Below are 1,153,433 nucleotides of genomic sequence, written 5' to 3' on the forward strand. Positions count from 1 at the left end.
GTCACACAACGGGAGAGTGGCAGAGCCCGCATAAGGACCCATATCCTTCTGATTCCCAGGCTCCTGCTCTGTTCACTAATAATGTTGGTATTTGTTCAGCGCTTACTATGTGCAGAGCACTGTTCTAAGGGCTGGGGGAGATACAGGGTGATCAGGTTGTCCCACGTGGGGTTCACAGTCTTAATCCCCATTTTAGAGATGAGGTTACTGAGGCCCAGAGAAGTGACTTACCCACAGTCACACGCTGACAAGTAGCGGAGCGGGGATTTGAACCCATGACCCCCGACTCCAAAGCCCGTGCTCTTTCCACTGAGCCAGGCTGCGCCCACGCCGCTTCTCTAGATGAGAAACAACGGATAGTTGGGTGGCTTTTTTTTTAACTTTTAAACTTTTGATGGATTGAGTTTTGCCTTCTGCCTCAGTTGGTGAGCACGGCGGGGAGTAATCTCCACCAGCGGGTGTGAGGAGAGACCAGCAGCCCCTAAAGCCATCAAGCTTTCTCTCATTATGGTTGCTCAACAGAAACAAGGTTTAAGCACTGTGGAAGAAAAACTGCAGGAACTCGGTGTTGTGTTTCTGAAAAGGGTATGTCAGAGACAAGTTTAATACAACTAGGGCTTCTTTTAGCCCTAATTCATTCGTTCATTCATTCAGTAGTATTTAATAATAATAATGTTGGCATTTGTTAAGCGCTTACTACGTGCAGAGCACTGTTCTAAACGCTGGGGGAGTTACAGGGTAATCAGGTTGTCCCACGTGAGGCTCACAGTTAATCCCCATTTGACAGATGAGGGAACTGAGGCCCAGAGAAGTGAAGTGACTCGCCCACAGTCACACAGCAGACGAGTGGCAGAGCCGGGAGTCGAACCCATGACCTCTGACTCCCAAGCCCGGGCTCTTCCCACTGAGCCACGCTGCTTCCCTAGTATTTATTGAGCGCTCACTATGTGCAGAGCACTGTACTAAGCGCTTGGAATGTACAGACCGGCCACAGATAGAGACGGTCCCTGCCCATTGACGGGCTTACGGTCTGATCGGGGGAGGCGGACAGACAAAAACAATAGCAGTAATTCATGGCTTAGTAGCTGGAGCCCGGGCCTGGGAGTCAGAAGTTCATGGGTTCTAATCCCGAATCCACCGCTTATCCGCTGTGTGACCTTGGGCAAAATCATTTAATTTCTCTGGGCTTTAGTTACCTCATCTGTAAAATGGCGATTAATGATAATCATGGTATTTTTTAGGTGCTTACTACGTGCCAGGCATTGCTCTAAGCATTGGGGTGGATACCAGCAAATCAGGTTGGACACGGTCTCTGTCCCACATGGGGCTCATAGTCTCAATCCTCATTTTACAGATGAGGGAGTCGATGCTCGGAGAAGTGAAGTGACTTGCCCAAGGCCACGCAGCAGCAAGTGGTAGAGCCGGAATTAGAACCGTGATATTCTGACTCCCAGGCCCGGGCTCTAGCCACTGTGCCGTGATTAAGACTGTGAGACCTTCTGGGACTATGTGCAACTTGAATGCTTTGTATCTGCCCCGGTGCTTAGGACAGTGCTTGGCACATAGGAAGAGCTTAACAGGCACCATCATTATCATTAGCTTCATGGAAAGAGCACGGGCTTGGGAGTCAGAGGTCGTGGGTTCTAATTTTGCCCCACCCCCCCCCCCCACTTATCAGCTGTGTGACTTTGGGTAAGTCACTTAACTTCCCTGTGCCTCAGTTCCCTCATCTGTAAAATGAGGATTAAGACTGTTAACCCAGCTTGGGGCAACCTGACAACCTCGGATCTATCTCAGAACTTGGAACAGCGCTTGGCAAATAGTAATCGCTTAACAAATGTCGTCATTATTTTCGTTGGTATTTGTTAAGCGCTTACTATGTGCCGAGCACTGTTTGTAAGCGCTGGGGTAGACACAGGGGAATCAGGTGGTCCCACGTGGGGCTCACAGTCTTCATCCCCATTTTCCAGATGAGGTAACAGAGGCACAGAGAAGTGAAGTGACTTGCCCACAGTCACCCAGCTGACAAGTGGCAGAGCGGGGATTCAAACTCATGCCCCCTGACTCCAAAGCCCAGGCTCTTTCCACTGAGCCACGCTGCTTCTCATTTCTTTATTAGAAATGATGGAGATGAGGGAAGATCAGGGTGGCTCCAGAGAGGACACTTTCATCCTCCTTCTCTCTCCCCCTTCCTCTCTCCTCGCCGTTTTTTATTATATATGTTTAGTGCTTACTATTTTACCAAGTGCTGGGCTAGATACAAGTTAATCAGGTTGACCACGATCCATGTCCCACGTGAGGGCTCACAGTCTTCATCCCCATTTTACAGTTGAGGTAATAGAGGTGGAAAAAAGTGAAGTGACTTGCCCGAGGTCACACAGCAGGCAAGTGCCTCCCTTTTTCTTTCCCCCCAAACCATCACCGCGCCATCACAGACCTGCTGAAAACCATGTGCTCTGGTAACCCGCCAGAGGACCTAATGCTCCACAGGAGAGTCTCTTGAAGAAACTAAAATCTTGAAGAAACTACAGCTGTGAAGTGAGTCGCCAACTCGTCCTTCACATCTCGCACGGCTCGGTGAAAAGAGCCCCGGCTTGGGAGTCCGAGGTCACGGGTTCTAATCCCGGCCCCGCTGCTTGTCAGCCGTGTGACTTTGGGCAAGTCACAACTTCTCGGTGACTCGGTGACCTCATCTGTAAAATGGGGATTAAGACGGTGAGCCTCATGTGGGACAACCTGATCGTCTTGTATCCCCCCAGCGCTTAGAACAGTGCTTGGCACATAGTAAGCGCTTAACAGATATCGGCATTATCATTATTATCACCTCAAAAGGAAGCAGCGCGGCTTAGTGGCTGAAGCCTGGGCCCAGGAGTCAGAAGGTCACGGTTTCCAATCCCGCTTCCATCGCGTGTCTGCTGTGTGACCTTGGACAAGTCGCTTCACTTCTCTGAGCCTCAGTTCCCCCATCTGTAAAATGGGGATGGAGGCTGTGAGTCCCACGAGGGCCAGGGACCGGGCCCACCCCAATTTGCTTGTGTCCACCTCAGTGCTTAGAACAGTGTCTGGCACTAAGTAAGTGCTTAACAAGTACCGTTATTATTACTACTCTAATATTATCATTATTGTCTCACCCTTCTAGACGGTGAGCCCGTCGTTGGGTAGGGATTGTTTCTATCTGTTACCAAATTGTACTTTCCAAGCGCTTAGTACAGTGCTCTGCCCACCGTAAGCACTCAGCAAATACGATCGAATGATTGAACGGATGAATGAATATTAGTAACCTCCTTCCTCATCTATTGGACAATTTCAGGGGGACCCACACCGGACGATGACTGCTTTCAGGGCTTGCGGTTTAATTACGGCAAGCCAGGGATGCTAAGGAGGAATTAATGACAGTTGACAAGTGGAAGTAATAATTCTAACAAAGCGGGGCAGTTTTGGAGCAGGCAGATGACAATACCAGGAGAACTATACGTGACAGCTTTCATCCGCGTGTGTGTGTGTGAAATGCAAGCTTCTCTATGTAGGTTGCTCCAAGTGGCGTCCTAACTGGAGACAAGCCGCCATCCATCCCCTCCCCCTGGACACTCACCTCCCCCTTCCACCCCACCCGAGAATTATTCCTTCATTCAGTCGTACTTAATGAGCGCTTACTATGGGCAGAGCGCTTGGGAAAGCACAGCGCAGTCCTAAAGAGAGACGATCCCAAACAATCGAACGAACCGCACCAACTTCCGAACGCAAGGGGCTCTTAGCTTTCCCTACCAGGTGTTCCCCAAACCTACTTAACATTCATGTTGGGAGACTGGAAAGAGAAGGGGACAGGGAAAAAACAGAAGCTGAAGTGGGATTTCCATATCAAAGGCCAAGCCTTTGGCTCCGAATGGTAATTAAAGTACCCAGATTTCATCTTCCTTGGTCAGCTCAGGAAAAGAAAAGAAAAAAATAGAGAGTGGTTTTTCACTTCCTTCAGACTGAAAGTAAACTGCAAATGAAACGAGAGCTAAGTTAAAAGGTACCTAATATTTCAATTTTTTATCGATTGATAATTTTTTATTACGGTATTTGTTAAGTTCTTACTGCGTGCCAGACACTGTACTAAACACTGGGATGGATACCAGCAAATGAGGTTGGACACAGTCCCTGTCCCACATGGGCTCACAGTCTTAATCCCCGTTTTACAGAGGAGGGAACTGAGGCCCAGAGAAATTAAGTGATTGGCCCAAGGCCACACAGCAGACAAGTGGCAGGGGCCGGGAATAGAACACCTGACCTTCTGATTAGACTGTAAGCCCGTCGATTAGACCGTAAGCCCGTCAAAGGGCAGGGACCGTCTCTATCCGTTGCCGACTTGTACATTCCAAGCGCTTAGTCCGGTGCTCTGCACATAGTAAGCGCTCAATAAATACTATTGAATGAATGCATGACTCCCTGGTCAGGGCTCTATCCACTACGCCATGCTGCTTCAATCTTCGCATCTAATAGAATCCATGCTGTTTTTAAAGCAGTTACGCAGTCCATATCTTCATCTCATTCTGAGAATGAAGGATTTGATGTCAGCTCACATCTATCGAGCAGCTATCTCGGTCCAGGCCAAGAGGGAGATCGATTTCAATCCATTTCTGTCGGGATGGGTGGCGTGGGGTATGGAGGAGCCGTCGCAGGTACTGAGCCACTTCCACAGGTGCCCAAATAAGGATAAATCCATTTCTTCTGTTGACATCATCTTTCAATTTTGGCAGGAGTTACCAAATTTCCTGGACACCTTTAAAGATCTTGCATTCTGGCTCGCTCTTCGTCTCTCACTTGGTGGGAGTCTGGGGATTACCCCAAACTCTAGGAAACGCGTCCTCTGCTCAGCGTTCAATAAATACTCCTATTCGGCGGGGGAAAAGGGAACCAGCAAAGCCCCATTCCTTCTTTTGAGCTGCAGAACCGACCTCCTTCAAAGATCCCACGGCGTTTTTGCCGGAGAACAGAGGACCCTGTTCCCAAGTCCTGGCCAAAGTCCAATGTAGATAATTACATTCCGCCTACCTAATTCCCCTGTCACCTTAATTGGAAACAGTCTTTCCCTTCATGTCTTGTCCTTAAACTGTTCTGTAGTATCGCCGGAACCACTCGAAAGCCCGAAAAGCGCCTCTCTTGGTGGTGGGTGAAATGTCTTTTGTCGGTAGAAGTGAGTACTGATGTATTTAACGTGTCCTTCGGTGTATTGCTCGGTTACTCGCAAAACCGAATAAGGATGCGGGCCTCAGTATCGTATCATCATCGTAATCGGTGGTATTTATTGAGTGCCCACTCTGTGCGGAACACTGCGCTAAGCGCTTGGGAGAGTACGGCAGAGTCGGGTAGACGGGTCCCCCGCCCTCAGCGAACTTACGGTCTAGAGAGGGAGACAGTTTAATAGGCATAAATGCTTTATATATAATGAATGTGTGATTGATAGATGTGAACCTAATTGCTGTGGGGCCGAGGGTGGGGCCGGATGTCGGATGCCCAGAGGTCACAGATACAATTGCGTAGATGAGGCAGAAGGGAGAGGGAGCTGGGGGAAAGAGGGCTTCATCCGGGAAGGCCTCTTGGAGGAGATGTGGCCTTAAAAATGCTTCGAAGGTGGGGAGCGGACGGTGGTCTGGAGGCTACGGAGAGGGAGGGAGTGCCAGGCTAGCGGGAGGACGTGGGAAAGGGGTCGACGGCAAGATGGACACGATGGAGGGACAGGGAGTGAGCTGGTGCTAGAGAAACGAAGTGGGCGGGCTGGGCTGGAGTAGATGAGGGAGGGGAGGTAGAAGGGGGTGAGCCGACTGAGGGCTTTAAAGCCAGTGGTGAAGAGTTTCTGTTTGATGCGGGGCGGGTTGGGCAGCCACTGGAGGTTCTTGAGCAACGGGGAGACACGGACTAAACATTTTAGGAAAAGGCTCCATGCAGCGGAGTGAACTGTGGCCTGGAATGGGGAGAGGCAGGAGGCAGGGATGTCGGCGAGGAGGCTGATACAGTAATTGAGGCGGGAGTCCGATGTGGACAGGGGGCGTCTCTCTTTATTGTTGAATTATAACTCACCTGTGCTGGGCAGCAGAGGTATGGGAGAGGGTTGAGGGCAGAGACTCAAGTTTACTGCGCGGAAGGAGACCGTGGTGAACCAGTTCCCGATTTTACCACGAAAACTCTGTGGATCCACAACCACAACGATTGCAGATGGAGAGCGGGGCGTTCCGCGAGAGATGTGTCCGTGGTGTCGCTGTGGGTCAGAAACGACTCAACGGCATAAGACAAGACTTTCCAAGCGCTTAGTATGGTGCTCTGCACACAGTAAGCGCTCGATGAATACAATTGACCAAGTGCCTGGACCAGGGTTAGCAATGTATGTTGTCAAGGAGGAATCAACATCGAATATGTGGGCTTTGACAACCCTCTCAGTTTTATCATGTGCTATTCTATTACGTATGATCTGATAAGAGGAAGACTATTGTTTTCCTGACAATGTTCAAGATGTGTTGCTTTCCTGCCCCTTAGTCATTCGGTTGATCGTCTTTATTTGAGCGCGTACCAAGCGCAGAGCACTGTACTGAGCGGTTGGGAGAGGACAAAAGAACAATATAACAGACACAGTCCCTGCTCACAAGTTGGGAGATGCAGGTTACTCCTGTAACGGCGGCTTCCGCAACCTGCTACTCTGCTCACTGATCTCTTTCCTCTGCCCAGACCGACGAAGCAGTATAGCCCAGTGGCTAGAGCCCGTGCCTGGAAGTTGGAAAGACTTGGGTTCTGATCCGACCTCCACCACTTGTCTGCCGTGTCACAACTTGGGCAAGTCATTTCACCTCTCCGGGCCTCATTTCCCTCATCTTTAAAATGGGGATGAGACTGGGAGACCCATGTAGGACGGGGATTCTATCTGACCTGATTTGTTTGCATCATCCGGTCCAGCGCTTAGTAAAGCGCCTGACACATAGTAAGTGCCTTAACAAATAGCATAAAAAATTTGGCAATAGTTTGCTCTATAATTATACACAATCTATAATATCAGGGGAGATGTCCGGTTTTAATACGGTTCCTCCTTCTGCGGCCTGGCTGTGTCATTCCATTCAGGCCTTTGGGTTTCTTTATGTTTTTAACAATAATAATAATAATGTTGGTATTTTTTAAGCGCTTACTATGTGCCGAGCACTGTTCTAAGCGCTGGGGTAGACACAGGGGAATCCGGTCGTCCCACGTGGGGCTCACAGTCTTAATCCCCATTTTACAGATGAGGGAACTGAGGCACCGAGAAGTGAAGTGACTTGCCCAAAGTCACACAGCTGACAAGTGGCTGAGCTGGGATTCGAACTCATGACCTCTGACTCCAAAGCCCGTGCTCTTTCCACTGAGCCACGCTGCTTCTCAAGTTTGCAAGTTTACGGCATTGAATGGAGTTAAATAGCAGTGAATAGCGATGGTATGAAGCGGTATGTTCATTGTGGGCAGTGAACGCGTCTGCCAACTCAGTTGCGTCTTGCTCTTCCAAGCATTAAGTACAGTACTCCGCACGTAGTCAGCACTCGTGAACACCAGCATGCATGATCTAGTGGATAGAGCCCGGTCTTGAGAGTCAGAAAGACCTGGGTTCTATTGCCGGCTCTGCCACTTGTCTGCTGTGTGACCTTGGGCAAGTCACATCTCCGTGCCTCACTTACCTCATCTCTAAAAAGTGGAATAAGACCGTGAGCCTCATGCGGGACAGGGATTGTGTCTAACCTGGTTAACCTGTACCTACAGTGCCTGGCACTTAGAAAATGCCGTAAAAAAGTCACTTCACTTCTCTGGGCTTCAGCTTCCTGATCTGTAAAATAGGGATTCAGTACTTGTCCATTCATTCATTCAATTGTATCTCTTGAGCACTTACTGTGTGCAGAGCACTGGACTAAGCACTTGGAAAGTACAGATTGGGAACAGAGACCATCCCTACCCAACAATGGGCTCACGGTCTAGAAGAGGGGACACAGACAACAAAACAAAACAAATAGGGAAAGTACAATACGACGACGAACAGGGACATTCCCTGCCCACAATGAGCTTGAAGCCGTTCTCCCTCCTACTTAGACCGTGAGTCCTCTGTGGGTCCAACCTGATTGTCACAACTGAGAGGCGGCAGAAACGAAGTCAGTTTAAGCTCAGTCTTAGAACGGACGCTTCCTTAAAATTATAGCTTAGCCTAGTGAAACAATTATGAGTCTGAGAATTAGGAGACCCAGGTTCTGAACTCTGCTGGGCCTCTGGCCTAGCTGTGTGACCTTGGGCAAGACAGTTAGCCTCTCTGGGTCTTAGATTCCTCATCCACGAAATGGAAATAAGAGAGATTGTGAGTCCTGTCTGGGTCAGGAACCGTATCCACTCTCACAACCTTGTGCATCGGCCAGTGCTTAATGCTCGGTAAGCTCTTAATACATGCAATTGTTAGTAGCATTATTATACGGACACTAAGCAATAGACAAATGAGACAGGGCAGTCTCTGGCCACCTTTATATGCCCCTGTGATCAAATGAAATGCTGGCTAGTTACCGGCCTTATCATCTACCTTCATGCAGCCAATATAGAAGCAGCATGGCCTAGTAGCCACGAGAAGCAGCGTGGCTCAATGGAAAGAGCACGGGCTTTTGAGTCAGAAGTCATGAGTTCGAATTCCGGCTCCGCCACTTGTCAGCTGTGTGACTGTGGGCAAGTCACTTCACTTCCCTGGGCCTCAGTTACCTCATCTGGAAAATGGGGATGAAGACCGTGAGCCCCACGTGGGACAACCTGATTCCCTTGTGTCTACCCCAGCGCTTAGAACAGTGCTCGGCACATAGTAAGCGCTTAACAGATACCAACATTGTTATCATCATTATTATTAGTAGATAGAGCACAGGGCTGGGTTCTGATCCCCGCTCCGCCGCTTGTCTGCCGTGTGACCTTGGTCAAGTCACTTCACTTCTCTGTGCCTCAGTGACCTCATCTGTAAAATGGGGATGAAGATTGTGAACCCCTGTGTCCGACCTGATTACCTTGTATCTACCCCAGAGCTTAGAACAGTGCTTGGCCCATAGTAAGCACTTAACAGATACAATTATCGTTATTATTACCCACTGTACCTGGCATGCAGTGGATTGCAAACTCCTTGAGAGCAAGGATTATGTCTAGCCGAACACTTATTACAGTGCTCAGCACAGCGTAAGGCAAACAGTAAAGACTATTGGTTGATGGATAGTCGGTGGTTGATGAATTTTGTAACTAGCTTCTACTCTCATTTGAATTAGATAACATCCCCTAGTTTGGGTTCTTAGGTTGCTAAAAGCACGCACAGGACTGGAGAGGGTGTAGACAAAAGCATCAAAACTCATCGAAAGACTGACAGATAGATTACCTGAAGAAGAGTGAAAATCGTCAGAGTTTGAGAGGGAGACCAAAGTCTGATGTCAATCGCTCTCACATAGGAAGACTTTTTTGTGAGTCGAGCAATCAATCGTCAGTCATTCATTGATTCAGTCATCTTTATTAAAAACGGACTGTGTGCAGACCACTGTTCTAAATGCTTGGCGAAGTACAGTGCAACAGTGAACAGCGACATTCCTTGCCCACGGAGGCAGATATCAGTGCAAATAAATGAAATGACAGATATGAACAAATGGGCTGTGGGGCTGGGAAGGGGGAAGAGCAAAAGGAGTGAGTCACTATGACGCAGAAGGGAGTCAACCAATGCGTGGCTCAGTGGAAAGAGCCCAGGCTTTGGAGTCAGAAGTCATGGGTTCGAATCCCGGCTCTGCCACTTGTCAGCTGTGTGACTGTGGGCAAGTCACTTCACTTCTCGGTGCCTCAGTTACCTCATCTGGAAAATGGGGATTAACTGTGAGCCTCACGTGGGACAACCTGATGACCCTGTATCTCCCCCAGCGCTTAGAACAGTGCTTGGCACATAGTAAGCGCTTAACAAATACCAACATTATTATTATTATTATCATTATCCCGGCTCTGCCACCTGTCAGCTGTGTGACTGTGGGCAAGTCACTTCACTTCTCTGTGCCTCAGTTACCTCATCTGGAAAATGGGGATTAAGACTGTGAGCCCCACGCGGGACAAACCTGATTCCCATGTGTCTACCCCAGCGCTTAGAACAGTGCTCTGCACATAGTAAGCGCTTAACAAATACCAACATTATTATTATTACTTCTCATCATCTAGAAATTTTATATTACAAAGTATTTAGTTATATTGATGATGATGATGATGATGAAACCGATGATGATGAGCTATTCCCTGCATCTATAGTCGTTAAAATAAGAGGTCTGAAAAGTACAGTTCCTGAAGAAATAGGATGTTTTGGATGGGGAGTTAAAGATTTCCTGAATCAGTGTATCAGTGGTATTTATTAAACACATACTGTGTTCAAGCATTTAGAATACTATTCAACTGGTGCTCAAGAAGTCAAGAAGTCTAACCCTGGCTCTGCCATTTGCCTGCTGTGTGACCTTGGACATGTCAGTGTATTTAGCTATAATTCTATTTCTTTATATTGAAACATGTTTATAGGTTGTGTGACTCCCCCCCTTTTAGACTGTAAGCCTGGTGTGGGCGGGGATTGTCTCTCTTTATTGCTGAATTGTACTTTCCAAATGCTTAGTACAGTGCTCTGCACAAAGTTTGTGCTCAATAAATACAATTGAACGAATGAATGAATGAATTTAGCTTCTCTGGGCCTCAGTTACCTCATTTGTAAAATGGGAGCTCGATACCTGTTCTCCCTCCCTCTTAGATGGTGAGCCCATGGGGGACAGGGATGGCATTCAACGTGATTATCCTGTATCTACCCCCATGCTTGGTAAAGTAGCGTGGCACAGTGGAAAGAGCACGGGCTTTGGAGTCAGGGCTCATGAGTTCGAATCCCAGCTCTGCCACTTGTCAGCTGTGTGACTGTGGGCAAGTCACTTCACTTCTCTGTGCCTCAGTGACCTCATCTGTAAAATGGGGATTAAGACTGTGTGCCCCACGTGGGACAGCCTGATTCCCCTATGTCTACCCCAGCGCTTAGAACAGTGATCTGCACGTAGTAAGCGCTTAACAAATACCAACATTATTATTATTATTAAAGTAACTGCCACATAATAAGCACTTAATAAGTACCCTCAAAAAATATCAATCATTTATACTTATTGAGCACTTTCACTACGTGGAATACTGTCCTAAGCATTTGGGCTAGTTCAAAGGAGTAAAATAAATAAATAAATTGTGGTATTTGTTAAGCGCTTCTATGTGCAAAGCACTGTTCTAAGCGCTGGGGGATACAAGGTGATCAGGTTGTCCAACGTGGGGCTCACGTTTTTTTTTTTAATCCCTATTTGACAGATGAGATAACTGAGGCGCAGAGAAGTTCAGTGACCTGCCCAAGGTCACACAGCTGACTAGCGGTGGAGCCGGGATTAGAACCCGTGACCTCTGACTCCCAAGCCTGCGCTCTTTCCACTGAGCCATGCTGCTTCTCATCATAATCACGTTGATATTCGTTAAGCGCTTACAATGTGCAGAGCACTGCTCTAAGCGCTGGGGTGGATACAGGCTAATCAGGTTGTCCCATGTGAGGCTCACAGTCTTCATCCCCGTTTTACAGATGAGGGAACTGAGGCACAGAGAAGTGAAGTGACTTGCCCGCAGTCACACAGCTGACAAGAGGCAGAGCCGGGATTCGAACCCATGACCTCTGACTCCCAAGCCCGGGCTCTTTCCACTGAGCCACGCTGCTTCTCTGAGTAGCATGGCCCAGTGGATAGAGCCCAGGCCTGGAAGTCAGAAGGACTTGGGTTCCAATCCCAGCTCCACCACTTGTCAGCTATGTGACCTTGTACAATTCATTTAACTTCTCTGTGCCTCAGTTACCTCATCTGTAAAATGGGGATTGAAACTGTGAGCCCCACACGGGAGAGCGACTGTGTCCAACCTGATTAACTTGTACCTACCCCGACTCCACAGCATAAGACAACAACAACAACAACCCCAGTGCTTAGTACAGCGCCTTGGCACATAGTAAGTGCTGAATAAATACCATAAAACAGTAGGCATTATTTTTGCCCTCCTAGAACTTACAGTGCTGTGGAAAGAACTTACAATTCCAGGATGATTTCGAACACTGTAAAAGGCTACCCAGGGAGGGTATTAAGTTCATATCCATCTGCCTAGGGTCCTTGGCAGAGCTTTGATGTAAAGAGAGTCTGCGGGTATTGCAGCCTCGGTAAAATATCGGTTGCCCTAAAAATGGAATATGCTCAGTAAAATCCATTCTTTCTCAGGTTACATTCTCGCGGCTTGGAGATTGCTATAATATGTCATCTGTGAAACATGCTAAGGTCCTTAAAACTCTCTGATTTGCACCTCTGGCCTCTCTTGGCCTTAAGAAAAATGTAAAATGTCATTGAAAGTAATAGACGACGAAGCCCAAACTCCGAGCAGGAGGTTTGAGCTCATTCAAAGATCACTTAATATTCTTTTTCAGGGTTCCAAAATGGCCAGTTCTGGTCTCTAAAATTTTCACTCTGCAAAGTCCTTCTCTACATATATTTAATAGCCTTTTTGACGGTGGCCCTATCCGTTGTTCTCATATTTATGGAGATCAAAGTAGAAGGGAGATTTTTCTATCTCATTCCTCCCCTACCTCCTCCGCTTCCTCCTCCTCTTCATCATCCTTCTGCTTATACTCCTCTTTCTACTGTCCCTTTTTCTCTTCCTCCTCCTTCCCTTTCTTCTTCTCTTTCTCCTCCTCCTGCTCCTGTTCCTTCTCCTCTTCCTGCTCCTCTTCTTTCTGTCTCTCCTCTTCCTCCTGCTCTTCCTCCTTCTCCTCCTCTTCCTTCTCCTCTTCTCCCTTCTCTTTCTCTTCCTGCTCTCCTTAAAAATAATGATGGTATTTGTTAAGTGCTTACTATGTATCAAGCACTGTTTAAGCACTGGGTTAGATGCGAAGTAATCAGGACGTCCCACGTGTGGCTCACAGTCTTAATCCCCATTTTATTCATTCATTCAATAGTATTTATTGAGCGCTTGCTATGTGCAGAGCACTGTACTAAGCGCTTGGAATGTACAAATCGGTAACAGAGACAGTCCCTGCCCTTTGACTGCTTACAGTCTAATCGGGGGAGATGGACAGACATGAACAATGGCAATAAATAGAATCAAGGGGAACAACATCTCATTAAAACAATAGCAAATAAATAGAATCAAGAATAGAATGACTAGAATAAATGGAATCAGTCACCTCATTGTACAGATGAGGTAACTGAGGCACAGAGATGTGAAGTGACTTGTCCAAAGTCACACAGCTGACAAATGGCCGTGCCCGATTTAGAACCCACGACCCCCGACTCCCACGCCCGGGCTCTTTCCACTGGGCCACGCTGCTTCTCTTTTTCTCCTTTTTTTCCTCTTCCCCCTCTTCTCCTCCTCCTGCCTCTGTTCCTTCTCCTGCTCCTCTTCTTCCTCCTGCTCCTCTTCCTCCTCCTCTTTCTTCTCTTCTTCTTCCTCCTCCTCCTTCCCATCCTCTCCCTTGTTGTCTCCCTGGATATACCCTGACTTTTCTCTAGACTGTAAGCTCGTTGTGGGTAGAGAATGTGTCTTTTTATTGTTATATGTCATCTCTCAAGTGCTCAGTACATGCTCTGCACACAGTAAGCCCTTAATAAAGATGATTGACTGACTGACTGACTATTTGTGTTGTTGGTTCCGAGTCCTAAAATCCCGTTGGGTGTTTAGTTATTGTCTCGATAACATGTATTAATCCCCCATTGGGTGAAACATGCTCTACTGAGCCATAGTGGTTAAAACAAGTACCTGGGAGTCAGATATTCATGGGTTCTAATCCCGGCTCTGCCACTTGTCTGCTGGGTGACCTTGGACAAGTCACTTGACTTCTCTGGGCTTCAGTTCCCTCATCTGTAAAATGGGGATCGAGAGTATGAGCCCCACTTGGGACAGAGACTGTGTCCAACCCAATATGCTTGTATCCAACCCTGTGCTTAGTACAGCGCCTGACATAAAGTAAGCACTTAACAAATACCATTATTATTATTATTATTATTGTTACCAAGTATCTAGGGAGTACAAAACAAAGAAGTGGTGCTCTCCCTTCCCACAAGGAGCTTGCAACCTTGGGATGATCTCGATCAATTTCAACCATGCCAGCCCCGGTTATTGTGAGTAAGCTGGGGCGGAGTGGATGTCATAAGCTGTCATTGGACGTAGCTGGAGAATCAATCAATCAATCGAGAGTATTTATTGAGTGCTTACTGTGTGCAGAGCGTTGTAGAAATGACTGCCTGTGTTGGAGGGAACTAGAGAAATGAAAAGGAGCAAATGACTTGGCTCCAGCCACTAGTTTATTAGGGGGAGAAGAGGTGAAGCATCAGAGCAGTTCCATTAAAACAACAGAAGCTGAGCTCTCGCTGATCTCGACAGCCTGGCTTTGCCTGATCCTTTTTTCCTTCGAGTTTTCCTTTTGTCTCCTTTTCATTGTCTCTTCCTTCCTTTACTCAATCTTTTTTTTTTTTCCTTTCCCAGTTCTCTCTCTCTCTCTCCATCTCTATTGTTTCCTAGCTCAAGAGCATCATTTTCCGCTATTGTGCTTAAAAAACTTGGCTGCGGGGGCTCTGAAATGAATAAAAATGTAATCCTCCCTGCGTTCATTGTGCCTTCTCATTTGTTTTTGCTGTATCGATTTATCAGCAGAGGGAAATTACTCGCTGGAAGAGAGGATGCCAGTCAGAATGACATTTATTTCATAGTACAAGGAGGCTCTCCAGCGTGTTTCCATGTAACCCAGATATTGGAACTGTAAAAGGGCTTGTAACAAGGTTTAGTGCTATGATTAGATCGTGTGGAGCACCTTGCTTTCATAACAACAGGCGCTCAGTGGGAGCCAAGGCCTCGGGTTATGGTCAACTTTCCTTTTTTTTTTCTTTTTTTTCCTCCCTTTTAAACAGAGATGCACTATTCAACAATTCTCTGCCCACCAAAATATTTCTATACACAGAGCGGAATCTTGCAGCCTTTCAAAAATCACAAGAGGTATATTTTTAGATGCCCGGAGCTTTCGTAACATCAAATTAAATATAAAAATAGATGAAACACTTGCCTATTAATCTCTTTAGCAGTTCCTTTCCTTTCTTTTTTTTTTTTTTTTTTTTACTACTTTCTTGTGCTTCTGGAAAAAGAACTATTTTAATTCACCACAGCAAATCTTCTCCTTCAGTGATTGTAAGTTACATGTGCTTAGGGCTAACAATTACCTGTGAAAGCTCAAGCATTCTTTTGTGCGAAAACTAGGATTTGTGTGGCAGAAAGTCGAAACGGTGTCTCGAGCCTGATGCCACCAACAGAGTTCCAGGTAGATATTTTATTTCCCAAATTAGTTGAAATGAAGAAAGCCGTACCCCTTTTCTTGTACTTGAATGAGGGAAGACTGCTATAATTTTTCATTGGATAGTAATTAGTTTTTTATTTATTCATTTTTGTATTTGTTAGGTCCTTACTGTATTCTAGGCACTATACTAAGCACTGGGGTAGGTACAAGTTAATCAGCCTGGACACAGCCCCTGTCCCACATAGGGCTCACAGTTTTAATCCCCATTTTACCGAGGAGGTAAACTCGGGTCCAGAGAAGTGATGTGACTTGCCCAAGGTCACACGACGGGCAAGTGGCGGGGCAAGGATTAGAATCCAGGCCCATCCTCTGTCCATTAGGCCACACTCCTCTTGATCGACTCCCCGCATCCTCTGATGGGTTCCTACAGATGCGATCTTTTGGATTCAGTTGAATTATCCACAAGTGAAGTATGTACTGCAGTGGGGAGAGACAGGAGGCAGGGAGACCAGCAAGAAGCCTGGTGCAGTAATTAAGGAGGGATAGGAGAAGCGCTTGGATCAGCGTAGACGCATTTTGGATGGAGAGAAAAGGGCAGATTTTAGCAATGTTGTGAAGGTCAAATAAATGGGAGGGAAAAAAACAAAACAAAACATTGGAACCCTTTCATTTTAACAGAAAAAGATGTCTTTGATAAACCTTACTTTAATCATAAATATTGAGGATCTAGGATGAAGAGTGGGAAAAACAAATTTAAAAATTCTTTTTACGTTGACTCTTCAATCTGATTTTAAGCTTTTAATCAGTTAAGGCAATGAATAACTCCTGACATCACCTGAATTTCATAGAGTTCTCAGAGGGCTCAACATTCCCCTTACTTTATTAAAAAGTCAGTTGATCAGCTTTAAGCAGAATTGACTAGGCAGTCTCCTAGCAAATACAAAATTAAAAGCAACTCTTCCCCATTACCCAGCAACATAACTAAGTAGTTAAACTGAATGTGCTTTCATATTAAACTCAGCAACTGCTTTGCCAAATTGTCTTGGTATTACAAGGAAACTGAGGCACAGAGATGTTAAGCTACTTGCCCAAGGTCACCCAGAAGGTAATTGCGGAACCAGAATTAGAAACCGGGTCCTCTGACTCCCGGGCTCACGATTATGTGTTTTAATAATATTTAGTTTGGTGAACAAGAAAAAATATATTTTCCTACAAGTTGCCTCACAGTCAGTCGGGTCCAGTCTCTTTTTGAAAATTTTATTTTTTTTAATGGTATTTCTTAAGCGCTTACTTAGTGTTCTCAGTGCTAGGGAACATAAATGCTAATCAGGTTGATCACAGTCCCTGTCCCACATGGGGTTCACAGTCTTAATCCCCATTTTACAGATGAGGGAACTGAGGCACAGAGAATTTAAGGGACTTCCTCAGGGTCACAGATCGGGCAAGTGGTTGAACTGGCATTAGGACCCAGGTCTTCCTGATTCCCATACCCATCTTCTCTCCACTAGTCCACACTGCTTCAGGTCACCTCATCTCCAGAGAAGTGAATGATGAAACTCGCTTTTTTGTTTTCAAGATATCAGTAGCATTTATTAAGTGCATACAACATGTGAATTGTGGCACTAGGCACTGGCAAGAGAATCTACGGACACAATCCCTAGCTCACAAAGGAAGAGAGGACAGACATATAGGGAAGAAAACTAGGTTAAATTTAACAGTCCAAAACCAACAATTTTTGAATAAGTAATAAACAACAGTTCATTCTTTAACTCCTTAGGCTCCCCATCTCTCTGATCTAGATTCGACCATCTCGCTTTTTGGCAGTCTTTTTCGTCTTATATTAAGCTGCAACTGAGCAGGAGCTGTCTTGATTCCATTTCACCCAGATTCTAATCCTGGCTCTGCCACTCACCAGCTGTGTGACCTTGGACAAATCACTTAACTTCTCTGTGTTTTACTTTCCTCCTTGGTAAAATGGGGATTCAATGCCTCTAAATTAGTGATGGCATCTGTTAAACGCTTACTATGTGCGAAGAACTGTTCTAAGCGCTGGGGTAGATACAAGGTAATCAGGTCGTCCCACGTGGGTCTCACCGTCTTAATCCCCATTTTACAGATGAGGTGACTGAGGCAGAGAGAAACTAAGTGACTTGACCAAAGTCACACACCTGACAAGTGGAAGAGCCAGAATTAGAACCCATGACCTCTCACTCCCAAGCCCGTACTCTTTCCACTAAGCCACGCTGCTTCTCTAGGCTTGTTATAGTGCTTTTACTACCAAAGTGCTCTCACATTAATTAGTCCATTTCAAACCGTCACACCACCCTTGTGAGGTAAGGGAAACCAAGTGGCTATTATCACCCCATTTTACAGACAGAGAAACTGAGTCACAGAGAAGTGAAGTGACCAGCCCACGGCCACACGGCAGACTAACGGGATGGGTCGGACTCGAACGTGGGTCCTCCGGCTTCCAGAGCGGCGCCCTACCGCTTCGCCACACCGCTTTCCCTCTGGAGCAGAGATTGTGTCTGATCTGATTATGTTGTACCAACAGTGCTTGGCACATAGTAAGAGCTTAATTATAATAATAATTGTAATAATAACGATTATGGTATTTGTTAAGTGTTTACTATGTTTTAAGCATTAGAACATACTTCTGTTCTAAGCGCTGGGGTGGAAGAAAGCAAATCGGGTTGGACACAGTCCCTGCCCCACACGGGCCTTACGAGCTTAACAAATACCACAATTCTTCTTCTTCTTCTTCTTCTTCTTATTATCATAACTATTATTTTGCTTCTCCCAGCTTTTTCTGCCTAGTAGAGAAGCAGCGTGGCTCAGTGGAAAGAGCATGGGCTTCGGAGCCAGAGGTCATGGGTTCGAATCCCGGCCGTGCCACTTGTCAGCTGTGTGACTGTGGGCAAGTCACTTCACTTCTCTGTGCCTCAGTTACCTCATCTGGAAAATGGGGATTAACTGTGAGCCTCACGTGGGACAACCTGATGACCCTGTATCTACCCCAGCGCTTAGAACAGTGCTCTGCACATAGTAAGCGCTTCACAAATACCAACATTATTATTATTATTACTCCCAGGACTAAGGCTAGGGGAAAAGATGGAGAGAAGGAGAAATGCTTCCCCTTCCACCATTATTTCCACTGCTGCTGCTGCCTTAATTCACACTATCACTTCTCCTGCCCAACACAACGGGGATGAGATGTTAGCAAATGTGGGGAATGCAGTACGCAACCCCTGGTGGCAGACTTTAATTGAGAGCGCAGTTTGCCACTTATGTACAAATCAATCAGTAGTACTTATCGAGCACTTACGGGTTTGGGAGTCGGAGGGCATGAGTTCGAATCCCAGCTCTGCCACTTGTCAGCTGTGTGACTGTGGGCAAGTCACTTCACTTCTCTGTGCCTCAGTTGCCTCATCTGTAAAATGGGGATTAACTGTGAGCCTCACGTGGGACAACCTCATTACCCTGTATCTACCCCAGTGCTTAGAACTGTGCTCGGCCCATAGTAAGCGCTTAACAAATACCAACGTTATTATTATTACTTATCTGCTGCTTGATCTTGGGCAAGTGGCTTCATTTCTCTTTGCCTCATTTACCACATCTGTTAAATGAGAATGAATATACTGTGAGCCCTGTGGGGGACAGGGTTTGTGTCCAGATTTCTTTGCCTATATTCATTCATTCATTCAGTTGTATTTACTCATTCATTAAATCGTACTTATTCATTCAATTGTATTTATTGAGCGCTTACTGCGTGCAGAGCACTGTACTAAGCACTAGGGATAGTGCAATATGACAATGTAACAGAGATGGTAGATACATTCCCTGCCCATAATGAGCCTACAGTTTAGAGGGGAAGGAGACAGACGTTAATATAACTAAATAAATTAGAGATATGGACATAGGTGCCGTGGGTCTGAAGGAGGGATGAATAAAGGGAGCAAATCTGGGTGACGCAGAAGGGAGTGGGAGAAGAGGAAGTGAGCGTTTATTCGAGGAGGAGATGGGCCTTCAACAGGGATTTGAAGGTGGGCAGAGTCATTGTTGGTATCTGTTAAACGCTTACTATGTGCAGAGCACTGTTCTAAGCGCTGGGGTAGACATAGGGGAATCAGGTTGTCCCACATGGGGCTCACAGTCTTCATCCCCATTTTACAGATGAGGTAACTGAGGCCCAGAGAAGTGAAGTGACTTGCCCACAGTCACCCAGCTGACAAGTGGCAGAGCTGGGATTCAGACTCATGACCTCTGACTCCAAAGCCCGTGCTCTTTCCAATGAGCCACGCCGCTTCTCTGATTGTCTGTCGGATGTGAAGAGGAAAAGCGTTCCAGGCCAGAGGCAGGATGTACGTGAGAGTCGGTGGTGAGAAAGATGAGATTGAGGTACAGTGAGAGCGTTGCCTTTAGAGGAACAAGGTGAGCGGGCCGGGTTGGAGTCGGAGAGCTGCAAGGTGAGGTAGGAGAGGAGAAGTAGCATGGCCTAGTGACATGACAGAGCCCGGGCCTGGGAGGCAGAGGGTCGTGCGTTCTAATCCCGGCTCTACCAGTCTGCCGGGTGACCTTGGGCAAATCACTTTCCTTCTCTGGGTCTCAGTTCTCTCATCTGGAAAATAAAGATTGAGCCCGTGAGCCCCATGTGGGACAGGGACTGCGTCCAATCCGATTTGCTTGTATCCACCCCAGTGCTTAGTACAGTGCCTGGCATGTAGTAAGCCCTCCGCAAATGCCCCATTTATCATTATTAAGGTGGATGAGTGCTTTAAAGCTTTAAAGAAACAGTAAGGAGTTTCTGTCTGAGTCAGAAGTGGATGGGAAACCACCAGAAGTTCTTGAGAAGAGGGGAAACTGAACGTTTCTGTAGAAAAATGAATCCAGGCAGCAGAGTGAAGAAGTATGGACTGGATGGGGGAGAGATAGGAGGTGGGGGAGGTCAACAAGAAGGTCGATGCAGTAATCAAAGCGAAAGAGGATGAGTACTTGGATTGAGGTAGTAGCAGTTTAGATACGAAGGGATGGATTTTATCGACGTTATGAAGTTTGAACCGATAAGGCTAGGATTTACTGATGGGTCGAATATGTGGGTTGAATGAGTGAGTTAAGTCAAAGATAACTCCAGGTTTAGGGACTTGTGAGACATGAAGGATGGTGATGCCATCCACTTCTCTGTGCCTCAATTACCTCATCTGTAAAAATGGAGTTTAAAAAATGTGAGCCCCACGTGGGACAATCTGACTACCCTGGGTCTACCCCAGCGCTTAGAGCGGTGCTCGGCACATAGTAAGCGCTTTACAAATACCATAATTATTATTTCTGTGATGGGAAAATCAAGGGGAGGACAGGGATTGGATGGGAACATTAGGAGTCCTGTTTTGGACACGTTAAGTTTGAGATGATGGCAGGACATTCAAGTGAAGTGAGGAGGAAACGCAGAATTGAAGAGAGGGAGAGATATCAGGGCTAGCAATGAAATTTGGCAATCATCTACATAGAGATGGTAGTTGAAGCTATCGGACTGAATGTGTTCTCCAAAGGAAAATTGCATAACTATCTGTAATTTCGTTTGTAAGCTCCTTTTGGTGATAGATTGTCTAAACCCTCCCTTTCAATATGGTGCACTTATACGGTCTGTTACCAAATGACTTAATCTTGACATTTATATCTTTTTTTTTTCCCTTCATTCACAGAAAAAGCCCTCTTTAAGCTAATCATTTACCTTCTTCTCTCCCTATCTGGTGGCCTCAGTTCCATCCCCAAATCCTCCTAGACCTCTCTGCCGTTTCTGATACTGTAGACCACCCCTTTCTCCTTGAAATTCTATCCAACCTTAGAGTCACTGACCCGTCTTCTCTTGGTTCTCCTCCTATCTCTCTGAAAGCTCCTTCTCAGCCTTTGCTGGTTCCTCCTCTGCTTCCCACCCCTTGACGGTGGGGGGTAGCCCAAGGCTCATTTCTAGATCCCCTCCTATTCTCCCTCTAACCCACTGCCTTGGAGAACTCATTCACTCTCATTGCTTCAATTATTATCTCTACGCAGTTGATTACCAAGTGTACATCTCCAGCCCTGAGCTCTCTCCTCCCTGCAATCTTGCATTTCCTCCTGCCTTCAAGACATCTCTTGCTTGTATGTCCCACCACCACTTAAAACTTAACATGTCCAAAATAGAACTCATTATCTCCCCACCCAAACCCCGACCTCCCCCTGTCTTTCCCATAATTGTAGACAACAACACTGTCCTCCCTCTCTCCCAAACCCGTAACCTTGGCCTTGTCCACGACATATCCCTCTTATTCCACCCGCCTATATAATGTCACCAAATTCTATTATTTCTACCTTCACATTGCTGTTAAAATCCTCCCTTTCCTCTCCATCTAAACAGCTAGCATGTTGATCCAAGCACGTCTCCTATCCCACCTTGACTTCACTCTGCTGCCAGATCATTTATCAACAAAAACGTTCAGTCCATTTCTTCCCATTTCTTAAGAACCTCCAATGACTCCCCAGCCAAGTCCAGAATGGAGAAAGACTCTTTAACATCAGCTTTAAACCGCTCATTCAGTTTGCCCGCCGGCCCCCACCCGACAACCTCATCTCAATATTCTCCTACTCCAGCCCAAACCGCCCACTCCGCTCCTCTAGAGTCAACTTACTCACTGTGCCCCGATCTTTTCTATCTCGCCTCCGACCCCTCACCTAAGAGTTACTTGCACAGTGGTTGCAATATCGTCTCAAAGGAAAGGACTGAGTGTGTTTCATTCTCAGGAAAGGGCGGCAGCATGGCCTAATGGTTAGAGCCCAGGCCTGGAAGTCAGAAGGACCTGGGTTCGAATCCCGTCTCCTCCACCTCTCAGCTGAGTGGCGTTTGGCAAGTCACTTCACTTCTCTATGCCTCACCTACCTCATCTGTAAAATGGGGACTAAGACTGTGAGCCCCATGTGGGACAGGGACTGTGTCCAGCCGGCTTAGCTCGTCTCTATCCCGGTGATTAGAACAGTGCCTGACACATAATAAGTGGTTAACAAATACCATTGTTATTATTAGGAAAGATGATGCCGTTATTAATAGTAGTTTATTGAGTTCTCTAAAGTGTAGGGATTCAAAATGGAGATTTACTTCCAAACAGGCTTACCGTGACAAAAGCTAAACAGGGAATAGGAATGTTAGAGCTTTGCTGAGTATCACCTTTTCTTGGTGTTAGTAATTGTTTGTACTTGTTAAGCGCTTACTACATGTCAAGCACTGTACTAAACACTAGGGTAGATATAATCATGTCTCACATGGGGCTCACAGCCTAACCAGGAAGGAGCACAGCTATTGAAGGCCACATTTTACAGAGGAGGATACTGAGGCCCAGAGAAGCAGCCTGGCCTCGTGAATCAGCACGGGACTGGGAATCAGAAGAACCTGGGTTCTAATCCTGGCTCTGCCTCTCGTCTGCTAAGTGACCTCGGGCATGTCATTTCACTTCCCTGTGCCTTAGTTCCCTCATCTGTAAAATGGGGATTAAGACCGTGAGCCTCATGTGGGACATGGACTGCGTTCAACCCGATTAGCTATTACCTAGCGCAGCACTTAGTACAGTGCCTAGCACGTAGTAAGTGCTGAACAAATACCCACAAAACGAAAGAAAAGCAAAAAAAAAAAAATTACCTTACAAATGGCTGAGCGAACCACCAGTCTGCTTCTGCCCATTGTGTTATAGCGAGGATGTTTCTGGCTACTACAGGCTTCTCGATGAGGGTGGGTTTCTCACCCCTCTGGGTTGCCGGGGGGGGGGAGGGGGCTTGTGAGATTTGAGCAGCATGTTTGAGTGGCCTGACTGACAGCTGTCAATGCGCCATATGTAACGATGAGCAAAGTGGCTTTCAACTGTCAATAGACCATATGTAATGATGGAGCGAGTTGCAGTCTGCTCAGAGGCAAGGACAAAATTCCTTAGCCCGAGGGGTCTGAAAAACAGGTGTGTTTGTGAGAGACAGATTACCAAGAGGTATGGTAGCTTGCCCCTGTCAAAGAGTTTGGAGAAATGGAACCCCATAAATGTGTCTCCCTCTTTCCATTCAGCTTTTTGAGACCTTGTGTTTCACAGTCAATCTGGAAGATACTGAACCGGTTCATTTTCAGAGCCCCAAACCTCCCCGGCTGACTTTAAGCCCGAAAGTCACCGAAGTACATCCTGAAGTCACAGATCTTACTTTAGGGTCACAGATCTTACGTTAGGACCCCTGATACTAAGTTGGAGGTAGGAGGATTGAGTCCCCATTTTACAGATGAGCGAGGTACATAATGCACAGAGGAAGGGAAGTGACTTGCCCAAGGTCACACTGAAGGCAAGTGGCGGAGCTTGTCAGCTGTGTGACTGTGGGCAAGTCACTTCACTTGTCTGTGCCTCTGTTCCCTCATCTGGAAAATGGGGATGAAGACTGTGAGCCTCACGTGGGACAACCTCATTCCCCTGTATCTCCCCCAGCGCTTAGAACAGTGCTCTGCACGAAGTAAGCGCTTAACAAATACCAACATCATTATTATTATTATTATTATTAAAACCCAAGTCCTCTAATTTCCAGGGATGAGCTCTTTCCATTAGGCCAAGCTACTTCTCAAGAGTCTTCTAGACTGCGAGCCCATTGTTGGGTAAAGATTGTCTCTCTTTGTTGCCGATTCGTACTTATTACAGTGCTCTGCACACAGTAAGCGCTTAATAATTATGATTGAATGAATGAATGACTGCATCCCTCTTTTCTCTTCTTGCTCATGTTTCTTGTACTCTCCCAAGCATTTACTATAGTGCTTTGCGCACGGTAAATGTTCAATAAAAATGATTGATTGACTGTGACTAAACAGTGGGGCTATTCAAGTGGGAATAGATACTGTGCTCCCAGTGTTTCCTGGAAGAATTCCTTTTAGGCATTGAATGAGATATCTTTCATTCATTCATTCAATCGTATTTACTGAGTGCTTACTGTGTGCCAAGCACTGTATTGAGTGCTTGGAAGAGTACAATATAACAAAAGACACATTCCTGCCCACAGTGAGCACACATCTAGCAGTGGAAAGAGCAAGGACCCAGGAATCTGTGTGGCTCAGTGAAAAGAGCATGGGCTTCGGAATCAGAGGTCATGGGTTCGACTCCCGGCTCTGCCACCTGTCAGCTGTGTGACTGTGGGCAAGTCACTTCACTTCTCTGTGCCTCAGTTACCTCATCTGGAAAATGGGGATTATCTGTGAGCCTCACATGGGACAAACTGATTACCCTGTATCTGCCCCAGCGCTTAGAACGGTGCTCTGCACACAGTAAGTGCTTAACAAATACCCACATTATTATTATTATTATTATTATCTTGGCTCCACCACCTGCCTGTTGTGTGACCTTGAGCAATTCACTTAACTTCTTTGGGCCTCAGTTACCTCATCTGTAAAATGAGGACTAAATCCTGCTCCCATCAATTTAGTTTGTAAGCCCCATGTGGTATAGAGACTGTGTCCAACCTGAGAAACCTGTGTCTACCCCAGTGTTTAGAGCAGTACTTAACAAATACCATAAGAGATGCACAAATGTATATGCGGTACATGCATTTTGGTGCTGATGACAAAAAAAAACAAACCCTAGAATTTGAAATCATCTGTGCTGCATAAAGACTCTTTTGGGGGAAATCCATCTAACTGGTGGATTTCTGAAGTGATAGTTTTGTTTGAATTTTGAATCACTCAAAATAGTAATTTTGATATTTCATGCATTGTTACGGGGCCAAAGAAAGTGTAATAAGAGATGGTTATCTCCCGCCTGCATTAGATTTCAGCTACTTTTCAATGTGCTGTAACACACGTTATTTCCTAGATTGAGCCAAGTATCGGTTCTAAGGAGAAAATAAAGGTTCTAAGGAATATTCAAAGGGTCGAAATAATTTATGGCCGAAGAAGAGAGATCATATTTCTTAATTTTGTATTTCTTGAAGTTTGTGTTTCCTAATGCCCGAGTTAGAGCCTTTTGTAATAGTAGCTTAGGAAATATAATTAGTCAGTGGCATGTATCGATTGCTTCCTCTGTTCAGAGCACTGTACAGAGTGTTTGGGAGACCGCAATACAATCTTATGTGGTCGAGTCTTTTATGACCCATAGAGACATCACGGACACATCTCTCCCAGAACACCCCACTCTCCATCTGCAATCATTCCGGTAGTGGATCCAGAGAGTTTTCTTGGTAAAAATACAGAACTGGTTTACCGCTGCCTCCTTCCGCGCAGTGTAAACTTGAGTCTCTGACCTTGAGTCTCCCCCGTGCCGCTGCTGCCCAGCACGGGGGAGTTTTGACTTGGAGCGGATGGCCTGCCACTCGCCAGCCACGGGCCAAGCGAGGAATGGAATGGACAGGCCCCTGCTTGACTCTCCCTCCCGAAGCCGAGTTTGGTAGGGTACTGGAAAATCTCCAGGTGCGACACTGAGGGGGGCTACAATACAGTAAGTGGTCAAAATTCCTGCTCTTGAGGAACTGACAATCTAATGGGGAGACAGACATTAAAAAGAATTAGCGGTAAAGGAAGGAGCAAGGTGTAACGATATGTACATAAGGGCTCTATTTTTGAGGAGGTGGATGTGTGAGTGCTTAGAGGAGGGGACTGCTAAAAGCTTGGGTGAGGTCATAGTGTGGAGGGATGAGAATTTAGTCAGGGATGGCTTCCTGGAGGAGAAGCCCTCCCCACCCACTCCCAAAGTCCAGCTATACTCCAAAATGCAGGGAAATGGTCGCAGTAGCGAGAAGCAATTAACCCAGTTCCTTCTCTCCCACTCTCTCCTGGACCCCCCTCCAATCTGGATTCCACCCACTTTGCTCCACAGAACCCGCCCTCTCAGAGGTCACCGATGAGCTTCTTCTTGCCAAATCCAATGCCTCCACTCCATCCTGATCCTCCTCGACCTCTCAGCTGCCTTTGACACTGTCGACCACCCCCTTCTCCTGGAAACTTTATCCAACCTTGGCTCCACTGACACCGTCCTCTTCTGGTTGTCCTTTTATCTCTCCGGACGTTCTTTCTCAGTTTCCTTCACGGGCTCCTCCTCTGCCTCCCACCCCCTAACTGTGGGGGCCTCTCAGGGTTCAGTTCTGGGCCCCCTTCTATTTTCCAACTGCACCCCCTCCCTTGAAGAACTCATCGTTCCCATGGCTTCATCTACCACCTCTATGCAGATCTCTCTCTCTCTCTCTTCTTCTCTGCAGTCTTGCATTTCCTCCAGCCTTCAAAACATCTCTACTTGGATGTCCTCCTGTCACCTCAAGCCTAACATGTTCAAAACAGAACTCCTCACCTTCTCACCCAAACCCTGTCCTCCCCCCTAACTTTCCTATCACTGTAGTTGGCAGCACCATCTTTCTCATCTCACAAGCCCATAACCTTGGATTTACCATTGACTCCTCTCTCTTTCAACCCACATATTCAATCCATCACCAAATTCTTTCAGTTCCACCTTCACAACAAGGCTAAAATCTGCCCTTTCCTCTCCATCCAAATGGCTACCACGATAATACAATCACATCCTATCCCTCCTAGATTACTACATCAGCCTCCTTGCTGACCTCCCAGCCTCCTGCTTCTCCCCACTCCAGTCCATACTTCACTCTGCTGCCCGGATCATTTTTCTTACACAAGCATTCGGGGCATGTCACCCCATTCCTCAAAAACCTCCAGTGGTTGCCCATCCACCTCCTCATCAAATAAAAACTCCTCACCATTGGCTTTAAAGCCATCCACCACTTTGCCCCCTCCTATCTCGCCTTTCTACTCTCCGACTCCAACCCAACCTGCACACTTTGCTCCTCTAATGTCAACCTTCTCACTGTACCTCCATCTCCTTTATCTCATTGCCTGCCCCTGCCCACGTCCTGCCCCTGGCCTGGAACGCCTTCCCTCCTCAAATCTGACACACAATTACTCTCCCCGCCCGGCAAAGTCTTATTGAAGGCCCACCTCTTCCAAGAGGCCTTCCCAGACTAAGCCCCACTTTCCTCATCTCCCACTCCCTTCTGCATCTCCCTGGCTGGCTCACTTTGCTCTTCCTCCCTCCAGCCCCACAGCACTTATGTCCATATCTGTCGTTTATTCATTCATATTAATGTCTGTTTAGACTACAGTCTCTAGACTGTAAGATTGTTGTGAGCGGGGAATGTGCCTGTTTACTGTTGCATTTTACTCACCCAAGCACTTAGTACAGTGCCCTTCACACAGTAAGCGCTCAATAAATACAATTGAATGAATGAGTGAATGGCACATAATAAGCGCTTAAGCGATACCACAATTATTACGATGTCCAAACGGAACCAGATTCCAATTAGAAATGCTTTATTGCCTTTTCAGAGTAGAAGTAATAGTGTGCGCATTTTAAAATATATTTATTTATTTTTAATAGTATCTGTTAAGCGCTTACTATGTGGCAGCCACAGTGCTAAGCACTGGAGTAGATACAAGTCAATCGGGTTGGACACGGTCCCTGTCCCACATGGGGCTCAACACTCTTAATCCCCATTTTACACGGGAGGTAACTGAGTCACACAGAATTTAAGTGACTTGCCCAAGGTCACACAGCAAACAGGTGATGGTGGCGGGATTTGAACCCAGATAATTCTGACTCCTAGGCCCGGGCTCTATCTACTAGTCCACGCTGCTTCTCTCTATTGAGCAGCCACTGTAGTGTCTGTATGAGAAAGTACAGCAGAAAGGAGACACAAATTCTCTGCTTCCAAGGAGCTTATACTCTAATGGTGGAGACCCACAGGAAAATTTTACACCTAGACTAATTTAAATAAATGATTGAATGTTCAGTTAAACATAACTACACAAATGCTGACAGGGACTAGAATGAAATAAATCAATTCATTGGTGGTATTTACTGAGCACTTTCCCCCTGAAAATAACAGGTGATTTTGCACGGCTTAGCATTGCGATGTTTAAATGGGAACGGTTTGTCAGAGGAAGTGAGTTTTTTTAGGAAAACCTGGGATTAAGGGCTCAGTTGCTTTTCAGAAATGTCCTGTAAGAGGTCGAAGATAAGTGATATGTGATAATTGTTGTATTTCATTCATTCATTCATATTTATGGAGTGCTTACTCTGTGCAGAGCACTGTACTAAGCACTTGGAATGTACAAATCGGCCACAGATAGAGACAGTCCCTGCCCATTGACGGTCTCACAGTCTAATCGGGGGAGACGGACAGACAAAAACAATAGCAAAAAATAGAATCAAGAGGATGAACATCTCATTGAAACAGTAGCAGTAAATAGAATCAAGGTAATGTACATCTCATTTGTTAAATGCTTACTAAATTCCAGGCACCATACTAAACTCTGGGGTAGGTACAAGCAAATCAGGTTGCACACAGTCCCTGTCCCACATGGGGTTCACAGTCTTAATCCCCATTTTTTTTAGAGGAGTAATTTAGACACAAGGAAGTGAAGTGACTTGACCAAGGTCACACAGGAGACAAGTGGCAGAGCCAAGATTAGAAGCCAGGTCTTTCTGACTCCCAGGCCCGTGTTCTCTTCATTCATTCAATCATATTTATTGAGCACTTACTGTGTGCAGTGCACTGTACTAAGCACTCAAGAGAGTATAATAGTATAATAGCACAATAACAATAGCATGGGCTTGGGAGTCAGAGGTTGTGGGTTCTAATCCCAGCTCTGCCACTTGTCAGCTATGTGATTTTGGACAAGTCACTTAACTTCTCTCTACCTCAGTCACCTCATCTGTAAAATGGGGACTAAGACTGTGAGCCCCTCATGGGACGACGTGATTACCTTGTATCTACCCCAGCACTTAGAACAGTGCTTGGCACATATTAAGTGCTTAACAAATACCATTATTATTATTATTATTATTATTATTAGACACATTCCCTGCTCACAGTGAGATTCCAGGCTAGTGTTCTATCCACCAGGCCATGCTGCTTCACATGTCATGTGATGCCTCAGCTAACAATAATAATAATAATTATGGTATTTGTTAGGCATTTAGTCTGTGCCAAGCACAGTACTAAGTGCTGGGGTGGATCCAAGCAAATTGGGTGTGACAGTCTCTGTCCCACAAAGGGCTCACAGTTTCAATCTCCATTTTACAGATGAGGTAACAGAAACACAGAGAAGTGAAGTGACTGTGCCCAAGGTCGCACAGCAGACGAGCAGCGGAGTCAGGATTAGAACCCATGACCTTCTGACTCCAAGGCCTGGCCTCTACCCACTAGGTCATGCCGCTTCAATAGATGCTTCAGTAGAACCCTAGCAGAACTGTTGCAAAGCCTTCTTCATAATGAAATTCTTTTAATACATTTCAGGCAAGAAATTAGTTTCATCGGGACATTGATTTAATCTAGAAGTGTTGCAGCATTTATAGCCATAGCCAGGTTAAACATTTTTTTCTCTATTTGAATCACTGAAAATAGCTTCTAACCAATATAAAACTCCAAATCAATTAGTTCAGTTGAAGGTTTTCAGTTTTCATTAGCACTCCTCATTTTTATGCTACTTTAGATTTCAACACGTGCCTCGGAATCCTTCCCTATCCGCTCTCCGTATGTAAAAGGGGTGTGATTAGAGAGGCCACTTGTTTGCTGGGTGACCTTGGGCAAGTCACTTGATTTCTCTGGGCCTCAGTCACCTCATCTGTAAAAATGGGGATTAAGACTGTGAGCCCCACGTGGGATACTTGATTACCTCGTATCTACCCCAGTGCTTAGAACAGGGCTTGGCACACAGTAAGAGCTTAACAAATACCATAATTGTTATTATTATCATTATTGCAGCCCCCGTCTCGTCGGTCTGAGGCAATCTATGTAGCTACACCCCCGTATGTGTGGACCGTAAGCCTCCTGAGTATAGGAATCACGTACCTCCCAAAGTAAGTGCTCAATACAGTGACGTAGTGGATAGAGCCCGGGACCTGGAAATCAGAAGGTCATGGGTTCTAATCTGTTGCCGACTTGTTCATTCCAAGCGCTTAGTACAGTGCTCCGCACATAGTAAGCGCTCAATAAATACTATTGAATTGAATGAACAATTCCAACTCCGCCACTTGTCTGCTATGTGACTTGAATGATGTTGGTATTTGTTAAGCGCTTACTATGTGCCGACCACTGTTCTAAGCTCTGGGGGAGATAGAGGGTAATCAGGTCGTCCCACGTGAGGCTCACAGTTAATCCCCATTTTCCAGATGAGGTAACTGAGGCCCAGAGAAGTGAAGTGACTTGCCCACAGTCACACAGGTGACAAGTGGCAGAGGTGGGAGTCGAACTCATGACCTCTGACTCAAGTCACTTCATTTCTCTGGGCCTCAGTGACCTCGTGTGCGAAGTGGGGATTGAGACTGTGAGCTCCAGGTGGGAGAGGGATTGTGTCCAGTCCGATTTCCATGTATGCACTCCAGTAATCAGTATAGTGCCTGGCACATATTCAGCGCTTTCCTCATCCTACAAAGCCTTATGGAAGGCCCGTCTCCTCCAAGAGGCCTTCCCTGACTAAGCCCTCCTTTCCTCTTCTCCCACTCCCGTCTACGTCACTCTGACTCGCTCCCTCTGCTCCCCCTGCCCCCCAACCCCACACCAATTCTCGCCTGTCGGTCTCCCCCGATTAGACCGTGAGCCCGTCAAACGGCAGGGACCATCTCTATCTGTTGCCGACTTGTTCATTCCAAGCTGCTTAGTAGAGTGCTCTGCACATAGTAAGCGCTCAATAAATACTATTGAATGAATGAATGAACCAATTATGTCCATCCTTGTCATTTTATTTATTCATATTTATATTTTCATATTCATATGTATTCATATTGAGAAGCAGCGTGGCTCAGTGGAAAGAACCCGGGCCGGGGAGTCAGAGGTCATAGGTTCGAATCCCGGCTCTGCCTCTTGTCAGCTGTGTGACTGTGGGCAAGTCACTTAATTTCTCTGTGCCTCAGTTCCCTCATATGTAAAATGGGGATTAAGACTGTGAGCCTCACGTGGGACAACCTGATGACCCTGTATCTACCCCAGCGCTTAGAACAGTGCTGTGCACATAGTAAGCTCTTAATAAATAACAACATTATTATTATTTATTTATTGTTATCTGTCTCCCTCCCCTCTAGCCTGTGAGCTCACTGTGGACAGGGAATGTCACTGTTTACTGTACTTGTATATTGTATTGTATATTGTAGAGAAGCAGCGCGGCTCAGTGGAAAGAGCCCGGGCTTGGGAGTCAGAGGTCATGGGTTCGAATCCCTGCTCTGCCACTCGTCAGCTGTGTGACTGTGGGCAAGTCACTTTCCTTCTCTGGGCCTCAGTTCCCTCATCTGTCAAATGGAGATTAACTGTGAGCCTCACGTGGGACATCCTGATGACCCTGTATCTACCCCAGCGCTTAGAACAGTGCTCTGTGCATAGGAAGTGCTTAACAAATACCAACATTATTATTATTATTACTTCCCCGAGCACTTAGAATGGTGTTCTGCACATAGTAAGTGCTCAGTAAATACAGTTGAATGAATGAACAAATACTGCAATTATTATTATTATTATTATTATTACAGTGCTGTAGTGGTAGACCCACTGTACAAGCTCAATAATAGGTGTGATTGATGAATGGGAATAAGTGTTTTAGACTTTTTAAAGTCAATAATATGAATGATTAGTAGTAATTGTGTTATTTTAAAGTGCCATGGGCCAAGCAGTGTGCTAAGCACTGGGAGAGATATACTATTAGCTGATTGGATAACAAAAATAATAATTATTATTGTGGTTAATTGAGGCACAGAGAGGTCAAGTGACTTACCCAAAGTCACACAGCCGATCCATAGCGAGCCAGGATTAGTTAGAACCCATGACCTCTGACTCCCAAGCCCATTCTCTTTCCCCAAGGACTTAGTAAATATCACCGCCATTATCATTAAATTGTTTTTTGATCAAACCTCCCTGCCTGGAGAGTTTTGCAATCATTAGCCTCTTCTGTTCTCCTTCCTCCTTAGTCGTGGAGGAACTCACCCAAGTCGTGGAGGAATGTCCTCAAGTGGCATTCTGGAAAGAACAAGCGTTTAGGAGTCAGGGGACTTGGGTTCTAATCCCGGCTCCTCCGCTTGTCTGCTCTGTGACCTTGGCCAAGTCATTTCACTTCTCTGTGCCTCACTTACCTCATCTGTAAAATGGTGATCAAGATTATGAGCCCCATGTGGGACAGGGACTATGACCGACCCGACTTGTTTGTATTCATCTCAGCGCTTAGGACACTGCCTGACAAGTAGTAAATGCTTAAAAAATACCGTCATTATCATTATGAGATACAATACAGTCAGATCAGATACAGTCTCACATGCGGCTTACAATCTAAGTAAGAGAGAGGACACGTGTTGGAAGCCCCGTTTTGCAGGTGAGGGAACTGAGGCCCGGAGAAATGAAGTGACTTGGCCAAGGTCATACAGCAGACAATGGCAGAGTTGGGATTAGATTCTAGATCCTCTGACTTCCCTATCCGAGCTCTTTCCACTAGACCTGACTATCAGTGGGGAGGAAGGCGGAAATGTGGATTGGCCTCGGGGAAAGAGCAATCATTCGTTCACTTTTATTTAGCTCTTACCATGTGCATCTCTATCTGTTGCCGATTTGTACATTCCAAACGCTTAGTACAGTGCTCTGCACATAGTAAGCGCTCAATAAATAAATACTATTGAATGAATGTGCAGAGCACCGTAACTAAGCACTTGGGAAAGTGCCTGAAACAGGGTGTCAGGCACCCCAGCACTGCAACTCACCTGCTCTATGATCTGGGCCATTTTTTTTTTTTAAATGGCATTTATTAAGCGCTTACCATGTGCTAAGCATTGTTCTAAGCAGTGGTGTAGATACAAGGTAATCGAGTTGGACACATTCCCTATCCCTCATGGGGCTCATAGTCTTAATTCCCTTTTTACAAATGAGGTAACTGAGACACAGAAAAGTGACTTGCCCCAGGTCACAGAGCTGACGAGTGGCGGAGCCAGGATTAGAACCCAGCTCTCTCTGACTCTGAAGCCCGGGCTCTGTCCACTAGGCCATGCTGCTTCGCCCCATTACCTCTCTGGGCTTCAGTTTCCTCATCTATCAAGTGGGGAATAAATCCTCTACTCTCCCTCCTTCTTAGACTGTAAATCCTACAAGGCATGTGGGGCTGCCTATTTGATTAACTTAAATAACAATGATAATAATGGTACTTGTTAAGCTCTTACTATATAATAATAATAATGTTGGTATTTGTTAAGCACCTACTCTGTGCAGAGCACTGTTCTAAGCGCTGGGGGGAGATACAGGGTCATCGGGTCGTCCCACGTGCGGCTCAGAGTTCATCCCCATTTTACAGATGGGGGAACTGAGGCCCAGAGAAGTGAAGCGACTCGCCCACAGTCACACAGCTGACGAGTGGCAGAGCCGGGAGTCGAACCCATGACCTCTGACTCCGAAGCCCGGGCTCTTTCCACTGAGCCACACTGCTTTCCCAAGCACTATGTGCCAAGTACCGTTCTAAGCACCAGGGTAGATACAAATTAATCAGGTTGGACACAGTCCCTGTCCTACATGGGACTCACACTCTTCATCCCCATTTTACCGATGAGGTAAATAAGGCCCAGAGAAGTGAAGTGACTCGTCCAAGGTCACGGAGCAGACATGTGGCAGAGCCGGAATAGAACACATGACCTTCAGACTCCCAGGCCCGTGCTCTCTCCACTAAACCACGCTGCTTGAATCTACCCCAACGCTTAGTATATAGTAAGGCCTTACTATATAGAACAGTGATTTAACCGTGGCCCGTGTTTAAGGTGGAAAGAGCCCGGGCTTGGGAGTCAGAGGTCATGAGTTCGAATTCCCGGCTCTGCCACTCGTCAGCTGTGTGACTGTGGGCGAGTCACTTCACTTCTCCGTGCCTCAGTTCCCTCATCTGGAAAATGGGGATCAGCCGTGAGCCTCACGTGCGACGACCCGATGACCCTGTATCTCCCCCAGCGCTTAGAACAGTGGTCGGCACATAGTAAGCGCTTAACAGATACCAACATTATTATTATTACTAAGGAAAATTCGGGGTTTGGGGGAATCAGTTGCAAAGCCCTCACTCCCCCTTTCACCCCAGTAATGGATGTTGTTCACTTCTACGACCGACCGAGTTCCACCTTATTTTATGGGTATAAACTGGCAGATTAGACACTTTCAAAGGTTTGTTCAGTGTGAAGTTTTGCAGGTGATTTCAGTTTAATGCAACCAGATAATTGCAGCTCCAGGGCTCGATTAGGTTGTAAAGCTGCTAATCCAGACAATATTACCTGATCACATGTTGTGCTTCTAGCAGGGACCTCAGCCGCTAATAGCCTCTCCCCATGCTGGGCTTTCTAGTTCTGGAAACCTTATAAAAACGAGGCACACATCAGGCTAAGATTAACCTCTGGGAAAAGATGCTGCCACGGACTGGCGTTTGGAGGCCAGACAGATCCTCTCAGGCTCTCGTATTCCCCGGCCCGTCACCCACTCGTGGTCTTTGTTAGGCATTTTCGATAATGATAATGATAACGATGTTCGTTAAGCCCTCACTCTGCACCCAGCACTGTAGTTAGCACTGGGGTAGATGTGAGATCATCACATCAGACACGGTCCTTATTCCACAAGGGGCCCCCGTGGCAGCGTGGCTCAGTGGAAAGGGCCCGGGCTTCGGAGTCAGAGGTCATGGGTTCGACTCCCGGCTCTGCCACCCGTCAGCTGTGTGACTGCGGGCGAGTCACTTCACCTCTCAGTGCTTCGGTGACCTCATCTGGAAAATGGGGATTAGGACTGTGAGCCTCACATGGGACAACCTGATTATCCTGTATCTACCCCAGCGCTTAGAAGAGTGTTCTGCACATAGTAAGCGCTTAACGAATACCAACATTATTAGAGCCCGGGCCTGGGAGTCTGAAGGACCTGGGTTCTAATTCTGACTCTTCCACTTGTCTGCTGTGTGAGCTTGGGCAAGTCACTTCTCTGGACCTCGGTTCCCTCATCTGTAAAATAATAAGAAGAATAATGTTGGTATTTGTTAAGCGCTTACTGTGTGCCGAGCACTGTTCCAAGCGCTGGGGTAGATACGGGCTAATCAGGTTGTCCCACGTGAGGCTCACGGTTAATCCCCATTTTACAGAGGAGGTAACTGAGGCACAGAGAAGTGAAGTGACTTGCCCACAGTCACCCAGCTGACAAGTGGTAGAGCCGGGATTTGAACTCATGACCTCTGACTCCCAAGCCCATGCTCTTTCCACTGAGCCACGCTGCTTCTCTCAAATAGGATGAAGACTGTGAGCCCCACGTGGGGCAGTCCAACCCAATTATCTTATATCTATCCCAGCACTTAGAACAGTGCCTGGAGCATAGTAAGTGCCTAACAAATACCATAATTATTATTATCATTTTTATTACTAGGGAAGGAGAAGCAGGATTGAATCCCCATTTTACAGGTGAGTAAATAGAGGCACAGAGGGAGGAGACTTGACATGACGGATGGACACATTTGATGTAGCTTACCATCATCGGATGTCATACGCATCATTTATGATAATGATGATCATTGTAGTGTCTGTTAAGTGCTTAATTTGTGCCAGGCACCGTACTAAGCGCTGGAGAGGGTCCAAGCAGAAAAGCAGCATGGCTCAGTGGAAAGAGCCCGGGCTTCAGAGTCGGAGGTCATGGGTTCGAATCCCAGCTCTGCCACTTGTCAGCTGTGTGACTGTGGGCAAGTCACTTCACTGATCTGTGCCTCAGTTCCCTCCTCTGTAAAATGGGGATTAACTGTGAGCCTCACGTGGGACAACCTGATTAGCCTGTATCTACCCCAGCGCTTAGAACGGTGCTCTGCACATAGTAAGCGCTTAACAAATACCAACATTATTATTATTATTATTAAAATGGGGATGGAGAGAGTGAGCCCCACGTGAGACAACCTGATTAGCCTGTATCTAACCCAGTGTTTAGAACAGTGCTCGGCACATAGTAATTGCTTAACATATACCATTATTACTATGATTATTACAAGCCAGTAGGGTTATATCCCCCGTGGGGCTCACAGGCTCAATCCCCATTTTCCAGATGAGGGGACTGAGGCCCAGAGAAGTGAAGGCACTTGCCCCGAGGCCACAAAGCAGATGAATGGAAGAGGTAGGATTCAAACCCAAGACCTTCTGACTCAGAAGCAGGTGCTCTATCCATTGCACTATCCTGTTTCCACGCTGCTTATGGAAGTGGAAGTGAGCCCGTGGCCGTTTCCCAGCGGGAACCCCTGGATACTCTGCTCAATTCGCCACCTCCCACCCGTCACCCCCAACTCAGGGCCTTTGCGCTCCACTTCCGGAATTCCCTGAACACAGGCGCCGCTTCCGAGCTGTGACACTTTGTAGCAGGACCAAGTGAAGGGAGGCTGGGCCCTCCATGCAACGGTAGCGGGGATGAAGGCATTTCATTCATTCATTCAGTCATATTTATCGAGCACTCACCGTGTGCACAGCACCGTACTAAGCCCTCGGGAAAGTACAATGCAGCCTTGAGAGAGACAATCCCGGCCCACAGTGAGCTCACGGTTTAGCCGGGGGAGACAGACGTCATCACGGGGAAAGAGACATTAACATAAATAAATAAGATGACAGATATCTACATAAGTGTTGTGGGGCAGCAGGGGTGGGGAGCGCAAAGGGAGAGCGTCAGGGCAACGTAGAAGGGAGAGGGAGATGAGGATAAGTGGGACTTAGTCTGGGAAGGCCTCTTGGAGGAGATGGGCCTTCACCGAGTCCTTGAAGGCCGCGAGAGTCTGTCAGATTTGTTCCACGTCCGCTCTCGGCTTAATTAAAGTTTTCCATTTACAAAGCTGAAGATCTTGGTTGTCCTGTCGGCTCCCTAGGCCATTTCCAGCCAGTTCTGGAACCAGTGACCTCATGATGGGAGCGAAGAGTAAAATGTGGACGGGGAAACGTCCTCAGTCATTTATTTCCACTGTAAAATTTAAATGCTTCATCTAAGTATCTGAACCCTTAAGTTGCCGTGTTGGTGGTCCAGGTTTTCACTGTGGGTCAAGCCGTTATTGAGTGCTTACAGTGACCAGAACACTGTACTAAACTCTTGGGGGAGTTTAACAGGAAACCCTGCCCACAGTGAGCTTAGGATCTAGGGGGGGGAGGCAGACATTAATGTAAATAAATAACAGAAATGTACGTAAGCACTGTACTCGGCACCGGGGTAGTTACTGGGTAATCAGGTCAGACACAATTCTTGTCCCACATGGGTTTATTCCGTCTCCGTAGGAGAGGGAGCCGTTATTGAATCCCTGTTTTTCAGATGATGTAACGGTGCACCTGAATTAAGTGACCCGTCCAAGGTCGGCCAGCAGGTAAATGGTGAAACCAAGAGGAGAACCCAGGTCCCCTGATGCCCAGGCATGGCTTAGCGGATCTGTTGCTGAAATGTACACTCCAAGCGCTTAGTACAGTGCTCTGCACATAATAAGCGCTCGATAAATACTATTGAATGAATGAATGAGAGAGGGCAAGGACTTGGGCGTCAGAAAGACCTAGATCCTAATCCCGGCTTCCCCACCTGTCTGCTGTGAGACCTTGGGCAAGTCACTTCCCTGATCTGTGCCTCAGTTTCCTCATCTGTAAAAAGGGGATTAAGGGTGTGAGTCCCATGTGGAACAGGGACTGTGTCCAACCTGATCAACTTGTATTTATCCCAGCGCTTAGGAGAGTGATTGGCACATAGTAAGCGCTTAATAAGTACCATTATTGTTATTATAATTATTTCCACTACTATTTACTAATAGAGTGAAATTTACTGTATTTTGAAGTAAGGAATAATTTGATTCTTGATCATTGGCACACATTATTCCATATTAGGTCTACTTCATTGATTGTTGCCACGTCAATGATTGTTTCATGACACAATCAATCAGCAGTATTGATTGAGAGCAGAGTATGTGCAATCCACTGAACTAAGTGCTCGGTAGAGTACAGTAGATTTCTTTCAGTCCTTCATTCAGCCGGATTTATTGAGCGCTTACTGTGTGCAGAGCACCGTACTAAGCTGTTGGGAAAGTACAGTTTAGCAACAGAGACAATCCCTGCCTACAATGGAGTCACAGTCTAGAAGGAAAAAAAGAAGAAAGTCTAGAAGGAAAACACAGTACTAAGTGCTTGGAAAAGGACAATATAGCCCGTTGTTGAGTAGGGATTGTCTCTACCTGTTTCCAAATTGTACATTCCAACCGCAGCGTGGCTCAGTGGAAGGAGCCCGGGATTGGGAGTCAGAGGTCATGGGTTCGCATCCCTGCTCTGCCACTTGTCAGCTGTGTGCCTGTGGGCAAGTCACTTAACTTCCCTGTGCCTCAGTCACCTCATCTGGAAAATGGGGATGAAGACTGTGAGCCTCAGGTGGGACAACCTGATTACCCTGTATCTACCCCAGAACAGTGCTCTGCACATAGTAAGAGCTTAACAAATACCAGCATTATTATTATTACAGCGCTATGGACATAGTAAGCGCTCAATAAATACAATTGAATGAATGAATGAATATAACAACAGACATATTCCTGCCCACAAAAAACGAACAGTCTAGAGGGGACTAAGATGGTATCTGCCCTCAAGGAATTTACAATCTAGTTGGGGATACAGATAGTAAAATAAATTACGGTTAGAAAAAGTGGCAGACTAAAATAATAAATGTTCTCAGGGGAACAGTGGAGTGAGTTATCCAAGGAATTAGAGAGTACATAGCCAAGTGCGAAAGTGACGCAGACGGGAAGGAGAAGAGTGTGGGGAGATGAGAAGTCGATCAGGGTAGGCCTCATGACAGGGAGGGAATTTTTGGAGGGCTTTGAAGATGGGGACAGTCGTGGTTTGTCGGGGATAAAGGGGGAGGGAATTCCAGGTAAGAGCAGGGGCGTGAGCAAGGGGCAGATGACGAGAGGGGTAAGATCGAGGTAAAGGAAGTAGAAGATAAGGGTTAGAAGAACAAACTGTTTGCGCTGGGTTGGAGTTGGAGAGGAGCATGGTTTGGTCAGAGAAGGAGGGATGACTGAGTGTCCCAGAGCCAACAAGGAGGCATTTTTGTTTTGTGTGGACATGGATGGGAAAACCTTGGAGGTTTTTGAAGAGTGGAGTGCAGATTTGGGGTTTATTTGGGTTTTTTTTTTTTTGGAAAAAAAGATCCAGAATGAAGCATGGATTGGGGAAGGAAAAGGCTGGAGGCAGGGAGGCCAGTGAGGAGGCCGAAAAGTAGTTGAGGTGGGATGGGACAGCATCGTCTAGTAGAGAAGAACCTGGGTCCTAATCTTGGCTCTGCCACTTGTCTGCTGGGTGACCTTGGGAGAGTCACTTCATTCATTCATTCAATAGTATTTATTGAGCGCTTACTATGTGCAGAGCACTGTACTAAGCGCTTGGAATGTACAACTGGGCAACCGATAGAGACAATCCCTGCCCATTGACGGGCTTACAGTCTAATCGGACTTCACCTCTCTAGGCCTCAGTTATCTCATCTGTAAAAAGGGGATGAAGGTTGTGGGACATGAACTGCGTCCAACCCAATTTGCTTGCCTCCCCCCAGGGCTTAGTATAGTGCTTGGCACGTAATAAAGCACTTAACAGTTCTACTACATGCATGTTATCGGTTTGGCTGGAGAGGAAGGGGTGGATTCTCGAGGTTTTGTGAAGCTAGAACTGCCAGGATTTGGTGACCGAGAGAGATGAGTCAAAGATAATGCCAAGGATGAAAGGGGAGGGTGATGACGGTGATGTCTTCAGTGATGGAAAAGTCCAGGAGAGGAGCGGCTTTGGGTGGAAAGAGGAGTCGTCTCAAGAGTTGCTAGGGTGAATTTGAGTTCTTCTGATAGCCGCATCAGCTAGGTTAATTTACTCTAAAGTTCTCTGTTCTTTGAAAATTATTCTGCTTCGCTACTCATCCCCTTCTATTCAATCCATCCAGAAATAACTCTCGGGCAGCACAAAATTAAAACATATATTTATTCCCCCTAATGTTCGGGAAACTCGGAAGAAACCTCTAGCACTGACACGAAACAAACCAAGTGGTCCCCTGAGTTAATGAACTAATTAGTGAAGAAGATTCACCTCCGAGGTTTCTTCCTTTGTGGACCTTTGGAAAGTTATCCTTTTCCTGGTGACGACTCCTGGATCGATCTGGAAAGGAATGGACAGGCTTGGTGGGTTTGCTGTTTTCCTTCGCATTGAAGACACGGACCAATATTTCCTGGATTCAGATGGAGCATTGACCAAATTCTTCAATGTGTAACTGTTATCATTCAATAGTATTTATTGAGTGCTTTCTGTGCGCAGAGCACTGTACTAAGCGCTTGGAATGTACAGTTCAGCAACAGATGGAGACAATCCCTGTCCAATAACAGGCTCACTGTTTTCACTTGATCAACTAATCAGTGGCATTTACTGAGCACCGGCTGTGTGCAGAGCACTAAACTAAGTGCTTGGGAGAGGACACTGTTTATTCCTGCATTGTACTCTCCCAAGCGCTTAGTACAGTGCTCTGCACACAGCAAGCGCTGAATAAATACCATTGAATGACACATACCATTATTATTATTATTACAAGCCAGTAGGGTTATATCCCCCGTGGGGCTCACAGTCTCAATCCCCATTTTCCAGATGAGGGGACTGAGGCCCAGAGAAGTGGAGGCACTTGCCCCGCGGTCACAAAGCAGATGAATGGAGGAGCTCGGATTCAAACCCAGGACCTTCTGACTCAGAAGCAGGTGCTCTATCCATTGCACTATCCTGTTTCCACGCTGCTTATGGAAGTGGAAGTGAGCCCGTGGCCGTTTCCCAGCGGGAACCCCTGGATACTCTGCTCGATTCGCCACCTCCCACCCGTCACCCCCAACTCAGGGCCTTTGCGCTCCACTTCCGGAATTCCCTGAACACAGGCGCCGCTTCCGAGCTGTGACACTTTGTAGCAGGGGCCAGTGAAGGGAGGCTGCGTCTTTCATGCAACGGTAGCGGAGATGAAGGCATTTTATTCATTCATTCATTCATTCATATTTATTGAGCACTTACTGTTCCATACTTATTGAGCTGCACAGAGTTGGTAGACACGTTCCCTGCTCCAGCGGACAACTCTCTGGAGCTCCATATGAAATGATCGCTCAGTGGTATCTATTGAGTGCTTACTGTGAGCAGAACACTGTACTAAGCTATCTACTGAGTGGTTCGTTCATTCATTCATTCATTCAATAGTATTTCTTGAGCGCTTACTATGTGCAGAGCACTGTACTAAGCGCTTGGAATGAACAAGTCGGCAGCAGATAGAGACGGTCCCTGCCGTTTGACGGGCTTACGGTCTAATCGGGGGAGACGGACAGACGAGAACGATGGTAATGAATAGAGTCACTATGAGCAGAACGCTGTACTAAGCACTTGGGAGAGTAGGAAAATGGTGGTCTCTCCCACTGCTGTGGCTTCGGGACCCCAGATCTGTGCGAAAGAATCTAGCCTAGAAGCAGCATTGCGTAGTGGTGAGAGCCAGGGTTTCAGTCAGAAGGTCATGGGTTCTAATCCCAGCTCCACCATTTGTCTACTGTCGACCTTGAGCGAATCATTTCACTTCCTAGTGCCTCAGTTACCTCATCTGTAAAATGGAGATTGAGACTGTGAGCCCTATGTGGGACAGGGACTGTGTCTAACCCTGTGTCTAACCCACCCTGAGAAGCAGCGTGGCTCAGTGGAAAGAGCCCGGGCTTGGGAGTCAGAGGTCATGGGTACGAATCCCAGCTCTGCCACTTGTCAGCTGTGTGCCTGTGGGCAAGTCACTTCACTTCTCTGGGCCTCAGTTCCCTCATCTGTCAAATGGGGATTAACTGTGAGCCTCACGTGGGACATCCTGATGACCCTGTATCTACCCCAGCACTTAGAACAGTGCTCTGCACTTAACAAATACCAACATTATTATTATTATTATTTGCTCGTATCCATCTCCGCACTTAGTACAGTGTCTGGCACATGATAAGTGCTTAATAAATGCCATGATTATTTTTATGGTACCAGTCCTCTAGACGGTAAGCTCACTGTGGGCAGGGAATGGGTCCGCTTATGTCATATTGTACTCTCCCAAACGCTTAGTACGGTGCTCTTCATTCTGTAGGCGCTCAATAGATACGATTGAATGAATGGAATTGTGGGGACCAAATTCTGGGTGTATTCTTACCGAGGCCTGAAGTGCAACGAGTGAGGAGGCAGGAGGCAGAGCATTTTGTAACCGGGAGCATGCAATGTTTCATTTATTTACTTTTTTCCCATGCACGATGGTTTTAGTGACCACAACCTAGGGCCAGTGCCCTGCCGGATCCCTGTGACCCTTAAGGTGGTTGTCTTAGTAAGGACTGAGTTTGGTCTAGTGGGTAGAGCTCAGGCCCGGGAGTCAAAAGGTCCCGGGTTCTAATCCCAGCCGTGTGACCTTGGGCAAGTCACTTCACTTCTCAGTGCCTCAGTTGCCTCATCTGTAAAATGGGGATTAAGAGTGTGAGCCCCATGCGGGCACAGGGACTGTGTCCAACTCAATTTGCTTGTATCCACCCCAGTGCTTAGTTCGGGGCTTGACGCATAGTAAGCGCTTAACGAATACCACAAATATTATTATTATTATTATTATTATTATTACTTGTCTGCTGTGTGACCTTGGGCAAGTCTCTTCACTTCTCTGAGCACAGGCCTGGGAGTCAGAGGATGTGGGTTCAAATCCCAGTTCAGCCACTTGTCTGCTGTGGGCGCTTGGGCAAGTCACTTGACTTGGCTGTGCCTCAGTTACCTCATGTGTAAAATGGGGATTAAGAGTGTGAGCCCCATGTGAGACAGGAACTTTGTTCAACCTAATTGGCTTGTATCTACCCCAGAGCTTAGAACAGTGCTTGACACATAGAAGACATTTAACAAATACCACTATTATGATTATTACCTATTACCTATGTGCCGAGCACTGTTCTAAGCACTGGGGTAGATACAGGGTAATCAGTTTGTCCCACGTGAGGCTCACAGTCAATCCCCATTTGACAGATGAGGTAACTGAGGCACAGAGAAGTGAAGTGACTTGCCCACAGTCACACAGCTGAAAGTGGCAGAGCCGGGATCTGAACCCATGACCTCTGACTCCCAAGCCCGGGCTCTTCCCACTGAGCCAGGCTGCTGTGGGAGGGGAAGTGGGTAGAACAGAGGCAGGAGGAACAGACGGAAAATAAGGTCTTACTGCGTGCAGAACACTGTACTAAGCACTTGGGAGAGTACAGCATAATAATATAACAGACACGTCCCCTTCCCGTAAAGAGCTTACGGTCTAGAGGGAGAGACTGACGTTACTAATTCTAAATGAAATGAAAGATCTGGACATAAGTGGTTTGGGGCAGGGAGATGGGATGATGATAGGGCGATGCAGAAGGGAGTGGGAGAATGATGATGATTGTATTTGCAAAGTGCTTACTAGGTGCGAGGCACTGTTCTAAGCACTGGGGTAAATACAAGATAATCAGGTTGTTCCTCATGGGGCTCACAGTCTTAATCTCCATTTTGCATATGAGGAAACCGAGGCCCAGAGAACCGAAGTGACTTGTCACACAGCTGACAAGTGGCGGAGCAGGGATTAGAACCCATGACCTCAGACTCCAAATCTCGGACTCCTTCCGCTAAGCCACGCTGCATCCTACTGTCGTATTTTAATGTAGAACGCTGGTTTGACAGACCTCTGATTTAGTCCGCGAGTGACAGTTCTCATCCGCTAATGTCCTTGCTCCTGGTGCTGGAATCGAGAAGGCCAGTGACTGTTCCTACCCGGCGATGGGCTAAACTCTTCTCCCGGGCGAGAGGAACCGTGGTGGCCGAAGCCGGAAACGAAGACTCGATCCCCGTTGTAGCTCTTTCCTGCCCGTTCGCAGAAACTTGGGAGAGGGGCGGTTCTCCTGCTTGCCTAAAAGAACTCTTCAGTGTCACCTTCAGAATGTCCTAAAGCTCCATATGGTAGCTCTTTTCCAGCACTTTACCTTTATATAATGATTTAATCTACGGGGATCCCATGATTAATTCTTCTATTTCATCTTCCAGACAGAAGGACATAACGTGAAGCCAATTTCTAAACTAGGCAGCCGGCCATGTTTTACCCGGCTAAGTAACTACTTCAGCTGGAGGGATGGGTTCCTAACTCAGCCTGTTTCCCGCCTGTTAGAATTACGGCGCAAACTTTCCAGGCTCGAAACATCCTGACCGCTCCCGGTAAAATGAAGCTTTCCGAAGATCAGATTTCTCCCAATAATAATGATTATAATAATAATAATTGTCAAACACTATGTTCCAGGCCCTGTACTAAGTGCTGGGGTGGATTCAATCCACTCGGGTCAGGCGCAGTCCCTGTCCAACGTGGGGGTCCCTGTCCCACGTGGGGCTCACAGTCTCAGTCCCCATTTTACAGATGAGGGAACTGAGGCCCAGAGAAGTGAAGTGAGTTGCCCAAGGTCACATAGCAGGCAAGTGGCATTCGGTCTTGTGGGAAGTGCATTAATTGCTCAGTACATACTATCGATTGATTGTGAGCATGCCTAATCAATTGTACAGCCTACTCATTCATTCATTCATATTTATTGAATACTTTTGGAGTGCACAACAGTGTATTAAGCACTTGGGTGAATACAACAGTCAACACATTCCCTGTCCACCATGAGCTTGCAGTCTAATAAACTGAGATATTTGCTCAGTTCATAAATATCTTGTTCTGAGTATCAGCATCTTGGGGTCAGAAAACATTTATCTGTTGTCTTCTCCCAAACGTTTACTACAGCGCACTGTACCCGGGGGGATTCAACAAATGGTACTATTTTTCTTACGCAGGATTTGCTCCTGCAAAAAAGACCTACCCATCTTTATATCTCCACTAAATGATGTGTACTTTCACCATAACAATAAATGCTACAGTACAGTGCTCTGCCCACAGTATAAACAATAGCATCGATCAATTTGTCAATGTTATGTCAATGTTATAGTTGAGAAGCAGCTTGGCGTAGAGGATAGAGCAAGGGTCTGCGAGTCAGAAGGTTATGGGTTCTAATCCCAGCTCAACCGCTACTCTGCTGTGTGACCTTGGGCAAGTCACTTCACTTCTCTGGGCCTCAGTTGCCTCATCTGGAAAAGGAGATTGAGACTGTGAGCCCCTCGTGGGAAAGGGTTTGGGTCTAACCCGATTTGCTGTATTCCCCCCCGACACCTGGTACTTAACTATGGGCCAAGCACTGTTCTAAACGCTGGCGTAGATACAAGGAAATCAGGTTGTCCCACATGGGGCTTACAGTCTTCATCGTCATTTTGCAGATGAGGTAACTGAGGCGCAGAGAAGTTAAATGGTGTGCCCGAGGTCAACCAGCAGACAAGTGGCAGAGCTAGGATTAGAACCCCGGTCCTCTGACTCCCAAGCCCAGGCTCTTTCCACTAAGCCACGCGGCTTCTCCATTCCTCCAATGCGAAAGAGGGAAAAAAAGACAGACGTAGGTGCTTTTTGCCATTGATGAAATTCATTCATGCATTCATTCATGCATTCATTCATTCATTCAATCAATCAATCAATCAATCTTATTTTTTGAGCACTCACTGTGTGCGGAGCACTGTACTAAGTTCTTGGAAAGTACAACTGGGCAACAGATGAGACAATCTTTGCCCAACAACGGGCTCACAGTCTAGAAGGGGGATATTTACGTTGATTTATATGAAGTTTTCCATAAACCCGTGGATAATATTGGAGTTTCAAATGGGCGTGTCGCTTTCTGCCTTTTCCCGCCTAAATTGGGGTTAGGGTCCCAGAAGATTTCATCGCCCTGGGACTCATTTGGAGACATTTGCATAATCTCCCCGTCCATATAGAGGAGAGCGGCCTGCTCCAATTCACTGAGCTCTTCCGTCCTTTCTTTTCCAACCTTCCTCCCGTCACCCAGTTCCCTGCTCTTTATGTGTCTGGGAGTAAACAGAGTATGTTACATGTATTAACATTGTAATTCAGATCAGCGTTCTGGGGGGGGGGGGGGCTCTAAATTCCTGCCAGTCATCAATTAATTAAAAGTAGACCTGGGACATAGAGACAGCATGTTCCCTCTCTTTCTCCCCCTCCAATCCCTCCCCCTTTTTCTTCCCCCCTCTCTCTCTCTTTCTGGGTAAATAGCTAAATCCTTTGTTCCTCTCCATACTATTTCATTTCTGCTTCCCTTGTCCTCATTGTTCTCTGAAACAGGAGGGGTCTGGGTCAGGAGAGGCTGAGGTCCCTGCTAATGACGGGAAGTCTTTAAAGTTTGCACTGCATTTCATCTTCTCTGTGGGAGTTTTAAGACGCATCCAGTGTTTGATCCCCACCGAGCAACTTTGCTTCTAGTTAATTAACAGATCTCCCATTACACGCTCTCATCTGCAAGAACATGGGAGGTAACTCAAGGCCAATCTGAGCGATGGTAGGAATTAGAGAAATCTGTTGTTTCAGGGCGAACATGGAGGAAACGGAGAGGTCGGAATGGAGAGTTTTCGGGTTAGGGGTGGGGTGGCGTCTCGCTTCGTTTCCCTCGGACCGAGGGTGAGGTCCTCCTGGGTTTCATTTCACGTGACCTTACCGGGAGCCATCTGTTAATGCTCCTAACAGTCGTGGAATTTGGTCAAGTTTTACTAGATGACAGGCACCGTACCAAGTTCTGGGGTAGAAACAAGATAGAAGGTCAGACATGATCCTTTGTCCTCCATAATAATAATAATATTAATTATGGTATTTGTTAAGCGCTTACTGTGTGCCAGACACTGTACTAACCGCAGGTGGGGAATACAAGCAAATTGAGTTGAATACAGTCCCTGTCCCACGGGGGCTCACAGTCTCAATCCCCATTTTATAGATGAGGTAACTGAGGCCCAGAGAAGTGAAGCGACTTGCTCAAGGTCACAGAGCAGACAAGTGGTGGAGCCAAGATTAGAACCCATGACCTTCTGAGTCCCAGGTCCGTACTCTCTATTCACTGGGGCTCCCAGTCTATCTCTCTGAAGCAGGTAGGAAGAATAAAAAAAAGAAAGACAAACCTATGAGGAGGGAGAGCAGGTTTTGATTCCCCATTTTTCAGATGAGGAAACTGAAGTACCAAGAAGTGAAGTGATTTGCCCAAGGTCACACAGCAGGCAAGGGGCAGAGCTGGTACTACTACTACTACTACTAATAATGTTGGTATTTGTTAAGCGCTTACTATGTGCAGAGCACTGTTCTAAGCGCCGGGGTAGATCCAGGGTAATCAGGCTGTCCCACGTGAGGCTCACAGTCTTCATCCCCATTTTACAGATGAGGTCACTGAGGCCCAGAGAAGTGAAGTGACTCGCCCACAGTCACACAGCGGACAGGTGGCAGAGCCGGTAGTCGAACCCATGACCTCTGGCTCCGAAGCCCAGGCTCTTTCCACTGAGCCACGCTATCAGGTGGTAATAATAATAATAATAATGGTATTTAATAATGATGGTATTTGTTAAGCACTTACTATGTGCCAAGCACCGTTCTAAGCACTGGGTTAGATACAAGGTCATCAGCTTGTCCCATGTGGAGCTCACAGTCTCAATCCCCATTTTACAGATAAGGTAACTGAGGCCCAGAGAAGTCAAGTGACTTGCCCAAAGTCACATAGCTGATACAAGGTGGTGCCAGGATTAGAAGTGCTTACTATGTATCAAGCACTGTTCTGAGTCCTGGGCTAGATAATAATAATAATAATTATGGCATTTGTTAAGTTCTCACTATGTGCCAGGCACTGTTCTAAGCACTGGGGTGGACACAAGCAACTTGGGTTGGACAGTCGCTGTCCCATGCGGGGTTCCTAGTTTCAATTTCCATTTTCCAGATGAGGTAACTGAAGCACAGAGAAGTGAAGTGAATTGCCCGTGGTCACACAGCAGACAAGTGGTGGAGTCAGAATTAGAACCCATGCCCTTCTGACTCCCGGGGCTGTACTCTATCCACTACACCCTGCTGCTCCTTATAATACAAGCTCATCGGGTTGGACACAGCCCCTGCCCGCACGGGGCTCTCAGTCTTAATTCCCATTTTCCAGATGAGGTAACTGAAGCTCAGAGAAGTGAAGTGACTTGTCCAAGGTCACAGGCGGGCCTGGGATTAGAACCCCGAACCTTCTGCCTCCCGGGCCCCTGTTCTTTCCCCTACGCCTGTCAGAACCAAGCCTGCTGTACGTGCCAGAATCCCCAAGTCCTTTACGAAGCCGAAGTATTAACTGTGGCAGGAAGATCCTACCCTTCCTTGGGTAGGTGAGCAAAGGGCAGTCATTCGTTCAGTCGTATTTATGACTTCCTTTATTCAGAGCACTGTAATAAGCAGCGTGGCTCAGTGGAAAGAGCCCGGGCTTCGGAGTCAGAGGTCATGGGTTCAAATCCCGGCTCTGCCACTTGTCCGCTGTGTGACTGTGGGCGAGTCACTTCACTTCTCTGGGCCTCAGTTACTTCATCTGTGAAATGGGGATTAAGACCGTGAGCCCCACGTGGGACAACCTGATTCCCCTGTGTCTACCCCAGCGCTTAGAACAGTGCTCTGCACATAGTAAGCGCTTAACAAATACCAACATTATTATTATTATTATTATTAAGCACTTGGGAGAGTACAGTGCAATACATTCCTTGCCCACAACAAGCTTACAGTCTAGAGGAGGGGGAGACAGACATCAGTAGAAATAAACGACAGATATGGGCAGAAGAGGTGTGGGGTTGGGACGGGGGGAAAGAATAAAGGGAGCAAGTCAGGGTGACACAGAAGGGAGTGGGAGAAGAAGAGAATAACGTTGGTATTTGTTAAGTGCTTACTATGTGCAGAGCACTGTTCTAAGCGCCAGGGTAGGTACAGGGTAATCAGGTTGTCCCACCTGAGACTCAAAATCTTCATCCCCATTTTCCAGATGAGGTAACTGAAGCACCGAGAAGTGAAGTGTCTCGCCCACAGTCACCCAGCTGACAAGTGGCAGAGCCGGGTGTCGAACCCATGACCTCTGACATCGAAGCCCGGGCTCTTTCCACTGAGCCACGCTGCTTCCCGTGATCGCAGGGTTAGGCAGGGAAAGCCTCTCGGAGGAGATGAGCCTTCAAAAAGAGAAGCAGCATGGCATAGCGGATAGAGCTCGGGTCAGCTGTGTGACTTTGGGCAAGTCACTTCACTTCTCTGTGCCTCAGTTACCTCATCTGGATAATGGGGATGAAAACCGTGAGCCCTAGGTGGGACAACCTGATTACCTTGCATCTCCCCCAGCGCTTAGAACAGCGCTTGACACATGGTAAACGCTTAACAATACCAACAGCATAGATTCCGGCTCTGCCACTTGTCTGCTGTGTGACTTCGGGCAAGTGACTTCACTTCTCCGGGCCTCAGTTCCCTCATCTGTAAAATGAGGATGGAGACTGTGATCCCCATGTGGGACAGAGATTTTGTCCAACCCAATTTGCTTATATCCACCCCTGCGCTGAGGTGCCTGTCGCGTAGTAAGCGCTTAACAAATACCATCGTTATTAGTGAGGGTTTGAAAGTCGGGGGAGAGTCATTGTCAGTTATGAGGAGGGAGGGCGTTCCAGGCCAGAGGCAGGACGTGGGAGAGAGGTCGGCGGGGAGATAGACGAGATGGAGGCCCGGGGAGAAGGTTGGCATGAGAGGAGCGGAGTGTGCGGGCCGGATTGGGGTAGGAGAGGAGCGAGGTGAGGTAGGAGGGGGTCGCCCGAACCGAACCGAGGGGAGCGAGACGGGGGAGTCGGAACAGCCGGAGCGGTTGCTCCTTGCGGCAGCCTCCGCTCGGTCTGATTGCTTTTCCTCCCCCTCTCTGCCCTTCCCTTCCCTCCCTTCCCGAGGAGCAGTGACCCCCTTTACCTAATGGGGCAGGTCAAGCCATCACTCCTGCAGTCACAATCCTCAGTTCGACACTCGGCAGCGAGGATCAAACCGGGGCTATTTAGTGCCTCCGTAAATGGCCTCCCACATTAGCCCCCTGGCAGGCCGAGCTATTAGGTTGTTTTACTGTTGGTAAAGTTACATTCCTTCGGTGGAGTCGCTTCTCCGAGAAAATACGCGCCGCTCAGTGGAAAGAGCGCGGGTTTGGGAGTCAGAGGACGGGGGTTCCGATCCCGGCTCCGCCACTCGTCTGCTGTGTGACCTGGGGCAAGCCGTTTCACTTCTCTGGGCCTCAGTTACCTCATTTGGAAAATGGAGATTAAGACTGCGATTACCTTGTATCTATCCCAGCACTTAGAAAAGTGCTTCGCACATAGTAAGCGCTTAGAAAATACCGTAATTATTATTATTACTATTATCGTCCAACAGAAGTTGGCAATGAAGAGAGGCTGCTGGGAATCCGGGACCAAAGCTTGGACCAGCCGGGCATGAGCATGGGGTAGGCCGGGGCTTAGTGGATAGAGTCTCCTTCTAGTCTCAAAGTACTAATGTTCATATCTGTACTTTTATTTAATAATAATATTTATCCATTCATTCGGTAGCATTTATTGAGCGCTTACTATGTGCAGAGCGCTGTACTAAGCACTTGGAATGTACAAATCGGCAACAGATAGGGACAGTCCCTGCCCTTTGATGGGCTTACAGTCTAATCGGGGGAGACGGGCAGACGAGAACAATGGCAATAGAGTCAAGGGGAAGAACATCTCATAAAAACAATGGCAAATAAATAGAATCAGGGTGATGTACATCTCATTAAACAAAATAAATAATGATGATGGTATTTGTTAAGCGCTTACTATGCGCCCAGCACTGTTCTAACCGGTGGGGTAGATACAAGGTAATCAGGCTGTCCCACGTGGGGTTCACAGTCTTAATTCCTATTTCACAGATGAGGTAACCGAGGCACAGAGAGGTTAAGTGACTCGCCCATGGTCATACAGCAGACAAGTGGAGGAATCGGGACTAGAACTCACGCCCTCTGACTCCCAAGCCTGTACTCTTTCCACTGAGCCATGCTACTTCTCATATTTATTCATATTGATGTATGCCTCCCTTTCTCTAGACTGTGAGCTCGTTGTGGGCAGGGAATGTCACGGTTTATTGCTGTCTTGTACTTTTCCAAGCACTTAGCCCTGTGCTCTGCACACAGTAAGCACTCAATAAATACCACTGAATGAATGAAATGAATGACCTGGGTTCTAATTCCAGCTCCACCACTCATCTGCTGTAGACTCTAAGTTCATTGCGGGCAAGGGAATGTGTCTGTTTATTGTTGTCCTCTCCCAAGCGCGAGCAGCGTGGTTAAGTGGAAAGAGCCTGGGTTTCGGTGTCAGAGGTCACGGGTTCGACTCCCGGCTCTGCCACCTGCCAGCTGTGTGACTGTGGGCGAGTCACTTCACTTCTCTGTGCCTCACTTACCTCATCTGCAAAATGGGGATTAACTGTGAGCCTCACGTGGGACGACCTGATTACCCTGTATCTCCCCCAGCGCTTAGAACAGTGCTCTGCACATAGTAAGCGCTTAACGAATACCGATATTATTACCGTGCTCTGTGCATAGTAAGTGCTTCAGGAATGATCGTATGAATGCTATGTGACTTTGGGCAAATCATTTCATTTCTCCGTGGCTCAGATCCCTCATCTGGAAAATGAGGATTAAGACTATAAGCCCCATGTGGGACAGAGACTGTCCAACCTCTTTACCTTGTATCCATCCCAGTGTTTAGAGCAGTGCTTGACACATAGTAAGCGCTCAAGAAATACCATTAGTGATAGTTGAGACCGGTAGGTTCAGGGCCTGGGTAGGGGATTCAGCGGGCCACATCACCACCGCAGCGCGGTGCCATACAATCCTGAATGCGTGGACATAAATAATAACAATGATAATGATAACGATGGTTATTGTTAAGCACTTACTATATGCCAAGCACTGTCCTAAGCACTGGGGCAGATACAGGTCAGTCAGGTTGGACACAGTCCCTGTCCCACACTGGGCTCCTGCTCTTCCTCCCCATTTTAAAGATGAGATAACTGAGGCCCAGAAATTGAAGACAGTCAGTCAGTCATATTTACTGAGCGTTTACTGTGTGCTGAGCACTATACTAAATGCTTGGGAGAGTACACTTTAATAATTTACAGACGCATTCCCTGCCCCCCGTGAGTTCACAGTCTAGGCTTGCCTCAGCTCACACGGGAGACATATGGAGGAGGCAGAATTAGAACACAGGTCCTTCTGAGGCCGAGGCCCTGGCTCTAGCCACTACGCCGCGCTGCTTCTCCTGCATTTGAAGACAGCGGCGAACGGGGAGGAGGGGAGAGAGCAGGGCCCGGAATGAGGGCCGGGGGGAGGGGGTTGGGACTGGGGCGAGGATGAAGCATGGGATAGGGAGTGAGGGAGCCCATCCTTGCGGAAAGAACGTGGACCTGGGAATTAGGCCGCCTGAGTTGGAGTCCTCAGATCCACCAAACAATCACACTTCCCCGCTTCAAAGCCCTACTGAACGTCCACCTCCTCCAGGAGGCCTTCCCAGACTAATCCCCCCTTTTCCTCTGCTGCCCCTCCCCTCCCCATCGACCCGACTCCCTCCCTCCGCTCTACCTCCCTCCCAGTCCCACAGCACGTGTGTATATATATATGTGGAGAATATGTGGAGAAGCAGCGTGGCTCAGTGGAAAGAGCACGGGCTTTGGAGTCAGGGCTCATGAGTTCGAATCCCAGCTCTGCCACTTGTCAGCTGTGTGACTGTGGGCAAGTCACTTCACTTCTCTGTGCCTCAGTTCCCTCATCTGTAAAATGGGGATTAAGACTGTGAGCCCCACGTGGGACAACCTGTGTTTCTATGTCTACCCCAGCGCTTAGAACAGTGCTCGGCACATAGTAAGCGCTTAACAAATACCAACATTATTATTATTATATATATGTACATATTTATGATTCTATTTTTATATAGTCATGATGTATATCTATAATTCTAATTATTTGTATTGATGCTACTGATGCCCGTTGACTTGTTTTGAAGTCTGTCTCCCCACCTCTAGACTGTGAGCCCGTTGTGGGCAGGGATTGTCTCTCTCTGTTGCCGAATTGTACTTTCCAAGCGCTTAGTACAGTGCTCTGCTCACAGTAAGTGCTCAATGTGTAGGATTGATTCAATGAATGAATGCATGCATGAATGAATGAATGGAGTCCCAGCTCTGCCCCTGACACTGATACCTTGGACCAATCACTCAGTCGGTCGATAATCACTCAATTCTGTCTCCACCACTTGTCTGCTGTGTGACCTTGGGCAAGTCACTTTACTTCTCTAGGCCTCAGTGACCTCATCTATAAAAGGGGAATGGAGACCGTGAGCCTCACGTGGGACAGAGAACGTGCTCGACTCGATTCGCTTGAATCCACCACGTTTAGTAAAGTGCCTGGCACATAACGATGAACAAATACCACAATTATTATTATTCAATCATATTTATTGAGCACTTACTTTGTACAGATGACTATACTAAGCACTTGGGAGAGTATGTGGAATAGTGGCTAGAGCACAGGCCTTGGAGTCAGAAGGTCATGGGTTCTGATCCCAGCTCTGCCACTTGTCTGTTGTGTGACCTTGGGCAAGCCACTTTACTTCTCTGCATTTCAGTTATCCCATCTATAAAATGGAGACTGAGCTTGTGAGCCTCACGCGGGACAGGGACTGTATCCAACCTGATTAGTTTATATCCACCCCGGCCCTTAGTATATGCCTAGCACGCAATAAATACTTAACAAATACCATCACGATTGAAGGAGCACAGCATAGTGGCTAGAATACAGGCCTGGGAGGCGGAAGGTCATGGGTTCTAATCCCGCCTCTGCCACTTTTTGGCTGTGTGGCCTCAGGCAAGTCACTTCACTTCTCCGTAGAAGGAGCGTGGCTTAGTGGATAGAGTCATTCATTCATTCAGTCGTTCAATAGCCTTTATTGAGCGGTTACTATGGGCAGAGCACTGTACTAAGCGCTTGGAATGTACAAATCGGTAACAGACAGAGACAGTCCCTGCCCTTTGACGGGCTCACGGTCTAATCGGGGGAGACGGACAGACAAGAACAATAGCAATAAATAGAATCAAAGGGACTTGTGTTCTAATCCCTGCCACATCGCTGCTGCGTGACCTTGATCGGGTCACTTGGCTTCTATGGGAAAGGGGGGTAAGAGTCTGAACTCCACCTGGGACAGGGACTGTATCCAGCCTTGTATCTACCCCAGTGCTTGGAACAGAGCGGGGCATGTAGTAAGCACTTAAAATCATGATTATTATTAATTATTATTTCTCCATGTCTCATCTGTCAAATGGGGATGAAGACCGTGAGCCCATGTGGGACAGGGTTTGCATCCAACCCGATCTGCTTGTATCCACCCCAGACCTTAGTACAGCGCCTGGCACATAATAAGCGCTTAACAAGTACCACAATCATTCTTATCATTAGACGAGGCGGGTGGGGACGGAGCGGGGAGAGAGAGAGAGAGGAAGAAGAAGAATCATCTCCCTCCTCCACCCCCCCCACCAAGAGGAGGAAAATGCCAGCTCCGAAGAGCCTCCTCCCTACCAGCTTGCAGGGTTGAGTTGGCATTTCGTGCCTTGGTAGCGGCTGCCAGTGTCTGTGTCGGAGAGGAGAGGGATTAGACAACAGAAAAAACACATAGGGCTTAAAAAAAAAAAAGATGTTAAATGATTCACTTCGTGCCATATGGACAAAAATGTTGTCACAAAAATAAGGCCAAAAAAGAGTGCCAGGTTAGACGTTTAGTTCAAAAACATATGTATTATCACCCCCACGAACATGCATTTTAATTAGTATTTTGATAGATAGAAACCAGATATTTTTTAACCTGCACTGTTCTTGTTTTCTGTTCTGCGCCCAGCTTTAGCCTCCATTAAACATTCATATGTGCAGTGTTTTGAATCTCCAGGAGGAAAAGCAGTGTCCTTTGCGTGGGCGGGCGGGCGGGCAAAACCCTTGATTTTAGTTGGGGGGGCGGAGGGGAATAGGACATCTATTCCCGATGTTCAGTCAGTCGTATTTATTGGGTGCTTTCCGAGTGCAGGGCACTGGACTAAGCGCGTAGGAGAGGGGCAGTTAGAACAATAGATGGACACAAAGAGTAGGTAGTAAATAAATAAATGAATAAATAAATAAAAAATAAATGATAGATACGGACATTAGTGCTGTGGGGATGGGAGGGGGGGAATGAATGAAGGGAGCCAGTCAGAGTGTCACAGAAGGGAGGGGGAGAAGAGGGAAAGAGGGCTTAGTCAGGGAAGACCTCTTAGAGGAGGGGGGCTTTGAAGGAGGGGAGAGTATCTATTCCCCAGTAAAGCCCAGAAATAGCACGGCCTAGTGGGTAGAGCTTGGGCCCGGGAGTCAGAAAGTGCTGGGTTCTAATCCCGGCTCCACCACTTGTTCGTTGTGTGGCCTTGGGCAAGTCACTTCATTTCTCCGTGCCTGAGTTACCTCATCTGTAAAATGAGGTATCTACGGTGATGGTGTTTGCGTGGAAATTCGAGGAGTTCCGGTTTGGAGGTTTCTTTGGAGGTGTCGTGGGAGGAAATGTGGGACTGTAGATGATGAGCGGACGGGAAAAGTCAGGCCATGGGAAGGAAGCGGATTGGTAATACTGTGTCTGCTTTAGAACTCATTTCTCCTATTCTTCTCTTCTCCCTTCTGCATCGCCTAAGAACTAGGATCCTTATGTTTTAATTCAGTAGGATGTACCTGATTTGATTGGATAGATTCAGCTCTAACAACCAGAGCACATACTGAAGCAGCATGGTGTAGCGGGTGTAGAGCCCAGGCCTGGGAGTCAGAAGGTCATGGGTTCTAATCCCCACTCTGCCGCTTGGCTGCTGTGTGACCTTGGGCAAGTCACTTCACTTCTCGGTGCCTCAGTCACCTCATCTGTGAAATGGGGATAGAGACTGTGATCCCCATGCGGGATAGGAACCGTGTCCAACTCGATTCGCTCGTATCCACCCCAGTGCTTACAACAGTGCCTGGCACATGGTAAGCGTACAACAAATACCACGATTATTATCATTATTATCATTTCATACTCACAACCACTAGTGGCAGTTCTGTGCCTATCATCTTATGTGCTGTTTATTCACCAGCATATAGTAATCTCGTCCCTCTTCCTCCTACCCGTAATTTCTTTTAGTGTATATATTTTCCACTGGATTGTAAGATTTTGGTACAGTGTCTGGCACACAGGAAGAACTCAATAAATATGATTAATTGATTTTGGAGGGCATGGATCATGTCTACTACTTCTATTGTTCTCTACCAAGTAGTTAGCACAATGCCCTGCTCACAGTTAGGTGCTCAATAAATACTGTAGAGGAGGACTGTGGCCAGATGGAACGAAGACGGGTCTGGGATCCAGAGGACTTGGATTCTAATCCCGGCTCCACCACTTGTCTGCTGTATGACCTTGGGCAAGTCGCTTAACTTCTCTGTGCCTCAGTTATCTCATCTACAAAATAGGGATGAAGACTGTGAGCCCCATGTAGGACATGAACGGTGTCCAAATTGATTAGCTAGTATGTACCCCAGCCCTTAGTTCAGTGCCTGGCACATGGAAATAACTTAACAAATACCATAAAGAAACTTCTCTGTGCCTCTGTTTTCTCAACTGTAAAATAAGAATACAGAACCTGTTCCCCCTCCTCCATAGTGTCTGAGCCTACCATTCCACAGAGACTTTGTCGGCTTCGATTATCTTTTATTTCTTCCTCTTATCCCTCCAACCTCACCTCTCTACTCTCCTACTCCAACCCAGCCCACACACTTTACTCCTCTAATGCCAACCTTCACACTGGGCCTCGATCCCCTCTATCTCACTGCCGACCTCTCGCCCACATTCTGCTACTAGCCTGGAACGCCCTCCCTCTTCAGATAAGACAGACAGTGACTCTCCGTGTCTTCAAAGCTTTATTGAAGGCATATCTCCTCCAAGAGGACTTCCCTGACTAAGCTCTCCTCTCCCCTTCCCTTCTGCTTCACACTGACTTGCTCCCTTTATTCATACCCATTCATACCCAAATATATATGCATAGCATATATGCCATTTATTTATTTACTAATATTAATGACTGTTTCTCCCCCCAGACTGCACACTAGTTGTAGGCAGGGAGTTGTCTGCTTGTTGCTGAATTGTACTCTCCCAAACAGTACAATGCTCTGCACTCAGTAAGCACTCAATAAATGTGATTGAATGAATGAATTAATGAAGGAATGAAGAATGAAAGCTCCTTGTGGGCAGGGAATATATCGTGTCCTTCTATGCCTCCCCCTCTAAACTATGAACTAGTTATGCACAGGGTATGTATCTGTTATACTGTTCTATTCCCAACTAATACCACAAATTATCTTCTTCCTCCTCCTCCTCTTCCTACTCCTCATCCTTCTCCTCTTCCTCCTCCTTCTTCTCCTTCTCCTTCCTCTTCTTTCTCCCTACTGCTCCTCCTCTGCCTCCTTCCACTCGGAGGTTTCATTTATTTAAGCACAAATAAATAATTAAATGTGCTTATTACTTTTACATTAATGTCAACTCCTCCTTTAGACTGAAAACTTGTTGTGGGCAGAGAACGCATCTACCAACTCTGTTATATTTCATTCTCCCAAGCATTCACTGCAGTACTCTGGAGACAGTAAGCACACAATAAATACCATTGATGATGATAATTTATATCCATTCTCACCACTTAAACCACTGCATAGTCAGTGTTTTTATTTCTGTCACCTTAGTGCATAAGGTGTTTGTGAGCACACACCCCATCTTATATCTCCTAATCGATCAATCAGGGATATTTATTGAGTACATTTTTGTGCCGAACACTCTAACACATGCTTGGGAGAGTATAGTACAGTAGAGTAGGTAGACATGAGCCTTACCCTCAGAGGTTTACAGACTAGATGGGGTGAGATACATTAAGAGTTGCAAGCTCTGGGTGTAAACTCACTGTGGGCAGGGAATGTATCTGTTTATTGTTCTATTGTACTCTCCCGTGCACTTAGCACAGTGTTCTGCACACAGTAAGCTCTCAATCAATATGGTTGATTGAATGAATAAATGAGTGAATAATAAAGTGCCTAAGGAGGACAGAGTCAAGGTCATGGATTATGTAGTAGGCTGGGGAAGTGAGCAGGCATAGGGAAAAAAACCAAAAAAAACCTCTTTAGAAAGATATTATTTTAGTAGCACTTTGAAGATAGGAAGAGTGGTGGCCTGTCAGGTGAGAAGAGGAAGGGAGTTTCATGCTAAAAGGAAAATGTGGGCAAGGGGCGATGGCGAGAAAGGCGAAATACAGGTATGGTGAGTAGATTGGTGTTAGAAGAGTGATGTGTGGGTATTGTGTTATAATAGGAGATCAGCAAGGATAGGTAGTAGGAAGTGAGTTGATTGAGTGTCTTAAAGGTGATGGTAAGGAGTTTGCTTGATGTGGAGGTGGATGGGCAACCACTGGACATTTCTGAGGAGAAGGGAGATATAGACTGAACTTTTTTTTTTTTTGAAAAATGATCCATGTAGCAGATGAAGTATGGATTGGGGTGGGAAGAAACCGGAGGCAGGGAGGTCAGCGAGGTGGCTGACGCAGTAGTTGAGGTGGGAATTGGTTGGATCATCTTGGTAGCAATTGGGTTGGAGAGAAAACGGCAGATTCTAGAGGTATTTTGAAGGTAGAACTGAGAGGATTTGGTCTCAGATTGAGTAGGTGGGTTGAATTAGAGAGAGGGGTCGAGGATAATGCCAAGGTTATGGCTTGTGAGAGAGGGACATGCTGTTTTTTTCTACAGCGATGGGAAAGAGAGTGGTAGTATGTGAAGATGAGGAATTCTGCTTTAGACGTGCTAAATTTGAGGTGTCAGCAGGACACCCAGATAGAGATGTCTTGAAGGCAGGAGGAAATGCAAGACAGCAGAGGAGGAGAGAAGTCAGGTCTGGAGAGGGAGATTTGGGAATCATCGGATTAGAGATGGTAGTTGAAGCCATGGGTATGATTGAGTTCTCCAAGGGAGTGAGTGTAGATGGAGAATAGGAGGGGCCCCAAAACTGAGTTTTAGGGTCCCCCACAGTTGGTGGGAGGCAGAGGAGGAGCCTATGAAAGAGATTGAGAATAAATGACCGGAGAGATAGGAGGAGAACCAGGAGAGGAGAGTGTCAGTGAAGCCAAGGTTGGATAGTGTTTCCAGAGGAAGGGGATGTTCCACAATGTCAAAGACAGCTGAGAGGTTGAGGAGGATTAGAATGAAGGCCATCGGATTTTGGTCATAACCATTCCATTCATTCATTCTGTAGTATTTATTGACCACTTACTATGTACAGAGCACTGTACTAAGCGCTTGGAATGTACTAGCTTGGCCAGTGGCTAGCATGTAGAAGGCACTCTGTCAGAAGTCAAAACCCCCCCATGCTGGGCAGCAGTGGCAGGGAGAGAATCAAGTGTGGAGACTCAAGTTTATTGCGTGGAAGATGGCACTGGTAAACGACTTCCGTATTTTTCCCAAGAAAACTCTACGGGCCCACTACCAGAACGATGGCAGGAGGAGAGTGGGGCGGTCTGGGAGAGATGTGTTCGTGGAGTCGCTATGGGATGGAGATGATTCAACAGCGTAAGAGAAGAGGCCATTTGATTTGGCAAGAAGGTCATCAGAGATCTAGTGAGGGCAGTTTCCATATGTAATAATAATAATAATGTTGGTATTTGTTAAGCGCTTACTATGTGCCGAGAACTGTTCTAAGCGCTGGGGTAGACACAGGGGAATCAGGTTGTCCCACGTGGGGCTCACAGTCTTAATCCCCATTTTACAGATGAGGGAACGTATGTGTGTGTCTGTGTGTGTGTGTCTGTGTATGGAGAGTGGGGGTCAGAAGCCGGATCGCAGACGTCTAATTAAATAAATTCAATCGTATTTATTTAGCTCTTAAGGTGTGCAAAGCACTGTAGTAAGCACGTGGGAGAGTACAATATAACAACAAATAGATACATTCTTGCTCAAAAAGAGCTCACAGTCTAGAGGGGGAGACAGACTTTAATATAATTAAATAGAGAAACAGAGAACTGAATAAATAACAGACATATACACGTCGTGTGCTATGGGGACGGGAGGGAGGATGAATGAAGGAGCAAGTAAGAGCGGCGCAGAAGGGAGTGGGAGAAGCGGAAAGGGGGGACTTAGTCAGGGATGGCTTTTTGAAGATGAGCCTTCAAAAAGGCTTTGAAGTGTGTGGGGGGAGCAATTATCTGTATGATAGGAGGGAGGGCATTGCAGGCCAGTGAAGTGAAGGCAGTAGATGTAAAACAACTCATTCCGAGTAGTTTGGAAAGAAATGATAGGAGAGGGATTGAGTGACTACCGAGCTCTTAGTACAGTACCAAGGTTTTAGTTCAATACTCTGCGCACAACAGTCATGAATACCACAGACTGAATTCATTCATTTTTGATGATATTTATAAAGTGTTTACTGTGTGCAGAGCACTGTACTAAGCGCTTGGGAAAGTACAACATAACAGTATTGGACCAACATCTAACTGTCATTTCATTATTCAGGATTTCCTTTATTTTTATTTTTTTAATGATATTTGGCAATAGAGATTCAATCAAGATATACACTTGTCGATTTTTAAGTTTGGGGTATTTACATTCCAGTTCCAATACAGATGGTGGAATTTCCTATTTAAATCAAGGAAGCAGGAATATATGTGTCAAAGCATTAGATCTCATCATTTTTACGGAATTAAGCTTTTCCAGCAATCATTCAAAACCCAGACATTCCCATTTCAAAGTATTTATAGGACAAGTATATTATTTATTTAACAAATAGGTACAAAATGTATATTGATCGATTAGCGTTTGAAAGAACAGGCCAGATGATGGCACCTTTGTGGCTCGACATCAAAGTGAGGGCAGAGGGTGGGACCTAGGGGAAAAACGTGGACTGGAAATGCGATATTTGTTGAGCACTTACTATGTGGCAAGCACTGTTCTAGGTGCTGGGGTAGAGACAAGATAATCAGGTCAGACACAGTCCCTGTCCCAGGAGGGCTTACAGTCTTAATTCCTAATTTACAGATGGGGGAACTGAGGCAGAGAGAAGCTAAGTGACTTGCCCACGGTCACACAGATTTAGTGGCGGAGCCAGGATTAGAACGCAGGTCCTTCTGACTCCGAGGCCTGGGCTCAATCCACTTGGGCATGCTGCTTCCCCAGGTGATCTGTGTTGGAATGCCAGTTCTACCTTAGTTGGGTGAATGAAGTCTCTGGGCCTCAGTTTCCTCAAATGTAAAATTCTACGAGGAACAGGGACTGCACATGGTCTCCTAATCTCATATCAACCTCAGTGCTCAGTACAGAATAAACACCTAATAAATGCTACTCTCATTATTATAGGTGTTGAAGGATAAGATTATTCATTCATTCACTCAATCGTATTTATTAAGCACTCACTGTGTGCAGAGCACTGTATCAAGCGCTTGGGAAAGTACAGTACAGTGATAAACAGTGACATTCTCTGCCCACATTGAGCTCACAGTCTAGAGAAGGGGAGACTGACATCAGTCCAGCTAAATAAAATGACAGATATGTACATAAGTGCTGTGGGACTGAAAGTGGGGGGAGGGGGGGAGGGGAGGTGAAGAGCAATGAGAACAAGTTAGGGTGACGCAGAAAGGAGTGGGAGAATATCTACCCAAGAAAGAGCTTCATTGCAAATGTGACAAGGAAGGGAGAGGGAGAAGAGGAAAGGGGGGTTTAGTCAGGGAAGGCCTCTTGGAGGAGATGGGCCTTCAATAAGGCTTTGATGGTGGGGAGAGTGATCATTTTGGTGTCATCCTTGACTTTGCTCTCTCATTCACCCCACACATCCAATCTGTCACCAAAACCTGCTGGTCTCACCTTCACAGCATCGTCAAGATCCTCTCTTTCCTCTCCATCCAAACTGCTACCTTGCTGGTACAAGCTCTCATAATATCCGACTGTATTATTTTATCAGACTCCTCTCTGATCTCCCTTCCTCCTGTCTCTCCCCGCTCCAGTCTATACTTCATTCCGCTGTCCGGATCATCTATTTACAGAAACGGTCTGGGCATGTCCTTCCCCTCCTCGAAAACCTCCAGCGGTTGCCTAACAACCTTCACATGAAACAAAAACTCCTGACTATTGCCTTCAGAGCCATCCCTCCCCTTGCCGCCTCCTACCTCACCTCCCTTCTCTCCTTCTCCAGCCCAGCTCACACAGTCTACTCCTCTGCTGCTGCTCACCTCCTCACGGTCCCTCATTCACTCCTGTCCCGTCAACCCCTGGCCCATGTCCTACCACTGTCCCGGAATGCCCTCCCTCCTCACATCCGCCAAACTAACTTTCTTCCCCCCTTCAAAGCCCTACTGAGCCCTCACCTCCTCCAGGAGGTCTTCCCAGACTGAGTCCTCACTTTCCCTCTGCTCCTCCTCCCCTCCCCATTCCCCCTACTCCCTCCCTCTGCTCTTCTCCTTCCCCTCCCCATAGCACTTGTGGATATTTGTATATATTAGGTATTACTCTATTTTATTAATGATGTGTATATATGTATGATTCCATTTATCTTGATGGTATTGACTCCTGACTACTTGTTTGGTTCCGTTGTCTGTCTCCCCTATTTAGACTGTCAGCCCAGTGTCAGGCAGGGATTGTCTCTGTTCCTGAAATTGTACATTCCAAGCACTTAGTACAGTGCTCTGCACATAATAAGCGCTCAGTAAATACGATTGAATGAATGAATGATCAAAAAGAATTCCTCATGCAAAGACTGTTCATTTATTCCTTCCCTGTTCCCTTGCTTATGAATCTTGGTTTCAAGGGGCTCCTCTTTTCTCTGTCTTGTCTATATTTCATTTCCCTTTTTTAAGTGTTCATCTGCCCCCATTGAGATTATGAGCCTCCAGAGAGTTAGCTGCATTGTTTGAAATCACACATTTTGTGTATTTCCCAGATGTTAGTACAAGGCTTTGGGTATAGTACTTAATACATACTATTATTATTGTTATTTATGGAGCATTTAGAGAGAAGCAGTAGTAGCGCAGTGTATAGAGCACAGGCCCCGGAGTCAGAAGGTCATGGCTTCTCATCCCGGCTCCCCCCCTTGTTTGCTGAATGTCTTTGGTCAAGCCACCTCACCGCCCCACAGCATTTGTGTATATATGTGCACATTTATTATTCTATTTGTTTTATGAATGATGTGTATATATCTATAATTCTATTTATATTGATGCTAGTGATGCCTGTTTGCTTGTTTTGTTTTGTTGTCTGTCTCCCCCATTCTAGACTGTGTGGTTGGGTGAGGATTGTCTCTGTTCCCGAACTGTACTTTCCAAGCGCTTAGTACAGTGCTCTGCACAGTAAGCACTCAATAAATATGAATGAATGAATGAATGAATGAACTTCTCTGGGCCTCACTTCCCTCATCTGTAAAAGAGGGATTGAGATTGTGAGTCCCATATGGGACAGGGACTGTGTCCAACCCAATTTGCTTTGTAGTCACCCCAGCACTTAGTACAGTGCCTGACACTTAGTAAGCACTTAACAAATTCCATTATTATAATCATTACTATTATTGATATTATTACTATGTGTGTGTTCTAAGTGCTTGGGAAGATACAAAATAATCAAGTTAGACACCGTCTTATTATTAGTGTAATAATGATTATAATATTAGTTGCTTACTATGTGTCAGGCATTGCACTAAGCGCTGGGGTGGATACAAGCAAATTGGGTTGGACACAGTCCCTGTCCCACGTGGTGCTCACAGCCTCAATCCCCTTTTTCAGATGAGGTAACTGAGACACAGAGAAGTGAAGTGACTAGCTCAAGGCCGCACAGCAAACACGTGGCAGAGACAGAGTTAGACCCCATGACCTTCAGACTCTCAAGCCCATGTTCTATCCACTAATATATGCTACTTTTCTAGCATAATTAATAATAATAATAATAATGAAAATGTATTTGTTAAGCACTTACTATGTGCCAAGCACTGTTCTAAGTTATCAGGTTCTCCCAGGTGGGACTTACAGTCTTAATCACCATTTTACAGATGAGCGAACTGAGGCCCAGAGAAGTGAAGTGACTTGCCCAAAGTCACACAGCTGATAAGTGCAAGAGCCGAAATTAGAACCCACAACCTGTGGCTCTCAAGCCCGGGCTCTTTCGATTAAGCCAAGGTTTAATACAGTCCTTGGCACATGACGAGAAGTCAATCAACACCATTTCTACCGCTATGAAAGTGCTAATTTGAAACCAGCCGTAGGGTTTGGGCTTTCTTCTCATTTGACCTGGTCCTCTCTATTTGGAATTTTACCAAGTGAAGACTAGGAAACGTGCATAAATGTTGGGAAAACTTTTTTTGTTGCAAGAAAGTGTTTCAACAATGAACTATTCCCTCAACGGAGTATGAGCTCCTCAAGTGCAGGGAACTCATGTTTTGCTTCTATTCGACTTTGTAAGCCCTCCTTTCCTCTTCTCCCACTCCCTTCTGCATCACCCTGACCGGTTCCCATTATTCATCTCCCTACCAAGCCCCACAGCACTTACGTCCATCATTTATTTCTATTAAAGTCTGTCTCCCCCTCTAGACTGTAAGCTTGCTGGGGGCAGGGACTGTGTCTTTTTATTGTTGTATTCTCCCAAGCGCTTAGTAAAGTGCTCTGCACACATTAAACTCTCAATGAATCTGAGTGACTGACTAAACTTTCCCAAACAATAGAGTGAGCGAAACACATCTGATGGTCAATAAATGCCGCTTCTATTAGTAGTCAATTCACGTGGCTCAGTGGAAAGAGCACGGGCTTTGGAGTCAGAGGTCATGAGTTCGAATCCCAGCTCTGCCACTTGTCAGCTGTGTGACTGTGGGCAAGTCACTTAACTTCTCTGGTCCTCATTTACCTCATCTGTAAAATGGGGATTAAGACTGTGAGCCCCATGTGGGACAACCTGATTCCCCTATGTCTACCCCAGCGCTTAGAACAGTGCTCTGCACATAGTAAGCGCTTAACAAATACCAACGTTATTATTATTATTACCACAGTTGGATTCATGGGAAGAATTAGCATTCAGTCCTCCAGTCCTCACTCTAACCTTTCCTTGTGAACCACCAAAAACGTTGAATCGGGCCAGCTCAGATCAAGTGCCAAAGTCCTGTTACTGCAGGTTCGCAATACGTTTTTGGCTTCTAATCTACGACTCCCACAATAAATGAAAGACCCACTAAAACCTTTGTTGTTCAGATTTCTTCAATAAAAACTTGGTTTGTGATCCCTCCCTCCTCCCCTTCATCCTCCCGCCAGACTGTGAGCCCGTTATTGGACAGGGGTTGTCTCTGTTGCTGAACTGTACACTCCAAGCGCTTAGTACAGTGCTCTGCACGTAGTAAGTGCTCAATAAATACTATTGAATGAATGAATTGGTGAGCAAATCCGGGTGAGTACTTCCTACAATCTGATTGGTGGGAAAATCTGCCTGTTTATTCATGCATTTGTTCATTCAGTCGTGTTTACTGAGCACTTACTGTGTGCAGAGCACTTTACTAAGCACTTGGAAAGTATAATTTTGCAACAGAGAGAGAAAATTCTAGCCCAGAACGGGCTCACAGTTTAGAAGGGGGGAGACAGATATCAAAACAAGTAAACAGGCATCAATAGCATCAATATAAATCAATATTATATATATATATATATACAATTTTATACATCATTAATATAATTAAATAGAATTATAAATATGTACATATATATACACATGTGCTGTGGGAGGGGAGAAGGGTAGAAGAAAGGGATCCAGTCGGGGAGCGGAGAGCTGAGGAAAAGGGGGGCTTATTCTGGAAGACCTCCTGGAGGAGGTGAGCCTTCAATAGGGCTTTGAAGAGGGGAAGTGTGATGGGCGGATTTGAGGAGGGAGGGTTTTCCAGACCAGAGGAAGGATGTGGTCCAGGGGTCGACAGAGAGACAGGCATGAACGAGGCCCAGTGAGGAGGTTCACATCAGAAGAGTGGACTATGTGGGCTGGTTTGGAGAAGGAGAGAAGGGAGGTGAGGTAGGAGGGGCCAAGGGGATGGACAACTTTGAAGCCAAGAGTGAGGAGTTTTTGCTTGATACGGTGGTTGATAGGCAACCACTGGAGATTTTTGAGAAGGGGGGGTGACATGCCCAGATCATTTATCTAGAAAGATAATCCAGGCAGCATGGGGATTAGGAGTGTGAGGCCCATGTGAGACAGGGACTGTAGCCAACCTGATTAGGTTGTATTTTACCCCTGCACTTAGTATGGTACCTGGCACATAGTAAGCGATTAACAAATATCATTAAAAAGATAAAGAAACTCTAGGAAAGGGCATATATGAAACCATGAGAGGCAGGAAGTTGGGAGGGGGATCAGTTTGGATAAGATTGCAGGAGTTTGGGGTGGAAGGGGGAGAGACCGGGAGAGTTGCAATACCTTTTGAAATCTGATGATTAACTGCAAACAAGTAGGAGGGAAAGCGGGAACATATTCTCCAAATCTTGCTTCCTTGCTGGAAGCAGGATTGCAGGGATGGGGAAGAGGGTCTGGGGAGTGACAGGCAGTCTTTGTTTTGTTTTTATGGTATTTGTTAAGCACTGTGTGCCAGGCACTGTACTAAGCACTGGGGTAGATACAAGTTAATCAAGTTGGACACCACCCCTGTCCTATATGGGGCTCACACTCTTTAATCCTCATTTTACAGATGAGGTACCTGAGACCCAGAGAAGCAAAGTGATTTGCCCAAGGTCACACAGCAAAAAAGTGGCAGAGCTGGGGATGAAAACCCAGGTCCTTCTGATGCTCAGGAGACACAGGCTTCCCTTTCCCCCCATTTCCCCCCATTTCCCTCTGCTCCTCCCCCTCTCCCTTCCCATCCCCTCAGCACTGTACTCTTCCGCTCAACTGTATATATTTTCATTACCCTATTCATTTTGTTAATGAGATGGACATCGCCTTGATTCTATTTATTTGCTATTATTTTAATGAGATGTTCATCTCCTCGATTCTATTCATTGCTCTTGTTCTTGTCTGTCCATCTCCCCCGATTAGACCGTAAGCCCGTCAAAGGGCAGGGAATGTCTCTATCTGTTACCGATTTGCATTCCAAGTGCTTAGTACAGTGCTCTGCACATAGTAAGCGCTCAATAAATACTATTGAATGAACAGGCTTCCAGCTATAGGAAAAATGGGGAAAAATGGGTGGGGCCTAGCTCACAAAAAAACTTGGAGGGGAGGTATGATCTTCAGAGAGGGAGCCCTGTGGGCAAGTATCACCATCTTGTCTCCTTATCCCCCCCAACTCCTAACCCTAACACTTCCAGCCACCCTCTTTGCTAGTGTACTTGAGAAGGAGACTTTGTCCCTTTGGAGAGCTTCCACTAAAGAATCGATCTCAGGGAATTTGCTGAATGGGAAGAATTCTTTCCATATAGTTGGATTAGCTTCCTGGTACTCTTGGTGCATCAAAGCAGGTGATTTTTTTTTTCTTTTTTAATATATTTTGTTAAGTGATTACTCTGTGTCAAGCACTAAGGGTTGTAGATCACAGGTTTATCAGGTTGGACACAATCCCTGCCCCACATGGGAATCACACTCTAAACTGAAGTGAGGAGGATTTAATCCCCATTTATAACTGGAACTGAGGGACCTGAGAGGCAGAGAGGAAGTGAAATGACTTACCCAAGGTCACCCAACCAGCCATTAGAGGAGTCAGAATTAGAATCCAGGTTCTCTTACTCCCAGGTCCATGGTTGGTCTACTAGGCCATGGGTGAAATGCTTTGCTTTATTTCCTGGGTCTCCGCTCATATCCCTGTCCAACAGATTGAGTCGGAAGCTTAGCAGGGTCGCTGTCAATAACACCTTTGTGACTTTGCTATGGGCATTTCAACTTATCCTAGACCTGTAATCGACACATTCTCAATTATTGCTATTACTTGCAAATGATTCCTATTCGTGTCCCTCCCTCACCTGTTTAATAAGTCAGTCTTTTGTTCATTACACAAGAGCCGATCCTATAGAGTTTGTGGATTTTACATACACTTTGATCATCCTTCTTTCTTCTCTTCCGCCCCCCGCCCCTTCCAGCTATTCACCCTCTTTTTAGCTCTTTCACCATGGGTAGGTGGAATCCAAACTAGTCACTTTAGGTACCCAGATACCCCTTAGCAGTTCTCAATCATTTTAATTAGGAAGAACCTGGAAATATATGGGTGAAACGAGATTGTGGGATGATGGATGGATTTCAAATCACTCTTCCTTGCCGGAAATAACCGAGCTCTGTTCGGGCGTACTTCTTTGACATGTCGATGGTCTGTGCATTTTCACAGTTGAATGGGCCTAGGAATTGTTTGAAAATAATTTGAAATAATTATGCAAACGTGAAGTTAATGTAGTTGGTAATTATTTGTAGGTTTCCATTGATTTCTGGTTGAAGCACACTTTGACATCACGTATGAGCACAATTATCTCTAGACAAAAAAAAGACAAAGCGACACACAACCTCCCCGCCAATAGGGGGAAACAAAATGAAGGCTGTTCTTTTGTGTTTAGAGCTGTCAATTTTTAGTTTACGTTTTCCTGAATTAGGTCATACAGCAAGTGCAGAATAGTAAACAGCATGTTTGACAGTGAGTAAGAATTAGAGCTAATTTCTAACGTGATCATTTCAATTTGGTTAAGATAATTGTGTGAACTGAGTTGCACTGTGTTTTTCTATATCCAATCCGGCACGTTAAATAAAATAGATCCGATTCCTATTCCATGTTATCATTCATCCCCTTTTTCTAGCCACTTCATTTCTGTTTCAATACCACCTGTTTTCTTCAGCGAACTATTTTCCAATTGTCACCTTATCCCACTTCTGACTCAAATCATATGTTCTTCTCTAATAATAATAATAATAATGATAATAATTATGGTATTTGTTAAGCCCTTACTATGTGCTGAGCACTGTTCTAAGCACTGGAGTAGATACAGGGTCATCAGGTGGTCCCACATGAGGCTCACAGTTAATCCCCATTTTACAGATGAGGGAACTGAGGCCCAGAGAAGTGAAGTGACTTGCCCACAGCCACACAGCTGTCAAGTGGCAGAGGCGGGATTAGAACCCACGACTTCTGACTCCCAAGCCCAGGCTCTTTCCACTCAGCCACGCTATGGCAGTGCGGTCTAGAGGAAAGAGCAGAGCAGCGAGAGTCAGGAGTCCTGGGTTCTAGTTTTACCTCTATCCCCGGTCGACTCTAGGGCACCATTTCCTCATCTGTAAAATAAGAGATGTCACTCTTACATTGTGAGCTCCCTGAGGGACAGAGTTCGCTTCCAATCTTCCTATGTTGCAACCACCCCAGTGCTCAGTGCACACCTGAACGCAGAATACGTGATTAATTAATTCATTCATTCGTATTTACTGAGCGCTTACTTTGTGCAGAGCGCTGTACAAAGCGCTTGGAAAGTACAATTCAGCAACAAACAGAGACAATCCCTCCCCAGCAACGGGCTCTCAGCCTTGTGATTATCATCGCCTTTCACCATTCTCCTGTCGATCACCACAATTTGTTCTGGTTCTTCTGTCGGACCCTCTCTAATGAGCAGGGTGGGTGTGGAGAACTTTCTACCGCTTTCCTCTGTGAATGCTGGAGAACTGTAGATTGGAACTGAAACTAGCACGGCCTCCCCGTCCACCATATTTTATTTATTCTATTTGTTAGGCGCTTACTAGGTGCCGGGTGCTGTACTAAGTGCTGGGGGAGATACAAACTAATCAGGTATTAAAATCCCATCTCCTCCAAGAGGTTTTCCCAACTAATCCCTCATTTCCCTATACGCTCTCCCTTTTGCATTGTCTAATCACCGGGATTTGTACCCTTTAGGCACTAGATACTCATTCCACCCTCAGCCCCCCAGAACTCAAGTACAGATCTATAATTTATTTATATTAATATTCATTCATTCACTTGTATTTATTGAGTACTTACTGTGTGCAGAGCACTGTATTAAGCGCTTGGAAAGTACAATTCGGCAACAGGTAGAAACAATCCCTACCCAACAACGGGGTCACAGTCTAGAAGGCGGGAGACAGACAACAAAATGAAAACAAGTAGACAGGCATCAGTGGCATCAATATAATCGAATAGAATTATGGATATATATATGCATTGTTAATAAAATAAATAGAATAATGAATATGTACATATATACATAAGTGGTGTGGGGCGGGGGGGTGGGGGTAGAGCAGTGGGAGGGAGTCGGGGCGATGGGAAGGGGAGGCGGAGCAGAGGAAAAGGGAGGCTTAGCTTGGGAAGGCCTCCTGGAGGAGGTGAGCTTTCAGTAGGGCTTTGAAGGGGGAAAGTGTTATCTATTGGCAGATGTGAGGAGGGAGGGCATTACAGACCCGAGGTAGGACGTGGTCGAGAGTTTCGATGGAGGGACAGGAGAGATGGAGGCCCACTGAGGAGGTTAGCGGCAGCAGAGGAACGGAGTGTACGGGCTGGGATGGAGGAGAGAAGGGAGGTAGGTGGGGGCAAGGGGATGGACAACTTTGAAGCCAGTAGTGAGGAGTTTTTGCTTGATACGAAGGTTGATAGGCAACCACTGGAGATATCTATCTGTCTCCCCCTCTAGCCTAAAGCTTCTTGTGGTCAGGGAATGTTTCTACTGATTAACTTCTATCTACCCCAGTGGTTAGAAGACGGCTTGGCACACAGTAAGCACTTAAATACCTTAATTTTTCTTCTTCTTCTTTCTTCTCTCCCAAGTGCTCAGTACAGTGCTCTGCCCACAGAAGGTGCTCAATGAATACCATTGATTCTGCTGCACAGGGATCTACCAACTCTATTTTACCATATGTTCCAAAATATTTAGCACAGTACTCTGCACAGAGTAAACATTCAATATATATTATTGATTGAATCACCTAAAAAAATCATAGACCCTCTGCTGTCTCCTTTAAATCCCTAAAATCAGCTCATTCTCCATAAAAATGCAAGGCGATCATTCCTTATTTGTTGTGTAATGTTGATACATTTTTTTCTCACTCCGGTCCTTCTTCGAGGATGTAAATCATAAGGATTTAAGCTCACTGGGTCGTGTGGCCGAAACAAGTGACAAATTCAGTTTTGTTTTTCTTCCCCTATCCATAATCTATAGAGTGTATCCCCACTCTAGACTGTAAATCCCTCAAGGGCAGAGATCGTGTCCGCCAAATCTATCATATTGTACTCACCCACGCTCTGCCCAGAGTAAGGGATGAATGAATTTCATTGATTGATAAAGGTGATTCTTTTTGGACAGAGTTATCTTCCCATTCTGATGTCGAATGGAGGATTCCATTTTATAGGATTATTATCATGACTTTAACCAATCATACTTATTGAGTGCTTACTGTGTGCAAAGTTCTGTAACGATAATAATAACTGTGGTATTTGTTAAGTGCCTCCTGTGTGCCAGGCACTGTATTAAGCGCTGGGGTGGATACAAGCAAATCAGAGTTAAACACAGTCCCTGTCCCAGGTGGGGCTCACAGTCTCAATCCCCATTTTGTAGATGAGGTGACTTGCCCAAGGTCACGCAGCAGTCAAGTGGCAGATCTGCGATTAGAACCCATGACCTTCTGACTCCCAGGATTGTGTTCTATCCACTACTCCATGCTAAGCTAACAGGGAATGTGTCTATTCTTCTGTATTCTCCCAGGCACTTGCTCTGCACACAGTAAGTGTTGAATAAATGTGATTGATTGATTGGGAATGCATCATAAGAGAGTTTCTAGACATGTTCTCTGCCCACAGTGAGTTTACAGTCTTAGACAGGTATTCGTATGAATTAATAAATTACAGATATGGACACAAGTACCTTGGGGATAAAGGAGGGGTGAATAAATGGTGGAAATCCAAGAGCAAGGGTGACTCAGAAGGGAGTGGGAAACGGGGAAATGAGGACTTAGTTGGAGAAGGCCTCTTGCAGGAGATGTGCTTTTAATAGGGATTTGAAGACGATGAGATCGATCATCTCTTGGAGATGAAAGCGGAGGGAGTTTCAGTCCCCAGGCGGGATGTTGGCAAGGGGTTGGCAGCGAGATAATCGAGACGGAGGTACAGTGAGTAGGCTGGCATGAGAGGAGCGGAGTTTGTGGGACTCCGGAGTAGGTAGGAAATCAGGAAGGTAAAGTTGGAGGGGACAAGGTAATTGAGTGATTAGAGCTGTTGGTAAGAAATTGCCCAAGCACTCAATTTCTAAAAAAAAAAAAAAATGGATCCAAACCATAGTGCCTCAAATTAAACCTATGTGAACATTTGAAACAGAAAAAAAATATGCTTTAGTCTATTCTGAATAATAACAATCACTTTGGCAATCATTAAATGCTTACTGTGTGCAAAGCACTGTAACAGGTGCTGGGCAAGATAATTAAAAGCTCCTCAAGGGGATCACAGTTTAAAAGGGGATGAGAAACGGGTAACTGTTCCTCATTGTACAGGTAGGGAAACAGAGGCAGAATGGAATTAAGCAACTTGTTAAAGGTGTCGCAGCAGGCCAGGGGCAGAGTTGGAATTTGAACCTATGTCTTCTGACTTCTGGTTTTTGATACTCTGACTGGATTCATGCTGCCTCCTCTTTTTACTAATATACACATTTTTGTCAAGTGTTTGAAAAGTAATAATATAATTTTTGCTCTCCCTACAAGATTTCTTGAAAGACATTTCCTCCCTTGCTCTGAACCAAGCTATAACTGATACATTTATAGGTATTCACACATGATTTTTCACATTGCATTATATTTTAAAAAATCAGAATCAAACTAACGGTGGTATTTCTTAAATGTTTTCTATGTGTTAAGCATTGTTTTAAGCACTGGAACAGAAATAAGTTAATCAGGTCAGTCTTGGGCCCAGTCCCATATGGGGCTCCTAGTCTAATTGGAGGGAGAACACATATTGAATCCCTATTTTACAGATGAGGAAACTGAGGCACAGAGAAGTTAAGTAATAATGATGGTATTTGTTAAGCGCTTACTATGTGCCAAGCACTCTTCTAAGTGCTGGAGTAGATACGAGGTAATCAGGTTGTCCCACGTGGGCCTCTCGGTCTTCATTCCCATTTTACGGATGAGGTAACTGAGGCTCAGAGAAGTTAAGTGCCTTGCCCGAGGTCACCCAGCAGGCAAGTGGCAGAGCGGGATCAGAACCCAGGTCCTCTGACTCCTGTCCTCTTTCCACTAGTTCTCGCTGCTCTCTCTACATCTATAGGTGTATGTAGTAGAGCCAGACACTTTTCGGTATAACGTCCACATAAATCACATTTGTAATTATTGCTATTTTTCTGCGACTTTCTCAGGATTCCAGATGATATTCCTAGAGGTGACTCAGCAGGTTATCATAGCAGACCAGTGTTTCTGCTGTTTTTCGAAGCAGAAGTAATGGGGAATGGGAAATAGGAATCGTATAGGGACCCATTGAGGTGCGTTTAAAGCTACAATGCATTAAACGGTGCTGCTTTCAATGGCCCATCTTAGACCATAAAAATTACTGTAGTATTCATTGTAATGTCCTATGGCTGTATAGTTACATTTCTCTTAAGTGGTAGTGTTTTGAACTGCTTCATTGAATAAAATTGTTTTTATAAGCATGGCCAAGTATCTAGTTCAGAAGAAATCACTCCCCAAAAGTTCCATCATTTTTAGTCTTTAACCTAACTTCACAAACACTTTCTTTGTGTTTCCTGACTGCCTTCCCTCTAGGATTGATTACAAAAGCGCTGTGATTTTTATACATTTTTTTGCCTGGTCTTTTTCTCTTTCAGTGTTGCAAGACGAGATAGTATAAAAGACACCAGGAGAGGAGGAGATTAAACTGGGAGACCTAACAGGTTAGATTCTTTCACTGTTTTCCCGGCTGTTTATCGGACATCACTTCAATTGACCGATGATTTTTTTTTTCTCCTGATCTTTTGTCTGTCTGCTTTTTCGAAAAGATATTTACAGATATTTAATCGGCTGTTCTTTTTTCTTTTTCCGTTTTTTTTTTTTTTTGAGTGGTGACTAACTCGTGCGCGTGGTGCGGTCTTTGGCATTTTGTCTCACAACCCGAAGCTAACTCTGTGTGAGGAGGTCTCGAGAGGTTTTTTTGGCTTAGAATTTCAATCGTTCCGGATTAGGCGGTGTTGGAGTGTGAGGAAGGGCTCACCCCACGTTGTTTGGTCCTTAAATCTGGGAAAAAAAGGCCTTACATTTCGAGGGGCATCCGTTGTGATGACTACAGTTTTTTAAAAGAAGTCCTTTATGCCGATCAATAGATAGACAAACCGGTTTGGAGCCGTAAGGCTATTAAAGTGTATTTCAAGGAGAGAATATTTGGATTTGGATCCTAGTTCTCCAGATTTTTCAAATATCCCAGGGAGGTGTGCAGGATGTTGGGTGTGTGCGAGATTTGGGACATATGCAAGATGGAGGGTATGCGTAAGATGTTGGGGGTAGCCGAATCAAGAAGATAAGGGTGCACAGTCATGGTTTTAGAATTCTAAATCTAAGCTATTTTTTTCTTCCAAAATATGCTCCATTTTTGTGTATGGAATGGACCATGAGGAAGCTTAATTCGTCCGATACATTCCGTGTTTCATATGTCTGAGGAGAATGGTTGTGTATTCTACTTTTTGCTGTATTGTACTTTCCAAGCGCTTAGTGCAGTGCTCTGCCCACAGTAAGCACTCTATAAATACAATTGAATGGACAAATGAATGCATGATGGCCCCACTTTCCATTACACTGGTCCAGTTTTTTGAAGAAAAGCAAAGATGAGCACTGCGCTCTTTGGAAAAAGAAAATCTTAATTGCTAGATCTACTAGCTTGTGCAAAGATCTCTGGAGAAGGGTACTAATCAATTCTTGGAGATAAAACTCTTGTGAATATTGTGTTTTTATATGGATATGTATATATATATATACACATATATAACGTCTGCTTAGCTTGATGTGGGTAGTTGGGGAATCATTTCTTATCTAAGAAGTATCTCAAAGTGATTTGGGGTCAGTCATTCTTCCTTCCCTGTGATTTATCACCATCCCCCATCTCTCTGTCTGCTGGATCCCTCTCCAGAGCACATGGACTCTAGAAGTCACTTCATTCCCTGTGCCTCAGTTAACTCATCTGTAAAATGGAGATTGAGACAGTGAGCCCCATGTGGGACAGGGTCTGTTTTCTACCCTATCTGCTTGTATCCACCACAGAGCTTAGTGCAGTGCTTGCCACATACTAAGCGCTTAACACAATACCATAATTATTATCCTCTAGACTGCAAGCCTGGTGTGAGTAGGGACTGTCTCTCTCTGTTGCTGAACTGTACTTTCCAAGTCCTTAGTACAGTGCTCTGTACCCAGTAAGCACTCAATAAATATGATTGAATGAATGAATGAAGTGAGGAAGGGGAAATCTTTGTTCAACTCCTCTGGGCTTGGGGAAAGTCCAAGGTGGCCGTGGGAGTTGGGGGAGTCTGGAAGTGGTCCAGGATTCATGGCCTGCAAAACGGCCCCGGAAACCTGAGGGTATACCTCTCTCCCGTAAGGTTCTCTTCCCATCTGGGGTGGCATCAGAGAATGAGGGTCAGCTGAGACCAGAAGGGACGGGGACGAGGAAGAAGAAGGGAAAGGAGAACCCAGCCCACCCACTTTGCTCCTCGAATGCCAAGCCACTCCGTTCAACTCAATCTCATCTACCTCTCCATCAAATTGGGCCCACGTTCTCTCGCCGGACCGATGGTCTCTCCCGCTTCATATCTGCCAGACCACCATTTCCCCCACTTCCAAAATCTTTTTAAAATCTCATCTATTCCAAGAGGCCTTCCCCTCCTAAGCCTTCATTTCCCCTACTCCCTCTCCCTTCTGTCTTGCACTTCACACTGGACCCTTCAATCACATTCTATCTTCCCCCACCTCAGCCCCACAGCCCTTCAATTTATTGTAATTTCTCATTTATTTTAATTTCTCCACCTTTAGACTGTCAACCCATTATAGGCAGGGAATGTGTCTACCAACTCTGTTGTACTATACTTTCCCAAGTGCTTAGCACAGTGCTCTCCACTCAGTAACGCTCAGTACATATAACGGATCACTCGATCATGACAGTGACGATGATCGCGATAACGTTCATACAACACACCATGCAAGGCAATCTGGTCGGACACGGTCCCTGTCCCACATAGGACCCCGAGTTCTAATCCTCATTTTGCAGAAGAGGGAAAGGAAGCCCAGAGAAGCCAATTGACTTGCCCGAGGTCACACAGCAGACGAGTGGCGGAGTTGGGATTAGACCCCAAGTTTCCTTCCTCCCAGTTTTGTGTTCCTTTCACTGGGCCGTGCTGCGTATGCTCTCTGCCTCCCCGCCGCCCCCCAACCTACCTCACCCCAAATGCGATCGCCATCTGTCCAAGCTTCCCGCTGGAACAAACACCCTTCTCGCCGCGCCTTAGTTCGGCTCCTCTTCGCAAAGTCTGACGTGGCTGCGGATGGAAACGATGCCGCAAGTTGCTAAAATTAAATAGTTTTTCTTTTAGCACTGATTCACTGAAAAAAAAGAAAAAAAAACAACAAAAAACCCCCGAAGAAACCCGATGCTATCCAGGCTGGCCTCACTGGGGGAGGTTGGATAACCATCGGAATCGATTCGTGATTATTTTAGTCATCTTTTCTAATGAATCTGCATGGCGCAGTGGATAGAGCCCGGGCCTGGCTGTCACAAGGTCGTGGGTTCTAATTCTGGCCCCACCACTTAATAATAATATTAATTATGGTATTTGTTAAGTGCTTACTATGTGCAAAGCACTGTTCTAAGCGCTGGGGTTCATACAAGGTGATCAGGTTGCCCCACGTGGGGCTCACAGTCTTAATCCCCATTTTACAGATGAGGTAATTGAGGCACAGAGAAGTGAAGTGACTTGCCCAAAGTCAAACAGCTGATAAGTGGAGGAGCCGGGATTAGAACCCTCAACTTCTGACTCCCAAGCCCCTGCTCTTAACCACTCAGCCACGCTGCTTTTCTAAGCAACTGCTTCACTTGTCAGCTGTGTGACCTCGGGCCTGTCACTTCACTTTTCTGGGCCACAGTTACCTCATCTGCAAAATGGGGATGGAGAGCGTGTGCTCCATTTGGGACAGGGACCGTGTCCAACCCGATTTGCTCCACTCCACTCCAGCACTTAATACAGTGCCTGGCACTTAGGAATTGCTTAACAGATGCCGTTGGTACAACAGTTATGTCAGCGTGGCTCAGTGGAAAAAGCCTGGGCTTTGGAGTCCGAGGTCATGGGTTTGAATCCAGCTCTGTGACTGCTGTGTGACTGTGGGCAAGTCACTTAACTTCTCTGTGCCTCAGTTCCCTCATCTGTAAAATGGGGATTAACTGTGAGCCTCACGTGGGACAACCTGATTACCTTGTATCTCTCCCAGCGCTTAGAACAGTGCTCTGCACATAGTAAGCGCTTAACAGATACCAACATTATTATTACAGTAGTTGAACGTGGATTGACATAATAGAGCTATGGCAGAGGGGCCTAGAGGGTAGAGCCCGGGTCTAAGAGTCAGAAGACTTGGGTTCTAATGCCGCCTCCGCCACCTGTCTGCTGTGTGACTTTGTACAAGTCACTTAACTTTCAGTCCCTCTAGACTATGAGCTCATTGTGTGCAAGGAATGTATCTGTCTATTGCTAAATTATACTCCCCCAGGCGCTTAGTACAATATTCTGCACACAGTAAGCGCTCAGTAAATACGATTGAATGAATGAAATGACCTCTGTGTGTCAGGTACCTCAACTGTAAAATAGAGATTAGGCCTGGGAGCCCCATGTGGATCATGGACTGTGTCCAACCTGATAAGCCTGTATCAATCCGAGCACTTAGTACAGTGCCTGGCAAATAGTAAGCGCTTAACAAATACCATAAAAAAACACACCTGATTCCCCTCCTACTGAGATTCATTCATTCACTCATATTTGTTGAGCACTCACTGGGTGCAGAGCACTGTACTAAGCACATGGAAAGTGCAATCCAGCAACAAATAGAGACGATCCCTGCCCAACAACGGGCTCACAGTCTAGAAGAGATCGAGTTCCACTTAGGACAGAGTCTGTGTCCAAACTGATTATCTTGTAACTGCCCCACTGCTTAGAACAGTGCTTGACCCATAGTAAGTGCTTCAAAAATACCATCATTATCCGGGCAAACAGAAGGGTTTTCACCTGAGAGGTGTTTGTAGACAAATGTACCCGCAAAGTAGAGCCAAGATATCTCCTTATACACTGAGTCCTTGCTTCTGGTAAGGCCTAGAACTCAGCTGACACAGGTGTGCATCCCAGTTGCTAAACGGCTTCTCATTTAGAAAGGTAGTGGTTCTCAGCCCTGCTGATTTGTAGAGGTGAATGCATTTGGCAAATCATCAGTCCTCGCTGAGGATTTCCATGGGGAAAATAAGAACCATGGGGAAGTCATCAACGTGACCTTTTTCTGGGTAGCTAGACCACAGTCTCACCATGGGGAGCTTTACAGTTATGATTTCCCAGTAGGGTAGATATCAGGTGCTGGTATAGACCATCTTCAGAGTGGAGGAGACTAAAATAAAATCAGAAGTTTGTAAAGTAAGTCCTCATCATAAAGATTAGCACTAAATGATTTGCCGATAAAAGGGATTTTAGGACGGGCACTTTTTTTTTTCCTTGGAGGGGGGAGGATGTAAGCACAATTATAAGCTTTCTAAAGGAAATCTGACCCATCATATTCATTCGTTCATTCCTTCAATAGTATTTATTGAGCGCTTACTATGTGCAGAGCACTGGACTAAGCGCTTGGAATGTACGAATCGGTAACAGATAGAGTCAGTCCCTGCCCTTTGACGGGCTTACGGTCTAATCGGGGGAGACGGACAGACAAGAACAATAGCAATAAATAGAATCAAGAATCAATATTGAATTCCTATCCCCAGCATCATTAGCAAGGAGAGTGTTGATAACATAGTCAAATGCACAGCAGAATTCTGGCTCTTTAAGTGTCTGGACTGACTCCCAAAATTAAGAATAAGAGTCAAACTGCCATCACTTTTCCAGCGCTAACAGACGCCCTGCCATTAACAGTCTGAAGGCAATTGTAATAAAATACATAACGCTGCTGAATTGGTCTCGAAAGATAAATAAGCAAAGCAGAAAAGAACCTTTTGTTTAAAAGTAATCATTTAAACTATGCATTACAGGTAATTTTCCTTTACCAGTAGAGCAAATGCTATCAGAATTTCAATCATGATCTGGTGCTACTTATCTAAATAACCCAATATTGTCATTGTCAGTAGTTAAAACCTGCTTTATTTGCACTTATGTAAAGAAGAAGGAATCATTGTATCCAAGTGCGCGGTTGCACATATGCTGCGGTTTGCTTTATTTGTGTGTGTGTGTGTGTGTGTACAGTGTTTGATTCACAAAAGGTTTAATGGAAATATAACAGGCTGATGATACAATTCTATGAACTGTGGACTTGACATGTAAACACGAATTGGAACAGCAGGGCCAGGAACATCTTTTTATTCTGTCTTCAGTGTCAAGAAATCACATTACAGTCCTTAAAAGAAATCTGTCTTCGGAGGATTTTTTCCTAGAGAATAACATTAGTCCATATAGAGCGGACACTCAAAGCTGACCCAAAAGGTAGGTAAAGGAAGAGAACGATGCGACTTGAAAAATATACAATAAAACCTCGGCAGTTAGTTCCATCTTAGCCGGGTCTTGCAGCTGACACAGCCAAACGGTGAATTATCATTAAATCAATCAATATCATTTCTTGACCTTTTCCCAGGGGCAGAGCACTGTACTAAACACTTGGAACGGTACGATAGGGTTAGTAAAGTCCAGCGCGCACACTTTGCTCCTCTAATGTCAACCTTCTCAGTGTACCTTGATTTCTTCTGTCTCGCCACCAAAATATCACCCACGTCCTGCCTCTGCCCTGGAACATCCACCCTCCTCATATCTGCCAGACAATTTATCTTTCCCCTTCAAAGGCCTTCCCTGACTAAGCCCCCCTTTTCCTCTTTTCCCACTCCCTTCTGCATCACCTTGACTTACTCACTTCATTCATTCCCCCTCCCAGCCCCACAGTACTTATAATATATGTTAAGCGCTTACTGTGTGCCAGGCACTGCACATATCTGTAATTTCATTTATTTATATTAGTGTCTGTCTCCCCCACGAGACTGTAAGGTCATTGTGGGCAGGGAATGTGTCTGATAGTTGTTCTATTGTATTCTCCCAAGCGCTTAGTCCAGTGCTCTGCATACAGTAAGTGCTCAGTAAGTGCTCAGTAAATACGACTAACTGACTCATAGAGTTGATAGACATGTTCCCTACCCACAGAAAGTTTGCAATCTATTCTGTGCCGAGCTCTCTAATTAGCGGTTGGGTGAGCACCCTAGAATTAGTAGACGTGTTTGCCATCCTTAAGGAACTTGCACTCTCAATGAATTGCTAGATTTTTGTGTGCTTTTCTGAAACGATTTATTATATTTGAATGGTTATATGAAGAGCACTGCACGTGATGTACATCACTTAAATCATTGGAAATGTAACAATCACACAGTGGGTGGAAACGAAGGGTGCGTTGAGTTTGCTTCCGTGAGTGTTATCTTTCCATTTTTGTCCACACTGAGTCAATCAGTCGGAGAATATTGCTTCTTTTGAAAGGTTATGCAGCGCACTGTAGTAAGCACCTTGGAGAGCATAAGACATAGACATGATCCCTGGCCTTGTCCTTGTCTTACACAAGGACAAGGAGAAGCAGCATGGTTCAGTGGCAAGACCACGGGCTTAGGAGTCAGAGGTCATGGGTTCTAATCCCAGCTCCGCCACTTGTCAGCTGTATGATTTTGGGCAAGTCACTTCACTTCCCTGTGCCTCAGTTACCTCATCTGGAAAATGGGGATGGAGACTGTGAGCCCCACGTGGGACAACCTGATCACCTTTACCGCCCCCCCCCCAAGCAGTTAGAACAGTGTTTCCCACATAGTAAGCACATAACCAATACCGTCATTATTATTATTATTATTATTACGCTGTCGAGACGTCTCTGACCCATAGAGATCCCAGGGACAAATCTCGCTCTTTCTAGACTGTGAGCCCATTGTTGGTTAGGCATTGTCTCTATTTGTTGCTCAACTGTACTTTCCAAGCACTCAGTACAGTGTCCTGCACACAGTAAAGCACTCAATACATAGGATTGAGTGAATGGAATCTCTCTCAAATCACCCCATCTCCATCTGCAGTCATTCCAGTAGTGGATCCATAGAGTTTTCTAGGTAAAAATCTAGACGTGGTTTACCTTTGCCGCTGCCGCCTTCCGTGCGGTAAACTTGAGTCTCCTCCCTCCGCTCTCTCCCAGGCCGCTGCTGCCCGGCACGGGGGAGTTTTGACTTGTAGCCAATGGTCTGCCACTCGCTAGCCACTGGCCAAGCTAGGAATGGTATGGACAGGCCTCTGCTTCACTCTCCCTCCCGTAGTCGAGATTGGTAGAGGACTGGAAACTCTTCAGGTGAGACCCTGAGAGAAGGATCCCTGCCCAAAGGACCTCAAACTTTTTCTTTGAATTGACCCACATGATACCAACCAAAATTTTCCCCAACTCAGGCCGGTTTCTTCAAAGTCAGAGTGTATTATTCATATTAAATGTCTGCCTCCCCCTCTAGAATTTAAGTTTGTTATGGGCAGGGAACGTGCCTGCTAATTCTGTTGGATTGTACCCTGCTAAACCTTAATGCAGAGCTCTGGCACATAATATGTGCACAATAAATATGGTTAATTGATTGACTGGTTGATTATTATACTCTTCCTCCCTCAATCCCACATCCACCTTTTCAACCGTTCCAATGTTTATTACTATGTGCCAAGCACTGTTCTAAGCACTATGGTAGATACAAGGTAATCAGTTGTTCCCACGTGGGCTCACAGTCTTCATCCCATTTTACAGATGAGGTAACTGAGACACAGAGCGGTTTAATGGCTTGCCAAGATCACACAGCAGACACGTGGCAAGGTCTCTCCCAAGCACTCAGTAGTGTGCTTTTCACAACTCAGGTGCTCAAAAAATACGAAATGAATAATAAATTCTATTATTTTCTTGTCACCGTTGATGCCAACCTTGATCCAGGGGGAAGCAGCGTTGGCTTCAGTTGGAAAAGAGCAGCGGGCTTTGGCGTCAGGGCTCATGAGTTCCAAAATCCCAGCTCTGCCACTTGGTCAGGCTGTGTGACTGTGGGCAAGTCACTTACTCTGCTGTGGCCTCAGTTCCCTCATCTGTAAAATGGGGATTTAGACAATGTGAGCCCCACGTGGGACAACCTGATTGCCCCTATGTCTACCCAGCGCTTAGAACAGTGCTCGGCACATAGTAAGCGCTTAACAAATACCAACATTATTAACTGTGAGGAAGGGCAGAAAAAGAGACCATTGCAATTTAGGTTACTATATTTTGTCGATCCTAGTAAGAGAATGTATTTTTTTTTTAAATGACTAAGTGTTTACTACATGACAAGCACTGTTACTAAACTCTGGGGAGGAATACAAGATAATCAGGTTGGATATAAGTCCCATGTCATCTCATGGGGGCTCGCAGTCTTTCATCCCCATTTCACAGACGAAAGTTACTGAAAGCTACCAAGTGAAATGAGAAGCAGCATGGTGTAGTGGATAGGAACACGGGGCCTGGGAGTCAGAAGGTCGTGGGTTCTAATTCCGGCTATTCCACTTGTCTACGGGATAATCTTGGGCAAGTCCCTTCACTTCTCTGGGCCTCAGTGACCTCATCTGTAAAATGGGGATTAAGACTGTGAGCCCCACATGGGACAGGGACTGTGTCAGACCCAATTTGCTTGTATCCACCTCAGCACTTAGTACAGTGCCTGGCACATAGTAAGCAGTTAACAAACACCATTATTATTATTATTATTATGTGACTCACCCAAGGTCACATAGCGGACATGTGGAGGAGCCACAGTTAGAATCCAGGTCCTTCTGACTCCCAGGCCTGAGTTCTTTCCACTAGGCCAAGCTGCCAATTTGTACATTACAAGTGCTTAGTACAGTGCTCTGCACATAGTAGGCGCTCAGTAAATACTATTGAATGAATGGAAAGGGCTTCAGTCAACATTCATGCCTTAAAACTCATCAAATAATTGAAAGTGGGAAGGAAGCCTACAGATGTGATGAATGTGAGAAGGATTTTGTTCAATCCTCATATCTTACCCATCATCAGATATATCCTAATGGATTTTCTCCATACATTCTGAGAAGCACTGAATGCTTATCAGCAGCCCCCACTAGGAATACTCCCCATACTCACTGAGAAGCAGCGTGGCTCAGTGGAAAGAGCCTGGGCTTTGAAGTCAGAGGGTCATGAGTTCGACCTCCCGGCTCGTGCCACTTGTCAGCTGTGTGACTGTGGCAAGTCACTATCACATTCTCTGTGCCTCAGTTACCCTCATCTGGAAAATGGGGATTAAGACTAGTGAGCCCCACGTGGGAACAACCTGATTCCCCTGCATCTACCCCAGCGCTTAGAACAGTGCTCTGCACATAGTAAGCGCCTTTAACAAATGCCAACATTATTATTATTATTAACTACTAACAACTCGAACATTTGTATTTTCCCATGCTCTAACTACAGTGATCTGGCCTAAAACAAGGACTGATTGACTTTTTTTGTGGCATTTATTAAGTGCTTACCCCCATGCCAGACCTCTGCACTAAGCACTGGGGTAGATACAAGTTGGTCGATTGATTAAGGGGCTTGATGGGGAAAGCATTAGCTTTCATTTTAGTCACAGTTTTTTTGTGTATCGGCTGTGGATTTAAACTATCGCACAATTTGGAGGTCCAACTTTAGGACGAAATTGGGAATTAACTCCTACTAGTACTCAATCGAAAACTGGGTGTCAGTTGCTGAAGAAAGGCTTGCATTAAGCGCTCAGCACAGTGCTCTGTACACAATAAACACTCAACAAATACGACTAAACGGATGAACGAGTGGCACAATGCCATCTAGAAGAGAGTGCCTCTTTTTTGAGTGAAAGCCTGGTCAGGAACGAGAAAAGTCCAAAGAGAAAATACCAATCATAACAACCGCAAATGTTTAATGTAGAATCACAACGAGCGATGACGACGTTTTTTGTATGCACGGTGTACCCGTTACTGTGAGCCTCACATTGACCTTTCCAGGCACAGAGACATCCAGAGGGAAATATCACCATCAGGGGCTCTTTTCTTGAAAAAAAAGACGGACGACTTCATGAAAATATTTACAGCCTTATGAAAGTCTTCTTAGAAGAGAGCGTTGGGCCACCTCAGAAAAGCAAAGATTGCATTCCATCCTCTGATAGTCTGGCAAGATTTACAATGACAAAAGAGGAATGTCAAAATTCACGAATATTACACTTTGTCATGTTGAACCGTTAGTTTCGTGATATTGTTATACCCCCCTTGCTCCGCAGCGAAATGCACAGTGCCCTTCTCCAGTATGAATTGGGTAGTTCATTTTCTTCGCCCCCTCACCCCCCCCCCCACCCCCCCAATCCTTCATTTTCCTTTCGATCTGGAAATCGGTCTCTATTCCGAAGACACCCTCGTCCAGAACGTTTTGGAGTTGCCAGCGCATACCGAGAGACGACTTCAAACGATATCTAAATTGGTTGGCGTCGGAGAACAGAGATCTGGTGATGCTTCCGTGGTGGGAGAAGAGTAATTTGCAACGTGCAGGAAGGAAGCAAATTGCCATCGGTTGGCTTTAGCGTGAGCTGAAGTCCGTCTCCAACACAAGCGTGAGCCAAGGTACTGTCTCCTATTTCTAATTTTAGTGGCAATCATTTGGCACGGATCTTACCTGGACCAGACTGGTGTTATTTCTTCCTAGCACAATCTGCTGGCGTGGGCCTCGTTCCAAGATATTCCAACTTCTCCCCGGCTTCTAGAACACACAGAGAGATGAGTGGGTGTGAGGGACAGGATCTCTGACCTGTTTCAATAGAAGAGGTTAGTTCAATTAAGGAGAAAAAAAAGAAAAAAAGAAAAGGTTTATTTTAAGTAGCTCAATGGATGTCCCTTGGAGTATCGACCAAACGTTTGTCTAGGCTGTGTCTCAGTACTATGATGAAAATTACAGAGTGGCTTCATATTTGCAAAGACGTGCCATGGACCAGGGAAGAATTACTAGGCCAATCGGAGTTACATAGATGTGGCTATTATTAAGTCCGGGGGGGGGATCACGTAGGGAAGAAACAAACTCCACCAATAGCTTTTCCCATTACGTAGGTGTAGGCAAGTATATTTTGATTAATTGCCTTTTTCCATTCATTTAATTGCCCCCAAAGAGACAAGGCAAGTAGATTGCAGATATCGTACATTCACCACTCCAAGTATTTGGGGCGTTCAACTCAAACACCATTTTCACGGATAGCTTCGTTTTTAGAGTGTCGCAGTTCTGTTTCCGGACTGCGTTGGGAATGGGAAGGAGGAAGCGCCTTGATTCTAAGTGAAACTGCTTCAGGGTAAATGAACACAGAGGACCCTCTAGAAGGGAAAGAAAATACCATTCAAACGCACACAGAAAACCACTAGGGCTCTTTCGGATCGCATATTATTTCAGTTTTCAATACACCGGAGTGGAGGTGAAGATGTCGCCTGTTAAGCAATGAGTCGACGTAAATCGAAAGAGTGATCCGAACGAGTAATCTGCCATCCATCGTCTGATACTGGTCTATGATGTAACAGCAGTGAGAAGGCCGTTTAGTCATTCTACATTTCACTGGGAGAAGGAACGATTAATCGATCGATAAATGGCATTTATTGAGCACCAACTGTGTCCTACTGAGAATGTAGCTGGGGAAATGAAAATGCTAGATCACTGCAGCCCCAAATCGGAGCTTGACAGTCAATGGATTTTGTTCTCCTCTAAAGAAGTCGGTGGGTAGTTGGCCAATCAATCGATCGATTAATACACGGTATTCACTGAGCGCTTACTGTGTGCAGAGCACTGTACTAAATTCTTGGGAAAGTACAATACAAGAGAATTGGTAGGCATCATCCCTGCCTGCTAGGAGTTTACGAGTTAGCGGGGGACCTGAAAAATTACAGATAGGGAAAACGGCAGAATATGAAAACATCTAAGTCTAGGTCATTCAACCAATCAGTCGTATTTATTGAGTGCCTACTGTGTGCAGAGCAATGTACGAAGCTCTTGGGAGTGTACAACACAGCAACATATTCACATTTCCTGCCCGCAGTGATCTTACAGTCTTGAGGGGGAGACAGACATGAATAGAAATAAATAAATGACAGCTATGGACATAAGGGCTATAATAATAAATAATGGTGGTATTTGTTAAATGCTTACTATGTGCAAAGCATAAGCTCTGGGGGGATACAAGGTGATCAGGTTGTCCCACAGTCTTAATCCCCATTTTACAGGTGAGGTAACTGAGGCGCAGAGAAGTTAAGTGACTTGCCCAAAGTCACACAGCTGGCAAGCAGTGGAGCCAGGATTTGAACCCATGAACTCTGACTTCCAAGCCCAGGCTCTTTCCACTGAGCCACACTGACTATGGGGCTGGACATTGGGGGAGGACTATAGGGAGCAAATCAAGGTGACGCAGAAGCAGGTGGAAGAAAAAGGAAATAGGGCATAGTCAGGTAAGGCCCTTGCGAGGAGATGTGCCTTCAGTAAGCCTTTGAATAAAAATCAGAATGATAATAATAATGGTGGTTTTTGTTAAGTGCTTATGTGCCATGCACTGTACTATAAGCTGGGGTGGATACAAATAAATCGGGTTGGACACAGTCCCCGTCCCGCATGGAGCTGACAGTCTTCATCCCCATTTTACAGATGAGGTAACTGAGGCACACAGAGAAGTGAAACGACTTGCCCAAATCCACACAGCAGACCAGTGGCAGAGCCGGATTAGAAGTCCTGACCTTCTGACACCCAAGACCGGGCTGTAGACACTTCATCGAGCTCGTGTATGTACATATACAGTGTAGATAGGTGGCATGGGGCTGGAAGTGGCCTGGGCTTATTCGCTTGTATAGTGCTTAGTACAGTGCTTAGTACAGTGCAAAGAGCAATGGTTTAACAGTTACCATTTTTTAAAAAAGAAGCCTATGGAAAGGAGTTTTGGTTTGATGTGAGGGTACATGAGTAACCACTGGAGGTTCTTGAAGACTGGGGAGACTCCAGGATCATAAGGATTGGTGCCACGTTGGTTTGGAGAGGCAGGGCGGATTAGAAAAAATATCACGAGACATCCGGGAGTCCAGGGGACCTAGTTTCTAATCCCAGCTTTGTCCCTGGTCTGCTGTGTGAGTTGGGGCAAGTTACTTAACCTTTCTGGGTGTCAATTTCCTCATCTGTAAAATGGGGATAAGATAATAGTAAGAATGATAATCGTGATATTTGTTAAGCACTCACTGAGCCAGGCACTGTACTAAACGCTGACTGGTTACAAGCCGGTCGGGTTGGACACAGTCCCTGTCCCATGTGGGCTCCCAGTCTCAATCCCCATTTTACAGATGAGGTACCTGAGGCACAGAGAAGTGAAGTGACTTGCCCAGGGTCACAAAACAGACAAGTGGCAGAGGCAGGATTAGAACCCATGACTTTCTGACTCCCAGGCCTGTGCTCTATGCATCCCATGTGGGACAGGCAGTGAGGCTGATCTGATAGCCCTGTATGTTTCCCAGGGCTTAGCAGAGAGTGAGTGCTAAATAAATATCATACTTATTAGGTATTGCAGGTTCCTTTTCAGGATCTCAATTCTGAGGAACCAAAAGCTCTCCGACAAGACCGTGGTCTAGAAAGCCTTGGCTGTTTTGACCTTCAAAATAACTAAAATGACTGAAATTTTGTGGACTTTCCTTTTTTTTTTTATTGTTGTTCTCCCAGTGTTCAGATAAAAATAACTAGCGTGCTTGAAAGCATTTCGAGGTAGTGTTTAATAGTTAACACCCAGTAATAGCAGAAGATGTCCCTGGATTCTGTTCTTAATCCCAACACTGACCTACCTTTGCCAAAAAACTTATTACTCTGACCTCGGTTTCCCTCTGTAAAATATGGTACACAGGCTACAACTGAGAAAACTAGTTCGATAAAACTTCCCAGGCAAAAGGGGCAGCGGAATGAGACATTATCCTTGCATTTCAACTGGAACAGCAGGGGATACCAAGGTCTAGAGAAGCAGCATGATGTAGTGGATAGAGCCCGGGCCTGGGAATCGGAAGGTCATGGGTTCTAATCCCTGCTCCACTGCTTATCTGCTGTGTGACCTTGGGTAAATCACTTAATTTTCTGTGCCTCAGTTCCCTCATCTGTAAAGAAATGGGATTAAAAGTGCGATCCCCATGTGGGACAGGGACTGTATCCAACCTGGCTGACTTATATCTACTCCATTGCTTAGAACAATGCTAGCACATAGTAAGCGCTTAATAAGTACCATACTTATTATTATTTTTTTTTAAATTACATTATTTTATATAAGTGGCAAAGCTTGTGTTTTGGCAAAGTTTCCCAAAAAACAAACTTTGCCTTCCAGTTTACTTCCTGAGCAAAACCCCGGCCACCGGCCGAATCTGAAATGGGCTTCAGGCAAGTAATTTAGCTGCTGTGTGTCTTAGTTTCCTCATCTGCAAAATGAGGATTCAGTATCTCATCTCCCTCCCTCAGACTGTGAGCCCCAGGTGAGACGGGGATTCTGTTCCACCGGATTGTCTTCCCAACTGTATGTTTCCTTGTTTCGATGTCTGTCTCCCCGCTTCTAGGCTGTGAGCCAGTTGCCGGCAGGGATCGTCTCTCTGTTGCTGAACTGTACTTTCCAAGTGCTTAGTACAGTCCTCCGCACACAGTAAGCTCTCAATAAATACGATTGAATGAATGAATGCAAAGATAAAACATTTTCCAAAGGAAGTCTTGGATTTGTTTCCGACTATCCCTTCCCTTTACCCAGTGAGTATAGCACTTGTACTCACAGAGCAAAATAAGGTCGTGTTGTGCGTTATGCACAGGGCTGCGAGCCTATGTGGGGCATGGATTGAGTCCAACCTGATTATGTTGTGTCTGTATGTGAGAAGCAGCATGGCGTAGTGGATTGAGCACAGCTTGAGATTCAGAAGGTGGTGGGTTCTAATCCCGTCTCTGCCGCTTGTCTGCTGCTTGATCTTGGGCAAGTCACTTCATTTCTCTGCACCTCAACCTCCTCATCTATAAAATGGGATTGAGACTATGCATACTATTGACGTGGTCCAGGCAGCGCTTAGCACAGTGCCCGGCACATAGTAAGCACTTAACAAATACCGTAATTGTTATAAGGGCCTGGGTGTTTCCTTCAAGATAGGCTGTGGACTCAGCAATCACCCAGAAGGACGGATGCAATCCCAACTTTTTAGACCTTTATAGACTTAGTCTGTATTGCATTTATCGTATTTATAGAGCCCTTACTGTGTACTAAGAGCTTGGGAAAGTACAATAGAACATCAGACACATCTGAAGCTTGATGTCCCAGAGCCCTCAGAATTTATTAAAAAAAATTGTATTTATCAATTGCTTACTGTGTGCAGTGCAATCAGTTAATGGTATGCATCGAGCACTTACTGTGGGCAGAGCACCGTGCTAATCATTTGGGAGCACCCAATATGATAGAGTTGGTAAACACATTCTTTGCCTTTAAGGAGCTTCGGGTATGGAGAGATCATCTGAAGGTCAACAGTGTAAGGGAATCAAACAATCAGTGTTATTTATTGAGCGCTTTCTATGTGCAGAGCACTGGAATAAGTGCTTGGGAGAGCACAATATACAGCCAAGAGGGGAAGACAGACATTAATATAAATAAATTAATAGGTATTTGGACATAAGTGCTGGCTCAGGGAGGGGTGAATAAAGGGTTCAAATCCAACTGCAAAGATGAAGCAGAAGTGGGTGGGAGAAAAGGAATAAGGGCTTAGTCAGGGAAGGCTTTATGGAGGAGATGTGCTTTAATATGGCTTTTGAAGGTGAGGAGAGTAATGATCTGTCAGCTATGAGGAAGGAGGGCATTCAGGCCGAGGAAGGATGTGGGTGAAGGGTTGGTAGTGAGATAGATGAGATCGAGTTAATGTTGGTATTTGTTAAGCGCTTACTATGTGCAGAGCACTGTTCTAAGCTCTGGGGTAGATACAGGGTAATCAGATTGTCCCACGTGACGCTCACAGTTAATCCCCATTTTACAGATGAGGTAACTGAGACACAGAGAAGTTAAGTGACTTGCCCACAGTTACACAGTTGACAAGTGGCAGAGCCGGGGATTTGAACCCATGATCTCTGACTCCCAAGCCCGGGCTCTTTCCACCGAGCCACGCTGCTTCTCTAAGGTTAACATGAGAGGAGCAAAGTGTGCTGGCCGGGTTGTAGTAATAATAATCGTAATTCCGGTATTTGTTAAGCATTCAATCTTTGCCAGTCACTGTGCTAGGAAATCTAGTACTAGAAACACTAGGAAATCAGGAAGGCGGGGCATTAAGGGCCAAGGTGGGTGAATGCTCTACAGCCTATGGTAAGGAATTTCTGTTTGATGAGGAGGTGTATGGGTAGTCATCAGAGGGTCTTGAGGAGGGGCAAGACATGGATGGGATGATTATGAGGAAAACTGAACCAAGCAGCCGAGTGAAGAATGTACTGGAGTGAGGACAGACCGGAGATAGGAAGGTCGGGAAGGAGGCTGACGGAGTAATCAAATCAGAATAGGACAAGTACCTGGATTAACTGTACTAAGCGCTTGGGAGAGAACAGTATAACAGAGTCGGTTAGACACGTTTCCTACCCACGAGTAATCTTCTCCAGAGCCCTGCTGGCTGTCTTTTTTACTTCCTAATTCATCTGTGAACCACTGAAGTGTGTGCTGCCTAGGTAACAGAATTCACTGGCTCCATATTTTGTATACTGTGTGCTGAGGAAAATTGCCAGTTGTCCATAAGGCTCACAGGTTAATATGTAACCTTGGGTTTTTTTAAGTTTATTGTTGGCTCATATCACTGGAATGATTCTGTGAAGCCATTCATAATCATCTTTAATGACTGTGTGTGTGTGTTCCTCAAGAGCACAGTCATCAACTTAGAGCGGTTCCTTGGTAAGTTTCTTAAAGGCTTCTGATGATGCTCGCATCTCATCAATTAATACGGTTTGGTGGAATTCTTTAAAACACTCTATTGACTGCATCAGGATCCTTTGGGTTCGGCAAAATGTAAATGGGAGGAATCGAAGATGTTATATTATAAATGGAAAAATACATTTGGCTAAATTATGCTGAACTTCTGAAAGCCTTCCAGTCCCTTAGAGTGCTTCTATAAACTTATAATAGAACCCTGAATGCCAGCTGTATTTTTTTGCGCATAAAGTGGTTGGAAACCTTTAGCAATTATTGTGAGTTTTTATTATAGCAATTCAGAGAGAACAGCGCAGGAATGTAAATATACTAAAAGCAGTCCTAGGTATTTCACCCCGTGATACGTGCCTACAGGGTATGAATACGTACTTATGTATGTGAGTATACTTATGGATAGGTTGAGCCGTTGCGTTCTTTCAAAATATAGTGTGTGAGGTGGCTTGGGTCTAACTTGCATTAATTAATTCATTCATTCATTCCTTCATTTGATAGTATTTATGAGCTCTTACTGTGTGCAGAGCACTGTACTAAGTGCTTGGACAGTACAATTCAGCATAGGGAGACAATCCCCTGCCATAACTGACTTACAGTCTAGAAGACTTGGGATGTGAGCTCTTGGCGAGTAGAGATTATTTATCTGTGATTGGCAAGCTCTAGACTGTAAGCTTTTTTTGGCAGGGATGTGTCTGTTAGGTTGTTATAGTGTACTCTCTCAAGTCCTTCGTACTGTACTCTGCACACAGTAAGCGATCAATAAATCAGATTCATTGATTGATTGGAATTTTCATCAGGTCTGTTTATGGCAGTTCCATTCATTCATTCATTCACTAGTATTTACTGAGCGCTTACTATGTGCAGAACACTGTACTAAGTGCTTGGAATGTACAAATCGGTAACAGATAGAGACAGTCCCTCTCCTTTGACGGGCTCACGGTCTAATCGGGGGAGACGGACAGACGAGAACGATGGCGGTAAATAGAGTCGAGGGGAAGAACATCTCATTAAAACAATAGCAGATAAATAGAATCAGGGTGACGTACATCTCATTACACAAAACAAATAGGGTGATGAAGATATATCCAGTTGAGCGGAAGAGTACAGTCCTGAGGGGAGGGGACGGGAGAGGGGGAGGAGCAGAGGGAAAGGGGGAGAAGAGGGTTTAGCTGCGGAGAGGTGAAGGGGCGGGTAGAGGGAGCAGAGGGAAAAGGGGAGCTCTTAGGGTGCAAGCTCAGGTGGTAGTCGTCTCTTTCACTTTTATTGCAGGTTCCTGAATCGCTATTTCAGTGTCTGGCAGAGTAGACACTTCAGGAAAACTAATTATGATAGCAGTGGATTCTTAGTCACCAGAAGCAGCCAGGCCTGGGAGTCCAACGCACCTGGGCTCTAATTCTGGCTCGGCCACTTGTCTGCTCTGTGATCTTGTGTAAGTCACTTGACTTCTCTGGGCCTCAGTTACCTCATCTGTAAAATGAGGTTCAGGACTGTGAGCCCCATGTCGGGCAGGGACTGGGTCCCTCTTGATCAGCGCTTAGAACAGTGCTTGGTGCATAGTAAGTGCTTAACATGTAGCATCTCTTAACGTTGAGAAGCAGCATGGATCAGTGGGAAGAACACAGGCTGGGGAGACAGAGGTCATGGGTTCGAATCCCGGCTCCGTCACTTATCAGCTGTGTGACTTTGGGCAAGTCACTTAACTTCTCTGTGCCTCAGTTACCTCATCTGGAAAATGGGGGTGAAGACTGTGAGCCCCACATGGGACAACCTGATGACCTTGTATCCTCCCAGCGCTTAGAACAGGGTTATGCACATAGTAAGTGCTTAACAAATGCCATCATCATCATTATTATTATTATTGTTAACAAATACCGTAATTATTATTCTTATTATTGTTAGCTTGTATCTACTCCAGAGCTTAGAACAGTGCTTGACACATAATGAGTGCTTAATAAATTCCACTGTTGTTTTTGTTACTTGTTTTATGGATTTACATTTTTTAATAAAATATTTGTGGAGAACATATAACATATGATATATATGTATATAGCTATATATACATATATATGTATCAAGGAAAATTCATATGTGTAGATGTAATTTATCTAACTCCATCTATCTATTTATGTCCACACACCTTTTTAATAAGAACCTGAGCCTTCAACTGAATGTAAACCATCCCAAGAAATTCATTCATTTCATTCATTCGTATTTACTGAGCGTTTACTGTGTGCAGAGCACTGTAGTAAGCACTTGGGAAAGTGCAGTGCAACAATAAACAGACAAATTCCCCGCCCACAATGAGTTTACAGTCTAGAGGATGAGCTTATGGTCTGATATTCAAAGTCTGATTCTTTATCTCTTGTTTTTTCCTTAAGTCAGCCACTCACACCTGTTTTGTGTATATCTGGGAGAAGAAAGCTCATTTCTGTTAGATTTTTGCAGTTTTTATTTATAGCTTTGAACCTGGAGAACTCCATGAGGCCATCAATCTGTAGAGAGCTGAGGGCCCAACAGAATTATTTCGGTAGGTGGCCAATTTTTTTTCAATCAAGGACAGATGAAAGGTCATGATTAAAACAGTGATTTTCCTGAAATCGTAAGTAACTGTTAGTGACTGTTTTGCACCAAGATGTCAAAACTGCACTTTTTTTTTCTGGAAAAGGAAATTACAAGTTTTAGAAATGGTTGGCTATTTTCCAAATTTTACGTGCACTATTGAAATGTGTTTTAATTACTGTACTTGAGGAGATTTCTAGGAAAATATAAAAGGGGAAAAGTGTTCAGTGCTGAAGAAGGCATCCGTGAATTAAACAGTGAATCCTAAACTAAGCTACTGTACTGGTATGTAGACACTGATTTCCTTATTTCATTTGTGGGCCTTCCCTGACTAAGCCCTCCTTTCCTCTTTTCCCATTCCCTTCTACGTTGCCCTGACTTGCTCCCTTCATTCATCATTCCCCCCGCACTCAGCCCCACAGCACTTATGTATATATTTGTAATTTATTGATTTGTGTTATTAGCTTTCTCTCTCCTTAGACTACAAGCTCACTGTGAGCAGGAAATATATCTGTTATATTGCCGTGCTGGACTCTCCCAAGCAATTAGTATAGTTTCCTGTGCACAGTAAGCACTGGATAAATACAATTGACTGATCGATATGGCACAGCAAATGTGATCAACCTGATTATCTTGTATCTAGACTGTGAGCTCGTTGTGGGCAGGAATGTGTCAGTGTCGTATTGTACTCTCCCAAGTGCTTAGTACAGTGCTCTGCACACTGTAAACGCTCAGTAGGTTTGACTGAATGATTGAATGAATCTACCCCATTGTTTAGTACAGTCTTAGCCACATAGTAAGCACTCGACAAACAACTGGATTATTATTTCATTGTCTGTGTTGTGAAGACAAGACGGGATTTAATTAATGGATCCGTTAGGCCGTAATCATGTTGTGGTCAGGGAACTTGTCTGTCAGTTCCCGTAACGTACTCCCCCAAGCACTCAGTACAGTGCTCTGCAGAGAATAAGCCACGAACTCATCCAATTGACGATTGATGATGATGACTTATTGAGCGTGTTACTGTGAGCAGAGGTCTGTGTGAAGCACCTAGGAGAGTACAATGCAATAATGTTGGAATTATTATGTTTTTTTTGTTAAGAGTTCACAAAGTGCCAAGCACTGCACTAAACGCTGGAGAAGATAAGAGGCAAACAGGCCAGATTCACAGCCCCGTCCCTCATGGGGTTCATAGTTGAATAGGTAGACATGCTCCCTGCCCTCAACGATCAATTGGGGGCCATCTCCTCAGGACAGTGCTCTGCACATAGTAAGCGCTCAATAAATACTATTGAATGAATGAATGAAGAAGCCCCCCCTCGACTAAGCCCTCGTCTCCTCTTCTCCCTCTCCCTTCTGCACCGCTCTTACTTGCTCCTTCATTCATCTTCCCTCCCAGCCCCACACCACAAGCATTTTTGTCTGTATAGATCTATTTATTAATTTATTTCTATATTTATTTATATTAATGTCTATCTACCCCTCTAGACTGTGAGCTTGCTGTGGTCAGGAATGTGTCTGTCTGTTGCTCTGTTGTCCTCTCCCAAGTGCTTAGTACAGTGCTCTGCTCCCAGGAAGTGTTCAGTAAATATGATTGAATGAATGAATGGGACCGAAACAATAAATGAAATACTGATAGAGAAATGGCGAGCCTGTTGTTGGGCAGGGATTGTCTCTATTTGTTGCTGAATTGTACTTTCCAAGCGTTTTGTCCAGTGGTCTGCACATAGTAAGCGCTCAATAAACACGATTGAATGAATGAATGAATGAAATGGCAAAGATTAGGTATAGAAGTGCTGTGAGAAGCAGCATGGTCTACTGGATAGAGCCCGGGCCTGGGAGTCAGAAGGACACGATAATAATTTTGGTATTTGTTAAGCGCTTACTATGTGCCGAGCACTGTTCTAAGCGCTGGGGTAGACAGGGGAATCGGGTTGTCCCACGTGGGGCTCACAGTCTTAATCCCCATTTTACAGATGAGGGAACTGAGGCACCGAGAAGTGAAGTGACTTGCCCAAAGTCACACAGCTGACCAGTGGCCGAGCTGGGATTTGAACCCATGACCTCTGACTCCAAAGCCCGGGCTCTTTCCACTGAGCCACGCTGCTTCTCTAGGACATGGGTTCTAATCCCAGCTCCACCACTTGTCTGCTGTGCGATCTTGTGCAAGTCATTTCACTTTTCTGTGTCTCAGTTACCTAATCTGGAAAATGGGGATTAAGACTGTGAGCCCCACATGGGACAACCTGATTACCTCGTTTCTACCCCAGTGCTTAGAACAGTGCTTGGCATATAGTAAGCACTTAACAAATACCATTATTATTATAATCACTGTGAAGTAGTATATCATTTTTCTCTCCCTTTGGCTACATTTCCTTGGGGCTGTAGATATTTCCATTGCAAAGTGCCATTTCAGTGTAGAATACAACAGTACTCTCAGTTCCATAACGATAATAATTATATTAATAGTGATAATGATTATTCCGGTACTTGTTAATCGCTTCCTATCTGCCAAACACTGTTCTGAGCACTGAGATAGATACAATTTTATCAGGTTGGACACAATCCCTGTCCCACCTAGGGCTCACACTCTTAATCCCTGTTTTACAGATGAAGTAACCGAGGTCCAGAGAAGTGAAGTGAATTGCCCAAGGCCACCCAGCAGACATAATAATAATGATAATAATGATAATGTTCGTATTTGTTAAGCACGTACTATGTGCCAACCACTGTTCTAAGCCCTGGGGTAAATACAAGGTCATCAGGTTGTCCCACATGGGGCTCACAATCTACATCCCCATTTTACAGATGAGATCACTTAGGCCCAGAAAAGTTAAGTGACTTGCCCAAAGTCACGCAGCTGACAAGTGGCGGAGCCGTGATACAAACCCACAGCTTCTGAGTCCCAAGCCTGTGCTGTTTCCACTAAGCCACGCTGCTTCTCATGTGGCGGAGTTGGGATTAGAACTCAGGTCCAACTCAGGGGCCTGAATGTAAAATACCTTTGGCTTCAGAACTATTTCTTATTGACAAATGAATGTATTTTTTTTAAATTATGGTCGATAGAGGAATCCATAACACATGCTTACTCCACAACCTGTGGTAAAAGAATTGGCTCAATATAGTGGAAAGGAACAGGGTCCATGACCTTGGGGATACTGATTCCCAGTCCTGTACTTTATCCATTAGGCAACACTGTCTTCAATGAAACTGTCCTCCTTTGATCATAATCATAATAATGTTGGTATTTGTTAAGCGCTTACTATGTGCAGAGCACCGTTCTAAGCGCTGGGGTAGACACAGGGGAATCAGGTTGTCCCACGTGGGACTCACAGTCTTAATCTTAATCCCCATTTTACAGATGAGGTAACTGAGGCACAGAGAAGTTAAGTGACTTGCCCAAAGTCACAAAGCTGACAAGTGGCAGAGCTGGGATTCGAACTCATGACCTCTGACTCCAAAGCCCGGGCTCTTTCCACTGAGCCACTCATCACACTCTGAGTGACCCAACCTTTCTTAATTCACCTGGGATGAAGCTTGTTTGTGCCTCACACCTCTTATACCCCTAAGTAATAAGAAGCATAGCAGAAATAATAGTAGTGTTATTTCTAATTATTATTAAGATATTATTATTAAGATAGTAGTGGAAGTGGTAATGGAAATAGAAGTGGGAGCACTAGCAGTAATAGAAATAGGTATAGTAGAAGTAGTAATAATAGGAATGGTATTTATTGAGTACCCATTGCGTGCAGTAAACTGTACTAAGTGCCTAGCGGATCGAGCACAGACCCGAGAGTTAGAAAGTCATGAGTTTCTAATCCCGCCTCTGCCACTTGTCTGCTGCGTGACCTTGGGCAAATCACTTCCCTTCTCTGGACCTCAGTTCCCTCCTCTGTAAAATGGGGATTGAGACAGTGAGCCCCGCCTGGGACGGGGACTGCGTCCAGCCGATTTGCTTAGATCCACCACCGCGCTTAGTACAGTGCCTCGCACATAGTAGGTGCCCAACAAATGGCATGATCATTATCATGAGAACGTACAACAGAAGTACAAAACAGGGTCTTAACTTCATGCTCTGAGTGGGAGGAGTAGTTATAAAATATTTGGCAAAGTCGTTATTGAAACTGTGGGCTCAAATAAGCATTACTATGAATTCCTAGTGGATGGAGCCCGGGCCTAGGAGTCAGAAGGAGCTGGGTTCTAATCCTGGCTCTGCCAAGTGTCTGCTGTGTGACCTTGGGCAAGCCATTCATCTTTGTGCCGCAGTTCCCTCATCTGGGACTAAAAATGTGAGCCCCATGAGGGACAGAGACAGTTTCCTGCCCGATTATCTTATATTCACCCCGGCTCCTGGCACGTAGTAAGGGCATAACAAATGCCACGATTATTGTTACGATTATAATACTACTACTAATGATAATGCTGTTGGTATTTTTTAAGCGCTTACTATTGGCAGAGCACTGTTCTAAGTGCTGGGGGAGATACAGGGTAATGAGGTTGTCCAACGTGAGGCTCACAGTTGATCCTCATTTGACAGATGAGGGAACTGAGGCACAGAGAAGTTAAGTGACTTGCCCACAGTCACACAGTTGACAAGTGGCAGAGCTGGAATTCGAACCCATGACCTCTGACTCCCAAGCCCAGGCTCTTTCCACTGTGATTGTCTTAACTACCCAATCAACTGTATTTTCTGAGCACTTACTGTGTGCAGAGGACTGTACTAAGTGCTTGGAAAAGTAAATACCACAGAATTGATGGGCACACTCCCTTCCCACAAGGATCTTGCAGTCTAGAGGTGGAGACAGATATTATAGTAGATCGCTGATATGTCATTAGGATCTGGGTTCTCATCCCAGCTCTGCCACTTGTCAGCTGTGTGACTGTGGGCAAGTCACTTCACTTCTCTGTGCCTCAGTTCCCTCATCTGTCAAATGGGAATTAACTGTGAGCCTCACGTGGGACAACCTGATTACCCTGTATCTATCCCAGCGCTTAGAACAGTGCTCTGCACATAGTAAGCGCTTAACAAATACCAACATGATTATTATTATTATTATTATTACCTAAGTGCTATGGGGCTGAAGTTGGGGTGAATGACAAGTGTTTAAAGGGTACAGATCCAAGTGTAAGGGTGGCCCAGAAGAAAGCGTGAGAAGGGAGAAGCAGTGAAAAGCAGGGAGGCTTAGTGGAAAGAGCACCGTCGTGGGAGTCAGAGGTCGTGGGTTTCAATCCCAGCTCCACTACTTGTCAGCTGTGCAACTTTGAGCAAGTCGCTTAACTTCTCTGTGCCTTAGTTACCTCATCTGTAAAATGGGGATTGATTGACTGAGAGCCCCACGTGGGACAACCTGATTACCCTGTATCTACTCCAGTGCTTAGAAGAGTGCTTGGCTTAAATGCCATGATTATTAGCCAGGCACTCTTTGCGTAGTGGGTCGAGCACGAGCCTGGGCGTCAGAAGGTCGTGAGTTCTAATCCCAGATCTGCCACTTGTGTGCTGGGTGACTTCACTTCTCTGGGCCTCAGTTACCTTATCCGTAAAATGGGTATTGAGAGTCCCACGAGGGACAGGGACTCTGTCCAACCCGATTTGCTTGTATCCACCCCAGAGCTTAAGACAGTGCCTGGCACATAGTAAGCACTTAACAAATGCCATAATTATTAATTATTATAATTCAAGCTCTTAGTACAGTGTTCTGCACACAGTAAGCGCTCAGTAAATACGATTGAATGAATGAATATTATTAAGGGAAGGTGTGTTCCGATCCACAGTGATCCTGAGAAGTTGGCTCACCGTGTCTGGGAGCAAGTTGACAGAATTAATTTTTCATCAACTGTCTTGCCTAGGAATTGAAGTTTTTATCGGAAGGACATTGAAGGGAGTTTATAAAGAGAAGAGAAACATTCCACTTGTGCTCTGTAAAGTCCTTTGATCGAGGCTATAACATTCAGTAAAAAAAAAAAAAAAGCAACAATAAAAATCCCTTTGACTTGAAATTGTTCATCCCTTGAGTGAGTATTTATAGCCTAGTATTGGTAGATTAAAAATCCATTAAAATCTTTCAGATCAGGAGAAGTTACTGTCAGAGACTGAATTCCTTAATTCATAAAAGACTGAATGAAGATATAACAGCCCACAGGAGAGGCCTGGGAGGTGGAAGTATTTTCCTCAGATCAGAAAGACGATTCTTGAATTTATTCTACATAAATCTCCGTCATCATTACGATCAGTAGCATTTATTGCAAAGAAGCATTGAAAAGAAACATGGCGTAGTGCTTAGAGGCAGGGGTCAGAGGGTTATGGGTTCTTATCCCAGCTTTGCCACTTGTCTGCTGTGTGACCTTGGGTGAGTCAGTTAACTTCTCTGTGCCTCAGTTACCTCTTCTGGAAAATGAGGATTAAGACTGTGAGCCCCATGTAGGACAACCTGATTACTCTGTATCTACCCCAATGCTTAGAACAGTGCTTGGCATATAGTAAGCACTTAACAAATACCATCATTATTATTAATTATTATTGAGCACTTGCTCCTTCCAGAGCACTGACCTAACCACTTGGGAGAGTACGGTACTGGAGAGTAGGCTGGTACCTTCCCTGCCCAAAACAAATTTAGGTACTTGAGCTCCACATGGCTCAACCCGACTTGCTTGTATCCATCCCGCCACTTAGTACAGTGCCTGGCACCTAGTAAGCACTTAACAAATACCATAATTATTATTATTACTCATTTATGTTGAGCCTCCAAACTTTGACATCTGTTCATTCAAGCGGCCATTTATTTGTATATGTTGGCAACTCTGTACCCATATTAATTTTACGGTATTTGGTAAGTGCTTCCTAAGTGCCAGGCACTGTACTAAGCTCTGTGGGTGTATACAACTAATCAAGTGAGGCATGTACTAATAATAATAATGTTGGTATTTGTTAAGCGCTTACTATGTGCCGAGCACTGTTCTAAGCGCTGGGGTAGACATAGGGGAATCAGGTTGTCCCACGTGGGGCTCACAATCTTAATCCCCATTTTACAGATGAGGGAACTGAGGCACAGAGAAGTTAAGTGACTTGCCCACAGTCACACAGCCGACAAGTGGCAGAGCTGGGATTCGAACTCATGAGCCCTGACTCCAAAGCCCGTGCTCTTTCCACTGAGCCACGCTGCTTCTCCAACCGTAAGATCGTTGTGTGCAGGAAATGTGTCACTTTTACTCTCCCAAGAGCTTAGGACAGTGCTTTGAACACAGTGAGCGCTCAGTAAATACGATCAAATTGAATGACCGAATGAAAGCTAATCAGGTTGGACGTAGTTCATTTCCCCTACGGGGCTCAGAGTCTTCATCCCCATTTGTACAGGTGAGGTCAAACTGAGGCCCAGAGAAGTGAAGTGACTTTTCCGAGGTCACATAACAGACAAGTGGATGAGCCGTGATTAAAACCTAGATCCTTCTGACGGGACTGTGCCCTATCCACTAGGCCATATTGCTTCTTTCCCCCATTAGAGTCAAGCTTCAGATGAGCAGAGAACGTGCTACTTTGTTTTGTACTTCTCCAGGTTCTTAGTATAGTGCTTTGCACTAAGTGATGTTCAGTAAAGACTATCATAATAATAATGATAATAATAATGATGGTATTGGCTGAGTGCTTACTATGTGCCGAGCACTGTTCTGAACTCTGGAATAGATACAAGGTGATCAGGTTGTCGCACGTGGGGCTCACAGTCTTAATCCCCATTTTACAGATGAGGTCACTGAGGCCCAGAGAAGTGAAGTGATTTGTCCAAAGTCACACAGTGACAAGTGGTGGGGCTGGAATTATAACTCACGACCTCTGATTCTCAAGTCAGGGCTTCTCTTTTAATTTGTTATTACTGCTACTGCTGCTCTTCCTACTACTATTACCACTGTTATTATCACTACATTATTATTATAATATTAGCATATTAGTATTAGTATATTAGTATTATCATTACTACAGCTACCTTTATTCATTCATTCATTCAATTCATTCATTCATTCATTCATTCATTTGTATTCATTGAACGCTTACTGTGTAGAGAGGACTGTACTGAGCACTTGGGAAAGTACAATGCAACAATGAACAGTGACATTCCCTGCCCACAATGAGCTCACAATCTAGAGAAGCAGCGCGGCTCAGTGGAAAGAGCCCGGGCTTGGAAGTCACAGGTTATGGGTTCTAATCCCGGCCCTGCCGCTTTTCAGCTAAGTGACCTTTGGCAAATCACTTAACATCTCTGTACCTCAGTAACTTCATCTGTAAAATGGGGATGAAGACTGTGAGCCCTATGTGGGACAACCTGATTGCCTTGTATCTACCCCAACGCTTAGAACAGTGTTTGTCACATAGTAAGCACTTAACAAATACCAACATTATTATTGCCCTACTGAGAGCTCACCTCCTTCAAGAGGCCTTCCCGGACGGGACCCCCCCCTTTTTCAATGTTCCCTCTCCCCTCCCCACCAGCCTCTGCTCCTCCCCCTTCCCCTCCCCTCAGCACTGTGCTCATTTGTATATATTATTTATTACCCTATTTATTTTGTTAATGAGGTGTATATCTCCTTGATTCTATTCATCTTGATGATGTTTTGTTTTGTTCTGTTTTGCATCGCTGTCTGTCTCCCCCGTTTAGACTGTGAGCCCGGCGTTGGACAGGGTTTGTCTCTCTCTGTTGCCGAATTGTACATTCCAAGCACTAAGCACAGGGCTCTGCACGTAGTAAGCGCTCAATAAATACTACCGAAAGAATGAATAAATGAATAGAGGGGAGGAGACAGACATCGATACAAATAAATAAAATGACAGATCTGGACATAAGTGGTGTAGGGCTGGGAGGGGGCGTTGAATCGAGAGAGCAAGTCAGAGCGGTGCAGAAAGGAGTGGGAGATGAGGAAAAGTGGGGCTTAGTCTGGGAAGGCCTCTTGGAGGAGATGGGCTTTCCATAAGGCTTTGAAGCAGGGGAGAGTAATAACAAGAATGATGATATTTGTTAAGCGCTTACTATGTTCCAAACGCTGTTCTAAGCAAGTGCTACTATTATTACTAAGCCCCCTTCTAGACTGTAAGCTCACTGTGGGCAGTGAATATGTCTGTTTATATTATACATTGTTATATTTAAACTCTGCCAAGCATTTAGTACAGTGCTCTGCACACAATAAGTGCTCAATAAAATAATAACGTTGGTATTTGTTAAGCGCTTACTATGTGCAGAGCACTGTTCTAAGCGCTGGGGTAGATGCAGGGTCATCGGGTTGTCCCACGTGAGGCTCACAGTTAATCCCCATTTTCCAGATGAGGTCACCGAGGCACAGAGAAGTTAAGTGGCTTGCCCAAGGTCACTCAGAAACTATAATGATAATAATAATGATGGTGCCAAGCACTGTTCAAAGCGTTGGGGTAGATACAAGGTAATCAGGTTGTCCCACGGGCTCACACTTTTCATCCCCTTTCTACAGATGTGGTAACTGAGACACAGAGAAGTTAAGCGGCTGGCCCAAGGTCACCCAGCAGACAAGTGGCGGAGGCGAGATTAGAACCCATGTCCTCTGACTCCCAAGCCCAGACTCTTTCCACTAAGCCACGTTGCTTCTCTGATTATGGCAGAGGCTCGTTCGATTTTATTATATAATTTCCCCTTAACTCGAGGCGATATAAATGTTGTGACGGGGGTCATCACGCTGGGGATTTTTAATAAATATCCGATGGATTGAGTCCCATCTCTCCCTTACTTACATTTTTGGCCTCTGGTCTAAGATGGGGGGAAAGATTGAGTCCCATCTCTCCCTTACTTACATTTTTGGCCTCTGGTCTAAGATGGGGGGAAAGATTGAGTCCCATCTCTCCCTTACTTACATTTTTGGCCTCTGGTCTAAGGTGGGGGGAAACGGCTATTGAATCCTTATCTTACAGATGGGGAAACTGAGGAACGGAGAAATCAAGAGGGTGGATCGGAGTCAGACCTTCGGCTCTGACCCCTTCTATCTATCCTCGCTGATCTTCTCCAACCCAACCTGCACACTCTGCTACTCTAACGGCAGCCCACTCACTGGCCCTCCATCTCATCTATCTCGCCGCCGACCCCTCTCCCCATCCTGCCTCTGGCCTGGAGTTCCCTTCCCCTTCACTGTTTTGCTCTCCTGTCCGTCTCCCCGATCAGACCGTGAGCCCGGCATTGGGCGGGGATTGTCTCTATCTGTTGCCGAGTTGTCCATTCCAAGCGCTTAGTACAGTGCTCTGCACCTAGTAAAGCGCTCAATAAATACTATTGAATGATTGAATGAATTTTTGCCCATCAATTAAGCAATCATAGTTACTGAGCACTCTTTGTGTGCAGAGCACTGTACTGAACGCTTGGGAGAGTACAATACAGCAATATAACAGACACATTCCCTGCTACAGTGAGCTTAGTCTAGAGTGCAAATGCCTGAACACAAAGAAGCTCATCGTACAGTGGATAGAGCCCGGGCCTGGGAGTCAGAAGATCATGGTTTCTAATCCCTGCGCCACCATTTATCTGCTGTGTGACCTTAGGCAAGTCACTTCCCTTCCCTGTACCTCAGTTACCTCATCTATAAAATGGGAGTTGAGACTGCGAGCCCTACATGGGACGGGGACTTGATACAGTTCCTGGCACATAGCGAGCGCTTGACAAATACCACAGTTATTATTATTATTATTACAACGCGTACGTTCTTTCAAATGTCCTTTTAGGCAACCCTTTAATTTCAGAGTTAACTTCAGTGGAGATGTTATTATAAGGAAACTTTAGTTTCTCAGGTTTAAGGTAATTTGAAAGAAAATATTAACCAGGGAACGAATCGCAATCTAGAGGATTTATAGTTACCTAAATACTAGACATATAAAAATGAGTAATGACGAAAATGACGTGCGGCTAAGTCGGATTTCCATACCCTGGGACAATTTCATCTCTAAATGACAGGTCACTTCTACCTGCCATTTATCTGAATGTTGTAATTTATGGTCTTCGCTATATATTAAGATGCTCCTGGCTTTTGACTTTTTTGCAAATATTTTAAAATGAAATGTAGTGCTTGCGGTGAAAGGTGTAAAATTTACAGCTTTGGAGAGCAAGAGGATAGATCATTTCAGTGTGTCAGAATGGCACTTTTGAAGCTTTTAATTTTATTTTCTTTGGATTTAGTTGCTGTGCTTTAGTGTACAACACGGGTCGTGGGTTCCACGATGACCTTTTCACATGCGTTCACAGGTGAACTTCATTATCAATGCTGTTTCTTTTGAAATTGAAGGACCATTAATTTCTCTTCTCCCACTCCCTTCCGTGTCACCCTTGCGTTTAGATTCGCACCCTTTATCCCACTCTTTGCCCACAGCACCTCCGTGTTCATCCATAATTTCTTTATTTATATTAACGTCTGCCTCTTCCTCAAGACTTTCTGGGCAGGGAGTGTGTCTACCAACTCTGAAATATTGTACTCTCCCAAGCGCTTAGTACAGCTCTGTGCAAACAGTAAGGGCTCGATAAATACCATTGATTGAATGGAAACCCTGAATAATAATAATTATAATAATAATGGTATCTGTTAAGTGCTTACTATGTGCCAGGCACTGTTCTAAACACTGGGGTGGACACAAGCAAATCGGGTTGGATACAGTCCCCATCCCACGTGGGGTTCACTGTCCCGATCCCCATTTTACAGATGAGGGAACTGAGGCATAGAGAAGTGATTAGCCCTAGGTCACACAGTGGACAAGCGGCCGAGTCGGAATTAGAACTCATGACCTTCTGACTTCTGGGCCCTAGCTTTATCCGCAAAAAAAATTCTTTTATTCTTTTTCCGGGAGCAAACCCAGGAAGGAAAGAGTGTGTTTCTTAACATTGCAGGCCATGGAAAAGGCTGGCAAATGAAGGATGGCTTGAGTCTAGATATTTGGGGCTGATTTTGAATTGGTATCAAGGGAATTCTCTGTTAATCTGGATTTACACCGGTGTCTCGCAGTCATGATCTGTTTCTATGCAATCTCTGCTTCTCTTCTTCTAGTGGCTTAGTGGATAGAGCCCCGGCCTGGGAGTCAGAAGGACCTGGGTTCTAATTCCCGCTCCACCACTTGTCTTCAATGTGACCTTGGGAAAGTCACTTCACTTTAACATGGCATAGTGCCTAGAACACAAGCCTGGGAGTCAGAAGGTCATGAGTTCTAATCCCGGCTCCGCCACTTGTCCGTTGTGTGACCTTGGCCAAGTCACTTCACTTCTCTGTGCCTCATTTTCCCTCATCTTTAAAATGGGGATTGAGACTGGGAACCCACGTGGGATGGGGACTGCGCCCAATCCCATTTGCTTGTATCCGCCCCAGCGCTTAGTACAGTGCCTGGCACATAATAAGTGCTTAACAAATCCCATCATTATTATTATTATTATCGAAACAGAGTGGCCTAATGGAAATCTCATGGGTCTGGGAGGCAGACAACCTCGATTCTAATCAAGCTTTGCCCCTTACTCGCTATGTGACCTTGGGCAAGTCACTTCACCTCTCTGTGCCTCCATTACCCCTTCTGTAAAATGGGGATTAAATCCTACACCCTCCTACTGAGACCGTGAGTCCCATGTGAGACAGGGCCTGGGTCCAAACTGAATAACTTGTAGCAACTCCAATGCTTAGAGCAGGGCTTGACCCATAACAAGAGCTTAACAAGTATTATTGTTATTACTATTATTATTATCATCGTTATTATTATCAAATAGCTGTTTGGGAAGTTAGTTGATAATTATTGAAAAACTCTCTAAGTCCTTTATGTACTTTAAAATTCAGAAGTAGTTTGATAGACTTATTTAATGCTATGGGCAATTTTCACATTTTCAGTTGTTGTCACATCTATTTTCACGGAGAGAATTTAGCTATAGTGTGTGTCATATTGGAACGCTCCTCTTCTCTCTCTTTTTCCCCTTACAGATAAAATCACTATTCTGTAAATTGTAAACTACTGTACTAGGAATGTTGGTAACCCCTTTGTAGTTTCGATCAGTTTGCTCTGTAATGGATGATCTCGGACTTGTAACGTACAGATAAATAAGTAGCTTTTAATAATAATGTTGGTATTTGTTAAGTGCTTACTATGTGCAGAGCACTGTTCTAAGCGCCGGGGTAGATACAGGGTAATCAGGTTGCCCCACGTGAGGCTCACAGTTAATCCCCATTTTACAGATGAGGTAACTGAGGCACAGAGCAGTTAAGTGACTCGCCCACAGTCACACAGCTGACAAGTGGCAGAGCCGGGAGTCGAACCCATGGCCCTCTGACTTCCGAAGCCCCAGGCTCTTTCCACGAGCCACGCTGCTTTCCCCATTTTCAGATTGGACTAGAATAATTCTCTAAAACAAGAATACCTGGTGAGCCAAGGGCTCAGAAATCAAGAGTACGAACTCAACATTCCATTCTTTGCAAATGATGCTACGGCCATTTGGAATTTTTCTCTGATCTTGGCTTGAATTTACCTCACGTGAACGTGAAGGTGTAGATTCAGTTTAACTTTCAAACTTTGAAAGAGGGCTTTTATTTTTGCTTAGACCTGCTTGGGAACTGCAGGATGGAATCGATTTGTAGCAGGTGATGAGTGATCTTCACTTTTCCTGTTGGAAAATTTTACATATATTCATGCGTATATATTATTTATACATTTTATTTATTGTGCTTGTGAGATTATTTATACACGCATTCAAATCGTACGCCAATTATTATTTTATGCCCATCCCCTCCATTTGTGTTTGTGTGTGAGATTACCTTTACACACATTCAATTATACACTAATTATTGAGTCTGATTTCTCTATTTGTAAGTCTTTTCACGTTGGCTTCTCCCACTAGAGGGTAAGCTCTCTTTTGGAGGGCACCAGTCACTTCAAGCCCGTCGAAGGGCAGGGACTGTATCTGTTACCGATTTGTACATTCCAAGCGCTTAGTACAGTGCTCTCACATAGTAAGTGCTCAATAAATACTATTGAATGAATGAAGTGCTTGGTACGGTGTGTTGCACATAGTAGGTGCTAAAGAAATACAGTCCTCCTCCTTCCTCCTCCTATTACTGCTTCTATTACTACTACTCTTTTGACCCAAACTAACCTCCAATATAATATTTCTTGGAATTCTGTATACAGGTTAAGGTAGTGGTTTTACCTGTAAGCCCTGTCTAATTAATCATTTAGGAATTTTGCCATTAATGTATCTGCTTAATTGACAAAAAAGACTTCAGATCTTAGATCACCCCTTGACACCTCATCTTTTTTATGGTATTTGTTAAATGCTTACTAATGATCCAGGCACTGTACTAAGTGTTGGTCAATACAACATATAATGCTGGACACAGTCCATTATCCCATATGGGGCTCACAGTCTGGAAACCGCATGTTACAGAGAAGGGGAACTGAGGCACAGAAAAGAGAATGGCTTGCCCAAGGTCACACAGAAGACAGGAGGTAGAGCGGGGATTAGAACCCAGGTCCTTCTGACTCCCAGGCCTGTGCTTTATCCACTAGGCCATGCAGCTCTTCAACCTGCTTCTTTAAGCTGCTCCTAATAATAATAATACAGTACTTGTTAAGCACATGCTCATATACCAAGCACTGTTCTGAGCTCTGGGGTAGATAAAAGTTAATATAATAATAATAATAATGATGCATTGTAAGCACTTACTGTGTGCAAAGCACTTCTCTAAGCGCTGCAGAGGATACAAGGTGATCAGGTTGTCCCATGTGGGCTCACAGTCTTCATCCCATTTTACAGATGAGGGTAACCGAGGCACAGAGAAGTGAGTTGCCTAAAGTCACACAGCTGGCAAGCGGCTGAACCGGGATTTGAACCCATGACCTCTGACTCCCAAGCCCGTGCTCTTTCCACTGAGCCACGGCTGTTTCTAATCAGTTTGGACAAAGTCCCTGTCCCGCATGGGGGCTCACCACTCTTAACCCCCCATTTTCCAGATGAGGGGGACCTGAGGCTCAGAAGAGGGAGTGGACTTGTCCAACCTCACGCAGCAGAGATAGGGCAAGAGCCAGGATTAGAACCCAGGTTCCTTCTCACTCCCAGCCCGATGCTCTAGCTACTGGACCACACTCCTTTTCGACCGAGGATGCAGAAACCAAATTGCAAGGCTAAAATCACCCAATGATGATGAGGAGAAAAGAACAATCAGTATTTTCTTGCGGCAGCTGTAAGTCACAAGGATTCCTGGCCCAATTAGGAGACACTCACAAAATACAAGGCTAGCCAAGGAACTTCATTCATTCATTCAGGCGTATTTATGAGCGCTTGCTGTGCGCAGAACACTGTACTAAGCGCTTGGGAGAGTACAATACAAGAATAAATGGACACATTCCCTGCTCGCAACAAGCTTTACAGTCTAGATGGGGAACGGATGATTTCTAGCAAACTGTCACTTATTGTGACAAATATTATCGTCTAGACAGGAATCTTGTTGTGGGTAGGAACCATTTCTACCGGACTCTGTAAGCTTGTTGTGGGCGAGGAATTCCCATTGCAAGCACCTAGTTCGGTGTTCTGCACATAATAAGTGCTCAATATATAACAATGTTGGTATTTGTTAAGCACTTACTATGTGCAGAGCACTGTTCCAAGCGCTGGGGTAGATACAGGGTAATCAGGTCATCCCACGTGAGGCTCACAGTTAATCCCCATTTTACAGATGAGGTCACTGAGGCACAGAGAAGTTAAGTGACTCGCCCACGGTCACACAGCTGACAAGTGGCAGAGCGGGGATTCGAACTCATGACCTCAAACTCCGAAGCCCAGGCTCTTTTCACTGAGCCACACTGCTTAATAGCAGGATATGTAGGGCTGAATGTGCCCCAAAATGCAACAGGACATTAAGAGTATTGGATTAAGCGATTAGTACAGTGCTCTGCACACAGTAAACGCTCAATAAACATGATTGAATGAATACTGAGATGGTAATAGGAGGATATGACTTCAGAAACTCCTGGATGAGAAGGAAAAATTTAATAGATGTCATCAAACAACAGTAGTCACAAAAGACTTCATTTGGTCAACTAATATGCTTAAGTATGGCCCGAAATAAAACATGATATATTAGAGCTGTTCCAAACGTCCTCACAAATCATTTTGCTTTACAACTCTGATCTTGCAATGTTTGATGTGATACTTGATTTATGCTGTTTGATTCTTCTTATTAGATAGTTGTGTCTTGCCTAATGTTATTAAATATGATCAAAGCTGTAAAGGAACCATCCTTGATTGAGGACACTTGAAAAATGGAATTTTCTTCTAATCACATTCCATGTGTACCTAGCCATGTTTGTTTCCTTCTCTTTATCATCAAGAATCTGGAATACTTAAATTTACTCCCTTCAGTTCTACAAGACTTTTCCTGCTCTATTAGTATAATTTTAATATAAATTATATTAGAGAATATATATTATATTCTAATATTATCATATATATTCTAATATACATATCAGAGAAGCAGCTTGGCTTAGTGGAAAGAGCACAGGCTTGGGAGTCAGAGGTCATGGGTTCTAATCCTGACTCTGCCACTTGTCAGCTCTGTGACTTTGGGCAAGTCACTTAACTTCTCTGTGCCTCAGTTCCCTCATCTGTAAAATGGGGATTAAGACTGTCAGCCCCGTGTGGGACAACCTGATTACCTTGTACCTTTACTACATGCCAAGTACTGTTCTAAGCACTGGGGTAGATACAAGGTAATCAGTTCATTCATTCATTCAATAGTGTTTATTGAACGCTATGTGCAGAGCACTGTACTAAGCGCTTGGAATGTACAATTTGGCAACGGATAGAGACAATCCCTGCCCAATGACGGCTCACAGTCCATCAGGGGGACATAGACGACAGAGCAAAACAGAACGAAACAAAAACAAGACAACATTATCATGATAAATAGAATCGAGGGGATGTACACCTCATTAACAAAATAAATAGGGTAATAAATAAATATACAAATGAGCACAATGCTGAGGGGAAGGAAAAGGGGGAGGAGCAGAAAGAAAGGGGGCTTAGCTGAGGGGAGGTGAAGGGGAAGGGGGAGGAACAGAGGGCAGAAGGGGAGCAGAGGGAGCAAAGGGAAAAGAGGGGAGCTCAGTGTGGGAAGGCCTCTTGGAGGAGGTGAGCTCTCAGTAGGGCTTTGAAGAGGGGAAGAGAGGTAGTTTGGCAGAGGTGGGGAGGGAGGGCGTTCCAGGACAGTGGAAGGACGTGGGACAGTGGAAGGACGTGGGCCAGAGGTCGACGGTGGGATAGGCGTGAATGGGGGACAGTGAGGAGGCGGGCGGCAGAGGAGCGGAGCGTGCGGGCTGGGCAGTAGAAAGAGAGAAGGGAGGAGAGGTCGGAGGGGGCAAGGGGATGGAGAGCTCTGAAGCCCAGAGTGAGGAGTTTTTGTTTCGTTCTGAGGTCGATAGGCAATCACTAGAGGTTTTTAAGGAGGGGAGTGACAGGCCCAGAGCGTTTCTGAAGGAAGGTGATCCGGGCAGCGGAATGAAGAACAGACTGGAGGAATGGGGAGAGACACGGGGCAGGGAGATCGGAGAGAAGGCCGACACAATCATCCAGTTGGGATATTAGGTGGGGCTCACAGTCTTAATCCCCATTTTACAGATGAGGGAACTGAGGGACAGAGAAGTGAAGTGACTAGCCCAAGGTCCCGTAGCAGACAAGTGATGGAGCCGGGATTAGAACCCATGACCTCTGACTCCCGAGCCTGAGCTCTTTCCACTAAGTCAGGCTGCTTGTACTTTCCAAGCACTTATTTCAGGGCTCTACATACAGTAAATGCTCAATTAATACAACTGAATGAATGAAAGAATACTAACTGTGATGTACTCTTCCATGTGTTTAGCGCAATTCTCTGCACCAAGTGCTCAGTAAATACCACTGATGGACTGAGAGATCTTGCTGGTATCCCAATGGTATTATACTCAGTGAGGGGACCTGCCTTCCTAGTTTTGAGGAGATCCCACACTGGCGAGTACTGAGGATAGATCAGTATCAAAATTTTTATCGAGGTTGAGTGATTGACTCCTCAATGTGAGAAATGAAGAGGCAAAATTGTCATTTCCCACCAACGCTCAATACTCATCTACAGAAGAACCAATCAACCCGTGAATCAATCTTAATGAGAGTTGGTAGACGTAGTCCCCGTCCACGTGGAATGTACAGTCTAGAGGGAGAGGAAGATATTAAAATGAATTAGAGATGTGAGAAATAGTAGATTATTAGGATTCGTATATAAGGGCTATAATAATAGCAATAATAATAATAATGGTATTTGTTAAGTGCCTACTATGTGCAAGCACTGTTCTAAGCGCTGGGGTAGATACACGGTTTTCAGGTTGTCCCATGTGGGGCTCACAGTCGTAATCCCAATTTTACAGATGAGGGAACTGTGACCCAGTTAAATGACTTGCCCCAAGTCACGCAGCTGACAAGTAGCAGAGCCGGGATTCGAACCCAGGTCCTTCTGACTCCCAGGGCCGGGCTCTCTGCACTAGGCCATACTGCTTCGCAGCCACGCTGCTGTGACTGCTTCGGCTATGAGGTTGTGCTGACGTTAAAGTGCTTAAGCAGCTTGGCCTAGTGCAGAGAGCATGGGCCAGGGAGTCAGAAGGACCTGCGTTCTAATCCTAGTCCTGTCACATGTGCTGTGTGACCTCAGGAAAGTCACTTCACTTCTCTGTGGACCTCAGTGACCTCACCTGTACAATGGGGATTAAGACTGTGAGCCCCATGTGGGACAGGGACTGTGTCCAAAACTGATAGTTTGTATCCAGAACTTAGTACGGTGCTTGGCACATAGTAAGCGCTTAACAAATACCCTAGTTATTCATATGGAGCGGTACCTAGCCAAGTGCACAGTGAAAGCAGCATTGGATTTAGGGAAGGCCTCTTTGAGGAGATGGGATTTTAGGAGGGTTTTGAAAGAGGGAAGAGTGGTGGACTGTCAGATAGGAGGGGCGAGAGAATTCCAGGCCCAGAGGGAGACATAAACGAAGGCTCGGTGGTGGGGTAGATGAGATCGAGGTACGGAGGATAGGTTGGAATTAGAGGAGCCGAATGTGAGGTCAGTAACCAACTAACCAAGTAACTAACCTTCTCACCGCACCTCCATCTCTTCTATTTTGCCACCGACCTCTCACCCACGTGCTACCTCATCGCTGTAGACGACACCACCGTCCTTCCTGTCTCACGAGGCCTTAACCTTGGCATTATCTTTGACTCGTCACTCTCATTTAACCCTCATATTCAATCCTCTTCACATCCTGTCGGTCCCGCCTTCACAACATCGCTAAAATCTGGCCTTTCCTCTCTAGCCAAAACTGCGACCATGTTAATCCAAGCACTTCTCCTATCCCACCAGGATTACTACATCAGCCTCCTCGCTGACCTCCAACCTCCTGTCTCTCCCCACTCCAGGCCACACTTCACTCTGCTGCCTGGATCATTTTTTTGCAAAAACGTTCAGGAGGTGTCACCCCACTCCTCAGATAACTCCAGTGGTTACCCATCCACATCCACAAGAGAAGCAGCGTGGCTCAGTGGAAAGAGCCCGGGCTTGCGAGTCAGAGGTCATGGGTTCTAATCCCGGCTCCGCCACTTCTTAGCTGTGTGACTTTGGGCAAGTCACTTCACTTCTCTGTGCCTCAGTTCCCTCATCTGTAAAATGGGGATTAAGAAGGTGAGCCCCATGTGGGACAACCTGATTACCTTGTACCTCTCCAGCGCTTAGAACAGTGCTTGGCACATAGTAAGCGCTTAACAGATGCCATCGTTATTATCCACATCTTTATCTTTATTGGCTTTTAAAGCAGTCCATCACTTTGCCCCCTCCTGCCTCACCTCGTTTCCTTCCTTCTCCATCCCAGCCCGTACGCTCCGCTCCTCTGACGCCGCTAGACTTCTCACTGGGCCTCCGTCTCGCCTGTCCCTCCGTCGACCCCCGGCCCACGTCCTACCTCTGGCCCGGAACACCCTCCCTCCTCAAATCCTCCAATCACTTTCTCCGCCTTCAAAGACCTACTGAAGGCTCACCTCCTCCAGAGGCCTTCCCAGATTAAAACCTCCTCTCCTCTTCTCCCTCTCCCTTCTGGGTCACCCTGAATCGCTCCCTCCATTCATCGTCCCTCCCAGCCACACAGCATATCTGTATATATCCGTTTATATATATATATAATTCATTTATTCATGTATTTCTGTTAATGTCTGTCTCCCTCTCTAGACTGTGAGCTCGTTGTAGGCAGGGCATGTGTCTGTTGTTCTAGTCGTGTCTGTACTCTTCCAAGCTCTTAGTAGAGTGCTTTGCACACGTCAGTGCTCAATAACTATGACTGAATGAACGAAGAAGAGCAGTAGGGGGGAGGGAGAGGGCTGTCCGAATGACTTAAAGCCATTAAGACACCGACGTTAGTGAGAAGATACGACCCAAGAAGGCTCCCTCTATTTTTCCTCTCTATAATAATTATGGTACTTGTTAAACGCGAACTATGTGCCAAGCGTTGTTCTAAGCGCTGGGGTAGATACGAGCTAATCAGCTTGGACACGGTCCCTGTCCCACAGGGGACTCACACTCTTAATCCCCATTTGACACGAGGCAACTGAGACCCAGAAAAGTGAAGCGACTTGCCCAAGGCCCCACAGCAGACGGGTGGCAGGGGCAGGATTAGAACCTAGGTCCTTCTGACTCCCAGGCCCGGGTTCTATCCACTAGGCCACACTTGACCCGTTTGTTCTCGGCTCACCGACGTAGCAGGGCCTGAATGGAAAGTGTGATTGCAAATGGTAAAAAAATTAGTATAATGAAAATAACCCTGTGGTGCTTTTAATGAAACCCTATTGGGGATGTAATGATCAAGATCGCAGAGGCTTTGCCCCACCAGCTGATAAGCTTTTTATTTCTTTATATACCATAAAAAAAATTTGTGTGGAAAGTACATCCACCAATGATACATTGAAAGAATATGTATTTTACTAGATTTATGTGCTACTTTCAAATCTATTAGGAATGAATTTTTCCAGTTTTGCTGATTACACATTACATGGATCATAATAATACCTTGTATTTATATAGCACCTTTGCTTCTAAAACCTTTTCACATCAAATATCTCATTTCATCCTAACAGATTTTTTTTTATTAGATTCTTTTTTCTGGGGACCAATTCCATGGAAAAAAATGCTTAAAATCTTTAAAGACCACACAAATTCCTATCTTTTTTTTTTTTTTCTTCCTGCAGAAGCAGTTGAAACTCCCTTGGTGTTTCATTTATAAAATATTCACACCTGGTCAGTAGCCTCACCAGAACTAAAAGCTGTGTTTACTGAAACCCCGACTAATGCCCGGTTCACTTTCCGCCTATTGTTTGAAAATAGTATGTGTGCCAGACACTTGCTGAGAAGCAGCATGGCCTAGTAGAAATAGCATGGGTCTGAGAGTCAGAGGATCTGGGTTCTAATCCAGTCTCCGCCATTTATCTGTTGTGTGACCTTGGAAGCACTTCACTTCTCCGTGATTCGGTTTCCTCAGCTGGAAAATAAGGATTCAATTCTCCTCCCTCTGACTTAAACTGAGAATCCTATGTAAGACAGGGACTGTGTCCAACCAATCTTCTATCTACCCCATGCTTAGAACAGTGTGCTTGACCCAGAATCCCTCACTTCTCTGTGCCTCAGTTACCTCATCTGTAAAATGGGAATGAAGACTGTGAGCCTCACGTGGGGCAACCTGATGACCCTGTATCTATCCCAGCGCTTGGAACAGTGCTCTGCACATAGTAAGCGCTTAACGAATACCAACATTATTATAATTCATTCAATAGTATTTTTGAGCGCTTACTATGTGCAGAGCACTGTACTAAGCGCTTGGAATGTACAAATCGGCAACAGGTAGAGACAGTCCCTGCCCATTGACGGGCTTACGGTCTAATCGGGGGAATAAGCGCAAGTGCTTAGTCGAGTGCTCTGCACACAGTAAGTGCTCAATAAATATGATTGAATGAATGAATGAATGAATGAATAACAAATACCATTTAGAAAAAAATGAAAAAACATTGAACTAGATGTTGGGATAGATACAAGATCATTCATTCGTTCCATCATATTTATTGAGCATTTACTGCGCGCAGAGCCATCGACTAAGCATTTGGAAAGTACAATTCAGCAGTTGAGACGATCCCTGCCGACACCAGGCTTACAGTCTAGAAGGGGGGAGACAGACATCAAAACAAGTAAACAGGCATTAATATAAATGAATAGAACTATGGATCTATTCGTATATACATAAATGGTGTGGCGCAGGGTGGGGGGAGAGAAAAGGGAGTGAATCGAGGTGATGCGGAGGGGAGGGGGAGCTGAGGAAAAAGGGGGCTTAGTCTGGGAAGGCCTCTTGGAGGAGGTGCCCCTTCAGTAGGGCTTTGAAGGGGGGAAGAGTGATGGTTTGGTGGATTTGAGGAGGGAGGGTGTTCCAGGCCAGAGGCAGGACATGGGTCAGAGGTCGGCAGCGAGACAGGCAAGAACGAGGCCCAGAGAGGTGAGCAGCAGCAGAGGAGCGGAGTGTGCGGGCTGGGATGGAGAAGGAGAAGGGAGGTGAGGTAGGTGGGGGTAAGGGGATGGACAGCTTTGAAGCCAATAGAGAAGAGTTTTTGTTTAATATGGAGGTTAATAGGTAACCACTGGAGATTTTTGAGGAGGGGGGTGACATGCCCAGAACGTTCCTGTAGAAAGATAATCCGGGCAGCGCGGTGAAGTATGGACTGGAGTAGAGAGAGGCAGGAGGTTGGGAGGTCAGAAAGGAGGCTGATGCAGTCCTCCAGTCGTTACGATGACTGATTATACGAATGTTGTAGCGGTTCAGATGGAGAGGAAAGGGCAGATCTTGGCGATGCCGTGACGGTAAGATCGGATGGAAAGGATCATCAGATCATACGAAGTCCTTCTACCACAAATGGCCCGGTCTAAGGAGAAGACGTAATACAAGTGCTCAGTACGGTGCGCTTCACACAGTAAGCGCTTAACAAATATGATTGACTGACTGAATGAATGAATGAGGAGAGACAACAAGTAATTAATGTCCATTTTACAAAAGGAGAAACTGAGACTCAGAGAAAGTGAGTGACCTGCCCGAGTTCATATAGCAGACAAGTGGCTGAGTCAGAACTAGAACCCAGGTCCTCTGACTCTTAGGCCTGGGCTCTTTCCATTTGGCTAGCGCTGTCTGTGGATGTGGGAATAATCCTGCTGTGTTTGTTGCTATACGTACTGTGAATTACTGGCTCTATCCCCAGGCAGACATTTCTTTTCTGTGGTAAACTGGGAAAGTGGAATGTTCATTTGTGTTTTCACTGGTTGTCCATTTCCTCTTCACCCACTCCCTACTGCATCACCTTTGCACTTGGGTCTGCACCCTTTATTTAAGCCTCCCTCAGCCCCACCTCACTAGAGAAGCAGCGTGGCTCAGTGGAAAGAGCCCGGGCTTGGGAGTCAGAGGTCATGCGTTCGAATCCCGCCTCTGCCACTTGTCAGCTGTGTGACTGTGGGCAAGTCACTTAACTTCTCTGGGCCTCGTTCTTGTAAAATGAGGAGGAAGACTGTGAGCCTCACGTGGGACAACCTGATTACCTTGTATCTACCCCAGCGCTTAGAACAGTGCTTTGCGCAGAATAAGCGTTTAACAAATACCAACATTATTATTATTATTATTATTATTATTGAATCTATATTTGTAATTTATTCCTATTAATGTCTTCCTGCCCTTCTAGGTGATAAACTCGCTGTGGGCAGTCAGACAGTCACATGAATTAAAGGTTTACTGTGTCCAGAGCAGTGTGTCTCGTTCCTTACCTCCTCTCCTCCTTAACTACCATCTTCAAGTGACTGGGAGAGTATAGTATAAAAATATAACAGACACATTCCCTGCCTACAACATGCTTACAGTGTAATAATTGTATTTGTCAAGCGCTTAATATGTTCCAGGCACTGTACTGATCATGGCGGTGAATATAAGCAAATAGGGTTGGACCCAGCCCCTGTCCCATGTGGGACTCACGGTCTCGATCCCCATTTTACAGATGAGGTAACTGGGGCCCAGAGAAGTGAAGTGACTGGCCCAGTGTCACACAGCAGACAAGTGGTGGAGCTGGAATTAGAACCCATGCCCTTCTGAGTCCCAGGCCTATGCTCTATCCATTAGGCCACGCTGCTTCCCATATTGTACTCTCCCATGTGCTGTAGTACGGTACACATTAAGTGCTCAATAAATATGATTGATAGAATGATTGATTATCCACGGTTTGTTGGGTTCAGCAGGGACCAGTCAACAGAGAGACACCTGTGGCAATATCAATCACATTCATTTTGCATAGTTGCATGCTTGTACTCTGACAAATATATTGTGAGGGCAAGAACTATGATTAATATAATGTATTATATGCATACACAACTAAGCATAATTAATATATATTCATTCATTCATTCAATAGTATTTATTGAGCGCTTGCTATGTGCAGAGGACTCTACTAAGCGCTTGGAATGTACAATTCGGCAACAGATAGAGACAATCCCTACCCAGTGACGGGCTCAATGTATATATGTTAATATGAATGTATATGTGATATTTATTTGACAATCTCCTCCTAGAAGCCTTCCCTGACCAGGCCCCCCGCCCCCCCCCCGCCTTCTCCCATTTCCTTCTGCGCAGCTCTCACTTGCTCGTTCATTCATCCTCCCTCATCCGTTCATTCATTCATTCGGATTTATTAAGCACTTACTGTGTGCAGATCACTGTACTAAGCACTAGGGAAAGTACAATTCAGCAGTAAGGAATGACAATCCCTACCCACAGTGAGCTGACAGTGTAGAGGGAAGGGGAGGCAGTCATCAATAGAGAGAAACAGATATCAATATAAATAATATGACAGCTTTTTACGTAAGTGCTATGTGGCCGGGGTTGGGGGGGAAGAGCAAAGAGAGTGAGTCAGGGTGACACGGAAAGGAGTGGGAGATGAAGAAAAGTGGGGCTTAGTCAGGGAAGGCCTCTTGGAGGAGATGGGCCTTCAGTAAGCCTTTGAAGGCAGGAAGAGTCATTATCTGTAGGATTTGAGGCAGGAGGGCCTTCCAAGGCCAGAAGCAGGATGCGGTCCAGGTGTCGGGAGTGAGACAGGAGAGATGGAGGCCCAGTGAGAAGGTTAGCGACACCAGAGGTGCAGAGTACGTGGGCTGGGTAGGAGAAGGAGAGAAGCGATCTGTATATAACCAGATTTTATTTATTCATTGATCTATTTATACATTTATATTAGTCTGTCTCCCGCTCTAGACTGTGAGCTCGTTGTGGGCAGGAATGTATCTGTTGTTGCATTGTCCTCTCTCAATCGCTTAGTACAGAGCTTTGCACCCAGTAAACACTCAATAAATACGATTGAACGATTGCGATAATAAAGAAGTGAAGTGAAGCCACGAGAGTGAATGAGTTTTCCAAGGGAGTGTGTGATATTTGTTAAACCCTTACTGTGCGTCAAGCACTGTACCATGCGCTTGGGTAAGTACAAGATGATACAAACCACATGGGGCTCACAGCCTAATAGGAGAGAGAACAGGTGTTGGATCCCCATTTTGTAGATGAAGGAACTGAGGCACAGAGACGTTAACTGACTTGACCAAGCTCACACAGCAGACAAGTGGCATTCGTAACATAGGATTCGAAGCTTAATTTATGTCAAACCTGGGGTAATTGTAAAATCATGAAATCAGGTCACAGTCCCTGTCCCAAATGGAGCTCAAACTAAGAGGAAGGGAAAACAGTCACTCTTCATTCATTTGCTCGTCAAAACTTTCTGTTGGGAAGAGATTTCAAGTGGATTTTGTGCAATTTTAGTGTCACTGTAAAGAGCTAATCTCTGAGCCCTTCTGGCTGTTAATAAAGACAGATGGACTATTTCCATCAGGAATTCCAACAAGCTCCTAGATTTTCTCCAGGAGGGTTTCTCTGGGGAGATATTTAATAAAGCGTACCACATTTAAGTGCAAAATAAAGCTGAATCTTAAACTTTACTTTTGTTGATAATCTGTGGCGGATTCCTAGCGTGTTCCCTTAAAGGGCACCAATCATGATAGCTACCTACTGTTCTGTGCACCTCAGGGTTTTGGCTAGCGTTGTCCGAGAAGCAGCTTGGCTCAGTGGAAAGAGCCCAGGCTTGGGAGTCAGAGGTCGTGGGTTCTGATCCCGGCCCCGATGCTTGCCAGCTGTGTGACTTTGGGCAAGTCACTTAACTTCTCTGTGCCTCAGTTCCCTCATCTGTAAAATGGGGATTAAGACTGCGAGCCCCGCGTGGGACAACCTGATTACCCTGGATCTCCCCCAGCGCTTAGAACAGTGCTCTGCACATAGTAAGCGCTTAACAAATACCAACATTATTATTATTATTAGTTCCTGACTGAGGAAGAAATACCCCAATTCTACTAATATTAAGATAATGTCTTGATTTACTTAACAGCACTTTTCATCTTGAAAGATCCTTAATTTAAATGTTCCGATTACTGACTATCGTGCAGATTACCTACAGTAGAGTATCTCATTTAGGCGGGTGCTTTGTTTAACACACACGTTCACACATTACCCATGTTCACACACTAATACCACGGAAAACTAATATTCACACACAATCGCACACTCACTCATAAACACTCACAAATACTCCAGGGAAAACACAGTCTCACAAGCACATTCTTATGCATGCACACACAAACATATACATATCGATAGGATTTCAGTTTTGATTTCAAAATACCTAAAGACACGAAGTATCCTGCCACTTTACCTTTGTTCAGCGTTTGATAATACTAATAATTATGGTATTTGTTAAGAGCTTACTATGTGTCAAGCACTGTTCTAAGCACTGAGGCAGATACGGGGTAATCAGGTTGTCCCACATGGGGCTCAGAGTCTCAATCCCCATTTTGCTGTATTAAGCGCCGAGGTAGAGAATAATAATAATAATAATGGTGTTTGTTAAATGCTTACTACTTGCCAGGCATGCAGATCAGTTTGGATACAGTCCTTGCACCGCATGGGGTTCACAGTCTTCATCCCCATTTTACAGATCAGATAACTGAGGCACAGAGAATAATAATAATAATGTTGGTATTTGTTAAGCGCTTACCATGTGCAGAGCACTGTGCTAAGCACTGGGCAGGGTAATCAGGTTGTCCCACGTGAGGCTCACAGTCTTAATCCCCATTTTACAGATGAGGTAACTGAGGCCCAGAGAAATGAAGTGACTTGCCCACAGTCACCCAGCTGACACGTGGCAGAGTTGGGATTCAAACACATGACCTCTGACTCCCAAGCCCAGGCTCCTTCCACTGAGCCACGCTGAAATGACTTGCCCAGGGTCACACTGCAGACAAGTGGCTGAGCCGGGATTAGAACTCAGGTCCTTCTGACTCCCAGGCCCGGGTTCTAATGCAGTAGGCCACGCTGCTTCTTATTCTCTCTCCCGTTTCCTGCTATGTCTCAAGCAGCCTCCTTCGTGCTATCCGCCAACGTCAGATACCTTCTGGCTCTCATTAGCCGAGGGGAAAGCTTTTGTCATCCAGATTTTTGATAGTTTGGGTGGGTGAATTTGTACTTTAGCTTTGGGTCTTCTGAAAGGAATCCAAATCCTCACAGTTTCATGTCTCAGTGAAAAAGCACAGGACTTGGAATCAGGGGAGGGATGTGGGGACTAATCCTAGCTCTTCCTTTTGCCTTCCGTATGACCTTGGGCAGGTCACGTAGCATCTTGTGCTTCAGTTTCTTCATGTGTAAAATGGGAATGAAATGCCTATCTCCCCCCTTCCCTCATACACTTAAGCTTCGAGCCCCCTGTGGGACAGGGACTGTGTCCAGTCTGCTCGTTTTGTTTATACCCCAGCGTTTAGTTAGGTGTTTGGCACTTATTGAGAAAGAGACTAACATAATACCATAATTATTATTTGTAGCATCATTATTATAAATAAATGTAGTGTTTCTATGGAAACCAAAATTGCAGGTCACTAATCTACAGAATCTACACTAATCTACAGAAATGTTCTGGCCATGTCAATCCCCTCCTCAAAAACTTCCAGTGGTTGCTTATCGACCTTTGCGTGAAGCAAAAACTCATCACTCTTGGCTTCAAAGCCGTCCATCCCCTTGCCCCCTCCTACCTCACCTCCCTTGTCTCCTTGTCCAGCCCAGCCCAGCCCACACACTTCACTCCTCTGCCGCCGCTCACCTCCTCACCGCCCCCCGTTCTCGCCCGTCCCGCCGTCGACCCCCGGGCCGCGTCCTCCCGATGTCCCGGAACGCCCTCCCTCCTCACCTCCGCCAAACTCACTCTCTTCCCCTCTTCGAAGCCCTACTGAGGGCTCACCTCCTCCAAGAGGCCTTCCCACACTGAGCCCCCCCCCCTTTCCCTCTGCCCCTTCTCCCCTCCCCATTGCCCCTACTCTCTCCCTCTGCTCTACCCCCTTCCCCTCCCCACAGCACTTGTGTATATTTGTATAGATTATTCATTACTCTATTTATTTTATTATTGATGTGCATATATCTATAATGGCTCAGTGGAAAGAGCACGGGCTTTGGAGTCAGAGGTCATGGGTTCGAATCCCGGCTCGGCCACTTGTCAGCTGTGTGACTTTGGGCAGGTCACTTAACTTCTCGGTGCCTCAGTTACCTCGTCTGTAAAATGGGGATTAAGACTGTGAGTCCCACGTGGGACAACCTGCTTCCCCTGTGTCTACCCCAGCGCTTAGAACAGTGCTCGGCACATAATAAGCGCTTAACAAATACCAACATTATTATTACTATTATTAATTCTATTTATCTATTTTGATGGTATTGATGCCTGACTATAGTTGTTTTGTTTTGCTGTCTCCCCCTTTTAGACTGGGAGCCCACTGTTGGGCAGGGATTGTCTGTTGCTGAATTGCACATTCCAAACACTTGGTACAGTGCTTTGCACACAATAAATGCTCAAAAGAATAAATGAATGAACTAATCTCTTCACACCCTTCCCTGCAATTATTTTTATTGAAGATTTTTCAAAAGCAAGTAGAGCAATATAACCCACAAAGTAAGAGAGTATACAGTAACCAGTGATAAGGAATGCCCTAAAGAGGTGCCGAATCGATGGTATTTCTTGAACACCTACTATGTGCAGAGCACTGTACTAAATTCTAGGGCAAATACAACATTGTTGGTAGAAATATTCCTTGCCTACAACGAGCTTAGCATCTAGAGGACAGGTTTACAGTTTAGCGAAACAGTAGCTTACAGAAACAGAGTTGGTAGAAACATTCCCTGCCCACAAGGAGCTTACAGTCTAGAAGACAAGGTTTCAGTCTACCGAAACAGCAGCCTAATAATCATAATCAGAACGGTGCTTGGCACATAGTAAGTGTTTAACAAATACCATTATCATCATCATTATTATTATTAATCATATTATAATTAGAATAGTGCCTGGCACAAAGTAAGATAAGACGTTAAAAGAATTCAGTGAGAGTAAAATGCTCACACCTCACTGACCCTCGTGCTTGAACCTCTCATTGTGATTATTATTGATAGTTACTAATTATTATTAATAGTAATAAGAAGGATTTTGGTATTTGTTAAACGTTTACTATGTGCCAGGCACTGTTCTAAGCGCTGGAGTAGATTCAAGGTAATCAGGTTGTCCCACGTAGGGCTTTCAGTCTTAACCCCCATTTTCCAGATGAGGGAACTGAGGCACAGAGAAGTGAAGTGGGTTGTCCAAGGACATGCAGCTAGCAATTAGAAGCAGCGTGGCTCAGTGGAAAGAGCCTGGGCTTGGAAGTTAGAGGTGATGGGTTCAAATCCCGGCTCTGCCACTTGTCAGCTGTGTGACTGTGGGCGAGTCACTTAACTTCTCTGTGCCTCAGTTACCTTTTCTATAAAATGGGGATTAACTGTGAGCCTCACGTGGGACAAGCTGATGACCCTGTATCTCCCCCAGTGCTTAGAACAGTGCTCTGCACATAGTAAGCGCTTAACAAATACCAGCATTATTATTATTAATTGGCAGAATAGAGAGTAGAACTCAGGTCAGGTCCTTGACTTTATTGCCATTGTTCTCGTCTGTCCGTCTCCCCCGATTAGACCGTGCGCCCCTCAAACGGCAGGGACTGTCTCTATCTGTTGCCGACTTGTTCATCCCAAGCGCTTAGTACAGTGCTCTGCACATAGTAAGCGCTCAATAAATACTATTGAATGAATGACTCCCAGGACCATGCTCTTTCCATCAGTACATGATGATAAGCCAACTTTTAGCATAGACTTTTAATACATTTAATATGGTATTTGTTAAGCACTTACTATGTTCCAGGCACTGTAGAAAACAGCATTTACTGAGCACCTTCATTTTGTTAATGAATTGTACATCGCCTCGATTCTATTTAGTTGCCATTGTTTTTACGAGATGTTCTTCCCCTTGACTGTATTTATCGCCATCGTTCTCGTCTGTCCGTCTCCCCCGATCAGACCGTGCGCCCGTCACACGGCAGGGACCGTCTCTATCTGTTGCCGACTTGTTCATTCCAAGCGCTTAGTACAGTGCTCTGCACATAGTAAGCGCTCAATAAATACTATTGAATGAATGAATGAATGAAAAGCACCTATTATGTAGAGAACACTGTAATAAGGGCTTCAGAGACTGCAATAGATGGAAGAGACGTATTCTCTCCCTCAAGGAACTTCTTATTATTATAATCATATTATTACTAACAATAATAATTATTATAGCGCAGTAATACTTAGTAATTGAGAAGCAGTGTGTCTCAGTGGAAAGAGCCTGGGCTTCGGAGTCAGAGGTCATGGTTTCGACACCCGGCTCTGCCACTTGTCGGCTGTGTGACTGTGGGTAAGTCACTTAACTTCTCTGGGCCTCAGTTACTTCATCTGAAAAATGGGGATTAACTGTGAGCCTCACGTGGGACAACCTGATTCCCCTGTGTCTACCCCAGCGCTTAGAACAGTGCTCGGCACATAGTAAGCGCTTAACGAATACCAACATTATTATTAATTGAGCACACATTAAGTACTTATTATACACAAAACAGTCTACTGAGCCCTCAGGTCAGGACAACGTAATCAACTCTCATACACACCTTGTCCCACATAGGGCTCACAGTGTAACTGTTATGATTGTTATCATAAATAACAATCATAATGATAATAATGGTATTTGTTAAATGTTTACTATGTGAAAAGCACTGTACTAAGTCCTGGGTTAGATCTAGGATAATCAGGTCCTACATGGGACTCAAAGAGTGATGGGAAGGAGAACAAGTATTGAATCCCTATTTTACAGATGGGGAAACTGAAGCCCAGAGAACTGAAACGACTTGTCCAAGGTCACGCGGCAGACAAGTGGCATTGCTGGGTTTAGAACCAAGGATCTTCTGACTCTCAGGCTCTTGCTCTTTCCACTGGACCAAACTGCTTAATATTCTTGTGTCTTAGTTTGATTTGCTTAGAATCGAGCAGGAAAGATGGAAAGCGAAGGTGGTCCTAGGTAGGAGGAAGAAGGAAGGGTGAATACATATACAACGTTGAGCTGAATTGTTTGGTGCGATAAGATATGTTCACGAATGGTGGGCGAGGTTGTGAGGACACAAGTATGAGGTTAACTAGTACAGTGTTTAGCAGGTAGTACAGTGCTCTGCACACAGGAAGCATTCAATAAATATGATCGATTGAATGAGTTGGTGGAGAAGTAGATTCTTATAGATTCTGGGGAAGGGTTCCAGAGTACATCTCTGTTACTGGAGAAGCACGCTGCTTTAGTGGTTAGAGAATGGGCTTGGGAGTCAAAAGGACCTGAGTTTTAATCTCAGCTCTGCCCCCCCCCCGACTGCTGTGTGATCCTGGGCAAGTCACTTCACTTCTCTGGGCCTCAGTTACCTCATCAGTAAAATGAGGATGAAAACTCCGAGGCCCATTTGGGACAAGGACTGTGTCTAACCTGATTACCTTGTATCTAGCTCTGTGCTTAGAACAGTACTTGGCACATAGTAAGTGCTTAACAAGTACCATAATAATGATAATTTTCCTCAGATCTATAATAGTAATTAATAATTGTGGGATTGTGGTAAACATTGGGGTGTATACCTACAAATGAGTTTGTACACGGTCCCTGTCCCATGTGGGGCTCACAATCTCAAATCCCTATTTTACAGATGAGGGAACCAAGGCCCAGGGAGGGGAAGGGATTCGGTGAAGGTCACACAGCCGAGATTAGAACCCAAAACCTTCTGACTCCCAGGCCCGTGCCCTATCCACTAAGCCATGCTGATTAATTTATGTAATTCTTCCTTCCTTCCTTCCTTCCTTCCTTCCTTCCTTCCTTCCTTCCTTCCTTCCTTCCTTCCTTCCTTCCTTCCTTCCTTCCTTCCTTCCTTCCTTCCTTCCTTCCTTCCTTCCTCTCTTTCTCTCCTTCTCTCTCTCTTTCTCTCTCTCTCTCTCTTTCTCTCTCTCTCTCCCTTCCTCTTTCTTTCTCTCTTTCTTTTTCTTTCATCTATTTATATTAATTTCTGTCTCCCCCTCTAGACTGTGAGCTCTTTATGGGCAGGAATGTTTCTGTTTCTCATTACACTGTACTCTCCCAAGGGCATAATACAGGGTTTTACACACAGTGAGCGCTCAATAGATATGATAGAGTGAACAAATGAATGATTTCTTCCCGTTCTCTAAGATATCGCACATTTAATGCCAATAATGATCTAGCAGCTCTGCCCTGTTCTTGTTTTAAATGATAAATTTGTCCATCGCACTGGATTGTCGTGCACAACGAAACCCATTACTTATTGGAATTCACCCTGAGAGAAAGGTCTTTGGAACATTTGAAAATGACAGAGCTCCTCTGCCAGGTCATTTGACTGGGATTTCTGGATGCTGTCTGTCATGTCCGCAAACCCGAGGGTAATGTTAATAATGATACTAATAATGGGGGCATTTGTTAAACGCTTACTATGTGTCAGGCACTGTACTAAGAGCCGAGGAGGAAACAAGCAAATCGGGTTGGACACGGTCCCAGTCCCACATGGGCCCACGGTCTTAATCCACATTTTACAGATGAGGTGACTGAGGCCCAGAGAAATGAAGTGACTTGCCCGGGGCCACACAGCGGACAAGCGGCGGAGCCGGGATTGGAACTCATGACCCTCTGACTCCCAGGTCCGTGCTGTAGCCACTACACCTTGCTGCTCTTGGAAAGATGGGCCGACATTCCAGCGCATCCCTTAATTTCCCCTATTTTTCAGGGCTCTCCCTTCTCCGGCTGCCACTTGAGTGACATTAAAAGTGTGCCGGGTGGAGATTACCTTTTGCGACTCCAGAAAAAACTCTTCCCACTTCTATCCTGAGGGTCTGATTAGGAAGAGGCTCACAGCAGGCCTAACACTGATGCAGGCTTACAGAGCTCATTTACCTACATTAGGAACCGAGAGAGGAAAAAATAAATAAAAGCTGGAAAAATCCCACCAAAGTGATGAAGACCAAGAGCATCACTGGGTCTTATTTGGGTTACGGATGTCTTGCAGAGAGCAGGCTGGAAAACAAAGACTAAGCCCTCTTTTATTAGCGGTATTATTGCTTTTATTATCGTCATTCTATTTGTTCAGTGAATATTAGGTGTCAAACACGGTTCTAAGCACTGGGTTAGATGCTCGTTAATCAGGTCAGACCCAGCCTTGTTTCCTCTTCTCCCACTCCCTTCTGCATCTTTCTGACTTGCTCCCTTTGTTCATCTCCCTCACCCAGCACTGCAACACTTACGTCCATATCCTTAAATAATTTATTTATATTAATATCTGTCTCCCCCTCTTGACTATAAGCTCATTGTGGGTAGAGAATTTGTCTGTTATATGTTGGTTGTACTCCCCCAGATGCTTAGTATGGTGCTCTGCTACAGTCAGGGCTCAATAAATATGACTGATTGATTGATTGGGACTGGCAGTCTAAATAGGAGGGGGAACAGGTATCAAATTTCCATTTTACAGATGAAGAAACTGAAGTGCTGCGAAGAGAAATGGTATGCCCAAGGTCACAGAGCAATCAGTCAGTGGTATTAAGAGAAGCAGCATGGCCTAGTGGATAGACCATGGGCCTGGGAGTCAGAAGGTCATGGGTTCTAATCCCATGTCTGCTGTCTGCTGAGTGACCTTGGGCAAGTCACTTTACTTCTCTGGGCCTCGGTTGCCTCATCTGTAAATTGGGGATAGAGACCGTGAGTTCCTCGTGGGACAGGAACAGTTTCAACCCGATTTTCTTGAATCCACTCCAGAGTTTAGTACGGTGCCTGGTACATAGGAAGAGCTTAGCAAATGCCAGAATTGTTAAGTGACTTGCCCAAGGTCACATAACAGATAGGAGCTGGAGGTGGGATTACAACTTTGGTCTTCTGACTCCCAGGCCCCTGATCTTTTTACTAGTCCACACTGATGCTTGCCGCATTGTAGGCACTTGCAATGTTCTTCTTGCTATGAACAATGTTCTATTCTTGCTATTATCTTTACTATTATCAATAGTTATTATAACTATTATAATTATAATATGATAATTATAATAGTTATAATAACACATATAATATAATAGCTATTACTATTATTAATACTATATCATAATCTAGAATATATTATTATTATTATTGTTATTATTGTGTATTCTCCTTAGGGTGGATTCCATATCATTTTAGCCCCCTTCACTTTTCTGTGCCTCAGTTCCCTTATCTGTAAAATAGAGATTAAAACTGTGAGTCCCATGGGGGCCAAGGATTGTGTCCAACCTGATTATCTTGTCTCTATCACAGTGCTTGGAACACTGCCTGGCACGTAGTAAGTGCTTAACAAGTACCATAAAAAACCCAAAACAAAATGAAAAAAACAAACGACTCCTGAATTGGTGAAGATCACTCCTCTGTGAAAACCCTAATTGCATTCAGGGAAACAAGGAAAGGTCAAAAGATCAAAATCCCAAGTTGTGTCCACTCACTCTGTTGTATTTCACCTGAACTCAGCTATTCTAGGTGGCATACGTGAGGAGAATGAGTGAGAGCGGGAGCCCCAAAAAGCTCCTGGATGGAGATCTGAAATTGGGAAACCCAAAAATGCAGGAGAACAGAGGAATGGGATCAAACAAAGGAGCAGACCAAGCTGTGTGACAGCTGAAAATGGAGACTCGGTGGCTGAGGAGAGTCCAGCAGAGAGCGTTGCCTACAAAAAGGAAGTGGTTCTCAGGAAGCAGAAGATCTGTGAGGAAAGAAAGACTAGGAGGGAAAAGAGAAAAAAAAGCTCCCACCACCAAAAGTATTAAAGATGCCTCCACTTGGCATGACCTTGTTGTGTGCACAATGAGACCACTCAAACATTCACAGGCGAATTTGATCGTCAGTGGTCCATATCTTCTTCAACTGTAAGGGCAACTAAGTTGCATGTTGTGTGTATGTGGGTGTAATAATAATTTGGCATTTGTTAAGTGCTTACTATGTGCAGAGCACTCTTCTAACAGCTGGGGTAGATACAGGGTAATCAGGTCGTCCCACGTGAGGCTCACAGTTAATCCCCATTTTTTTTTTTACAGATGAGGTAACTGAGGCCCAGAGAAGTGGAGTGACTTGCCCACAGTCACACAGCTGACAAGTGGCAGAGCCGGGAGTCGAACCCATGACCTCTGTCTCTCAAGCCCAGGCTCTTTCCACTGAGCCACACTGCTTCTCCAATGTTGGGTGTATACACAACATTATTCTTTCAAGTCAGTGTCGTGCTCTGCACAGACTAAGTGCTCAGTAGATAAATGAGCAGGGCATGACAAGAAGTTAAATGGGGAGGGATCTTTGACTAAACTAGAAATTGTAATGCATTAAGCAGTTGTTGCTGTCTTACGCTGTCGAGTCGTGCCCGACCCACAGCGGTGCCACAGACACATCGCTCCCAGAACGCCCCACCTCCATCTGCAATCATTCCGGTAGTGGATCCACAGAGTTTTCTCGGGAAAAGTCGGGAAGTGGTTTACCCTCGCCGCCTTCCGCGCAGTAAACCTGAGTCTCCGCCCTCGACTCTCTCCCGTGCCGCTGCTGCCCAGCTTGGGTGGGTTTTGACTTGTAGCAGATGTAGCTAGTCACTGGCCAAGCGAGGAATGGAATGGACAGGCCTTTGCTTCACTCTCCCTCCCATAGTTGAAACTGGTAGAGGAAGGGAAACTCTCCAGGCGCGACCCTGAGATGTGGCATTAACCAGAGCCGGGGACGTTACATCTCAGAAGCTAAGCTATGTCAAGGGATGCTTCTTATGAGAAGCAGCATGTCGTAGTGGATAAAGCATGGGCCTGGGTGTTGGAAGGTCAAGGGTTCTAATCCTGCCCTGCCGACTGTCTGCTGCGTGACCTTGGGCGAGACACTTCATGTCTCTGGGCCTCAATTAATTCAATGAAATGAGGATTGAGACTGTGAACCTCCTGTGGGACAGGGATTGTGTCCATCCTGATTTGTGTGTATCCACCCCAGAGTTTAGTACAGTGCCTGGAACATAGTAAGTGCTTAACATGTACTGTCCCAAGTGCTTAATACAGTGCTCTGCACACACTAAACCCTTGGGGAAGCAGCGTGGCTCAGTGGAAAGAGCCTGGGCTGCGGAGTCAGAGGTCATGGGTTCGACTCCCGGCTCTGCCACTTGTCAGCTGTGTGACTGTGGATAAGTCACTTTCCTTCTCTGTGCCTCAGATACCTCATCTGTAAAATGGGGATTAAAACTGTGAGCCCCACGTGGGACAATGTGATCACCCTGTGTCCCTCCAGCGCTTAGAACAGTGCTTTGCACTTAGTAAGCGCTTAACAAATACCACCATTATTATTATCATTATTGATAAATACCGTTGAATGAATCAAATGAAATACCCTAATTATACATCTATAATTTCAGTTATTCATATTGATGTCCATTCATTTGTATTGATGTCTGTCTTCCCGCCCCCCCCCCCCCCCAGTCTGTGAGCTCATTGTGGGCAGGGATTGTCTCTATTGCTCTGTTGTATTTTCACAAGCACTTAATACAGTGCTCTGCACACAGTAAGAGCTCAATAAATACAATTGAATGAATGAATGAATATTATTATCAGCCCATCAGTGAATGGTATTTATTGAATGCTGACTGCATTCTGAATAAGGAAAAAAAAAAGTGCTTGGGAGAGTACAAAAGAATAAGTAGACCTGATCCTGATCTCAAAGAGATTACAGTGTAACAGGAAAATCAAACATTAAAGTAACTTTCAGGGAATGGAGAGGGACAAGTACAAAGATGTGGGTTTAAGCTCTGTGGAAGGTGATGGGGAAGATTCTCTCTTTGCTCCATTTCAGTAGCAATCTCAGTCCGCTGTTGAGACAGAGATGGTGTCTTCATTGGTTTGTGGATTATTGCCCAAGGCTTCACACAATGTATTGCAAATGGCGACTATTCCAAAATATTCATAAGGATAAACATGTTATTAGTCATTAAGTCCTTGTCCACTACAATGCTCAGAAACATCAGGACAGAATATAAAAAGTAACATTTAAGGCATAAATAGCTACATTATTCATCCCTTGGCATAACCAAAAGTCTATGTCAAATGCATCTCTTCAAAATCAGTTATCTTTTGGGGGAACGGAAGTGAATTAAGTAAATGTGGAGTGTCCCTTCAAGAACTAAGAGTTTAACTGGATTCCTTCTCCTAGACTGTGAGCTCGCTGCGGGCAGGAAATGTGTCTGTTTGTTGTTGAATTGTACTCCCAAGTTCTTAGTACCTTGCTTTGCATACAGTAAGTGCTCGATAAATACGATTAAATGAGTGAATTCTTGCAAAGGAGCTCCCTGGAAGATTCAGAAAATTTCAAGAGTGCAGTACTAATGGGGGGCCGATTCCCTGGGGATCAAGGACTTTTGTTCCACTAAATCATATTTCGATTCTATTAGTTGTTGGAATGTGAAGCAATAGACCAACACACTCCCTTCCTGTACGACAATGCTCGCCTGACCCACAGATTCATTAACTCCAGCAAGGATTGGGCTTTCTAAATGAGTTTTTATTTTGAAAATGGTTACCTCAGGAGACAACGTCTTTACTTTCTTAACTAGTTCACCCCTCCCCTCAGTCTGAGAAAGCTCTGTGTTTAAACACACAGAAGTAAAATACTAAGGTCGATTTATAACCGTAAACAGTGCTGACGAGGAGAGGGGTCCATGCAAGCTGTCATAGGTGTGAATCATTCAAGAGCATTGTGGAGAACAAATGGCAAAGCCAAGTATAAACAATGACTTAAGATGATGGAATCTGCTAGCTAGAGGATAAAGGGTCGTATACGTTGCCATATCGAGAAACTTTGCATTTACTGTTTTAGAGTTTTTTATCCTCTCGTTCAGTCCGCAGCTCTGCTTCCTCCACTGTATCAAACAGGTTCAGTGGGAGCAAGTTGGTGTTCATTTTAGCCGAGATCTAGGTGCTCGTTAGAGATTTTGACTTTTCCGTCATTCCCCACTCCTGAAGAACCTCCAGGGGTTGCCCATCCACCTCCGCATCAAACAGAAACTCCTCATCATTGACTTTAAATCACCTTGCCCCCTCTGACCTCCCCTCACTGGTCTCCTACTACAAACCAGCTGGCACACTTAGCTCCTCTAATGCTAACCATCTCGCTGTACCTTGATCTCATCTAGCTCGGAGCTGACCTCTTGCCCACGTCCTACCTCTGGCTTGGAACGCCCTCCCTCCTCATATCCGACAATTATTCTCCCCCCTCTTCAAAGCCTTATTGAAGTCACATCTCCTCCAAGAAATCTTCCCTAAGCCCCCCTTTTGTCTTCCCCCTCTACCTTCTGCATCACCCTGACTTGCTTCCTTTATTCATCCTCCCTCCCAGCTGCACACCACTTATGAACATATCTGTAATTTATTTAAATTATCATCTACTTCCCCCTCCAGATTGTAAACTCGTTGGGGGCAGGTAATGTGTCTGTTATATTGTTATATATAGTGTACTCTTTCAAGCACTTAGTACAGTGTTCTGCACACAGTAAACACTCGATGAATACAATTAACTGACTGTAATTACATTTCTACATCAGTACGTAGCATTTAGTTAATTTCTTGATGCACTCAGTTATACTTATTGGGTGTTTTTTTGCTGCAGAGAGCACTGAATCTGTTGCCGATTTGTACATTCCAAGCACTTAGTACAGTGCTCTGCACATAGTAAGCGCTCAATAAATACGAATGAATGAATGAATGAATGAATGTTCTAAGCGTTTCAGAGAGTACAGTAAAACAGAGCTGGTGGACGTGTTGAAGAGCAGGATGGCATAGTGGATAGAGCCCGGGCCTGGGAGTCAGAAAGTCATAGGTTCTAATCCCGGCTCTGCCACTTGTCTGCTGTGTGATCTTGGGCAAGTCACTTCACTTCTCTTTGCCTCAGTTTTCTCATCTGTAAAATGGGGATGGCGACTGTGAGCCCCATGTGGGACAGGGACTGTGTCCAACCCAATTTGTTTGTATCCACCCCCGCCCTCAGTACAGTGCCCGATACATACCACACTTATCATTATCATTATTGAATTTGCCAGCTAACTCTGTAATTTTGTTCTCTCCCAATCACTTAGCACAGTCCTCTGAACCCAGTAAGCGCTTTAATAAATACCATTAATCGATCGATTGATTTAAATCCCTTTGCAGCTCTGCATGAGCAAGACCTATCGGGGTCAGGTTGAAATAATGAATAAATCATTGACTATGCAAACAAACATACAAATGAACGTTTACTCTTTGGTTGGGGCTTTTTGGAGAATGGAGATTCCTCCCTCCTCTTTGCCACCGGGGAAATGACATAGCGGAAATAAGATTCTTCCCCAGCCCTTTTCGGGAGGCATGTCTGATATTGTAGCCTCCTTTGATTTAATCCTATCCTTTGGGGCATTTTAGGGGAGCAGAGATTCAGGATGACAAACGGTACCCTCGAAGTGGTCATTCAGGCAAGGTTAGGCAAGATTCAGCCAGTGACACTATCCGGCAAAGTGCGTACCGTGTCGAACGGACGGCAAAGTCAAACCAATCTGTGATGTAATCTTCACGAGAACCATCCTCGTAATAAGGTTAATTAAATTTGCTTGCAAGCCCGTGACAAGCACGCCGTAAGTTTGCCGGTAAATCTGGACCCGGCTCGATCATCCCGAAGGGCAAAGCTCCCCTCTTCTCCCCCCGACGCCTCCCACCCAAATCCTTCATCCTCCTCCGCTCCGGCTCCCTTCTCCCGCAATGAAGAGCGCTTTGCCAGAGGACATTCAGGCTGACAACAATAACTAATACGTTATGAGAGGTTAGACGGGTTTAAATAGGATCCGTCGCCGGACTGAAGGGCAAATTGTAAGAAATGTCTTTGTCTGCCTGTGATGCCGTTAAATTGAAAGCGCAATGGGAGGTTTCAGTGGCAGCAAAAGAAGGTTGAAATGATAGCCTGCTGTTTGCGGCAAGCATCATGGCTCCACTGATGGTTCAGACATCTGCTAACAACAGCCACGCCTTGTCAGGTCTCACCTCACACTGAGCACCAGAATGCTTTGCACTGTTTAACTCATCAGAGCCTTCCGAATCTGCGGTGCGCTCCCTACTTCGAGGATGTTTACGTAATAAAACGGAGCTAATTAAACATTTCAAAGGGAAACATTATTTTAACACTAATTAGATATGATTACGGTTCCTTTTCTATGCCTGTGCTACACTGCACTGAAGCACCCTCGTTTGCTTTCTTCGTGGAATCCTCTAACGAAATTGATGCGAGCAATTCTACTCTGTTCCATCTTGCGGTTTGTTTTTGTTTTGTTTTCGTTTTTTTGTTGTTGTTGTGGTTGGGCTTTTTTTTTTTTTCTTTTCCCCCCAGGAGACAAATGAAGAATCCTTAATCAAATTTAGAATGTGTTTCAAATAAGGAAAATGTCTCAATGGAAGGACAGGATCATAGTATGCATTGGCGTTTCCTAAGGGTTCTTATTTCATGCGCTCGTATTTACCCCGGGTCAGGGAAGAGACAGGCTGTGGGCTGATTTTGCCGTCGGTTTAGCCTTATCCTCGGCTTTAAACCACTCGATCGGCTCACCACCCCCTCACTCACCTCAGTGATCTCCTAGTCACCCCCAGCCCTCACACCCGCCCCTCTAGTGCCAGCTTACTCGCCAGGCCCCGATCTCTTCTATCAGGCCGTCGAGCAGCGTGGCTCAGTGGAAAGAGCCCGGGCTTCGGAGTCAGAGGTCATGGGTTCGACTCCCGGCTCTGCCACTTGTCAGCTGTGTGACTGTGGGCGAGTCACTTAACTTGTCTGTGCCTCAGTCACCTCATCTGTAAAATGGAGATTAAGACTGTGAGCCTCACGTGGGACGGTCTGATTATCCTGTATCTACCCCAGCACTTAGAACAGTGCTCTGCACATAGTAAGCGCTGAACAAATACCAACATTATTATTGGGGTAGGCATAAGTTAATTAGTATGAGCAGTGAACATATCTACAGACTCAGTTGTATTGGCCTCTCCCAGGTGCTTAGCACAGTGCTCTACACACAGTTCGCACTTAATGAATACTATTGATTGATGGATTGAGCAGTTCATCAGAGGGTAATCGACTGATTTAAGGTCTCAGTTTGGAGCTGACTCTGCTGATTCCCAGCATATTCGCTGGAAAAAAAAAATATTCAGTCAGAAATTTAATGAAGAATCCTCTTAATCCAGAGACTCATAGTCAGCACCAGAAGACAGTATCTGCGCTCTTATGATCCCAGCTCTCCCGACATTCTCTTCTTTCCCCAGGTCTTTTTTTTTTTAATGTTTTGTTTTTATGGTATTCGATAACTCTTACTATGCACCAAGAACTGTCCTAAGCACTAAGAAATCAGATCAGATACAGTCCCTCTGCCATATGGGGTTTAATTAATTAATTAATTGTGGTATTTGTTGAAAGCTTACTATGTGCAAAGCACTGTTCTAAGCGCTGGGGGAGATACAAGGTGATCAAGTTGCCCCACGTGAGGCTCACATTCTTAATCCCCATTTTACAGATGAGGTAACTGAGGCCCAGAGAAGTTAAGTGACCTGCCCAAAGACACACAGCTGACAAGTGGAGGAGCCGGGATTAAAACCCATGACCTCTGACTCCCAACCCCGAGCTCTTTCTTTCCACTGAGCCACGCTGTCTAAGTAGGAGGGAGAAGAGGTGTTGAATCTCCATTTTACAGTTGTCAGTCAGTCGTATTCATGGAGCACGTACTGCGTGCAGAGCACTGTATTACGTGATTGGAAGGGTGCAATTTAGCAACAGAACAGGTACGTTCCCTGCTCACAACGAGCTTCACTGTGCCTCTCTGAGGAGACAGAGGCCGAGAGAAGTGAATTAACTTGCCCGAGGTCACAGAGAAGGCAAATGGCTGAGCCGGAATTAGAACCCAGGTCCTTTGACTATCAGACCAGGTTGCTCGACGGCTCTCTCCACTTTCAGAGCCCTTCTAAAATCCCACCTCCTTCAGCACGTCTTCCCCGATTAATTTGAAATACACCGAGTCACAGAAACCCATCAGCCACTTCCAGCATCCGCATATTTATTTACAGCCAATCTTGCAGGATCTGTTAATTCCCTTACCTTGTTTTTGAGGGTTTTTATTTCTTTCTCCCCCATCAGAGAGTAAGTTTTCTGTAGGTAGGGATTGGGTCTTAGCCTTTTATTTCACTTTGTCAAGTTCTCGAGGACAGAGAACATGTCTGCTAATTTCTCTTATATTGTCTTCTCCCAAGCGCTTAGAACAGTGCTCTGCACATAGTAAGCGCTCTGTAAGTAGCACTGATTGAGTGATTAACAGCATGTTGCACCAAGGGACATTCAAATACCACCAACAATTCAGTGACCAGAAAAGATAAGGGACAAAAAATAAAGATCCACCCCAATGCAAACAGTGTGACCTGTTGGAAAGAGTACGGGCTTGAAAGTCAGAGGATCTGTATTCTAATCCTGATCTGTCACTTGTCTGTGCAACCTCGGGGAAGTCATTGAACTTCTCTGGCCCTCAGTTACCTCATCTGTAAAATGGGGATTAATACTCTGAGTCCCATGTGGGACATGGACTATATCCAACCTGAGTATCTTGTAATAATAATGTTGGTATTTGTTAAGCGCTTACTATGTGCCAACCACTGTTGTAAGTGCTGGGGTAGATACAGGGTAATCAGGTTGTCCCACGTGAGGCTCACAGTTAATCCCCATTTTACAGATGAGGTCACTGAGGCAGAGAGAAGTTAAGTGACTTGCCCACAGTCACACAGCTGACAAGTGGCAGAGCCGGGATTTGAACCCATGACCTCTGACTCCCAAGCCCGTGCTCTTTCCACTGAGCCATGCTGTATCTGTCCCAGCGCTTAGTGCATGCCTACCACATAGAAAGTGCTTGCTGAATATCATAAAGATCGAGAGAAGCAGCGTGGCTCAGTGGAAAGAGCATGGGCTTGGGAGTCAGAGGTTATGAGTTCAAATGCTGCCTCTGGCACTTGTCAGCTGTGTGAATGTGGGCAAGTCACTTCACTTCTCTGTGCCTCAGTTACCTCATCTGGAAAATGGGGATTAACTGTGAGCCTCACGTGGGACAACCTGATTACCCTGTATCTAGACCAGCGCTTAGAACAGTACTCTGCACATAGTAAGCGCTTAACAAATACCAACATTATTATTATCCTAAAGGACACACACAGACACGACAGAAAATATAAATGTAAACTTAACGAAAGAAGCAGTGGAAACACTTTTTTATTTATTTGTATCGATGTCTGCCTCCCTACCTGAAGACTGTGAGCTCACTGTGGGCAGGGAATGTCATTCTTTATTCTCGTATTGTTCTTTCCCAAGTGCTTAGTACAGTGCTCTTGTAAGCACCCAATAAATACGGTTGACTGTTAAATATGAATGTTTAAAGCGTGGTGATTAAAATGTATTTTGTGCTCTGCACTACCTTCCTATCTTCCTACTTGCGTGAAGGCAGAAAAACTAGTTAAGCGATCTCATTCTTCAATGACTTCCCTGTTTAAGACTGAAACACCCTAAACAGAGTAATAACAGGAAAACATTTCTATGAACTTTCAAGAAAACTATTTTTAAACAAGACATCTGCCTGACTTAGATCTATACTTATGTATGTGACAAATTAACATAGACCAATAGGCGATTCGCAAAGATAGAAGCATTCCAGAATAGAACATGCCCGAATAGAGAAAAACAAATTAGCTGCAAGTTGTCGACTGATTAAGAGTGCTTTCAAGAAAAATAAATAGTTGTTCATGAATACCTCCTCATTTCCACATGAAATCGACTGATCGTTCAATAGCGTTTGTCTGCATCTGGCCCGATCATCTCGTGTCTGCCTTTGGCGCTTGGTATCGATCAATCGACCGATCAGTGGTAATGATCGAGCACTTACTCGGCGCCGGGTACTGTACTGAGCGTTTGGGAAAGAACGTGTCTACTAGTTTTGTTTTGTGGTCCGTCTCCCTCCTTCTAGATTGTGAGCCCGTTGTTGGGCAGGGATTGACTCTCTTTGTTGCTGAATTGTACTTTCCAAGCGCTTAGTACAGTGGTCTGCACACAGTAAGCGCTCAATAAATACGATTGAATGAATGAACATTTTAATAATAATACTAATAATAATAATGTTGGTATTTGTTAAGCACTTACTATGTGCAGAGCACTGTTCTAAGCACTGGGGTAGGTACAGGGTAATCAGGTTGTCCCACGTGAGGCTCACAGTTAATCTCCATTTGACAGATGAGGGAACTGAGGCACAGAGAAGTCAAATGACTTGCCCACAGTCACACCGCTGACAAGTGGCAGAGCCGGGATTCGAACCCATGACCTCTGACTCCCAAGCCCGGGAGTTGGTGACGTAGTCCTAGCCCACAGGGAGTTTGCAATTTATAGGACTCCAGCTTAGTAGAGTTTTGGGCCAAAAGTTAGCACGTAATAAATTCCACATTTGTTCTTATGGTTATTATTATTTTTAACTTTTTTTAGATATTTTAAAGGTCCTTACCTGCAGAGGTGCAACGGGAGCCATAGAGCATAATGGTAGAACTCTTGTTTTACTTGGTTTGGTGGGGGAAAGAAAGATATTTCTATGCATTAGCAAAAGATTCTGGTATTTTTCACCTTCGTATTTCTGACTCCCCCTCCACAAACGCCCCCCACCCCCACGACACCCTGACCTCTGTGAACCCAAACTGGCAAAAAAAGAGAAGGACCCCCTCCTAAACCCCCATTCTCTACAGTCCTAATTAAAATGGACTTCAATAAGACATTTTCTTTTTCATTTCCAACCCAGGCTTCAGGGCACAGGCTGTAGCTGGAAGTGTATATTGTGTTCATTTTGCTGTTTGAGTAGTTCAGGAAGAAGAAGTTTCCTTTCAAGCACCCAGCCACTAATATGATGCCTTCAGGGATACTCCTGTCACATCAAGGGTACTCAAAAAAAAAAATAAATAAATAAATAAATAAATAAATAAATAAATAAATAACCCAACCCCCAACCCCCCCCCACATATATCATCATCTGCAAGTAGCTAAAGTTTTACCAGCATTATAGCAGAAATAACTTTTTTATTTCTTTCTCTACCTTAATTAGTTCTTCTAATTTACAGTAATGCATTTGTCTGCAAATGAGTTAAGATATTTACATCTGAAAAGAAAGAAAAGACTGAAGGGATTCTGTCCAAATATCCTGGCTCATCTTAGTTTTGTATGAGTATGATTTTTTTTTTTTTTAATTTTTAAATTTTACAACCCCTCTCCCAACACACACATACACACACAAACACAACAGAGATTTCACAAATCCGGCAGGAGTTAAGAGGAGAGCAGTGATTCTTCTGCAACTTTTAGCGAGTTTCACTAATGAACAAAAGATTCAGAGGGAGTCAGATTTGACTTGAGGCTTTGGCATTATTTTCTCTCCCCGTTCCAACTGATGGTATAAAGAGGGCATTATACCCTGAAGCCCTTAACTCTACTGAGACACATAAGAAAGCTCCAGTGCCTGAATACTTTCGAGTCTAGAAATCTGTCCAATAAGTGTGTGTTGCAGAGCTCATCAGACTCCCATTCAGCTAGGTATCCATCATTGGTGACTTGTAAGCTCCTTAGCAGCGTGGTTTAGTGGAAAGGGCCCGGGCTTGGGAGTCAGATGGCATGGGTTCTAATCCCGGTTCCTCCACTTGTCAGCTGTGTGACTTTGGGTGAGTCACTTCACTTCTCTGGGCCTCATTTACCTCATCTGGAAAAGGGGGATTGAAACTGTGAGCCCCACGTGGGACAACCTCATTACCTTGTATCTACTTTAGCGCTTAGAACAGTGCTGGGAAGCAGCGTGACTCAGTGGAAAGAGCCTGGGCTTTGGAGTCCGAGGTCATGGGTTCAAATCCCGGCTTGGCCACTTGTCAGCTGTGTGACTTTGGGCAAGTCACTTAACTTCTCGGTGCCTCAGTTACCTCATCTGTAAAATGGGGATTAAGACTGTGAGCCCCACATGGGACAACCTGATCACCTTGTAGCCACCCAATGCTTAGAGCAGTGCTTTACACATAGTAAGCGCTTAACAAATACCATCATCCTTATTATCATTACTTTCTGACATCTTTCCCCAAGGGGTATATTTCATGACTACTTCCTATCTGGGTACATTCTGTCCTCCTGATAATACTTTAGGTCAGTTCCCTACCTCATCCCAAGTATTTAGTTCTATTTTTTTTAAAAAAACACACGAGCCTGGGAGCTAGAAGACCGGGATTCTAATCCCGACTCCACCACTTACCTTCTGAACCTCAGTTCCCTCATTTGCAAATCGGAGATTCAATACCTATTCTCCCTCCTATTTAGAATATGAGCCCCATGTAGGACCCAATTATCTTGTATTTATTCCTGCATATAGTAGATTCTTGGCACATTATAACAGAATTAATAATAATTACGGAATTTCTTGAGCACTTACTTTGTGCCAGGCACGTTCTAAGAGCTGGGTTAGATAAAATCAAATTGGGAAGGACACAATCTCTATTCCATGTTGGGCAAACAGTCTCAATCTCCATTTTACAGAAGAGATAACTGAAGGATGGAGAAGTGAAGAGACTTGTCCAAGGTCACACAACAGGCAAGCGGCAGAGTCGGGATTAGAACCCATGACCTTCTGACTCCCAGGCCCATGAACTAGCCACTACGCAATACTGCTTCGCATAGTATGTGCTTAACAAATATCACAGTTATCATCATCATCATTATTATTGGTAGAAAATGATTCACTCTGGGGGGATTGGAGGTCTGTGGCATCGGACAATTACTCTCCCCCTTTTAAAAGCCTTATTGAAGGCCCATCTCCTCCAAGAGACCTTCCCTGACTAAACCCTCCTTTCCTCTTCTCCCACTCCCTTCTGCGTCATCTTGACTTGCTCCCTTTATTCTTCCCCTCGTTCCAGCCCCACGCCGCTTATGCCCGCATCTGTCGTTTATTTCTATTTTTGTCTGTCTCCCCCTCTAGACTGTAAACTCTAGATTTTGTGGGAATGTGTCTGTTGTATTGTTATATCGTACTCTTCCAAACACTTAGTACAGTGCTCTGCACACAGTAAGTGCTCAATGAATAACACCGACTACCTGACGGACTGACCGACAGTATTCTGTCAGGAACAAATAGAGAAATTTAATAACTCCTCTATGATCTTCTTTCATTTTGTGTGGACAGTTGAGCATGTTCTATTTCAGAATAAGTGTTCAGGAGTGCCTACCACCATCAGGAAATATTTACAATTGGTGTCCGGCTTCCATTGCCCACTCTTTATCTATCCAGTGTTTCTCTTCCCAGTGCTCATTGTGGGTGAGGAATGTGTCTGTTTATTGTTGTTGTCTCTATCTATTTCCAAATTGTATGTTCCAAATGCTTAGTACAGCGCTCTGCACATAATAAGTGCTCAATAAATATGATTGAATGAACAGTGCACTCTCCCGGGAACACGGCATAGTGCTGCACACACACTAAGCGCTCAGTAAATATGATAGAATGAATGAAATGTTTACAGAAATACAGGCCAGAAAGTATGCCTGTGGTTTGTCCGTTAGCATATACACTTTAGGTTCACACCTATAAAATATTCAGAATTATTATTTCTTACTGTTGGCTAGTCTATGTGTTACTTTTGCTGGACATACAAAATTATGTTGTTATTATTACTAATGATTTGCATTAATTTTATTAATAATCATTATATTTAAGAACTTAGGCTGAGCCATGCACTCTTCTAAGCACTAGTGTAAATAAAGGATAATCAGTCCCTGTCTCAACTGGAGCTCACAGTCTTAGGAGGAGGGAGTAGGACTTGATCCCAATATTACAGTCGAGGAGATTGATGCACGGAAAAGTGAAGTGACTTAACCAAGATCACACAGCAGACAAGTGATGGAGCCAGGATTCGAACTTAGGTCCTCTGACTCCCAGACCCACGCTCTTTCCATTTCTTAAAATTGCTTCCAAATGATGATAATATGCCTTTTGCCAGTGGTAGCACTGAAATAGTTACTTGTATTATTGTTATAATTATTATTATTAAGTGCTGTCGAGTCATTTCTAATTCACAGTGACTCCATGGATATACGTTCTCCAAAACATCCTGTCTTCTGCCATAATCCGCGACCTTCTTAAATGGTTCTTCTGTTATCGTTGTTCTGGTCTCTATCCTTCTAGCTGCTGGGCTGCCTTTTCTGCCTTTTCCCTGGACTTTTCCTAGCATTTGTGTCTTCTCCAGAGAATCTGTCCTCCTGATTATGTGTCCAAAATATGCTAATCTAAATCGAGTCATTTTTGCTTTCCAAAGTCCACTTTGGTTTAATTTGCTCCAAAATCCATTTGTTTGGATTTGTATTAATTGTATTGTACTAATCACTATTAATGTTAAGTAACTTTCGTTATCCTTTCTCCAGAATCAAAACTTAAGACACAGAATATTAAGGTCCTTGGAAAAGGTCACATATTTAGTAATGTTGGTATTTGTTAAGTGTTTACTATGTGCAGAGCACTGTTCTAAGCCCTGGGGTAGATACAGGGTAATCAGGTTGTCCCAAGTGAGGCTCACCGTTAATCCCCATTTTACAGATGAGATAAATGAGTCACAGAGAAGTGAAGTGACTTGCCCACAGTCACCCAGCTGACAAGTGGCAGAGCCGGGAGTCGAACCCATGACATCTGACTCCAAAGCCCAGGCTCTTAGTCAGTGTTAGAAGTAGCATAGATAAGAATCAGGTGAGAAACAGTGTGGCTTGAAGGAAAAGGATAGGCCCTTGAGTCAGAAGAACTGAGTTCTAATTATGACTTCACCCCTTATCGGCCGTGTGACCCTGGGATAGTCATTTAATTTCTTCGTTCCTCAGTTTCTTCTTAAGTAAAATGGGATATAAATCCATGTTCCTCCCCCCCCCCTAGCCTGCAAGCCCCAGGTGGCAGTTAGACTGTGTCCAACCTAATTACTTTGTATGTACCCCAGTGCTTAGACCAGTGCCTGGCACATAGGAAGCACTTAACCAATACCACAAATATAATTTCTCCTTCCAGACTCTGGGTATTTTAGGGGAGGAGTAGGTACCTCTTGGAGATGGGGTTATTCAAGACACTTTCTAAGAAGTAGTAGTAATAGCGGTAGTCCTCCCTTCTAGACTGTAAACCCTTTGTGGTCAGGGATTGTCTCCCTTTGTGGCCCGAATTGTACTTTCCACGTGCTTAGTACAGTTGTCTGCACACAGTAAGCGCTCAATAAATACGATTGAAGGAATGAATAGCAGGAATGGTAGTAGTAGTGTGGTGCCACCAGTAGCAGCAGGAGTAAAAGTAGTAGCAGGAGAAGCAGTAATAGCAGTCTGGCCTAGTAGATAGACCACAGACTTGGGATGGGAGTCACAAAATCACGGGTTCTAATCCCAGCTCCACCGCTTGTCTGCTGTGTAACCTTGGGTAAGTCACTTCACTTCTCCGTGCCTCAATTCCCTCGTCGCTCAAAGGGGAATGGAGATGGTGAGGCCCAAGTGGGAAAGGGACTGTGTCCAACCTGATTTGTTTGTATCCATCTTAATACACTAAATGGTACATAGTAAGCACTTAACAAATACCCTCCTTTTACTATTAATATTATTAGCAGTTGTAGTAAACCTCCCAGTGGCCTGGAACTCTATTTGTTACTATATTTGTATGTGCTTATTATATGCCAGACACTGTACTAAGCGCTGGGATCGGTACAAGCAATTCGGGTTGGACACAGTCCATGTCCTACATGGATGGGGTCACGTTCTTAATCCCCATTTGATAAAGGTTGTGACTGAGGTTCAGAGAAGTGAAGTGACTTTCCCCACCCAACAGACAAGTGGCAGAGTCATGATTAGAACCCAGGTCCTTCTGTCTCCCAGGCCCCAGCTCTATCCACTAGGCCATGCTGCTTCTTCCTCACTGTGGAATGAGGAGATTCATTCATTCAATTCAAGAGTATTTATTGAGTGCTTACTGTGTGCAGAGCACTTTACTTAGCGCTTGGATTGTACAATTCGGCAACAGATAGAGACAATCCCTGCCCAGTGACGGGCTCACAGTCTAAACGGGGGAGATAAATGGGGATGTTCTCCAGAGAGTTCATTGCATTCTCTAGACTCTAAACTCATTGTGGGCAGGGATTTCTCCAACCAACTTTTTTATATAGTGTTCTCCAAAACACATAGTACAGTGAAGTGATCTGCCTACAGTAAGTGCTTAAAAATACAGTCTCTAGCTTGTAAAATCAGCGTGGACAGGGAATGTGTCAGTATAAGAAGCAGCAGGAATTAGCGGAAAGAGCCCGGGTTTGGGAGTTAGAGGACATGGGTTCTAATCCCGGCCCCGCCACTTATCAGCTGTGTGACTTTGGGCAAGTCAATTCACTTTTACCTTATCTGGAAAATGGGGATTAAGACTGTGAACCCCACCTGGGACAATCTGATTACTTTGTATCTACCCCAACACTTAGAACAGTGCTGGGCACATAATAAGCGCTTAGCAAATACCATCATTATTATATTGTGCCCTTCCATGTGCTTAGTACAGCGTTTTCCACACCGTCAGTGCTCAATAAATATGATTGAATGAATGAATAAATACCTTTAATTTATCCTAGATGAAATAGGCAAGGGGAACAGGAATACTAGAGCGTAAGCTCTTCTCTAGACTGTGAGCTCATTGCCGGGAGGGAATGTGTTTGTTTATTGTTATACTGGACTCACCCAAGTGCAGAATACAGTGCTCTGCATATGGGTAAGATATTCAGTAGGCATTCAGTAAATACTATTGAGTGGAGGGGAGTCAGGTTCTTCTTACCCATATGTACCATTTTCATCAGACTGAGCTCCCCTTTTCCCTCTGCTCCCTCTGCTCCCCCTCTACCCCCCACTTCACCTCCCCTCAGCTAAGCCCTCTTTTCTCCCTTTCCCTCTGCTCCTCCCCCTCTCCCTTCCCCTCCCCTCAGCACTCTGCTCATCCCTTCATATGTATATATTTTCATTACCCTATTTATTTTGTTTATTTTATTTTATTTATTTTGTTAATGAGATGTGCATCACCTTAATTCTATTTATTGCTATTGTTTTAATGAGATGTTCATCCCCTTGATTCTATTTATTGCTATTGTTCTTGTCTGTCTGTCTCCCCTGATTAGACTGTAAGCCCGTCAATGGGCAGGGACTGTCTCTATCTCTTGCCGATTTGTACATTCCAAGTGCTTAATACAGTGCTCTGCACATAGTAAGTGCTCAATAAATACCATTGAATGAATCATGCAGCCGTTTTCAGCAATGGGAGAGGGCATCCCAAAAGTTGCCAGAAAACTTCGAGACTCCTGGAAGATTTTATCTCACCCTTACCAGAACACATGGCAGAGGCTCTGTCCATTTCTCTTTATTGTGGTCCTGTACTCCCCCAGGCGCTTAGTACAGTGCCTTCCACCCAGTAAGCTGAAAATAAATACGACTGAATGAATTAACGGATCTCCGATTCTGGAGCCCCTGATGGAAAGTCGGAAAAGTTTCATTTTGTTCCTTCTCCGGAGACTTTCATTACTACCTAGGAAGGTTTGAGAATGGGATTATTGTTCAACGGCTGTTTTCTGTTTTCCTCTTTCGGCATGTGTGGTTTGGGAGGGGAGTGCATGCCTTTGGTTTCTTTGGTTTAAAGTCTTTTTTTTTCCCTTTTTTTTTTTCTGAGCAGGCTTATTTACTTTGGTTTTGTTGTGAAGGGAATTGAAAGACTTGGAGATTGCTGGCTGAATTGAGTAATTACGAGTTTAGAAGGGAGGGCTGGTGGTTGGGCGTGTGCCTGAAAGACAGTATTGGTTCCTTTGGCTTGGAACAATCTCTGCTTAAAAACCAAAGCTAATTATAGAGAGGACTTTGTGGGCTGTTTGATGGAATAACTGAAAGAGTCGAAGATGGTAGTAGTAGAAGTTGTAGTTACAGAGGTTGTAATAGTAGTAGTGGAGAAGCTGCGTGACTTGGTGGAAAGAAGTTAGAAGGTCCTGGGTTCTAATTCCGCCTCTACTGCTTTGGGCAAGTCACTTCCCTTCTCTGGGCCTCCGTTACTTCATCTGTAAAATGGGGATTAAGAGCGTGAGCCCCACGTGGGACAGGATCTGTGTCCCACCCGATTAACTTGTATCTACCCCAGTGCTAGAACAGTGCATGCCACATAGTGAGCGCTTAAACGAGTAGCATATTTATTGACTATTTATTTTAATAGCTGCAGAGGTAATAGTCGTAGTACTTGCAGCGGTGGGGGTAGTAATAGTAGCTAAGGTTATAGTAGTAATGATAGTTGAAGTAGTACTAATAATAACAGAGGTATTAGTAGTCGTAAAAGCGGTGGCAGGAGAGATATTAGTAATAATAATTGATAATAATTATGATACTCATTTACTACTATGTGCCAGGCATTGCATAGGGAGCTGGGGTAATAATGCTGGCATTTGTTCAGCATTTACTACGTGCAAAGCACTGTTCTAAATGCCGGGGTAGTACAAGGTAATCAAGGTGTCCCACGTAGGGCTCCCAGACGTCATCCTCATTTTACAGATGAGGGAACTGAGGCCTAGAGAAGTGAAGTGACTTGCCCAAAGTCGCACAGCTGACAAGTGGCAGAAGCGGGATTAGAACTCACAACCTCTGACTCCCAAGCCCGGGACCTTTCCACTGAGCCACGCTGCTTCATACAAGGGTAGATACAAGGAGCATGCCCTATCGGCTAGTGCATGGGTCTGGGAGTCAGAAAGTGATGGGTTCTAATCCCGCTCCACCGCTTGTGTGCTGTGTGAGCTTGGGTAGCTCACTTCACTTCTCTGTGCCTCAGTTGCCTCATCTGTAAAATGGGGATTGAGATTGTGAGCCCCAGGTGGGATAGGGACCGTGTCCAACCTGATTATCTACTATCCACACCAACCTTTAGAAGAGTGTCTGGCACATAATATGCACTTAATAAACACTATCATCAACATCATCATCCTACAGGGTAACAGGTTTGGACACAGTCCCTGACCCACACTGGACTCACAGTCTTAATCCCCATTTTCCAGATGAGGGAATTGAAGCTCAAAGAAATGAAGTGACTTGCCCAAGGTCACGTCACAGGCAAGTGGAGGGGTTGGAATTAGAACCCATGACCTTTGGACTCCCAGGCCCGGGCTTTAGCCACTTGGCCATGCTGCTAATAGCAGAGATAGTAGTAATTACGATAGCCGATGCAGTGTAGTATCAGAAGGAGGAGGAGGAATATTAGTGGTGGTCGTGATTGCAGGAGCAGCAGCACGGTAGTAGTGGTTGTTATAGTAGAAGTCGTAGCATTTATTGAGCACCCACCACATAAAATGCACTGTACTAAACATTTGGGAAGGAGAAAACCAAGAAAACCAAGTGCCATATTCCCTGCTCACTAAGAATCTGCCTCTTATAATAATGTTGGTATTTGTTAAGCACTTACTCTGTGCAGAGCACTGTTCTAAGCGCTGAGTAGATACAGGGTAATCAGGTTGTCCCACGTGAGGCTGTCCACATTTTACAGATGAGGGAACTGAGGCACAGAGAAGTTAAGTGACTTGCCCCCAGTCACACAGCTGACAAGCAGCAGAGCGGGGATTCAAACCCATGACCTCTGACTCCCAAGCCAGGGCTCTTTTCACTGAGCCATGCTGCAGGGTGGTGTATTGCAAAGATCTTGGTGCCTTGGAGTCGGGGGAGGACCTGGGTTCTAATCCAGTCATGCAGGCAAGCGGCATGACATAGGACGAGTCCCTTAACTTCTCTGCGGCTCAGTCTCATCTGTAAAATGAGGAGTCGCTATTGGTCTCTTTCCTACTTAGGCTGTGAGTCTCCTGTGGGGCAAGGACTGTGTCCAACCTGATTGTCTTGTATCTGCCCAGCGCTTAGTACCATGCTTGACATAACAAGTGCTTGACAAATACCACCATTGCCATTTATCCTTATAATGATTAGACTTAAAATTATTTAGAGTCATCCTGTAATCCAATGTACAAATGAAAGAAAATATTTATGAAAAGGCTTAAGGTAGGTATGAATTGATATGAAATATTAATTTGGAAATTAATCCACCCTTCATGGTCAGGGATTGTCTCTCTTTTTTGCTAAATTGTACTTTCCACGTGCTTAGTTCAGTGCTCTGCTCACAGTAAGAACTCAATTAATACGATTGAGTGAATTTCTCAACCACAGTGTATTACACCCAGAAGGAGCTCAGTGAATCTATCACTACTATTATTCATTCAATCATATGTAGTGAGCGCTTACTGTGTGCAGAGCACTGTACTAAACACTTGAGAGAGTACGATGCAAAAATAAACACATTCCCTCCCCACAGTGGGTTTACTACTACTGCTGCTTCCACTTCTGCTACTTCTGCTACTATTACTCCTATTACTTTTCATTTAGTCAGTCGGTCGTATTTACTGAGCACTTACTGTGGGCAGAGCACTGTACTAAGCACTTGGGAAAATGCAACACAACAGTAAAGAGTGACATTCCGTGCCCACAACGAGTTTACAGTTTAGAGCGGGGCGGGGGACAGACATCAACTCATTACTTTTACTACTGCTATTTCTACGACTAAGAAGCAGCATGGTCTAGTGGATAGAGCACAGGCCTGGGAGTCAGAAGGACCTGGGTTCTAATCCCGGCTCCAGTTTAGAGAAGTCACTTCACTTCTCTGAGCCTCAATTCCCTCACTTGCCAAATGGGGATTAAGACTGTGAGCCCCATGTGGGATAAAGACTGTGTCCAACCTGATTTGATGTATGGATCCCAACGCTTAGTACAGTGCCTGGCACATTGTAAGCCCTTAACGAGTACTACCACCATTATTATCATTATTATTGCTACTACTACTCTCCTCCCACCACCCCCGTCTATTCAGTTTGAGTCTCCCTAGTATGAGATTTACAAAGCTGTAGAGTCTTCATTCTGGAAAGAAAAAAAATAATGTGAGTTGAAATACGGAAAATTTTCTCTAGTCTATTCCCCAAAGCAGAGTGAATTTCAAGCTTAGGGAATAATTATATTTCATTAGTGAAAAGTCCTCCCCCAAACCTTTAACAGTACAATAAAGTCCCAACCACTGAAGTGGTTTTTTTTTTTTCTTCAGATCAGATTGTATTTTTAAAACCTAATATTAGTGTATGGCTCTGAAGGGAACAGAGTCTTTGATCCTGGGATTGGACCAGCAGATACTTCATATCCAGTATCCCAGAATAACTACACAACGACGATAACTCCCCTCCACAACTCCGCCACCTTCACAACCTCCTTTCCATCCTGTTCCTCTCTATCTCCTCCCCGCCACCCCCCAAAGATGTTCCCCCTCTGGGCAGATTCTCTCTAGCAAAAATGCTGCCATTTGAATCCAACTGTCAAATTCACTGATTCCAATCCCCCAGTGTAAGCGCTGGTGAGAAGGGAATTAAGATGAGGCCAAATTATATTTTTTTTTCTCATAGGAGTGTATTTTAAAAAGCAAAACCAAGTCCAAAATGGCAAGACTGAGAACCTCCTTTATTGTTTTCCTTTTTTTAAAAAAAAGCCATAATTTTGTAAGCTTTCCACAGAAACAGGTTTTAAATACATTAAACTATTTTATCCCATTATTTGTTTTGACCAATTGACCACAATATTAAAAATTCAATCATGGAGCAGCTGACAAGTGCAGTTGCCTAATTTTATTTAAGAGGGTTTTTTTTTTTTTTCCTTTTTCCATTTTTCCATCCTGTTAACGTTGCTGCCAGTACCCAGACAGTAATGGGCTTCTTGTATGCCCACGACTGTTATGATCATGTAAATTTATTGGTGCTTAGAAGAAGCGAGCTATTAAAACATTACAGCAGCCATTACAGCCTAGCTCGTGTTGGCTTTCGCTCCCAATGAACATATGCTTCCGAGTGAATGCCTAAACTCTTATTTATGGATTTAATTTAATATGCGGAAAGAATTCAAAATTAAATTTTGTGTCTGCCTCCAGAGAGTGTCAGTGTATAATAACATGGTAATTTTTACACATCTTTATGAGAAATGGGAAAATTAATTCTTTCTGACAAGTTGTAATTATTCGACTTGGAACAGTTGCAGCTGAGCAGTTTGCGAGCCTGTTGTCTGGTGTTGCACAGTGTAAAGGGAGAACGCGGGGATGGAGATATATTGTGCATCTGAGAGTTTCTAATAGCTTCTGACATTGTAGCCTTGTGTATTATCAGGGTGCTCTTTAAGGATTTGGGGGTGGAATGGGGGGGGGGTCCACCATCTATTATGTTTCCTGGGACGTGCAGAGTTGGATCCGTCGTTAGGATTATTCCACAGGCCAGGAAAAGGACCATTTTTCACAATAGGAGGAGGAGTGGTAATATCATTTATCGAGGACCCAAAATGCATTGCTAAGGGCTCCGGAAATACATACAAGCAAACGACACATTTCCTCCCCCCATGGAGCTTATATTCTTACTGAGCGATCAAAATGAGTAATTGACTGTGCTTAAATGCTGAGGATGGGATAAATCAAAGGACAACTCCATCCGCCTCCTCTGACCTCCCCGCAGCCTGCCTCTCCCCATTCAGGCCATATTTCCTGAATGTGCCTGTCGGTTTTGTTTTGTTGTCTGTCTCCCACTTTCTAGACTGTGAGCCCGTTGTTGGGTGAGGATTGTCTCTATCTGTTGCCGAATTGTACATTCCAAGTGCTTAGTACAGTGCTGTGCACATGGTAAGCACTCAATATGATGGAATGAATGAATAATAATAATAATTATGGCATTTGTTAAGCACTTACTATGTGCCAGGCACAGTACTGAGCGCTAGGGTGGATACAAGCAAATCGGGTTGGACACAGCTCCGGTTTCACGTGGGGCTCAAAGTCTCAATCCCCATTTTACAGATGAGAGAAATGAGGCCCAAGAGAAGTCAACTGATGATACCTAATGATTATGGTATCTGTTAAGCGTTTACGATGTGCCAAGCACTGTTCTGCCCAAGGTCACACAGCAGACAAGTAATAATAATAATCATGTTGGTATTTGTTAAGCTCTTACTATGTGCCGAGCACTGTTCTAAGCGCTGGGGTAGACACAGGGGAATCAGGATGTCCCAGGTGGGGCTCACATTCTTAATCCCCATTTTACAGATGAGGTAACTGAGGCACAGAGAAGTTAAGTGACTTGCCCACAGTCACACAGCTGACAAGTGGCAGAGCTGGGGTTAGAACTCATGACCTTTTGACTCCCGGGTCTGGGCTCTAGCCACCATGAAAACAGCATTCAGTCCACAATCACCAGTCATTCATTCATTCGATTGTATTTACTTTGCATTCACCGTGTGCAAAGCACCATATTAAACGCTTACCCACTCCTCAAAGAAACACCAGCGGTTGCCCATTCACTTCCACATCAAACGGTAACCGCCTCCTGTCGGCTTTAAGGAACTCGATCAGTTCTCCCCCTCTTACCTTACCTCGCCGATCTCTTTACCCAACCCTCTCACTAGCAGCGTGGCTCAGTGGAAAGAGCTTGGGCTTCGGAGTCAGGGGTCATGGGTTCGACTCCCGGCTCTGCCACTTGTCAGCTGTGCGACTGTGGGCAAGTCACTTAACTTCTCTGTGCCTCAGTTACTTCATCTGTAAAATGGGGATTAACTGTGAGCCTCACGTGGGACAACCTGATTACCCTGTATCTACCCCAGAGCTTAGAACAGTTCTCTGCACATAGTAAGTACTTAACAAATACCAACATTGTTATTATTAATACCAATCTACTCACCGGACTTCAATCTCATCCTTCTCACCGCCGACCTCTCACCCGCTCTCCTCCCTGTGACTTGAAACTCCCTCTTTCTTCACATCTGACAGATCACCACTCTCCCTATCTTCCAAGGCCCCCTAAAAATCGCATCTCATCTGAACGGTCTTCCCTGACTAAGCCCTCATTTCTTTACCTAAAACACTTCCTTCTTAAGTGCTTAACAAATACCATTATTATTATTATCATTATTATTATTATTACCTCCCTTCTGTGCTCAGGTCTTTTCCCCTTAAGCTCTTTAGCATCAAATCTCCCCCAAACCCATAGCGCCGATGAGCGCATCCATCTGTCGTTTATTTTAATGTCCATCTTGCCTTCTAGTGTGTTACACGTCTTGTGGGGGGGGATCGTCCATTCCAACTCTTTTGTACTAGACTCTCACAAGTCCAGTGTTCTGCACACAGTAAGAGCTCAGCAACACCACCGCCTGATTGAAATTTAATATGTAAGTGCTAGAGATGGCTGACGGATCTATGTGACATGGGATGCAGGCAATTAATTATGGAAGGCTTTTTTTAGGATGGGGGCTTTCAGGAGGGCTTTGGAAAGCAGTTAGTACAGTACCCCGAACACAGTAAATGCTCAATACATATGAGAAAGTCCGTTGGATTTGATTTTGTCCTTCCAGAAGCCTTGCAAGGCTTCTGGAAGGAGCCGGGGAGTCGAGGAGCCGTGGAGTCGAGGAGCCGGGTTCTAATCCCACTTCTGCCACTTTCTTGCAGTGCCATCTTAAGCATGTCACTTAATTTCTCTGGGCCTTACTTACCTCATTTGCAAAATGTGGATCAAGACAATGAGCCCCACGTGGGACAGGGACTGGATCCAACCTGATTACCTTTTATCTACTCCAGCTCTTAGAACAGTGTTTGGCACATAGTACATAGTAATTACTTAACCAATACCCCAATTCTTCTTCTTTCTTCTTCTTCCTTCTTCCTTCTTCCTTCTTCTTCCTTCTTCTTCCTCATCTTCATCTTCTTCTCTTTCACTATGTGTTCAAATCCTATTTTCAGAGAAGTAAGTTAGGAATGTGAGATCACCTGTATGGAATTTTAGAGATTTTTTTTGTGTGAATAAGCATTTTTGATCCAAGGCCCTTGAGCAACTCAATTGGCTTCTCTGGTTTGGTGGCAAAACAGCCTCCACAGAGGAGGTTGTGTTTAAGGCGGGAATATCTGTCATTTATTTATTTCTATTAATGTCTGTCTCCCCTTCTAGACCATAAACTCATCGTGGGCAGGGAATGTGTCTGTTTATTGTTCTATTGTATTCTCCCAAGCGCTTAGCACAGTTCTCCGCACACAGTAAGCACTCAGTAAATGCGATCGACCGACTGACTGAATGCCAAATGGAATTCTAACCACTTGTGGCCAGCAAAAAAAAGCAAGGGTTTTTTTTGTATGTTCAGCCTGGAGTTGTGCCCAAGTTCTAATTGGTAATTACATTATACCACAGTCGCTTTCCATCGCAGCTTCTATTAGATACAATATTCTTTCTTTTCTATCCTAAACTGTTGTGGAGGCAAGCCCACTATGAGAGCACCCTAACAGGTGAAAGCTTGGCAGTGATTAGTTAAATGGTGCCCTCTGATTAAAATGTGTTAACTACCCGACTATTAAAGCCCGATTCTCCCAGCACCAAAGTTTACCGTCGAGTAGCAAATTGTCAACTCGATGGTGTTTTCAGTGACACTGCAAGGATCCGAAAGCCGGAGAGTGAAAAAACAGGATAGAAAGAACATCTATTCTTTTGAAATGTGGAGTCGGAGAAGGCTTTTGCAAATACCATGGACTGCCCAAAAAACTAACAAATGGATCTGGGAGCAAATTAAACCAAAGTGTTCTTTGGAAGGCCAAGTGACTTGACTTAGAGGAGCATATTTTGGACACATGAGCAGGAGGAAGATTCTCTGGAAAAGACACTAATGCTAGGAAAAGTCCAGGGAAAACGCGGAAGAGGCAGACCAGCAGCTAGATGAATAGAGACCATAACAGCGATAACGAAGAACCGCTAGATTGCGGATTATGGCAGAGGATGTTCTGGAGAAAGTATGGAGAAAGGAGTCACTATGAATCGGAAACAACTCGATGGTATTTAATAATAATGATAGCAAATGAGACTCTTTGGAAGAGTATTCACAAGGTCTTTTAGTGCCTGATGACCCACAGTTGCAATGTGCCAATCAATCTTGCAGGGACATCAAGGAATTGATGATCTTCACAACGTGTCTTTCCTTATAGGAACAAGTAACCTTAAGCACAGGAATATTGGGATCAACCTTCAATCATTCAGTGATATTTTTTAACTTTATTTTTTTTTTAGTGTTTACTATGTGTGCTAATCGCTGAGGTAGATACAAGATAATCAGTTTGGACATAATCCCTGTCCTACATAGGGCTCACAGTCTTAATCCCCATTTTACACATGAGGGATCTGAAGCCCAGAGGAGTGAACCATCTTGCCCAAGGTCACACAGCTGATAAGTGGCTGAGCCCCAAGTCCTCTGACTCCCAGGCTCCTGCTCTTTCCTCTGGGTCACACTGCTTCTCATAAAGCATATTTATTGAATGTTGCAGATTGCTTACAGATTTATTAAATTGTGATTGATCGATTGCTTATGGTGTACAGAATGTCAATCCATTGCTAGCATTTACTGAGCACTTAATATGCGCAGGACACTTTACTAAGCACTTGGGAGAGTACAAGACAACAGAAATAGCAGACATGTTCCTTGCCTATAGCAAACCTACAGTCTAGAATGGGAGACAGATATTAATATTACTGTAAAAGTAATTTATAATATGAATACTAGTGTTATGGGGCTTGAGTGGTATGGATATCAAATGTTCAAAGGTCACACATGGAAGTGCATAATAATAACTGTGATATTTGTTAAGTGCTTAATATGAGCCAGATGTACTAAGCGCTGGAGTGGCTGCAAGCAAATTAAGTTGGACTCAGTCCCAGTCCCACATGGGGCTCACAATCTCAACCCCATTTTACAGATGAGGAAAATGAGGCTCAGAGAAGTGAAAGGACTTGCCCAAGGCTACACAGTGGTCAACTGGAAGAGCCAGGATTAGAACCTATACCTTCTGATTCCCAGATCCGTGCTCTATTCACTACATCATGCCGCTCCATCTTATCCACAAATCTCTACGGCACACGTGATGGTGATACTATCATGCTGTAATCTAGCCAATCAATCATATTTATTGAGCATTCATTCATTCTTCCAATCGCTTTTATTGAGGACTTACTGACTGCAAAGCCCTGCACTTAATATTTGGTGGAGTACAATATAACAGTGAAAAGACACATTCCCTCCCCACGACGAGCTTACAGTCCATTCGTACATTCAATCGCATTTATTGGGTGCTCACTCTGTTTAAAACACTGTACTAAGTGCTTGGGAGAGTACAGTATAACAACAAACAGACAATATTCCCTGCCCAAAATGAGCTCACATTCTAGAGGAGGAGACAGACATTAGTATAAATAAATGAATAGATAAATAGATATATGAATAAATGCATTACAGATCTATACAGATCTGTACATATGTGCTGTGGGGATGGGGGGGGGATGATGAATGAAGAGCAAGAAAGAACGGCACAAAAGTCTAGAGATGAGCTTACAATCTCGAGTACCTACCGTGTACCCCGCATTGTGCTAAATGCTCGGAAGTGGATAATAGCAGTGCTGATTCGAGCCCAGAAGCTCACCATCTAGCCCATTGCCACTAGCTGTGGAATCAGTTCCTCTCCCTTGGTTCATACGTTCAAGAGTGAGGCTTGGCCATTTTTCCAGACTGGAGACCCCTCATCAGCATCATCATCATCCTCATCCTTTTTCCTCTTTCAAATCATTGAGCAGGATGTTTTTTACGGTCTAACATCTGGTCCTATGCCTAATCAAGTCACATTATACTAATAATAACAGGGGTATTTACGAAGAGCTTACCATATGCCAAGCACTGTAATCAGAACTGAGGTACAGGCGATATAAGCAGATCAGATACAATCCCCTCTTAACACGGAGCTCATAGTCTGCAGGTGAAGAGAGAACAGGTATTTTTCACCCAATCTGTCAAGATGAAGAAACTGAGACACAGAGAAGTGAAGTGACTCTTCCAAGGCCACACAACAGACAAACGGTGGAGTCAGGATTAGAACCCAAATCTCCTGACTCTCAGTCCTTTGCTGTCTTCACTGGGTCACACTGCTTCTTCAGCCGCCCTTCTATCTACTTATCACTTTCCTTATATTGCCAGAGTAAAGTGATTTGAATGAAACCTTGTCACCTTTTTTTTTTTTCCTGCTCCTCATTCCCTCCTTCTTTTGTTCATCCTTTAGTTAGAACTGTGTGACCGTGGATAAGCCACTTCACTTCTCTGGGCCTCAGTTTCCTCATCTGCAAAATGGGGATTCAATATCTGTTCTCTCTCCTACTTAGACTGTGAGCCCCATGGGTGACAGGGACTGGGTCTGACCTAATTATTACCTTGGCAGATAGTAGGCTTAGAGAAGCAGCGTGGCTCAGTGGAAAGAGCAGGGGCTTTGGAGTCAGGGCTCATGAGTTCGAATCCCAGCTCTGCCACTTGTCAGCTGTGTGACTGTGGGCAAGTCACTTAACTTCTCTGTGCCTCAGTTCCCTCATCTGTAAAATGGGAATTAAGACTGTGAGCCCCACATGGGACAACCTGATTCCCCTGTGTCTACCCCAGCGCTTAGAACAGTGCTCGGCACATAGTAAGCGCTTAACAAATACCAACATTATTATTATTATTAGGCTATTGAGAAGCACCACAATTATTATCTTTATTATCGTTTTCATTGTTGTTGTTGTTGTTGTTGTTATCACTATTGTTTAATGGGCAGGACATCAGATTCTTGATTTGGGAAAACCAAATCAATGGCCACAAAGCAAAATCCTTTCATCCTATAATGGTCTCAAATGTTACCAGTGGAATCCCCATTAGACTACCACAAGTAGAAAGAGCATTGTGGTAGTTTTCTCATGCCCTGCATATCAGACTCTTGCGAATCAATTAATCATATTTATGGAGCATAAAATAATAATGGTATTTGTTAAATACTTACTGTGTGCCAAGCACCGTTCTAAACACTGGATAATATGTGCAGAGCACTGTACTAAGTGTTCAGGAAAGTGCAATATATCGGAGTTCATTCATTCAGTCATATTTATTGAGCACTTACAGTGTGCAGATCACTGTACTAAGCGCTTGGGAAGTACAATTCAGCAACAGAGACAATCCCTGCCCACAAGAGCAGCGTGGCTTAGTGGAAAGAGCACAGGCTTGATAGTCAGGGGTCATGGGTTCTAATGCCGGCTCCTCCACTCAGCTGTGCGACTTTGGGCAAGTCACTTAACTTCTCTGGGCCTCTGTTCCCTCATCTGTGAAATGGGGATTACAACTGTGAGGCCCATGTCGGTCAACCTGATTGCCTTGTATCTACCCCAGCTCTTAGACCAGTGCTTGGCACATAGTAAGCACTTAACAAGTACCATCATCATCATCAATAGAGTTGACCACAGTCTAGGGGAAATCTAGGGGGGTCTAGAGGGCAGGGAGCATGTTTATCAATGTTGTTTTCTTGTCCTCTCCCAAGCAGCTAGTACTCTAAACTATAAGTTCCTTTATCAATCTGTGAGTCATATTTATTTGATGCTTACTTTGTGTAGAGTCATTATTAATCTTTCAGGAGAGTACAATATAACAGTCAGTAGACACATACCCAGAACCACAACGAGCTTACAGTCTAATAATAATAATAATGTTGGTATTTGTTAAGCACTTACTATGTGCAGAGCACTGTTCTAAGCGCTGGAGTAGATATAGGGTAATCAGGTTGTCCCATGTGAGGCTCACAGTTAATTCCCATTTTACAGATGAGGTAACTGAGGCACAGAGAAGTTAAGTGACTTGCCCACAGTCACGCAACTGACAAGTGGCAGAGCCGGGAGTCGAACCCATGACCTCTGACTCCGAAGCCCAGGCTCTTTCCACTGCGCCATGCAGTTTACAGTCTAGAGTGTAGGGAATGTGTATAACACCTCAGTTATATTGTCCTTTCCCAAACACTTGTCTGTTGCATGACCTTGAGCATGTCACTTCCCCTCTCTGGTCCTCAGTTACCTCACCTGTAAAATGGGGATTAAGCCTGTGAGCTCCAGGTGGAACAGGGGCTGGTCCAATCTGATTTGCTCATATCCACCCCAGGGCTTAGTACAGTGCCAGGCACATAGTAAGCCCTTAACAAATACCATAATTCTTCTTCGTGTCCCTTAGCACAGTACTCTGCACACGGTGAGTGCTCCATAAGTACCATTCATCTAAACCTAGCTGAATCTCCCCAGTTTTCCTTTTTCTCTTTAATTTGATGACAAAACAATTAGAGAATGCCGTGTCTTTTTGGAGTCTCCCCCTCCCCCCTCCAACGCCTGGTGGTCTCTGGGTTTTTGTTTTGTCTGGTCTGGTGCAGTATGGCCCTCACACCCAGTTTCATTTAAGCAGGGTGAAGGTCAGAAAGAAACATTTTGTGTTCTTGTGCTACCGCCTTCTTTTGTGACCTCTCATGCTTGTTTGGTTTCCCTGTCCTCCTCTCTCGTCACCGCCCCCAAGTCTCTAGATTGGCTTTGAAGTCCTGCACACCAGGTGTTCTCGTTCCAAATTACACATGAAAGAACCACATCCCTGGACTAATTAACTAGTAAACTGCACCATGTCCCCTGGGTTTAATTGATGCTGCTCTTAAAGGACAAGGCAGTCCCTTACCCCCCTTTTCCCCCTCCCCAATTTCACACTGCCCTCATCTCCTCTTTATTTTACCTAAACACCGAGGATGTTCCCGATTATATTTTCCTGCACCAGAACGGAGAAGCCGCGCTCATAAAACAATTACCGGGGAGGAGAGATGATCCTGGACCTCTCTCCGTGACTCTCGACCTTGATATGTAGCTGCCGGGACTCTCTTTCTCCCGGGAGGGATGAGGGCTGAGTGATTATCCACTTATTCTGAGTTTTCACACACAGAATCGCTGCTAGCCTGATGCAGTTCTACAGTTCGCTTTGAAGTGTGGTGCGCAGGGATGTTATCATGCAGGATGATAACTGTTGTATCGGTTAAGTGCATACACTGTGCCAAGCACTGTAATAATTAAAATAATAGCAATAATAGTATTTGTTAAGCACTTAACAATAATGCTTCTTGGGAAGCACTCGCTATGTCCCGAGCACCGTTCTAAGCACTGGGTAGATACAGGTTTAGCAGGTTCGACACAGTCCCTGCCCCTCGTGGGGCTCACCGCCTTAATCCTCATATATAGATAAGGGAACTGAGGCCCAGAGAAGTTAAGTGTCTTGTCCAAGGTCATACAGTAGGTATGTGGCAGCCCTGGAATTAGAACCCAGGTCCTCTGACCCACACCAATGGTTATCCACTAGGCCATGCTGCTTCTCTACTGAACTGAACCTTGGGGTAGATACAAGATAATCAGTTCAGAAACAGTCTCTGTCCATCATGGGGCTTACATTTAAGAGGGAAAGAGGGCAGATATTTCATCTTCATTATACAGATGAGGAAACTGAGGCCTAGAGAGAGTGGGGCAGTGATTTGTCCAAAGTCCCACTTGCCCATCTAGAATCCACCTTTCCTGTCTCTTGGTTAGTCCCCGGCATTTTCTTCTAGACCAAACCCCTCGCATCTCCTATGTCCTTCAACATCAACATTTGTGTCACCATCCCATGAAATGATTCTTTGAACGACTACTAACAGAGTTTGGGAACATTGGAGCCATAAAATCAATCAATCAGACAATGGTACTTATGGAGCGTTTACTTTGTGCAGAGTACCGTATTAATAGCTTACATTAGAGCGGTAGAAACGATCCCCACTCTAGAAGCTTACAGTCTAGTGGGAAAAAAAAAGACTGAGAAGCAGCATGGCATCCCGGCTCTGCCACTTCTCAGCTGTGTGACTTTGGGCAAGTCACTTCACTGTGCCTCAGTTACCTCACCTGTAAAATGGGGATGAAGACTGTGAGCCTCATGTGGGACAACCTGATTACCCAGTATCTACCCCAGCGCTTAGAACAGTGCTCCGCACATAGTAAGCGCTTAACAAATACTAACATTATTATTATTATTACAGGGGAAAGAACATAGGCATGGGAGTCAGACAGACCAGGTTCTAATCCTGGCTCCTCCACTTGTCTGCTGTGAGACCTTAGGCAAGTCATAAGCCCGTCAAACGGCAGGGACTGTCTCGCTCTGTTGCCAACTTGTTCATTCCAAGCGCTTAGTACAGTGCTCTGCACATAGTAAGCGCTCAATAAATACTATTCAACTTCAGTTCTCTGGGCCTCTGTTATCGCATCTGTAAAATGGTAATTGAGACTGTGAGCCCCATGTGGAACAGGGACTATGTCCAACCCTATTATCTTGTACCTGCCCCAGCAATTAGCGCAGTGGTTGGCACACAGTAATCACTTAACAAATACAATTATTATTATCATTATGATTACATCGAAACAAATTACAGATAGGAGAAACAGCAGAGTATTATTAGGCTACATACATATATGCAGTGGGGCTGGGAGTGGGGTGATTATCAAATTCCTAAAGGGGTACAGAGCCAAGTGCATAAGAGATGCAGAAGAGAGAGTGAATAGGATGGAGAAATTAAAAGTTAGGGAAGGTTTCATAACAATAATAATAATAATGAAAAATGTACTTGTTAAGCACTTACTATGTGCCAAGCACTATTCTAAGCACTGGGTTAAATACAAGTGAATCAGGTTGGACACAGTCCATGTTCCACAATGGACTCTCACTCTTAATCCCCATTTTTTACAGGTGACGTAGCGGAAACCCAGAGAAGGAGGTGACTTGCCCAAGGTCACACAACAGACAAGTGGCAGAGCCAGGATTAGAACCCATGATCTGATTGGGACAGTGCTCTATCCACTAAGCCACACTGCTTCTTGAGGAGATATAGAGGAGATATGTAAGATGAGCATACACAGTAACTTCATCAAACCGGAGCGTGGCCTAATGGAAAGAGTTCATGCTGCTTGGGAGTCAGAGGACCTGGATTATCATCCCTGCTCTGCCACTTATTTTCTGTGTGGCCTTGGGCAAGTCATTTCGCTTCTCTGGAGCTCAGTTCATCATCAGTTCATCTGTAAAATGAGGATAAAGACTGCGAGCCCTTTGTGTATATACCCCAATACTTAGAACAGTGCCTTGTACATAGTAAGTGTTTAACGAATCCCATTTATTATTATTACTATTGTTATCATTTTTATTAGGAACATGTAAGCTCCTGGTAAACAAGGAATGTGTCACTACTACTTTGTACTTCCAGACCTCTCAATACAGTGCACTGCACTTAATGGGTGCACGGTATAAGCTGCTGCTGCTGCTATTATCTCTGCTACTGGTATTAGGGAAGCAGCGTGCCATAGTGGATAGGTATGGGCCTGGGAGTCAGAAGGTCATGGGTTCTAATCCTGGCTCCACCTCTTGTCTGCTATGTGACCCTGGGCAAGTCACTTCACGTCTGTGGGCCTCGGTTCTCTCATCTGTCAAATGGGCAGGGAGACCGTGAGCCCCACGTGGGACAGGGACCGTGTCCAACTCGATTTGCTTGTAGCCACCCCAGAGGTTAGTACAGTGTCTGGCACATAGTAAGTGCTGAAAAGGTACCACAGTTATTATTATTCATTCAATAGTATTTATTGAGGGCTTACTATATGCAGAGCACTGTACTAAGCGCTTGGAATGTACAAATCGGTAACAGATAGAGACAGTCCCTGCCCTTTGACGGGCTTACGGTCTAATCGTGAGAGGCAGACAGACAAGAACAATGGCAATAAATATAATCAATAAATATTATTATTATTATCAGTATTGCTACTGATACTACTGCTGTTACTACTAGTTACTGCTATTACTCTCATTCAATAGTATTTATTACTATTCGTCTGCTCAACTGTGTATATTTTCATTACCCTATTTCTTTTGTTAATGAGATGTACCTCACCTTGATTCTATTTATTGCTATTGTTTTATTGAGATGTTCATCCCCTTGATTCTATTTATTGCTATTGTTTTTGTTTTTGTCTGTCCGTCCCCCCCATTAGACTGTAAGCCCGTCAGTGGGCAGGGACAGTCTCTGTTGCCGATTTGTACATTCCAAATGCTTAGTACAGTGCTCTGCACATAGTAAGCGCTCAATAAATACTATTGAATGAATATTGAGCACTTACTATATGCAGAGCACTGTACTAAGCACTTGGAATGTACAATTCGGCAGCAGATAAAGACAGTCCCTGCCCAATGATGAGCTCACAGTCTAAATGGGGGAGACAGACAGCACTTCTGCTACTATTCCTGCTGCTGCTACTACTACTATGGCTTAGCGGAAAGAGCCTGGGATGGGGAGTCAGAGGTCATGGGTTCAAATCCCGGCTCTGCCGCTTGTCAGCTGTGTGACTTTGGGCAAGTCACTTCACTTCTCTGTGCCTCAGTTCCCTCAACTGTAAAACCTGATCACGACGTATCCTACCCAGCACTTAGAAAAGTGCTTTGCACATAATAAGCGCTTAACAAATGCCATCATTATTATTATTATTACTACTACTATTCATTCAGTCAGTCAGTCATATTTACTGAGTGCTCACTGTGTGCAGAGCACTATACTCAGTGCTTGGAAAGCATGATTCAGCAACAGAGAGAGACAGTCCCTGCCCACAACAGGCTCACAGTCTAGAAAGGGGGAGACAGACATCAAAACAAGTAAGCAGGTATCAGTAGCATCAATATAAATAAATAGAATTATAGCTATATTCACATCAACACAAGTAAACGGGCAATAGCATCAATATTATAGCATCGATAGCATCAATATTAGTAAATAGAATTATATACACACATCCAAACAAGGAAATGGGCATCAATAACAGTAATATAAATAAATAGAATTATAGATATATGCACATCAGATCAAGTAAAGGTGAATCAATGCATCAATATTAATAAATAGAATTATAGATATATATACATCAAAACAATTAAATGGGCATTAATGTAAATAAATAGAATTATAGATATGTACATATGTACACAAGTGCTGTGGAGCGGGGAAGGGGGGTAGAGCAGAGGGAGCGAGTCAGGGCGATGGGGAGGGAAGGGGAAGCTGAGGAAAAGGGGGGGCTTAGTCTGGGAAGGCCTCTTGGAGGAGATGAGCCTCAGTAAGCTACTATTATTAGAACTACTAATGCTAGTTCTGCTACTTCTACAACTTCTAATGCTACCACCATGACTGCTGCTCTTACTACTCTAACACTACTCCAAACACCACCGTGGATATCGACCCAAATCTCCCCTGAAAAAGGATTACAATTTCAAGAGGGCAAAGGTATGTTTTGATTAGTCACCTGCAGAAAGATAGGATAAGGCCAATCCGCCCATCACCTGATCCATCCAGATCTCTTTGAGGATTCTGTGACTATAAATGGAACATTATGTTCTTTTTCCTCATCATTTTCTATTAAAAGAAGTCCCAGCATGGTCTAGTGGAAAGAGCCTGGGCCTGGGAGTCAGAGAACTTCTCTCCAGCTCTGCCATTTGCCTGCTGGGTGACCTTGGGCAAGTCTCTTAGCTTCTCTGTGCCTCCATTTCCACCTCTGTAAAATGGGAATACAATACTTGTTCTCCCTCCTACTTGACTGAGAACCTCATTCGTTCATTCATTCATTCATTCATTCATTCATTCATTCATTCAATAGTATTTATTGAGCGCTTATTCATCTAATCATATTTATTGAGCACTTACTGTGTGCAGAGCACTCTACTAAGTGCTTAGAAAGTACAATTTGGCAACAGAGACAATCCCTGCCCAACAGGCTCACAGTCTAGTAATAATAATAATGATGGTATTTGTTAAGCTCTTACTATGCGCAAAGCACTGTTCTAAGCACTGGGGGGGATACAAGGTGATCAGGTTGTCCCACGTGGGGCTCACAGTCTTAATCCCCATTTTACAGATGAGGGAACTGAGACACAGAGAAGTTAAGTGACTTGCCCAAAGTCACACAGCTGAAAAGCAGCAGAGTCGGGATTAAAACCCATGTCCTCTGACTCCCCAGCCCGTGCTCTTTCCACTGAGCCATGCTGCTAGAAGACAAAACAAACAAAACAAAGCAAAGCAAGTGGACAACCTCCAGTGGGAGTGAGTCTGCCCGGATTAACTTGTTTTAACCTCAGTGCTTAGATCAGTACTTGACATACGGTAAGCACTTAACAACAACCATAATAATTATAATAATAATGATAAAATAAATTTATGTATACATAAACATATTTTTGTGAAATACCAAAAATAGGTTTGGGGAAATATACGCTCGTGGATACTCAGGGTTTTAAGAGACTTTCAATTAACGGTTTTCCTTTTCTTAATGTAGAAGCTTGATTAAAAGAAGCAATTTGAGGTCATTGTTTTAAAGAAAATTGCAAAATGAATCAGAATTCGAACCCTTCATTTAAGCCACAAAGTTCCCTCTCTAATTTGCCATCTAGGGAGAACAAATAATTTGTGCCTGGGGCTAGTAAAAACTGAAATTTTGTTGGTAATTCTGATGAACAAGCAAGGATTAACAATCTCAGAATCAAAGGCAAGTCTTTCTTCATTTTAGGAAACTATCTGATAATCTGCCAGGGGTCTAGTTCTTTCAGTTTTTCTGATAGGGCTTCGACGATGGGAGGACAAATAGCCGGCCTCTCTACTGTACTCAACTCAGTCGCACCCCTTTCCCTTCGCCGATCTCATACCCCCAACCCCCAGCCGTGAATCACCTCCATAGTCTTCTTCCTTCTCTCCGGAGCACGAGCCGCAGAGCTCTGCTGGTGGAAATACAGATATCAGGCTGACCCCATAGACCTTAAATTCATCCTTGCCTGCTTTAACTCTGCCCTGTCTTCTGCCTGGGAATATTATTTCTTCATCCTTATTGACACCCATGCCCATCGCTCTCACTAGTTGTTCCACATGTTTAACTCCCTCCACAAATCTCCTGTTCCCCGACCTATAGTTTATTGAAAAAAAAAATGAAATCATTAAGCACGGTCTCCTTAAAATCTCCCCTGCTCCTCTCGCATCTCCTTAATCCCGCACCTTCTTCTACTCTTCTACTCTAGAGAAGCAGCGTGGCTCAGTGGAAAGAGCGTGGGCTTTGGAGTCTGAGCTCATGAGTTCGAATCCCAGCTCTGCCACTTGTCAGCTGTGTGACTGTGGGCAAGTCACTTAACTTCTCTGTGCCTCAGTTCCCTCATCTGTAAAATGGGGATGAAGACTGTGAGCCCCACGTGGGACAACCTGATTCCCCTGTGTCTACCCCAGTGCTTAGAACAGTGCTCTGCACATAGTAAGCGCTTAACAAATACCAACATTATTATTATTATTATTACTCTACTCAACCACTCCTACCATTCCTTGCCGCTTTCCAACTGTAACCCAGCTGTCACACTTCACCCCTCTAATGCCAACCTAGCCACCATTCCTCGATCCCTTCTATCTCACCACTGACTGCTCACCCATGTCCCGCCTCGGTCCTGGAATGCCCTCCATTTAGGGAAGCATCATGGCCTAGTGGATAGAGCATGGAAGTGGGAGTCAGGAGGTCATGGGTACTAATCCCCGCTCCACCACCTATCCATTCTGTGACCTTAGACAAGTCACTTCACTTCTCTGTGCTTCAGTTACCTCATCTGTGAAATGGGGAATAAGACTGTGAGCCTTATGCGGGACAGGGACTGTGTCTAACCCGATTTTCTTGGATCCTCCCCAGCGCTTAGTACAGTGCCTGGCACATAGTAAGAGCTTAACAAATATCATTATTATTACTATTATCATCACCATCTCCCACTCTCTTCCACATCACCCTGACTTGGTCCCTTTGCTCTTCCCCCCTGCCCCGCCCCACAGCCCTTATATCTGCAATTTTATTTATTTATACTGATGCCTGTTTATTTCTGTTGATGTCTGTCTACCCCCTTCTAGACCATGAGCTCGTGGAGGGCAGGGATGGTCTCTCTCTATTGCTGTATTGTACTTTCCCAAGATCTTAGTGAAGTGCTCTGCAGAATAGTGAGTGCCCAATAAACATGATTGAAGAATAAATGAATGAATATAATCATTATTATTATTTCCAGCATATGATCACTCCCCCCGCCTTCACAGCACATCTCGTAACTAAGCTCTCATTTCTTCTTCTCCCACTCCCTTCTGCGTCACCTGGGCCCTTGAATTCCCACCCTTTGTTCACCCCACCCTCAGTCCCACAGCACTTATGTAGCTGTGGGACTGAGCTAATGTAGCACCCAAACCCAAGATTCCAGATTCCTCTGGAGAAATAAGATGAACAGAAAGATCTGAATCATCCCTGTTTCATGGCTCTGGATGGGACTTTCCTGCCCTCCAATGAGGAGAGATCCTTGAAGGTATAAGCTATGGCTGAAGTGAAGAGAGATAGAAGACATTATTGAAGTTTAGCACTATGGACTAGAAAAGAGAGGTCCTTTGGTTCAAAGAAATCGCTGCTTCTGAGATTGTATTATTATTATCATTATTACAATTATACAATTATTATTATTGAATTATTATAGTGATAGTAATGGCATATAGTAACCAATTACTCTGTGCTGGGGTAAATACAAAGTTGTGAGCCTTCACGGTCCTTGACATACAAGCTCACAATCTATTCTATGCCCCTTTATCAGATGAGGTAACTGCAACTCACTGAGGTTAGGTGACTTGTCCAAGCTCACAACATTGACCAGGTTGAAGCTGAGACCAGATCTCAGGTCTTCTGGCTCCCAGGGCTATGTTTTTTTTTTTTTTCTACGCAGTCCACACCAAGTATCCTTGAGAAATAAATTTCCAGCCCCTGCCCCTATGAAAATTCAATCAGGGGGCCTGGTTTGGACCCTTGCAATTCAGTCAAGCATCGCTTGATCATCTTGGCCTAGTGGATAGAGAACCAGCCTGGAAGTCAGAAGGGCAGGGATTCTTAATCTGGCTCTGCCACTTGTCTGCTGTGTGACCTTGCGCCAGTCACTTTACTTCTCTGTACCTCATTTAGCTCATCGGTACAGTGAGGATGAAGACTGTGAGCCCCATGTGGGACAGGGACTTTGTCCAACCCGATTTGCCTGTATCCATCCCAGCACTCAGTATAGTGCCTGGTACATAGTGAGCACTTAACCAATACCACAATAATTATTGTTACTTAATAATTATGGTATTTGTTAAACACTCACTATGTGCCAGGCACTGTACTAAGCACTTAGACACTCATGATGAAGATGAAAAGTGTGTCTGTGAAGGAGGGGAACTTTAAGAAACTGGTTGGGCAGAAAGGGGATAGAGACCTCTGGAAGATTTCAGACACCTATTATCAGATGAAGCAGGTCAGCAACCAATAGTCTTCACTTCACTGTTAACCTCCTGGCAAGTAGGGATCCAGTCCACTAATTCTATTGTACCAAACTCTCCCAAGTGCTCACTTTAGTGCTCTGCACCCATTAAGCGCTCAATAAGAACCACTGATTGCCTTTGCCGATTCCAAAAGTCACTCTCTTTCCAGGATTTGGAGTAGGGTGAGTAAAGGAGTTCAGTTTGGGCTCAGGAACCCGAGGCAAATCAATCAATCATTCAATCAATAAGTCAAACGTATTTGCTGAATGATTACTGGGTGCAAAGCGCTGCACTACACACTTGAGAGAGTACAATAAAACAGAGGTGATAGACAATTTCCCTGCCCACAGCAAGTTTGTTCATTCATTCATTCAGTCATTCATTCATTCAGTCATTCATTCAGTCAGTCATTCAGTCAGTCAGTCAGTCAGTCAGTCAGTCAGAGGCCTTCACAGACTGAGTGCCCTGTTTCCTCTGCTCTTCCTCCCCTCCCCATCACCCCGACTCCTCCCTCTGTTCTACCCCCTCCTCACCCCACAGCACTTGTGTATACAAGTACATATTTATTATTCTATTTATTTTATTAAGGATGAGTATATTGACGCTATTGATGCCTGTCTACTTGTTTTGTTTTGTTATCTGTCTCCCCTCTTCTAGACTGTAAGCCCGTTGTTGGATAGGAATTGTCTCTATTTGTTGCCGAATTGTACTTTCCCTGCGCATAGTACAGTGCTCTGCACTCAGTAAGTGCTCAATAAATGCAATTGAATGAGTGAATCTTATTTATCGAGCACTTACTGTGCGCAAAGCACTGTACTAAGTTCATTAATTCAATCATATTTATTGAGTGCTTACTGTGTGCAAAACACTGTACTAAGGGCTTGGGAGAGGACGGTGACACATTCTCTGCCCACAAAAGCTTACAGCCTAGATGGGAAGACAGAAATTAACATAAATAAATTATGGCTGCGAACCTAAGTGCCACAGTGGTGAAGGAGGAGTGAATAAAGGGTGGAAATCCAAGTGTGAGAGTGTTGCAGGAGGGAAGGGGAGAAGAGAAAAGGAGGGCTTAGTCAGGGAAGGCCTCTTGGAGGAGACGGACCTTCAATAAAGCTTTGAAGAGGAGAGTAATTGTCAGATATGAAGAGGGAAGGCATACCAGGACAGAAGCGGGGCATGGGTGAGAGGTCGGTGGCGAGTTGGAAGAGATCGAGGTAGAGTGAGTAGGTCGGCATTAGAGGAGTGACGTGTGCGGGGAATTTGCAGGGTAAGGTAGGGGGCACCGTGATTGAGGGCTTTAAATAGAGATAATAATGTTCCTTTCAGAATCGGGAATGCTTTGTTCATTCAGAACCGAAGTTATGGGGCACAATGTTCTCCATACCTCCTCGTCACTCAGGAGTACAATGATTAAAGTAGTATGGGACACTTTAATGCCATAGCGATGTCCTCGGATTGTCACGAATTTCCTTTTTTTGTGGTGTTTTTTAGGCACTCACTAGGTGCCAGTCTCTGTTTTCAAGGCTGGGGTAGATAATAATGTTGGTATTTGTTAAGCGCTTACTATGTGCCGAGCACTGTTCTAAGTGCTGGGGTAGACATAGGGGAATCAGGTTGTCCCACGTGGGGCTCACAGTCTTAATCCCCATTTTACAGATGAGGGAACTGAGGCACAGAGAAGTTAAGTGACTTGCCCACAGTCACACAGCCGACAAGCGGCAGAGCTGGGATTTGAACTCATGAGCCCTGACTCCAAAGCCCGTGCTCTTTCCACTGAGCCACGCTGCTTCACTAGATAGATCCAAGCTAATTAGATTGGACACAGTCCCTGTCCCACATGGAGCTTACCGTCTTAATCCCCCTTTTCCAGATGAGGTCACTGAGGCACAGAGAAGTGAAATTAGTTGCCCAAGGTCACACAGCAGACAATCGGTAGAGCCGCAATTAGAACCCAGGTCCTTCTGACTCCCAGTCCCGTGTTCTTACCCCTGGGCGACACTGCTTTGCCCTGAAGGATATTGAGACTTTCTGTACAATCACCATCCAGTGGCAGGAGTCCATTGGGGAGGAACCAGCCTGGAAGAAATTTAGAGGAGCGATAGAGATTCCTGATTCTCTCTATCGGTCTCTCAGTAGCTCTGGTGAAAATTGGTCAAATAGCTAGACTCCGCAAGGCAAGCCAGCAATCAAACAGTCCGTGAGTCTATCTATCCATGGTACTTGTCAAGCGCTTAATGTGTGTGGAGCACATCCTAAGTGTTCACAAGAAAGTAGAATCTATAGACACGATCCTTGTCCTCAAGGAGCTGAAAGCTGTGTGACCTTGGGCAAGTCACTTAACTTCTCTATGCCTCAGTTATCTCATCTGTAAAATGAAGAGTGTGAGCCCCACGTGGGACAACCTGATTAACTTGTATCCACCCCAGTGCTTACAACAGTGCTTGGCACATAGCAAGTGCTTAACAAATACCAACATTATTATTATTATCGATCCAGGGAGATTCATTCATTCATTCATTCATTCAGTTGTATTTATTGAGCTCTTACTGTGTGCAGAGCACTGAACTAAGCACTTGGTAAAGTACAGTACAGCAATGAAGAGATATAATCCCTGCCCACAACGAGCTCACAGTCTATCCAGGGGAAATGGCGTGGCCTAGTTGATCGAGCCCGGGCTTGGGAGTCAGAAAGACCTGAGTTCCAATCCTGACTGCCACTTGTCTACTGTGTGACTTTGGGCCAGTCACTTCACTTCTCTGAGCCTCAGTTTCCTCATTGGTAAAATGGGGATTAAGACTGAGTCCCACGTGGAACAGGAATCGTGTCTAACCTGATAAGCTTGTCTCTACCCCAGCACTTAGAACAGTGCTTGGCACATAGTAAGTGCTTAACAGATACCATCATTATCGTTATTATTATAATCACTATTATTATTAATTAAGTGAATGAGATGTAGGGGAAGCATCTGAGTGTAAAGGGATACTGGAGGAGGTGGAGGCTGGGAGGGAAATGAGGAGAGTAAGGGCCTCACAGCTCAAAGGTTACTAACTCAAGTGCATTGGTGAGGTGGAGGGAGGGAGATTAGGGTGGGAGATGAGTCACTAATCTGGGAAGGCTTCCTGGAGGAGATTTGATTTTAGTAGGACTTGGAAGATGGGGAAGGAGGTAATAATAATAATGATGGTATTTGTTAAGTGCTATGTGCCAACCACATTCTAAGCACTGGGTAGATACAAGGTAATCAGGTTGTCCCACGTGGGGCTCACAGTCTTAATCCCCATTTTACAGATGAGGTCACCCAGGCCCAGAGAATTGAAGCGACTCTCCCCAGGTCGCACAGCTGACCAGCGGCGGAGCCGGGATTAGAACCCAGGACTGACTCTCAAACCCCGGCTCTTTCCACTAAGCCATGCGATCTGACGTGGAGCGAGCTTACAATCCTCAGACTGTAAGAGACAGGAAATGTCCGTTAATTGTTCTATTGCACTCTCCCAAGCGCTTAGTACAGTGCTCTGCACACAGTAAGCACTCAACAATTAGGATTGACTGACTGAGGGAGTTCCAGGCAGGGGCTCAGAAAGATTAGTATTCCAAAAGAAGTTAAATGTCAGTCTGGGCTAAGACCTCTGGCTGTGCTAACATCAGTTGAATGGTGTGCTGTTCTCTAGAAGAACACAGGATGATCAAACATCTTCCCCCCACATTCTCCTTCCTTTGTGTCTCTGTCTTTCCAAGAAGGGAAAGAGAACAAAGTTCAACTACAATAGGAAACAAATCCAGTGCCGCTCACTGCCGTGCCCTTTCTTAGACTAGTGGTAAACTGAAGTTCTAAGTAGCGTGTAGCGAAAGTGACTCTGAAAAAGGAATCCAAAGACCTTGGATTGAACCTCCGTAGTAAGTGGCTGGTGGCACCTGAACCCAGAAAGCTTCCTGATAGAGTTTCAAAGCGGGCAAACCGGGTATTGCTACCATCAAGGGTCGTGAGCACAAGCATTCTTTGAAACCTCAATAATAGTAATAATAATAATGTTGGTATTTGTTAAGCACTTATTATGTGCAGAGCACTGTTCTGAGCGCTGGGGTAGACACAGGGGAATCAGGTTGTCCCACGTGGGGCTCACAGTCTTAATTCCCATTTTACAGATGAGGGAACTGAGGCACAGAGAAGTGAAGTGACTTGCCCACAGTCGCACAGCTGACAGGTGGCAGAGCCGGGATTTGAACCCATGACCTCTGACTCCAAAGCCCGTGCTCTTTCCACTGAGCCACGCTGCTTCTCCAATTAGTAATAACTGCGGTATTTGTAAAGCACTTACTACGTGCCAGACAATGTACTAAGAGCAGGGGTAGATGCAAGGTAATCAGGTTGGACACAGTTCCCGTTCCACATAGGGCTCACCGTCTTAATCTGCATTTTAGAGATGAGGAAACGGAGATGCAGAGAAGCAAAGTGACTTGCCCAAGGTCACACAGCAGACAAATGGCAGAGCCAGGATTAGAACCCGGGTCCCTCTGACTCCCAGGCCCGGGCTCTATCCACTAGGCCATGTTGCTTCTCAAGCAATTCTACTTGGAAAAACAGGACCTTCACCCACCCCCACTCCAAACATCGTACAGCTGGGGGTTAATCGAGTATGCAGCTACTCTCCTGTAGACTATTCCATTTCTTTCCAGAAGGCAGATTATATCGATACAGATGAGGAGCAATTCATTCAATAGTATTTATTGAGCGCTTCCTATGTGCAGAGCACTGTACTGAGCGCTTGAAATGTACAAATCGGTAACAGATAGAGACAGTCCCTGTCCTTTGACGGGCTTACAGTCTTCAAACTGTCAGAGTATTTTGTCAGGGAGACATCAGCGGGATCTAGTGGGATAAGAATAATGATAATAACCGGTGTGGTGGCCTTTAGTCTGCTGGAAAGAGCATGGAGCTAGAAGTCAGGAGACCTGGGTTCTAGTCTCGGCTCTCCCATCAGTCTATGTGACAGCTCTGTGTCCTCATGTTCCTCATCTGTGCAATGGAGAGAAGTGTCCCCTTGGGCAAGTCGTTTCAGTACTCTAGGCCTCAGTTCCCTCAACTGTAAAATGGGGATTGAGATTATGAGCCCCACGTGGGACAGGGACTATGTCCAACCCAATTACCTCATATCTCTCTCAGCACTTGGAAATGTGCTTGGCACACAGTAAGCGCTTAACAAATACCACAATTATTATCGCGATCTCCATGAGGCATAGAGCCCGTGTTTGAACTTTGGTCTATCCCAGTGCTTAGCAGATGGTAAGTGCTTCCAATTTTCACTGTAATTATAATTAAATCTTTCTTACAGAGCCAAACTCTGTGTACAGACTTACAGGTTGATGGATATATAGTAACTACCCCAGCATTTAGTACAGTGCTTGGTACATAGCTATCTTTTAACAAATACCACGCCCATAACGTTTAAAATAGAAAACATTTTTACCATTTAACTCCCTCTTTGGGTTCTCGCGAAGCACACAAGTTTGCTATTTGAAAATGGACTTCTGTCCCTAGAGGAAAGTTGTTGCATAAATTCAACACACTTGTAAATTCACATTTCCATTATGGATTTTCAAGTTTTCCCTTTGAAGTTATTTCCCAAGTATCCAGAATCTCCCAGAAACAGCCGTGAATGAACCAGTTTCCTATGCAGTGTATTCAAACACCAGGTGGAGATATTGTTCAATGGAACCCTGAGATTGTGTAGTGTGTTGTTTTCCCCGGATTCTCGATTTTTGGTTTGTTCCCATCTCCCTGATGGGTACTGACATCATCCTAGTCATCATCAGTCATCATCACCGTCGACATTGAGCACGTTCTGTGTGTTGAGCACTGTTCTAGGTGTTTGGGAGCATAAAATAGAAGTAGAAGGTGTCATCCTTGCCCTCAGTGAGCTTAGAATCTAGTTATGAATGTGCTCCCACTGTCCAGGTATCAATAAGAAATAGGAGGTTAGCGATGTGTGCAGACGTAGAACTCATAATCGTACTCTACTGTTGCTCTTCTGTCTCCAACCTTTCCGGAGAAGCTGCATGGCCTAATGGTTAGAGCATGGGCCTGGACATCAGAGGGACCTGGGTTCTAATCTTGACTCTCCTCTTGTCTGCTGTGTGATCTTGGGTATGTCACTTCACTTCTCTGGGCCTCAATTACCATCTATGTAAAATGGGGATTAAGACTGTGAGCCCCATGTGGGACAGGACCTGTGTCCAACCTGATAATTATGTATCTTCCCCAGCGTTTAGTACGGTACCTGGAACACAGTAAGCACTTAACACGTACCATAGAAAACAAAAGAAAGCATGGCTGGAGTGTAAGGTCTTTGAGGGCAGGCATCTAGTGTTGTTATCATTATTGTGGTATTAAGTGCTACTGTGTGCCAAGCACTATTCTAAGCACTGAAGTAGATAAAAGGTAATCAGGTTGTTCCATGTGGGGCTCACAGTTTTAATCCCCATTTTCCAGATGAGGTAACTGAGGCACAGAGAAGTGAAGCAACTTGCCCAAGTTCACCCAGCAGACAAGGGGCGGGGCCAGGATTAGAACCCACGACTTCTGACTCTGAAACCTATGCCCTTTCCACTAAACCACGCTGCTTCGTCTCTGGCATGAAAATTACAGCTACTATTACTGCTACTACTACTAATTGTGATGTTTGTTAATTGCTTACCGTGTGCCAGGCACTGCACGAAACTCTGGGGTGCATACAAAGAAATCGGGTTGGACACAGTCCCTGTACAGCATGGGGTCACAGTCTTAATCCCCACTTAATAGATGAGGTAACTGAGGCCCAGAGAAATGAAATGACTTGCCCAAGGCCACAGAGCACACAAGCGATGGAGCCGGGATTAGAATCCATGACCTTCTGAATCTCAGTCCCGGAATCTAGCAATTACGCCCTGCTGCTTCCTATGGCTTCCCGCTGAGGATGACTGCATGATACCTTTAGAAAATCGCCTGGGCTGCTTCTCTCTCCTTTAGAGGGGCGGGAGCTGTGAAGTCTATGTAGTGGCTAGGGCCCGGGCTTGGGGGTTAGAAGGTCATGGGTTCTAATCCTGGTTCAGACACTTGTCAGCTGTGTTACCTTGACCAAGTCAATTCACTTCTCTGGACCTCAGTTCCCTCATCCAAAAATGTGCCCCACGTGGAACAGGGAACCAATTAGCTCGTCTCCAACCCAACTCTTAGAACAGTGCCTGGCACATAGTAAGTACCTAACAAATACCGTAATTATTTTAGAGGATGAGCTCACAGTCTAGAGGATTGGATCAAAGGAGCCAGATCCCAGCTCCAGGAATCAGTCGGAAGATGCGGCTCATTTATAGATGATCGATCAAACCCTTCAGCCGGATGGAGGACGCTCAGAGAGGGGAGGCTGAGGCACACACCGAGAAGCAGCATGGCCCAGTGGATGGAGCCCGGGTCTGGAGGTCAAAAGGTTGTGGGTTCTAATCCCAGCTCCTCCATTTGTCTGCTGTGTGACCTTGAGCAAATCACTTTATTTCTCTGGGCCTCAGTACCTTCATCTATCAAGTGGGGATTGAGACCGTGAGCCCCATGTGCGACAGGGACTGTGTCCTACCCGATTTGCTTGTATCTACCCTTTAGCTTGGTATAGTGCCCTGCACATAAGATGTGCTTAACGATAATAATGATAATAGCTATTATCATTATTAATCCAATTGCACCTACCTTCTTCATTTAACACCCCTGTTGCCTCCTCCATCCCAGCTTCGTTGACTTTGATTTGGGTCGGAAGTTGAATACCACATTAATGCCGTGCAATGTCTGAGCAGCGTGTGGCTGAGAGAGAATATCAGACTAGCAGAAGTATTTTCATTACACGTGAGGACTCTGAAATCATCCTCACACATTGCTCGGTTTTAGCTAGGCCGTTCTTAGAATATTGTGTCCAGATTGAGGTTCTGATATTTAAGAGGGATGTAAAAAAAAAAAAAATTAAAAAAAAAATTGGAAGCATTCCAGAAGAGAACCGCGTGAACAATCGAAGGGCAAGACAATAGGATGTGTGAGAAAACATTCAAGTTATTATGGTTATTTAATGAGAAAAAGAGAAAGCCGAAGCGTCTCTTAGCAGTCATCGAGTATATGAAAAGGTATTATAAGGTGAAAGATATCCAGTTCTTCCCTGTTTCTCTGAGGCTTCTACCGGAAGAAACGACAAATTACAACAATGGAGATTTAGATACGATGGAGAACTTTATAATTGTGAGGCCGACAGACACTGCCATGGAGTGTTGAGGCAGATGGAGTCCTCTTCTCCTCTGAAATTCTTTTAAAAATCTGGTAGAGTCGTTTATTTCGGTCTGAAGCTTAGTGCCTTATGGCGGTCGGATGTGTTCTGTGGGGCTCACCGACTGATTTCGCTGGGACGGTGGCTTTGTTCCTTACGATTTAAGGAATCTGATCCCAGCTTGGAAAAACTGCGGTCGGGAATGGGTTATAAGAATGATTTCCTTGATAACAACCTGCCCTGCTCCTTATAAACTGAGAATATGTCTTGGACTTCTGTGGTAGTTCCCAAGCCTTTAATACAGTGCAATTCAGCGGGCAGGAACTCAACAAATATCCTTACTACTACTGCTCCTTCTATTGGTACTATTACTTCTACTAATAATAATAATGATAGTATTTGTTAAGTGCTTATTATGTGGCCGGCACTGTACTAAGCACTGGGGTGGATACAAGCAAATTCATTCATTCAATAGTATTTATTGAGCGCTTACTATGTGCAGAGCACTGTACTAAACGCTTGGAATGTACAAATCGGTAACAGATAAAGACAGTCCCTGCCCTTTGACGGGCTCACGGTCTAATCGGGGGAGACGGACAGACAAGAACAGTAGCAATAAAATCAGGTCGGGCATAGTCCCCATCCCACGTGGGGCTCGCGGTATCAATCCCCATTTTACAGACGAGGAAACTGAGGCCCAGAGGAACGAAGTGACTTGCCCAGTGGTCCCACAGCAGACAAGTGGCAGAGTCAGTATTAGAAGCCATGACCTTCCGACTCCCGGGTCCGTGCTCTAAACGCTACACCGCGTTGCTTCCCTTCTACCCTCGCAGGTGAAGAAAGGGGGTTGGTTAGACTGTGTCAATCTTACCAACTCGTTATCATCTTGCTAGAAAGGGTCAGAGCATAAGGGGAGCTGGAAAATTTCCATCCCCTATGATTATTTCTGTGTCTACCACCCACCGTGAGGGGACCAGCTCCTCTTGGGCTGGGGAACGATTCGCACGCTTCCACTGTCCTCACCCAAAGGCTTTGTCGGATGCATCTCATTCGGTAGCCGCTCGATAAATATCCCTGGGCAGGGAATGTGTCGGTTGGGTAGTACTCTCCCAGACGCTTAGTCCAGTGCCCTGAGCCCAGAGAGTTCTCCATAAATACGACTGATTGAATGATTGAGTGATTATTTGTTGCTACTGCGGCTGCTACAACTACTACTACTATTACTACTACTATTAAATGCCACAATTAGTTAATTACTATTATTCATTCAATAGTATTTATTGAGCGCTTACTATGTGCAGAGAACTGTACTAAGCGCTTGGAACATACAATTTGGCAACAGATAGAGACAATCCCTGCCCAGAGACGGTCGACTATTGCTATAACAACCACTACTATTATTAAATGCCACAAATAATTAATTACCGTTACTATTGTTACAGCTACTTCTACTATGATTAAATGCCACAATTAATTACTCTGACTATTGCTGCAACTTCTATTTCAACTCCTGTCACTACTTTCAAGTAGAATAGTAGAGAAGCAACGTGACTCAGTGGAAAGAGCACGGGCTGGGGAGTCAGAGGTCATGGGTTCAAATCCTGTGTGACTTTGGGCAAGTCATTTCACTTCTCTGGGCCTCAGTGACCTCATCTGTCAAATGGGAAATAAGAGGGTGAGCCCCACATGGGACAACCTGATCACCTTGTATCCTCCCCAGTGCTTAGAACAGTGCTTTGCTCATAGTAAATGCTTAACAAATGCTATGATTACTATTATTAAATACCACAAGTATTTAATGAGAAAATGAGAAGGCTGAAGCGTCTCTTAGCAGTCATCAAGTATATGAAAAGGCATCATGAGGTGAAAGATATCCAGGTCTTCCCTATTTCTCTGAGGCTTCTACCAAAGTGGCATGGCTCAGTGGAAAGATCCCGGGCTTGGGAGTCAGAGGTCATGGGTTCCAATCTCGGCTCTGCCACTTGTCAGCTGTGTGACTGTGGGCAAGTCACTTAACTTATCTATGCCTCAGTGACCTCGTTTGTAAAATGGGGATGAAGACTGTGAGCCCTATGTGGGACAACCTGATTACCGTGTATCTACCCCAGCACTTAGAACAGTGCTTGGCACATAGTAAGAGCTTAACAAATACCAACATTATTATTCCATTAGACTGTAAGTCCATCATTGGGCAGGGATTGTCTCTGTTGCCGAGTCGTACATTCCAAGCGCTTAGTCCAGTGCTCTGCACATAGTAAGCGTTCAATAAATACTATTGAATGATTACAAGAATGGAGATTTAGATCCGATGGAGAACTGTAATCGCTGTTTCTATTGCTACAACTACTACTCCAGCTGCCACTATTAAATACCACAGTTAATTCATTGCCATTACGATTGCTTCGACTACAGCGACTACTCCAACAACTGTGAAGCAGCGTGGCTCAGTGGAAAGAGCACGGGCTTGGGAGTCATGGGTTGTGGGTTCTAATCCCAACCCCGCCACTTGTCAGTGGTATGACCTTGGGCAAGCCACTTAAATTCTCTGGGCCTCAGTGACTTCATCTGTAAAATTAATCTGTCTAATTAATCTGTCGATTAGACTGTAAACCCGTCAAAGGGCAGGGACTGTCTCTGTTAGCGATTTGTACATTCCAAGCGCTTAGTACAGTGCTCTGCACATAGTAAACGCTCAATAAATACTATTGAATGAATGAATGAATAAAATGGGGGTGAAGACTGTGAGTCCCATGTGGGACAACCTGATGACCTTGTATCGACCCCAGTGTTTAGAACAGTGCTTGGCACATCGTAAGCGCTTATTATTATTATTATTATTACTAATACTATTAGTACTGCTGCTACTCCTACTATTATTACAACTATAACACCTTCTGCTACTATTATACTTACTAAAACTGCTAATTCTACCACCACCACAGTCTCCCAGCCACATATAGTTGAAGTCTGGTTAGAAGGAAGGTGGCAGAACGGATGACATTTTGAAATAAGAAAGATAATAATGACAGCGGTACTTGTTAAGCGCATACTATGCGTCAAACATTGTCCTGAGCGCTGGAGTAGATTCGAACCACCGATTTGTACATTCCAAGCGCTTAGTACAGTGCTCTGCACTTAGTAATTAGACTGTAAGCCCGTCAAAGGGCAGGAACTGTCTCTATCTGTTACCGACTTGTCCATTCCAAGCGCTTAGTACAGTGTTCTGCACATAGTAAGCTCTCAATAAATACTATTGAATGAATAGTAAGCACTCAATAAATACTATTAAATGAATGAACCACCCCTGTCCCATATGGGGCTTGTTCCTTCCAGCCGTGGATTTTTCTGCTTCTGTTTAAGTGTTGAAAGTTGTGTGTCAGTAGTCATCATTGCGAAGGGTGGAAAAAAAGAAATGCCATGAAGGACAGGTATCGTTCCACGTACAGCGGTGATGTACGACTTAACTATGGAATGTATGAAGATGTACGATCCGTGTCCCTCTCGCACTTTGAAACGAGCAACTTAATCCCGGAATGAGTATTTTTATGATTTTCCAAAAGTGATTTTTGGAGTGAATGAACATCTTTACTCAAGTATATGAGACCCATCTAAGAAAAATAGGAAAGAATGGAAGGATACAATTTTACTGTGCAATGAGACCCCTAGTGGATGAAAGGAGATGTCAGAATCTCAATTTGCATAATAATAATGTTGGTATTTTTTAAGCGCTTACTATGTGCAGAGCACTGTTCTAAGCACTGGGGTAGATACAGGGTAATTAGGTTGTCCCACATGAGGCTCACAGTCAATCCCCATTTTACAGATGAGGTAACTGAGGTACAGAGAAGTTAAGTGACTTGCCCACGGTCACACAGCTGACGTGGAAGAGCCGGAATTCGAACCCATGACCTCTGGCTCCCAAGCCCGGGCTCTTTCCACTGAGCCGTGCTGCTTCTCTATGAAGCATGTGGTTACGGGGGAGGGGCCCTCACTAATGTCTTCCTCTTCATTCCCATTTGTTGATATTCATTCATCATTCAAGTGTACTTACTGAGCTCTTACTTTGTGCAGAGCACTGTACTAAGCGCTTGGAAAATGCAATGCAGCAATAAAGAGAGACAATCCCATCTCAATTTGCATAATGAAGCATGTGATTACGGGGGAGGGACCCTCACTAATGTCTTCCTCTTCATTCCCATTTGTTGATATTCACTCATCATTCAAGTGTACTTACTGAGCTCTTACTTTGCACAGAGCACTGTACTAAGCGCTTGGAAAATACAATACAGCAATAAAGAGAGACAATCCCTGCCCACAACGGGCTTATTGTCAGACGAGAGTGAGATTTGATTTTCGTCTTTACGTTAGAAGAAAAAATAGATGATGAAGGGCTGAGAATGGTGTTTGGCACATAGCAAGAGCTTAACAAATGCCATAGTCATTACTAAGTCGTCTTTAGTAACTTATGGCTTCCCTGTGAATTGAGAAAGGCTTGCTATAGCTTGAGACAGAGAAGCAGGTACATGGTATAAATCTAAGTATATTGGTTGGTGGGAAAAAGCTCAGGACTGGGAATCAGAAGACATGGGTTTGAGTTCCAACTTTGTTACTAGCCTGCTGGGTGGCCTTGGGAAAGTCACTTACCTTCTCTGTGCCTTGGTTTCCTCATCAACCAAATGAAGATAGCCCACCGTTCCTCCGTCTTAGACTCTGAGTGCTATGTGGGTCGGCAAAAACTCCTCAGCATTGGTTTTAAAGAGCTCCATCCCCTTGCCCCCTCCTACTTCACCTCACTAGTCTCCTACTCCAACCCAACCTGCACACTTCATTCCTCTAATGCCAACCTTCTCACTATTCCACGATCTCATCTATCTTGCTGTAGACCTGTAGCCCACATCCTGCCTCTGACCTGAATCACCCTCCCTCTTTGTATCCGATGGACAATTGCTCTTTCTCCCATCGAAGCCTTATTGAAGGCCCATCTCCTCCAAGATGCCTTCCCAGACTAAGACCCCCCTTTCCTCTTTTCCCTCTCCCTTCTATGTCATGCTGAATTGCTCCCTTCATTCATCTCCCAGCCACCCGAGGCCCACAGCACTTATGTCCGTGTATGTAATTTATCTATTTCTGTTAATGTCTGTCTCCCCCTCTAGATCTTAAGTTCATTGTGGGCAGGGTCTGTGTTGGTTGATTGTTATATTGTTAAACTCCTAAGTGCTTAATGCAGAGCTCTGCACACAGTAAGCACTCAATAAATACAACTGAATGAATGAATGAAGGAATGAATGATTATTCTCTACCCGAGCTCTTAGCTCAGCGCTCTATCCATAATTAGCACCTATTAAATACCATCATTATATGTATCATTATTACAATTTCAGAACAGGCAGTCACTGCCTACTATGAATAGTACAAGTCCAAAGCTGAAAGAGATGAATAGGAAATAAAGTCACAAAGAATACAGGTAAAGAAAACATTTAAAAAGTTGTTTTTTTTTTAAAATCTAAGTTTAGCTCAAAAAATAAAGAAAACATCTACATTTGCCTTTGAGTCTAAAAAGGTCAGTACATTTGTTGAATAATTGTCTTTCAGAGAATTTCTACAATAACAGTGATGCTGTGAATATGAAACGATCGCAGGTAAAATAAAGCCTACACAATGCAGCATCACAGTTGTAAACCGGGAGCCAAGCGCTGATGGCAAAAAAAGCGTGGCACTCTGCCATCAAGAAAGGAGAGTCGCTTTTGGACGGAAAGCTTTATGTGCCAAGAGAGACAAAAGGAGGCAAAAAAGAAAACAGCACCAGCCACTACACACATTAAATACAGAGATAGGACAGAGGATAGCTTTTTAGTGGTTGGGATGGTGGATCCTGTGATGGCCTTTTCAATCATTCATTCATTCAATAGTATTTATTGAGCGCTTACTATGTGCAGAGCACTGTACTAAGCGCTTGGAATGGACAAGTCAGCAACAGATAGAGACAGTCCCTGCCCTTTGACGGCCTTACAGTCTAATCGGGGGAGACAGACAAGAACAATGGCAATAAATAGAATCGAGGGGAAGAGCATCTCATTAAAACAATAGCAAATAAATAGCATCAGGGTGATGTACATCTCATTAACAAAATAAATCAGCTGGCGTTTTCTTTGAAGAAGAAGGACACACATGACACACACACACACACAAACACACACATCTCTGAAGGACTTTGATTTCCACACCAGCCCCACAACACTTGTCCACATTTCCTTTTGTGCTCCTAATTCACCTAGCTGTAACCTACAGTAATATATTTCTCTCTCTGTAGATTGTAAGCTCCTTGAGGGCAGAGGATTTGTGTTAGAAATCTGTTGTAGATTACTTTCCCAAGTGCTTAGTAATAATAATAATATTATAGTATTTGTTGAGCGCTTGCTATGTGCCTAGCACTGGTCTAAAGCCTGGGGTAGATAGAAGGTAATCAAGTTGGAAACAGTGTCCGTCCCACATGGGGCTCACTGTCTTAATCCCCATTTTACAGATGAGGGAACTGAGGCATAGAGAAGTGAAGTGATTTGCCCAAAGTCACACAGCAGACAAGTGGCAGAGTTGGGATTAGAACTCATGTCCTCTGACTCTCAAGGCCGGGATCTTACCACCGGGTCATGCTGATTCACTTTAGTAACTACTTGGGAGAGTACAGTGTAACAATACCATGGGATAGCTTTCTATATGGAATTGTTTAAATATATGCATTTATTTAAGCAATTTCACGGTATTTATAGGGCTGGGAATGATCAAACCGACTAAGCAGTCAGTCAACAAATAATCAAAACCATAGGGTGAAAATTCATACGTTAAAAAAATGAGCATATCAAGATGTGTTGCATCAGTAATCAAAATAGACATTTAGGGAGTTGTTTGCTAGATGATCTCTATGGCAAACATTATTTTAAAAATTCATTCCAAGGGTTTGAAGTTGTTCTAGGCTGCTACTCACAGTTTTCAAATGAAGTCAGAAGGACCTGTGTTCCAATTCTGACTGCCTCATCTCTGCTATGTGGCCTTGAACAAGTCACTCATCTTTGGACCTCAGTTACCTCATCTGTCAAATGGGGATTATGAGTGTGAGCCCCATGTGGAACAGGGACTGTATCCAACCTGATTGACTTGTATCTACCACAGCACTTAGAACAGTGCTTGACGCATAGTAAACACTTAAAAGTACCATAATTATTATTATTGTTATTATTCTTGTTCTTTAGTTGGCAAGCCTGAAAGGTTACTTGAGAGCTTGTCTTGTCTAATGCCGTTGAGTCGTTTCCCACCCATAGTGACACCACGGACACATCTCTCCCAGAACGGCCCGCTCGTCATCTGCCACCGTTCTGGTCGTGGGTGCACAGAGTTTTCTTGGGAAAAATCCGGAAGTGGTTTACCATTGCCGTCTTTTGCGGAGGAAACTCGAGTCTCCACCCTGGACTCTCTGCCCAGCACGGGGGAGATTTGTCATAAAGCAGGTGGCCTGCCACTCACTAGCCATTGCCCAAGCTAGGAATGGAATGGACAGGCCTCTGCTTCACTCTCCCTCCCATAGCCGAGACTGGTAGAGACCTGGAAACTCTCCAGGTGCCATCCTGAGAGGGGATTTGAGAGCTAAAGGCCTCAATTTGATGTCTGGTAGCTAGAAACCTGTTAAAGGTGAAGCTCTTCCCCTCTTCAAAACCCTACTTAAAGCTCACCTCCTCCAAGAGGCCTTCCCAGACTGAGCTCCCCTTTTCCCTCTGCTCTCTCTACCCCCCTGCTTCACCTCTCCATGGCTAAACCCTCCTTTCCCCCCTTTCCCTCTGCTCCTCCCCCTCTCCCTTCCCATCCCCTCAGCACTGTACTCGTCCGCTCAACTGTATATATTTTCATTACCCTATTTATTTTGTTAATGAGATGTACATCCCCTCGATTCTCTTTATTTGCTATTGTTTGAATGAGATGTTCATCCCCTCGATTCTATTTATTGCCATTGTTCTTGTCTGTCCATCTCCCCCGATTGGACCGTAAGCCCGTCAAAGGGCAGGGACTGTCTCTATCTGTTACTGATTTGTCCATTCCAAGCGCTTAGTACAGTGCTCTGCACATAATAAGGGCTCAATAAATACTACTGAATGAATGAATGAATAGTAAACTCAATATCAATAAAACATCCCATTGCCTAACTTAAAGATTCCATTACTTCATATGATGGCAACAATAGTCAGAGTAAAAACAATAATCATTACAATGATAATGATGATAAATGTGGCATTTAAGTGCTTACTATGTGCCAAGCACTCTTCTAGCACTGGGATTGATATGAGATAATCAGGGCCCACATGGGGCTACCAGTCTAAGTAGGAAGGAGATGTGGGTTCTAATCCTGACTCTGTCACTTTTCTGTTGTGTGACTTTGGGCAAGTCACTTCACTTCTCTGGGCTCAGTTGCCTCACCTGTAAATTGGGGATTAACACCATGAGTCCCATGTGGGACATGGACTGTGTCCAAACCCATCGGCTTGTATCTATCCCAGCATTTAGTACGGTGTCTGGCACATAGTAAATGTTTAACAAATCCAATTAGAAACAAAACAAAGGAAAACAAAAAAACAGGTGTCAAATCTCCATTTTATAGATGAGGGAACTGGGCTGTAGAGAATTGAAGTGACTTGCCCAGTATCACAGAGCAGGCAAGTGGTAGAGTCAGGATTAGAACCCAAGTCCTTCTGAATCCCGCGCCCAGGATCTTTTGATTAAGAAACACTAATTATTGGGAACCACAATCATAGACAGGATACCTCCCCCACTGATCTGTAAGCTCCTCAAGGACAGGTAGAAGGCCTACCCATTCTATTTTAGTCCCTGAGGAATTTAGTAGAGTGCTGTACCACAGAGTAAGCACTGAATAAATACCACTGATTGACCGATCAATTGTTTACCTCGCCGACTCACGGCTCTACTCCGGCTTGCCAAAGGCAACCTATGAATGGGGAAGATAGGAAAATCTTGATTTTCTCTGAAAGGCCATACGTTGAATATATTGGTCTTAATTTTTCGAAGAGGATAACGGTTTTGGTTCTGTTATTCACAGGCAGCTGTAAAATTTAAAAATGTGTTCTGTTCACCATATTTTATCAATCTGGTCGCCTACCCCTTTCCCACATCCTCCCTCGGGCCTAGCACTCCCTCCCCCTCCATATCTGCCAGACCACCACTCGCTGCACCCTCAACGCATTGTTAAGGACACATCTCCTCCAAGAGGCCTTCCTGATTAAACCCTTTTTTCTGCAGCTGCCTCTCCCTTCTTTGTCATCCACATGCTTGGATCTGTGACTTTTGAACATTTTGGTATTCACCCCACCCTCATCCCTACAGCACTTATGTACATATCTTTCAATTGCATATTATAAATCATTTCTTTATGTTAATGTCTGTCTACCCCTCTAAACCGTAAACTCGTGGTGGACAGTGAACGTGTCTACCAACGTTGTTGTGTTGTACTCTCCCAAGTGCTTAGTACAGTGCTCTGCACACAGTACATGCTCAGCGAATGCCATTGATTAATTGACATTTGATGATTTGAGTGAGAGAACAGTATAGTTGAGATTTTGAGTTCTTTGCTTCCCTTCTCTGCCACACTCACATCCCAGGGTGAATTTTACCCTCAGTGGCCCCGTTGTCAAGCAGCTATATATAATAACTGCGGTATTTGTTAAGCGCTTGCGTTGCATCGGGCGCTGTACTAAGCGCTGGGGTGGACACAAGCAAATTGGGTTGGACACAGTCCCTGTCCCATAAGGAGCTTACAGTCTCGATCCCCATTCTACAGATGAGGTGACTGCGGTCCAGAGAAGTAAAGTGACATGCCCAAGGTCACACAAACGACATGTGGCGGGGCTGGGATTAGAACCCACAACCTTCTGATTCCCAGATCAGTACTCTAGCTTCTACGTCATCCTCGTGCAGTCATGTAGTAGCAAAGGATAATATCTGACCAGGTCGGCTGTTGAAGTCTTCTCCTGTACATGTCTAAAGAACGTATAAAATCTAAGGAAAGTGTCTAGCATAGCTTCCAAGTTTTAAATAGAACGAATAAACCTTTAGGCTTCAGACTGTTTTATTGGTTCAAAGGTTTATTTAACTTAAGAACTAACTGGTTTAAGATGTCCCAGTCCAAGGTGTGAATGGCCTGGTGTCATTCCTGCACTTGGCATTTCATTTGGGCAACATGAAATTTTCTTTGATTTAGTGAAAGAACCGTAGCGCTTGGCGATTAAGATTTTTCTTTTAAATTTTATTTTGAGGACAGTAATGGTTCTCCTGAATCGGTCGAGGAGACAGGAAACAATCAGAATAGGAAGAGGAGGAAAATCTATAATTAACAAAAAGCATACACAAACACTAATTAGAGTAAGTGAAATACATTTCTGCAGAATAAAAATGGAAACAGACGGAACAATGAAAATCGTAGACAATTAGAGGGAGGCGTCGTGTTGATCATAGTAGTCGGGAAAGACAAGAGACACTGCTATGCAACTGGTAGGTGGAGACAGTACGGTAACGTTCAAAAGCCCTTCGCTTACCTTTTCATTAGCGATATTTTCTTTATTGTTTCCAGCTGTCACATATCTGGTGAAAGTATTATGTACACTTTGGCTTACAACTTTTGTTTAGAAGTGTGATAATGGAACTCCCCCTTGCCCATCTAGAAGGAAGTTATTTTTAACCCCTTACCTGGGCTTCGGAGTGGGTAGCTAACCCAAGTCGTTGGATATTTAAATGTTTCCATAGTGATAACTAGTGGACGCTGCTGTCATCTTTCTCTTTTTAATTAAAGAACAGATTCAGGAAAACCTGATCTCTCAGTGACCCTCTTTCAACCGACATCAACATGCTGTTTGTTTGCGATTCTTTTCTTTCCTCGGCAGTCTTAGCTTTGTCTTCTCTCCCTATCAAGGTCTTTGTCCTCATGGGTTAAAGGAGCTTTAATTTCTTCTAGACCTTTCCTTTGGGAACCAAGGGCTCTGATAAAGAAGGGACAATGTAGCCTTCTAATTTTTTCCCCCTGTAAATAGGTATGGAGCGCTGACTCTCTTTTTATTAAGCAGTTCTGGTATACAACAATTTTAAAGTTCAGTAGTGTGAGCGTGTTTGTTAAAATGGCATAAGGAAACATGTGCCAAAAAAAACAAAATTATAAATGTTCCTACGTCTGTCTATATTCAGTTAGTCTCTTTTTGAAGGTCATCTGTGTTCTTTTAAATTTAGTCGATTTGATTACTTTGAATCATGGTGCTGAGAAGATGGCATTTAGTAGCTCTCAGCTTCTAAGAAGACTGCATACAACTAGAATATTTCGGAAAAGCGGTTGTCCAGATGGTGAGTCTGTACAGAGGTCAGTGATACCCCAAATTCATCAATAAGCCATCGGTGACAAAAAAACAAAACCCCCAAACCAAAAAAAGACAGTCAAGTTTGTCAGATGCGCAAGTTGGAGAGCAGTGACGAGAAGATGGGTCAATTGACCAAGGAGTGTCCCATTGCTGTGGGAATATTTAGTAGTAGCTCCCACCCACCTTCTCACCACAAATCTGTGCCGTTTTCCCCCCAGAGATCTCTTATCTTTTGACCCCAACCAATTTTCTCAAGTCATCACGCCCCATTTAGCCTCCGTACCCAAATACCTTCGCTCGATGCCCAAATGGACACCCTCAACACCACCTTTCCTGCTGAACCCAACTCTCTCATCTATCCCTTCATCGATGTCACACCACTGTCTCCCAGGCCTGGATCACCTGCACAGTTGGCTTTCTTTGCTCCTGCGCATGAGCCACAGAGCGGTGCTGGAGGAAATCTAGATGTCGGGCCGACCTCTTCTGTCTCAAGCTCATCCTTGCCTGCTTTAACTCTGCCCTCTCCTCTTCCTCCTCTCCTCCTTGTATGTATATACACAAGTGCTGTGGGGTGGGCGGAGGGTAGAGCAGAGGGAGGGTGTTGGGGCAATGGGGAGGAGAGGAGGAGCAGAGGACAAGGGGGACTCAGTCTGGGAAGGGCTCCTGGAGGAGGTGAGCTTTCAGGAGTGCTTTGAAGGGAGGAAGGGTGCTAGTTTGGTGGGTGTGAAGCAGTAGGGCATTTCAGGCCAGAGGTAGGACATGGGCCAGGGGTCGACGGCGGGACAGGGGTCGACGGCGGGACAAGGCACACTCCCTGACTGCCATCTTCAACTGTTGGGTCTCCAATGGCTTCTTCCCCACTGCTTTCAAACATGCTTATGTCTGCCCTATTGTAAAAAAAACCCTTCCCTTGACCCCACGGCTCCCTCCAGATATCGCCCCCTCTCCTCCTACCATTCCTCTCCAAACTCCTTGAGCGAGTTGTCTATACCTGCTGTCTCAAGTTCCTCTCCTCCAATTTTCTCTTTGACGCTCTCCATTCTGGCTTCCGTCCCCTTCATTCCACAGAAACGGCCCTCTCAAAGGTCATCGATCATCTCCTTGCCAAATCCGACGGCCTCCACTCCATCCTAATCCTCCTCGACCTCTCAGATGCCTTTCACACGGAGGCCCACCCCCTTCTCCTAGGTCAAGACACAGTAAGCGCTCACTAAATGCCAGTGTATGATTGATTGATGGATTAACAGATAGATGCTTGCTCTCCCTGCCTAGTGCAGTATTCCCCTTTTCATTTCTCTGGTTTCTCTATGCTTTCCATGGAATTATCTGGTGATGGAGTAACACACCTTTAGGATAATCAATCAATCGATCAATCAGTGCAATGTATTGAGGCCTTCCTGTGGGCAGAATCCTGTATTAAGTGCCTTAATAATAATGTTGGTATTTGTTAAGCGCTTACTATGTGCAGAACACTGTTCTAAGCGCTGGGGGAGATACAGGGTGATCAGGTTGTCCCACGTGGGGCTCACAGTTTTGATCCCCATTTTGCAGATAAGGTGACTGAGGCACAGAGAAGTGAAGTGACTTGCCCACAGTCACCCAGCTGACAAGTGGCAGAACCGGGATTCGAACCCATGACCTCTGACTCCCAGGCCCGTGCTCTTTCCACTGAGCCACGCTGCTTCTCTTTTGCTTCTTAACACAGTGTATTAAGAGTATGTTACAACAGAGTTGGTAGAAACAATCTCTGTTCACATGTAGCTCACATTATAGAGGGGAAGAAAGCCATGAAATCTATTACAGTTGGGAAAATGGCAAGGTATTAGGATGTGTTCCATAAGTCCTCCTGGGCTGGGAGTGGGATGAATATGAGCATAGTCTAGTGGAAAGAACAGAGACCTGGGAGTCAGAGGACATGGGTTCTAATCCCGGCTCTGCCGCATGTCTGGTGTGTGACCTTGGGCAAGTCACTTTATTTCGCTGGCTCTCAGTTACCTCACCGGTAAAATGGGGATTAAAACTGTGAGCCCCATATGGGGTAGGGACTGGGTCCAACCTGATTACCTTGTATCTACCCCAGTGCTTGGAACAGTGCTTGGCGCATAGTAAGCATTTAACAAGTAATACAATTATTATCATTATTATTATTATTATTACAGAGCCAAGTCCACAGGCAGCACAGAAGGGAGGGAAAGTGGGGAATGGAGAAGGCTGCCAAGATGTGACAGATCATCTGAATAGGGAAGTTGTTATTATGATTATATTATGATATATTATGATTATAACGATAACCACCATAATAATTGTGATAATTTGTTAAGCCATCATTATGGGCCAATCACTGGGCTAAACACTATGATGATACGGGATAGTCAGGTCAGACACAGTTCCTCTCCCACATGAGGCTCATTGTCTAAGTAGCAGAGAGTGTGAGATATTTTATTGGCATTTTTCAGTTAAGGAAACTGAGGCCCAGAGATGTTAAGTGATGGGTCCAAAGTCACAAAGCAAGATAAGCAGATTGAAAACCCGGGTCCTCTCTCTCTCAATTGACCATGCTTCTGCTTCTGGGGAGTGTAAGTTGTTTTTAAGTGAATGCTGAGTTCTTCTCAACCAGAAAATAGGGCTATTTGGTTTAAGTGGGATTTTATCTCCTGAGGGTTCCGATCTAGAGCCCACAAAGTCATGGTTGCGATAGCCTTTGCGGAGAATGGAAGCCACTGGGTGGGATGGCAGCCAGGGCTGAGGTGGAAAAATAATAACAGCGATGATAATGATATTAGTTAACAGCTTACTATGTACCAGAATCTTTACTTAATAGCAAGGGTGGATACAAGCAGCAGGAAGCAGCATGGTGTAGTGGCTAGAGCCCGGGCCTGGGAGTCAGAAGGTCGTGGGTTCCAATCCCGGCTCTGCCACTTGTCTGCTGTGTGACTTTGGGGAAGTCACTTCACTTCTCTGGGCCTCAGTTGTCTCATCTATGAAATGGGGATTGAGACTGTGAGCCCCATGTGGGACAGGGACTGTGTCCAACCTGATTTGCCTGTATCCACCACAGTGCTTGGAGCATAGTAAGTGCTTAACAAATGCCATGTGATTATTTTTATTACTATTATACAAACAAATTGGGTTGGACACAGTCCCTATCCCATGGGGCTCAGAATTTCAATCTCCATTTTACAGATGAGGTAACCGAGGCCCAGAGAAGTGAAGCAACATGCCCAAGGTCAGACAGTCCCCAAACTACTGGGCTAGATGTCTGCCATGACACCTTCAGGTCCAAATAGCTATTTCTGGCAAAACAATAACTACTAATGAGTAGGTGTGATGGTTAAAGACTCAGCCAGTACCTCCTAGAGGTAGAAAAAGTGGCAGATATGAAGAATAAACTCTGCATTATAGACTCTCCCTGAAGATTATTCAAAACTAGACCGTGAGCCCATTGTTGGGTAGGGATTATCTCTGTTCCCGAATTGTACTTTCCAAGCACTTAGTACAGTGCTCTGCACACAGTAAGCGCTCAATAAATACGATTTAATGAAAAACCTTGTGAGTTGTAGTTCCACAGCTCCGGATCCGAGAGATGATGCAGGAGGGTTCATTGGAGAGAGAGCCAGTCACTCAGGGAATTATATTCATTGAACGCTGACTGAATGCAGAGCACTGTACTAAGCACTTGAGAAAGTGCAGCACAATGGGCAGGGACTGTCTCTATTTGTTGCGATTTGTACATTCCAAGTGCTTAGTACAGTGCTCTGCACATAGTAAGCGCCCAATAAATACTATTGAATGAATGAATGAATGAATGAATGAATGGTATGAAAAACATTCCCTGCCCAGAAGAAATTTACAGTCTTGAGGGGGAGACAGACATTAATAGAAATAAAGAAATGACAGATATGGACCTAAATGATGCGGGGCTGGGAGAGGGATGAATAAAGAGAGCTAGTCACGGCAACCCAGAAGGGAGTGGAAGAAAAGGAAAAGAGGGATTGGTCAGGGAAGGCCTCTTGGAGGAGATGTGCCTTCAAGAAGACTTTGAATAATAATAATAATAATAATTGTATTTGTGAAGTGCTTACTATGTGCCAAGCACTGTTCTATGCGCTGGGATAGATTCAAGCTAGTCAGGTTGTCCCACGTGGGTCTCATATTCTTAATCAGTGGAAAGATCCCGGGCTTGGGAGTCAGAGGTCATGGGTTCGAGTTCCGGCTCTGCCACTTGTCAGCTGTGTGACTGTGGACAAGTCACTTAACTTCTCTGGGCCTCAGTTACCTCATCTGTAAAATGGAGATTAACTGTGAGCCTCAAACCTGATTACCCTGTATAATAGTAATAATAATAATAATGTTGATATTTGTTAAGTGCTTACTATGTGCAGAGCACTGTTCTAAGCACAGAGGTAGATACAAGGTCATTAGGCTGTCCCACATGAGGCTCACAGTCTTCATCCCCATTTTGCAGATGAGATAACTGAGGCCCAGAGAAGTGAAGCGACTTGCCCACAGTCACACAGCTCACAAGTGGCAGAGCCGGATTCAAACCCATAACCCCGACTCCCAAGCCCGGTCTCTTTCCCCTGAGCCACGCTTAGAACAGTGCTCCGCACAGAGTAAGCGCTTAACAAATACCAACATTATTATTATTATTATTATAATCCCCATTTTACAGATGAGGTTATGAGGCACAGAGAAGTTAAATGGCTTGCCGGGATTAGAACCTATGTCCTCTGACTCCCAAGCCCGTGCTCTTTCCACTAAGCCACACTGCTTCTCTAGTGGGGAGAGTGGGAAGTGGGGGAGAGGAATTGCCTGTCAGGTATGAAGAGGAAGGACGTTTCAGGCCAGAAGCAGGACACGGGTGAGAGGTCTGCAGGGAGTTGGATGAGATGGAAGTAGAGGGAGAAGGTTAAAATTAGAGGAGTGAAATGCGCAGGCTGGATTGTAGAAGGAGAGAAGTGAGATGAGGTAGGAGGGGGCAGAGGGATTAACCGATTTAAAGCCTTAAAGGAGTTTCTGTTTGCTGCGGAGGTGGATGGGCAACCACTGGAGGTTCTTGAGGAGATTCCCCGAACATGGCCTCAACGTTTTCGTAGAAAAATGATCTGGGCAGCAGAGCCAAGTTTAGACTGGAGTGGGGAGAGACGGGAGGGAGGAAGGTCAGTGAGGTGGATGATACAGAATTTGAGTCGGTTAGGGATAAGTGATTGGATTAACGTGGGAGCATTTAAGGTGGAGGTCAACCATTCATTCATTCATTCAATAGTATTTATTGAGCGCTTACTATGTGCTAAGCGCTTGGAAGGTACAAATCGGCAACAGATAGAGACAGTCCCTGCCCTTTGACGGGCTTACAGTCTGATTCAGATATTCTTAAAACAATCGATAAAGCCAGAGCTGAGTTTTAGATTTGACACAGAAAGGGAGGGGTCAGTTAATAATAATGTCGGTATTTGTTAAGTGCTTACTATGTGCAGAGCACTGTTCTAAGCACTGGGGTAGACACAAGGGAATCAGGTTGTCCCACCTGGGGCTCACAGTCTTAATCCCCATTTTCCAGATGAGGTAACTGAGGCACAGAAAAGTTAAGTGACTCGCCCAAAGTCACACAGCTGACAAGTGGCAGAGCTGGGATTCGAACCCATGATCTCCGACTCCAAAGCCCGCGCTCTTTCCACTGAGCCACGCTGCTTCTCTAAGGAAGTCAATATCTGTAATTTACTTTATTGTCTGTTACCCCTTCTCAAATGGAAGTTCTTCAAGCACAGGAATCATGGGCTATCACTCTCTCCATCTTCAAAGCCTTCTTAATGTCACATCTCCTCCAAAATGACTTCCCTGACTAACCTCTCACTTCCTTTCTCTACTTGTCTTTCCCTCTCATCCCCTGTGCCCTTGGGTCCATTTCCCCCGAACACTTGGCTACTCACCCCACTCCCAAGGCAAAGTGAGAAGCAGTGTGGTCTAGTGGAGGCCTGGATGTCAGAAGATCGTAGGTTCTAATCCCGTCTCTGCCGCTGGCCTCCTGTGTGACCTTGGGCGAGTCAAATGTGAGCCCCATGTGGGACAGACACTGCATCCGACCCAATTTTCTTATACCTACTTCAGTGCTCAGTACAATGTCTTGCACCTAGTAAGCGCTTAACAAATGCCATGCTTTGTATTATTATCCTCTATCCCATAGTCTAAGTAAGAGGGAGAACAGGAGAACTGAGGCACAAAGAAGCTAAGTGACTTGCCCAAGGTCACACACAGCAAGCACTTAGATAGAACCAGGATTAGAACCCAAATCCTCTGACCTTTGGGCTTGTGCTCTTGTCACTGGGCCATGCTGCTGCTTCTTAGCCAGAGATTTCATTTGTCAAGATCCAAGCTACTAAGTCAACTTTGTCATTGCAATTTTCACGGCCTTCCTTTTCGTTTGTTCGATCTGGCCAAGGAATGGATGGCCTCTCCCCAGTCTTCCACAGTCATAGGTGAATAGTTTGGAACAAACTTCAATTAGAGTCTCTAGAATTAAAAAAAAAAAATAGTGGGGATTACCTAGCACTCAACTCGAGGGCATTAAAATCTGTCCCCCGAATGACTCTGTGTTTGTGGGGCCGACAGGCCTCTGAACTACGTTTAATATCAGGTTATTCCTTCATCCAAACACACTGAAATGGAAACTTCTCATTGTATCTTCCTCCCTTGTGACATTAAAATTGACGTCTAATGTTTCCAGCACAGGTTACTTCCTACCATTTCAGAATTGCATTGTAAAACCTGTTGTGTCCAACCTGATTACTTTGTATCTGCCCCAGGGCATAGTACAGTGCCTGGCACATAGTAGGCGCTTAACAGATACAATTGTTATTATTAAGTCCAAGTAGCCCCACAAAGCATTTCTGGAAATATAGAGAAGCAGCATGGCTCAGTGGAAAGAACCCAGGCTTGAGAGTCAGAGGTCATGGGTTCTAGTCCCGGCTCTGCCGCTTTTCGGATGTGTGACCTTGGGCAAGTCACTTAACCTCTCTGGGCCTCAGTGACCTCATCTGTCAAATGGGGGTGAGGACTGGGAGCCCTACTTGGGACAACCTGATTACCTTGTATCTCCCCAGCACTTAGAACAGTGCTTGGCACATAGTGAGCGCTTAACAGATACCAACATTATTATTATAACAGTGAACATCAACATTATATTTTGCAGTCTTCAATAAAATGGTGATGGTTCTTTACTCTAGAACTTGTGCTGTTCAAACTTCCTTGAGTATCCTAGTAGAAAGGAACCTAGAGTCAGTGGTATTTCTGCTAATGCTGTGAAATATCGTGGCTGAGGAGTAGGCTGTTAGGAGCAGGACATTTCCAAATTGGATTATTGTAGGGTGAATTATAATAATAACAACTGTGGTATCTGTTAAGAGTTTACTATGTGCCAGGCACTGTTTTAAGGGCTGGGGTAGATACAAGGATATCGTGTTGGCCACAGTCCCTGTCCCACGTGGGGCTCTCAGTCTTAATTCCCATTTTACAGATGAGGTAACTGAGGCCCAGAGAAGTGAAGTGACTTGCCCGAGGCCACACAACAGATGAAGGGCAGAGCCGGGATTGGAACCCTTGACCTTCTGACTCCCAGGCCCTTGTCCACTGCACCAGGCGGCTTCCCATCTACGCCATGCTGCTTCAAAGCATCATCCCCTAGGGGAAAGACTCCGGGTCTGGAATCTGAGGACCTGGGTTCTAATCCTGTCCCTGCCACTTGTCTGCTGTGTGACCTTAGACAAGTCACTTCACTTCTCTGGCCCTCAGTTTCCTCAGTAAAATGGGGATCAAATCCGACTCCCTCTACTTAGACCGTGAGTCCCAGGAGGAACTGTGTCTGTATCCAATCTGATACTCTGGTATCTTTCCCAGTGCTTAGCACAAGAATACAAATATGCTTGGCAAATACCATCATTCTTAATAAATTGATGTCACTTTATGTGAGCAGACAGCCTGTGGCTTTAGCTTCCTACTCCTCCACTCAATAAATTGTTAGAAGGCAAAATTTGTCATACTATGTAGCGAAAAAGAAATGAATAATTTGCAGCAGGTGTTATACGGGAAGGCAGTGGGCGTTATAATGCTAACTGTGCCTGACTAATTAATAATAATAATAATAATAATAATAATAATAATGGTATTTGTAAAGTGCTTACGATGTGCCAAGCACTCTTCTAAGTGCTGGGGTAGATACAGAGTAATCAGGTTGTCCAAGGAGGGTTTCACATTTTTAATCCCCATTTTACAGATGAGGTCACTGAGGCCCAGAGAAGTGAAGTGACTTGCCCAACGTCACACGACAGACAAATGGCAGAGCCGGGATTGGCCAAAACAACAATTTGGTGATCACCTGAGGAGGACAGATCATTTCATTGTCATTTGGGGGTTGGCCCTTAATGTCCAGGGTTGAATTGATGTATACGGCATGTGCAGCTCTTCATTTATAAATATACATCATTCACAGCTACATTACTCTAGTGCATCTGATTATATAATCAATCACATTTGAAATTACTACGTGTGGAGCGCTGTGCATAGTGGATAGAGCTTGGACCTGGGAGTCATAAGGTCAATAGTTCTAATCCCGGCTCCGTTTGTCTTTTGTGACATTGGGCAAGTTGCATAACTTCTCTGGGACTGAGTTACCTCATCTGTAAAATGGGGATTAAGACTGTGAGCCCCACGTGGGATAACCTGATTACCCTGTATCTCCCCCAGTGCTTAGATCAGTGCTTGGCATGTAATAAAGCCTGTAACAAATACCATCATTATTGTTATTATTATAATTTATTATATCAATCAAGGCAAAGATGGTATTTATTGAGCTTTTACTGTGGATGAAACATAATAATGATAATAATAATGTTGGTATTTGTTAAGCGCTTACTATGTGCAGAGCACTGTTCTAAGCACTGGGGGAGATACAGGGTAATCAGGTTGCCCCACGTGAGGCTCACAGTCTTAATCCCCATTTTACAGATGAGGTAACTGAGGCACAGAGAAGTCAAGTGACTTGCCTAAGGCCACCCAGCTGACAAGAAGCAGAGCCGGGATTCGAATCCATGAACTCTGCCCCCCGAAACCCATGATCTTTCCACTGAGCCACGCTGAAAATAAAATATAGTAGAGTTGGGAGATGTGATTCCTGCTCACAACCAGCTTACACTCTGCCTGGGAAGAAAGACATTACCATTTTCCTTATCTGCAATTTATTTTAGAGTATAAGGATAGGTACATAAGTTCCTTCATTGTTGTATTTACTGAGCACTTACTGTGTGTGGAGCACTGTTCTAAGCACTTGGGAGAGTCCAATACAGGAAAAGACAGACACATTCCCTGGCCCCAGCAAGCTTACGGTCTAGAGTTGTTGCAGGGTTGGGGGGGGGGGAGTATCAAAATCAGCGTGGCTCAGTGGAAAGAGCACGGGCTTTGGAGTCAGGGGTCATGAGTTCGAATCCCAACTCTGCCACTTGACAGCTGCGTGACTGTGGGCAAGTCACTTAACTTCTCTGGGCCTCAGTTACCTCATCTGTAAAATGGGGATTAAGACTGCGAGCCCCACGTGGAACAGCCTGATTCCCCTGTCTCTACCCCAGCGCTTAGAACAGTGCTCTGCACATAGTAAGCACTTAACAAATACCAACATTATTATTATTAACCAAATGCATAGTGAACACAGAGAGGAGAGCGGGTAGGGAAAATAAGGGCTTAGTCAAGGAAGGCCTCTTGGAGGAGATGGGTTTTTAGGAGGGTTTTGAAGGAGAGGAAAATGGTCATCAGGGAGATATGAAAAGGGAGGAGGATTCCAGGCTAGAGGGAGGAGGTGGGCAAGAGATAGTTGACATTAAGGTAAAGTGGGTGGGTTGGCGTTAAATGGGCGAAGGGTGTAAACGGACACGCGTGCCTCCTTTAGGCTGAAAGGAAACACCCTTGCTGGTAGAATTAACCTTCGAGTGCACCTGTGATTGCAAATATACAAACCAAAGTCATAACGACAACAGTCACCGATTCTATTTATTGCTATTGTTTTTGTCTGTCCGCCTCCCCCGTTTAGACTTTAAGCCCATCACAGGGCAGGGACTGTCTCTATTTGTACATTCCAAGCGCTTAGTACAGTGCTCTGCACATAGTAAGCGCTCAATAAATACTATTGAATGAACAGTAAGACAAAAAGGAAGAAGAAGAATGATGATGATAGTTGTGGTATTTGTTAAGCCGTACTATGAGGAAGCTGAGGCCCGGGGAAGTTAAAGGATTTGCTTCAGGTCACGCAGCAGGCCAGTGGTGGTATCTCCCACTTACCTGCTGTGTGACCTCGGGCAAATCACTAGCTTCTCTACTGCCTCAGTTTCCTAATGTGTAGGAAAGGGATTAAATACTTGCTCTCCCTCCCTCAACAGGGACGTGGACTGTGCTTGACCCCATCGTCTTTTATCCACTCCAGCGCTCTGCTCACAGTAAGCGCTCAATAAATTTGATTGATCGATCGACATCGCAGTGCTGAAGAAATACCACAAATTACCATTCTTATCATTCCCGACGATCACTGTATTCACTGTGTGCTGACTATGTGCGGCGCGTTGTCCTAAGCGTTTGGGAGAGTGCAATACGAGAGAATTAGCAGACACATTCCGTGTCCATACCGAGCTTATTTTTGTCAATCGCACAGATGCGCACGGTACTTTGAGTGCTGTGACTTGCAGGTGGAGAATGAACATCTGGAACCGATGAGCCAAGAAAGGAGTCTGAGCTTTGCACAGATATCCCAGGGAATGGAAAAGCAGGCCAGACGAAATGTGGTGTTTATATATTGCGGTCGTGGCTCTGGGGGAGTTTTTCCACTGAGATAGGGTCCCCGGCTAACACTGGAATATAAGACCTCCACTGAAATGGACAGGTCCATTGAGTGGCAGGTTAATGAGGAACAATTTTTGCTCAGCTCTTAAAATAAGAAAAAAAACCTTCTAATATCCTAACCTTACTAATGTGTCTCCCTCCCCTGTAATAATAAAAATAATACTTATGGCATTTGTTAAGCACTTACTATGTGCTAGGCACTGTACTAATAGCTGGCGTGGATACAAGCGAATGGGGTTGGACAGAGTCCCTGTTCCACGGAGAGCTCACGGTCTTGATTCCCATTTCACAGATGAGATCACGGAGGCCCAGAGAAGTGAAGTGCCTTGCCCAAGGTCACAGAGCAGGCAAGAGGCAAAGCTAGGATTAAAACCCAGTTTATCCGGATGCCAGACACCTGCTCTTTTCGCTATAAATTCATTCAATAGTATTTATTGAGCGCTTACTATGTGCAGAGCACTTTACTAAGTGCTTGGAAGGAACAAATCGGTAACAGAGAGAGTCCCTGCCCTTTGACGGGCTCACAGTCTAATCGGGGGAGACGGACAGACAAGAATAATAGCAATAAATGGAATCGAGGGGATGAACATCTCTTTAAAACAATAGCAAATAAATAGAATCAAGGCGATGTACATTTCATTAACAAAATATAAATTTGAAAAGTAGGCTGCCACTGATCTGCTGCGTGACCTTGGCCAGTCAGTGAACCTCTCTGAACCTCATCTACCAGATGGAGATTGCATTACCTCTTGTTCCTCCTCAGATTGAAAGCCACATGTGCAATGAGATCTGTGTCTAATAATAATAATGTTGCTATTTGGTAAGCGCTCACTATGTGCAGAGCACTGTTCTAAGCTCTCGGGTAGACACAGGGGAATCAGGTTGTCCCACGTGGGGCTCAAAGTCTTAATCCCCATTTTACAGATGAGGTAACTGAGGCACAGTGAAGTTAAGTGACTTGCCCACAGTCACCCAGCTGACAAGCGGCAGAGCTGGGATTCGAACCCATGAACTCGGACTCCAAAGCCCGTGCTCTTTCCACTGAGCCACGCTGCTTCTCGTTGTGAGCAGGCAATGTGTCTCTTTATTATATCATACTCTTCCAAGCGCTTAGTACAGTGCTTCGCATACAGCGCTCAATAAAAATGATTGAATGAAGGAATGAAGATTACGTATCCCAACGCTTAACGTGGTGCTTGACACCTAGTAAAGGCAAAATAAAATCCATCATCATTATATCGTTCCCACTTTCAAACAATTTATATTATACATGATTTATTCCTTTTCTCTTCCTCTTTATACAAGCCCTTGTCAAAATTTCAACTGTCATCTCTTTCCAGTCCTCACAAGAAGATCCAAACCTCTGTGCTTTTCTGATTCGTGGCTTGGCAATTAATATGTAGTAACCAGGCAAGATGAGAACGTGAAATAGGAACGCACTTCATGAAACGAAGCAAACTTGAGGAAAAAAAAACATGGTCTTTGGTCTCAAGTTGCTGTTCTGCATCACAAGTGGAAGAATAAAGAGGGAATCAAAGAAAATAGATCGGCAGAACTGTCGCTAACTAGAACGCTTTTTAAGATTTTCCATGAGACATCAGTAGCTCTCTCTAGGCGGGCAAGCTCGAAAAAAAACAGTCGCGCATGCTCCTGTGTTCCGTTCAGATGTTTCAGTGTTATGTAATTTATTCTGACTGTAAATGTCGTTCTCCCGGGTTCTTATGATTTGCTTTCAGTTTGCATGCCTCCAACACGTCAGTCTTTCTGAATGTGTGCGCATGCTGCTGGTCACATTCTCTCCGTCACAGACGCTCACATGCAAAAGAAGAGAGGAGAGAATTAAGTTGTTAATAAAAATAATGGAAATATCACTGTAATGTTTTTATGGTTATGCTTGGGTTTTCCACTGAAGACACTATTTCATTGCACATCATTTCTCTTCTGATCTCTTGTGTTTTCTTTCCGGCAATTGCAGTCATATATAATTTTACGGCCTTCCCTACCTAGCTCGTAGTAGCTTCATAAAGTGCTCCCCGGAGCGCTCGATAGGATGGAAATGAGTGGTCTCTTTGCTGAAACTTCAAGGAGGACTACTTGCTCATTCCCAGGGAGGTTCTCAACAATCCCCTGAGCGAAGCAGGGGAAGCAGTGTGGTCTAGTGGCCAGAGCCCGGGCCGGGCAGTCAGGTGGACCTGGGTTCCAATAATGTTGGTATTTGTTAAGCGCTTACAATGTGCAGAGCACTGTTCTAAGCACTGGGGGGAGATACAGGGTAATCAGGTTGTCCCATATGAGGCTCACAGTTAATCCCCATTTTACAGATGAGGTAACGGAGGCACAGAGAAGTGAAGTGACTTGCCCACAGTCACGTAGCTGACAAGTGGCAGAGCTGGAATTCGAACCCATGCCCTCTGACTCCGAAGCCCAGGCTCTTTCCACTGAGCCCGGCTGCTTCCAGCTCTGCCACTTGTCTGCTTTGTGACCCTGGGCAAGCCACTTCACTTTTCTGTGCCTCAGTTACCTCATCTGTAAAATGGGAATTGAAGGGAATGGGACCGTGAGCCCCACGTGGGACATCCTGATTACCTTGTATCTACCACAATGCTTAGAACAGTGCTGCAGATATAGTAAGTGCTTAACAAATACTATAATTATTTTTTTTAATATTTATTTTACATTCTAACTCTGTTATGTGTCCCCTCATTAGCCCCAATCAAAAGACACCCTAGACTGTAAACTCACTGTGGACAGGAAATATGTCTATTTATCATTGCATTGTACTCTCCCAAGCGCTTAATAATAGCACTGTGCACACAGTAAGCACTCAGTAAATATGATGGAATTAATTTATAAATCGAGGAATTGATAGTATTTATTGATCACTCACTATGTGCAGAGCACTGAACTAAGCGCTTGGGAGAGTAAAGTAGAATAATGATAGTAATGATGGTGTCTGTTAGGCTGTGACTTAGACTGTGAGCTTTGTCCAGCCTGATAAAAGTGTAACAACAATAATAATGTTGGTATTTGTTAAGTGCTTACTATGTGCCAAGCACGGTTCTACAAGGTAAATAAGGTTGTCCCATGTAGGGCTCACAATCTTCATCCCCATTTTACAGATGAGGTAACTGAGGCACAGGGAAGTAAAGTGACCTGCCCAAGGTCACACAGCTGACAAGTGGCAGAACCGGGATTAGAACCCATGACCTCTGACTCCCAGCCCATGTGTCCTTTCCACTAAGCCACGCTGCTTCTCACAGCTTGTATCTAACCTGGCACTTAGAACAGTGATTGGTACATAGTAAGTGCTTAAGAAATACCATTATCATCACCGTTATTATAAATATGTGGTTTCATTGGTTTATAAGGGGTTTTTAGGGAAATGAAGAATGAGAGTGCAACCTGATGTTTACATTGCAAGTGTTTAGTGGAGTGTTCTGCACACAGTAAGCATTCAATAAATATGACTGAATGAATGAATGAATGTTTTAAGAAGATGGAAATGATTTTGTCAGTAAGAATCCCTATAATCCTATGATTCAAATACAATAATTACCTCTACTTATTTTTTCCAAAATGACATTCGTTTAGTGCTTCCTATGTGCCAGGCACTGTACTAAGCGTCGATCATTAGATTGGACCCGGTTTCTGTCCCACATGGGACTCGCCGTCACAATCCCCATTTTACAGATGAAGTAATTGAGGCCCAGAGAAGTCAAGTGACTCTTTTTTCATGGCATCTGTTAAATGTTCACAAGACCGCACAGAAGGCAAGTGGCAGAGCCAGGATTGTGTATATATCCATAATCATACAGCATTTATGTATATTTACATAATATATTTATATTACTATCTAATCTCCCCCCCCCAGACTGTAAACTGGTTGTGGGCAGGGAATATGTCTATTGCATTGTGGTATACTCTCCCAAGTGCTTATAACAGTGCTCTGAACACAGTAAGTGCTCAATAAATATGAGTGATGGATTGATTGATCAGTTTTGGTCAGACTGCTATCCTCTGAATTTAATGGAATGCCCAAGATTTCACAGTGCTCTGCAAAACTATTAATAATGATAATTGCAATGTTTGTTAAGTGCTGAGCACTGTTTTGAGAGCTGGAATAGATACTAGATGATCAGATCTGACCAAATCCCTGCCTCATTTTGGGTCCTCAGTCTAAAGGTGAGAGAAAACAGGTATTTAAACCCCTTTTTGCAGATAACTGGCGGTGTGGTCTGCTGAAACGATGACCTGAGTTCTAATCACAGCTCTTTCAATTGCCTCTTGTGCAGTTCACTTAACTAATCTGGGCCTCAGTTTCCTCATCTATATCATGGGGATTCAATACCTGATCACTGCCTGACTTAGACTGTGAGTCGCCTTATGGGACAGGGACTGTGTCTGGCTGGATTAACCTGTATGTACAGTAGTGCTTAGACCAGTTCTTGATGCCCTGTAAGCACTAAAGTAAAATAATCAATCTATCAATCAATGGTATTTATTGAGCGCTTACCCTGTGCAAAGCACTCGTTCACCTCCTCCGAGAGGCCTTCCCAGACTGGGCTTCCCCTTCTGCCCTCTGCTCCCTCCCCCTTCCCCCTTCACCTCCTCTCAGCTAAGCCCCCTTTTCCTCTGCTCCTCCCCCCTCCCTTCCCCTCCCCTCAGCACTGTGCTCATTTGTATATATTTTTATTACCCTATTTATTTTGTTAATGAGGTGTCCATCCCCTTGATTCTATTTATCGTGATTATGTTGTCTTGTTATTATCCAGCTCTGTGGGCAAGTCACTTAACTTCTCTGTGCCTCAGTTCCCTCATCTGTAAAATGGGGATTAAGACCGCGAGCCCCACGTGGGACAACCTGATTCCCCTGTGTTTACCCCAGCGCTTAGAACAGTGCTCTGCACATAGTAAGCGCTTAACAAATACCAACATTATTATCCGTCTGTCTCCCCCGATTAGACTGTAAGCCCGTCATTGAGCAGGGATGGTCTCTATCTGTTGCTGAATTGTACATTCCAAGCGCTTAGTACAGTGCTCTGCACATAGTAAGCGCTCAATAAATACTACTGAATGAATGGAAGAGTAAAATACAACAGAATTAGCAGGCATGTTACTTACCCGTAACAAAAGCTTCTAATAATAATAATGATAGTGATAGTATTGGGAAACTGAAGGACAGAGTAGTTAAGTGACTTGCCCAAGGTTACACATCGGGCAAACAGAGGTACCAGGATTAGAACACAGAATCTCTGACTCCCAGGCTCATGCTCTTTCCTTTGGACCACGCTGTTTCCCAGACTGTACGAAGAACTCAAAATATACAAATGATTGATGGAGATATGATGTCATTATTCACCACAGTCAACTCAACAAAGAGTATCTTATAAGTAGAAAGACGGCAATTACTGAATGACGTAATTTGATCTCCTTCTTCCTCCTCTCTGTTAAGTGTGTGTCTCCCCTGCTACGAATGCAAGTTCTTTAAGCGTCATGATTTTGTCAACTAACTCTGAAAATATGCGTCTCTCGACTGTCAGCTCCTTGTGGGGAGAAAACATCTCTTGTCTCATGCCCTCGGGTCATCTCCGACCTGGAGTGATGCCATGGGCACATCTCTCCCAAAACGCCCCACCTGCATCTGCAATCGTTCTGGTAGTGGATCCATGGAGTTTCTTGGTAAAAGTAGGGCAGTGGTTTGCCGTTACCTCCTTCCGCACAATAAATTTGAGTTTCCGTCCTTGATTTGAGAAGCAGCGTGGCTCGGTGGAAAGAGCCAAGGCTTGGGAGTCAGAAGTCAAGGGTTCGAATCCCGGCTCTGCCACTTGTCAGCCGTGTGACTGTGGGCAAGTCACTTCTCTGGGCCGCAGTTACCTCATCTGTAAAATGGGGATGAAGACTGTGAGCCTCACGTGGGACAACCTGAGTACCCTGTCCGTATCCACCCCAGTGCTTAGAACAGTGTTCTGCAAATACTAAGCACTTAACAAATAACATTAATATCATTATTATTTCCTCCCATGCTGCTCCTGCACAGCACGGGTGAGTTTTGACTTGTAGCCGTTGGCCTACCACTCACTAGCCACTGGGCCAAGCTAGGAATGGAGTGGACAGGCCTCTGCTTGACTCTCCCTCTTCTAGTCGAGACTGGTAGAGGACTGGAAGCTCTCTAGATGCCATGTTTACCAACTCTATTATCCTGTATTCTTCCAAACATTGAACTCTCTCCATAAGAAACTCTTAATAAATAGAGAAGTTGCAAGGCATAGTGGGTAGAAAACAGGCCTGGCAGTCAGAAGGACCTGGATTCTAGTCCTGGCTCGGCTACTTGTTTGCTTGGTGACCTTGGACAAGTCTTCTCTGTTACCTTGGACAAGTCACTTCACTTCTCTGTGGCTCAGTTCCCTCATCTGGAAAATGTGGATTAAGAGTGTGATTCCCAAGTGGAACATGGATTGTGTCCAACGTGATCACCTTGCATTTACCCCAGCGCTTAGCGCTTGGCAGAATGCCTAGCACGTAGCAATAAATAAATACGAATGAATGAATGAATGAATGAATGAATGAATAGTAAGTGCTTAACAAATACCCTGAAAAATACAGTGAATGACAGGTTGAATGAATGATTATTTGAGCTCAGTTGTATGTTACCAAGGGTTTAGTAACAGTGTTCTGCCGCCAGTAATCACTCAGTCGATCACACTTCCTATGTGCAGAGCACCGTACCTTATAAGCGCTTGAGAGAGTACAGTATAACAGAGTTGGTAAGCGCTTACTATGTGCCAAGCACTGTTCTAAGCACTGGGGTAGATACAAGGTAATCGAGTTGTCCCACCTGGGGCTCACAGTCTTCTGCCCCATTTTACAGATGAGGGAACTGAGGCAGGGAGAAGTGAAGTGACTTGCCCAAGATCACACAGCTGACAAGTGGTGGAGTCAGGATTAGAATCCACGACCTCTGAATCCCAAACCCATCATGAGCTTAGGCTCGGTAAATTCCAACAGTTGATCTACTGAAATCACTTTACTTCCTGCCTCTACTAGCATTTCTGATCTTTGTCGGAACGCCTGGACGTCCTTCAGAAGAATTCCAGCTTTTCATAGTTTTAACTAGTGTCTTATTATTGATCTCAGGTCCACTATATGGGGTCTAGCAGAATTTCTATAGATTTCTCGGATGTAAAAAAATGAAAAAAAATTCCGCAAAATTAAATCTTAGACAGGTCTGACTAGGTGTCTGTTTTCACATAACGATGTGGTCTGCAGGGTGGAAGGAGAGAGGAATCTTGATGAAAAGGCAAAACTGGAGAATATGGGGATTTTTGAGTGTGTGTGTTGTCGTATAGTGAAATCAATGGAGCTAACTGTTCAATTCAAGTAGGTATTGGGGTGGAGGAACTCCATGTTGTTAGGACAAGATGAAGTTCTGATTTAGAGCTATGAATAGCGGACCTAAAGACTGGAAATATCTCTATTTGTTGCTGAATTGTACTTCCCAAGCGCTTAGTACAGTGCTCTGCATTCAGTAAGTGCTCAATAAATATGACTGAATGAACGAAATATACCTACCCTCAGTTCCGTACCACTTATATCCATATCGGTTATTCCTTATCGTATTCATTTGTTCATTCAATAGCATTTATTGAGTGCTTACTATGTGCAGAGCACTGTACAAAGTGCTTGTAGTGTACAATTCGGCAACAGATAGAGACAATCCCTGCCCAATAATGGACTCACAGTCTAAATGGGGGAGACAGACAGCAAAACAAAACAGAAAAAAAAATAATAATAATGTTGGTATTTGTTAAGCGCTTACTATGTGCCGAGCACTGTTTTAAGCGCTGGGGGAGATACAGGGTCATCAGGTTGTCCCACTTGGGGCTCACGGTCTTCATCCCCATTTTACAGATGAGGGAACTGAGGCACTGAGAAGTTAAGTGACTTGCCCACAGTCACACAGCTGACAGGTGGCGGAGCCGGGATTAGAACCCACGACCTCTGATTCCTAAGACAAAACTAGCAATCTAACGCGGACATCTTCTCCTCCTCTACACTGTGCGTTGCATGTGGGCAGGGAACATCCCTACCAATTCTGTTTCATTATACCCTCCCAAGGACTTAGAACAGTGTTCTAGAAAGAAGAAGTAGGTAACCCAATACTACTGATCTTTTTATGGTATTTGATATGCACTTACTCTGTGCCAGGCGCTGTACTAAGTGTTGGGGTTGTCATCAAATGCCGTTGTGTTGTTTCTGACCCATGGCGACTCCAAGCGCTTAGCACACAGTAAGTGCTCAATAAATATTATTGAATGTATATCTTCACCAGAAGAACCCATCTTCATCGATGTCATTCTGGTGGGTGTATCCATAGAGTTTTCTTGGTATTAAAAAAACCAAAAAAAATCCCAGAAGTGGTTTACTTTCATTCATTCATTCATTCAATAGTATTTGTTGAGCGCTTGCTATGTGCAGAGCACTGTACTAAACGCTTGGAATGTACAAATCAGTAACAGATAGAGACAGTCCCTGCCCTTTGACGGGCTTACAGTCTAACCGGGGAGACGGACAGACAAGAACAATAGCAATAAATCGAATCAAGGGGAAGAACATCTCATTAAAACAATAGCAAATAAATAGAATCAAGTTGATGCACATCTCATTAACAAAATAAATAGGGTAATGAATGATAGGGTTTACCATTGCCTTCTTCCACGTAGTAAAAACTCGAGTGTCTGCCATTGTCTTTGATCAACATTTTGATAACTCGATCATCCGCCTTTGACTTTCCAGCACGGGTCAGTTAACTTTGATGCTTCGGCTTTAACCCTGACTGGAGACTATCTCTCGACGGCAGAGCTCGAAGCTTCATCAGCACACACAAACTCTCCTGCCACCAGGAAGCATTGATCCACAGGAGTAGATGCAAGCAAATCAAGTTGGACACAGTCCCTGTCCCACGTGGGGCTCACAATCTTAATCCCCATTTTACAGATGAGGGAACTGAGGCCCGAGAAGTGATTTGCCCAAAGGTACTCAGCAGACGAACGGCGGGGCCGGGATTAGAACCCATCTTTCTAATTCCCAGGCCCCTGCTCTATCCACTGTTCGATCGATTGATTGATTGAGAGAAGTGATGATTTCTGTCTCCCATTGTAGATAAGGGCTCTTGCCCCACCTATATACAGTGAACTTTGCTTGCTAATGCTTTCCCATCATCAGATACCATCATCATTATGATTATTTCTCATCCTTCTTATCAGAACTAATACCAGCAAACAGAGAAGGCTGAGTGAACTAGTGGAATGAACAAAGGAAGCAGCGTGGCACACTGGCGAGATCAAAGGCCTGGAAATCAGAGGACCTGGGTTCTAATCCTGGTTCTGCCAATTATTTGCTGAATGTCCTTGGGCAAATCATTTTACCTCTCTGTGCCTTGGTTTCCTCAAGTGTAAAATGGGGATTCTTACTCTTGTCCCTCCTAATTAGACGGTGAGCCTCATGTGGAACAGGGGCTGTGCCCAACCTGATTAACTGCATCTACTCCAGCATTTAGAACAGTGCTTGATACGTAGTACGAACTTTATGTACCTTTAAAAAAAGTGAGGGAGGTGTTGGGAGTCAGTAAAAAGGGGTTCATTCATTCATTCAATCACATTTATTGAACGGTTACTGTGTGCAGAGCATTGGACTAAGCTCTTGGAAAGAACAATACAACAATAGAGACAATACCTGCCCACAATCGCCTCACAGTTTTGGGTGGCAGGGGAAGAGGGGTGAGGGGACAGACATCAATACAAATAAACAGGCATCAATATAAATAAATAGAATTATAGATATATATGTGCTGTGGGCGTAGAGGAAGGGAAGAGCAAAGGGAGTGAGTGGAGGTGGCGTGGAAGGGAGGGGGTGCTGAGGAAAAGGTGGGCTTAGTCTCAAGTCTGGAGGATGTGAGACTTCAGTAAGACTTCAAAGAGGGGAGAGGAATTATCTGTCAAATTTGAGGAGGGAGGGTGTTCCAGGCCAGAGGTAGGACGTGGCACGGGGGTCGACGGCGGGACAGGTGAGATGGAGGCCCAGTGAGAAGGTTAGCGGCAGCGGAGGAGCGGAATGTGTGGGGTGGGCTGGAGAAGTGAGGCGAGGTAGGAGGGGGCGAGGGGATGGACAGCTATAAAGCCAATAGTGGGAAGTTTCTGTTTTATACAGAAGTGGATAAGCAATCACTGGAGATTTTTGAGGAGGTGAGTCACATGTCCAGAGCGTTTCTTTAGAAAGATAATCCAGGCAGCAGAGTGAAGTATGGACTGAAGTGGGGAGAGGCATCTGATCCTAGTTCTGTCTCTGGTCTTCTGTGTGACATAAGTCATTTGCCCTCCCTAGGCCCAGGTTTTTGCTGTGGTTAGGAAGGTGTCTGTTTGTTGTTATATAGTACTCTCCCAAGTGCTTAGTACAGTACTTTTCACACAGTAAACGCTCAATAAATACGATGGATTAAATGAATGAATGCCTAACTCAAATGCCTGCCTAACTCAAAGATTATAACACAGTAATTAATACAGTTCTTGGCTCAGAATAAGCCCATGAAAAATAGCAATAAAAATAAACCCTCACAGAATGGCCTCCAGTAAGTCACTGCCCCCATCTGATTTTTGAGGAGGAGGTAGAACCGTATTGTTTCAACCAGATAGTTGTAAACAGTGAGAGCTGAATGCCAGGGAAGGCAGAGGGGCAGGAGGGTGAGGAGGGTAGGGAATGTGTCTACCAATTTTGTGCTATTGGACTTTCCCAAGTGCTTAGTACAGAACTTTGCACACCGGAAGGACTCAGTAAATACCACTGAGGCAGTCTAGTGGAGAGAAAGCGGGAGCTCTTATCAATTTTCCAAATCAAAAATGGAAATTTCCAATTGTTTTAAAATGGTAATAATAATAATAATGTTGGTATTTGTTAAGCGCTTACTATGTGCAGAGCACTGTTCTAAGCGCTGACGTAGACACAGGGGAATCAGGTTGTCCCACGTGGGGCTCACGGTCTTAATCCCCATTTTACACATGAGGGAACTGAGGCACAGAGAAGTGAAGTGACTTGCCCACAGTCACCCAGCTGACAAGTGGCAGAGCCGGGATTTGAACCCATGACCTCTGACTCCAAAGCCTGGGCTCTTTCCACTGAGCCACTGTGCCAGGCACCGTACTAAGCACTGAGATAGATACGTGCTAATCGGTTTGATCATAATCAATGTCCTACCTGGGGTTCACAGTCTCAGGGCCCGTTATACCAATGAAGGAACTGAGACACAAAGAAGTTAAGTAATCATAATAATAATACTTAATAATAACAGTGTTATTTGTTAAGTGCTTACTATGTGCCAAGCATAATAATAATAATAATAATAATGTTGGTATTTGTTAAGCGCTTACTATGTGCCGAGCACCGTTCTAAGCGCTGGGGTAGACATAGGGGGATCAGGTTGTCCCACGTGGGGCTCACAGTCTTAATCCCCATTTTACAGATGAGGGAACTGAGGCCCAGAGAAGTTAAGTGACTCGCCCACAGTCACACAGCCGACAAGTGGCAGAGCTGGGATTTGAACTCATGAGCCCTGACTCCAAAGCCCGTGCTCTTTCCACTGAGCCACGCTGCTTCTCCGAGCACTGTTCCAAGCACTGGGATAGATGCAAGGTAATCAGGTTGAACACAGTCTCTGTCACACATGAGGCTCACGGTCTTGAAAGTGACTTGCCCAAGGTCATGCAGCGGATAAGATTCCAAGGGCTTAGTACAGTGCTCTGCACATAGTAAGGGCTCAGTAAATACTATCGAATGAATGAATGAGAGGCAGAGCTGGGATTAGAACCCAGATCCTTCTGACTCTTAGGCCCATGCTCTATCCATTAGGCCATGCAGCTTCTCTAAATACTTATATACTTAAAACAAATAAATGACAGGCAAAGTTTTATTCCACTATAATGTTGGTTTTGACTTAGATGATACAGAACAGTGCCATTCATATAGTACCTTGACATGAATTCTGAATCAGCCGAAATAATTGGGACAACATGCGCTTTAAATCATTTTTAAATGGGAATTTACTTAAAAGCATCTGGTCATTCCTAAAGACTTCCACGGAACAAATTAAATTTCCATTGAAAACAGTGTGCAAATAAGTTGGTTTTGAGGTGACGAGACCGTGCGTCCCTTGGTAAATTGGATGGCCAATTTGGGATCTTGTGCTTCGAATTCATATGCGGGACATATCCGGCGCTGTCTAAAAGTGATGAAAGGCTAATGAAAATAAGAATAACCATTGTTGTTCTCTGGCTAATTCTTTGCAGTTGTTCAAAGGCATTTCCAGATGCCGACTAAACAGGGCAGATTTTCAAGTAGCTGTTTTCGGGGCAATTATGAAATTTTCAGTTGCAACGGTTCCTTACTCTTTCCATGTGTGCATCCTGGCAGTCTGTGTGTAATACTACCAGACTAAGGTATGCTAAGAAGTTCAATCCGCAAATCTCCTGGGCATGAGGAGAGGATAACTACCCCAGTCAGTCGACGGGCGGGATTTATTAACCGCATACGGTATTCCGAACACTGTGGCGCATGCGTGGAAGAGTGGTAGTGATAATCGTGATAATTCAGGTACTCGTTAGGTAATAATAATAATGGTGGTATTTGTTAAGCGCTTACTATGTGCAAAGCATTGTTCTAAGCGCTGGGGGGATACAAGGTGATCAGGTTGTCCCACGTGGGGCTCATAGTTTTAATCCCCATTTTTTACAGATGAGGTAACTGAGGCACAGAGAAGTTAAGTGACTTGCCCAAAGTCACACAGCTGGCAAGCGGCGGAGGTAGGATTCGAACTCATGACCTCTGACTCCCAAGCCCGGGCTCTTGCCACTGAGCCACGCTGCTTCTCTACTGTGCTAAGCGCTGGGATAGCTCCGAGTTAATCAGGCTGGACACAGTCCCTGTCCTACATGGAGCTCCTGGCCGAAGTCGAAGGGAGTAGGATTTAATCCCCATTTTACAGATGATGTAGATGAGGTGACAGAGAAGTGAAGTGATTTGCCCAAGGTCACACAGCAGACAATCCATCAGTAAATCCCGTCGGCCCCACCTTCAGAACATCGCTAGGATTCACCCTTTCCTCTCCATCCCAACCGCTACCATGTTATTACAGTCAGTCATCCAGACGGGAGAGGATGCGTCAGCCTCCTCGCTGACCTCCCAACCTCCTACTTCTCCCCACTCCAGTCCGGACTTCACTCTGCTGTCTGGATCGTTTTTCTACAAAAACATTCAGGACACGTCACCCCACTCCTCAAAAAAACTCCAGTGGTTGCCCAGCATGGCTCCGTGGAAAGATCCTGGGCTTGGGAGACAAAGGTCATGGGTTTGAATCCCGGCTCTGCCACTTGTCAGCTGTGTGACTGTGGGCAAGTCACTTAACTTCTCTGTGCCTCAGTTCCCTCATCTGTCAAATGAGGGAACTCCACCTCCACCTGCGCCTCGGACCCCATTCCCTCTCACCTTATTAAAACCATCGCCCCTGCCCTCCTCCCTTCCTTAACTTCTATTTTTAACCACTCGATCTCCAGTGGCTCCTTCCCCTCTGCCTTCAAACATGCCCACGTCTCCCCCATCCTAAAAAAACCCGCTCTCGACCCCACTTCCGCCTCCAGTTATCGCCCTATCTCCCTACTACCCTTCCTTTCCAAAATCCTAGAACGAGTCGTCTACACTCGATGCTTAGAATTCCTTAACTCCCATTCTCTCCCGGACCCCCTCCGATCCGGCTTCCGTCCCCTCCGCTCTACCGAGACCGCTCTCTCTAAGGTCACCCGTGACCTCCTTCTTGCCAAATCCAATGGCTCCTGCTCCATTCTAATCCTCCTTGACCTCTCTGCTGCCTTTGACACTGTCGACCCCCCCTCTTTCCACTGAGCCACGCTGCTTCTCTATAGATAATAACTATAGTGGTACTCTTTATGACCTTACTGTGTGTCAAGCACTGTTCTAAATGTTGAGGTGGCTACAGCAGCGTGGCTCAGTGGAAAGAGCCCGGGTTTAGGAGTCAGAGGTCATGGGTTCTAATCCCAGCTCAGCCACTTGTCAGCTGTGTGACTTTGGGCAAATCAGTTCACTTCTCTGTGCCTCAGTTGCCTCATCTGTAAAATGGGGATTAAGACTATGAGCCCGATATGGGACAAACTGATTACCTGTATCCGCCCCCCAGTGCTTATAACAGTGCTTGGCACATAGTAAGTGCTTAACAAATACCATTATTATTACAGGATGATCGGGTTACTTAAAAATCACCTCCTCCAAGAGGCCTTCCCAGACTGAGCTCCTCTTCCCCCTCTACTCCCTCTGCCATCCCCCCTTCACCTCTCCGCAGCTAAAGCCTCATTTTCCCCTTTTCCCTCTGCTCCTCCACCTCTCCCTTCCCATCCCCACAGCACTGTACCCGTCCGCTCAACTGTATATATTTTCGTTACCCTATTTATTTTGTTAATGAATTGTACATCACCTTGATTCTATTTAGTTGCCATTGTTTTTACGAGATGTTCTTCCCCTTGACGCTGTTTAGTGCCATTGTTCTTGTCTATCCGTCTCCCCCGATTAGACTGTAAGCCGGTCAAACGGCAGGGACTGTCTCTATCTGTTGCCGACTTGTTCATCCCAAGCGCTTAGTACAGTGCTCTGCACATAGTAAGCGCTCAATAAATACTATTGAATGAATGAATGAATGGGTCTGTGTCCCACATGGGGCTTATGGTCTAAATTGGAGGGAGTAGGTTTTAATCTTATTTTACAGCTGAGATAATTGAGGCACAGAGAGATTAAGGCTTCCTAAGGTTATACTACAAACCGGTGGCAAAGCCAGGTTTAGAACTCAGGTCCTCAGACTCCCAGGCCTGTGTTCAATCCACTAGCTGCTGCTGCTTTGAAGGCGATGTCCTGAAAGTGATCATTTACAAAGTTAAGCAGGTGTTTGCCTTTAGCTGAGGTGTCCTCCAATGAATCCTGAGCAGATTTCCCTGCTTTTGTGGAGGAAAAACAGAGTGTGAACCTAGAAGCCAAGTAGCTGGATACCCTGTCAGTGGAAAACCCTTGTCTAGGGTAAGGTGGAAGTCTAGTAGGCATTTGACTACAAGAAGCAGCGTGGCCTAGTGGAATGAGAATGGGCCTGAGTGTCAGAGGACCTGGGTTCTAATTCCTTCTCTGCCACACATCTGCTGTGTGAACTCACATAAGGCCCTTAACTTCTCTAAGCCTCAGGTCCCTCATCTGTAAAATGGGGATCAAGACAATGAGCCCTGGGTGGGACAGGGACTGTGTCCAACTTGATTAGCTTGTATCTACTGGGCTTAGAACAGTGTGTAGCACATTGCAAGTGCTGAGAAAATACCACAGTCATTATTATTATGAAATCGCTATGGTCTGAGCATGACTTAGCATGCCTTTGCGTGGAGTACTGGAGCGATCATGGGCCTGGGAGTCAGAAGATGATGAGTTCTAATCCTCACTCTTGGCTTCAAAACTCTCCATCAGCTGTCCCTTCTTACCTAACCTCCCTTCTCTGCTCATTCATTCATTCAGTAGTATTTATTGAGCACTTACTATGTGCAGAGCACTGTACTAGGCGCTTGGAATGGACAAATCGGCAACAGATAGAGACAGTCCCTGCCCACTGACGGGCTTACAGTCTGAGAAGCAGCGTGGCTCAGTGGAAAGAGCATGGGCTTTGGAGTCAGGGCTCATGAGTTCGAATTCCAGTTCTGCCACTTGTCGGCTGTGTGACTGTGGGCAAGTCACTTAACTTCTCTATGCCTCAGTTCCCTCATCTGTAAAATGGGGATTAAGACTGTGAGCCCCACTTGGGACAATCTGATTCCCCTATGTCTACCCCAGCGCTTAGAACAGTGCTCGGCACATAGTAAGCGCTTAACAAATACCAACATTATTATTCTCTATCCCAGCCCACACACTCCGCTCCTCTGCCACCGCTAACCTTCTCACTGGGCCACCATCTTGCCTGTCCCGCCGCCAACCCCCGGCCCACATCCTTCCTCTGGCCTGGAAGGCCCTCCCTCCTCACATCCCCCAAACTATTCTCTTCCCCTCCTCAAAGCCTTACTGAAGGCTCAACTCCTCCAAGAGGTCTTCCCAGACTAAGACCCTTTTCCTCAGCTCTTTCTCCCTTCTGCGGTACCACGACTCGCTCCCTTTGCTCTCCCCCAACCCCACCCCACAGCATTTATGTATATAAGTATGCATCTGTATTTCTATTTATTTATTTTGATGCTTGTTTACTCATTTTGATATCTGCCTCTCCGGCTTCAGACTGTAAGGCCGTTGTGGGCAGGCATTGTCTCTCTTAACTGCTGAACTGTACTTTCCAAACACTTAGTTCATTGCTCTGCACACAGTAAGCGTTCCATAAATATGATTGAATGAATGAATGAATAAATGAATCCTGGCTCTGCTACTTATCTGCAGTGTGACCTAGGGCAAGTCGCTCCATTTCTCTGGGCCTCAGTTCCCTCATCTGTAAAATGGGGATTGAGACCATGAATCTCATGCAGGACAGGGACTGTGTCCAACCTGTTAAACTTGTATTTACCCCGGTGTTTAATGCAGTGCCTGGCACCAAGCAAGCGCCTAACAATTGCCACAAAAAATGAAAATCTCTCCCTGTAAGGAAAGCTGAAGGAAACAACAAAAAAGCCCAGACGCACACAAACATTTCCATGCAGGGCTTGCAATTCAGGTGGGTACCCACTGCCTTTAAACCAGCACTTTTCTCATTAAATCCAGAAACCTGGGAACGAAACTTCAATTCCACCCCAAGAGCACCAACATCGTCGGAGCCCATACTACCGATAAGGGCGCCTTTGCTTCTAAAAGATATTACATCTCACTAATTGGCCTTCAAATCCCATTCTTAATTAAAAACAAAATCTAAACATAACAACTCCCCTCTATAGCTAGTGAGATGACTCTCCCCCAGCCCCCCCACCCCACCCCCGCCCCTCATCCGTTCAGGAGACCGTGCTCTGGATACAAGTTTTCGTAAAAAGAGTAGCGCTGGTGAGAAAAATTGGCAGCAACCGATTTGTTTGTTTGAGGTTCGAGCCGTTAAAAGCTCCCAAGCAAAGCTAAATAGAGCTGGTGGGGCAGAGGCGTTGTAGTTCAGAAACGAGCCGCGCATTCGAGAACACGGTTAACGCCAGGCGATCAGATGAGGGGTACGGCAGCTCCGATTTTATCGTCCGTCTCTGATCTGTACCGAATCGCTCATTCCAACGGTCCTACGTCGGCTCTAACATGACACCGCGATCCTCCCTCGGTGTCCGATTCGCCGAACGTGCCGAAGGAACACGACAGTCGATGTTTCAAACGACGTCTCGGTCGTGGCGCGTTGGAGAGTTTAAAAAAAAAAACAAAAAACCCACGAAAATCCAAAGTGAGTTGGAGTAATTGTAATGGTGGGAAAATCTGCCCAGAGTTCATTCTTTTTACAGGGAGTTGGCAAACCGGGAAGAATAGAATAGACTTTGTCATGTGTAAATATGGTGACCATCAATGGGGCTGAAGTATTTTTCCATTGTCCTGTGACTTTGCCACGAGAGAAGGCCCAAGGGAGAAAGAAAGACACGTTTGATAGAGTGGTGAAGAATGTTTGAATGGTCACTGGGTGTTGCGCATTGTCTTAGAGTGACCTCAATTTGGTACAGAAGAGACCCTTGAAAGGACTATCTAAAGTCACAATACCACTATTCTCCTCCGTTTAGCAAAAGGGATTAGTTAAAAGGGCTGAGAGACTCCTTGCGAGAGTTCCAAGTATTCCACGAAACAAAAGGCTCTGAAATGTTTTTGAAGTTATTTTTAATTGAGTTGAACTAATTTAATAAAGGTCCTGAGGAGGAAAAGAAATAAAGGAATGTGATTGTTTTATGATTCCTCACAGATGGAATGGACATTTATAGCATACTTCTTCTTTACTCTTCCTGAGAACAGTAGCTCCATTTACAGCTACTGTTAGCAATTTAAAACTGCTCTAAAATGAAGTCTTTCAAGAAGTTGACAGCTTATAAATAAATCTGTCTGATAAAATTGAACATAAACTGCATCTGTGGTCGTTTTGCCAGAATTAATTCTACATTTAATTAGAGATAGCAGGCAAACATATTTAATAAAAAACAGTCGTAGAAAGTAAATCAGATGGAGGCGGATTTTAGTGGAGGCTCTGGATTTGGGGGCGAGGGAGTGGAAAGATGACCTCACCTCTCCGATTCCTAGATCTGGAGCAGAGGGGCTTTGTCGGGATACGGAGCGATCGGTCAGCTCCCGTTATTTCAGCGGGAGCCGCCATCGGCCCGGCGAGAAACCGGTCATGATGTCATTTTGTTTGACGCGCGCCGTCGGGGAATTTCGATCTGAGGCATCCGTCTTTCCAACACAAGATGGATAGTCTTTTTGGGGTGAGGGTCGCTTCAAGGGAGGTTCCTCTCTAACCAGGAATCAGCGAGATACGTAATTGTGGATTTGGGGCCGCCCCAGCGATCTCGTGGAAACTTCAGTCAACGCACTGAGGTGTGCTAAAATAATAAATAGGTTAACACTCTATTGCTTCCCCTGCTAAAGTTCCAGGGTGGATTAAAGCTCTCCCCATTAAAATTTTGCTCCCATCAGCGAAGAACACCATTCGGTGTTAGCTGCGGAGTTCTGGGAATCGCCGGGAGGCAAGCCAAGCAGGTATTGGAAACTGTAAGTCCCATGTGGGCCAGGAACGCATCTAGCCACTCTGTTATTTCGCACTTTCCCAAGTGCTTAGTACAGTGGTCTGTTGTCAGTAGCTGCTCAATAAATACCTCGGATTGATGGTCTGAAACAGCACTTCTGTTTCTTGGCAAAATCAACCTTGAAGCAAGGAAATGGAGTTATAAAGTAAAGAGGCAGAATATGCACAAAGAAGCTAAGGCAGGCATCCAGAGGACAAACGGTATGTGAGAAAAAATGTGACCTTCTGAAAAAACGGGGGTCGGGGAGTCAGAGGACCAGAAGAAACAGTGCGGCCTAATGGAACGAACCTGGGCCTCGGAGTCGGAAGGACCTGGGTGCTAATGCCTCTCCACCACTCATCTGCTGTGTGGCCTTGGACACCTCGCTTAACTTCTCTGGGCCTCAGTTACCTCTACTGTAAAATGGGGATTGAGACTGTGAGCTCCAAGTGGGACAGGAACTGTGTCCCTCTGATTTGCTTGTATCCATCCCGGTGCTTCGTACAGTGCCTGGCACATAGTAAATGCTTAACAAATACCACAAATACTATAATTATTCTTGGGTTCTAGTTTTGCTTCTTCCACTTATCTGCTGTGCAATCTTAGGCAAGTCACTTGACTTCCTTGGGCCTCAGTTTCCTCATCTGAAAGTGGGGATCAAATGGCTGTTCTCCCTTCCCCCAGATTGTGAGCTCTGTGTCCCCCAGACTGTGGGGGACGTGGTCGGTGTCTGACTCGATGTGGAATCTACCCCAGGGCTTAGTCTAGTACTTGGACCATAATAAGCATGCTAGGCATTTTTATTTAAAATATCACAGTTACTGTTGAAGGACAGGACATCCAAAAAGTGTTTGCCAATACTGTTTGTAAATCAGTATAAGAGGGCAGGGTTCCTGTTTATTAGGATGAGGTAATAGGAATATACACATGAAAATAGAAATATTATTCTTGTTATCGTTATTACTATCATTACACAGAATCCATGGTACTTAAGGATAGGTACCACATAGTAGGATTTGTAAAAATAATTTTACTTACTAAAGTAGGCATGCTAAGATTTATTTTCAGTAAGGTAAGGAAAACTCTTCTTTCTCCCTCCCCCTTAGACTGTGAGCCCTATGTAGGACAGGAACTGTGTCTGACTTGACTATCTTGTACCAACCCCAGCACTTACCACAGTGATTGAGAAGCAGCATGGTGTAATGGAGAGAACACAGGCCTGGGAGTCAAAAGATCAGGGTTCTAATCCTGGATCTGCCACTTGTCTGCTGTGTGATCTTGGGCAAGTCACTTCATTTCTCTGGGCCTCAGTTGCCTCATTTGGAAAAAAGGGATTAACCTGTGAACCCCATGTGGGACAGGGACTGCATCCAACCCAATTACCTTGTATCTACTCCAGTGCTTGGCACATAGAAAGCACTTAATAAATGCCATCATCATTATTATTATTATTATTGTTATTATTAATGAGAGCTTAAAAAAGATCCGTAATGAGCTCTCCTTCTCCAAAAGTCCTTCCCAGACTGAGTCCCTCCTTTCCTCTGTTCCCCCTCCCCATTGCCCCGACTCCCTTCCTCTTCTCTATCCCCTTCCTGCCCCACAGCACTTGAGTATATCTGTACATAATTATTATTCTATTTATTTCATTATTGATGCATATATATCTATAATTCTATTTGTATTGATGATGTTGACGCCTGTCTACTTGTTTTGTTTTGTCATCTGTCGCCCCCTTCCAGATTGTAAGCACACTGTTGGGTAGGGATTGCCTCTGTTGCCGAATCACACTTTCCAAGTGCTTATTACAGTGCTGTGCACACAGTAAATGCTCAATAAATACATTAGAATGAATGAATGACTCATTATGACTAAATGAATGAATGAATGAGCTTCCTATCTACAGTTAATTCTGCTTATTCCAAGGCTCACGTTATCAGCGGGAGATGTAAAAGGACCGGCAGAGTGATTTAGTGGTTCCAAGCTTGACCACAAGTGTGAAATCCAAGTTACTGATCCAGCTTTGCAGACTGATTTCAAAATTGATCAGTCTTCATCTGTTTTTGTCCAGCCTGTGTCTTCTTGGAAAAAACAAATCAAAAAAGATGAAATTTCCTTTTTTTAAAAAAACGATGGACCAGGTTCTAATTGGGATTGACTCTGGGTAAACTCTGGGTAAACCAATTCTAATGCTACTACTACTAATAATAATGAGCCCTTTGTTGCATAGGGATTGTCTCTATCTGTTGCTGAATTGAACTTTCCAAGCATTCAGTACAGTGCTCTGCACACAGTAAGTGCTCAATAAATATGATTGAATGAACAAATTAATGAACAATAATAGAATTTATTAAGTGCTTATCATGCGACAAGTACCATTCTTAGCGCTGGGTTAGATACAAGATAATCAGGTTGGACACAATCTCTGTCCCACATGGGGCTCACAGTCTCAGTAGGGGAGAGAACAGATATTTCATTCCTATTTTACAGATGAGGAAACAGAGGCACAGAGACGTGAAGTGACTTGCCCAAGGTCACACAGTAGGCAGGTGGAAAAGCCGGGATTAGAACCTGGCTTAATCTAAGGTGCCTAGGGTCCAAATCCTTTTAGTCATAATAAACGGGAGCAGCAGATAAAATACTAGTAGTAGTAATAGAGTAGTAATAATAATAATGATGACATTTGTTAAGCACTTACTATGTGCAAAGCACTGTTCTAAGTGCTGGGGACGGGGGGAGGGGGGAAACAAGGTGACCAGGTTGTCCCATGTGGGGCTCACGGTCTTGATCCCCATTTTATAGAGGAAGGAACTGAGGCACAGGGAAGTGAAGTGACTTGCCCAAAGTCATACAGCTCACAAGCGGCGGAGCCGGGATTAGAACCCATGACTCCTTTCCCCTAAGCCCGAGCTCTTTCCACTGAGCCACGCTGCTTCCCTAGTAGTCGTAATAGTGTTTGTTGAACCCCTCCACTGGTGCAATATACTGTACTGAGTTGATGGGAAAACAAACACAAGTGTTGCGTTTTCTATCCCCAAGAAGCTAAAAACTCTGCATTTGAGGTTTAGTCAATCATTCAATCATATTTATTGAGCTCTTATTGTGCGCGGAGCTCTCTACTAAGCTGAGGGTGCCGTAGTGTAGGTTGACATTATCTCTGCTCACAATATTCTTACAGTCTTGTGGCGGAGAAGGACATTAAAATAAACTGTAGGTAAGGGGGAAGGAAGAAATCGGTGGTGGGGTGGGTGTAATCATGATGGTATTTGTGAAGCATTTACCAGGTGTCAAGCACTGTTCTAAGCGCCGGGGTAGATGAAAGCTAATCGGTTTGGACACCATCAAAGTGTGAGTAGCACAGCGTTTAGTAGGTAGGGGCTTGAGCGCATAGGTGGTGTGGATGAGAGAGAGAATACATACGTAAATTCAGAGTTTTTCAAATATTTTCCACTTGTTCACGCTTCAAAATTTTCAGAGGCTTATTTTCTCAATATACTGTTTAGGAGCGAGATGTGAAGATCATTAAGACTCAAAGTAGTAGTTTTGAAGCCAAGCTTTAAATTTCTTTCTTCACTTAGCACTGAGCTAACGTCTAAGTTTGGGGGAAAAAAACCATCACTTCTCCGAGTGTCTCTAAAAGCCGAACACCACCTAAGAGGGATCGGACATTCCTTTTAATTGCATCCAGTGCATCAATCTCGTGTGGATTTTTGAAGTAGTGGCCAGCTTTGATGTTTTATTAATCTTCTTTTCAAGGTGGCATTTTCTTTTTCGAGAGCAAAGCGTACGTATTGATTTTCTTTACCGTGAAGATTGTGATTTCCATCTTGGCACCAATATTCCCTGAAATCAGATCTAGAAAGGTTTTGATCATTTTTAAGCAACTCTCCAACAGTTAGCTGTTGGCAGCCAAAGTTCAATTTAGATAAGTGAAAGGGGATGAGTTTAGAAATTTCACACTTTAAATGTGTGATGGGAAAAGCCCAGCATCACACATCAGACATGCAGGCTGAGGAAGGAAAACATGGTTCATCTGTGAGATTTGGTGCCAGTTTCCAAAGGTTCCCTGCCAGGTGTGATTCGGGAGGGCGCTTGGAACTTTTGAGGGCTTAATTTGGGACACGTGGAGTGGTCTGGTGTCCTAGACAAAGACTACTCTCAATAGTTTGTACCAGAAGCAGGAGGAGGAGAGCAGTGCTAATAGTAGAAGGAGTAGAGGAGCAGTTGTAGAAGTAGTAATAATAGCAGCGGCCGTAGTAGTAATAGTGAAAATAGTAATAATAATGATGTTGCTATTTGTTAAGCGCTTACTATGTGCAAAACACCGTTCTAAGCACTGGGAGGGATACAAGGTGACCAGGTTGTCCCATGTGGGACTCACAGTCTTGATCCCTATTTTCCCGATAAGGTAACTGAGGCCCAGAGAATTATAGTAATAATAATGATGACATTTGTTAAGCGCTTACTATGTGCAAAGCACTGTTCTAAGCACCGGAGAGGATCCACGGTGATCAGGTTGTCCCGTGTGGGGCTCACAGTCTTACTGCCCATTTTCCAGATGAGGTCACTGAGGCCCAGAGAAGTGAAGTGACTTGCCCGAAGTCACACAGCTGACAAGTGGTGGAGCTGGGATTAGAACCCGCCACCTCTGACTCCCAAACCCAGCCTCTTTCCAATAAGCCATGCTGCTTCTCTACAAATACAATGTGCCAAACACTGTTCTAAGCACTGGGGGGGATACAAGGTAATCACGTTGTCCCATGTGGGGCTCCCAGTCTTCATCCCCATTTTACAGGTAAGGTGGCTGAGGTACAGAGAAGTGAAGTGACTTGCCCAAAGTCACACAGGTGACAAGTCGTGGCTCAGTGGAAAGATCCCGGGATTGGGAGTAAGAGGTCATAGGTTCTGATCCTGACTCTGCCGCTTTTTAGCTGTGTGACTTTGGGCAAGTCACTTCACTTCTCTGGGCCTCAATTCCCTCATCTGTAAAATGGGGATTAAGACCGTGAGCCCCATGTGGGACAACCTGATCAGCTTGTATTCCCCCCAGCTCTTAGAACAGTGCTCAGCACATAGTGAGCACTTAAGAAATACCACATTCATTAAATACTATGTACCGAGCACTGTTCTTAGCACTGGGGGATATGCAAGGCAATCAGGTTGTCCCACGTGGGGCTCCCAATCTTCATCCCCATTTTCCAGATGAAGTCACTGAGGCACGGAGAAGTGAAGTGACTTGCCCAAAGTCACAAAGCTGACAAGTGGTGGAGCTGGGATTAGAATGTGTGACCTCTGACTCCCAAGCCCGGGCTCTTTCCACTGAGCCACGCTGCTTCTCTAGTAGTAACAGTAGTAGATGTTTTACTAGTAGTTGCAGTATTACTAATAATGATAATAATAATGTTGATATTTGTTAAGCGCTTACTATGTGCAGAGCACTGTTCTATGTGCTGGGGTAGATACAGGATAATCGGGTCATCCCACGTGAGGCTCACAGTTAATCCCCATTTTACAGATGAGGGAACTGAGGCACAGAGAAGTGAAGTGACTTGCCCACAGTCACACGGCTGACAAGTGGCAATTCGAACCCATGACCTCTGACTCCCAAGCCCGCGCTCTTTCCACTGAGCCATGCTGCTTCTCACTGAGCCACGCTGCTTCTCTATTCGGCTATTACTACTAGTAAGAGAAGTAGTAGAGGTAGAAGCAGCCACGGTAGAAGTTGTAGTAATAATAATAATAATAATGTTGGTATTTGTTAAGCGCTTACTATGTGCAGAGCACTGTTCTACGCACTAGGGTAGATGCAGGAGAACGGGGTTGTCCCACGTGAGGCTCACAGTTTTCATCCCCATTTTACAGATGAGGGAACTGAGGCACAGAGACGTGAAGTGACTTGCCCACAGTCACACAGCTGACAAGGGGCAGAGTCGGGATAGTAGTAGTAGTAGCAGGACTCTTTTCCCCCTTTCCCTCCCTTTCCCTCTGCTCCTCCCCTCTCCCTTCTCCTCCCCTCAGCACTGTGCTCGTCCGCTCATTTGTATATATTTTTATTAACCTATTTATTTTGTTAATGAGATGTCCATCCCCTTGATTCTCTTCATTGCTATTGTTTTAATATGTCCATCCCCTCGATTCTATTTATTGCTATTGTTCTTGTCTGTCTCCCCCGATTAGACCGTAAGCCTGTCAGTGGGCAGGGATGATCTCTATCTGTTGCCGAATTGTAGATCCCAAGCGTTTAGTACAGTGCTCTGCACATAGTAAGCGCTCAATAAATACTATCGAATGAATAGAAAAAGTAGTCGCGGTGGGTGGTAGAAGTAGTAATAGCAGCAGTACTAGTACTAATAGTAGCGGGACTACTAGTAGGAGTAGAACTAGCACTAGTAGTATCGCTACTATTAATACTAGTACTACTACTAGTAGTAGTAGTAGTGAAAGTAGAAAAAGTAGTAATTGTGTGGCTCACTGGCAGGAGCACAGACGTGGGAGTCAGAGGTCATAATATGTTGGTATTTGTTAAGCGCTTACTATGTGCAGATCACTGTTCTCAGCTCTGGGGGAGATAAAGGGTAATCAGGTTGTCTGTCCCACATGAGGCTCGCAGTCTTAATCCCCATTTTCCAGATGAGGTAACTGAGGCCCAGAGAAGTGAAGTGACTTACCCACAGACTGTCAGCCCGTCACTGGGCAGGGATTGTCTCTATCTGTTGCCGAATTGTCCATTCCAAGCGCTTAGTACAGTGCTCTGCACACAGTAAGCGCTCCATAAATACGATTGAATGCATGGGTAGTAGCAGTAGCAGTAGCGATCATAGAAATAGTAGTAATAGCAGCAGTACTAGTAGAAGCAATGGCGTAGTGGGTAGAGCCCAGCCTGGGAGTCAGAAGGTCATGGGTTCTAATTCCGCTTCACCATTTGTGTGCTGTGTGGCCTTGGACAAGCCACTTGATTTCTCTGGGCCTCACTTACCTCATCTGGAAAATGGGGATTAAGACTGTGAGCCCTCTGTGGGACGGGGACTATGCTCAATCCAATTTGCTTGTATTCATTCATTCATTCATTCATTCATTCAATAGTATTTATTGAGTGCTTACTATGTGCAGAGCACTGTACTAAGCGCTTCGAATGTACAAATCGGCAACAGATAGAGACAGTCCCTGCCCTGTGACGGGCTTACAGTCTAATCGGGGGAGACAGACAAAAACAATAGCAATAAATAGAATCAAGAGCAATAAATAATCAAGACCAATAAATACCCTGGCGCTTAGTATAGTGCCTGACACAAAGTAAGCACTTAACAAATACCATAATTATTATTAATAGTACTAGTACAAGTAGTACTAGCAATGGTAGAAGTAGTAATAATAATAATGTTGGTATTTGTTAAGTGCTTACTATGTGCCAAGCACTGTCCTAAGCACTGAGTAGATGCAAGGTGATCAGGTTGTCCCACGTGGGGCTCACAGTTTTAATCTATGTGCCTGTGTAACAGGCAGAGAGAAGTGAATTGACTTGCTCAAAGTCACACAGCTGATAAGTGGCAGAGCTGGGGTTAGAACTCAGGACCTTTGACTCCCAAGCCCGGGCTCTTTCCACTGAGCCACGCTGCTTCTCTAGTAGCAATAGACTGTGAGCCCGTTACTGGGCAGGGATTGTCTCCATCTGTTGCCGATTTGTACATTCCAAGCGCTTAGTACAGTGTTCTGCACATAGTAAGTTCTTAATAAATATAATTGCTAGCCTTACAACTGATGCTCTAGATGTATTCTCAATCAGAGGTATTTACTAAGTGCCTACTGTGTACAGTGCTCTGCACACAGTAAGTGCTCAATAAATAAGATTGAATGAATGAATGCTTGAGAGGTTGTCCTAGAGTAATTAGGCAAGATTCCCCATCCTTATCAATCCATTAATCACTCAGTAGTATTGATTGAACGCTTTACTATGTGCACAGCACTGCACTAAGCACTGGGATGAATGAACGGATTTTACAGATGAGATCACTGTGGCACAGAGAAGTGATTTGCTCCAGGTCACCAAACAGACAAGTAGTGGAACGGAATTAGAACCCAGGTCCTCAGACTCCTCTGACTCTAAGGTCCTCATGTTACATAGGCTCGTGCTCTTACTTAGGCCACACTGCTTCCCTGGGCGTTGAAGAATTCTGACCTGGCTTTGACTAGTGACCGGAAGGACAGAACCTCTTCGAGTTTGGTTTGCGCCTCTGATCAATTCATTTTTGGGGCAGAACATGATTGTACCTAATCTAATTGCTCTAATCCCGGCTCCGCCACTTATCCGCTGTGTGACTTTGGGCAACTCACTTCACTCCTCTGTGCCTCAGTGACCTCATCTGTAAAATGGGGATGAAGATTCTGAGCCCCACGTGGGACAATCTCATTACCTTGTATCTCCCCCAGTGCTTAGAACAGTGCTTTGCACATAGTAAGCGCTTAACAAATACCATGAGGTAACTTAGTCCCAGAGAAGTCACACACCAGATATGTGGCAGAGCTGGCATTAGAACTGAGATCCTTCTGACTCCCAGAAGGATCTAACCTCTAAACCAAGCTTCTTCTCTTACAATACAAGAGAATTAGCAAACACATTGTCTGCCCCTAATGAGTTTACAGTCTAGCTTATACCCTTTCATAAAAGCAAAAATGATAATAATAGTTATTATTATGGTACTTGTCAAATACTCACTATGTGCCGGGAACTGTACTAAACACTGTGGTGGAGTCAAGCAAATCGGGATGGAAGCAATCCCTGTCCCACATGGGGTTCACATCTTGATCCCCATTTTACAGATGAGGGAACTGAGGCCCAGAGAAAGTGATGTGATTTGCCCAAGCTCACACAGCAGACATGTGGTGGAGCCAGGATTGGAACCCTGGTCCTTCTGACACCGGGGCCTGTTCGTGATTTTGTAGACTTCAATCACGGCCCCTCTCAGCTCTGCCTTTCCAGAGTATCTTCAAAGGAATTTTGTCTCGTCTCCTGGTTATTTTGGTTTCCCTTTTCTTTACATTATGAACTATATTATGTCCTTTCTGGAATATGGCAATCTGAATTGTGCACAGTATTTCACTTGCATATGTACCACAGGTTTAGATAACAAGACTGTTTCTTTGGTTTGGTTTTCTTTGTTCTTGCAAATAACATCTAGGATTTTGCTTGTTTTGCCTGCTGTTGTGTGCACTTTGTCGGTAGTTGGTAGGCTTTGTGTGTAGTGTATATTTGTAGTGTTCAGTATGTATACCTTGTAGGCTTTAATAATAGTAATAATAATAATGTTGGTATTTATTAAGGGCTTACTATGTGCAGGCACTGTTCTAAGCACTGGGGTAGATATAGGGTAATCAGGTTGTCCCACCTGAGGCTCACAGTTAATCCTCATTTTACAGATGAGATAACTGAGGCCCAGAGAAGTTAAGTGACTTGCCCACAGTCACACAGTTGACAAGTGGCAGAACCCGGGAATCGAACCCCTGTCCCCTGACTCCTAAGCCCGGGCTCTTTCCACTGTGCCACGCTGCGGCTTTGTTTGCACACTGAATGATCTGTGGGATAATAACAATTGTGGTATTCGTTAAGCGCATACTGTGTGCCAGGCACTGTAGTAAACACTGGAGTGAATATGAGCAAATCGGGTTGGACACAATCCTTGTCCCACATGGGGCTCACAGTCTCATTCCCCATTGTACATATGAAGTTCCTGAGGCCCAGAGAAGTGAAGTGACATGGCCAAGGTCATGCAGCAGACATGTGGCAGAGCCAGGAACCGTGTGCAGTTCATAAACAACGTGTAGCATTTCTAATCTGGATTGTGAACCACTTGTACCCTTTGTGTTCACTTAGTTCATTCTGTGTTCAATCCATGCATTTTGAACACTGTGATTCAGAACGGGCTTCAGGGTTCCAGCCTGACTAGACTCAAAACCAACACAAGCCAACTCGAATCCTGCTAGGGGGGTTTGGACGGCAACGAACACTGTACTTAACGGAGCATCTCTGTCTTAGAAAGCAGCGTGGCTAAATGGACAGAGCCCGGGCCTGAGAGTCTAATTCCAGCTCCGGCACCTGGCTGCTGTGTGATCTTGGGCAAGTTGCTTCACTTCTCTGGGCCTCAATTGCCTCTTCTGTAAAATAATAATAATAGTAATGATGGTATTTGTTAAGCGCTTGCTATGTGCCGAGCACCGTTCTAAGCTCTGGGGTAGATACAGGATAATCAGGTTGTCCCACGCGAGGCTCACAGTCTTAATCCCCAATTTACAGATGAGGTAACTGAGGCACCGAGAAGTTAAGTGATTTGCCCACAGTCACACAGCTGACAGGTGGCGGAGCCGGGATTAGAACCCATGACGTCTGATTCCTAAGCCCGGGCTCTTTCCACTGAGCCACTGAGCCATGCTGATTCTCAATTTTCACCATCAAAAATGGGGATGGTGAGTATGACAATCCATGGGGGACAGAGACCGATGAATTTATATCTACCCCAACACTTTGAACTGTTCTTGGCACACAGTAAATGCTTAACAGCTTCCATAATTATATGGCACATAGTAAGCACTTAACAAAAACCATAATAATAATACTAATAATATGTTGTTGTGGGCAAGGAACACATCATGTCTATAGTTCTTATTTTCTAACCATAGTATATTTCACCCAGTGACAGATCAATGAATCTGTTACAACCAATACTACTGCTACAGCTACTCTCGATGCAATCTACGCCTCCTCGGTATAAACGGTATAAAGCCGTAGAGTCTTCCTTCTGGAAAAAAAAAAGTGACGTGAGTTGGAATGTGGAAAATTCTCTATAGTTTATCCCCAGAAGCAGAGTGAATTTAGATAGTAGGAAATAATCAGGTTTCATTAGCCAAAATTCCTCCACGAAACCTTTTACAGTACAGTAAAGGCTCCGACTCAAGTGTTTTGCCTTCAGATCAGGTTATCGACTTTGTTTCTTATACGTGTAAGATCATCGTGGGCAGGGAAAGGGTCTACCGTCTCTATTCTTTTGTCATTTTCCAAATGCTTAGTACAGTGCTGTGCACCCAGGAAGCACTCAGTCAATACCACTGATGATACCGACTGCTGATGAGGCTGATAGATGCCTTCTGACTGGTCCAAATGTATGCCTGATTGACATCCCTAATTTGGGCTCTGCCCATCTTATTATCTACCCATCTGAACTCTCCTCTTACTTCTGATGTCTCCCTAAAGATACTTTCCAGAAGAAGTCATGAATGAACTGAATATACCCCTTCAATTTTCCCTGCCTATCTGTAAATTGAATTGTAAACTCCTTGAGGGGAGGAAGCTTGTTTGAAAACTCTAGTGTACTCTCCCATGCTTTGTTCAATGTACAGAGTTGGTGCTTGATCGATAATTTTGGTGACTGGATCAGTGAAATGCTATCTGTCAATCAGGCCCTAAAAGAATGTCCACGGTGGGTTCTGAAAGCGAGACTGGTGATGTACTGTTTGTACTTTGTTTCATTTGGATATGGAACCTCTGTTTATGTGGACTTAAAAGCGTTTGTTACGTTTTCCTGTGCAGGTGCCAGTCAAAGAAGGAATCCAAGGCTAGAAAATATTTTCTAGTTTTTTTAAATGGTGCTTTTGAAGTGTTTATTCTGTACCATCAACTATACTTCGTGCTGGGGTAGAATGTAAGATAATCAGGTTGGACACAGCCCCGGTACCACATGGAGCTCACAGTCTAAGTAGTGCTGGGACAGGTATGAAAGATTGAGAATTTTTGAGTTTATATCATGTGCAGAGGACTGTGCTCAGCACTCTGAAGAGTATGTTTTTATTTTTAAGTGTCGTTGAGGCGTTTCTGATTCACAGCCACTCCATGGACGTATTCTCCGGAAAGTTCTGTCCTCTGCCATAATCCGCAACTTTTCTAAAGGTTCTTCCATTATCGCTATGATCTCCATCCGTCTAGCTGCCGATCTGCCTCTTCCACGTTTTCCCTGTACTTTTCCTAGTACCAGGATCTTCTCCAGAGAATTAGTCCACCTGATTCTGTGTCCAAAATATGCTAATCTAAGTCGAGTCATTTGGCCTTCCAAACACCACTTTGTTTTAATTTGCTCTAAAATCCATTTGTTTGTCTTTCGGCCAGTCTGTGGTATTCACGGAGCCTTCTCCAACGCCACATTTCAAAAAACCGATGTTCTTTCTATCCTGTTTTTTCACCGTCCAGCTTTCGGGTCCATACATTGTCACTGGAAACACCAGAGAGTTGACAATTTGTATTTTTTGGGCAATCGTTACATCAGCACGCTTCATGACTTTTCCATAGCGAGTCTGCCTAACGTTAATCTTCGGTGTATTTCTTGGCTACACCTTTATTATTGATTATGAGAGTACGATACAACAGAATTAGCAGACACGTTCCCTGCCCATCACGAGTTTGCAGTCTAGAGGACTAGATGGTGTAGATAATCCAGTTGGACACAGTCTCTTTCCCCCCCGAGGAGGCTCACAGCCTAAGTAGATTTTACCAAAAAGTGAGTGACACGGGGATTTAAAAAGGGATAAAAGGCTCCATGGCAGCTTGAAAGGTTTTGACATCTATTCCTCACGCATGTATAAAGTTTTCCATCGTTGCATATTCACGATTTAACGTTTCTGTTATTTACAGGGATAAACAGTAAAGCCTAACACCAGGTTTGTGTGGGTGTAAGGTAAATTTAGGTCTAAATGATGGATGTACTGTTTGGGTATAAACATTGTATTCCATATTGCAACTGTCTGTCACTACTCATGTCATTAATCAGATAGGTACCGAAATGCACAGCGATGTTTAACTCTATTTAATGAAGCTCGTGTTTATAATCATTGCTGGGATCTCTCCAGGTGCAGGTGGTAACTGAGGATTCTGTTTAAGATTGGGAGATGAGAACTGTAGCCCTCTCTCGTTGAAGAATATAGATCCTCACCTCTAAGATCGATTTAAACTACATCCATGGGGCCTGTCTTCAAGGCACTTAAAATCGAATGAAGGAAACAGACACAAGCCATATATACTAATAATAACAATAATCGTGGTATTTGTTAAGCAGCTTCTATGTGCCAGTCACTGCACTAAGTGCTGGAGTGGATTCAAGCAAATTTTGTTGGACACATTCCCTGTCCCACATAGCACTCACAGTCTCCCCATTTTACAGATGAGATAACTGGGGCCCAGAGAGGGGAAGTGACTTCCCAAGGTCACACAGCAGACAGGTGGCAGATCCTGGATTAGAACCAATGACCTTCTGACTCCCAGGCCTAGGCTGTAGCCACTATACATAAACTATACATAAACATAAATACATATACATATACATACATGCTAAAAGGAGGGGAAGATACACTACTATTGTTGTTGAGAGCAGAAATGTAAGGATAAATAGGTCAATGAATAAGCATAAATTAATACGTTGAAAATATACTTAAGGGCTAGCGATAGTTAATAATTATAATTTTGATTCACAGCCGCTTATCTGACAAACACTGTGTTAAGCACTGCAGTGGATAGCAAATAATCCTATAAGATCTCATTCCTCTCTCACATGAGGTGCACACTCTATCCTTTTATAGAGGGGGAAACTGAGGTCCAGAAAGGTTAAGTGACTTGCACAATAATAATAATGATGATGATAATAATAATGATAATAATTGTGGTATTTGTTAAGCACTTACTATGAGCCAGGCACTCTACGAAAAACTGAGTTGGATACAAGCAATTCGGGTGGAACACAGTTTCTGTCCCATGTGGGGCTCACAGTCGCAATCCCCATTTTACAAATGAGGTAATTGGGGCACAGAGAAGTGAAGTGACTGGCCCAAGGTCACACAGCAGACAAGTGGCAGAGTCAGGATTAGAACCCACCCGCTTCTGACTCCCTGGCCTGTCCACTAGCCACTAAGCATGCTGCTAAGAGACCGATAACAGAATTGGGATTAGAACCCGGGTCTCCTGGTTCCCAGGCTTCTTTTGCCTCCCCTAAGGGCATCAATCAGTCAATCAATGATATTTACTATCATCGTCCTCTATGATATTTATTGTGCGCTTACCATATGTGCAGAACACTGTACTAAGCACTTGGGAGAGTACAATATAACAAAGTTGGTTGACTCTTTGGTAGATATGTTGTTCAGCATGTTAATAATAATAATAATAATTTTGGTATTTTTTCAGTGCTTACTATGTGCCAGGCACTGTACTAAGCGTTTAAACCTCAGTTCTATGGTCATAATTTGATGTGAAGTAGTTGGAAAATGGGATACTAGAAGTATTATGGATTTTGAGGGTAAAAGACTGGAGTATCGGGCAATCTCAATCCTTGAATAATAATAATAATAGTAATAATAATGATAATGGTATCTATTAATTGCTGACTGTGTATAGATGTCGGTCTCCCCCCTCCTAGACTGTGAGCTCATTGTGGGTGGGGAATGTCACTTTCAATTAACAGGGACTGTTAATAGCCTGGCACATGGTAAGCATATAGTACAGTGCTCTCCCCATAGTAAGTGCTCAATAAATATGATTGAATGAAATACCATATGAAAGCAAACAAACAAACAAATAAAAGCAAATGTCACAGGTAGAGTGAGAGTCTATATCCGAACTGGTTTGGCAAATCTTCTCCCCCTACGACAGACTTGCATTTTGTCGTAGATGGTCGACATTTCAAGCGGTAGGGAGCTCAGGTCTATTCATGAAATTCCATGTCCCGTTGGCAGTTTTATGGAAAATATCTATAAATCAGGAAAGAAAGCTGCGCATACAGTTGACGTAACTTCGAGAGGAAGAGTAAACTACCCACCCCGGCTTATGAAGTAGCTATTTTTACAGATGGTGGGAGGGTTAGGTGTCGAAATGAAAAGAAAAAAATAAATGACCTTCTCAATGAGGCGTCTCAAAGAGCCCCTCGCCAGCTATGGTGAGGAATGAAAGGAGTTGTGGAAGTAGGAGAGTGAAATTAGGGTAGCCAGAGGGGCTGGGATTCACACTGGAAGAGATGGTTCGTTCCTTTACACGCTGTTCATTGACCAGCCAATTGATTTTCGGATTCATATGCTACAGGAACCAAGTAAACTCTTGCTATGAAAATCATCTGTTGTTGTCCCGGCTATGATAAATAGCACCATTTTTGAAATCGGAAGCAGCTGGAAGATTTGTCTTTGCTTTCTTTGTTTTTTGGGTTTTTGTATGGTACTTAAGTGTTTACTATGTGCCCAGCACTGTCCTAAGCCCTGGAGCAGATACAGGCTGATCCGGTTGTACACAGTCCATGTCCCACATAGAAATCACGCTCTTAATCCCCATTTTACAATTGAGGGAATTGAGGCCCATTCATTCATTAATTCACTCAATTGTATTTACTGTGTGAAGAGCATTGGACTTAGCGCTTGGCAGTGGACAGTAGAACAATAAATAGACACATTCCCTGCTCACAACGACCTGACGGTATGGAGATGGGGAGACAGACGTTAATATAAGTAAATAAATGACAGATATATACATAAGTGTTGTGGGGCTGGAAGGGGGGAAGAACAAAGGGAGCGAGTCCGAGCCAGGCAGAAGGGAGTGGGAGATGAATCCCGGCTCGGCCACTTGCCAGCTGTGTGACTGTGTGACTGTGGGCAAGTCACTTCACTTCTCGGTGCCTCAGTTACCTCAGCTGTAAAATGGGGATGAAGACTGGGAGCCCCACGTGGGACAACCTGATTCCCCTGTGTCTACCCCAGTGCTTAGAAGAGTGCTCGGCACATAGTAAGCGCTTAACAAATACCAACATTAATTAATTAATTAATTAGATGAGGTAAAGTGGAACTTAGTCTGGGAAGCCTTCTTGGAGGAGCTGTGCCTTCATTCCTTCATTCATTAAATCATATTTATTGAGCGCTTACTACGTGCAGAGCACTGTACTAAGCCCTTCAAAGACTTCAATAAGGCTTTGAAGCGTGGGGGCGGGGTGTTAATTGTCGGATTTGAGGAAGGAGGGTTCCAGGCCAGAGGCAGAATGTGGACAAGGGGTCAGCAGCAAGATATTAAAGATCGAGGTCCAGTGTGAAGGTTAGCGTTAGATGAGCAAAGTGTGTCAGCTGGGTTGGAGTAGGAGATTAGCAAGATGAATTCGGAGATGGCAAGGTGAAAGAGAGCTTCAGAGCCGATGGTGAGGAGGTTTTGACTGATGTGCAAGTGGATGGGCAACCACTAGAGTCTTTGGAAGGAGTGGGGTGACATGTCTTGAACAGTTTTGTAGAAAAATGCCCAAGGTCACAGAGCAGACAGGTGGTAGAGCTGGGATTAGAACCCAGGACCTTCTGGCTGCCAGGCCCGGGCTCTGTCCCCTAGTCCGGGCTGCTTGGTTGTCATAAAACCCGTCCATGAAGATTTAGGGGATGACGATCCTGGTGTACAATTGGAGATTTCATTTGGAGAAGATGAAAGATGGCGTACCCAAGCTATTGAAGCGGGCAGAGACCAAAAATGCCCAGAGTTCATGGGGATAACTTCCTCTCCATCTTCCTCCCTCCTTGAGCTCGGATTGATGGACGAAATTTATCGAGAGATCTAAGTTTGATAGCTCCAACTTTGGTGGAATGAGACAGAACGACTTAAACGCTTTATCGATAATGGAAGTAGAAACACAGACAAGGATGAAACAGAAATACCAGCAGGATGACATAGAGAAGGAGCACTGCCCTGTGATTACACCCCGGGCCGGGGAGGCAGCAGGACCTGGATTCTAATCCCAGCTGGACCACCTGCCCTCTGTGTGACCTTGGGCAAATCACTTAATGTCTCTGTGCCTCAATAACCTCGTCTGTAAAATGGTGATTAAGACTGTGAGCTCCATGTGGGCCATCAATCAAAAAATCAGTGGTGTTTATTGAGTGCTTGCTAGGTGCAGAGCACTGTATTGTGTCCTTGGGAGAGTTCACTATAGCCGAATAACAGATGGATTGTGTCCAACCTGATGAGCTTGTATCTACCCCAGCACTTAGTATAGTACCAGCACATAATAAGCCCTTAACAACTACCTAAAAAAGAAAAAAAAATACATGGAAAACAAATTGAATATACAATTCAATTCACCCACACTTGCACACACAGGCACACACGTGTCCTCGGTGGCTATAGTATAGTATATAGGAGAAGCGGCGTGGGTCAGTGGAAGGAGCCCGGGCTTTGGAGTCGGAGGTCCTGAGTTTGAATCCCGGCTCTGCCCCTTGTATGCTGTGTGACTCTGGGCAAGTCACTTAACTTCTCTGTGCCTCAGCTACCTAGAGAAGCAGCGTGGCTCAGTGGAAAGAGCCTGGGCTTGGGAGTCAGAGGTCCTGGGTTCGAATCCCAGCTCTGCCACTTGTCAGCTGTGTGACTGTGGGCAAGTCACTTAACTTCTCTGTGCCTCAGTTACCTCATCTGTAAAATGGGGATGAAGATTGTGAGCCCCATGTGGGACAACCTGATTACCCTCTATCTACCCCAACGCCTAGAACAGTGCTCTGCACATAGTAAGCGCTTAACAAACACCAACATTATTATAGTATGTAGGTGTCAGGATGCCGCTTTAGCTGATGGAACTCGAAGTGTTGGGAATTAATTGTGGAAAACTATTTCCAGGAGGAGATAGAACTTAGAGAAGGGTTTTGAATTGCATTTTTACATGTGGTAAGCTCACTGTGGAAAGGGAATGGGTCTGTTGTTTTATTGTAGTCCCCCAAGCGCTTAGTACAGTGCTCAATAAATATGATTGAATGATAGAATGAATGAATGCTATCCGTTAAGTACTTATGGTTTACCGAGCCTCAGGCCGAGCACCGTTGTAGACGCAAGATAATCTGCTTGGACCCAGTCCCTGTCCATCATGGTGCTAAAGGACTAAGGGGAAAGGAGAACAGATATTGAGTTCCCATTTATTCCCAATGACTCCTCTCCACTTCAAAGCCTTATTGAAGGCCCATCTCCTCCAAGAGGCCTTCCCAGACTAAGCGCCACTTTTCCTCATCTCCCACTCCCTTCTGTGTCACCTTGGCTTCTCCCTTTGCTCTTCCCCCCCTCCCAGCCCCACCCCACTCATATCTGTCATTTTATTTATCTGTATTTGTGTCTATCTCCCGCCCTGCCCCAGACTATCAGTTCACTGTGGGCAGGGAATGTCACTGTTTTATTGTGTGGTATACTCTCCCAAGCACTTAGTATACTGTTCTGTACACAGCAAAGCGCTCAGTAAATATGATTGATTGAATGTTTGAATGAATAAATTTTACCGACGCAGAAATTGAGTCCCACCCCAAGAATGTAAGGTTCCCCTGTGGACTAATCTTCATTTATTTGTGCATTCAATCGCATTTATTGAGCATTACTGTGTGCAGAGCACTGTACTAAGTGCTTGGGAAGTACAATTCAGCAACAAATAGAGACAATCCCTGCCCGCATTGGGCTCACAGTCTAGAAGAGGGGCGACAGACATCAAAACAAGTAAACAGGCATCACTAGCATCACTATAAATAGAATTATAGACATCATTAGTGACAATAAGTAGACATAATTAAAAATATGTACATATCTACACACTAGTGATATGGGCTGTGGGGAATGGGTAGAACAAAGAGAGTGGGTTGGGACAATGGGAAGGGGAGGGGAATATATCCGTTTCTTGTTCTCTTGTACTCTCCCAAGCACTTAATACAGTGGTCTGCCCACAGTAAGTACTCAATGAATACGATCGATTGATTGATAGTCTCTACGCCAGCACATAGAGCAATCCTGGATAGATAGTGTTTAACAAATAACCCAAGAATAACCTGATGGATTTCTCTCTGAAACTGAATAGCATGTGACTCATCCTTGCTCGTGGAAAAGGGTAGGATCAGGGTAGGAAAAGAGGAAGGTAGAGGCAAGGAAATAACAAATGAATACATACAGTGCTCAAAAATAAAGAAAGGCGTCTTTTGTTATGGCTGGTCTCAGAAGTTTCTGCTCGCGTGACTGAAGATAGGGTGGGGGATTTGGGGGGGAGAGAGAGAGAGACAGAAGCAGAGACACAGAAAGAGAGGACAGAGAGAGAGTGTATGTGTAGAATTAGCCCGTTAGCTCTGGATGCTCTCCCTTTTAGCTGTTGACAGATTTAACTGCTGTAATGAGGAGCTTGGCTGGCTCTCCCCTCTGATTGTCAAGAGGCAACAGTTAGAGTCCTAAATGACACGTGGAACAGACCTTCAATTCCCTATTTAATGATGGTATTTGTTAGGCGCTTACTATGTTTCAAGCACTGTTCTCTGCGGTGGGGTAGAAACGACCTAATCAGGTTGAACCCGGGCCCTGTCCCAGAGGGGGCTCACGATCTTAATCCCCATCTGACAGATGAGGGAACTGAGGCCGAGGGAAGTGAAGTGACTTGTCCAAGGTCGCAGAGCCGTCACATGGCGGAGTCGGGATCAGAATCCCGGTCCTTCTGACTCCCAGGCGTGGGACTCTATCCACTTGGCTCTGTTGCATTCCAATTTGTGGGGTACTAGGAGCTTGGGATGGGGATTCGCTATGGCATAAGCTCCGGATTGTCTAAATTGTAGTCAGTGGGTTTATTTGAGCTGAATGAGGGGACCAGTGATTGATACTATACTAGCAGAGGAGAAACAGTGTTGCCTAAAGGATAGAATACAGTTCTTGGGATCACAAAGCCTGAGTTCTAATTCCGACTCTGCCACTCGGCTGCTGTGGGATTTGGGTGAAGTCGGTTCACTTCTCTGTGCCTGGTTTTTTCATCTGCAAAATGAGCATAGGATACCTATTTGCTCTCCTTCTCAGACTGTGAGCACCCGGTGGGACCCAATAATCTTGTATCTAGCCCAGCGCTCAGTACAGAGCTTGACCTGTAACAAACACCGCGATTGTTACTATTATTATTATTACATCATTATACTAGTTGCAACAAAACTAACTACTGGGACTAGTTACAAGAAGCAGCATGGCCTAGCGGCAAGAGCCCGGGCTGGGGAGTCAGAGGTCTTGGGTTCTAATTCCGGCTCCACCATTTGTCTGCAGTATGACCTTGAGCAAGTCACTTCACTTCTCTCGGCCTCAGTTACCTCATCTGTAAAATGGGGACTGGGCCTGTGAGCTCCACGTGGGACAACCTGATTAACTTGTATCTACCCCAGTGCTTAGAACAGTGCTTGGCACATAGTAAGCACTTAACAAATACCGTATTATTATTATTATTATTATTAACAAAAGCATCACGTACCATCTCTAAACACAAGGAGTTTATGGTTTTCTCCCAGCCTTCTAGCCCCTCTGAAAATTAACACCTGTCATTAGCACCTGTCATTTCGTGGCTCAGCAGAAAGAGCCCGGGCTTGGGAGTCAGAGGTCATGGGATCGAATCCTGTCTCTGCCACTTGTCAGCTGTGTGACTGTGGGCAAGTCACTTCACTTCTCTGTGCCTCAGTTTCCTCATCTGTAAAATGGGGATTAACTGTGCGCCTCACGTGGGACAACCCGATTACCCTGTATCTACCCCAGCACTTAGAACAGCGCTCTGCACATAGTAAACGCTTAACAAATACCAGCATTATTAATGCTCTTATCCTTTAACCTGTTTATATGTTCCCGTGGTTTGTGCTTCTGCTGTAATTCCTCAAATGCTTAGTGCAGGGCGTTGGACCTTCTAAGTGCTCAATAAATACTATCACTTCTATGAATATCACTTTATTTAGTGTGTCCTCATAATTTTAGGCAGTAAGGTGCCTCATTAAACTCCACGGGCAGAAAACTTGTTTTATACTTTTCTTGTAACTCTTCTCAAGGTACAAATAATAATAATAATAATAATAATTATTGCTTTGGTATTTGTTAAGAATTCACTGTTTAAGTTCCCCTCTCAGGGTGGCACTTGGGGAGTTTCCAGTCCTCTACTAGTCTCGGCTGCGGGAGGGAGAGTCAAGCTGAGGCCTGTCGATTCCATTCCTACTTGGCCAGTGGCTAGCGAGAGACAGGCCATTGGCTACAAGTCAAAACTCCCCCGTGCTGGGCAGCAGCCGCCCCGGGGAGAGTTGAGGGCGGAGACTCAATTTGACTCCGCAGAAGGCGGCGATGGTCAACCGCTGCCGGATTTTTCCCAAGAAAACTCTCTGGATCCACAGCCAGAATGATTGAAGTCTGTCAATGGGCAGGGACTGTCTCTATCTGTTGCTGATTTGTACATTCCAGGCGCTTAGTACAGTGCTCTGCACGGAGTAAGTGCTCAATAAATACTATTGAATGAATGAATGCAGATGGAGAGTGGGGCCTTCTGGGAGAGATAATGATAATAATAATAATGGTGGTATTTGTTAAGCGCTTACTATGTGCAGAGCACTGTTCTAAGCGCTGGGGTTGATACAGGGTCATCAGGTTGTCCCACATGAGGCTCACAGTCTTCATCCCCATTTTGCAGAAGAGGTAACTGAGGCACAGAGAAGCCAAGTGACTTGCCCACAGTCACACAGCTGACAAGTGGCGGATCCGGGATTAGAACCCATGACCTCTGACTCCCAAGCCCGGGCTCTTTCCACTGAGCCATGCTGCTTCTCAAGATGTGTCCGTGGTGTCGCTCTGGGTTGGAGACAACTCGACCGCGTAAGACAAGATATGTCAAGTTCTGTTTTAAGCACTGCCGTAGATACAAGTGAATCGTGGGGCTTTCTCGCATGGGGCTCTCAGCCTAAATATGAGTCAGAAAAGGTAATAGGAGGGGGAATAGGTAGTGATAGTAATAATAACTGTGGTATTTATTAAGCGCTTACTATGTGGCAAGCACTGTACTAAACGCTGGGGTGGATACAAGCAAATTGGGTTGGACACAGTCCCTGTCCCACACGGGGCTCACAGCCTCGATCCCCATCTTACAGATGAGGGAACTGAGGCCCAGGGAAAGTGAAATGACTTACCTGAGGTCACTCAGCAGACCGGTGGTGAAGCCGGGATTAGAAGCCATGACCTTTTGACTCCCAGGCCTGGGATCCATCCTCTCCGCCAGGCTGCTTCTTCATTATGACACTCTGCTTCATTCAATCGTATTTATTGAGCGCTTACTATGTGCAGAACACCGAACTAAGCGCTTGGAATGGTCAGTTCGGCAACAGAGAGACACAATCCCTGCCCGACGACGGGCTCACAGTCTAAACGGGGGAGACAGACACCAAAACAAAACGAAATGAGACAACTACCGTGGTAGTGGTTTTAGTAATAGTCGTAATAATAATAATAATAATTTTGGTAGCTGTTAAGCGCTTGCTATGGGCTGAGCACTGTTCTAAGTGCTAGGGTAGATACAGGGTAATCAGGTTGTTCCACCAGGGGCTCATAGTCTTAAACCCCATTTTCCAGATGAGGTAACTGAGGCACAGAGAAGTGAAGTGACTTGCCCACAGTCACACAGCTGACAAGTGGCAGAGAGGGGATTCGAACCCATGTACTCTCTGAAGGGCGTAATAGAGTGCTCTGTGCCCAGTAAGTGTTCAATAAATTCCATTTATTGATTGGCTAATTCATAGCACTTGTGTTCATCACACTGTTCTAAGCTCACACTACTTAGTTGATTTGTTTTGTTCTTTTTCTCCCCCTTTTAGACTGTGAACCCAATGTTGGGCAGGGATTGTCTCTCTCTGTTGCCCAATTGTACATTCCAAGTGCTTAGTACAGTGCTCCGCACACAGTAAGTGTTCAGTAAATAGGATTGATTGAATGAATGAATGTTCTAGGCCAGATAATAATAATTATAATGAGAAGAATAATGATAATATTAAGCTGCTAATTCTCTTATAATGTATTCTCCCGAACGCTTAGTACAGTGCTCTGCACACATTACGCTCTCAATAAATACCATGGATGATGATGATGGTAAACAGAACAAAAAAAGATAGGCAGTTACCCCCCAGACCTTCCCTTTTAAACATTGGGCCAAAAGTTCTCACGTTGGAAGAGCACCATACAACAGTATTTGTTAAGTGCTTACTGTATGTCAAGTTCTGTTCTGTTCTAAACTATGGGGTAGATACAAATCAAACAGGTCAGACACAGTCCCTGTCCCACATAGGACTCATAGTATAAGTATGATAATAATAATAATGATGATGGTATTTGTTAAGCACTTACTATGTGCCAAGCACTGTTCTAAGGGCTGGGGTAGATACAAGATAATCAGGTTGTCCCACATGGGGCTCACAGTCTTTATCCCCATTTTACAGTTGAGGGAACTGAGGCACAGAGAGGTTAAGTGGCTGGACCAAGGTCACACAGCAGGCAAGTGGCAGAGCCGGGATTATAATGATGTTGGTATTCGTTAAGCGCTTAGTATGTGCAGAGCACTGTTCTAAGCGCTGGGGTAGATACAGGGTCATCAGGTTGTCCCACGTGAGGCTCACCGTCTTCGTCCCCACTTTACAGATGAGGTAACTGAGGCCCAGAGAAGTGAAGTGACTTGCCCACAGTCACACAGCTGACAAGTGGCAGAGTAGGGATTCGATCCCATGACCTCTGACTCCCAAGCCCGGGCTCTTTCCACAGAGCCACGCTGCTGATACCCAGACCCTCGCTCTTTCCACTAGGCGCACTGCGTCACGCTGGGGCAAAGCCTCAGTCAGTCACTCAATCGATCAATCAATCCTATCGATTTAGCACTTACTATGCCCAGAAAAAAGGCCCAGGGCTTTCCAAGGCTGCCGGGGCTCCTCGTTTATCCAGGGCTGGGATCTGCTTTACTTAGACTTTACTCAGGGAGGCTCCTGCCACTTGGATTATTCATGCCCAGGCCTCTATTTTGATTCGAGACATAAAATAAAAACACACCCTGGCTTCCGCTCAACTCCAACTGGCATCCATTGGAAAAACAAACCCCAAACTGACCAAATGGCAACGGGAACGGTTTTCTGTTTCTGAGTCATCTCGCGTGTCAATCAGAGTTCATTTCTGGAAGCATGAGACGCCACGGTTGGCAAAGCCCACCCGGGGGCCGAAATTAAAACTGGCCGGGGTTTGGTGGGGCTTGGAAATCGAGGGAGGCGTAGGTGACTCAGAAAGTTTTCCCTCTGAGTCAGAAGCGAACTAGGGCTTCAATTAATTGCTCCTGGAAATGCCTTATTTTGGGTGAAAGGTGAAAGGGAGGATTTGACCACCTGTGAACCCAAGACTGTTTACTGGTTGCCTCAGAGGCGTTCAGCCAAGTCCTGGGTTCAGCCTCCATCTTGGATCGCTACTTGTCTCAGCTCGGATACTACAGTCTGCTGGAGAGATTCAAAGCAGATGCGTCATCGATTTAATTTTTTTATGGTGTGTGTTAAGCGCTTACTATGTGCCGGGCACTGTTCTAAGCACTGGGCTAAATAGAAGTGATCCGGTCCCATAGGGGGCTCAGAGTCTCAATCCCCATTTGTCAGTTGAGGCAACTGAGGCACAGAGAAGTGAAGCGACTTGCCGGAGGTCACGGAACGGACAAGTGGCGGAGCCGAGACTACAAACCAGGCCCGTGCTCTATCCATTAGGCCACGCTGCTTCTCTCCTTGCTTATCCTAAAACATTTTTTTTTCTCCCCATGGTGTTCTTCAATCTTTTTTTTTAAATGGCATTTATTAAGCGCTTACTATGTGCCAAGTACTTTACCAAGTGCTGGGTAGATACTAGATACTCAGATTGGACATAGTCTCTGTCCCACAGGGAGCTTGCAGTCTCAGTAGGAAGGAGTAGGATTGAATTCCCATTTCATAGGTGAGGAAACTGAGGCCCAGACACGTTAAGTGACTCAACCATGGTCACACAGAGGACAATGGTAGAGGTGGGATTAGAATCCAGGTCCTGTGATGTCCAGGCCTGTGCTCCTTCCACTGGGACACGCTGCTTCTCGATCCTCTGCCAGATTTCAGTGCAGGGTAGCCTAGGGTTCAGTGATGGAATAGTGGACATGGAAAGGACTGTAATGGAAAGGATTCCAGTAGACAGCCTTTCAACCTGATTTTCCCTTTTATCTGGTTCTGGTGTCTCGGCACAGGATAGCTACTTCACCCTTAGGTACTTGTTCAGTGATTTACCCTCTGCTTTCTTCCATCCTACTGGGTCAAACATCCATTCTGCATAGGGTTTTCCCAAAAGTTCTTTAGAGCATCCTCATTTCTGGGAATGTGTTAGCTTTTTCCTGACCCTGTATTAATGATGCATATTTTACCATTAGAGTATCACCTCCTTGGGAATAGGGTATGTGTCTTGTCTATCTGTTCTACTCTCCCAAGTGCTTAGAACTGTGCACTGTACCCAGTGGGAGCTCAGTAAGTACCACCTCTCCTGCTGCTTATCAGTGGCTCACTTTGTCCCCTTCTACCTCACCTGGCTTCTCTCCTTCTCCAATCCAGCCCGCACACTCGGCTCCTCTCACGCCAACCTTCTCCCCGGGCCTCCATCTCGTCTAGCTCGCCGCCGACCCCCGGCCCACGTCCCGCCTCTGGCCTCTCTCCTCGAAGCCGCCACACGACGACTCTTCCCCCTTCAAAGCCTTATTTAAAGCCCATCTCCTCCCAGAGGCCTTCCCAGATTAAGCCCCCCTTTCCTCTTCTCCCCTTCCCTTCTGGGTCTAACTTGCTCCCTTTCCCCGCCTCTCCCAGCCCCACAGCACTTCTGGCCGTAGCTGCCATTTTATTTATCTGTAGAGATGTCTGTCCCCCTCCCTAGACTGTGAGCTCACTGCGGTCAGGGAATGTCACTCTTTATTATTGTATTATACTTTCCCGAGTGCTTCGTACAGTGCTCTGCACGCAGTTAGCGCTTCATAAATCTGATCGAAAGAATGAATGGATATCGAGCACTTACTGAGGGTAGAGCATTTTACTAACAGCTTGGGAAAGTACTCGATCAGTCAAGTGTACTTATTGAGAGCTTTCGGGGTTCAGAGCTCTGAGAAGCAACGTGACATAGTGGATAGAGCCCGGACCTGGGAGGCAGAAGGACTTGGGTTCTAATCACGGCTCCGCCATTTGTCTGCTGTGTGACCTTCACCTCCCTGGGCCCCACTTATCTGTAAAATGGAGATTGAGACTATGGGGACCGTGTCCAAATCAATTTGTTTCTACACCAGTGCTTAGTACAGTGTCTGGCACATAGCCTTAACAAATACCATCATCATTATTATTATTATTATTGTCACTAGGTGTTGGGATAGTTCAGTGAAATAATAGACATATTCCTTGCCCGAAGTGAGCTTACCATCTAGAGGGAGTTGTTAGCAGCATGGCCTAGTGGCAATAGCACGGGTTTGGGAATCAGAGGACGTGGGTTCTAATCCGGGCGCTGCCACTCATCTGCTGTGTGACCTTGGGCATTTCGCTTAACTGTTCTGTGCCTCATTTCCCTTATCTGTCGATTGGGGATTAAGACTGTGAGCCCCATATGGGACGGGGACTGTGTCCAACCTGATCAACTTGTCCCAGTGCTTTGATCACTGTTCGGCATGTAGTAAGTGCTTAACAAATAACATAATAATTATTATTATTAGTGACATTCTCGTGAAAATTGAAGGAAGATTTTGCCTCCCCACAAAAGCCCTACATTACCATCTCCCTGACAATCTTTACTTGAGGACTTCACTGATCTGCCCGGGCCTTATTCCTTGTTGTGGATGGTGTTTACCGTAGGGAACCGAGTGCTAAGTCCGGTGCTTAGCACTCTTAAGAGTTCAGTGGGATTGGAGGGCAATAATTATGGTTCTTGTTAAGCACTTACTATGTGCCAAGCACTGATCTTTCTACACCCTACGGTAGATACAAGTCGATCAGGTTGAACACAGTCCCTGTCCTACATGGGGCTCCCAGTCTTAATCCCCATTTTACAGCTGAGGTAACTGAGGCCCAGCAAAGTGAAGTGACTCGCTCAAGGTCGCACAACGGCCCACCGGCGGACCTGAGATTAGAACCCGGGTCTCGTGATTCTCATTCCCATCCTGGATCTCCCTGCCTCCCTCCGAAGTCAGAAGAGGTCGTTCACCCCAGGGCGATCCTCTCCTGCACGGAATCGCCCCGCTACACCCGCCGGCTTCCCTCTCCGGCTTCTTTCTTTCCGCACCCTGCTCGTCCACTTCCCCCCTTCTGCCTGGTGGTCAGGAGTCATGGTCAGGCAGGGCACGGATGCACAGGCGGAAAAGGACTCCCTCTTGATTCCCCCCCCCCCCCCCCGGGGGGTTGCCAGGGAAAGATTGGCTGGAGAGGAGACGTGGCGGCTGAACTCCGGAGAACTGGTGGGAATCTGTAATAACTACGCATTTGGCAATAGTCAGGCACTTATTAATGATTCCATGATCCCATGGTTGGTCACAGGACACAGTCTAGTACACGATGTAATATCCCAGGGCTAAACCCTCTGAAACAATAACCCTTTACTCCATACTCCGTTCTTTCCGAATTAATTGACCGGGGTGTTCGTTAAACACTTACTGTGTGTCCTCTAGATTCTAAACTCATCGTGGGCAAGGAACGTGCCTGATAATAATGATCATAATAATCATGATAATAATGGCTGTGTTTGTTCTGTGCTTACCGTGTGGCAGGCACCGTATTAAGCGCTGAGGTGGATACAAGCAAATCGGGTCGGACACGGTCCCTGACCCAAGTGGGGCTCACAGTCTCAATCTCCATTTTACAGACGCAGTCACTGAGGCCCAGAGAAGTGAAGTTATTTGCCAAGGTCACACAGCAGACAGGTAGCAGAAGTGGGATTAGAACCCATGACCTTCTGGCTCCTACGCCCGGGCTCTAACCATTTTACCATGCTGCTTCTACCGATCGGTTCATCCATTCAATCGTATTTATTGAGCACTTACTGTGTGTGAATCACACTATGGATGCCTGTCTTCTTGTTTTGTTTTGTTGTCTGTCTCCCCCTTCTAGACTGTGAGCCTGTTGTTAGGTCGGGATTGTCTCTATCTGTTCCCGAATTGTAATTTCCAAGCACTCAGTACAGTGCTCTGCACACAGTAAGCACTCAAAAAATACGATTGAATGAATGAATGAATGCAGAGCACTGTACCAAGCACTTGGAAAGCACATTTCAGTCAGTCAGTCCATCGGTCACATTTATTGAGTAGTTACTGTGTGCAGAGCACTATACTAAGCGTCTGGGAGAATACGATACAACAGTAAGCAGACACATTCTCTTCCCACTCTTCCAAACGCTTAGTACGGTGCTCTGCACACAGTCTGTGGCCAATAAATACCACTGATTGATTGTCCGGCACCGTATTAAGCACCAGGGTTGATCCAAGATAATCAGGCTGAACTAAGCCCCGTCCTACGTGGGACTCAACAGTCTAAGAGGGAAGGAGAACGGGTATTGCATCCCCGTTTACTGTTGAGGATATTGAGGCACTGAGAAGCGAAAGGACTTGCGCAAGGTCACACAGCAGGCATGACGTGAAGCCGAGATTAGAACCCAGGTCCTCTGACTCCCAGACTTCTGCTCTGTCCATGCCGCCTTTATGCTCTTTCACGGTGCTCTTTCAAGTGTTTGACTTTGTGATTGAGGTTGTAGGGACTTGCATTATTCTCTTTCCAGGGAGCTAAGAAAATTAGAAACTAAGGGATTGAGAAGATATTTCGAAAAAGACACCTCCCGTCTCTCCCCCAACTTCAGTCCATACTCCCCCTCTGCTTTCAGGTTCATTTTTCTACAAAAACATTCAGTCCATGTTTCCCCACTCCTCAGGAACCTCCGGTGGTTGCCCATTCACCTCTACATCGAACAGAAACTCCTCATGATAATGACAATGATGGTATTTGTTGAGAGCTTACTACGTGCCAGGCTCTGTACTGACCTCTGGGGTGGCTATTCATTCATTCCTTCGTATTTATTGAGAGTTTACTGTGAGCAGAGCGCTGTACTAGGCGCTTGCAAAGTACAATTCGGCAATAGAGGCAACCCCTACCCAACAAGTCTAGAAGGGGGGGGGGGGGACAGACATCAAAACAAAACAAAACAAGTAGACAGGCATCAATAGCGTCAATATAAATAAATAGGATTATAGATATGGATACAAGCCAATCAAGTTGGACACAGTCCCTGGCCCACACGGGCTGACAGTCTCCTTCCCACTCACCGCGTAGCTTCTCCTCGCCAGTTTCTCTCAAGCCTCTCCTACTCCTCACCAATGGTTTTAAAGCAGTCGATGAATTTGCCCCCTCCTACCTCACCTCGCTACCCTCTCACTCGGACTCAGCCCGCCCGCTCCGCTCCTCTAATGCCAAACTTCTCGCTTTGACTCGATCTTGCCTATCTCACTGCCGACCCCTGGCCCAGGTTCTGCCTGTGGCCTGGAACGCCCTCCCTCCTCAAATCCCACAGACAATTACTTTCCCCCCCATTCAAAGCCTCACCGAGGGCCCATCTCCTCCAGGATGCCTTCCCTGACTAGCCCCCCCTTTCCTTTTCTCTCACTCCCTTCTGTGTCCCCCGATTTGCTCCCCTTTATTCTCCCCCACCCCCACCCCCAGCACCACTATGTCCATAGCTGTCATTTATTGATTTCTACCAACATCTGTCTCCCCCTCTAGACTATAAGCTCGTCGGGGGCAGGAAATGTGTCTGTTTATTGCTGTATTGTTCATTCACTCATTCAGTCGTATTTATTGAGCACTTACTGTGTGCAGAGCACTGTACTAAGCGCTTGGAAAGTACAGTACAGCACTAAAAGAGAGATGATCCCTGCCCACAACGGGCTCACAGTCTAGAGCCGGGGAGACATTCATTCATTCGTATTTATTGAGCGCTTACTGTGTGCAGAGCACTGTACTAAGCGCTTGGAATGTACGACTTGGCAACAGATAAAGACAATCCCTGCCCAACAACGGGCTCACAGTCTAAAAGGGGAGACAGAGAGCAAAACAAAACAAGTAGACGGGCAAAAACAAGTAACAAGGCATCAGTATGAATAAATAGAATTATAGCTATATATACATATAGACATGAGTGCTGTGGGGAGAGGGGGAGGAGCAAAGGGAGTATTGTTTGCTCCCAAGCGCTTAGTACAGCACTCTGCAGCTAGTAAGTGCTCAGTAAATACGATTGACTGACTTCTTCAACCTTTACGAATTATGCTTGAAATCGGGCTATAAAAGGAGAATATGGGTCTCAAGCCTCAGGAGGTAATAATAATAATAATCATGGTATTTGTTAAGCGCTCACTATGTGCGGAGCACTGTTCTAAGCGCTGCGGTAGATACAGGGTAATCAGATTGTCCCACGTGGGGCTCCCATTCTTTAATCCCCATTTGTGCAGATGAGGGAACTGAGGCACAGAGAAATGAAGTGACTTGCCCAAGGTCACACAGCGGACAAGTGGCGGAGCCGGGATTAGAACCCACGACCTCCGACTCCCAAGCCCGGGCTCTTTCCACTGAGCCACGCTGCTTCTCGTAATAGGACTCTTAAGGCGACATTGAGCTCACTGTAGCCGAGCGGAAGGATTACTCTGCCCCCTGTCAGAGGGATTATTAGAAGGGTGTCCCCTCCCTCAACACGGCCTACTCCTTTCCTTCCAGTGGCCCCGGAGGACTATTTGCTCAAGAACTTGGGTATGAGTCTCCACTGGCTTGGAATCAAGAGTCTGTAATATCTTCCTACAACTCCTTCTGTCCCCTGGGGCTCTTCTGAGATGTTAATGCTTGACCTGTTTTTGGAGAATTTTTTTTTTTTAAGTTTTTATGCGGGGGAAGGCAGATCTCAATCGATGGTATTTACGAAGAACATACTGTGTGCTGAGCACTGTTCCGAGAAGCTGGGAGAATACAGTACGATGGAGTGGGTAGACGTGTTCACTCCCCACAAGGACGCTCAGCGTGGCATAGTGGAGAGGGCCCGGGCCTGGGAGTCAGAAGGACCTGGGTCCTAATTCTGGCTCCGCCGCTGGCCCGCTGGGTGATCTCGGGTAAGTCTATTCACTTCTCTGGACCTCAGGTACCTCATCTTTAAAAGGGGGATCGAGACTGTGAGCCCCATGTGGGACAGGGACTGCGTCCAACCCAACTTGCCTGTATCCACCCTGACACTTAGAATAGTGCCTAGCACATAATAAGCGCTTAACAAATACCATTATTATTATTATTTTTATTATCATTATTATTATTATCATCCTGTGTCCTGAGCACTGCTCTAAGCAGTTGGGACAGTACGATACAATGGAGTTGGTAGACAAGTTCCCTGCCCACAAGGAGACAGGGATTAAAAGAAATTACGGATTTTATAATAATGTTGGTATCTGTTAAGCGCTTACTATGTGCAGAGCACTGTTCTAAGCGCTGGGGTAGATACAGGGTCATCAGGTTGTCCCACGGGAGGCTCATAAAGTCGGTGTTCCCTCGCAGGGTCACACCTGGAGAGTTTCCAGGCCTCTGCCGGTCTCGGCTATAATAATAACGTTGGTATTTGTTAAGCGCGTACTATGTGCAGAGCTCTGTTCTAAGCACTGGGGGAGATACAGGGGAATCAGGTTGTCCCACGTGGGGCTCCCAGTCTTAATCCCCATTTTACAGATGAGAGAACTGAGGCCCAGAGAAGTGAAGTGACTCTCCCACAGTCACCCAGCTGACAAGTGGCGGAGCCGGGATTCAAACCCATGACCTCTGACTTCCACTGAGCTATGCTGCTTCTCGAAGCCGAGGCCTGTCCATTCCATTCCTAATAATAATAATAATGTGGGTATTTGTTAAGCGCTTACTAGGTGCCAAGCACTGTTCTAAACTCTGGGCTAGATACGAGGTAATCAGGTTGTCCCAATTAGGGCTCACAGTCTTCATCGCCATTTTACAGATGAGGGAACTGAGGCCCAGAGAAGTGAAGCGACTTGCCCAAGGTCACACAGCTGACAAGTGGCGGAGCCGGGATTAGAACCCATGACCTCTGACTCCCAAGCCCGGGCTCTTGCCACTAAGCCACGCTAGCTTGGCCAGCGGCTAGCGAGCGGCGGACGATCTGCTACGAGGCAAAACTCACCCGTGCCGGGCAGCAGCAACCTAGGAGAGAGTCCAGGGCAGAGACTTGAGTTTACTGTGCAGAAGGAGGTAATGGAAAACCACTTTTATAGTCTTACCAAGAAAACTCTGTGGAACCACCGCCAGAACGATGGCAGATGGAGAGCGGGGCCTTCCGGAAGAGACGCGTCCGTGGCGTCGCCGTGGGTCGGAAACGACTCGACGGCATGAGACGAGAAGGGCTGTGGGGTTGAAGGTGGGATGAAGGTCAAGTGCTTCCGTAGATATGCCGAAGAGACTTCCGTTACCACCACCCTAGTACTAGTAGAGAAGCAGCGTGGCTCAGTGGAAAGAGCCCGGGCGTTGGAGTCAGAGGTCATGGGTTCGAATCCCCACTCCGCCACTTGTCAGCTGACTATGGGCAGGTCACTTCTCTGGGCCTCAGTTACCTCATCTGTAAAATGGGGATGAAGACTGTGAGCCCCACGTGGGACAGCCTGATTCCCCTGTGTCTCCCCCAGCGCTTAGAACAGTGCTCTGCACATAGTAAGCGCTTAACAAATACCAACATTATTATTATAGTATTCATTAAGAGCTTACTGTGTGCAGAGCACTGTACTCAGCGCTGGGAGAGAATGCACAGGTGGAAATTAGACATGGTCCTATTATTCATTCATTCAGTAGTATTTATTGAACGCTGACTATGTGCAGAGCACTGTACTCAGCGCTGGAAGAGAATGCACAGGTGGAAATTAGACATGGTCCTATTATTCATTCATTCAGTAGTATTTATTGAGCGCTGACTATGTGCAGAGCACTGTACTAAGCGCTTGGAATGGACAATTTGGCAACAGATAGAGACCATCCCTGCCCAGTGACGGGCTCACGGTCTAAATGGGGGAGACGGGTCGCGGAGCGAAACAGAACAAAACAATAACAAGACGATGTCGTCAAGATAAATAGAATGAGGGGGATGTACACCTCATTAACAAAATAAATAGGGTAATGAATAATATATACAAATAGGCACAGTGCCGAGGGGAGGGGAAGGGGGAAGATCAGAGGGTAGGGGGAGGGCGAGAGTAGAGGGAAAGGGGGGGCTCAGTCTGGGAAGGCCTCCCGGAGGAGGTGAGTTCTCAGTAGGGCTTCGAAGAGGGGAAGAGAGTTCGTTTGGCGGAGGGCAGGAGGGAGGGCGTTCCGGGACGGCGGGAGGACGTGGGCCGGGGGTCGACGGCGGGACGGGCGGGAACGGGGGACGGTGAGGAGGTGAGCGGCACTCCCACTCCTACTACTCCCACGGCTTGGCACGCAGGGCTTGACACACAGTAATGGTTTAACATTAATACCATAATCATTATTATTATCACTACTCCCGGATGTCACTTCACTTCTCTGGGCCTCAGTTTCCCCATCTGTAAAATGGAGATTGAGACCGTGTCCGACCCGATGTGCTCGTATCCACCCCAGGGCTTAATATGGTGCGTGGCACACGGTCGGTGCTTAACAAATACCAGAATTATTATTTATTCCTATCATGATTACTACTACAACTGCTCTTACTACCTCTGCTACCATCACTACTTCTATCAGCAATAATAATAATATCGATAGTTACATCATTACTACGATGACATAAAAGACAGGAAATTTGCTTTGCAGGGTCAGAGGATATACATTAAATTCCACTGCTAAGGGTCGCTTCAATCTCATCCTTAGCCATGCTTGTTCATTAACCTGCCATTGGCTCAGTGGAAAAGAGCCTGGGCTTCGGAGTCAGAGGTCATGAGTTCGACTCCCGGCTCTGCCACTTAACGATGATGGTATTTGTTAAGCGCTTACTATGTGCCGAGCACTGTTCTAAGCGCTGGGGTAGACACAGGGGAATCAGGATGTCCCACGTGGGGCTCGCAGTCTTCATCCCCATTTTACAGATGAGGTCACTGAGGCACAGAGAAGTGAAGTGACTCGCCCACGGTCACACAGCTGACAAGTGGCAGAGCTGGGATTCGAACTCATGACCTCTGACTCCAAAGCCCATGCTCTTTCCACTGAGCCACGATGCTTCTCTTGTCAGCTGTGTGACCGTGGGCAAGTCACTTCACTTCTCTGTGCCTCAGTGACCTCATCTGTAAAATGGGGATTAACTGTGAGCCTCACGTGGGACGACCTGATGCCCCCGTATCTCCCCCAGCGCTCAGGACAGTGCTCTGCACATAGTAAGCGCTTAACAAATACCAACATTATTATTATTATTCTTTCATTCGTTCGTATTTACTGAGCACTTACTGTGTGCAGAGCACTGTGCTAAGCACTTGGAAAGTACAATTCAGCAACAAAAAGAGACAATCCCCACCCAACAACGGTCTCATGGTCTAGAACTGGGGGAGACAGACAGAAAAATAAATAAAGAGGCATCATTAGCATCAACATAGCTAGATAGAATTATAGATAGGAACCCGTCATTCATGAAATAAATAGAATAATAAATATGTAGATATATGGGTTTGCCCTTAAAACCACAGGCGACAGGCCTAACTTGGGTTAGTCCCAGCTTCGCTTCCGTGAGCGTCCCTTGTGGAAAGCTCACGCCATTTGGCTCCGGATAGGTGATTCAACTTTTTTTTGATATCGGTTTGCTTTTTTTAATGTTCTTCAGTTTCTTGTTTCTTTTTTAAATGGGCGTATTAAAACCGAACAAAACTCCCGATCGAACACCACAATTATTTGAAGTCATTTTCCGGAGAACAAGAGAACACTTTATGTAGTAATGACTAGCAAGCAGCATTTTATTGTGCCTGTGATTGACGCGGTAGTTCCCAACGGTTCCTCTGGAGCTATTAGATTCTTCGCGTTATCGGGCCCGCTCAAGGAAAGGAGGAGAAGAGAGAAAGTTTCTTTTTTCCCTTAGAAACACCCTGCCAGTGTCTGCGCGGTGGAAGACAAATGACGGCGACGGTGTTAGGAGAAGCCGCTTGGGGATGTCAGATCCTCAGATCAATCCATCCATCAGTGGTATTTAGTCAGCGCTCACTGTGTGCCAACCACTGTTCTAAGCGCTCAGGAGAGTACAGAAGCAGACGCAGCGTGGCTCAGTGGAGAGAGCCCGGGCTTGGGAGTCAGGGGTCATGGGTTCGAATCCCGGCTCCGCCACTTGGCAGCTGGGTGACTGTGGGCAAGTCACTTAACCTCTCTGGGCCTCCGTTACCTCATCTGGAAAATGGGGATTTACTGTGAGCCCCACGTGGGGCAACCCGATTACCCTGTATCTACCCCAGCGCGTAGAACGGTGCTCTGCACATAGTAAGCGCTTAACAAATACCAACATTATTACAATATAACAATGGACAAACATGGAGTGGCATGGAGTAGCATGGCCTAGTGGCAAGAGCACGGACTTGGGAGTCAGAGACCGTGGGTTCTAATCCCTGTTTTGCCACTTCTCTGCTCTGTGACCTTGTGGAAGTCACTTCACTAGCGTGGCTCAGTGGAAAGAGCCCGAGCTTGGGAGTCAGAGGTCATGGATTCGAATCCCAGCTCTGCCACTTGTCAGCTGTGTGACTGTGGGCAAGTCGCTTAACTTCTCTGTACCTCAGTTACCTCATCTGTAAAATGGGGATTAACTGTGAGCCCCACGTGGGACAACCCGATTACCCTGTATCTACCCCAGTGCTTAGAACGGTGCTCTGCACGTAGTAAGCGCTTAACAAATACCAACGTTATTATTATTATTCTCTGTGCCTCAGTTACCTCATTTGGAAAATGGGGATTGAGACTGTGAGCCCCATGTGGGACAATCTCATTACCCTGTATTCACCCCTCGGCATAAAGTGAGCACTTTACGAATAACATAATTATTGTTAACAAACATATTCTCTGCCCACGGCGAGCTTACATTCTAGTGAGGGAGGCCCACGTTAACATGAATAAATAGCTAAATTACAGATATTTAAATAAATGTTGGCAGGCATTCCCTGTCCACAAGGGAGCTTTCAGTCTGGAAGATTGTAAAGAGTGTGGCCTGTAGGATAGAGCATGAGCCTGGGAACCAGAGGGATCTGGGTTCTAATCCCAGCTCCCCCACTTGTCTGCCGTGTGATCTTGGGCAAGTCACTTAACTTCTCTGTGCCTCTGTTACCTCATCTGTAAAGTGGGGATTAAGACTGAGCCCTCTGTGGATCAGGGATTGAGTACAAACTGATGAACGGCGTGGCTTAGCGGAAAGAATCCGGGCTTGGGAGTTAGAGGTTGTGGGTTCTAATCCCGGCTCTGCCACCTGTCTGCTGTGTGACCTTGGGCAAGTCACTCAATTTCTCTGTGCCTCAGTGACCTCATCTGTCAAATGGGGATGAAGACTGTGGAGCCCCATGTGGGACAACCTGATTACCTTGTACCTCCCCCAGGATTTAGAACAGTGTTTGGCACACAGTAAGCGCTTAACAAATACCAACATTATAATTATTCCTATTATTATGAGTTTGTATCATCCCCTGAGCTTAGTACACTGTCTGGAACATAGTAAGCATTTAACAAATACCATAAAAAAGATGGCACCCCATGAGTCATGCCTGATATGGGGCTCCAGCACTTAGAACAGTGTTTCACACATAGTGAGTGCTTAACAAATACCATTATTATTATTATATGGAGCATGATATTGTGAGCCCTCCCAAATCCAGAGGGTTTCTTGGGTAAGACTGATCTTCTCACTGTACCTCGACCCGTCTACCTCGCCACTGACCTCTGACCCACGTCCTACCTCTGGCCAGGAACGTCCTCCCTCCTCGTATCAGAAACACAATTGCTCTCCCCCAATTCAAAGCTTTATTGAAGGCCCAGCTCCTCCAAGAAGCCTCCCCTTACTGCACCCTCCTCTCTTCTTCTCCCATTCCCTTCTCCGTCGCCCTGACCTGCTCCCTTCGTTCATCCTCCCTCCCAGCCCCACACCACCTATGAGTATATCTCTAATTTATATATTCATTTACGAATATTAATGTCTGTCTCCATCCCCTGGACTGTGAGCTCACTGTGGGAAGGGAGAGTGTCCGTTTGTTTCTGTAGTGCACTCTCCCAAGCGCTTAGTACAGTCCTTTACCCGCAGTAAGTGTCTCATAAATATGATTGAATGAATGAATGAATGAATGAATGAATAAATGAATGAAATGGAAAATTACTCACAGATTCTCCCTGTTACCTAGTGGCACTAATGCCATCTAACTCATTTGTCAGCTAATTTGGGCAATAATAATAATTCTGGCATTTGTTAAGCACGCACTATGTGCCAGGCACTGTACTAAGCGCCACGGTGGATACGGGCAAATAGTCCCTGTCCTACACGAGCTCACTGTCCTCATTTTGCAGATGAGGCAATTGAGACCCCTGGAAGTGAAATAACTCGCCCAAGGTCACACAGCAGACGGGTAGTGGAGCCGGGATTAGAACTTCCTTACTCCCGTGTTCTATCCACTAGGCCACACTGCTTCCCGTGTCACTTCACTTCTCTGGGCCTCAGGTTCCCCATTTGTAAAATGGGGATGAAGACCATGAATGAACCCACATGGGACAGCGACTGTGTCCAACCCGATTAGCTTGTATCCACCCCGGTGCTAAGTATGGTGCGTTACACGTAATGAGTGCTTAACAAATACCAGAATTATTATTGTCATTTCCGTTATGGGCTTTAATGCACTTCATCTGCTTGCCCCCTCCCACCTCACCTGACTAGTCTCCTACTACATCCCTGCCTGCACACTTGGCTCTTCTAACACCAACTTACTCACTGAACCTCAGACTCGTCTATCTCACTGCCGACCTCTTTCCCACATTCTGCCTCTGGCCTGGAACTCCTTCCCCGTTAATAGCTGACAGATGACCACTCTCCCCACCTTCGAAGCCTTATTAACATCGTATCTCCTCCAAGAGGTCTTCCCTGCTAAGCCCCCTTATTTCCCCTTCTGCCTCTCCCTTCTGCATCACCTTTTTCGTTGGATCTGTACCCTATAAGCCCTTGATATCCTGCCCATCCTCTGCTCCACAGCCCTTATTTGACATCTGGTTCGTCCTCTAGACTTTAAGCTTCTCGTGGGCGGGGAACACGTCTACCAACTCTTATGTTGTACTCTCCCAAACCCTCAGCGCGACGCTCCGCACGGAGCAAGCGCTCAGTAAATATAACGGATTCGGTAAAATTTACGTTCAGTTCCCTCCCGCTCCCCAGAACGGTTGAGTCGGCAGCTGAGAGGTTAAAAATCCCATCTCCCCTTAAACCATCTCCTTTGATAACTGTTTGCTGGATATACAGATGTTTATTTTCTGTAGGAAAAACGTAATAACATTCTGTAAACAAGAACATGTTGCTAGCATTTGGGGGGGATTTTTAGCTAATTTCCCATCAGAGACAATTCCGCGCTGCCCTCGGACCATTTAGTATCAGAATAACGGGAACACCACAGAGACCGAAGCGATTCTTGCCGTTTGCTAGCTACAAAGGCACCTATCGATTTCTCCCGGTACTTTTCGGATGGACATTGTGTCTGAAAGGTTCAGAACACAGACCTTTCAATTCTCGGGAAGGAGTAGCATCGTATTTAAGGGTTCGGTTGCCGTTGCTGGAGCGGGACTACAAACTTCCAACAATACCGGGCACATCGGTTGAAAATAAAGTGACCTTTCGATTCAGGGAGGTTGACGCTTTACTTGTTATGAAGTGACTCCATTTGCCCATGCAAATAGGCGCAGAGCCGGGATATTGTCAGGCTACTGCAAAATTAAGAGGTAGGTCAGATTTAATGGAAACATCTGTCATTAACCCCTTTTTTTCTAACAGAAACTGCCTCGGGGAATCCTGGTAGGAAAATAGAAAATTGCTGGGTCACGTTCGTTATCTTGCTAAGCCGGTGGAGTGGCGGGGTGGTAATGGTAATGCACGCATTTCTGCTTCACGGAATTTGTTCTGTCACCCGGCACGCTTAGGAACTAGGAGCAAAACAAGGAGAGAAGCAGCGTGGGCTAGTGGATAGAGCACAGGCCTGGGAGTCACAAGGACTCAATAAATACGATGGAATGAACGAATGGCTCCTGTCCCTCCCCGCTTCAGTCCATAATTCACTCTGCTGCCCAGATTGTTTTTCTACAAAAAAGTTCAGGACGTGTCACCCCGCCTCCTCAAAAAAACTGCAGCGGTTGCCCATCCACCTCCGTATCAAACAAAAACCCCTTGCCATTGGTTTTTAAGCTGTCCATCACCTTGGCCTCTCCTCCCTCGCCTCCCTTCTCTCCTTCTCCAACCCGGCCCGCACACTTGGCTCCTCTGGTGCGTGGCTCAGTGGAAAGAGCCTGGGCTTCGGAGTCAGAGGTCATGGGTTCGACTCCCAGCTCTGCCACTTGTCGGCTGTGTGACTGTGGGCGAGTCACTTCGCTCCTCTGGGCCTCAGTTACCTCATCTGTAAAATGGGGATTAACCCTGAGCCTCCCGTGGGACGACCTTATTACCGTATCTACCCCAGTGCTTAGAACAGTGCTCTGCACATAGTAAGCGCTTACAAATACCAACATTATCATTACCTTTCTCACCGTGCCTCCATCCCACCTGTCTCTCCACCTACATCTAGCCTGGAACGCCCTCCCTCCTCAAATCCGCCAGGCACTTACTCTCCCTCCCTTATTGAAGGCCCGTCTCCTCCAAGACGCCTTCCCAGACTAAGCCCCTCGTTTCCACATCCCCCTCTCTCTTCTGCCTCACCCTGACTTGCTCCCTTTGCTCTTTCCCCCCGTCCCAGCCCCACGGCACCCATGTCCACATCTACCATTTTGTTTATTTGTACTGATGTCCGTCTCCCCCCATCTAGACTGTAAGCTCCCGGTGGACAGGGAATGTGTCTATTTATGGTTGTGTTGTGCTCTCCCAAATGCTCAGTTCAGTGCTCTGCACCCAGAAAGCGCTCAATAAATATGATTGAATGAATGAATGAATGAAAGGTCCTGGATTCTAAATCCCGCCCGGCCACTCGTCCGCTGTGTGATCTTGTGCAAGTCACTTCACTTCTCTGGGCCAGAGAAGTTCCCTCAACTGTAAATGGGGATGAAGACGGTGAGGCCCATGTGGGACAGGGACTGTGTCCAACCTGATTACCTTGAATATACCCCAGGGTTTAGGACAGTGCTTGGCACATAACCCGTCAAAGGGCAGGGACTGTCTATCTGTTGCCGATTTGTATATTCCAAGAGCTTAGGACAGTGCTCTGCACCTAGTAAGCGCTCAATAAATACTATTGAATGAGTAATAATGGTATTTGTTAGGTGCTTACTGTGTGCCTGTGTGACCTTAACAAATACCGTAAAAACAAACAACAACAAAAAAGCCACGTGCCACGCAGTCATTCTCTGCTAAATATTCAGAGGGATTGGATCAGTTAAAAAGCCGCTGCTAATCTTCAGAAATTTGTACCATTGTAAATGTTCTTTCTGGGTGGCTGTCTTGGGGAAGCATGTGCTTGCATGCCTGTGCTCGTGTGTGCGCATACCTGCATCTGCACACGTGTGTGTAGGTAAGATGTGTGTGTTTCACCACTCGTGTGTTTCACCTATCAGAATATGTGTGTACATGGGAAGCAGTGTGGTCTTGGGAGAAAGAGCATGTGTCTGGGAGACAGAGGACCCAGGTTCTAATGTTACCTGCTGTTTGATCTTGGTCAAGGCACTTCACCTCTCTGGACCTTGGTTCCTTTTCATGCAAAATGTTCTTCCTCTTATTTAGACTGTGAGCCCCACGGGGCACTTGATTGCATCGTATCTACCCCAGTGCTTAATATAGTGTTTGGCAAATAGGAAACGCTTAACAAACACCACGGTTTTTATTATTACCTGTTAGTGCGTAATCCGAAGATCAACGTTAGGAAGACGAGTTATGAAGAGCCTGGAAAAAGTATGAAATGAGATGATGTGACGATTGCCACAAAAATAAAAATTGTTGGCTCTTTGGTATTTCCAGTGACAACGTATGGATTCGAAAGAGGGACAGTGAAAAAACAGGATAGAAAGAACATCGATTCTTTTGAAATGTGATTTTGGAGCAGGCTTTCGTGAATACTACAGACTGCCCGAAAGACAAACAAATGGATTTTAGAGCAAATTAAACCAAAGTGGTCTTTGGAAGGCCAAATGACTCGACTTAGATGAGCATATTTTGGACACATAATCAGGAGGATGGATTCTCTGGGCAAGACACTAACACTAGGAAAAGGGCAGGGAAAATGTGGAAGAGTAGATCGGCAGGTAGATGGATAGAGACCAAAAAACTGAGAACGGAAGAACCGTTAGGTTATGGATCATGGCAGAGGATGGGACGTTCTGGAAAAAGTATATCCATGGAGTCGCTATGAGTCGGAAATGACTCAATGGCACTTAATAATGATAGTACGTAATAATAATATTTATAGTACTTGTTCAGCGCTTACTATGTGTCAATCACTTTTCTAAGCGCCGGGGTAGATCAAGTTAGGTTGGTGTTGCCATTCTTGTGCGTGTCAGGGGCTGGGTGTAGGGGGTAATATGCACGTGTGGTGTGGATATGTTACTAAACCGGGAACTATTCTCCAAATAAAAACGTTATTCCTAAGTCATAATTATAATTGCGATATTTGTTAAGCGCTTACTATGTGCCCAGCATTGAATAGAGAAACAACAAGGCCTAGTGGATAGAGCACAGGCGTGGGAGTCAGAAGGTCTTTGGTTCAAATCCCGGCCCTTCCACTTATCTGCCGTGTGACCTTGGGCAAGCCATTTCACAGCGTGGCTCAGTGGAAAGAGCACGGGCTTTGGAGTCAGAGGTCATGGGTTCCAGTCCCGGCTCGGCCACTTGTCAGCTGTGTGACTTTGTGCAAGTCACTTCACTTCTCGGTGCCTCAGTTACCTCACCTGTAAAATGGGGATTAAGACTGTGAGCCCCACGTGGGCAACCTGATTCCCCTGTGTCTACCCCAGCGCTTAGAACCGTGCTCGGCACATAGTAAGAGCTTAACAAATACCAACATTATCATTATTATTATTTCACTTCTCAGTTCCTCAGTTACCTCATCTGTAAATGGGGATTGAGACTGTGAGCCCCACATGGGGCAGGGACTGTGTCCAACCCGTTTTGTTTGTATCTACCCCCTTAGTATAGTGCCTCGCACACGGTAAGTGCTTAACAAATATCATAATTAGTAGTATTATTATCGTTATTATTTCCGAGCGCTAGGGTAGTTAAAAGATGATTAGGTCAGACACTGTTTCCCTCTCATCCGTGGGGTTCCCGAGTCTGAGGTTGAAGATTTTCCATCCTATTTCCTTAATGAAAGGAAGCCCTATCTCTGAGGATAAGAATTAGAGTTTCACAGCTCCTTCCCAGAATGCCTTGTTGCATCACTTATGCCGTTACCACAGGAAATAGCAAATTTTGTACAGATGAGATTTGCTGATGGAGAATGCAACCCAAAAGCTTGGCGTTCTTTTGGCAGTTCACTTTATAAAAAAAAATCGCTTTCAGTTATTACTCCTGATAATACTAGTACAATTTAATATTTTCCTTGTATATTGAAATATCCTTATAATAAAACTAATAGGGATTCAAAGTCTTGAAATGCTCTGTAAAGAAAAAAATAACCTTTTTTTAAATAAGTTAAACAGAAAAGGGAACATGATTTATTCATTGTATTGAACAGAGAGGGGAACAAAACAGACGTGGAGGAGATGAACATAAATTCTACCCACAAAATATCAATTGTGATAGCATTTATTTGTGTCTTCTTTCTTTTCTTCCTTTTCTTTTTTTCTCCTTTGACTTTCCACTTATACTCCTTCCCTTCATTTCTCTTTTCCCCTTCGTCCCATCTTAGTACAGTACTCTGCACACAGTAAGCGCTCAATAACTACCACTGATTGATTAATTGATCTTACCCATTTTTGAGCAGTGATATTTATTGAGGCCCCACCAGCTTCAATTTACCATATGGCAGGAAGGAGAAGACAGATTCTCTTCCCACAAGGAACTCATCCTCTACTGGAAGAGACAAGCATAAACATTTTTCCAAATAGTGGAATGAGAATAAATAATCGGATATTTGATCGAATCTTCGAGGAAAGCATAGTGGAAAGAGCCTGGGCCTGTAAGTCAGAGAATATCAGTTCTAATCTCGGCTCCGCCACTTGTCAGCTGTGTGACCTTGGGTAAGTCACTTCACTTCTCTGGGCCTCAGTTACCTCATCAGGAAAATGGGGATTACGAGTGTGTGCCTCATGTGGGACAGGGACTGCATCCAACCTGGTAGACTTCTATATACGCCAGCACTAAGAACAGTGCTTGGCACAGAGCAAGTGCTTAAAAAATACCATTATTATCATTATTATCATCATTGCTCCCGCCCTCAATCCCCATTTTTCAGATGGGGGAACTGAGGCACAGAGAAGCCAAGTGACATGCCCAAGATCACACAGTAGACAGGTAGCAGAGCCAGGATTAGAACCCAATCCTTCTGACTTCCGGGCCCGGGCTCTATACATCCCGCCGCGGCAAGAGCACAGATTTGGGAGTCAGAGGTCATGGGTTCTAATCCCGGCCTTGCCACTTGTCTGCTGTGTGACCTTGGGCAAATCGCTTCACTTTTCTGTGCCTCAGTTACCTCATCTGTAAAATAGGGATTAAGACTGTGAGCCCCACGCGGAACTACCAGATTGCCTTGTAGCCACCCCAGTGCTTTAGAACGGTGCTTGGCACGTAGTAAGTGCTTAACCAATACCAAAATTATTATTATTCAGGAGAAGCAGAACTCTGTAGAACCATTCCCCCATTCAGGGCTCATCCATATTAAACGGGGAAGGGGGTTGAGGGCCAGAGGGTGGGATTCTCCGGCCTGGGTTCCCATTCCCTCCAGGAAGGGGAAGGATGGAGCCTCCTCAAGCCCCGAGTCCCGGGGTGAAGCTCCCAGCTCTTTGTTTATTAGGGGGGAGGGGGAAAGTATCACACTGCGCAGTGACATTTAACAATGTGTGTCTTGAATTTGGATCCTTTCTGCTTGGCTTTGCATCCGTCCTTCCACGTTGATTTTGAAGAGCAATTTCATATTTTCTTAACTCTAATTCTGGTTGCCAGGGTGGCTGGGAGCCATTCCCTCTCTTTCGACTTGGCACTGAATGAAGAACTGGCATAGCGGAAGGAAACCATTCCTGTGTCAAGGAGACTTCTCTAGTATTTATTATTACTCAAAAAATATTATTGATTTTCTTTTATGGTATTTGTTAAGCGCTTACTATGTAGCCGACACTGTACTAAATGATGGGGTAGAGAAATGTGCGCTAATTAGGTTGGACACAGTCCATGTCCCGCCTGGGGCTCAGAGTTTTAATCCCCACTTTGAAGATGAGGTAACAGAGGTAACAGGAGTGAAGTGACTTACCCGAGGTCACACAGCAGACAAGTGGCGGAGAGAAGGTTAGAACCCAGGTCCTCTGATTATCAGTCCCGGGCTCTAGTCAGTAGGCCATGCTGCTCAATAATAATAATAATAATGATAATTATGGTACTTGTTAAGTGCTTATGTGCATAGCACTGTTCTAAACGCGAGGGTAGATACAAGCAAATCAGTTAGACACAGGCCCTGCCCCACATGGGCTTCACACTCTTAATCCCCATTTTACAGATGAGGGAACTGAGCCCCAAGAAGTGAAGTGATTTGCCCAAGATCACACAGCAGACAGCTTCTCAATTACTCTTATTATTATCAGCTAGAGGTCAGATGCCCACAATGAGCTAAGCAGCCTATGGAATAGAAGAAGGCTTGATAATAATAATAATGCTTAAGTGCTTACTAATATGCCAGGTAATTGACTAAGGGCGGGTATGGATACAAGCAAATGAGGTTGGACACAGTCCCTGTCCCACTTGGGGCTCAGAGTCTCCATCCCCATTTTACAGATGAGGTAACTGAGGCACCGAGAATTCAAGTGATTTGCCCAAGGTCACTCAGCAGACAAGGGAGAGAGCCGGGATTAGAACCCCTGACCTTCTGAGCTCCAGGCCTATGCTCTATGAATTGGGCCATGCCGTGTGATCATTTCATATATTTCTCCCCCGATTAGGCGGTAAGCCCGTCAGTGGGCAGGGATTGTCTCTATCTTTTGCCGATTTGTACATTCCAAACGTTTAGTACAGTGCTCTGCACATAGTAAGCGCTCAATAAATACTATTGAATGAATGAATGACTATGTTATTATCCATAGTTAATTTATGAATATCAATGTCTGTTCTCCCCTCTAGACTGTAAGCTCGCTGTGGGCAAGGAATGTGTCTGTTTATTGTTGCCTTATATTCTCCCAAGTGCTTAGTACAGTGCTCTGCACACAGTAAGCACTCAGTTCTCCCCCGATTAGACCGTGAGCCCGTCAAACGGCAGGGACCGTCTCTATCTGTTGCCGACTTGTTCATTCCAAGCGCTTAGTAGAGTGCTCTGCACATAGTAAGCGCTCAATAAACACTATTGAATGAATTAATACCATCGATCAATTGATTGGTTTAAGTAGCTTTGGAATCAAAACAAAATTACCAAAAATATAATCGGTGGTATTTATTTCACACTTCCTGTGTGCAGAGCACTGTCCTAAGCACTTGGGAGAATGCAACAGAATTTGATAGACAGGTTCCCTGCCTACAAGAAGCTTACAGTCTACAGAGGGAGACAGACACTAAAACTAAGTGCAGATATTCATTCATTTGTATTTATTGAACACTTATTGTGTGCAAAGCTCCGTGTTAAGTGCTTGGGAGAGTACAACCAACAGATAGGTTTCTGCCCTAAGTGAGCGCACAGTCTAGATTTGAACATAAGTGATGTGGGGCTGGGGGCAGGGGTGAATAAAAGGAGCAAATCTAAGTGCAAACGTGACAAGGAAGGGAGAGGAAGAAGAGGAAGGGGGGTTAAGTCAGGGAAGGCCTCTTGGAGGCGATGGGCCTTCGATAAGGCTTTGATGGTGGGGAGAGTGATCATTTTGGTGTCATCCTTGACTCTGCTCTCTCATTCACCCCACACATCCAGTCCGTCACCGAGGCCTGCCGGTCTCACCTTTATCATATCGCCAAGATCTGCCCTTTCCTCTCCATCCAAACGACTATCTTACTGCTACAGGCTCTCGTAATATCCCGGCTGGATTATCGTGTCAGCCTCCTCTCTGATCTCCCTTCCTCCCGTCTCTCCCCGCTCCAATCTATTCTTCATTCCGCTGTCGGCATCATCTTCCTGCAGAAACGCTCTGGGCCTGTCACTCCCCTCCTCGAGTGGTTGCCTATCAACTTTCGCATGGAACAAAAACTGCTCGCTATTGGCGCCAAAGCCGTCCATCCCCTTGCCCCCTCCTACCTCGCCTCCCTTCTCTCCTTCTCCAGCCCAGCCTGCACAGTCCACTCCTCTGCCTCCGCTAACCTCCTCGTGGTTCCTCATTCGCTCCTGTCCCGCCATCGACCCCAGGCCCACGTCCTACCGCTGTCCCGAAATGTCCTCCTTCCTCTCATCTGCCAAACTAACTCTCTTCCCTCTTCAAAGCCCTACTGAGAGTTCACCTCCTCCAAGAGGCCTTCCCAGACTGAGCCCTCCCTTTCCCTCTGCTCCTCCTCCCCTCCCCATTCCCCCTACTCCCTCCCTCTGCTCTTCTCCTTCCCCTCCCCATAGCACTTGTGCATATTTGTATATATTAGGTATTACTCTATTTTATTAATGATGTGTGTGTCTCTGTGATTCTATTTATCTCGACTTGACTCCTTGACTTGTCTCGTTGTCTGTCTCCCCGTTTAGACGGTGAGCCCGTTGTCAGGCAGGGATTGTCTCTATCCGTTGCCCAGTTGTACATTCCAAGCGCTTAGTACAGAGCTCTGCACATAGTAAGTGCTCAGCAAATACGATTGAATGAATGAATTTTTCAGATGACATATGTGACAGCCGTGGGGCTGAAGATGGGGTGAATTTCAACCGCTTAAAGGGTACAGATCCAGTGTATTGGTGTCGCGGAGTGGAGAGGGAGTAGGGAAAATGAGGGCTAAGTGGGCGAAGAGACCTTTGAAGGAGTTGGGATTTTAAAAAGCCTTTGAAGATGTGGGAAAACTGGTGGACTTTCAGATTCGATGGCATTTATTGAGCACTTACGGCACTAAGAGCACTATAGAAAGCGCTTGGGAGAGTCCACTATCACAATAAACAGACACTCGCTGCCCACACTGAGCTATCATGATGATGATGATCATTACTGATATCATGATCATTATTAAATGTTCAGGCCTCCTTTTGTTTCATAAAGTGCCTAGCTCCCGTGGGCATTCGATACCTGGTTCATAATAATAATAGTAATTAAGGTTACAGCCAAAGCAGTTTAGTTGATTGAATCTGAGCTGTGACATTTTGAACCGCTGAGAGAGCGGTGACAGGCAGTTCTTGCAGGGAGGAGAGAAGTTCAGGAGTAGAGCCGATGGTTTAGGGAAACAGGGTGGCTCAGTGGAAGGAGCCTGGGCTTCGGAGTCAGAGGTCATGGGTTCGACTCCCGGCTCTGCCACTCGTCAGCTGCGGGACTGTGGACGAGTCACTTCACTTCTCTGTGCCTCAGTTCCCTCATCTGCAAAATAGGGATTAACTGTGAGCCTCACATGGGACGACCTGATTACCTCGTATCTCCCCCGGCGCTTAGAACAGTGCTCTGCACATAGTAAGCGCTTAACAAATACCAATGTTATTGTTATTATTATTCAGAGCATGGATCAATCAATCGGTAGTATTTATTGAAAATATACTGTGTGCAGAGCACTGTCTGAAGCACGTGGGAGAGCGCGTAGAATTAACAAACATGATCCCTGCCTTCGCGGAGCTGACAGTCTCCTGTGTGAAGAGCGCCGTACTGAGCATTCGGGAACGTACGGTAAGCTAGTAATGATAATAATGATATGTGTTAAATGCTTACTATGTGCCAAGCACTGTTCTAAGCACTGCAGGAGATACAGGATAATCAGGTTGCCTTGCGTGGGGCTCACACTCTTAATCCCCATTTTGCAGATGAGGTAACTGAGGCACAGAGAAGTGAAGTGAGTCGCCCACAGTCACACAGCAGACAAGTGGCAGATGCGGGATTAGAACCCACCTCCTCTGACTCCCAAGCCGGCATTCCACTAAGCCACACTGCTTCTCATAGTAGAGAAAGTAGATATAACCTCCGTCTTCAAGGAGGTTACGGTCTACTGTGTGCAGAGCAGTGTATTGAGCAATTAATGGTAATCATAATGATACTAATCGCTGTGATATTTGTTAAGCGCTTACTATGTGCCAGGCACTGTTCTAGGCCCTGGGGTAGATACAAGTTAATCAGGTTGGACACAGTCCCTGGCCCACTTGGGGCTCACGATCTTAATCCCCATTTTACAGATGGGGGAACTGAGGCATAGAAAAATGAAACGACCTCCCCAAGGTCACAGAGCAGACAAGTGGCAGAGCCGGAATTAGAACCCAGGACCTTCCGACTCCCAGGCCCGAGCTTCATCCTCCAGTCCACGCTGCATCCGTGAGCACTTGGGAGAGTCTAATCGAGTTAATAATAATAGTAATGATGGCATTTGTCAAACCCGTACTGTATGTCAAGCACTGTTCTTAGTGCTGAGGTAGAAACAAGCTAATCGTGTTCGTTCATTCATTCGGTTGTATTTATTGAGCGCTTACTGTGTGCGGAATGCTGTACTAAGAGCTCGGAAAGTACAGTTCAGAAGTAAAAAGAGACAATCCCTGCCCACACCAGGCTTATTGGACAAAGTTCCGGTCTCACATAGGGCTCACAGTCTTAATCCAACATTATTATTAATCCCCATTTTACAGATGAGGGAGCTGAGGCATGGAAAAGTGAAGTGACATGCCCAAGGTCACACAGCAGACAAGTGGCTGAATAGAGATTAGAACCTAGACAATAATAATAATAATAATGTTGGTATCTGTTAAGCGCTTACTATGTGCCGAGCACTGTTCTAAGCGCTGGGGTAGATCCAGGGTCATCAGGTTGTCCCACGTGAGGCTCCCAGTCTTCATCCCCATTTTACAGATGAGGGAACTGAGGCCCAGAGAAGCGAAGTGACTCGCCCACAGTCACACAGCTGCCAAGTGGCAGAGCCGGGAGTCGAACCCACGACCTCTGACTCCCAAGCCCGGCCTCTCTCCACTGAGCCACGCTGCTTCTCATGGATGATTTGTACTCCCGGGCCCGGGGTCTATCCTCTAGGCCATTTGGCTTCTTTGAGCACCTGGGAGCCCATAACACCCTTAGTAGCCACAAATCCCTATCCACGACGAGGATTATGCTTTTTCTAGCTGGGATAGCAAGGAATGTGGCAAGACTGCAAATGCTCTCCCCTCTCAGGGTGGCACCTGGAGAGTTTCCAGTCCTCTACCGGTCTCGACTACGGGAGGGAGGGTCAAGCCGAGGCCCGCCCGTTCCATTCCCAGTTTGGCCGGTGGCCAGCGAGCGGCAGGCCATCGGCTACAAGTCGAAACTCCCCCGTGCCGGGCAGCAGCGGCACGGGAGAGAGTCGAGGGTAGAGACTCGGGTTTACCGCGCGGAAGGAAGCCGTGGTAAACCGCTTCCCGATTTTTCCCAAGAAGCAGCGTGGCTCAGCGGAAAGAGCCCGGGCTTTGGAGTCAGAGGTCATGAGTTCGAATCCCGGCTCCGCCCCTTGTCAGCTGTGCGACTGTGGGCAAGTCACTCAACCTCTCGGGGCCTCAGTGACCTCATCTGTAAAATGGGGATTAAGACTGTGAGCCCCATGTGGGACAACCTGATTCCCCTATGTCTACCCCAGCGCTTAGAACAGTGCCCCGCACATGGTAAGCGCTTAACAAATACCAACGTTATCATTATTAAGAAAACCCTGTGGATCCGCTACCGGAATGATCGCAGACGCAGAGCGGGGCGTGATGCGTCCGTGGCGTCGCTATGGGTCGGACACCACTCGGAAGCGTAGGACAACAACAAGCAGATGCTCTAGTGAAACACCCCAGGTGATCTGACGTTACTTGAAATGAAGAGAAAATTGGGAGCAGGAATCCTCTTAGCTTTCCTGAAAATTTCATCCCGGTGAAATAAGTGCCAGGGCGGGATTCTCTGTGAGTGACTCGGTCCGACAGAGGAACTCAGCTAACTGTTTCGCCGGCAAATTCGGGCCGAAATGTTTTGAGAACCTTTAATCCTCGCTGGATTGGGAAAAAGAGAATCATTTCGGAGGATGCTTAAATGGAAAACCAATTATCAATGGATAGTGACCTCCCGATAGGAGTGGAAAACGATCTGCGGACGCAAGCCCCCTCGACTCTCATTTCCGCTACCTGGGCCGTAACTTAATTTTCATACACTGAGTCACAAAAAATAGATTTTTTATCTAAACGGTAACCCGGACAGGCCCGATATTTATTGGTTTTGGACGGGGAACAGTGTACGTAAGAATAATGCCATTTTATTTTTCATACTTTTATTAATTGGATAAGTTATGGTGCTATTTTGGAAAAAGAAAATCACTTTTCAGCTGCCGTCTATTCGACTTACGACTTGGACAGTCACCTCCTCTTCAATCACCTGCATTTTCATCGGCATCTGTTTTTCGCGTCGGGTGCGGGGAGGAGGGAGGGTGTTTGCTTAGAGGTCCACCATATATCTATTTTCACATCTAAATGCCAACACGTAATGGCTGTGTCTGGAAGGAATAAATCTCGTGTCAGAGTGAAAAATGGTTTCAGAATCCTCATTTTCTTAATGGCCCTAACTTTATCCGACTCTCTAGCCAAATACCTAAAATGCTCTGCCCGTGGTAAGCGCTCAATAAATACGATTGACTGACTGGCTGAATGACTCAAAGGAAACGTGTGGGGACTGTATGGTTCTCGAGGGCAGGGATCGTGGAGTGGAAAGAGCCTGGGCTTCGGAGTCAGAGGTCATGAGTTCGACTCCCGGCTCTGCCCCTCGTCAGCTGTGTGACCGTGGGCGAGTCGCTTCACTTCTCTGGGCCTCAGTTCCCTCATCTGTAAAATGGGGATTAACTGTGAGCCTCACGTGGGACGACCTGATGACCCTGGATCCACCCCAGCGCTTAGAACAGTGCTCTGCACATAGTAAGCGCTTAAGAAATACCAACATTAATATTATTGTCCTCTCCCGACTGCCTAGGACAGTGCTCTGCACACTTTGAATGTCCATCTCCTCCAAGAGGCCTTCCCTGATTAAGCCCTCCTCTCCTCGTCTCCCACTCCCTCTGGCGCCGCTCTGACTTGTTCCTTCAGGCAGAGTGGCTTCGTGGAAAAAGCCCGGGCCTGGGAGTCAGAGGTCGTGGGTTCTCATCCCGGCTCCGCCGCTTGTCAGCTGTGTGACCTTGGGCCGGTCACTTCACTTCTCTAGGCCTCAGTGACCTCATCTGTCAAATGGGGATTAACTGTGAGGCCCACGTCAGACATCCTGGTAACCTTATATCTGCCCCAGTGCTTAGAACAGTGCTTGGCACATACTGAGCGCTTAACAGGTACCATTATTATCATCATCATTCATCCTCCCTCTCATCCCCACAGCACAGATGTATATATGTGCCCCCCTTTTCCTCAGCTTCCCCTCCCCTCCGTGTCGCGCCGACTCGCTCCCTTTGCTCTAACCCCCCCAGCAACGCTTTTGTATCTATGTACATGCCTGTAATTCTATTAATTCATATTGATGCCTGTTTACTTGTTTTGATGTGTATGTATCTATAATTCTACTTATATATATTGCTGTCTGTTTACTTGTTTTGATGTCCGTTTCCCCCCTTCTAGACTGAAAGCCCGGTGTGGGCAGGGACTGTCTCTCTTTATTGCTGAATTGTACTTTCTAAGTGCTTAGTACAGTGCTCTCCACCAGTAAGAGCTCAATAAATACGATTGAATGAATGAGTGAATGCATGAATGTATGACTATACCTGTCATAATAATAATGATAATGTTGGTGTTCGTTAAGCGCTTACTATGTGCAGAGCACTGTTCTAAGCGCCGGGGTAGACACAAAGGAATCAGGTTGTCCCACGGGGGGCTCACAGTCTTAATCCCCATTTTACAGATGAGGTAACTGAGGCACAGAGAAGTGAAGCGACTTGCCCAAAGTCACGCAGCTGCCAAGTGATTACCTTGCTGGTATTTGTATTTGTTAAGCGCTTACTATGTGCAGAGCACTGTTCTGAGCGCTGGGGTAGATACAGGGTCACCAGGTCGTCCCACGTGAGGCTCACGGTTAATCCCCACTTTACAGATGAGGGAACCGAGGCACAGAGAAGTGAAGCGACTCGCCCACAGTCACACGGCCGACAAGTGGCGGAGCCGGGAGTCGAACCCATGACCTCTGACTCCGAAGCCCGGGCTCTTACCACTGAGCCGGGCTGCTTCCCCTTGTGTCTACCCCAGTGCTTAGAACAGTGCTTGGCACATAGCACTTAACAAGGATTATTATTAGAGAGCCCGGGCCTGGGAGTGAGAAGGTCATGGGTTCTATCCCGGCTCTGCCACTGGTGACCTCGGGCAAGTCACCTCACTTCTCTGGGCCTCAGTTCCCTCATCTGGAAAATGGGGATGAAGACTGGGAGCCCCACGTGGGACAAGGATGTGTCCAACCTGTTGTGCTTCTGTCCACCCCAGCATTTAACAAATACCGCAGTTATCAGAACTTCCCGTAAGCTCGTTGTGGGCGGGGATCGTGTCCGTCTGCTGTTGTACTGGCTCGTCCCGAGAGCTCAGTACAGTGCTCTGCACACAGTAAGCGCTCGATAAATGTGAATGAGTGAACGTATGTATGGTGACATTTCTATCGGGGGATCAGTGTAATAATAACATCAATAAGGATGGCATTTGTTAAGCGCTTACTATGTGCAGAGCACTGTTCTAAGCGCCAGGGAGGATACAAGGTGATCAGGTTGTCCCACGTGGGGCTCACAGGCTTCATCCCCATCTCGCAGTCTTCATCCCCATTTTACAGATGGGGTCACTGAGGCCCAGGGAAGTGAGTGGAGCATAATGGACTGTACCTTGAACACCGGGGACAGGCAGCTTCTCTCACCCATCTTTCTGAAGACTGAAAAAAGAGAGGGGAAAACCAAAGATGCGTTTTGAAGAATCTGACCTCAAAATTTGGATACATTAGATTTCTCTTATATCTTTTTTTCCGGAAAGGCAGCGTGGCCTAGTGGATAGGGTGTGGACTTGGGAGACCGAAGGACTTGGGTTCTAATCCCGATTCGGCCACCCGTCCTCTGGGTGTCCTTGGGCAAGTCGCATAACGTCTCTGCGCCTCGGTTCCCTCGTCTGTAAAATGGGGATGAAAATTGCAAATCCCCGGTGGGTCAAGGACCGCGGCCACCCCGATGAGCCTCCATCTACCCCAGTGCTTAGTACGGTGCTTGGCACGTAGTAAGCGCTTGAGAAATCCCATTTAAAAAAAAAAAAAAAACATCAGAGGTGGGACTGACATCCCATTTAAAGACGTTTCCCAGGAGTTCAGAACAATCCCTGTCCCGACCATCCTTTTCTTCTTTTCCCTCCTCTTTGTCGCTGTTCTGGCTCCGCATGCTCAGCATGGGAAAGCAATGAGAGAAAATAAGAATCTTCAACTCATAAACATACCTGCTTCCCATCTGGCAGTTGTCCCGGCAGTCTGGTGATCCGACTTCTCCAGCAGATAGTAGAAAAACAAGAGTCCCGGGAAGATCTCACATGTCGCCGTCACCCTGCCAGATGGTGATGCGTAAAACCCGGAGAGACGGCATCGGCTCGGCGTTCCTCTCGACGGGCGCAACGGTGCTTCGCTCGGTCACTCCGTCGTATTTGTTGAGCGCTCGCTGGGTGCGGGGCACTGTACTGAGCGCTGGGGAGAGGAGGAGGCAATGATAAGGAGAAGGAGCATGGCTTAGTGGAAAGAGCCCGGGCTCGGTGGTCAGAGGTCGTGGGTTCTAATCGCGGCTCTGCCACTTGTCGGCTGTGTGACGTTGGGCAGGTCACTTCACTTCTCTGGGCCTCGGTCACTTCATCTGGAAAATGGGGATTAAGAGCATGAATACTAGGTGGGACAGGGACTGTGTCCAACCTAACTGGAATCTACCCCAGCATTTAGAACAGTGCTTGGCACCTAGTATGTGCTTAACAAGTACCATAATTATTATTACTATGATTACTTTCAGCAACCCCCGGGTGTATTGATCAGTCAATCAATCAGCAGTATTTATCGACTGTTCATTCATTCATTCATTCATTCAATAGTATTTATTGAGCGCTTCCTATGTGCAGAGCACTGTACTAAGCGCTTGGAATGGACAAATCGGTAACAGAGAGAGACGGTCCTTTGCCCTTTGACGGGCTTACGGTCTAATTCGGGGGAGACGGACGGACAAGAACAATGGCAATAAATAGAATCGAGGGGAAGAAAGTCTCATTGAAACAATAGCAAATAAATAGTTTGCAGAGCATTGTACTTGGGAGAGGACAACAATAAGCAGACACAGAAAGCCCAGCATTGAAATGTTGATCAGTCACTCAATCAGTGGCATTTATTCAGCACTTACTATGTGAAGAGCACTGTACTAAGCGCTTGGGAGAATACAGTGCAACCAAATTAGCAGATCCGTTCCCTGGCCAGCACAAGCTGAAAGTACATACGGGGAGACGGACATCGATGTGAATGAATAATTGATTTATAATATGTTATCGAAAGATAGACGGATAAGTGCTGTGAGGTTGGGAATGGGGAGAATTTAATACGTGTACTGAGGTCACAGATCCAAATGCACAGGTGAGACAGAAGGGAGAGCGAGCAGGGGGAAACAGGGCATAATGGGGTAAGCCCGTTGGAAGGAGATAATAGGAATAATTACGGTATTTGTTAAGTGCTTTCTGTGTGCCAGGCTCTACTCTAAGCACTGGGATCGATACAGAAAATCAGTCTGTCCCATGTGGGGCTCACAGTCTTAATCCTCATTTTACAGATGAAGTAACTGAGGCCCAGAGATGTGATGTTAAACTATAATTGCCGGTAGTGGCAGTAAGCAGTAAGTACGTACTGCGTGCAAGACATTGTACTAGGCACTGGGAAAGCAACACGGGTGTGGATTATGCAGGGGTTGTTAATCTAAAACCTAAAAGAGGGAATGGATGGATTACAGACACGTAAGGAGAGAGAATGTTAGGAGAAATTTTGACAGGTGCAGATTTTTTCTTGCGTACGTCCATTCTTCCATTTATTCATCCACCTTCCATTCAACACTATTTCCGGAGCGTCTACTCAAAGCTTCTGAGAAAGCAATAGAATTGAAAGATTCATTCGTTGTGCATTTATTGAGCACTTACTGTGTGCAGAGCACTGTACTAAGCACTTGGAAAGTACAGTTCGGGCAACAGATAGAGACAACCCCTACCCAACGACGGGCTCACAGTCTAAAAGCGGGGAGACAGACAACAAAACAAGGCAAAACAGATAGACGGGCATCAATAGCATCAGTATATGTTCTCAACTAACTTACAATAAAATTCATTCATTCATTCATTCAATAGTATTTATTGCGCGCTTACTATGTGCAGAGCACTGTACTAAGCGCTTGGAATGTACAAATTGGTAACAGAAAGAGACAATACCTGCCCTTTGACGGGCTTACAGTGGAATCGGGGGAGACCGACAGACGAGAACAATAGTGATAAATAGAATCGAGGGGATGAACCTCTCATTAAAACAATAGCAAATAAATAGAATCAAGGCGATGTCCATCCAGTTAACAACATAAATAGGGTGATGAAAATATATACAGTTGAGCGGACGAGCGCGGTGCTGAGGGGAGGGGAAGGGGGGGGGGGAGGAGCAGAGGGAAAGGGGGGAGAAGAGGGTTTAGCTGCAGAGAGGTGAAGGGGGGGGGGGGCAGAGGGAGCAGAGGGAAAAGGGGGAGCGCAGTGTGGGAAGGCCTCTTGGAGGAGGTGAGCTTTAAGTAGGGTGGAATGGAAGAAGCCCACCCGCCTACACTGTAAGCTCACTCTTGGCGGGGAACATGTCTACCGATTCTGTTACGGTGATATACTGTACTCTCCCAAGTGTTTAGTAGGGTGCTCGGAACACAGAAATCGCTCAGTAAGTACGACTGACCGAAGAGACAGGCAAATATGAATTACTGAATAATAATGATAATGATGGTATTTGTTAAGCATTTACTGTGTGTAAAGCACTGTTTAAATGCCGGCGTAGATACAAGCAAATTCATTCATTCATAGAGCAGCAGCGTGGCTCAGTGGACAGAGCCCGGGCTTGGAAGGTAGAGGTCATGGGTTCGAATCCCGGCTCTGCCGCTCGTCAGCCGGGTGACTGTGGGCAAGTCACTTCACTTCTCTGGGCCTCAGTGACCTCATCTGGAAAATGGGGATTAAGACCGTGAGCCTCACGTGGGACAACCCGATTACCTGTATCTACCCCAGCGCTTAGAACGGTGCTCTGCACATAGTAAGCGCTTAACAAATACCAACATTACTCTTCATTCGATCCTATTTACTGAGCACTTACTGTGTGCAGAGCACTGTACTAAGCGCTTGGGAAGTACGATTCAGCGACAGAGACAATCCCTGCCCACAGCGGGCTCACGGTCTCGAAGGGGGGAGACAGACAACGCAACAAGGAAATAGAAATCAGTAGCGTCATTATAAATAAATAGAATTATAGATATACGCACAAGCTAATCAGGTTGGACCGAGTCCCCGTCCCACATGGCGCTCACAGTCTCGACCCCCATTTTACGGATGAGGGAACTGAGGCAGAGAAGTGAAGTGACTTGCCCAAGGTCACACAGCAGACAAGTGGCGGAGCCGGGATCAGAACCCAGGTCCTTCCGAGTTCCAGGCCCGTGCGCTAGCCGGTAAGCCACATGGGAACTAGGGCAGAGACGGGGATAACCTGGTGGTAGTTCTGTCTGACGGCAACTGATAACAGCGACAGCCGGAGGAAAGTATAACAATAATTATAATAAGATTAATAACGATTATGATGATAATAGCAATGGCATTCATTAAGTACTTACTCTGTGCCAAGCACTGTACTAAGTGCTGGGGTAGCTTTAAAATAACTAGGTCCCCTATGGGGGGTCATCGTTTAAGTAGGAGTGGAAACGGGTATTGAATCCCCATCTGGGGGACAGAGAGGTTAAGTGATTTACCCAGGATCACACAGTGGGCAAGCGGAAGAGCCGGGATTAGAACCCAGGTCCTCTGATTCCCAGGCCCGAGCTCTATCCGATAGGCCACACTGTTTCTCTCAGTGCTGCTCACTGCTTCTCTAGTGATGATCACTGTGGTATTTGTTAAGCGCTAGCTAAACGGCAAGCACTATGTTACGTTCTGGGATAGACGTGATACTCAAACACGATCCCCATCCTCGGTGGGGTTCACAGTCTAAGGCCGAGAGAACAGGTATTTAATCCCCATTTTAGCGGTGAGGAAACTGAGGCACGGAGAAGTTGTGACCTGCCCGAGGTCGATTAGCAAGTCTCGTCTTATGCTGGCGAGTTGTCTCTGAGCCATAGCGACTCCGTGGACGCGTCTTCTTAGAGAAGCAGCGTGGCTCGGTGGAAAGAGCCCGGGCTTGGGAGTCAGAGGTCACGGGTTTGAATCCCGGCTCTGCCACTCGTCAGCTGTGGGACTGTGGGCAAGTCACAACTTCTCGGTGCCTCAGTTGCCTCATCTGTAAAATGGCGATCGAGACTGTGAGCCTCAAGTGGGACAACCCGATTACCCTGTAACTACCCCAGCGCTTAGAACAGTGCTCTGCACATAGTAAGCGCTTAACAAATACCAACATTATTACTGGTTATTATCTCTCTGAACACCCCACTCTTTCTGCAATCGTTCCGGTAGTGGATCCATAGTGTTTTCTTGGTAAAAGTCTGGAAGTGGTCTAGCAGCATGGCTCAGTGGAAAGAGCCCGGGCTTGGGAGTCAGAGTTCATGGGTTCGAATCCCGGCTCTGCCACTTGGCAGCTGTGTGACTGTGGGCAAGTCGCTTCACTTCTCTGTGCCTCGGTTCCCTCATCTGTAAAATGAGGATGAAGACTGTGAGCCTCACGTGGGACAACCTGATGATCCTGTATCTCCCCCAGCGCTTAGAACGTTGCTCTGCACATAGTAAGCGCTTAACAAATACCAACATTATTATTATTATTATTAGCATCATCTTCTTCCGCGCACTCCATTTGAGTCTCTGCCTTTGACTGTTTCTCATGCCATTGCTGCACAGCACAGGTGAGTTTTGAGTAGGTTGTTCTTCCCCATTTTACAGATGAGAAAACTGAGGTCCAGTGAGGTTAAGGGACTTGTCCAAGGTCCCACAGAAGGGCAGTAGTAGTGGGAATTGAACTCAGGCTTCTTGACTCTCTCCTAGACTATGCAGCTTTTTTTTTTAATGGTATCTGTTAATGATAATGTTGGTATTTGTTAAGCACTTACTATGTGCCGAGCACTGTCCTAAGTGCTGGGGGAGATGCAGCATGGCTCAGTGGAAAGAGCATGGGCTTTGGAGTCAGAGGCCATGGGTTCGACTCCCGGCTCCGCCACTTGTCAGCTGTGTGACTGTGGGCAAGTCACTTAACTTAGTCACTTCACTTCTCTGGGCCTCAGTTACCTCATCTGTAAAATGGGGATGAAGACTGTGAGCCCCACGTGGGACAACCTGATTCCCTTGTGTCTACCCCAGCGCTTAGAACAGTGCTCGGCACATAGTAAGCGCTTAACGAATACCAACATTATTATTATTATTATTATTACAGGATAATCAGTTTCTCTCACGTGAGGCTCACAGTCCCCATTTTACCGATGAGGGAACTGAGGCACAGAGAAGTTAAGTGAGTTGCCCACAGTCACACAGCTGACAAGTGGCAAGCACCTAAGGTGTCGCAGCAGACAAGCGGCAGAGCCAGAACCCACAACCTTCCGACTCCCAGGCCTGGGACCTATCCACTACTCCAGCCTGCTTCTCGTATCTATCGGTTTTATTGTGTTGTACTTTCCCAAATCCTTAGTAAATACTCTGCACACGGTAGGCATTCAGTGACTGTCACTGTCGGCTGTGTGACCTTGGGCAAGTAACTTCATTTCTCTGGGCCTCAGTTACTTCATCTGCAAAATGGGGATTAAGTCTGCGAGTCCCACGTGGGACAGGGAAGGTGTCCATCCTGATTAGTTTGAATGTACCCCATTGCTTGGAACACATAGTAAGCGCTTAATAATGATAATAATACTACTAATGGTATTTGTTAAGCGCTTACTACCTCCCGAGCACTGTTCTTAGCGCTGGGGTAGATACAAGGTAATATTAATGTTGGTATTTGTTAAGCGCTTACTATGTGCAGAGCACTGTTCTAAGCGCTGGGGGAGATACAGGGTCATCAGGTTGTCCCACGCGAGGCTCACAGTCTTCATCCCCATTTTACAGATGAGGTAACTGAGGCCCAGAGAAGTGACTTCCCCACAGTCACACAGCTGACTATGTGCAGAGCACTGTTCTAAGCGCTGGGGGTAATCAGGTTGTCCCACTTGAGGCTCACCGTTAATCCCCATTTTACAGATGAGGTAACTGAGGTCCAGAGAAGTGAAGTGACTCGCCCACAGTCACCCAGCTGACGAGTGGCAGAGCCGGGATTCGAACCTATGACCTCTGACTCCCAAGCCCGGGCCCTTTCCGCCGAGCCACGCTGCTTCTCTAGGTAATCAGGTTGTCCCACATGGGTCTCACAGTCTTCATTTCCATTTTACAGAAGAGGTACCTGAGGAACAGTTAAGTGGCTTGCCAAATGTCCTCATCACTTAACTTCTCTCTGCCTCAGTTTCCTCATCTGCAAAATGAGGATTCATTACCCGTTCTTCCTCCTAGGTAGATGTGATTTCCGTATGGGACGGTGTTTGGCTTGATTATCTTCTATCTACCCCAGAACACAGTTATTATCCGGCACTAGAGAAAGGAGAAGAAAATAAGGAAACGTGATCCCTGCCTTGAGGAACTTCGTTCATTCATTCAATAGTATTTATTGAGCGCTTACTATTCATTCATTCATTCACTATTTATTGAGCGCTTACAATGTGCAGAGCACTGTACTAAGCGCTCGGAATGAACCAGTCGGCAACAGATAGAGACAGTCCCTGCCCTCTGACGGGCTCACGGTCTAATTGGGGGAGACGGGCGGACGAGAACAGTGGCGATAAATAGAGTCAAGGGGAAGAACATCTCATAAAAACGATGGCAACTGAATAGAATCAGGGAGATGTACATCTCATTAAACAAAATAAACAAAATAAATAGGGTGATAAAGATATCTACGGTGGAGCGGACGAGTACAGTGCTGAGGGGGTGAGATGGGAGAGGGGGAGGAGGACTGTACTAAGCGCTTGGAATGTACCAGTCGACGAGTACAGTGCTGAGGGGGTGAGATGGGAGGGGGGAGGAGGACTGTACTAAGCGCTTGGAATGTACAAGTCGGCAACGGAGACAGACAAGAAAATAATTTCCAGGAGAACGAAGAAGGAGAAGCGGCTTCGGATACGGGTTAGCGCCTAAGTAGTAGGGTAGTAGGGTAGTAGCCACTTGTCAGCTGTGACTGTGGGCAAGTCGCTTCACTTCTCTGTGCCTCAGTTACCTCATCTGGAAAATGGGGATTAACTGCGAGCCTCACGTGGGACAACCCGATTACACTGTATCTACCCCAGCGCTTAGAACGGTGCTCTGCACATAGTAAGCGCTTAACAAATACCAGCATTATTGTAGATAAATCAATATGCGCTGAAGCGCTCCGGGTGTTTTTAAGCATGCAAAAGAACAGTTGGTGCCGAAAAATTTGAAGTGGTAGTTGGAGGACGAGAAACTGGGGAGAGATAATTTAATTGGAAAAGTTCTTCCTAGGTCATAGCTGCTGTACTTTTTAAAAGGAATTTCCACATCGATCACGACGGGTTTTTCCTCAAACCAAAAAAGACGTCTCTAATCTCAGTTGAAGATTTAACGTTTGAAAAATGCGCCTCCTCGTCGGTGGGGTGGGAAATGAGGATCGGTAAGTCCTCACTCCTGCCTGAATGCGTCAGTCAAGGGGGAAGCAGCATGGCCTAGTGGAAAGAGCACAGGCCTGGGAGTCGGAGGAGCTGAGTTCTAATCCCACCTCCACCACGTGCCTACTGGGTGACCTTGAGCAAGGTACTTCATTTCTCTGTGCTTCAGTTTCCTCATCTGCAAAATAAATGGGATTCAATACCCGCAGCGTGGCTCAGTGGAAAGAGCCTGGGCTTCGGAGTCAGAGGTCATGGGTTCGATTCCCGGCTCTGCCACTCGTCGGCTGTGTGACTGTGGGTAAGTCACTTAACCTCTCTGCCCCTGTTACCTCATCTGTAAGATGGCGATTAACTGTGAGCCTCACGTGGGACGACCTGATGACCCTGTATCTACCCCAGCGCTTAGAGCAGTGCTCTGCACATAGTAAGCGCTTAACAAATGCCAACATTATTATTATTATTACTTAGACTGTGAGCTCCGTGTGGGACAGGAAGTTTGTCTGACCTGATCATAGTGTATCTTCTAGAGTACTTAGGACAGAGCTTTATACCTCGATTAGACCGTGAGCCCGTCAAAGGGCAGGGACTGTCTCTATCTGTTACCGATTTGTTCATTCCAAGAGCTTAGTACAGTGCTCTGCACGTAGTAAGCGCTCAATAAATACTTCTGAATGAATGAATGAATGAATAGTAAGCACTTGGTAATTAATTCAGTCATCTTGATTAAGCACTTACTGTGCGTCAACCTCTGTACCAAGCACTTGGGAGAATACAATATGAAAATAAACCGGGACGCGTTCCCTGCCTACAACAAGCTTACAGCCTAGAGGGAGAGGCAGACATTTATAGAAATTAATAAAAAAGGACAGATATGGACATAAAAGCTGCGTGGGGCTGGGAAAGGGGGGATGCAGCATTGCTCGGTGGAAAGAGTCCGGGCTTGGGAGTCAGAGGTCATGTGTTCGAATGCCGCCTCCGCCACTTGTCAGCCGTGTGACTGTGGGCAAGTCACTTCATTTCTCTGTGCCTCAATTACCTCATCTGTAAATTGGGGATTAACTGTGAGTCTCATGCGGGACAACCTGATTACCCTGTATCTCCCCCAGCGCTTAGAACAGTGCTCTGCACGTAGTAAGCGCTTAACAAACACCAACATTATTATGAATAAACGGAGCAAGTCGGGCCGACGCAGAAGGGAGTGGGAGAAGAGGAAAACTGCCATAATGATCTTGTTTATTGAGTGCTTACAGCCTTCCCGAGCAGCCCTTGGGAGAGTACATTCCGAGAGAGTTAGCAGACACGCTGCCGCGCTTCTGCCTCGAAGTGGTCCCTCGAGGAAAGCAACGTGGGAGTCAGAAGGTCACGTGGCTCAGTGGAAAGAGCACGGGCCGGGGAGTCAGAGATCATGAGTTCGAATCCCGGCTCTGCCGCTCGTCAGCTGTGTGACTGTGGGCGAGGCACTTCTCTGTGCCTCAGTGACCTCATCCGGAAAATGGGGATTAAGACTGTGAGCCCCCCGTGGGACAACCTGATTACCCTGTATCCTCCCCAGCGCTTAGAACAGTGCCCTGCACAAGTAAGCACTTAAATGCCAACATTATTATTATTAATCCCGCCTCCGCCACTTATCTGCTAAGTGGCCTTGGGCAAGTCACTTTGTTCCTCTGTGCCTCAGTTACCTCATCTTTTGAATGGGGCCCGAGACTGTGAGCCCCACATGGGCTTGATTAGCTTGTATCCACCCCAGTGCTTAGTACAGTGCCTGACTCATAGTAAGCGCTTAACAAATACCATCATTATTATTAAGTGCTTGGTAAGTGCTCTGTACGTAGTAAGTGCTCAGTAAATACCGGTGATGGATTGAGTGGTCGGTGGCCTGGAAAGGGGCCTTCTCTTCTGCGTCTCCCCCTCTGGACTCTGAGCTCGCTGCGGACAGGGAATCTGTCTTCCATTTCTGTTGTATTGTTCTCTCCCAAGTGCTTAGTGCAGTGCTCTGCACACAGTAAGCGCTCTGTATATACGATTGATCGATCGATCCTTCTTAGGGTAGTTGAGGCAGGCGGCGGAAAGCATATGGCTTCTCCGTGAGTCATGTTCTGCCCACAGATATCTTCCATTCCAGAGCCCTGGTTGGGGATTTTCTATGATTCCTACAACGGCCTAATGGAAAGTGCACCGAGTGTCAGAGGATGTGGGTTCTGAATCTGGCTTTTATCCAATGACAGTGAGGATGTCACTTGCACACTTGCATGGCTCAGTGGCAAGAGCCCAGGTCTGGGAATCTGAAGGCCATGGGTTCTAATTCCGGCTCTGCTACTTGTCTGCTGTGTGACCTTGGGCGAGTAGCTTGCCTTTTCTGGGCCTCACCGACCTCATCTGTAAAATGGGGATTAAGGCTGTGAGCCCCATGGGGGACAGGGACTGTCCAACCCGATTTGCTTGTATCCACCCCAGCGTTTAGTACGGTGCCTGGTCCGTAGTAAGAACTTGATACCATCATTATTATCGTCTATGCCTCAGCGTCCTCATCTGGAAAATGGGGATTCAAACTCCTCCTATGACAGTATGCTCCACAGGGTACAGGAACTGGGTCCGATCTCATTCATTCAGTCATTCAATAGTATTTATTGAGCGCTTACAATGTACAGAGCACTGTACTAAGCGCTTGGTATGTACAATTCGGCAACAGATAGAGACAATCCCTGCCTATTGACGGGCTCACGGTCTAATCGGGGGTGACAGACAAAAACAAGACAACTTAATCGCAGTAAATAGAATCAAGGGGATGGACACCTCATTAACAAAATAAATAGGGGGCAGAACACTATATTAAGTGCCTGGAAGAGTACAATCCAACAGAGTTGGCAGACGCATTCCCTGCCAACGACAAACTCACAGGTTCAATGAATCCGATTGTCTTCCTGGGAGTTTCACTCTTCATCTACTCTCCCACACACTCCCTTCCCACTGCTAATTAACACCCCACACGCCTCATCTCGCTAAGCTCCTTATGGGCGGGGAATGTGCCTGCTGATTCTGTTGTACTCTCCCGAACGTTTAGTATAGTGCTCTGCACGTAGCAAGCATAAAATCAATACCGTTCCTCCGCTGATTCTCTCCCCCTCTCGTAATAATAATGTTGGTATTTGCTAAGCGCTTACTTGGTGCAGAGCACTGTTCTAAGCGCTGGGGTAGACACAGGGTAATCAGGTTGGCCCACGTGAGGCTCCTAGTCTTCATCCCCATTTTACAAATGAGGTAACTGAGGCACAATCTATCTCCACGCTTAGTATAATATTTGGCAGCCAGAAAGCACTTGACAAATGCCACAGTAATCATTCCTCTTATTCTTATCACTGCTGTTCAGTATTTTAGACCTTCTATCTTCCTCTTTTTAATAATAATGTTAGCATTTGTGAAGTGCTTACTATGTGCAGAGCACCGTTCTAAACGCTGGGGTAGATACAGGGTCATCAGGTTATCCCACATGAGGCTCACATTTAATCCCCATTTTACAGATGAGGTAACTGAGGCACAGAGAAGTGAAGTGACTTGCCCACAGTCACACAGCTGACAAGTGGCAGAGCCGGGAGTCGAACCCATGACCTCTGACTCCCAAACCCGGGCTCTTTCCACTGAGCCACGCTGCTCTTTTTCCTTCTCCACTCTCCCCTCTTTCAGTCCTCTGCTTCTCCCTCTCTCTCCTCACCTCTCGCCATCTCCCTCCTTTATTACGTTACGAAATGATGATGATGATAATGATAATATGCCAGACGCTGTACTGAGCACTGGGCCAAATCATTCATTCATTCATTCAATAGTATTTATTGAGCGCTTACTATGTGCAGAGCACTGTACTAAGCGCTTGGGATGAACAAGTCGGCAACAGATAGAGACAGTCCCTGCCGTTTGACGGGCTTACAGTCTAATCGGGGGAGACGGACAGACGAGAACGATGGCACTAAACAGCGTCAAGGGGAAGAACATCTCGTAAAAACCGATGGCGACTAAATAGAATCGAGGCCATGTACAATTCATTAACAAAATAAATAGGGTAACGAAAATATATACAGTTGAGCGGACGGGTACAGTGCTGTGGGGATGGGAAGGGAGAGGTGGAGGAGCAGAGGGAAAAGGGGAAAATGAGGCTTTAGCTGCGGAGAGGTAAAGGGGGGATGGCGGAGGGAGTAGAGGGGGAAGAGGAGCTCAGTCTGGGAAGGCCTCTTGGAGGAGGTGATTTTTAAGTAAGGTTTTGAAGAGGGAAAGAGAATCAGTTTGGCGGAGGTGAGGAGGGAGGGCGTTCCGGGACCGCGGGAGGACGTGACCCAGGGGTCGACGGCGGGACAGGCGAGACCGAGGGACGGCGAGGAGGTGGGCGGCGGAGGAGCGGAGCGTGCGGGGTGGGCGGTAGAAAGAGAGAAGGGAGGAGAGGTAGGAAGGGGCAAGGTGACGGAGAGCCTTGAAGCCTAGAGTGAGGAGTTTTTGTTTGGAGCGGAGGTCGATAGGCAACCCCTGGAGTTGTTTAAGAAGGGGAGTGACATGCCCAGATCGTTTCTGCGGGAAGATGAGCCAGGCGGCGGAGTGAAGAATAGACCGGAGCGGGGCGAGAGAGGAGGAAGGGAGGTCAGAGAGAAGGCTGACACAGTAGTCTAGCCGGGATATGACGAGAGCCCGTAATAGTAAGGTAGCCGTTTGGGTGGAGAGGAAAGGGCGGATCTTGGCGATATCGTAAAGGTGAAACCGGCAGGTCTCGGTAACGGATAGGATGTGTGGGGTGAACGAGAGGGACGAGTCAAGGATGACACCGAGATTGCGGGCCTGCGGGACGGGAAGGATGGTCGTGCCATCCACGGTGATGGAGAAGTCTGGGAGAGGACCGGGTTTGGGAGGGAAGATGAGGAGCTCAGTCTCGCTCACGTTGAGTTTTAGGTGGCGGGCCGACATCCAGGTGGAGACGTCCCGGAGGCGGGAGGAGATGCGAGCCCGAAGGGAGGGGGAGAGGACAGGGGCGGAGATGTAGATCTGCGTGTCATCTGCGTAGAGATGGTAGTCAAAGCCGTGAGAGCGGATGAGTTCACCGAGGGAGTGAGTGTAAATGGAGAACAGAAGAGGGCCAAGAACTGACCCTTGAGGAACTCCAACAGTTAAAGGATGGGAGGGGGAGGAGGCTCCAGCGTAGGAGACCGAGAATGATCGGCCAGAGAGGTAAGAGGAGAACCGGGAGAGGACAGAGTCCGTGAAGCCAAGGTGAGATAAGGTATGGAGGAGGAGGGGATGGTCGACAGTATCAAAGGCAGCAGAGAGGTCGAGGAGGATCAGAATGGAGTAGGAGCCATTGGATTTGGCAAGAAGGAGGTCACGGGTGACCTTAGAGAGAGCAGTCTCGGTAGAGTGGAGGGGACGGAAGCCAGATTGGAGGGGGTCTAGGAGAGAATGGGAGTTAAGGAATTCTAGGCATCGATTGTAGACGACTCGTTCTAAGATTTTGGAAAGGAAGGGTAGTAGGGAGATAGGACGATAACTGGAGGGGGAAGTGGGGTCAAGAGTGGGTTTTTTTAGGTTGGGGGAGACGTGGGCATGTTTGAAGGCAGAGGGGAAGGAGCATGATGGACACAGTCTCTGTCCCACATAGGGCTCACAAACTCAATCCCCATTTTACACATGAGGTTACTGAGGCCCAGAGAAGTGAAGTGACTCATCCAAGGTCATTCATTCAGTAGTATTTATTGAGCACTTACTATGTGCAGAGCACTGTACTAAGCGCTTGGAATATACAATTCGGCAAACAGAGGCAGACAAGTGGCAGATCTGGGATTAGAACCCGTGACCTTCTGCTTGGTAGGCCCGGGCTCTATCCACTAATAATGATAATAGTAATAATAATAATGTTGGAATTTGTTAAGCGCTTACTATGTGCAGAGCACTGTTCTAAGTGCTGGGGTAGACACAGGGGAGTCAGGTTGTCCCACGTGGGGCTCACAGTCTTCAACCCCATTTTACGGATGAGGGAACTGAGGCACAGAGAAGTGAAGTGACTTGCCCACAGTCACACAGCTGACGAGTGGCAGAGCTGGGATTTGAACTCATGACCTCTGACTCCAAAGCCCGGGCTCTTTCCACTGAGCCACGCTGCTTCTCCACTACGTCATGTTGCTTCAAGAAATCAGGTCAGACCCAGTCCCTGACCCTCCTGGGGCTCACAGTCTAAATAGGAGAGAGAACAGGTATTGGATCCCCATTTTTCAGATGAGGAAGCTGAGGAACAGAGAAGCAAAATGACTCTTCCAAGGTCACACAGCAGGCAAGCGGTGGAGCCGGGACTAAGTCCTCTGCTTTATCCACTGGCTACACTGCTGCAAAGTGACCATGCTACGTGTCCACTTAGTCTAACCCAAAGCTGTTTGAAAACCCTCTGCAAGATAGATAATATTCATTCAATAGTATTTATTGAGCGCTTACCATATGCAGAGCACTGTACTAAACCCTTGGAAGATACAAATCGGTAACGGATAGAGACAGTCCCTGCCCTTTGACGGGCTTACAGTCTAATCGGGGGAGATGGACGGACAAGAACAATAGCAATAAATGGAATCGAGGGGATGAGCATCTCATTAAAACAATAGCAGGTAAATATGAATTTTGCTGCATTTAATCTTCCCCAGAGAAAGAGGAATTAGAAAAACCAAAAGGTTATTTCCCCTCCCCTGGGTGGTAGATTCAGCGTGGCTCAGTGGAAAGAGCATGGGCTTTGGAGTCAGAGATCATGGGTTCGAATCCCAGCTCTGCCACTTGTCAGCTGTGTGACTTTGGGCAAGTCACTTCACTTCTCTGTGCCTCAGTTGCCTCATCTGTAAAATGGGGGTTAAGACTGTGAGCCCCACGTGGGACAACCTGATTCCCTTGTGTCTACTCCAGTGCTTAGAACAGTGCTCTGCACATAGTAAGCACTTAACAAATACCAACATTATTATTATTATTATTATTAATAGAATCGTTCAGGTTAAACAGTCAAGAGATAATAATTAATGATCATCCTTGTCAAGTGCTTACTATGTGTCAAACACCGTTCTAAGCCCTGGGGTAGAAACAAGCTCATCGGTTTAGACACGGTCCCTGTCGCACGTGGGGCTCACAATCTTAATCCCCCTTTTTCCAGTGATGTCTCTGAGGCCCACAGAAGTAAAATGACTCGCCCAAGGTCACACAGCAGACAAGTGGCGGGACCGGGATGAGAACCCAGGTCCTTCCCAGTTCCAGGCCCAGGCTCTAGCCGCTATGCCAGGCTGCTTCTCGAGTTATTAAGGGCACTGTATGAGAGGATTCCAAAAAAACTCCTGTCCACACAATCTCAATAACAATTTCCAGTCTTTCCATGCTTAATTGTAACAGAACATCGTATCAAATCCCCCAAACATTAGCTGATTAGGGGATGAGATTTCATTAGGGCCATTAAGAAACATATGGATGTTGTAAAAAATTGTTGAAAAAAAATCAACCTGATGTTAAGTTGGTTCCATGAAGACATGGCCATATGGTTGGAAAGTAGCTTGAGAAAGCATCTAATAATTCCCTTCATTCTAGTGAAAAATGTTAAAGTCGCTTGAAGAGAATTCCAAAACTTTAGTCATTAACACGTTCCGGGGTTGAGCAACTGTTCCTCATCTATTCCCGGGAATCCTCCAACTCTGGGGAGGTGTTCTGCCATCGAGACCTTTCTTGACAGAGGTCAAAATAGACAATTAATTCACTCCAGGAAATGCTAATGCTATGGAGATGAGGGCAGGGTTTGGAGAATGGGGGAGAGAAGACCCACGCAAATACTTCCAGAAATATTCTTAAGGGAGCTCATTCCTAGGGAAATGAATACTCGACATATTCCGATCAATGGGAAAAGGGGGATTGTATTCCCTAAATTCCATTACTGTTTCCCCCTGCCCGGAGTCTGAAGCAGCATGCCGTGGTGGATAGAGCAAGGGACTTGTGAGTCAGAAGGTCATGGGTTCTAATCCCGGTTCCTCCACTTGTCTGCTGTTGTGGCCTTGGGCAAGTCGCTTCACTTCTCTGGGCCTCAGTTCCCTCATCTGAAAAATGGGGATTGAGACCGTGAGCCCCGTGTGGGACGGGAACCATTTCCAACCCGATTTGCTTGTATCCCCCCCAGCACTTACTATAGTGCCTGGCACATAGTAAGTGGCTAACAAATGCCATGATTATTATTAATCCTTTCTCTGCCTTGTGTCTGCTGTGGGACCTTGGGGAGATCACTTAAAAACTTCTCTGTGCCTCAGTTATCTCATCTGTAAAATCGAGGTTAAATCTTTACGCCCTCCTACTAAGACGGTGAGCCCCATGTGGGACCGGGACTGCGTCCAAACTGATTAACTCGTACCTGACCCACCGCTTAGAATAGTGCTGACCCATAGTAAGGCTATACCGTTCATTCAGTTATTGTCATATTTATTGAATGCTTACTGTGTGCAGAGCACTGTACTAAGAGCTTGGAAAGGAGATACCAGAAACATTGATGTGACTGATATCATTAACTGCAGGATTTAGTCATCACGTTGGCCCTCGTGTCAGGTACGGGAACATAAGAGATTCTTCTCATGCCTATAGAGCACCATAATCCCAAAATAGGATGCTTTACAATTCAACCCTGTTTTCCAGCATGTTTTATGTATGAAACATGGGACACGCCTATGGTATAATTATCTGTATTATATATTCATTCATTCAATCGTATTTATTGAGCGCTTACTGTGTGCAGAGCACTGTACTTTGCGCTTGGAGAGTACAGTTCTGCAACAGAGACAATCCCTGACCCCAACAAGCTCTAGAAAGGGGGAGACAGGCATCAAAACAAGTAAACAGGCATCAGGAGCATAGATATAAATAAATGGAATTATAAATATATCGATACATCATTAATGTAAATAAATAGAATTATAAACATGTACCTATCTACACAAAGTGGGAAGGTGGTGGGAAGGGGGGAGAGCAGAGGGAGGGAGTTGGGGCGATGGGGAGCGGGAGCAGAGGAAAAGGGGGGCTTAGTCTGGGAAGGCCTCCTGGAGGAGGTGAGCCTTCAGGAGGGCTTTGAAGGGGGGACGTGCGATCGTTTGGCGGATGTGAGGAGGGAGGGCCTTCCAGGACAGAGGTAGGATGTGGACCAGGGGTCGACGGCGAGAGAGGCGAGAATGAAGCCCGGCGAGGAGGTGAGCGGCCGCAGAGGAGCAGAGTGTGAGGGCTGGGATGGAGAAGGAGAGAAGGGAGGTGAGGAAGGAGAAGCCAAGGGGATGGAAAGCTTTGAAGCTAATAGTGATATATATATACACAAGGGAAGCAGCATGGCTTAGTGGATAAAGCACCGGACTGGAGGTCAGAAGGAGGTAGAAGGAGTCAGAAGGCCATGGGTTCTAAATCCCAGCTCTGCCACTTGTCTGCTGTGTGACCTCGGGCAAGACGCTTCACTTCTTTGGGCCTCGCTGAGTCCCTCTGTAAAAGAAAATTAAAAAATGGGGATTAAGAGTGTGAGCCCCATGTGGGACATGGACTGTGTCCAACCTGATTTGCTTGTATCCATCCCAGAGCTCAGTACAATGTCTGACACGTAGTAAGCACTTGACAAACACCATGATCGTTATTATCATGATTACATACCAAAAGTGTGGGTATGTACATATCACCGCAATTGTTTCAGATTTTCTTTATTTTGATTTTAGAAGTCATTCACATTTTAATACCCCTCGTTTGTTCCGAATCTGAGGAAATGGAGAAGCAGCGTGGCTCAGTGGACACGGCACAGACTGGGGAGTGGGTTCTAATGCCGACTCCACCACCCGTCTGCTGTTCGACCTTGGTCAAGTCACGTCGCTTCTCTGTTACCTCCTGGAACCACCTCATGACCTTGAAACAACCCCAGCACTTGGAACATTGCTTGGCACATAGTAAGCGCTTAAAAAATACCACTATTATTATTATTATCATTATCATTATTAAATCTCCCAGAGACCAAATTTGTGAAGTAGTGTGACTTTTGTGGGGGTTTCGAGTTTTGGGGTGAGGGCCTCTTCCCATCACTCTAACTCCCACAAGCGCCACCTCTCCAAAAGGATCCCATAGGGAGCAGAGTTGGGAGTCGTTGAAGGCTCCATGGTATATATTCATTCCATTGTATTTACTGAATGCTTACCATGTGCAGAGCACTTTACTAAGCGCTTGGGAAGTACAGTTGAGCGACAGAGACAATCCCTGCCCACCACGGGCTCACAGACATCAAGGACAGACATCAAAAGGGACAAAAGAGAAAAAGGGAAAGGGACAGACATCAAAACAAGTAAACAGGCATCAGTGGCATCATTACAAGCAAATGAAATTATAGATATATGCACATCACTAATAAAAATCAATATATAATAATAATGGAATTTGTTAAGCCCCTACTTTGTGCCGAGCCCGGTTCTAAGCACTGGGAGGGATGCAAGGTTATCAGGTTGTCCCACGTGGGGCTCAGTGGAAAGAGCCCGGGCTTGGGAGCCAGAGGTCATGGGTTCGAATCCCGGCTCTGCCACTCATCAGCTGTGTGACTGTGGGCAAGTCACTTCACTTCTCTGGGCCTCAGTTCCCTCATCTGGAAAATGGGGATTAAGACTGTGAGCCCCATGGGGGACAACCTGATGACCCTGTACCTACCCCAGCGCTTAGAACAGTGCTCTGCACATAGTAAGTGCTTAACAAATGCCAACATTATTAACATTATTAATCCCCATTTTACAGGGGAGGTAACCGAAGCCCCAAGAAGTTAAATGACCTGCCCAAAGTCACACAGCGGACAAGTGGCGGAGGCGGAATTAGAGCCCACGACCTCTGACTCTCAAGCCCGGGCTCTTTCCATGTCACGCGGTTCACCCCAGCTGATCCTCTTAAAGGAATTTTAGGAGAGACACGAACGGGAGAGCTCTGTCCCTTCCCGCTCTGTCCGGATGATCCGTTATAATGTGGAAGTGCAAGATTCAAAAAGAAAGTCTTTCGCTAGATAAGACGAACGAAGAGTCAGTCCTTCTCTTGAGCACCTCAAGGGGCTCCTGGCTAAATTGAGCATCATTCTCCTCTACCACAATTCCCAGATTCACTCTTGATTTCTCATCAATAACAATAATAATTAATATAATGATTATGGCATTTGTTAAGTGCTTACTATGTGTGAGGCACTGTATTACGCGCTGGGGTGGATACAGGCAAAAGGGGTTGGACGCAGCCCCTGCCCCACGTGGGGCTCACCGTCTCCATCCCTGTTGGGCAGATGAGGGAACTGAGCACAGAGAAGTAAAATGACTTGCCCAAGGTCACCCAGCAGATAGAGGCGGCTCTGGGATTAGAACCCATGATCTCCCGACTCCCGGGTTTGTGCTCTAGCTACTACGCCAGGCTGCTCTCTTTACATCGGTCGCTTATACACTTTCCCCCCCTTGGACTCAGGAGAGCAACGTTCGAATCCTAATAACGCTCTCGTCGAAGACATTCCAAACCCATAGCTCCACTGCCCCATCTCTGAATCCGGAGGCCTGCAGACAATAAAGGCTCCATAAAAGTGATTGATTGATTGATGGATGGATGGATTTTCTTGTTGAAATTCTTAATGAGTCCTGTAAGCCCTTTCCCGATCCCCCGCTCGGATTCTGTTTTAAACAACATCTGAATTTCCAACTTAAATGACTTCAGTGTCATTTTAAATCGATAACATCTGGAAGACAAAAATTCCCCCTCCCAGCCGTCACGATAGTTTCTCGGTATGGATTCGGTTTCGCTTCTGGCAGAAACCACCGACCTACTGCAAACTTAGCTTCTGCATCATAACTTCATTTCTCGCCTTTCTCCCTCCCCGCCCCTCGTCCTACTCTCCTCCTCCCCCTCTCACCCCAACCCTTGCTCTTAAATCTGTCTATTACCCTCAGGCTTTGACCTTGGCCAGCCTGTGAGCACAAAGTCATGTTATTTAGAGTGAAGTAACACCAGTAGTCAGGAAGGAACAATGTATTTCAGGCCAGATAAAATAAATCTCTCATTTCCCGTCAAGAGACGGGGCCAAAAGCGGTGATGAGAGACAGAGGGGGCAAAGTACGCCACTTGAAACTCAGATGCTTGGGAGAGACATAACCGCAACTCGCGCTTGAAAACAGAAAACAAAACCAAAAATATGCAGGAGTGACAGGCTGAACGCATTAGCCGTGGAAAATCCGAAGCTCGTGAAACAGAGGGGAGTCCGTGGAGCTTGGCTACGCTTTGGAGGAGCTGGAAAATCACGCCTAGAATCCTGATATTAATAATGGCTGGTGTATTCGGAGATCGCTTCCCGTGACCGAGCATAGTCCGCGCTGGGGTGGATACAGTGCGACAAGAGCGGACGCATCCCTTGTCCCACAAGGGGCTCGCGACCCAAGGGGGAGGGAAAACAGGCATTGATTCCCATTTTGCCGAGGAGGAAACAGTGGCACAGAGAAGTGAAATGACTGGTCCAAGGTCACACGGCAGGCAGATGGTGGAGCCTGGACTAGAACCCAGGTGTCCTAACACACAGTCCTGAGCTTTATCCAGGAGCCTTTCTGCTGCCTCAAGGATTTCCTTAGAAAGAGCTTTCCAGTACCCGAGTGGGACTCCCTATCGCATAGAAATTTGACAACTTGTGTTGATAATAATCATAATAATAATAATAATAATAATGATAATGATAGTATTTGTTAAGAGCTTACTGTGTGCCAAGCACTGTTCTAATTCTGGGGTAGATACAAGGTAATCAGGTTGCCCCATGGGAGGTTCACAGTCTTAGTTCCCATTTTACAGATGAGCTTACTGAGTCCCACAGGAGTCAAGTGAATTGCCCAAAGTCACACAGCTGACAAGTGACAGAGCCGGAATTCGAACCCACGATCTCTGACTCCCAAGTCCATGTGTGCTCTTTCCACTAAGCCAAGCTACTTGTCACTTCAGCTGTGATCAACTTCCAGGCCACGTGAAAAACAGTGTGACCTAACGGAGAGAGCATGCGCCAGGATGTCAGAAGGACCTGGATTCTAATCCCAGCTCCATCAGTCGCCTGCTGTGTGACCTTGGGTAAGTCACTTCACTTCTCTGTACTTTAGTTCTCTCATCTGCCCAGTGGGGATTAAAACTGTGAGCCCTATGTGGGACAAGGACTGTGTCCAACCTCATTATCTTGTATCTTTCCCGGCGCTTAGTATGACGCCCAGCACAGAGGAAATGCTTAACAAATACTATTTGAAAAAAAAAAAAAACCAGTGTCGCTGAGGCAGCTGGGAAGAATGGTATTTGTAAGTGCTTACTATATATCAGGCACTTTAATAATGTTGGTATTTGTTAAGCGCTTACTGTGTGCAGAGCACCGTTCTAAGCTCTGGGGTAGACACGGGGGAATCAGGTTGTCCCACGTGGGGCTCCCAGTCTTAATCCCCATTTTACAGATGAGGTAACTGAGGCCCAGAGAAGTGAAGTGACTTGCCCACAGTCACCCAGCTGACAAGTGGCCGAGCCGGGATTCGAACCCATCACCTCTGACTCCAAAGCCCGTGCTCTTTCCACTGAGCCACGCTGCTTCTCCTTTAGTAAGCGCTGGGGTAGATACGAGGTAATCGGCTGGGACACTGTCCCTGTCCCGCACTTGGCTCAAAGTCTTATTCCCCATTTTATAGATGAGAGGTAGACAGAGATAACAGAGTGAAGTAAAGTGACATGCCCAAGGTCACACAGCAGACCCGGGGCAGAGCCGGGATTAGGACCCAGGACCTTCTGACTCCCAGGCCCGGGCTCCAGCCACTAGGCCATGCTGCTTCTCTCAAACATAACCCAGTATTTCCCAAGAAGATAGCCCGATATCCTCTTTCCATCCAACCCCGTTCTCCCTGTGACTCTCCCAATACTGTAGACACCAACACCATCCTCCCTACCTGACAAATCTGTAACTTTGACATTATCCTCGACTCATCTCACATTCGACGCGCGTATTCGACTGGTCACCTACTTCTGTCCATTTCACCTTCACAGCTTCTCTCTGATCTCTAGAATCGGCTCCTCCCTCTCCTGACTAATCCATGAATCAATTAATCAGTGCTATTTATTGAGCGCTTACTATATAGAGAGTTACGCGACCCCCGAGCAGACTGAGCTCCCCTTTTCCCTCTGCTCCCTCTCCCCGCACCTTCACCTCTCCTCAGCTAAACCCTTTTTTCCCCCCTTTCCCTCTTCTCCTCCCCCTCTCCCTTCCCCTCCCCTCGGCACCGTACTCGTCCGCTCAACTCTGTATATTTTCATCACCCTATTTATTTTGTTAATGAGATGTACATCGCCTTGATTCTATTTATCTGCTATTGTTTTAATGAGATGTCCATCCCCTCGATTCTATTTATTGCTATTTTCTTGTCTGTCCGTCTCCCCCGATTAGACCGTGAGCCCGTCAGAGGGCAGGGACTGTCTCTATCTGTTACCGATTTGGACATTCCAAGCGCTTGGTACAGTGCTCTGCACATAGTAAGCGCTCAGTAAATACTATTGAATGAATGGAGAGCACTGTACTAAGCACTTGGGAAATTACAATACAGTAGAGTTGGCAGATGCTATCCCTGCCCGAGTTTACCGTCTGCAGAGGGAGACGGCATGAAAATCAATTACGGAGAGAATAACTAGTCAAGCGCTTAGTACAGTGCTCTGCACACACTAAGTGCTCGATAAATCTGATTGAATGATAACAAGTGAAGGACAGAGAAAGGAATGAGTAGCAAAGTGCTTAAGAGGTACGTGGGGAAGCACAGTATAGTGAAGCAGCATGGCTCCGAGGGTAAAGCCCAGACCTGGGCGTCGACAGGGTGTGGGTTCTAATCCTGACTCCCTCATCTGTTGTGTGACCTTGAGCAAGTCACTTCACTTCTCTGAGCCTCAGTGACCTGATCTGTAAAATGGGGATCGGGACTGTGAGCCCCACGTGGGACGGGGACCGTCTCCAACCCGATTAGCTTGTATCCACCCCGGCGTTGAGTACCGTGCTTGACACATAGTAAGTGCTTAACAAATACCATAAAAATATTTATAATTAGCCAGCTGAGCATAGGTGATGCTGAAGCCAGGGCAGATAGGGGAAATGTGCGCTTGGCAGCTGTGTGACTGTGGGCAAGTCACTTCACTTCTCTGTGCCTCAGTTCCCTCGTCTGTAAAATGGGGATTAAGACCGTGAGCCCCACGAGGGAACACCTGATTCCCCTGTGTCTACCCCAGCGCTTAGAACAGTGCTCGGCACATAGTAAGCGCTTAACAGATACCAACATTATTACATATCGTATCCAGTCTCCACCACTGCATCAGCCTCCTCTTTGATCTCCCTGCCTCTTCACTCTCCTCTCCTTTATCTCCTGTGCATAATTCACTTGGCAACTAGGATTATTTTCTAAAAATCTGCTCGGTCTATGCCACCCCATTCCTCAAAACCTCCATAGTTTGCCCATCCACCTCAGAATTAAACAGAAACTTCTTACCGTCAGCTCTAAGGCACATTTTTGATCCAAGGATAGTTACTTTGAATACATTACACTGTAATAATCATTTTGGTGTTTCTTCAGTGCTTACTATGTGCCAGGCACTGTGCTAATAATAGTAATAACAATGTTGGTATTTGTTAAGCGCTTACTGTTTGCACAGCACTGTTCTAAGCGCTGGAGGAGATATAGGGTCATCAGGTTGTCCCACGTGAGACTCACAGCTAATCCCCATTTTACACATGAGGTAACTGAGGCACAGAGAAGTGAAGTAATAATAATAATGTTGGTATTTGTTAAGCGCTTACTATGTGCAGGGCACCGTTCTAAGCGCTGGGGTAGATACAGGGTCATCGAGTTGTCCCACGTGAGGCTCACAGTCATCATCCCCATTTTCCAGATGAGGGAACCGAGGCCCAGAGAAGGTAAGTGACTTGCCCACCGTCACACAGCTGCCAAGTGGCAGAGCCGGGATTCGAACCCATGACCTCCGACTCCCAAGCCCGGGCTCTTTCCACTGAGCCACGCTAGCACTGGGGTGATGACAATCAAATCAAGTTGGAGTCAGTCCCTGTCCCACGTGAGGCTTGCAGTCTCCATTCTCACTTTACAGATGAGGTGACTGAGACCCAGAGAAGTAAAGCGACTGACCCAAGGTCACACAGCAAAACCTAAGTAAATTGCAGGGCTGTGAGTAAATAATCCCTGAAGGAATGCCCCTGTCTCCCCTGATCCAGAATTCCTAGAGATTGTCGTGAAAATCCTGAGAAGGAACGTTTCTGATTCCAATAGAAAATTACGAAGTCCTAACAGAGTAGTTCTTTCCAGGGAAAAAACAAACAATAGACATGGTAAATGTCCGACCTTAGTGCTGTAATAAGTTACCAATTAGGGATATGAAGGATCACTCCTTCCCTCGATTATGATCGGTTTCGGAACGTATTTACTCCTTGAAAGGGCTTTTTTGAAGCTTAGACTGGTAGAAAATTGCACAGCGGAAAGGTCTCCTATTTTATGGGGCTGATTGTAACGAAGCAAAGCGATAGTAAAACAAAACCAGACTGTGCAGTTGATAAACTTTTTGAGGGAATCGACTGTCCAAATTATGAGTTATCTGGGCAACTCGGATCAAAGTTTTTCCAGAGTTGACCAATTAGGAGTAGCAGCATGTCCCAGAGGACAGAGCCCCAGCCTGGGCGTCAGAAGGACCTGGATTCTCAACTGGGTTCTGACCCCTGTCTCCTGTGTGACCTTGGGTAGGTCACTTCACTTCTCTGGGCCTCAGTTACCTCATCAGTAAAACGGGGTTGAAGACCGTGAGCCCCACGTGGGACAGGGACTGGGTCCGGTCTGATCAACTTATAATAATAATAATAATAACGTTGGTATCTGTTAAGCGCTCACTAAGGGCCGAGCACTGTTCTAAGAGCCGGGGTAGATACAGGGTAATCACGTTGTCCCACGTGAGGCTCACCGTTCATCCCCATTTTACAGATGTAACTGAGGCCCAGAGAAGTGAAGTGACTTGCCCACAGTCACACAGCTGACAAGTGGCAGAGCGGGATTCGAACCCATGACCTCTGACTCCTAAGCCCGGGCTCTTTCCACGGAGCCACGCTGCTTCTCTGACTCATAGCTACCCCAGTACTGAATACGGTGCCTGGCACACGGTAAGCGCTTAACAAATACCAGAAAAAAGGAGTAGTAAAATGGATCGGTCAACCAATGGTATTGATTGAGCACTTAATAATGTTGGTATTTGTTAAGCGCTCACTATGTGCCGAGCACTGTTCTAAGCGCTGGGGTAGACACAGGGGAATCAGGATGTCCCACGTGGGGCTCACAGTCTTCATCCCCCTTTTACAGATGAGGGAACTGAGGCCCAGAGAAGTGAAGTGACTCGCCCACAGTCACACAGCTGACAAGTGGCAGAGCTGGGATTCGAACTCATGAGCTCTGACTCCAAAGCCCGTGCTCTTTCCACTGAGCCACGCTGCTTCTCACTTGTTGGGTGCAGGACACTGTACTAAGTGCTTAGGGGAGTAAAAGTATTAGGTGAGTGCCCACGTCCTTGGAAAAGGACCCTGAGCCATAGTGACATGTTCCCTGCTCACTAAGCATTATAATAATAATATAATGATATAATTTCATTAAGCACTCACTGTGTGTCAAACACTGTACTAAGCATTAGGGTAGTTAGAAGGTAATCAGGTAAGACAGACAGCCAGTCCCACATGAAGCTCGCAGTCTAAATAAGGACAACGGATATTCATCCCCCTTAGAGAAGCAGCGTGGCTCAGTGGCACGAGCCCGGGCTTGGGAGTCAGAGTTCATGGCTTCCAATCCCGGATCCGCCACTTGCCACCTGTGTGACTCTGGACAAGTCACTTAATAATGTTGGTATTTGTTAAGCGCTTACTATGGGCCGAGCACTGTTCTAAGCGCTGGGGTAGACACGGGGGACTCAGGTTGTCCCACGTGGGGCTCACAGTCTTAATCCCCATTTGACAGATGACATAACTGAGGCACAGAGAAGTGAAGGGACCTGCCCGCAGTCCCACAATTGATAAGTGGGAGAGCTGGGATTCAAACTCGTGACCTCTGACTCCAAAGCCCATGCTCTTTCCACTGAACCACTTAACTTCTCTGTGCCTCAGTTACCTCATCTGTAAAATGGGGATTAAAACGGTGAGCCCCACGTGGGACAACCTGATCTCCTTGTTTCCCCCAGCGCTTGGAACAGTGCTTTGCACATAGTAAGCGCTTAACAAATACCACCATTTATTTCACTGAAGAGGAAATTAGGCAAGTGAAGCGACTTGCCCGTAGTCCCACAGCAGGCAGATGTCAGAGCTGGAATTAGAACCCAGGGCCTCTGACTCCTAGGCCCAAGCCCTTTCCTGCTTTTCTGAGGTGAACGCTCTAACTGGGAGCCAGAAACCAAAAAACTCAAAAAAAAAAAAAAAAAATTCAATACGGGAGCCGGAAACAAATATTCGCCAACGTCGTTCACATTAAAGTTCAGATCTTTCCGAGAGCGCAGGGTATTATGAGGGAACGGATGAATGGACTGCTGATTTCTTCATTATTTATAATGATTTTCATTTATCATATTGAGTTTATACCCCACTGTTCCAGTGTTGTCCTGTGAGATGTACAGAAATCAACGTAAAGGTAGCATTGCGGTTATTAGGAATATTACTTCGCATCAACATCATTCTAAACACTACAAAACTGCTAGGTTATAGATTTTTGAACTCTATTTGCAACTTTACTCTTTGATTTTGACGATTGCTGTACGGCATGGTGTTCTAAAGTATTATTTTGCTCCTTTAATGTGTGGCACCGAATGTGTTATTTATTATCATCTAATTATCTAATTAGGAATCTAGGAGGCATTTCCCGGCTGAGTACCGTTTGAGGATAAATCGTGTTTGGGACCGAATAAATGAACGTAATGTGATCAATCAGTGATATTCATTGAGGCCTTGTTTGTGCAACGCAGTGTTCTAGGTGCTTGGGAGAGCGCAGTTCGGTAGACCTAGGAGATACATTCCCTGGCCCGAAGGAGTTTAGAATCTAGAGTGGAGAAAGCATTGAAAATGGCTATTTGGTGAGCTAACCATTGTCTTTAGGCTATCGGATGTTGCTTCTGGTTGTCGTATTAATGATGAAAATCATAAATAAATGAATAATTGCGGTATCTCTTAAGCGTTTACTACGCGCCAGGCACCATCCTAAGCGCTGGGGTGGATAAAAGCAATTCGGGTTGGACACGGTCCCTGTCCCAAGTGGGGCTCGAGGTCTTCACCTCGAGAAGCAGCGTGGCTCAGTGGAAAGAGCACGGGTTTTGAAGTCAGAGGTCGTGGGTTCGATTCCCGGCTCGGCCACTTGTCAGCTGTGTGACTGTGGGCGAGTCACTTCACTTCTCTGGGCCTCAGTTCCCTCATCTGTAAAATGGGGATTGAGACCGTGAGCCCCACGTGGGGCATCCTGATTCCCCTGTGTCTACCCCAGCGCTTAGAACGGTGCTCGGCACATAGTAAGCGCTTAACAAATACCAACATTATTATTATTCACCGGAGAAGCAGCGTGCTGTAGTATTTAGAGCCCAGGCCTGAGAGGCAGAAAGTCATGGGTTCTAATCCTGCCTCCCCCTCTTGTCAGCTGTGTAACCTTAGCAAGTCATTTCACTTCTCTGGGCCTGGCTGACATCATCTGTAAAATGGGGATTGAGACCGCGAGCCCCATGTGGAACAGGAACTGTGTCCCTCCTGATTTGTTTGTGTTCACCCCAGTGCTTAGAACAGTGCTTGGCACAAAGTAAGCACTTAACAAATCCTATTATTATTCGTCCCTGTTTTACAGATGAGTTAACTGAGGCCCAGAGAAGTTAAGTGACTTGCCTAAGGTCACATAGCAGACAAATGGTAGAGCCACAGTTAGAACCCAGGTCATTCTGATGCCTCGGCCTGGCTCTGTCCACCAGACCACGCCGCTTCGACGATAATAATGATAGCTTAATAACAAGTATGCTATTTGGTAAGTGCTTATCATATACCAAACCCTGAGCCGGGTGCTGGAGTAGATACAGGACTGTCGGGTCAGACTCAGTCACTGGGCTCAAAGTGTACGGCGGCGAGGTGAGAGCAGGGTATTTACGCCCCATTTTTCTACTGAGAAAATCGAAGCGCTGAGAAACCAAGTGATTTACCCCAAGCTGTCACAGCTGGCAAATCTGAATTCGAACTCAGATCCTCTCACTCCCGGGCCTGTGTTTAAGCCATCAAACCGTGCTGTTCCACACAGCAGAGGGGTGGTGAGGGCTGCTTTAAACCGGAGAGTGCCCACTAATTAATCGAAGGCATTTATGGAGCATTTGCCGTCTACAGTGTCCTGGACTGACTGCTTGGGAGAATGTCATACAATAAGAGTTGGGAAATATGTCCCCTGACCACTAAGAGTTTACGGTCTAGAAGGGGAGATGGACATGAAATTTAATTGGGCAGGTGTACCTAAATGCCATGGGCGGGGTGAATATCAAGTACTTATAGGTTAATAATAATGATAATAATAATAATGATGATGGCATTTGTTCAGCATTTACTATGTGCCAAGCACTGTTCTAAACACTGGAGGGATACAGGATAATCAGCTTGTCCCGCTTGGGCTCGCAGTCTTTATCCCCATTTTACAGATGAGGTAACTGAGGCACAGAGAAGTGAAGTGACTTGCCCAAAGTCACGCAGCTGACAAGTGGCGGAGCCAGGATTAGAACCCATGACCTCTGACTCCCAACCCCATGGTTTGTCCACAACACCATGCCGCTTCTCGGTGCTGCTTCCCAGTGCTTCATAGTACAGAGCAGAGTCCTGTCAACTGGGATTGTATTTATTCAATGGTATTTTATGGTATTTGTTAAGGGTTTACTTGTGCCAAGCACAAGACTAAGAGATTATGTGCAAGACACTGTATTAAGTGCTTAGAAGAGTATTTAGTGTATTTTATGTTATTTGTTAAGAGCTAACTATGTGTCAAGCACTTGACTAAGCTATAGTGTAGAAACAAGATGATTAAGTTGTCCCATGTAGGACTCGTAGAAATAATAATAACAATGATGATGATGATGGTATTTGTTAAGCACTTACTATGTGCCAAGCACTGTTATAAACTCTGGAGTAGACGCAAGGTGATCAGGTTGTCCCACGTGGGGCTCACAGTCTTCATCCCCATTTTACAGATGAGGTAACTGAGGCACAGAGAAGTGAAGTGACTTGTCCAGCAGACAAGTGTCCGATTTGGGATTAGAACCCACGTCCTCTGACTCGCAAGCCCGGGCTCTTGCCACAAATAACGATGATAATAATAATAATAATAGTATTTGTTAAGCACTTACTATGTGCAAAGCACTGTTCTAAGCACTGGGGAGCTTACAAGATGATCAGGTTGTCCCACGTGGGGCTCACAGTCTTAATCCGGATTTTACAGATGAGGTACTTGAGGCACAGAGAAGTGAAGTGACTTGTCCAGCAGACAAGTGGCCGATTTGGGATTAGAACCCACGTCCCCTGACTTGAAAGCCTGGGCTCGTGCCACTAATAATGATAATAATAATGATGATTATAGTAATAATGGTATTTGTTAAGCCAGAGAAGCAGCGTGGCGCAGTGGAAAGAGCACGGGCTTTGGAGTCAGGGCTCATGAGTTCGAATCCCAGCTCTGCCACTTGTCAGCTGTGTGACTGTGGGCGAGTCACTTCACTTCTCTGGGCCTCAGTTCCCTCATCTGTAAAATGGGGATTAAGACTGTGAGCCCCACGTGGGACGATCTGATTCCCCTCTGTTTACCCCAGCGCTTAGAACAGTGCTCTGCACATAGTAAGCGCTTAACAAATACCAACATTATTATCGATTAGACCGTCAGCCCGTCAAACGGCAGGGACCGTCTCTATCTGTTGCCGACTTGTTCATCCCAAGCGCTTAGTACAGTGCTCTGCACATAGTAAGCGCTCAATAAATACTATTGAAAAGCACAGTTCTGAGCACTGGGGAGATTACAAGGTGATCGGGTTGTCCCGTGTGGGCCTCACAGTCTTAATCCCCATTTTACAGATGAGCTGACTGAGGCACAGAGAAGTGAAGTGTGTTGCCCAAAGTCACACAACTGACAAGTGGCAGGGCTGGGATTTGAACCCACGACCTCCGACTCCCAAGCCCAGGGCTCTTTCTACTGAGCCACGCTCCTTCTCTAGCAAGCACATCAAGCACTCAATAAAAACGATCGAATAAAGGAATGAACGAAAAGACGGACGCATACCGAAGTGCCGTGGGCTTGAAGCTGGGGTAGATACCGAGAGTTGAACGGATCCAGGCGCTTAGTACAGTGCACGTAGCTCAAAAAATACGATCGAATGAATGAATGACTCCAGATTCAATCGCAGAGATGACGGAGGAGGCAGAGAGAGGCAGGGAAAAGAGGACTTCATCAGGCTTAATCCTTCAGTACCCTCACTTGTCCCATGATGCGTGTTTTGCCCGGGTGTTTTGACTAGAGGGTTGTTAGGGAATTATGGGCAACCTTGGCGTGTTTGGCTACGGCGGTGCTTCGGAGGTCAAAATAAATGTCTCTCGTGAATGTGTGCACTGAGGGAGTGGTGAAATATACTACAGGAACGGTAGTAATTGAACACTTGCTTGGACAAAATCCGGCGCTGAGCACTGAGGGAGCTGCGAGGGAATCAGATTGGACGTCGTCTCTGCTCCCTGGGGGGGTTCACACTCATTCATTCATTCATTTAATCCTATTTAATAATGTTGGTATTTGTTAAGCGCTTACTAGGTGCAGAGCACTGTTAATAATGATAATAATTTGGTATCTATTAAGCGCTTACTAGGTGCAGAACACCGTTCTAAGCGCTGGGATATAGAGGGTAATCAGGTCGGCCCACGTGAGGCTCACGGTCTTAATCCCCATTTTACAGATGAGGTAAGTGAGGCACAGAGAAGTGAAGTGACTTGCCCACAGTCATCCAGCTGCCAAGTGGCAGAGCCGGGCTTCGAACTCACGACCTCTGACTCCCAAGCCCGGGCTCCTTCCACCGAGCCACGCTTAACTGAGGTACAGAGAAGTGAACTGAGGCACAGAGAAGTGAAGTGACTTGCCCACAGTCACACAGCTGACAAGTGGCAGAGCCGGGATTAGAACCCATGACCTCATATTTACTGAGCGCTTACTGTGTGCAGATTACCGGACTAAGCGCCTGGAATGTACAATCGGGCCAAAGATAGAGGACAATCCCCGCCCAACAACGGGCTCGCAGTCTAAACCGAGGAGACAGACAACAAAACAAATCACGGGCTTGGGAGGCAGAGGTCGTGGGTTCCAATCACTCGTCGCTCGTCAGCTGTGTGACTGTGGGCGAGTCACTCCACTTCTCCGCGCCTCATCTGTAAAATGGGGATGAAGACCGTGAGCCTCACGTGGGACAACCTGATGACTCGGTATCTCCCCCGGCGCTTAGAACAGCGCTCTGCGCATAGTAAGTGCTTAACAAATACCAACATTACGGTTATTATTATTATTATATTTTAAATCCCAATGGAATTATACCTTCAGATAATGGCAGCAGACGCCCACATAGAGCAACGATGAAGCAGCGTGGCCTACTGGTTAGAGTACGGCCCTGGGAATCCAAAATACCCGGGTTCTCATCCCGGCTCCTCCACTTGTCTGCTCTGTGACCTCATCTGGAAAATGGGGATTGAATCTGTGAGCCCCAGTGCGGGACAACGACAGTGTCCAACCCCTATTTGCTTGTATCTCCCCCAGCTCTTGGTACAGTGTCTGGCCCATAAAAAGCCTTTAACATTACCAGTCGAAAAACAAAACAAAAAGAAATAATGAGTTCGCAGTCCAGCTCTTTCCTATCTACTGAGTTTTCATTAGTAGGCCTTGTGTTACCAACTTTTATGTGTGGTGCGAACCAGTTTTCTCTTAACTAAAGTGTTTTTTTCAAAAGTTTACTTCCAGTGTCAATTCATTTATAGAGTACGTATTCATCACTGGTATTTAGTGAACGTTTCCTGTGCCAATCAGTCCATCGTATTTATTGAGCACTTGGTGCAGAGCACTGTACTAAGCACTTGAGTGGGTAAAACGCAATAGTGATGGTATTTGTTAAGCGCTTACTATGGACCGAGCACCGTTCTAAGCGATGGGGTAGATACAGGGTAATCGGGTCGTCACACGTGGGGGCTCACAGTCTTAATCCCCATTTTACAGATGAGGTAATCGAGGTACAGAGAACTTGAGTGACTTGCCTAAAGGCACACAGCTGACAAGTGGCAGAGCCGGGATTAGAACCCACCACCTCTGACTCCCGAGCCCAGGCTCTTTCCACTAAGCCCCGCTGCCTCTCTGGAACAGAGTTGGTCAAAATGTTCCAAGCCCACAAAGAACTTACAGTCCAGAGGTTGAAATGCTTGTGTAGATATGCACACATGAAATATAAATATATATGTATATATAATATAATCATAATATACTATAATAATATATATAGTATAATATATATGTAATACATATATATATATATATTATGTATATGTAACCATGATCTATATATGCACAAACATTTCATCCTCCGCAGTAAGTGCATCTCTCCCTCTCTCTATATATATGTATATATATTTATATGAAATATATCAATGTCTGTCAGTGAACCTTGAGTAATTTTCCTTATCTTGATCTTATTTTCAATCAGAAGAGAGATATACTTGCATAATAAACAATGCCCTTGTTTCAGCTAAACTATGTGCAATTACTAGTCAGTGCTACACATTTACATCGACAAATTCTTCCTGTTAGGATGTTGGAAAAAAGAAAAGAAAATGAAACGCTCAACACATAAGCGCTAGATTCAGACATGCACAACAGTTCTTCGGAGACAACAGATGCACAGAAACGTATACGTTGGTATTCTGATTCACACAAAGGAGGCCTCTTTCTTTGTATCAGAAAAAAAAAAAAGCCCCAACACCCCATGTTCTTTCTATTAAAGAATTCCCTATAGTCACCGGGGCTAGGATGAAAATCCCTGCCACCGTTCATTTTTCTTTAAATAAACTGTTTATAGGTATTGTCTCCATTTTTCTATTCGTAATTTATTTTCTGATTTGACAGGTTCCAAATGTCCCATTCGACTACTTCGATAGAGAATAGAAATGAGGTTTTCATCAGTTCAACCGCATCCAGTTATCAGAGAAGCAGCGGGGCACAGGGAGTAGAGTCCGGACTCGGGAGTCAGAAGGACCCGGGTTCGAATTCTGACCCTACCTCTTATCTTCTCTGTGACCTTGGACAAGTCACTTCACTTCTCTGTGCCTCAGTGACCTCATCTGTAAAATGGGGATTGAGACTGTGAGCCCTGCGTAGGACAGGGACTTTGTCCATCCCAACTGCCCACTATGGGCAGGGATAGTCTCTTTTATTTATGAATTGTACTTTCCAAGGGCTTAGTACAGGGCTTTGCACTCAATAAGTGCTCAATAAATACGATTGATTGAATGAATGGATATCCACTCCGGGGCTTAGTATGGTGTCTGTCACATAGTGAGCACTTAACGAATACCGTAATTATCATTATTATTTTTATCCAATTATGAGAGTCGTGGAGTGGTAATAAACATCACTATTGTCCCTCTCGAAGTAATATCTCCCACCCTCCTCCCTAGAATCCCAAAGCCACCTACGGAAAACAGAAACCCCCCCCCCCCCATCCAGTGGCTAACCTACAACCGATCAACCGATCAATCGATCAGTTGTATCTGTTGAGCGCTCACCATGTACCGAGCACCGGACTAAGCTCTTGGGAGGCCGATGGTTTTAGGAATCTCAGTTTTAGAACTGGCCTTGTCTTCAATGCCCTTCCCTATTCCCTAGACCGTCTTGAGCCTTCAGTACCAACTGTCAATCAATCGATGATATTTATTGAGCATTTGCCGTGCGCAGAAGACTGTACTGAGCAGGTAGGAGAGTTCAATATGACAAAGTTGGGAGGCACAGTCCCTGCCCGGAGTCGGCTTATAGTCTAGAGGGGGGAGACAGACGATCGTATGAATAAATGAATTCCATGTACGCATGTCCATCATTCATTCATTCAATTGTATTTATTGAACGCTTACTGTGTGCAGAGCACTATACTAAGCGTCAAACGGCAGGGACCGTCTCTATCTGTTGCCGACTTGTTCATCCCAAGCGCTTAGTACAGTGCTCTGCACATAGTAAGCGCTCAATAAATACTATTGAATGGATGAATGAATGAAAGTACGATTGGGCAACAGATAGAGACAATCCCTACCCAACAACGGGCGCTCAGTGGAAAGAGCATGGGCTTTGGAGTCAGGGCTCATGAGTTCGAATCCCACCTCTGCCACTTGTCGGCTGTGTGACTGTGGGCAAGTCACTCGACTTCTCTGTGCCTCAGTTCCCTCATCTGTAAAATGGGGATTAAGACCGTGAGCCCCACGTGGGACGACCTGATTCCCCTGTGTCTACCCCAGCGCTTAGAACGGTGCTCGGCACATAGTAAGCGCTTAACAAATACCAACATTATTAGAAGGGGGGAGACCGACAATAAAACGAAACAAAAACAAGCAGACAGGCATCAGTATCTTCAATATAAATGAATAGAATTTTAGATATATACACATCATTAATAAAATAAATGAATAGTGATATGGGGCTGAGGGAGAGGTGAATAAAGAGTTCAAATCCAAGTGCAAGGGTGATGCAGAAGGGAGTGGGAGAAAATGAGGTCTTAGATGGGGAAGGCCTCTTGGAGGAGATGTTCTTTTAATAAAGTTTTGAAGGTGGGGAGAGCGATCGTCTGTGGGATATGAGGAGGAAGGGCGGCCCAGGCCAGAGACGGGATGTGGGCTAATGGTTGGTGGCGAAATGGACGAGATGGAAGTACGGTGAGTAGGTTGGCATTAGGGGAGCAAAGTGCGCGGGCTGGGTTGGAGTAGAAAAGGAGTGAGGCGGGGGTTGCTGGGGGAAAGGGATTGAGCGTTTTAAAGCTAATGATGAAGAGTTTCAGTTTCATGCTGAGGTGGAAGCGTAGCCACTGAAAAGTCTTGAGGAGTGAGAAGAAATAAGGATAAGGCGGGGAGAAGCAGCATGGCTTGGGAGCCAGAGGTTGCGGGTTCTAATCCCAGCTCCTCCACTTGTCAGCCGTGTGACTTTGGGCAAGTCACTTCACTTCTCTGTGCCTCAGTTCCCTCATCTCTCAAGTGGGGATTAAGACTGTGAGCCCCACGTGAGAGAACCTGATTACCATGCATCTACCCCAGCGCTTACAACAGTGTTTTGCGCCCAGTGAGCGTTTAAAAAAATACCGTCATTGTCATCGTTAATATAAACGGGCTGAACGGTTTTAGAGAAAGTAATTCGGGCAGCAGAGTGAAGTACGGACTGGAGTGGGGAGAGACAGGAGGCAGGGAGGTCAACCAAGAGGCTGCTGCAGTAGTCAAAGAGGGATAGGAGAAGTGCGTGGATTAACATGGTGGCCGTTCGGATGGAGAGGAGAGGCCGGATTTTAGCGACGACGTGAAGGTGGGACCGGCAGGATTTAGTGATAGATATACTATGTGGGTTGAATGAGACAGATAACTCCAAAGTTATCACTCGTTCATTCCATCGCATTTATTGAGCATTTACGGTGTGCAGGAATTTGTGTCCATTCCAAGCGCTTAGTACAGTGCTCTGCACATAGTAAGCGCTCAGTAAATACTATTGAATGAATGAAATACTATTGAATGAATGCCGGGCACTGTACTAAGTGCTCGGGAGAGGACATTTCAGCAACCAGCGGCCACATTACCTGCCCGTACACGTTGGCTGGTGGCCCCACATTCTCAAGGCGTGCTGGGAGCGGGGGCTTTGGTTATCGAGATGGTTTGCAGCCAGAGGTTTCCGCTGCTTTTAAAATGCCACCAAAATCCAGTCCTATATATCCCAGAATTCTGAAATCGATCGAGAGCCCCCAAAATAGCACCTATTCCACATCCCATGTAGGGCTTCGGGCTACGGTCTTACATCCTCCAAGCTGGCGCGGCTTCTAGAACCCCTCTAGACCGGGCTAAATTGTCTCCTCAGATGACTGTGTACTGATGCTCCTGAAATGCTTAACCCCTAGGCATCGATATTTTAAATTGCCACCCGAACTGAAGCCTCTTTGTTTTTGCTCTCCATAAACGTAATAGGTCAGGTGAAGTGTAGATTGTAAAATCAATATATCAATGTTAATAATTCTGCCTGGGCTTTTTAACGAGTAGCAGCTTTAGTGCGAGATTTTGTCAAGCTGAAGGGGAATGATATAAGCGTGTTCTTCATTACTGCGGCTAATAAATGATCCGGGGATTTCTCCTTAATTGGGTTCGGAGATTCTGGTAGACGGACGGACGCACAAACACACCCTTTTAAGTAATCGCTGCAGGGTGTTTCTCTTAGCCTGGCGCAGTGGATAGAGCATGGGACTGGGAATGAGAAGATCATGGGTTCTAATCCCGGCACCACCACCCGTGTGCCGTGTGGGCAAGTCCCTTCACTTCTCGGGGCCTCAGTTTCCTCATCCATAAAATGGGGATTGAGACTGTGACCCCCATGTGGGACAGAGACTATGGCCAACCCGATTTGCTTGTATCCACCCCCGTGCTTAGTAATAATGTTGGTATTTGTTAAGCATTTACTGTGTGCAGAGCACTGTTCTAAGCGCTGGGGTAGATACAGGGTAATCAGGTTGTCCCACGTTAGGCTCACAGTCTTAATCCCCATTTTACAGGTGAGGTAACTGAGGCACCGAGAAGTGAAGTGACCTGCCCACAGGCACACAGCTGCCAAGTGGCAGAGCCGGGATTCGAACCCATGACCTCTGACTCCCAAGCCCGGGCTCTTTCCACCGAGCCACGCTGCTTCTTAGTACAGTGCCTGGCACACAGTAAGTGTTTAACAAATATCATAATTAATATCGTTATAGTTATTTACAAACGTCTGACACACCGAGAAGGTTTCGGCATTAGCGAACAGTTACGTGGAACGCGTTTGTGGGGGTCTGTGAAGGTTTCATGCTCACACATATTGGTGTGAGCTGTTTAACTTTAAATATTATTTTTCCTGGTCCTTTAATTTAGCATCTTGAGATGCTTTAGTCATGACCAAACTTATGAAAATATAGGAAAAAACCATCGTCCTCTTTAGCATCTCTGTTTGTTAGGAGGGCGCGGGAACACTGGAGATATTAGTGACTCATAGACATTGGGGAAGCTCATCCTTTCCACAGAGCAAAACCATTTGCTTGTTCATTCTGACTTTTGGATTTACCATTAGAGGGAATATTACGCCCTGCCTGAAAAAACAAAACAGAACAACCAAACCTTCGGAATGTCCTTTCCTTATCGTAGAGATAACTGGATATGCTTAAAGACCCAGGTGATTTGGTCTTTCACCCTGAAATTGGCCTCGGAAACAAGCAACGGGGGGCACAGATGTCCTGCTCTTTTAAAATAGTGAAATTGATAACAATATTAATAATAATATTAATAAAATAATTATGGTGTTTGTTAAGCACTTACTAGGTGCCCAGCACTGTTCTAAGCACTAGGGTAGATACAAGGTAATCGGGTTGGACACAATCCCTGCCCCACACAGGGCTCGTAGACTTGATCCCCACTTTAGAGATGAGGGAACTAAGGCACAGAGAAGTTAAGTGATCTTCCCAAGGTCGCACGGCAGACGAATGGGGATTTGAACCTAGGTCCTTCTGGCTCTCAGGCCCGTGCTCTATCTACTAGACCACACTGCCTCTCAATTGAGAAATATAGGTGTGAGTGACTTTTTAAGTGACCCTAGAAACATCGTATCACATCTCGAATGAGCAATTATTGCAGGACAGCCTGAATGTTCACCTTACTTTTCATCTACTCGTGGACTTCTGGCAAAGAGGTCTTCACACCCCGATGCAAATCTCCCTTTTTTGTTTTAAGGGTATTTTTTTTAAATGCTTACGATATGCCAGCAGGCACTGAATTAAGCTCTGGAGTATACACAAGTTAATCAGTTTGGACACAGTCCCTGTCCCTCATAGGTCCCACAGCCTTAATCCCCATTTTACGGAGAAGGTAACCGAGGCCCAGAGAAGTGAAGTGACTTGCCCAGGTCACACAGCAGACAAGTGGCAGAAAGAGTATTAAAACCCAGGTTCTTCTCACTCCCAGGCCCAGGCTTTATCTATTAGGCCACACTGCTTTCCACATGCATCCTCCAAGCCCTAAAAGACCAAAACTGTTGCATAAAACTCAACAGCAAATAGCCAACGGTGTCTTTGACATATCTGACATTCTGATGTGGTTCAGCCTTGGGGTATTAACTGTGTCTAAGAGGACCCTGACTCACAGCAAATCTTCTCTCTGTAAATCCCTTGATGTAATAATAAAAATAATAATATTAACATTTGTTAAGAGCTTACTGTGTACCAAGCACTGTACTATACTCCGAGATAGAAACGAGGTATCGGATGATTGGACACAGACCCTGGTCCTACCGGGGCTCATAATTAGGAGAGAGAAAACTCACAATTTTAAAAACACTTAAAAAAAAGGTATTCAATCCCCATTTAATAGATGAGAAAACAGAGGAATAGAGAATTTAGGTCATATAGGAGGCAAGTGGCAAAGCTGGGATTGGAGATGGTGGGCCTGTAAGTCAGAAGGAAAAATCATTCTGATTACCTAATATCATTCCCAGTGCTTAGGACAGTGCTTGGCAAATAGTGAGGGTTTCACAAATGTCATAATAATGATTATTATTATCATTTGAAGATACACCGTATGTGACATAAATTCCCCAGTTTTTCTTGTCCACTACACCGTTGTTGGGTAGGCATCGTCTCTATCTGTTGCTGAATTTTACTTTCCAAGCGCTTAGTACAGTGCTCTGCACACAGTAAGCGCTCAATAAATACGATTGAATGAATACTGAACGAATGGCTTGGGAGTCAGAGGTCGAGGGTTCTAATCCCGACTCCGCCACTTGTCTGCTGTGTGACCTTGGGCAAGTCACTTAACTTCTCTGTGCCTCAGTTACCTCATCTGTAAAAGTGGGGATTTAAAAAAAAGGTGAGCCCCACGAGGGCCAATCAGGCTATCCTGTATCTCCTCCAGTGCTTAGAATAATAATAATGTTGGTATTCGTTAAGCGCTTACTATGTGCAGAGCACTGTTCTAAGCGCTGGGGTAGATAGAGGGTAATCAGGTTGCCCCACGTGAGGCTCACTGTCTTCATCCCCCTTTGACAGATGAGGTAACTGAGGCACATAGTCAGCTGACAAGTGGCAGAGCGGGGATTCGAACCCATGACCTCTGACTCCCAAGCCCGTGCTCTTTCCACTGAGCCACGCTGCTTCCCTAGAACAGTGCTCTGCACCTAGTAAGCGCTTAACAGAAACCGTAGTTATTAAATCGGACACAATCCATGGCCCCCATGGTGCCCACATTCTCAATTCCCATTTTAAAGATGAGGGAACTGAGGCGTGGAGAAGTTGTGACTCTCTCAAAGATCACACAGCAGCCAAGTTGGCAAAGCTGGAATTTCAACCCAGGTCCTTTGATCCCCAGGCCCGTGCTCTATCCACCAAGCCACGCTGCTTCTCACTGGAGTCTCTCATCCTCTTTCTCTCCGCTTGGGATCTTTAAAAGGTAGAAAATGTGTGACATCACCTAGCTTTATCTATTTTGGCAGCTTCACTCGTTGAGTCTTTTGCCAGGTGAAACTGTTACAGGATAAGCACACTCCTTGATTCTGTCAGTCACTGCCATGGAAGCTTTTGAGAAAAATAGAACAAAGCCTGATGGTTTTTATAATGAAGTTGCCCTTCGTATTCGTAGTGGACACTAAACTGGTCAAATTCACCTAGAATGAATTTGTCCCTGAAAAGCATCAAGGCAAAATAGTAATTCTGGTATGTTTTAAGCACTTATTCGGTGCCAGGCACTGTAATAATAACACTAATGTTGGTGTTTGTTAAGCGCTTACTATGTGCAGAGCACTGTTCTGAGCGCTGGGGGAGATACAGGGTAATCAGGTCGTCCCACGTGAGGCTCACAGTTAATCCCCATTTTACAGATGAGGGAACCGAGGCACAGAGAAGTGAAGCGACGCGCCCACGGTCACAGGGCTGAGGAGTGGCAGAGCCGGGAGTCGAACCCATGACCTCTGACTCCGAAGCCCGGGCTCTTTCCACCGAGCCACGTTGCTTCCCCACTGTACCAAGCGCTGGGGTGGATACAACAAGCAAATCAGGTTGGACAAGGTCCCTGTCCCGCGGGAGGCTCACAGTCTCAATCCCCATTTTACAGATGAGGGAACTGAGGCCCAGAGAAGTGAAGTGACTTGCCTGAGGTCACCCAGCGGAGAAGTGACTCCCAGGCCCAGGTTCTGTCCATCAGCCCATGCTGTTGTGTATCCTAGGGCAAGTCACTTCTCTGTGTCTCAGTCACCTCATCTGAAAAGTGAAGATTAAGAGAGTGAGCCCCATGTGGGTCGGAGACTACGTTCACACCAATTAACTCGTTTCTACCCCAGTGCTTAGTACAGTGCCTGGAACGTAGTAAGCGCTTAACACATACCAGAAAAATCAACCACAAAAACCCCGCCATTGGGCAGGGATTGTCTCTATCTGTTACCGAATTGTCCATTTCCAAGCGCTTAGTACAGTGCTCTGCACGTAGTAAGTGCTCAATAAATACTATTGAGTGAAGGAATGAACAACAAAAAATCATTAAAAAAATGAAAATCCAACGTGGCATCCTCACTGTCAGCCACTTTCTCACTGTGGGCAGGAATGTATCTACCAACTCTGTTCCTTTTGCTCTCCCAAGCGCTTAGTACAATGTTCTTGCCGTGTAAGTGCTCAGTAAATACTATTATCGATGATTATGTATGATAATGATGGTATTTGCATAAAGGTTTTCCTATGTGTGTCATATGAAGTGTGATTTATAGAAGCAGCAAGGCTCAGTGGAAAGAGCCTGGGCTTGGGAGCCAGAGGTCATGGGTTCAAATCCTGGCTCTGCCACTTGTCAGCTGTGTGACTGTGGGCAAGTCACTTAACTTCTCTGGGCCTCAGTTCCCTCATCTGTAAAATGGGGATTAAGCTGTGAGCCTCAAGTGGGACAACCTGATTACCCTTTATCTCCCCCAGCACTTAGAACAGTGCTCTGCACAAAGTAAGCGCTTAACAAATACCAATATTATTATTATTATTATATTACATGTATTTGCAGAAGAGCACACAAGGATATGCATATAGAAGTGAGATGCTTAAACTGATATAGTAAATGTGAGCCCCAAATGGGAGAGAGCTTGTGTTTGACCTGATTATAACGTATCCGCCCCAACTAATAACACAGTGCTCTCCACACCGTAAACACTTATTGAATATCACAATAATTATTACTATTCTTCGCATCGTATTTATCCTCTACCATTGAAAAATGTTGCCATCTCCCATTCAGCGAGTCGTTTATTTTAAAGATATATCTCAGCATTTTAAAATTAATCAGAGTGAAGACCGTATTCATTCATTCGTTCATTCAAATAGTATTGATTGAGCACTTACTATGTGCAGAGCACTGTACTAAGCACTTGGAATGGACAAATCGGTAACAGATAGAGACGGTCCCTGCCCTTCGACAGGCTTACGGTCTAATGGGGGGAGACGGACAGAGGAGAACAATGGCAGTAAATAGAATCGAGGGGAAGAACATCTCACTGAAACGATAGCAAATAAATAGAATCGAGGCGATGTCCATCTCATTCACAAAATAAATAGGGTGATGAAGATATATACAGTTGAGTGGACGAGTACAGTGCAGAGGGGAGGGGATGGGAGAGGGGGAGGAGCAGAGGGAGAGGGGGGAGAAGAGGGTTTAGCTGCGGAGAGGTGAAGAGGGGGGTAGAGGGAGCAGAGGGAACAGGGGAGCTCAGTCTGGGAAGGCCTTATATAGGTTTGTGTTTATGGGGAAAGTGTTCCTAGAATGAAATGGTTCTTTCCCTTTGAGATCTGGATGTTTTGAATTCTTGGGTGATGCTAGCCATTCAAATAATGAGTTTCACTTCAGAACGGTTTAACGGTGTATAATTACGTTCACCTTCAGCCCTACCTTCCTGCCACCCCTGACTGAATTCTATCCTTGTTTCTAAATCTGCATGATAAGAAATTTTAAACCGACAGAGGGGAGCCTAACTTTTTTTGGTGGGGGGGAAGGAAAGCACCACATTCCTCTCACAGCTAGCCAGCCGGTAACCAGAGCCCGAGATCATTGATTAAAATCCAGAAATCCAGCTGTCATCCGTGAACTGGGGAATCCTATCGTGTCACCGGTGACAGGAGCAAGGTCCAGATTTTTAAATAGTTTGATTCCACCTATCCATTTCTGCTCTTTATCTGGATCCCTACCTTTTGGTCTCCTGATGTGATCTGTGGCCCTGTATGGATTTTACCTATAAATTGTCTCTAAGTGCAGTCTTGAAGATCTTAGGGAGAGGGTCAGAGAGAGTTCAAAGGATAGAAAAATGGTTTGTTATTTTTCTTTTCTCCCCCGGCTTTATTTTTCTACTACTGAAGGGTGAAGGGGGTCCCTCAATTTAAAGAGACAGCTCTGTTCACTTTAAGGGTGTGAACGTCATCCTTGTGAACCGCTAAAGCGTAATTCACGAGAGAGTGACTTTTTTATAGCTTTCCCATTGATAAGATGCCTTGGGAAGAGAAACAGTTATTCTTATGAATTTGGGAGAGATAAGTGTGGAATGTATGCAATGCTCATTGGAACATCTCTAAATACTGTAAAAAAAAAAATCACCCCTGGGAAATTGCAAAAAATATTGTCATGGGGCTGTTTTACTAAAGCTTGATTAAATAACTTTGGAAACTTGTTACCCTAATTTGAAATATCGTAATAGCTTCCCCAACTAGGTAAAGAGAATAAGTTATTTCATTTCACCCACACACCCCTCCACCCCCATTCCGATATAATATTAAGATTAATAACAACGATGGTATTTGTTCAGCACTTATTAAGTTCCAGGCACCATACTAAGTGCTGGGGGTGGATACAGACAAATCGGGTCGGACGCAGTCCCTGTCCCACGTGGGGCTCCCAGACTCAATCCCCTTTTTACCGATAAGGTAACTGAGGCCTAGAGAAGTGAAGTGATTTGCCCAGGTTCTCTCAGCAGACAAGTGGCGGAGCTGGGATTAGAACCCATGACCTTCTGACTCCAGGCCTGGGCTCCAGCCGTTAGGCCATGCTGCTTCTCTGCCTGGAGATAGTGAGGATTGAACGTCGATTACGACAGTAGTTCCTGGCTCCTGTAGTTTGTACGTGTGGCTAAAAAGTGAAAGGACAAGCCCCATCGGTTCCCAAAGAGACGATTAGTAAGTTAGATGGTCTTAACTGGGTTGGGAACCCGGATGTCTACGTGAAAGAAGGGCCAAGGTATAATCTTACCGTTTACTGAATTTGTAAATAGCTCATTATTCCGCTCGTCGTGGAAATGGACCCTATTTCACCTTCAAATGCACGCTGACTTTTTTTGTGTGTTTTTGTTGGGTTTTTTTGTTTTGTATTATGTGGTATGAGTTCAATGCTTACTGCGTGCCAGGCACTGTATTAAGCTCTGGGGTAGATACAAGCCACTGAGGTTGGACACAGTCCCCGTCCCACGTGGGGCTCACTGTCTTAATCCCCATTTTCCAGATGAGAAAACTGAGGTACAGAGAAGAGAAGTCATTTGCCCAAGATCACACAGCAGAGAACTGGAGGAGCGAGGATTAGAACCCAGGTCCTTCTGACTTCCAGGCCCGGGCTCCGCTCACTAGACGACGCTGGTTTTCTTGGTTCCGATATTTATTCCATTCTGCAACCAAGCATCCATCCTCATCATCGGTGGTATTCACTGACAGCTTTCTATGTGCAGAGCACTGTTTGGGCAAGTCACTTGACTTCTCGGTGCCTCAGTTACCTCATCTGTAAAATGAGGATTAAGACTGTGAGCCCCACGTGGGACAACCTGATTCCCATGTGTCTAACCCAGAGCTTAGAACAGTGCTCGGCACATAGTAAGTGCTTAACAAATACCACAATTAGACTGTAAGCCCATCAAAGGGCAGGGACCGTCTCTATCTGTTACCGATTTGTACATTCCAAGTGCTTAGTACCTTGCTCTGCACATAGTAAGCGCTCAATAAATACTATTGAATGAATTATCGTTATTATTTGAGGTGATCCCCACTCTGAAGTAGCTTACAGTCTAGCAGGGGAGACAAATCCTAAAATAGATTGCACCTAAAGAAAGGAACAGAATATAAGGTAATGTACTTAAGTGCTATGGAAGTCGTTTTCCAAGATTAGATTCTATTTATGGAGGAACACGACTAAAAAGTCTTTTTCATGGTAAGAGACAGCGGAACCATGTGCGAGCCTGAATGCCAGCAGTGATGTAGGAAGGACGATTTGGGGAACTTGAGCTCATCGTGCATAAATTCGTTCATACTAGGTAGCTCCTCCTCTAAACACACAACTCATTGTGGTGTCATGGCGCAGTGGATAGAGCGTGGGCCCGGGAGTCAGAAGGCATGGGTTCTAATCCCAGCTCTGCCACCTATCTACTGGTGACCTTAAGCAAGTCACTTCACCTCTCGGCGTTTCAGTTCCCTCATTTATAAAATGGGGATTAATACTGTGAGCCCCTCATGGGAGAAGGGATTGTGTCCCACTTGATTTGCTTGTATCCACCCCAGCGCTTAGTACAGTGCCTGGCACATAGTAAGGGCTGAAAAAATACCATAATTATCTATTATTAGTAGTAGTGGTACTCATTTTTAATAAAATCCTACCTCCTCAACTAGTCGTCTATGCCGTATGAAGCCATAAATCCACTCTAGCTTATATAATAATGGAATTTGTCAAGCGCTTACTATGTTCATTCATTCATTAAATAGTATTTATTGAGCACTTACTATGTGCAGAGCACTCTACTAAGCACTTGGAATGTACAGTTCAGCAGCAGATAGAGACAATATCTGCCCAGTGATGGGCTCACAGTCTAAACAGCAGGCTCAAAGTCTAAACAGTGCCAAGCACTGTTCGAAGCAGTGAGATGGAGCCCACGCACAATCTTAATCCCCGTTTTACAGATGAGGTAACTGAGGCACCCAGAAACCAAGTGACTTGTCCAAAGTCACGCAGCTGACAAATGGCGGAGCCAGCATTAGGACTCACAACTTCTGACTCTCAAGCCCGGGCTTTTTCCACTAAGCCATGCTGCTTCTCTTCAATAGTTTTGTGTATATGCGTATTCAATTTTAAATAGAATGTTTAAATAGATCTGCGTTTGTCACCTCCATTGGAACGTGAACGCCTTGTGATCGATTCTTAATTTCGATGTCTCAAACACCTATTGCAGTGCAGTGTCCCAGATTGGGGCTCAATAAATAGAAATAGTATTACAGCTTCTTGATGAACTTCATAGAGTGCAAAGAAAAAAAAAACATTTTAGGACAAAATGAATCATTTGCCCGTTCCTTAGTTTTCCTGTTGGCTAGATTATTTCGAATCCTCTATTTTCAGAGTTTTGAGCCCGTGAATTGAGAGGCGTTTGATTTTCAATATCTCATTTCTAAAAGCAGATAGATGTATGATGGTGCCCTGTTCGTATCTGCTAACTACTTTGCCCTTTGAGAACACCTAAGGTGTTGAGTTTTTAAATAGTAAAATTACAAACTCTTTGACAGAGAAAGTGTGATATGACCGTAATTTGAGAAATATATCTACACAGTATATCTAACTGGAGAGAGATGAAGAATTTGAAAGATGGGGAGAAATACTCTCAAGTAAAATTAAATTCAGGTAGTGTTTTTAAATATAATTCTCTTCATAAGGTTTTCAAATCAAGCATCGCATGCTACTTTAAGCATCCATTCATTTAAAAAAATCCAAGTGCCTATCTTTGTATTAACTAGGTAACAAAGTTACTTCCCTGCACATTTTAGTTCCTGCTGTTTGGAGAAACAGCGGGGCCTAGTTGAAAGAACACAGACCTCATGGTCCTAAAACCCAGGTTTTAATTCTGGCTCCACCGCTCACCTGCTCCGTGACCTAGAGCAAGTCACTGAACTTCTCTGTGGCTCTGTAAAATGGGGATTAAATGCCTTAGAATGGAACCCTATCTAAGGAAGGGACTGTGTCTGATCTGATGACATTGTATCTAATCATAATAATAAATTTAATATACACTTTATAATATATTATATCTATATAATATATATTATTATTATAGTGCTTGTTAAGTGCTTACTATGTGGACAACACTGTTCTAAGCGCTGGGGGGATACAAGGTGATCAGGTTGTCCCACGTGGGGCTCACAGTCTTAATCCCCATTTTACAGATGAGGTCACTGAGGCACAGAGAAGTGAAGTGACTTGCCCAAAGTGACACAGCTGGCAAGTGGCGGAGCTGGGATTTGAACCCATGACCTCTGACTCGCGAGCCCGGGCTCTTGCCCCTGAGCCACGCTGCTTCTAAATATGATGGATGGATGGATTCATCTTTGTATTCTGTCGCCTCCCTTGCCTTTCATTTATTTTAATATCTGTCTTCCATGCTAGATTGTAAACTGCTTGAGGATAGGCAGCCTGTCTCCTAATTCTATTATCGTTCCCCAAGCACTTGGTACAGTGTCCTTCATAGAGGTAGCGCTTAGTAAATCCCAGCTCTGCCACTTGTCAGCTGTGTGACTGTGGGAAAGTCACTTAACTTCTCTGTGGCTCAGTTCCCTTATCTGTAAAATGGGGATGAAGACTGTGAGCCTCATGTAGGACAAACTGATCACCCTGTATCTACCCCAGCTCTTTAGTAAGCACTTAACAAATACCAACATTATTATTATTATGATTGACTTACTGATTGATAGCTATAAGAAAACACCAGTGAGAACAAGGGCCGATAGGGAGGAAAGTCTTGGTGCTCTCTCTAGAATAATAGTAATAATTGAGTTATTTATTAAGCGGTTACTATGTGCCAGGCACTGTGCTACGAGATGGGGTAGATACAAGGTAGTCGGGTTGGGCATGGTCCCGGTCCCGCGGAGGACTCACAGCCTTAATCCCCCTTTTCCAGATGAGGGAACTGAGGCACAGGTTCCTGCTGTGTGATCTCGGCCAACCTGCTGTGTGACCTTGAACAAGCCACTTGACTTCTCAGTGCCTCAGTTACCCCATCTGCAAAAAGGGGGATTAAGACTGTGAGCCCCAATTTATTCATTCATTCAATTCATTCAATCGTATTTATCGAGCGCTTACTGTGTGCCGATCTTGGGCAAGTAATGATAATAATAATGATGCTGGTATTTGTTAAGCGCTTACTGTGTGCAGAGCACTGTTCTAAGCGCTGGGGGAGATACAGGGTCATCAGGTTGTCCCATGTGAGGCTCACGGATAATCCTCATTGTACAGATGAGGTCACAGGCACAGAGAAGTGAAGTGCCTCGCCCACAGTCACACAGCTGACAAGTGGCAGAGCCGGGAGTCAAACCCATGACCCCTGACTCCGAAGCCCAGGCTCTTTCCACTGAGCCACACTTCTCTGGGCCTCATCTGGAAAATGGGGATTAAGACTGGGAGCCCCATCTGGAGCCTGATTGTGTCCAACCTGATTAATCTGTATCTTCCCCAGTGCTCAGTACAGTTCCCGGCACACAGTGAGTGTTTAATGAAAACCTCCCTCCACATACACACGAATTTCAAACAAAAATCATTGTGAGAGCCACAGTCCAGATTTCACTGGGCAAACATGAAAGTTTGTTCCTTGTTAGGTTATTTTATATAAAGTTTGTGGCTCCTCGTCTCCTCGTCTCTCTTTCCATCCGAAGTGTAGCTATCATCTCCAAAGTAAATAGTTTTGTAGAGCAGACAAATGGGGAAAGACAGAAAGATCCTCAGGGGTAGTGGGAGTGGTGAGCTCCACTGCGATTTTGGATGGACTAGACATCAAACAGAACATACAAATACAGCAAGGCCTGGTAGAAAGAGCGAGGACACGGGTTCTAATCCTGGCTTGCCGCTTGCCTGCTGTGTGACCTTGAACTAGTCACTTGGCTTCTCTGCGCCCAAGTTACCTCATCTGCAAAAATGGGGATTAAGGCTGTGAGCCCCAGGTTATTCATTCGTTCAATCCATTCAGTCGTATTTATCGAGCGCTTACTGTGTGCCGAGCACTGTACTAAGCGCTTGGAAAGTATGATTCAGCAATAGAGACAATCCCTGCCCACAGCGGGCTCACAGTCTAGGAGAGGGGAAGACAGACTTCAAATCAAGTAAACAAGGATAGTGATGCAGTGGGCGATTGTACTAACGTGGTTTGGATGGAGAGGAGAGGGCGGATCTTGGAGATGTTGTGAGGTGACAGATTGAATAACCTGCTTACCACGTATCTACCCCAGCGCTTAGAACAGTGCTCGGCACATCGTGAGCGCTTAACAAACACCGTCGAACAAACCGACAGCCGCAGCAGAAACCGCAACAACAAAAGCGTTAAAAAGAATCTGGAAGGATTTTCCCGTTTCCTTGGTTTTTTTTAAAATGATATTTAAGCGCTCACGATGTGCCAGGCACTGTACTAAGCGCTGGGGTAGAGAGATGTGCTTGATCTTCAGGAGATTCTGCGGTTAGCGAGCAATTCGTGTACATGCACAGTGAGCAGGGCCCTTGTTGAAACTTAAAACAGCTCTATTAGAAGCTTGATTTGGAAGGCGGGGAAGAGGATAAGAGTAAACAAAAGTGTGCCTTTTAGCGAAGCCCTTAATTATATACAGGGCATCTTGCTTCTATACAGCTTATTCTAATCACACGGAATGATTAAACACACGCAGACATACATACACACACACAAATTTGATCTGTTAAAGCAGATAAAACTGTGGGGCATGTATAATATTGTGAGACAGGAGCAAAAAAAACGGACATCTGTTTAACAATCCTCTATTGTTCCAAGGATCAGAGCCACACGGCTGCCAGCCTGTCGTTTTCAATCAAGACGGATAAAATGCTGATTTTCCCTGAAAAAGGAGTCGGGGAGCCTTAAAATATGACCCTCTGCTGCTGTTTTAATTTTTCCAGGGTAGCGCTGATCACCATCCCAAGGGTGGAGGGGATTTCAGCTTGGAAAAGGGAAAGGGTAGATGTTAAAAACCCTTCCTTCCCTCCCCTTTCTGGGAGAGCCGAGAGGCAGTTGGAACTAATTGTAGCTGACTCAGGGAAAGTCTTTATTAGCACTTACCACACATGGTTGCCAGATGTGCAGAACGGGATGCCGGAGTTAGGGAACGTGTGTGTTTGCGTGTGGACAATGGGCCGCGTTTTTTAACCTAATAATCTGTCTTTTGTTTCCCCTGTATTGTGGTAGGGAGGGAAAAGGGTAGGAGAGAAATTGAAGGCCGGACCCTAGCTGTTTTAATGACCGTTCATTCTCTAGGAGCTGAATGGACGGCTTTGTCTTCCCTTCCTAAAATGCATATTCACTGGAGGACGTTTTTACGGCTAATCGGAACCTGGTCGTGTTTTATTTTACTCCGCCGAGCGAGTCTGAAACTACCTGTCTTAGCCAGATGGCGCTAGCTGGATGGGGGTTTCTACCGTCGGGGGTTGGAGTTCGAGATAGGGACCCCGAAAGATCGACTGTTGCCGTTCGGATGGAGCTTGAAGGATGAAAACTAGCCTTTTCAGATTTCGGAGGGTGATAAAAATCCTTCTTTGTTCGCGGAGGCTTGAGGGGAGAGCGACGTTAAGAGGAGACCTATCAGGCCATTCGTCGTATCCCATCAGAGGGCGATAATAACGATAGCCATGATAAGAATGCCTGGTTGAGATTTTTGAGGGCTTACCGTGTACTAAACTCTGGAATAGGTATACGACATATTCCCGTGGGTTAGGGATGGGTGTTGTACATTACCTAGTAAGTGCCAAGCACCGTTCTAAGTGCTGGGGTAGGTACAAGATAATTCAGTTGGACACAGTCCCCGTCCCACACGGGGTACACGGTCTTAATCCCCATTTTACAGATGAGGGAAGTGAGGCACAGAGAAGTGAAGTGACTTGCCCAAAGTCACCCAACAGACAGGTGGCGGAGCTGGGATTATGCACTTGGTAGTTACATAGATAGAGGTAAATGTATGGACATAGATATATACATCCCTGTATTCATCTCCCTCTCTATGTATAATAATGATAATAAGAATAGTAATAATGTTGGGATTTGTTAAGCACTTACTATGTGCAGAGCACTGTTCTAAGCGCTGGGGGAGATACAGGGTAATGAGGTTGTCCCACGTGAGGCTCACAGTCTTCATTCCCATTTTACAGATGGGGTAACTGAGGCACAGAGAAGTGAAGTGACTTGCCCACAGTCACACAGCTGACAAGTGGCAGAGCCGGGTTTCGAACCCATGACCTCTGACTCCCAAGCCCGGCCTCTTTCCACTGAGCCACGCGGCTTCTCTGATAATGATGGTATTTGTTCAGTGCTTACTATGGGCCAAGCACTGTTCTAAGCGCTGGGGTAGATGCAAGGTAATCAGGTTGTCCCATGTGGGGCTCACAGTCTCAATCACCATTCCACAGATGAGGCCCAGAGAAGTGAAGTGACTTACCCAAGGTCACACAGCAGACAAGTGGCAGAGCCGGAATTAGAATTAGAATTAGTACCTACGTCCTCTAACTCCCAAGCCCGGCCTCCTTCTGCTAAGCCATGCCGTGTGTGTCTTTGTGGCTGTGTGTAGCTTTCTTATTGGAAAAAGGTGCTACTGACGCTGAAGATGTCTGTGTTAGTCAGTCATATTTATTGTACTGTGCGCAGAACACTCTCCTAAATCCTTGGGAGAGCACTATTTAACAATATTCATTCATTCAATCGTATTTATTAATAATAATAATAATGTTGGTATTTGTTAAGCGCTTACTATGTGCAGAGCACTGTTCTAAGCGCTGAGGTAGACAGGGTAATCAGGTTGTCCCACGTGAGGCTCACGGTCTTAATCCCCATTTTACAGATGAGGTAACTGAGGCACAGAGAGGTTGGGTGACGCCCACAGTCACACAGCTGCCAAGTGGAAGAGAAGGGATTCGAACTCATGACCTCTGACTCCCAAGCCCGTGCTCTTTCCACTGAGCCACGCTGTTATTGAGCACTTAATGTGCGCAGAGCACTGTAGTAAATGCTGGGAAAGTACAATTCGGCAACAAATAGAGACAATCCCTACCCAACAATGTGCTCGCAGTCTAGAAGAAGGGAGACGGACATCAGAACAAGTAAGCAAGCACTTACCCAACCCACAGTGAGCTGACAGTCTAGAGGGGGAGGCAGACTTTAATGTTAATCAAAAGGTGACGGATCTGGACATAAGCGGTGTGGGGCTGAGAGGGGGGATGAATGACGGGAGTGGGAGAAGAGGAAAGGAGGGCCTAGTCAAGGAAGGCCTCTTGGAGGAGATGGGCCTTGGTTACGGCTTTTAACGGGGGAGGAGTCACTGTCTGTGGTGTGTGGCTGAAAAGGCCAATGCAGGATGCAAATTCCCGGCGACCTTAGGCACGAAAAAATGTGGCCCCTTGTTGTGTTACTATGTTGTGCTTAATGGTTGTTTTATCTTTTGTCTCTTTGTCTTTCATGTATGCGATAATTGTGTCATTTGTTAAGCACTTACTATGTTCCAGGTACTAAGCACTGGTTTAGATGCATGCAAATCGGAATGGACACTGTCCCTGTCCCTCACGGCAGGTGGGGGGCACCTTCTTAATTTCCATTTTATAGGTGAGGTAACTGAGGCCCAGAGAAGATAAGTGACTTGCCCAAGGTCACACAGCAGCCACGTGGTGGGGTTTGGGATTAGAGCCTAGATCCTTCTGACTCCTAGGCCCGTGCTCTATCCACTAGACCCCGCTCTATATGATTATCATTATATTATCTATCATATGGACTTATGTTTATGATCAATAAATCAGTGGTATTTAATGAGAACTTTGAGATGGGGATAGATGATTTCCTACTACCTGGGGGTAAATTGGCGGGTGGAAAATGATCTTAAATAATTCTACTTCTTCCTCAATCTGAAATCAGAGAGGCTCGGGACAGCAAAATATGTGTTATTTAACTATAGCTGTAATTTATCTTTATAAACTTCAATGAAGCAGAGTTCAAAGTCGGTTTCTATTTTAAATAAATATTCAGATGCGTTCTTATCAAAGTCCAACCCTGAATGGTAGGCCGAGAGGGCTTCAAGAGATTATATAGTGCAGACAGGAAAATGATTAAACAATCAGGGACAGAAGGACTAACGTGATTGTTATTTTTATTATTATTACATTTATTAAGTGCTTACTGTGAGTCAAAACACTCTTGGATACGGATAAACGGATCAGACACGGTCTCTGTCCTGCACAGGGCTAACAGTCTAAAAGGTTGGGAGACCAGCCATCATCCCCTTGTTTCAGATGAGGAAACTGAGGCTCAAAGAGATTAACGGTTTGCTCAAAGTTAAAGGTAAATCCATGACAGATCTCGGTTGAAAATCCAGATCTCCCTGACTTCCAGTCCCATGGTCTTTCCCTTAGGCCGTGCTGCCTCCTACTTTTTTTTGAAGCTCCTACTCTGTGTCAAACACCGTTCTAAGCGCTGGGTTAGATACAAACTAATCCGGTCAGACACAGTCCCCTTCTCACATGGGACTCATAAGTCTAAGTAGGAGGTGGAACAGTTGAGGAAAGTGAGGCATAGAGAAGTTGAGTGACCTGCCCCCGATAACACAGCAGACAAGTGGTGGAGGCAGCATTAACACCCGGGTCCTCTGATTCCCAGCCCCAGGGTCCTTCCACTGGGACAGGCTGCTTCCCATATAATTAATTTCCAAAATCCCAACGGCCACACTTACCGATATGTGTTTTAACCAGTCTCAATATCGATGTAAATCTATACATATATTTGACTGTAGATTGAATGATCTATTTTGATTATTCCTCCTTCTACGTTTGCCTGACGACCGATTTTCTGCTTGTTCTCCCTCTTGTTCTTGATCCCCCATTGGATTGTGCGGATGAATAGATTCCGAGTCCATCTGTTTCGGTCCCATTTATCGAGAAGTGGTGGGCCCAGTGGAAAGAGTACGGAGGCCTGGTTTTTAGTCCTGTCTCTGTCACTGGTCTTTGGGCAAGTCACTTTACATTTCTGCACCTCAGTTTCCTCATCTGTTAATGGCAATAAACGATATCTTCTCCTCCCTTCTATGACCTTGAGTCCCATGTGGAACAAAGACTCTGTCTGACCTGTTGATTTTAAATCTACCCCAGGGGGTGAATCATTTATTAGTATTTATTGAGTTCTTCCTATGTGCAGAGCACTGTACTAAGCACTTGGACTGTACAATTCAGCAACAGATAGAGACAGTCCCTGCCCACTGACTAAATGACTTAGGGTCATTTACTATGCATACTGATGTCCTTATTTTTAATAAGTGATTTCAGACTGGAAGCTCATTGTAGGCAGGGAATGTGTCTGTTTAGTGTTATATCGTACCCAAGTGCTTAGTACAGTGCTCTGCACACAATAAGCACTCAATAAATATGAATGACTGACTGACTGACTCATCGCCTTCTGGTGGAACACTGGGGAGAGCAGAATTCATTCATTCAATTGTATTTATTCGGCGCTTACTGTGTGCAGAACACTCTACTAAGCGCTTGGGAGAGTACAGTATGACATTAAAGAGGCACAGTCCCTGCCTACAACGAGCTTCCAGTCTAGAATCGACTAAGAAATCGAGAGCCTGCCCTCAAGGTAACTCTAATCTAATGGAGAAATGCTTCCAGGCATTCAAAGCCTCACATCTCCGAGCTCGTCGTCAATTCTTTGTCTTCCGGTCCTGACACCGAAAGAACTCCGGCCCATGCGATCTTCCGCACGAAAAAAACCACCAAAAAAAAAAACTGGGTTTCTCTGAACTGCCATTAGTCCGGAGTATTTCAGATCCCACGAGCCGAGGAGAGGCTCAAAGGGGGCATGTTCTTTCCGTCTGCCAAGAGGAATAGATAGGGAGGTTTTCCGGTTGCTTTCAAAGGAAGCCCTTTCTTCTGGGCAGACGTCTACGTGATAAATGCACAATGTCCAGCTGTGTTGAAACGTAGCCGCGACAGGCCTCAATGGGAGATTCGGTAGCTTTTATCGGCTTTGTTAACTGGTAGTTGCACTCCATAAATGACACATCAAAAAAGTCCCAAAGGAAACAGTAGTTAGAACTGCCTCCAGCCCCTTTCTTTCCTCTTCCCTATTAGAGGTACCCTATCTGCTCCCATGATGCACTCTGATCGTAACTTCAATAGGGCATCTTGCAGAACTGTCCTTCTGCTTGAGGGGTTGTGGCTGTCGAAGAGAAAACATTCTTGATTAGGAACTTACGAGCCTTTGGGCTCCACTTTCACAGTTTTAAAGAGTGAATGTGCTCAGCGCCCGAGGCCCATTATGCATATGCCCCTCGAAGGCGGGGAATAACGATGATAACGATAATTGTGGTATCTGTTAAGTTCTTACTGTGTGCCAGGCACTGTACTAAGCGCTGGGGTGGATCCAAGCAAATTGGATTGGACACGGTCCCCGTCCCGCGTGGGGCTCACAGTCTTAATCCCCATTTTACAGACGAGGTAACTGAAGGCACGGAGAAGTTAAGTGACTTGGCCCGGGCCCCGCACACATCCCCGTTCTGTTTCGTACTTTCCCGAGTGTTGAGTACGGTACCCGGTATCAAGTGGACGTTCAATAAATACTCCTGAAACTGCAACCCAAGTCCAAATACGAAAACGGAAGTCCATATTTACCGCAGGATTTGGGGGGGCAAAAGAGAAATGGAAAATGATAGAGATTTTGCCAACCTGAAGAACTCCGTTTGGAAAGTCAGAAGTAATTTACGAGCAACCCGAAGAAAGAAACGGTTCATTTAAAACGCCATTCTTAAATAACATCTCTGGTGGCAGTCGGAAGAAACGGGTCTCATAAAACCAGATTCTCCATCCAAATTTTGCCGTAAATTTTTTATTGCTTTAGTTGTGTGGTTTAATAATCTATAGTAAAATGTTTACGGTTTGGGTTGGACAATGGAATAATTATACAGGAATGAATAAAGAACCAGTCCTGTGTTAGAAAGATGCTAAATTGGGGTCGTTGGCGGTGTTTCAAATAAAATGAAATCCATACGAATATGTCTGGTTTAATTATATCACACGGACGGCCTATTCCGTATTCCAATCGTCCTGAAGAAAATTGAATGGGCTAGATTATAAAATGCTTGAAGGGAGTTGTCTTATTTATCAACTCTATTGTATCGTTAACTTCTCTGTGCCTCAGTGACCTCATCTGTAAAATGGGGATGACGACTGGGAACCTCACGTGGGACAACCTGATTACCCTGTATCTACCCCAGCGCTTAGAACAGTGCTCGGCACATAGTAAGCGCTTAACAAATGCCAACATCACTATTACAGTGCTCAGCACCCGGGAAGTGCTCAGTAAATACGACTGACTGGCTGATGTTTTAGACTTTGTGTTAAACTACCTAGTCTGTGATCGTAGTTAAGCCAAAGAAGACATCTGGAGATTCAATCCAACTATATTTATAGGCTGGGAGGTCAGCAAGAAGACTGATGCAGTAATCAAGGTCAGACATGATAGGGACTTGGATCAGCATAGTAGCAGTTTGGGTGGAGCGGAAAGGGCAGGTTCTAGCCACCCTGTGAAGGTGGAACTGCAGGATTCGATGGCAGATTGAATGTGTGCGTTGAACGAGAGAGACGAGTCGAGAGTAACCCGAAGGTTATGGGCTTGTGAGAGAGGGAGAACGGCGATGCCAACTAAAGTGATGGGAAAGTCAAGAGGAGGGCAGGGTTTGGGCGGAAGGATGAGTTCTCTTTTGGACATGTTAGGTTGGAAGTGTTGACAGGACATCCAAGTACAGGTGAAGTCAGGAGGAAATGTGAGACTGCAGAGAGAGATCAGAGCCGGAGAGGGAGATTTGAGAATCATCAATATAGAGATGGGATTTGAAGTCGTGGGAGCGAATGAGTGCTCCAGAGGAGAGACTGTAGATGGAGAATAGAAGGGGACCCAGAACTGAACCATGAGGGACCCCCACATCTAGAGGGTGGGAGGCAGAGGAGGAGCTCGCGAATGAGTGACCAAAGAGTTCATGCATTCATTCGATTGTATTTATTGAGCGCTTACTGTGTGCCAAGCACTGTACTAAGCGCTTGGAAAGTTCAATTTGGCAACAGATAGCGACAATCCCTACCCAACGACGGGCTTACAGTCTAGAAGAGGGAGACAGGCACCAAAGCAAAACAAGTAGAAGAGTTAGGAGAAGAACTAGAAGAGGACAGTGTTGGTGAAGCCAAGACTGGATAAAGTTTTCAGAAAGGCATAGTCCATCGTCTCGAAGGCAACAGAAAGTGGCAACACAACCAATCTCACCCCCCAAGGACCTTGATAACTAAAGCGGGAAGCAGACAGACAGACAGACAAAAATGATTTCCAAATGGTGGGAGCTGAATTAAGAACAAGAATGGAGCAGAAGGAAATGCATGGATCAGTAGGAAACAACAGGAAACTTAACTGATCGGCATGGCTAGAGAAGCAGCGTGGCTCAGTGGCAAGAGCCCAGGCTTGGGAGTCAGAGGTCATGGGTTCGAATGCTGCCTCTGCCACTTGTCAGCTGTTTGACTGTGGGCAAGTCACTTCACTTCTCTGTGCCTCGGTGACCTCATCTGTAAAATGGGGATTAACAGTGAGCCTCACGTGGGACAACCTGATTACCCTCTATCTACCCCAGGGCTTAGAACAGTGCTCTGCACATAGTAAGTGCTTAACAAATATCAAAATTATTATTAAAATCATACAGATAAATATATAGATGAAACATATGCGTAAGTATACCCTAAACACATATATACTGTATAAATGAATGCATGTGACTATAAATAAATGCATGTGACTATACATACAATTATATATAATATATATTATATCATTATATATTATAATATTAATATTGTATCATTAATATTACATTATATGTATATATACACTTGGGATTAAATGGCTGAGTTTCTCAAGTGCATTACATAATACTGTCCTAGTCAACTTCCTAGTTATTTTCTCAATGAGTAGTATAATTCATGTAAAATCAGGCCCTTGAATTTAGATGGTATATACTAGTAGTGCAGTCAAAAAGTCCGTTCTTTTGTACCATATTTCTAAGTTCAAACTTGGAATTGAATTCTTCGAAATGTTTCCCTATGTCTTTTAAAAAAACACTGACTCAGGACAGGGTGGCCTAGTGAGACGAGCACGAGCCTAAGATTCAGAAGACTTGGGTTCTAATCCCAGCTCTGACTGCCGTGTAACCTCAGGCAAGTCACTAAATTTTTCTGTGTTTCCTCATCTGTGAAGTGAGAAGCAAATATCTGATCTCTGCAAGCTTCTTTGTGGGCGAAGGACAGTTTCTGATGTAATTATCTTTCCACATCGTAAGTGTTTAAAAAATACAGCAATAAAATCAGAAGATGCTTTTTTACCTTTGTTTCATCCTCTTTGGGACCATTGAAAAATAATTAAAACTTCCCAAATTCCATGAAACCTAAGGAAAACAATCTGAGGCCCCAGAAAATTGTCTAATAAGGACAAATGGAAAGGTTGGTGTAGTGTTCTTTCAGAAATGCTTTTTGCTGGGTCCATTGAAACTGAACTGGATGAAAATTCTTGTATATAAGTTCAAATGACTGTGATAAACTACACCATCCTGAGTGAATGGAGTCATTTTTTCTTCTTTTTATCCCAATTTTATAATTATTATACCATCTATGGTCCATTAAGGATATGAAAGACTTTGCCTAACCCATTTTACCGCACTGCCTTACTTATTCCAGGAGAATCACTAGACACTGGAAGAATTTAAATGACTACAAATAAACCCACCGAAAATTTGAGATGAAACACCAGGCCATGTGACAGAAAAATGAATCCTAATGAGGCATCTATGTTTGAAAGCCCAATTAATAACCAAGGCACTTAGTTTCTCCCTGATACATCGTTTTGCTTCTAAGTGATGGTATTGGAAGTCATTTTCAAAAGCCCCCAATCATGAAGATATAGAATTTTCAAAGAAATAGTGACCACTTAAACTTATTTAATGTCTCAGTCTCTGTACCTCAAGAACGATTACCTCTTGTTGCCCCGTTGCCCAAAACTCACATTCTTGCAAAAACTCAAATTAAGGGAAACCCTCGTGGCTTCCTCACCCCTGCAGTTATTTTCCTGAAGCGCCATACCAAGACCAAACTGGGTCATGTATTTGGATGGGTGTTTTTTAATTCCCTAAACTTGCTGTAGCCAAAATGCATATTGATAATGTTGGTATTTGTTGAGCACTTACTATGTGCAAAGCACTGTTCTAAGCGCTGGGGGGATGCAAGGTGATCAGGTTGTCCCTCGTGGGGCTCACGGTTCTAATCCCCATTTTACAGATGAGGTAACTGAGGCACAGAGAAGTGAAGTGACTTGCCCAAAGTCACACAGCTGGCAAGCGGCGGAGCCGGGATTAGAACCCATGACCTCTGACTCCCAAACCCGGGCTCTTTCCACCAAGCCACGCTGCTTCTCGTATTAAAAACATGGGATATGTCAGACATCAATCAATTAATTAATCAGTGGTATTTATTGAATTGGTAGACACGCTTCCTGCCCACAGTGAACTTACTGTGAGCTTAAACAATCATAATAATAATGATGATAATAATAATAATGGTGTTTGTTAGCTTTCTATATGCCAAGCACTGTGCTAAAGGCTGGAATGAGGAGTGGGACCAGGTAACTGGTTCTCTATCAGTCACATTTTTTTGAGTACTTACTACTTACTGTAATAATTAGACACTTTTCCTACTCAAAGTTTAAAAGGGGGGGACATACATTGAAATAGATTACAGAGCAGCGTGGCTCAGTGGAAAGAGCCTGGGCTTGGGAGTCAGAGGTCATGGGTTCAGTCAGAGGTCGTGGGTTCTAATCATGGCTCCACCACTTGTCAGCTGTGTGACTTTGGGCAGGTCACTTAACTTCTCTGGGCCTCAGTTCCCTCATCTGTAAAATGGAGATTAAAGACTGTGAGCCCCACGTGGGACAATCTGATCACCTTGTATCTCCCCCAGCGCTTAGAACAGTATTTTGCACATAGTAAGCGCTTAACAAATACCATCATTATTATAAGGGAAATGGCAGAGTATAAGGATAAGTACATAAATGCTGTGGGCTGAGGATGGAGTGATTATCAAATGCTTAAAAGGCTACAGTTTCAAGTGTTCAGGCAATGCAGAAGGCAGAGTGAAAAAGCTCCTCATTGGGAGAGGGAACGTGATGACCAAATCTGTCAGATTTTACTCTCCCAAAAGCTTAATACAGTGCCATACACACAGGAGTGAGGATTGGTCCATGCTGGGTCGCTGGGGGAGATTAATAATAATAACGATAACTATGACATTTGTTAAGCTCTTCCTATTTGCCAGGCACTGTGCTAAGCACTGGGGTGGATACAAGCTAATCGGGTTGGATACAGTCCCTGTCCCAGGTGGGGCTCACAGTCTTCATCCCCATTTTGCAGATGAGGTCACTGAGGCAAAGAGAAGTGATTTGTCCAAGGTCACGCAACAGACAAGCGGCGGAGCCGGGGTTAGAACCCATGACCTTCTGACTCCCAGATGCAGTGGTGTGGGATGGCCCATGCTGTGTAATAGTAATAGTAGTAATTATAGTTGTGGAGCACTTACTAGGTGCCGTATTCAATCTGAGACACATTCAGTCCGTCACCAAATCCTGTCGGTTCTACCTTACTAACATTGCTAAAATCTGCTCTTTCCTCTCCATCCAAACTGCCAACCACGCTGATCCAAATACTTCTATCCCACCCTGACTGCTGTCTCAGACTCCTTGCTGCCCTCCCGGCCTCCTGTCTCTCCCCACTCCAGTCCATATTTCACTCTGCTGCACAGGTCATTTATCAACAAAAACGTTCAGTCCATGTCTCCCCGCTCCTCCAGAACCTCCCGGGGCTGCCCATCCACGGTGACATCGAACAGAAACTCCTCACCATCGGCTTTAAAGCATTCAGTCAGCTCGCCCCGTCCTATCTCACCTCACTATTCTCTTACTAATAATCTCTTATTAATCTCCTACTGCAGCTCAGCCTACGCACTCCTCTCCTCTAGCGCCAGTTTACTCACTGCATCTCTATCTCGTCTGTCTCCCTGCCGACCCCTTTCCAATGTCCTCCCCCTAGCTTGGAACTCCCTCCCCCCACATAGATGCTAGACCACCACTCCCTCCACCTTCAAAGACTTGTTAATAATAATGTGGGTATTTGTTAAGCGCTTACTATGTGCAGAGCACTGATACAGGGTAATCAGGTTGTCCCACGTGAGGCTCACAGTCTTAATCCCCATTTTACAGATGAGGGAACGGAGGCCCAGAGAAGTTAAGTGACTTGCCCACACACAGTTGACAAACGGCGGACCTGGGATTCGAACCCATGACCTCTGACTCCCAAGCCCATGCTCTTTCCACTGCGCCACGCTGCTTATTAAGGTCACATTTTCTCCAGGAGATCTTCCCCGATGAAGCCTTCTTTTAATAATGTTGGTATTTGTTAAGCGCTTACTATGTGCCGAGCACTGTTCTAAGCGCTGGGGTAGACAGGCGAATCAGGTTGTCCCACGTGGGGCTCACAGTCTTCATCCCCATTTTACAGATGAGATAACTGAGGCACCGAGAAGTGAAGTGACTTGCCCAAAGTCACACGGCTGACAAGTGGCCGAGCTGGGATTTGAACCCATGACCTCTGACTCCAAAGCCCGGGCTCTTTCCACTGAGCCACGCTGCTTCTTTTCCCCGGCTCCCTCTCCCTTCTTTGTCATCTATGCACTTGGTTCTGTGACCATTGAACATTCGACATTTGACGCCCCCTCCAACCCCACAGCACTTATTTATCGTGATAATGTTGTCTTGTTTTTATTCCGTTCTGTTTTGCTCTGCTGTCCGTCTCCCTGGTTAGATGTGAGCCTGTCACCGGGCAGGGATTGTCTCTAGCTGTTGCCGAATTGTACCATTCCAAGCGCTTAGTACAGTGCTCTGCACATAGTAAGCGCTCAATAAATGCTATTGAATGAATGAATGTCCACATCGTTGAATTGTATATTATAAATGACCGATTTATCCATATTATGTCAGTCTCCCCCTGTAAGCTTGGTAGGGGCACGGAACACGTCTGCTCATTTTGTCGTATCGCACTCTCGCAGGTGTTTTGCATTCATTCGTTCATTCAGTTGTATTTATTGAGCACTCACTGTGTGCCGAGCACTGTACTAAGCGCTTGGAAAGTACAATTCGGCAACAGGCACAACCCTACCCAACAATGGGCTCACGGTCCAGAATGGGGGAAAAGAGAGGGAGCTCTCAATAAATATTAATGATCGATTGACTGACTACCAAGCACTATTCTAAGCGCTGGGGTAGGTACAAGTTAATCCGGTTAGGCACAGTTCCTGTCCCACATGGGGCTCACTCTCTTAATCCCCAGTTTACAGATAATAATAATTATGGTATTTATTAAGTGCTTACTGTGTTCCCAGCACCGTAGTAAGTGTTGGAGTGAATAGAAGCAAATGGGGTTGGACACAGTCCCTGTTCCCCGTGGGGCTCACAGTCTCAACTCCCATTTTACCAATGAGGTAACTGAGGCAAGGAGAAGTGAGGTGCCTCTCCCAAGGTCACGCGGCAGACAGGTGACTTTGGGCAAGTCACTTCACTTCTCGGTGCCTCGGTTACCTCATCTGTAAAATGGGGATTAAGACTCTGAGCCCCACGCGGGACAACCTGATTCCCCTGTGTCTCCCCCAGCGCTTAGAACAGTGCTCGGCACATAGTAAGCGCTTAACAGATACCAACATTATTATTATTATGTGGCAGAGGCGGGATTCAAACCCACATTCTCGGACTCCCTCGCCCAAGCTCTTTCCGCACAGTTGTGCTGCTTTTCCCATACTGGGGTAGAGTCTCACTGTGGACTGCGTCTGTTGACTGCTGTATTGTAGTCCCCCAAGCACTCAGTACAGAGAAGCAGCGTGGCTCAGTGGAAAGAGCATGGACTGGGGACTCAGAGTTCATGGGTTCAAATCCCGGCTCCGCCGCTTGTCAGCTGTGTGACTTTGGGCAAGACACTTAACTTATCTGGGCCTCAGTTCCCTCATCTGTAAAATGGGGATTGAGACTGTGAGCCCCACGTGGGACAACCTGATCACCTTGTATCCTCCCCAGCAGTTAGAACAGTGCTTTGCACATAGTAAACGCTTAACAAATGCCAACATTATTATTATTATCACAGTGCTCTGCACACAGTTAACACTCGATAAATACACTTGTATAAATGAATGAGTGTCAGGGGCATTGGCATGGTCCATGCTGGGATTGATTCGCTGATGACTGATTCTTCCATACCTCCACATCATCTCTATACTCAAGTCCATAATTTCATTTATTTATATCGATGCTATTCATGCACATTTACTTGCTTTGTTTGGTTTTGTTGTCTGTCTCCTCCCTTGTAGACTTGTTGTTGGGTGGGGATTGTCTCTATTTGTTACCAAATCGTACTTTCCAAGAGCTTAGTACAGTATTCTGCCCGCAGTAAGGCCTCAATAAATGCAATTGAATGAAGCAGCGTGGCTCAGCGGAAAGAGCCTGGGCTTCGGTGTCAGGGGTCATGGGTTCGACTCCGGCTCTCCACTTGTCAGCTGGGTGACTTTGGGCGAGTCACTTCACTTCTCTGTGCCTCAGTTACCTCATCTGTAAAATGGGGATTAACTGTGAGCCTCACGTGGGACGACCTGATTACCCTGTATCTACCCCAGCGCTTAGAACAGTGCTCGGCACATAGTAAGCGCTTAACAAATACCAACATTATCATTATTATTAATGAATGAGTCCTCACCCCCTAAGCCCTTGGTTCCTCTCCCAAAACCCCTCAGTCGCAAATTATCTATAAATGATGTTGCTTCCCCCTCTCTGTGATATTCACCTTAGTATCTGTCTCCCCATATTAGGGGTCCTTGACAGCAGGGGTCTCATCTACTAGGTCTCTCGTACTCTCTCAGGCGCTTAGTTCAGTCCTCTGCACACAGTAGATTGCTGTGTGACCTTGGGAAAGTCACTTCACTTCTTTGTGCTTCAGTTCCCTCACCTATAGAGTGGGGATTAAGACTATGAGCCCCATGTGGGAAGGGACTGTTTCCAATCCGATTACTTTATGTCTACTCCAGTGTGTAGAACATTGGTTGGTGCATATTAGTGCTTAGCAAATGCTATTATTATTATTATTATTATTATTATTTCAGTCCCTTGAGGATGGAGATTGCTAGGAGTAGGGATCATGTCTACAAACTCTATTATAATAATAATAGTAATGTTGGTATTTGCTAAGCGCTTACTATGTGCAGAGCACTGTTCTAAGCGCTGGGGTAACTACAGGGTAATCGGGTCGTCCCACATGAGGCTCACAGTTAATCCCCATTTTACAGATGAGGAAACTGAGGCACAGAGAAGTGAAGTGACTTGCCCACAGTCACACAGCTGACGAGTGGCAGAGCCGGGGTCGAACTCATGACCCCTAACTCCGAAGCCCAGGCTCTTTCCACTGAGCCACGCCGCTTCTTGTACTCTCCCAGTGCTCTGCTCAGAGTAAGCATTAAAGTGATTAATTCCATTAATGTACATATTAAATGATCATTATGTCATCAAAGGGAATTACAAGTAGAACTTAGTTAAAAGTGAACTCAGTCTTTCATCATTCAGAGAAGACCAATGATTTTTCTGCACTCAAAATTAAAAATGCTAATTGTGATATTCATTAAGTGTTTACTATGGGCCAGGAACTGTACTAAACACTGGGGTGGATCTGAGCAAATTGGGTTGGACACGGTCCCTGTCCAGGTTGGGACTAACAGTGTTAATCACTATTTTACAGATGAGGTAACTAAGGCCCAGAGAAGGGAAGTGACCTGCCCAAGGGTACACAGCAGACGGCAGCGGAGTCGGAATTAGAACCCAGAACTTTCTCACTACCAGGCCCTGGCTCTAGCCGCTAAGCCACGCTGCTTCTCTTAGGCCATGCTGCTTCTCCTGCTTCATTTAATGTTCCCTGATTTGAGTGTAAAAAGTGATCCAGAAAAAGAGAGAAATATTTTAGTTTACGCACCATAGTTTATTGGAAGAGATCTTCTAATTAATCCAGAGAATGTTATCAATTCCTTACAATCATCATATTGCTTGCAAAACTGACAGTTTATCCTATCACCAGAGGATGATTTTAATCTGCATGTATAGTGAAAGATTCTGGAAGCAAATCTTACTGTTACTTCAATTCTTGACTCATGTTTATTGAATTTTAGATTCAAACATTTGACTTCTTTCAAAATTCAAATTATATGGCAACTTTTATCTCACAGAAGTTCATCATCTAGTCACAGAGATATGAAAAGATTGAAAGCATTTCTGCACTGAGGGTTTTTCTAGTCTCCTACAGAGGAAAACTTTTTAGGCACTGTGCTTCTCACAATCTATTGTCTTGTCTTATGCCGTCGAGTCATTTCCAACCCGTAGTGGATGCCACGGACACTTCTCTCCCGGAAGGCCCCGCCCTCCATCTGCCATCGTTCCGGCAGTGGATCCACAGAGTTTTCTTGGGAAAAATGAGGAAGTGGTTTAGCGTTGCCGTCTTCCACGCGGTAAACGCGGGTCTCCGCCCTCGCCTCTCTCCCAGGCCGCCGCTGCCCAGCACGGGGGAGTTTTGGCTTGTAGCCGGATGGGCCTGCCCCTCGCTAGCCACCGGCCAAGCTGGGAATGGAATGACAGGCCTCTGCTTGACTCTCCCTCCTGTAACCAAGAAAGGTAGAGGACTGGAATCTCTCCAGGTGCCACCCAGAGAGGGCAAAATGTATTAACTATCCAATCAAAGTCATTGAAGTGCGAAGGTATAAGATGGTATTTTCTCTAGTATTTTTTCTACCAGTTGCTGCTCCCCTTCTTAAAAACCTCCAGTGGTTGCCCATCAACCTCCGCACGAAACAAAAACTTCTCACTCTAGGGTTCAAGGCTCTCCATCCCTTTGCCCCTTCCTACCTCTCCTCCCTTCTCTCTTTCCGCCGCCCACCCCGCACGCTCCGCTCCTCCGCCGCCCACCACCTGACCGTCCCCCGTTCTCGCCTACGCCGCCGTCGACCCCCGTGCCACGTTCTCCCGCGGTCCCGGGACGCCCTCCCTCCTCACCTCCGCCAAACTCACTCTCTTCCCCTCTTCAAATCCCTACTTAGAGCTCACCTCCTCCAAGAGGCCTTCCCAGACTGAGCTCCCCTTTTCCCTCTGCTCCCTCTACCCCCACCTTCACCTCTCCACAGCTAAACCCTCTTTTCCCCACTTTCCCTCTGCTCCTCCCCCTCTCCCTTCCCCTCCCCTCAGAACTGTGCTCGCCCGCTCAACTGCATATATTTTCATTACCCTATTTATTTTGTTAATGAGATGTACATCACCTCGATTCTATTTATCTGCTATTGTTTTAATGAGATGTTCATCCCCTCGATTCTATTTATTGCTCTTGTTCTCGTCCGTCCGTCTCCCCCGATTAGACCGTGAGCCCGTCAAAGGGCAGGGACTGTCTCTATCTGTTACCGATTTGTACATTCCAAGCGCTTAGTACAGTGCTCTGTACATAGTAAGCGCTCAATAAATACTACTGAAGGAATGACTAGGAAATATTTAGGGTCTTTCTTATCAGGAGTCTTAGACTAAGTAGTAGACTCCTCCTCTTCCTCCTCTTTTTCCTCTTCCTCCTCCTTTTCCTCTTCCTTTGTCTCATCCTCCCTTACCTCTTTCTCCCCATTCCTTCATTCACTCGTATCTATTGTTCAATATAACAATAAATGGACACATTCCCTGCCCACAACGAACTTACTCTACTATTGCTAATAAGAATTATGGTATTTGTTACGCGTTTACCATGTGCCAGACACTGCCCTAAGCGCTGGGGTAGATACAGGCTAAGCAGGCTGGACACAGTCTCTCTCCCACTTGGGGCTAAACATCCTAGTTCCCATTTTGCAGATGAGGGAACTGAGGCCAAGAAAAGTGAAGTGACCTGTCCAAGGTCACACAGCAGACAAGGGGCGGATCCAGGATTAGAACGCAGGTCCTTCTGACTCTCAGGCCCGGGCTTTAACCCACTAAATAAATAAATTGTGGTATTTGTTAAGCACTTACTATGTGCCAAGCACTGTTCTGAGCGCTGGGGGATACAAGGTGATCAGGTTGTTCCATGTGGGGCTCACAGTTTTAATCCCCATTTGACAGATGAGGTAACTGAGGCACAGAGAAGTGAAGTGACTTGCACAAGGTCATACAGCTGACTAGCGGCGGAGCCAGGATTAGAACCCGTGACCTCTGACACCCAAGCCCGCGCTCTTTCCACTGATCCACGCTGCTTCCCCAGGCCATGCTGCTTCTCTCCTCATCTGCCGTGTGACCTTAGGCAAGTCACTTCACTTCTCTGGCCTCAGTTATCTGTAAACTGAGAATTAAAACTGTGAGCCCCAGGTGGGTCACGGACCATGTCCAACCTGACTAGCCTGCATCTGCCCCAGCACTTAGTACAGTGCCTGCTACACAGTAAGCTCTTAACAAATGCCATTTAAAAAAAATTTGGTTTACCCTCACTCAGCCTCAGTTTTTTTGTCTGTCAGATGGGAATAAGATGCCACGCTCTCTTCTCCTTAGATTGTGAGCCCATGTAGTATAGGGATGGTGTCTTATCGTGATCCAGTGGCTAGAACCCGGGCCTGGGAGGCAGAAGGACCTGAGTTCTAATCCCCACTCCACCACTTGTCCTCTGTGTAACCTTGGGCAAGTCCCTTCATTTCTCTGGGCTACAGTTTCCTCATCTGTAAAATGGAGATGAAGACTGTGTTCCCCATGTGGGACAGGGACTGTTCCAATCCAGGGAACAACCCAGGGAATCCGGGGAAGCAGCCTGGCTCAGTGGAAAAGAGCCTGGGCTTCGGAGTCAGAGGTCATGAGTTCGACTCCCGGCTCTGCCACTTGTCAGCTGGGTGACTGTGGGCGAGTCACTTCACTTCTCCGTGCCTCAGTTACCTCATCTGTAAAATGGGGATTAACTGTGAGCCTCACATGGGACAACATGATCACCCTGTATCTCCCCCAGCGCTTAGAACAGTGCTCTGCACATAGTAAACGCTTAACAAATACCACCATTATTAATCCAATCACCTTTTATCTACCCCAGTGCTTAGTACGGAGATTGGCACATATTAAGCGCTTAACCTGATTTCCTTGCATCCATCCCAGCAGTAAATGCTAAATAAATACCATTATTATTATTGTTATTAAGAAATACCATCATTGTTATTATTATTATTGGTTATCTATAGCCGATAGTATGAGCCCAGGCTTGGGAGTCAGAGGTCATGGGTTCTAATCCTGGCTCCGCCACTTGTCAGCTATGTGTCTTTGGGCAAGTCACTTCACTTCTCTGTGCCTCAGTTCCCTCATCTGTAAAATGGGGATTATGACTGTGAGCCCCACGTGGGACAACCTGATGACCTTGTATCTACCCCAGCGCTTAGCATGGTGCTTGGCACATAGTAAGTGCTTAAAAATGCCATCGTAATCATAAAAATAATCTAGGCATTCAGCAGGATTTTTGGTCCCTCTTAATGTCTTACTCGTTTGTAATTAGGACAGGTGGGCTGTCTTCACGCCCACCAACTCCTATGTGAGATCTAAATCTGTGGACTCCACCTGGGGCATAGACAGTGTTGCATCGTTGCTTGAAAGTTAGAACTCGAAACTTTTTGCTGTTTGTCTTTAACCCCGCTGATCATATAAGAATTCACACTACTGGCAAAAGAACCAAAGTCCACCCAAGGAGTGGAATTCATTCATTCATATATTCCTTCGGTCTTATCTATTGAACAAGTACTGTGCAAAGCAATCTAATCCCGGCTCCGTCGCTTGTCAGCTGTGTGTCTTTGGGCAAGTCACGTCACTTCTCCGTGCCTCAGTTCCCTCATCTGTAAATTGGGGATTAAGACTGTGAACCCCACGTGGGACAACCTGATGACCTTGTATCTCAAGGCACAGTACTGAGCATTTGGGAGAGTACCACAGAACAAAAAATGGACACATTCCCCTCTCACAATGAGTTCACGGTCTAGAGGGGGAGACAGACATTGAAATAAAGTATAACTAAAATAAATTATTTGATTTTTAGCACTCCTCTTGTCTTAATCAATCAATCCATCAATCAGTCAAATTTATTGAGACCTTACTCTATTCAGGGCATTGTGCTATGAGCTTGGGAGAGTACAGAAATACGAAGTTAACCAAATAACTGTAAGCGCTTGTAGGCAGGGAATGTGTCTGTTCTGCTGCATTTTCTCAAGAGTTTTAGTACAATGCCCTGCACAGAGTAATCTCGGTTCATTCGGTCGTACTTAATAAGGTCTTACTGGGGGGCAGAGCTCTGTACCAAGCGCTTGAGAAAATACAATGCAACAATAAAGAGTGATATTCCCTGCCCACAACGAGCTTACAATCTAGCGGGGGAGACAGATGTTAATACAAATAAATAAATGAGGGATGTGGACATAAGTGCTTCGGGGCCGAGGGAGGGGTGAATTAAGGGAGCAACCCACGGCGGTGCAGAAGGGAGTGCGAGAAGAGGAAAGGAGGGCTTAGTCAGGGAAGGCCTCTTGGAGGAGTTGCACCTTCCCTTATAACAATGAATTAACATCTGAAATTCTGTAGGTTCATCGGATTGTCACTTGTCCCGCCAAACGGTAATTCAGTCATAAAAGTTCACGTCTTTAGCGTACTTCGAGGGCTTTGACATTATAACAGAAAACGTTGTTTCCCACCAGACCTGGGCCAAGACACATGATAAAGAGGTGCACTCTGAATTTTCCAGTGTTAAGTGGAAAATGTCAACCGGTTGTTTTGGGTACGGGATTAGTTAGGGAAAATAATAACTGTGGCAATTGCAACTGTTTACCATGTGTCAACCACTGGGGAAGTTCAAAGTCAATCAGATAAGTGGATATCCCTACCTCATGTATAAGAAGCAGCAGAGGTAACTGACATTTGATCCTCATTTGACACTGGAGGAAACTGAGACACAAAGATGCTAAATGCTAAGCTGTATTTGTTAAACACTTGGTATGTGCTAAAAACTATACTGAGTTTCTGTGGTAGACACAGTGAGGTCAGATGGGACCCAAGTCCCTGTCTCACGCGAGATGCACAATCTAAGAGGGAAGGAGAAGAGGGATAATAATAATGTTGGTATTGGTTAAGCGCTTACTGTGTGCAGGGCACTGTTCTAAGCGCTGGGGTAGATACAGGGTAATCAGGTTGTCCCACATGAGGCTCACAGTCTTAATCCCCATTTTACAGATGAGGTAACTGAGGCACAGAGAAATTAAGTGATTTGCTCACAGTCACACAGCTGACAAGTGGCAGAGCCGGGATTCGAACCCCTGACCTCTGACTCCCCAGCCTGCCCCCTTTCCACTGAGCCACGCTGCTTCCCAATTAAATCCCCATTCTACAATCGAGGAAACTGAGGAACAGAGAAGTTAAGGGACTCGCTCAAGGTCATACGGTAGGCATGTGGCAGGGGTGGGGTTAGACCCCAGATTTTCCCAAAAGAGGCTGAGGTTCTTTCCACTAGGTCCCGCTGTTATCATTGGGAGTTGTATCGTGACGACACACCTATTTGTGTTTTTGGCTTTGGAGGTCATAGATCTTTTAATCCCGCAGATCTTCTCGGTCAAAAAAGCATCTCCCTGTTTGTGGTTTTGTAGAAAGGAGAATTGTAAGCTCTTTGTGGGCAGGAATCTACTTTAACCTCTCTGTGCCGCTGTTACCTCATCTTAAAATGGGAATTAAGTCTGTGAGCCCCATGTGGGACACGGACTATGTCTAACCTAATTAGGCTGTGTCTATCCCGGGGCTTAAATACGATAAAAAAAAATGCCCTCTCCCATGTGTTTGCTACAGTGCTCTGCAGATGCTCAAAGAGAGCAGAGATCGATTGATTTTGGAGTAATAGATGGAGGAGGAACTTCTATGCCAAATCTGTACATTCCCTTTGTACTATAGATTGGGTCCTATTGGGAAGCAGCGTGGCTCAGTGGAAAGAGCCCGGGCTTGCGAGTCAGCGGTCACGGGTTCGTATCCCGGCTCCGCCCCTCGTCAGCTGTGTGACTGTGGGCAAGTCACTTCACTTCTCTGGGCCCAAGTTCCCTCGTCTGTAAAATGGGGATTAACTGTGAGCCTCACGTGGGACAACTTGATGACCCTGTATCTACCTCAGCGCTTCGAACAGTGCTCTGCACATAGTAAGCGCTTAACAAATACCGGCGTCATTATCATTATGTCCCAATCTCAACTCTGCATTTTAAGGCCATCTCCAAACAGACCAGGGAGACGTGGTGAGCCAAAACGATAAACGGTGAGGAGAGAAGATTCAATAAGTGTCCAGCATCTTGTTCCTCAGTTCCTTCCCCGGGAGAAAACAATTTACATCTCCCTGAGCCCGCAACTCCCCATTTATAAAATGAGTCTAATAGCGTTATTGCTTATAAATATTTAGTGATTCTTGGATGATGGTTGCTCTGTGATTAAGTGTCATCATCCTTTTCCCTTGTTTGCTAAGTTCAGGCTTTTCCACTTTGATCACCCCCCCTCCCCACCCATGTTTACCAAATTCATATTCTTGTTTACCAAGTTCGTGTCTCTGCCCTATACCTGTGCTTTTTCCAAAGAGATTTTCTAAGCATTTTCTTTTTGTCCTTGAAAACAAACAAGCGAATGAAAAAAAACAACCCAAACCACCAAGTAGTCGCATGGGATGATCCGCTTTCCAGAATGTCTATTTTTGTTGGTGCGTGAGAGAAACTAGGTTTAGGTCACACAACCAGAGTTCGTGTAATCCTGGCCGAATTGTGAAATTCTGTCCCAGAGGTGAAGTGAAGTTCGAATCCTGCCAGAAATATTAGATTCTCCGGGACGTTACAGGGGAATTGTTAAAGAATAGAACATTGTTCTAGCTTTGGAAGAGGCTCAGTTACCTCATCTGTAAAACGGGGATGAAGACTGTGAGACCCATATGGAATATGGACGGTGCCCTCCCTGATTATCTCGTAATAATAATAGTAATAAAAATGGTACCTGTTAAGTAATGATAATAGTAATGTTGGTATTTGTTAAGCGCTTACTATGTGCAGAGCACCGTTCTAAGCGCTGGGGTAGATACAGGGTCATCAGGTTGTCCCACGGGAGGCTCACAGTCTTCATCCCCATTTTACAGATGAGGTCACTGAGGCACAGAGAATTGAAGTGACTCGCCCACAGTCACACAGCTGACAAGTGGCAGAGCCGGGATTTGAACCCATGACCTCTGACTCCTAAGCCCGGGCTCTTTCCACTGAGCCACGCTGCTTCTCTACTTACTTACTTACTATGTGCCCAGCACTGTTCTAAGCACTGAGGTAGATACAAGTTTATCTACGGTCCTTGACCCTTACGGGATTCACACTCTTAATCCCCATTTTACAGATGAGGTGACCGAGGCCCAGAGAAGTGAAGTGACTTGCTCAAGGTCACACAACAGACAAATGGCAGAGCTGGGATTAGACCCCGGATCCTTCTGACTCCCAGGTCCATGATTTATCCACTGAATCACACTGCTTCTATGCCGTATCTACCCCAGCACTTAGTATAAGAGAGCACTTAACGAATGCTATAAAATAAAAAAAAAAACAAAAAATAGCAAAGTTTTGTCAAAGTTTCATGAGAGGGGAATAGATGTAGTATATGCTACAAACGCACATTCACATATTGGAAACAGCGTGGCTTAGTGGAAAGAGCAGGGGCTTGGGAGTCAGAGGTCGAGGGTTCTAATCCCGTCTCTGCCACTTGTCCGCTGTGTGACCTTGGGCAAGTCACTTCACTTCTCTGGGCCTCAGTTACCTCATCTGTAAAATGGGGCTTAAGACTGTGAGCCCCATGTAGGACAACCTGACTACCTTGTATCTGCCCCAGCGCTTAGAACAGTGCTTGGCACATAGTAAGTGCTTAACAAATACCATTATTATTACTATTATTATTATTAATCCTGATTCTGTCGCTTGCTCTGATGTGAAACCACGGGCAAGTCACTCATCTTTTTCCCTGAGCGCTTCAGTTTTGTCATCTGTAAAATGGGGATCATATATCTGTTCTCCTTCCTTCTTAGACAGTGAGCTTCATGTAGGATAGGGACCGTGTCCAATCCGATTAACTTGGGCCCGCCCCAGCAAATAATAGACCATTTGGCAGAAGCAGCATGGCGTAGTGGATAGAGCACCGGCCTGGAAGTCAGAAGGTCATGGGTTCTAATCCCGGCTCCGCCACTTGTCTGCTGTTTGACCTGGGGCAAGTCACTTCACTTCTCTGGGCCTCGGTTCCCCATATCTGGAAAATGGGGATTGAGACCGTGAGCCCCATAGAGAAGCAGCGTGGCTCAGTGGAAAGAGCGCGGGGTTGGGAGTCGGAGGTCATGGGTTCTAATCCCGGCTGCGCCGCTAGCCAGCTGTGTGACCTTGGGCAAGTCACTTAACTTCTCTGTGCCTCAGTTACCTCTTCTGTCAAATGGGGATTAAAAAAAAACTGTGAGCCCCACGTGGGACAACCTGATCACCTTGTATCCCCCAGCGCTTAGAACAGTGCTTTGCACATAGTAAGCACTTAACGAATACCACAGTTATTATGTGGGACAGGGACTGTGTCCAGCCCGATTTGCTGACTCCGCCCCAGCGCTTAACACAGTGCCTGGCACATAGTAAACACTTAACAAATACCATTATTATTATGATTATTATTATACTGTACTCTCTCAAGCACTAAATACAGTGCTCTGCACACACAGTAAGTATTCAATAAATATAATCGATTGGGTGATTGATTCTGTCAGGCCTGATGTCTCAGGGTTTTTTCAAAAAAAATAAATAAATAGGTATTTGTTTAGCGCTTTCTAGGTGCCAGGCCCTATACTGAGCTCTGGGGTAGATGCAAAATCATCAGGTCGGGAACAGTCCCTGTCCCACATGGGGCTCACAGCCATAGTGCTTACTGTGTGCAGAGCACTGTACTAAGCGCTTGGGACAGTACACTATGCGTGGCTTCGTGGAAAGAGCCCGGGCTTTGGAGTCAGAGATCATGGGTTCGAATCCCGGCTCTGCCACTAGTCGGCTGTGTGACTGTGGGCAAGTCACTTCACTTCTCGGTGCCTCAGTTCCCTCATCTGTAAAATGGGGATTAAGACTGTGAGCCCCACGTGGGACAACCTGATTCGCCTGTGTCTACCCCAGCGCTTAGAACAGTGCTCTGCACATAGTAAGCGCTTAACAAATACCAACAGTATTAACGATAAAGAGTGAAAATCCCTGCCCCAAATGAGCTCACAGAGATGAATTAACTGAGGTCCAAGCTCATACAGCAGACGAGCGGAAGGGCCGGCATAAGAAAGCAAAGTCTTCTGACTTCCAGGCCCGGGCTCTATCCACCAGGCCACACTGTCCTCTCATTGCTGAAGTCTCCCTCAGGTCTGAGGCTGCACCGTCAGTCCCGAAAACTCAGGTCTGATCCTCTCCCGTCCATCCTGAGATCTCCGTTTTGAGACTCACCTATCAGTCCCGAAGAGAGATTCCGTCAGAATTCATTCTGATGGAGTGGGCTGAAATATATTTTCCCCAGCGGGCTGCCAACTGCTATCGACACACAGTTTAGTTGAGCGGTGCCTTTAGTGACTTTCCTTGAAAAGTCACCTCAATTTGGAAGGACAAGGAGAAGGAGGAGAGGGAAGAGGACAGGGAAAAGGAGAGGGACGAGGAGAGGGAAAAGCAGCGCGGCTTAGTGAGAAGCAGTGTGGCTTAATGGAAAGAGCCCGGGCTTGAGAGTCAGAGGTCGGGGGTTCTAATCCCGGCTCCGCCACTTGTCAGCTGTGTGACTTTGGGCAGGTCATTTAACTTCTTGGGGCTTCAGTTACCTCACCTGTAAAATGGGGATTGAATGTGGGACGACCTGATAACCTTGTATCCATCCCAGTGCTTAGAACAGTGCTCGGCACAAAGTAGGGGCTTAACAAATTCCATTATTATTATAAAATATTTATTTTTATCAGTGATGGGCGTATATCTATAATTTTATTTGCTTATAATGACGCCACTGATGTCTGCCGCGTGACCTTGGGCAAACCACTTCTCTGTGCCTCAATTACCTCATCTGGAAAATGGGGATGAAGACTGGGAGCTCCACGTGGGACAGCCTGATTACCTTGTATCTCCCCCAGTGCTCAGAATGGTGCTTGGCACGTAGTAAGCGCTTAACAAATACCACCGCCACCATAAGGAAAAAGAGAAGGACAAGGAGAGGGATAAGGAAAAAGAGAAGGGGAACTGTAGCATTCATTAAGCACTTACTATGGGTCAAGCACTGTCCCAAGCAGTGGGGTAAATACGGATTACAAACAGTCCCTGTCCCACACCAAGCCCACGGTCTGAAGGGAATGGACGGCAAGTATTTAATCCCTATTATACGGCTCAGAAAACTGAGGCGCAGGTACACAGTCATTATCCGGCATCTCGTTTTTCCTCTTCTTATTCAGTTAAATGACTTGCCCAAGGTCACCCAGCGGGTAGGTGGCAGAGCTGGGATTCAAATCCAGGCAGGCGTCAGCCGATATCAACCCCTCTCTCCCCCTTGATTCCACTGTGGGATCGTTACCCTCCGGAGGAAGCCGAAACCAGCCCGCTGGAGTTGTTACTGTGGGTAAGAGGAGATTAACATCCCTCCTTGCACCGGTGGTGGGGAAGAAGCCGTGGTACGGGGCCGAGCCCTCATTCTTTAATCACCGGTCATAATGAAGTTTTTGTCATATCGAGGGTGAAAGGAGGGAGGAACAATTGAGAATAGTTGGGGCCGACGGCTCCGTCTCTCAGGTCCAGCGACAAATCCACTACAATGGGCGGCTTTCAGAACTACATATGGTCTTCCTTCCGAGGGAGTTGATTAAGCGACTCCGGATGAAATGGAAATCCTGCGATTTGACCTTTGTCTGGCCTGGGAGGGCTGCAATTCGCATAACAATTTCCTTTTGTTCTTTGTTTGGAGTTATTAATCCAACATGAGCCTCGAATTAATCAGGGGGAGTGCAGGAGCCGCGCTTCTAATTCACAGCTCCGCTGCTTGGGTCTTTTTTAATTAAGGCCGAATGATAGCAGGGCCTCAGTCCTGATTGCGAAGCTCGCGCACCACACTTTGAGCGATGAAGAGGCTAAATGGGCAGAATGAGATTACTTCAAGGTTTCGCTTAATTGTTTTCTTCCTTTAAGTAAAGAGCATCGACTGCCTGGGCATTGTTTAATTCTGAACCGAGGAGCGTTCTCTTCCTTGTGGGTGTCGGCAAGGGGTCGGGAATGTGGGTTGGGTGCGAGGAGATCGCACGTGTTAATGAGGAGCGGTACGGCCTAGTGGATAGAGCCCGGGCCTGGGACTCAGGAGACCTGCTTTTCTAATCCCACCTCCTCCGCTTGCCTGCTTGTGAACGAGCGAGAAGTCACTTCACCTTTCTGGGCCTCGGTTACCTCATCTGAAAAATGGCGATTAAGACCGTGAGCTCTCTGTGGGATAAAGGGACTGTATCCAACCAAATTTGCTTGTTATCTACCCTAGCACTGGTGCCTGGCAAATAGTAAGCACTAAACAAATACCATTATTATTATTATTGTTGTTATTATTATTATATAAGGACTTGATGATGTGGACATGACCTTCCTTGGGGATTTCTGGTGGTAGGGACAGTGTGAAAAGCTTTAAACTGCTCTTAACGACTGGAATTTAGCTGGAGGAAGTTTGATTCTTTTATTCGTGCAGGATTAGTAGACCATAAGCTCGTTGTGGGCAGGGATGTGGCTTTTTCTTGTTATATTGTACTCTCCCAAGTGCTTATTTCAGTGCTCTGCACAAAGTAAGTTTTCACTACATACGATCGAATGAGTGAATGAAAGTAGTAGTCTCCCTGGCTAGACTGGAAAGTTTTTGAGGAGAGGAACTGAGTCTACTCCATTATACTCTCCAAGAGCTTATAACAGGATGTACTCAATAAATGTCATTTTTTGATCGATCGATTAAGCAGTAGCTTTTATTCATTTAATTCCTTTATTCAATTCTATTTACCGCTCTCTGTGTGCTTGGGAGAGTACAATACAACAATAAGCAGACACATTCTCTGTCCACAACGGCCTACTGCCTGGGGGGGGGGGGGGACAAGGCAAACATTAATATAAATAAATGAATTATAGATGTGTACGTTAGCGCTGTGGGGATGGAAGGGGGGGACGAGCATTCACTGGGTGTAATCAAGCATATGGAGCATATTCTCTGCCCACAAGCAGCTTCGATAGTAATGTGAGTCTGGATGGACTTTATTGTTGATTGGTAACTCTTCCCAGATACCAGCAGAAGGAAATAGTTTTAATAAACACCAATTATATGCAAAGCGTGCTACTAATTGACTGGGAAAAAATACACAGATGAAAATCAGACACTGTCTCTGGCCCTCAAGGGGCTTCCGTTCTAAGAATGATGTGGGAAGAATTGGTGACAGACCCACAAGGAAAGGTGAACAACAAAAAAATGAAAACTCCCTTAAACAGGAAAGGACAAGGAACAAACAAACAAACAAAAAAAACGAGGTACCGTAGTATGCTCCGCACCACTAAGGCTGGACTGTTTAAATAATAATAATAATAATAATGTTGGTATTTGTTAAGCACTGACTATGCGCAGAGCACTGTTCTAAGCGCTGGGGTAGATACAGGGTCATCAGGTTGTCCCACGTGAGGCTCACAGTTGATCCCCATTTTACAGATGGGGTAACTGAGGCACAGAGAAGTGAAGCGACTCGCCCACAGTCACACAGCTGACGAGCGGCAGAGCCGGGAGTCGAACCCATGATCTCTGACTCCGAAGCCCAGGCTCTCTCCACTGAGCCACGCTGCTTGTGTAGTTACAGCTGTAAGCTCCCTTTAGACTGTAAGCTCATTGTGGGCAAGGAATGTGTCTGTCATTGTACTGCACTCTCCCAAGTGTTTAGTACAATGCTCTGCATCCAGTAAGCACTCAATAAATGCAAATGAATGAACAAATGAACTGCTTCTATCAATCTGTTTGACACTGGTATTTCGTGAGCAGTAACTATGTGCAGAGCTTTGTTCTAAATGCTTGAGAGTGTAGAGTATAACAGAAGGGGTAGACAAGTTCCCTGCCCGTAAGAGGTTTAATGAAGCACCGTGCCAGAGTGGATAGAGCCCGGTCTAGAGCCAGAAGGTCGCGGATTCTAGTCCTGCCACTGCCACTTGTCTGCTGTGTGACCTTGGGCAAATCACTTCACTTCCCTGGGCCTCAGTTACCTCATCTGTAAAAGGGAGATTGTGCCTGTGAGCTCCATGTGGGACAGGGACTACATTCATCTTATTTGCTTCTATCCACCCTAGCGCTTAGTTCAGTGCCTGGCATATAGGAAGTACTTGAGTGCCATCCGTTATTATTATTATTATTATTATTATACAGTGTAGAGGAGGAGTTTACCACCTAGAAAAGTTGGATCTTACAATCTCAAGGTTCTTCTAAAACAGCTTCTGCCCTAACAACCCAGAGCTCACAACAACCCCAGCAGCCACTGCCCAGCCCCCCAATGCTTCTTGATCAGTGCTTATTGGTCAATTGTGGAAGCTCTTTGTATGTTTTAAATCGCTCCTCCTCCAAGAGGTCTTCCCCCATCTGAACACACACTTCCAGTATTCACCCTCTTTCTGAGTCACCTATGCACTTGGATCTTTTCCCTTTAATCACTTGATATTCACCCCTCCCCAGTCCCTCTATCTATCTATGTATCTATCTATGTATCTGTGTATCTACGTATCTATATATCTACGTATCTATCTACGTATCTATCTATATCTATATCTATCTATCTATCTATCTATCCATCTATCTATCTATCCATCCATCCATCCATCCATTTATCTATATATGTGTATGTGTGTGTGTGTGTGTGTGTGTGTGTGTAATGTAATATATAATGGCTTATGTTATATATAAAATGTTGCAAGGTATATGTATGGGTTCTAATCCCAGCTCTGCCACTTAGCTGTGTGACTCTGGGCAAGTCACTTCACTTCTCTGGACCTCAGTTACCTCATCTGGAAAGTGGGGATTGAGACTGTAAGCCCCACCTGGGACAACCCGATTACCTTGTATCTACCCCAGCGCTTAGAACAGCACTTGGCACCTAGTAAGTGCTTAACAAATACCATCATTATCATTGTTATCATCTTATGCTGTCGAGTCGTGTCCAATCCATAGGGACGCCTTGGACACCTCTCTCCCAGAACGCCCCATCTCCATCTGCAGTCGTTCTGATGGTGGATCCAAAGGGTCTTCTTGGTAAAAATCCGGAAGTAGTTTATCGTAGCTGCCTTCAGCACAGTAAACTCGAGTCTCCACCCTCGACTCCCTCCCATGCTGCTGCTGCCTAGCAGAGTGGAGTTTTGACCTGTAGCAGATTGTTTTCCACTTATTAATCGCTGGCCAAGCTAGGAATGGAATGGTTAGGCCTCTGCTTCACTCTCCCTCCCATAGTCCTAACTGGTCGAGGACTGGAAACTCTCTAGGTGCCACCCTGAGAGTATGTGCGTGTGTGTATGTGTGTATATATATGTATACATATAGATATCTATATGTATACATATATAATCCTTTAATCTTGCCACTTCTCCTATCAGTATTAAGTTGTAGAAATTTCCGTCTCCCCATCTAGGAAATAAGCTTAGGATGGTCAGGAAATGAGTCAACTTCAAGAAAAACTACTTACTGTTGGCCTTAAGGTGTTCCATCAGGTCCCTCCCAGGCTTCAATTCCCTCTAGACTGTAAACTCATTATGGGCAGGGAAAGTATCTGTTAATTCTGTTGTATCATACTCTCCCAATTGCTTAGTAATTATAGTGACGATAATACTAACGCTAATAATGGTATCTGTTAAGCGCTTACTGATTGTCAAGCACTGTTCTAAGCCCGAGGTAGATAGAAGTCACCTAGGTTGGACACAGTCCCTGTCCCACATGAGACTCACAGTCTTAATCCACATTTTACAGATGAGGTCACTGAGGCCCGAAGTAACCTGTCCAAGGTCACACAGCAGCCAAGGTGTGGAGTAGGAATTAGAACCCAGTTCCTTCTGACTCCCAGGCCTGAGCTCTATCCATTAGGCCGTGACGCTGTGCACCAGATACTATATCAAATGCTTGACATAAATTTTGACATTTGGAATATGGTCACCAAGGCCTGCCTCCTAGGCATTCCTTAAATGTGTTTCAACAATTGGCTAAAACGTCTATCTAGTCTGGGTAGAGTCAGTCAGGCACTATCAGAGCCCAAAGCAACAATGTGGAAAATCTGAATGAAAATATCTGCAAAAACGATCCTGGGGTGATTAGCCCACCCACCCATACCACTGACGTCATCTTCCATCCAGGTTGCCTGTTTATAGAGGTGACTGGAATTTCAGTTATGGGAAAATTTAAGAGAGCTATTAGGATTTCCAAAACAGTTAATTACATATTTTAAGGACTAAAAAGGGGGACTTTAAAATTAAAGCGCTGTACTAAGTGCTTGGAAGAGTAAAAGAGAACAATAAGCAGACACAATCTCTGCTCACAGTGAGTTTACCGTCTAGAGAGGGAGACGGGCATTACTAGAAATAAATAAATTGCCTTTCCCATGCATTTAATCTCATAATAACAATAATACCTGTGGTATTTGTTAAGCACTTACTATAAGCCAGGCACCGGTCTAAGCACTGGGTCGGATACAAACTAATCGGGTGGGACAAAGTCCCTGTCCCACATGGGGCTCGCAGTCTCAATCTGCATTTTACAGATGAGGGAACTGAGGCCCAGAGAAGTGAAGTGACTTATGCAAGGTCACACAGCAGACAAGTAGTGGAGTTGGGATTAGAACCCATGACCCTCTGACTCCCAGACCTCTACCAACCGAATGAAGTGTCTTTGCTTACTCCTCCGACTCCTCTTCCAGTGCTCTTTCCACTATGCCACACTGCTTCTCTAACCTGGCACCCCCCTAACTGGGTGGGACAGGAACTATGTCCGATCCGACTATCTTGTATTGAGGAGATAGAAAAATAATTTAGAGATAGTGGGAACTGGGAACAAGAGAAAGAATAGGCAATAACAGTAATCAAGAGAAATATGGGATATTAACATAGTCACACATGTTTCTTTTTTACCTGTCATGCGTATACCGTTTCTATTCTCCGGTTTACTCATTACCCTCGTTTCGCTCGAGTGAAAAGTTTCTTATTCCACGAATCTTTTGAGTTCTTCAAAGAAAAACTATCGACTCCTTTCTGTGTGCTCTGCACATGGTAACGACAATAAATATCACTGATTGATGGATTGAAAAGTCATCTACAAACGCAAATAATTTTATGATGGTAATAACTAAGTTGACAGTAACAATGTGTAAATATTCCCTAAAGCACCAGCCTGATTATTTCAATCAATCAGTCATTTTTACCGAGCACTTACTGTGTGCAGAGCAATGTACTAAGCACTTTTGAGAGTCCAATAGAACAATAAAACAGACACATTTCCGGCCCACAGTGAGCTTACAGTCTAGAAGGGACTGGCATCCTCCAAATAACCCAAGTCAATGGGCCCTGTCTCCCCATCTTACTACTTTTTCCCCCTTCTTCTATTTCTCTGTTCTGGCTATCCAGTCACGGTTTGATGCTTCTTTGATTTTATTGTCTGTTGTGTGACCTTGGGCAAGTCACTTCACTTCTCAATGCCTTAGTTCCTTCATCTGTAGAACGGGGATTGAGACGCGGGGAGCCCCATTTGAGACGGGGACTGTGTCCAACCCAATTTGCTTGTATCTACCCCAGCGCATAGTACAGTTCCTGGAACATATTAAGTGTTGAACAAATACCATATTATTATTATTATTATTGTGGTTAAAATCCCAAGCCAACTGCAACATCCTCTGGGATAGATGCACTCTGCATTTCTCCTTTTTCCCATTTTTTTATTATTTCCCTTATTGTGTTTGTTCTTAATCATATTACCCTTTATTATGAGCATTCAGTGGGCTGGTGTAAATTCAGGAAAATAAATTTGCACCTGGAGCTAGTCTCTCAATGGTTCACATTACCGTGTGAGCAAAGAGAGGCACATATTGAATACCACGATAGTTGGAAATATCAACCACTCATAACAAGTTAACATTTGACCATTCAAGCATGGGAAATGGGGTGGCCTAGAGAAAAGGGTATGGGCCTGGCAGTCAGAGCACCTGGGTTCTATATTCCAGTTCTGCCACTTACCTTGGACAAGTTACTTCACTTCTCTGTGCCTCAGTTTCCTCATCGGAGAAATGGGGATTCAGTGCCTGTTCTCCCGCCTACTTAGACTGTGAGCCCCATGTGTGACCTGGTTATCTTGTATCTACTCCAATGCTTAGTTCAATAAAAGTTATAATCATTACTATGGACATTTAGATGTACATCATCCCCTCTCCCAGCCCCACAGTACTTATGTACATAGCTTTAACATGTGTGTTGTATGTATATGTGTTATATCTTTAACATGTATCTATATCTATAGACATAGATATAGATATAGATACACACACACATATATGTGTTATATATGTGTGTATCTATCTTTAGATAATCTATATCTATACGTCTATATCTATATAGATATAATCTATATCTATATATAGATCTATATATCTAGATATACACATATATAACACATTAATGTGTGTGTGTATATAGATAGATAGATATAGATATAGATATACACATATATGTGTTATATATGTGTGTGTCTATATATATTTCACACATATATGTTATATATGTGTGTGTGTGTTATAAATGCAACTATGTAGAGAGATGCATCTATATATAGGCCTGTTTTTCCCTCTAGACTGAAAGTTCATTAATAATGATAATTAATAATACTAATTAATAACAATAATTCTTATGGTATTCATTAAGCACTTACTATGTGCCGAGCACTGTACTAAGCACCGGAGTCGATACAAGGTAATCAGGTTGTCCCATGTGGAGCTCACAATCACGGTCTTAATCCCCATTTTACAGATGAGGTGAGGCACAGAGAAGTTAAGCGGCTCGCCCAAGGTCACACAGCAGACAAGTGGTGGAGCCGGGATTCGAATCCAGGTCATTCTGACTCCCAGGCCCCCGCTCTGGCCACTAGGCCAAAGCTGGTTCTCATATACTTCTCATTAGCCTGTTTACTTTTGTGATGTCTGTCTCCCAGCTTGAGAAGCAGCGTGGCTCAGTGGAAAGAGCACGGTCTTGGGAGTCAGAGGATGTGGGTTCTAATCCCGCCTCTGCCACTTGTCTACTGTGTGCCCTTGGGCAAGTCACTTAACTTCTCTGGGCCTCAGTTACCTCATCTGTAAAATGGGCATGAAGACCGTGAACCCCACCACCTGGCATCCGCCCCATCGCTTAGAACAGTGCTTTGCACATCGTAAGCGCTTAACGAATGCCATTATTATGATTATTCTAGACTGTAAGCCCGTCGTGGGTAAGGACTGTCCCTCTTTATGGCTGAATTGTACTTTCCAAGTGCTCAGAACAGGGCTCTGCACACAAGAAGCCCTTAATAAATACGATTGGATGAATTGAATGAGTGAGTGAATGAATGCATAATCATTTACTACGTATCCCGGCGCTGTTCTAAGCGCAGGTATAGCTTAGGTAAATGAGGTCTGACACATTCTGTCCCACATGGGAGCGCCCAATAAAAAGGAAAGAAAGGGCAGGTATTTAGGTATTCCATTCTCATTATACGGATGAATGAGACTGTAAGCCCGTCAAAGGGCAGGGACCGTCTCTATCTGCTGCCGACTTGTTCATTCCAAGCGCTTAGTACAGTGCTCTGCACATAGTAAGCGCTCAATAAATACTAGTGAATGAAGCCCGATGAATTGACTTAGCCCAATTTACCGAGTCGGTAAGTGGAAGAGATAGGACTAGAATTTGGATCCCCTAAATTGGAGGGCCTCTCTCTTTCCACACTTATCTTGCTCTCTAGGAAGACATGGTGGATCCTGACCAGATAGCATTCTGGGGCACTCCTAGCCACAACTATAAGCTCTTTGTGCGCAGGGAATGTGTCTATTGTCATACTGTACTCTCCCAAGCATTTAGTACAGTGTTCTGCACACGGTAAGTGCGCAGTAAATACCACTGAATGAATGACTGCATGATGCTATGAAAATGATTAGGTTGTCATCCCCTTAAAATGCAGGAATGGGGCCTTTACCAGCGCTTATGTGCATAGTAATTTTATTTGTTTTTTTATTGATGTCTTTCTCCTCCCCTCTAGACTGTAAGCTCGTTGTGAACAGGGTTTGTCTCCCTTTATGGTGGAATTGTACTTTCCCAAGTGCTGAGTACAGCGCTCTGCACACAGTGAGTGCACAATGAATACAACTGAATGAATAAATGAAAAATAACGGTACTTGTACAGTGTTTTCTTTGTGCCAAGCACTGTTCTAAGAACTGGGGAAGACACAGGTTAATCAGGTCGGACACAGACCCTGTCCCTCATGGGGCTCACAGTCTCAAACCCCATTTTCCAGATGATGTAGCTGAGGCCCAGAGAAGTGGTCACTTGCCCAAGGTCGCACAGCAGACAAGTGGTGGAGCCAGGATTAGAACCCGCGACCTTCTGACGCCCAGGCCAGTGCTATCTGGGTTCGAATCCCGTCTCTGCCACTTGTCGGCTGCGTTTCTGCGGGCAAGTCAACTTAACTTCTCTGTGCTTCAGTTGCCTCATCTGTAAAATGGGGATTAGGACGGTGAGCCTCACGTGGGGCAACCAGATTACCCTGTATCTCCCCCAGCGCTTAGAACAGTGCTCTGCACCTAGTAAGCGCTTAACAAATACCAACGTTATTATTATTATTGTTATTACCTCCACTAGGCCATGTTGCTTAAGGGGATGTCATCCCCTTAAGGGTGGGAATCGGACCTTTACCACCCTTACGGTCTTCCACGTGCTCTGCCCACAGTGGGGGCCCATGTAATATTACTGTCTGATTTGGGAATTCCATCCTGGACCTGCACATAAAAGCATCTGAAGTGTATATTTTTTCCCCAATTTTTCAAAGTGTCCAGCAGTTTGTGCAGCCCATTCTCCTTGTCAGGGGACAAAATCATCCTAATTCTATGTTTATCATTTCCAGCCTTAATTTTTTTTTTTTTTTGCTTCCCCAAAACACCTAAACCACCTTTCCTATTTATGCCCCGACACAAATTCTATTCTGAAATCGAAGCATATTTACTATAAGGAAGCGGCATAGTTTAGTCGTTAAGAGTGTGGGCTTGGGAGTCAGAAGGTCATAGTAGTAATAATAATGATAATACTAATGGTACTGGTTAAGTGCCAAGCACTGTTCTAAGCACTGGCAGGGGAAACAAGGTCATCAGACTGTCCCACATGGGACTCCCAGTCTTAATCCCCATTTTACAGATGAAATAGCTGAGGCACAGAGAAGTGAAGTGACTTGCCCAGAGTCACACAGCTGACAAGTGGCAGAGCAGGGACTGGAACCCACGACCTCCGATTCCAAAGCCCGGGCTCTTTCCTCTGAGCCACATTGCTTCTCTGAGTTCTAATCCCGGCTGTGCCACTTGCCTGCTGTGTGACCTTAGACAAGTCTTTTCACTTCCCTGGGCCTCAGTTACCTCATCTGTAAAAAGGGGATTAACACTGCGAGCCCCATGTGGAACACAGTCGGTATCCTACCCTACTTCCTTGTATTCCTGGCACATAGTAGGAACGTAGCAAATACCACAATTTTTATTATTATTTAAAAGAATCAGCATAAATTCAACACCCTGGTTAATCTGCGGCCTCTGTTCCCATTTATTTACCAAACAACCAATGGGGTTAATGCTTTGTCTGTCTGTGGATAATTGGCTTTTAGGTGGTGTTATTTCAGGGCATATCCAGAACCACCTGTCCTACTGATAATAATCATCGTAATAATAATGTGTGGTATTTATTAAGCGCCGACTAAGTGCCAAGCACTGTTCTAAGTGTTTGGGTAGATGCAAGGTGATAATAACGATGGTAGAGAAGCAGCGCGGCTCAGTGGAAAGAGCGCGGGCTTGGGAGTCAGAGGTCACGGGTTCTAATCCCGGCTCTGCCGCCGGTCAGCTGTGTGACCTTGGGCAAGTCACTTAACTTCTCTGTGCCTCAGTTACCTCATCTGTCAAATGGGGATTCAAACTGTGAGCCCCACGTGGGCCAACCTGATCACCTTGTATCCCCCAGCGCTTGGAACAGTGCTTTGCACAGAGTGAGCGCTTAACAAATACCCCAATTTATTTTTTATTTTCATTTGTTACGTGCTTACAATGTGCCAGGCAGTGTTTTAAGCCCCGGGGTAGACACAGACTAATCAGGTTGGACACAGTCCCCGTCTTACATGGGGCTCACCGTCTTAATCCCCATTTTCCAGATGAGGTAACTGAGGCCCAGTGAAGTGATCTGTCCAAGGTCACACCGCGGACACGTCCCGGAGCCGGGATAAGAACCACGTCCTCCGACGCTCGGGCCCAGGCTGTAGCCCCTAGGCCACGTTGCTTCTCCAAGACGGGCGGCCGCATCGGCCGTGATGCCAGGCCGTAGACCAAGGCGGAATCGCTCTTCCGGAGGCGCTCGTCCCGAGCCCCCCTGGAGAAGCGCCTGTCCGTTTCCGATTCGGATCCTGCGCCTCGAAGTTCTCCGGTCGCCGGGCACCGGCTGATGGTTTTACTGCCCGCGACACCTCGGTGGGGACGCCCAAGGTACCAGTTGTCCGACCAGCAACCGGTCGGTTTCAGAAGTGGTCTTTCTTGGGACCGAAGACGGCGAGTTCTATCAGTCGTTCTCTCGGTTTCTAAGGGCTTCTCCCTACGTGCCGCCTTAGTGTGAGTGTGCTTGTGTGTGCGCGTGTGCGCGTTTTAACCTACCCCCCGTCGAACGGTCATCTTTGATGTCACACGAGAGAATACGGTTGGCGAAGTCCGGAGGCCGTTTCACTCCCCGCCACGTGAAAACAAACGCGAACCGTCGTATTTCATTAACCGGCTAGCCCGAGTTCTGGGTGCCCTCTTTGGATGTCGGAGAGCATCCTGACAGAAATCAGAAAGGGACGCGGGATAAAGAACGGGAATACCGCTTATCACATTGTATTGTAAATTACCTTCCCGGGCCCCGCTAGTTTATCAGCCTCGCCGGCACCGGCTAGGGGACATTTTTGACGACTCGGTATATACAGTGTATTAGCGCAATGGAGATCATTATGTGGCCTGTATTTGAGTCATTTTTATTTAAGATGCCAAACAATACGCTGTTGATTGGGGGAACAAGAGGCGAACAATAATAGTCTGTGTCACATAATACACCACCATTTTCCAGCTTTGCTTTAGAAGGGCCCTCTTTATTGTTTTTGTATAAAAATGGTTCTTAGGAGGAGGAATATTTTGCTGAGGTATGTCATTATTTTGCAAATTTCTATTATCTCATCATGTTGTCTTCATTGTAAATTGCAGCTAATTAGGAACCTAGTTAGAGCCCCAGCTTTGAGGCTGGCTGTTTTGTGAAAAGAACCCACCGATTACCGCTCTACAAGAGAGGAAGGGAGAGAAAAAGGAGATTAATCTGGTTACCTAGGCGACACTTGCTTCCATCTGTGAGGAACAATACATTTTTGTTTCCTTGGCTCAGTTCAGATCTGTTTTGTTTAGGGGGAAAAAAGGGTAGAGGGAGAGAGGAAGAGAGAGAGGGAGAGGGAGAGACAGAGAGAGAGCGAGAAAGAGAGAGGGGGAGAGAGAAAAAGAGACAGAGAGGAAGAGAGAGAACACAGCTCCCACAACAAGCTCACTTCTGTCTGGCCTTAGCTTACCGGCTTCGATTCCTCTGCCGATTTAGGGTCTCTGGGGAACGGGAAGATGAAAGAGATAAGCTCCAAAGTTGTCAAAGGTCACGACCCTGCTACACAAAGCCAGCCGTTCTACTATCCAAATCCCCTTCTCCCCAAAAGCGCTTAATGAAATAATATACTGGACTTCTCGACGCCCCATACTGTTCCGTGAGCTGCAGAACCTTCAAGACGGTGAATCTGAGTCGTTTAGAACTTCAGATTAAACAGTCGCCGACTCGAGACTTCTGCGAGCCTGGCCTCGTTCGGATCGGGAATTGTTTCGTTTCTCCATCCAGTCACCCTGCTTCGGGACTCAGAATTCTTCCTTGGGGACACAGAAGATTTTGGCTGGTGCGAGGAGTCGGGGCTGTTCTCCCCTGACTCAGTCAGTCAGTCGGTCAGTCGTATTTACTGAGCGCTTACTGTGTACTGAGCGCTGTACTAAGAACAGTGTCCCCTCGGTCTCGCCCATCCCGCCGTCGACCCCCGGGCCGCGTCCTCCCGCGGTCCCGGAACGCCCTCCCTCCTCACCTCCGCCAAACTCGTTCTCTTCCCCTCTTCGAAACCCTACTTAAAACTCACCTCCTCCGAGAGGCCTTCCCACACTCAGCTCCCCTTTTCCCTCTGCTCCCTCTACTCCCCCTTCACCTCTCCGCAGCTAAACCCTCTTCTCCCCCCTTTCCCTCTGCTCCTCCCCCTCTCCCTTCCCATCCCCTCGACACTCTACTCCTCCGCTCGACTGTATATGTCTTCATCACCCTATTTATTTTGTTAATGAGATGGACGTCGCCTCGATTCTATTTATTTGCTATTGTTTTAATGAGATGTTCCTCCCCTCGATTCTGTTTACCGCCATTGTTTTCGTCTATCCGTCTCCCCGATTAGACTGTAAGCCCGGCAAAGGGCAGGGACCGTCTCTATCTGTTGCCGACGTGTCCATTCCAAGAGCTTAGTACAGTGCTCTGCACATAGTAGGCGCTCAATAAATACTATCGAATGAACAGTGTTTGGCACATAGTAAGCGCTTAACAGATACCAGCATTATTACGACAGGAAAAGAGACGCATTCCCTGCCCACGATGAGCTTACAGTCTAAACTCAATGACTCCACTTAGAGTTTGGTTTAAAAATCATCGCCGTCAGTCTCTTCCGCGGGCATTGAGGCTTGACCCATAATGATGGTGGTATTTATTCACCACTTACTATGTGCCAAGCTCTAAGGTAGAAACAAGATAATCCAACTGGGTGTGATTCACAGGGCTCACACTCGAGGAGGGAGAGAGGTTGGGTATTTTAGCCCCATTTTACAGATGAGGAAACTGAGGCACAGAGAAATTAAGTGACTGTGCAGGACTTGAACACAAAGCCCCTGATTCCCAGCCGTGAGTTCTTTCAACTGGGCCCGGGTCTCTCTACCAGAGCTGCCATCTGATGTGAGGGGTTGGTCCATTCATTCATTCAGTAGTATTTATTGAGCGCTCACTCTGTGCAGAGCACTGGACTAAGCACTTGGAGTGTCCAATTGGGCAACAGATAGAGATGATTCCTGCCCAATAACGGGCTCGCGGTCTAAACGGTCTCACTGTCCACTGTTTTCTGGCTGATCTTTATGTTCTTCGCCAAAGAAAGGGCCGAAGAAACGTCCGGAGTTGAATGATTAGGGGTGAATGACTTGGGGAGCCTCAGAAATTCTAGAACTGAATCGGCTAAATCTTCCGTCGGGTGAGGTAGAGGGCTTCCCACATCACTCCAGACTGGAAGCTCCTTGTGGGGAGGGAATATGTCTATTAACTCTACGGAGAAGCAGCGTGGCCTCCTGGATATTGCACGGGTCTGGGAGTCGGCAGGTCATGAGTTCTAATTCCGGCTCCGCCATGTAGCTGCTGGGTGACCTTACTTTTTCATTCATTCGATAGTATTTATTGAGCGCTTACTATGTGCAGAGCACTGGACTGAGCGCTTGGATTGTACAATTCGGCAACAGATAGAGACAATCCCTGCCCAGTGACGGGCTTAGAGTCTACTCGGGGGAGACAGACGAACAAAAACAAGACGACATAATCACGATAAATAGAATCAAGGGGATGTACACATCATTAACAAAATAAATAGGGTAATAAAGGTATATACCGATGAACACAGTGCTGAGGGGAGGGGAAGGGAGAGGGGGAGGAGCAGAGGGAAAGGGAGCTTAACTGAGGGGAGGCGAAGCGGGGGAAGGGGGAGGGAGCAGAGGGCGGAGGGGGAGCAGAGAGGGAGCAGAGGGAGCAGAGGGAAAAGGGGAAGCTCAGTGTGGGAAGGCCTCCTGGAGGAGGTGAGCTCTCAGGAGGGCTTCGAAGAGGGGAAGAGAGTTCGTTTGGCGGAGGTGAGGTGGGAGGGCGTTCTAGGACGGCGATAGGACGTGGGCCAGAGGTCGACGGCGGGACGGGCGTGAACGGGGGATGGTGAGGAGGTGAGCGGCAGAGGAGCGGAGGGTGCGGGGCATGTAAGTTATGTAACTTAAGTTACGTAAGTCACTTAATATCTCTGTGCCTCAGTTACCTCATCTGGAAAATGGGGATGAAGACCGTGAGCCTCATGTGCACGGAGTCTGTGTCCAATACGATTTGCTTGTACCCACCTCGGTGCTTAGTAAAGTGCCTGGCAAATAGTCAATGCTTAACAAGCACCACAATTATTATTATTATTACTATTTCTATGATCATATTCTTCTCTCTCAAGCACTTAGTATGTGCTCTATTATTGATATTGATGCTTGTTTACTTGTTTTGATGTCAGTCTCCTGACTTCTAGGCTGTAAGCCCAGTGTGGACAGGGATTGTCTCTATTACTGAAATGTAGTTTCCAAGTGCTTAGTACAGTGCTCAGCACACAGTAAGTGCTCAGTAAATACGATCGAATGAATGAATGAATGAGTAAGCACTCAATAAATACCATTGATTGATGTTTTTCTCCAGGTGTGCTGCTTTGCTACTTAGCAGCAATGTGCATAAATTACGTATAATGGACAGATATCTTCAAGTCTAATTATCCACTGGGGAAAATTTTTAAATAGATTCATCTCATTTTACCATTATCACCATTATCACCATCCTCATCATGTCATCATCATCATCATCATCATCATCGATTATCAGAAGTGTTCACTGAGTTTGAGTGTTCTACCAGGTGCTTAGGAGAATAAAATGACCCTATTCTGAAGGATAAATCACATATAAAGTAGATATACCATCAGGCCCAGTTACCCACTGGGGAAAATTTTTAAATATGTTCATCTCATCTCATCATCATCATCAGCGTCATTGTTATAATCTTCGATCATAAGAAGTGTTTATTGAGTTGAGTGTTCTACTAAGTGTTTGGGAGAAGAAAAAGAAAGAAAAAACAGCCTATTGGGAAGAAGTTTACCGTAATAATGTTGGTATTTGTTGAGCGCTCACTATGTGCCGAGCACTGTTCTAAGCGCTGGGATAGACACAGGGGAATCAGGTTGTCCCACGTGAGGCTCACAGTTAAACCTCATTTTACAGATGAGGGAACTGAGGCACAGAGAAGTTAAGTGACTCGCCCACAGTCATGCAGAGGACAAGTGGCAGAGCGGGGATTCGAACTCATGACCTCTGACTCCCAAGCCCGTGCTCTTTCCACTGAGCCACGCTGCTTCTCTATACCATCTAATGGGTATATGTACACAGAAAAGCAGCTTGGCCTAGCGAAAAAACTATGTGGCCTATTGGATAGAACCCGGGCCCACGAGTCGGGAAGGACCTGCGTTCTAGTCCCGGCTCAGCTGCTTGTCCACTGCGTGACCCTAGACAAGTCACTTCACTTCTCGGGGGCCACAGTTGCCTCATCTGCAAAATGGGAATTAAGATGCGGTTTCGTGGAAGGAGCATGGGCTTAAGAGTCACAGGTCATGGGTTCTAATCCCATCTCCACCACTTTCATTCAATCGTACTTATTGAGCGCTTAGTATGTGCAGACCACTGTACTAAGCACTTGGAATGTACAATTCGGTAACAGATAGAGACGATCCCTGCCCAACAATGGGCTCGCAGTCTCAACGAACACTCAGCTGTGTGACTTTGGGCAAGTCACTTAACTTCTCTGGGCCCCTGTTACCTCATCGGTAAAATGGGGATGAAGACTGTGAGCCCCCCGTGGGACAACCTGATTACCTTGTACGTGCCCCAGCACTTAAAGCAGTGTTTGGCACCTAGAAAGCGCTTAACAGTACCATCATCATTATTATTATTATTATTTTGGGACAGGGACTGTGTCCAACCCGATTATCCTGTATCTACCCTTGCACTTAGAACAGTCGCTTGCACAAAGTAAGTGCCTAACAAATACCACATTTATCATTATGATTATTATTGTTGTTATTATTATTAAGAAGAAGGAAATCCCAGATACCATTGGAGATGCAATCCTCTCCACCTTCCTCAAACTCCCTCCCCCTAAACATCCTAGAGTCCGCTATTCTCCCCATCTTTAAAGCCCTACTAAATCAATCAGTCCAATGATCCGTTAGATGACAGGCCTCAGAATCAAAGGCCTGTCTAGTTGGTAATCTTGCTGTGGGGAGGGAAAGTGTCTGTTTATTGTTATACTGTACTCTCCCAAGTGCTTAATACGGTACTCCACACACGGTAAATGGTTAAATATGATTGAATCCCACCTGTCCGCTATTTATTCATTCATTCAATAGTATTTATTGAGCGCTTACTATGTGCAGACCACTGGACTAAGCGCTTGGAATGAACAAATGGGTAACAGATAGAGACAGTCCCTGCCCTTTGACGGGCTCACGGTCTAATCGGGGGAGACGGACGGACGAGAACAATGGCAATAAACAGAATCAAGATAATGACCTCGGCCAAATCACTTAACTTCCCCACGCCTCAGTTTCTGCATCTGTAAAATGGAGAATCATTGACTGTTTTCCCTCTTGTTTTCCCTGACTTGCTCCCTTTATTCACCTCCCCTGCAGCCCCACAGCTCTTAGGTACGTAGCTGTCATTTTTTTAATGAATGTCTGTGTGCCCCTCGGGACTGTAAGCTCATTGTGGGCAGGGAATAACTCTTTTATATTGTTCTAATGTACACTCCCTACTGTTCAGTACAGTGCTCTGCACACAGTAAGCTCTCAATAAATATGATTGACTGATTGGCTGACAGAATCTTCTATCGAGTGTGAGTCCCATGTGCGATGGGAATCTACCCCAGGGCTTAGTACAGTGCTTGGCACATAGTAACCCCATAGCACATACGACAATTATTATTTATATTGACTGCCTTCTGGGTGCAGAACATTGTACTGAACACTTGGGAGTGTACGATAAAAAGAGAGTTGATAGAAATGTTCATTCATTTATTCATTCGATCTATTTATTGAGCGCTTACTGTGTGAGGAGCACTGTACTAAGCGCTTGGGAGAGTACAGTTCAGCGACAAATAGAGACGATCCCTACCCTTAACGGGCTCACAGTCCAGAAGGGGGGAGACAGGCATCAGAACAAGTAAACGGGAATCAACGGCATCACTCTAAATAAAAAGAATTATAGATCTCTATGCATCATTGATATTAATAAATAGAATTATAGATATGTACATATATTCACAAGGGCTGTGGAGTGGGGAGGTGGGTAGAGAAAAGGGAGCAAGTTGGGGCGGTGAAGAGGGGAGAGGAAGCAGAGGAAAATGGGGGCTCAGTCCGGGATTGTGAGGAAATGACCAACCAATCGTACCGACAGGTCGTATTTATCGAGCGCTGTGCAGAGCATTGTCCTAGAACTTGGGAAATTACAACCTAAAAGAGTTGGTAGACATAGTCCCTGACCAAAATCTAAAAGTGGAGACATTCATTGAAATAAATTACAGATAGGGGAAATGGAAGAGTATAAGGATAAATACATAATTGCTGTTGGGCTGAGAGTGGAGTGAATATCAAATGTTGACAGTTCCAAGTTTACAGGCAATACAGAAGGCAGAGCGAATAAGGTCCTTGTGGTCAGGGAACATGTGGACCAAATCTTGTACTCTCCCAAGCGCTTAGTTCAGTGTTCCGCACACGGTCTTGTCTTGGCTTACGCCTCCGACCCTCAGCGACGCCATGGGCTCGTCTCTTCCAGAACGCCCCACCTCCATCTGCAGTTACTCTAGTGTTGTGTGTGTAGAGTTTCCTTGGTAAAACTATGAAAGTGTTTCACCAGCACTTTCTTGAGTCTCTGCCCTGTCCCAGCTGCTGCTGCTGCTTTTGCCCAGCACGGGGGAGTTTTGCCTTGTGGCCGACGGCCTTCCACCCGCCGGCCACGGGCCGAGCTAGGAATGGAACGGTCGGGCCTCCGCTTCACTCTCCCTCCCGGAGCCGAGGCTGGTAGAGGACTGGAAACTCTCCAGGTGCCGCCCTGAGAGGGGCTCAATAAATAGCACTGATTGATTAGCTGGGGAAGGCCTTTTGGGGGAGATGTGATTTTAGTATGGCTTTGAAGGTGGGGAGCGTGGTGCTCTGTTAGATATGAAGTGGGAAGGCGATCCAGGCCAAAAAGAGGACATGGGCAAGGGTCACTGATGAGATAGAAGAGACCGAGGTGAGTAGGTTGGGATTAAAGGAGCAAAATGCGTAGCCTGGGTTGTAGTTGGAGATCATCAAGATAAAATAATAATAATGATGTTGGTTTTTGTTAAGCGCTTAGTGGAAAGAGCATGGGCTCGGGAGTCAGAGGTCATGAGTTCTACTCCCGGCTCTGCCACTTGTCAGCCGTGTGACGCTGGGCGAGTCACTTCACTTCTCTGTGCCTCAGTGACCTCATCTGTAAAATGGGGATTAACCGTGAGCCTCACATGAGACAACCTGATGACCCTGTATCTACCCCAGCGCTTAGAACAGTGCTCGGCACATAGTAAGCGCTTAACAGATACCAACGTTATTATTATTATGTGCGGAGCACTGTTCTAAGCGCTGGGGGAGATACAGGGTCATCGGGTCGTCCCACGTGGGGCTCGCAGTTAATCCCCATTTTACAGATGAGGGAGCTGGGGCACAGAGAAGTGAAGCGACTTGCCCACAGTCACACAGCTGACAAGTGGCGGAGCCGGGATTCGAACCCACGACCTCTGACTCCCAAGCCCGGGCTCTTTCCACTGAGCCACGCTGCTTCCAAGATAAGATAGGGGAAGGAGAGCTGACTGAATGCCTTAAAGCGGGTGAGAAGGAGTTTCTGTTTGATGCAGGGATGGATGGGCAACCACCGGCCTTTCTTGAGGAAAGGGGAAACGCGGACTAAACATTTCCGTAGAAAAACAATCCAGGCAGCAGAATGAAGTATAAACCGGAGTGGGGAGAGACGGGAGGCAGGGAGGTCAGTGAGATGGCTGATGCAGTAGTTAAGGTGGGATTACTATAAATGCTTGGATCAGCATAGTTGCAATTTGGATGGAACCTTCCATAACTAATATCTCATTTCTTATTCTGCTGTCAACTCTGTTGGACTGTACTTTGATAAATGTATTCTCTCTCTCTCTCTCTGGTATTCTTTAAACGCTTATTACACGACAGGTATTGTTCTGAGCACTCGGAAAGAGAGAAGATAATCAGGTTGGACACAGTCCCTAGCCCCCTTGGGGCTCACAATCTTAATCCCCAATTTAAAAATAAAATAAAAGATAAATGGTGGTATTTGTTAAGCGCTTACTATGTGCAAAGCACTGTTCTAATAATGTTGGTATTTGTTAAGCGCTTACTATGTGCCCAGCACTGTTCTAAGCGCTGGGGTAAACACAAGGGAATCAGGTTGTCCCATGTGGGGCTCACAGTCTTAATCCCCATTATTTTACAGATGAGGTCACTGAGGCACCGAGAAGTTAAGTGACTTGCCCAAAGTCACACAGCTGACAAATGGCCGAGCCGGGATTTGAACCCATGACCTCTGACTCCAAAGCCCGTGCTCTTTCCACTGAGCCACGCTGCTTCTGTGTTCTAAGCACTGGGGGATACAAGGTGATCAGTTTGACCCACGTGGGGCTCACAGTTTTAATCCCCATTTTACAGATGAGGTCACTGAGGCACAGAGAAGTTAAGTGACTTGCCCAAAGTCACACAGCTGGAAAAACGGCGGAGCCGGGATTAGAACCCACGACCTCCGACTCCCAAGCCCGGGCTCTTTCGCCTGAGCCAGGAGGGTTAGTGACACCCAGAGAAGGGAAGTGACTTGCCCAAGGCTTTGAAGGCGGTGAGCGTGATCGTCTGTTGGATGTGAAGAGGGAAGGCATTCCAGGCCAGAGGCAGGACGTGAGCAAGACGTCAGTGGCGAGATTGATGAGATTGAGGTACAGCGAATACCCCGGCACTTACTACAGTGCTACACCTCGGAAGCGCTTAATAAATATTATCGTTATCATCATTAGTAGTAAGAAAAGGTAGTGATGATAAAATACGATGGAATGAATTTATTGAGTATCCACGGAGTGCGAAGCAGTGCCTGAGGCATTTAGGAAATAACAAACGGAGAAACAACCCATTTATTGCCCACGGGGATCTTCCAACCCAAGGGGGAAGAAAATAGGGAATTAACTGGGAACATTCCCCCAGATTTGATTGTCAAGAAACGTTGCTCACTCGTTTCCTTCAAATTATTTTTTTTTTCACCTCAGCATCTTAGAGAAGCGGCAAGGTGTAGCGGATAGAGCCCGGGCCTGAGAGTCCGAAGGTAATGGGTTCTAATTGTAGCTCCCCCGTCTCGTATGCCGCATGACCGTGGGCAAGTCACTTCACTTCTCTGGGGCTCAGTGAGCTCATCTGTAAAATGGGGAATGAGACTATAAGCCCCACGGGGGACAGGGACAGTGTCCAATGTGGTTTGCTGGTATCCATTTCAGCGCTTAGTATGGTGTCTGCCATGTAGTAAGTGTTTAGCAAATACCTTCATTTATTTTTCCTTTTAATAACAATAATAATAATAATGGTACTTGATAAGTGCTTACTCTGTGCCAAGCATTGTTCTAAGCATTCGTTCATTCATTCAATAGTATTTATTGAGCGCTTACTATGCGCAGAGCACTGTACTAAGCGCTTGGAATGTACAGTTCGGCAACAGATAGAGACGGTCCCTGCCCTTTGACGGGCTCACGGTCTAATCGGGGGAGACGGACGGACGAGAACAATAGCGATAAATAGGATCGAGGGGATGAACATCTCATTAGAACAATAGCAAATAAATTGAATCAAGGGGATGTACATCTCATTAACAAAATAAATAGGGTAAAGAAGATATATACGGTTGAGCGGACGAGTACAGTGCCGAGGGGAGGGGAAGGGAGAGGGGTAGGAGCTGAGGGAAAGGGGAGAGAAGAGGGCTTAGCTGAGGAGAGGTGGGGGCGGTGGTGGAGGGAGCAGAGGGAGAAGGGGAGCTCAGTCTGGGAAGGCCTCTCGGAGGAGGTGAACTTTATGTAGGGTTTTGAAGAGGGGAAGAGAGTGAGTTTGGCCGAGGTGAGGAGGGAGGGCGTTCCGGGACCGAGGGAGGACGCGGCCCAGGGGTCGACGGTGGGATGGGTGAGAACGGGGGACGGTGAGGAGGTGCAGAGGAGCGGAGCGTGCGGGGTGGGCGGTGGAAAGAGAGGAGGGAGGTGAGCTAGGAGGGGACAGAGTGATGGAGAGCCTTGAAGCCCAGAGTGAGGAGTTTTTGTTTCGGGCGGAGGTCGACAGGCAACCGTTGGAGGTTTTCAAGAAGGGGAGTGACAGGTCCAGAGCGTTTCTGCGCGAAGATGAGCCGGGCAGCGGAGTGAAGAATAGACCGGGGCGGGGAGAGACAGGAGGAAGGGAGATCGGAGAGCAGGCTGACACAGTCATCTAGCCGGGGTTATTACGAGAGGCTGTAACAGTAAGCACCGGGGTAGATACAAGTTAATCAGGTTGGACACAGTCCCCAGCCCACAGTCTTAATTCCCATTTTCCAGACGAGGTAACTGAGGCCCAGAGAAGTGAAGCGACTTGCCCAAGGTCACCCAGCCGACACGTGGAGGATTAGCACCCATGACCTCCCGACTCCCAAGCCAGTGCTCTATCCACCGAGCCGCGTCGCCTCCCCTCTCCGAGGGAAGCAGAAGGCTAGGACATCCCGTGTCTTTCTCCCCCCTGCGACTCGTAGCTCCAGCTCCCATCTGCTTGGGAGAATACGCCGAAGCATGGTGTCACCCACATTCTGAACTCGTGATGCCAATCCAGGCCTACTGGTAATTGAATTCCACTGACTGACATAATTAGACCCTATCAGTTAAGCCTGTTGTGTCAAAGTCTTCTTGAAGAGTCTTCATTTACATATTTCAGGCGCAGCAGAAAGAGACATAATCCTCTGTTCTTTCAAGGCCTAGTGGGGCCCTCTTTCATTTTCAGATTGACAGTGATGATAATTGATGCTCTCGGTCTTTTATGTTAGAGTGGCTGTTTCTTTGGCATGGCGTTCTAGGCGCGGAATATTCCGCACAGAAAATCCATAGGAAGTATTCGGGCTGGAGATGCCTCAGCGTTTCTCAGCCAGTTTCCACCCTCTTCTTCTCAGGCTTTCGGCGGGCAGAATCGCGGGAGCTGAAATGGTCCGGATGGATCGCGGCGGAACCGTCGATGTGCTCATCGAGCACCTATTGAGCGTGCTCACGTCTGGGAGACGTCTCAAGGCGGAAACGCGTTCCCCGCCGTCAAGAGCAGCGTGGTCTGGTGGATAGAGCCCAGCCTGGGAGTCAGAAGGGCCTGGGTTCTAATCCGGGCTCCGCCACTTGGCTGTCGGGTGACTTTGGAAAAGTCACTTCACTTCCCTGGGCCTCAATCATCTCATCTTGTGAAATGGGGATTGAGACTGTGAGCCCCACGTGGGGCAGGGAATTTGTCCAACCCAATTTACTTGTATCCACCCCAGCACTTAGTACAGTGAGTGGCACATAGTAAGTGCTTAAAAAATACCATTCTTATTATTAATCTGGATACAATCAGGGCTCAATAAATCCGAAGGAATGCATAATACAGTATCTGGCACATCAAAAGCACTAAACAAATGTGAAAAGCAGCATGGCTTAGTGGGAACAGCACCGAGTTGGGAGTCAGAGATCATGTGTTCTAATCCCGGCTCCGCCACTTAGCGGCTGTGTGACTTTGGGCGAGTCACTTAACTCCGCTGTGCCTCGGTTACCTCATCTGTAATATGGGGAAGTAAATCCATGAGTTCCACATGGGACAGTCTGATTACCTTGTACCTACAAGTGCTTGGCTCATAGTAAGTGCTTAACCATCACCATCATTATTATCATTATCATTATTAAATACCATTAAGAAAACGAAACAAAAAACAACTAATCGCTGAGATAGAAGATAACCAGTTCTCACATGGGGCTCCCAGACTATGTAGGAGGGAGAATGCGCCTATCGAATCCCCAGTTTGCAGATGAGGGAACTGAGGCACAGAGAAGTTAAGTGACCGCTGTTAGACTCTGGTAAATCCCTTGGTTTTCCCACCTGTAAAATGGAGATAAGAAACCTGCTCTCCCCATCTCTTAGAATGTGAGCCTCATGTGGGACGGGGACTGTGTCCGATCTGGTTCTCTCTCATGCTCTACCAAACGGGCTAAGCGGGCACACGCTGAGAAGCAGTGTGGCCTAGTGGATGGAGAACAGACTTGGGAGTCAGAAGGATCTGGGTTCTGCCGGCTATGGGATCTTAGGCAGTTGCTTCTCTTCTTTGGGTCTCAGTTACCTTGTCTGGATTAAGAGGTTAAGTCACTTAACTTCTCTGTGCCTCAGTTACCTCATCTTTAAATGGGGACAAGGACCGCGTCCAACCTGATTTGCCTTGTATCTCCCCCAGCGCTTAGGACAGTGCTTGACTCACGGTAAGCGTTTAACAAATACCATCATTATTTTCATTATTATTTTCACCTAATCCAACGTTGAACAACCCAGGAGGTGCTTTAATTAATTAACGAGGCTCGGCGTGGGATGGAACGAATCGGCAGCTCAGGAATTGGGAGTGACGCAGTTCAATCCCTCTTGAACGAGGTTTATTTTTCTAATACATTAGAAGCCCATCTCACCCTCCGTTAACTTCCGAACCCCAGAACTCTCTGTGGGACACCCGGAGGGATGATTTCTTCACGACTCTGGTGACTGCCTATTTGATTAACGCCCCACTGTTGAGCAACTAGTCCCTATAAATTGTCTTCCTGGGACCAGAGAGTAAGAGAAGAAGCCTGCCCTGCAGTACTTTGTTCATTTTCAGGACAGAATGGGTGAAAAAAGGGAATCTATCCGATCGACGTATCCCGATCAGGGGCACTTTTGGCCCCCAACGCGTCTCTCTCCGCAGAGACGAAAGGAACGGTTCCTTCTCTTGCAAAGACGACAGCGCGCTTTAAAAGCTTGCGATATTATCTGTAATGTAAAATCGGACTCTTAGGAAAGGAGTACGTTTGGAGAAGTGGGCCTTAGTCATGGGATGAGATAAGGGAGATTTGGGTTATGCTTATCAGTAATGATGATAAAAATGATAATAATCATGGATTTATTATCATTATTATTACTAGCAGAAAGAGCCCACGACTGCGGAGTCAGGACAGGGCTCCATCCTTGCCTATTGCGTGACCTCGGGCAAGTCACATAACTTCTCTGAACCTCATTTTCTGCATCTCTATAATGGGGATCAAAATACCTGTTCCCCTTTCCACTGGACTTGTAGGGGATGGGGACTATATCCAATCTGATTGTTGTGTTTTTCCAACAGTACCTGACACATGGGAAACACTTAAGGGACACCATTTTCATTATTATTCCTAAATAACATTCCCCTCACCGCTTACATACATATCCATCATTTATTTATTTCTATTAACGTCTGTCTCCCCCTCTAGAGTTTAAGCTTGTGGTGGGCAAGGAACCCGTCTACCGATTCTGTTGTATTTTACTCTCCCCAGCACTTCCGACGGGGCTCTGCACACAGTAGGTGCTCAATAAATCCCATTGATTGATTGATTGATTGATTGATTGATAACACTGTCTTTCTAATACTGGGATTACCCAGTTATCTTCTTGAACTCGCACAGAGCTCTTTAACTCTAATTAAAAGGTGGTGGTTTGGGTTTTGTTTTTTAAGTGAGACATCAAAGCTTATAGCCTGCATTTAGCTTCCAAGTGACTCGAAACAGGAAATCCATACCTTTTTTGCAAAATCAATTCTCCTGTTTCAAACCCTACTCTTTTTCATCAAAGCTTAGCATATCCCAGGTGCTTATTACAGTGTTGTGCAGATAGTAAGCGCTCAATAAAGCCGGTTGATCGATTGTTCCTAGACAGTAAAATCATTCCGGGCAGGGAAAGAACCTGTTTATTGTTGTATTGGACTCTCCCAAGTGCTTAGTACAGTGCTCTGCACACGATAAGCGCTCAACGACTTGATTCTATTCATTGCTATTGTTCTTGTCTGTCCGTCTCCCCCGATTAGACCGTAAGCCCGTCAGAGGGCAGGGACCGCCTCTGTCTGTTACCGATTTGTCCATTCCAAGCGCTTGGTACAGCGCTCTGCACATAGTAAGCGCTCAATAAATACTATTGAGTGAATGAATGAATGAATGAACCGCTATGACTGACTGAATTTGTACCCAGAAGGCTCCAAAGAGGCAGCTAGGATCGTGTCTTAATAAATCACTAACCGTTGTGAAGTTTGCCAAGGAAGAAACCCATAAGTTTGGTTGGTTTTTAAGTCTGTTCGGTCTAGAGTACATGATGTATATCCCACCCCGGGGATCGTGTCTCCAAACACCAGGAGGGAAATGTATTTGACAGATCTCAGGCCCGAATCATAATCAACCCTCCCAGAGATTGATTCTGGCCGTACCGCAGGTAATAGACGTATTTTTGTTCTGTGGGGATTTATGTCACTTTGTGGTCCGATTGTTCTCGACATTTTGTCCATCAAATCAGAGCATCTACAGAGAGCAATAAAGTAACAGCTTGTCTCCTTGGATCCAATCTCCACCACAAAGAAAGCTCTGACAGCTCTCTATAGTAGTTTAGAAAATCAGATGTTGCCGTTCATTTGGGGACCACAGCGGTGGATAGAGTTCTCTGAGACCAGAAAAAGGAGGAGGTGTGATTCCGTTCTTTTTAATAAATGGTGTATTTGTTAAGTGCTTAGTATGTACTAAGCATTGCATGAAGGTAATGGGGTTGGACCCAGTCCTGGTCCACATGGGACCGTATGGTCCATGGGAAGCAGCGCGGCTCGGTGGGAAGAGCCTGGGCTTCAGAGTCAGAGGTCATGGGTTCGACGCCCGGCTCTGCCACTCGTCAGCCGTGTGACTGCGGGCAAGTCACTTCGCTTCTCTGTGCCTCAGTGGCCTCATCTGTAAAATGGGGATTAACCGTGAGCCTCGCGTGGGACAACCTGATGACCCTGTACCTACCCCAGCGCTTAGAACAGTGTTCTGCACATAGTAAGCGCTTAACAAATACCGACATCATCATAGGGGCTCGCGATCTACGGGGGAGGAGGAAAAATAGCGAGGCCTGGGAGTCAGAAGGACTTGGGTTCTGATCCTACCTCTGCCACTTGTCTGCTGTGTGACCTTGGGCAAGTCACTTCACTTCTCCGTGCCGCAGTTATCTTATCTGTAAAATGAGGATTAAGACTGCGAGCCCCATGTGGGGCAAGAACTGTGTCCAACCTGATTTGCTTGTATCCACCCCAGCGCTTAGTACAGTGGCCGCCACAGAGTAAGCGCTTAACAGATACCACAGTTATCATTATTATTGGCTCCATTTTACCAGTCGGGAGACTGAGGCCCCGAAAAGTTAAATGCATTTGCCGAGGTCCATGGCCGAACCAGGATTTGCGCCCAGGTCCTCCGACTCCTAAACCTCTGCTCTTTCCACTAGGCCGTGTAGTTCTCACCAAGTTGGTAGAAATTCAGGATTTCCAAGATGCTTCCCGAGCATTGTTCTGTCTCTGCTCTTTGTGCTAAGGGTCGGCTTTGTTTACAACCATTTCGTAATTGCCTCGTGTGACTTCGTCCGGCTCTATTACAGACGATCCCTTCTATGCTGCTGTGATTTTCTGATTCTATTTTCAAGGAATGATTTTTTTTGTATTTTGCCCAGCCAATATCCAGCGGCCTCCTGACTCTGAGGTCACTGAATGTAGCCCGTAGAAGTAGTCAGAGAAGCGCTCGGGCTGTTGACATACTAAGATGAAGTTGTCATGATGGCAGTTGGGAGGCTTGTCCGATTTGACAGTATTTACTTCCTTAGTCGTTTCAAGTAGGAAAAACGTATATTGGAATAGGCTGGCTCTGGGTAGTTTGAACCTGGAACATTGAGACATTTTCCTGGTTGGTATTTTAACTGGCGTAAATAGCTATTCTATATTAATCAGCATTATTGCGCTAAATTCTGTATTTTTAAGCTGCGAGTCTGTGGTAAATTTAACATTATCTAGGATTGACTAGGAAGGGAACATTTTGATTTATATACAATGAGCCTTTAGCCTGACATGATATAACTTGTATCTTTCTCTGGACTTAGCCAAATGTTCAGACACCATAAGGGCTAAACAGATATTATCATCATTATTTTTATTATTAGTATTATCATTTATTATTACTCAAAGTGTTGTGACTAATCAGTAGATGAATGAGGATTTGTCACTTGAAATATCTGGAAAATGCTTGTTTGCTTTTTCCAAATATGGTTCACCAGGCTAGGATAGCAATAGCAATAATTATGTAATTTATTAAGCGCCATGGTATAATAATAATGTCGGTATTTGTTAAGCGCTTACTATGTGCAGAGCACTGTTTTAAGCGCTGGGGGAGATACAGGGTCATCAGGTTGTCCCACGTGAGGCTCACGGTTAATCCCCATTTTACAGATGAGGTAACTGAGGCACAGCGCTATGTCAAACACTGTGCTAAGTCCTGGGATATATACGGAAAGGCAAATGAGATATAATCCTTATTCCACCAAGAGCTCACGGTACAAAAGAGCAGTTATTTGATCCCTATTTTAGAGAGGAAAATAAGAGGCTCAGAGGGGTTAAATACTTGCCAGGGGTCACACGGCAGATCCATGGCAAAGAGTTTCTTTATGACGGGCACTTTACGAGAAGCCGCGCGGCCTAGTGAAAAGAGCATGGACCTGGGTTCTGATCCCAGCTCTGCCAGTTACTTGGGCAGGGAATGTCTCTCTTTATCGCTGAACTCTAGTTTCCATTCGTTCAGTATAGTGCTCTGCACATAATAAGCGCTCAACAAATGCGGCTGAATGAATTACCCGCTGTGTGAATTTCAGCAAGTCAATTGACCGCTCTCTGCCCTTAGTTTCCTCATCTGTAAAGTGAGGATTCGCTACCCGTTCCCTTCCTACTTAGTCTGCGAGAGCCATGTGGGACGGGGGACTATTTCTGACCTGATTACCTTCTCTACCCAGCATTCAGTACAGTGCTTGGCATATGCGGCTTGGCGTAGCAGAATAGAGGACAGGATTGGGAGTCAGAAGTCATGGGGTTCTAAACGCCAGATCCAAGACTTTTCTGCTGTGTGATCTCAGGCAAGTCACTTCACTTTGCTGGAACTCATCTGTAAAATGGGGATTGGGACTGGGAGCCCCACGTGGGACAGGGACTCTGTCCAACTTGATGCGTGGCTCAGTGGAAGGAGCCCGGGCTTGGGAGTCAGAGGTCATGGGTTTGAATCCCGGCTCTGCCACTCGTCAGCTGTGTGACTGTAGGCAAGTCACTTAACTTTTCTGGGCCTCAGTTCCCTCATCTGTAAAATGGGGATTAAGATTGTGAGCCTCACGTGGGACAACCGGATTACCCTGTATCTCCCCCAGCGCTAGTGCTCTGCACATAGGAAGCGCTTAACAAATACCAACATTATTACTTGTAATAATAATAATATGAATAATTTCTGTATTTGTTAAGGGTTTACTATGTGCCAGGCACTATACTAAGCTCTGGGGTGGATACAAGCAAACCTAGATGGATGCAGGCCCTGTCCCACGACGGGGCTCAGAGTCTCAGTCCCCATTTTACAGGTGAGGGGACTGAGGCCCAGAGAAATGACTTGCCCAAGGTCACACAGCAGAGAAGTATCCAGTCCAGCACTTACTGCAGTGTCTGGCACATAGTAATTGCTCAACAAATACCATTATTAATATAATTATTATTACTCCACAATGGTTTTTTAGTTACACTATTGTCATTATCGTTATTAATGGGTGAACTTAAAGGTGGTAGAGAAATACAATAGCTTATACATTGGAATTTTCTAGGCCTGCTCAGAAGAGTCCATGAACAGTGAGTCTGAAGTTGCAATATGGTTTTCCTTGGGTAATTAATGCAGCTAATGATTAAGAACTAAGCAAAAACATTAATTAAGCATTCATTGACCATTTATCAAGGTTATATTAACTTCCCAGAGTCACCTAAGATCTTGTTTCATGATGCTTTTTCACTGAAATCTCCTTCCCAACCACTCTGGCATAAGATGAAACTGATTAATTATTGGGTTTAATTAAATCTTTCCTTCTTACTTTTTTTTCATATGGCTTAATTACACTGCTCTCTAAATCGGGGTTACCAGGAACACTTATTTTAAAATTAATTCTCTTGGTCTCTCAAAGTGTCATGACTCCCGTTTAGCCGAACGAGAAGAAAATCTGCGTTAACGTCCTTTCCGAAGATAAATGAGAGGCGCCGTTTACAGATGTGCTGCCCAATTAAAAAGTTAAACGCTGATGAATGACCCCTCGCGACCACTTTCCCAACCTTGGGCCAAGCGTGCGCTCCGTCGTCGAGACGGGGCAGTTAAATATCGACTTCGAATGACGGCTCGTGGTTTTTCAGGACAAGTTAAAATGTAGTCCTTGGAAAACGAGTAATGAGTGGGTCAGTCGGTCAGTCAGTCATATTTTTGAGTACTTACTGTGTGGAGAACACCGTACTAAGCGCTTGGGAGAGTACGATATAACAGACCAGGTTACAGTCTTGAGGGACAGACAGCCATTAGTAGAAAGAAATAAATGAGAGACATGGACATAAATGGTGCGGGGCTGGGACGGGGATGAGTAAAGGGAGCAAGGGGTGATGCAGAAGGGAGGGGGAGAAGAGGAAAGGAGGGCTTAGTCAGGGAAGGCTTCTTGGAGGAGATGGGCCTTCGAAAAGGATTTGAACCGGGGGGGGGGGGAGGAATAAGTGCCTGTCGGATGTGAGGAAGGAGGGCGTTCCAGGCCAGAGGCGGGACGTGGGCGGGAGATCAGCGGTGAGATAGACGAATGTGTCTCATCTGCAAAATGGGGATAAGATAGGTGGTGAGCCTCATGTTAGGTAGGGACTATGTCCAACCTCATAATCAATCAATCAATCGTGGTGTGTTTTTTTTGAACACTTACTCTGTGCAGAGCACTGTAGTAAACGCTTGGAAGAGTACAACCTAACAGGGAACATGTGTTTCCTGCCCACAGTGAGTTTACCTTTCAGAGAAACAGAGAAATAGCGTTTGCTCAGTGGATAGAGCATGGGTGAGAATCTGGATTCTAATCCTGTTCTGCCACATGTTTGCTGGGTGACCTTGGGCAGGTCACTCAACCGTATATATCTTCATTACCCTATTTATTTTGTTAATGAGATGTACGTCACCTCGATTCTATTTATCTGCTACTGTTTTAATGAGACGTTCTTCCCCTCGATTCTTTTTATTGCCATCGTTCTCGTCTGCCCGTCTCCCCCGATTAGACCGTGAGCCCGTCGAAGGGCAGGGGCTGTCTCTATCTGTTACCGATTTGTCCATTCCAAGCGCTTAGTACAGTGCTCGGCACATAGTAAGCGCTCAATAAATACTATTGAATGAATGAATGAACATAACTTTTCTGGGCCTGAGTTACCTCATCTGTAAAATGGGGATTAAGAGTGTGAGCCCCATGTGGAAAGGGGACTGTGTCCAAACTGAATAACTTATATCTACCCCTGTGCTTAAAGCAGAATTTCGCACAGAGTAAGCACTTAAGTACTATTATTATTATCGTCATTATTTTTACCTTGAGACTGTGAGCTCCCTATGGGAGAGAGACTTTGTCCGACCTAATTAAATGGTATTCACCCCAGGACAAGAACAGTGATTGACACATATTAAGCAGTTAACAAATGTAGTAAAAATAATGATAATATTTTTAAGTGCTGTGTACCAGGCCCTGTTCTAAGTGCTGGTGTAGATACAAGTTAATCAGGTTGGGCATAGTTAATAGTTGGACATGGTCCTTGTCAACAACTGGTTTACCGTCAAAGTAATAATAATAATGATAATCCACTCCCAGCATAGTGTAAGCACTTAATAGATGCAATAATTATAATCACAATCGCATGTCTATTGGATCTCCTCTAGACCGTAAGTTTGTTGTGGGCAAGGAATGTTTGTCTCCCAACTCCATTATACTGCACTTTCCCAACCGTTATGAGGGCTTAGCACGCTGTAAGCACTCGATAAATACAGTTGATTGATAGGTTTGCTTGTTGTTTAAGCTTTCCTTTCTCTTAAAGTTTCTCTTATAAGTGCTTCCAATTAATTTATGGTATCTGATACTCTTTAGACCTTCTCTGTTGGATTCTTAAACTTTAATACACTGATGGAAGTAACTAAACTAATAACTGATGTTTTCTGATTCGTGAATATTACCGATTTCCAAGAATCACGTATTAATTCAGATACTAATAATGATCATCATGGTACTCATAAAGTGCTTATTAAATTCCTAGCATTGTTCTAAGTGCTGGGGTAGATACGAGTTAATCAGTTTGGACACAGTCCCGTCCCCAGTGGGGCTCACACTCTTAATCCTCATTTTCCAGATGAGGTTACTGGGGTTCAGAAAAGTGAAGTGATTTGCCCGAAGTCACACGGCAGACATGTAGCAGTGCTGAGATTAGAACCCAAGTCCTCTGACTCCCTGGCCCGGGCTCTTTCCACTAGGCTCTGCAATCTATTTCCATGACTACACGATAATAAGAGAAATTGTCTTGTGATATCGAGTACGGTCCGGTATTATTTCCTGTCCTCTTTAGACAGTGACTTCCAGTTGAACTCAGTACCTACTGTCTTTTGTGGGAATTGTTGGAAAAATTCTGTTTTATTTTGGTGCAGCCTGAAAGTCAGTGAGTTGACAATGAAAACCATGCAAACTTTTATGACTTCATCCCTATGAAAAGTTAGCTTTATTCTGTTGGACTGCCGTCTTTGTATTGTTTTTCAGAAGTTCTTTCATTCATTCAATAGTATTTATTGAGCGCTTACTATGTGCGGAGCACTGTACTAAGCACTTGGAATATACAATTTGGCAACCGATAGAGACGATCCCTGCCCAATGACGGGCTCACAGTCTAATCGGGAGAGACAGATGGACAAAAACAAGACAACGTCATCACGATAAATAGAATCAAGGGGATGTACACCTCATTAACAAAATATATAGGGTAATAAAAATATATACAAATGAGCACAATGCTGAGGGGAGGGGAAGGAGAGGGGGAGGAGCGGAGGGAAAGGGGGCTTAGCTGAGGGGAGGTGAAGGGGGGGGATAGGGGACAAGCGGAGGGCGGAGCGGGAGCAGAGAGGGAGCAGAGGGAGCAGAGGGAAAAGAGGAAGCTCAGTCTGGAAGACCAGACTCTGAAGTGACTCTGATAAGTGATGTAGACCCCAAGGGGGAATATTTTTGCCTCATGCACTCAATCAGTCAATCGATAGTAATTATTTAGGCACCTACTAAGTGCAGAGCACTGGAACTAATGTGTTCACCAAATCCGTTTTCGAGTACTCTCCCAAGAGCTTAGTACACCACCTGCACACAGTAAGCTCTCAACGAATGCCACTGATCAACCGAGCGTACAGAAAGGAAACGGTGTGGCCCAGTGGAAAGAGCCACAGGCCTGGGACTTCAGAGGACCTGGGTTCTCATCTGCTCTGCCCTGTTCCTGCCGTGTGATCTTGGACAAGTCAAATGACTTCTCGGTGCCTCGGTTCCCTACCTGTTCACTACCTGTTCTCCCTCCTACTTAGACTGTTGAGCCCCATGTGAGACATGGGCTGTGTCCAACCTGCTCATCTTATATCTTCCCAGTGCTTAGTACAGCGCTGAGCATATAGTAAATGTTTAACAAATATCGCTATGATGATTATTACTTGCGATAGAGGTAAAGGATACCACCCTTCTCAAGGTGCTTACAATCTAGCCAGCAGAACAAACAAAAAAATCAGTTATGGGAAGGGGATTACTGAGGATGAAAAAATGAAAATTTCAATCACCAAGTCTTAGAATTAAGAATGCAGATATATTTTTATTTCCAAACTTTTTGAAACGCTCTTAAGAGAAACTGAATGCTGCACTATGATAATCTTAGGGAGCGCGGAAACTTGAAGGTGTTTTGGATTTAAATGTTGCTCGTTGGGTACTTTACCAATTCTGTACTTAATTTTCTAATTGTCCAACTTTTTGCATCTTTTTTTTAGATCTGCCACAGTCTTGGTCAGTGAACAAAAAAATATTCAACTGGCTGATTTTCCCCACTTTCCTATTTCTACACCGTAGAATGCTTGTGTATAGAGATCCTGTTTACCAACTCTATCTCAGTGTATTCTTCCAGGTGCTCAGTACCCTGCCTTGCACACAATAAGTGCTCAGTTAGTACCACTGATTGATTATTTCTTAAATGCTTATTATGCACCAAGCACTGTGCTAAACTCTGCGAATTGATATAATACCACAGGTTCAGCTACAATTACCATGCTACGGGAGGGTCAAAATTTAATAATAATAATAATAATAATAATGATGATGGTATTTGTTTAAGCTTTTTACTAACGTGCCAAGCACTGTTCTAAGCCACTGGGGTAGATACAAGATTCTCAGGTTGTTTCACGTGGGGCTCCACAGTCTTTATCCCCATTTCATTCATTCATTCTTTCAATAGTATTTATTGAGTGCTTACTATGGGCAGAGCACTGTACTAAGCGCTTGGAATGTACAATTTGGCAACAGATAGAGACAATCCCTGCCCATTGATGGGCTTCCGGTCTAATCGGGGGAGACGGACAAACAAAAACAATAGCAATAAATAGAATCAAGAGGATGTACATCTCATTAACAAAATAAATAGGGTGATAAAAATATATACAAATGAGCAGATGAGCACAGGGCTGAGGGGAGGGGAAGGGAGAGGGGGAGGAGCAAGGGAAAGGGAGGAAAGGGGGCTTAGCTGAGGGGAGGTGAAGGAGGGGGCAGAGAGGAGCAGAGGGAGCAGAAGGATGGGGGGAGCTCAGTCTGGGAGGCCTCTTGGAGGAGGTGAGCTCTCAGTAGCTCTCATTTTCCAGATGAGGTAACTGAGGCACGGAGAAGTGAAGTGACTTGCCCAAAGTCACACAGCTTACAAGTGCTGGAGATGGAATTAAGCCCCAACACTTCTGACTCCCAAGCCCGTGCTCTTTCGCTAAGCCATACTGCTTCCCTAGAGAACAGGGTTTAATTTCCACTTTACAGATGAGGAAACTGAAACTGAAACAGGAAACTGGTATTTGTTAAGCGCTTACTATGCTGCAGAGCACTGTTCTAAAGCTCTGGGGAGATACAGAGTCAATCAGGTTGTCCCACGTGAGGCTCACAGTCTTCATCCCCATTTGACAGACGAGGTCACTGAGACACAGAGGATTAATAATAATAATGTTGGTATTTGTTAAGCGCTTACTATGTTCTTAAGCGCTGGGGGAGATACAGGGTCATCAGGTTGTCCCACATGAGGCTCACAGTCTTACTCCCCATTTTACAGATGAGGGGAACTGAGGCACAGATAAGTGAAGTGACTTGGCCACAGTCACACAGCTGGACAAGTTGGCAGAAAGGGATTCGAACTCATGACCTCTGACTCCCAAGCCCAGGCTCTTTCCACTGAGCGTTGGGTGAGGAAGAATTCACCCTTGTTGGTTTCCCTCTGGGGATCCAGTTACCTAAACCCCAGCCACCCGTGACCAGGACCAGTTTGTTTTTCCTGCAGCAAGGACCAAATCATTTACATTGACTTGTTCACTGAGTTTCTCAAGTTTAGCTTGGGCCTCTAAAAAAAGTCACGGATCAGGAAACATGGTCAGAGCGTCAGGTTAAGTTAATAATATTCATAATGACGGTATTTTGTTAAGTGCTCACTATGTGCCAAGCGCTGTTCTACATGCAGGGGTGGATACAAGGTCATCAGGTTGTCCCACGTGGGGCTCCTAGTCTTACCATCGTCATTATCATTGTTATTATTAATGCGCATTTTCCAGAGGAGGGTAACTAAGTCCCAGAGAAGTGAAGTGACTTTTCCCAAGGTCACACAGCAGACAAGTGGCAGAACCGGGATTAAAACCCAAGTCCTCTGACTCCCAGGCCCATGCTCTTTCCACTAGACGCTTTTACTAGGCTTTGGAATCCTTCAAAATCTGCCGGGGCCACTATTATGAAGAGTTCTTCGGGAAACATTTTTTTCCACTTCTTTCTCAAAATTAATGGTAAGAACGCTCTTGAAAAGGCAATGTGGTCTAGTTGAAAGAACGGGCCGGGAGTCAGAAGGACCTGGGTTCTGCCACTTCTCTGCTGTGTGACCTTGGGTGAGTCGATAACTTCTCGTGCCTCATTTACCCCATCTGTAAAATGGGGATTAAGACGGTGTGTCCCATGTGGGACCCGGACGGTATCCAATCCGATTAGCTCGCATCTACCCCAGGGTTTAGCACAGTGCCTGGCACATAGTAAATTGCTTAACAAATACTATTTAAAAAAATCAAAACAGATTCAGATTACCGTTGCTTTAGTGGAAGAAGGTCAAAGGCAGCAGAGAAAGTTTGGAAGATGACCGAATGCTAAACCCATATGACTATATATTTATATTATATTATATATAATATATATTATATATGTATAAATATATTTACATTATATTTATATTATATATATATTATATGTGTATAAATATAATTATATTTATATTCATATAATATATTATCTATGTGTATATATATACATATATATATCTATCTTCAGCAAAAATACTGGATTCTTTTTTTTTTCCCTGAGCAAGCACTGCTACTTAGCTTTATTTATTTATGACCACACTTCCTCATTATTGGAGTCAAAAATCATGAGATAACTTTGAAAACAATTCCTGCAAAAGTGTTAATATTTTCCTCAACATTGAAACTGAACTCCACTTGTCAGGATAAGCAAACAGTACATTTGGTGATGTAGTGTTCCTTGATTATTTCCATATTTGTTTTCAGACGTGCTAATACACAAAATGTGGACATGTGTAATGACTTTACCTGTCAGTATTGATGTTCTGCTGTCTTGTTATTTTTTTATTCACCAAATTATTTTACTAAATCCTTCTTGAAGGAAGCCAAGTAGAGAGCATTAGAAACAGGCAGTGCACGCTAAAGAGAAAATACAGTCAGCCTGGAGTTCATGGTGTTTAGGTAAAAGCTCGTAGTCTTAGAGAAACATTTGGACCTAGTGTGAAGAGCTTGGGCCCGGAATTCAAAGGACTTGGACTCTAATTCCATCTCCATGACTTACCTGCTCTGTGATCTTGGGCAAGTCTCTTAATTTATCTGTGCCTCGGTTTCCTCATCTATAAAATGAGGATTCAATACCAGTTCTCCCACTTGCTTATACTGTGAGCTCCTTGTGGGATAGGAACGGCAACACAGCTGAATTTCTTATATCTACCCCAGTTTCTTATTTTGGGCAGATAATAAGCCCTTAACAAATGCTATTATTAAAATCATTATTGTTAAAAGATTACTGGGAAGCAGCGTGGACTAGTGGAAAGAACACAGGCCTGGGAGTCGGACGTTATGGGTTCTAATTCCGGCTCTGCCACTGTCTATTGGGTGTCCTTGGGCAAGTCATTTCACTTCTCTGGGCCTTAGTTACCTCATCTGTAAAATGGGAATTAAGACTGTGAGCCCCACGTGGGACAAGAGACTGTGTCCGACCCGATCAACTTGTATGATAATGATGGCATTTGTTAAGCGCTTACTATGTGCCAAGCACTGTTACAAGCTCTGAGGGGGAAACAAGGTAATGAGGTTGTCCCACCTAGGGCTCACAATCTTAATCCCCATTTTCCGGATGAGGTAACTGAGGGGCACCGAGAAGTGAAGCGACTTGCCCAAAGTCACACAGCTGACAAGTGGCGGAGCCGGGATTAGACCCCCACGACCTCTGACTCCCAAGCCTGTAACTCTTTCCGCTAAGCCACGCTGCTTCTCTTTAAGCAGATACAGGTGATTCGGGTTGGACGCAGTCCCTGTCCCACATGGGGCTCTCGGTCTTTATCCCCATTTTCCAGATGAGGTCACTGACGCCCACAGAATTGAAGTGAATTGTCCGAGGTCACACAGCAGCCAAGGTGCAGAGCGGGGATTAGAACCCAGGTCCTTCTGACTCCCAGGCCCGGGCTCTACCCACTGAAGCCTGCTGCTCCTTACGCTGCTGGAGGATCCCTGAAGGTTCGATGGTTTGCCAAAACTGGAGTGGTTGGAACGGCAAAGTGGTATCTGTTGAGTGCCTCGTCTCGTCTTATGCGGTCGAGTCTGACCCCCGTCTGCAGTCATTCACTGAGTGCCTGGTAAATGGAAAACATTGAATTAAGCAGTTGGGAGAGCTCATCAGATTCAAAATAACAGTGATAATAGCACAGTAAGTGCTCAATAAGTACGATTGAAAGAATTAATGATGATAATTGTGCTATTTCTGAAGCGTTTCCTATGTGTCAGGCGCTGGGGTGAATACAAACAAATCGAATTGGACACAGCCCCTGCCCCAAATGGGGCTCAAAGTCTCGATCCCCATTTTACAGATGAGGTGACTGAGGCACAGACAAGAGAAGTGACTTCCCCAAGGTCACACAGAAGACAAGGAGCGGAGCTGGGATTAGATCGCGGGACCTCCTCACTCCCAGGCCATCGTCTATCCAGTTGGCCGTGCTGCTCCTATCTCCACTTGGATGTCCCAGTGCCACCGCGAACTAAAAATGTCCAAAACAGAACTCCATATCTTTGCTCCCCCCCAACTCGATCCTCCCCTGATATTTCCATCACTGTGGACGGCGCCACCATCCTTCCTGTCTCCCAACCTAAGCAGTATTCCTCGACTCATCTCTTCTGAGATCAGTCTGCATATCCCACCTATGTGTCAAATATATTCAATTCATCATATATAAAAACATCCAGATATAGCTGCCATCACAAAATCTAAGTGCATGTAGCAAAGTTTTTTTTTTTTTTTTTTGTAACTACCTTTTTTTTTTTCTAAAATCCTTGGCTTTGACTCTTACTTTTTCTACCTTCTTTGGCATAATTTTCTTCTCTCTACAGTCTGTTTTGGTGACTCCCTGCTATTTTTTCACAGTACCACCCACACCTTCTAATTTTTCTTAATTCCCTCATCACCCTTTTCTGTAGCAATTATCTTTCTCTTTTTTCTCCCACAGACCTTGCATTCCACACACTGACCCACAAATCACTCTCTCACCTTCACTTACAAATCATTCAATTGCCCCTCACCTGCCTTTCTTCTCCCACAAGTCCTCTAAGGGGATTAAAGGGCACGAGGAACAGGATACCATCATTTAGCCTCTTCCTCTCCGCAACGATCACTAGTTTATGACCGATCACCTCTCTGCTTCTTACTTCTCCACTACCTTTCCCACTACGCCTCAGCTCATGCTCTTGTCGCTTCCGAGTACTTAATAATAATAATGGTATCTGCTAAGCGTTTACTGTGTGCCAAGCACTGTTCTAAGTGCTGGGGTGGGGAGGATACAAGGTAATCAGGTTGTCCCGCATGGGGCTCGCAGTCTTGATCCCCATTTTACGGATAACTGACCTACAAAGAAGTTAAATGGTTTGCCCAAGGTCACACAAATGACAAGTGGAATCGGGATTAGAACCCATGTCCTCTGACTCCCAAACCCGGGCTCTCTCCTCAGAGCCACGCTGCCTCTCTCTTCTCCTTGTTCCTCATTCTCAATTCTTTTGCTTCCAAATGACAATAACGGTGATGATGATGATAGTAATGATAAGGTACTTTTTTAAGTTCTTCATTGCAATAATAATTATGGTGTTTCTTAAGCGCCTCCTATGTACCTAGCACTGTTCTAAGTGCTAGGGTAAATCCGAGGAGATCAGATTGTCCCACGTGGGGCTCACAGTCTCAATCCCCATTTTACAGATGAGGTAACTGAGGCATAGAAAAGTGAACTGACTTGCCCAAGATCACACAGCAGACAAGTGGGGAAGGCACCATTTTGAGCGCTGGGGTAGATTCAAATTAATCAGGTTGGGGACGGCCCATGGACTACATGGGGCTCACAGTCCAAGTAGGCAAGAGTAAGATTTAATCCCCATTTTACAGATGAGCTAACTGAGACCCAAGGAAGTGAAGTGCTTGCTTAAGGTCACACAGCAGACGTATGGTGGAGCGGGATTAGAATTCAGGACCTCTGACTTTCAGGTCTGTGACCTTTCGACTAGGCCCAGTGGCTTCTCCGAACACTCGTTCGTACTGTCGGATAATCCCTCACCAGTTGGTCACGGGTTCTAATCCCCGCTCCACCACGTGTCTGCTGTGTGGATCTTGGGCAATTCACTTCACCTCTCTGGGCCTCAGTTACCTCATCTGTAAAATGGGAATCGAGACGTGAACCCCACGTGGGACAGGGACAGTGTCCACCCCGATTTGCTCGTTTCCACCCCACCGCTTAGTAAAGCGCCTAGCACACAGTAAGTGCTTAACAAATAGCACGATTATTACCAAGTCAGCCAAACGAGAGCTTTGCCCATCTTAAAAGGTTTTCTGAAATTGCTCCTTCTCTCCCCCACGATTTTCCCCAGGTCATTCATTCATTCAATAGTATTTATTGAGCGCGTACTATGCGCAGAGCACTGTACTAAGCGCTAGGAATGTAGAAATCGGCAACAGATAGAGACAGTCCCTGCCCTTTGACGGGCTTACAGTCATATCTTTCTACCTACCACCTCAGCATTTTCGCTTTAAAAATTATATATCTTTCAGTAGCATTTGTTAGGTGCTTACTGTGTGCTAGGTACTGTTCTAAGCAGCGGGGCAGATACCAAGCATCAAGGAGGATGCAGTCCGTGTCCCCAAAAGGTCTAACAATTTTAATCCCCATTTTAAAGCTGAGGTAACTGAGACCCAGAGAAGTGAAGTGACTTGCACAGCGCAACGTTTAGCCTCTTCCTCTCCGCAACGATTACTAGTTTATGACCGATCACTTCTCTGCTTCTTACTTCTCCACTATCACACGGCACACAAGGGGCAGAGGCAAGATTAGAACCCAGGTCCTTTCGACTCCCAGGCCTGTGCTCTACCCAATAGGCCACGCTGTTTCTCTATGTAAATATCTATAGAGAAGCAGGGTGGCTCAGTGGAAAGAACCTGGGCTTGGGAGTCAGAGGTCATGGGTTCGAATCCCAGCTCTGCCACTTGTCAGCTGTGTGACTCTGGGCGAGTCACTTCACTTCTCTGGGCCTCAGTGACCTCATCGGTCAAATGGGGATGAAGACCGTGAGCCTCACGTGGGACAACCTGATGACCCTGTATCTGACCCAGTGCGTAGAACAGTGCTCTGCACATAGTAAGCGCTTAACAAATACAATTACCAACATTATTTACATCCTCTAATAGTATTCACTTGTTTTTCCACAAATATGTCATCTTCTCACTTCCTGCTGTCTGTAAATGAAAATCGTTTTCCTTTCTGAATCCATCTATCAGTAGACTTTACTAAACAGGTCAATTCGGTCCAGAGCACTGCACTAAGCGTTTGGGAGAGTATAAGCACATCAGCATTGGTAGCTGGGATCCCTTCCCTAAAGACGTTACGTCTACTGAGCCCGTTGTTTTCTACCAGCTGCTTAGTACGCTGCTCTGCACACTGTGGATACTCGTTAAATAATAGTGTTGGCTGATTATTGCTGTAAAAATGATCTCCCTTATGGGTAGCCCTATCTCTTAATACCAGGAGAGATCACATCATATGTGGAATTGAGCTAATATTACCTCAGAGCTATGGCTGTGGCCCTGCAAATGCTTATTGTCTTATAATGATAATAATAATGGTATTTGTTAAGCACTTACTATGTGCAAAACACTGTTCTAAGTGCTGGGGAGGATACAAAGTGATCAGGTTGTCCCACGTGGGGCTCCCAGGCTTAATCCCCATTTTACAGATGAGGTAACTGAGGCCCAGCCAAGTGAAGTGACTTGCCCCAAGTCACACAGCGGACAGGTGGCGGAGCCGGGATTAGAACCCATGACCTCTCACTCCCAAGCCCAGGCTCTTTCCACTACTTTTTGCTTCACTACCTGCCTCCTAGAATCCAAACACCTGCCGGAGTCCCTTTACGCTGTCAGGATTGCAAGCTTCGTTTAAAAGAGTTATTTATCGCATTTGAGATCGATATCCTCTCCCTTTTCCTATTTTAAAATTTCCTCGTTGGAATATTCAAACCGATCCCGCTTTCAAGGGGCTCCTTCCATTGAGGATCACATTGATTTTCCACATCAAGATTGCGCACAGAAGGATATTGAATTCTCAATTCATTGCTATGAACCCACCTAGTGACAGCTTTTCAAATTCCGATTTTTTGATATGTGCTTTATGCACGTCACTCAAGCTTTGATATCGGCGTAGCCATATCGTAACAGGTGCCGCGACGGTAATCTCATTGCGGCCAGGGAATGCGCCTGTTGGATCGTTGTATTATACTCTCCCAAGTGCTCGGTATAGTAGGCGCAGTAAGCGCTCAATAAATATGCCGGATTTATCGATTGTTACTCCTCCACTTGTCTGCTGTGTGACCTTGGGCAATTCACTTCACTTCTCCGCGCCTCAGTCACCTCACGGGTAAAATGGGGATTAAGACGGAGAGCCCCATGTGGGACAAGGACTGTGTCCACCATGATTAATTTGTACCTGCAGCTCGGCGTAGTGGATAGCGCCCGGGCCCGGGAGTCAGAAGGTCATGGGTTCTAATGCCGGTTCTGCCACCTATCTGCTGTGTGACCTTGGGTGAATCACTTCACTTCTCTGGGCCTCAGTTACCCCTCTGTAAAATGGGAATTGAGACCGTGAGCCCCTCGTTGGACAGGGACTGTGTCTACCGTGAGCCCCACGTGGGACAACCTGATTACCTATGTACCCTAGTGCTTAGAACAGTGCTTGGCACATAATAAGCGCTTAACGGATACCATAATCGTTCATTGTTATCATTATTATTATTTGCTTGTATCCACCCCGGTGCTTAGTTCAGTGCCTGACAAAATAGAAAGCACTTAACAAATACCAATATTATTATTGAGACTGGGAGCCCCCCATGGGACAACCTGATTACTTCCTGTCTACACCAGTGCTTAGAACAGTGTTTGGCACATAGTCAGCACTTAATAAATACCATTATTATCTGAGAAGCAGTGTGGCCTAATGGAAAAAGCCCAGACTGGGGAGGCAGAGGACTTGGATTCTAATCCCGGCTCCGCCGCTTGTCTGCTGTGTGACCTTGGGGAAGTCGCTTCCCTGGGCCTCAGTTACCTCATCTGGAAAATGGGGATTAAGACTGTCAGCCCCACGTGGGACATCTTGTTTACTTCGTGTCTAAATAATAATAATAATGTTGGTATTCGTTAAGCGCTTACTATGTGCAGAGCACTGTTCTAAGCGCTGGGGGAGACACAGGGTAATCAGGCTGTCCCACGTGGGGCTCACAGTTAATCCCCATTTTACAGATGAGGTAACTGAGGTCCAGAGAAGTGAAGTGACTTGCCCAAGGTCACACAGCTGGCAAGTGATTAGGACAGTGCTTGGCACATAGTAAGCGCTTAACAAATACCATAATTATTATTACTATTATTACCCCACCGCTGAGTCCAGAGCCTGGCACATAGTAAGGGCTTAATCAATGCCATTAAAGAAAAGAATGCTAACAACATAACAACGAAGAAAAACCAGATAGTAGTACTCCAAATAGATAATCTCAGTTTGTTTAAACTTCTCAGGAATCTTTAAGTTTTCCTGTTTCCTGGACTGTGAACTCTAGATTCTGATTCCTGCGACTGGAGCATGTCAGCCGCACAAACCCACGGAAAAACATAATTATCTGAAGGTGACATATAACTCCGGTGTTGCTAGACAATATAATGAGATGACGTTTTCGGGCATCAATCAATCAAGAGGGAAGATATAATAAGCTTTATGAAGTCGGGTATTACTTACACATTAGTCTTTATCCAGATGACCGTAAAGTAGCTCAGACTTTGGATTTACTTTAAGATGTCGATTTGATTTTTTTTAATTGGATTTTTTTTGCAGTTTTCCAATACAGAAATACCTCTAAGCACCCGAAATCTAATGTATCTACACCCATTTTCAAGCTGTGTTTTTGAATGCGCCTTTGCACCTTGTGATTTCCTCCTCGCTTGTACTTGGAAGTTTGGTTTCGTTCTATTTATGCAGCCTTCTAAAAGAGGATCTTCCTTATTAATCCAATTCTCAGGGTTTTAAAGTAACTTTGGAATAAGAGAAAGCCTAACGATTATGGGTCACATCTTCAGGCAACATGAAGCCGGGAGAATTTCTAACCTTCGAATTCTATGCCGAGGACAGTTTCAGCACCAAAATGAGATCACACTTTATAGTAGAAAGTCCAAGAGAGTCAATGTACAGCTGTATCTTTATAACCTCAACACATATATCATTATTTAATCAACGCGTTGATTTTTCTGTGGCACTCTCCTCATTCGTGGGCAGGGAATGTGTCCGCTGTGTTGTTCTGTCGTACTCTCCCAAGCGTTTAATGCAGTGCTCTGAATTGATTGAGTCAAATGATTACCTCTGCAAATATTTTGGTTCACTTTGATAGGAATGTGGCCATTTCAGGCAGAGTGAAATAGAGATTTGGGAGAAAGGAAACATCTTATTTTACTGAGAGTCTCTTCAGATGCCATCGAGTCATTGCCGACCCATAGCGACTCCACTGACACACCCTCTTCAGAACGTCATTCTGTCATAAAGTCATTCTGGTACGTGTAGTAATGCGAGAGTAAAGTGTGCTAAATCCATGAAGAATTTGGTTTTGTATATCTCACCCAAATAATTTTGGGACAGTAATGAAGCAGCATGGCCTAGTGGCAAGAACACAGATTTGGGAGTCAGAGGTCGTGGGTTCTAATCCCGCCTTCGCCATTTACCAGCTGTGTGACTTTGTGCAAGTCACTTAACTTCTCTGGGCCTCAGTCACCTCATCTGTAAAATGGGGATTAGGACTGTGAGCCCCACGTGGGACAGCCTGATCACCTTGTGCACCTCAGTGCTTAGGACAGTGCTTGGCACATAGTAAACACTTAACACATAACATCATCATCGCTATTATTATTACTGATTTGTGCAACACAGCACGATGAACCAAGCTTATTGCCCTTTTTTATGTATTTGCGGAGTGTTTCCTATCTGTTAAACACTGTTCTAAGCACTGGGGTAGGTATGTTAATTAGGTAGGACATAGTCCCTGACCCACAAGGGGCTCACAGCCTAAGTAGGAGAGAGAACAGGTACCTCCGTTTTACAGTTGAGGAAACTGAGGCACAGAGAAGTTAAGTTACTTGCCCAAGGTTACACAGCAAGCAGTTGTCAGGATTAGAACTCAGGTCCCTCTGACTCCCTGGTCTGTTCTCTCTCCACTGGGCCATGCTGCTTCTTGGAAGGTGCTTGTTGGCTTAAATACTACTAAATGAATTAAATACTACTAATATATGGCATGATTTCCTTTATACATAATGCCACATATTAGTAGTATTTAATTCATAAAGGGGTTCTATGAAATATCTCAGCAGACTTTCCAAGTAAGATTACTTTCCATTATAAAAGGAAAAAATTTCAAATTTGATTTAAATAAACCTATCTATAAAGAAGGTTCACGGTTGCATAGCAGTTTAGAGGGGACAAACCATTCATTCTGAACAAAACAATTTTCCTTTAAGATTGCCAGAGTGTTTTAGGGGAATCAAGTTCATTCTTCCAACATCTCTATAGCTAAGTAATGCATCAGTTTGGTATTTTTGGGTGGTATTTATCAATCATTCAGTGGTATTTATTGAGTGCTTATTGTTAAGCGCTTACTGTGTGCCAAGCATCACACTAAGCACTGGGGTAGATGAAAGCTAATCAAGTTGGACACAGCCTGGACCACATAGGGCTCCCAGTCTGAATCCCCGTTTTACAGATGAGGGAACTGAGGCACAGAGAAATTAAATAACTTGTCCAGTCACAGAGCAGACATCTAGACGGTGAGCCTCTTGGAGGCGGGGATTGTCTCTATTTGTTGCTGAATTGTACTTCCCGAGCGCTTAATACTGTGCTCTGCACACAGTAAGCGCTCAGTAAATACGACTGAATGAATGAATATGGCAGAGCTGGAATTAGAACCCAGGTCCTCTGCCTCCCAGATCCATACTCTTTCCTTTAGGCCCCGTTGCTTCTGCGATAATGATGATAAAAATAATAAGGATAATAATAATTAACAGCAGTAATAACATGGGACCCCCTGCCCCGTGCTCTATCCACGGAGCCGGGCCTCTTCTGTTACCGCCTCTAATTCCACACAAGAAGCCCGGAGCGTTTGGAGTTTCTCTTGCAGAACGGACTGAGAATAATAGCATTTATTGACTGACTACTTTGTGTCGAACGCTGTACTGAACGCTTAAAAGAGTATGATACAGTAGAGTGAACAGACGCAGTTCTGGCCCTCAAGGATCTTAGAATATAGCAGGAGGAGTAGGAAATAATTAGCAGAGGAGGAGGAGGGGTACGCACTTGTATATATGCACTATATATATTATATATATAAAAGCACATTATATATCATATAATAATAATAATAATGAGTGCATTTGTTAAGCGCTTACTATATGTAAAGCAATGTTCTACATGCTATATATAAGCACTATGTATATATGCTAAATGCTATATATAAGCACTAAGCACTATAAGCAAATAATAATAATTATAATAATGATGTTAGTTAAGTGCTTATTAGGTGCCAAGCACTGTCCTAAGCACTGGAGTAGATATGATGTGATAATAATCATAATCATAATTATAACGGTATGCGTTAAGGGCTTACTATGTGCCAGGCACTGTACTAAGCGCTGGGGTGGGTACAAGCAAACCGTGTCGGACACAGTCCACGTCCCATTTGGAGCTCGAAGTCTCAAGCCCCATTTGAGGTAACTGAGGCACAGAGAATTGAAGGGACGTGCCCAAGACCACAGAGCAGAAAAATGGTGGGGCCAGGATTAGAACCCACTGATCCTTGACTTGCCCAAGGCCCCAAAGCAGAAAAATGGTGGAGCCAGGATCAGAACTCACTGATCCCTGACTCCGCAGGCCTATGCTCTATCCACTATGCCATGCATTTGGACACGGTCTCAATCCCCATTTTCAGATGAGGTCACTGAGGCACAGAGGAAGTGAAATGACTTGTCCAAGGTCACTTAGCAGACATGTGGCAGAGCTGGGATTAGAAGCCACGTCCTCTGTCTCCCAGGTCCATGTTCTTTTCTTTCAGGCCCCGTTGCTTCTGTAATAATAATAATAACAGCAGTAATAACAGTGATCGTGGTGTTTTTTCAGCACTCACTCTGTGTGAAACACTGAGCTAACCACTGAAAGATGTTATACAGACAGATCAGACCCAGTTTCTGTCTCACAGTGATTCGGGGTCTGAAGGGGAGGGAGAACAACAGGTATGCAGCCCCATTTTAAAGATAGAAAGACCGAGACCAAAAAGTGAAATGACTTACCCAAGGTCATGCGGCAGGCAAGGGAAATATCCTAGACTAAAATCTAGTCTCCCACCTCCTAGTACTGTACTTGATGACAGTTAATAATTATGATGGCATTACTATTGTCAAGTGCTTGCACTGTGCCAAGCCCTGTACTAAGCACTGGGATAGGAACCCTCGAATTCGGTTTGATATTACCCCTGTCCTACGCTTGGTTCGAAGTCTAAGGAGGAGGGTGGAACAGGTCTTGAAACCCCATTTTACAGCTGAGGTAACTGAAGCAAGGCCAACGCACGGACAAGCGGCGGAGCCGGGATTAGAACTCAGGTCCTTCAGACTCCCAGGCCCAGGCTCTAGCCACTAGGCCGTGCTGCTTCTCTAATGAGCTATTTCGTCTCTAGGGAAGAGATCGATAGTAACTGTTCACATAAAGCAATCGGCAGATGTAAGGTAAATCGAAAACCATAAGCCACTATCTCTGCCCAGTTTAGGTTGATATTGGACCAGTCTGAGATTAGAAAGGATTATATAATAATAATAATAGCGTTGGTATTTGTTAAGCGCTTACTATGTGCAGAGCACCGTTCTAAGCGTCGGGGGAGATACAGGGTATTCAGGTTGTCCCACGTGAGGCTCACAGTTAACCCCCATTTTACAGATGAAGCCCAGAGAAGTTAAGTGACTTGCCCGCAGTCACACAGCTGACAAGTGGCATAAATAGATACCAACAATGAGAAATACATTTTGTATTTCCAATATGTGTAGTCCAAAGAGATCGTCGAATCTTTTACAAACCAGACATTCAGACTTCAATCATCTCCTCGTCAACTGTCTTTTCAGCTGACTGGGAACATTAAGGGTTACTCATTTTAACTAAAGCAGATTTTGGAAATCCTTTCTGATTTATACCCTCTCCCTCAGCCACGGTAAAACTCGGCCTGTCTTCCAATAATAATAAAATCCCCAAGGTTAAATGTCCTAACTTTGCTGTGCCTATAGCACATGGCTTAAGGGTTACATCGACCAATCTATCATATTTCTTGTGTGCTTACTATGTGCGGAACACTGTACTCTCTCTTGCCGAATTGTACTTTCCAAGCGCTTAGTGCGGTGGTCTGCACACAGTAAGCGCTCAATAAATACGATTGAATGAATGAATGACTGTACTAAGCTCTCGGGAGAGTATAATATAACAAAGTGGGTAGACATTCCCGGCCCACAGTGAGCTTACAGTGTAGAGGGAAAAGCGGACATTAATATAAATAATAATGTTGGTATTTGTTAAGCGCTTACTATGTGCAGAGCACTGTTTAAGCGCTGGGGTAGATACAGGGTCATCAGGTCGTCCCACGTGAGGCTCACAGTTAATCCCCGTTTTACAGATGAGGGAACTGAGGCGCAGAGAAGTTAAGTGACCTGCCCGGTCACACAGCTGACAAGTGGCAGAGCCGAGAGTCGAACCCGTGACCTGTGACTCCGAAGCCCAGGCTCTTTCCACTGAAATTACAAGGATGTATAGAATCGGTCGATGGATTGTATTTATTGAGTGCGACTAAGCACTTGGGAGAGCACAATGAAACAGAGTTAGTCGGCACGTCCCCTGCCCATTCCATGCCTATGGAGCTGAGCAGACATTTTTTTTTAATGTTATTTCATTTGTTCAATCATATTTTCATTACCCTATTTATTTTGTTAATGAAATGTACATCGCCTCGATTCTATTTAGTCGCCATCGGTTTTTACGAGACGTTCTTCCCCTCGACTCTATTTATCGCCATCGTTCTCGTCTGTCCGTCTCCCCCGATTAGACCGGGAGCCCGTCAGACGGCGGGGACCGTCTCTATCTGTTGCCGACTTGTTCATCCCAAGCGCTTAGTCCAGTGCTCTGCACATAGTGAGCGCTCAATAAATACTATTGAATGAATGAATGAATGAATGCTTACTATGTATTTGTTTAGCCCTCACTATGTGCTAAGCCTAGTTCTAATCGCTGGACTAGATAAAAGCTAATCAGGCTGGACACAATTCCTGGCCCACACCGAGCTCACTGTCTTAATCCCCATTTCACAGATGAGATAACTGAGGCTCAGAGAAGTTAAATGATCTGTCCAAGCTCACACAGCAAACAAGTGACATGCTCTGCATAAGTGAGCCCTCGGTAAATACCACCGATTGATAAGATTGATAAGGGAAACAGTCCCAGCCCCATACCCCCTTGAGAAGCAGCGTGGCTCAGTGGAAAGACCCCGGGAGTCCGGGGTCATGCGTTCTAATCCCGGCTCTGCCACTTGTCAGCTGTGTGACTGTGGGCGAGTCACTTCACTTCTCTGGGCCTCGGTTACCTCATTTGTAAAATGGGGATTAAGACCGTGAGCCTCACGTGGGATAACCTGATGCTGCTGTATCTACCCGGCACTTAGAACAGTGCTCTGCACATAGTAAGCGCTTAACAAATACCAGCATTATTATCATTATCATTATCTCACCTCCCTTCTCTCCTTCTCCATCCCAGCCCGCACACTCCGCTCCTCTACCGCTATCCTTCCCCCTGGGTCTCCAGCTCACCTGTCTGGCCACTGACCTCTTGCCCACATCCTACGTCTGGCCCGCAATTCCCTCCCTCCTCATATCCAAAAGACGGTTCCTCTCCCCCCTGCCCGTCGCTAAGGCCCATCTCCTCCAGGAGGCCTTCCTTGATTAAGCCCACTTTCCCTCTTCTCCCACTCCCTTCTGCGTCACCCTGACTTGCTCCCCTTGTTCTTCCCTCTCCCAGCCCCCCACCACTTATGTACAGATCTGTCATTTACTTATTTCTATTAATGTCTGTCTCCCCGGCTCTAGACTGTAAACTCACTGTTGGCAGGGAATTTGTCTTTCTATCGTTGTACGGTGGTTTCCCAAGAGCTTAGTACAGTGCTCTGCAAACAGTAAGTGCTCAGTAAATGTGATTGAACGGAAGACAAGGAGGCGGAGTGTCAGGAAAATCGTGTGGTCGTTCTGGTTTGGCCAAAGACCGGCTGTGTGACCCAGGACAAGTCACTTGATCACTTTGGGCCTCGATTTCCTTCTCCATGAAAAGCAACTAGTAGAAGCAGCGTCGCATAGTGAATAGAGCACGCATCCAGGAATCAGAAGGACCTGGGTTCTAATCTCTGCTCTGCCACATGCCTGCTGTGTGACCTTGGGCACTTCTTCAGGCCTCAATTCCCTCATCTGCAAAAAATGGGGATTAAGAGTGTGATCCCCACGTGGGACAGGGACTGGGTCCAACCTAATTAACTTGTACCTACTCCAGCATTTAGAACAGTGCTTGGCACACGCCGTTTTCCGAGTACCAGAATTATTAATACCCAACTTTACCGACATCAGAAAAGTGGTGTGGGAAGGCAGTGTCACCAAGCAGAAAAATCATGAAATTGGGATTTATGAGACCCAAAGTGTAAATTCGGCTCTGCTGCTTGTCTCTGTGTAACTCTGGGCAAGGCACTTATCCACTCTGTACCTCAATTTCTTTATCTGTAAAATAGCAGTAATAATAGTCATGGCATTTCTTAAGCACTTACTCTGTGTCAAGCACTGTTCTAAGCAGTGGGGTAGATTCAAACTAATCAGGTTGGACACAGTCCCTGCCCTACCTGGGGCTCATATTCTTAATCCCCTTTTTAAGAAAGGAGCAACTGAGGCTCAGAAAAGTGAAGTAACTTGCCCTAGGTCACACCACAGACAAGTGGCAGAGCCGGGATCAGAACCCAGATCCGTCTGATTCCCAGGCCTGTGGTCCATCCCCTAGGCCAGGCTGCTTCCCAGTGAAACAGCAACGAAATAGTTCTCTCTCCCTCTGCCTATATTCTCATATGGAATAACAACTGTGTCTGAGCTGATTTGTTGTTGTTGTTGTTGTTGTTTGGCTCAGTGGAAAGAGTCTGAGCTTGCGAGTCAGAGGTCATGGGTTCGAATCCCAGCTCCGCCACTTGTCAGCTGTGTGACTGTGGGCAAGTCACTTAACTTCTCTGGGCCTAAGTTCCCTCATCTGTAAAATGGGGATTAACTGTGAGCCTCACGTGGGACAACTGGATTACCCTGTATCTCCCCCAGCGCTTAGAACAGTGCTCTGCACATAGTAAGCGCTTAACAAATACCAACATTATTATTATTATTATTGCTGTGTGCCAAGCACTGTTCTAAGCACTGGGGTGGATACAGGTTGATTCGGTCGCAAGGATACCCTGTTCCAAAGGGGGCTCACAGTCTAAGTAGAAGAGAGAGCAGGTATTAAATCCCCATTTTACAGTTGAGAAATCTGACACACAGAGAAATTAAATGACTTCCCCGAGGTAACACAGCAGCGAGCAGCAGAGCCAGGATTAGAACCCAGGTCCTCTGACTTCCAGGCCTGTGCTATTTCCACTAGACCACACTGCTTCTCTTCTATCTGCTTCAGTGCTAAACACAATGCTCGGTACAGAGGAAGAACTTAGTGAATTCCATCATCGACATTGGGATTGCATCTTTAGACCGTGAGCTCGTTGTGGGCAGGGAATGAATCTGTTTATTGCTATATTTTACTCTCCCAATAGTACAGGGCATCATACACAGTAAGCGCTCAGTAACTATGCTTGAACGAATGGGGGAAAGAATTATCGAAATTGATCTGAAAGCACTTTCCTAAAATAAAAGTGGGATGCAAATGCACAGAGTACTATTATAAATGTCATTATTATTACCATTAATTTTAGCCAAGTTGAAACTGTGGCGTGGATGTGTTAACACTTAGACCGCAAACTCAACTTTGACAGTGATCCCCATGTGAAACCGGAACTGTGACCTATATGAATAACTCATCTGTTCCCTAGCACTTAAAACCACGCTCATAAGCCCTTAAAAAAAAAATCATTATTATCCGGCCCATCCGTTGTTCTTCCCAAAAGTTACCGCTTTTTCCTGAGTCTGTTTGATGATCCCTTAGATTTTGGAGGCCACTATCTTGCACATTTTATACAGTAAGCTACTCATGAGGCTAATTTCCTTTCTGCTGCAGGGGAATGAACCAGTTTACTCTGGAATCGCTCTCTCCTGAATCTCCTTACTGGCTGGCCGAGCTATAACTCACTTCCTCCTGAGTGGAAACGTTTTCTGTCTCCACAGTGCTTTTGATGACTGTCCTCAGGAATCAGAATACACACTGCTTATTCTCCAGTAGGCCTTCTTTGTTTTTCTGTTTCTGGTCTCAAGGAAGACATCATATTCTAAAAAGAGAAATTGAATAACCATCCATTCATTCATTCATTCAGTGGTATGTATTGAGTGCTTACCGTGTGCAAAGCACTGTACTAAGCGCTTGGGAGACTACAATAAGACAACAAACAGACACATTCCAGCCCACCATGAGCTCACTCAACTAAGACTTGACCCGCGCTGGGTCATGTCAGACTCGATCATTGGACTTTAGTGGGTGCTACTGTATCAGTGATGATAATTGTGGTATTTGTTAAGCACTTATTATGTGCCAGGCAATGTAACAAATTAATAACAATGTTGGTATTTGTTAAGCGCTTACCATGTGCAGAGCACTCGGGGTGGATACAAGAAAATCTGGTTAGACACACTCCCTGTCCCATGTAGGGCTCACAATCTCAATCCCCTTTTTACAGTTGAGGTGACTGAGGCATAGAAAAGTGAAGTGACTTGCCCAAGGTCACACAGCAGATAATTGTAGAGCTGTGATTAGAACCCATGACCTTTTGACTCCCAGGCCCGGTTTTATGCGCCCTGCCATGCTCCTAAGTGTTTAGTACTGTGGTCTGCATACAGGATGGGATCAATAAAATCCACTTATTGACTGACTGATTTCACAGATTTCAGTCAAGATTCATTCATTCATTCATTCATTCATTCATTCATTCATTCATTATTTCATTATTTCATTCAGCGGCATTGATTAAGTGCTTACTGTGTGCAGAGCACTCTACTAAGCGCTAGGAAAGTACAATTCAGCTTCAGATAGAGATAATCCCTGCCCGACAACGGACTCACAATCTAAAAGGGGGAGACAAGCAATGTTACAAACCAAGTAGTCAGGCATCAATACCATCAAGAGAAACAGAATCATAGATATATACCCATCATTAATAAAATAGAGTAATAAATAACATATACAATTATACACAAGTGCTGTGGGGAGGGGAAGGGGATAGAGCAGAGGGAGGGAGTAGGGGCTATGGAGAGGGAGAAGGGGGTGAGGAAAAGGGAGGGCTCAGTGTGGGAGGGCCTCCTGGAGGAGGTGAGCTCTCAGTAGGGCTTTGAAGAGGGGAAGAGAGTGAGTTTGGCAGATGTGAGGAGGGAGGGCGTTCCAGGCCAAAGGTAGGATGCGGGCCGGGGGGTCGACGGCGGGACAGGTGCTAACGGGGGACCGTGAGGAGGTGAGCGGCGGCAGAGGAGCGGAGTGTGTGGGCTGGGCTGGAGAAGGAGAGAAGGGAGGTGAGGTAGGAGGGGGCAAAGGGATGGACAGCTTTGAAGCCAAGAGTGAGGCGTTTGTTTCATGCGAAGGTTGATCGGCAACCACTGGAGATTTTTGAGGAGGGGAGTGACGTGCCCAGAGCCCCAGTCACTGTACTAAGTGTTGGGGTGGATACAAGCGAATTGGGTTGAACACAGTCCTGGTCACAGGTGGGGCTCGCGGTCTCAATCCCCATTTTATAGATGAGGGAACTGAGGCACAGAGAAGTAAAGTGATTTGCCCAAGGTCATGCGGCAGACCAATGGTGCAGCCGGCATTAATAGTGATTGGGGTATTTGTTTAGTGCTTACTATGTACCAAGCACTGTGTTTCTCGCTGAGGAAGAGGCAGGATAATCAGATCATACACCTTCATTCCTACATGGCTCTTGCAGTCTAAGAGAAAGAGATGACAGATCTGATTAGAGAAGCAGCATGGCCTAGTGGGTAGAGCGCGAGCCTGGGAATCGGAAGGACCTGGGTTCTAATCCCGGCTCTGCCGTTTGTGTTATGTGTGCTGTGTTATCTTGGTTAAGTTACTTCCCTTTCATGGGCCTCAGTTCCCTCATCTGTAAAATGGAGATTGACTGCAAACCCCATGCAAGACGGGGACTGTGTCCAACTTGATTAGCTTGTATCTCCCCCAGTGCTTAGAACAGTGTTTGACACATAGTAAGCTCTTAACAAATGCCATCGTTAGTATCATTATTATTCTGTGACCTTGGGCAAGTCTTTCCTCATCTGTATGAAATGGCGATTAAGTCAGTGAGCCCATGTGGGACAGGGACTGTGTCCAACCCGATTTGCTTGTTTCCACCCCCGCGCTTAGTACAGTGCCTGGCACACAGTAAGTGCTTAACAAATAATAATTAATATCGTTATAATTATCTACAAATGTTTGACACCGAGAAGTTTTCGGCATTAGCGAACAGTTATGTGGAACGTGTTTGTGGGCGTCTGTGAAGGTTTTATGTGCACGCATATTGGTGTGAGCTGTTTAACTATAAATATTAGTTTTCCTGGTCCTTTAATTTAGCATTTTGAATTCATTCAAACGTATTTATTGAGCACTTACTGTGTGCAGAACACTGTATTAAGCACTTAAAATGTACAATTCAACAACAGAGACAATCCCTGCCCAACAACGGTATTAACATTATTCATTGAGTAGTATTTATTGAGCACTTACTATGTGCAGAGCACTGTACTGAGCGCTTAATGTTAGTATTTGTAAAGCGCTTACTATGGGCCAAGCACTGTTCTCAGCGCTGGAGTAGATTCAGTGTAATCCGGTTGGCCCACGTAGGGCTCACGGCCTTTATCCCCATTTTACAGATGAGGTAACTGAGGCACAGAGAAGTGACGTGACTAGCGCTTAAAACAGTCCTTGGCACATCGTGAGAGCTTAACGAATACCATCGTCATCATCATCATCATCTTGGCACCACCCCACACAGAAAACACTTAACAAATACTATGCTTGTTATAGGAGCTGCGGAGAACCTGATTAACTTGTGTCTACCCGAGTACTTAGAACGGTGCTGGGCACATAGTAAGCGCTTTACAAATACCATAATTATTATAATGAATAATTACTGTAATTATTAATAGGTATTCAATCCCCATTTCACAGATGGGGAACCTGAGACAGAGAAGGTAATGATTGCCCGTGGTCACACAGCAGGCAAATGGCAGAGCTGGGTTCAGAACCCAGGTCCTCTGGCTATTTCCGTTCGACCAATACAGGCTTTGCTGCCATTTCCCCTAGAGGACTAATATATTCCACTGTGTCACTCCTCCCCCTCTCCCTTCCCCTCCCATCAGCACTGCGCTCGTCTGCTCGTTTGTACGTATTTTCATTACCCTATTTATTTTGTTAATGAGATGTACATCCCCTTGATTCTATTTATTGCTACTGTTTTTGTCTGTCTCCCCCGATTAGACTGTAAGCCCGTCAATGGGCAGGGATTGTCTCTGTTACCGAATTGTAGATTCCAAGCGCTTAGTACTGTGCTCTGCACATAATAACGTTGGTATTTGTTAAGCGCTTACTATGTGCCGAGCGCTGGGGTAGACACAGGGGAATCAGGTCGTCCCACGTGGGGCTCACAGTCTTCATCCCCATTTTACAGATGAGGGAACTGAGGCCCAGAGAAGGTAAGTGACTTGCCCACAGTCGCACAGCCGACAAGTGGCAGAGGTGGGATTCGAACTCATGAGCCCTGACTCCAAAGCCCGTGCTCTTTCCACTGAGCCACGCTACGTAGTAAGCGCTCAATAAATACGATTGAATGAATGAATGAATGAATGAACTCCCCTCCTCAAAAACCTCCAGTGGTTACCTATCAACCTTCACATCAAGCAAAAACTCCTCACTATTGGCTTCAAAGCCGTCCATCCCATTGCCCGCTCCTACCTCCCCTCCCTTCTCGCCTTCTCCCTTCCAGCCCGCACACTCCGCTCCTCCGCCGCCGCTAACCTCCTCACTAGGCCTCCTTCTCACCTGCCCCGCCGTCGACCCCTCATCCACGTCCTTTCCTCCGTCCTGGAACCCCTTTCCTCCTCAGCTCCGCCAAACAATCACACTTCTCGCTTTCAAAGTCCCACTAAAGGTTCACCTCCTCCAAGAGGCCTTCCCAGACGGAGCCCCCTTTTCCCTCAGCTCCCCTCCCCTCCATGTCGCCCCGACTCTCTCCCTTTGCTCTACCCCCCTCACCTCTCCCCCACAGCACTTATTTATATATGTACATATCTATTATTGTATTTATTTATATCGATGCCTCTCTACTTGTTTTGACATGTATATCTATAATTCTATTTACTTATGTGGATGCCTGTTTACTTATTTTGATATGTCTCCCCCATTCTAGACTGTAAGCCAGGTGTAGGCGGGGATTGTCTCTCTTTATTGCTGAATTGTACTTTCCAAGCTTTTAATACAGTGCTCTGCATATAGTAAGTGCCCAATAAATAGGAAGGAAGGAAGGAAGGAAGGAAGGAAGGAAGGAAGGAAGGAAGGAAGGAAGGAAGGAAGGAAGGAAGGAAGGAAGGAAGGAAGGAAGGAAGGAAGGAAGGAAGGAAGGAAGGAAGGAAGGAAGCACAAAGAAATGAGGTGACTTGCACGAAGCACAGAGCGGACAGAGGTGGGATTTGAACCCAGCTCCTCTGACTCCCAGACCCAGACTTTTTCCACCAGGCCATTGCCGACAGAAATGCCAGAAGTAAGTACCGGAAGCTAGCTAGAGAGGGAATAACTGTGGAAGTGATTTGTTTATAGTTTTAACAGTTTCTGATATTCTCTTTGATAATTTTCCAGCAATGTTCTCCTAGAACATCTATTGCTTTAGCCTGTGTGGGCCTCTTTGTATGCATATACATTGTAAAAGAAACAATGAATCTTCAAAAGCATATTTTTTTTGTGTCCACTTTATAGAGAGGCCTCCAAAGAGAAAAAGAAAATAGGAAATGCAAGCCATTTACTGATACAGTTTAACATTATTTTTTTCTGTCAAAATACATTCATCTCTGAAGTCTGTGTGGTGATATACTATATGTTTAGCTCAATTGTGAGTTTTCACTCAATTCTAGGGTACTCTCTGGAACAAGTGTCTTATCAGAGAGATACTTTTGTTGTATTCATGTGTTTCTTTGGCAAGTATCGCATATTTAAATAGGAAAAATTATGTAGAATTAACTCCCCCTTTCAGAGATTCGACTTCCTATCAATGCCAAATTAAGTCCTACTCATCTATAACTCTCTGCAAATATTTTATATATAAATTTATTTGGATTTCCCTCCAGAGTGGCCTAGTGAATAGAGCATTGGTCTGGGAGTTAGGAAGACCTGGGTTCTAATTCCCGCTCTGCCACTCGTCTGCTTTTTGACCTTGAGCATGTCACTTCACTTCTCTGTGCCTCAGTTCCCTCATCTGTAAAATGAGGCTTAAAACTGTGAGTCCAACGTGCGACAGGGACTGTGTCCACAAAGTTACCTTGCATCTACTTCAGCTCTTAGTACAGTGCCTGGCATATAGTAAGCGCTTACCGAATACCAGAATCATTGTTATCATCGTCCTCTTGATTTATTATTATTATTGATGTTGTTAAGTTCAGTCGAATCGTTTCTGATTCACAGCAACTCGATGGATATACTTTCTCCAGAACATCCCGTCCTCTGCCATAATCCACAACTTTTCTAAAGGTTCTTCTGTTATCGTTGCTCTGGTCTCTATCCGTCTAGCTGCCAGTCTGCCTCTTCCGCGTTTTTCCCGGACTTTTCCTGGCATCAGTGTCTTCTCCAGAGAATCAGTCCTCCTGTGTCCAAAATATGCTCATCTAAGTCGAATCATTTGGCCTTCCAAGACCATTTTGGTTTAATTTGCAATAAAATCCATTTGTTTGTCTTTCGGACAAACCTGCTCCAACACCACATTTCAAAAGAATCGATGTCCTTTCTATCCTGTTTTTTCACCGTCCAGATTTCGGATTCATACAGTCACAGGAAACACCATAGAGTTGACAATTTGTATTTTTGTGGCAATAACTACATCAGCCCATTTCATGACTTTTTCCAGGCTCTTCATAGTAAGCTTTCCTAACACTAATCTTCGGCGTATTTCTTGGCTACTATTTCCTTTTATTATGGATTATCGATCCCAGGAGGGAAAAATTGTCAACTACTTCAATCTTCTCGCTGTCCACTACGAATGTGTTAAAACAACAAATGGGTTAAAACTCCTCCTGAATTATTTGTCATATAATAATAATTATGATGATGATGATATTTGTTAAGTGCTTACTATGTGTCAAGGACTGTTCTAAGCACTGGGGTAGATGCAAGCTAGTATCTTCCTGTGAGTTAGTCAGCGTGGAGTTGTTGCTCTTTCTTTGCTAAATCTCAGGGCCGAAAGGAAGCAGGAGGTCACTAAGCATAATTCTTCCAAAAAATGCTGGTGACCTTCTGTCTTTCCATTAAATACGCGCGTGAGCGGAAAGAAGGGGAAAAGGATGGAGATGATAGGGCCTGGAGGCTTGAGCCAACAGCAAGGCGGAGAGAGAGAGAAGCAAAGATGACCCACTTGCAGAAGATGGAAGATGAGGAGTCGGGGTCACTTGAAGCCTAGACGTCGAGGAGATTCAGGGGCCAAAAGATCAGCATGGAAATGGCAGGGACCGATCAATCGATGTATTGAGTGCTTACTGTGTGCAGAGCAGCGTGGCTCAGTGGAAAGAGCACGGGCTTGGGAGCCAGAGGTCATGCCTTCGAATCCCGGCTCTGCCACCTGTCAGCTGTGTGACTGTGGGCAAGTCACTTTACTTCTCTGTGTGCCTCAGTTACCTCATCTGTAAAATGGGGATGAAGACTGTGAGCCTCATGTGGGACAACCTGATGACCCTGTATCTACCCCGGGGCTTAGAACAGTGCTCTGCACATAGTAAGTGCTTAACAAATACCAAAATTATCATTACTTGGGAGAGTACAACATAGTAGAAAAGTTCCCTGCCCACTACGAGCTTCCAGTCTAAGGCTGCTGGCCTGGTGTTTGACCTTGGGCATGTCACTTCTCTGGGACTCAGTTTCCTCATCTGAATAATGGGGTTAAAAGATTACCCTCAGTATTTTTCTGGGTCGAGTTCCATGTGGGATAAGGATTCTGTCAGACCTTCCCAATGAAGCTCTCTTCTCCCCAGCTCTCTCTCCCTTCTGCTTCAAGTAGGCACTTGGATCTGTGACCTCTGGACATTTGTTATTCACCCTACCCCCCCCCCCCCATAGCATTTATGTACATAGATAATAATGTTGGTATTTGTTAAGTGCTTACTATGTGCAGAGCACTGTTCTAAGTGCTGGGGGAGATACAGGGTCATCAGGTTGTCCCACGTGAGGCTCACAGTTAATCCCCATTTTACAGATGAGATAACTGAGGCACAGAGAAGTGAAGTGACTTGCCCACAGTCACACAGCTGACAAGTGGCAGAGCTGGGACTCAAACTCATGACCTGACTCCCAAGCCCAGGCTCTTTCCACTAAGCCACGCTGCTTCTCTATATATTCCTATATTCTGTATAGATTCTATATAGATTCTATATAGAATTATATATAGATATAGATATTTCAATTAAGTATTATAAATTACTTATTTATGCCTATCAGTGGCCATCTCCCCGACTAGACTGTAAGCTCGTTATGGGCAGGGACCCCGTCTGCTAATTCTGTTGCATTGTACTCTCTCCCAAGCACTTAGTACAGTGCTCTGCACATAGTAAGTGCTCAATAAATACCATTGATTGATTGATTGATTCACCCAATTCCCCCATATTCATTCCAGTGCTTAGCACAGGACTTGGCACTGGGTTAATGTCAATCGAGCTGATGAAGTTCCATCAAATGATAATAATGGTAATAACGATGGTATTTGTAACGGGTTTACTATGTTCCAAACGTTGTTCTAAGTGCTGGGGTAGATACAAGTTATCTGGTTGTCCCACGTGGAGTTTACAGTCTTAGTTCCCATTTTACAGATGAGGGAACTGAGGCACATTGAAGTGAAGTGACTTGCCCAAGGTCACACAGCCGACAAGTGGTGGAGCCGGGATTGGAACCCATGACCTCGGACTCCCAAGCGCGTGCACTTTCCACTAAGCTACACTGCTTCTTGATCAATGGTCTGCAGCTGTCTCTCTGGTCGATCTACGACCCAGATCACATGATGAAAACAATAATAATTATAGGATTTATTAAGCGCTTACTATATGTGAAGCACTATTCTAAGTGCTGGGGTAGATACAAGCTCATCAGGTTGGACACAGTTCAGGTCCCTCATGGGGTTAGCAGTCGCAATCCACGTTTTCCAGATGAGGTAACTGAGGCCCAGAGAAGTGAAGTGACTTGCCCAAGGTCACACAGTACATACGTGTCAGAGCCGAGATTAGAACCCCACGTCCTTTGACTTCCAGGCCCGTGCTCTTTCCACTAAGCCACGTTGCTTTTCATGATGTAAGCCCGTCAAAGGGCAGGGACCGTCTCTATCTGTTGCCGCTTTGTACATTCCAAGCGCTTAGTACAGTGCTCGGCTCATAGTAAGCGCTCAATAAATACTACTGAATGAATGATGTAGGGGGCCTGGGAGACCGGAAGAAAGAGGATGGAAGGGGCCTAAGAAAAGGCAGACAGAAAACAGAAGGGGTGGACAGAGGCCTTGGGGAAGGAAGGCCAGCTCAGTATTTGCAGTGGTAATAAGGGTTATGGAGCACCACGCCCTTGTAGTAAGTACTGTAGTGTAGTAAGGACTGTACTAAGGACCTTCGAAATGCAAAATAGAAATGATATGCGCCCTGCCCGCCCTCCCTCAGGAAACGCCAGTGGTTGCCCATCCACCTCCACATCAAACAAAAATCTGTACCACTGGCTTCAAAGCAGAAGAAGCAGCGTGGCTCCGTGGAAGGAGCCCGGGCTTGGGAGTCAGAGGTCACGGGTTTGAATCCCGGCTCTGCCACTTGTCAGCTGTGTGGCTGTGGGCAAGTCACTTCACTTCTCTGGGCCTCAGTTACCTCAGCTGTAAAATGGGGATTAAGACTGTGAGCCTCATGTGGGACAACCTGGTTACCCTGTATATCCCAGCGCTTAGAACAGTACTCTGCACACAGTAAGCGCTTGATAAATACCAACATTAAAGCTGCCCCTCCCCTTACTCCCTCCTACCTCACCTCCCTTCTCTCCTTCTCCCTCCCAGCCCGCACACTCTGCTCCTCTGCTGCCGCTCACCTCCTCACTGGGCCTCCTTCTCCCCTCTCCCACCGTCAACCTCCTGGCCCACGTCCTACCTCTGGCCTAGGACCTCCCCTCGCTCATCCAATCCCACGGACAATGACTCTCCCCTCCTTCAAAGCCTTATCGAAGGCACATCTCTTCCAAAAGGCCTTCCCAGACTATGTCCTCATTTTCCTTACTCTTTTTTCCCTTCTGTCACCCTTGCACTTGGTTTTATATCCTTGACAAATCCATCTCCAAAACCATCTTCAACACCACAGCACTATGTACATATCTGTAATTTATTTTGATGTCTGCTTCCCTCTCTGGACTGTAAGTTCCCTTTTCATTATTTTGGTATTTCTTAAGTGCTTACTATGTTTTGGCCCTGTACAGAGTGCTGGGAATGATACAAGCTAATCATGGTAAAACACAGTCCCTGCCCCACGTGGAGCTCAGATCTTAATCCCCATCTGACAGATAAGGTGACTGATGCACAGAGGAGTGAAGGGAATTGTCCAAGGTCACACAGCAGACAGTTCGCAGAGCTGAAATTAGTACCCCCTCCTCTCCATCTCACCCTGACACGCTCCCTTACCTCAACCCCACAGCACTTGTGTATATCCGTACATATCTCTGATTCTATTTATTTATATTAGTGCCTGTTTTACTTGTTCTGATGTGCATATATATCTCTAATTCTATTCATTTATATTGATGCCTGTTCACTTGTTTTGATATCTGTCTTCCCCCTTCTAGACTGGGAGCCCACTGTGGGCAGGGATTGTCTCACTTTGTTGCTGAATTGTACTTTCCAAGTAGTTAGTACAGAGATCTCACATAGTAAGTGCTCAATAAATACGACTGAATGAACCAATGATGAATGAATCCAGGTCCTCTCACTGCCAGGTCCTTAGTCTGTCTCTTAAGCCACACTGTTTCTCCTTGTGGGCAGAGGATGTGCCTTCCAACTCTAATGGAGTCTCCCAAGGAAAGAGAAGGAAAAACACAAATGGAAGGCAACAAAGTATGACAAAAATCAAGGAAATACAAATTAAGAAGGCAAAAATACCAAAATAAAATTAATCCTTCACAGTCATGAACTAGCAGGGTGAGCTCCACATAGGACAAAGGCTGGGTCCGACCCCTTTACACAATCAATAAAAGTATCCTTATTAATAATTTACTCAGACAGAAACCCTTTCTGTCCAATTCTATGACCTCCCCGTTTTTGTGGAGTAGGTGAGACCGTCATCTACCTTCAAACTGAGGCAGCCTTTGCTCTCCCCCTTAATCTAGGGGATGGAATTATTTGCTGTACTCAAGGCTGTGCTAAGTCCAGAGTAAAGATGGGATACTATGCCACTTAACGTCTTAAGTAGTCTCTCGCAACTGCCTCCTGCAGAAAGAAAACCGGCCCCTGCTTCTCAGAACATGCCAGGGGATGCCAGAAAAGATTGATGATGTTTCCATTCTGCCCAAAATAGAAATAGGGGTTGGGGTCCCCCTGAATAACCCATCAAAAATGTGAGGCTTGAGAGGTGTGAAGATTTAGAAGATTGAAGATTTTAATTTGGCAAGCTCTCCAAGGTCTTGGAGTGGTAGACGTTTGAAAAGAGGGGGCATAACAATAATAATAATAATTACTACCGTACTTGTTTAGCGCTTACTATCTGCCAAGGACCGTTCTAGGTTTTGGGGTAGATACAAGTTGATCAGCTTGATCGGGTTGGACACAGTCCTTGTCCTACGTGGAGCTCACACCCTTAATTCCCATTTTACCAAGAGGCCTTCCCAGTTTAAGTCCCGCTTTCCCCTTCTCCCACTCCTTTCTGAGTCGCCCTGACTTGCTCCTTTCAATCATCCTCCCTCCCAGCTCCACACCACTTTTATATAGATCTGTAAAGTATTTGTATATTCATTTATTTATGTACATGAATGTCTGTCTCCCCCTCTAGACTGTGAGCTGTTGTGGGCAGGGAATGCGTTTGTCATTGTACTCTCCCTAGCGCTCAATACACACAGTCAGCGCTTAATAAATACGATTGAATGAATGAATGACAGGGAACTGAGGCCCAGAGAAGTTGGGGGACTTACCCAAGGTCACACGACAGACGGGAGGCAGAGCTGAGATTAGAGCCCAGGTTCTCCTATAATTTGCTTATGGACGGGGAACGGGTTTGCCGACTCTGGTGTACTGTACTCTCTCAAGCGCTTGGTATGGTGTTCTACGTACAGTTAGCATTCAGCTGATAATAATAATGGTATTTGTTAAGCGCTTACTATGTGCCAGGATTCCACTAATTGGTGTGGACACTTACCATACCTACTGAAGGGGACTATGCCCATATACAGACACAGAGACAATTAAAAGCACTTAGTACAGTGCTCTGCACATAGAAAACGTTCAATAAATACTATTGAATGAATGCAAATGCACCCCTAAGGAAATATGAAATTTAGGAAATGTATGGATGTTTTTTAAAGAAATTTGCATCGGTACGGCCGCGGTTATTCCCATCAGAGCTAACGGTGCTATCGGGCAATTGTGGAACTCTCACGGAAAATTATGGAATGATGATCAAACGCCTCAGAGGTGTTAGTTTGGCTTAAGGCTATGCCTGGGTGCACCTATCTGATCTTGGGATAGTAGATAGTTCCCAGGTCTGGGAGTCAGAAGGTCATGGGTTCTAATCCCAGCTCTGCCTCTTGCCTGCTGTGTGGGCTTGGGCAAGTGACTTCCCTTCTCTGGGCCTCAGTTCCCTCATTTGTAAAATAGGGATTAAAACTGCGAGCCCCTTGCCGGACAGGGGCTGTGTCCAACCTGATTTTCTTTTGTCCACCCCAGTGCTTATTACAGTGCCTGGCACTAAGCGCTTTGCAAATACCACAATTATTGTTATTATTATTACCTCCCTCTAGGTGAAAGGGTTGAATTATGACTCACTAATGAGTCACACCGCCTATGACTGACATCTGCCAGTCATATAATGAAATCAGAGTCAGGCAATATCTGCTCAAACCCCATCTGGACCCTCCTCCCCCATCTGCCCTTTTAATGATGATAATATTGAGGGTATTTGTTAAGTGCTTACTATGTGCCAAGCATTGTTCTAAGCAATGGGGTAGATACAAAGTATCTTTTCCCAACCCCAGAGCCGCTCATATGAAACAATCCACCCGAGTCCCCACGGGGAGGGGACTGGGAGTCAGACACTAAGTCCCTTGATGCTCTGGCCGGGGTAATAATAATAATAGTAATAATAGTAATAATGATAATGATATCTGTGGTACTTGTTAATCACGTACTCTCTGCCAAGCACTGTTCTAAACAATGGGATAAATAACCATTCGTATTTATTGAGTGCTTACCGTGTGCAAAGCACTGGACTAAGCGTTTGGGAGAGTACAATATAACAATAAGCAGACACATTACCTGTTTTCGATGAGCTCACGGTCTAGAGATATAATCTTAAGATACAAGGTAAGGTTAGACACATTCCCTGTCCCACATGAGCTAACATTTTACAGATGAGGGAACTGAGGCCCAGAGAAGTAGAGTGAATTTCCCAAGGTCACACAGCAGAAACGTGGTAGAGCCGAGATCAGAACCCACATCCTCTGACTCTCAGGGTTCGCGCCGTTCCTACTAGTTCACGCTGTTTCCAACTCCTCTTATTCATCCCCTCTCCCAGCTCCATAGCACTTATGTCCACTTTGTTTCTTTTTATTAATGTCTGTCTCCCCCTCTAGATTGTAAGATTACTGCAGGAGGGGAAGGCGTCTGTTTGTTGTTATAGTGTCCTCTCCCAAGCGCTTAGTACAGTGCTTGGCCCACAGTAAGCGCTCAATAAATAAGATTGAATTGAATGAATGAACTAAGCCTCACCGCTTCTTCCAGGCTGTACTGGGGCTGACCGGTAAAGGGTCGGTGGTCTCTGGTCCCTCTGTTGGGGTCAACTCCAGAGGAAAGGGCCGGGGCTGCCCCAAGGCCTGGGGTCAACTCGGTGACCTCTGGTTTGGCCGCAGGGCAGAGTGCATAAACGGGTCACAGGGGAGATGGCTTGGTGGCCCCTTGGTCTTTATCCACGGGGAAAGCTCAGAGGGCCCGGACCACCCAGGACAGCCGATGCAGATGTGGGCGACGGGGGAAGCCCTGAGGTGCTCCCTCAAGGCCACTTAAGTCATATTTTTTTAATAAAAATAATGATAATAATAATTGCGTTATTTGTTAAGGGCTTACCATATGCCAAGCACTGTTCTAAGCGCTGGGAAGGACAAGCAAATCGGGTGGGACACATTCCCTCCCACGTGGAGTTCAAAGTCTCAATCTCAATTGCAGATGAGGGAACTGAAGCCCAGTGAAGTGAAGTGATTTGCCCAAGGTTAAAGCAGACACGTAGCGGGTCCAGGATTAGAACCCATGACCTTCTGACTACCAGGCCTATTCATTCATTCATTCATTCCATCATTCAATCCTATTTATTGAGCGCTTACTGTGTGCAAAGCACTGTACTAAGCGACTGGGAGAATACAATAGACAGCAAACAGACACATTCCTGCCCACAGTGAGTTCACAGTCTAGATGGGGAGACAGACATTAATATGAGAAGCAGAGTGGCTGAGTAGAGAGAGCCTGGGGTTGGGATTCAGAGGTTGTGGGTTCTAATCCCGGGTCCGCCACTTGTCTGCCGTGTGACCTGGGGCAACTCACTTAACTTCTCTGTGCCTCAGTGTCCTCATCTGGAAAATGGGGATTGAGACCGTGAACCTTACATGGGACAACCTTATTACCTTGTATCTAGCCCAGTGCTTAGAACAGTGTTTGGCACATAGGAAGTGCTTCATAAATAGCATAATTATCATTATTATTAATACCACTTCTTCTTGTATTGTCCTCCCCAAATAGTTGAGTGCTCTGCACACTGTAAGTGCTCAGTAAACGCTACTGATTGACTGACTGACTGAGGTGGTGTGAGTAGAGAAAGGGTGGGGAAGAATACTTAACAATAGTATAATTTTGCTCTCCTCACATTTTCAATCATATAAAAGTTAATTAATAGGAAGCCACCCTCCTTTGGATTATCAAACAATCAGCGTGTCCTAGTGACTAGAGCACAGACTCCGAAGTCAGAGAAAAACCTGAGTTCTAATGCCGTCTCTGTGCTTATCTGCTGTGTGACTTTGGGCAAATCATTTCACTTCTCTGGGCCTCAGTTACCTCATCTGTAAAATGGACATTAAGACTGTGAGCCCCGTGTGGGATCCAATTACTTCTCTTTACTCTAGAGCTTAGAACAGTGACTGGCACGTAGTAAGTGCTTAATAAATACCATAAAAAAAATCAATAGTACGTATTGAAGGCCCACTGTATTCTTGTTTGATTATGCCTTACTAGTCAGTCCATCGATCAATTCTTCATGGAATTCCCACTTTGTAGTAATTACTGTCCTGGGAGTTAATTTTTCTGTCTGTCTCTCTGTTTGATTGTAAGCTCCTTGAGGGAAGCAGTCATTCATTCATTCATTCAATAGTATTTATCGAGCGCTTACTATGTGCAGAGCACTGTACGAAGTGCTTGGAATGTACAATTCGGCAACAGATAAAGACATTCCCTGCCCAGTGATGAGCTCACAGTCTAATCGGGTGAGACGGACGGCAGAGCAAAGCAGAACAAAACAAAAACAAGACAACATTATCACGATAAATAGAATCAAGGGGACGGACACCTCATTAGCAAAATAAATAGGGTAATAAATAATATATACACAAATGAGCACAGTGCCGAGGGGAGGGAAAGGGGAGAGTGGGGCGAGGAGCAGAGGGAAAGGGGGCTCAACTGAGGGGAGGTAAAGGGGGGAGGGGGAGGAGCAGAGGGTGGACGGGGAGCCGAGGGTGGAGGGGGGAGCTCAGTCTGGGAAGGCTTCTTGGAGGAGGTGAGCTCTCAGTCAATCCTCACAGTTCCATATTCTTAAACTCTGTTCCTTCCCTTACCTGCAATTTATCTTAATATAGATCTCCTCCACCAGACTGTCAGTTTTTTGTGGGCAGAGATCCTGGTTCCCAAATGAATTGTATTCTCCCTTTCTCTTGTCTTACGCCGTCAAGTTGTTTCTGACCCATAGCAACACGACGGACACATCTTCTCAGAACGCCCTGCTTTCCATCTGCAATCATTCCGGTAGTGGATCCAGAGAGTTTTCTTGGGAGAAATATGGAAGTAGTTTACCATTACCTCCTTCTGCACAGTAAACTCAAGTCTCTGCCCTCGACTCTCTCCCAGGCCGCTGCTGCCCAGCACAGGTGATTGAGGAATGGAACGGACAGGCCTCTGCTTGACTTGACTCTCCCTCCCGTAGCCGAGACTGGTAGAGGATTGGAAACTCTCCAGGTGCCATCCTGAGAAGGGTCTCTCCCTTTGTACAATTCTCTAATTCTCTTCTGCACTCATTGAAAGCAATTAAAGGCAGGGAGCGGGCTTGTCATCACTAGTGGACTTTCCAGGGCATTTAGAACAGTGTTCCGGGCAGGTTTGTCTTCAGTAAATATCGTCGGTTGATTGACTGATCAAACAGGGAGCCAGACACTCACATAAATTATCTGTAGGAGAAAGATATAACGTCTTTGATTTCAGAGCACTAATAGTAAGTCAGTGAAAAATGACAGTTTCCATTTGAAACTGGCACAGAGGATGTCTTAATCCAAGAATTTTAGCAGAATAATTTGAGATGGGTATTTGTCCCAACTTTTAATAGTCCCCAAAGTCTAACCGTGATGCCAATTTAATATCTAGAGTGTAAAATATAGAAAATCACGTACCATATTTCTTCTACCCTAACAGTTTGGAACCAAATTTCCATCATTTCACCTTACAATTATTGAAACACGATCTGAGAGCACGTCCTATTCTTGCAGATTTCCATTCCGCTTGTATATAATCTGGGAGATAGCGCTTTTAATCGCAAGAATGTCCGATATCGTTTTGGCACTCTAATTCAATATAGTATCAGAATGTCTGTTGATTAAAGGTGATGCAGCAACTGGATTTAGCATTTATAAAATTTAGACGTCAGAGTTCAAAGAGGACACTTCTGCTACCGTATGATCTTTCCCCAGCTTTCATTTTTTGGGAAAAATAATATTTGGCTGTCAATCGTATTTATTGAGTGGTTACTGCGTGCAATGCACTGTACTAAGTCCTGTCCTCCCTCTTACGGTATAATATCTTGACAACAGGGAACACGTGTCTTGAAATGAGGAGAGTCCACTACGATCCCCATTTTGAAAGTTGTAAGTGGGTTGTGGGAAGGTAATCCATCTACCAACTCTGTTATATTGTAGTCCCCCGAATGCTCAAGATATACAATTGATTCATTCAAATGTGAGCTCTTTGTGAGCAGGGATTGTCTCTCTTCATTGCTATATTGTACTTTCCCAAGAGCTTAGTACAATCCTCTGCACACAGTAAGTGCTCAATAAATATGATTGAATGAATAGTAAAATCACATCTCCTCCAGGAAGAGTACTGCTTTCCTGACTAAACACTCATCTCCCCACCCTGTTGTCTATCTCTTCTGTGCCTCCTATAAAAATAATAATAATAAAAATACCATATATTAAGTGCTTACTATGTGCCACGCAGTGTAATAATAATGACTATGGTACTTGTTAAGCGATTACTATGTGCCAGGCAGGTACTGTCCTAAGAGCTGGAGTGGGTACAAGCAAATTGGGTTGGACACAGTCCCTGACCCAAACGTGGCTCACAGTCTCAAGCCCCATTTTACAGATGAGGTAACTGATGATGATATTGGCCTTTGATAAGCATTACTGTGTGCCAAGCGCCGGGATAGATACAGGGTTATCAGGTTGTCCCACATGGGGCTCACAGTCTTAATCCCCATTTTCCAGAAAGAGTGAACTGAGGCACACAGAAGTTAAGTGACTTGCCCAAAGTCACACAGCAGACAAGTGGGATTAGAACCCACTACCTCTGACTCCCAAGCCCGGGCTTTTTCCATAGTGTTTCTCGAGACACAGAAAAGAGCAATGACTTGCCCCCGGTCACACAGTAGACTTGGCGGAGCCACGATTAGAACCCAAGACCTTCTGACTCCCAGGCCAGGGCTCTACCCACTACACCATGCTTTGCGTCCTCTGAATTTGTGTTGTCCCCTCTAAGCACTCGAATACTCCTCCAAGAGGCCTTCCCAGACCGAGCCCCCGCTTTTCCCTCCGTTCCCCCTCCGCCCTCTGCTCCTCCCCCTCCCCCCTTCCCCTTCCCTCAGCCCTGTGCTCATTTGTATATATTATTTATTACCCTATTTATTTTGTTAAAGAGCTGTACATCCTCTTCGTTCTATTTATCGTGATAATCTTGTCTAGTTTTTGTTTCGTTCTATTTTGCTCCGCCGTCTGTCTCCCCCGATTACCCTGTGAGGCCGTCATTGGGCAGGGATCGTCTCTCTCTGTTGCCGAGTTGTACATTCCAAGCGCTTAGTCCAGTGCTCTGCACATAGTAAGAGCTCAAGAAATACTATTGAATGAATGAATGAATGAATCCAACCGCCACCACGCTTATAAACATATCCTTAGTGGGTTTTCATCTGCCCACCAGACCGAAAAAATACTTTGAAGGCAGGAAGTGTGTCTACCAATCTAATGCAATCTCCCGAGCACTTAGAAGAGCATTCTGTACACAGCCAGTGTTCGATGAATCCCACCGATTAATCTCTTCATGGACTGTTGTACATAGACACTGTATAAAGCCGATGGAAAATACAATATTCATTCATTCATCCATTCAATAGTATTTATTGAGCGCTTACTATGTGCAGAGCACTGGACTAAGCGCTTGGAATGGACAAAGCGGTAACAGATAGAGACGGTCCCTGCCCCTTGACGGGCGCACGGTCTTATCGGGGGAGACGGACAGACCAAAACAATAGCAATAAATAGAATCCAGGGGATGGACATCTCATTAAAACAATAGCAATAAATAGAATCAAGGGGATGGACATCTCATTAACAAAATAAATAGGGTAATAAAAAATATATACAGATGAACGGACGAGCACAGTGCTGAGGGGAGGGGAAGGGAGACGGGGAGGAGCAGAGGGAAAGGGGGGAAAAGGGGGCTTAGCTGAGGGGAGGTGAAGGGGGGCATAAAGGGGCCGCATAGGGAGCAGAGGAAAAGGGGACACACATTCTACCACTCAGTTGAATCCCAATAAATGATTGATTGGATAATTGTGATAACGATGAATGTGGTGATGACGATCATCAACATAATAAGTATAACAGTATTTAAGTACTTACTATGTGCCAAACACTGTACTGAGCACTGGGGTAGATACAAGATTATCAGGTCCCGCGTGGGACTCACAGTGTAAGTAGGAGGAATCATTCCCACTTTTGCAGATGAGGGAACTGAAACTCGGAAAAGTGAAGTGACATTCTCAAGGTCACACGGCGTTTACGTGGCGGATCCAGGCTTAGAACCCAGGTCCTCTGACTCACAGGTCCTTGCTCTTTCCACTAGGCCAGGCTGCTTCAGAGCATTGGTTATCGATGAGTTAGAAGATGATTCCAGGGACGGTGAGATTTATATTAGTGTGTGCTTGAGTACGTGTGTGTATTAGAGAAGCGACGTGGCTTAGTGGCAAGAGACCGAGCTTGGGACTCAAAGGTCATGGGTTCTAAACCTGACTCCACCATCTGTCAGCTATGTGACTTTAGCCAAGTCACTTCACTTCTCTGTGCCTCAGTTATCCCATCTATGAAATGGGGATGAAGACCGTGAGCTCCACGTGAGACAACCTGATAACCTGGGAAGCAGCGCGGCTCAGTGGAAAGAGCCCGGGCTTCGGAGTCAGAGGTCATGAGTTCGACTCCCGGCTGTGCCACTTGTCAGTGTGTGACTGTGGGCGAGTCACTTCACTTCTCTGTGCCTTCTCTGTATAATGGGAATTAACTGTGAGCCTCACGTGGGGCAAACTGATTCCCCTGTATCTCCCCCAGCGCTCAGGACAGTGCTCTGCACATAGTAAGCGCTTAACAAATACCAACATTATTATAACCTTGTATCTACCCCAGTGCTTAGAACAGTGCTTGGCACATAGTAAGCACTTCAGAAATACCGTCATTATTATTTATATACCTATCTCAGATTAGTAGTAGTAGTAGTCACAGTAGTAGTAGCACTAATAATTAGAAGTAGTTGGAATAATATTAGCATTAGTAATATTGATGATAGCAGGGATATTAGTGGATAGAGCCCGGGTTTGGGAATCAGAGAAGGCTATGGGTTCTAATCCTGGATCTGCCACTTTTCTGCTGTGTGACTGGGCAAGTCACTTAACTTCTCTGTGCCTCGGTTACCTCGTCTGTAAAATGGGGATTAAGACTGTGAGCCTGGTGTGGGACAACCTGATTACCCTGTATCTCCCCCAGCGCTTAGAACAGTGCTCTGCACATAGTAAGCGCTTAACAAATACCAACGTTATTATTATTATTACTCTTCCAAGTGCTTAGTACAGTCATCCACGCACAGTAAGTGCTCAGTATGTACGATTGATTAACACGGTCGTGGCTCAGTGGAAAGAGCATGGGCCTGGGAGTCAGAGGTCATGAGTTCTAATCCCGGCTCTGCCACTTGGCAGCTGTGAAACTGTGGGCAAGTCACAACTTCTCTGTGCCTCAGTTCCCTCATCTGTAAAATGGGGATTAACTGTGAGCCTCACATGGGACAACCTGATTACCCTGTACCTACCCCAGGGCTTAGAACAGTGCTCAGCACATAGTAAGCGCTTAACAAATACCAACATTATTAACATTATTATTCATGTCATCCTTGTTTTGGTGTTACTTTTTGGCCTCCTGTGTCTGATGCTGTTTTCATTCTCCCTCTGGGGGACCCACCCTTCTCAAAACAGTGTGGTCTAGTGGCTAGAGTCCAGGCCCGGGTGTCAGAAGGACCAGGGTTCTAATCCCGGCCCCTCTGCTTGTCTACTGTGTGAACCTGGGCAAGTAACTTCATTTCCCTGGGCCTCAGTTCCCTCATCTGTAAAATGGGGATTGAGACTGTGAGCCCCATATGGGACAGGGACTGTGTCCAACCTAATTACCTTGTATCTTCCCTAGTGCTTAGTACAGTACCTGGTGCATAGTAAGAGCTTAACAAATGTTATCAATTACAGATATGTAATTACCACAATTGTTATGATAATGATGATGATTATAGCCTCTGCTCTGCCGGAAGGAGACGAGCTGAGTGGAGGAGATGCGGAGGAGAGGGGAGCGTGAACGGGTGATTGAAGGATTAAGACCGATGAAGAGGGCAGCTTGTGTGGAAAGGAGGTTTAAAGTGAGAAGTTTTAATCAGCCCAGCTGTTCCACGTGTCTGCTGTGTGACCTTGGGCAAGTCACTTAACTTCTCTTGGCCATAGTAACCTCATATATAAAATGGGAATTAAGAATGTGCCCCCCATGTGGGATAGGATCTCTGTCCAACCTGATTACTTTGGATCATCCCCAGCTCTTAGAACAGTGTTTGGCACAGGGTAAGTGCTTAACAAATACCATAATAATAATAATTTTTTATTATTCACATTGATAATAATAATAATGATAGTGTCAGTTGTTAACCTCTTACAATGTGCCAAGCACTGTACTAAGCCCTGGGGCAGATACAAGATTATCAGCTTAGACTGTCCCTGTCCCACGTGGGGCTCACAATCGAAGAAGAAGAAAAAATGTTTCAACCCTATTTTACAAATGTGGAAACTGAGACACAGAGGGTTTTTTTAATGGTTTTTTCATGGTATTTAATAAAAACAATAATAACGATAATAATTGTGATATTTGCTAAGCGCTTACTATGTGCCAGGCACTGTACTAAGCACTGGGGTGGTTACAAGCAAATCAGGTTGGACACAGTCCCTGTCCCACAAGGGGCTCCCCCAAGTGCTTAGTTCAGTTCTCTGAACGCAGAATATGTTCAATAATTTTCACTGATTGATTGCTTGATTGATATTAGTAATCATCATTACCGTCTCTGCTTTTGTCATTTCTTTCTTGTAGGTTCCTAAGCTTTCGCCCTTTTAATCATCTCAGAAATTTGGCTGTTTGTGCATTAGAAAGTCTATTGACTAGGCCATGCTGAGAAGCAGTGTGGCCCATTTGATAGACCTGGGGCAACAAAGTTAGAAGGACATGGGTTCTAATCCGGTATATATTCTCATTACCCTATTTATTTTGCTATTAGCTATTATTTTGCTAGTGAGATGTACATCACCTTGATTCTGTTTATTTGCTATTGTTTTAATGAGATGTCCATCCCCTCGATTCTATTTATTGCTATTGCTTTTGTCTGTCCGTCTCCCCCGATTAGACCGTGAGCCCGGCAAAGGGCAGGGACCGTCTCTATCTGTTACCGCTTTGTCCATTCCAAGCGCTTAGTACAGTGTTCTGCACATAGTAAGCGCTCAATAAATACTATTGAATGAATGAATGAATGAATAATCCCGCTCTGCACTTATATCCTGTTTGACCTTGGGCAAATCACTTCACTTCGCTTTGCTTCAGTTCCTTCATCTCCAAAATGAGGATTAAGACTGTGAGCCCTATTTGGGACAGGGACGGTGTCCAATCCAATTTGCTTGGATCCACCCCAGCACTTAGTACTGAACCTGGAAGATAGCAAGCGATTCACAATTACCGTGATTATTATTAGTAGTAATAGTATTGATAACCCAATTATCTCATATTTACCCCAGTACTTAGAACAGCTCCTGGCACATAGTAAATGTTTAAGAAATCTTGTCTTATGCCGTCATCTCCGACCCATAGCGACACCAGGGACACATCTCTCCCGGAACGCCCCGCTCTCCATCCGCAATCGTTCTGGTAGCGGATCCGCAGTTTTCTTGGGACAAATACGAAAGCGGTTTACCATCACCGCCTTCCGCGCAGTAAATTCGAGTCTCTGCCCTCGACTCTCGCCCGTGCCTTTGCTGCCCAGCCCGGGGGAGTTTTGTCTTGTAGCAGGTGGCCTGCCACTCACTAGCCACTGCCCAAGCTAGGAATGGAACGGACGGGCCTCTGCTTCACTCGCCCTCCCATAGCCGAGACTGGTAGAGGACTGGAAATTCTCCAGGTGCCATCCTGAGAGGGATACCACAGTAATAATGATAATAAAGATTTGGGGATGGGCCTGAAATGATTTGATCAGAATAAAAAATCTGTATTAAGAATGTCCTGGGTGCAGAGCTGTGTGTTTGGAAAACGTACCCAAGTAGTGATCCCTACCTTTGAGAAAAGCTTAGTGAGGGGCAGGGTGGAGTCATGGATGGGCAGAGGGATCATGGGATTTAAAAAGTTTACACATCACTGTCGGGTGCAAAGAGCAGTGATTAGACATCAGCAGACTGGATGAACAAGTGACAAGAGCCCAGGACTGGGATGCCACTTGCTCGCTGAATGACCTTGGAAGAATCACTTGATTTATCAGTGCTTCAGTGTACTCTTCTGTGAAATGGGAATTAAATGTTTTCCATTCCCATGAGATTTTGAGACCGAGTAATGGTATAGTATGCATCGAGGGTTTACTATGCTTCAAGCACTGTGTCAATGATAACAATGATGATGATGATATTTGCTAAATAATTATTATTCTTATGGTATTTGTTAAGCACTTACTTGTGCCGAGCACTGTTCTAAGCCCTGGGATAGATACAAGGTAATTAGATTGTCCCATGGGGGCTCGCAGTTCTAATCCCCATTTTACAGTTGAGGTAACTGAGGCACAGAAAAGTTAAGTGGCTTGCCCAAGGTCACCCAGCAGATGAGTGGAGGAGGGGGGATTGGAACCCACGACCTCTAACTCCCAAGCCCATGCTCTTTCCAGTAAGCAACACTGATAATGCATTTACTGTGTTCCAGGCACTGTTCTAAGCGCTGGTCATCCGATAATCAGGTACTAAGAGCTGGCTAAGGCTGGCCTCGGTCCCTGTCCCACTTTGGTTCACGGTCTCAGGTGGAGGGAGAACATTTTGGAGATGAGGAAACTGAGGCACAGAGCCTTTCAGTCACTTGCCCGAGGTCTCACAGTGGGTAGATGAGGAAGACCTGCATTCTAATCCCTGCACCGTCACTTGTCTGCTGTGTGACCTCAGGCAAGTCATTTAACTTGTCTGTGCCTCAGTTACCTCATCTGTAAAATGGGGCCTAAGACTGTGAGCCCCATGTGGGACAGGGACTGTGTCCAACCTTTTTGGCTTGTATCTACTCCAGAGGTTAGTACGGGTTAGTAAGCGCTTAGGAAATGCCATGAAAAAAAGTGGCTATCCTAGGATTAGAACTCAGATCCTCTAACTCCCATTACTGTGCACTTTTCATTAGACCACAGTGCTTGCCCTTCGTGGGGTAGGGATTGTGTTTCAACTGTTTATCTTGTATCTACCTTAATGTTTATTTTAGAGCCTTGGCAGATTGTATGCACTTTCAAATACCACAGTTTTTTCCCTCCTATTCTGAATCTGTCACTGCTTGTTCATTTTTGTCAATTAAAACTTGTGCCTCGGATTATTCTCCTTGCTACCATAGGCCACGCAGTTACCTTATTTGGGTTGGTGCCTATGCAACTCTCGCAAAGAAAATTAGAAAGTCCTGAAGGTCTTTGAAAAATAATCGAAATCGTGGATGCGCGATTTTTTTTTTTCTTCTCTACTTATTTGGGTCTTGGAAAAAATAAACCAACCCTTTTCTAGGTTTGACACCGGTTCATCATCTGTCGGTTTAGAAGTTCCCTTTTGTCTTGTCTTATGCCGTCAAGTCTTTTCCGACCCATAGCGACACCACGGACACTTCTGTCCCAGAACGCCCCGCTCTCCATCTGCCATCGTTCTGGTGGTGGATCCACAGAGTTTTCTTGGTAAAAATACAGAAATGGTTCGGTTTACCATCATCGCCTTCCACGCAATAAACTCGAGTCTCCACCCTCGACTCTCTCCCACGCCGCTGCCGCCCAGCACGGGGGAATTTTGACTCGTGGCCGATTGCCTGCCACTCGCTAGCCGCTGGCCAAGCTAGGAATGGAATGGACAGGCCTCTGTTTGACTCTCCCGAGACTGGTAGAGGACTGGAAACTCTCCAGGTGCCACCCTGAGACGGGAGAAGTTCCTCAGGGGTGGAGAATGTGTCTCAGTCTAATCATCTACCGGACTGGTGCTACGTCATGGACGTGAACTAAATGATAAAAATAAATTCCTTGAACTGTCATTAGCCTTAGAATTTTACTGTTGAGAAATAGTATTTTTTTTTCCATATTTATACATTTAATGTATTTTTTATGGTATTTGTTAAGCTCTCAATCCTTGTCGGGCAATGAGGTGGTTTAAACTAATCGGGTTGGGCACAATCCACGTCCCACATGGGGCTCACGGTCTTCATCCCCATTTTGCAGTTGAGGTAACTGAGGCACGAAGAAGCGAAGTGATTTGCCCAAGTTCACACAGTGCACATGTAGCAGAGCTGGGATTAGAACCCAGATCCTTCTGACTCCCAGATACTAATAACACTGACGCTGATCAGTACAAAGTAACTGTGAGCAATACTGCTATTTTTCCCCTAAACATGTAAAAGCAACATCCTATATGAACCGTTTTAATTATGGAGGTCAGACATTTTTACCCCCTTTTTTTGTTTTCTTAATATCCTCACACTATCACGGCATATTGAAGTTCGAGATGCCAGTTGAGCTCTAGATAGCTCTGCGTTCTGGGTACATTTATTTTGCTCTCTTTCCTTGGGTTGGGGGAGAGAATGCTCTGAGTAAAGCACAACCCCGTTAATGCACCTTAATTATTCCATTCGTATTACCGGCCCTATCCGCGGCTCTTACGCATAAATCCACAAAAAAAAATAAGTCCCCATTTCCGATGGTCGAAGGAGGGTGAGCCACTGTCGGGGATATGTGTTCGTGTGTGTGCTTGTGTATATCTCGCAAAGTAAACTTGCTGTCTGTCTGTCGCCAGGAGAGAGAGAGAAAAAAAAAGTAGGATCTAATCAAACCTCTGTGAGGTCAACCCTTGTGGTTTTAAAGGCCCTTAATGTTGTCCAGCTGCAAAATAAAAGGAATTGGGAGGGGAAGTTGGTTGGAGTGGATGGGAATGGGGGATGAAGGAGGGGGGGGGGGAAGGGAACAGGGAGTCTGGCTTTTATTTTTTTTTTTTTAAAGTGAGTTCAGTGCCAGCCTGGACATTGGTTGTGGAAGACTATTGAGCCATTGTCTGCTCCGTTTCCAGAATAGCCCCCAGTTAATCACTTCGGCTTTGAAGGGAATTTCCTCGTGGAATTCTCCACAGAAAATCTAATCAACTGACCTGCCCTCTCAACAATGGAAGCTTTTTTTTTTTTTTCCTTCTTCTTCTTCTTTTGCCTTATTGGGGCGGACTCTGTGTGTGTAATGTAGTCTTTTGTGCAGAATATACCCTCCCAGTAGGAGAGTGTATGTGTGTGTGTGTGTGTGTCTGTGTGAGACAGAATATGACACTGTGAAGGCACACTGTCTTGTGTGGGTGAGTGTGCACTTACTCTCTGGCCAGATGCTGCCTGCAGGGTATTGGGGCAGTCAGAGTCTCCGCTTGTGGGTCTGCGTACAAGTGTGGGTGCGTGTGTTTGTGCCTGCGCCCCTCTGTCATTTCATGTCAAAGGTACATTACCTGATTACCCTCCTTGTCTGCCAGATTTTTATCTAGATAATTGGAACCGCTATGGAGGCTGTAGCCTGCCAGCCGTCTTAGACACTGTAAAACCATAGTTTGTCCACCTTGTTATCTGTGGCTGTCTGGGCAGAGGAAATTAAAGAGATCCACAGCTAAGGGACTCTCTCTTTTTTTCTTGGCCACAAAAGGAGAAGGCCCGGGGGGGCGGTGGGGATGGGGGGAAGGAAAGTTGCTGTTATTACTGTTATTTTTGAGGAGGTGTTGTGGTGGCGGGGGGGTGGGGGGGGTGGGATTGATTGGTTTTGTGCATGTCGTTTTGGCATAAGGACATCTGTCTCCCCTCTACACAGCACTGCTGTTTTCTGGAGTTTGGAGCTGGAGAAACTTTGGTTGTGTTGCAAGGACATTTGCACCACTTTGTGGAAAGCAAGAGCGAACAGTGAGACCGACAGAGTGAGTGACAAGTTGTTTACAGGTTTCCTTGAAGGGGCCTCTGCTATATTTCAATCTGTCAAAGTTGCTTTTCTTCCCCCAGAACAATGCCTGATTGTTGCATTTTTTTTCCTCGTGTGTGTGCGCGCAAAAGGAAAGAGTCTTAAAGAGGAGTGAGATGGGAAGGGGGGAAAGGAATAAAAACGGTCAGGTTAGAAAATACTCTTGCATGCAAGTTTTTTTTTTTTTCCCTATATATAAAAAAAGGAGTTTATTAGATAACTAGTTAAATCCGGCTTCTGAGAGTATCCTCTTTCTCTTTTTATTTGCAGGGAAGGCATTTTTTTCCCAATTCGGTTTGGGTGTCCGGGGGTACTTGTGTGTGCCCGTGTGCGGGTGATCGTGTGTTTTCTAGGGGAAGGCACTGACCAAGTTGACTTCTCACATTTCGTGATGACTGGAGGATAGAATTAAAAAAGAAAGGACGGGAGCCCGGAGTTGGGCTAGTGCTCTGCAAGCCGCAGCGTGCTTCTCAGCTGTGGAGGGGGGAGCTCTCTTTATTTATAAGGGCTGCTAAGTGTGCTACCCCTTTAAGAGATTGGTCAAGGAGTCCCTAGCTCACAGGGAGAGAGGGGGAGAGAGAGAGAAAGAGGGAGAGAGAGAGCAAGGGAGAGAGAAAATCAATTGGTGTAGAAGGTTTGGACTCACTTGACAGGTTCAGTTGGAGGCGATCATAGGTGGCTGCTGTGACAAAGGGAAACTGTGCTTTTCCAGCATGCTTACTGACCCTGATTTACCTCAGGAGTTTGAAAGGTGAGTTGAGTTTTGTTCTGTGTTTGTTTGTTTTTTTGTTTTTTCCCTTACCCATATGAAAAGTGCAACTCTCTCTTTTTACAGCAGACACTGAGTAGTTGCAAGGTGATCCCCCCCCCCCGGTCCCCCTCTCTCTCCTCCCCCTCCCCCAGAGTGGTGGGGATGAAGCTTCACCTTCCCTTATCTGCATGGTACTCCATGGTTTTGTCGGGGATGTTCGCCGGATCGGATCGAAGAGATCCGCAACGTCCTTCGATCGGGTGGCCGGTGGATGATTTTCAGGGTTAGGTGTGGACTGGAGATGTGAACGGACATTGCCATCGGGATCGTACGTTTGTTTTCCCCTCTCCGTCTCTCTCCTCTGTCACTAACCGCACCCCCCCACCTTCCCCGGGTCCTTCTCTGTCCCTCTCGCCTCTGTCACTCAATCTCCCTTTCCCTCTTTTTCCCTCTTCTTCCCTTCTGCTTATATCCCACTCTCTCCCTCTTTGCCCTCTCTGTCCCTCTCTGTCCCTCTATCTTTCTTTCCCTCTCTTCACCCCCCCCGCCACCTCCCCTTCAATCTCCCCAAGCAGAATATTCGAACGCCGATCATTTATCTCGGGCACAATTTCGGGTGTGACAGGAGAAATTTGGTGGTCCAAATGAAAGGTTTAACTCCAAGTGCGATTCTTTCGCTAAACTTTGGACGGTGCTCTAAAGAGAGCACATGATCTTTTGTTGTTCCAAGTGAGGAGGGTTTTTTCTTTCTTTTTTTTTTTTTTTTTGGTCTAGTAATCGCCCTAAGCCATCATCAGATTGGTCTTTAAGTATCGAAAAAAGTGAAACTCTGACGACGGTGTTCTAAGTTTTAGCGGCCACCTTTTGCTTTGGCTTGTCGAAAGCTCGATTTTGATTTATGAAGGATCCCCCCCCCCCCCCACGACTGTCTAAAACTGTAGATTTCATGGCTTGAGAATTCACTGGTCACTGCTAAATGATGTGTTGAAACTTCTTCCAACGGGTACTGGTTTCTCATATATCTAGGTATTCATTTTAATTAAAAGGTGTATATATACTTCATTTAAAATGTTTGATGTGCCTTCCCTTGCCTGATAAAGAGTCCTGTTTGCCTTGAAAAAGAGTGGAAACTTTGCAGGTTTTGGGTAGTGAATGAAAAAAAAAAAGTCTCAAGCAGACAGGATGCTTGATATATAGCATTTTATCCCCCCTATTTTCATGAAAGCTACCTTCTGTGTAAACATTTGTTGTATCTATGCAATGCAAGCTAGGTGCTAGACCAGCTGGATAAAAATATGCTAAGTCAAGCTGTTCATCGCTCAATTGACTGAATTTGATATGAAAAGGCAAAAGAAAAAAGGCCAAGATTAAAACATTTTAAAAGTCAGAGAAATAAGTGCACCCTGGAAGAGGGAAAAGAAACGTTAGGCAAATAGAATTTAACACGATGATGAATTAAGGAGCCGAATGCGAGATTGAGGAGGAGATTTTTAAAATAATACTTTAATATCCCGGGTCCTCATTTTTCCAGTGAAGTTTGTCTTCTCCAGATAACCTCAGTGATTTCTTTTTTTAAACTTTGTAAGGGTTTAGGATTTTTTTGGCTGACCATTTTTCATTTCCCTTATGACAGTTTTAGTGAGTTTTCTTTTTTTCATAGGCAAAATCTCCTTAGACCATAGACATGTTATCTTCAAAACCTCAAAAAGCAGTTGGTGCTTGTAGCGGTGAATTGCTCGATAACAGCAATAGTAGCAATTTTGGGTGGTGTACAGAAGTATCAGGTAAACTAGACTATTCTTCAGACTTTATGAAGTTGATTGTCTACATCCGATGGATGATCCTCATCATAAATCAGCCTTACATAAGGGAGGAACACGTAACTGAAGCTAAATTCTATTTCTTTAGTGCCGCTTCAACTTTCTTGTTATGAAACGCCTGTGTATTTTTACAAAAGATTTCTTTGAGAGACAAACTTTTCTACTCTTCTGAAACTAGAAGCCTCTTGCATTGTCTCTCCGGCATTTGCAGCTCAAAGGCACACTTTGTAACTGATTGGTTATAAATAAGAAAGTCATAATCAATAGGAGCGGGGTGGCTGTGTGAAGCAAGCAATATTAATGACTGAGATAGTTTTTAAAGAAGCCCCATAATGTAATTAATATATCTCATTTCCCTGAGGCGATCATTGATAGGATGAACCCAAATCTCTATGAATCAGTGTCATTTATTGACTTAGCGAGTGTGTGGGTGAATCTGACTCTAGGTACCTTCATCCCATATATATAATGTAGGCACTGTATCGGATATTTACATTCATCCAGAGACGGACGGATGGATGCTCAGATAATGCACCTCTTGAGCCTGGAGGCTCAATTTGTGCTTTTCTCCTCTTTGAGCTCTTTTGTACTTTCTTCAGCCAATTCTGAAGAATTTCTGCTTGCCTATTTTTTTAAAACATTGCTGGTATCCACCTGTCATCTCCTCATTTCCATTCAAAGGGTACTATGAACCCGTAGAGAAAACCTTTTCAATTTTGACCCTGCGTACATTTGGATCTTCATTGCACAGAATAAAGTTGCCCGAGTTTCATTTTCTCAGATTTGTCCGCTTGTCCTACCGGGGAGCTATATCCAGACCATCCTGGTGGCCGCCCATTGGAGCTACCGTCCGCATCTCAGTCGGACAATGTTAAAGAGTCCCTAGAATTTATTAGTCCACGTCTGCACGGGAATACAGTTCTAGCAAGGTTTTCTTCGCCGAGTGTCCGTACCCTGAATCCGAGAGATGGAAATGGTTAGTTAACGCGCTCAAAACACTTCCACGACCGATCCCGTACTCAGAGATAGCAGCAACCTGCGTTGGCTCTGAACAACTGTCATTCAAGGTTAAGCAATGTAGACAGCTTTCTCTGATAAATCTAGAATGGAAGCTATCGGGGGGATAGATCAGATCTTTCTGATTACTGCGGTGACTTAAAAGATGCATTCTGGATAGGACCAAAGACAACATGAGCTTGTTTGTAAGACTCAATTTTGGCCGAAAAAAAACCCCAAATCCCAACCATTTTCACAAAGTTAGCACAAAACCAAATGTAAATAGAGGGGGATTCTGCGATACTTTAAGGACACTATATTAGAATGTATAGAAGAAGGAGAAGCACAACCTTAAAGTTTTACTATCATATTGATTAATGAGCAAGAGGTAAAATAATTTTCTATAATCGAGTCCCTTGAGCATATTTAGTTTGCAACTAAGTTACTTGCTCACTCCACTTAAATTCTCCTGGTGGTTTAATTAAGCATAAAGACGGAACGTGTGAGTTAGTGGTGGGTTAGAAAGAAAGGATATGTTAACATTTTAGGAAGATTAAAGGAATGGGTATGGAAGTGGTGGCACTTTTCCTCTTTTCCAACCCGTACCACCTTATCTCAGCTATCCCACCGGATGCTCTAAATGAAGAAAAAGAAGTAGGGAAATCAGGAAAAAAAAACAAGCTTAGCTGCTGTTCTGCATGAGACATTTCAGAATCCCCCAAATTCATGTGGGGGGTCTTACAACCCTGACTAATGGATTATTTTCTTCTAAGGCAGCTAATTGTATTTTTTTCAATGTATTTCCTTCAAAATTGATCTTTGGAAAATTTGCCACATGCCATTAGTGCTGTGAATTTTTAGGAGAAAAGGCTCTCTGGTTCTTGGATGCATGAATAAATCAGTTTACCTTCTTTAGTGACCATTCCCTAAAATGCTTGCCTACAAATTACAGGTAACCTGGCCTTTGCAACCACCGCTTCGCCTTCCTGGAATTTTTTTTTCTATAAACTATTTTATATCCACCACTGATTTAGGGGAAGGAAACCTTAAAAAAAGCAAGAGTCTGAGAGAATGGAGGAAAAAGTTGCAGTTTTCTAATGATCGTCCTCCCAAAGCGGGACTGAGCCTAGGGCGATCCGTTATCTGGTCGGTTGACTTCATGAGGGATAGGTTTGAGGCTTTGGCAAGGAGGAATTAAATGGACCAGATTATCGATTTTAATTGCCTTCTCAATAATTGGCTATTTGCAGGAAGTGAGATCCCGACTTGGTACTTGGTAAGCAGCCGAGATGAGATGCTGGTGAGACACACAGCTTTATCCTCAAGAAGTCAACTGAGGGAATGCGTGAAGGACCCGGCTCGGACTTATCGTCCAGATCGATTGAAAGGTTAGCGTAGGAAGCGACGTTGGGTGGTTTTTTACCAGGCAGGAAGTTGAGTTGGGGTAGAATCGTGAAGATCGTTCTTTTCCTCAGTTGGTCAAGTTCTTCATCCACGTTCTCTGGGGCCGTACGTGGAAAATGGGGCGGTTTTCAGCCCTAGGCTCTTTTTAACTCGGGAACTATCAAGCCCGAGAAATGCATATTAAAATTTGGTTGCAGCATATTACTCTTCCCCACATCTGGAAACTGTTACCAATGGATTAAATCCTTAATAGATTTAGAGCACAGAATGACATCCGTGGATAAAGTGTCATTATAATTTGCACTCTTCTCACTATCCATTTTGACGCTATCTGATGATTCCTGGGTGTGTGGCAAATACACATTATTAGGGTTGGAGGGTTTTTCTCTGAGCAGACAGTTCGATAAGTAAGACGGGGTGAGTTTCTTTTGGTTTGGGGTTTAATCATTCGGATTCGGTTCGGTTTAAATTGAACCAGTAGACACATCCTAATCCATAAGGACCCGTGGGCCCATCTTACATAAAGGCGAAACTGCAACTCTCCAGTGTTGTAGAGGAAGAAGCAAAAATCTCTTCCCAGAATGCGATCCGTAAATGGAGAACCTCCTCGCAAATGGGAATTGTGTGTGGAATACCCAACTTCCTAAGTGAAAGCAAAGTCTTTTCTCTTTCCCACATGCACATGGTTGGTTTTTTAAAATGACAACTTATTTGCTTTGGAGCTGAGTTTGGAATAGGTAGGGTATTGGGGTAGGGGCCACAAAATGGTCCAAATTATTTTTTTTCCATCTTTGGGGCCAAATGGAATGGCTTGAAAACAAAAAGAAATTAGCCTGGGCTACATTTTTCTGGAGCTGAGTTCATCCCGAGGAATATTTTCCTGACAACTCCTTTTACATCATTCAGGGCCTGACAACAGGTCAAAGATGGAAGGTGGAGGGATTTCACCCTGCATCCTCCCGCCGCTCTGCTTTTTTTCATAATCCAGTCTAGAGGAGTGAAACTCCACCGCTCCCAAAGCGCTGTCCCTTCCCTTCCCATCCCAAAGCATCCGAATCTCCTCGGGGGGATCGGGCCGTCTCGGCCTCCGGCAGTTCAGGCGGAGCAACTGTTCGACCCCCTCCTCTGTCACCTTTCCCTCCTGGGATTGAAAGTCAAACCCAGTCAGTCCACTGGGTTTTTGCCAAGCAGAAGAGTCCGGGAGTTCGCATGGCTCTCGGACACCCGGCATCTTCCTCCTAGAGCTTGATTCTGTTCCTTGGGCTGTGAGAAGGGCCAGATCGAAACAGAATTTTAGAAGAATTCTGGTGAGAGCTGTTTATAGGGATATGGTATTTTAAAAGAATGGAGTAAACAAACAGAATTGTGGCATCAACAAAGATAATTAGCATAAACAATGTCGTTTTAGGACAGGTGGTTTAAAAAAACAAACACAACAAAAAAACCCAAATATGAACCCGGCTTGGATGCTGCCAGTTTGCACTTCCTGTGGATTGTCCAGGTTTCTGGATCAACTCGTCGAGGGGCTTTGGCTTTTTTTCTTCTGTACCATTTTCCGGTCATTATGCCCTTTTGTCACCCAGCTTGAAAGTAATTAATCTGTTACAAGGTGGCATAATGACTTTTTGCCCATAAAGCACGGCAGAAGTAAAATTAAAAACAAGCTGTGACTGTTCGTAGACATTTGAAATCAGCTTTGAACATTCAGTAGATCCCTAACCGGACCTCATGGTTTCCAGATTTCTTTAATCTTTCTGGAGAAACATTATTCTTGTCACTTATATCTGTGGCGTTTTAACTTTACTTTGGTCTTGCCACACAAAGATTTTCCTTATGGCTCGATCTGTAGCACGTTTCAGAAGACCCGCTTGTCATTTTTCATTCCATCTAATTGAAGGTAGCACGAGATCTGATAGAACAAACTTAGTAATCGGGGAGTAGAAGGATGCTATTCATTCTATCCATGCGACCTAAGACTATTCAGTGAATTTCTGCACGTCTCCAGGCGTTTTGGTTTATTACTTTATGTCACGGTCCTATTGTATGCCTCATTCAAAAAGATTTTGCTTTTTAGTGACACGTGAAACGCGGCGATTAGATAGCAGTTTTCCTTTTTGTTAGGGACCAAAGTTCTTCATCGATGTTAAGGCTATTTTCATCCCTTTTTTTTTTTCTTTGCCTTCTCTGAAGGAAGTTTCACCTACTCTCTGATATGTCTAAACCGTTTCTCCACTATACTGGAGTATTTGTGAATGAGTGTTGGTTTCTTCAAGTTACAAAAGTGTGAGGAGACAGGTAAATGCAACTCTTTCAGAGGCTAGGAAGGATTTCTCCCACCTCTGGGACAAAAATGATTTGGCTACTAACGAATCGGGGCCACTTGCCAATGACAACACATACTGTAGGTAAGAGTAACACCATAAAGACAAGCTCCTGCCAGGAAACCAACTGAAACTTTTCACACGTAACGTCTCTATTTCAGTCCTTCAGATCACTGAAAGTATACGTATCTTAGAGAAGACAAACGTTGAAAAATACGGGCAAAAAATCATCCCGTTCAAGATTCCGCGTTGGGTGGTAGCAACGCGTCATTTTATGTTCCGTTGGCTGGACATGATTTTTGTCATGCCGTCTCCTCAGAAGACCGAGGCCCCGTGAAGAGATGTGATGCAGGAAAATGGCCGACGATGCCCTCAGAACAAACGAATGATTTAAAAGGCCCGTGTCCCTTCACGAAATTAGTTTGACTCAAGACTCGGAAGCTTAGCTTTCTTTGCAAAAGGGCCCCAACTCCCATACAACCTCCAAAATTGATTTTTCTGTAGGTAAAAGAATGGAGGTGTATGGGGGAGGCAAGAGCCGTGAAGGCGTTTGTTCCCAACCTGGGTTTTATCAGTCTTGTAGATGAAGAGGAGACATCAACCTCCACAGTGTTGATCTGGTTCTACTAGGAGTGTTCAAGTGGCTTAAAATGCTGTGGATAATTTACTTTTACGTGAGTTTTGGTTTTGTTTTCGGGTCTGAAGGTAATTAAGAAACAAAATGTCCACGGGGAAGATTTTTCATCATGTCAGAGTTTGCGTCAAGCTGAAATAATTCCCTAGCAGGCCACTAATAATGGAAAATAAAATCATTTCAGGTCAGAAGCCATTAAAAGACTGATATTTTGTACCACTCATCCCGTGGCCTCGACAGAACTTTAAGATTCTAAGACGATGATGTTTTTAATTTTCCTCAGAATTTTTTTTTTTCATTCTTGGTTTGGTACGAGGTGTTTGGCATCTTCTTTCTAGATCAGGCTTGACCCACCTATGAAGTTCAAATGGCCACTGGGTTACGTTTCAAAGATGGGGCCCTGTGTCAAGGGAATTGGTTTGGAAAGGAGGAAGCTTTTTTCTCTCTTCGCTGTGCCCCTTCATCTTTTTTTCCATATTTAGGATATCCTTGCCTATTGAGCTATGTAAACTTTTGGAGATAGTGCAATTAGGACAAAATGACCCCTTATCCCTTCTTATATTGCAGAGGTCCTTAAGGAGATGGTTGCCTTCAAGGAAATGTCACCAAAGGGAGAACTTTTGCTTGGGAATGGAGCTAGCCTATTTCCGTGTCAGTTGCCGATTCACTTTTTGGCCTTGGGCAAGGATTTGTGTAGTGAAATCTCCAGAGAGTCAGGATAGCCTAGTAGGAATGATCATGGGTTCAGAAGTCAGGAGACCTGAGTTCTAATTCTGGCTCTGCCACTTCTTACTTTGTGACCTCTCTGGGCTTCAGTTTCATCATTTATAAAATGAGGATAAAATGCCCATTCTCCCTCCCTCTTGGATGGAGCTCCGTGTGGGACAGGGACTGAGTCCAATCATTTTCTGTTATGTCCCTGAGTGCATAGCCCAGTACTTGGCAGATCATAAGCGCTTAATAAATACTATCATTTATCTCTAATATGGGTTCTTACATTTCTCACAGGAATAGCGGGTGCCGGGGGGTTGTGTTCAGAATTGGACAGGAGTTTGGAAAAACTCAGAAGTAAGGAGCTATGAAAATGCAAAACACCTTAAATACAATTACCCCTTATGGATGGATATGCCAGTAACGAATAATCCAAGTAGTCAAGAACGTTGCTGGTGCACAATGGACCCTTATATATCATGCCTCCCTTAGATGTTCGAATTTAGGAGGGCGAGGTAGAAATGTTTTCACCGTTTAAGGATTTCCAGAGGCAACTATTTAAAAGTTCAATTCTTAGGTCTCGGTTCTCATTTTAAAAGAAAATGTATGGCGGTTTGAACATGAAGGAAAATTTACCAATTTGGTCACTTTCTTTTAGCACAGAAGTAGAAAAAAAGTTTAAGACAAAAAGCCTTTTAAAAAACCCGTTTTTTTCATAACAATGATGCTGCAGGGAATCAGATATGGGTTGTTTTTACAAGGAAGTTGAAAGAAAATTAGTCTCCATCACCAGGAATCATAGGAAGAATTTTCCGGGGAAAAAATACTAGCCCAAAGGATGAGACCTTGAGGGAAGCAGAAAGCCTTTTTGCTCAGAATTGTGAATGTTATTTGGAATGGATTCCATGCCCAGCCTTTCAAAGATGGGTAGCTGAAAGAGGGGTTCAATTCATTCATGTACTGATTAAGTACATACTTTGGGTAGAGCACTGTTCTAAGCGCGGGGGTAGATTTGAGTTGAGGACAGACTGCAGCAAAATTGAAAGATGAGGAAGTGTTGTCAGAGTAATACAAGTGTGGGGAAAGTCTCAGAAGTGGAGAGCGGGAAAAAAAGGAAGGCAAATCTGAAACCTTGAAAATCCAGCTCCCGTAGTTTTACATTCAGGTAACTAGAATCTTGAGTTTCCGAGCTGAGGGAAGTGAGATTTTCAATATGCTTTGACTAAGGTTTTCACTTTTAATCAAAAGATCAACTATTACTTCTGAAGAAAATACAAATCTCCTTTGTTTTGGCTCTTAAGATCGTTATGGGGAGGGAACATGTCGGCTAACTCTGTTATATCGTACATTCCCAAGTGCTCGGTATGGTGCTCTGCGAGGGGTAAGTGCTCAGTAGATACCATTGATGGAATGATTTAGGCTCAGATTTTCCTTTGATCGCAAGATGGTAGTGACTTTTCGGCAAAAATATTTTTCACTCTTCATTTACGCAGTGTTCCGCTCCTTTGTTTAATAATATCTTGCTTTTTGAATAATGCTTTTGTTTCCAAAGCAGAAGTAATTTCGATCCTCCCGACAGACACGTGAGGTAGGAAGAGGGAAGTGTTATGATCCCCATTTTACAGTTAGGCAGACTGAGTCAAAATCGCTCAGGAGGCAAATGGCAGAACTGAGAATAAAACTGCGGTTCTCTGGCCCCCTGAACCATGTTCTTTAATGAATATAATCTTTCACTCAATCAATCTTATTTATTGAGCACTGTACTAAGCGCTTGAGAGGATACAGTTCAACAGAGTTGGGAGACACATCCCAAGCCCACACTGAGCTCTAGGAGATTTAAGCGTTCAAAATATGCCAAGCACAGTACTAAGCGCTGGGGTCGATATAGGACAATCAGGTCAGACCCACTTTCTGTTCCACAGGGGGCTTTACCGTCCATATGGCAGAAAACGGATATTGAATTCCTATTTTTAGCAAGAAAGTGAGGTGCAGAGAAATTAACTGAATTGCCCAAGGTCATACAATGGGTAAGTGGTGGAACCAGGCAGGATTAGCACCCAGGTCCTCCGACCCCCCAGGCCCATGCGTATTCCACTATGCCACACTGCTTCTCCCTACAACACACTGCCACGCCTCTTAAGCCGTCGGTAATCAGCCGAGGCCTTTTAACTTCAATCTCCCAGCTAAAGTGGGAATCCAATGCAGGTGCGTAGCTCGACAAGAAACAGCTGGCATGAGACCATGTTTATAGATGACTGCATATGCTTATAAACACACATACAAAATCCAACCGTACTAGTAGTAGCGCATCTATAAAATAGGAAGATACCTTTCTTACAACCATTAATTCATTAAAAAGCTCGAATTTACCAAATGGGGGACCTCCATCTTACGGGGAGATTCCCACGGAATTCTTCACCGCGCTCCTCAAGTCTAAGCTCCTAATGGGCAGGGCTTGGGTCTTCGGACTCTACTGTACCGTACCCTCCCAGGTGTTCAGTGCAGCGCTCTGCACGCAGTGAGTGTTCAGTAAATACTGTTGATCCATTGGCTGAAGAGAAACTGACGAGGTAGTTTATCTCACTACCGACCTCTTCCCGTCCTACCTCTGACCTGGAATGCCCTCCCTCCTCAAATCTGGTAGACAGTGACTCTCTCTCCACCTTCAAAGCCTCACTGAAGGCCCATCTCCTCCAAGAAGCCTGCCCAGACTAAGCCCTCCTTTCGTCTACTCCCTCTCCCTTCTGCGTCGCCCTGACTTGCACCCTTCATTCATCTCCCTCCCTTCCCAGCCCCCAACATTTATCTCCAGATCCGTCATTTATTCACTTATATCATTGCCTGCCTCCACCTCTAGACCCCAAGCTCATGGTTGGGCAGGAAATGTGATTGTTCATTGTTATATTGTATTCTCCCAAGTGCTTAGCACAGTGCCCTGACCACAGTAAATGCTCAATAGATATGACTGAATGAATAAATGATTGAAACACCTGATAGGCGTTCGGCAATAATAATGATGGTATCTGTTAAGCGCTTACTATGTGACAAGCACTGTTCTAAACACTATGACAACTGATGGACTGAATCATATTGATTGAACGCTTACTGTGTGCAGAGCACTGTACTAAGCACTTGGGAGAGTACAGTGCAGCAGTCAACAGATTTCTTCTTTAGTCTATATTGCTCAAACGGCAGTGCAGTCAATCACTCAATCGATGGTATTTACTGAGTGCTTCCTGTGTGCAAACCACTGTACTAAGTGATTGGGAAAGTACAGTACAGTAGCCTTGGTAGACACGATTCCTCTCCAGGAGGTGCTCAAGTGGGAGCTCAAGAAATGATATTCCTATTAGCATTATCTCGTTCTTTCATCATCAAGATTAGCGATATGTGTGTATATGCACAGAGAATGAATGTATACGTGTAATTTTAGAATCAGAAGTAACTACCTCCCGGCTTGAGACCTAGATCGGGATAATAATAAAAATTGTGGTATTTGTCAACTGCTTACTATGTGCCAGGCGTTGTATTTAGCGTTGGGGTAGATACAAGGTAATTGGATCAGCTGCAATCCCTGCCCCGCATAGGGCTAACAGTTTTAATCCCCTTTTTCCAGATGAGGGAACTGAGGCCCAGTGAAGTGAAGTGACTTACCCAGGGTCACGCGGCAGACAAGTGGCGGAAGCGGGATTAGAATCCAGGTCCTGCCGAACCCCGGACCTGTGCTGTAGCCACTAAGCCATGCTGCTTCTCACAGATCGGCCATCGTATAGACGTTTGCACAGCGGAAGGATTGATTTTAGGGACTTTTTTGGTTGACTGAATGTGAATGGATAGAAATTGGCATAAACAAATGACCTTACCATGTCATGTTGATATTCAACTTAATGCCACCCTTGGTTTGCAGATAAGGATGACATGTAGAACTCCTACCTCAAGAAAATGTACAGGGAAAAAAAAAAACTGAATTTGACCAGAAAGACATTCTGAAAAACATCCATTCTGACATCCTACTCCTAGTATATTTTACAATCTAGTACAAAGTGCTATTCGAGGTTGCCATATGTTCGTATCATTTCACAAAATAGAACTGAAAATCTGTCTTGGGTAAATAACTAACCCTCGTATTTCAGCCTGTAAAATGGGCTTGAATACTGATAGAACAGGCCCCTCCCCCGCACTATTAACATTAATCAACGTTTACACAATATTGATCTCTCCGGATGAAATTGCTCAAATTAAGTTTTTGCCCCCCCACAGAAAAGAGAAAAATAGCCAAGGATATATTTAAGGATGGAAAGTAAGTACATTCTTCCCAGTCTCTCGTAGACGGATTCTTTTGTAGGGGGATAAAATAGTAACGAACCTGGTCACGGTAGACAATTTCAAGTTTGAAAATTTTTAAAGAACAGTACGATTAAGAGGTTGAATCCTGACGTCCGGCATCCGGGATAATAGGAACGACAGGCCGGTAGCATCGTTCATCTGGGAACGTGGAAATTGTTTATTTGTACTAATCAAGTCTCACAATATTCATCGAAAGAAACACGGCCCTTCCTCATTCACACGAAAGAAAACTGAGTCACCAGAAGGTCAGACTCCCAGAAAGTTCCTGTTGTACCTGTGACCGTTAGAACGGCATATAAATAACGGGGACTCTTCGGCTCGAAATCGTCATCTGCAGACATGCCCATTAAAATGTTCGTCCCCCTGTTTTGTATATATTTAGTCAGAAAAAGAAACAAAATAGTTTAAGCTGAAGTAACAAAGAGAAAAAGAGGCTGTCTCCCTGGGAGGTAAAACGGAACTCTCTGCCCGTTGTTACAGACAAATCTTATTACCGTCAGTATGCCGAGGCTGAAACTGACAGAGAAACCGGGACTTACTATTTTTAAGGGCAACTGTTTAAGGAAGAAAAAAAAAATAAAGAAGAGGCAATAAAACCCAAAGAACAGAATGCTTCGTTTCATTAGAAAATGATTTTAAACGGATAGATCTTTTGGAAGTCCAGAAGCCATCCGAAGGGCTGATATCCATTTAAGAAGATGATCCTTTGCCTTAATTGTACATCTGGGAGATATTAAACTGAACATTTTGTGGAGAACAGTGACTACCTTAGTCACCAGTTGTCTAAAATGCCGCTAATGATCGACAGAGTGCCAGTGTTTTGATGGCTCGAACCTAGGCCCGAATATGAATACAAAGAACAGAGTTGGAAAAAAAAGCACAAATTTTATAGAAAACAGATTTCAACCATCTGCTTGGCACTTAAGTTTGCCACTATAGGCAATATATGAAAGAGACTACTGTCCAGGTTATGAAAGGCAATGCTTTTATTGCTACCTTAGAAAAACCATAGGGTTTTGCAAGCTTGTATATCCAATGGTTTTCTTCAGATGAATAATGAAAACAAGTGTGCCCCAGCCAAAATTCTGTTCCTTCCCTCCTCGCCCCTATGGCAGACTTCTTATTCCAGAAAAAAAAAAAAAAGAAATGAGAGTTTGCATAGAAGAAAATCATGTTTAGTGCGGCACCTCGGAATATTCCAATATATCAGATGACTCTGTGAAAGGGGTCAGAGGATAAAGGCCCAGATGGTTTATGAGATAAAACACTGTTTGCTTTAGGAATGGGTTGGATAGCGGAGTCTGTAGCCTCAGTACTATGGAGCATGTCAAATCAGCATGGAAGTTAATGGCCCAAAAGCACTTCTAGATTTAACACTTTCCCATTTGATCTGAATTTATAACATTAGTCCAGAATGGAGCTGTTCTTTTACTTTAGGAAGGGAAAAGATGGTTTATAGCAGGAATTATGGAAAGGGGACAACGATTCGACCCACGTCACCCCCCTAAACCTCAAGGGAAAAAAGAAACGAGACATTTAAATGATCCAGAGGAGAATATTAGCCAGCATAAGCTATTGCGATTTGGTAAGATAGTGGCTTGGAGGTGGGGGAGGAGACAGGGAGAGGGAATCTGCTCTTCCGACTTGTCTTTGCTCCGAATTCGTTCGGGATCTTTAACTTCCAGCGACTCGAAGGATCATGAATTTCAGTCACTTGCCGTTCATCCGCTGTTGACTTTGCTCTGCCTGATTGTACCCTGTGATACGTTACGTAAATAGCACACTGTTTTGACTGCAAATGCAGCGATATGAGGGATTAATATTGATTTCTCACGGGGACAAATTAGAGTCCGTCACTTCACTAAAAGGGAGTGAAGGCTGTGTGAGTCTTCCAGTGCTGTGAGTTTTCCGCTCTGTTTTAGAGAGCTCTCATCCTCATGGGTTAATCCCGAATTGTCTATCTAGAAGGAAATGTTCCTCCAAAACCCCGGCGAATTCGTTCACCCATTGGTGCTAAGCCCCAGAGGACTAGCAGTCCAGGCGGTCTCGGCAGAAGACGCGCTGAGCGGGTTGCAAAATTCAAGGATGGCTTTCGGCTGGGCTCCTTCAGATTTTTCCTGAATATGCCTATGGCTTTCATCCATTCATCCGTTCAATCGTACGTATTAAGCGCTCACTGGGTGCAGAGCACTGAGCTATGTGCTTGGGAGAGGACAACGTAACAATAAACGGACGCCTTCCTTGGATGACTGTAAAGTGCCTCAGAGTTTAGGTCGGGTCTTCTCCGAATTTTGGGAGGCAGCCTAGCCTAGTGGAAAGGGTACAGGCGTGGGAGCCCGGGGACCTGAGTTCTAATCCGGCTTCCACCACATCCCGACTGTGTGACCTTAGGCAAGTCATTTGACTCCTCTGGGCCTGTTTCCTCATCTGTAAAATGAGGGTGTAAATATCTGTTCTCCCTCCTCCAGAGACTGCAAGCCTCATGTGGGACAAGGGCTGTGTTACCTCTGATTGTCTACCCCAGGGTTTAGCACAGTATTAGCACATAACACTAAGTGCTTCTGCTACCTGCTTTATAAAAATGGGGGTTAAACTGTGAGCCTCAAGTTGGACAGGGACTGCATCCAGCCTGATTAGCGTGTCTCTACCAGGGCCTAATACCTTAATACCAGCCTGGCATATAGTAAGCGCTTCACAAATATCATCAAACCAATTATGATTATTATTCATAATAATTTTGAGGAAACAGCAGCAAGCAGCACTCTTGGATGACTGTCTCCAAGTTAGTTGTTGATGTCTTTGAGTTAATTGTTGATATTTATTGAGTGCTTACTGTGTGCAGAGCACTGGGCTATGTGCTTGGGAGAGTATAATACAACAGAGAAGGTGGTCACATCTCCTCCAAGAGATCTTCCCTGATTAACCCCTCTTACCTCAGCTCCCTCTCCCTTCTCATCGCTGTAATTTATTTACTTATATTAATATCTGTCTCCCTCTAGACTGTGAGCTCGTCATGGGCAGGGAATGTCTCTTTATAGTAATTTTGTACTCTCCCAATTGCTTGGTAGAGTGTTCTGCACACAGTAAGCACTCAATAAATATGATTGAATTCAATGAGCGTGTTCCATGACCCCAGCGTGCTTTGTTAGATGAATGATCGTCAAGTAGCAGCAGGTTCTACTTCTCCTTTCCAGATCTTTTCATGGTCTGGATCAATCATTCAAACTTGCTTCAGTCTGTCCCTTGCAAGTGATGACACCTGAGTGGGATAAGGAAATTGTTGGGTGGAATTCCTTTACTTGGGAATGTCAGAAAGATGGACATTCTCCCCTCCTGCCACTGACAAAAAGTTTGTCCCATTTTGGAGCAGCGACCATAGCACTCCTGACTGTGGTATTTAAGCGCTTACTATGTGCCTCATGTGGGACAAGAGCTGGAGTTGATAGAAAATAATCAGGTCCCTCCTTTGACTCACAATTTAAACAGGAGGGAGATTGGGTATTGAAGCCCCATTTTTCAGAAGAGAGGACTTAGAAGGTAAGAATTAGGGAGTGTCACCCTATCCAAAATTTTGCAGAAGCTATATTCAATCTGGCACTGTCCTAATAAACCTTATGAGTCCATACCATCTTCCAGAAATAGAGAAATTGCTTTGGTTTAATCAAGGCTTTATGTTACTAAAGTTCTTCAAACTTTGTAGCATCCATTGTATACGCTTATTAACCAGATGCTCTCTAATATGAGAGTCTCTGAAATGTTTTCCACCTACTCTGCTGTATTGTACTCTCCCATCCACTTACTACAGTGCTCAGCACACAGTAAGTGCTCAATAAATACCATTAACTGATTGACTGATTAACACATTACTTTTAAGCCCCGGGCAATTCTGGTTGTCTTGGTGATTCAGGCCACCGGTCTTTCCACCTTCTAAGCATTATTTAGGTCACATCACCTCCCAGAGGCCTTCCCCATGGAAGCCCTCTTTTCCCTCACTCCCTCTCCCTCACGCATTGTCTACGCACTTGGATCTGTGACCTTCGGACATTAATGAAATGTACATCGCCTTGATTCTATTTAGTTGCCATTGTTTTTACGAGATATTCTTCCCCTCGACTCTATTTATCGCCATTGTTCTCGTCTGTCCGTCTCCCCCGATTAGACCGTGCGCCCGTCAAACGGCAGGGACCGTCTCTATCTGTTGCCGACTTGTTCATTCCAAGCGCTTAGTACAGTGCTCTGCACATAGTAATCGCTCAATAAATACTATTGAATGAATTAAATGAATGAATGACTTTTGACCCCACCCCGACAGCACTTATGTTCCTAGCTTTAAATTGCATATTATAAATTGCTTATTCGTATTAATGTCTGTCAGTCCCTCTAGACTGTGAGCTTGTTATAGGCAGGGAACATGTCTGTTAATTCTGTTGGACTGTGCTCTCCCAAGAGCTTAGTACAGTGTTCTGCACATAGTAAGTGCTCAATAAATACCATTGATTGTTTGATTCTTGCTGTGCTGCTAGGGGGATGATAGTTTATCGTCCACGATGTATACTGCTCTGAGGAAGATAGCTCCTCAAGGACTTGAATGTTCACTTATCTCACTGATATCTGCTTCTGGGATTCTGTTCTGACAGTGTTTCCGAAATCCTGTCATAGATTCCTTTGCAAATATTTTTCACTTCCAAGAGCTTTGCGTGATATCACCTAGGATGGTCCAGACCCTCCTTTATAGTCTACATAAATACCGGCGAATTAACCATGGGTGTAATCTGGGTTCTGCCACTTGTCTGCTGTGTGACTTTGGGCAAGTCACTTAATCTCTCTATGCCTTATTTTCCCCGTGTGTAAACTGAGGATAAAATATCTGCATCTCCCTTACTTAGGGAAGAGGCCTTCCCTGACTAAGCCCTCCTTTCCTCTCCTCCCACTCCCTTCTGCGTCGTCCTGACTTGCTCCCTTTCTTCATCGCCCCTCCCAGCACTTATGTCCATAGCTGCCATTTATTCATTTCTATTAACATCTATCTCCCCTTCTGGGCTCTAAGTTCGTGGTGGACAAGGACTGTGTCCGTTTGTTGTTCTTTTGTACTCTCCCAAGTACTGAGTACAGAACACAGTAAGCACTCAAAAAGAATGATTCACTGACTGGTTGGAAACTGGTGTGCAATCGGAACTGTGTCCTATCTGACTATTTAGTATCTACCTCAGTGTTTAGTGCAATGTCTGACCCATAGCGTTCAATTAATTCCACAATTAGGTCTACCATGAATCCACACTCAATACTTCACACAGCAGGTGATCTGAATATCCGTCACCCCCCTGGAACTAATAAGACAATTAACTTGTGCCTCGCTTCGATCTGGCTGCACCTGTATCATCTTACTCATACAATGTAGATCAGGTGTGGTCTCGGCAATTTCTGGTTTGGCTGCTGAGACCTTTTGGGTCGAGTCATGTGATTCATCCATTCATTCATTCCGTCATATTTATTGAGCATTTACTGTGCGCAGAACACTGTATCAAGCACTTGAGAGAGTACAATAAATGGATACATGCCCTGCCCACAATGAGCTTACAGTCTAGAAGGGGAGACAGACATGAATAGAAATAAATAAATGATAGCTAAGGACATAAGTGCTGTGGGTCTGGGAGGGACAATGAACGAAGAGAACAAGTCAAAGTGACCAAGAAGGAAGTGGGAAAAGAGGAAAGGAGGGTTTAGCCAGGGAAGCCCTGAGTCGTGATGGAAGTTCACTTCAGAATGGTTTGGATTGTTCAGCTTCACCATCTTCACAGGAAAACGTTCAGAATCCTCAACGTTAAGAATCCAGTAAGTCCGGAAGGCCCGGCACCTGTGTGCTCCATTTCATGAATGGGAGACCTTCTCCAGTATTGATAGTCTTAGTTCCAGGAGTTGGGTTGGTACATTAGACCAAGCAAAGTTCCTCTGAAAAAAAAAGGCTTCTCCTTCATTGGCATCAGTGTTACCGTGTGCAGAGCCCTGTACTAAATGCTTGGGAAAGTACAGTACAACAGATGAGGATTCCACTCATCTCTTCCAGCCTAAGATTCCTCTTGCTTAGTATTATTTATTTAGGGTACTTGTTAAGTACTCACTATGTGCCAGGCACTGTTCTAAATGCTGGGGGAGGCACAGACTGATGTCCGTGGGGATCACAGTCCGTGTCCCACATGGGCCTCACGGCCTCAATTCCCATTTTACAGATGAGGTAACTGAGGCACAAAGAAGTTACATGTCTTGCCCAAGGTCACGCGACAGAAAAATTGTAGAGCCGGGATTAGAAGCCAAGTCTTTATGGCCCGGGCTCTATCCTTTATGCCACGCTGCTGCTCATACAATCCGCTGCACCCAAAGGGTTCTCAATAAATACCATCACTACTTGTAGTTGATATTTTCAGACCACCGAGAATGTACCATTTCAGTTTTTTAAGTCCCCTATTAACAGAGAAAACAGAAATCCCTATTTCAAATAGACAGAGCAGCCATCACACTAGGGGTAGTCAGAAACAGCGTGGCTCAGTGGAAAGAGCACGGGCTTTGGAGTCAGGGCTCATGAGTTCAAATCCCAGCTCTGCCACTTGTCAGCTGTGTGACTGTGGGCAAGTCACTTAACTTCTCTGTGCCTCAGTTCCCTCATCTGTAAAATGGGGATTAAGACTGTGAGCCCCACGTGGGACAACCTGATTCCCCTTTGTCTACCCCAGCGCTTAGAACAGTGCTCGGCACATAGTAAGCGCTTAACAAATACCAACATTATTTATTATTATTAAACATTAGCCCAAATGTGATGTGATCATTGTAGACCCTCTAGACTGTGAACTCACTGTGGGCAGGGATTACCATTCTTATTGTTGTATTGTACTTTCCCAAGTGCAAAGTACAGTGCTCTGTACACAGTAAGTGCTCAAAAAATACGATTGAATGAATGAATGGAATGCTAAAGTTTCCTCATGTTTTTTTTCTTTTTTGGTTAGTTTTCATCTGCACTTGCTCTAATTGCATCCTTGGCTTTTGGTTTGCTTGTTGGTCCTAATTCAGAAATCCTCAACAGTTGTCTATTGCATAAGAAGATAACCCTGAGTTACTGTGGTATCGATTAATTGTTTGTGTGGTGGGAATGAGAGGGTAACTCACCAACCGTGTAGAGGGATGCTCAAACCTACTGGATAGAGTCCAGGCCTGAGATTAAAAGGGACCTGGGTTCTAATCTCTGCTCCACCACTGGTCTTCTGTGTGATCTTGGGCAAATCATTTCACTTTTCTGGACTTCAGTTACTTCAGTTGTAACACTGGGATTAAGTCTGTGAGTCCCATGTGGGACATTAACTGTATCCAAGGTGATTAGTCTGTATTTACCTCAGTACTTACTACAGTATCTGGCATATAGGAATACTTAAATACCGCAAAATAAACGTACAAAGAATCAGGAAAAATGGAGGAAGGAAGGGGACTTTTGACCAATGGAAGAGTGCAAGGAGATTTAGTGTTTTCTGGGCAAAAATCTTAAGCCTAATTCCAATTAGCTTTGTGACAGTGCTTTAAATGTAGAGATTAATTGAGGAAATGATGATATATTCATGTAGCCTATTATTATTATTATCATTATTAAGTATTAGTAATGATGTTCTTGGTATATAGTGGACACCTAGATGCTATTATTAAGTAATAATAATGACAATAATAATAATAATAGCATCTAAGTGTCCACTATGTACCAAGAATCATATTAAGCCTCAGTTACCTCATCTGTAAAAATGGGGATTAAGACTGTGAGCCTCACGTGGGACAACAGGATTACCCTGTATCTACCCCAGCGCTTAGAACAGTGCTCGGCACATAGTAAGTGCTTAACAAATACCTACATTATCATTAAGCCCTGGAGTCAATACAAGATAATTGTAGTGGACTTAATCCCTGTCTCACAGGGGCCTCACAGTCTTTTTCCACTGCAAATGCTCTTAAGAGCTTCTCACAATTTTGAAGTTAGTTTCACCCTTCTTAGCCCTCATGTATACGTGTCTGTTTTATTCATTTATTTTGACTGCTCTAATTGTAAATATTTTTCCATGTTGGTCTACACCATTAGAGTGCTGCTAGTGGATGGGGAATATGTCACTCAGTCTGAATTTTCAGTCAGTCGACCGAATTTATAGAGCATTTACTGTGTGCATAATAATGTACTAAACACATGGGAGAGTACAGTAGAACAATAACAGATGCATTGCTTGCCCACAGTGAGCTTACCGTCTAGAGGGGGAGACAGACATTAATACAGATAAATGGCAGATATAGAAATAAGTGGTGTGGGGCTGGGAAGGGAGATGAATAAAGGGAACAAGTTTAGGCAATGCAGAAGGGAGTGGGAGAAGAGGAAAGGAGGGCTTAGTCAGGGAAGGCCTCTTGGAGGAGATGGGCCTTCACTGGGGAGGGTAATTGTCTGTCAAAAATAAGGAGGGAGGGCGTTCCAGGCCAGAGACAGGACGTGGGAGAGAGGTCAGAGTTGAGATTAGTCCGTGAGCCTGTTATTAGGCAGGGGTTGTCTCTATCTGTGGCCGAACCGTACACTCCAGACGCTTAGTACACTGCTCTGCACATCATAAGCGCTCAATAAATACTACTGAATGATTAGAGTGTACAGCACCTGCTGCTGTTACTGCTACCATTCCAAAAGCCCTATGGAAATGAACCAATGGAAGCCATACCTATTCTCCCTCCCACATAGACTTTGAGCCCCCTGGGGTCTGTATCTCCCCTAGCGCTTAGTACAGGGCTTGGCACTTAGAAAGCACTTAATACATGCCATCATCGTGATTATTGATTTTTTATTGACCTCTCACTAGCCATGTGAAAGGCATTTGTTCACTCTTCAGGGAGAAACCAGGGGAAACAAGGGAGTCCTCAAGAATATTTGGACTTCCACATCAATCAGTAGTATTTAACGGGTGCCGCAAGTGTGGAGGACCCTGTACTCAGAACATAGGAGGGTGATAATAATAATTATGTTATTTGTTAAGCACTTACTCTGTGCCAAGCATGGTTCTAAGCACTGGGGTAGATAGAAGGTAATCAGGTTGTCCCACGTGGGGCTCAGTCTTAATCCCCATTTTACAGATGAGTTAACAGAAGCACAGAGAAGTTAAATGACTTGCCCAAAGCACACAGCTGATAAATGGCAGAGCTGGATTTAGAACCCACGACGTCTGACTCCCTAGCCCATGCTCTTTCCACTAAGCCATGCTGCTTCTCAGAGTAGATTAGATTTTTTCGACATGAAAACTTCCCACAAGGAGTTGACACTTTAATGGAAGATACAGACACTGAAACCATTTTCCAGATAGAAGGAAGAAGAAGTGGATCTGTAAATGAGTGGACTACCTTGTCTTATGCCTTCGAATCGTTCCAACCCTTAGCGGCTCCTTGGACACATCTCTCCCAGAACACCCCGCTCTCCATCTGCAATCGTTCTGGCAGTGTACCCGTAGAGTTTCCTTGCTAAAAATCTGGAAGAGGTTTACCATCACCTTCTTCCACGCAGTCAACCTGAGTCTCCACCCTTGACTCTCTCTCATGCCACCGTTGCCCAGCAAGGGGTAGCTTTGACTTGTAGGAGCTGATCTCCCACTCGCTAGCCTCGATGGAGCTCGATAGGAGCTGATCTCCCACTCGAGAAGCAGCGTGGCTCAGTGGAAAGAGCATGGGCTTTGGAGTCAGGGCCCATGAGTTCGAATCCCAGCTCTGCCACTTGTCGGCTGTGTGACTGTGGGCAAGTCACTTAACTTCTCTGCGCCTCAGTTCCCTCATCTGTAAAATGGGGATTAAGACTGTGAGCCCCACGTGGGACAACCTGATTCCCCTTTGTCTACCCCAGCGCTTAGTACAGTGCTCGGCACCTAGTAAGCGCTTAACAAATACCAACATTATTATTATTATTATTAGCCCCTGGCCAAGCTAGGAACGGAACGGGTAGGCCTCGTTTCACTCTCCCTCCCGTAGCCGAGACTGGTAGAAGACTGGAAACTCTCCATGTGTGATCCTGAGAGGGTCTAAACGGTTTGAGGGGAAAGAAGATTTTCTAACAGACACAATCAAGGCAGTCTTTCATCTCATCCATCAGACACAAGCCCATGTCTCTAACAAGAACAGTACCAACAAAAGGGGGAAAAGGAGTCTACTTCTAGAAAGGAAACCAACGTCTGATTGTCACGGAACATAACAGAGCTTGAATCAGCAATGATGCTGCCTGTGGCTAAAGTCACTGAATCTCGTGGGTTTGGAAACTGAAGAGCCATGATCTCCTTTTGCCCCGTGACTGTTCATTTCAAATCTCTCACACTAACAATGAGTCGTCTCTGAAGAGCTCTCAACACAACTGAATCAGTCACACTATTGTTTCAAATAATTTCTTTGATCATCATCCTATTCAAATAGAATTCATTAAGCTTTTATGTGGGCACGTTAGTAGATTGGGAAGTACAACTAAACCATTGAAGTCATCCCCATCTCTTCTAGCACCCCATTATTTGTAGACTAAAGGGTTGTGCTTCATGAAAGCAAATAAAGACACCAGGAACAGGAGACCTGTACCATGCATATGCTGTGACATGGAATGTGCCATTTAGCTTTCCCCTTTTTCTTTAATTTTATAATGCAGGGATCATGTCTACTAACTCTACTGTACTCTTTCAAGCATTTGCAAGAGTGCTCCAAACAGATTAAGCACACGATACCTATTATTGATCAGCTGAGTGGGATGCTGGTCCTTTCTCTGTTTCGTTTGAGAGATCTTTAGAAAACAGACTAAAAAGCAGTAGATGAATTCCAAAGTTGTGGGATGGACTTTTTCTTTGGTGCTTATACGAAGACTTTTTCTAAGGAGGTGGGGCAGAGGAGAATGGAAAAGAGAGGGAGGCAAAATTGGCCCACCCATTTAACTTGTTATATTGAGGAAAACTGTAAAAATGTTCTTGATGGAATTCATCATGAAACTTTCCACCAGAATTCTTGGAAAATTTATAGAAGAAGGTCTATTTCACCACCATGAACAATTTAGCCATTTTAGTTATAGAGTCGCATTCACTGGCGGTTAACTTTGTTTTTTAATGCCCTCCACCCGCTAGGTTGCTCAGAGTGGACAGGGAGGGAATCTCTGGACTCTGTGAGGGAGAGGCCGTCTTTGAGAACAGAGATTGTATGTGTGGGGGATGAGGAGGGCCGGGGAAAATTCTTGGAGAAGTTGATGTTTGGAACAACCTGTCCATTGTCCCTGTCTCAAAGAGAAAGTCATAAGTCCAGTTTCTGAGCCACCTAATTTGATTAAACTGTTAAAATCCTAGCTGGTCGCCTCCTGGATGGCGTTGGGATGAATGGACATCTCTTCATTTCATACCAGAAAATTCCTAAATGCAGCATTTGCCGTTTGTTAAAAACAAGCTGGCCCCACACCTTCTACCACGCCGCTTTCAAAGAACAGAACTAGAACTGTTTGAAAACTTTTCATGGGAGCTGTAGATGCTCAGTTGAAAAATGGTAAGCTTGGAAGAACTGAGAGTGGGTTGATTGGAATGGACACAGTCTGCTGGTTACAGGGTTTTATTAGTTTTCTTTGAAAGTAATAATTAATAACTGTGGTATTTGTTAAGTGCTTACTTTGTGCCAGGCACTGTACTAAGCACTGGGGTGGACACAAGTAAATCGCACTGGGCACAGTCTCTGTCCCATATGAGACTCACACTCTCAATCCCCATTTTATAGATGAGGTAACCGAGGCCCGGAGAAGTTGTGCCTTGCCCAAGATCACACTCAGTGTGTATCTTGTAAGTTGTTTGTTTTTTTTTCACGATAGGCTTAAAAAAATTTAAGAGTGAAAAGGTTCATTTTCATTTTCTCTTTATCAGATCCCTATTATCAAATGCCTAGATAGGGGCTAGCTTCATGATGTGTAAACCTTGAGTTCTACTCTGAGAGCTTCTGTGACTAAACTGGCCATTGAATGCCTTTCAAATCAAAGAAGTGACTTTAAATACTCAAAAAAAATGGCTCTTTCAGTGGTGTAACATTTTGTATTAAGGGTGAAGAGATAAATAGAAGAATTATTAGTTCATTTAGCCATTCTGTAATACAATGGTTGTACTGCTCAATCAAAAGTATCAATCAATCAGTGGGATTTATGTGGTGCTTATTGTGTGCAGAGGAATGTACTGAGTGCTTGTCTTGTTTTATGCCGTCGAGTTGTTTCCGACACATAGCCACACCACGGACGCATCTCTCCCAGTACGCCCCGCTCTCCATCTGCAATCCTTCTGGTAGTGGATCCAGAGAGTTTTCTTGGGGAAAATCCAGAAGCGGTTTACCATCGCCGTGTTCCACGCAGTAAACTCAAATCTCCACCCTCGACTCTCTCCCGACCCTCTGCTGCCCAGCACGGGAGAGTTTTGACTTGTAGGAGATGGCCTGCCACTCGCTAGCCACTGACCAAGCTAGGAATGGAATGGGAAGGCCTCTGCTTCACTCTCCCTCCCGTAGCCGAGACTGATAGAGGATTGGAAAATCTCCAGGAGCAATCCCAAGAGGGCACTGAATGCTTGGGAGAGTCAGATTCAGCAGAGTTGGTAGACATGTGTCCTGCCCACAAGTGACACACAGTTTAGATGGGGAGACAGACATTAATGTAAATGAATAATTGTAGATAGGGACATAAATGCTGTGAGGTTGAGGGAGGGGTGAATATCAAATGCCTATTTGTGATTACTTGTTTTATATGAACCCCAATGGCAGAATGTCTACCTACCTATACATCAAAAGTGTCTACAGTGCAGTTTTTCTGGTAGTGATGACTGCAGCTCCATTTTGAAAAGGCTCATTTTTGTTCTCTTTAATATCAGTGTGAAATGGAACCTTAAAAATAGACTTTACGGTCAGCAGTGTCTGATTAAGCAAAACAAACTTTCATAAGTTGCACTGTCCTGAAGAAAGTCTTTAGACAGGAATCTCCAGAAGAAATCATCGTGAAAAGAAATCAATTACTTTTTTTTTTTTTTTCCTCCCCGCTTTTGATGTGTAGGAGCAGTTTGTGCCATCAAATGTGGTTTTTCTAGTCGTGGCTCTCGACATTGGAAATCAATTTTTGAAACAAAGGTTTATGTGAATGAAGATGATTAGATTTCCACATAGAGTTTTGGTTTATTATTTTTGAATGGAAGGCCAATTAGAAGACATTCATCTTAAAGATGCAACTACCTTACGTTAGCATAGTAATCGGATACCTCTTGCCTGCGATTCCAGAATAGCCCAGGGTGAGAATAACTAAAAGCTTCTAAGTGGTATGATGATTTTTCCGTAGCATATGTTGCACGATTTTTAAAGGGTATTCATTATTACACAGAGCTACCTTGTCCCTGATGTTTTTTAACTATGTCATCAGTCGAAAGACTAACTCCTTTGTTGATTTCAGAGAAATATGGAGATTTTGTGTTAATGATAATTGTGGTATTTGTTAATTTACTCGTTCATTTGTTCATATTTATTGAGCGCTGACTGTGTGCAGAGCACGGTAATAAACGCTCGGGAGGGTACGATACGACAATAAACAGACACATTCCCTCCCCACGGTGACCTTCCAGTCTGGAGGGGACACAGACATTAATATGAATAAATAAAATACAGATATGTACATAGAAAGTGTTGAATAAATATCACAGTGTAAGCTCTCAATACATTCTACTGAATGAATGAATCATTGAAGGGGAGAGAGAAGAGATCATTTCTCCCCATTTGGCAGATGATGAAACTGAGGCTCCAAGAGGCCGGGGGCGGATTTGGGGTTAGAATCTCAAGTCTCCTGGCTCCCAATCGCAAAGCCTTTCCAATAGGTCACCTCATGATGTAGATGCTAAGTCATATAATTGTGTTTTGAATGCCAGCGGGTTCTTCAATGTATTTTGTCATTTGGATTCAACTCACTACATACAGTTTAGCGTGATCTTCTGAACCTAACTCTCCAAACAAGTCAATTCAATTCGAACAATGTCTTTGTTTTCATTTACTTACCACAGGGGTAAAAGTACATTAAAAGTCGACTTGAGTGGATATACCTGAAAGTGTACAAATTCCCCTTTCCTCCGTCTTCCTCTTGGTAAATTTTTTGAGTATCTGCCCCTCCGGACAGATTGTAAATCCTTTAGTCTGTAAACGTCTTGTGGGGAGGGAAGATTACATTACACTCAGTTACATTTTGCTCTCCCAAGCGCATGGTGTAGCAGATAGAGCCCGGACCTGGGAACCAGAAGATCATGGGTTCTAATCCCGGCTCCGCCATTTGCCTGCTGTGTGACCTTGGGCAAGTCGCTTCGCTTCTCTGGGCCTTGGTTACCTCATCTGGAAAATGGGGATAAAGACCACAATTCCACGTCGGGCAATCTGATGACCTTGTATCTACCCCAGTGTTTAGAAGAGGGCTTGGCGCATAGTAAGTGCTTAACAAATGTAAGCCCGTCAAAGGGCAGGGACTGTCTCTGTTACCGATTTGTATATTCCAAGCACTTAGTACAGTGCTCTGCACATAGTAAGCGCTCAATAAATACTATTGAATGAATGAATGAATGAACAAATACCATAATCATTATTATTATTACAAATCTCTGAACATAGCAAGTACTCAATAAATACTGTAGATTGACTGATTGATGAGGGGAGGTATCTTGTTGTCCAATCTCTTGTATTCTCCCAGGTCATCATGGGCAGAGAACGTGTCTACCGACTCTGCCCTATTATGCTCTACCAAGTGTTTAGTCCAGTGCTCTGCACACAGTAAGCCCTCAATAAATACCGTTGATGAGGCTGATGATCAAGTTCTTTCCATCTCGCTCTCCCCACAGTAGGTGCTCAAAAATACAATTGATTGATAGAAAACCAGGTGGAATCTCACAGGAAACTAGTTTCCATAATCCCTTGCTCCTGGTAACCACAGGAGCAGATATGGGGACGAGGATTCTGAGAGAGAATCCCTCGGAGGTCTGCCATCCCAAATTGCATTTCCCAGAATGTTTTGCGGCATGGACCCACCAGGTACTATTAATTCTCTCATAAGACCTGAGATGTGATCTTAAAACACACATACTCTGAAGAAAACCTATACAATGCCGTTTCTTTCTGTCGGTACGTGCCGCTGTATTCAGAGGCCTATTAAGTATGGCCTAGCAGAAAGAGCACAGGACTGGGAATGAAGATACCTGGGTTTTCATCCTGAGTCCACCACTTCCCTGCTTTGTGACCTTGGGCAAGTATTGCGACTTCACAGGGTGTGAGTCTCCTCATCTCAACAGCTGCGATTCAATGCCTGTTTTCTCTCCGCCCCCTGCATAAGCTGTGAGCCCCATCTAGGAGAGAGAATATGTCGGATCTGATCACTTATCACAGTGTTGGGTCATCGCAGAGTTAAAACTCGATAAATGTCACAGTTATTAGTAGGACTACTGCGTGCACTGGGACAAGAATAGCCTTCTATCCGAAGCGCAGTGTGAAAACATATTTTATGTACCTCCTGCTTTGGGATTTTTTTGAGTTTCAGTCACTGGATATTCAACCCGAAAGGTCTGTGGGTTTTTCCTAAGAAAAATACGAATTTCCTCACCTCTCTTTGAACTAATTGCTTTTTAGAAATGGCAGGTGTAGTATACTTTTTCACTAGATATTTCCAATAGACCTGTTCACTGGGACAGATTCCAGGGATAGTTTGTATCATTAACCCAGCAGATTTAAGACTGGGAACTGGGGGAGTTGAAAACTAAAAATAATCTTTTTTTTTTGAGAGATAGTTTTCTTGGGACCAAACATATAGGACTGGAACTTTATTTATACACTAAAGAAACCATAGTATGAAGTATAAACCTTTTCTTCACTAAAAAATTCCACTGAATACCCCCTCCACGTGAATGCCAAAATGTCGTCCTGCTGTGTGAGGTAATAGCCGTGGTCTGTGGCGACATTATAAAAACATTGGTTTGTTATGATGATTGCAAAAACCCAAATCCATGGAAACATATTTGTGATATTTTATTGGAGTGAAACATGGAAAATACACTGTAACTCGGGTTTACCATTGGCTTAGTCAGTGCTCTAGGAATGAAAAGAGATTTGAAGACTAAAACTGAATGGATTGAGCCAATTCCATTAGTTTGCAAAATTTGGTTCTCTTAAGGGCAATCGTGATAGCATCACAGTGAAAATTAGAAAACAGATTCTCCACCACATTTTCTAGAATTTACTTCTGGAGGAGTTTATATTAATGTCTGTCTCCCCCTCTAGACTGTACACTCACTGTGGACAGAGAACGTGTCTACCAACTCTGTTATATTGTACTCCCCTAAGCGCTTAGTACAATGCTCTGTAATAATTAATGGTGCTTCTTAACTGCTTACTATGTGCCAGGAACTGTACTGGTCACTGGGATGGATACAAGCAAATCGGGTTGAACACAGTCACTAACTGTCCCACAGTGGGTTCACGTTCTTAATCCCTATTTTAGAGATAAGGTAACTGAGGCCCACAGAAGCAAAGTGACTTGCCCAAGGTCACACAGCAGACACGCGGCAGAACCGGGATTAGAACCCATGACCTTCTGACTTCCAAGCATGGACTCTAGCCACTAGGGCATTCTTGATCCCATCATCAAGTTTTCCATGTACTGGCCTTTCATTTTGTCCTTGTCTTCAGCTTACTTACCATATCGTTGCAAATCATTAATAGGAATTAAGTTTTTGATAGGCTTCCAGCTCTGCAAGTTCACTGTGGGCGGAGAATGTGTCTGTTTATTGTTATATTGTATGCTCCCAAGATCTTAGTACAGTGCTCAGCACAAAGTAAGCACTCAATGAATATGATTAAATGAATATATTGTTAGATTGTATTTTTCCAAGTGCATAATAATAATGATGATAATAAAAATGGGATTTGTTAAGTACTTAGTATATTCCGGGCACTCTAGTAAGCACTAGGGTAGATACAAGCAGATCCGGTTGGCCGCAGTCCCTATCCCACATTTGGGCTCCCAGTCTTAATCCCCGTTTTACAGATAAGATAACTGAGGCACAGAGAAGTGAAGTGACTTTCCCAAGGCCACACAGCAGACAAGAGGTGAGCTGGGATTAAAACAGAGTTTAGTACAGTGCTCTGCAGCCAGTAAGTGCTCAACAGATATGATTGATTGATTGATTGATTATTACCACAAAATGAGATGGCTGAGTGAAAGACTTTGAAGACAAAAAAACTATCAACCAATCAATGGAATTTATTGAACGCTTACCAAGCGCGGTATCACGCAGTGTGGAACTTACATTATAGTCGAGTCGGTAGGCCCAATCCCTTACCACAAGGAGCTCAACGACTACAAAGAATGGTGGCCTCGTATATCATTAGTGTGACTGATTTCCGGTGCTCCGCACACAGAAAGTACTCAATAGATTGATCGATCGATTGATTGATTTTGAGCCATAGTGTTGATTTCAAGGCTTCTATGTATTTCAGTTCAGAAAGATTATGAGGTCTGTCTTGAATTCTACTTGTTTTGATGTCTGTCTCCCCCGTTCTAGACTGTGAGCCTGTTGTTGGGTAGGGATTGTCTCTATCTGTTGCCGGTTGTACTTTCCAAGCACTTACTACAATGTTTTGCACACAGTAAGCGCTCAATAAATACGACTGAATGAATGAATGAATGAAATCATGCCCCAAATCGTCTGCCTTAATTTGGATCTACCTGTTCCTCTTTCTTTCCTCCTCTTCTCTAGTATTGAACATCAGAAAGGAAAAATGAGATCCCAAGCCTATTAAAAACTCGATTCCTATTCAAATGAACATCTAAGCACTTAATATCTTGTTAAATGCTTTCTACGTTCCAAGCACTTTTCTAAGCGCTGGGGTAGATACAAGTTAATCAGGTGGACACAGTCCCTGTCCCACATGGGGCTCACGGACTTAATCCCCATTTTACAGATGTGGGAAATGAGGCACAGAGAAGTTCACCCGAGATCAAACAGACACGTAGAGAAGATGGGATTAGAACCCGGGTCCTTCTGATTTCCAGGCCTGGGCTCTATCCACTAGACCATGGTACTTCTACCTTCCATCTCTTGCTTTGGAAGATATAAGCTTCTACTAGGACCACCAAGGAAGAGGAAATAACGTCATAGCCATTGTAAGTTGCTTTATGAAATGAATCTATAAAGGATTAGCAGGAGAGCCAGTCGTAATAACAATAGTATTTATTGAGTGCCTATGGAATGTACTAAGTGCTTAAATACAACGGATGCGTGAGAAACATTTCCTACCCTTAAAGAGCTCAGACTCTAATGAGAGAAAATGACAAAGAAAGATTAACAGGCAGTGGAAGGAGAATAAATAAAATGGAAAATTTGACCAAATAGATATTTATCTAAGTGTTTAGAACGGCCCCAATGGTATTGCACTCAGATGATAAATAAATAACATTATTATGAGCATTATCCCTTTAACCTCACATCTTTAGGAGAGTCCATTTTTCATTATTTTTCATCGTCGCTTTCTCAGTCCTTGTCCTTCTTTAAGCGGATATTATAGGGGAGAATTTAGAGTATGCCTAGATTCAAGAATCCTCTCCTTATCTCATGTTCTCTGCCAGCTAGGAAGAATGTGTAGCCAAGATACCAGGGAATCAACAGGGTCTGATGGAAAAGACCCTAGGCCTGGGAGTCAGGGGACCTGGGTTCTAATCAATAGGTAAATCAATGGTATGTAGAAGCAGCGTGGCTTGGTGGAAAGAGCCCGGGCGTGGGAGTCAGAGGACGTGGGTTCTAATCCCGGCTCCACTACTTGTCTGTTGTGTGACCTTGGGCAAGCAACTTCACTTCTCTGTGCCTCAGGTCCCTCATCTGTAAAATGAGGATTAAGACTGCGAGCCCCATGTGGGATAACCTGATTATCTCGTATCTACCAGAGTGCTTAGAATAGTGCTTGGCGTATACTAAGCACTTAACAAAAACCATAATTCCTATTATCATTATTATTAAGTATTGAGCACTTATTCTTTGCAGAGCACTGAACTCAGCGCTTGGGAAAGTACCCTATAGCAGAGTCGTCAGATGCATTCTGGGCCCACAGCGAGCTAAAGTCTTCTCCACGTACTTGCCGTGTGACCTTAGTCGAGTCACTTCCCATCTCTGGTCCGCAGTTGTCTCATCTGCAAAATGGGGATTCAATCCCTGTGTTCCATGTGAGCCCTGATGATCTTGTATCTACCCCAACGGTTGGTACAATGCTTGGCACAGAGTAAGGACCAAATGCAATTAAAAATAGCATTATTCGATCGATTCTAATCAATCCTCTCGTAAATACATAATAATAATAATGATGGCATTTGTTAAGTGCTTATTATGTGCAAAGCACTGTTCTAAGTGCCGGAGAGGATCCAAGGTGATCAGGTTTTCCCATGTGGGGCTCACAGTCTTAGTCCCCATTTTACAGATGAAGTAAGGAAATGACATGGCTGTTTTGCAGAATTTAATTTGTTTTTCTCAAAATCTCACATCTAAAGTGGGGTAATAATAGTGATGATGATGATATTTGTTGAGTGCTTATTATGAGTCAAGCCCCGTTCTAAGAACTGGGTTAGTTACAAGCTAATCAGGTTGGACACAGTCCCTCTCCCCCATGGGGCTCACAGTCTTCATCCCCATTTTACAGATGAGGTACCCGAGGCCCAGAGAAGTGAAGTGACTTGTCCTAGGTCCCACAGCAGACGAGTGGCAGAGCCTGGATGAGAACCCAGCTCCTCCTGACTCCCAGGCCCCGGGCTCTATCCACCGAGCCACGCTGCTCGATTCCGTGTGAAGGCCCGAATCTCTTAGAACGTCCACCCTTCAGTCTGCAACGATTCTCTAGCGCCGCGGCCTATTTGGTAATGAATCAGGGCAAACCACCAGAGTGACTCACCCAAAGCAACAGCGGGTAAGGCAAAACCGGACTAATGGCGGGGAACGGCAAAGAGACGAACCATAAACGGGACAAACCCAGCTCATCGACAGCCTCAATGAAAGCTTGTATTCTTCTCCCCGGCTACCCTTTCTCCTTCGAAAAATCCCACAAGTTTCTTGTATTGATTTTGAAAATTTCTGCCTGCAAGCAAGAGACGGGATGAAGGGGTAGCTATGAAATAGGAAGTGCACCTCAGTGATATTCTCCTTTCCTGAATGATGCATTGATCATTTAAGGCAACATGACATTAAGCACTTTGTTCTGGCCTCTTTCTTTCTTGCCTTTTTATTTTTTTTTTTTTTCGGCCAAGCTGAACAGGAAACTGTGTTGGCAACCTCTAAATTGGGGGGGATTAGAGAGGAGGGGGGTTAGTTGGAGATGTGGGAAAAAACAAAGATCGCTTTGGTCTTTTTTAAGGAGGATCAGAACTAGCTGGGTGATGGAAATCTTCAGGGGAAAAAGGAGAGTCTAAGGTACTTGTTTCATTTACTACTTCTGCCCCTCCTTTAGATCTGTGCCCTATAAGCAGATAATCAGTCATAAGTCCTTGGCCCTTGGTAGCATAATTAGACTTCGTTGGAAGTGAGTGAGGGGAGTTGTAGATAGAACGGAGGGATTATTTCTTCTGAGAAAATAAATAAGTAAGTAATGGGTTGGCGGGGAAGAAAAGATGAACAGCTTTTTTGTTTTCCGGTTTGGATCTGCTCGAGGCTTCGCTGCCTTGCCTGAAGTGAATGACATTGCCAGAACTTAGGGAAAAACAAAGCTAAAATGGCAACATCTCTTAGGAAAATCTGTAAGATTGTGAGAAGGCGGAGAGGAGGGAAGAGAGGAGACGGCGGGGGTGGGGGAGATGGAAGGATTGGGAATTGGAGAGCAGATAGATGCCTTCTTTCGGGTCTGAATTTCAATCCTCACAGCCTGTTTGCTTTTTGTCTGAGATATTTCTTGTTTCCACTTCCTTGGATGGCAGGGGCTGAAGAGGCTCATTTTTGTTGTTGGTTTGGAACAAAAGTTTGACGACAAGTGAAATGGAAAATAACTGTTGTGACAGAAATGTTCCCCGAGACCTTTGATTCCAAGAACTGCACCTCTGGGTTTACATTCTAACACGGTGATCTCGCCTCCTTCCCCACCTCCCCCGTGAATCCCCAGAGGTACGATGGAAGCCAATGAGCTTGGGGACTTATTTTTCCTTTGAATTCTCTCTGCCTTCTGGTGTCATATGTACCTGTGCTCCTGGTGGGTATTCGACTCTTGAGGAAGTCTTGTTTGGGCCATCGTTATTGTTTTTAGTATTGCATCCTTCTCTTCTTGTCTCTCACCTCTCTTGTACGGAAAAGGAATGGCCTGGTAGCTGATGCTGAGCAACTCGTCCAGTGAGAACGATATGGAATTCGCAGTTTTCCTCTGTCCTCTCTGACCAGCAGTCTGAGGGGGATCATGTTATTTTTTGACCGGGGAATCGATAAATTACTGGCATTTATCGAGTGCTTACTGTACTTAGGAAGCTGCATTAAAACCTTGGGAAGCAGCACGGCCCAGAGGACAGAGCTCGGGCCTGGAAGTCAGGAGGACCTGGGTTCTAATCCCAGCCCCGTGGCTTGTCTGCTGTGTGACCTCGGGCAAGTCATTTCACTTCTCTGGGCCTCAGTCACCTCATCTGTAAAACGGGGATTAAGATCGTGAGCCCCATGTGGGACAGGGCCTGATTATCTTGTATCGACCCGAACGCTTAGTAAGCTCTCAAGAAGTACCAAATGCCATAATTATTATTAAATCCCATCATCATCCTCATTATAATGCAATTTAATAGACTCCATTGCCTCTTGTGTGCTCAATCTCTCCCCCTCTAGACTGGGAGCCCATTTGCGTGCAGGGATCGTCTCTCTTTATTTCTGTATTAGAGAAGCGGCGTGGCTCAGTGGCAAGAGGCCGGGCTTGGGAGTCACAGGTCATGGGTTCGAATCCCGGCTCTGCCGTTTGCCAGCTGTGTGACTTTGGGCAAGTCACTTCACTTCTCTGCGCCTCAGTTACCTCATCTGGAAAATGGGGATTAAAAACGCTGAGCCCCAAGCGGGACGACCTGATCATCTTGTATCCCCCCAGCGCTTAGAACAGTGCTTTGCACATAGTAAGCGCTTAACAAATACCACATTATCATTAGTATTATTATTATTGTATTTTCCCAAGCGCTCGGTATAGTGCTCCGCATACAGTTAGCGCTCAATAAATACTATCGAAAGAATGGATGAATGAATGTTGGCTGCCCTCAGGGATCTCACTGTATGCCGGGCGCTTTACTGAGAGCATAAGTTAGTACCGAAGAATTGGGAGGCACGATTCCCGTTTTCAAGGAATTTACAGCCTACTGTGTTCGGGGTGCCATGCTAAGAGTACAGAGGACTCCAGTAGCATTAGTAAACGTGATTGTTGCCCTCAAATCTTTGATGGCAATGGATTGTTTCATAGTGGAGTGGGGCATGAGAGTCAGAGGATGTGGCTGCCCGCACATAGTAAGTGCTCAGTAAGTATGATAATCAAATGAAAGATGCGTAAATAAATCGGCGATAAATAAATACGATTAAAAGAATAATGCCGGCTCTGCCACTCGTCTGCTGAGTGATCTTGGGCAAGTCACTTAACCTTTATGTTCCTCATTCATTCATTCCTTCAATTGTACTTATTGAGTGCTTAGTTTGGGCAGAGCACTGTACTAAGTGCTTGGGAGAGTACAATATAACAATAAATAGACACATTCCCTGCCTACAGTGAGTGCTGGTTGCCTTCCCGGACACACAACCTCGTGGTTTGAGAGGCGGCGTGGCCTGATGGATAGAGAACAGGCCTGGGAGTCAGAAGGACCTGGGTTTTAATTGCAGCTCCGCCACCTGCCTGCTGTGTGACTTTGGGCAAGTCACTTCACTTCTCTGAGTCTCGGTTACCTCAACTGCTCTGCACAGTGGGGATTAATTCCTACTCCCATCAACCTAGACTGTGAGCCCCATGTGGGACGGGGACTGGGTCTGATCTGGTTATCTTTTATCTACCCCAGTGCTTAGAGCAGTGTCCGGCACAAGCATTGAACAAATCCGTAATTAGTACAGAGACATTCGCAGTCGGGACAACGGTACTCCACCCTGCCTTGTGATAGATGGGATGCCGTTTTAGCATAAGGTCCTAGAGTGCTGTTGTGATGTCATGAAGTCATGAGCTGTGTCCTGGTTGGAGGAGTAGGAGGTTGGAGGGAGAGAGAGGGAGAAAGAAAGAGGGAAAGTGGGAGAGAGGGAGAAAGAGATGGGGGGGGGGGAGAAAGGGCGGGGAGAGAAAGGGAGAGAGGAGAGAGAGAAAGAGATAGAGGGGGGAGAAATTGGGAGATTGGAGAGAGCAGGAGAAAGAGAAATAGTCAGAGGGAAAGGGAGAAAGAGATAGAGAAGGGGGAGAAAGAGGGAGGGGGAGAGAGAGGAAAAAAGAGCAAGAGAGGAGAGGGAGAAGGGAGAGAGAGAGGGAAATAGAGAGGGGATATATGTATATAAGTATATATTTATTATTCTATTTATTTCATGAATGAGGTCTCTATATAATTGTATTTATTTAAATTGATGCTATTGATGCCTGTTTACTTGTTTTGATGCCCGTCTCCCCCCGTCTAGATGGTGAGCCCGTTGTCGGTCAGGGATAATCTCTATTTGTTGCTGAATTGTATTTTCCAAGCGCTTAGTAAAGTGCTCTGCTCCCAGTAAGCGCTCATTAAATGCGATTGAATGAATGAATGGGAGAGATAGAGGGGGAAAGAGAGGGAAAGAGACGGAAAGAGATTGAGAAGGGGGATAAAGAGGGAGGAGAAGAGAGAGGGATAGAAGGGGAGAGAGAGAGAGGGAGACAGAGAGAGGGAAAGGGAGAGAGAGAGGAAGAGGGGAGAGAGAGAACGAGATAGAGGGGGAGAAATAAAGAGGGTGGGAGAGAGGGAAAAAGAGAGAGAGGGAGAGAGAGAGAGGAGAGAGAGGGAAGGGGGAGAGAGGGACAAAGAGAGAGGAAGAAGGGGGTGAGAGTGGGATAGAGAGGGACGGGAGAGAGAGAGGGAAATGGAGAGGGAGAGAAAGACTTCAAAGCTTTGACAGAGGGTTGCCAATATCCTTAGGATCGGCACCCTTTAAGAAAGCTTGTGCTGGGGTCTATGAGGGGAAAAAGATAACCTCCGCGATATTCACCTTCCCAAAGTGGAAGAGAAACAGAAATGGTCCTGGGGTGGACCTGTTAGTGATGTTAGCAGAAGCAGCGTGGCTTAGTGGAAAGAGCCTGGGCCTGAGAGTCAGAGGTTGTGGATTCTAAACCCAGCTCCACCGTTTGGCAGCTGTGTGACTTTGGGCAAGCCACTTCACTTCTCTGGGCCTCAGTTACCTCATCTGTAAAATGGGGATTAAGACTGCGAGCTCCACATGGGATAACCTGATCACCGGTATCTATCCCAGTGCTTAGAATAGTGCCTGGCTCATAGTAAGCACTTAACAAATACCACAATTATTATTATGTTTTGAGGAAGAAGTGGGAGGCCCACAGTTGCCTGGGCTTGAGAGCCAGAGGTCGTGGGTTCTTATCCCAGCTCCGCCACTTGTCTGCTGTGTGACCTTGGGCCAGTCACTTAACTTCTGTGTGCCTCAGTTCCCTCATCTGCAAAAATGGGGATTAAAAAGTGGGAGCCCCAACGTGAGACGATCTGATTATCCTGTATCTACCCCGGCACTTAGAACAGTGCTCTGCACATAGTAAGCGCTTAACAATTACCATAGTAATTATTATTATAATTATCATTCTAGACTGTGAGCCCGTTGTGAGCGGGGATTGCCTCTACTTGTTGCTAAATTGTACTTTCCAAGTGCTTAGTGCAGTGCTCTGCACCCAGTAAGTGCTCAAGAACTACAATTGAATGAATGAATCTCCTTGCCCAGCACGAATCCATAGGTCAGGCCCAGGCTACAGGGAACGCCTGGTGCTGTCTGGGGTGGGGGAGAAACTACATGTTTATAACCTGAGGGGAGAACTTTCGTGGCTTAGTGGCTAGAGCCGTGGCCTACGAGTCAGAGGTCATGGGTTCCAATCCCAGCTCCACCACCTGTCTGCGGGGAGACTTTAGGCAAGACACTTCACTTCTCTGGGCCTCGGTTCCCTCATCTGGAAGATGGGTTTTGAGACTGTGAGCCCCACATGGGACGGGGACGTCGTCCAACCCGATTTGCTTGTATCCATCACAGTGCTTAGAACAGTCCCTTGCACATAGTAAGTACTTAACAATTACCATTAGCATTATTATTATTCATAATCATTGTATAAGATGTCACCGTTTCTATAGTGATCATGGTAGTTTTTAAATACTTCTTCTGGGCACTGTAGATAATACTAATAATGTTGATATTTGTTAAGCGCTTACTATGTGCAGAACACTGTTCTAAGCGCTGGGGTAATCAGGTTGTCCCATATGAGGCTCACAGTTAATCCCCATTTTACAGATGAGGTCACTGAGGCCCAGAGAAGTGAAGTGCCTTGCCCACAGTCACACAGCTGACAAGTGGCAGAGGCGGGATTCGAACCCATGACCAGTACATGACCAATATATGACCAATACAATTGTATCTGCTTACAGTCTAAGCAGAGTGGACACAGTTCCTGTCCCATCTAGGACCCACAGTCTTAATAATGTTGGTATTTGTTAAGCGCTTACTATGTGCCGAGCACTGTTCTAAGCGCTGGGGTAGATATGGGGTCATCAGGTTGTTCCATGCGAGGCTCACAGTTAATCCCCATTTTACAGATGAGTCCCCATTTTATCTAAGCTTGTTGTAGGCAGGGAACGTGTCTACCAATTATGTTGTATTGTACCCTTCCAGCTGCTTAGTGTAGTGCTCTACCCACATTAAGTGCTCACTAAATTGGCTTGATTGATAAAATGATTTTTTTTTAAATGGCATTTGTTAAGCACTTATTCTGTCAAGCACTCTTCTAAGCACTGGGGTAGCTACAAGCTAATCAGGATGGGCACAGCCCATGTCCCATATGGGGCTCACAAGTCTTAATCCCCATTCTGCAGTTTAGGTAATTGAGGCCCAGAGAAGTGAAGTGACTTGCTCAAGGTCACACATCTGACAGGTACCAAAGCCGGGATTACAACCCAGGTCCTTCTGACTCCCAGGCCTGTGCTCTATCCACTAGGCCATGCTGCTTTTAAATTACTCTTCCTATTCTAGTGGATTCACTAAGTGATGAAAATATGGTCCCGGGGACCGTCACCCACCCGTCAGCTTTAGAAGGGCCAGGAGAATAGCCCAAGACCAGTACGTGTTCTCAGTCTTTCTATTTGTAAATCTGCTGCTGTTTGACGGTGGGATAACATTCAGAAAGACCCCACAGGACATAAAGATGCCTAAGCAAGCTCATCCGGCAACTCTGAAAAGCAGTGTAGCTTAGTGGAACGAGAACGGGCCTGGGAGTCAGAGGACCTGGGTTCTAAATCTGGCACCACCACTGTGTCTGCTGTGTGACCTTGTTTGGGCAAGTTACTTAACTTCTCTGGGCCTCAGTTACCTTATCCGGAAAAGAGGGGTTAAGACCTTGAGCCCAGTGTGGGATATGGACTGTGTCCAACCTGATGAGCTTGTATCTATCCCAGCACTTAGTACAGCTCCTGGAACAAAATAAGTGTTCGATAATAATAACAATAATAGACAGTGGTAAATCCTTCCATATTTTTACCAAGAAAACTTTATGGATACACATGCCAGAATGGCTGCAGATATGGCGGAAGATAGGACGCTCTGGAGAAGATACGTCCGTAGAGTCGCTCTAGATCGGAAACAGCCCGACAGCCTTTGATGACGATGAATAATGGTCATGATCACTGACGTTTTCCTTCGGCACTTATTATTCCGAATGATTCCATTGAAAAACTCATCCGCCGTCATAATCGTCATGATTTCTCCCATGAGCAACGTTATCAGTATTATAATAATTATTATTATTTATTTTAAGAATCGATTGCCATGTGGCAAACACCACGCTAAGCACTGAGGTAAAACTAGGATAATCAAAGCGGGTGCACATCCTGATGCCAATGGAGCTTATAATCTTGAGAGGAAAGAAGAGCAGGCATCTCGTTCCCATTTTACAGATGAAGATGGGAGAGCCCGAGAAGTAGCGCGGCTCAGTGGAAAGAGCAAGGGCTTGGGAATCAGAGATCATGGGTTCGTATCCCAGCTCTGCCACTCGTCAGCTGTGTGACTGTGGGCGAGTCACTTCACTTCTCTGTGCCTCAGTTACCTGGTCTGTAAAATGGGGATCGAGACTGTGAGCCTCTCGTGGGACAACCTGATTGCCCTGTATCTCCCCCAGCGCTTAGAACAGTGCTCTGCGCATAGTCAGTGCTTAACAAATACCAACATCATTATTATTATTATTATCCAAGGTCAGTCAACAGGTCAGTGGCAGACTAGGGGCTAAAACTCTGTTCTCATGATTCCCAGTATGGTTCTCTTTACACTAGGCCTTGCTGGCTCCCTATGTGATGGGGCAAGAGTCCACGTGAGAGTGACTGGTCACTGAGACATTCCTGCCAATTGGTGTCCATGGTATTGGGGTGCCTGGGTCCCAAATCATGGCAGGTTTGGTGGTTCCCATTGAGGTTTCCATAGAAAGTCTGGTTAGACACAGTAAAAAATATCAAAGATAATTAAAAAACTGGTGTAATAGAATACGGGTCTGGAAGTCTCAGAAGGACATGAGTTCTACTACTGATTCCAACACTTGTCTGCTGTGTGACCTTGAGCAAGTCACTTCACTTCTCTGGGCCTCGGTTACCTCCTCTGTAAAGGGGGGATTGAGACTGTGAGCGCCACGTGGGACAGGGATTGTGTCCAACTTGATTTGCTTGTAGCCACACCAACGCTCCGTGCAGTGCCCGGTACATAGTGAATACTATCATTATCATTAGTATTATTATTAATAATAGCAGTACTTGTTAAGGGTTTTCTATGTGCCAAGAGTTAGGCTACCCAGTGGGATAGATTATCAGGATAATTAAATCAGACACAGTCCCTGGGGGAGGGATAACGGGTATTGAATCCCTTTTTCTTCAGATGAGGAAACTGAGGCACGGAAAAGTTAAGTGACTCACCCAAGGTTACACACAATAAGGAAGTGGCGGAGCCAAGATCGGAACCCAGGTGTCCTACATCCCAGGCCTGTGCTGTAGTCACTAGGCCACACTGCTTCATGATCCATAGTGGCGATGAGTTAATAAAAATCTTCTGATTGGACTGCGAGTCCCGTGTGGGGACAAAGACCGTCTGATCTGATAATCTACTGTCTTCCCCTTGTGCTGGGCAAATGATAATTGCTTAAGAAACACCCATTACTATCCCTGATATCATTACGGATAACAATATTCCCAAGAGCCCTAAAGTGAGTCTACTCTTGGAGCGGCTAAACGATTCTTTAAAACAAAAGGGAGATTCTTGTCTGCGAGTGGAACTTCACTTCTCCCAAGACATTTTCTGCAGTCGCAGCCTGCCTCTGGCTGACAAAATGACCGATTGTACGTCCCGCTTTGCAATCATGAGATGTCCCACAGAATGCTAGGTGTCCATCTGTGCCAGACTGGGGATTTCTTTGCAAGGCCACCGCTGCAAGACGAATGTTACAATACATCTCTGTATTCTACCGTCATTCACTACAATTGAGGCTCATTCCTTTGTCCGGGAGGCTTAAGTTCGGCAAACAGAATGGAGGGACTGTTTACTTGAATAGAAGTCTTCAATGCAACATTCAGAGTGACTGTCTCCCCGAACACAAACTACCTCTCCTGTATCCTAAGTAGTTTCGATTTCTGAGAAAGTGTGGGGAGGGGCTGCCCTTTCCACGCACGCTACTGGAAGGATCGAAAGAGGTCGAGGGAGACCACGTCCCAAACTAGAAATCCGACCGTGTTTGTTGTGTGGGCAGTGGACGGGAACAGTGCTCCGTGCTCAGAACGGTGCTTGGCACGTAGTAAGCGCTTCACGAATACCATAATCATCATTGTCACGGGGCAGGAGGTCTGAGGAGGTCCGGTAGCAAAAATTCCTGGGGACTGCAGTCACGGAAAGACCCGCTCTTCCCCACGTGAGAGTTATCAATCACTCGTTCAATTGACGGTATATATTGAGCACTCTATCGTGTGCAGAACGTTAAGCACTTGGGAGTCTGATCCAACAGACGTGTCCCCCGTTCATGTCAAGCTTCCAGTCTAGAGTTGTCTGTCTTAGCTGAAAGCGAGTCTGCTGGTGGTTTAATTTAGCCGAGGGTGCGTGTCTGAAGGAAAAGGCCATGAGTCCGAACACGTAAGTGCGGACGCAGGATGGCTATCCATTGCTTTGGCCTCATCACGTTAGTTCTCTTCCTGTTTCTAATGCCAAGGTCCATCTCGTTTATCTCACAGCCGACCTCCTGCCCACACCCTACCTCTGGCCTGGAATGCCCTCCCTCCTCAAACCAGACAGATAATCGGTCTCTCCCACTTCACAGCCTCACTGAAGGCACATCTTCTCCGTGACGCCTTCCCTAACTACGCCCTCCTCTCCTCTTCTCCCCCTCCCTTCTGTGTCGCCCTGACTTGCTCTCTTCCTTCATCCTCCTTCCCACCCCTGGTGTCATTTATTTACTGATTGATTTATGCGTATTAATGTCTGCTTATCCCTCTCACCCGTGAGCTCATTGTGGACGGGGTATATCTCTGTTTTGTTATACAGTACTCTCCTAAGTGCTTAGCACAGTGCTTTGCACGCAGTAAGCGCTCAATAAATGTGATGGGATGAATAAATGTTTGCCATTTGCCGCATTCGTGTATCTGATGCACCCGACCTAGCAGCATCTGAAACTTTATTGAGTCGTTATTATTTTTTGAATTTGTTAAGTGCTTACCGTAATATGTCGAGCACTGTTCTGAGAACTGGGGCAGATAAAAGTTGATCAGATCGGACAGAGTCCCGGACCCAAATAAGCTCACGGTCTCAGTAGGAGGGAGAAAGGGCATGGAATCCCCACTTTACAGATGAGGAAACCGAGGCACCGGGAAGTTAAGTGACTTGCCCGTATGTACATAACTGTAATTCATGTGTTTATATTAGTGTCTGTCAGCCCCCTCTATTAATAATGTTGGCATCTGTTTGTTACACTGTTCTAAGCACTGCGGCAGGTACAAGGTAATCAGGTTGTCCCATGCGGGGCTCGCAGTCTTCATCTCTGTTTGACAGATGAGGTAACTGAGGCACAGATAAACTAAGTGACTTGCCCAAAGCCACACAGCAGACAAGTGGCGGAGCCGGGATTAGAACCCCCGGCCTCTGACTCCCAAGCCGAGGCTCTTGCCACTGAGCCACGCTGCTTCTCTAGACGGTAAGCTCATCACAGGCAGGGATTGGGTCTGTTTCTTGTTATAGCGTGCTTTCCTTGGGGTGTAGTACAGTGCTCTGCACACAGGAAGCTCTCGATAAGTACAATTGACTGAATAAGTGACCGGCTGGCCCAAGGCCACACGGCAGACAAGCGGCGAAGCCGGATTAACATTCAGTTCCTGGGACAACCAGGCCCGTGCTCTTTCAACCAGGTCAGGAAACATGTTTTTCTACGATCGTCTCGGGCTAACTTACTTTGCGTAGTCCAGTGGACGTTCTCTAAACAGTGCGGTGGTGAGGAGGTGAAGACAGGTTCAGTACCTGCTTTCCTTCCTCCTGTGAGCCTCATGTGGAATCAGGACCCCGTCTCACCTGTTTTCCTCAGCGTCTACCCCAGCACTTAACGCAGAGAAGCAGCCTGGCCTGGTGGATAGAGCATGGGCTTGGAAGTCAAAAGGACCCGGGTCCTAATTCTGCCTCCGCTACTTGTCTGCTGTGTAACCTTGAGGAAGTCGCTTCACTTTTGTGATTGACTTGTATCTACCCCGGTGCTTAGTACAGTGCCTGGCACATAGTAAGCACCTAGCAAATAACATTAAAAAATACCATGGAGAAACAGCGTGGCTTAGTGGAAAGAGCCCGGTCTCGGGAGGCGGAGGACGTGTGTTCTAATCCCAGCTCTGCCACTTAATAATGTATTTAATAATGTTGGTATCTGTTAAGCGCTTACTATGTGCAGAGCACTGTTCTAAGCGCTGGGGTAAATACAGGGTAATCAGGTTGTCCCACATGAGGTTCACAGTTAATCCCCATTTTGCAGATGAGGTAACTGAGGCACAGAGGAGTGAAGTGACTCGCCCACAGTCACACCGCTGACAAGTGGCAGAGCCGGGAGTCGAACTCATGACCTCTGACTCCAAAGCCCGGGCTCTTTTCCACTCAGCCACGCTGCTTGTCTGCTGTGTGACCTTGGGCAAGCCACTTCTCTTCTCTGGGCCTCAGTTACCTCATCTTTAAAAGGGGGATTAAGACTGTGAGCCCCTCATGGGACGTACTGATTTCCTAGTATCTACCCCAGCACTTAGAATAGGGCTTGATACATAGCCATTAACAAATACCATAATTATTATTGCTATTATAAAAAAGAAAAAAAAACAGGTAACTTCTGTCTCTCTGGCCTGGATGTAAAAGCCTTTCAGGGATGAATAAAATGTTTCTTGGCTATAGAATTCTCACTGTGCCAGCAGAACCCAGAACACACAGTCAGTAGAGGATGTTGTCAGAATTGCTTATGTTCTTTACTCATTACTAAACTTCCTTTTGAATCTCATTCCAGTTATCTCCCGAAATATCAACTCATCATCTCTTAAGTTCACTTCTTCCTTCTCCATTATGCTGGGAAGGAAATTAATTCCATTTATTCCAAGTTTAAGCACTTCTAGAGGCCACTTGAGAGAGGAAGGTGCTCTAAATAGGTTTAAAGTTACTTGACTGGACAAATCGATGTCTATTTTATTAAGCCCAAGTTGAATTGCCCTAAATTAATTAAAACTACTATCACAAGAGTGCAGCATTCCAGAACGTAAAATGAATATTAATAATTGAAGATCGTCTTCTGCTTTCGCGGTGCTGGATGGACTTGCGCGTACACTAGGCGGAAAATAGAATTCCACACATAGCATCTTGCTACCACCTTTGTCATTTTTTTTTAAAAGCTTGATTATTCATCTCGCAACGTCAGCTATAGCTGATATCATACGAAATAAATTAATCTCTCAACACCACTAATGGAAGCAACACACACTAACAGCTGATAATTAATGATCAATTTGGAGATTGCTCCACAAACAATTTACAAAGGTTGTCTGTGGCTTTAAAAATCCCTCTGGAAAAACGGGATGTTAAATCACCTGCCCAAGGCTTTTACTTGTGCTAACAAGGCAAAGATGCCTGTGTTTGAAGAGCTTTGAATTAAACTGTTTTTCTACTGACAGATAGCCCATCCAGATCTTTTCTCAAGACTTTAAGTGAAGGAGGAAATATATAATATAGTGAAATTGGAGGCCATCAGAGGTGCGGGGTTCTTTCCATTGGCCTCTGTGACATCCATGGTCACCTTGAGTGAGTGGCAATACTGTACGTTATTTTTTTTTCCTTTAGTGCATCCTTTAAATATTTGTTTAACAGTAAAAAAGAAAATGGAAAAAGACAAGCTTGCTTTTGAAGTTAAGGGGAAGGAATTAGGGTAACCATGTGCAAGAAGGTATCTACAGGGGAAATAATTTGCTCACCGTAGTTTCGAATCTTCAAACCTTGCACATAAAAACATTCCCGGGCAGGTATATAAAAGTAACAGTTCCCATCTCCTATCATCTTGTTGTTTATGATACTTGTTAAAGCGCTTACTACGTGCCAGACACTGTCCTCAGCTCCGGGGTACAGGTTCATTAGGTTGGACACAGTCCCCGTCCCACACGGGTCTCACGTTCTTAATCCCCATTTTCCAGATGAGGTAACTGAGGCCCAGAGAAGTGAAGTGACAAAGTCACACAGCAGACAAGTGACGGAAGCGGGATTAGAACCCACAGCTTTCTGACTCTCAGGTCGGTGCTCTATCCACTTCTTTATATTCTGTTGAAGAGGAAAGAATAATTCTCTACCGTACGAATGACTTCACAGGGATAATGCTCACCCTTCAGGAAGGCTGAGATGGATGTTTTTGATGTGCTCCAGGAAATTTCGACCAGTAGTTCCCAATAATAATAATTGTGTTTGTTAAGTGCTTACTGTATGCCAGAAACTGTACTAAGCCCTGGAGTAGATATAAGAAAATCGGGTTAGATACTGGCTCGCAGTCTCAATTGCCCTTTTTCCTAATGTGGTAAATGAGGTCTAGAGAAGTGAAGTGATTTGCCCAAGGTCACACAGCGGACAAGTGGCAGAGCCAGGATTAGAACCCAAAACCTTCTGACTCCCAGGCCTGTGCTCTTATCCACTCTGCCATGCTGCTTCTGTACTATTTTGACAAAAACAACCAGGAGTGCACTCAATCATTCTGTCTGGTCACTAATATCGATTGACCTTCTACTGTGTGCAGAAAACCGATCTAAGCTCTTGGGAAAAGACGGTATAGTAGAGTTAGTTCCTCTTACTTATCCAGCGGCAGGATTTGGGTGACATGTTGGCGGCGAAGTAGATGAGATCGAGGTAGATTGAGTAGGTTGGCATTAAAGGGACGAAGTGTGCGGGCTGGGTTGGAGTAGGAGAGTAGCGAGGTGAGGGGAGGAGGGGCAAAACGATTGACCGATTTAAAGCCGACGGTGAGGAATCTCTGCTCGATGCGGAGGTGTTGGGCAACCACTGGAGGTTCTTGAGGAGTGGGGGAACGTGGACTGAACATTTCTGTAGAAAAATGACCCGGGCAGCAGAGTGAAATATGGACTGGAGTGGGGAGAGACAGGAGGCAGGGAGGTCAACATGGAGGCTGATTCAGTAAGCACTTGGATTAACATGGTAGCAGTTTGGAGTAGAGGAAATGACAGATCTTAGCAGTGTTTGAAGATTGAACCGTCAGGATTTAGTGATAGATCGAATACGTGACAAACACAAGGACGTCTTTTACGGTACATGTTTGTCTCACGCCATCGAGAAATGAGTGACCCTTCTTGGGGTAGAGCTTCGAAGGAACGAGAGACAAGGAGGTGAAAGAAAAACCGGGACCATGCACTGACAACACTAAGTAGGAAAACGCAACAGAGGATCGCCATTTAATTTGCATATCAGGTGAATTTCCTACTGGTTTAGGACTTCAAATATGAAGGACAACCATAATCACCTCTGGTTGGAAAGGGACAAAAATATTCAGGCTCTGGACTGAATCAGCGTGCTACCCCAGCCCGAAAGATAAGAGAATCCTCTTGGGCTTTCGACAGATCCATGCAAAGAAACCTCCAATAGATAATGATAATAATAATAATGGTATTTGTTAAGTGCTTACCAAGTGCCTGGCACGGTTCTAAGCCCTGGGAGAGATGCAAGATAATCGGGTTGGACACAATCCCTGTCCCGCGTGGGGCTCACACTCTTAATCCCCATTTTGCAGATGAGGGAACTGAGGCCCAGAGCAGTGAAGTGACTTGCCCAAGGTCACACAGAAGACAAGTGGCAGAGTTGGGATTGGAATCCATGATCTTCTGACTCCCAGGCTCCTGCTCTGTTCACTATGCCACACTAGTAAGATTTAATATCCCTCAACTATTTGTCCCACCCTCACATAATTCACTCAAGTAAAATTTACTCTCCTGGAGATGTAGATTTTTTTAATATTTTATGGTATTTATTGTTTACTATGTGCCAGGTACTGTACTAAATGTAGGCTAGATAGAAGGTAAACAGGATTGACACACTCCCTATCCCACATAGGACTCACAGTCGAAGTAGGGGAGAGGATTTAATCCTCATTTTAGAGATGAGGAAACCAAGTCACAGAGAAGTGAAGTGACGCGTCACTCAGAAGACAAGTGGTGGAGTCAGGATTAAAACGCAGGTCCTCTGACTCCCAGGCCACAAGTCCATACAGTTGTTTGTGATTTCACAGTTGGCGGAGTCTGGTTTGAATATGAAGTACCACTATTTTTAGAGTTGTTCGTGGTTTTCATGGACAAACGAGGGTGCTTTGCTTACCACTGATTAGTCAAGTGATGTGAATGGTCTGATGTTCAACTTAATAGACTGTCTTATCACGATGAGCTGATACTGAAAGAGCCTGACATGAAGAAGAATCAATACATTTTCTTCAGAAAATATCTCTCCTTGGTGTGATGTTTTTGCTCTGCTGTCAGTGGGAATGCCGGGCAACCATTTTGGCCATAGGAGTTGAAAGGTTTTCTTCGAAACTCATTAGTTGAGTGTTTACAGTGTGCGGAGCCCCGAGCTAAGCTCTCGAGAAAGTACGGTACAATAGAGTTGGTAGACGTGAATCTCTACCCTCAAGGGACTCATAAATGGACTATCTGAATTAACAGTCTGCGTGAGACTGTTTTCCCACCGTGCCATCCTTCAGGACTATAAGTTCTTTGCGGGCAGGGACCGGTCTACCAACTTGATTGTATTCCATAAATGCTCAATAAATTCCACTGATTGTTTAGGAAGCGGGTTTTTTTGTACATTTTTCTCAGCCCCTTGCTCAATTCTGTTCACTTTCAGGTCTGTACATTACCCCCATAGGGAGTAGACTTTACTTCTCTAAATCCTTTGCAGAAATCTGTACTTAATGATGCCCAGTGGATGAGATTTGGGATAAAAAATCAAGGGTGAGAAATTCCATCAAGATGTTTCTGGGGAGGGGGCTAGGAGTGAAAAGTGTGAGTCGGAGGAAGATCATGTTTTATTTTCAGAGACGTCTCGGTGTAGCTCCATCACCCTAGACTGTGCTGTCCTTGTAGTCCATGGAGGTCTCTTTTCAGGGAGAGAGAGACTGAAGACATTTGGTAACGCAAAAAACAACAAAAAAGTGTTCCAATATAAGGTGAGGAGGCAAAATAAACAAACCTCAATTGGTGATTACTTCTCTCCCTCAAGGCTCCTTTATCCTCGCAAATTGAGTCAGTGGTCAACATGTCAGAGACCCCTCCCTGCTTTATCCATCCCTTAACTATGTTCTCTGACAGCCTTGGTTTATTCAGCTGGGTCTTTGTGCTGCTTGGTGGGAATGATGATAGCATTACAGACCAGAGGTAGACAGAGTACCTTTAGAATGGTGCACTGTAAATAGTAGCCACTATCTTAGGGATTTCCCGAAGTGAAAGATAGCTGTTCCAGGGTTTCTTTTTCCCTGTTTTCATTTTGAAACCTGTAATGGCCCCTTTTTCCTCCTTCCTTCTTTTCTGGGCCATGTCTTCGTTTCAACACATTCCAACAAACGCAAAAGAATGGAACTTGATTTTTTCTGATTAGGCGCCTAGGTTAGCAGACCAGAAAGTTGGTCCGGTACCTGTATCACGCAGCTCGAAATGGCTTTGCCATTCACGTATCTTAGTAACTGCTGCTTTTTGGAAAATGATTTTCAATGGAAATCAACATTCTAGGCCTCGTGTGTTAGGAGGCGAGGCATTAATGGCGTGATTTGGCAATAAGCTAATTATCAGCGTTAGCAGTGGCTTCCTCTTAGAGTGACATTATCTGGAAGGAGATAGAAGAGTGTGTGTGTGTGTGTGTGTGTGTGTGTGTGTGTGTGTGTGTGGCCATATGCACTCTTGTTGGGAGGCAGGTATATCCAAAGAAGTCAATTCACTGGGCAGAAGACCTAGCAGTAGTATCAATATCAAAATATTTATTGACGATATGGTTTGCGAAAGTAATAATCATAATTGTGGTATCTGTTAAGCACTTACTTTGTGCCAAGCACTGTACTAAGTGCTGGTGTGGATACAAGCAAATCAGGTTGGACACAATCCCCTTCCCATGTGGGGCTCCCAGTCTCAATCCCCATTTGACAGATGAGGTAACTGAGGGCACAGAGAAATTAAGTGACTTGCCCAAAGTCACACAGCAGACAAGTGGTGGAGCCGGGATGAGAACCCATGACCTTCTGACTCCCAGGCCCATGAGCTATCCACTTTGTCATGCTGTTTCCAGGCCTAGGAAAGGAAACTAGCAGACCGCGCTTGGGTCTGAGGAAGATGTCCAGAAACCGGGTCATTTGAAAGTCACATTACACTCCTTCCCTGTAGAGGCAATAATAATAATAATAATTGCGGTATTTGTTAAGTGCTTACTGTGTGCCAGGCATTGTACTAAGCCCTGGGGTGGTTACAAGAAAATCCAGTTGGATGCAGTCCCTGGCCCATGTGCAACTCACAGTCTCCCTCCCTATTTTGCAAATGAGGTGGCTAAGGCACAGATAAGTGAAGTGATTCTCCCAAGGCCAAACAGCAGACAAGTCACCTATGATGAGAACGACGTCTTACTCAGGCACCTTAATGAAAATGGAACCGAGTTTCACAGTTTTGTCTTCTACTCAATTCCCAGGTCCTACCTGCTTCAGTGTAGTTCGATAGCTGGGAAATACTATTCAATTGAGAAAAAAAATGCTCCTATCACTTCAGCTTAAAATAGATTTGCCTGATCATGTTTCAGATTTGTGAAAATAGTACAGAATGGGCTAATAATAGCAAGGCCAAGGATAGAATGAAAAATGATAGAGAAATAAATGGAATCTGGAGGCCGTCCTGGGAAACTGAGAGCGCTTATGGACTTCATTCGAGTTCATCTGAACAAATGCCGTCTGCTGTGAAAGGAGCCAATGCTTGGATTCAGTGCCCTTGTAACACCAACCGTAGTTGTGTCCTGCTGTTTGGGGATTTGTGTTGAGAGATGCTCATTGTTTTGACACAAAATGGATGCATTTTGCATGCTGCAGGATGTTGTGGGCACATGAGAGATTTTAGGTTCTATTTTGGCAAACTCTCTAATCCAAGTTCTTTATCTCTAGCTGGTTACTTCAGAAACTGATCCAGGATAAATGGAATTCATGGCATATGAATATATATATATATATATATATATATATATGAATAGAGTGTATATACACACACACATATATACTTAGCTGTCTGTTTATTTACAATAACCTAAATGTTTTCCATTTTTGAGTAGGTTTCCACAGCTGTTCTAAAAATCAGATTGCATCAAAGCTGTGTGGGACACGGAAAGGAATAGCAAATAGCAAGACCCAAAATAAAAGCTGAAACTGTTCCTTTTCATCACTGTTTGGACTGCAAGCTCTGAAACCCTCTGATCAAAATCTTTTCCCCCCACCTCGGTCCGCTTTCCTTGTCAGTCAGGCCTCAGTAGATTTGATGATCCTATCCTCTCTCCTCACCATAGCCTTCCTTTCTCGTTGCGATTAGGCAGAAATCATGGATTACTCTCAGACAATTCACGTCAGAATGTTCTGCCTGCTATGTCTCCCGCTGGATCTCATTCTGGTCATTATTTTGTCTTTGTTATTGTTTCTAAATAGCATTAAATTCTGTTAACGTCACAGGTTCATTTCAAGTCATCGACGTCTCACTGAATAAATTCAGTTTTGAGTTGAAGACCATTGGCCATTTGACAGACTTAGTCAGTCACCCCCTCTAGACGGTAAACTTGTTGTGGGCAAGGAAGGTACCTGTTTATTGTTCTATTGTACTCTCCCAAGCACTTAATACAGAGCTCTGCACACAGTAAGTGCTCGATAAATCCGACCGAATGGAAGAATGAATGAGTATGAAGAGAGACAAGATTTGTCACCTGGCATTTCTTTCCTACGCTGGGATGCCTGAAACCACCCCCTCCACACACGCACACACAAACACACACACACACACGTGCTAAAGATTAAAAATAAAAATTGATTAACAACTCCGATTAACATTGTCTACTGGAGGAGTGACAGTTAAGAATTCCATTTCTTTTGGGGTGTCCATTAAGACTGAACAAACTAGAGAAGGTGGCTCCTAATTTTCTCCCTTAGAAATAAATCATCCCACCTGCGAAATCAGTGCTGTTCCTGATTTCGTACTGGGGTGAAAATGTAGCTCGCATCCCATCGTGCCCACAATAAAGGTGTTGACTCTATAGGTTCCAAGTCGAAATATCACAGTAATTAGTTCAGGTGAAGCCCAATCAATCAATCAATCAATCAGTCAAAGGTATTTATCGTAATTAAATGCTTAGGCGAGTACAATGCATTTGTTGTTGTTGTCTTATGCCGTCGGGTCGTGCCCGATCCACGGCGGTGCCATGGACACATCTCTCCCAGAATGCCCCACTTCCATCTGCAATCGTTCTGGTAGTGGATTCAGAGAGTTTTCTTGGTAAAAATATGGAAATGGTTTACCATCGCCTCCTTCCGCACAGTAAATGAGTCTTTGCCCTCGACTTTCTCCCATGCCGTTGCTGCCCAGCACGGGGGAGCTTTGACTTATAGCAGATGGCCTGCCACTCGCTAGCCACTGTCCAAGCTAGGAATGGAATGGGTAGGCCTCTGCTTGACTCTCCTTCCTGTAGTTGAGACTGGAAAAGGACTGGGAACCCTCCGGGTACGCCCCTGAGAGGAGAATGCAATGGCGTTAATAATTATTATAACAATAATTGTGGTATTTCTATCAATATCAAGTTAATATCAAAACATTTATAGGCAATACAGCTTGCCAAGTAGAAACTGGGTCATCTGAAAGGTCACAAACACTTCATCCCTGTAGAGGCGATGGTAATAATCGTGGAATTTGTTCAGCGCTTTCTTTGTGCCAGACGCTGTACTGAGCGCCGGAATAGACGCGAGCACATCGGGTTGGACACCGTCCCTGTCCCACGTGGGGATCCTAGTGTCAATCCCCATTTTACGAATGAGATAAATGAGGCACAGAGAAGTGACTTGCTCGAGGTCACACGGCAGACAGGTGGTAGAGCCGAGATTAGAACTCATAACCTTCTGACTTTCAGCCCATGCTCTATCCACTATGGCATGCAGAGAACAGTCATTCCATAGCCCTAAAACCCTTATTCAAGGCAGACATTCTGTTGATGAGGGTGTTTAAGCACATTTTCAGAGAGAGGTTAGAGTAGTCATAAGCTCACTTGGGGTAGGAAATGTGTCTGCTATATAGTTGTTATTGTACTTCCCCAACAGCTTAGTACAGTGCCCTACACTCAATAAGCGCTCACTAAATATGATTGATTGATACCTATGTAATAATAATAATAATGTTGGTATTTGTTAAGCGCTTACTAGGTGCAGAACACTGTTCTAAGCACTGGGGTAGACACAGGGTAATCGGGTTGCCCCACGAAAGGCTCACAGTTAATCCCCATTTTCCAGATGAGGTCACTGAGGCACAGAGAAGTGAAGTGACTTGCGCACAGTCACACAGCTGACAGGTGGCAGAGCCGGCATTCGAACCCCTGACCTCTGACTCCCAAGCCCGGGCTCTTATCTACTTGTTTCGTTTTGTTGACTGTCTCCCCCTTCGAGAGTGTGAGCGTGAGCTGGGTAGGGATTGCCTCTATCTTTTGCCGAACTGTACTTTCAAAGAGTTTAGTACAGTGATCTGCACACAGTAAGCGCTCAATAAATACGATGGAATGAATGAATGAATGATTGATAGGAGCAGGAGGAGGAGTAATAACCAGAGGGAACTCTAAGGTCCACTGCTGGGCCAAATCCTCATGGCATAGTCGATAAACCACGGGCCTGGGAGTCAGAAGGTCATGGGCTCTAATCCCGGCTCCATCACTTGTCTGATGAGCGACCTTGAGCACTTCACTTCTCTGGACCTCATTTCCCTCATCTGTAAAATGAGGACTGAGACTGTGACCCCCATAAGGGACAGGGACTGTGTCCAACCTGATTGGCTTTTATCTCCCTCAGCGCTTAGTATAGTAACGCCTCAACAAATACCATCATCGGGATTATTATTATTGTCATTATAATGCTTGGACTCGGTCCACTCCTGAAAAATCTCCAGCTTTCATAGCTTTTTTTGGTGCTTTCTGGTACCAGAATTTTAATGATCGTGGTAATTAAGTGCTCACTCTGTGCCAGGCACTGTACTGAGTACTGGGGAGAAGAGTCCCGCTGCAGAGTCCAAAGGAGATCGCTGCGAATCAATCACTCTTATTTACCGAGAGCCTTCTGTGTGCAGGGCACCGTACCAAGCCCGTGGGAGAGTGTAATAGAACAGCCCGACGGACACATTACCTGCCCTCGGAGAGCTTACGGGCTGCCCCGATCTCTGTCCTCTCCTCCGGTTCCACGTCGCTTAGATGAGCCCCGCTAAACCCAACTTGCAAGAAGAAGCCCAGCAGCTGGGGAGACTCGGGAGGTGAGTCCTTCCATGCTGATTCAGAATCCAGCCGGGTGACTACAGTCTGGTGCTGTCACACCTAGTTACAGAGATGGGAGAACAATGCTTCCCTCGAGAAAGGGGGAAACATTCTCCTGCAGTCACAATTTGGATGTGAAACGTAAATTGTCTCTTTACATCCCGTGGACGCAGAGCTGTCAGAGAAAGCAAAACCTCCGTTTGAATGGAAAAGCTTTTTATTTCTTTAAAAATGGTACCAACTGTAATTATCCATCACCATGTAGGCCGCTTTTTAATGCTGTTTTATAATTACAGGTCTTAATGCTAGATTATACAGAGTCATTTATAAATAGTCAGAACAGAAGGACGTTGGGAGTTTTTAACCTGTGGCTGACTGCAGGTTATGGGATGTTTGCCTTGTGCGCGGATGATAATAGCTGGGTAATGATTAATGAATCCTTTAATTAATTCTTCAGCGAGAAATGTTTTACGGCTTTGTCTCGTTCTCTCTGGACGTAGTTTCGTCCGTCAGTTTCGAAGGCGCAGATAAGTCACCGCGGGCCGAACCTCCGTGAAGACCCCGGGTGTCTCCGGAGTATTTGGTCAAAGGGCACTAGAGGTTTAGAACGCTACGGACTTGTCAAAACCATGGAAGGTGGTTATAAATCAATTGAGGTCATTGCTGATCTTTGAGGCGGGAGAGGTATCGGTGACACAACTGTTTATGAAAATGTTGTGAAATTAAATCGAATGGAAACAGAGAGGGCGCCCCTCCTATTCTATGGAATCTGAAGTTTACTAGAAAGAGTTCTAAAGAGGGAACGCTGCAGATAACTTTTCTAATCACCGTGGTGAGGATAATGTATTTCGACCTTCACTGCGTGAAAGGCCCTGGTGTATGAAACAAAAATACACACGAAAACGCTTTCACTTTCATTTGGAATATTTCAGTGATCAGGGAGGCGGTACAGCCTGGGAGATAAAGCACGGGCCTGGGAATCAGAGGACCTGGGTTCTAATCCTGGCTCCACCCCTTGCCTGCTTTGTGACCTTGGGCAAGTCACTTAAGTTCTCTCTGCTTCAGTTCCCTCATCTGTAAAATTCAATCTCTGTTCTCCATCCTACTTAGGCTGTGAGCCCCATGTGGGACCTGATTGCCTGGTATATGCCCCAGCACTTGGTACAAAGCTTAGACACATAGTAAGCCCTTAACAAATACCACAATTATTATTATTATTATTATTATATGTTGTAGTTTCAATTATCTGGATATTTGGTTCTTGGTGGTACAAACCAAAAACTGAACTATCGAAGCAGGGATGAAAGACATCTCAGGGAATATAATAAGAATCGTATACTGGGAATAAGCCCTGCCAATATTTTCCCCAGTATCCACCTTCCAACTCATGGAACATGAAACAATGACATAGAACCTGTCACCTCTCCCTCGCATCCACTTTTAAAATAAAGGGAAATCTAAGCTTCTGTTTAAGATGAAACAATCCGGGAAAAAAACGACCTCCTTCTTCTCCCCCTTCTAGAGGGTGAGCTCATCGTTGGGTAGGGATTGTCTCTATCTTTGCTGAATTGTACTTCCCAAGCACTTAGTTCAGTGCTGCACACAGTAAGCGCTCAGTAAATACGATTGAATGAATGAATGAACAAGAAAAAATAAAATAAATTAAAGCTTCTGTGGGCTCTCTTCCAATTTGGATCTTCTAATTGCCTCCCTCATGTTGCAAAGGAACAATGTCTTCCACCCTTTCCATCATTCGCTGATGCAGCAGACTCCCAGCGTGGCTCAGTGGAAAGAGCACGGGCTTGGGAGTCAGAGGGCGTGGGTTCAAAATCCCTGCTCCGCCAATTGTCTGCTGTGTGACCTGGGGCAAGTCACTTCACTTCTCTGTGCCTCCGTTCCCTCATCTGTAAAATGGGGATTAGGACTGTGAGCCTCACATGGGACAACCTGATTACCCTGTATCTACCCCAGCGCTTAGAACAGTGCTCTGCACATAGTAAGCACTTAACAAATACCAACATTATTATCATTATTATTATTATAAGAGTTCTGTGCTGTCATCTTCTGAGCCTGTCCCAAGGAGGAGAGTCACTCAATCAGTCATTGGTATTTATCGAGCGCTCACTGTGCGCAGAGTACTATTCTAAGCTCTTGGGGAGTACGCTACAACGGAGTTGGTAGACACATTCTCTGCTCACAAGGAGTTTTCAGTAGAGGGAGAGAGACATATTAATATAAATAAATACATTCCAGATATGGAGCTGAGGGTGGGGTGACTGTCAAGTGCTTAAAGGGAGCAGATCCAAGGGCTCAGAGGATGCAGAAGGCAGAAGGAGTAAGGGAAAAAAGGGGATTAATTAGGAAAGGAAGGCAACAAGAAGAGATGGAGGAAATAATAATAATCACTATGGTTATAATAATGGTATTTGCTCTTACTGTGTGGCAAGCACTGTTCTCAAGATTGGGGAAGGCACAAGGTAATCAGTCCCCACAGGGAACTAACGGCTTAAGAAGTAGGGAGAAAAGGAATTACATCCCCATTTTGCAGATGAGGGAACTGAGGCCCAGAGAAAATAAGGGACTTACTCAAAGTCACATAGCGGCTACTTGGTAGAGTTGGGATCAGAACCCTTGCCCTCCAACTCCCAAGTCTGTGATCTTTCCACTGAGCTTTGCTTTCTCCAAGTTTTTAGTATTTATTATCTGTCTCCAGCATTGGAGTGTAAGCTCCACCAGACTGTAAGCCCATTATGGGCACGGAATGGGTCTGCTCATTCTCTTGTATTGTAATTATTATTATTATTATTATTATTATGGTATAAGATAAATGCTTATTATGTGTTTGTGTAAGCACTGGAGTGGATACAAGCAAATCGGTTTGGATACAGTCTGGTCCCTCATAGGGCTCACAAGTCTTATTCCCCATTTTTTTTTACAGATGAAGCAACTGAGGCCCAGAGAAGTGAAGTGACTTAACTAAAGTCACACAGCAGATAGGTGACGGAGCCAGGATTAAAACTCATGACTCCCCGGGCCATGCTCTATCCACTAAGCCATGCTGCTTCCTTAAGTATTCCCTATTGTACTCTTCCAAGCATTTGGTACAGTGGTCTGCACATAGCAAACTCTCAATAAATATCATTGATTGATTGATTGATTGATTTCTGTAGTCTGGGAAAGTGGGTCTTCTCTGTACTTGAATGTGTTTTCTTCAGGAAAATCATTGGAATATTCAAATCCATTGGCTGCTGGCTTTATTTTCCCCCAGTCAGTCAATCAATCTTATTTATTGATTGGAGCAGCATCACCCAGTGAGTAGAACACGGGCCTGGGATGTGGGAGCACCTGGGTTCTCATTCTGGCTCTGCCACTTGTCTGCTGTGTGACCTTGGGTGAGTCACTTCACTTCTCTGGGTCTCAGTGACATCATCTGTAAAATGGGGATGAAGACTGTGAGCCCCATGTGGGACAGGTACCGTGGCCAGTGTGATTACCTTGTATCTACCCCAGTGTTTAAAACAGAGCCTGGCACATAGTCAGCACTTAACAAATACCATAAAAAATAAAAAAAATGAAAGAGGAATTTATCAGGGAAGGCCTCTTGGAGGAGAGTTGCCTTTAATAAGCTTTGAAATTAGGGAGAGTGATTGTCAGCTAGACAGAGGAAGAGAGTTGATAATAATAATAACGATGGTGTTCGTTAAGTGCTTACTATGTGCCAAGCACTGTTCTAAGAGCTGGGGTAAATACAAGGTAATCAGATTGTCCCACGTTGGCATTAATAATGTTGGTATTTGTTAAGTGCTTACTATGTGCAGAGCACTGTTCTAAGCGCTGGAGGAGATACAGGGTAATCAGGTTGTCCCACGTGAGGCTCAGAGTTAATCCCCACTTTACAGATGAGGTAACTGAGGCACAGAGAAGTTAAGCGACTTGCCCAAGGTCACACAGCTGCCAAGTGGCAGGCAGAGCATTTGAGGAGCGAAGTGTGCGGGCTGGGGTGGAGTAGGAGAGTAGCGAGGTGAGGTAGGAGGGGCTGAGGTGACTGACTGCTTTAAAGCCGAAGGACAACCGCTGGAGGTTCCTGAGGAGTGGAAAAATAGGGACTGAGTGTTTCTGTAGAAAAATGATCAGGGCAGAAAAATGAAGTATGGAGTAAAGCGAGGCAAGGCAAGGACATTAAGGAGGCTGATGCAGTAATCGAAGTGGGAAAGGATTAGGTGTTTGGATTAATATGGTGCAGTTTGGAGTAGAAAGAGTGGATTTTAGCAATGTTGTGAAGGTGGAACCAATCGGATTTGCTGACAGATTGAATATGGCGGCGTTGAATGAGAAGTACGAGTCGAGGATAATGCCAAGGTTGCCGCCCTGTGAGGCAGGTAAGATGGCGGTTTGGTCTACAGCGATGGGAAAGTCAGCATTGGGGAAGAGACAAAAAAATTAAAGATTCATTTAATGGCTTATGAGAGGAGTAGGGAGTGGTTAAGGAAGAAGTAGAATGCTTGGAATTCAAATTGTAGTCATTTAGTTCTCCCCTCCCACCAAGCTGTTCAGCGTCAATTCTAGGTGTGAAAATGTTCAATAATTTCCTTCCTTTCTTGAAAGAAAATCCAGGTTTGGTTCTCGCAAAACCCACAGCTTCCCACCTGGGTCTCTTAGATGTAGGAAGTTCATTCAGTCCACGCCTCCTCCGTTCTCCTTTCCAACATCTTCTGTGACCGAACACTGAGAAGTGCAGGAATTTCTCCCTGTGACCGTTTCTAAAAGGGTGAACTTACCTGTGATTTTTTTTTTTATCTCTTCTCTTTTTAAACTTTGAATTCATCCCCTATCATTTTCCTCTCTTTTTATTTTCTTCCCTTCCCTCCTCAGTATGTTCCTCTCATTCTTTTTCATTATTATTATTATTATTTAATTCATCCAGTTATCACAGCTTCCAGTGCTTCCTCTCTGGGCTGGATGAGACTTTTTTGAAGTACTTGAACAGGATCCGGGGGAGAGGTGATGCTGGGAAGGGGAGCGGAAGGGAGGCTTTTCAATACAAAGCCCTGGGCTTCTCTACTCCCCAAGAAGGAGCGAGTTAAGATGAACTACTTGATCTGAATTCACAGCACTTCCCCGAGACTAGAGAGGAGGGAGACTGAACGTAGGGAAAAAAAAAAAAAAATCTCTGTGCAGGTGACTTGAAAGCCCTTCGATAGGTCAGAATTTCTTTTTTCAGAGGGAGGAAGTGTTCATTTTTTCATCATTAACCTGTCCTCTAAATCCCTCTAAGTCACTCATCTGTGTGATGAACAGCATTTTCCATTGAATAAATCAAAATATAGTTTACAGCAGAAGAAAGTCTCTTTTAAATGGATCGATTCCTGAAGCGGCAACTCCCGTATCTGTTTCGACCTGGACAGACTCTTAAACGGATGGTACATTCTGCTTATCTCATCTGGGCTGGGGTGTGGGAAGAGGAGAGAGTTAGGTCCAGTGCTTAATTACTCTCTGCTGGGTTATTGCTTCGTTCAGTTTGATTTCTATGGACTCAGCTTGCTTCTGTTCCTTCTTTAGACTTGCTAGCCTGGGGAGGCCACTCATGAATCCAACACGCCAAATGTGAAATTGAATTTCTCTGGGGGAGATAATGGTGGAGAGGTGATTTATTTTTAGAAAAGATGGGACTGTTGGAAAGAAATGCGATCGGTCAATCAATTGATCGCATTTATTAAGTGCTTACTATGCGCAGAGCACTGTACTAAATGCTTGGGAGAGTACGATGCGGCAGAATCAGCCTAATTTGGGAGAGACAGGTGGACCCGTTACGGGCAGCTTCTGAATATTGTTTGTAACTTAGAGTGAGCCCTGATGGGAAAGGAGGATGATCAAAATGTGTGAGACATAAGGAATCCTGGAAGTAGGTGATGCTAGATTGAAAAAGAGTGTTGGAAATACCATAGGACAATTTAGTTATAAGTAGATGTCTTTGGAGATGGCGGTGATTATAATTATGATCAAGAAGATATCAATATGGCATTTATTAAACACGTTCACGGCACCAAGCACTCTGATAAGTGCTGGGATAAATATGAAATATTCTGTTCATACATAGTCTGTAAGCCCGTCAAAGGGCAGGGACTGTCTCTATCTGTTACCGATTTGTACATTCCAAGCGCTTAGTACAGTGCTCTGCACATACTAAGTGCTCAATAAATACTACTGAATGAATAGTCTCTGCATGGGGCTCAGAGTCTAAGAGGGAGAGAGAGTAGGGATCTTATACCCATTCTTTCACTCATCCTTCCTCCCTTCCTCACGGCACATATGAATATATATATATTTGTGTGTGTGTGTGTGTGTGTGTGTAATTTGTGTGTGTGTGCAATTTATCTATTCATTTATATTATTCATTCAATAGTATTCATTGAGCGCTTACTATGTGCAGAGCACTGTGCTAAGCTCTTGGAATGTACAAATCGGTAACAGATAGAGACAATCCCTGCCCTTTGACGGGCTTACGGTCTAATCGGGGGAGACGGACGGACGAGAACAATAGCAGTAAATAGAATCGAGGGGATGTACATCTCATTAAAACAATGGCAAAACATAGAATCAAGGTGATGTACATCTCATTGACAAAATGAATAGGGTAATGAAAAATAATACAATGGAGCGGACGAGCACAGTGCTGAGGGGAGGGGAAGGGAGAGGGGGAGGAGCAGAGGGAATGGGTGGGGAAGGGGGCTTAGCTGAGGGGATGTAGGGGGAGTAGAGGGGGAGCAGAGGGAGCAGAGGGAAAAGGGGAAGCTCAGTGTGGGAAGGCCTTTTGGAGGAGGGGAGCTCTCAGTAGGGCTTTGAAGAGGGGAAGAGAATGAGTTTGGCGGAGGTGAGGAGGGAGGGCGTTCTAGGACGGCGGGAGGACGCGGCCCGGGGGTCGACGGCGGGATGGGCGAGAACGGGGGACGGTGAGGAGGTGGGCGGCGGAGGAGCGGAATGTCTCTTTACCCCTCTGGACTATGAGCTCTCTGTGGGCTGGAATGTGTCTGTTTCTTGTTGCTCTATTGTACTCTCCCAAGAGCGTAGTACGGCGCTTTGCACATAGTAAGTGCTCAATAAATACAGTTGAATGAATGAATGAGGAGCTGAGGTCCAGAGGCATAGTAGAGCAGGCCGGTGGCAGAGCTGGGATTGGAAACTAGATCTCCTGACTCCCTGACCATTCTCTTTGTCCTAAATCATGAAACACTCTTGCCATTTATGGTATCACTAATTTAATGTTTATGCCACATTTGGGCGTGTTTTGGATTTCTCCTATTCTCTGCCTCTCATAGAGATTTTTGGTATCCATACTTAAAAAGTATTTTAGGACCTTGTTCTCAGAGATGTCATTCATACACGAAGAAAATTAAAAAATCAGAAGGTTCCCTATTTATAGAACCATGCTTGTTGAATTGTACTTTCCAAGCTCTACTGTCGGTGCTTTACACGCAGTAAGTGCTCAATAAATACGATTGGATGAATGAATAAATGAACAGTAATACTGTTCAAGCTAAACACCGCCTTACATCTCTGGCTTCATCCTATCCCTCCTGAATGACTCCATCAGCCTCCTTGCTGACCTCCCAGCCTCCTGTCTCTCCCCACTCTCGTCCACACTTTCCTGCTGCCTGGATCATTTTTCGATAAAATCATTCAATCCATGTCTCCCCGCTCCTACAGATCCTCGAGCGGTTCCCCGTCCACCTCAGTGTGAAACAGAAACATCTTGCCAGTGGCTTTAAACAACTAAATCACCTTGCCCCCTCTTACCTTACTGCCCCGATTTCCTACTCCAACCCAGCCCACACACTTTGCTCCTCTAATGCCAACCAACTCACCGTACCTCGGCCTCATCTGTCTGGCTACCAAACCTGCCCATGTCCTGCCTCTGGCCTAGAATGCCCTCCCTCTTCATATCAGACAGACGATCACCCTCCCTACCTTCAAAGCCTTATTAAATAATAATGTTGGTATTTGTTAAGCGCTTACTATGTGCAGCGCACAGTTCTAAGCACTGGGGTAGATACAGGGTCATCAGGTTGTCCCACGTGAGGCTCACAGTTAATCCCCACTTTACAGATGAGGGAACTGAGGCACAGAGAGGTGAAGTGACTTGCCCACAGTCCACACAGCTGACAAGTGGCAGAGCTGGGATTCGAACCCGTGACCTCTGACTCCCAAGCCCGGGCTCTTTCCACTGAGCCCCGCTGCTTCTCCCAATTCACAAATTCACATCTACTCCACGAGGCCTTCCCCCACGAAGCTCCCATTTCCCCTTCTCCCACTCCCTTCTGCACTTGGATTTGCTTCCCTTATTTACCCCTCCCTCGGCCCCATGCCACTTATGTACATATCCATAATTTCTATATTTACATTCTTTCCCTCTAGACTGTGAGCTCACCGTGGGCAGCGTATGTGCCTACCGCTTCTATTGCATCGTACTCACTCTAGTGCTTAGTACAGTGCTCTGCACAAAATAGGCAGGCAATAAATAGGATTGATTGATGGACTGATGGATTGACTGATTCCCAAGAAACCGGCTTTCCCCACTTTATGGAATAGCCAGAAGCCAGAAGCAATAAATCAATGAATACATTCATTCATTCATTCATTCATTCATCCACGCAATCGATTGTGAGCCCGTCATTGGGCAGGGATTGCCCCTATCTGTTACTGAATTGTACATTCAAAGCACTTAGTACAGTGCTCTGCATATAATAAGCACTCAATAAATACTATTGAATGAATGAAGGAATATTGAGCATTTACTTTATGCAGAGCACGGTACTAAGCACTTGGGAAGTCCAATTCAGCAACCAATAGAGACAATCCCTGCCCACAGCGGGCTCACAGTCTAGAAGGGGGCAGGCAGACATCAAAACAAGTAAACGGGCATCTCAGTAGCATCATTATCAATAAATATAATTATAGATCAGCCGATCCATTGAATTGACTATATTAGAGCCCTTTATCAATACACCTGTTCATCCGTGAATCAGACCTCATCCAGATGACAGGTAATTCAGATTTCCATGAGACTTTTGAAGGACGATGATCATCAATCAAATAGTCACTCAGTAATATTTCCTGGGTACTTAATGCACCATGCTGAGCACTTGGGAGAGTTAGTAGAGAGGATCCCTCATTGTGGACAAGAACATACCTGTTATATTGTGCTTTGCACATATTATGCACTCAATAAATATGATTAAATGAAATGAATGAATATATCCCTGCCCACAAGGAGCTTACGGTTAATTCAAGTTCCCAATAAATTGCCAGGACTGCAAGTTATCTAAGTCCTTGGGCTATCGCCAGCACATCATCTACATTCCTTCATATGCACTGTTGTATATCTGGCATTCCTGTGTACAGGCAATTGCTCCCTTTGACAATTTTGTTTATAAATGTTTTCATACCTCTCTCCTTCACTAGAGGGGATGTTCCTTGGATCCTGAGAAAATGTCATTTGCTCATTTTGTTCTTTCATAAGCGCTTAGTACAATGAATTGCACTGTACCGTTCTTATGACTACAGCTACTTCACTCTGTAGTCTGTGTTAATTCTTTACATGGCATTCTATGGGAAATGGATTGGAGAGAAAGAATTATTCTTTAGGACAGGAGACCCAAATTCCCAAATCCACCAATAGTTGACTTTCCAGTGCCTGGCCAGTTGATTTAACTTTTCCTATTTTTGATTTCAATTTGGAAACGGGGCTATGAATTTTCCTCACAGGGACTTCTGAAATCTAATTAATGCCTCAAATTCCTTTGAGATAGAAGTTTATTTAAATAATAACTGTTATCATTTAGCTGAATTTACATTCCCTTAGATATACCACATAGGTGTTCCTCAGTAATGTCCCAAAACTTCTGATAGTACTGAGCTTTCCGTGTTAAAGAAGGAATAATAGTGATGATAACCGTAACGTTAATAATATGCACTCACTACTTCCCAAGCACTGTTTTGGGGTAGGTATAAAGTAACCAGATTAGAGTCAGTTCTGATCCCAGACAGGGCTCACATTCAAAGACAGATGGAGCGTGGGTTTCTTTTGACTATTATTCGAATGAGGAAACTGAGGCCAAGAAGCGTCATGTGACACAGCAGCGTAACTGTAGGGCAGGAACTAGAATCCAAGTCTTTTCCATATCTCTTTCCATTAGACCAATCCACCCTTCCCTAAAGAAGTTGTGGGAAGAACACAGGCCTGGGAATCAGAAGGTCATGGTTTCTAATCCCTGCTCCGCCACTTGTCTGCTGTGTGACCTTGGGCCAGTCACTTCACTTCTCTGGACCTCAGTCACTTCATCTGTAAAATGTGGATTGAGACTATGAGCTCCACGTGGGACAGGGACTCGATTTGTCCAACTCGATTTGCTCGTATCCAACCTAGCGCTTCCTGTAGTGCCTAGCACATAGTAAGTGCTTAACAAATACCGTCATTACTAACATTATTATTACTGCACAAAAAACTTATTTTCAACAGCCACATTTTAAAATCTGGGTCAAAGGACACACATACACAGAGATACGCATGCACACAGAGATATTCCCCAAATAGAAGGTCTTTCAGAAAATTTTCCCTTTTCTGTTAACACTGATGAACACTGATCTAATCTGTAGATTTTTTGGCAGGTGAGCCCACTGTGGGTAGGGATTGTCTCTCTTTATGACTGAATAGTACTTTGCAAGTGCTTAGTACAGTGCTCAGCACACAGTAAACGCTCAATAAATACAATTGAATGAATGAGTTTGGAAGAACACTGTATAAAGGGCAGAGATCACTCTCCTAATGGAATCAATGTTATAGATTGCATTCCTTTCCCCACTCCCACAGAAGTTACGAACATATCGTTATAATAATAATAATAATAATAATGGTATTTGTTAAGTCTTTACTATGTGCCCAGACCTGTTCTGCCCGTTCTTGGGCAGGGATTGTCTCTATCTGTTGCCCAATTGTACATTCCAAGCGCTTAGTACGGTGCTCTGCACAGAGTAAGTGCTCAATAAATACGATTGGTGCTCAATAAATACGACTGAATCAATGAATGCAGGGATAGATGCAAGATACTCAGGTTAAACACACTCCCTCTCCCATAGGAAGCTCAGAATCTTAATCCCCATTTTACAGATGAGGGAACTGAGGACAGAGAAGTTAAGTGACTTGGCCAAGGCCACCCAAGTGGAAGAGTTGGAACCGGAACCTGTGACTTTCTGACTCCCAGGCCCATGCTCTAACCACTACATGTGCTTTGTTTCCCCTACCCCTACTTTATTTTAGCGTGTGTCTCCCTGAATAACTCCTTGCAAATTCCTTGAGGACGGGATTGGTGTCTACCCGATCTTTTGTACTCTGCAAATGTTTAGTACTGTGCTCTCCACACAGTAGACTGTAAACTCCTCCAGGTTAGGGTTGGTATCTATGAACCCAATTGTCCTCTACAAATGATATGCTCTGCCGTAATTATGATAATCATGTTATTTGTTAAGCACTTACTATGTGCCCAGCACTGTTCTAAGCACTGGGGTAGATACACAGTAATCAGATTGTCCCACGTGGGTCTCACAGTCTTAATCTCCATTTTCCAGATGAGGTAACTGAGGCCCAGAGAAGTTAAGTGGCTTGTCCAAGGTCACTCAGTAGACAAGTGGCAGAGACAGAATTAGAACCCATGACCTGCTGACTCCCAGGCCCAGGGTCTTTCCACTAAGCCAAGCTGCTTCTCCAGCTGTAAATGCTCAATAAGTTTCATTAATTGACTAAGTGATCAATTTCTCTGTGTCTAGATAATGGCAACTGTTCAGAAAAAAGAAACAAAGATATTATTATGCTTAGTGGGAAAAGTTAGTCAGGGTTTTTATCAGAAAATCTTATTTTGTCTTAAGTGCCAACTTAAAGCAAAATTGAACATCAGTTTCCAAAGTGGTGTTTGATCCTACTGCAACTGACTTGTTTCCTTCATTCATTCCCCGCTCCCAGCCCCACAACAGTGATGTCCTGGGGTAGAGATTGTCTCTATCTGTTGCCGAATTCTACTTTCCAAGCGCTTAGTACAGTGCTCTGCACACAGTATGCGCTCGATAAATACGATTGAATGAATGAAGGAAGGAATAATTGTCGTGTATTGATTCATTTATATATTACGTCTGTCTCCCCCTCTAGACCGTCAGCACGCTGTGGGGCAGGGGATGTGTCTGTTTATTGTTGCATTGTCCTCTCCCAAGCGCTTAGTACAGTGCTCTGCACTCAGTAAGTGCTCAATAAATGTGATTGAATGGCTGAATGATTGCATTTCACACCAAGGTGATGTCTACCAAGGACCCCCTTCATCCTTAATATGATGCTACATTTTCTAGAAACTGCTTTGCCTCGAGTTGATCCCATAGGAGGTATGGGGGTGGATTTCCAGTGAACTGGGCTGAGGAACTTGGGCAAACTCAATAATAATAATAATAATAATAATGTTGGTATTTGTTAAGCGCTTACTATGTGCAGAGCACCGTTGTAAGCGCTGGGGGAGATACAGGGTCATCAGGTTGTCCCACGTGAGGCTCACAGTTAATCCCCATTTTCCAGATGAGGTAACTGAGGCACAGAGAAGTGAAGTGGCTCGCCCCCAGTCACACAGCTGACAAGTGGCAGACCCGTGAGTCGAACCCATGACCTCTGACTCCGAAGCCCGGGCTCTTTCCACAGAGCCACGCTGCTTCCCCATACCACAACAGTTTATGTTCACAGTGAACCAGTTGAGTGAACCATTCGCTTCAGCATCCACCGGCAGACCTACTTTTCTCTTTCACCATCAGGATTATCTTTGTTGTTCTCCAGTGCTATACACTGTAAGCTGTTCTAGGCTGTACGCTTGTTATGGGCAGAGAATGTGCCTGTTTATTCTTGTATTGTACTCCCTCAACCGCTTAGTACAGTGCTCTACACTCATTAAGTGCTCAGTAAATACAATTGAACAAACGAATGAATATTTTCATATGGGGGAAATTTAACCCGCGGTTCCGGGGACTGAGAATCAGGGAATCCAGTTCCTACTTTATCACTGCTGGGATGAGTGACCTTAAGTCACTTAGCCTCTCTGTGCCTAAGTTTCCACATCGGTAAAATGGGAATGCTCTCCTCCCCCTTTGAGTCGCTTGAGCTCTGCATGGGAACTATGTCCAATCTGGTGGTCTTCTATCCGCCACAGTGCTTAGCACATTGACCGAACTTGATGAATGTCATTATTATTATGATCCCTCCTGATAATAACCTTCAGTCCTGCCTAAGAGAATTCTTCCGTGTAAAAGTGTTATGTTCTGTTTGAAATGCTTAGTGGTTAAATTTAATTAGCCATATTTTTTTTCTGTGGTAACTGTTAAGTGCTTACTAGGGAAGCAGCACGGTCTTGTGGACAGTGGGAGTCGGAAGGACCTGGGTTCTAATCCCTTGTCTGCTCTGTGACCTTACGCAAGTCACTTCACTTCTCTGGTCCTCAGTGACCTCATCTGTGAAATGGGGATTACGACTGTGAGCTCCATGTGGGACAGGTTCTGTGTCCAACCCAATTATCTTGTATCTACCCCAGCTCTTAGTACAGTGCCTGGCACATACTAAGCACTTAACAAATACCATAATGATAATAATGTTCCAGATGGGACACCGTTGCAGGGGGCTCACAGTTTTAATCTCCATTTCATAGATAAGGTAGCTGAAGCACATACAAGTTAGGTGACTTACCCAAAGTGACGCATCAGGCAAGCGGCAGACCTGAGATTAGAACCCAGGTCCTTCTGACTCCCAGATCTGTGTTCTATCCACTAGTCCACACTGCTTCTGGTTTAATGTAACCCTGTGAGAACTTTATGCGATTAATAGAACTGATTTTATTATTACAAAAATCCCTGAAAGTTGAGTTGTGGGTTGGGGAATTCATTCACTCATTCAATCGTATCTATTGAGCACTTACTGGGTGCAGAGTACTGTGCTAACTGCTTGGGAGAGTACGATATAATAATATACAAACATATTCCCTGCTCACAAGGAGCTTACAGTCTAATGGGGGAGAAAGTCATTAATAGAAATAAATTCATTCATTCATTCAGTAGTATTTATTGAGCCTTTACTATGTGCGAGCACTGTACTAAGTGCTTGGAATGGACAAATCGGTAACAGATAGAGACAGTCCCTGCCCTCTGACGGGCTTACGGTCTAATCGGGGGAGACGGACAGACAAGAACGATAACAATAAATAGAATCGAGGGGAAGAACATCTCATTAAAACAATAGCAAATAAAATAAATAAATGACAGATGATATGAACATAAGTGGGGTGGGGCTGGGACCGGGGAATGAATAAAGGGAGCAAGTCAGGGTGAGACAGAAGAGAGTGGAGGAAGAGGAAAGGGGGACTTAGGGATTAGACGTACATGTTTTCTTGAGAGAGAACGTTCTCCAACTCTCTGACCATCCATCAGATCGGGAGGCTGATCAACTATCCTCTGAAGCTTAAGAAAGGAACTGAAATAGTTCTGTAGGCAAGGATCTTATCTACCAACACTATCAAACTGTACTCTCCCAAGAGCGAGCTACGGTACTCTGGATTTCTTAAGCACTTGAATAACACCATTGATGATTGATTCATTAATTCTGTCCCAGAATTGGACCCAAGACTGTTGCAAGAGTTTAGGAACCTCCTTAAACGGTAGAAGCGCTTCTTACTCGCTCTGCCCACAGAAAGCACTCAATAAATACCATCGATTGATCATTTAAAAACATTTCAGAAGATTTGGGGTGCTTGAGAAGTTCAAAAAAAACAGCGACATCCATTCATTCAGTTGTATTTATTGGGCACTTAATGTGCGCAGAGCACTGTAGTGAGCACTTGGGAGAGTACGCTATGACAGCAAACAGACCCATCCCCTGCCCACAGCGAGCTCACAGTCAAATGTTCCAACTCTTGAGGTTCACAAACCAAACCCGCTCCGTGTACCCTTCAGCATCGTGTCAGATAATGAGAATTCCAGCTTGATGGCCGACGTTCAATAATTGATTTTTGAAAATGAAAATCGAGACGGTGTCCTGTTCCCCCCACATCTATAGGACGGGAGATGTTCTTTATCCTATAGGGCCTACAGGAGGGTCAACCCAGATGGCTGTTTTTCCTTTAAATGGAATTGTCTTGCAGTATGCAGTGTTCTTAGGTGAATTTTCTTGTTTAAGAAGCCAGAATCCAAGAGAGTGCTATATTAGTGCATTATTCTCCCAACAAACAAATGCTGTTCTCTCGCTACCTGCCTCGCCATTGTTCCTGATTGTGTATGCATTGCAGTGGTATTTGGACAGTTTCCTGTTCTCTGCCAGCACAAAAAGGCATTTCTGTTACAATGGCCCCTTACCACACAATGACGGCATTAAGGATTTATGTGGAGGTTTCATTATTTTCTCCTCTTTTGTTCCTTCCAGGATGTCTTCCAAGCGACCAGCCTCTCCGTATGGGGAAGCAGATGGAGAGGTAGCCATGGTGACAAGCAGACAGAAAGTGGAAGAAGAGGAGAGTAACGGGCTTGCCGCCTTTCACCTTCCCTTGAATGTGAGTTTTCCCAACAAGCCTCACTCTGAGGAATTTCAGCCAGTTTCTCTGCTGACGCAAGAGAGTTCTGTCCAAAGGACTCCCACTTCTCAGCACAACATAATGGTAGGTTTTTTCCCGGCCTATTGTCGCTCCCACGATGTTTTCCCGGGACTACTCCTGGGGTAGTTTTTCTGTTGGGTTTTTTTCGAATGTAATGTGGAGAAAACCGCCTCACGCAGAAGGCCCCTACGTGGAGCCGTGCCTAAATTCTGACTTGGGCAGAAGTTGAAGAAAGTCCGTATTTACCCTTCCATTTTTATGCGCAAACTGTCCAGTGGCCCCTGTGCGGGATGAATTAGGGAAAGTGCAGCCCAGAAGAAATGGCATGTCAAAAGTAGGACTTCTATGTTGAATCTTGAGTCTTCTAGATGTGAGCTCACTCTAGGCAGGGATTGTCACTGTTTACTGTTGTAGTGTTCTTTCCCGATCACTTAGTACAGTGCTCTGAAAGCAATAAGCCCTTAATAAAAATATGATTGAATGAATGAATGGATCTCTGGTTGGGAACACATCTACGGACTCTGTTATATTGAACTCTCCCAAGCATTTAGCTCATTGCTGGGCACATAAAAGGTGCTTGATAAATATGATTGATTGAATCAGTTTGCAATTGTAATGCCTAAATACATGGAAATTGGACCGAGAGATAGAGTTGTCGCTTAAATTTGTAAGTGACATCACTAAAGGCAGAGTTTTCCTATTAGGTCTCGAATATCTGAGTGGACCGATGAGGAACCCATAATCTTGGCCATGCTGTGCACACGAAAACGACGTTCCTTGTTGTGTCATGATTATGTCTTTCGTCCGCTCTTCTCTTACTCCTGGCGAAGCCACGGCTCCTCTTTCGATGGCGTTACCCCACACTGGTCCGTCGTCAAGCACAGCCTCCGGATTTTCAGCCGGCCTGCTTCGTTTTACCGTGGCCTTTGAGTGGTTTTCTCTTCCCTCCTTGCTTCTGGTTTCCCGGTTTCATATCTCCATTCAGCAGTTGTTTGGGTATCCTGCTGTCACTCGCACTCCTGTATTCCACCTAGGTGGATAGTGTCGCTCGGGGCTGGAAGTCAAGTGAGCCAGGTTCTAGGTTCAGCTCTATCTTGGGACTGTTGCGGGACTTTGGACGAGTCATCTGACCTCTCTGCGCCTCAATTTCCTCATCTGCAAAATGAGCATAGGATAACAGCCTCTTCCTCCCTCTTAGGCTGAAAGTCGTAATAATGTCTGTGTCCCCCTCTAGACTGTAAGCTCACTGTGGTCAGGGAACGTGCCTGTTTATTCTCTTTCGTGCTCTCCCAAGTGCTTAGTACAGTGCTTTGCACACAGTAAGCTCTCGATAAATACGATTCAATGAATGAATGAATGAATGAGTTCCTTGAAGGGCAGAGGCTGTGACTGATCTGATACTCCCGTATCTACCCGAGGACCTAACCTAGAGTAAAAACTGAAAGTACAACCTGAGTCTGATTATCCAGCCCAGCTATTTCCAGCCAGGGTGGTTTGAACACTTGAACCATTCTGTCTTGTATCAAACCGTGGCCCTCATCTCTTCCCTGGGAAATTCACTAAGTGCTTGGGGAACCAGAGAATATCTGTCCAACTTCACGTGCCTGTTTTGGATACCGAGCAGCGCGGCGATGGAAGATTCTATTTAGTCTTGATTCTGTTTAGTCTTGACTCTATTTAGTTGCCACTGTTTTTACGAGCTGTTCTTCCCCTCGACTCTATCTATCGCCATCGTTCTCGTCCGTCCGTCTCCCCCGATTAGACCGTGCGCCCGTCAGACGGCGGGGACCGTCTCTATCCGTTGCCGACTTGTTCATTCCAAGCGCTTAGTCCAGTGCTCTGCACATAGTAAGCGGCTCGATAAATGCTATTGAATGAATGAATGAAGAAGTGATTTGTGCTCATTTGACTGAGCTCATCCATGCACACGTGTGGTGTCTGATCACGTGACCGTGCCAACTCTGGTCTTTTTTTCCCCTTTCTACTCACAGACTCTAAGGATCAATCTTCCTCTCCTATCCTATCCCGACGCACGGATCTTCCTTTTGGCTCCATCACCGATACGATTCTTGCTTTCAGCGCTAATTCTCGCTAATGGTGCAAAAACTAGGCGTCGGAGATGAGTAGCGTTTTAATTAATGGGTTGTAATTAGCTTTTATGTCATTGATTATCACGGCTGCGTTAGAGAAATTGTCAGTTAATCTGTAGTACGTAACACTTAGGAGAATATTCACTCATTCAATCGTACGTATTGAGCACTTATTCATTCATTCATTCAATAGTATTTATTGAGCGCTTACTATGTGCAGAGCACTGTACTTACAGTACAGAGCACTTACTGTATGAAGAGCACTCAAGTAAACTCTTGGGAAAGTAAAGTAATAACTGTGGTATTTTTAAACAGCATGCTCTGTGCCTAGCACGTCACTAAGAGTTGGGAGAAGGGAGAACGGTTAGTTAATCCCCATTTCGCCGGTGAGGAAACTGAGGCACGGGGAAGTCAAGTGACTTTTTAAGGACAGTCATATGTGCCGATGTACCCTCCTGAATGAATTATTACGATTTTTAAAAATGGTAGCATTTTTAAGTGCTTACTACGTCCCAGGCGCTGTACTAAGTGCTGGGGTGGATAGAGGCAAATCGGGTTGGACACAGTCGCTGTTCCACATGGGTCTTGCCGTTTCAATCCCCATTTTGCAGATGAGGCAACTGAGACCCAGAGAAGTGAAGTGCCCCAAGCTTACGCAGCAGGCAAGTGGTGGAGCCAGGATTGGATCCTATGAACTTGGAACTCCCAGGCCTGGGCTCTAGCCACTATTCTAGAAGGTCGAATTGGATTTTCCAGTTGGCCCAGATCAAAGCCCAACCCAAATGAAGCCCGTGAAAAACTACAGCTTCCTAGGTTTACTCTCTCCAACTCTCTCAGGGCTGTCAGACACCAAAAATTGGTTTCAGGGATACTTGGGAAAAGTTTGTGACCAAAGTTATTAATAATAATAATGGTATTTGTTAAGCGAGAAGCAGCGTGGCTCAGTGGAAAGAGCACGGGCTTTGGAGGCAGAGGTCATGGGTTCGAATCCCAGCTCTACCACTTGTCAGCTGTGTGACCTTGGGCACTTCACTTCTCTGTGCCTCAGTTCCCTCATCTGTCAAATGGGGATTAAAACTGTGAGCCCCACGTGGGACAACCTGATCATCTTGTATCCCCCGGCGCTTAGCACAGTGCTTTGCATATAATAAGCGCTTAAAAGAATGAATAAAATAATAAGCGCTTAACAAATACCACAAATTATTTTATTCATTTTTTAAGCGCTTACTATGCGCCAAGCATTGTTCTGAGCACTGGGGTAGATACCAGGTAATCAGGTTGTCCCACGTGGGGCTCACGGTCTTCGTCCCCATTTGACAGATGAGGGAACTGAGGCATAAAGAAGCGACTTATCCGAAGACGCACGGCTGACAAGTGGCAGAGCTGGGATTAGAACCCATTAGCTCCATTAAGCCACGCTGCTTCTCTAGGCTAGATGATGTGCGGGTCCCGGACCCCTCCTAAATCCACCGAGTGATTCTCCAGCGCCCTATCAAAGATGCTTAATGAAAACACAAGCTACGAGAGTTTGGACAAAAAGATTTTGGACAATCAAGGGGTAACAGCAGAGTCAACTTGCAAATCTTTTGCTGCTATGCGGCCATTTGGGCGGTCGTTTCCTCCGCGGTCGCGGAGTTCACGTTCCGGACGAATGTCCTGGAAAATGAAGGGTCTGACCAACCGCAGTCGTGGAATGAACGATCTGATCTTGCCAAAACGAACTCCCTGCCAAAGTGGAATTGAGTAACTTCCTTGTGCTTCCTTAACACCCTCCTGATCTTCACGGATCTTTGAGCAGCGTCCACGCCACCGTAGAGAGATGGCTGTATTTCAGTCTTTGGCCAAAGGTAATAATGATTTATAGTAATAACGGTGAAAATAATAGTGATTGCACGTGCTAAGTATTTACCATGCGCTAAGCACTCTAGTAAGGGCCGTGTTTGGTGCAAGATGATCGGGTTGGACGTGGCGTTCGCTGAGCAGGAGGGCTCAGTGGAAGGAGCCCGGGCTTGGGAGTCGGAGTTCATGGGGGCGAATCCCGGCTCCGCTGCTTGCCAGGTGTGTGACTTGGGACAAGTCACTCAACTTCTCTGCACCTCAGTTACCTCGTCTGTAAAAGAAGCAGCACGGCTCAGTGGAAAGAGCACGGGCTTTGGAGTCAGGGCTCGTGGGTTCGAATCCCAGCTCTGCCACTTGACGGCTGTGTGACTGTGGGCGAGTCACTTCACTTCTCTGTGCCTCAGTTCCCTCATCTGGAAAATGGGGATTAAGACTGTGAGCCCCACGTGGGACAACCCGATTCCCCTATGTCTACCCCAGCGCGTAGAAAAGTGCTCGGCACATAGTAAGCGCTTAACAAATACCAACATTATTATTATTATTATTGTTATTATTGAAATGGAGATTGAGACTGTGGGACAACCTGATCACCTTGTATCTCCCCAGCGCTTATGCTTGGCACATAGTAAGCGCTTATCAAATACCACCATTATTTATAGAGAAGCAGCGTGGCTCAGTGGAAGGAGGTCGGGCTTGGGAGTCCGAGGTCATGGGTTTGAATCCCGACTCTGCCCCTCGTCAGCTGCGTGACTGTGGGCAAGTCACTGTGCCTCAGTTCCCTCATCTGTAAAAATGGGGGTGAAGACTGTGAGCCCCACGTGGGACAACCTGATGACCCTGTGTCTACCCCAGCTCTTAGAACAGTGCTCTGCACGTGGTAAGCGCTTAACAAATACCAACATTATTATTATGAATAAGATTTAATCCTCCTTGTACAGATGAGGAAAGTGAGGCACAGAGAAGTGAAGCGACCCGCCTAAGGTCACGCAGCAGACACATGGCTGAGCCGGGATTACGAGTCAGCGTGGCTCAGTGGAAAGAGCACGGGCTTTGGAGTCAGAGGTCATGAGTTCAAATCCCGGCTCTGCCACTTGTCAGCTGTGTGACCGTGGGCAAGTCACTTCACTTCTCTGTGCCTCAGTTCCCTCATCTGGAAAATGGGGCTGAAGACTGCGAGCCCCACGTGGGACAACCTGATTCCCCTGTGTCTACCCCAGCGCTTAGAACAGTGCTCGGCACATAGTAAGCGCTTAACAAATACCAACATCATCGTTATTATTAAGTCAGGTGCTTCGCCCCTCCGGCCGAAGCTCTCTCCACTAGGAGATGCCGATTCCCCCAAAGGCGTCCTTTCGGTAAGCAGATGCAGAGTTACATGTAGTGCGGAGTGTTGAAACCTTTGGGATTAGAGGAATGATGCCAGAGTGTATTGTAATTGCTATCATTATTGTTATTGCTGTTGTGTTCCTGGGATAAGCGACTGGGGAAAATCGCTCCTCACCACGTCATTTTTCAAGACGCCGCAATTCCATCCACGCGCCGCAAGCCACGGCCCAACTGCATCCTCCATTTCCGTGGGGTGATGGGATGCAATAATGGCTCTGCGGGAGACGAAGGAAGTAAGGGGAAAGGGTGGATGTGGTACTTTTAAAACACCCACGTGAAAGTTTAAATATGGTAGGAGAAGTGTGCTCTTTTCATAATCTGGTGTTAGAAACATTTACATTTTGGGCGTACCTCTGTGCGGGAAACGTAGCGCGAGTTACCGCCATGGGTAGAATGCAGTGCTGTGAACACCGGTACAGTCACGGTACCACTTCTGATGATGAGAATTTTCTGGTAGCGGGCCCCAGCGTGGCTCAGTGGAAAGAACGTGGACTTGGGAGGCAGAGGTCGTGGGTTCTAATCCCGGCTCCACCACTTGTCAGCTGTGTGACGGTGGGCAAGTCACTTCCCTTCTCAGTGCCTCAGTTCCCTCCTCTCTAAAATGGGGATTAAGACTGCGAGCCTCACGTGGGACAGTCTCATTCCCTCGTACCTACCCCGGCGCTTAGAACAGTGCTCGGCACCTAGTGAGCGCTTACCAAATGACATCATTATTATGATGATGATGATTATTATTATCATTATTCAAAGTGTAATGACTTTCGAAGGACGAGGAATGCACGTAAGTTTAAGACACGGAGGATAGATCTCCGAAGATTCAGATCAGGCGAGCTTGGAAGCCGTTTGTACCATGTGGCAGTAGGAAATTACGTTCGAGGGTAGCGTCGTGTCACAAAAACGCATATAAGATTTCCCGCAGTTAATCCTGAAACTCTTGTTTCTGGAGGAGATCGAACCAGAGCCGTTGTAGAGAAACAAGGTGAATATGGTTGTAATAATAATTTTGCTTTCATAGTAGTATATTGACGTTTGTTTTTTATAGTAAATTGATGTTTATCTTGCAGTGGAATTCCAATTTTACAAATGTCGCATTATTAATGGCATCACAAAATACCAGATGAAAGCCGTTTTCATAGATACCTTCCCAGGTTTGGGTTTGCCTGTGAACTTTTCAATCATTCCACTTGCATTGTTTCAGAAAATGGCTCTCAGAGCCGTCAGGAAGTGTGACGAGGGGACAAGAAAGGAATGTGTCTACCATTTTTGTTATACTGTACTCTCCCCAGTGCTTAGTACAGTGTTCTGCTTCTGATAATAATAATAATGATAACTACGGTATGTAAGTGTTTACTATGTGCCAGGCACTGTAATAAGCACTGGGATGGGTACAAGCAAATCGGGTTGGACACAGTCCCTGTCCCACGTGGGGGCTCATGGTCTCCATCCCCATTTTACAGATGAGGTAACTGAGGCACAGAGAAGTGAAGTGACTTGCCTAAGGTCACCCAAGCAGCGTGGCCTAGAGGAAAGAGCATGGGCCCGGGAGTCCGTCAGTCAATCAGTCAATCGCATTTACTGAGCGATTACTGGGCAGAGCACTGTACTAGGTACTGGGGAGCGTATAATATAACGATATGACAGACCCGTTCTCTGCACACAACACGCTTACAGTCTGGGTTCTAATCCCGGCTCTGCCACTTGTCAGCCCGGTGACCTCGGACAAGTCCCTTCACTTCAGAGAAGCAGCATGGCTTAGTGGCAAGAGCGCGGGCTCGGGAGTCAGAGGTCGTGGGTTCTAATCCCAGCTCCGCCACTTGTCTGCTGTGTGACCTTGGGCAAGCCACTTCGCTTCTCTTGGCCTCAGTTCCCTCATCTGTAGTAATCGGGTGAAGACTGTGAGCCCCACTTGGGACAACCTGATTGCCTTGCATCCAGCCCAGCACTTAGATCAGTGCTTGGCACACACTAAGCGCTTAACAAATACCATAAATATCATTCTTATTCTCCGTGCCTCAGTTGCCTTGCCTTTAAAATGGGGGTTAAATTCTAGTCCCTCGTACTTAGACCATGAGCCTTTTGTGGGACACGGACCGTGTCCAACCTGCTCGATTTGTATCCACTCCTTGATTCTATTTATTGCTATTGTTTTTGTCTGTCCGTCATCCCCCGATTAAACCGTGAGCCCGTCAATGGGCAGGGACCGTCTCTATCTGTTGCCGAATTGTGCATTCCAAGCGCTCAGTACAGTGCTCTGCACATAGTAAGCGCTCAATAAATGCTAGTGAATGAATGAACCCCAGTGCTTAGAACAGTGTTTGGCATATTCTAGGGGAAGCAGCGTGGCTCAGTGGAAGGAGCCTGGGCTTCGGCGTCAGAGGTCATGAGTTCGACTCCCGGCTCTGCCACTTGTCAGCTGTGTGACTGTGGGCAAGTCACTTAGCTTCTCTGGGCCTCAGTTACCTCATCTGTAAAATGGGGATTAACTGTGAGCCTCACGTGGGGCGACCTGATTACCCTGTATCTCCCCCAGCGCTTAGAACAGTGCTCTGCACATAGTAAGCGCTTAACAAATACCGACAGTATTATTATATTCTAAACACTTAATAAGTTCCATAATCATAGTAAATACCTTAATTATACATTAAGCGCTCAGTAAATACCGTTGACTGGGGAAGAATCGGGGTCCGTTAAAGCAGCTAAGGAACTTTTCAGTAGCTCTCTCTGCCCTATTTCTGTCCTAATCGATTCCAGCTAGTTTGAAAAGGAAGAAAACGATGAACACAATCAAGCGGGTGTATTGTGCGCTTACTATGTGCGGAGCTCTGTCCTAAGCGCTTGGGAGAGTTCACTGCAACAAGAGTTGGTAGACACGTTCCCTGTCCACGGTCTAGAGGAAATGTCTGCAGTGAAATCGTGGGTTTCTGTTGAACAACTCTCTGAGTTCACTTCAAGAGATTTGAGATATAACGGGGATTTAGTGATAGTAATAATGTTAATAGAATAAATAGTAGTTTGTAGCTAGAATAAGAGTTATGTTCACTAGTGGTATAGTGATAATAGTAGGTAGTAGTCGTAACCGTAGTAATTATAATAATAATTAGAGATAATAGTAATTAGAGTTGATCTCAGAGATGGACTATAAGCTCCTTGTAGGCAGGGATCTTTTTGTGCAGGCGCTCAGTAGATACCATGGATTGATTGACACTAAATATTAATGGTATTTATTAAGTGCTTACAGAGTGCCTGCACTATAGTAAACAGCTGGAAATGTTCAACAGAAGCACCGGAAACGTTCCCTGCCCTCAAGGAGTTTACATTCTAATGGATAAATGGAATGTTGGAAGGAAAAGTCGGAGAGATCTGTTTGGGAAACAGGAATGTTTTCAGAGAGGATGTTCACAGCTGTGCATGAGGAAAAAGTGTGGATAAAGTACGGGCCTGGAAGTCAGAAGGACCTAGGTTCTAATCCCGGCTCTGCCGCTTGTCTACTGGGTTACCTTGGGCAAGTCACTTCACTTCTCTGGGCCTCAGTCACCTCATCTGTCGAATGGGAATCGGATTTTGAGTCCCATATGGGACGAGCGCTTAGTACCGTGCTCTGCACGTAGTAAGCACTCAACAAATACGATTGAAAATACGATGGAGTGACAGGGACTGGTGTCCCGCCTGATTAGCTTGTCTCCACCCCAGGGCTTAGAACAGTGCCTGGCACATAGTAAACATTGAAGAAATGCCATCGTTATTAAAAGGTTTTCTACGAAAGTGGATTTTCTTGTAGGCGTTTTTGGGTTAGACAGATACGGGAAGCAAGGGCCATGTCTTCTCTTTATATGAAAGCATCAAGTTTTATTATATCGATTTGGAATCGCTTACCTGAAACGTGCGTACTTGGTCTGTGGCTTCTGCCCTTTAGAAGGTCTTCAGAGACACCACACTTGACTTGATGCTTCCGAATATTTTTTCCTTCCGTGTCTCGTGGCTATTCTATCGGCTGTGGTTCCCTTTTCCCAGCTGAAGTACCTATGGCCAAAGAAACTGAGAACTGATTAGGGTTAATGGCTTTTTCGGTCAAGTTCTGGGTGACCAAAGAGCTATGCAATTCATATTAAGTGGAACAAATTGGGCTCGATAACCACGCACCAGCCCCCAGTTAATAGTCTCTCGTTTTCAATGATCTGGGCTAACCGTTAGGAGGCAGTGTGGCCTAGTGGAAAGAGCACGGGGTTCCAGTCCCACCTCTTCCCTGGCCTGCTGTGTGACCTTGGGTAAGATGCTTTACCTTTCTGGGCCTTAGATTCCTTACCTGTAAACTGAGGACGAGATACCTGCTCTACCTCTTAATAATGTTGGTATTTATCAAGCGCTTACTCTGTGCAGAGCACTGTTCTAAGCGCTGGGGGAGATACGGGGTCATCAGGTTGCCCCACGTGAGGCTCACAGTCTTCATCCCCATTTTACAGATGAGGGAACTGAGGCCCAGAGAAGTGAAGTGACTTGCCCACAGTCACACAGCTGACAAGGGGCAGAGCTGGGATTCGAACCCATGCCCTCTGACTCCTAAACCCGGGCTCTTTCCACTGAGCCACGCTACTTCTCTAAATAACAATGTTGGTAATTGGTAAGCGTTTACTATGTGCACCTCACTGTTCTAAGCACTGGGGTAGATCCAGGGTAATCAGGCCGTCCCACGTGAGGCTCACAGTGTTCATCCCCATTTTCCAGATGAGGTCACTGAGGCCCAGAGAAGTGAAGTGACTTGCCCTCAGTCACACAGCTGACAAGTGGTGGAGCCGGGATTCGAACTCCTGACCTCTGACTCCCAAGCCCGGGCTCTTTGCACTGAGCCACGCTGCTTCTGTAGCCTCTTAACACATAGAAAGGGCCTGATGCATATCGTGATGATGATAGGAATTGAATAATAATATGAACGTTATTATTTTAATATGGTATCTATGACCATTACTAATACTGATATTGCCTCCAGTAGGAAGAAGACGCAGAGTGGCTGGCAGATTAGGTCATGACCGCGGTAGTGTTTTCAGGGTCTGAATCCCGTTGAGCAATTTCTCGAGATTTATGGCTGGGAAGCCTGTATTTCTGATGGGAAAGCCTGAGAACAATGTAAATATTATTAGCTTTATTATTATTATACTTCTTCAACGCTTACTCTACGTCAAGTGCAAAGTTCTAGGGTAGACGCAGGTTAAGCGGGTCAGACACAGTCCCCGTTCCACTTGGGACTCACAGTCTAGAGAATAGAAGTCAATGCCCATTTTACTAACGAGGCTCAGAGAAGTGAAGCGATTTGCCCCAGGTCAACCCAGCGGGGAAGTGGCAGAGCCAAGATTAATAATGTTGGTATTCGTTAAGCGCTTACTACGTGCCGAGCACTGTTCTAAGCGCCGGGGTAGACACAGGGGAATCAGGTTGTCCCACGTGCGGCTCACAGTCTCAATCCCCATTTTCCAGATCGGGTAACTGAGGCACCGAGAAGTGAAGTGACTTGCCCACAGTCACACAGCTGACAGGTGGCAGAGCCGGGATTTGAACCCATGGCCTCTGACTCCAAAGCCGGGGCTCTTTCCGCCGAGCCACGCTGCTTCTCAACCGCGGCCCTCTGGCTTCATTCAGTAGTATTTATCGAGCGCTTACTATGTGCAGAGCACTGGACTAAGCGCTTGGAATGGACAAATCGGTAACAGAGAGAGACGGTCCCTGCCCTTTGACGGGCTTACGGTCTGATCGGCGGGCTTACAGGCTTGCAAGCCCGTGCTTTTTTCACGAAGCCACACCAGTTCTGAAAAAGAGATATTTTGAGTTCCAGACAGTCTTGTGGAAAATGCAAGTGTTCCACAGACCTGTATTCCAATCGCACTGCTTTTTCTCTAGTCCCGCTTAGTGGCCTTGGGCAAGTCACTCAACCTGTCTTGGCTTTAGTTATCTCATCTGGAAAATGAGGGGAACATTCCTTAGCCGAGAGTGAGGTTGTGAAGTAAACGAGCAGATGCGTCTGAGCCTATCGTATCAAAGAATAAATGGGCATATATATTCAAAAGGTCCTTTTGTCACAAAACCTTAATCATTAATAATAATGATAATCACAGTAACGATAATAATGATGATATCTGTTACTACGGGATAAGGACTCTACTAAGCACCGGGGTAGAAACAAGATAATCGGATCACACGTAATAATAATGATGATGATGATGGCATTTGTCAAGCGCTTACTATGTGCAAAGCACTGTTCTAAGCACTGGGGAGGATACAAGGTCATCAGGTTGTCCCATAAGGGACTCGCAGTCTTAATCCCCATTTTACAGTTGAGGGGACTGAGGCACAGAGAAGTTAAGTGATTTGGCCAAAGTCACACAGCTGACAAGCGGCAGAGCTGGGATTTGAACCCATGACCTCTTGTCCCCATGGAAATCACTGGTAAAGGAGGAGGGAAAACCGGTATTTAATAAAATTTCTATTTTTCCCCTTTGTACTAAGTACCGGGGTAGATGCAAGACCGTAAGCCCGTCGAAGGGCAGGGACCGTCTCTATCTGTTACCGATTTGTCCATTCCAAGCGCTTAGTACGGGGCTCGGCACGTAGTAAGCGCTCAGTAAATACTACTGAATGAATATCATTTCTGTCCCACAAGAGGCTCACAGTTTAAGTAGGAAGAAGAACAGCTATTGAATCTTCTTTTGACAGGTGAGGAAATTGAGGCTCAGAGAAGTTAAGTGAATTGCCCAAAGTCATACAGTGAGTAAATAATAATAATAATGTTGGTATTTGTTAAGCACTTACCATGTGCCGAGCACTGTTCTAAGCGCTGGGGTAGATACAGGGTCATCGGGTTGTCCCACGTGAGGCTCACTGTCTTCATCCCCATTTTCCAGGTGAGGGAACTGAGGCACAGCGAAGCGACTTGCCCACAGTCACACAGCTGACAAGTGGCAGAGCTGGGATTCGAACCCATGACCTCTGACTCCCGAGCGCAAGCTCTTTCCACCTAACCACGCTGCTAGGATTAGAATCCAGGTCCTTTGATTCCCAGGCCCATGTTTATTCCCCTAGGCTAGGCTGCTACACATGTATATACTCTCTCTCTTTCTCACCTGACCGTGTCATGGCCACGTCGGGCGACTTGACCCAACTCAAGCAGCGGGCGAGACTCTGGCATGCTAACTAGTTACGCGACCCCCCGAGCGGTCGGCGTCACTTAAAACTCACCTCCTCCGAGAGGCCTTCCCAGACTGAACTCCCCTTTTCCCTCTGCTCCCTCTACTCCCCCTTCACCTCTCCGCAGCTAAACCCTCTTCTCCCCCCTTCCCCTCCGCTCCTCCCCCTCTCCCTTGCCCTCCCCTCGGCACCGTACTCGTCCGCTCGACTGGATATATTTACATCACCCTATTAATTTTGTTAACGAGATGGACGTCGCCTCGATTCTATCTAGTCGCCATCGGTTTTTACGAGACGTCCTTCCCCTCGACTCTGTCTATCGCCATCGTTCTCGTCCGTCCGTCTCCCCCGATTAGACCGTGAGCCCGTCAGACGGCGGGGACCGTCTCTATCTGTTGCCGACTCGTTGCTTCCGGGCGCTTAGTACAGTGCTCTGCACATAGTGAGCGCTCAATAAATACTATTGAATGAATGTAAAGTGGCAGAGCGAGGATTGGAACCCAGATCCTCTCTGACTCCCAGACCCGGGCTCTTTCTACTGGCTGAAGCTGCTTCCCTGCTCAACATCCGGGAGGTGCAGGTTGGTCCCACATATGGTCCTCCTGGATCTGTGGCCAGAAGGAGAGGAAGAAAAGCGAGAAACTAGGGGAAGGAATTTAGTCCCGGGAGTCAGGGCAACTGCGTCGCAGGACAGTGCCAACTTTACCACTGGCTTGAGAGGTCAAATGGGGATTTAATAATAATGATGTTGGTCTTTGTTAAGCGCTTACTATGTGCCGAGCACTGTTCTAAGCGCTGGGGTAGACACAGGGGAATCAGGTTGTCCCACGTGGGGCTCACAGTCTTCATCCCCATTTTACGGATGAGGGAACCGAGGCACCGAGAAGTGAAGTGACTTGCCCGAAGTCACCCAGCTGCCAAGTGGCTGAGCCGGGATTCGAACGCATGACCTCTGACTCCAAAGCCCGTGCTCTTTCCACTGAGCCATGTTGATACCCATTCTCCATCTGACTGAGAGTCCCGCGGGAGACAGGGACCTGGTTATGTCTTCCCCAGCGCTCGGTACAGTGTGTGGCGCACCGTAAGGGCTTAACAGATACCGCAGTATTGAAGGCCAGGGGATGTCAATTCATTCATTCATTCATTTTATCATATTTATTGAGCACTTACTGTGTGCAGAGCACTGTATTAAGCCCTTGAAAAGTATAATTCAACAACCGACAGAGACAATCTCTGCCCAACAACAGGCTCACAGTCTAGAAGGGGAGAGACAGACATCAAGATAAGTAAACAGGCATCAAAAGCCTAAAGAGAAATAGAATTATAGATATATACAAATCATTAATAAAATAAATAGAATAATAAATGCGTACATATATACAGAAGTGCTTTGGGGCGGGGAGAGAGGGGAGAGCAAAGGGAGAGAGTCGGGGTGACGCGAAGGGGATGGGGAGATGAGGAAAAGGGGGGCTTAGTCTGAGAAGGCCTGGCATAGAGCCCAGGCCTGGGAGTCAGAAGGACCTGGGTTCTAATCCCGGCTCTGACACGCCTGCTGTGTGACCTTGGATAAATCACTTCACTGTGGGCCTCAGATCCCTCATCTGTAAAATGGGGATTGAGAATGTGAGCCCCATGTTGTCAGAGACTATGAGCAACCTGATTGCCTTGTATCTACCCCAGTGCTTAGAACAGTGCTTTGCACATAGTGAGCGCTTAACAAGTTCCAAAATGAATTCTTATTACCTGAGAAAATGGGGAATAAGATGCCCTTGTCATTTTTTTGCCCTGTATATGCTCTCCTTCCTATTTTCCAGATAAAGACAACCAGAGTAGTTACTGCCTAAGGCCTCTCCTCCTTCACTTCTTTCCCTCCTGTCTCACCCCTTTGGCCCTCTCATTTCCCAGTGAGGAGGAAGCCCCCCAGCTTCATTTGAGGAGAGGGGGAGGGATCAATCAGCCAGTCAGTCAGTCAGTCGTATTGATTGAGCACTCACTTTGTGCAGAGCACTGTACTGAGCACTTGGGAGAATGCACTATTATACCTGCCCACAGTGAGCTGACAGTCTAGAGAGGGAGAAGGACATGAACAGAAATCAATAAATGACGGCTATGGACCTAAGTCGTGTGGGGCTCTGAGGAGGAATGAATAAAGAGAGCGAGTCAGGGTGACACAGAAGGGGAAGGAAGAAAGGGAATGGAAAAGAGGGCTTAGTCAGGAAAGGCCTCTTGGAAGAGATTGGAAAGCTGATGGCTCGGTCTGGTTCACTAACTTATATTTTTCATACTTGGCAGCAGCACCTGTCCCTGTTTTCACTCACTTCAGGATTTCTCTTTTTATCCTCCTTCACCATTAGAAAAGAATTGTGAATTCAATTGGTTTCCCTTAAAAAAATTCTCTACCAATTAGGTCTCCTGTGAACAATAATAACCATAAAAGGAATAGTATTTGTTAAGCACTTACTGTGTACCAAGTACCGGGGTAGGTACAAAATAATTAGTCCAGACACCATCCCTGAACAGTATGAGGCTCACGATTTTAAGTAGGAGGGCAGAACAGGTATCGGATCCCCGTTGGACAGGTGAGGAAATCGAGGCTCAGAGAAGTTAAGTGATTTGTCCAAAGTCACACGGCGGGTAAGTTGCACAGCCAGGATTAGAACCCAGGTCCTATGATTCCCAGGCCCATGTTTTTCCCCTGGGCTATGTTGCTACGTATTTATTCTCTTACACTCACTTGCCATCTCTCCCTTTCCCTCTCTCCCTTTTTGTCTTTCTCTTTCTTCTCCCTTTCCAGCTATGATGATCTTATCTTAGTTGGTACATCAGCTCAGCTAAACTCCCCCCAAAACTGATCACTATCCTCACGGAGCCTCCGTCTTAAAGTTAGTGAATATGGGTGGTAAAGGCCTTGGCGTGGACCCATACACACAACCCACCGTGAAAGGCGACCAGATGTATACAGACTTCAAGGCAAAGAGGATTAAGCCAAGGGGAGTTAAGAGTGCCGGAAATAGAGGAGGGAGAATGCATCTCAGGACATCTTACCCCTAGCAGGGCATAAATCATTTAATGGTATGTAAATCATTGAGCTGTTAGGCAATTAGGGCCTTCAGAGTAAATCATTTTTATTCCTAATTTTGAGAATGAGGGCTAATGAGAATCAATTGGCCGTGGTCTTAACTTTCCCAATACCTGCCTTCCCACGATCCAGGCCATCTCTCTTACCAGAGAACAGCCTCAAACACAGGGTGCTGAAGGGCTCTGATTTGGATTTGGGATGTGTTTGCTATTGGCTCGTGAGCAAACTTGTCATTCTTTAAGGTTGAAAAGAGAGGTTTCTCGCGGTAATAATGATAATAATTGTGATAATGCTGGTATTTGGTAAGTGCTTACTAGGTGCCAGGCACCGAGCCCGTCACTGGGCAGGGACTGTCTCTCTCTGTTGCCGATTTGTGCATTCCAATCACTTAGTACATAGTGAGCGCTCAATAAATAAATACTATTGAATGAATACTAAGTGCTGGTGTGATGCAAGCAAACCGAGTTGGAAACAGTCCCGGTCCCACATGGGGCTCAAGGTCTCCAACCCCATTTTATAGATGAGGGAATTGAGGCCCGGAGAAGTGAAGTGACTTGTGCCTAAAGGTCACACGGAAGGTGGGTGGGGGAACTGGAATTAGAACCCAGGACCTTCTCACTCCCAGGCCCAGGCTCTGACAGCCTGAGTGACCAGGACCAAGGCCTGGCATTCGATTTCCAGGTTTTGAGCCATTATGGGCGATGCGGTTGTGCGTAGATCACACGTGGATGAAATGAGAGCAGAAACAGAGGTGTCACGTTATTCTCCCTTATTTGAGAGCCAGAAGGATCATTTTACTATTCCAAAGCAATGTGTACCAGTACAATATAGTTACCTGTGCTTCTAGAAACTGAAATAGGTCTGGTTAAGCTTATTGGGTAAATATCTTTTGGCATGCGCTCCCCCATTTCATTCTGATAATGCCACGATCATCATCATTATTATTATTATACTTGTTAAGTGTTTACTCTGCGTTGACCCTGATTCCGAGAGCTGGGGTAGGTACAAGCTAATCAGATTGGACACAGTCCCTGTCCCACATGGGGCTCAAAGTTTAAGTAGGAGGGAGAAGAGCCCCTGAGGAGAACTGAAGCAAAGATAAGTTAAATGACTTGCCCAAGGTCAAACAGCGAGCAATTGTCAGAGTGGGGATTAGGATCCAGGTTCTCTGACTCCCAGACCCAAGCTCTTTCCACTAGGTCACGCTGCTTTTCGTTAAGCAGCATGGTGCCTGTATTCACCCCAGTGCTTAGTTCAGTGCCTGGCACACAGTAAGTGCTTAGCAAATACCATCGTTATTACTGGGACACCCAATCCTCCCAAAGGACAGAACTGGATGCGGGGAGCAGTGTGCTTTAGTAGAAATAGCCCGACCCTGGGAATTGGAGGACGTGGGTTCTAATCCCAGCTCCGCCACTTGCCTTCTCTGCATGACCTTGGGCAAGTCACGCTACTTCCCTGTGCCTCAGTTTCCTCATCTGTAAAATAGTATTCGATGCCTAGTCTCCCTCCTACGTAGTCTCCCTCCTCCTCCCTCCTACTTAGAGGGGGAGCAGCGTGGCTCAGTGGAAAGAGCCCGGGCTTCGGAGTCAGAGGTGATGGGTTCGACTCCCGGCTCTGCCACTTGTCAGCTGGGTGACTGTGGGCCAGTCACTTCATTTCTCTGGGTCTCAGTTCCCTCATCTGTAAAATGGGGATTAACTGTGAGCCTCATGTGGGACAACCTGATTACCCTTTGTCTACCCCAGCGCTTAGAACAATGCTCTGCACATAGTAAGCGCATAACAAATACCAACATTATTATTATTATTAGAGTCTGAGCCTCAGAGCAGGGCCTATAGCTACCTTGATTATCTTGTATCTATCCCAATCCTTAGACACTTATTGGCACAAAGTTAGCGCTTGACAGTTATTACAAATAATTGAAGCCCCAGCGGTATCTTAGAAAAGCACTCTGGAGTGAGACAAAGCCATGGCATTGAAATCTTAAAAACCAAGAGAAGCCATAAAAATCCAGAGAGGAAGGGTAGTTTCCCAGCCCCTTTCTATGCAACTCTCAGGTCCAGATATAGTGGATCTTCATATTTGCTCGCGTGCCTAATATTTCCTGAATCTAAAGGCAGAGAGAAACAGTTGCTGGAACGCATAAATGGATCAGTCAATAAGAGAGAATGACTTCTTTTGTACAGAAAGTCCATTAGGCAGCCCAGAGAGACTCCCATCTGAATGAGGGTCTTCCAAAGGAAGTTGGAATTAGGCTGAATTCGCAATACTCCAAACACTTCTCACAGCTACAGTATCTGAAGGAATATGTACATCCCATCCCACGGGCTCTGAGGTGAGGAGGGTTTCTGGTTTCCGGCTCTCCAACTGACAGAAAAACCAGCTTCCTGACAACATTACAGTCCGCTAGCACATTTTAATCGTGTTATCCGGGAGATATCGTTTTTTGTTTGTTTGTTTTTTTAACCCTTTTTCCAATTCCTCTTTACCACGGACTGAGCCACCGGGATGAAGTCATTACGGTCTGAGACATTTGCCTGGGGAAGTATTCATAGCGTTAATCGCAGAGTGCCGCGGTTCGCCGGTGTCCGCCGGCCATCTCGGTGAACCCCGTCAAGTTAACATCACAAGATAAAGCGAGAGAGGATAACTGACCGGAGTTTGTGTCTAATTTAACCACGGCTGCAGAACCATAAACAATGCTTTCATTATGTGTGGAACTAGTGTTTACTTCAATGTCCCTTCTGTGCTTTTAAAAAATCTAGACGGACCCGAGATAAAAGAGTATAAAAACAGGATTAACTGCTCTGATAAGGCAGGCATCTTTGCGCATCTTAAATGCTGTGATGCGAAGGGTTAATTAAAAACCATGGAAAACTATATCACGACAGAAGGGCCAATACACTTTCAAGGCAGGCAAATCCATAAAGACATTTACTGTTTTGAAGAAAACGTTCAGTTTCTCTCTTAAGTGAATGGAGTGAGATTGAATCTACGGAAATATGCTCTCTACCAATTGACCCTGTGAGCCTTTGCCACTGAATATCCTGAAATCAAATGAATGGCTCCAACTTTTCGGAGCCAGGTTTCCTTATTTTGGCGGCTTTGGGGCGGGAGAAAGGGGAAATCACATGAGTCTTTTTGAAATTCAGGGTTAGCATTTTATTTTTGGAAAATTTCAGCTATTTTTGCCTGTCGTTCCTCACTTGAGTCAGGCGAGAGCTATAGATCGATCTTTTTTAACTCCACCCCTCTAAACAGGCTCAGGGACAGAAAAAAAAGAAAGAATGTGATCAGAATTCCCACGTGAGTCCGAATCTTCTCTGAGTGACTACCTCACGTCAGGGAAACCTACCTTTCTCTTGACATGCACTGCCCAGTATTTAGTTTCTAATAACTGGCAGACCTCTTCCCGCTGGCTCTTCCGGCATTTTCAAATTGCCCTTTACTTAATTAAATCAGTTAATGCATTCTTAGTTGTAACATGTTTTCATCTTTCCTTTTCCTGGTGTAAGATTTTCACGAGGAATACACCCCACGTGGAATCATAAAACCGTGTACAAGGCCTTGCCGTGATCTGGAAAAAACAGATTTTTCCTGGATTTTTCAGGCACTGGACTCTTTGTTCTCATATCAAGAGGGTTGCAGGTTCCAGGCCCATAGTTTTATTCTACTGCGATAAAGTAAATATTCTGGAGAAAGAAGGAGGTGATTGGCGTTTCCCCTCAATTCTAGCTAGCAATTTAAGGCATGGGTTAGTTGAGAAGCAGCATGGCCCAGAGGATCGAACACAGGTCTGGGAGTCAGAAGGACCTGGGTTCTAATCCCCGTCCTGCCACTTGTCTGCTGTGTAACCTTGGGAGAGTGATAATATTACTGGTAGTAATGACATTTACTGACCACTTGCTGTGGGCGTACTCATAGCAGTAATAATAAAGATAATAATAATGGTATTTATTAAGCACTTACCCTGTGCCGGGCACTGTTCTAAGCGCTGGGGTAGAAACTAGTTAACTGGGTTGGACACAGTCCCTGTCCCACCTGGGGTTCGCAGTCTCACTCCCCATTTTACAGATGAGAGAACTGAGGCGCAGAACTGTTAAGTGATTTGCCCAAGGTCACACAGCAAGCTGGAGGCGAGCCAGGATTAGAACCCGTGACCTTCCGACACCCAGGCTTTTGCTCTATCCAGTAGGCCATACCACTTCTAATAGTAGGAGGAAGAGGAGTTAAATTAGTAGTAATAGTGGTAGTAATAATAATTGTTTTAGTGATGGTATTTATTGAGCGTTTTCCAAATGCAGAGCATAATACCATTATTAGTAATATCAGTAGTAGTAATAATAATGGAATTTATTGACTATGACTGTAAGCCCGTTGTCGGTGAGGATTGTCTGTCTTTACTGCTGTATTGTACTTTCCAAGTACTTAGCACAGTGTTCTGCACACAGTGAGCGCTCAACAAGTACGCTGGAACGAACGAATGAATGAATGCAAGGCATAAAAGTCATAGTAGTACTAGTATTAGTACTAGCAGCAGCATCATTCATTAAATGTATTTAATAGTCATGGGTTCTGCTGTGTGAACCTGGGCCAATCACTTTCCTTCTCTGGGCCTCAGTTACCTCATCCGTAAAATGGGGATTGAGACCGTGAGCCCCATGTGAGACGGGGACTGTGTCCAATCTGATTTGCTTGTATCACCCCAGAGCTCAATATAGTGCCTGGCACACAGAAAGCACTTAACAAGTACCACAATTATTATTATTAAACATCCATTTGCTGAAGTGCACTGATTTAGGCATCTGAGTAGTTCAGAATAATGAAATAACCTGTTTCCTGCCCATAAGGACTTCTACACTGTAATGGGGAGGACAAGCATATAAGTATTTGCAAGTAGTGTGGTCAAAATCAGTAAATTGAGTGGACTTTATATATGTGTGCTGTAGAAGAGGTAAATAAATTCATAAGTGTTAAAGCTGGTGAAAGGATATTAATAATAATGATGGCATCTGTTAAGCACTTACTGTGCGCAAAGCACTGTTCTAAGGGCTGGAGAGGATACAAGGTGATCAGGTTGTTCCAGATGGGGCTTATAGTCTTAATCCCCATTTTACAGATGAGGTAACTGAGGCACAGAGAAGTTAAGTGACTTGGCTCAGGATGATGGGAAATTAATCAGGGAAAGTTTTATTTGAGAAAGAAAACAAGCAGCAAAGGATCCAGTCTTGCATACCTAGCACCTTTCCAATCGAATGAAACGGACACGGTGATTAATGATAATAATAATTTTGGTATTTGTTAAGCACCTACCATGTGCCAAGCACTGTTCTGTCGGCTGGGGTAGATACAAGGTTATCAGGTTCTCCCACATGGGACTCACAGTCTCCATCCCCATTTTCCAGATGGGGTAACTGAGACACAGAGAAGCTAAGTGGCCTGCCCGAGGTCACACAACAGACAAGTACCGGAGCCGGCACTCGAACCCACGACTTTAGACTCCCAAGTCCTTGCTCTTTCCACGCTAATTACCAACGATGAGAAAAGAGGGAGCAAAAGGATCCACTAAGGAGCAGAATGAACTTACCAGGTTGGAAGATCGATGAACATCAGCACGGGGTCAGGGAATGTATGATAAACTACGCTCATCTGCACTTGGGCTGTGTTTCTACAGCAGAGGAACGCATTTATTTTTACAAAGCTACCAACAATCATAATCTTTGGTTCCTTGTCTGTATTTTCACCTTTTAGTATACTGTCTCTGCATCTGTAAACTCAGACCGTCGGAAGCCTTATCAATTATATGGGTTCGGGCTAAAGAAATACAGAATTATATCAGGTAGAGTATTTCCTCCCAAATTATAAGTCCTACAGAGAGGAAAGAGCTCTGGCCTGGGGGATAGGAACCTCAGACTCTAACTGTCTTTGCGGGCAGGAAACGTGTGTACCGATTCTGCTATTTTGTACTCTCCCAAGCACTTAGTACTGTGCTCTGCACACAGGAGGCAGTCAGTGAATACCACTGATGAATGGATTGATTGAGTCTGCTTTCTTCCTCGCTCTCGGAGCAAGATTTCTCTTCTCTTCCTCAGCAGAACGTCGTGCAGAGGGATGAGATCCTACCTGGAACATTCAGTGAGTGCCCGTGAAGGAATTCCACCAATTTTACTTCTTCAGTCAAGCAGCGTTATTTATTGAGCTAGCATCTACTCTGTGCAGACCCCTGTCAACAACACACACAGGCACACACGCACTCCATTTAGTCACCAGGAACGGTATTTTCACGTTTAATCTTATATCTACTATGGCGCGTCACGCAGCATTTGGCTGAAGGCATACCAAAATGGATTGCAGGCTTGGTCCTCGGTGGATCCTGCAAGCCCTTGGAATCCATCATGAAATTACACAAACGAGACATAAAATGAAGAAAAGGCAAAATTAAAATTGCATCTCTGAAATACAACAGCATGGCATGTCATAAATATGACATGTTGCACCTAAAACCAGCACACCAAAATATGTATTTTTCCAACTGTTCAAAGTGGATAGTCAAACATGTATCTGTACCTACATTTTATTGGATCAAGTTTCTGCTTTTCCCCATCAAATGTGCTTTCTTTAATCTTTTGATTTCATATTGTGTGCCGTCTTCCCTGTTCTCTCATGCCCTCTTCAGTGATTCTATAATTATTTTTGTTTAACACAGAGAGAAACATGAGGAGTGTTTTTTTCTTTTTTTTTTTTTTTTACATATGGTGTGATGACATTTTTTTTAAAGCTCTCCGAATCTTATCCAGCTTTTCACTCTTAACGTTTATAACCCCGGATGTCTCTAGAACGTCCTCACCTAAAATACTTTCGAGTTTTATCGCTAGGTTTAGGCCAGTAATGACATTCCCATCAGCTTTCTTAGGGATAATCTGGAAGCGGGGACCTGGGAAGAAAAGCTTTTGGAAATCCTCATCCCTGGGAACGCAAATCCCAAAATATGAAACATGGGCTTAGTCGGCCCCTCTGACATCCTAACACGACAGATTGAAACATCCGAGCTGATACGTAACCGGGATCAGTGGATTAGGTACGTCTCAAACATCTTCTCTTGTTTGAGGGAAGCCCGGGCCAGTGAGGCCGGGGCCCGTTTCCCCAGCGCTCAGGAGTTCTTAGAACTTGTTCCTGATCTGATGCCGTGTGGCTGTCGGCGGAGCGTGGCGGGGAGAAAGTAGGCGAAGGAGGGAGAGAGGAAGAGAGAGGGAGGAGGAGATTTGCATGCGAAAACTGAGGGGGCTTTGTCACGGCAATTGTATAAAGTGATATACGGTGCAAATCGACTTCCGCATTTCCCTGGATAGCAGGAGGTTTACCGTCTCTTTGAGCAGAGATTACTGCTTTATCTTGTCATACTAAATTAACATGGCAGCACACTGTTAAACAGTGGTGACCTCTTCATCTGTGGAAATTGCTGCCTAGAGGAGAGATGGTATTTAAGTCTCTCTCCCTCTGACTCCCTCCTTCTGTCTCTCCCTCTCTCTTTTTTCTCCATCTCTCGCTACATCTCTCTCCCGGTCTCTTTCCATCTGTCTCCGTACAACTCTCTGCTCATCTCTTTTCTTTTCTTCTCTCTCTCTCTCTCTCTCTTTTCCTTTCTCTCTCTGTCATTATTCTCCGCCACGGCAAAACATTTTGGGATTAGGTTGAACTAGTTGCTTCAAAAAAAAAAAAAATTTCTCTCATCAAAGTGACAACAAATAGGTTTCCATTAGGGCTTTGATCGTTGAGTAATAACCACTTTGGTGCAGAATATCAGGCTTTTGTTTAATTTAACATGAATTGCCTTTTCTCTCTGCAAACGAGATTAGTCAATACTTTGGATCTACATTTTAACTGTTCCTCACCGTACTATAAAGTCTAGGTCTATTTAGGAAGTTTTCTTGCTTTTTGGAGAATAACGGCTCCATTCTTACCAAAAAAAAAAAAAGATAATCCACAATTACTCTCTGTACTTTATTTCTTTATTTATATTAATGCTTGTGTCCCCCTCTAGACTTCCGTACTTCATTTCTTTATTCATATTAATGCTTGTCTCCTCCTCTAGACTGCCTTGTGGGCAGGGATTATGTCAGGTACTGTTGTATTATGCTCTCCCAAGTACTTAGGGCAGTGCTCTGCACACAGTAAGAGCTCAATAAATACCATGAATTGATTGAACGATTTATTAGTATGAAATAAATGAAATTGGGGAGATTTTGATTTGGGATATAAACTCTCCATCTGGTGACTATAATGGGTATAATCATTTTAATAGCTGGGCCAACACTCTAAAAGGGTCATGAAAATCATTTAATCAGTGAAATGTTTTCTTTTTTTTTTTTCTTTCTCAGAGAAAGCCATTAGAAAGGAAGAATGAGGAGTTGGGGGGCAATCCTAGTTGGAAGGGAGAAGGAGACCCAAAGAGTTGTCTCCTCTAGACTGTAAGCTTGTTGTGGGCAGGAAATGTGTCTGTCAGATTTGTATACTACACTCTCCTAAGCACTTAGCACAGTGCTCTGCATATAGGAAGCATTCAGTAAATACAATTGACTGACTCCCGACACTGCTCTGAAGTATCTCGCTAGATTGAAAGCTCCTGGAAGGCAAGGATCATGTCTACAAACTTCATTTTATGCTTCTCAATAGAGTGCTCTGCACCCTGAAGACAGTAATGAATCCATCAGTCATATTTATTGAGCATTTAATATGGGCAAAGCACTGTACTAAACACTTGGGAGAGTATAATATAAAAATAAACAGATACAGTCCCTGCCCACAAGGAATTTACAGTGGAGTCGGGGAGACGGGCATGGATATGTATAAGTAAATTGTGGATATATGCATCAAAGCAGCATGAGCCGGTGGAAAAAGCATGGCCCTGCGAGTCAGAGGACCTGAGTTCTAATCCCGGCTCTTCCAATTTCTTGCCGTGTGACCGCGGGCAAGTCACTTCACTCCTCTGTGCTTCAGTTCCCCTGTTCTGCCTCCTGCGTAGGCTGTGAGCCCCATGTGGGACAGGGACTATGTCCAACCTAATTCACTTTTATCAACTGCAGCGCTTAGAACAGTGTCTGCTACATAGTAAGCACTTCACACATACCTTAGAAAAGTCCTATGGGGATGACGGTGGGGTGAGTAAAAGGTGCAGATCCAAATACGATCTCCAGCAAGACAGGAATCATGAATACCTAGCCTTTTGTCCTCTCCCAAGTGCTCAGTATAGTACTCTGCGCAGAATAAACACTTTATAAATACTACTATTACTACGAATGATAATAATGGTGGTATTTGGTAAGCACTTACTATGTTTCAGGCCCTACGCGCTGGCATGGATACAAGCAAAGAGCATGGCATAGTGTATAAAGCAGCTTTGCAGCGTGGCTCAGGGCTTTGGAATCATAGGTCATGGGTTCGAATCCCGGCTCTGCCGCTCGTCAGCTCTGTGACTGTGGGCAAGTCACTTCACTTCTCTGGGCCTCAGTTCCCTCATCTGTAAAATGGGGATTAAGACTGTGAGCCCCAAGTGGGACAACCTGATTACTCTGTGTCTCCCCCAGCGCTTAGAACAGTGCTCTGCACATAGTAAGCGCTTAACAAATACCAACATCATTATTGTAAAGCACAGACCTGGGAATCAGAAAGTCGTGTGTTCTAATCCCAGCTCTGCCACTAGTCCGCTGTGTGACCTTGGGCAATTCACTTCACTTCTCTGTGCCTCGGTACCTCATCTATAAAATGAGATTGAGACTGTGAGCTCCACGAGAGACAGGGACTGTATCCAACCCGATTTGCTTAGTACAGTTCCTGGCACCCAGTAAGTACTTAACCAATAGCACATTTATCATTGTTATTATTATGATGATTAAATTAGATGCAGACCTCGTCTCACATGGGGCTCACACTCTCAATCCCCATTTCCCAAATGAGGTAACGGAGGCACAGAGAAGAGAAGTGACTTGCCCAAGGTCACCCAGCGGACAGGTGGCAGAGCCGGGATTAGAACCCATCACCTTCTGCCTGGCGGGGCCGTGCTCTTTCCACTAGGCCGTGCTGCTTCTCTCTTACTATCAATGGATTAAGTGCTCTACTTTTCAGCTACCTTTCCCAGCGTGGCTCAGTGGAAAGAGCACGGGCTTTGGAGTCAGAGGTCATGAATTCGAATCCCAGCTCTGCCACCTTTCATTCAATAGTATTTATTGAGCGCTTACTATGTGCAGAGCACTGTACTAAGCGCTTGGGATGAACAAGTCGGCAACAGATAGAGACGGTCCCTGCCGTTTGACGGGCTTACAGTCACCTGTCAGCTGGGTGACCGTGGGCGAGTCACTTCACTTCTCTGGGCCTCCGTTACCTCATCTGGGAAATGGGGATGGAGAGTGTGAGCCCCACGTGAGACAACCTGATTCCCCCGTGTCTACCCCAGCGCTCAGAGCAGTGCTCTGCACATAGTAAGCGCTTAACAAATACCAACATCATTATTTCCCCATCGCTTGTGTTCCACATTCCACCATTTTCTCGAGGTTGCGTATCTCCCTTCCTCTTTCTTCATCCACCGCTTCAGGATTCCCGAAACTAGAATACCGGCTTGGCCCTATAATTTCCTCCTTCCCAAAGGAGAGGTAAAGTCCCGTAGTCATGCGCCGGAATGCCGGCTCTTTCTGGACAGGGAATGTGACGTGCCTGTTTTTCAATCTTCCCTCACAGTGAGTACATGGTAATTAATTAATTAATTAATTAATTAATTAATTAAAAATGGTATTTGTTAAGCGCTTACTATGCGTCAAGCACTGTTCTAAGCCCTGGAGTAGATGTAAGCTCATCAGGGTTGTCCCACGAGGGGATAATGATAATAATGTTGGTATTTGTTAAGCGCTTACTATGTGCAGAGCACTGTTCTAAGCGCTGGGGTAGATACAGGATAATCAGGTTGTTCATTCATTCATTCATTCAATAGTATTTATTGAGCGCTTACTATGTGCAGAGCACTGTACTGAGCGCTTGGAATGAACAAGTCGGCAACAGATAGAGACGGTCCCTGCCCTTTGATGGGCTTACAGTCTAATCGGGGGAGACGGACGGACAGGAAGGCTCACAGTTAATCCCATTTTACAGATGAGGGAACTGAGGCACAGAGAAGTCAAGTGACTTGCCCACAGTCACACAGCTGCCAAGTGGCCGAGCCGGAATTCGAACCCATGAGCTCTGACTCCCAAGCCCGGACTCTTTCCACTGAGCCACGCTGCTTCTCCTGGTCCCCATTTGCCAGATGAGGTAATTGAGGCACAGAGAAGTGAAGTGACTCGCCCAAAGTCACCCAGATGACAAGTGGCAGAGCCAGGATTCGGGTATTACACCCCTAAATATGGTTACTACTTCGTATATAGTCTTTGAGAGACATTAAATGGGGGAAAGGAAATAATTTGTTGGGTGCAGGTCCTCAAAGTTCTTGAAAGGAGAACCAGGAGGGTTGGTGAATGACCAATTCACGTTGAGAAGCAGCGTGGCCTAGTGGACAGAGCTCGGGCTGGGAGTCGGAAGGACCTGGGTCGTAATCCCGGCTCTGCCGCTTGTATTTGTCAAGCGCTTACTCTGTGCAGAGCACTGTTCTAAGCGCTGGGGTAGATACGGGGTCATCGGGTCGTCCCACGTGAGGCTCACGGTTAATCCCCCTTTTCCAGATGAGGTGACTGAGGCACAGAGAAGTTAAGTGACCTGCCCACAGTCACCCAGCTGACAAGTGGCAGAGCAGGGATTCGAACTCATAACCTCTGACTCCCAAGCCCGGGCTCTTTCCACTAAGCCACGCTGCTCGTCTGCTGTACGGCCTTGGCCGAGTCACTTCCCTTCCCCGTGCCCCGGTTCCCTCATCTGTCAGATTGAGATTGAGACTATGAGCCCCACGTGGGACGGGGACTGTGTCCAACCTGATTTGCTTGTACTCACCCCAGTGCTCAGTACAGTGCCTGGCTCATAGCAAGCACTGAACAAATGCCACGGTTGTAGTAGTATTAAAGCAGCGTGGCCTAGTGGATAGAGCACAGGCCTGAAAGTCAGAAGGACCTGGGTTCGAATCCCAGCTCTGCCACTTTTCTGCTGTGTGATCTTGGGCATGTCAGTTCTCTATGCCTCAGTTCCCCCATCTGCATATTGGGGATTAAAACTGTGACCCCCCCCTGCGGGACATGGACTATGTCCAACTTGATTAATAATAATAATAATAATGTTGGTATTTGTTAAGCGCTTACTATGTGCAGAGCACTGGTCTAAGCGCTGGGGTAGACACAGGGGAATCAGGTCGTCCCACGTGGGGCTCGCGGTCTTCATCCCCATTTTACAGATGAGGGAACTGAGGCCCAGAGAAGTGAAGTGACTCGCCCACAGTCACCCAGCTGACAGGTGGCAGAGCCGGGATTAGAATAGATCTACCCCGGTGCCTATTAGAGTGCCTGGCGCGTAGTAAGCAATTAAGAAATACCATTAAAAAAGCAGAAGGGCATCTGACAGAGAGACCTGTGTTTAAGTCCCAGCTCTGCCACGTGCATAATGTTTCACCCTGGGCCTCAGTTTCCTTCTGGAGAAGGGGGATAAGGTAGATAATGAACCCTTTTTGGGGACAGGGATCATGTAAGATCACATACCACTGTACTTAGCATACAGTAAGCATTCACCCCACCTTTAGCCCCACAACACTTATGTACATCTCTATGAATTACTTATTTACATCAATACATAAATGCAAATAAAAGTAAATAAGGTAACATTTATTTACGCTAATGCGTTACTATTACTTTAATTAAGTAATGCAGCGTGGAGTGATGGATAGAGCACAGGCCTGGGATTCACAAGGTCATGGGTTCGTATCCCGGCTCTGCCACGTGTCTGCTGTGTGGCCTTGGGCAAGTCATCTCACTTCTCCGTAGCTCAGTTCCCTCGGCTGTAAAATGAGGATTAAGACTGTGAGCCCCACGCGGGACGGGACCGTGACCGATCCGATTTACTCGCACCCATCCCAGCGCTTAGTACAGTATCTGGCATATAGTAAGAGCTTAACAAGTACCATAATTATCATTATCATTACTATTATTAATACTTGCCTACCCCTCTAGACTGTAAGTTCACTGTGGGCAGGGAACATGTCTACTCAACTCTGTGTTGAGTCCCAAAGCACTCAATACAGTGCTCTACATAAAGTAAGCACTCAATAAATACCCTCGATTTGTTCGATCCACACCTTAATTGTTATGATTATCAGGGGCAAGAATATAGTTCGAGAGAGGATGAGGGCTAGCTATCTTTGAGCGATCCCCTATTTCGGTAAGCTCAAAAGCCCGTTTGAATCACGATTCTTCATTTGGCATTTATAATCCAAAACGCAGTACTGTCAGCTCTCATAGTTAATGAACAGCTCAAAGAATATTTAAAAGAACATATGTTCCTAAACCATGGCGATTTCAGTGTATCACATTTTCAGATTAACAAACACAATTCCAGGGTCCCTTGAGGCTCACCGAAATGAAAATTTGGCCTTCGGTCATTTGGTTCCTCTATAAAACAACTGGGTGTTATCAGAATATCCATTTTCTGGGGTGGGGAGCAGGGAGGGGAAATGTAATTTCAGAAAGGATGACAGTCGGGGGAAACTAATGTAAAAACATTTACAACTGGAGTGGCAAAATAATCAATTAAATGTAAACAAAAATGTGAAATAAAATAGGAAGAAACCATAAATGAATGGTAAATATAAACAAATCGATAAATGAAGAATCATATGCGCATGCATGTTGAGTATGTATATGCCTAAGTTCATAATTTTTCGATGTACGCGTGATGACCTGGTGGAAAAGGCGCAGATTTAGGAGTCAGCGGATCTTGGTTCTAATGCTGCTTCTGCCAGTTGCCAAAGATCCATTGTTCTCGTCCGTCCGTCTCCCCCGATTAGACCGTAGCCCCGTCGAACGGCAGGGACCGTCTCTATCTGTTGCCGACTTGTTCATCCCAAGCGCTTAGTACAGTGCTCTGCACATACTAAGCGCTCAATAAATACTATTGAATGAATGAATGAATTCCTTAATCATTTGGAAAGACCGAAAGGCGAGCAAACTAAATTTCTGCTAGCAATCTCAGTGACACAATACACTCTTTCTCCTCCTCTACACTGTAATAATAATAATGTTGGTATTTGTTAAGCGCTTACTATGTGCAGAGCGCTGTTCTAAGAGCTGGGGGAGATACAGGGTCATCGGGTTGTCCCACATGAGGCTCACAGTTAATCTCCATTGTACAGATGAAGTAACTGAGGCACAGAGAAGTGAAGTGACTCGCCCCCAGTCACCCAGCTGATAGGTGGCAGAGCCGGGAGTCGAACCCTTGACCTATGACTCCGAAGCCCAGGCTCTTTCCACTGTAAGGGAAGCAGTGTGGCCTAGTGTGTAGATCACGGGCCTGGTAGTCAGAAGGATCTGGGTTCTAATCCCGGCTCCGCCACTTAGCTGTTGTGTGGATTTGGGCAAGTCAATTCACGTCTCTGTGCCTCAGTTATCTCATCTGTAAAACGGGGATTAAGACTGTGAGCCTCATGTGGGACGGGGCCGTGTCCAATCCAGTTACCTTGTATCTACCTCAGGGTTTAGTACAGTGTCTGGCACATAGTGAGAGCTTAACAAATACCACAGTTATTATAATTATTATTAAGCATTTTAAGGGCAGCTGATTGAGTCTGCCAACTCTGCTTTAGTGTACTCTCCCAAGCTCTTATCACAGTTCTCCGCACACAGTAAGCGCCCAATCAAGACCGTTGATTAATTGACTGATTGGGCCACTGTTCTGACCTATTAACGGCATTAATGAAGTCCTCCTGGTCATGTCACTGGGACACCGTTACTTACGATGTCTTTTCAGAGTTCCGCCTCCACTAATCAATACGAGACTATGTGTGGTTAGTCATGGGGTAAGGTGATATTTCCAATGTTCTCTTTTCTCAAAATACACCCAGACCAAAATAAAACTAATTGCTAGGTACCATTTTACCTCTCGAGAAGTGGTACATTGGTACATAATGTGGTCAGCAGGGCCGATGGGTGGGGAGTGAGGTTTGCTGGAATCCTAAGGAACGTTGTGTCAGGAACAGATATGAGTAGGGTTTTCAATGTTTTACATAAAGGCCGATTCCCTACCACAATATCCACTTTCTCAAAGGAAATACAACCAGATTCTGGGGTAAGATCTCGGGGTGGAATCAACCAATCGTATTTCTTGAGCGCTTACCTCGTGCAGAGTACTGTGGAAGATGGAAATAATAATAATGATGATGGTATTTGTTAAGCACTTATTATGTGCCGAGTGCTCTTCTAAGCATCTGGGGTAGATACAAGGTAATCAGGTTGGACACAGTCCCTGTCCCACATGCGGTTCACGGCCTTAATCCCCATTTTACCGAGGAGGTAGCTGAGGCCCAGAAAAGTAAAGTGACTTGCTTTGACTTGCTTGCTAAAGTGACCTGACCCTATTTATTTTATTAATCAGGTGTACATCCCCTTGATTCTATTCACCGTGATTAAGTTGTCTTGTTTTTGTCCGTCTGTCTCCCCCGATTAGACTGTAAGCCCATCAGTGGGCAGGGATTGTCTCTATCTGTTGCCAAATTGTCCATTCCAGGTGCTTAGTACAGTGCTCTGCACTTAGTAAGAGCTCAGTAAATACTATTGAATGAATGAACTTGCCCAGGGTCACACAGCAGACATGTGGCGGAGCCGGAATTAAAGCCCGCATGAAGAGGACAGGAAGGATCAGTCAAATGTACGTTGAGAGCCCATTTTCTTCATTTTGCTGTTTTTTCTTGGGTTCTAGATGGGCAAATGATGGATGACACATGTTAGAATGTCCCGCCTCTCTCTGTCTCTGACGAAGAGCAAGTCAACCAAATTCTCACTCCCTTCGACCAATGGTTCTCCATTAGCCGAGCTAGGAAAACCGCCAAAACGTTGGCTGTTCAGACTCCATTCTGGAGGACAGGAAATAATTAAAAGGGTACTGAGGAGCAAGGAGAAGCCCCCAGGCAGTCGGTTGGAAATTCGAGGAGAATCGCCGAGGGCAAGATTATCCGCAGAAGGGTGGATTCAACACAGCTCTTGGAAATAGAGGGGAAAGAGAATAGAGTTAATTGTGAGGTTGCTGTCTTGTATCAACGGCAATAATTAGGCAGGTCTGAAAATTCAGACTAATACCCCACTAGATGGAATAAATCTAACAAAAAATTGGGTAGATGAAAATAATTTTTAAAAAATAAACAGCCAACCAATCATTTTAATGGTATTTGCTAAACGCTTACTAGGTGGCGGGCACTGTACCAGTTGCTGGGGTAGGTACAAGCTAATCAGGTTGATACAGTCCATGTCTCATTTTCCCAGCACTTAGAACAGTGCTTGGCACATAGTAAGCGCTTAACAAATACCATCATTATTACTGGGGGCTAACGGTCTTCATCCCCATTTTACAGATGAGGTAACTGAGGCACAGATAAATGAAGTGACTTATCCAAGACCACACTGCAGAGATGTGGTAGAACTGGGATTAGAACCCAGGTCCTTTGACTCCCAGGCCCGGGCTCGTTCCACTGGATCACACCGCTCCAACCCATCGCGATGAAACCCCTGCCGTCACCCAATGTCACCTCCGTGTGAGAAACTCAAGCACCACTCGTGGTGGAGGAGGAGTGGATTTTTGCTGCTACTTTCTGTTTTTCTCCGTCGATCTGATGTTCATATTACTGAATCTGGAAATGTGTAGTGGATTGAATCTTGATTAGCGTCTAAGCTATTCTGTTCTAGAAAAGTTCAGGGGCTCCAGTGACTTTGACTTAGCCGATCAGTGACTGAGAGAGCCGTTTCCGCATTGTCCACTGTGTTGGTGGTAGTAATAGAATCGCTGAGTACAATGCTCTGCACACAGTAAGCGCTCGATAAATATGACTGAATGAATGAATGGTGGTGGTTATTGTTGTCACGAAGTCCCTGCTCTGAAATGGGGATGAAGACTGTGAGCCCCATGTGGGACAACCTGATTATCTTGTATCCCCCCCCCCACCGCTTAGAAGAGTGCTTGGCCCAGAGTAAGCGCTCAACAAATATCATTATTATTATTATTATTATTACAAAGCACCCTACTAAAGCACTGAGAAAATACAAGTTTAGAATTAAGCACAGTACCTTGTGCCCCGGGGAGTAAAAATTGAATAAAGCATCATGAAACCAAACTAGTAATCACCAACATCATCATCATCATAATGAAAAACAACAGTTCTGACTTTAACATCTTCATCTCCGAGGAATATGTTCTTCTTATACATGCTCCTTCAAGTTTTTTTCCAACCACTTAATATAGTGCTCTGCACGCATACGTACCCTTTGTTGCAAGTTTCCGTCTCCCTTCTCAATCACGTCAACCCACCACCTACCTTAGCTTTCGCGTGCATATCCTCCCATGATTGACTGAATGAATGAATTCTATTTCTGTGGCTTCTGGTCAATCAGTTGTATTTATTGAGCGCTTAATGTGTGCAGATCACTCTACTATGCGCTTCAGAGAGCACGATATAATGCTCCTCAAGAACCTCCGACGGGTATCCATCCACCTCCACGTCAAACAGAAACCCTTTGCCATCGGCTGTGAAACGCTGTCAGCTCGCCCCACCCTACCTCACCTCACTGATCCCCTAGTACGATAAATAAGATCGATTGATGGATCGATGATAAGAATAACAATTATGATATTTGTTAAGCACTTACTTTGGGCCAAGCACTGTACCAAGCTCTGGGGCGGATACGAGCGAATCGGGTCGGACACGGTCCCTGACCCACGTGGGGCTCACCGTCTCGATCCCCGTTTGACAGATGAGGGAACTGAGGCCCAGAGAAGTGACGTGACTTGCAGGCAAGTGGTGGAGCTGGCCCACGGCCTCCACTCCTGTAGTGCCAGTTTAATAATAGTAATGTTGGTATTTGTTAAGCGCTTACTAGGTGCAGAGCACTGTTCTAAGCGCTGGGGTAGACACAAGGGAATCAGGTTGTCTCACGTGGGGCTCGCGGTCTCAATCCCCGTTTTGCGGATGAGGTAACTGAGGCACAGAGAAGTTAAGTCACTTGCCCAAAGTCACACAGCCGACAAGTGGCCGAGCCGGAATTCGAACCCATGATGTCTGACTCCAAAGCCCTTGCTCTTTCCACTGAACCACGCTGCTTCTCGTGTGCACTGTACTTACTGAGGAGATTTTCCTTTAATAGAAGACTTGGAATTTCCATTGCATGGTAATTTCCTCGTGGGAGGGAATATGTCACGTCTCCCTTTGATGTTTCCCAAGGTCTTAGAACAAAGAAGTGCCGCAAATACTCTTACTGTTATTTATGCCCTCGTTATTATTTTTATCAGGGGTGACTATGAACTCTGCAATTCACATGTCAATCAATCAATGATGATTATTGAGCTCTTACTGTGCGTAGAGCCCTGTGCTAAGCACTTAGGGAGGATAACAATACAAGAGTTGGTAACAATAATAATAATAATAATTATGGTATTTGTTAAGCACTTACTAAGTGCAGAGCACTGTTCTAAGCTCTGGGGCCGTTACGGGGTAATCAGATTTTCCCACGTGGAGCTCACATTTTTTAATCCCCATTTTTACAGAAGAGGAGGCACAGAGAAGTTAAGTGACTTGCCCAAGGTCACACAGCAGACAGGTGGCGGAGTCGGGATTAGAACCCACGACCTCTGACACCCAAGCCCGTGCTCTTTCCATTAAGTCATGCTGTAGAAACGTTCCCTGCCCACAATGAGCTTAGGGTCTAGAAGGCGAGACGTACAATCAATCGACCGATCGTATTTATTGAGCACTTACTGCATGCAGAGCCCCGTACTAAGTACTTGGGACAGAGTTGGTAAACATGTACCCTGCCCACAAGGAGCTTACAGTCTAGAGTTCTTCTTAGTCTCCGTATCTTTCAGTTCAGTTGTGCGTTCACCTAGCTCAAAGATTGAGAAGCAGCGTTGTGTAGTGGATTAATCATGGGCCTGGAAGCCAGAAGGTCATGGGTTCTAATCCCGGCCCCGCCATTTGTCCCCTGCGTGACTGTGGGCAAGTCGCTTCCCTTCTCTGGGCCTCTGTGACCTCATCTGTAAAATGGGGAGGGAGACTGGGAGCCCCATGTGGGCCAGGGTCTGATCTGATTTGCTGGAATCCACCCCTGTTCTTAGTTCGGTGACTGGAACATAGTAAGTGCTTAACAAATGCCACAGTGAAATTAATTAAATTAAATTACAACGTTGGGGCTCAACAGATGCTGATGTTGTCAATGACATTGGCGACTGAGGCTGACCCGAGACATTTGATCTCCAGTCAGTCGGTCAGTGAGTTAATAGTATTTATTGAGCGCGTGCCGTGCTTTTTGGAGTGTGATATAGATGTCTCGCCTCCTAGACTCTAAGCTCATTGTGGGCAAGGAACGTTTCTTGTGAGAGGAGCAGCGTGGTTCAGTGGAAAGAGCCCGGGCTTGGGTGTCAGAGGTCATGCGTTCGAATCCCGGCTCTGCCACTAGTCAGCCGTGTGACTGTGGGCAAGTCACTTCACTTCTCTGGGCCTCAGTGACCTCATCTGTAAAATGGGGATTAAGACTGTGAGCCTCACGTGGGACAACCCGATTACCCTGTATCTCCCCCAGCGCTTAGAACGGTGCTCTGCACATAGTAAGCGCTTAACAAATACCAACATTATCATTATTATGATGATATAACAGTGTAACAGCTCATTCCCTGCCCACAGTGAGCTTACGACCCACATGGGGAGGCAGACATTAATAGGAATAAATAAATTACAGATCGGTACATAAGGTCTGTGGTGCTGAGAGAGGGCTGATTAAAGGGAGCAAGTCTGGGTAATGCAGAGGAATGAAGTTTGCTTTAAAAAAAAAATAAAGTGGAGAACAAGCTCCTTGAAGAAATAATAATAACCGTATTTGAAAAAAAATTAATGCCAAACCTGGGGCTGGGTGGGGGTTGGGAGAGAATTCCAGATGGCTTTTGAATTTTTCAAAGCCAATTATAAACATCTTAATATATTTCACTATCTCCTATTATGACTAAGAAAATACTGCTTGAAAAAAGAGAGAAAAAATTAAGAAAGCAGAAGAGTTCTTTAGCTTCCTCAAAGGTCTATACTTGAAGAGTAATGTTTCAGCATATTGGAAATTTCCAAAATTTCTAACTGCCTGATGTGGTTTATAATGAGCTGGCAAATTGGCATTTTTTTTCTTTTAAGTAAGTCCATAAAACTGATGAATCTGGACCATTGTATTGTAATTATCTCATGAGCAAAGCTTGAGAGGTTTGGCTTCAAACTTCCCAAATCACAAATCTGGAAAGTGGCCCAAGTCCATTGATTGGGTTTAAAATAAAAAAACAAAAACAGCAAAATCATGACCAAAGACCCTCATCTAACATAATGAATCAGTTACGCATCGCCAGCGTATTGAGGCTGCGTCAGGCTTTTCAATACCGGTAGTAAATCATGATTACGGAATTGTTGAAAGATGGGAGATAGCATAATTGCATTCTACAGAAAATTTCCATTTTTTGAAACCGTGAATTCCGGCAACCTCGCTTTCAAGAAATCCTTTCCTGACAGTAATATCTCCCAACAAAAAGACTGATTTCACCTTCTCACCCTTTCCCTAGATGGCCTCTTAGTCAGGTGGTAATGATCTTTGAAATGACCAATCAACCCTTGAGAGATCAACCTGCCGTAGATTGAATGTGTAGCTTTGTTTGTTATTTCTCCTGTGCTCGATACTCGAATTCCAACTCACAGACAATTTGTTATCTGTTCAGCATTAACTTTGACTGTCTTCTAATCTCTACGTTCAGTCTTTCCTGCGCAACATTCCCCTTCCTCTCTATAGAAACAGTGACCACGTCGACATATACTGCCTGTACTGCTCTATCAGCTTTCTCGTTGATCTCCTTTCTCCGGACTTGCCCCACCTCATCTGTAAAATGGGGATTAAGACTGTGAGCCTCATGTGGGGCGATTTGATTAACCTGTATCTTCCCCAGCGCTTAGGACAGTGCTCTGCACGTAATAAGCGCTTAACAAATACCAACGTTACTATTATATAATAGTAATAATGCTAATAATAATAATGGTACTTGTTAAGCACTTAGAATAAGCCAAGCACTGTTCGTTCATTCAGTCTTATTTATTGAGTGCCTACTGTGTGCAGAACACTGTACTAAGCACATGGGAAGTACAGTTCAACAACAAAGACAATCCCAGCCCACAACAGGCTCACAGTCTAGAAGTTCCAAGTGCTGGGGTAGCTACAAGTTAAGCAGGTTGGACACCAGTCTCCTGCCTGGATTATTGTTCGAAAATGTCATTCTGTACACATTTCCTTGCTTCTCAGATACCTCAGTTGCTTGTCCATTCCTCTCCGCTCATCATCTCCCTCACTCCAACGTATCCACTCTCTTCTCCCACCAAACCCCAGCTTGCACTTTTTTTCCTTTCCTTTCAGGCTAACCTTACGGGGCTTCCTTGACGTAAAAGTCTAACACCCCAAACCCCCTTCCAGCAGCTCTGATTATTGCGTCTCCCCCGTTAGAGTATAGGTTCCTTGGGTGCCAGGACATATCTGATGAAGATGCAGCATGACTTAGTGGCTAGAGGCCTGGGCTGGGAGTCAGAAGGATCTGGGTTCTAATTCTGGCTCTGCCACGTGACTACTGTATAATAATAATGATGATGGTATTTGTTAATTGCTTGCACTGTACGACCTTGGGCAAGTAACTTCACTTCTCTGCACCTCGGTTACCTCATCTAAAAAGTGGAAATTGAGTGTGTGAACCCATATGAGACGGACTGTGTCCGACTTCATATCTACCCCAATGTTTACCGCATTGCTTGGCACATAATAAACACTTCACCAACACCATTTTGAAAAATCTAAATTTCTGAAAGTGCTTACCCAAGCAATATATCCACAACAACCATTTCAGCCACATGGGGATTCTTCAATTTTTCAACATGAACTCCTGCGGTAGTATTCAATTTTGAAGAGAAAATTTTCTGTATTACATTATGCAGCTTACAAAACAGTTATTCCACAATCCTGTGGTACAGTACCTTCGTCCTGTAATCAACATAATTTTTTGTTTGCCCAGGAAAATAAATTAACTCAATCTATAGCAGAAAAAAAATCAGGTTATCTAATTGGAAAAATGGAATAAAGTCGAGGACGAAGGCAAAATATTTGGCAGCTTATATCTTTGGGAGAGCAAGGGACATCACCAGTAGAACTGTAACGTAGAACTTGCTGATCATGATTAATTATTGCATTTGGCATAAGTATATTTGCATTCAGAAGTTTGTTGGGTTTTTTTACATTTTAGTAGCTGTCACAGATATCCTCTTCCCTGCCCTTCAAACGATATTCATTATAGAATGCACACGTGAGTGCAGAGCTTCTGACCTTTATTTTTACTAACAAGCCAGAATAACAGAAGCAGCGCGGCCTAGTAGCTAGAGTCCCGGCCTGGGAGTCAGAAGGGCCTGGGTTCTAATCCTCCTTCTGCCACTTGTCTGCTGTGTGACCTTGGATTAGTCACTGCACTTCTATGGGCCTTAGTTACCTCAATTGTAAAACATGGATTAAGACTGTGAGCCCCATGAGGGACACGGATCATGTCCAATTTGATTAGCTTGGATCTACCTGGGCAAGTAATGCGGTGACTGGAACTTAGTAAGCACTTAATAAATGCCACAATTATTATAATTGCGATAATTATCATTATTGTTATCACCATTATTACTATTTTAGTAAGGGGAGTCATGCTAATCTAGGAAAAGGATGGTAAAATGAGAAGCAACGTGGTCTGGTGGGTAGAACACAAGACTGGGAGTCAGAATGACCTGGGTTTTCATTCCGGCTCCACCACTTGTCTGCTGTGTGACCTTGGGCAAGTCACTTCACTTCTCTGTCTTTCCCTTCCTCTGTAAAACGGGGATTGAAACTATGAGCTCCATATGGGACAGGGATAATGTCCAACCCAAATATCTTATACCTATCCCATTGTTTTGTACAGTGCCTGGCACTTAGTAAGCGCTTAACAAATGCCATTATTATTATTATTATCATATGATAGCTACCTTTGAAATGAAAACAGTTTCCATTTGGCTAGTGCATTTCATGTTGGGAGGCACCAGAACACAGACAAATGAGAGTCGCTTCTCCGTTACCGACCCACCCAAGTTTGTGTGCCTCTTAGATTCCTCTTCTCATTGACTGTTGATCTCTCTTTTCAATCTTCCCCTTGACCCTCCCCACTTAAACCTCACTATCAATTTGTCAACTTGGGGGGGAAAGGTCGAAAATCTCAGCGCAAAGTATCACTAATATAAAATGAGCTCACTCGAAATGGATCATTTTAATATTATATTAATTGAAATATTAAACATATTACATAACGTGTATTAAATAATATTGATATTGCTATTATCATTAGGGATTTGATAAGTATCACTGGTGGAATTATCCAGATACTTCTCAAATCCCCGATAATAATATTATTAATAATAATGGTACTTGTTAAGCACTTATAATATGCCAAGCACTGTTCTGAGCTCTGTGGTAGATACCAGGTAATCGGGTTGGACATTGTCCCCGTCCCACTTGGGGCTCACGGTCTTAATCCCCATTTTACAGACGAGGGAACTGAGGCCCAGAGAAGTAAAGCGATTTGACCGTGGTCACACAGCAGACATAAGTGATTTGGCCAAGGTCACACAGCAGACATGAGGCGGGGCTGGGTTTAGAACCCGTGACCTTCTGACTCCCCGGCCGGGGCTTTATCCACTAAGCCGTGCTGCTTCTGATATGAGTGCGCAAAGCTCACTACTATGCTCTTCAGGGATACAACACGGGGATTCCCTGTAAGCAAGTAGACTACGTCTACTAATCCGCTTAGACTGTGAGCCGGCATTGGGCAGGGATCGTCTCCATCTGTTGCCAAATTGTACGTTCCAAGCGCTTAGTACTTTATTGCTATTGTTCTTGTCCGTCCGTCCCCCCCGATTAGACCGTGAGCCCGTCAGAGGGCAGGGACTGTCTCTCTCTGTTGCCGATCTGTACGTTCCAAGCGATTAGTACAGTGCTCTGCACATAGTAGGCGCTCAATAAATACTACTGAATGAATGAATGAATGAATCCTCTCATAGAAAGTGCTCAATAAATACTATTCGATGAATGAACGCTATTGCCTCTCCCAAATGCTTACTAGAGTGCTCTGCACACAGAAGATCGTAAATACCTTAAACTGTGAACCCCCTGTGTAGTGTCCCAGTATTTAGCACAGTGCCTGGCACATTGGGCCTGGAATCGCCTTCCCTTCCATGTCTGACAGACCGCTCTGCTCCCCGTCATCAAAGCCCTGCTGGAATCGTCTCTCCTCTAAGAAATCTCTGACTAACCTCTCATCTGTAATTTGATTTATTGCTATGAATGTCTGTCTCCTGCTCTAGACTGTAAGTTCATAGAGGTCAGGGAATTTTTCTGTTAATTGTTATATTGTCTCCCAAGTGCTTAGTACAGTGTTCTGCAAACAGTAGAGGCTCAGTAAATATGGACTGACTGACTCATTTTCCCTCCCTATCCTCCCTCCCTTCTGCTTTGTATGTGCATATAAGTCCTTATCCCCAAAGCACTTCAATATTGACCTACCCCCAACCCACAGCCCTTATAGAAATCTATTTATAATAAAAATTAGTATTATCAAAGTATTTCTTAAGCACTTATTTGTACCAAGCACTGTTCAAAGCCCTGGGGTGGATACAGAGTATTCCGGTTGTCCCATGTGGGGCTCACAGTCCTGATTCCCAGTTTACAGTTGAGGAAACTGAGGCACGGAGAAGTGAAGGGACTTGTCCAAGTTCACACGGCAGTTGAGCGGCAGAGGCGGGATTAGAACCCACTTCCTCAGGCTCCCAAGCCTCTGCTCTTGTCACTAGGCCAAGCGTTGCTTTCTCAACCTGTTATTCATTTTTTTGCCTCTCTCCCCTGCTAGATTGGAAGCTCCGTGGAAGCAGGGATTGTGTCTACCTACTCTATTGCTCTCTCCGAAGCGCTCAGTACAGAGTGGAGGCTCAGTGAATCCTGTCGATTGATTGCTCGATCAGTTTGGAAGGGTGCAAGAGAATCATCAGCAAGGTATTTTAGGAGACTCTAGGAGGAGCAAAGAGGGGAAGCTTGGATAGCAGTAGGTATAGAGAGGTAGAATTAAGAAGTAATAGCATTTGTGGTCTTTGTTAAGTGCTTATTATGTGCCAGGCACTGTACTAAGCCTGGGGTGGGTACATGCAAATTGGGTTGGACACTGTCCCTGTCCCACATGGAGCTCACAGTCTTAATTCCCATTTTACGGATGAGGTAACTGAGGCACAGAGAAGTTCAGTGACTTGTCCGAGGTCACCCGGCCGACAAGTGGCGGGGGCAGGATTAGAACCCGCGACCTTTCCGACTCCCAGGCCTGATGCTCTATCTGCCGCACCGTTCTGCTTCTCTAAGAAATGTACCACAAAGCAAGAATCCAGACTGTTGTTTTCCATAAAGTCTCCGTAATACTAACGTTGGTATTTGTTAAGCGCTTACTATGTGCAGAGCACTGTTCTGAGCACTGAGGTAGATTCAGGGGAATCAGGTTGTCCCACGTGAGGCTCACAGTTAATTCCCATTTTAAAGATGAGGTAACTGAGGCCCCGGAGAAGTGAAGTGACTCGCCCACAGTCACACAGCTGACAAGTGGCAGAGCCGGGAGTCGAACCCCTGACCTCTGACTCCCAGGCCCGGGTTCTCTCCACTGAGCCGCGCCGCTTCCCTGCTATGCTTCCCTGCTTCCACGCTGCTATGTAGAGAAAGGTACAGAAAAAGAGGCGAGACTTAGATGGGAAACCATTTTCAAAGAAAGTGAGAAACATAGATAAGCCTCAGTGGGTCACTTTTTCAAAAATTTCAAGAACATTTCCCATACCGGCCTTCTTTGCCCATCAGATTTATTCATTCTGTGTTGGGAATTCACTTTACATATTCTGGTAAATAATTACACTTATGGAGGTTAATGGAGTGTCATTCTTATTTACGCGTAAGGCAAATATGCTCCCTAACCAATTGACCTTGCCACTTGCCTGGAATGGCCACAACTCCTGGAGGGAAATTGTAATTTTGTCTCCACGCTAGACCTGTGTCAGTTAGGCCAAGGGATGTCGGTCATTCTGGGATTTCAAGTGATGCTCTGGTTGTCAAGGTTTACCAAAAATCAGCGGAAGCAAAAAGGATTCCCTCCTGGACTTAATAGAATTAACCAAGTAATAATGAGAATAATCGTGGTATTTGTTAAGTGCTTCACTATGTGCCAAGCACTGTACTAAGTGCTAGAGAGGATACAAGCAGATTCATTCATTCAATAGTATTTATTGAGCACTTACTATGTGCAGAGCACTGCACTAAGCGCTTGGAATGTACAGATCGGCAACAGATACAGTCCCTGCCCATTGACGGGCTTACGGTCTAATCGGGAGCACACAGTCCCTGTCCCACGTGGGGCTCACCGTCCCAATCCCCATTTTACAGGTGAGGTAACTGAGGCCCAGAGAAGAAAAGTGGCATGCCCAAGGTCACACGTCAGAAGTACTAGTAATGGTGGCCGTTGAATCAGTCGAGGGAAATTTATTTATAGAGAAGCCCTGTGACTTGGTGGGAAGAACCTGGGCTTGGGAGTCAGAGGACTTGGGTTCTAATCCCAGCTCTGACACTTGTCTGCTCTCTGATCTTGGGCAAGTCACTTAACTTCTCTGTGCCTCAGTTCCCTCATCTGGAAAATGGGAATTAAGACTGTGAGCCCCACGTGAGACAACCTGAATACCTGGTATCTACCCCAGCTCTTAGAAAGTGCTGGGCACATAATAAGCGCTCAAGATGTACCATACTCATTATTTATTAGGATTATTAATCAGCATTCACTATGTGGAGAACACTGTACTAAGACCTGGGAAGAATGCAGTACAACAGAGTTCGTTCACACTCCCTGCCCTCAGGGAGCTTTGCATGGCATAGTGGATAAAGCACAGGCCTGGGTTACAGAAGGGCATGGGTTCTAATCCCGGCTCTGCCACTTGTCTGCTGTGAGACCTTGGGCAAGTCACTTCACTTCTCTGAGCCTCAGTTACCTTATCTGGAAAATGGGGATTGAAACTGTGAGCCCCACGTGGGACGGGGACTGTGTCCAACCCAATTATCTCGCTTCTACCCCGGAACTTAATACAGTGCCTGGTACGTGATTAGTGCTTAAAAATATCACAATTATTATTACCATTATCATTCCAGTCTAGAGAGGGAGACAGATGTTAAAAGAATTAATGTTGGTATTTGTTAAGCGCTTACTATGTGCCGAGCACTGTTCTAAGCGCCGGGGGAGATACAGGGCAATCAGGTTGTCCCACGTGAGGCTCACGGTCGTAATCCCCGTTTTACAGATGAGGGAACTGAGGCCCAGAGAAGTGAAGTGACATGCCCACAGTCACGCAGCTGACAAGTGGCAGAGCTGGGATTCGAACCCATGACCTCTGAGTCCCATGCCCGGGCTCTTTCCACTGAGCCACGCTGCTGGATATCAACGGAAGTGATGTGGGGTTGAGGGTGGGGTGGATATCAAGTGCTTAAAGAGTACAGATCTAAGTATAGAGGGACGCAGAAGGGAGAGGGGGTAGGGAAAGGATGGCTTAGTCAGGAAGGGCCTGTTGAGGGAGATGTGAATTTATTTATCGGCTTGTCTCGAGTCTTTACCCGGTCCTGAATAATATACTAAGCACGGGCATAAATGCCGATTAAGAGATTTCAGACCTAGGCACCGTCCCTCCGGCACCTCGCAATTGGTCGGGGAAGGGAGAGATCTTTATAAAAAGAGAAAGTATATGTAACTTGAGGACAGTTAATCGATCGATGCTATTTATGTGGGGCAAGCACTGTACTGAACACCCGAGAAAATATAATACAGCAGAGACAAATAGTATAATACAGGGACTTATTCTCGGACCCCAGAGAGCTTACAGTCTGGTGGGGGAGACAGCCATTAAAATAAATTACGGATGTGGACATAATTGCTAAGGGGTTCTGAGCGTTGGGGCGAATAACAATGTGTGGCCCTTAGAAAACGAGGATCAAAAGCCGGGGGAATTAGCGGGTATATGAACAACTAATCGGTGCTTGGCGGGATGACGCTGTTGATCTCCCCAAATCCAGTCCAAGCCCAGTCAGGAAATTGAATATGAAGCTAAATTCCCTGTCACTCTCTTTTCTACTCAAGCCAACTCTCTCGGCTTTGTTGACCATTTAGCGTTCCAACATTTTTTCATAAGGGTAGCTGCTAAAAGATTAGCAGCGTGGCTCAGTGGAAGGAGCACGGGCTTGGGAGTCAGAGGTCATGGGTTCTAATCCTGGCTCTGCTACTTGTCAGCTGTGTGACCTTGGGCAAGTCACTTCACTTCTCTGTGCCTCAGTAACCTAATCTGTAAAATGGGGGTGAAGACTGTGAGCCCTATGTGGGACAACCTGTTTACCTTGTATCTACTCCAGTGCTTAGAACAGCGCTTGGCACTTAGTAAGCACTCAACAAATACCGACATTATTATTATTAGCAGTCCCAACCGGAATGCTGGTCTGCCTTCTGAAGTGAACTTTACAGTTTCAGGAAAACACAGGAGTCCTCTTTTATGCGGAACGCTTAAGTAATTATCCTACATGGTAACCGTTACCAGATTTCCACGTGGATTAAGGGATATTTTTATGGAGCAGTAGAAAATCTTAAAAGTCATTTCTTCCCAAAGAAAGTTTAGTGCTTAAATGCGAATCTGGGTTTCATCTTATCATTATTATTATTACTATCACTATTACGGCATTTATTAAGCTGTTTCATTTCATTCAGTCATATTTATCGGGTGCTTACTATGTGCAGAGCACTGTACTAAGCACTTGGGAGAGTACATTATAACGATAAACAGATACATTCCCTGCCCAAGAAAAGCTTACAGTATAGAGGGGGAGACAGACGTTAACATAAGTAAACTACAGATATGTCCATAAATTCTTATTTATATATTATGGCACTAAGGATAATCCAATCAAACCCAGTCCCTCTACTATTTGAAATGGAAGGGAAAGCACTATCGATCATCGGTATAGATCGAGTGCTTAGAGTGTGCAGAGTGCCTTACTAATTGATAATAATAATAATTATTATGGTATTTGGCAAGCTCTATGTGCCAGACACTGTTCTAAGTGCTGTGGTAGATACAAGATGACTGGTGGTTGGACACATTTCTTCTCTGTCCCACATGAGGCTCACAGACTTAATCCCCGTTTGATAGATGAGGGAACCCAAGACACAGAGAAGTAAAGTGACTTGCCCAAGGTCCCACAGCATTCAGGTGGCGGAGGTGATATTAGAACCCGTGACCTCGTGACTCCCAGGCCTCTGTGCTATCCACTAGGCCTTACTGCTTCTGCAGGAAAATAGATTGGTACACACAATGCCTGCCCTCAAGGAGTTTACAGCAGAGGTGGGGAGACAAATATTAAAATACACTGAAGATAAGAAACAGGCTGTGTAAGAGTATGTTCATAAAGCCCGTGGGACTGGGGGGGCGGAGGGTAATTATCAAGCAGCTAAAAGTTACAAATTCAAGTGCATCTACGATGCAGAAGGTGATTTTAACAAGTCTTTGGAGGTGGGGAGGGTGGTTCTGTGTCGGATGTGAACTGGAAAAGGTGAAAACAGAAGCAGCGTGGCCTAGTGCTTAGAAAATGGGCCTAGGCGTTAGAAGGACCTGAGTTCTAAGCGCCTGCTCCACCACTTCTCTTCTGGGTGACTTTGGGCAAGTCACTTAACTTCTCTGGACCACAGTCAATTCATTGGTAAAATAGAGATTAAGCTTACGAGCCCATGTGGGACACGGAATGTGTCCAACCTGATTAGCTGGTATCTACCCCGGTGCTTACTCAGTTCAGCGCCTGGTACGGTGCTTAATAAATACCATTAAAAAATAAATAAAAGGGAGTTCCCGACCAGAGGGAGGATTTGGGGGTTAGAGGAGCCAAGTGGGTGGAATGACCTGGAGTAGGAGATGACTTGGAGGGAGCTGACTGGGTGCCTTAAAAGCCGACGGTAAGGAGTTTCCATTTGATGCAGAAATAGATGGACAGACATTATAGATCTTGTCTCCATTTCCCAGGTGAGGAAATGGAGGTCCAGAGAGGTTAAGCAGCTGGCCCAGCTGGCAGAGCTGGGCCTGGAAAACTAGGTCTCATTCATTCATTCAATCGTATTTATTGAGCGCTTGGAAAGTACGATTTGGCAACAAATAGAGAAAATCCCTACCCAACAACGGGCTCACAGCTCCCAGAGCCGTGCTCTTTCATATGGCATTTTAATTCCTTCCCTAGGTCACGTTCTTCATTCGTTCAACTGCATTTATTGAGCGCTTACTGTGTGCAGAGCACTGTACTGAGCACTTGGAAAGTACAAGGCAACAATAAAGGGAGACAATCCCTGCCCACAAGGGGCTTAGAATCTAGAGGTTCTGCTTCACTTTAGTGATGTAAAGTAGGAGAAAAGAGGAAGCGTAGCTGAAGGAATGGATGGAATGAATCCCACTCCTAGCCTAGCTGGGAAAACTCCAGAATCAGAAGAGTATGGCGTCCTCCGTGAGCCAGGGTGATGAGAGATGAGGCATTCAACATATTAAAACCTCCTTATAAACAAGCCACTCTCTTGTCTCTCCTGTGTCTCCGGGGATTCCTTTTAAGAGGGGTTCAACTGTAGTTTATACAGTTCCTCAGGGTCTTTTGAAATGAATATGTCATTTTCCAAATCTCAGATAATACCAGCATTATTTGGAGAGTACTGAAGCATTATTTCGTTATTGATGATTCCAATTCATTTGAAAATGTTTCCTTTGAAGTACAGGATCTGATAAAAGTTGGGGTAGTCATCCTTTCAATTAGGTCTCTTGACGAGAGTTGGGCAAAACACTGAAGTTTCAGCTCTCTAGAGAAAGTGGTCGGCAATTATATGTCGGACAGAACCCTGCCTACAGAAGACCAGACTGCATTTTACATTTGCATGTCCACAGTAGAATTAAAGTTGAGATCAAGACCCCATTCATTCCATCCTTAAGCTCGATTTCCACTCACGCTGTAAGAAATCCTGATGATCTTTCGTCTACCCCAGAATGTAAGCAGGGCTTGGCACGTAGTTAATACTTAACCAGTACCATAATTATTATTATAATAAGTACTAGTAGGAAATCACTAGTTTACTTGAATATAGTGCCTTGATTTCCCTACATCTATCAAGAAATTCTTCATTTGATTTAGTGATATTTATGATTCCAGCCAACCCTCTGAAATAATAATAATGATAGCGGTCTATGTTAAGTGCTTATTATAAGCCAAGCACTTTTCTAAGCTCTGTGGAGACACAGGATGATCAGGTTGGATGAAGTTCCCATCCCATATGGGCTCACAGTCTAAAGGGAAGGGAGTTGGCATTGAATCCCCATTTTACAGATGAGGAAACCGAGGTACAGAGAAGTGTCTTCTTAAAGGTCAAACAGCAGGTAACTGTCAGGACTGAAATTAGAACCCAGGCCTTCTGAGTCCTAGGCTTGTGCTCATTCCATTGGCCAGGACAGAACTGTCAGACTTTATTTTCTAGATTTAAAATGGATTTCAAGTTTGTCAAATATTTGCATGTTTCATTTCTCAAAACGCCTATTTTCCAAACCTCGGATAAAGCTGGTATGATGATAAATTAATAAAAATATAAACTTGAAGGTAGGCGATGGTCAACAGTACTTAATATAAAATCCATTTCAAATGGACAGGAATATTTCAGAATTATTGAGAAGTGTAGGTTAGGCAGACATTGCATCGACTCCATCCTATCCAAAGTCTCAGTACAGTTCTCTGCCCAGAGTAGGCACTGATTGATTGATTGATTGAAGATTCCCTACAGTTTCCCTCAGGGGAATTGTTTGCCTACTATGAATCCATAAAATGTGCCAGTCAGGCCAGCAATTTAGAATCGATCACTAATTGGATCTAGAAATCAATCAATCACTATTGAGGGCTTATCGTGTGGCTTTAAAGCAGTCCACCACCTTGCCCCTTCTTCCTCACCTCGCTTCTCTCCTACTACCGTCCAGCCCGCACATTTTGCTCCTCTAATGCCAACCTTCTCACCGTACCTCAAACTCACCGGTCTCACCATCGACCTCTCGCCCACCTCCGGCCTCTGGCCCGGAATGCCCTCCTTCCTCATATCTGACAGAAAATGACTCCCCCCACCTTCAAAGCCTTACTGAAACCCCATCTCCCCCAAGAAGCCTTTCCCTTTCCTCTTCTCCCACTCCCTTCTGCCCCACCCTGATTTGCTCCCTTCATTCCTCCCCCACTTGCAGCCCCACAGCACTTGTGTTCATGTCCGTATTTTATTTATTTCTATTAATGTCTGTCTCCCCCTCTAGTCTTTGAGCTCAGTGTGGTCAGGGAATTTCTGCCAACTCCTTTGTACTCTTCCAAGTGCTTAGTACAGGGCTTGGCATATAGCAAGTGCTCCTTAAATTTTGATGGTATAGATGCCTACTTGTTTCGTTTTGTTGTCTGTCTCCACCTTCTAGACTGTGAACCCGTAGTTGGGTAAAGATTGTCTCTATCTGTTCCCGAATTGTACTTTCCAAGTGCTTAGTACAGTGCTCTGCACACAGTAAGCGCTCAATAAATAAGAATTAATGAATGAATAGGGAACATTTCTACCACCTCTGTTATGATATACTCACCCAAGTGCTTAGTAAAGCCCTCTGCACAGAGTAAGTGCTTAATAAATAGGATTGATTGTTGAATTAATTGCCAAGCACTGTCCTAAGCACTTTAGAAGCTGCAGTGTGACTACTCTCTTTTCCTGCCAACCTCAAATACCCTGATTTCAGGCAGGTTTTCCTGATGCACGTGTGTAAAGTTCATTACCAAGGATCTCAACTTGCAGCATGGCTTAGTGAGAAGCAGCCTGGCTTACCGAGAAAGAGCATGGCTTGGTGGATAGAGCAAGGGCCTGGGAGTCAGAAGGATGAGGGATCTAATCCCGGCTCTGCCACAAGTCTGCTGTGTGACTTTGGATAAGTCATTTCACTTCTCTGGCCCTCAGTTCCCTCATTTATAAAATGGGGATGGAGAGCGTGAGTCCCACCTGGGATAGGGACTGTGGCCAACCAGATCAACTTGTATCTACCCCAGTGCTTAGAACAGTGCTAGGCACGTAGTAAGCGCTTAAAAAATACCATAACAAGTACAATAGTAACAATTGTTATTATTATTATTATCAAATCTAAGGAACAAATGTGTGAATACACCTATAGCCAAACTGATATTAGCAATATTTATTGAATGTCAGTGCATCCAACTAGGACTCGGGAGAAAAAAGTGGGTCAAATGCAATACCCTCCCTCAAGGAGTTCCTAATCAAAAATGGCGAACCAGTGACCTAAAATGATGGAGCTTATTATTTGTCACTCAACTCTATTTATTGAAAGCTTATTATGGGCAGAGCAATGAAATAATCACTTGGGAGAGCACAATATAGCAATAACTCTGCACTTACCCTGCCCACAGTGAGCTTCCAATCTAGTTGACAGTCTAGTCTGTTGTCACTGGTAGCATTTATTCATTCATTGGTTCACTTGTATTGAGTGAGCACTTACTTTGTACAGAGCCGTGTACTAAGTGCTCGGGAGAGTATTCATTGAGTTCCCGTGTGTCGAGCACTGTATCAAACACAGGGAAGATCATAAAAATGTCAGAAGATAAGAAGATGTCATACTTAAGAGTGAACGAGGAGCTATAAATAAGGCACAAGCAAATATTTATTGTACTCTCTCAAGCTCTTAGTACAGTGCTCAGCACACAGTAAGCACTCAATAAATATCACTGAATGACTGACAAATAAAAATCAGCAAGTTCCATGAGTTAGTTATTGGCAGTGAGGAGTCAGTCTACGCTTTTGCCTTATCACATATTCTAGGCTGAATTAGGGGAACTAGAACAAACACTTTCTGTTAAAACACAGATGGAATTCATAGGAATGCTTCAACCTTTTATTCCATTTGCCTGACGCAGTCGGCTAGCCAGTAACCGATATATATTTGGCCCTTAAACATCCGATACCACGTTCCGTCTGTTTTTCTCGGTAAAATGAGGCCCAAGAATGTTTGTGCCATAATGGAAGGACTATATTTTGGCATCGAAGCCCAAACGTAAGGGGCGTATGCTGAGCTGTTTAGGTCGATTTCAACGAGACTGTTCAAAACTCAAAAAATCCTGTGGCTAAATTCTTTTTCCTTCCACAGTAACTTCACAGATGTGCTATTGACATCCAGGATTTCATACACAAAGCACCTATTGACTTCTGGGGAGTTACATGAGTTTGAGTAATGGGCTAAGAACGGACTCAGAGATGAATAATTTGAATAACTGAATTTACCTTTGGCAAAGCGATTCTCGGTCACTCAATGCATTCATGTTTCACTAGACTTAAGGTAACAAGTGAAATGACTCTGAGAAATAATTGAGATATACCATGGAGAAAAGCAGAAACAATCCGAGTTTATTCATTAGGGAACAGGTACACTCATTTATTCAGTCTGACGAAACCGTAAATTGTGGCTATAAATGCTTATAAAATCAAATTAGATGTATTCTTTTCTGTGACAAATGATGGCTTACTTTTTTATTTAGACTTCATTTCCTTGAAAAAGTGGCTCCTTTCATCGCTTTGGTGATGTCTGCGTTATCGGTTCATATTAAAGAAACATTCCGTCAACTATAAATCCTCCACCTTTTTTCCAGATGAACTTGTTGGGAATGATGTATTGCTATATTGCCAGAAAATGGTGAAAATGTTTCCCAAAAACGCGTAACGTTTTCTTGAAGTTATGTTTTATCACAAATGTGTAATTCCTGTAAATTTATTTGTGCTGCACAATATTTAAGCTTGGGTTCTTTTTTTTTTTTTCCCTGTTTGTATTTTGCAAAGGGAAGAAGGGAATGGTAAACCACTTCCGTATTTTTTTACCAAGAAAACTCTATGGCTATGCAGACCAGAACAATTACAGATAAGGCAGAAGATAGGATGTTCTGGAGAAAATATGTCCATAGAATCGCTGCAGGTCGGAGAGAAACCGACGGCATTTGAAGATGAGGATTTTACAAACATCATTGGAGTGTATTGATTTACATTCGTTGGAAATAGTCCTAAGAGACTAAATGTAATCTGAATGGATACCAAATAGTGATTTCATTCTTTCATTTACTCAGTTGTATCTATTGAGAGCCTACTGTGTGCAGAGCACTGAACTAAACGCTTGAAAGATTACGATATAATAGACACATTCCCTTCCTACAAGGAGTGTGCTTTTGTGTGTTTGTGTCCATGTATTTTGGAGTTCTTATGAGGAAGGGGCAATGGGGAAATCTTCTGTCTTTACTGCTGCCCAAGTTTCTTTCATCGGTGTAGAAACCCGGGCAGGGTCCGATAAAAGAAGGAATGACCCAATTTGAGGAAAAGATGTTACATTTTTGACAGCTCTTGCCTTCCTCTGGCTGAAACATTAAAAATAACCACGAAACTTTTGGACTGGCCCCGGCATAATCTGCCATTGGCCTGTGATTTCTCCACTCTTTCTCCAGATAATTGAATTTATTCAGGCGGTTTATTTCTTTAAACACCGAGCTTCCGCCAATGGAAATATCTGAAGTAGAGAACAATGCCTTCGTTTCCTCTTCCTGAAATATGTGAATCCCACCTCTGTGTAAAAGAAAAACGGTGGACCGTCGAAAAACCCACTGTTAAAAAAAAGCATAATTAAAAAGATGAAGTGTGACTCTTGTAACCAAATACCCTGTCTTTGGGCTCACCCCCTGTCTATGTTCAAGGTCTCTAGGTGCTCAATGGGAGATTTTTAATTATTTTTCCCTGTTTGATGTTGCTAAGTATAATGAATGGATTACAAAAGAGTTTCTTGTTGAGGCCTCTTTGTGCGTCTGCTCAGAGAAGCGATACCTCTTTGGCCCCGATCCCGATGTTCAGGTCTTGATAAATTTAAGGCTGAAAAGGAATGACTATTTGGAATTGAGATTCATTAGTCAGGGATTACGCTTCTGTGGCACAAATTAGCCCGGGGTGCTTTCTAGGGGAAAGAAGGAAGGGAAGAGAATGCATGCTTCTGTTTGGAGAGTTTGGCATTTAGGAGTTATTCGACATTGTCGGCATCACAGTAGGGTGACTGAAAACTCAAGGGATGACACAGCAGTTAGTGACTCCAGCAGTATCTTGGGGGAAAAAAAAAGAACAAGTCTGCCGAAATTATTCATCTCCTGCTTAGTTTGTTCTCTAGGGGAAAGATATTGCGGGTCAATAACTCATTGTTCGTCTGGACTTTACTCCCGGATTGTTTGTTTGTGAAATGTTGGGGCAATATAGCTTTAAAAACATCCAAGCTCCCCTCTCCTAAGTCACGATAAGTAGAGGTGTGTAAAGGGCAGGATGCTGATGGAAATGGAGTTCTGAAAGTATTTGGGGGCTGGAATCCTGGGAGGTGAAAATGAAATTGGGGAATAAAAGATGATTTAATTTGGATCTTGTCTGGATAACTCTCAAGGTAGGTGTTCAATGATTTCTACTTTAGTGGGTTAAGGAATCCAGTGGCTAAAACCCCTCAAATTCCCCTTTCATTTCTACTATTTCACGACTCACAGATCAATCGATGGGTAGAATTTTTTGAATGCTTGCTCCGGGTAGAGCACTCTACCTTAGGTCCTTGGGAGAGTATAGAAGAGACGGTAGATACGAGAGAAGAATGCTCAAGTTCTTAGGTCATGTGGAAGTACTTGCATTGACAGAAGGAGTAGAAGCAGGATGGGGTCATCGATCGATCTAAGGTATTTATTGAGCGCCTACTGCGTGCAGAGCACTGTACTAAGCGATTGGGAGAGTACAGCAGAGTTGGAAGATACATTCCCTGTCCACTCCAGATTCCCTGTGCTGTGATTTGTCCATAAACTGGGCACCTTGTTCCCTTTCGAGATCTCCAAATTCACACTGACATTCCCAGCAGATTTTTTTTTTAAAAAAAGAAAAGCTTTGAGATACTTCATTTGTGAAAATTCAGTGCAGCAACGTTTCTGTAAAAATAAAGCATTAAGAATTAAGGGAAATGGTGTTATTTTGAGTGGCTAAATCACCGAGATTTCTTTTTTAATCTGCCTTTGACACAGACAGAAATATCAAAGAAATGAAGGATAGTTAATAAAGTTAACAAATAAAATGTCCAATTAAAATGAATATTAACAAACAACAATCAATCAGTAGTTGCCATGGAATATAACTAAATGTGGATTATCGCTCAATGAATGAAGCTAATTGATAGAAAACTCATGCTTCAGGTTTTAAATAAGCACGTGGTCATTTGGAAAATGTAAAATCAATTCCTGTTATCCAAGTGTTAAGAGAATTTCTTAACACCTCTATAGAGCAATGTCCAGACTTTGTTTTTAAAGATTGGAAGACTATCCAGGATATTTGGATTGGAAAAAAGTCAAATGTATTGCGGACAATAAAGAGAGGAGAGAGAGAGAGTGGTCTCTGTAATTTACCAACAGGTGAAGGAAATGAAGCGAAAGGTTATTAGCAGCATAAATACGGGAAGAACTCAACTCGTTGATTGGGGATTGGAGCGGGCAGTGCTTAAAAGCCATAAAGAGGACCAGTCGCTCTCTGCCTTTTGAGTTTTCTTTCTGACATATCTCGATACGGCCAAGGGACAAGCCCGGATTCTGAAGGCTAAAAACACCCAGGAAGGAAATCATTTATGTAGGGTGGTCAAAAGGGAAATGTAACTTGGAGTAATGGGATGAAATTAAATGTGGGAAAATATGGGCTGAGTGTTTGGAAAATTTAATAGTAACTCTTTAATAGTCTCTGAAGGGAAATGGGGTAAGCCCTAATGTTTAGTCATTTAGAACCAGAGTACAGGATTGCAATCGAGCCTTTTCCGGGGGGAATTATCCTGTGTTGTCAGCAGGATGAAATAAATGACCTAATAGGTCTGGTTTCTATGAGTCAACATTGATAATAAAAGCAGAAATGGAAGCATCGGATAAGCATTACCTATCTCATTCCAACTTTCCCACTTATTCCAACTTTCCCTTCCTCTATAACACGGATGCGACCAGCTGGTAGTATTTATGGAACATTTATTTTTGGGCAGAGCACTATCCTAAGTGCTTGGGAGAGTACATGGGTGGTGGTAGACATAAGACCTGCCCTCAAGAAGGTCATAGTCTCTTGTGTGCAAAGTACTGCTCTGAGAAACCGGGACCTTACACGAGAATTAATAGGAACAAAACCTGCCCCCAAGTAACACAAATTAATTGGGGAGGCAGACAGTAAAACAAATTATTGGTAAGGGAAACAGAGTTTAAACATATCGAAATAAAGATATCTCCCCATGCCATGGGTTGGAGACCATGAGGTGACTCTCTAAATGCTGAAAGTGAGAGGATGCAAATGCATAGGTAATAATAATAATAATTATGGTATTTGTTAAGCGCTTACCTTGTGCCGGGCACTGTATTAAGTGCTGTGGTGGATACAAGCAAATCCCGTTGGACATAGTCCCTGTCCCACATAGGGCTTCCAGAGAAGTGAAGTGACATTCCCCATTTTACAGATGAGGAAACTGAGGCCCAGAGAAGTGAAGTGACTTGCCTAAGGTCACACAGCAGACAAGTGGCAGAGCTGGGATTAATAATAATAATAATAATAATAATAACAATAATGTTGGTATTTGTGAAGTGCTTACTATGTGCAGAGCACCGTTCTAAGCGCTGGGGGAGATAGAACCCATAACCCTCTGACTCCCAGGCCCGGGCTCTACCCACTACCCTACTGTTGAAAGGTTGAAGTGGCAGTCTGAGGAGAAATAGGGTTCAGAGGTGAAAGTTAGGAAAGGTCTTCTGAAAGAGAGGTGATTTCAGCAAAACTATGAAGATTGGCAGAGCAGTGGTGTATTGCTTTCATTGTTAAGCGCTTATTTTGTGCCCAACACTGTATTAAACACTGGAAGGGATGTAGAATACTTGGGTAGGACACAGTCCCTGCCCCAAATAGGGTTCGCAGTCAAAGTAGGAAGGAGGACCAGGCAGATGGCAGTCTGTCAGGTGAGGAGGGGGAGGGAATTCTAGGCAGAAGAGAAGGCAAGAGGATAAGGGTGAGAGAAATGAGATGGAGTTGCAACGAATAGGTTGGCTAAATCAGAAAAGCTAAACGTGCCGCGGTAGTGAGAGAGCCACCAAGATAAGTAATCACACAACAATCATTGGAACAAAAATGCATTCAGTTGAATTTATTGAGCGATTACTGTGTGTAGAACACTGTATTAATGGCTTGGGACGGTACAGTAGAGCAATAAACAGACACATTCCCTGACCACAACAAGTTTTCAGTCTAGAGGGTAGTTATTGAATGCTTACTATGTGCAGAGCATTGTTCTAAGCCCTTGGGAAAGTACAATACAACGGAGTTGGTAGACACTTTCCCTGCCTGCCCACAATGAGCTTACAGCCTAGAAGGAACTGTAGTGGGGAGAGAGTGGATTAAAACCAACAATAAATAGTTTTTGTTTGAAATGGAGATGGGTGGGTACCATAGGAGATCTGTGAGAAACGAAGTGTCACTCATAGCCTCGTATTTTAGAATCCCTATTCATGTTCATCCTATTCATTCTATCCGTGTTCACTCATCCCTATTCTCTAGACTGTAAGCTCACTGTGGGCAGGGAATGTGCCTATTTATTGTTATACTGCAGTCTCCCTAGTGCCACTCAATAAATACAAATGAATGAATGTGAATCCTTCAAAATCCCATCAGCAAAATTTACTGACCCTCAGCAAAACACTAGTGGGGCCAGATGAATTAGGACTTTGAGATCATTTTAGAGCGTGATTATTACATAGTTATTTTTGGTATATGTTTCGCTTTAATCTCTTTTTCCCTGCCTTGGAAAGAATAAAGGAAGTGAAACCAATCTGCTGATTCTGTAAAATAAGGGATTATGATATGGTGTCCTTTTTTTTTGCACGGGGGGTTCGTTTAGTAAGGTCTTAAGACGGGCCTTTTAGTCCTCGGGAAAGAGATCATAAAAGTCTTAAAGTGTATTTGCAGGGTTTTGAAACAGACACAGCAGCCAAAACACCAACAGGAAGATAATGAGCTTGTCATAGCACAGAATGTTCTTTGTTTTCACAGGTTCTATTGATTAATATGTTAGTAAGTCTCTAAATGCCACTTTTGCTTATTAAGTGGTTTTTGAGAGCAAATAAAAGGGTGGGATTTATTCTTGAATGTGGCATTTTTGAGATTCTAGGTGAACTTTCTTCTGAAAAAGTACTGTGGAAAACTATGATTGGATAATTTCATTTTTTTTTTTACCTAGTTGCATAGCAGCAATGTAAAAATGGGAACTTCAACCCAAATTGGGCATTTGTATATTTATTTTTCAATTCCCGAACATCCTAATTTAAAATCAGAACATTTGGTCAAAATAATGGTGTTTGTGAAGTGCTATGCGCCAACCCCTGTTCTAAGCACTGAGGTAGATACAGTGTGATCAAGTGGGCCACATGGGACTCACAGTCTAAGTGATAGGCAAAACAGGTATTGAATCTCCATTTTACAAATGAGGAAACTGAGGCACAGATAAGTTAAAAGACTTTCCCAAGATCACAGCCGGCAAGTGGCAGAGTCAGAATTAGAACCCCTGGTCCTTAGACTCTAAGGCCTGAGTGTTTTCTGCTACGGGAAGCTTTCCATAGCTGCATTGTACAATGCCAAAGTTGAATATATCCAGAATATGTTCAGAAACCAGGAGAAGCAGCATAATGTAGTGAATAGAGCATGGGCCTGGGACTCAGAAGTTCATGGATTCTAATCCCAGCTCCACCACTTGTCTGTTGTGTGACCTCAGGCAAGTCATTTCACTTCTCTGAGCCTCAGTTACCTCATCTGGAAAATGGGGATGAAGACTGGGAGCCCCACGTGGGACAACCTACCTTGTAATAATAATAATAATACTAACGTTGGTATTTGTTAAGCACTCACTATGTGCCGAGCACCGTTCTAAGCGCTGGGGGAGATACAGGGTCATCAGGTTGTCCCACGTGAGGCTCACAGTCTTCATCCCCATTTTCCAGATGAGGGAACTGAGGCCCAGAGAAGTTAAGTGACTTGCCCGAAGTCCCACAGCTGACAAGTGGCGGAGCCGGGATTCGAACCCATGACCTCTGACTCCTAAGCCCGGGCTCTTTCCACTGAGCCACGCTGCTTCTCTGCTGCTTGTATCTACTCCAGCGCTTCGAATGGTGCTTGGCACATAGAAAGCGTTTAACAAATACCATCATTATCATTTTTAATATTTGGCTTTAAAGTAGAAAGCACCTTAGAAATCTTTGACCTTGCTTTCTACTCCCAAATTAGAAATCAGATAAGTCCAGAAATGAATCCGATTAAAGTTACAATATTTCTCTAAATAATGATTGCGGTATCTGTAAAGCACTTGGTTTGTGCCAGGCTCCGTTCGAAGCGCTGGGGTGGATACAAGCAAGTTGAGTTGGACACAGTCCCTGTCCAACGTGGGGCTCACAGTCTTAATCTTCATTTTACAGCCGGGGTAACCGAGGCACAGAGAAGTTAAGTGAGTTGGCCACGTTCTCACTGCAGGCCCGTTGCGGAGCCTGGATTAGAAGAGAAGCAGCGTGGCTCAGTGGAAAGAGCCAGGGCTTCGGAGTCAGAGGTTATGAGTTCGACTCCTGGCTCTGCCCCTTGGCAGCTGTGTGACTGCGGGCAAGTCACTTAACCTCTCCCTGCCTCGGTTGCCTCATCTGTAAAATGGGGATTAAAAGTGTGTGAGCCCCACGTGGGACAACCCGATTACCCTGTATCTCCCCCAGCGCTTAGAACAGTGCTCGGCACCTAGTAAGCACTTAAAAACCAAAAAAAAAAAACCAAAAAAAACGGGGCTTTCCACTCCCAGGCACGAGCTCTATCCCCTCAGCTATGCTGTTTCTCTAAATGAAATGTTCTGCACCTAGCTGAGGAAAGAATACATGAAAATACAAATAGGAACTTTTGCCACCTCCGATACCGTCATCGTCAGTGGTATTTATTGAGTGCTCGCTCTATGCACGGCGGTATCCTAAGCACGTGGGAGAGTTCAATACAACCGATTCGGTAGACACTCTCCCTGCCCAAAGTGAGCTTATCAATTACTACCTTTTAGTCCCTCTGATAAAGTGCAGGAGATGATTATAAATAATGATTAGTTGTGTGAAAGGAAGCGATGAAAGGGGAAGCAGCGTGGACTAGTAGCTAGAGCCCGGGCTTGGGAGTCAGAAGGACCTGGGTTCTAATGCAGGCTCTGCTACCTGTCTGCTGGGTGACTTGGGGCAAGTCATTTCACTTCTCGGGACCTCGGTTCTCTCATCTGTTAAACAGGAATTAAGAGTATGAGCCCCGTGTGGGACAGGGACTGTGTCCAACCCGATTAGTTGGTATCTACCCCAGTGCTTAGAACAGTGCCTGGCACATTGTAAGTGCTTAAAATATGCCCGATTAAAAAGATGATGATGATGTTGATGATGATGATAAAAGATCCCGGGCCTGTGAGTAAGAGGATCTGGTTTGTAATCTGTGGGCAAGTCACTTCACTTCTCTGTGCCTCAGGTACCTCATCTGTAAAATGGGGATTAAGTCTGCGAGCCCCACGTGGGACGACCTGATGACCCTGTGTCTACCCCAGCACTTAGAACAGCGCTCTGCACATAGTAAGCGCTTAACAAATACCAACATCACTATTATTATTAATCCTGGCTATACCACACACCCGCTTTATGACCTGGGCAAATCACTTCGCTTCTCGGGGACTCAATTCCCTCATCTGCAAAATGAGGATTCTCCCTCCCACTATTCCTTTATATGCGAACTATGTGAGAACCTATCATCTTGTATTAACCCCAGCACTTAGAGCAGTGCTTGGAACATAGTAAGCACTTAACAAGCACTATTATTATTATTGTTATCGTCATTATTATAATGGCATTCTTTGATCGCTGACAGTGTGCCAAAATATTCATTCAATCGTCTTTATTGAGCACTTGCTGCGTGCAGAGCACTGTACTCTACAAAATAGATCAGTAAGACCTGGGTCGATGCAAGAAAATCAGTTTGGATACTGCCTCTGTCCCATATCGGCTCACAACCCCAGGGAGAGCTATTATCCCCATTTTCCAGATGAGAAAACCGAGATCCATAGAGATTAAATAACTTACATAATCATGAGTCATGAGGAAATTGTGTTATGATGCCTCTTGGTTGGGCATTCATGAGAGGGAGGATAGAGAGCTTGAAGAATCCATCGTGACTGACCTTCTATACTACAAATTCATGTTATCATGTCCACCACTGGGTTTTCCATTCTTGCCTCTCCTGGAGACTTTCTTCCATTAAATACTGTCAACTTCAAAACCACAGAGAAACGCAAAGTACAGTACAGTTTGGTGAGGCCGAGGGAGATTCTGAGAAGCATGAGAGCATCATAACATGTCTAATACTGACATACACAGAACTGAGCTTTCCTTCACTGAAAATCGTGCAATATCTCGAAGAGACCCATGTTGTGAAAAGAGCCTTCTCTAACTCTTCCACTGTGCTCAACTCTAAACTCACTGTGGGCCAGGAATACGTCTCCCGATTTTTCTTTTGTCCTCTTCTAAATGCTTAGTATAGTGCTCTGCACACACTAAGCACTCAGTAAATAATAATGTTGGTATTTGTTAAGCGCTTACTATGTGCAGAGCACTGTTTGAAGCGCTGGGGTGGACACAGGGGAATCAGGTGGTCCCACGTGGGGCTCACAGTCTTGATCCCCGTTTTACGGATGAGGTAACTGAGGCACAGAGAAGTTAAGTGACTTGTCCACAGTCACACAGCTGACAGGTGGCAGAGCTGGGATTTTAACTCATGACCTCTGACTCCAAAGCCCGTGCTCTTTCCACTGAGCCATGAAGTGTTAAATCCAAACTGTGCAGTGAAAATGTGTTACACCAAAACTAACTGGATTTACCTAACAGCCCACGTCCTACATAAAGGTGGCTTTCATGATAATCAGCATGGCGTAGTAATAACGTTGGTATTTGTTAAGCGCTTACTATGTGCAGAGCACCGTTCTAAGCGCTGGGGTCGATAGAGGGTAATCAGGTTGTCCCATGTGAGGCTCACAGTCTTAATCCCCATTTTACAGATGAGGGAATTGAGGCACAGAGAAGGTAAATTGCTTGCCCACAATCACACAGCTGACAAGTGGCAGAGCCGGCATTCGAACCCATGATCTCTGAGATCTCTGACTCCCAAACCCATGCTCTTTCCACTGAGCCATGCTGCTCCCGGGCCTGGGAGACGATACAGAAGGTCACAGCTTCTAATCCCGGCTCTACCACTCGTCTCGTTTGTTACCTTGGGAAGCTCAGTTCACTTCTCTGTGCCTCAGTTCCCTCATCTGTAAAGTGAGGACTAAGACCGCGAGCCACATGTGGGACAGGGACTCTATCCAACCCCATTTGCTTGTATCTACCTCAATGCTTAGTACAGTGCCTGGCACATAGTAAGTGCTTAGTAAATACCATAATTATTATTATTATTGAAAACTGCTTTTCTAGAGTGAGCACTTTGTGCTATAGAAATGCTCAATGAAATGCCATATGTCTGGTTTTTTTTCAACCTGCTCCTCGAAATGCAAGTGAGGATATTTATATTTCAGGCATCCCTGGGGGCCTTTCCCACCCCTATAATTTATAAACCCCACTAAAGAGGCTATATTTCATGCATGTCAAGTCTGGAATGATGTATCCTTCATGTCCCCTTGACCATTTAACTCCCTGATGAGAATTTTTTCTCTGTGCTTCTTGCATTGACATAATAGATCACTAGTGGTCAAATTCAGTTTCAAGCTAAATATCTGTGACAAAATATGCAGTTAGTCTATATCAGAGGGCTTACGGTATAACAGAATCATATAGCTTTTAAAATAACCCTTAATTTCTCATTTTACCTTGTCAGAGACACATGTCTACAATAGTTCATTTCTGGAATAACAATTCGTATGTGTGTGTGTCCAAACATGCTCATTACAACATACTTTATATTCCTCTTGTTTCTTTTATGGGACGTTCAACCTATGTTTCATTTTCATCCTCTCTCTCCTCCTCCCTTCCTTTACTAAAAAAAAAAAAAAGGAGAAAAAAAAAATAATTCAGTGAAAGTACACTGGCTATTTTCTACCCGGTCTTTTTAATAGTTCCATTCCTGGCTTCTTTTTCCTAAGTGCAAATGGCAGAGCCAGGATTCAAACCCAAGGCTCCTGATTTCTGGTCCCATGATTTTTCCAACAGGCCACACTGGTTTCCTTGAGGTCTGTGAAAGATCAGGAAGCATTCCCAATTAATTTTTCCAGCTACAACCTAAGCTCATTTGTACCACGTTAGCAATTATGCCCTCCAAAGTTTGTATACATTAAACTCTGCTAAGTATGTAATGCTAGATGCTCTACAAACTTTCCTATTAAACCACTTGCTAGCTCACACCTTTCTTTACCGTTTCTTCTTCTTCCTTTCTGGAAGTTATTTCATTTAGCGATGGTAATCGTGGTAGCGTTTATCGAACACCGAGTTAATGTAGTTCACTACATGAGTTCTAAGTTCTTGGGAAGCGAAGACTGTAAGAGCTTACATTCTAATATGGCTAACACACGTAAAAATGTTTACAACCACGATGATCCAAATAAATTAATGGAGGAGACGTACGTATTTAAGGGCAAAGGATGATATTCATAAATTCATGCTTATCTCTCAACAGCTAGATTTTTGCTTCTTGAGGGCAATCTATTATCGAGATTGTACTTGCCCAAGCACTTTCAGTGCTCTGCACATAGAAGGTGCTCAGTAAATACTATTAACTGATGGATTAGCCATTTGAGAATCAATCCATTACTCTCCCCTCCTTCAAAGCTTTACTGAAGGCAAGTCTCCTCCAAGAGGCCTTCCCTGACTAAGCCCTCCTTTCCTTTTCTCCCGCTCTCTTCTGTGTCCCCCTGACTTGTTCCCTTTATTTATCTCCCCACCCAACTCCAGAACACTTATGTCCAAATGGGTCGTTTATTTATTTCTATTAATGTCTGTCTTCCCCTCTAGACTCTCTCATTCTGCTCATCGACTCATCGAATCTCTAGTCTGCTCATTGTGGACAGGAAATGTGTCTGTTTATTATTCCAATGTACTCTCCCAAGCGTTTAGTACGGTACTCTGCCACTCAGTAAATGCGTAATAAATACATTTGACTGACTGACTATTTAGTTTTACATTTTGTTCCTGGCTTTATACCTTCAGAGCCTCAGTTTGCTTCTCCAACTCTGGGAGCTACACACTTAGAATGGTCCAACAACAATGTCATTCCTCTCTCTGTGGAGAAGTGACTATATCCTATCAGTCTTAACCCCGAGAACCTTGTTTTTCAAAAGACTGTGTCAAAAACCTAATGTTTATCGAAAGCTAGTTTTCCGGCTGTCTTGAATTTAATTTGGGCTTAGAGAGCTGAGGAAGAAGCATGAAAACATGCCTTCAGAGGCCAGAAGTCAAGGCTGGGATCTAATTTGAACAATAAAAGGTGTCATGCGTATCTTTGCTGAGTAATAGATCACCAGTTGTCTTTTTTAATGAGTTCATTTTGACTTTTGATATAAAATGTTGCAGAATCCCGATTTTCTCTGATGGTTTCAAGGGTACTAGCTGGCAAGCTCGTTCCCGATTTACAGAGGAAGATTATCAGTCTCCTTTGAAGAGGTCAGAGCCCATTTTTACTCATTCATTCATTCAGTCATGTTTATTGAATGCTTACTGTGTGCAAAGCACGGTACTAAACGCTTGGAAAGTACAATTGGGCAACAGATAGAGACAATTCCTACCCAACAATGGGCTCACAGTCTAGAAGAGGGGAGACAGAAAACAAAACAAGTAAACAGGCATTATTAAACCTATGGGATCAAACCCCACCTCATTGAATGTATGTTGTACGTGCCAACAAACCAGGTCCTTGAGTTTTGAGATAATATTAGTAATTGTGGTGTTTGTTAAGAGCTTACTCTGTGCCAGGCACTGTACTAAGCGCTAGGGTGGCTACAAACAAATCGTGCTGGACACAGTCCCTGTCCCATGTGGGGCTCACAAGCTCAATCCCCATTTTACAGATGAGGGAACTGAGGCCCAGAGAAATGAAGTGACTTGTCCGAGGTCACACAGCAGACAAGTGGGGGAACCTGGATTAGAACCCAGGTCCTTCTGACTTCCATTTTCAGGGTCTGTGTGCCACGCCTTGCTGCTTCATTGCCCCCTGCCATGTTCAGGTGAATAAACCAGTTCGCCTCGAGTTTTGAGTTCTGAGCAAACGTTTAAAACACAAATCTGAATTTACTCCAGATCCTGGAGGATATATTACTGTAGATAGCTGGCTGGCTGCCTGCCAAATAGGAAGAATGTGGAAGTCACTGTATCAGGTGTGAGTGAGAGCAGATTCAGGGAAGGAGCAAGAAAGAGAAGAGAATTCTTCCTCTAAATAGCACTGCCAAAATACATTAGCTGTCCATTTGCCGAGGAAATGAACATGGAATTTCATAAGGTAGAAACAGCAGTACAAGGCATCGAACTGCGAAAGGGATGGCGGTAATAATTACGGTACTTGGTAAGTGCTTACTATGTGCCAGGCACTGTTCAAAGCACTGTGGTCAGCGTGGCTCAGTGGAAGGTGCCTGGGCTTCGGAGTCAGAGAATGGGTTCGATTCCCGGCTCCGCCACTTGTCAGCTGTGTGAGTGTGGGCAGGTCACTTCACTTCTTTGTGCCTCAGTCACCTCATCTGTAAAATGGGGATGAACTGTGAGCCTCACGTGGGACGACCCGATGACCCTGTATCTCCCCCAGCGCTTAGAACAGTGCTCTGCACATAGTAAGTGCTTAACAAATGCCAACATTATTATTACATTTAAATCAGGTTGGACAACAGTCCCTGTCCCACATGGGCCTCACAGTCTCAATCCCCGTTTTACAGATGAGATGACGGAGGCACAGAAAAGTGAAGTGACTATCCTGAGGCCACACAGCAGACGAGCGGAGGAGCTGGGGTTAGAACCCATGTCCTCTGAGTCCCAGGACCGGGTTCTTACCATTAGGCCGTGCAGTGATGAGAGAGACTGTAATGGAATCAAACGTGCACTGCTAATATAGCCGATAAACAGTGTGCTGGGATGAATTTGCTGGGATGTTTAGTTTTCTACCTTTGTTTTGGCTGAGAGTTGACTCTGGAGCTCAGATCCCAAAGGTTCGGCAACTCTTAGGTAAAAATTGGAAGTTAGAAAAATGTAAGCTGGGTTACTGTTTGAGGTTAAAAGGACGCGGTGTAGGGGATAGACCCCAGGCCTGGGAATCAGAAGGTCGTGGGTTCTAATCCCTTTTCCACCACTAGTCTGCTGCCTGGCCTTGGGCAAGTCATTTCCCTTGTCTTTGACTCAGTTACCTCACCTGTAAAATGGGGATTGAGACCGTGAGCCTCATGTAGGACAGGGACTGTGTCCAACCCGATTTACCTGGATCCACCCCATTGCTTGTACGGTGCCTGGCACGTGGTAAGTGCTTAATAATAATAGTGGTATGTGTTAAGTGCTTAATATGTGCCAGGCTCTGTACTAAGTGCTGGCTTGGATATAATCTAGTTGGGTTGGGTCCGGCTCTTGTCCTACATGGTGCTCTTAGTCTCACCTCCATTTTACAGATGAGGTAACTGAGGTACAGAGAAGTGAAGTGACTTGCCCAACGTCACACAGCGGTCACACTGCAGGGACGGAATTAGAGTCCATGACTCTAGTGCTGCTTCTCCCACTCTGGCGTGCTGTGTAGTATTTGTTACTAGATTTACTATCTGCCGTGCACTCTTCTAAACGCTGGGTTGGATACAAGTCACTGAAGTTGGACACAGTAGCTGCCCCGTGTGGGGCTCCCAAACGACGTAGGAGGGAGAATGGGTATTGAATCCCCATTTTGCAGGTGAGGAAACTGAGGCCCAGAGAAGTTAAATGACTTGCCCAAGGTCAACAGTAGGCAAGTGTGGAGGTGGGATCCCTAGCTGGGTCTTCTGACTCCAAGGCCTATGCTTTATCCATTAGGCCATGCTGTTCCTTAGACGGAACCTTCTCTCTGTGCCTCATTCTCGCCTGTCCCGCCTCAAATCTGCCAAACAATCACACCTCCCCCTTCAAAGCCCTACCGAAGATTCACCTCCTCCAGGAGGCCTTCCCAGCCTAAGCCCCCCATTTTTCCTCAGCTCCCCTTCCCCTCCACATCTCCCGACTGGCTCCCTTTGCTCTACGCCCGGCCCCATCGTGCTCGTGTATATATGTACGTATCTATAATTCTATTCATTTATAAATAATGCCTTTTTACTTGATGTGTATGTATATACATATATATATAATTCTATTTATTTATATTGATGCTATCGTTGCCTTTTTACTTGTTTTGCTGTCTGTCTCCCTCTTCTAGGCTGTGAGCCCACTGTGGCCAGGGATTGTCTCTAGTTGTTGCTAAATTGTACTTTCCAAGCACTTAGCACTGTGCTCTGCACATAGTGAGCACTCAATAAATACGATTGAATGAATGTATGTATGAATGAATGAATGAGTGAATGAATGAAGAGGGCAAACGAGGATTTATCTGCATTGCCTTAACGGAACCGTGTCTGTTAACCAGGTCTTCTATCTCTTTTCTCCTCTCCCAAACGCCTACTATAATGTTCTGCATGCAGTCCTGCGAGCTCGTTCTCTAGACCGTGAGTTCGCCGTGGGCAGGAACGTGTCTATTTTCGGTCATGTTGTCCTCTCCCAAGAGCTTAGTGTAGTGCTTTGCACACAGTAAGCGCTCAGTAAATATGATTGAATGAACAGCGAGTGCTCAATAAATACCTCCTCTCCCCCCCGCCCATGGTAGGGTTTCCATACGTACTTCTGGATGAATGAATGAGTTCTTGAAAAGGAAGATATTAAAGCAGAAATATGAGGCGTCTGTAGCACAATCTGGACTGACTCTTTGTGTTGACAAGGGTCAAGCAGCCCTTGAAAATTGTATGTATGCTTGTGGTAAACATATGGAGTGGATTACTCCAGGAAATGCTGCCTGCTGAAAATATCAGCATGTGCAAGATGGATTTGGATGAATTCACCATAAGTGGTCCATAATGGGTTACTAGAGGAACACTTAGGGAGATAGAGGGAAAGGCTAGGTATGATTCATTTATTTCGATTAATTTCTCTCTCCCCCTCAAGACTGTAAGCTCGTTGTGGGCAGGGAATGTGTCCGTCACATTGTTATATTGTACGCTCCCAAAGGCTTAGTACAATCCTCTGGTCACAGTAAGCACTCGGTAAATCCTATTGACAGCCTGACTGATCATAATAATAATAGTAATGTTGGTATTTGTTAAGCGCTTACTATGCGCGGTGCACTGTTCCAGGCGCTGAGGTAGCTACAGGGTAATCAGGTCGTCCCACTTGAGGCGCACAGTTAATCCCCATTTTACAGATGAGGTGACTGAGGCACAGAGAAGTTTAGTGACTTGCCCACGGTCACACAGCTGACAAGTGGCAGAGCAGGAATTCGAACCCATGACCTCTGACTCCCAAGCCCGGGCTCTTTCCACTGAGCCATGCTGGAGAAGGAGCATGATGTCGAGGAAAGACCCCGGGGCCTGGGAGTCAGAGGACCCGGTTTCTAATCCTGCTTCTGCTGTGTGACCCCCAGAAAATCACTTCACTTCTCTATGTCTCGGTTTCTTCCCTTAAAAACCGTAAGCCCCGAGAAGGATCAGGAACTCTATCATCTGTGATAATAATGTATCTATCCCACCTCTTAGTACAGCGTGTGGTACGTAGTAAGCTGGAACAATTATTATCGTCATCATCATCATTATTATGACAATTTGACCTCCAAATTATTTTCATTCAATAGTATTTATTGAGCGCTTACTAAGTGCAGAGCACTGGACTAAGACCTTGGAATGTACAGATTGGCAACAGAGACAGTCCCTGCCCATTGACGGGCTTACAGTCTAATCGACTGTCTACCTAGATTGGAAGCACCTTGAAGGCAGGAAGTGTGAATTGTAACTTGATGGTAGTCTCGCAGGTGTTCAGTGCAATGCTCAGTAACAATAATAGTAATAATAATAATGGTATTTGTTAAGTGTTTATTATGTTCTAAGCGCTGTTCTAAGCACTGGGGTAGTTACAAGGTGACCAGGTTGTCCCACATGGGACTCACAGTCTCAATTCCCACTTTCCAGAAGAGGTAACTGAGGCCCAGAGAAGTGAAGTGACTTTCCCAAAGTCACACAGCTGACAGGCTGCGGAGCCGGGATTAGAACCCATGACCTCATCAGAACCCATGACCTCTGACTTCCAAGCCCGGGCTCTTTCCACTAAGCCACGCTGCTTCTCGCCCAGGAACTACTCAATAAGTACTGCTGACTGGGGGAGGGGACCAATTCAAACACAGTTCGGCCTTTGCCAGGACTGGGCTGGATACCCACCTAACTGTGTATTTTGTTGGAGATGTTTCAGCTCTTTCATCTCTGCAGCATATTCGAGTGACTTGGGGCTTCATACTGGGCCTCCATCTCTTCTGTCTTATTGCCGACCTCTCGCCCACATCCGCCCTCTGGCCTGGAATGCCCTCCCTCCTCAGATCTGACTGACAGTGACTCTCCTCCCCTTCAAAGCCTTATTAAAGGCCCATCTCCTCCAAGAAGCCTTCCCTGACTAAGCCCTCCTTTCCTCTTCTCCCACTCCCTTCTGCGTCGCCCTGACTTGCTCTCTTTTTTCATCCCCCTTTCCAGCCCCACACCCTTTGTGTCCATATCTGTCGTGTATTTATTTCTTTTCTTGACTGTCTCCCTCTCTAGACTCTAATAATAATAATAATAATAATGTTGGTATTTGTTAAGTGCTTACTATGTGCCGAGCACCGTTCTAAGCGCAGGGGTAGTCACAGGGGAATCAGGTCGTCCCACGTGGGGCTCACAGTCTTAATCCCCATTTTACGGATGAGGGAACTGAGGCCCAGCGAAGTGAAGTGACTTGCCCACAGTCACACAGCTGACAAGTGGCAGAGCCGGGGTTCGAACCCACGATCTCTGACTCCAAAGCCCGTGCTCTTTCCACTGAGCCATGATGTCTGTTTATTGTTGAATTGTACTCCCGCTTAGTACAGTGCTCTGCAAACAGTAAGCGCTCGGTAAATGCAATTGACCGACTGACTGATGCCCAGGATGTTGTTTTTCTGGATATCACCGCGGATTGCATCGTAGATGACTCGGGAATTCCTGATGGGATGGTTGTGAGGTTAGTCACACCTGGGATACTGTGCAAATCCTGAAGCTCTGCTGGGCATCATTTCCATAGATCCATCCAAATCTCGGATGGTTTGGGGAGTTTGGTAGGAATCAGATGAAGCTGATAAACTGTGAGTTCCTTGATGGTAGGGATTATGTCCATCAATCAATCGTCGTTATTGAACGCTTACCGTGTGCAGAGCGCTGTACTAAGCGCTTGAGAGACACCAGTGCAGCAGAGTTAGCAGACACGTTTCCTGCCCACGGTGACCTGACATTCAGGAAGGGGAGGTGGACAGTGACATAAATAGTAATATGAATAATGTAAATATCGACATGGATAAGCAATATAAATATTGGTATGAATGTGTAATGTGAGCATCAATATAGTTAAGTGATTTCTGATATAAAATTTATAGATATCTAAATAGGTTGGGGTGACTTTTAATGATCTCTCCCAAGTGCTTAACGCAGTGCCCTGCACACAGTAGACTGTAAGCTTCTTGAGGGCAGGACTGCCTCCACCGATCTGATGGTACTGTAGTCTCCCAAGTGTTTAGCCTAGTGCTCTGCGCACAGTATACACTCAGTAAATACCACTGATTGATTAAGGCGTATCCGGGTCAAAGATTCCTACATACCACAGAGGAACTGTACACTTTTTTCACGACCGTTATCAATAACGTTAACGTTGGTATTTGTTAAGCGCTTACTATGTGCAGAGCACTGTTCTGAGCGCTGGGGGAGAAACAGGGTCATCGGGTTGTCCCACGTGGGGCTCACAGTTAATCCCCATTTTACAGATGAGGGAACCGAGGCCCAGAGAAGTAAAGTGACCTGCCCACAGTCACACAGCTGCTAAGGGGCAGAGCCGGGATTGGAACCCATGACCTCTGGCTCCCAAGCCCGGGCTCTCTCCCCTGAGCCACGCTGCTTCTCATACTACTGCAGCATTAACTCACAGCCCCCCTCCATCATCCTCCTGACCATAGTCTGTAATCAGTCTGGCCTGCTAGATTGGAAATTCCTTGATGTCATAACTTCTAACTCTAATAATAATAATAATAATGACGATCGTTTTTGCTAAGCGCTTACCATGTGCCCAAGCACTGTTCTAAGCCCTGGGGTAGATACGAGTTAATCAGGTTGTCCCACACTGGGTTCACAGCCTTCATCCCCATTTTACAGATGAGGTAACTGAGGCACAGAGAAGTTAAGTGACTTGCCCGAGGATGCACAGCTAAGCGGCAGAGCCAGGATTAGAACCCGCGACCTCCCATGTAATTTCTCAAGCACTGAGCACAGCCGGCAGTAGGTGTTAAGTAATTAGCTAATGGATAGAGCACGGGCCTTGGAGTCAGAAGGTCATGGGTTCTAATCCCGGCTCCATCACTTGTCTGCTGTGCGACTTTGGGCAAGTCACTTCTCTGGGCCTGTTTTACAGACCTCATCTGTAAAATGGGGATTGAAACTGTGAGCCCCAATTGGGACAGGGCCCGTGTCCAACCCGATTTGCTCGGATACACCCCAACGCAGCGTGGGTCAGTGGAAAGAGCACGGGCTTGGGAGTCAGAGGTCTTGAGTTCGAATCCCTTCTCTTCCACTCGGCAGCTGTGTGACTGTGGGCAGGTCACTCAACTTCTCTGTGCCTCAGTTCCCTCATCTGTAAAATGGGGATTAAGACTGTGAGCCTCATGTGGGACAACCTGATTACCCTGTATACCCCAGCGCTTAGAACAGTGCTCTGCACATAGTAGGCGCTTAACAAATACCAACATTATTATTATTACAGTGCTTGGCAAACAGTAAGTGCTTAACAAATACCATCGTTATCATTGTTCATGTTATTATTACTATGTATTAATTGATTGACAGAAGCAACCATCACATCACAAAACACTTCATAAAGCAGCTTAACTTAAAAATATATGTGAAAAGAATGATTAATGGCCTTGTAGTAGAAAGTCAAGAAATGGAGACTTCTAATGAAGAAACCTTCTTTAAAAAGAGAAAGTAAAAGTACAGCAGTGTCTTCGAAACTGAGCTGAGATTTCCTTCTGGGAAAACCCCGATTTGCCTATTATTCCAGCGCCGTTTTTCTATTATTGAAAATAATTGATCGTATGTCTTTTGGACAGATGTATCAGGAATCCACTACAGATTGCAAAAAAGGCACCATAGAAAGTGATAAAATATGATAACAGATAGTTAAAGGGTGCATTTTAAGATGGAGTACAACGTGGCGCTATTCGTAATCCAGTTACAAATGAGCAGAAATTGAAAGAAATTTGCATGAAGATAAAAAGACAGGGGATAAAGGTGCGCTGTGATAAGCGACGGTATTAGAAACGACACTGAGTCAGCGTAGAATGGTGTTCGAGTAACTGAAGTTGCAGTAGAGAATGTCTTGGCACCCGAGAGCAGGAGAATGGATGTGCTCATTTTGATAAACTCCTATGAGTTTCGGGAAAACCCTTGTGATGTAAGTGTCTTTCACCCTGATTTTTTTTTTTTCCAAGTGAGGCACAGGAGAAAAGAATTCATTCATTCATTCGGTAGTATTTATTGAGCACTTACTATGTGCAGAGCAGTGTACTAAGCGGTTGGAATGTACAAATCGGCAACAGATAGAGACGGTCCCTGCCCTTTGACGGGCTCACGGTCTAATCGGGGGAGACGGGCAGACGAGAACTGTGGCGATAAATAGAATCAAGGTGATGTGCATCTCATTAGCAAAATAAATAGGATAATAAAAAATATATACAAATGAGCAGACGAGCACAGTGCTGAGGGGAGGTGCGGGGAGAGGGGGAGGAGCAGAGGGAAAAGTTGGGGGAAAAGGGGGCTTAGCTGAGGGGAGGTAATAATAATAATAATGTTGGTATTTGTTAAGCGCTTACTATGTGCCGAGCACTGTTCTAAGCGCTGGGGTAGTCACAGGGGAGGTGAAGGGAAGGGTAGAGGGGCAGCAGAGGGAGCAGAGGGAAAAGGAGAAGCTCAGTCAGGGAAGGCCTCTTGGAGGAGGTGAGCTCTCAGTAGGGCTTCGAAGAGGGGAAGAGAATGAGTTTGGCGGAGGTGAGTGGGGAGGGCGTTCCGGGACGGCGGGAGGACGTGGCCCGGGGGTCGACGTCGGGATAGGCGGGAACGGCGGACGGTGAGGAGGCGGGCGGCGGAGGAGCGGAGCGTGCGGGGTGGGCGGTAGGAAGAGAGAAGGGAGGAGAGGTAGGAGGGGGCAAGGGGATGGACAGCCTTGTAGCCTAGAGTGAGAAGTATAGTGGCCAAGTAGAAAAAATCAAATTACATTTTATTCATTCATTCAATCATATTTATTGAGCTTCTACTGTGTGAAGAGCACTCTATTAAGCATTTGGGAGAGTACAGTAAATGGACACATTCCCTGCCCACCTGAAGCTTACAGTTTAGACCATTTGCCCAAGGGCACACGGCAGACAAGAAATGGCACTGGGCTTAGAACTCATGACCTCTGACTTCCAGGCCTGAGCTGTTCTTGAAAAGCCCATTCAAAGTCACATGCCATTTTTATCTAAAGAAAGGATCACATAGTAGTTGCCCGCCTGTTTCATGGTGGTTGTTGCCATAGAATGTTATTTCCAGATAACTATTAAGTGTAATAGAGGACTTCGGGGCAATCTTAAATGGTCAGGGGTGAAAGTAACAATTTAAAGTAGTCAATAAAACTTTTATTTAAAATCATCTAACTACTTATCACTAGGACTCAACTGGTAGTGCAGAATCTTGTTCGATCCTCCGTGGAGAGGTTTTGTCCTGAGTGCATTTTGAAGCATCGTCTTTCTTTTTTTTTTTAAAAAAAAAAGGTTCCATCTGAAAAGCAAACAATGTAGTGAACTCAAAATGCGCGCTGTGGTTTCGTCCTTAAAAATGGCTCTTGTCTGTGCTTCTCTTCCAGGAAGTCGATGGCAATAAAGTGATGTCTTCATTTGCCCCACATAACTCATCTACCTCACCCCTGAAGGCAGAAGAAGGTGGGCGTCAGAGCGGAGAATATTTATCCAGCACAGCTCTGGGGACTCCCGAGAGACGTAAGGGGAGCCTAGCGGATGTCGTAGACACCCTGAAACAAAGGAAAATGGAAGAGCTCATCAAAAATGAGCCAGAAGGTAAGGTCTGGGAAAGGCACCGAAGCTATGGGTTTCCGCTGAAGATGATCTATTTAGGATGCTGTGGTTTTCTAGCCTCCATTCCCCTTCCTTTCATGCTTCAGGAGTTAGAGAAATGGGAATCGGCGCACCCATCCAAAAGCTGCGTCACAGTGACCTCCTCCATTCAGAAGGAGGTGGGTTCTAATCCCGGGTCTGCCACTTGTCTGCCGCGTGGCCTTGGGCAAGTCACACCACTTCCCTGTGCCTCAGTTACCTGTCAGATGGGGATTATGACTGTGAGCCCCATGCTGTGTCTAACCCGGTTTGCCTGTGTCGATCCCAGCGCTTAGTACAGTGCCTGGCACATAGTAAGCATCTAAGAAATAAAGTATTATTATCATTATTCCCTGCCTTGCTTTGGTGGAAACTGGTCGAATGGGGGAATCTCTCCATTTGGTCATGAGCTGGAAGGATGGGAAGAAAACCTCCAGTTTTATGAATGGTGCCGAGACATTTCATCATCTCCCAGAAATAAGCGTGGCATCAGGGGCTCGTAAACTCGTTATGGGCAGGGAATGTGTCTGCTGATTCTGTAGGTTTATACTTTCCCAAGTGTTTAGTGCAGTGCTCTGCACATAACAAGAGCTCAATAAATACAATTGATTCATTCCTTTTAAAATCCGCATTAATTGAGCACTTACTATGTGCAGAGCACTTTACTAAATGCTTGGAAAGTACAATTCGACAACAGACAGAGACAATCCCTACCCAACAACGGGCTTACAATATAGAAGGGGGTGACAGACTACAAAAGAAAACAAGTACACAGGCATCAATAGCATCAAAAATAGATAAATAGAATTCTATATACATATCATTAATAAAATAGAGTGATAAATATGTACAAATATACACAAGTGCTCTGGGGCGGGGAAGGCGGTAGAGCAGAGGGAGGGAGTCGGAGTGATGGGGAGGGGAGGAGGAGCAGAGGAAAAGGGGGGGCTCAGTCTGGGAAGGGAATTGATTGATCGAATGATCAGTTGATTAGCCCTTTGAAGGCTGGGCCTGGGTGTGGTGCATCAAATGCGCACAGCCCATGATTAGTGGAAAGAGCCCGGGCTTGGGAGTCAGAGGCTGTGGGTTCTAATCCCACTCTGCCACTTGTCAGCTGTGTGACTTTGGACAAGTCATTTCACTTCTCTCTGCCTCAGTTACCTCATCTGAAAAATGGGGATTAAGACTATGCGCCCCAAATGGGACAACCTGTTAACCTTGTATCTCTCTCAGTGCTTAGAATGGTGCTTGAAACAAAGTAAGGGCATAACAAATACCATTCCCCCCCTTCTAGACTGTGAGCCCCTTTTGGGCAGGGATTATCTCCCTTTGTTGCCGAATTGTACTTTCCAAGAGCTTCGTACCATGCTCTGCACACAGTAAGTGCTCAATAAATACGACTGAATGAATGAATGATAGTTTCATCCATGATGCCACTGCTGTCTTCCCTTCTAACATTTCCTTGACAGATTTTAGTTAGTCAGTCAATCGTATTCATTGAACGCTCAATGAAGCGCTTGGGAGAGTCCAGTATAACAATATAACAGACGCATTCCCTGTCCAAAGCAAGCTTACAGTCTAGAAGGGGAAACAGACATTAATATAAATATTCTCCATCCTACATAGACTCTGAGCCCTATGGGGGGCATGCACTGGGGAAGCAGCGTGGCTCAGTGGAAAGAGCCTGGGCTTCGGAGTCAGAGGTCATGGGTTCGACTCCCAGCTCTGCCACTTGTCAGCTCTGTGACTGTGGGCGAGTCGCTTCACTTCTCCGTGCCTCAGTTCCCTCATCTGTAAAATGGGGATTAACTGTGAGCCTCACGCGGGACAACTTGAGGATCCTGTATCTCCCCCCAGCTCTTAGACCAGTGCTCTGCACATAGTAAGCACTTAACCAATACCAACATTATTAACTTGTATGTACTCCAGTGTTTAGAACAGTACTTGACACATCTCATCTTGTCTCATGCTGTCAAGTCATCCCTGACCCATGGCGACGCCAGGGACGTGTCTCTCCCAGAACGCCCCACCTCCATCTGCAGTCGCTCTGGTAGTGGATTCATAGAGTTTTCCTGGTAAAGATCCCGAAGTAGTTTACCATTTTCCACGCAGTCAACTTGAATCTCTGCCCTCGACTCTCTCCCGTGCCTCCGCTGCCCAGCACGGGTGAGTTTTGACTTGTAGCCGATGGCCTGCCGCTCGCTAGACATTGGGCAAGCTAGGAATGGAACGGACGGGCCTCGGCTTCACTCTCCCTCCCGTGGTCGAGACTGGCAGAGGACTGGAAACTGTCCGGGTGCCACTCTGAGAGGGGGCTTGATGCACTGTAAGTGCTTAACAGATACCCATTAAAGCTTCATTCCCTCCTTTAACTTCTATCATGATATTTTCCCTGTATTCATTTTCCTACTACTAGGGGCATCTGTTGGTCCAGGGGTAGTTAAAGAACCACTTGGGTAAATTAGAATCAAGCCACCTTAAATCCTTATATGCCAGGAATAAACAGTGCTGATCGAATCCACGCTTCTACTCTAGGTAAAAAATCTACATTTCTGAAGAACAGAAAATTGCTCTCTTAGACATTACTGTGTCCAGCTTATAAACAGTAACAAGGAATTGCACCTTTTATATGATATTTGGTAAGTGCTTATTATGTACCAGGCACTGTACCGAGAGACAAAGTAATCAATTTAGACACAGTCCCTGTCCCACATAGGGCTCACAATCTTAATCCCTATTTTACAGTTAACCCAGAGAAGTAACGTGACTTACCCAAGGTCACACGGCAGAAAAGTGGGGGAGGCAGGATTGGAACCCAGGGCCTTCTCACTCCAAGGACTGGACCCTATCCAGTCAGTCTTTCAGTTAGTCAATCAGCTGCATATATTGAACGCTTACTGTATTCAGAGCACTGTATTAAGCGCTTGGGAGAGTACAGTACAGTAATACCATTGTTCTCGTCTGTCTGTCTCCCCCGATTAGACTGTAAACCCGTCAGAGGGGAGGGACTGTCTCTAACTGTTGCCGACTCGTTCATTCCCAGCGCTTGGTACAGTGCTCTGCACATAGTAAGCGCTCAATAAATACTATTGAATGAATGAATGAATGAATGAATGAATGATACAACAAACACTTTCAGTTCCCATAGTGAGCTTACAGTCTAGAGGGCGAGAAAGAAATAAATAAAATTACAGATGCGGACACAAGTGCTGTGGGGCTGAGAGGGGGATTGAATGAAGGGACAGAGTAATACCAAGAAAACGTCACCCTATATTCCCATCACAGACTGGTCAAAACTGTGTAATTGTGATGATCAAATAACCTCAGCTGGTACATAATAATAATGGTAATAATAATAATGCTATCCATAGTGCTTAGTATGTGCCATGCACTGTACTAAGCACTGGGTTGGGTATAATATAACTGAGTTGGACACAATCCCATTCCTACGAGGGACAGTTTTAATCCCCATTTTGCAGATGAGGTAATGAAGTAGCAGCGTGGCGCAGTGGAACGAGCACGGGCTTTGGAGTCAGGGCTCATGAGTTCGAATCCCAGCTCTGCCACTTGTCGGCGGTGTGACTGTGGGCAAGTCACTTAACTTCTCTGAGCCTCAGTTCCCTCATCCGTAAAATGGGGATGAAGACCGTGAGCCCCACGTGGGACAACCTGATTCCCCTGTGTTTACCCCAGCGCTTAGAACAGTGCTCAGCACATAGTAAGCGCTTAACAAACAAATACCAACATTAAGTACCGAGAAGTGAAGTGATTTGCCCAAGGTCACATAACAGACAAGTGGAGAAGCCGGGATTAGGACCCCGGTCCTTCTGACTCCCAGACTCAAGCACTATCTGCTAGGCCATTCTGTTTCTGAGGCGTGAGAGAGAGGGGAGGTTACTGGGATATATTCAGTGTTTGACTGCTTGAAGGAAGGTCACTTAGCAATAGAGTCGACGCCACCAGGAATTTGTTGCCACTATCCGGTCATTGCCCACATGTTTTTAATTCACCATTACATGCTACATGAGGAGATTAAAATAGTGATCTTAATATTTAAGTGTTTACTATGCTCCAAAGCCCATTTCTAAGCATTCAGGTCATGGGGCTAACATTCTAAAGAAGAAGGAGCACAGGTATTCAATCTCCATTTTGCAGATGAGGGAACTGAGGGACAGAGAGAGGTTAAGCGACTTGCCCAAGGAAATAATAATAATAATCATGATTATGATATCTGTTAAAAACGTACTATATGCTAAATGCTGGGGTCGATGTAAGGAACCTGGGTTGGACACAGTCCCTGTTCACGTAGGGCTCACCGTCTTCATCCCCATTTTCCAGAGGAGGGAATTGGGGCCCAGAGAAGTGACATGACTTGAACAAGATTCCAGAGCAGACAGGCGGCAGAGCCGGGATTAGAACCCAAGTCCTTCCGACTCGCTGGCCTGGGCTCTATCCACTAAGCCACGCTGCTTCTCCAAGCCGCACTGTACATAGCAAGTACATGATGGAGCTGGGATTAGAAGCCTGGCCTTCTGACTACCAGGCCCATGTTGTTGCTGCTAGGCCACGCTTCATCTCTACTTCATAGAAATTATTAGAAAAAACCTACAGGTGGAGAAGGCCCCGTCTTTTGCTAACAACAAGGACACCCCGTCCACCGAAAATCATGATACTTAACTTCGCCTTGCTGTTTTTTGTCCTCTTGGTGAAGGAAAACAAAAATTGATCATGACACTGCTGTTCGTCGAATCGAAAAAGAACCGTGCTGCGAAATAATTGAGAAAAGTGGTTCTGCGATCGCTTACCCATGAGTGAAGGCTTTGGGAAAAAAAATTAGGAGCAGCCTAGGATATTTGAGGGAAGGAGAATTTGATGTGAATCTTCAACTATGTAGTTATCTAACAGCTGTGGAGAAGTATGCTAAGTAAATGCATAATTGGATAGATATTTCTTGCATACCCATTGAAGTATGGAATTCAAGTTATGGAGAAGTTATGGAGAAATTTATTTGCAAGTGAACTTCCCTTCTGTAGAATAAGGCTCACGATATACAAAAAAAAAATCCAATGGGGAATGGGCATTTGTTTAGTAAATTTCAAGAAATTATGAAACGAATGAATTATGTAACGTCTCAGTGTTGCACTGGAAGGGTGTTTTCAAATAGTATCCTGTGCGTTTGAGGAGATTAGTAATCTGCGTATCCCCAAAGAAAAAAAGTTTTCCTAAATCAGAAATGGAGCAAGGGGATTAATAGTGAAAGGGAGATTGATGGGAGTTTCTTTCTAGGATGGCAGGGAATAGAGCAAGAGGGGAAAAGATTTATCTGGGACAGGGAAGAAATCACTCCCGGAGGAGGTTGCTTTGAGCTTTAGAAACTTCATTCAGCAAATACACGAGAACGGATGGAGAGTCTCTGCCGGATCTTTGCTTCCTTTAAAGCAACAACATACAGTAGAAACAAAAGATCCTCAGCTTTGTGATGAGATCTGGAGACTATAATGGTGGGAGGGGGAGGTGTTGAGAGCCAGAGAAGGTTGTGCTCACAAATGTATGCACCGGAAAATCTTTTCTCCCTCCAGCCATTGTTTCATTGTCTTCCAAAGGCCATTAAAATGAACAGCAGGTTGTGATGAAAATTTCATTAAGTCCTAGTTAAATCATTATGTGAGCGCCATATTCCTGCTTCAGCTTCCTCCCCTATGAGAAGAAAAAAAGGTGTTTCAATAGAAACGTCCTTATTCTCCCCTCCTTGGCCTTGCCTTAAGCAAACTAACAAAAGTTCAGAAGTTAGAAGAGAGTGGTGAATCTTGTGGACCAAGGAAAAGGCTACTGAGGTGAGATTCTAGAATGAAATTTAAGCTGGCATAAGGGCATCTTTTATGTGTTTTCTCCAGCAGCCTATGTGTATGTGTTGTGTGTATAGTGTATGTTCATTCATTCATTCCATAGTATTTATTGAGCGCTTACTATGTGCAGAGCACTGTACTAAGCGCTTGGAATGGACAAATCGGCAACAGATAGAGTGTGTATATGTGCTGAAAGAAGAGCCTCTGGAATATATGAAAGGGAACCAGAAAATTTCCCATCAATCCAACAACCCTCTAAGCATTTATTAAGTTCATTCCTGTCCTCATCACTATATGCTTTTATCTACTTATTGGTATATTCATTTGTCGGTTCATTTACTTATTCAGGTATTTCATCAGTCAAGCAGTATTTTTATTTAGGGGAAGCAGCGTGGCATAGTGGATAAAGCACGGGAGTCAAAAGGTCATGGGTTCTAATACCGCCTCCACCACTTTGCTGGGTGGCCTTGGGCAAATCACTTCACTTCTCTGTGCCTCAGTGACCTCATCTTCAAAATGGGGATTAAGACTATGAGACCCATGATGGGCAGGGATCGGGTCCAACCCAATTTGTTTCTATCCACCCCAGTGCTTAGTACAGTGCCTGGCACATAGTAAGCACATAACAAATACCCTAATTATTGTTGTTATTATTTATTGTGGGCTTATTGTGTGAAAGGCATAGTATTAAACTCTTGGGAGCATAAAATAGAATCGGTAGACACGATCCTTGTCCTCATCGAACTTACACGTCTCGATTCAACTTCCTGTTACACACTTGTATCCACCCCACCGCTTAGTACAGTCCCTGGCACATGGTAAGTGCTTAACAAATACCATAATTGTTATTATTTTTCTTTCTCCTGCTCCATCCACTTGGAAATGCTCTTCTCTGCCTCCTCCTTTAGGTTGAAGCTACTGGAGGGTCACGATAGTGTAACTTTCCGCGTTTAGAACGGTGCTTGCAAGTAGTAAGAGCTTCTGTTGCCGTATTGTACATTCCGAGTGCTTAGTACAGTGTTCTGCACACAGTAAGCGCTCAATAAATATGATTGAATTAATGAACAGATACCGTTATCATCATCATTCCCCAACTTAGGACTCAGTAGGCAAGCAGTACATGATGTGAACGATGAATATTCACGTATGAGTGCGTGTGTGGCTAAATAGTCCAGTGCAGGACCCACCTATAAAAGTTTTCCTTCCTCATCTCGCTACTCTCCTACTACTTCCCAGCCCACACACTTCAATCCTTTAATGCCAACCTTCTCACCGTACCTCACTCTCATCTATCTCGCCTCCAACCTCTCGCCCACATCCTGCCTCTGGCCTGAAACGCCCTCCCTCCTCAAATCCACCAGACAATGACTCTCGCCCCCGCTTCAAAGCCTTACTGAAGGCCCATTTCCTCCGAGAGGCCTTCCCTGACTAAGCCCCCCTTTCCTCTTTCTCCCACTCCCTTCTGCATTGCCCCGATTTGCTTGCTTTATCGATCCCTCAACCCTGCCTGCGGTACTTATGTACATCCCAGCTCTGCCACTTGTCGGCTGTGTGACTGTGGGCAAGTCACTTAACTCCTCTGTGCCTCAGTTCCCTCATCTGTAAAAATGGGAATTAACTGTGAGCCTCACGTGGGACAACCTGATTACCCCGTATCTCCCCCAGAGCTCAGAACAGTGCTCTGCACATAGTAAGCGCTTAACAAATACCAAAATTTTCATTGTTATATCTGTAATTTGCTTATTTATATTAATGTCTGTCTCCCCGCTCCAGACTGTGAGTTCGTAGTGGGCAGGGACTATGTCTACCAACTCTGTTGCTCTGCTCACAGTAAGTGCTCAGTAAATACTATCGATTAATTGATTAAGCTTTTAGTTAAAGAAAATCTTTCTTTTCTTGAGGGTAGTGGCGGTCTGTCCTCAGCCACTGGCTCCCAGAATTTCTTGGAGAATGCAAAGTGGTCAGAGGCTTTCCTTTACCGTGTCCTCAGAATGATAAGAAAAATTAGCTCATTGTGGGCAGAGAATGTGTCCGTTTATTATTGTATTGTACGTTCCCCAGCGCTTAGTACAGTGCTCTGCATACAGTGAGTGCACAGTTGACTAAATGAACAATAGTACTGTTAAGCGCTTACTATGTTCCAAGAACCGTTCTAAGCCGTGGAGTAGATAGAAGTTAATCAGATTGGAAGCAGTCCTTTCCCACGTGGGGCTCACAGTCTTAATCCCCATTTTATAGATGAGGTTACTGAGATCCAGAAAAGTGAAGTGACGTGGGCAAGGTCACACAGCCGAAAAGTGGCGTAACCAAGATTAGAACCCAGGTCCTTTTGACGACCAGGCCCATGCTCTATTCATTAAGTCAACGCTGCGTTTCCAACACTTAGAACAATTCCTCTGCCCTCTTTGCTTTGGGTTTCCCAAATTCAGCTCTCGACAGAGCAGCAGTTTGGATCAGCGCTGTCTCCGATTCTCATCACATGACCCACCCAGAGTAGCCGTGTTAAAGTGAGCCTAGGAGAAAAATTCAGGTGCCATTTTTTTTTCCGTTCCCTGTGCATAAACAGCATAGCTTAATGGCTAGAGCAAAGGCCTGGCAGTCAAAAGGACCTGGGTTCTAATACCGGCTTTGCCATGAGTCTGCTGTGTGACCTTGGGCAAGTCACTCCACATCTCTGGGCCTCGGTTACTTCATCTGGAAAATGAGGCTGGAGAGTGTGAGCCCTCTGTGGGACAGGGGTTGTGTCCAACCTAATAATTATAGCAATTATGGTATTTGTTAAGCGCTTACTATGTTCCAGGCACTCTATTAAGTACTGGGGTAGATTTCAGGAAATTGGGTTGGACACAGACCCTGTCCCATATGGGGCTCACAGTCTTAAGCCCCATTTGACAGGTGAGGGTATTGAGGCCCAGAGAAGTGAGGTGATTTGCCCAAGGTCACACAGCTGATAAGTGGCATAGTGGGATTAGAACTCATGTCCTTCTGACTCCCAGGCCCGTGCTCTATCCACTACACTGTGCTGCTTCTCTAATTAACCTGATTAAGTTATATCTATGGCAATGCTTAGAACAGTGCTTGGCTCATAGTAAGCACTTAACAAGTACTATTATCATTATTTTTAGATTGCTGAAAAAAGGATGGCCTAAAATTAGGCAAGTTAATCATTTAGTAACTAACTAAATTAGAGATATTCAATCCACTTCCAGAATGTATTTCCAGCCTCAGAGATTGCCTGATCATTACTTTAATTTGTCCCAGAAGACACACCAAGTGATGTCCTATTATGCTGTGTGGCCTTCGATAAGTCATTTTACTTCTCTGGGCCTCAGTTCCCTCATCTGTAAAATGGGGATTAAGACTGTGAGCCCCATATGGGCCAGGGACTGTGTCCAACCCGATTTCCCTGATCTACCCCAGCACTTAGTACAGTGCCTGGCACATAGTAAGTGCTTAACAAAAACTACAATTTTGATATAGGGAAGTCAAATCAAGAATAACTGCTAAATAATTCACTCATGTGTTAATTTACTAATCCTTAGTAAATTAAGTACAGTTTTTAGGCTCAGGGCCATAGGAAGAAAACCGTAAAACGTGGAAATGCGCCATCGCTGCCTGATAAAATCACATTTTAAGGGTCATCAGGACAATATCATGGCATAACATATCACGTTTTCCTGAGAAATAGTTTGTGGGAGCCAGTGTTTGAATAGGATCCTAGTGGTCCAAGTCGGTTGATCAATTAAAGGTATTTATTGGGGACTTACTGCATGCAGAGAACTGAACTAAGCACTGGGAGAGTACACAGGACAAGAGAGTTGTTAGAAACAGTCCTTTCCCAAAGAAGCTCAGATAGGGAGACAGAGATAAAAATCAATCCCATTTAGGGGAAATGGTGATGTGGAAGCTTAAACATATGAGCTCTGTGGGGCTGAATGTCGGGTAGAAGAAATGCAGATTCTGGCTATCTATAATTTACTCCCAGGTGATAGTTTCTCTACAGGGAATTTCTGGCTCCATAGGGTACGGGTCTGGAAATTCATTTAAGGATCAAAAGGAAGAATGTGGGGCAGATTAGAGTATGAAGAGTTCCAGCAACCTCGAGCCTTAGCCGTTCAAATTAGAGAGCGTCGAAGCCTTCGTCGCCAACCTTCTCCCTCGAGGAGCTGATGGATTTTTCAGTAGCGGAGCTGGGCCACGTAGAAGCAGACTGGAAGTCCCCACGAAGCACGGGGAGGTATGCGTGAGGGGAAAATGGAAAACCACTGAAGATCTTGGACTTGTGGGAAGATACGGACTAAGAGCTCTTTTCAGGAAAATGATCAGGACGGCAAAGTGAAGTATGGACTGGAGAGGGGAGAGGCAGGGAGGCTAATGTGAAGGCTGATGTGGTAATCGCGGCGGGCCATGATAAGTGCTGAGGCCAAGTGCTCAGTTCGGCGTTCGGCATACGGTAACCTCTCAGTCACTGCGATTGGTGGATTGATGATCAATCAGCGTGGTAGCAATTGGAGGGAGAGGAGAGGGTGGATTCTAGAAAGTTTGAGGAGGTAGAAACAACAGGATTTGGTGACAGTTCAAATGTGTGGATTGAAGGAGAGAGATGAGCTGAGGATAATTCTGAGGTCACAGATTCTGGTAAGGCAGGGAACATAATAATAATAACGTTGGTATTTGTTAAGCGCTTACTATGTGCAGAGCACTGTTCTAAGCGCTGGGGGAGATACAGGGTAATCAGGTCGTCCCACGTGAGGCTCACAGTTAATCCCCATTTTACAGATGAGGGGACTGAGGCACAGAGAAGTTAAGTGACTCGCCCACAGTCACCCAGCTGACAAGTGGCAGAGCCGGGAGTCGAACCCATGACCTCTCACTCCGAAGCCCAGGCTCTTTCCACTGAGCCACGCTGCTTCCCATGGCGGTGGTCAAGCATTTGAATCTGTTATTTGGCTGAGGAAAATCTGTGAGATACAGTCTCAGAGCTGATGTTTTCCATCGACATGAGGGCCAGAACGTGTTGTTCGAATGATGTGTTCTTTTGGGGAATCAAAGATGGAGATGATTATTTTGTCATATAAAAAATGTCGGTATTTGTTAAACACTTACTATGTGCAGAGCACTGTTCTAAGCGCTGGGGTAGATACAGGTAATCAGGTTGTCCCACGTGAGGCTCACAGTCTTAATCCCCATTTTAGAGATGAAGGAACTGAGGCACAGAGAAGTGAAGTGACTTGCCCACAGTCACACAGCTGACAGGTAGCAGAGAGCGAAAGCCAAAAAAATGAAACAATGTGCTCAGTTGGTAGAAATTTTTTAAGGTTACATGTTCTCTTTCACATATAGCTTGGACTCCACTTTTAAGTGTTCTTTTAGGTTTCTTTGCACCCATGCACCATCTTCTCACTTTCACTGGGGAAGCAGCGTGGCTCAGTGGAAGGAGCCCGGGCTTCGGAGTCAGAGGTCATGGGTTCGGATCCCGGCTCTGCCCCTTGTCAGCTGGGTGACTGTGGGCAAGTCACTTCACTTCTCTGGGCCTCAGTTCCCTCATCTGTAAAATGGGGATTAACTGTGAGCCTCACGTGGGACAACCTGATTACCCTGTATCTCCCCCAGCGCTTAGAACAGTGCTCTGCACATAGTAAGTGCTTAACAAATGCCAACATTAGTATTTAGATTTACTGAAATTATACTAAGTACTTAGATACTCACTAGCCCCACACTCTACAATACCATACACATAGCTTTATCTTTTTGCTTCCCCAGCTGTAATTTATTTTAATGACCGTCTCCCTCAATCAAACAGTCATATTTACTGAGTGCTTATTTTGTGCAGAACACTTTACTGAGGAGTTCACTAGGTTGCATTCGATCAATCGATCAATCAGCCAGTGGGTATTTATCAAGTGTTTATTATGTGCAGAACATAATAATTATAATGTTGGTATTTGTTAAACGCTTGCTATGTGCAGAGCACTGTTCTAAGCGCTGGGGGAGAAACAGGGTCCTCAGGTTGCCCCACGTGAGACTCACAGTTAATCCCCATTTTACAGATGAGGCAACTGAGGCCCAGAGAAGTGAAGTGACTTGCCCACAGTCACACAGCTGCCAAGGGGCAGAGCCGGGATTCGAACCCATGATCTCTGACTCCCAAGCCCGGGCTCTTTCCACTGAGCCACGCTGCTTCTCAACATGGAAAAATACAATACCACAGAGCTGGTAGACACATTCCTATCCACAGCGAGCTTACGTTTTACAGGATGTGTGCAAAACACTCTACTAAATCATTGAGGACATTCAATACAAAAGACTTTTAGACATTTTCCCTGCCTTCAAGAAGTTTGCAATCTAAAGTGGGAGACATACATTAAAATAAATTACAGAAAAGGGAAGCAGCAGACTATAAGGATATGGATTGAAGGGCTGAGGAGATAAGGAGAATATGGCCGTGCCTAAATTATGGGTACAAGAACACAGCATGGCATAGTAGATAGAACCCAGGCCTGGGAGTCAGAAGATCATGGGTTCTAATCCCGGCTCTGCCACTTGTCTGCCGTCTGACCTTGGGCAAGTCACTTTGCTTCTCCGTGCCTCAGTACCCTCGTCGGTAAAAGGGGGATTGAGACTGTGAACCCCACGCGGTACAAGGGACTGCACCCAATCTGATTGTTCGTATCCACCCCAGTGCTTGGTAAGCACTAAAAAAAGGCCATAATTATTATCATGATTATTATGTGAGGGAGGATGGGGGCGGGGAAATGAGATGTTAGTTAGGGAAGGCTTCCCCCTCCCAGGGAGAAAGTGTGATTTTCGGCAGGCTTTCAAGATAGGGAGAGTGGGGGTCCTGCAGTAGCGTGTCTCAGCGGAAAGAGGACGGGCTTGGGAATCAGAGGTCATGGGTTCGATTCCCGGATCTGCCGCTTATCAGCTGTGTGACTGTGGGCAAGTCACTTCACTTCTCTGGGCCTCAGTTACCTCATCTGTAAAATGGGGATTAAGACTGTGAGCCTCACACGGACGACCCGATGACCCCGTATCTCCCCCAGCGCTTAGAACGGTGCTCTGCACATGGTAAGCGCTTAACAAATACCAACATTATTATGAAAGGGGATGAAGCTGCCGGCAGGAAGGATGACTTGCATAAGGCAAAGCAAGAGAGAATACGATCAAGATATAATGAGCCTTTGGGGGGGTTTTGGGGGGTTTTTTATGGTATTTGTTAAGCACTCACTCTATGTCACTTACTGTAATAAGTACTAGGAGTAGATACATGATGATCAGTTTGGACACAGCACTTGTCCTACTTAGGGATCCCACGCCTCATGTGGGACAACCTGATTCCCCTTTATCTCCCCCAGCGCTTAGAACAGTACTCTGCACATAGTAAGCGCTTAGCAAATACCAACATTATTATTATTATTAAGTCTTAATCTCCATTTTACAGATGAGGTGAAAAAAGACCCAGGGAAGTGAAATGACTGGTCCAAGGTCATACAGCAGGACAAGTGGCGGAGCTGGGATTCGAACCCAGGTCCTTCTGATTCCCAGGCCTGTGCTCTATCCACTAGACCACACTGCTTCTCTGGGTTGGGACGTGAAGAGTGAACTGTACGGGCCGGGTTGTAGTAAGGCATCAGTAAGGTAAGTTAGGAAGGGGCCAGCTGGAAGGGGAATTTCTGTTGGACGCAGAAAGGGATGAGCCACTAGTGGAGGTTTTTGAAGACTGTGGATACATAATAATGTTGGTATTTGTTAAGCGTTTACTATTTGCAGAGCACTGTTCTAAGCGCTGAGGTAGATACAGGGTCATCAGGTCGTCCCACGTGAGGCTCACGGTTAATCCCCATTTTACAGATGAGGGAACTGAAGCCCAGAGAAGTGAAGTGACTCGCCCACAGTCACACAGCTGACAAGTGGCAGAGACGGGAGTCGAACCCATGACCTCTGACTCCCAAGCCCAGGCTCTTTCCACTGAGCCACGCTGCTGCCCCGCAGAACGTTGATTTTTGAAAAGTGATCCGGATGCCAGAGTGAAGTATGGCATGGAGGTGGGAGAGGCTGGAGGTAGGGAGATCGGCAAGGAATCAGTCAGTCAATCATCAGTCAGCCGTATTCATTGAGCGCTTACTGTGGGCAAAACGCTGTACTAAGCGCTTGGGAGAACGCAACACGACAATAAAAAAGACACATTCCCTGCCCACAGTGAGTTTACAGGCTCAGCGGGGACATAGACTTTAATAGAAATAAATAAATTATATCAGGGAAGCTGATGCAGTAATCAAGGCAGGATAATGGTTAGCGTTATCTCTTATTAATAAGATAAGCGATAATGAGATACTCTTATTCTATTGTACTCCTAAGCCCTGTGTGTAGTGGTCCGAGGCAGCATGGCTTAGTGGACAGAGCACGGGCCTGGGAGTCGGAAAGGCCTGAGTTCTTATCCCGGCTCCGCCACCTTGCTTCTGTGTGACCGTGGGCAAGTCACTTCACTTCTCTGGGCCTAAATTACCTCGTCTGTAAAATGGGGATTAAGACTGTGAGCCCCTTGTGGGACAGGAACCGTGTCCAACCCGATTTGCTTCTACCCACCCCAGCGCTTAAAACAATACCTGGAACATAGTAAGTGCTTAACAGATAGCCCAATTATTCTTATTATTAAGACCTCTCATTGTAATCGTATTATTGATTATTCAATTGATCGATTGCTACAGCTTCACTGTAGTTCCCATTCACTCCCCCATGGCACCATCCCCTTAATTCCACCTTATTTTTGATCCGAGAAGTAAGTTGCTCGTGCACGAAAAGGTGAGGTTATTTGTCCTGTGTGAAATGCCGGGAATTTTAGTAAGCACTAACGCACTGGGCATTTTTTATTCCTAAATTCTGCAGAAAACCCTTCTCACTGCTTTATCACTCGGGCCCCGAAGGCGTAAACCTATTACAAAAGTCACACCGTGTTATTTTCCGTGAAGCTTCCAGTGGGCTTCAGAAGAAATCAGTCCCCTTTTATTTCTGGTGTACAATAATGAAGATAATGGAGTGCTTTTGGAGAAGTCTTAATATACTCTGACAGACCTCAAGTTGTCCCCTTAAGGTTGCCAGGGACTGCAACATACCTTGGGCCACTAAAATCATTAGGCGAATGAGATACAGGGATTCTTTTCCGTTTTCTTTAGGCATCAGAGGACGGCAGAGGCTGTCTGTCTATTCTCTTCCACCGAGAAATGAAATGTAAATCTCTTCGAAACCATTGGATTTGACACAAGTTCATGACAGCAAACAAGCAAAAAATAACCCGCCACTTCGCTCCTTTGGCATAATCAATAAGATCGGAGCCAAATATTTTCATTCTCGTTTCTGGGTTGCCAAAATAATTAAAAAACTGAAGTAGAGGATAATGTTGTCTAGAAGACCGGCCAGTCTCCACCGAGTTTATTTGTTGTTTGCGTTTTCAGGTATGGTTATTTAATGGTTTCCTCCTGGAATAGTAATACCAGTAATAATAATAATCATTGTGGTATTTGTTAAGCGCTTGCTATGTGCCAGACGCAGTACTAAACTCTGAGGTGGATACAATATAATTGGGTTGGACACAGTCCCTGTCCCACATTAACGCCCATGAAGAAACTGAGGCACAGAGAAGTGACGTGGCTTGGCCGAGGTCACACGGCGAACAAGTGGCGGAGGCGGGATTAGAATCCACGTCCTCTGGCTCCCAGACCTGTGCTCCTTGCATGATACCACGCGTCCGCGTCCTCCCTAAACTTGGAAATTTTCACACTGGTTACTCTTCACTTTAAAAATAAGAAATTTCTGGGCGATTCTCTGTTTCTTAGAAAGCGGCATGACCTAATTAATACACAGGTCAGAGGCCCGAGAGGCAGAAGACCTGGGTTCTAATTCCGGCTCTGCCACTTGCCTGCCGCATGACTTAGTGGATAGAGCACAGCCCTGATCAGAAGGTCATGGGTTCCAATCCTGGCTCCACCACTTGTCTGCTGTGTGACCTCGGGCAAGTCACTTCACTTCTCTGGGCCTCAGCTATCTCAACTGAAAAATGGAGGATGAGACTCTGAGCCCCATTTGGGACGGGGACCACGTCCAACCGACTATCTTCTTCACCCCCTCTAGACTACTATGGGCAGATAATGGATCTATTTATTGTTCTATTGCGATTCCCAACCACTTAATACAGTGCTCTGCACACAGTAAATGTTCAATATAATACAACAGAATGAATGACTCTTGTATTTATCCTAACACTTAGTACAGTGCTTGGTGCATAGTAAGCACTTAACAAGTACCAAAATATTTTATGGCAAGATGTATATAGATATAGATATGCATATCTATATCTATATATATGTACTGAGTGCCGAGCATGGAAGAAAGTAAATTCATAATTGCTGTAGCTGGCTGATGGGTTCATTTGAGTTCATATGGCTTTGGTTGCTAGGAAATGAATCAGAGAAGCCATTTTGGAAAAGGTGGGATTTTAGGAGGGCTTTAAATTTGTGAAGAGCTTCAGGACTATGAGAAGAGAGGGAGGTACCAGTCTAGGGAAACAGATAATAATCATAATAATAATAATAGTGGTATTTGTTAAGCGCTTACTATGTGCCGAGCACCGTTCTAAACGGTGGGGAATCAGGATGTCCCACGTGGGGCTCACAGTCTTAATCCCCATTTTACAGATGAGGTCACTGAGGCACAGAGAAGTGAAGTGACTCGCCCACAGTCACACAGCTGACAAGTGGCAGAGCTGGGATTCGAACTCATGACCTCTGACTCCAAAGCCCGTGCTCTTTCCACTGAGCCACGCTGCTTCTCAGAGATGACTGAAGGGGTATGAGGCAGTAAATTCAAAGTTGAAGAGCAACTAGAAGTTTGGCTTGGAAAGACAAAGAAAGAGTGGTGGGAAGAGCAGCAATGAGGCCTAGGAGATAGAGCTTTGGTCTAGGAATCGGAAGGACCTGGGTTTTAATCCTGGCTCCGCGACTTACCTGCTGTGCAGTCTTGGGCAGGTCACGTGACTTCTCTGTTCCTCAGTTCCCACACCTGTAAAATTGGGGTGAAAACTGTGAGTCCCAAGGAGAACACATGACTGTGTCTGACCTGGTAGTATTCCCGCCACAGCTTAGTGCTATGCCTGGCTCATAGTAAGTGCCTAACGAGCCATTAAAAAAAAAAAAAGAGTAGAGAAGCACCGTGGCCTAGGGAAGCAGCGTGGCGCAGTGGAAAGAACCTGGGCTTCGGAGTCAGAGGGCATGGGTTCGACTCCCGGCTCTGCCACTTGTCAGCTGGGTGACTGTGGGCCAGTCACTTCACTTCTCTGGGCCTCAGTTACCTCATCTGTAAAATGGATGAGAGCCTCACATGGGACGACCCGATTACCCTGTATCTCCCCCAGCGCTTAGTACAGTGCTCTGCACATAGTAAGCGCTTAACAAATACCAATATTATTATTTTTAATGGAAAGAACATGGGCCTGGGAGTAGAGCTTGGGCCTGGGAGTCAGGGAACCTGAATTCTAATCCCAACTCTACCACTCACCTGCTCTGTGATGTTGGATAAATCATTTGACTTCTCCTTTCCTCAGTTCCCTCATCTGCCAAGTGGAAATTCAATACCTGGTCTTCCTCCTCATTAAACTGTGAGCCCCGTGTTTGACCTGATTATCCCATATCTAAGCCAGCACTTAGTACAGTGCTCGGCACATAGTAAGTGCTAAACCAATGATCCTTATCGTTATGAAGAGCGGGGTGAAGAGAACAGACAGGTAAGTTGAGAAGAGTTAGTAGAGACCTTTGGGGGTTTTGGGTGCGTTTTTGCTTCACGGGGAGAAACCAAGGAAGCTAGTGGAAGTTCTTGCTGAATGGAGAGCTGTGGGCCAAGTGATTTTTTTTTTTTTATGGTATTCATTAAGCGCTCACTACACGTCAAAAACTGTTTAAGCACTAAGGAAGAGACAAGTTAATCAGGTTGGACCCATTATCGCTTGTGGCTTACAGTCTAAGTAGCGGGAAGAACCAGAGAACTGCACAGCAGAGAAGTTGAGTGATTTGCAAAAGGTCACGCCAGCAGAATTAGAACCCAGGTCCTCTGACTCCCAAGCTTGTGCTCTTTCCCAGAGGTTTCAGTTAAATGATCTTTGCAGCAGGGTGTAGTAGAGATTGGAACGGGGAGAGGCTGGGGGCAAGGAGAACAACAAGAAAGCTGATACAATAGTCTAATTGTGGTATGAAATGCTTTGTGTTAGAATCGGGGGAGATGAAGAGCCGGGAGATATGCGGCAATAACTGACGGGAATTGCCAGTCGATTGAACATAACGATAATAACGTGGCTCAGTGGAAAGAGCCCGGGCTTGGGAGTCAGAGGTCATGGGTTCTAGTCCCGGATCCGCCGCTTGCCAGCTGTGTGACTTTGGGCAAGTCACTTCACTTCTCTGTGCCTCAGTTACCTCATCTGTAAAATAGGGATTAAAACTGTGAGCCCCACGTGGGACAACCTGATCACCTTGTATCCCCAGTGCTTAGAACAGTGCTTTGCACATAGTAAGCGCTTAACAAATACCACCATTTATTTATTTATCTAAAATAACAATGACAGTAATAATAACTGCGGTATTCATTAAAAGCTGACTATGTGTCAAGCACTGTACTAAGTCCTCCCATATGAAATCTCCCAGTCTGAGATGGAGAGAACACAGGTATCGAACCCCCATTGTGTAGGTGATGGGACTGAGGCACAGAGAAGTTAAGTGACTTGACTAGAATCACTCAGCAGACAAGTGGTGGAACTGAGAATAGAACCCCGGTCCATCTGACTTCCAGGCACGGGCCCTTCCCTTTAGGCAACTTGAAGTTCCCTTCTGAAACTTGAGAGTTGAAACACAGTTAGGCAACTGGGAGGGGGAGGATGGCAGAGTTATGCAGGAGATCCATCAGTCAGTGGTATTTCATTAAGTATTTACTGAGCGCAGAGCACTAGGCCAACCGCTTGGGAGAACGCAAAAGAGCAAATCAACACAATCCCAGCCCTCAAGGAATTTACAATCTTCTCTTGTCTTACGCCATCGAGCCGTCTCCATCGCGTAGCGACACCACGGACACATCTCTCCCGGAATTCCCCATCTCCGTCTGTAATCGTTCTCTTAATGGATCCGTAGAGTTTTCGTGGTAGCAATGCGCCTCATTCCGCGCAGAGGCGTCAAGTCTCCCCGTCCTCGACTCTCTCCGTGCCACTGCTGCCCGGCACAGGGGAGTTTTGACTTGCACCGGTTAGCCACTGCCCAGGCGAGAAATGGGAAGGACAGGCCTCTGCTTGACTCTCCCTCCCATAGTCGAGACTGGTAGAGAGCTGGAAACTCTCCAGGGGCCACCCTGAGAAGGGACTTACAATCTAGTAAGACTGAAATGGGAAAGTTAGGAAAAGACACGCGAAATGGTCAACCAGTCAAGGGTATTTATTGATTATTTATTGATGAGAGCTTACTGCGCGCAAACCGCTATAATGATAAATTTGGCGGACACGAACCCTGCCCGAAAGGAGTTTAGAGTCCGATCCTTGCATGCGATGAGTTGACACTCTACTAAGCATTCTGATAGAAAATCATTTACAAATCTAGTAGGGAAGCAGTTTGCCTTAGTGGAAAGCACATGGGCCTGGGAGGCAGAGGATATGAGTTCTAATCCCGACTCCGCCATTTATCAGCTGGGTGACTTTGGGCAATTCACTTAACTTCTCTGTGCCTCAGTTACCGCACTGTAAAATGAGGATGAAACCTGTGAGCCCCACATGGGACAAACTGATTGTCTTGTATCTATCCCAGCGCTTAGAACAATCCTTAGCACATAGTAAGCGCTTAACAAATAACATCATCATTATTATTATTATTATTCACATATCACCATTTATTAACATTATCATTAGTATTATTGATATCAATAAGATACCATTATATAAAGTAATGATGTCTTAACTATAGTCTGAATTAATAAATCTCTATATTGTTTGGCTTCTTAGGGCACATGATGGAAATCATGAAATCTAGGACTAGAAATCAGGAATTACAGTCTTTAGACTATAAGCTTGTTATGGACAGGGAACATGCCTATCCAGTCTGATATATTGTACTCTCCCGAGTAATAATAATAGCAGTAATAATCACTGTGGTATTTGTTGAGAGCTTACTACATTCATTCATTCATTCAATAGTATTTATTGAGTGCTTACTATAGTAATAATAATAACGGTGGCATTTGTTAAGTGCTTACTATGTGCAAAACACTGTTCTAAGCACTGGGGAGGATACAAGGTGATCGGGTTGTCCCACGTGGGGCTCACAATCTTAATCCCCATTTTCCAGATGAGGTAACTGAGGCACGGAGAAGTTAAGTGACTTGCCCAGAGTCACACAGCTGGCAAAGCGACAGAGCTGGGCTTACTGTGTGCAGAACACTGTACTAAGCGCTTGGAATGTACACATCGGCAACAGATAGAGACAGTCCCTGTCCATTTACGGGCTTACAGTCTAATCGGGGGAGACAGACAGACAAAAAGAATAGCAATAAATAGAATCAAGGTGATGTACATCTCATTAAAAAATACTACATGCCAGGCACAGTTGTAAATGACTGGGGTGTATAGAAGCAAATTGGGTCGGACACAGTCCCCGTCCCACGTAGAGCTAACAGTCTTAATCCCCATTTTCCCGATGAAGTAACGGAGGCACAGAGAATTGAAGTGACTTGGACAAGGTCTCACAGCAGACAAATGGTGAAGTCGAGATTATAAACCATGTCCTTCTGACTCCCGGGCCTGCGCTCTATCCACTGGGCCACACTGCTTCTCTACATGCTTCTCCAAGTGCTTAAATCAGCGTTCTGCATACAGAGCAATAAATATTATTGATCGGTCGATCGATACAATTGCCCACCCTACTTGTTTCCACTGTTGTGGTGTTCAATACCAAGGGAGATCATTCTGAGGCCAAGATGGACTCGTGGTGCTTAAGACTGTCTCTCAAGAGAGTGAGAAGAACCCTTTGAGGCAATTTGTGTTTGACATCTAAATCACAGTATAAACCATATCATGCCTTCCGTTCTTGTGAAGTAGAAATGTCAGCTATTTTGGTTGATCTCCCGTCACCTCGACAAATTCTAGTGGATTCAAAGAAGGCTTGAAGTAAGTTTGATCAAATTAGAAGGGGAGTTTTCATCATCATTTCTTGGGAGGAAAAAATCAAAAGGCCAACATTCTTAGACAATGAATTCCACAGGATCCCCCACCATTCGGGCAGCAAACAGGAACCCTTTGAAATGCAGGCTCTTGTTAGAAATCGCATCTGATGAAGTGGGAAAAATAGAAAGTGAACAAATCCAGAGGAAAAGCCTAAGGATACTCTAATTGGCAGAGGATTGAGTTTCTTTTGTTTGGTTACTCACTGTCCTTTTGACAAAGTGCACGTTAGAGAGGCTTTGTAAATGCATTTCTCTTGAAGGACAAACAAGGGGACTTTTCAATGGAACACTTTTAAGTTTTGTTCCCTCACTCTCCCACTCTGAGAGCAACGTGGTCTCTTATTCGTCTGTGCAACCTGTCATCAGAAAATAGGTTTCTTCTCGACGAGCAGGGCACCGTCTAACTCCGACGCCTCCGTGGCCCCTTTTCAAAGGCGACGCCATCGGAAAAGGCACCCTGACAGAAACGATGAGAAGAAAAAGCGAGTTTCTGAAACCCCATAAGGTGCCCGAGCCTAATTGTTCTTTAGAAACGAGGTTGTGCGCTGAGAAGCAGCGTGACCTGGTGGAAAGAGCCCAGGATTGTCAGTCAGGAGACCTAAGTTCTAATCCTATGACCACCATTTTGCCTAGCGTGTGACCAGATCGCTTCACCGCTCCGAGCCTGTATTTCCTCCGCTGAGAAATAGGGGATAAAATATCTCCTCTCCCTCCTGGTTCATTCATTTATCCATTCAGTCGTAATTATTGAGAGACTACTGTGTTCAGAGTTCTGTACTAAGCACTTGGGAGAGTACAATATAACAACAGACCCATTCCTGCCCACGTTCACCTTAGATGGGGAACCTCTTGTGAGAAAGCAACTGTATTTTCTCTCCCCCAGCACGTCACGCCAACCCATTCGCCGTACCTCGATCTCGTCCATCTCTCCACCGACCTTTTGCCCACATCCTCCCCCTGGCCTGGAGTGTCCTCCCTCTTCATATAGGACAGACGACCGCTCTCCCCAACTTCAAAGCCTTATCAAAACCAGTCAGTCAGTTGTATCTATCGAGCGCTTACTGAGTACAGAGTGCCGTACTATGTGCTTGGGAGAGTACGCTAGAACAATAATCAGACACATTCCCTGCCCACAATGATCTTACGGTCTAGAGCGGGAGACAGACATGAAATAAATAAATTACAGATAGGGACATAAGGGCTGCGGGGCTGGGGGGTGGGATGATATAGCACCTCCTTCAAAAGGCCTTGCCGGATCAAGCCCTCTTTTCACCTTTTGTGTAGCCTACGCACTTGCATATGTACCCTTTATTCCCCCCGCCTTCGGCCCCACGGCATTTACGTACAGATCTGTTTAATATCCGTCTCCCCCTCTTGCCTATAAACTCAGTGTGAGCAAGGGAACATGTCTACCAACTCTGTTGCATTATACGTTCACTAATGCTTTGTGCAGTGCTCTGCACAGAGTAAGCACTCAACTGCCGCTGATGGCTTGGTTATAGGCACATAGTGAGGGCTTTATAGATACAGTGGAATGATTGAATGATTGCAATTACTATGCTGATGGGATGAGAACTAGCAGATTTTGATGCCCCGTCAGCTCTTGCTCGAAGGTATTTCATCCCTATTTTACAGATGAGGAAACAGAGGCTCAGAGCAGTTAACTGACTTTGCTGAGGGAAACGGCAGAACCAGAATTAGAACCCGTGCTCTTCTTTGACCTCCGTATTTTCTGCTGCCTTCCCTTCGTGGGTTTCTTTCCTAATAGTGAGAAGCAGCGTGGCTTAGTGGATAGAGCACGGGCCTGGAAGTCAGAAGGAGCTGGCTTCTAATTCTGACTCCGCCACGTTTCTGAGATGTGATATTGGGCAAGGCACTTAACTTCTCTGGGTCGCAGTTACCTCACCTGTAAAATGAGGATTTAAGACTGTGAGCCCTATGTGGGAGAGGGACTGTGCCCAACCTGATTCACTTATAATCTACCCCAGCCCTTAGAACAGTGCTTGGCACATACTCAGCGATTAACAAGTACCATTATCATTCTTATAATTAATCATTTAATCCAGTAACCATGGTGGAGTCCAGGGGGTGTCTTCACACAGATTCATTCAGATTCTCTCACCAAGTCTCTCCGACTTGGAAGGGATACAGTTTCCATTTGATCTGGAGGCCCGAGGACGAAAATATGGCCGTCGAGGAATATGGCCATTTCGTTCTCCAGTTCCGCCTCTGTTCGAATAACAGCAGCAGATTTCTCGGCGGCGGAGGTCCCCAAATACCGTCACGTATCAATCAAGCTGTGGATCTCAATCTTCCCAGAGGAGTGGAGTCAGCACCACTTGTCGTTTTACTAATCAGGCTATTAGAGCCTCATTTCTCAGGACCCCCCACGGACCTCACAGAAGCGTGCCCTCTGACACGACTGTCCGACCCTCTGCGTGTCCTCCTCGACCCAAACGGTCTTGACGTCCCCCGCCGGGCCGACCCGAGGGTGGGGCGTCTCTGTCGGGAACCGACAGAGGCAGAGTTTTTGTTTCCTTCCGTGGAACGCTTTCAGAAGAGCCTTTCACCCAGTCTGTTAATTTACAAATATACATGAGGGGATCGTGCCAGCTCTTTATGTCTGCTTATGTGCCACAGCTTTTGGGGATGTCATTTATTCGAAAGTGAAGAGCTCACCACCTGTTTCTGAAGCCTCTTGTCCCTCGTATTAAAGGTTCAGGCCCTTGCTGAATAGTAACACTTTAATCTGGGCAACATACACAACATTTGTCAGCGACCGATTTGTCAGGCTGACTGGAGGGTTGTTTTTTTTTTTCCCCCTAACGTGGTGTGTGTGTGTGTGTGTTTTTTCACTCCCTTACCCTCAAGGCACTTGTCATGACCGCGCATATTAAAATTAATCAGACCTTCCGGGCCCACGTGGCTGTGTGTTTTACCATGAAGGAGGGGATATCGAGCGTTTGCCCTAATTAAATAGGCCCGCCTGGTTTTCGTTCTAGTGGGTGCTCGGTCTTTGTTTTAATAGGAGCCGTTGATGAAGAAGGCACGGCTGGCACAAGAGTCAGTGGAGAGCTCACTTCAAAGTTTTCCCCACCACCTGTGCCCGGAGTTCTGAGACCTGAAATAGTCCCAGAATCCTTTCCTCCCGTGCCCCTTGACGGGCCCGGAGAGCCTAGGCGAGAGAGGGAGGGAAGGAGAGGAGCCAGGTCCGGGCGATGAGATGCCCCCCGGATACTTGATCGAGAAGATTTGTCTCACCCGCTTATCAACTCTAGATCGCATAATCGTCCCCTGGGCTGGGCTTCCTGCCAGGTGCTTGGCGAGAAGGCTGGTGGAAGTTCGGCGTACTTTCTCTTTACTTCACCCATGAGGAAGTAGGCCAGGAATATACCTTCCTGATTGTATTTATCCTGATTCTATTTATTCCTGATTCTATTTATTCCTGATTCTATTTATTTGCTATTGTTTTAATGAGATGTTCTTCCCCTTGACTCTATTTATTGCCATTGTTCTTGTCTGTCCGTCTCCCCCTATTAGACTGTGCGCCTGTCAAAGGGCAGGGACTGTCTCTGTTGCTGATTTGTACATTCCAACCGCTTAGTATACTGCTCTGCACATAGTAAGCGCTCATTAAATACTATTGAATGAATGAATGAATGAATACCTTGAATCGAAAAGGCTCCTCGCTAGTTTCTGATGTTTAAAAGCCGCGTGGCCTAATAGGAAGAGCAAGCGTCCAACAGATCCAGGGAACTGGCTTTTTTGTCTTGGCTCTACTTCCAATGGTCCATGTGACCTTGGCCAAGTCACTTAACTGATCTGGGCCTCCGTTTCCTCATCTGTAAAATAGGGATTAAACTGGGATTCTCCCTTCCCTTTAGCCTGTGAGTCCCATGTGCGACAGAGATTGGGTCTGATCTAATTTTGTCTACGCCAGAACTAGCAGGGTGGCTTAGTGGATAAAGCACGGGCCTGGGAGTCAGAGGCACCTGGGTCCTAATACCTGCTCTGTCACATATCTGCTCTGTTACCTTGAGCAAGTCATTTCACTTCTCGGGGCCTCAGTTCCCTCAACTGTAAAATGGGGATTAAAAGTGTGAACCGCATGTGGGACAGGGGCTGTGCCCAAATTGATTAATTTGTATCTGTCCCGGCGCTTAGAGCAGTGCTTGGCACACAGTAAGCACTTAACAAGTACCATGATTATTGTTATTATTAGTACAGTGCTTGAAACATAGAAATTAATAAGAATAACACTAACGATGTTAGTATTATATCATACTATCAATATTGTTATTATCACTGAGAAGCAGCATGGCCTAGTGGAAAGCGCGAGGGCCTGGGAGTCAAAGGACCTGGGTTCTAATCCTGATTCTGAGCGTTGCCTGCTGAGTGACCATGGGCAAGTGACTTAACGTCTCTCTGCCTCAGTTCCCTCACATTCAAAATGGGGATGCAATTCCTCTTCTCAGTCTTAGCCTGTGAACCCCATATGGGACCTGATTATCTTGGCTCTAACCCAGCACTGAGTATAGTGCTTAGCACCTTGGAAGGACTTAACAAATAGCACTATTATTATTATTACTGATAATACTGATAATATTACTACTTTTACTACTATTATAATAATGTAATACATAATAATCATCACAGTAATAGTAGCAGCAATATTTATAGTAGTGATCATAAAGACTCTGACTCTGCAAATCAGGTCATGGGTTCTAATCCTGACCCCGCCACTCATCTGCTGTGTGACCTTGGGCAGGTCACTTTAGTTCTCTGTGCCTCATCTGTAAAATAGGGATCGAGACTGTGAGCCCCATGTGGGACAGACATTGTTTCCAATCCGATTTTCTTGGATCCACCTCAGTGCTTAGTATGGTGCGTGGCACATAGTAAGCGCTTAACAAATACCATAATTATCATTATCATTATTATTATTATTATTATTAATTCCTCTGTGTTTAAATTCCCTCATCAACAAAATGGGGGTTCCAAACCCATCCTCCCTCCTACTTAGACTGTGAACCCCATGTGGGACCTGATTAGCTCGTATCTGTCCCACTGCTTAGGACAGATCGGGGCACATAATAAGCGCTTAACTCAAAACACAATGATCGCTGTTATGGTCTCTTGGTAGTAGTATGACTAAAAAGTGTATTCACTCATATCTGGGGCAGAAACGTGGTCTCCATTTGATAATTGCAGTTTGGAGGATTTATGGGAAGGCTGCATCCCTTGTGTGAGACAGCACACCTATGCCCTGGGAAGGAATCGACCGGTCAAAGAGGATTTGGTTGGGCGGTTATGAGCTTCTGCCTTGCAGCTATTCTGTGAAAGCATTTAGTCAGACCTGTTTGCTTCGCTGAGAGTTTTCTGAACAAACGTGCGGCGGGTATTAATGAATCAGAGCGACAGTCTCCTCACCTTTAGGTCACGCCTCCTAGCTGTCTGTGTGGGGCTGGGGTTGGACAGTTCGGGACAATCCGGTTTAGAAGCGTTTCGTTCATTCAGTCTTATTTATTGAGCACTTACTGTGTGCAGAGCACCGTACTAAGCCCTTGGGAGAGGACAGTGGAACAATAAGCTGACCCATTCCCTACCCACGATGAGCTTACGCTCTAGTGGGGGAGAGAGAAATGAATGTGAATAAATAAATGCTTCGAGGAGAACCCGCCTCAGATAATTTTCTCCAAAAATGATATTCCGTGGGCCCAATCCTTTCAGAGTAATGAAAAATTCTGCCATGTGAATCACTTCACCATCGAAGGAAGAAAAATGTTATTTATGGGGCCCAAATTCAAGGCCTGGAATAAAAAAAAAAATTTTACAGGAAAGGAAACCCATTGGCTACTAGAAACTAGACCCCTATAGCCGAGGAAGATGGAACTCCGAAATAACTCAGTTTAGCCCAATTTATTAATTTATTTTTCCACCCAACATAGGAAAACGTCGTCTGTAAGAGACAGAAATTACGCAATAAATACAAATATTAACAATTTATCTGAGGCCACCAACACCATAGACTTTAGTTTCTAAATCGAATCACCTCTTATTGAGTGTAAGCCTCTCATGAGCAAGGATGTGTCTACTGACTCTATCAAGTTGTACTCTCCGATGAGCTTAGCGTAGTGCTTCACACATAGTAAGTGCTCAATAAATAAGGTTGACTCACTGATTGATCATCTCTAACAATACTACTATACTGTACTTTCTACCCGGCACTTAGTACAGTGCTCTGCACAGAGTAAGTGCTCAAAAAATAACATTGATTTTTGGATGGATGGATTAAGATAATGAAACCACATGGGTCTAAAGCATTCTACTTATGGAGGTCTATTCCAATTATGTAGATATTTATGTTTAAAGATGCGTATTTGATTGGTATCTTTGAACCATTTAACTCTCCAACCATTCCTCTTGAGGCAACAGTTACAGTTCTGTGTTTTTCCCATTACACGGGTTCTTTGGCCTTCTAAATCTTGCACTGGAGGGGAACTCTGTAATAAATCGATAGTTTTTATTGAGTGCTTACTGGCCGCGAAACAGTCATTCGAGGGTATTTATTGAGCACCTACTGTGTGCAAAGCACTGTCCTAAGTGCTTGGGAGAATACAATACAAGAGAGTTGGTAGACAAAAGAAGCACATCCATCTCAACTCACCCAGTTGAAGCTTTAGAGCGAACCGAATCCCGTATACCTTGTCCACCTAGGTGATGGTTATTTAATAACACAATATAAACAGTTCCGTGTAGGTGTAATATGAAATGGAAGGAGAAAGAAAGACAGACCCTGAACAAGTAAATATATCTTTCATCATTGCTTTTGTTTGGTCTATTTACTATGTGCTATGCTTGGTCAATAGAGCTTGTTTGACAATCCCACAAGAGGGTGAGGAACTTTTTCTTGAACGTTGTTTTCCCATTTGGCTTTGTCTCATTAGAAAAAAAGTTTTCTGTTTGCCGTTCTTTTCTATTAGAACCTGTCTAGGCCTCTCATTTAGGGAGGTGGTCTCTGTTGTCATGGGCCTCAAGAAAATGAGTCATTTTCATGTCATTTCATTTTCATCCGTCAGACTGCTAATCCAGCTCAACCTTCACATTTCCAGGGGAGACCCATTCCCTCTTTTCGCTTTCCAATCCACTGAGAGGTCGGAAATGGAAAACGAGCAAACTCGGAATGATTTTGAACTTCCTGTTAAGTCAAGCTCTCGTCGGCATTTGCACCAACCCCCGTAAACCTTGCTTCGGTGTTTAGCCCCGATTTAATTTGTATTTAAGATCTCTCCTCCCAGCACATTAATATAATGTCAATGTAGAATGCATTGCATGGTGTAATTACCGAAGAGAGCAGTAGTTGGAAAAACAGACAGTAATTGAACACATGGCTGTTTATTACCAAAGGACAGTGCTCCTACACTGGTATTTAGGGCATTAATAGGGAAGAATTGATTTGTTGTTTTAAGATGAATTCGGTCACTGTTGCTTAGGCTTTTGTTTGCTGAGGCCGAGTTATGCTTTGTTTGTATAATTTGCCCGAGAGGTTTACACAGCACATCGGGGCATTAGTCAGGAGCGGGGATTCGAAGTAGAAAGCCATTTAAGTGAACAAAAGACATTTTTCTTTTGGGTCCTATTTATCTTTTCATTGCCTGTACTTTGGTTACCCTCTATTCTCTAGCCTCTCATCCCCCTAGCCTGCCTCTCCCCGGCATTTTTCATCAATGTCAAGATCTCTTTCCCAAACAAGAAAATAAATATTAGATGGAAAGGAAACAAAGTACAATAGAATCAGAAATATTAATTAATAATAAGAATAGTAACCCTTGTAATAATAATAATGCATTTACTATCTGTCAAGCACTGTTCTAAGCATTGAGGTGCATATAAGATAACTAGAATAGACACAGTCTCTGTCCCTCCGGGGACTCACAGTCCCTCTCTCTTTCTCTCTATCTCTCTCTCCCTTGTTTCATTCAATCATTCATTCGTTCAGTCATACTTATTGAGTGCTGACTCTGTACTAAGCACCAAGTGCTTGGGCGAGTATAATAGAACAATAAACAGACGCAATCTCTTCCCTCAGCGAGTTTGCAGTCTAGAAGGGGAGACAGATATTAATAGAAATAAATAAATGTTAATAGGCGGAAAGAGAGAAAGAAAGGGAGAAAGAGAGAGAGAAAGAGAGAAATAAATAAATAGATATTACTAGACAGAAAGAAAGAGGGAAAGAGAGAGAGAGAGAGAAGGAAGAAAGAAAGAAAGAAAGAAAGAAAGAAAGAAAGAAAGAAAGAAAGAAAGAAAGAAAGAAAGAAAGAAAGAAAGAAAGAAAGAAAGAAAGAAAGAAAGAAAGAAAGAAAGAAAGAGAAAGAAAGAAAGAAAGAAAGAAAGAAAGAAAGAAAGAAAGAAAGAAAGAAAGAAAGAAAGAAAGAAAGAAAGAAAGAAAGAAATTACATATATGGACATGTGATCCCTTCCTTTCTTTCCCTTCCCTCCCTTTTCTCTCCCTCCTCTTTCTTTTTCTTCCTCTCTCTGTCTCTGAAAAGGGTCACCCTCAAGATCTTTAATTGGTTGGGATCCCACAGCCAATGACAGATTCCAAAGGAGACCCAGGTGGCAATTAGAACGCCTCAAGGCCTTCCCCCTTCCAGCAAGTCAGTCTCCCCTCTCCTCCTCTAAACAGAGACTAAAATCATTATCCGGACCACAAAGCTCCATCATGGCTGAGAGGGCCCGGGCCTCCCAGCAACTAGAAAAAGGTAGGTGAATGGGCTGCCATCTTCTGGAGCCAACCATTTCCAAAATGGCGGCATAGATTTCTGTAGGAGACTGGGGATGTGGCCAAGTAGAGGTGGCCATTTGTGCCCTGGTGGCTTCAGGACTCCGTGATGGACTTATTCTTGAGTGTCTAGCCAGAAGGCTTTGGCTCCTTCCGAAAGCAGGGAAGGAAGATAAGGGGACTTGCTGTGGAGAGGAAGATGTGGTAGAATGGAGTAGCAGAGAAGGAATGGTATAACCGGAGGGAGGTAGATTATAATTGTGGCATTGTTAAGCACTTATTGTGCTAAACACTGAGGCAGATTTGCTTGTTTCCCCCCCCACCCCCAGCACTTAGTACAGCTCCTGGCAGATAGTAAGCACTTAAATACCAACACTATCATCATTATATTTTATTCTCCCAATCGATTAGTACAGTGCTCTACACACAGTAAGTATTTAATAAATACAATTGATTGATTGATTGATTGATTGATTGACTGTTGAGGGGAGAGACTAAGGGTAATTCCTAGTCACTCAAGAGCCAACTCTCCTCTTTTAGTCTTCCCCCTTGGTTGATACCTTTATGTATGTACTTTGATGTGTATATCGTATATACTTTGATTTTTTATGGTATTTGTTAAGCACTTACTAAGTGCCAAGCACTGTGTTAAGCACTAAGGAAGGTGCAAGATAATCAGGCCTAACACAGGCCCTATCCCATTTTGGGCTCAACAGTTTAGAGGGAAATTAGATTTAATCTCTTCTACGGATGTGGAAATGGAGGCAAAGAGAAGTAAAGTGACTTGCCTAAGGTCACACAGCATATTAGGGAAGCAGCGGGGCTCAGTGGAAAGAGCCCGGGCTTGGGAGTCAGAGGTCATGGGTTCGAATCCCGGCTCTGCCGCTTGTCGGCTGTGTGACTGTGGGCAAGTCTCTTCACTTCTCTGCGCCTCGGTGACCTCATCTGTCAAATGGGGATTAAGACCGTGAGCCTCACGTGGGACAACCTGATCACCCCGTATCTACCCCCAGCACTTAGAACAGTGCTCTGCACATAGTAAGCGCTTAACAAATACCAACATCATCATCATCATATTGTAGTCCCCCAAGCGCTTAGTACAGTGCTCCGCCCACGGTAAGTGGTCAGTAAACCCGATTGAATAAATGAACAAGTGACTGAGGCGGAATTAGAAGGCAGGGCCTGAAACTCCCAGGCCTGTGCTCTATCCACTAGACGACACTGCTTTTCCAGGAAACCACAAGCTCAGCAAAAACAAGAATCATGGTTGGTTCAATAATTTCCCAGAGTGCCTAGTCAATGCTTGATCAGAACGTGAAATTTAATATAGAGAGTTAATCTGTAAGCACACAGCAGCAGTGGTACAGGAGAGAGTTGAGACTAGGGTTTACTGCACGGAACGGGGCGATGGGAAACCACTTCCAGATTTTTTCAAAGAAAACTCTGTGGATCCACTACCAGAACGACGGCAGATGGAGAGCGGGGCGTTCTGGGAGAGAGGTGTCCGTGGTGTCGCTATGGGTCAGAAACGTCTCGACGGCATAAGACAAGACAAGATGAGGCGCTGGTTACTAAGCCTGTGACTCCTTCCTTGATTGTGAGCTCCATGTGGGAACAGAGACTGTGTCCCACCCGATTCTCCTGCATCTCCCCTAGCATTTAGTACACTGCTTGGCACGTACTTGACAGACACCTCAGTATTTTCTCTACGCCCAAAACTGACAATTCAATAACCCCGATTGCATCACTAGCTTGAATAGTAATAATACTAATTACGGTGGGGGAGATACAGGGTAATCAGGTTGTCCCACGTGAGGCTCACCATCTCCATCCCCATTTTACAGATGAGGTAACTGAGGCACAGAGACGTGAAGTGACTTGCCCGGAGTCACACAGCTGACAGGTGGCAGAGCCGGGATTCAAACCCATGACCTCTGGCTCCCAAGCCCGGCCTCTTTCCACTCAGCCATGCTGCTTCTCCTGCCGTGCTGTTTCTCAATAAAGCAGGCACTTCGCCTGCCCCCAATGAGCCCACAGTCCAGAGGGGGACACAGACATTAATAGAAATAATTATATTCTGAATATGACCATAAGCGCCGCAGGGATGTGCCGGTGGGGGGAATAAAGGGAGCAAATCAGGGAGCTGCAGAAAGGAGTGGGAGAAATGGAAATGAGGGCTTAGTCAAGGAAGGCTTCTGGGAAGAGAGGTGCCTTCAATAAGGCTTTGAAGGCAGGGGGAGACTAATTATCTGTGGGATTTGAGGAGGGAGGGCATTCCAGGACGTGGGTCAGGGGTGGGCAGCGAGACGGGCGAGCCGGAGGCCCAGTGAGAAGGTTAGCGGAGCGGAGTGTGCGGGCTGGGTTGGAGTTGGAGAGTAGCGAGGTGAGCCAGGCAGGGGCGAGGGGATCAAGAGCTTTAAAGCCGATGGGGATGAATTTCTGCTTGATGCCGAGTTGGATGGACAAGAGCAGGAGGCTGGAAGCCAGGAGTTCTGGCCGGAAATCTGTGTCACCTTAGGCAGGTCACTTGGCTTTGCTGTGACCCCGATTTCTCACCTTTGAAATGAGACTAAACTACCTGCTCTCCCTAGCTTTAAATGGAGAGCCTCTTCCTTGACCCGATTATCCCACACCACCCAGCCATTACTTAGCATGCTCCTTCGCACACTGCCATAATTGCCGACCATAATTCTCATTCTCATACCCGCTCCCTTTACCTTTAACTCTCTCTCAAAGTCGGAAGTTGTTTCAGTGGTGATAGTGATAGGATCGGTTAAGCGCTTATTGTGGGTCAGGCACTGTTTGAAACGCTGGGGCGGATACGAGGTATTCAGGTTGGACACAGTCCCTGTCCCGCGTGGGGTTCGTAGTCTTAATTCCCATTCTACGGATGAGTCGACTGAGGCACGGAGAATTGGTGACTCACCCAAGGTCACACAGGAGACAAGTGGCGGGGTTGGGATTAGAACCCGAATTGTACAATCTAAGTGCTTAGTACAGTGCTCTGCACTTAGTAAGCGCTCAATAAATACTATTGGATGAATGAATGAACGAACGAACGAACGAACGAACCCAGATCCCGTGCCCTGTCGGCTAGTCCGTTCTCCTTCAGTGGCTGTGATTACTTTTCCCTAGATGAAACTGTCGTATTTCGTGAGTGCTTACTGTGTGCAAAGCACTGTACTAAGCACTTAGATTGTTAGCTAGTTAGATCGTTAGCCCCTCGGTAGCAGGGGGCAAATATGATATCGTCTCTTCTAATTGTACTTCCGAGTAATTTATTTTGCGCTCAAGGAACGCTGCCGATTGATTTCTCTCCGACTGTGAGATCTCTGAGTTCCGGTGATTTCTGATAGACGACAAGCTTGTCATTTTAGATAAGCTCTAGGCATATTTACAGTGAAGGAGTGAATAAAGTCAAATAAAGCAGAAGCACATAGAGGTTTCATCAATCTGCGTTTTATCGTAGAAATCGGATGGGTCTGCTGTACAGTACTCCTTTTCCTTTTGTTTCTTTTCTTTATGGCATTTGTCATGCAATCAAGTTATTGAATGGTTGGTTTTGTGTGTATAGAAAATAATTGTGATATTTGTCAAGTTCTTCCTATGCGCCAGGCACTGGTCTGAGCACTGGGGTAGATCCAAGGTCATCAGGTGGGACACAGTCCCTGTCCCGTATGGGGCTCACGGTCTTCATCCCCATTTTACAAGTGAGGAAACTGAGGGACATAGAAGTAGAGCGACTTGCCCTAGGTCACCCAGGAGACAGGTGGCAGAGGTGGGTACAGAAATGTTCATCTGGGCTGTTACCAACGCTGTGTGTACTTCACTGGAGCTTTCCTTCAAATGAGATTTGGCTGGAGGGCGACCCCCATGTAAATATACCACTAGGTTTAAATTTATTTAGATCGTGAGCCTCACGTGGGACGGGGATTGTGCCCGACTTAATGGTGTGAATCAACCCCAAGATACACTGCTTAACCAATACCTCGAGTGTTGGGCATATAAACAACTGTATAGAGAAGCAGCGGATCCTAGCGCATAGAGCAGAGCTGGAAGTCAGAGGGACCTGGATTCTAATCCCGGCTCTGCCGCTTGTCTGCTGGGTGACCTGGGGTCAGTCATTTCACTCCTCTGGGCCTCAGTTACCTCATCTGGAAAATGATAATTATGGTATTTGTTGAGCATTTATTATATAATAATAATGTTGGTATTTGTTAAGCGCTTACTATGTGCAGAGCACTGTTCTAAGCGCTGGGGTAGACACAGGGGAATCAGGTTGTCCCACGTGGGGCTCACAGTCTTAATCCCCATTTTACAGATGAGGCAACTGAGGCACAGATAAGTGAAGTGACTTGCCCACAGTCACACAGCTGACAAGTGGCACAGCCAGGATTCGAACCCATGACCTTTGACTCAAAAGCCCGTGCTCTTTCCATTGAGCCATGCTGTATCACACAGCAAGCATGTAGCAGAGCAGGAATGAGAATAAAGGTCCTCTGACTCAGGTCTCTGCTCCTTCTACCAGGCCATCCGACGTCTCTCCGTGGAGATATGATTTTATCAGGGTTTAGAAGATGGGAAGACTGGTGCTCTCTCAGATTTGAAGATGAAGTAGTGGCCAGAGGGAAGTTGTATGTGAGGCACTGTTGTCAGCACTGAAGTAGATACAGAGTAGTCAGGTTGTCTCCCGTGGGATTCACAGTCTTAATCCCCATTTTCCAGATGAGGTCAGTGAGGTCCAGAGAAGTGAAGTGACTGGCCCAAGGTCACATAGCAGACAAGTGGCAGATGCGGGATTAGAACCCGTGACATTCTGACTCCCAGGCCCGTGCTCTTGAGCCCCATGTGGGACAGAGACTCTATCCAAACCTATTGGCTGTTATCCACCCCAGCGCTTAGTATAGTGTTTGGCATACAGTCAGAACTTTAAAACTACCATTATTTTTATATAGTAAGCACTTAACAAACACGATTGCTAATAATAATAATAATATTGATGCTTGGGGACCATTGGATACTGTGTCTCCATGCCCAGAGGCAAGCTATCACCTCTGTCAGCATCAGAGGCACTCAATAAATACAGTTGAATGAAAGAAGTTTGGAAGCAACACAACAATCACATTGAACCATAACAATGATAATGAGGATGATGATGATGTCCTTACTAGATGCCAAGCTCAGCACTAGGGTAGATAATAATAGTAGCATTTATTAAGCCCTTACTATGTGCCAGGCACCGTACTAACCACCGGAGTGGACACAAACAAATGGGATTGGACACAGACCCTGTCCCACATAGAGCTCTCGGTCTCCATCCCCATTTGACAGATGAGGGAACTGAGGCCAGAGAATTGAAATGACTTGCCCGAGGTCACAGAGCAGACAAGCGGTGGAGCTGGGATTGGAACCCATGACCTTCTGACTTCGAAGTCTATGCTCTGCCCGCTAGGCCATGCTGCTTCTCAACTAGATGTTCTTAATAGATACCAAGCTCAACACTGGAGTAGATAATAATCGTGGCATATGTTAGACACTTATTATGTGACAAGGTCCACCATTCTAAGCTCTGGAGTGGATAAAGCAAATCAGTTTGGACACACTCCCTGTCCCACGTGGGGGCCCCCAGTCTTAATCCAGATTTTACAGATGAGGGAACTGAGGCACGGAGAAGTGAAGTGACTCACCCAAGGTCACCGAGCAGACAAGTGGCAGAGCCGGGTAGTTGCCAGTAAACCAGATTGGATGCAGTTCCTGACCCACACAGGACCCACCGTCTAGGGAGAGCCAATATCTTATCTAATCGATCCATCAATGAAAGACATTTATTGACTGCTTAAGGTGTATAGAGCACTGAATTAGGTACTTGGGAGCATACAATTCGCCATGAGAAGCAGCATGGAGTAGTGGATAGAGCATGGGACTGGGAATCAGAAAGTCATGAGTTCTAAACACGGCTCTGCCACTTGTCTGCTGCGTGGCCTTGGGCAAGTCACTTTATTTCTGTGTGCCTCAGTTAAATCATCTGTCAAATGAGGACCAAGACTGTGAGCCCCATGCGGGAAAAGGGACTCTGTCCAACTCAGTTTGTTCCTATCCACTCCAGTGCTTAGGACAGTGCCTGACATATAGTATGTGCTTAACAAATTCCATAATAATAATACTTACTATTATTTTTATTATTCATTCATTCACTAGTATTTATTGAGCACTTACTATGTGCAGAGCACTGTACTAAGCGCTTGGAATGTACAAATGGGTAACAGATAGAGACAGTCCCTGCTCTTTGACGGGCTCACGGTCTAATCGGGGGAGACGGACAGACAAGAACAATAGCAGTAAATAGAATCAAGGGGATGAACATCTCACTAAAACAATGGCGAATAAATAGAATCAAGGTGATGTACATATCATTAACAAAATAAATAGTGTTATGACAAAATAAATAGGGTAATGTATTTTATTATTACAGTTCAGTGGTGTCGGTAGGCATCTTCCCTGCCCACAGAGAGCTTTCAGTCTAGAGGGAGAGACAGACATTACAATAAAATACAGATATATATATATATATATATATATATATATATATATATATATGCTGTGGGGCTGAGGGTGGAGTGAATATCAAGTGTTTAAAGGGCACAAATGCAAGTCTCGCCACGATACAGAAGGGAACGGGGGTGGGGGGAAATGACGCATCGAGCTTAATAATAGTTATGTTAGTTGTTAAGCATTTATTATGTGCAGAGCACTGTTCTAAGCGCTGGGGTAGATACAGGGTAATCAGATTGTCCCACGTGGGGCTCACAGTTTTTAATCCCCATTTTTAGAGATGAGGGAACTGAGGCAAAGAGAAGTGAAGTGACTTGCCCAAGGTCACACAGCAGACAAATGGCGGAGTCGGGATTAGAACCCACGACCTCTGACTCCCAAGCCCGGGCTCTTTCCACTGAGCCACGCTGCTTCTCTATGAGAACTTGCCCACCAAACCTATTATATCATATCCTCCCAAGCGCTTAGTACAGGGCTTTGCCCACGGTATGCCCTCAGTGGATGAATTAGCCAGGAAAGGTGACTTAGAGATGTGATTTCAGGAGGACTCGTGGACAATTTATCCACGAGGAAACCGAGGCCCAGGAGGTTAAGTTGTCCACAGATACACTGAGTTCTCTCCAGTGGCAGAGTTGGAATTTGAACCCAGCCTTCCTGACATCGAGTCCCGTCCTCTCTCCACTAGCCGAGGTCTCCCACTTGTCAGCTGTGTGACTTTGGGCAAGTCACTTAACTTCCCTGTGCCTCAGTTCCCTCATCTGTAAAATGAGGATTAAGACTGTGAGCCCCACGTGGGACAACCTGATTCCCTTGTGTCTACCCCGGCGCGTACAACAGTGTTCTGCACATAGTAAGCGCTTAACAAATACCAACATTATTATGATTCCCCCAACACCGAAGAAGCCAAACGGGTTGGAGTGAGAAGTACGGCTTCTGGCATCTCTCTCCTTCTCAGGACTCTTCTCCCAGTGACCTGAAAAATTGAATGGAAAGTCACCTTCTCTTAATTAGCATTCACTCATGTCAACTTCACTTCATAGATAAAAGAGGTAAAATCTTAATGTGATTATGTTTGGTCTTGTAATTTTTCTCTATCTTTAAATAGCACACCCTCTAAAATGTCAGTGAACCGAATGCGAGATTCACCTTGCGATTTTGAAGAAAAAACAGAGCCCGAAGTTTGTTGCACCAGCTGCAAGCTAATCATAGGCTAATTAAATGTCAAATCACTACGATTATGATCTTCTTTAAATACTCTCTTAGATGGGCTTATTCAAAATAGAAATATTAACAATTATTCCGGCTAGGATTACTGTTCGGGGAAGAAATGGTTTTCACACGAAACAGAAAAAAAAGAGGAGATAAATTATTCCGGAAGAGCCATTTCTGACTTCCCCGAGGAGCCCCGAGAGGTGTGCTCGGTCATCTCCCTTCTCAGACATCGCCTGGAGTTTTGAGTGGAACGGTAGGATTAAGGGTAGCTGCGAATTTGCTTTGGGAAAAATAAGTATTTTAATTGCCGGGGTGGTGGACGCTTACTGTTATTATGGAAATCTCAAGGAACACCATCGTTTTTGTCGTTTTCTCGGATCTCTAACGGCTGACTGTGTCCACACATGAGCATACACTCTAAGTCACACACCCTCACATACACACCCACTCGTATGTATTCATACTCGCACTCTCGGAGATGAATTCATTCAATCGTATTTATTGAGTGTTTACTGCTTGCAAAGCACTGTATGAAACGGTTGGGGGAGGACAATATGGCAATAAACAGACACATTCTCTGTCCAAAAGGACTCTCACATTCACATACTCAGACCCCCACACGCTCCCTCAGGCAGTCCTGGGTGTGTACCCTAACCCATGCGTGTACACACTTGCATTCACTCATATACACCCCCCTTTCAAAGCCTTCCTGAAGGCCCATCTCCTCCCAGAGGCCTTCCCTGACTAAGCCCCCTCTTTCCTCTTCTCCCACTCCCTTCTGCGTTGCCCTGACTTGCTCCTTTTATGCATTCCCCGTCACAGCCCCACGCCACTTATAATAATGATAATTATTATTATGGTTTTTGTTAAGGAATTAATAATGTTGGTATTTGTATTTATTAAGCGCTTACTATGTGCAGAGCACTGTTCGGAGCGCTGGGGCAGATACAGGGTCATCAGGTCGTCCCACGTGAGGCTCACAGTTAATCCTCATTTTACAGATGAGGGAACTGAGGCGCAGAGAAGCGAAGTGACTTGCCCACAGTCACACAGCTGACATGGGGCAGATGCGGCATTCGAACTCATGACCCAAGCCCGTGCTCTTTCCACGGAGCCACGCTGCTTCAATGTGCTTACTATGTGCCAAGCACTGTACTAAGCACTGGGGTAGATACAAGGTGATCAGATTGTCCCACGTGGGGCTCACAGTCTTCATCCCCATTTTAACAGATAAACCGAGGCCCAGAGAAGTTAAGTGGCTTGCCCAAGGTTACCCAGCAGAGGAGGGGCAGAGATGGGATTAGAATCCAGGATCTTCTGACTCCCAACTTATGCTCTTGCCACTGGGCTATGCTGCTTCTCTTATATCCATATCTGTCATTATTTATTTCTACTAATATCTGTCTCCTCCTCTACACTGTAAGCTCGCTGTGGGCGGGAAACGTGTCAGTATCGTACTCTCCCAAGTGCTTAGTACAGTGTTCTGTACACAGTAAGAGCTCAATAAATCCGACTGAATGAATGCTCAAACACAGTCACAGACTGCAAATAATAATGTTGGTATTTGTTAAGCGCTTACTATGTGCCGAGCACTGTTCTAAGCGCTGGGGGAGATACGGGGTCATCAGGTCGTCCCACGTGAGGCTCACAGTTAATCCCCATTTTACAGACGAGGGAACTGAGGCCCAGAGAAGTGAAGTGACTCGCCCACAGTCCCACAGCTGACGAGTGGCAGAGCCGGGAGTCGAACTCATGACCTCTGACTCCGAAGCCCAGGCTCTTTTCCACTGAGCCACGCTGCTTCCCCAATACACACTCCCACACAAACAGTCCCCTCACACAGGCTCAGGTGCCCTTACAAACACTCCCACTCCCACCCATGTCCACATTCGTCCACGCTTTCACTTTTCATTCAATAGTATTTATTGAGCGCTTACTATGTGCAGAGCACTGTACTAAGCGCTTGGAATGGACAAGTCGGCAACAGATAGAGACGGCCCCTGCCCTTTGACGGGCTTACGGTCTTATCGGGGGAGATGGACGGACGAGAACAGTGGCGATAAATAGAGTCGGGGGGAAGAACATCTCATAAAAACACTGGCAACTAAATAGACTCAGGGTGACGTACCTCTCATTAAACAAAATAAATAGGGTGATAAAGATATATCCAGTCGAGCGGACGAGTACAGTGCTGAGGGGGTGGGGCGGGAGAGGGGGAGGAGGAGAGGGAAAGGGGGGAGAAGAGGGTTTAGCTGCGGAGAGGTGAAGGGGGGCGTAGAGGGAGCAGAGGGAAAAAAGAGGGGAGCTCAGTGTGGGAAGGCCTCTTGGAGGAGGTGAGTTTTAAGTAGGGATTCGAAGAGGGAAAGAGAATTAGATTGTCGGAGGTGAGGAGGGAGGGCGTCCCGGGACCGCGGGAGGACGCGGCCCGGGGGTCGACGGCGGGACGGGCGAGACCGAGGGCCGGCGAGGAGGCGGGCGGCGGAGGAGCGGAGCGTGCGGGGTGGGCGGTAGAAGGAGAGAAGGGAGGAGAGGTAGGAAGGGGCAAGGGGATGGACAGCCTTGAAGCCACTTCTATCTGGGTATGCACTCACAAATACGTACCCAGAGTCACAAACTCACACACGCATATGCCCACTCTTACACAAGCCCACAGATCCACACACTCACTTATACATATAATAAGAATAATAATAATTATGCTATTTGTTAAGTGCATCCTACGTGCCAAGCTGTGAGCCCTACGTGGGACAACCTGATTACCTTGTATCTACCCCGACGCTTAGAATGGTGCTTGGCACATAGTAAATGCTTAACAATTATTATTACTAAGCCCTGGGGTGGATAAAAACCAGTTAGGTTGGACCCAGTCCCGGCCCCACGTGAGGCTCACGGTCTCAATCTTCGTTTTACCGACGAGGTGACTGAGGCCCGGAGAAGTGAAGTGACTCGCTCAAGGTCATGCATATATTCACTCACACGTACATACCCACGTTCACCCATTCGCACATGCCTATGCACTCCCACACAAGCATTCCGTCTCACTCGTGTCCTCGCACACACACAGATTCCCCCCACCGTTCCTCTCTCGCACACACACGCATTTCTTCCCCTTCCCGCTCCCCAGCCCTCCGCGCGTGCTGCTCTTGGTAAATTCCCCTTTATTTTCCTCTCCAAGCCTCCGAGGACAGGGGCCGCTGATTCAGTTCCGGGCTCTCCCCTAGGTAAAGGAGCCGGGACAGACATATCCATCTTCTCCCTTATCTTCCTCCGTTGTCACTGAGAGCTCCCAAAGCAGAGACAGATGGTTGCCGGTTGAGTTATGTGCGTGGGAGCGAGAGAGGAAACTTCCACATGTGATTTTTACCATTTGGTAGTAATTAGTTTGTTGTATAAATTAACATTAACTGAACCATTCTTCAGGCATTGTTTGTAATTATCTGCTTTGAGCCTCGGAGTTGTGTAAAGAAATAAAAAGCTGGGGTAGAAAACTGCTCCTGATTTTACGCGAGTAGGGAAATCTATCATTAGGAAGGATTAGAACAATGATCGTAGGCAAGCCCCGTAGATTGAAAAAGTTTGAAACCACAATCAAAATGAAACAAAAAGACAAAGATTTTTCTGGAAGTTAATGGTTGAGAAATGTGATTGGATTTTATAAGATGTGCCCCCTTTGTTAGGAGAGAGAGAAAGGGAAGGGAAAAATGAAGACTCAGATTGTAAATTGCTGGAGAGGAACTATCATGCCCACTAACCCTACTGAGTCGTACTCTAGCTGGCACTTAGCACAGTGCTCTGCACACAGTAAACGCTCAGTAGATACATTCGAATGATTCACTGAATGAATCAAGCAAGAGAATCGAGAATCGCTGGAACTGCCTATAGATTTCTGGACTCACAGTCTCAATCCCCATTTTACAGATGAGGGAACTGAAGCCCAGGGAAGTGAGGTGACTTGCCCAGTGTCACACAGCAGACACGTGACAGAGCTGGGACTAGAACCCACAACCTCTGACTTGCAGGCCCGTACTCCTTCCCCGAGGCCACGCTAGAAATGCACAGAGATTTCTAGAAGTGTCCCTTACTCTTCCCCCAGCCCCAGATTGGCCTCCTAATATTTAATCCCATATAGCAGTTCATCCTTTGCGGGAAAACCTTCCTTTCCACTGAACACCCATCTGTATTTTGTCTTTGGAAACTGCTCTAAGAAACGGTGAAGATGAGAGCAAAATTATTGCTTGTCAAATTTTGACCTCAGCCATTTAGAAAGTGTCAGACTGTTTTCAGTGTCCATAATGCTGTCATAACTTTGATGTGATCAAGAAATCATGGCGGTCATTATTCTGCTAAGACATTGTTCATTATAGTCTCCTAGGTGATAAAATCAAGTCAGTAATCACAATGTCCCTGAAAATCTGCTATTAGATGATTAGCGAATAAAACATAAGAACCCAACAAAAACCGAAAGAAAATACAGGATATTAGGAACCATTAGCCTGAACCAAAACTCCAGTGGCTAGTCTACTTAATCACAGAGAAAATAAATTGTAGGCAAATGAAGAAATTTTTTTTTTTGTATTTTTTTTAATGGTGTCTGGTGTTTACTATGTATTGTACTAAGTCTTGGACACAAGCTAATCATGTGGAACACAGTCCTTGTCCCACGTGGTGTTTACAGTCTAAGTAGAAGGGACTAGGATTTAATCCCCATTTTTCAGATCAGGTAACTGAGGCACAGACAAAGGAAGTGACATCCCCATGGTCACATAGCAGGCAATGGCAGAGCCAGGCTTAGAAATCAGGTCTTTCTGTCTCCCAGACCTGGGATTTTTGCACTGGGTAACGCTGCAAGCTGAGAGGAGGAGTCAAGTGATTATCTCTGTGGGCAGGGAATGTGTCTACCAACTCTGTCGCATTGTCCTCTCCACACGGTAAGCCCCGAATAAATACCACTGATCGGTGATCATATATCTACTCCAGCGCTTTAGTACAGTGCTTGTCACATAGTAAGTGCCCAAGAAATGGCATAATTATGATGATGATGATCATCATCATCCACCCACATCTGCATCACCCTGATTTGTGCTCACTTTGTGCACTCCACCCTCAATCCCACAGCACTTAATAAAAATAATGAGGGTATTTGTTAAGGGCTTACTATGTGCCAAGCACTGACCTAAGCCCTCGGGTAGATACAAGTTACTCAGGTTGGACACATTTCCTGGCCCACAGGGGTCTCACATTCTTCATCCCAATTTTACAGGTGAGGTGACTGAGGCCCAGAGAAGTGAAGTCACTTGCCCAAGGTCACACAACAGACAAGCGGGAGAGGTGGAATTAGAACCCGGATCCGCCCCACTCCGAGGCCTTCGCTCTATCCACTAAGCCTGGCTGCTTCAGTAATCTATTTACTTCTATCAGTGTCTGTCACCCCTTCTAGACTGTGACTCCACTGTGAGCAGGGAATGTGTCTACCAGGTATATTGTATTGTACTCTCTCAAGCACTTAGTACAGTGCTCTGCACTTAGTAAGCACTCAAGAAGTACGGTTGATTGATGGCTGGAACCATTCAGGCTGGATTCTGTTTAGTCCAAAGCAAACCAAAAGCAAACGATGTCCAAAGCAAACGACTCTCCCCCCTCTTCAACACCTTATGGAAGGCACATCTAAGTGACTTGCACAAAGTCACCCTTCAGACAAGTGCTGGAGGAGGAATTAGAACCCAGATCCTTCTGCTTCCCAGGCCCTTAGTCCACCCACTAAGCCATGCTATTATCAATTCATTCATTCGTTCATTCTTTCAATCGTAATTATTGTGGTACTTCCTCTGTGCAGAGCACTGTACTAAGCGCTTGGGAGAGCGCAATACAACAATAAGACACATTTACTGCCCACAGCGAGGTTACTGTCTAGAGGGGGAGAGACAGACATTAATAGAAGCGGCGTGGCTTAGTGGAAAGAGGCCGGGCTTGGGAGTCAGACGTCGTGGGTTCTAATCCCATCTCCTCCACTTGTCTGCTGTGTGACCGTGGGAAAGTCACTTAACTTCTCTATGCCTCAGTTACCTCATCTGTAAGCATGGGGATTAAAAAATGTGAGCCCCACGTGGGACAATCTGATGACCCCGTATCTCCCCCAGGGCTTAGAACAGTGCTCAGCACATAGTAAGCACTTAACAAATACTGTCACTATTATTATTATTATTATTACTATTTAAAAAAATACAGATCCCGACATAAGTGGTGAGGGGCAGAGAGAGGGGATGAATGAAGAGAGCAAGTCAGGGCGACGCAGAAGGGAGTGGGAGAAGGGGAAAGGAAGGGAAAGGGGGGCTCAGTCAGGGAAGGCCTCCTGGAGGAGATATGCTTTCACTAAGGCTTTGAACGGGGAAGAGAAACTGTCAGTCGGATTCGAGTGGGGAGGGCATTTCAGGCCAGAGGCAGGGTATGGGCAGGGCGACTGTGGCGAGATACATTAGATTAGAGAAGCTGCCTGGCTCAGGGGAAAGAGCCCGGGCTTGGGAGTCAGAGTTCATGGGATCGAATCCCGGCTCTGCCACTTGTCAGCTGTGTGATTGTGGGCAAGTCCCTTAACTTATCTGTGTCTCACTTCCCTCATCTGTAAAATGGGGATTAACTGTGAGCCTCACGTGGGACGACCTGATTACCCTGTATCTATCCCAACGCTTAGAACAGTGCTCTGCACATAGTAAGCGCTTCACGAATGCCAACATTATTATGAGACTGTAAGACTAGTCGATTAGACTGTAAGCCCGTCAAAGGGCAGGGACCGTCTCTATCAGTTGCCGATTTGTACATTCCAAGCGCTTAGCACAGTGGTCTGCACATAGTAAGCGCTCAATAAATACTATTGAATGAAACATAAGATGGAGGCACGATGAGAAGGTTAGCATTAGCGGAGTGAATTGTGCGGGCTGGGTTGGAATAGGAGAGTAGTGAGGTGAGGTAGGAGGGGGCAAAAAGATGGACTGCTTTAAAGCCAATGGTGAGAAGTTTTTGTTTGATGCGGAGATGGATGGGCAACCCCTGGAGCTTTTTGAGGAGTGGGGTGACGTGTCCTGAATGTTTTTGTAGAAAAATGATCCGGCTAAAAGAGCGAAGTCTGAACTCGAGAAGGGAGAGGCACCATGGGTCAAGTCCCGGGGTAAGGGGTGAGGTAGAAGGTCCTAATGAGAAGCAGTCTGGCCTAGTGGAACGAGCATGGGCCTGGGACTCAGAGGACCTGGGTGACCCCTGGGCTCAAACGCCCATTCTGCAACTGGTTTGCATTTATCTTCTCGGTGACTCAGTTCCCTCATTTGTAAAATGGAGCTCCTTCTTATTCTGTGAACCCCAAGGGGGAAAGGGACTGTATCCAACCTGACTACCTTGTATCTATCCCATCACTAAGAACAGTGCTTGGCACAGAGTAAGTGCATAAGTACCATAGAAAATGTGTAAGCCCGTCAAACGGCAGGGACTGTCTCTATCTGTTGCTGACTTGTTCATCCCAAGCGCTTAGTACAGTGCTCTGCACATAGTAAGCGCTCAATAAATACTATTGAATGAATGAATAGAAAATGTGGGTATATGGCATTAGGGAGGCAGCATGACCCCGTAGGGAGTTTATGGGACCAAGACTCAGGAGATCTGGGTTCTAATTCTGCCATCGCCTTGATCTGTGTTCTTGGGCAGGTCACTGAAACTTTCTATGCCTCAGTTTCCTCCTCTGTAAAATAGATATGAAGTAACTGACTCCCCCTACTTCTTGGACAGTGAGCCCCATGAGGGAGAGGGACTGAGCTTCTTTCTACCCCATTCCTTAGCCCATCGCTTAGCTGACACATGGTAAGCCCATAACAAATAGCACAACGTTATCATTATTATTAATAATGATGATGGTACTGACTATAATAATTGGCAGCTAAGTGTTTACTATGTCTTTAGAACTGCAATAAACACTGATTTAGAAACAAGATAATCAGGTTGGACGCAGTTCCTGTCGCACACAGGGCATAGAATAATAATATAAATAATAATGATAATATTGACCAGAGGAAGAGGAAAAAGAAGAGGAAGGAGAAGAAGAAGAAGAAGAGAAAGAAGTAGAGAAAGAAAAAGAAGAGAAAGAAGAAAGAGCAGGAGATGGAGAAGAAGGAAAAGAAGAAGGAGAGAAGGAGAAAGAAGTAGAGAAAGAAGAAGAAAAAGGAGAAGAAGGACAATGAGAAGAAGAAGAAGAAAAAGAAGTAGAGAAAGAAGAAGAGAAATAAAGTAAAGAAGAGAAAGAGAGAAAAGAAGAAAGAAGAAACAGGAGGAGGAGTAGAAGAAGGAAAAGAGGAGGAGAAGGAGAAGAAGGAGGAGAAGGAGAAGATGAAGGAGAAGGAGAAGATGAAGGAGGAGAAGAAGAAGAAAAAGAGAAGAATATTTAAGTGCTTACTATATGCCTGGTATTGCACTAAGCACTTGTACAGGTACAACATAATCAAGATAGACCCAGTCTCTGACACACAGGAGAGCAAACATTTTTATTATTGTTACTATAATTATTATGATTATCAATGATAACAATGACAGCAACAACCATAGAGCCATAGAAGGGGGCATTTAGACCTTTTGGAAAACTCCTGGATTCTCATGCCTCTTCTCAACGTCATCGTCTTCACTACGGCTCCATTGAGTGAACGTCTCCAGTGCAGAATACGGAGCCAGCTACTCAACAGGGAATGGGTGAATAATGAAAATCTGAGGTCACCACCTATTTTACCCCCAGGAAAAATCTATCTGCTGGGACTTCCAGTAGTTCTTAGAAACCACTTACCCTTCTACTTTTTCAATTTGTGGCTATATATAGAAGCTAGAACTACCAATCCTGGCAGATGTTCTCAAGAATCTCAAATTTTGGACCGTTATGTTTTGCGGGGTGGAGGCTGGGACTCTAAGCTCTAGATTCTAAGCTCATTGTGGGCAGGGAATGTGTCTGTTGTTTATTATATCAAACTCCCCAAAGTGCTTAGCACAGTGCTCTGCACAAAGTAAGTGCTCAATAACTATTCTATTTATACTAATTTATTCTATTTATGTATTTATTACTAATTACTAATTTATTCCACTTATACTAATACTAATAAGAAATAATACAGTGCTTAGTAAGCACTTAAAAAAAACACAATTTTTTTTCCCCCTCTGGGCCTCAGTGATCTCATCTGTATGAAAAAAGCGAATTATGACCCTGAGTCCCACGTGGGACGGGGACTGTATCCAACCCAATTAGCTTGTATTCACCCTAGCGCTTAATACAGTGCCTGGAATAGAGTGAGCGTTTAACAAATACCACAGTTATTATTTTTATAAGTAGAAGAGGGGACTGGGGAGCAACTCGCAGGGGGAGGGGAGGGCGGATCAAGCCAGCAACAGATTACATCGTGTGACTGACAGATGTCAATCACAAGGATGGTGGTTCCATGTTGGGTCCTAGTTCAGCTCCTCTACCAGGGATGAGTTGATTTGAAAGGAGACAACCAGTCACATCTATTTTCCAACCGAGTGCCTCTCATGTAAATCACACCCTCTGTCTAATATCGGGTTTGGTCCAGAGAGAAAATTGGGCGAGAGAGAAGATGCGGGGAGGGAGTCATAGACATAAGCTCATTGCGGGAAGGGAATGTTTCCATATATTTGCAGGAAGGGAATGTTTCTGTTTATCATTCCACTGACCTCTCCCAAACGCTTAGTACAGTGTTCTGCACACAGTAAGGGCTCAATAAATCCCACTGAACGACTGAATGAATGAATTAAAGAAAACAGATTTTAAAATCAAACCAATTCAGGCTCCTTTCCAATCAAGAATCACCATCCCCTCCCCAGAGGATGACATTTTTGGGTTGAAGTTCCGTCCTTCGGAGAGAAAAAGAGACACAGTCCTGGCTCTGCTGGTTTTTTGGGTTTTTTTTTTCCTTTGGCCTACCTTGTCGAATGGCCCTGGAAGACTAAACAGGTGTTATCTACTTTTGATTTCAGTGCATTTAAATTAATCCTGTCAGCTCAGCTGTTAAAACAACTGTCATCTCCAGCTGTTCGTAATTTTCGACTGGGCACTTTTTACAGGTTGCCAAGTTCTGAGGCTGCATTGTGATTCTGTGTATGCACTCGTGTCTCCGCCTGAAAGCCTAAAGGAGGCTCATTCTGGGATGTATTTTGTGCACTTGGGTGTTTTGATCATTTTGAATATATGAAGAAAAACGTCTCCATCATGTCAGGGTTATGATGTAGACTGGATCGGGGGCTGAGATCTTATACCTATCAGTGTTATGAGCCCTGGTCTCCTGCCTTTATGTGTCATTTCAGTTTTAAAATGGGATAAATCTGCTTGGGACAGAGTGGCAAAGAGAGTGAGATTCTTCTATTGTTCCTGCCTGCTCTGCTGTTCATTTGAATTTGGAATTGAGATTATCTATTTTCCAGGGATACACATAATGATAATAATAATAATTATGATAATAGTTATGGTATTTGGTAAGTACTTACTCTGTGCCAAGCATTGGGGAAGACACAATAAAATCAGGTCAGACCCGATCCTTGTCCCACAAGGGGCTCATAGTCATGGCACCATGACATCAAATGAATCCCCGTTTGACAGAAAAGGAAACAGAAGCCCAGAGAAGTTAAGTGTCTTGACCTAGCTCACACAGCAGGTGAGTGGTGGAGGCCAGATCAGAATCCTGGTATCCAACTCCCAAACCTGTGCTTTTCCAAGTATTTTATTTATGGCATTTGTTAAACACTTACTATGTACCAAGCACTGTACTGGGCGCTAGGCCCAGTTGCCTCCTTACGTTTCATTCTGAGCCCTGGAAAATGTCCCCTGTAATGATAGGAAATGAAGTTGCTTGTCTCTACCGCAGCACTTACTAGAGTGCCTGGCACATAGTGGTACTTAAATACCAGAATTATTATTAGTGGTACTATTAATAGTTCAAGCTTCTACTCAAGGCTTGTAGTCTTCTCTCAATGGATTCTACTGAGTGGAGCCAGTGAAAGAGGAATGAAGGAAATGAGGGGAGGCCAAGATCCTTACTTGGTAAACCTAATCGGTCAATAAGTGGTATTCACTGAGTCTCACTATGTGCAGAATGCTGTTCCATTGCTTGGAAGAATACCGTACAAGAGAATTAGCAGACACGTTCCATGCCCATAACGAGTCTAGAGGGGGAGACAGACATTAATATAAATAAGTATATTAAACAATTTAATGATATAAAAGTGCTGTGGAGTTGGGGATGGGGTAAATATCAAGTGTCCAAAAAGCACAGACCCAAGTCCACGGACGACGCAGAAGCGAGCGTGAGCCGGGGAAGAGAGGGCTTAATCGGGGGAAGGCCTCGTGGAGGACAGGTGACCTTAATAATGCTTTGAAGGTGGAAAGAGAGTGGTGGTCTGGAGAATAGGAAGGGAGACAGAGTTTCAGGCTAGGGAAAGGATGTGGGAAAGGGGTCGGTGGCGAGATAGATGAGATCGGGGCACGGTGAAGAAGCTGGTCCTAGAGGAGTGGGGTGTGCGGAGTAAAGTATTGACTGGAGTGGGTAGAGACAGGAGGCCAAGAGATCAGCGAGGAGGCAGATGTAGTAGATGAGCTGGGATAGGATAAGAGCTTAATTGTCACTAAATTTCTGTGTGTCAGTTACCTCGTCTGTACAATGGGGATTAGAACTGTGAGCCCCATGTGGGACAGGGACTGTGTTCAACCTGGTTTGCTTGTATCCACCCCAGCGCTTAGTAAAGTTCCTGGCACATCACAAGCACTTAACAATTCCCACCTCCCTCCCCTGCCCCATCCCTGTCTTCCTGTCCTAGCACCACCCTTCGTCCCCCTTCCCCAGACCCTGCCAATTCATTCCCATCCAAGCCCTCCCCCCCCTTCCCCCCCCACCTGCTGCCAAGTGTGGCCTATGGAACGCCCCGCTCCATCATGGGGAAGGTCCCCTTCATCCTTGACCTGTTCCTGTCCCGTTCTCACCTCCTCCTCTCTATCACTGAATCCTGGCTCACCCGTGATGACACGGTCTCCCCTGCTGCCCTCTCCAGCAGAGGCCTCTTCTTCTCCCACTCCCCCAGACTCACTGGGAAGAGAGGAGTCGGCTTCTGTCTCGCACCCCAGTGCCGCTTTTGCACCATCCCTCCTGCCCTTTCCTTTCTTTCCCCTCCTTTGAAGCCCATTTCATCCACCTCTACCACCCCCTCCAGATTCTTGTAGCCGTCATCTACCAACGCCCAGGTCCCACCTCCACCTTCTTTAACTAGTTTGACCGTTTTCACGCCTTCCTTCTCTCCTTTTCCATTCCCACTTTGATCCTTGGAGACTTCAACATCCACATGGATGTGCCCGGTGACCTCTCTGCTGCCCACCTTCTATCACTCCTCATCTCCACCCATCACCTGCTCCACCCCACCTCCCCCACCCACCAACTTGGACACCCACTGGATCTCATCATCTCTAACCTCTGCACAATCTCTACCCCTCACCAACTCTGAATTCCCTCGCTGACCACAACCTTCTCACTTGTCTCCTCTCTCACACTCCTCCTCCCCGTAAATCTCTACTGTTCCCTCACAGAGACCTCCGCTCTCTCGACCCCATCCATCTCTCTTAGCGCATCACACCCCACCTAGCCTCCCTTTCCTCTCTACCCACTCTTGTTGATCAAATAGGTGCTCTCAATACCACCGGCTCTACTCAACTCAACTCACTGGCTCCCCTATCCTTTCGTGGCTCTCGCATCACGAACCCATAACCCTGCATCACCTGCACTGTCTGCCTCCTTTGCTCTTAAGCGCGAGCCGCTGAACGCTGCTGACAGAAATCTAAACTTCAGGCTGACCTTGTCCACTTCAAGTTTGTCCTTTCTTGCCTTAACTCTGCCCTCTCCTCTGTCCGGCAAACCTATTTCTCTTCCCTTATTGACACCCATGCCCTCACCCTCGTCAGTTGTTCCGGACACTTACCTCCCTCCTCAGGCCACCCACCTCCCTTCTCCTCCCCGCCTCCTCGTCCCCCATCCCTCGCCCCCCAACGATGTACTTCATTAAGAAAATTAACACCATCAGGTCCGAGTCCCCAAAATCATCCCTCCCGCTCTTCCACCTCATCTCTTCTCGGCCTCCTTTTTAACTTTCCCATCATTCCCAGGGTTCTCCTCCCTCCTCTCAAGTGCCATCCCATCCACATGCACATCAGATCCCATTCCTTCACACCTTATAAAAACTCTCATCTCTTCCCTCCTTAACTACCATCTTCAACCGCTCATTCTCCAATGGCTTCTTCTCCACTGCCTTCAAACATGCCCACGTCTCCCCAATCCTAAAAAAAAACCCTCTCTTGACCCCTAAAGCCATGGGAGGGAATGAGTTTCTCCTAGGGAGTGAGTGTAAATGGAGAATAGAAGATGAAGAACTGAACCTTGAGGGACCCCCAGAGTTAGGGGATGGGAGGGGGAGGAGGAGCCCACGAAGGAGACTGAGAATGAATGGCCGGAGAGACAAGAGGAGAACCAGGAGAATGCCCGGTTCCTCAAACCAGTAATGATTTCCTTGAATTCCTCTCCTCCAACTCTCTTCTGGACCCCCTCCAATCTGGTTTCTGCCATCTCCACTAAAACGGCCCTCTCAGAGTTCATCCGTGACCTCCTTCTTGCCAAATCAAACAGCTCCTACTCCATCCTAATCCTCCCTGACCTCTCAGCTGCCTCTGACACTGTGGGCCATCCCCTTTTCCTCAACATGTTATCCAAGCTTCGCTTCACCGACTCCCTCTTCTCCTGGTTCTCCTCTTGTCTCTCTGGCCATTTAATCTCAGTCTCCTTCGTGGGCTCCCCCTCCCCTTCCCACTCCCTAACTCTGGTGATCCCTCAAGGTTCAGTTCTTCATCTTCTGTTCTCCAACTACACTCACTACCTTGGAGAATTCATTCGCTCCCATGGCTTCAACTATCATCTCTACGTGAATGACATCCAAATTTGTATCTCCTCCTCTGTTCTCTCTCCCTCCCTCCAGGATAACATCTCCTCCTGCCTTCAGAACATCTCTATTTGGATGTCCTCCCTCCACCTAAGCTCAACATGTCCAAGATAGAGCTCCTTATCTTCCCTCCCAAACTCTGTCCTCTCCCTAACTTTCGCTGTCATGGTGGATGACACGACCTTCCTTCCCATCTCAGAAGCCCGTAACCTTGGCACCATCTTTGACGCTGCTCATTAATTCACCCCACACATCCAATCTATCACCAAAAACCTGCCCATCTCACCTTCACAACATCACCAAGATCTGCCCTTTCCTCTCCATCCAAACCGCTACCTTGTTGGTACAATCGCTCATCCTATCCTGAATGATTTTCTGCATCAGCCTCCTTTCTAACTTCCCTACCACCTGCCTCTCCACACTTCAGTCCATAGTCTTCACACTGCTCTCCGGATCATCTTTCTACAGAAACGTTGTGGGCACGTCACCCTCCTCCTCAAAAATCTCCAGTGGTTGCCTATCAACTTCCATATCAAATAAAAATTCCTCATACTGTCTTCAAAGGTCCCCATCATCTTACCCCTTCTTACCTCATTTCCCTTTCTCCTTCTCCATCCCAGCCCGCACACTCCGCTCCTTTGGTGCCGCTAACCTTCTCACTGGGCCTCGTTCTCGCCTGTCCCGCTGTCGACCCCCTGGCCCATATCCTACCTCTGGCCTTGAACGCCCTCCCTCCTCAAATCCGCCAAACAATCACTCTTCCCCCAACCAAAGCCCTACTCAAGGCACACCCCTTCCAAGTGGCCTTCCCAGATTAAGTCCCCCTTTTCCTCAGCACCCTCTCCCTTTCTCATCCCGTCAACTCGCTCCCTTGGCTCTTCCTCACTTCTCCCCACCCCACAGCACTTATGTATATATGTTATTTATAATTCTATTTATTTATATTGATGCCTGATTACTTGTTTTGATGTCTGTCTAGACTCTAAGCCTGGTGTGGGCAGGGATTGTCTCCATTGATGAATTGTACTTTCCAAGCGCTTAGTACAGTGCTCTGCACACAGAAAATGCTTAATAAATACGATTGAATGAATGAATGAAATTCCACAGTTATCAAATTGTGATAATTAAGTATCACATTATACTGAGCACTGTGATCAAAACAATACAATAGAATAGGATGCACTAGAGTTTTTGCAGTCTAAGACGGAAGGGAGAGAAGGTATTTATTTAATCTCAATTTTACAATTGAGAAATTGGAGACATAAGGACATTAAGTGACATGTATAAGGTCACAGAGCAGGATTTAGGATTTTCTGACTTCCACAAACACGCTCATTTCACTAGTCTGCTTTCCAGTTCTAGAGGCTACAAAGTCGTAGTGACTAGAGCCTGGGCCTGGGTGTCAGAGGGTCATGGGTTCTAATCACATCCACCACTTCCTGCTGTGTGACCTTGAGCTAGTCACTTCACTTCCCTAGGGCCTCAGTTACCTCATCTGTAAAATGGGGATTGAGGCTGTGATCCCCATATGGGACAGGGATTTTGTCCAACTTCATTTGCTTTTATCCACGCCAGTGTTTAGTACAGTGCCTGGCACATAGTAAGTGCTTAATAAATACCATTATTATCATCATTATTACTAATCTGGAATCAAAGGATACATTTTTCTGTCAATCCTTTCCAGGTTACTGTCAATAAACTTCCTGAGTTGAAGACTCTAGTTTTCAAATTGTAGAAAAATTTCATTTGGGGGAAAAAAATTAAAATGATTTGGCATCTTTTTGGCCTTTTAAAATTATTATGAGATTACAAACATCAGGTAGTGATAGCAGTCATATTTATCAAGCTCTTACTGCATGCAGAGCACTCCACCAAACACTTGGGAGAATACAACATAACAATATAAAGACATATTTCCTGCCTTCAATGAGCTTACAGTCTGGAGGGGACATGCAATTTTCTGGACTATTAGTAAAGCGATATAGTAAAATTCATGCTTTAGATGATTTTAGTTTTGGCTTTAAATGCATCTGAGGACGAGACTGATAGAGAGATGAGATTTTTCTTTTCGTTGAAATTCTAGTAGGTCATCAAAGTGGCCAAGACTCAATTTGAACATCAAATTCTTCACATCATTTTTTTTCTATCCATTCAACATATGTACAGATTTGAATTTATCATGCATCTCCAATGATTATGTTTTATACCTTTCTCAGAGGAGACCTCATCTTTCCAATGTGCAGAATTTGAGAAGCCTTAACAATCATAACCAGAACGGCAACCTTTAACATTCACATGAGGTCGAATACTAGTGTCACCATTGAACCGACTTCATTTAGAAAGGCTCTTCCATTTGTGTGTTTTGCGTCTTGTTGAGTGATATTACAAATCTTCGAGGGATGAGAAAGTTGTGTTTAAATTCTACATTTTAATTTGGGTAGGCGATTTGCATTTCTCTAGCCTTGAGAGTTTGAAAGAAAAAAAGAGAGGAGAATCAGGGTGACTTTATATAAATCCCTGAATGCATGCACATACTGTATAGGATGAGGTGGATGAAGAGAATTACAGTAGCATGTCATACATACATTAGTGGATCACCCAACCTAAATTATATTAAAATGAATTAGAATAAAAATGGAATCAATTATGTAGTAAATTGAATTTCTGATCATGTAGGAACTTGAAGCAGGCAAAAGGGAAACGTCCATTAGATCAAAGCAAGTCCTTTTGGAACATGATGCTGGTTTTTAAAACATATCACCCACCATTTACAAAACTTTTCAAAACATCCAAGTGGGAGGAAAGAAAGAAATCCAGTTGTCATCCACGAACAGCCATTTGGCCTGAGAAAAGAAAGAAGGAAAAGGAAGAGGAAGAGAAAGAAAAGAAAAGGAAAATTGTTTAGGCCGTCAGAAGCAGTGTGGTCTAGTGGAAGGAGCACAGCCCTGAGCAATATTCAATCATATTTAGTGAGTGTTTGCTGTGTGCAGAACACTGTACCGAGCCTTTTTTTAAAATAGTATTTGTTAAGTGATTACTATGTGCCAAGCACCGTTCTAAGCAGTGGGGGAGATACAAGGTAATCAGGTTGTCCCACGTAGAGCTCACAGTCTTAATCCCCATTTTCCAGATGAGGTAACTGAGGCAAAGAGAAGTGAAGTGACTTGCCCAAAATCACACAACTGATGAGTGGTGGATCTGGGTTTAGAACCCATGACCTCTGACTTCCAAGCCCGGGCTCTTTCCACTAAGCCACGCTGCTTCTCTAACATGATTTACTTGTATCTACCCTGGTGCTTAGAATACTTTCATTCATTCAGTCAGTCATATTTATTGAGCGCTTACTGTGTGCAAAGCACTGTACTAAGCACTTGGGAGAGTACAGTTTTTGTCTGTTTTTGTCTGTCTGTTTTCCCGGATTAGACTGTAAACCCATCAAAGGACAGGGACGGTCTCTGTTACCGATTTGTACATTCCAAGCGCTTAGTACAGTGCTCTGCACATAGTAAGCTCTAAATAAATACGAATGAATGAATGAATGAATGAATGAATGAATGAATGAATGAATACAGTGTAACAGCAAACAGACATATCCCTGCCCATAATGAGCTCACAGTCTAGAGGGGGAGACAGACATTAATATATATATGAATAAATAGATAAATTATAGATATATAGAGATATATCTACATATACGCTGTGGGGTTGGAAACGAGGATAATAATAATAAGATGGCATTTGTTAATCGCTTACTATGTGCCAGGCACTGTTCTAAGCACTGGATGAATGAAGGAGCGAGTAAGAGCAGTGCAGAAGGGAGTGGGAGAAGAGGAGAGGGCTTAGTCCTTCATAAGTACCCTAATTAATATTATTGTTTTCATTATTACTGTTCTTATTGTTATCATCAGTATTATTATCATTGTTTAGTACCAAATGAGAATTTTAGTTTTGGCCATTTTTACTTCAGAACTTCCTTCTTAAGGGAGTTGGATTCTGTTGAGAAACTTTAAATAAGTGCCTGCTAACCATAGCTGGATCTGGCAGTGAGAGTAGTAAAGGATAACGGCATTTATTAAAACCGTGTTACGTGCTAAGCATTTGGGGTTGACACATGACAGTCACATCGGACATGTTCCCAAATGCAAGGTGGGCTCAAAAAAAGCTAGGCAAGCAGGGATCACCGCCTTTTAAAGAGCTTTTAAATGCTTAGTACAATGCTTTGCACACAGTAAGCGCTCAATAAATACAATTGAATGAAAGATTAAATAAAAGGAAGGAACTGAGGGCCAGAGATATTAGGTATGAGGAAACAGAGGCTCAGAGAGGTTAAGTAATAATAGTAATGATAATTGAGGCATTTGTTAAGTGCTTAATATGTGCCAAGCACTGTTCTAAGTGCTGGGGCAGATTAGGGTAATCAGGTTGTTCCATGTGGGGCTCACAGTCTCAATCCCCATTTCACAGAAGAGATAAATGAGTCCCAGAGAAGTTAAGTGACTTACCCAGGGTCACACAGCATACAAGTGGCGATTAGACTGTAAGCCCGTCAATGGGCAGGGACTGTCTCTATCTGTTGATGACTCGTTCATTCCAAGCTCTTAGTACAGTGCTCTGCACATAGTAAGCGCTCATTAAATACTATTGAATGAAGTGGCGAAGCCGGGATTAGAACCCACGACCTCTGACTCCCAAGCCCGGGCTCTTGTCACTGCGCCGTACTGCTTTGTGTTTTCTAGTTCTGCTTCTCCTACCCTTCTTTCGCATTGTCGTTCAGATAGTTTCACAATGAAGTCAAGTTTCCAGCACACCCGTGGAAGTAAAGATCGATACAGTCCCCCCAGACAGGAAGCTTGTTGTGGGCTGGGTCTTGTTTATTGTCCCACTGTACTCTCCAAAGCACTTAGTACAATGCTCTGCACAAAGCAGGCGCTCAATAAATACGATGGATGGACCGCTCTTTCCCCCTCCTCTGTTCCCGGCCTGTGAGCTGTGCTTCCCTCAACTCACCCCCTCCAGTTTCCGATCATTGAACATTACCACAGGGAGGGCCACTTCTTTAAAGTCACTCAGTCATATTTATTGAGTGTTTACGGTGTGCACAGCCCTGTACTAACTCTTTCTTACGGTATTTGTTTAGTGCTCACTATGAGCCAGGCAGTGTAATAATAATAATAATAATGTTGGTATTTGTTAAGCGCTTACTTCGTGCAGAGCACTGTTCTAATAATAATGTTGGTATTTGTTAAGCGCTTACTATGTGCAGAGCACTGTTCTAAGCGCTGGGGTACACAGAGGGGAATCAGGTTGTCCCACGTGGGGCTCACAGTCTTAATCCCCATTTTACAGATGAGGGAACTGAGGCACAGAGAAGTGAAGTGACTTGCCCACAGTCACACAGCTGACAAGTGACAGAGGTGGGATTCGAACTCATGACCTCTGACTCCAAAGCCCGTGCTCTTTTCACTGAGCCACACTGCTTCTCTAAGCACTGGGGGAGATACAAGGTAACCAGGTTGTCCCACGTGAGGCTCCCAGTCTTCATCCCCATTTTACAGATGAGGGAACTGAGGCACAGAGAAGTGAAGCGACTTGCCCACAGTCACACAGCTGACGAGGGGCAGAGTCGGGTGTACTGAGCTACAGGGTAGATACAAGCTATTTAGGTTGGACAGAGTACCTGTTCCACACAGGGCTTGCGATCTTAATCCTCATTTTTAGCAAATGAGGGAATGTGTCTGCTTATTGTTCCACTGTACTCTCTCAAGCGCTTAGTAAACGCTCGGTAAATACGATCGAATCAGTGAGTGAAACGAGGTAACCGAGGCACAGAGAAGTGAAGCGACTTTCCCGAGGTCACACAGCAGACACGTGGTGGAGCCCAGGTCCCTCTGAATCCCAGGCCCGCGCTCTCTCCGCTGCATCGTGAGAGCTTGGGAGAGTACAATAATACACAGTTGATAGGCAACGTCTCCGCTCACCGGGATTTTATAATCTAGTGGGAAGCGAAAGGGTAAATCTTTCGCCAGGATCCTTGCCCGCTCCCTTTTATTCTTTGGGTTCTTCCAAGTGGTGCTTTCCCAAGCGCTTAGTACAGTGTCCTGTTAAAACTCAGCACTCAGTCGGGGGTCTTGACTGATTCAACAGCTGATAATAATAATGGTATTTATTAAGCATTTACTATGTGCAAAGCACTGTTCTAAGTTCTGGGGGGATACAAGGTGATCAGGTTGTCCCACATGGGGCTCACAGTCTTGATCCCCATTTTCCAGATGAGGCAACTGGGGCACAGAGAAGTGACTTGCCCAGAGTCACACAGCTGGCAAGCGGTGGAGCCGGGATTAGAACCCATGACCTCTGACTCCCAAGCCCGGGCTCTTTCCACTGAGCCTCGCTGCTTCTCTAATAAACTGATAAACTTGACTGATGAAACTTGAGGTTTGAGAAATCAGGAATTTCTGCCCAAATGGATGTTTCGTGTTTTTTTTTTTTTTATCAGTAGTGCCATTGGGACTTCTTGAAGGAAATGTAAATTAAGTAAAATAGGTGTATTCAGATGGGGAACAACTATTTTCTTTAAAAATTATTTCAGGTTGTCACTAGGCACATAGTTTTCTCATCATAGAAAAAAAGAATTGTTTGGCATTTGTTAAGTGCTTACTATGTGCCAAGCACTGTTCTAAGCACTGGGGGCTGGGAGGGACATGCAAGGTAATCAGGTTGTCCCACATGGGGCTCACAGTCTTGATCCCCATTTTCCAGATGAGGCAACTGAAGCACAGAGAAGTTAAGTAACTTGCCCACAGTCACACAGCTGACCGTGGCAGAGTCGGGATTAGAACCCACGTCCTCTGACTCCCAAGCATGGGCTCTTTCCACTGAGCCACGTTGCTTCTCTGTTATCAAATTCTGTTGATAATGATGATGATGATGAGTCAGGATAATCAAATCTCACATGGGGCTCATAGTTTCAGTAGGAGGGAGATCAGGCACTGACTCTTCATTTTGCCGATGAGGAAACTGAGGCACAGAGAAGTCAACTGCCACACAGCAGACAGTTGGCAGAGCCAGGATTAGAACCCAGGCCCTTGCTCTTAACTTTAGACCCCACTACTCCTCCTCAGAATGATAGAGTTGGCAGACGTGATCCCTGCCTGCAAGGAGCTAACAGTCTAGTGGAATTAGGACAGTGATTAGAAACATCATTTATTCATCCAGTAGCCAGTCGGCCAATAAATCGTATTCATTAAATAAAAAAAAAAATTGTGGTATTTGTTAAGTGCTTACTATGTGCAAAGCACTGTTCTAAGCCCTGGGGGATACAAGGTGATCAGGTTGTCCCCCGTGGGGCTCACAGTTTTAATCCCCATTTGGCAGATGAGGTAACTGAGGCACAGAGAAGTTAAGTGACCTGCCCAAAATCACATAGCTGACCAGCGGCAGAGCCGGGATTAGAACCCGTGACCTCTGACTCCCCAGCCCGTGCTCTTTCCACTGAGCCACGCTGCTTTGTACTTATTGTGTGCAGAGCACTTACTGAGCACTTGGGAAAGTACAATATAACAATCAATAGAAATATCCCATGCCTACAGTGACCTTACAGTCTAGAGAGGAAATGGACATTCACAGAAATAAATAAATGACAGATTTGAGTGCTTGGAAATCTAATGATCATGATAATAAAAATAATGATGGTATTTGTTAAGCGCTTACTATGTGCCAAACACTGTTCCATGATAATAGTGATGATCACTTTCAATGCTTTAATTTTCATCACCTCCACCATCCCTCCTGCCTCCAAGTTCAGGGACCATGGGGAGGAACGGAACGGCTCTGAAGCAAAGGATAGGTCAAAGGTGACACTCTGTAGGATCTCCAGATTTGGGCTGTCGGTCGTATTTATTGAGCGCTCATGGGGTGCGGAGCACCCGGCTAAGGGCTTGACAAGAGAACACTACACAGACGCGATCCCCACTCTCAGTGAGCTTCCGGCCTAGAAACCCAAGTCTAGAAAGCAAAGAAACCAAGCTGTAGGTCGCTAGGCCTCCATCGCGTGGGGTTAGAAAACCCTCACCCCTTTCTCCTCTTGCTTCCACGTCTGGAAAAGAGGGGCCGGTGTTCTACGAGCGGCCGGCTTCCAAAACCGGATCGCCCCTCCATCAGTGGCTTTCCAGCCTGCCCCGGCCCTTCCGTCCGGCGACTCTCATTAGCGTCGGACCCGTCGATAGCGTTTGAAGGAAACGGGAGCTACGCAAATTCTGGGGGTGAGCGAGGCTCTTTGTGCCCGCTGACAAGTGACAAAATCCCAGGCCTCCTTTCAAAGGTCCTTTCACGGTTCCCTTTCGTTTCACTCCGGCCTAGCCCGCCGGGAATCTCGGGAGACGTGAAAAATAACAGTCCCATTCGCCGGCTAGTCTGGTTCCCTCCGGTCGACCGAGTCTACCTGGTGAGGTTCTGAGGAGGCTTTGTGTCATGTGGCATTGGCTCCGTCCTCTCTCCGGGAAGAAAGGAATAAAATTTGGCCGGCGGGCAAGACCCGGGACAAGGGGGCTTTGAGATGAATGGCGGGGTGTAATTTGAGTTGTAAACAACACGGATTAATCGGGGTTTAGGAAGGCCTCATCTGAACTGAGTCGGAGTCGAAAGGATCGGCTGGACCGGGGGGTCGCGATAGGTAACAGTTTGGGCTTTTGCAGACTCCCTTTAATGTGGCGGAAGGCGAGCTGCACATCAGACAGCTTCAGACGAAGAAATTACACCCTCCCGGCCCCCGGGCCCGGCGGCTCAGACTCCCACTCGGCCATTATTCCGTGTGCGTTTGTTTGTTTGTTTATTAGTTAAATACTACCTCGGCGATTTAAATACCGACGTGCCCGTTCTCAGGAAATCCTTTTAAGAGGGTAAAATGCTCATTCGGAGGGATGCCGCGAGGAATAAGTTGTTTTTAGGCGCACAGGCACCCGCACGCGTCACGCACACGAACACACGCCCACACACACCCTCAACCCACACACACGCGCCCCCACACTCAGCCACACACCCGCAGAAGCACACACACAGCACCTCTGCATGCACCCACATACCCACACACTCACCTAAGCTCACACACACAGACCTCTTCACACAGATTCACACACCCGTGGATCCCCCCCATACCCAAACTCACTCACTCACTAATGACCATACCCCGCTTAAGACGGTAGCTTCAACATCCCAAAACAGTCACCAATTTGCATTAACTATGTGTCCAGCATTAACTGTCTCCCATTTGCTCTATCTAAAAAAAAAAACCCTCATGGTCCGTTTTTTTCCTACTTACCTGGATCTTTTTGAACACTCATAGACCAACACGAGAAACACTCACAGACACGTGTAGACACACACACGCAAACACAGACACACACACACACAAAACCCACCACACACGAATCATGTGCCGAATGACCAGTGGAAAAACTTCCACAAACCACATAATCCGCGTTGGCTTTCCAAAATGGCTCAATGTGGGAAAAAACATTCCTTTTCCTTCCTACTGGACGACTCCAGCTGACCAAAAAATAAAAAATGAAGGCAACCTCATCAGGTTTTTCCTTGTACATAGCGTGCTCTTTTCAGGCAGTCAGAAAATAATAATTTTGGCATCTGTTAAGTGCTTATTATTGTATCAGGCACTGTGGTGAATACGAGCCAAACTGTTTGGACACTGTCCCTGTCCCACTGAGACTCACAGTCTCAATCCTGTTTTACAGATGAGGAAACTGAGGCCCAGAGAAGTTAAGTGACTTGTCCTAGGTCACACAGCAGACGAGAGGCGGAGCTGGGATTAAAACCCACGACCTTCTGAGTCCCGGGCCCGGGCTCTATCCACTATAGCCTGGGCGCTGTACTAAGCTCTGGGGTAGATACAAGTGAATCAGGTTGGACACAGTCCCTGTCCCATGTGGGGCTCGCAGTCTAAGTGAGAGGGAAACCAGTAGAACTGAGGCACAGAGAAGTGAAGTGACTTGACCAAGGTCACACGGTTTATTTCTATCCTTCCCTGTCTCCCGTTCTAGACTGTAAGCTCACTGTGGGCAGGGAACATTTCTACCAACGCTTTTATATTGTACGCTCCCAAGCGCTTAGTACAGTCGTCTATATAGAGTAAGCTCTCAATAAATACCTGTGATGATGATGGGTATCCCGGTCTAAGTAGCAGCATGGCTTAGTGGGAAGAGCCCGGGCTTGGGAGTCAGAGGACGTGAGTTCTAATCCTAGCTCCGCCATTTGGCAGCTGTGTGACCTTGGGCAAGCCACTCAACTTCTCTGGGCCTCGATTCCCTCGTCTGTAAAAATGGGGATTAAGACTGTGAGCCCCATGCGGGACAACCGGTTAACCTTGTATCTGCCCCAGTGCTTGGAACGGTGCTTGGAACACAGTAAGCGCTTAAATACCATTATTATTATTATATAGGAGGGATTAGAGATATTCAATCCATATTCTACAGATGAGGAACGTAAGGCACAGAAAGGTGAAGTGACTTGCCTAAGGTCACACAGCAGGCCTATTGCAGAAGCAGAATTAGAACCCAGGTAACCTGACTCCCAGGGCCATGCTCTTTCCACTAGTCCGTACTAGTAGCGCTATGTATTAGGGAAGCCGTATGACCTAGTGGAAAGAGCCCAGGGCTGGGAGTCAGGAGACCTGGGTGCTAATCTCACCTTCCATCTGCCTCAATTCCTTCATCTGTAAAATGGGGACTAAATATCTGCTCTGGTTGTATTCTATCCCGATATTTCAAAAAAGAACATGGCGTCTAGCACTTAGCAAATACCAATCAATCAAGGGTATTCGTGAAATTCTTACTATACGCGAAGCACTGTACTCAGCACTTATTTTCATTATTATCCAGCGTAGTAAATAGAAGCTTTTAGTAACTTCTATTGCGTGTCCAATGTTTTACTGTTTGTCTCCCCCTTTTAGACTGTGTGTTGGGCAGGGATTTTCTCTATCTGCTGCCGAAGCGTACATGCCAAGCGCTTAGTACGGCACTCTGCACACGGTAAGCGCTCAATACATATGATTGAATGAATGAATGCAGAGCACTGTACTAGATGCTTGGGTAGTGCAGAATCAATCAATCAATTGTATTTACCGAGCACTTACTGTATGTAGAGCACTGTACTAAGTGCTTAAGAGAGTATAATATGACGAAAACAGACTCAATCCCGGCCCACAGTGAGAAAAATGAAGTAACGATTCCCCTGCCCACCAGACACTTAAACCGTATCGGGGAGAGTCATTCATTCATTCATTCAATAGTATTTATTGAGCGCTTACTATGTTCAGAGCACTGTACTAAGAGCTTGAAATGTACAATTCAGCAACAGAGGCAATCCCTGCCCGTTGACGGGTTTTCAGTGTAATCGGGGAAGACAGATGGACAAAAACAAAACAGCTTAATCATGATAAATAAAATCAAGGGGATGTATACCTCATTAACAAAAAAATAGGGTAATAAAAATATATACAAATGAGCACGGTGCTGAGGGGAGGGGAAAGGAGGGGGGAGGAGCAGAGGGAAAGGGGGGAAAGGGGGCTTAGCTGAGGGGAGATGAAGGGGGCAAGGGGGAGGGAGCAGAGGCGGAGGGGGAGCAGAGAGGGAGCAGAGGAAACAGAGGGAAAAGAGGAAGCTCAGTCTGAGAAGGCCTCTTGGAGGAGGTGAGCTCTCGGAGATAATGTAAAATACTTAAAACATTGGTAAAAAATAAATAAGCAAAGAACGCATATAAATACATGCTTTCAGGAGAGTGCTGAAGAGAAGCAGCATGGCTTAGGGGATAGATCCCAGGCTTGGGAGTCAAAAGGACCTGGGTTCTAATCCCGGCTCTGCTACTTGTCTCTTGGGTAACCATAGGAAAGTCACTTCTCTAGGCCTCAATTCCTCATCTGTAAAATGGGGATTAAGACTGTGAGCCCCATGTGGGACAACCTGATTACCCCAGAACTTAGAACAGTACTTGACAAATAGGAAGCACTTAACAAATACCATTATTATTATTATTAGTAGTAGTAGTAGTAGTAGTAAAAGGGGGATTAAGACCATGAGCCCCACATGGGATAGGGTCTGTGTTCAACCTGAATCTCTTATATCTACCCCGCCACTTAGAACAGTGGTCGGCACATAGTACGTGCTTAACAAATACCACAATTATTATTACTATTACTACCATCATTATTTAAAAGGAGATTAAGACCATGATCTCCATGTGGGACAGGGACCTTGTCCAACCTGATTCACTTATATTTTCCCCGCCGCTTAGAACAGTGCTCCGAACGTAGTAGGCGCTTAACAGATACCAGTATTGTTCTTCAGTTAGTTGGGACGAGCGTGGTCTGGATGATCTTGGGCCTCACAGGGTAGAATGGCACGCATGACATCATTCCATTCCCCTCATGCCTGTGATGTCACAGACGGTTTCTCATCCATCATCCTTGAGGCCTGTCCTGACCAAGATAGAGGTACATTTTCTCACGTTTCACCGGCCCAGTTTGATACCCTCGGCGTCGATCTGTTCTCTCTGTGGGCAGGAATCTTAACCACACTCCTACGAGCCGCGGGCTGCAAATCTCACCCGAACAATGAAATGTGAAGTGAAGTGTGATGAGACTAGAGCGCAATATCTCATCGAAGCGCCGGTTTTGTATTGATCAAAACTAGGGTAATGCATTTGATGAGCCTTATCTCGACTTCTATGTATATGTTTATCTTTCCCATTTTGTCTCTCATACATCTCTTGTCCTATCTGGATTGGGGAGATTTGATTTGTGGATTTCATTCAAAGCACAGTAAAACTGATTTTGCTTTTTATTATATTTTTGTGCTATTCGCCGTGTAGACCTTGAAATTGAAGCTGGCACATGTGCAAATATGATTTCTTCTCCAAGGCTTTGGAAAGTTTTCGCGTTCTTCAGATTCACCAAACTGGGAATGTGACAGTAACTCTGACGGCGTCGATCTTTGAGGAGTGTGTTTTCCGGGGAATTATCTGAGCTGTGGGATAAAAACATTTGATTTCTGTGTGATCTCCTGGAGCGGTAGGCTCTCTCCCAATTAAGAGAGAAAGGTCAGAGGCAGCTCTGATGCGTATTAGGAAGGGGAGTCGAAATAGCAAGGCTTTTGTCCCAAAATGCAAGTAGAAGAGGCTGGTACCTAGCATCATTTTTTACCTGAAAGAGCTGCATCTGCTCACTGAATCCACATAGAAAGCGAAAACCAGGAAAACGTTTGGAGAGATATTTTTCTGGATTTCCAGTGAAGACTGTCTGAATTGGTCAATACGTTATCCGCCTCGACAAGGAGTGTGGTTGGATAAATCTTCTCCTTTAGACCCAGCATAAGTCTCAGGGAAAAGCGAAGGAGATTTCCCTTATCCCTAGGATTATTATTATTAATCATCTGATGATAATAATAATAATTATATATCTGGTATTTATTTAGCACACACTCTGTGCCAAGCGCTGCACTATGTGCTGGGGTAGATACAAGATAATCGGGTTGATAATAATCACTGCCCCCATAAGGGACTCACAGCTTAAGAAGGAGGGCGAATAGAGATTGAAACCCCATTTTCCATGTGAGAAAACTGAGGCAAAGGGGTTGTAAGCGACTTGCCCAAGGTCTCACAGCAGGCGAGTGACAGACCTGGGATCAGAACCCTGTACTCTATCCACGAGGCCGTGCCGCTTCCCCTCAGCTAGCATTACACTGCCAAGCAGCCAAACACTTTGACAGCATGACATCCCTTATTTTCACAAGTGGTGATGATTTTACATTTTCTGTTCTTTTACGGGCTATAGTTTTGGGTCAGATAAGATTAATTGGAGTCCAGGCACCATTTTCACACCCAGGTTAGTCCATCTTTCATTCATCCGTAAACGACTGCATCCATCAACCTAAACTTCTCTTCCACTGCCAGGAGGTAAGTTCAGATTCACAAGAGAGCTGCATCTTGCTTTACCGAGTTAGGCGCCCCTACTCAGTGACGCTAGAAGGGAAATTGTATTTGTCTCGTTAACTAGAATGACGTGAATGTTTTACTGTGATTTCACCTTCCAAAGTAGCATCGATGATATCCTCTATATCTAGGCACATCTGTAATAAACCGAAAAGGCTCTGATCGATCGGTAAACGGCAGGGGGTGAGACATTTCTCAAATAGTGCGTTATATGAGGCAATACCATGTTCTCATCATCGACTTGGAATTCCCAAGTTACCATTGGGTGTCCCTCAGGAGAGGTATTGTGGATCATTAAGACTAAGTCTTTACTGATAAATTTCAGGTGGCTGCTGTTAACTCGTGAGCAGAGATTGGATCAGAGGAGAGAATTCAGTTCTAATTTTCAGCTGAGCAGGTGGAGAATGTATCAATCCCTCCAGTGGAATTTCTTGTGGATGAGATTATCGGTCAGAAAAAAAGGATTCCAGACCTAAGCTCCCTACTGATTCATTTTGTATAATAATAATAATAATAAGTGGCAGACAAGTGACAGAGCTGGGTTTAGAACCCTGGTCCTTCTGTCTCCCCAGCCCTGGCTCTCTCCACCAGGCTGTTATGCTTCTTGCTATGCATCATTATTATTAGCAGTATTAGTAGCAGTGTTCAATATTTATTCCAGTTAATGCAAATTTTCTCTCAACACTTCGGAGTCATCTGCATCCCCATTTTAAAACTCGCATCAAGATGACTCAACTATGTGCAGAGCACTTTACTAAACACTTGGGAGAGTTCAGTGGAACGATAAACGGACCTATTCCCTGGCCACAGTGAACTTAGGAATTGAGAAGTTTGTACGTTATTTGTGTGATTTAGAACAACTCTATTATTCTGTTAGCTGGCTGGGAGAGAAAGGTTGCGATTCATGGAGCACAGTCTAGTGGCTAAAGCCCTGGCCTGGGAGTGAGAAAGACTTGGTTTCTAATCCCGGCTCCGCCACTTGTCTGCTGTGTGACCTTATGCGCTCTCTGTGCCTCAGTTTCCTCATCTGTAAAGTGACAGTAGGTCTTGTCACTGGAGAAGCAGCGTGGCTCAGGAGAAGCAGCGTGGGTCAGTGGAAAGAGCACGGGCTTTGGAGTCAGGGCTCATGAGTTCGAATCCCAGCTCTGCCACTTGTCGGCTGTGTGACTGTGGGCGAGTCACTTAACTTCTCTGTGCCTCAGTTCCCTCATCTGTAAAATGGGGGTTAAGACTGTGAGCCCCACGTGGGACAACCTGATTCCCCTATGTCTACCCCAGCGCTTAAAACAGTGCTCGGCACATAGTAAGCGCTTAACAAATACCAACATTATTATTATTATTATTATTGTCAGCCTCCTATAGAACATGGATTAGGTCCACGTTCTCTTCCACCTACTGCAATTTAGTACCAACACTTAGAAAACTAAAATCTTTCTTAGCTTCTTTTTCCCTTCCTCACAGACCATGTGGAAACGGTTCTGTTATTATAGGATTAGTATAAGTACAGGATTGGTGGCACTGGTGTCTAGGTGGAGGAAAAAAGAAACCAAGCTTTGAATTAATTCTGGTTAGGAAAAAACAATCCCATGGTTGGAATTTGTGAGACTAAAGAAGAGAGGGGTGCAGTCGATGCTGACGAGAGGTTAATTTTGTTGTTTAATTTAAAAGCTTACTCTGTATGGATTGCTCAACTCAGACTTTAAAAAACAACCAGGTAGGCAATTTGTTCGGTCAGAAAATTTGGCTTCCTTTAGAAACTGAAAACCCACTCCATAAACGGTTCGGGGCAAGTCAAACTTTCTGTGCTTTCATCTTCCTCTCAGTAAGACAGGGATAGTCAATCTTATTTATCAAGAGCGTTGTGGGTTTTAATGAATTGCCATTTGTAAAAGAACTGCATGCTTGAAAGGGCATACTGGAGTTCTCTTACGATGTAAAAAAAAATCTATGACTTTCAGGATTGAAAATGGGAGATAGGAAAACTTGTCTCTGAAGTTTAAAGAGTCAGTTTGAATGCCATCTGAAGTCAGTTGTAGTTTACTGGGATTTTTCAAACCCAAGTCTATTGCTCTGGATCTTATTACATTAATAATAGTAGTGCTACCAGGCACATTAATGAAGGCCCATCTCCTCCAAGAAGCCTTCCCTGACTGGGCCCTCCTCTCTTCTCCTCATACTCTCTTTTACATCATCCTGACTCGCTACCATCATTCATCCTCCCTACCACCCCCACAACATTCTTGTCCATATCTGCGATTGATTTACTTGTTCATTTTTATATCCCCCTCTAGACCGTGATCTTGCTGTGGGTAGAGAATGTGTGTGTCTGTTGTTGTATTGTACGCTCCCAAGCACTTGGTACAGTGCTCTTCACACAGTAAGAGCTCAATACATATGATTCAGTGATACTATGTGCTATATTATTATGCTTGGACAGTAGCGTGGCTCAGTGGAAAGAGCCTGGGCTTGGGAGTCATAGCTCATGGGTTCGAATGCCGGCTCCGCCGCTTGTCAGCTGTGTGACTGCGGGCAAGTCACTTAACTTCTCTGTGCCTCAGTGACCTCATCTGTAAAATGGGGATTAAGACTGTGAGCCTCGTGTGGGACAACCTGATTACCCTGTATCTACCCCAGCACTTAGAAGAGTGCTCTGCACATAGTAAGCGCTTAACAAATACCAACATAATTATTATTATTATTAGAACAAAAAAAAAAAACATCCCTTGCCCACAGGAAGCTTACATTCTATTGAGGTAGGCAAACCTAGGAATGTTCAATCAATCAATTATTATTTTTTTTTCTTGAGCACTTACTAGGTGGGATGCATGTTGACTTTGGAAGAGCTGAGTTTCCAGCTGCATTCCGATTTAAAAAAAATAGTGTTCTCCTTAAACTAAGGACGATTTTGGATTGGCTAGCCCGAAGCAGGAAAAGTCTCTCTGTGTGTGTTGCAGTTTGAATTTCACGGTGTCGAAGGATTATGCAGAACTTGATCTTTTCTCTGTCATCCCACAAGCGTCTCCTGCTTTGTAAAGACCTTGTCTTTGCTTGTAGCAGTTTGAAAATGGCCAGCTCAGTAACCGGTCTGTCAGCTACCTTCAATGAGTGCTTACGGTGTGCAGAGCACTGTTCTAAACACTTGGGAGTGTTCAATAGAGGAATTAACGGACGCATTTCCCGCCCACACCGAGTTTAGGAGTTGAGAAGTTTACTGATTATTTGTGTGATTTAGAAGAGATCTATTAGCTGGCTGGGAGGCAGGTTGTGATCTGTGATTTGTAAGTTGTGCAGAACACTGTACTACGCACTTGGGAGAGCGCAATACAGATGCGTGTAGGCAGATGAGTATATCTGCATAGTTATGCTAGATCCACTTATCCTGATCAGTATATCTAAATATCGGAGTCAATTCTATAAAACCTAGTTTTTCGTAGAGCGCTTTCATTCCCTGGGGGCTCCCATTACTTGTCTTAGTTTTGGCTCCGTGACAGCCCCGTGAGGTAGGTAGAAAGGCAGGCATTATGATGTCTATGTTGAAGACGAGGCATCGGAGATAAGGAGAGTTAATGTTAATGTTGGTATTTGTTAAGCGCTCACTATGTGCCGAGCACTGTTCTAAGCGCTGGGGTAGACACAGGGGAATCAGGATGTCCCACGTGGGGCTCACAGTCTTAATCCCCATTTTACAGATGAGGCAACTGAGGGACATAGAAGTTAAGTGACTTGCCCACAGTGACACAGCTGACAAGTGGCAAAGCCGGGATTCAAACTAATGACCTCTGACTCCAAAGCCCAGGCTCTTTCCACTGAGCCGCTTGACCACAGGCTGGTGTCAGAGGTCTCACTCGAACCTGGATCCACCAGCTTCTGCATATGCATCCCTCCACTACACCATGCTCAATATTCTAATGTGCTGCTAGAGAAACAGTGTGGCTTAGTGGAAAGAACCCTGGCTGGGGAGTCAGAGGTCGTGGGTTCTAATCCCGACTCCGCCACTTATCAGCTGTGTGACGTTGGGCCAGTCGCTTCACTTCCCTGTGCCTCAGTTACCTCATCAGGAAAATGGGGATGAAGTCTGTGAGCCCCACGTGGGACAACCTGATTACCTTGTATCTACCCCAACACTTAGAACAGTGTTGGGCACATAGTAAGTGCTTAACAAATGCCATCATTACTATTCCACACCTAATTGGAATATATACTTGGGGAGCCAGAAAACAGGTTCCATGCTGTCCAAGAGCACTGGGAAAACTGCTGTCAGAAGCAATATATACGTAGAGTGGTATTTGTTAAGTGCATACCATGTGCAAGGTGCCGTACTAAGCGCTGGGGTGAAACCAACCAAATCGGTTGGATCCAGTTCCTGTCCCACCTGGGGCTCACAGTCTTAATATCCGTTTTATGGATGTGGGAACTGAGGCACAGAGAAGTGAAGTGACTTGCCCAAGGTCGCGCAGCAGACAAGCGGCTGGATTGGGATCAGAATTGGCTACGCCCCCCACCCTGCCTGGGGTGTGCCTCCTGTGTCCAACCTAGTAAGACCTATAACGCAAGTTTTCTTTAACATTTGATTTCATTGGGCAAGAATTCAACCCCTGTGCTCTCAGCTGACAGGACGAACTGTGTCCATTCTTTAAGCACGTGCCATCTATTTAAACCACGGGAGCAAAAATATACACATCCCAAATGTTCTTCTAAGGAGCCAATGTTTGTGAGTTTTGATTCTGTTGGAGAAAAAAGTTCTGAAGACAAGCTATCATGAGGGTGTTGTTCTATAGAAATGTAGTCCAAAAATAATGCCACTTCTAAACTTCAGTTTCTTGCTTCCTAATGGGTAATTAAGAGTGTCTTAGCCAAAGTTTGCATTAAAAGTGTCTATAGCGTACTCTGCCAAGTACTTAAAACAGTGTTCTGGATAGAGTAAACACTCAATAAGTATTTTTTGATGGATGGATTTAGTCAAACAGCTTCATCGGTACAAAATATGGGATCCCTGAGCCAATATATTTCACCATGGGTTCAGTTTTGAACCCCAAATGTTGATAATGAAAATTTATTCTTAACTGTATTATATTGTAAATCTTTGAAATGAGGGAGTTATAAAATCTAATAAGCTGCTAACACCTTCTGCAGATAAAATACTTTGACATAATAACTTTTCCTTTACATTCTTTCATTTAGACAAATAACTGAAAGTGTTTCTTTGGGATAAGGCATGAGAGAATCCTTTTTTTTTTATTTTAGTTAGCTTATATAGATCAATCAAGTGATCATACTTATAGAGAGCTAATTGTGTGTAGACGACTGTATTAAGTGTTTGGAAGAGTACAGAACAACTGTATTGTACATTACATTATCTTGTACATTATCTTGGAATAATTTATATCTTAGATTTGAATTATTCATTCTTCTATTACCATGACTAAGGCAATTTTGCAAGTTACATAAAGGAAAAGGATGGTGAAAACTTACAAATATGCTCCTCCTGAAATGATCACCAAATTGGAATCTCACCACTAATTACAATACAGTTTGCCTTTAATCCTGGTTTTATTCGCTTTAATCACAGAAAAGTGATCACCAATTTTTTTTTTTCAATTGTAGTCTATCCAGACTAAAATTTTGCCCTTTAACTTTACAGGATCTGGTTTGATCCCAGGTATTTTTTTGTTGGTTTGTTTTTTCAGTCTTGACGGGAGGAGGGGGTTAGAATTCAAGACACAACCAGCAGTGTTTGCTATCCACTTTTTTCAGAATATATTCCCTTTTTCCAGAGTTCTTCAATGTGTGAGGATTATTTTCCTTGTCAAATCAGCATTGTATCATCTCCATTATTTTAGGGCAGTGGTACTGGTAGTTTTAGAGTAATCTCTGAGCAAGATGAAATCCAAGGGGGGAAGAATAGCAAAAATTTTAACCTTTTAAATGGATATTTTACTAGTTTCCTTTGATTTTCCAGGTAAAGGCCAGCCTACCTGTTTTCTAACAGTCAGCCCTTGTGCGCTCATGTGTTTTCTTTCCTTCCATGTTGTCTCACAGTTATCTGTTAGGAAAAGCAGTATTACTGTACACAGATTAGGAGACAGACTGCTTTTAAACTCCCCGACAGTTGGCCTGAGTAGAGATTAGAGATAAAAGTTAATCCTGTGAGGTAATAGCCAAAAAAAAAAAAGTTGAAAGATTTACAATGAGCTGATAATCATTTGTTTAGGTAAGAAGGGATACCATCCTTTGGTGATTGGCATCACTTTTTGGTTCATGGAGTGATAGCTACCTAAATCCTTCGGGAGGATAATGACACTGCTATAAATTACACAAAAATTACAGCTGTGAGAAATGGGCAGAATGATAAAGTTTTAGCTTTCCAAGACAGCAGAATTTCTCTTGTTCGAGACTTGGAGGCGCATTCGAAAGTGGTTCTCAAGGACTCGGGCAAATAGAATGTGGCAATTAGAAGGCAAAGAGATTGCAGTGTATTCAAATCATAGACTAGCCCTCTCCCCTAAGCAGGAGGATAGCAGGTTTCCATCTGCCACCCCTTGATAACTTCAGTAATCAAGTTCAATTTAGCAGTCATGGTCATAGTATTCATTGAGTACCTGCTTAGCGAGCTCACTGAGAGCTTTGGAGATACCACGCCAGCACGAGACTTATTCCGTGGGAAGCAGCGTGGCATAGTAGATAGAGGACGGGCCTGGGAGTCGGGAAGATATGGGTTCTAATCCCGGCTCTGCCACTTGTCTTCTGGGTGGTGAGCTTGGGCAAGTCGCCTCACTTCTCTGGGCCTCAGTTACCTCAACTGTAAAATGGGGATTGAGACTGTGAGCCCTGCTTGGGACGGAGACTGTGAGTAACCTGATGACTTTGTATCTACCTCAGTGCTTAGAATGGTGCTTGGAACCTAGTGAGCACTTAACAAATACCATTAACAAAAATTAACCCCATTTGACAGTTGAGGAAAGTTACCTAGGGCCCACCTCCTCACCGTCCCCCATTCTCCCCCATCCCGCCGTCGACCCCCGGGCCATGTCCTCCCGCTGTCCCGGAACGCTCTCCCTCCTCACCTCCGCCAAACTAATTCTCTTCCCCTCTTCAAAGCCCTACTTAGAGCTCACCTCCTCCAAAAGGCCTTCCCACACTGAGCTTCCCCTTTTCCCTCTGCTCCCTCTGCTTCCCCTCTATGCCCCCCTTCACCTCCCCTCAGCTAAACTCCCTTTCCCCCCGGCCCCGCTCCTCCCCCTCTCCCTTCCCCTCCCCTCAGCACTCTGCTCATCCGCTCAATTGTATATATTTTTTACTACCCTATTTATTTGGTTAATGAGATGTACATCCCCTCGATTCTATTTATTGCTATTGTTTTGTCTGTCTGTCTCCCCCGATTAGATTGTAAGCCCTTCAGTGGGCAGGGACTGTCTCTATCTGTTGCTGATTTGTACATTCCAAGTGCTTAGTACAGTGCTCTGCACATAGTAAGTGCTCAATAAATACTATTGAATGAATGAATGAATAAGTGACATGCTCAAGGCCCAGAGACTGGCCAATGGTAGACCTGGGACTCTTAATTCCCCAGTCTATGTTGATTCCCCTAGATCACACTACCTTTTAATCCCTCCTAATTCGACATGAGACTAACGGTGGACGTGCATCTCCCTTTGCTCTGGACTGTCCAGCAGAGATGTGTCTATTTACTCTGGTGTACTTGGTCAAATGCTTAGAACAATCAATCACTGCGTATTTATTGAATCTTTACTGTGTCCAGAGCACAGTGTTCTGCACAGAGTAAGTGCTCAGTATATAGCCAATGATTATGATTATTACTGTGGTATTTGCTAAACGCTTACTATGCGCCAGGCACTGTACTAAGCCCTGGGGTGAATACAAGCAAATCGGGTTGGACACAGTTCCTGCTCCACATGGGGCTCACAGTCTCAATCCCCGTTTTACAGATGAGGTAACTGAGGCCCAGAGAGGTGAAGTGACTTGCCCAAGGTCACAGAGCAGACAAGTGGATGAGCCAGGATCAGAACCCATGATCTTCTGACTCCCAGGCACGGGCTCTGTCTACTACACCTTGCTGCTTCTCAGCGTGATTGATTTCTCTCTGTTGGATTTTTCGTAGTCTTTCCCCTCACTAGGATAAAATACCAGTTTTCTCTCCTTTTAGACAGTTAGGCCTCTGTGAGACAAGGACCGCTCCTGATATGATCATCTTATATCTACCCAAGACGTAGTTCAGGGCATGACATCCAATAAGCAGATTCAAAAGAGGATCAATATTCATACAATCCAGTAAAAATTATTCCTAAAACAGAGAAGCAATGGGATAGAACTTTGAAGCAAATGAAAATGTGTAACTAAAACCATGGCTCAGCTTCTTCCTCCCCTGAAAACTGCAACAAAGGCATTTTGACGAAGAATTTGAATGTTTTTTAAAAGAGTTATTTCCCATCCCATGCCCTGGTGTTCCAGCACTGCAGTTGAGACAGGAGGTGCTGAAATGTTGAAAGAAGGATTGTTCTCACACTATTTTCAGCTTCAGCAAAACCAGAAATCTCACATGGAGTTCCTGTTCTCAAAGGATTCCTATCCAGTGCTGCAGATTCAGGAGAGTCTAAATCGGGGGTGTTTATCCAAAAATCTTTAACATATTATTTTTAAAGCTTGAAAAATGAAACGAAAGTGATTCTGTCTCTGCCCAAAAGTTAGATGTTCCTGACACATCTCTTTAGAAATAAGCTTCTCCTCTCTTCCTCTTCTCCTTTCTCCTCTTTTTCCTCTCTTTGCTACATCACTCCAACTTCTCCTTTCTCCCACTTCATCTAGTTATAATAATGTGGTCTTTGTTAAGCTTTTACTATGTGTCAAGCACTGAACTAAGCAGTGGAGTAGATAGAAGATAATCAGGTCCCACTTGGTGTTCACAATCTAAGTAGGAGGGCGACTAGGTATTGAATTCCCATTTTGCAGATGAGGGAACTGAGGCATGGAGGAGTGAAGTGAGTTGACCAACATCATCAGAGGGTAGACAAATGGAAGATCGAGGATTAGAACCCAGGTCCTTTGAGTCCCAGGCTAGACCATGCTGCTTCTCCCCTCTCCCTGAACTTCTTCTCTCTCTCTCCCTCCTCTTCTCTCTCCTCCTCCTTTGTCCCCCTCCTCCTTTTTCCTTTCCTTTTTCCCTGTCTTCCTCTGCATCTCTGCCCCCCTTCTCCTTCTCTCTCCCTCTTTCTCTTTCTCCCCCCCCCCCTATCTCCTCTTAACTTTTATTTTTATCATTGCTACCATGTGCCATTCTGAGTCCAACTCAATCAAAAGTCTATTAAGGGAACAGGACAATGTGGTTTCTGAAGCTTTTTATGAAGCACAAAATGTGGGTGACAGAGAACTTAACTGCACACACATGAAAAGGGGCAGCTATAGGAAAAAAAGTAAAATAAACTTCATGTAAAATCCTTCTCGGGTAGTAAATTCAGGGTGGTGCCTGGAAAACATCTTGTAAATAGATTGAAATCACTTTCTCCTGCATTATTTTCCATGGGGACGGGAGAAAATTCCAGATGTATGTTTTGTTTTTTGTGTTTTCTTTTCGGGAAAAAGACTAAAGAAAGCATAAGCTAGAGAAGCAGTAGTGTGATTCTCAAGGGAGATTTCTTTTCATACCTTGGAGTCAGGATCTGGAAACATCTGCTCAGTTGACCTTTTGATCTAATACCAGTTGTGCCTCAGTTTCCCCAGATGTAAAATGCGTGTTAAATGTTTGCTCTCCCCCCTCCTTAGACTATGAACCTCTTGTGACTTGAACCTTCCCCATCGTAGAGTACCGTGCTTGACACATAGAAAGCGCTTAACAAATTTCACTAGTGTGATCATTATCGTCATTATTATCATTATTTTCAGTCATTATATTCCTATCTGATCATTTTATTACCGTGGCTATTATTAATAGTAATAACAGCAAGTCAAACATATTCATCTTTCCTCATTCGCTGAGGTTAAACCGCTTAGTCCGTGAATAAATGTGAGGTTTTGAGTCCTTCTTGAAGTCTAAAGCATACGTAGGCATCCCCTTTGGGTTCTTTGGGGGTTTTATTTGTATTTTGAATGAAAGAGGGCAAGCATTTTTCAGAGTTAATCAATCTCTCATCACGTAAATGGCCCACTGTCGATGTGAATAAAATGAAATTCCACCATGAATGTTTCAGTTGAATTCCTTCTTGAGTAGAAAAGAAATAAAAACACGTGTCTGCACACACTGCTACATTTGCACCAACAGGAGGAGTTTCTCGGGTCTGTCTCCTAGTTCCCCTGTTCGCCTTTAAATCTCAGATCAAACTATTCTTTGGCTTTGGCAAGAGTCGATGGAATATTTGGTCTTCAGAGCAAAGCCCATTAAAAATTACCCTAAATGATGGACTCGTTCTGAGGTAGTGAAAGGAAATTCAACTACTCTATCCCTTCAAAGTCCTCCATCCCCTTGCCGCCCCCCTCACCTTACCTCCCTTCTCTCTTTCTCCTGCCCACCTCACACGCTCCGCTCCTCTGCCGCTCACCTCTCACCGTCCCCCGTTCACGCCTATCCCGCCGTCGACCCCTGACCCACGTCCTCCCGCTGTCATGAAAAGCCCTCCCACCTCACCTCCGCCAAACTCACTCTCTTCCCCTCTTCAAAGCCCTACTGAGAGCTCACCTCCTCCAGGAGGCCTTCCCAGACTGAGCTCCCCCCTTTTCCCTCTGCTCCCCCTCCACCCACTGCTCCTCTCCCTCCCTCCTTCCCCTCCCCTCGGCGCTGTGCTCATTTGTATATATTATTTGTTACCCTATTTTATTTCGTTAACGAGGTGTACATCCCCTCATTCTACTCATACTGATAACGTCTTGTTTTTGTTTCGTTCTGTTTTGCTCTGCCGTCTGTCTCCCCCAGTTAGACTGCGAGGGAGCCCGTCATCGGGCAGGGATTGTCTCTATCTGTTGCCAAATTATGCATTCCAAGTGCTTAGTACAGTGCTCTGCTCATAGTAAGTGCTCAATAAATACTATTGAATGAATGAATGAATTCTCCCCAAATAGCAGTTCTTTTTGTTTTCTTTTTTATTTTCTGGTGCCATGTTGTAGTTTCAAGTTACCAGCCTATATTCAGTTATTTAGCTGTGGTAGTCAATCATATTTCTTGAGTGCATACTGTGTGCGGAGCACTGTACTCAGCACTTGGGAGTGTATAATTAAGCAATAACAGACACATTCCCTTTCCTAATGAGCTTACAATTTAGAAGGTTGGGGGAGACAGACATTAATATAAGTAAATGAATGACAGATATGGACATAAGTGGTGTGAGGCTGGGAAGGAGGTTAAATAAAGGGAGCAGGTCAGGGTGACGCAGACGGGAGGGGGAGAAAAGGATAGAAGGGCTTAGTCAGGGAAGGCATCTTGGAGGAGATGGGCTTTGAATGGGGGAAGAGTCATTGTCTGTCCGTTATGAGGATGGAGGACGTTCCAGTCCGGAGGTAGGATGTGGGCTAGGCGAGACAGGCGAGACGGAGGCGCAGCGTTACAAGAGCGGAGTGTGCGGGCTGGATTGTAGTAGGAGAGTAGCAAGGCGACGTAGGAAGGGGCAAGGTGACGGACGGCTTTAAAGCCGACGGTGAGCGGTTTCTGCTTGGTGCAGAGGTGGATGGGCAACCACTGGAGTTTTCTGAGAAGTGGAGAAACGTGTCCCGAACGTTTTTGAAGAAAGATGATCCGGGCCGCAGAGCCAAGTAGCGACTGTTGTGGGGAGAAACAGGAGGCTGGGAGTTCAGCAAGGAGACTGGTACAGTAATCAGGGCAGGATAGGAGAAGTGACTGGATTAACGGGATAGCGGTTTGGAGGGCAGGAAAAGTGAAGATTTTAGCGATGGTGTGAGGGTCGAACCGATGGGATTTATGGTAGTTACAAAGCGCTTACCATTTGCCAAGCTCCGTGCCCAGCGCTGGACAGATGCCTGATAATCGGATCAGGCACGGTTCCTGTTCCCCATTGGGCTCGTAGTCAAAAAGAGGACGGTGTGGCCTAATGGAGAGGGCCCGGGCCCGGGAGTCAGAAGGACGTGGGTTCTAATCCTAGCTCCACCACTTGTCCGCTGTATGACCTTGGGCAAGTCACTTCACTCTTCAGTGCCTCAGTTTCCTCATCTGTTCAGATACTTGTTCTCCCTCCTACATAGACTGTGAGCCTCACGTGGGATCTGATCACCTAGTATCTACCCCGATACTTAGTACAGTGCTTGGCCTATAGTAAGTGCCGTCTCCCACTCCCTTCTGCGTCATCCTGACTCGTTCCCTCTGCTCTTCCCCACTCTCCCGGCCCCGCGGCACTTATGTATATATCTGTCCTTTCATTTATTTGTATTGATGTCTGCCTCCCCCCTTCTGGACTGTGAGCTCACTGTGGGCAGAGATTGTCACTGTTTATTGTTGTATTGTACTTTTCCAAGCACTTAATACAGTGTTCAGCACACAGTAAGCATTTAATAAATTCAATCGAATGAATAAATGAATACCACTTAGCATTATTAGCAGTAGCAGTAGTTGTATTGTCATTGTTATCATTATTATTTAACCAGTCAGGTATGGAAATGAGGCTAGATCTCAGAAGGCTTCAGTCCATCGGTAATGCTTATTGAGTGCCTTCTTTGAGAGAAGCGATGCCTTAAGCTTTTGACAGAACACAACAGGGTAAGAAACCGTGATCCCTGCCCTCAAGGGCCTGGGATTTTGGTTTCGTGCCTGTACAATGATGATAATGACAATATTTGGTAAGCGCTTAATGTGCACCAAGCTTTGGGGTAGATGCAAGATAATCACGTTGGACACTGTCCCGGTCCCACGTGGGGCTCACAGTCTTCATCCCCATTTTACAGAAAAGGTTTATGAAGGCCCAGAGAAGTGACGGGACTTGCCCAATTCACAGAGCCTAGATTAGAACCCAGGTCCTTCTGACCTCCAGGCTCTATCCACTAGGCCACACTGGAACTATCCCACTATATCAGAATAAATCTTGCGTTGTTTCTGACTGTAGGCTTTACACTTCCTATGGAACTAAAGAGGAAATGTTTGAAGATGCTCTGTAGCCTTCTCTGAGTGCAGAAGGAGAATCTGCTAATTCCGCACCATTTTTACATGTTCTTAGATTAGGGCCCCCTCTCAGGATCGCATCTGGAGGGTTTCCAGTCGTCTACCAGTCTCGACTTCGGGAGGGAGAGTGAAGCAGAGGCCTGCCCGTTCCATTCCTAGCTTGGCCAGTGGCTAGCGAGTGGCAGGCCATCTGCTACAAGTCGAAACTCATCCGTGCTGGGCCGCAGCGGCACGGGAGAGAGTCGAGGGCGGAGATTCAAGTTGACTGTGAGGAAGAAGGCAGCGGTAAAAAAATTCCTGATTTTTACCAAGAAAACTCTACAGATACACTACCAGAACAATGCAGATGGAGGTGGGGCGTTCTGGGAGAGATGCGTCCACGGCGTTGCCGTGGGTTGGAGATGACTCGACAGCATAGGATGAGATGAGATTAGGGCAGCCTGGACATAAAGAGACAGAGGTGTGGCCTTTGGAACGAATCTATGGTTGAGGTGTGTTTGGGCTTTCCTACAACTGACTAGATTATGGGCATCCTTGGGTGCGCATAGTTTATCATCCTCCACCCGGCTGAAGGGATTCAGTCATGCCACGGCCTAACAGAAAGACCCCGGGCCTGAGAGTCACGGGGCTCGGGTTCTAATCCCAGCTCTACCCCTTGCCTGCTGTGTGGCCTCGGATGTCACTTCACTTCTCTGGGCCTCAGTCACCTCATCTGTCAAATGGGGATTGAGACTGTGAACCCCAAGCGGGACAGGGATTGTGTCCAACCCAATTTATATTTATCCACCCAAGTGCTTAGTTAAGTGCATGGCCCATAGAGCGTAACAAATATCAAATTAAAATGGGGATTCCATACCTGTCTCCCTCCTACTTAGACTGTGAGCTCCACGGAGGACTCGAATGCCCTATCTACCTCAGCTTCTGTACAGTGCTTGGCCCATTGTAAGGGTTTAACAAATAGTACGGTTATCACCCCTCTAGACTAAAAGCTCTTTGGCAAGGAACACGTCTACCAACTCTGTTATATTGTACTCTCCCAAGTACTTAGTGCAGTGCTCTGCGCACGGTAAATGGCTTTGTGGAAAGAGCTCGGGCTTGGGAGTCAGACAACATAGGTAATAATCCCAGCTCTGCCACGTGTCTGCAGTGTGACCTTGGGCAAGCCACTTAACTTCTCTGTGCCTCAATTATCTCATCTGTAAAAAGGGGATTAAGACTGAGGCCCAGCTGGGATAATCTGATTACTTTCTATCTACCCCAGTGCTTAGAACAGTGCTCTGCACATAATAAGTACCTAACGAATATCATTATTGTTATCATTATTAATAATAACACTGATCGAGTGGCACCATTATGAACCGTGTCCTCTGATCCGCTCCTCTAAATGGGACCTGTTGGATGAGGAGATCTGCCAATCTCCCGCTGCACTGAAATCAGAATAGGGCACCGAGACCAAGAGAGATTCAAAAGGGATGTGCTGGAGTTTCAGATTTCTCTCGCTTTGCTTTCAGCTAATGGACTTAGCTCTCGTACGTCTGCTGAATTACTCTGTCTGTCACCCAGATTCCTGGAAACAATTTACCTCACTGCTTTTAGAGAAGAGTAGTCCTCGTGGAAAGACCAGAGGGTTGACCCAGAATGAATCAAAATATTTAAGACCACCAACTCCGTCCATCCCACCCCATCCTGCAATATGCCTTTTACAAGACCAAGAACTAGGTAGAGAGTCTCAAAATACGAAGCAAGTGTGTTTTGCCACTCCTTTACATTCCCCTCAAATTGTACCCAGGATCAGATATAGCTAATTTGGAGAAATCCAGTATTTACTCTCCACCTGTACTCATCCTCCACACCCTGTTACTTAAATACGGACTCATATAGGCATCACTTTATTGTTCTTCTTAATTACATATAACTTATTTTTCTGGCTACCCTGCTACATTATCAACAACTTGATACTGGAGGTTATGTCTACTAACTGCGTTGTACTTTCCCACTGTTTAGTGCAGTCCTCTGCACCCAGTAGTTGCTGAATAAGTACTCTTGATTGCTGGACATATAAATGAGTTCTAATCCTGGCTCCCCCACTTATCTGCTGTATGACCTTGGGCAAGTCTAGACTGTGAGCCCGTTGTGGGCAGGGATTCTCTCTATTTGTTGCTGAATTGTACTTTCCAAGTGCTTAGTACAGTTCTCTACACACAGTAAGTGCTCGAGAAATACGACTGAATGAATGAAAGATAAATACGATTGAGCGAGTTACCTTCATCTGTAAAACGGAGATTGAGGCGGTGAGTCCCACGTGGGACAGGGCCTGAGTCCAACCCAATCTGCTTGTATCCACTCCAGAACTTAGTACAGTGTCTGGCATACAGTAAGAGCTTAACATATACCATTAATATTGTTATTAAATGATGAACTATCGTGAATGTAGCCCCCACCCCTTACACAGGTAGAAACCCCCCTCCCTTACTGGTAATTTATTTTTGTATCTGTCTCCCACATCTAGTGTGTAAGCTCACTGAGGGCAGTCACAATGAGTGCTCAGTACAGACTAAGTAGATTGTTAGCTCCTCGAGGGTGAGGAGTGTTTCTACTAACTATTGTATTCATCCAAGCTCTCAGTACAGTGCTCTGTACAGAGAAGACTGTAAGCTCTTTAAGGACAAGGATCAGATCTGCTAATTTTATCATGCCTTTCCAAGTGCTTAGGACAGTGTTTTGCATAAGCAAGCACGCTTTAAATCCTCGATCGATTTGACTGGTTGAGACATCCTGTTGGGCCGATCAAAACTTGTCGGGAGGATTTACCATTCCCAGGTCTATCGGATCATTTGGTCCGGGGGCTCTTCGAAAACTTTTGGAGGTCTTCTAAACGTTTGAGTTCCCCCGTCGCTCATTGACATGGCATAACGGCTAGAGCACGGGCCTGGGCGTCAGCAGGTCGTGGGTTCTAATCCCGGCTCCTTCACTTCTCTGCTGGGTGACCTTGAGCAAGTACTTCACTTCTCTGGGCCTCATCTGTAAAATGGGGATTAAGACTATGAGCCCCACGTGGGACAGGGACAGTGTACAACCTGATTTGCTTGTATCCGCACCAGCTCTTAGTAGAGTGCTTGGCAGACAGTAAGTGTTTAGCAAGTACCACAATTATGATAATGATTATTATCATCATTTTAATCTCAAATCGAGACTGGGAGCCCCATGTGGGACAGGGACTGTGTCCAACTGATTTCCTTGTAACCACCGCAGCGCTTAGAACAGTGCCCGGCACACAGTAAGCCCTGAACAAATACCACAATTATTTCTGCTCAGGGCTCCTCTCCACTGGACAGAAGGACACCATTTAAAACCTATTGACGCTTGCCTTCTGTCCTCTTCATCCTCTGCTCGATATTCTTGCCGCGAGCTCGATTTAGCTTACCGGAAGAGCCAACGAGAGAGAGCCCGGCGCCTAGGTGAAATCTAAGAGGCGAGGAGGCTGAAAGGCAACGTTTAGGCCTCGAGCGTGACACCGTATTAACCTCCGTAATGGACGTATGTAATAAAGTGACGTGTAAATGGAGCACAAGGGGGGAGACGACACTCTGTCTGGAAAAGGATGAAACGAGTCGGGGGAATACTGGGCTATTATAGCAGTTTGCAAACCTTGGATAAACTCAGTCAGCGGTTGGATAATTGGTTATTCAATCCCGACCCTTGTTCACAGCTCAAAGCCAGGAGCGCTGAGCCCCGTTGCCAATTGGAGTGAATGTAGTGAGTGTCCGAGGCTAGAGCTCAACGTTGGAGCCGTCCTTTTCCTGTGGGCCAGCTTCCACCGTGTCTGGGGCCGGCGCAGTGACAGTAGCTCTTTTGTTGTGAGGTGGGCTGGTTCTCCCCTCCCTCGCGGAATGTCTAACAGCTACACAAATAGAAGGAAACCCTGAAAAGGGGACTCACCGTTGCCTTTTGCGTCCCGACTGAGTCTTGGAGGTGATGGCTCTTCCCGCTTGTGGGGCGCGCCTTTGGATTTTGGAAGATGGAAGAGGGCAAAGTCAGCTGTCGAGGGGAGAGCTGGGTTTCTAAGCTTGTTGTCTCTAGACTGTCAGCTCGCTGTGGGCAGAGAACGGGAACACTGCTGTGCTCAAAGGAAGCGCTCAATAAATACAACTAAATGCCTACGTTGAAGATGAGAAGAGCGATCTAACGTCGTTCCTGGAGTCGATCGATCGGTCAGTGGTGTTTATTGAGTGCTCACTGTGTGAGGAGTGCTGTACTAAGCGCTGTTCTGAGCGATTCCCCTTTACTTGTTCCTCCCTTTCTCTGTGGAAATTCAAGCCCAAACACAGTCCCATCTTTGCCAGTTGCCCCCTCTTGGACCGAGGGAGAGAACTTTTCTATAACCCTGTGGTCCATTTTTTTTTCCTTTTTTTTCCTTTTGCTCCCTGCTTAAAGTCCCCTTTCTTTAGCCAAAACCTCTGGTTCCTGGCCCGGAGACATTTATGCATTTGGCTCGACTAACAGCTCCCCGTTTCTATTCTAGTCAAATTGTAGAAATAAATCAGGAAAGGTTTGGATTTGGGAAGGCAAAGTAATGAATATCCCACGTGATGCCACGGCCCCGATTCACAGAGGAGTCTTGACCAACTTTGCAAGGATCATCTGCTGAGGGTTGTTCAGTCACAGAGCGGCAATTCCCATCTGCAATTTATAAAGCTCTCTTGTGGTTTCCACATGTCCAGTGGACCACCCTTCAGAGAAATGTGTTCTTTAGAGATCTCAATTACAAAACATTTGTCTAAATTTTCAAAAAAAAAAAGGCAGACTTCATTTATTCGATCATTTATTAAGCACTTACCGTGTGCAGAGCACTGTACTAATCGCTTGGGAGAGCACAGTGGTATAATAAACAGACACATTCCCTGTCCACATTGAGCTTACAGTCTACAGGGGGAGACAGACATTAAGAGAAACAATTCTTGATAAAAGCCCCAACAACTGTGTTTCTGACTCACCCGAGAGTGAGAACCAGATGACACGCAAATCTGTGAAGCGTTCCAGGTTTTTCAATCATGCACACAAGGATTATTTATTTCTATTAATGTCTAGACCCCCTCCCACCAGATTGTAAGCTCGTTGTTGGCGGAGAATGTATCTGTTTATTGGTGTACTGTACTCTCCCCAACGCTTGGTAAAGTGCTCTGCACACAGTAAGTGCTCAATAAATACGGTTGAATTGAATTGAATTGACTAGGTTACAATGGTCGATCTGTTTGGCTTTTCAATTTTTTCTTTTCCAAAGCTTGTAGAAAATGACCCAGAGTGGTCGATTTAATGCCCGGATGCAATTCAATCAAGGCATTCTGCTAAGGTCAGAGCACATAAGAACCCCACCACCTCTTGACTGAATTACAGCCTGGATAATTCAGGACTTTGTTGCCATTTATGGGGGCGACTCGAAGGAAGATGGGAAATCTCTTGGGGGTGAGGAAGGAATCCTGAAAATGTTGAACCATGATGTCACTGAGGAGGATTATTTGGAAGGAAGAAAAGGGACTGAGAGAGATGTGCCCGAGGAGAACCTGACTGTCAAAGGAAGAAGGGACCTATTGTCTTAGGATGGAAAATTAATCATTTGGAAAGGAGCTGGTTATTGTGCGGCAAACAGAGAAAGAGTGTTGAACTTGTAATACATGAGAAGTAACACTCCAGCTGAGGACTTTAATGGAAAATACACCCTGCCATCTCATTATAAGCGTATCCTTAGGAGTCAAATGTTATCAGTATTAGCAAGAAGGTGGTCTTATGAAAAAATTGATTAATCGGGCTTAATGTATTTGAGCCTTAATAAGAGTATTGTATGGGGTGGTAAGTAACACAGTCCCGGATAATAGACTCTTAGGATTGGATGATTTATAAGGATTGTGATTTGCACTGTTTCTCTGCGTAGGACTTAACGTCCTGTTGGGAAAATAGCAACACTTAATGGGCCAGAGAGGAACACGGAATCAGAACCTCAGCCCCTATTAACCCCCGGAAAATATAACTCAATATAACTTAATCCTCCAAATATTCATTTGAGTTTACATGACGATACTGCGTGGTATGCAGAGATAATGTCCAGATGTCTCCCCTCATTCCGTGTTTCTAATTTAGTGAATTGTAGGTGTCCAACAGGAGAAGAATGAATGCTTGAGATGCCTCATTAATTTCATGGAGCGAAGAGTCTAGTGGCTTAAAGGATTTTGGAGTCTCCCCATAGAGAATTACCCCAATGGGATTCAAATAGGACAGAAGAAACTTTTTCTGGTCTTTTATTTATTTATTTTTTCGTGCTGCGAAACCTCGCCGATCATCAGGTTTTTCGGGCATCTTTTCATGTCACAACTACAGCGGTAAAGCTGAAATATATCTATGTCTATATGAAAATGAGGGTTTCAATTCAGCTCCAATTACCTCTTGAAAAAAAGGTGCCTTCTGACCTTGATACGGTTCAGATTGGCACTGAAGCAATCCATCGATCAATCAAAGATAATTACTGAGTTTTTCTTGTGTTCAGAGCAGTGTAACAGCATCTGGGAGAATACAACAGGACAGAGTATGTGGCCATGTTCCCAAGCGCTTAGTACAGTGTTCTGCATACAGTAAGCGCTCAATAAATACAACTGAATGAATGTTCCCTGTCCACTAGGAGCTCACAGTCTGGAATGAGATATCCACTTCCTGAGAAACTGAGCTTCAGTTCATTCATTCATTCAGTTGTATTTAGTGAGCACTTACTGTGCGGAAAGCACTGTATTAAAGCCCTTGGGAGGGTATAATAATAATAATAGTAATGTTGGTATTTGTTAAGCGCTTACTATGTGCCGAGCACTGCTCTAAGCACTGGGGTAGATACAGGGTAATCAGGTTGTCCCATGTGAGGCTCACAGTTAATCCCCATTTTACAGATGACGTCACTGAGGCACAGAGAAGTTAAGTGACTTGCCCACAGTCACACAGCTGAAAAGTGGCAGAGCCGGTATTCGAACCCGTGACGTCTGACTCCGAAGCCCGGGCTCTTTCCACTGAGCCCCGCTGCTTCTGTCAGCTGAACGCTATTCACGGGATGAAAAAAGAGGGCTAGATGGATGAATCCTCCTTAATTATCAATATATCAAATCGTATTTTTTAATAATAATAATAATAATTGTGGTATTTTTTAAGCTGACCGTGTGCTTAGCACTGTACTTAGGGCTGGGGGGGAAATACAAGCAATTCGGGTTGGACACAGTCCCTGTCCTACACTGGGCTCACGGTCTTGATTCCCATTTTACAGATGAGGTAACTGGGGCACAGAGAAGTGAAGTGACTTGCCCAAGGTCACACAGCAGACCAGGGGTGAAGCCGGGACTAGAACCTATGACTTTCTGACTCCTAAATCCATTCTCCATCCACTAGGTCACGTTGAGCACTTACAGCGTGCAGAGCACTGCACGAAGGGGTTGGGAGAGCACGATATAACAATATAGACGTAGTGAGCGCTCAGTAAATACTATTGAATGAATATAGCAGTGGGGGGACACAAGGAGACACACTCCGTGCCTTCGAGGAGCTTCCGGTTGCTCGTCCTCTAGGCTATAAGTTGGCTATGGTCCGGGAAGGTGTCTGCCAATTCTGCTGTAGTTTACTTTTTCAGTACACGTACTAAATGCCCCATAAATAGCACCGGTGGATTTAGCGTGATGGGTACTGGGGTAATGATAATGGCGGTACTTGTTGAGCGCTGACTAGGTGCCAGGCACGGTACTGGGTACGAGCAAATCAAATTGGACACCATCTCTACCCGTCATGGGGCCCAAGGTCTAAATCGCACAGAGAAGTGAGGTGACTTGCCCAAGGTCACACATGGGCTTTGGAGTCAGGACTCATGAGTTCGAATCCCGGCTCTGCCGCTCGGCGGCTGTGTGACTGTGGGCAAGTCACTTAACTTCTCTGTGCCTCAGTTCCCTCATCCGTAAAATGGGGATTAAGACCGCGAGCCCCACGTGGGACGACCTGATTCCCCTGTGTCTCCCCCAGCGCTTAGAACGGTGCTCGGCACATAGTAAGCGCTTAACAAATACCAAGTGGTGGAGTGCACCGAGTTTAAACCTTTGATTCTGTCTCACCTCGACCCCAGTTATTTGAGGTGGTCGTTTACTGCTAGTTTGCTTCAGTTTAGTTCCCCTTCATGCCAGAACACCTCATCTTTCATTCCGCAAGATCGCCTTGGCCGATTTAAACCCGATTCTCTTTTCAAAGCCCCACCCGTTCCACGGATCCTCTCGTATTAGAGACTCACGAGAGAGGTCGATTCTGGCCAGGCTTGGCCGAACCGAGCAGGTGTGGATCGGAGGAATGTTTGTTTGAGTTTTTCAGGGGAGCATAGCATGAAAAATCTGCCTCTCCCCCTCTAAATTGGGTCCGTCTTCGGGTGGCATTCAGCTCTCCCCGCCCTGTATTCCCGTGCATTATTTTTCTCCACATTCGTTAGATCTGAAGAACGTCTGCGTGGCTGGGGTTCGGTGGCTATTTTTAACACTTCAGTAAGAGCAACGGAACTCGAAGCCGTGGTACGGTGTCAAAACCCATGCCGATGATTTTCAAGGCAGGGGCTGCAGTTTGTTTTTGTTTTTTCTCCCTTCCCCTCGGAGCATCCTCCCCAGGAACGAGTCATTCGTTGTCCTGGCTTTTTCACAGCGGAAAACGTCTGGAATAATGAGTCTACTATCCCAGTCGGCCCCTTTTCGGATCCGCCGTGTTCCCCGTAACGCTATTCCACACTTCCACCCCAGTTCCCGAGCGCACAGAATTTGCCCTCGGCGTCTCCCGGGCCGCTCTGGAATCGTTCTTTTCCCTCCCTGGTGAGGGGGTGCATGTGTGCGTTTGTGTGAATTTGTGAGTTGTCACTTGCGTGCTCATTTCTGCCGTCCAGGGCTGGGTCTCAGTGGAGTCACGGCAGAACTTCTGAGACATGGACAGGGAGCGTGTCTATCAACTCTATAAAGCTGTACTCCCCCCCCCCCAGCGCTTAGTACAGTGCTCCGCACACAGTAAGTGCTTAAACAATGCAACTGACTGAAAAGCAGCACGGCTTAGTGGAAAGATCACGGATTTGGGAGTCAGAGGAAGTGGGTTCTGATCCCTGTTCCGACACCCGTCCGCTGTGTGACCTTGGGCAAGCCACTTGAACTTCTCTGTGCCTCAGTTGCCTCATCTGTAAAATGGGGGTTAAGAAGGTGAGCCCTGTGTGGGACAACCTGATCACCTTGTATCTGCCCCAGTGCTTAGAATACTGCTCGGCACCTAGTAAGCACAGCGTGGCTCAGTGGAAAGAGCACGGGCTTTGGAGTCAGAGGTCTTGAGTTCGAATCCCAGTTCTGCCACTTGTCAGCTGTGTGACTGTGGGCAAGTCACTTAACTTCTCTGGGCCTCAGTTACCTCATCTGGAAAATGGGGATTAAGACTGTGAGCCCCACGTGGGACAACCTGATTCCCCTATGTCTACCCCAGCGCTTAGAACAGTGCTCTGCACACAGTAAGCGCTTAACAAATGCCAACATTATTATTATTACCATACTTATCATTATTATTATTATTGTTATTGACTGATGGATCTATTGATTGATTAGTAGGAAATAAATTCAAAAGACTCAGGTGAATTATACTTTCCAAGCTCTTAAGTACAGTGCTCGGCACACAGTAAGCGCTCGATAGATACGATGGACTGAACGAGTGAATAAACCTCCAATTTCTCCCCTGGATTAGGATGTGTGAACTTGGGCCAGTCATTTAGCCTATCTGGGCCTTAGTTTCCTTCTCTGTAATATGCAGTAGGTAGAATCTGAGCCCTGCGAGGGACAAGAATGACAGCATCTGATCTCGTGGCCCTGCATCTTCTTCAGGACTCAATACTCACTAGGCGTCCAATACGTGCTATGATCGACAGGTCTACGTGATTCTGTTCATTCATTCAGTCATATTTATCGGGCACTTGCTGTGAGCAAATCGCTGTACTAAGCTGTAAACCGGTTGTTGGGTACGGATTGTCTCTCTTTGTTGCCGCATTGTACTATCCAGGTGCTTACTACAGTGCTCTGCACGGAGTAAGAGCTCAGTAAAGCAGCGTGGCTCAGTGGAAAGAGCCAGTGCTTCGGAGTCAGAGGTCGTGGGTTCGACTCCCGGCTCTGCCACTTGTCAGCTGTGTGCCTGTGGGCGAGTCACTTCACTTCTCTGTGCCTCGGTGACCTCATCTGTAAAATGGGGATTAACTGTGAGCCTCGGGTGGGACAACCTGATTACCCTGTATCTAGGCCAGCGCTCAGAACAGTGCTCTGCACACAGTAAGCGCTTAACAAATACCAACATTATTAAATACAGTTGAATGAATGCAGTTTTCTTGGGGAAAACCTGGAATTGGTTTACCCTCGCCTCCTTCCGCGCTGTAACCGCGAGTCTCCGCCGTGGACTCTCTCCCAGGCCGCCGCCGCCCAGCACGGGGATGTTTTGCCTTGTAGCCGACGGCCCCGCCACTCGCCAGCCACCGGGCGAGCTAGGAATGGAACGGACGGGCCTCGGCTTCACTCTCCCTCCCATAGCCGAGACTGGTAGAGGACTGGAACGCTCCAGGGGCGAACCGGAGAGGGAATTAAGCAAGCGGAAGAGTACAGGATAACCACAAACAGACACATTCCTGCCCACAGTGTAGAGCAAGAGGCAGACATTAATATGAATAAATAATTGAATAAATATGTAAATACATAGATGAATGCATAGATTAATAAATAAATAAATCACAAGTATATACATACGTGCTACGAGGCTGGGAGGGAGGATGAATGAGGGAGCAAGTAAGAGCGGCCCAGAATGGAGTGGAAGAAGAGGAGAGAAGGGCTCAGTCGGGGAGGGCTTCTTGGTGGAGAGGTGCATGCACGTATCATCATTCCACATAGCGTCTGGTAACCATTAAAAATGTTGGGGGGGTTTTTGTGTGATGCTAGACTGTTGAGGAAAATAATACTAAAAAGCCTCGAGAGTTCATCGTGCCATCTGATGGGAGAGGGTTTGTTGTTTTTTCCCTACTTGAGTGGATGTTGCATAATCAGTCCAACGGTTAAAATATTATCGTGTGTCAGCATGCTGAAACTGTAGCTCTCGAAAAATCAAATCTCCAGGATTTAACAAACAAACATCTCTTCCTTCTTAAGTCCGTCGTCTCTCAAATTGGTTCTTTGAAGAAGTAAAAGACTCTCGGGTTTGGGTTCTTTCCACTAAGCCACCCTGCTTCGCCATATGTAGTTCATATGTGGTTGCAATGTTTCTGTCATTCCTGGAGCTTTGGAGATTGTTGGTAAATTCTGTGGAGATGTTTGTTAAGTTCTGTGGCCTTTGTGGGGGTTTTTTGTTCTCTTTGTTTTGTTTTGTTATTTTAACCCCCAAAATAAAATACCTCCTTGCTTCTTTTAGCTCCTGGAAAAATATGCCCGTCCCCCCGTTTTGAAAAGGTCAAGAGTGGGGCTCTGAAGCCTAATCTCTCCCTGTGGACTGGGAGCTCGTCGCGGGCGGAGAATGTTGTGTTGTTGTTATGTTGTCCTCCCCCAAAGCCTTGGTACAGTGCTTTGCACAACGTGCTCGATAACGCACTTCCGTTGGCATTCAGTGACATCCCGTGTTTCCACAGAAAGGAAAAAGTAAAAAGCTTGAGGAAAGTATTTGAACACTTCATCTCAGGACGATAGAGCATAAAGTTTGAGGCTCCTATTTGTGTTTTACCTTTTCTTTGTTTAAACAACTCTGCGAAGGAGTCGACGCTAAATTCATTTCTTTCTTGAACGTTCTCTTTGTCACTGAGATAAATGTTGCACTGGAGCCCAAACTGGCCTAAATTGTTATCTCTGGTGTGAGCCTCACCCAAAGATAGTGGCATTGTCACGCATTCTTGCTGTCATGAAGTTACTCGATCAACTATATCTATTCATCCAGTCGTATTTATTGAGCGCTTGCTGCGTGCCGAGCGCTGTATTATTTGAGCCAGTACAAAAGAATAGAATAGGTAGGCACAATTTCTGCCCTCGAGGAGCAACGTGGCTTGGTGGAAAGAGCACTGGCTTGCGAGTTAGAGGACAGGGGTTGCAGCGTGGCTCAGTGGAAAGAGCCCCGGCTTCAGAGTCAGAGCTCGTGGGTTCGAATCCAGCTCTGCCACTCGTCAGCTGTGTGACTGTGGGCAAGTCACTTCACTTCTCTGGGCCTCAGTTACCTCATCTGTCAAATGCGGATTAACCGTGAGCCTCCCGTGGGACAACCTGATGACCCTGTATCTACCCCAGCGCTTAGAACGGTGCTCTGCACATAGTAAGCGTTTGACGAATACCAACATTATTGTTGTTATCATTATTATTACCTGTCTGCTGTATGACCTTGGGCAAGCCATTTAATTTATCCGTGTCTCCGTTATCTCATCTGTAAAGTGGGGATTAAGACTGTGAGTCCCACTTGGGACAATGGGACAACCTGATTACCTCATACCTACCCCAGTGCTTAGAACCATGCTTGACACATACTAACACGTACCATTATTATTATTATTATTATTATTATTATCCTATAGCATTGTACCTACCCCAGCGTTTAGTACAGTGCTCAACATAGAGTAAGAACTTAACCAATACCCCAATTATTGAGAGGCAGCATGGCTTAATAATAATAATAATAATAATGTTGGTATTTGTTAAGCGCTTACTATGTGCAGAGCACTGTTCTAAGCGCTGGGGTAGACACAGGGGAAGCAGGTTGTCCCACGTGGGGCTCACAGTCTTAATCCCCATTTTACAGATGAGGTAACTGAGGCACAGAGAAGTGAAGTGACTTGCCCAAGGTCACACAGCTGACAAGTGTTGGAGCCGGGATTCGAACCTATGACTCCCAAGCCCAGGCTCTTTCCACTGAGCCATGCTGGCTTCATGGATAGAACACGGGTCCGGGAGTCAGAAGGACCTGGGTTCCAATCCCGGCTCCACCACCCGTCTACTGTGTGACCTTGGGCAAGACACTTAATTTCTCTGTGCATACTTTATCTGTAAAATGGAGTTTAAGATTTTGAGCCCCAGGTAGGACATGGACTGGGCCCAAACTTAGTATGTTGTATCTATCTCAGCACTTAGCACAGTGCCTGGCACACAGTGAGTGCTTAACAACTACCATTAAAAAAAAATGTTGAGTCTCTTGCAAATCGACTCTCGGGTAGTCTGGCATTTCTGTGCCTAACCTATTGTTGGACAGTGTTCTTTCTCAACTGACCTAGTCCTGGTATCTTACAAACTTTATGGAGAGTCAGGATGTTTTCAAAGTCTCCCCCGATTAGACTGTAAACGCGTCAAAGGGCAGGGACTGTCTCTGTTACCGATTTGAACATTCCAAGCGCTTAGTTCAGTGCTCTGCACATAGTAAGCGCTCAATAAATACTATTGAATGAACTTGGGAAAGCATATGACAAAATCCCCTTGACTCTATTTATCGCCATCGTTCTCGTCCGTCCGTCTCCCCCGATTAGACCGTGCGCCCGTCAAACGACAGGGACCGTCTCTATCTGTTGCCGGCTTGTTCATTCCAAGCGCTTAGTACAGTGCTCTGCACATAGTAAGCGCTCAATAAATACTATTGAATGAATGAATGAATGAAAATCAGTGGATACTATCCCTGGCTAAAAGAAGCTTACCGTCCACAGGGGGAGATGGACATTAAAGTAGATTTGGCATAAGGAAAATAGTACATAAGCATTGGGGGGTGGAGTAAGTGTCAAAGTGAACTGATCAGTTCATATCTGCCCCAGAGCTCAGTACACCACCTAGCACATAGTAAACACTTAATAAATGCCATTATCCCCTCCCCATCTCCTGGGAAGCAGCGAGGCCTAGTAGATAGAGCACAGACCTAGGACTCAGTGGGAAGTAGATTCTGATCCCCGCTCCGCCACTTGCCTACTGTGTGACCTTGGACGAGTCGCTTCACTTCTCTGTGTCTCAGTTACCTCGTGCGGATTAAGACCGTGAGTGCCTGTGGGACACAGATTCTGTCGAATCTGATTAACTCGCATCTACCCCAGAGCTTAGAACAGGGCCTGGCATATAATAAGTGCTTAATAAACACCATAAAAAATAATAAAAAATAAAGAAATTCCACACGTGCACCTTATCGGTGTTCAGAGCCGCTCGGCTGGGCCAAATACTCACTGGGAAATGGGTCACCTCAGAACAGGTTCGGCAAGTTGGAAGGGAAATTAAGAACTCCATTGTCTCTGTCCTTTTCCCTCTGCTCTTTTACTCTACTCGGCTTAGCTGGAGATAAATCGAGGGAAAAAGAATGATTCACGTTTGTGGCTTTCGGGATACACTTAGTCCTGCCATAATGCCCGTTTCATTCTGAGATTTGAATGCGGTCAGGGAATTAGAGGATGTTTATGGGACAGCACGAGCCTGTTTTGGGATATGGCCTAGTGGAAAGAGCAGGTCTGTTGGAGTTGGGAGGTGGAGTTTCCAGTCGGACTGCTCTCGGCCCGCTGTGTCACGTCGGACAAATCTCTCAGCCGCTCTGGCCTCTGGCTTCCTCGTCTGTAAAATGGCTCGTCTCTAGACTGAAAGCTCTTTGTGGTCAGGGAATGTGTCTGCTTACCGTTGAATTGTACTCTCCCAAGTGCCTAGTACAGAGCTCCGCACACGGTAATTATTGGTCTTTCTTAAGCGCTTCCTATATGCCAAGCACTGTTCTAAGCCCTGGGGTAGATACCAAGTAATCGGGTCGTCCCACGGTCTTCATCCCCATTTTCCGGATGAGGCAACCGAGGCCGAGAGAGGTTAAGTGGCTCGGCCAGGTCACACAGCAGACAGGTGGCGGAGCCGGGATTAGAACCCACATCCTCTGACTCCCCAAACCGTGCTCCTTCCACTAAACCACGCTGAATATGATTGAATGATAGTGTCTACCTCTCTCAACATCCCGGCGACCATTGACATGAAAGCAGTGTAAAACATAAAAGCAGTATGCCATTAGATTGTTAGCTCCATGCGGGCAGATGATGTGTTTCTTGCTCCAATTATAATAATAATAATAATTTTGGTAACTGTTAAGCACTTACTATGTGCAGAGCACCGTTCTAAGCGCTGGGGGAGATACAGGGTCATCGGGTTGTCCCACGGGAGGCTCGCCGTTAATCCCCATTTGACAGATGAGGTGACTGAGGCCCAGAGAAGTGAAGTGACTGGCCCACAGTCACACAGCTGACAAGTGGCAGAGCTGGGATTCGAATTCATGACCTCTGACTCCCAAGCCCGGGCTCTTTCCTCTAAGCCACTCTGCTTATGGCATTTGTTAATCACTTACTATGTGCTGGTGCTGTGTTAAGCACTGGGCTGGATACAAACAAATCAGGTTGGACACAGTCCCTGTGCCACGTGGGGCTCCCCCTTTTACAAATGGGATAGCTGAGTTCTAGAGAAATGAAGTGACTTGCCCAAGGTCACGCAGCAGACCAGGGGCGGAGTTGGGATTCGAACCCATGACCTTGTGATTTTCAGGCCCGCGCTCTATCCGCTACGCCAAACTGCTTCCCTCAGATATACCCTAGAGTTTATTACGTTGAACCCATCGTTTGACCTCCTTGATAAACCTGTGCAAATGCCGTGATTATGTTCTCCAAGGAAAGCTGGATGCTTTTCAGATATTTGTTATACCTTCCCAACAGACCCGTGCTGAAGTCATCAACCACAGACTACCCAATCTTCAGAGAGATCGTCCACTTGCATGTCCCACTTTCTCTAACTGCTTCCAGAGAAGCAGTGTGACTCAGTGGAAAGAGTATGGGCTTGGGAGCCGGAGGACCTGGGTTCGAATGCCGCCGCTGCCACTTGTCAGCTGTGTGATTGTGGGCAAGTCAGTTCATTTCTCTGGGCCTCAGTTTCCTCATCTGGAAAATGGGGATTAAGACTGTGACCTCATGTGGGACGACCTGATTATCGCGTATCTCCCCCAGCGCTTAGAACAGTGCTCTGCACATAATAAGCGCTTAACAAATACCAACATTATCATTATTATTAATTTGGTGGAAAGAGAGTCTGGCTGATCATCTACTACAGCCCAGTCCACACACTCCACTCCTCTCACACTAACCTACTTTCTGTACCTCAGATTATTCTATCCCGCTGCCAACCCCTTGCCCATAATAATAATTATTATGGCCTTTGTTAAGCACTTCAAAGGGGCCAGGCACTGTATTAAGCGCCGGGATGGACAAGCAAATCAGGCTGGGCACAGGCCCTGCCTCACGTGGGGCTCACAGTCTCAATCTCCATTTTACAAGTGAAGTAACGGAAGCCTAGAGAAGTGAAGTGACTCGTCCAAGGTCACACGGCAGACAAGTGGCGGAGCCGGGATTAGAACCCACGACCTTCGGACTCCCAGGCCGATGCGCTATCCACTGTACCAGGCTGCTCCATTTCCCGGCTTTGGCACTCTCTTTCCGTCTGCTCGAGTCCACCGTCTTTCCCACCATCAATCGATCAATTGTTGCCGAATTGTACATTCCAAGCGCTTAGTACAGTGCTCTGCACACAGTAAGCGCTCAGTGCATAGGGAGGGGGGCTGCCTCAATTTCCCCAAGAGGTGCGGGGGAGGGTCGGGTGGTCCCTGAGAGCCTTGTGTCGCCCCTCCCCTTTCAGACGTGTTCCCCCTTGATCTTCGCCTCTTCGGGTGCTTGGGAGTCAAAGGTCATGGGTTCAAATCCCGGCACTGCCACTTATCAGCTCCGTGACCGTGGGCAAGTCACTTAACTTCTCTGTGCCTCAGTTCCCTCATCTGTAAAATGGGAATTAACTTGAGCCTCACGCGGGACGACCTGATTACCCTGTACCTACCCCAGCGCTTAGAACAGTGCTCGGCACTTAGTAAACGCTTAACAAATACCAACATTATTGAGAAGCAACGTGGCTCAGTGGAAAGAGCCCAGGCTTGGGAGTCCGATGTCATGGGTTCGAATCCCGGCTCTGCCACTTGTCAGCCGTGTGACTGTGGGCAAGTCACCTCACTTCTCTGGGCCTCAATGACCTCATCTGGAAAATGGGGATTAAGACTGTGAGCCCCACGTGGGACAACCTGATTACGCTGTATCTCCCCCAGTGCTTAGAACAGTGCTCTGCGTGTAGTAAGCGCTTAACAAATACCAACATCATTATTATTATTAATTATGATCGAATGAATGAATCTGTTGTATTTAGTGAGCGTTTCATGTGCGCAGAGCACCGTCCTAAACGTTTATCTTTTCACGGTATTTGTTAAGGACCTTATTATGTGCCAGGCACTGGTCGAAGCCCTGGGTTAGATGGAAGACGATCAGTTTAGACGCAGTCCCTTGTCCCACATGGGGCTCAGAATCTCTTTTAAAAAGAGATTTTCTTTGGGGTTGTCCATTTTAAGGGATGATGAGATTTTGCAGCGATCACAACCCTCCATTCGGTGGAGGTCACGAGTTCCAACACGTGAGAATCAAATACCGTTTTAGATCGAAACTGCGGGCAGAGAACGTCTCCCGGCTCTGTTGTACCGTGCGCTCTGAAACACTCAGTACAGCGTTCCGCACGCGATAAGCTCTCGATAAATACCACTGGCTGATCTTATGTTCTCATCTAGAGCTCTCTGAAGCGATACGCTCCAAAATCCGTGGAAGGTTAGAAGGGAAAACGAAGCGAACAATTTGTTCAGTCGGATGGAATATTTTAGTGGAGCAGGCTTCGTTCAAATCTTGAAATACTATTTGGAGCGTATCAGAAGATGACGTTTGTCTTCATTTTTATTTCACGTGAAGTTTGCGGTTCACAGAAAATATCATTTGTGTTGTATCTGACTCTCTTCAACTGCTCACCTACCCGCTCTTCAGAATTCTCGATACGTCTTATGAATCGTGTTAGTTTCCATTGTTCATATCATTTCTGACATCTGGCAAACTGAGATTGTGATTTGTTTTCACATATGTTGTGATAGAGAAGGCTCAGGATGTGGGGTTGTTTAGCATCCGGCGAATGTGCTTTAATTCTCACTTCCAATGGTAAAACATTCTGTCATATTTTTAAGAATATTGTAAATCTTGTCCTAATATATTTCCTAGCGGGGTTTTCGTTTCCGTGTCTGCCCGTCTTTTACCTTTCCCCAACTCACTGAGAGATCTCTAAAACTTCAACTCGTATCAGTGACCTTTAATTCATTCCCTACAAGTAAGCGACGTGGTCCGGTGGATAGATCCCAGGTCTGTGAATCCGAAGGACCTGGGTTCTAATCCTGCCTCCGACAGTCGCCTGCTGTGTGATCTTGGGCAGGTCACTTCACTTCTCTGTGCCTCGGTTCTTTCATCTGTAAAATGGGGATTAAGACTGTGAGCCCCATGTGGGGCTGGGACTGTGTCCAATCTGATTTGCTCGTATCCACCCCAGTGCTTAGAACGGTGCCTGGAACATAGTAAGTGCTCAACAAATACCACAGTTATGATCATTATCAGCCATTTAGACAAGAAAGATTTTGAATGGGTGGCCGAGGAGAGCTGATGGATCGATTGATACGTTAAATGTATCAAATTTATCCAAAGGGCTCATTATTTAAGTTTCTTAAGAGAAGGAAGTTACTCATGTCTGGAGAGGACAACCCAGATGTGCCTTTTTAAGTATGATTTATTGTCATGGACAGATCTTGGGAGAATAGTCTTTTTCCCCTTAAAGCATTTAATGTCGTTGTCCCCCCTATCTCACCTCCTTCATTCCATTCAGTCGGTCATATTTACTGAACGCTTACTGCGTGCAAATCACAGTACTAAGTGCTTGGGAGAGGACAATTCAACCGCAAACAGATACAGTTCCTGCCCCCAAGGAGCTCACGGTCTAGAGGGGGAGAAAATGGGGTTTAAGATTGTGAGCCCGACGTGGGACGACCTGATTGCCCTGTATCTACCCCAGCGCTTGGAACAGTGCTTGGCACATAGTAAGCGCTTAACAACTACAATCATCGTCATTATTATAAATGCCTGTGTATATATATATACATACATAAGTGCTGAGCGGCTGGAAGGGAGGATAAATGAAGGGAGCAAATCAGGGCGACGCGGAAGGGAGTGAGAGAAAAGGAGAGGAGGGCTCAGTCAGGGAAGGCTTCTTGGAGGAGATGGGCCTTGGATAAAGATTTCCTACTACAGCCCAGCCCGCTCACTTTGCTCCTCGAATGCCAACCTACTCAGTGAACCACAATCTCGTCCATGTCGCCGTTTACCCCTCGCTCACACTCTCCCTCTCTATATCTGGGGCCTGGACCGCCTGGACCCCTCCCTCTCTATACCTGACCGACAATCACTCTCCCCAACTTCAAAGCCTTATTAAAATCCCACCTCCTCCAAGAGGCCTTCCCCAACTAAGCTCTCCTTTCCTTTTTCCTCTCTCCCTTCTGTCTTGCCCGTGCACTCAGATTTGCACCCTGTACTCACCCCTCCCTCAGCCCAACGGCGCTTAGATTCGTTTCTGTAATTGATTTTCTCACATTAATGTCTGCCTCCCCCTCGATTCCGTACGGTCACTGTGGTCAGGGAATTTGTCTAACCACTGGGTTATATTGCACTATTCCAAATGCTGAGGACAGTAAATGCTTAAGAAATGTGATTCATCGATTAATTTCTTCTACAAGTGCCACGATGCAAATCTAGTAGGAGGAGGAGTGGAAAACTAGCGGTATTTATTGACGTCTCTCAGGTTTTCACCTGGAGAGTCTCCAGTCCTTTGCCAGTCTCGGCTACGAGAGGGAGGCTGAAGCAGAGGCCTGTCCATCCCATTCCTAGCTCGGCCAGCGGCTAGCGAGCGGCCGGCCATCAAAACTCCCCCGTGCTGGGCCGGCGGCCCCGGAGAGAGTCCAGGGCGGAGACTCAAGTTGTCTGCAAGGAAGGCGTCAGTGGTCGAACACTTCCATATTTTTCCCAAGGAAACTCTGTCGATCCGCTACCGGAACAATTGCAGATGGAGGTGGGGCCTTCTGGGAGAGATGTGTCCGGGGAGTCTCGGTGGGTCGGAGATGACTCCGCAGCATAAGACAAGACAGTAATAATAATAATGATGTTGGTATTTGTTAAGCGCTTACTATGTGCAGAGCACTGTTCTGAGCGCTGGGGTAGACACAGGGGAATCGGGTTGTCCCACGTGAGGCTCACACTTAATCCCCATTTGACAGATGAGGGAACTGAGGCACAGAGAAGTTAAGTGACTTGCCCGCAGTCGCACAGCTGACAGGTGGCAGAGCTGGGATTCGAACCCATGACCTCTGCCTCCCAAGCCCGTGCTCTTTCCACCGAGCCACGCTGACAGTACATACGGAGTGCTAGGGAAATACAAAAGCAACACGTGTGGCCAAGTGGGAAAAGGACAGGTCTGGGAGTCAGAGAGGTTCTAGGCCCAGTTCTAACACTTGCTTGTTGTGTGAACTTAAGCAAGTCAGTTGACTTTTCTGTGCCTCAGTTTCCTCACCCGTAAAATATGGGTTAGATACTTGTCTCCCTCGCACTTAGACTGGGAGTCCCATGTGGGACAGGGACTGGATCCGATTTGATCGACTTATATCTACCCCAGCGCTTAGAACAGCTCTTGATGCATAGCAAGTGCATAACAACTATGATCGCGATAATAATGATTTTTTATATAGCAGTAATAATAATGTGACGTATTCCCTATCTGGCGGAGCGATTAGAGCACGGGTCTGGGTGTCAGAAGGTCACAGCTTCTAATCCTCGCTTCACCCCTCATCTGCTGCGTGACCTTGGGCAAATCACTTAACTTCTTAGTGCCTCGTTTACCTAATCTATACAATGGGGATTGAGACTGTGAGCCTCACAGTGGCTCACCTTTGGGACTGTGACCAACCCGATTTGCTGGTATCCACCCCAGTGCTTGATACAGTGTCTGGCCCATAGTAAACACTTAATAAATATGATGATCCTTATCATTCCGATGATGATTATTACTATCTACAAGGACTTACGTGGAATGGAGGAATGAAGCCTAAATGCATTCGCAGAGTAATCGGATGAACAATCGAACATGCAATTGAATAAGCGGTGGGAGGTGTACCCTGATGTAGATGACGGGTAGGGCTGGTGTCTTCTGAATGGCCATGGCCCTTTCTACTCCACCAGACCCCCCCCTCCCTATTCTTATTGCTCTCCCCTACTTCAAACCCTAATTGAAGGCATGCTCTCTCCAAGAGGCCTTCCCTGACTAAGCCCTCCTCTCCTCTTTTCCCACTCCCTTCTGGCCACCCTGACTTGCTCCATTTAACCATCCTTTATTCGTCTTTCGACGAGAAACAGCACGGCCTGGGAGTACGGGCCTGGGATTCGGAAGGTCCTGGGTTTTAATCCCGGCTCCACCCATGTTCCGCTGTGTGACCTCGAGCAAGTCGCTTAACTTCTCTGTGCCTCAGTTCCCTCATCTGTAAAATGGGGATGAGAACTGGGAGCCCCATGTGGGAGAGGGACTGTGTCCAACCTGATTAGCTTTAGCTTTATCTACCCTAGCATTTAGAACAGTGCTTGACACCTAGTAAACCCTTATCAAATACCATTATTATTATTAGCGTTATCCCCTTTCTCAGCCCCCCAGAACTTATGTCCATATCTGCCTCCCTCTCTAGACTGTAAGCTTGCTGCGGGCAGGGAGTGTGTCAGTTGTATTTTTATATTGTGCAATCCCAGGTTCTCAGTGCAATAGTAAGCGCTCAGTAAATACAGATGACCGACTGACTGATGACCGATCCGTATTAACGTCTGTCTCCTCCTGTAGACCGTAAGCTCCCTGTGGGAAGGGTCCACGCCTACTGACTCTGTCATATTGTAGTCTCCCAGACGCTTAGTACGTTAGTACAGTGTTCTGCACAATGTCGGCTTTCAACAAGCACCGTTAATTGATTGATTGATCAATGAATGGTATTAATGGAACACCTTCTATGTGAAGAGAGCTGTACTAAGCCCGCGAGAGAATGCAATAGAATCAGTAGACATGATCCCTGCCCTTGAAGAAGCTACAGTTTATCAGGTGTCTCATCTCTGCTCCACCTCTTGTCTGCTGTGACCTTGGGCAAGTCACTTCACTTCTCTGGGACTCATTTAACCTCACATTTGCATACATCTATAATTCTATTTATTTATATTGACGCTATTGAGGCCTCTCTACTCGTTTTGTTTTGTTGTCTGTCTCCCCCCTAATAGACCGGGAGCCCATTGTTGGGTAGGGATCGTCTCTATTTGTTGCCAAATTGTACTTCCCAAGCACTTAGTACAGTGCTCTGCACACAGTAAGCGCTCAATAAATACGGCTGAATGAAGGAATGAATGAATCTGGGAAATGGGGCTTGAGAACGTGACCCTGACATGGGACCTGTTTCTTTTGTTAATGAGGTGTACATTTCCCGATTCTATTTATCAGGATAATGTTGTCTTGTTTTTGTTTCGTTTTGTTTCGCTCTGCCATCTATCTCCCCTTAGACTGTGAGCCCGTCACTGGGCAGTGATGGTCTCTATCTGTTGCCGAATTGTACATTCCAAGCGCCTAGTAGAGTGCTCTGCACATAGTGAGCGCTCAATAAATGCTATTGAATGAATGAATGAATGAATAAAATGCCTGTTGTGATAATAATAATAAATAATATATAATATAATAATGATAGTGATGGCATTTGTTTAGCGCTTGCTATGTGTCAAGCACTGTTCTAAGCGCGAGGGAGGATACAAGGTGATCAGGTTGTCCCACGTGGAGCTCAGTCTTAATGCCCATTTGAGAGAAGCAGTGTGGCTCAGTGGAAAGAATCCGGGCTTGGGAGTCAGAGTTCGTGGGTTCGAATCCCGGCTCTGCCACTTGTCAGCTGTGTGACCGTGGGCAAGTCACTTCACTTCTCTGGGCCTCAGTTTCCTCATCTGTAAAATGGGGATTAACTGTGAGCCTCACCTGGGACAACCTGATGACCCTGCGTCTCCCCCAGCGCGTAGAACAGTGCTCTGCACATAGTAAACGCTTAACAAATACCAACATTATTATTATTATTATGAAAATTCCCACTCGCCTCACATAGACACATAAGGGAGGTGCGTAGCGGATGTGAGAGCTGGCCAGTGCTTTGGCGAAGACCTTTCTCTGCTGGAAGCTCGATGCAGAAGGGGTGCTTTTGCACGTAGTACAGTACTCAGCATGGAGTAAGCGCTCAGTAAATACTTCTGATTTATTGGAAACAGTTGTGACACAGTCACTTGGCCAAGGAGCAGACTCTGCCCGTATCCTTCTGATGTCCTGGTGACACGATGGCCTAGTGAAGCAGTGTGTTCCAGGGGAAAGAGCACGGACGTGGGCGTCAGAAGGACCCGGGTTCTAAACCCAGCCCTGCCACCTGTCCACCGTGTGACCTTGGACGAGTCACTTCACTTCCCTGAGCCTCAGTTACCTCATCTGTAAAATGGGATTAAGACTGTGAGCCCCATGTGGTACAGGGATTATATCCAACCTGCTTATGTTGTATATACGCCAGCACTTTGAACCGTGTTTGGCGCATAGTGAGTGTTTAAGAAGTACCATAATTATTAATGCCCGAGATGCACATTTCAGCGGAATGTTTGTGCGTATCTGTGGCTATCATCTCTCTGAGATGGACAGAAAGAATCACATCTGTTATGCGATTTACCGTGTGCAGAGCACTGTACTACATGCCTGAGAGCATACGGTAAAACAGAGTTGGTCACCACATTCCCTGCCCACAGTGAACTTTCATTCTATCTTACAGATCATTAAGATAAGTAAAACGGTACGCCTTCCTATTGGAAATGATTATCTGGTCAGTCACTGAAACCATTTCTTTTGACTAAGATGATGGTATTTGTTCAACGCTGACTATGCGTCAAGCACTGTTCTAAGTGCCGGGATAGATACAACGTCATCAGGTTGAACACAGTCCCCGTCCAACATGGGGCTCACAGTCTTAATCCCCATTTTGTTGGTGAGGGAACTGAGGCCCAGAGAAGTGAAGCGACCGTCCCAGGGTCCCACGGCAGACAAGTGGCGGAGCTGGGATTAGAACCCAGGTCCTTCCGACTTCCGGGCCCGGGCTCCGTTACTTACACCATGGAAAGAGAGGGTCATTTGTGCATACCAGGTATTTTCTAGAAACGCAAAATCCCGAGTAACCTTCCGAGTGAACATTTAGTTAGTCTTCCCTCCTCTCGGTCCTATTTTCTCCAGTCTCCTTTTCTTTCCTCCCCCTCTCCTTCCATTTTTCCCTTCCCCATCCCACTCCCAACCTCCCTGTCTTTCCTCGGGAGGTAACTAATGGTTGGATCTCAATCTGCCCCTTCCCTCCCCGCACTTGGCCGACACCATAAATTATCCCGCTCCAAAGAGACAACACTCATTAGCGCCGCATTTTGCAGAGAGAGCCGGCCTCGAGAACCCACCGCGCTCTCCCATTTTGATTAAAAGTTAAAATGCTCTGACCGTCACCGTGAGGGGAGAGAGCGTCGGAGGCGATGGAGGAGAGCGACGCAGTGCTGATAAATAAAAATAATAGCGGTTACCATTGGTGGAATGACCCGGCGAGGCACGCCATTTGTTCTTCCCTTTCAGTTGTCAACAGCGCTGGCTTAAAAGCCCTAGCCATTGTTCCGGACCTAATAGCACCTGTTGGGATGAGAAGAAGATGCAGCTGTCAGAAAAAAGGGGGAGGGGGAGAAGGACAGGACAATGACCCGTTCCACGACGATATGTATTCTCGCGCAGCTGCCGGGGGACGTTTCAAATCTCCAAGAAAGTAGCCCGGGCCCGCTCCTGCTCGCCCTTCCTGATTTCCTCGTGAGCACTGGGATCCCCTTATTTGAGCCGGATGATTCCGCGAGAAATCAGAACTAAAAATTTCGAAGAATGTCAGACGACGAGAGTAATCCAGCTCTCTGGATCTCCCTAGAACAGAGCTTGTAGAACAAACAGTGGGTGAAAAAATATGAACGCAGAACAAAACGCTCCCCCCCATAGCCCCCAAACCTACGGGGTCTCCTCAGCAGGAGCTGTGGCTTTGGGAAGAGTGGGGTTTCTGGTTTTCCGAGATTGTTTTTGAAAGTTCCGATGCTTTGACAAGAGAGGTGAAACGTAGTCATTCATTCAGTCGAATTTATTGAGCGCTTACTGTGTGCAGAGCACTGTACTAAGTGTGTATGGATAGAGGGAGATATGGATAACTCTTGGAAACATTACAAGTCTTCTGTGCTAGGCCTAGATGGGGATAATAATAATAATGATGGTTTTTGTTAAGGGCTTACTATGTGCCAAGGACTGTTCTAAGCGCTGGGGGAGATACAAGGTAATTAGGTTGTCCCACGTGGGGCTCACAGTCTTCGTCCCCATTTTACAGATGAGGTAACTGAGGCAAAGAGAAGTGAAGTGATTTGCCCAAAGTCACACGACCTCTGACTCCCAAGCCCGTGCTCTTTCCACTAAGCCCCACTGATAAGCATTGCTAATTTACTTTTCTGATGTTACCAATATAGTAGTTTTATCTAGGAGGTTGTCGGTTCTGGATGGCAGAAGGTGAGCTGAAATTGTAGTTGAAACCGTATGATAATAATGATAATTGTGTTATTTGGTGAGCACTCACTGTGTGCCAAGCATAATACTAAGTGCCGGGATGGGTATCAGCAAACTGGGTTGGACACAGTCCCTTTCCCACATGGGACTCGCAGTCTCAAACCCCATTTTACAGTTGAGGTCACTGAGGTCCGCAGAAGTGAAGTGACTTGCCTAAGGTCACACGGCCGACAAGTGGTGGAGCCAGGCCTCCCAGGCTGATGTTTTTTCCACTAAGCCATGCGGCTTCTCTGATATATAAAGAGTAACTGTGTATGGATTGTCTCTGTCGCTGAATTATACTTTCCAAGCACTGAGTACAGCGCTCTGCACACAGTAAATGCTCAATAAATATGATTGAAATGAATTAATGAATGTGTATATATACATATTTGCATACATATACGCATATATATGTATTCATATACACGCTAGAGAAGTAGCGTGGCTCAGTGGAAAGAGCCCGGGCTTGGGAGTCTGAGGTAATGGGTTCATATCTCCACTCTGTTACTACTTGTCAGCTGTGTGGGCAAGTCACTTCACTTCTCTGTGCCTCAGTTACCTCATTTGTAAAATGGGGACGAAGACTGTGAGCCTCACGTGGGACAACCTGATTCCCCTGTATCTACCCCAGCGCTTAGCACAGTGGTCTGCACATAGTAAGCGCTTAACAAATACCAACATTATTATTATTATTACTAGGCAAAACAAACATATAAATTCCTTCCTAGATAGTGGAGATGCTACTTATTTAGGAAACCGTTATTTTTATTAAATGTTGTGAAACAGGAACTCTCATTGAGTCATGACCTAGTTTTACTGGTATGGAATCCAATTTATTGATCTTTTTTAAAAAAGTTAAAAGCATGGCAAGTTTTATATGGAACAGGGAGGCTGGAGGGTTTGATTCACAGTGACCACTGTGGATTCCACAAATGGATGGCAGATTTCCATTTTTTTTAGTGCACAAGTGAGCTTGTCAGAGACACAGATTTTCCTGTTATAAGCTCTTTGATGACTGGCAAATGGAAATTTATGAAATCTGTATCGTTGGCAATTCTACCCTTAAATCAATTCTAGAGGTTAATTCACTTTTGGACTAACTAGGTTGCAAAACAGTCGCAAAGGAAATATGAATATTTTCAAATAGCAGATTTGTATCTATTTTCTGTGTTATTTTTTCCAATACATCCCGGAAGAATTGGTCATTTCTAGGTACTGACTACATGTGGCTCTTGGCTCTTCCTAATTTGCCAATCGCCACTTGGTTTCCACCGTTATTGGATCAACTCTCCAATTTTGAATAAAATCCCTTTAACGATTAACAATTATCATAGACTGTAAGCTCGTTGTGGGCAGGGAACATGGCTACCACCTCTTTTGTATTTTACTCTCCCAAGCAGTTAGTACAGTGCTCTGCCCTCAGTAAGCACTCAATAAATACGATTGAATAAATGCATAAATAAGTGTCCCGATACAAATCAACCCCATAGTTTCCTTCCACCACAATTCTTTTGGAAGACCAACCCTGAAATCGAAAGCCTGACATCGAGACAGATAAAGTGCAATTCAAATTGTGAAGAATTTTCCGGGGAAGATTCTATGTATCTAGTAGGTCTTCAGCTGGTGTTTTTAACTGCAGAATTGAGCATTATCTTCCCCTTTGGAATTATATTCTTTCTTTATCTCAGGTGGTGATGATGGTAATTTTTCAACCTTAGAGCCACTGACAACTTAGCAAAGTGAAATGTGTTTAAAGAAACGGCTTAGCATATGTCAGTGAGAGCAGAGCTAAATTGCAACTGGGAAACGAGAGGGAAGGAAAAAAAAGGAGGAGGGGTTTGTTTTGGACCATTCTGGCTATAGAGGTTTTGTTTAAAATCGCGGTTTTGTGTTGGTTTTTTTCGGAGTTACTTTGCCTTCTATTTTCGATACGATCTCGAGCTGTGAATAACTACCACAACACCTCAAGGAAAAAAAAAAAAACTCAAATAAAGCTGTCAGAGTGGGTGAGGCAAATGCAGTGGAGGGATTGTGGCTTAATTCTTTGGCACCGCGAACCTGTTGCATGCAGAATTACCGCTTGCTGGCATTGGTTTTCCTCAGGCTCATTTTTCCAGATGAGGGAAGATTCAGGCCAGCAGGGGGGAAGAGGAAAGAGAATTATAGGGAATGAGAGGATCCTGGGCAAGCAGTGGAACTCACTTATACGGATTGCCACAGTCTGTGGTCTTTCACTGGTGGCTGTCGCCATAGGCAGTGAGGCAGAGAAGCATAGGTGAGTCAAAAAGGCAGGGTGAAAAAGGTAGAAAATGTGGTGTAAATAAAACAGTCCTAATGCCAGATAAATGAATATAGATTAGAAAGAGGCTGGGCTGGTCGGCCCTGAATTCATTCCAAAAAAAAGTTAGTATTTTGTGACTATTAAACCTTTCACTCTGCTCCAAAGCTCCCTTTATATTCTTTTTTTTTTTTCTGGTTTTGTTTTGAGGGTGTGTGTGTTTTTGAGCTGCAATTCATTCATCATTCGTTCATTCAGTCGTATTTATTGAGCACTTACTGTGTGCAGAGCACTGTACTAAGTGCTAACTCTCTTCCCCTCTTCCAAGCCCTACCGAGAGCTCACCTCCTCCAAGAGGCCTTCCCACACTGAGCTTCCCCTTTTCCCTCTGCTCCCTCCGCTGCCTCTCTGCCTGCCCCCTTCACCTCTTTCCCTCTGCTCCTCCCCCCTCCCTTCCCCTCCCCTCAGCCCTGTGCTCGTCTGCTCATCTGTATATGTTTTTATTACCCTATTTATTTTGTTAAGGAGATGTACATCCCCTTGATTCTATTTATTACTATTGTTTTTGTCTGTCTGTCTCTCCCGATTAGATTGTAATCCCGTCAATGGGCAGGGATGGTCTCTATCTGATAGCGAATTGTACATTCCAAGTGCTTAGTACAGTGCTCTGCACATAGTAAGCGCTCAATAAATACTATTGAATGAATGTATGAATGCTTGGAAAGTACAATTCAGCAACAGACAGAGACAATCTTTGCCCGACAATGGGCTCACAGTCTAGAATCGGGGGGGGGGGGGGGGGGGGGGGGGGGGGAAGACAGACATCGAAACAAGTAAACAGGTGTCAGTCGCATCAGCATACATAAATAGAATTGTAGCTATATAGGCATCATTAATAAAATAAATAGAATAATAAATAGGTGCATAGATACACAAGTGCTATGAGGTGGCAGGGGTAGAAGAGAGGGAGCGAGTCGGGGCAATGGGCAGGGAAGGGGGAGCAAGGGAAAAGGGGGGCCGCAATAATCACCCACGTACTTCAGTTCAATGTATTGGGGAATTCCATTAACAGAGACCCATGCAGTGTGTTAGAGTTAGTGTGGATATAGTGATTTTCCTCTGCAAGGTTTTCCTCTACAAATAAAGTTTCTACCGTTTGACTCTTGGTATTTCGTGGCGCTAGACTGCAGAGTGTTTTTTGTTCCGTTTTGTTTTGTTCTTATGGGATTTGTTAAGCGTATCCTATGGGCCGGGAACCATACTAAGCACAGGGACAGATAGGAGATGATTTTTTTGGACACAGTCCTTGTCCCCATTTGAATCCCCATTTTACAGATGAGAGGACGGAGGTACAGAGAATTGAAGTGACCAGTCCAAGGTCACACAGCAGACAAGTGGCAGAGAGGGCATTAGAACCCAGATCCATTTGACTCCCTACCCTGTGCTCTATCCTTTAGGCCATACTGCTTCCTAGCATTTAGACTTCCTGCTAAATGTTTGCTCAACCTTACGTAGAAGCTTTCTTCCCCCGTAAAGTGATTTTCAGCCGTTGTTGGCCCTGTGAGGTGTTTCAGGATCTGTAGCTTTAAAAACCACAAAAGCGTATATTAATTTTATTGTTTCAAATGTTTTTTTCACTAGTTCCATTCAAAACAAAAGCACACTCCTCCTATGTTCCAAATGGAAAGAGACGAACATAATACAACACCCACTACGCCGTATTACAAACACACTTATTTAATACTAAATTTACTTATTCAACTCATTCCTTTTAATGGAAAAAGTATTGATTAACACTTACGAAAAAGCATCAAGTGTTTCATAAAAGTAATCTCTCCCCTCCCGGGAATTGCCAAATGTTTATCGCCTGAAAATATCATCAAAATGCTGAATGAGAAACTGACATGAAAATCACAGACAATGGTTCCCAGTGGATACTACCAAATAGCTAATTGAAACCTGTTAAAGCATATCTGAAGGTAGAACGGAGTGGGTTTCTATTTTCCAAAGAGAATTTCAGAAGAGGGTGATTCAATAGATCACCATAATTCATTGTATACCACCAGCCTAGCTCTGGGCCCTCAAATTCTCTTCAATTTTGGTAATATTCATACTCACGCGATAATGAACAGATTCATTGTTGGTACTGGGCTTGTGCCATTTGTCCTTTCCCATCTCTCTAATCAGGAATTCCCTGTGGGGAGCTGTCACTGTTCTGGGAGAAATTCCTTCAGTGAAAGCTGACTATACTTGATTTTTGAGCTCATTTCTTGCAGTTCTTCAGGAACTGCCAGTAGAATCAGGTTGCAAATATAGCAGTTTGTAATAACAGTGATAATAATGGTATTTCAGTCATTCAGCCGTATTTACTGAGCGCTTACTTTGTGCAGAGAACTGTACCGAGCGCTCGGGAGAGTAAAATAGAACGATAAACTGATACATTTCCTGCCCACAATGAGTTTTCAGTCTAGAGGATTAGCTTATGGTCTAGAGGACTATTTCTTAAGCACTTCCTATGAGCCAGGCATTGTACTAAGCACTGGTGCAAATACAAGCGAATTGGGTTGGATGCAGTTCCTGACCCACATGGAGCTCGTAGTCTTAATCTCCATTTGACAGATGAGGAAACTGAGGACAGAGAAGCTAAGTGACTAGCCCAAGGTCTCACAACAGGCAGCTGCCATGTCCAGGATTAGAACCCATTTCCTTCTGATCCTCAGGCCAACGCTCTTTCCACTAGGCTGCTATGGGTTGTTAACAGGCAGAGGAATATTTATTGTCTATTGGGTTCACAGGCCTGATAATCATTATTACTGTTATTGATAATATGGTATTTGTTAAGCGCTTACTATATGCCAAGCATTGTTCTAAGCACTGGGGTAATTACAGGGTAATCAGGTTGTGCCACTTGGGGCTCATAATCTTAATCCCCATTTTCCAGATGAGGTAACTGAGGCCCAGAGAAGTCAAGTGGCTTGCCCAGTTTCACACAGCAGATGAGTGGCGGAGCAGGGATTAGAATAATAATAATAATAACGGTATCTGTTTACTATGTGCCAAGTACTGTTCTAAACACTGGGGTAGATACGAGTTAATCAGGTAGTCCCACGTGGGGCTCATAGTCTTAATCCCCATTTTACAGATGAGGGCACTGAGACACAGAGAAGTTAAGTGACTTGCCCAAAATCACACAGCTGACAAGTGGCAGAGCCGGGATTAGAACTCACATCCTCTGACTCCCAAGCCTGGGCTCTTGCCAGTAAGCCATGCTGCTTCTCTGTCTCAAGACTGTAAGCTTTCTGTGGGCAGGGAATGCGTCTTTTGTTACCTTGTAGACTCCCAAATGCTCAGTGCAGTGATCTGCACACACCATGTGCCCAAAAAATACCACTACCTTACTGACTGACTACTGACCATCAAGAGAGAACAAAGAAGCGACACATTCCCTGTCCCCACTGAGCTTAGTTTATTAGTTTATTAAGAAGGTGGGGCAGTCCCCCTTTTCCTCTGCTCCCCTTCCTAACCCATCGCCCTGCCTCGCTCCTTTTGCTCTTCCCCCCGCCCCACCCCGCAACACTTGTGGATATATGTACATATAATTATACACATATATACATTATATCACATTATACACATATAATTATAATTCTGTTTATTTTTATTAATGTTTTGTATAGATCTATAATTATCTTTATTTATAATGAAGCTACTGATGCCTGTTTACTTGTTTTGTTGTCCGTCTCCCCCCGCTTCTAGACTGTGAGCCCACTGAGGGCAGGGATTATCTCTCTTTGTTGCTGAATTGTTCTACCCAAGCGCTTAGTACAGTGCTGTACACACATCAAGCGCTCAATAAATGAATGAATAGACCTCATTTCAGTTGAAAAATAGCATTTTTTGATTTTTTTCTAAGCAGTTAATAGATGCCAGGCACTTTACTAAGTGCTGGGATTGAGGCTCAGTGGAAAGAGCCCGGGCTTTGGAGTCAGAGGTCATGGGTTCGAATTCCGGCTCGGCCACTTGTCAGCTGTGTGATTTTGGGCAAGTCACTTAAGTTCTCGGTGCCTCAGTTACCTCATCTGTAAAATGGGGATTAAGACCGTGAGCCCCACGTGGGACAACCTGATTCCCCTGTGTCTACCCCAGCGCTTAGAACAGTGCTCGGCACACAGTAAGCGCTTAACAAATACCAACATTATTATTATCATTATTATCTAGGATAATCAGGTTGGACGCAGTCCATGTCCCCTATGGGGTTTGCAGTTTCAGATGAGGTAACTGAGGAATAGAGAAATAGGGTGACTTATCTAAGGTCGCACAGTAGACAAGTGGCAGAGCCAGAATGAGAATTAAGGTCCTTCTGACTCCCAGGACTGTGCTCTGTCCATGCTGCTTCTCATGACTTGGTTTCACCATCCATCAATCATTGGTATTCACTGAGCACTTACCATGCACAAGGCTCTGAACTAAGCGCTTGGGAGAGTATAATACAATACTCAGCAGAGACATTTCCTGCCCACTAAGAGTTTACGATCTAGAGGGGGAGACAGATATTAATTTAAATAATAATTTATAATATATAGTTGAATGATATTGACCTCCTGCTCTACCCCACCTCATCAAGTTACCAATTTGTAAGCTCTTTTGTTCTCATCATCTCTAAACACTGACTTGACTCTCCCCAGCATTTATGTCCATATCTGTAATTTATTTATTTCTATTAATGTCTCTCTCCCCCTCTAGAATATAAGCCCATTCTCTCCCAAGCGCTTAGTATCCTGCTCCCCGCACAGGAAGTGCTCAATAAATATGACCGAATGAATGAATGCATGTACCTAATTGCTGTCAGGTTGAAGGTGGGATGAATAACAGTTGCCCAAAGGGTACAGATCCAAATGCAAAAAAGACCTAGACGGGAGAGGGAGGCTTTATAAGGATCCGTCTTCAAGGAATTTGCAGCCTGGCAGGGGACTCAGTTGCTGAAATAAATTATGTGCAGAAGGAAACATCAGGTTTTAAATAAAGTAATTATTAATATTATTATTATGGTATCTGTTAAGTCCTTACTATGTGCCAGGCACTGTACTAAGTCCTGGGTTGAGATACAAGCAAATCGGGTTGGACATAGTCCCTGTCCCACATGAGGCTCATAGTCTTCATACCCATTTTATAGGTGAGGTAACCCAGAACAGAGAAGTGAAGTGACTTGCCCAAGGCCACACAGCAGACAGGTGGCAGAGCTGGGATTAGGATCCATGACCTTCTGACTCCCAGACCGGGGCTCCAGCCACTCGGCCACGCCGATCGTCTAAGCTCTGGGCATCCGAGCGGCTGGGACAGGGTTAGAGCGGGATGGATGTGAGCCAATCCTCTAGACCGTAAACTCGCCGTGGGCGGGGATGTGTCCGTTGATCGTTATAATGGATTCTCCCATATGTTCAGTCCGGTCAGGGCTAAGCATACAGTAAGAGCTAGGTAAATACAATTGAATGAAAGAATGAACAAAAATTCTCTGTGGTGGTAAATGGGGAAATATGGCAGGATTGGGAAGAGATCACCCTCCCCATCTCTTCCCATCGTCAAAGCCTTGTTGAAGGTCCATCTCCTCCAAGAGGCCTTCCCTGACTAAGCCCTCCATTCCTCTTCTCCCACTCCCTTTTATGTCACCCTGACTCACTCCCATTATTCATCCCCCTCCCAGCCGCACGGCATTTGTATCCGTAATTTGTGTATTTCCAATAATGTCCGCCTCTCTCTCTAGACGGCAAGCCCGTTGCCGGTAGCGAATGTGTCCGTCTACTGTTCTCTTGTACTCTCCCAAGGCCTTAGTATAGTGCTCTGCACACAGTAAGCGCTCACTAAATAGGATTGCCTGACTAATCACTAAAGGCCTGCTGGGGCAGATGTGATTTCAGAAGCCCTTGGAGCGGTAGAGTTGCAGTTGGCCACACTTGAAGGGGAAGGGAATTGCGGGCAAAGGACACGGTCGCGAATGCGATCGTGCAGATTTGAGATTTTACCCTTCCCTAGAACCCCAGCCTGAGAGAATGACTGATTTTCCCAGAAGTTTTTGAACAAGGAAGAACCTGGCCATGAAGCAGGGTGACTTAGGAAGGGGAACAGGTATTGAATCCCCGTTTTACCGATGAGGAAACTGAGGCCCAGAGAAGCTAAGTGACTTGGCCAAAGTCACCCAGCAGGCGAGTGGCGGAGGAGAGATTAGAACTCAGGTCCTCCGACTCCCGGGCCCTGACTCTTTCCCCTCGCTCACGCTGGAAGAAAACTGGCTACTGCCCCTTTAACTCTGCAACTTTGTACAGAAGACTTCTGTTTCTTTATGAGCACACTACAGTGAATATTTTGTCTAGCTGCAGGGGAAAAGCTTTGTCATGAACTTTGCAGACAATAGACTTAAAAGTAAAATGGTCTGCTTTTGGTGCCTGGAGGCTCTATAAGCTATTGTTAGTTCACAATGGGTTTCTATTGCTGGATTCCTGCTTAACCAAGGTTTGTTAGCTTTTAATGACTGACCGTCCCCTCTTGCAAATACTACATTGGCTGTGGCCTGTTTACACTCTCCTCGAGATTTTTTTCTTCTCTTTTTTTGAGTGCTGGAAAAAAGAAAAAGTAGTGTTTGTTTGACCTACTCGGGTTTGAAAAAAAAGTTTTCCCTCACAAAGGGTTTAACTGGGAAAGTTCAAACTTTGGAAGTTGTTTGGAAAAAGGGTTTAAAGTGCATCTGGAGCTCTGCGGCTCTGGATTGGTGAGCAGAATCATTGATTGCTCTGAAAAGTCATTCACCTAGCTGATTGCTATTGCCTTATTATGTGTACTTTGCCATTTAAAGCATTCTATGGAAGCCGAATAATGGTCATTTCAAGAAAAGGTAGAAAGCTATCTCATTCAATATGCAAATAGCAGAAAATTAGTCAGCGAGCCTTTTTAGTTCAAACGTGGAAACAGAGGAAGCTCTGGATTATTTAGCCATATATGCTCACCTATACATTCGCGTCCATTCTACCTTTTCATTCCTCCCTAGAAACACAGAAAATAAATACCAATTTAGCAGTTCGTTTTCTCACTTCCCGGAAATTCTCTAACATTCAAGCGGTGGGGAGAAGGCCCAGGTTTTGTTGCTTTTTCCAGGAAAATTTCCCTGCCTTCCCATGGAAAGCTCTACACAGACATCATGACACTAATCGCTGACAGCTTTCAATTGGGGAATCCAAAAGGGTAGGCAAACAAGAGAATGCACTTCACTGTGGAGAAAATTAACCAGTTTCTAATAATCGTAGGGTCTCCGGGCCCGAAGGTCCCTTTGATAAGTTAACATGTACTCCCTTTATGTGCCTAGTAGGGGGTAAACAAATGCCTGAAGAAACATAAATACACATAAACACAAATGTGGAGAATAGCAGTGTATGTCTTAGATCCAGATAATAAGGGTGGGTATTGTTATTGAGATGGCACATACTGGGATACTTATCTTTTAATACACTCCATTTTCCGACTGAATGCAGTGCTAATCGTAGGATTGAAAGCCCATTGTGTACCCATCTAAAGGCTGACAAGAATATACAATTACATTGTTTGGTATCGACTTTAATGTTCTCTGAATTTTATTAGCGTTTACATTTACTTAGACGTGAAAATCCGGGACTAAAAGCGAGGTCACAACGTAAACCATCTAGAGGCCTGGGTAGGAGATGCACGGTCCAACCACGAGAACCGAAATGTGTAACTGAAGCTGGCCTAACAAGCCATCCTTTATTTGGTATTGTTTCACTCCCCCTTTAATCCCCCCACTAAACATGTGCTCTACTTCAGGACAAATACCCCCGCTCGGGAAGGCGTCCTTTCCTGAATATCGCCATCTTTCAGAAGCTCCTCTCCTCCCAACTTTTCAAAAAAGATGTATTTGCAACGTACGTGTTCCTGGCAACTCTTTCGGCAGAGGCCTTACCGCCGCACGATGTTTAAACACACATTATAAAGTGGATGTAATTGTAAACACACAGAGGGATATAATTACATGTAGCAGATTTAAGAGCTAATTTTTTGCTTTTTTTTAACCCTCCATTTGATCAACACAATTATTATTTTTTTTTGCCTGCAGAAGAACACCCTGAAATGACAGGCATCCATTAGAACAGAAACTTGTTCACTAAATTGAAAAACAATAAACCACAGGTTTATGTGACTCCATTGTCACAGAGAATTAGCCCGGCTTTGTTCTGCAAAGAGGGAAAAGCTAATGATTTTGAAACAGCGGGTGACAAAATGCAATTTTATTTTTCCTCCCCTTTCATCAGTTTGTTGATGAAGTAGGGGTGGTCTTATTTTTAACAGATAGACACTTAATGAGCTGTGTTGGAGAGACAAGTCATGTTGATTTGCTTACTTCTTTCTTTTTTTTTTCTCTTCACTTAGAAACCTCCAGTATTGAGAAGCTCTTATCAAAGGATTGGAAAGACAAGCTTCTTGCCATGGGAACGGGAAACTTTGGAGAAATAAAAGGTAATAAATTCACTTGGATCCAAAGGGGGGGCAAAGTTAAACAATTTACATGCTCAAAGGTATCCATTATTTCCCGCTTTTACCATCCTTTCTTTCCAACAGTCAATCGATGGTATTTATTGAACGCTTACTGTGGGCAGAGCACTGTCCTAAGGGTTTGGGAGATACGGCAGACGTGGTAGACGTGTTCCCTGCCCACGATGAGTTTCCCAATGGCATTTGTTTGCTCATTTTATCCTTTACAGTGTGATTATGCTGAATGGTCTTAATGAAGCCAGACCATTCTTGTCCAAAGGGAAAGGTTTTGGATCTACATGAAATGATTTAGTAGAAAGAGCACTGCTCTGGGAATCAGGTGACCCAAATTCTTTTCCCTTTTTATTTATTTAATCTTTTTGTGGGGGGAGTGTGGTATTGGTTAAGCGAGTACTATGGGCCAGACACTTCTGTACTAAGCGCTGGGGTAGATAGGGGATTGTCATTCATTCATTCATTCGCATTTATTGAGCACTTAATGTGTGCAAAACACTGCACTACATGCTTGGGAGAGTACAATATAATTCTAAATAGACACATTTCCTGCCCATAAGGAGCTCACAGTCTAGAAGTAGGAAGGAGCTCACAGTCTAGAAGTAGGACAGAGCCCCTGTCCCACATGGGGTTCACAGTCTTAACCCTCATTTTCCAGGTCAGGGAAGTGATTCATTCATTCAATAGTATTTATTGAGCGCTTACTATGTGCAGAGCACTGTACTAAGCACTTGGTATGTACAAATCGGTAACAGATAGAGACAGTCCCTGCCCTTTGATGGGTTTACGGTCTAATCTGGGGGGAGACGGACAGACAAGAACAATGGCAATAAATGATTCCCAGAGAAGTGAGGTGACTTGCCCAGGGTCACAGCAGACAACTAGCAGAGCAGGATTCATTCATTCATTCATTCATTCATTCATTCGTTTTTACTGAGCCCTTACTGTGGGCAGAGCATTATACACAGCTCTTGGGGAAGTACAATAAACCGTGACATTTTCTCCGCATAACAAATTTACAGTGTAGAGGGAGTGTAGAGAAGCAGCGTGGCTCAGTGGAAAGAGCCCGGGCTTGGAAGTCAGAGGTCAATGGTTCGATTCCCGGCTCCGCCGCTTGCCAACTGTGTGACTTTGGACAAGTCACTTAACTTCTCTGTGCCTCAGTTGCCTCATCTGTAAAATGGGGATTAAGACTGTGAACCCCACGTGGGACGACCTGATCTCCTTGTATCCCCCCAGCCCTTAGAACAGTGCTTTGCACATAGTAAGCACTTAATAAATACCACCATTGTTATTATTATTAGAGGCAATCCAGAGAAGCAGCGAGGCTTAGTGGAAAGAGCCCGGGTTTGGGAGTCAGAGGATGTGGGTTCTAATCCCCGCTCCGCCACTAGTCTGCTGTGTGACCTTGGTTAAGTCACTTCATTTCTCTGTGCCTCAGTTCCCTCTTCTGTAAAATGGGGCTGAAGACTGTGAGCCCCATGTGGGACAACCCAATTACTTTGTATCTACCCCACCGCTTAGAACAGTGATCGGCACAAAGTAACTGCTTAACAAATACCATTGCTATTATTATTATAAGAGGGGAAGAGACATACATCAGTGCAAACAAATAAAATGACAGATGTGGACATAGGTGGTGTGGGACTGGGACGGGGGGAAGAACATAGAGACCAAGTCAGGGTGACACAGGAGGATGTGGGAGATGACGAACTTCAGACTCCCAGTCACGGGCTCTCGCCACTAGGCCACACTGCTACTATTTCTGCCGCTGAGGCCGTGCTCTTGACCTTGAAGTTTCCTGACCCAAGGGCCAGCTAGGGCATTCTGGAAAGTGGACAAGCCCAGCAGGCGTCCTATGCAATAATAATAATAGTAATTATGGCTTTTGTTGAGCTCTTACTATGCGCTGAGCACTGTTCTAAGTGCTGGGGTAGATACAGGGTAATCAGTTTGCCCCACATGGGGCTCACATTTTTTATCCCCATTTTTGCAGATGAGGTAACTGAGGCACAGAGAAGTTAAGTGACTTGCCCAAGGTCACACAGCAGACAAGTGGCGGAGTTGGGATTAGAAGCCACGACCTCTGACTCCCAAGCCCGTGCTCTTTCCGCTAAGCCATGCCGCTTCTCAGTAGTCAGTCGGCAGCGTGCCTTAGTGGAAAGAGCACGGGCTTGGGAGTCAGAGGCTGTGGGTTCTAATTCCGGCTCTGCCACTTGTCAGGTGAGTGACCTCGGGCCAGTCACTTAACATCTCTGAGCCTCGGTGTCCCTCACCCGTAAAATGGGGTTGAAGACTGTGAGCCCCACGTGGGACAACGTGGTTACTTTGCATCTACCCCACTGCTTTGAATAGTGCTTGGCAAATAGTAAGCACTTAACAAATACCAACATTATTATTATGATTATTATTGAGCACTTACAGTCTGTAGAACACTGTACTAAGCAATATAACAATAAACAGACACATTCACTGCCCACAGTGAGCTTACAGTCTAGAGGGTGAGACAGACATTAATGGAAATCAATAAAGGGTGGTCTGCCATTCACAGAGAAGACCACGTACTGGATTTCTGTGCTTCCGTAGAACACTGGTCTTGCTCTGCGGTCCTTCTGTGAGCATTTGAAAATGGCTCCCTGTTCTCTCGTTGAGTGATGGGCTCTGGTGGGAATACAACCAACAATGTCCAGAGAGTTCACTGGCGAAGGGCAAGCCACTAACACTAGAATCAACTCCTCTGCAGAGTTCTAAGCTTCCCTTGTCCTTCCCAGCGCTTAGAACAGTGGCCGGTGTTTAGAACGGTGTTCTGAACACATAGTACCCACTTGACAAGTACCATAAGTATTACTTTTCATTGGGAAACCCCATCCAACCCTCATAATTGAGTTGGGAATTAGTTTACGACCAATTGACAAGATTATGTCGATGGGGTGATTTTTGTTTAAACTGTCTGAGCGCTATTGAGAAATACATAGTCTGGGTTGAAAACCAAATGTTTTCCATAAAACAGACAGAATAAACCTGCACTGTGGTGACTGCTCCTTTCAGGCAATGTTTTGGGTTGATGTCTAGCATAGCTCAGAAAGTCAGTCTGTCTATCACATTTATTGAGCGTTTATTGTGTGCAGATCACTGTACTAAGCGCTTGAGAGAGTCTCAGATAACAGTATAAGAGACACATTTCATTCATTCGTTCATTCAATCGCATTTATCAAGCGCTTACTGTGTGCAGAGCACCGTACTAAGCGCTTGGAATGTACAATTCAGCAACAGATAGCGAAGATCCCTGCCCAACAACAGGTTCCCAGTCTCAACGGGGGAGACAGACAACAAAACAAGTAGTCAGGCATCAATACCATCAAGATAAATAGAATCATAGGTATATAGACCTATTACTCTATTTTATTAATAATAAATAATATGTACAAATATACACAAGTGCTATGCAGAGAGGAAGGGGGAAGAGCAGAGGGAGGGAGTACGGGGAGTGGGGAGGGGCGAAGGGGTAGAGGAGGGGCAGAGGCAGACCCGACCTCAACAAGTTTACAGTCTAGAGAAGGGGAGACAGATATAATGTAAATAAATAAATGACAGTTATGTACATAAGTACTGTGGGGCCGGGTCAGGAAAGAACAAAGGAAGAAAATCGGGATGACACAGAAGCGAGTGGGAGAAGAGGAAAGGCAGGGCTCAGTCAGGGAAGGCCTCTTGGAGGAGATGGGCCTTCAATAAGGTTTTGAAGGGGCGGAGAGTCATTGTCAAATTTGAGGAGGAGGGACGTTTCAGGCCAGAGGCTGGGGTGGAATAATGTGAACAAGTCAGGACGATGCAGAAGGGAGTGGAAGACAAGGAAAATAACTCACAGAAGGAATTCCGCAAATGCCCAGTGATACACTGACAGAGCCTTGTGAATTCTCTCAAAATCTGAGGATGGAGAAATGGCCAAATGAAGTCACTTGTATGAAAGCAGATAAAAATTTACTCGGTGCAACTAGGATCCAGTGGAATTCCTTCTTTTCTTTCTTTCATAACATCTTGTTTGGGATTATTCCTCAACACTGAGCATTAACTTGAAAGATTTCAAGGCAGGTAAGACTGTGAGCCCCAATCTGTTAGACTTTTATCTGCCCCAGAGCTAAGAACAGTGCTTACCTAATGATGGTATCTGTTAAGCGCTTACTATGTGCAGAGCACTGTTCTAAGCGCTGGGGTAGACACAGGGGAATCAGGTTGTCCCACGTGGGGCTCACAGTCTTCATCCCCATTTTACAGATGAGGGAACCGAGGCACCGCGAAGTTAAGCGACTTGCCCACAGTCACACAGCTGGCAAGTGGCAGAGCCGGGATTTGAACTCATGACCTCTGACTCCAAAGCCCGGGCTCTTTCCCCTGAGCCACGCTGCTTCTCTAATACCTAGTATTATACCTAATACCTAGTACCATAATACCTAGTACCATACTCATTATTATTATTAATTTCCAAGGTGAACCTGATGTGTATCTCTAAAGAAATAAACAGTATGATGTAGTGGATAAAGCTGAGCCTGGGAGTCCGAGCTTCGTGGGTTCTAATCCCGGCTCCACCACTTGTCTGCTGTGTGACTTTGGGCAAGTCACTTAACTTGTCTGTGCCTCAGTTACGTCATCTGTAAAAAAAACAGGGATTAAGAGTGTGAGCCCAATCTGGGACAGTGCCTGTGTCCAACCTGATTAACTTGTATCTATCCCAGGGCTTAGAACAGTGCTTGGCACATAGTAAGCACTTGCCAAGATTCTATTTATTGCTCGATTCTATTTATTGCCTTGATTCTATTTATTGCTATCTTGATTCTATTTATTGCTATTGTTTTTGTCTGTCTCTCCCGATTAGACCGTAAGCCTATCAAAGGGCAAGGACTGTCTCTATCTGTTACCGATTCGTACATTCCAAGCGCTTAGTACAGTGCTCTGCACATAGTAAGCGCTCAATAAATACCTTTGAATAAATACTATTGAATGAAAGTACCATAAACCTCTTTTCTAATAGCAATAATAATAACAACAATAATGATAATAATTGTGGCGGGTGTTAAGCCCTCACTATGTGTCCTGCAATATGCTAAGAACAGAGGTAGATAGAATAAAATCAGTTCAGACACAGTCTCTGTCCCACATGGAGCTCAAAGTCTGCTGGGAGAGAGAAGAGGTATTAAGTCTAGGTTTTACAGGTGAGGAAATTGAGGCAGAGAAAAGTCAACTGCCTTTCCTAAGGTTACCCAGCAGGCAATCAGTAAAGCTAGGATTAGCACCCAGGTCTTTTGACTCCTAGTCTTATGAAAAACACACATACGCACACACTGGAATCCTAATTAGTGTAAAATGCATAATATGAAATTATGCCTTGTAATCATAAATGTACGCTGTGGTCACATATACGTATGTATCTAAACTGTATGTGAATGGAAACGTGTCTATACTGTACTTTTGCCAAACCTATACTCCAGAGAAGCAACTTGGCCTAGGGCACACAGCCCAGTCCTGGGTGTCCCAAGCTTCTGGGTTTAATCCCGGATCTGCCATTTGTCTGCCGTGTGGCCTTGGGCAAATCACTTCACTTCTCTGTGTCTCGGTTACCTAATCTGTAAAGTGAGGATTAAGACCGTGAGCCCCCCGTGGGACAGGAACAGTGTCCAACCTGATGAACTTCTAGTTACCCTAGTGCTTAGTGAAGTGTCTGGCACATGGTAAGCACCTAACAAATACCATGAAAATAAAATGGTATTTGGAACACCCGGAGCTGCCTCTCCGTTTTCGTCACAACTAGCGTAGACTCGACTTGATGTTGATTAGCTGCGAGTAGAGGAAAAAGGATTCAAACGGACCTAAAGAAAACATCTTTAGGGGGTGGAAGTCACGTTCTAAGTTTTGGATAAATTGACCGATTCATTTAGGTGTTTTTAAGTTTATGTGGCAGCTGTTTTTCTTTAAAGCGAGTGGACCTCTTTAACTCTTTAGGTCCTAAAGTTTGGAAAGATTCTCAGGGGACCTTCCTCCCTCGTCAAGCCCTCCCCTGCCCCCCCACAGGGATTCTCTTTTGGAAGGAGTAAAAGGCCCTGTGAAGGATACAGAGCTGTGAAGACTTTCTTTTCCGAATCCCTGTGATGTCCTTCGGCTAGGGGGCCATCATTTGTTCCTCTCCTCGCTTCCCTTCACAAGTCCCACTTAAAAGTAGCAGCGGCGGCGATAAGCTACTCAATAGAGTCCTTTCCGTCTCGCCCAGGGGCCTACCAGCCCGACCACAAAAGGAGGGTTTCCATCCGCTTTAATTTTTGTTTTGAAGCTCCACATTTTGAACACAAGTTCAGTCATTGTTCAGCGGTTCTGTTCCAAAGCCCAGTTTCTGATGAAATTGAGGGCAAGGTTGAGTCTTTGGTGGAGGTTGGGGAAAGCAGGGCTATTAAGTGTTTTCAGTTTTCTTGCTGACTGCCACGATGGTTCTAATTTTCCTCCAGCGGGCCAAAGGTGCTTAAGAAGGAAAGACGGTAGAATCAACTGTCGCCCTTTGGCAATAAATGCGTGTGATTTCCAGGTTTTGGGGTGGGGAGAGGGAGAGTCAGGGAGGTGACCAAGAGAGCAGAGACAGTGGCTGTGGCTGACCCAGCTGGAATTCGTGACACCGTCCTGTGGACCGGTACCTCCTCCTGGACAGAGAATCAATCGATCGATCGAAGACGTTTCTTGAGTGCTCACTATGTGCAAAGCACCGTCCTGAGCGCTTGGGAGAGGACGGTAAAATAATAATTATGGTATTTGTTAAGCTCTTACTATGTGCCGAGCTGGGGTAGATACAAGGTAATCAGGTTGTCCCACATGGGGCTCACAGTCTTAATCCCCATTTTCTAGATGAGATAACTGAGGGATTGGGAAGTGAAGCGGCTTGCCCAAGGTCACGCAGCAGACAAGTGGCGGAACCGGGATTAGAACCCACGTCCTCTGAAGCCCGTGCTCTTTCCACTGAACCACGCTGCTTCTACAGTAAAACAAAATTAGCGGATGTGTTCGCTGCCCATAATGAGCTTTCAGTCTAGAGGAGGAGACAGACGTGGATATGAATGAATCAGTAATTTATGATCCGTAATTTCAAGATATACGCATAAGTGCTATGGGGTTGGAGGTGTGGAGTGAAAATCGAATGTCCAAAGGTCACGGATCGTAGTGCGTAGATGACCCAGAAGGGAAAGGGAGCTGGATCCCATTGTCTTCTCCCAAGCTCTTAGCACTGCTTTGTTCACGGTAAAAAATAATATCTGTGGCATTCGCTAAATGCTTACCTTGTGCCAAGAACTGTTCTGAATTCTGGGATAGATACAAGGTAATCAGGTAGTCCCACGTGGGGCTCACAGTCTTCATCCCCATTTTACAGATGAGGTAACTGAGGCCCAGAGAAGTGAAGTGACTTGCCCAAAGTCACACAGCTGCCAAGTGGCGGGGCCAGGATTAGAATCCGTGACCTCTGACTCCCAAACCCGTATTCTTACCACTAAGCCACACTGGGGGGCTCACAGTCTTCGTCCCCATTTTACAGACGAGGTACATGAGGCCCGGAGTAGTCAAGTGAGGTGTCCAAGGTCACACAGGAGACAAGTAGCAGAGCCGGGATTAGAACTCATCTCTTTCTGAATCTCAGGCTCCTTCTCTATCCGCTAGGCTATTCTGCTTCTCTAGGGAGCAGATGCTCCCTAAATACCGATGACTGATTGATTGATTGACTGACAACCCGAAAGTCGTCTCTAATATAGCCACGCACCCACTTATGCGTTGCAGTAGACATTCTACTCTGTGTGTCGGCAAGGGGAACAAAGTACCATTTCTTCTCCTTAAAAGCGAGGGTCTTAACAGTTACTTTGTCATTTCTCTTCATATTTGAATTGGCAATTGGGTCTTTTATTTTACTGTGAGGTGGAAAAAAAAACCCACCCAAATGGTGTCATTAGTTTAAACGGGAACGTCCACCAGCAGAATGTTCATTTTGTCCAATCACTTTTGAGTTAAATCGCTTTTCCATTGAACCGTTGAAGCTTTCATTGTGTTTATATTAGGTCTAGAAGCGCGTTTTGTCTCGTGTTTTTCAAGGCCGGCGTGTTACCCGCTCAGCACTGTGCTCACTTCATCAGTATTGGGTTTAAAGTTGCTACCGCGAAATTATTTTTTGGCAAGTGCACAGAGAAGGCAAAAATTGGACGTGAGGGAGAGGTTTAGGTTTCTTTTGCCATTAGTTTACCCTTAGTCTCAAAGAGAGAAAAACAGTAAACTTTTAGAGGCAGGGTGAAAAAAGCCCCATTTCATTCCAGAGCTGTTTTTCTTTTTCCCTAGGAAAAATAACTCTCCCTCTTTCCTGGAGTCAGACTCTGTTTTCAGGGCCCTCTGTGGTTTAGGAAAAGACAGCAAGGTCTATAACTGTGGCCGTGTTTAGAGGGGTGGGGTTATTTTTTGTCAACATCCTGCCAGACCCTCTGGTAACAGTCAAATCTAAGTCGTGATCTCTGTTAGACAACGTGAAAATATCAAATGATAATGTTTATTAATCCCGCTCTGAAAATGCCACACGGAACACGTGTCGTCCTTTCTGAACTGAGATACAGCTGGGGTTGGGAAAGGAACTTAGCGAGAATCGAACGCACCGGTTTTTTTTTTTCCTTTTCACCCCCTAATTACCTTGTACGGACAACAAACCAGCCCATCGATAGTATTTTTGTAACATTTATGGCGTGCCCGCCACTTTATTCGGCACTGGGGAGGTTCCACTGAGCCGAATAAACCCCACGCTCCCCTGAATAAGCTCTTCCTTGACGGGCAAAGAATGTGTCACTTGTTTGGTGTTTTCCCAAGTGTTTAATGAGAACATTACGCCCGGTAGGCAATTAATAAATGCTTTTATTACTCATAGTAGAAACGGTATTAAATGCACTCTACTAGGTGATTGAGATATACGGCCAAAACAAAGCAACGTGTTCCCTGCCCAGGAGGAGCTCTCGTTCTAATGTGGGAGACAGATATGAATGTATCGATCGGGTAGGGATTGTTTCCGACCGAACAGCGTGTAGAAAAGTAGAAGAGGGATCTAACAGGGACAGTGTTGGACACATCCCATCAAAAAAAATCCTCCAAAATTCACACCTCCTTCCGAAGGCCTTCCCCGACTAAGCTCTCGTTTCTCCTACTCATTCTCCTCCCGCGTTGCCTCCGCGTTGCCTCTCCGTTCCCCTTGTATACTTGATATTCACCCAACCCAACAATAATCGGGGCATTGGTTGGGCGCTGCCAGGAGCTGAACTGAGCACTGGGGTAGATAGAAGATCATTAGTCTAAGTAGGAAGGGGAACTGGTGAGGAAACCGAGACGCGGAGAATAATAACAGGGATAGTCGTGGTATTTGTTAAGCACTTACTGTAATGTACTAAGCTCTGGGGTGGAGACAAGAGAATAGGGTCGGTCACAGTTGCTCACCGTCGCAATCCCCGTTGTACAGATGAGGGAACTGAGGCCCAGAGAAGTAAAGTGACTTGCCCAAGGTCACACGGCAGACATGTAGTGAGGCTGGGATTAGAACCCATAACCTCATCTGTAAAATGGGGATTAAGACTGTGAGCCCCACGTGGGACAACCTGATTCCCTTGTGCCTACCCCAGCGCTTAGAACAGTGCTCCGCACATAGTAAGCGCTTAGCAAATACCAACATTATTATTATTATTATTATTATTTTGACTCCCCGGCCCGTGGTCTGTCCACTAGGCCATGATTAATTATTAAGGTATCTTTTAAGCGCCGACTCCGGGGCGAGCACCGTACTAGACGCTGGGATGGATAGAGGCCCGTCGCATCGGACACAGTCGCCGTCCTACACGGTGCTCACAGTGGATTAGAACCCAGGTCCTCCTAATCCCGATTCTGCCACTTGTCAGCTGTGTGATTTTGGGCAAGTCACTCAACTTCTCTGTGCCTCACCTACCTCATCTGTAAAATGGGGATCAAGACCGTGAGCCCCACATGGGACGACCTGATTGCCTCGTATCCATCCCAGTGCATAGAACGGTGCTTGGCACATATTAACAAATGCCATCATTATTATTATTGTTGTTCTGACTTCCTTCTCCACTAGGCCTTGCTGGGTTCCCATATTTTATTTATTTCTATTAATGACTTTCTCCCCTTCCAGACTGCCAGCTAATCGTGGGCAGGGAATGTGTCTGTTTACCGTTCTAGTGTACTCTCCCAACCATATAGTACAGTGCTCTGCACACAGTAAGAGCTCAGTAAATATGACTGAATGAATGAATGAACCCTCAGAACTTTGAGAAATACCATGTGCTCTCGCATTTCCCCTATCTATAATTTATTTTAATGTGTCTCCCCCTCCGTCCTGTATTCTTAATAATAATAATAATAATCATTATGGAATTTATTAAGCCCGCACTATGGGCCAGGCACTATTCTAAGCACTGGAGTGGATAGAATCTAATCCGGTTAAAGACAGTCTCTGATCCACATGGGGCTCACAGCCTTAATCCCCATTTTACAGATAAGGAAACTGAGGCCCAGAAAAGTGACGTGACTGGCTTCAGGTCGCACAGCCGACAAGTGTTGGAGCTGGGATTAGAACCCAGGTCCTTCTGACTCCCAGGCCCGGGCTCTACCCACTAGACCACGCTGCTTCTCTTTGGGCGGGAAGCTTGTCTATCAACTCTTTTGTATCGTACTCTCCCAGATGCTTAAGATAGTGCTCTGCACACAGTAAGTGCTCAGTAAATAACACTGATGGGTTGATGTGGCTGGAGAGTTGGGAATCAGCCTGGCTCAGTGGAAAGAGCCCGGGCTTCAGAGTCAGAGGTCATGGGTTCGACTCCCGGCTCTGCCACTTGTCAGCTGGGTGACTGTGGGCGAGTCACTTCACTTCTCTGGGCCTCAGTTGCCTCATCTGTCAAATGGGGATTAAGACCGTGAGCCCCACGTGAGACGACCTGATTCCCCTGTGTCTACCCCAGCGCTTAGAACGGTGCTCGGCACATAGTGAGCGCTTAACAAATACCAACATTATTAATTAATTGGGGAAGGTTCTCGGAAGAGGTGGGATTTTAGGGGAATTTAGAAGAATGAGAGAGCTCAGCGCTGGTGTACAAGCAGAAGATCCAATTCTTGTTAATAATAATAATAATAATAATAATGGTAACATAATAGTACTTGTTAAGCATTTACTATGTGCCTAGAACTGTTCTAAACACTGAGATAGATACAAGTGAATAGAGTTGAACACAGTCCCTGTCCCACGTGGGGCTCACGCTCTTAATCCCCACTTTACAGTTGAGGTAACCGAGGTCCAGAAGTTAAATGACTTGCCCAAGTCACAAAGCAGACAAGTGGCAGAGTCAGGACTAGAACACAGGTCCTTTTGACTCCCAGGCCCGTGCTCTACCCGCTGGGCTACACTGCTTCTCCCGACAGGGGACCCATCCCTCACTCCCACCAGCTCCGATCTGAAGAACCGCCACTTGTCTGCCGTGTGACCGCGGGCAAGCCACTTCACTTCTCTGTGCCTCAGTTACCTCATCTGGAAAGTGGGGATTAAGACCGTGAGCCCCAGTGGGACAACCCGATTGCCTTGTATCTACCCCAGCGCTTAGAACAGTGCCGCACATAGTAAGCGATTAACCAGTACCATTATTATTATTATTATTGTCGTTTTTATGAGAACCAGTCGGGAATCGAACCTCCGTTCAGTGCTAGAATCAGGCTGCGGATGCAGTTATCATATGTCAGAAACCGCGGAGTGTCTCTATGCGGTGAAACTGCGCTACACGGAGACAGATCTGCACGGTCTTTGCCCCATCCTCCTACGGATCGACTCGCCGAACACTCTCCTAGAATCGGCACGTCACTCACTGGATTATTCTCACAACCTGAGCGCTAATCCAAGCTTGCTCTCCTTCCCCTTGTCCGGCGTCATTCAGATGGAATTATCCTCCACAATCCTTCTCCGGAATACGCCTAGCCCATTTATCTCAAGATTCTTCGTGCCACCTAAGAGATTATCCACTTTAATTCATGCATCGAATCTTCGCGACATATGTCTTTAATTCACAGGCTCTGATCGGCAGTCGTATCAGTGGATGGATTATTTCTCTTAATCCGTTATTGGCGGGGAGAAGACTGTTGATACTAGCGGCCTTCTGGGGGCATGAGACAAGCGTATTTTCTTGGGTCACGGGGGGGCCCTTTCCATACCAAAGGAAGATGGGATGTGACTTCTTTTTTTTTTAAAAAAAAATAGTATTTAAGTGTTTACTATTTCTCAATGAGGGAATGGAGGCACAGAGAAGTAAAGTGACTTGTCCAAGGTCACACAGCCGGCAGTCGGCAAATTGGGATAAGAACCCAAGTCCTTCTGACTCCCAGACCCCTGCTCTTTATATTGAAGGCAATTAAAACTTGCCTAGCATTTAGGGCCCCTCTCAGGGTGGCACCTGAGGAGTTTCCAGTCCTCTACCAGTCTCGGCTACGGGACGGAGAGCGAAAAGGAGGCCCGTCCGTTCCAGTCCTAGCTTGCCCAGTGGCTCGCGAGAGGCAGGCCATCGGCTACAAGTCCAAACTCCCCCGTGCTGGGCAGCGGTGACAAATACCATAACAATCGCAGAACTGTAGCATCCTCGTCGTCCTCTTCAAGCACGGAGAGCGACACTTTTTTTTCCCTTCCTGGGCTCTCTTGAGGTGCCTCTCCCAGGCACCTTGGGTTGACCTGGGATGTCCTGGACAAACTCCTGCCCCCATCTCGCCCTACCCCTCTTTCCCCACTGACAGTCATTCATTCAGTAGTATTTACTGAGCGCTTACTATGTGCAGAGCACCTGTACTAAGCGCTTGGAATGGACAAATCGGTAACAGATAGAGACGGTCCCTGCCCTCTGACGGGCTCACGGTCTAATCGGGGGAGACGGACGGACGAGAACAATAGCAGTAAATAGGATCAAGGGGGTGAACATCTCCATTCATTGTACTTAGCACTGAGGTGGATACAAGCAAATCGCGTCGGACTCTGTCCCTTTCCTACTCGGAGCTCACAGTCTCAATCCCCACTTTGCAGATGAGGTCACTGGGGCTCAGAGAAGTGAAACGATCTGCCCAAGGTCACACAGCGGACAATTGGCAGAGCCAGGACTAGAATCCATGACCTCTGACTCCCAGGCCCGGGCTCTACACGGCCCACAGCCTGGCCCTAACGTCACCATGACGTTGGGGGGCGGGCGGGGCGTGGAGCAGGAACTAAAGGACGGGAAGGCTCTGCTGGGGCTAAACCATCTGTTGTGAGGGGGCAGTTATGCCTAGTGGAAAGAGCCCAGGCCTGGGAGTCAGAGGACCTGGGTTCTAATCCCGGCTTCGCCGCTTGTCTGCCGTGTGACCTGGGGCAGTTCACTTCTCTGGGCCTTGATCACCTCATCTGTAAAATGGGAATGAAGTCTGTGAGCCCCATGTGGGACAGGGACTGTATCTGACCTGACTACCTTGTATCTACCCCACTGCTTAGTACAGTGCCAGGCACCTAGTAAACGCATAACAAATGCCTACTTCTTTTGTTTTGCTGTCTGTCTCCCCCCTTCTAGACTGTAAGCCCATTGTTGGGTAGGGATTCTATTTGTTGCCGAATTGTACTTTCCAAAGTGCTCTGCGCACAGTAAGTGCTGAATAAATACGATTGACTGAAATACCACAATTATTATTATTATTATTCTGACCAAAGAGGGACAAAGCCCTCATGTCCTCTTCTCCCATTCCCTTCTGTATCACCCTTGGATTGCCCTTGGATTTGCACCCTTGGTTGACCCCTTCCTCAGGCCCGTTAAATAAACTATTTATTTATCTGTATTGACATCTGTCTTCTCCTCTAGACTCTAAACTCACTGTGGTCAGGGAATGTGTCGACCAACTCTGTTAGATTTTACTCTACCGTGTGCTCAGTTCAGTGCTCTGCACACGGTAAGTGCTCAAGGAAAACGATTGATTGATTGATTGATTGATTAAAAAGAACCACCCAGACTGTCCCACTTAGAGATTGAAGAGGAAGGAAATGTAGTTAAGATTTCTGAAACTTCCCCCGTCATAAATTTGTCATATAGGATGGACAGATTTGTTTTCCAGCCATTCCCCCAAAAGTTAACCTGCTTTCTAGAGGGTAGGGCACGGGCCTGGGAGGCAGGAGGTCCTGGGTTCTAATCTCGGCTCTGCCACTTGTCTACTGTGTGATCTTGGGCAAGTCACTTCTCTTCCCTGTGCCTCAATTCTCTCATCAGTGAATTGGGGATTAAGACGGTGAGCCCCATGTGGGTCAGGGACTGTGTCCTACCCCACCTCTAGCCCCTCCAGCGCTTAGTACAGGGCCCGGCACATCGTAGGCGCTTAAGAAATACCGCCGCCGTTATTAAACCCGTCTGACTCTCGGATGCTGACACAAGAGTCAGGTTCCATTTAGGCATCCTCCCCTTTTTCATGTTTTAAAACACATGTTTATGATGAAAACAACCCCAAATGGAGCTACTTTAAATGGAAAAGGCAGTCACTTTGTTTGGTTTGGTTGGTGAAAGCCAAATAACTGTATTTAAACTTCATCCAGAAGATTGGATAACAAAATTGACCCAAACCAGTTTCCTGTTTTGAAATAAAATTGTCCTAGATAAGTCAAACATTAGCAACGATGCTTTCTGGCCTATCAAAATGAGGCAATTGTAATGCTTTTGTTTTTAATGCCGGGTTTGTATTATGTATGAAACAGCTGCCTGTGTAGTCATGCAATTATTAGCCACTGAGAAGTTGCTATGATGTTTACGTGGCCTGATCTATCTTAGCATTTCTGTGAAGTTAGCTTCATGGAAATGTTACAGTGTTTGTAAATCGACTAAAACAGAACTTTTATGACAACCGATAAGAAAGAGGCGCAGATGTGACTCTTGACCTTCTAGCCAAATTGGTAAAGCACGGAGCTGATTTAATCCTTTCTCCGGAGCTAAAGGCTGCATTTGCCTGCATTAAATACCCATTCACGGATGTAACAATGGCGAAGATGCTGGTAATTCATCACATGATTCAGTTCATTCAACGGAACTGTCTTCCACTTAAGACTAAAAGCTTCCAACAGTAGATGTGTGTGAATCAAAACAAATGCCTGCCTCTCAGATTGTTGATTCCAAAATGACATTCCTTATTTTTCAAAATCCCGAACCAAATTAACTGTAGAAAACTAAGCATGTAAGAATGCGATTATGAGGATTTATTAGCCAACTAACTAGCAGCCAATCTGAATGCCATCTTTCGCAAACTTAATTCCAAATAATCGAGCTATTAGTTGAGTGCTCTGCACACGGTAAGCGTCGAATAAATACGATGGAATGAAGAATCAGAGTCGATAACCTTCCTGAAAGGAATAGTTATGGATACCGTAGTTTCCGGGGCATCCCGGATCTGCCACTTATCAGCTGTGTGACCTTGGGCAAGCCACTTCACTGCACTGTGCCTCAGTGACCTCGTGTGTAAAATGGGGGATGAAGGCTGTGAGTTTCACGTGGGACAACCTGATTACCCTGTATCTTCCCCAGCGCTTAGAACAGTGCTCTGCTCATAGTAAGCGCTTAACAAATACTAACATTATTATTACACCCCCTTGATTCTATTTATGTGATGATGAAGTCTTGTTTTCGTCCGTCCGTCTCCCCCGATTAGACTGGGAGCCCGTCATTGGCGGGGATGGTCTCTCTCTGTTGCCGAATTGTCCGTTCCCGAGCGCTTAGTCCAGTGCTCTGCCCATAGCAAGCGCTCAGTAAATACTCTTACATCCCCTTGATTCTATTTATGGTGATGTAAGCCCGTCGGTGGGCAGAGATTGTCTCTATCTTTTGCCGAATTGTCCATTTCAAGCGCTTAGTAATAATAATATTGGCATTTTTTAAGCGCTTACTATGTGCAGAGCACTGTTCTAAGCGCTGGGGTAGATTCAGGGTCATCAGGTTGTCCCACGTGAGGCTCACAGTTAATCGCCATTTTACAGATGAGGGAACTGAGGCCCAGAGAGTGAAGTGACGCGCCCACAGTCACACAGCTGACAAGTGGCAGAGCCGGGAGTCGAACCCATGACCTCTGACTCCGAAGCCCGGGCTCTTTTCCACCGAGCCACGCTGCACATTGATACTATTGAATGATGGTAGCTGGCATGTATTGGAGCGAGCCTATTTCTTAATGAGAAAATGAAGTATAAATACGGTATTTGTTAAGCTCACTATGTACCTCTAGACTGTAAACTCATTGTGGGCAGGAAATGTGTCTGTTTATTGTCTTATTGTTCTCTCCCAAGCCCTTAGAACAGTGGTCTGCACATAGTAAGCTTTCAATAAATAGGATTGAATGAACTGAATAAATGAATGAATGAATGAATGAATAACACCCCGTATTTAGCATTGGGAGAGAGAGAAGATAATCAGTTCGGGCACAGTCCCTGCCTCACGTAAGGCTCCCGCCCAGTAGGAAGGAGAACAGCTATTTAATCCCCATTTTACAGATGCGATAACTGAGGCACATAAAAGTGAAATGACCTGTCTGTCCAAAGTCTCACAACAGATAGTGATAGTCTCAGATAGTATAGATAGTATAGTATATATAGATATAGATATAGCAGATAGTCTCACAAAGTCTCAAGTGTCTGAGCCGGGATTTTAACTCAGGTCCCTCTGACTCCCAGACTCTTATCACTAGACCACCTCGCGTCCCTAAAAAATTCCCAGGCACTCCGGTATAGCTCCTTCACCCTAATTGAAAAATGTTGTCGTCGATAAAATTCTCCGTCATAAGAATTTCACCTCCAAGTGACAGAAATCTAAAGGAAACTCTTTGAAAGGAGAGTCGGTAATTGGTCAAATTTTGCACTTTTGATGGCGCTATTTTGAGGTTAGCTATTTGGGGGCTCAGATATGACCCCTCTGGCAATTTTCTTCCTCAAAAAGAAAAGGTAGGAGCGCTATTCCAGATAGCCCATTCGGTCTTCAGCCTCGGGAATGAGGATTTCAAGACAACTCTGTGACTCCAGAATAAGTTCCCTGTGGGCGGGTTACTTTGTATTTCCTTATTTTGTACTTCCTGGGTGCTTAATAGAGTACATTACACCCAGTGGTGGCTCAGTAAAAATACTGATCCTCAAACAATTTGATTTTGATATTTCAACCGTACCATATCAGGCGGCTCAGGGAGAGGCACGAGAGCGGGACTGTGTGGAAAGCGAAGGCATCAGGTTATAGAGTGTTTCCAGTGCTCCCAATGAATTGATCGATCCATCACGGTCATTGAGTACTTACTAATCCTAAGAAGCACTTGAGAGAGTACAATATAACACTGTAACACCATGTAATAAAAGTACTTAATAGAGTGTTTCACCTTCCAGGTGAAAATATCTTTTGGGCATATTCATTCCTTCTGCTGTATTTATTGAGCGCTTGCTGTGTGCAAAGCACTGTTCTAAGCACTTGCACTCAGTGTGCGTGGCTTAGCGGAAAGAGCACGGGTTTGAGAGTCAGAGGACGTGGGTTCTAATCCCGGCGCTGGCACTCGTCACTGCGTGACCTCGGGCAAGCCGCTTAACTTCTCGTGACCTCGTGACTGCGTGACCTCGGGCAAGCCTCAGTTACTTCATCTGCAAAATGGGGATTAAGACTCTGAGCCCCACGTGGGACAACCTGATTACTTTGTATCTACCCCAGCACTTAGAACAGGGCTTGGTGCATAGTGAGTGCTTAACCGATACCATAATTACTGTACTGAGCGTATAGAAATGTAAATATTAATCGAAATAAAGAATTACATCACCTTTGATTGTTCTGTTACCTGACCGGTTATACAGAGACCCTGAGGTAAAGGAGTGGTAGCGGAAGAGGGAACGCTTTTGAATTATAGTTTTCAATTCCGACATAAGACGCCCAGAAATATTTGAATAACGCATCTTTTACCCGTACCTGCCATTAAGTAGACGGGCTTATTTCACCGAGTTTCCCTACCCCCACCCTTTTCGTTCCTCCCCATCTAGTTAAATCCCCCACCAAACGCGGGAATCTCTTCAGAATAAAGCTTCAGTTATTGGCTCGGAACATCCTCTTTCTCATCGCGAGTGAAATCTCTGATTTGTTTTCAACCGGGTCATACTCATCGGTGAATACTAACCAAAGTAAACTTCTGGCAGAGGAACATTTTTGCGAGCTTGGGATAAATGGATTCCTATTAATGCGAAATAGGTCCGGATGCCTACGCTCTGCTAAATGTCTATGGGATAGTGGGCTTTAATCTAGAAGGGGGTGATTAGAATCATGCTAGGAAAATGCATCCCTAAAAACATCCCGGCCCAGGGCGGGAGTCAGGAAGATGGTAACAAACCGGGCGGTTTGATGTCGTCGGCGCACATTACGAGATTTAATAACTAGACGTATTATCAATCAGAGGTGTGAGGAAGAAAGTGCAGACGTTTAAACCTACCTCGAGAGCCCGTCTACGATCAGAGTAATTACCTAAATAGCTTTAGAATTGTCAGCTTGTGCCTTTCAGAGTACAATCAGAGAAAAACAATGTGCTAGTTTAAAGTCTGGCAAGAAAAACAATATTAGGTTAGGCTCAGAGAAGGAACAAAATAGCCTTAAGTGCATAGTTGGGGATGCAGGATTTCTTCTGGCAAAAAGAAAAATCGAGTAAAAGCAACATTGTTTTTTCAAGATACTGTCAGCGATTCTGAAATGTGTTTTGAATCCAATCGGTTATTCAGCGGTATTGGTTGGGCACCCAGTGAATGCTACACACTTTGATGAATGCCTGGGAAAGTTGATCTCTAGCAAGCCCCAACTAACTAATTCCTAACTGCCAGGAGCTCACCATCTCAATCGATATTATTAAGAAGAAGAATAATAATAATGATAATCAATCCATTGAACGCTTACTATGTGCAGAGCACTGTACTAAGTGCTTGAGAGAATATGATACAACCCTAATAATAATAATGATTGTGGTGTTTGTTAGGTGCTTATTATGTGCCAGGCACTGTGCTAGTCACTGGGGTGCATAGAAGCAAATCGGGTTGGACACAGTCCCTGGCCCGGGTGGGGCTCGCAGCCTCAGTCCCCAATTTACAGATAAAATAACTGAGGCCCAGAGAAGCGAAGTGATTTGCCCCAGGTCACACAGCAGACAAGTGGCAGAGCCAGGATTAGACTTCATGACCTTCCGACTCCCAGGCCCGGGCTCTATCCACTATGCCATGCTGCTTCCTTAGGAAGACAGAGACAAAAAAAGAGATTTCCAGATTGCACTCTCAGAGAAAGAGGAGGGATGAAGCAGGAGAACCATACGTGCCCATCAGGATGAAATGGCTGGACAAATAATTAAATGCGTAGATCAATATAAAATAATAATGCGAATAAACCAAAGCACACATATGGCTGTGAGGGTAATGAAAGAAATTATTTGAAGCGTAGAGGAGATCTAATGTCAGGTGACTTGAAATTGAATTACAAATAAATCTATCATCTGAGGTAGGTTGACAGGTTTGGTAAGTCCAATTCTGGGATTTAACCGTGGTGAGGGAAGAGGAAAAGAGGCAGTCAATCAGTCCATTGATCAAAATTATGTCTTGCAGACTATTAAAAGATTTGCTCGCTTTAGTCACTCCGTCCTCGGCCCCACAGAACGTGCGTATGTAGGTGTAATTCATTTATTTCCATTAACGTCTTTCCCTCCAGACTGTCAGCTTATCATGGGCGGAGAATATAACCACCAACTGTTATACTGTACTCTACCAAGAGCTTCGTACTGTGCTTTGCCTGCAGTAAATGCTCAATAAATACCACTGTTGACTGACAACTGGACCAAATGCGTACGTGTGTGTGTGTGTGTGTGTGTGTGTAGAGCAATACGAGAAGCAGAGTGGCTACAAGAGGCAGCGTGGCTCAGTGGAAAGAGCCCGGGCTTGGGAGTCAGAGGTCATGGGTTCGAATCCCGGCTCAGCCACTTGGCAGCTTTGTGACTGCGGGCAAGTCACTTCACTTCTCTGTGCCTCAGTTACCTCATCTGTAAAATGGGGATTAACCGCGAGCCTCACGTGGGACAACCTGATGACCCTGTATTTACCCCAGCGCTTAGAACAGTGCTCTGCGCATAGTAAGCGCTTAACAAATACCAACATTATTATCCGCTTTACTCCTGGAAGCTTCTGAAAAGTACTGAGAGCTGACATTGGTTAATGAGCCTATTATTTCTTTCTCTCCCTCCCTTTTTTTTCTCTCTCTCTCTCCCCCGTCTATTTTTCTCTCTCTCCATCCCTTCCTTCTCATACTCTCTCCCTCCTCCCACTCCCCCTTTTCTCTGTCCTTCCTATCTTTCTTTCCCTCTTGTCTCTCCTTCTCTCTCTCTCCTTCTCTCTCTTCCCTCCTATCCTCTTTCTGTGCCCCCTGTCTTTCTCTCCCTCTTGCTTCACATTCTCTCTTCTTCCTTTTCTTTCTCTCCCTCCTCCCTCTCCTCCTCTTTCTCTGTCCTCCCTATCTGGGTTTCTATGTCTTCTCTCTCATTCTGTTCATATTCCTGTCTGTCTCTATCTCTGTGTCTATGTTTACATCCATCCATCCATCCATCCATCCATCTCTCCATCCATCCATTCATCTCTTCATCCATCCATCCATCCATCCATTCATCTATCCATCCATCAATTCATCCATTGATCCCTCCCTCCCTCCCTGGATCCATCCATCCATCTATCTCTCCATCCACCCACCTCTCCAACCATCTGTCATCCATCCATCCATTCCTCCCTACCTCCCTCCATCCACCCATCCATCCAACGATCTATTTGTCTACGTCCCCCTTCTCTCCCTCCCTCCATCTCCCTGCCATCCTTCCCCCTCCGACCCCCAGGGACTCCGGAAAGCTTAGCGGAGAAAGAGAGGCAGCTGATGGGGATGATCAACCAGCTGACCAGCCTGCGGGAGCAGCTGCTGGCGGCGCACGATGAGCAGAAGAAGCTGGCCGCATCGCAGATCGAGAAACAACGCCAACAGATGGAACTGGCCAAGCAGCAGCAGGAGCAGGTGGGTGTATGTGTATCCCACCACACCCCCAGGTGGGCTGGAGGCCACTCGGAAAAGTCTCGGAAAGAGGGGTAGAATATGAGGGAGGTAGGATGACTTAGTGGCTAGAGCCCAGGCCTGGGAGTCAGAACGTCACAGGTTCTAATCCCGGCTCTGCCACTTGTCTGCTCTGTGACCTTGGGCGAGTCACTTCACGTCTCTGGGCCTCATCTGGAAATTGGGGATGGAGACCGTGAGGCCCGCGTGGGACAGGGACTGTGTCCAACACAATTTGCTGCATTCATCCCGGCACTTAGTAACGTGCCCGGCACCTAGCGAGTGCTTCACAAATACCATCATTATTATTCGGGGGGGGGGGGTGGGTCCATGCTTTTTTTCTGGAAAATGGCTCCTGGGAATGGCAGAGTCCAGAGATGGAGCTCTCATGAACCTAAATATTCAGTGAGTTTTGCAATTTGGGGCATTTTTGTTTAATGCTATTTGTTAAGTGCTTACTTTGTGACTGGCACTGTAGTAAGTGTTGGGGTAAATACCAGCCAATCAGATTCAACACGGCTCCTGTCATTCATTCATTCGGTCAATCCATGTATTGAGTTCTTACTGTGTGCAGAGTGCTGTAGTAAGTGTCTGGGAAAGTACAACACAACACTAAACAGTGACATTCCCTGTCCATAATGAACTCACAGTCTAGAGAGACGAAAATACGTTTAATTCCTATTTACAGATGTTATAACTGAGGCCCAGAGAAGTGAAGCGACATGCCCAAGGTCATGCGGCAGACAAGCGGCGAAGCGGGATTAGAACCCGGGTCCTTCTAACTCCCAGGCCCAGGCTCTAGCCACTAGGCCAGGCTGCATTTCTTGCACATCCCAGATTCCAGAAGAGTTTTCCTCTACAGTTCAGATTTGCCACCTTTTTTTTAATGACACAGAGGGTTAAAGGCTCTAGGCCAACAACGTTGACTACTGACTTTAATTCAAGCCTATTTATTAAGCGCTTACTGTATGCAGAGCACTGTACTGAGCGCTTGGGGAAATACAAAACAACAGTAAACAATCCCTGCGCACAACCATCGCACAATCTAGATGGCGAAGATGCTGTTGATGCCAGTCTACTTGTCGTGTTTTGTCTGTCTCCCCCCTTCTAGACTGTGAGCCCGTCGTTGGGCAGGGATCGTCTCTATTTGTTGCCGAATTGTACTTTCTAAGCGCTTGGTACAGTGCTCTGCACAGAGTAAGCGCTCAATAAATGTGACTGAATGAACGATTGAAGAGTAAGAACTGGGAGGTAATAAGTGAGCTGTTTTGGCCGGATGAATCGTTTGTATAACGTCCACGTGAAGCCAGGCCAAGAAGTCTCATCCTGGTAGTATTAAGCGTGAGTATCGTTTGATTTTCAGAGGTGAAGGAATAATCATAATCATGGTGTAGGAGTTAAGAGCTTTACCAACGTGCCAGGTTCGGTTTTAAGTACTGAGGTGGATATACAAGATATTCAGATCCGACCCAGGCCCTGCTCCAAAAGGAGCTCATTATCTAAGAGAGAGGCAGATCAGGTATTCGTTCATTCCTTGTCCTATTTATTCAGTAGTATTTATTGAGCGCTTACTAGGTGCAGAGCACTGTACTAAGCGCTTGGAATGGACAGGTCGGCAACAGATAGAGACGGTCCCTGCCCTTTGACGGGCTTACAGCCTCTTACTCTGTGCAGAGCACTGTACGGAGCATTTGGAAAGTACACTTTGGCAACAGATAGAGACGATCCCTACCCAACAAGGGGCTCAGTCTCGAAGACGGGCTCGTAGTCTAGAAGATTTAATCCCCGTTTTTCAAAGAAGGAAATTGTGGCTTAAGGAGGTTAAGTGACCTAATGATAATAACAGTGATGATTATGGTATTTGTTAAGTGCTTACTACATGCCAAGCTCTGTTCTAAACCCTGCGGGAGATAGGTGATTAGGTTGGACACAGTCTCAGTCGCCATTTTACAGATGAGGTAACTGAGGCCCAGAGAAGTGAAGTAATAATAATAATGTCGGTATTTGTTAAGCGCTTACTGTGTGCACAGCACTGTTCTAAGCGCTGGGGTAGACACAGGGGAATCGGGTTGTCCCACGTGGGGCTCACAGCCTTAATCCCCATTTTACAGATGAGGTCACTGAGGCCCAGAGAAGTGAAGTGACTTGCCCAGAGTCACACAGCTGACACGTGGTGGAGCCGGGATTCGAACCCATGACCTCCGACTCCAAAGCCCGGGCTCTTTCCACTGAGCCACGCTGCTTCTCTGATCTGCCTGAGTGATTCGGGAAGTGAAGTGAAGTGATTTGCCTAAGAACCCCCCAGCAGACAGGAAGCGGTGTGGGGATCGGAACCCATGACTTTCTGACCCCCAGGCCCACATCCTATCCGCTACACCGTGCTTCTTCTCCGGTGTAGCGGACTTACCCAAGGACATTCAGCGGGCAAGAGGTCGAGGCAGAATCGGAACCCAACTCTCCCGATCCCCTCTCCTCTAGGCCGCACGGCTTCTACTCCTTTGCGCGGCCCAAACATTTAGTGCTCTGCCCTGGATTAAATTCCAGTCGTAACAGATCTCTACGAATCTCCATTTTGATGTGAGGACTTAGTTTCTCTGACTCCTGGAAGTCGAGTGTGAGATCCTCCATTACCGAAACCGATATCTGAACGAGGAAGGGATCTTTGTACCTCCGACAGATTTTCTGGCACGCTCGCCGAGAACACTAATAGCATCGGTTTCTTTTATGCGGGGGCTGGCTTTGGCTACTTGAAACTAATTCACAGTCCGCTAATTGAAAGAGCAATTTGAAATATCGTTAGCTGGGGGAAGAGGGAGATCGGAAAGCTAGTTTGGTATATTTGGGAAAAGAGGGAATGGAGCCAGGAAATCCATGAGGAAAACAGTTCGGGTATTTGTTAAGCCAAGCCAAGCACTGAGAAGCAGCGTGGCCTAGGGGGGGTCTAGAGCAGAGGTCTGGGGGTCAGAGAATCTGGGGTCTAATTCTGACTCTCTTACTAAGCGCTGGGGTAGATACAGGGTGACCAGGCCGTCCCACGTGAGGCTCACGGTCTTCACCCCCATTTTACAGATGAGGCAACTGAGGCCAGAGAAGTGAAGTGACCTGCCCACAGTCACACAGCTGACGAGTGGCGAAGCTGGGATTCGAACCCATGACCTCTGGCTCCCAAGCCCGGGCTCTTTCCACTGAGCCACGCTTGCCCCTGGGGCAAGTAAAGTGACTTGCCCCAGGTCACACGGCAGACAAGTGGTGGAGCCGGGATCACAACCCAGGTCCTACTGACTCCCAGGCCCATGCTCTTCACTCGCTGTGACATCTTGGACAAATCACTTACCTTCTCTGGGTCTCAGTTTCGTCATCCAAAAAGTGGGCATTAAATCCCCTTTCTCCTTTCCCTCAAACTGGGCAGGGATCGCGTCCAGCTGGACTAGATTATACCTTCCTCGGTACTCATCCCTTAATGAGGCTTAACAAATATCACGATGGTTATCGTTCGTATCGTTCTTTCAGTTTCGGGGCCCCGTGTAAAACTGTGTCTGAAATTTCTCCGCAGATCGCAAGACAACAGCAGCAGCTTCTACAGCAGCAACACAAAATTAATCTCCTGCAGCAGCAGATCCAGGTCAGAGATCACTCTCCCTCCCGACCCTGCCCTTCCGTTTCCGGCATGTTCCCCTTCCCCCAAGAATACCGCTGTCTTTCCAACATGGGAAGCAGAACGACATGCTGGGTAGAGCACAGGTCCGGGAGGCAATAGGTCACGGGTTCTAACCCCGGCCCCATCGCGTGTCTCCTGCGTGGCCTCGTACAAGTCGCTTTGCCTCTCTGGGCCTCAGTTACCACATCTGTAAATCGGGGATGGAGACCGCGAGCCCCACGGGGGAAAGGGACCGCGTCTAACCCGATCTGCCCGGATCCGCTCCGGGGCTTAGTACGGTCCCCGGCTCGTAAATCCCACGACTACGATTCTTATTCATCGTTAATCTTTCCGAATGAAATGGCGGGGATCGGTTGAAAATCCAACCGGTCATTTTCTAAATCTGGGGAGGGGGACGGACAGGGGGAGGGTACTTACGTGAGGGATCTGAGGAGGGAGGGCTTTCCAGGCCAGAAGCAGGATGTGGGCCATTCATTCATTCGCTCAATAGTATTCATAGAGCGCTCACTATGTGCGGAGCCCTGGACCGAGCGCTTGGAATGGACAAATCGGCAACAGGTAGAGACGGTCCCTGCCCTTTGACGGGCTCACGGTCTGATCGGGGGGAGACGGCCAGCGGTCGGGGGGTGAGACAGAAGAGATGGAGGCACGGTGAGAAGGTTAAGCATTCGTTAAGCGTTTGTTAAGCACTTACTCTGTGTCAAGCACTGTTCTTAGCACTGAGTGGATAGAAGTTCATCGGGTTGGACCCAGTCCCCGGCCCTCCTGGTGTTCACCGTCTAAATCGGGAGGAAGAGGATTTAATCCCCGTTTCGCAGAGGAGGTCGCTGTGGCAGAGGAGTGAAGTGACTTGCCCAAGGTCACACGGAAGACAAGCGACAGAGCCGGGATTAGAACCCGTGCCCTTCGGACTCCCAGGCCTATGCTCATTCCACTAGGCGTTGCCGGTTCTCCCTGCTTCTCTCTCGGCCCGCAATCTACACACGACCGAGAAACCCTCTGACGGGAGCCAGATTTATAATGATGATAACAATAATAATGATTATGGTATTTGTTAAGCACTTACCCCAGAGCACTGGGTAGATAGAAGTGCCTGTCCTACGTGGGGCCTCACACTTAATGCCCATTTTACAGATGAGGGAACTGAGGCCCAGAGACGTGGAGTGACTCGCCCAAGGTCCCAAAGCAGGTACGTGGCGGAGCCGGTACCGGAAGTCGGGACTTTCTGATTCTCAGGCCTGGGCTCTATCCGTTCATTCAGTAGTATTTATTGAGTGCTTACTAGGTGCAGAGCACTGCACTAAGTGCTTGGAATGCGTGGCTCGGCGGAAAGAGCCCGGGCTTCGGAGTCAGAGGTCGTAGGTTCGAATCCCGGCTCGGCCACTTGTCAGCTGGGTGACCGTGGGCGAGTCGCTTCGCTTCTCCGGGCCTCAGTTCCTTCATCTGTAAAATGGGGATGAAGACTGTGAGCCTCACGTGGGACGACCTGATTGTCCCGTCTCTCCCCCCAGGGCTTAGAACAGTGCTCGGCACATAGTAAGCGCTTAACAAATACCAACGTTAGTATTATCATTACAAATCGGTAACCGATACGGTCCCTGCCCTGTGACGGGCTCACAGTCCAATCGACTAAGCAGCATGCAGCACGGCAGAAGCAGGGTGGCCTAGTGGGTAGAGCATGGGCCCGGGAGTCAGGAGGTCGTGGTTCTAATCCCGGCTCTGTCGCCTGTCTGATCGGTGACCTTGGGCAAGTCACTTCACTCCTCTTTGCCTCAGTTCCCTCGTCTGCCAAATGGGGATTGAGACTGCGAGCCCTACGTGGGACAGGGACTACGTTCAGCTCGATTTGCTTGTATCCACTCAGCGCTGAGTACAGTGCCGGGCGCATAGTAGGCACTCAACAAATACCGTCATCACTAAGGGCAGGGATTGTCTGTATCTGTTACTGATTTGTACATTCCCAGCGCTCAGTACAGTGCTCTGCACATAGTAAGCGCTCAATAAATACTACTGAATGAATGAATGAACATTATGATTAATCCACGGTGCTTCTCAATTATCAGAGTTTATGTGAGTTTCTTCATTTTCCTCATTCCCTGTGACGTGTCACCCGGCAAGAAAGCCGCGCAGATGACATCCCGAAAACAAAACAACTGACAATTCGGCGAAAATAACGGGCCAGTGCGTTGACTTGGGATTTCCTTCTCCGAGTGTAGAAATCGAGAGTCGCAGTGACCCAAACGCAAACCCAGAAACAGAGACATTTTCAAGTAGCCGTGTCTCTTGGGAAGAAGGGAAATGTCAAGTGTGAGTACAGTTCACTCGAGAGGTAGCCCTTCCAACTGGGTTAGAAAGAATTATTAACTCGTTGAGTAGCGAGTACGAGGTCAGTGTACAGGCCGTCTCTCTTTGACGGGTGAGGAGAGGAAGTGGTTTGGACACCGAGCAAAGCCAAATCCACTCGACGACTTTCCTACTCTCACTGAACTTGCCCCCACTTCTCACCGCCTCCAAAAAGCTCAGCTTTTCTTCCAGAGCGGCGTGGCTCAGTGGCTCAGTGGAAAGGGCACGGGCTTTGGAGTCAGAGGTCTTGGGTTCGAATCCCGGCTCGGCCACTCGGCAGCTGTGTGACTACGGGCGAGTCACTTCACTTCTCTGTGCCTCGGTTCCCTCATCTGGAAAACGGGGATGAAGACCGTGAGCCCCACGTGGGACAACCTGATTCCCCTGTGTCTCCCCCAGCGCTTAGAACAGTGCTCCGCACGTAGTAAGCGCTTAACAAATACCAACATTATTATCATTATTATTCCAGAGTCCTTTGAGGGAAAAGGAAGCAAGGGAGTGAAGAGGACGCTCGTTGGCTCACTCAGTCGTATTTATCGAGCGTTTCCTTCCTTCCTTCATTCATTCAATAGTATTGATTGAGCGCTTACTATGTGCAGAGCACTGGACTGAGCGCTTGGAATGAACAAGTCGGCAACAGATAGAGGCGATCCCTGCCCAGTGACGGGCTTACGGTCTAATCGAGAGTACTGTATTAAACGCTTGGGAGAGGACCATACAACCAGAAACAGACGCATTCCCTGCCCAAAGCGAACTTACAGTCTAGTGGGGGAGACAGACATTAACAGAGAAGCAGCGTGGCTCAGTGGAGAGAGCACGGGCTTTGGAGTCAGAGATCACGGGTTCGAATCCCGGCTCTGCCGCTCGTCAGCTATGTGACTCTGGGCAAGTCACTTCTCTGTGTCTCAGTTACCTCGTCCGTAAAATGGGGATTAAGACCGTGAGCCCCACGCGGGACAACCCGATTCCCTTGTGTCTCCCCCAGCGCTTAGAACAGTGCTCTGCACATAGTAAGCGCTTAACAAATACCGACGTTAATAGAGATAAATACATATGGACATAAGCGCCGTGGGGCCAGGAGGGGAGACGAACAAAGGGAGGACGTGAGTGGAATGAGATTCAGGAGTGGTGGACGGGTTTCAAAAGTGACCTGATTTAGGGTCCCTTTGGCTCCGCTCGCGTCCGGAATCTACTTCGGAAAGATTCCCGGCCCCCAACCTGAGGTGATCACGTACAGTGAAAGACCCATCCCAGGAGCTTACGTCTAGCAAGGGGGATAGATGTCCTAAACCAATCCATTTTATTTATTGAGCGCCTACTGTGTGTAGAGCTCTGTAATAGGCACTTGGGAGAGTGTGATAGAACGATATAACAGAAATGGTGGTTCCCTGCCCCGCGGAGAGCTTAAGGTCCAAAGCGAGACAGACATTAGATCGGATAAATGAATTGCAGCTTTGTACCTAAGGACGTCTAAGGCTGACGGAGGGGTGAGAAAGGGAGCGGATCCAAATGCCGGGGGAATAAGGAAGGGAGCGGGAGAAGAGGAAAGGAGAGCTTAGTCGGGGAAGGCCTCTATGAGGAGCTGGGCCTCCAGTAAGGCTTTGAAAGGGGAGGGGGGCGGGGTGATTGCATGTCGGATATAAGGAGGGAGGGCATTCCGGGCACGGGTGAGAATTCAGCAGCGGGGTAGATGAAATCAGGACACGGTGAGGAGTAGGTTGGCGTCAGAGGAAGGACGTGGGTGAGTTGGGTTTCCAGTCGGAAAGCGGTGAGGGAAGATAAGAGGGCGGAATTCCACTCTTTGACGGTAAGGAGTTTCTCTCTGATGCGGAGGTGGACGGACAACCACTGGAGATTCTTGAGGAGTGGGGTAACGGGGACTGAATGTTTCTGGAGAAAAATGAGCCAGGCAGCAGACTGAAAGCTCACCTCCTCCAGGAGGCTTTCCCAGACTGAGACCCCCCCCCCCCTTTCCTCTGCTCCTCCTCCCCTCCCCATCGCCCCGACTCCCTCCCTCTGCCCTACCCCCTTCCCCGCCCCATAGCACTTGTGTCTATTTGTACGTATTTTTATTCTATTTATTTTATCAATGAAGCGTATAGATCTATGGGAAGCAGTGTGGCCCAGTGGAAGGAGCCTGGGCTTGGGAATCGGAGGTCATGGGTTCTAATCCCGACTCCACCACTTGTCAGCTGTGTGACTCTGGGCAAGCCACTTAAGTTCTCTCATCTGAAAAATGGGGATTAAGACTCTGAGCCTCACGTGGGACAACCTGATTACCCTGTATCTACCCCAGTGCTTAGACCAGTGCTTGGCGCATAGTACACGCTTAACGAATGCCATCCTTATTATTATTACTATCTATGATTCTATTTATCTATTTTGATGCTATTGATGCCGTCTGTTAGTTTTGTTTGGCTGTCTGTCTCCCCTCTTCTCGACCGTGAGCCCATTGTTGGGTGGGGATTGTCTCTATCCGTTGCCCGATTGTACTTTCCGAGCTCTTGGTACAGTGCTCTGCACAGAGTGAGCACTCGATAAATATGATTGAGTGAATGAATGAATGAAATATGGACCGGGGTAGGAAGAGATAAGAGTCAGGGTGGTCCTCATGCTCATTGGAAAGAGCCCGGGCTTGGGAGTCAGAGGTCATGGGTTCAAATCCCGGCTCTGCCCCTTGTCAGCTGTGTGACCGTGGGCGAGTCACTTCACTTCTCTGGGCCTCAGTTACCTCACTGTAAAATGGGGATTAACTGTGAGCGTCACGCGGGACAACCCGATGACGCTGTATCTCCCCCAGCGCTTAGAACAGTGCTCTGCACATAGTAAGCGCTTAACAAATACCAACATCATCATTATTATTATTATTATTATTATTATTATTATCATCAATCAGAATGGGATAGAATAAGTGTTTGGATTTCCTTGGTAGCAATTGGGGTGGAGAGTAAAGTGCAGATTTTCGCGATGATGTCGAGGTTGAACCGACAGGATGTGGCGACAGATTGAATACGTGTGTTGAACCAGAGACATGAGTGGAGGAAAACGCCGGGAATATGGGCTTGTGAGTCGGGGAAGACGGTGGTCGTGTCTTCAGTGATGGGAAAGTCGGGGTAGAACGGGGTGCGGGTGGGAATATAAGGAGATCGCCTTTGGAGTTGTTAATTTTGAGATGTGGGTGGGACGTGCAAGTAGAGATGTCCTGAATGCAGGAGGAAATGCCAGACTGCAGAGAGGGAGAGAGGTCGGCCAGGAGATGTAGATGGGGGAATCATCCTCACAGAGATGGTAGTCGAAGCCGTGGGAGCGAATGAGTTCTCCACCGGAGTGGGTGCGGATGAAGAATCGAAGGGGACCCAGAACTGACCCTTGAGGGACCCCCACAGTTAGGGGGGTAGGAAGCAGAAGAGGAGCCGGACGAAGCAGCGTGGCTTAGTGCCAGGAACACGGGCTCGGGAGTCAGAGGTTGTGAGTTCTAATCCTGGATTATCATTTATCAGCTCTGTGACTTTAGGCAAGTCACTTCACTTTTCTGGGCCTCAGTGACCTCATCTGTAAAATGGGGAATAAGACTGTGAGTCCCACGTGGGACAACCTGATTACCTTGTGTCTACCCCGGCGCGGTGCTCGGCGCATAGTAAGCGCTTGACAAATACCATCATTATTGGAAGACTGTGAAGGCATGAAGACTGTGAGCCTCACGTGGGACAACCTGATTACCCTGTATTCATTCATTCATTCAATAGTATTTATTGAGGGCTTACTATGTGCAGAGCACTGCGCTGAGCGCTTGGAATGTACAGATCGGCAACAGATATCTATCCCAGCGCTTAGAACGGTGCTCTGCGCGTAGTAAACGCTTAACAAATGCCAACGTCATTGTTATTAATGAGCGGCCAAAGAGATAAGAGGAGAAGCGGGAGAGGATGGGCTCAGGGAAGCCGAGGGTGGATGACGATTCCAGGAGAAGGGGGTGGTCCCCGGTATCAAAGGCAGCCGAGAGGTCAAGGAGGATTAGGGTTAGTCCATCGGATTGGGCGAGAAGGAGATGCTAATGATGCTGGTATTTATTAAGCGCTTACTGTGTGCGGAGCGCTGTTCTGAGCGCTGGGATGTACAAGGTAATTAGGTTGTCCCGCATGAGGCTCACAGGCTTCATCCCCATTTTCCAGATGAGGTCACTGAGGCCCAGAGAAGTGAAGCGACTTGCCCACAGTCACCCAGCTGACGAGCGGCAGAGCCGGGATTCAAACCCACGACCCCTGACTCCCAATCCCGTGCTCTTTCCACTGAGCCGCGCTGCTTCTCTAATCATTGGTGACCCTTGAAAGAGGAGTGTCTGTGGAGTGAAGGGAAGCCAGATTGGAAGGGGACAAGGAGAAAAGTGGAGGAGAGGAGCTAGTGAGTGTAGACAACTCACCCAAGGAGTTTGGAGAGGAAAGGTAGGACGGAGATGGGGCAATGACTGGAGGGAGCCGTGGGGTCAAGGGAGGGTTTGTTGTTTTTTTTTAGCATAGAGGACACCGGGGCATATTTGAAAGCAGTGGGGAAGAATAAAAATAATAATTTTGGTACCTGTTAAGCGCCTGCTCTTATAAGCGCTGGGGTAGATGCAGGTTAATCGGATTGGACACAATCACTGTGCTCCATGGGGCTCACACTCTTAATCCCCATTTTAAAGACGAGATTACTGAGGCCCTGAGAAGCGAAGCGAGTTGCCCAAGGGCACACAGCAGAGGCGGAGTCAGGATCGGAACCCAGGTCCTTCCGACTCCTAGGTCTGTGCCGTATCCGCTAAGTCACACTGCTTGTGCCGACGGAAGAAGCCACCGGGGAATGAAGAGTCGAAGTCGTTGGTCGGGGAGGGAAAAAAGGACGGGGCAAGTGCTTTGGTAAGGTGTGAAGGGATGGAATCAAATGTGCACGGTGGCTCAGTGGAAAGAGCCCGGGCTTGAGAGTCAGAGGTCGTGGATTCGAATCCTGGATTCACCACCTGTCAGCTCTGTGACTTTGGGCAAACCATTTAACTTCTCTATGCCTCGGTTCCCTCATCTGTAAAGCGCTTACCGCGAACCAGGTGCCGTCCTAAGCACTGGAGTAGATACCAGTTTATCAGGCCGGACCCGATGCCCGTCCCCCATGGGGCTCACAGTTATAACCCCCATTTTCCAGCTGAGGCCCAGAAAAGTCAAGTGACTTTTCATCCATTCAGCGGTACTTATTAAGCGCTTATAAGTGAAGTGAATTTTCATTCATTGATTGCATTGATAGTAATGATAATAACGGTATCGGTTAAGGCTTTAAAAATGTGCCAGGCTAAGCGTTGGGGTGGGTACGAGCAGGTCGTGTTGGACACAGTCCCTGATCTACGTGGGGCTCACAGTCTCAAGCCCCATCTTACCGATGAGGTAACTGAGACCCAGAGAAGTGAGGTGACTTGCCCAAAGTCACGCAGCAGACAAGCGGTGGAGCTGGGATTAGAACCCGTGACCTTCTGACTCCCGGGCCTGGGCTCTAGCCGCTAAGTCACGCTGCTTCTCTTAAGCAGCATTAAGCGCTTACTCTGTGCGGAGCACCGTACCAAGCACTTGGGAAAGTACAGTACGACAACGGACAGTGACTTGAGCAAGGTCACACAGCGGACAGTTGGCAGACACGGGATTAGAACCCAGGGCCTTCTGACTCTCGGGCCCGTGCTCCATCCAAGAGCACGGGCTTGGGAGTCAGAGGTCAGGAGTTCCAATCCTGGCTCTGCCACTTGTCAGCTGTGTGACCGTGGGCAAGTCACTTCACTTCTCTGTGCCTCAGTGACCTCATCTGGAAAATGGGGATTAACTGTGAGCCTCACGTGGGACGACCCGATTCCCCTGCATCTCCCCCAGCGCTTAGAACGGCGCTCGGCACATAGTAAGCGCTTAACGAATACCAACATTATTACCATTATTCTCATTTGCCGCCTGTGTTTTGTGTATAATACGCTGTACTAAGGACTCGCACGGTACTAAGTGCGTGCCCACGTGATTCTTAGAAAAATTCTCCACGGACAAAAAAGTGAATTTGAAAAACGCTTCCAGGAATTTGCGTTAAAAAAGTGTTTCATTGGTGCGGGTGGAGGTGGATAGAGAGGAGGAAGAACGGTAAGGACTCACTGAAAAGAGGTGCAGGGAGCAACTCGATGATATATTATTGCAATCTTCCCTGGATCGCAAGCATCCAGTCACGGTTCCCAGTGTCAGGAAGCCGGGAAAGAAAAAAAAAGAAAAAAACCCTGCGCAGCCAGGTAAATCAGGAGATAACAGGGCGTGTTTTTTGGGGTTTTCGGTTGGGTTTTTTTACCTTCCCGACTAGCGGAAGGTATTTAGGATGTGTTTTCTTTATATCTTCATCCGCCCCCTAATTGAAGATGCTTTAAAATTAAATGACTAGCAGTCAAAACGTGTTTGCTTCAAGCTGAGAGGAAAAATGGTGGTGTCTCTGCTTCCGAACTGATTCCGCTTTGTATACAACTGACAGCCCAGTCACTTTGAGTGACTGATAAGTGGGGAAGCTCTATCGCTTATCAAGGAATGCACCGGGAAAGAAAAGAAGGAGAGCTGTTCAAAAGCTCTGGCGTGTTCAAAATGACATCTTCCATCAGTCAGATTTGGAAGCTCAAGGAGATATTTTCAAATTATATGTATAGCATATATAATACGTATTCATTCCTTCATCCCCAGGCGCTTAGTAATAATGATCATAATGATGGTATTTGTTAAGCGCTTACTACGTGCCAAGCACTGTTCTAAGCGCTGGGGGAGAGACAAGGTGATCGGGCTGTCCCACGTGGGGCTCACAGTTTTATTCCCCATTTTACCGAAGGGGGAACTGAGGCCCTGAGAAGTTAAGAGACTTGCTCCGGGTCACAGAGCAGACAAGTGGCGGAGGCGGGATCAGAACCCACGACCTCTGACTCCGAAGCCCAGGCTCTTGCCACTAAGCCACGGTGCTTCTCGGCTAAGCGCTTACTACAGCGCTCGGCGCTCACTGAGTGCTCAATCAATACGACTGAATGAATATATATATATATATATATATATATATATATATAAGCTCGTTATCAGCAGGGAACGTAGCGGCTAATTCTGTTGTATTCTCCTGAGCGGTTAGTACGGTGCTCTGCGCATAGCAAACACTCAATAAAAGCCATCTATTTTTGCTATACGTGCATATATACACACACAGACACATATGGGTATCGTATTTACATGTGGATATATTTAATTGGTATGTGTTGATGTAGATGTGTGTGGCATATGTGTACAGATGACATATAGAGCGGCGCGGAGTGAGGGAAACACGCTTTAAAATGGAAATAAGCGCGTGGTCGATGAACGAGCTGTAGGGAAGCAGCATGGCCTAGCGGCAGGAGGACAGCCTTGGGAGCCAGGGGATGCGGGTTCTAATCCCGGCCCCCCCACTTCGTTCATTTCGTTCAATTCATTCATTCAGCGGTATTTGTCGAGCGCTTACTGCGTGCAGAGCACTGTGTTAAGCGTTCGGAGAATACAATTCGACAAAAGATAGAGACGATCCCTGCCCGCAGTTGGCTCACGGTCTAGAAGGGGGTCGACAGTCAGCAAAACAAGATGACAGGCATCAGTAGCATCAATATAAATAAATAGAATTCCAGATCTATATACACATGAGAATAAGTAAAACAGGCATTAATGTCAATAAATAAACTAATAAATATTCATTCATTCATCCAATAGCATTGATTGAGCGCTTACTAGGTGCAGAGCACTGGACTGAGCGCTTGGAATGGACAATTCGGCGATAGATAGAGATGATCCCTGCCCAATAACGGGCTTACAGTCTGATGGGGCAAGACAGATGTAAAAATATTTGCGCTCTTCATTAACTGAACCCAAGGAGGGGGGATGTCTACGTAAGGCACGAGTTGTCCATTGCATCGGCGCGATGCCGAGAGCAAATCGGGAGGGTTCGGTCTGAGAAATCCTTTGCCATTTTCTGACCCGCGTCCTTTCGACTAAGCCAGGCTGCCTTCCCGTTCGTGCTAAGGTATGGAGCTCTCTGAATCTCTCTGTCCTGTCATCTGGTCCAATTGTTTTGGGTTTTTTTAGTATTTGTTAAGGGCTTACTATGTGCAAAGCACCGTTCTAAGCGCTGGAGGATACAAGGTGATCAGGTTGTCCCACGTGGGGCTCACGGGCTTCATCCCAAATTTTACGGTTGAGGTAACCGAGGCCCAGAGAAGCGAAGTGACTTGCCCAAAGTCACACCGCTGACAAGCGGTGGGGCCGGCATCGGAACCCATGACCTCTGACTCCCAGGCCCGTGCTCTTTCCACTGAGCCACACGCTGCTTCTCTAATTGTTCATTCTGTGAATGAAAGACTGGAAAATAATGTAATGGCAAATAATGTTACTGCCCAAGGGGAAATTATATAATAATTATCATTATTGTTATTAATGACAATAATAAGGATGGTATCTGTTAGGCACTTACTATACGCCAGGCACCGTTCTAAGCGCTGGGGTAAATATAAGATAATTGGATTGGACACAGACCCTGTACCACACAAGGCTCACAGTCTTAATTCCCCTTTTACACTTGAGGCAGCTGAGGCACAGAGAAGTTAAGTGACTGGCCCAAAGTCACACAGCAGACAGGTGGCAGAGCGGGTTGAGAACCCGTGACCTTTCGACGCCCAGGCCTGTGCTTTATCCACTATATCATTATCGTACTTGTTAAGTGCTTTCCATGTGACAGGCACTGTTCTTATTTTATTAAGGAGATGTACATCGCCTCGATTCTATTTATCTGCTTTTGTTTTAACGAGACGTTCATCCCCTCGATTCTATCTATCGCCATCGTTCTCGTCCGTCCGTCTCCCCCGATTAGACCGTGAGCCCGTCAGACGGCGGGGACCGTCCCTGTCTGTTACCGATTTGTCCATTCCAAGCGCTTAGTACAGTGCTCTGCGCATAGTAAGCGCTCAATAAATACTATTGAAGGAATGAATGAATGAGTAGATACAAGTCACTCAGGTTAGACACAGTCCCTGACCCACATGGGACTCGCAGTCTCGATCCCCATTTTGACCGATGTGGTAACCGAGGCCCAGAGAAGTGAAGCGACTTATCGAAGGTCACACAGCAGACATGTGGAGGAGGCAGGATTGGAATCCTGGCCCTTCCGATTCCAGTGCTCTCTTTACTAAGCCACTGTCTCCTGTTTCCTCCATCACGGTTCTCCTCTGCTTCAAAGCCCCAAAGAGAAGTAACGCGGATCGAGAGAAGCAGCGTGGCTCGGTGGGAAAAGCCCGGGCTTGGGAGTCAGAGTTCATGGGTTCGAATCCCGGCTCTGCCACTTGGCAGCTGTGTGACTCTGGGCGGGTCACTTAGCTTCTCTGTGGCTCAGTGACCTCCTCTGGAAAATGGGGATTAACTGTGAGCCTCACGTGGGACGACCCGATCACCCCGTATCTCCCCCAGCGCTTAGAACGGTGCTCTGCACGTAGTAAGCGCTTAACAAATACCAACATTATTAAATCGGATTTGGGAACTTCAACTACACCAAATCTGACCCACCACCATCCAGGAAGCCTTGGGCGTGGTGGCTGAGAGAAATATGCATTTTCTGCCCTCCTTTCCCCCTTCCAGGGTACATCTTTCCCAACCAGCTGTGCAGATATCCCTTTCCCTGAATTTTTGTACCTCCACGGTGCACCGTGGCGCAGTGGAAAGAGCCCGGGCTGGGGAGTCAGAGGTCACGGTTTCGAATCCCGGCTCTGCCACTAGTCAGCTGTGCGACTGTGGGCAAGTCACTTCACTTCTCTGTGCCTCAGTGACCTCCTCTGTAAAATGGGGAATAAGACTGTGAGCCTCACGTGGGACAGTCTGATTCCCGTGTATCTCCCCCAGCGCTTAGAACAGCGCTCTGCACATAGTAAGCGCTTCACAAATACCAACATTATTATTATCATCATTCTTCACCTTAAGGACATCCAACGGGCGTTGAGCATGTCAAAAATGCGATCGACCCAGTCAGTGAAAACCCCCCACTTCACCTCTAGCTTCATGTTTCACCGGGACTTGGATTAACAAGACCCAGTCTCAACGGCGCGACGCAGTCTAATGAGTAGTGACATAATTCCTAAAAAAACGGAGACGGCCAAGGTGGCGGACGTCAAACTGATCCGAGCCTTTGGCGGAAAAGAAGGGATTGAATTCAGCCTGAAAAATTGTCTTTTTCGTGTGTGTGACTCTCCTAGTTCAACTGAGATTCACCGACCAAGATCTAAAGCCATCCAGTCCCTGGGTTTTAAGATGCTGAGCCTAATTTGCCCAATCCCTTTTCTAGAAATAAAGATTAAGGGAAGGAGTTCGGGCCTTATCTCTGAAGTTCTCACTACTTAGGAAAGGACTGAGAGATGCTTCCTTTAACTCCCGATTGGCCTGCGTTCAGGTGGTTCGGGAGAGACGGAGCAAGATAATAATGTTGGTATCTGTTAAGCGCTTACTACGTGCAGAGCACCGTTCTAAGCGCTGGGGGAGATACAGGGTCATCAGGTGGTCCCACGGGAGGCTCACGGTGAATCCCCATTTTACAGGTGAGGTCACTGAGGCACAGAGAAGTGAAGTGACTTGCCCACAGTCAGCGGACAAACGGCAGAGTGGGGATTCGAACCCACGACCTCTGACTCCCAGGCCCGGGCTCTTTCCACTGAGCCACATCGCCAGATGTTCTACTCTGGGCAAAGTATCTCCTCCGACCAGCGTGATTTGGGTCTTTTAATTTCATTAAGGCGTGGGAGAAGTATTACACTTTATAACAACTTTTCATCTCAGAGCACGGGCTTTGGAGTCAGAGGTCATGGGTTTGAATCCCAGCTCTGCCACTTGTCGGCTGTGTGACTTTGGGCAAGTCGCTTAACTTCTCTGTGCCTCAGTTACCTCATCTGTAAAATGGGGATTAATACTGTGAGTCCCAATAATGTTGGTATTCGTTAAGCGCTCACCATGTGCCGAGCACCGTTCTGAGCGCTGGGGTAGACACGGGGGAATCAGGTTGTCCCACGTGGGGCTCACGGTCTTCATCCCCATTTTACAGATGAGGGAACCGAGGCCCAGAGAAGTGACGTGACCCGCCCACGGTCACCCAGCTGACAAGTGGCAGAGCCGGAATTCGAACTCATGACCCCTGACTCCGAAGCCCGTGCTCTTTCCACCGAGCCACGCTGCTTCTCAAATAGACTCTACGAATAGTCTATACTCTTCTATTTCCCCTATTCGTATTGTATTTTAAGGTTTGCTTCCAAATGTAGGCTATAAACTCTCCGTAGGCAGGGAAGGAGCTTGCCAGCTCTGTTGGATTGCACTCTCCGAGGTGTTTAGTCCAGTGCTTTGCCCTCAGTGAACGCCACGGACCGATGGATTGAAGGCGCACAGTAAACGCTGAAGAAATTCCATGGATAATTGGTTAGTTTCAGCTCTGGTTGGAGAGTACTGGTGGGATTGAATGAGGAGGGAGGAGCATGACTTCTTTCCACTGAGCCACGCTGCTTCTCATCCCTTATCCCTCATGGGGCTCACAAAGTAATCAATGAATTAATGGTATTTATTGAGCACCTACTGTGGACAGAGAGTCCGATTGAACAGTCAGTAGACACATTCCCTGCCCAAGAGGAGCTAAGAGTCTAGCGGGGAGGCCGGGGGCGGGGAAGCTGCGTGGCTCAGTAGAAAGAGTACTGGCTCGGGAGTCAGATGACATGGGTTCGAATCCCGGCTCCGCCACCTGTCAACTGTATGACTGTGAGCAAGTCGCTTCACTTCTCTGTGCCTCAGTGACCTCATCTGCAAAATGGGGATGACGACTGGGAACCTCACGTGGGACAACCTGATTATCCTGCATCTCCCCCAGCGCTTAGAACGGTGCTCGGCACCTAGTGAGCGCTTAACAAATACCAACGTTACTATTAGAGGGGCTATTTAAATGGAACAGCATTTTGCTTGTCTAAACTGACAAGCACCCCTAACGTTTATCCACTTATTAATCTCCATCTTCAACCCCTGAGGATACAGTTTTATTCGATTGTTCCTCTGGACTATTGGACTGGTAAATATCACTTCGTTTGGCCTCTCTATTACCGTGTCAGCTTCTTGTGGGCGGGGAATATGTCTTATTTTAATTGTCCTTTACAAAGTGCTTAGTACAGGCAAATATCCAATAGGCATTCCCTATTCCTATAACTACAATATTAGTAATGCCATTATTATTACTATTAATCAATCAATCAATGGTATTTATTGAGCACTTACTGAATACTAATCCCTTGGAAAAAGTACAGTACGACAGAGTAGGCAGACCCTGTCCCCGCCCACAGTGAGCTTAAAATCTAAAAGAGGAGGCAGACGTTATTTAAAATAAATTATGGATCTGTGCTTAAGTGCCGTGTAAGCCCGTCACAGGGCAGGGACCGTCTCCATCTGTTACCGATTTGTACATTCCCAGCGCTTAGTGCAGCGCTCGGCACATAGTAAGCGCTCAATAAATACTATTGAATGAATGAATGCTGTGTGGCCGAGGGTGGGATGAAATTTCAAGTGCTCGAAGGGTACGGAACCGATCCAATTTCTAAGACGACGCGCACGGAGCGTGGCGTAGCGGATAGAGCCCGGGCCTGGGAGTCGGGGGGTCACGGGTTCTAATCCCGGCTTTGCCGCTTGTGTGTTGTGTGAATTTGGCCAAGTCACTTCCCTTCTCCATGCCTCGGCTGCCTCATCTGTAAAATAATAATAATGTTGGTATTTGTTGGTATTTGTTAAGCGCTTACTATGTGCCGAGCACTGTTCTAAGCGCTGGGGTAGACACAGGGGAATCAGGTTGTCCCACGTGGGGCTCACAGTCTTAATCCCCATTTTACAGATGAGGGAACTGAGGCACCGAGAAGTTAAGTGACTTGCCCAGAGTCACACAGCTGACAAGTGGTAGAGCCGGGGTTCGAACCCATGACCTCTGACTCCAAAGCCCGTGCTCTAAGACAGTGAGCCCCTTGTGGGACCAGAATGTGCATGTATCCAACCCCAGCGCTTATTAATAATAATAATAATAATAGTGGTATCTGTTAAGCGCTTACTATGTGCTAGTCATTGTACTGAGCACTGGGGGGGATATAAGAAAATTGGATTGGACACGGTCCCTATCCCATGTGGGACTCACAGTCCCTGCACATAGTGAGCGCTTAACAGATACTATAATTATTATTATTATCATTATTAGAAGGGAGAGGAACTAGGGGAATTGAGGGCTTATTCAGGGGGGACCTCTTGGAAGCGCTTAGAACAGTGCTCTGCACACAGTAAGCACTCAATAAATGCGATTGAATGAATGTAATAAGGCTTTGAAGGTGGGAATAGCGGAAGTCTGGCACATATGGAGCGGGAGAGACTTCAGGGAAAGGGATCGTTGGCGAGATACATGAGATGGAGGTACAACGAGAGGTTGACATCAGAGGAGCGGAGCATGTTGGCCGGGCTGGAGCAGAAGATCGGTGAGGAGAAGTGATATGAGGATGATGAGGATGATGAAGTCCGTCAAAGGGCAGGGACCGTCTCTGTCTGTTACCGATTTGTCCATTCCGAGCGCTTAGTACAGTGCTCTGCGCATAGTAAGCGCTCAGTAAATACTATTGAATGAGTGAAAAGAGAAGCAGCGTGTCTACAGAGAAGCAGTTTGGCTCAGTGGAAAGAGCAGGGGCTTGGGAGTCAGAGGTCGTGCGTTCTCATCCCGGCTCCGCCACTGGTCCGCTGCGTGACCTCGAGCAATTCACTTCACTTTTCTGTGCTTCCCTTACCTCATCCGTAAAACAGGGATTAAGGCTGTGAGCCCCACGTGGAACGACCCGATTACCTTGCACCTACCCCGGCGCTTAGAACAGTGCTAGGCGCATAGTAATAATAGTAATAATGATGATGGCATACGTTAAGAGCTTACTATGTGCCAAGCACCGTTCTAAGCTAGTAAGAGCTTAACAGATACCATAATTATCATTATGATGATGATGATGAAAGATGGGAGGGGGCGAGCTGCCGAGTGCTCTGAAGTCGACGGTGAGGCGCTTCTATCTGATGCGGAGGTGGATGGGCAACCGCTGGAGTCTTTTGAGGAGTGGGAAGACCGGACTGAACGTTTCTGTGAGGAAATCATCCGGGCCGCAGAAAGAAGTTTGGACTGGAGTGGGGAGAGGCAGAATAGTAACAGTGTCTGGCACCCACACGGCGCTTAATAAATACCACAGTCATTATCACGAGTATGAACGCTCAGACTCTCATCAGTGCCATTATCATTTCCCTCATTTCCATTCTTTGTTTCTCATAGTCTCTGCCCATCCCCTAGACGGACCCTCAGCCCACCTTCTAAGCCGAGGCTGGAAATTCTCTTTCCGGGTTGCCTGTGAATCGGGAGGGGGGAATCAAACCCTCCCTACCCGTCTCTTTGCGATGGAATGCCGAGTTAGGTAAATATAGAGGGAGGCGATCAAATCACACGAGCTTTTCGGACGTCGGTCATTCTCCCCTTAATGCCAGGATGGGGTTTGGTGAAGAAATCTCTGACTGTCACATCTGTGGTCTGGACGTTTGGGGTGAGAGGCCAAGCAGCTTCTCGGCATTTCCAGCCAAAATCACCTGCGGAGAAGAGAAGGCTCGTGCGAGAAGGATGGGCTCGCGCCAAGAGGAGATGCCAACTCTAGCCTGGCGGGACTGCCGCGGCCAAACCGGCGGTTTTCAGGCTCCTCTCCTCCTCCTCCCCTCCCTCTCAAACCCATATCTTGTCACATCCGTAGCCGTATCGTATCCAGGGAAGCAGCCGTGGACCGGTGGAAAGAGCCCCGGCCTGGGAGTCAGAGGACGTGGGTTCTAATCCCAGCTCCACCCCTTGTCTGCTGTGTGACCTGGGGTAGGTCGTTTCACTTCTCTGGCCCTCAGTTCCCTCATCTGGAAAATGGGGATTGAGACTGTGAGGCCCACATGGGACGGGGACTGTGACCAAACCGATTTGCTCGTATCCACCCTAGTGCACTTGGAACCTAGTAAGAGCTTAACGAATAGCACGGTTATTATTTTTATTATTATTATTATTATTATCCATCTTCGTGTCATATCCAGGGAAGCAGTGTGGCTTATTATACGAATACCACAATTATATTCATTATTATCGTTGTTATCCATATCCATGTCATATCCAGGGAAGCATGGGCATGGGAATCAGAAGGACCTGGGTTCTAATCCCAGCTCCACCGCTGGTCTGCTGTGTGACTTCGGGCAAGTCACTTCGCTTCTCTGTGCCATCTATTATTCGTTCAATTCATTCAACTGTATTTATTAAGCATCGACTGTGTGCAGAACACTGTAAAGAGTGTGCACTGTAAAGAGTGACAATCCCTGCATTCAGTCATACCAGCTTGCCTCTCTCGTAATTTTCACCTTTGGCTTCCTACTCCCTTACTCTCTATGCGCCAGCTTAAAGTCAGAAGACGTGGGTTCTAATCCCCGCTCTGCCCCATGTCTGCGATGTGACCTTGGGCAAGTCACTTCACTTCTCTGAGCCTCAGTTACCTCGTCTGTAAAATGGGGATTGAGATTGTGAGCCCCACGTGGGACGGGGACTGTGTCCGACCTCGTTACCTTGTTTCTGCCCCGGCGTTTAGAACAAATACCATGATTATCATTATTATTATTAAACCCGTGCTTTTGGTCACTGATCAATCAATAGTATTTATTGAGCACCTAGCAGCGTGGCTTAGTGGCAAGAGCACAGGCTTGGGAGTCAGAGGACGGGGGTTCCGATCCCGGCTCCGCCACTCGTCTGCTGTGTGACCTTGGGCAAGCTGCTTAACTTCTCTGGGCCTCAGTTACCTCATCTGTAAAATGGGGATTAAGACCGTGAGCCCCTCATGGGACGACTTGATTAGCTTGTATCTACCCCAGTGCTTACAACGGTGCTTGGCACATCGTAAGTGCTTAACAAATACCGTCATTATTATTACCATTATTACTCTGATCACGGTATTACCATGGTCTGTGTTAAGCATCTACTGTGTGCCAAGCCCTCTGCTAACTGCTTAGATACAGGATAATCAAGCCCTCCCTGTCCCACGTGGATCTCCCAGTCTAAGAAGGAAGGTAGACAGGTATTTAATACCCGTTTTGCAGATGAGGAAACCGATGCCCAAGGTCGCAAAGCGAGCTGTGCAGAGCACTGACCTAAGTACTACAGAATCAGGAGACACCAGTCGTGCCGTCAAGGGGCTTAATATTACTTACTAATCATGATAGCGATATTTGTTAAGCGCTTACTCTGTGACAAGCGCCGTACCAAGCGCTAGGGTCGATACAAGATGATCATATCTCACATGGGGCTCCTGGCCTAAATAAGAGGGAGAGCAGGTGTTGAACCCCCGTTTTGCAGCCGAGGGAACCGAGGCACAGAGAAGTGAAGTGACTCGTCCAAAGTCATACAGGCGAGTACGTTGCCCAGCTGAGTTTAGAACCCAGGTCCTCGGATTCCCAGGCCTGTATTCTTTTCACTAGGCCACGCTGCTTTTACCTCATTTTTCCTTTCTGCACTTTCCAGTCAGCTTCAGCGACTCTTCCTTCTATCAGTATCTTGCCCCAGTATCTCACTGATAACAATAACGATAATTGTGGTATTCGTTAAGTGCTTGCTTTGTCCAGGCACTGTACTAAGCGCTGGGGTGGATACAAGCGAATCAGGCTGGACGCAGTTCCTCTCCCACATGGGGCTCGTAGTCCCGGTCGCCATTTTAGAGATGGGGTAATTGAGGCCCAGAGAAGTAAAGTGGCTTGCCCAAGGCCACACAGCAGACAAGGAGTAGAGCCAAAATTAGAACCGATGACATTCTGACTCCCGGGCCCGGGCTGTAGCCAACGGGCCACTGTGCTTCTCATTGAACCTGAGAGACACAAAGTCAGACAACTGGTTTCTTCTTCCCATCTCTACTCAAGGATAGGTCAAGACACTGAAAACTTGCTGCGGGAAGCGACTCTTCCTTCTATCAGTATCTTGCCCCAATATCTCACTGATGATAATAATGATAATTGTGGTATTCATTAAGTGCTTGCTTTGTCCAGGCACTGTACTAAGCGCTGGGGTGGATACAAGCAAATCAGGCTGGACACAGCTCCTCGCCCACATGGGGCATCTCCCCACCTTATTCTCCTCTCTCTTCTGATTAGAACCCAGATCCTCCTGAATCCTTGGCTCGCATTCTATCCCCTAGGCCACACTGCTTCACTAGGGTTGGTAGACACGAGCCCCGTCTCACCAGGCTTACAATGTGACGACAAGGGATTTAAACCTTTTCACAATCCCCGTATCGACGGGCTCCTCTTCCCACACCATGCACAACTTATTTGGTCGCATTCGCCTCTGGTCTCATACTCCCTGAACACAACAATTTTTCATTCATCACAGAAGCGTGGTTGTTTTTATTTACATCTTTTATGGTATTAGTTAGGCACTTATTATGCTCCAAGCACCGTCCTAAGCGTCACTCGCAGTGTGACGACAAGGGATTTAAACTTTTTCACAATCCCCGTCTCGATCGGCTCCTCTTCCCACCCCGTGCCAAACTTATTGGGTCGCATTCGCCTCTGGTCTCCTACTCCCTCAAGACAACAATTTTTCATCCATCACAGAAGCGTGTTTTTTTAATTTACATTTTCCATGGTATTTGTTAAGCACTTATTATGCTGCAAGCACCGTCCTAAGCGGTGGGGTAAATGCGAGCTAATCAGTTTGGACACAGACTATGTCCCCTGTGCAGTTGGCGGTCTTAATCCCCGTTTTATAGGTGCGGTATATAAAAGTTAAGTGACTTGCCCAAAGTCACACTGCAGACAAGCGGCGTAGGCGGGATCAGAACCCAGATCCGACTCCAAGGCCCGGGGTCTATCTGCTAGGCCGTGCTGTTTCTCGTTTAGGGGTGACTCTCTCAGTTCCCCCAAACGGCGGGCTTTCTCAAACGCACTGTGGGAGAACTGATCATTTCACCCACAGTAAGCGCACAGCAAGCGCTCAATAAATACCATTGACTGACCGACCTACCTACTGGTAGTTTTATCCCACAGGGCAGGTGTGTGCCAGAGCGGAAGTCAGAATATCTGGCAACCTTTCTTGGATCTCACCTTGGCAACTGAAAGAGGCCACCACGATTTTTTCTCTCCAGAAGGGAATGTGATATAGTTATTTTTAGTAGATATTAAGTAAAGGCTTTGCTTGCAGCAAGAGTTGGCCAAGTCCAAAGTGTGAGTTCTAACATCTGAATATTGGTAACAACTTAACTGGGGCTCGGCACTCTAATACTTCTATGTTGGCCAGCGATCGCGGTTTACGACCCTTTCCACCAGGTTTCCAAAATCTAAGAGCGTATGGGGAATGGCGGGGATAGGCCACCCGGATGCAAGGAAACCCAGTTTACAGGGGAAAACGAGACAGTGGCCAAACACGAGTCCATTTTTTTTAATCCTGCCTTGTTTGCCAATATATTATTATTTTAAGAATCAGAACATTGTAGTGACTTACCTATTTTCTCCACTTTTAACATTCCATTCGCTTTCTTCAGAATCAAATGTTGGTGTAGAGAGTATGGTCTTTTTCCAACTTCCACTCGATCGGTCTTAATTGAGTGGCTTCCGTGTGCAGAGAGATAACCGTACTAAGTGCTTGAGAAAGTAGACTAGTTGGTAGACGTAAGCTCGTCATGGGCAGGGAATGTAGGCAGGGAATGGACGATGCTGTTTATGGTTATACTGTACTCTCCCAAGCGTTTAGTGCAGTGCTCTGCCCACAGTAAGTGCTCAGTAACTGTGACCGAATGAATGAATCCCTGTCTCCTGTCAATCAATCAATCGTAATCATCACGGCGTTTTCTAAGTCCTTATCCCGACTCCTCCACTTATCAGCTGTGTGACTTTGGGCAAGTCACTTCACTTCTCTGTGCCTCAGTTACCTCAGTTACAACCTGATTACCCCGTATTGTTGGTATCTGTTAAGCGCTTACTATGTGCCGAGCACTGTTCTAAGCTCCGGGGTAGACACAGGGTAATCAGGTTGTCCCACACGAGGCTCACAGTTAATCCCCATTTTACAGATGAGGTCACTGAGGCACAGAGAAGTGAAGTGACTTGCCCACAGTCACCCAGCTGACAAGTGGCAGAGCAGGGTTTTGAACCCGTGACCTCTGACTCCCAGGCCGGGGCTCTTTCCACAGAGCCACGCTGCTTCTCTATCCCAGTGCTTAGAACAGTGCTTGGCACATAGTAAGCGCTTAACAAATACCATTATTATTATTATTATTATTACCATCATTATTATTATATGCCGAGCATTCTACTAAGAACTGGGGCAGATCAGCTTATCCCACATTCCTTCCTTCCTTCAATCGTATTTATTGAGCACTTCCCGTGAGCCGAGCACCGTACTAAGCACTTGAGAGAGTATAACACATTCCAGGCTAGATGTTAACCCCAGTTGGAATAATTTCCTTAGTCTTTCGATCTCTTTATCAGCCGAGGGTTTGTAGAATTCACCGTCCTACACCATTCTGCTGGTTCTACCTGGGGACAGGATTTAGATTCCCATTTCTCCACAGATCGCGAAGTAGGCAGAGATATTTTGGTTTAAGTCAAATTGGACTGTAATGGAGAGAACGCCTACTGAGAAAAGGCCACACTCTTTGATTCCCACCTCCGTGATCGATCGTCATCCTAACGCCGACGGTGTTACGAGACGGAATTTACCCTGGCTATTGACTAAAGATCCCTTTTATGAAATTTATATTCGCCCCTAGTACCATTCGACTTCGGGGCTTCAATTTAAAGTGTAAGCACCGCGCATCATATTGCACGCAAGGACCAGTAATTGCAAAAGATGATAAAATGACTGTAATTTATACTCCTTTATCCAGCGTTACGGCTCCGTAGCCCCTTTTTTCTTTCCCTTTGCCCTTTGTTGACTATGTTCCAAATTGTTTTTAAGCGGTTACACGAGGGATTATATCGTTTGGGAATGCCCCATTACGTTTCAAATATCGGAACCCTTCCACGTTATTTCAACCATGGCATTAATCTCACTTAAAGCAATAAAAAGCAAATAGTGGTAAAAGGCACGATGCATAAAGCATGACTTTAAACAGTTAAAAACAAAAACGTTAAATGTTTCCTCTCCTTGCCGTAGCCCTTGATGCATCCGTGTGCAACTGAGCAAAGGGAAAAAGGGCAAGAAGATTATTAATGGAGATAGAACCTTACAAGAGACAAGAAGAGTGGAGAGTTTTTTCATTGCGCTCCTTTTTTTTCCGCATGCGGTTAAAAAGAGAGGCTCACTGAAAAGAGTTGCTGGCCAACTGCCTTTAATCGGCTTCTTTCTTACAGAAAATTATCGAGGGGTCCACCCGTGAGGAGATCTTGAATGTTGTTTTACTCTGTCGCTGCGCTGCAGTGAAGGTGTTTTGTACAAGATGCCTCCCAACTATAAAGATGCCTGGGAGGAAAACCAGAGGATTCAAACACACAAAAAAGAAAAGCATCCCTCCCCTCCTCCCCGATCCCTGGGCTTTCTTTTTTTGAACCAGGAGGTACCACCGGCAACCCCCCCCGCAACCCTGTCCCCGTCCCCCACCCACGGAAAGATTAATTACAGTCAGGTCGGGAAGACGGCCTCGCTGTGTTTCTTTCCTTTTTCTCCCAACATTAGAAAAGATAAAGGGGGGTGATTAGCGGGCACAGAGTCCGCGATCAAACCGGCCTTGAGGTTTGTGACGGGAGGTTCAAAGGGGGTACGGATCTCACTGCCAGTGACAGGTAAGATCACACAGACCTTAAACAGATGTTTAGTCAGAAGATGAATGGATGCCATTTCAAACAGGGAGGGCTCTTCTATTTGCCCATTTTAGCCTCTGAAGCATTAAAAGCCCCTAAAAAAAAAAAAGCGTCCACCTAAAAAAGAAAAAAAAAAGTTACTAACAAGCTTCTATTAATTCTCAGATTTTTTTTTATCATCGAGATTAAATACGGCTTGGATCTGACACTTATCCAACTTTCTTTAGGAAACGAGGGATGTTCATTTGGAGTAGATGAGCGTAATCTACCTGCCTTGAAATCTGTTATTAATTGGCCGATGCGCGCGTAGGCTTTAATGAGCACACGGAGAGCTCGGTTGGAACGGAGGGAATAGGAAAGGGACGGAGGGTGGCCGAGAACGTCAGACCGTGAGTGTGGTATAGGACGGGAACTCTCGTGGAGATTTAAAACGGAAGGCGTCTCATACGGAGCTGGACAACCATCCCGAGGCGCCCATTACGTATTTATGTGAACTGTGGCACAGTGGAGCGGGCAGGAGAGTGGAAGATGCACCTTGGGATTCCAGCTCCACCTCTTGCCTGATGCGTGACCTTGGGCAAGTCACTTAACTTCTCTGGGCCTCAGTGACCTCATCAGTCAAATGGGGTTTGAGACTGTGAGCCCCAGGTGGGACAGGGACTGTGTCCGACCCGATCTGCTCGTATCCGCCCCGGTGCTTAGTACAGTGCTTGGCACGTAGTCAGCGCTTAACAAATACATTATTGTATGCCATGAAATAATAATACCACAGTTAAATAATTAAATACCCTACCACACCATACCATACCAACGGTAAACCATATTAATTTAGAATATAATAATAATAGTAACTCCTCTGTAAAGTCATCTGTGAGATAAAATGCCTGGTCTCCCCCCACCATTTAGAATGTGTGGGGCGGGACCTTTCTCCTTTTAATTGCCTGGTTTCTACCCCAACAGGTAGCCTAGTTCTTATAAAGAGGGGGTGCCTATCCCATCGGTCGTTCATATTTACGGTGAGCAGAGGATTAGACCCGGTGCTTAGAACAGCGTTCTACCCACGGCAAACGCTCAGTAAATACAACTGATTGATTGACTGATCGATTGGACTAAGCGTTTGGGAGAGTACATTACGGTAGAGTTGGTAGCCACACTCCCTGCTCTCAAGGAGCTTACAATCTAATACCGTGATTATTTTTATTTTATTGGAAATCTGCACATCAATCAAGTTTCCATTTGGAATACCGCTAATGGGGAGCGTGAGATATTTCCATAAAAAGAAATGATCACCTTACACCAAATATGAACCAGGACCCGAGATGTTTTTGCTGTCTTTCCACAAGGCTGCCTTTCTTTCGTCGATAGTAAAATCAACATTCTCTCTCACCAGACTGAGGCGTAGAGGCAGGTGGTTGTCCACGAGGCTGGAATAACAAGGTTTATTGGGGAATATGTCAACTATCGAAGATAAGAGCGTCAACCTGACCAAGGAAACCGGTCTCAACCGGGTCCTGTAGAGCGATACAAAACAGGGATTTAATCCACTGAACCGCTGAGCCCCGTTGTATGCTTATGATCGGATTCACAGAGGGTTTCCTTTCCCACACTTTTGACAGCCTGCTCACCCACGTGTGCAGTGTAGAAAAAGAAAAAAGAAATCAGTTAGCAATGACAGGTTCGTAAGCATTTTGGATTTTGCCTCCTCCAAGAGGCCTTCCCCGACTAACCCTCTTCTCCCACTCCCTTCTCCCACTCTCATTTCCTCTTCTCCCACTCCCTTCTGCATCGACCTTGTCCTTGGATTTGGGCAGTTTATTCACCCCTCCACCAGTCCCATTACACTTACGGCCATATCTGAAATTTAGTTTATTTATATTAATATCTGGGCTCTAAGCTTGTTAAGGGCAGGGAGTGTGTCTACCAACTCTTTTATATTGTACTCTCCCAAGCGCTTATTATGCAGTGGTCTGCACAGAGTAAACACGCACAATAAATACGATTTTTTTAATGGTATTTGTTAGGCACTTATTATGTGCCAGGCACTGTCCTAAGCGCTAGCATAGATATCTTTTCCCCATTTTCCCTCTGCTCCTCCCCCCCTCCATCCCCCCCACCCCCAGCACTGTACTCATCCGCTCAAATGTATATATTTTCATCACCCTATTTATTTTGTTAATGAGATGTACATCGCCTTGATTCTATTTATTTGCTATTGTTTTAATGAGTTGTTCATCCCCTCGATTCTATTTATTGCTATTGCTCTCGTCTGTCCGTCTCCGCCGATTAGACCGTGAGCCCGTCAGAGGGCAGGGACTGTCTCTATCTGTTAGCGATTTGTACATTCCAAGCGCTTAGTACAGTGTTCTGCACCTAGTAAGCGCTCAATAAATACTATTGAATGAATGAATGAATCGGGTTGGACGCATGTGCCGTGTGGGGCTCACAGCTTTAATCCCCATTTTTAAGACGAGGGAACTGAGGCACAGAGGAAGTGAAACGACTCAGCCAAGGTCACTCAGCAGACGGGTGGCGGAGCCGAGATCCGAAGCCAGGTCCTTCTGACTCCCGGGCCTGTGCTCTACCCACTGGGCAACGCTGCCTCAGACCGATGTCTTAATTTTCCTATGTAATATTAGTAGTAGCGCGAATGTCTATTGAGCGCTCGGTGTGGAAGTAAAATTCTGTACTAAATTCTTGGAGAGTACCTAGAGGAATTCCACTCTAGCCGGGGAGAAAGATATTTTCAACTAGAACAGTCAGAATTGATCATTTAAGCAATAGAACCCGAATAAACGTACATCCAAAAGTGCTAAGGATCGAGATGAATGAGTACACAAGTCCTAGAGACGGCCGTGACGCTAAGCCACGGGGGAAGACGTGTCGAGGGAGGTGTGTTTTAGGAGAACCCTGAAAATCCGACCACACGTTTCATTATCAAAGTCGGCAGGATTTCCAGCATTCGCCATTTTGGCGGAAAATTCTCCCAGAATGAATGTCACCACCTGTAGTTTTATTGATGCTTCCTACCTCATCCAGTAACCACAAGGGGAGGGGGAAGGAGCATTTAAGCATTAAGGGTAAAAAATAGTTCTTTTATAGTACTTCACCGGAAACGAGATGCCCATGCGTACTCTGTGGTGTGTGGCTGATGGTGTGTCATCGTGCAGGGGGGAAGGAAGCTGTCTCCAGGCCCCATCTTCTCCCAACTACTTTCCCCCACTCCCTTCCGCGTCGCCCTTGAAGTCGGGTATGAATCCCTTCACCGCCCCCTCAGCCCCACAGCTCTTCCGTCCACATGGGTCATTTATTTATACTAATGTCCGTCTCCCCCGCTAGCCTGTGAGCTCGTGGTGGGCAAGGAGCAGCTCTGTCACCCCTGTCCTATGGGACTCTGCCAAGCTGTCAGTACAGCGCTCTGCACCCAGTGAGCACTCAGCAAATACAACTGCTCGATGGCCGTCTAGAACGCCTCTTTTTAAGCGTTACCTTGACGTCTTTGCCCTCCGCTGAATTGCGGTCACCTCCGAGGATCCGCTCTCTCCCTTCTGACTTAGTTTATCCAGTCCGCAGTCTCCCCCGACGACATTCTCCTCCATCCTCCGGTCTGCCCTTTCGGCTTCGGAGTTAGGGATTCGGGCAGCCCCTGGAAAGAGAGACCGGAGAGTTGTCTGTAGGCAAGTTTCAGAATCATGTCTTACCCTGGGTAGAGGACTGCCGGTTTGAATGTTTCCAAGAAAGTATTGTTCTTATGTGACAACAGGTCAGACAGACTCTGCATTAATTACACTAACATATGGTTATTAACAGATTCTAGCTCAGGGAGCAATACTTTACAATGTTATCTTCCACATAGTCAGATGTTAGCCATATTGTCATTGCTGGCAGCTATTGTTCACTCATTTACTTCACAGAGCTAATTACTCCCTAATAATAACTTTACCTTGGAGTTTTTCCCTTGCTTCTGCCAGCAAACCTGTTCACACTACATATGCTAATTATTGGCACTTATTCATTATGTTAAGATAGCTTTAAGTTCAAGCTGTGCAGCCTGGCTTTCGGTATGGAGCCAGCTGGCTTCAAAGTTCCACCTTTTTTTACTAAAGTCATTAAAAGTTTTAATATGGGCCCATCTTGTTCTCTTTACAAGATCCAGTCTTTGAGGAATTCAAATGAATGCGAAGTTACCCGTGGACAATTGCAAATGACTGGAGAAAGAGTAGAGTTTCAGGGTTCTGAGGAAAAAGAAAAGGAGCGGAGCTTGCAGGGAGAGATGAGGCAAGATGAAAGTGAATTCTTTGCATTTTCACTGAGAGAGAGTTCTCTCTAGTTGTCTAGAATTCATTCATTTCTATTGATGTCCGTCTCTCCCTTTAGAAGGTGAGCTCGTTGGGGACGGGGAATGCGTCTGTCTACCGTTCTGATGTACTCTCCCAAGTGCTTAGTACAGCGCTCTGCACCCAGTAAGCGCTCAGTAGATACGATTGAATAACGAATGATTGATTGATGGATTACGATCCCCCCACAGGCACCGAGGCCCGCTTGTAGGATTACAATCCGCCCACGGGTACCTAGGCCTGTTTGTACACATATTCACACACTTACTCTCTCTCTGTCTCGCTCCCTCTGCCTCTCTCTCTGTCTCTATCCTGGTTTCAGTTCAGGAGATTATAAACTCCCTCGAGTTTGATTCGTATGTGTTACGTAGGTCCCGATGAAGCGGCGACTGGAAATTGCTGGTCTCCTCTGCCTGTTTTCTTCATTCAAGTATACAGAAATTTTTCTGTTCCTCCACCATCTTTGTGTCTATCTTTTACAATCCCGAGATGCCCCCGATTTATAGGTCGATGCAAATCCCGGACCTGAAACTTAGTCAGGATTCCCATTTATGTCAGTGGGAGTTTAATGTGTTAGTTTTGTTTTCAGTCAAAGTAAAATATGGTTTCCGTAGTTTGAATAAAGAAATAGCTTCATTTGGTTCCCTTCCAAATGTAATTAAAAACAACCACTACTACTACAGAAAAAAAACCCCCTCCAAAAATAAATTATCAAGCAGCCGAATTTGCCCTTTTCTTTAAGAGTGTGAAACGTTTCTGAAAGTCTTGAGACCAGTCTTTTTTCGAGCCATTTCTGGACTCATTTAGGAACAGGACATGTCATGGCTGATAAAGATGATGTGATTCCTTATATATGTTTTCAATGGAAGGAGGCTTCTTTCAGCCTCAGAAAGATGTCGTTTGCTCGTTGTGCCAGGATTTAGAGGGGGTTTTGTTGTTTGTCTAAAGTGGGCAGCCTTAATTATCATTATCATTCACCTTTTCCTGAGAAGCCAGATTATTCTAGCCTAAATACCAACACAGAAATGATCAGTAGCATTTATTAAGAATATACTGAGTTGCAAAGACTGTTCTAAGGGAGCGTGCGACACAAGCACGGAGCATATTCCCTATCCTAAGGGAGTTCATTCGGTATTCATTTAGAGAAGCAGCCTGGCTCGGTGGAAAGAGCCCGGGCTTGGGAGTCAGAGGTCGCGGGTTCTAATCGCAGCTCCGCCACTTGTCTGCCGTGCGACCTTGGGCAAGTCACTTCCTATCTCTGTGCCTCAGTTAGCTCATCTATAAAATGGGCATTAAGACTGTGAGCCCCACGTGGGACGACCTTGACTCTATTTATTGCCATTGTTCTCGTCTGCCCGTCTCCCCCGATTAGACCGTGAGCCCGTCAAAGGGCGGGGACTGTCTCTATCTGTTGACGACTTGTACATTTCAAGCGCTTAGTACAGTGCTCTGCACATAGGAAGCGCTCAATAAATACTGTTGAATGAATGAACGAATGACCTGATTACCTCGTATCTACCCAGAGCTTAGAACGGTGCTCGACACATAGCAAGTGCTTAACAAGTATGTTATTACTATTGTTATTATTAATCAGCACATTCCATTCTCTCTCAGACACACAAAAAACTATCAGTTCATCAATTAATTGGATGTTTATTGTGTGTAGGGCCCTTTGTGTGCACACTTTGTGTGGACTCTGTGTGCACTTTTCGATTGTGTATAGAGCGCTTTGAGAAGCAGTGATATCTAGTGGACAGAGCATGGGCCTAGGAGTCAGAAGGTCACGGATTCTAATCCCGGCTCCACCGCTTGTCTGCTGTGTGACCTTGGGCAAGTCACTTTGCTCCTCTCAGCCTCAGTTACCTCATCGGTAAAATGGGGATTGAGACTGTGAGCCCCATTTGGGACAGGAGACTGTGCCCAACTCGACTTACTTGTATCCACCGCAGCACTCGGTACCGTGCCCGGCACGTAGTAAGCACTTCGCAAATACCGTCGTCATTATTACTGAGCCTTTGGAAGGGGATGATAGCATTAATAGACATTAAAATGAATTACAAGTAGGAGGAAGATAAGCGTGGCTCAGTGGAAAGAGCACGGGCTTTGGAGTCAGCGGTCATGGGTTCGAATGCCAGCTCTGCCACTTGTCAGCTGTCTGACTATGGGCAAGTCACTTCACTTCTCTGTGCCTCAGTTCCCTCATCTGTAAAATGGGGATGAAGACCGTGAGCCCCACGTGGGACAACCTGATTCGCCTGTGTCTACCCCAGCGCTCAGAACAGTGCTCTGCACATAGTAAGCGCTTAACAAATACCAACATTATTAAAGCCTAAAGCTAGGCGGGGATCAGATCTACCAACTGTGGTGTAGTGGATAGAGGACGGGCCTGGGAATCAGAAGGTCATGGGTTCTAATCTCAGCTCTGCCACTTCTCTGCTGTGTGACCTCGGGCAAGTCACTTCACTTCTCTGGGGCTCAATTCCCTCATCTTTAAAATGGGGATTATAACCGCGAGCCCTATGTGGGGCGGGGACTGTGTCCCACACGATTATCTTGTATTTACTTGAGCGCTTAGAACAGTGCCAACACTTAACAAATACTATAATTATTCTGAGACGCAGCATGACCTAATAGATAGAGCCAAGGCCCGGGCGTCAGAAGATCATACGTTTTCATCCCGGTTCACCGACTTGTCCTCCGCGTGACCTTGGTCAAGGCACTTAACTCCTACGTTCCCTCATCTTAAAAATGGGTATTAAGATTGTGAGCTCTGCGTGGGACAATGACTGTGTCCAAGCCAATTATCTTTTATCTACCCCAGTGGTTAGAACAGTGCCAGGCCCGTAGTAAGCACTTAAATACCACAATCATTATTATTATTACTGTTATTACTCTACCAAGCACTTAGTAAAATGCTCGGTACACAGTAAATAATAATGATAACGTTGGTATTTGTTAAGCGCTTACTATGTGCAAGGCACTGTTCTAAGCACTGGGGTAGATATAGGGGAATCAGGTTGTCCCACGTGAGGCTCACGGTCTTAATCCCCATTTTACAGATGAAGTAACCGAGGCACAGAGAAGTGAAGTGATTTGCCCACAGTCACGCAGCTGACAAGTGGCAGAACCGGAATTTGAACCCATGACCTCTGACTCCCAAGCCTGTGCTCTTCCCAATTCCTTGACTGTATGTATGGGGTTAGTGGGGAGAGACGCTAAAATGGTAGTTGAAGGGAAGAGAGGTGATGACAAGGGGAGAGAGTCATCAAGGAAGACTTCATTCATTCATTCAGTCGTATTTCTTGAGCATTTACTGTGTGGCGAACACTTTCCTCAGCGCTTGGAAGGTACAGTTCGGCAACGGATAGAGAAAATCCCTGCCCAACAACGGGCTCACAGTCTAAAAGGGGGAGACACACAACAGAACGAAACAAGGATCCAGGCATCCATATCATCAAGATAAATAGAATCCTATACACATCATTAATGAAATAGAGTAATAAATAATACATACAAATATACCCAAGTGCTGAGGGGAGGGGAAGTGGGTAGAGCAAAGGGAGGGAGTAGGGGGAACGGGGAGGGGCGGAGGGACAGGGAGGGCTCGGACTGGGAAGGCCTCCTGGAGGAGGTGAGCTCTCAGTAGGGCTTTGAAGGGGGGAGAGAGTGAGTTTGGCAGATGTGAGGAGGGAGGGCGTTCCGGGACAGCGGTAGAAGGTGGACCGGGCGTCGACGGCAGGACAGGCGAGAACGGGGCCCAGTGAGGAGGTGAGCGGCGGCGGAGGAACGGAGTGTGCGGGCTGGGAAGGAGAAGGAGAGAAGGGAGGTGAGGTAGGAGGGGGCGAGGGGATGGACGGCTTTGAAGCCAAGAGTGAGGCGTCTCTGCTTCATGCGGAGGTTGATAGACAACCACTGGAGGTTTTTGAGGAGGTGGAATTTCCAGAGGGCTTTGAAGATGAGAAGAGCCACGGGTCTGCCTGAGGCGAAGTGGAAGGGAGTTCCTGGAAAAAGCGGCAAGTGAGCAAGAGATCGGTGGTGAGAGAGATTAGAGCAAGGCAAAGTGATTAGGTCTGCTAGAGGGAAACAAAGCGTTTGAGCTTGGCTGTAGACTTCATTCGCGTATTCGTTCATTCTGTCATATTTATTGAGCACTCACTGGGTGCACAGAACTGCATTAAGTGCTTGGGAGAGCCCAGCGTCCGATAGTGGCACGACAGAGTGGATAAAAAAACACGGGCCTGTGAGGCAGAATGTCGTGGGATCTAATCCCAGCTCCATCACTTGTCCGCCGTGTGATCTTGGGCGAGTCGATTCCCAAGAGAAACAGCGTGGTTTAGTGGAAAGAGCCTGGGCTTGGGACTCAGAGGTCATGGGTTCTAATCCCGGCTCCGCCACGTGTCAGCTCAGCTGTGTGACTTTGGGCAAATCACTTAACTTCTCTGTGCCTCAGTTACCTCATCTGTAAAATGAGGATTTAAGCTGTGAATCCAACCTGGGACAACCTGATCACCTCGCATCTAACCCAGCGCTTAGAACAGTGCTTGGCACATAGTGAGAGCTTAACAAATATGATCGTTACTTCCCTTCTCAGGGCCTCAGTTCCCTCATCTGTAAAATGGGGATTGAAACTGTAAGCTCCACACGGAACAGGGACTGTGTCCACCTCAATTTGCCTGTATCCACTCCAGTGCTTAGTTAAGGCACATAGTAAGCACTTCACAGATACAATCATCATTATTATTATTATTATTGTTACAAAATCACAATATAACAGATACATTCCCTGCCCACAGTGAGCTTACAGTCTGTGAGGGGGGACAGACAATAATAGAAATAAAGGAATTACAGATATGTGGGGTTGGGAGCGGGGGATGAATAAAGGGAGCAAGTCAGGGCCTTGCAGAAGGGAGTGGGCAAAGAGGAAAGAGGGGCTTAGTCAGGGAAGGCCTCTTGGAGGAGATGGGCTTTCAGTAAGGTTTTGAAGGGGAAGAGAGTCACCGTCTGTCAGATTTGAGGCGGGAGAGCGTCCGCTTGCAGGACTTGGGCGAGGGGTCGGCAGCGAGCTAGACGAGATGGAGGTACAGGGAGAAGGTTGGCATTAGAGGAGCCAAGTGTGCAAGCTACAGTAGGAGAGTAGCGAGCCGAGGTAGGAGGGGGCAAGGTGATTGACTCCTTCGAAGCCAATGGTGAGGAGATTTTAGGAAGGCTAAGTGCTGAGGGAGAGAGATGATTATGCGCCTTCATTCCAGAGTAAGGATATGACAGACCCACCTATCGTGAAATGGATAAAATTAAGTTGAAAGGAATATTTTTTCCATGATTTCTCTCCGGTCATCCAGGTAAAAAACGTTGTTCCTGGGTTGTAGAAGGAGGGGGGTCACTCTGTCTCTCACACATTGACAGAGAAGAGCAAGTTTAACACGCCGATATGGACGGCATAATGTCTTTGCCCACATATCTCTGGGGTCTTTGCTATCCCAGCGCTCAGAGCAGTCCTTGGCACATAGTAAGCACTTAATGAATGCCAGTTCGAATCCCGGCTCCGCCGCTTGCCAGCTGTGGGACTTGGGGCGAGTCACTTAACTTCTCTGTGCCTCAGTTACCGCATCTGTAAAATGGGGATTAAAGACTGTGAGCCCCACGTGGGACAACCTGATCACCTTGTATCCCCCCAGCGCTCAGAACGGTGTTTTGCACATAGTAAGCGCTTAACAAATACCACATTATTAACATTACTATCGTTATTATGAGAAAATCCCGGGACAACCTTCATAGTCTTTAAAAGTGTTTATTGAGCTCCTGCTGTATTAAGCTCTGGAGGGAGTTAAATATAGTTAGAAGATATGATCCCTGCTCCCAAGAAGCTTGGAATTTTGTTGGGGAGAAATATATAAATTTAACAGAAAATAAGAGAAAGCAGCAGAACAATCTTTAAAAAGTTGGGGTAGATCGAATCTCAAGTAATATATGGAGACTACAATAAGTTGAAGAGACATGGAACCTACCTACAAGGTCATTTTACAATCTTCTTCAACTATTACTACTAGTTGTAGACAAATGGAGAACAGAGAAATGAAAAAAGAAAGATGCTAGCACAAAAGAACAACAAGAAAAAAGAATGTAAGCAGCTCAACATAATTCACTTTGGAAAACAGAAGTACATTGGAAGTTAAAAAAAAAGAAGACAAACTAAAATAATGGATAATAATAATAATAATAAATGTGGCATTAGTTAAATGCCTACTATGTGTCAAGTTCTGTACTAAGACCTCAGGTAGTGGCTATTACAGTAGTAGTAATAATATTCATTCATTCATTCAATCATATTTATTGAGCGCTTACTGTGTGCAGACCACTGTATTATGTGCTTGGAAAGTACAATTCAGCAACAGAGACAATCCCTACCCAACAACGGGCTCACAGTCTAGAAGGGGGAGACAGACAACAAAACAAGGAAACAGGCATCATAACACCAGTATTAATAAATAGAATTATAGATCTATACCCATCATTAATGAAATGAATAGAATAATAATATCAGTAGCAGTTATAGTAAGTAATACTAACAAAGTATTTATCAAATGCTTATTGTGTACAGAGCCCTGTTCTCAACGCTTGGGAAAGAGTACATAGGTGGGAATTAGACATGGCTAGATACAGGATAAATGAAACATTAAAACTTTTGATAGAAACATCATTCCAGTCTATGAAATGATAACAATAAAAATAATTCCGTGAGCGATTAATGAGCTATTCTTTGGTTTTACCATGAACAAATGTGAGTCTTTAGAACAGAAACACAAATGCCCATTAAATAATCTAAACATAATGAGCATGGAGCGTAAATCTTGAACCTTAACAGGAGCCAAAGACCGGTTTTCTAATCTATGTAATGAGTTCCCATGTCACTTATTTCATCTCTGTTATTATGAAAGACAAAGAAATGCTTAAAAATACTGTTTCCATTGGTTGTCCTTACTTTTGCAGGTAATAGTCTGTGTGTGTGGTGTTTTTTTTAATATTCAGATTAATTTAAGATTAGTAGTGGCATTAATTGTAATAGAATTACAATTCCCTTAGTAGAATTGTAATAGAGGCAGCAGTAGGAGTAGTAACAGAAGCAGAATTTGAAATAGCAATAATAATTAAGGTACTTGTTAAACCCTTACTATGTGCCAAGCACTGTTCTAAGCACTGGCACGGTTCTAAGAGCTGAGTATGGTACTAGGTAGTAAAAGAAGCAGGATATGGTTCTCCCAAGTGCTGGATACAGTGCTTTGCGCACAGTAAGTGCTCAATAAATTTCATTGAATGAATGAAGGAAGGAAGGAATGAGTCGCTTCTGCTCCCAGGAGAGATGAAACATCAAAAAGACTTGAACGCTGGCTCATTCCCATTCAGATTATTTCATTCCCGTCTCATCAATACCATTGATTGTTTTTTTTTTATCCCTCCTGGGAGGTCTTGGCGTGGGTCTGCCTAATGTTATATATCCTCAATTACTAATTAATATTAATGTCATTTTCCTCCTCTAGCTTGTCAGCTCATTGTGGATGGGCAACATGTTCGCCAATCCTGTTGTATTGTACACTCCCGAGCGTTTTATTTTTCCCCGCACACAGTAGGGGCTTAATAAATACTATAGATGGTGATGATGATAATAATAATAATAATAATAATAATTGTGGTATTTGGTAAGTGCTTACTCTGTGCCAAGCAGTGTTCTAAGCACTGGGGTGGATACAGGGGAATCAGGTTGTCCCACGTGGGCCTCACACTTTTAATCCCCATTTTACAGATGCGGTAACTGAAGCACAGAGAAGTTAGGTGACTTCTGGGGACTAAGACTCTGAGCCCCATGTGGGACAGGGACTGTACCCAACCCAATTTGTTTGTAAAAATGATTATGATGGTATTTGTTGAACGCTTACTATGTGCCAAGCGCTCTTCTAAGCGCTGGGGTAGATCCTCCGCGCGGTGGAGTCAGGATTAGAACTCAGGTCCTTTGGACTCCCAGGCCGTGCTCTATCCACTAAGCTGCTCTTCTGGCCGGATTTAGTCTGGGAATCTGACCTGATTACATTGTGTTTTCCCTAAGCACTTAATAGGCGCTTACAGAATATGACAATTCTCATTATTAGATACCAAATGCCCGGTAATCAGGCTGTAAACTCTGAGCTGTAAGCTCCACCAAAAACTCGCTCTGGGCAGGCAACTCGGCGTAGAGCACTTGTACTAAGGACTTGGGTGTCTCAAATATTAAAGATTGGGTATACCCAACCATTCATTCAGTCATATTTATTGAGCACTTACTATATGCAGAATACTCTATTAAGCGTTTGGGAGAGTACAGTACAACAATAAACGGTGACATTCCCTGTCCACAGCGAGTTTATACTCTAGAGGGGGAGATGGACATGAATAGAAATAAATAAAATGACAGATATGGACATAGGTGGTGTGGGTCTGGGAAGGGGGAAGAGCAAGGGGATCAATTCAGGGTGACGCAGAAGCCGGGGAAGTGAGGTGACTAAGAAGTCAAACGGCTTTAGTGGGCACTGGGACCATTCTCATGAGACAAGCTAGGTGATCTCCACTGGTGGAGAACGGGTGGCCAGTGTTAACACCGGTAATAATAAAAATTGTAGTATTTGTTACGCACCTACTATGTCCCAGGCACTGGACTAAGCACAAGAGAAGACACAGGCTGATCAGGTTGGGGCTCACGGTCTCATTCCCCATTTTACAGATGAAGTAATAATAAAATGACAGTTGAGGACCGACTATGTGCCAAGCACTGTTCTATGCCTTGGGGTAGATATAAGGTCATCAGGTTGTCCCACGTGGGGCTCACACTTTTAATCCCCATTTTGCAGATGAGGTAACTGAGGACCAGAGAAGTTAAGCGACTTGCCCGAGGTCACACAGCAGACAAGGGGCGGAGCCGGGATGAGAACCCACGTCCTTTGACTCCCAAGGCCGGGCTCCTTGCAATATGCCACGCTACCTAAGGCCCAGAGAAGTGAAGTGACTTGTCCGAGGTCACCACAGCAGACAAGGGGCGGAGTCGGGATTAGAACCCGTGACCTTCTGACTCCCAGGCCCGGGCTCCGGCCACTCTGCCGGGCAGCTCCTCCTCCAGGAGTCTGTTAAATTCAAGACTGAGGAACGGGGGAGGTCGAGACTGAGAGGGCAAAAAGATCCCTGAAGCTATCACTTATCCAGCTAGATCGGTCCGTCCGTTTGACCTCACTTGCCCTCCCTCCCTGCCACTTCTGGCTTCCGAGATTATTATGTTGTCAGAAAATCTTTCTGAGTTTATTCTGTACCGAGGGAGTGACAAGTGCCTTGGCTGAACTTAGAAGGAAAATATAAGGTTTGCAGGGCTCCCGATACGAAGAACGGGTTGAAATCATTTGATTAACTTGGAGATGTTACTTGGTGATCATTTAATGACACGGTGGCATTTGAAACTTGCCATTAATATTGTCATTTTTTCTAAAAAATTACCTTTCGTGCCTGACTCGGTATTGGAGGTAGTTAAGTATTTCATGAGGCCCGGGAGAGGAAGTGGAGCGACGCGTCGGCCGGACGTGTGTCAGAACGTTCTCTTTCAGTGGTATTTATTGAGCTCTTACTGAGTGCGGAGCCCTGGGTGAAGCGGTTGGCAAGTAGAATTCAGCAACAAAGAGAGGCAATCCCTGCCTCTAACGGGCTCACGGTCCGCAAGTGGGGAGACAGACATCAAAATAAGTAAATGGGCATCGATAGCATCAATAAAAATAAATAGGTTGATTTCTCCTGCCCAGAGGAAACTACAGAAGGCGTTTCTAGAACGAAGCAAATCCTCAGGCTAGACGTCATCCAACCGTTCTACAGAGAACGGGTCTGTGTGTGAATCTGAATGGCCAACTGCTTTTCGAAGGATTATGGGGATTTGCTGCAGGGCGCAGATGGAACCGACTGTATCGAGGACAGTATTCTAGGCCAGAAGCTAATAGCAAAAGGATGGTCTGCGGAGGTCTGGTGGAAAGAAAAAAAAAAAATAATAATAACGTCGGTATTTGTTAAGCGCTTGCTATGTGCAGGGCACCGTTCTAAGCGCTGGGGTAGACACAGGGGAATCAGGTTGTCCCACGTGGGGCTCACGGTCTTCATCCCCATTTGACAGATGAGGGAACTGAGGCCCAGAGAAGTTAAATTCATTCATTCATTCATTCAATAGTATTTATTGAGCGCTTACTATGTGCAGAGCACTGTACTAAGCGCTTGGGATGAACAAGTCGGCAACAGATAGAGACGGTCCCTGCCGTCTGACGGGCTTACGGTCTAATCGGGGGAGACGGACAGACGAGAACGATGGCAATAAACAGCGTCGAGGGGAAGAACATCTCGTAAAAACCGATGGCGACTAAATAGAATCGAGGCGATGTACAATTCATTAACAAAATAAATAGGGTAACGAAAATATATACAGTTGAGAAATGACTTGCCCACAGTCACCCAGCTGACAAGTGGCAGAGCCGGGAGTCGAACCCACGACCTCTGACTCCGAAGCCCGGGCTCTTTCCACTGAGCCTCGCTGAGCCATACAAATAATAGTATCTGTTAAGTGCTTACTATGTGCCAAGCACTGCTGTGAGCACTGGGGAAGATTCAAGGTCATCAAGTTGTTCCAAGTGGGACTCACGGTCTTAATCCCCATTTCTGAGATGAGGTCACTGAGGCCCAGAGAAGTGGAACGGCTTGCCCAAGGTCACACAGCAGACAAGTGGCGGAGCCAGGATTAGAACCTCTGACTCCCAAGCCCGGGCTCTTTCCACTGAGCCGCGCTGCTTCTCTAGATACAAGATACAAGGGTAGATCCAAGATAAGAAGGATCAGGTCCCTGTCCCACTTGGGGATCACACTCTAAGTAGGAAGGAGAACAGATATTTAATCCTCATTTTACAGCTGAGGAAACCGAGGCACAGGACATTAAGCGACTTGCCCAAGGACAATCAGTAGATAAGTGGCAATAGAACACAAGTTCTCTAACTCCCACGCCCATGCTCTTTCCATATTTCTTCCCTGGAACTCCCTCCCCCTTCATATCCCTGCTCTGCCATTTGTCAGCTGTGTGACTGTGGGCAAGTCACTTGACTTCTCTGTGCCTCAGTTCCCTCCTCTGTAAAATGGGGATGAAGACTGTGAGCCTCAAAATGGGACAACCCGATTGCCCTGTATCTACCCCAGCGCTTAGAACAACGCTCTGCACATGGTGAGCGCTTTACAGTCACCAACGTCATATCTGACAGTCCACTACGCTCCCCTTTTTCGAAGCGCAACTAAAAGCCCATCTCCTCCAAGAAGCCTTCCCTGATTAAGCTTTCATTTCCCCTGCTCCCCCTCCCTTCTGCATCACCTATAAACTTGGATTCATACCCCATACGTCCGTGAAATTCCCCCTATTCCCACCCCTGCGGGACTTTGATCCACCTCCTTTCACTGACTATTCCTTGTCTGTAATTTATATTGATATAATATTTGTCTATAATTTATATTGATTAAAAATATTGATTGTTTTCCCTCTATAGTTAAATTCCTTATAGGAAGGGGTTAGGATAACCAGTGCAATTTTATGGTACTGACCCAAAATAATAATAATAATGTTGGTATCTGTTATGCGCTTACTATGTGCCGAGCACTGTTCTAAGCGCTGGGGTAGACACAGGGGAATCGGGTTGTCCCACGTGGGGTTCACTGTCTTAATCCCCATTTTACAGATGAGGTAACTGAGGCACCGAAAAGTTAAGTGACTTGCCCGAAGTCACGCAGCTGGCAAGCGGCAGAGCCGGGATTAGAACCCACGACCACTGACTCCCAAGCCCGGGCTCTTTCCACTGAGCCACGCTGCTTCCCTAAACAATAAACACCCCCAGTCCCTGCCCACAATGAGCTTAAAGTCTAGAGATGCAGAGTACTGTACTGAGCCCTTGGGAGAGTAATAATAATAATAATAATGATGTTGGTATTTGTTAAGCGCTTACAATGTGCAGAGCACTGTTCTAAGCACTGGGGTAGACACAAGGGAATCAGGTCGACCCACGTGGGGCTCACGGTCTCAATCCCCATTTTACAGATGAGGGAACTGAGGCCCAGAGAAGTGAAGTGACTCGCCCACAGTCACCCAGCTGACGAGTGGCCGAGCCGGGATTCGAACCTATGACCTCTGACTCCAAAGCCCGGGCTCTTTCCACTGAGCCACGCTGCTACAAAATTGGTAGACACGTTCCCTGTCCACAACAAGCTTACAGACTGGAGGGGAAGACAGACATTAATGTAAATAAATAAATTACAGATATAATAAAATTATGGTCCTCAATATCAGTAATGTCATCCACTGGTCCCTTCGAGCTCACAACCTGTAGGGGAGGGAAAGTAGATATCGATTCTCCATTTCAATCAATCATATCTTCATCAGTCATATTTATTGAACGTTTACTGCGTGCAGAGCACTGTACTAAATACTTGGGAGAATACAACAGAGCGGGAAGACTCGTTCCCTGTTCACAACGAGCTGAAGCTGAGGTCCAGAGGAAGGGAAATGACTTTTCCAAAGTCACCTAGCGGACAGGTGGCGGATGCAGAAATCGAATCCAGGTCCTCTGACTCCCAGGCCGGGGCTATTTCCAGTAGCCCATGCTGCTTCCTTTGCCAGCTGTGTGACTTTGGGCAAGTCACTTCACTTCTCTTTGCCTCAGTTCCCTCATCTGTAAAATGGGGATGAAGACTGTGAGCCCCACGTGGGACAAGCTGATCACCTTGTATCCCCCACTGCTTAGAACAGTGCTTTGCACACAGTAAGCGCTTAACAAAAAGCACCGTTCAATTTTAATTTAATTCCCTTCTACCTACTCAGGATATCTAGCTATGCGTGACTAGGACAGTCGGTCGATTTAAATCTACGGAGGGCAGGGAACGTTTCTCCCGATTTTATTGTACTCCTCCAAGCGCTTAGTACAGTGTTCTGCATCCAGGAAGTGCTCAGCAAGTACAGTCGGTTGATTGATCACACACACGTCCAGTTCCTAGAGGTGATGCAGTATTTTTCTGACTGCATCTGCACAGTCCCCAAGGACAACAGAGAAAACGATTGCTCTGCACACAGTAAGCGCTCAATAAATACCACTGATTGATTGAACGACATACTATTCTATCGCAGCTTGCTGTTTAGTTCCATACTAGAAACTCACTGATTTCTCAGTAGTTTCTGGGTGATCCAAAATGAAAAAATAAACATAAACCCTCATGTTCGTGAACCTTTTTCAGGTTCTTAACATTTGTTTCTTATGGGATAGCACCTGGAAAGAAAAAAATAAACCTTCCTATTCTTAAAGGGCGGCTATTTTATAGAGGATTTAACTCCATGGAAATCAAAGTTAAAGTATATTTCTGACAATGAGGAACGCTTTCGGGGTGCGGGAGGGGACAGGTGAGCTTGATGAAACTTAAGAAAGAGAAAATATGGATGCTAGCTGAACATGTGAAAAGATGGAGGAAAAAGAGGGGATTTTTGTTTTGTTTTAGGAGAGATTGTTTACGTGAGGAAATCTGCAAATAATAATGATGATGATAGAGATACTTGTGGTGTTTGTTAAGAGCTTACTACGTGCTAAGCAGTGAGGTAGATAATAATAATAATGTTGGTATTTGTTAAGCGCTTACTATGTGTCGAGCACCGTTCTAAGCGCTGGGGGAGATACAGGGGAATCAGGTCGTCCCACGTGTGGCTCACGGTCTTCATCCCCATTTTACAGAGGAGGTAACTGAGGCACCGAGAAGTGAAGCGACTCGCCCACAGTCACACAGCCGACAAGTGGCAGAGCCGGGGGTCGAACCCATGACCTCCGACTCCCAAGCCCGGGCTCTTTCCACTGAGCCACGCTGCTTCTCACGATACATCGATATAATCTAGCCATGTCTAAACTATGAGATCCTCCCCTAGACGTTGGGCAGGGAACGTGTCTACCAATTCTGTCACGGCGTACCCTCCCCAACGCTTAGTTCAGCGCTCAGCACACAGTAAGGGTTCGATAAATACGGTTGATTGATTGAAAGATGGAAGATAATTAGCCACACAGGGCTCACACGCGGTAGGCTCCGTCGCTTTATTCTCTTCTGAATATTTAAAATCAATTTACGAGCCCAGTTCTCGCTGCGTTTGAATGACATTTGAGCTGTACCAATTGGCAGCAGTCTTCAGTGCTTCGATTTGCTGCAGGTTTGCATCGAGGAATATTTTTGCATCCCGGAGAAGCTATTGTAAAATATGTCATTCATTTTCGATTATCTCGCCTTAAACTGTTATGCCCGTGCAGTTCCCCAAATAAACAAATACATGGAGAGAGAGAGAGAAATAGGCGGAGAGAGAGAGAAGAGACGGTGCTTTGCACACAGTATGCGCTCAATAAATATGATGGAATGAATAGAGGGAGAGAGAGAGAGAGAGAGAATGAAAGGGGAGAGAGGGAGAGAAAAAGGAGAGAGGGAGAGGAAAAAAGAGGGAGAGAGCGAAAGGAAAAAGAGAAGAGGAGACTAAACCAACAAATACGACTGAATGAATAGAGGGAAAGAGAAAGAGAGAGAAAGAAAGGGGAGAGAGGGAAAGAAAAAGGAGAGAGGGAGAGGAAAAAGGAGGGAGAGAGAAAGAGAATGAAAGGGGAGAGAGGGAGAGAAAAAGGAGAGAGGGAGAGGAAAAAAGAGGGAGAGAGCAAAAGGAAAAGGAGAAGAGGAGACTAAACCAACAAATACGATTGAATGGAGGGCAAGAGAAAGAGAGAAAAAGGAGAGAGGGAGAGGAAAAAGTAGGGAGAGAACGAAAGGAAAAAGAGAGGGAGAGAAAAAGAGAGGGCGAGGAAAAAGAGAGGAAGAGACTAAACCTTGTTGTGGACAAGAAACGGGTCTGATCATTGTCATACTGTACTCTCCTAAGCATTTAGTACAGTGCTCTTCACACAGTAAGTGCTCACTATATAGGATTGAATTGAATGAATGAATCAAGGAGAGGGAGTGTAAAAGAGGAGAGAGGGTGAGGAAAAAGAGAGGAAGAAAGGGAGATAAAACAAGAGGGAGAGGGAGAAAAAATGAAGGTGAAAGGGAGAGAGAAAGAGAGGGAGATAAAGCGAGAGAGAGGGAGAAAAAAGAGATGGAAAGAAAAAGAGGAGAGAAAAAGAGGAGGAGAGGGAGAAAAAAGAGGAGAGGGAGAGAAAGTGAGAGGGAGAGAAAACAATAGGGATAGAAAAAGAGAAGAAGAGAGGGTTAGAAAAAGTGGGGAGAGCGAGAGAAAAAGAGAGAGAAAGGATGAGAGAGGGAAAGAGAGAGAGAGATGCTGGGATTGTTACAGGGCTGCAGCTGGGCACACTAAGGAACTTCACCTTAGCAGCATGGTGGAGTGAGAAGTATCACAGTGTAGTGGAGAGAACCCGCTTCTGGGAATGAAAAGGTCATGGGTTCTAATCCCGGCTCTGCCGATAGTCTGCTGTGTGATCTTGGGGAAGTCACTTTACTTCCGGGCCTCAGTCACCTCATTTGTGAAACAGAGGATGAGACGGTGAGCCCTGCGTGGGACAGGCACCGTGTCCAACGCAATTTGCTTGTATCCACCCCAGAGTTGAGTAGAGTGTGTGGCATATAGTGCTTATTAACATAGTATATTAATATGGTAATCATTAGTAATGATTATTATACATCACCACACCCTGCTGCCATTTGCCCCAAGCCATTTTCCAATAACCTATTGTTCAATTCCGCGTGAGAAAACACTACCACTTGGGTAATTCACAAAACCCATAGACTCAGAGAATTGCGACGCAACTTCATTTTACATTTTTCACCTTCTACCTAACTGTTGTGTTCACTGAGCATTTACTGTGTGCCCAACGTGATACTAAGCTCCGGGGAAGCAGGCCCGATGGACGGAGCGCAGTCCTGGGAATCAGAAGGACCTGGGTTCTAATCCTGGCTCTGTCACTTGTCTACTAGGTGACCTTGGGCAAGTCACTTCGCTTCTCTGAGCCTCAGATACCTCATCTGTAAAATGGGATTAAGACTGTGAGTCCCATTTGGGACAGGGACCGGGTACATTAAGGAATTCATTTAATTGTATCTATTGAACATTTACTGGGTAATGGTAATAGTAGTAATATTCAATATACATTACAGTTCGTGCAGATTTTCTCTCAACACTTCAGCGTCATCTGCATCCCCATTTTAAAACTCACATCGAGTTGAGCATTTATTGAACGCTTACTGTGTGCAGAACACTGTACTAGGCACGTGGGAGAATGCAATGCAACAATATACTGACACATTCCCTGCCTGGCACATAGTAAGCGCTTCACAAATTCATTCGTTCATTCAGTCGTATTTATTGAACACTTGCCATGTGTAGAGTGCTGTACTACACATGGTGGGAGTGGGAAGCCGCGTGGCTCAGTGGAAAGAGCCCGGGCTTCGGAGTCAGAGGTCATGGGTTCGACTCCCGGCTCTGCCACTTGTCAGCTGTGTGACTGTGGGCATGTCACTTCACTTCTCTGGGCCTCAGTAATCTCATCTGTCAAATGGGGATTAACTGTGAGTCTCACGTGGGATGACCCGATTACCCCGTATCTACCCCAGCGCTTAGAACAGTGCTCTGCACATAGTAAGCGCTTAACAAATACCAACATTATTATTATTATTATTACTAAGCACTCGGGAGAGTACAATACAACGATAAGTGAGCTTGCAGTCTAGAGAGATGGGCTTACAGTCAAGAGGGATGAGTTTACCACAATTAATTACCTTGCACCCACCCCAGCGCTTAGTACAGTGTGGCTCAGTGGAAAGAGCATGGGCTTTGGAGTCAGAGGTCATGAGTTCGAATCCCAGCTCTGCCACTTGTCAGCTGTGTGACTGTGGGCAAGTCACTTAACTTCTCTGGGCCTCAGTTCCCTCAACTGTAAAATGGGGATTAAGACCGTGAGCCCCACGTGGGGCAACCTGATTCCCCTGTGTCTACCCCAGCGCTTAGAACAGTGCTCTGCACATAGTAAGCGCTTAACAAATACCAACATTATTATTATTATTATTATTACAGTGCCCAGCACGGAGTATTATTAAGTGTCGTCGAGTCGTTCCCGATTCGTAGCGACTCCGTGGATATACTTTGTCTAGAACGTCCTGTCCTCTGCCGTAATCCACAACCTTTCTAGCGGTTCTTCCGTTATCGGCACGTATTGAGCGCTTCGCAAATACCACAGCTATTATTATTAATAAGAGAATCAGACCCGAGGAATCCTTGATCCACACATAAAGTTCCTAGTCTGAGACAAAGAGAGAATGTACTGTAACTCCACTTGATAGATGAGAAAATTGAGGCTCAGAGATGAGGAGCTGAAGCACAGATATTTTTTTTTCTTCTTTTTAGTCTTACTTTTTAAATGCTCTGTGTCGGGCACTGTACTAAGCACTGGGGTAGATATAAGATCATCAAGTTGCTCACAGTTCCCAGTCCCACGCGAGACTTCCAGTCTAAATAGGAGGGATTAGGATTTAATCCACATTTTACAGTTGAGGGAACTGAGGCCCAGAGAAGCGAAGTGACTTTCCCAAGGTCACGCGGAAGACAGGTGGCAGAGCCGGGATTAGAACCCAGGTCCTTCTGACTCCCAGGCCCGGGTTCTATCCACTAGGCCACGCTGCTTCCCTGATTCCGAGGACAGGGAAACAGACTTAAGGATGGATTTCGTAGCCTCGGAATTCGGGTGCTGGGGTTCAACTCGCATTCTGGCAGCTCTTTTTATAGATGTATTAGAATGAGCCGCCTTTATTTCTAACCACCCGCATCTTTGGCGTCCTTCTAAAAATATGCAGATGTAGAATGAAACTCCTGAAGGGATAAAGATGTCTGTAACGAGAGCTTCCAGTTTGTCATTTCCTTGAGAAGGAAGAGGGAAGAAAGTTCCACAGAAAAGCTCAGCGGAGCTAAGCTAGAAAGTTGCCTTGTATCTGGCTGCTGCTTTTATGAAACACAATAGAGGTTGTGACTATTCTGTAGCGAGCTAGGTCTGGTTAACCAAAATTGTTGAGTAATTGTTCTGTGGTCGAGAACAAAATGCTGAATGAAACTGTTCCGAGCACAATAATTGTGTGATTACAGCATTTATGTGTCTGGCCAAAGGAATAGTCATTAAGTTTGGAACACTCACCAAAACCACAAGCACAAAATAAATGCAAATCACATGTAAATTGTCCTGTAGTACCACCGTGACTTCGAGATTAAACAAAAAAGTAGAGAAAGCTCTTAAGTAAAGATGGGGGAGACGGAGCTTCGATGGCACCTTTTACGAAGGCCCTAAAATTAGGAAGAAAATACCGAAAAGGCATTTGCTTTTGGATATTTTTTCCCCCTTGTCTGCACACTTTACATCATTCTTTTGCACTTCTTTTTTTTTGCACAATACTTGGATGTGTTTCCCCACACTGGGCATATCTTGGAAGATTTTTTTTTTATAAGAATTAAGGACTGAAATAAACCCTCTTATCCAACTATATTTTTTAGGGCCAGTTAACTCGATTTGGAGAGAAGATTATCAACAAATGTGCGTCCTTTATTGAATTATTCAATCGCTATCAAAGAAACAGAAAAAAGATATTGCTCTGTTTTGGTGTCATATTTTCTTGAGGACGTGAAAGCCACTTGTAAAGTTGTTCATCGCGACGTCTCTCCACGGGAGTCAATTTCAGCAAGACGGTTCCAATATTGATTTATTTATTTTACTATTCAAGCACTTATTCATTCACTGAACCATCTCTCCCTTCTGTTCTGCTCCTGTTCTCTAAATGATTTCGAGTCGGTCTCTCCCATTAGGCTGTAACCTCCCTGAGGGTAGAAATGCATCTCTTCTATCGTTCTCACCCAAAGGCTTCTTCTGCCTCTAATTTATTTGGGCTTAGTCTCCCTCACTAGGATTTACGCTCCTAGAGGGATGTTATTCCACACTCCCACGCGATTAGTTCAGCGTTCTGCACACGGTTGTGCTCACTGTATTGATTAAATAATTCCATCTTGCTAAATGTGAATATTGATGCCAGCTCTTGGCTTAGTGGAAGGAGTCAGAGGACATGGGTTCTAATTCCGCCTCTGCCACTCGTCCGCTCCTCTGAGCCACTTAACTTGTCTGTGCCTCAGTTACCTGTGTGACTGTGGGCTAGTCATTTAACTTCTCTGTGTCTCGGTTACCTCATCTGTAAAATGGGGATTAAGATTGTGAGCCCCACGTGGGACAACCTGATGACCCTGTATCTACCCCAGGGCTTAGAACGGTGCTCTGCACATAGTAAGCGCTCAACAAATACCAACATTATTATTATTATTACCTCATCTGGAAAATGGAGATGAAGACAGTGAGCCCCTCGTGGGACAACTTGATTACCGTTTACCTACCCCAGCGCTTAGAACAGTCCTTGGCCCATAGTAAGCGCTTACTAATACTAGTATTCAAATCAATCCTGAGACACGGGTAACATGTTGCGCAAAATTAATTTTTTTAAGACTAGAGGGATTGATGACAACCAATGACATTTTAGCTGAACAATCTGGGAATGGGGCAGAATAGATATTGGAGGGGGAATATGTGTATTGTCCACCATCCAGTTACACTGGACCAGAGCTTCTGACAGGGAGTAAGAGGTGAGGTTTTGCACCATTCAAATACAGACCGAATTAATCCCCCTCACCGTGTATTTCTGAGAAATGATGGAGGGGGTAACCCCATTCAAAAGGAAAGTTTGTCAGTCCTGTAAATGAAGCCGAGTTTTCTAGTGGATAGAACCAGGGCGTGGGAGTCAGAAGGACCTGGGTTCTAATTTGGACTCTACCACCTATCTGCGGTGTGACTTAGGCAAGTCACTTCACTTCTCTGGGCCTCAGTCACTTCGACTGTAAAATGAGGATTAAGATTGTGAGCCCCTTCTGGGACAAGGATTGTGTCCAACCTGATTAGCTTATTTCTACCACAGCTCTTGGAACAGGGCTTGACCCATAGTAAGAGCTAAACAAATGCCATTATTATTATTATTATTATTATTCTCTTTGCCTCAGTTACCTAATCTGTAAAATGGAGATTAAGATTGTGAACCCCATGTGAGGTATGGACTGTGTCCAACTTAATTAACTCGTGTCTACCCAACCTTAGCACACATATTAAATGCTAGCAATACCGTAGAAAAGATCATAGTGATGTCAATCAACGCAATGTCAGAAGAGGTGATTTTAAATGTTATTGTAGTGATCTTGATTATTCTTTTTATTTCTGAAAATTAAGGGATCATGATTCTACTGGGAGGATTTAAGGATTTATGATTATTATAAATGTTGTCGGTGTTCTTGTTAAGCATTTACTGAATGGTAAACCCTCTACTAAGCACTGGAGAAGATGCAGGAGCAGGTAATCAAACGCCGTCACTGGTTCCCCTTGGGGACCATAGTCTTCATAAGAGGGGGGACAGGGATTTTTATCCCAAAATCTGTGAGTCTAATGTGGGACAGGGACTGTGTGGATCTTGTACCTACCCCAGAGCTTAGCACAGTCCTTCGCACCCAGTAAGCATTTACATAGTCCTCAATTGTTATTTTACAAATGAGGGAACTGGGAAACAGCAGCATGGCACAGTGGATAGGGACTGGGAGTCAGAAGGTCATGGGTTCTAATCCAGACTCCTCCACTTGTCTGCTGCATGACCTTTGGCAAGTCACTTCACTTCCCTGGGCCTCAGTGACCTGATCTATAAAAGGGAGTTTGAGACTGTGAGCCCCACGTGGGTCAGGGCCTGTGTCCAACGTGATTTGCTTGAATTCACCTCAGCACTTTTTATACTGCCTGGTACATAGTAAACGCTTAACAAATATTATTATGATTATTATCATAATTTGATATGTTTGATACGATTTGACATGCTTTGTCCAGATCATATAGCAAGCAAATCAGAAAGTGGGGATTAGAACCCAGGTCTCCCGAATCCCAGGACCATTATTTTTTTTCCATTCGGCCTTGCAAATGCAGGGTAAGGAAACTTAAATCCAGAGATATAGAATTGAAAGGTTAAAGAAGGCTTTTATCTATATTGAAAGGTCACTGTGGGCAGGAAATGTGTCCACAGACCCTGTTATATTGTCCTCTCCCAAGTACTTAGTACTGTGTGCTCTGCACACGGTAAACCCTCAGTAAATCCAGTCGATCAATCATTATGCATTTTATTATGCATTTTGGCAAAGACACCATAATTAGAGCATTGAAGTTCTATTTTAATCAGTGATATTTGCTGAGTGCTTATTATGGGCAGAGCACTGTACTAAACGCTTGGGAGAGTACAGAGCAGCACACTTGGTCTTCACATTCCCTGCCCTCGACAAGCTCACATCTAGAAACTGTCCCCCTGAAATTTCCCCTAGTGTTTGATTTTCATTTTCCTCGTGGTTTCTCCCTCATATTTAGAAATGGACCGTTTATTTAAAAGTCCCAAAGCGACAGCACTCCATGAAAAATTACTTTCAATAATCCCACGGTTCTCAACTACAGTACCTAGGTGTGGGGCTTGGGATAAATGATTCCTCAAGGTGCTAACAGTCTAGTGATGTGCAGAACGTTGTCCAAAACGCTTGGGAGTTAAAAGAGTTAGAAGATATGGTCCCTGACCTCAAAGAATTTACTGTCTACTTCGTGCTACGCTGTACGAGAGTACAAGAGAGTTAACGAAGAGAAGGGAAGTGCTTATTTTCAGGTAATCTGTCATGTTAGCTCAAGTCAAAAGGGCAAAAATATTGCTACTTTATTTTATTGCCGGTTTCACTACCTCAAAATAGTGCTAAAAGAAGTAAATACGTATATACGGTTTTGACTTCCGGTGTAAAACCTGTACCTTTTTTTTTTTTTTTAAATACCGTATCTTCAAAGTAGGGAGCAGAAATGAGTAAAAATCTCCATAAAGAAAAAAAAACCTATGTTTTTTCCAAATTTTCTGAAGGCCCCTTATCCTGAAGAATCCTCTACCCTAAAGAAATCTACTCTTTACCCTACAGAATCCGCTGTAGAACATTCATCATTGTATCGTTTGAGCTGTCTGTGAGACAGATGGAGAAGATAATAGATTTTTAACACATGTGAATCATACGTACTCCTCCTCTTGAGCTCTCTCCTGCTATATGCATGATATTGCATATAGCTTCTCCAAAACTTGTGAAAGCAGGTGTGAAGTTGTTCACGGAGAGAGCCCTTTAAGATTTAATGACTCTGAACAGTCTCTCCTGTTTTATTCCAACTCCGCAATCTTCCCACCGTATAGGTTTTGAATCGCTGCCCACTACATAATATCAAATAACCTAATTCCCGTCCACCTCCCACACATCAATTAAAACAAACAGCGATTTTAATGATATCCCACTCGTCAAAGATGTGCCGAGAAAAAAACACATTAAGAAATCTAAGATTTGGGTCAGTCGTCGGATCCGGTTATGGGTTGGCATTCACGAGAGGATGAAGTGGTAGATCAGCGTTATTCTTCCCAGAAGAAACTGGGGAGGTCCTCTTCTCCCCAGTTTTGTCCCTCTGTCGAAAGAAATGAATTAACATTTAAGCAAGAAATTACCTTTGGAAGGATACAGTCTAAAGGATTCTCCTTTGTTCTGCTCTATACGAAGGAATATAATGATAATAATAATAATAATAATGATGATAATGGTATTTGTTAAGCACTTACTGTGTGCAGAGCACTGTTCTAAGCGCTGGGGTAGGTACAGGGTAATCGGGTTGTCCCACGTGAGGTTCACAGTCTTAATCCCCATTTTACAGAGGAGGGAACTGAGGCACAGAGAAGTCAAGTGACTTGCCCACAGTCACACAGCTGACTGGTGGCAGAGCCGGGATTCGAACCCTGACCTCTGACTCTCAAGCCTCGGCTCTTTCCACTGAGCCATTACTGTCTCTTGAAAATATTTTGGTTTGAATAATGCAATACAATAATAATACAGTGGGAAGCAGCGTGGTCTAGTGGACACTTCACTGCTCTGTGCCTCATTTACGTCATCTGTGAAGTGGGGTTTAAGATTGTGAGCCTCAGGTGGGACAGGGACTGTGACCAATCCTATTATCTCGTACCTAATCTGGCACTTAGAACAGTGCCTGGCACTTACTGAGCGCTTAACAAATACCATTAATTAGATCAATTTATTTTTTTTCAAAAAACTAAACCCTCAGGGATCAAGCAACCAAATAATCAATCAGTGATATTTATTGAGACCTTATGATGTGATGAGAACTACGTCTCGTATCTATCCCAGAGAGTACTACGGATTTCGGCATCTAGTAAGCACTTGACAAAATGAGTCCTTAGAAATCTGGGGAAAGGGGTAGGGAGGGATGGGTGCGAGATTTGGAAAGACCCATGACAAGCAAAGACTTCAGTGGAAAGGAGGAGGAGAGTCAGGGAAATGATTTGGAAAAGAGGAGAACCTAAGGACGGGGTAGAGGGAGGAAAGGCGATTTTTAGTAAACCGTCTTTTAAATGTCATTTATTTGTAATAATCATATTGCAGAGAAGCAGCGTGGCCCGGTGGATAGAGCGGGAGAGTCAGGAGGACCCGGGTTCTAATCCCGGGTCCTCCACTTGTCTGCTGTGTGATCTGGGCAAGTCTCTTCACTTCTCTGGGCTTCGGTTCCCTCATCTATAAAATAGGGATGAAGACTGTGAGCCCCAAATAGCGTTCACAGTACAGTGCTTTAATCCAGTAAGTGCTCAATAAATACAATTGAATCAATGAATGAATGACAGGGACTGTGTCCAACCTGATTATCCTGTATCTACCCCAGCCCTTGGAACAGTGCATGGCACATAATAAGAGCTCAACAAATACTTCAATTATAATCACTATTATTATTCTTACTCAATGTAAGGGTGGCTGAGATTGGGGAGAAGGGTCAACAAACAAGGAATGGTAAAGAAGTCGGTAGGATCACTATAAAGAAGTGATTGTGGGAGCAAGGAGAGGAAGAGGGAGAAGGAGGATTGAAGTTTGGCGGTTGAGCAAATTGGATTTTGGAGGCCAGAAATCATGTTAACTCTGACCTGTGTATTTTCTCCCAGCGTTTAGTGCAGTGCTCGGTTCGCAGTGCTAAATACATACTATTGCTTCCACTGCTCCTATCTCTAAAGCAGGCAGATAGCAGTCGTGCCTGCAACTTGCCAGAGTACTAGAGAAATTCTTGTTCTTTCTCCTGCTATCACTGTTTCATAATAATATCAATAATCATGGTACTTCCTAAGTGCTTATTACCTGCCAAACACTGTTCTGAGCACTGGGGTAGATACAAGTTAATCAGGTTGGACACAGTCCCTGTCCAACATGGGGCTCAAACTTTCAATCACCAATTTACAGATGAGGGAACTGAGGCCCAGAGAAGTTAATGGACTTGCCCCAGGTCACACAGCGGACAAGTGGAGGAGCTGGGATGAGAACCCAAGACCATCTGACTCCCAGGCCTGGTTTCTATCCACTAAAGCCACGCCGCTTCTCATCTGTAGACCATTTTTTCTTTGCCCTCCCCATCATCTGAGGTCACTGTGGGGAGGGGGCACGTCGATCAACTCCGTTTTATCATAATAATAATGATAATGTTGGTATTTGTTAAGCGCTTACTATGGGCAGAGCACTGTTCTAAGCACTGGGGTAGACACAGAGTAATCAGGTCGTCCCCCGTGAGGCTCACAGTTAATCCCCATTTTACAGATGAGGTAACTGAGGCACAGAGAAGCTAAGTCACTTGCCCACAGTCACCCAGCTGACAAGTGGCAGAGCCGGCATTCGAACTCATCACCTCTGACTCCCAAGTCCAGGCTCTTTCCACTGAGCCACGCTGCTTCTCTACTCGCCCAAGCTTTCAGTACTCCCCCAAGCTTTCAGTACAGTGCTCTACACAATTAAGCACTCAATGAATTCGATCGATCGATCGATTAAGCTTTAAGATCCCGGTGGGCCTCGATCCCCTGTCCAGTTGCTTCTGTGGTTCTCTTCTGAACCCTTCATACGGTGCTCCATTTTCTGCGGAGGCTCAATAAATGACACCCGGGATGAGCAGGAGCCTGGCGTGTTATTCCTCAAAGTGTGTTAAGTTGATTCCCATCATTCATTCGTTCAATCGTATTTATTGAGCGCTTACTGGGTGCAGAGCACTGTATTAAGTGCTTGGAAAGTACAGTTCGGCAACACATAGAGGCAATCCCTGCCCAGCGACGGGCTCACAGCCTCCCCATCCTTGTGTTCATATGAAAAGTTTCATTCAGAATGATCCATTTCCTTGGGTTTGAACTGCAACTCCTGTGTGTGAGCCGTTCCACCAACCTCCACACTCCCGTAGGGGCATCGTGGGAAAATCACTGATTCTCCCCCGGGGATCCCGTGTTTCTCAGCTCTAGCCCGGGGAAGGAGCCATTCAACATTGAGAAGGTCACCCGTGTGACTGCAGGGGCTGAGAAGTAGTGTGGCCCGGTGGATAGAGCCTGGGCCTGGGAGTCAGAGGGACCTGAGTTCTAATCCAGGCCTGTCACTCCTCTGCCGTGTGATCTTGGACGAGTCACTTCTCCGGCCCTCACTTCCCTCAGCTGTAAAATGAGGATTAAGATTGTGAGCCCCACGTGGGACATGGGCTGTGTCCAACCTGATCAGCTTTTAGCTTTTATCTGTGCCTTTATAGAGAAGCAGCGTGGCTCAGTGGAAAGAGAACGGGCTTGGGAGTCGGAGGTCATGGGTTCGAATCCCGGCTCTGCCGCTTGTCAGCTGTGTGACTTTGGGCAAGTCACTTCACTTCTCCGGGCCTCAGTAACCTCGTCTGGAAAATGGGGATGAAGACTGTGAGCCCCATGAGGGACAACCTGATCACCCTGTATCCCCCCAGCGCTTAGGGCAGTGCTCTGCACGTAGTAAATGCTTAACAAATACCAACATTATCATCATTATTATTATCTACCCCAGCCCTTAGTACAGGGCTTGGCACCCAGTAAGTGCTTAACAGAACCACAAAACATTTCATATTTATTAAGTGTGTACTGTGTGCAGAGCCCTGTGCTAAGCGCTTGGGAGAATATACTATATCAGATTTGGTAGACACGTTCCTTTCCCACAGTCAGGTTTGGCCTCCTTTCTTTATACATCTGTCATCATGATCCCCACTACGTTTGCATTCTTAGTCTGGGAGACTCTGAAGGCCGGAAATCGATTAGTTCTCACCTGTGTATTTTCTTCCAGGGTTTAGTACAGTGTTGGGATCGCAGTGCTAAATGCGTAATATTGCTTCTATCGCTCCTGTGACTAAAAATCAGGCAGGCGTTGACTTTTTTATGACATTCCATCAGCGATTGTTAAAAGTCAGAGATGCCCTGGGAATCTTCAGCACGTGCCTGTATGTTGTTATAACGTACTCTTCCAAGAGCTCAGTAGAGAAGCAGCGTGGCTCAGTGGAAAGAGGCCGGGCTTTGGAGTCAGGGCTCATGAGTTCGAATTCCGGCTCTGCCGCTTGTCAGCTGTGTGACTGTGGGCGAGTCACTTCACTTCTCTGGGCCTCGGTTCCCTCATCTGGAAAACGGGGATTAAGACTGTGAGCCCCACGCGGGACAACCTGATTCCCCTGTGCCTACCCCAGCTCTTAGAACGGTGCTCTGCCCATAGTAAGCGCTTAACAAATACCAACATCATTATTATTATTACAGTGCTCTGCACTAATTAATGGCTCAACAGTAGAGTTAACTGACTGATTTCAATTCCTAGAGGCAAAATTCAAGTTTTCTTGACCTTGAGCTGCCATGCCTCTTTGTTTTGTATTTTATCTTTTTTGAAATACTCGTTAAGCATTTACTAGGTACCAGATACTGTACCACGCTCTGGGGTTCCTGAGCTTGTTGTGGGCAGGGAATGTGTCTGTTGTCGTTGTGTCGTACTCTCCCAAGCGCTTAGTACAGTGTTCTGCACAAAGTTAACGCTCAACAAATACGACTGAATGAATGAATGAATTGATTAGACTGTAAGCCCGTCACTGGGCAGGGATCGTCTCTGTCTGTTGCCGCCTTGTACATTCCAAGCGCTTAGTACGGTGCTCTGCACATAGTAAGCGCTCCATAAATGCTATTGAATGAATGAATTGTGAACTCACTGTGGGCAGGGAATCTTTCATATTGGCCTAGTGGATAGAGCACAGGTCTGGAAATCGTAAGGTTGTGGGTTCTAATCCCAGCTCTGCCACTCGTCTGTTGTGTGACCTTGGGCGAGTCACTTCACTTCTCTGGGCCTCGGTTACCTCCTCTGTAAAATGGGGATTGAGGCGGTGAGCCCCACGTGGCACAGGGACCCTGTCCAATCCGATTTGCCTGTATCCACCCCAGCGCTTACTACAGTGCCTGGCACATACTAAGCGCTTCCCTAATACCACAATTAATATGACCGCCGCCTTGATTCTAAATATTTGAAACATCAACGTGTGACACAAAACCTTACAATAGGAATTGTACTCTTGTTTCCATAAGCGGGCAGCTACAGTGCTCGACTAGAACGAGCTGTTCCGTTGTCCACAAAATGCTGGAGAACGCGAGAGAGTCACAAGCCTTCGAAGGGGCAAAAATAGAAGCGCATTTTAGCCAACAACAGCTGGATTAAAATACTGCCCTCAAGAAAGTAAAGATGCCTTAGTGACGGAATAAGGCTCCGAGCGTCAGATATCCTAACCGTACAGAAGCTCGGAAACCTCCGAGGCCCTCGGGGGATATTTCTCAGCTAATTACCCTCCGAGCCGGGCGCTATTTATACCAAGTAAAACATCCCAGCAATAAGGTTTTAGTTGCCTTAGGCAAATTAGAAAACATCTGTCCCGCCATCAACAATAACTCCGGGTAAACAGCCACGCTGTATTTTGCCGCCTCGAGTTACAACCAGATCAGCTTTCAGGAGGAAGACGGTGTCCAATTATCGGAAACACGTGCCCCCTCTATTTGCTTTTAGGATCATTTGCGTTCTCGTCTCATCGCCCCGTGGTTTAAAATCGAGTGAAAATCGTACCCTTGCGAGAGAAACAGACCACCGTCGAGAAAGGATTTCTCGTGTTCCGAAGGGCCCGTTGGACGGGAAGCTGTCGGTCGGGATTTTACGGCGTTAAAGAAGGAGACGCTTCTTTGCCTAAGAGCGAATAGGGGTTCCTTTTTCTCTATCACTTTCAAATGATTGTTTCTTAGCAACAATACTAACGCTAAACACAGCGCGGAAAAGTTAAAAAGCGATAGTGAAATGAGCCGTATAAAAGAAGAGTCAGCGACCATATAATATTTCCATTTATGTCATATCTGGTAGCAGTCTGGTTCCGGAGACAGAAGTGGCGGTATTATAGGCAGAGTTTTCGGCCAGAAAACTGGACTGCGCTTTAAGGGGACTTCCCCGATTGAGGCTCCTTCCTCTGACTCCTTCTCCCTTCTGTGCCCTTGGATCTGTACCCTTTGGGCACATGACATTCACCCCATCTTCGTCCCTAGAGCACTTAAGGACATATCCATAAATTACTGATTTATTTTCATTAACGTCTGCTTCTCCCTGTAGCGTGAAAGCTCAATATGGGCAGGGAATGTGTCAAGCAACTCGGACGATTGATCCCCCTCCCTTAAAAGCCTTATCGAAGGCACAACTCCTCCTCGAGGCCCTCCCTGACTAAGTTAAACCCTCCTTTCCTCCTCTCCCACTCCCTTCTGCCTCGCTGTGACTTGATCCCTTCATTTATCCCCCCACCCAGCTCTTCGGCACTTATGTCTAGATCTGTCATTTCTTTATTTCTATTCACGTCATTCTACTCATGAGAAGCAGCGTGGCTCAGTGGGAAGAGCCCGGGCTTGGGAGTCGGAGGTCATGGGTTCGACTCCCGGCTCGGCCACCTGTCAGCTGTGTGACCGTGGGCGAGTCACTTCACTTCTCTGGGCCTCAGTTACCTCATCTGGAAAACGGGGATTAACCGTGAGCCTCCCGTGGGACAACCCGATGACCCTGCATCTCCCCCAGCGCTTAGAACAGTGCTCTGCACATAGTAAGCGCTTAACAAATACCAACATTATTATGTCTGTCTCCCCCACTAGACTGGAGGCTCACTGTGGGCAGGGAATGGGTCTGTTTATTGTTGTATTGTACTCTCCCAGGCGCTTAGTACAGACAGTAAGCACCCAATAAATATGATTAAATGTAATATGATTGAATGAATGATTGAACTCCCTTGTCTGTACTTTCCCAACAGTGCTTTGCACACAGTAAATGCTCAATAAATACCACTGATGTATCGATCGACTCGACTGTGAACCCCATGGGGGACAGGGACCGTATCTGACTTGATTATCTTGAATCTGCCCTAGTGCTTAGTACAGTGCTTGGCACATAATAAGGGCTTAACTACAAACCCCCTCTATAGACTATAAGCTCACTGCTGGCGGGGAACGTATCGGCCGACTCTGATGTATTGTATTCTCCCAAGCGTGCGGTAGAGTGTTCTGCACACACCGAGCACCCAAAAAATACGTATCTGCCGGTTCTGATGTATCGTTCGCTCCCAAGTGTTTGGTACAGGGTTCTGCACACACTGAGCACTCAAAAGATTCCATTTATCAATTGATTGACTAACAAATACCGTTATCGTCGCCTTTTCCGTATCCTCGTGAACCCTCCCCGTTTCTCTCGTTTCTTTACACAGAGTGAATTCGCATAATGATAATTATGGTATTTCTTAAGTGCTTACTACGTACCAGGCGCTGTTCTAAGCCCTTTGGTAGTTACAAGTGAATTCACTCAATAGTATTTATTGAGCGCTTACTATGTGCAGAACACTGTACTAAGTGCTTGGAACGTCCAAATCGGTAACAGAGACGGTGCCTGCCCTTTGAAGGGTTTACAGTCTAATCAGGGAGGACACGGTCCCTGTCCCACAGTCCCACATAGGGTCCATAGTCTTAATCCCCATTTTACAGATAGAGGTAACTGAGGCCCAGAGAAGTGAAGTGATTTGCCCAAGGTCACAGAGCAGACGAGTGGCAGAGCTGGAATTAGAACCCAGGTCCCTCTGACTCTGAGGCCCACGCTCTGCCCACTGGAGAAGCTTCATGGTGTAGTGGATGGATCCAGGGCCTGGGAGTCGGAAGGTCAAAGGTTCTAATCCTGACTCAGCCACTTGACTGCTGTGTGACCTTGGGCAAGTCAGTTCACTTCTCTTTGCCTCAGTTCCCTCATCTGTAAAATGGAGATTGAGCTGGTGAGCCCCAAGTGGGACAGGGACTGTGTCCAACCCCGTTTGTTTGTATTCATTCAATCTCTCCCCCTTGTCAGCGGTGTGACTGTGGGCAAGTCACTTCACTTCTCTGTGCCTCAGTTCCCTCATCTGTAAAATGGGGATGAAGACTGTGAGCCTCACGTGGGACAACCTCGTTCCCCTGTATCTCCCCCAGTGCTTAGAACAGACAGCGCTCTGCACATAGTATGCACTTAACCAATACCAACATTATTGTTATTATCACTGTAGTTATTGAGTGCTTGGAAAGTACAATTCGGCAACAAATAGAGACAGTCCCTGCCCACAGATGGGCTCACACTCTAGAAAGGGGGGTTGTATTCACCCCAGCACTCAGTACAGTGCCTGGCACATAGGAAGCGCTTCACAAATACCATTATCATTATTATTATTATTATTAATCAGGCTCGCTGCTTGTGGCCTCTAATATCATAAGAGCTTCAATCGGAGGAAGAGAGGGCTGAGAACATAAAAAGAAAAAAGGAAACTGACCACGTTTACTCTCCGCCTAAATGGAAGTCCTTCAGTACGATCGCTGTCTGCTTTCTGTCAAGCGCTCGTCAGAATGGAACGAATTTCCAGGCTGCACTGAGGACTTTGGCATTGATGGGTTTTATTTTGGAAAGGGAGGGGTCCAAGACGGGTAGAGTGTTTGGGGGCTGGGGAGGAGGGCTGGTATTTTCACTACATTAGCCCTGCAGGCAGAGTTAACACTTGCAATGGGACAAGAGTATTTGCAGTCATCGGAGAACTTTTCAGTCAGTTTCAATAACATCACTCCTTTTTTTTCACTTTTTTTTTTTTTACATTTTTTTGGCAGCCGAGCACTTAGTAGAACCATCTGTCTTTCTATTAGTATTTTTTGAGTCCTGTTTTGAAGCCACTTTGCTTGGCAAAGTCACTTTTATCCTTGGAAACCATTAAAAAAAAAAAAAGTTCCATGGCTCTTTGCCGAAGAAGAGTACTATGAAAAAATCTCCATGGCTGTTCATTTTTGTTCTGAGAGAATATGGCTATTTCCTCTTTGTCTTAGACCCGATGATGCGAACAGTGAGTCTATTTATGGGAAGCAGCATGGAGTAGCCGCTAGAGTCCGGGCCCGGGACTCAGAAGGACAAGGTTCTAATCCCGGCTCCGCCACTTCTCTGCCGTAGTGACCTTGGGCAAGTCGCTTCACTTTTCCGGGCCTCAGTGACCTCATCTGTAAAACGGGGATTGAGACTGTGAGCCCCATGGGAGACAGGGACCGTGTCGCACCCGATTTGCTTGTAACCGTCCCAGTGTTTAATACGGTGTCTGGCACGTGGTGAGCGCTTAGCGCATGCCATTATTATTATTAGGAAGTGTTTTGTGAGGGAGGAGGAAGGGAAGAGGGTTAGGGAAAGAGAGATGAAAGGGAGAAAGAGAGAGCGTTAGAGAGCATTTACTAATGGTATTGTACTCATCCACCCATGCGGTACAGTGCTCTGTTCACAGGAGACAATAAACTCCTTGAAGGCAGTGATTATGTCAACCAATTTATTGCATTCTATGAATGAAATACGGTGTTCTACAATCAATAAAACCATTCATTCATTCAGTCGTATTTATTGAGCGCTTACTGTTTGCAGAGCACTGTACTAAGCACTTGGAATGTACAGTTCAGCAACAGATAGAGACAATCCCTACCCAACAATGGGCTCCCAGTGTAGAAGGGGGAGACAGACAACAAAACAAGTAGACAGGCATCAGTAGCATCATAATAAATAGAACTTTAGATACATACACATCATTAATAAAATAGAGTAATAAATGAGTACAAATAGACACAAGTGCCGTGAGCAGGGAAGGGGGTAGAGCAGAGGGAGGGAGTCGGAGAGATGGGGAGGGGAGGGGGAGCAGAGGAAAAGGGAGGTTCAGTCGGGGAAGGCCTCCCGGAGGAGGTGAGCTCTCAGTAGGGCTTCGGAGAGGGGAAGAGAGTTAGTTTGGCGGGTGTGAGGAGGGAGGGCGTTCCGGGACGGCGGGAGGACGTGGGCCGGGGGTCGACGGCGGGACGGGCGAGAACGAGGCCCTGTGAGGAGGCTAGCGGCAGCAGAAGGAGCGGAGCGTGCGGGCTGAGATGGAGAAGGAGAGAAGGGAGGCGAGGTAGGAGGAGGCAAGGGGATAGACGGCTTTAAAGCCAAGCGTGAGGAATTTTTGCTTCATACGAAGGTTGACGGGCAACCCCTGGAGATTGTTGAGGAAGGGAGTGACAAGCCCAGAGCATTTCTGTAGAAAGATAATCCGGGCAGCGGAGTGAGGTATAGACTGAAGCGGGGAGAGACAGGAGGATGGGAGCTCAGAAAGGAGGCTGATGCAATAATCCAGTCGGGAAAGGATGAGTGATTGTACCAACAAAGTAGCGGTTTGGATGGAGAGGAAACGGGCGATCTTGGCGATGTTGTGAAGGTGAGACCGGCAGGCTAGGGTGACGGATGGGATGTTTCGGGTGAATGAGAGAGGAGAGCCAAGGATGACGCCGAGGTTGAGAGCTTGTGGGAAAGTCAGGGAGATGACCGGGTTTGGGAAGGAAGATAAGGAGCTCAGTCGTGGACATGTTGAGTTTTAGGTGGCGGGCGGACATCCAGGTGGAGACGTCCCGAAGGCAGGAGGAGATACGAGCCTGGAGGGAGGGAGAGAGAACAGGGGAGGAGATGGAGATTTGGGTGTCATCGGCGTAGAGATGATTGTTGAAGCCGTGAGATTGAATGAGTTCTCCAAGGGAGTCAGGGTAGATGGAGAATAGAAAGGGACCCAGAACTGAACCTGGAGGGACCCCCACAGTCAGGGAGTGGGAGACAGAGGAGGAACCCGTGAAGGAGATTGAGAATGAACGGCCTGCGAGATAAGAGGAGAACCAGGAGAGGACAGACTCAGTGAAGCCAAGGTTGGATAAATGCAAGCAGCGTGGCCTAGTGGCTAGAGCCCGGGCCTGGGAGTCAGAAGGACCTGGGTTCTAATCCCAGCTCCATCACTTGTTTGCTGTGTGACTTTGGACAAGCCACTTAACTTCTCCGGGCCTCCGTCACCTCCTCTACAAAATGGGGATTAAGACTATGAATCCTAAGAGGGACCGTGTCCAGCCCAATTACGGTTAGTACAGTGCCTGGCCCGTAGTAAGCACTTAAACACCATTATCGTCATCATCGTCATTGGAAGGGACAACGGAAGAATGGACTGACAAGAAGGTTAAAAGGGAGGGAAGATGGAAGAAATGGAAAGATGGCAGATGATTCAGAAATGTTGAGAGGGAGGAGGCTACTTTTCTGCAATAAATTTCCTTATGAAACGTTCTTCGGATTTGAAGAAACATTTAGAAACTTATCTAGAGTAATGCCTTCGAGGGGAAGATTATCTCTTTTGAAGTACACCGATTAAAAGCGTCCAGGGGGCCCTGAATTCTGATCCTAGCTCTGCCGTGTGCCTGCTGAGTGACCTCGGACAAGTCACTTTGCTTTTCTGTGCCTCAGTTACCTCACTGGTAAAATGGGGATTAAGACCATGAGCCTCATATTGATATCTGTCTCCCCGGCCCCCAGGCTGTAGCTCGTTGTGGGTAGGGAACGTTTCTGCTTATTGTTGTACTGTGCTTTCCCAAGCACTTAGTACAGTGCTCTGCACACAGGAAGCGCTCAATCAGTACGATTGAATGACTGAATGAATGAGGGACTTGGACCGTGTCCCACTTGATTAGCCTTTACCTTCCCCTAGCACTTAGTACAGAGCCTGGCACATAATAGGTGCTTCACAAATTCCAGTTTCTTTAAAAAAGGAAAGAATCTCTTTTCCTTCTTCATTTTGCATACAATGGCTTTTAAAATGTCGGCTCACTGATGATTGTCAAGAGCTCTTCGACTTTTATTCCAAATAAGCATTAAAACTTCAAGGAATCCTCTTTCCACGGTGGATAGGTGGGGGAGAAATTAGCATTGAAATCCTGGAATAGATCCAAAATGGGTAGCTTTTTGGGTTCTTTTCCCAACTAACATAAATTCCCCCGGCAATTTAACGCGGGTACTGTAGTCTTCATTTTTTTCCTCGAAAGAGCTCTTGAACCAGTGTCCTGCTTCCCCTCCGAAGGATGAGTGGGCGAAGCAATCTCCGGGTTTCGTGGGGGGCGGCGGAAAGCGAGAGGGTGGCCGTCGAGGGAATGACGTCTTTGACGTCTTCGGTTGCAAAAGTTTCCATTTTAGGTGCTTCTAATTTGCTCAGAGTCTTGGGGATGTCTCACTTTCAGCTGAGGTTGTGGGTATTGGATTTGAAGGATATGAGGATATAAAGGATGTCGGTCCTAGGGAAGACCTATGAACCACTTATACTCCCGGATTTTGACTCCGAAGCCGTCTATCGGGAATGGATAGAGAAGATTCTCACTGTACCTCGGCTTCGTCTGTCTCTCCGCTGACCTCTTGCCCACGTCCCACGTCTGGCCTGGAACGCCCTCCCTCCTCGTATCTGACAGACAGTGACTCCCTCCCCCCGTCAAAGCCTTACTGAAGGCCCATCTCCTCCAAGAGGCCTTCCCTGACTAAGCCCTCCTTTCCTCTCCTCCCCCTCCCTTCTACGTCGCCCTGATTTGCTCCCTTCGTTCTTCTCCCCTCCCAGATCCGCAGCAGTTACGTCCAGATCTGTAATTCATTTACTGATACTAATTTCTGTTCCGCTTTAGACTCTAAGCTCTTTGCGGGGGAAAGAACATGTCTATCTTGTCTAATGCCTTCAAATCTACCACCTCCGTTATGTCGTACTCTCCCAAGTGCTTGGTAGTGCTCCAAACACAGTGAGCACTCAGTAAATATGATTGATCGATCGATCGATCGATTGATTGCTAAGTTTTACTATTGCCAAGCACTGTGCTAAGTGCTGGAGGAGAGACAGTTAGATTAGACACAGAAAATGTTCTCACGGGTTTACAGTCTAAGGGGGGAGGAGTACCGGCATTTAATCCCCATTTGACACGTGAGGAAATCGAGGCATAGAGATGGTTACTGGGAATCGAACCACATCCTCAGACCTTTGTTCTTTCCACTAGGTCACGCAACTTCTGATTCTCCCTTCTGTGGCTCTGAAGGGTTGCGGGAATCACCTTAACCGACAGACTGTGACTCTTCCCCCCATTCCAACCTTGATTAAAGGCTCATCTCCTCCAAAAAGGCCTCCCTGACTGGGCCCTCCTTCCCTCTTCTCCCACTCCCTTCTGCGTCGCGCTGACTTGCTCCCTTTATTCATCCGCCCTCCGTGCCCTATGGTGCTTATGTCCATATCTGTCATTTATTTATTCCTATTCATGTCTGTCTCCACCTCTAGACTGTAAGCTGGTTGCAGGCACGCAATGTGGCCGTTGTAGTGTTATATTGTCTTCTCCAAGGTGCTTAGTACAATACTTGGCACACAGAAAACGCACAATAGGTACAGTTGACTGACCAGCTGATCTCAAAGGCTCACTGAGTAGAGTGAAGCCGTCTTCCTCGACTGTATCAGAGGCACAGAGAAGTGAAGTGATTTGCCCAAGATCACACAGCAGGCAAGGGGCAGAGCCAGGATTAGAACCCATGACCTTCTGACTCCTAGGCCTGGGTTCTATCCACTATTCCTTGCCGTTTCTCCTGAATCTGAACCCTATGTGGGATAGGAACCGTATCCAACCTGAATATCTTGAATCTGTCCCAATGCTTAGAAAAGTGCCTGGCACATAGGAAGCCCTTAACAGATACCACAATTATCATTATTATTAACTGATGTTTTCCCCGCCCGGAGTTGTCCCGCTTTGATTGTCTCTCTCATGTTCCAGCAGGTCCAAGGTCAGTTGCCTCCATTGATGATTCCGGTTTTCCCTCCGGATCAACGGACCCTGGCAGCGGCTGCTCAGCAAGGATTCCTTCTCCCTCCTGGCTTCAGTTACAAGGCCGGATGCAGTGAGTAGGGTCAATTTCCCCACTGGGATTGGGTGGAGGGCGTTGAGCCAGACCTTTGAGTACTGGGAAGGCCACAAAGACTGACCTCACAATCGTGGCACGTTCTATTCTTCACAGAAGGCGGGGGAGGAGGCGGGAATGTTTTGCCATCCTGAAAAACATGATTCCTCTGGTCGATGTATTCATCCGCGCGGTTCATTCGGTCGTATTTATTAAGCGCTTACTGCGTGCAGGGCACCGTACTAAGTGCTCGGGAAAGTTCAGCACAACGGTAAACAGTGACGATCCCTGCCCACAGCTAGCTCGCAGTCTCCTGGGTGGCGGGGGAGGCAGACGTCAACGCAAATCAATCAAGTGACAGATATATGCATAAATGGTGTGAGTTGGGGACATGGGGAGAGGAAAGAGAGCAAGACAGAGCGACGCAGGAGGGAGTGGGAGATGAGGAAAAGTGGGACTTAGTCTCCTCTTGGAGGATATGGGGCTTTGAAGGGGGAGAGAGGAATTGTCTGGAGGATTTGAGGAGGGAGGGGGTTCCGGGCCAAAAGCAGGAACGTCGACCAGGGGTCGGCGACGAGACGGGGGAGGTGGAAGCCCAGTGAGAAGGTTAGTGGCACCAGAGGAGCCGCGTGTGCGGGCTGGGTGTGGAAGGAGAGAAGCGAGGTGAGGTAGGAGGGGGCAAGGTGATGGAGAGCTTTAAAGCCATGGTGAGGAGTTTTTGCCTGATATGAAGGTGGATGGGCAACCCCTGGAGATTTTTGAGGAGGGGGGCGGTGACAGTTCCTAAACACTTCTGTAGAAAGATGATCCAGGCAGCAGAGTGGAGTATGGACTGGAGTGGGGAGAGGCAGGAGGTCGGAAGGTCAGCAAGGAGGCTGATGCAGTCATCGAGGTGGGATAAGGTGAATGATTTTATTAATAGACTAATAGTATGGATTTAACAGTAGATTTAAGAGATTTAATGGAAGGTGTAATAGCAATAACAGTCACGTTTGCTAATCGATTCAATCGTAGTTGTTGAGGGCTTATTGAGCGCAGACCACTGTACTAAGCGCTGAGGAGAGGACAAGAGAACAATCAACAGTCACATTCCCTGCCCATAGTGAGCTGACAGTCTGGAGGTAGTGATTGAGTGCTTACTATGTGCAGAGTACTTTAGTAAGCTTTTAGGAGAGTGCAATGCAACGGAGTTAGCAGACAGGTTCCCTGGTACAGCGAGTTTACAGTCTGGAGGGAGAGACGGACATTAATATAAATAAGTTTGTCTGTTTCTCAGTGGTATTTGTGAAACATCAAAGTAATGGAGAAGCAGCGTGGCTCAGCGGAAAGAGCCCGGGCTTGGGAGTCAGAGGTCATGGGTTTGAATGCCGGCTCTGCCACTTATCAGCTGTGTGACTGCGGGCAGGTCACTTAACTTCTCTGTGCCTCAGTTACCTCATCTGGAAAATGGGGATTAAAACTGTGAGCCTCATGTGGGACAAGCTGATGACCCTGTATCTATCTCAGCACTTAGAACAGTGTGCTGCACATAGTAAGCACTTAACAAATATCGACATTATTGTTATTATTAATATAATTATAATAATTATGGCATTTGTTAAGCATTTACTATGTGCCAAGTTCTCTTCTAAGCGCCGGGGTAAATACAGAGTAATCAGGTTATCCCACGTGGGGCTTACAGTCTTAATTTCCATTTTTCAGATGAGGTAACTGAAGCACAAAGAAGTAAAGTGGTTTGCCCGAGGTCACACAGCAGACAAGTAGGAAGTGGGATTAGAACCCACGTCCTCTGACTCCCAAGCCTGTGCTCTTTCCACCAGGTCACGCTGTGGGAAGAGGATGACTGACGGATTGACTACTTGTTTTGTTTTGCTGTCTGTCTCCCGCTTTGAGACTGTGAGCCCGTTGTTGGGCAGGGATTGTCTCTACCTGTTACCGAATTGTACATTTCAAGCGCTTAGTACAGTGCTCTGCACACAGAAAGCACTCAATAAATACGATTGAATGAATGAATGAATGAAAGGATGTAGGTGGAGGACATAAGAGGGTAGGATCTCATAGTGATACAATGGAATTGCGGACAGATCTGAGAAGATTAGAAATCATTCAGGCAAAGGATAATAATAATAATAATAATAATGTTGGTATTTGTTAAGCGCTTACTATGTGCAGAGCACTGTTCTAAGCGCTGGGGTAGACATAGGGGAATCAGGTTGTCCCACATGGGGCTCACACTCTTAATCCCCATTTTACAGATGAGGTAACTGAGGCCCAGAGAAGTTAAGTGACTTGCCCACAGTCACATAGCTGACAAGGCTAGGAAGTGATTTCAGTTAGACTTTGAGAACAGCAGGATATCCACTAGGATAGAGCCCGGGCCTGAGCGTCAGAAGAATCTAAATTCGAATCCCAGCTCCACCACTTGTCTGGTCTGTGATCTTGGGCAAGTCACTTCACTTCTCTGGGCCTCAGTTCCCTCATCTGTAAATACGGAGATTAAAACTGTGAGCCCCAAGTGGGACAAGGACTGTGTCGAACCCGATTATCCTATATCTACCCCAGCGCTTAGTACAGCGCCTGGAGCATAGTAAGCACTTAACAGATGTCATGAAAATACATACAAAGAAATGAGAAGATAGAACTCTGCTGGATATGAAAGGGGAGGAAGGAGGTGGGAGAGAGAGAGAGTGAGTAAGAGTTTGGTGGCAAGGGAGAAGAGACTGAGGCACAGTGAGTAGGTTGGCGCTAGAAGAGTGAATTGTGTGGGCTGGGGTGTCAGGGGAGAGGAGCGAGGTTAGGTAGGAGGGAGAGAGCTGAGTGAGGGCCTTAAAGGTTTGGGAAAGGAGTTTCTGCTTCATCTGAAGAGAGATGGGCGAAAAGGAAATCAAGCAGGCTATAAGAAAAAGAAAACAGTTTTAAAAAATCTTGCAAAGGACTGTGAAGACAGCAGTAATAATAATCATAAAAAAATTCACATGGAGCAAAAGCAGGAAGGCATTTAGGAAATCAGGTATTCTATGTCTATAGATTCCTCTTAAACAAGAAGCATCATGGCCTAGTGGATAGAACGCGGGACTGGAAGTCAGAAGGTCATGAGTTCTAATCCTGGCTCTGCCACTTGTCTGCTGTGTGACCTTGGGCAAGCTGCTTAACTACTCTGCGCCCCAGTTTCCTCATCTGTAAAATGGGGATTAAGACTGTGAGCCCCGTGTGGGACAGGGACTGTGTCCAACCCAATTATCTTGTATCTAGCCCGCTGCTTAGAACAGTGTCTGGCAATTAGTAAGCACTTAACACATACCATAATAACAATAATTATTATTTTTATTATAATTATGGAATGAAAACTCTGGGAGTGTAAACTGTCATTTACTAGTGGTCAGAGAAAGTGTTGATTTATTGTTATATTGAACTCTACCAGTTGCTGAGTAAGTGCTCTGCAAGCAGTAACCACTCAACTAGTATGACTGAATGACTGAATGAAAGTCCCAACCCGGGAGAGCCACAGTGAAGTAAATCGTCTTATTGGGATTTCTGTAATTCTCCCTTAGGTTTTATCCATTTTTCATGATATCAGATGAAAAAGGAGCACCCAGTTCTCAATAATGCCGATGATGAAAATAATAAAAATAATAATCAATAGGATTAATTGAGCACTTACCGAGTAATTTGGGAATTATCTGGGTAGAGCTGGTAGTTGAAGCCTTGGCAGTGAATGCTTTTAAACTGTGAGCCCGTTGTTGGGCCGGGATCGTCTCTATCTGTTGCCGAATTGTACATCCCAAGCGCTTAGTACAGTGCTGTGCACACAGTAAGCGCTCAGTAAATACGATTGAATGAATGAATGAAAGAGTTCTCTACTAATAATAGTAATAATGACGGTATTTGTTAAGCACTTACTGTGTGCCAAGTACTGTGGTAGATACAAGGTAAACGTGGGGTTCCCAGTCTTAATCCCATTTTACAGATGAGGTAACTGAGGCCCAGAGAAGTGAAGTGACCTGCTCAAAGTCACACAACTGTTAAGTGGCGGTGCCGGGAGTAGAACCCATGACCTCGGACTCCCAAGGCCGGGCTCTTGCAACTAAGCCACGCTGCTTCTCCAAGGGAGTGGGCGTAGATGGAGAAGAGAAGGGGACCGAGAACGAACCCTGAGGGACCCCCACAGTGAGGGGGTGGGAGGCAGAGGAGGAGCCCGCGAAGGAGACCGAGAAGGAACAGCCGGAGAGATAGGAGGAGAAGCAGGAGAGGACTATACGAAACGAATGATCCCAGATTCATCTGATTCACTTGGGTTGAATAGTTCATTTGAAATGGTAAGGAGGATTTTCTCCTTAAGAACAGTACAGATTTGAGAAAAAGCGGAAAAAACCCCCCTTCGCCTAGGTTAGCTCATTTCTAAGGCGCTCGTTGGAATATATAGAATTTCCTAGTGACAATTATTGTGATTAGTGATGCTGCCAAGTTGACTTCGATGGAAGTGACAGTGGCAGAATGTTGAGCTTTAATGTCAAGTTAATAAGAAACATACACAACTCCCAATTCTCATGAATAAAATCTAATGGTTCTTCATCATTCACTCTGTTCCATTCCTTACGTGTTACAGAAGATTTGTCTGCACGAGGCAAATCTAAGAGCAGACTAAAAAAATCGACTGGAAATCAGATCGGTCTAACAGAGCTAGCAAGAATTTACTAGCCATCTGACAATAGTGCTTTTGATTTTCTGCTAGGTTGTTTGTCGTCTTCAATCAGTCAATTAATGGTATTATTTGAGTGTTTACTGCGTGTAGGGTGCTGTGCTAAACATTCAGGAGAGTACAGCGCAATAGCGTTGGCAGACACAGTCCCTACCCTCAAGGAATTTACGAGGAATTTTGAAGAGGGGTGGATTTATCAGGGTAAGACAAGATTGGTTTGGCTTCCTCCTCCTCCTCCTCATCTTTCTCATTCTCCTATGTCTCCTCCTCCTCTACCTCTCCTTCCTCCTCCTCTTCATATTCTTCCTCCTCCTCTTTTTCTTCCTATCTCCTCCTCCTCTTTTCTTCCTCCTCTTCTTCCTCTTCTTCCTGCCCGACAAGGATCGTGTCCAACGCTAGTATCACAGTTTTGAGAACAGTGCCAACCCCTTAGTAAGCACTTAACGAACGCCACTATCATTGTTATCGTTATTATTAATGATGGCACTTACGTACAGATCTGTAATTTATTTATTTCTATTTATGTCTGTCTACCCGCCTCTAGACTGTAAGTCCATTTTGGGTTGGGAATGTGTTTGCTCATTGAATTGTACTCTCCCAAGTGCTTAGTGCAGTGCTCTGCACCCAGTAAATGCATAATTAATACCATTGAAAGAATGAAAGTAGGAGATATGGGATTAGAAGCCAGGTCCTGCTGACCCTCAGGTCTAAGGCTCTATCCACTGGGCTATACTGTTTCTTTCTTTCAATTCCATCTATTGAGTACTTACTCTGTGTAGAGGACTGTAATAAGCGCTTAGGAGAGTATAGTATAATATAGTATAGCTTGCCTCCGGGCTCGTATCTCCTCCTGCCTCCAGGGCGTCTCCACCCGGATGTCTGCCCGCCACTTAAAACTCAACATGTCTAAAACTGAGCTCCTCATCTTCCCTCCCAAACCCTGTCCTCTCCCTGACTTCCCCGTCGCTGTGCCCGGCACGACCATCCTTCCCGTCTCACGGGCCCGCGACGTTGGTGTCATCCTCGACTCAGCTCTCTCATTCACCCCACACATCCAATCCGTCACCAACACCTGCCAGTCTCACCTTCACAACTTCGCCAAGATCCGCCCTTTCCTCTCCGTCCAAACTGCTACCGTGCTGGTACAGGCTCTCATAATATCCCGACTGGATTATCGTGTCAGCCTTCTCTCTTATCTCCCTTGTTCCCGTGTCTCCCCGCTCCAGTCCGCTTCATTCCGCGGCCCGGATCATGCAGAAATGCTCTTGGCCTGTCACTTCCCGTCGTAAAAACCTCCAGTGGTTGCCTATCGACCTCCGCACAAAACAAAAACTCCTCACTCTGGGCTTCAAGGCTGTCCATCACCTTGCCCCTTCCTGCCTCTCCCCCCTTCTCTCTTTCTACCGCACGCTCTATTCCTCTGCCTCTCACCTCCTCATCGTCCCCCGTTCACGCCCATCCCGCCGTCGACCCCCGGGCCACGTCCTCCCGCTGTCCCGGAACGCCCTCCCTCCTCACCTCCGCCAAACTACCTCTCTTCCCCTCTTCAAAGCCCTACTGAGAGCTCACCTCCTCCCAGAGGCCTTCCCACACTGAGCCCCCCTTTCCTTTTATTCCCCTTCCCCTCCTCTCCACCAACTGTTCCTCCCCCCTCCCCTCAGCACTGTGCTCATTTGTATATGTTATTTATTACCCTATATATTTTCTTAATGAGGGGTACATCCCCTTGATTCAGTTTATCTTGATGATGTTGTCTTGTTTTTGTTTTGTTCTGTTTTGCTTTGCAGGCTGTCTCCCCCATTTAGACTGCGAGCCCGTCACTGGGCGGGGATTGTCTCTATCTGTTGCCGAATTGTCCTCTCCAAGCTCTTAGTACAGTGCTCTGCGCATAGTAAGCGCTCAATAAATACTATTGAATGAATAGTACATGCAAAGCACCATATTAACAACTTGGGAAAGTACAGTAGAGTCAGTAGACCCTCCAACCATCTCCTGGGGGAGATAGATATTGTAATAAATTATAGGTACGGAGAAGCGGGGGAGAAGCAGAGTGGCTTAGTGGAAAGAGCACAGGCTTGGGAGTCAGAGATCTTGGGTTCTAATCCCAGCTCCACCACTTGTCAGCTATGAGACTATGGGCAAATAACTTCACTTCTCTGAGCCTCAATTACCTCATCTGTAAGATGGAGATGAAGACTGTGAGCCCTGCGTGGGATAACCTGACATCCTTGTGTCTACCTCAGTGCTTAGAACAGTGCTTGGCACATAGCAAGTGCTTAACAAATACCACAGTTATTATCATTATCTTAAAGATATGTTCGTTAGTGCTGAGGGGAATGAATCCTTAAATGTTTAGGACGTGTTTACGTGTATAGAAATAATAATTATGGCACTTGGTAAGTACTTACTATGCATCAAGCGCTGTTCCAAAACTGGGGTAGTTACAAGTTAATCGGGTCGCACACAGTCTCTGCCCCACGTGGGGCTCACACGTTTACCCCCTTATTACAGATGAGGCAGCTGAAGCGTAGGAAATTTAAGTGACTCGCCCAAGGTCACGCAGCAGACGTGTGACGGTGCTACGATGAGAACCCAGGGCCTTCAGACTCCCAGGCCTGGGCTCTAACCACTAAACCACGCTGCTTCTCATAGGTGAAGCAGAAGTTGGCTGGATGGATGAGAGATAAATGGAGAAGAAAAGTGACAGTCTTGTATTATTTCCGGAATAGTCGCCCACATTATTTTAAAAACAAAAATACATTTTTCATGGGCTCCTATATTTTTCATCCTTCTATTCTGGAGTTCCTGCTGAATTCAATCACACCACATTCTCAGAAGTCATCGATATAAATGTTTTTAGTGAAGACTTTTTTTATTTCGGCCCGTATAGAAGGAATGGGAATGTTCGGCAGACAAACTATGTGTTTTTTTTTTTCAATCTCAATTTTTTTTTTCAGTTATTTGCTAAATAAAATGGACTTGCAAAGTTACAGATCAAAATATCTAATTATCTTTTCAAATCGGCTTAAATATGTAGGCGTAGACAAGCCGAGCTTAATAAAATTAAAATATGCCCTGCATTTACTGTTCATTGGTTTTCTGAACAGCAGCTCTCCATCCAATAAAAAAGAAACTCAGTTAATTGGTTCCTTATACAGTACAATAAAATTAATGTTTAGGAGTTAAATACCATAAACTTCCTCGGGCATATTTGCTGATGTGTTCCTGTTTTTTTCTTTTTTTTTTTCTGGGTTAATGTCACATGTTTCATCGTTTAATGGTTGTATCACATGGGCTTTATTATAATCTCCCTTGTGCTTGGGATCCATGTGGCTGGCGTTAAAGGAGATGTCAGGCGAATTTCCAATTTCACTGTGTCAGTTGACATCCGGGTCTTGAGCAGTTGTGGCTGGGAAAGTCACTAGATCCCGAGCTAAAAATTAGCGACGAGGCACGCTTTTACCAAACTAACAAAATCAAAAACCATTTTGTCAAAGACCACATACTGTAGCTCCTTTATAATAGAGGGAAGAGGATTTAATTGTATCTTTAAGTCTTCTTGGTGGAGGCGAGGAGAAGCTTAGTATGATCTGACAAATCGCTCCTATACCCCCCAAATGGAAAGGGATGAAAGCGGTTCAGAAAGCCAATAGGTTTTAGATCTATGAGAGTGAAATGATGCAGGTGGGACTTAATTACAGAGATGATCTGTAGCAGAAAATCATTTTGGGTGTCATTTTATAGAGAATGCTTCGAAAGAACCTGAGGATGCCCAGTGTAAATTTCTTTGGATCTTCCTTGCCGAAAAGTAGGGTCGAGATGACAGATATTAAACCCAGCACCACAGATTTTCAACTCCATAATAATAATAATAACGATTACGTAGCGGATAGAGCACGGGCCTTGGATTCAGAAGGTCATCGGTTCCAATCCTGGCTCAGCTACTTGTCTGCTGTGTGACCTTGGGCAAATCACTTCACTTCTCTCTGCCTCAGTTCCCTAATCTGGAAAAATGGGGATTGAGTCTGGGAGCCCTACATGGAACTGGGATTGGGTCCAACCTGATCTGCTTCTCTCTCCCCCAGTTCATAGTACATAGTAAGGCTTTCACAGATATCATTATTAGTATTCTAATGGCATTTGTGAAGTCCTTTGGGCGAAGCATTGTGCTATAAGAGGTACAATAAGAAGCAGTGCGGCCTGGTGGAAAGAGCATGGGAAAGGGGAGTTCGGGTACCTGAGATCTAGTCCCGGCTCTGCTTCTTGTCTGCTGTGTGACCTCTGGCCTGGAATGCCCTCCCTCCTCACATCCGCCAAACTAGCACACTTCCCCCCTTCAAAGTGAAAGCTCACCTCCTCCAGGAGGCCTTCCCAGACTGAACCCCCTTTTCCTCTGCTCTACCCCCCTCCGTGCCCCACAGCGCTTGTGTATATATGTACATATTTATTATTCTATAAATTTTATTAACGATGGGTATACATCTATAATTCTGTTTATTTATATTGACGCTATCGATGCCTGCCTACTTGTTTTGTTTTGCTGTCTCCCCCATTCTAGACGGAGAAGCCATCGTCGGGTAGGGATTGTCTCTATTTGTTGCCCAATTGTACTTTCCAAGTGCTTGATACAGTGCTCTGCACAGAGCAAGCGCTCATTAAATATGACTGAATGAACTAAACTTCTCTGGGCCTCCGTTCCCTCAACTGCAAAATGGGGATTCAACTCCTGTTCTTCCTTCTATTTGGATTTTGAGCCCTATGAAGGACCTGGTTATCTTTAGAGAAGCAGCGTGGCTCAGTGGAAAGAGTTCAGGCTTGGGAGTGAGAGGTCATGGGTTCGAATGCCAGCTCTGCCACTTCTCAGCTCTGTGACTGTGGGCAACTCACTTAACGTCTCTGTGCCTCAGTTCCCTCATCTGTAAAAGGGGGATTAACTGTGAGCCTCACGTGGGACAACCTGATGACCCTGTATCTCCCCCAGCGCTTAGAACAGTGCTCTGCACATAGTAAGCGCTTAACAAATGCCAACCTTATCATTATTATTATTGCCCCAGTGCTCAGTACAGTGCTTGGCACTGTAAGCATGTAGGAAATACCCCAATTATCAATTATTAAGCACTTGGGAACATTCACTATATGGAGATTGGATACAGTCCCTGCCCCTCACAGGACTCATGGTCTAAAGAATTCTTTGATCCCTTATATCCTTTCATTCATTCATTTAGTTGTATTTATTGAGTACTTACTGTTGCAGAGCACTGTACTGAGCGCTTTGGAGAGGACAGTGTAATAAAATACAGACACATTCCCTGCCCACAATGAATTCGCAGTTTAGAGGGGGAGACAGACATTATTAAATGTAAATGTCAACTCACTGATGGCAGGGACTGTGTCTTTAAACGTTTTGGATTCTCCCTCGTGCTTAGTAAAATGTTCTATTCACCTTAGGTTCTCAATAAATACTGTTGATTTATTATTAATAATAACGGTGATGGTGTTTGTTAAACATTTACTATTTACCAGGCTTGGTACTAGGAGCTGGGGTGAATACAACTAAATCAAGTTGGACACAATCCCTGTCCCACGTGGGATTCCCAGTCTCGATCCCCATTTTTCAGATGAGGGAACTGAGGCCCAGAAAAGTGAATGACTTGCCCGAGGTCTTACAGCAGACAAGTGGTGGAGCCAAGATTAGAACCCATGACCTTCTGACTTCCAGGTCCAGTCTCTATCCACTACATCAGATGAGGGAGGCAGATGAGAGGGAGGGGGGAGGAGCAGAGGGAGAGGGGGGAGAAGAGGGTTAAGCTGCGGAGAGGTGAGGGGGGTGGGTAGAGGGAGCAGAGGGAAAAGGGGAGCTCGATCTGGGAAGGCCTGATAGAGACTGTGAGCCCCATCTGGGTCAGGGACTGTGTCCATCCTGATTTGCTTGTATCCCGTGCAAATTCCATAATTGAAATTAGAAGCAGCGTGGCTTAGTGGAAAGAGCACGGCCTTGGGAGTCGGAGGTCGTGGGTTCTAATTCCGCCTCCACTACTTGTCAGCTGCGTGACTTTCGCAAGTCACTTAACTTCTCTGCGCCTCAGTTACCTCATCTGGCAAATGGGGATGAAGACCGTGAGCCCCACGAGGGACAACCCGATGACCTCGTGTCTCCCCCGGCGCTTAGAACAGTGCTTGGCACATAGTGAGAGCTTAACAAATACCATTATTATTGTTATAATTTATTGATATTAATGTTCTGGACTAGAAACTCAAAGTGAGCGGGAAACATAGCCATTCAATCGTATTTATTGAGCACGTACTCTTCATTTATTCATTCGGTCGTATTTATTGAGTGCTTACTTCCTTCAGTCGTATTTATTGAGCGCTTACTGGGTGCAGGACACTGTACTAAGCGCTTGAAAAGTACAATACAGCCATAAAGAGAGACAGTCCCTGCTGCCCACAACCGGCTCACAGTCTAGAAAGGGGGAGACAGACATCGATACTGTGTAGCGACCACTGTACTAAGTACTCAGAAGTGTACAACATAACAATAAGTGGACACCTTCCCTGCCCACAATGAGCTCACCGTCTAGAGAGCGTCCAGAGCACTGTATTAAGCGTTAGGGAGAGTACGATGTAACAGTCCCGTTCCCTGTCCACATGAACTAGCTACCGACTCTGCTGTGTTGGACTCTCCTAAGCAATTAGTTTAGTGCTCTGCGCACCATAAGTATTCAATAAATCTCACTTATTGAATAAGTATTCAATAAATCGCAATAAATCTATTGAATAAAGTATTCAATAAATCAGTGAGATACAAGGTTTTAGCAACACATGTATACACACAGTATATTGCACACAGTAAGTACTCAAAAATACCATTGATGTATATGTGTGTGTGTGTGTATGTGGGCGTGTGTGTGTATATGTATATATATATATATACATATATATTTATACATATATATGTTTCATAATTTTAGGTCCAATATTTTAGTGACTTTTTTCTTCCTTTCTAATTTCTTGACATCTCTCTCGAATTGGGGCAACAGAAATCAGGCTGTTTATTCTAGTAGGCGCAAACTCTCAAAGCGAGTCCTCAATTAAGTTCTTTGTAGAATTCATAATACGGTGTTAATTATATGATAGTAGCTGCCTCTCGTGACACTGGAACATTTGGATAGGGTAATTTAGGGCCGAAAAATCTGAGAAATCTTGAAATTTAGCCAGCGATTACTCATACTTACTGAGTGCTTACTGTGTGCAGAGCACTGTACTTGGGAGAGTACAAGGCCGGAGAGTTTCCAGTACATAGTCCCTCCCCAAAAAGAGCTTAACGTCGAGAACTTTTGGGAGAGGACAAGATAACAGTGACGGTGGACACGTGCCCTTAACCACAAGGAGATGATAGTCTTACATTATAGAAATGAAAAAGACTCTTTCCATTCTCAGAAATGTCTTCTCCATGACAGTATGGAGTCTATATAGTCATCTCTTTTATAACCGAATAGCCAAGTAGGTAGCTGGTTATAACCTGAAATCAGATGAAACTTTCTTGTCTCTACCCCATCAGCGAGATCTAGAAATAGGAATCATATCTCAGATTATGAAGAAGTTTGTTAGAGGTCTGTCAAAACATTTCAGTCCCAGTAATTCTGTCAGGATGTATTCTTTGAAAACGGTTCCTTTTTAGAACACTTTCCATTTAAAATGCTATAACCCTATCGATGAATTTTAATAGTTCCCTCTTCTTGTCGTATGTTTCTTCTTCATTCACCTCCCAAGACGCCCCAGAATAAATAGCCGCTCGTGATAATGCGAAGACGTGAGAATTCAGCGTTTGGCAATGCCGGAAGTGTCGAGGTGTTCTACAGGGCGCTTAGTACAGTTCACTGCTCTCAGTGGGCATTCAGTAAATACCATTATTACCACTGCAGGCTTTCCGTTTGGAGTCATTTCCTCTCCACATGCTGAAGGGGATTCTGTTAGCTCTTTCGGAACAACTTTCACCCTTTACAAGACGGCCACCCAGCGTGCTTTCGAGACGAGACCAGAAACAGTCTTAAAACTACTACGACGAAAGCTAAGGACGGTGCTGAAAAAACATGAAAGGAAACCCTAGAAATACAATTTCTAGTGGATAGAGCCCGGGCCTGGGAGTCAGAGGACGTGACTTCTAATCCCGGCTCCTCCCCTCGTCTGCTGTGTGACCTTGGGCAAATCACTTCACTTCTCTAGGTCTCAGTTACCTCATCTGTAAAATGGGGATTAAGACTGTGAGCCCCATGTGGGACAGGGACTGTGTCCAACCTGATTACCTTGTATCTATCTACCCCAGCACTTAGAACAGTGCCTGGCACATAGCACTTAGCTAATACCATAATTATTACTATCATTATTTTTATTACTCTAATAATAATAATATTGGTATTTGTTAAGCGCTTACTATATGCAGAGCGCTGTTCTAAGTGCTGGGGTAGATACAGGGTAATCAGGCTGCCCCACATGGGGCTCACAGTTAATCCCCATTTTACAGGTGAGGTCACTGAGGCACAGAGAAGTGAAGTGACTTGCCCACAGTCACACAGCTGACAAGTGGCAGAGTCGGGATTCGAACCCATGACTTCTGACTCCCAAGCCCGGGCTCTTTCCACTGAGCCAAGCTGCTTATCTAAGGATCTGAAGGGCACATATGTGTTCGGATAGATGTGTGGTTACAAACAATCCATCGATCAAATCCCGGCTCTGCCGCTTGTCAGCCGTGGGACTGTGGGCAAGTCGCTTCACTTCTCTGGGCCTCAGTTACCTCATCTGTAAAATGGGGATTAAAACTGTGAGCCCCACGTGGCACAACCTGATTCCCCTGTGTCTACCTCAGCGCTTAGAACAGTGCTCTGCACATAATAAGAGCTTAACAAATATCAACGTTATTATTGTTATTATTACTGTTTACTAAAGGCCATCCGTGCTCCACCCACTGTACTAAGCACTTGGAAGAGATGATTAATACATTCATTCATTCAATCATATTTAGTGAGTGCTTACTGTGTGCAGAGCTCTGTACTAAGTGCTTGGGAGAATACAATATAAGAATAAGCAGATGCATTTCCTGCCCTCAACGAGCTTTTTCTCCCCATTTCCCTCTGCTCCTCCCCCTCTCCCTTCCCATCCCCTCAGCACTGTACTCGTCGGCTCAACTGTATATATTTTCTTTACCCTATTTATTTTGTTAATGAATTGTACATCGCCTCGATTCTATTTAGTTGCCATTGTTTTTATGAGGCGTTCTCCCCCTCGACTCTATCTATCGCCATCGTTCTCGTCCGTCCGTCTCCCCCGATTAGACCGTGAGCCCGTCAGGCGGCGGGGACCGTCTCTATCTGTTGCCGACTTGTTCATTCCAAGCGCTTAGTACAGTGCTCTGCACATAGTAAGCGCTCAATAAAATAAATAAATACTATTGAATGAATGAGCTTACAGTCCAGAGGAGGCTGTAGACATCTGTAAAATTAATAAGTTACAGATGCGTACATAGTGGGCTGGGGCTGGGAAGGGGGAGCAAGTCAGTGACACAGAAGGAAGTGGGAGAAGAGGAAAGGGGGGCTCTTGGAGGAGATGGGCTTTCAATAAGCCTTCGAAGCAGGGCAAAGTAATTATCTGTTGGATTTGAAGAGAGAAGGCTTTCTAGGTCGGAGGCAGGACGTGGGCGAAGAGTCGGCGGCAAGACAGGAGAGATTGAGGAATAGTCAGAAGGTTGGCATTAGATGAGTCAAGTGTGCAGGCTGGGTTGGAGTAGGAGAGTAGTGGGGTGAGGTGAGAGGGGGCAAGGGGATGGCCCGCTTTAAAGCCAATGGTGAGGCCTTTTGGTTCGTATGATCCCTGCTCTCAAAACTTACAAAGAAACAGCGTGGCTTAATGGATAGAGTCCAGGCTTGGCTGTCAGAAAGACCTGGCCTCTAATTCCACTCCACCACATGTCTGCTATGTGATCTTGGACAAGTCCCTTCACTTCTCTGGGCGTCTGTTACCTCATCTGTAGAATGGGGATTGAGACTGTGAGCCCCATGTGGGGCAGGGACTGTGTCCAATCTGATTAACATGTATCTACCCCACTGTTGGCTTATAGTCAGCTCTTAAGAAGCACCATTATTATCATTATTATCATCACTTGAGAAGCAGCGCGGCTCAGTGGAAAGAGCCCGGGCTTGGGGGTCAGAGATCATGGGTTCGAATCCCAGCTCGGCCACTTGTCAGCTGGGTGACTGTGGGCGAGTCACTTCGCTTCTCTGGGTCTCAGTTCCCTCATCTGTAAAATGGGGATTAACTGTGAGCCTCTCGTGGGACAACCCGATGACCCTGTATCTCCCCCAGCGCTTAGAACAGTGCTCTGCCCAAAGTAAGCGCTTAACAAATGTCAACATTATTATTATTATATTTCTGAAACCCGGGTTTTTTTGATAATTAAGAGGCTTGCTCCCTTATAATAAGGTAGATACTACAGTAGGTATAACAATTGTATGAATAAAGTGCATACCAACTTCTCTCTTTACTGGAAATTGAATGGATAATAAAAGCTGTGGTACAGTTCCCACTGTGAAGAATTTCTGACTGTAAGCTCACTGTGGGAAGGGATTCTGTCTGTTTATTGTTGTATTATACTCCATCAAGTGCTCAGTACAGTGCTCTGCAAATGGTAAGCACTCAACATATTCTATGGACTGATTAATGAATGATTCTAGCATGGTTACATAATAATGATAATACTGATGGTATTTGTTAAGCGCTTACTATGTACAAGGCACTGTACTATGCGCTGGGGTGGATATCAGCAAATCAGGTTTGACACAATCCTGTCCCATGTGGGACTCACGTTCTCGATCCCCACTTGACAGATGAGGTAACTGAGACAAGGAAAAGGGAAGTGGCTTGCCCAGGGTCCCGCAGGAGACACGTGGCAGAGTCAGAATTAGAACCCATGACCTTCTGACTCCCAAGCCTGTGCTCTATCCATTACCCCATGCTGCTTCTCCATGTGGTTTACATGTGGTTTAGGACAACAGGGTTGTTTTTCTGGGGTAACTAGTTGTGGAACTCATTTGCCTTCAGAAGATAAACCTCTTTGAATCCCACATTCCTTGATGAATCCCACTTAAATAGTATCTTGCATGAGATTGCGAACAGAGTTATGTTTCTCATAGTAATGATAATAATGGTGTTTGTTAAGCATTTACCATGTGCCAAGCATTGTTCTAAGTGCTGGGGTAGTTACAAGTTAATCGGGTTGGACGCAGTCCCTGTCCCACATGAGGCTCCCAATCTTAATTTCCATTTTACCAAAGGTAACTGAGGGCCAGAAGTGAAAAGACTTGCCCAAGGCCACACCGAGCACAAGTGGCGGAGCTGAGATTAGAAATGTTTTCCTTCTGACTCCCAGGCCTGTGCTCTATCAACTAGGACATGCTGCTTCCATTCTGCTATTTAGGACGACGAGGTTATTTTGGGGAGTAATCCTAGGTGTGGGGTTTACTTGTCTCTGCTCCTCTACGTTAGCCTGACCCAGGACCTTCCAAAGATAACCTCTTTGAATCCCGATATTCACTGATGAATCCCGTAAAAATACTATCTTCATTCATTCATTCAATAGTATTTATTGAGCGCTTACTATGTGCAGAGCACTGTACTAAGCGCTTGGGATGAACAAGTCGGCAACAGATAGAGACGGTCCCTGCCGTTTGACGGGCTCACGGTCTAATCGGGGGAGACGGACAGACGAGAACAATGGCACTAAACAGCGTCAAGGGGAAGAACATCTCGTAAAAACAATGGCAATCTTGCATGAGAATGTTAATGTATTGATGTTTTTGTGACACTCATGGCACGGTTATACCTTCGACCTGATGCCTGCTAGGCGGAAACCTAATAATTCAGTGAAAAGTCCATACGTTTATAGGCTCAGTCTATTACAAGATCTGGGAAAAGTATGAGGACTCTGAAGGCTGCTATTCATTCATTCATTCAGTTGTATTTACTGAAAGTTTATTGTGTGCAGAGCACTGTACTAAGCCCTTGGAAAGTACAATTCGGCATCAGATATAGTACAGTTCGGCATCAGATAGAGACAGTCCCTACCCAGATCCGCCACTTGTCCTCTGTGAGGCCTTGGATAAGTCCCTTCACTTCTCTGGGACTCAGTTACCTACGCAATCCATAGCTCGCAGTCTAGAAGGGGGAGACAAACAACGAAACAAAACAAGTGGATAGGTATCGATAGCATCAAAATAGATAAATCGAATTATAGATATAAACACGTCATTAATAAAATAAATAGAATAATAAATAGGTACAAATAGACACAAGGTCTGTGGGGCGAGGAAGGGGGTAGAGCAGAAGGAAGGAGTCGGGGCGATGGTGGGGAGGAGGGGCAGAGGAAAAGGGAGGGCTCGGTGTGGGAAGGCCTCCTGGAGGAGGTGAGCTCTCAGTAGGGCTTTGAAGGGAAGAGAGCTAGTTTGGCGGAGGTGAGGCGGGAGGGCGTTCCAGGCCAGAAGTAATAATATGATAATGTTGGTATTTGTTAAGCGCTTACTACGTGCAGAGCACCGTTCTAAGCGCTGGGGGAGATACGGGGTCATCGGGTTGTCCCCCGTGAGGCTCACAGTCTTAATCCCCATTTGACATGTGGGGTCACTGAGGCCCAGAGAGGTGAAGTGACTTGCCGTGGGCCAGGGGATCGACGGTGGGACAGGCCAGAACGAGGTCCAGTGAGGAGGTTAGCGGCAGCAGAGGAGCGGAGCGTGTGCAGGCTGGGATGGAGAAGGAGAGAAGGGAGGTGAGGTAGGAGGGGGCAAGGGGATGGATGGCTTCGAAGCCAAGAGTGAGGAGTTTTTGCTTCAGGTGAAGGTTGATAGACAACCACTGGAGATTTTTGAGGAGGGGGGTGACATGGCCAGGGCATTTCTGAAGGAATGTAATCCGGGCAGCAGAGTGAAGTATAGAATGAAGCTGTGAGAGATAGGAGTTTGGGAGATCAGAAAGGAGCACTTGTACAATAGAACAAGAAGCAGCGTGGCTCAGTGGAAAGAGCCCGGGCTTGGGAGTCAGAGGCCTTGGGTTTGAATTCCAACTCTGCCACCTGTCAGCTGTGTGACTGTGGGCGAGTCACTTCACTTCTCGGTGCCTCAGTTACCTCATCTGTAAAATAGGGATGAAGACTGTGAGCCTCACGTGGGACAACCTGATTAGCCTGTATCTACCCCAGCGCTTAGACAGTGTTCTGCACATAGTAAGCGCTTAACAAATACCAACAATAAAACAGACACATTCCCTGCCCACAGTGAGCTTACAGTCTAGAGGGGGAGACAGGCATTAATAGAAATAAATGACAGATATGGACACAAGTGCTATCCCCAAGCTGTTTGAACTGGATTCACAGTTTCAGCCTTTCCGGTTCTTGGACCAGTTAGGAGAGTTTCCAGTCAGGACTGAAAAAAATCAAAAATAGTGGCTTTCTGGACCCTCAACTCTATAAATCCCACTCCTCTCAGTCCCCACCCCATCAAAAACGTCTCTCCCTTTTTACCCCTCGACTCAAAATACAAGTTTGGCTCCTATGAGCTGAAGTTTCCCCTGTTGGGTATAAAATCGAAGGTGAATTGGTCTCGGTGTGGCTGAAGATGAAATTATGTAGATCATTAGCTCCCGGCTAACAACAAAATGCATTTTTTCTTCTTTACAGTCAATTTAAGTAACAAACATGGATGAACTTTAAAAGTCAGAACTTTCCACTTAATCCTTACTAAATGAGGAAAATTTGAAAATAAATCAGTTAAATAATGTAGTTATAAGTAACTGATGAATTGCTTCGGTGCTAATCTGCATAAATACTTATTCTCAGAAGTACATAAATGTATGTATGAATACACATATATGCACTGTATATAAATCAGTGGAAGGTTTGTCACATTTGAGATTGTTACTTCTGGAATAACTAGAATTGCTTTAATAAACTTCCATCAAATTAACTGAATCCTAATTAAATAGGATTTACCTTTTTCATTATGAAGATATGAGTTTACAAGCCCTTTTTTATTTATCAATCCTTTCCTACTCCTCTTATTCATAAAAAAATAGACAAATAAGATTATATTTCCCTTTCTTCAGCTAATGAATGACTATATTCTTAAAAGAATAAAGTAAAGGTAAAGTCAAAAAATTCAGAAGATTTTCTCTTCACCATAGCTGCTTGGTAGCAGTGTTTTTCCCCACTAGCCTGTTTTCACTTCCTGGCATTTTTAAAAGACCACATAAATTGCTAGAATGCTGCGTTCTGTATGTAAATTGCTAAAATGTTGAACATATGGCTAATCAGAGAAGTAGCGTGGCCTAGTGGATCGAGAATGGGCCTGGGAGTCAGAAAAATCTGGGTTCTAATCCCGGCTCTGTCGCTTGTCCGCTGTGAGACTTTGGGCAAGTCAATTCACTTCTCTGGGCCTCAGTTCCCATATCTATAAAATGGGGATTAAGATTGCGAGCCCCATGTGGGACAGGTATAGTGTCCAACCTGATTATCTTGTATCTACCCCAGGGTTTAGGATAGTGCCCGGCACAGAGTAAATGTTTACCAAATACTATAAAAAAAACAGTTGTTTTCATTGAGTGTTTACTGTGTGCTGAGCATTCATTCAATAGTATTTATTGAGCGCTTACTATGTGCAGAGCACTGTACTAAGCGCTTGGAATGTACCAATAGGCAACAGATAGAGGCAGTCCCTGCCCTTTGACGGGCTTACGGTCTAATCGACTGTACTAAATTCTTATTAGAGTTGAATACAATAGAATATGTAGACACAATCCCTTCTCTCAGGGAGGTTACAGTCTAGTGAGGCCTTCAAACTTCTTCCATGATCTTTCTACTATTATTCTCATATTTATTAAGTGCCTACTTCGTGTCAAGTCCTGTACTAAGCACGGCGGTAGATACAATTCAATCAGTCCCTAACCCACATGGATCTAGAAATCTATAAGGTGGGGGGGACAATAGGCGTGAGGAAAATGGGGCTCAGAGAAGTTAAGTGACCCCCCTCAGGGTCAAACAGCAGGTGAATGAAAGGCCAAGAATTAGCACCTATATTCTGTGACTCCCAGGCCCCTTTTCTTTCCACTAGGCCATGCTGCTCCTCTAATACCATTTTCAGAATGTCTAACCCCCTCTCAGAGGGGTGTCCTCTATTTGTAATGAAGGGACAAAATGATAATAATAATAACGTGGTATTTGTTAAGGACTTGCTATGTGCAAAGCGCTGTTCTTAGTACTGGTGGCGATACAGGTAATCAGGTACATGGATCCCCATTTTACAGATGAGTTAACTGAGGCACAGAGAAGTGAAGTGACTTGCCCAAAGTCACACAGCTGACAAGTGGCAGAGCTGAGATTCAAACCCACGACCTCGAGACTCCCATGCCCGGGCTCTTTCCACTGAGTCACGCTGCTGGTGTGGGTGGGGTGAATAAAAGGTATGAATCTAAGGGCAAACATGACATGGAAGGGAGAGAAAACAGGCAGAGGCAGGAAGGGGCTTTTAGTACAGTGTTTTGCACACAGTAAGTGCTCAGTAAATACGATTGAATGAATGGATGGGGTGAGGGCAGCTACACAGGCGAGCTCGAGTTAAGAGAGTAGATCGGTGCTGGAGTATCCTGGTTTGTAGTATTCATTCAAGAGTATTTATTGAGCGCTTACTATGTGCAGAGCACTGTACTAAGCGCTTGGAATGTACAAATCGGCAACAGATAGAGACAGTGTCTGCCCATTGACGGACTTACAGTCTAATTTAATAGTAGTAAATCAGCAAAGTAAGATAGGAGGGAGGGAGGTGATCGAGCTATTTAAAGCCAGTGATAAGAAGTTTCTCTTTTAAGTGGAGGTGAATGGGATAACCATTGAAAGTTCTAAACGTGGCCTGAACGGCTTTTTAGAAAAATGATCTGGACAGGAGAGTGAAGTATGGACTGTAGTAGGGAGAGATAGGAGGCTGGGACTGCCACAGGGAGGCTGATAATAATAATGATAATAATAATAATGGTATTTATTAAGCACAATGTATCAAGCACTGTACTAAGCGCTGGGGTGGGTACAATAAATACCCAATACAATAAGTATGCAGTAAGTGCTCAATAAATATGAATGAATGAATGAATGAATACAATCAAATCAGATTGGACGCAGTCCCTCTCCCACATGGGGCTCATAGACTCCATCCCCATTTTACAGATGAGGTAACTGAGGCCCCGATAAGTGAAGTGACTCGTCCAAGGTCACACAACAGACAAGTGGCAGAGCCGGGATTAGAAACCATGACCTTCTGACTCCCAGGCCCGGGCTTTATCCCCTAGTAATCGAGGTGGGATTGGTTAAATGGTTGGATCAGGGTGGTGACAGTTTGGATGGAAATTTCAGAGCGGATTTTTGCCGTGTCGAGAAAGAAGAACCGACAGGACTTGGTGACTGATCGAATATGTGGGTTGAGTGGGAGCTATTTAGAGGGTAATGCCAGGGTGAAGGGTTTGTCATACAAGAAGGATGGTGGTGCTGTCTGCAGTCACGGGAATGTGAGGAGAGGACAGGGTTTGAGGGGGAAGATGAGGAGTTTTGTTTTGGACATGCTAAGCTTCAGGCGTCGGTGGCGCATCCAAATAGACATGTCCTGAAGGCGAGAAGAAATCCAAGACTGCAGAGAAGAAGAAAGATCAGGGCTGGAGTTAGAGAACTGGGAATCATCTGCATAGACACGGTAGTTGAAACTGAGAGAGTGAATGAGTTCTCCAAAGGAATGCCTGTGGATGGAGAATAGAAGGAGACCCAGAACTGAGCCTTGAGGGACACCCACAGCTATTATTATCAATAATAATAAAAATAGTATTCATTAAGCTCTTACTAAGTGTCAGACACTGTACTAAATACTGAGATGGATACAAGCAAATCAAGTTGGACGACAGTCCCTGAATCATGTGGAGCTCGCAGTCTAAATCTCCATTTTCCAGATAAGATAACTGAAGCCCGGGGAAGTGAAGTGACTTGCCCAAGGTCACGTAGCAGACCAGTGGCAGAGCTTGGACAATAAAAATAATAATGATGGTATTTGTCAAGCGCTCACTATATGCCAAGCACTGTTCTTAGCTCTGGGGTAGATACAAGGTAATAAGGTTACCCTACGTGGGGCTCACAGACTTCATCCCCATTTTACGGCTGAGGTAACTGAGGCGCAGAGACGTGAAGCGACTTGCCCAAAGTCACACAGCTGACAAGTGGCAGAGGCAAGATTAGAACCCACAACCTCTGACTGCCAAGCCCGGGCTCTTTCCACTAAGCCACGCTGCTTAATGATTAAAATCCATGACTTACTGACTCCCGGGCTCATGCGCTATCCCCAGGACACCATGGTGGGAGGAAGTGGAGGAGCCCACAAAAGAGACTGAGAATGAGCGGAGAAAGAGATAGGAAGAGACTGAGACTGAGCGGCCAGAGAGATAGGAGGAGAAGCAGGAGAGGACAGAGTCAGTGAATCGGAGGTTGGATAATCTTTCCCGGAACGGGGGTTGGTCCACAGAGTCAAAGGCAGCTGAGAGGTTGAGGAGGATTAGGATGGGGTAGAGGCCGTTGGATTTGGCAAGAAAGAGTTCACCGGTGATCTTTGAGAGAGTGGTTTCTGTGGACTGCAGGAGAAAGAAGACAGATTGGAAAGGGTCAGGACAGAATTGGAGGAGAGCAAGTGGAGGCGGTGGGAGTAGACAACTCCATCAAGAAATTGGAGAGGATCGGTAGATGGGAGACGGAGCCTTAACTAGACGGAGCAATGAAATCAAGGCAGGGTTTTTTCTCTGGGCCTCAGTTACCACATCTGTAAAATGATGATTAAGACTGGGAATCCCATATGAGACAGGAACTCTGTCCAACCCGATTTGCTTGTATCCACCCCAGGGCTTAGAACAGTTCCTTGCACATAGTAAGCGCTTCACGGATACCATAATAATAATAATAATGAAAATGAGATGAGATGGGTGAAGGGATGAGTTGAGTTCAGAAGAACTGGTGTGGTTGAGGATGTCAATTTGTGTGTCAAGGGATGGGAGTTTGAGCAGGAAGATTAAATGTTAAAGAATCAGCGTAGACTAGTGGAAAGAGCACGGGGCTAGGAATCAGAGGACCTGTGCTCTCATCTTTGCTCTGTCTTTGCTGTGTGACCTTGGGCAGGTCACTTAACTTCTCCGTCCCTTAGTTTCCTGATCTGTAAAGTGGGGATTAAATCTAACTCCCTCTTCCTAGACTGTGAGCCCAGGACAGGGACTTTGTCTAGCTTGATAACCTCGATCTCCTCTAGCTCTCAGAACAGTGCTTGGCACAGAGTAAGAGCTTAACAAATACCAGGAGACGTCGTAATTATTAAATGAGGCATGATGACGAGAAAATGTGTGCAGATCAATAGATTGGCATTCACTGTGAGGGGGAAAGGATAGATCTGTGGGGAGCAGCAGGTGAGGAGATTGTGGTCGGATAGAAGGATTTCAGAAGTTAATGGTACACGGATTTTATCCGCGTAATTTCTATTATGGTTTTAACGTGTTTCCTCGGCGGCATTTACGGTTTTTGTTACGATAAACGTTTATTGTACAGAATTTCCCAGAACTCTTGCTACAATATCCAGGAAGTTCATAACATCATGTTTACGTGACCTTGACTGCGCTTTAATCAAATTGCTGAAGGAAAGCACTAAGCTGGAGGAAACGTTTTGAGTTATGTACCTTGTGAATAATTCCATGTCCACCATAGTCTTCTTTCAAATGGCCACGCTAATCATATCTGTTAGCAAATATCGGGGCTTGAACAAATGGTCTCATGACCTGCATTAACTGAGTGAAAAGTTTTCAGATATGCATCCTCTTGGGTTAGGGATATGATGCGTTTCAAAAATTTTCAATCGATGATACGGCTTCACCTCAGCTCTGCCTCAGAGAAGCAGTGAGAAGTCACTTTTTAAAGACTTGCCTCCCGTTTCTCATCGTGCCTTTTTGAAAGGATGCCTTTCCTGTGAAATGAGTAACGTTGGAATCATTTGAATCAAATTGGGAAATTAAGAAAGGAGCATTTCAGTTGAATCGTCCGAGCCTCTTTCTTTCCTTTTAAATTCAGTTGAGGTATTGCAATTTTGTCAACACGAGAGGAAATACATGAGAATGTTGTTTTATTAAAGGGATTATATAGCAGTCAAAAGCCTAGCTCTTCTCCTGCATAAAATCCAAGGTTTAATCTTTCCAAAGTTCAGTCTATTAACACCGAAGTCGGTTTAGTTAAGTTCGGACGCTGGCTAAGACAGTAAATCTGTGCGTCTTCTGGGGTGATCTTATCAAAGTCATAGTGTTATTTCTGTGTGGTGCTTTTTTTTTGCTTTTAACGTACATCTATAAAGTGCAGCTCTCTGATCAATGCGCACTTTTTTTTTCCCATTTCCCTAAATACATCATGAAAAAAGGATGAGGTTTCCGCCTTAATTGCTTGTGCCTTTTATGCACAATCCTCTCTCCCGGCCAGAATTGTGAAGAGTGTTAGTAAAAGGCTGCACAATGCGGCTTTTCATTAAGCCTCAGCAAGGCCCACAAAAGAAGCCTGTTGGAAAGAGTGAATGCAGGAGTTTAATTTGCAGGTGGAGAGTAGATAAAAGGTGCTGACGCCCGTATTATTCTCTTACTTAGGTGACCCTTACCCTGTTCAGCTGATTCCAACTACCATGGCAGCCGCAGCTGCGGCCACGGCTACCCCGGGTTTAAGTCCGCTCCAACTGCAGGTAAGTCTGGATGCAGAGCAGCGGAGGCAAAGGTTAAGTAAAGAGGGGAAATCGTTTTCTCATCTCCTAGCGCGTGAGTTAGGGGAGAGCGAAAGTGGGATGATTTTGGCTTATTTCTTCTTCTACCTGCACAGTTTCTCCCATCCCATTTGGATTTCTCTCTTTTCCTACTCTTAATTCTTTTGAGCTCTGATTTCTCTTTCTTTTAACTGGAGCGTGGGTTGTTTTGGATCTCTGGTGGTGTTTCCACCTCACGGGGAATGTTGGCTTGGGATTTAATGCTGCAACCATTAAACGTGATATCATTAGCGTGAACGCAGCATGGTCTGGTGGAAAGGGGACGGGCCTGGGTGTCAGAAGGACCTGGATTGTGATTCTGGTTCGGCCACTGGCCTGCGGTGCAACCTTGGGCAGATCATTTAACTTCTCTGGGCCTCAGTGACTATGTCTGTAAATGAAGGATTAAGCTGCGGGCCCCATTTTATAGATGAGGGAACTGAGGCACAGAAAAGTTAAGTGACTAGGCCAAGCAGACAAGTGATGAAACTGCTTTTAGAACCCAGATCCTTCTTTCCCATTCTTACCCAGATTCTCGAGAAGCAGTGTGGCATAGTGGAAAGACCCTGGGTTTAGGAGTCAGAGCTCGTGGGTTCTAATCCCAGCTCCACCACTTGTCTGCTGTGTGATTTGGGGCAAGTCACTTGACTTCTCTGTGCCTCAGTTCCCTCAACTGTAAATGGGGGATGGAGACTGTGAGCCCAAGTGGGACAACCTGATGACCTTTTATCTCCCCCAGCACTTAAAACAGTGCTCAGCATATAGTAAGTGCTTAACAAACACCATCATTATTATTATTTTGACTACCAAGCCCATGTTCTTTGCACTAGGCCCCACTGCTTGAGAATTGCTAAACTCCCTTTAGACTGTAAAACCGTGTCTTTTACAGGGTCTGCTAACTCTACTGTACTCTCCCAAGTCCTTAGTATAGTGTTCTGCTATTGTAAGTGCTCAACAAATATCATTCTTATGGTAACTCAAAAATTAATCAATTGATGCTATTTATTGAGCGCTTACTATGTGCAGAGCACTAGGGGCTTGGGAGAGTACGGTGCTACAGGGTTGACTGACATGTTTCCTTTCCCCAAAGAGCTTATAGACTTAGAGAGGTGACAGATGTTATTTCAAATAAATTACAGAGAAGTATATAAGTGCTGGGGCACTGAGGATGCGGTGAATATCAAATGTGTAAAGGGGACAGATTCAGGTGCGATGGTGACTCAGAAAGGAGAGGGAGTGGGGAAAATGAGGGCTTCATTGGCAAAGGCCTCTGGGAGGAGATGCGGTTTTGAAGGTGGCGAGAGTAACAGTCTGTCAGCTTTGGAAGGGGAGGGAGTTCCAGCTCAAAGGAAAGATGTGGCGATGATTATGCTATCTGTTAAATGCTTACTATGTGCCAGACACTCTATTAGTCACTGTGGGAGATACAAGCAAATTATTGTGGATGCAGTCCCTGTCCCTCCGAGGGCTCAGAATCGCAATCCTCATTTCCCAGATGAGGTAACTGAGGCACAGAAAAGTAAAGTGACTTGTCCAAGATCATACAGCAGACAAGTGGCAGAGTGGGGATTAGAACCCATGATCTGCTGACTCCCAGTCCCGAGCTCTAGCCACTAGGCCACAGCTACTTACCAAGATAGACAACATCTCGTACCACCCTCTCTTTTCAAGCGCTTAGTACAGTGCTCTGTACGTGGTAAGTGCTCAGTAAATAGCATCGATTGATTTCCTTTCTATCTGAAGCCTGTGTGATCCTCCTTTACTGCCCACTCTATTACTAGACTAGACTGTAGTTACTTAAACCGCGAACCTTATACGGGACAAGGACTGTGTCCAATCTAATTTACTTGTGTCTACCTCTGCACTTAGTACAATGTTTAACACCTAGAAAGCGCTCAACAAATCCCGTAAAAAAAACGAGGTTGAGAGAGTAAGTTTGAGTGAAGTGTGCATACTGGATTGTAATAGGAAATCAATAAGGTAAGGGGAAAAGATGATTGGGTGCTTTAAAGCCGACGGTAAGCAGTTTCAGTTGAGCATAATGATCCTTGCAAGACTTATGTCTCCTCCTAACTCTTTTTCAAACTCTTAGCATAATGTTCTTCACAACTATAAAACTATACTTTTATACTATAAACTATACTTTTTTAAGTGCTTTCTAGGTGCCAGGGACTGTACTAAATGTGTTATTCCATAAAGGCATTATTGACCCACTGAAATGAGCATAAGAATAATCACGGTATTTAAGTGCTTACGATGTGCCACGCACTGTTCTAAGTGCTGGGATAGATACAAGGTCATCGGGTTGTCCCACGTGGGGCTCACAGTCTTAATCCCCATTTTGCAGATGAGGGAACTGAGGCCCAGTGAAGTGACTTGTCCAAAGTCAAACAGCTGACAAGTAGCAGAACTGGGATTAGAACCCATGACCTCTGACTCCCGAGCCCGGGCTCTTTCCACAGAGCCACGCTGCTTCTCCATCTAGAGGCTAATCAATCTATGGTATTTATTGAGCACCGAATTAAGCACTTGGGGGAGTCCGAGTTCTAACAGAGTTGGTAGACACGTACCTTGCTCACTATGCAGCTACACCAGCTCTTAGTACAATGTTTAGGGCATAATAAGCGCTGATTAAATACTATTATTGTCATTGATATCACGGTAAAGTTATGGGGAATAAAGCTAAGTGTGTAGGAACATTTTAGGGGACTCTGGAAAGATGGAACACAAGTAGGGAATACCCCGTGGGAGAGATGGGATGTCAGGACGCCTCAGGAGGTGGGAAGACACGGTGGATTTGAAGGAGATAGGTTGAGTTACAGACAGGAGGAGGGACAAGAGAAAGGCCAAAGGCAGATGAATCCAGAACGAGCTACAGCGGGAAAGTGAGTTTATGGAGAATGAATAATAATAATAATGTTGGTATTTGTTAAACGCTTACTATGTGCAGAGCACTGTTCTAAGCGCTGGGGTAGACACAGGGGAATCAGGTTGTCCCACATGGGGCTCACAGTCTTAATCCCCATTTTACAGATGAGGTAACTGAGACGCGGAGAAGTTAGGTGACTTGCCCACAGTCACACAGCTGACAAGTGGCGGAACCGGGAGTCGAACCCACGACCTCTGACTCCAAAGCCCAGAAAATAGCGTGTGAAGAGAACTGATATATAAATCCTCTCTGCCTCCTTGTGAGCGGGGATCATTTCTACCAACTCTACTGTAATATACTCTCCAAAGAACTTAGTATGGTGTTCTGCCCGTAGTGAGAACTCATATACCATTGATTCTTTGGTTGGTTGTTGGAAAATGGGGGGAGAGGTTTTTTGGAAGATTTGAATGGGGAGCGAAGCGGAAGGCAAGTTACGAGCCAGGGGTTAGAGGCTGGAGAGACACCCCTCGACCACCCGCAAAAGATTTTTTTAACTCGCAAGAAAGGATGTTGCTCTTGAATTTTTTTTCTGGAATTTGTTAAGCACTTACTATATGTCGAACACTGTTCTAAGCCCCGAGGTAATAACGGGTCAATCAGGTCAGAAGCAGACCCTCTCAGGTCGGAAGTGACTTGCCCAAGATCACACAGCAGACATGTAGTGGAGCCAGCATTAGAATTTATGAAGCTCTGACTCCCAGGACCATGCTGTGACCATGACACGATGCTGCTTCCCAAGAGACAGATATAAAAGTAATAATAATAATGTTGGTATTTGTTAAGTGCTTACCATGTGCAGAGCACTGTTCTAAGCGCTGGGGTAGGTACAGGGTCATCAGGTTGTCCCACGTGAGGCTCACAGTCTTAATCCCCATTTTACAGATGGGGGAATTGAGGCAGAGAGAAGTGAAGTGACTTGCCCCCAATCACACAGCCGACAAGTGGCAGAGGTGGGATTCGAACCCATGACCTCTGACTCCAAAGCCTGGGCTCTTTCCACTTTCTCTCAAGTATTTAGAGTGCAATTAAAAAAAAATGGTTTTATATGCAATGGGAAAATTAGACCTCCAGTGGACAAAATACAGTTATCCTTTGGATGCTAAACTTCTATCTCCCATTTATTTAAAGGATATTTCTCAGGTACTTACTATGTGTCAGGTACTTTACAAGGTGCTGAGTTTAATAATTATGGTATTTGTTAAACACTTACTATGTGCTAAGCACTGGGGTGGATACAAGCAAATTGAGTTGGACACAGTCACTGTCCCATGTGGGGCTCAATCCCCATTTTACAGATGAGGTAGCTGAGGCCCAGAGAACTGAAGTGACTTGCCCGAGGTCACCCAGCAGACAAGTGACCTTGTTAGAACTAATGACCCTCTGACTCCCAGGCCCTTGCTTTATACAAGCGAATCAGATTGGATACTGTCCATGTCCCTTGTGGGGCTCCCCATTAGTGGAATTTATTGAGCGCTCACTATCACTATATATATGTGCCTCAATTACCTCACCTGTGCAGTGAGGATTAAAAACGGGAGCCCCACGTGGGACAACCGATTACCCTGTATCTACCACAGCACTTAGAACGGTGCTCGGCACGTAGTAAGTGCGTAACAAATACCTCCATTTTTAGATATCGATATATATCGATCCATGATATTTATTGAGCAGTTATTGTGTGCAGAGCACTGTGCCAAGTACTGGGGAGAGTGCAATGCATCAGAATTAGCAGACACGTTCCTTTCTCGTAACGTGCTTATAGTTGTGAGGAGGAGACAAACATAGATCATTTAAAGATAGGTACATAATATATAATGATGGTATTTATTAAGCACTTACTATGTGCCCAGTACTGTTCTAAACTCTGGGGTAGATATAAGGTTATCAGGTTGTCCCGCGTGGGACTCAGTCTTCATCCCCATTTAAAGGTAAGGTAACTGAGGCACAGAGAAGTTAAATAACTTGCCCAAAGTCATACAACTGACAAGTGGCGGAGCTGGGATTAGAGTCCATGTCCTCTGACTCCCAAACCCAGGCTCTTTCCACTAAACCATGCTGCTTTTCATAATACATATGCATATAAGCATGAATATATTCCCTCTCCCTTAAAAGCTGGATCATCACTGCACTCCTCACTACCGAAGCCCCGATCAGTAATAATGTTGGTATTTGTTAAGCGCTTAACTATGTGCAGAGCACTGTTCTAAGCGCTGGGGTAGACACGGGGGAATCAGGTTGTCCCACGTGGGGCTCGCAGTCTCAATCCCCATTTTACAGATGAGGTAACTGAGGCACGGAGAAGTGAAGTGACTTGCCCACAGTCACGCAGCAGTGCAATGGAATTTTAACAAAGTACAATTTTTCTTAAACCCCAAAGTCCACTTTATTAAGTATCTTGAATTGGGCTAAATCACAAGCCACTCCAGTTCACCGTTTCTTTACAATAACAGTGATCGTGCCTAGATTCAACATATTCCTCCTTAGCCTCCAGATACTGGATGAGAACTAGCGTAGGTAACAGAGAGCCACGTGTTTGAGCGAGACTTCGAGAGAAACAAAGCGGCCACTGAAATCAGTCTACTTCTGCAGCCAATGAAGGGGCTTTGCCCCCCATATAGAGATGACACACACAGAAGCCTCTGTCAGAGAGTTTTGCAGTTGACAGGAAGGCGTGGGACACTTTCTGAGGCAGAAGTGGATGGAAAAGTGGAGTTCATCATCTTATCAGGTTCCTGCTGTTTCCCGAAGGGGATCAATAATCATGATGGGACCCAGATAAATCTATTATCTCTTGGAGTAATGCTTCAGCCTAAGCCCACCTCTAAGCATCTACTCGACCGAGGTGGCTTCGGAAAACCAATCCCACAGGAATTCATTCGGTTGTATTTATTGAGCACTTCCTGTGTGCAGAGCTCTGTACTAGGCTCTTGAGAGAGGACGACTCAGCCATGAACAGTGATATTCCCTGCCCGCGAAGGGGTGACAGTCTAAACGGGGGGAGGCAGACATCAGTAAAATTAAATAAAGATTATGGACCTAAGTGCTGTGGGGCTGGGAAGTAGCATGGCACAGTGGATAGAGTACAGGCCCGAGAGTCAGAGGGTCATGGGTTCTAATCCCCGCTCTGCCACTTGTCTGCTGGGTGACCTTGGGCATGTCACTTTACTTCTCTGTGCCTCAGTCACCTCACCTGTAAAATGGGGATTGAGACTGTGAGCCCCATATGGGCCAGGGACTGGGTCCAACTCAATTGACCAGTCTCCACCCCAGCCCTTAGTACAGTGCCTGGCAGATAGTGCTTAACAAATACCATTATTATTATAAGGTATTATTATTATATGGTATTGTTATTATAAGAGCAAAGGGAGCAAGTCAGGGCGAGGAAGAAGGGAGTGGGAGAAGAGGAAACGGATTTGTGGAAAGCACGGAGCCCGAATTTTACTACTTTTCAAGACGGAATTAGTCGTGAGGACGAATCGTAGGAGGGAACGCACCTCGCTTTCACCGCATCACGTTGATGTTTGCAGAGATTGGAGAATGACCCTCCTCCTTTCATCCCCCGTGTGACATATAACCTTGGCCTCTGCTGTTTGGTAGACGACCTCTGTCTGCATGCACTTGTCTCCCTGTAGGTTAAGCGGTCTCTTCCCCCTCCCTCCGACCCTGAGCCCGGGGGAGGACGGGGGGCCAGACAGACAGAAGCACACATATGATTAATACGGCACAGCTGCGGACGGCCTCATTTGCATATGTATTAATAGAGGCAAAAACAACAATTCAATTACATCCGGAGACATTCTGCATACTAAAAAACGTATGCAAATGGGCCGGGAAAAGCTCAGCCGACCGTCTTCTCTGACTTTTTCCGTGCCCGTGTGGGTTTGCGGTCGGAGCCCGGCATTTGGTAAGAACTCCCCTCCGGGAGAACCTCTACGAGAAACCCTTACAAAACTCCAGCCACCTCCCCGGTCCCCAGAAGGCATTTGACATTTGGACAACGGAAATAGGATTTCCAGCTGTAGGGGGGTCTGCGGCAGGCCGTCTCTCCTGCGACGTGCTGCCGGAGCCGGCTGCGTGAGGGATGTCTCTCCGTCGTGAGGAGAAGCAGCGAGGCCTAGTGGATGGAGGCCCGGCCCGGGAGTCAGAAGGGGCTGGGTTCTCATCCCAGGTCCGCCGCTTGTCGGCTGGGTGACCGTGGGCGAGTCCCTTCACTTCTCTGGGCATCAGTTAGCTCAAAAGTACTTCAGTTACCTCTCCATCAAACAAAAATTCCTCACCATCGGCTTTAAAGCGGTCCATCCCCTCGCCCCCTCTTACCTCATTTCACTACCCTCCTACTACCATCCGGCCCCCACACTCTGGTCCGCAAATGCTTACCTTCTCGCTGTACTTTGATCTCGTCTATCTCGTCGTCGACCCCTTGCCCACATCCTGCCTCTGGCCTGCAACGCCCTCCCTCCTCAAATCCCGCAGACAATTCCTCTCCCCCATTTCAAGGCCTTATTGAAGACCCATCCCCCCCAAGAGGTCTTTCCCGACTAAGCCCTCCTTTCCTCTTCTCCCACTCCCTTCTATGTCACACTATTTTGTTCCCTTTATTCATCCCCCCTGCCAGCCCCACACCACTTATGTCCCGATCTGTCATTGATTTATTCACGTCAGTGTCTGTCTCCCTCTCTAGACTGTAAGCTCGCTGTGGGCAGCGAGTTTGTAAGTTGTTCTAGTGTCCTCTCCCAAGTGCTTAATACAGTGCTCTGCACACAGTGAGTGCTCAATAAACACGACTGAATGAATGAATGGGTTTTGACCAGCCGTCTCTCTCCCTCCCCTCCACAACCCACCTTTCATCCGTTCCCGAGTTTTTACAGGGGTTAATGGGCTGGGGTGGTCTATCAAATCCGATAAAAAGGGGACAGGGCTACACTCAATGACCTCTGCATGTACCTAGACAGCACCGTGAAGTGGTCGGATCATAGCTCATTTCTTTGCTTTTGTAAACGATCAATCAATCGGTGGTATTAACTGAGCTCTTGCTCTTTGCAGATCACTGTACTAAGTGCTTGGTAGAGTAATTCCCCCGATTAGACCGTAAGCCCGTCAAAGGGCAGGGACTGTCTCTATCTGTTACCGATTTGTACATTCCAAGCGCTTAGTACGGTGCTCTGCACATAGTAAGCGCTCAATAAATACTATTGAAGGAAGGAATGAAGGAATGAATACAGTATAGCAGAGTTGGTGATAAATTCCCTGTAATATTCCTACGCTCTCTCTTTGGAGGACAGATACGTGGCACGTTTTTGCGGGATTATTTCTAAGACGTGAATTTTAAGTTGCCTGCTTCTCAAGTGGTCTCGACTTCACAAATCGTGCCGACAAGCCTGCTGAAATCTTTTAGCAGGTTAGGACATAGCTGATCTAACTTAGGTGTTTCCCAAATGATGACACTGAGGAAAATGAGGCGATTGACTAGTAGTAGTAATAATAACAGCAACAAAATAATAAATGAAAAGCACGACGGCCTAGTGGATTCTAATGGTTTCTAATCCCGGCTCCACTGTTTGTCTGTGGCGTGGACTTGGATAAGCCGCTTCACTTCTCTCGGTTACCTCATCTGTGAACCGGGGATGAAGAATGTGAGCCCTGTGTTGAACATGGGCTGTGTCCAACCCGATTTGCTTGTATCCAGCCCTTAATACGGTGGCTGGCACATAGTAAGCGCTTAACAGATACCATCATTATCATCATTATTATAAATAAGAAGAGGTGTGGCGTAGTGGATTAGCTCAAGTCTGGGAGTTTGGAAGCACGTGAGGGTGAACCAGGAAGCAACTTCTGAGGCCAGGCTGGAAACGAGTCTACCAACTCTGTTGTACTCCCTCAAGCGCTATCGTAAGCGCTCGATAAATACTCCCGATTGATTGATTGGGAGGGTAGGGGAGATCCCGATCTGGGCCACCGTAGACGGGGCTCTTGTGGCCAGTTGTGGAGAGCCGTCGATGCCACTTCAGCCATCGGCCTGTGTGGCTGAAGGGAGACGCAGGAAATTTCCAGGGGACTGAGGGGTCTCTCTGGCTCGGAGCAGAGGTTGGAAAAGGGAAGTCATTGTCCCTTCCTTCAGAAGAGGAAGACGGAGCAAACCGAAGGGACGCCGTCCGTGCTCCTCGGGAGGGTTCGTGCCCCTGGGCCAGCAGCCATCTGAGGAGCCACCTTGGCTTGTAGTTCAACTCCTTCACCTCAGAACCTGTTGAATTGACAGGAAGCCCATTCGGTGAGTGAGTCAGTTAGTCTTATCTATTGAGCACCTACTGTGTGCATTCATTCATTCAGTTGTATTTATTGAGCGCTTACTGTGTGCAGAGCACTTGTTCTAAACAACTTCACCAAGATTCAGTGGGGGACAAGGCAGACTGAGCCCCCCTTTTCCTCTGCTCCTCCTCCCCTCCCCATCTCCCCATCACCTGCCCTCTGTGCTACCCCTCTCCTCGCCCCCCAGCACTTGTGTGTATATGTACATATTTATTCTATTTTATTAACGATATGTATATATCTGTAATTCTATATATTTTGATGCTATTGGTGCCTGTCTACTTGTTTTGTTGTCTGTCTCCCCCCTTCTAGACTGTGAGCCCGTTGTTGGGTAGGGATTGTCCCTGTCTGTTGCTGAATTGTACTTTCCAAGCACTTAATACAGTTCTCTGCACACAGTAAGCGCTCAATAAATATGATTGAATGAATTAATTAATCTAACAATAAAAATCAAGCAACCAATCAATCGGATATGCTGAGCCTTTAGTGTTTGCAGAGCTCTGTACTATGCGCTTGGGAGAGTACAGTATAACAATAGATGGGGGAGACAGACATTAACATAAATAAATTAATTACAGGCAATTTCCTAAGCCAAACGCCTCCAGTGAAAATTCCCCCTTTATCACAGACCATTCCTGTACTACCCTACAGGTTTTTTTTTTATTTTTAAACTGTTGAATTTTAGTCATGAATTTTAGCAAAAACAAGTAAACAACTTCACAAAGATTCACTAGGTGACAAGACAGAGATGATATCTAACAATAGATATCAATCAGTCGGATATGTTGAGCTGTACATTTTTGCAAAGCACTGAATTAAACTCTTGGGAGAGTACAATATAACAGTAGAACGGACACACTCCTTGTCCATGAAGAGTTTACATTAATATAAGTAAAGAAATTACGGCTATGTACATGAGTACTGTAGGGCAGAGGGTGGGAAATCCAGGTACACGGGTGATGTAGAAGGGAGTGGAAGAAAAGGAAATAAGGGTTTAGTCTGGGAAGGTGTGAGCCTCACGTGGGACAAACTGATTACCCTGTATCCACCCCAGCGCTTAGAACAGTGCTCTGCACATAGGAAACGCTTAACAAATACCAACATTATTATTTTCGTTACTCTCAAAGCTCTAGAACAGTGGTTCTAATTCAGAATTATTGCACACATAATCTGGTTCCCTTTCAAAGTGAATTCAAATCAGAACATTTTAGACTCCGCCACAAACTGAAGGTAACGTGCTAAACCCGGGCAACGCCTAGTGTCCATAAACGAAATGTGTGCTGGGAGGACATTACAGTCCTATCAACCGACATAGGAATTTAAGATTATTTTTTTCTTTATGTTCAGAACCAATATAACTTAAATGTTCAATCTTCATGTTATTTTATGTAATTTTTCCAGGCCTCTGGCCTAGGACTCCTTCCCTCCTCACACCTGACAGACGATCATTCATTCAACAGTATTTATTGAGCGCTTACCGTGAGCAGAGCACTGTAGTAAGCGCTTGGAATGTACAATTTGACAACAGATAGAGACGATCCCTGCCCAGTGACGGGCTCATAGTAGTCTAATCGCTCTCCCCATCTTGAAGACACATCTCCTCCAAGAGGCCTTCCCTGACCGAGCCCTCATTCCTTCTATCCGCACTCCTTTTAGTGTTCCACTGGAATTTGCATCCTTTATTCACCCCTTGCCCAGCCCTACAGCACTGATGTGCATATCTGTAGTTTATTGATATTAATGTCTGTCTCCCCCCTCTAGACTGTACTAAGCACTTGGGAGAATACCATACAGTGGAGTTGGTAGACAAGTTCCCCGTCCACAACGTGCTTACAGACTAGAGGGAGAGACAGGCATTAAATTCAATCAATAAATTACGGGTATATGATAGCATGTATAAATTATGGGTACGGTTACAGATAATGTACCTTCCCAAGAACTGAACAGTCTTCTAGACTGTGAGCTTGTTTTGGGCAGGAATGTGTCTGTTGTTATATTGTACTCTCCCAAGTGCTTAGTACAGTGCATTGCACACAGTAAGCACTCAATAAATATGATTGAATTGAATGAAAGAATGATCTGCCCACAAGTGCTCGACCAATATCATTGATTGACTGACTGATCTGCACGGACACCTTGGTAGGGTTTAAAGAGGGAGATAAAATACCCCATCCTCAGCCCATCCTATACATGCCTTGTACAAGTCATTTAATTTCTCTGGGCCTCAGTTCCCTCATCAGTAAAGTGGGGATTAAGACTGTGAGCCTCACGTGGGACAACTGATTACCCTGTATCTACCCCAGCGCTTAGAACAGTGCTCTGCACATAGTTAAGCACTAAACAAGTACCAACATTATTATTACCTGTAATTTAATCTCTGCTTCTGCCTCACGACCACCATCTCTCGATTGTCAGCTCCTTGAGGTCAGGGATTCTGTCTGTTACTTCTACCCTACTCTCTCAAGCTCTGCACACTGTATCATAAATACCATTGGTAGATTGATAGTTTGACTGCACTTCCCGGAGCGCTGAAGACGCGGCACTGTGCCCATTGGTGCTTGGAAAATTCCATACCTATTAGTAATATTTCCTCCACGATGGAGGTTGGCCCTATGATCGTTTCTTTCCGACTCACTTCTCCATCAGTCGGAAACCCTCCAACTCATTATCGTGACCTGTATTACGGTATTTGTTAAACGCTTACTTTGGGTAATGATAATCGTGGTATCTGTTAAGCACTTACTATGCGCAGGCATCATCCTAAGCGTTGAGGTGGTTACATGCAAATCGGGTTGGACACAGTCCTCGTCCCACATGGGGCTCACAGTCTTATTCCCCATTTTCCAGATGAGGTCACTGAGGCGAAGAGAAGTGAAGTGACTTGCCTACGGCTACACAGCAGACAAGTGGAGGAATTGGGATTAGAATCCATGACCTTCAGACTCGCTGGCCCGGGCTCTATCCACTACGTCATGAGTAGTGTACCAAACGCTGGGGTAGATACAAGATAATCAGGTGGGACACAGTCCCTGTCCCACATGGCGTTCATTTTCTAAGTCAGTCATTCATTCATTCATTAGTATTTATTGAGCGCTTACTATGTGCAGAGCACTGTACTAAGCACTTGGAATGTACAAATCAGTAACAGATAGAGACAGTCCCTGCCCTCTGACGGGCTTACGGTCTAATCGGGGGAGACGGACAGACAAGAACAATGACAGTAAATAGAATCGAGTCCTCATTTCCTCTTCTCCCATTGCCTTCCCTTGCACTTGGATTTGCCCCCTTTATTCACCCCACCCTGAGCCACTCAACAGTAATTGATTTCTTCATATTAATGTCTGTCTCCCCCTCTAGACTGTAAACTCGATGCGGACAGGGAATTTATCTCTCAACTCTATCTTATTGAATTCTCCCACACACGTATGACAATGCTCTGCATGCAATAAAAGCTCAATAAATCCATCTCTCCCTCTAGACTGTAAGCTCGTTGTGGGCAGGGAAGGCAAGCAACATGGCCAAGTGGCAGAACACGGGCTTGGAGTAACAGGAGGTGGGTTTTAATCTCCACTGGACACCTTGTCTGCTGTGTGACCTTTGGCAAGTCACGACTCTGTAAAATGGGGATTAAGGCTGGGAGCCCCTCTCCCTCAGTGCTTAGAATAGTACTTGGCACAGAGTGAGCACTTAACGAATTCCATTAAAAAAGTGTCTCATTTTTGTTATATTGTACTCTCCCAAGCACACAGTAAGTGTTCACTAAATAGGAGTGAGTGACTGACTGGCAATTGACGGATTGATCGGAGGGAGAACAAGGCTCAGCCGATTCATTAGACTGTAATGATTAGCGACCGTAAGCCCGTCATAGGGCAGGGACTGTCTCTGTCTGTTACCGTTCTGTACATTCCAAGCGCTTAGTACAGTGCTCTGCACCTAGTAAGCGCTCAATAAATACTATTGAATGAAATTCAGGATAGTTCTCGTTAGCTGCTCCGACCGGGACATTGGGTAGGATCCCGAAGCATCGACTGAGGATTTCTCTATTCAAGGTGGCTAAATTGAGGGTTTGGAATTATCGGTGGACCTGACTAATATAGGCAGTCCCTATTACTATTTACCCGACAACTAATTGCGGGGTAGATTATTTCTGTATACTCCGCAAGCGGGTCTTCCATATGTTGAAAGATGCGCGATGCAGTTTCTGGTGTCTATTAATAGCGACTCCCCAAATAGACACTGCCTTCAATTACTATTGGATTGGCCTTCCAGATATTTTTTAGGTCTCTGGCCTAGTATGAGGAAAGGGAAAGAGAAGTAGGATTTTCCAATGGTTAGAAAACAAACTTTATTCCTGGCTTTGTTCTTAATTGGTTTTCCGCCTCTGGCGATACTTGGGAAGCCCGTTTGTAAAACGCGGATAATAATGCTTGTCAGCTACTTTTCTAACAAAGAAGAGAAGACTAATGGGAGATATTCAAATGCAGACCTGACACCCTCAAATGAAAGGTGCCAGGAACTTTGAAGGCGGGAGGGTTAATGGGGATGCACTTATGCACCAAGAATCTCCAAAAATCAAAAGGTTGGAAGTAGAAGAAGGTGCTCCTTCAAGGGATGTCACCCCGTTTGGCTAAGTTTTCCTTTAATGTGAAAGAAAGGGAACGTAATAATAATAATGATGGCATTCCTTAAGCGCTTACTATGTGCCAAGTACTTTTCTAAGCACTGGGGGGAGATACAAAGTAATCAGGTCGTCCCACGTGGGCGCACGATCTTCATCCCCATTTTACAGATGAGGTACCTGAGGCCAGAGAGGTTAAGTGACTCGCCCAAAGTCAAAGAGCCGACAAGTGGCAGAGATGGGATTAGAACCCACGACTTCTGACTCCCAAGCCCACTAAGCTCTTTCCACTAAGCCATGCTGTTTCTCTAAACATAAACACAGTTGGGTTCTATGGCAGTGTTTTTCCCAACTGAACTGAATTGACATGGATTTCGGGCAATCGTCTCTGATTCCCAGGTTTTGAGGAGTTTTTGTGCTATTTGTTAAGCGCTTACTCTGTGTCGAGAACTGTTCAATCATTCATTCAGTCGTATTTATGGAGCACTACTGTATGAGGACCACTGTACTAAGCGCTTGGGAAAGACGACAGAACAATGATCGGACATATTTCATTTTTCTAAGCACTAGGGTAGATTATAACTTGCTCAGGACAGATAAGGTCCCTGTCCCATATGGGGTTCCCAGTCAAAAAGGAAGGAGAATAGCTACTGAATCCCCATTTTGCAGAGGAGGGAACTGAGGCAAAGAGAAGTGAAGTGACTTGCCTAAGGTCACACATCAATCAGTCGAACCTATTTATTGGGAGCCTAATTGAGCAGCGTACTGTACTGAGTGCTTGTGGAGAGTACAATATAACAATATAATAGAGTTGGTAGACACATTCCCTGATCCCCACAGGCTTGCCATCTAGACGGGGAGACTGACATTCATATTAAGAAATAAATTACCGATATGTACATAGTAGAAGCGGTGTGGCGTGGTGGAAAGAGCCCAGGCTTGGAGTCAGAGGTTGTGGTTCTAATCCCGCCTCTGCCACTTGTCTGCTGTGTGACTTTGGGCAAGTCACTTCACTTCTTTGTGCCTCAGTTACCTCATCTGTAAAAATGGGGATTAAGACTGTGGGCTCCCCGCGGGACAACCTGATTGCCTTGTATCTCCCCCAGCACTTAGAACAGTGACTGTGAGCCCGTTATTGGGCAGGGATTGTCTCTATCTGTTGCCGAATTGTACACTCCAGGCGCTTAGTACAGTGCTCTGCACATAGTAAGCGCTCAATAAATACTACTGAATGAATAAATGAAATTCTTGGCACTAGCAAGCGCTTAAAAAATACCATCATTATTATCATTATTATTATAAGGGCTGTGGGACTGAGGGAGGAGTGAGTAAAGGGAGGAAGTCAGGGGAGCGCAGAAGGGAGTGGGAGGAGAGGAAAGGATTCATTCAATAGTATTTATTTATTCAATAGTATTTATTGAGCGCTTACTATGTGCAGAGCACTGTACTAAGCGCTTGGAATGAACAAGTCGGCAACAGATAGAGACGGTCCCCGCCGTCCGACGGGCTCACGGTCTGATCGGGGGAGACGGACGGACGAGAACGATGGCGATAGATAGAGTCGAGGGGAAGAACAGCTCGTAAAAACCGATGGCGACTAAATAGAATCAAGAAAGGATGGCTTAGTCAGGGAAGGCTTCTTGGAGGAGACAGGCATTCACTAATGGCTTTGCAGGTGGGGAGAGTCACTGTCAATCGGATATCGAAAAGGAGGGCGTTCTAGGCCAGAGGCAGGTCAACGGTGAGTTAGACGAGACTGAGGTACGGTGAGTAGTTTGGCGTTAGAGGAGCCAAGTGCGTAGGCTGGGTTGGAGTAGGAGAGTAGTGAGGTGAGTGAGGAGGGGCCGAGGTGACGGACGGCTTTAAAGCCAATGGTGAGGAGTTTCTCTTTGATGCGGAAGAGGGTGGGCATCCACCGGAGCTTCTTGAGGAGTGGGGAAAAGTTTGACTGAACGTTTTTGTAGATAAACGATCCAGGCAGCAGAGTGATGTATGGACTGGAGTGGGGAGAGACCTGGGCAGGGAGGTCAACAAGGAGGCTGATGCAGCAATCAAGGCAAGTGGTGAGGGCAGGATTAATTATAATGATGTCGGCATTTGTTAATAATAATGTCGGTATCTGCTAAGCGCTTACTGCGTGCAGAGCACTGTTCTAAGCGCTGGGGTAGATACAGGGGAATCGGGTCGTCCCACGTGAGGCTCACAGTTAATCCCCATTTTACAGATGAGGTAACCGAGGCACCGAGAAGTGAAGTGACTCGCCCACGGTCACGGAGCTGACAGGTGGCAGATCTGGGATTCGAACCCATGACCTCTGACTCCCAAGCCCAGGCTCTTGCCACTGAGCCACGCTGCTTACTCTGTGCAAAGCACTGTTCGAAGCGCTGGGGAGGATACAAGGTGATCGGGTTGTCCCACGTGGGGCTCACAGTCTTAATGCCCTTTTACAGATGAGGGAGGTGAGGCTCAGAGAAGTGAAGTGACTTGCCCAAAGTCACCCAGCTGACACGTGGCAGAGCTGGGATTTGAACCCGTGATCTCTGACTTCCCCAGCCCGTGCTCTTTTCATTAGGTCACACCGCTTCTCAAGTTGGCTGACGTCTCAGGGGTGTGTGTCCCAGGGCCAGTTTCCCCCCACTGTACCAATATGCCTGATCGGGAGAGAAATAAGAAATGGGATGTATCCAAAGAGAAAAATGTCGGACATTTTTAAAACTAGCGAATGTGTCACCTCACCGAGTACGAACCGAATCGACTTCTAACCCGCGGACTGCTTTTTTTCCCCCCTTTTTATTGCCTGGAATCTTAAGAGTTTTATCATTTGCAGTCGTAAAATGAAAATATACACCAAACCCTCAAAGGGCAAGTATGAAATTAAATTATATTTGGGCAGCTGTAACCTTTTAAAACGATCAGATTCCAGTTAATGTATTTCTTCCCGTTCCATGTGCCGACATGGTGTTTGATGGTGGGAAGGAGTCCAAAGGCCACTGGAGATAATAAATTCACTGTAAATTTCACCCCAAGGCATGTCTCCCGAAGCCCAGCTCCCCATTTAGCGAGTCTGACCTAAAACTCTGTCACATCCAAAGGTCACTGAGGTTGGCGTTGGGTGAATCCCCATTTATCTTCCTGGGGTATGCGAAGAGTGACGCCGGAAAATGACCGAGATCACTCGGACTCCGAAGGAAGGGCCAGTTGGCGGAGGGAGAAGGGAGGAAATCGCCAATGTGGGATAAAGATACCATCTATTCTGATGGGCTTGGATCTCCCCCTTGGCTTAGCACCGGGCTTTGTTGTTGTTTTTAAGGGTATTTGGTAAGCGCTAACTAGGCACCGAACTTGACTCCGAGGAAGATAGAAGCTAATCGGCTTGGATTCCGTCCCTGTCCCACGTGGGACTCGTGATCTCCATTTTCCAGAGGAGGTGACCGAGACACAGGAAAGTCAAGTGAGAAAACACAGCAGACGTGCGGCGGAGCTGGGATTAGAACTCAAGTCCCCTGACTCTCAGGCTTGTGGTTTTTCCACTAGGCCATCCTGCTTCCGCTTCTGGCACTGAGTTGCTTTTAAAATACCACCCTGCTTTAGAGGAGCGGTGAGGGTTAGTGGAAAAAGAAGGTGCCTGGGAATAGGAGGTCCCGGGTTCTATTCCCAGCTCCGTCACTTAACTGCGGTGGGGCCTGGGGCAAGTCACTTCATTCATTCAGTCATATTAATTGAGTGCTTTCTGTGGGCAGAGCACAGTACTAAGCGCTCGGAATGTTCAATTCACCAACAGATAGAGACAATCCCTGCCCAACAACGGGCTCACAGTCTAAAAGGGGGAGACAGACAGCAAAACAAAACAAGTAGACAGGCATCAAAACCATCAGAATAAATAGATTCATCGATATATACACATCATTAATAAAATAGAGTAATAAAAAATATATACAAATATACACAAGTGCTGTGGGGAGGGGACGGGGGTAGAGCAGAGGAGGGAGTCGGGCGATGGGGGAGGAGGGGCAGGGAAAAGGGAGGGCTCAGTGTGGGAAGGCCTCCTGGAGGAGGTGAGCTCTCAGTGAGGCTTTGAAGAGAGAAGAGAGTTAGTTTCGCGGATGTGAGGAGGGATAAGACGTGGGCCAGGGTCGACGGCGGGACAGGCGAGAAGGGCCCAGGGAGGAGGTGAGCGGCGGCAGAGGAGCGGAGTGTGCGGGCTGGGCTGGAGAAGGAGAGAAGCCAGGTGAGTAGGAGGGAGGAGGGATGGATGCCTTTGAATAATAATAGTAATGGTGACATTTGTTAAGCACTTACTATGTGCCAAGCACTGTTCTAAGTGCTGGGGGAGAGACAAGGCAATCAAGTTGAAGCCAAGAGTGAGGAGTTTTTGCTTCCCGCAAAGATTGATAGGCAACAACCGGAGGTTTCTGGGGAGGGGAGTGACCTGCCCAGAGAGTTTCTGTAGGAAGATAATCCAGGCAACAGTGTGAAGTATAGACCGAAGCGGGGAGAGACGGGAGGATGGGAGATCAGAGAGGAGGCTGCCGCAATAATCCAGTCGGGATAGCATGAGAGACTATATCAGCAAGGTGGCAGTTAGGATGGAGAGGAAAGGGCGGATCTTGGCGACGTCGTAAAGGTGAGACCGGCGGGTGTTGGTGACGGATCAGATGTGTGGGGTGAATGAGAGAGCAGCAGAATCAAGGATGACACCAAGGTCGCGGGCCTGCGAGACGGGAAGGATGGTAGTGCCGTCCACGGTGATGGGAAAATCAGGGAGAGGACAGGGTTTGGGCCTCAGTTCCCTCATCTGCAAAATGGGGATTCAGTACCCATTCTCTCGCCTACTAAACTGTGAGCAGCGGGTGGGACCTGATGAGGCTTTATCTACCCCTGCGCTGTGCTTGGCACCTAGTAAGCCTTTAACAGATGCCACAATTATCATTCTCAAGTGCCCCGTGCATTGTCGTTAAGTCTCTTGGACGCTGAGAACCGACAGAGTCTGAGTCTTTTCCCTAGTCCCAGAAAGGAGAGAAGATCTCAGAACTTCTGTTTCAGATGAATCAGTTCTTTGAAAGGAACTCTACAAATTTGGTGGACCCCAAATATTAATCCCATCCCCGCTTTTTGTTTGTAATTGTGTCCAGAGCCTGGGGAATTGTTCACCGGTGCTCTGAGAACTAACCTACGATTCAAAGCTCCCTTTCCTTTTTATAAAAACGACAATACGTTCAAATCAACGGCAGTGAGTTATCACACCAAAGCCCCGCGACCCTTGGGGATATAATAGAGGGAGAGTTGTCTGGAGGAAACAGACCTCAATGAGGCCATTGTAAGCAGCAAAAATAGTGATTTAAATGTGTTCCGTGGCCTGACTAGGCACTCCTTTTAAAGATGACTTCATTGCTCTCCGGGACAACAGGAGTCGCTTAGTACAGTGCTTTGCACACCGTTAAGAACTCAGTTAATAAGATTGAATTGAATTGATTTGGGAGCGTTGAGGAGGGGGTTTCATCTAATCCCCCAGCCCCACGGTCACCGGAAATGAATAAAATCTAGCCCGCTTTTTGTGAATGGAATCTGAGAACTTCTACCAGAGAAAAGAAGCGTGGGTAAAGTCTGTAATAATAATAATAATAACGTTGGTATCTGTTAAGCGCTTACTATGTGCCGAGCACTGTTCTAAGCGCCGGGGTAGACACAGGGGAATCGGGTTGTCCCACGTGGGGCTCACAGTCTTAATCCCCATTTTACAGATGAGGTCACTGAGGCACCGAGAAGTTAAGTGACTTGCCCAAAGTCACACAGCTGACAAGTGGCCGAGTCGGGATTCGAACCCATGACCTCTGACCCCAAAACCCGGGCTCTTTCCACTGAGCCACGCTGTTTCTCTGTAGGATCCCTTGCATGGTTTTGAGATCTTTTTTAAGGATTTCTGAGAATCGAGCCTTCCGTTTGAACGTGAATTCAGTAGTCACTATCGGTCATCGGTATTTATTAGGCGTTTATTTTCTCTGTCTTTATTAAGCGCTTACTATGCGTTGACCTCTGTTATAAGCATCGGCATAGATATAAGTTACAATGTTGGACACAATCCTCGTCCTACCTGGGGCTCACTGTCCAAGTGGGAGGGAGAATGGGTATTGAATCCCCATTTGGAAGTTGAGGAAACTGAGGCTCAGAGTAGTCAAGCGACTTGCCCAAGATCACGCAGCTGCCATGTTGCCGGAGCTGGGGTTAGAACCCGGGCCCTCTGGCTCCCAAGCCCCCGCTTTCTCCACTAGGCCACCCTGTATGCAGAGCACTGTACTAAGCACTTGGGAGGGTCCAATAGTCGGTAGACTTGATCCCTGCCCTCAAGAAGCGTACAATCTAGTGGAATTGTCGGAACGTCGGATCGATAGGACCGTTGATAATCTAGAAACCCGACTGAACAAAGGTGCCTGGAGCCTGTATCTTAAGACGGCTCCATTCTTTACTTGCCTTTTTAAGCCTGTTGTTCTCAAATGTACTGTCAGTCAATCAAACAATTAGTCGTATCTATTGAGAACTTACTACATCAGAGCACTTTACTAAGCGTTTGGGAGAAAATAGAATGAAGTTTTTGGCCAAAAATTCAAGGCAATTCAGGAACTCCGGAGCATGGCCTAGTGACAGAGCACGGGCCCGGGAGTTGGCGGGACCTGGGTTCTAATCCTCGCTCCGGCACTTGCCTGCTTTGCGAACCTGGGCAAGTCACTTCACTTTTCTCTGCCTCCGTTACCTCATCTGTGAAATGGGGATTAAGATTGTGAGCCCCATGCGGGTCAGGGACTGCGTCCAACCTGATTATCTTGGATCTACCCCAGCGCTTAGGAAAGTTCTGGGCACATAGTAAGCGCTTAACAAATATCTTACTGGGGAAAAAAAAAATGTAAAGCCCGGGTCCGTTTGGAACACCCCAACCGAACCATTTCAGAGTCGCACTCATTTCTCATCAAGAATTTAGTTTTACTCTCTATCATGGCAACAGAGAGATCCTTACAACCTAGTCTAGCCCAAAGAGCCCGCGGCAGCGTGTCAGCGGATCTGCGTTCTAATCCCGGCTCAGCCACCTGTCTGCTGTGTGACCTTGGGCAAATGCCATTGATCGACTGGTTCCATAGTCAGCGTGCAGCCTGAACCAAATTCCAATCCCTTTTAGCCAAACCAAAGCCTGGCAGCACTAACCTCCGGCTTCTAAACTCCTACTCACTGATTCATTCTTTCAGTCATTCATTCAATCGTATTTAATGAGCACTTGTGTGCGGAGCACTGTCCTAAGTGCTTGGAAGAGTACGATTTAATAAACAGACACATTCCCTGCCCACAGTGAGTCTTCATCACCATTTCACAGATGAGGCAACTGAGGCAAAAAGTCAAGTGATTTGCCTAAGGTATTTCCCTTTTCGGTGATATATTTTTACGGCTCTCTCCCCCTGAAGATTAAAAGTTCCTCATGAGCCGGTATCACATCTACGCACTCCATTGCCTTGTACTCTCCCAAGTACCTAGTACAGTGCTCTACACATAGTAAGCACTCAATGAATACAGTTGACTGATTGATCGTGGTTATAGGCTTGGCCCTAATGATCGACTTTACAGATTTTGAGGTCATGAATTTAGGATATTGGAGACATAGCATTCCCCTTGGAGGAATTTACCTAAAGCTTTACGGAAACTCATTTGCCTAACACTATTTATGAGCATGTTTATGCCCATTCTCAGAACTTATGCTGCCTCAGTTCTGATAAGATTTGATTGCAAATCAAATTTCACTGGAATCCTGCATCCTTCAAAAAGATAAAATTCTTCCTCTTTTCAGAAGGAAAACCTTGGCTCTGGAAAACTTTGGAAAAAAATATATATATATATATATATAAATATAGATAGATATTTCAATTGAAGGTGGATTTGTGCACTTTATTCTCTCGTAGGTTTTTTTAAATTCTAATTTGGGAGTCTAAGATTTTGTCTGTTACCTTCAGATAGTGTTATCGATAAAATATTTCATTTCTTTGAGGTTGATTTTCCTAAACAATGGTCCAAATGGAAATCATTGATTGGCCACCCATCCTGAAACAACCAGGACATAGTTCTGTTTTAATTCCCATTTGGATATTGCGATTTGGTCCACGAATGGAAAAATCTATAAATACAAGAATTGAGAAGAAGATTTGCATAAAGAGATATATTCAAAATAGAAAAATGCCTTAATTACAGCACGGAGATCTAAGATGTGTGGAACCGTATTTATAGCGAACCTACGGGCAACGTTTTTTGTTAACTAACCAGTCATTTAATGGATCGACATGAATTATTTTATGGGGCGCAGGCCTAGTAAGCTGAAAGTGTGAAATAACTTTTATCAGTTAGACTATCGAATTATCACCTGGAGACTTCCTCTCCAGGAACGGGGATTAAACAGTCAAATTCTCCATCCACCAAGGGAAAAGCTAGCAGGCATTATTATGTAGCCTAAATAGAGTCAATATGTGTTTTCCTACCAATACATGATAAGCCCAATTTTCCTATCATCTGGATAAAAAAAATGATCATAGTACTGCTGGTATTTTCAAGCCCTTACAATGCACGAGCATTGAGCTAAGCCCTCAGGCCCTCTGAAATGATAATGTTGGTATTTGCGAAGCGCTTACTATGTGCAGAGCACTGTTCTAAGCGCTGGGATAGATCCAGGGGAATCGGGTTGTCCCACGTGAGGCTCGGTCTTCATCCCCATTTTACAGATGAGGGAACGGAGGCACAGAGAAGTGAGGAATTATCACATCTCCTCAAGGAGAACTGCCCCAAATGATCTCTGGCCTGCTCAGGTTTCATCCTCACTATTGTCACCTTCAATATCACCTAATTGTTTGGGTATTCACACCTCCTGGTAACACAGATTTTCGTCTATTTGCCTAAGGACAAGGCAGTCTGCACAGTTAGCTCTTGTAGCGCTAAACCTTCCCACGGTGCCTCCCTCTCGCCATCGACCCCTGGCCCACGTCCTGCCTCTGGCCTGGAACGCCCTCCCACCTCAAATCCCACAGACAATGATTCCAACCCTATTTCATTCAATAGTATTTACTGAGCGCTTACTATGCGCAGAGCACTGTACTGAGCGCTTGGAATGGACAAATCGGTGACGGAGACAGTCCCTGCCCTTTGACGGCCTTACGGTCTAATCGATTTGTAATAGATCTAATCTATTTGTAATAATAGTAATAATAACGTTGGTCTCTGTTAAGCGCGTACTATGTGCCAAGCACGGTTCTAAACGCTAGGGGAGATACGAGGTAATCAGGTTGTCCCACGTGGGGCTCACAGTCTTAATCTCCGTTTTCCGGATGGGGTGACTGAGGCACGGAGAGGTTAAGTGACTTGCCCAAGGTCACACAGCTGACAAGTGGCGGGGTCGGGATTAGAATTTACAACCTCTGACTCCCAAGCCGGTGCTCTTTCCATTAAACCACGCCGTTTGTAATAATGTTGGTATCTGTAAGCGCTTACTCTGTGCAGAGCACCGTTCTAAGCGCTGGGGTATACGCGGTAATCAGGTTGTCCCACATGAGGCTCACAGTCTTCATCCCCATTTTACAGATGAGGGAACTGAGGCCCAGAGAAGTGAAGTGACTCGCCCACAGCCACACGGCTGACAGGTGGCAGAGCTGGGATTCGAACCCATGACCTCTGGCTCCCAAGCCCATGCTTTTTCCACTGAGCCACGCTGCTTCTCTGTATCCACCCCAACGCTTAGTACAGTGCCTGGCGCATAGTAAGCGCTTGACGAATACTACAATCATTATTATATTTGCCTGACCACCACTCTCCCCATCTTCAAGACCCTTGTAACACCACATCTCTTCCTAGAGACCTTCCCCCACCTAGCCCTCATTTCACCTACCCGTCCTCCCCTGAGCTTCGACTGTTTACGCGGCTGTGTACCCCTTAAATACCTTGATACGCACCCCAGCCCTACAGTATTTTAGGAAAGCAGCGTGCCTTAAGAGGAGCAGCGTGGCCTAGTGGGTAGCGCCCGGGCCTGGGAGTCAGAAGGACCTGGGTTCTAATCCCGGCTCCGCCACCTGTCCGCTCGGTGAACTTGGACAGGTCACTTCACTTCTCTCGATCTCAGTCACCTCATCCGTAAAAAGGGGATGAAGACTGTGATCCCCATGTGTCCTGATATGCTTCCGTCCACCTTGACGCTCAGTACAGTCATTGGCATATAGTGAGCACTTAACAAGTACCCCGATTATATAATCATAATAATGTTGGTATTCGTTAAGCGCTCACCATGTGCCGAGCACCGTTCTGAGCGCTGGGGTAGACACGGGGAATCAGGTTGTCCCACGTGGGGCTCACGGTCTTCATCCCCATTTTACAGATGAGGGAACCGAGGCCCAGAGAAGTGACGTGACCCGCCCACGGTCACCCAGCTGACAAGTGGCAGAGCCGGAATTCGAACTCATGACCCCTGACTCCGAAGCCCGTGCTCTTTCCACCGAGCCACGCTGCTTCTCAAATAGACTCTACGAATAGTCTATACTCTTCTATTTCCCCTATTCGTATTGTATTTTAAGGTTTGCTTCCAAATGTAGGCTATAAACTCTCCGTAGGCAGGGAAGGAGCTTGCCAGCTCTGTTGGATTGCACTCTCCGAGGTGTTTAGTCCAGTGCTTTGCCCTCAGTGAACGCCACGGACCGATGGATTGAAGGCGCACAGTAAACGCTGAAGAAATTCCATGGATAATTGGTTAGTTTCAGCTCTGGTTGGAGAGTACTGGTGGGATTGAATGAGGAGGGAGGAGCATGACTTCTCCGTTAAAATGGAAACCTGTTTCTTGGTTAAATGTACTCTAAATTAGTAAAAAAAAAAAAAAACCAGTTTTATATGCTTATTTGAAACTGGCAGTCATTCAGACAGCAAGTGGGTGATCTCAGCAGGCCAGAGTTTAAGGCACTCGCTTGAAGGATCGAGTCTGTCTACCAACTCTTTTATATTGTATCCTCTCAGGCGCTTATTACAGTGGTCTGCACCCAGTAAGTGCTCAATAAATACCATTGATTGATTGAGATAATGTCGATAACGCCTATTAACTGGCTCGTGAACCGACCACCGTTGACATTATTTCTGTAGTGAACACGTTTTGGCTGTGTGACCATGGGTAAGGCGCCTAACCTCTCTGGGCCTCAGTTCCCAGAAAGTGGGAATTTTAAAGCTGTGAGCCCCATGTGGGACAGGGATCGGGTCCACCTCGATTGTCTTGTAATAATAACGTTGGTATTTGTTAAGCGTTTACTGCGTGCCGAGCGCTGTTCTAAGCGCTGAGGTCGATACGGGGTCATCAGGTCGTCCCGCGTGAGGCTCACGGTCTTAATCCCCATTTTACAGACGAGGTAACCGAGGCACCGAGAAGTCAAGTGACTTGCCCAAAGTCACGCAGCTGACGGGTGGCGGAGCCGGGATCAGAACCCATGATCTCTGACTCCCAAGCCCGGGCTCTCTCCGCTAAGCCACGCTCGTGATATCGGTTAAGCGTTTTCTGTGTGCCGGGCACCGTGTTAAGCGCTGGGTGGCTACCAGCAAATTGGGTTGGACGCGGTCCCTGTCCCAGGTGGGGCTCCTGGTCTCGATCCCAATTTTCCAGCTGAGGTAACCGAGGCCCAGAGAAGTGAAGCGACTTGCTCAAGGTCACACAGCTGGCAAGCGGCAGAGCCGGGAGAACCATGACCTTCTCGCCCAGGTCCGTGCTCTGTCCATTAGGCCGCGCTGCTTCTGCACCAACCCCGGCGCTAAATACCGTGCCTGGCACAGAGTAAGTGCCTAACAAACCATTTAAAAAATATCCGGAGAGAGTTTCTGCTTAAAATAAGTGCCGTCATTAAGATTTTGTGTGCTATTCCACGTGGTTTCCTTCCAAAAGTGAAAGATCGATACGATTTACTTGCCGCTTGAATTATTCTTGGGTTAGGTATTCAAACAGAGAGGGGCTATCGCTGTAAATCTTTTCATCCCCGTAGCATAGGGTGGTTAATATCTTCTTCGAAGCTCTTCAGGGGAAGATTGTTGTTTGTTTTGCAATAATTTTACGAGTATTTACGGTAGGCAAAAGCGCTATCCTGAATGCTGAGGAGAGGACACTAGAGTCACTTGCCGTGATCCTTACCCTCGGAGATGATAATATATAATGATGAAGTTATGATATTTGTTTGTACTCACTATGTGCGGGCACCGTTCTAAGCATTGGGGTAGACACAGCGCTTCGAACAGTGCTCTCACATCGTAAGCGCTCAACGGATACCAGCATTATTATTATTTTAGACCGAAGCTCGCCATGGGCAGGGAGTGTGCTCCTTGATGCCGCAGTATATTCTCCCCAAGCCCTTAATCCAGTGCTCTGCACGCAGTACTGGCTCAGTAAATACAGTGAATGAATCCAGTTGCTCTGCACACAGGTAGTGCTCATCTGTTGCCGATTGTATATTCCAGCGCTTAGCACGGTGCCCTGCACATAGTAAGCGCTTCAATAAATACTCTTGAATGAATTACATGACAAATAGGGTTGAAAAGTAAGCAGCGTGGAAAAGAGCCCGGGCTTGGGAGCCGGAGGTCGTGGGTTCGAATCCCGGCTCTGCCACTCGTCAGCTGGGTGACCGTGGGCAAGTCACTTCACTTCTCTGTGCCTCAGTGACCTCATCTGTAAAATGGGGATTAACTGTGAGCCTCAAGTGGGACGACCTGATGACCCCGTATCTCCCCCAGCGCTTAGAACAGCGCTCTGCACACAGTAGGCGCTTAACAAATACCAACATTAATTAAAAGAACGAATGAAAAGAGGGCAGTGCGTGGCAATGTGCGTTTCTCTGGGCACTGATGATGTCTTCTCTGTCTCTGTGTCTCTCTTTCTCCCCGTCTGTCTCTGTCCTCTCCCGCGCCTTCTCCCCCCCGTCTCCCGGCGAAACAGCAACTGTACGCCGCCCAGCTTGCGCCATGCAGGTGTCTCCCCGGCGGGAAGCTTCCGGGGGTACCCCAGGGAAATCTCGCCACGGCGCTTTCTCCCACCAGCATTCACCCCGACAAGAGCACAAACAGCCCGCCTCCGAAGAGCAAGGTGAGGACACTCGCCCTCGTGTATCGGGTTCGAAAATTCTGAGGGGAATCACTGTCGTATTTAATGATGGGCCAGACGCCGGGCTATTCATTCATTCAGTAGTATTTATTGAGCGCTTACCGTGTGCAGAGCACCGGACTAAGCGCTCGGAATGGACAAACGGGTAACAGATAGAGACGGTCCCCGCCCTCCGACGGGCTCACGGTCCGATCGGGGGAGACGGACGGACGAGAACGATGGCGATGGATAGAATCGAGGGGATGAACGTCTCATTAAAACAATAGCAGGTAAATGGAATCGAGGCGATGGACATCTCATTAACAAAATAAATAGGGTAATGAAAATATATACAGCCGGACTAAGCGCTGGAGTAGTACTAAGCGTTGTGGGAAGCAGCACGGCGTAGCGGATAGAGCGCGGGCCTGGAAGTCAGAAGGTCTTAGGTTCTAATCCCGGCTCTGCCACTTGTCTGCTGTGTGACCTTCTGGCGAGTCACTTCACTTCTCTGGGCCTCGGTGACCTCATCTGGAAAATAAATAAAATAAAATGTTGGTATCTGTTAAGCGCTTACTATGTGCAGAGCACTGTTCTGAGCGCTGGGGGAGATACAGGGTCATCAGGTTGCCCCACGTGCGGAGTGAGAATGTGAGCCCCGTGTGGGACAGGGATTGGGTCCAATCTGATTTGCCCAACACTTAATACGGTGCTTGGCACATAGTAAACGTGTAACAAATACCATAATAATTATTATTATTGTGAGAGTGGAGTGGATAAAAGCAAATCAGGTTGAACACCGTTCCTGTTCCACATGGGGCTCGCGGTCTCAAGCCCCATCGAACAGATGAGGGAATTGAGGCCCCGAGAAGTGAAATGATCTGCCCAAGTTCACGCAGCGGACGAAGGGAGGAGCCGGGATTAAAACCCACGACCTTCCGACTCCCAGGCCTTTTGTCAGTTCACAAGGCCGTGCTGCTTCGTTCATTCGGTCGAATACATCCAGCGTTTGCCGTGTGCAGATCACTGTTTTAAGTGCTTGAGAAAGTAGTTTGACACTCACACCGTCTATATTTATGTGATCTTATGCAGCTCTTTAAAAAAACAATGATATTTCGATCGTATTTATTGAAAACTTACTTTGTGCAGAGGACTGTACTAGTCCCTCTAGACTGTACCTCATTGTGGGCAGGGAATGTGTCTGTTTATTGTTGTACTGTACTCTCCCAAACGCTTAGAACGGTGATCTGCGCACAGTAAGCACTCAACAAATATTATCCAACGAATGAATGTACTGAACACTTGGGAGAGTACGACACAACAATATAACAGACTGTTTATTATGTGCCAGGCACTGTTCTGAGCACTAGAGTAGATATAAGCTAAGCAAGTTGGATACAGTCCCTATACCACCTGGGTTCCGCAGTCTGAGTAGGATGGAGTAGGATTTAATCCCCACTGTGCAGATGAGGTCACCGAGGCCCAGTGAAGTGATTTGCCCAAGGTCACCCGGCAGGCACGGGCAGTGTCCGGGTTAGAACCCAGGTCCTTTGACTTCCAGGCCTGAGCTCTGTCCTCTAGGCCACACCGCTTCTCACTTGTCTGCTGCGTGACCTCGAGCAAGTCACTTCACTTCTCTGGGCCTCAGTTTTCTCATCTGCGAAATGGGGATTAAGACTGTGGGTCCCATATGGTGCAGGGACTAGATCCAACCTGATTACTTTGTATCTCCCCCGATGCTTAGAATAGTGCCTGGCACACAGTAATCACTTATCCAACACCATTAAAAAACCCCACAAAACTGTCAGCCAAATAAGAGTAAAGAGAAATGATTTTACTAGGTGCTGTTTGGATAACAGTTTTTTAGTAAGAATGATAATTGTAATAATTAGGAATAATGATGATATTTGTTAAGCACTCACTATTTGCAGAGCACCGTTCTAAGCCCCGGGGTAGATGCGGGGTAATCAGTTTGTCATTCGTTCATCCATTCAATAGTATTTATTGAGCGCTTACTACGTGCAGAGCACTGGACTAAGCGCTCGGGATGGACAAGTCGGCAACAGATAGAGACGGTCCCCGCCGTCCGACGGGCTCACGGTCCGATCGGGGGAGACAGACGGACGAGAACGATGGCGATAGATAGAGTCGAGGGGAAGGACGTCTCGTAAGAACCGATGGCGACTGAATAGAATCGAGGCGATGTCCAATTCATTAACAAAATAAATAGGGTGACGGAAATATATACAGTCGAGCGGACGAGTACGGCGCCGTGGGGATGGGAAGGGAGAGGGGGAGGAGCGGAGGGAAAAGGGGAAAAAGAGGGTTTAGCTGCGGAGAGGTAAAGGGGGGACGGCAGAGGGAGTAGAGGGAGAAGAGGAGCTCGGTCTGGGAAGGCCTCTCGGAGGAGGTGAGTTTTAAGTAGGGTTTCGAAGAGGGGAAGGGAATCGGTTTGGCGGAGGGGAGGAGGGAGGGCGTCCCGGGACCGCGGGAGGACGCGGCCCGGGGGTCGACGGCGGGACCGGCGAGACCGGGGGACGGCGAGGAGGCGGGCGGCGGAGGAGCGGAGCGTGCGGGGTGGGCGGCGGAAAGAGAGAAGGGAGGAGAGGTAGGAAGCGGCGAGGTGACGGAGAGCCTCGAAGCCTAGAGTGAGGAGTTTTTGTTTGGAGCGGAGGTCGACGGGCAACCGCTGGAGTCGTTTAAGAAGGGGAGTGACAGGCCCGGATCGTCTCTGCGGGAAGATGAGCCGGGCGGCGGAGTGAAGAATAGACCGGAGCGGGGCGAGAGAGGAGGAAGGGAGGTCGGAGAGAAGGCGGACACGGTAGTCTAGCCGGGATATCACGAGAGCCCGTAACGGTAAGGTAGCCGATTGGGTGGAGAGGAGAGGGCGGATCTCGGCGATATTGTAGAGGTGAAACCGGCAGGTCTTGGTAAGGGAGGTCTTGTCCCACGGGGGGTTTACAGTTTTAGTCCCCATTTTACAGATGAGGCAACTGAGACACAGAGCAGTTCAGCGGCTTTCCCAAGGTCACACAGCAGACAGATGGCGGGGCAGGGATGAGAACCCACGTCCTCTGACTCCCAAGCCCCGGCTCTTTCCACTGAGCCACGCTGCTTCCCCAGTCCATTGGTTGGGCACTCCCGGGTCCTTTGGCTTGCTCATAATAATAATAATGTTGGTATCTGTTAAGCGCTTACTATGTGCAGAGCACCGTTCTAAGCGCTGGGGCAGATACGGGGTCATCGGGTTGTCCCACGTGAGGCTCACGGTTGATCCCCGTTTTACAGACGAGGTGACCGAGGCACAGAGAAGTGAAGTGACTTGCCCGCAGTCTGACAAGGGGCAGAGCCGGGAGTCGGACCCACGACCCCTGACTCCCGAGCCCGCGCTCTTTCCACTGAGCCGCGCCGTTTCTCTAAAGGAGGACCCAGACAAGCGTATTTGCGATTTGAGGAATGAAGGGGCCGGGGGGAGGAGAGAAGGAGAGGGCGGCGTAGAAAGAAAGGGATCCAAAAGGATGTAAAATTGTGTCACCTGAGCCCCGCGGCGCATGCCGTTTTCAATCTGTCGTCTGCCGGTTGGAACCTCGGAGAGGGAGGGAGCCGGCCAGGAAGGAGATACTGCTGATAAACGATGGCGGCTCTGACCCCCGAGCTCGGCCCGGAAATCCGAGACATTGATTTCACTCAGCATTCCCGCGGAGCCGTCCGCCACGGTTCGGTCGGAATAAAAGAACGAGGTCCCCTTCTAACGGTAATGGCGTCTGACAGACGGTTCACCGTGTCCTCGGCCCCGGAGAGCGAGGGGACCGGGGAGCAAAGGGGCTGGCCTGGCCTGTCGGGGTGTCTCACCCTCTTCTGGGCCTGGGCGCCCGATTATTTAGAATATTAAACGGGAGAGAAGCCGTCTGGGGACCCGCAGGAATTCTCAGAGCTGTCGCAAGCAACCGGGGTCGGGACGCACCAGGCCACCGGAGGACATCCGACCCGTGGCGGATCCGCCGCGTGGCCTAGTGGAGAGAGGCCGGGCCCGGGAGTCAGAAGGACCCGGGTTCCGATCCCGGCTCCCCCACTCGTCTGCTGCGTGAGTCTGGGCGAGTCCCTTCACCTCTCTGGGCCTCGTCGGCCTCATCTGTAGAAGGGAGATTAAGACCGAGCCGTGTCGGGTTGTAGGTCGACCCCTTCGCCTGGGGATCGGTCAGAGCCTTCTGCAGTCACTCATCCAATTGGATGTATTGAGCACTTACTCTATGTGAAGCCCTGTACTAAGCGCTTGGGAGAGTACAACGATAAAGAGGCGCCCTTATTTCAGACCATCCCTTTCCTGACTAAATTCTCCTTTCCTCTTCTCCCACTCCCTTCTGCGTCGCCCCGACTTGCTCCGTTTATTCATCCCTCCCTCCCGGCCCCACATGGCTTACGTACGTGTCCGTAATTTATTTCTATCACTGTCTGTCTCCCCCTCTAAACTGTCGGCTCACGGTGGGCGGGTAATATATCCGTCGTATTGTATTCTCCCAAGCCATTAGTAGAACGTTCTGCACACGGAATACGCTCAATAAATACACCTGACTGACCGGTAGAACCAGCTGGAAGCCCGTTCATAAGCCAACCAAACCGATGTGGGCAGGGATCGTCTCTCTGTATTGCTGAATTGTACTCTCCGAACGCTTGGTACAGTTTCCGCACACAGTGAGCGCTCAATAAGTACGACGGAATGAATAGATGAATGTCGCAGATACCTCTGATGTCCGTCACGCCCCCTACCCCAGACACATCTCGTGGAACCCATTCGATTATTTCTTTCAGTCGACTTTATCAAGTTCTTACTGTGTGCAGAGCACTGTACTAAACGTCAGGGAGAGTACGATACTACAGTCAGCATGCACAATCCCTGCCCCCAGTGAGTTTAGAGTCTAGAGGAGGGGGAGATCGACATTTATATAAAGAAATACATCAAGTATCTTGTCACGTCCCTCCTCTGGGATCAATACTCAGGGAAATTTGCCAGTGCCGTCTCCCTTTATTTCACAAGGAAGTGACCAGCCGAACCATCTGCAGAAAGTAGTGATGACGATAATAACGTTGGTATTTGTTAAGCGCTTACTGCGTGCAGAGCGCCGTTCTAAGCGCTGGGGGAGATGCAGGGTCATCAGATTGTCCCACGTGAGGCTCACGGTCTTCCTCGCCATTTTCCAGATGAGGTGACTGAGGCACAGGGAAGTTAAGTGACTTGCGCAGAGTCCCACAGCTGACGAGTGGCAGAGGCGGGATTCGAACCCGTGCCCTCTGACTCCCAAGCCCGACGCTCCAAGTTTTATCGGGGAGAAGAAACGTACTCCCGACGGGCCGTCACGGTGTAATCGCCCAAGCGCTTAGTACAGTGTTCCGCGCACAGTCGGAGCTCGATAAATTCCGTTGAATGAATGAAACGCAACTGAGTAGAAGACAGAGAAGCAGCTCCAGTCAGCTGACGAGGTGCAGTAATAATGATGATAATGATAATTATGGTATTTATTGAGAGCTTACTATGCTCTGGGGAGAATCCAAGCAAATCGGGTTAGATACAGTCCCCGTCCCGTGTGGGGCTCACGGTCTCAATCCCCATTTTACAAATGAGGAAACTGAGGCCCAGAGAAGAATAATAATAATGTCGAGCACTCTTCTGAGCGCTGGGGGAGATACAGGATGATCAGATTGTCCCATGCGAGGCTCACGGTCGATCCCCATTTTACAGATGGGGAAACTGAGGCACAGAGCAGTCAAGTGACTTGCCCGCAGTCCCACAGCCGACAAGTGGAAGAGCCGGGATTCGAAGCCATGACCTCTGACTCCCAGGCCCGGCCTCTTTCCGCCGAGCCACGTTGCAGAAGTGAAGTGACTTGCCCGAGGTCACGCAGCAGACAAGTGGAGGAGCCAGGATTAGAACCCACAACCTTCTGACTCCTTGGCCCGTGCTCTGTCCACTCTGCCATGCCGCTTCAGGCTGGGCATCTGAGGCAGACACAGAAAATAGTCATCCTGAGTCACTTCACTTCTCGGTGCCTCAGTTACCTCATCTGTAAAATGGGGATTTGGACCGTGAGCCCCACATGGGGCAACCTGATCACCTTGTATCCCCCCCAGCGCTTAGAACGGTGCTTTGCACATCGTAAGCGCTTAACAAATGCCATCATCATCATCATTATTATTATTATTCAGTAGCTGGAGAAATGAAGTTTCCGTGGCATACGGCGCAACGAAACGCTTCCTTCCGGGGAAGCGGCGTGGCTCAGTGGAAAGAGCCCGGGCTCGGGAGTCAGAGGTCATGGGTTCGACTGCCGGCTCTGCCACTTGTCAGCTGTGTGACCGTGGGCATGTCACTTCACTTCTCTGGGCCTCAGTTACCTCGTCTGTAAAATGGGGATTAACCGCGAGCCTCCCGTGGGACAACCCGATGACCCTGTATCTCCCCCAGCGCTTAGAACGGTGCTCTGCACATAATAAGCGCTTAACGAATACCAGCGTTATTATCATTCCTTTTACACCGTAAGCACACTGAGGACAGGGACCAAATCTCTAGACTTTAAGCCCGACGAGGGCAGGGATCGTCTCTCTTTATTGCTGAATCGCACCTTCTGAGTGCTTAGCACCGTGCTCTGCACACAGTAAGCGCTCGATGACTACGATTGAATGAATGAACGCACGCCTCTCTATCGGCTCTGACGGATTGTTCGCTCCCAAGCGCTTAATACAGTAATCTACACTGTAGATCACTAGTGGGTAGAGCCCGGGCCTGGGATTCAGAAGGTCACGGCTTCTAATCCCGGCTCCGCCACGTGTCTGCTGTGTGACCTTGGGCCGGTCACTTCAGTTCTCTGGGCCTCAGTCACCTCAGCTGTCAGATGGGGATTGAGACTGTGAGACTGTGTGCGAGCCGATCATCTTATATCCGCCCCAGCGCAGAAGCAGCGTGGCTCAGTGGAAAGGGCGTGGGCTTAGGAGTCCGAGGTCACGGGTTCGAATCCCTGCTCGGCCACATGTCAGCTGTGTGACTTTGGGCGAGTCACTTAACTTCTCGGTGCCTCAGTTCCCTCATCTGTAAAATGGGGATTAAGACTGTGAGCCCCACGTGGGACCACCTGATTCCCCTGGGTCTACCCCAGCGCTTAGAACGGTGCTTGGCACATAGTAGGCGCTTAACAGATACCAACATTATTAGTAGTAGTAGTAGAGTGTCTTGCAAGTAGTAAGCGCTTTACAAATACCACAATTATTATTAAATGTCATTGACTGACTGATGCGATTGCTTTCTTATGCCGAGACGCAGGCCGCCCTAGTGGAAAGCGCAACGTTCCGGGAGTCAGAGGACGTTAGTTCCGATCTTGGATTCGCCACCTACCCGCCGAGTGTTCTTGGGGAAGTCACTTCACTTCTCGAGGCCTCAGTTTCCTTATCTGTAAAATGGGGATTCAATCCTACTCCCTCCTCCTTTGACTGTGAGCCCCGCATGGGACGGGAGCAGTGTCTTCTATCTTGTATCAAACCCACCCAGCACTTAAATCGATGCTTGGAACATAGTAAATGCTTATGAAAATAATAATAATGATAATGATGGTATTTAAGGGCTTAGTACAGTGCCTACCACATAATAAGTGCTTAATCAATGCCAGAACCGTTATCATTATAACAGCAGAGTTTGGTCTCGGACCGATTACGTCTTCATTCTAGTTGGTCCCCATCCGTTCCACTTCTCAAAGGACGATGATCGTGCCTAGCACTGGGCTAAGCACTGGGGTGGCTACAAGATGATCCGGTCCGACCCGGTCCCTGCCCTATGTGGAAATCTCCCCCTTCTACACTGTGAGCCCGTCGTTGGGCAGGGATTGTCTCTAACTGTCCAGGCGCTTAGAACAGTGCTCGGCACGCGTCAGCGCTCGATAATTATGATCGAATGAATGAATATAAGGGACGCAGAAAGAACAGGCGTTTAATCCCTAATTTACAGACGAGGAAACTGAGGCGCAGAAAAGTGAAGTGACTCACCCAAGGTCACCGAGCAGGCGAGGGATCAGAGCCTGCAGCTTCCGATTCCCGGGGCTAAGCCCTTTCCACTAGGCCATACCGCCTCTATCGTCCCGAGCGATCGATAGAACCGCATACTCTCCATCACCCGGTGATGGTTCAGGATTTGGAACCCTGTAAATCCTTAATGTCGCCACAACTGATTAACAAATACGGTTATTATTGATATTAGCGATATCGTTCATATCATTGCCTCAAAGTGCCTTGAGGTATCGATTTTTAAACATCTGCTGAATCCCATCCGTTGTTTCGGGATTACGTGTGGCTTGGTGGATAGAGCATGGGCCTGGGCGCCAGAAGGACCTGGGGTCTCATCCCGGCTCCGCCACCCGTACACTCTGTGACCTAGGACAAGTCGCTCAACGTCTCTGTGCTTCTGTTCCCTCACATGTAAAATGGGGACAAAGACCGCGAGCCCTTTGTGGGACAGGGACCGTGTCCCACCCGATTGCCTCGTATCGGTAGGAGAAACAGCGTGGCTTAGTGGGAAGAGCCTGGGCTTGGGAGTCAGAGGTCGTGGGTTCGAATCCCGGCTCTGGGCAAGTCACTTCGCTTCCCTATGCCTCAGCGACCTCATCTGTAAAATGGGAATTATGACTGTGAGCCTCACTTGGGACAACCTGATTACCCCGTATCTACCCCGGCGGAGTGAGCTGGGGTCCGTAGTAAGCGCTGAAGAAAGACCGTTATTATTTTTTTAGTATTTTCTACTCCAGCACTTAGTACGGTGGATGGCGCAGAGTAAGCATTGAGCAAATGTCACAATTATTACGATTATCATGCGATAATTTTATCAGGAAATCTTTCCGTTAGCCGAAGCGTGGGTGCCGCACTGCATCTCGTGCCTTCCCTGAAAATTTAGCTGGGAATCGGTCCGCTCTCCGTAGTATCGCTCCACGGACAGGACATTTTGGCCGCCTTCGAAGGATGATAGCAGAGTCACTCTGTCATTCGTGAATGAAATAGTTTTCCTTTCTGGCTCCATTTCCCCCGACCGAAATGCGTTCGATGAAATGTTATCGACGGAGCCCCCGTGGTTTCGTCCTCTTTTCTTTTTCATCTAAATTCAGTTGATGGTAATCTCGTACAGCTAGGTGCTTAAACAGTGAGCTTTTCAGCCCAGTGACGTTCACTGTCCGAATGGGATGGGCCGATAGATTTTGTTTGAGAGGGGGAAGGAGAATGAAAAACAACAACCCACAGGTCGAAAGTACCCACACAACCACAACACAAAGAGGACTTTGTACAGTGCCCTTCAAACGAACGGAACGACTGAAAGGATTTAGGAAGCTCTCTTAGCAGGCCACCTCTGCTCAATGCCGATTCATTCATTCAGTAGTATTTATGGAGCGCTTACTGTGTGCAGAACACTGTACTAAGCGCTGGGAATGGACAAATCGGTAACGGATTCCTAATATGCAGTGCATTTTCCCTCTCTGCAGTGGTGTTTGCCAGAATGCAGCGTATTTTCCAAGTTGGTTTTGTCCAAACCATCAGTCAGCCTGCTCTTTGGGGCACATGGCAGGCTTGGTTAATGTAGTCTCCAGATGGAGATATATATATATATATAGAGAGAGAGAGAGATTATACTAACATCATTTTATATATAGATATATAAATATCTAAATCTCTCTAATATATATAATAATCAAAAATATATGTCATATAAAATAATAAATATAAATATCTATATATAAAATGTTAGTATAATAAAATGATAATGATAATATACAGAGAGAATAATAACGATAATCATGTTGGTATTTGTTAAGCGCTTACTATGTGCAGAGCACTGTTCTAAGCGCTGGGGGAGATACAAGGTAATCAGGTTATCCCACGTGAGGCTCACGGTTAATCCCCATTTTACAGATGAGGGAACGGAGGCACAGAGAAGCGACGTGCCCACGGTCACACAGCTGACCGGTGGCAGAGCCGGGATTCGAAGCCATTGCCTCTGACTCCCAAGCCCGGGTTCTTTCCCCTGAGCCACGACAATGCCAGACACCGTACTAAGCGCCGGAGCGGATACAAACGAATCCTGTCGGACACGGTCCTTGTCCCACGTGGGGCTCGTGTTCTCAATCCCCATTTTCCAGTTGAGGAACTGAGGCACGGAGAAGGGAAGCGACTTGCCCAGTGGGCAAGCGGCGGGGCCGGGATTAGAGAATTCCCTACGTCACAACTCGATCAATCGATCGGTGGTATTTATGGAGCTCCTATACTAAGCGCCCGGGAGAATACAGTCAACCGATTGACGGTACTTATTGAGTGCTTACTGTGTGGACTCTTGGGCAAGCACTTAGTACAGTGTTCTGCACACAGTAAGCGCTTAATAAATATAATTGAATGAAAGTACAATGTAAAAATAAACAGACCGACTCTAACCCCGACGAGCTTAGGGTCTAGAGCCCTATACAGCAGAGCTGGTGGGCTCCAGTGCTCTTTCAGTCTAAAGGGACGGACAGATGTTGACATAAATAAAAGATTTCTCGATACGTCCACGGGTGCTGTGGGGGCTGACCGGGATCAGATACGAACTATCGGAAGCCCAGATCCCCACGTGCGCCCCAACAATCCCCAAATTACAAGGCTGCCTGTCATCTGGAGAGAGGCTGCCGAACCCTTTCCACTTCAGTGGATCGACAGAGAAGCAGCGTGGCTCAGTGGAAAGAGCACGGGCTTTGGAGTCGGAGGTCATGGGTTCGAATCCCTGCGCGGCCACCTAGCTGTGCGACTTTGGGCAAGTCACTTCACTTCTCGGTGCCGCAGTGACCTCCTCTGTAAAATGGGGATGAAGACCGTGAGCCCCACGTGGGACGACCTGATTCCCCCGTGTCTACCCCAGCGCTTAGAACGGTGCTCGGCACGTAGGAAGCGCTTCACAGATGCCGGCATATAACGGAGGCCGGAGGCAGGCAGTGGAATTGGTTGAGCACTTACGGTGCGCAGGGCACTGTCCCGGAGCTGAAGAGAGTGCATGTCAATAGAGTAGGTAGATAGGGAAGCGATAGGGAAGCAGCGTGGCTGAGTGGAAAGAGCCCGGGCCTGGGAGTCAGAGGGCATGGGTTCGAATCCCGGCTCCGCCGCTTGTCAGCTGTGGGACTGTGGGCGAGTCACTTCACTTCTCTGGGCCTCAGTTCCCTCGTCTGTAAAATGGGGATTAATCGTAAGACTCACATGGGACAACCTGATGACCCTGTATCTACCCAGCGCTTGGAACAGTGCTCCGCACATAGTAAGCGCTTAACAAATACCCACATAATCACAATCTTTGCCATCTAGGAGTTTCCGGTCTAACGAGAGAGATGGATGGTCAAATAAATCGCAGAAGGGGGGAGGAGAGCAAATGTAAGGATATGGGAGAAGAGATTCATTCATTCAATAGTATTTATTGAGCGCTTACTATGTGCAGAGCACTGTACTAAGCGCTTGGAATGGACAGATCGGCAACAGATGGAGACGGTCCCCGCCCTCTGACGGGCTCACGGTCTGATCGGGGGAGACGGGCAGACAAAGACGAAAGCAATAAATAGAATCGAGGGGATGAACATCTCATTAAAACAATAGCAAATAAATAGAATCAAGGCGATGTCCATCTCATTAACAAAATAAATAGGGTGATGAAGATATATACAGTTGAGCGGAGGAGCAAAGTGCTGAGGGGAGGGGAAGGGAGAGGGGGAGGAGCAGAGGGAAAGGGGGAAGAGAGGGCTTAGCTGAGGAGAGGTGAAGGGGGGCGAAGGGGATGAACATCTCGTTGAAACAATAGCAAATAAATAAATAGGATCAAGGCGATGCACATGTCATTAGCAAAATAAATAGGGTAATGTGTGTTTGATGGCTTTGCGAGTGGAATTGTGTGCATGGGAGAATACAGTATTAGAGAGTTTGTGGGTGCGTGGCCTGCCCACAAGGGCCTTATATCCTAGAGGAGCACACTGACATTAAAATAGAGGAAATTAGGAATGCTGTATGACTATCAAAATCTGAGGCTCCCATTTTCCAGTTCTATCGTTCCAGAAAATAATAAGAATAATTACAAAATTACACCCGGAAATTTCAAATAGTAAAAAGTAAGTTCAAATAAATAAGACGGCCCGTCCCTTCGTCCCTTTATTATTAGAAATAGTAAAAAAAAAATAAATAAATCTGGATTTAAACAGCGTTTTTTGTCAAGGTTTTTAACCAGCTTTGCACTTTGTAGAGCTGAGGATCAAATGCTAGTGGACCGAATAAGAACTCTGATTTCGATTGGGATGGCTCAGAAAGCAGGAGACTGAATCTCTCCAGTTTGACAAATGATCCGAGTGGCGTTATAACTTGGACGGCTTGGTTTTCTGGGGATTTTTGTTTTGTTTTTATCACGAATCTTTGATAGCTTTTTGGCAATGGGCATATTTTATAAATAGATGAAATAAATTGAGAGCAGAAGTAGAAACATTGCATAAGATGCTATCCCCGGGGTATTTTCTAGCCAAAAACACTTGAAGCATCCCAAGAAGAATTACTGATGAGGCTTATAGATCGGAGTTTTGTAGGTTGGAGAGGGGAAGAGCGTTCGAGAGAACTGGCAGGGCCTAAACGGAAGAAGAAATTCTCATCTTTACCACCCACCGCGGGGCTTGGGTGAAGACCGCGCTTGTTTGGAAATCAGTAGGGGATCCGGGATTCTGATCACCTGTGCAGAAAATCTTGGGGCCACCTCGCAAGACTGCTAGTTTGATGGTAATTTCTTGGCGACGCAGAGATCGCAGAGCCCCGATTTCCATAGCACGGGAGAGATCGGGTCCGGAGTTTTCTTGCGATAGACTGGCCTGCGGTGTTTTGCCCCAAGTGTTTTACCGTGCGCGGGGCACTGTACCAATTGTTTGTAAGGGACTTCTGAAAAAATGTTTCCCTTTTTTGTGTCTCAAATAAACGTATTCATTCATTCGATAGTATTTATTGAGCGCTTACTGTGTGCAGAGCACTGGACTAAGCACTCGGGATGTACGACTCGGCAATGGAGACAATCCCTGCCCAGTGATGGGCTCACAGTCTATCCGGGGGAGACAGCAAAGCAAAACGGAACGGAACAAGACAACATCAAGATAAATAGACATCCTCAGACCTCTGAAGGACCACTATCAGCTGAATTCTTACACGATTGGTAAAGTTAGTTCATTCTGGGGGAGTGCGGTGTCTGCCCCAAAGGGTTAATAATAACAATAATAATGGTGGTATTTGTTAAGCGCTTACCATGTGCTAGCCACTGTACTAACCACTGAAGTGGATAGAAACAAATCAGGTTGGACGTCCCCCGATTAGACCGTGAGCCCCTCGCTGGGCAGGGATCGTCTCTAGCTGTTGCCGAATTGTCCATTCCAAGCGCTTAGTACAGTGCTCCGCGCATAGTAAGCCTCAACAGATGCTGTTGAATGAGTGAACGACTGTCACCCACGGGACTCACAATCTCCATCCCCGTTTTACAGATGAGGTAACTGAGTCACGGAAAAGCAAAGTGACCAGCCCAAGGTTCACACAGCAGACAAGTGGCGGAACCAGGATTAGAACTCGGGTCCTTCTGACTTCCAGGCCAGTGGTCTAACCATTAGGCCAACCCGCTTCTCAGTCAATCAAGTAATGGACTCAATCGTCCCACGTGGGGCTCACGGTCTTCATCCCCATTTTCCAGATGAGGGAACCGAGGCCCAGAGAAGTGAAGTGACTCGCCCACAGTCACACAGCCGACAAGCGGCGGAGCCGGGATTCGAACTCATGAGCCCCGACTCCAAAGCCCGTGCTCTTTCCACTGAGCCACGCTGCTTCTCTATACTGTACTGAGCGCTTGGAATGAACGGGTCGGCAACAGATAGAGACGGTCCCTGCCGTTTGACGGAAACGAAAGGGAGATGTGAAGACCTCGGTTCCGAATCATTGAGAAATGGCCGGCGGCTGACCTTTGACACGACTCCCGCGAAATACGCCGGAGACGTATTCGCTGCCTTGAGCCAACCCGGTAGGTAGAGGAAAGACCTCTCTTATCCATCCATATCACCTTCGGAGGTTAACCCTGGGCTCAGAGGGTGACTGGAATTCATTTGCAGCGTGGCTCAGGGGAAAGAGCCCGGGATTTGGAGTCAGAGGTCATGGGTTCGAATCCCGGCTCGGCCACTCGTCGGCTGTGTGACCGTGGGCGAGTCGCTTCACTTCTCTGCGCCTCAGTTACCTCATCTGTAGACTGGGAATGAAGACTGCGAACCCCACGTGGGACAACTTGATTGCCCTGTGTCTACCCCGGCGCTTAGAACGGTGCTCTGCACATAGTAAGCGCTTAACAAATACCAACATTATTATTATAAACAAATAAATTAGAGATATGGGGCTGTGGAGCTGGGAGGGTTTTAGCCATCTGTCTAGCCTTCTTCTCCGGTGCAGGATTTTGCTTGGGAATCACGGAAAATCCACTTCTGCATGTCCCGAGTTCAGAGACGGCTCACTTGTGATAGGAAGAAGGAGCAGTATAACCCGCTGACCTTTATTACGTCAAGGACCCGGGTTCTGATCTCAGTTCCGCCCCTCGTCTGCTCTGTCACCTTGGGCGAGCACTTACCTTCTCTGTGCCTCAGTTTCCTCATCTGCAAAATGGCTAATCCACATCTGTTCTCGCATGCCCTAGTGGATAGAGCACGGGCCTGGGACTCAACGGGTCATGGCTTCTAATCTCAGCTCCGCCACTTGCCCGCTGTGTGACCTTGGGCAAGTCACTTCACTCCTCTGTACCTCAGTTACTTCATCTGGAAAATAAGGATCGAGACTGTGAACCCCAAGTGGGGACAGAGACTGTGTCCAAACCGATTTGCTTGTAACCACCCCAGTGCTTGGCACAGAGTAAGCGCTTAACAAACGGCAAAATTATTACCAGTATTATTGTTATCATTACTTAGACCGTGAGCCCAATGGGGGACCCGATCATCTTGTATCGGCCCCGCCCTTAGTACCACAGTCCTTCATTAATTATTTTCAATTGAAAAGTGGGATTAATTGGCAGTGGGTAAAGAAGCCTCCGAACCTGTCAAATATATATGATGATAATAATAATAATAATAATGGTATTTGTTCAGCACTTACTTTGTGCCAGGCACTGTGCTAAGCACTGGAGTGGATACAAGCAAATCGAGTTGGGCAAAGTCCCTGTCCTAGGTAGGACAGAAAATAGGTATTGTCCATTAAGGGATCAATGTAGCGTTGTGGACAGTGGAGTAGATAATAATGTTGGTATTCGTTAAGTGCTTACTATGGGCAGAGCACTGTTCTAAGCGCTGGGGGAGATACAGGCTAATCAGGTTGTCTGTCCCACGTGAGGCTCACAGTCTTCATCCCCATTTTACAGATGAGGTAACTAAGGCAGAGAGACGTGAAGTGACTGGCCCACAGTCACCCAGCTGACAAGTGGCAGAGCCGGGATTCGAACCCATGCCCTCTGACTCCCAAGCCCGGGCTCTTTCCGCTGAGCCACGCTGCTTCTCTAGTATAACAGACACATTCCCTGCCCACAGTGAGCTTACAGTTTAGAGGGGGAAATAGATATTCATATAAATGAATAAATTACTCTCATGTACATATATATAATATTTAATATAATGCCAATTTTATGTAATATACATATGCATACATGTCCGTACGATGCCCAATCCAATTTGCTTGTATTCACCCCAGCATTGAGTATAGTGCCTGGCACATAGTGAGCGCGTACCACATGCCTTAGTACAGTGCTCTGCACACAGTAAGCGCTCAATAAATAAGATTGAATGAATGAATTGAGAGAGACAGAGACAGAGATAGAAAGAAAGAAGGAAAGGAAGGAAGAGAGAGAGAGTGAAGAAAGAAAAAAGAGAAGAGGGAAAGAAAGGAAGGGAAGGAAAGGAAGGGAGAAAGAAAGAGAAAGAAGGAAGGAAAGAAAGGGGGAAAGAAGGAAAGGAAGGAAGAGAGAAAGAGAGAGTGAGAGAAAGAAAAAAGAGAAGAGGGAAAGAAAGGAAGGGAAGGAAAGGAAGGGAGAAAGAAAGAGAAAGAAGGAAGGAAAGAAAGGTGGAAAGAAGGAAAGGAAGGAAGAGAGAGTGAGAGAAAGAAAAAAGAGAAGAGGGAAAGAAAGGAAGGGAAGGAAAGGAAGGGAGAAAGAAAGAGAAAGAAGGAAGGAAAGAAAGAAAGGTGGAAAGAAAGGTAGAAAGACTGGAAAGATGGAAAAAAAGAAGTAAAAGGGAAGGGAAAGGAAAAAAAAAGGGAAGGAAAAAGGGAAAGACCTCTGTGTGTACAGATTAACATTTTGATAGAAATTCTGGCTCCAAGTCCCAGGGCTGTGGCCCAGCCTCTCCCCTGTGCTGCGGTCGCTGCAACCGGACAACCTCTCCGTGCGCATTTTACCAGGTGCTGCGCCCCTGCCCACCTTCTCACTCATTGCGCTCTGGCCCCCGACAGGAAGCTGACTGGCAGAGGTGCGAGAGCGTGAGGGGAGCTGAGCAAACCACTAGCGCTATTCATTCACTCATTCAGTCATATTTATTGAGCGCTTACTGTGCGCAGAGCACTGTACTAACTGCTTGGAAAATGCAATTCGGCAACAGAGACGATCCCTACCCGACGATGGGCTCACTGTCTAGAAGGGGAGAGACAGACAACAAACCTAGCGGACAGGCATCAATAGCATCAATAGAATTAGATACGTATTTATGTACACAGCATTAATAAAATAAGTAGAATAAGAAATATGTACATGTATAATGTTAGTAGTTGTTAAGCGCTCACTATGTGCAGAGCACTGTCCTAAGCGCTGGGGGAGATACGGGGTCATCGGGTTGTCCCGCGCGAGGCTCACAGGTAATCCCCATTTGGCAGATGAGGTAACTGAGGCGCGGAGAAGTTAAGCGACTTGCCCAAAGTCACACAGCGGACGAGGGGCAGCGCCGGGATTCGAACTCATGACCCCTGACTCCCAAGCCCGGGCTCTTTCCACTGGGCCACGCTGCTTCTCTACTATATACGCAAATGCTTCGTGGTGGGGATGGGGGGAGAGCAGAGGGAGGGAGTCGGGGAGGGGAGGAGGAGCAGAGGAAATGGGAGGTGCAGTTTGGAGAAGGTGAGCTTTCAGTCGAATCTCTACTAGAGATTTCACTAGACTCGATTCCACCCTGTAGACCGTCCGGGAAGTGAAGTAACTTTCCCAAGGTCACACAGAACACAAGTGGCAGAACAAGGATTAGAACCCAGGTCCTTCAGATTCCCGGGCCCTGACCCAATCCGCTAGACCACACGCCTCGCGTGCTAGGCCGCGCCGCCTCCTAAACCTACCCTGGGTTGTTCCCTGGGTTGAGAACGATTTTCTCAATTTGAGGAAATTTCACAGTTTTCACAATTCCATTCGCACGTTAAAATTGTTATTCAAAATTTATCCGTGAAAATCCGTGATTATTAGCCAGAGGGAACACATGATTATCAAGGCTCGCTCCTCTCTCCCCACTTTCAAAGGCTCCTGAACATCACATCTCCTCTAAGAGGAAACCTTTATTTCCCCCGCTTCTTCTCCCTTCCGTGAATCCTTTGCGCTTGAATCTGTACCCTTTAAGCACTTGCTATTTACCCCACTTTCAGCCCCAAAGTACATATCCAAAATTCATTTTAATGTCTGTCTACCTCCATCTCCACACCGTAAGCTCCTTGTAGGATGGAAACGGGTCTGCCAGCTCGACTGTATTGTGCTTTCTCAAATACGGTACCCTGCTCCGTCCACGTTGAGCGCTCAATAAGTACCGTCGGTTAATTGATCTCAGAAGGGCTGCTGATTGCGGATAGGTTCACGTGAAACCTACGTTTCAGCTCGGCTTAGAGATACAAAATTCATGACTCTGTTAAAGATGAGGTACAGTCGATGGTGCGGTTTCTTTTTCCCATATTCCAGTCACTCACCGTACTTCAGACATTGCCGGGAGAGAGATGTCTAGGTTCTATGAGAACAAAATATGAGCGTCTCCCTGAATCTTTGAAGATAGGCTTGGCCCCGTGGCTAAGGAACACTGCCGGGGGAAGGAGAGTGCCTCTTCCCTATTTTCCTCCGCCTGGACCTCTGTCTCCCACCCACACCCTTTGGAGGGTCCCTCAAGGCTCAGTTCTGGCTCTTCTCCTCCTCTTCATCTACGGCCTTTCCCTCGGAGATCTCATCCTCTTCCCACGGCTTCGGTTTCCATCTCCACGTGGATAATTCCCAGATCTCCCTCTCCAGCCTTCATTCATTCATTCGTTCTGTCGTATTTATCGAGCACCTACCGTGTGCAGAGCAGGCTTGACCCCTCCCCTTCTGGGCAGTCTCCGTTTCCTCTTGACTTCAGAAAATCTCTACCTGTACATTCCGCCGGACTTAACGCGTCCAAAACCGAACTCCTCATCTTCCCGCCCGACTCCTCCCTTTGTCCTTCCCGTCGCCAAAATCCATCCTTTCCTCTCCGTCCAAAATTGCTACCACGTTAATCCAGGCACTTCTCCTCTCCCGCTTTGATTCCTGTATCAGCCTCTTTGCTGACCTCCCTGCCTCCTGTCCCTCTCCACACCAGTCCTTACTTCACTCTGCCGCCCGGATCATTTGTCTACAGAAACGTTCAGTCCGTGTTTCCTCATTCCTTTAGAACCTCCAGTGGTTGCCCATCCACCTCTGCCTCACCTGGGACAACCCCATGACCCTGTATCTACCCCAGCGCTTAGAACAGTGCCCGGCACATAGTAGGCGCTTAACGAATACCAAAATGGTCATCGAGCCACACCTCCTTACCGTCGCCTTTGAAGCGGTCGATCCCCCTGCCCCCTTCTACCTCTGTCGTGAGGGGAGCTAAGCAAACCACTGGCATTATTCATTCACTCATTCAGTCATATTTATTGAGCGCTTACTGTGTGCAGAGCACCGTACTGAGTGCTTGGAAAGTACAGTTCGGCAACAGAGATGATTTCTACCCAACACTGTCTAGATGGGGGGGGGGGGGGGGGGGGGAAACAGACAACAAAACAAGTAGACCTGGCTGCTTTCCTACTACAGTCCGACCCGCACACTTCGCTCCTCTAATGTCAACCTACTCAGCGTACCTCGATCTCCTCCATCAGGCCACAGAACCCTTACCCGTGGCCTTCCTCTGGCCTGGAACACCTTCCCTCTTGATATGTAACAGATAATGACTCTCTCCCGATTCAAAGCCTTTATGGAAGACGTATCTCCTCCAAGAGGCCTTCCCTGACTAAGCCCTCTTTTCCTTTTCTTCCACTCCCTCCTGCGTCACCCTAGCTTGCTTTCTTTAGTCATCCCCTCTCCTGGCCCCACAGCACTTATGTACCTCGCCATAATTTAATAGAGAGTAATATTCAATAGTATTTATTGAGCGCTTACTACGTGCAGAGCACTGTCCTAAGCGCTCGGAATGAACAGGTCGGCAACAGATGGAGACGGTCCCCGCCGTCCGACGGGCTCACGGTCTGAATCGGGGGAGACGGACGGACGAGAACGATGGCGATAGATAGAGTCGAGGGGAAGGACGTCTCGTAGAAACGGTGGCGACCGAATAGAATCGAGGCGACGTACATCTCGTTAACAAAATCAATAGGGTGACGAAGATATAGACGGTCGAGCGGCCGAGTACGGTGCCGAGGGGATGGGAAGGGAGAGGGGGAGGAGCGGAGGGAGATGGGGGGAGGAGAGGGTTAAGCCGCGGAGAGGCGAAGGGGGGACGGTAGAGGGAGTAGAGGGAAGAAGGGGAGCTCGGTCTGGGAAGGCCTCTCGGAGGAGGTGAGTTTTAAGTGGGGTTTTGAAGAGGGGAAGAGAATCAGCAGCGTGGCTCAGTGGAAAGAGCCCGGGCTTGGGAGTCAGAGGTCATGGGTTCGAATCTCGGGCAAGTCACTTAACTTCTCTGTGCCTCAGTTCCCTCAGCTGTAAAATGGGGATAATAATGTTGGTATCCGTTAAGCGCTTACTATGTGCCGAGCACTTTTCTAAGCGCTGGGGTAGACACAGGGGAATCAGGTTGTCCCACTTGGGGCTGACAGTCTTAATCCCCGTTTTACAGATGAGCTAACTGAGGTACCGAGAAGTGAAGTGACTCGCCCAAAGTCACACAGCTGACAAGTGGCCGAGCTGGGATTCGAACCCATGACCTCTGACTCCAAAGCCCGTGCTCTTTCCACCGAGCCCCGCTGCTTCTCTAAAACTGTGAGGCCATGTAGGACAACCCGATCACGTTGTACCCACCCCCAGCGCTTAGAACAGTGCTTGGCACATAGCGCTTAACAAATATCACCATTATCATTATTATTTTTATTAATTTATGTATTATATTAAAATATGCCTCCCCCTCTAGACTCTAAGCTCACTGTGGGTGGAGAAACTGTTCTATTGTTCTATTGACCTCTCCCAAGTGCTTAGTACAGTGCCCTGCACACACAGAAGCACTCGATGAATATGCCTGATTGTTTGATTGACAGGTAAGGTCTAAGAATTGTCCCAGGGGCTAGAGGAGGACTTGATAGAAAATGTTGGTGAGTCACTAGGTTCACTCATCTGGGATCTATCTCCTCACCCAAACATTTCAGATTCTCAAGAGAAGAGACATTCAACCATGTGGAACAAACTGGGTCCCACTCGGTTAGTCGCGATCACTTTTCCCAAGTGAAACTAATCACGTTGATTTTTTTTTTTGACCATGAACCTATTTGACCTATTAGAGAAAGCGACTCCCAACTCTGTTATTATTGTGCTCTCCCAAGGGCTTAAGACAGTGCTCTCCCCTCAGTAATAACGATAATAATAATGTTGGTATTTGTTAAGCGCTTACTATGTGCGGAACGCTGTTCTAAGCGCCGGGGTAGGTACAGGGTCATCAGGTTGTCCCACGTGAGGCTCACGGTCTTAATCCCCATTTTCCAGATGAGGGAACTGAGGCCCAGTGAAGTGAAGTGACTCGCCCACAGTCACCCAGCTGACGAGTGGCGGAGCCGGGTTACGAACCCATGACCTCTGACTCCCCAGCCCGGGCTCTTTCCACTGAGCCACCCTGACTTGCCTTGACTTGACTGACAGTAAGTGCTCAATAAGTACCAACGATTGATGCATTACATAGTACTCTCCCAAGTGCGTAGTCGGTGCTCTACAAAAAGTAAGCGCTCAATAAATACCAATAACTGATTGATTGATTGATATTGACTGAGCCCCTGAAACGAAATCCTAAGAAACCCAGAACGCTCTCTTTCCCTGAAAATCAACACCGGAAAGGATGAGGAAAAAACCAAACCTAGATATTTGCATAGTTCGTTGTCAGGAGACACCGAATCAACAAAGCCGGGAATCTGCAAATGTATTTAAAAGGGGTAAAAGCATTACTATTTGCACAAATGAAGGGCTGAATCGTACTGCTTGAGGAGTTTAAAATGGGTTAAAAAGACGAACCTAGACTAGGTAACTGAGGAATGGAGATTAGAGAGCAAGCTTCCTCCGCAACAACCCTCCCCGTGCGCAGAATATTTACCACCACTGCTATTGACTTCCAAAAATTCAGAGGCCCCTTTTAAACCAAAGTATAAACTGGAAAAAAAAAAAATCCAACTACCAGATTAGATCCCGGAATAGTTTAGCCTCAGCTATAAAATTTTAAGGAGTCTAGGTAGCAGTCAAGATCAAATGTAGGCTTAACAGAGCAAAAGACCTTTATCAAAGCCAACTTGGAGCACTTTTCCAGTAGTTAAGAAGGTAACTGGAACAGTCTGTAATTAGCGTGGGCTCGTTTCAAAGAGGTTTGAGGAGAAGCCACCTCAAAGCTGGTGATCTCTGTGAAACCCGCCACGCAGGGACGAATCGTTCTTCCGGTTTTCAGTACCAGACACAGAGATTGTGCGAAGAGCACTGTACTAAGCGCTGGGGAGCGTAAAACCCACTCAATCCACTCCACCTCATCTTAATTTAATGCTGGTGTTTGTTAAGCGCTTACTATGTGCCGAGCACTGTTCTAAGCGCTGGGGTAGACACAGGGGAATGAGGTCGTCCCACGTGAGGCTCACGGTCTTCATCCCCATTTTCCAGACGAGGGAACTGAGGCACAGAGAAGGGAAGCGACTTGCCCAAAGTCACGCAGCTGGCAAGCGGCGGAGCCGGGATTAGAACCCACGACCTCTGACTCCCAAGCCCGGGCTCTTGCCACTGAGCCACTCTGCTACTCTCCCGACTGCTTAGCACAGTGCTCTGCACATACACAATAATTAAGATTACCGATATTTACCCTAGTACGTAGTAAGCACTTAAGAAACACCATCAAGAAAAAGTAGAGAGAGGATTAAAGAAAGGAGATAGAGACTCTATAAGAAAATGTAAAATCATGTAAACTTAATCTAGGTCAGTCTTCCGTAATGTCAACATCCTTGTTTAATGTAATACAATCATTTCATCTGTGAGAATACCGGTGGGGTGTGATTTATTTTTTATGTTTCACAACTGCTTTTACTACTTCGTCTTGTCATTCTTGAGAGCTTCCCAGCGAGCCTTGTGATGAAAGAGCTGTCAATACCGTATGGTTTGGAAACAAAACCCACCTTAGAAAATCAAAATCCGAACTGATACTCGGGAAGGAGATTAAGGGAATGGATGTCGTATGAGGTGGATGTGAATTTTGAAATATAGCAGCCCGTACTGAGACTCTGTAAAATGCAAAATTTTCAACAGAGCAGTGATAGTATCGAGTGCCCACGAGGATCGATGTCTTTCTAATCAGTAACTTGGGACGAAGGGTCATAAGGATAACGGTTATGATGAGAAGCAGCACAGCGTGGTGGACGGAGCCCCGGAGGTCATGGGTTCTGATCCAGCATCCTCCATGTGTCTGCTGTGTGACCTTGGGCAAGTCAGTTCGCGTCTCTGTGCCTCTGTTACCTCATCTGTAAAATGGGGATCAAGACCGGGAGCCAGCCCGGTTTGCTTGTATTTCCCACCCCCTGCCCCTACCAGTGTTTAGTATAGTGCCTGACACAGAATAAGCACTTAACAGATACCAGAATTATAATTATCATTATTATTATTATTATTAACCAGTCAGTGTTGCATCATATTTACCCATAGAACCTGTCTACCCGCTGAACTGTAAGCTCCTCGGAAACCGGGATCATGAACTACTCACGGTATCGGAGTCTCCCAAAGACTTAATGCAGTTCTTGGCATAAAGTGCTCAGCGTGGCTCAGCGGAAAGAGCACGAGCTTAGGAGTCAGAGGTCATGGGTTCTAATCCCGGCTCTGCCGCTTGTCAGCTGTGTGACTTTGGGCAAGTCACTTCTCCGTGCCTCGGTGACCTCATCTGTAGAAGGGGGTTAAGACTGTGAGCCTCATGTGGGACAACCTGATGACCTTGTATCTACTCCAGCGCTTAGAACAGTGCTTGGCACGTAGTAAGCGCTTAACAGCTACCAACATTATTTTACCAGTGATAAATTGAACGATGGAGCCAGCAGTACAGTCAGTCGTATTTATTGAGTGCTTAATGTGTGCAAAGCACTGTGCTGAGCATTTGGGAGAGTAAAATCTAACAATATAAAGGACGCGTTTCCTGCTCACAATGAGTCTAGAGTGGGAGGCAGACACGAATAGAAAAAAAATTAATGACAGATCTGAACGTAAGTGCTGTGGGGCTGGGAGGGGGGATAATAATAATAATTGTGGTATCTGTTAAGCGTTGACTATGTGCCAGGCACGGTACTAAGCGCTGGGGGCGGGGGGGATACGAGCAGATTGGGTTGGATACGGTCCCTGTCCTATGTGGGGTTCACAGTCTCAATGATGAGGGAGCAAATTCATTTATTCAGTCTTTATTATTTTATTGAACTCTTACAGTGTGCAGAGCACTGTACTAAGCATTTGGAAAGTACGATTCAGCAATAAAGAGAGATTAAACCCTGCCCACAGCGGGCTTACGGTCAGTTAAGGACTACATAGAAGGGAGTGGAGATAAGGGAAAATGTCAAAGTATCTAGTATGTAAAGTTAGCTTGGGAAGATGGTCATGGTTCGAATCCCGCCTCTGCCGCTTGTCAGCTGTGTGACTGTGGGCAAGTCGCTTCACTTCTCTGTGCCTCAGTTCCCTCGTCTGTAAAATGGGGATGAAGACCGTGAGCCTCACGTGGGACGACCTCATTACCCTGTGTCTACCCCAGCGCTTAGAACAGTGCTCTGCACATAGTAAGCGCTTGACCAATACCAGCATTAAATTAAGATGAGGTGGAGTGGATTGAGCGCATTTTACGCTCCCCGGCGCTTAGTACAGTGCTCTTCACACAATGAACCCTCAGTGAATACGACTGACTGACAGATGTCTCCCAGAAAATGAGTTCAAATCACTCAATTCCGATATTTTGTGTTGGTTTTCTTTATTTAGCATTATCAGAAAAGAGCTCAATCAGGCAATCAGTGATGTGTACTGGGTCATTAATTTGTACAGAGCAGTGAGCTAGAAGCTGGGGAGAGTATTCATGCATTCAATCGTATTTATTGAGCGCTTACTATGTGCAGAGCACTGTACTAAGCGCTTGATATAACAGAGCTGGTAGACACGTTTCCTGTCCACAACAAGCTCACGGTCTGGTAGGAGAGACAGACTTGGAAAATAAATAAATAAATTGCAGATATGGACGTAAGGGCTGTGAGACTGAGGGAGAGGTGAATAAAGGGAGCAAATCCAAGTGAACACAGCAGTGATAATAAGAATAATGACATTTATTAAGTACTAAGTAAGAGAAGCACTGTGGCTCAGTGGAAAGAGCGCAGGCTTGGGAGTCAGAAGTCATGGGTTCTAATCCCAGCTCCACTGCTTGCCAGCTGTGTGACTTCGGGCAAGTCACTTAACTTCTCTGTGCTTCAGTTACCTCATTTGTAAAATGGGGATTTGAACTGTGAGCCCCAAGTCGGACAACCTGATCACCTTGTATCCCCCCAGCAGTGCTTGGCACATAGTAAGCGCTTAACAAATGCCACCATTTTTACTTACTCTGTGCCAAGCACTGTCCTAAACACTGGGGTAGATACAGGTTGGATACAGTCCCTGTCCCAGCATGGGGCTCCCGATCTTAATCCTCATTTTCCACATGAGGTAACTGAGGCCCAGAGAAGTGAAGTGACTTGCCCAAGTCACAGAGCAGACAAGTGACAGAGCCGGGATTAAAACTCATGACCTTCTGACTCCCAGGCCCGGGCTCTAGCCTCTACGCCAAGCTGCTTCTCAAGTAATAATAATAACGATGATATTTGTTAAGCGCTTACTCCATGCCCAGCACCATTCTAAACACTGGAGTAGATTCAAGGGAATCAGGTTGTCCCACGTGGGACTCACGGTCTTAATGCCCATTTTACAGATGAGGTCACTGAGGCACAGAGAAATGAAGTGGCTTGCCCAAGGTGACACAGCAGACGTGGCAGAGCCGGCATTCGAACCCATGACCTTCTGGCTCCCAGCCCCGGGCTTTATCCACCACACTATGCTGTTTGCTGATCTCATAGCTGCTTCGTAGTCTCTCATGCTCTCAATTCAATTTTCTGCAGTGAGGCTTTAGTGGATAGAGCCCGGACCTGGGAGGCAGAGAAGGTCCTGGCTTCTCATCCCAGCTCCACCACTTGTCGGCCGTGTGGCCTTGAGTAAGTCACTTCGCTTCTCTATGCCTCAGTTATCTCCTCTGTAAAATGGAGATTAGTACTGTGAGCCCCGTGAGGGACATGGACTGTGTCCAGCCGGGTTAGTTGTATCTACCCTAGCGCTCAGTACGGGGCCTGGAACGTCGTAGGTGCTTGACAGATACCATGAGGGAAAGAAAAGCTCGAGAAATGCTATTGATTGATCACTAAACCACCTCAGAAAGTCTGTTGACCTGGGCACCACCTAGACATGTCAAAAATAAGGACCTTTAATGATAATAATAGTAATGATAATAATTATGATATTTGTTAAGCGCTCACTATGTGCCGACCACTGTTCTAAGCGCCGTGGTAGATACAGGAACATCAGGTGGTCCCACGTGGGGCTCACAGGCGTAATCCCCATTTTACAGATGACTTAGCTGAGGCCCAGAGAAGCGAAGTGACTTACCCAAAGTCACACAGCTGATAAATGGTGGAGCTGGAATTAGAACCAAGTTCCTCTTACTCCCAAGCCCGGGCTCTTTCCACTGAGCCCCGCCGTTTCTCTATAATTATTATTAATCATTATTATGTGCCCAGCACTTTTCTAAGCGCTGGGGTAGATAGAGAGTGATCAGGTTGTCCCAAAGGGGGCTCACAGTCTTAATTCCCAACCTTTGAAATAGTTACTCTAGCACCAAACTATTCATTCAATTCATTTAATCGTATTTATTGAGCGCTTACTGTGTGCAGAGCACCGTACTGAGCACTTGGAAAGTACAATTCGGCAACAAATAGAGACAAAAGCCACCCTTCAACGGGTTCACAGTCTAGAGACTCTAAACAGAAATGTTAAGGAAGATACGTATCCTTAGAATTTGGTATTTTATGAATGAGCGATATGTTTTCTGTCAGTAAACCTTTCAGCCACATTCCAGTGGAAAAGAATAAATCTTTCTATATTTGAATGGAATAGAGGGCATTTGAGTGATTTCTCTGTAGAGAATGATCGTGACATCCAAACTGCGAAGCGGTATTGTATAATGATAGTAATAATGTTGGTATTTGTTAAGCGCTTACTTTGTGCCGAGCACCGTTCTGAGCGCTGGGGTAGACACGGGGGAATCAGGTTGTCCCCCGTGGGGCTCACGGTCTTAATCCCCGTTTCACAGATGAGGTAACTGAGGCACCGAGAAGTTAAGTGACTCGCCCAAAGTCACCCAGCTGACAAGTGGCAGAGCCGGGGTTCGAACCCATGACCTCTGACTCCAAAGCCCGTGCTCTTTCCAGTGAGCCACCCTGTAGAAGAGATAGAAATAATTTCCACAGCCTCCTGCGTAAGGATGGAGGGTGTGTATAGCATTATCCTGATCACACAATGAAAGAGAAAGGGAAGGTCATTTTGAATGGCATTTATCGACTCTGGAGCTCTCATTCATTCATTCAATAATATTTATTGAGCGCTTACTGTGTGCAGAGCACCGTACTAAGCGCTTGGAATGGACAAATCGGCAACAGATAGAGACGGGCCCCGCCCTCTGACGGGCTCACGGTCCGATCGGGGGAGACGGACGGACGAGAACGATGGCGATAGATAAAATCGAGGGGAAGAACATCTCATTAAAACAATAGCCGATAAATAGAATCGGGGCGATGTCCATCTCATTAACAGAATAAATAGGGTGACGAAGATATATCCAGTCGAGCGGACGAGTACGGTGCCGAGGGGAGGGGACGGGAGCGGGGGAGGAGCGGAGGGAAAGGGGGGAGAAGAGGGTTCAGCTGCGGAGAGTCGGTTGTGTTGTGCTCTCCCAGGCGCTTAGTAAAGTGCCCCGCACAAAGTAAGCGCTCATTAAATCCCATCGACGGATCCGCTAGGGTTGGCTACTCCAACCCAGCCCGCACACTTCTCTCCTGTACCGCCAACCTCCTCGCTGGGCCTCCGTCTCGTCCATCCGGCCGCCGACCCCTGGCCCACGTCCCGCCTCTGGCCCGGAACGCCCTCCCTCCCCGTATCCCACACTGACTGTCCCCCGTTTCAGAGTCTTACTGAAGGCCCACCTCCTCCAAGAGGCCTTCCCCGACTACGCCCTCCTTTCCTCATCTCCCCCTCCCTTCTGCGTCGCCCTGACCCGCTCCCTTTCTCCATCGTCCCTCGCAGCCCCGCGCCGCTCATGTCCGGTTCTGTCATTTCTTCATGCCTGTCCGTGTCTGCCTCCCCCCTTCTAGACCATAAGCTCATCCGGGGGCAGGGCATGTGTCCGTTCATCGTTCTGCTGTCCTCTCCCAAGCGCTCGGTACGGTGCTCTGCACTCGGGAAGTGCTCAATAAATACGATCGACTGCCTGGGGGATCGGCTATCCTCGTGACGCCTCACCTCCTCGTGTCGGTTTCAGGACGAAGCGGCCCAGCCCCTGAACCTGTCGGCCAAACCCAAGACCTCGGACGGAAAGTCTCCCACGTCTCCCTCGTCTCCGCACATGCCGGCTCTGAGAATAAGCGGAGGTGCCGGCTCGCTCAAGCCTTCGGTCCCCGCCACCCTTCCTAGTCCTTCGGCCAGAGTTAGCTCAATAGGTAAGTTTGGGTTTATTTTGTTTAACGTCTTCATTGGTAAGACTGATAATTGTATTTGTTGAGCGCTCGCTGTGTTCCAAGCACTGTTCTAACCACTGGGGGTGGGGACATATGGTAATCAGGTTGTCCCACGTGGGGGTCACGGTCTTCATCCCCATTTTCCAGACGAGGGAACCGAGGCACAGAGAAGTTAAACGACTTGCCCAAAGTCACCCAGCTGACAAGCGGCAGAGCCGGGATTAGAACCCATGACCTCCGGCTCCCAGTCCCGTGCTCTTCCCACTGAGCCACACCGCTCCTCTGCGCCTCCTCTGTGCCGGGCGCCGTACTGAGCGCCGGGGTGGATACAAGCTAATCGGGTTGGACGTGGTCCCTGTCCCACCAGGGGCTCAAAGCCTTAATCCCCATTTTCCAGGTGAGGAAACGTAGAGAAGCGAAGTGACTTGTCCAGGGTCACGCAGCGGAAAAGGGGTGGAGTTGGGAATAGAACCCATGTTATTAGTATCGTTATTACTATCATCGGCATCATTAGTATGATTACTGATTGATTATTATCATTATTGATCATGATCATTGATAATAGTATTATTGAGGCATCATCTTATATTACTATTGATGACGATGATAATAATAAGGGCGTCTGTTCAGTGCTTCCTTTCTGCCAGGTACTGTACTAAGCGCTGGGGTAGTTATAAGCTAATCGGGTTGGACACAGTCTCTGTCCCACATGGGGATCGCCGTCTCGATCCCAATTTTACAGGTGAGGAAACTGAGGCCCAGAGATGTTAAGCGACTGGCCCGAGGTCACCCGGCAGACAAGGGGCAGAGCCGGGACTAGAACCTAGATCCTTCGGACTCCCAGGCCCGGGCCGTTTTCCCGGGGCTGCCCCTCTTCTCGAGATTCCTTGCCTCTGCTGGGCTCATCCTTGGTACAAAACCCTCAGCCCCGGGCTCCGGTTCCAGAGAAAATTCCGCTTGCCCCTGAACACCGGAAGAGAACCCCCTGCGATGAAATCTTTCGTTCATTCAATCGCATTCACTGAGCGCTTGGGAGAGTACAATATGAGCTCCTTGGGCGGGGAACGTGTCCTTCTGTTGTTATATTGTCCTCTCCCAAGAGCTTAGCGCAGCGCTTTGCACACAGTAAGCGTTCAGGGAATTCGATCGAACGACTGAATGAATGGACTATAAACCGATACGGTCTGTGCCCACGATAACCTTCTGTAGTCTAGAGTGGGAGACGGACAGTGACGTGAATGAATAAATGAGAGATAGGGACATAAGCGGTGCGGGGCTGGGAGGGGGCGATGAACAAAGGGTGACGCAGAAGGGAGAGGGAGAAGAGGTAGGAAAATCTGAGCTAATCAAGTTGGACACAGTGTCAATCCCCATTTTACAGGTGAGGAAACTGAGGCCCAGAAACGTTAAGCGACTGGCCCGAGGTCACCCGGCACACAAGGGGCAGACCCGAGACTAGAACCTAGATCCTTCTGACTCCCGGGCCCAAGTGGTGGTTAGCGTAGCGCTTTGCACATGGAATTGAACTCATGATAGTGAGGACTGTGTCACTAAGGATAAATAATTATGGTATTTCTTAATTGCTTACCATGTGCCAAGTACTGTTCTAAGCGCTGGGGTAGATCGGGTGATCAGGTTGTCACACATGGGGCTCACAGTCTCAATCCCCATTTTGCAGATGATGTGACTGAGGCAACGTTAAGTGAACTGCCCGAAGTCACACAGCCGACCAGTGGCGGGGCGGGATTAGAACCCAGGACCTCTGATTCTCAAACCCGGGCTCTTTCCTCTAAGCCACGCTGTTTCTCTTGGGTCCTGTGCTCCCAATGGGCCGAGAGGGATTGGCGGGAATGAAATCTGATGAGAAGCTACGGATAGTCACGGTGTTTAGGATTTGATCAAGACTTGTTGTGGGCTGGGAATGTGTCTGTTCATTTTTATACTGTGCTTTCTCAAGCGCTTAATACAGTGCTCTGCACACAGCAAGGGCTCAATAAATCATCACTGACTGTCTCAGCCTGATTCTCTGATTCAATTGCCAGTGCCTCATCTGGCTCAGTGGAAAAGAACCTGGGCTTCGGAGTCAGAGCTCATGAGTTCGACTCCCTGCTCTGCCACTCGTCAGGTGTGTGACTGTGGGCGAGTCACTTCACTTCTCTGGGCCTCAGTTACCTCATCTGGAAAATGGGGATTAACCGTGAGCCTCACGTGGGACAACCTGATTCCCCTGTATCTCCTCCAGCGCTTAGAACGGTGCTCTGCACATAGTAAGCGCTTAACAAATGCCAACATTGTTTTTATTATTATTATCTCTTAGAACAGTGTGTGGCACACAGTAAGCACTTAACTAATACTATTATCATTATTATTTTGGCAATGAGCACTCTGGAGTGGTCTTCAGAGGCAGGGATTGTGTCATTTGAGAAGCAGCATGGCGTAGTGGCTAGAGCCCGGGCCTGAGAATCAGAAGGTCATGGGTTCTAATCCAGACTTTGCCATTCGTCTGCTCTGTGACTTTGGGCAAGTCCCTTCACTTCTCTGGGCCTCAGTTGCACCATCTGTTAAGTGGGGATGGAGCCCTATGTCGGACATCCACCGATGTTCAATCCGATTTGCTTGTATCCGTCCCAGCGCTTAGTACAATGCTTGGCACGTAGTAAGCGCTTAACGAGTACCAATCATTATTATCATTAATATCATTACCAAATGCCCCATTGCTCATACTCTCCCAAGCGCTTAATACAGTGCACTGCAACCAGTAAGTGCACAATGTAGACTACTGATCAACTGAAGTGAGCCTGAAAATAAAATACATTTAATCATTATGATCGTATTAGTTAAGTGGTTACTGTGTCAGACACTGTACTGAGCACTGATTTTGAGAAATAAACACCGAAAGAATCATTTCTTTCCGAATTTCCTACTACACGGGGTTCACAGATCCTTTTACTTAATCCCAAATTCTATCCACTTCAAATCAGAAGTAATATTAGATAGTAATAGTGATAATGAGTTAAGGTATTTAAGCACTTAGTTTGTGCCCAGCACCCTTCCAAGTGCTGGGGTAGATACAAGGTTATCACGGTGGACCCACTCTCTGTCCCTCATGGATCTCACAGATGAGGAAACTGAGTCGCAGAGCAATCAACCGACTTGCCCAAGTTCACTCTACATGTGATCGGCAGAGCTGGGATTAGAACTCAGGTCCTCTGATTCACAGGTCCGTGCTCTTTCTACTAGGTCGTGCTTCTTCTCAGTAGTTGTGGTCAGTACTTATTAAGCGCCTACTGTTCGCAGAGCCCTGTGCTAAGCCCTGGGAACGAATACACAAGTGTGAATTAGACATGACCCTTGTCACCATCTGAGAAATCAGCCTTCCATTTTCTTTTAGGAGAACTGCGCGTTTTTTGAGCACCCTCTGAATTCGTTCAGTTGTATTTACTGAGCACGTACTGTGTGCAGAGCCCTGTACTAAGCACTTAGGCAGTTCGTCCATCTCAGAGCTGGGAAGAGGCTCGGAAACCCAATCGATCAGTCGATCGATGTTGTTTATTTCGCACTTACTACGCACGGAATATCGTATTAAGCGCTTGAGAGAATTCAGTTCAACAGAATTAGATGACACATTCCCTGCCCATAGTCTAGAGGGGGAGACATATTAATAATAATAAGCAATTTGTTTTGTAGTAAATAATTTAAAGATATGTGCATAGGAACCTTATTAAGTGCTTGGAGAAGACAATTCAAGAGAATTAGCACACATTTCCCTGACCCTAATGAGCTTACCGTCTAGAAGGGAAGACAGACATTTAATTCTGTTTATTTATGTTGATGCCTGTTTGCTAGTTTCCATGTCTCTCCTCCCCCGCTTCTAGACTGCAAGTCCGATGTGGGCAGGGATTGTCCCTCTTTATTGATGATTTGTACTTTACAAGGGCTTAGTACAGTGCTCTGCACACAGTAAACACTCAATAATTACGATCGAATGAATGAAAATGAGTAAATAAGGAATCGGCAATAAATACTTTAAAGTCACGTATAAAGGTTCTGTGCAGTTGTGGGTGGGGAGATTATTAAATGTCCAAAGGTCACAAATCCAAGTGCATAGATGATAATAATAATAATAATTTTGGTATTTGTTAAGCACCTATTATGTGCCAGGCACTGGGGTAGACACAGAATAATCCGGTTGTCCCATGTGGGGCTCACACTTTTAATCCCCACTTTACAGATGAGGTAACTGAAGCACAGAGAAGTGAAGTGACTTGCCCAAAGTCAAGCAGCAGACACGTGGCGAAGCCGGGTTTAGAACCCACGTCCTCTGACTCCCAAGCCCATCCTCTTTCTCCTAAACCACGCCGCTTCTCTGACAAGGCGCTGCCATACCTTTAAAATGGATAAGGTAGCCAGACCGTGAGCTCACTGTGGGCAGAGAATAGGTCTGTTTACTGTGGTACTGTCCTCTCCCAAGAGCTTAGCACAGTGCTCTGCACACAATGAGCACTCAATAAATACCACTGAACGAATGCAGTAAGTATCACCTTCCACACCTGCGTGACGTTCGGTTCTGCGCGTCCTCTCCAGACCGCGTCGCTTCCACGGGGGACCGTTATTCCAAATTAGGGATCGGGCCAAGAAGACGGGAGGAATGGAAAAACGACTCCTTTGGCAGCTATGACTTTTTCCCGTAATACTCCATAAATAATTCATAAATATCACATTATTAATGTGGGAATTATCCTCTAATGTTATTAGAATAGGCTATTTAACAAGGCGAGCAACTCATTTATTTGCATCTTTAATCTGGTCGGTCCCGCCGATTCTCATTTATCATCGGCCGGATGATCGCTCTTTCCCGTCGTCGTCGTCGTCGGACCTCCGTCCTGAGAGAACGGAGAGCGGGAGGTTTGATGCCATTTAGGGAACGTTCTGAGGAAGGGATCATTCTTCACTGAACAATCCCGTTTCAGGAGTCCCCCCCGCCCCCCGTCCACATCTTTCGTGATTGGAGACCCCGACGATTTACTTCTCTCCTTTCAACGAAATGCAGATGTCGAAGGCTGTACCTGAAACGGATAATAATGTACGTGGATAAAAGCCGGGAGGATTAATGGAGCTATAAAGGTCACTCTTGAAAGAAGAATTAATGGGTTATACCGTTAATAAACCATGGCAAACTGTGGCCCGAAAGATAACATACTTAGGCCATCATTAATAACGTGGGGCTCTCCGCTCTATATCTTCCAGCTGCAAATAAAGCAAGTAGCTTTTGGAGTTTTCTGAAAGCTAACACTATCCACTGTAGACGATAAAGATAACTCTTGTAAGTGACACGGCCTGCCGGAGAGACCATCGGCCTCAGAGTCGGAGGACTGGGGTTCCCGTCTCTGCCGGCTGCCTGCTGTGAGACCTTGGGCAAGTTCACTTCCCCGTGCCTCGGTTTCCTCCACTTCAAAATGGAAATGAAATACCTTAGACTTTGAGCCCCACGCGGGACGGGGACACTGTCCGAACCGATAGACGTGTATCCGGCCCAGCACGCGGAATGGAGCTAGTCTCTCAATAAGAGCTTACTAAATACCATATAATAATAATTAATCATGTACTGTCCAAAATGATCAACTTCGGGGGTGCCAAATCAGCCCTCCAAGAACATGGGTGTCGGGCCCACAGAAGGTTGGCCTTTAAGCCCAGAGTGTGGCTCAGAGTCATTAGCTCGCCTCTGAAGACGGCCTCTCTGGAATGCTTAGCGGATTGAAAGTCTTCCCTTGACCTGTAATGAATGCCCACGGGGGTCCTTAAATCTTGTCGGGGAGGACTTGGGTCCACGAATAGATAGCACGCTCTGACTCGTAAAAGGAACTCTTCCAATCCATCAATTGTGATTTATTGAGCTAGATTTTAAACTCGGTGTACCCTCCCAAGCCCTCGTACAGTGCTCTGCGTGGTAAGCAACCGGTAAATACTGTCGATGGATTTATTGAGCTCCATTATATGATCTATTTTGGGGGGTATTTGTTGGTATTTGTTAAGCGCTTACTATGTGCAGAGCACTGTTCTAAGCGCTGGGGGAGATACAGGGTCATCGGGTTGCCCCACGTGAGGCTCCCGGTCTTCATCCCCATTTTCCAGATGAGGGAACTGAGGCCCAGAGAAGTGAAGCGACTTGCCCACAGTCACACAGCTGACAAGTGGCAGAGCGGGGATTGGAACTCATGACCTCTGACTCCCAAGCCCGGGCTCTTCCCGCTGAGCCACACTGCTTCTCTAATCTATTGTGGATAAAATCCACTATCTATTGTGATCTATTATGTGCTCGCACTTGGGGGAAATACAATAACATTAAAAGACCTGATCCCTGCCCTCGTGCCAAACGATGACTGAGGAATAATAATAATAATAATGCTGGTATTCGTTAAGCGCCTACTATGTGCAGAGCACTGTTCTAGGTGCTGGGGTAGACACAAGGGACTCAGGTTGTCCCACGTGGGGCTCACCGGCTTCATCCCCATTTTCCAGATGAGGGAACTGAGGCCCAGAGAAGTGAGGTGACTCGCCCACAGTCACGCAGCTGGCAAGCGGCAGGGCCGGGATTCGAACCCATGACCTCTGACTCCAAAGCCCGGGCTCTTTCCACTGAGCCACGCTGCTTCTCTAATCAATCTAATTAATCAATCCACCCGTAGAACCCGTATCTTCCCACCCAAACACGTCCTCCCCGTGACCTTCCTGTCACTGTGGACGGCTCCACCTTCTTTCCTGTCTCATAAACCCGTAACCCCGGCCGTCACATTCAGAGATCGTTGTAGGCAGGGAATGTGTCTGTTTATTGTTATATGGTACTCTCCCAAGTGCTTAGTACAGTGCTTTGCACACAGTGAGTGCTCAATACTTAGAACTGAACGAATGAACCCACGCATTCAATCTGTCCCCAGATCCCGTCAGTTCAACTATCACCCTTTCCTCTCCATCCAGAGTGCTTCCACATTAATCCAAGCACTCATGCGGTCATTCAGACCTATTTACCGAGCGCTTACAGTGTGTAAAGCACTGCACTAAGCGCTTGGAAGGTATAATTAGGCAACAGAGAGAGACAATCCCCACCCACAACGGGCTTCACTCATCCTAGCTGTCCTTGGCTATCGTTTCAGCCTCCTCGTGGCCCTCCCTACGTCCCGTCTCTCCTCACTCCAGTCCCTACTCCTCCTCTGCTGCCGGATTCTTTTTCCACAGAAATATTCAGTCCGTGTTTCCCCACTCCTCAAGAACCTCCAGTGGTTGCCCATCCACCTCCTCATCCACAGAAACAATTAACTATCAACTAACAATTAACAATCGGAGAAGCAGCGTGGCTCAGCGGAAAGGGCCTGGGCTTCGGAGTCACAGGTCATGAGTTCGACTCCCGGCTCTGCCACTTGTCAGCTGCGTGACTGTGGGCATGTCACTTAACTTCTCTGGGCCTCAGTTCCCTCATCTGTAAAATGGGGATTAAAAGTGTGTGAGCCCCACGTGGGACAACCTGATTACCCTGTTTCTCCCCCGGCGCTTAGAACAGTGCTCGGCACCTAGTAAGCGCTTAACAAATACCAACGTTATTATTATTATTATTATTATTAACTATCAGCTTTAAAGCATTCAGTCAGCACTCCAGCGTCCTATCTAACTTCCCCGAATTCCTACTACAACCCGGCCCGCACACTTCCCTCTTCTAATTCATTCATTCACTAGTATTTATTGAGTGCTTACTATGTGCAGAGCACTGTACTAAGCGCTTGGAATGGACAATTTGGCAACAGATAGAGACAGTCCCTTCCCATTACAGTCTAATCGAGGAAGACAGACAGACAGAAACAGTAGCAATAAATAGAATCAAGGGGATGGACATCTCATTAACAAAATAAATAGGTTAATGAAAATATAGACAAATGAGTGGACGAGCACAGTGCTGAGGGGAGGAGAAGGGAGAGGGGGAGGAGGAGAGGGAAAGGGGGGAAAGGGGAGCTTAATAATAATGTTGGTATGTGTTAAGCGCTTACTAGGTGCAGAGCACTGTTCTAAGCACTGGGGTAGGTACGGGGTCATCAGATTGTCCCTCGTGCAGCTCACAGTCTTAATCCCCATTTTACAGATGAGGGAACTGAGGCACAGAGAAGTGAAGTGACCTGCCCACAGTCACACAGCTGACAAGTGGCGGAGCCGGGAATCGAATCCAAGACCCCTGACTCCCAGGCCCGGGCTCTGTCCACTGAGTCACGCTGCTTCTCATGCTTAACTGAGGGGAGGTGAAGGGGGGGCAGAGGGAGCAGAGGGAAAAGGGGAGCTCAGTGTGGGAAGGCCTCTCGGAGGAGGTGACCTCTCAGCAGGGTTTTGAAGAGGGGAAGAGAGTTCGTTTGGCGGAGGTGAGGAGGGAGGGCGTTCCGGGCCGGCGGGAGGACGTGGGCCGGGGGTCGACGGCGGGATGGGCGAGGACTGGGGGACGGTGAGGAGGTGGGCGGCGGAGGAGCGCCGAGTGTGGAGGTTCTAATACCAACCTCTACACTCGATCTCTTCTATGTCTCTGCTGACTTCTAGCCCGGGTCCTGCCTCGGGCATGAGATGTCCTCCCTCTTAATATCCGACAGACAATCACTCTCCCAACCTGCAAAACCTTATTGAAGACACATCTCCTCCAAGAGGCCTTCCCTGACTAGCTCCCCCGCCCCCCATTTCGTCTTCTCCCTTTCCCTTCTGTGCCATCCTTGTCCTTGGATTTATACCCTTTATTCACCCCTCCCTCAGCCTCACAGCACTAATGTGTGACTGTGGGCAAGTCACTTCACTTCTCTGTGCCTCAGTTCCCTCATCTGTAAAATGGGGATTGACTGTGAGCCTCACGTGGGACAACCTGATCACCCTGTACCTACCCCAGCGCTTAGTCCAGTGCTCTGCACATAGTAAGCGCTTAACAAACACCAACATTATCAATGTACAAATCTGTCATTTATTTATCCGTATGAACGTCCGTCTCCCTCTCTACACCGTAAGCTCCTTGTGAGCAGGGAACGCATCCACCCACTCTGATGTATCGTACTCTTCCAAGTGCTTAGTACGGTGCTCGGCACACAAGGAGCACTCAGCAAATACAATTGGTCGATTGGTATTGATTAAACACTTACCGTGCAGAACATTGTACAAAATGCTTGCGAGAGTACGATGCTACAGAGTTGGTAGACGCATTCCCTGCCCACAGCGAGCTTCGGTCTAGCGGGGGAGACTTACGTAAATGTAAATAATGAAGTTATTCATTTGTACGCAAGTACAGCGGGGCTGAGGTTGGAGTGAAAACCACATGCCCACGGGAGATGTATTCCAAATACTACTAATAATAATAATTACAGTATTTAAGGGCTTACTATGTGCCAGGCACTGTACCATGTGCTGGGGTGGATACAAGAAAATCGGGTTGAACACAGTCCCTATCCCGTGTGGGGCTCACAGTCTCAGTCCCCACTTTAATAATAATGTTGGTATTTGTTAAGCGCTCACTATGTGCAGAGCACTGTTCTAAGCGCTGGGGTAGATACGGGGTAATCGGGTCATCCCACGTGAGACTCACAGTTAATCCCCATTTGACAGATGAGATTACTGAGGCCCAGAGAAGTGAAGTGACGTGCCCACAGTCACCCGGCTGACAAGTGGCAGAGCCGGGAGTCGAACCCATGACCTCTGACTCCCAAGCCCGGGCTCTTTCCACTGAGCCACGCTGCTTCCCCTGTAATCTTCAGTTACAGTTTAGGTAACTGAGGCCCAGAGAAGTGAAGTGACTTGACCAAGGTCACACAGCAGACTGGTGGCAGAGTGTGGATTAGAACCCATGAGAAGTAGCGCGGCTCAGTGGAAAGAGCCCGGGATTGGGAGTCAGAGGTCACGGATTCTAATCCCGCCTCTGCCACGTGTCATTCATTTCTTTAATAGCATTTATTGAGCGCTTGCTATGTGCAGAGCACTGTACTAAGCACTTGGAATATACAGTTCGGCCACGGATAGAGGCAATCCCTGCCCAGTGACGGGCTCACACTCGGCTGTGTGACTTTGGGTAAGATCACTTCACTTCTCTGGACCTCAGCTACCTCATCTGTAAAATGGAGATTCAGACTGTGAGCCCCATGTGGGACAACCTGATTACCTTGTATCCCCCCAGTGCTTAGAAAAATACTTGGCACATAGCAAATGCTTAACAAATGCCATTATTATTATTATTATTATTATCACCTGCTGTTTCCCAGTCCCGCGCTCTATCCACTAGGGCACACTGCTTCTGCAAATTCATAGATGATGCAAAAGGGAGAGGGAGGAGGGGAAAAGAGGACTTTATAAGGGAAGGTGTCAGGGAACAGGGGAATCGATAGTGCTTACTTTTTTTTTTTTTACATCACTGTACTAAACTAGTGCGAGAGTACAGTAGTGCATAGTCAGTCATATTTATTGAGCGCTTACTGTGTACAGGGCACTGTGCTAAGCGATTGGGAGAGTACGATGTAACAATAAACAGACACATTCCCTGCCCACAGCGAGCTTACCGTCTAGAGAGAAAGACAGACGTGAATAGAAATAAATGAATGATAGATACGGACATAAGTGGTGCGGGGCCGGGAGGGCGGATGAATAGAGGGAGCAAATCAGGGTGACGCAGAAGGGAGTGGAAGAGGAAAGGAGGACTTAGGGAAGAAAGGCTTAAAACACATGATCCCTTCCCTCAAGGAGCTTACAGTCTGTTAAAGAAGCTTACCATCTAGTTTGCACTCTTCTGAAGTGAAATAGAAGCAACGTGCCCCAGTGGATAGAGCACAGGCCCGGGAGTCAGAAGGACCTGGGTTCTAATCCTGGCTCTGCCACTGTTCTGCTGTGTGATCTTGGGCAACTCACTTTACTTCTCCGGGCCTCATTCCCTCATCTGCAAAATGGGGATTAAGACTGTGAGCCCCACGTGGGACATGGACTGTGTCCTACCTGATTACCGTGTATCTACCCCAGTGCTTAGAGCAGTGCCTGGCAGACAGTAAACTCTTAACAGGTACCATTCAAAAAGGAAGATGTAGAAGAATATCGAGAGGAAGTGTGTAGAGGCCTATCGAGCCTATGCCTGCTCTGTCTACTTTCCAATCCGTTCAGTCCGTTTTTTTCTAAACTCTAAAGCAAACTTTGACAACCAGTTGAAGGAAAAATCCTAGAAGCCGATTCACTTAAATGCGCCTCCAAGCAAACGCAGTGGACAGAAGGGATTTGACGCCCGTGTTGGATCCGAGGCGATGAGAAAGTGTAGGCGCGTGGAGAGGTCAGGTGCCGGCATCTGGCTTCGATATACGGGGATGGCTCGCATCTGATGCAAATCCACTGGAAACATCTGGCCCCTTTTTGCATCTCGAAGCAGCTGAAAACCCCAAGCCAATTACAGAACCAGTTAAGTCCAAATGACAAGTCCAAATTAACACGATCATCACCATAACGTCCAGATCCTTTTGGTCTCGGTGACAAAACCGGAGGGTGTTGGATTTCACCTTTACGGAGGGAGTCGATTCCGGCAAACGGTCAGAGGAACCCGAAGAAGAAACTCGACCCCGGGGGATGGGCCGAGACAGAAAAAAAGTACTCGTGAAACGGCGTCGTAGGATCCGCCGATCAACGCAGCGATAATCTGGTGTTTCATCGTGAACCTCTACAAATGTCATACCGTCGCAAGCCACATCAGTTAAAAGCAAAGTGCTTGCAAGAGCGAATCTATTTACTTGATTCTTGAATCTATTTAGTCTTGTCTGCTTGCACCAAGTTGAAAATTCTTCTTTTGGAATGGGTTTCTCCTCAGTTAGATCCCTTCTCCGTCTATAATTCACCACATACCCCCACAGGAAAAAAAAAATGATCATTTACATTCCCCTTGCATCTATATTAATCATTTTCCTGCACACTAGCTTCTTGGCACCCACTGAAAAACATAAGGAGTTCATGCTTTTATTCACTGCTACGTGCCAAACCTTTTTAAAAGATTACTGCACTCTCAAAAATCCAAATAGCCCAGAGAAGAGTGCCATTTTTAGTTTGTAGTCAAACAAAGTTTCGAGGAGAGAATCGTCAAACAGATCCTCATAAATACTTACTCAAAGACACAACCGACTCCTGGATCTGTTTCTGACTCTTAGATGCACGGTTCTTTTATTTTTTTGGTTTTTCCCCAGATGATCTTGTCTAGAACTGCAAGATGTGGAAGGGAAAATGGGGAATCTGTCAGTCAGACAATCGTATTATCATTATGGTACTTGTTCAGCACTTATTTTGTGCCAAGCGCTGAGGTAAATGCAAGTTATTCAGGTTGAACACAAGTCCCCGTCCCACGTGGGGCTCACAGCCTTGATCCCCATTTTCCGGATGAGGGAACTGAGGTGCAGAGAAGTGAAGTGACTTGCCCAAGGTCACACAGAAGTCGTGCGAAGGAGCCGGGATTAGAACCGAGGTCCTTCTGACTGCCAGGCCCGGGCTCTATCCCTTAAGCAACATTTCAGGGTGCGGGGAGAATGGTGGAAATTGGTTGATCTCATCCCTGCCCTCGAGGAACTTTCTTTGATATTGATATTCACCCCCACCCTCGGCCCCGCAGCAGTTATGTCTGTATCTGTGATTTGTGATCTGTGATCTTTGATTTGTTTATTTATATCAAAGCCTGTCTCCCCCTATAAACCATGAACACCCCGTGGGCGGCGAACCTATCCACCAACTCTCTACTCTCCCAGGCGCTTAGGACAGGGCTCTGTTCACACTGATCGCTCAATAAATACCACCGAAGGATTGATTTGCATAGAGAACATCAAATGTTTTCACCTCTTTAACCACAGACTTTGTGTCCATATCTCTTTTTTAAATCCACCTCCATCCGCCCTACTCCCCGAATCGAATATTCCGTTCTTCCCTTAAGGCGGGGTTGCCAGGGACGTCTGAGCAGAGGGAACAGTACAGTGCTTTGCTCACAGTAAGCGCTTAATAAATACGATCGAATGAATATCCCGGACCATTCAAAAACCTTGCAGCAGCGAAGTCCTGAACTAAACCGACACTGGTTTCGCCTAAAGAAATGTTTTCAAGCGGCAAGACAATGTTCCACGGTTTTTGGCAACCGGCAGATCAGATAGAAGAATCAGGCAATACGACGGAGGATGTGTAATCTGACATGATTAGACAAGGCTGTTTAGGAACAGAACATTCATAATTGAGACAAAGAAAGAGTATTAATAACACTTTCCTAACACGGCAGTTAGCCATTTTATATTTCCTTTCTTTAATCTTAGTGTTTTTCAACAAATCATGGGATTTAATAGCGTGTTTTGGCAGATTAAAGGATTTATGGCCCAGATGTTTTTTGTTCTAAAAATGGATTGGGGTGTAAAGTTTGCTGGAATCCACAGAACATGTTGAGGCAAGCCGGTCATTTTGTGTGTGATTAGTATCTGCCTTCTGTCTCCCAGCCCCTCCATCTGTCACAACCCACCAATGGATCTGCTTAGATTTCGCCTCATGTCACAAACAAGTCCCTTTTCTGGGCAATTTCCTATTACAGATTCATTTTGTGGCATTTTGATGCCCTAGTTAAGAGCTGACTATTAGTTCGCCTTAAAATATTCCCCAAATAGAAAGGGGGTCCGAGCCCTCCCTTCTCCTATCCCGTCGTCTGAATCACCCGCGCAATCTAGAATGGGCCACGTCTCCGGAAGATAAAGGTGATAAAAGGAAGGAGCATTTGGAGCTGTGCTTCTGATGATGACGACGACGATGATGATGATAATGATGGTACTTGTTAAGCTTTTAGAGTAGAGTAGATAAAGTCAACCGTAATTATGGAGTGCATGAAAAACAGACGCATTCCCTGCCTACAATGAGCTTACTGTCTAGTGGGCACAGTCTTCTCTCGTCTTATGCCGTCGAGTCGTATCCGACCCATAGCGACACCCCGGACGTGGACAGTCTCTCCCGGAACGCCCCGCTCTCCGTCTGCAATCGTTCTGGTAATGGATCCACAGAGTTTTCTTGGGAAAAATCCAGAAGTGGTTTACCATCCCTGCCTTCCACACAGAAAGCTCGTGTCTCCGCCCTCAGAGGAGATAATCAGGTCCAACGTGGAGCTCACAGTCCAAGTAAGAGAGAGACCAGGTATTGAAGTCGGCACAGAAAAGTGTAGAGATTTGCCCGAGATAATAGTAGTAACAACAGTGACAATCGTAATAATAATGGTACCTGTTAAGCGCTTACTAAGTGCCAAGAACTGTTCTAAGCACTGGGGTGGATACAAGGTAAGCAGGTTGGGCACAGTCCCTGTCCCACGTGGGGCTCACCGTCTTAAATTCCATTTTACAGATGAGGTAACTGCTGTCCAGAGAAGTGACTTGCCCAAGGTCACACAGCAGACATGTGACAGAGCCCATATTAGAACCAAGGTCTTCTGAAAACAGGGTCGGGCACTTTGCGCTAGGCAATGCTGCTTCTCATGCTGTTTTTGATGTTTGTCATTTTGAAAAAGAGCATGGCCTGGTGGATAGAGTTCTGGCCTGGGATTCAGAAGGCCCTAGGTTCTAACCCAGGCTTCACCGCTTGTCTGCTGTATGACCTTGGGCAACCCACTTCAGTTCTTTGGGCCTCAGTTACCTCATCTGTAAAATGAGGATTAATAATAATGACAGTGATGGTATTTGTTAAGCGCTTACTCTGCACCAAGCACTGTTCTTAGCACTGGGACAGATACAAGGTCATCAGGTTATCCCACGTGGGGCTCACAGTCTTAATCCCCGTTTTCCAGATGGGGGAACTGAAGCCCAGAGACGTTAAGCGGCCTGCCCAAGGTTACACAGCAGACGAGGGGCGGAGTCGAGATTAGAACCCACGTCCTCTGACTCTCAAGGCCGGGCCCTTTCCGCTAAGCCGCACTGCTTCTCCTAGATTAAGACTGTGAGCACTTAGAACAGCGCTTTTCACAGAGTTGTTTAGCACATGCCATCATCATCACCTTTATTATCGTTAATACTATTATTATTAAAAAGAAACACAATGGTAACTCAGGACAAACCCAGAAATGGGGCGCCTTAGCCCATGAGCAACCCAAATCTTGGGGGGGGGTGAGACTCACACCTGGGCCTGCGACCTTAGAAGGAGGGGTTGAATAAACCATGAAGGGAGCTATGTGAAGCCACAGTATTTCATTGCCCGCTTGATGCACAAGCACCCTGAGCTTTTGTGGAAAGAGCATGGGCTTGCGAGTCAGAGGTCGTGGGTTCTAATCCTGACCCTGTCACTTGGCTGTGTGACCTTGGGCAAGCTACTTAACTTCTCTGCGCCTCAGTCACCTCATCTGGAAGATGGGGATTACGACTGTGAGCCCCAACTGGGACAACCTGATTGCCTTGGGTCTACCCCAGCGCTTAGAACAGGGCTTGGCCCATAGTAAACAATTAACAAATATGGTTATTTCTAGACTGTGCGCCCGTTGTTGGGGAGGGACTGTTTCTATCCGTTGCCGAATTGTACTTTCCAAGGGCTTAGTACAGTGCTGTGCACGTGGTAGGCACTCAATAAATAAAATTGAATGAACGTATTTGAGTTGAGGATCATTAGGGTTGCTAATGATCCTCAACTCAAATACGTTCATTCAATTTTGAGTTGAAAGGAGAAGAGTTCCTATTTTATACGCTTTAGGAAGCAGCGGTCTTCTACGTTCAGGTTCCCCATAATGATGATTCAGAGTTTATTTACCTTTTCTTCTCCATCGATTATATTTATTGAGCTTGTCCTGGGTGCAGAATACTGTACTGAGCGCATAGGAGAATACAGTACAAGAGAATTGGTAGTCACGGTCCCCGCTCACAAGGAATTTTACAATATAGGGGGTGGTGACGGATGTTAATATGAATGAATAAATTACGGATACCAACATAAGCGCTTCAGGGCTGAGTGGTGTGACCTGAAGGAGCAAAGGAAATATCAAAGAAGCCGCACAGCGTAGCGGATAGAGCACGGGCCTTGTCGGAAGATCGTGGGTTCTCTAATCCCAGCTCTACCGCTGGTCTGTTTTGTGGCCTTGGGCAAACCACTTCATTTCTCTGTGGCTCAGTTCCCTCATCTGTAAAATGGGGTGAAGATTGTGAGCCCCAGGAAGGACAGGGACTGAGTCCAACCCGATTGGCTGGTATCCACCCCAATCCATTGTACGGTGCCTGAGACATAATAAGCACATAACAAATACCACAGTTATGATCATAATTCTCTGGGCCTCGGTTCCCTCATCTGTAAAATGGGGATTAAAACTGTGAACCCCATGTGGGACAGAAACTGTGTCCAACGTGGTTATGTTGTATCTACCCCAGTGCTTAGGACAGTGCCTGGGACATAGTAAGTGCTTAACAAATACCTTTATTAGTACTATTATCGTTATTATTATTGTTACCAATAATTGTTATGATAATTATTACCACCACCCACCAACCACAACCACTAACAGCTTGTGGGTCTCCTCACTGCCTCGCTCTCTTCACTGTTCAAGATACAGCTTGGAGAAACAGCGTGGCTCAGTGGAAAGAGCCCGGGGCTTGGGAGTCAGAGGTCATGGGTTCGAAACCCAGCTCTGCCCCTTGTCAGCTGTGTGACTGTGGGCAAGTCACTTGGCTTCTCGGTGCCTCGGTTCCCTCATCTGTAAAATGGGGATGAAGACTGTGAGCCTCACGTGGGACGACCTGATCACCCTGTATCTACTCCGGCGCTTAGAACGGTGCTCGGCACACAGTAAGCGCTTCACGAGTACCAACATCATTATTATTATTAAATATAGCGGAGGAAATAGTAGGAGTGGGCTGTTTATTGAACATCCTCTGTGTGTCATACGTCGTCCCGAGCACTTGGGAAATCCCAACAGGCTAACAATAAATGTTTCTGGACAGACGCTGAGTTCTTGTCTCTGACACGAAGGCATTCTTTCTCCCGCCACATTTTCAGGTTACTTAAACGACCACGACGCTGTTACGAAGGCGATCCAGGAGGCTCGGCAGATGAAGGAGCAGCTTCGGAGAGAACAACAGGTCCTCGACGGCAAGGTGGCCATGGTGAACACCTTGGGGCTCAATAACTGCAGGACGGAAAAGGTCAGTCCCCAAGACCATCTCTCTGGAAGCCGCTTGGGTAGTTTAGTCACCCCGTGACGATTCTCTTCTTCCCACCCATCCCCCCCCCCCCGCCTCCCCTCGCTCACCCTACATTCAACGTGCGAATTGTTCGTTTGTACGTTTCCCTCTCCGCGGACTACGGGAGAAACAGCGTGGCCAAGTGGAAGGAGCCCCGGACTGAGAGTCAGAGGACCTGGATTCTAATCCCGGCTCCGCCGTTCTTCACCCGGGCGACTTAGGGCGAGTCATTTAACTTCTCTGTGCCTCAGTTCCCTCGTCTGTAAAATGTGGGTCCAATCCCCGTTCTCACTCCTACTTGACTGGGAGCCCCATGTGGGACCTGATTAGTGGAAAGAATACAGGCTCGGAAGTCAGAGGTCGTGGGTTCTAAACCCGGCTTCACCGTTTATCAGCTGTGTGCCTTCAGGCAAGTCATTTAACTTCTCTGTGCCTCAGTTACCTCATCGGTAAAATGGAGATTAAGACTGTGAGCCCTTTGTGGCATCTGATTACCTTGTTCATCCTTTCATTCAATAGTATTTATTGAGCGCTTACTATGTGCAGAGCACTGTACTAAGCGCTTGGAACGGACAATCCGGCAACAGATACAGTCCCTGCCCATTGATGGGCTTTCGGTCTAGTCGGGGGAGACGGACGGACAAAAACAATAGCAATAAGTAGAATCAAGGGGATGGACATCTCATTAACAAAATAAATAGGGTAATAACAAAATAAATAGGGTAATAGGATCTTGGGCATGTCACCGCAGTTCTCTATGCCTCAGTTCCTTCTGCTGTAAAATGGGAAGAAGAGTATGAGCCCCGTGTGGGATCGTGTCCCACTTGATTAAATTGTATCTACCCCGGTGCTTACAACAGTGCTTGGCACGTAGTAAGCACTTAACAAATACCATCATTATCATTATTATTATCTACCCCAGCACTTAGAATGACAGCTCTTATATGCCAAAATTATTATTATTATCATTACCAGGAAAGATTAATGAACGAAGAGGGTGTTAAATCATCTTCCAAACTTTGAGAACTACTCATTCTTTTCAAAAGAAAAAAAAAATTTGGCTTTTGTTAAGCGCGTACTAGGTGTTAGGCACCGCGGTAAGCGCTGGGAAAGATACAGGATGATCAGGCCAGACAGTCCCTGGGCTCATAGTCTAAGTAGGCAGAAGAACAGGTATTGAATCCCCATTTTAAATCTGAGGAAACTGAGGCCTAGAGAAGTGAGGTGACTTGCCCAGGGTCACGCAGCAGGCAGGTGGTGGACCCGGGATTAGAACCCACGTCCTCTGATTCCCAGGCCCTTTGTCTTTCCGCTAGGACCCGCCGCTCCTTACCAGCCAAAGTGTAGTAAAACCAGGTTATTTTTCAAATATCCGGTTCCGGGTGAAAATTTTGCCTTAAAGAAATGCTTCCTTGTGTGGGGAGATGAGCTGAATTTGGGGAAGATTGAAAACGTTTAAGAAACATAAACTTAGCCAGTACTCTGACTCAGCTTCTGATAATTTTGTCTTCTAAGAAGGCTGTCAGGTTATGAGGATGTTTCATCGTTCTTGCAATGCTTGTCAAATCGAATGACTGCAAAATTAGATTATCTGGCACAAGAACCACCCAATCATTTTTCTCATGATTTAGAAGCCCAAGAACCTGTCTATCGTCATCGTCGTCATCATAGTTATAATTACGGTACTTGTTAAGTGCTTACTACGTGCCAAGCACTGTTCTAAACACCGGGGTAGATACAATTTAACCAAGTTGGACGCAGTCCCACGTGGGGCTCATACTCTTCTCCCCATTTTACAGCAGAGGGAACCGAGGCTTAGAGAACTGCGGTGACCTGCCCAAGGTCACACAGCAGATACGTCGTGGAGCCAGCGCTGGAAGAGTAGAATATTTTGGTATTTGTTAAGCACTCACTATGGGCCAGACCCTCTACTAAGCCCTGGGGTAGATACGAGTTTATCAGGTTGGACACGGATCGCGTCCCGCGAAGCGCTCACAGTATAAATCCCCATTTTACAGAGGGGATCACGGAGGCCTAGAGAATGATGATTGTATCAGTTATTACGGTATTTATTAAGCACTTAACTCTGTGCCAGGAACCGAACCAAGTGCTGAGGTGGACCCAAGCGAATCGGATTGGAGAAGGGAAATGACTTGACCGAGGTCACCCAGGTCCTCCTGACTCCCGGGCCCCTGCTCTAATCCACTAGGCCACGCCGCTTCCCCACCTCCCCTCCGCCCAGTCGGAGAGTTAGAGGAGCAGTTGCAGGAGAGAAGAGTCCAAATGATCGGCTACTTAGCAGTCGCTTGAAAGCGAATCATCGCGGGAAGCTTCCGAGTCCAACAGTACTGTCCAGGACGAGCAGATTGCAAATTTGGATTGGGTTCCGGTTTCCCTGGGTCGTGATGGAGTTTGATCGATAAGCTGGCGGAAACCAACCACCCGGGTGATTAATGAATGTTAAACGTACACGGGAGTCCGTCCCTACTGTACTGAGCGGCCGGGGCAAAGAGGAGCTCAGACCTAAGCCCGGAGGACGCGGGCGTGCCCAACGCGACGCTCGGCCCCGTGTCGGCCCGGGGATCGGGCGAGTCGCCGCCGGCTGTAAGGAGCCGCGCACATCCGGCACGGAGGAATTTAGCCGCACGCGTTTCAACCTCCTCGAGAGAGCGCTCCAGCCGAAATCCCTCCCCTCCCCTCCCCGGGCAGGAAGGAATTTAACACCCCGCCAGATGCTAATGCGAAGTGACTGAAGCTATTCCTCGCGAGCCCGGCTAAATCGCCGTTATTTGTTCAGCGTGTCCGATTCGGCCGCGGATACAGCAGTTGGTCGCGTTCAGAAAGCATCTGTACCCTTTCTTTAGTTTTCTGGTTTTCTTAACTTCCCCAGAGCAGATGCGGTCCTCGCTCATCCCGTCCTCCACTCCGGGTGCGGGCTGGGAATCGGCAAACCTTCGATCGATCGGATTTATCGAGCGAGCGCGGCGCGCGGGGCACTGGGCTAAGTCTTGGGAGACGACGATAGAATAATAAACGGACGGGTTCCCTGCCCACAATCAGTTTACAGTCTAGAGAGGCGGCGTGGCTAAGTGGAAAGAGCCCGGGCTTGGGAGTCAGGGGTCGTGGGTTCTAATCCCGCCGCCGCCACTCGTCTGCTGTGTGACTTCGAGCAAGCACTTCATTTCTCTGGGCCCAAGTTCCCTCGTGTGTAAAATGGGGATTAAGACTGTGAGCCCCACGTGGGACAACCTGATGACCTTGTATCTACCCCAGCGCTTAGACCACTACCTGAGCAGCGTGGCTACGTGGAAAGAGCACGGGCTTGGAAGTCAGAGGACGTGGGTTCGAATCCCTGCCCTGCCACTTGTCAGCTGTGTGACTGTGGGCGAGTCACTTCACTTTTCTGGGCCTCAGTTACCTCATCTGGAAAATGGGGATTAAGACTGTGAGCCTCGCGTGGGACAACCTGATGCCCCTGTATCTCCCCCAGCGCTTAGAACAGTGCTCTGCACATAGTAAGCGCTTAACAAATACCAACATTATTATTATTATTATTACTTGGCACATGGTAAGCGCTTAAGAAATAATAAAAATGTTAATAATGTTGGTATTTGTTAAGCGCTTACTATGTGCAGAGCACTATAAGAAATACCATCATTATTATTATTTGAGGGGGAGAAATACATTGATAGGAAGATAGAGGTGACAGATATGGACAGAAATGCCGTGGGATTGGGAAGGGGGATAACTAAAGGAAGCAAGTCCTTCTGGACAGGAAGCCTTCATCATTTATTCCATCGTACTTATTGAGCACTCGCGGTGTGGAGAGCACGGTACTAAACGCTTGATCCTGATGATAATAATGACGGTAATGATAACTGTGGTACTTGTTAAGCGCTCACTCTTTCCGGGCACCGTACTAAGTTCTGGGGTAGATACAGGCAAAGCGGGCTGGACGTGGTCCCTGTATCCCATGAGGCTCACGGTCTCGATCCCCATTTTACAGATGAGGGAAATGAGGCCCGGAGAAGTGAAGTGACTTGCCCAAGATCACACAGCAGGCAAGTTCTTGCCAAACAGGGCCTTGTGGTTGGATCGGGGAATCCATTTAAAGCATTTCGAGGGTGTTATGTAAATTTGCAGGCCAGAAGCAGCATGCTGTTTAGCTGTGGTTGTAAATCAGTCATTCACGTCAGCCGGGCGATCATTTTGCTGACGGTGCTCGGTGATGGAAATGCAGGAAATGATCGCAGACTCCCTCCCGCCCCCAGACTCTGCAAGTCAATCTGAGAGGCAGTGCGGTCTAGTGGATAGAGCACGGACCTGGGAGTCAGAAGGACCTGGGTTCTAGTCCCGGCCCTTCCGTGTATCTGCTGCGTGACCTTGGGGAAGACATTTTACTTCTCTGGGCTTCACTGACCTCATCTGTAAAAACGTGGATTAAAGACGGCGAGCCCCCTGTGGGACGGGGACAGGTGCCGACCTGGTTACCTCGTATCTATCCCAGTCCTTGGAACGGTGACTGTGAGGCCGTTGTTGGGCAGGGATCGTCTCTATCCGTCGGCGAATTGTACCTTCCTAACTCTTAGGAAAGTGCTCTGCACGCAGTAAGCGCTCAGTAAATACGATTGACTGAATGAGCGACTGGCATAGAGAAGCCGCGTGGCTCAGTGGAAAGAGCCCGGGCTTGGGAGTCCCAGGTCATGGGTTTGAATCTCCACTCCGCCTATTGCCAGCTGTGTGACTTTGGGCCAGTCACTTCACTTCTCTGGGCCTCAGTGACCTTGTCTGTAAAATGGGGATTAAAACTGTGAGCCCCACGTGGCACAACCCGATCCCCTTGTATCCCTCCGGCCCTTAGAACAGTGCTCTGCACAGAGTGAGAGCTTAACAAATACCAACATCATTATTATTCTTATTATGTTGTAAGCGCTTAACAAGGACCATGATTATCATCATTATTCTAGTCCCAGTTCCGCCACTTCTCTGCTTTGTGACCTGGGGCCTCAGTTACCTCATCTATGAAATGGATGTTAGGACCACGAGCCCCACGTGGGACAGGGTCGGTGTCCAACCTGCTCACCTTCTATCCACCCCAGTGCCGGCCCACAGAAAGCGTTAACAGATACCGTAAAAACAAAATCTCCTTTAATTCAGATCAGCTGTTGTTTGAACACATGCCTTCAGGCGGGCCCCGCGGACGCCGGATGGCCTTCGGATTAAGGAACGGGAGGGCGACCGTCTTTATTCATTATTTGCCAATCGTCCAGCACCGCCGAGGAGCCGCTGCCTGGGTCTCCGCCCCGCCGAGTCGATTGTTTCTGGCGATTGACGCTTCCTCCTTGAGTTCTGCGGTTTCAGGGACGTTTCAGGAAGCCGGTACATATGAGCTTGTGGCTTTCCTTTTCATAAGGGAACAGAGGCCGTTACGCGGCGCGGTCGCGGCTAAGAGTAGGGAAGGAGGGGAGTATGGCTATTTACCAAAGCCAGCTGGCGGATACGCAGGGGCGCATTCTGAGGAGGAATCTTCCGCCCCTGACTCCTCCCTCTACGCTTTCTCGGGATCAGATTTCATTTTGCGGCCTGGTGCTGTTGGCCGAATATCAAGATGACATTCGGGAAGCGCTTACTGTCTGCTGAGCGTTGGGGTGGACGCACAGTGAGGAGAACATTTGCGCAGAGAAAAGCTCTGTTCGTTGTTGTAGAGAAGAGCGTGGCACAGTGGAAAGAGCCCGGCCTTGGGAGTCGGAGGTCATGGGTTCGGATGCCGGCTCTGCCACTTGTCAGCTGTGTGACTGTGGGCGAGTCACTTCACTTCTCTGCGCCTCAGTTACCTCATCTGGAAAATGGGGATTAACTGCGAGCCTCCCGTGGGACACCCTGATTCCCCTGTGTCCACCCCAGCGCTTAGAACAGTGCTCGGCACATAGTAAGCGCTTCACAAATACCGACATTACCCTGTATCTCCCCCAGCGCTTAGAACAGTGCTCTGCACATAGTAAGCGCTTAACAGATAGCAACATTATTATTATTATTATTCAAACAATCAATTAAAAGCAGATGCGAGCTTGTTGTGGTCAGAGAATGTGTCTCCCAATCCAGCTGTATCATACTCTCCCAAAAGCTCAGTACAGTGTTCTGCACACAGTTAGCACTCAACAAATACCCTTCACTGATTCATAAGTATTATTATTGTTATTAGTGTATCTGTTAAGCACTTACTATGTACAGTGCTCTGCACACAGTGAGCGCTCAATAAATACGATTGAACAAATGCTATGTGCCAAGCACTGTACTAAGCACTGGAAAGAGCCCGGGCTTGGGAGTCGGAGGTCAGGGGTTCGAATCCCGGCTCTGCCACTTGTCGGCTGTGTGACCGTGGGCGAGTCACTTCACTTCTCTGTGCCTCAGTTACCTCATCTATAAAATGGGGTTAACTGTGAGCCTCACGGGGGACAACCCGATCTCCCCGCATCCCCCCCAGCGCTTAGAACAGTGCTCGGCACGTAGTAAGCGCTTAACAAATCCCGACATTATTATTATTATTATTATTATCATTATTCTCAAAAGGGTCATGTGAGCACTTCCGCTCCTGCCCGCATCCAACTCAGACATCTACTCGTTGAGCGTCCGGTGTACGACGAAAGAGGGTAATCACTAAATAGATCCCTCAGGGCAGGAGGAGAGTTGGGGCCTAATGGTAAGGACCCAGATCAGGGAGTCAGGTGGCCTGGGTTCGAATTCCAGCTCTGCCTCTTGCCCACTTTGGGACCTGGGACAGGTCCCTTAAAGTAGCGAGGGTAGAGCACGGCCCTGGGAGTCCGGAGGCGAAGGGTTCTGATCCTAGTTCCGCGCTTGTTTGCTGTGTGGCCTTGGGCAAGTCATTTCTCTGGGCCTCAGTTCTCTCATCTGTAAAATGGGAGAGAGTGAGCCCCTTGTGAGACAGGGACTGTGTCAGTGCTTGACACAGAGTAAGCTACTAACAAATACCTTTACTATTATGATTTTCCCTTCCCGTACTACTCAGACCTGCCCTGGCTTACATATAAAAGCAGCGTGGCATAGCGTGGCTCGGTGGAAAGAGCCCGGGCTTGGGAATCAGAGGTCATGGGTTCGAACCCCGGCTCTGCCACTTGTCAGCTGGGTGACTGTGGGCGAGTCACTTCACTTCTCTCTGCCTCAGTTACCTCATCTGGAAAATGGGGATTAGCCGTGAGCCTCACGTGGGACGACCCGATGACCCTGGATCTTCCCCAGCGCTGAGAACGGTGCTCTGCACATAGTAAGCGCTTAACAAATACCAACATCATTATTATTATTATAGTGGATAGAGCAGGGGCCTGGGACTCAGAAGGTCACGGGTTCTAATTCCTGCTCCACCACATGTCTGCCGAATGACCTTGGGTAAGTCACTTCACTTCTCTGGGCCTCAGTTCCCTCATTTGTAAAATGGGTATGAAGACTGTGAGCCCCACATGGGACAGGGACCGTGTCCAAGCCCATTTGCTGGTATCCACCCCAGTGCTTAGTACAGCGCCTGGCGCATAGTAAGTGCTAAACAAATACTGTTATTATTATGTAGCCACTTATGCTGGCCTTCAAGACAACAGTAATTATGGTATTTGCGAAGTGCTCACTATGTGCCAAGCCCTGTTCTAAGCACTGGGGTAGATACAAGATAGTCAGGTTGTCCCATATGGGGCTCCAGTCTTCATCCCCATTTTACAGATGAGGTAAATGAGGCCCAGAGAAGTGAAGTGACTTGCCCAAGGTCACCCAGCAGACAAGTGGCGGAGTCGGGATTGGAACCCATGACCTTCTGACTCCCGGGGCCACGCTCTGTCCACTACACCGTGCTGCTTCCCTATTGATGATGATGATAATGTTGCTACTGTGCCAAGTGGGATATTGGTACTGTGCCGAGATATTTAGGATGGCAGCGTTCCTGCACCGCACCGTGGAAGCTCACAGTCTAAGTAGGAGGGAGAAGTTTTTAATCCCCATGTTATAGAGGAGAAACTGAGGCCCAGTGAAGTGACTTGCCCAAGGTCACACTGCAGACAAGTCGTGGAATGGAGATTAGAAGCCAGGTCCTCTGACGCCCAGACCCGGGCTCTTTTCACTAGCCACGCGGCTTCCTAGATCTTATATTGGTCAGAAGGTATCCCATTCAAGGGTCAGCGGTATCAACCTTCGCAGTCGTTCGCCTCAAAAGACGGAGTGAAAATCATTTTTGCCTAAATACGTTTCAATTGAGAGCTTCGAAAAGATTCCTCTTTGCTCTACCTTTCTTGGAAGTGTTTCAGCAGACTCAAGAAGTATGTGTGCCTCCGGTTTCTTGGAAACTCTAGGGTACAGTCTCATTTATAATCGTCATCTCGAGCTAAAGAGAGCTAGATTGGGATTTTCAACCACGGCACCTGTCGCCAGGTTACTCCGACTTTGCATGGGTTCGAATCCCGGCTCGGCCACTTGTCAGCCGTGTGCCTTCGGGCGAGTCACTTAACTTCTCTGTGCCTCAGTTCCCTCATCTGGAAAATGGGGATGAAGACTGTGATTAAGACTGTGAGCCCCACGTGGGACAACCTGATTCCCCTGTGTCTACCCCAGCGCTTAGAACAGTGCTCGGCACGTAGTAAGCGCTTAACAAATGCCAACGTAGATAAATAGGTGGATCAAGAATGAAAAAGCAACTTGGCAGGAGGAGAGCATCAAGGCTCCAGAGAGTCAGCTCTACGACGCTCCGCCACTTCTCAACTGTGTGGCTTTGGGCAGGTCGTTTAACTTCTCCGGGCCTCAGTTACCTCATCCGTAAAATGGGGTTTGAGACGGTGAGCCCCACGTGGGACAACCTGATTACGTTACAATAATGATAATGTTGGTATTTGCTAAGCGCTTACTGTGTGCAGAGCACCGTTCTAAGCGCCGGGGGAGATACAGGGTCGTCGGGTCGTCCCCCGCGAGGCTCACGGTTAATCCCCGTTTTACAGATGAGGTGACTGAGGCCCAGAGAAGTGAAGTGACTCGCCCACAGTCACACGGCTGACGAGTGGCCGAGCCGGGAGTCGAACCCATGACCTATGACTCCGAAGCCCGGGCTCTTTCCACTGAGCCACGCACGTTACATCTAGTCTGGTGCTCAGAACAGTGGTTGGCACAGAGGAATCGCTTAACGAATACCATCGTCATCACTTCGGTCCGCCACTCGCTCGTATTTTTTGAGCGCTTACGGTGTGCAGAGCACTGTACTCGGCTCTACAACAATAGACGGGCACATTCCCTGCCCACAACGAGCTTACAGTCTGGAGGGGGAGACAGACGCGAATGGAAATAAATGAATGACGGATCTGGACGGAAGCGGTGTGGGACTGGGAGGGGGGATGAATGAAGGGGGCGAGTCAGGGCGACACAGAAGAGAGAGGGAGAAGATGGAACTGAGGCACAGAGAAGTTAAGTGACTTGCCCAAAGTCACACAGCTGATAAACGGCAGACCTGGGAGGTGTATTGAGATACATGAGAAACTCTATGAGAAGTGAAGCGACTTCTATGGGAGAAACCATATGAGAGGCGAAGTGGCCCAGAGAAGCGAAACGACTTGCCCCCCGGGCACTCAACAGACATTTGACAGATCCGGGATTAGAACCCAGGTCCCTCTGACTCCCAGGCCTGCGTTCTAAGAGAAGCAGCGCGGCTCAGTGGAAAGAGCCCGGGCTTGGGAGTCAGAGGTCACGGGTTCGACTCCCGGCTCTGCCACTCGTCAGCCGGGTGAGCGTGGGCCAGTCACTTCACTTTTCTGGGCCCCAGTGCCCTCCTCTGTAAAACGGGGATTAACCGTGAGCCTCCCGTGGGACGACCCGACGGCCCCGTACCTCCCCCGGCGCTTAGAACGGTGCTGGGCACATAGTGAGCGCTTAACAAATACCAACATTATTATTAAGAGGGAAGGGGGGCTTAGTCAGGGAAGGCCTCTTGGAGGAGATGGGCCTTCACTAAGACTTGGAAGTGGGGGAGAGTCACTGTGGGATTTGAGGAGGGAGGGCCTTCCGGGCCAGAGGCGGGACGTGGGCAGAGGTCGGGGACCGGATAGACGAGATTGGGTCACACTTGTACGACCCGATGTCATTATCCCAGAGACACTCTCACTACGCCAACTAGAATCCATCCATCATACTTACTGTATGCAGAGCACTGTACGGTGCAGAGCACCGTACTGAGTCCTTGGGAGAGTACACTACAACTGAGTGGGTAGCTGAGAAGTCAGAAGGTCCTGATCCCGGCTCTGCCCCTCGTCTGCTGGCTGACCTTGGATAAGTCACTTCACTTACCTGGGCCTCGGCTACCTCAGCCGGAAAATGGGGCTTGAGATTGTGAGCCCCACCTGGGACAGGGAATGCGTCCAACCCGATTTGCTCGTTTCCACCCCAGCGCTTTGTACAGTGCCTGGCACGTAGTAAGCACGTAATAATAATGTTGGTATTTGTGAAGCGCTTACTGTGGGCAGAGCACCGTTCTAAGCGCTGGGGTAGACGCAGGGGAATCGGGTTGTCCCACGTGGGGCTTACAGTCTTAAACTCCATTTTACAGTTGAGGTCACTGAGGCCCAGAGAAGTGAAGGGACTCGCCCACAGTCACACGGCTGACAAGTGGCAGAGCCGGGATTCGAACCCATGACCTCGCACTCCAAAGCCCGGGCTCTTTCCACTGAGCCACGCTGCTTCACAGAGACCATTGTTATTATCGTTATTATTTCCACTAGAAAAACTCCTTCCACTTAGCTTCTGGTCTTCTGTCTGCCAACTGGTTTACGGTGTGATGTTGGGCAAGTCATTTGACTTCTTAGAGTCTCAGCTTCCTTCCCTGAAGAATGGGAGTAAAATATCTAGACTCCATAATTATAACAACGATAATTATTATTGCATCTGTAAGATACAGAAACAGCACGGCCCCTTGGATAGAGTACGGGCCTGGGAGTCCGCAGGATCCGGGTTCTAATCCCAGCTCCGTCAATTGTCCTCTGTGTGACCTTTGGCAAGTCACTTTGCTGCTCTGAGCCTCAGTTTCCCCCTTTGTAAAATGGAGATTAAGACCGCGAGCCCTTTGCGGGACAGGGACGGTGTCCAAGCCGGTTAACTGTATCAACCCCAGTGCTTACAACAGCGCCTGACACATGGTAAGCGCTTAACAAATCCCATCATTCATTCACTTCTCAGGGTCTCAATTACCTCTTCTGTGAAATGGAGATTAATTCCCTTTCCCTCTGATTTAGACTGAGGTTCATTTGGGACAGTTATTGGATCCAACCTGATTAACTTGTATCTTCCCCAGCACTTGGAACAGAGCTTGGCACAGAGTGAGGACTCTACAGATTATACAGTTATTACTATTAGGGCCTATCACGTTTAAATTTATCCAGATTAATATGAGTCCTTCGAAAATACTTTCTTCCTGTGTGCACATGTTCCTCTCAAATGCAGGAGGATACACGAAGGGTCTCCCAGGTACACTGGATGTTTCGTTAAGGAAGGGCCAGAGCACGCGTGAGCTGCCTAGGAGGGACATATTACATCTCATGCTATTTTAAACCTGTAGAGCAGTTGGAATTCCCAGCCTGATTTTCTGTGGGATAGGGGAAGATAATCATTAATAATGATAATACCGACTGAACGTGCTAAGTGCTCACTATGTGTCGAGGACTGTTCTGAGCACCAGGGGAGATACAAGCTAATCGGGTTGGGCCCAGTCCCTGTCCCACGTGGGGCTCACAGTCTTCACCCCCATTTTACAGGTGAGGTAACTGAGGCCCAGCAAAGTTAAGCGACTTGCCCAAGGTCGTCAAACAGCGGCGCAGCCGGGATCAGAATCCAGGTCTTTCTGACTCCCGGACCTGGGCTCTATCCACTAGACCAGCCGTTTTACCCGTCGGGAAACTGAGATCTGGAGACATTAAGCGATGCGAAGCGTTCATTTTGGCAGAGATTCTTTCATTCGGTCATATTTATTGAGCGCTTACCGCGTGCCAAGCACTGTACTAAGCACTTAGGAGAGGACAGTCTAACAACAGACAGGCACGTTCTCCGCCCACAACGAGCTCACAGCGTAGAGATGGGATTAGGACCCGGGTCATCCAATTCCAACACCTGGGATCTTCCACTACCCTCCCACCCGTCTCCAGTCTGGCTCGCAGAATTCCACGTGCAGACCCTTTGCTTACATGGACGATTTTACCATTGGTGGCAGCCGCAGGCGTGGAAGAGTTGGTTGTGACGCAGGCCAGAAAATCAGCCCCCAAAAAAGTGAGTGATGAATAACGATTTCTTAAGGAATGAGGCCATTTCCTCCTTTAATCATCCCGATATATCCGGCCTAGAAAAGGCTCTGACATTTACTCGCTGGTTGAATTTTGGGCCCCAGCTCTTTTATTCCTCCAACATTTGAGAACACGAAGTCTGAAGTTTCCTTTCCTCCCACTCCCACCTACTCTCTCTCCCCTCCCTCAATTTCCCCGCTTAACGGAGTGCCAGACGGGAAATGACAGCGACCGATATTGACTCAATGTAGACGTTTCGTAATGAAACAAAAAAAATCGCGTGTCAGGTTCTGTGCTGGTTACAAATGGCAGCGAGCGTATCGGATGGCGGCCGCGTAATAATTCCCCATCCATCATTTTCCCCTGATGCCTCACTGATCTCCTGATGGATCGTGCTAACTGTGTTAACTCCTAAGAAACTGAAGTTATCTACTGAACTCAGCTGTACTTTGTCATCGCTCTACCCTTGAGGTAAAGAGGGAGGATGAGACCGTCTGCTGTAGACTCCAGACTATTCATTTATGTTCATACACATATACTGTGTCACTCTCGGGAGAGTTTCCCGTCCTCTACCAGTCTCGGCTACGGGAGGGAGAGTCAAGCAGAGGCCCGTCCGGAGCGTGGCTCAGTGGAAAGAGCCCGGGGCTTTGGAGTCAGAGGGCATGGGTTCGAATCCCGGCTCCGCCACTTGCCGGCTGTGTGACTGTGGGCGAGTCACTTCACTTCTCTGGGCCTCAGTTACCTCATCTGTAAAATGGGGATTAAGACTGTGAGCCCCGCGTGGGGCAACCTGATTCTACCCCAGCGCTTAGAACGGTGCTCTGCACATAGTAAGCGCTTAACGAATGCCAACCTTATCGTCCCGAGCTTGGCCAGTGGCTAGCGAGCGGCAGGCCGTCGGCTACAAGCCAAAACTCACCTCTGCCGGGCAGCAGCGGCGGGGGCGAGATTCGAGGGTGGAGACTCGAGTTTACTGCGCGGAAGTGAACCGCTTCTGGATTTTTCCCAAGAAAACTCTGTGGATCCACTACCGGAACAATTGCAGAATGGAGAGCGGGGCCTTCTGGGAGAGATGCGTCCGTGGTGTCGCTCTGGGTCGGAGACGACTCGACAAGCCTAAGACAAGACTATATACTATACTATCGATCCATTCATTCATTCAGTGGTATTTATTGAGCACTTACTATGTGCAGAGCACTGTACTAAGCGCTTGGAATGGACAAATCGGTAACAGAGACAGTCCCTACCCTCTGACGGGCTCACGGTCTAATCGGGGGAGACGGACGGACGAGAACGATAACGATAAATAGAATCGAGGGGCGGAACGTCTCATTAAAACAATAGCAGATAAATAGAATTAAGGCGATGTACATTCCATTAACAAAATAAATAGGGTGAGGAAGGTATATCCAGTCGAGCGGACGGATACGGTGCCGAGGGGAGGGGAAGGGAGAGGGGGAGGAGCGGAGGGAAAGGGGGGAGAACAGGGTTTAGCTATGGAGAGGTGAAGGGCGGCGGTAGAGGGAGAAGGGGAGCTCAGTCTGGGAAGGCCTCTTGGAGGACCTTGATATCATTTATATCAGTTATAAATTTATTAGACCATTTATATCAGTGTCTGTTTCCCACTCCAGGCTGTAAGCTCAATTCATTCATTGATTCATTCAATTGTATTTATTGGGCACTTACTGTAGGCAAAACACTGGGAGAGTACAATATAACACACATTCACTGTGCACAGGGAACGCGTCTTCCCACTCTATTATATAGTCCTCTCCCAAGCATTTAGTACAGTGCTCTGCCCCCCGGGAGGCGCTCGATAAATACAATTGATTGATAGACTGTAAGTTCCTTGTGGGCAGGGAACGGGTTGATCGACCCTGTTGTGTTATACTCTCCCTAACGCTTAGGTCGGTGCTCTTCACAAGGTAAGCGCTCAATAAATACGATTGATTGATAGACTGTAAGCTCAGCGTGGGCAGAAAGCCTGTCGACCGACTCTGTTAGATCGTACTCTCTCAAGCGCTTAGTACACTGGTCTGCCGGCATTAAGCACCCGATGAATGACGACGATTGACCAAGGCATCCGCTTTAAAAGCGTTTTTAAAAGCAGAAAACGGGAACTCAAGTCATTCACTTTCAAGAAAGATACTGGAAATCGGGAGAAAGGATTTTTTTTCGTCTCCCGGGTTGACCCTTTTCTTCGAATGAAATATGACGGTAAATCGGCCAGAGTGACCCAATACGGAAGGAACTAACTGTGGATAAAAGAACAAGAGTGAGGGAGCCTAAGTGGACTTTCTAGAAACGGAAGCCACTGCAGCAGTAACGCTAATGCCTTCGATTTATGTAACGTTTTTATTTTTCCGTGGACTTTTTCTACGGGTCATCTCATCCGAAGCTCACGATAACTCTTCGTGGTAGGCGGGATCAGGTAGGATTATCCCTTTGCAACATATGGGGCCTTCCCCAACTAGACCCTCATTTCCTCATCTCCCCCTCCCTCCTGCGTCGCCCTGACTGACTCCCTTTGGTCTTCCCCCCTCCCGGCTCCACACCACTTATGTCCAGATCCAGAATGTATTTATTCATATTAATGTCCGTCTCCCACTCTAGACTGAAAGCCCGCTGTGGGCAGGGAATGTCTTCTATATCGTCGGGTTAAACTCTCCCGAGAGTTAGTACAGTGCTCTGCAAAGAATGGGCTCATTAACTACGATTGAGTGATTGAAAAACAGTGACATTGGGATAGATGCAAGGAGATTAGGCCTCAGTTCCCTCATCTGTAAAATGGGGATTGAGACGGTGAAGCCCACATGGGACGGGGACTGTGTCCAACTTGATTTGCTTTCATCCACCCCAGCACTTAGCACAGTGCCTGGCACAATGTAAGCACTTAACAAATACCGTCATTATTAGTTTGCGTCCCACACCGGATTCCCAGGCCAAGGTGAAGGGACGGGAGGAATCTTAATCTCATTTTTACAGACGATGAGACCGAGGCACAGAGGGGTTGACTGAGATCACCCAGAGGGTTTCTGACTGGGACAGGATTAGAACCTTCATTCTTCTACTCTTTACTCTTCTGAATTCCAAATCCAGGCTGTTTCTGATTAATCAGTCGAGCAGACGTATCTACTGAGGACATACTGTGTGCAGAGCCCTGTACTAAGCACTTTTTTTATAGTTTTTGTTAAAGCACTTGTTATGTGCCAGGCACCGTACGAAGTACTGGGTTAGATAGAAGCTACTCAGGTTGGACCCAGTCCCTGTCCCACATGAGGCTCACAGTCTAAATCCCCAATTGACAGATGAGGTAACTGAGGCAAAAAGAAATTAAGTGACTTGTCCAAAGTCACACAGCAGACGAGTGGTGGAGCCAGTATTAGGACCCAAGTCAATAATGATAGTAATGATGGTATTTGATAAGCGCTTACTATTCCCCTGTATCTACCCCAGCGCTTAGAACGGTGCTCCGCACGTAGTAAGCGCTGAACAAATACCAACGTTATTATTCCTATTATTGTGTGCCAGGCACTGTACTAAACGCTGCGGTGGTTACAGGTAAATCGTGTTGGACACAGTCCCTGTCCCGCGTGCGGCTCACACTCTTAATCCCCGTTTTACAGATGAGGTCCCCGAAGCCCCGAGTGGTGAAGTGATTTGCCCCAGGCCACACAGAGGACGAGTGGCGGAGCTGGAATTAGAACCCATGACCTTCTGACTCCCAAGGCCGTGCTCTAGGTCACCTCTAGGTCACCTGGGAGTCAGAGGATGTGGGTAGACTGTAAACCCATTGTGGGCAGGGAATGTCTCTGTTGTTGTTTTCTCCTCTCCCAAGCACTTAGTACTGTACTCTGCGCACGGTCAGCGCTCAATAAATACAACTGACTGAATGAAAGAATCAATCAATAATCCCAGCTCTGCCACATGTCTCCTGGGTAACTCTGGGCAAGTCACATAAGTTCTCTGTGCCTCAGTTACCTCATCTGTACAGTGGAGATCAAAAAAATTAAAAAAAGAATAAATTGTGGTATTTGTTAAGCGCATACTATGTGCAAAGCACCGTTCTAAGCGCTGGGGGATACAAGGTGATCAGGTTGTCCCACGTGGGGCTCACAGTTTTAATCCCCATTTGACAGATGAGGTCACTGAGGCAAAGAGAAGTTAAGCGACTTGCCCGAGGTCACACAGCTGACCGGCGGCAGAGGCGGGATTAGATCACGGGATCAAGACCGTGAGCCCCATGGGGGAGAGGTACTGTGTTCCACCTGATCACTCTGTATCTACCTCAGCATTTAGAACAGTGTTTGGCACCTAGTAAGCTCTTGACACATAGTGACCACAGTTATCATCATCATCAGTAATATCATTATCAGGAGAATACAGTGTAACAGAGTTGGTAGACGCTTTCCCTGCCCGCAAGAGACTTACAGTCTAGAAGGAGAGACGGACATTAATTTAAATACGTAGATCACAGTATGGACGGCGTGGCTCAGTGGAAGGAGCCCGGGCTTCGGAGTCAGAGGTCATGGGTTCGGCTCCCGGCTCTGCCACTTGTCAGCTGGGTGACTGTGGGCGAGTCACTTCACTTCTCTGTGCCTCAGTGACCTCATCTATAAAATGGGGATTAACCGTGAGCCTCCCGTGGGACGACCTGATGACCCCGTATCTCCCCCGGCGCTTAGAACGGTGCTCTGCACATAGTGAGCGCTTAACAAATCCCACCATTATTATGGACATCCACGGATGCCTCTACGGCCGGGAAAATCTCAGGATTATCCGCCCAGGCAATATCCTCCGTCCCGGTTATTCACCACAGGATACCTTGCGCTGAGGAATTCTACCTTCTGAATTCCACATTGAAAAAAAAGAAAAAATCAGAGAGACCGTCTGGCAATTGGGACCATATTCTAGACAATTGATCATTAGGGAATCTCCACCAGTCTCCTAGCACACAATCGGCATTTGAGCCTCTGGGTTTCTCCTCTTTTGTTTTTCATTCATAAAACCTCCTGGATTCTGTTAGCCTGCAAATCCTCACCGAGGACCTTTTCTTGGGGGATTGAGGAGGGCGGGACGAACCCCTAAGTGGTGAATATTATCAGTAGAGCGCAGCCAGCTTTCAAAGCCCACGACAAAGAGGCACAATGTATTATGTCATCAGCTATCCGTCACTCTCTGTGTCAGCTTTTCAATAATTTCCATCGACATTCTGGACAGGCAGGGCAAGTTAAGGGGGCTGGAATTTCTTCTGCGTTTTTTGTTTTGCTTTTTTATGCTTCCCGTAAGGAAGGCCGGGATTGTTTACAGTCTTTTGTTCCAGATGGATTTCTGCTCTGCCTTTCCTTTCATTCCTACTTTTTTAAAAAAAAATTTTGGAGGGGGGGGGGGCCGGGGGGGTGGAATTTAATTGAAATCCATGCGGGGTTTTGCAGGCTTGCAAAGATCAGAACTGTTTTATTCCTGAGGTGGTAACAATGCATTAATTAAACATTTTGATTTGTTTGAGCTTGACGTTTTGTCCTTTCTGGACATTTGCTCCGTGGAGTTTGCGAATATTTACAGCCTCTGCATTTAATGACCACATGCCTCGTTTCCCCAGATGGTCAAGGGAAGACTTTCTCTGTCGCGTAGCGAGGCTGGCTTTGAGTCCGACTCCACCGATCACTGTGCTTCCACTTGCAGTTAGTGAGCCGTTAGCCCTGTTGTGTTTTTGGTGGGGCTTTATAAGGGTTTTCTCACGTTATGATTTTAGTAATAATGCGAGTAATCATTGTGGTATTGATCACTCGCTCACTATGTGCCAGGCACCGTACTAAGCAGTGGGTGGATACGAGGAAATCGGGTTGGACACAGTTCCTGTCCCACGTAAGGCTCACGTTCTCAATTCCCATTTTACAGATGAGGTCAGTGAGGCCCAGAGAAGTGAAGCGAGTTGCCCAAGGCACGTAGCCGACGAGTGGCGGAGCCGGGGTTAGAACCCATGACCTTCTGACTCCCAGCTCCGGGCTCTAACCACTACGCCGTGCTGTGCTTCCCATGTCATTCATCCATTCATTCAACAGATTATTGAGCGCTTACTACGTGCAGAACACGTTTCTGAGCGCTTGGAATGGACAAATCGGTAACAGATAGAGACCGTCCCTGCCCTTCGGCGGGCTCACGGTCTAACCGGGGGACACGGACAGACAAGAACAATAGCAATAAAATGTCCAGACACCCGAGGGAGCCCAGGCCAGGGAGTCAGGAGGACATGGGTTCTAATCTCGGCTCCACCGCTTGTCTGCTCTGTGACTTTGGGCAAGACACTTCACTTCTCTGTGCATCGGTTACCTCACCTGCGAAATGCGGATGGAGACTGTGAGCCCCACCTGGGACAGGGACTGTGTCCAACCCGATTTGCTTGTATCCACCCCAGCGCTTAGTAGAGTGCCTGCCAAATAGCAAGTGCTTAACAAATACCGCAATTATTAATAATAATAATAATAATGTTGGTATTTGTTAAGCGCTTACTATGTGCAGAGCACTGTTCTAAGCGCTGGGGTAAACACAGGGGGATCAGGTTGTCCCACGTGGGGCTCACAGTCTTCATCCCCATTTTACAGATGAGGGAACTGAGGCCCAGAGAAGTTAAGTGACTTGCCCACAGTCACACAGCTGACAAGTGGCAGAGCTGGGATTCGAACTCATGAGCCCTGACTCCAAAGCCCGTGCTCTTTCCACTGCGCCACGCTGCTTCTCCATAATAATGATAATATTATTATTATCATTACCGTAAGCTTGGCTGTAGACACAGGACAGTTCGAACACAATTCCTGTCTCACAATGGGTGTCTCAGAAGAGGGTGAACAGGTGCTCAATTCGTATTGTCCAGATGAGGAAACTGAGGCACAGATGAGAAACTCGCCCACACGGCGGACTAGTGACGGAGCCGGAATTAGAACCCAGGTCTTCGGACTCTTAGGCCTGCACTCTATCCACAAGGCCCGGCCGCTTCTCAGGGGTTTCATGTGCAAATGAAATAATGCCGTCCGTGTTTTCAAATAGTCTTGAGTTTTCTGGACCATTCTGCTAGGAAGCCTTCTGCTGGAGAGTCCTGTCGAAGGGATATATATTGAGCGACTACTGTGAGTAAAACTCTGGACAGGACCAAGTGTTTGGGACGATGCAAATAATAACAGTGATGGCATTTGTTAAGCGCTTACTATGTTCCAAGCCCTGGACCCGATACAGGATATTCGGGTTGGACACAGTCCCTTTCCCACATGCGGCTCACAGCCCGAGTAGGAGGGAGTGGGATTTAGCCTCCATTTTACAGAAGAGGAAACTGAGGCCCAGAGGTGAGAAGTGACTTGTCCCGGGTCACGCAGCACACAAGTGGCGGAGCAGGGATTGGAACCCAGATCCACTGTCTCCTAGGCCCGGGCTCTTTCTAATAAGTCACGCTGCTTCTCACTCGAGTAAGAGATACCATCCCTACCCTCCGGAGCTTACGTTTAGTCGGGGAGAGACAGGCTTACACAATCCAGGGTAGCAGCTGCTGAAAGTAGAATTATGGAAGAGCAAAGATAAAGAAATGAAAGGCAAACAATGCCATCTGTTGGGTTTTCCAATGGCTTCAGGCCCTTTTAACTTTGATTTCTATTCATGTCCATCTCCCCTTCTAGACTGTAAGCTCGCTGTGGGCAGGGAAAGTGTCTGCTGTCGTTCTATCGTACTCTCTCAGGCGCTCGGTTCAGCGCTTTGCACACAGTTCACGCCCCGCGATACGACTGAATGGATGAATGAGTTTTACCTTCGGCGTCGGAAGGTTTCCGACGTTTCCAAAGCCAACGCTCCTTTGGCTTCTTGACGGATGAGGAAATTGCAAGAGAAAGGCTAGTCTTTACCGGGAGAGAAGACCCAAAAATCAAAACCAAAACCCTATCTTCTCTCGGCGGGTCATTGGACAACCAGAGAACTGTATTGCCTGAAGAAATTAGAACTCAACGTTAATTTTTTCAAGGACTGATTGTCCAGTTTGTGCACTATCCACGGTGCTTACTTCCTAGTTTCTTGTCACTTAATGATAAAGATTAGGGAGGTTATTAAATCTGTCCAAAGAACTCTTTTAAAATGCCGGGGTATGTACTGAACCAAATAAGTCATCAGTGAATCGGTGATAATTAATAAGCGCGAGACTTACTGTGTGCAAAGCACTGTACAAAGAGAGTAACATCTAGTAGACATGTTCGCTGCCTACAGGGAGCTGGCAATCTAACAAGAGAAAAGAAAAGAAGTTTGAGTCTGGGACGACAAGCCGGCTCTTCCGCTTGCCTGTGACTTCGGCCGAGTTACTTAACTTCCCCGGGACTCAGTTTCCTCAACTGTAAAATGGGGATTCGATACCCGTTCTCCCTCCTAATCAGACCGCGAGCCTCTGCTGGGTCAGGGTCTGTGTACGACCCGATTCATTTGTATCTACCCCAGCACTTAGTACAATCCTTGGCACCTGATTAGTGCTTAAATACCCCGATCGCTGTGATAATAATTAATATCATTATCTGTTAGCTACCAGGAAAGTGTTTGAAGAGGGAGAAGGTTGAAGCTATTGTCTAAAATGAGCATTTGGGATCGTCTGAAGGGTCTAGCTAATTAAAGCCAACACTCTGAAATGTTCATCATCTGTTCTCTTCCTAATCTCTGGGTGCTGGGGGACTTTGGGCAAGCCGCTTCACTTCGCTGGGCCTCAGTTACAGCGTGGCTCAGTGGAAAGAGCCCAGGCTTGGGAGTCAGAGGTCATGGGTTCGTATCCCAACTCTGCCACTTGTCAGCTGTGTAATAATAATGTTGGGATTTGTTAAGCGCTTACTATGTGCAGAGCCCTGTTCTAAGCGCTGGGGTAGATACGGGGTAATCAGGTCGCCCCACGTGAGGCTCACAGTTAATCCCCATTTTACAGATGAGGGAACCGAGGCACAGAGAAGTTAAGTGGCTCGCCCACAGTCACACAGCTGACAAGTGGCAGAGCTGGGAGTCGAACCCATGACCTCTGACTCGGAAGCCCAGGCTCTTTCCACTGAACCGCGCTGTGTAACTGTGGCCCAGTCACTTAACTTCTCTGTGCCTCAGTTCCCTCATCTGTAAAATGGGGATGAAGACTTTGAGCCTCAAGTGGCACAACCCGATTACCCTGTATCTACCCCAGCGCTTAGAACAGTGCTCTGCACATAGTAAGCGCTTAATAAATACCAACATCATCATTATTATCTCATCTATAAAAAATGGGGATTAAAGGTGTGAGCCCCACTTGGGACATGGACTGTGTCCAGCCTGACAAATCTGTATCTACCCCAGCTCTTAGAACAGTGCCTGGCACACAGTAAGCACTTAACAAATGCCATAAAAAAAACCAGCGATGTGACGGTCGTGTGGTTTTCAGTGGACCAACCCTGGCTCCGGTACAGAGCCTCACGGGGAACTTCAATATTTTCATTGGCTCGGGAAAATCTCCGGGGTTTTACTAGCAAGAATTGTGACAGCCTCCTCAGCTTCCACTGGGCGAACGTGAAACGCCGAGGAGAAAATTCCTCGCTTTCGTCGGCTGCTAAGTAACCGAGACACCTATTGTGTGGGGTACAATTCCCCGTCGCCCTGCATTCTGATTTCGGACATCCTGTGTGGGTTGCGAATTCTATAGCTTTTCATTTCATGGCCCCCAATGTTTCCCACATTCGATTTACCTCAGAGGAGCACAGCCCTTGCATCTTCAATGGACCGGAGGAGGAAAAGCCCATTCTGAGCGTTCCGTGCAATTCTTCTCACTTCCAGAAGTGAAACTGGGAATAGCCGGTCTTTCTTCCCATTCCCACTCTCATAAACTCTGGTCTTTGAGATAAGGAAAGCAGAAATAATATCGACTTCCCCAGGCCTGCCCGTGTGCTTTCTTTGAGATCGAGCTGATGTCCGCTATTAAGATCCCCCCCTAAAATTGCACCTATGGGTCTCAGAGCCTTCTTCCTTCCGCTGAGATCGTGTCCGGTTTTGGGAGGAACTGATCACCTTGAGGCCTTGCTAGATTGTAAGCTCTTTGGGGGCAGGAAATCCTGTCTACTCACGTTATCGTCCGCTCCGTAGTGCTCAGTACAGAGCTCTGCGCACGGTAGACTGTAAGCTCCTTGAGGGTGAGGATGGGGTCTACCTTAATCTACTACTCTGTAGACAATAGTCTGTGAATGTCGCCCTAGTGTAGTTCCCTAACTGCTTAGTACAGTGCTCCCACGCGGTAAGCGTGCTCAACAAATACGATTTATTGTTCTCACTCTGTAGCACTTGAATAATCTTTGATTTTTCACCCAGAGGTGGACGTGGCTTCGAGTAAATGGAAAACGTAAGATCCTCGAGGGCAGCGGTGGCTTAGCGGAAAGAGCCCAGGCCCGGGAATCAGAGGAGATGGGTTCTAATCCCGGCTCCGCCGCTCGTCTGCTGTGTGATCTCGGGCAAGCCGCTGAACTTCTCTGTGCCTCAGTGACCTCATCTGTAAAATGGGGATTAAGACTGTGAGCTCCATGTAGGACTACCTGATTACCTTGTATCTTCCCCAGGGAGTAGAACAGTGCCTGGCACATAGTAAGCGCTTAACAAAATACCATCATCGTTATCATTCTTATCATGTCTACTTAGTGGAAGCAGCGTGGCTCAGTGGAAAGAGCCCCGGGCTTGGGAGTCAGAGTTCATGGGATCGAATCCCGGCTCTGCCACTTGACAGCTGGGTGACTGTGTTCAAGTCACTTCACTTCTCTGTGCCTCAGTTACCTCATCTGTAAAATGGGGATGAACTGTGAGCCTCACGTGGGACAACCAGATGACCTTGTATCTCCCCCAGCACTTAGAACAGTGCTCTGCGCATAGTAAGCGCTTAACAAATACCAACCTTATTATTATTATTCTCTGTGCCTCAGTTCCCTCATCTGTCAAATGGGGATTAACTGTGAGCCTCACGTGGGACAACCTGATGACCCTGTATCTACCACAGCGCTTAGAACGGTGCTCTGCACATAGTAAGCGCTTAACAAATACCAACATTATTATTATTTATTATTACTCTCTCGAGGACATAGGCCAGTGATCTGCACCCAGTAGACGGTAAAAGTCTGCTCACCCTATCATACTTTCCCAAGCGTTTAGTACAAAGCTTTCCAACGGTAAGCACAGTCAATACATATGATCGATTGTTTGATTGACACTTGATTGTTCGATTGACACTTGACCTGTCGATGACACTTGGGTTATCTCTGTTTTTTGGCCCGAGGTGGCCAGGCCTTAGAGAAAATAGAAGATGTACATTCCTTGAGGGAAGGTATTGAGTTTACTACTCTGCACAGCAATAGGAGCCTCCGATTGATTGATTATTGGCTGGTAATCTTGAAAGGAAGGTAACCCAAGAGAACATTCCTCCAGACTATTGGAAATAGTTTAACTGGAATCAGCTAGAATGTTTCTCCTGCTGAAATACTCTCAAGTACTCAGTCATTCATATTTATTGAGCCCCTGCTGTGGGCAGAGCACTGTACTAAGCCCTTTGGAGAGTACAGGTGTTTTGTTTTTTTAATGGTATTTGTTAAGCACTTGCTTTGTGCCCGTTCTTTTTAAGCCCAGAAGTAAATACAAGATAATCGGTTTGGACCCAATTCCTGTGCCCCGTGGGGCTCGCAGACTTAATCGTTTTACAGATGAGGTAACTGAGTCCCAGAGAAGGGAAGGTCACACAGCAGACAAGGGGTGGAGCCGGGATTAGAATCCATGACCTTCTGACTTCCAGGCCTGTGCTCTATCCACTAGCCCATACCGCTTCACTTGAGTACAGTATAGCAAAGTCCGCAGACACGTTCCCTGCCCACGGGGAGTTAACAGCATAGAGGGAAAAAATGGATATTAATGCAGACTGTAAGCTCATTCTGGGCAGGAAATGTGTCTGCTTATCGTTGTCGTGCACTCTCCCAAATACTTAGTACAGTGCTCTGTACACAGGAAGCGCTCAGTAAATACAAGTGAATGAATAAATGAAGAAATTACGGATATGGACAAAAGCTCTTCCACTGTCACCAACAGCGGCTCTGTTTTATCTTTTAGTAAAACCCGCCGGGGCCATATCCTCTATCCCAGTTATTCGCTACGAGAAAACTTCTGCTGAGGCATTCTGCCTTTTACATTCCACATTTAAAAATAATCAGAGTGACAATCTGGGAATTGGAACTGTTTTCTAGACAAGTGGGAGGTCCTTCTGACTCCCAGGCCCGGGCTGTACCCACTAGGGAAAGTCGTCTCTCTACCCGTAGAGTTAGCAGACACTATTCTCATTCTCAAGGAGTTTATAGTCTCCTGTTTTCCGAGCACTGTACTGACCACTAGATCGATAGAATTAATTGGCATGATGCCCATCCTCAAGGAGTTTACAGACTATTCTGTGAAGAGGACTGTACTAAGCGCTTGAGAGAGTATGGTAGAATTAATCGATCCTATTCATTTTAAATGGTATTTATTTATTGAGTGCTTACTGTGGGTAGAGCACTATATTTTAAGGGCTTGAGAGAGTACAGTTCCTCTTCTCATAGTGGTCTGTAAATTTCCTGAGGATGAGAATCACATCCACTGATCTTCTATCGATCTCTCCCTAGCTTACAGTCTAGAGGGGGAGACAGATATTAATAGAAAGAAGTTATAAAATTCAGGAATTCCCCAAAATAGAAGTCCTGATCGCTGTCCTCAAGCAGCCTGTATAATGTAGTTTCAACCGTTCAGTAGGCGCCCAATACCTACAATCGATCGGTCGATTGATTGATTTCCAACCTCTTCGGCAGGGCTTGTCTTGCCCTCATGGCTTCTACAACATATGAAGCTTTTTTTCCAATGTAAGAAAAAGTAGAAAGGACTTGGAAGGAAATTCAGTTTTTTGCTTTGTTTCTCATTCTGTGGGGGATTGCTATGCCATAAAAAATGGAGATATCAGATCCAGAAGGGTGAAACAGCGGGGTGAAGGTGTGTATACAGGAAGTATTTCCTCCGATTTTACTTACACTGATGCAGAGGGAAAAAAAAAAAAAAAACAGCCCAGCTGATAAATTATGACATTATAAATAATCTTTCATCTTCTTTGGTGGTCTGTGGAATTTGCATAATAGGAGGGTTAAAAAAAAGCATTTATATGATCCTCTCTTCCCTTCATTACTAGTGTAAGAGCCTATTTTAAAAATGCAGCTCTTAACGGTTGCCGAAGCTACACTTCACATTCCTCCTCTAGCCCGTCATTTTCACACATGTGCTCTTTAGGAGTCTTTTAGTCCTCCCTGCTGTGTTTATAGGGAGTTCATTCTGGAAACTGATCTATAGACAGTTTTTCTAGTATGTGTGTGTGTTTGTGAATGAACACACGTAGGCAGTCACCCCTATGAAATCCTCGTTCAGGATGGAATTTTTAAAAAGCAGCCACTTTTACAGTCCCCTGAATGCTTAGTACAGTACACTCGATGTGGGCAGCGAATGTGTTTGTTTATTGCCATACCGTACCCTTCCGACCGCTTAGTACAGTACAATAAGTGCTCAGTAAGTGCTCAATACGTGCTCGCAATAAGTGCTCAATAAATAGGATGGACTGACTGAAAACATTAATAATGTTGGTATTTGTTAAGCGCTTACTATGGGCAGAGAGCACTGTTCTAAGCGCTGGGGTAGACACAGGGCAAATCAGGTCGTCCCACGTGTTGCTCACGGTCTTAATCCCCATTTTACAGATGAGGTAACTGAGGCACAGAGAAGTGAAGTGACTTGCCCACAGTCACACAGCTGACAAGTGGCAGAGCGGGGATTCGAACCCATGAGCTCTGACTCCCAAGCCCGTTAAGCACTCAAATGTACAAATGGATTGATCCTGCAGAGTTTCACCTGGGATTTTTGTGTTTGACTAGAAATTTTTATTTGGCCAGAGGTATGACTATTGCCGTAGGCTCGCTATAGCATTTCGGTGCAAATGAAATAGATTTTTTTGTATCGACACTTGGTGTTTGAGAGCTTATGTTTTCTAAGAGCTTAAAAACATGTGTGCTTGCAGTAGGGTGAGGCCAGAGTGTAGTGTATAGAGGATAGGCCTGGGAGTCAGAAGGTCGTGGGTTCTAAAACCGGCTCGGCCACTTGTCCGCTCTGTGGCCTTGGGCAAGTCACTTCACTTCTCTGGGCCTCAGTTCCCTCATCTGGAAAATGGAGATGAAGACTGGGAGCCCCAGAAGGGGCAGGGACTGTGTCCAATCCGATTTGCTTGTACCCACCCCGGCACCTAGTCCGGTCCCTGGCACACAATAAGCACTTCAAAATGCCATCGTTCTTAATTATTATTAATCATAGTGAACCAGTAAAATACAGAGGACCCTGACCCAAAGGAGCTTACGTTCTAGAGTATGAGTGTGTACTCGATTATGTAATTTGCAAGAAAGAACACGCAACTTAATGCTGGAAGATCTCGCCACGGATCAATCAATCAATGGTATTTATTGAGCACTTACCGTGTGCAAAGCACTGGACTAGGAATTTGGGAGAGTGCGAGATCACAGAATTGGTAGATGTGTCCCTTGCCCAGAGGGAGCTTACAGTCGAAGGAGATCTCCGTGAGAAACAGTGTGACCTTATGGAAAGATTATGGGTCCGGGAATCAGGGGACTGGGTGACCAATCCCGGCTCTGCCCGTTGCCTGCTGAGTGACCTCGGGCAATTTGGTTCACTTCTCTGTGCCTCAGTTTCCTCATCTGTAAAAGAGGGTTTCAACGCTTGTTTTCCCTCCCACTCAGACTGTGAGCCCCATGTGGGACAAAGACTGTGTCTGGTCTGATTCTAATAATAATGTGGGTATTTGTTAAGCGCTTACTCTGTGCAGAGCACCGTTCTAAGCGCTGGGGGAGATACAGGGTCATCGGGTCGTCCCGCGTGAGGCTCACAGTTAATCCCCATTTTACAGATGAGGGAACTGAGGCCCAGAGAAGTGAAGTGACTCGCCCACAGTCCCACAGCTGAGAAGTGGCCGAGCCGGGATTCGAACCCATCACCTCTGGCTCCAAAGCCCGGGCTCTTTCCACTGAGCCGTGCTGCTTCTCTAATATCATCCCTACTCCAGGACCTTCTCGGGGTTCATTCGTTCAATAGTATTTATTGAGCGCTTACTATGTGCAGAGCCCTGTACTAAGCGCTTGGAATGAACAAGGGTTGCACCTGGAGAGTTTCCAGTGCTCTACCAGTCTCGGCTACGGGAGGGAGAGTCAGGCAGAAGCCCGTCCATTCCGTTCCATTCCTGGCTTGGCCGGTGGCTAGCGAGCGGCAGGCCATCGGCTACAGGTCAAAACTCCCCCGTGCTGGTCAGCGGCGGCACGGGAGAGAGCCCAGGGCGGTGACTCGAGTTCACTGCGCGGAAGGCGGCAAAGGTAAACCACCTCTGGATTTTTCCCAAGACAACTCTGTGGATCCACTACCGGAAGGATTGTAGATGCAGACGGAGAGCAGGGTGTTACGGGAGGGATAATAGTAATGATGATAGTATTTGTTAAGCGCTTACTATGTGCCAAGCACTGTTCTAAGCGCTGGGGAAGATACAAGGTAATCAGCTTGTCCCAGGTAGAGCTCACAGTCTTCGACCCCATTTTACAGATGAGGTAACTGAGGCATAGAGAAGTTAAGTGAATTGTCCAAGGTCATACAACAGACGAGTGAAGCAGCGTGGCTCGGTGGAAAGAGCCCGGGCTTTGGAGTCAGAGGTCACGGGTTCGAATCCCGGCTCCGCCACTTGTCAGCTGTGGGACTGTGGGTGAGGCACTTCACTTCTCTGGGCCTCAGTTACCTCATCTGGAAAATGGGGATTAAGACTGTGAGCCCACCACGGGACAACCTGATTCCCTTGTGTCTACCCCAGCGCTTAGAACAGTGCTCGGCACATAGTAAGCGCTTAACAAATACCAGTATCATTAAGTGGCGGAGTGAGGATCAGAACCCATGACCTCTGACTCCCAAGCCCAGGCTCTTTCCACTAAGCCCCGGATGTGTCCGTGGTGTCGCCGTGGGTCAGGAACGACTCGACAGCGTAAGATAAGACGAGACTTCAGGACTCACCACGGCGTGAGAAGCGCGGGGCCTAGTAGAAAGAGCAAGGGCTTGGGAGTCACAGGTCGTGGGTTCTAAACCCGGCCCCGCCACTTGTCTGCTGTATGACCTTGGGCAAGTCGCTTCACTTCTTTGGGCCTCAGTTACCTCATCTGTACAATGGGAATTAAGATTGAACGGTTATAGCGTACTCTTCCGAGAACTTAGTACAGTGCTCTATACGCAGCTAGCGCTCAAGGAATAATAACAATCGCGATATTTGTTAAGCACTTACTAAGCGGCAGACAGCATCCTAAGTGCCGGGCTGGATACAAACAAATCGGGTTGGGCACGGTCCCAGTTCCACGTGGGGCTCATAGTCTCGATCTTCACTTTGTAGATGAGGTAACTGAGACCCGGAGCAATGAAGTGACTCGCCCGAGGTCTCACAGCAGGCAAGCGGCAGAGTCGGAATTAGAACCCGTGACCTTTTGACTCCCGGGCCCTTGCTCCGTCCACTACGCCGTGCCGTTTCTCTACGATTGATTGATTATGAGGTGATGGGATTGACTGAACACCCATTACGCTGATGTCCATATCCTCACACTCTCTTGCTTTCCCTACATGTATTTTATTTTAATGACCACCTGCCCCTTTAGGCTGTAAGCTCCTGTAGGGTAGGGGATCGTGTCTACTAACCATTCTGTACTACCGTCACCCCAGCACTTAGTTCAGTGCTCTGAGCACACTAAGCCCTCAACCGAGTACTATCGATCGACCGATCTGCTGGATAAAACGCACTGTATTGAGCACTTGGAAAAGTACAGCGGAAACATGAAATTTGTACCAGCCCATCGGGGGCTTACGACTCATTCGTTCATTCAATAGTATTCATTAAGCGCTTACTAGGTGCAGAGCACTGTACTAAGCGCTTGGAATGGACAAATCGGTAACAGATAGAGACGGTCCCTGCCCTTTGACGGGCGCACGGTCTGATCGGGGGAGACGGACGGACGAGAACAGCGGCAGTAAACTGGGAAGACAGACGTGAAAAGACTGAAAAGCATTGGAATCCGAAGAATTCGTTGAAAGGAAAATTGACTGTAGATAATAAGTGCTTGATGCGGCAGTAAGAAACTTGCAGTGTAGGTTGTTGGAAATGAATCACGGCTGCCTCCATCCTCCTCTCCAAATTTGGCATTCTCACTTGAGTGGCAGCTAAAACTGAGTGATCCGCTCGAATCTCCAGATCATCTGGAAAAAAATAGATAAATGTGTCTTTCCAGAGCGTTACACTTCTGCATTCCTGATAGTGGCAGTTTTAAGTACTCGTAACCGGCGTCATGATTAATGGATTCTTATTGTGTGTGAACTTGAAACCATTAGGTTTCCCAGTTTGCAGTCAGTAACCGAATTTGATGCGCTGCGTATCAACAGACGTTCACCGCCAGGCTGGGGGGAAAGGAGGGAGGGAAACGCAGGTCCCTGACTCGAAAAGCAGATTGAGGTATACAATAAAGTGGCCAAAGTTTATTTTATAATAATACGACAACAACAGTTGTGGTATTAAGTGCTTACTATGCGCCAAGCACTCTGCTCACACTGGGTGAGATAAAAGGTCATCGGATCGCCCATGGGGGTCACAGTCTAAGTAGGAGAGAAAATAGGTATCGAACTGAGGCACAGAGAATTGGTCACTTTTAGTGAGCGCTTACACTGTGCATGACACCATACTAAGTGCTTGGGAGAGTACGACGTGACAATATAACAAGACACAGTCATTCGTGCGTATTTATTGAGCGCTTACTGTGTGCAGAGCACTGCACGAAGCGCTTGGAAAGTACGGCAACAAATAGAGACAGATCCTATCGGACAATGGGCCCACGGTCCAGAGCTTACAGTCTGGAGAAGTGAAGAGATTTGCCCAAGGTCCCACAGCAGGCAAGCGGCGGAGCTGAGATTAGAACCCACGTTAAACTCCGTTAAATCTGAGTCATTGACTCCGGACCCTTCTTCTCATCGTGGTTCCCTAGGAGCCAGCCAACCCCACCAAGCCCATGGATATTCTGTGGACTGAAAATTGGATTTTTAAACATATTAGACCCGGTTTTGTTCACTCTCCTGAGGTACGGTTCTAACATTTACCAAGTCGAAGTAGTTCCTTTTGTGGTCAGTGTCCCGGTAAACAGCGCTTCGCAGATACCACCGTTATCATTATTAAACAAATCCATATGTAAATAAAGGTCCTAATAAAGAAACCCGGGTGAACGTACTTGTGTTGAGCGGTCAGTCGTATTTATCGGCTGAGCGACTGACGGACCGTGCTGAGCATAGGTAGAATAATAATAATAATAATGTTGGTATCTGTTAAGCGCCTACTACGTGCAGAGCACTGTTCTAAGCGCTGGGGTAGATAGAGGGTCATCAGGTCCTTGTTCTCGTCTGTCCGTCTCCCCCGATTAGACCGTGCGCCCGTCAAACGGCAGGGACCGTCTCTATCTGTTGCCGACTTGTTCATTCCAAGCGCTTAGTACAGGGCTCTGCACATAGTAAGCGCTCAGTCAGTACCACTGAAGGGAGGAATGAATGAAAGGTTGTCTCTCGTGAGGCTCACGGTCTTAATCCCCATTTTCCAGATGAGGTAACTGAGGCGCCGAGAAGTCAAGTAAGCCACAGTCCAAGTAGTTTCAGAGTTTGCGGAGGAGCACGGTTTCCTCCGAAACAGCATGGTGGTCCTGTGTGTTGTAATTGGAAGATTAAAGGAGATAAAGGGTGGAAAGTGACTTTTTCACATAGCGTGCCAAGGACTGGAGAAGGTTGTTAGGATGTTCTTCTTCGGATGTGCTTAGGATGTTCTTATGCCATCACCTGTCCGTCTGGAATAGCCCCCCGAATTTTCACCGCAGAATACTTCCCAGTGAACTGATTTGTGACTTTCCTCTTCCCTCATGCAGGACAAAACAACATTGGAAAGTTTGACTCAGCAACTGGCAGTCAAGCAGAATGAAGAAGGAAAGTTCAGTCATTCCATGATGGACTTTAATATGAGCGGCGATTCTGATGGTTAGTGTGAATTGTTGATTTTTGTTCCCCGGAGCATTCCCAGCTGGCCATATTCCGCGTAAACACATAGGAATGTTTTCTTCCTCCGTGCGAACCCCAACCGAAAATCGCGGATGGATACCGTGGAGAAGAGATTTATTTTTAAAGAATTTTGGTCCCGGGGATGATTTGTAATTCTGAGTGGACTGTTTGTCACTGGGGCGTTTATCAAAAGTCAGATGGATGTCACTCTCTTTAGAAGACGTATTGAAGCTCCATTTTACAGATGAGGAAACTGGAGCACAGAGAAATTAAGTGACCTGCCCAAGGTCACTCAGCAGCCAAGTGGGGAAACTGGGATTAGACCCAAGATTCCTCGCTCCCTGGCTTCTACTCTTTCTGCTAGGTCGCGCTGCTCCCCTGGGTTTGAAAATCTTGTGTTCTACAAATATTTCCTGGCCTAAAATATTTTACCCAGTTATTTCTTGTTTAAAATTTACCAGAGATGATACACGTAATGTGTAGGCATCAGTGCCTTAAAGAAATACTGAGTCTACAATTATAGATTTCAGCAATAAATATGTTTTACTCATCTATGGCATGATTATTTTGTGCCTTAGGATGATACGCCCATGATCATTTACTGAGTTCTATATTCATATCAATAGAAGAGCAGTAATAATAATAATAATGGTATTTGTTAAAGGTTTACTGTATATCAAGCGCCGTTCTAAGAGCTGGGGTAGATACAAGCAGATATGGTTGGATGCGGTCCCTGTCCCACATGGGGGCTCACAATCTTCAACCCCATTTTACAGATGAGGTAACTGAGGCATAGAAAAGTTAAGTGACTTCCCCAAGGTCACACAGCAGACAAGCGGTTGAGCCGGGATGAGATAGATGCTTATATAAATAACCGTAGATCGCTATGTATGAAAATGCATAAACTACACTTGGCATATGGGGAAAAATATGTAGTCACAGTCGTAGAGTTTTTAATAAGGGAAGCAAAAAAAACAACCCAAGAATTATTAGTTTGGGCTCGGAAATTAACAAAAGTTTTTCTGGTTTCAATATTATTCAATGGTATTTATCGAGCGCTTACTGCGGGCAGAGCACTGTACTAAATGCTTGAATGCAGATGGGTCTTTACATATAGTAGTAATCAATCAGTCATTTTTTATGGTATTTATTTAGCGCTTATTACTGGGCGCAGAGCACTGTACTAAGCGCTTGGAAGAGGACAGTATAATAGAGTTGGTAGACAGGTTCCCTGTTCACAAGGAGTATACAGTCTTGAGTCTACAATGTAGCAGCAGTAAGTAGTAAGTGATAACAGTAATCTGTATCAAGCATCCATTTATTCTAGTGTACTGACAGTAGAATATTTTATTTTGGAAAGCCAAAATAAAGTAATAACTGACTTTCTCTCATATCCCCATCATCCATCCTTCCTCTGATATATCTGAGGAGACAGAGAACCCCCACTTTGCTTAACAACATAACCCTGGTGGATTTGATTTATGACCCATGTTTGAAATCTACCCCTCCATTCTGCTTGAATTACCCCTTTTGGACTACTGAGGTGATTTTTCAGATCCGAGACCTCTGTAGAAAGATTAACGTTTGGTTTCAAAATCTTGGCTGAGGGTTCGGTCCTGTCAATATATCTGCTTGTTTGTTCTGCTTTTTGTTTGTTTTTTATGGTATCTGTTAAGCGCTTACTATGTTCCAGGCACCGTACTAAGCTCTGGGGTAGATACAAGGTAATCAGGTTGGACACATCGGCCTCATTATCTTAGTCCCCGTTTTATAGATCTGGTAACTGAGGCACAGGGAAGTCAAGTGACTCACCCAAGATCACAAAGCAGACAAGTGGCGGGGCCGGGTTTAGAACCCAGGTCCTCTGATTCCGCGTCCTTTCCACCAGGCCATGAGGTTTCTCAAACATTAAGCACATGTCTCTCTGATGAATATGTAGGAAATAACTGTATCCCCAGTTCTCTCACAATGTGTCCTTGACTTTCTGGCTGGCGAGACTCCATGGCGATTTGAAGAATTAAACAGCTGACCTTCCCAGTGTGGACACCTCAGAGGGATTAGGCCGGTAAACAATCCTCTCTCAAGCCACAGTTTTCCAGCTAGACCGTCTTCAGGATATAAATCAACTGGAAGCTTGGCTTCAACCCAACCCCCATATTTCTTCATTCAGTCGTATTCACTGAGCGCTTACTGTGTGCAGAGCACTGTACCAAGCACTTGGAAAGTACAACTGGGCAACCGAGTCCCAATCCCTACCCAACAATGGGCTCACAGTCTAGAAGAGGGGAGACAGACAACCAAACAAAGCAAAACAAGTAGACGGGCATCAATAACATCGATATAAATAAATGGAATTATAGATAAATATACCCACATGCAGTGCTTCCTACGATATCTTCTCTGGGCCACCTGGCCCTGATGACTCTAGGCTGTAAGCTCGTTGCAGGCCGGGACCGTGTCTGTGGATTGTCATATCCTACTCGCCCAAGCGCTTAGTGCGGTGCTCGGCACAGAATAAGTGTCGAGTGAATATGATTGGCCGCCTGACGGACTTCCTCTGATGGGTCACACGAATATGGGGGAGGAAAGATCGGAAGGCAATCCCCGTGATTGTCAAACCAATGAGGAACTCTGAAATCCTCAGATTATCTCGGGTAAATAATGGGGAAATTTAGCCAGGCAGAATAAAATGGTGGCCCTTCGCTAATTGCGGAGAATGAATGATAGTTATGGAAATTGTAATCATCTGCCCCGATGAAGGAACAGTCTAACTGAGATCGCAGAGAACTTTACAGCTCATTAGCTAATTACTCTCACCATCTTCTTTTTATTGATATTGTTGGCAGGTCTTACAGGGGTGAGAAACTAAGGAGGTTAAACCACTTGGCATCAAAATAAGTCAATGGCAGATTCAAGATCAGGCTTCAAATAATTATCCTCTGATGAAAAAAGGGACTAAAATTCTCTTTCTCGTGCATTTTGTACAGATCTGTTCCCGAGAAAGAAAATAAATCTCCCAAAATGACATTTTTTTCATTAATGTTAATTAATGCTTTCGTAATGTCCTTGAAAATATGAATCCTCGTATGGATGCATTTGCTATTTTACCTTATCACCTTGAAATATGTTCCTTAGCCTTTCAACTTTCTAGTTGCCTTGTATTTTGGGTTTGAACAAAAATGTTGCATCAAATAAACAAAATCCGCATAGCTCCATCAAGGGAGAGTATCTCTCTTGTTGGGGACATATTTAAACCAAATTTTATTTTCCAAATTATAGCCAGGAGTAACCCTACCCATTAGGATCGCCACTAAAAAAAGATACACAGTATGAACTCTGGTAACTTTTAAGTAGTCCTTTCCACAAGAATTGGCTTCACCCAACATTACCTAGAATTATTATTATTATCATCAGTATTGTTGTGTTATACTTGGTAAGTGCTTATTATGTATTAAGCACTGCACTAAACACTGGGATAGATACAAGATGATCAGGATGGACACACTCCCTATCCCACGAGGGGTTCACAGTGTAAATATGAGGGAGAAGCGACCAGACCGTGAGCCCGTCAATGGGCAGGGACTGTCTCTATCTGTTGCTGATTTGTACATTCCAAGCGCTTAGTACAGTGCTCTGCACATAGTAGGCGCTCAGTAGATACTATTGAATGAATTTAATCCCCATGGTAGAGATGAGGAAAGTGAGGCACAGAGAATATAAGTGATTTGCCCAAGGTCACACAGTAGACAAGTGGCAGAGATAGGAGAGTACAGTGCTCTGCACACAGTAAGTGCTCAATTAATACCACTGAGTGAAATTCAGATCCTGTGATACCTAGGCCCGTGCTTGTTCCACTAAGCCAGGTTGCGTTGTATTTATTGAGCGCTTACTGTGTGCAAAGCACTGTATTCATCTTATGAAGTTAGGACCCGCTGTGCTCAGGAAGAATTGGAAGTTGTGTCTACATCACAGCTCTTTGAATGAGAGAGAGAGAGAGAGAGAGAGAGAGAGAAAATGCACAGCATCGGGTCACGGGACCAAACAAATATGTCATTTCAGTCAATCGATCAATGGTATTTATTGAACGCTGCGATATACGGACTGCTTTGGAGACTACCATACGATTGAGCTGGTTAAACAGACTGTAAACTCATTGTGGGCGGGGAATGTGTCCTTTATTGTTGCATTGTACTCTCTCAAGTGCTTAGTACAGTGTGTTGCACACGGTAAGTACTCAATAAATACAACTGACAATGAATAAACAGGACCTTGCACACCGTAAGTACTCAATAAATACAAATGACAATGAATAAACAGGATCCCTCCCCTCAAGGAGCATGGAGTCTAGATGGGGAGAAAGACAGGGGACCTGGGTTCTAGTCCCGACTCTGCTACTTGCCTGTTGTGTGACCTTGGGCAAGTGGCTTCACTTCTCTGGGCCTCAGTTGTCTCATCTTCAGAAACGGGGATTCAGTATCTGTTCTCTTTCCTACTTAGACCGTGAGCCCCATTTGGGATCTGGTCATCTTGTAGCTCCTCTACAAGGGCTCAGTACAGTGTTTGGCACATAATAAGCACTTAATAAATACCACAGTTGCTAGTAAAACAGATTACGGAGAGGGGAAGCAGAGGAGTATAAGGCTATGGGCACAAGTGCTGCGGGGCTGCGGGTGGGGTGACTATTAAAGTTTGTTCAATCGTATTTCATTCAGTCGTAGTCATTAGGCACTGACTGTGTGCAGAGCACTGTACTGAGTGTCTTGGGAGAGTACACTAGAACAATATAAAGTGTTTATGGGGTGCAGATCCAAGTACCCAGATGATCCAGAAGGGAGGTCAAATCAGACATAATAATAATGATAAAAATGATAATAGGCTACTGAAGCTTCCCCTCTCAGGGTGGCACCTGGAGAGTTTCCAGACCTCTACCAGTCGTGGCTACAGGAGGGAGAGTGAGGCAGAGCCCTGTCCGTTCCATTCCTAGTTCGGCCAGTGGCTAGCGAGCGGCGGGCCATCTGCCACAAGTCGAAACTCCCCCGTGCCGGGCAACGGCGACACGGGAGAGAGTCCGGGGTGGAGACTCGGCTTTACGGCGCGGAAGGCGGCGATGGTCAACCACCTCCCGATTTTTCCCAAGAAAACTCTCCGGATCCACTGTCAGAACGATTGCAGATGGACGCGGGGCGTTCTGGGAGAGATGTGTCCGTGGTGTCGTTATGGGTCAGACACGACTCGACAGCGTAAGACAACAACAACTGAGGCTTATTACTGAGGCTTGAAGTTCTTTGACAAGTTTACGTTCTCAGAGTTGAAAACGGTCTATGGGAAATCAATCCATCCATCAACGGGATTCACTGAGCACTTACCGCGTGCAAAGCACTGTACTAAGCGCTCGGGAACGTCCGAAACAACAGAGTCGGTAGACACGTTCGATCGTACCCTCTAGAGGATCGTTAGAAAGGGTTTGCAGAAGACTGGACTGATTCTCTTTTGTTTTCAGGAAGCGCCGGCGTCTCGGAATCTCGAATTTATCGGGAATCCAGAGGGCGCGGGAGCAGCGAACCTCACATCAAGCGTCCGATGAATGCCTTCATGGTGTGGGCTAAGGACGAGAGGAGAAAAATCCTGCAGGCCTTCCCGGATATGCACAACTCCAACATCAGCAAGATTTTGGGTAAGGAAAAGCCTCCGGAAGGATGCTAATTCCGTTCGCGGACGCCTGGGCTACGGTCCCATCCGCGCCTCTCTTTGATCACGAGCGGTCGTAGAGCTGAGTAATCCCGGCTCCACCGTGTGTCTTCTAGGTGACCTTGGCCAAGTCACTTCACTTCTCTGGGCCTCAGTTACCTCATCTGTAAAATGGGGATTGAGACTGTGAGCCCCACGCGGGACAGGGACCGTGTCCAACTCTCTTTGCTTGTTTCCAACCCCATGCTTAGTACAGTGCTCAGCACATGGTGAGCGCTTAACACATACCATCGTTATTATCAGTGGTGATAGCATTTATTAAGTCCTTCTCTGTGCAATGCATTATACTAAACCCTGGGGAAGAATCCCCAGGTGGGACATAGACATGAAATAGAAATAGAAAGAATCCCCCTTGTCTTCTGGGAGAACGGGGAGGGGGCTCACGATTTAAAGTCTAAACCTGAGATCGAAAAATCCTGTGAAACAAAGCAGCCTGTAGCTTGTAGCGAATTAATTGTGTTGATAGTATTTATTGTAATAGTAGGTAATAATAATGATGGTATTTAAGCGCTTACTATATGCCGAGCACTGTTCTAAGCGCTGGGCTAGATACAAGATACGAGATAATCAGGTTGTCCCATGTGGAGCTCACAGTCTTCATCCCCATGTTCCAGATGAGGGAACTGAGGCCCAGAGAAGTGAAGCGACTTGCTCGAAGTCACACAGCTGACAAGCGGCAGAGCCGGGATTCGAACCCATGACCTCTAACTCCCAGGCCCGAGCTTTTTCCACTGAGCCTCGCTGCTTCTTAATACTAAGAGGTACTTAATAAATAGGACTGCTTCATTGATTGAGCCCCTGCTGTAGCCAGAGTAGTATACTAGGCGCTCGGGAGTGTACTGGTGGATAGAGCATGGGCCTGGGAGTCGAAAGGACCTGAGGTCTTATCTCAAGCTCTACCACTGGTCTACTGTGTGAACTTGGGTAAGTCACTTCTCTTCTCTGTGCCTCAGATGCCTCATCTGTAAAATGGGGATTAAGACTGTGAGCCTCAAGTGGGACATGGACTTTGTCTGACCTGCTAAGCTTGTATATACCCCTGTGCTTTCTATGGTGCCTTGGCTTATGGAAAGTATTTCGCAAATATGAAAAAAAAAGAGAGAAAAAAATCTAGCACGGGACTTCTCCGTCCAGGAAAATCACCTATCTCATCCCAAAAGTCAGAAGAGTGATCATGACGTTGAATGTTGAGTGATTAAGCGCCTCACGGGAAAGAAAATGACTATATAAGAATGTTGGTATTTGTTAAGCGCTTCCTTTGTGCAGAGCACTGTTCTAAGCACTGGGGTAGATACAAGGTGATCAGATTGTCCCATGTGGGGCTCACAGTTTTAATCCCCATTTTTACAGATGAGGGAACTGAGGCTCAGAGAAGTTAAGTGACTTGCCCACAGTCACACAGCTGACAAGAGGTAGAGCTGGGATTCGAACAGATGACCTCTGAGCCACGCTAGTCAGCTTGGATTAGTGGCTAGAGCACATGCCTGAGAGGCAGAAGGACCTGGGTTCTAATCCCAACTCCGCCACTTGTCTGTTGTGTAACCCTGGGCAAGTCATTTTGCTTTTCTGGGCCTCATTTCCTTCATCTGTAAAATGGGGATTCACTGTGGGCCCCATGCGGGACAAGGACCGTGTCCAACCTGTCTTATATCTACCCCAGCACTTAGTATATAGTTCCTGGCACGGAGTAAGCGCTTAACAAATCCCATAAAAACAGACAACCAACAGAGGATCTGACAGTTGAGTGGGACTTGAATGCACAGCTTTTGTTCCTGCTCGGACCACGAACCGTGAACAAACTCTGACTGACCTCAGCTCTTCTCTCTGAACTAGAAGAGCAGAACGGCGTAATCCTGGCTTTCAGGACAACTTTCTGAAGGAATCTCGACTTCTGTGGTTCCGGGAATATATTAAGCAATAGCTCGTTTCAGGGATGGGATCCAGAAGGTAGTCTAGACTGTGTGTACATATATTACATATGGCAGATACTCTGATTTCTCAATAGCCTGAAGCATTTTTACAGAGTTATTGATGAGACCGTCCCTGCCTTTCTAGCTTTTAGTCGACCGCGGGAATAATGCACGAAATAAAGGATTTATTCATTGGATAGCTTCTCCTCGTGTCCTCGGAGGCACGGACCCAAAAAGATGGAAAAGCTATCAGTGGAGAGGACATGCTACTCCCCGGCTAATGTTTTTCTGAAGTGTCTCTCTGCTCTCTCAATCACTCGAGCGGTCAGTCGTCTTGCCCGCTCCTACTTTCCTTTGCAGAACTCCTACTATAGCCCAGCCCTCGCACTTTGCTCCTCTAATGCCAACCTTCTCTGCTGCATCTCATCTATCTCTCCACCTGTCTCTCGCCCACGACCTGCCTCTGGCCCGGAACTCCTTCCCTCTACATTTCCTCAAAGACAATGACTCTCCTCCCCCTTCCAAGCCTTAGTGAAGGCCCGTCTCCTCCCCGACTTAGCCCTCCTTTCCTCTTCTCCCACTCCCTTCTGCGCTGACTTGCTCCTTTTATTCATCCCTCACGGCACTTACGTGCCTATCTGTAATTTTCTTTATTTATATTCATGCCTGTCTCCCCCTCTAGACTTACTCCTTGTGGAGTGTGTCTGCCAACTGTGTTATATTGTGCTCTCCCAAGCGCTTTGTTCAGTGTTCTGCACAAAGTAAGCGCTCAATAAACTCAACTGACTGGCCGACCTAACTGAAAGCTCCTGCAGGAGAGCGATTGTATCTTCCAGTAACTTTATGATATATTTATAGAGCTATTAGAATTAATTATAGCTAATGTATAGATAATAATTCTATTTATTACAGTCTATTTATTACAGTCTAGAGGACTGTAAGCTCTTTGTGGACAGGGACTGTGTCTATCAACTCAGTTTTACTGCACTCTCCCAAGCTCTTAGTACAGTGCTCTGCACACACTAAGTGTGCAGTAAATACGATTGATTGAGCATTTGATTTTTAAAGACCCACCTTGTGCAGCTAGAACAGAACGAGATTGAACCCAGACCAGGTCTTACCCTTAGCTCGCAATCTAATCGATCAACCGATCAATCGTATTACCCGAGTGCTTATGGTGTGCAGAATCTAAGAAGCAGGGAGAGCAGGCATCTTATCCTCATAGTACAGATTAGGAAACTGAGGCCCACAGAGAGTGGGCGATTTCTCCTAGGTCACACACAGCAGGTGGCACAGCTAGGCTTAGGAACAATTTTTCCCCGCCTTCCCTGCTCTTTCTTCTAGACAATAAGACTTATTTTTGTGCCTCAATCCAGAAGGACCCTCGATGTTGAGGATGCCAGTGAGTCATTAATCAATCCATCAATCATATTTATTGAGCGCTCACCGTGTGTAGAGCACTGCACTGAGGTCTGGGAAGAGTAAAATATAGCCAAGTTGGTAGATAAATTATCTGTCCACAGTGAGCATCCAGTCTAGACAGGGAATCAATCAAGCCATTCAATTCAATTTTATTTCAACTATATTTATCACTTATAACTGTGGTATTTGATACGTGCTTCCTATGTGCCAGGGATGGGTACAAGCAAATCAGGTTAGATGCAGTCCCTGTCCCACGTGGAGCTCACAATCTGAGGTAACTGAGGCCCAGAGAAGCGAAGTGACTTGCCCAAAGTGACACAGCAGACCCGTGACGGAGCCGGGATTAGAACCCAGGTCCTTCTGCCTCCCAGGCCTGTGCTCTGTCCACTAAGCCATACTGAGTTGTACGTACGGTGATTTTATTGTACAGTGGGCTGAGTGACAAGAGTCCCCGGCTTGGAGGCGAGAGCAGAAATCATCAGCCACTTGAGTCACTCTGCGCCTCAGTTTCTCCATTTGTAGATGGAGATAGATTTTTGCCTCTTTTGTTGGAAGGGCCATTGAAAAAATAACCCTGTGAGGACTATATAATAAACACATACACACCCAGTTCTCCTTTAATGTTTTCTTACAGAACCCAGCATTAAGGGAAGTTCAATATTTACTGAGTGTTTTCTTTGTACAGAGGGCTGTATTGAGCACTTGGGAGGGGGCATTAAGATTCATAGCCAGAATCCCTGTCATGGAGGAGTTTATAAGCTAGTCTCGAATCTAGTACTCACCGTATCTAACACTGTGCTCCTTCTGACACCACTGTTAATGGTTCCCTGATTCCTCGACAGCGCTCTAGCCGGAACATGGAGTGAGGCGAACTCTTATTTATTATTTTTTTTTATGTTATTGGTCTTGGTTAAGTGCGTGCTACGTGTAGGCACCATACTAAGATCTGGGGTAGATACAAATTTACACTGCCGCTTCCCTGTATAATAATGATGGTATTTGTTAAGCGCTTACCATGTGCCGAGCGCTGTTCTAAACACTGAGGTAGATACAAGGTAATCGGGTTGTCCCATGCGGGGCTCACAGTCTCAATGCCCATTTTACAGATGGGCCCAGAGAGGCTACGTGACAGAATACCCCGACTCACTCGAAAGAGTAAAGCCCTAAGTGCCGTCGGAAGGTCTCTGTTAAGCCAGATAGGGTGGGGGGGCTTGGAGGAGAATGGGCTAACGGAAGGAAGTCGCATTTAGGAAGAGGGCAGATGGATTAGAGGAGGGGGAGGAAAGAAATCTTTCGGGTGAAACTCCCGTGCGACCAAGTCACGCCCCTGGATCGTTCTGAGTGGTCCGTTTCCTCCGGAAAATCCAAAGCGAGCTCGACGTCTTTCCCTCTGAACTGATCGTTTGGGCTAACCGCCGCCGACAGCACGCTGCTAATTCACGCCGCTTAAATCCGACTCCCGCGCGGGGGTCGACATTTTACGCGGTCTCTCGGGACCCGAGTTGACATTTTCGAGGGCTTCTAAGCATTTTATAATACCCACCAAATCTGGTTTTAATAAGCCATTCTGCCGAAATCGTGAACATAAGGAATCACCTTTTACCGTTTGGCATCGGATCGGGGATCCGCCGGAGTAGAGTGATGGGACATCTTTTTCTGATTAGATATTCGGTAGCTGGAGTCGAAGCTCCCGAATCGCTTCAGGCAGCACGACTCCATCCAGGCCTCTCCGGGGTTCTGTTTCCCGCTTCGGGAGGCAGAGGAAGATTTCCAGGGGGCTGGAGATGATTTGTCTCTATGGTGAAAATCCCTTCTGCTCTGCGCCACGATTTTCCTCCTCCGTAATCGAAAGAAGGGCTTACGGGCAGAGCCGGGGGACGGATTCTATCATTGAGAATAACTGAAATTTGCCACGGGCTTACTACGTGCTAAGCGATGGGGCACATAAAATAATGATAACTGTGGTATTCGATAATTCATTTCAATCGTATTTATTGAGCACTTACTGCGTGCAGAGCACTCTACTAAACCCTTGGCAAGTAAAATTCGGCAACGGATAGAGACAGTCCCAACCCAACAACGGGCTCGTGAACTTACTATGTGCCAAGCACTGTACTAAATGCTGGGGTAGCTACGAGGCAGACGGGTTGGACGCAGTCCCTGTCCCACACTGGACTCGCAGTCTCGGTCCCCGTTTTATGGATGAGGGAACTGAGGCATGGAATGAAGTGACTCCCCCAAGGTCACACAACAGACAAGCGGTGGAGTTGGGATTAGAACCCAGGGTCTTCTGATTCCCAAGCCCGGGCTCTAACCACTAGACCACGTCGCTTCCCTACACGATACGTGACAATTAGGTCATACACAATCTCTATCGCACGTAAAGCGGGCAGTCGAAGGAGGAGGGAAAACAGATCTCGGATTCCCATTTTACAGGTGAGGTCATTGAAGCACGCATGGTACAGAAGAGGCAACTGTGTGCCCAAGGACACACAGCAGGCAAATGGCAGAGCTGGAATTCGAACCCAGGTCCTCTCACTCCCAAGACTGTGTTCTTTCCACCAAGTCATGCTGTTCCAGCGTTGGCTCAGTGGAAAGAGCCCGGGCTTGGGAGTCAGAGGACTTGGGTTCGAACCCCGGCTCTGCCACTTGCCAGCTGTGTGACTTTGGGCAAGTCACTTCACTTCTCTGGGCCTCGGTTACCTCATCTGTAAAATGGGGATGAAGACTGTGAGCCCCATGAGGGACAACTCGATCACCTTGTATCCCCCCCAGCGCTTAGAGCGGTGCTCTGCACATGGTAAGCGCTTAACAAATACCAACATTATTATAATTATTATTACTTGGAGAAGGCCACGCTCTCAGAATCAGCGGCATGAACGCTTGTGTACATGGGTGCTTGGTAGAGTGCTCTGCACACAGTAAGCGCTTAACAAATACCACGATTATCAGTGAGAACTTGGGAAACATCACTGATTGATTAATTGACTACTAAGGCTATTACTAGGCTTAAGTGGAAAGAGCACGGGCCGGAGAGGATGTGGGTCCCGATCCCGGCTCCGCCACCCGTCAGCTGGGCGACTTTGGGCGAGTCGCTTCGCTTCTCTGGGCCTCGGTGACCTCATCTGGAAAACGGGCATTAAGAGTGTGAGCCCCGCGTGGCACAACCTGTTAGCCTGGTATCTTCCCCAGCGCTTAGAACGGTGCTTGGCCCGTAGGAAGTGCTTAACGAATACCATCGTTATCACTGTTATCGGGAGAGGGGCCGAGGAGAGGCGGGAGAAGGCGGGACGTGTCGGGCGGGCTGGTAACCCGAGTTCTAGGCCCAGCTCCGCCGCGTGGCCTGCCGAGTGAGAAGCAGTGTGGCCTAGCGGTTTGAGTTGCAGGCCTGGGAGGCAGAAGGACCTGGGTTCTAATTCTGCTCTGCCACTTAATGAAAACGATAATTACGGTGTCTGTTAACACTGAGATCGTGAGCCCCACATGGGACAGGGACTGCGTCCCCCTTGATTAGCTTGTATCCACCCCAGGGCTCAGTACAGTGCCCGGCACATAGTAAGTGCTTAACAAATACCATAATTATCCGTTATTATCATTGATATTCAGCGGTCCCATCAGATAATCAGATCGGACCCAATCCCTCTCCCACCTGAGACTCTCAACCAAAGGAGAGGGGAGAGCGGATCTCAAATCTCCCTTTTCCAGAAGAGGACTCTGACGTCCAGAGAAGCCGATCGGCTAACCCAAGGCCGCACGGCATCCGTTCGTCCAGTCGTATTTATTGAGCGCTCACCGTGCGGCTGAGCACTGTCCTAACCGCTTGGAAAGTGCAGTTCGGCAACAGACAGAGACAATCCCTACCCAACAACCGGTTCGCAGTTTAGAGGAGGGGAAGGGGCGGTGCCGGGGCGGGCGATCAAAGGCGGCTTGTTGGGCGCTCACCGGGTGCAGAGCGCTGGGCCGAGCGCCGGGGAGGGTCGGATGACCGACAGGCTCTCTTCTCCTTCCAGGGTCCCGTTGGAAAGCGATGACGAACCTAGAGAAACAGCCATACTACGAGGAACAGGCCCGTTTGAGCAAGCAGCACCTGGAGAAGTATCCCGACTATAAATACAAGCCCAGGCCCAAGCGCACCTGCCTGGTGGACGGGAAGAAGCTGCGCATCGGAGAGTACAAGGCCATCATGCGAAACAGACGCCAAGAGATGAGGCAATATTTTAATGTTGGGTAGGGGCCCTCGCAACTTTTCTCCAGGGGCAGGCGTGTAACCCGGGTGGACGGTGGGAGCTCACCCGTTCGATGGTGTTTATGGAGTCCCCGACGGGGCCCGGATCACCGGACTGAGCGTTTGGGAGAGGACGGGAGAACGATAAACGGACACGTGCCCTGCCAAGCTGCGAAACGGCATCCTCAGCCAACACGATCCACCCCGGGGGGACGTCAGTCAGTCAGTCATTCATTCGATCATATTTATTGAGCGCTCACTGTGTGCAGAGCGCTGTCCTAAGCGCTTCGGCAACAGATAGAGACAGTCCCTACCCGACAGCGGGCTCAGGGTCTAGTATTTATTGATCGCTTACTCGTAATAATAATAATAAAAATAATGATGGTATTTGGTAAGCGCTTACTGTGTGCCTAGCGCTGTTCTGAGCACTGGGGTAGATACAAGGACATCAGGCTGGCCCACGTGGGTCTCACAGTCTTAATCCCCATTTGACAGATGAGGTCACTGAGGCACAGAGAAGTTAGGGGACCTGGCCAAGGTCACCCAGCAGACAGGTGGCCCGGCCGGGATTAGGACCCACGTCCTCCGACTCCCACGCCCGAGCTCTTTCCACTCGGCCACGCTGCTTCTCTATTCATTCGATGGATCGTATTTATTGAGCTCGTACCGAGTGCAGAACATTGTACTGAGCACTTGGGAGACATATCGTATGTGTAACATACGATATGACGTGTACGATAACATATGATAACGTACGTGATACGTGTAACAGTATGACAGACACAGTCCCTGCCCACAGTGAGCTTACAGTCTAAGAATAATAACGTTGGTATTTGTTAAGCGCTTACTATGTGCAGAGCGCTGTTCTAAGCGCTGGGGGAGATACAGGGTCATCGGGTTGTCCCACGTGAGGCTCACATTCTTAATCCCCATTTTACAGATGAGGTCACTGAGGCACAGAGAAGTGAAGTGACTCGCCCACAGTCACACAACTGACAAGTGGCAGAGCTGGGATTCGAACCCTTGACCTCTGACCCCCGAGCCCGTGCTCTTTCCTCTGAGCCAGAGACATTCGTAGAAATAATTACAGATTTGGACATAACTCTACGTACAGAGGAAAAAACTCCGAGCAGACAATGACTTGCCATGATAATAATAATAATAATGATAGTGGTATTTTTCAAGTCCTTACTATATGCCGGGCACCGTACTAAACGCTGGGGTGGATTTGAGCAAATCAGGTTGGACACAGTCCCTGTCCCACACGAGGCTTGCAGTGTCTAACCCCATTTTCCAGATGAGATACCCGAGGCCTGAGAAGTGAAGTGACTTCACCGAGGTCACACAGCAGAGAAGCACCACGGCATCGTGGCTAGAGCACGGGCCTGGGGGTCGGAGGTTCACGGATTCCCGGCTCTGCCGCCGGCCTGCCGTGTGGCCTTGGGCAAGACACTTCACTTCTCGGTGCCTCAGTTCCCTCATCTGTAAAATGGGGATTGAGACCGTGAGGCCCACATGGGCCGGGGCCTGTGTCCAACCCGATTTGCTTGCGTACAGCCCAACCATTTGCTTGTATACAGATCTTCTCTGCTGTGTGACCTTGGTGAAGTCACTTCACTTCTCCGGCCTCGGGTATCTCATCTGGAAAATGGGGTTAGAGACTGCAAGCCTCGTGTGGGACAGGGACTGACTGTGTCCAACCTGATTTGCTCAAATCCACCCCAGCGTTTAGTACAGTGTCTGGCACGTAGTAAGTGCTTAACAAGCACCATAATTATCATTTGCATTAAGTGGCAGAGCCAGAATTAGAACCCGGGTCCTTCTGCCTCCCAGGCCCGCACTCAGGCGGCGGAGCCGGGCCTAGAACTCGAATTAACCGCCCGACCGGCACGTCCCACCGTCTCCCGCCGCTCCTCGGCCCCTCTTTTGATAACAACAGTAACGATGGTAATCGTTAAGCGCTTCGTATGTGCCAAGCACCGTTCGAAGCACTGGGGAGTATAGCCGGTTAACGGGTTGTCCCACGTGGAAAATGCCCATTTTCCAGATGAGGTAACCGAAGTCGCCCAGCTGACAAGTGGCGGAGCCGGCACGAGGACCCGGGTCCTCTGACCCCCCAAGCCCGGGCACTTCCCGCTGGGCCACGCTGCCTCTCTCGTTTATTAACTCATTCATTCGTTGAGCTGTAGCCGTGGTGCGTCGACCGTGCGCGGAGCGCTCTCGCCTGACGCAGACCTCCTCTCTCCCTCTCCCCGGCTTCCCCCCCCGCCAGGCAGCAAGCCCAGATCCCGATGACCGCGGCCGGGGTGGTCTATCCCGGAGCCATCGCCATGGCGGGCATGGCCTCGCCCCACCTCCCCTCCGAGCACTCCAGCGTGTCCAGCAGCCCCGAGCCCGGCCTGCCGGTCATCCACAGCACTTTCGGCGGGAAGGGAGAGGAGCCTCACGTCAAGGAGGAGATGCAGGCCGACGACATCAACGGGGAGATCTACGACGAATACGAAGAGGAGGAGGAGGAGGATGCTGACGGAGAGTTCGGCAGTGACAGTGAAAACCACATCGCGGGGAAAGGCAACTGATTCCCGGCGGCCGGTGGGAGGGAGGAGACACGGCTCGTCTCGGGATCCGAGACGACTTGCAGAGGAGGCTCCGATCTGGTTCGTCTTTACCGGTGGACAAGCACATTAACTTTCTCATACACTGACTGTTACTCTAACTGTTAGTCTTAACTAGTCGGGACGTCAGCCTGCCCCGAAAGGCTCGGAAAGGAAAATGAAAAAAATGATTAAAAAAAAAAAAACAGAAACAAAATATATATATATATATATATATACAACTACAATATCGACAACAAGAGATTGAAATAAGCTAAGGGTAAAATAATGCCAGTAATTCAGCTGCTAGATCCAAGCACTGAAATCTTACCCGTCGACCTTTTTTTCGTTTGTTTTCAAATAAACTTTATGGCTGTTTGTTCTACAACGTTCTAGAAATTCTCACTCAGGTACACAGTGCCAACAAGTGGCTTGTGAATGTGTTTTGTTGTTTTGTGCTACGGTTTAAAAAAAAAAAAAGAAATAAGATTTTTTTTTTTTTTTTGGTAATGCACCTGACAGGAAAAGAAAGAGAAATTTCCCATGGTTCCCTTCCTCTTTCACCTTCTCGAGACCTTGCGATATTTTAGGGGTGGTGGATGGGGAGGGAAGGAGAAAGAAAGATTCTCTTTCGGGTTTCTTTGCCACCAGCCACCCAATAAGCGATTATTTCTTTCCTAGAGAAATCCTTTCCCGCAGACCACACTGCATCTTCAAGCAAGTGCCAAATTTGTACTGAAGTGTTGAACTAGTTCATTTCTACTCTTTGATTTTCCTGTTCTTTCTCAAGTTAGGACAGCGTTGTGTCTTAGACAATCCCTTGAAGAACCTGATATTACCAGCAGCTGGTGAGATTTGACTATTTTTTTTTAAAGGAAACTGTAGGTGCCGTTCTCAGGTGAAAGAGAGAGAGAGAGAGAGAAAGAAAGAAACATAAGAAATTTAGAGAAAAAAGATATTTTCTGACCTTGGATTCCGTGGTGGGGGGGGGGGGGGTGTGTGTGTGCGTGCGTGCGTGTGTGTGTTTATGGTACTAATAAAAATAACGTTGGACCATTGAGAGGAGGTCTGGCTGCAATTTCAACTTTTAATTTGCACTTCAAATGACAACTGAGTACAGGGCTCCAGAACTGTATTTTCACACTTCTAATAGCATCCTTCTCGGATGGATCTGGCGGTTTGAAAGGAAAATGATGCATTTTCCACGATTCTTCCCAAATTCTCTTTCTCCCTTGTCACGAGATTTCTCTCACCCGGAGGGTTAGGGCACAGTCACCCTCCGACCCCTTCCCCGATCCGTCGGCGTTTCCCGTCGACTTAAACGGAGGCTTGGCTTTCCCGCCGAACCCGCTGGGCCTTTTCACTCCCCTCTGCAGAATCCATCCCGAAAGGAGAGTGGAAACGCTGACCCCCCGGCCTCCGGCGTCTCCAAACGCGGACGAGGAAGCGGGTTACCGACGGCGGTTCCGGATTTGGGAAGGCCCGCCGCTTTTTCGAGCGGGGGTCAGACCGATCCGACGGCCTCGCGGGTTCGAGCAGAGGGTGTTGGGGGTGGGGGAGATAGGCGCTCTCAGATTTTGAAGAGAAGAGAGACCTCCCGTCTCGGGGAAAGAGTGAATACGGAGAGGCGCGTGTCTTTAGAGCTTTGACATTTCACCTGGTCCGAAAAACGAAAGCAAAGAAAAAGCCAACAGTGGTCCTCGTAGAGATGAGACTTCCAACCGGTAGTTCGGATGTGTGATCCATACAGATTTGTCCTTCCCTCTCCCTCCTCCATTTTGATTTGTCCCTCCAAATTAGAAAGCCAAGAAAAAAAAAATAATCATTTTTCTCTCTCTCAAAAGACTTGCTCTGGGGTTTTCCTTGGGGTGGCTGATCATATCCTGCATGTCAGAGATTTCGTTTTGTTTGTTTTTCGTTCGTATTTGATGACTGTATTTTCTCAGTTGAACTGCCTCTTCTTGCTAGTGTTGTAATAATAATAATGATAATAATAATGATAATAATAATAATGGTCAGCTGTTCCCAGATTAGTAAGTTATGTATAATTTATTTTATTTCCCCATTTCTATTTTACTCTTTACTGATTTGGAAGTGCAGCAAGCTCTTAAGCTGTTAGAGATTTCAAACTGGTTTCCCCTCCCGCTTTCTCTATAGTGCGTAGACCTACAAAATCTCACTTCGATTCCCATCCTTTCTTTTCTTCTTCTACTTTTTTTTCTTTTGAATTTTGGTCCCGGCAATGTCAAGTTCTGACGCGTATTACGAAGGAGTGAATTAATGAGAGTCTCGCGTTCAACCTTACTTAAACTTCTGCTCTCTCATCACTCATTGTAGTTATTTAATTACCGCCGTCATCTAGAGCCGATTTTATGTTGGTTTCCTGTTTTGTTTTCTTGCGTTTGGGTTTTTTTTTTTTTTTGAAGCGCTCTGTTTGGATAAGGAAAGAAGAAACATAGACACTTGTTTTTATACCATTATTATGTACAATGTGAAAACGGATTTTTTTGGGGTTCAGTTTGTTCCCTGTCATTGTGAACAAATCATTGCTGACTTCTCTGGGTGAGCCCTCCCCTACCCCCATGTTTGCTGGATGCTTCCCCCGCCCTCCCTCCCATGTTATAGAAATGCTTTTGTTTTCATTTTGTGACTTTGGGCTACGAGAATACTTTGTTTTAGTTCCAGGCACAGGCCACTGAGGCAGACCCGGATGGAGCCAATCACCACGACACCATTTTAGTTGTGTTTCTTTATCCTTACGTTGACGCAGAGAAACGCACCCCAGGGGATGATTATGATATAATTTTTTTCCAATTTTAAACTTGGTCCTGCCAGGAACATCGGTCCGCCAAGGGTGTGGCCCCGTTCTTAAGGCAAATCCAGAGTTCCGTATCGTTTTCCCAACGGAACTCCGTCGACTCCACTGCACCGCCGACTCTCCTCGGCGTAGAACGGCTGGCGAGCCGATCTTTTTAGCGATTCCCACTGACCCGTCCTCGTTCCCTCCTGGCCTGCTCCTGGACTCGCTCTGTCCCGAGGAAGTCAGACCAGAAGATGCGTTAGCTGCATTCGCCCAAAGCCATGGATCGATCAGTCACATTTATTGAGCACTTACTGTGTGCAGGGCACTGTACTAAGCGCTTGGGAGAGTACAACACGCAATAGAACCAACACGTTCCCTGCCCCCAGCGAGCTTACGGTCTAGGACATCCGAAGGGCACACCTCAGTACACGGACTAGAGTCACCTCGTCCGCACTGAAGCAGTATTGAAGAAGACCCCGAAAGAATGAAAAGTGGGTGATCCCGCCCCAATTTAGGTGGGGTTGCAACCCTCCTGTTCTGGCCCCAGGGAAGTCTCGTTGGATCATTTCTGTTTGCTCCGCGTTCTAAAGAACGTAGCCCCCGGATTGCTCATTCATAAACCGCTACTGATTTGGCTAGTTGAGGCAAGAGAAGAAATTCATCGACCTTTTCTCGATACATCCATGCCTTAAATTAGTCGGAATTTTCTGAGAACACTGAGCATCGACCTTGACCCCCACCTCCGTAACACTGCACTAATGAGGCCCCCCCCCCCCCAAATACCCTAGCTGTTATTATAGCGGTCCATCCGTTTCGTAAGCTAACTTCTGGCTTTGATGACGTGTTCGGCTTCTGCCGAGAATCTTAATGAAATGATTGCTTAGAAGAAAGTCGCCTTTCATCTTTTTAGAGGGCAGTTTCAGAAGGGTTTTCTCTCTTCCTCCAGAGGTCTGGTTGTAGTCCCCTCTGACAACACGCATGAAAACAGCCGAAACAAGGCCGCTCGCTCCTGAAGAATTCACCCTGCGACAGGGGTTAAACGAAACACGTAGGGACTATAAGACGCCCGACTTCCCCATTCGTGGCTGGAGTCAAAACTCCAATTTTGAAAGGAAATAGACGGTCCGTTCCAAGTGATTCCGAGATAGCTTCCCCTAAAGGGCTCAGGTAGCCGTCTGGGTTGACTTCTGAATTTGTTTCCAATTCTGAACTCGGTTGTCTCTGTCAACGTCCCAGTCTGAAGGAGACTGTATTAGCTTTTCTACCGATGAATTTTTCTCCTCCCTCCCCCCGCCCGCCCCCCATCCACCCACTCCACCACCCAGGGCTTCTGTCGCTGGTTCACTTAAACAGTATTTATACAGCTCCGCTGGCTCTAAAGCTCTTAATCCTTCAAACGTTTTGGATTTTACAAGTGAAAAGGAATCAAAAAAAGAAAAAGAGACAATCAAATGCCTGGAGCTCAAAACAAAGTATGTGCAACCTCTACCATCTCACTTGAAATTTAATAAAAGAAATAATTATGTAAATATAACATAGAGTTATAGATTTATATTTTGTTCATAACACATAGTGTAATATAAGTTGTATATTTTCATGTTTTGGGTTTTCTGTTATCATTCATGCCACAATAATAAAAAAAGCAAAAAAAAAAAAAAAAGAGTGGATGTACTCATAAAAAAAAAAAGACAAAAAGATGTGGACCGCCACCACCCTGTTTTTTGCATTCCCCTTTTTCAGTATTATTGCCCTGCAAGGCACCAATAAAAACAGCAAATGTGTTCTTTACCTACTCCGCTGTGTATCTGTTTCCTGACTCTCCCGGAGGGTTGCTCGTCGTCGCGTTACCCGGGGAAGAAAGGCGAAGAAAAGGAGGATGCCGGTCGATCGTATTTATCGAGGACTCACTGTGGACAGAGCGCTGCGCTCAACACAGGGGAGAGTGTGATAGAAGAGAGTTGGAAGAAACCGTATACCGTAATTATTAATAAGACACGATCCCCGCCGTCGAGGCGCTCGATATCTACGGGAGGAGCTTTCCGGGCCTGTGAGAAATGTAAATAAGAGGGATTCTTCTAAGGATGATGTTGACCAAGTCTATTTCTCCCAAGGCCGTAGTTCAGCTGTAGACTCTAAGGACCTTAAGATCGGGGACTGTGGCTACCAACTCCATCAATCCTTCCATCGCATTGATTGAGCGCTTAGGCAGAGCACTGTACCGAGCACTTGGGAGAGGAATAATAATAATGATGTTGGTATCTGTTAAGCGCTTACTATGTGCAGAGCACTGTTCTAAGCACTGGGGGAGTTACAGGGTGATCAAGTTGTCCCACGTGAGGCTCACAGTCTTAATCCCCATTTTATAGATGAGAGAACTGAGGCACAGAGAAGTTAAGTGACTTGCCCACAGTCACACAGCTGACAAGTACAAAATGGCCGAGTGGGTGGACACGTTCCCTGCCCACGGTGAGCTTAATACTGATTAATAATGATTATGGTACCTGGTATTCATTCGTTCATTCAGTCGTATTTATGGAGTGCTTACTGTGTGCACAGCACTACTAAGAGCTTGGGAAGTGCAATTCGGCAACAAATAGACTGTCAACCGCTTGCTACGTGCCAAGCGCTGTTCTAAGGACTGGGGTAGATACAAGGTGATCAGATTGGACACAGTCCCTGTCCCCCGTAGGGCTGACACTCTCAATCTCCATTTTCCAGATGAGGTCACTGAGGCCCAGAGAAATGAAGTGTCTTGCCCAAGGTCGCCCAGCAGACACGTGGCGGAGCCGGGATCAGAACCCAGGTCCTTCTGAGTCCCAGGCCCGGGCTCTACCCACCAAGCCATGCTGCTCAGCCTCTCCTGTTTGCCTAGGGCAGTGTTTGGCACGTAATAGGCACCGATATTCACAACTGATTACTTGCAGCTGAGGCCAAATGCAAACCTGACTCTGAATCGGTTCAGCCGGGAGAGTGACTTCAAGCTCTAATTTACAAAGTGAAACTCCAGTTCCCTGATTTTCCATTTAGGAAAGAGGGAAAGGGGTCACATCGACTGGGGCGGATGATTCCCTGTCCGCCGGAACGCGATCCTTCAAAATGAGTCGCATTTTCTCCCCTGGGCGGAGGCCACGGGAGAAGACCAATGGGAGGGAGGTCAAGGGGAAGGCCATGGTGGAGAATCCATCGGTGATTATTATTATTATTATGATTATTATCAATACTGATAATATGATGGCACTTTACAAGCACTTAGTACAGTGCTCTGCACACAGTAAGTGCTCAATAAATACTACCGAATGAATGTTAAGTCCTTACTATGTGCCAGACACCGTATTAAGTACCGGAGCGGATGCAAGCAAATCTGTCCCTGGTCCCACATGGTGCTTACAGTCTCAATCCCTGTTTTACACTTGAGGTCACTGAGGCCCAAAGAAGTGAAGTGACTTGCCCAAGGTCACACAGCAGAAAAGTGGTGGAGCCGGGATTAGAAGCCATGACCTAATGGCGGTAGGGCGGACTCCGTCCTCTCCCGGTTCTCCTCTCATCTCTCTGGCCGAACCTTCTCGGTCTCCTTCGCAGGCGCCTCCTCCCCCTCCCATCCTTTAACTGTTGGAGTTCCTCAGGTTCTCGGCCCTCTTCTGTTCTCCATTTACACTCACTCCCTCGGGGAACTCATCCGCTCTCACGGCTTCGACGACCATCTCTACGCAGATGACACGCAGATCTACATCTCCTCCCCCGTCCTCTCCCCCTCCCTTCGGGCTCGCGTCTCCTCCCGCCTCCGGGACGTCTCCGCCCGGATGTCGGCCCGCCGCCTGAAACTCGACGTGAGCTCCTCATCTTCCCTCCCGAGCCCGGTCCTCCCCAGACTTCCCTATCGCCGTGGACGGCACGACCATCCTTCCCGTCTCTCGGGCCCGCGATCTCGGTGTCGTCCTTGACTCGTCTCTCTCGTTCACCCCGCGCATCCGATCCGTCACCGAGACCCGCCGGTCTCACCTCTACGATATCGCCGAGATCCGCCCTCTCCTCTCCGCCCAGACGGCTACCTTACCGCTACGGGCTCTCGTTATATCCCGGCTAGGCTACCGTGTCGGCCTTCTCTCCGATCTCCCTTCCTCCTCTCTCGCCCCGCTCCGGTCTATTCTTGACTCCGCCGCCCGACTCATCTTCCCGCGGAAACGCTGTGGGCCTGTCACTCCCCTTCTTAAACACCTCCAGCGGTTGCCCGTCGACCTCCGCTCCAAACAAAAACTCCTCACTCTAAGCTTCGAGGCTCTACGTCACCTCGCCGCTTCCTACCTCTCCTCCCTTCTCTCTTTCTACCGCCCACCCCGCACTCTCCGCTCCTCCGCCGCCCGCCTCCTCACCGTCCCTCGGTCTCGCCCATTCCACCGTCGACCCCCGGGCCGCGTCCTCCAGCGGTCCAGGAACGCCCTCCCTCCTCACCTCCGCCAAAGTCATTCTCTTCCTCTCTTCAAAACCCTACTTAAAACTCACCTCCTCCGAGAGGCCTTCCCAGACCGAGCTCCTCTTCTCCCACTACTCCCTCTACCGCCCCCCCTTCGCCTCTCCACGGCTTAACCCTCTTTTCCCCCCTTTTCCCTCCGCTCCTCCACCTCTCCCTTCCCATCCCCACAGCACTGTACTCATCCGCTCAACTGTATATATTTTCGTTACCCTATTTATTTTGTTAATGAATTGTACATCGCCTCGATTCTATTTAGTCGCCATCGGTTTTTACGAGATGTTCTTCCCCTCGACTCCATTTATCGCCATCGTTCTCGTCTGTCCGTCTCCCCCGATTAGACCGTAAGCCCGTCAGACGGCAGGGACTGTCTCTATCTGTTGTTGACTTGTTCATTCCAAGCGCTTAGTACAGTGCTCTGCACATAGTAAGCGCTCAATAAATACTATTGAATATGAATGAATGAATGAATGAATGGAGATCCAGGAGACCCATGGGCTGGGGAGCCTTGGGTGTGGGTGGGAGAACTTTGCCCTTGGGCTTCCTGCAGCTGGTCTCAGGGAGGGATGAGAGGTTAACTATTATTATTATTATGGTATTTGTTAAGTGCTTACTATGTGCTGAGCCCCGTTCTAAGCGCTGGGGTAGATACAGAGTAACAGATTGTCCCTCGTGGGTCTCTCTTTTTTTAATCCCCATTTTTACAGATGAGGTAACTGAGGCACAGAGAAGTTAAGTGACTTGCCCAAGGTCACACAGCAGACAAGTGGCAGAGCTGGGATTAGAACCCACGACCTCTGACTCCCAAGCCTGGGCTCTTTCCACTAAGCCACAATGCTCTCTTAGGTTACTCCCAAATGACCTTTAGGATGTCTGGGAGACGCCTGGGCTTCAGCTGTGGAGTGGAGACAGCAATGGGGGATGGAAATTATTATTATTATTGTTACAGTATTTATTAAGTGCTTACTGTGTGCCAAGCACTGTTCTAAGCTCCAAGATAGGATACAAGGTAGGCAGGTTGTCCCATGTGTGGCTCACAGTCTTAATCCCCGTTTTACAGATGAGGTAACTGAGGCCCAGAGAAATGACTTGCCTAAGGTCACACAGCAGGGAAGTGGCAGAGCTGGGATTAGAATCCATGACCTTCTGACTTCCAGGCCCGTGATCTATCCTCAAGCTACGTCCTTCAGTGGGACACCTCCAAACTCTGTTAGAAAAGCAGAAACAGCATGGCCTGAGTTCTAATCCTGATTGACACTTGTCTGCTGTGTGACCTTGGGCAAGTCACTTCATTTCTCTGGGCCTCAGTTCCCTCATCTATCAAATATTTATGGTACTTGTTCAGCGTTGACTATGTGCCAAGCATTTTTCTAAGCCCAGGGGTAGATATAGGTTAGTCAGTTTGGACACAGACCAACACACTTGATCATTTACAGATGATTTGCATCATTTAACTAACTGTATTTTAATACTTTACAGTTCCCCATTTTACAGATGAGGGAACTGAGGCCCGGAGAAGTGAAGTGACTTGCCCAAGGTAACACAGTAGACAGGTGGCAGAGCAGGGATTAAAACTCGGGTCCTTCTGACTTCCAAGCCTGTGCTCTATCCACATAGCCACGTTGCTTTTCAAATTTGGGATGAGGATCCCCAAGTGGACACGGACTGTGTCCGATCTGATTATCTTGCATTTACCCCAGCACTCAAGAACAGTGCCTAGCACATGGTAAAGCACTTAAATACCATTAAACGCACACACACACCTACCAGGAGAGCTTTACCAGTAGAGACTGACTGGAATCCAGGTTCTACTAAAGTTCCTCCGAGGGTGAAGTTTAAAAATCCCCAGTAACGTGGCAGAGCGGCTGGGGGGAGGCCTTGAGGGGAGTCCACGCAGTAGGTTATTTTCTTGTTTAGTCCTGGGCACAGGGCAGTGGGTCACGTTTAGGACCCCCACCACCAGATGAGAATTCTCCTGTCTTGTAGAATAGAGCTCCAGATACTTGTGAGCGGGCGGAAGGAAACCCGCTTGGGTTCTCCCAGGTTTCCAGTTCAGCAAACCCTTTCCTCTGCATCTTTTTTTTTCTTATGATATTGTTAAGCGCTTACTATGTGCCGGGCACCGTACTAAGTTCTGAGGTGGATACAAGCAAATCAGGTTGGACACAGTCCCCGGTCCCGAGTGGGACTCACGGTCTCAATCCTCATTTTACGGATGAGGAAACTGAGGGACAGGGAAGGGAAGCGAACAGCTCAAGGTCACACGGCAGACAAGAGGCAGAGGCAGGATTGGAATCTATGACCTTCTGGGTCCCAGGCTCACGCTCTATCCATTATTTCATGCTGGATATGGATAGGGAGGGTGAATGAAGGGAAGCAAAATCGAAGTGATGCAGAAAGGAGTGGGTAAAGAGGTTAAGAGGTTAGTCAGGGAAGGCCTCTTGGAGAAGAGTAGGTGTCCGATGCGAAGAGGGACGTCGTTCCAGGCCAGTGTTAGGACGTGGGCGAGAGGTCGGCGGTGAGGGAGGTGACATGGAGGTATGGTGAGAAGGTTGGCATTAGAAGAGTAAAGTGTGCGGGCTGGGTTGGAGTGGGAGAGTAGCGAGGTGAGGAAGGAGGGGGCAAGGGGATGGACGGCTTTAAATCCAATGGTGAGGAGTTTCTGTTTGACGCGGAGGTGGACGGGCAAACACCGGAGGTATCTGAAGGGTGGGGAATGTGGCCTGAATGTTTTGAGGGAAATGATCTGGGCAGAAGAGTGAAGTAGCAAGTAGGGAGGACAAGAAGCTGAGAGGTCAGCAAAGAGACTGACACAGTAATCAAGGTGGATTAATGTTTGAATGGAGAGGAAAGGGTGGATTTTAACGATGTTGTGAGAAAGAACTGACAGGACTTAGTGACAGATTGAATATGTTGTTTGAATGAGAGAGAAGAGTCAAGGATAACGCTAAGGTTACTGGCTCTAGAGACAGGAAGGATGGTGGTGCTGTCTACAGTGGTGGGAAAATTTGGGGAAGGGCAGGTTTTGGGTGGGTGGCAGGTTTGGTGCTAAGTTCGAGGTGTCGGCGGGAAATCCAAGTAGAGGTGTCCTAAAGGCAGGAGGAGATGCGGGACTGCAGAGAAGGAGAAAGATCAGGGCTGGAGATGGAGATCTGGGAATCATCTGGGTAGAGGCGACAGTTGAAGGCGTGGGAGAGAATGAGTTCTCCAAGGGAGTGGGTGGAGATGGAGAAGAAAAGAGGACCCAGAACTGAGCCTTGAGGGACCCCCGCATTTAGGGGGTGGGAGGCAGAGGGGGAGCCCATGAATTAGAGTGAGAATGAGCGGACAGAGAGACAGGAGGAGAACCAGAGAGGACAGTTTCAGTGCAGCAGCGATTGGATTACGTTTCAATTCAATTCAATTCAATGGTATTTACTGAGTGGTATTTACTGAGCACTTACTGTGTGCAGAGCACTGAACTAAGCGCCTGGCAAATTACAAGGCGACAGTAATCAGTGACACTCCCTTCCCACAATGAGTAGCTGACAGTGACAAAGGCAGCTGAGAGGTCGAGGAGGATTAGGGCAGAGTTGAGGCCATTCAACGGGGCAAAAAGCTGATTCGTTCATTCATTCGATGGTATTTATTGAGTGCTTACTGTGTGCAGAGCACTGTACTAAGCACTTGAGAGTGTACAATATAGTATCAGACACATTCCCTGCACGTAGTGAGCTCACAGTCTAGATGGGGAGACAGCTATTAATATAAATAAATAAAAACTAAATTACAGATCTCCGCATATGTGCTGTCCCAGCTCTGCCACTTGTCAGCTGTGTATCTGTGGGCAAGTCACTTAACTTCTCTGTGCCTCAGTTCCCTCATCTGTAAAATGAAGATGAAGACCGTGAGCCCCACGTGGGACGACCTGATTCCCCTGTGTCTACCCCAGCGCTTAGAACAGTGCTCGGCACATAGTAAGCGCTTAACAAATACCAACATTATTAAGGAAGGGAGGATGAATGAAGGAACAAGTAAGAGCAGCACAGAAGGGAGTGGGAGAAGGGGAGAGGAGGGCTCAATCAGGGAAGGCTTCCTGGAGGAGATAATTGTCCTCGAGAGGTCACTTTCTATTTTACTCTCCCAAGGGCTTAATACAGTGGCCCGCTTTGATTGACAAATTCACATCCAAGAAGACCGCAGTTCTCCCCACGTTCAAAGATTTCTGAAATTCATTCGTTCATTCAATAGTATTTATTGAGCGCTTACTACGTGCAGAGCACTGTACTAAGCGCTTGGAATGCACAAATCGGCAACAGATAGAGACCGTCCCTGCCCTTTGACGGGCTTACGGTCTAATCCTTCCTGCTCTATGAGGCTTCTTCATTCATCATCTTCCCTCTTCCTTCATCTCCTTCATGAGGCATAGCCTCCAAAGTACCACCTCAGCATCCCTACCTCATTTTGCTCACTAATTCACTCGCACCCACCAGTGGCACTTCCACACTTGTTAATGATGATGATAATAATGTTGGTATTTGTTAAGCGCTTATTATGTGCAGAGCACTGTTCTAAGCGCTGGGGTAGAGACAGGGTCATCAGGTTGTCCCACGTGAGGCTCACAGTCTTAATCCCCATTTTCCAGATGAGGTCCCTGAGGCACAGAGAAGTTAAGTGACTTGCCCAGTCACCCAGCTGACAAGTGGCAGAGCTGGGATTCGAACCCATGACTTCTGACTCCCAAGCCCGGGCTCTTTCCACCGAGCCACGCTGCTTTAGGGGCCGTGACCAAGTCACATTATCATTTTATTCTTCCCAAGTCCCTAATGCAGCACATTGCACCAAGCGGACATTCAATAAATATTCCTACGGCTCCTCCCGGTAAGAAGAGTATTTATTAATGATTAATGTTAGTTCTTAAGCGCTTACTATCTGCCAAGCACCGTTCTACGCGTTGAGGTGGAGACAAGCAAATAGGGTTGGGCACGGTCCCCGTAATAATAATAATAATAATAATAATGATGGTATTTCTTAAGCACTTACTATGTGCAAAGCAATGTTCTAAGCCCTGGGGGGGGGATACAAAGTGATCAGGTTGTCCCACGTGGGGCTCACAGTTTTCATCCCCATTTTACAGATGAGGGAACTGAGGCACCGAGAAGTTAAGTGACTCGTCTGTAGTCGCACAGCGGAAGAGCCGCGGTGTTGGGATTACTTGCTATTCTAACTCTGAGCCCCTTGTGGGACGGGGACCTCATTATATTGCATCTACCCCAGCGTTTAGAACAGTGTTTGGCACAGGGTAAGCGCTTAACAAGTAGCATAAAACAAACAAGCAATAGTAAGCACTTATCCAGAAGAAGCAGTGTTGTCTAGTGGAAAGGGCACGGGTCTGGGACTCAGAGGACGTGGGTTCTAATTCCGCCTCCACCACCTGTCTACTGGGTTAGCTTGGGCAAAGCACTTAGCGTCTCTGTGCCTCAGTTACCCTGTCTGTGAAATGGGGATTAAGACTGTGAGCTCCACGGAGAACCTGATTAGCTTGTATCTTCCTCAGTACTTAGAACAGTGCTTGGCGTATAGTAAGCGCTTAAATACCATCATTGTTATTATTATTACTTAAAGCCAAGGATAAGGAGTGGTAAGTGTGCAGAGAGAGAGAGAGCACTGTACTAAGAATGCTTGGGCGTTGTCCAGTGCAAATTGTCAGCTGGGTGACTGTGGGCAAGTCACTTCACTTCTCTGGGCCTCAGTTCCCTCATCTGTAAAATGGGGATTAAGACTGTGAGCCCCACGTGGGACAACCTGATTCCCCTGTGTTTACCCCAGGCGCTTAGAACAGTGCTCTGCACATAGTAAGCGCTTAACAAATACCAACATTATTATTAGGGTCGGTAGACATTCATTCATTCAATAGTATTTATTGAGCGCTTACTATGTGCAGAGCACTGTACTAAGCGCTTGGAATGGACAAATCGGTACCAGATACAGCCCCTGCCCTTTGACGGGCGCACGGTCTAATCGGGGGAATCCCTGCCTCAAGGAGCTGAGATCCAGAGAGGTTAAGTGACTCGACCAAGGTCACACGGTGAGCAGAGCTGGGATCAGAACCCAGGTCCTCTGACTCCCAGGCCCGGTGTTCGTTCCACTAAACTATGCTGCCTCTTTGCCTCTGGTCCTTTAAAATAATAATTTTGGTATTTGTTAGGGGCTTACTATATGCTAAGCACTGTACTAAGCTGTACACGCCGAGAAGCAGCGTGGCTTAGCGGCAAGAGCAGGGGCTTGGGAGTCAGAGGTGGTGGGGTCTAATCCCAGCTTTGCCACTTGTCAGCTGTGTAACCTTGGACAAGTCACTTCACTTCTCTGTGCCTCAGTTCCCTCATCTGTAAAATGGGGATGAAGACTGTGAGCCCCACGGGGGACAACCTGATTACCTTGTATCTACCCCGGCGCTTAAGACAGTACTTGGCACACAGTAGGCACTTAAATACCAACATTAAAAGAACACCAGGTCCCACATGGGGTTCACAATAGGAGGGAGAACACGTGTTGAATCCCCATTTTACAAACGAGAGACCTGAGGCACAGAGAAGTGAAGGGACTTGCCCGAGGTCACACAGTAGATAAGTGGCGGAGTTAGGATTAATAATAATGTTGGTATTTGTTAAGCGCCTTCTATGTGCAGAGCACTGTGCTAAGCGCTGGGGGAGATACAGGGTCATCAGGTTGTCCCACGTGAGGCTCACAGTTAATCCCCATTTTACAGATGAGGGAACTGGGGCACGGAGAAGTGAAGTGACTCGCCCACGGTCACACGGCTGACAGGTGGCAGAGCAGGGAGTCGAACCCATGACCTCTGACTCCCAAGCCCGGGCTCTTTCCACTGAGCCACGCTGCTTCCCAAATTATCCTCTGACTTGCAAGCCCAGGGTCTTTCCACAAGGCCACGTTGCTTCTCTTTGGCAGCCAAGATAGAAAAAAATGAGACCTCTCTCCGGGAACATGTTCGTATCTTCTCTCTTTCAGACCGGCAAACAGGGCAGTACAGATATTGGTTGGAAACTTTAAAACTCGATGTTTTTAGCTGCTTTCCAGATCCCAACCAGATGAAAAGAACGAGGTAAAGAAATATGAATGATTTAGAAGCTCGGGCGTCTCTGTTTCTTTTCTGAGCAAGAGTGAATCAAGGTACAGGAAATAGGCAGGCAATCACCACCTGCTTTCCTCTACGTGAATGGAGAATGTCGATAGATTACCATATCCGGGAGAAAAACATTATCTCGGTGACTCCCAAAGCGACAGAGAAGACACTTCTGACAGCTTGTTGAAAACAGCTGTTAAACTTTTCTCTTTTGAAAAGGAGAAATACCGGAGTTGAAATGGCAGATGAAAGAGGTTGATGGGTCCAACGCCTTATCCTCGCTGTTCCTCGCCGAGTTCTTTTTTTAATATTACATTTAAAAATTGATGTTCAAATTGATTAAATAACGGGTCCATTTGTCGATGAAGCTGATTCCGCTGGGTCTGTAGATGTCATTCATCAAGTTACCTCAGACTGATTACTGTGTCAACATTGCCTTTAAAGCGCGTCCTTCCAGGAACGCAAAAGGGAAATTGAAAATCTTTATGTTATGCAAATCTGGAAAATTGGAAAAAAATTTGCTGTGGTATGGAGAAGGAGCAAAAGACAGGCTCCTATTTAAAAATGGAGCATGGGGAATCAGAGTGATAAAGAAAGTCAGGTGGTGTGATTAGAATATGCTGTGTGCTTAGAGAACTCCAAACGTGGAGGAAAACGTTGTTTATTCACCAGCCCGGGGAGGTCCTCTGAATCAAGGGCAAAGTTTCTTTAGTGGCTGGTAATAATAATAATAATAATTACAACACTTTTTAAGCACTTACTAGGTACCAAGCACTGGAATAGACACAAGTTAATCAAGTTGGACCCAGTCCCTGTCCCACACGGGGCTCACGGTCTCCATCCCCAATTGACAGATGAGGGAACTGAGGCCCAGAGAAGTTACGTGATTTGCCCGAGGTCACACAGCAGATATGTGCCGGAGCCGGAATTAGAACCCGGGTCCTTCTGACTCCCAGGCCGAGGTTCTATCGACACCTTAATAATAATTTATCCATTCATTCATTCATTCAATCCAACTTCTTGAGTGCTTACTTTGTGCAGAACACTGTGCTGAGCTCTCGGAAGGTACGATACAGCAATAAAGAGAGATAATCCCTGCCCACGACGGGTTTATAGTCTAGAGAGGGAGAGACAGACATCCAAACAAGTAAACAGGCATCACTGCAAAATAGAATTATAATAATGATGATGGTATTTGTTAAGCATTTACTATGTGTCAAGCACTATTATAGATATGTACATATATATAAACACATACATACATATATATATATATATGTAAATGCTGTGGGGCGGGGATGGGGGGAAGAGCCAAAGGAGGGAGCCGAGGTGACGCAGAATGGAGGGGGAGACTGAGAGAAAGGGGACTTAGGGAAGGCCTCTTGGTGGAGGTGAGCTTCGGTCAGGCTTTAAATGGGGAAAGAGTGATTATTTGGCAGATGTGAGGAGGGAGGGCGTTCCAGGCCAGAGGTGGGACGTGGGCCGGGGGTCAGTGGCGGCACAGGCGCGAACGAGGCCCAGTGAGGAGGTGAGCGGCAGCAGAGGAGCAGAGCGGACGGGCTGGGCTGGAGAAGGAGAGAAGGGAGGTGAGGTAGGAGGGGGCAAGGGGATGGGCAGCTTTAAAGCCAATAATAAGGATAGTATTTGTTAAGCGCTGACTATTTGCCAAGCACTGTACTGAGCAGTGGGGTGGATACAAGCAGATTGAGTTGGACCCAATCCCTGTCCCTTGTGGAGCTCACAGTCTCAATCCCCGTTTCACAGATGAGGGAACTGAGGTCCAGAGAAGAGAAGTGACTTACCCAAGGCCACACGGCAGACAGGTGGTGGAGCCGGGGTGAGAACCCGGGCTCTTGCCGTTACGCGGTATCTGTGAGGGGCGAAGTTGAATCCCCTAAACTTTAAGCGTCTTCTGGGTAGGGATCATGTCTTTATCTTCCATTCATGCTCTCCCAATCTATCTCTGAACTCCAACTGTGGGCAGAGGACTTTCTTAAACATTTAGGGGCTCTCTATGATTAATCGATCAATCGGTAGCATTTCTTGAGCACTTGCTATGTGTATGTATTAAGCGCTAGGGAGAGGCAAGGCGACAGAATCAGCAGACAGGTTTCTTGGCCATAACAACCTTACAGTCTACATGATGTAGGTAATAAACGATATTAATGATTAATGATTACGGTATTTAAGTGCTTACTAGGTACCACACTCTGTACTAAGTGCCGGGGTGGATACAAACAAATCGGCGATCAGCGCTCGAAGCGCTGGGGTAGATATGAATTCATCGGGTTGGACCCAGTCCCCCTCCCACGTGGGGCTCAATCGCCGTTTGACAGATGCGGTGACCGAGGCCCAGGGAAGTGAAGGGACTTACCCAAGGTCACACGGAAGACGGTAATAGTCATTAATAATAATAATAATAATGATAATGTTGGTATTTGTTAATCGCTTACTACGTGCTGAGCGCTGCTCTAGGCGCTGGGGGAGATACAGGGTAATCAGGTTGTCCCACGTGAGGCTCACAGTTAATCCCCATTTTACAGATCAGGTAACTGAGGTACAGCGAAGTGAAGTGACTCGCCCACAGTCACCCAGCTGGCAAGTGGCAGAGCGGGGAGTCGAACCCGTGACCTCTGACTCCGAAGCCCGGGCTCTTTCCACTGAGCCACGCCGCTTCCCCTAATTGACTCTGGCATCCAGCATCTTGTTCAGGCACTCTCAGACTTAAGGGTAGGACGGCCAGTGGGAAGGCGGGAATCATCATTCAATCGTATTTATTGAGCGCTGACTGTGTGCAGAGCACTGTACGAAGCACTCGGGAGATTCAACGCAACAATATAACAGACGCAGTCCCTGCCCACAGTGCGCTTACAATCTAGAGGGGGAGACAGACCGGGAATTTGTTAGGGAAAAGAGAAGAGGGGGGTAACAGCTACATGAAAAGTAGATAGAATGGCCTCAGAGCTAAGCCAAGTTACTATAGGGAAACTCTCATTAGTCCTCTGAATTAATCAGCGCTTAGTACAGTGCCTGGCACATAGTAAGCGCTTAACACCACAATTATTATTATCATTCCATGAAAATGGTATTCAGCTACAGAGCACTAAACAAAATATAGTTTCTCATATATTTTGGAGTCAACCGGTGTGGAAATTAATGACCCACTGTTACCTCAAGACTACATTTTCCTGACAGGAAGACACATGATAATAATAGCGTTGGTATTTGTTAAGCGCTTACTATGTGCAGAGCGCCGTTCTAAGCGCTGGGGGGAGATACAGGGTAATCACGTTGTCCCTCGTGAGGCTCACAGTCTTCATCCCCATTTTACAGAGGAGGGAACTGAGGCCCAGAGAAGTGAAGTGACTCGCCCACAGTGACACAGCTGACAAGTGGCAGAGCCGGGAGTCGAACCCATGACCTCTGACTCCCAAGCCCGGGCTCTTTCCACTGAGCCACGCTGCTTCTCTTAGAGCACAGGCCTAGGAGTCAGAAGGACCTGGGTTCTAATCCCAGATCTGCCAAATGTCTGTTGAGGGCCCTGGGGCAAGTCATTTCGCTTCTCTGGGCCACTTCACCTCTCACATAGTTTCTCATATTTAGGTCACTTCACTTCTCATAGAGTTTCTCATGTATGTATCTCCATATACATCCCAGTTCTGCCATTTATCACCTGGGTGACTTTGGGCAAGTCACTTAACTTCTCTGTGCCTCAGTTACCTCATCTGGAAAATGGGGATGAAGACTGGGAACCCCCCGTGGGACAACCTGATTCCCTTGTATCTAGAGAAGCAGCGTGGCTCAGTGGAAAGAGCACGGGCTTTGGAGTCAGGGCTCATGAGTTCGAATCCCAGATCTGCCACTTGTCGGCTGTGTGACTGTGGGCGAGTCACTTCACTTCTCTGTGCCTCAGTTCCCTCATCTGTAAAATGGGGATGAAGACTGTGAGCCCCACGTGGGACGACCTGATTCCCCTGTGTCTACCCCAGCGCTTAGAACAGTGCTCGGCACAAGTAAGCGCTTAACAAATACCAACATTATTATCATTATTATTACCCAGCGCTTAGAACAGTGCTTGGCACATAGTAAGGGCTTAACACATGCCAAAATCATTATTATCATTAAAAAGAAATTACAAATATGGACATGAATGCCGTGGGACTGGGAGGGGGGAATGAATGAAGTCAGTTGGTCAGTCATTCGTATTTATCGAGCACTTACTGTGTGCAGGACAGTGTATTAAGCTTTAAGCAACAGAACAATAAATGGATATATTAATAATTATGGTATTTATTAAGCGCTTACTATGTGCCGAGCACTGTTCTAAGCACTGGGGTGGATACAAGGTAGTCAGGTTGTCCCATGTGGGGCTCACAGTTTTAATCCCCATTTTACAGATGAGGGAACTGAGGCACAGAGAGGTTAAGCGACTTGCCCAAGGTCACACAGCAGACAAGTGGTAGAGTCGGGAGTAGAACCCGTGTCCTCTGACTCCCAAGCCTTGACTCTTATCCACTAAGCCACGTATATGCCCTGCCCACAAAGAGCCTACGGTCTGGAGGGGAAGGTAGACATTAATAGAAATAAATAAAAGAAAGATAAACAGATGCAAATACAGATGTACAAATATGAGTACAAAAGGAACAAGGCGAGCAAGCTGGAGTGTAATAATAATAATAATAATGTTGGCATTTGTTAAGCGCTTACTATGTGCAGAGCGCTGTTCTAAGCGCTGGGGGGAGATACAGGGTAATCACGTTGTCCCTCGTGAGGCTCACAGTCTTCATCCCCATTTTCCAGATGAGGGAACTGAGGCCCAGAGAAGTGAAGCGACTCGCTCACAGTCACACAGCTGCCAAGCGGCAGGGACTGTCTCCGTTACCGATTTGTCCATTCCAAGCGCTTAGTCCAGTGCTCTGCACGTAGTAGGCGCTCAATAAATACTATTGAATGAATGAATGAAAGCGGCCGAGCCGGGATTCGAACTCATGACCTCTGACTCCCAAGCCCGGGCTCTTTCCACTGAGCCGCGCTGCTTCTGCGATTGTAGCAAGAGAGGAGTGAAGAGGGATAGGAGTTTCTGCCTGAGGGTGATCAACAGACCTGAAGGAATGCTTCTGTATATTGTTCTCTTGGACCTTCCCGAAGGCATAGTACAGTGCTTTGCACAGGGTAAGCTCTCTGCGTGTCTTTGGGCGAGTCACTTTATAATGATAATAATAATGTCGGTATTTGTAAAGCGCTTACTATGTGCCGAGCACCGTTCTAAGCGCTGGGGGAGATACGGGGTCATCAGGTCGTCCCACGTGAGGCTCACGGTTAATCCTCATTTTACAGATGAGGGAACTGAGGCGCAGAGAAGTGAAGCGACTTCGCCACAGCTGACAAGCGGCAGAGCCGGGATTCAAACTCATGACCACTTTTAACTTCTCTGTGCCTCAGATCCCTCATCTGTAAAATAGGGATTAAGACTGTGAGCCCCACACGGGACAACCTGATTCCCCTGTGTCTACCCCAGCGCTTAGAACGGTGCTCTGCACATGGTAAGCGCTTAACAAATGCCAACATTATTATTATCATTATTATGACCTCTGACTCCCAAGTCCGTGCTCTTTCCACTGAGCCACGCTCAGTTTCCTCATCTGACAAATAGGAATAAGACTGTGAGCCCAATGTAGAACAGGGACTGTGTCCAACCCTAATATTTGGTATCTACCCCAGCGCTTAGAACACTGCCTGGCACATAGTGAGCACTTAGTAAATACCACGATTATTATTATTAATAGAGAAGCAGCATGGCCTAGTGGCTAGACCCTGGTCCGGGGAATCATAAAGTCATGGGTTCTAATCCTGGATCCACCACTTGTCTGCTGTGTGGCCTTGGGCAAGTCGCTTCACTTCTCTGGGCCTCAGTTCCCTCCTCTGTAAAATGGGGATTGAAACGGTGAGCCCAGTGTGGGACAGGGACTGTGTCCAACCCAATCTGCTTGTATCCACCCCGGCTCTTAGTACAGTACCTGGCATATAGTTAAGCGCTTAACGAATACGATTATTATTATCATTATTATCATTAATAATAATAAATATGATTGAATGATTGATTGATTGATTGATTGACTGACCATCATTCTCCCCATTTGGGAGCCCACTGAAATCTCATCTCCATCAAGAAGGTCTTCCCTGACTAATGTCTGAGCTCCTCACCCTGCTCGCCCTTCCTTCCTCGTCACCTGCGTACCCGGGTCAATACTCCTTAACCACTTGGCGAACCCCATCTCCAGCCCTTAGGTCCATATCCTCGTGGGTAGAGCCCGGGCCTGGCAGGCAGAAAGACCTGGGTTCTAATCCTGGTTCTGCCCCAAGTCTGCTGTATGACCTTGATCAAGTCGCTTCTCTTCCCTGGGCTCACTTGTAAAACGGGGATAAGAGTGTGAGCCCCATGTGGGACCGGGACAGAGCCCAACCCGACTTGCTTGTATCTTACCCCAGCGCTCAGTACAGTGCTTGGCACGGAGTAAGTCCTCAACGAGTTCCACGGTTTTTATTGTTATTAGTGGAAAGAGCAGGAGCCTGGAAGTCAGAGGACCTGGGTTTTAATCCCAGATCTGCCACGTGTCTACCGAGTGATCTTGGACAAGTCACTCGATTTCTCTATTTCTCAGTTCCCTCATCTGTAAAATGGGTATTAAAGCATAGTCCCTCCTACACAGACGGTGAGACCCAGGAAGTACGTCCAATCTGATTAACTTGCATCTACCCCAGGATTCAGAATGGTGCTTGTCACAGAGTACGTGCTTAACAAATGCCATAATTTGTAATTACTAATAATAATGTTGGTATCTGTTAAGCGCTTACTAGGTGCAGAGCACTATTCTAAGCGCTGGCGTAGATACAGGGTAATCAGGTTGTCCCACATGAGACTCACAGTTAATCCCCATTTTACAGATGAGGGAACTGAGGCACAGAGAAGTTAAGCGACTTGCCCAAGGTCACACAGCTGACAAGAGGCCGAGCCGGGATTCGAACCCGTGTCCTCTGACTCCCAAGCCCGGGCTCTCTCCACTGAGCCACGCTGCTTCTCTAGTCAGTAGATGATGGATAAATCCAGTTGGCTGAGGAAAGGGAGCAAAAACTCAAAATCTTTGAGGATTTACTTAGAAGCAGCGTGGCTCAGTGGAACGAGCCCAGGCTTGGGAGTCGGAGGTCATGGGTTCAAATCCAGAATCTGCCACTCGTCAGCTGTGTGACTGTGGGCAAGTCGCTTCACTTCTCTGTGCCTCAGTTACCTCATTTGTAAAATGGCGATTAACTGTGAGCCTCACGTGGGACAACCTGATTACTCTGAATCTACCCCAGCTCTTAGAACAGTGCTCTGCACCTAGTAAGCGCTTAACACATACCAACAGTATCATTATTATCATTTACTTCAAAATCCTACAGTCCATTGGAAGCTCAAAGCGTACTTTTAGGTTACTAATTCAATATCTTCAATTCACTGAATATCCTTCATGTCCTCCGCTCACTTGGTCTCCTGAACCATATTTTCACCTTGCCGGGGACAAAAATCTCTGAATAAATGGTCAGAGTCTTTCCATTTCAATTTATCTGGGGGCTTTAAGGAAACCCAAAATAGACAGGCTTACTGTTCACTTGACTGAAATACAGGAGTCTAAGGAGAGGAAAATTGGAATGGATTTTCTAGAAAAAAATGTCCTTCAAGGAGTCAATTACAAGTGATTTCATTTCATTATATTTCCTTCTCTCTTTTGGCAATTTCATTCATTCATTCAATTGCATTTACTGAATCCTTTTTGTGTGCAGAGCATTTTACTATCAGCTTGGAAAGTACAATTCGGGAACAAAGAGAGCCAATCCCTGCCCACAACGGGCTCACACTTTAGAAGGAGGGAGACAGACATCAAAACAAGTAAAGAAGCATCAGTAGCATCAATATAGACAAATAGAATTATAGATATATACATCAAAACAGTAAACAGGCATTAATTATAATTAAATAGGATTAGAGATAGGTAAATATGCACACAAGCGCTGTGGGCGGGGAGGGAGGGTAGAGCAAAGGGTTATCGGTGGCATGGATGTCTTTGCCAATTAGAGGATTCTGTTCTTGAAAACTTGATTTAAAATGCTTGTTAGATTTTTTAATAATTAGCTCACAAATCATAATAATCATAATTATGGTACTTGTTAAGTGCTTACTATCTGCCAAGCACGGGGGTAGATATAAGCTTATCAGGTTGAACATAGTTCCTGTCCCACACGGGGCTCACACTCTTAATCCTCATTTTACAGTTGAGGAAACTGAGGCCCAGAGAAGTGAAATGACTTGCCCAAGGTCACTCAGCAGGCATTTGGCAGAGCTGAGATTAGAATTCAGGTCCTTCTGACTCTTAGACCTGCTGTCTAGCCACTAGGCCGCATGTGTCTTGCAGTAATAGTCAGCCATTAGCTTCAACACCAGTTGACTCCTAAAATATTTGATGGGTGGAAACAGTTGGAATACACTTGTCATAGAGAACAAATTTCATCTACTTGGAATACGGAATAGGAAATAGATGGAATTTCATGATCAAGACAATTCTTCCCAGCACTTTTACTCACCATTTCACTGTAAGTCGCTTCTCCTGGAATGGATGACTGACTTCAGGAGCCAGGGGTTGATTGCAGGAGCTAGTGATGGACAGGAATGGGTGATTGACTTCAGTAGCCAATGGTTGACTGCAGGAGCTAGTGATTGACAGGAATGGGTGACAGTTCAGGAGCTAATGATTGGCAGGAATGGGTGATTGATTGCAGGAGCTAATGATTTTTTTTTTTTAAATGGCATTTGTTAAGTGCTTACTAGGAGCCAGGCACTGCTCTAAGCAATGGGGGAGAGTAACTGTCTGTTGGATTTGAGGAGGGAGGGCGTTCCAAACAAGCTAATTAATTAATTAATTAATTAGTTCATTCGTTTATTCGTATTTATTGAGCGCTTACTGTGTGCAGAGCAGTGTACTAAGCGCTTGGAAAGTATAATCTGGCCACAGATAGAGACAATCCCTACCAAACAGGATCTCACAGTCTAAAAGGGGGAGACAGACAACAAAACAAAATAAAATGAGCAGACAGGCATCAATAGCATCAATATAAATATATAGAATTTTGGATTCATAAACATCATTAATAAAATAAAAAGAATAATAAATATGTACATATATATATATAAGCCCGGGCCAGGAGTCAGAGGTTGCGGGTTCTAATCCAGGCTCCACCACTTGTCAGCTGTGTGACTTTGGGCAAGTCACTTCACTTCTCAGTGCCTCAGTTCCCTCATCTGTAAAATGGGGATTAAGACTGTGAGCCCCACGTGGGACAACCCGATGACCTTGTATCTCCCCGAGCGCTTAAAACAGGGCTTGGCACATAGTAAGCGCTTAACAAATACCAGCATTATTATTGTTATCATTATTATTACCCAAGTGCTAATCAGATTGGACAGGGACAATATCCCCCCTGGGGCTTAATCCCCATTTTAACACCCATTTTACAGTTGAGGTAACTGAAGCACAGAGAAGTGAAGTGATTTGCCCAAAGTCACACAACAGACAAGTTGTGGAGCCGGGTTTAGAATCCATGTCCTCTGACTCCCAGTATTGTGCTCTTTCCACTAGGCCACGCTGATTCTCACGTGCTTGGAATGTAAATAGTAATGATCAAATACCACAGAGATTATTAGGGCCCAGTGCTCACCAGCTTTGTATAATGTTTGTGCTTAATAAAAGTCGGGCTCTGTACTAAGCACCAGTACAATCACTAATGAATTACCTAGATCAAGTTGAGGTGGCGGGAAGCAACTGGCAGGAATCTTGTTCTTCAGAGTTCTGATTTGCAAGTTTAGTAATGATAATAATAACAATAATGACTGTGGGTATTGTTAAGTGCTTACTAGTGCCAGGCCCTGTACTAAGCGCTGGGGTGGATACAAGCAAATCAAGCTGGAAAACAGTGCCCGCCCTATGTGGGGCTCGCAGTCTCAATCCCCATTTCGCCAGATGAGGTAACTGAGGCCCAGAGAAGTGAGGCGACTGGCCCAAAGTCACACAGCAGACAGGTGGAGCCAGGAAGAGAACCCGTGATCTCCAAATTCCTCGAGTGTGGTTTCGCTCTCTCAGTCGGGTGAGATATTGAAAATCTGGCCCGCACTGTGTTCCTTCATTCGGATTTGAGCTAAAATCAATTTGCACTTTCTGAAAACATGTAGCAACATTAATCAGGCGATGCAGTCCGCTGTTTAAACGTAATAAAGACTTGCTTCATTTGTCGGAGAGTGGGTCAGAGAAAACACTTCCTTCCCATTTTAATCCATTTATATAGTACCTATCACCATAGCACCGAGGCACTGTGACACGCACCTCCATTTTAATAGATAAAGAGAATTGAACACTGAAGTTCAAATTTGGCAGGCGTGGATAATAGTTCTTGTGTGCATTGATGGTGAGAGAGTCAGGAGATAGGAAAGATCGATTAATCCATCAATCAATCAATAGAATTTTTCTCAAGTATCTGTCCTATACAAGGACACTGTACTAAGCAACTGGGAGAGTAAAACAGAGTTAATACATAAGAGCCCTGTCTTTATTTGTGTCGATGTCTGTCTCCCCATTGGACTGTAAGTTCGCTGTGGGCAGGGAATATATCTGTACTGTTGTGTTGTATCTCCCAAGTGCTTTGTAATAATAAGAATGATGGCATTTGTTAAGCACTTACTATGTGCAAAGCACTGTTCTAAGCGCTAGGGAGGATGCAAGGCGATCGGGTTCTCCCACATGGGGCTCACGGTCTTCATCCCCATTTTGCAGATGAGGGAACTGAGGCACTGAGAAGTGAATTGCCCATAGTCACAAAGCTGACAAGCAGCTGAGCTGGGATTTGAACCCATGACCTCTGACCCCCAAGCCCGTGCTCTTTCCACTGAGCCACGCTACAGTGCCCTGCACACGGTAAGCGCTCAGTAAACCCAACTGATTCAAGTAGTTTACTGTCTACTAAGTGCACAGCACTGGATTACGCTCTTGGGAGAGGACAATAAAGTTAATAAACATGATGCCTGCCCTTAAGCAGTTTAGCATCTACTATGCGCAGAGCACTGTATTAAACACTTGAGAGAGTATGTTAGAGTTAGTAGACTTTCATTCATTCCCTCAATCGAATTTATTGAGCACTTCCTGCGTGCAAAGCACTGTACTAAGCGCTTGGAAAGTAGAATACAGCAATAAGGAGAGACAATCTCTGCCCATAAAGGGCTCACGATCTGGGGGTGGGTGGGACAGACATCAATACGAGTAAACAGGCATCAGTGTAAATATATAGAATTAAAGATATATATATATTTATAGATAAGAGCTGTGGGGCGGGGGGAAGGGGAGAGAAGAGGAAAACAGGCTGGGGGGCTGGGGGGAGACGGTGTGTGTGTGTGTGTGTGTGGAGAGACTTACTGAAAAATTCCCGAACGGGAAGAGCAGGGAAGGGATGAGGCCGATGGCGTTGAAGGTGGAAAAGCAGTTGGAGCAGACTGAGAAGATCCTCCTCTCTCTTCTCTTGCAAAAAAGATGGCCCTGAAAGATGGAGTCTAAAGGGAAAGGATAATAAAACCTATGGCTGAGACTTGACAAACCTGAGGGAAGGAGGCAGCAACTTGGCAAGTGTGTTTCTTAGGGAGAGACACATTCTAAAAGGGTGTTTCATGGTGGAGGTATTATTATTGTTCTAATTATTATTAGTATTTTTTAAATGACGCTCACTATGTACCCGGCATTGAACCGAGCACTGGGATGAATACAAGCGGGTGGATTTTAGAACATAGAATGAAGGAGGAAGAGGGGGAGATCAGGACATTCAAACGAAAGCCTGGTTGGATCAGGAAGGAAAGACAAAAGTTTAAGCGTTAGAAGATCAGAAGGAGCTGTCTTGCCACTTACTGTGTGCGGTACTAAATTCATTCATTCATTTATTCAACCATATTTATTGAGCTCTTACTGTGTGCAGAGGACTGTACTAAGTGCTTGGAAAGTACAATTTGGCAATAGAGACGATCCCTACCCAACTACGGGCTCACGGTCTAGAGCCGGTGGAGACAGACAACAAAACAAAACAAGTAGACAGGTATCACGGCACCGGTGTAAATAAATAGAATTATAGATATAATAATAATGATGTTGGCATCCGTTAAGCACTTACTATGTGCAGAGCACTGTACTAAGCGCTGGGGGAGATACAGGGACATCAGGTTGTCCCACATGAGGCTCACAGTTAATCCCCATTTTACAGACGAGGTAGCTGAGGCACAGAGAAGCGAAGTGACTCGCCCACCGTCACACAGCTGACAAGTGGCAGAGCCGGGAACCGAACCCATGGCTTCTGACTCCCAAGCCCAGGCTCTTTCCACTGAGCCACATCACTAATAAAATCAATAGAATAATAAATAGGCACATATATACACAAGCGCTACGGGGCGGGGATGGTGGAAAAGAAAGATGAACGGATACACTCCCTGCCCACAGCGTGCTTACAGTCTAGAGACAGAGACACCGCTAGAAATAAATAAATGACAGACGTGGACACAAGGGGTGTGGGGTTGAGAGAGAGGGATGAATAAAGGGAGCAAGTCAGGGTGACGCAGAAGGGAGTGGGAGAAGAGGAAAGGGGGGCTTAGTCGGGGAAGGCCTCTTGGAGGAGATGGGCCTTCAGGAAGGCTTTGAAGGAAGGGAGAGTCATTTTCTATCAGATGTGAGGCGGGAAGTCGTTCCACAACAAAGGAGGGCAAGGGCGAGGGGTCAGTGGAGAGAGAGATGAGATGAAAGTATACGAGAAGGTGGGCATTAGAGGAACAAAGCGCGCGAGCGGCGTTGTAATAGGAGAGCAGCGAGGTGAGGTAGGAGGAGAAGAAGCAGCGTGGCTCAGTGGAAAGAGCCCGGGCTTGGGAGTCAGAGGTCATGAGTTCGACTCCCGGCTCCGCCCCTTGTCAGCTGTGTGGCCGTGGGCGAGTCACTTCACTTCTCTGGGCCTCAGTTCCCTCATCTGTAAAACGGGGATTAACCGTGAGCCTCCCGTGGGACGACCCGATGACCCTGTATCTCCCCCAGCGCTTAGAACAGTGCTCTGCACATAGCAAGCGTTTAACAAATACCAACATTATTAGGAGGGGGCGAGGGGATTAAGTGCTTTAAAGCCAAATTGTGAGAAATTTCTGTTTCTTTTCCTTCTGTTCTAAAGAGAAGGAAATTAGTTGGTGTAGGAAGCGTAACTAAAACAAGCTTTATGAATGAAGAGAGAGAAGCCGCATCGCCTAGCGGAAAGAGCCCGGGGCCTTTCTGTCAGAAGAACCTGGGTTCCGATCCCTGCTCGATCACTTATCTGCTGTGTGACCTTGGAGTTGTCACTTAACCTCTCTGCGCCTTAGTTACCTCATCTGTCAAATGAGGATGAAGATAGTGAGCCCCAGGTGATACATGGATTGGATCTAATCTGATTAATTTACATCTACCCCACACTTAAAGTACCTGGCACACAATAAGCGCATAACAAATCCCATAAAAAATAGGAATTCAATACCCGTTCTCCCTCTCCCTTTTACTGTAAGCTTTGTGTGGGACCAAGATTGTGTCTCGTCAGATTACCTTGTTTCTACCCTAGAATTTAGCACTGGCTTGACACATGCTAATTGCCTGATAAATGCTGACGAGCAGTCGTTTCCGACCCATGGACACCTCTCCAGGAACGCCCTGCTCTCCATCTGCAATCCTTCTGGTAGTGGATCCGCAGAGCTTTGGTCAAAATCCAGAAGCGGTTTACCATCGTCTCCTTCGTCGACTCGAGTCTCCGCCCTGGACTCTGTCCCAGGCCGCTGCTGCCCAGCACGGGAGAGTTTTGACTTGAAGCCGATGGCCTGCCGCTCCCTAGCCACTGCCCAAGCTAGGAATGAAATGTGTAGGCCTCTGCTTCACTCTCCCTCCCCTAACCGAGACACCTAGAGGACTGGAAACTCTCCAGGTGCCCTCCTGAGAAGCGGCTTAATAAATGCTATAATTATAATAATAATAGAGAAATAAAAACTCCTATCAAGTGGCGTTGATCTGAAGCTGTGACCGTTTCCACCCCTCTTGCGTTTCTATTTATAAAATAAATTACAGCATATGATGCAGTCATCTATTTTATTTATTTATTTTCCCAATTTATAAACACAGAATTCTATAATATCGCATGTCATAAATGTCATCATAATTTGTCTTTACACATCGTAAATATCTTAGTTCATGACTTCCTAACACCTCTCGATGTCTTTTCCCATATTTATGGATTATTACATCAAAGTCCTATAATAATGTCATCTGATGGAATAGCAGTAATTACATCAAAAAATGATAGCCCATGACTAATGAATTAAAATAGCATGGAAATTCACATAAAAATGGCTCTGAAATAATGTTCAAGATTGGAGAACTCACAAAAGCCAGCCTAACTTAGCCCTGCAGGCTGTTGCCTGTTATAGCTTGGCTCTTAATTGGCAGTGGAATAAAATACTAGAACCAACCAAAATGTCACTCACCCAGAAAATGAACATAAACAGAAGACAAGCCAAGACTGAAATCACTCCCTATAGGTGGAAACGAAATTCAACTCTTTCTCCTTTACCACGCGCTTGTCAACCAATTTACCACTCACTCCACATGACTGCATTTGAAATGGATCATTTGTCGTTTAATAAGCCATGGACCAAGACAGAATTATCTATTTCCAATGGGCGAAGCATATATACTCAAATACTCATCGTGCTGAAGGCGTCCCGTTCGACTGTATTTATCGAGTGCTTACTGTGTGCAAAGCACTGTACTAACTGCTTGGAAGAGTACAATAATAAATGGACGCATTCCCTGTCTACGATGAGCTTACAGTGTTGAGGGGGAGACAGATATTAATAAAAGAAATATATTACAGATCTGGACAAAGCTGCTCCCATCGAGAACCACGGATGAGCGTCAATCAGTCCTATTTACTGAGCGCTTACTTTGTACCGAGCACTGTAATAACCCCTTAAAAGAGTAACATACAACGGAGTTGCTATAAATTTGGTTATGGCATGTAATAACAATAGTAATGGCATTTGTTAAGCGCTTACAATGGGCCAAGCACTGTTCTAAGCGCCAGGGTAGATGCAAGGTAATCGGGTTGTCCCAGGTGGGCCTCACAATCTCGATCCCCATTTTAAAGATGAGGTAACTGAAGCCCAGAGAAGTTAAGTGGTTTGCCCAAAGTCACACAGCTGACAGGTGGTGGAGCCGGGTTTAGAACCCACATCCTCTGACTCCTAAGCCCTGGCCCTTTCCATTAAGCCATCTGCTAAGTGCTTACTTTGTGTCAAGCACTGCTCTAAGCACTGGGGTAGACGCAAGGAGGCGGAGAAGAGGAAAGGAGGGCTTAGTCAGGGAAGGCCTCTTGGAGGAGATGTGCTTTCAATAAGGCTTTGAAGTGGGGAAGAGTTACTGTCTGTCGGATTTGAGGAGGGAGGGCGTTCCAGGCCAGAGGCAGGATGTTCATCGTTCATTCAGTGGTATTTATTGAGCGCTTACTGTGTGGAGAGCACTGTACTAAGCGCTTGGAAAGTACAATTTGGCAACAAACAGAGACGATCCCTCCCCAACGACGGGCTCACGGTCTAGAAGGGATGAGGGTGAGGGGACGGCGGTGAGATAGACGAGACGGAGGTACAGTGCGAAAGTCAGCGTTAGAGGAACGAAAGGCGTGGGCTGCATTAGGAGATCAGCGAGGCGAGGTAGGAGGGGCAAAGCGGTCGAAAGCTTTGAATCCAAAGGGTGAGAGGTTTCTGTTTGTTGTGGAGATGGATGGGATACCACCGGAGTTTCTTGAGGAGTGGGAAAACATCCCGTTCCCTTCTGCGTCGCCCTGACTCGCTCCCTTCATTCATCCCCCTCCCAGCCCCACACCACTTCTATGTCCCTATCTACAATTTAGTTATTTCTATTAATGTCGGTCTCTCCCTCTACACTGTAAGCTCACAGTGGGCAGGGAAGGTATCTCACGTTGTTCTACTGTAGTCTCCAAAGTCCTCATCACAGTGCTCTGCAAAAAGTAAGCGCTCCCTAAATATGACTGACTGAATGGCCACGGTCCCTGTCCCACATGGGGCTCACAGCCCAAGTTGGAAGGAGAACAGGGATTGAACGTCCATTTGACAGATGGGACACCTGAGGCACTAAGAACTTAAGCGACTGGTAGAAAGTTACACAACGGACATGTGGCGGAGCCGGGATTAGAATCCACGACCTCTGACTCCCAGGCCCGTGCTCTTTCCACTAGGCCGTTGCTGCTTGTTTATGTTCCCTGCCCTAAAGGAGCTTACAGTCTAAAGAAGACAGACACAAGGATAAATTATGGATATGGACCTAAGTGCTGCGGGGCTGAGAGTGGGGTGAATATCCAGTGCTTAGCGGGTCTGCTGTGTGACCTTGGGCAAGTGACTTCACTTCTCTGGGCCTCCGTGACCTCATCTGTAAAATGGGGATTGAGATGTGAGCCCCACGTGGGACAGGGGTTGTACGTGTTCTGTTTTGTTCTGTTGTCTGTCTTGCCACTTCTAGACTGTTGAGCCCATTGCTGGGTAGGGATTGCCTCTTATCTGTCGCCGAACTGTACTTTCCAAGCGCTTAGTGCAGTGTTCTGCACACAGTAAGAGCACACTAAATACGATTGAATGAATGAAGTGTCCAACCCCGTTTGCCCGTATCCAACCCAGTGCTCAGTGCAGAGCTTGGCACGTAGTAAACCCTTAACAGATACCGTAATCATCGTTATTACCATTATCATTACAAACACAGGTGCCAGGATGAGGCAGAAGGGAAAGGGTGTAGAAGGAAAAGATAACGATAATGGTATTGGTTTAGCGCTTACTAGGTAATAATAATAATAATAATGTTGGTATTTGTTAAGCGCTTACTATGTGCAGAGCACTGTTCTAAGCGCTGGGGTAGACATAGGGGAATCAGGTTGTCCCACGTGGGGCTCACAGTCTTAATCCCCATTTTACAGATGAGGGAACTGAGGCACAGAGAAGTTAAGTGACTTGCCCACAGTCACACAGCCGACAAGTGGCAGAGCTGGGATTCGAACTCATGAGCCCTGACTCCTGCCGAGCACCGTTCTGAGCGTTGGGGGAGATACAGGGTAATCAAGTTGCTCCAAGCGAAGCTCACCGTCTTAATCCCTATTTTACAGATGAGATAACTGAGGCACCGAGAAGTTAAGTGACTTGCCCCAAGTCACACAAAGATGCGAACCCTGCCCTCAAGGAGTTTACAGTTTGCTGTGCGAGAGCATCGTATGAGCGACGGGGGGGGAGTACGGAAGGATGAAAGATTTAATCCCTGTCTTCAGAGAGTTTGCAACCTACCTCGTGCAGAGCACCGCAGTCAGAATTTGGGAGAGTACAATGGAGTACTAGTAATAATAATAATAATAATGTTGGTATTTGTTAAGCGCTTACTATGTGCCGAGCACTGTTCTAAGCGCTGGGGTAGACATAGGGGAATCAGGTTGTCCCACGTGGGGCTCACAGTCTTAATCCCCATTTTACAGATGAGGGAACTGAGGCACAGAGAAGTTAAGTGACTTGCCCACAGTCACACAGCCGACAAGTGGCAGAGCTGGGATTCGAACTCATGAGCCCTGACTCCAAAGCCCGTGCTCTTTCCACTGAGCCACGCTGCGGCAGAGTGATAATGACGGCATTTGTTAAGCGCTTACTATGTGCCGAGCCCTTTTCTAAGGGGTGAGGTAGAACCAAGCTAATCAGGTTGCCCCACGCGAGGCTCACAGTCTTCATCCCCCTTTTACAGATGAGGGAACTGAGGCCCGGAGAAGGTAAGCGGCTCGCCCGAGGTCACACAGCAAAGTGGCGGAGCCGGGATTAGAACCCACAACCTCTGACTCCCAAGCCCGGGCTCTTTCCCCTAAACCATGCTGCTTCTCTAATGTACTAGTACTAATAATGATGGTATTTCATTCATTCGATCGTATTTACTGAGCGCTTACTATGAGCAGAGCACTGTACGAAGCGCTTGGAATGGACAGTTCGGCAACAGATGGAGACCACCCCTGCCCAACGACGGGCTCACCCGGTCTAATCGGGGGAGACGGACGGCACGGCAAAAAGAACGGAACAAAACAAGACAACAGCGTCAAGATAAATAGAATCATGGAGTTATACACCTCCACGTTAACAAAATAGAGAACTATAGTTAAGAGTTAATCATATCTATTGAGCGCTTACTGTGTGTAGAGCACTGTACTAAGCGCTTGGGAGAGTCCACTATAACAATAAACAGATACATTCCCTGCCCACAACGTGTTTACAGATTAAAGGGGGGGATTCCTCCTCACTCCTGCATATCCCCAGGGGCCACATTTTCCAGAGAAACGGCCTGGCCAAGTGGATAAAGTACAGGCCTCAGAGTCTGAAAGTCACGGGTTCTAATCCCGGCTCTGCCGCCTGACTGCCGCATGACTTGGGCAAGTCACCTTGCTTCTCTGGGCCTCAGTTACCCCTTCTGTGAAATGGGGATTAAGACTGCTAACCTTACGTGGGACAGAGACCTTGTCCAACCTGATTAAACTTGGATCTATCCCAGTGCTCAGTACAGTGCCCGTCACAGAGTAACCATTAAACAAATGCCATTAAAATAAAAAATGAATCTGTCGTGTGAGCAGCTACTGTGGGCCGAGCACTGTAAAACTGGGCCCTAAGACTGTGAGCCCCAGGTGGGACAACCTGCTCACCTTGTATCCCGCCCAGCTCTTAGAACAGCGCTTAGCACACAGTAAGCGGTTAACAGATGCCACTGTAGAGAAGCAGCGTGGCTCAGCGGAAAGAGCCAGGGGTTAGGAGTCAGAGGTCATGGGTTCTAATTCCGGCTCCACCCGTCAGCTGGGTGACTCTGGGCGAGTCATTTAAGGTCTCGGTGCCTCAGTGACCTCATCTGTAAAATGGCGATTAAGACTGTGAGCCTCACGCGGGACAATCTGATTCCCCTGCATCTACCCCAGCGCTTAGAACAGTGCTCGGCACAGAGTAAGCGCTTAACAAATACCGACGTTATCACTATCATTACTGAGCACCTGGGAGACTAAAATAGAACTACGTAACAGAGTCGGTAGACATGTTCCCTGCCCACGGTGAGCTTACTGTCTAGAAATAAATACGTTACGGGGATATGGACACGGGGGCTGAGGGAGACGTGAATAAAGGGAGCAAATCCAAGTGCAGGGAGTGGGAGAAGAGGCGGTGAGGGCTCAGGCAGAGAAACGGCATAAGCCGGTGGATAGAGCGGGGGCCTGGGAGTCAGAGGGCCTGGGTTCTAATCCCCGCTCTGCCAATAACTTGCTGTGTGACCTCGGACGATTCCCCTAACTTCCCTCTGCCTCAGTTTCCTCAACTGCAAAGTGGGGATAAAATATCGGTTTTCCCTCCTGCTTAGACTGCGAGCCCCTTGCGGCGCAGGGACCGCATCCGACCACATTAACCTGGATCTACCCCGGGGCTTAGGATGATGGTTGACACGTAGTAACGGCTCAAGAAATGTCATTGTTTATTAATAACAACAATAGTGAAAATCGGGCTCTGAAGGTGGGGAGAGTAATTGTCTGTCAGATTACGAAGGGGCCAGAGGGAGGACGTGGGCGAGAGGTTGGCAGAGAGACAGATTTGAGGTAGAGCGAGTAGGTTGGCATTAGAGAAGCAGAGAGGCTTAGCGGAAAGAGCCCGGGCTTGGGAGCCGGAGGTCACGGGTTCTAATCCCGGATCCCCCCATTGTCAGCTGTGTGACTTTGGGCAAATCACTTCACTTCTCCGAGCCTCCGTCACCTCATCCATAAAATGGGAATTATGACTGTGAGCCCCAGGTGGGACAAGCTGATCACCTTCTCTCTCCCCCAGGGCTTAGAACCCTGCTTGGCATATAGGAAGTGCTTGACAGATACCATTATTATTACCATTATTATTATTAGAGGAGTGAGGTGTGTGGGCTGGGTCGGAGTAGGAGAGCAGCGAGGTGAGGTGATAATAATTAGGGTATTTGTCAAGCGCTTACTTTGTGCCAAGCACTCTTCTAGGCACTGGGGTAGAGGCAAGGTAATCAGGTTGTCCCATGTAGGGCTCACAGTCTTAATCCCCATTTTCCAGATGAGGTAACTGAGGCACAGAGAAGTGAGGTGTATATATCTGTAATTCTGATTATTTATATCGATGCTATTATATTAACACCTGTTTACTTGTTTTGATGCCTGTCTGCCCCGCTTCTAGACTGTGAGCCCGTTGTCGGCGGAGATTGTCTCTATTTGTTGCTGAATTATACTTTCCAAGCGCTTAGCACAGTGCTCGGCACAAGTCAGGGCTCCATAAATACGACTGAGTGAATGAATGAATGATCCAACTTGATTATCACACATCTCTCCTAGAGATTAGCACAGTCCTCGGCGACTAGTAATGGCTTGGTGGTGTGGGTTAGTATCCCAGAAGGAAAAAGGAAGTCACCACGAGAATGTGACTAGTGGAAAGAGCACGGGCTTTGGAGTCAGAGGTCATGAGTTCGAATCCCGGCTCTGCCACTTGTCAGCTGTGTGACTGTGGGCGAGTCACTTCACTTCTCTGGGCCTCAGTGACCTCATCTGTACAATGGGGATTAAGACTGTGAGCCCCCCGTGGGACAACCTGATTCCCCTGTGTCTACCTCAGCGCTTAGAACAGTGCTCTGCACATGGTAAGCGCTTAACAAATACCACCGTCATTATTCTTAATGATAATAGAATGATTATGGCATGGCATTAATGAGGGAACAGTGGATATAATCCATCAACCAATCGATGGTATTTACTGAACGCTTACTGTGTGTGGAGCACTGTATTGAGCAGTTGGGAGAGTTCAAAAGAACCAATTCCTTGTTCCCTCAGTGAGCTTACTCTCTAGACTGTGAACTCGCTGTAGGCAGGGAATGTATCCGCTTGTTAATAATAATAATAATGTTGGTATTTGTTAAGCGCTTACTATGTGCAGAGCACTGTTCTAAGCACTGGGGTAGACACAAGGGAATCAGCTTGTCCCACGTGGGGCTCACAGTCTTCATCCCCATTTTACACATGAGGTAACTGAGGCACAGAGAAGTGAAGTGACTTGCCCACAGTCACACAGCTGACGAGTGGCGGAGCAGGGATTCGAACCCATCACCTCTGACTCGAAAGCCCGTGCTCTTTCCACTGAGCCATGCTGCTTCCCTAATTGTTGTTGTGAAGCGGCATGGTCTAGTGGCAAGAGCCCGGGCTTGGGAGTCAGAGGTGGTGGGTTCTAATCCCGCCTTCGCCACTCATCTGCTGTGTGACCTTGAGCAAGTCACTTCACTTCTCCGGGCCTCAGTGACCTCATCTGGAATATGGGGATTAACACTGTGAGCCCCACGCGGTACAGGGACTGTGTCCAACCTGTTTCGCTTGTATCCACCCCAGCGCTTGTTATACTTTCTGGCCCATACTAAGCGCTTAAGAAATGCCATTATCATTATTATCATTGTAATCACATCCTTTTCCTGAATGGGCTGCAATTTTCCAATCCTCTCCATTACGGGTCCCATCTGAAGAAGGATGGGATGGGAATTATTAATAATAATTGTGCTATTTATTAAATGCCGACTACGTGTCAAGCACCGAATGGGCTGCAAATATCCAATCCTCTCCATTACACGTCCCAGCTGAAGAAGGTTGGTATGAGAATTATTAATAATAATTGTGCTATTTATTAAATGTTTACTACGTGTCAAGCACCGAATGGGCTGCAAATATCCAATCCTCTCCATTACACGTCCCAGCTGAAGAAGGTTGGTATGAGAATTATTAATAATAATTGTGCTATTTATTAAATGTTTACTATGTGTCAAGCACTGCAGCAGATATAACATGATCAGTTTGGACACAGTCCCTGCCCCACATGGGACTCACAGTCTAGTGGGGAGGGAGATCAGGCAATGAATCCCCATTTTCTAGAGGAGGAAACTGTGAAGAAGAGAAGTGAAATGACTCACCTAAGGTCACACAGCAGGCAATTGGTAGGGCCGGGACTAGAACCCAGGTCCTCTGACTCTGTGGTCGCTGCTTTTTCCACTGGGCCATTCCACTTGTCAGTGCCAAACAGTTTGGGAAATGTCCCATCCGGATTCTAAATTTTAGGTACAAAAGGGGACGTGAGAACATGGAAACACGGATATGAGAGGCAGACTAATGGATAGAGCCCGGGCCGGGGAGTCAGGAGGACCTTCGTTCTCATCCTGGTTCCGCCAGTTGTCTGCCGTGTGACCTTGGGGAAGTCGTTTCACTTCTCTGGGCCTCAGTGACCTCATCTGTAAGACGGGGACTAAGACTGTGAGCCCCATGTGGGAAAGGGACTGTGGCCAACCTAATTCGCTTGTATCCACCCCAAAGCTTAGACAAGCTCCCTTCATTCATCCCCCCTCCCGGCCCCACGGCTTTTATGCACGTACATGTAATTAATTTATTTATATTGACTTCTGGCTCCCCCTCTAGACTCTAGCTCATTTTGGGCAGGGAGTGTGTCGGTTCATTGTTGCACTGTCCTCTCCCCAGCGCTTAGTACAATGTTTTCCATTCACTCCTTTATTGAATCGTATTTATCGAGCTCTCGCTGGGTGCCGAGCACTGTACTAAGCGTTTGGGAAAGTACAATCGATTCTATTGATTTCTATTCTCCATTCTATTTATTTCTATTTCCTGCCATTGTTCTCGTCCGTCCGTGTCCCCCGATAAGCCCGTCAAAGGGCAGGGACTGTCTCTATCTGTTACCGATCTGTCCATTCCAAGCGCTCAGTACAGTGCTCTGCCCGTAGTAAGCGCTCAATAAATACTACTGAATGAATGAATGAATAAAGAGAGTCAATCCCTGCACACAGCAAGAGCTCAGTAAATACGACCGACCGACATAGTAAGCGCTTAGCAAATGCCATTTAATAAAAACCCCAAAAAGCTGGAGGGATTCAGAACGAAACAGGGAAGTTTTCAAGCCTGGGTGTGTATCGGTGAAGTCGCTGGCAGGGAACCTCCCGACCATTTGGCAATCTTCGCGGGGACGGCGCCACTCCAAATCTACGGACAGATGTCCGGGCCCCCGAAACCTCTGTTCTTCCTGGCACGGCCCCGACCCCCCCCCGGGTCGGCGGGATGAGCCGGGAGTCCGGAGGGCCAGGTGGAGCGAAAGACACGCTCCGCTCTTCCCTTTTTCCCTCCTGGAAGCCTGCTGGCCCGGAGCCAGCCCTCCGGCTTGGATTTGCTGGAGAATGGATGTCCCAAATGGATGCTCCCGAATCAAAGAAAGTGGAAATCTTCTTCGGGCCCGATTGCATCTCTCAGCCGAAGAGCCACGCGACCCCATTTGGATAGATGTTGAATTATAAAGCCGCACTGCATGGATAGATCGATGGAGAGATCTGTCTGTAGCCTTATACGGTCTCTTGGGCGGTTCGTATTCATTCATTCATTCATTCGGTAGTATTTATTGAGCGCTTACTATGTGCAGAGCACCGTACTAAGCGCTTGGAATGAACAAGTCGGCAACCGATAGAGACGGTCCCTGCCCTTTGACGGGTTTACGGTCAATCGGGGGAGACGGACAGACAAGAACGATGGCAATAAATAAATCCCACCGCTGCCAGTCTAGCTTTTAGGGAAGCAGCGTGGCTCAGCGGAAAGAGCCCGGGCTCCGGAGTCAGAGGGCATGAGTTCGACTCCCGGCTCTGCCACTTGTCAGCTGTGGGACTGTGGGCGAGTCACTTCACTTCTCCGTGCCTCATTTACCTCATCTCTGAAATGGGGATTAAGACTGTGAGCCCTACGTGGGACAACCTGATCACCTCGTATTCTCCCCAGTGCTTAGAACAGTGCTTTGCGCATAGTAAGCACTTAACAAATGCCATCTTTTTTTTATCATCATTACAATTCAGCAACAAAGAAAGGCAATCCCTGCCCACAACAAGATCATTATTATTATCATTCAGGCCTGAATATACACACAGTGATGAAATCTCCCACCAACAGAGATTGCAGACGCTCAGGCTACTGACCCCCCAGTCTGTCCATATCGACCAATCGGTCATATTTTCAGAACGTTTGATTTCAATTAATAATTGTGGTATTTGTGAAGCGCTTACTATGTGCCAGGCACTGAACTATGCACGGGGGTAGATAAAAGCAAATAGGAGTGGATACTTTTCCCATGAGGGACTCACAGTCTCCGTCCCCAATTTACGGATGAGGTACGTGAGGCCCAGAGAAGTGAAGTGACTTCCCCAAGGTCACACAGCGGACTAGTGGCGGAGCCGGGCCTAGAATCCGTGGTCTTCTGATTCCCAGACCTGCGCTACATCCACTACGTCACGCTCACCGTGCTAAGCGCTTGGGAGAGTACAACGGAGTTGGCAGACACGTTCCCTGCCTACAACAAAGCCTAGAGGAGGAGCTTACAGAGCTGCCGTGTGACCTTGGACAAGTCACGTCACTTCTCTGTGGCCCAGTTACCTCACCTGTAAAATGGGGAGGAAGACTGTGAAGGCTAGGTGGGACAGGAACTGTGTCCGATCCAATCGCCTTGTATCTACCCCAGCGCTCAAGAGCATCTCCTTTTATTCATCCCCCCTCCCAGCCCCGTAGCACTTTATGTCCATATCTGTCATTTATTCATTTATATTCACGTCTCTCTCCCCCTCTCGACCGTAAGCTCGCTGTGGGCAGGGAATCTGTCTACCGTTGTATTCATTTCACGAATCCAGCATGGCTCAGTGGAAAGAGCCTGGGCTTCGGAGTCCGGGGTCATGGGTTCGACTCCCGGCTCTGCCACTCGTCAGCTGTGTGACTGAGGGCGAGTCACTTCACTTCTCTGGGCCTCGGTTCCCTCATCTGTAAAACGGGGATTAAAACTGTGAGCCCCGCGTGGGACAACCTGATCACCTTGTATCCCACCAGGGCTTAGAACAGTGCTTTGCACATAGTAAGCGCTTAACAAATACAAATACCAAATCCTCACCATAGACTAAAGACTCTCCCCTGCTGATTTTACTTCACCCATCTGCAAGAACATGTGCCTGAGAGTCAGAGGGCCTGGATACTAATCCTGCCTCAAGCCCGGGCTTGGGAGTCAGAGGTCATGGGTTCGAATCCCGATCCGCTCCTTGTCATCTGTGTGACTTTGGGCAAGTCTCTTCACTTCTCTGCGCCTCAGTGACCTCATCTGTAAAATGGGGATTAACTGTGAGCCTCACATGGGACAACCTGATGACCCTGTATCGCCCCCAGCGCTTAGAACAGTGCTCGGCACATAGTAAGCGCTTAACAAATACCGACATTATTATTATTATTATTATCTGGGCCTCAGTTCCCTCCTCTGTAAAATGGAGATTTGTTACCCGTGATTCTCTTCCACTGGAATAATTTCTCCAGGATTATTCCCTGTGGAATCAACACACTGTTGGTAGTGCCCCCGAGAAGAAACTCGTTTTATAAGAAAATCCCCAGGATTGAATATTACATTTTGGGAAAAAAAAATGTGATAGATGTGGGTGAAAGCGACCACCCATTAACATACCTCAGTTTCCTTATCTGTAAATGGGAAATTTTATATTAAATTAAATTCTAGCTGCAAAGCCCATGTGGGAAAGGGACGAGGATTGATTATCTTGTATCTACCTTCCCCAACCAAGCCCTTATTTCCTCTTCTCCCACTTTCTTCGACATCAGCATGGCTCAGTGGCAAGAGTCCGGGCATGGGAGTCAGAGGTCATGGGTTCGAATCCCAGCTCTGCCACTTGTCAGCTGCGTGACCGTGGGCAAGTCACTTTACTTCTCTGTGCCTCAGTGACATCACCTGTAAAGTGGGGCTTAACTGTGAGCCTCACGTGGGACAACCTGATGACCCTGTATCTCCCCCAGCGCTTAGAACAGTGCTCTGCGCATAGTAAGCGCTTAACAAATACCAACATTATTATCAACCTTGCACTTGGGTTTGAATTCCTTACTTACCCTTCTTTTAGCCCCACGACACTTATGCCCATATCCATAATTTACTTATATCAGTGTCCGTCATCTCAGGTAGACTGTAAGCCCCTTATTGACAGGGAACGCATCTACCAACTCTGTTATATTGTACTCTCTCGAGTGTTTAGTACAGTGCTCTGCAAGCAGTAAGTGCTCAATAAATATGATGGATTGACTAATACCCCAGGACTTAGCCCCATGCTCAACGCAAAGGGAGTTCTCGAGAAATGTAATTACTATGAAATGATCTTGAATGATAATCATTATTAGTAATAATAGCTGTACGTGGAAACCATGAATTGGCTTCCAATCAGGAGGCTTTTACTTTGAAAACCTCCTAAATATGGCAGAAATCACCACTGTAAAGGAAAAATTACAGTGCACAGCACCTTTGGGAGCTCAGTAAATACCGTGACTACCGAGTAGTCGATCAATTGCATCTATTGACGCTTACCCTGTGCGCAGATCAATAGGGGCAATTGAATTCTGCTTCAGCATCTCTAACTCTGCATCTCAAAAATAAAAAAAAAAGAGAGACATTTGCCAATTTTTCAAGGCCATCAGGGCATTGGTACTACTTAGCTGTGATATGTCTTAGGCGCTTACTATGTGCCAGGCACTGCTCTAAGCGTAAGGGTGGATATAAGCAAGTCAGGTTGGACACAGTTCTTGTCCCACAGGGGACTCACGTTCTTACTTTCCATTTTACAGATGAGGCGCAGAGGAAGTGAAGTGACTCGCACAAGGTCACACGGCAGACACGTGGCAGAGCCGTGATTAGAACCCAGATCCTTCTGACTCCCTGGCCCGGGCTCTAGCCACTAAGCCCCACTGCTTCTCACTTCATCATTTACTGATCGCTTATTCCGCGCAAAACACGATGGGAAGCAGCATGGCGTAGTGGACAGAGCACGGGCCCGAGCGTCAGAAGGTCACGGCTTCTAATCCTGACCCTGCCACCTGTCTGCTGTGCGGCCTTGGGCGAGACTTTGAACTTCCCCTTGCCTCAGTTACCTCATCTGTAAAATGGGGATTGAGACTGTGAGCCCCAAGTGGGACATGGACTGTGTCCAACCTGATTTAATCGAACCCACCCCAGCCTTTAGTGCAGTGCCTGGCACATAGTAAGCGCTTAACAAATCCCATAATAATTATAATTATTATTGTTAAGAAGCACAGTAGAATAAGTAGATCCCTGCCCTCGAAGGATTTAAAGCATACCCTGTACTAAGTACTTGCTTTAGGCACGAAAGCTGTTCTCAAGAAGCTTCCATCCTATTCATTCATTCATTCAATAGTATTTATCGAGCGCTTACTATGTGCTGAGCACTGTAATAAGCGCTTGGAATGAACGAGTCGACAACAGATAGAGACGGTCCCTGCCGTCTGACGGGCTCACGGTCTAATCGGGGGAGACGGACGGACGAGAACGATGGCGATAAATAGAGTCGAGGGGAAGAACATCTCGTAAAAACCGATGGCGACTAAATAGAATCGAGGCGATGGACATCTCATTAGCAAAATAAATAGGGTGACGAAAATATATACGGTCGAGCGGACGAGTATAGTGCCGAGGGGATGGGAAGAGAGGGGGAGGAGCAGAGGGAGATGGGGGAAAAGAGGGTTAGGCCGCTGAGAGGCGAGGGGGGGGCGGTAGAGCGAGTAGAGGAAGAAGGGGAGCTCGGTCTGGGAAGGCCTCTCGGAGGAGGTGAGTTTTAAGTGGGGTTTCGAAGAGGGGAAGAGAATCAGTTCGGCGGAGGTGAGGAGGGAGGGCGTTCCGGGACCGCGGGAGGACGCGGCCCGGGGGTCGATGGCGGGACGGGCGAGACCGGGGGACGGCGAGGAGGCGGGCGGCGGAGGAGCGGAGCGTGCGGGGTGGGCGGTGGAAAGAGAGAAGGGAGGAGAGGTAGGAAGGGGTGAGGCGACGTAGAGCCTCGAAGCCTAGAGTGAGGAGTTTTTGTTTGGAGCGGAGGTCGATGGGCGACCGCTGGAGGTGTTTAAGAAGGGGAGTGACAGGCCCAGAGTGTTTCCGCGGGAAGATGAGCCGGGCAGCGGCTACTTTTCTACTTCTCGCAGAGTGTTATACGAAGCGCTTGGGGGACTACAATAGAGTTAATAGACACGAGTCCCACCCTCAACGAGCTGACAGTCTTGTGAGAGGTAGACACTAAATTACAAGAAGGAGAGGAACAGAATTTAAAGATGGATATCGGGGTGCTCTGAGGGTATTAGTCCGCATCTGAAGATTCTTATCGGCCAGCTGTTTTGGGGTTCTGGAGTTTCGACTCGCTCCTTTTAACCTCCTCTTGAAACTACAGGATATTTCCGACACCGAACACCGTACCCTTCCCTCATCTACTTAACACTCCCCTTGAAAAACACCCTCGGAGCGAACGCGGAGGGAAATTAGTCAAGGAAAAGGTCTGGTCTGAATTAACGACAGAGAAGCCTGTTTCCAAATCTCTCTCCGGCGCGCTATTTTTCCCCGCTCCTTCTATTTTCGTTTCACGATCGAATCTTACATCTTCCCGGCCCGGAGAGTACATCGTGGTGTCTTAATGGACTCATTCTTCTCTTTAACTGTAATCTTCTCTGAGACCTCGTTGACCCTGGTTCTACCTCATTACCTAAACAGATTCCAACAATCTCTTCTTCCATTTCGCTGCCGCTCTGAAAACACCCTCCACCACCTTGTCGGTCGCTAAGCAGGAAACATCACCGCCAATCGAGTTAATAGGCCTTAGCACTTAGATGCTACCCAGGCTCGGTTTTAACTAAGGGAAGTATCAGTAGCCCCTCGGATGTGGGAAGGAAGGATGGCTCAGGGGAAAGAGCCTGGGCTTCGGAGTCACAGGCCGTGGGTTCGGCTCCCGGCTCTGCCGCTTGTCAGCTGTGTGACTGTGGGCAAGTCACTTCACTCCTCTGCGCCTCAGGTACCTCATCTGTAAAACGGGGATTAACTGTGAGCCTCACGGGGGACAACCCGATTACCCTGTATCCCCCCAGCGCTTAGAACAGTGCTCGGCACACAGTAAGCGCTTAACAAATTTAAAAAAGAAAGAGCTTGGGAGGAGGATCCAAGAAAGCCGGGGTTCGATTTCTGGTTCGGCCGCTGGCCTGCTGGGTGACGTCGGGCACGTCGCTTAAACGCTCTGGTCTTTGGGTTCCTCAGCTGTAAAATGGGAAGCAGCGTGGCTCAGTGGAAAGAGCCCGGGCTTGGGAGTCAGACGTCATGGGTTCGAACCCCGGCTCTGCCACTTGTCAGCTCTGTGACTGTGGGCAAGTCACTTCACTTCTCTGTGCCTCAGTTCCCTCATCTGTAATATGGAGATTAAGACTGTGAGCCTCATGTGGGACAGTCTGATGACCCTGGATCTCCCCCAGCACTTAGCATGGTGCTCTGCACATAATAAGTGCTTAACAAATACCAACATTATTATTAATAGAACACGTATTCTCTCTCCCTCTGTGAGTGTGAGTGTGAGTGTGAGACTGGGAGTGGGATAGAACTGTCCGATGTTGTGGGCAGGGAATATGTCTTGTTTATTGTTGTACTGTACTCTGCCGAATATTGACTACAGTGCTCTGCACACAATAAGCACTCAATAAATAGGATTGACTGACTGATATAATAATAACAATAACAATCGTGGAATCTGTTAAGCGCTTACTCTGTGCCAAGCACTGTTCTAAGCACTGGGATAGATACAAGCTAATCAAGGTGTCCCACATGGGGCTCACAGTTTTAATCCCCATTTTACAGATGAGTCAACTGAGGCACAGAGAAGTTAAGTGGCTTGCCCAAGGTCAGACAGCAGACAAGTGGCAGAGTTGGGATTAGAACTCATGACCTCTGACTCCCAAGCCCGGGCTCTTTCCACCTAGCCATCCTTCTTGCCTGAATGAATATCAACCCCAGTACTACGATGAATTCCTGGAACAAAATAGGCACTTAATAAATATCAAATAAATATTAAAATCATGGGATAGTGCCCAGTCCTGCGTTGACTGAAAAAAAAAATAATAATAATGGTAACAAGTTCTGGGGTGGATACAAGCAAATCTGGTTGGTTGGACACAGTCCCTGTCTCACGTGGGGCTCACAGTCTTAATCCTCATTTGACAGATGAGGTAATAATAATGTTGGTATTTGTTAAGCGCTTACTATGTGCAGAGAACTGTTCTAAGCGCTGGGGTAGATTTACAGGGTAATCAGGTTGTCCCACGTGAGACTCACAGTCTTTACCCTCATTTTACAGATGAGGGAACTGAGGCACAGAGAAGTTAAGTGATTTGCCCGAAGTCACACAGCTGACAAGTGGCAGAGCTGGCATTCGAACCCATGACCTCGGAGGTAACTGAAGTCCAGAGAAATGAAATGACTTGCCCATGGTCACACAGCAGCTAAATTGGGTAATTCTAATTCTAGTTTTAATTCTGTCTCCGCCACTTGTCTGTTGTGTGACCTTAAGAGAGTCACTTCAGTTCTCTATGCCTCAGTTACCTCATCTGTAAAATGGGGATTGAGACTGTGAGCACCACTAGGGACAGGGACTGGGTCCAACTTGATTTGCTTGTACCTGCCCCAGTGTTCAGTACAGTACCTGACACATAGTAAGTGCTTCAAAAGCGCCATCATCTTTATTATTACGCACTGTACAAAGCATTGGGATAGATTCAAAATGAGAGTAGCGATCTTGATGTCGTGAAGCGGAAGCGTGGCTTGGTGGAAAGATGAAAGGTCTGGGAGTTAGAGGACCTGGGTTCTAATCCCACTTCCGCCGCGTGTCTGCTGTGTGACCTTGGATAAGTCATTTAACTTCTCTGTGCCTCACTTTCTTCAGCTGTAAAATGAGAATTAGGACTGTGAGCCCCACGTGGGACAACTTGATTACCTTGTATCTACCTCAGTGCTTAGAACAGTGCTTGGCCAATAGTCAGTCCTTAACAAATACCATCATTATTATGAATTATTATTATTATTAAAGTACCACGCAGGAAAGAGATTATTAATAATAATAATAGTATTTTTTAAGGGCTTACTATGGGTGAAACACTGTTCTAAGCACTGGGGAAGATAAAAGGTTATCAGGTTGTCCCACTTGGGGCTTATTCCCTTAAGTAAATCTTGCCCTCAAGGAGCATACGGTCCACAAGGGGGATGGACACGAAGATTAAATTGCAGGTCGGGGGAAGGAAGAAAAGGGAATCAGCCCTCCTATAATATTTAAAATGTTTCTTTTTACATTGTGTCAAATGCCACAAAGGCACACATGGGCTTAATGCGTGACCTTGGGCGATTCACTGAACCTCTCTGGGTTTTCTTTTCTTCCTCCCATCACTTAGCCTCCTTCCTTGCTCTTCTCCAGTAGTTAATGTGTGTAGAAATAAGATAAGCAGGTTGGTCGCTTTTCCCTTCCCCACATGGGGCTCACAGTCTCAGTCCCACACATGGGAAACCTAGGCACAGAAAAGTGAAATGACTCACCCAAGGTCACGCAGCAGAAAAGAAAGAGCTGGGATTAGAATACAGGTCTTATGACTCCCAGATCCGGGGTCTTTCCGCTACCCTGTTTTGATTGATTGGTTATTATTAATAATAATAATGATAATAATCATAGTATTTGTTAAGCGATTACTATGTGGCAGGCACTATACTAAGAGCTGGGGTGAACACAAGTACATCTGGTTGTTCACCATCTCTGTCCCATGTGGGGCTCACGGTCTCAATCCCCATTTTACAGATGAGGTAATTGAGGCTCAGAGAAGTGAAGTGGCTTGCTCAAGGTCACACAGCAGACCCATGGTGGACCCGGGATTAATAATAATAATAATAATAATGTTGGTATTTGTTAAGCGCTTACTATGTGCCGTGCACTGTTCTAAGCGCTGGGGTAAGCACAGGGGAATCAGGTTGTTCCACATGGGGCTCACAGTCTTAATCCCCATTTTACAAATGAGGTAACTGAGGCACCGAGAAGTTAAGTGACTTGCCCACAGTCACACAGCTGACAAGTGGCAGAGCCGGGATTCGAACCCATGACTTCTGACTCCAAAGCCCGGGCTCTTTCCACTGAGCCACGTGAACTCATGACCTTCCGACTCCCAGAAATGCTCATGCTACAGCACATGGACTTTTCGATTATTTATTCATTTATTTACATATTTATTTTTCAGTCAGCAAAGAGTGCTTGAACACTCTCCCTGAACCCCAGACCGGACTCTGACTAATGATGATGTTGCCAAGCACTGGGGCAGAGCAAGCTTCTCAGATGGGCTACAGTCTCAGTCCTACAGGGGCCTCACCCGCCGGGAGGCTAGAACCGGTATTTAGTCCCCGATTTACAGATGAGGAAACTGAGAAATGGAAAGATAAGTGACATGACCAAGGTCACACAGCACGGGACAGAACGGACACTAGAACCCAGGTTTCCTGTGCTCTTTCTTCTACACCTTCCCACTTCTCTGTAGCCTCTGGGTTATTCCTTAAGGACCTGACTCGCTCAGGGAGAAACTTCTCAGAATTCCCACGGCTCACAACTCGCTTTATAGACCGGGTCCCTACTGTTTCTGGCCTTTGAACCCCCCTCCCAATCTGGACCATTTTTTATCCATTTTCTGATTTCACAATCCTCTGATGTGACCATTTTTTATCCATTTTCTGATTTCACAATCCTCTGATGTGACTCTTCCCTTCAAATCAGTACCCCACAGACAGTGGCACTGTAACAGCTTTTTTCAAAGGTGTTTGTTAAGAATAATAATAATAATAGTAATTGTTAAGAACTTACTATGTTCCAGGCACTGTACTAAGCGCTAAGATAGATGCCAGCAAATTGGCTTGTGAGACTGTCCCTGTCTCACCTGGGGCTCACAGTCTTAGTCCCCACTTTATAGACGAGCAAACTGAGGCACAGAGAAGTTAAGTGACTTGCCCAAAGTTACAGATGAGGTAATTGAGGCAAAATAATAATGATGATAATAATAATGATTGTAATTATAATAATAGTGAGACTGGTATTTGTTAAGCGCTTACTATGTGCCAGGCACCGCAGTAAGCCGGCTCTGCCACTTGTCAGCTGTGTGGCTTTGGGCAAGTCACTCAACTTCTCTGTGCTTCAGTTACTTCTTCTGTAAAATGGGGATTAAGACTGTGAGTCTCACTTGGGACAACCAGATAACCTTGTATGTATCCCAGTGTTTAGAACAGTGCTCGGCATATAGTAAGTTCTTAATACCATAATTATTATTATTATTATACAAGCAAATCAGGTTGGACACAGTCCCTGTCCCACATGGGGCTCACAGCCTCAATCTCCATTTTACAGCTGAGGCGACTGAGGCCCAGAGAAGTGAAGTGACTTGCCCAAGGTCACCCAGCAGACAAGTGGCAGCGTCAGAATTAGAATCCAAGTCCTTCTGACTCCCAGGACCACGCTCTATCCAATAGACCACGCCGCTTCTCATCTAAATTCATTCAATCGTATTTATTGAGCGCTTACAGTGTGCAGAGCACTGTACTAAGCGCTTGGAATATACAATTCGGCAACAGATAGAGACAATCCCTACCCAACGACGGACTCACAGTCTAGAGGAGGCATGAGTGGCCAAAAAAAAGGGAGTGAGACTCAGGTGTTGAAGTGAGTACAGTCAAGTGTCTTCTGTTTTGATTTTTTATCTTCCTCCCCAGTTCAAACGTTCATCTATCGAGCGGCTCAGATCACTTTATCAATGAAACTCTTATTTTGGGCATTCTCGTGGTCTGGAATAAAATGGCATTATATATATATATATATATATTTTGAAATGGGTGGGGGGTACCATCTGGGAATTGAATGGTATCATTACACCAAAGTACTACAATTAGAACAATGGGGTAAAATTCATGCCAATGTTAAGTCCAGATGGTGCCAGATACGATGGGGAGTTGATACACAATTCAAATTGCCAACCACGTGCAACGTGGAAAGGATCCAGGCCTAAATGGAGATCCAGTTGGCCAATGGACGTCGGGATTTGCTTTGCAGAGAATATATTTCAAAGAGCTTCATTTGCCAGAAAAAGAAAAAAAGTAAGTTTCAAAGCCTTGAATTTTGTCCAAGGCTGGCCTTGAGATTCCATATCGATTCACTCTTGATTTGGCGTGTAATCATCGTCATCCTCAATATCATCAGCGTGATTTTCGCTAAGCGTTTACTATGCGCTAAGCTCTGGGGCAGATACAATACAATCCGATCCGATCCAGTCCCAGTCACACAAGGGGCTCGCAGTCCAAGTAGAGGAGGTAGATATATCATCCCCGTTTTGCAGATGAGGAAACGTTAGGCACAGAGAAGTTCAGTGACTTGTCCGAGGTCACACAGAAGACACGTGGTAGGATCGACCCCTGGCCCACGTCCCGCCTCAGGCCTGGATTGCCCTCCCTCCTCAAATCTCACAATGACTCTCCCTGCCTTCGAAGCTTTTTTGAAGGCCCATCTCCTCCAAGAGAACTTCCCTGACTGAGCCCTCCTTTCCTCTTCTCCCACTCCCTTCTGCATCTCCCCGACTGACTTTATACATTCCCCCCGTCCAAACCCCACAGCGCTTATGTCCTCCTCCCCCTCCCATCCACTCACTGTAGGCGTTCTTCAAGGGTCAGTTCTCGGCCCTCTTCTGTTCTCCATCTATACTCCTTTGGTGAGCTCATTCGCTCCCACGCCTTCAACTATCAACTCTACGCAGATGACACCCAAATCTCCATCCCCTCCCCTGTCCTCTCCCCCTCCCTCCAGGCTCGTATCTCCTCCTGCCTCCGGGACGCCTCCACCCGGATGTCTGCCCGCCACCTAAAACTCAACATGTCTAAAACTGAGCTCCTCATCTTCTCTCCCAAACCCCGTCCTCTCCCTGACTTCCCCGTCACTGTACACGGCACGATCATCCTTCCCGTCTCACAGGCCCGCAACCTTGGTGGCACCCTTGACTCAGCTCTCTCGTTCACCCCACGCATCCAATCTGTCACCGACGCCTGCCGGTCTCACCTTCACAATATCGCCCAGATCCGCCCTCTCCTCTCCATCCGAATGGAGATCGTGCTGGTACAAGCTCTCATAATATCCCGACTGGATTATTGTGTCAGCCTCCTCTCGGATCTCCCTTCCTCCTGTCTCTCTCCGCTCCACTCTATTCTTCATTCCACTGCCCGGATCATCTTCCTGCAGAAGCACTCTGGGCCTGTCACTCCCCTCCTCAAAAACCTCCAGTGGTTGCCTATCAATCTTCGCATGAAACAAAAACTTCTCTCTCTTGGCTTCAAAGCTGTCCATCCCCTTGCCCCCTCCTACCTCTCCTCCCTTCCCTCTTTCTACTGCCCACCCGGCACGCTCCGCTCCTCCGCCGCCCACCTCCTCCCTGTCTCCCGTTCACACCTATCCCAACGTCGACCCCTGACCCACATCCTACCACTGTCCCGGAATGTCCTCTCTCCTCACCTCCGCCACTCCGCCTACTGAGAACTCACCTCCTCCAAGTGGCCTTCCCAGACTGAGGCCCCCCTTTCCCTCAGCTGCCCCTCTTCTCCCCTCCCCACCACCCTCTGCTCTCCCCCCTTCCCCTCCCCTCAGCACTGCGCTCATTTGTACATATTATTTATTACCCTATTTATTTTGTTAAGGAGGTGTACATCCCCTTAATTCTATTTACCTTGATGATGTTGTCTTGTTTTTGTTTTGTTCTGTTTTGCTTTGCCGTCTGTCTCCCTGTTCAATAATAATAATAATGCTGGTATTTGTTAAGTGCTTACTATGTGCAGAGCACTGTTCTAAGTGCTGGGGGAAATACGGGGTGATCAGGTTGTCCAACGTGAGGCTCACAGTTAACTCCCATTTTACAGATGAGGTAACTAAACTGTGAGCCCATTATTGGGCGGAGCTTGTCTCTATCTGTTGCCGAATTGTACATCCCAAGCGCTCAGTACAGTGCTCTGCACATAGTAAGTGCTCAATAAATACTATTGGATGAATGAATGAATAAAATGCCTGTCGTGAGTCTCTTACATTCTCTTATATTTGAGGTTGCCCATCCAATCCATTAATCAGTCAGTCATATTCCTTGAGCACTTACTGTGTGCAGAGCACGGCAGTAATAAATAAGAATAATGATGGCATTTCTGAAGTTCTTAGTGCTGGGGTAGATCAGGTTGCCCCACGTGGGGCTCACAGTCTTAATCCTCATTTTACAGATAAGGTAACTGAGGCACCGAGAAGTGAAGTGATTTGCCCAAAGCCACACAAGTGACAAGTGGCAGAGCCGGGATCAGAACCCACGACCTCTGACTCCCAAGCCCGTGCCCTTTCCACTAAACCACGCTGTTTTTTGCCGTATTAAGTACTGGGAGGAATATAATCAACACTGCAACAGACACATTCCCTGCCCACAGCAAGCTTACAGTCAAAAGGGGGGAGACAGATATTAATATACATAAATAAATTACAGATATATACGTAAGTGCCACATTTGACTAAGGAAGTCTACATAGCTTATTTCCCTTAAAGATGTTAAATAGGGAACTGAAACAAGACATTATTCTGGAAAGTTGGATCTGTAAAATTGAACCAATTTTGAAATTATATCCCTTTCCACTTTCCACTTCTTAATGCACAATCTCTAGGCCTGCCACTGTACTTTGTACATTCCTACCACGGGTAGCCATCAAATACTATAATAACGCATGATTTAACTAAGATAGTATAATGCAATACCCATTAGTGCAATACAAAATAATATTATGAGATTTTATTAGCTCATATTAGTAAACACAGATTGCATTAAAAGCTGTTCCTGTTTTATTTTTGAAAGGCTGGAGGATGATAGACTGATAGAAAATACAAAAATTATGCCTCTCTGAAACTGTAAAACTGAGGTACCTGCTGAGACGGGTTATGGTAAATCTTTTTTTTTTACTTCATATAAAAGGTTCACAAATGGTGGCCCCAGGAAACCTTTTTACCGGTTCGCCCAGCTGGATTGGGAGTTGTTTAAGAACTGAAAGAGCCTGGGAGTCAGGGGATCTGGGTTCTAATCCCTACTCTGTCACCCGCCTGCAGTGTGTGACTCTGGGCAAGTCACTTCACTTTTCGGGACTTCGGTTTCCTCATCTGTAAAATGGAGATTCCATAACTTTCATTCAATCGATCAAATGTGTTGAGTGCTTTCTGCGTGAATAGGTCTGTGCTAAGCGCTTGGGAGAATGCAATAAAACAATTAACAGAAGCATTCTCTGCCCACAGTGAGCTTACAGTCCAGAAGAGGAGGAGGCAGACATCAAGATATATAAATAAATGACGGATATGGACGTAAATGGAATGGGGCTGGGAGCGGGGATGAATGAAGGGAGCAAATCAGGGCAACACAGAAGGGAGGGGGAGAAGAGGAAAGGAGGGTTTAGTCAGGGAAGGCCTCTTGGAGAAGATGGGCCTTCAGTAAGGCTTTGAAGATGCGGAGAGTAATTTCCTCTCAGATTTCAGGAGGGAGACTGTTTCAGGAAGGAGATGTGGCCAATGGTTCGAAGGTGAGATCAAGGTCCAGTGAGAAAGTTGGCATTAGAGGAGTGGAGTGTGTGGGCTGGGTTGGAATAGGAGGAAAGAAAGGTGAGGTAGGAGGGGACAAGGGGATGGACAGCATTAGAGAAGCGGCGTGGCTCAGTGGAAAGAGCCCAGGCTTGGGAGTCAAAGGTCATGGGTTCGAATTCCGGCTCTGCCACTTGTCATCTGTGTGACTGTGGGCAAGTCACTTCACTTCTCTGTGCCTCAGTTCCCTCATCTGTAAAATGGGGATTAAGACTGCGCGCCTCACGTGGGACAACCTGATGACCCTGTATCTACCCCAGCGCTTGGAACGGTGCTCCGCACAAAGTAAGCGTTTAACAAATACCAACATTATTATTAAAGCGGACGGTGAGGAGTTTCTATTTGATGCAGAGGTGGATGGGCAACTGCTGAAGGTTTTTGAGTAGTGGGTTGACATTTCCTCAGTACTTTTGTAGAAAAATGATTCGGGCAGCAGGGTGAAGTATGGACTAGAGGGGGGAGAGACTGGAGGCAGGGAGGTCAGCAAGGAGGTTGATGCAGTCATCCAGGTAGGATAGGATGAGTGCTTGTATTAACATGATAGCGGTTTGGATGTAAAGGAAAGGACGGATTTTAGCGATGTTGTGAAGGTGGGACCGACAGGATTTGGCGACGGACCGTGGGTCGAATGAGAGTGAGGAATCTAGGATAAAGGCAAGGTGAGAGAGGAAGGCCGGTTATGCCGTCTACAGTGACGGGAAAATCAGGGGGAGGACAGGGTTTGGGTGGGCAGATAAGGAGCTCTGTTCTGGACATGTTAAATTTGAGGTGACAGGAGGACAGCCAAGTAGAGATATCTTGAAAGCAGGAGAAAATGTGAGACTGGAGAAAGGGAGAGAGATCAGGGCTAGAAATGTAGATTTGGGTGTCATCTGCACAGGGATGGTAGTTGAAACCCTGAGACAGTGCCTGGCTCATAGTAAGGGCTTAACAAATATCATTATTATTACGATTGAGAAGCAGTGTGGCTCAGTGGAAAGAGCACGGGCCTGGAAGTCAAAGGTTGTGGCTTCTAATTCCCTCTCCACCACTTGTCAGCTGTGTGACTTTGGGCAAGTCACTTAACTTCTCTGTGCCTAGATTACCTCATCTGTAAAACGGGATTATGACTGTGAACCCCACGTGGGACAATCCGATTACCTTGCATCTACCCCTGTGCTTAGAACAGTGCTTGGAACATAGTAAATGCTTAAGAAAAACCATTATTATTATTAATATTATAGAAAGAGGTCGTATGGGAGTTAAGTGAGTGGGGTCGGTGACGGGGGAGGGGGATGAGGAGCATCATTGTCTAGTAGATAGATATAGCGTCTGGGAGCCAGAAGGTCCTGGCTTCTAATTCTGGCTCTGCCACTTGTCTGTTGTGTGATCTTGGGCAAGCCACTCAACTCCTCTGTGCCTCAGTTACCTCTGTAAAAGGGAGATTGAGACTGTGACCCCCATGTAGGACAAAGGCTGCATCCCGATTAGACCGTGAGCCCGTCAAAGAGCAGGGACGGTCTCTACCTGTTACCGATTTGTCCATTCCAAGCGCTTAGTACAGTGCTCTGCACATAGTAAGCGCTCAGTAAATACTAATGAATGAATCTATCATCTTGTATCCACCCCAGTGCTTAGTACAGTGTCTGGCACGGAATAAGCGTTTAACAGTGACCATAATTACGATTTTTATTATCAAACAAAAACTCCTCTCCATTGACTTTAAAGCCATCCATCACCTTGCCCCTTCCTAACTCAGCTGGCTTCTCTCCTTCTCCATCCCAACCCGCACACTCGGCTATTCTAGTGCCGCTAACCTTCTCTCTGGGCCTCCATCTCACCTGTCTCGCCGCCGACTCCTGGCCCACGTCCTGCCTCTGGTCTGGAAAGCCCTCCCTCCTCAAATCCACCAGATAATGACTTTCTTCCCACTTCAAAGCCCTACTGAAGGCCTTCCAAGAGGCCTTCCCAGACTAAGCCCCACTCTTCCTCATCTCCCACTCCCTTCTACGTCGCCCTGACTCATTCCTTCTGTTCCTCCCCTCTCCCAGCCCCACACCACTTATATACATACCTGTTATTTTATTTATTCATACTGATGTCTGTCTCCCTCCCATCTAGACTGCGAGCTCGCTGTGGGCAGGGAATGTCACCGTTTATTGCTGCATTGCACTTTCCCAAGCTCCTAGGAGAGTCCTCTGCACGTGGTAAGTGCTCAATAAATAAGACAATGAATATAATAATAATCATTATAATAATAACGATGGTATTTGTTAAGCGCTTACTATGTGCCAAGCAATGTTCTAAGTGCTGGGGTAGATACAAGGTCTCACGGTCTCAGTCCCCTTTTTACAGATGAGGGATCTGACGCCCAGAGAAGTGAAGTGACTTGCCCAAAGTCCCACAGCTGATCAGTGGCAGAGCGGGGATTAGAATCCATGACCTCTGACTCCCAAGCCCGGCTCTTTCCACTAAGCCACGCTGCTTCTCTGAGCATGAGGAGGTTTGCTAGGCTCCAGTGTCAGGGATGGGGCTAGGGCGGGAGGGAGGGGCCTGAGTGGAGATATGAAGGCCAAGCAATTCCAGAGAGAGTTTTGACCTGCAGCAGCCAATATGAAACATTTAGTCACTCAGCAGCTCCCCGCCTGAAGGATTCCCCCAGCTTCTCTCAGGAACTGCTAATTAATCCTTAATAATAATAATGGTATTAATGGTTAAGCACTTGCTACGTGCCACACTGTTCTAAGCACTGGGATAGATACAAGGTTATCAGGTTGTCCCAAATGGGGCTCACAGTCTTACTCCCCATTTTACACATGAGGTAACTGAGGCACGGAGAAGATAAGTGACTTGCCCAAAGTCACACAGTTGACAAATGGCGGAGCCAGGATTAGAACCCAAGACCTCTGACTCCCAAGCCCGGGCTCTTTCCACTACGAATAGGAGAATCTTCGTCAGTGGTATTTACAGACTGCCCACTCTTAATACGGAAAATGATGGTATTTGTTATTCACCATGTGTCAATCATCATTCTAGTCACTGAGGAAGATACAAATGTACTAAGCGCTTAGGAGAGTACAGTGCATCGGAGTTGGTCATGATGCACCCAGACCACAGTGAGCTCAGATTCTAAAGGGAAAGACTGAAGCAACGATAAGTAGATCATTTATAATAATAGTAATAATGACTGTGGTATTTATTAAGCACTTACTATGTTCCAGGCACTGTACTAAGCTCTGGGAGCAAATCGGGTTGGACGCAGTCCCTGTCCCATGTGGGGCTCACGGTCTCAATCCCCACTTTAAGATGAGGGAACTGAAGCACAGAGAAATGAAGTGACTTCCAACGTCACACAGCAGACAAGTGGCAGAGTGGGATTAGAACCCATGACCCTCTGATTCCCAGGCCTGTGCATTATTCACTTCATCATTCTGCTTCTCATAAGAGATAATAATAATAAATGATGGTGTTTATTAAGCATTTACTATGTTTCTAAGCACTGGGGTAGCTATGAGAAGCAGCATGACTTAGTGGAAAGAGCCCGGCCTTGGGAGTCAGAGGTTGTGAGTTCTAATTCCGCCTCCGCCACTTGTCGGTTGTGTGACTTTGGACAAGTCGCTTAACTTCTCTGTGCCTCAGTTACCCCATCTGCAAAATGGGGATTAAGAACGTGAGCCCCACGTGGGACAACCTGATAACCTTGTATTTATACCAGCACTTAGAACAGTGCTTGGCACATAATAAGCGCTTAACAAAAACCATCATCATTATTACTATTTGAGCTAAATAGTTTGAACACAATCACTGTCCCACTTGAGGCTCATGCCCTTAATCCCCATGCTACGGAAAAGGGACCTGAGGCCCAGAGAAGTTAAGTGACTTGCCCAAGGTCACACAGCAGATATATGGCGGACCTGGTGTTAGACCCCCCCCAGGTCCTTCTGACTCCCAGGCCCGTGCTCTATCCGTTTCATTCCCCCCTCTATAATTTATTTTAATGTCTACCCAACCCCGATAAACTCTAGTCTCTGTGACAAAAGGGAAATGTTTCCCGTAATTTTTCTGTACTCTCTAAGCACATAGTACAGTGCTCTTCACAGAGTAGTCACTCAAAAGACACTACCGATGGACTGATTTTTTGAAGATGACAAAATATTTGTAGTCTTATGATGTTTTTTACTTTCCACATCATCAGAACATTAGCATGGCTTCAATCTTCCTCCTTTATGAGCTCCCACAAAATGAACTTGATTGAAAAATGTCTCTCTGCACATTCATTGAGGGATGCCTAATAACTTTGAGCTAAAAAAGTCCATAAGATGTAATTTTCTTTATCACCCTCTAGGTAGATTCAAATTAATATTCAGTCGCCAACTTATAAGTCTTTAGATCCAATCTTAGCTGCCCATAATTGTCCTGAATTTTTAGTAATAGACAGAGTTATCTTCTCATTGGCAGAAGTGATGAAAAAAAAAATTCTGAAGACTTGTCCCAAATATTCAGACCGAGAAACCAATCAGTTCTTTCTCATCAATCACGATTCTCTGGAGCGGGGTTTCTTAAGAGCTTTGCTCGGTAATACTAATAGACTTTAGCACCAATGTATGTGTGTGTTCTCAATTATTCATTTCGATGTCTCTCGTTATAAATTGTTTTGCGTCCTCGTCTTCCTCGTTAAAACGTAAGCTCCTTGCGGATAGGGAACATGACACTTCTAGACTCTATTTCCCAAACGCTCTCTGTGACGCAACACACCCAGTGGACTCTGGATAAATCTGACGGGGATTACTATCCATTATGGTATTCATTAAGTGCTTACTATGTGTTAAGCACAGTTCTAAACGCTGGGGTAATATAAATTAATCACCTTGAACACGGTCCCCGTCCCACTGGGACACCCGATCTAAGCAGGAGGGAGAACAAGGTATCGAATCCCGCTTTGAGCAGATAAGGGCACTGAGGCCCAGAGAAGTGAAGTGACTTGTCCAAGGTCACACAGCAGAGAGCTGTCGGAGCCGGGATCAGGACCCAGCTCCTTCTGACTCCCGGGCCCGGGCTCTATCCACTGAGCCACGCTGCTTCTCTTCATGAACGCTTCCTCACGTGCCAGCTAAAAACGGTAGCGGTTTGGAGGCAAAGAGCCAAATTCATCAAAAGGATAATGGCTAAATATATTTTGTTTTGTTTTCTGAATTTTAATGACTGAATGGCATTCTTATTCATTATTTATCTATTTTTGAATTTTATCAAATAGTTCTAGTGGCAATTACCCAATCTCTATATTTATAGAAAAGTGGCACATTTCAAGATAATAGCCCAATTACATATTTATGAAGTATCTGTTCAAATCATAAATATAGAGACACAGAACTAGGTAAATAATGCCAAGGAAAGTGAGGTTTTTTGTTTTTTTGGTTTTTTTGGTGACAAATGTGGAAAAAAATAGCCGATTTCCCCAGGGTGAAATTAGCCCACAGCCTAGGGAATTTCACTGCAGTGTGGTGTTACCTAGCGATTGTTTAACAAGATTTGAAAAGGTTTTCGGTTTGTTTTTTTAAGGAAGATGTTCAATTAGCATTATTAGTAAATAATGGAAAAACTACAATAATGAATTTCTAAAAAGAATGAAGATGTCAGTGGGTGCTGCGATTCTCCTGTCGACACCGTGATCTTTTTTGCTCACCAGAAATTTCACCTAAGGACAGGCTTGAAACTGTCTTCAAGTAGGATCTCGGCAAGCATGTGATTTTCAGAAGAGGCATTTGTTTAGACGAGAAATTCGTGTGGACGTCTATACAATTCTACCCATCCCTAGTAAAAGGGTTTGAACTCAGTCAATCGCATTTATTGAGCGCTTACTATGTGTAGGGCTCTGTACTAAGCACTTGGGAGAGTATGATACAACCATAAACAGTCACATTCTCTGCCCACCTTGAGCTTACAGTCTAGAGGGAGAAACAGACATTCATAGAAATAAATGAATGACAGATTTGGACAGATGTGCGGCGGGGTTGGGAAGGGGGGATGAAAAAAGGGAGCAGGTCAGGGCGACGTAGAAGGGAGTGGGAGGAGAGGAAAGGAGAGCTTAGTCAGGGAAGGCCTCTAGGTCAAAGGATCTGGGATCAAATCCTGATCTATAATGTTGGTATCTGTTAAGCGCTTACTATGTGCCGAGCACTGTTCTAAGCGCTGGGGTAGACACAGGGGAATCAGGCTGTCCCATGTGGGGCTCCCGGTCTTCATCCCCATTTTACAGATGAGGTAACTCGGCACCGAGAAGTTAAGTGACTCGCCCAAAGTCACACAGCTGACAAGTGGCCGAGCAGGGATTCGAACTCATGACCTCTGACTCCAGAGCCCGTGCTCTTTCCACTGAGCCACCCTGCTTCTCAATCTGATCTGATCTGATCTGACACTTGCAGTATAACTTTGGACAAGTGACTTAATCCTCTATTCTCCGTTGCCTCATCTGTAAAAACGGCTTGTCTTTTCTCCTCAGACTGTGAGACCCATGTGGGACAAAGACTGTGTCCGACCTGCTTATCTTGGTTCTACCCCAGCATTTAGTAGGGTGCTTGCCACGTAGTGCTTAAATTATTATTGATTATTATCACTCTATCAATCAATCAACAACTGATATCTACTGGGCTTACTGCCAGAGAAGTAGAGAAGCAGCCTGGCCTAGTGGATAGATCCTGGGCCTGGGAATCATAAGGACCTGGGTTCTATCCTGGTTTTGCCAATTTCTTTCAGTGTGACTTTGGGCAAGTCACTTCACTCCCCCATGCCTCACTTTCCTCAACTGTAAAATGAGGATTACCCCTCTCAGGGCGGCACCTGGAGAGTTTCCATTCCTCTACCAGTCTCGGCTACAGGAGGGAGAGTCAAGCAGAGATCTGTCCATTCCACTCGTAGCTTGGCTAGGGGCTAGCGGGTGGAAGGCCATCGGCTACAAGTTAAACTCACCCGCGAAGGGGCAGCAGCATCGGGGGAGAGAGTCGAGGGCAGAGGCTGAAGCTGACCGTGTGGAAGGTGGAGATGGTCAACCACTTCCAGGTTTTTCCCAAGAAAACTCTGTGGATCCACTATCTGATCGATTGCAGGTGGGGAGCGGGGCCTTCTGGAAGAGATATGTCCGTGGTGCCTCCGTGGGTGGGAAACGACTTGATGGCATAAGACAAGTCAACCCAAAATGGGGATTAAATACCCATTGTCCCCTCTACTTGGACTATGAGCCCTATATGGGACAGGGACTGTCTGGCTTAAGTACCTTGAGCCTGCCCCAGGACTTAGAATGGTGTTTGACACATAGTAACGCTTAGCAGATACCATAAAAATGCCTGAACTCCATGCCTCTCTCAGAGAGAGAACCAGTGCTGAGAATGAGGCACCACATAGTTGAACAGCAGCAGCTTGAATGACAGCAGTGGGAGGGGAAACTGAACACCTTCTACGACCTGGAAAAGATTCCTGGAATAATTAGTTTGCTTTGTCTTCTTCTTCTTCCTTCCTTCTTTTTCCTTCTTTCTTTCTTCTTCTTCCTTCTTCTTCTTCTTCTTCTTTCTTCCTTCTTCCTTCCTTCTTTTTCCTTCTTTCTTTCTTCCTTCTTCCTTCCTTCTTTTTTCCTTCTTTCTTCTTCTTCTTCCTTCTTCTTCTTCTTCTTCTTTCTTCCTTCTTCCTTCTTCTCCATCCTCCTCCTTCTTCCACCTCCTCCTTCCTTCTTCTTCTTCTTCATCTTCCTCTTCTTCCTTCTTCTTCTTCCTCCACCTCCTCCTTCTTCTTCTTCATCTTCTTCTTTCTTCTCTTTCCTCCTCTTTCTTCTTCCTCCTCCTCCTTCTTCTTCCTTCTTCTTCATCTTCTTCCTCCTCTTCTTCCTTGTTCTTCTTCTTCCTCCTAATTCTTTCTTTTTCTTCTTCTTCTTCTTCTTCTTCTTCTTCTTCTTCTTCTTCTTCTTCTTCCTTCTTCTTCCCATAGAAACTCCATGAACACATCCTTTTCAGAACATCCCATTTTCTGTCATAAAGTCATGCTGGTATGGTTATCCATAGAGTTTCTAGTCCTGATGTGTCTTAGTATTTTGTTTATTAATAATAACAGTAATAATAATAATGGCATTTGTTAGGTACTTACTATGAGTCAGGCACTGTGCTTAGCATTGGGGTAGATAGAAGCAAGCTGGGTTAGACACAGTCCCTGTCCCACATAGGGCTCAATGTCTCCATCTCCATTTTACATATGAGGTAACTGAGGTCCAGAAAAGTGAAATGACTTGCACAAGGCCACACAGCAGACAAGTGGTGGAGTCAGGATTAGAACCCAGGGCCTTCTGACTCCCAGACCCAGGCTCTATCTCCTAGGTGATAATGCTTCTCTAGAAAATGGAATGGTTTATCTTTGGTTTGAGATTACTCTGCAGTGGAGGATGACCTTTTGGGGGGCAATTTCACCTCTGTATACCTTGATCCAGTTACCTGTTTTCCGCAATACAGGCAGTCGATGTATATGTGCTCGATTAACTCACCAGAGCCCAGGGTGAATATCCGTCCTTCCGATCCCCTGGAACCTGACCACTTAAACTACTAACATAGCGACTGGGAAGTAGCATGGCCTAGTAGATAGAGCTCAGGCCTGGGAGTTGGAAAGACCCGGGTTCTAGTGCCGCGTCCTCTAAGTGTCTGCTGTGTGACCTTGGCCAAGTCACTTCACTGTTCTAGGCCTCAGTTCCCTGATCTGTCAGATGGGGATGGAGATTGTGAGCCCCATGTGGGACAGGGACTGTGTCCGAGCCGACTTACTTGTAACCACCCCAACCTGATATGCTTATATCTACCTAGAAACTTAGAGCAGTGCCCGGCACATTGTAAGCACTTAACAAATACCATAAAAAAAAAAAAAAGAATGCAGAAGGGAGAGGGAGCTGGGGGAAAATGGGCATGAGAATAATAATGATAGTAATAATAACAATGATTATGTTGTTTTTCAGCGCTTACTATGAGCCAAGCACTCTTCTAAGCCCTGAGGTACATACAAGATAATCAGGTTGTCCCACGTGAGGCTCACAATCTTAATCCCCATTTTACAGATGAGGTCCCTGAGGCACAAAGAAGTTGAGTGGCTTGTCCAAGGTCACACAGCAGACGAGTGGCGGAGCTGGAATTAGAATGCACATCCTCTGACTTCCAAGCCCATGCTCTTTCCACTAAGCCAGGCTGCTTAGTGTAATAATAATAATTACTATTGTGGTATTTGTTAAGCACTTACTATGTTCCAGGCACTGTACTAAGCACTGGGATGGATACAAGTAAAACAGACTGGACACAGTCTCTGTCCGCGTTGGGCTCACAGTCTCAATCCCCATTTTACAGATGAGGGAACTGTTTTTTTATTATGGTACAGAGAACAGAAGTGATTCCCTTCCCTACTTAGACTGTGAGCTCCATGTGAGACAGTGACTGTTTTCCAACCTCATTATCTTGTATCTATCCCAGAGCTTGGCACACAGTAACCATTAAAGGAATATTATCATGTTTACAATTGATAATAAAATAATATTATTGTTATAATTATTAAGTTTCAGGACTGAAACTAGTCTTTCTTACGGGGAGACTTCACCTTCATGACTATGTGCCATAGTCTAAGCACCAAGGCAGTGGATAGAAATCAGGCCTGGGAGTCAGAAGGACATGGGTTCTAATCCCGGCTCTGCTACTCGTCTGCTGTGTGACCTTGGACAAGTCACTTCACTTCTCTGGACCTCAGTTACCTTATCCATAAAATGGGGATTGAGACAGTGACCCCTTCGTGGGAAAGGGACTGTGTCCGACCCAATTACCTTGCATCTACCCCAACGCTTAGCACAGTGCCTGGTACATAGTAAGCATTTATTGATAATGTTGGTATTTGTTAAGTGCTTAATAATAATAATAATGTTGGTATTTGTTAAGCGCTTACTATGTGCAGAGCACTGTTCTAAGCGCTGGGGTAGACACAGGGGAATCAGGTTGTCCCACGTGGGGCTCACAGTCTTCATCCCCATTTTACAGATGAGGGAACTGAGGCCCAGAGAAGTGAAGTGACTTGCCCACAGTCACACAGCTGACAAGTGGCAGAGCTGGGATTCGAACTCATGAGCCCTGACTCCAAAGCCCGTGCTCTTTCCACTGCGCCACGCTGCTTCTCATAATGTTAGTATTTGTTAAGCGCTTACTATGTGCAGAGCACTGTTCTAAGCACTGGGGTAGACACAGGGGCATCGGGTTGTCCCACGTGGGGCTCACAGTCTTCATCCCCATTTTACAGATGAGGGAACTGAGGCCCAGAGAAGTGAAGTGACTTGCCCACAGTCACACAGCTGACAAGTGGCAGAGCTGGGATTCGAACCCATGACGTCTGACTCCAAAGCCCGTGCTCTTTCCACTGAGCCACACTGCTTACATGTGCCGAGCACTGTTCTAAGCACTGGGGTGGATACAAGCTCATCAGACTGTCCCACACGGGGCTCACAGTCTTCATCCCCTTTTTACAGATGAGGGAACTGAGGCCCAGAGAAGTGAAGCGACTTGCCCACAGTCACACAGCAGACAAGTGGCGGAGCCAGATTTGAAACCTCTGACTCCCAAGCCCGGGCTCTTTCCACTGAGCCACACTGCTTCTCAATATCATTTAAAAAGAAAGATAGAGGATAAGCATTTAGGTAGATAAATGCTTATGGCACTGCTCTGCACATAGTAAGGGCTCAGTAAATATGATTGATGGATTGATTGATTGGTAATCAGATTGGACACTGCCCTGTCTCCCACAGGGCACAGACGAAGAGAAGTAGGGAGAGCACTGAATGGAGGATTGGAAAAATGCAGTCATGAAAATTAGACATAATCCCTCTCCCTCCACAATCCCAATCTGAAGCCCGGTGTGCGCAGAGATTGTCTCTCTTTATTGCTGAATTGTACTTTCCAAGCACCTAGTACAGTGCTCCGCACACAGTAAATGCTCAATAAAAACGATTGATTGAATGAATGACTGAATAAGGGAAGGGAAGGGAGATCCACAAAGAAGGAAAGGTGAAACGATACAAACCCCAAGTTGTACTAATAGAGTTTAGGGTCCCCTGGTTGAAATATACTCAGGTAAACATCGGAGGGTAGATAAACAAGAAATTGACGTATTCCCTGCCCACAAAGAGATTACACTCTAATGGGGAGAGAGAGAAAAAAATATTTACAGGAAAGAGACTGCTAATAACCACTGGAGTCATTCTATTTTAAGATTATTTCATCTCAGGTAAGGAATTTTAGGAGAATTTAATAATAACGGTATTCAGATCTCCAGACTGTTATCAGAGGAATTTGTTTTCTGAGGAAGAAAGAAGGTGGGCATCTTAGGATCCCAAGTTTGGCTACTCCCATTCCATTGCTCTGAGTAAATCCTTCTCTTTCCCTATTTTTCTTCCAAAATTTCTCAGGCTCAAATTCCCCTGATGCCAGTGACTAAAAGCATGAAGGTATTTACGGTCAAGATAAATTCTGAGTAATAACAACAACTCAGTTCTGAATCCCCTTTGTATTTTCCATGGTTTAAAATAAACCTCTCGGCTTCTCGCAGTAAAATACGGTCAGTTTGATGGCTAGGGACCTCGCCGGTTGTTTCAGACATTTAACCCCCTCCTCAGGTGCCCTGTCCCCAGTGAGTCGGCCACCTAATTTATTAAGATAAGTGACAATATCGGGTGTGAGCTCCCTAATATCACTGACCCCCCTCATTCCCTCCCCATTGTGGCCCTCTCTTTAGCTCTTCCATCTTTGCCAGCAGTACCTCTAGAGGAGATCTCCCACCTCCTCTCAAAATCCACCCCCTCCACCCGCACTGCTGACCCGAACCCTTCACACTTCATCAAAACACTTGTTCCCTCCCTTCTCCCCTCCCTGACCACCATCTTCAACTGTTCCCTCTCCAATGGCTTCTTCCCCACTGCTTTCAAACATACTTAAGTGTTCCCTATCCTAAAAAAAATCCTCCCTAGACCCCACAGCTTGGCATAGTGGATAGAGCAGTGGCCTGGGAGTCAGAAGGTCATGGGTTCTAATCCCAGCTCTGCCACCTGTCAGCTGTGTGACCGTGGGCAAGTCACTTAACTCCTCTGTGCCTCAGTTACCTCATCTGTAAAATGGGGATTAAGACTGTGAGCCCCTCGTGGTACATCCTGATTCCCCTGTGTCTACCCCAGCGTTTAGAACAGTGCTCGGCACATAGTAAGCGCTTAACAAATACCAACATTATTATTATTATTACTATAAATATTAGTTATTGACCACTGTGAGCCCCGTGTAGAACAAGGACTGTGTCCAACCTGATTTACTGTATCTGATCCAACGTTTAATACGGTGCCTGGCACATAGTAAGGGCTTAATGAATACCATAATCATTATTCTTATTATCAGTTATTGTCCATCTCCCTCCTACCATCAATCAATAAATCAGTGGTATTTATAAAGCATTTACTGCACGAAGAGCACTGTACTAAGCATTTGAGGCAGGATTAGAACCCATGACCTCTGACTCACAAGCCCTGGCTCTTTCCACTAAGCCACGCTGCAACTCCAAAGGCCTCTACTCCAGACTGATCCTCCTTGACCTCTCAGCTGCTTTTCATTCATTCATTCATTCATTCATTCATTCATTCAATAGTATTTATTGAGCGCTTACTATGTGCAGAGCACTGTACTAAGCGCTTGGAATGTACAAATCGGTAACAGATAGAGACAGTCCCTGCCCTTTGACGGGCTCACGGTCTAATCGGGGGAGACGGACGGACGAGAACAATAGCGATAAATAGGATCGAGGGGAAGAACATCTCATTAAAACAATAGCAAATAAATAGAATCAGGATAGCAAATAAAAAACACTGCAGCCATCCCTGTCTCCTGGAACATTATCCGAGCTGACACTGTCCAGATGACAGACCATCACTCTTCCCATCTTCAAAGTCATTTAAAATCACATCCTCCAAGAGGCCCGCCCTGATTGACAACTTTTCCCCTACTCCCTCTCCCTTCCGCACTTAGATTTTTATCCTTCATTCACCCACCCTCAATCCCACAGGATTTATGTCCATATCTGTGATTTATTTTAAATATCTGTCTTTCCCCTCTAGACTGTGAGTTTCCTTGCAGTCAGAGAACATGTCTACCAGCTCTGGTATATTGTACTCTCCTAACCATTCAGTACAGTGCTCTGCACAAAATATATTTGTTTGTTGTTCTACTGCCCTCTCCTAAGCACTCAGTAGAGTGTTTTGCCCACAGTAAGCACTCCATAAAGACGATAGAATGAATGAATTAGTATAAATAAATAAAGGATGGATATTTGTACAGGTAATGTGAGGCTGGAGGGAGTTAATAAAAAGAGCAAATCATGGTCATGCAGAAGGGAGTATGAAAAGAGGAAATGAGGGTTTAATCAAGGAAGGTCTTTTGGAGGAGGTGGGCCATCGACCTTGTTTGGGGCTTATCAATGGGCACAGAAAGAATTTCAGTCCCTAGCCCTGAATTTATTTTAATATCAAGCTCCCCCTCTAGACTGTAAGCTCGTTGTGGGCAGGGAATGTGTCTATTATACCGTTGTGTTGTACTCCCCCGAAAGCTTAGCACAGTAAGCACTACATAAGTACATACATACAGTATGCATACAGTAAGCACTCGATAAATACTACTGACTGATTGATTGAAATATATTCATTGATTCATTCAATAGTATTTATTGAGCGCTTACTATGTGCAGAGCACTGTACTAAGTACTTGGAAGGTACAATTTGGCAACAGATAGAGAAAATCCCCGTCCAATGATGGGCTCATAGTCTAATCGGGGGAGACGGACGGACAAAAACAAGACAACATAATCACGATAAATAGAATCAAGGGGATGGACACCTCACTGACAAAATAAATAGGGTAATAAAAATATATACAAATGAGCACAATGCTGAGGGGAGGGGGAAGGGAGGGGGGAGGAGCAGATGGAAAAGGGGCTTAGCTGAGGGGAGGTGAAGGTGGGGGAAGGGAGGAGGGCAGAGGGGGAGCAGAGAGGGAGCAGAGGGAGCAGAGGGAAAAGGGAAAGCTCAGTCTGGGAAGGCCTCTTGGAGGAGGTGAGGTCTCAGTAGGACTTTGAAGAGGGAAAGTGAGTTAGTTTGGCGGAGGTGAGGAGGGAGGGCATTCCAGGACAGCTGTAGGATGTGGGCCAGAGGTCGACAGTGGGATAGGCCTGAACGGGGGACAGTGAGGAGGTGAGTGGCAGAGGAGCAGAGCGTGTGGGGTGGGCATTAGAATGAGAGAAGGGAGGTGAGGTAGGAGGGGGCAAGGGGATGGAGAGCCTTGAAACCCAGAATGAGAAGTTTTTGTTTCATGCGGAAGTTGATAGACAACCACTGGAGGTTTTTAAGGAGGGGAGTGACAGGCCCAGAGCGTTTCTGCAGGAAGATGAGCCGGGCAGCCGAATGAAGAATAGACCGGAGCGGGGAGAGACGGGAGGAAGGGAGATCAGAGAGGAGGCTGACACAGTAATCCAGCCGGGATATTATGAGAGTTTGTACCAGCACGAAAACCCTTTGGATGGAAAGGAAAGGGCAGATCTTGGCGATACTGTAAAGATGAGACCGGCAGGCGTTGGTGACGGATTGGATGTGTGGGGTGAATGAGAAAGCCGAGTCAAGGATGACACCAAGGTTGCGGGCTTGAGAGACAGGAAGGACGGTCGTACCATCCACAGTGACAGTGAAGTCAGGAAGAGGACAGGGTTTAGGAGGGAAGATGAGGAGCTCAATTTTGGACATGTTGAGTTTCAGGTGGCGGGCAGAAACCCAGGTGGAGACCTCCTGGAGGCAGGAGGAGATACAAGCCTGAAGGGAGGGGGAGAGAACAGGGGAGGAGATGGAGATTTGGGTGTCATCCGCATAAAAATGATAGTTGAAGCCATGGGAGCGAATGAGTTCACCAAGGGAATGAGTGTAGATGGAGAACTGAAGAAGGACAAGAACTGACCCTTGAGGAACCCATACAGTGAGTGGATGGGAGGGGGAGGAGGAGCCCACGAAGGAGACCGAGAATGACCGGCCAGAGAGATGAGAGGAGAACCGGGAGAGGACGGAGTCCGTGAAGCCAAGATGAGATAAGGTGTGGAGGAGAAGGGGATGGTCTACAGTGTCAAAGGCAGCTGAGAGGTCGAGGAGGATTAGGATAGAGTAGGAGCCATTGGATTCGGCAAGAGGGAGGTCATGGGTGACCTTGAGAGAGCAGTCTCGGTAGAGTGGAAGGGACGGAAGCCAGATTGGAGCGCGTCCAGGAGAGAGTTGGAGTTGAGGAATTCAAGGCGGCGAGAGTAGACGACACGTTCTAGGAGTTTGGAAAGGAAGGGTAGGAGGGAGATAGGGCGATAACTGGAAGAGCATGTGGGGTCGAGAGAGGGTTTTTTTTAGGATCATGTTTGAAGGCAGAGGGGAAGAAGCCATTGGAGAGTAAGCAGTTAAAAATAGAAGTTAAGGAGGGGAGGAGCAAGGGGCAATGGTTTTTATAAAGTGAGCGGGAACGGGGTCCGAAGCACAGGTGGAGGGTGTGGCACTTGCAAGGAAGGAGGAGATCTACCCTGAGGATACTGCAGGGAAGATGAGAAAGTAGGGGAAAGGGTTTGGGGAGTGGGGGAAGCCCAAGGGGGAGGGGTGACTTTGGGGAACTCAGACCTGATTGTGTTAATTTTCATGATGAAATAGGTGGCCAGATCGTTGGGGATGAGGGATGGGGGGAGGGGGAGGAACAGAGGGCCTGAGGAGAGAGTTCAGAGTCTGGAACAATTGGCAGGAGTGATGGGCACGGGCGTCACTGAGGGAAGAAAAGTAGTTTTGCCTGGCGGAGGAGAGGGCAGAGTTAAGGCAGGAAAGGATAAAGTTGCAATGGATAAGGTTGGCTTGGTGCTTGGACCTTCACCAGCAGGGCTCAGCAGCTTGAGCATAAGAGCAAAGGAGGAGGAAAGAGGCAGAGACCCAGGGCTGCGGATTAGTGGAGCGAGAGCAGCAGAGGGAAAAGGAGGCGAGTGAGTCGAGATGAGTAGGTGGTGGAGTTGAGAGCGGTAACCTGATTATCGAGAGTGGGAAGAGAGGATAGGGAGGCAAGGTGGGGAGAGACCGATGGGATCAAGAGAGCGGAGGTAACTGTGGGGGAGTAATACAGATTTGCAGGGGGAGAGAGTGTGAGAGAGGAGGCAGGTGAGAAGGTTATGGTCAGAGAGAGGGATTTCAGAGTCGGTGAGGGAGGAGATGGTGCAGCGGTAAGAGATGACGAGATCGGGGGTGTGACCGAGTCGGTGAGTGGGAGAGGTGTGGTGGAGCAGGAGGTCGGCAGAGTCGAGGAGCGATAGCAGGCGGGCGGCAGAGGAGTCACCGGGTACATCCATGTGGATCTTGAAGTCTCCGAGGATCAGAGTGGGCAGAGAGAAGGAGAGAAGGAAGGTGAGGAAGGGGTCAGGGTGGTTGAAGAAGTCGGAGGTGGGACCGGGAGGGCGGGAGATGACGGCTACCAGAATCTGGAGGGGGTGGTAGAGGCGAATATACGGGCTTCAAAGGAGGGGAAGGAGAGGGAACGGGGAGGAGGGATAGTGCGGAAGCGGCATCGGGGTGAGAGGAGGAGACCGACGCCTCCTCCCTCTCCGGTGAGTCTGGGGGAGCGGGAGAAGGAGAGGCCTCCGCTGGAGAGAGCGGCAGAAGAGACCGTGTCTTCAGGAGTAAGCCTGAAAATATAGAATTCAATCCACGTAGACTGGAAACTCCTTGTGGACAGGGATGGTGCCTGCCATCTCCATTGTATTTTACCCTCTCAGAACCTTAGTCGAGTGCTCTGCACACAGTATGCGCTCAATAAATATGATTGAACGGGCTACCTAGCAAACCACAGATTGATAGAGAACGAATGAAGCACCGAGCCTGGGACAAGGGATCCATAAAACAAAGATATGCAAGTCCTGTTTCTTGATTCCAAATCTGATTGTGAAAATGGAATTCCATTCCCGGCCTTCCTTATATGCAGAAAACACTTTATATGTACTTTAAGCAACACAAAAACCCTTATAGTCTTCCCTCCCTTCTGTCCACAAACACTATTTTTAAAATAGTCTTAAAACTGTTTGTGTTGGTTACACTTTTCACCCTGGGATCCTGATCTAATGTTCCTCGTTTCCCTCGATTGGACATACTAAAATAGACATATTTGCTGCACATAAATCAAACTGGAAAGAAACTGGCTTTTCTCTGAGGTCTTCGCCATCAGCTTAGCCTCCAGTTCCCTTTGGATGGCCAGTTACCAATCTCCACGTTGGCCTTTTTTTTATGGGATTCATTCAGTCGTTATCTGTTAAGCGCTTACAGGGCTTGACCCATAGTAAGCGCTTAACAAATACCACCATCGTTAATAATAACTTTGGTATTTGTTAAGCGCTTCCTACGTGCCAGGCACTGCACTAAGCACTGGGTTGCGTACAGGGCAATCGGGTTCTGGACTGTGAGCCAGTTGTGGGCCAGTATTTTTTCTATTGTTTCTATTTGTTGCTGAATTTCCAATCGCTTAGTACAGTGCTCTGCACACAGTAAGGGCTCAATAAATACGATTGGATGAATGAACGAATGAATGACAGACACAGTCCCTGTCCCACATCGGGCTTACAGGCTCATGTCATTACTATGTGCTAGACACTGTACTAAGCACTGGGTTAGATTCAACCTAATCAGGTTGGACAGAGTTCATGTCTGAGATGGGGCTCACAGTCTTTATCCCCATTTTACAGGTGAAATAACTGAGGCACAGTGAAGTGAAGTGACATGTCCCAGGTCACACAGAAGACAGATGGCAGAGCCAGGATAGGAACCCAGGTCCTTCTGACTCCCAGACCAGTGCTCTATCCACTAGGCCACACTGCTTCCCTTTTTGGTCTTTCACAAAGCCTTGCTCCGGTCACCTTCTTTTCCATCTACAAAACTTTGCAGAGTCTTGTAAGAGTTTCCTCTAGCCATACTGTTCCGTGGCTCCCTTTCAACAGTTGTTCGGCTAATCCGTGGTCAGTCATTCAGGCGGTCAGTCAACCTCATGTAGTGAGCGCTTATGGGGCATAGGACACTGTACTGAGCGCTTCGGGGAGACAATATAGCAGTATCATGGTTACATTCCCTTTCCGGGAACTTACCGTCTAGAGGGACAAGTTCAGAGAAGCAGTATAACATAGCGGCAAGAGCCCAGGCCTGGGAATCAGAAGGCCCTGAGTCCTAATCCCGGCTCTACCGACTGTCTATTGTGTGACCTTGGGCAAGTCACTTCACTTCTCTGGGCCTCAGTTCCCTCATCTGCAAAATGGGGACTGAGACTGTGAGCCCCACGTGGGACAGGGACTGTGTCCAATTCAATTTAGTTGTATCCACCCCAGAGCTTAGTACCGTGTTTAGTACATAGTAAGGGTTTAACAAATACCACAGTTATTATTATTATCATTATTATGTTTGTATCCAGTCCAGGGAATCAGCCAATCAATCGATGACATTTACTTAGATCTGTTTCGATTTCTACCTTTAAGCACTTGGTATTCCCCCCGCAACCCACCATCATCTCTAGCATCATCATCGTTAACATTATCAATTGTATTTATTGAGCTCTTACTCTAAGTAGACCACTGGAATTATGAACAATTCCGTCGTACTGAACTCTACCAAGCGCTCACTGCAGTGCACTCTCCACAGTAAGCCCTCCGAGGCCTTGTGGAAAAAGCACGGGTCTGGGAGTCAGAGGACCTGGGTTCGAGAAAGAACTGTCCCCTCCATTCATTCATCTCTTCATTCATGAGAAGCAGCATGGCTTAGTGGAAAGAGCACAGGCTTCGGAGTCAGAGGTCGTGGGCTCTAATTCCGGCTCCCCCACTAGTCAGCTGTGTGACTTTGGACAAGTCACTTCGCTTCTCTGTGCCTCAGTTACCTCATCTAAAATGGGGATGAAGACTCGGAGCCCGGTGTGGGACAGGGACTGTGTCTGACCCGATTTGCTTGCATCCACTCCAGCACCACTCAGTAGACATTCACTAAACGCTATTGATTGGTTGTGATAGGAAATAAACTGGCACCGGGTTAACTTTGAAAATGAAATGGCAAAGTTCCTCAAACTCCCACAGTTTGTTAGAATCTAATTCTCCAGCAGATCCGGTAAAAATAGAATTTTTCCCTTATTCCAAATGAATTCTATCACATTAATGACGTCTTGAACGACGACCCCCCTTGCTTTTTCTGGGCCTCAATTCCCTCGTCAGAAAAGATGAGGATGAAGACTGTTATCCCCATGTGGGACATGGACTGTGTCCAACCTGATTAGCTAACGCTGTACATTCCAAGTGTTTAGTACAGTGCTCTGCACACAGTAAGCGCTCAATCAATATGTTTGAATGAATGGTAAAATGCTTAATGAATACCACAAAACAAGAAATCCTTCCAATTCTTCCCGGGTTATTCATTCATTCATTCATTCAATAGTATTTATTGAGTGCTTACTATGTGCAGAGCACCGTACTTAGCACTTGGAATGTACAGCGTTAGCTAATCAGGTTGGACTAAAGGGGGATTAAGATTGTGAGCCTCACGTGGGACATCCTGATTACCCTGTATCTCCCCCAGCACTTAGAACAGTGCTCTGCACATAGTAAGTGCTTAACAAATACCAACACTCTACTAAGCGCTTGGAATGTACAAATCGGTAACAGATAGAGACAGTCCCTGCCCGCAGACGGGCTAACAGTCTAATCGGGGGAGACGGACAGACGAGAACAATGGCAATAAATAGAATCAAGGGGAAGAACATCTCATTAAAACAATAGAAAATAAATAGAATCAAGGGTTGTATTTTAAGGTCCCAGTCCCTCTAGACTGTAAGCTTGTCGTGGTCAGGAATCATGTCTGCTGACTCTGTGCAAGGCACTTTTCTAAACCCTGGGGTGGCTACAAGGAAATCGGGTTGGATACAGTCCCCGTCCCACGTGGGGTTCACAGTCTCAATCCCCATTTTACAGATGGGGGAACTGAGGCACAGAAAAGTGAAGTGACAGTCGCATAGCAGGCAAGGGGAAGAGCTGGGGTTAGAACTCATGACCTTCTGACTCCCAGGTCCATGCTCTGTCCGCTTGGCCACGCTGCTAAGTGCTTAATAATAATAATCATAATGTTTACTATGTGCCAAGCACTGTTCTAAGCAGTGGGGTAGATACGAGGTAATCAGGTTGTCCCACGTGGGGCTCACAGCCTTAATCCCCATTTTACAGATGAGGGAACTGAGGCACAGAGAAGTGAAGAGACTCGCCCAAAGTCACACAGCTGATAAGTGGCGAAGCCGGGATAAGAACCCGCGTCCTCTGCCTCCCAAGGCCGTGCTCTTGCCAATGAGCCACACTGCTTCTCATTAATAGATCCCATCGATTGAAAATATGATAGTTTGATCCCTTCTCCCTTGAAGGAGTTAGCCTTGAGCGATCTTGCAGACAAACCGTCAAATCTGTCCTATTTTATTTTTTTTTTTGGTATGCAGTCTGAGAGCTGACAGCTTCCGTATTACACAATATTGTTTAAGCAGGGTGAATTTTATTCATTTCTATATTTGAATTGTATTTGTCTGGGAATGGCTCTGTCTCGTGGCATCTGATGGCTTGTCAAGGCTGGTTGCCATGGCAAAGGTTTGTGATGTTATATAAATATATTTCCAGGTCATGAGTTACCATGTATTTTTTGGACATTGATATGAAGGGGGAAATGACTAAACATTTAAAAAATGAGAATAACCCCATAAACAAATAATGATAAATAGACATCTGTCCCGCAGAGCCCTACTTGATTTTCTAAAGCATTAGACTTACGTTCTAACGAGTCTTTTAACTATAAGATTTCATTTACTGCCAGCCATTTTGCAATATTAAAGCTACCTCTATTAACAGAACCAGTAGACAAGAAGGGCAATATTTTTCCTCTCTCTTCGTTATTCCAAGAAGAAAGACCGCCGGTTTTAAGACCACTAGTCTCGGCTTGCCTGTCGCTCCCTAGCAAACCACACACGGAAGCCACGGGGTAGAGACTGTGTGAAACTCATCCTCACGTGTCGTTCTGGAGGCAGGCTGTGACTATGCAGGAAACGAGACAACAACAACGTGAGAAGCAGCGTGGCCTAGTGGACGGAGCCCGGGCCCGGGAGTCAGAAGGACCCGGGTTCTAATCCCAGCTCCGCCGCTTGTCTGCTGTGTGACCTCGGACAAGTCGCTTCACTTCTCTGGGCCTCAGTTACCTCATCTGGCAAATGGGGATGAAGACTGTGAGTCTCGTGTGGGCCAGTCTTCATTTCAGTTGGATTCACTGTGTGCAGGGCACTACACTGAGCAGTCAGAAGAGTACAGTACGACAATAAACGGACACATTCCCTGCCCACAGTGAGTTAGGGACTGGGTCCAACCTGATTAGCTTTTATAGCTTACCCCGGTGCTTAGAAGAGTCATCGACACGTAGTGAACGCTAAACAAATGTCCTCGTTATTATTCTTATTATCATAATCCCCATTTTACAGATGAGGGAACTGAGGCACAGAGAAGTTGAATGACTTGTCCAAGATCACACAACGGACACGTGTCGGGGATTTGAATTCGAGTCCTCTGCCTCCCAGGCCCGTGCTCTCTCCACCAGGCCGAGCGGCTTGACACCCAGTAAGTGCTGAACGAAAACCATAATCATCATACCAGGGGGCACCCAGCTGGTTTGAGGAGACCCCCGGCTGCTCTTCTGGACGCCCCCTTCAACCCGAGGGTGGTAATTATTTCTATTCATGTCTCCCCCCATCTCCTCCACACTGTGAGCTCGTTGTGGGCCGGGAATGGGTCTGTTTATTGCTCTTTTGTCCTCTCCCAAGCGCTCAGCCCAATGCTCTGCACCCAGGAAGTGCTCAGTAATAATAGCACTTGTGTATATCTGTACATATTTATTACTCGATTCATTTTATTAATGATGTGTAGATATCTATGATTCTGTTTATCTATTTTGAGGGTACTGATGCCCGTCTACTTGTTTGGTTTTGTTTTATTGTCCGTCTCCCCGCTTCTAGACTGTTAGCCCGTTGTTGGGCAGGGATTGTCTTTATCTGTTGCTGAATTGTACTTTCCCTGCGCTTAGTATAGTGCTCTGCACACAGTAAGCGTTCAATAAATAAGATGGAATGAGTGAATGTAATCGTTCCCCCTATGATTTCTTTTAATTTCTGAATCCCGCCTCAAGCTGCTTTTGGGCAGGGATCACGTCTATCGACTCTTTATATTGTACTTTCCCAAGTGATCAGTACAGTGCTCGGCATACAGTAAGCGCTCAACAGATAGCATCGTCGGTCGATTGATAGATCGATTGCTGTTTCTCTTCTCTTGTACTTTCCCGAGGGTTTAGATCAATGTTCGGTGTTCAGCCGTATGAATAACATAAGAGCACGGGCTTTGGAGTCAGAGGTCACGGGTTCGAATCCCGGCTCTGCCACTTGTCAGCTGTGTGACTGCGGGCAAGTCACTTAACTTCTCTGCGCCTCAGTTACCTCATCTGTAAAATGGGGGTTAAGACCGTGAGCCCCACGTGGGACAACCTGATTCGCCTGTGTCTACCCCAGCGCTTAGAACAGTGCTCTGCACATAGTAAGCTCTTAACAAATACCAACATTTTTTTTTTAATGATGATAGAAGAAGAGAATAGACTCTTGATTTGAAAATACTTCTGAAGAGCTATTACTAACTGAAATTTTTCTCTCCTATCTAACGTTTCCAGGGTGTTAAATAATATCATTAATTTCCCTTTCACTTCCCTCTTTATGTAGTATAACTAAAGGTTTCTCTTCTTTTGACATCAGATCATTTATCCTCCAAGAAAAATGATCACAGGGTTATAGGTTTTAACAGTTTCGACCACGATGGACTTATCTTTGCAGTGTCTTCTCATGTGGTTCAAACAACCAATCAGTCAATCGACAGCATTTACTGAGGACTTACGGAGAATTGTACTGTGTTCCCACCTCCTCCAAGTAGCCTTCCCTGATTGAGCTTCCTTTTCCCCAGCTCCCTCTCCCTTCTGCGTCATCTGTGTACTTGGATCTGTCACTCTGGGGCATTTGGTATTCATCCCGACGGCACTTATCTCTCGGACTTTAAATTGCATATTATAAATGATTTATTTGTATTAACGTCGCCCTCACCCTCCAGACCATAAGGTTGCTGTGGGCAGGAAAATCCTCTGCCAACTCTCTTGTATTATATTCATTCGATAGTAGTTACTGAGCACTTTTCGCAGAGCACTGTGCTAAGCTCTTGGGAGAGGACGGTACAGCCATCGATAGACACATTCCCCGCCAAAACGAGCTGGATGGAGATGGGGATGGAGAGTTTTGAGATAATCAGGTTGGACACAGTCCATGTTCCTCATGAGGCTCTCAGTCTTCATTCCCATTTCATAGATGAGGTAACTGAGGCACAGAGAAGTGAAGTGACTCACCCAAGGTCACACAGTAGGCAAATGGCAGAGCCGGCTCAGTGGAAAGAGCATGGGCTCTGGAGTCGGAGGTCAGGAGTTCGAATCCCAGCTCTGCCACTTGTCAGCTGGGTGACTGTGGGCGAGTCACTTCACCTCTCGGTGCCTCAGTGACCTCATCTGTAAAATGGGGATGAAGACTGTGAGCCCCACGTGGGACAACCGGATGACCCTGTGTCTACCCCAGCGCTTAGAACAGTGCTCCGCACACAGTAAGCGCTTAACAAATGCCAACATTATTATTCCGACTCCCAGGCCTGCACTCTATCCACTGGACCACTAGGCTTCTCTTCTGGGAAAATGCTCAGGCTAATGATTAATAACCGTAACGACGGTATTTGCTAAGCACTCACCATGTGTCGTGCACTGTTCTAAGTGGTGCGGTAGATACACCTTAATCAGGCTTAGAGGGCTAACTGTAAAATTAGAATAATCCCTTAGCCAACCTGGCCAAATATTTAGATAAAGAACGAGTTTACAGCCGGGCTATCTTTCAATGTGCCCGAATTAGTATGGTTGCTATTTAAATAGTTAAACCGTCATCCTCAAATTTTCTTTATCTAGCTCATTAGAAAGCCTTAAAGACTTCACGGTAGGTCTATCTGCCTTTTTAAACTTTCGTATTTTCCCATGGTTTATGCGGCCCATAAAATGCCTTGAGAATTTTACGAGGGAAGTTACCCGAATATGTGTTATTATAAATATGATTTAAATATCCGAAGCATTACAGAGTGATTACTGCTCAATAAGGCCCTGTGTGTAAAAGGTTATCTGCATGCGGCGCGCCGGGTTTTCTACAATATAATATAATGAATTGTTCAATATAGTTTGTGCGCCATTTGTCTCTTGTTCCTTCCCCTTCTCCAGGGAAGGGAGAGAGGCAATCCTCTAACAAAGCTCTCATAAATTGCAGAACAATAAACAGCCCTTGAGATTTTGAGATAGTATGTGGTTAGCATGTAATCCATCTCGAGGATCTTGATTTAGGACCGCCCGGGGACGTTACCGACAACGCGCCACATTGTTGTAAACTGCTGCGAAATCAATTACTGTATTTTGGGAAATGTAATGTTTCTTCCTCTCTCGGTCCCGTCACGAGGACCTCAGCCGCTTGTTCCGAACGGCGGAAGATTTAAGGAGCCACTCGAAGGAGTCACTTGGGTTCCCGGGAAGACATTAAAGATAATCCTGAATGAAAGCGAGGGATAAGCCGGCCTCCCTAAATCATTTAGATCGATGTCGGAGTCATCTTCCAAACTTGATCTAATTTTTCTGAATTATCCTCGCTGCGGCTAGTGAAAAGTGAATTAAACAAAAGGTAGCGGTTATTCTCAAGTCGGGCTTCGGTGATCATTTGTTTCGTGACGTTTTTAGGGCTTTGTTTTTCTCTTTAATAGACGCAGTTCCTTTCGAACAGTACGCAATAATAATGTAACCGTCTGGGTACTGTACAGTTCCTGTCTTTGAGAAGCCCAGGTGACATTTTATCTTGATGATGTTGTCTTGTTTTCGTTTTGTTCTGTTTTGCTTTGCCGTCTGTCTCCCCCGTTTAGACTGTGAACCCGTCACTGGGCAGGGCTTGTCTCTATCTGTTGCCGAATTGTCCGTTCCAAGCGCTTCGTACAGTGCTCTGCACGTAGTAAGCGCTCAACAAATACTATTGAATGAATGAATTGTTAACGTGACTTAATCCCCTAATAGGAGGTATTCATTCATTCAGTGGTATTTATTGAGCCATTACTGTGTGCAAAGCACTGTACGGAGCACTTGGGAGGGTACAACATAAAAATAATCAGTGGGGTCTAATGGAGAGAGCATAGGCCTGGGAGTCAGAAGGACCTGGGTTCTAATCCCGGCTCTGTCAATTGTCCTCTTTGTGACCTTGGGCAAGTCCCTTTGCTTCTCGGTGCCTCGGTTGCCTCAGCTGTAAAATGGGGATTATGACTCTGAGTCCCACGTGGGACAACCTGATTACCTTGTAACTACCCCAGCGCTTAGAACCGTGCTCGGCACATAGTAAGCGCTTAACTGATACCATCATCATCATTATTATGATTATTCTCTGTGCCTCTGTAAAATGGAGATTAAGACTGTGAGCCTAATGCGGGACAGGGATTGTGTCCAACCCAATTACCTTGCATATGCCGCAGCACTTAGAACAGTGCCTAGCAAATAGTAAGTGCTTAACAAATACCATCATTATCATCATTATGATTATTATTGTTATTATCAATAAACGAATGCCTTCCCTGCCTTCAACGAGTTTACGGTCTAGAGGTAAAGTGGTGTGGCACACAAAATAAAAACGTAACCTAAAAATCACACTGATTATTGTCAGCTAGATGACCTTGCACAAGTCACTTAACTTCTCTGTGCCTCAGTTACCTCATCTGTAAAATGGGGATTGAGACTGTGAGCCCCACTTGGGACAACTTGATAACCCCGTGTCTTCCCCGGTGCTCAGAACAGTGCTTCGAACATAGTAGGCGCCTAACAAAACCCTCTCTTGACCCCACAGCCCCCTCCAGTTATCGCCCCACCTCCTTTCTCCCATCTCCCTCCCATCTCTCCTTTGAAGAGGGCGAAAGTCATTTTCCGTCAGATTTGAGGCAGCAGGGCATTCCAGACCAGAGGCAGGATGTGGGCTAGGGTCGGCGGTGAGACAAGCGAGATCGAGGCACAGTGAGAAGGTTAGCCGTGCCAGAGGAGCGGAGCGTGCGAGATGTGATGTAGAAGAGAAGGGAGGTGAGGTAAAAAGGGGTAAGGTGATGAAGAGCTTTGAAGCCAATAGTGAGGACTTCGCTGATAAAAATGAAGCCATGGACTTGATCTCCCTAAAATCTTCCCTGCATCTCTTCACTTCTACCTTCCGCCTGCCCCTTCTTCAATTCTCCCAAATCTCACAGCGGTACTCCAGAGGAGCTCTCCTGCCTCCTCCCCAAATCTCCCCGCTCCGCTTGGGTCTCCAACCCTTTCTCCTCTCACCTTATTACCAACTTTCCCCCCCCCCCCCGTCCCGAATGCTAACTCTCCTGAGGTTTCTTCCCCACCGCTTTCAAACATCTCACGTCTCCCCTATCCTCAAAAAGCCCTCCCGTGACCCCACGGCTCCCTCCAGTTATCGCCCCATCTCCCTCCCACCATTCCTCTCCAAACTCCTTGAGCGAATCGTCTACACCCTCCGTCTCCAGTTCCTCCCCTCCGATTCTCTCCTGGCCCCCCTCCAATCTGGCTTCCATCCCCTTTACTTCACAGAAACCTCCCACTCAAAGGTCACCGATGACCTCCTTCTTGCCAAATCCAACGGCCTTGATTCCATCCTAATTTTTCCTCCAACATTCTGCCGTCTTCAACACGGTGGATCATTCCTTTCTCCTGTAAATATCTTCTAACTTTGGCTTCACTGACACTGTCCTCTCCTGGTTCTCCTCCTATCTCTCTGCCCGCTCATTCTCAGTCTCTTTCTCGGGCTCCTCCTCTGCCTCCCACCCACCAAATGTGGTAGTTCTTCAAGGCTCAGTTCTGGATCCCCTTTTATTCTCCAGCTCCACCCACTCCCTCGGAGAATTCGTTCGCTCCCATGGCTTCGACAACCATCTCTACACCGACGATTCCCCGATCTCCATCTCCAGCCCTGATCTCTCTCCTTCTCCCATTTCCTCCTGCCTTCAGGCCGTCTCTACCTGGATGTCTCCCTGACGCCTCAAACTCGACCGTCCCGAAACAGAACTCATCACCTTACGGCCCAAACCCTGTTCTCTCCCAAACTGTCCCATCACTCCCGCCTCGCCTGCATAACCTTGGCATTATCCTCGATTCAGTCTCTCATTCAACCCAAATATCCAATTGCCACAGAAATCTGGAATTTCTATGTTCACAAAAATCGATCAATCGGTCCATCGTATTTGTAGAGCACTTACTGTGTGAAGAGCACTGTACCAAACAAGAGAGTTGGTTGAAACTTTCCCTGCTCACCAGGAACCAAGGTCTAAAGGGGGAAACAGACGTTAAAATAAATTATGGATAGGTAACTGCTATAGGGTCAATACAGGGCACAGATCCAAACGCATAAATACAGGAGCAACATGGTCTAGTGGACAGAGCACTATCCACATAGTCAGAAGATCATGGGCTCTAATCCTTCCTCTACCCCTCGCCTGCTGCGTGGCCTTGAACAAGCCACTTCACTTCTCTGTGCCTTAGTTACCCCATCTGTAAAATGGAGATGAAGAGTGTGAGCCCTATGTGAAACAAGGACTGTGTCCAACCCAATTTGCTTGTAATAATAATAATAACATAATAATATGGGTATTTGTTAGGCACTTACTATGTGCCAAGTACTGTTCTAAGCACTGCGGGGGGAGAGGGGGATAAAAGGTAATCAGGTTGTCCCTCGTGGGGCTCACAGTCTTAATCCCCCATTTTCCAGATGAGGTAACTGAGGCCCAGAGAAGTTAAGTGACTTGTCTAAAGTCACACAGCTGACAAGTGGCAGAGCGGGCAGATGTCTCCCTACTCCTCAAGAATCTCCAGTAGTTGCACATCCACCTCTGCCTCAAAAAGAAACTCCCTACCTACAGCAGACAAGTGGCGGAGCCGGGATAAGAACCCATGACCTCTGACTCCAAAGCCCGTGCTCTTTCCACTGAGCCACGCTGCTTCTCTATGCAGAGAAGCACTACGTGCAGAGCACTGTCACCCAGCTGACAAGTGGAGGACCGGGGATTTGAACCCATGACCTCTGACTCCCAAGCCCGGGTTCTTTCCACTGAGCAATGCTGTTTCCTTTCCCAAGCGCTGAGTACAGTGCTCTGCACACAGTAAGTGCTCAATAAATACGCACTTGATCAACTCTCCCCCTCCTGCCTGTCTTCACTGATCTACAACAACCCAGCCTGTACAACTGACTCCTCTAATGCCAAACTCCTCACCGTACCTCAGTCTCATCTGGCTCACTAGACTGGAAGCTCGTTGCGGGCAGGGAATGCGTCTGTTTATTGTTCTATCGTACTCACCCAAGTGCTTACATACAATGCTCTGCACACGGTAAGCGCTCAATAAATACGATTGATTGAAGGCTGGCTGTCTAAGCCCCCCCTCTGAATAGCTTCATATCTCAAACTTCAAATCCAACAGACCACTAATCTCCCCACATTTCAAGACTTAGTAAAATCACATCGTCTCCAAGAGGTCTTCCCTGCTTAATCCCTCCCTCTTCATATCCAACAGACCACCAATCTCCCCTCATTTCAAGGCTTATTAAAATCTCATCCAAGAGGTCTTTCCCTGTACAATCCCTCATTTCCCCTACTTGCTTTCTCTTCTTCGTTCTTTGTTCTGTACTTGAAATTCAACCCACCCTCAATCCCCCAGCACTTACGTACAGATCCGTAATTTATTTATGTTAATATCTTTCTCCTCCTCTAGACTGTAAGATCCTCGTTGATAGGAAAGACGTCTACCGATTCTACGTTCTCTCCCAAGTGCAGTGGAAAATGCTCAACAAATATCTTTGTTGGACTGATAGATATGTTTCGTTCACCTAAACCGTTCCCAATTTACTCCTGTTTCAGTCTCTACCCCTATGCATAACTGTGGTAATTTTTAGGTATTTACTAGATGCCACCCACAATACCAAGCTTCAGGTTCTTCTTTAAATGCTGTCGAGTCTTTTCCAGCCCACAGCTACTCCATGGACAACACCCTCCTCAGCACGTCCCATATTCTGTCATAAAGTCGTTCTGATGTGTGTATCCATAGACTTTCCTCGGTAAAGATACTAAAGTAGTTTAATGATGATGATGACGGTATTTGTTAAGCGTTCGTTATGTGTCAGGCACTTTACTAAGCGCTGGGGTGGATAAAAGCAAATCGAATGGGACACGGTCCCGGTCCCAAGAGGAGCTCACCGTATCAATCCGCATCTCACAGATGAGGGAACTGAGGCCCAGAAAAGTGATTTGCCCAAGGTCATGCAGCAGGCAAGCGGGGGAAACAGAATTAGAACCCGTGACCTTCTGACTGCCAGGCCTGGGTTGTCTTCACTGTACGATGCTGCTTCTCATTAACCTTCTCACTGTGCCCCGATCTCGCTTGCCTCACCGCCGACCCCTAGCCCACATCCTGCCTCGGGTCTGGACCACTCTCCTGCCTCAGATCTGACAGACGATGACTCTCCCCCTCTTCAAAGCCTCATTGAAAATTCACCTCCTCCGAGAGGCCTTCCCAGACTAAACCCCACTTTTCCTCATCTCCCACTCCCTGCTTATCACCCTGACTTGCTCCCTTCCGTCCCCTCCCAGCCCCACACCACTTGTGTCCATAACTGTCATTTTATATATTTGTATTGATATCTGTCTCCCCCACTCTAGACTGTAGGCTCACTGTGGGCAGGCAATGTCACTATTTACTGTAATAATAATATTGTAATAATAATGGTGGTATTTGTTAAGCTCTTACTATGTGCAAAGCACTGTTCTAAGCACTGGGGGGATACAAGGCGATCAGGTTGTCCCACGTGGGGCTCACAGTCTTACTCCCCATTTTACAGATGAGGGAACTGAGGCACAGAGAAGTGAAGTGACTTGCCCAAAGTCACACAGCTGACAAGTGGCGGAGCGGGGATTTGAACCCATGACCTCTGACTCCCAAGCCCGGGCTCTTTCCACCGAGCCATGCTGCTTCCTTTCCCAAGCGCTTAGTACAGTGTTCTGTACACAGTAAGCGCTCAATAAATACGATCGAATGAATGAATGGCTTACCATCGCCTTCTTCCACGCAGTAGGAGCTTGACTCTCTGTCTCTGTCTCTGATCAACGTTTTGATCGCTTGATCTTCCGCCCTTGACTCTTTCCCGCCCCGCCTTGGCCCAGCTCAGGTGAATCGACTCCGTCTGACACGTCGGCGTAGATCTTTCCATTCTGGGTAACCCTCTACGGCACAGCTCTAAGTTTCTTCAGCAGACGTAAACTTCCCCGCCATGATAAGGGGTCGATCCCTAGGAGAGAGATCAGCAAATGGGATAAGACAAAAGCTCACAAACCTCAGAGGACTCACGTTCTAAATAAGAAGGAGAACAGGTGTCGAATCCCCCTTTTAAAGGGGAACAGGTACTGAATCCCTATGTTGCTGATGAGGAAACTGAGGCACAGAGAAGTTTAGTGATTTCTTCAAGGTCACACAGCAGAGAAGTGGCAGAGAAGAACCCAGGTCCTCTGACTCCCTGGCCTTTCTCCTCTCACTAGGCCGCGTCGCTTCTATTATCAATTATTTCTGCTCGTTCTCCATCTTTCCTCCTTAATAACAATAATGATTGTAGTTGTTAAGCACTTACTATGAGCCAAGCACTGTTCTAGGCTCTGGGGTAGTTACAGGGTAATCACGTTGTCCCATGTGGGGCTCACGGTCTGAATCCCCATTTTACAGATTCATTCATTCATTTAATCGTATTTATTGAGCACTTTCTGCGCGCAGAGCACCGTACTAAGAGCTTGGAGTGTACAATTCGGGGACGATCTCTGCCTAACAGTGGACTCACGGTCTAGAAGGGGGAGACAGCAAAACGAAACAGATGAGCTGAGGCCCAGAGAAGTGAAGTGACTTCCCCAAAGCCACCCAGCTGGCAAGTGGCAGATGCGGAATTAGAACCCACGACCTCTGACTTCCAAGCCTGTGCTCTTTCCATTAAGCCACGCTCCTTCCATCCAGTTGCCCTCCCGGGATCCCAAAGTCATACCGAGAGGGATCGGCCCGCTGCGGGCATGGCCTCTTCTCTCCAGCACCGCCGGCAGTGATCGCCGGTGGTGGGGGAGAGGGTGTATCGGCTCCGTTGGCGACTGGCACCGGCACAGACTCTTTCCCGTGTGCACCGAATGTCCCGAGAACCCAATGCTCCTGTGATTCCGGCTTTCTCCCGCCAACACAGCACGGGTCAAAAAGCTAATTGGAAACTATTGGAAACTTTGCGCCTATATCTTCCGGAGGGACGCACCCGCACGCACAGATTTGGGCCTCCGTCCACGGAGTTACGACTAAATCAGCTCATAAAAGCCAAATAATTCAATCGTTTACATTTGTAACCGCGCACGACCGCATAGGCAGACGATCAGCACAGAGATTTTTAAAAAGAAATTTGCAACCAGCAGATTTGCAATGAACACTGCCTGTGAGCAACCCTCTGCTCCGTACTGTGGCTTTTGGCTCAGTGGAAAGAGCACGGACCTGAGAGTCGGAGATCAGGGGTTCGAATCCCGGCTCCGCCACTTCTCAGCTGTGCGACTTTGGGCAAGTCACTTAACTTCTCTGGGCCTCAGTTACCTCATCTGTAAAATGGGGATTACGACTGTGAGCCTTATGTGGGACAATGTGATTACTCTGTATCTCCCCCAGCGCTTAGACCAGTGCTCTGCACATAGTAAGCGCTTAACAAATACCAACAATATTATTATTCTACTATACCTCACTGCGTACACAGAGGCTCATCGATTGCTATGCCATTGGAGAATCAGCGGGGCTTGCTGCTTCTGGGAGTCAGAGGACACGGGTCCTAATCCCGGCTCCGCCACTTGTCTACTGTGTGACCGTGGGTGAGCCGCTCACTTCTCTGGGCCTCAGTGACCTCATCTGGAAAATGGGGATGAAGATCGTGAGCCCCAGGCGGGGTGACCTGATGACCTCGCATCTACCCCTGCGCTTAGAACCGTGCTAGGCACACAGTAGGCGCTTAACAACGTCATTATTGCCACAATTAAATACCATAATTATTAATTATTATTATAACGTGAGACATGGATGTGTCCAACCGATCATGTACCCATCTCAGCACTCAGTACAGTGCCTGGCACATAGTAAGCGCTTAACGAATGCCATTTAAATAAAAATCGGTTATCTCCACCCAACTTCTGCCCCACAGACCCTGAGCTAGTGGCTCAAGGAAGGCATTTCCTTCAAGTGCTGCTCCGCAGCTGGTCACTGTGGGAAATCCGTTTGGACAAGTTAGCACGACTTAACTCCCTACCCCAGACTCTCTACCCAACTGATGCTCGGATGGCGAGAGAACGATCAAAAGTAACAGTCGATGGTATTTATTGAGCACTTACTGTGCGCAGAGCACTGCACTGAGAGCTCGGGAGCGGACGGTATGATGGAATTAGTAGACATGTTTCCTTCCCACAAGAAGCTTACGGTCTAGATGAGGGGACAGACATTAAAATATATTATGGATATGTCCTTAAATACTGTGGGGTTGAGGGACCGGGTGAATAAAGCGTACAAATCTAATTTCAGGGGCATCACAGAAGGGAAAGGGAGTAGGTGTAACGATATTATTCTATTTTTCTATCAATACATCATTTATAGGCCAGTCAGTCATTCAATCGTATTTATTGAGTGCTTACTTCGTGTAGTGCTCTGTAGTAAGCGCTTGGGAGAGTACAGTGAAACAATAAAACAAAAAATAATGTCATTTGTTAAGCGCTTACTATGGGCCGAGCGCTTTTCTAAGGGCTGGGGGGAGGCTAGGAGGTAATCAGTTTGTCCCACGTTGGGCTCACAGTCAAAATCCCCACTTTACAGATGAGATCATTGAGGCCCAGAGAAGTGAAGTGACTTTCCCAAGGTCACCCAGCTGACTAGTGGAGGAGCAGGGATTAGAACCCATGACCTCTGACTCCTAAACTCATGCCTTTTCCACTGAGCCACGCCGCTTCTCGGTAACGGACACATTCCCTTCCCGCATCGAGTTTACAGTCCGGAGGGGGAGACGGACAGTAATATAAAGGAATAAATGACAGATACGGACGTCAGTGCTGTGAAGCTGGGCGGGGAAATGACTAAAGGGAGCGAGTCCGGGCGACGCAGAAGGGAGTGAGAGAAGAGGAAAGGAGGGCTTAGTCGGGGAAGGCCTCTTGGAGAAGATGTGTCCTTCGTATTCAAAGACACTTACGAATGTACGTGTGAGTGGCTGAAAAGGCCACTGTGGGGGCCTTAATCCCAGCCATATTCAGCACCCCAAAATGTCATCTTGCGTCCTATTGAATATTTACAACTCTTGGTGCTGTTTCTTTTTGCTTCCTTGTCTTCCTTTCCACGCTAAGCTTTCGCTCAGACAGCCACTCTTTTCCTGATGGCAGTGCGTCATAAGAATATCGGAGGTATGTGTTGAGCACTCACTGCGGACCAAACACAGTACCAAGCCCCGGGCTGCAGACAAGATAATCGAGTTGGACGGAGTCCCCGTCCCACATCGGGCTCGCCGTCGTCATCCCCATTTTGCAGGTGAGGTAACTGAGGCCCAGAGAAGTGAAGTGACTTGTCCAAGGTCACCCAGCCGACAAGTGGCGGAGGCAGAATTAGAACTGGGTTCCTTCTGACTCCCAGGCCCGGGCTCTATCCATTAGGCCACCCTGCTTCTCCAATGTCGGGTCTGTCCCGATGCACCGACCCCCGGTTTTCAGTTGGGATGCAATATTGTCTGTGACTTTGTTTTCCCGAGTCCTTGAAATATTTCCTGTGCCCTCCTTGCTCATAATAATAATAATCGCGGTATTTATTAAACACTTACTGTATCTCAGACACTGTACTGAGCAATGGGGTGGATACAAGCAAATGGGATTGGACGCAGTCCCCGTCCCACATCGGGCTCACGGTCTCATATAATCGGTTTCCCAATTTCTGTTCTAAACGCATACCCTCTGCCAAGCACTGTGCTAAGCCCAGAAGTAGATACAATCCAACCAGAGTAGTGTGTTCCGAGAGACTTAACTGGGCTTTATGCTCTGGGCATCCAAGCTCCAAGATCAACACGGTACAACTGACAGCATGACTTAGTGGAAAGAGCCTGGGCTTGAGAGTCAGAGGTCATGGGTTCTAATCCTGGCTCTGCCACCTGTCAGCTGTGTGACTTTGGGCAAGTCACTACACTTCTCTGGGCCTGCTACCTCATCTGTAAAATGGGGATTAAGACTGTGAGCCCTAATTGGGACAACCTGATAAGCTTGTATCTCCCTCAGTGCTTAGAACAATGCTTGGCAGATCATAATAAGTGCTTAACAAATGTCGTTATCATTATTATTATTATTTTTAACTGATGACTGTGAAGCTATTGCAGCTATTAGAACAGTACTTTGCACATAGTAAGCACTTAACAAATGCCATCATCATCATTATTATTATTGGACCATCGAGATTTGACTCTAATAATGTAATACTGCGGGGTATTCGTTCAATTATATTTATTGAGCACTTACTGTGTGCAGAGCAGAGTACTAGGCGTTTGGCATGATAGTGATGAGACTTCAGTGACAGAAGATCTGGGAAAGCCCAGGATTTTATCCCATCCAAATCTCCTGCATATTATGCCCCCCAACACGAGTTGACTATCCTGTCCTTGGGATTGACATAATCGTCCCACTTCTCTAATAATAATAACAATAATAATAGTGACAGCAGGAGACCCAAAAAACTACAGTCTAGGATGCTGAAATTGGGAAACTGAAAGCCAGGCAGGGCAGAGGAAGAGTTTTTCGGCCATTGCAGAACTGAGCCATAGACAATGCTTCATCCCAGGTGAGAATTAAGAGTTAGTTATTATTATTATTATCACTATTCATTCGATCATATTTATTGAGCACTTACGGTGTCCAGAGCCCTGAACTAAGCACATGGGAAGTACAATTCAGCAAAAAAGAGAGACAATTCCTGCCCACAGCAAGCTCACAGATTAGAGGGGAGAGAGACAGGTATCAAAACAAGGAAACAGGCATCAATAGTATCTATATATATATATATATGTGTGTGTGTGTGTGCGTATATGTATATACACATCGGGACAAGTAAAACAGGAATTAATATGAATATGTAGAATTATAGATATGTGCATATATACATAAGTGCTGTGGGGCAGCGGGGTAGAGCAAAGGGAGCTAGTCAGGGCAAGACGGGTTGAGGAGAAGCTGAGGAAAAGGGGGGCTATTCATTATCATTATTACTATTATCATTTTTACTACTATCTATATTAATTCCTGTTTCCTTGTTCTGATGACTGTCTCCCCGCTTCTAGACTGTAAGCCCATCGTGGATCGTCTCTCTTTGTTGCTGAATTGTACTTTCCAAGCGCTTCGTACTGTGCTCTGCACACCACAAGCAGCGTGGCTTAGTGAAAAGAGTACGGGCTTGGGAATCAGAGGACATGAGTTCTAAATCCCTGCTCTGCCACTTGCCTGCTGTGTGACCTTGGACAAGCCATTTAACTTCTCTGGTCCTCAGTGCCCTCATCTGTAAAATGGGGATGAAGACTGCAAGCCCTACGTGGGACAACCTGATGACCTTCTATCTACCCTAGCGCTCAGAACAGTGCTTGGCACATAGTAAGCCCTTAACAAATATCATCATTATTATTATTATTATTATTATTACTAAGCTCTAGCATAGATACAAGATTCATTTAATCATATTTCATTCCGTCGCATTTATTGAATGCTTACTGAGTGCAAAGCACTGTACTAAGCACTCGGGAGAGAATTCTACAACAACAAACGGGCACATTCCCTGCCTGGAACGAGCTCACAGTCTAGAGGAAGAATTATTCCTTGACCCTAATCAGGTTCTTCATTCATTCAATCGTATTTATTCAGTGCTTACTGTGTGCAGAGCACTGTACTAAACGCTTGGAAACTACAATTCAGGAACAGATAGAGACAATCTCTCCCCACAACGGGTTCACAGTCTAGAAGGGGGGAGACGGACACCAAAACAAGTAAACAGGCATCAGTAGCATCATTATAAAGAAATAGAATTATAGCTATATAGACACATCATTAATAAAAATTAAAAGAACTATAACTAGAAATATAAATATGCTTGTACATCTATGCAAGGACTTTGGGGGCGGGGGGCAGAGCAAAGGGAGCGAATCGGGACGTTGGGGAGGGGATGGGGAGCAGAGGAAAAGGGGGGCTGAGTCTGGGAAGGCCTCCTGGAGGAGGTGAGCCTTCAGTAGGGCTTTGAAGGGGGGAAGTGAGATTGCTTGGCAGATCTGAGGTTGTACAAGGGGCTCGCCATCTTAGAAGAAGGGAGAACAGGGATCGATTCGCCATTTTGCAGATGAGGTAACTGAGGCACGGAGAACTGAAGTGACTTAGCCAAGGTCACACAACGGGTGAGTGGCGGGAGTTGGGAACAGAACCCAAGTCGTCCGACTCCCCGGTCGGTGCCCTTTCCACTAGGCCAGGCCGCCTCCCAGCCGGAGGAAGTTATTTCAAGTCGGTTCTGCTCTTAGCCTCTTCATCGCTGATCTTTGGAATCACACTCTTATCACCACCCCTGCCTCCGAACCGACTTTGGACATGGAAGGCTACGGTTCCGGTAATTTTTCTTTTTGAATTCCTTAAAAAAAGCACCTCATATCTAGAGATAGCGTCTGCATCGGCCTACACATAGCACCCACCAAAAGCTATGAAACTGCCACATCTATTCGTGGCAAATGAAAACCTACGCCACAGTTTGTGCACAAATGTATTTATGGACAAATGTGTACATGTGTAATTGTGTGTATATATCTATATATCTATCCATCTATATCTATAGCTGGGATATTTAAAGAAATGCTTTCAAATATAGGCTGTTTATGTGCAGGAGTGTACATAACTGAGTATATGCATAGAACATAAAAAATGCATATTATATACACGTATATATATATAAGTGTGTGTATATATGTATATATGTAAACACACACACACACACATATATATATATAAAGTGTGATTATCCATGATGTTGTATGTATATTTGTGTTTGTAAACTCCTGGGGGCAGGGCTCATTTCTACCAACTTTGGTATATTTTACTCTCCCAAGCGCTTAGTACAGTGTTCTGTACACAGCACTCATTAAAGAACATTAATTGATAGATTGAGGCCCAAAATAGGAAAAGCAGTGTGGTCTAGTGGATGGAACCCGGGCCTAAGAGTCAGAAGGACCTGGGTTCTAATCCCGGCTCTGCCACTTGTCTGCTGTGTGACCATGGGCAAGTCACTTCGCTATGCAGTGTGGCCAGTTGGTTAGAGCACAGTCCTGGGAGCCAGAGGTCATGGGTTCTAATCCCAGCTCCGCCACTTGCCTGCTATGTGATCTTAAGGAAGTCACTTCTTTATGCCTCAGTTACCTCATCTGTCCGTCCGTCTCCCCCGATTAGACCGCGAGCCCGTCACTGGGCAGGGATTGTCTCTATCTGTTGCCGAATTGTATATTCCAAGCGCTTCGTACAGTGCTCGGCACATAGTAAGCGCTCAATAAATACTATTGAATGAATGAATCGATGGAATTAAGACGGTGAGACCCATGGGGGACAAGGACCGTGTCTGGGCTCGTTAGCTTGTATCTATCTCGGTGCTTAGAACTGTGCTTCACACGTAGGAATTGCTTAACAAATATTATTATTATTATTATTCTCTATGCCTCAGTTCCCTTATCTGTAAAGTGGGGATAAAGACTATAAGCCCCATGTCTAGACAGTCAGCTCGTCTCTAGCCTGTAAGCTTGTTGTGGGCAGGAAATATGTCCGTTGTATTATACTCTCCCGAGTGCGTAGTACACTGCTAACGCACGGTAAGCGCTCAATAAATACGATCGACTGACTGACTGTCAGGGACTCTGTCCAATCTGATCATCTTGTAACTACCCCACTGCTTAGAATAGCGCTTCATACATTAGTAAAGAAGCAGCGTGGCTCAGTGGAAAGAGCCCGAGCTTTGGAGTCAGAGGTCATGGGTGCGAATGCCGGCTCTGCCACTTGTCAGCTGTGTGACTGTGGGCAAGTCACTTCCCTTCTCTGGGCCTCAGTTACCTCATCTGGAAAATGGGGATGAAGACTGTGAGCCCCACGTGGGACAACCTGATCCCCGTGTCTACCCCAGCGCTTAGAACAGTGCTCGGCACATAGTAAGCGCTTAACAAATACCAACATTACGTTATTAAAAAATGCCCCATCATCCTCATTGTCATTATCAAGTGCTTACCATTCATTCAGTCATTCATTCATTCAATCGCATTTATTGAGCGCTTACTGTGTGCAGAGCACTGTACTAAGTGCTTGGGAAATAGAATTCGCCAACGGATAGAGATAATCTCTACCCAACAACGGGCTTCATTCACTCAATCATATTTATTGAGCGCTTACTCTCTGCAGAGCACTGTACTAAGCATTTAGGAGGTACAGTTCAGCAACAAATAGAGACAATCCCTGCCCATGCCAGGCTCACAGTCTAGAAGGGGGAAAAAAGATATCAAAACAAGTAAATAGGCACCCATAGCATCAACTATAAATAAATAGATATATGCACATAAGAGCACGGGCTTGGGAGTCAGAAGTTGTGGGTTCGAATCCCGGCTCTACCCGTTGGCAGCTCCGTGACAGTGGGCAAGTCACTTAAAAAAAAAAAGTTGGTATTTGTTAAGCGCTTACTATGTGCCGAGCACTGTTCTAAGCGTTGGGGTAGACGCAGGGGAATCAGGTCGTCCCACGTGGGGCTCACGGTCTCAATCCCCATTTTACAGATGAGGTAACCGTGGCACCGAGAAGTGAAGTGACTTGCCCAAAGTCACACAGCTGACAAGTGGCTGAGCCGGGATTCGAACCCCTGACGTCTGACTCCCAGGCCCGTGCTCTTTCCACTGAGCCACGCTGCTTCTCACTTCTCACTTAACTTCTCTATGCCTCAGATCCCTCATCTGGAAAATGGGGATTAAGACTGTGAGCCTCATAGGGGACAACCCGATGACCCTGTATCCACCCCAGCGCTTAGAACAGTGCTCTGCCCATAGTAAGCGCTTAACAAATACCGACATTATTATTAATAAAAACAAATAGAATTATAATTATGAATATGTACATATATACACAAGTGCTGTGGGGCAGGGAGCAGCGTGGCTCAGTGGAAAGAGCACGGGCTTTGGAGTCAGAGGTCATGGGTTCGAATCCCCGCTCGGCCACTTGTCAGCTGTGTGACTTTGGGCAAGTCACTTAACTTCTCGGGGGCCTCAGTTCCCTCATCTGTAAAATGGGGATGAAGACCGTGAGCCCCACGTGGGACGACCTGATTCCCCCTGTGTCTACCCCAGCGCTTAGAACGGTGCTCGGCACACAGTGAGCGCTTAACAAATACCAACATTATTAGGGTAGAGCAAAGGGAGTGAGTCCGGACGATGGGGAGGGGAGGGGGAGCAGAGGGAAAGGGAGGGCTGAGTGTGGGAAGGCCTCCCGGAGGAGGTGAGTCTTCAGTAGGGCTTTGAAGGGGGGAAGAGAGTTAGTTTGGCGGATGTGAGGAGGGAGGGCCTTCCAGGCCAGAGGCGGGACGTGGACCGGGGATCGACGGCGGGACAGGCGAGAACGGGGGACCGTGAGGAGGTGAGCGGAGGCAGAGGAGCGGAGTGTGCGGGCTGGGAGGGAGAGGGAGAGAAGGGAGGTGAGGTCGGAGGGGACCGTAAGCCCGTCAAAGGGCAGGGACCGTCTCTATCTGTTACCGATTTGTCCATTCCAAGCGCTTAGTACGGTGCTCTGCGCATAGTAAGCGCTCGATAAATACTATTGAATGAACAAGGGGATGGGCGGCTTTGAAGCCAGTAGTGAGGAGTCACCATGTGCAGAGGGCTGGTGCTAAGTCTGGGAGCGAATATTCAGGTGAGAATTAGACTCAGTACCTGATTCTTGGAGAGTTCTCTCAACCCAGTATAAGAATGAGTTTGGCATTTTGATTGTGGAAGAAGGTGCTTTTGAAAACCTCCTTATTCATTATAATAAGAGGAATAATAACGATAGTGGTATCTGTTAAGCACTTACTATGTACCGAGCACTGTTCTAAGCCCTGAGGTAGATACAAGATAATCAGGTCGGACGTGGTTCCCGTCCCACGTGGGGCTCACAGTCTCAATCCCCGTTTTACAGATGAGGTAAATGAGGGACAGAGGAAGTGACTTGCCCAAGGTCACGCAGAAGACACGTGACGGGACCCCTTCCACACGGCCGGAACGTTCCGTCGGCCGGCACAGCCGCAACGTCTACAGCCCCTGAACAGGGCCTTCGAAAAACAGCATTTCGCACCCCGACCGCTCAGTATCAGCTCCCGGAACATGATAAACGTCTAGTCGCTCCGTGTCTAATTAGCATCTCTGACACGGTCATGATATGAAAAACCAGAAGAGGAGATGAAGAACGACAATACGGCTGACGATAAAGACGAGCAGTGGGGAATCTCTAGATCGTAAGATCCTTGAGTCAGTCAAGCAGGCGGTGACTCGGTGGAGTTTTCTGAGGACAACAGAGAGGAAACCAAGGGGGGAATTGAATTTATTACCTGTAGTGTTTTAATTAGAAACATTTCTTAGTCTCATCTAATTAACGTTAACCAGACCCGGATGCTTTATTTGAAAGCCAGGATCGTCTGTGGCTACTTCCTGTCGACGGTCAGTCGTATTTATTGAACACTTATTGTGTGCAGGGCACTGTCCTAAGCGCTCGGGAGAGTACGATATAAAAATACAAGAGACCCATTTCCGGCCCACAGCAAGCTTACATGGCAGGGGTCATGTAATTCTAATTCTGTTGGGCTTAATATAGCCCTCAGCAGCCGAATAAGCGCTTAGCACAGTGCTCCGCGCAGTAAGCGCTCATTGATTGAATGAATAGGCACTCAGTACATATACTACTTCAATCGCTTCTCCCCCCAGCAGCAATTTTAGGCAAACCAAAAAATGAGACTTTTAAAGAGCAGATGCTACACTCGAGGTGGAAATTTAGAATTTCATTCATTTCCATTCAATTGTATTTATTGAGCACTTACTGTGTGCAGAGCGCTGTACTAAACGCTTGGGAGATACAGTCGAACAATAAACAGACTCATTTCCTGCCCACAGTGAGCTTACCGTCTAGAATTTGAAGACACCACTGATGGTGAGATTCACATTATCAAACAATCAATCAATCATATTTAGTAAGCAGTTACGTGTGCAGAATACTGTAATAATAATGATGATGGTATTTGTTAAGCACTTACTATGTGCAGAGCACTGTTCTAAGCAACAGGGAAGATACAGGGTCATCAGATTGCCCCACGTGAGGCTCCCAGTCTTCATTCCCATTTTACAGATGAGGGAACTGAGGCACAGAGAAGCTAAGTGACTTGCCCACAGTCACACAGCTGACAGACGGCAGAGCCGGCATTCGAACCCATGACCCCTGACTCCCAGGTCCGTGCTCTTTCCACTGAGCCATGCTTCTTCCTCTTCCGTAAGAATAATGTTGGCATTTGTTAAGCACTTACTATGTGCAGAGCACCGTTCTAAGCACTGGGGGAGATACGGGGTCATCAGGTTGTCCCACGTGAGGCTCACGGTCTTCATCCCCATTTTACAGTTGAGGGAACCGAGGCCCAGAGCAGTGAAGTGACTTGCCCACAGTCCCACAGCTGACAAGTGGCAGAGCCGGGATTCGAACCCACGACCTCAGACTCCCAAGTCTGTGCTCTTTCCACTGAGCCACGCTGCTGCTTCTTCTGTAGAAAGTGCTTAGGGGAATACAATATCACAGTGTTGGAAGACACATTCCCCGCTCACACACTATGAACGAAAGCTCTTTGTGGGTAGAGAATATGTCTACCCACTCTGTTTTATTGTATTCTCCCAAGTGTATGGTGTTCTGTACACAGAAAGTGCTCAGTAAATACCACTGATTGACCGAGTGCCTCGGTGGATGAAAAAACCAATGCAGTACCCAGAAATCCAGTCACGTTGGAGGCGACTCACTAAATGCCATCGTTCTCGTCCGTCCGTCTCCCCCGATCAGACCGTGCGCCCGTCAGACGGCAGGGACCGTCTCTATCTGTCGCCGACTTGTTCATTCCAAGCGCTTAGTACAGTGCTCTGCACAGAGTAAGCGCTCGATAAATACTATTGAACGAATGAATTAATCAATGAATACATGCCCTTAACCTTCCCCTCTTCCATTGTTTAAATACTTTCCAATCAAGCAAGCAAGCAAGCAGTACCGCTTATTGAATACCCTCTATGTGTAGACCACTGTACTAAGCGCTTGAGAGAGTACCCGAGAGTCCAAGGACCTGGGTTCCAATCTCAGCTCCGCTGCTTGCCCGAGGTGCGACCTTGCACCGTGGCTCAGTGGAAAGAGTCCGGGCTTGGGAGCCAGAGGTCATGGGTTCACATCCCGGCTCTGCCACTCGTCAGCTGTGTGACTGTGGGCGAGTCACTTCACTTCTCTGTGCTTCAGTTACCTCATCTGTAAAATGGGAATTAAGACTGTGAGCCTCACGCGGGACAACCTGATTACGCCGTATCTACCCCAGCGCTCAGAACAGTGCTCTGCACATAGTAGGCGCTTAACAGATACCAACATTACTACTGCACTTCTCTGTGCCTCGGTTTCTTAATCTGTACAATGGGGATTCAACACCTGCTCTCCCTCCTACTTTCACTCATCCACGGAACCGCCTACTTGCAGTTAAATACAGCTATTATGTTTGGAGTCAGAGTTCCCTTAATCTGTGGGGTTTTATACCGACTCCTCGAGTAATTCCATCTTAGCAAAGAAAACTTTCAAACCACTGCGTCTGAAGGGTTGAAAATCTGAACTCGATATGTCTATTTCGCTCTAAGGATCCTTCCCCTCATGGAGCCTTTCAATTCTTAGCTAGAAAAAAACTTTTATTATTACATTTTCCCTCATTTTGGATGAATTTCTTTTCCAAATCGGACTCCTATCAGTAGCAAGATGGATCGCGTACGGTAACGTGAACTAAAATGTTCTCCCTCCTACTTTCACTGTGATCCCCATGTGGGACAGGGACTGGGTTCAAACTGATTATCTTGTATTTCTTTCAGTGTTCACTACAGTGCTTGGTACACAGCAAGCCTTAATAAATACTATCGTTGTTATTATTATTTGTATTATTATTATCATCTTCTAGACTGTAAGCCCGGTGTGGGCAGGGATTGTTTCTATTGCTGAATCGTACTTTCCAAGAGCTTAGTCCAGAGCGCTGCACACAGTGAGCGCTCAATAAATAAGATTGAATTGAATTGAGTGACATTCTAAATTTCCACCTGGACTATCGTATCTGCCCTTCCAAAGTCTCATTGTTTGGGATCTCCTGAAACTGCTGCCGAGGGGAAAAGCCACTGAAGTAGTAAATGTAACTGAACTCAAAATTAGCCCTGAGCGCGGCTCAGTGGAAAGAGCCTGAGCTTGGGAGTCAGAGGTCATGGGTTCGAATTTCAGCCCCGCCACTTGTCAGCTGTGTGACCGTGGGCGAGTCACTTCACTTCTCTGGGCCTAAGTTCCCTCATCTGTAAAATGGGGATTAACCGTGAGCCTCACGTGGGACAACTTGATTACCCCGTATCTACCTCAGCGCTTAGAACAGTGCTCTGCACATAGTAAGTGCTTAACAAATACCAGCATTATTAATAATAAGAAACAACCCCCGCCCTTAAGAAGTTTGCTCGTTATCATGGGAGACGGGCCGAAAATAATACACAGGTTCAAAAACAGAATGGAAAATTATACGCGTATATGAGATCATGCCGCACTAATAAGATATTTTCAATACGCAGTGACTCAGTGGAGTTTTCTGAGGACAATAGAGAGGAGACCAAGGGGGGGAATTGAATTTATTACCTGTAGTGTTTTAATTAGAAACATTTCTTAGTCTCATCTAATTAACGTTAACCAGACGCGGATGCTTTATTTGAAAGCCAGGATTGTCCGTGGCTAATTCCTGTCGATGGTCTGTCCGCCTTACCTCTTGTCTCGAGCTCTCCTATTCGTTAATGAGGTGACGGAGAGGAGCGTACGATACCGAGGTAATAGAGTATAACAAGGTCTGTAATTATTATACAATAACCCAAGCCTGGGTGCAGAAGCAGGCTGTGAAAAACTGCACTTATGATGCCCTAACTGTGCAGTAGTTATATCACTTTTGTGAGTTTTTTTTTTTGCAATTACAATGCAAGTTGTTAAAAAAAAAAAAGACGAAAAACACTGGGAAGGATTGCAAAGAAACTGTCAATTTATGAACTCATTGTACTATTTTTGACTTCATTTTAGTTCATGTTACCGTACACGATCCATCTCGCTACTGATAGGAGTCCGATTTGGAAAAGAAATTCATCCAAAATGAGGGAAAATGTAATAATAAAAGTTTTTCTCCAGCTAAGAGTTGAAAGGCTCATGGAGGGGAAGGATCCTTAGAGCAAAATAGACATATCGAGTTCAGATTTTCAACCCTTCAGACGCAGTGGCTTTGAAAGGTTTCTTTGCTAAGATGGAATTACGCCAGGAGTTGTCGGTATAAAAACCCGCAAATTAAGCGAACTCTGACTTCAAACATAATAGCTGTATTTAACTCCATGTAGGTGGTTCCGTGGATGAGTAGATCTATTAATATTGGAGTAACTTTAGGCTCATTTAGACTTCGGCTATCCCACGGAATATTGATTTAAGCTTCATTTCCTTCAGAATTTCCACTATGAATTTCTAACTCAAAGTTCAAGGTAGAGAAATTAATAATATTCATGGCATTTATTAAGCACTTATTAAGTCCCAGGTACTGTACTAGGCACTGCGGTAGATACAAGATTCATTAATTCATTCAGTCATATTTATTGAGCGCTTAGTGTGTGCAGACCTCTGTATTAAGTGCTTGGAAAGTACAATTCATCAACAAATAGAGACGATCCCTATGCAATGGAGGGCTCACAGTCTTAATCCCCATTTTATAGATGAGGGAAGCAAGGCCCAGAGAAGTGAAGTGACTTGCCCAGGGTCACACAGCAGACAAATGGTGGAGGCGGGATTAGAACCCAGTTCCTTTGACTCCCAGGCCATGCAGGGGGTAGGTTTGCTGGAGGAGCTTTGGGAAGGGGTTGGAAGACATCAGAGTCTTCAAAGAGGCCGAACCTATCCAAAATGGCACCAGGCAGGAAGGTAGAAGCAAGTGGGAGAAGGAGGGAGGAGGATAGATGTGGGAGAGAGACACTCAGAAACTCATAATAATAATGATAATAATAACAATAAAAAAATGATGGTATCTGTTGAGCTCTTAGTATGTTCCTGGCACTGTACTAAGCACTGGGGTGAATACAAGCCAACCAGGTTGGAGAAAATACCTGTCTTATGTGGGGCTGACAGTCTCATTCCCCATTACACAGATGAGGTCACTGAGGCCCAGAGAAGTGAAGTGACTTGCCCAGAGCCGGGATTAGAACCCATGACCTTCTGAGTCCCAGGCATGTGCTCTATCCACTAAGCCATGCGCCTACCCCAACTCCCCAATCCAGCACTTAACCACCAAGGCAGACCTTGCCATTTTCACATCCATTTTGGCATTTGTTAAAGCACTTGCTATGTGTCAAGCACTGTTCTAAGCACCACGGTAGATAAAAGCTAATCAGTCCCTGTTCCACCTGGGGCTCGCAGTCTTAATCCACGTTTTACAGATGAGGTAACTGGGGCACAGAGAAGTGATGTGATTTGCCGAAGGTCACCCAGCAGGGAAGTGGCAGAGCCTGGGTTAGAATCCAGGTCCTTCTGACTTCCAGGCCTGGGCTCTAAACACTCCACCACGCTGCTTATTTGTTGGGTGGGTGGTGATACCTGTCCACAAAGATCTTATAGTCTGGAAAGAGAGGCAGCCATTCAAAATATATAATTATTATATCATCATGCTGTTACATTATTATATCTGTAATCTATTTATTTACTTCTTCATTTATTTATTCATATAAAGGTCCATCTCCCCCTCTAGATGCTCCTTGTGGGCGGGGAATGCGTCTATGTCCTCTATTGTACAGTGGTAAGAGCTTAGTTCAGTGCTTTGCACGTAGTAAGCGCTCAGTAAAGAGGAGTGTACACTGTACTCTCCCAAGTGCTTAGTACAGTGCTTAGGACGCAGTAAGGACCCATTAAATACGACTGAATGAATCAATGAATTGAAATGAATTACAGGTAAGGGAAATGGGAAAGTGTACGTGAATGTCTGTACAGCTCCACCTTTTCCCCGTAAGCGCCCTGGGCCCTGGTATTCGCCCCCAGCCCCAGTCTTGGGCTGAGCGTCCTTCTTGCAGTGGAGGGCAGAGCTGGAAGCTGCGCCAACAAGCAGTGTGGAGGAGGAAGAGGAGGGGGAGGATTAAAAGGGAAAAGAGGAGGAGGAGGAAGAGGAGGAGGGAAAAGAGAAGGAGGAGGAAGATGAGGAAGAGGAGGAGGAGGAGGAGGAGGAGGAGGAGAGGAAGAAAAAAGGAAAGGAGGAGGGGAAAGAGAAGGAAGAAGAGAAGGAGGAGGAGAAGGGGAAAGGGGAGGGAAAAAGGGAGGAGGAAGAGGAGGAGGTAAAGAGGAGGAGGAGATGAATGAGGAAGAAGAGGAGGAGGAGGAGGGGAAGGAGGAGGGAAAAGAGAAGGAAGAGGAAGATGAGGAAGAAGAGAAGAAGGAGGAGGAGGGGAAGGAGGAAAAGAAAGAGGAGGGGACAAAGGAAGAGGAGGAGGAAAAGGAGGAGGAGGAAGGGAAGGAGGAGGAGGGTAGAAAGGGTGAGAAAGAGATGGGAGAAGGAAAGATATTTCTCTAGATTCTTCCCTGGAAGCCTACTTGCTCCACCCTCTCTCCCCACAGCACTTATGGACAAGTCTTTATATGTGGATGCTTATTCCTATCTGTAATTTATTTTACTGTCTCCCTCTGCAGACTGTAAACTCCTTGAGGACAGGGACAGTGTCTTTTTGTACTCTACTGTACTCACACGAGTGTTTAGGACTGCACTCTGCACACAGCAAATGCTCAAGAAATATCACTAACTGATTCCGCCTTAGCTATCCAGACTTGAACACGACCTCATATCTCTGAGAGATTTTTTTCTTCTTCTTAATGGTTTCCGTTAAGCACTCACTATGTGCCGGGCACTGGACTAAGCATGGGGTAGTTACAACCTAATCGGGTTGGACACAGTCCATGTTCCACCTGGGGCTCACGATCTTAATCCCCACTCTACAGATGAGGGACAGAGAAGTAAAATGACTTGCCCAAGGTCACACATCAGACAAGTGGTGGATCTAGGATTAGAAACCGGCTCCTCTGAATCCCTGACTCCCGGGCCCATGTTTTTACTACTAGGCCACGTTGCTTGTCAAGGCCTCTGGGAATTATTTTCTTTTCCCTTTTGGCAGCCCGGAAATTACGATAATAATAATAATATAGGTATTTTTAAGTGCTTACTATGTGACAAGCACTGAGGTAGATACAAGCTAATCAGATTGGACACGGTCACGGGCTCACAGTCTTAATCCCCATTTTACAGATGAGGTAACTGAGCAGAGAGAAGTGAAGCCATGTCCCCAAGGTCACACAGTAGACAGCTGGCAGACCCGGAATTAGAACCCAGATTCTTCTGACTCCCGGGCCTGTGCTCTACCCACTAGACCACACTGCTTCTAGAGTTCCATCTCCATAGAACCCAGACCTTGCCATGAGACTGCGATTTTGGCACGAAACAGTAATACGTGAAGCAACTTGGGCCGTTACTTTGGGCTCTCCCAGGCACTTAATAATGATCATGGTATTTGTTGAGCACTTACTATGTGCAAAGCACTGTTCTAAGCGCTGGGGCGATACAAGGTGATCAGGTTGTCCCACGTGGGGCTCGCAGTCTTAAATCCCTATTTTACAGATGAGGGAACTGAGGCCCAGAGAAGTGAAGTGACTTGCCCCAAATCACACCCCAAGCTGCCAAGTGGCGGAGAGGGGATTAGAACCCACGACCTCTGACTCCAAGCCCGTGCTCTTTCCACTGAGCCACGCTGCTTCTCTAAAGCACTTAGTACGGTGACAGGGCTCTGCAGTCAGTAAGAACTCAATAAACTTGATTGATTTACTCTTCCCACTCCTTTTCTTCTCCATTCTTCTCCTCACCCCTCCTCTTCATCCCTCTCCTCCCACGCCATTCTTTCCCCCCCCTTCTTCCCACTCCCACCCCCCTTTTTTCTCTCCCCATTTCTTCTTCCCTCTCCTTTGTACCCCATTCTTTTTCTCTCCTCCTCTTCTTACCTCTACTTTCCATCCAGTTATTTAATTCTCCTCTTATTCCCTCTCTACATCTCATTCTTGTCTTTCTCCTTCCTCTCCTTCCCTCCCTGTACTTCTCTTCTCCTCCCTCTTCTTCCCTTTCTGTTTTCCTCCTCCTGCTTCTTCTTCCTTCTCCATTCTCCTCTTCCTCCTTCCTTCCCTCTCCATTCTTCTCCTCTTCTCACCTCTTCTTCCCTCCTCTCTCTTTTCCTTCCCTATCCTTCCTTCTCTTCTCCTCCTCTCTCTTTTCTTCTTCCCTCCATCCCAGAACAATCTCCCATATCTAACCAGGAAGGCACCCGCTCCTTCGCTTGATGAAAAAAAAAAAATGACCTCGAATCCCTCTTCATTCTATTTTCCCTTGAAGAGGTAGAACAGGAAGAAGCGTGATGGGCAAAACTTCCAATAAAATAAAATTGAAAACACACCCCAGGCAGTCAAGAAGAGAACGTCTTATGACTGACCATTTTTATTTTCATTAGAACTTAATCTTCAAGAGACCAAGTCCCATTGAGAATGCTCCAAAGATATTAAATCAGTCATCTTACTTCATCATCTCCTGCTTCTGAGAGAACTTCTGCATTTTAATGTCACACTTCTTTGTATCCAGATATTACTAAAAGTAAAATGTGGGGTTTATTTTCGTTTTAAACAGCATACCGTGGTATCACATTTGGTCTTTGGAACTGTATTGTTTCTGTGAAACCCAATAATCCTCTTGGGTTTGGAAGTGCTAGGAAGTAAGAAAATAATTGAAAGAGGTCAGACTGCTACCTTCTCCTGGCTTGACACTAATACCCACCACTTGATATTTTTTTTCATTTTTTTTTTGCTATTAAAAAAAAAAAACCCATTCTAATTAGTTGCTTTAACCCAGAGCTAGAAAAACACACTCCGTTCAGCCTCTCCTTTTTCCTGCAAATGCAATAGACTAAAGATCTAGTTCTTTCAGGGAAGTGAGAAACCTCCACGTGCAGAGAGAAGAAAACGTAACTGGACACTTCTGGATGCACAACTGGCTTAGCTGCTGAAATAAATTCAGAGGGGAAAAAAAGAAGCCCCGCTGAGGTTTTGCCACTTTCTAAAACGGCACCATTTTCTAAACACTCTGGCAGATTTTGATATTCCATTACTTTTCATTTTCTCGTGCCAGGACTACAGCCAGATGTTCTAAAATAGAGCAAAGCCTGGTCTCTCAATCTTTTGGGTTATATCAGGAGAACGAAGCACTGGAGGGTTTTACAAGAAAACTTTGGCACAAAGTTTCCATCCCAACGGGGAAGGTTCAAGGGGTTTGGAGAGAATGGGATCTGAGATGGGGCAGAAGTGGAAACTTTCAATGCCGTGCGCTCTTCTCATCTGCTCAGACTAATAACAAAATGTAACTGCTTTCGTCATTTCTTCTCCACTTTATGGTGGAGCCTGGTAGGCGAAGGATATGATTTCAGCGTGAAAACACCCCTGCAGTGTCCATGCGTACTAGACCGAAGAGGGTGTGTCTCCAAAATCAGGGTTTTCAACTGTTCCACCACGATAACGCGCCCAAAGTTTCCGAGTTCGGATGGAAATATGGAAGAAAAACAAGTTTTACAACCGGGCCGTGAATGAAGCGGCATCATTTCCTGCCCCTCCTTCTCCTCCGTCGTTGACCCAAACTGAAGCAGATGGCCCCAGGAGGAGAGCGGCAAGAGTAAGAGGAACGTTAGGAGTTGAACGTGATCGGAGTGAATATTCCGATTTCAGAGCTGAGGCACCAGTACGATGTTTAATATGACGTAATGATTATGGCCCTCATTAAGGGCTTACTCGAGTAAACTGCTGGGATGGATTCGAGACGATCATATTCGACACAAACCCCAGGCCACGGGAGGGTTCCTAAAGTTGGCCAAATCTCTTTCAAAGCAGTGAGTTGTGTAAAGTACCACGATGTCTCTGTGGACAGGCCAGGAAAACAGCAAGGCTTAGTGGTTAGAACCCGGGCCCGGGAGTCACAAGGTCATGGCTTCTAATTCTGGCTCCGTCACTTGTCTGCTGTGTGACCCCAGACAAGTCACTTCACTGGGCCTCAGTGGTCTCATCTGCCAAATGAGGATTGAGACTGTAAACCCCACGTGGGACAGGGGCTGTATCCAACGTGAATTGTTTGTATCCATCCCGGTGCTTACTACAGTGCCTGCCACATAGTAAGCATTTAACCGATACCCTTCGCTAATAATTTGGTAATTATGATTCAGTAATAATTATTCGGTAATCCTAATAATAATTGTGGGAATTGTTAAGCACTTACTCTGCATCAGGCATTTACTTAGTGCTAGGGTAGATACGAGGAAAATGGGTCGGACACAGTTCCCGTCCCACATGGGGCTCACAGTCTTAATCCCCATTTTCCAGATGAGAGAAATGACGTGCAGAGAAAGTGAAATGACTTACCCAAGGTCACACAACAGACAAGTGGCGGACAGGGATTAGAACCCAGTTCCTTTTGATTCCCAGGCCCATCAACGATCCTGGCAATGACAACCTGTGCCAGATTGAGTCCCAGACCAATGGATTTTTGGGAGGCCCCAGTGAGTTGGATGCCTCTTGTCACTGGATATGACAAGTTTTGGGGAATGGCAGTGCTCAGAAAATGCAAGGGGCGAAAGAGAAAGAGAGGGAGAAAGAGAGGGAGACTGAGAGAAAGAGAAAAAGAGGGAACGAAAGTAAAAGACAAATGCAGAAGGAGAAATATATCTGTGAAAAGGGGAAACGATTAACCAATCAATCAATTTATGGTATCGATTGAGTGCCAACTATATGCAGAACACTTGGGAGATTAAAATAGAGAAGCTCGTTGTCGGGGGGAACGTGTCTTTTATATTGTTATTCCTCACTCTCCCTAGTGCTTAGTACCATGCTCTGCACACAGTAATCGCTCAGTAAATACCACTGTCTGACAAAAACAAAAGAATTAACAATAGGAGGAAAAGGAGAATGGAAAAATAGCGAGGTGGATGAACAGAGGGTGACCCCAGGTGGGACAGGGACTATGTCCAACCTGATTAGCTTGAATCTACCACAGAACTCAGTACAGTGCTTGAACATAGTAAGTGCTTAACAACCACCATTAAAAAAAAAAGAATACGTGCTTAAATAGTAGAGTATGTAGAACTAGTTAAATAAAGAAGCTACATAACGAGTGGCTACTGTTGTAATCAATAAATAGCATTTATTGAGTGCTTACTGTGTGCAGAGCAGTCAGTCATTCAATTGTATTTATTGAGCGCTTACCATTTGCAGAACACGTGGCGCAGTGGAAAGAGCACGGGCTTTGGAGTCAGGGCTCATGAGTTCGAATCCCGGCTCTGCCACTTGTCGGCTGTGTGACTGTGGGCGAGTCACTTAACTTCTCTGTGCCTCAGTTCCCTCATCTGTAAAATGGGGATTAAGACTGTGAGCCCCACGTGGGACAACCTGATTCCCCTGTGTTTACCCCAGCGCTTAAAACAGTGTTCTGCACATAGTAAGCGCTTAACAAATACCAACATTTATTTTATTTTATTCATTCATTCAATAGTATTTATTGAGCGCTTACTATGCACAGAGCACTGTACTAAGCGCTTGGAATGAACAAGTCGGCAACAGATAGAGACAGTCCCTGCCCTTTGACGGGCTTACGGTCTAATCGGGGGAGACGGACGGACGAGAACGATGGCAATAGAGTCAAGGGGAAGAACATCTCGTAAAAACTAAGCACTTAGCATCGGAGAACTGAACTAAGCACTCGGGAGAGGGCAATATAACCAAGTTGGCGTTCCCTGTTCATGAAGAACTTACAGTCTGCAGGGAGAGACAGATAATAAAATGAATTACAGATAGATGAGATCAATCAATCCACGAATTGTATTTATTGAGCCCTTACTGTGTGCAGAGCACTGGGCCAAGCACTTGGGAGAGCACAGTAGAAGAGAGCTGGTAGACAGGTTCCCTGCCCATGACGAGCTTACGGTCTCCAGGGTGTTTACAGTCTAGAGGGAAATGGGAAATAGGAGGAAATGGGAGAGTATAAATCTTCCAAGTAATCAACCTAGAGCTTTGCATTCATTCATTTATTCATTCGTACTCATATTTATTGAGTACCTACTATGTGCAAAACACTGTACTAAGCACTTGGGGCAATCCAGTAGAACAATAAACAGACACATTCCCTGCCTACAACGAGGGTACAGTCGAATCATAATAATAATAACGTTGGTATTTGTTAAGCTTTTACTAAGTGCAGGGCACTGTTCTAAGCGCTGGGGGAGATACAGGGTCATCAGGTTGTCCCACGTGAGGCTCCCAGTCAATCCCCATTTTCCAGATGAGGTAACTGAGGCCCAGAGAAGTGAAGTGACTTGCCCGCGGTCACAGCTGACAAGTGGCAGAGCCGGGAGTCGAACCCATGACCTCTGACTCCGAAGTCCAGGCTCTTCCCACTGAGCCATGCTGCACTATCAGTCGAGTACCCTGCAGACACTAAGCACTCAATAAATATGATGAATTGATTGATGGATTGATTGACTGACTGACGGACGGATGGATGGGTTTTAAGGGGTAAGTCTGGATGCCAGAGGGCCCTGGGAAATTAATAACAGACCTTGTAAAATATAAGATACCAAGCAAAGGGAACGGAAAGGTCTCTTCCATTATATTGTACTCTCCCCAGTACAGTGCTTCGCATGCAGTAAGTGCTCAATAAATGCCATTGATTGATTGACTGATTGAGTCGTTCTAAAGTTCTTCCACCGGGAGTCACGATGCTTCTTTTCCTTCGTGAAGAGAAGCAGCGTGGCCTAACTGATAGAGTGCGGACCTGGGCGTTCTAATTCCATCGTGGGTTCTAATTCCAGCTCCGCCATTTGTCTGCTGTGTGACCTTGGACAAGTCACTTCACTTCTCTGGGCCTCGGTTCCCTCATCTGTAAAATGGGGATAAAGACTGTGAGTCCCATGGAGGTCTGTGTCCAACCTGATTAGCTTCCATCTACCCCAGCACTTAGTTGAATGCCTGGCACATAGTAAGTGCTTAACAAACGTGATTAAAAAACCAAAGAAAAGAGTTCAGCTGATTTATTTTAAATGTATTTTGTGTGTGTTTCTTCCCTTGTATTCTTCCCATTCTTCCTCCATCGAAGTTCTGTCTAACACTGCAGGAAGAATTACCAAACAACACAACATAGGTTTTCCTCACAGCTGTTTCAACCAGATGGCGAATTGGAGCTGCTGGAAATACATCGAGAAATCCCATTCCCATCAACATTTCTAGCTCAGCTCTGCAGATCCCTGAGGTCTCAATAAGAGCTGACGGAGAATGGAAAATTGAAGAGTTTATTCCACTCGAGCCTCTTTGCCTTTTGTCAATCAATCTTCTTGGAAAACGGGCCTACCAACTCTGTTCGGTTGTACTCTCCCAAGTGCTTAGTACAGTGTTCTACACACTGTAAGTGCTTAATAGAGATGATTGATTGAGGATAATCATGATAATGACGGTATTGCTTAGGTGATTACTACGGGCCAGGCACCCTTCTAAGCTCTGGGGGAGATACGAGGTTAACAGGTTGTCCCACGTGGTGCTCACAGCCATATCTGTAAAATGGGAATTAAAGACTGCCAAGCACTGTTCTAAGCGCTGCAGGAGATGCAAGGTAATCTGGTTGTCCCAGTTGGGGCTCAAAATCCTAATCCCCATTTTCCAAATGAGGTAACTGAGGCACCGAGAAGTTGAGTGACTTGTCCAAGGACACACAGCCGACAAGGGGCAGTGACGGGATTAGAACCCACGACCTCTGACTCCCAAGCCCGGGCTTTTCCACTAGGCCACGTTGCTTCTCAATTGACGGAAGCCGACTTTGACTTTCCTTAGGCCTCGCCGCTTCCCTCATCAGTTTCATGAACTGATTTTCCCTCTCTGAACGGCTGATTCATCCCTGACGGACCGTCTTGGTGACTGGAGTTTCCATGGACCTTAGGCTCTGAGAAGATGCCACCTTTTCTGAATTCTGACCATCTTCTGTTTCTTATTTTGTATATGGTATTTGGGAAGCACTTACTATGTGCCAAGTACTGAACTAAGCACTGGGGTAGATACTTGTTTTGTTTTATTGTCTGTCTTCCCCCTTCTAGACCGTGAGCCCGTCGTTAGGCAGGGATTGTCTCTATTTGTTGCCAAATTGTACTTTCCAAGCGCTTAGTACAACGCTCTGCATACAGTAACCCCTCCATAAGTACAACTGAATAAATGAATCAACGCAAGCTAATCGGACTACACGCAGTCCCTGCCCCAGATGGAGCTCGTAGTCTTAAGTCCCATTTTATAGATGAGAAAACTGAGGACCAGTGAAGTTAAGAAACTTAAGGTCACACAGCAGACGAGAGGTGGAGCTGGGATTAGAACCCAGGTCCTTCTACCCACTAAGCCACATTGCTTCTGTCTCATAACTGGAGAGTTTGCGAGATGGCCTCATGTAGGACTGGGATAGGATATCATCTGTCTCCCCCTCTAGGCTCTAAGCTCGTTGTGGTTAGGGAATGTGTGTGTTTATTGTTGTGCTATACTCTCCCAGGCGCTTAGTACAGTGCTCTGCACGCAGTAAGCGCTCAATAAATACGATTGAATGAATGAGTTATTACTGATAAGTAACGTTATTCATTTTAATGTCTGTCTCCCCCTCTAGACCACACACTCATTGTGGACAGGGAGCGTGTCTGCCAGTTGTGTGGTAAGGGACTCTTCCAGGCACTTAGTACAGTGCTCTGCACATAGTAAGCACTCCATAAATCCCATTGGTTGACTAATTGAGTGCTGTGAAGGTGGGGTGAAAGTCAAAGTGCTTAAGGATGACAGACCCAAATGCAAAGAAGAGAGAATAGGGAAACTGAGAGCTTAGAAGCAGCGTGATGTAATAAACAATAATAATAATAATAATAATAATAATGGTATTTGTTAAGTGCTTACTACGTGCCGAGCACTGCTCTAAGCACTTGGGTGCTTACAAGGTAATCAGGTTGTCCCACGTGGGGCTCACCGTTTTAAGCTCCATTTTACAGATGAGATCACTGAGGCACAGAGAAGTGAAGCGCTTGCCCAAGGCCACACAGCAGACAAGTGCCAGAGCCGGGATAAGAAACCGTGTCCTCTGACTCCAGAGCCCGCGCTCTTTCCACTAAGCCATGCTGCTTCTCGTAGAGAACGGGCCCAGGAGTCAGAAGGACCTGGGTTCTAGTCTCGGCTCCGCCACTCGTCAGTTGTGTGACCTAGGGCAAGTCACTTCACTTCTGAGTTTCCTCATCTGTAAAGAGGGGATTGAGACTGTGAGTCCTGTGCGGGATAGGGACTGCGTCCAACGCCATTTGCTTGTCTCTACTCCAGACCTTAGAACAGTGGCTGGAACTGAATAAGCCCTTAACAAGCACCATTATTATTATTATTATTAGCCTGGAAAAACCTCCTGGAGAAGATAGTACAGTGCTCTGCACATAGTAAGCGCTCAATAAATACTACTGAATGAATGTGATTTTAATAAGGTTTTGAAGATGGGGTTAGAGGCGGACTGTCAGAGAGGTCTTGTCTCATGTCGAGTCGTCTCCGACCCATAGCGTCACCATGAATACATTTCTCCCAGAAGGTCCCGCTCTCCATCTCCTATCGTTCTGGTAGTGGATCCACAGAGTTTTCTTGGGAAAAATCCGGGAGTGGTTTACCTTCCTCGCAGTCAGTTTGAGTCTCCCCCTTGGAGTCTCTCCCGTGCCACTGCTGCCCAGCAGCGTGAGAAGCAGCGTGGCTCAGTGGAAAGAGCGCGGGCTCTGGAGTCAGAGGTCATGCGTTCGAATCCCAGCTCGGCCACTTGTCAGCTGCGTGACCGTGGGCAAGTCACTTCACTTCTCTGGGCCTCAGTGACCTCATCTGTCAAATGGGGATGAAGACCGTGAGCCCCACGTGGGACAACCCGATTCCCCTGTGTCTACCCCAGCGCTTAGAACAGTGCTCTGCACATAGTAAGCGCTCAACAAATACCAACATTATTATTATGATGGGGGAGTTTTGATTTGGAGCAGATTGTCTGCCACTCACTGGCTGCTGGTCAAACTGGGAATGGAATGGACAGGTGCCTGACTCTCCCTCCTATAGTCGAGACTGGTAGAGGACTGGAAAATCTCTAGGTCCCACCCTGAGAGGGGGGTCAGAGAGGTGGTCTGTCAGATATGAGGGAGGTGGGAGCTCCAGGACAGAAGGGAGACATGGGCAAGGGCCCGGCGGCGAAAAAGATGATATAACAACAATTATAATTATATTACTTGTTAAGCGCTTACTATGTGCCAAGCACCATTCTAAGCACTGAGGTAGATACAAGTTAATCACGTTGGACACAGTCCCTGTCCCACCTAGGACTCGCACTCTTAATCCTCATTTGTCACAGATGAAGTGGCTGAGGCACAGAGAAGTGAAATTCGTTCCTTCAGTCGTATTTATCGAGCGCTTACTGGGTGCAGAACACTGTACTGAGAGCTTGGAAAGTATAAATCGGCAACAGATAGAGACGATCTCTACCCAACTACGGGCTCACAGTCTAGAAGAGGGAGACAGACAGCAAAACAAAACAAGGAGGCATCAATAGCATCAAAATAAATAGAATTATAGATATGTACACATCGTTAATAAAATAAGTAGAATAATAAATATGTACGAATATACACAAGTGCTGTGGGACGGGGAGGGGGGTAGAGCAGAGGGAGGGAATAGGGGCGAGGGGAGGAGGAGCAGAGGAAAGGGGGGGTTAGAGGGGGGGTTAGGAGGGAGGTGAGGCAGGAGGGGACAAGGGGATGGACGGCTTTCACACCGTGGACGGCCAATAGTGAGGAGTTTTTGATTAATGCGAAGGTTGATGGGCAACCACTGGAGAGTTTTGAGGAGGGGAGTGCCGTGCCCAGAGCGTTTCTGTAGAAAGATCATCTGAACAGCAGAGTGAAGTATAGACTGAAGTGGGGAGAGACAGGAGATTGGGAGATCAGAAAGAAGGCTGGTGCCGTCATCCATTCGGGATAGGATGAGTGATTGTACTAAAAAAAAATAATAATGAAAATAATAAGGGCTTTTGTTAAGCTCTTACTATGTGCTAAACACAGTTCTAGGTGCTGGGGTTGTCCCAGGTGGGGCTCACAATCCTAATCCCCATTTTCCAGATGAGGTAACTGAGGTCCAGAGAAGTGAGTGACTTGCCCAAAGTCACACAGCTGACAAATGGCAGAGCCGAGATTAGAACCCACAGCCCCTGACTCCCAAGCCCGGGCTCTTTCCACTAGGCCACGCTGCTTCTGGTCACACAGCAGATAGGTGGTGGAGCCAGAATTAGAACCCATGACCTTCCGACTCCCAGGCCAGTGCTTTATCCACTGTGCTTCTCTCAATGATTCCATGATATGAAAGAACAAAGATTAGGTTGCCGTCAGAGGAGGGAAATCAGAGGGATAGGTAGACAAGGAGCACCCACGCTGCTGTACTGTACTCTTCCAAGTGCTTAGTACAGTGCTCTGTACATAATAAGCACTTAATAAATACCATTGATTGAGGGCTGACTGCCTTAGAGTTGAAAGTACGGAGTTTCTGTTTGATGCAGAGATGGATGGGCAACCTTTGGGGTTTTCAAGAAGAGGGGAGACCTGAACTGAGTATTTTTTTAGAAAAAAGATCCAGGCAGCAAAGCGTGAACTGGAGAGGGAAAACAATTACGATTATTCATTAAGCGCTTACTATGTGTAAGGCAGTGCTTAGAACTGTGCTTTGCATATAATAAGGGCTTAACAAATGTCAGCATTATTATTATTATTATTATTACTGAGCACGGGGGTGGAGACGAGCAGAGTGAGTTGGACACAGTCCCTGTCCCATGTGGGGCTGACAGTCTCAACCCTAAGCGCTTAGTGTTGTGCTCGGCCCACGGTAAGCGTGGCTCAGTGAAAAGAGGCTGGGCTTCAGAGTCAGAGGTCATGAGTTTGACTCCCGGCTCCCGCCACTTGTCAGCTGTGTGACCGTGGGCAAGTCACTTCACCTCTCTGTGCCTCGGTTACCTCATCTGTAAAACGGGAATTAACTGCGAGCCTCACGTGGGACAACCTGATTCCCCTGTATCTCCCCCAGTGCTTAGAACAGTGCTCTGCACATAGTAAGGGCTTAACCAATACCAACATTATTATTATTTAATAAATACAATTGCATGATTGAATGAACCCCCATTTTACAGATGAGGTAATTGAGACCCAGAGAAGTTGTGACTTACCCAAGGTCACAGCAGAAAAGTGGCAGAGCTGAGATTAGAACCCATGACCTTCTGACTCCCAGGCCTTGCTCCTTCGCCAGCAAGAGAAAGGCAGGGAGCAGGGACTAACTGGAGAAAAGAGTCAATAAGTAAGCGGGCCTTGTTATGGACAGTTCATTCATTCATTCAAAAGTATTTATTGAGCGCTTACTATGTGCAGAGCACTGTACTAAGCGCTTGGAATGGACAAATCGGTAACAGAAAGAACGTGTCTACCAACTCCGGTATATTGTGCTTTCCCAAGCATTCAGTACAGTGCTCTGCACGCAGTAAACATTCGCTAGAAGTGAAGTGACTTGCCCAAGGTCACCCAGCAGACCAGGGGCAGAGTCAGGATTAGAACCCATGACCTTCTGATTCCCGGCCCCTTGCACTATAGCAGCAGCAGGAGCAACAGCTGTGAGGAGTTGAGATCGAAGGGGGAGAGACTGGAGGCAGGGAGGCCGGAGAGGAGGCCGAACCAGTAGTAGAGCCAAGGCAGGGACAGAGCTGGTCGTGGGGCGGGATCCGACGGCGTGGGGAGGAAAGGGGGAAACTGGGAGATGGTGAGCAGGAAAAATTGGCAGGATTCAGCGGGAAGACCAAGAGGAAAAGTCGAACGGCAGCGGAGAGTGAAAAATGACAAATTTGCGGGCTTTTAGGACTTTGAAGATAATAATAAAATAAGAATAATAAGAATGATGATGACATCTGTTAAGTCCTTACTATGTGCAAAGCACTTTTCTAAGCGCTGGGGGCGGGATACAAGGTGATCACGTTGTCCCATGTGGGGCATACAGTCTTAATCCCCATTTTACAGTTGAGGTAACTGAGGCACAGAGAAGCAAAGTGCCTTGCCCAAAGTCACACAGCTGACAAGCAGCTGAGCCGGGATTTAAACCCATGACCACTGACTCCCGAGCCCGTGCTCTTTCCACTGAGCCACGCTACTTCTCTAAAGATAATCAGGCGGTCGCACGGGGGGCTCACAGTCATAATCCCTATTTCACAGATGAGGTAATAGAGGTACAGAGAAGTGAAGTGATTTGCCCAGAGTCACACAGCTGCTAAGTGGCGGGGCCGGGATTAGAACCCATGACCTCTGCCTCCCAAGCCCGGGCTCTTTCCACTAAGCCACGCTGCCTCTCTAAGAAGGAGATGAGGAAGATGATGAAGACCATGAAGATGATGGTCATGTCGAGTGAGCGACGGTCATGTCTAGTGAGATGGGAAACTTAAATGGAGGCGTGGGTTTAGAGGGAAAGATGAATCCATTAAAGGCATTTATTCATTTTTTACGGTCTTTGTAAAGTGCTTACCGTGTGCCGGACAGCGCTTACTATGTGCCGAGCACTGTTCTAAGCGCTGGGGTAGACATAGGGGAATCAGGTTGTCCCACATGGGGCTCACAGTCTTCATCCCCATTTTACAGATGAGGGAACTGAGGCCCAGAGAAGTGAAGTGACTTGCCCACAGTCACACAGCCGACAAGTGGCAGAGCTGGGATTCGAACTCATGAGCCCTGACTCCAAAGCCCATGCTCTTTCCACTGAGCCACGCTGCGTACCGAGCGCTGGGATAGATGAAAGATTGTCAGGTTGGACACGGTTCAAGTCCAACATGGGGCTCACGATCTTAATCCTCAGTTTACAGATGAGGTAACTGAGGCCTAGAGAAGTGAAGTGACTTGTCTAAGGTGACACAGCAGACCAACAGCAGTCAGGATCAGGTCCTTCTGACTCCCAGGCCTGGGGTCTCTCTACTAGGTCCCGCTGCGTGTGCTTACTCTGTGTGCAGAGCACTGTGCTGAGCACTAAAGAGTTGTCCTTTTAAGACTGTGAGCCCCAAGTGGGATAGGGAATGGGTCTGACCTGATTATCTTGGATCTATCCGGGCGCTTAGCACCCTGTTTGGCAATCAGTGATGTATTTATTTATTCATACTAATGTTTACCTCCCTCTCTAGACTGTAAGCTTGTCGTGGGCAGGGAATGTGTCCCTTGGTTGTCCAACTGTATCTCCCAAGTGCCTAATGCTCTGCACACAGTAAGCACTTGAATAAATACAAGTGAATGAACTAATTCATTAATTAACCCAGGAAACGCTCAGTTAACACCATTAGTATTACCAGCTGGGCCTTTACTCGAACATATAGGATTCAATTTTTCAGCCTTAGCATGCATTTTGGTTGGACTCGGTCCTTCTGCTCAGAGGCCGGTTCTCTTCAGTCCTCAAAATATAAAATATGCTTTTAACAGGATCTCAGCTTTCGCTAAGTCTTCCCTGAAGGCAGAACAGGATGAGAACTAAGCCCCTGAAGACATAAAAAGAGTCAGTGTGTCTTTCGGTTGGATTAGCAGGACGATTCTGGCAGCGGCAAAGTGTTTTTGACAGGAACGAGCAAATTCTTGACCACGAGAGATTGTCGCTGACCCAAGTAGGATCGCGGAAATACGGCACCGCAGAAATGCACGGTGGCCATACCTCCAAGGCCCAAGCCCCGCACGGTGGGAATAAAACAACCGAGGGAGCAAAAGCTGACCATCCCAAAGAGACCACGCTGGGGAGGAGGCGGTAGCTTGGGCCAAGGTCGTCCTCAACTGAGGAATATTCTCCCTCTCAGAAGCCACGAACAACTACTCCCGCCGTTGCTATTTTTCAATCCATCCGTCCATCGGTGGTATTTACCGAGGCTGGGGCAGGACACTGTACTAAGCGCTTGAGCGGCTACGTCTGCAGCGAAACACACAGTTAGCGCTCAAGGGAGCCAACGGCCTAACTGGAGAGGCAAGGAGGCAAAAATTATGCACAAGCAATGGGAGCAGGAGGAAGAATGAGGAAATAACGGGTCGACAGGATGGAATGGCTGAATAAATAACTGAACGGGCAAGTGAATAATCATGTGTGCAGATGTGTTGAGGATGGAAATTAAATCCTTGAATTTGCACACTTTATTCATCCCACCCTCAGACCCCCAGCACTTATGCGCATATCTGTAATTTATTTATATTAATGTCTGTCTCCTCCTCTCGACTGTAAGCTCCTTGTGGCCAGGGGATGTGTCCACCAATTCTGTACTAGTCTACTCTCTCAAGTGCTTAGAACAGTGCTCTGCACAGGGTAAGCACTCAATAAATACCACCGATTGATTGACTGGTTGACCTAACTGCTAAGGATGGCTCGTAGTTTTACGAGACATGGAGTATTATAGATTAATGGGGAAATCGACCCCATTACTCATTCATTCATTCAATTATATTTACTGAGTGCTCACAGTGTGCAAAGCACTGTACTGAGCACTTGGGAGAGTCCAGTATAACAATAAACGGGTACCTTCCCTGCCCACAACGAGCTCATTTTGTGTGTTTGTCCTTTCTCCTCTTGCTTGGGGGATTTTGAACTAACCATGACAGAATGTCATTGCAACTTCTCCCTAATTTTGTGTTTTGCACTTTAATAATAATAATAATAATAATAATAATAATAATAATTATGGCATTCATTTAGCACTTACTATGTGCCAAGCACTGTTCTAAGCACTGGGGTAGATACAAGGTAATCAGCTTGTCCCACATGGGGCTCACAGTCTAAATCCCCATTTTACAGAGGAAGTAAATGAGGCCCAGAGAAGTGAAGTGGCTTGCCCCAGATCACACAGCAGACAAGTGGCAGAGTCGGGACTTTGCAACTTTGCAAGCTCCTGGGGGTTAGGGAATCCATCATTTTCTTCTTTTGTAAAAGCTCCCAGGAACAGTAAATTGTACCAAATTGAAACTCAGCAAACATTACTACTATTTCTTAATAGATGTCATTGCTGAAAATCATTTTCTGCTACAAAGAATGAAAAGCAGGATGACATAGGGCTCACGGTCTTCATTCCCATTTTACAGATGAGATAGCTGAGGCCCAGAGAAGCTAAGTGGCTTGCTCAAGGTCACAGAGCAAACAGTTGGCAGAGCGGGGATTAGAACCCACGTCTTCTGACTCCCACGCCCGGGCTCTTGCCACTAAGTCATGCCACTTACTTGTACCAACCCCAGTGCTTAGAAGAGTGTTTGACACATAGTAAGTGCTTAACAAATACAGTATAGAAAAAAAAAAAGGTCACGGGCTTTTGAAACCAGGGAAGTGGTGGGGTTCTTGTCAGAGATAAGAATGTTTTAAGGAATACTCTAGGGTCCTGAAAATGAAATCTCTTGGGGTCTGGTGGCGATAACTCCCAAGCGCTATTGTCCTCTCCCAAGTGCTTAGTACAGTGTTCTGCACACAGTAAGCACTCAAAAATTACGATTGAAGGAATGATGGAAAATGATGAATGAAAATTGATGCTTCTGTGCTATGAAGAGCCAGAGGGCTCCTAATAAAGATAATTCTTACCCACTTTATAGGCACCTAACACAGGTGGACTTAACTGTCTGCAAGGGAATATCTGCTCTGATTTGTCTTCACATTCAGGAGATTATTCATTCAAATCACACAACAACTTCAACTCAAAAAATTGTTCTTTAAAATTGTTGATTCTATTTGTCCCATTGATTTATCAATCAATCAATAGCGCTTACTGAACCCCTATTGTGTATAGCACTGCATTAAATACTTGGAAGAGGACAATAATGATAACTGTGGTATTTGTTAAGCACTTATTATGGGTCAGACACTGTTCTAAGCGCCGGGGTGGACACAAGGAAATCGGGTTGGACACAGTCCCTGTCCCACTTGGGGCTCACAAATGTAATTCCCACTTTACAGATGAGGTAACTGAGGCACTGAGAAGTGAATAATAGCATCCATAATAATAAGAAGAACGGTACTGTTAAGTGCTTACTATGTGCCAAGTACTGTTCTAAGCACCGGGGTAGATGCAAGGTAATCAGGTTCCCCCACGTGGGGCTCACAGTCTTAATCCCCATTTTACAGATGAGGTCACTGAGGCACAGAGAAGATGAGTGAGTTGCCCAAAGTCACACAGCTGATAAGTGGCAGTGACTTACCCAAGGTCGCCCAGCAGACAATTGGAGGATTCTGAGTTAGAACTCAGGTCCTTCTGAATCCCAGGCCCGGGCTCTAGTCGCTAGGACCACGCTGCTTCTCTATAGAGAAAGACACATGATACCTGCCTTCATAGAGTTTACAAACTAGTGGGGGAGATGGACTTTAAAGTTAATTCCAAGCAAATGAAGCTAAAGAGTATTAAGATATTTTCACAAGAGCTGTGGGCAGATTTGCTAGACTCCAAGAATCCATCGATATTGCTGGGAAAACTGGATGGCCGAACGAGAAGAGTCTGGGTCTGGAAGCCAGAAGACCCGGGTTCTAATCCCAGCTCCACCATTTATCATCCCTATGTGAGCACTATGTGGGACAGGAACTGTGTCCAATCTTATCATCTGTTATCTATCCAGTGCTTAGTAATAATGATAATAATAATTATGGTATTTGTTAAGCACTTATTACATGCCGAGCACTGTTCTAAGCGCTGGGGTAGATACAAGGTCATCAGGTTGTCCCACGTGGGACTCACGGTCTTAATCTCCATTTTACAGATGAGGTAACTGAGGCACAGAGAAGTTAAGTGGCTCGCCCAAGGTCACACAGCAGACAAGTGGCAGAGCTGGGAATAAAGCCCACGTCCTCTGACTCCCTAGCTCACGCTATAGTGCCTGGCATATAGTAAGCACTTAAAAAATATTATTTTTTTTAAAAAATAATGGGTTTCCTGCAAGAAATATGATTTCCATAGGCTTTGAAGATACGGCGGGTGCCTGTCTATCTGGCGTGAAGAGATAAGGAAATAGAGTTTGATTCAGCCGGCCTCTTCTCAGAACAATATTAATAATAACAATTCCGATATTTAAGTGCTCATTGTGTGCCAGGCACCATTCTAAGCACTGGGGTGTCAGCTGTGTGACTGTGGGCAAGTCATTTCACTTCTCTGGGCCTCAGTTACCTCATCTGTAAAATGGGGATTAATGTGAGCCTCACATGGGACAACCTGATTATCCTGTATCTACCCCAGCGCTTAGAACAGTGCTCGGCACATAGTGAGCGCTTAACGAACACCAACATTATTATTACAAGCAAACCGGGTGGGACACAGCCCCCGTCCCACGTGGGGCTCACAGTCTCAATCCCCATTTTCCAGATGAGGGAACTGAAGCACAGAGAAGTGAAGTGAGTTGTCCGAAGTCACCCAGCGGACGCTTGTTGGAGCCGGATTTGGAATCCACGACCTCCCAACTCCCGGGCCAAGGGCTCTATCCACTACTCCAGCCTCCCTCCCACTGAGGTCATGCCTCCTCCACAGAGACCGTGTAGGAGAGTTTTCTGGAGAATTTGCTTTATGTGTCGGGGCCGTTTTTCAAAAATACCAAGCGTGTCTGACTGGATAGTGTTGTAAGTGAGTGGGAAAATCAATTCGGATCGATAGGAGAGTCTGTTAGCAAACATGAGGAGTACCTAATCCAGATAACTACCCCCTTGATAAATGGAGCGAGGTGACTCCGCCACCAGTATCCCGCCTCTTTTTATTTCCATTATTCATCAGGCGAACCCAGGAGGGAAAAGACCCGGGGAACAAGAACGGTCCTACGTAATAAGGCACGATGCTAATGAGGCATAACGCATCCAGCGAGGATCATGTATAATCTCCAGCCCTCCTTGACACGATTCCCCACCTCGCTTACAATTTCACCGATCGCGACGGGCCCGGTTCAGAAAGGGGACGAGGAGGAGGCTTGCGTTCCTCCTTCATCGTGCCGTTTTTCACAGGGACGTCCAACGCCGAGATGAAAAACTCCCCCGAAATATGCCCCGCTTTCACCGTAGCTGATTCTCGACGGCCCCTGCTTCCTGACGTCAAAAGAGTTCAGCTAGATTTTGTTTTTCTCACAGTTTCTGTTTCCTCGGGGGCTCACTGTGTAGCCTATCGGCTGAGCCCAAGACACACGGTGGTTTAGGCAAATAATAATAATACTTATGTTACTTAAAATGATAATTATGATATCCGTTAACTGCTTAAGTAGGGTAATCAGGTTCTCCCGTGTGGGGCTTACACTTTTAATCCCCATTTTACAGATGAGGCAACTGAGGTTTAGAGAAGATAAATGACTTGCCCAAGGTCACAGAGCAGACTTAAATGCTTACTATGTGCAAAGCACTGTCCTTAAGTACTGCGGTAGATACAAGTTCATCAGGTTGGACACAGTCCCTGTCCCACGGGGGGCTGAGAGGCTCAATCCCCATTTTACAGATGTGGTCACTAGGGCTCAGAGAAGTGAAGTGACTTACCCAAGGTCACAGAGAAGACCTATGGTGGAGCTGGGATTAGAAGCCACGACCTTCGGACTCCCAGGTCCCTGTTCTAGCCACTGATAATAATAACAATGTTCGTATTTGTTAAGCATTTACTCTGTGCAGAGCACTGTTCTAAGCACTGGGGTAGATACAGGGTCATCGGGTCGTCCCACGTGAGGCTCACAGTTAATGCCCATTTTGCAAATGAGGTCACTGAGGCCCAGAGAAGTGAAGTGACTCGCCCACAGTCACACAGCTGACAAGCGGCAGATGCGGGATTCGGACCCATGACCTCTGACTCCCAAGCCCGGGCTCTTTCCACTGAGCCACGCTGCTTCTCATGTGCTCTCTTCTGTGAGCTTAGATATCAGGACCTGGCAGCGTCCCCTGTTATAAGAATGTCTTGGATTTAGCTAGAAATCAGTCAGTCTTTATCCACTAAGCCAAGCTTCTTTACTAGTGGCACATCGAGGGGAAAAAGCTCAGTCAACGGTTTTTGAAGACATTCTGGGACGGTGTACAAATCTGTAAGTTATCATATCTGTAATTTATCATATCTGTAGATTATTATATCTGTAATTCATTTATATTAATGCCTGCCTTCCCCTCTAGACTGTAAGCTCATTGTAGACAGGGAATGTGTCCATTTAATGTTCTGCTGTGCTCTCCCAAGCTCTTAGTACAGTGCTCGGGACACAGAAAGCCCTCAATAAATACGGCTGAAAGAATGGATGGACATGAAAGGATGAGCTGCCAGGGTCCGGAATAAATATGCCTATCGACGCCCCCTCCGCCACTCATCTGGAGGGATTTAGTCATCGGCAACTCGACGGACAAATTTTCCAGCCCATCAGAAATGGTTTAGACCCAGCAAGGTCTCAACAGGCAGATTTTCTCATCACTCGGTTGCGGCGTAGACACGGCGAGCCAGCAATATGTACATCTGCCCATTGATCAGATACTGCCTGGGGGAACCAATCGATGCTTGGGGTGGAAAAGGCGGATGGTAAATCAGTTTTTGAACCGATCTGAACATCCAGGGTTTACCAGAAGTCTTTCATTTGTCATAAAAGTCACTCTTTACCAACTTGCCAACCTATTGCCTTTCTCCCAGTTAAATCAATTTCACATCGAAGAGCACCCCATCTTGGATTCTCATTACCATTAGGAAAGTAAAGGTGGGAAAGTACAGGTTTCCTGGGACAGAGAAATAATAAGGTGAGATTCCAGGTGGCTTGAAATCACAGGTAGTTGATATCCAACCATCAACAAATATTGTGACTATGCAGAGCTGGAATTGTGGTAGCCAAAATGGCAAACAGATCATTGAAATTTATAATGCGGTTATCCCTCACAAATTGTGCAGTTATCCCTCACAAATTGTAATTTTTCCTGTCACACTTTGGGGTAATAAAAATGCAATTTTCGTTCTTTTCAACTGAAGCAGTGCGGTGTAATAGAGCGCAAGCCTGGGAGTCAGAAAGTCACGGGTTCTAAACCTGACTCTGCCACTTGTCTGCTGTGTGACCTTAGGCAAGTCACTTCACTTATCTGGGCCTCAGTTACCTCATCTGTAAAGTGGGGATTGAGACTATGAGCCCCATGTGGACAGGGGCTCATACCCAATTTGCTTGTATCTACCGCAATGCTTAGTTCTGACCTGGCACATGGTAAGTGCTTAACAAATACCATCATTATTATTACATTAAAAATGGGTTAACTCTGCTTTAAAAATATCACTCATATTTTTGGATGAATAATGAAATATGATATATCTTAAGAATTAAGACCAACAGATAAACAAAGAGGCAGTGGTCCAGAAATGATTTTAATCATTTTCATCCTCCTGTTCTCTTTCCATTTTTCTCTCCCTTTCACTGTCTCTTTCTCTTCTCTATCCATTTAGTTGTTATCCTTATAGACTGAAAACTCCTTGCAAGAATGAACCACGTGCCTTAATTTTTTAGATTCTCCATAAAAATCACTGTTTGTTGCATTGACAGAGTCATCTCCATGTTGAAATAAATAGCACCGAACCGTACTTTTTAATTACTGTATCTTGTGTGATTACTTTCTAAGCATTTTTACATTGAGAAGCAGCGTGGCTTATGGGAAAGAGCCCACCCTTGGGAGTCAGAGGTCGTGGGTTCTAATCCCAGTTCTGCCACTTATCAGCTGTGTGACTGTGGGCAAGTCACTTCACTTCTCTGTGCCTCAGTTTCCTCATCCTAAAAGGGGATGAACTGTGAGCCTCACGTGGGACAATCTGATTACCCTGTATCTACCCCAGCGCTTAGGACAGTGCTCGGCTCACAGTAATCGCTTAACAAATACCAACACTATTATGAAGCAGCGTGGCTCAGTGGAAAGAGCACGGGCTTAGGAGTCAGAGGTCAGGGGTTCTAATCCCGGCTCCGCCACTTGTCAGCTGTGTGACTTTGGGCAAGTCACTTAACTCCTCGGTGCCTCAGTTCCCTCATCTGTAAAATGGGGCTTAAGACTGTGAGCCTCATGTGGGACAACCTAATTACCTTGTATCTCCCCCCAGCGCTTTAGAACAGTGCTTGGCACATAGAAAGCGCTTAACAAATACCAACATTATTATTATTATTATCCCGGTTCTTCCACTTGTCAGCCGTGTGACTTGAGGCAAGTCGCTTCACTTTTCTGGGCCTCAGTTTCTTCATCTATAAAATGGGCAATAAGACTGTGAGCCCTACCTGGGACAACCCGATTACCTCCTTACTCCCCCAGAGCTTAGAACAGTGCTTGGCATATAGTAAGTGCTTAAATACCCTCATTATTATTCATTCATTCATTCAATAGTATTTATTGAGCGCTTACTATGTGCAGAGCACTGTACTAAGCGCTTGGAATGTACAAATCGGTAACAGATAGAGACAGTCCCTGCCCTTTGACGGGCTTACAGTCTAATCCGGGGAGACGGACAGGAACAATGGCAATAAATAGAATCAAGGGGAAGAACATCTCATTAAAACAGTAGCAAATAAATAAAATCAGGAATAACTAGAATCAGGAATAACTAGAATCAGGAATAACTAGAATCAGGAATAAATTATTTTACAATAAATCAATCACCCAGTCAGCAGCACCATTTGTGGGCAGAACCCCCTGCAGAGCACATGGGAGAGTACAATAGAGTTAATAGAAATAACACCTGCCTTAAAGTAGCTTACAGTCTATTACTGTGTTCAGAACACTTTGCTACATGCTTGGAAGAGTATAATAGAGTGAGTACACAAAACCCACTATTCACAAAGTCTACTCTGTGCAGAGCACTGTCCTAAGTGCAGTAAAAAGTACGATAGATTTAGAAGACACAGCCCCTGCCCTCAAGGAACTTGCAAGCAGTGGAGAAAACAGACAAGACTATAAATTACAGCCTTTCTTACATTTCTTTTCATCGATTGACTTGGTCTCTGCCCTCAGGGAACTTGCAAATAATGGAGAAAACAGACAGTACTATAAATTACAGCCTTTCTTATATTTCTTTTCAGTGATTGACTTGGAATTTGTTCTTGCAGAACATTAAACTTGAAGACTTCCATTCTGTCAACTACGTCGCCAGAGTAACAGGAGCAGAGTTGGATGATAGCATTAATTAAATGCTTCAAAAACGGTTGAGCTGGCACATTTTGGGAACCTATCTACAATATTGATCAAACACTTTCCATTTGTAGAATCTCTGTTTCTACACATTTAATGAGGAGAGTAGAATGAAGTCGTTCCACATCTTCCTGATGAACTTCTCCTCTCCCTTCTCCATCACGCTTGCACGTGGGTCTGTACTCCTTGACCATTTTTGAAAGGATACCCATGGAATGAGTGTTCTGTTTTCCCTCTCTGAAACTTATTTTAATGTCCCTCGCGACTCTAAGCTCACTGTGGGCAGGAAATGTACTACCGACTCTGTCGTAGTGTATTCTCCCAAGCACTTGAACACCTCTGATGCCCAAAAGGATACCCACGGAATGAGTGTTCTGTTTTCCCTCTCTGAAATTTATTTTAATATCCCTCTAGATTCTAAGCTCGCTGTGGGCAGGAAATGTGTCATCCGACTCTGTTATAGCATATTCTCCCAAGCGTGTTCTGAATGCAATAAGCGATCAATCATATTTATTGAGTGCTTACTGTGTGCAGAGCTCTTGCGAGAGTATAAACCGTAGTCCAAAAAGTGCTCAGTGAATACCACCGATTGACTGATTAATTCACTAGGTTGTGAATTTCTTAAAGATAGGTATTGTATCTTCCAAATTAATAGTATTGTATCAGTTGTATTCATTAAGAGCTTACTATGTACAGATCACTGCACTAAGCATTTGGGAGGGAACAGAACAGTTTGACCAAAATCTTATCTTGGAAAGCAACTTGGCCTAGTGGAAAGAGCCTGAGAGTCAGAGGTCGGGGGTTCTATTCCCGGCTCCACCATTTGTCTGCTGTGTGACCTTGGGCAAGTCACTTGCCTCAGTTACCTCATCTGGAAAATGGGGAGTGAGCCCCATGTGGGAGAAGAACTGTGTCCAACTTGATTACCCTGTATCTACCCCAGCACTTAGTACATATAGCGTAACAAATTCCACCATTATTATTGTTATCAATCAGCATAATAATAATTATAGTATTTATTAAGTCCTTTCTATATCCCCAGCCCTGGGGTAATAATAATAATGATAATCATTATGGCATTTGTTAAGGGCTTTCTAAGTGCCAGGCAATTTACTAATCTCAGGGGTGGATACAAGCAAATCAGGTTGGACACAGTCCCTGTCCCACGTGGGGCTCACAGTCTCAATCCCCATTTCACAGATCAAGTAAGTGAGGCACAGAGAAGGGAAGTGACCTGCCCAAGGTCACACAGCAGACAAGTGGCAGAGCCAGGATGAGAACCCAGGTCCTTCTGACTCCCAGGCCCGGGCTCTATCCCCTACGACATGCCGCTTCTTTAGGCTCTGAGCCCCAATGCGGGATGGAGACCGTGTCCGATCGGATGGCCGGCTACAAACCCCAGGCCTTAAACCCAGTACTTTTAATAAGCCCCTAGTAAGTGCTTAACAAATGACACAACAAAGTTCGTAGCCACTTTCCATAAAATGAGCCATTGATGAGCTACATTTGAAAAAAAAGAAACCCAAAAAACAAACAAAAAAAACCCCAACAATTCCTTCTTTGGCATAGTGGATTTCTCTTTATTTGCTGTAAAACTAAATAAACTACTTTGCCTATAAAAGTCGCAGACAGTATATTGTGATTCTCCAGGGTAATATCCAACCTTCTGGATACACTCCCCAAATGAAAGAATTGTCAACATCTGTTTCTGGCAGTGAATGAAGGAGAAGGAATATACGCTGCCAACGACTAGCTTCCTAGGGGAATCGTTTGAGGTTCAAACACCTCCCTCACTGTAAATTCAGACCCCCACCCCTCTGCCCCAGCCCCTGCTCAGACTCCAGCTCTGCACTCATTTCCATCAGACCTAAAAAAAGAGAAACACCAAGAACCCACATCGCAATTTACTTCCCTCTAAGCGGAGAATGTGAAGAAGTGATTTTGCTCCCTGACGAGCTATAAAAAATACCCTTACATGCCAGAAGGTGTTCTAAAGCCCAGTGCCATCAAAGGGGCATAAAATCAGGCTCTCTTTGTCATGAAGAAGGAGGCTCGAAGGCTTTTCAAGAAAGCCAAAGTCCTCACTGACAAAGGCTGTGTCAGGGAGCGTGGAAACACACACCGGGGGAAATGACCATTTAGCATTTCATAATAATTACAATTATGCTATTTGTTAAGCACTTACTATGTGCCAAGCACTGTTCTAAGCGCTGGAGTAGATACAAGGTCATCAGGTTGTCCCACATGGGGCTCACAGTTTAATCCCCATTTTGCAGATGAAGTGATGAGGCCCAGAGAAGTGAAAAGGTTTGCCCAAAGTCACACGGCTGGTAAGTGGTGGAGCCGGGATTAGAACCCACATCCTCTGACTCCCAAGCCTGGGCTCTTGCCACTGAGCCACGCTGCTTCTCAGTAATAATATTTTGTAAAACCCTTACTATGTGCCAAGCACTATTCTAATCGCTGGGGTAGATACAAGGGAATCGGGTTGGCCCACGTGGGGCTCACAGTCTTCATCTCCATTTTACAGATGAGGTAACTGAGGCCCAGAGAAGTCACACAGCTGATAAGCGGCTGATAAGCTGATGTGGCGGAGCCAGAATTAGAACCCACGACCTCTGACTCCAAGCCTCTGCTCTTGCCACTAAGCCACGCTCCTTCTCTAATGCGTGGACAAATTCATCCTCGTGAATAAATCTAAATATGACAAGAAAGTTGATGAATCTATCTCGACAGAGTGAGCTGTGTCCATTTATCCCAAACTAGATGGGAAATAATTTCTCAGAACCTTTGGTGATTTTCCTCCTCAAATATCTCTGACTTCTTAGACAGCATGGCTAGATGAAAAAACATAGGACTGGGAGGCAGGAGACATGGATTCTAGTTCCAGCTCTGCCATCTGCTCTGTGGCCTTCGGCAAGTCATTCGACCTCTCTGGGCTTCACTTTCCTCATCTGACAAATGGGTAAAGGTAGACCTTAAAGGAAAGGGAAAAGCATGCAAATGAGCATCTTCACCATAAAATCACCTATTTTTTTGCAAGAACATTTACCTCCTAAGTCAAAGGTTCTAACAGTTTTGTCCAGAGGGGATGTATTCCCCTTTAAAACTAGATTTTCCAACCAGAGACATGGAACGTCATTACGGATGGAGTTCAGAAGAGGGGATGGGGATTTGAAGGGGACTGTGGCATGATTCATTGGACCCTAAATCAAGTCTTTGATGTGTAAAGGTGATCAGAGATTAAAGTTTCCAGATAACATAATAGATAAAATAAGAAGAAATAATCCTGCCAGGAAATGCTTGATGGGTCATTCATTCAGTTGTATTTATTGAGCACTTACTGTGTGCAAATCACTGTACTAATTGCTTGGTAGAGTACAATATCACAACAGACACATTTCCTGCCCACAACAAGCTCACAATCTAGAGGGGGCCTGTATACAAATCGGTGACTTTCCTAGCTAATATCACAATGATAATACAGAAACACTCTGGCCATGTCACCCCCCTCCTTAAAAACCTCCAGTGCCTGCGCACGAAACAAAAACTCCTCACTCTTGGCTTCAAAGCTCTCCATCATCTTGCCCTCTCTTACCTCACCTCCTTTCTCTCTTTCTACTGCCCATCCTATACACTCCACTCTTCTGCCGCTCACCTCTTCACTATCCCCCGTTCTCGCCTATCCCGCCGTCGGCCCCCGGCCCTCGTCCCACCGCTGTCCCGGAACGCCCTCCCTCCTCACCTCCTCCAAACTCACTCTCTTCCCCTCTTCAAAGCCCTCCTGAGAGCTCACCTCCTCCAAGAGGCCTTCCCGGACTGAGCTCTCCCTTTCTCTCTGCTCCCCCTTCCACCCTCTGCTCCTCCCCCTTTCCCCTTCACCTCCCCTCAGCTGAGCCCCCTTCCCCTCTGCTCCCTGTCCCCTCCCCATCCCATCCTCTGCCTTCCCTCTTCCCCACCTTCCCCTCAGCACTGTCCTCATTTGTATATTTTATTACCCTATTTATTCTATTAATGAAATGTACATCCCCTTGATTCTATTTATCGTGATAATGCTGGTTTGTTTTTGTTTTGTTTTGTTCTGTTTTGCTTTGCTGTCTCTCTCCCCCAATTAATAACGTTGGCATTTCTTAAGCTTACTATGTGCAGAGCACTGTTCAAAGCGCTGGGGTAGACACAAGGGAATCAGGTTGTCCCACATGAGGCTCACAGTTTTAATCCCCATTTTTACAGATGAGGTAACTGAGGCACAGAGAAGTTAAGTGACTTGCCCACAGTCACACAGCTGACAAGTGGCAGAGCCGGGATTCAAACCCATGACCTCTGACTCCAAAGCCCGTGCTCTTTCCACTGAGCCATGCTGCTTCTCCCCATCATTGGGCACGGATTGTCTCTATCTGTTGCCAAACTGTCCAAGTGCTTAGTACAGTGCCCTGTACATAGTAAGCGCTCAATAAATACTATTGAATGAATGAATGAATAATGGCTTAGGATTTAATGGTAATGAAGACTATTTATTCAATGATTTTTATTTACTGAGTACTTATGGTGTGCAAAGAGAACAATACAGTTGGTAGACATGTTTCCTGCCCATTTATATCATTTATGACATTTTTAAGTGTTTTCTATGAGCTAAGCGTAGGGGTAGCCACGAGATTATACACTAGACTGTAACTTCTTGTGAGCAGGAATAGAGCCTACCAACTCTACTGTACTCTCCCAAGTGCTCAGTTCAGTATTGTGCACACAGTAAGTGTTAAATAAATGAGAATAATTGATTGACTGATAAATTGGACAGAGTTCCTATCTCACCTGGGGCTTGCCATCTATCTTGACTCATTTTACAGATGAGGAAACTGACACCCAGAGAGGTTGAATGACTTGCCAAAAGTCCCACAGCAGACAGATGGCAGGGAGGGGACTAGAACCCATCATTTCTCTCTCTAGAAGCAATGGGGCCCAGTGTCAAGAGGACAGAAATAGGAGTCAAGAGAGCCTGGTGCGAAATGCGGCTCTGTCATCAGTCTGCTATGTGACGTTGGACAAGTCACTTTGTCTGTGCCTCAATTTCCTCATTAATAAAATGGGGACTCATTCATTCATTCTTTCAATCGTATTTATTGAGGCCTTACTGTGTGCAGAGCACTGTACTAAGCACTTGGGAAGTACAATCCTGCCACAAAGAGAGACAATCCCTGCCCACAACGGACTCACAGTCTAGAAGCGGGGAGACAGACCTCAAAACAAGTCAACAGGCATCCTGTCCTGTCTTATGCCGTCGAGTCGTTTCCGACCCACAGCGACACCACGGACACATCTCTCTCTCTCCATCTGCAATCGTTCTGGTAGCAGATCCACGGAGTTTTCTTGGGAAAAATCTGGAAGTGGTTTGCCATAGCCTCCTTCCACACAGTAAACTCGAGTCTCCGCCCTCGACTCTCTCTCGTGCTGCTGCTGCTGCCCGGCACGGGGGAGTTTTGACTTGTAGCAGATGGCCTGCCACTTGCTAGCCACTGGCCAAGCTAGGAATGGAATGGATAGGCCTCGACTTGACTCTCCCTCCCATAGCAGAGAGGGGTTGAGGACTGGAAACTTTCCAGGGTGGACCCTGAGAGGAAAAACAGGCATCAGCAGCGTGATTAGAAATAAATAACCTGTTCTCCCTCTTACCTTGACTGTAAGCCTAGTGTGTAACACAGACCAGACCTTATCTGATTATCTTCCCGTTTCTACCCCAGTGCTTCTTATCATAATAATGTTGGTATTTGTTAAGCGCCTACTTTCATTCATTCATTCATTCATTCAATAGTATTTATCGAGCGCTTACTATGTGCAGAGCACTGTACTAAGTGCTTGGAATGAACAAGTCGGCAACAGATAGAGACGGTCCCTGCCGTCTGACGGGCTCACGGTCTAATCGGGGGAGACGGACAGAGGAGAACGATGGCGATAGATAGAGTCGAGGGGAAGGACGTCTCATAAAAACCGATGGCGACTAAATAGAATCGAGGCGATGTACATCTCACTAACAAAATAAATAGGGTGATGAAGATATATACAGTCAAGCGGACGAGTACAGTGCCGAGGGGATGGGAAGGGAGAGGGGGAGGAGCGGAGGGAGATGGGGGGAAAAGAGGGTTAAGCCGCGGAGAGGTGAAGGGGGGGCGGTAGAGAGAATAGAGGGAGAAGGGGAGCTCGGTCTGGGAAGGCCTCTCGGAGGAGGTGAGTTTTAAGTAGGGTTTCGAAGAGGGGAAGAGAATCAGTTTGGCGGAGGTGAGGAGGGAGGGCGTTCCGGGACCGCGGGAGGACGCGGCCCGGGGGTCGACGGCGGGACAGGCGGGACCGAGGGACGGCGAGGAGGTGGGCGGCGGAGGAGCGGAGCGTGCGGGCTGGGCGGTAGAAAGAGAGAAGGGAGGAGAGGTAGGAAGCGGCGAGGTGATGTAGAGCCTCGAAGCTTAGAGTGAGGAGTTTTTGTTTGGAGCGGAGGTCGATAGGCAACCGCTGGAGGTGTTTAAGAAGCGGAGTGACAGGCCCACAGCGTTTCTGCGGGAAGATGAGTCAGGCGGCGGAGTGAAGAATAGACCGGAGCGGGGCGAGAGAGGAGGAAGGGAGATCGGAGAGAAGGCCGACACGGTAGCCTAGCCGGGATATAACGAGAGCCCGTAGCGGTAAGGTAGCCGTCTGGGTGGAGAGGAGAGGGCGGATCTCGGCGATATCGTAAAGGTGAGACCGGCGGGTCTCGATGACGGATCAGATGTGCGGGGTGAACGAGAGAGACGAGTCAAGAATGACACCGAGATCGTGGGCCCGAGAGACGGGAAGGACGGTCGTGCCGTCCACGGTGATAGGGAAGTCTGGGAGAGGACCGGGTTCGGGAGGGAAGATGAGGAGCTCGGTCTCGCTCACGTCGAGTTTTAGGTGGCGGGCCGACATCCGGGTGGAGACGTCCCGGAGGCGGGAGGAAATGCGAGCCCAAAGGGAGGAGGAGAGGACAGGGGAGGAGATGTAGATCTGCGTGTCATCTGCGTAGAGATGGTAGTCGAAGCCGTGGGAGCGGATGAGTTCACCGAGGGAGTGCGTGTAAATGGAGAACAGAGGAGGGCTGAGAACTGACCCTTGAGGAACTCCAACGGTTAAAGGATGGGAGGGGGAGGAGGCGCCAGCGAAGGAGACGGAGAATGACCGGCCAGAGAGGTGAGAGGAGAACCGAGAGAGGACGGAGTCCGTAAAGCCAAGCTTACTATGTGCAGAGCAAGGTTCTAAGCGCTGGGGTAGATACAGGGTAATCAGGTTGTCCCACGTGAGGCTCACAGTTAATCCCCATTTTACAGATGAGGGAACTGAGGCACAGAGAAGTTAAGTGACTCACCCACAGTCACACAGCTGACAAGTGGCAGAGCCAGGAGTCGAACCCATGACCTCTGACTCCGAAGCCCAGGCTCTTTCCACTGAGCCACGCTGCTTCCCCTATCTGCTTTAAGCCCCATCGATTAGTTCTCCCCTTCCAATCTAATCTCAATTATCTCCCACTACAACCAAACCCTCACACTTTGCTCCTTTGACGCCAACATGCTCGCTGTGATACGATCGTATCTTTTTCTCAACCGCCCCCTCCCTCTGGTCTAGAATTCCCTTCCTCTTCATGTCTGACAGACCACCACTGTCCTCATTTTCTAAGCTTTTCTAAAACAATAATAATAATAGGATTTGTTAAACACTTACTACGTGCCAGGCACTGTTCTAAGTGCGGGGGTAATTACAAGATAATCGGGTTGGACATAGTCCCTATCCCAAAATAGGGCTCACCATCTTCATCCCCATTTTACAGATGAGAGAACTGGGGCCCAGAGAAGTGAAGCGACTTGCCCAAGAGTCACCCTGCAGCTAAGTGACAGAAGTGGGTTTAGAACCCAGATCCTACTGACTCCCAGGTCCCTGTTCTAGTCACTAGGCCGCTAAAATCACATCTCCTCCAAGAAGCCATCCCTAACTCCTCATTTTATTTATTTATTTACGTGGTAGTTTAAGTGCTTCCTATGTTCCAGGCACTGTACTAAGTGCTGAGGATGATACAAGTTGATCAGGTTGAATACAGACCATGTCTCACAAAACCCTGGGAAGATCGGGGATGGCTTTGTATGGTATTTGCTGTAGCTGCTTGTGGGCCTTGGACTCTAAGCCTTCGGGACCCTGAAACTCTGCTCCGCTAGACGCAACACCCTGTTGACTTCTGTTTTTCTCTTGTGTATTTTTCCTTGTTGTCTTTTAAAGTGTCATCTTTAAAGGACTCGGTGACCTTTCCCCCTCCTACCTCACCTCGCTGCTCTTCTACTAAAACCCAGCCCACACACTTTGCTCCTTTAATGCCTGGCTTCTCACTCTCCCTCCAACTCGTCTACCTCGCCGCCGACCCCTCGCTGACGTCCTGCCTCTGGCCTGGAACTCCCTCCCTCTTCATCTCCCTCAGACAGTGACTCTCCCCACCTTCAAAGTCTTACTAGAAGCACATCTCCTCCAAAAGACCAGCTGTGTGACTGTGAGCAAGTCACTTAACTTCTCTGTGCCTCAGTTACCTCATCTGTAAAAATGGGGATGAAGACTGTGAGCCTCACGTGGGACAACCTGATCACCTTGTATCTCCCCCAGCGCTGAGAACAGTGCTCTGCACATAGGAAGCATTTAAATACTAACAAATATCGTTATTATTATTATTAAGCCTTCATTTCCTCTTTTCCCATTCCATTCTGCGTCGCCCTGATTTGCTCCCTTTATTCACCCCTCCCTCAGCCCCACAGCGCTAACATGCATATCCTTAATTTATTTATTTGTAGTAATATCTGTCTCCCCCTCTGGACTATAATTTCACTGTGGGCAGGGAATGTGTCTACCAACTCTGTTGTATTGTAACCCCTTAAGTACTTAGTACGGTGTTGCTGCACACTTTTAGCGCTAAAATACGATTAACTGGTCGATGGATGGATTGATCTTTCCCAGTTTGTCCCTCCCCACTCTCAAATCCTTAGATTGTAAGCACCTTGCATACTTCCCATCTATGTATCCTCCCCCAGCACTTAGAAAAGCAGCGTGACTCAGTGGAAAGAGGCCGGGCTTGGGAGTCAGAGGTCATGGGTTCTAATCATGGCTCAGCCACTTGTCAGCTGGGTGACTTCGGGCAAGTCATTTCACTGCTCTGTGCCTCAGTTCCCTCGTCGGTAAAATGGGGATTAAAGCTGTGAGCCCCACGTGGGACAACCTGATCACCTTGTATCCCCCCCAGCGCTTAGAACAGTGCTTTGCACATAGTAAGTGCTTAACAAATACCATCATTATTACTATTAGTATGGAAGTAGAGAAGCAGCATGGCCTGCTGGCTAGAGCACAAGACCAGGAATCAGAAGGTATTCATTTTACTCTACTCTATTACTTCTACGGAAAGGGCTCGGGCTTGGGAGTCAGAGGTCGTGGGTTTAATCCCAGCTCTTCCACTTTGCTGTGTGACCTTGAGACTTAACTTCTCTGTGCCTCAGTTCCCTCATCTGGAAAATGAGGACTAAGACTGTGAGCCCCACGTGGGACAACCTGATTACCCTTTATCTACCCCAGCACTGAGAAAAGTGGTTGGCACATGGTAAGCAATTAACAAATACCATTATTATTATATTACTTCTCTCTCTCATTCAACCCACGTATTCTGCCTATTACCAAACCCTGTCATTTCCCACCTTCACCACATCACTAAAATCCACTCCTTCCTCTCCACCCAAACTGCTACGAGGTAAATACGAGCACTTCTCCTATCCCACCTTGACTACTGAGAAGCAGAATAGCCCAGTAGCAAGAGCCCAGCCTTGGGGGTCAGAGGGCACAGGTTCTAATCCCGGTTCCGCCACGTCGGCTGTGTGACTTTGGGCAAGTCACTTCACTTCTCTGGGCCTTAATTCCTTCATCTGTAAAGTGGGGATGAAGACTGTGAGCCCCATGTGGGACAACCTGATTACCTTGTAACACCCCCCCAGCACTTAGAACAGTGCTTGGCACATAGTAAGCACTTAGCAAATGCCATCATTATTATTATTACTGCGTCTGCCTCCTCGCTGACCTCCTTGCCTCCTGTCTCTCCCCACTCCAGTCCATACTTCACCCTGTCTAGGTCATTTTTCTACAAAAACATTCAGTCCAGGTTTGCCCGCTCTTCTAGAACCTCCAGTGGCTGCCCACCCATCTTCCTCACAAACAGAAATTCCTCACCATCGGCTTTAAAACACTTCATCCGCTCGGTCCCTCCTCGCTGATCCATCGATCACGTCCACTGATCCATTGATCACATCCATTATCACTGATCCATTGATCGCATCCTCCCTCTGCCCTGGAACTTTCTCTTCCTTCATTTATGACAGACCGCTACTCTCCCCTCCTTCAAGCCTCGGTTAAAATCACATCTCCCCCAAGAGGTCTTCCCTAACTAAATCCTTATTTCCCCGATTCACTTTCCCTTCTGCATTGCCCTTTCACTAGGCTCTATATCCTTCATTCACACCACCCTGATCCCCACAAGACTTATGTAGGAATCCATAATTTATCTTAGTGACAGTCTCCGCCTCTAGACTCTAAGCTCACTATGGGCGGGGAACATATCTACCAACTCTATTCTGTTGAACTTATTCATTCAATAGTATTTATTGAGTGCTTACGATGTGCAGAGGACTGTACAAGCGCTTGGAATGTACAAATCAGGAACAGATACAGTCCCTGCCCTTTGACAGGCTTACAGTTTAATTGGGTTGTACTCTCCCCAGTGTTTAGCAGCATGCTCTGCACTTCGTAAATGCTCTTGGTACAATGCTTTGCCATACTAAGTTTTGGAGAAGGCTTTTGCGAATATCATGGACAGGCCCGAAAGATAAACAAATGGATTTTAGAGCATATTAAACCAAAGTGGTCTTTGGAAGGTCAAATGATTCGACTTCGGTGAACATATTTTGGACACGTGATCAGGAGGATGGATTCTCTGTAGACATGCCAGGGAAAGTCCAAGGAAAACGTGGAAGAGACAGACTGGCAACTAGATTCATTCATTCAGTAGTATTTATTGAGCACTTACTTTGTGCAGAGCACTGTACTAAACGCTTGGAATCTACAATTCGGCAACAGATAGAGACAATCCCTGCCCATTGATAATCGGATAGAGACCAGAACAACGGTAACCGAAGAACCATTAGAAAGGTTGCGGATTATAGCAGAGAACAGAACGTTCTGGAGCAAGTATATCCATGGGGTCGCTATGAATCGGAAATGACTCGATGGTACTTAAGAATAAACAGTGCTTTGCCTAGAGTGAGCGCTCAGTAAATACGATTGAATGAATGAATCAGTGAATATCACCGATTGATACAACGACTCCGAACTCTTCTGAGGTCTGCACATCAAATACCTTCACTCATTTTCACTTTTGAAACACCTACTTGAGTGAAATCCCATTAGTTATTGGAACCGCAAGCCATTTTCCAAAGAAAACCCATGATTACTGGCTTAAGGGGAAAAAATAGCCTTTTGAACTCAGTTAGCCTATTCACTTGAAATGGCCTGGTCAAATTTTAAATCACGAAAATGCTAGGTGCCAAATTTTAAATCATGTGAGTTATTCAGGAGAGCAAAATTTCCTCACTCTTGGTGAGTTTTCATCATTTGGGGTCTATTAAGCATTATAAACCCTTAAATCTAAAATTTGTTTACTGGAAAAATTTTAGATGAACCAAAGCTAATATTGTGTCTTGAAAACAAGTCTGTGTGTACTCTGGGTGTACTCTTCAGAATTTAAGCTCGTTTGGGGCAGAGAATGTGTCTCTAGCTTCTGCTGTACTTTCCTAGGCTCTAAGTAGGGTAATAATACACCCAAGGGGGGTTCAATAAATACTTTTATTATCAGTAAAGCATGATTTAAACCAGTAGATAATCTCCAGGAAAATCACCAAAGGTGTATTACTGGAATCAAATATATATTCATCTTATATTAACACCAAATCATATGATAAGATCCCCAAGTTATTTTCCCATAGATAGTAATCAAACTAGTCTGTATGATTTTCCTTGGAAGCACAATATGCAATGAAACTTCATAAGGTTGTAGAAGGCTCCTGCAGGTAGAAGTGGGTTTTTAATTAAAGGTCAAAGCAAATTGCTTTTGGATTTTTTGATTCATCAGAGAAGTTCCTCACAGTTATTTCCACTCAATTATGGCCTTTGTGTGTGCATGTATCGGAAAAAAATATAAACAGCATCAGTATACTAATTACTGCAAATTGTTACTTCATTCAAATAACACATTTTGATTGAAATCATTTCTGCATCTCAGTTCCAAACAAGTACCGTTATTCAAGTGGATTTTAATTTGGGGAATCTCATATGCACAAATTCTAAAAATTTTACATTTCGCCAGAGCTAAGGGAAAGGCTTTAGAGCTCTACACTATTTTCTAATCAAGTTTTTTTTTCTCAATTTTATTGGCATTTGTTAAGCGGTTACTATGTGCCAGGCACTGTTCTAAGCGCTGAGGTAGATACAAGCTAATCAGGTTGGTCACAGTCCCTGTCCCAAGTGGGGTTCACATTCTTAACGCCCATTTTACAGATAAGGTAACTGAGGCCCGGAGAAGTGAAGTGACTTGCCCAAGGTGACACAGCCGGCAAGAGACAGAGCTGGGATTAGAAACCATGACCTTCTGAATCCCAGGCCCGTGCTCTAGCCACTGAGCCTCACTGCTTCTTTAGTGATTTCTTTACATACATTTTCAGGCCCAGGTAGACTGTCGCCATTTAGTAATTTCAGAGTTAGTAAATGAGAAGCAGCGTGGCTTAGTGAAAAGAGATCGGGCTTGGGAGTCAGAGGTCGTGGGTTCTAATCCCGGTTCAGCCACTTGTCAGCTGGGTCACTTTGGGGAAGTCACTTCACTTCTCTGGGCCTCAGTTACCTCACCTGTCAAATGGGGATTAAGACTGTAAACGCCATGTGGGACAATCTGATAACCTTGTATCTATCCCAGTGCTTAGAATAGGGCTTGGCACATAGTAAGTGCTTAACTAATACCATCATTATTATTATCATTACCCCCAAATTTCAGGTCCTTTGGAATTTTTGAATCCAGACTGAGCTCTTTTATTTTCCAGTAGATTGCAGACTATTGAGAAGTAATCCTGCAAAAACGGATCACCTCTATTTGGATTTGCACTGTAACACTGTGGTTGAAATGACTGAAAATTGTCATGCTAACAGTACTATTCATATTGATAATAACGATAACGATAAGGGTGGTATTTGTTCAGTGATTAATATGTGCCAGGCACTGTACAAAGCTCTGGGGTGGATACAAGCAAATCAGGTTGGACACAGTCCCTGTCCCACGTGGGGCTCACTGTCTCAATCCCCATTTTACAGATGAGAAAACTAAGGCCCAGAGAAGGGAAGTGACTCTGTCACGGTCACACAGCAGACAAGTGGCTGAATCAGTATTAGAACCCACCACCCTCTGACTCCCGGGTCTGTGCTCGATCCACTACGCCAGGCTGTTTCTCTAATGACCTTACCATTATTAATAATAATTTAATCACAATATTAATAATTACGGTATTTGTTAAGTGCTTACTACATGCCAAGCACTGTTCTAAGCGCTGGGGTAGATACAAGGTAATCAGGTTGTCCCACGTGGGGCTCACAGTCTTCATCCCCATTTTAAAGATGAGGGAACTGAGGCACAGAGAAGCTAAGCAACTTGCCCAAGGCCACACAGCAGGTTAGGGGCAGAGCTAGAATTAGAACCCACATCCTCTGTCTCCCAAACTTGTGCCCTTGCTTCTCTGTAGGCCAACCTCGGGCACCATTAGCTTTAAAGTACTTAATCAGCTCTCCCCATCCCAGCTTATGTCACCGATCTCCTACTACAAAAACACAGCCCACGCACAGTGTTCCTCTAGAGCCAGCTTACTGGCCGGGGCACCGATCCCGTCTAATTAGAATTTGACCTGGAATTCGAACCCAGGTCCCTCTGACTCCCAGGACTGGGCTCTATCTACTAGGCCATGTTGCTTCCCAAAAGTGAACTCCCAAATGCTTAATATAATGCTCTGCATACAATAATTAGAGAAGCTGTGTGGCTAAGTGGAAAGAGCACGGGCTTGGGAGCCAGAGATCCGGGTTCTAATCGCGACTCCACCACTTGTCAGCTTTGTGACTTTGGGCAAGTAACTGATGCACAGAGAAATTAAGTGACCTCAGCTATAAAATGGGGACTAAGACTGTGAGCCCCATGGGGGACAACCTGATAACCTTGTAATAATAATGTTGGTATTTGTTAAGCGCTTACTATGTGTAAAGCACTGTTCTAAGGGATGAGCAAGACTGAGCTCCTCATCTTCCCTCCCAAAGCCGGTCCTCTCCCAGACTTCTCTATCACCGTAGATGGCACGACCATCCTTCCCGTCTCTCGGGCCCGCGATCTCGGTGTCGTCCTTGACTCGTCTCTCTCGTTCACCCCACGCATCCTATCCGTTTCCGAGACCTGCCGATTTCACCTTTACAATATCGCCACGATCCGCCCTCTCCTCTCCACCCAGACGGCTACCTTACCGCTATGGGCTCTCGTTATATCCCGGCTAGACTACCGTGTCGGCCTTCTCTCTGACCTCCCTTGCTCCTCTCTCGCCCCGCTCCGGTCTATTCTTCACTCCGCCGCCCGGCTCATCTTCCCGCAGAAACACTCCGGGCCTGTCCCTCCCCTTCTTAAACAACTCCAGTGGTTGTCTATCGACCTCCGCACGAAACAAAAACTTCTCACTCTAGGCTTCGAGGCCGTCCATCACCTCGCCCCTTCCTACCTCTCCTCCCTTCTCTCTTTCTGCCGCCCACCCCGCACGCTCCGCTCCTCCGCCGCCCGCCTCCTCGCCGTCCCTCGGTCTCGCCCGTCCCGTCGTCGACCCCCGGGCCGCGTCCTCCCGCGGTCCCGGAACGCCCTCCCTCCTCACCTCCGCCAAACCGATTCTCTTCCCCTCTTCGAAACCCTACTTAAAACTCACCTCCTCCGAGAGGCCTTCCCAGACTGAGCTCCTCTTCTCCCTCTACTCCCTCTACCGCCCCCCTTCACCTCTCCACAGCTAAACCCTCTTTTCCCCCTTTCCCTCTGCTCCTCCCCCTCTCCCTTCCCATCCCCTCAGCACCGTACTCATCCGCTCACCTGTATATATTTCCATCACCCTATTTATTTTGTTAATGAGATGTACATCGCCTCGTTTCTATTTAGTCGCCATCGGTTTTTACGAGATGTTCTTCCCCTCGATTTTATCTATCGCCATCGTTCTCGTCCGTCCGTCTCCCCCGATTAGACCGTGAGCCCGTCGGATGGCAGGGACCGTCTCTATCTGTTGCCGACTTGTTCATCCCAAGCGCTTAGTACAGTGCTCTGCACATAGTAAGCGCTCAATAAACACTATTGAATGAATGAATGAATATAGGGTAATCAGGTTGTCCCATTTTACAGATGAGGTAACTGAGGCACAGAGAAGTTAAGTGACTTGCCCACAGTCACACAGCTGACAAGTGGCAGAGGTGGAGTCGAACCCATGACCTCTGACTCCGAAGTCCAGGGTCTTTCCACTGAGCCACGCTGCTTTCCTGCCCCTGCGCTTAGAACAGTGCTCGGCCCTTAGTAAGTGCTTAACAATTACCATTATTATTATTATTATTATTATTAAGGCCTCAGTAAATACCCATGATTGAGAAGTGATTGACCACATTCCAGAAATACACTGGACTTATCGAATACAGATAGTACAATATAACAGTGAACTGTCAAATTCCATGCCCACAATGAGCTTATAGTCTAGAGGGGGGAGGCAGACAATAATCTAAAAAATAAGTAAATAAATGACAGATCTGGACCTACGTGTTGTGGGGCTTGGGGGGGGGGGGGGGGGCAAAGGGAGAAAGTGAGGGCAACGCAGAAGGGACTAGGCACTGAGGAAAAGTGGAGCTTAGTCTGGGAAGGCCTCTTGGAGGAGATGGGCCTTCCGTAAGGCTTTGAAGTGGAGGAGAGTAACTGTGGGATTTGAGAAGGGAGGGCATACTAGGCCAGAGGCAGGATGTGGGCGAGGGGTCGGTGGCGAGATAGATGAGATCGTGGAAAGATAGCCTGTCTCCCCTTGGGAGAAAAGTTGGGGCAATGCTGGATACATTTGATCTGTCCTAACAATCATAATAATAATTGTGGTATTTTTTAAGTGCTTACTATGAGCTTACTAGACCTGGAGTGGATACAAGCAAATCAGGTTGGACACAATCCCTGTCTTATGTGGTGGGGCTCACAGTCTCAATCCCCAATTTCCAGATGAGGTAACTGAGACCCAGAGAAACGATGTGACTTGTGCAAGGTCACACAGCAGACAAGTGGCTGAGCAGAAATAGAACCCAAGTCCTTCTGACTGCCAGGCCCAGGCTCTCTCCACTGTGCCATGCTGCTTCAGAAGAAAACAAAGAGGGAGGAAGAGAGGTGAAGATGGAGGGAGTTAGAGTCGGGGGAGAAGGAGAAGTAGAGAGGAAGAGGAGGAGGAGAAGGAGAGAGACAGAGAAAGAGAAGGAGGAGGGACAAGAGGAGGAGAAGAAAGAAGACAGAGAAGTAAGAGAAGAAGGAGGAAGAGGAGAAGGATAGAGGCAGAGGAAGAGGAGAGAAGGAGGAGGAGTGAGGAAGAGGACGAGGAGAGGCAGAGGAAGTGAAGATGAAGGGAGTTAAAGGCAGAGGAGGAGAAGTAGAGAGGAAGTGGAGGAGGAGAAGGAAGAAGATCAGGAGGAGGAGGAGAGAGGCGGGTAAAGACGAGGAGGAGGAGGAGGAGGAAGAGGAGAAGAAAAGGAAGCAGAGAACTAAAAGGAGGGGGAATAGAAGAAAGGAGGAGGAGGAGGAGGAGGATAGAGGGAGAAGAAGAGGAGTGAGGAGGAGGAAGAGAATAGAGGGAGAGGAGGTGAAGGAGGAGTGAGGAAGAGGAGAAGGAAAGGTAGAGGAGGAAGAGGAAAAGAGGAGGAAGAAGAGGAGAAGGAGGAGGAGAAGACAGAAGATCAGGAGGAGGAGAAGGAAGAAGATCAGGAGGAGGAGAGAGGCAGAGAAGGAGGAGGAGGAGGAAGAGGAGAAGAAAAGGGAAGCAGAGAACTAAGAGTAGGGGGAGTAGAAGAAAGAAGAGGAAGAGGAGGAGGATAGAGGCAGAAGAAGAGGAGTGAGAAAGAGGAAGAGGATAGAGGGAGAGGAGGTGAAGGAGGAGTGAGGAAGAGGAGAAGGAAAGGTAGAGGAGGAAGAGGAAAAGAGGAGGAAGAAGAGGAGAAGGGGGGAGGACGGGGAGGGAGAGGAGGAGGAGGAGGAGAGAGGAGGAGGAAGAAGAGAAAGATGGAAGAGGAAGAGAAGGAAGGAGAAGAGGAAGAGGAAATTAATTGATCTAAGTACCTCTTGCCTACTTTGTAGAAGAGCAATCCTTTGGAATTTGGGACCATGGTTTGCTGTGTCTGGTTGGGGTGGGACTTTTCCCTGAGGGCCAATCCCCGTTCTTCATCCAGGGGCCCTGTGCCCGCCATGCTGCACTTCCCAGCCAAGTGGCTGTCACGTCTCAGGATGGCCTGAATTCAGCCCGTGCTATTAAACAGGAGGAGGAAAAACGTTGCCAGGCAAATAGTATTCTACGCCCAGCAGGACAACTGGGAGGTACTGGAAAAGTGAGACGTGTGATAGATGCGGGACAAGTGCTGATGGCATGGAGCCAGCTTGAGATAAACACCTGCCACATCTGCGACATCACCGAGGGGTCTCTGATCTAGCGAAAGCATCGTAAAGCGATTCCGGGTCAGAAAAGTAACGCTTTATTTTCCCTCCCCGGCCAAACCTGGGGCACGTTAATCTGGCACTGTAGGCAGGATGTGGGACCTGTAAATGGAGGAGAATCTGTAATCGTATATTAAATGTGTGTTTTTAGTAATCAGGCTTTGAGGAAAACTATAGGATGGGAAGAAATAGAGCGGGGGATGGTTAGTGAGGATTGCACCGGCCTCGGTCAGTTCTTACCCTCCCCGAATGGACTTTCCCCATTCCGCAGTGATTTCTGAATTTTGGTGTTTATTGAGAAGAGAGGACTGAGCCCTCTCTCGGCTGCTGTTTAGGGAGCGGTTTCATTTCCTTCCGACCCTGGCTCCGCTATGGACCGCAGCTCGACGCTCGAAAGATTTCTGTTTCTGAGAATAGCCTGTAAGAGAATGCATATTGGGTCATATTGGGCTTTAAGAGGGCAGGCGGCTTCCTAAGGTCTTGAGATTTTTGCTGAAGGTTATTCCCACCCAAACTGTCCAAGGGAGAAAGCTGGCATTCCCAAACGCTGCCAGGCAGTTTGGCATTTTGCCAGTCTGCCCTGGACCAGATGATCTTGAGACTTGTGTGACTGAAAACAGATGTATCTTAACGACAAGAAACAGCTCAACACACACTAGAAAGGTGTAGATAAAATCCATCCATCAATCCCTGATCTTTTTTGAGTACTTACTGTACGCAGAGCCCTGGATTAAACGCTTGGGAGAGTATATTGCGTTAGAATGAGGAGATCTCATCCTCTCCATCTAGGAATTTACAAGGAAGCAGCCTGGCCTAGAGGAAAAAGTATAGGCCTGAAAGTCAGTTCTTTCATTCAGTTGCATTTATTATGACCTTACTATGTGCAGAACACTGTACTAAATACACAGGAGAGTGCAATGTGGCGATAAACAGATACATTCCCTACCCACAATGAGCTTATAGTCTGCTGGGTGACTTGGAGCAAGTCACTTACCTTTTCTGTGCCTCAGTTCCCTCATCTACAAAATGGAGATTCATTCATTCGTTCAATTGTATTGATTGAGCACTTACTGTGTGCAGAGCATTGTACTAAGCGCTTGGAAAGTACAATTCAACAATAGAGACAATCCCTGCCCACGGCGCGTTTACAGTCAAGAAGGAGGGAGATAGTCATCCAAACAAGTAAACGGGCATCAATAACATCAATATAAAGGCGATGGACAGTTTTAAAGTCATTGGCGAAGAGGTTTTGCTTGATATGGAGGTGGATGGGCAATCACTGAAGATTTTTGGGGGGGGGGTGGATAACATGGCCTGAACGTTTGTGTAGAAAGATAATCTGGGCAGCAGAGTGAAGAATAGACTGAAGTGGAGAGACAGGAGGTTGGGAGGTCAGAAAGGATGCTGATGCAGTTATCCAGCCGGGATAGGATGAGTGATTGTAGCGGTTAGGACGGAGAGGAAAGGGCGGATCTTGGCGATATTGTGAAGGTGAGACTGGCAGGTTTCAGTGACGGATTGGATACGCGGGGTGAGAGAGCGGAGTCCAGGATGACCCCAAGCTTGCGGGTTTGTGAGACGGGAAGGATGCTAGTGCCGTCCACAGTGATGGGAAAGTCAGAGAGAATACAGGGTTTGGGTGGGAAGATAAGGAGCTCAGTCTTGGACATGTTGTGATTTAGGTGGCGGAAGGACATCCAAATAGAGATGTCCTGAAGGTAGGAGGACTTGTGAGCTTGGAAGGAGGGAGAGAGAAGAGGGGAGGAGATATAAATTTGGCGGTCATCTGTGTAGAGATGATAGAGCCATGGGAATGAATGAGTTCACCCAGGGAGTGAGTGTAGATGGAGAAAAGAAGGGGGTCAAGAACTGACTCTTGAGGATCCCCTACGGTGAGGGGATGGGAGGGGGAGGAGGCGTCCGCGAAGGAGACTGAGAATGAATGACCCGGGAGATAAGAGAAGAACCAGGAGAGGACAGAGTCAGTAAAGCCAAGGTTGGATAAGGCGCTGAGGAGAAGGGGATGGTCCACAGTGTCAAAGGCAGCTGAGAGGTCAAGGAGGATTGAGATGGAGTAGGAGCCATTGGATTTGGCAAGAAGGAAGTCATCAGTGACCTTTGAGAGGGTGGTTTCAGTGGAGTGGAAGGGACAAAAGCCAGACCGGAGGGGATCCAGGAGAGAGTCGGAGGAGAGGAATTCGAGGCAGCGAGTGTAGACGACTCGCTTCAGGAGTTTGGAAAGGAAGGGTAGGAGGGAGATGGGGCGATAACTGGAGGGGACCGTGAGGTCAAGGGAGGGATTTTTTTCAGAAGGGGGAGACCTGGGAATCTTTGAAGGCAGAGGGAAAGAAGTCATTGGAGAGTGAGCGGTTGAAGATGGAAGTTAAGGAGGGGAGGAGGGAAGGGATGAGAGTTTTAATAAGGTGGAAGGGGATGGGGTCTGAAGTGCGTGTGGATGGGGTGGCACTTGAAAGGAGGGAGGAGATGTCTTCTGAAGATACTGCAGGGAAGGATGGGAAAGTAGAAGAGGGGGTCGAGAGGAGGGGGGCGGATCGAAGCGGGGGAGGGGTGATTTGGGGGAGCTCAGACCTGATGGTGTTAATTTTCCTAATGAAGTAGGTGGCCAGATGGTTGGGGGTGAGGGATGGGGGAGGGGGAGGAACAGAGGGCCTGAGCGAGTTCCATGTGGGATCTGATTATCTCATCTCCACCCCAGAGCTTAGTACAGTGCACAGTAAGTGCTTAACAAACACCGCCATTATTATTTTTACAATCCGGTGAGGGAAACAGACGTTAAAATAAAGCGCAGATGGAGGAAGCAGCAGAATATAAGGAGATGTACTTAAGTGCTACGAGGCTAGGGTGGCCAAGGGAATCAAAGTGTTCAAGGGGTTCAGACCCGATTATAGGCCACACTTAAGGGAGAGAGAGAAGGGTGAGGAGCTGAGTGTTTAGTCAGGGAAGGCTTCCTGGAGGAGGTATGGTTTCAGTAGGGCTTTGAAGATGGGGAGAGTTGTGGTCTGTCAGCCGTGACGGGGAAAAAATTCCAAGCAGAAGAGAGGGAACGGGGTCTAGGATGAGAAATAATAATAATTATCGTATTTCCAAAGTGCTTACTATGTGCCAGGCCCTGTACCAAGCACTGGGATGGACACAAGCAAGTCGGATTGGACACAGTCCCTGTTCCGTGTGGGGCTCACACTCTCAATCCCCATTTTACAGATGAGGTAACTGAGGCCCAGACAAGTGAAGTGACTTAATAATAATAATAATGTTGGTATTTGTTAAGCGCTCACTATGTGCAGAGCACCGTTCTAAGCGCTGGGGGAGATAGAGGGTGATCAGGATGTCCCACGTGAGGCTCACAGTTAATCCCCATTTTCCAGATGAGGTAACTGAGGCACAGAGAAGTGAAGTGACTCGCCCGCAGTCACACAGCTGCCGAGTGGCAGAGCCGGGATTCGAACGCATGACCTCCGACTCCGAAGCCCGGGCTCTTTCCACTGAGCCACGCTGCTTCAATAGTTCACACAGTTTACCCTAGTTCACACAGTTCACCCTAGTTCACACAGCAGACAAGCGGAGGAGCCGGGATTACGACCTGTGACCTTCTGGGACAACCTGATTTCCCTGTGTCTACCCCAGCGCTTAGAACAGTGCTCGGCACATAGTAAGCGCTTAACAAATACCAACATTATTATTATTCTGACTCCCTATCCACGACGCCACGCAGCTTCTCTGACAAAGGCAAGGACGCACAGCAAGTAGGATGGTGCTAGAGGTGTGAAGTGAGCTCGCTGGGTTATTGCAGGAGAGGAGCAAGAATAGGTGGGAGGGGGAAGTGGAAGAGGAGTGACTTTAAGCTACTGTTGAGGAGTTTCCGCTTGACGTGGAAATGGACGGGCAACCCACTGAGGATTTTGAGGAGTGGGATGAGGGGCGCAGGATTTTTTTATTTTTCAGAAAAATAATCCCGGCAGTAGAGTGAGGTATGTACTGGAAGGGGAGAGACAGGAGGCTGATACAGTAATCGAGGCAGGAGAGGATAAGTACTTGGATCGGCACGATAGAGTCTGGACGGAGGGGAAGGGCGGATTCTAGAGACGTCGCGAATTTAGAACTGACAGGATTTGGGGACAGGCTGCGTATGTGGACTGAAGGTGAGAGATGGGTCAAGGGTAAGGCCGAGGTTGTGGGCATACGAGACAGGGACGATAGCGGTGCTGTCAGTGGTGATGAGAAAGTTGAGGGGGAAGCGGTGTTTTTCAGTTCAAAAGAACAAGGCGAAAATGCCCCCTACTGACCTGAAAGATTCAACTCTCCTCCTTCGGTACCTAAATTGTTGCCAGGGAAAGACCCAAGAACTGAGGGCTAGTGATGCTGCTCCAAGAACTTCAGAGAAGGGGAAGGAAGACATTTTCCCCTCAAGGGACCCAGCAGCCACCGAAGGCTGTGAGACAGGCCGACCGGCAAATAATAATAAAGATGATGGTATCTGTTAACTGCATACTGCGTGTCAGGCACTGGATAGTTACTATTGCGAGCCCCACCTGGTTTCTACCAACCAGGGCCTTGTGGACCGGGGGAGCCTCGGTGACACGGTGTGGAAGTCAAACCACACTTTTGATCACCAAGGTTACCGGGGAAAGCTTTTCCTTAGTTTTACCAACGTGCCAGGGAGTGACACATACTCGCTCAGTCCACTCCACCAAGGGTCCAATACCAGTCTGTGGTCAAAAGGAGCCCGTTCTGCCCATGCTTCTTCTTAATGCTTCCAAGGGCTGCTCTCCTGCTTCTTCTGCTGCTCCAGTGCCTGCTTCTCTCTGCGTTTCAGCATGTCTCTGCATGTCTCTGCCCCGCTGCTTCCTGCTTCTGCCTGCTCCTGCTCTGCCTGCCCCTGCATCCTGCTTCTGCCTCTGCCCCTGCATCCTGCTTCTGCCCCCTGCCCCCCTGCATCCTGCTTCTGCCCCCCTGCCCTGCCCTGCCCCACCCCCCACATCCTATCTCTGCCCCTCTGCATAACTCAAAGCAACCGCCTTTTATCTGCCTTAGGCATGGCAGCTGTGGCTCTTTATAGCCGTCATTGACTGGTCCAGGCCTGTTACCGGGTAGAACAGGGAGAGAAAGCCCCACCTCCCACCATTCTTTCATTCAGTAGTATTTATTGAGCGCTTACTATGTGCCAAGCACTGTACTAAGCACTTGGAATGTACAAGTCGGTAACAGGTAGAGACAATCCCTGCCCTTTGACGGGCTCACAGTCTAATCGGGGGAGACGGACAGACAAGAACAATGGCAATAATAATAATGTTGGTATTTGTTAAGCGCTTACTATGTGCCGAGCACTGTTCTAAGCGCTGGGGTAGATACAGGGTCATCGGGTTGTCCCACGTGAGGCTCACAGTTAATCCCCATTTTACAGATGAGGTAACCGAGGCACAGAGAAGTTAAGTGACTTAAGTAAATAGCACCATCCTCCACCACCCTCAGGCCCGCCATCACCTGTCTCAGGTAGAACCCATCAGTGCCTTCGCCAAATCTCTTCCTTCTCGTTAACGGGATCACAGCCATCCATTCATTCATTCAATAGTATTTATTGAGCGCTTACTATGTGCCGAGCACCGTACTGAGCGCTTGGAATGTGCAGGTCGGTAACAGGAAGAGACAGTCCCCGCCCTTCGACGGGCTTACGGTCTAATCGGGGGAGACGGTCAGTCGCTAACAAGGCAGCTTGTCGAGGGCCCACCACAGATTCAAGCTAATCGGGTTGGACGCAGTAATAATAATAATAACGTTGGTATTTGTTAAGCGCTTACTATGTGCCGAGCACTGTTCTAAGCGCTGGGGTAGACACAGGGGAATCGGGTTGCCCCACGTGGGGCTCACAGTCCCTGTCCCACGTGGGGCGCACAACCTTCATCCCCATTTTCCAGATGAGGTCCAGAGAAGTGAAGTGACTTGCCTAAGGTCACACAGCAGACAAGTGGCGGAGCCGGGATCAGAGCCCGTGACCTTCTGACTCTCAGGTCCCTGGTCTACCCACGACGCCATGCCGCTTCTCTTAGAGAAGCAGCGTGGCTCTGGAAAGAGCCTGGGCTGGGGAGTCAGAGGTCATGGGTTCGAATCCCCGCTCTGCCACTCGTCAGCTGTGTGACTGTGGGCGAGTCACTTCACTGCCCTGTGCCTCGGTTCCCTCATCTGGAAAATGGGGATTAACTGTGAGCCTCACGCGGGACAACCTGATTACCCCGTATCGCCCCCAGCGCTTAGAACAGTGTTCTGCCCATAGTAAGCGCTTAACAAATACCAACATTAATTAAAGGGGGTGCTGGGGCATGGATTGTGTATACTTAACCTAGTCTGCTTTCTCAAATGCTGGCGTAAGCTTGTCGTGGGCAGGGAATGTGTCTGTTTATTCTCGTATTGTACTCTCCCAAGTGCTATGTACAGTGCTCTGCACGCAGTAAGGGCTCAGTAAATGCGAATGACTAATCCCACTAGGTTGTAAGCTCACTGAAGGTAGGGATCGTGTCTATTAACTCTATTGAACGCTCTGGAGCGGTCAGGACAGTTTTCTAGACAAAGTAAACTTTAAGCTCCTTGAGGGCAGGGATTGCCTCCGTGCTCCAGGGTAATAATAATAAGGTTGGTATCTGTTAAGCGCTTACTATGTGCCGAGCACTGTTCTAAGCGCTGGGGTAGACACAGGGGAATCAGGTCGTCCCACTTGGGACTCACAGTCTTCATCCCCATTTTACAGATGAGGTAACTGAGGCACCGAGAAGTGAAGTGACTGGCCCAAAGTCACACAGCTGACGAGTGGCCGAGCCAGCATTCGAACCCATGACCTCTGACTCCAAAGCCCGGGCTCTTTCCACTGAGCCACGCTGCTTCTCCCTTTCCCCCTTGGCCTCTACTCCATCTTTATCCTCCTTGAACTCTCCCCTGCCTTGGACACTACAGACCACCCCCTTCACCAGGATACATCATCCGAACTCCTCTTCATTCATTCTTTCAATCATTTTTATTGAGCGCTTACTGTGTGCAGAGAACTGTACTGGACGCTTGGAAAGTGCAGTTCAGCCACAAATAGAAACAATCCCTATCCACCCACAGGCTCACAGTCTAGAAGGGGGGACAGACGACAAAACAAAACAAGTAGACGGGCATCGATAACAACAATATAAATAAATAGAATTATAGATTCTATTTAGCGCTATCGTTCTCGTCCGTCCGTCTCCCCCGATTAGACCGTCTCCGTCTGTTACCGATCTGTACATCCCAAGCGCTTAGTACAGTGCTCCGCACATAGTAAGCGCTCAATAAATACTATTGAATAAACATCATTAATGAAATAAATAGAATAATAAATACGTACACCAGGGCAGGGAGGAAGCAGAGCAGAGGGAGGGAGTCAGGGAGATAGGGACGGGAGGAGGAGCAGAGGAAAAGGAGGGCTCAGTCTGGGAAGGCCTCCTGGAGGAGGTGAGCTTTCAGTAGGGCTTTGAAGGGGAGAAGTGTGCTAGTTTGGCAGATGTGAGGAGGGAGGGCATTCCAGGCCAGAAGCAGGATGTGGGCCGGGGGTCGGTGGCAAGACGGGCGAGCTACAGGCCCGGGGTGAAGGTTAGCGGCGGCGGAGGAGTGGAGGGTGCGGGCTGGACCGGAGAAGGAGAGAAGAGAGGTGAGGTAGGAGGGGGCGAGGGGATGGGCGGCACTGAAGCCGATAGTGAGGAGTTTTTGCTTCATACGAAGGTTGATAGGCAACCCCTGGAGATTTTTGAGAAGGGGGGGCTGACATGCCCAGAGCATTTCTGTAGAAAGATAATCAGCGACTCTTCCCTCTCCTGATTCTCCTCCTATCTCTCCGGCCGTTCATCCGCGGTCGCTCTCGCGGACTCCTCCTCTGCCTCCCATCCTGGAGCTGTGGGGGTCCCTCTGGGCTCAGTTCTGAGTCCCCTTCTATTCTCCATCTCCATCCACTCCCTGGAGAACTCGTTAACCCCCATGGCTTCAGCTACCAACTCCATGCAGATAATTCTCAAATTTCCCTCTTCCGTCCTGTCCTTTCACTTCCCCTGCAGTCTTGCATTTCCTCCCACCTTCAGGACATCTTTACGTGGTCGTCCTAACGACACCTCCAGCTGAACATACCCAAAACAGAACTCCTCAGCTTCCCACCCCCAAACCCTATCCTCTCCCTGTCTTAAAGAAGATGGGTCTGAGACTCGGAGGACCTGACTTCTGATCCCAGCCCCATCACTTGCCTGCCGCGTGATGATGGGAGTCACTTAATTTCTCTGAGCCTCAGTTTCCTCATCTACAAAATTGGAATTAAGTCCCACTCTCCTGCTCAGACTGTGAGCCCCGTGCAGGACAGGGACTGTGTCCCCACCCGATTTGCTTGAATCCACCCCAGCGCTTAGTAGAGTGCCTGACACATAGTAAGCGCTTAACAAATACTACAATAATTATTACTATATTGACCCCAGCACTTAGTGCGGCGTCTGTCACGTAGTTAGTGCTTGACGAGTACCGTTAATTATTGTCCGTCAGTCAAACGTATTGATTGAGTTCTTACTGTGAGCAGAGCACTGTACTAAGAGTTTGGGAGAGCCCGTTGTTGGGCAGGGATTGTCTCTGTTGCTGAACTGTACACTCCAAGCGCTTATTACAGTGCTCTGGACATAGTAAGCCCTCAACAGAAACCCCTCACCAATGGCTTTAAAGCAGTGAATCACCTTGCCCCCTCTTACTTCGCCCCAGTTTTCTCCTACCACAACCCAGCCCACACACTTCATTCCTCTAACGTTAACCTAATAAACTAATAATAATTCCTAAGTTAACATGAGAAGCAGTGTGGCTCAGTGGAAAGAGCCGGAGCTTGGGAGTCAGAGGTCATGGGTTCTAATTCCCGACTCTGCCACTTGTCAGCTGTGTGACTGTGGGCAAGTCACTTAACTTCCCTGGGCCTCAGCTGCCTCATCTGTAAAATGGGGATTGAGACTGTGAGCCCCACTTGGGACAGGGACTGTGTCCAACCCCATCTGCTTGTATCCACCACAGAGCTTAGTACAGTGCCTGGCACGTAGTTAAGCGCTTAACAGATACCATAATTATCATTATGATCATTAACCTTCTCACTGTACTTGATCTCATCTATCTCACCACCTACCTCTCACCCACATCCTATCTCTGGCCTGGAAAGCCATCCCTCATATATCCTCATGACCCTATTTATTTTGTTACTGAGATGTACATCACCTTGAATCTATTTATCTGCTATTGTTTTAATGAGACGTTCTTCCCCTCGATTCTATTTATTGCCATCGTTCTTGTCTGTCCGTCCGTCTCCCCCGATTAGACCGTGAGCCCGTCGAAGGGCAGGGACCGTCTCTATCTGTTACCGATTAGTACATTCCAAGCGCTTAGTACAGTGCTCTGCGCATAGTAAGCGCTCAATAAATACTATTGAATGAATGAATCAATAAATACGATTGAATGAATGAATGAATGTACACTTTGGCAATATAACTGACACTTTCCCTGCCCACAGTGCGCTTACAGTCTAGAGGGGGAGACCGACATTAATATAAATAAATAAAATTGCAGATTTGGACATAAGTGCCGCGTGTCTGGGAGGGGGGGGATGAGCAAGTCAAGGTGATGCAGAAGGGAGTGGGAGAAGAGGAAAGGAGGGTGTAGACAACACCACAATCCTCCCTATCTCCCAAGCCATTATCCTCGACGCACCTCTCTCATTCAACCCACCTAGTCAATCCGTCACCAAATCCTGTCGCTTCAACCTTAACCGCATCATTAAAATCTGTTCTCTCTCCATCCAAACTGCAAATGTGCTGATCCAAGTATTCATTCATTCAATAGCATTTATTGAGCGCCTACTATGTGCAGAGCACTGTACTAAGCGCTTGGAATGGACAAATCGGCAACAGATAGAGACGGTCCCGGCCCACTGACGGGCTTACGGTCTAATCGGGGGAGACGGACGGGACGAGAACAATGGCAGTAAATGGAGTCAAGCCAAGTACTGATCCCTTCCTGCCTCGACTACTGTATCACCTCCTCGCCGACCTCCCGGCCTCCCGTCTCTCCCCACTCCAGTCCATACTTCATTCCGCCGCCCGGATCATTTTTCTACAAAACCACTCGGGCCATGTCTCCCCACTCGTCAAGAACCTCTAGCGGATGCCCATCCACCTCCGCATCAAACAGAAACTCCTCACCGTCAGGCTTTTAGGCGCTCAGTCGGCTCACCCCCTCCTATCTCGCCTCGCTGCTCTCCTACGCCAACCCGGCCCGCACACTTCACTCCTCTGATGCCGATTCACTCACCGTGTCTGGATCTTGTTCATCTCTCTTCCGACCGCTAGCCCACATCCTCCCTCTGACCTGAAGCTCCCTCCCCCAGCACTCTCCCCACCTTCAGAGCCTTATTATAATCCCTTCTCCTCCAAGAGGCCTTCCCTGATTTAGCCCTCATTCCCCCTACTCCCTCACCCTTCTGCATCGCCTAAGCGCTTGTATCTGGACCCTTTAAGTACTTAAGATTCACCCCACCTTCAGCCCTACAGCCCTTAGAAACGAATTAAACGCTTAGTACGATGCTCTGCACACAATAAGCCCTCAGTAAATACGATTGAATGGACCTGTGAAGCAGCGTGGCTCAGCGGAAAGAGCACGGGCTGAAGAGTCAGAGGCCATGGGTTCGAATCCCGGCTCCGCCACTTGTCAGCTGTGTGACTGTGGGCAAGTCACTTCGCTTCTCTGGGCCTCAGTTCCCTCATCTGGAAAATGGGGATGAAGACCGTGAGCCTCACGTGGGACAACCTGATGACCCTTTATCTACCCCAGTGCTCAGAACAGTGCTCCACATAGTAAGCGCTTAACAAATACCACCATAATTATTGATGACCGTCATCTCCCCATCTATCTAGGCCGTAAGCTCCTTGTGGGCGGTGAACATTTCCACTGATTCTATTGTACCCTCCCAAGTGTTTAGTACAGTGTTCTGCACACAGTAAGCACTCATTAAATAATGATCGATTGATTGTTTGATCAATTTCACATGGTAGACTCCTTAAGGGACAGGATAATGTCTACTTAGTCTATTGTACTCTGTCAAGCACTTAGTAGAGGGCTCTGTCAGACTATAATCCCTCTGAGCGTAGGCCTCATATCTACTTACTACTGTGCTCTGCACAAAACGAGGCCTCAACAATCAATCAATCAATCAATCAATCGTACTTATTGAGCGCATACTATGCGCAGAGCAGATTAATAGAAGCAGCATGGCTCGGTGGAAATAGCACAGTCTTGGGAGTCAGAGGACATGGGTTCTAAAACCGGCTCCGGTACTTGACTGCTCTGTGACCTTGGACAAGCCACTTCACTTCTCTGTGCCTCAGTTCCCTCATCTGTAAAACGGGAATTAAGACTGTGGGCTAACTTGATTACCTTGTATCTACCCCAGGGCTTAGAACAGTGCTGGGCACATAGGAAGTGCTTAATAAACACTGTTATTTTTATTATTCTTATAAATGCTTGGGAGAGTATGACAATAAGCAGACACATTCCCTGCCCACAGTGAGCTTAGAGTAGGGGAGACAGATAGGAATAGAAATAAATAAATGACAGCTATGTACACAAGTGTAGTGAGGGTGGGAGAGGAGATGAATAAAGGGAGCAAGTCAGGGTGATGCAGAAGGAAGAGGGAGAAGAGGAAAGGAGGCCTTAATCAGGGAAGGCCTCGTGGAGGAGATGGGCCTTTTAATAAAGCTTTGAAGGTAGGGAGAGTAATTATGTGTTGGTTATGAAGAGGAAGGGCATTCCAGGCCAGAGGCAGGATGACCAGTGATTGATTGATTGATTGATTGATTGATTGAGGCTGCTATAGAACCCCACCAGGAGATGATAAACTTTTGAGTCAGGACTTTCTTTTAGGGTATTTGTTAAGCATTTACTCTGTGCCAGACACTGTATTAAGTGCTGGGGGAGAGAAAAGGTAATAATAATGTTGGTATTTGTTAAGCACTTACTATGTGCAGAGCACTGTCCTAAGCGCTGGGGTAGATACAGGGTCATCGGGTTGTCCCACGTGAGGCTCACAGTTAATCCCCATTTTACAGATGAGGTAACTGAGGCACAGAGAAGCGAAGTGACTTGCTCACATTCACACAGCAGACAAGTGGAAGAGCCGGGATTAGAATCCCTGTCCTTCTGACTCCCAGCCCTCTACTCTATCTGCCATGCCATGCTGCTTCTCACTTCTCAGTGGCTTACTCTTTCTGAGTCCTAACCACAATGGCTCTGCGCTATCCCAAATCACACCTGAAAAGCTAAGATAGCGACTTTCCCACCTTGGCGAGAAACTGTGAGTCCCATTTCCAACCTAATTATCTTGCATCTGCCCCAGTGCTTTGCGCAGCGCTCTGGCACGTAGTGAACACTTAACCAGCACCAAAATAATTGCTGAGCCACAATTCGAGATCCCTGAACTATAAGTAATAATAATAATAATAATAATGTTGGTATTTGTTAAGCGCTTACTATGTGCCGAGCACTGTTCTAAGCGCTGGGGTAGACATAGGGGAATCAGGTTGTCCCACGTGGGGCTCACAGTCTTAATCCCCATTTTCCAGATGAGGGAACTGAGGCCCAGAGAAGTGAAGTGACTCGCCCACGGTCACACAGCTGACAAGTGGCAGAGCCGGGATTCGAACTCATGAGCCCTGACTCCAAAGCCCATGCTCTTTCCACTGAGCCACGCTGCTTCTCTGGATTTGCACCCTTTATTCATCCCACTCTCAGCCTCTGTATTTACCTATAATTTATTTCAGGGTCTGTCTCCCTCTCTAGACTATAAGCGCCTTGTAGGCAAGGTTCTACTTCCCAAGCCCTTGGGAACACAGGTTCTGCACACGAGTACTCATTAAAGACAAGTCATTGATTGACTCAGAATGCATAGGTTGAGGAAAAGAAACTATTCAATCAATCAATCAACTGTATTTACTGAGCGTTTATTGTGTGCGAAGCACTGTACTAAAATCTTGGGTGATTACAGAGGAACGGGTTCTGCCCACAATGGGTTTACAATCTAGGGGGAGAGAGGTTATTATAAATAGATAATATATATATATATATGTATGTATACATAATTGTTGTGGGGTTGAGGGTAGGACAAATACCAGATGCCCAAAGAGCACCGATAATAATAATAATTGCGGTATTTGTTAAGCACTTATTAGGTGTCAAACACTAAGGAACGTGAAAGATAATCTTCTAGACTGTGAGCACGGTGTTGGGTAGGGATTGTCTCCATCTGTTGCTGAACTGTACTTTCCAAGTGCTTAGTAGAGTGCTCTGCACACAGTAAGTGCTCAATAAATATGATTAAATGAATGAATAATACTAATGTTGGTATTTGTTAAGCGCTTACTACGCGCAGAGCACTGTTCTAAGCGCTGGGGTAGACACAGGGGAATCAGGTTGTCCCACGTGAGGCTCACAGTTAATCCCCATTTTACAGATGAGGTAACTGAGGCACAGAGAAATTTAGCGACTTGCCCACAGTCCCACAACTGACAAGTGGCAGAGCCGGGAGTCGAACCCATGACCTCTGACTCCCAAGCCCGGGGTCTTTCCCCTGAGCCGTGCTGCTTCTCTGAGCCGGGAATAATCAGGTCCCACATAGAGTTCCCATTCTAAGTAGGAGGAAGCTCAGGTTTTGAATCCCCATATTGCAGATGAGGGAACTGAGGCCCAGAGAAGCGAAGTGAATTGCCCACAGTCACAAAGCAGGAAAGTGACAGAGCCGGATTAGAACCCGAGACCTTCTGACTCCCAGGCCCAGGCTCTATCCACTACGCCGTGAACAGAGTGCTTAGTCGGGGAAGCTCTGTGGGAGCAGATGTGACCTCTTTGGGGGAAAATCATCTCTAAACCTATTTCACTAAGGACCGAAAGCTCCGATGAGGTATAAGGTATATAAAGTTGGGGGATTTTATTCGTCAAACGGTCCTTGGCTTTTGCACTGTCCCAAAATATAAAAAATATATGGGATATGTTCTGTAGAGATGCTTGCCAACTAAAGCTTATTTTCTTTTATTGGATTATATTTGGCTCTCTCAGTCGCCTGTTAACAGCTCTTATTAAAGCCAAAGGAAGTAGCTCTTGATGGATTTGAACCAAGAAATATAATTTCTAACCATGCAATCTCCATGAAGAATAAATCACCTTATTATACCCAGTTACCCTCCCAGCATGATGAACATCATAAAAAATGGATATTAAAACATTCACTTTTCCCATCAGAAGCTTTCCATCCTGGAGGGGAATACATAGCTACGATATTTACAGGGGTGAGGCAGGTGGATCTCTCGGAGCCGATCTGATTTTAGGGATAGAAATCGTCCCGATTTGGCGATTCCCAGAGAATCCATCTATTCTACTGTATTGGACTCTCCCGAGTGCTTAGTACAGTGTTCCGCAAACAGTAAGTACTCAGAAAATACCACTGATTGATTCATTCATTCATTTCTTCATTCAGTGATAGTTCTGGGGAGTGGCTTAATAAATAATAATTAATACTAGTAATTATGGTACTTGTTAATAATAATGATAATGTTGGTCTTTGTTAAGCACTTACTATGTGCAGAGCACTGTTCTAAGCGCTGGGCGAGATACAGGGGAATCAGGTCGTCCCACGTGAGGCTCACAGTCTTCATCCCCATTTTCCAGATGAGGGAACTGAGGCCCAGAGAAGTGAAGTGACTTGCCCACAGTCACACAGCTGACAAGTGTCAAAGCCGGGATTTGAATTCATGACCTCCGATTCCCAAGCCCGGGCTCTTTCCACTGAGCCACGCTGCGTCTCGTTAAGCACTCGCTACTGGCCAAGCGCTGTTCTAAGCGCCGGGGTAGAAACAAGTTAATCGGGTCGATAACACAGATCCTGTCCCACGTGGCGCTCACACTCACAAACCCCATTTTCCAGATGAGGTAACTGAGGTCCAGAGAAGGGAAGTGACTTGTTCAAGGTGACCCAGCAGATAAGGGACAGAGCAGGGATTAGAACCCAGCTCCTGACTTCCAGCCCCGTGCTCTGTCCACTGAGTGAAGCTGTTTCTCTAACAGATTCATTCGAAAGTATTTATTGAGCGCTCACTATGTGCAGAGCACCGTACTAAGCGCTTGGAATGGACAGATCGGTAACAGATAGAGACGGTCCCTGCCCTTTGACGGGGCAAAAGGTGGGGACCGTCTCCATCTGTTGCCGACTTGTACATTCCAAACGCTTAGTACGGTGCTCTGCACATAGTAAGCGCTCAATAAATACTATTGAATGAATGAATGAAGTTAATGCGATGTACATCACCTTGATTCTATTTATCTGCTATTGTTTTAATGAGATGTTCTTCCCCTCGATTCTATTTATCGCCATCGTTCTCGTCCGTCCGTCTCCCCCGATTAGACCGTGAGCCCGTCGAAGGGCAGGGACCGTCTCTATCTGTTACCGATTTGTACATTCTAAGTGCTTAGTTCAGTGCTCTGCACATAGTGAGCGCTCAATAAATACCACTGAATGAATGAAAGTGGCATAGCCGGGATTAGAACCCACGTCCTTCTGACTCCCGGGCCTGTGCTCTATTCACTAGGCCAGGCTGTCTCATCCTGCAGTCTCACAGTAATAATAAATTTAAAAAAAATAAATGGTGGTATTTGTTAAGCGCTTACTATGTGCAAAGCACTGTTCTAAGCGCTGGGGGATACAAGGTGACCAGGTTGTCCCACGTGGGGCTCACACTTTTCATCCCCATTTTACAGATGAGGTAACGGAGGCCCAGAGAAGTGAAGTGACTTGCCCACAGTCACACAGCTGGCAAGCGGAGAAACCGGGATTCAAACTCGTGACCTCTGACTCCCAAGCCCGGGCTCTTTCCACACTGAGCCACGCTGCTTCTCCTGATGGTGATTATTCAGCGCTTACTATGTGCCAAGCACTGTACTAAGGGTCGGGGTGGGTACAAGCAGGAATTTGAGGGGAAGCTGGGGAAGACTGCTCTGCCACTTGTCGGCTGTGTGACTGTGGGCAAGTCACTTCACTTCTCTGGGCCTCAGTCACCTCATCTGGAAAATGGGGATTAAGACTGTGAGCCCCACGCGGGACAACCTGATTCCCCTCTATCTACCCCAGCGCTTAGAACAGTGCTCTGCACATAGTAAGCGCTTAACAAATACCAACATTATTAAGACTGATCACCTGCCTTGCCCCCCAAGCTGGAGGGAGGAGACCTACGGCCTCAGCTGGCCAACCTGCCGTTCCTGAGGGATTTGGGCAAATCACTTTACTTCTCTGTGCCTCAGTTTCCTCATCTGTAAAATGGGGGTTAAGACTGATTAACATGTAATAATAATGTTGGTATTTGTCAAGCGCTTACTATGTGCAGAGCACTGTTCTAAGCGCTGGGGTAAACACAGGGGAATCGGGTTGTCCCACGTGGGGCTCACGGTCTTAATCCCCATTTTACAGATGAGGGAACCGAGGCACAGGGAAGTGAAGTGACTTGCCCACAGTCACACAGCTGACAGTGGCAGAGCTGGGATTCGAACTCACGAGCCCTGACTCCAAAGCCCGTGCTCGTGCTCTTTCCACTGCGCCCCGCTGCTTCTCACCCCAGTGCTTAGAACAGTGTCTGGCACGTGATAAGTAGAGAAGCAGCAGGACCTAGTGGATATTTGGGAGCCAGAAAGACCTGATCCCTGCTCTGCCATGTCGCTGCTTCACTTATCAACTGTGTGACCTTGGGCAAGTCACTTTGCTTTTCTGTGCCTCAGTTCCCTCATCTGTAAAATGGGGATAGGGACTCTGTCCAACTTGATTTCCTTCTATCTAGCCCACCGCTTAGCACAGTACCTGGCACATAGTAAGCGCTTAACAAACACCATTAAAACAAAAGAAAACAAAACGAAACAAAAAACTGCCATCCAAGGTTAGAGTTGTTACCTCAGATCGGGGACAGAAGGGGAACCTTGCTTCATTCAGGGGTATTTATTGAGTGCTTACTGTGTGCAGAGCACTGTACTAAGCACTCGGGAGAGTATAACATAACAACAAACAGACCTATTCCTTAGAGAAGCAGCGTGGCTCAGCGGAAAGGGGCCGGGCTTGGAAGTCAGAGGTGGTGGGTTCTAATCCCGGCTCCGCCACTTGCCAGCAGTGTGACTTTGGGCAAGTCACTTCACTTCTCTGGACCTCAGTGACCTCGTCTGTAAAATGGGGATTAAAGCTGTGAGCCCCACGGGGGACAACCTGATCACCTTGTATCCCCCAGAGCTTAGAACAGTGTTTTGCACATAATAAGTGCTTAACAAATACCACCATTTATTGTATTTTATTCGGTCTCTTCTCTGCCCGTATCTTGTGTAACAAAATGATGTGAGGTTTAAACTGGTCCCAGTAAACTCCTGCTTAGAGAAGCAATGTGGCCTTATGGAAAGAGCCCGGGCTTGAGAGTCAGAAAGACCTGGGTTCTAATCCCTTCTCCACCGCATGCCTGCTGCATGACCTTGGGACAGTCACTTCTCTGGGCCTCGCTTCCCTCATCTGTAAAATGGGGATTGAGACTGTGAGCCCCCTGTGGGACAGGGACTGTGCCCAATCCCATTTGCTTGTAATTACCCCAACGCTTAGCAAAGTGCCTGGTACATAGTAAGCGCTTAACAAATACCACCATCATCGTGAAACAGCACGGCTCAGTGGCAAGAGCCGGGGCTTGGGAGTCAGAGGCCGTGGGTTCTAATCCCGGCTCCGATACTTGTCACTGGGTGGCCTTCGGCAAGTCACTTCACTTCTCTGGGCCTCAGTTACCTCATCTGTAAAATGGGGATTAAGACTGGAAGCCCCACATGGGGCAACCTGATCACCCTGTATCCTCCCCGGCGCTTAGAACAGTACTTTGCACATAGTAAGCGCTTAACAAATGCCAGCGTTATTATTAGTAGTATTAAATTTTCTGTGCTTCAGTCACCTCATCTGTAAAATGGGGATTGAGACTGTGAGCCCCATGTGGGACAGGGATTTGCCCCATGTGGGATGGGGATTTGTCAAACCTGATTACCTTCTCTCTACCCCAGCGCTTAGAACAGTGCTTGGCACATAGTGAGCCTTTAAAACATACCATTATTATTATACCAAATTGTTCTAATTGGTTCTAGCCTATGGATCCACAACCGGAACGGTTGCAATGGAGGTGGGGCGTTTTGGGTGAGATGTGTCCATTCATTCATTCATTCATTCATTCATTCATTCGTATCTATTGAGCGCTTACTATGTGCAGAGCACTGGACTAAGCGATTGGAAAGTACGATTCAGTAACAGAGACAACCCCTGCCCAACAACGGGCTCACAGTCAAGAAGGGGAGAGACAGACAACAAAACAAAACAAGTAGACAGACATCAATAGCATCGAGATAGATAGAATTAGAGATGTATACACATGATTAATAAACTGAATAATAAATATAAATAATAAACGGCAGCAGCGAAGCAGTGTGACTTAGTGGAAAGAGCACAGGCTTGGGAGTCAGACGTCGCGGGTTCTAATCCCGGCTCCGCCACTTGTCTGCTGGGTGACCTTGGGCAGGCCACTTCACTTCTCTGTGCCTCAGTTCCCTCATCTGCAAAACGGAGATTGAGACGGCGAGCCCCACGTGAGACTACTTGATTACCTTGAATAAGCCCCAGTGCTTAGAACAGTGCTGGGCCCAAGGTGAGCGCTTAACAAATACCAATATCATTATCATCACTATGGCGTCGCTAGGGGCCGGAGACGACCCGACGGCCCGAGGCAAGACGAGACTTCTAAACCCTTCTGAAAGTTCCCAGTCCTCACTTCGCTTTCTCCAAACTTTGCTTTTTCCTGGGTGCCGCGAAAACCCTGATGTCGTCCCCGCCGAGGGCGGCTGTTGTGTGAAGAGAGGCCCTCCTGCTGACGGATTTGCCAGAAATTGCACCGCACACGTGTGATGTCAACAGAGGATATCACACGACCGTTCGGCCTACTTGTGAAATGTGACATTTTTAAAGGGTGTTAAAAACCCACAAACAATTGTCCTTTGAAAACCGATTTTTGCTGAAAGCAGCTTTTGGAGAGCGGCGTTGGGTAATCCAGAAGAAAACTTTTCCCCTAACAGGAATCCCAAAACCATTAGGGACATAAGGACACAGGCAACGCGGACGGTGAATCAGCCCTCTAGACTAATATTATGAACAATAATACTAGTGGCTCGCCCAAGGCCACACAGACAAGTAGCAGAGTTGAGATTAGAAGCAGCGTGGCTCAGTGGAAAGAGCACGGGCTTTGGAGTCAGGGCTCATGAGTTCGAATCCCGGCTCGGCCACTTGTCGGCTGTGTGACTGTGGGCGAGTCGCTTCACTTCTCTGTGCCTCAGTTCCCTCATCTGTAAAATGGGGATTAAGACTGTGAGCCCCACGTGGGACTACCTGATTCCCGTGTCTACCCCAGCGCTTAGAACGGTGCTCGGCACCTAGTAAGCGCTTAACAAATACCAACATTAATGCATACCGCGATTATTATTCATTATTATTATTAGATGAGATGGGGGTCCAGTGAGTAATGGGGCGCTAGTTTTGATCCTCACAAACATCCTGAGCTTGTGGGATCTAGGGATGATCACGGGAAGCAATGTGACTCAGTGGAAAGAGCCCGAGCTTGGGAGTCAGAGGTCATGGGTTCAAATCCCGGCTCTGCCACTTGTCAGCTGTGTGACGGTGGGCAAGTCACTTCACTTCTCGGTGCCTCAGTTCCCTCATCTGTAAAATGGGGATTAAGACTGTAAGCCCCATGTGGGACAGGGACTGTGTCATTCATTCATTCATTCATTCATTCATTCATTCATTTCATTGTATTTATTGAGCACTTACTGTGTGCAGAGCACTGTGTCCAACTTGATTATCTTATATCTACCCAGTGCTTAGAACGGTGCTCGGCAAGCAGCGTGGCTCAGTGGAAAGAGCACGGACTTGGGAGTCAGAGGTCATGGGTTCAAATCCCGGCTCCACCGGTTATCACCTGTGTGACTTTGGGAGGGTCACTTAACTTCTTTGAGCCTCAGTGACCTCATCTGGAAAATGGGGTTGAAGACTGGGAGCCCCACGTGGGACAGACTGATCACCTTGGATCTCCCCCTAGCTTTTCGAACAGAGCTTGGCCCATATTAGGCACTTAACAAATACCATCATCGTCATCATCATCACTATTATATAGCAAATGCTTAACAAGTACCATAATTATTATTGCATTTCTGGCAGAGCTGTGGTAATTCCATACTGGTTATCAATTTTAATCATCACGGTAATTAAAGACCCTCACAGAAATCCCCGCAGCTAAAAAGGGAACCGATTAACTTCGTTCTTCTGCTGCACCGTCTCTCTTCAACCATGGCTGACTGAAGTCAAACTTCCTTCCCCGGTGGGAAAGAGGGCAGCAGCTGCAGCATCGGGCTTCCTATAATAATAATAATAACTGTGCTATTTGTTAAGCGCTTACTATGTGCCAGGCACTATACTAAGCGCTGGGGTGGATACAAGCAAATCAGGTTGGACACATTCCCTGTCCCACGTGGGGCTCACAGTCTTAATCAGAAGCAGCGCGGCTCAATGGAAAGAGCCCGGGCTTGGGAGTCGGAGGTCATGGGTTCTAATCCCGGCTCGGCCACTTGTCTGCTCTGTGGCCTTGGGCAAGTCACTTCACTTCTCTGGGCCTCAGGTACCCCATCTGGAAAGTGGGGAAAATGGAGATTAAGACTGTGAGCCCCACATGAGACACATGGGACAACCTGATTACCTTGTATCTACCCCAGTGCTTAAAAGCGTGGCTCAGTGGGAAGAGCCCGGGCTTGGGAGTCAGAGATCACGGGTTCGAATCCCGGCTCTGCCACTTGTCGGCTGTGTGACTGTGGGCAAGTCACTTCACTTCTCTATGCCTCAGTTCCCTCATCTGTAAAATGGGGATGAAGACTGTGTCTCACGTGGGACAACCTGATTACCCTATGTCTACCCCAGCGCTTAGAACAGTGCTCGGCACATAGTAAGCGCTTAACAAATACCAACATTGTTATTATTATTATTAAAACAGCGCTTGGCACATAGTAAGCGCTTAACAAACATCAACATCATCATTATTATTATTATTATTAATCCCCATTTTCCAGATGAGGGAACTGAGGCCCAGAGAAGTGAAGTGACTTGCCCAGCACCACTCAGCAGACATGGGGTGGAGTCGGGATTAGAACCCATGGCCTTCTGACTCCCAGCCAAATGTACAAATGTATCGATTTGTCCATTCCAAGCGCTTAGTACAGTGCTCTGAACATAGTAAGCGCTCGATTAATAGTATCGAATGAATGAATGAATGAAAATCCGCGATGCCATCAGGAAGGCTAGTGGCTGTGGTAGCCATTGGTGTGGCTACAGAAAAAACGTGGACTCCGAGCCACTAAGGGCCTGAAATTCTGCTACTCCAGCCCCAGGTCCCTACTGACTTTTGATTTTATTTTGTGTAATGTGAATTCGTCCTTGTCCCGTTTACCGTTTCGATGTTTTATCGTTTCACTGCTCCCACTATGTCTGTCACCAGTCCTCCCCCACCTTCTAATAACAACAATGATGGTAGTTTCTTGAGGGCTTAATACAGTGTTCTGCACACCGCACGAACCCAATAAATACCACTGATTGATTGCTCGATTCAACTAATAATAATAATTGTGGTATTTGTTAAGCCCGCTGTACTAAGCCCTGGGGTGGATACATATTAATCAGGTTGGAAAAAGTCCCCGTCCCACCTGGGGCTCACGCTCTTAATCCCCATTTTCTCGACGAGGTAACTGAGGCCCAGAGAAATGATACGCCCAAGTTCACACAGCAGGCAAGTGGCGGAGTCGGGATCAGAACCCGTGATCTTCTGACTCCCGGGCCCGGGCTCTATCCACTAGGCCACATTGCTTCTACATTCATAGTAAGCCCTTAATAAATACCATTAAAAAAAAAGACCGCTTCATCATGTCCATATCCATAATTTATTTCTACCGATGCCTGTGTCCCCCTCAAGACTGTAGGCTCGTTGAGGGCGGGGAACGTGTCTGTTTATTGTTTTATTGCTTAGGATTTATTTAATCATATTTATTGAGCCCTTACTGTGTGCAGAGTATTATTTTAAATGTTTACAGTGCTTTGCACACAGTAAGCGCTCAGGAAAAACGATTGATTGATTGCGTGATTGAGTCATAAATTGTGAGCTCTTCTGGGGGCGGGGTCTGAGTCCAATTTCTACCTAGACATTCCTTCCCAGTGCTTAGCACAGCATACTGTACATAGTACGTGTTCAAAAGGTACTGCTTCTAATAATAATAATGTCGGCATTTGGTAAGTGCTTACTGTGTGCAGAGCACTGTTCTAAGCGCTGGGGGAGATACAGGGTAGTCAGGTTGTCCCACGTGAGGCTCCCAGTCTTCACCCCCATTTGACAGATGAGGGAACTGAGGCCCAGAGAAGTGAAGTGACTTGCCCACAGTCACACAAGTGGCAGAGTCGGGATTCGAACCCATGCCCTCCGACTCCCAAGCCCAGCCCCGTTCCACTGAGTCACGTTGCTTCTAATATGACACTGATGACAAGTACTACTAGTTTAGAATTAGTAGAGAGGATTTCTTCCCTCAAGAAGTTGAGAATCTACTATGTGCAGAGCACAGCAAGAATAATAATAACGATGGTATTTGTTAAGCGCTTACTATGTTCCAAGCACTGTTCTATCCCTCTCCTTGTTAAGCGCTTACTATGCTCTGTTCTAAGCACTGGGGTAGATAAAGTTAATCAGGTTGGATGGTACTTGTTAAGTGCTTACTATGTGCCAAGCACTGTTCTAAGCACCGGGGTGGATGCAAGCTTAATCAGGTTAGACACAGTCCCTGTCCCACGTAGGGCTCCCGGTTTTAATCCCCATTTTCCAGATGAGGTAGCTGAGGTCCAGAGAAGGGAAGTGACTTCCCCAAGGTCGCACAGCAGGCAGGTGGCAGAGCCGGGATTGGAGCCCAGGCCCTTCTGACCCCCAGGCCTGGGCTCTAGCCACTAAGCCACGCGGCCCGACTCCGCCACTTGTCAGCTGTGTGACTTCGGACAAGTCACTTAACTTCTCGGTGCCTCAGTTCCCTCATCCGGAAAATGGCGATTAAGACTCTGAGCCCCACGTGGCACAACCTGATCACCTTGTATCTTCCTCCTCCCCAGCACTTAGAACAGTACTTGGCACAGAGTAAGCGCTTAATAAATGCCATCATTATTACTATTATTATTATTAAGCATTAGAGAAAATGCAAGAGAGGTGATAGGAAGTATGATCCTTGCCCTCAACGAGCTTAGAATTTAGTGGATGTTCATCAGGCTTTACGCAGGGTGGCTCAGTGGGAAGAGCACAGGTTTGGGAGTCGGAGATCATGGGTTCTAATCCGGCTCCGCCACTTGTCGGCTGTGTGACTCTGGGCAAGTCACTTCACTTCTCTGGGCCTCAGTTACCTCATCTGTAAAATGGGGATTAAATCTGTGAGCCTCACGTGGGACAACCTGATTACCTCGTACAGTGCTCGACACAAAGTGATAATAATAACAATAATAATGTTGATATTTGTTAAGCGCTTACTATGTGCCGAGCACTGTTCTAAGCGCTGGGGGAGATACAGGGTAATCAGGTCGTCCCGCGTGAGGCTCGCAGTTAATCCCCATTTTCCAGATGAGGTAACTGAGGCACAGAGAAGCAGCGTGGCTCAGTGAAAAGAGCACGGGCTCTGGAGTCAGAGATCTATGGGTTCGAATCCCGGCTCTGCCACTTGTCAGCTGTGTGACTGTGGGCGAGTCCCTTAACGTCTCTGTGCCTCAGATACCTCATCTGGAAAATGGGGATGAAAACTGTGAGCCCCACATGGGACAACCTGATTCCCCTGTGTCTACCCCAGCGCTTAGAACAGTGCTCTGCACACCGTAAGCGCTTAACAAATACCAACGTTATTATTATTATTAAGTGACTTGCCCACAGTCACACAGCTGACAAGTGGAAGTAAGCACTTAACGTATTATTCATTGGAATCAAACTGTTGAGCCGAAGCCGTTTCCAGCTTAGTTGTCGAGGACTGGGATGATTTAAATGATGATGAAGAGGATAATGATTGTTTCGACTCTGCATTAGGGATAAAGAAAATGAATAGGTGCTTTGACTGATGATTTAAACTAAACACCTAGACTAGTATTCTAATTAGGTTCAATAAACCCGGCAATTAGAAGTATTTATTGAGTGCTTATTCTCTGTAGAGCGCTGTTCTGAGCGTGGGAAACTACAATCAAATGAACAAGAACAATTCCTGGCCTTAAGGAGCTTACACTCTACTTACTGCAGGGCACTGTACTAAATGCTTGGGAGATTCATTCCTTCAGTAGTATTTATTGAGCGCTTACTATGTGCAGAGCACTGGACTAAGCGCTTGGAATGGACAATTCGGCCACAGAGAGAGACAATCCCTGCCCCCTGACGGGCTCACGGTCTAATCGGGGAGACGGACGGACAAAAACAATAGCAATAAATAGAATCAGGGTTACACCAGTTAATAGGATATGATCCCGGCCCTCGAGGAACTTACATTCCACTGTGTGCAGAACACTCTACTCATCTGGGAGAATTTAATTAGCCTTAATAGAAGCAGTCCCTATCCTCAAGGAGCTTAGAGAAGCAGCGCGGCTCCGTGGAAAGAGCACGGGTTTGGAGCCAGAGATCATGGGTTCGGATCCCGGCTCTGCCACTTGTCAGCTGTGTGACGGTGGGCGAGTCACTTCACTTCTCTGGGCCTCAGTTCCCTCATCTGGAAAATGGGGATTAAGACCGTGAGCCCCACGTGGGATGACCTGATTCCCCTGTGTCTACCCCAGCGCTTAGAACAGTGCTCTGCACCTAGTAAGCGCTTAACAAAAACCAACATTATTATTACAGTCTACTGTGTGCAGAACACTATTAAGTTCTTGGGAAAGGACAATAGAATTGGTAAAAGCAATCCCTCCCCTCATAGACCTCGTAATAATAATAATAATAATAATAATGGTATTTGTTAAGCCCTTACTATGTGCCAAGAACTGTTCTAAAGAAAAAAAATGTTGGTATTTGTTAAGCGCTTACTATGTGCAGAGCACTGTTCTAAGCACTAGGGTAGATACAGGGAAATCAGATTGTCCCTCGTGAGGCTCACAGTCTTAATCCCCATTTTACAGATGAGGTAACTGAAGCGCAGAGAAGTGAAGTAACTTGCCCACAGTCACACAGCTAAGTGGCGAAGCCTTGATTCGAACGCATGACCTCTGACTTCCATGCCCGGGCTCTTTCCACTGAGCCACGCTGCTTAGATACATGGTAAGCAGGATGTCCCACGTGGGGCTCACAGTCTTAACCCCCATTTTACAGATGAAGTAACTGAGGAACAGAGAAGTGAAGCGATTTCCCACCGTCACACAGCAGACAACTGGAGGAGGTGGGATTAGCACACCCGCCTTCTGACTCCAAAGCCCGTGCTCTTTCCACTAAGCCACGCTGCTTAGTGGACTATTTGTGCAGAGCACTGTACTAAATGCTCGGGAGGCTACGATAGGGTAAATAAACATGATCTCCGCTCTTAAAGAGGATAAAATCTAGCAGGGGAAACAGAGAGTCCAGTAACGTAGAAGTGGGAGAAAAATGGGAAGCAGCATGATCTAGTGGAAAGGGGACAGGTCTGGGAGTCCGAAGAACCTGAGTTCTAATCCTGGCTCTACCACCTGCCGCTTCGTCACCATCATCAATCGTGTTTCATTCATTCGTTCGTTCAATAGTATTTATTGAGCGCTTACTAGGTGCAGAGCACTGGACTAAGCGCTTGGAATGGACAAATCGGTAACAGATAGAGACGGTCCCCGCCCACTGACGGGCTCACGGTCTCATCGGGGGAGACGGACGGACGAGAACGATGGCGACAGATAGAATCGAGGGGATGAGCATCTCATTAAAACAATAGCAAATAAATAGTATTTATTGAATGCTTACACTGGGCAGAACACTGTGCTCAGCACTCGGAAGAGTACAATACAGAGGAGTCGGTAGACTCCCCCTCACACCCACAATGAGTCTAGGGAAGCTTACAAGCACTTGATATTCATTCCCTCCTATTTATTGAGCGCTTACTGTGCTCAGACAACTGGATTATTCCCCTAAAGTGTCTCATTCAAGTGCTAACCAGGCCCGACCCGGCTTAGGTCCTAGGATCGGTCGAGATCTCTAGGATCACAACTGCTGTGTGACCTTGGGCAAGTCACATCACTTGTCTGTGCCTCAGTTCCCTCATCTGCAAAATGGGGATTCCATCCCTGTCGTCCCCCTTTCTAGACTGTGGGCCTGTTGCGGCCTGGGATTGTCTCTATCTGTGGCTGAGTTTTACTTCACAAGTGCTTAGTACAGTGCTCTGCACATAGTAAGTGCTCAGTCGATAGGATTGATTGAATGAATTGAATTATAACAGTACTAATGTTGGTATTTGCTAAGCGCTCACTATGTGCCAAGCACCATTCTGAACGCTGGGGTAGATACTAGGTAATCAGGTTGTCCTCACGTGGAGCTCACAGTCTCAATCCTCATTTTACAGATGAGGTCACTGAGGCACAGAGAATTTAAGTGACTTGCCCAAGGTCACACAGCTGACAAGTGGCAGAGCCAGGATTGGAACCCACAGCCTCTGACTCCCAAGCTATGAATGATTGAATCTGATTATCCTGTATAATAATAATAGTGGGATTTTTTGAAGTGCTTACTATGTGCCAGGCACCGTTCTAAGCGCTGGGGTAGATACAAAATATTAGGGTCGGACACAGTCCCTGTCCTACATGGGGCTCACAGTCTTAATCCTCGTTTTACCGACGAAGGAACTGAGGCCTAGAGAAGCGAAGTGACTTGCCTAAGGTCTCAAAGCAGACAAGTGACAGAGCTGGGATTTGAACCCATGCTCTATCCACTGGGCCATGCTGCTTCTCTCCGTATCTACCACAGCCTTTAGTATAGTGCTTGGCACATAGAGCTTAACAAACGCCACAGTTACGACTATTATTATTATTAATCACGATACGAAAAATAATGTTAAGAAAGATGAATAAGTGCTATGGGGGAAAGGGTTGGGTACTAGAGGGGGCCCGGTGCGGAAGGCCCGTCCGTCTCGGAAAACGGGAGAGCGGCCGGAGAAGGGGGTCGCCTCTCACCCGTCACGCACCGCACGTTCGGGAAGCGGCGTGGCTCAGTGGAAAGAGCCCGGGTTTGGGAGTTAGAGGTCATGGGTTCGAATTCCGGCTCTGCCACGTGACAGCTGTGTGACTGTGGGCAAGTCACTTTACTTCTCTGTGCCTCAATTCCCTCATCTGTAAATTGGGGATGTAGACTGTGAGCCTCTCGTGGGACAATCTGATTACCCTGTACCTACCCCGGCGCTTAGAACAGTGCTCTGCACATAGTAAGCGCTTCACAAATATCAACATTATTAGAGTGGGGGAGGATGGAGAGCCTAAGTGATGCAGACTTCCTGAAGTGTCAGAATTATGGCGCAAATACCTGAAAGAAACATATATCGCTAAATCCAAACCTGTCTTTTTTTTTAATGGCATCTGTTAAGCGCTTACTATGTGCCAGGCATAGTAAAAGAGCTGAGGTAGATACGAGTTAATCGGGTTGGACGTCGCCCCTGTCTCACACGGGGTTCACAGGCGTGACTTTGGGCAAGTCACTTCACTTCTCGCGTCCTCCCGCGGTCCCGGAACGCCCTCCCTCCTCACCTCCGCCAAACTCACTCTCTTCCCCTCTTCAAAGCCCTATTAAGTGCTCACCTCCTCCAAGAGGCCTTCCCTGACTGAGCCCCCCTTTCCCTCTGCTCCCCCTTCTCTCCCCTCCTCCCTACCCTCTACTCTTCCCTCCTCCCCTCAGCATTGTGCTCATTTGTATACATTATTTATTACCCTATATTTTCTTAATGAGGTGTACATCCCCTCGATTCTATTTTATCTTGATAATGTTGTCTTGTTTTTGTTTTGTTCTGTTTTCCTCTCTGTCTCCCCTGTTGAGACTGTGAGCCCGTCACTGGGCGGGGATTGTCTCTATCTGTTGCCGAATTGTACATTTCAAACGCTTAGTACAGTGTTCTGCACATAGCAAGGGCTCAATAAATACTACTAATAATAATTCATTATTATTATTCATCCTAGACCCAGTCCCACAGCATATAGTACTTTCCAAGTGCTTAGTACAGTAGTACTTTCCAAGTGCTTAGTACAGTGTTCTGCCCACAGTAAGCTCTCAATGAATACGATTGAATGAATGTATCTATCTGTAATTTACTGATTCGTTTCTTTATCTATATTAATGTATGTTTCCGTCTCTAGACCGTAAGCTTGCTGTGGGCAGAGAACGTGTCCGTTTATTTTTATACTGTACTCTCCCAAGCACTGAGTACAGTGTTTTGCACACAGTAAGTGCTCTGTCAATACAATTGAATGAATAAATGCATGAAAAATCTCCATTTTACAGATGAGGTTACTGAGACACAGAAATTAGCAAAAATTAAGGGGGAATAATTTAAACGGTGTGGCACAGACCTGGATGTCAGAAGGACCTGGGTTCTAGTCCCGGTTCCACCACTTGTCTCCTGTGTGTGACCTTGGGCAAGTCACTTAATTCCTTCAAGCCTCAGTCACCTCATCCGTAAAATGGCGATTAAGTCTGTAAACCCCATGTGGGACACGGATTCTGTCTAACCTGATCTCCTTATATCTGCCTCAGTGCTTTGAACAGTGCCTGGAACATAGTGAGAGGTTAACAAATATCATTTTTTTTAAAAAAAAGAAAGACACAGACAAGCTAAGTGACTTGACGAGCGTCACACGGCAAACAAGTGTTGGATTCTGGAATTAGAACTCAGGTCTTTCTGGCTACCGGGCCCAAGCTTTATCCACGAGGCCATTCTGTTTTAACTAGCACCTATTTGTTTTACCCATTTTTTCCAACCCAGCCAAAGAAAATCTCTCCGGGTGTTCCAAACACTGAGATGGCTTGAGAAACAGCGTATCCTAGTGGAAAGAACATGGCCGGGAAATAGAGGACCTGGGTTCTAATTCTGGCTCTGCCACTTGCCTGTCATGGAACCTTCGGCAAGTCATTTCTTTCTCTGGGCCTCCGGTACCTCATCCGTAAAATGGAGGTTAAGACTGTGAGGCCCAGCTCATGTAACCACCTCAGCGTTTATTAAAGTGCCTGGCGTGCAGTAAGTGCTTAACAAATACTAGAATTATTATTATTATTATCATTTTTAATAATATTCCCAACTCCACCACTTGTCTGCTGTGTGACCTTGGGCAAATCACTTGACTTCTCGGGGTCTCAGTTGCCTTATTTGTAAAATGGGGATAAGGACTGTGAGCCCTGTGTGGAACATGGACTGTGCCCAATCCGATTTGTTTGTATCCACCCCAGCGCTTAGAATGGTATCTGGCACCTCGAAAGACCTTAAAAATGACCAGAATTATTACTATTATTATGTGGGACAGGGACCGTGTCCAACCTCATCATCGTATATCTACCTCCGAACTTAGGACGGTGACTGCGACATAGTGAGAACTAAACAAATACCATTTAAAAAGGCAGTTAGGAATAGTACTTTACAATCAGTAGCTGCTTCTATGAGAATACTTCAATCTTAATAATAATAATTACGGTATTTGCTAAGCACCTAATATGTGCACTGTACTAAGCGCTGGGGTAGATGCAAGCAAAGCGGGTTGGACACGGTCCCTGTCCCACGTGGGGCTCACACTTTCAATCCGATGAGGGAACTGAGACCCAGAGAAGCAAAGCGACTTGCCCAAGGTCACCAAGCAGACGAGCGGCGGAGCCGGGATTAGAACTCAAGACCTTCTGACTCCCGGGTCCGGGCCCTATCCGCGACGCCGTGCTGCTTTTCCTGCAGTCTGGCAACGTGATCTATTGATGGTCATGGCCGACTTCTGGAGAAACCGAAGACAGCTGGGATTTGAAGCCCGGCCAGAAATGATAATAATAATGATATAATGATGGCATTTGTTAAGCGCTTACTATGTGCCGAGCACTGTTCTAAGCGCTGGGGAGGACACAAGGCCATCAGGTTGTTCCATGTGGGGCTCACAGTCTTCATCCCCATTTTACAGATGAGGTAACTGAGACACAGAGAAGTTAAGTGACTTGCCCCAAGTCCTCTTGAACCCATGACCTCTGACTCCCAAGCCCGGGCTCTTTCCACTGAGCCGTGCTGCTTCTCTGTAATCCAAGTGTAGGAATAATGTTCATTTATTCATTCATTCGATCGCATTTATTGAGCGCTGACTGTGTGCAGAGCACTGAACTCAGTGCTCGGAAAGTACAATTGGGGAACAAATAGAGACAATCTCTACCCAACGACGGGCTCCCGATCTGTTCCCTCAGTTGAATAAGAGAGTTCAGCCCCGTTTGGGAAATGCTTTAAGAAGTAAGAGGACGATCGCCCTTCTGACCCACGCTGCAGAAGGGAAAGAAGAAATCCACCCGGGCATCCTCGTGCCCCGGTGTACACGGACTCTCCAGTTGAGAGTTCTCCAAATATGGCCTCGCTGACAACCAGAAGACGCTAAGCCCGTTCTCACAAGTGCTCAAAATAAAAACAAAACAAAAAATACCCAACTGAATGATTTAAGAGCTCCTTTCAATCCCAGTTGAAATAGCTTTAATTTCTGACAATTTTAAAGTAACAGGAGGCTGTGAACTATTTGGGATTCTTTCTTGGAATTTTTGCCGACGGTATTTTCGAGTCAACGTTGCACTCTTCAGAAAATTGCTCTTCTTCTCCGTGTCGTTTCTTCCGGAGGGATGAGGTTCTCAGAGGCCCACTCCTCTGACCTTTCAGGCTTTCTCCAACAGACCTGAGGAATCTCCCGGGTAATGACAGATTATGGAAAATTATTAGTATTGCGGTATTTCTTAAGCTCCTACCGTGTGTCGAGCACTGAACTAAGCCCTGTGGGAGAGACGATCGTCTTCATCAGCAGCAGCGGGGTGAATTGAGCGCTTACTAGGTGCAGAACACCATATTAAGCCCTTGGGAGAGTACAACGGAGTCGGTAGACGTATTCCCTGCCCGCAAGAAGCTTGCCGTTTAGAGAGGGTTTACACCCTAGAAAAAAGATCATCGGGTCCGACCTGATTCTTACAGTGTTAAGCGCTTAGTAGAGTGCTTTGCACAGAGGAAGCACTCAACCAATACGATCGAATGAATGACACGGGGCCTCCCATTCTGAGAAGGAGCGATGACGGCTGCAGGATCCCCATTTTGCAGATGAGAGGCCCAGAGGAGTTCAGTGATTTGCCCAAGGTCACTCGGCACGCAACTGTGGGCCGGGATTAGAACCCAGATCCTCTGACTCCCAGGCCCGCGCGCTAGCCGTTAGGCGGTTCCGCTTGGCTGTAAATTTGCAAAACGTCCTCCCTGAGTAGACGATTAAAATGCAACCTCCCTGAAAGCGGCAATTGGACACCGTGCACTAAACTGGAGCTGCTCCAAAAAGCTTCATCCAGTTAATCGATCAATCGATCAGTGATGTTTATTGAGCACTTCCTGTGTTCAGAGCACTGTACTAAGCATTGGGAAACCACAGTGTAATATAGGTGAGAGACGCAAACCCAATCCTCAAGGAATTTACAGACTCCAAGGGATTAGGGATTAGGAAAAGAAGAACGAAGTGTAATTCATTCAGTTGTATTTATTGAGCACTTACCGGGTGCAGAGCACTGTACTAAGCGCTTGGGAGAGTACAGTGCAACAATAAACTGACACATTTCCTGCCCACAAGGAGCTGACAGTCTAGAGGTGGGGAAGACAGACATTAATACAGGGAATTATTATGGGGAAGCAGCATGGCTTAGTGGAAAGAGCCTGGGTTTGGGAGTCAGAGGTCGTGGGTTCTAATTCCTCCTCCACCACTTGCCAGCTGTGTGACTTTGGGCAAGTCACTTCACTTCTCTGTGCCTCAGTTACCTCATCTGTAAAACGGGGAATAAGACGGTGAGCCCCACGTGGGACACTCTGATAACCCTGTATCTTTCCGAGGGCTTTGGACAGTGCTTGGCACATAGGAAGCGCTTCACGAATACCATCATCATCATTATCATTATCATTATCAATGTAGACAAATGACAGGTAAGGACATAAGTGGTGTGGGGCTGGGAAGGGGGATGAATAAAGGGAGCAGGGCAGGGTGATAGGGAAGGGAGTGGGAGAGGAGGAAAGGAGGGTGTAGTCAGGGGAGGCCTCTTGGAGGAGGTGGGCCTTCGACAAGGTTTGGAAGGGAGAGTAAGAATATTTACGTAAGTGCTGTGGGGCCAGAGTGGATATCGTTAGAATCTCTCTTAGCGCAAGTAACTCCCTCTTGTTTTCCCTTTCTCTAAGAGGAATCCCCTCCGGAGCCCCGGAGCCCCGGACCCCCTTCCCTACGTGGCTCAGTGGAAAGAGCCCGGGCTTCGGAGTCAGAGGTCATGAGTTCGACTCCCGGCTCCGCCACTTGTGGGACTGTGAGCAAGTCACTTCACTTCTCTCTGCCTCAGTTCCCTCATGTGTAAAGCGGGGCTCTTTCCACTGAGCCGCGCTGCTTCCAATTGCTGGATCGTTCGACCAACCGAACGACTTGTTTACTTGTGTGTACAAAAGCCGAAGTGAAACTCTCCTCGGGGCCCTGCTGCGACCCAGAAGTGAGGAAAGGCTGAGCGCTCTGCAGGATAAAGTCATGAGACCGACCCAGGCTCCGACCGTCCAACTGACCGGCAAGAGCGACCAAAGGACAGAGATTATCTGCAACAGCATCGGAACATGGAAACAGCACTGACCCGGGAGTCGGAAGACCTGGGTTCGAATCCCTGCTCTGACACTGACCTACCGTGTGACCTTGGACAAGTCACTTCACTTATTATGTGCCAGGCACCGTACTAAGCGCTGGGGTGCATACAAGCAAATCGAGTGGGACACCGTCCTTGTCCCGTGTGGGGCTCTCGGTCTTCATCTCCATTTAGAGAAGCAGTGTGGCTCAGTGGAAAGACCCTGGGCTTGGGAGCCAGAAGTCATGGGTTCGAATCCCGGCTCTGCCGCTTGTCAGCTGGGTGACCGTGGGCAAGTCACTTCACTTCTCTGGGCCTCGGTCCCCCCTCGTCTGTAAAATGGGGATGAAGACTGTGAGCCTCACGTGGGACAACCCGATGACCCTGTATCTCCCCCAGCGCTTAGAACAGCGCTCTGCACATAGTAAGCGCTTCACAAATACCAACATTATTATTATCATCATTATTTGAGATAACTGAGGCCTCAGTTTCCTCATCTGTAAAATTAAGACTGTAACGGAAACAGCATGGCGCAGCGGATAGAGCCCGCCGCTGGGATGGTATTTGTTAAGCACTTAACTTTGTGCCGGGCACTGTACTAAATGCTGTACTAAATGCTGGGGTTGATACAAGCAAATCGGGTTGGACGCAGTTCCTGTCCCATGTGGGACTCGCAGTCTCAATCCCCCTTTTACAGTTGAGGTAACTGAGGCCCAGAGAAGTGAAATGACTTGCCCAAGGTCACACAGTAGACAAGTGGCCGAGCCAGGATTAGAACCCGTGACCTTCTGACTCCCAGGCCCGTCCTCCATCCACTACGCCGTGCTGCTTCCGGAGGCGGAAAGTCATGACTCTCCCTCTTCATATAAAGAAGCAGCGTGGCCTAGCGGAAAGAGTCTGAGCCTGGGCCTCAGAGGATCTGGGTTCTAATCACGTCTCCACCACTTACCTGCTGTTTGAACTGGGAGGGTCACAACGTCTCTGCGTCTCACCTGCCTCATCTGCACAATGGAGATCATTCATTCATTCAACCATTCATTCCACTGTATTTACTGAGCGCTTACTGTGTGCGGAGCACTCTACGAAGCACTTGGGACAGCACAGTATCAACGGTAAACATACAATCCCTGCTCACAACAGGTTTACAGTCGAGAGATTAATTATCCGTTCTCTTTCCTACTTAAACTCCGAGCCCCACGTGGGACTGGATTATTTTGTGCCTATCCCATCTCTTAATGCAGTGCTTGGCACAGAGTAAGTGCTCAGCGTGGCTTAGTGGAAAGAGCCCAGCCTTGGGAATCGGAGGTCGTGGGTTCTAATCCCGGCTCTGCCACTTGGCTGTGCGACTTGGGGCAAGTTGCTTCGCTTTTCTGGGCCTCAGTTACCTCATCTGTGAGCCCCACGAGGGACAACCCGATGACCCTGTATCTCCCCCAGCGCTTAGAACGGTGCTCGGCACATAGTAAACGCTTAACTAATGCCACCATAATAACAATGTCGGTACTTGTTAAGCGCTTACTATGTGCCGAGCACCGTTCTAAGCGCTGGGGTAGATACAGGGTCATCGGGTCGTCCCACCTGAGGCTCACTGTTAATCCCCATTTTACAGATGAGGGAACTGAGGCCCAGAGAAGTGAAGTGGCTTGCCCACAGTCGACACGTGGCGGAGCCGGGATTCGAACCCATGACCTCTGACTCCCAAGCCCGGGCTCTTTCCACTGAGCCACGCCGCTTCTCTATCATCACCAGTAAATGCCACAGTTATTATGATCATTATTCGACACCGGGTCGAAGCATTTCAGATCTTCAAAACCCTTTCTGAAATCGCGCCTTCTCAGGAAAACATCCCCAGACAATTCATGGCACCCTAATGGCATCGGCCCGAGTGTCACTCTTAGCATTCTTATATCCAGCCATGACTTCGTCTCCATCAGCTCACCCGCGGCGTAGCGATTAACACAAATAAAGGGCTAATCACCGGTGCTTATTTCCTCCCTGCTACTCAGTTCTTCACCTCCAGCAGGAAGCTGGTGATTCCCTGGTTGAGAAGGGTGGCTAAGCTGACAGGAACAGGAAAGGGAAACGATTTGGCACTGACCTGAGAGACGGAGGACCTGGGTTCTAATCCCCGCTCTGACGCTGGCCGACTGTGTGACCTGGGGCAAGTCACTTCACCTCTCTGGGCCTCGGTTTCCTCATCTGGAAAATGGGGATTGAGACTATAAGCCCCATGTGGGACCGGGACTGTTTCCAAACCGATTTGCTTATACCCACCCAGCGCTTGGTAGAGTGCCTGGCACAGAGTCAGCGCTTAACCAATACCACCATTCTTGTTATAAGCAGAGGGGGACACATCAAAGAGCACTGGCTTGAGAGTCAGAGGACCTAATAATAATAATAACGTTGGTATTTGTTAAGCGCTTACTATGGGCAGAGCACTGTTCTAAGCGCTGAGGTGGACACAGGGGAATCAGGTTGCCCCACTTGGGGCTCACAGTCTTAATCCTCATTTTACAGACGAGGTGACTGAGGCACCGAGAAGTGAAGTGACTCGCCCACAGTCACACAGCTGACAAGTGGCAGAGCTGGCATTCGAACCCATGACCTCTGACTCCCAAGCCCGTGCTCTTTCCACTGAGCCACGCTGCTTCTCCAGGTGGGTTCTAATCCTGGTTAGGACCTGGGTTCTAATCCCAGCTCTGCCACTTGTCTGCTGGGTGACCTTGGGCAAGCCACTTAACTTCTCTGTGCCTGAGTTCCCTCATTTGTAAAATGGGTGCCCCACGTGGCACAACCTGATTACCTGGTATCTACCCCAATGCTTAGAACGGTGCTTGGCACATAGTAAGCCCTTAATAAATACCATAATTATTATTATCATTACTACATAGTCTTATGGGGGGAATCCCAATCTCTGCTTTTCCTCTATTTAGTATGAATTCCTGCATAAAATAGGAATAAATTACCTGTCCTCCCTCCCTCTTAATTTATTCATTCCACTGTATTTATTGAGTACTCACTGTGTGCAGAGCACTGTACTAGGCACTTGGAAAGTACAATTCGGCAACAGATAGAGACAATTCCTACCCAACAATGGGCTTACAGTCTAGAAGGGGGAGACAGACAACAAAACAAAACAAAACAAGTAGACAGGCCATCATACCATCATACCATACCATCATAAAAGATGAATAATAGCTACATATACATAATTAATAAAATAAATAGAGTAATAAGTACGTACAAATATACACAAATGCTGTGGGGAGGGGAAGGGGGTAGAGCAGAGGGAGGGAGTCGGGGCGATGGGGAGGGGAGGAGGAGCAGAGGGAAAGGGAGGGCTGAGTGTGGGAAGGCCTCCCGGAGGAGGTGAGCTCTAAGTAGGGCTTTGAAGAGGGGAAGAGAGTTAGTTTGGAGGATGTGAGGAGGGAGGGCGTTCCGGGCCAGAGGTGGGACTTGGGCCAGGGGTCGACGGCGGGACAGGCAGGAACGAGGCACGGTGAGGAGATTCGCGGTAGACGAGAAGCAGCGTGGCTCAGTGGAAAGAGCCTGGGTTTCGGAGTCAGAGGTCATGAGTTCGACTCCCGGCTCTGCCACTCGTCAGCTGTGTGACTGTGGGCAAGTCACTTAACCTCTCCGGGCCTCAGTTCCCTCATCTGTAAAATAGGGATTAAAAGTGTGTGAGCCCCACGTGGGACAACCCGATGACCCTGTATCTCCCCCAGCGCTTAGAACGGTGCTCGGCACCTAGTAAGCGCTTAGCAAATACCAACATTATCATTATTATTATTAGGAGCGGAGTGTGAGGGGTGGGCAGCTGTCCATCATCTATGCCAAAGAGCTGCTCCAAGAGACTTTCAGAGAATCTTTTAAATTTGGGATTTGCTGAAGTAGCAGTGTGCCGGTCCCATAAAGTAATATCAAATCCAGTTTCAATTAGCGTCTTCATCCTTTCTTCTAAAATTTTTAGGGGATCTTCTGGACACCGAAAGAGTAGGCCACAAAAGAGAGCCTCATAGATCTGAGGAAAGTGGTGCCGCATCATGTAATCTCTCTGGAAAGACACGGCAATGGCGAGGAGGGCGAGGAGGGCGAGGGTGGGTCCCGTTGTGTCTGATCTGTTAGAGAAGCAGCGTGGCTCGGTGGAAGGAGCACGGGCTTTGGAGTCAGCGGTCATGGGTTCGAATCCCGGCTCGGCCACTTGTCAGCTGTGTGACTTTGGGCAAGTCACTTCGCTTCTCGGTGCCTCAGTTCCCTCCTCTGTAAAATGGGGATTAAGACTGTGAGCCCCACGTGGGACAACCTGATTCCCCTGTGACTACCCCAGCGCTTAGAACAGTGCTTGGCACATAGTAAGCGCTTAACAAATACCAACATTATTATTATTATCTGTTCATCTTGTATATTTTAAACACTTAACAAGTACCACGATCATTATTTTTTATTATTATTATGGAATTTTGGTTATGGAACTCGAATCCCTGCAGTTTGGCCACTTTCCTTCAAAGTAAAGTGGGAGAGAGATGAGATGACAACAATTTTCCCAGGTGGAATTTGTAATAATAATAATAATAATAATAATTGTGGTATTTGTTAAGCACTTCCTATATGCCAAGCACTGTTCTAAGCGCTGAGATGGTTTTAAGCAAATCAGGTTGGACACTACCTGTCCCATCTGAGGCTCACAGTCTTAATCCCCATTTTACAGATGAGGTCAGTGAGGCCCAGAGAAGTAAAGCGACTTGCCCGAGGCCACACAACAGATAAGTGGCAGAGCCTGGATTAGAACCCACGACCTTCTGACTTCCAGGCCGGTGCTCTGTCCACTATGTCATGCTGCTTTGTCAGAAGGCCAGCCCAAAATTCAGCCACCTTCCTCCGAGAGTTGTCTTCTTCGGACCACCGGCCTCACGACACTCTGCCAGGATCAACGAACCCATCGGTCTCTCTGGGAAACTTTCAAGCGTCTGGGGGATAGTCGAATATTTGGATTTTGCCTGCGTTGAGTCCTGCTGTGGAAACATCCGGTTCTTTTTTCTTCAATCAACCCACACCCTTCTGGGACCCAGATTTAAAAATGGTGACATCTGATCACATTTGTGCGCCCAACAGTTTGACAAATGGAACTTGCAAGAATAAGCGAGCCTTCATCCGATGGGTGCTCATTTTCCATTCAGAACTCCGCGGAGAGATAACTACACAAGATTGATAAAAGCTGCCGATTGATCTATTGATTTCCACCTTAAATCACCCCGGGAAGCCTTTGTCAAGTTTGTCTTCGTCCAATTTTTGTTCCGCCGCAAAAGCTGCCGGCAAATTGTATTTCTCGACTACAAGGAAAATCATCAAGACGAGCCAGAAAATGCCTCTGTAGTATATTCCTTGCAGGAGGGTTTTTCCAAATTCACTCCGCTTTTGACTAGCTCAAAGATTTATTTTTATTTCATTTTTTGGAAAACTTTGAATTCGATGGGAGCAAGAAAGTCCACCCTCCCCCTTCCCCCCCAGGAATCTCGGGAACTGTGAAGATGTAAGCACGTTTCCTTCTCCTACGTCCTTGTCCGGATGGGTTGTGGATCACCCGTGATGCTGAGGGACCGTGTTGAGAACGAGATTGAACTAAATCGTCCAGGTCGATCAGGGCACCACACAATACCGCTCTGTACACAACAGGGTGATGGCAAAGGCAGCGAGTTCAAGGTTACAGGTCGAAGGGGGTCACTGTATAGATTAGGAGCGGTGTAGCTTACTGGAAAGAGCACTGGTGCGGGAGTCAGAAGACCTGGATTCTAATCCCGGCTCTGCTACTTGCCTACCGGGTGGAAGTCACTTCACTTCTCTCGGCCTCAATTCCCTCATCTGGAGAAAAAATAAGAACCGTGGTATTTAAGTGTTTACTATGTACCAGGCATTGGAGTAAGCGCTGGGGTAGACACGCAGATCTACATCTCCGCCCCTGTCCTCTCCCCCCTCCCTTCAGGCTCGCATCTCCTCCCGCCTCCGGGACGTCTCCACCTGGATGTCGGCCCGCCGCCTAAGACTCGACATGAGCGAGACCGAGCTCCTCATCTTCCCTCCCGAACCCGGTCCTCTCCCAGACTTCTCTATCACCGTGGACGGCACGACCATCCTTCCCGTCCCTCGGGCCCGCGATCTCGGTGTCGTCCTTGACTCGTCTCTCTCGTTCACCCCACGCATCCTATCCGTTACCGAGACCTGCCGGTTTCACCTCTACAATATCGCCAAGATCCGCCCTCTCCTCTCCACCCAGACGGCTACCTTACCGTTACGGGCTCTCGTTATATCCCGGCTAGACTACCGTGTCGGCCTTCTCTCTGACCTCCCTTGCTCCTCTCTCGCCCCGCTCCGGTCTATTCTTCACTCCGCCGCCCGGCTCATCTTCCCGCAGAGACGATCTGGGCGTGTCACTCCCCTTCTTAAACAACTCCAGCGGTTGCCCGTCGACCTCCGCTCCAAACAAAAACTCCTCACTCTAGGCTTCGAGGCTCTCCGTCACCTCGCCCCTTCCTACCTCTCCTCCCTTCTCTCTTTCTACCGCCCACCCCGCACGCTCCGCTCCTCGCCGTCCCTCGGTCTCGCCCGTCCCGCCGTCGACCCCCGGGTCGCGTCCTCCCGCGGTCCCGGAACGCCCTCCCTCCTCACCTCCGCCAAACCGATTCTCTTTCCCTCTTCGAAACCCTACTTAAAACTCACCTCCTCCGAGAGGCGTTCCCAGACCGAGCTCCTCTTCCCCCTCTACTCCCTCTGCCATCCCCCCTTTACCTCTCCGCAGCTAAACCCTCATTTTCCCCTTTCCCCTCTGCTCCTCCACCTCTCCCTTCCCATCCCCACGGCACTGTACTCGTCCGCTCAACTGTATATATATTCGTTACCCTATTTATTTTGTTAATGAATTGTACATCGCCTCGATTCTATTTAGTCGCCATCGGTTCTTACGAGATGTTCTTCCCCTCGACTCTGTTTATCGCCATCGTTCTCGTCCGTCCGTCTCCCCCGATTAGACCGTGAGCCCGTCAAAGGGCAGGGACTGTCTCTATCTGTTGCCGACTTGTTCATCCCAAGCGCTTAGTACAGTGCTCTGCACATAGTAAGCGCTCAATAAATACTATTGAATGAATGAACACTGTGCCTCGTTCTCACCTGTCCCGCCGTAGACCCCTGGCCCACGTCCTACCTCTGGCCTGGAATGCCCTCCCTCCTCAAATCTGCTAAACTAGCTCTCTTCATCCCTTTAAAGCTCACCTCCTCCAGGAGGGTTTCCCAGACTGAGCCCCTCCTTTTCCTCTGCTCTTCCTCCCCTTTCCATCGCCCCCACTCCCTCCCTCCGCTCTATCCCTCTCCCCACCCCAAAGCACTTGTGTATATACAGTGCAAGTGCTTAGTACAGTGCTCTGCACATAGTAAGCACTCAAAAAATACTATTGAATGAATGAATGTAGATATTCATTATTCTATTGATTTTATTAATGATGTGTATATATATCTATAATTCTATTTATTGATATTGATGTTATTGATGTCTATTTCTTTTGATGTCCGTCTCCCCCGTGCTAGACTGTGAGCCCTTTGTGGGCAGGGATCTGTCTCTATCTGTTGCTGAATCGTACTTTCCAAGCACTTAGTACAGTGCTGTGCCCATAGGAACTGCCCAATAAATACGTTTGAATGAATGAATGAATTGGTCTGGGAGGCAACCGGAGGGATTTTCAAGTCCGACGAAGATACAACGGCCACCCTCAGGACGGCGCTCGGCGGGCTCGTTCTCAGCTCCCTCAGCCTCCGCCATCACTGCTTCCTCCCCAGCCCCTCCTCACAGGGTCCCCTGACCTATTCAGCCGTCACCTCAAACTCAACGTGTCTAACGCAGAACTTCTCATCTTCCCACCCGAACCCTATCCTCCCCCTGACTTTCCCATCACCGTAGAGGGCACCATCATCCTTCCCGTATCACAACCCTGTAACTTTGGCGTTATCCTTGACTCCCCTCTCTCATTCAACCCACATATCCAATCCATCATTAAATCTTATCGGTTGGAACTTCACAAGATCACTATAGTCTGTGCTTTTCTCTCCATCCAAACTGTTAATCACCATAACCCAGTCACCGTCTCCCACCTTGATTACTGTATCGGCCTCCTTGCCGACTTCCCTGCCTCCTGTTTCTCCTCACTCCACTCCGTGTTTCACTCTCTTCCCCGGACCGTTTTTCGACAGAAACGCTCAGGCCACGTTTCCCCGCTCCTCGAGAAACTCCAGCGGTTGCCCATCCACCTCCACACCAAATAAAAACTCCTTAACGTTGGCTTTAAAGCAGTCAGTCCCCTTGCCCCCTCATCTCACCTCAATATTCTTCTACTACAGCCCAGCCTGCACACTTCGCTCCTCTAATGCCAACCCACTCACTCTACCTTGATGTCGTCTGTCTCGCTGCCAACCTCTCACCCACCTCCTGCCTCTGGCGTGAAATGCCCTCCCTCTTCATATCTGCCAGACAATTCCTCTCTCCCGCTTCAGAGTCTCACTGAAGGCCCATCTTCCGCAAGAGGCCTTCCCTAAACCCCACTTTTCCTCATCTCCCGCTCCCTTCTGCTTCACCCTGACTCGCTCCCTTTCTTCATCCCCACTCCCAGTCCCACCCCACTCATATCCAAATCCACAATGTATTGATTTCTATTCATGTCTGTCTCCCGCTCTAAACAACGAGTTCATTGTCGGGAGGAAGACCCCGGGCTTCGGAGTCAGAGGTCATGAGTTCGACTCCCGGCTCTGCCACTTGTCAGCTGGGTGACTGTGGGCGAGTCACTTCGCTTCTCTGGGCCTCAGTGACCTCATCTGGAAAATGGGGATTAACTGCGAGCCTCACGTGGGACAACCCGATGACCCTGTATCTACCCCAGCGCTTAGAACGGTGCTCTGCACATAGTATGCGCTTAACAAATACCAACGTTGTTATTATTATTATATTTTTAAATTGGACTCTCCCAAGCACTCAGTACAGTGGTCTGGGCCCGGTAAGCGCTCCATAAATAAAACCGAACAACTGATTGACTGGCGCTTAGCAGTCTCCTTCTCAAGCCTCTCAGGCCCGGCCATTATTCATTCATTCATTCCATTCATTCAATCGCATTTATTGAGCGCTTACTCTGTGCAGAGCACTGTACTAAGCTTTTGGAAAGTACAATTCAGCAACAGATAAAGATAATCCTTGCCCACCACAGGCTCACAGTCTAGAAGGTGGGAGAGAGACATCAAAATAAGGAAGCAGCTTTACTGCTTCCTCTTCGGCCCCTCCTCACAGCGTCCCCTGGTCTATTCATCAGAGAAGGCTAGAGAAGCAGCGCGGCTCAGTGGAAAGAGGCCGGGCTTGGGAGTCAGAGGTCATGGGTTTGAATCCCGGCTCTGCCCCTTGTCAGCTGTGTGACCGTGGGCAAGCCACCTCACTTCTCTGGTCCTCAGTTCCCTCATCTGTAAAATGGGGATTAACTGTGAGCCTCACGGGGGACAACCCGATGACCCTGTATCTCCCCCAGCGCTTAGAACGGTGCTCTGCACATACCAACATTATTATTATTCATCACCCACAGGCCTGGCGCTCGGCACTTTAATAATTAATTCATTAATGATGTTATTTGTTAAGGGCTTACTATGTGTCAGGCACTATTCTAAGCTCTGAAGAGGTACAAGGTAATTGGGTGGACACAGTCTCTGTCCCACACGGGGCTCACAGCCTCAATCCCTGTTTTACAGATGAGGGAACTGAGGCACAGAGAAGCTAAGTGGCTTGCCCAATGTCACACAGCAGACAAGTGCCACAGCAGACAGGTGTATTTAGTCGCCACTGGTTTTACGAGACGTTCTTCCCCTTGACTCTATCTATCGCCATCGTTCTCGTCCGTCCGTCTCCCCCGATCAGACCGTGAGCCCGTCAGACGGCGGGGACCGTCTCTATCTGTTGCCGACTTGTTCATTCCAAGCGCTTAGTACAGTGCTCTGCACATAGTAAGCGCTCGATAAACACTATTGAATGAATGAATGAATGAACAGGTGGGGGAACCGGGATTAGAACCTATGACCTTCTGACTCCCAGGCCCATGCGCTATCCACTATGCCACTCTGCTTCTCACTTTAAGTTCTCTGGGCCTCAGTTTCCTCATCTGTAAAATGGGGATTCGATTTCTGTTCTCTCTCCTACTTAGGCGGTGAGCCAGGGACTGAGTGCAATCTGGTTATCTTGTATCTACCCCAGTACTTAGCCAAGTGCTTGGCACAGTGTAAGTGTTAACTTCAATCATTCATTCACTCATTTATTCCATCATATTTATTGAGCGCTTGCTGCGTGCAGAGCATCGTTCTAAGCGCCTGGGAGACTACGATGCTGCAATCAACGGTGAGCTTCCTTGCCCACAGTGAGCTTACAGTCTAGGGAAGCAGCGTGGCCTAGTGGAGAGAGCAAAGGCCTGGGAGTCAGAAGGTCATGGGTTCTAATCCCGGTTCTGCCACCTGTCTGCTGTGTGACATTGGGCAAGCCACTTAGCTTCTCTGTGCCTCATTTCCCTCATCTGTAAAACAGGGATTGAGGCTGTGAGCCCCGTGTGGGACAGAGACTGTGTCCAACCCAATTACCTTGGATCTATCCCAGTGCTTAGAACAGTGCTTGCCACATAGTAAGTACTTGACAAATACCATATTATTAGAGGAAGTACTACAATAATTATTATTCCCGTTATCATTCTGAGTGCCTAGGAATTACATCTACATTGAAGTACTACTATTATTATTATTATATCCGAACGCTTTTGAATGGTTCTCCTCACTTTCATCCAAAGCCATTTCCCTCTCCCCTCCCGGGTCCGTTCGCCTCTGGAAGAAAAACGCCGGCTACCCATAGAATCGTGAGTTCCAGAAGGGCAGATCATTTCTTCGGCTTAATAATAGTCTCTTTCCCCTTGGCTGCTGTTTCTCACGACCAGCCCCCGACGCCAAACGTTCGGAGATTGGATTATGCCCTGTTGGACTTGATTATTTTTGTCAGCGCACTGACCCCCCGTGCCCTTTTCTTGTGTCGTTCCTTCTGTTTCCATTTTTCATGTCATCCAGCTTTTCATCCCGTCAATCAGCTTTTTGACTTCCTGATTAAAGTGTCCGTCACAGGCCCAGCCTGGTCCCCAGTCACTTGTTTAATTTGTTCCTCATGGCGTCCGATTGAGTTATTCATCGGGCCCAGCTGTCTCCAAGTGCTTCCCACACCATTTTTCATGTGTTTGGGTTTAACCTCTAGATCTGCGGACAAGCGTGTGAATTGTTCTTTTCATTCTGATGACTGGGGAAGGCTTTTACGCCGCCCGGTGCCTTAACACCCTGAAGGAAGCCATGCCGCGGCTTGTACGATAATAACAGTGATAACTCTGATACTTCTTAAGCGCTTACTGTGGGCCAGGTACCGTACTGAGCACTGGAGTGGATACACCCGATGACAAGAGACCGGGCTTGGGAGACAGAGGTCGCGGGTTCTAATCCCGCCTTCGCACTTGTCTGCTGTGAGACCTTAGGTGACTCACTTAACTTCTCTGGGTCTGTTACCTCATCTGTAAAATGGGAATGTGGACTGTGAGCCCCACGTGGGACAGGGACTGTGTTCGACCCGATCGCCTTGTATCTACCCCAGCGCTTAGAACAGTGCTGGGCATGTAGTGAGAGCTTAACAGATGCCGTAATTATCATTAACAAATACCGTTATTGGAGTGAGAAGCAGCGTGGCTCAGTGGAAAGAGCCCGGGCTTGGGAGTCAGAGGTCATGGGTTCGAATCCCAGCTCTGCCCCTCGTCAGCTGTGTGACTGTGGGCAAGTCACTTCACTTTTCTGGGCCTCAGTTCCCTCATCTATAAAATGGGGATCAAGACTGTGAACACCAAGTGGACGAGGGACTGGGTCCAACCCAAATATCTTGTTCATACCCCAGCACTTAGAACAGTGCCTGGCACATAGTGAGCACTTTAATACCATAATTACCGTCATCATTAATACAATGCAACGGAAGTAGCAGACATGTTCCCGGCCCATAACGGGCTTACGGTCTACAGGAGGAGATAGGCTTGGGAGTCAGACGTCGTGGGTTCTAATCCCAGCTCCGCCACTTGTCTGCTGGGTGACCTTGGGCGAGCTACTTCACTTCCCTGTGCCTCAGTTCTCTCATCTGTAAAATGGGGATGAAGACTGTGAGCCCCACGTGGGACAACTTCATTACCTGGTATCTCCCCCAGGGCTTAGAACAGTGCTTGGCATAACAAATACCATCATCGTTATTATTAAATAATTAATTTCGAAGAAATAATTTCAAGATACGTACATACGTGCTGTGGGGATGGGGATGGGGAGAAGATCAAGTCATTCCTTCATTCATTCAGTTTTATTTATCGAGCGCTTACTGTGTGCAAAGCACGGCCCTAAGCACTTGGAAGAGTACACTACAACAACAGACACATTCCCTGCCCACAGTGGGCTCACAGTCCAGAGGGGAAGACAGACCTTGACGTACAAGATGAATAAGGCAATGAATAGATAGCTAAATGGCAGATCTGGACATAACGTGGCGCGGGGCTGGGAGGGAGGGTGAATGAAGGGAGCGAGTCAAGGCGACGTGGAAGGGAGTGGGAGAACAGGAGACGAGGTCGCAGTCAGGGAAGACTTCTTGGAGGAGACGGGCCTCTGATAAGGCCTAGAAGTGGAGAACAATTACAACTAATACTACCAGCTCCACTCTTACTACGAGTCTGTAAACTCACTGTGGGCAGGGAATGTGTCTCTTTTTTCTCGTCTCGTCCTCTCCCAAGAGCTTAGTACAGCGCTCCGCACATAGTAAGAGCTCAATAAATGCGACTGAAGGAATCACCACTGCTCCTTACGGCCGGTATTACTACCACCGCGACGATTCCTCCCGCTCCTCCTCCCGCAGCCCTCCAGAAGCTTCCAATTGAGTGATCTTTTGGGTAATGTCCCTGTAATATTAACACCTCACCCTAGTCAATCCAAATCACCTCAGGCTGGCTCTCCCCGTTCGGTCTTTCCAGCTCACACGATGCTGTCCGTGTCACGGTCAAAGAACACCGAAAAAGAATGGATAATAACTACTCCATCCATATTTACGAGCTATTATTAGACTTAGGTTGCCCAGCACCGCATAATTTCCGAGGGTGGTTATTAATTGGAGCTCCGCACGCATCGAGAGGGCAGAGTTTGGCCCGGTATATTGTTCTCCTAATGGCCCAAATATTTGTTAATTGAAAACGTTCTGATAATGATGTTGAGACTGCAGAATGTTAGGGGCCGGTGAGGTTTCAGACCCTCACCCCTTTTAGTCTGTTTTATTTACAGACAAGGACAACTCGGGAAAATTGGACCACCCTCAGAGAACGCTTTACCGGTTCGTCTTTGTTTGAGCCATTTAACGTCGCACCCACCGTCGAAAACGTTTCTCTCCCCGTTCTGAAGAAAATCCACAAAATGTCCTTCTTACAGAGACAATTTTCTGCGAGCTCCTCCCTTGGGGGTTCACCAAGCTTCCGTGGACCCGTTTCCCACACCGAAACTCATCTTCCTTAAGGAATCGATAATAATAAAAATAATGTTGGTATTTGTTAAGTGCTTTCTATGTGCAGAGCACTGTTCTAAGCACTGGGGTAGACAAAGGGAATCAGGTTGTCCCACGTGGGGCTCACGGTCTTAATCCCCATTTTCCAGATGAGGTCACTGAGGCACAGAGAAGTTAAGTGACTTGCCCAAAGTCACACAGCTGACAAGTGGCAGAGCCAGAATTCGAACCCATGACCTCTGACTCCAAAGCCCGTGCTCTTTCCACCGAGCCACGCTAATTCTCTATCAATCGATCAAACACTGAACAAAGCGCCTGCTATGTACCAAGCGCCGGCTTAAGCACTGGGGTAGACACAAGATCATCAGGTCCCATAGGAGGCTCCCATTTTAAGAAGGGAGTGTATCCCCCTTTTCCAGATGAGACCACTGAGGCACAGAGAAGTTAAGTGACTTGTCCAAGGTCACTCAGCAGACAAGTGGCGGAGCTGAGGTTAGAACCCAGGTGGCCTGACTCCTAGACCCGGGCTCTTTCCGCTAGGCCACGCTGCTTCTCTGTGGAGAGCAGGCTCCATTCTTTCATTCATTCAATGATAATAATAATAATAATGTTGGTATTTGTTAAGCGCTTCCTATGTGCAGAGCACTGGTCTAAGCGCTGGGGGAGATACAGGGTCATCAGGTCGTCACACGTGAGGGTCGCAGTTAATCCTCATTTTACCGATGAGGTCACTGAGGCACAGAGAAGTGAAGTGACTTGCCCTCGGTCACACAGCCGACAAGTGGCAGAGCCGGGAGTCGAACCCATGACTGACTTCAAAGCCCAGGCTCTTTCCACTGAGCGTTTATTGAGCGCTTACTGGGTGCAGAGCACTGTACTAAGCATTTGGAAAGTACAAGTCGGCTACGGATAGAGACAATCCCTACCCAATAATAGGCTCACAGTCTAGAAGACTCCATGGAAAGCCACACAGATCAGTGGAAGATGGGAGATGGGAGTAAGCTATAGAGAAGCAGCGTGGCTCAGTGGAAAGAGCCCAGGTTTGGGAGTCAGAGGTCGTGGGTTCTAATCCTGGCTCCACCATTTGTCAGCTGTGTGACTATGGGCAAATCCCGTCACTTCTCTGTGCCTCAGCAACCTCATCTGTAAAATGGGGATTAAGTCTGTGAGCCCCACGTGGGACAACCTGATTCCCCTGTGTCTACCCCAGCGCTTAGAACAGTGCTTGGCACATAGTAAGCAATTAGCAAATACCATCATTTAATTTTTTTATTTTAATCCCCATTTCATAGAGGAGGAAACTGAGATACAGACAAGGGAAGTGACTTGCCCAGGGTCACGCAACGGACAAGCGGGGAAGCCGGGATTAGAACCCAGGTCCTTCTGACCCCCAGGCCTGGGCTCTATCCCCTGGACCGTGCTATTTCCCCTATAGTTGGTGAAGAGGAGGTCTGAATGCCGAAGTTCAGATACTTGATGTATTCTTTGGCTGCGGATCAAAATCTGAAGCCACGTCACACTCTTGGCTTCGCACAAGCAAAGATGAATAGTTACAAACCGAAGTGATAATAACAATGCTATTTGTTAAGCGCTTACTATGTGCCGAGCACTGTTCTAAGCGCTGGGCTAAATACAAGGTCATCAGGTTGGCCCACGAGGTATCTTGCAACAGACACTCTGCAATCCGGATCTAACCGGATTGGCTTGTATCCATCTTAGCGCTTAGTACACACAATAAGCGCTTTAATACCACAATTATTATTATCATTATGATTACTATTATTAATCAAATACATTGCCTGGCACACAGTAAGCACTTAACAAATACCACAATTTCATTATTATTATTAATATTATTAATCAGTCGACCACATTTAAGCAATCAATCGTATTTACTGAGCACTTGCTGCATGCAGAGCACTCTACTAAGCGCTTGAGAGAATATAACAATAGAACAGACACATTCTCTGCCCACAACGAGCTTAGAGTCGGGAGGGGGAGACAAACATTGAGCCCATTATTGGGCAGGGATTGTCTCTATCTGATGCCGACTTGTACACTCTAAGCGCTAGTAAAGTGCTCTTCACATAGTAAGCTCTCAATAAATGATGTTGAATGAATGAATGGTATGAATAAATTATTATTATCATTATTATCATCATTATAACTCTGGACAATTATGGATCCTAGCCCTCGCCTGCTGAGGATTGGAGATCGGAAAATGAAAAGCAAACAGTACTCTGCACTGTGTCCGACTAGAGTGTGTCCAACCTGATTGGCTGGTAACCACCCCAGCGCTTGGTACAGTGCTAGGCACATAGTAAGTGCTTAAAAAAATCATTATTATTATTATTATTATCATTACTCTGGACCATTATGAAACATTATGGATACTAGCTCCCAATTGCAGAGGGTTGGAGACTGGAAAACGAAGAGCACACAGGGTCAGACAAATATTTCATACCAAGTCATCTTGCAGTAATTATAATAACAATAATGATTTTTGTTAATCGCTTGCTATGTGCCAAGCACTGTTCTAAGCACTGGGGGAGATACGAGGTCATGAGGTCGGCCCACTTGGGGCCCACGGTCTTATTCCCCATTTTACAGATGAGGTGACTGAAGCACAGAGAAGTTAAGAGACTCGCCCAAAGCTACCCAGCTGATAAGTGGGAGAGGCAGAATTAGAACCCACGACCCCTGACTCCCAAGCCCCGGCTCTTTCCGCTAATACATGTTGCTTCTCAGGTGCGCTGCACTGTTTCCAATCTGATTGTCTTGGATCCACCCTGGCACATAGTAAATGTTTATGGGGGTTGGAGATTGGAAAATGAAAAGCGCACAGGAAAAGACAGACAGCTTCAGAAGAAGGATCTCTGAAACTATCTCAGAGAAACAGCTAGGCTTAGTGGATAGAGCAAGGACCTGGGAGTCAGAAGGACCTGGGTTCTAATCCTTGATCGTCCACTTGTCTGCTGTGTGATCTTGAGTAAGTCACTTCACTTCTCCGACACCCAGTTCCCTCATCTTTAAATGGAGATTAAGATTGTGAGCTCCATGTGGGACAAGAACGATGCCCCACCCTATTACCTTGTATCTACCCCAGCACTTAGTATAATGCTTGGCTCGTAATAAGCGCTTAATGAGTACCGCAATTAGTATTATTATTATTAAGGGGGAGGCTTAAGGGAGGTGGGCTCCATCATGATGTTATGGCAGAAACCAAGTTCCTGGGTGGGCTTAGAGGTAGAATTAATGGTGTGTGAGTCTCCTGAGGTTTTTGCGGTTCCATCTGTCCTTGGCATTTTCCTGACATAATAATAATAATAATGATTAGGGTATTTATTAAGTGTTTATTAAGGCACTGTACAAGGTGCTGGGTGAATACAAGCAAATTGGGCTGGACACAGTCCCTGTCCCTATAAGGCTCACAGTCTCAATCCCCACTTTCCAGATGAAGTAACTGAGGCCCAGAGAAATGAAGTGACTTTCCCCCAAAAAAGGTGGCGTTTGTTAAGCGCTTACTATGTACAAAGCACGGTTCTAAGTGCTGGAAAGGATACAAGGTGATCAGGTTGTCCCACGTGGGGCTCACAGTCTTAATCCCCATTTTACAAATGAGGTAAATGAGGCACAGAGAAGTTAAATGACTTGCCCAAAGTCACACAGCAGACAAATGGCAGAGCCGGCATTAGACCTCAAGATCTCTGTCTCCCAAGGCCCAAGCTCTATCCACTCCGCCACGTTGGCGTAGGATGGAGGTAGTAAATACCCAGTTTCTTCATCCAGGAAGTGATTGATGTCAACATGGCAGCACAGGGCCAGTCTAAAGGGGAAAGGTAGAACACTTATCCAATTACTTCAGGGGTGAGAAATACTGCTTTTAAGGAAAACCTTTAATGATAATAATATAATGCTGGTATTTGTTAAGCGCTTACTATGTGCAGGGCACTGTTCTAAGCGCTGAGGTAGATGCGGGGTAATCAAGTTGTCCGACGTGAGGCTCACAGTTAATTCCCATTTTCCAGATGAGGGAACTGAGGCCCAGAGAAGTGAAGTGACTTGCCCACAGTCACACAGCAGACAAGCGGAGGAGCCGGCATTCGAACCCATGACCTCTGACTCCCAAGCCCAGCCTCTTTCCACTGAGCCACGCTGCTTCCCTTGTGGTGTTTATTAAAAGCTTACTATGTCCAAACACTAGATCTTGTCTTATGCCGCCGAGTCATCCCCGATCCATAGCGACTCCGTGGACAATCCTTTCCCAGAGCGCCCACTTCCAGCTGCAATCGTTCTGGTAGTGGATCCATAGCTTCTTGGTCAAAATCCAGAAGAGATTTACCATCGCCTCCTTCTGCGCAGTAAAGTCAAAGCGACACGGCGTAGTGGATAGAGGCCGGGCCTCGGAGTCAGAAGGTCAGGGGCTCTAATCCCGGGTCCGTCACATGTCCCCTGTATGACCTTGGGTGAGTCATTTCACTTCTGTGGGCCTCAGCTTCCTCATCTGGAAAATGGGGATCGAGGCTGTGAGGGTTTATGCAGGGCAGGGACTGGGTCCAAACTGATTGGCTTGTCACCACTCCAGCACTTAGTACGGTGCCTCACACATAATAATAATAATAATGTTGGTATTTGTTAAGCGCTTACTATGTGCCGAGCACTGTTCTAAGCGCTGGGGTAGACACGGGGGGAATCGGGTTGTCCCACGTGGGGCTCACAGTCTTAATCCCCATTTTACAGATGAGGTAACTGAGGCACCGAGAAGTGAAGTGACTTGCCCAAAGTCACACAGCTGACAAGTGGCAGAGTGGCATTCGAACCCATGACCTCTGACTCCAAAGCCCGTGCTCTTTCCAGTGAGCCACGCTGCAGCTCTGCCAGCTCTCCCAGCTCTGCCACTTGTCAACTGTGTGACTGTGGGCAAGTCACTTCACTTCCCTTCACTTCACTGAGCAGCGTGGCTCAGTGGAAAAGAGCCTGGGCTTCGGAGTCAGAGGTCATGAGTTCGACCCCCGGCTCTGCCACTTGTCAGCTGTGTGACTGTGGGCAAGTCACTTAATTTCTCTGTGCCTCAGTTCCCTCATCTGTAAAATGAGGATTAACTGTGAGCCTCACGTGGGACAACCTGATTCCCCTGTATCTACCCCAGCCCTTAGAACAGTGCTCGGCACATAGTAAGCGCTTAACAAATACCAACATCATTATTATTACTAACAATAATAAGGGATTAAGGTTTATCAGATCATCGCGTGTATGCCGAAGCACTAAACGCAGCGCTCAGTAAGAACCATATCTGACTAAATTTGGAAGTCAGAATAACCAGAACAGGCCTTAAGTGACCACTCGCCACCAGAATTTCCAATTTCTGTTGTTGGAGCGTTCCGCTGTGTTTTCATGCTCCTGGCTATGAATTTTTGGATAATACTAAATTCATTACTGGAATATGTCTGTCAGGCATAGCACTTGCTAAGGTTTAAACATATTTTCCCAAACATATGCACTTTATTATTTTCTGTTTCTATTCGATTCCTAAGCAGCTATCTTGGGAGATATTTCATTTTGTATTTACAGTATATCTTTCAGTCGGGCATATGTTCATTGAAGCTTCATTATCATATAATAATATCATAACATTTATACAGGATTTTCTCTGGGGAACTCAAGGCAATTTAAGGACTGTATATAATTCATTTTCATTTCGCCCCACGTGAAGCAGTGTGGCAATAAAAGCTATTTACCCCATTTTGGGGATGTAGAAAACGAGATACTAGGAGCTCGATTTCCTTATTCCGGAGGAAAAGTAATGTTTCCCATTCCCAGAGGGAAAAGAGGCCTTTACGTAACCTTAATCATGGACTTCAGAACACTTAGATTCCAGTCTTTCGTATTCTCCCCATGGGCTCAGAATAGAAAGAAGCAGTCTTAAAAGAAGGCCATCAAGAAGGATTTATCTATTAGTTTCTGAGTGAGATAGAGGAGTAGGCACCTGTCAATCATTCAGTAGTCCTTATTGAGTGCTACCTGTGTGCAGAACACTGTACTAAGCGCTTGGAAGGGTGTAATAGAGTTAGCAGTCACGATCCCTGACCTCAAGGGGCTTAAAGTCAACTGTGTCCAGAGGACTATACTAAGGGCTTGGGAGAGCACAATAGAAATGGTAGTCATGATCCCTGCCCTCAAGGAGTTTACCCACAGTTCAGTGGAATTTTACCAGGTTGACAAAGGGTTTACCATCTAAAGTACAATAATGATAAGAATTATGGAATTTGTTAAGCACTTACTATGTGCCAGGCACTGTACTGTGTGCTGAGGTGGGTCCAGGTAAATCGGGTTGGACCCAGTCCCTGTCCCTCATGGGGCTCACAGTCTTCATCCCCATTTTAAAGATGAGGGACTGAGGCCCAGAGAAGTGAAGTGACTTGCCCAAGTTCACATAGCAGACAAATGGGGGAGTACGGATTAGAACCCATGACCCGCTGACTCCCAGGCCCATTGAAATCTGAACATTTCCACCAACCGAATGATTCTTAACTTTCCCAGAATGCAGGGTTCCTTCCCATAATTCAGTGACTCTCCAGACAAACCCACTTCAGTCTGGTGGGTCACTGGGCTATGATGACTACAGAAGTCTTTGCATTCGGCTCCTCTGGTGCCGCTAACCTTCTCACTGGGCCCCCATTTCGCCTGTCACTCCATCGACCCCTGGCCCACGTCCCGTCTCTGGCCTGGAACGCCCTCCCTCCTCACATCCGCCAAACAATCGCACGTCCCCCCCCTTCGAAGCCCTACTGAAGGCTCACCTCTTCTGAGAGGCCTTCCCAGACGAAATCCTCCTTTTCCTCAGCTCCCCTCCCTTCCGCATCACCTCGCCTCTCTCCCTTTGCTCTTCCCCACCTCTCCCTTCCCCATAGCACTCATCTATATATATATATATATATATACATATATATATATTAATGTTGGTATTTGTTAAGCGCTTACTATGTGCAGAGCACTGTTCTAAGCGCTGGGTAGATACAGGGTAATCAGGTTGTCCCACGTGGGGCTCACAGTCTTCATCCCCATTTTACAGATGAGGTAACTGAGGCCCAGAGAAGTTAAGTGACTTGCCCACAGTCTCACAGCTGACAAGTGGCAGAGGCGGGATTCGAACTCGTGACCTCTGACTCCCAAGCCTGGGCTCTTTCCACTGAGTCACGCTACAATTCTATTTATAGCGATGCCTGTTTATTTGTTTTGATGTGTATAGATCTACAATTTTATTCATTTATATTGATGCCTGTTGACTTGTTTTGATGTCTGTCTTCTAGTCTGTAAGCTCCGTGTGGACGGGGATTGTCTCTGTATTGCTGCGTTGCACTTTCCAAGGGCTTAGTACTGTGCTCTGCACACAGTAAGTGCTCAATAAATACGTACGAATGAATGGATACACTTCTCTGGGGACCCAGGGATACATACATCACCAAGCAAGGTGTTGATAAGACATTTGGAATCAATCCATCATATTTATGGAGCGCTTACTGTATGCAGAGCTGTACTAAGAGCTTGGAAGAGTACAATATAACGGAGTTGGTAGACACGTTCCCTGCCCACAGTGAGCTTACAGTCTAGAGGATTGAGAAATATATAGTTTTGCAGAGACTCTAAAGCTGCTTTTAATAATCACAATTTTCCCATCCCCATCTCACTGGGTTCTGTCTCCCAATCAAAATAAAAGCTCTTAATCGCATAGCATCAGATCCCTAAACTTAATTATATTCATCTTTAGCCCGTGGTGAAGGTAGCTAATTAATTTTAAGGAAGTTAAAGGAAAACTTGTCACTACAGAAGGCTCTTCAGTGAGTAGAAAAATTAAGACCCCAAAGCCCAAGAAACTAAGGGTGGCTTGAGTTGGAAAGAGAGTAAGATAATTCTCTCAATCAGATTCAATCGGATTTATCGAGCGCTTACTGTGTGCAGAGCACTGTACTAAGCCCTTGGGGGAGTACAATTCAACAATAAACAGACACATTACCTGCCCACAAGGAGTTTACAGTCTAGAGGGGGAGACAGACATTAATAGAAATAAATTACAGTTACAGACATAATAATAATAATAATAATGATAATAGTATTTGTTAAAAACTTACTATGTGCCAAGCACTGTTTTAAGCGCTGGGTGAAATACAAGGTCATCAGGTTGTCCCAAGTGGGGCTCACAGTCTTAATCCCCATTTTACAGATGAGGGAACTGAGGCACAGAGAAGTTAAGTGACTTGTCCAAAGTCACACAACTGACAATTGGCAGAGTCAGGATTAGAACCCACGACCTCTGACTCCCAAGCCCTTGCTCTTTCCTCTAAGTCAAGCTGCTTCTCTTGTCCAGTGCATAATCTTCCTTTCTGAAAAGCACAAATTCACCCAACTAGACACAATACTATACTCTACTTCAAACATAGTTATGCCTGAAAGCTGCATATTCAGTGTGAAAAAATAATGCCAATTCGGAAAAGCTGGTGAATTTATCAGAAGTTCAGCTAATACTCCATGCTTTGGGTTTGATCAGCTGGTTCGTGGATTATCCAGATGTTCAAAATTCCCTCTCTTAGCTCAGAATTTAGGCTTTTCGCCCAGTTGTTTTTAGTTAGTTCTCGTATTTACCAAGTGTTCACGTACCAAAGACAAGTGCTGGGATTAGATACAAAGTAAAGAGATCAAACCCAGTTCTTTAGACTGTAAGTCCTTGTGGACAGGGAATATACCTGTAATTTTGTCCGATTATACTCTCCCAAGTGCTATACAGTGTTCAGCGCACAGTAAACACCCAGAAAATACAGTTGACTGACACACTGACTGACAGTCTTATCTCGCAAGACATTTATGATCTAAGGGACAGAGGGAGCAGGATTGGGGAAATCAAAATCCACAAAGGTTTGGCTTCGTCAATGTCACACAGCCTTCTGGGACAACCATGGGTTTAGAATCCAGGTTTCCTGGCTTCCAGTCCCGGGCTCTTGCTTCTACTTTGTTTTTTAACAGTATCTGTTAAGCGCTTACTAAGTGTCAGACAATGTACTAAGTGCTGGGGTAGATAAAAGATAATCAGGTTGGACACAGACCCTGTCCCAAACAGGTTAATAATAATGTTGGTATTCGTTAAGCGCTTACTATGTGCCGAGCACTGTTCTAAGCGCTGGGGTAGACATAGGGGAATCAGGTTGTCCCACGTGGGGCTCACAGTCTTAATCCCCATTTTACAGATGAGGGAACTGAGGCACAGAGAAGTTAAGTGATTTGCCCACAGTCACCCAGCCGACAAGTGGCAGAGCTGGGATTCGAACTCATGAGCCCTGACTCCAAAGCCCGTGCTCTTTCCACTGAGCCACGCTGCTTCTCACTACAATAATGGTTCCACAGTCTTCATCCCCATTTTACAGATGAGGTAACCGAGGAACAGAGAAGTGAAGTGACTTGCCCGAGGTCTCACAGCAGACAAGTGGCGGAGTGATATTAGAACCCGGGTCCTCTGATTCCGGTATTTTTTCCTCTAGGCCTCGCCGCTTCTACTTCATTCAATTGTATTTATTGAGAGCTTACTCTGTGCAAAACATTGTACTAAGTGCTTCTAAAATGGACCGACCGATGGCAGTCCCGACGCTTAGTACAGAGCTCTGCGCACATCAAGTGCTTAATAAATACGATCGAATGAAGGAACGAAAGACCACACAGGATGAAAATCGCTAATTCTCTTTAAATCCAGAAGTCTCAGTGGAAACCTCAGCGCCTCCAACCCAGTGAGGACCGCCTCCCCCTCTAGACTGCAAGCTCGTTGTGGGCAGGGAAGGTGTCTTTTATATTGTCCTTTTCGAATCACCCAAGCGCTCAGTACAGTGTTCCGCACATGCTAGGCACTCAATAAATATAATTGACTGATCCGAGCGACTGACCAGAGTCAGACGCCCCCGTCTATGCAAACACGCTCCGCCTTCTGTCGTCGCTTCTCACCACAGACACGCGTGATACCGCGTGGCTTGGGTCATAGGCCGAACACGGCGGAAGCCGGGTCCTCGTGACAGACAGAACCCGCAAGGGTGATCGACCGCCAACTGGCTGAAATGGGCTGAGGGAAACCGGGAGAGAGCAACGAAAGGCAGAAGAGTCAAAGTTAGGCCCCGAGCGGAAACCGGCCTACAAAGGTAGCTTCAAAGGACCCCTTGAATGGAAAAGAAAATGCGACAGACAACATACATATTAATGAACGTCCAACGATATTGAAAAACAACCCATTATCATTACCCAGATCAAAAGAGAAGAGGAGATTAACAGCTCGGATATCACGAAGGCCTCCCTCCTTTTCTCTGCCTTTGTGAGGAAGACCCCAGTTGGGAAGTGGAAAAAAATTAAACCCTCAGAAACCATAACGGTCGTTCTAAAATGCAGCAATTATAGTGGAGAAGATTAAAGAATCGCGTTTCGGCGTGTGAAAAAAAGAAGAGTTATCTGACAGATAATGACTCTCTCACCCATCAAAGCCCTACTGAAGGCCCACCTCTTCCAAGAGGGCTTCTCTGACTTAAACCGCAGCATGGCTCAGTGGAAAGAGCCTGGGCTTGGGAGTCAGAGGTCATGGGTTCGAATCCCGGCTCTGCCACTTGGCAGCTGTGTGACTGTGGGCAAGTCATTTCACTTCTCTGGGCCTCAGTTACCTCATCTGTAAAATGGGGATTAACTGTGAGCCTCACGTGGGACAACATGATGACCCTGTGCATACCCCAGCGCTTAGAACAGTGCTCTGCACATAGTAAGCGCTTAACAAATACCAACATTAAACCCTCCTCTCCTCTTCTCTCACTCCCTTCTGCGACACCCTGACTGGCTCCCTTAATTCATTCCCTCTCCCAGCCCTTCACCACTTATGTCCAGATCTGTCATTTATTCGTTTATATTAAGGTCTGCCTCCAGCTCCTCTAAACTGTAAGCTTGCTAAGGGCAGGGAATGTGTCTGTTTATTGTTATACTGTACTCTCCCAAGCACTTAGTACAGTGCTCTGCACACAGTAAGCATTCACTACATATGATTAAATGAATGAACGAATGAATGAATGAATGTAGAGTTTATTTCAGAAGCACTTTCTGAAGATCCTGATGCTAAAAAGTCATCCCAGATTAGAAAAATCAGATTTTTTATTTTTTTTTTTTATTTTAGACAGATAAAGGAGGTTACCATTTACTGCGAGCTGGGAAGGGAAGAGAAGTAATACCCAGACAGATAATAATAGGAATAATAATCATCATTATGGTATTTGTTAAGCACTTACTATGTACCAGGCACTGTTCTAAGCTCTGGATAACTGGTATTTGTTAAGCGCTTACAATGTGTGAGGTACTCTACTAAAAGCTGGGATGGATTCGAGGAAATAGGGTTGGACCCAGTCCCTATCCTGTATGGGGCTCACAGTCTTAATCCCCATTTTACAGATGAGGTAACTGAGGCCCCAAGAAGTGAAGTGACTTGCCCAAAGCCACACAACGGACAAGTTGTGGATCCGGGATTAGAACCCATGACCTTTTTGACTCCCAGGCCCATGCTCTATCCACTACACCGTGCCGCTTGAATGGACATTCCCATATTCTTTGGAAAACATCCAGTTCTCATCCCATCGCCCTCCTACATTCCCTTCCAAACTCCTTGAGTGAGTTGTCTCCATCCACCATCTCTACTTCCTCTCCTCCGGTTCTCTCCTTGACCACCTCCTCTCCAGGTCCCGTCCACGTACTCCATGGAAACGGCCCCCTCTAAGGACACCGATGATCCCGCACTTGACAAATCCAACAGCTCGAATCATGGCGGAGTGGGCTGAGCCCCGGCCTGGGAATCAGAAGGTCACGGGTTCTAATCCAGCCTCTGCCACTTGATTGCTGGGTGACTTTGGACAAGTCATTTCACTTCTCTGTGTCTCAGTTCCCTCATCTGTAAAATGGGAATTGAGACCGTGAGCCCCACAAGGGACAGGCACCGTGTTCGGCCCGATTGGCTGGTGTCTATCCCAGCGCTTAGTTCAGGGCCTGGCACATTCACTCATTCAATCATTCAATCGTATTTATTGAGCGCTTACTGTGTGCAGAGCACTGTACTAAGCGCTTGGAAAGTACAATTCGGCAACAGATAGAGACAATCCCTAGCCAATAGAAAGCTCACAGTCTAGAAGTGGGGAGACAGACAGCAAAACAGAGCAAAACAAGTAGACAGGCATCAATAGCATCCTTATAAATAAATTGAATTAGAGCTCTATATAGATCATTAATAAAATAAATAGAATATGTCCATATATACACAAGGGCTGAGGGGTGGGGAGGGGGGGTAGAGCAGAGGGAGGGAGTCGGGGCGACGGGGAGGAGAGGAGGAACAGAGGAAAAGAGGGGCTCAGCCTGGGAAGGCCTCCCAGTAAGCGCTTAACAAACGCCATCATTACCGATATTATTATCCTAATCTTCTTGTCCTGTCAGCTGCCTTCAACACCTTGGAACTTCCCCTTCCTCCTAGAAATATTATCTAACCTCGGCTTCACAGACACTGTCCTCTCCTAGTTCTCTTCCTATCTACTCCTTCTCATTCTCCTTGGCAAGCTCCTCCTCTGCCTCCCCCGTCCTAAATGTGGAATTCCTTCTTTTCTCCAGCTACACCCTCTCCCTTGGAGAAATCATTCGCTCCCATGGCTTCGAGTACCATCTTTGTGTTGACGATTACCAAATTTACTTCTCCAATCCTCACCTCTCCTCTTCTCTGCAGTCTCACGCTTCCTCCTGCCTTCAGGACATCTCTCCTGAGGTAACTTGCTGAAACCTCAAAACCTATGTATCTCATACAGAGCTTCCCATTTTCACACCAAATCCCAGTCTGCCCCTGGTCTTTCCAATCAATGTAGACGACACCACCATCCTCTCTGTCTCACGAGCCCATAACCTAATAATGATAATAATAATAACAAGACCCGTGCTCTATTCGCTAGGCCGTGCTGCTTCTCATTTGATTATCAAAATATTTTTCAAAGTGCTAGAATCATAAAGACCTGAAAAACCAAATTGACTCCTTTGCCTAAGATCACTATAACACCACCGAATTATCTGCAGGAAGATTTCACTAACAAATCATGGCCTAGTGGATAGAGCCCAGGTCTGGGAGTCAGAAGGTCACGCGTTCTAATTCCGGCTCCCCCACTTGTTTGCTGTGTGACCTTAGGCTGGTCACTTCACTTCTCTGTGCCTCATCTGTAAAATGGGGATGGAGAACGTGAGCCCCGTTGGGTAGGGATTGTCTCTAACTGTTGCCGAATTGTACTTTCCAAGAGCTTAGTACGGTGCTCTGCACTGAATTAATGAATGAATAAATGAATGATAATGGGACAGGGACTGTGTCAAACCCAATTTGCTTGTATCCACCGCAGCGCTTAGCACAGTGCCTGGCACATAGTAAGCACTTAACAAATACCATAATTACCATTATTATTAATAAACCACAAGGAATTCCAATGATTCAGTGTCCAAGATCTAGATGCCGGAAAAGACTTCTTGAGTCGATCAATCTGTGCTATTTATTGAGTGCTTACTGTGGGCAGGGCACTGTATTAGAGAAGCAGCGTGGCACAGTGGAACGAGCACGGGCTTTGGAGTCAGGGCTCATGAGTTCGAATCCCAGCTCTGCCACTTGTCGGCTGTGTGACTGTGGGCAAGTCACTTAACTTCTCTGTGCCTCAGTTCCCTCATCTGTAAAATGGGGATTAAGACTGTGAGCCCCAGGTGGGACAACCTGATTCCCCTGTGTCTACCCCAGCGCTTAGAACAGTGCTCTGCACATAGTAAGCGCTTAACAAATGCCAACATTATTATTAAGCGCTTGGGAGAATGTGTTGAAGAAGGGTTTGTAGACATGCTTCCTGCCGACAGAGATTTTGCAGTCTGGAGAGGGAGACAAACATTAATAAATCAATGTTAAATTACCATTAATAAATTACAGGTATGTAAATAGGTGCTGATGGGTGAATAGTAAGTGCTTACAGGTATCAAAAAATGTAATGACTAAGGTCCAAACAACATCAAGATTTTTTTTTTAAATAGTATTTGTTAAGTACTTGGTAATAATGATAATAATAATGATGGTATTGTTAAGCACTTACTATATGCCAAGTACTGTTAATAACAATAATGTTGGCATTTGTTAAGCGCTTACTATGTGCCGAGCACTGATCTAAGCGCTGGGGTAGACACAGGGGAATCAGGTTGTCCCACGTGGGGCTCACAGTCTTAATCCCCATTTTACAGATGAGGGAACTGAGGCACAGAGAAGTTAAGTGACTTGCCCACGGTCACACAGCCGACAAGTGGCAGAGCTGGGATTCGAACTCATGAGCCCTGACTCCAAAGCCCAGGCTCTTTCCACTGAGCCACGCTGCTTCTCCAAGCAGCTGCTTACTGTTCTAAGCGCTGGGGTAGATACAAGGTCATCAAGTTGTCCCACGTGGGGCTCACGGTCTTCAACCCCATTTTACAGATGAGGTAACTGAGGCACAGAAAATTTAAGTGACTTGCCCACAGTCACACAGCCAACAAGCGGCAGAGTGGGGATTAGAACCCATGACCTCTGACTCCCAAGCCCGGCCTCTTTCCATTAAGCCACGCTGCTTCTCCCAAGCACCTAAGTAGTGGGCTGGGTACTAAGTGCTGTGGCAGATACAAGCTAAGTAGGTCGGACTCAGCCCTTGTCTCCCATGGGGCTCACAGACTTAATCCCCATTTTACAGCTGAGATAACTGAGACGCAGAGAAGTTAAACTACTTGCCCAAGGTCACACAGACGTGGCGGAGCCAGGATTCGATTCCAAATCCTGTGGCTTCCAGGCCCATGCCTTATCCACAAGACCGCACCGCTTCTCTAGATAGCAGGACAAGAGCACAGTACACAAATTCTATCATTCCAAGGGTTCATAGCTATATATCTTGGAGAAATGATGGCAAAAGTCGACATTATCAATAATACTAAAACCCTTGATCTTCGAAGATCTGGTTACCCAGAAAAGAAGCTGAAAAAGCTCACTATTTGTCAGTCAGTCAGTCATATTTATTGAGCACTCAGTGTGTGCAGACCACTGTACTGAGTGCAAGGGAGAGGACAATATTCATTCAATAGTATTTATTGAGCACTTACTATGTGCAGAGCACTGTACTAAGCGCTGGGGTAGACACAGGGTAATCAGGTTGTCCCACATGAGGCTCACAGTTAATCCCCATTTTACAGATGAGGTAACTGAGGCACAGAGAAGTGAAGTGACTCGCCCACAGTCACATAGCTGACAAGTGGCAGAGCCGGGATTCGAACCCATGACCTCTGACTCCAAAGCCCGGGATCTTTCCACTGAGCCACGCTGCTTCCCTTTCCACAATGAGCTTACAGTCTACAGGAAGAGCTGTGAATGATTTGCATCTTTCTTCCCCATTAAATGTGCCTTATTTCTGGGTTTTTTTCTGAGCACGGGCTTGGGAGTAAGAGGAAGTGGGTTCTAATCCCGACTCCGCCACTCGTCTGTCGTCTGTCTGACCTTGGGCAAGCCACTTAACTTCTCTGTGCCTCAATTAACTCATCTGTAAAATGGGGATTAAGACTGTGAGCCCCACATGGGACAACCTGATTACTTTGTATCCATCCCAGTGCTTAGAGCAGTGCTTGGCACATAGTAAACGCTTAACAAATACCAAAATTATTATTATTATTATATTGTATTCTCCCAAGCACTCGGTACAGTGCTCTGAACACTGAAAGCACTCAATAAATACTTTTGAAAGAATGAATTAAATCCATTCATACATTCATTAAATCATATTCATTGAGCACTTACTGTGTGCAGAGCACTCTGCACAGTGCTTCAGAGAGGACAGTACAACACTTAACAGAAGCAGCGTGGCTCAGTGGAAAGAGCACGGGCTTTGGAGTCAGAGTTCATGGGTTCGAATCCCGGCTCGGCCACTTGTCAGCTGTGTGACTTTGGGCAAGTCACTTAACTTCTCTGTGCCTCAGTTACCTCATCTGTAAAATGGGGATTAAGACTGTGAGCCCCACGTGGGACAACCTGATTCCCCTGTGTCTACCCCAGCGCTTAGAACAGTGCTTGGCACATAGTAAGCGCTTAACAAATACCAACATTATTATTAACAGAAATATTTCCTGCCTACAATGAGTTTTCAGTCTAGAGGAGGGGGATGGACATTAATATGAATTAACAAATATATGACAAATAAGGATATAAATGCTGAAGCGTTCAGGGAGGGGGAGATGAATGAAGGGAGCAAGTCAGGGCGATGCGGAAGGGAGTGGGAGAAGAGGAAAGGACGGCTCAGTCAGGGAAGGCCTCTTGGAGGAGATGGGCCTTCAATAGGTTTTGAAGGAGGGGAGAGTCACTGTCTGTGGGATTCGAGAAGCAGCGTGGCTCAGTGGAAAGAGCCGGGGTTTGGGAGTCAAAGGTCATGGGTTCTAATCCTGGCTCCGCCACTTATCAGCTGTGTGACTTTAGGCCAGTCACTTCACTTCTCTGGGCCTCAGTTACCTCATCTGGAAAATGGGGAGTGAGACTGTGAGCCCCACGTGGGACAGGGACTGTGTCCAACTCGATCCGCTTGTATCCACCCCAGCGCTTAGTACAGTGCCTGGCACATAGATAAGTGCTTAACAAATACCATAATAATTAATAATAATAATTAATAATTTGAGGAAGGAGGGCTTTCCAAGCCAGGGGCAGGATGCGGGCTAGGGGTCAGGGGTGAGATGGGAGAAATGGAGGCCCAGTGAGAAGGTGAGGGGCAGCAGAGGAGTAGAGTGTGCAGGCTGGGATGGAGAAGGAGAGAAGGGAGGTGAGGTAGGAGGGGACAAGGGGATGAACGGCTCTACAGCCAATATTGAGGGGGTTTTTGTTTGATGCAGAGGTGGATGGGCAATGATTGGAGATTTTTGAGAAGCGGGGTGACATGTCCTGAATGTTTCTGTAGAAAAATGTTCTGGACAGCAGAGTGAACTATGAGCTGGACTGGGGAGAGGCAGAAGGTTAGAAGGTCAGCAAGGAGGCGGATGCAGTAATCAAGGTGGGATAGAAGGAGTGACTGGATTAACGTGGTAACAGTTTGGATGGAGAGGGAAAGGGAGGATTTGGGGAATGTTGTGAAGGTGGGATCGACATGATTTAGTGATGGATGGACTATGTGGGTGGACTATGAGAGGGGAGTCAAGGACAACGACAAGGTCACAGGCTTGGGTGAAAGGAAGGATGGTGGTGCCGTCTTTTTCAGTGATGGGGAAGTCATGGGGAGGACTGGATTTGAGTGGGAAGATAAGGAGCTGTGTTTTGGACATGGTAAGCTTGAGGTGATGGGAGGACACCCAAGTAGAGATGTCTTGAAGGTAAGTGGAAATGCAAGACTGCAGAGAGGGAGAGGGATCAGGGCTGGAGATGGAGATTTGGGGATCATCTGCATAGAGGTGGGAGTTGAAGCCAAGGGAGTGAATGAGTTCTCCAAGGGAGTGGGTGTAGATAGAGAGTAGAGGGACCAGAACTGAACCTTGAGGGACCCCCACAGTTAGGGGATGAGAGGCAGAGGAGAAGCCCGCAATGGAGACTGAGAATGAGCAGCCAGAGAGATAAGAGGAGGACAAGGAGAGGACAGAGTCAGTGAAGCCAAGGTTGGACAATGTTTCCAGGAGAAGGGGGTGAGCCACAGTGTTGAAGCGCTGAGAGGTTGAGGCGGATTAGGATTTGGCCAGAAGGAGATCACTGGTGCCCTTAGAGAGGGTGGTTTCTGTGGAGTGAAGGGGACGGAAGCTAGATGGGAGGGAATCAAGGAGAGAATTGCAGGAGAGGAATTGGAGACAGCCGGCCTGCTATTTAGATTTCCGCCAGCGGCTTTCTGCTGCACAAGAGCAAAGGAGGAGGACTGTGCAGGTGATCCAGGGCTGTGGGTTAGTGGTACGAGAGTGACAAAGGGATAGCGAGTTGAGCTCAGTAGAGAAGGTGGTGTTGAGAGCGTCTATTTGGTCATCGAAAGAGGGAGGTTTGGGTATGGAGGCTAAGCGGGCTATGATGAGTTGAGAAAATTGATCGGGGTCAAAAGATCGGCGGTCTCTGCGGGGGAATAGCACAGATTTACAGGGAGGAGGTGAGAGGGAGAGGAGGCAAGTGAGGCGTTTGTATTCAGATAGAGAGAATTCAGAGTCGGTGAGGGTAGAGATTGTGCAGTGGATAGAGATGATGAGATGGAGTCTGTGTCCAAGTTGGTGAGGGGGTGAGATGGGGAGGAGCAGGAGGTCAGCGAAGTAGAGGAGTTTTAGAAGACGGGCGGCAGAGAGAAAGTCAGGAACATCTATGTGGATATTTAAATCCCCAAGGATCAGAGTGGGCTTGGAGAAACAGAGAAGGAATGAATCAGAAACAAGGGATTGTGTCCAACCTGAGTAGCTTGTAACCCCAGCGCTTAGTGCAGTGTCTGACCCAGAGTGCGCACTTAAGAAACACCATAAAAAATAAAAATAACACGGGTGGTCTGGGCCGGCCTATCTCTGCTTCCGAGTTCTTTCGGATCCCAGGGAAGTTCAGAGGCAGATGGGAGACGGGATCAGTTCCGGTTAGGATGTTAATTGGAATGCAGATGTGCTAGCAGCTAGACCATCTTGGATGCTGATTGAGAACCAGAAGGAAAATTTGAGGTGTGTTGTTCTCCGCTAATTAACTCCTCGATGATCCTGGAAGTCACTGCAAGGGAGCTCAGTTTGCTTCTACCTATGTGGACTAATAAGGGGGTCATTTAGGAAGTTTATACAGAGGTTATTAGGGAGGTTAATAAACGGCCGTTTTCTCAGAGGCAGGATGAAGCTCAAGATATTCATACTTTTCTATATTTTTTTTCCTGTACACAGGTACAATTACATGTAATATGAGGGGAGAAATAAGCGGCGGTCTAGCTGCCAAGAAAAAAATAATAATTCAGAAACTCTCCTGAAATTCACACATTGGAGGTGCCTGTTCTAATTGGGGCTTCATTAAATATTTAAGTATCATTAAAATAATAAATTGGTTTTAAAATATGGCTTTTTAATCAGCTGAAAAGTGAACAAAAGATTCCAGGATATTTTATTCATGGTGAACCTATTTGCAGTGGAAGTTAGTAGCCTGCTCTTATTTTTTAAGATTCTTCAGCTCAGGAGGAATGTAGATTTTCTTGGCAACTGTTAGGGTGTAAAATATTCTGAGATAGAATTTTTTATCATAATTAATAATAGATGAAAATTTCTCCTTTTTTGATGTTCTAAACTCTATGCTGTTTGATTTATGATGTCTTTATAGTTGTTTTTCTAGTAATTCTAAGGTTCTTTCCTGTTGGAATAAGGAGCTACTTGTCTCTCTTTTTCCTTGTGGATTTAGTGTAGTGGATAATTTTTTCTTTTCTCTAAATCATTCTCTTGCTCATTTATTTTTTTGCAAAGTTACCATCTTCATCCTAATGAGATTGATCTGCAAGTTTTCCGACTTCTTTTTGGAAATTCCCGAAATCTGTCAGTAAGAGTAAAAGCTCAGTTGAGAGGCGCTGCGGTCTAGAGAAGCAGCACGGCCTAGTGGATAGAGCCCGGGCCTGCGAGTCAGAAGGACCTGGGTTCTAATCCCTGCTGTGAGATCTTGGTCAAGTCACTTTTCTTCTCTGTGCCTCAGTTTCCTCATCTGTAAAATGGGGATTAAGATGGTGATCCCCATGTGGGACAGGGACTGCGTCCAACCCGATTAACTTGGATCGACCCCAGTGCATAGTACGGTGCCCGGCACATAGTAAGTGCTTACCAAATACCGCAGTTATTATCAGTTGAATCAAGCGATCAGTCAATGGTATTTATTGGATGCATATTGCATGCAGAACACTGTACCCTCAAGAAAGTATGCTACGGTACAGTAGAGTAGGTAGATTTAACCTCTGTATCAAACAAGAACTCCTCACAACTGGCTTTAAAACTGTCCATCCCCTTGCCTGCTCCTACCTCACCTCCATTCTCTCCCTTCCAGCCCGCACACTCCACTCCTCTGCCGCCGCTCACCTCCTCACTGGGCCTTGTTCTCGCCTGTCCCGCTGTCGACCCCTGGCCCACATCCTACCTCTAGGCCCGGAACGCCCTCCCTCCTCAAATCCCGCAGACAATGACTCTCCCCCACGTCAAAGCCCTACTGAAGTCACGCCTCCTCCCGGAGGCCTTCCCAGACTAAGCCCCTCTTTTCCTCGGCGCCCCTCTCTTCCGCATCACCCTAACTCACTCCCTTTGCTCTTCCCCTTCTCCCCACCCCACAGCAATTGTGTATATACGTATAGATCTATAATTCTATTTATTTATATTGATGTCTGTTTACTTGTTTTGATGACTGTCTCCCCCCGTCTAGACGGTGAGCCCGTTGTGGGCAGGGATTGCCTCTCTTTATTGCCGTATTGTACTTTTCAAGCGTTTAGTTCAGTGCTCTGCACACAGTAAGCACTCAATAAATACGACTGAACGAATGAATGGATATGTAGCAACGTGGCTCAGTGGAAAGAGCAGAGGCTTGGGAGTCAGAGATCATGGGTTCTAATCCTGGCCAACCTAGGGTTTGTATGACTGCCTCCCCCTTCTAGACTGTAATCCCACTGTAGGCAGGGATTGTCTCTCCTTATTGCTCTATTGTACTTTCCAAGTGCTTAGTACAATGCTCTGCACACCGTAAGCGCTCGATAAATACAACTGAATGAAGGAAGGAAGCCATGACTTTTTGACTTCCAGGTCCGTGCTCTCTTCATTACACCGTGCCTTTTCTCGGCCAGTCTCGGCCTAGTCTCGGCCTAGCCACCGGCCTGCTGTGTGACCTCGGGCAAGTGGATTCCCTTTTCTGTGCCCCATTTTCCTCAGCAGTAAAATAGGGATAAAATGCCTGTTCTTCTTCCCTCTTGGACTGTGAGCCAGCCCTGTGTAGGACCGGGACCATATCTGATAATTCCCTTATAGATACTACAGTGCTTGGCCCATCAACCTGAGGTACTCACTGAGTTATTTCCATGTGCAGAACACTGTACTAAGCACTTGGGAGAGTACAATACAACAATACCACAGTCCAATACAACAGAATTACGGGCAAGTTCCCAGCCCACAGCGAGCTTTCAAACTAGAGTGACCTCTTGATATTCTCCCCACCCCAAACCCCGCAGCACTTAGGTACATATCTTTGAATTATATATCAGAGATTACTTATTCATATTAATGTCTGTCACCCCCTTTAGACTTTAATCTCATTTGGGCAGAGAACAGGTCCGCTAATCCTGTCATTTTGGACTCTCCCTAGTGTTTAGTACAGTGCTTCCGGACCATAGTAAGTGCTTAACAAATACCATTAAAAGAAAAAACAAAAGCCTCCCACCCAAGGTAAGTGTGGTTCCCTCTGATCGGCGACGGAAGCAGAACTCAATTCATTCAATCTTATTTATCAATCGTATTTACTGAGCGCTTACTGTGCAGAGCACTGTACTAAGCGCATGGGAGAGTACAATAAACACATTCCCTGCCCCCCATGAATGATCGATTGATAGACTGGGAGACAGATAGTATTATAAAAAATAAGTAATGAATGTGTACATTCTTAAGTGGTGTGGGGCTGCGGGTGAGGTGAATGCCAAATCCTTAAAGGCCACAGATCCGAATTCATAGGTGACAAAGAAGGGAGAGGGAGCCGGGAAAAAGAGGGCTTAATCTAGGAAGGCCTCTCGGAGGAGATGTAATTTTAATTAGACTTTGAGGGTAGGCCTATCTGGAGGAGGAGGGAGTTCCAGGCAAGACAGAGAATGTGGGAAAGGGGTTGGTGACAAGATAGATGACATTGGAACACAGTGAGCAGGCCGCGCCTAAAGGAGCTAAATTCATTCAATCACATTTATTGAGCGCTTACTGTGTGCAGAGCACTGTACTAAGTGTACAGGCTGGGTTGTAGTAGGAGAGTAGCCAGGTGAGGTAGGAGGGGGCAGCCGATTGACCGCTTTAAAGCCGATGGGGAGGCGATTCTGTTTGAGGCAGAGGTAGATGGACAACCCCTGGAGGTTCTTGAGAATTGGGAGATGTGGACTGAAAGGTTTTTTTAAACAATAATAATAATTATGGCATTTTTAAGCCCTCACTATGTGCCAGGCACTGTACTAAGCACTGGGGTGGATTCAAGCAAATTGGGTCGGGCACAGTCCCGGTCCCAGGTGGGGCTCTTGGTCCCCATCCCCATTTTGCAGATGAGGTAACTAAGGCTCAGAGAAGTAAAGCGACTTGCCAAGGTCACACAGCAGACAAGTGGCGGAGCCGGAGTCGGAATCCATGACCTTCTGACTTCCAAGCCAGGGCCCTAGCCGTTATGTCTTAGAAAAATGATAATAATAATGTTGGTATCTGTTAAGTGCTTACTATGTGCTTACACTGTTCTAAGCGCTGAGGTAGATAGGTAGAGGTTGTCCCTCGTGAGGCTCACAGACTTCATCCCCATTTTACCGATGAGGTAACTGAGGCCCAGAGAAGTGAAGTGACTTGCCCATAGTCACACAGCTGATGGAGCCAGGATTCGAACCCATGACCTCTGACTCCCAAGCCCGTGCTCTTTCCACTGAGCCACGCTGCTTCTCCCAGGCAGCAGAGTGGAGTTTGGACTGGAGTAGGGAGAGACAAGAGGCTGGGAGGTCAGTGAGGAGGCTGATATCCAGGAGAGACAGGACGCGTATCTGGATCAGCATAGTAATGGTTTGGATGGAGAGCAAAGGGCATTTTTTATATATGTTCATTTCTCTACTCGATTCCTTTTTCTCCCAGTTTATCCTGCTCTATCTGGACTACCTCCTGGATCTATCCTTCCTCCTCCTCCCACCAATTGTGAAATATTTCCGTCTGTCCTCCCCACCCCTCCTCCATTGCACTCTGACTTTCTGAGGTTAGGGATCCCAAGAGCTGAAAATTACCATCATTCTTATCATTATTTTAAATATTATTCGCAAACACTAGATTGTCTTTGCAAGTAAGACTCCCCCTCTTACTTTCTCTTTTCCATTTTATACCCTGTAAAGTCACTGTGGGCAGGGGATGTTTCTTACATCTTTTTTATTATTTATTTATTAAGTTCTTACTATGTGCCAGGCACTGTACTAAGCACTGCAGCGTGGCTCAGTGGAAAGAGCACGGGCTTTGGAGTCAGAGTTCATGGGTTCGAATCCCGGCTCGGCCACTTGTCTGCTGTGTGACTTTGGGCGAGTCACTTAACTTCTCTGTGCCTCAGTTCCCTCATCTGTAAAATGGGGATTAAGACTGTGAGCCCCACGTGGGACAACCTGATTCCCCTGTGTCTACCCCAGCGCTTAGAACAGTGCTCGGCACATAGTAAGCGCTTAACAAATACCAACACTGGTGTATATTGGAGCTAATCAGGTTGGACACAGTCCATGTGCCATCTGGGGATCACTGTCTTAATCCCCATTTTACAGATGAGGTAATGAGGCACAGAGAAGTGATTTGCCCAGGGTCACACAGCAGACAAGGGGTGGAGCCGGATTTAGAACCCAGGTCCTTCTGACTCCTTGGCCCGTGCTCTATCCGTTAGGCCACACTGCTTCTAACTCTGTTGTGGTCGGGGAACACCTCTAACTCTGTTCTATTGTACTCTCTCAAGGGCTCAGTACAGCGATCTGCACATAGTAAGCTCTCAACAAATACCACTGATTGATTGATTTTATAAAAAGATTCATCGGGCAGTGGCCGCTTACACGATGAGGTTTTTCAAAAAGCACCGAACTCGTATCAGTTACAAAACTTAATGTAATAAGCTCACTAATTGTAAGCTTAGAGATAATTCAGAGTGAAGTCCTGGAGGGTTTGCTAATGTAACAGAACTTTCGGGCTTTGTGATGGTAGAGAACTTCTTAGGATTCAAATTTGATTAATCTTTTCAATTAAGGGTATAGAGCTCGGGCCAAATATATCTGATAGCCAGCGCGCTCCACGAGAAAAGTCTTCGAGACTCTTCTTTAAAGTGCTCTGTGTCTTTTTTTCCAGGGAGCAAAGGCAGAATAGATTCTCAGCAACTGCTCTTTTCCTTGTTCCTTCCTGCTTCGCTCTGGCTCCTTGAGAGACAGTCTGCCAATTTGCACCTCGGCATTGAGATTCCTTCATTGTTTTGATATCCAGTGATCAATTTGCACCTATAAAGATGTGTGATGTTTGTCGGTTCTTTGTTCTGCTGCCGTCCCTCTTGGTGAAATTGAGTGGTTGAATTTCCCCACTAGGACAGGTCAAACTCGGTTGAGGATTTAGGAGAGACACAACGAAGCTTCCCAATACCCACGTTTTTTAGTTATGACTCTGCCTGACCCAGAAAATATTTTAGCCAAAGGAATAACAAATCATGCCCAAAAAACACTAATACATTGTGGACCTGGCTGCCCGTCTTATTTTTTTTTTTCCTTCAGCATTAACTTAATGAATAATCTCTCTGGCAGAGATACTAATTTCTTTTCTGATAACCCTGGGAAGTTTATATTTGGGCATTGTCCAGTACCTTAGGCATGGTGAAAACTTCTCAGGTTCTCTGGGATCATCTCTGTTGGGCCAGGTACTTTCCAATTGGTAATTTATAATGCTAATGATTATGGCATTTGTTAAGCGCTCACTATGAGCCAAGCACTGTACTGACCTCTGGGGTAGATGGCGGGCTTCTAAGGAAGGGAGATCATGGAGGCTGAAAGTGTGCGTGGCTGGGGGAAATAGGGTGGATTTTTTTTTTTTACTGTTTTATGGTATTTGTTCAGTGGTTATTATGTGTCATACACTGTTTTAGGCCCTGGGTTAGATACAACTGAATTAGGTTGGACTCAGTCCCTACATCGGGCTCACAGTCTAAGCAGGAGGGAGAATAGGTTTTTTAATACCCATTTTTACAGTTGAGGAAACTGAGGACCAGAGAAGTGAAGTGACTGGTCCAAGGTCACACAGCAGGCAAGTGGCAGAACTGGAAGTAGAACTCAGGTCCTCTGACTTTCAGGCCTCTGCTCTATCCACTAGGCCACGCTGCTAATCCATGGATATGCTGGTTCATGCAGAAGGATAATCTAAAGGATGAATTCTTGGTGATAATAATAATAATTATGGTATTTGTCAAGTTCTTACTACGTGCCAGGCACTGTACGCAGCGTGGCTTAGTGGAAAGAGCACAGGCCTGGGAGTCAGAGGAGGTGGTTTCTAATCCCCCCTCCTCCACTTGTCTACTGTGTGACCTTGGGCAAGCCACTTAACTTCCCCGTGCCTCATTTGCCTCATCTGAAAAATGGGGATTAAGACTGTGAGCTCCCCGTGGGACAACCTGATGACCTTGTAACTACCCCAGCACTTAGAACAGTGCTTGGCACATAGTAAGTGCTCAGCAAATACCATAATCATTATTATTATCATTCCAAGCAAATCGGGTTGGACACGGTCCCCATCCCTATTTTACAGATGAATTAAACTGAAGCACAGATAATTAAGTGACTAGTCCCAGGTCACACAGCCGATAAGTGGTAGAGCTGGGATTTGAAGCCATGATCTTCTGACTCGTAGGCCCATGCTCCATCCACTACACCAGGCTGCTTTTCTTGGCACTTCATGGCACCGTCGCCGATTCTCCAAATGCCAACTGCCCTCGGAGCAGAGCCTCAAATCCACCCGTCTGAAGATTTCTCAATGACCTTCACGCCAGATGATCACAAGGCACTTAATGCAAACTAAGCCCAGATTCTTTACCCGTTTGCAACAGAAGGGAAACCGAATAAAACAAATTAGTTTAAGACTCCGAAATGCCAAGGGCCCTATTGGGTATAAAAAGCTAATAGGGTGTGTGTGTACTAAAAGGGTGTGTGTAAGTGTAAAAAGAAATTAGCAACACATGCTACTTTAGCAAAGCCCTACAGACCATTCTTGTTCCGTAAAAGTCGGCTTACCAGGACGTGGTGGGTGGAGAATTTAGCAGCTCGAAGGGCCGGGTTCAGAGGCGGAGGTGATGAGGGAAGGTAGGACGAAACATTTTCCTCTAACTTTCCTCAGGGCTCGGATGTTTAGAAGTGACATGGTTGTGATAGAGAAAGGTGCTGAAATACTTAGATCTTCCTTTCTTTCCTCGCGCCAGGAAAACTAGCAGGATAAAGAGATGCAGTCCCGTTGCTACCTCAAACAAAAATTCCAGGACGGTTGGCTATACTTCCTTACTGCTTCGTTAGTGGAATCTTTCTCATCTCCGTGTCTACCAACAACTCTGTTGTACTGTACTCTCCCAAGCGTTTATTACAGCGCTCTGGACATACTAAGCTCTCAGTAACTATTACTGCTACTCCTAAATACTTCGCTGGACCATATGGGGCTTCCTTTCAGGCATGGAGATAATTATAAGAAGAATAATAGAACAATATAACATAATCAGTGGACGTGTTTCCCACCCACAATGAAATTACAGTGTAGAGGGGGAGAGAGACGTTAATATAAATGAAAAATTAATAATACATAAAGTGCTGTGGGGCTGAGGGTGGGGTGAATATCAAATGCCCAGTGGTCACAGATCCATGACGCAGATGGGAGAGGGAGCCAGGGAAAATATCCATTATGGTATTCGTTAAGTACTTGCTATGTGCCAGGCACTGTACTAAGCGCTGGGGTGGATACAAGCAAATCGGGTTGGACACAGTCCCTGGCCCACATGGGGCTCACAGTCTCAATCTCCATTTTACAGATCACGTAACTGAGGCACAGAGAAGTAAAGTGATCTGCCCAACGTTACTTAACAGATAAGTGGCAGAGCTGGGCGTGAACCCATGACAGAACCCATGACCTTCTAACTCCCTGGCTTAATCGGCTTATTCGGGGAAGGCTTCTTGGAGGAGATTTGTTCTTAACAAAGAGACTCCGCTATGTCGAGACCTCCCCTCCCTTCCAAGCTTCGGTGACAAATTCTTCATGAGTCCTCGGGGGCCTTCAAGAGGTCCCTGGATTTACTTTGGCCAGTATGTGGAAACTGACCCAAGACCAAGCGACTCCATTTTCGTTTTTGGAATCCATTTTGTGTGCTGTAATTTAACTTCACTCAATCATATTTATTCTGCGCTTACTGTGTACAGAGCACTGTACTAAGCGCTTGGGAGAGTACAATGTGACAACAAATGGACACACTCTGTGCCCGCGACGAGCTTACAGCTTAGAAGACATTTCATAAGCCCCTTTGCCCAACCCTCCCATCTGCAAAAACGAAATAAGCAGGAAACCACAAGCAGAGAATGCACTGTCCGTGAGATACGCAAGACGGGCAAGAACGGATAATCATGTACTGTCCACATAAAGCAGCGTGGCTCAGTGGAAAGAGCACGGGGCTTGGGAGCCGGAGGTCATGGGTTCGAATCCCAACTCTGCCACCTGTCATCTGTGTGACTGTGGACGTCACTTCACTTCTCTGTGCCTCAGTTCCCTCATCTGTAAAATGGAGATTAAGACTGGGAGCCTCACGTGAGACAACCCGATTACCTCGTATCTACCCCAGCGCTTAGAACAGTGCTCTGCACATAGTAAGCGCTTAACAAATACCAACATTATTATTATAAAGACCCCAACATCATAGCATCGTGAGATTTGAAATATGAACATCTGACAGGACCACCAAGTAATGGAAAAGAACACCCTGCCTACCCTGGACTATACTAGACCATGCTATCCACCTCTAAAGCGGTGAGGGTTGAGCTCTCTTTTATTATTAATAATAATAATGATAATAGTAATGGTACTCATAAAGCACTTGCTCTGTGCCAAGCACTGTTCTAAACACTGGGGTAGATACAAGATAATCAGGTTGGACACAGTCCCTGTCCCACATGGGGCTCACACTCTTAATCCCCATTTTTTACAGGTGGGATAATGGAGGCCTAGAGAAGCGAAGTGATACGCCCAAGGTCACAGCAGACATGTAGATTAGACCGTAAGCCCGTCAAAGGGCAGGGACCGTCTCTATCTGTTACCAATTTGTACATTCCAAGCACCTAGTACAGTGCTGTGCACATAGTAAGCGCTCAATAAACACTATTGAATGAACATGTGGCAGAGCCGGGATTAGAACCCAGTTCCTTCTGATTCATCCCCAGGCTCATACTTTAACCACTAGGCCGTGCTGCTTTTCCAAGAGCAATAGAGTCTGTCTGTCCTTACCCATAGAGATCTGTATTACTATTGCAATAATAAACCCTTATTCTGCGTTGCTACGACTTGATTCTTTTATTCTATTTTATCCCGAACTCGACAGATTGCTCCTTTAAGAGCAGGATCTGTTCCAGATGGGAAGCCGGTATAGGAGCTCCTGCGAGGGGTCCTGTGAGTGGGGGGAGGTTTGGGGGGTAAGAGGAGACCCCACCCCTAACCCTCCTCCTCCAGCCCCCCCCCCCCCCCAGCTTTTCTCTGTCCCTCAAAAGTATCCTGGACGGGGAACCCCATGGCTCTCATTCAAAGAGGGCAGGGCTAGAGGTTCCCCTCGAGAAACGCTCTTGATTTCAATCAGTAAATCAATCAATAGTATTTATCCCGGGCTTACTGTGTGCAGAGAGAACTGTACTGAACACTTGGGAGAGGACAACTCGTAATATAAGGGACACATTCCCTACCCTCACTGAGTTTAAAGTCCAGAGAATTGGGTGGACTTCCCCAAAATAGCTGCCGTCACGCGGCATGATATGCGGCTAGAGAAGCGGCGTGGCTCAGTGGGAAGAGCAGGGGCTTGGGAGTCAGAGGTCATGGGTTCTAATCCCTGTTCTGTCGCTTGTCAGCTGTGTGACTTTGGGCAAAGTCACTCAACTTCTCTGTGCCTCAGTTACCTCATCTGTAAAATGGGGAGTAAAACTGTGAGCCCTAAGTGGGACAACCTGGTGACCTTGTATCCCCCTAGCGCTTAGAACAGTGCTTTGCACATAGTAAGCGCTTAACAAACACCATCATCATCATGATATATGATGTCATAAAGAATGGAGAAGGGCAGGGCACTTCCGCTCTCCCCACCAGGCAGATTTCCGCCAAATGGCTCATATCATGACGGGTGCCATAGTGTATGATGTCGTAAAGAATGGAAAGCATCAGAGCATTGGAGAAGCACTGTGACTTTGTGGCTAGAGTACGAGCTTGGGAGTCAGAAGGTCATGGGTTCTATTTCCAGCTCTGCCACTTGTCCGCTGTGTGACCTTGGGCAAGTCACTTCACTTCTCTGGGCCTCAGTTACTTCATCTGGAAAATGGGGATTAAGCGTGTGAGCTTTATGTGGGACTGGGTCCAACCTCACTAACTTGTATCTACCCCAGTGCTTAGAACAGTGCTCAACACATAGTAAATGCTTAACAAGTATCATAATCATTATTATTATTACCTGCCCTCCCCACCGGATGAACTTCCACAAAATGACTGACAACGTGATGCGTGACATAGTATTTGACATCATATTTTGTAGTATTTGACGAATGGAAAGGGGGTAATAATAATAATGTTGGTATTGGTTAAGTGTTTACTAGGTGCAGAGCACTGTTTTAAGCCCTGGGGGAGATACAGGGGAATCAGGTCGTCCCACATGAGCCTCACAGTCTTCATCCCCATTTTCACAGATGAGGTAACTGAGGCAGAGAGAAGTGAAGTGACTTGCCCACAGTCACACAGCTGACAAGTGGCAGAGCTGGGATTTGAACCCAAGACCTCTGACTCCCAAGCCCATGCTCTTTCCATTGAGCCACGCTGGGTACAGTGCTGTGTACCCTAAACCCACCATAAACATGGCCCTGTTTAGGAACAAACAATCTCACCATTTGCCCCACAGCACTTATGTCCATATCTGTAATTTATTTCTATTCACGTCTGTCTCTCCCTCTAGACTGTAAACTCACTGTGGGCAGAGAATGTACCTGTTTCTTGTTAAAATGTACTCTCCCAAGTGCTCAGTATAGTGGTCTGTACAAAGTAAGCACTCAATCCATAGGATAGACTGACTGACTGTTACATCAGCCGACTGTGAGCATCGTGAGCCGAACTGTGTCTCCCGACTGAAATCTGCACGCATCATAAGCTGGCGTAAGTATTATGGTCACACGTCTGAGTGGTTAAATAACTCATTGTGACACAAGGTTGTTTAGAGAGGGGAATCAAGCTTATTTAGCTGCTCTCCTCCTAAGACTCGACTATGACAGGTCAGTGATTTAAGAGCCGGGATCCCCGCAAGCATAGAAATCAAGTTGGCAGAGAGAAAGAGAAGGCTCGGATAACGAGAACAGCCGGGACGAGAGACAAGTGAGTGACGATAGCAATAGCGATGGGTGCACTGTTAAGAACAGTTTTCCTTTCAGATCCGTTTCCATGAAACTCATCCAAAAGACAACGACTCTCCCTATCTTCAAAACCTTATTGAAGGCCCATCTCCTCCGAGAAGCCTTCCCCGACTAAGCCCTCCTTTCCTCTTCTCCCACTCCCTTCTGCGTCACCCTGATTTGCTTCCTTTCTCCTGGTCCTATCTGTCATTCATTCATTTCTATTCACATCCATTTCCCCCTCTAGACGATAAGCTCGTTGTGGGCAGGGAATGTGTCCGTTTATTGTTATATTGGGTTCTCCCAAGCGCTCAGTACAGTGCTCTGCACCCAGTAAGGGCCCAATAAAAATGTTTGATGGACTGACAGGAAGATAATAATGGACATAGGTGAGGAATGAAACTTTGGTCACCCAGCAGACAGTCGAAGATCCCAAAGGTTTTCGTATCTTCTGCAAAGTTACAGGACACACTACTCGCATGTTCTCCCGTTAATAATAATTGTGGTATCTGTAAAGTGCATAGTATGTGTCAAGCACTGTACTAAGTACTGGGGTAGATACAAGGTAATCAGGTTGTCCCGCGTGAGGCTCACAGTTTAATCCCCATTTTACAGATGAGGTCACTGAGGCACAGAGAAGTGAAGCGATTTGCCCAAGGTCACACAGCAGACAAGTGGCAGAGCCGGGGTGAGAAACCACGTCCTCTGATTCCCAAGCCCGGGCTCTTTCCACTGAGCCACGGGGAGGTACAAGCAAATCTGTCTGGACGCAGTCACTGTCTTAATCCCCATTTTGCAGATAAGGGAATTGAAGAACAGAGAAGTTAATAATAATAATTATTATTATTATGGCATTTGTTTTGTGCTTACTATGTGCCAAGCACTGTTCTAAATGCTGGGGTAGTTACTAGGTAATCAGGTTGTCTCACATGGGGCTCACAGTCTTCATCCCCATTTTCCAGATGAGGGCACTGAGGCACAGAGAAGGTAAATGAATTTCCCAAGGTCGCACAGCAGACAAGTGGCGGAGCCGTGATCGGAACCCACGTCCTCTGACTCCCAAGCCTGGGCTCTTATCCACTAAGCCACGCTGCTTCTGACTTGCCCAAGTGACTTAAGTCGCTTGCCCAAGGTCACACAGCAGACAGGTAGAAGTACTGGGATTGGAACCCGGCTCCCAGGCCCACGCTCTATCCACTAGGCCATGCAGCTTCTCTCATCAACTCCAGGGGACGGTCAAATGTCACAATTTCAAGTCATTATAGCTTTTATTAAGCCTCGGCTACGCGACAAACTCTCCGCTAAGCCCTGCGATGGATGCAGGCTAATCAGATCGAACATGATCCCTGTCCCAGAAGGGAAAATCATAATTTAACACCTGGGGAGAGGGGGCATCTTATCCCAGGCCTACAGATGAAGAAACCGAGTCTCAGAGAAGTTTAGTGACTTGCCCACGGTCCCACACCAGGCTGAGAGTAGAACTCAGGTCTCCTGACACCCGGGCTTGAGTTCTTTTGGCTAGATCGTGTTTCCTCCGAAATGTAATCCTTTTCCGTCAGTCAATCGACAGTACTTACTGAACACTTACCGTGTTCCCAAGTAATAATGGTGGCATTTGTTAAGCGCTTACTATGTGCCAAGCACTGTTCTAAGCACTGGGGGGGATGCAAGGTGATCAGATTGTCCCACGTGGGGCTCACAGTTTTAATCTCCATTTTACAGATGAGGTAACTGAGGCACAGAGAAGTGAAGTGACGTGCCCAAAGACACAGATGACAAGCGGGGGAGCCGGGATTCGAACCCATGGCCTCTGACTCCCAAGCTGGGGCTCTTTCCACTGAGCCACGCTGCTTCTCTAGTGTACTAAGTGATTGGAGGATAGAGCACGGGCCTGGGAGTTAGAAGGACCTGGGTTCTAATCCTGTCTCTGTCACTTGGCTGTGTGACCTGAGGCAAGTCACTTAATTTCTCTGAGCCTCAGTTCCCTCATCTGCGAAATAGGGATTAAGACTGTGAGTCCCATGTGGGACAGGGACAGTATCCAACCTAATTCACTTGTGTCTACCCCAGGGTTTAGAACAGTGTTTGGCACATAATAAGCCCTTAACAAGTACCCTTATTATTATTAATAATGAAGAATCATTTACTCATTAATTTTCCCCTCTAGACCGTATAATATAACGATGATAGCACTGTGCTCTGCATATAGTAAGCGCTCAATAAATACTATTGAATGATTGATGATAATAGTAATAATTGTCTCATTTGTTAAGCACTTACTGTGTACTAGACCGTTCTAAGTGCTGGGGAAGATACAAGCTAAATCGAGTACTTCTCTTGTGTCCGCCCTGGCACTTAGAACACTGCCTGACACATAGTAAGTGTTTAACAAATGCCACTGTTATTATTATCATTATTAGAGAATGGAAATTAGACACAATTATTGTCCTCTGGGAGCATACAAGCACTCTCGTGGTTAATCATAACCATCGCCCTCATTCATTCATTTAATTCAATAGTATTTATTGAGCGCTTACTATGTGCAGAGCACTGTACTAAGCGCTTGGAATGGACAAATCCGCAACAGATAGAGACGGTCCCCGCCCTTTGACGGGCTTACGGTCTAATCGGGGGAGACGGACGGACGAGAACGATGGCGATAGATAGACTCTCAGGATGGCACCGGGAGAGTTTCCAGTCCTCCACCAGTCTCGGCTCCGGGAGGGAGAGTGAAGCAGAGGCCCGTCCATTCCAGTCCCAGCTTGGCCAGTGGCTAGCGAGTGACAGGCCGTCGGCTACGAGTCAAAACTCCCCCTCGCTGGGCAGCACGGGAGAGAGCCGAGGGCAGAGACTCGAGTTGACTGCACGGAAGGCAGCGATGGTAAACCACTTCCTGATTTTTCCCACGAAAACTATGTGGATCCACTACCAGAACAATCGCAGATGGCGAGCGGGCCGTTCTGGGAGCGACGTGTCCGCGGTGTCGCTATGGATCGGAAAGGACTTGACGGCATAAAACAAGGCAAGATAAGACAATAACCATCCCCACTGCCGGATGACATCCAGGGATAGCGTCTTATTTAATAAATCGCTTCCTCCCGGCTCAAAACAACACCCTGAAAGACTGACCTCATCAGATGGCTTTAAGCGTGACATGGGAAGCAGTGGTGCAAAATCCGGCTCTTTGATTCCCCCAGATCCCTTTTCCCTTTTAGCTCTAAAATTCCCAGTGAAAATCTGACTCCCATTCCAGGATTCTCCATGTTGGAACTTTTTTACCTCTGAACTCTGCTCTTAGGCATCCCAGCTCTACGCTGCACACTCATTCATTCATTCAATGGTATTTAGTGAGCGCTTACTATGTGCAGAGCACTGTACTGAGCGCTTGGAATGTACGAATCGGCAACAGATAGAGACAGTCCCTGCCCATTGACGGGCTTACGGTCTAATCGGGGGAGACGGACTCGTATCGACTCCCCAATTCTACTATCGTTATGAACGATAATAATAATGGTATTTGTTAATCATTATGTGCCCTAAGCACTAGGGGAGATGCGAGATAATCAAGTTGGAGACAGTCCCTGTCCTACATAGGGCTCACTGTCTTAATCTCCATTTCACAGGTGAGGGAACTGAGGCCCGGAGAAGTGAAGTGACTTACCCAAGGTCGCACAGCAGACAAGTGGCAGAACCGGGATAAGAATCGGGATTAGGACCTTCTGATTCCCGGGCCCGTCCTCTATTCATTAGGCCATGCTGCTTCTCTGGAACTTGATCTCCCCCAGCTGTCCATTCTCTTCTTCCTTCAAACTAGTTCCCTGCCTACCAGGAGTTTATCCAATCCTGCCTTGATTATCCTATCAGCCTCCTTGCTAACCTCCTTGCCTCCTGTCTCTCCCCACCCTAATCCATGCTCTACTCCGCTGCCCGGATTATTTTCCTACAGAAAGCATTCAGGCCCTGTTTCCTCCCTCGAGATCCTCCAGTGATTTCCCATCCGCCTCCGCATCAAACAGAAACTCGTCCCCGTCGGCTTTAAAGCAGTCGATCCCCTTTCCCCCTCCCACCTCACTTTGCTACTTTCCTACTACACCCCAGGCCACACACTTTGCTCCCTATCAGCTGGGTGACTTTGGGCAAGTCACTTAACTTCTCTGGGCCTCAGTTCCCTCATCTGGAAAATGGGGATTAAGACTGTGAGCCCCACACGGAACAACTTGATTACCTTGTATCTACCCCAGCGCTTAGCATAGTGCTTGGCACATAGTTAGTGCTTAACAAACACCCTCACTATTATTATTATTATTATAATTAATGCTAATCTTCTTACTGTACCACCATCTCATCTATCTCAAGACCAACCTCTCGCCCAGGTCCCGCCTCTGGCCTAGAAGGAACGCCCTCCCTCCGCATATCAGACAGACAATTGCTCTCTCCTGCTTCAAAGCCTTATTGAAGGAAGAGAAGAAGCGTGGCTCAGTGGAAAGAGCACGGGCTTGGGAGTTAGAGGGCATGGGTTCGAATTCCGGCTCTGCCACTTGTCAGCTGTGTGACTGTGGGCAAGTCATTTAACTTCTCTGTGCCTCAGTTATCTCATCTGTAAAAGGGGTTTAAGACTGTGAGCCTCACATGGGACAAGCTGATTACCCTGTATCTCCCCCAGCCCTTAGAACAGTGCTCTGCATGTAGTAAGCGCTTAACAAATACCAACATTATTATTATTATTATAATCTCCTCCAAGGAGTCTTCCCTGACAAAGCTCTCCTCTCTTCTCCGCCACTCCATTCTGCATCCATCACCCTGACTTGTTTCCTTCATTCATCCTCCTTCCCAGCCCCACGGCAATTACGTATATACCTGTAACTTCTTTCTCTCTTTCTTTTTCTTTTCTTTCCCTTTCTCTCATTCTCTCCTTTCTTTCCTTCTTTCTGTTCTATATTTCTTTCTCTCCTCGTCTGTCTCCCCATACAGACTGAGTGTCTGTGGGCAGCAAATGTGTCTCTTATTGTTCCTTTGTACTCTCCCAAGCGCTCAGTACAGTCCTTTGAACACAATAAGTGCTCAGTAAATACGACTGTTTGCAACTGTCTTTCCCGAATCCTTAAAACGCTTCCTCTGCATCCCCTGCTTGAATTTTCCCAATTCCATTTTGCCATTCCACAGCTCTTTGGCTCCCTGGGCCCTGTTCTCTCTCCTCACGCGTCCCACCCAAACGCAGATAAAGCCGCAGTTCAACAAGTAGCCCCATTATGGCAGGCAGTAAGAAAAGCGGCACTGTACCGCGGACCGGCCGTATTTTCCTTGGCTAGCCGAGCTCTCGCTAGAACGATTCGTGTTTATAAACCCTCGGCAGCTCAACGTATCACCTGTATTTGGCTTTAATCAAATAGTGCCACTCTGTATCCGTGAAGTCTACATAGCCCTGGTGCTTTTTAACCTCCCCCTGGGGCCCTCCACAGGATCAATTAAAAATGATTCTCAAACTGCCAATTAAGTTCCACGGTGCCTTTCTCCAAAAACCCCCTCTAAGGTCGGAGTAACAGCAAATAACCCCAACCGCCAGATTCTTGTTCATGAGACCGGGGTTGGGGGAAGAGGGAGGGTGTGCCCCCCAACAGGGTCCATGCCCCAAAACTGAGCGGGCCCGGTTGACTCTGCTCTGGGACACAAATCCCCTTCCCGCTAACCCTCCGCCTCGTTGGAGTCGTGGACACGCGGAGTCCAGCGTGCTACCTCTTCCTCGACCCATCCAGTCCAACGCCGACTCTTAAGGCTACTTTGATAATCCTCTCCTCGCGCCTCAAGGCAGAAACATCAAACGGCCACATCAAAAATCCCAGTCACCTTTGAGAGGAGGCCAGCAAACAGGATGGCCTTTTTTCTTCCTACTCCTCCACAAATGCAAGTCTTCGGGGATCTCCCCACGGGACGGAAGAATATTTTTTGTTATTTCTTTTCAGCCCCCCGCCTGAGGGAGGTGGGGAGAGAGGCCCCGTGCTTTCAGGTAGACGAGAAACTCGACCCCCATCTCCTCAAAAAGGCCATTCCTAAGATGGTTTTGCTGGGCAGCAAAAAGAATTAAAGAAAGCCTTTTTTTTTTTCAAATCACCAAAGCTTAAAATGATTTAGTGAGCCTATGCCATCTCCCTGACAGACGAGACAGAACATTAATGAAACGCTGAGCCACATATCAGCTGCGAGCTGACTTCTGCAATTGAATTAAAACTATCATAAGAATAATACAAGGACTTACCCTTGTCCCGCTTGTCTATATGTTTATTTAATTTTCTGTCCAACTGACTCTCAAATAAATTGGAAACAGCTGCCATGTTTTTGATTCAGTAGCTCCATTACACCCCTAGTGACATCATTCTGGCTGGGAACGCTAACACTAGGTCATTATGTAGCAATTACTTTATTGATTTATGGAAGTTTAAGCTCTGTCAGGAATATGCACATTCAAGGGGAAAAAACGTCCATTATTGCTTTCTCGTTCGGGGAAAAACACTTTCGACTAAGTTGGAAGAATGCCGCTCATTTGACAGAGTACAGGAGCGACGTGTCGTACTGGAAAAAGCCCAGGCCTGGGTCCGAGACCTGGGTTCTAATCCCGACTCTGCCTTTTGCCTGCTCTCTGATCTTGGGCGAGTCGACTCACTTCTCTAGACTCTCAGCTCATTGCGGGCAGGGAATGGGTCTGTTTATTGTTCTACTGTACTCTCCCGAGCGCTCGGTACAGTGTTTTGCACTGTAAGCGCTCAATAAATATGAATGAGTGAATGAATTCTCTGGGCCTCGGTCTCCTTATTTGTGAGGGAGACATTCGATACCATCTCTCTTTCCTTGGAGCCCCTTGTGGGACAGAGGCTATATCCGATCCGACTATCTTGAATCGCCTTAACACGTCCAAAACAGAACTCCGTGTCTTCCCTGCCAAACTCATTTCCTCCCCATGACTTTCCCTTCACTATCGACACCACAACCATCCTCCCTGTCTCACAAGCCTCTAATCTTGGCATTATCCTCGACTCACGTCTCTCGTTCAATCCAGCTATTCACACCGTCCCCAAATTTTGTCGTTTCGGCCTTCGAAACATCACTAATATCCACCCTTTCCTCTCCGTCCAAACTGCTGCCATACGAATCCAAGCACTTACCCTAACCCTCCTTTAATCAATCCAACAGCCAGTCGTATTTATTAAGCATTCATTCATTCAATAGTATTTATTGAGCACTTACTATGTGCAGAGCACTGTACTAAGCGCTTGGAATGCGCAAACCGGTAACAGATAGAGACGGTCCCTGCCCTATGACGGGCTTACGGTCTAATCGGGGGAGACGGACAGACGAGAACGATGGCGATAAATAGAATCGAGGGGAAGAGCATCTCATTAAAACAATAGCAAATAAAAGAATAAGGGTGATGTCCATCTCATTAACAAAATAAATAGGGTGATGAAGATATATACAGTTGAGCGGACGAGTACAGTGCTGAGGGGATGGGACGGGAGAGGGGGAGGAGCAGAGGGAAAGGGAGGAGAAGAGGGTTTAGCTGGGGAGAGGTGAAGTGGAGGGTAGGGTTTTGAAGAGGGGAAGAGAATTAGCTTGGTGGAGGTGAGGAGGGAGGGCGTTCCGGGACCGGGGGAGGACGTGACCCGGGGGTCGACGGCGGGATGGGCGAGACCGCGGGACGGCGAGGAGGCGGGCGGCGGAGGAGCGGAGCGTGCGGGGTGGGCGGCGGAAAGAGAGAAGGGAGGAGAGGTAAGAAGGGGGCAGGGGGATGGACAGCCTCGAAGCCTAGAGTGAGAAGTTTCTGTTTTGCGCGGAGGCGGATAGGCAACCGCTGGAGGTTTTTAAGAAGGGGAGTGACAGACCCAGAGCATTTCTTCAGGAAGATGAGCCGGGCGGCGGAGTGAAGGATAGAATGGAGCGGGGAGAGACAGGAGGAAGGGAGGTGAGAGAGAAGGCTGACGCAGTAATCTAGCCGGGATATTACTAGAGTCCGTAGCAGTAAGGTAGCCGTTTGGGTGGAGAGGAGAGGGCGGATCTTGGCGATATTATAAAGGTGAGACCGGCAAGTTTTGGTAACAGATTGGATGTACTCCCTGTTTGCCGAGCTCTATACTAAGAGCTTGGGAGAGGACAGTAGTGCAGTTGATGACTGCGTCAGCCTCCTCGCTGACCTCCCTGCCTCCTGTCTCTCCCCACTCTAATCCATACTCCACTCTGTTGCCAGGATTATTTTTCTACAAAAACGTTCAGTCCCTATTTCCCCACTCCTTAAGAACCTCCAGCGGATGCCCATCCACCTCCGCATCAAACAGAAACTCCTCGCCATCGGCTTTAAAGCCGTCCATCACCTCGGCCCCTCCTACCTCACCTCGTTCCTCTCCTACTACAACCTAGGCTGCACACTCCGCTCCTCTAGTGCCAACCTTCTCTCTGTACCTTGACCTCATCTATCTTCCTGCTCGTGTCCTTCCTCCGGCCTGGAGCTCCCTCCTTCTTCATATCCTACAGATATTCACTCTCCCCGGCTTCTAAACCTAACTGAAGGCCCCTCTCCTCCAAGAGGCCTTCCCTGACTAAGCCTTCCTCTCCTCTTCTCCCACTCCCTTCTGCGTCATCCTTTCACGCCACGGCACTGATGTCCATATCCGGAGAAACGGCGTGACTTGGTGGAAAGAGCACGGGCTTGGGAGTCAGAGGTCGTGGGTTCTAATCCAGGCTCTGCCATTGGTCAGCCGTGTGACTTGAGAAGCAGCGTGGCTTAGTGGAAAGAGCATGGACTTTGATATTTTTTGAGCGTTTACTGTGGGCGGAATACTGCGCGAAGCGCTTGGGAGAGCTTGCTGTGGGCAGGGAATGTGTTTACCGTCGTACTGTTCTCTCCCGAGTGCAAAGTATGGTGCTCTTTATACAGTAAGCACTCAGTAAATATGATTGAATGACTGAATGAATACAATAAAAGAGACTTGGTAATAATAATGATAATAGTAATAGTTGTAGTCGTAAAAATAATCATAATTGCATTTCTGTTAAGCGCTTAGTAAGAGCCAGACTCCGTTCTACGCGCTGGGGTAGGTACAAGAGAAGCAGCGTGGTGCAGTGGAAAGAGCACGGGCCCTGGAGTCAGGGCTCATGAGTTCGAATCCCAGCTCTGCCACTTGTCAGCTGTGTGACTGTGGGCAAGTCACTTTACCTTCTCTGTGCCTCAGTTCCCTCATCTGTAAAATGGGGATTAAGACTGTGAGCCCCACGTGGGACAACCTGATTCCCCTGTGTCTACCCCAGCGCTTAGAACAGTGCTCGGCACATAGTAAGCGCTTAACAAATACCAACATTATTATTATTATTATTATTACAAGGGCATCAGGCTGCCCCACATGGGGGATCACGGTCTTAATCCCCATTTTACAGATGAGGTAACTGAGGCAAAGAGAAGTCAAGTGACTTGTCCACGATCATGCAGCAGATCAGTGGCAGAACAGGGATCCGAACCCAGGACCTCAGACTCTCAAGCCCAGGCTCTTTCCACTAGGCCATGCCGCTTCTTTAAAAGAGAATGGTAGACACTTCTCTGCCTCTAACGGTCTAGAGGGGGAGAGAAACATGAAAATAAATTACCGGTAAGGTCAGAGAGGCAGCGTGGCTCGGTGGAAAGAGCCGGGGCTTGGGAGTCAGAGGTCGTGGGTTTGAATCCCGGCTCTGCCACTTGTCAGCTGTGTGACTGTGGGCGAGTCACTTCACTTCTCTGTGCCTCAATGACCTCAGCTGTAAAATGGGGATTAAGACTGTGAGCCTCACATGGGACAGCCTGATTACCCTGTATCCACCCCAGCGCTTAGAACAGTGCTCTGCACATAGTAAGCACTTAACAAATGCCAACATTAGAAGTGCTACAGCAGAACTATAGGTGTCTATCAGTTCTATTGGTTGAGTGCTTACTGTGTGCAGAACACCGTACTACACGCCTGTTTTACTGCCTGCCTTGTCCTGAGCTAGTTTGACAGTAACGTAGCCCCCATGTACCGACCGAACGTAAAGATTGGTGGTTTCTTCGAGAATCCTGCCTACCAACTATTAGGGACGACCTCTAATAATGACTCGACTTCTCTAATAAGAATCGGCATGACCTTGTGTAAAGAGCCCGGGCCTGGGAGTCAGAGGACCTGAGTTCTAATCACGGCTCAGCCACGCGTCATTCATTCATTCGATCGTATTTATTGAGCCCTTAATGTATGCAGAGCGTTTGGAAAGTACAGTTCAGCAAGAAATAGAGACAATTAGTGCCCACGATGGGCTCACAGTCTAGAAGGGAGGGAGACAGACATCGAAACAAGTCAACAGGCATCAGTAGCATCATTATAAATAAATAGGATTATAGATATATACATGGCATTAATAAAATAAGTAGAATTATAGTTGTAAATAAGTACATATATACACAAGAGCTGAGGGGCGTTGAGGGGGGTAGAGTAAAGGGAGAGCAAATCGGGGCGAAAGGGGGACGGGAGAGCAGAGGATAAGGGGGATTTAGTCCCACATGGGGCTCACAGTTTCAGTCCACATTTTACAGAAGAGATAAGTGAGGAACAGAGAATTTAAATGACTTACCGAAGGTCAAACATCTGGCAAGTGGCAGAGGCAGGATTAGAACACACGACCTCTGACTCCCAAGCCCGGGCTTTTTCCACTGAGCCATGCTGCTTCTCTAATTACAGTGCTCTGTTATTACAGTGCTCTGCACACAGTGAGCACTCAATAATACCACTGATTGACTGTTTACTCATTAGACTGTGAGATTAAACTTCAGCAGCTAGCTCTATGACACTGGACAAATTCAATGTAATTTTCTGAGTTTTATGTTCTGGTCCAATCCCTAAAGGGATCAATGAACCTGGGAATCAGAGGACCTGGGTTCGAATTCCAGCCCCGCCATCTGTCTGCTGTGTGACCTTCGTCAAGTCACTTCACTTCTCTGGGCCTCAGTTCCCTCATTGATCCCTTTAGGAGAGTCAATCATTCCCGTTCAATCAGTCCTGTTCAATCACTCAAATAATCAATCAGTATAATTTTTTGAGTGCTTCCTAGGTGCAGAGCACTGTACTAAGTGCTTGGGAGAGTACAATATGACACAGCTGGGAGACACATTCCTTTTCCGCGGGGGCTACTACTATTAATCAATTAATGGTGGTTACTAAGCACTTACTCTGTGCAGAGCACTGGACTAAATACTTGGGAGAGGACAAAACAATAGAACTGAGAAACTCGTTTCCTGCCCACAAGAAACGTACGGTCTGAGAAGCAGCACGGCCTAGTGGATGGAGCCCGGGCCTGGGAGTCTGCTGTGTGACTTTGGGCAAGTCGCTTCACTTCTCTGTGCCTCAGTTACCTCATCTGTAAAATGGGGATTAGGACTGTGAGCCCCATGTTAGACAGGGACTGGGTCCAACCTGATTAGCTAGTATCTATATCAGCGCTTAGATTCATTCAATCCTATTTATTGAGCACTTACTGTGTGCAGAGCACTGTACTAAGCACTTGGAAAATGCAATTCAGCAACAAATAGAGACAATCGCTACCCAACAACGAGCTCACCGTATTTGACAAATAATAATAATGATGGTATTTATTAAGTGCTTACTAAGTGCCAGGGACTGTATTAAGCACTGGAGAGTAAGCGCTTAACAAATGCTATTATTATCATTATTATTATTATTATTATTGGTGGAGTTTAGTCCACTATTTGGCACCATGTCCTAGATGGCTCCCTTTCTCCCCAGGGACGTTTGAATTTCAAATATCTGTATCACTGGGCTACATTTCTCCATTTTGGACTGACAGAGCATCTTCCAGAGGGAGGGACTACTTAGAATAAATGGGATTAAACGGAGATGAAAATGGGATTAAATGGGATTAAATGAATCACTCATCTCTAACGAACCTCGCCATTCCCTCAGCCTGGAGTAGGACTGAGCTAGGCGGTTTCTAATTCACTTCCAGACGTCTGCCATCGCTTCCTTGGCCTTGCTGACTGTGGAGACGGAGTTATTCATGAGAGAGGGATCTGGGCTCCAGCGGACGGTATCTCTCTTTAATGCCGACATGAGTCGCTGCTGTGGAGAAGTGTCCAAACGATATCGACGAGGATGGTTAAACTTGGGCACTTATCTAAGCACCCGATTTTCCTTCCAGCGTCTTGTCTTGTCTTACGGCATCGAGTTGTTTCCGACCCACAGCGACACCACGGACACATCTCTCCCAGAAGGCCCCGCTCTCCAGCTGCCATCGTTCCGATAGTGAATCCACAGGGTTTTCTTGGGAAAAATCCCGAAGTGGTTGACCATAGCCGCCTTCGGCTCAGTAAACCTGAGTCTCCGCCCTGGACTCTCTCCCTTGCCTCTGCTGCCCAACACGGGGGAGTTTTGACTCGTAGCCGATGGCCTTCCGCTCGCTAGCCACTGGCCAAGCTAGGAATGGAACGGACGGGCCTCTGCTTGACTCTCCCTCCCATAGCCGAGACTGGTGGAGGACTGGAAACTCTCCAGGTGTGACCCCGAGAGGGGTCCTTCCAGTGTAGATGCAATTACTTACACCTCCTCGGCACTAAATTTTCCTTTGGACCTTAGTGTGGTAATTATTTTTATGTTTGTCAAGCCCATTAGAGGGTAAGTACAGTGTGGCCTAGGGAAAAGAACCTGGGCCTGGGAAACACTCTGGGCGTGTCACCCCCCTCCTCGAAAACCTCCAGTGGTTGCCTATCCACCTCCGCATGAAACAAAAACTCCTCGCTCTTGGCTTCAAAGCAGTCCATCACCTGGTCCCCTCCTACCTCACCTCCCTTCTCTCCTTCTACTGCCCTCCCCTCATGCTCTGCTCCTCTTCCGCTCACCTCCTCATGGTCCCCCGTTCTCGCCTGTCCCGCCGTCGACCCCCGGCCCACGTCCTCCCGCCGTCCCGGAACGCCCTCCCCCCTCACCTCTGCCAAACTAACTTTCTTCTCCTCTTTAAAGCCCTCCTGAGAGCTCACCTCCTCCGGGAGGCCTTCCCACACTCAGCCTTCCCTTTCCCTCTGCCCCTCTTCCCCTCCCCATGGCTCCTACTCCCTCCTTTTGCTCTACCCCCTTCCTCTCCCCACAGCACTTGTGTATATTTGAATACATTATTTATTACTCTATTTTATTAATGATGTGTATATATCTATGATTCTATTCGTCTATTTTGATGGTATTGATGCCTGTCTACTTGTTTCATTTTGTTTGTCTCCCCCTCTCTAGATTGTCAACCCATCGATGGGCGGGGATTTTCTCTATCTGTTCCTCAATTGTACATTCCAAGCACTTAGTGTGCTGCGCCACACACAGTAAGCAGTCGATAAATACGATCGAATGAATGACCGAGTCAGAGGCCCTGGGTTCTAAACCTGGCTCTGCCACTTTTCTGCTGTGCGGACCTTGGACTAATCACTCAACTTCTCTGGGACAGGGACGGTCTGTGTACGGTCAATTATCTTATATCTGTCCCAGGGTTTAGAACAGTGCTTGGCACATCAGTCAGTCAGCCATTTGTATCGTATTGTGTGCAGAGCACTATAATAATAACAATTTATATCAAATACATAAGAGCTTAATTAATACCACAGTTTCCATAAGTATTTTGGGCATGGAATGTGTCACAGCACCAAGTGGATGCTCCATTAATTCTGTTCCTGCCACAACTCCCACTGTGACCATAACTGTGGGATTTGTTAAGCGCTTACTATGTGCCCAGCACTGTACTGAGTGCTGGGGTAGATACCAAACACTTAGGCTACACACGGGGAGTAGGAGGGAGAACAGCGATTCAATCTCCATTTTGCACAGAGGCGGGTACCGAGGAACAGAGAAGTCAAGTGACATGCCCAGAGTCACCCAGCAGAGACGCGGCAGAGCTGGGATTAGAACTCGGGTCCTCTGATTTACAGACCCGTGCTCTTTCCATTAGGCCACACGGCTTCTCCTTGCTGCTAATACTATCGATCAATCCTATTTATTGAGAGCTTAATGCGTGGAGAGAACTGTACTAAGCGCTTGGGAGAGTATAATGTGACAGTAACAGAGTTCGTAGACACAGTCCTTCCCACACAGTGAATTTACAGTCTACTGATACTCCTGTTTACTACTATAACTATCATTAGAAGGGGAAAGAGGCAAACCCCAGCGAAGCCAGCTGGGTAGCTTAAGGGAAGCAGCGTGGCTTAGTGGAAAGCGCCCGGGCTCGGGAGTCAGAGGTCGTGGGTTCTAATCCCTCCTCTGCCACTTGTCAACTACGTGACCCTGGGCAAGTCGCTTCACTTCTCTGGGTATCAGTGACCTCATCTGGAAAATGGGGATGAAGACTGTGAGCCCCACGTGGGACAGCGTGATGACCCTGTATCTACCCCAGTGCTTTCAACAGTGCTTGGCACATAATAAGCACTTAATGAATACCAACGTCATTATTATTATTATTAACGGGTGGTCCCATATGGGGCTCACAGTCTTTTAATCCCCGTTTTACAGATGAGGTAACTGAGGCATAGAGAAGTGAAGTGACTTGCCCAAAGTCACCCCAGCTGACAATAATAATAATGTTGGCATTTGTTAAGCGCTTACTATGTGCAGAGCACTGTTCTAAGCACTGGGGTAGATACAAGGTAATCAGGTTGTCCCACGTGAGGCTCACAGTCTTAATCTCCATTTTACAGATGAGATTACTGAGGCACAGAGAAGTTAAGTGACTTGCCCACAGTCACACAGCTGACAAGCGGCAGAGCCGGGATTAGAACCCATGACCTCTAACTCCCAAGCCCATGCTCTTTCCACTAAGCCACGCTGCTCTCTGTGCCTCAGTTCCCTCATCTGTAAAATGAGGACTGAGACCGTGAGCACCACATGGGACAGGGACGGTGTCCAACCCGATTTGCTTCTATCCACCTCAGGGCTTAGGTGTTCATGGCACATAATAAGCACTTAATAAATGCCATAATTATTATTATTACAATTAGAGAGGCTGTGGGTGCTTCTTGGTGTGTCTACTCACTTCTCGTTTCGCTGAAGAGGTGATTCTGAGGTGGGGGGAGGAGAGGGGTCAAGTCAGGGATGGTGTAGATGCAGGGTAATCAGGTTGTCTCGCGTGAAGCTCACAGTCTTAATCCCCATTTTACAGATGAGGGAACTGAGGCCCAGAGAAGTTAAGTGGCTTGTCCAAAGTCACACAGCAGACAAGTGGCAGCGCTGGGATGAGAACCCACTCTCTCCGGCTCCCAAGCCTGTGCTCTTTCCACTAAGCCGTTCGGTTCTAATCCCGGCTCTGCTGCTTGTCCGCTGTGTGACCTTGGGCAAGTCAGTTCACTTCCCTGAGCCTCAGTTCCCTCCTGTGTAAAATGGGGATTAAGAGTGGGAGCCCCATGTGGGACAGGGAAGGTGGACAACCTGAATAGCTCGTATCTACCCCAGCACTTAGAACAGTGCTTGGCACAGAGTAAGCGCTTAACAAATACCATCATTATTATTATTTTCATATTATTGTCTGTCTTCCTCTAGATTGCCAGCTCATTCTGGGCAGGGAATATATCCCATTCTGTTACATTCTACCCTGCCGAACACTTAGTACAGTGCTGTACACATAGTTAGCACTCAATAAATACCAATGATGATGATGACGAGAAGCAGCGTGGCTCAGTGGAAAGAGCCCGGGCTTGGGAGTCAATGGTCATGGGTTTGAATTCCGGCTTTGCCACTTGTCAGCTGTGTGACTGTGGGCGAGTCACTTCACTTCTCTGGGCCTCAGTTCCCTCATCTGTAAAATGGGGATGAAGACTGTGAGCCTCACGTGGGACAACCTGATGACCCTGTATCTCCCCCAGCGCTTAGAACAGTGCTCTGTACGTAGTAAGTGCTTAATAAATACCAACATTATTATTATTATGACGATGATGATGATGAAGTACCAGAGAAGGGACACATTCACTGCCTTCCTATCCTCTGATGGATTAGATGGACATGAATGATATTTAAAGTGAAGCTAATCAAAAGAAAGAACAATTTAATAAATTATTTAATACAAGAGCCAAGGAGGGAAGAAGGAGAACGAAGAAGTAGAAATAGGAGAAGGAAGAAGAAATAAGAAGAATTAAGAAGAGGAAAAAGGAGGAGGAGAAGGAGGAGGAAAAGGAGAGAAGAAGGAGAAGAAGGAGAGGAGAAGAAAGCAGGAGGGGGAGATGGAGAAGGAGGAGGAGAATGAGGAGGAGGGAAGGAGGAGGAGAACAAGGAGAAGGATGACGAGGAGGAGGAGGAGAGGAGAAATAAAAAGAGAAGAAAAAGGAGGAGGAGGAGGAAGAGGTGGAAGAGGAGAAGGAGAAGGAGAGGAAGGAGGAGAATGATGGTATTTGTTATGCACATACTATGTGGCAAGCACTGGTGAAGATCTATGATAGGCTGGACACAGTTGCTGTCTCACATGGGACTCTATTAATTGTTATTAATCTAGGGATTAATAATAATTATGCTGTGCCAATAGACAAGTCCAAGCTCCTAATGGGCTGGGATGATATCCACCAACTCTGCAGAATTGGATTCTCCCGAGCACTTAGTACAGTGGTCTGCCCACAGTAAGCACTCACTAAATACCACCGATTGATTACTACTACTATCCATTGAGGATTCATCTCAAAAAGAAAAGCCAGCTCACAGGCATGAGTCGATCGGCGTGAAAACAGCCAGTTAGTCTCATTCATTCATGCGTTCATTCAGTTGTACTTATTGAGCGCTTACTGTGTGCAGAGCACTGTACTAAGCGCTTGGAGAGAACAATTCGGCAACAGATAGAGGCAATCCCTACCCAACAACGGGAACCATTTCCTGACATAGCGTGAAACAGAGTAGAGGAGCAGTGTGACTTAGCTACTGGAGCCCGGGCCTGAGAGTCAGAAGGACCTGAGTTCTAATTTTGACTCCACCACATGTCAGCTGTGGGACCTTGGGCAGGTCACTTCACTTCTCTGGTCCTCAGTTACCTCAACTGGAAAATGGAGATTAAGACTGTGAGCCCCAAGTCAGTTGGGCACCCCGGGGCTTAGAATAGTATCTGACACATAGTAAGCGTTAGAAAGAACCACAATTATTATTATTATTATTATTATCATCATTATTATTATTAGGGGCTTGTGGAGAGGCAGCTGAGAAAAGGATCCACGTAAAGAAAGGGCAAAGATTTCATTCTTAGATCTGTCCTTGGAGACACTGGGTTGGAACAGTGGCTGTTTTGGACCTGATGTTGACCCCTTTTAGATCGTGAGCCCCTTTTGGGGCAGGGATTGTCTCTATCTGTTGCCAAATTGTACATTCCAAGTGCTTAGGACAGTGCTCTGCACACAGTAAGCGCTCAATAAATACGATCGAATAAATGAACGAATGACCCCAAACAATCTCTACATTTTCTTTCAGCAAGGCCATTTTCCTGAAGCATCCTTGCTTCTCTTTCCACAGGATTAGAAGAGCATTTAATGATCCCCTAAATGATAATAATTAAGTATGGTATATGGCAAGCACTAATTATGTGCCAGACGCTGCTCTAAGCACTTAGGTAGATACGAGTTAATCAGGTGGGATACAATCCCTGTCCCACATGGGGTTCACACTCATCCCCATTTTACAGGTGAAGGAACTGAGGCACAGAGAAGATAGAGAAGCAGGGTGGCTCAGTGGAAAGAGCCCGGGCTTGGGAGTCAGAGGTCATGGGTTCGAATCCCGGCTCCCCCACGTGTCTGCTGTGTGACTGTGGGCGAGTCACTTCACTTCTCTGGGCCTCAGTGACCTCATCTGTAAAATGGGGATTAAAAAACTGTGAGCCCCACGTGGGACAACCTGATCACCCTGTATCTCCCCCAGCGCTTAGAACAGTGCTCTGCACATAGTAAGCGCTTAACAAACAGCAACACTATTATGTGACTTGCCTGAGGTCACACAGCAGACGTGTGTCGGAGCCGGGATTAGAAGCCAGATCCTTCTGACTCCAGGCCCGGGCTCTAGCCACTAAGCCCCGCTCAGACAAGTTGCAATAAGAACCCAGCAAATGATGACTCCCGAGCTTCCATTTCTCGTTAGATATCATCTCATGTCCTCACATAAAGTCTGATTTAAACAAATTGGCTTACCTTCCGAGGATTTGTTGTTTCTTTAAATACAGACTTTCAGTTGAGCTTCACAATCGGGGGAGACAGACCTTTAATGGTCGGGGCTGAGCTCAAAATGCCATTATTTAAGCAGCGAAGAATCGGTAGGTAAAAGTCTGAGGGTTTGGGCGGTAACTCGTCCTGTGTGCGGTTTCTACTTTGTTAGACTCTGTGGAGCCATGAATCTATCCCATCCTGAAAAAGAAAAGGAAAGAAGGGAGCTATTTCGATGGCGGTAATGTGAAATTTATACGCCGTGTCCGTAGTGTGTGGAAGGCCCCGTGCTGATTAGAGACAGATGTATGCGACAGTGTCAGAGCTGCGGCCCAACTGCAGCTCGGGGAATGGTTCTCTCTCCCCGCGTCCTCGAAAATCAGACCCTACTCCCGGGCAGGTTGTAGCCTTCAAGTAATAATAAAAATAACTATGGTATTTATTAAGCACTTACTATATGCCAGGCACTATACAGGGATGGATATCAGCAGATCAGGTTGGACACGGTCCCCGTCCCACGTGGGACTCACTGTCTCAATCCGCATTTTCCAGATGAGGTAACTGAGGCACAGAGAAGTTAAGTGACTTGCCCAAAGTCACACAGCAGGCAAGTGTTGGAGCTGGGATTAGAACCCATGACCCTCTGACTCCCAGACCTGTGCCCTACCCGCTACGCCACGCTGCTTCTCTAGGCCTGCCCTGTTGTACCCCCGCATCTGAGCGCATGCCGTGAAAATGAAATTCCATCACCGGGCTCTGTTGCTTGTCTGCTGTGTGACCTTGGGGAAGTCACTTCACTTCTCTGGGCCTCGGTTCCCTCAACTGTCAAATGGGGATTAAGACTTTGAGCCCTAGGTGGGATAGGGACTGTGGCCCAACCCAGTTTTCTTGTGGGGAAGCAGCGGGGCTCAATGGAAAGAGCCCGAGTTTGGGAGTCAGAGGTCACGGGTTCTAATCCCAGCTCTGCCATTTGTCAGTTGTGTGACTTTGGGCAAGTCACTTCACTTCTCTGTGCCTCAGTTACCTCATCTGTAAAATGGGGATTAACTGTGAGCCCCATGTGGGATGACCTGATCACCTTACATCCCCGCAGCGCTTAGAACAGTGCTTTGCACATAGTAAGCACTTAACAAATACCATCATTATTATTATTATTATTACCTATCCCATCGCTTCATAATAATAATAATAATAATAAAGTTGGTATTTGTTAAGCGCTTACTATGTGCCGAGCACTTTTCTAAGCGCTGGGGTAGACACAGGGGAATCAGGATGTCCCACGTGGGGCTCACAGTCTTCATCCCCATTTTACAGATGAGGGAACTGAGGCACCGAGAAGTTAAGTGACTTGCCCCAAGTCACACAGCTGACAAGCGGCAGAGCCGGGATTCGAACCCATGACCTCTGACTCCCAAGCCGGGCTCTTTCCACTGAACCACGCTGCTTGGGCAAAGTGATTTGCCCAAGGTTCCACAGCAGACAAGGTCCCAGCATACAATACAATACAGATGAGGTCACTGAGGCCCAGAGAAGTGAGGTGACTTGCCCACAGTCACACAGCTGACAAGTGGCGGAGCCAGGATTCGAACTCATGACCTCTGACTCCAAAGCCCGTGCTCTTTCCACTGAGCCAATTCATTCCATCGTATTTATTGAACACTGACTGTGAGGCAGAGCACTGGTTCTAAGCGCTTGGTAGAGTACAATATAACAATAAGCAGATGCTTTCCTTGCCCAAAATGAGCTTAACAGAGCCTGACACAAAGTAAGCACTTAACGAATACCACTATTATTAATGCTATTATTATAATTATTAAAATTATTGCTATTGTTATCATTCTTTTTCTCCAGAGCCCTCACAAATCAGAAACTGCTCCCTCCCATAATCAAGTTTTCAAATAGCCCCTGTTTTACCCTGGCATCTGATCACCTGTCATGCAAATGAAGTCACCGAACTGCGCTCTGCCACTTGTCTGCCGGGTGACCTTGGACAAGTCATTTCACTTTTCTGGGCCTCAGTCCCCTCATCTGTGAAGTGGCGATTAAGCCTGTAAACCCTATAATAATAATAATAATGTTGGTATTTGTTAAGCGCTTACTATGTGCAGAGCACTGTTCTAAGCGCTGGGGTAGATACAGGGTCATCAGGTTGCCCCACGTGAGGCTCACAGTTAATCCCCATTTTACAGATGAGGGAACTGAGGCCCAGAGAAGGGAAGTGACTTGCCCACAGTCACACAGCTGACAAGTGGCAGAGCCGGGAGTCGAACGCATGACCCCTGACTCCGAAGCCCGGGGTCTTTTCCACCGAGCCACGCTGCTTCCCATGTCAATCAGTCAGTCAATCGGATTTATTGAGCGCTTACCATTTGCAGAGCACTGTACTGAACGCTTGGGAGTGTACGATATAACAATATAACAGACTCATTCCTTGCCCGCAACGAGCTTACAGTCTAGGGATTTGGGGACGGGGACTGCGTCCAAACTAATTATCTTCTATTTACCCCAGCACTTCATAGAGTGCCCGGCACATAGAAGTGCTTAACAAATATCATAAAACGAACCCAAAACCACAGATGAACTCTGCAACGAAGAGATTCGAGCCAAGAAACCGTGCGTTTGCTATTATAACTCGATTGAGGTTTATTAATAATAATGATGATCAATCCCTGGCATCCTACGAAGTTTTATTATCGGGCTTATTTGTAGATTTCCACATTCCGCCTTCATATAAACAACCTGTGGGTGAAGCAGCTTAGTGCTCCCACGTTAAAGCAGGCGCACGACCCTTCCAAATGAACAAAATGATTGATCCCAGCATGGAGGTTTTTATATAAGTAATCCCACATGTAGAATCCCACACAGACATTTTTATTTGAACATTTCCATTTCCCCAAATTCTGTCTCTACTCTTTGTATTTCCTTTAGCTGCGCCAGTTATCACGACCAGGATGATGTTTAGAAAATCATCTTTGACTTGGCTCTCTCGTTCACCCCACACATCCGATCCGTCATCGAAACCTGCCGGTCTCACCTTTATAATATCGCCAAGATCCGCCCTTTCCTCTCCACCCGAACGGCTATCTTTCTGTTACGGGCTCTCGTGATATTCCGGCTAGACTACCG

At 46.2% G+C, this 1,153,433-nt stretch overlaps 1 protein-coding gene and 1 non-coding gene across 5 annotated transcripts; both read left to right on the top strand.

Moving 5' to 3' along the window:
- The first annotated feature begins 425,010 nt into the window (after nucleotides 1-425,010).
- On the top strand, nucleotides 425,011-915,397 carry SOX5 (SRY-box transcription factor 5). 4 transcript variants are annotated; one of them, XM_029058134.2, is made up of 16 exons: nucleotides 425,011-425,171; nucleotides 429,238-429,375; nucleotides 494,207-494,438; nucleotides 566,579-566,789; nucleotides 681,946-682,032; nucleotides 703,015-703,187; nucleotides 706,777-706,845; nucleotides 770,651-770,771; nucleotides 795,202-795,293; nucleotides 822,174-822,320; nucleotides 850,421-850,598; nucleotides 867,621-867,766; nucleotides 899,163-899,271; nucleotides 904,793-904,966; nucleotides 912,383-912,599; nucleotides 914,870-915,176. In XM_029058134.2, exons 2-16 carry the CDS (start codon nucleotides 429,329-429,331, stop codon nucleotides 915,174-915,176), a joined length of 2,310 nt encoding a protein of 769 aa, XP_028913967.1. In that variant the 5' UTR covers nucleotides 425,011-425,171; nucleotides 429,238-429,328. The 4 variants fall into 4 exon arrangements, with proteins under 4 accessions (XP_028913967.1, XP_028913969.1, XP_028913966.1 ...); XM_029058136.2 differs by lacking the exon at nucleotides 429,238-429,375; XM_029058133.1 differs by lacking the exons at nucleotides 425,011-425,171; nucleotides 429,238-429,375 and adding an exon at nucleotides 478,586-478,718 and having other exon boundaries at nucleotides 914,870-915,397.
- Nucleotides 645,634-645,771, top strand: LOC114809441. The gene has a single exon (XR_003757225.1). It is a non-coding gene; the product is annotated as a small nucleolar RNA SNORA7 (small nucleolar RNA).
- Nucleotides 915,398-1,153,433: the final 238,036 nt, after the last annotated feature.

This window comes from Ornithorhynchus anatinus, chromosome 2 (assembly GCF_004115215.2).
Source record: "Ornithorhynchus anatinus isolate Pmale09 chromosome 2, mOrnAna1.pri.v4, whole genome shotgun sequence".
NCBI classification, from domain to species: Eukaryota; Metazoa; Chordata; class Mammalia; order Monotremata; family Ornithorhynchidae; genus Ornithorhynchus; species Ornithorhynchus anatinus.

What these genes read in the sequence shown, in the direction of transcription:
- SOX5 (XM_029058133.1), top strand. Translation starts at nt 478,660, where the DNA reads ATGAGCCCCGCTAAACCCAACTTGCAAGAAGAAGCCCAGCAGCTGGGG. An exon ending in CAGCTGGGGAGACTCGGGAG is followed by an intron (nt 478,719 to 494,206) that starts GTGAGTCCTTCC and finishes TGTTCCTTCCAG; the next exon opens with GATGTCTTCCAAGCGACCAG. An exon ending in GGCCAGAGTTAGCTCAATAG is followed by an intron (nt 850,599 to 867,620) that starts GTAAGTTTGGGT and finishes CCACATTTTCAG; the next exon opens with GTTACTTAAACGACCACGAC.